At 44.9% G+C, this 960,512-nt stretch overlaps 19 protein-coding genes, 3 long non-coding RNA genes, 1 other non-coding gene and 3 pseudogenes across 69 annotated transcripts; 18 read left to right on the top strand and 8 right to left on the bottom strand.

Moving 5' to 3' along the window:
- The first annotated feature begins 113,878 nt into the window (after positions 1-113,878).
- LOC131518257 (cyclin-dependent kinase 1-like) lies at positions 113,879-116,105 on the top strand (annotated as a pseudogene).
- Positions 116,106-165,564: 49,459 nt separating this feature from the next.
- On the bottom strand, positions 165,565-183,324 carry LOC131517577 (uncharacterized). 2 transcript variants are annotated; one of them, XR_009264655.1, is made up of 6 exons: positions 182,250-183,324; positions 180,293-180,491; positions 173,893-174,173; positions 171,002-171,134; positions 167,764-167,847; positions 165,565-165,684 (listed from the first exon to the last, which is right to left on the bottom strand). It is a non-coding gene; the product is annotated as an uncharacterized LOC131517577 (long non-coding RNA). The 2 variants fall into 2 exon arrangements; XR_009264654.1 differs by having other exon boundaries at positions 180,305-180,491; positions 182,250-183,319.
- A 15,812-nt stretch (positions 183,325-199,136) lies between these two features.
- On the bottom strand, positions 199,137-350,380 carry ADCK1 (aarF domain containing kinase 1). 6 transcript variants are annotated; one of them, XM_058739852.1, is made up of 11 exons: positions 350,277-350,380; positions 308,342-308,487; positions 305,244-305,327; positions 266,533-266,736; positions 240,968-241,126; positions 230,273-230,431; positions 221,823-221,939; positions 208,506-208,655; positions 207,134-207,331; positions 201,487-201,680; positions 199,137-199,887 (listed from the first exon to the last, which is right to left on the bottom strand). In XM_058739852.1, exons 2-11 carry the CDS (start codon positions 308,474-308,476, stop codon positions 199,716-199,718), a joined length of 1,572 nt encoding a protein of 523 aa, XP_058595835.1. In that variant the 5' UTR covers positions 308,477-308,487; positions 350,277-350,380; the 3' UTR covers positions 199,137-199,715. The 6 variants fall into 6 exon arrangements, with proteins under 6 accessions (XP_058595835.1, XP_058595834.1, XP_058595837.1 ...); XM_058739851.1 differs by lacking the exon at positions 350,277-350,380 and adding an exon at positions 320,810-320,941; XM_058739854.1 differs by lacking the exon at positions 350,277-350,380 and adding an exon at positions 320,565-320,583.
- On the top strand, positions 273,810-275,634 carry LOC131515855 (large ribosomal subunit protein eL42-like). Its single transcript, XM_058736266.1, has 2 exons — positions 273,810-273,850; positions 275,295-275,634. Exons 1-2 carry the CDS (start codon positions 273,810-273,812, stop codon positions 275,617-275,619), a joined length of 366 nt encoding a protein of 121 aa, XP_058592249.1. The 3' UTR covers positions 275,620-275,634.
- Positions 350,381-350,445: 65 nt separating the features above from the next.
- SNW1 (SNW domain containing 1) lies at positions 350,446-383,397 on the top strand. Its single transcript, XM_058739849.1, has 14 exons — positions 350,446-350,550; positions 355,374-355,527; positions 359,069-359,230; positions 367,622-367,717; positions 367,812-367,918; positions 368,865-368,969; positions 370,099-370,168; positions 370,867-370,932; positions 372,590-372,706; positions 373,758-373,899; positions 377,918-378,014; positions 380,264-380,381; positions 382,461-382,624; positions 382,705-383,397. The coding sequence occupies exons 1-14, from the start codon at positions 350,537-350,539 to the stop codon at positions 382,901-382,903; spliced, it is 1,611 nt and encodes a 536-aa protein (XP_058595832.1). The 5' UTR covers positions 350,446-350,536; the 3' UTR covers positions 382,904-383,397.
- Positions 383,391-391,755, bottom strand: SLIRP (SRA stem-loop interacting RNA binding protein). Its single transcript, XM_058739858.1, has 4 exons — positions 391,609-391,755; positions 388,102-388,160; positions 383,953-384,060; positions 383,391-383,503 (listed from the first exon to the last, which is right to left on the bottom strand). The coding sequence occupies exons 1-4, from the start codon at positions 391,703-391,705 to the stop codon at positions 383,432-383,434; spliced, it is 336 nt and encodes a 111-aa protein (XP_058595841.1). The 5' UTR covers positions 391,706-391,755; the 3' UTR covers positions 383,391-383,431.
- A 22-nt stretch (positions 391,756-391,777) lies between these two features.
- Positions 391,778-420,086, top strand: ALKBH1 (alkB homolog 1, histone H2A dioxygenase). The gene is made up of 6 exons (XM_058739857.1): positions 391,778-391,993; positions 394,208-394,316; positions 398,074-398,236; positions 412,440-412,530; positions 417,736-417,929; positions 418,894-420,086. The coding sequence occupies exons 1-6, from the start codon at positions 391,811-391,813 to the stop codon at positions 419,321-419,323; spliced, it is 1,170 nt and encodes a 389-aa protein (XP_058595840.1). The 5' UTR covers positions 391,778-391,810; the 3' UTR covers positions 419,324-420,086.
- A 44,355-nt stretch (positions 420,087-464,441) lies between these two features.
- On the top strand, positions 464,442-573,538 carry SPTLC2 (serine palmitoyltransferase long chain base subunit 2). Its single transcript, XM_058739838.1, has 12 exons — positions 464,442-464,666; positions 492,949-493,143; positions 500,528-500,682; positions 502,133-502,281; positions 503,981-504,105; positions 509,465-509,558; positions 511,106-511,211; positions 512,197-512,416; positions 515,075-515,201; positions 558,980-559,115; positions 562,217-562,346; positions 567,611-573,538. Exons 1-12 carry the CDS (start codon positions 464,535-464,537, stop codon positions 567,728-567,730), a joined length of 1,689 nt encoding a protein of 562 aa, XP_058595821.1. The 5' UTR covers positions 464,442-464,534; the 3' UTR covers positions 567,731-573,538.
- LOC131517570 (ATP synthase subunit f, mitochondrial) lies at positions 475,319-475,732 on the top strand. Its single transcript, XM_058739848.1, has one exon. It carries the CDS (start codon positions 475,353-475,355, stop codon positions 475,617-475,619), a length of 267 nt encoding a protein of 88 aa, XP_058595831.1. The 5' UTR covers positions 475,319-475,352; the 3' UTR covers positions 475,620-475,732.
- Positions 539,693-554,232, top strand: LOC131517569 (ubiquitin carboxyl-terminal hydrolase isozyme L5-like; annotated as a pseudogene).
- Positions 573,539-574,178: 640 nt separating the features above from the next.
- Positions 574,179-574,284, top strand: LOC131518340 (U6 spliceosomal RNA). The gene has a single exon (XR_009265031.1). It is a non-coding gene; the product is annotated as a U6 spliceosomal RNA (small nuclear RNA).
- A 4,369-nt stretch (positions 574,285-578,653) lies between these two features.
- Positions 578,654-592,930, top strand: ISM2 (isthmin 2). 8 transcript variants are annotated; one of them, XM_058739839.1, is made up of 6 exons: positions 578,654-579,494; positions 586,078-586,320; positions 587,598-587,973; positions 589,611-589,751; positions 590,004-590,087; positions 591,265-592,930. In XM_058739839.1, the coding sequence occupies exons 1-6, from the start codon at positions 579,369-579,371 to the stop codon at positions 591,780-591,782; spliced, it is 1,488 nt and encodes a 495-aa protein (XP_058595822.1). In that variant the 5' UTR covers positions 578,654-579,368; the 3' UTR covers positions 591,783-592,930. The 8 variants fall into 8 exon arrangements, with proteins under 8 accessions (XP_058595822.1, XP_058595825.1, XP_058595826.1 ...); XM_058739842.1 differs by having other exon boundaries at positions 578,694-579,494; positions 587,598-587,841; XM_058739846.1 differs by lacking the exon at positions 578,654-579,494 and adding an exon at positions 579,804-579,921.
- Positions 592,931-596,690: 3,760 nt separating this feature from the next.
- Positions 596,691-604,558, bottom strand: AHSA1 (activator of HSP90 ATPase activity 1). Its single transcript, XM_058739834.1, has 9 exons — positions 604,320-604,558; positions 602,780-602,970; positions 600,961-601,043; positions 600,447-600,564; positions 599,264-599,352; positions 598,325-598,453; positions 597,732-597,833; positions 597,199-597,250; positions 596,691-597,081 (listed from the first exon to the last, which is right to left on the bottom strand). Exons 1-9 carry the CDS (start codon positions 604,397-604,399, stop codon positions 596,909-596,911), a joined length of 1,017 nt encoding a protein of 338 aa, XP_058595817.1. The 5' UTR covers positions 604,400-604,558; the 3' UTR covers positions 596,691-596,908.
- A 416-nt stretch (positions 604,559-604,974) lies between these two features.
- On the top strand, positions 604,975-629,673 carry VIPAS39 (VPS33B interacting protein, apical-basolateral polarity regulator, spe-39 homolog). 2 transcript variants are annotated; one of them, XM_058739827.1, is made up of 20 exons: positions 604,976-605,108; positions 608,815-608,907; positions 610,030-610,132; positions 611,810-611,956; positions 612,797-612,835; positions 613,186-613,250; positions 613,977-614,033; positions 615,209-615,301; positions 615,944-615,977; positions 616,470-616,572; positions 618,168-618,195; positions 621,445-621,518; positions 623,180-623,255; positions 623,699-623,833; positions 624,504-624,545; positions 624,874-624,963; positions 626,609-626,695; positions 627,283-627,372; positions 627,774-627,878; positions 628,626-629,673. In XM_058739827.1, the coding sequence occupies exons 2-20, from the start codon at positions 608,815-608,817 to the stop codon at positions 628,644-628,646; spliced, it is 1,482 nt and encodes a 493-aa protein (XP_058595810.1). In that variant the 5' UTR covers positions 604,976-605,108; the 3' UTR covers positions 628,647-629,673. The 2 variants fall into 2 exon arrangements, with proteins under 2 accessions (XP_058595811.1, XP_058595810.1); XM_058739828.1 differs by lacking the exon at positions 627,283-627,372 and having other exon boundaries at positions 604,975-605,108.
- NOXRED1 (NADP dependent oxidoreductase domain containing 1) lies at positions 628,789-650,097 on the top strand. Of its 4 annotated transcripts, none has more exons than XM_058739830.1 (7): positions 628,789-628,908; positions 632,928-633,099; positions 634,990-635,192; positions 639,425-639,605; positions 640,202-640,353; positions 641,005-641,227; positions 649,399-650,097. In XM_058739830.1, the coding sequence occupies exons 1-7, from the start codon at positions 628,872-628,874 to the stop codon at positions 649,574-649,576; spliced, it is 1,146 nt and encodes a 381-aa protein (XP_058595813.1). In that variant the 5' UTR covers positions 628,789-628,871; the 3' UTR covers positions 649,577-650,097. The 4 variants fall into 4 exon arrangements, with proteins under 4 accessions (XP_058595813.1, XP_058595816.1, XP_058595815.1 ...); XM_058739833.1 differs by lacking the exon at positions 649,399-650,097 and adding an exon at positions 644,850-648,867; XM_058739832.1 differs by lacking the exon at positions 628,789-628,908 and adding an exon at positions 632,032-632,396.
- A 2,144-nt stretch (positions 650,098-652,241) lies between these two features.
- On the bottom strand, positions 652,242-661,374 carry SAMD15 (sterile alpha motif domain containing 15). 2 transcript variants are annotated; one of them, XM_058739826.1, is made up of 3 exons: positions 661,003-661,374; positions 657,102-657,200; positions 652,242-652,532 (listed from the first exon to the last, which is right to left on the bottom strand). In XM_058739826.1, exons 1-3 carry the CDS (start codon positions 661,186-661,188, stop codon positions 652,296-652,298), a joined length of 522 nt encoding a protein of 173 aa, XP_058595809.1. In that variant the 5' UTR covers positions 661,189-661,374; the 3' UTR covers positions 652,242-652,295. The 2 variants fall into 2 exon arrangements, with proteins under 2 accessions (XP_058595809.1, XP_058595808.1); XM_058739825.1 differs by lacking the exon at positions 661,003-661,374 and adding an exon at positions 658,129-660,159.
- On the top strand, positions 660,364-696,527 carry TMED8 (transmembrane p24 trafficking protein family member 8). Its single transcript, XM_058739835.1, has 6 exons — positions 660,364-660,592; positions 679,179-679,260; positions 685,679-685,808; positions 687,383-687,509; positions 687,737-688,042; positions 689,596-696,527. The coding sequence occupies exons 1-6, from the start codon at positions 660,508-660,510 to the stop codon at positions 689,811-689,813; spliced, it is 948 nt and encodes a 315-aa protein (XP_058595818.1). The 5' UTR covers positions 660,364-660,507; the 3' UTR covers positions 689,814-696,527.
- Positions 668,785-673,097, top strand: LOC131517565 (large ribosomal subunit protein uL11-like; annotated as a pseudogene).
- Positions 696,528-701,666: 5,139 nt separating the features above from the next.
- GSTZ1 (glutathione S-transferase zeta 1) lies at positions 701,667-712,117 on the bottom strand. 2 transcript variants are annotated; one of them, XM_058739837.1, is made up of 9 exons: positions 711,994-712,117; positions 708,700-708,751; positions 706,739-706,806; positions 706,185-706,265; positions 705,709-705,834; positions 704,532-704,610; positions 703,929-703,981; positions 703,437-703,486; positions 701,667-702,631 (listed from the first exon to the last, which is right to left on the bottom strand). In XM_058739837.1, exons 1-9 carry the CDS (start codon positions 712,006-712,008, stop codon positions 702,505-702,507), a joined length of 651 nt encoding a protein of 216 aa, XP_058595820.1. In that variant the 5' UTR covers positions 712,009-712,117; the 3' UTR covers positions 701,667-702,504. The 2 variants fall into 2 exon arrangements, with proteins under 2 accessions (XP_058595820.1, XP_058595819.1); XM_058739836.1 differs by lacking the exon at positions 711,994-712,117 and adding an exon at positions 709,032-709,122.
- A 139-nt stretch (positions 712,118-712,256) lies between these two features.
- On the top strand, positions 712,257-755,994 carry POMT2 (protein O-mannosyltransferase 2). Of its 3 annotated transcripts, none has more exons than XM_058739822.1 (21): positions 712,257-712,729; positions 718,084-718,168; positions 723,693-723,797; positions 725,804-725,912; positions 727,645-727,753; positions 729,692-729,851; positions 731,173-731,279; positions 732,173-732,255; positions 735,011-735,120; positions 739,663-739,729; positions 742,279-742,348; positions 744,077-744,155; positions 745,511-745,662; positions 746,339-746,430; positions 747,533-747,609; positions 750,511-750,582; positions 750,892-750,951; positions 751,038-751,143; positions 752,221-752,361; positions 752,514-752,628; positions 753,485-755,994. In XM_058739822.1, exons 1-21 carry the CDS (start codon positions 712,272-712,274, stop codon positions 753,588-753,590), a joined length of 2,463 nt encoding a protein of 820 aa, XP_058595805.1. In that variant the 5' UTR covers positions 712,257-712,271; the 3' UTR covers positions 753,591-755,994. The 3 variants fall into 3 exon arrangements, with proteins under 3 accessions (XP_058595805.1, XP_058595807.1, XP_058595806.1); XM_058739823.1 differs by lacking the exon at positions 712,257-712,729 and adding an exon at positions 715,636-715,954; XM_058739824.1 differs by lacking the exons at positions 723,693-723,797; positions 725,804-725,912; positions 727,645-727,753; positions 729,692-729,851.
- A 3,261-nt stretch (positions 755,995-759,255) lies between these two features.
- NGB (neuroglobin) lies at positions 759,256-765,245 on the top strand. Its single transcript, XM_058739821.1, has 4 exons — positions 759,256-759,647; positions 761,023-761,134; positions 762,279-762,398; positions 764,051-765,245. The coding sequence occupies exons 1-4, from the start codon at positions 759,559-759,561 to the stop codon at positions 764,183-764,185; spliced, it is 456 nt and encodes a 151-aa protein (XP_058595804.1). The 5' UTR covers positions 759,256-759,558; the 3' UTR covers positions 764,186-765,245.
- A 6,990-nt stretch (positions 765,246-772,235) lies between these two features.
- Positions 772,236-902,351, bottom strand: TMEM63C (transmembrane protein 63C). Of its 11 annotated transcripts, XM_058739802.1 has the most exons (27): positions 848,235-848,387; positions 829,075-829,201; positions 828,673-828,745; positions 828,050-828,193; positions 813,255-813,317; positions 807,555-807,716; positions 806,939-807,018; positions 806,441-806,522; positions 801,783-801,820; positions 797,315-797,457; positions 795,888-795,936; positions 793,806-793,914; positions 791,808-791,881; positions 791,104-791,184; positions 790,868-790,991; positions 789,991-790,124; positions 788,432-788,554; positions 787,873-788,026; positions 786,569-786,675; positions 785,515-785,601; positions 784,884-784,949; positions 782,788-782,950; positions 782,440-782,545; positions 781,867-782,034; positions 779,749-779,858; positions 778,062-778,130; positions 772,236-775,236 (listed from the first exon to the last, which is right to left on the bottom strand). In XM_058739802.1, exons 6-27 carry the CDS (start codon positions 807,702-807,704, stop codon positions 775,033-775,035), a joined length of 2,421 nt encoding a protein of 806 aa, XP_058595785.1. In that variant the 5' UTR covers positions 807,705-807,716; positions 813,255-813,317; positions 828,050-828,193; positions 828,673-828,745; positions 829,075-829,201; positions 848,235-848,387; the 3' UTR covers positions 772,236-775,032. The 11 variants fall into 11 exon arrangements, 9 of the variants coding, with proteins under 9 accessions (XP_058595785.1, XP_058595786.1, XP_058595782.1 ...); XM_058739803.1 differs by lacking the exon at positions 828,673-828,745; XR_009264644.1 differs by lacking the exons at positions 828,673-828,745; positions 829,075-829,201; positions 848,235-848,387 and adding exons at positions 777,646-777,887; positions 843,048-843,387 and having other exon boundaries at positions 775,120-775,233.
- Positions 877,146-886,930, top strand: ZDHHC22 (zinc finger DHHC-type palmitoyltransferase 22). 4 transcript variants are annotated; one of them, XM_058739816.1, is made up of 3 exons: positions 877,146-877,259; positions 879,135-879,674; positions 884,613-886,930. In XM_058739816.1, exons 2-3 carry the CDS (start codon positions 879,149-879,151, stop codon positions 884,876-884,878), a joined length of 792 nt encoding a protein of 263 aa, XP_058595799.1. In that variant the 5' UTR covers positions 877,146-877,259; positions 879,135-879,148; the 3' UTR covers positions 884,879-886,930. The 4 variants fall into 4 exon arrangements, with proteins under 4 accessions (XP_058595799.1, XP_058595802.1, XP_058595801.1 ...); XM_058739819.1 differs by lacking the exon at positions 877,146-877,259 and adding an exon at positions 877,564-877,672; XM_058739818.1 differs by lacking the exon at positions 877,146-877,259 and adding an exon at positions 877,710-877,845.
- On the top strand, positions 894,813-899,213 carry LOC131517556 (uncharacterized). Its single transcript, XR_009264653.1, has 3 exons — positions 894,813-895,157; positions 897,608-897,686; positions 899,124-899,213. It is a non-coding gene; the product is annotated as an uncharacterized LOC131517556 (long non-coding RNA).
- Positions 901,804-921,656, bottom strand: CIPC (CLOCK interacting pacemaker). 7 transcript variants are annotated; one of them, XM_058739811.1, is made up of 5 exons: positions 919,869-921,101; positions 917,110-917,365; positions 914,975-915,164; positions 909,033-909,202; positions 901,804-905,470 (listed from the first exon to the last, which is right to left on the bottom strand). In XM_058739811.1, the coding sequence occupies exons 3-5, from the start codon at positions 915,108-915,110 to the stop codon at positions 904,577-904,579; spliced, it is 1,200 nt and encodes a 399-aa protein (XP_058595794.1). In that variant the 5' UTR covers positions 915,111-915,164; positions 917,110-917,365; positions 919,869-921,101; the 3' UTR covers positions 901,804-904,576. The 7 variants fall into 7 exon arrangements, with proteins under 7 accessions (XP_058595794.1, XP_058595791.1, XP_058595795.1 ...); XM_058739808.1 differs by lacking the exons at positions 917,110-917,365; positions 919,869-921,101 and adding an exon at positions 921,520-921,651; XM_058739812.1 differs by lacking the exons at positions 917,110-917,365; positions 919,869-921,101 and adding an exon at positions 921,130-921,486.
- Positions 921,657-921,698: 42 nt separating this feature from the next.
- On the top strand, positions 921,699-952,068 carry LOC131517554 (uncharacterized). Of its 7 annotated transcripts, XR_009264649.1 has the most exons (10): positions 921,703-922,022; positions 925,485-925,675; positions 934,539-934,649; positions 941,882-942,039; positions 943,198-943,315; positions 943,927-944,272; positions 945,315-945,526; positions 948,640-949,056; positions 949,742-950,525; positions 950,628-952,068. It is a non-coding gene; the product is annotated as an uncharacterized LOC131517554 (long non-coding RNA). The 7 variants fall into 7 exon arrangements; XR_009264651.1 differs by lacking the exons at positions 948,640-949,056; positions 949,742-950,525; positions 950,628-952,068 and adding an exon at positions 935,909-936,108 and having other exon boundaries at positions 921,705-922,022; positions 945,315-946,250; XR_009264648.1 differs by lacking the exons at positions 948,640-949,056; positions 949,742-950,525; positions 950,628-952,068 and adding an exon at positions 945,922-946,250 and having other exon boundaries at positions 921,710-922,022.
- Positions 952,069-960,512: the final 8,444 nt, after the last annotated feature.

The following is a 960,512-nucleotide window of genomic DNA, read 5'->3' as shown; positions in this document are numbered from 1 at the left end:
TCAAAATCCATTGCCAGTTTTGCTGAACTAGTTATGTCTGTGGAAACACTTCCGCATTCAAGACTAAACAAGAGATGACAGTCGGTGGCACCAAACACAAGGTTTTGTTCAGCATCAGGCCCTGGTGCCTCACAGTGGGAAAACAGCCCCACCCCCTTTCTTCTCCAGCCTTCCTTTTCTGAAGGGCTACATGGCATGTCCCTCATCTAGCCAGTGCCAATGGCAGGTATCGCCGCTAACAGCTGTTGAGCACTTACACATGCAAGCACATGGGTCATCTCATTCAATCCATGGAGACCGGTGCTATTTGACAGTTGTCCATCTTACAGTTGAGGAAATCAAAGCTTTAGAGAGGCTCTCTAAGGTGGCATAACCAGAAATAACCAGAATGAATTTGAACTTGGGTCTGACTCGAGAGCCTGCCTACTCAGCCACAGCGCTACATTGCCTCCCTTCTATGGAGGGTAGTTCTTATATTTCTGTTCTTTACTGGACATACTGAACATTCCAGCCATCCTAGCACTTGCCCAAACCTACAAACTTTGACAGCATGTGTACCAGAAAACATGCTAACCCGAAACAAAATGAGTGAGACGAGTTCCCTGCGCCAAGGAGTCCCCTATGCATTGGTAGAAGATGGCCATGTGTTTCTGTAAAGGGAAAAACAGCAGTCACGAAAGCAATGTAAAGGAGGCTGTATGAGATTATCAAGACGCAAGTGATAAATGTTGATGCTATAGCAAGCTCGGTGGGCTAAAGTGGCATTTAGGCTGGGCATGAATAGACACATGTGACACCAGCATGCCTAGTCTACTCTTCAGTCTGCTTTACCTTTCAGATCATAGTCTCATTTTTTTATGTTTCTTTGGGTCCCCAATCTTCAACACCTCTATGGTATTCAGCACCTAATAGGAATACAAACAAACACGTCTTAATGGATTAATTTCATGCGTGACACTTCACCTTCTGCCCGTTCATGCCAGACCTAAACTTCCCTGGCCAGCTGATCTGTATCTTCCTTACCTGGCCTTCCTTGAAGCCCACGTACCTTATTTGTTCTTAGAACCCAGAAGGGAAATTCAAAGAATACAGTGCATGGGGTTCAGCAAGCTGTATGGAGCTCTGGAGGGAAGAACCATGTAAAGAAACCACCATGATCCATCAGGATGTTGGAAAGAGCTGCACACACACTTTTGGGAGCAACAGGAAGAGACTTAAGGGACATCAGGGGGGACATGAGGGCATTAGCCCAAAGGGAAAGCCTGAGGGCTCACTGCCCTGAGATGTCAGTTCCCACCAGACTCCTTCAGCAAACACTGGCCTTGGAAGAACATCCCCTAGGGAAGTCCACCGCATGTCTGCAGGGTAACTTAGAAGTTAGGACGCATACCTGGATTCCAATTCCAACTGGGCCACCGATGTTCCATGTGACTGGAATAGTTTGCTTTGCCCTTTCCAAGTGTTAGCATCCTTACCTACAAAATGGAGAGGACACCTGCACTTCCTTCATAGAATTTCCACGAGAATTAGTGATAAAATAACACACAGAACACCTGCCCCACAAAAGCGCTAAACAGGTATCTGCTACTTCGACCCAAAGGTCTGCCTTTGCCCCTGCCTGGGATTATTAACTTCGGACTGCCCCCTATAGTTAGCATTCTCTTATTTCATCATTTCACTTTTAATATTTTAACTTACTTGTTATCACTGTACTTACTCTCGTTTACTTGTTTTTAACCCTTTTGCTTTCTAACCTTGTGTACTTTGAATATATTTATTATTATCATTTTATTCCACTTAGTGGTTTCTTGGGCTTAAGTGTTATTTATCTTTCAATTACTCTGGTGTATTCTTTTAGTCTGCCTTTTATCATGAAATCTCTGGGCTCATTTTATTCATTCCTCCATAGCATTTTAGCTAACTACACTCTGCTTGTTCTCAGTGATCTAGCATTCCCTCAGCTCCAGATTTATGAGGGTGGATATATACAAAAGAGCAGAGAAAGACAACATCAAAGACAAGAAGACAGGTCTCCTTGCAGACATGGAATGCAACCACAAGCATAAAGCAATAGCAGGTGTTTGCCTCAATGATGGTGCCATGTCAGCTGTGGTACTGATTTTTCTCTAAAGGGAAGAATCAATGGCGGCCACCACAGCACTCGGACAATCTGGTCTTTCACCACTCACACCTCTCACTGATAGTCATAAGGCCACAGTCAAAGGTCATTAGGTCAGAAGGTTCCCTTGTGGGAAAGAAGCCTATTATTCCTCTCCCCCGGCTGTGTGGCTACTGCCTTCACTTAGTTCAAAGTGAGAGCAAAATGGGACAGAAGCTGTTTCGGCTTTTCTCAAATGTGCCGGACTGGCACTTTCAGGATGGAGCAAGGAACAATGTCATCGCCAATCAAAAGAACAAGTTGTCCATGACATTCTGGGAAAAAAAGTCAAGTTAATACAAAGATGTTAATGACAGTAATAATAACCATCAGCACAAGTCACCCTGCTGGCCCTCTACTTGGTAGCATTGTGGTTAAGATCCCAAGGCTCTGCCTACAGGACACCTGAGTTCAAATCCTAGCTCCATCATTTGCTGGCTGTGAGACCACAGCCAAGTTAAATAACATTTCAAGCCTCAGTTTTCTCATCTGTAAAATGGGAATGATACCATCTTCAAACACTTCCTGTGATGATTACATCAAGAGCATCTATAATTGAAAGTCCACAACAAAGAGAACCAGTTATCTTTATCAGAGTGGAATTTTATTTTTTTCAGAATTTTTTTAATGTTTATTTTTGAGGGGAGCGGGACAGAGAGGAAGACAGAGGATCTGAAGCAGACTCTGTGCTAACAGGAGAGAGCCTGATGCAGTACTCGAACTCACGAACTGTGAGATCATAACCTGAACCGAAGTCAGACACTTAACCAGCTAAGCCACCCAGGCACCCCCAGAGTGGAATTTAAAATATTTAATATCTGAGATGTTACAGGTAGCAACCAATCAGACTGGAAGCTGGCTGTAAGCAACAGGTTTGACCCTACCAGGGCATACCAACTATCAGCCCCGATCATTAGCATGATCACCACCTGCCAGGTACAAAAGTAAGCACTTGGCATGCACTAATGCATTATCTCATTTAGTTTTCCACAGCAAGTTGCCTTTATGTTATTTATTGAAATACATGCAATTGCGTATTTCTACATAAGACCGTGCCCATAAAATCGGGGTTACAGATGAACAGACTTAACATATACATTGCTGTCACTCTAATAATTCTTGCATATGAATTTCAGGAATTTGCTTTGGCTGGGAATTTTTAACCTTCATTAGATAGCTTCCTTCTTTTACTTACCAATTCTTTCAATAATATTTGGAAGATAATGATAATGGTCAATGGCCTCAGTTTCTTCATCCATTAAATGGGTGTACATCCTATCCTTTCTTTCTGAGTTCCCACGACTCTACCCCAATCAATCCTGGGAATATCAAAGGTTTCTCAAGCCAAGACCAAATCACTAGAAATTGGACATTGAACAGTTCTGCTAATCCCTGGCCAGCACATCCGTCAAGATAAGTTCTCAGGTCCCCACATGCCCTGCTCCTGAGCAGATGTCAAATTCAACTTCAAATGCTCTTGGCTCTAAGCAGTTTGCCCAACGCTCCTTGCAAGTATCCCTTACACTCTTCTTTCCTGTCTTCCCCCAAGAGCCATGCAGCATTGCTGGCCTGCTGGAATTTATTTGACTTTCTGTCACCTACGTGATGATGTTTCCAGTGTTATTAATAAGTGACTGCTTATTAATTAGTATTATTAGACATGCACCGTGCAGTGCAGACAGTAGCACAGAGGGGCCTGGCATCTTCAAGAAGAGGATTTGCACAGAAGGATTTGTCCCTGCAGCCCAGTTAGAGGACACAGGGCCAGCAGTGAGTCCCAGGGAGCAGAACTCCCCCCATTCTGAAATCTGTGCACCTAATCCAGACCCCTGTGTTCTGGCATAGGCTGGAAGGAGAGCAAGTGCACATGAGATTTGCAGGGGTTTGATGGCATAAGCCCAAAGGGGAGACTGAGCATTCAGGCCCTGAGGATGTTAGGGCCCAAAGAGCAGTTCTAACTCCAGGCATCCCTTCCGCCTGTGTATCAGCCACCCCCAAAAGGTTGCAGGAAAGACTAGCTCTTGGGAAGGCCAAAAGTCTCCACCTCTCAGATCCAACAGGGAGCTCTCTACCCTCATTTTCCTTTCCTGCTTATTCTATGGAAATAAAATATTCTCTGGGGCTTGCAGCCAGCAGAAGCCTCTCAGCCACCTCCATGAATTCAGCAGGCTTCCACCAGCTGAGAAGAACCAACCCTCGGTATGGGACTCCCGACTGCAGCCTCAGGGAGACCCAGGCTGGAATGTGCAATGGCATCCCTGCGGCTGTATCCTTCTCCCTGAGCACCCAGGAGTAAGCAGCTCAGCTAGACTGATGACGACAGAATAGCTCACCAGAAACTTTACAAGGAAAAGACTGAGAAGGAAATTATTTCCTCCCACTCTGATCATGTTCAGAGCAATTCTAGAATTTCCTGCCTGGGGATCAAATTTTAACATGGTCCAGGTATATTTGGAGTATTTAATAGGTTTGAATGTTTAAGTGACAAGGAGTTACCTATTAATACTTGATGGTTGCTTTTAAAAAAATTACAATTTTCTCCATTTTTGATTTAAGTTCTTGTCTGTTTTACACTTCATTCCTCCCACCAGAGAGGTAAGAGCAGACGGGGTTGGCACAGCCACTTTTAGACTGAGTGCTGAGAGGATAGGACAGAAGCAGCATAGTGTGGTGGCAAAGGTACAAGTCTGCACAGGCTGGAGCCCAGTTCTACCACATACAAGCTCTGGGACCTTGAGCAAGTTGCCTGACCATTCTTGTATCTCAGTTTTCCCCTCCATACAATGGAGATCATGATGGAACCTACCTCATAGGGTTGTTACAAAGATTAAAGGAGTTAATATTTTTAAAGTACTCAAACAATGGTTGTCACAGTATAAAGGCTGTCTAAGTATTTGTTAAATAAAAAATAAAACTTCCCATCAGCACTTCTCCCAGGAGATCCTTAATAAGGGAAATGGTAACATGCTGGCTCTGGAGTATCACAGGATCATGGGCAGGAAAGATGTCTATTCCGCTATCATTCCTGGCAACCTTGGTCGTGGAGGTTCAACGGGGCCCAGTTCCCCGTACCTCCCCCTGCCCCGTCGTCCCTCTTTCTCCCTCTACTGGACAGCCCTAGTACCGTCCCTACCCCTTCACACTGTAAAGCCAGCTCAGCTGCAGGTGCAAGCAGGAAAGACAGCAACAGCAGAGATGATTTTGTGGAGCCCAAAGCATGCCTCATCTCCATCCCCATCCCCAGCAACCATTCTCTCTGACCCACGCACTACGACTATTTTTAAATGATATACTTTTGCCCAGTTGTGGGGGGGGGGGGGGGGGAAGGGGGCGGGGAGAAGAGAAAGAAACACCCTCCCCAGATTCAAGCTGAAGATGGAATGATTGCCAAATGCTAACAGCTTTTTGAACAGGACGCAGTTAAAAATATATTTGAAATGGTTTTAACTCAAACTCAAAAAATAGCTTAACTGACTGGGGAGCCATAGGCAGTGGAGGTGGGGAAGCAGAAGAGGGATTCCCTTGGGAGGGGCCACAGCAAACCTCATCACAGGGACACAGGAGAGATGCCTGATTTATTTTCCCACATGAATAATACCTTTTGAAAACACAGACCAGACCTCCAGGGAAAGTAGTGACACCAGAAAGCTTGTTGCTGCTCTGTACGCAGAGAGATGCTCCTGATGATGGCCATGCAGTGAGGCTTCCTGGATCCTCATTGCTCTAAGTGTGGCCACCCCTACCCCCAGCAGACCTGCTGAATCAGACGCTGCACCTTAACACGACACCCAGGTGATCCAAATTTCAATCTTATAGGTGCTATTCTAGACTCTATCATGACACCTCAACCCTAAAAGGATTGAACTCAAATTTTTCCCCATATGACATATGAGGAAACGGAGACACAAGTAGGGACTGATCTAAGATCACCAGCTGAGTCAGGTCTAACAGTACCATCCAAAATCCCCCAGGACTTTAAGCCCCAAATTAGGCTTCATCATCAAACCTAGCCAAGGACTACAGAGAGCTTGTGATGTCTTCTTTCTAGAGGCAAAGGACCTGGAACATAAAACAACCACTTAAAGCAGTGTTTCTCCAAATATGCTCAATTGGTCACTATTCCTACCAGATACTCTGTGAAAGAGAGTTCTATTGTTAAATATATTTAGAAAATTCATAACTCACATTAACATATTTAAGTCTTTGAGAAGTCCTTTGGAAAATAAACTTGCTTAACATTTTTTAATTCAGTGTTTTCCAAAGCCATTTTACCAAAAAACCCTTGGTTCCCCACAAGAGACCTAGTAACATGAAAAAGACCATGTTCTAAGAAATACATGTTGGGATTCACCACCATTTACCACTTAACATGCTCAGCCAGTCTACAGGAAAGCGTAACATTTCATAACGTTTCTTAAAGGTTAAAAATGTCACCATTCAATCTGTGGTTGATTACTTCCTGCAACAGGGAGGTCACTACCTTACAAAGCAGCCCAACTCATCGTTGGACAATTCCAATATTTAGAAACATTATTATGGTAAGCCAAAATCCTCATTCTTACAACGTCTGGACCTATAATTGCTTAAACTCTATCACTAGTGCACACAGGGAATTAATCACTGTTTCTCACAGTTATTCTTCACATACAACTCTAATAATAGTAGACTAATAAGTCTACTCTGTCCTCTACAGTCCAGACCTTTAAATATTCCCCAGAATCACAGAATTTTAGAGCTTAACAGTATTTTAAATATCACCTAGCCCAACCCTTTATTTTATAGATGAGAAAACTGTGTCCAAGAGCAGTCAAAATACTTGCCCAAGATCAAACAGGTAGTGGAAACTTAACCTGAGATTTTAGATTTGAATATAACAGGGTTCTTGTGTTCTTTTCTTGTAGGAGAGCTTTTTTTCCTCACCAGGAATTCCTGGATGCTTGAGGTTCATGTCTAATGTCCAAGGCCCATCGCAAAGAACCTCATAGTCTCCAACATCCTTCTTCCCAGTACCCCTGTCAGACAGCACACTGGGGGCCAGATGAGTCACAGAGCTCACCCAGTGTGGGGAGTTGTGTTCCAGCCTCTCCCCCATCCTGGAGTGGCCGAGCTGGGACTGTTCTTCACCCCACGCTGCCTCCTCACCACCACTGCCATCTGCACCCTCCTTCTCAAGGATCACCATCTGCTTTCCTGATACCACTCAGCCGCCCCCAGCACTTTGCTCAGTTTCCTAACCCACTGCTTGAGCCACTCTCCCTGCAACTTGTGATTTCCCTTTCTACAGTCCATCCACTCCATCATCCCATTCCCAGCCCACAACTTCAAGAGTTTGCATGCTATAATCTCCTGCTTTCTTGCTCACTCCCATGCCAAGGCCCCACTAACGTAGAAATTCCACCAGAGTCCACGGCTTGGGCTAAGATATTGCTACTGTACTATGCATGTCTGCTGAATAAATAAATTAGGCTCTTTCTTTCTGCCCCTTCTCTACCTCAGCCTGGCCTCCCATTTTCTGACACGTACTTAAGCCCCTTGCCCCTCTTCCTACAAGTTTATTCCCTTCCTACAAAGTAAACAAGGGCTGAGCACAGAGTAGTTGTTAGGTAAATGCAAAGTGATAGTACAGGGTCACTAAAAAATATTGCTAAAGATTACTGCTGCTCTTTTTTTTTTTTTTTCACTAGAAAGGTCTATACTACAGGAGGGCAGTGATCACGTCTATATAATCATACTTAGCACCTAGAAGTACTCAATAGGGGTACCTGGGGGGCTCAGTGGGTTGAGCGTCCAACTTCAGCTCATGTCATGATCTCACAGTTTGTGAATTCAAGCCCCACATCTGGCTCTCTGCTGTCAGCATAGAGTCCACTTCAGATCTTCTGTCCCCCTTTCTCTGCCCCTCCCTCACTTGTGTGCACACTCTCTCTCTCGAAAATAAATAATTTTTTAAAGTTCTCAATAAATATGTGAAAAACGTCTAAAAGAAGGTTTAGACACTTATGCTACTCATAATGATTTCCACTTGTCTGGCATCTATTCCATGCCAAAAATTTCACATATATATTATCTCACTTAATACTTAGAAGAATTCTGTAAGGCTGGAAAAGGAGGTTCAGGGAAGGGATTCTATTTCTAGGGCTTTCTGGCTTCCATAGCTGTGCACATACCTTTTCCTCTCTGTACCCTCAAAGGTACCCATCAATAGGTCCAACCCCAGGTCCTACATCCTCTTATTTCTTTTAATAAAGATTAGTTTCAGTTCTCTACTTCCCCTCTGTCCTTCCTAATCAGTAGTTCTCTTCTCTGACCACCCCCCCCCCCACCTTCTACATATCCAACCCCTTGAGAAGCTCTTCCCATTCTTTTCTCCCCATTGGATGTATGGAAAATGCATATATCAGCAAATAGAAGTTTTGCACCAAAGGCTACTCTGGAAGCAAATCAGAGTCCTGTGTGAAGGATAACTGTGAGAAACAGATTTCAGTGATTAATGCCCTATGCACACTGGTGGTGAAAATAGACTTCAGGCAATTGTTGACTAAGAAAATCACAAAATATGAAAATCTGGCATGTAACTATGGGGACCAGGGAATCAACCTCTTCCCCCACCAAATGCTCTAATGCATCTGCTTCAAACTCTGAATTAACTGGTTCAAGTCTTCTCTCTGCTTTACAGCCTCTGGTAAGTGAATAAGTGGGCACTATCAATGCCAAAAACTGGAAAGAAAATTTTTTTGAAGTTTAGAAAATCAACTAAATATGGATAAATCACCTTTGAAGAATTCAAATATACCAATAGCTTCACATTCTTGGTTTTTAAATATTAACTATCTACTTTGTCCTTCCATGCCCCATCACCTTTTCTCCAATTTATCTTCTATCTCATGTAACAAGTGTGGATCACACTAAAAACTGATGATCCCACACCCTCTTAGTGTTGTGGCTCAAACCTGTGAGAACCATGTTGCTGGGGATTGGCATAATCTCTACAGTAGGCATCTGAGGGGGAAAAAAACCAAGATGCCACTTTTACTTACTGGAAAAGTCAAGGACAAGAGATGAAAAAATCATGAGTTGGTCTAAATGCCTCACTGTCCTAAACCATATCCCACCCTCCTTCATGTCAATCTCCAATGTGAGCAAATACGCAGAACAACTCTGGTGGAAGGGTGAGACATACTAGTCTTGCAAATACAGCTACCAAGACACCTGTTTACTTTGGCTTCCAAGAGCTAGTGGTTGCCCTTGCTGATTGGAACTGGTTCCTCATCCAGTTCTCTTTTTTATAAGCCATATCCTGACTATTTCTCCCTTTTATACTTGCTCTTACAAATCTCTCTTCATTCAGAGGACTTTATTAACTCTTCCTCTCTCTCTGGATTTTCCTCCAAAAGTCTGCCAAACTATTCTTGGGCATGGATTCATTATTGACCATATCACATTCCAAGTAGAGGGAATACAGCAGTAAACAAGACAAACAAATCTCCTGTACTCATGTACCTTATTTACTAGAAGGGTGATGGATAGAAAACCATAGAACACATAAACAAGGAGATACTTCCAAATAGTGATAACTACTATGGCCAAAACAAAGCCATAGGGTGTGATAAAAAGTGGTTAGTAGAAGGAAGAGGCATTTTATACTGAGTAGTCAGGGAAGACTTCTCCAAATTTTGACTGATAAGAAGGAGCCCAACATGAATGAATTTTTTATAGGATAGGACAAATATTACTTGGTAAAATTCAGGTAAGAGGTAAATACAATTTCACAAATGGCAGTAAGGTGTGTCATTCTTAGAAGTCAATTTGTAAAATGACATGAGACACATTTGTTATATGAAGGACATGAGAACAGAGGGGAATCAAGCCGTCAAAATACTTTTCTTTACCTCAAGAAACATGTAACTGCTTCCTAGGAAGTTGTAATCTTCAGCTTTTTATAGCATAGAGATTAAGGGAATGGACTCTGGAAGTAGAATACATGGAATCAAATCCCAGGTCTGCTATTTACTAGCTGTGGGACCTTAGGCAAGTTATATGAGGCAACTTCTTTGTGCCTCATTTTCCTCATCTATATAATAGTTATAATATCACCTACCTCAAAAGCTTGTCATGAGAATTAAACAATATATGTAAAACACTCATAACAAATCACATAATGTGTGCTATATAAGTATTACCATCATATTGCCAAGTGCATCCCTTTATGAATACCCATGCACACAGCAGCATCAGGCATTCTCCCAGACCACTCCTCAGGACAATCCGTGCAGAGACCCCTGTGCAAATTGAGGGATCTAGATCCCAGCAGGAAATGGATCCAAGCCTAAGCTTGAAGAGATTTTTTTAAGCCATACATAGAGACTCTGTTCATATAAAAATATAGAGGCTTCTGCTTCCTTTAGAACCCTCTCAAGCCACATGATGTTCCTCTACTGTGACACTCACATTCAGTTTATAGAAGTCACAAAAGGAGCCTGAGCATTCCCAGGACTTTTTCCAAGTCTCTTGGCTATCACCACTACCTGAAGTTCAGAGTTGTTAGTCACCAGATATTAGTTCTTGTCAAGGCAAAATGCAGCTCTTCTGGAGTCACCGTTCATCTGATTCCTGTATGAGCTGTAAGTGTGCCCAAGGCTCTGCACCTAACACATTGCCTAGCATATTAAAGGTGCCCAACAAATGTTTGCAGAATAAATGAATTGTGGCTCTTTCATTATGTTTATGCTTCAGGTGGACAATAATATACTCCTTGTAATTAATACAAGCATGTACTTTCCCCTCTCACCATTAGGAAGGAAACTAAATAAACGGAGCATTATAAAACAATCAGTTGGCAACACAGAATAAAAGCAAATGTGAAAGCAGTCCTTAGTTTTTAGGATGGACATCCATCCAGCAAGCCCTCAACGTCTTGCTACTCTGATTTCATCTCAACCCTCCTGAGGGGCAATGATGATATTTAGAGCTGTTTGTGGACAATTTCCACTCAAATTCTCTATAGAATTGTATTGCTGCCAGCACCACAGCGAGCTCCCTACAGCTGCCCTGTTCTAGGAGCGGCCTCAGTTTTCTCAGCACCACGGAGAGCTCCCCTGCTGCACAGCACGTGTGCAGGACTTCCCATCTTTCACAACCAATGACAACTCCACTAGGAATAGCGGACGGATGAACCCCAGTGAAACCACCTCCACTGCAATTCAAATATCAGAACAGGGCAAAAGGTGATCCTGGTAAAAAGCTCCCCAAAGTCCAAAAAATATCCAAAGAATCTGTTATCCAGCAGTAGGGATAGAAAGAGTGGGTCTGAAGACAGCTGACTAATGATTGCAGCTACTTTTATGCCAGATCGGCATTTTTTATTTCCCTTTCCCCCCAAGAAGTTAAATACCCAAGGTGAATTCAAAAACCGCAGTCCAACCTGTGATCAGATCAACGTGGCTGCACAGACAAAACTGATCTCATCTGAATGGTGACTTTATCCACTTTGGAGAGCAGAACTCATTACAATAATAAGGAGCGACAGAAATGGGAGGAAGAGCAATCACAGCAAAGCCAGGAAAGAATTCACTTTACTATCATTTTGGAGGATTAATTCTAAGCTTCCCTCCTATAAATGTCATTTTTCACTTCAGCAGGAGGTCCAGGGTCTGAAATTATTCTAGCCGACTTGCAGAACGCATCACTTTGCACCTGATTTGCAATCCATTTCTGCTTCCTCCTACCAAGCTCAATGGTATTTGTTTAATGGTCACCTGGCCCTCTGCATGCTCCACTGTGCTGGCATAAAAAGGTGTACACACACTGGAGATCAGGGATACAGGGTGTTCAGGAAGGTCTGAGAGTATGTAGGTAAGGAAAACAAGGTGTAAGCTTACAAGCATAAAAGAGGTGTCCACACTCTCACAAACCAGGTTGTATGGTTGGAAGGGGAAATGAAGAGGGAAGGAAAAATGTTGAAGCAGCTGTGTGTGATTGAGAAAATGTATTATTTCTTGACCTGCCCCCCCCGCCACGTCCCTTACCTATTACCCAATTTAAATGGGATGATTGTATACTTACCTAGATTCTCCTCATTGGAGACACTAAGTATTTCCAGTCTCATCTCAGCAGCCCCCGAAATGATAGCCACCCTGGATTAATTGCCTTTCCTCAGACTTGCTACACACTTTTTTACACCTCTAGGTTTTTACTCATGCTGTTCCCTTATCCCAAAATTCCCTCCTAACTATTTCCTCCTCTCCACCTCCCCACCCAATTAAAATTATATTCACGCTTCAAGGCCCAGGTTAAAGGCCAGCTCCTCCATGACCCTGCCCCTAAATCTCCTCCATAATAATTCACGTCTTTCTCTTTGTCCTCACAACAGGCTATTTTTAACTCATATTAGAGTTGTTTTCATGTTTCTCTCTCCCTCTAGATTATAAACTTCCTTGAAAGCAACAGTCTTTTTAATCTTTATATTCTTGAAAGAACATTGCACCATTCCTAGGTCATCATAGACACATTTCAAAATACATTTTTGAGTAAATGAAGGAACAAAATTTAGCAATATAAAGCACAAGCCAGAATATTTTCCTCTATCACCTTTTGCCTCAAATCTTATACTATAAATAACTTGGAAATGGCCAAATTTTTCCAGATCCTGATTTTCTCCTACCAGTTTAACAACTGAGAAAGAGAAGAAGTCTCTTGTGTCCCTGGCTAGGGCTAGATCCACAGTCCCCAGCAATAAACAGAAGAGAGCCTTTGACTTAAGAGCACACATCATTGACTCTTATGTATGCCACTAGCAACATCTCTTCAACTGGTGGTCAAATTCTGGACACTACTCATAGCCTTGTCATGCTTAAAATTTCCTGTCCTAGTACACAAATCTGAACTTGACTTCTAGCCTTTTAAGATTTATATCATATCTCTGTAATTTTATAAGTCCTAGTTTTCTCTCCAAAATTCATACTCTTACCTAGTAATTCTTTACCACCCCACTGTACCTCAGATCCTGGATCTTTAAAGCACTTCTGTACCTGGTACTAATGCATTATCCCAGAGTAACTGTATGTGTGAGTTTGAATGTGAATATGACCAGACACTATAGCATGTATGTATAAAGTTGTTTGGACTCTGCATCACCCTGTGTTCCATTATACAAAGGTTGGTGCACACTCCCATTAAGAACAGAGCACTCTTCACAGGAAGAACATTGATAAACTCAATGTCAGTGAAATGCCTCCATTGTCTTCTTCATAACTATTCCATCTAAGAGCAATTTTCAGTCCCCAGCACATCCTCCACATTCACTACTCTTAGGATGGAGTCTGACCAATGGGAAAAGAGAGTGAAGGCTGCTGAATCTCAGGTGGAGCCCGCCTTTTCACTGGCATCATCTGGGAAAGACTGCAGCTGGCGTTTATTTTCCAGCGTCCCAGCTTTCCCATTCCATGCATCTCCCATCACTGGCTTCTTCATGCACCACCTCCACATCTTGCTCATTTCCTTTCAGATTTCTTGGCTGAATCTTATGGATGGATTATGACCTTCCCATCTTGCTCAGTCCACTGGAGTCTGTGTCCTTTGATTTTCATTGATTTGCTTCCTGAGTCTTGAGCTGTCAGTGGGCTTTGTCTGCTGGAATAACCCAAGAATCTTACTTTTCCTGCCACCCACATCCCCTGACAAGAAGAACAATATAGAACACCTGAGAAGGAAGAGATAGGAAAAGCAACACTATGCTCTAGTGGAGGGGACAGTCTTGCATCCTGAATGATCCTTGAGTCTCATTGTAATCGCTTTGAGGGCTTAGTGGCTAATTTCCACTGTTCTGGGATCACTTCTCATTTTTTAAACTAGTACCTGCTATTTCTGCCAGAATCAAAGGAGTTAAAGTCAACATGTAAAAGAAGAAGCATTATACTGAGTTTGAACTTATTTCTACTTCTTCAAGCTCTGTGACTTACCAATCTTGAACTTCAGTTTCCTCATCTATAAAATGGAGATCTCACTTAACTCAGGACTGCAATGACTAAACCAAATGGCATAAGTGATGGTGCCTAGGACACCGGGCACATATGAGAAACAGTTTGTTCCTGTGCCCTGTGGGGCAGGCCTTGAGGACTTCCATGGTTAGTGTGGACTTGTGGCAGCTGGGGGCAGCAGAGGGCCACTGGGGTAGAGGAAACCAAGGGTAGAAGGCCCTGAATCTTTGGTCCTAGGAGAAGGGTTCCAAGAGCAGGCATCTCAAGGCAGGACAGGTCCTCCAACAGGAACAATAGAAGATGGAGTTCATAGGCACACAGAGGTAAATATGTAGTGAGGGTCATGAGGTCTAGATGTTAGAGAACTAGCATCACAGAGCCAGCCATGCCAGCTGGAGAGACTGGGGTTGCCACATAGAGAGGCCAACAACCAGCCATTACAGAGATTTCCTCCTTCAGTGGCTTCCAGCTACTACACCATGGGAAACAGGTTTTCCTCCATCTCAACACAGGCAGCCCACATAAGCAAAACTATTTTGCTGGGAAAAGTTTTTTTCTTAATGTATAATTCACATCCTGAGCACAACTATAAAGATTTAAGAGTTTCTCTTGGACAGGGGCCCCTGGGTGGCTCAGTCAGTTTAAGCATCAGACTTCAGCTCAGGTCATGATCTTGAGGTTTATGAGTTTGAGCCCCACATGAGTCTCTGTGCTGACGGCTTGGAGCCTGGAGCCTGCTTTGGATTCTCTGTCCCCCCCACCCCTGCCCTCTCTCTCACTGCCCCTCCCCCACTTGCACTCTGTCTCCCTCTCTCTCTCTCAAAAATAAACAAATGTTAAAAAAAAATTTTTTTTAAGAGTTTCTCCTGGCCAGATAATGTCCCTGCCTTGAGGCACTTGCTAAAAAGCTCATCCTCGCAGCCTCCATGTCTCATATTCTCCACCTACAAAAGTAACTCTCAAATGGGCTGCCTAAGGTACCTGGGGTAGGTATCAAACAGCCACCCTTGGAAACAATGGAGGTATCTGAACCTGAATTTTGTCATATGTACAAAGGATTGGGCCTTTTTCTGTATTTAAAACCTTGAAGGTTCAGAAGCTGGGAGCTTCAGCTTTCCCTTCATTCGTCTTGTGCTAAGAGTGGCAGCTCCACACTGAGTGACCTCTTGTGGTGATGATATCACTTTACTGCTAGGGACCCTGAATGGGGCATCAGACTAGTTCAACTGTCCCCAACACTGGCTCCTGGGGCTTTGGGGGCATTCAGACCTTGAAGATGTGTACACCACACATGGGTCTTGGCCCCCAAAACCACCACTGGCTGCACATTGGAATCATCTGGGAAGACTTTAGGCTTCCATAACCAGGAATTTTTTTTATGTTTGTTTATTTTTCAGAGAGAGAGCACAACCAGGAGAGGGGTGGAGATAGAGGGAGACCGAAGATCAGAAGTGGGATCTGTGCTGACAGCAGGGAGCCTGATGCAGGGCTCAAACTCACCAATTATGAGATCATGACCTGAGCCGAGGTCGGATGCTCAATCTACTGAGCCACCCAGACACCCCATGAATAAATTGATCTAAGGCACTCTCTGCCCTGGGAAAGAGAACAAGGAGATGAGGTGGTCACACAGTTTTGAGGGCAGAGCCAATGTCACCTTCCCCTTTGACTCTCCAGTGCCTCTTACAGTGTCTGATACATAGTAGGGAATCAACAATATCTGATGGATGAATGAATATCACTAGTCCTCCATGGGCTTCAGTCAGGAGGCAAATGACATATATAACCCCACAGAAAATACACATAAACAATGTGCACATGCTTCTTACCCATTCTATAAAGCTGGCTTTATTTTTATTGGATGAAGTGAAGTGGGTGCTGTTCATTTTTCACATCAAGCATTTTCAGGGCAATCACTAAGTAGTTTAGGAGAAAGTGGGGAGTTCTCATCTTTGTGTACCTGCTTCATCCCAATCCCTCTCCTAGGTCCAGGAAAGCTTTCTTTGTGGGTGAATTTCTAGCAGCACCAGACAAACCCTATGTTCTTGTTTCCAGAAATTCTACTGGACAATTCAGTTCTTCCTCAGTCCCCTGACACGTCCCTGGGCTTGCTGCCCCAGCTGGAACTATACTGGAACCGTTTCCCCACTTCTCTTGACACACTCCCCTAAGCCCCCACAGCACTGACCCACTTCTGCCGTCTGCACCATGGTGTAGGTCTCTGGCTGAATTAGGCATGGGGGGAGGGGGGCACCAGACAGCTATTTGGAATCTTAATGAGACCAAGTGCATTTCATTATGTTGTCATTTCATATTTCACCGCCTTGACGGAGAAGGCACAAGAGACCCCAGAGGGCCTTTCTGCTTTGCAGACACGGTGGAGAGGAAAGAGGGAAGTGGTTAATAGACAGGACACCATGCCTCCTCCGTCAGCCTCCCTGCTCGCACTAAAATCAAAGTAGGAGAAGACAAGTCCTTTCTTTTGAGACTAACCATAAGAGCCAGATTCAGGAGGCTGATAAAGAACCTTTCCCCAAGTTAAAGACAGCCTCATATCAAAACAGGGCAGGAAGGGAGGAGCCCCCTCAGTGCCAAGCTCTCACGTGTTCTCAAATACAAACAGAGCTGGCCTCAGGGCATCATAGAAATTGCTATTATAAATTCAGATGGTACACCAGGGGGTGCCTCATTTTCTATTATTGTGGTTGGTCTCGTGAGCCACTCCAGCAATAGGATCTCAAAAGTGCAAGTGCTACCCCCAGGGGCACCGTTAGAAACACATTATTTTAAAGCACCGCAATAAAGCATGAACTCAAACAACTTCATTGAAATAAAGATTAATATGGAACATGTGTTATTCAGCCTCCTCCCACCCAAACACCCCACAACCCATACCTTTTTCCCCCACGCAAATACCTGGTGGTCCACTGCCCTGCCTACAGCCCAGTGCTTGATAAGGTATAGGACACAGAACTCAGGAAACCCTTAGGAGAAGAGGACATAGAAAGGCCAGGCAGTGTTCGATACAACATGAAGAAGCCGAGAGGCCACTCTATTGAGATTCCATGCCCGTTAGCAATGACAGGAGGCTTGGATGGGAGTCCTGGGTTCTGGCCCAGGTTCAGCCACTAACTAGAGGCATTAACCTGAGCACATCATTTAACCTCTCAGAACCTCAATTATGTTTTCTAGAGAAGAAAGCTAAACATACTTTCTATTATTCCTGCTTCACAAGGTTACAGTGGCAATGAAACAAGGTAAGCTGGGTTGAATTAAACGTCATGAAAACTAAAATGCACCATCCCAACCTAAGGTACATCTGCCCATCTGTAGGGTGTGGCCCATTAGAAAAGGCCTCATTTCTTTCTGGCCACTAAGCCATAGGAAAGTGAATGAGCCCACCAGCAGCCAAGGCAAGCCCTTCCTCTCAGCTCACCAGAGCTGGGGACTCATGGGAAGGAAGGAGGGGCTCATGCTATGCAGGGCAGCCAGGGCTTGGAGAGGCGCTGACCAACTGGGACACTCTAGGCTTTTCTATGAAGGCCCAGAAGATTCAGGCAATACAGAGGTGGGCCAGTAAAAAAGAAAACCCACTGACCTACTGAAAAAGGCTTAGAAGAAGAGATATGTTCCAAGAAGGCAGAAATAAGTAATGAAAATAACCTTGCTGAAATTCATAACCTTCCATCAGAGAGCACTGAGCTTTTATAGTCTCTAATCACCATGGAGAGTAAGGGTAAGAGACAGTCTTCCTTCTGTAGACAGATGGGGCATAGAGAGTTTATCTAAGTCAGGGGGCAAAACCAAGGCTAGAAGACCCAGATCCTGGACTCAGGGCCTGAAATCAGGGAAGATCTACAGTCCAGGCAGATTGAGCCAAATTAAGATAAAATAAGCAGATTATAAAGCAGTAGCATTGGCTTCCACTGGCTTCCACAATGGTCTCAGCAGACATCTGTGACTGATCAGAGCAAGCCTGGGCTTCTGGATTTGGGAAGCAAATCTGGTGATATAAGGAACCAGTGGACTAGAGGTACAGGTGGGACTACAGGTACCTAGAGGAAGGATGAGGGAAGGTCAGGGGACATCAAGGAGTTTTGCTTACCAGAAGCTCAGACAGGACAAAGAGATTGCCAGTAGAAAGGCTGTTTTGTGAAATGCTGAGCTCCCTGTCCATGGCAGTATTCAAGTAACATCTGAATAAAGGAGATTTCTACATCAAGGCAGCAGTTACCCTACATGAAAACTTAAGATCCCATGATTCCATTACTTTTCGCCGCCTCCTAACTAACCTAACTTCACACATACACACATACACTATTACCCTCAACTACCCATGTCACCAAATTAGCAAGAGAAACTGTTGGATAGCAGAGGGAAAGTATACAAGTCCAGTAAAATTCAAGGTCATATCCTCTCAAACAAAAGCTCTATTATCTGCCATGTTCAAAAGGTGGACCCAGAGATCTGTTTCTCTCAGTTATAACCAACTGAGTGTTACTGCAGTGTTCTTATGCCCTCATTGGGGATCAGTATGTTCCCCCAGGTCAGCATCTTAACCACAGGGAATGAATCCTGATCAGTTCAAGACAACATCATAATTCCACCCCCTTTACTAGTAACTGGTTTTAAAAATGGCATTGATGCCATTTTGACCAATGAGACCTAATGGGATAACCCAGGCTTCTGGGAAATTTTTCTCTCTCCAAAATAAGCCTATGACTATTTGCATGTGACACCATCTTGGGACCATCTTGAGACCACAAAGAGAGGCCAAACTAACAAAATCAGCAAAGACACAAAGGATGGCAGAATGTGAGGAGAGAAAGAATCTGGAGACATGTTTGGGACACAGAGTTAACCAACCCTAGAATGCTTACACCTAGACTCCTTGTTCTTAGAAATGACATAATATTCTCCTTATTATTAAAACCACTTTGAGCCTTATTACCTGCAATTAAAAGTATTTTAATGGATAGACACACATATCGCTCTCACCTCTAGGGCCTTCACACGTATGCTCTTTTCCTTCCATCTGGGCCCTCTTTTCTCCCTGGCCTTCCTCATCACTGGGGTTTCAATGTAGACATCATTTGCTCCAGGAAGCCATCCCTGACCCTCTCCTATCTGCTTCCCCTGCATTCCTTACTTCCCTTCTCGCAGCACTTATCCCACTCTTCTGCCCTGTCCTCCACCAGGCTAGAAGTTCCATGAAAACTGGGACAGTTAACATATTGTTTGTTCACTGTTACAGTGCAAGTCTAGCACCTAATAGGCACTCAAACATTTTATCCATTCAACAGATAAAAGGAATAGTTGATACTTATTAAGCACTTTACATGAACCAAGTTCTATTCTAAGCACTCTAATCCTCACACCAACCAATGAAGTCGCCCCATTTTTCATGTGAGAAAAAAAGCACAGAGAGGTTGAGTCACTTGTCCAGGGTCACACAGCTAGAGATTGGCTAAGCCAGGATTTTAGTGCAGGTGGTTTCTCTCCTCTACACAATACAAAACCATTGTTGAGCACCTACTGTATGCAAGGGATGGTTCTAGATTCTGAACATACAGTAAGACAAAGTTCCTGCCTTTGGGGAGCTTACATTTTAATGGGAAGAGACAGATAATAAATAACAAATACAGAAATGTAATGAATGAATTAGTGAATGAGAGAGGAGAAATACAGGGTGTAAAGCAAAGCAATGTAGAATACATACTGGTCTTGAAATCCCAATACTGAATTTAAACCCCATGTCTTCATTTATCAATGGTATGGCCTTGGCCAGTTATTAACCCCTTCTGAACCTCAATTTCATCATCATGCAGAAATGGACTGATGTGGGAATAAAATGAGAAAAACTTGTAAAATGGCCTTTCACCCTATCTGCCTTATAACAGGAGCTTAATAACAGTTACTTGAATCTAGATCCTACAAAGTATGAGTCCCATGAAATGAAAGGAGTCTTAGAACTGGAGAATGGTTGAAAGAATCCATAGAAAATCTGATAGCTAACTTAGGAAAGAGTAATTTATCTTCTGAGTCTAGAAGGATTGCAGAGCCAGGCCAACTCCTGATACCCACTTTCCCCCAAGTTATCATCTACATCTGCTGGAGACAAAATAGGGATCATCAAGTCTGGGGACCAAGTTATTAATTTCTGCTACTAACTCACCATTCATGATATATGAGAGGCTGCCCATGTGTTTGCATTAATAAAGCCCTATCTGGCCTGTTAAAGTCTCAATAATTGTCCAGGAGACCAGGAGGAAACCATCATCAGTAGAACAGATCCTAAAGGTGGATGGTGACAGAAAAATGAACCCCAAGGTCCTAATTATTGATGGATTCTTTTTTTATATAATTGCATTGAATTAATTAACGCATATTAACTAACCTATTAGAAACCATTCACTATTTCAGAATGGATAAATGGTAATATATTTAACTGGTATTATTTTGAAAACTGTAATCCCCCTCAACTATCTTTTTTACTGCTCCAAAGCAAGGAAAAACCAAACATTTACATGAAGCAGGGGAGAGCTGACCCCACCTAACATCCACGAAAAAGCAGTCTTAACCATCAGACTAACACCCTGGCCAGGCTAAGAGAAGTGCAGGATCCTGCAAAAGATGGCTTTCAAACAAGTGAGACTGCTCCCTGGCTACCATGTCACTTAAAACATAAGCTCCAAGATTATGGGAGAAAATCCTCTGCCTTGTTTTGTAGGGAGTGCTACATGTTCCTTATAGAACCAGAAGTTTTATATCTAAAAGAGCAGGCTCTCCTTCAAATTACTCACCTTTGAAATCCACACACTTAAACCAATGATTTGCCATGACTTAAAACATTCAAGGAACGCTGCTTTTGGATATAACATTAAGTCAGATTGATCCACTCAAGAAAACCAAATTTATTACTCTATAGTCACATGGATCTGTTGGCTTTCCCAAAATATATTAGCCAGTTTAATAATGGAGATACCTAGGCTTGGCTCTAAATGACTTCTGGCTGTTTCCAAAAATAAAATCTATCCTCTTCAAGAAAAATATTTAGGCCATGGAGAATGTTCAAAGCAATGTGCTAAAACATATTTTTAAGCAGCCTAAATGACTGTGTAAAGATTACTGCCTCAGTTCAGTGAATAAACATGCATATGTCCGTGTATGTGCTTACATCCATGTTTGCAGATGCATAAAAAATTACCAGGAAGGGGGCGCCTGGGTGGCTTAGTTCATTGAGTGTCCGACATCAGTTCAGGTGATGATCTCATGGTTCATGAGTTCAAGCCCCGCATCGGGCTTTGTGCTGACAGCTCAGAGTCTGGAGCCTGCTTCAGATTCTGAGTCTCCCTCTCTCTCTGCCCCTCCCCCTCTCACATTCTGTCTGTCTGTCTCTCTCAAAATAACAAACTTTATAAAAACAAACATTATAAAATAAACATTAAAAAATAAACAAACATTTTTAAAAACCTTAAAAAAAAATTACCAGGAAAATACACTTTACTTTTGACAGGGGTCTTCTCTGGGTGCTAAGATTATGGACAATTTATTTTTGTGTGTGTTCTTGTACTTTCCAAACTTGCTGTAGCAAACCTATATAACTTTTGCATTCAGGGAAAAAGAAGCACAATGAATATTTTATATTTTTAATGTGCCACAGACCCTGAAGGCAACTTCAGATCAGAAGTTACAACAATGCTTGGCCCAGGAAAGCGTCAATGGATTAAATGCACGCCTTTCAAGCTACAACTTTTGAAGGGCACAACCCTCATTTAGATGTACAACTTCTATTATGTTTGTTTTTTTAAAAAAAAATCACTCTCTATTAACTTAGGGCCACACTGTAGAATGTCATTCCATCCATGCCAGTGGTGACTAAGCATTGTAATGAAGACCTTCCAGAACGTGCAGTCACTAACCCCTGTGGACAGAGCCCAAGACAGGCCTGCATTGTGCCAAACGCTATTCTGCTACATAGGGTCATGGTCCCAAGCAAGGCCCCAGTGAATTTCCTTTGAAAACTACAGCGCCAATTCAAGAAACCTTTCGAAAGGAGAAGAAAAGGCATGACCCCATCTGAAATGTAATTTCTTATGTTCTCTATCACAAGATATCCAAGGGTATTGGCAAGAGGCAACAATTACAATAGCTGTAATGACAGGGTAATCCCAGATGTTTCAGGTACTGTAAGCAAATAGGAACTTCTGTCCCTTTTTCAGGGACCAGGTGGCCCCAGGCCTAAATTTCTTTATGATGTCACAGTTGATACTTACTAGTAAATGGGATGAGAGAGGAAGTGCAGTGAGGTAGGGTCTGATTTTACTGCACTGGCCACAAAGTGGTAAGGTTCTTGCAATAAAGAAAACGGACCACTTAGATTCCTGGGACTCTTCAAATTTCCAGAAAATCACTTTTTCTTACAGGAAACAAATTTTCTCTCTCCTGATACATTTGCCCATTTCATGACACCATCTCCAATCTTCCTGATGGGATTCTGCCTTGATTCTTGGTGTGGAATCACCAGGAATACTCAACAACATCAACAACAATATTGTGCATGATGGTAAAATTTTTTTAAAAAAAGCGGGGGAACAGAGAAAACAAAAGGATCAGGAGTCGTAGAATGACTGAAATGTTTTCAGCAAACTGGAATTTAGGGGTGCCTTTCTCCTGTACGATGTGGCCTAACAACAGCTCAGATTAGCAGGACAGCTGGCAGGGGGGAGCCTAGATTAGAGAGAACAATAACGATTGCCATAGCTGTCAGCTTCATTATTTTTCATCTTTAAAAACTTCATAAAATCCTGAGATTGCACAGAAAACTAGAAGGGCAGGGGGTTGGCCAGGAAGAAGAGCTGTAAGAAACACCTGGCCTCACCATATCTCTTACACTTTAGATGATAAGGTGAACCCTGAAAGATGATGTTCAGTTTTGCTGTATATAAACTATACCCCAATAACATGGCTTTTAAAAACAAGAGACAAAAATGCAGAAAGTGTGGAAATTCTCCTAAAGAATCTGACCCTCCCCCCCCAACCCCATATAACTAACTCTTGGTAATAAAGAGGAAAGTCCATGAGATCTCCCACTCTGGGCTGAGTGTCATAGAATAATCTAGGAGTGCTCCCTCTTCCCAGATGGCCTAGATATCAAGATACTTCGATGGAGTCTTGAATCCACTAAATGTCTTCCATAGTAATAAAATTCTTCCTACTGTGAAACATCTTTAAACTTCTCTGTACCTCTTAAAAACAGACTCCTGAAAGGTACAACTGTGCATCTGTAATGATGTAAGAGAGAAATACTTTCCTTGCCAAAAAGCTAATCAGTCAATCAACACCTAGCCTTTTAGAAAGAATTCATCCACATTTCACTGGGCTCCCTGTCTATCTAAAAAGAAGGAAAGCTTCATGGGATATGCCTGGCAATAGTTCAGCAGATGGCAGAACTTTAAATATGGAAAAAAATCACCCAACCAACCATTTTTGAGCATATGTTCTTTTGAGACACAGGACTAGACTCAGGAGGAGACCAAGTGTAAAAGAGTTTCTTTCTGCCTTTAGTAATTTCCGATCATCATTGGAGAGATCACCTACTTGTTAAACATGGAGTATTTCAAAAAATGTTAAGCTATTAAATTATATACAAAGTGAAATACAACAGTTTATAACCATCACTTTCACATACATTAGTCAAACTCTTCCTATATAGCTATGAAGTTTATGTTAATCACCCTGCCTCATAATTAAGTAACATAAAACAACAACGTAAGTGTCTTTCTACAGGATATGAAGACTGACAAATGTATAATATGGGTAATAGATGCCATGGGTCTGGTTTCACAAAGGAAAGGGAACATGAGACTAAAGCTTTATGAATATAAAATATTTGAGTGCAAGAAAAGAGAAATAAGGACATTTAAGGTAGAAAGAGTGGGATGAGCCCAGGCATGGCTGCATAATGACTGCCAGAGAATCAACCACTGGACTACAGAATACCTTGGCCCTGGACAGAATGCAAGGTTTATGGCCATTTAAATCCCATATGATGACTCAGAATGAATGCCTGTCCAATTTGGGTGGGAGAAGGGCCCTAGGTAGGAGTTCCTTGGCAAAGCAATTCTCTGATCTTATCTAGAAATATATGACAATCCCATACATTACAACATAGAAAAATAATCAAAAAGAGAAGGGGGTGGTGTCTTAGCCCATTCAGGCTGCTATTAGAGAATACCATTGCCTGGCTGGCTTACACAACTTTTATTTCTCATATTTATTTCTCAAATGTTCATTTCTTTAAAAAAAATTTTTTAATGTTTATTTATTTTTGAAAGAAAAACAGAGTACATACAGGAGAGGAGAAGAGAGAGAGGGAGACACAGAATCTAAAGCAGGCTCCAGCCTGTGAGCTGTCAGCACAAAGCCCATCACAGGGCTCGAACTCACAGACTGTGAGATCGTGACCTGAATCAAAGTTGGACCTTAACCACTGAGCCACCCAGACACCCCTAAAATGTTTATTTCTTAGTTCTGGAGACTGGGAAGTCCAAGATCTAGGTGTCAGCATATTCAGTTTCTGGTGAGTCCTTGATTCCTGGTTTACACAATTATCTTCTCTTTGTATCCTCACATGGCCAAAAGAGAGGGAGAGACAAGAGACAGCTCTCGTGTCTCTTTGTAAGGATACTAATCCCATTCATGTGGGTTCCACCCTCATGAACTAATCACTTCCCAAAGGCCCTACCTCCAAATACCATCACTTTGGGGGTTAGGATTTCAACATAGGAATTTGGATAGGGGAACACACACTCTGCCTAAAACAAGTGGATATCAAAAGGGGTTGTGCTAAGATGTTTGGAGAGAGACTTCTAGGTGTCAGGGTTCTGAGTCATCTCTACACATCCAGCATCACTGGCTAGCTTAAGCGCTCTTAACCATCCTTTTCTTCTTTCCTCTGCTAAAGAAAAGAAAAAGAAAGAAAATTTTAAGGTGGTATGGGATGTCGCATTGTTTAATTATCATTCAGATAATTCTCCAAAAATCTTTCACGGAAAATACTACTATAGTATAAAATTTGTCATTACCAAAATCTAGAATAGTCTTGGGTTCCTGTGGTAAAGAATTTATACAGCTTCTTCTCTGAGTTTTTCAAACAGGTGGGTAGACCCAGTTGGCAAGCAAAGAAAAAAAAATGGCTTAAAATAAATTGTAATGTTTTACTGTAATATATCAGTCACTGAATTCAAGTTTTATCTAAACTGCATTAACCACAATGTGAGTGTCCCTGTCTGACGTTAAATTCTAAGCCAGTTGCTTCAGAGCTGGGTGCTGTTCCCTTCTCCATGGTCTGACCCAATGACCAGGCATTTATAAGTGTTCTTTCTGTAACCAAACAGCACGTATTCTGTATTTTTTGCTGCTTAGGCTGTACCACAGAGGCAGCTGGAAAATGCCTCAGCAGCACGGCTTTTTGCTTTTCCCTGGACTGGTTAAGCCTTAAGCAAGTGTCTTATCCAGATGTATCTTTCCCCTCCAGATTGGGTCTTATCACCAGCTCAGTCACCCTCTTAACCCACTTCTGAGAAATGAAGACTGGGGGCCAGAAGGTATGATTGAGTAGCGCCCACTCAGACTCCTGGACGAGCACATCTTATTCTGCAGTCACATTTTCTGAGAGGTTGAACAAGTAGATGTTCCAAACTGAGTGATCCCATTATGGAAACTTCAAAGGAATAAAATGAACATCACAGTTCCTTTTGTGGGACAATATTCCAAAGTTCAAAATATTATTCCATCTGGAAGACTAGATAGGACTTGTCGGTACCATTTGCGTGTATGTGAACAGACTTAAAAGAATGGCAGCATTATGACTGGTGGCCTCTACCTATGATCCTGTCTACTACAATATAAGCTGTTTTCTTCCAGGAGAGATACTACTGTACTACAGGCGATGCACACCACGTAATTCCAAGTAACTCAACTGCTCAGCCTTCCCCCCTTTCAGAGATCACCACAAGAGCCCTCAAAGCCAAATGAATCCCACTACTTTCTGAACCAGAGGACCACTGGGTTGCTTTTACGTCGCCTATATGAGAGTCCTCATATTTTGGAAAGTTTGAATGTTACAGAAAGCAACATTGGTCTAGAAATGAAGATCCTCATCCCTAAGAAAGTGAGTTCTAGTAACCTATTTCAGTAGGAAGAATGGTGAGGATTAAATGCTTAATATTTATCGAGTACCTGCAGTGATCTATGTCCTGCTCACAACATAGCAGAGGAGGCATAACTTCTCTTTCAATCAGGTTAATGAGGAATTGATTTTTGAAGCTTTTTAAAAACACAAAGTACGATAGCAATGTTAAACACCAATCATATTGGGAGTGGTGCTCACCTAGCTGACTGCCTAATATGGAAGGGGAAATGTGGGCAATCGATAGCAGATCTATAACTCTTTCCCAGGGTGGTCTTAGAGTGCTTTCACCCTCAGCAGCAAGTGCAAAAACACAGCCTTCTTTGCTTTAATCTGTGTTGGGAATCAGAAGCGGACTCAACTTCTCCCTATAAGTAAATGAGTGCCCTTTGTGATCAGGAGATGTGGCACAAACAAAATTTAGAAAGGAAGACTTAGGCCAGGAACAAGCAAAGACTGTTAGAGCCTTTTGCAAAATGTATGTCATGGTTTCTCAAGACAACTGAGCCACCTGGTGTTAGAAAGTTAACAGCTAAAGCTCCTCTCTTGTTGCCATCCTTGGAGGACAGATAAAGCTTTCCCTAAATGGCCTTAGGACAGTGTTAGCCAACATCCTCTGTAATGAAGGTGAACTCAGCATGAAGCTTCTTAACTACAAACATTTTCAACACTAGCCTGGGAACACGCAGGAGCATATCCTGCATTGGTCGGATCTGGACTGTGCAGATAAATTTAAATCTATTGAGACCTGGGTGAGAAATCCACACTGGCAACAAAAACAAAAATAATGGTAGCTACCATTTATCGAGTATTTAGTATGTGCCAGGCCCTGTGTCAGAAAGATACCTTAACTATAGTATCTCATTTAATCTTTACATCAACCCCATGGACTAGATATTACGATCACCATCATAGAGATGAGAAATCAAAGGTCATGGAGAAGTGAGTTGCCCAGCTGATGAATGGTAGCATTGGCATTCTATCCCTGAGTGTCAGGCTGCAGGTCCTGTCCCCTTAACCACCCTACTATCTGCCTTATAACAATTATAGCTACCATCTACTGGACACTTTGTTACATGCCATGCTTAACAATGGGCAGATTATGTAGCCATCTCATAATATAGGCAATCAAGGTGAGTAATTTAGCAACTCTTTAGTCCACTGAGGACTGACCTCCTATACCACGCCAAGATGTTTTCTAAGTGGGAAGGAAACAAAGGTCACTGCCCTCAAGAAGGTCATCAATCTTCCAGCTGACCCCGAAGTAGATCCTGAGATAGCATCAGGGTGGCTTTCCCTACTGGAACAATAATACAGCCAGAACACAGGAAATATATAAATAAAGAGGCCTGCCTGCCTTCATTAAAAAGTCTGAATTTTAAAACATTTTTAATAAATTCACGCTTTCCACTAGAAAAAATATATATATAACCAGACTTAAGGTAACAAAGTATTGCCAAGAAAAAATCCTGAATAGCTAAGAAAAATTCTGTTTATCATTCCTTTCACTTTTCACAAATTACAAGTGCTGCTACAGGGCCCGTAAATAGTTTATTCTCTCAAGATGAAAGAGTCCCTCTGAAATCCAACTGCCGCCTGACTTATGACAAATTCCAAAATAGTGGTCCCCAGTAGGATTTCTATTAATGAACATATATTTTCTCATATTGACTTTTTAAAATAGCTCTTTCCTAAGGAATGCAAATGGCTTTCGTCCATCATCTCATTTACTTTTATATACTAAAGTAGGATAAACTGTGATCCATAGATGAAGTTACATCTCCCAAGTCACACATGGAAATGAAAATAGAATCCAGATCCTGCTGTGCTGAAACTTCTGGTCCAGCCCATGTTTGCTCTTCACGTGCCTCCCACCCACCCTATATAAGTAACGATATTACATTTAATGATAATAGAAGTTACTCAAGGAGGAACTCTAGTACCCAGCAAGAAAGGAAGAAAACAAGGAATGGAAGGAAGACTTGTTTGTCCATTATATATGTTTTTAAGTTTAGAAGAAACAAGGAAGAAGACCATGACATATGCCAGAACTGTTAGCTATGCCTCTATTCTAGTCTCTGCTGCTTCCTTACCACAAAACCCCAATTTTGTTCAGGTCTGCAATACACTCAGCTAAAGACATTAACCTTTCCAGACGTCTTCAGAGTGAGTAGTCATGTGACCCAGTTTTGGCCAATGAGACATAAGCAGAAGTCTATTGGGGATTTCTGAGAAAAGCTTCTATTTTCCTGATATTGGCATTTTCTCTTCTTTCTTCCTCCTTCTTCTTTCTGCCAAGGGTGTAAGCAAGCATGTCACAAGCATGAGGATGAAAGTCACATGCTATGAATGACAAAACAAGAAAACAGAAGGAGCCATGGTGTTCAATGACACCCCTCAGCATCTGCGCTAGCTGTGGACCTCCCTCCACCCCTGCCACCTGTGGGCTTCTCTCATGTGAAAAAAAATTTTATTTAATCCACTATAATCAGGATTTCTATTATCCTCCACGAAAGCAATTTTTTAAAGATTCAGTGTATTTGGGGGTGTAACCAAGACTTAGGGTACACAGTTGAATGGATCTATGCAGGTCATCTAATTAAACATGTTTTTAATCAAATGAGTAAATCAAAGAGCAAATTAGAGAAGATGTGCTCAGGTCACAAAGCTAGTGCTTCTGTCCCCTCAGCCCAATGTTGCCTCCATGACTCCGTGTTGCCTGCCCTGAAGAGTTAACACTGGAGGAACTAGAAAAAGAAACATTTCTTAGATAGGCAGATAAAAGCAACTCTGCAAGAGAATAAGACAGACTCAGTATCTGGACAGAGATGTATTCCAAAACTGTGTTAAAATAGTCCTTGTAAGAGAAACAAGCACAAGACGAAGAAGGAAGAGGGGGTAGGGGAGAAGGAGAAGAGAAAAAAGAAGGAAAAGCTCATGGACCTCTAAAACCAGAAGCTGGAAACTGTTTATTAGTTATTTTTTAGCAATCTCCCCAGAGTAAGCTGAAAATAGCAATGTTGGTTTTATTCTTTAAAAGAAAGTGGAAAATTGCCCTCTTCTTCTTTGACAAAAAATATTCAAAAGACAGTTCATTGTCTATACAGTTTATATAGTCTCCATACAGAGCATTTTCTATCTCTAGAGGTTTAGAGCATGGACTCAAGCCAGACTGCCTAGGTTCACATCCCAACTCTACCACTTATCAGATGTGTAACCTTAGGTAAGTGATATAACCTCCATGCACTTCTGTTTCCAACTGCAAAATGCATTACTTACTAGTAAGGTTGTTATGGACATTAATTGAGGTAATATATGTGAAGTCCTTAAAAGTGTGTGTGTGTGTGTATATACACATACATATATCTACATACACACACACATATACATATGTAGATTATCATTACTGTGATAGCCATGGTCACATGAAATAGAAGATGAAGGCATTCAAAGGAAGAAAACCCAAATTCCCAGAAATTTTTCAACAAACTGAGAAGAAAACACCCATGTAAATGACTTCCTAATTTGAAGGACTCAACCAACTATTTGTTGATTGAATGAAGGATTGCCATTGGTTAAAGGTAGCTGCAAGCATTTTTGATGCCTAACAGGCCTAAAGTCCCAAAGAATCTTATAAATCTCAGCAGGGATATCTAAGGGTAATGCAAAAAACAAAAAACTTTAGTCAAATTCAGAAATATTGCTAGGATTAGTTAACTCATAAATTACAACTAATGAACAGCAAGGAAATATGTAATTGTACTTCTGGCATGTAGTTTTTTCTTTGATAATCTGCTAGAAAAATGGGGTGTTTAACTTCATAGGTTTTATTTTATTTTATTTTAAATATTTTTTAATTTTTTTTGAGAGAGAGAGCATGAGCAAGGGAAGGGCAGAGAGAGAGAGAGAGAGAGAGAGAGAGAGAGAGAGAGAGACAGAATCTGAAGCAGGCTCCAGGTTCTGAACTGTCAGCACTGAACCCGATGCAAGGCTTGAATTCATAAACCATCATATCATGACCTGAGCTGAAGTCAGACGCTTAATTGACTGAGCCACCCAGGTGCCCCTAACTTCATCAGTTTTTATAATAAAATTATATTTTTCCTTCAAAAGACAGAATGGCTACAAATCTGTAATGGAAACCTTAACAACCCCAGGGAGAATGCCAGGACATATGCAACACCTGGGGCTCACAACGCAGTCCTGGCATCTACTGCCACTTGGTGGACACTCCCCACCACCTCTATATTCACAAAGATAATGACAGCAGTGGACTGAGAACCAGGACCCTGAGCTCTGGGTATTGCAGTGTGACCTTGGGCAGGTCAAAGAACCTACTTGGGCCTGTTTTCTAACAAGAAAAACCAGAGTCTTGGATTAGATCACTACCAGTGTTTCTTGGTAAGTCCAATTATTTCAAGAAATCTTCTATAGAAATACAACTAAGGGGCGCCTGGGTGGCTCAGTCGGTTAAGCGTCCGACTTCAGCTCAGGTCATGATCTCACAGTCCGTGAGTTCCAGCCCCGCGTCAGGCTCTGTGCTGACCGCTCAGAGCCTGGAGCCTGTTTCGGATTCTGTGTCTCCCTCTCTCTCTGACCCTCCCCCGTTCATGCTCTGTCTCTCTCTATCTCAAAAATAAATAAATGTTAAAAAAAAAAAAGAAATACAACTAAAAGCTAAAGGATATAAATGATGATAAACGCCACAGATTTCAAGCCAAGGAAATCAATAAGGATGTTTTTTAAGGCTTGACAAACTTGGACTGTTTTATTTACTTTCAATGTACCTATCACTACTCACCTGTAGAGTTTTCACAATGATTACCACATTACTGTTGCAGAAGTAGTATCTTTTGCATTTGAAATACCTAAGCTATTACAACAACCAGGTATGGGGTCAGATAGCACATCTCTGAGGCCATACTCCCAAGAAGCAAAAACAGGGGATGGTGGGGGTGATAATTAGAAGATATTACAAGAGGGAAACTAAAGTCATGCTCAAACCTTCTGGCAGAGAAATCATATTGAATGCCATGTCATTTCTGGATGCAAGGGCAGAATTTTGAGGCAATGGTTGAGTTGCAGTAGAGAACATATGTCGTTGCCCCAGGATCTGTTCCCATTTTGCCTTTCTTAACATCATCCTGAATTTTCTAGGCAAGAGTTTAGCTGAGATGAGCAAGAGGAATTGAGTCCTGACGGGCCTAAACAATTCTGTGTATCTTCTCCGCCCTGGCCATAGCGATTGGTTGAAGGAAGGCACATGTTATTGGTGGAATGTTAGTGTCCCTCCAAAATTCATGTGTTGACATCTAATCCCCATGTGATGGTATTAGGAAGTAGGGCCTTTGGGAGGTAATTAGGTCATGAGGGTGGAACCCTCATGAATGGGATTGGTGCCTTATAAAAAGAGTCTAGAGAGTTAACTTACCCTCTTTCCACCATGTGAGGATACTACCTGGGAGAAGACCTTCATCAAAACCCAATCATGCTGGCATCTGGAACTATGAGAGGTTTCTGTTGCTTATAAGTCACTCAGTCTATGGTACTTTGTTATATACAGCTTCAACTAACCAAGACAGCACATGATCAAAATGAGGCCAATCAGAGCCAATAAGACACAATTTTTGGTTGAGCCCTCAGGGAAAAGTTTCTCTTCCTCCAGGATCTGAATGAGGAAACTGCCAGGGGAGATGTTCATAACAATCTTTAGAAGCAAGAAGACAGCCTGCTTAACAACAGGGCCAATGTCAAGGAATGGGGAGAGAAGCCAGGTTCTGGTCACTTCATTTGAATTCTAATTCAAGCTTTACCCAATCCATTTAGGTACAAAGCAAATAGATTCCCCTTTTCAGCTTTCGCCAGTTTGAGTTGAATATTCCATTATTTGCAAGTGAACACTTCCTAACCAAAATGTTTTGCTGACTGTTGAGATGGGGTTATTGGAGTCAAATGAGGGTGAATAGAGCTGGTCACGATTCAAGAGAAAAAAATACCAAAAGTAAATGAGTTAGCAGGAAACAACTAGCACAGGAGGCTGGTGGGGAAAGGTCTGAGAGAATTCCACTGGAAGCATCTGCTCATGTCTACTTTTAAGAGATAAGGCACACATCTTCCTACTGGTGACATAGGATGTCTTATGTGGGAGAAGTAAAGGCAGGAGGCTTCTGGGACTCTATCTGTCAAAACGCGGAGGAATTCCACTAAGAGTCATATCAAGACTGTTGTGCAGAAAGAAAACAAAAAGGCAGGCAAGGCTTGGGAAGTGGAAATCATTAACCGTTGTCCAAAAGGCCTGGAAAAGCCTGATATGACTTAAAGCAGCATCAGTAACTACAGTGTCCAGCAAGATGGAGTAAGTGCCTCTAGGCAGCAGCAATACATGCGGTCAGAGGATATGGGATGGTTCCAGGAGGAGTAATCCATGTAGAGGCAAGACCCAAGCAGGATGAAAAGTACAAGGGAAAAGATCCCACCTCTTGGGGCAGAAGTTGAGATGAGCAAGAATTGAGCAGAAGATCCCTCTCCTTTCACTTCAAATGTCATTTCTTCTGTACTTCCACCCCCAACACTTCAACAGCCTGGTAATTCAGTGTTGTACTTTATAGAGACCTAGGCAGAAACACTGATGTTCATGAGTATAAGTCCCATCAGGGAGGTGACTTGTATCTGTTTGTTCACTCTTCCATCCTCAGCTTCCAGCACAGTGCCTAATACATAAAAGGTGCTCAATGAATACTTGTTGAATGAATGAGTGTACTTGGTAAGCTACTCATTCCCAAGGTACCAGAAGAGTCTTCAGCTGCAATGGAGCAAGTGAAGCTTCTACAGGAAAATCCTGGGAGGGGAAGGTTGATGGGCATATAGGTACAGCCAGGTCATTGTCGGCAAGAGGAAAAAACACCAAACCTCATTTTCTGGAAGGGAATTAATATGGATGTCAGAGCTGACACTTGGCAAATACACATCAGTTCAGCTCTAATGGCTATTTACAGCTAAGTGGTCAGTGCCATTGCAACACTAGTTTTAAATATTTAGAATATTACCCTGGGGAGAGTGGGTACAGTACTTTGGAAAGTACTCTCTAATCTGGACAGCAAGGCCCCCAGGCCTAAGCAAGACTAAGCATGCAGGTGAAATCTATCAGGGCCAAGAGATGAATCAAGATGGCCAAGGCAAAGGTTGATAAGGCAAGACCTTAGGTTCTGTGGCTGATGCCAGGATAATTTTTCAGTAGCCATAACCCTTTGGGGTCCTGGAATAAATTCAATAAAGGCCAACAGTAGTTGAAATCACAAAATTTAAGGAAGTTTTATGTATGTCATGTGGTACCCTTTGTATCATGGAGAACAAGGTATGGCCCCAAAATAGACATTCTGGAAAAGGTTTATAGGAAGGGGAAAAAATACCTTTTCCTTCACTTTGCCACTGTGATCTTCATCCTTAATTTGTGATGTCTATCCTGGACAGTCCCCTCCTACTCAAATATCCTGATTCAAGGTCACTCATTTATTCATTCATTCATTCAAATAATGTGCTTTGAGCATAAGAGACTGTTAAAAACTGAGAGCAAACTGAGGGTTGATGGGGGGTGGGAGGGAGGGGAGGGTGGGTGATGAGTATTGAGGAGGGCACCTTTTGGGATGAGCACTGGGTGTTGTATGGAAACCAATTTGACAATAAATTTCATATATTAAAAAAAAAAGTTCTGTAACTACATATGGTGATGTATGTCAACTAGACTTATAGGGGTGATTATTTCACAATATATACAAATATCAAATCACTATGTTGTATACTTGAAACTAATAGAATACTATATGTCGATTATGCCTCAAAAAATAAAGTTGTCATGCTGAACTAAAAAAAAAAAAACACAAAAACAAAAACAAAAACAAATAATGTGCTTTGAGTTTATACTCTGTGCCAGGCACTGGAGTTACAATAGTGAACCAAAGATAAAATATCCCTTCATCAATAGAGTGTATAGTCTAGTGAGAAAGATAATAAGCAAATAAACAAGATGAGGTCATTTAGAAAGTGGTAAGTGCTAGAAGGAAAATAAAACAGGGTACTCGCGTAGAGAGCAACCATAAGAATGGGAGGTGCTTTAGGCAGACTGGCAGAGAGATGCATTTTGGGCTTCAACCTGGATGATAGAAGGTAGCAAGTCCAGCAGATATTTAGGAGGGTTTGGGAATTAAGGACAAGCAAGTGCAAAGACCTTAAGGGTAGAATTTGCCCAGTGTTTTCAAGATACTGAAAGGAAGCGAGTGTGGTTGGGCTATAGCAAGCAAGGGGGACTGACAGGAGATGAGGTAGGAAAGAACAGGGCCTGGGTCTGTAGGGACTAGAATTAGGAATGCTTAGAAATTAGGATGCTAATCAAGTTTAGTGGAGAGCCAGAGGATTTTAAGTAAATGGGTGGCATTATCTGAGTTAAGTTTTGAAAGAGCATGCCTGTGTGACTAATGGACTATAGGAGACAAGTGTGGAACCCCAGAGAACAGTCAGGAATAGGTTGTGTGTAGACTCTGGGCAAAAGATACTGGTGGTTTAGGTGGTAAAGGTGGTAGCAGTGGACATGGAGAGAGGAAGAAAATTCTCCTTGGGAGCTCTTAGTACCTTGTAACATTTTTAGTCCCTTTCTTACAGCCACATCAAAATATAACCACAGCAGCAGCTCTAAGCAGTAAGTGTGTGCCAAGCACTGTTGTTCTAGAGATGTACTTTTCACTGAAATCTCATTTCATCTTCTCAAAAAATCCATGAGGAAGTTTATTTATGGACTAAATTGTGTTGCCCCAAAATCTACATGCCGAAGCCTTAACCTCTGATGTGACTCTATTTGAAGATAGGGCCTTGTAGGGGCGCCTGTGTGGCTCAGTCGGTTGAGCGTCCAACTTCGATTCAGGTCATGATCTCGTGGTCCGTGAATTCAAGCCTCATGTTGGGCTCTGTTTTGACAGCTCGGAGCCTGGAGCTTGCTTCTGATTCTGTGTCTCCCTCTCTCTGCCCCTTCCCCGTTCATTTCTGTCTCTCTCTGTCTCTCAAAGATGAATAAACGTTAAAAAAAATTGAAGACAGGGCCTTTAAAGAGGCAATTAAGGTTAAATGAGGTCATAAGGGTGGGGATCTGGTTCCATAGGGCTAGTGTTCTTATAAGGAGAGGGAGAGAGACCCCAGGGATGCTCACACACAAAGGAAAGGCCATGTGAAGATAGGGAGAAGGTAGCCATCTATAAGCCTAGGACAGGAGGCCTCAGGACAAACCAAGCCTGCTGACACCTAGATCTTGGACTTCCAGCCTTCAGAACTGTGAGATAAATTTCCATTTTTAAAGCCACTCCATCTGTGGTGTTTTGTGATGGTAACTGCAGCTAATGCAAAGACACTAGCATTAAGTAGGACATCAGAGATAGACTTCACACCTATTTTGTGACTTCACACCTATTTTTTTATGTTTTATTTATTTATTTTGAGAGACAGAAAGCATGAGCAGGGGAGGGGAAAAAGGGCCGGGGGAGAGAGGGAGAGAGAGAAAGAGAGAATCCCAAACAGAATCCACACTGCCAGCGCAAAGTCTGTCCCAGGGCTTGAACTCACGAACCATGAGATTATGACCTGAGCCAAAATCAAGAGTCAGACACTCAACCAACTGAGTCACCCAGGCACCCTCTGAATTCACACTTTATTAACTCACCTGCTACCTTGGCTCCTTTACCATGATGCTCTGCTGTCTACCAGAGAAAGAGCAATTACTCTAATGAATATAAATTGACATCAAAATTATATTAACCCTACATATCATCCAGTGGAAAATAAAGGCAAAATACCCCCAGCCTAAAAAGAAGGCAATCTGTCAGTGAGTGGTTCTATTTGACAGGTAATGGGGGTAGGTGGGAAGGAAATATGATTTAGTGCCAGGGTTCAGTGGGAAAACAGATGTGCCCCTAAAGCTTTGACTCCAGACCCTTGTTACCCGCTGATTGAAGCCACCCTCAATAGGTTCCACTGGGCTACAGAATCACAGGTTAGCCCCAGAAGAAAGAAGGCAGTTTCTATCTCATCCAAACCCGTATATTCGTAAGTGAAGAGACAAGAGGCCCAAAACGGCCAAGTGACTTGTGGAAGTTCACACAGTTGGCTGGGACCCTACTGTGGAATTGGCCAACTACAGCTTTAATGGATCAACTTTTTTTTAATCTCCCTGCAAGTCTATATATTTTAGCAGGACAGCATCAGACAACGCTTCAGCCTCCAACAAGGCTGGAGTTCAGGATGATCTAATGACCAAAAGAGCTCAAAGGAAATCTCCTGGGGCTGCTTCTTGCCTTTATTTTAATTCTCTTTTCAAGGACACACAGCCCACAAGATGGTCAGGCAGGTGGGAGCAAATTCCTCCAGAGCAATTCAGCCACTGGAAGGGATGGGGCACCGTGCTCCCAGTAGATTTTTTAAAAATAAATACTCCTCTCTTTCCACATTTTGCAATAGGACCATTTTGTGACACAAAAGTTTTTCCCGTTCACATTCAGCTGCCTGTACTTCATTACTTTCTACTGATGCTTCCAGACTTCAGATCACGCCAGCTCTTTGTCACTGATACACTCCTGCCATTGAGCTGAAGTTAGCAGGAGGAGGGAGGTGGCACTTCTCCCTTAAATGGCTGAGAAAGTCACTTGCCCCCACATCCAATCAGCCACGAAAGTCTGTCATTTATTCCTTCCCAATGTCTCTTGCATCTCTTCCTCCCTCTCCACTCCCACTGTCACTACCCTGGATCAGGACTCAATTGCCTCCTGCCTGGGCTGCTAGTGCAACCCTAGGGCTGCTTTTCCTACCTCCAGCTTCTCCGTCTCCACCCACGCAGGATACCACCATTCGAGCCTGACCTCCTGTGGCTTAATTCACTCCCCTGGTCAAAAACTTCATAGGGCTCCCCATTGCCCATGGAACGACATCCAGCTGAACCTAAATCCTGTGTGTTGGTCCAGTCTGCCCTCCTAACTAGATCTCTCACTCCAGCCCTGTGCTCTAGCCAACAAGAACCCAAGTATTACAAAGATGGCATGCATCATTTCCTTCCCGTTATTTCTCTTGTCTTTTAGAACTTCCTGATGGTCTTCCACTAAAGCGCTACTGATTCTCTAAGATCTAGCTCTTCATTTGTTCAACCTTTCCTCATTTAACAAAGCATTATTGAGCAACACAGTGGCTCTCCCAAGGCACTGGGGAGGCAATGGGTGAACAAGGCAGCTGTGATAATTCCTTTATAGCATTCACAGGCTAGTGGAAGATATAAATAACTAAAGTCATAGTCATAAATATGATAAGGGCCAGGAGAATTCTTCAAGAGTTGGACGATTATTAGGGTACTCACTTTTGGGTGGGAGGTCAAGGAAGTCATCTTTGGAGCAGTGAAATCTGAGCTGAGAGCTAAAGAATGAATTGGCCTTTACCAGTGAAAGTGGGGTGTCATGAAGGCTCCATGAAGGTATCAAGGAAAACAGAAGTAGGTCTTCCCTCCTAAGAAATTACAGTACAGAAAGAAAAAAAAGAAGCCACCCCTCAAAATGAAGATGACACACACTTGGAGTACTCATTTACCTGTCCCTTCTGAGAGGAGAACAAAACTTGCAGCCATGAGCTGCATGATGATGACTTCTCCATTGGTGTCTACTGATCCCATACTCCATGTTCTATGGGCCAGAGTTGACTTTAGCCTCTGCAGGCCCCCATGAGCTGTGGGCAGAAACCTCCTAATCATTTGTCTCCATCATGTGACCAGCCAGCTTACCTGACCTTCTGCTCTGGCTCTTTCTTTCCATTCTAGTTCACCCACTGAGATGGAAGCCCAGTCCTCAAGTCCAGCAACACTTGACCACCCTGTTCCCCACGACTATTAGTGCTAGCTACTCCCAGCACTAACAACTATCCTTGCCAGAATATCCCTGCCCCACCTCAGTTCATCCACCTATATTCTGATACTTACAATTATCAGACCTTGAGCCACATGTTTCTTAACCATCCATGTCAGACTCACCAGAGATGCAGACCCCCAGGCTGGCCCTACCCCCGACCTTCTCAAGGTAGAATCTAGCCATTTGTATTTTTAACAAATTTCCCAGATAATGTTTTTGGACATCAAAGTTTGAGAGTGAATTTTCTAAACCTTGAAAACTTGCCAATTTAAGTAATGGTTGCACTTCTTTCCCCAAGCCAACCTTGGTTTCCTTTTTTCTCTCTGCCAAAAACTCCCAGGATACTGGGGAACCCAGACTATGCAACCCACAACAACCCCAAGCAGAGTAGCTTGAGCATGGTTAGTAATTTACAAATATGTTCCAAATCATTGTAACTGGCCTGCATCGAGAGTAGTAGCCTGTCAGGGGACTCTCTATGCATGCTTGCCTCTGTGTGCCATTCTATGTAGGTGAGGGCCATAATTCCAGAAGAGCTAGTACATAAAACCAAGTTGCAACCTGTATTTTCACACTAGGCACACATCTTTTCCACCAACACAACAAGCACCCTGAAACTCAACTGATCACTTGGTCATTGGTTCCTGCAAACCACCTCTGTTACTGGGCCAGACTCCGAATATGTGAACACCCAACGGAGAGTGGGACACTGATCTCCTCCTCACATAAAGCCAGTGTATTTTAGAGTCATTATTATTACTTTTCTCAGGATAAAATTAGCTTGCTTTTGCCCATGTATGTTTATATTCAGGCCAATAAGAACAACAAAACTGGCTCCTTAATTGAGTACTCTGATCAACACAGTTACCTGTAATAACTCTCATTACTGCCTACAGCACTAGGGCACTGGAGAGCATCTCAGTGCAGCCATCCCTCTGTTTTGTTGCACTTTGCAGACAGAGCAGGGTTTGTTTTATTTTATAAAGTAAAGTTTTGTGGCAACCCTGCATCAAACAACTCTATCAGCGCCATTTTTCCAACAGCATTTGCTCATTTTGTGTCTCCGTGTCACATTTTGGTAATTCTCACAATATTTCAAACTTTTTAATTATTATTATACTTGTTATGGTGATCAGTGAGGACTCATCTTTGATGTCACTGTTGGAATTGTTCGAGATGATCATGAACCGTGCCCATATAAGAAGGCAAACTTAATGTTGTATGTGTTTTGACCCATTTACCGACCAGCCATTCCCCTTTCTCTCTCCCTCTCTTTGGGCTTCCTTGTTACTTGAGACAAAACAATATTGTAGTTAAGCCAATTATTAACCCTACAATGGCCTCTAAGTGTTCAAGTGGAAGGAAGAATCATGTCTTTCATTAAATAAAAGGCTAGAGGGGCGCCTGGGTGGCGCAGTCGGTTAAGCGTCCGACTTCAGCCAGGTCACGATCTCGCGGTCTGTGAGTTCGAGCCCCGCGTCAGGCTCTGGGCTGATGGCTCGGAGCCTGGAGCCTGTTTCCGATTCTGTGTCTCCCTCTCTCTGCCCCTCCCCCGTTCATGCTCTGTCTCTCTCTGTCCCAAAAATAAATAAAAAACGTTGAAAAAAAAAATTTTTTTTTAAATAATAAAAAAAATAAAAGGCTAGAAATGATTAAGCTTGGTGAGGAAAGCATGTTGAAAGCCAAAACAGACCAAAAGCCAGGCCTCTTGCTCCAAATAGGTAGCCAAGCTGTGAATGCAAAAGAAAAGTTCTTGGAAGAAATTAAAAGTGCTAGTCCAGTGAGCACGTGTATGAGGAGAAAGTAAAACAGCCTTACTGAGAAAGTGTTAGTGGTCTGGATAGAAAATCAACCTGACCACAACATTTCCTTAAGCCAAAGCCTAGTCCAGAGGAAGGCCCTAACTCTCTTCAATTTTATGAAGGCTAAGTGGTGAGGAAAGTACAGAAGCAGAGTTTGAAGCTAGCAGGGGTTGGTTCTTGAGGTTTAAGGAAAGAAGCCATCTCCATCACATGAAAGTGCAAGATGAAGCGGCAAGTTCTCCAGAAGATCCAGCTAAGATAGTTAATGAGGGTGGCTACACTTAACAGATTTTCAATGTAGACAAAACAGCCTTCTATTGGAAAAAGATGCCATCTGGGACTTTCATAGCTAGAGAGGAGAAGTCAATGCCTGGCTTCAAAGCTTCAAAGTACAGGCTGATTCTTGTTAAGGGCTAATGCAGCTGGTGACTTTAAGTTGAAGCCAATGCTCATTTACCAGTCCAAAAATCGTAGGACCCTTAAGAATGACATTTAATCTATTCCACCTATGCTCTCTAAATGGAACAACAAAGCCTGGATGAGAGCACATCGGTTTACAACATGGCGTACTGAATATTTTAAGCGTACTGTTGAGAGCTACTGCTAGGAAAAAAAGAGATTCCTTTCAAAACATTACTGGTCATTGACAATGCACCTGGTCACCCAAGACTCTGATGGAGACATACAATGAGATTAATGTTATTTTCATGCCTGCTAACACAGCAGCCACTGTGCAGCCCATGGATCAAGGAGTAATTTCAACTTTCAAGTCTTATTATTGAAGAAATACATTTTGTAAGGCTATACCTGCCACAGATAGTGGTTCCTCTGATGGATCTGGGCAAAGTAAATTGAAAACCTTCTGGAAAGTATTCCCCATTCCAAATTGCATTAAAAACATTTGTGATTCATGGGAAGAGACCAAAATATCAGCATTAATGGGAGTTTAGAAGAAGTTGATTCCAGCCCTCATGAATGACTTTGAGGGGTTCAAGACTTCAGTGGAGGAAGTCCCTGCAGATGTAGTGGAAATAGCAGGAAAACTAGAATCAGAAATGGAGCCTGAAGATGAGACTGAATTGCTATGATCTCAATGAGAAAACTTTAATGGATGAGTTGTTTCTTACAGATGAGCAAAGAGAGTGGTTTCTTGAGATGGGATCTACTCCTGGTGAAGATGCTCTGAAGACTGTTGAAATGACAACAAAGGACTCAGAATATGATATAAACTTATTTTAAAAGCAGCAGCAGGGTCTGAGAGGACTGAGTCCAATGTTGAAAGAAGTACCGTGGGTAGAATGCTATCAAACAGCATCACATGCTACAGAGAAATTGCTCATGAAAGAGTCTATTGATGCAGCAAACTTCACTGTTGCCTCGTTTTAAGAAATTGCCACAGCCACCCAAACTAGCAGCCACTGCTCTGATCAGTCAGCAGCCATCAACATTGACACAAGACCCTCCACCGCAAAGAGATTACAACTTACTGAAAGCTCTGGCGATGGTTAACATTTTTTAGCGAAGTATTTGTGTTTTTAGACATAATGCTATTCCACACTTAACAGACCACCATACAGTGTAAACATAACGTTTATATGCACTGGGAAACCAAAAACTTCATTTGACTCACTTGATTGTGGTGGTCTGGAACCAAACCCACAATATCTCTGAGGTATGCCTGTATGGAAAAGCAGAAGGGGACACTGTGTGTGGCTTTGACAGACAGGCAGACCCAGGTTTAATCCCAATGCCAGACCTCATTAGCTGAGTGATCTTGAATAAGATCTCTGGATTTTAGCTGCGAACCCCTGGAACTTCCATTTCCTCATCTGTAAAGTGGAAATATACTTCCAAATTAACATGAATACAATAACCCATAGCCCTTCCCTCCCTTCCTGGTGATTCAAACAAGGGCTGGGATGAGGGAGCCAGTATGACCCAAAGCATTGTCTCTGCTTGCAATTTGAGCTATGAAATCAGCATCTGTCCCAGGTCCCTCCACAGTTCCTGGGCCTCAGGAGCCCAGGACAGATCTGGGGATGAATAATGAAAAGAACCATTAAGCCATCATGGCTAAGCAGGCGACAATAAACCGGGATTCCCATACGTTGGGTCTCCTGCCTGGGTCAAGACACTCATTAGTCTTAAATGGTCCAAAAATCAGAGTGACCTTATACTCTGTACAAGAATAACGTGTGGTAAGTGTAACTTTGCATTTCACATAAGCTCCATGAGAGCAGAGACTGAACACATCTGAAGTAACTGTTGAAGAACCCTGGCCCAAGGCATTACATAGCCATAAAGCAGAAGAAATCCTCAGGCCTCTTTCTCCCCTGCCGCTCCCTTCAAGAGGAGGAACTTATCAGGTCAGTGAAGGAGAGAGAAGAAATTACATATGCAGCATTCCACCCACTGTCTCTCTCATTTGCAAAAAGCCCTGACCTCTAGGTAGTTTTTTCTCTGCTTGTCCATGCAGGAAGTTTACCGGGTTCTGCACAAGAAAGAACAACAACAATGATGATAACAACCAAAGCCAACTGAGTACTTAAAATATACCAGGCACTCATTTAGCATTTTATAGGCATTAATGTGTTTAATCCTTACAACAATAAGGTATATTACTATTGATAGCTCCATTTTACAGATGAGATAACCAAGATGCAGAGAGATTAAATAACTTGCCCAAGGTCACATGGCTACCAAGTGGCAGAGTCGGGATTCAAACTCAGGCAGTCTTGTTCCAGTGTCCTTGCTTGGGACCACAACACTCTACTGCCTCTTGCTATACTGCAAAGGGCAAGGTGTCCATTTAGGGGTCAACTTCAATTCAGGGGCATGTTTTTACAGAAGCACATTGGAGCATATGTTAAGCCATGTTCTCATACTCAGCCATGACTTCTTAGAAGAGAGGTAATGAATATCAACAACTCTCTGAAACCAGGACAGACAAAAGGCACCAAATAAAATAGTATATGATGGGGCACCTGGGTGGCTCAGTTGGTTACATACCCGACTTCTGCTTAGGTAATAATCTCACACTCCGTGAGTTCAAGCCCCATGTCAGTCTCTGTACTGAGAGCTCAGAGCCTCGAGCTGCTTCAGATTCTGTGTCTCCCTCCCTCTCTGCCCCCCTCCCCACCAGATCACACTCTTTCTCCCTCCTCTCTCTCTCTCTCTCTCAAAAACAAATAAACATTTTTTTTATTTTAAAAAATAGCACATGAGCATGCACCCAAAGCTCCCTGGGGGAATCCACCTGGAAGGAAAGCCCAGGTACCTGCCAGAAACACTCAACCATCAGCCTAATTCATTAATTCCAAACCAGAGGCAGCGTCATATGGAAAGAACAGCAATTGTGAAAAGCACATGTGTATGACTTGGGAATGAAGAAAAATTATCATGGTAATAGCAAATATTTACATATGACCAGAAACTGTTCTAAGGTCTTTGTTCATATTATCTCATTTACTCCGCACCACAATCCTATGGGGAAATATTACTGTTATTCAACTTTACAGATGGTGAAAATGAGAGAAGCTGAATTACATGCCCGAAGTCTCACGGCTTGTAAATGAGGGGGTGAAGATTTGAAGCCAAGCAGTATGGCTCCAGAGTCAGTTCTCTTGACCATTCTACTCTGCAGGAGGGAAACAAATAGAGAAAGGAAGCAAGCTCAGGCTCTGGAGTCAGAACTGAGTTTGCATCCCAGCTCCGCCACTTCATGAAGTAATAAGCCAGTTGTAGAACCTCAGACTCCGTTTACTTCTGTGTAGAAGAGGACAGCTCCCCAGGAGGACTGTGCTGAGGATTAAGTACCAAACCACATGCCCAGTGACCAAGGACCTGGTAGGAAGTCAGTCAGCATTGGTTTCACCTGCTCCTGGCATCTCTCAACACCGGACCCTGTGTTGGGCTCTGGGATGCAAAGTTACCTAGATCTCATCCCTGTCCTCAAGGATCTCCCTGCCTTGCAGAGGGACACTGGGGGAACACAAGGAAACAAGATTATAACATTAGGTGAGACCTTACAAAGAGAGGCATGAGCCTAGGGCTACAGAGGACAGAGGATGGAGTAATTTTTTCTGCTTAGGAAAGTCAACCGTTAGATCTAGATCTTGCTAGTTACATGACAGTTTGCCAGGTGAGGAAAGGAGTGGCTATTTCCCATCTAACTTAAAAACCTTTTAGTACCACCATTGTCAAGGTCAGCGCCAGCATTTAGATTCTGTCTTCTCTTCCTGTGACATAATGAGGTTAAGAATATCTGTTTCACTAACTTCTTTGAAGGACATCACAGGCCAAAAGCAAGAGAGCTGACCCCATCCAGAGGGCTGTCTGTGGGCTGCATTTTAAACTGCTATTGTTTTATCATAACACAACAGGGAACCCAAGGGACTATTTGATATTCCAAATACCTGAAGATTCTAATCCATTATGGGGGTGTATTTGTTCTTGGAACTGAGAATACTGGGCAAAGCTGCAGAATTAATTGCCCTGAAGCTATAAATCTCCTATTTATTTCTTGATGAGTTTATAATAACAACTTGTAAATGCCTTCATACCTATCTATCTACATACACACACACACACACACACACACACACACACACACACACACACATACTTGAGGGATGTCTAGTTGGAAAGGTAAACCAGGGAGTTGATTGTATCAGTGACAAGAACATAATAATGGCAACAAGAGAAGTTACAATTCAGTAAGTGCCTCCTGCATGCCAGGCTCTATATTACGTGCTAAAGCTACATGATCTCATTCAGTCCTCCTAGCAACCCCATGAGGTATGTTATATTGCCCTCATTTTAGATAAGATGACACACTGAGGCTCAGAGCAGCTCAGAGAGGAAAGGTAATTTGCTCAAGACACAGAACTAGTAAGCAACGTAAGGACTCAAATCCAAAGCCATGGCATGTCCACATCTGTAACTACAAGCTGGCTCAAGAGAGCCCAGGAACGTGAGACAAGGTCCCTGCTGAGTGCTGATACCAAGCAAAGACTCCCAAGCAAAGGTTTCTGGGAAATCAATATGTGGATCCCCAGACTTGTGGGTGGAGCTCAGTGCCTCTGGTGCTGGGAAGAGCAGAAACCCAGGGGCTTGCAGGGTCAGTGCTTTGAAAACCAAAGTAGGCACCTGTTTCAGTTCCCAGGCCAAGAGGCTGGTTATTGGGTGATAGGACCAGTATATAGAGTGTTCGGTAAATGATGAATAAAGAAAGTGCAGAAGGGAGGAATAAAGGAGGAGACTGCCATAATGGAGAGTAAGAGGGAAATAAGGCAAATGAACAAGTTTTCAGAAAACAGAAACTCGGGAAGTAGTTGCTACGGCATTGTAATAAATTCTGCCCAACGGCACATTCCTCACCCAGGAGCCCTTGAGACAAATCGACTAAACACACACCAGTAACTACTTTATAACATCTTAAAGGGGCTGCCTGATTCAGGACAAGATCTGTATTGTCCCCCAAATAAGCCTGAGCCCTTTGTTCTCCACACTGCTGACCCAAGCCTTATAACAAGATTATATAAGGGCAAAGCCTGAATAATTCATTCATTCAACAAACATTTATACTATAGTGCAGGCAGTGTACCGGGAGCTGCCGATACAGCAATGAATAAAACACTCACAGGGCTTAATACCCTAGTGGAGAAAACAAATAGGTAAAATATAAAATATGCTACATAGCCATAAGTGGAGAGAAATAAAGTATGAAAGGGGGCCACAGAGTGCCAAGTAGGAGATGGGAATTGTGTTTGGTTTTCAATAGGAAAGTCAGAAAAGACCTCATCTGACAATAAACAAAGGTAAAGAGAAGGTTGGAGAACAATGGGAGTGGGGGAATTCAAGCAGAGAAAACAGCAAGTGCAAAGGTCCTGAGGCTTAAACATGCCTGAGGCAATTGGAAACTACCAAGGCTGGGGCTGAGTGATCAAGAGATGTAGAGTAGGCCAGAGAGATCAAGGGTTGGGGAGATCTGAGGCCACTGTGGGAATTTTGGCTTTTATTCCAAGCAAGATGGGGGAACCACTGAAGGTTTCTGGGCAGAGGAGTGACTTGAAGAGATTTATGTTTGCTCAGCATCATTCTGGCTAAATTGAAAAGAGACTTGATGGTCTAAAGAAGGAAGCAGGGAGGCCAGTGAGGAGGTTCTCACGGGAACCCAGGTGAAACAATGAGGGCTGGGATCAGGGTGATGGCAGCAGATGTAAGGAGTGGCTAGATCAGGAGAGGCCAGAGGATTGGATGTGAAGCAATGCAGGGAAGAAGGGTCAAAGTTAACTCCAAGGTCATCCATACCCAACTCTGAGCTCTCAGCTCAGTTCCTACAGAGCACTCAAGTCTAAGCCCCCTTGAATAAAACATGAAGACATTTTATTCTTCACATGGGTTTGATTTTCTTCCAGTATACCTGAAATTCAGGAGCTGTGGGCATTACCACCTACAGGGAGTGAGGAACCACTTTCACATTATGCACGGCTCACATGGGTTCTCATGTAATCCTCCCCAACCCTCAATATGAACACCATAATTGCTACTTCATAAACTATGGTTCGGAGAGATGAAGAGCTTTTGTCCAAGTCCACACAGCTAGAACAGGGTGATGTCTAATCCTAGAGCCCAGACCTCCAAACTGTGTTTCTCGTGAGCTTTCTATTACTTCAATGGTTCTGATTTTGTCAGTTTATTCAACAAATATTTATTGAGCATCTCTAGGGTAAATACCAAGCACTGTGCTCATGTCTGGGGCATAGCAGGGAAGCCCTGATCCTGGCACTGAAGGAACTCTCAGTGCTGGCTTAGGAGGGAGACAGACCCAACAGCCCTCCACACTGGGAAGTGCACTCCCCTGTGCCTGCAGAGGGAAGGGGCCATTTGTCCTGTGCTCTCCCTTCTCCCTTTCGCCTCCTCTCATTCACAGGCAAACATGCCCTTCTCCCTAAAAACACTGCTAGAATTCAGCTCTAGACCCACTGGCTTGGAACTGGCATGCTGACCCAGTGCAGATGAAGTCACTGTAACCCAGGCTCCCAGCTGGGTGTGGCAGAATTGGCCGCAAGCACAGAAACGATAAAGAAATCTCTAACATGTGCCAAGGGAGGGATTATCATATGGGCTCTTGCTTTTTATGAAATAGGAAAAGTGGATTTTTCTAGTTGACTGCATTTGATCGTTTTTCCTCCATTTGTTTTAAAGTTGAACATCTGATCTGGCAGAGACTCCTCACATTCAGCTGAGAAAAAAAAAGATATCTTTTGAGCTCCTCTCCCAGCCTCTTATCATAGGGGATGGGGACGGGGATGGCAGGGTTTGGAGCATCATTCTACCACCAGCCCCTAACAACACATCGCAGCCCTCGGCATGGATCTGCCTAAAATTCCTTTTCATTTTGTCCATGCTTCCCCACCCAGGAGTTTTCCTTCTGGGTTTATCAAAATCTCTTTACGTTTTCCCCAAGGTCTATTTTTTCTGTTACCTCTGAATTGTCTTATACAGCTGGCCTCTGCCCCCGTGGTAAGCCACCTGAAAGCCAAGAAGAGGACAGCCCAATTGGACCAGAAGGCCCAAATATCTTCCCTATCCAAATCCAACATAAAACAACTATTGCCACTGACCTGAGGCTCTCATATCTGAATCAAGTCGTGGATGGCTTTGAAGCATTGAGGCAGCAGCAGGCAGTGGGGCAAGGCATCCCAGTCTTCAGCGTGCACACCAATCACCTGGGATCTTGTTAACATGCAAATTTTGATTTCGTAGGTCTACAGATTCTGCATCTCTAACAAGCTCCCAGGTGATGCCCATGCTGCTGGCCCACAAACCACACTTTGAGTAGCAAGGATGAAGTAGAAAACCCATGGGTTAGGAAACTGTGACTCTACAATTAATTCATAAATCTTCCAACTGGGCAAGATTAATGCTTCCAGAATGTGGCTTGTAGAATATAAACCCCTTGTGATGATCCTTCAAAAAAAATGATTTTATGGTCAAGGTCACAAAAGCTTGAGAATTACTGCATAGTTTACATGAACACCACACTTGCTAGCAAAGTCTCTGCAAAACCCTGTTTCAATATTGTTCAATATTGTTTAACTCTGCTTATCCCAGCGGGATGTACTTTCAAGGTCCCATTCCCAGCATGATTTGTAAGTTTTCAGCCACCGAAATGACAGCCATATGCCATCCTTGTGGCAATAATTCTGTTTCTGTCCAGAAAGGGACCTATTTTGGGGCACCTATTATCACTTAGGCATATGTCTGCCTTTTTAGGTTCTTCTCCTCCTCTCTCCTCTCCGAGTCAGAAAGAGAGGGGCCACCAGGGCATTCTTCTCTCAGGTCTAAGATTTGGAGGCAGACCCAACAGCAGGGTCTGTCATAGACAGTGGGGCCTCAGGCAGGGAGCCAGGCGAGGCAGGGGAGGGGGGAGTGGATATTCCAGGAAAAGAACCCTAGTGCTGCAAAAACTTGAAGAGGGCTATCTCCCACAGGACTGAATCCTTCCTTTGTACATAGAATGAGTTCAATGAAGGTTGGCTCAAAATCTAGGAAATCCTATCTCTTTCAGAAATCTCTTCCTAATCCTAACTTTGCAAATGTCTCACACAAACAAGGCTAGAGGGAGAGAGCAGGCAAAACCTAATTTCAGTCCCCCACTTCTACACAGTCATTTTGTCAAAGTGCTTACAGCCAGTGCTGAGAAGTGGCCCTCACAGTCACAGAGAACCACAGAAACTCTTTGTCTTCATGGATTCGCAGGAGCTCAAGGGCAAACATACCAATAAAATAGACAGACTTATAATATGCTTTATTTATATTCTGAAAAACATCTTGTAGCTCAAAGCCATAGTAACAGCAGCACTTAATCTCTGGGGCAGGAAGTGGGGGTACAAGAGGGACAGAGACCAATAGCCAATACCCAACAAAATCATTTTAGTTATTTTTTTTAATGTTTTATTTATTTTTGAGAGAGCACACATGGCGGAGGGGCAAAGAGAGGGGGACAGAGGATCCAAAGCAGGCTCTGTGCTAACAGCAGTGAACTTGACGTGGGGCTTGAACTCACAAACCGTGCAATCATGACCAGAGCCAAAGTCAGATGCTCAACCAACTGAGCCACCTATATGCCCTCATTTCAGTTCTTTAAATGAATTTTTTTTAATGTTCAAGTACAAAACACCCTAATAGAATTGACTATCTATTGGCCATCAGTCACTACATACAGCCCAGTGAAATTACAAATTAATAAATGCAATGAACTGTATAAACTATTCATTTAATAAGTAACTATCTGGTTCCACTGGGGCTGGGCAGAGCTGGGGTGGCAGAGGGGACAGGGAGTAAGGGCAGAGGCAGAGACTGATCAAGCTCTGTAAGTCACTGGTCATCGAGATGAAGGTTTTAGGACAAAACATGAAGCATCTGAGAGGGCTTCTAACTTCCTTCCCACCCACCATCAACCAAGAAATCCCAAATACCTGAACCACCTGGTTTTCAAGGCTAAAAATTTTAGGGTCTTTAACAATAAATTCCCTCTTGATCAATAACTGACAAAACTGAGAGCAGAAAGATCAAGGAACTTACATATAATCACATAGCCAATTAGTGACAGACTCTGGGCCCAGAAGAATATAGAACTCTCTTCTTGAGTAGAATTCTACAAGACTGCCTTACTGTCCAGCCCCCTCCTATCCAGTAACCTCCACTGGGCCCCTGAGTCTAGGGGACAAGATAAGAGGGGGGGAGGGGGGAGGGAAGAAGCGAAGCAGGCAGCAGTAGGTACAAAAGGCAAATTCAGTTTAATCAACATTTGGCCAATGCTGCCCAGTCCTTCTACCTTCCAACCAGATACCAGGTCATATAAGCATCACAGCTACTATTGCTTAAAAATGGAACCCAAGGCGGAAGAGTCATTTCCCCTCCAAATTGAGTCTTTCTTGAGATTGTAGACTACTGGAATGAGGGAATAGAAGCCTGAAGTAGAGAAGAGCCATCATTTCAACTCATTACAGCATCTTTGACCTCCTTCCCATTTCTTAACCATCTAGCAATTTGAACATCATTGACTTGACTTTAACTCCTTAGTTAAACAGAATTAACTTTGGGGAAAGTTAAGTCTACCAGTTAGTCACACCTGGGTATAAATTACTGTTATTCACCTGATGAAACTGGCTAAATGGCTGGGGGAGGAGGGAATGCAGAGACTTTAGAATAAAGGCACTTGCAGAAGGGCCTTGGTTACCTATTAATTACAGCATTCTAAATTGCTCCTAGCACTAAGCTAAGAATACCAAGTAGAATGGAAGATGTCTTTTCTAACTATGCTTGAAAATCTACAAGGCATGTTTTTAAGTTGATACATATTATTACATTAAAAAATTTTTAATAAAAATATCATGGCAAAAAGCAAACCTTATAAGGTAAGCCAAAAGACAATAAACAGCAAAAACATAATAACATTTTCCACTTGTGTCACAGATAAAGAGCTTATCTTCCCAATATATAAAGAACTATCAGAGTCTGTAAGAAAGAACTACCAGAATTGGTAACGATAAAGTCCACTGAAAAATGGGAAAATATTAGAGTTAACAGAAAATACAATGACTCCTGGACATATAAAAAGATGTTCAATCACCATTATAATAAGAGAAATGCAAATTAAAACACACTACAATGCCATTCTTCACCCATCAGACAGGCAAAACTCCAACAGTTTGACCATATACTTTGTTGATGAAGCCATAGAAAAACAAGCACTCTCTTACTTCCTGGTGGGAATATAAACTCCTACAGCCCCAGTGGAGGATAAGTGAATAAACTGGATCAAAATTATAAATGAATGAATGAACCCTATGTTTCTGCAATTCCATTTCTGGAAATTTATTCTATAAAGATGCTTACATATATGCAAAATTACATATACACAAGGTTATTTCCTGAGGCAATGTTGCAGTAATAGCAAAGATCAAAAGCAACCCAAATCATGATAAGGTTGGGCTAAATAAATTATGGTACAACCAAACCATGGGATTCTATAAAGTTATTAAAGAATGGCGATGCTTCCTATTTACAGACATCAAATTATCTGGATCTAAGCTATATCACAAGAAGAAATAAGCATAAAATTAGGTAGTATATAACAAACATGATTATGAAGCAGGGCATAAGAATCTTTATTCACATTTGTTTGCATAAGCATAAAGAAATTCTGGAGGCTTCTCTAAAAAACTAATGACAGCAGTGCCTACAGTGGGGCTGAAGTTGAATCTCAGTGGATGTCCAGGTTGAAGGTAGGAGCTAGAAGATTTTGAACCACATAAATATACTACATATTTAAAAATTTTTTAAAAATTAAATAAGGGGCACCTGGGTGGCTCAGTCGGTTAAGCGGCCAACTTCGGCTCAGGTCATGATCTCATGGCCCATGAGTTCGAGCCCCACGTCGGGCTCTGTGCTGACAGCTCAGAGCCTGGAGCCTGTTTCAGATTCTGTGTCTCCCTCTCTCTGACCCTCCCCCGTTCATGCTCTGTCTCTCTCTGTCTTAAAAATAAATAAACATTAAAAAATAATTAATTAATTAATTAACAAAGTATTCCAAAAAGTATTACTAACACATACATCCTACCTCAAAGAGCTCACAGAGTACCTGTATATATCCATATAGATGCACACACAAAAGGACCTACTATAGCTCTACTTAATGATGCCCTACAAATAAGAATCTTGTTTTTAAAGTTTATTTATTTTGAGAGAGAGAGACAGAGAGACAGAGAGAGAGAGAGTGGGGGAGGGGCAGAGAGAGATGGAGAGAGAGAATCCCAAGCAGGCTCCACGCCATCAGTGCAGAGCCCCAGGTGGGCCTTGATCTCACAAACCAAGCCATAAGATCATGACCTGAGCTGAAATCAAGAGTGGGAGACTGGATACTCAACCAACTGAGCCACCCAGGTGCCCCAAAGAGAACTTTTTTTTCCTTTAATCCAAGTTAGTTAACATATAGTATAATAATGGTTTCAGGAGTAGAATTCAGTGATTCATCACTTACAAGAACCTGTTTTAAGCAGAAAATGAAATCATCAGAACCCATGGCAAGACAGGCTTGCCTCCATCTCCTCTTTCCTGCAGCCTCCTGTGTCAGCACTTGTGTATCTAAACATAGCAAGGCTCCCTCAGGACTGAGGGCCCAGCTGGGGCTCCTCCAAGCTACCCATCTTTAGAAACACAGCAAGAATGTCAACATGGCCACCATGAGTATGGGCCCACTGGCAACCAAGACTCCCTGCCAGCCAACCACCTTCTCCTGCCACCTCCCCTATCACACAAAGGTGTTTGTATTGGGGGCAGGGAGTGAGGACAGGGATGCATTGAGTTGCAGGAATGTTCCTTACAAAACCACCTGCCTTAGTTTAGATTCCCCACCAAAGTAGGCCTGGAGACAGGAATTCAGATACAGGTCTTTTATTTGGGAGATAATCCCAGGAAGCACAGCAAGGGCATGAAGAAATAAAACAAAAAAGGGAGAAATCAGGTAAAGGTGTGTCAATGAACAGGTCACTGCTGTGGGGAAAAGTGGAGCTCAAATCCCACCTGGGAACACTTTGAGAAACTGTGTAGAACACACAACAGAACTGATGCCCCAGTGGGGGAGGAAGCTGGGATATTGATCCACCAACTGCCATTCCTCATTGGTTAAAGGACACTCTAGGGTATTTTTCTGCCAGCATTTCCATCTTATGTGAGTAGACAGTGTACATCTGAGGCCTGAGAATATCTGCAGGCAGAAACACAGGAAGGCATCATGTCTAAGAACTACATTAAACTAAACTCAGGGTGGGTCTCAGGGATTTGGCAATAAACCTTCAGCATCGGTGACACTACCCTGTGCAGAGCTGAAGGGTAATTTGAAGGAAAAAAGACTCAGAAAGACACCCACCAATATTTTCAAATGTGTGAGGTCTCACACAGAGTTTGTGGAAGTATAAATCACTACAAACATTTTGGAGGACCTTTAGAAATTATTTACTTAAAAGTCCATAAATCACCCAGCCAAGTAATAATTCAGTCTTTTCTGATCTTTCCTTTCTTCCTTCAAAAAAAAAAACGTATGTGTACCAGGCACTAGGAATACAAAGATTAGAATGTCATATTGCTATCCCCACTCAAGGAACACACTGCCTACCCCCTACCACACCCACCATCACCAAAGTCATCTATTCCATGTCCCGTGTTTTTCAGGTGTTGTAATTTAAAACAGCTAGGAGGACCAAGAAGTAACACAGATGAAAGAAGTGAGTCAAAGTAATGAAATAGAATACAGAAAATGGCAGGGACCATGGCAACTTGAGAACACAAATCCTCTCTAAGGACCTTCAAAAGTAATTAAAAAGAGAAGGAAGGAAGGAAGGATGGAAGAAAGGAAGGAAGGAAGGAAGGGAGGAAGGAAGTGGGGGAAGAAGGAAGGAAGACCATTACTCAAGGCTTCTATTCCAATATGGAATAACAGGGAGATTTGCCATCCTGCCTGAAACAACCAAAAAATCAAAATGTATATTTTTAAAAAAATGGTTTTTGAGACACTGGACATCAGACCATGAGAGACAGTGATACCTGAAAGTCAGGAAATAAATGAGGTGAGCCCTAAGATTATCCTGCTTTCCTGCCTTGAGAGACTCTCCAGACCACGATGGAAACCAACAGACTCCCTGAGCTGAGTAGACAGTTGAGAGTCCTAAGGCAACTACCACTTGAAAGTCAAATTACCATGAAGGAGAGAACCTTAGAGAGAAAACTCCAAAGATCTACAAAGCATCCTCCTCAAGTTTTCACGCAAGTCAAGAAAATAACAAGGGCTGAAGAAAGAATCACCCAAAATGATTAGAGGAAAGAGCACCCAACATCCACTTGGGGCTCACAATAGTGCCTGTTCCTACCAGCCAGACTAGAAAAAAATGAAATTTATCAGGCATTGAACAGAATATTCAGAAGGGTCTTCCCTCAGCAGTGGAAAATAATTTGCCCTAGACTAATCATTCCTCAGGTTCTGTGTAATAAATCTTAAAATCAAAACTTGAAAGGATCACACTGTTTTCAAATAACCTAGATGCATCCCAAAACAATAATCACATTAAATATAACTGGTAAATAAATAAATAAATAAATAAATAAATTGGTCTAAACACCATTTTTTAAAAATTCAGAGATTGTAAGATTGGTTAACAAATCAAGACCCAACTATATTCTGTCTATAAGAAATGTGTTTTAAATATAAAGACACAGGGGTGCCTGGGTGGCTTGAGTCAGTGGCTCAAGAGCATCCAAGTCTTGATTTTGGTTCAGGTCATAATCCCAGGGTCATGGGATCAAGCCCTGCATCAAGCTGTGGAAACTGCTTGGGATATTCTCATTCTCTCTCTCTCTCTCTCTCTCTCTCTCTCTCTCTCTCTCTCTATCTCTTTCCCTCTCTCCTGCTCCCCCTCTCAATAAACAAACAAAAAGACAGATAAGTTAAATATAAAAGGATGGAAAAATGGTATGTTAACACTAACAAAGAAAGTTTGAATGGCTATATTAATATCAGACAAGGTATATTTTTGAGTAAACAATATTACTAGGAATAAAAAAAGATCATTTCATAATGTTAAAGGAGTTGTTTTGTCAAGACGATATAATCCTAGGGGCACCTGGGTGGCTCAGTCAGTTGAGCATCCAACTTCAGCTCAGGTCATGATCTCACAGTTCACATGTTCAAGCCCCGTGTTGGGCTCTGTGCTGACAGCTCAGAGCCTGGAGCCTGCTTCGGATTCTGTGTCTCCCTCTCTCTCTGCCCCTCCCCCACTCACGCTCTGTCTCTCTCTCAAAAACAAAATAAAATTTTTAAAAATTTTTTTAAAAAGAAGATATAATCCTTTTTGCATTGTTGGTGGGAATGCAGGCTGGTGCAGCCACTCTGGAAAACAGTATGGAGGTTCCTCAAAAAACTAAAATAGAACTACCCTACAACCCAGCAATTGCACTGCTAGACATTTATCCAAGGGATACAGGTGTGCTGTTTTGAGGGGACACATGCACCCCCATGTTTACACAGCACTATCAACAATAGCCAAAGTATGGAAAGAGTCCAAATGTCCATCAATGGATGAATGGATAAAGAAGATGAGGTGTATATACATATAATGGAGTATTACTCGGCAATCAAAAAGAATGAAATCTTGCCATTTGCAACTATGTGGATGGAACTGGAGGGTATTATGCTAAGTGAAATTAGTCAGTCAGAGGAAGACATAAATCATATGAGAACTTTAAGAGACAACACAGATGAACATAAGGGAAGGGAAGCAAAAATAATATAAAAACAGGGAGGGGGACATCACAGAAGAGACTCATAAATATGGAGAACAAACTGAAGGTTACTGGAGGGGTTGTGGGAGGGGGGATGGGCTAACTGGGTAAGGGACTCTAAAGAATCTACTCCCAAAATCATTGTTGCACTATATGCTAACTAATTTGGAGGTAAATTTAAAAAAATAAAATAAAATAAAATAAAATAAAATAAAATAAAATAAAATAAAATGAAGATATAATCCTAAACACTTATACACCTAATTACAGAGCTTCAAAATACATTAAGAACTGATGGAACTGCAAGGGGAATAGACAAAGATGATGCATTTACCGTCAGAGATTTCAGTACCCCTCTCTCAATATCTGACTGGACAAGTAGATTGAAAATCAGTAAAAATATAAAAGATTTGAAGAACACTATCAAATAATTTGTCCTGACATTTAGATAACCCTCTACTCAACACATTATACATTCTTTTCAAGTACACACAGAATACTTACCAAGATAAACTATATCCTGTGTTATAAAGCAGTCCCTCAATAATTAAAAGAATTCAAGTCATGCAAAGCATGTTCTCTGTCCATGTGGAATTTAATTAGAAATAAATATGAGAAAGATCTTTGGAAAATACTCAAATATTTAGAAACTAAATAACACACTTATAAGTCATCTATTGGTCAACAGAGAAATCAAGAGGAAAATTAGATAGTATTTGGAACTGAATGGAAATGAGAATACAACATATCAAAGTTTGTGGGATGGCACTAAGGCAGTAGTTGGGGGAAATTTTATAGCACTAACACCTATATTAGAAAAGAAAAAAGAATTCTTTTTTATTGTTTTTTTGGAGAGAGAGCACACATACATGGTGGAGTGGCAGAGAGGGAAGAGAGAGAGAATCCCAAGCAGACTCCTAGCTGTCAGTGTAGAGCCTGACATGGGGCTTGATCTCTCAAACCATGAGATCATGACCTGAGCCAAAATCAAGAGTCAGACACTCAACTGACTGAGATACCCAGACACCCCCCCTTTTTTTTTTTCTTAGAGAGAGAGAGAGAGAGAGCGCATGACTGGGGGAGAGGCACAGAGGGAAGAAAGAGACAGACAGACTTAAGCAGGTTCCACACTCAGTGCAGAACCCATCACAGGGCTCCATATCACAGCTCTGCGATCATGACCTGAGTTGATATCAAGTGTCAGACACCGAAGGGACTGAGCCACCAAGGTGCCCCAAGATAAAGGATTCTAATCAATGATCTAAGCCTTAAGAAACTGGAAAAACTAGAGTAAATTAAACCTAAAGTAGGCATAGAAAAGAAGTAATAAACATTAGAATTGAAATCAACGATGTAGAAGAAAGGGGAAGAAGAGGAAGAAAGGGGGGTGGAGCTGGTTCTTTTTTTTTTTTTTTTTTCAACGTTTTTTATTTATTTTTGGGACAGAGAGAGACATAGCATGAACGGGGGAGGGGCAGAGAGAGAGGGAGACACAGAATCGGAAACAGGCTCCAGGCTCTGAGCCATCAGCCCAGAGCCTGACGCGGGGCTCGAACTCACTGACCGCGAGATCGTGACCTGGCTGAAGTCGGACGCTTAACCGACTGCGCCACCCAGGCGCCCCAAGGAGCTGGTTCTTTTAAAGAATTTATAAAATTCATAAGCCTCTAGCTAGGTTAGAAAAAAAGAGAAGATATAAATTACTAATATCAGAAATGAAGATACAGATGATACCACTATAGCTTCTGTACATATTAAAATAATAAGGCAATTTTATGAATGACTTTTTGCTAGTAAATTCAACAACATAGATAGAATGGACAGATTCTTTCTAACAAATTGATAAAACTTGCTCAAGAAGAAATAGGTAATGTGAATAGTCCTATATGTATTAAAGAAATGGAATTTGTAGTTTAAAATCTCCCAAGAAAGAAAAATTCAGGTCCAGGGGTACCTGGGTGGTTTAGTTGGTTAAGTGTCTGACTCTTGATTTTGGCTCAGGTCATGATCTCATGCATCATGGGATCAAGCCCCATGTAGGGCTCTGCGCTGATGATGCAGAGCCTGCTTGGGATTCTCTCTCTCCTTCTCATTCTGTCCCTCCCCCATTCACATTCTCTCTTTATCTCTCTCTCTCTCTCAAAATAAATAAATAAACATTAAAAAAATTATTAAAATGAAAAATTCAGGTCCAGTGTCTTCACTGGTGAATGGTACCAAACATGAAAAAATACTCATCATTATATATAAACTCTTCCAGAAAATTAAAGAGGAAGGAAAATTTCCCATCTCATTCTAATAGGCGAACATTATCCAGACACCAAAACTAGACAAATATATTATAAAAAAAAACTACGAACAAATATTCCCCAGCCAATGTAAATGGAAACATCCTGAGCAGTATTTTAGTAAATTGAATCTAACAATGTGATAAAGGATAATATAACCATGTGGGATTTACCTTAGAAATGCAGGACTGATTTAGTATTTTTTTCAAAAATCAGTGAAATTCATTGTATTTAACAAACTAAAAGAGAAAACTATATGATGTCAATACACACAGAAGCATTTGGTAATATCCAACATCTATTCCTGAGTTAAAAAAAAAAAAAAAACAATGAAACTCTCAGCAAATTAGGAATGGAGGAAATCTCATCAACCTGACAAAGGACATCTATAAAAGAGCCACAGCTAACATCATACTTAATGGTAAAAGACAGAAAGCTTTCCTGCAAAGATCAGGAATAAGAAAAAGATGTCCATTCTCAGCACTGTTTTCAACATTTTCCTGGAGGTCCTAGCCAATACAATCACACAAGAAAAAGAAATTTTAAAAATTTCTCTAAATTAGAAAGGAAGTAGTAAAACTGTCTTTATGCAACCTATAGTTGTTGATGTAGGAAATTTAATGTAATCTCCAAAAACTAATAACCAAGGTTATATAACATGCAAAAACTACGTAATAAATATACAAAAATCAATTGTATGTCTATATTCCAGTGATCAACATTCAAACATTGGCTTTTTTTTTTTTTTAGAATACTGGGAAAAGAAAAAAAAACACACACTTTATAGCCCTCCCAGATAGTTTTTCAAGGCTCTCAAATGCCTTTAACCAGAAGAACTGAATAAACATAGAATTTAAGACAGGTTTCACAAGGGAAATGCAGCTGGACAGTGTCTGAAATGCAAGTTCTGATCTCAGAGTAATCAAAAGTCACCAGGCTAAACTGAGATTCATCTCAGTGAAGTCTCTAGCTCCCTGACAAGGGAAGTCCCTTTGTGATTCTAGTTTCTCTATCTACAAAAATGATGCGACCTCGGCCATTCCTCCTGCAGTTACCCTGAAATGGCCATTCAGTATGAAAGTATGGTAGGAATGCAGGAAAAAAAAAAAATTGTTGAGTCCTAGGCTCAGGTTCAAGGTCAGCCCCAGACAGTCTCTCTCAGCTGCAGAATTGCCAAATAAGAAAGTTCCTTAAGCCATGGAAAAAAGGAACCTATCGATAAAAGCAGAATTTGTCCCCAGAAATCCTGGGCCAATAAGTTCCAAGAGCAGAGCCTATCCCCACCCCCACCCCCAAAACACAGAGAATCCAAAAAGCCAAGTTTGTCTATGGAAGAGAAAGCAGAGAATGATATAACTTATCACCTTATAAAAGGCCCTTGTTTTAGCCTACTTAACAAAGTCACACACTGGGTGGCTCGAACATTTTCCAAAAATTCTGGAGGCTAGATATCCAAGATTTTCAAGGTGTGTCAGGAGGGCTGTTTTCTTCCTTGGCTTGTAGATGGCCATCTTCTCCCCATGTCTTCACATGGTCTTCCCTCGGTATATGCCTGTGTCCTAATCTCTTGTAAGGACACCAGTCATATGATTGGATTGGGGCTCACCGTAATGACCCCAATCTAACTGAATGATCTCTGTAACCATTCTGTCTCCAAATACACTCATATTCTTAGATACTGAAGGTTGGGATTTCAACATACAAATTTAGAGGACACAATTTAGTCCACAGCTACTCCCCCTGCTTCTGAGAGATCCAAATCCTTGCCAGTTCTTATCACCCTCACAGATCAGGTCAGAGGGAAGCAGAACTGCTCTCACATACACCGTCTTCCACTGTCTAAAGCCCATAGCCATTTTTCCCTCCATTCACTTAAGGTTTTCTAGCCCCCCAAAACACCAGTGGGACCCTGAGCCCACCTTCCTTATCCCTTTGGATACCAGTTAAGCACTTCTCCCTCCCCTGCCCTGTTCATTTCAGGATTACCACATTTAGAGAGCCAACATGACCTATTTAGGCTCTGACCCACTTGCAACAGAAATACCAATCACAAACACTATCCAGAAGGGGGGAAAAAATGACCACAAATTTAACTGATCGTATATTAAAAGAATGATAAACAAGAAGTCTTCACTGGTGTACCTATTGCTGATGCTACTGCAAAATGTCCTGAGGGGAGCTGTTATGGAAATGTGGGTAATACCTAAGCTGCCCCTTTTGGCATCAAGGTACTATGTAGAATTTCCAGCCTTATAAGTGACCTAGAAATCAGTTAAATAGGTCCGTTTATCTTGTTTTGCTCAAAGATGAACTAAGCGTTTCCAAATGTCCGGAGTACATTATTTCCTGTCAAGAGATGGGACAACCCTCACACAAGTGTGAAAATGGAGGAATCAAGGGGCATACTGGATCAGCCTTCCTCAACCACCCCAGACCAAGAATGAGTGGAATTAGTCTACAGGCCTCTGGAACAGGAGCTTTTGTAGTAAATACCAGTTTGAGTAGCTGCCTGACTCACAGCAGCAGTTTATTTTCTTTTCTCTAGCAATGGTCTATTTCCCAAGGATAGCCGTGTCTTTGCTATGTGACAAATCATCTTAAACTCCTGTCACAGTTTATCAGTCCCAAGAAAGAAACTTGATCCAAGCCTGAGCCAATCAGATTCTCTCAGGAATTTGAGACTTCAAGAGATATGAGGTTGGAGAGACTTCTGATAAGGAGGCAACTGAACCCTCTAGGAACCCTAGACAGCCTGCTTCTTGCTCTTCCAGAGACCTGGCCAGTCTCTTCTGCAGATTTTGGCGACCATCCCAATACCCCTCCTATTAATTGCCCATTTGGTTTACATTAGCCAGGGTTCCTCTCTATTATCAAAAGAATCACAATAATAACAATAGTGTAATACAATCTTATTTTATTCATATTTTGGTCCCAGCACCTACCACAAGATTTAACATGTCACATGGTAGACATTCCATATCTTTGTTCTTAATTTATGAAAGGCCAACTTACCCCTGCCAATCTGCACAAGATAAGAATAAGAACAACAGAGTGCCGTGGGGTAGAGAGGAAAATATTCTTTGGTGCCAATCTTTCCTGTCACAACAAATTATATAAAGACTGCTTCTGGTTTTCCTTGAAAGGGGAGAAGGTGCTAAAGTTTTCTAGCAAAAAGAATGACCTGGTACCAGATGACCAGCAAGTTAGAAGTGGGAAATATTTGGGTCCTAATCTCTGCTAACCATGTGGGCAACATCCTCAGGGCTTCCAAGAGCAGGCTGGAGGCAATAGGCACTGGTCTTGTTGAGATCTGCTTACCCCAAGTAGAACTTCACACAGTTATATTCTCACTGTGGCTCCTCACATTTATATATCTCTTCATGCAACCTCCACCCATTTGCATGGCCTTGTCTAAGACTTGGGATATCCACCCAGCCATCCCACCCACTCAAGCTTTGAAATTTACTGAGCCCTTGGTATTGACTCTAGACTGTACACGTAGGTGACTATGCTAGTCCCAACAACACAGGGGGTGGGACAACCATTGCAGGTCACTTTCGGCCCCCCACTCATCTCTAGACTTCTACAGAACTCTTCTAAATTATGACTCAGTCCCTGGCCTCTTGCTTCCTGGTCCAAACTTCATTACACCAATCCTTTCTTCCCAGGATGTCAATTTAACCATGGTACTTTCCTATTCCTAAACCTGCAATAAAGCCCAAACCTTTACCTTAGCATTTGACAATAGCTACAACCTAAACCCCATCTTTTTTTCTTAATTGATCTTTAGGGGCACCTGGGTGGCTCAGTCAGTTGAATGTCTGACTTAGGCTCAGGTAATGACCTTGTGGCTCATGAGTTCAAGCCCCATGTCAGGCTCTGTGCTGTCAGCTCAGAGCCCAGAACCTGTTTCAGATTCTTTGTCTCCCTTTCTCTCTGCCCCTCCTCTGCTTGCACGCTCTCTCTCTCTCCCCCCCTCTCTCTCTCCCTCTCAAAAATAAATAAACATTAAAATTTTTTAAATAAAATAAAATTGATCTTTATTCTTCCAAATTTATCTCCTGCATGAAACCTCTACCCTCACAGAAGCAGCCTATTCACGTGCCTCACTGCTCAGCAGAAGGGTGTAAGCCTAGAGCTTCTAGAAGCCATGCTGCCAACATATGGGGAAAAAGAAGCCAACACACAGAAAGCAAAACTGAGTGGTGGAAAGAGGTTCCTGGTGACATCACTTGGGAACCAAGATAAGGCCTCACATTAAATCTATGTCTGGACCTTTTGGCTATAACTTTTTTTTCTTTGCTTGATCCTTTTTTACCCCTGTACAACTGAAAGACTACTAATACATCCACCTACATTTCATGGTTCACTTTTAGGCCCTGATGCCTCCCCAGGGCCCTCCAGGGCATGGTAACAGCTCTCATCTCTAATTTCCTATAATATCATGGGCTGTATCACTCATGGGAGCCTTTCAATATGCCTGTCACTAGACAGGTATTTCTTGACCCCTTTATACAGGCAAAGGGCTTCCAATCCCTTCCCACTGTCCCTTCCATCCCAACTTGCTAAAACCAACACCTGGTTCAGTGGTCAGAGGTACAGGCTAGGGCAGCCACAAGAATCCAGAAGGAGCAGAGCCTCTGCGGTCATCCTGATCTAAACTCCCCTTTCAGAACCCACTCTGGCTAAGCCTTGGACAGCTTCTAGCAGTCAGCACACCTTAGGGGGCAGAGGGAGGCATGTCCAACTGGGGAAAATGACAGCCATGAATGCCCTCAGTGTCCTCCCTCCTGTAAAATCCCAGAGTCTCACTGCCACTAGAGGCTAAGGTGATGTGATGCAGCCACCATAGGGTACTTTAGGAGCCCAGAAATGGACTCCTGGGAGGCACAGCATTGCCCCAGTCTTCTCCCGGGCCAGTGTTTCTCCACCACCACTGCCCATTCAAGGATAGAAATGATTTTCCTACAGTGCAAGAGAATTTGGAGTGCAAACAAGGTGCCACGGATGGGAGTTACAGAACACTAGACTCCGTGACTCAATTAGCATGGCAAGAATTTAAATGCTGTTATCCTGATGGCCACCCAAAGAGCTCCAGGGTTGCAGGGAGCTATCTCAGCACCCCCATGGAAGGTGAAAAGGAGATGGAAAATCAGAGCATAGGCACCTTGTCCCATTTCATCCTAGGCAACTCCCTGACGAGCTATCTTTGTCTCTAGGTTTTTGGTTTGTATTCTTTGCAGCATGTTTTATTTATTTATTTTTACCATTTTAACCACTTTATAGTATATGGTTCAGTAGCATTAAGTACATTCACATATTATACAGCCATTACTGCCATCTATCTCCAGAACTTTCCCATATACCAAACTAAAGCTCTGTCCCATTAAACATTAACTCTCCACTACCCACCACCTCCGCCCAGCTCCTGGCACCCACCATTCTACTTTCTGTCTCTATGAATTTGACCACTCTAGGTATTTCACGGAAGTAGAATCATCAGGTATTTGTCTTTTTGTTACTGGATTATTTCACTTAACATAATGTCCCCAAGGTTCATCTGTGCTATAGCATTTGTCAGAATTTCCTTTCTTTTTTTTTTAAAGCTTCTTTATTTATTTTGATAGAGAGAGCATGTACATGCAAGCAGGGGAAGGGCAGAGAGAGAGGAAGAGTCCCAAGCAGGCTCCATGCTGTCAGTGCAGGGCCCCATGTGGGGCTCAATCCCACAAACTGTGAGATCACGACCTGAGTCATGATCAAGAATCAGATGCTTAACCAACTGAGCTACCCAGGCATCCCAGAATTTCCCTCATTTTTAAGGCTGAACAATATTTCATTGTATGTGTATTCATCCATCTAAGGACACTTGGGTTACTTATACCTTTTAGCCATTATGAAAAATTCTATGAACATGAATGCACAAATATCTGATTGTGTCCCTGCTTTCAACACTTTTAAACATATGCCCAGAAGTGGAATTGCTAGATCACATTGTAATTCTATTTTTAATTTTTTGAGAAACTGCCATACTGTTTTCTACAGTGACTGTACCATTTTATATTCCCATCAACAGTGTGTGAGGGTTCCAATTTTCTCCACATCCTCAACAACACTTGTTACTTTCTGCTTTTGTTTTTGATAATAGCCATCTTAATGAGTATACTTTTTAAAAAAAGCCACAGCCGGTTAGGTTTGGAAACCATTGCTCTAAAGCACTCAGAGGTCTCTTCCTTCTTACTTTCCTGGGCCTCCCTGTCATCCTATCCACCCTGAATCCACTCTTTGACCCATCAGATCCAGGCTGAGTGAGCTCCTCTTTCCATCCTTCACACTCCACCCCCTGGGCATATCATGGCAAGGCCCCAGCTCCACACCAGCCAAGCTTTGGATCCAGACTGCCTACCTCATATGCCAACCTCGGGATGGTAGACTGCTTACGAGACATGCCCTCGGGAAGCTCCAAATGGCTTCAGACATTCAAGTGCATATCCTCTCCCTGGCCAGCTGCCTCCAGGCCAGTCACTTTGTCATCTCAAGAGCCAAGGCAGCCAACAGCATGTTCACCAGGTCATGAAAAGAACGTGAGTACAGAAATCTCCTGCTCAAAATCAGTCCATCCTGCTAACCAGCTATGTGATCTTAAGACTTATGGGAGGCTGAACATTGTCCCCTACAAAGAAGCCTACACCATCATCCCTGGAACCTGCAAATGGTTACCTCCCATGGTAAACAGGACTCTGTAGGTAAGTTAAGGATCCTGATGGGAGATTTTCCAGGTGGGCCTGATGTCATTGCAAGGAGAGGGAGGCAGGAGCCCAGAAAGAGAAGGCGGCAATGTGACCATGGCAGTAGAGCCTGCAGTGGTGTGGCTGCAAGCCAAGGAACATGGACAGCCTCTAGAAGCTACAAGGGGCAAGGAACATTCTTCCCTGGAACCCTAAGAAGGAACTAGCCCTGCGGACATTTTGACTTTAGCTCTGTAAGGTTCACTGGACTTCTGACATCCAGGCCTGCCTGGAAGAGGATAATGTGTGTGGTTTAAGTCCTCTGTGTTCTGGTTGTTACAGAAGTAATATGAAACTTATACAGGGCCTCTCTGGTTCTGTTTCCTCAGCTGTAAAATGAAGGGCTCTGAACTGCATTGTAACTTCCTGTTCTAACTGTCCTGATGAAAAGAGCTAATCAGGTGCTCGTCATGTGCCAGACCTTTATGTTCTAAGTCCTTTATGTGCATTACTTCTTTAAACCTCAAAACAAGGCTATGAGGTATGTAGCATGATCATCCCCTTTCAGATCAAGGAGGAAACCAGAGCCTAGGAAGGTAGAGTAACTTGCTCATGGCCACACAGTCGTAGGGAACAGAGCCATAGCCAAGATTTGAATCTCAGCAGTCTGGCTCTAGAGAACCTGTGCCCTTCTCCACCAAGCCACACCAATATTGACGTCCTGCTCAAAGATGAGGAAGCCCAAGACCTTTGTCAAAGTGACATGGCTAGATAGTAGCAAATCTAGACCTTCTGAAGCTGGCACTGGTCTCACCATTCCATCTGATCTCCAAATTCCCAAAGTATATTTAGGCAAAACTCAAGACAATGAGAGTCTAACTTCTTATACCTAGAATCCAATTGTTATGCAGATATCCCACCCCTGCCCTCCACTCTCTCATCTTAAGTCCTCTGCTCTTTAAACGGAGTAAAATAAATTAACTACATGGATAGGTTTTCTCCTGCTCCTTCTCCCTACCTCACCAACTCCATCTTCGGTCTGCCACCATAAATCACTGGCAATTCAAAAAATGGTTTCTGAGAAAATGGGCTTTCCTGGCTTGATGGATGTATAAATTTCCATCTCCTCCATACATGTCTTACTTTTCAGAGGGAAAAAAAATCTTTATTGGCGTTAGCACATTTATGAGTTTAAATAAAAACAAATACATCTCTATTGACTGTAGTTATTATGCTCAGTTTCATGCAACGTAAGTGCTTCAAATAAAAATAGATTGGTTGGAGTAAGCGTGCATCAGTTCCAATAATGATGCAGCCGGTTTCCGTAGCGTGTGTGTTCCAGTTAATGTTCCCCAGGCTTGCAAGAGAAATGCACATTGCTGCACAAAGCTTTTAGGCTCCATTTTCTAAATGTCTAAATGCTCTGGGTAGGTGTGAATGTTTATTAGTGTCGTGAAATTCATCCAGCAGGCCAAGTCTGGCCTTTGCAGAAGAGACCAGAACCCAGTGCCTGAGGATGGGCCAGACCAGGCAGAAAACGCAAATCTTGTGCCATGTGAGTCCAGCACCAACCCATCAAGCGTGCATGTGGCATCCACTGCACATCTGCCACCTAAAGAAGGGCCATCCTACAACAGAATACTTATTACTCACTTAGGCCTGCCTTTGAAAGGGGTCGTAGCTCATGAGAAGGGCAGCACCTCTCTTTTCTGCTCACACAGATTCTTTGTTAGATTAAACACATGGGCTTGGGCATCAGACTGCCTAATTCAAATCCAAGCCCTATCATTTCTAGGCAAGCATTTATGGAGCACCGACTGTATACTGTATACCTGTTCTAGGTACTGAGACAATCACACTAAGCCAAGTCTCTGCTCCTATGAAGCTTACATTCTTTTTTTTTTTTTTTTGTCCTTTGTAAATATTTTATTCATTAGGACTTCCATAATGCCACACTTTCCTGTTTCTCTCTCTTCTGTATGCTGTTTCTCAGCCTTTTTTTTTCCTGTCCTCTCCTCTACCTGACTTACAAAGGATGGCTTCAAAGGGTGGTTCCTTAGATGATCTCATATAGGCTCATGACTTTAAATATAGCTATGTGACAACATAAAGAAACTTCTATGTTTGAAAATTACCAGACGCAATTAATATTTTTTTAGTAACTATGAAGCTTACATTCTATAGCAGGGGAGGTTTGGCTCCGAGTAAGCCATACTTCTGGAACCTTAAATTCTTCATCAGTAAGATGGGGATCATAGCACCTGCTATGTAAGAATGTTGTGAAATTTAAATTTAAGTGAAATTCCTCTAATGTATTTAGCACAGGGTCTGGCGCACAAGTGGTGAGAATCCACTACCTGCATTACTTCTGCCAGTATGGACTCCCCCATATGCACCACTTTATATGCTTCTAGCCTCATCTCTTATTCCAGCCCCTGCTGCGGCACACAGCTCAGAGTGGCTGCTGACAGGTCCACACAGGTGAAGCCTGACAGTCCAATCCCCTTAGGGCCACATCTAGAACTTCTCACCCCCCTGCCCTAAGGGTCCTCTATGCCAAGTAGATCGCCTTGGCACCTATGTATACGCAACCTGGAATACAGTAGAGTTAGCATCATGGGGAGAACCTTTAACCGTGATGTTGTGGGTTGAACTGCAACCTCAAAAAGATAGTTGAAGTCCTAACCTCCTGTGACATAAGAAATACATATGTTCCCTTTCCTGCCACACAGCTCCTAAAATCACTGGAATCTCCAGAAGGCCTAAGTGTCTTTTGTATGCTAATGAGATGACTGGTGGCTGGAGGCTCCTGGAGAGCCTCAGCAGCTGCTTGTCTGGGGAACCACCCATGATTACAGGCTAGAAATTTTAACCCCACCCATCGCGCAACCCCCAGACCTCCAGGGATTGGAGAGGGTTGGAGATTGAGTCAATCACTAATGGGCAATGATTTAATCAATCATGCTTACATGACAGAGCCTTTATAAAAATTCCTGAAGTACTGGCTCCTAAGTTGATGAACATATAGACGTGCTGGGAGGGCGGCATGCCTGGAGATGACATGGAAGCTGGGCACCCCTTCCCCCATATCTTGCCCTCTGCATCTCTTCCAGCCGACTGTTCCTGAGCTGTGTTCTCTTATACTCAACTGGTAATCTAGTAAGTAAACGGTGTTCCTGAGTTGTGAGCCACTCTAACAAATTATCAAGCCCAAGGAAGAGGTCATGGAACTTTCCCCTTTATAGTGAGTCTGTCAGAAGCACAGGTGACACCTGGATTGCAACCTGCCTTTGAAGGATGAGATTGAGCCCTTAACCTGTGGGACTTAACTCTACACCCAGGTGGACAGTGCCAGAATTGAGTTAAGTTGTAGGACACCCAGTGGTGTCAGAGACTTGCCTGGAATGACACATCTGGTATCAGAAGTGAAGTATTCAGAGTAGTGCTGTGAGCAGGAGAAACAAAGGTTACCCTTTTCACTTACATACTTGCAAATGGGACTTTATTTGGAAATAGGATCTTTGCAGATATAATCAAGTCCTAACTTGATAAGGTCATCCTAGATTAGGGTGGCTCTTAAATCCAATGACCGGCAGCCTTATAAGGAGAGAAGGATTTGGAGACACACGAGGGGGAAAGGCCATGTGAAGACAGACAAATCAGAACGATGCAGTTATAAGCCAAGGAGTGCCAGCAACCTCCAGAAGGAAGGAAGAAGCCAGGAAGGAAACTTCCCTAGAGCCTCCAGAGGGAACACGGCCCTGCCAACAACTTGATTTCAGACTTGGAGCCTCCAGAACTGTGAGAGAATGCATTTCTGTGTTTGTGGTCATTTGTTATGGCTCCCAAGGAAATGAATACACACGAGGTATTGAAGTGGATGTATAGATGCTTCTTCCTCACCCACCCTGGACAGGTGGTCCTGAGATATGTTTCACAGGGTCAGATGTCCCATGGGGTCTATTGCTAAGTCACCCATAGCTGTGGCCAACTTAATAGTGCAGTCTGTTTGAGCTTCCCCTCCTTTCTTGCTTTGCTGTTCCTGTCCCTCACTCCTGCCCTACCTCCAATCATTCCCCAATAAAGGATTCCCACATAAGCCATCCATCTCAGGTTCTGCTTTCTGGGAAACCCAGGTTAAGGCTGTTGGTACTTGGCACATAGTTGACATTCAACAAATACTGACTGATGAATCAATGAAAATGTGAATGAAGGGGCGCCTGGGTGGCGCAGTCGGTTGGGTGTCCGACTTCAGCCAGGTCACGATCTCGCGGTCCGTGAGTTCGAGCCCCGCGTCAGGCTCTGGGCTGATGGCTCGGAGCCTGGAGCCTGTTTCCGATTCTGTGTCTCCCTCTCTCTCTGCCCCTGCCCCGTTCATGCTTTGTCTCTCTCTGTCCCAAAAATAAATAAAAAACGTTGAAAAAAAAAAATTAAAAAAAAAAAAAAAAAAGAAAATGTGAATGAAGACCCAATCCTACCCTCAAGAGTTTTTCAAAAAAAGTATCAAGATAAAAACACTCACACGGTATAAGGAAATAAATTACAGGGCATTCAGAAGACAAAGAGAAGAACTTGAAACTCCCAGCTGCCTGACCTAGCACAGATGGTAAAATGGAACAGCCACTTCTAATATTTTCTACGGCTTTCATCCCTGGCCCCTCCATGCACTTATCAATCAGTGTTCTTAGAATCCACTCTAATTTAAGAAAAGGAATTTATTAAAGGCTACTAGGTATTTCACAGAATTTCTAAGTAGGCCTATCTCTGAAGACAAGGGACTAGGAAGCCAGAAGAAGAAGGGCTTAGCAAACTGGACCCTGGCTGCAACCTGAGAAATCCACAGAATGACCTTGGCCATGGTGAGATCACTCCAATCCACAGATGAGCCAAGAAGAGTGGACTGAACCAACCAAACCTCACCTACTCCTGGGCCCTATATTAAAACTCCAAGCCCAGGGTAAGCTTATTGCAAACTCTTTTCTAGGACTTTCAGATGTTACTATAATGTACCATGCTTTCCTATCTGGTAAGTAGCTAAGCCAGGATTCCAGCCCAGGGTCCAGACCCTTTATGCTCAAAATATGATTTATGGATAAGCAGTGGCAGCATGGCAAGAGCTTGTCAGAAACACAGAATTGGGGCTCTGACTAAAATTGATTGAGTCAAAACCTAAGGTTTACCCAAATGACCCCCAGGAATCACTCTGCATATCAAAGTTTGAGAAGCCCTGGTCTGGTATCTTTTCTCAATTCTGTGGTTCCCAAATCTAGTTGATCATTTGAATCTTCTAAATAACTTTTTTTAATGAAGATTCCCAGGCCCCACTCCAAATGAGCTTATTGAATAGGCCTAGAGTGGGGCCCAGGCAGCTGTGTTATTTTTAAGTTCCTTGGAGGTTATTGTGATCTCTGCTTTTGGGAACTGACACCCTACAACATACAGCTCTAGTCCCTCAATGACTTTCTTTCAGCACTGTGACAATCTCAGGAAGGCCATGAGGCTAGCATTCCTGGTAATCACCTGGCAAATCCGACGAATATGCAGATTTCTCATCCTACCCTCAGAGATTCAGATTTCATAAGGTCTGGACAGAGCCATCTGAAGACTGCAGGAGGCCCCAGGTACTCTGTGTGGGCGCCACCTGACCTCACAATCAACAGATTAAAGTTTATTTGTGTATGGGGGTGGGGAGGGGGGAGGCAGAGAGAAAGGAAGAGAGAGAGAGAATCCCAAGAAGGCTCCACACTGTCAGCATAGGGCCCAACGCAAGGCTCCATCTCATGAACCTTGAGATCCTGACCTGAGCCGAAATCAAGAGTTGGAGGCTCAGCCAACTGAGCCACTCAGGCACCCCACACAATGAACAGATTAAAAGCCATCTGCATCCCGCATTAAATATAAATGACACATAACCATGTGAGAGTGAACAGACTTGCGGTTGATAAGTTGACAGTTACATTTCTAAATATTTAATTAAACATTTATTAATTTTGATTTTACAATTTTCTTTTAACATATTGTGGCCAATACTTCTTTCCTTTCAGGGCTCAATTCAGGGCCCGAATTGCTTATAAGCTTTTCCACCCTAAAGCACTGAATGGATACAATGGTGGTAAGCCAGGGAAGAGCTCAGGACTCCATATTTTAATAGGACCCGAGGGTGACCCTGGTGAGGTGGGTGAGATGATCACAGATCAGACCTTGACCACAGCTGGGCCACTGGCATTCAGAAAAGTGAGGGTGGGTCTCCAGATCAGGCCTGCATTAGGATTGGATGGCTGGGGGAAGATGGAAGGCAAGCTCTACTGCTCTGCCTGGAACACCCCATGATTCCAGAGAAGCCCCAACCACGGCATGCTTCCCATGAGGCTCACCTAATAGAAAGAACATGGCATACAGGGTATGCTGCATCTGCCCATGCTATTCAGCACTGCTCAGACTGTCCCCAGGGTGTTGGCCTTACACCAAAGAAAACCAGCTGAACTTGAAAGGGTCAGAAGAGCATTACAAAGTGCATAAGCAGGTTAGCAAGTGGATGGTTGTAGGAAACATGATTATTGAGTGTGGGAAAAAGGTATCCAGATAACCCACAATAGCACTGCAGGCAAATGATGAGCAACTGTGTGGGCAATAGGCCTCCCTGCCTGAACCTGGGCATCTGGCTTGATGGGGAACCTAGGGGGGCAGGCCTGCCAGAGCTTTGTTGTGGGGTCCCAGGATCTTTCTGGGGGAACTCACAATCCATGGAAGCCCAGGGTTGGGAAGGAGAGATTAATCTATGCAGGCTCGCAGACCTACTCCCAGTCAGTCCTCATGAGAACTAGGTCTGAAGTCTGGAGGGCTGGGGGAGGCTGGAAATAAAACTGAAGAGAGACATCTCAAGAGAAAATCTATGAGATCAGGACAGATGCTGCCTTCCATCAAAGCATGACCCCAAAAGTACACTCAAAGGAATTCTCTGTCTTCACTCTACTGTCATCAATCCATGCTTTGAACAGGTGCAGGGGCAGCCTTGATGGCTCATGGGCTTCAGAGGAAGGATGGACAGGCATGGAGAGATATCAGGTGGGAGCGTCCACTGGCAAACAGTCGGGGAGAATGGCAAGGGGAAGAACCCAGTGGGCTCAGGCAAACCCTGAGACTCCAGACCAGCTCTGATGCAATTGCTCACGACCCTTGCCCCTGGACACTCCTAGACATATCAGGGATGGAGGGCTGAGGTCCCAGGTAAGCAGGTAAAGTCAGGAGCCAGGGAACCAGTCGTGGCCATCCATGTGACCCATTAGCACTCTCATATCTATAAGTCCTGGGAAATAGGTTGGCAGGGTGAACAGTGAGTTGTGGGGACCAGATGGCCATCACAGGATCAAACAGGGAGCTTAAAGGCACTGACCTTGATCCTTTCCTGAAAGGCAGATGTCATGGGTACATCAGAGCACAGCCACAGTGTACAGATGTGAATCAAACTAAGAGAGAGGAGGCAATCAACATTTACCCCACTGGCAGCTACAGACCAGCCGGGTGATTAATGCACATTAATGCAACTAACTAATCTTTCCCACACCTCCAAAGACAGACATGGTTATCCTCATTTTCAGGGCAGGAAACAGGCACAGAGAGGTTTCATCTCTTTCTCAAGGTCACTCAGCCAGGACACAAAGGAACTTGTATCAGAACCCACTTTGGTCTAAGTCCAGAGCACAGGTCCTCAACCCTTGTACACAGCTCTGGTGACTGAACTAATGAAAAAAATGGAAGAAGGTCCTGCTAGGAACACCCGGGCTCTGAGATATAAGGATCTGTGTCCAGGAAGCCCTGCTAATATAGTAGCAGGTGAAACTCATCCTCTATTACTCTACTGATGCTGAGTGGCATGGGAATCAGAAGAGCAGCACATTCTATGTTTCACTCTCTACCCACAGCCTGCTGAGCTCCCAAAGAGCCATTGTCTGCCTCCCTCTGCCAGGCCTGCCCCAAAAGGCCCAGAGCCCCAATGTCCAATGAGTAGACTATGCCAACTTCCCAGAGAATAACAAGCAGTGCCCCCTCAATGACACCAGACCCCTGCCCTCTGCACCACTCCCTCCCCTTTCTATCCCACAACATACACACTACCAGTGACCCATGTTTGGATTCTGCAGTCGCTCTGACTCCAGGACTGCAGGGCCCTGCAGCCGTGGGAACAGATGTTCCCCTCGCACATGGCTGGACTTGGATCTCAGCGGTGATGGACAAGCATCATTGACCAGGGTGGATGGGCAGCTGCAGATAACAAGGAGGAGGCACCAGCTCCCACCCCTCTCCCATCTCATTTGCAGAACAGTTACCACCTCCCTTCCAAGGCAGGGGAGGGCAAGGACAACTCAGACAGTGGGGCATGCCCACACCACCCCCTCCTCATCACTGCTCCCAGGCTGAGCACCCAGGCCAGGACACCCAGGAAGCCACAGAGCCACACCACCCACCCAGTACCTCACAGGCCCCTACAGTCTCTCTCCCCTCCCCTCCACCTCATCTAACATCTCTCAGTGCTTATTCTGCTGTGACAGAATGAGCCTTCCATTAGTGCACGGTCATTGCTGTTGTATGGATGTATAATTAAGTTTCAAGAAAGACCTCGAGCCTGTTACAGAAAAGGGCATAGAGAATATGTAGTGGTCATCCCTGAATGGAAGGACTACACCTGATTTTTATTTTCTTTCTTTGTAAATGTACCTTATTTTCTTTTTACTTAAAATTAATTGGCATGTCATGACCACAGGCCCTCTTTGTTGAAAATGAGGTCTTTCATCGAGGTCATTCATAATGACAAACCCAACATGGCACAAATTATCTAGGGACAGAGGTTATTCTTGGGCCCAAAGCAAGACTTAATTAGAAAGTACCAGAAGAGTGTATGGAATAGGAGAGTCTCTGAGACCTCTGGAGACAAGCTGGCTGGGGTAGGGTCAGAATTCTCTATGTAAACTGGATATGTTTATGTGTCTTATATTGGTATCTATTTGTCCCTTTTGTTTCCTCTGAATCTCTGAACCTCTTAGCTGCACTAAAAATGACTGAGAAAAAGTTGTGCCTTCACTGGACCCTAGCCTTTAAAGGGAGGAATAGCACATCTCTGGAATCACAGTTTCAGTGATCATAGGGAATCTCTCCCCACAAAAACAATGGAAACTCAGGGAGCCCTTGAGCTACACAATCCTTCCCTAACTGCAAGGTTATCCTCATGCTGAAATTTTTGGGTTTTTTAAGGATTATTAAACTAGGATGGTTTTAATAAGGAATGTGATTTGGGGCACCTGAGTGGTTCAGTCGGTTGAGCGTCTGACTTTGGCTCAGGTCATGATCTCACAGTTCGTGAGTTTGAGCCCTGCATCAGGCTCTGTGCTGACAGCTCAGAGCCTGGAGCCTGCTTCACATTCTGTGTCTCCCTCTCTCTGCTCCTCCCCTGCTCACACACTGTCTCTCTCTCTCAAAAATAAATATTTTTTTTAAAAAAAATTAAGAAAAAATAAGGAACATGATTCTTTTGAGTATACACATACACACACCCCCATGCCCCCCCCCACACAAAAACTTCATTTAACCCAGCTGACCACTCTCACTCTCAAAAATACTCCTCAGTCTCCAAAAAGCAAGGCTCCCTCCAGGAGGCACCCTCCACATGGTTGTCCCAGTGAAGGTCACCCCTTTGCCACAGACCTGAGGTCAGCAATCTATAGCCTGCTACCCAGTTTTGTAAATGCAGCATTACTGGAACACAGGTCCATTCACTTATGAACTACCCATGGCTGCTTTCATGCTACAACAGCAGAGTTGAGTATTTGCAACAAAGACTATACGGTTCACAAAGCCAAAACTCTCATCTGGCCCTTTGCAAGTTTGCCAACCTCTGCAGTACCAAGACATGAATGAAGCTTCATGGAGTTGTGCTATGAGCAGCCCAAAGAGAGATTGCAGGCAGCGGCCATTCAGGACAGAAGCAGGGCTCAGATGGGGCACACACAACTCAGGACCCCTAAGACCCCTCCAAGCAACGCTTATTCTCATGCTCAGCGCCCTTCTCCAGGGTTGCTAGAAGACAGTGATTGTGGCAGAGAACTCAGAACACGGTAGTATGGTGTCAGGCAGACTTGGGAATTACAAAGCAAGTCTTCTGGGATTTTATCCTCTCATCTGCAAAATGGTACTGATAATGGAACCTAAGAGGAATGTCGTGGGAATCAAACTAGGTATTCCAAGTTACATGGCTAACATAGTACCTGCTACATAGTTAGCATTTAACAAGTGCCAAGCTCCCAGCAAGCAGTGGTGGTGGAATCAATAACAGCATTGCCATTAACCCACATTGCCTCTCTCTAGGGAAAGCAGCCATCGGCTTCCTACCCTGACAGGAACATGGCAATGAAAGGCAGGACTGCAGAAGGACTCTGCTCACAGCCCAGCACCCAGAAACCAAAGTGGGCTTAGAACCTTCTTTTGATTGCTGGGTGCCTATAGCAAGGTGTTAATTCTCTGGGATGATTTTAGCAAGAAATTTTCTCAAAAATATCAGGTCCCGTAATTGCACAGCACAATGCATGCACACGCACGCGCCCACGCACACACACATATACACGAATCTAGAGACTGAGGACGGCTTCAAATTCCTTATGCAGTACTTATGAATGGAGAGACCAGAATTTTTGCTATTTTGCTATTTCCTCATGGTTTTTTAAATTTTTTTAATGTTTTTATTTTATTTTTGACCCAGAGACAGAGCATGAGCAGGAGAGGGGCAGAGAGAGACAGAGACACAGAATTTGAAGCAGCTCCAGGCTCTGAGCTGTCAGCACAGAGCCTGACATGAGGCTCAAACTCATAAGCTGTGAGATCATGACACTTAACAAGCTGAGCCACCCAGGTGCCCCTAAATTGTTTTTTTTTTTTTTAATTGAATGCATTGTGTAGACTGATCTGTGTGCAGGGATCCGAGACACCCTGTCACAAATGGGCAAACACCCTCAAACATGCAGACTCTAGCGGTGCCTCTAAGGCAGATAGCCACAAAGAAGGAAAGGGAATATTCTAAAGCAGAGGTGGGCATATGAGCAGAATAGGACAAGAGACATGGCTTCTAGAGATTTCCAGATCAGAGACATCCCTAAATATTTTTCCTGCCCGCCCATGTGAGGCCTTGCCCGGCTACTTACTTTTCTGCAAACCTTCCCCTTTCTTCAAAAGCTGTCTTAATTTTCTCAATTAGCTGCTAATACACTTTTAACACTTGCTAATCTCCCTTTTAAAAAAGAGGTTATTGGCCAAACAAATCTGTGAATCACTGCAGTCCCAGCTGAGGGATGGGAGGCAAATGTCTGTGATAGCACATTTTCTCAGGTCTGAGAAACTCTTAGTTATAAAAGTCATCACTGACTTAATAACAGCTCTAAGGGGAGGAAGATAACAAAACACTACACCTAAAATAAACACATCGGCTATAAGACAGGACAGGATTACAAATACATTAAAGTGGGGTGGAGGGTCTTAGAATAGAAGGGAAAATAAGAAAAATTACAATGGCAACAAGTTATTGAGCCACTACTATGTTCCGAAAACAGTGCAAGGTGCCTCTCCCGGGTTTTCTCACTGAATCCCTTCCCCCTTGTAAAGCAGATATCATTAACCTATTTTATAGATAAACACACTCAAACTCTAGGAGCCTTGATTCCCAGAACAGCTGAGCCCAGAGTAACCAAATCCAGAGTAGCCAAGCTCTTCACTGTTGTCCATCTCCCCACTCTGGCCCCAGAGCTCCACCAGAAACCAAGATCCTGGTAAGACAAGCCCAAACTCTTCTTCCAAAAGGAGAGGCCACAGGGGCGCCTGGGTGGCTCAGTCGGTTAAGCGGCCGACTTCGGCTCAGGTCATGATCTCGCGGTCCGTGAGTTCGAGCCCCGCATCAGGCTCTGTGCTGACAGCTCAGAGCCTGAAGCCTGTTTCAGATTCTGTGTCTCCCTCTCTCTGACCCTCCCCCGTTCATGCTCTGTCTCTCTCTGTCTCAAAAATAAATAAAACATTTAAAAAACAAACAAACAAAAGGAGAGGCCACAGAGCAAAGATGCTTGCTGAGGCCTGAGCCCTCCCTCCCCCTGGGTACTCCAGTCTCCCTGTTCAATAAAATATTTAAGAAGATGCATTCACTTGATTATTAAAACTAGGATGGAAATGGATTGGAAGAAGCAAGTGTCAGCAAGACACAATGGGACTGTGTGGAAGGCGGTCATAGCTCCCTCCCCTGAACAGGAAGCCAGCAGGCCACACACCCCCACAATTCTACTCTCAGGGCAGTATCCTCTGCTCCCCTGCCACCCCCAGCCTGAGCCCTGGGCCTCCCCTGCAAGCTCCTTGCCACCACCACCCCCGGTCCTCAGGACCTGGGGCAGGTCGAGCTGGAAATTAGCTTTAGTTGGTCTCCTAATGGCAGACATCAAGCAGGAATCCAATCAATCCAGCCACAGGCAGGCAGCGAGGAGATCAATTCCAGCACTGCTTTTCATCCTTGTGGCCCAAAGGCAGTGTCATAAGACTAGTGCTTCAGGGCGCTTACAAGCGCCCCCTGAGTAATTAATAGAGAACCCCTCTGGGACTTGCCTAAACCCTGCAATTGACTGCCTTCCTTCCACTGACAGCCCCAAGAAAGGGAGGCCTACAAGGGATGGGACGACCCCACTGGCCCGTAACCCTCTCATTGTGCACATTACCTTCTCGATTTCCCAGATAGGGAGGAAGTCACCTGCCCAGGGTACACAGAAATTGGCAGAGCTTCGGCTCCAATCCAGGTCTGCCCAACTCCCTGCCTCTTTCAGTTTAAACATCACTTGTTAAGCACCTACTGTGTGCCTACTATGCACCAAGCCTGGGCAGAGAGCTGGAGAATACAGAAATGAATCAAATACAATACTGAGAAATGGTGCACACCTGTCTGCACATTTATAATCACCAGAAGATATTTTTTAATAAGGATTCCTAAACTCCATTCCAGAAAATTCTATTTCTGTACATTTAGGGAAGGACCTTAGAAAGCTATACTTTTTAAAGACTTCCCAGGATAGAAGTGGATAAGTTGAGGGGAATTTTTTTTATTTCTTATTAATATATATAAACATATATTTAAGTAATGAGATTACGTGAGTGACATTTACTTTGAATGGGGTAAGGGTCAGGAGCTTTCAAATTAAAATTTTTCTAATTAAGTGAAAGGCTCTCCTGGTGATTCTGAAAGTACAGCAAGGTTTAGGAATTCGACACACAACAGTGCTATCTCCAGAATTTCTTTGGAATTAATACCCACTTTGATAAGAGACAGCAGTGGAGCAGGGAGCAATGTGTAGCTAATGTACAAGTTCATTCACACTAAGATTTTAAATGTTTAATAATATGCCAGTCTCCCAAGGTACCACCATTTCAAAACAGAACTTTATGGAGAAAGCACTGTTTACTCCAAAAGAAAAAATCCCTAATGATAAAATATAGGCACAAGCGGACCTATTTCAAGACAGGAGAGTCTCCTGGCTTCTTCAAAAAGCACAGCAGCTGTCCATAAGAAAGAATCAGGGCCTAAGCGAGTTCTGTGAGGCCTTGTCCAGAGCTGGGGAGGAGCCAGATGCTTCATCACTGACACAAGACGCTGTTTATGCCTCAGCTTTATCTAGTTTCAGGGAGGGTAAGACCTAATGATTTATAGGCCAACCACCTGGTGGCAGCTGGGCCATCTGCAGTGGTCAGCCAGCTCAGGGCTGCCTCAACCGAAATCCTTCTCATCTTCACATCAAGCAGCCAAGCCTAGGAGCTCCCCACTAAGAGAAGGACACTACACTGGGAACACGGCTCCTGGGGAATCCTGAGGGTTTCCACTGGTCAGTGAGACTGAGCCTCCATCCTGCAGCCAGCTAAAGGTTGGGACCTAGAGCTCCCAAAGAAAAAGCCAACCACTCCTACTCAGGGACCCTGTGATCTGGCTAGGAAAAGACAACAAACTATATGTCAAATATGAAAGCAAAATAAGGGAGAATGACTGGGCTGAGTGACTCCTGGAAACCAAACCCCAGCAGGGAGAATGGAATAATCTTGCAACAGTAAGCCTCGATGACAGCTAACACCTATAAAGGGCCATGTGCCAGGCACTGTTCTAAGCACTTCATGTGCATTAATTCATTCAATTCTCAAAGCGACCCTCAGTGTGCACTGTACAAATAAACTGAGGCACAGATATTAAGTCACTTGCCCATCACACACAGCCAGCAAGTGCTGAAGCTGAGATTAAACCCAAGCAGTACGACCCCAGAGCAATGGTGTACTGGACATGCTTAATGACCGGCTTTCTAAGAGGAGGGGCCCTGTTGTATCTGCCAGTTTCCTTGGTATACATATTCCTGCCATGGCCAAGATCAAGCTACCAATGTGACATGACTGAACCCAGAGCTGGGAAGAGATGGGCAATAGCACAACTTCATATAATATTTCCTCCATATAGGGGCACTTAGGTGGCTCAGTTGGTGAAGCATCCGACTCTCAATTTCAGTTCAAGTCATAATTTCATGGTTCGTGAGTTTGAGCCCCACCTCAGACTCTGCGCTGACAGTGTGGAGCCTCATTGGGATTCTCTCTCTCCCTCTGTCTCTGCCCTTCCCCCACGTACACTCCCTCTATCTCTCCCTCAAAAAGAAAAAAACTGTTAAAAACTGTATCTCCACCATACAGATATAACGGACATAACCTGAAGAGTGTAAATAATAGTCAAAGCAGTAAAACAAGAAGTGAGGAGTTCTGAGTACTTAGTACCTTTGTTTTTAATAGATTTGTAAGTCATAGAATTTAATTTTTAATAATGACTTTAAGAATCAACTCCCATAGGGGCGCCTGGGTGGCTCAGTCAGTTAAGCGTCTGACTTCAGCTCAGGTCATGATCTCACGGTTCGTGGGTTCGAGCCCCGCGTCGGGCTCTTTGCAGACAGCTTGGAGCCTGGAGCCTGCTTCGGATTCTGTGTCTCGCTCTCTCTCTGCCCTTCCTCCGCTCACACTCTGTCTGTCTCTCTCTCATACACACAAGTAAATAAACATTAAAAAAAAAAAGCAATCAGCTCCCATAATTCCTAAAAATTTGGAAATTGGCTCTCACAAGCTGGTGCATACCAGCTCAAGCACACCACTGATCCAGAGCTACTACGTTATGGAAGACAAAGGGATGAAAGAGGACACAACCACTATTCTGAAGGGCTTTTACTTGGAAGGACAAGGAGTCAGTCGTAGGTAGAAGACCAGATTTCATATCATAAGGAAATTTTTTTTAACAGACACAGCTGTCCAAAGACAGAATAGACTTTCTAGGTAGGTACCAAGTTATCTACCAGAGAAATCCAAACAAATGCCACACAACTATCTGACAAGTAGAAAGGACATGAGTTGTTAAATTACAACAGTGTTTTCTGGGGTGCCTGGGTGGGTTAAGCGTCTGACTTTGGGCTCAGGTCATGATCTCACAGGTTGTGAGTTCAAACCCCCATTGGGGTCTGTGCTGACCACTCAGAGCCTGGAGCCTGATTCGAATTCTGTGTCTGCCTCTCTCTCTGCCCCTTCCCCGTTTTCTCTCTCTCTCTCTCTCTCTCTCTCTCTCGTTCTCTCTTAAAAATAAAAAAAATAAAATTTAAAAAAATAAAAAATAAATAAAATAGTGTTTCCCACGCAGTGGTTTGAAACTTAATATTGAGATACTGGGTGATAAAACCAATTTAGTTGGGTGTAGGTAGGGTCAACATATTTAAATGTAATAGAAAATATAAGCATACTAAGGGTGAGCATTGCTTTGTAAAACTTTGTTATACTTTATGTACTTAATATGTATGAGCATATGTAATAAACGTATATAATGCATATTGGTTCATGTAAGAAGCTTACATAAAATATATATTTTTACTACCAGTCATAATCAAAGAAATTTGAAATGTATTGGAATAAATGATAAGGTTCCATCTGACCTTGAGAATCTAGGATCCCTTAGGTCATTAGCTATCATTTGACAGGCATTTCCTGTTCCACCAGGACAAGAATGGGGATGGGGACTAATTGTAACACACAACTCCAGCCTGGCCCCATAGCTGGACAGCCAAATGTGCTTCTTCAAAGACAGGTTCAGTGAAGAGGACAGGGATGGAAATAATAAGAACAGTTTTCCCTCCAAGGGTGGGAACTCAGTCACGTGCAATTCACCCAGGCACAAGTAAGCCTGAGATAACACCATCCCATGGCATCTCTCCCTGGAACTGTCCTTTCAATGGCAGAAAGTGCTCTGCAGAGTCCATCCTGACCAGAAGGAGATCCACCAGAGACTGACAAGAGCCTTGTGCAGACAGTTTGCCTGGAGGTCCTCAGAAAGGAGGAGTAGGAAGCTTCTGTCACAGAAAGAAAGGTAAACCCACACCCAGCATGGAGGCAAGAGAAGCAGGAGAGAATGGCAGGAGGTGGGGAAGTATCATGGAAAGCGTAGGAAAAGGAAAAAGAGAAAGGAACAGGCAAGATGACAGGTGTCATTTAGGCAAGAAAAGCCACATGGCAATGGGAAAAAAGCACTGCCCAGGATTTGGATACTTATAACAATGTCTGTTGGCTCCTCTAAATTCTAAATCCCATGAGTACTGAGACTCATTGGCTGTTCTGTCCCTGGTACCTCCTCAGCAAGCAATAAATATGTTTGCTCAACAGACAGATGAGCTTATGAAAGTAGGATCTATTACAACAGGGAGCCCCACCTATGCCAGACCTGACCCGCCTCCCATTTTGAAAATCACTAACAGATTCCAGCTCCCCAACAATGCTGGTGCTGGGGTGAGGACTAGAATCCATCCACTTAACATTCACCAAACATCTGAGACCCAAGTAAGTCCCAGTTGCTTTTCCAGGTGGCCAATAGTATTAGCCAAGCCAAGGTCTTGGTGGAATGGCCAGGGGCTTCTAGAGTCCCAAACCTGAATCCAACAGGCCAGTCTTCCCAAATACAAAGGAGAAGGCTCATCTCCAAACTGACTTAAAGAACTGGTTGTAGAACTCTGAGGGCCAGCAAGAGGGTGTGTTTCACATTTCCCAAACCCAGCACTCTCCCACCTGTACCTAGGAAAGTACTGAAAGAGGTAGAAAACTCTGGCTGTTAGTACTAAAGTTTGAGTTGAGAATACTTTGCAAAATGGTGATACAAGCAGATTAGGAGCATGCACACACACCTGCACACTCACCTGCCCCAGAAGTTTCAGGGCAGAGCACGCCTCCCCAAACCAGGGCTCAGGAAATCATGCAGCACAGCAGGAAGAAGGCAGGCTTAGAAGTCAAAGAAGCCACCTCTCAGCTTCTGACTTTGTCCTTCACTAATAGAAAATTCCTGAACTTGCCTGAAACTCAATTCCCTTGATCAATACCATGATCTACCTTGCAGAATCACTTTAAGAAGCCATGAATGTTCCAGACACGTAACAGATGTGCAATAGTAGTTGATGTAGATATGGAGAACTGGTCCACTCCCAGCCACACCAACAGCAGAGTCCTTCCTGAACAGTAGCTGGCACGCCCTACCCTGGGCAGGCAAGCTTGGTGACAGATACACTGATGTGCCTTTTTCTAAACCTGGCCCTCACTTTACCCACTCTCACTCTTGTCTCACCAACTGGGCTTTTGCTTGCTTCCCTACACTCCCTCAAGAAATGAGTTTTACGGTGCTGGGTATTTCCCCTTTCTGGCTCCCTCTCCTCTACTTTTTCTGCTCAAACCCTCTCTTCTAATTCCCTCAGTAAATGGATCTCCTTTTCCTTCCTTCCCCAAGTACCTAAAGGGATTCCCCATCTCATTCTAGTTCCCAGACTGAAAGCAAAAGTGAAACCAATAAAGAACAGAGGAATGTCTACTTTCATCATGTTTATTTGCCTTTTAAATTTTTTATTTATTTATATGAAAAATGAAAAAAAACACTTAGGAAACCAAAGTTATCTCAGAAGGCTTGGAGTTCAGAAACAGGTAGAATTAAGGAGAAAAAGAAATACTTATCCCATTAAGAATTACTCAGAAGAAATGAATTCAGCAAGATTGTAGGATACAAAACCAATATACAAAAATCAATTGTATTACAATACACTTGCAATGAATGAACAATCTAAAGATGAAATTAAGAAAACAATTCTATTACAATCACATCAAAAAGAATAAAATACTTAGGAATAAACTTAAGAAGTATACAACTTATACTCTGAAAACTACACATTGTTGATATTAACAAAGACTTTTAAAAACATGGAAGGCTATCCCATTCATGGTCATGGATCACTAGACCTAATATTGTTAAGATGGCAATATACACCAAATGGATATACAGATCCAATGTAATTCCTACCAAAATCCCAGCTACCTTTTTTGCAGAAACTGACAAGCTGATCCTAAAGTTTATATAGAAATTCTAAGGATCCAGAATAGCCAAAAAATCTTGAAAAAGAACAAATCTGGAAGACTTATACTTCCCAATTTCAAAGATTAGATACATAGATTGGTGGAATAAAATTGAGAATCTAACAAAAAATTTTGCCAGAAAAGTTTTTTTATGTCTGGTATAGGTAGGTATGTAATCAATGTTAGTTAGCTATTTAGAGGCCCTCTTCCCATTCCCTTCCCACCACAGGCCATGGGGATTTGGCTCCATATTTATGGTTCTTCCAATGCACTTGGTCAGGGGCATTCTTTTTTTATTCTTATTTTTATTATTTTTTTAAAATATTTCTGAGAGAGAGAGAGAGAGAGAGACAATATAAGCAAGGGAGGGACAGAGAGAAAGAGAGAGAGAGAGAGAATGAATCTCAAGCAGGCTCCAGGCTCTGAGCTGTCTACACAGAGCCCTACACGGGGCTCAAACTCACAAACCACAAGATAGTGACCTGAGCCAAAGTGGGACGCTTAACCGACTGAGCCACCCAGGCATCCGAGGCTTTTCTTGATTGATGGACAAGAGGAGTTTCATTTTCAAGGCAATTTTTTATTTGTCTTATAAAAAGGGGAAAGCAGTAAGGAAATCAAATAGAGTAAAACACACCAAGGAATAGACATCCAGAGCCAAGACCACAAGGCCTCCACACTAACCCTCACACAAAAGTAAGGTGCAAGCCAACCCATGGGTCTGAATCATCCAACACTGGTTCTGATGGGGTTTTGGAACGGTGGGGGTTCAGAGCTGATAGCCAGGAAAGAATTCTTGAAACATCTTTGGTGCAAAAAAGGTGATTTTATTTTTTTAATGTTTTTTATTTAATTTTTGAGAGAGAAAGGGTAAGCTGAGGAGGGGCAGAAAGAGAGGGGGACAGAGGATTTAAAGCAGGCTCTGTGCTGACAGGCTGACAGCAGTGAGTCCAATGTGGGGCTCGAACTGACAAACCATAAGATCATGACCTGAGCCCAAGTCAGATGCTCAGCCAACTGAGCCACCCAGGCTCCCCAAAAAAGGTTATTTTATTACAGCACAGGGGCAGGACCAAAAGAGCTGCCCTGGGATTGTGAAGACTGGTTACTTACTATGGAGTTGGAGAAGGTAAAGACAAAAGGTAGGCCTCCAGAAGGACCTTCATATGCTAAAGAGGACTCATAAGATACCTGAGGCCTAGCTATTGTCAAATTAAGGTTGTTTTTCCTCTAGTAAGGCATTAACATTATGACAGTAGGGGGTTCCCATAACTAGAGAAAAGTTATACTCTGTATTTGCCTCAAGTGTCTGTCAATGGGCTTCAGGTTATAAAGAAATTTAATTTTACCTGCCATTTCCTTCTTGCCTTTGTTCCCTACATCACTATGGAAGGGAGGATGATGTTGGAGCTCCAGGAAACTGAGTCTATAGTTTTATGGAAATTAGGCTATTGATAAGATTGCCTTTTGCTTATAATTTACTAAGATATTTGTAAACTGATGGAGACTTGAATGTGTCTTGAATGACTGTAATCTCTATCAGTTAACCATTTATTTTCCCCTTTCCTTTATTCTTGGGCAGCCAGGAGTACCTGAGGAATATCACACATATCCCACCTGGGGGGTGGGGTGTTGGGTATGCTTTGCTCTCAGTTTGCCTTATGGTCCCTCATCAATTCTAGAAGACAGTTCAAGGAGTCTGGACCTCCTAAAACCCAGGAATACAGCCTCCAGGTTTATGCTTCTAAATCAGGAGTACTTCAGCGGCATGGAGTATAAATATGACCAACAAGGGCTTAAACTATAAAGAAGGTTATTACTTACGGAACAACAAGTAAAGGTAGATAGTCCCAAAGTAAGTACCCCAACTCAGCCATGTCTTTGGGACCTAGTTCTATAAAGCCTCTGCCATCCTCATTACACTATATATCATTCAGAGTCACAAGGCGGCTGCTGATAAGGGAGCGTGGGGCAAGCAGAGGGCAAAATACAGTCTAACAGCACCCCCTCCCAGGTGGAGTGTGTATGATATTCCTTGGACACTCCAAGAACAAAGGAAAGGGGTTTAAATGCTTGCTATAGTGATGTGGGAAACTAAGGCAAATGAAAATTAAATTTCCTTACTGCCTACAGCCCATTGGCGAGTCCTTGAAACAGGCACAGGGACCTCCCTCTAGGAGCCTGGCTGCCTGGATGATGACACCTTGCCAGGACAAAAGAGAATTTTGGCTTAACATTATCCTCGCCACCCAGGAACCTGTAAGTCTACACTAACATATAAAAATTCCCTGGGAAACTTCCTTTATCTCAACTTCCCCAAGATATATGCTGGCAATCATACTCCAAGCTTATGGCTCCCTGATATACATCTGAAGGGTCTCATGACTAAGGTTTTACTAAATGGTAATAAATGGTGTTTTACTAACCTAGCCCCTCAAGATCCTGGAAACCTTGCTTCCAAAATACCTTGAAGAATTACTCTATCCCTAAACCCCTCCCAGCCCGAGGGTATATAATCCGTTACCCACCACAACCCTAGTGCGGCACTTTCTGCCCACGGGTCCTGTCCCCGTGCTTTAATAAAAATCACCTTTTTGCACCAAAGACGTCTTCAAGAATTCTTTCTTGGCCATCAGCTCTGGACCCACCCCCCCATCACCCCAAAACTTCATCAGCTGCCACACACCCAAGCATCGTATCATACAACAGTATCCAAAACAGTATTCAGAACAGAGAGAGCAGGAGAAGAAAAAAGACTTTATTCATACGTCTCACTTATCAGGAAGGAAACATCTTTTCAGAAGTCCCCCCCCCCAGTCTTACTCCCACAGTTCACTGACCAAAGCTTGGTCACTACAGACTATCAAGCAGGGAAGGAGAATTGAAAGTAGTCTACCCTGATCTTACTTTAAGCATCTTCCCAGATTCACTTGGCCTGGCTTGCTCAAGGAGAGGGCTCCAACCACCACTTCCTCCCCCTTATCTCCTGACATGACTAGATCAGCTCAGCCACCCTGAAGGTGAGGGCTGGGCTTTGACGTGGCCCCCATCACACCCAGCAGCAGATTTGCCTCCCAGGCCTGAAGGGATCGTGAAGACGGCTCCTACCACCATTTTGTATTTGTATACTGTAAGATGATATCAAAGGTTTTTCTTACTATGGGAAATGGGCAAAAAAAAAAAGGGAAGAAAAGAAAAAATTCAAAATACATGCTCGTCCTCACCTTTACTTAGTTGTGGGTACACGTACTGAAAAGGTTCCAGACCACCCAAGGGTAATAAGTGGTAAGAGAGACAGAGAAACAGACAGGTACAGGTCTCTCCCCATACACAGAAGTTCATATAATTACACATTTCCTTCACAGAGCATTAAGTTCACTGAGAAAAATTGATCTGTTCTCTTGTTTCTTGCCTGTTTTTAAACCCTTTTGACCTGTCTCAGCAAGGGGCCCTAGTCCTGCCAGCCTCCGTGGAGAAGCATGGAGGGTACAGGGCCTGGCTGGCAGCTGAGGTCAAGCCCTGCTTACAAATCATGCTCTGGCCATGCTTCAGGCAAATTTCCACCTGGTACTCAGAGAGCTGCAACCTTTAAATTAATCCTGAATCTGTCAGCTTCCATCATGTTCAATTCACACGGGAAACACAGGGGCTGGGGAGTGGGTGCCTTGAACTGTGTTTCCAATCCTCTGCTCACAATGCCCTTCTTCTGCTTGAGGCCCCCATGTGCTGCCCTTCCTCAGCCTGGTTGCCACGTGAACCCTTCCTTTGCAGACTCTTGGATGTTCTTCCTCACTTCTAGCTCTCTAGCAATCTCCCTCCTCTGCTATTCCCTAGTAGGTCAGAGAACAAGCTTTGGGATCACACAGTTAACGGTTTGAGCCCTGGGCCCACCACTTACTGGCTAGGTTCTATGAGTAAGTTGCTTGACCTCTTGGTGACTTGATTTCCTTATGTGCATAGTAATAAGGCCCCCTCTTAGGGTTGTTGTGCAGATTAAATGAAGTATTAATAGGCAACATTGTTTTAAGCACTTACAAAGTACCAGTCACTGTTCTAGGTTTACAGATTACCTCGACAAGGGAAAGGCTTAAGACAGTGTCTGGAATATCTAAGTGCACAATAAGTGCTAGTTATTGTTATGACATCGTCATCATCCTCATGATTACTGTTGAGAGGTTCTCCTCCCTGTTCCCCTTGATGGCCTGGCTCTCAGAAATTCATTAATTCATTCACTCGGCAGTCATCTGTTTCCTGTCTACTCTTGGTGTGGCCCTGGGCCAGAATAGGGCAGGCACTGCACCATGCAAGAGCTTGAAGACTAGCCAAGCATTCCCCTTCTCTCTCTGGGCTGACTGAGGCTGGTTCGAGCCCACTCAGAATTAAAGTGCACAGGACGATATTTTGATAACTGCATCTCTAAACAAGAGCCAGCTCAGGTCGCACTATATGGAGCTGGCAATTATTCCTGTTGAGGGGCCCCCAAACCTGTGGGTGGCCCAGTGTGGGGTTTCTTCATCCCCATCTACCCCACAGCCTCTCTCTCCCCCCTACTGGGATAGAGAGAGAAATGAGAAAGGTGGTCCTAGGCAGGGCAGACAACACTGAGCTAGAAGGCAAAGGGCCCAGAGTGAGGAATCTTAGCCACTGTCCTGTGGCTGCACAGGAATCCCTCCAGGTCTCTGTTTGCTAATCTCTAAAATGGGTGCAGCAATCCCCCCTACTTCCCTGTTGGAACATCAGGACTATTTAGAGAAGTATTAGGTAAGGAAGGGCTTTGAAATGCCCAAAGTCCAGTGTCCTTGTTATCAATGTTGCTTTTCAATACAGGGCAGGTGATGGGGGGGAGGGGGCGGGCAGAGGCTGCAAATTGCATGTCCCATCCAGCCTACAGCCCATGTTGTGTTTGGCCCCATGTTTCCTGGTGTGTGGGGGGGGGGGGGGGGAGAGGGGAGGGTTAATGTGGATTTGTTGTCAGCATTTAAAAACCAGGAAATTTCACATAAAAATCCAGATTTCTGGCTTGTACTGAAAAATTGAAAGATCCAAGCAACAATTAGCCACAGCTGAACAGCACTTGCCGCCTTCATCCAGGACAGTAAGGGAGTTCTGTACACAACACACACACACACACACACACACACACAGACACACACACACACACACACACACATGCACTCCCCACCTCCACCTCCCCCAACACCCTGGCCCTTGTGTTTGAGACTCCTGGTCCCCTAGTAAGACACTAAACTCTAAAGACGGTCAAACCAGACATTAATCTCAGCTCTGCCATCTGCTCACACTGTGACCCCCAAGAATTACTTCACCCCTCTGAGCCTCAGATTCCTCTTCTGTTAAATAAGCATTTATTTTCAACAAATATTTACTGAAGACCGATTCTAGGCCAGGCATTCAGCAAACAAGGCAGACAAAGCAGACACTAAATAAACAAGTAAAAAATAAACAGCATAATTTTCTGATTATCATTGGTACTATGAAAGAAGTATGGCGAGGTTCTAGGGCCCCTCTTAGCTAAGGTGGTCAGGAAAGGCCTGACCCAAGAGCTGGGGCAAGTGATTGTATGCACTGCCCGGGGCTGCTTGGGAGATTATGCGTGAGGTACTTCATACCCGGTGAACACGCTGCTAGTCAGGCTCCATCCGGAGCTGGGTCTGGTTAGGAGCCCTGAGGAGGAAGGGATAGTGGGGGAGGGGCAGCCCCCAGGAGCAGGTGGGACCCAGGCCTCCCCACCCCCATCCCACGCACCAGCCCCGTGCTGCCAGCACGTTGCTTTCAAAGCCTCGGCAATTATCCCATCTATAAATACAGCCTGCGAGAGCCCAGCCGAGAGGGGCAGAGACAGACAGGAGGAATTAACCCTTGAGTGGGCCTCCCCCTACTCGGCTCCCCCAAGTTTTCCCCTCCCCCTTCCTGACGTTGGCCCCGCCCCCTCCGCCCTGAACCCCTTCCCACCGGCAGCTGAATCAACGTTTGACTTGCACAAACAGCTGCCCCACTGCAAGCGGAAAGGGATTCGGAGGAGGCAGTGGATAACAGTCTAGTCCTTGGTGGTATTTATTCTAGACGCGGCTAGCTGCTCCGCGTCAGCGTCCGCTCTTAACCAGCCCTCAGTTACTGGCGGACCTACACCCAGCAGGGGCCAGGCTGCAGGCCGCCTTCACAGGCAGTTCTGTCTCCAGTCTCACTCTACCTGGGATGGGGAACCATTTGCTGCAAGCCTAGGATTGAGTTACATTGGAAAAAAGTCTTTGTTTGTCCAGTGTTTCGCCAGCCCCTACTAATAATGTCCCTTCTCCAGAGCTCCAGGCTCACTAGCCTACCCTGGGTTCTCAAGAGAAATGGCTTCCTCCCACCCTGGGCGCTTCTGTTCCTGCTGTTGGGAAAAGCAAGGCCCATGAAGTACCCCAGACTATATCCAACCCCTTCATCAGCTTGATAGGACTTACAATTTTTGGTTATCTGTCCCCTCCCCTCATACACTGTCCTGTAAGTTAGGTGCCTACTGATACCGTTGTATCCATACATCAAGCACAGTGCTTGGAACCCAACTGGTACTCAAATATTGGTGAATGAGCAAACAGGTGAATGAATAAATGTCCACTCATGTATTAACACCATGAGATGTGCAGAAGGACATAAAACTCCTCTAGAATATAAGCATGGGGCGTCTGGAGCGGTGCCTGCCTTGTTCAGCACTGTCCCCAGCACTTTGACCAGCACTGCCACATGCTTCGTACTCAATGAATATCTAGTGATTGAGTGAAAGTTCTTGCCACCAAAGAGCTCATATTTAGATATTACCAGCCCAGTGACAGGCTTTTCAGCAACAATGCCGCCCAGTTCAGAAGTATTTTCTCCCAGCAAAGCTACCACAATAAACATTACAAAGCAAGCTGTAAAGTTGGTATTTAAAAATATTAACTATTGGTAAGAAAGGAAACAACTAGTTATGATCCGCACATGCATTGTGGGTCCCAAGCAGTAAGTAGTGTGATAGAGAGCTGGTACTGGCAGAACTCTCCTAGTCAGGGTAGGACTAGACGTGGGCTAGATTTGTAAGGGGGGACAGGAGAGTCTCCCCTCATTAATTTACTGAACAAACCTTGAAAACGTGGTAACACAGGGAAAGCTCCAAGAGCAATGCCTGTCTCCCTGAAGCACTCAGTAAGGCTTGATGGCTATTACCTATTATCATGTATGAAGCCACCTGATGGAGGTCTACACCATGGGCACACTGTGGTGAAGAGAAGATCCCAGTTCTGCTGGAAATTGCATTCTCACAGAAGGACGAGTAAATAAACAGATAATTTCAGAAGAGGAGAAGCACTATAAAGGAAGTAAAATCTCTGGCAGAGGCCAGCTTTAGACAGGGTGTTCAGGAGAGCCACTGCGAGCAGGTGAGGTGACAGCTGAGGCAACAACGAGCCAACCATTGAAGAGCTGGAGGGAGGGGGACATCGGACAGGTTGTTCTGGCACAAAGGTCAAGCTAAATTGCTCCTACAAAGGCACTATCTAGCCAGAACAGCCAGATAGAGTCCAGAAACACAAGAACCAGTATAGCCAGACTGGCAGTGCGTGTGACAGACCCATCCACAATCTCTTACAATTCCGGTTATGGACCGTCTGTACCCCCAGCCCCAGCCTGTTACCACGGAGAGGCTTACTGCTTCCTTTGGCAGGGCAAAGGGGGAAACAACTAGGTAAAATTAAATAGCTTTCTTCATTGCAGTGTTTCTAAGAACGCTTAAGTTGCTAAGTTCTCATATTCAAGATGAGGACACAGAATGCACTGTCTGCCAAGCTTATGTGACAAGGGAAGAAAAGTGCCTCCCAGGACTGTGCTCTAAGGAAGTCACTTCTGGAAGAGCTGCTCCAGATGCTGAAATTACACCCTTCCTGGTCCTCCTGGAAACGGCCAGGCTGATTCATAGGTTTCTGAACCAAAAATCTGATGCTCTCTGGGAGAGGTCAGACTCCAGATAGAAGAGTCAGACTCAGCTCCTCAAGCCCGTCCTTCCAGCATCCCCCTGACTCTGCATCTTTAACTGGACCCACTCACTCTCCCATAAAAAAAAAAAAAATGTGTCTTCCTCAGGGCATGGGCTCCTCCTTCCTTCCTTTGTGTACCTGGTTCCTGGCTAGCCATTGAATTTCATTTTATACACCCGCACTCACCTCTGTGGCTTTTCCAATCTTACACACTCTCTTGTTCCTACTGCCTCTAGACATTGTTGGTAGCCACTACCCAGACTGAACAGCCCTGATCCTTGAAACAAAACTCTGACATCAGCACAAGCAGCCACCCCCTGTTGGAAGTGGGTGGTGGGTACTCAAACCTACCAATGAGACCCATATTTCAATTACAGAGACACCAATCAGTCTCCAGTGAGGTTCATTATGGAAAGAGACCTACTTCCACAGGGTATCAATTTTGGCTGAAAATCCTGGCAAGCCTTGGTCAATGTAATGGCTAAGCTGTAGAACTTTGACTACTTTACTGTCCCTCACCTCAGCCACCAAGCATTTTATATTTTCATTTACAATCCTTTGTGTTGATAAAGTGGTAAGTTAAAAAAGAAGAAGAAGAAGAAAGGACTTACACTCTTCGACAAGATGGAATAACAGGGCCTAGATTTACCCTCCTACCTTAAACTTGGAAGACCAGACAAAACATAGGAACATCAGTTTTCAGAAATCAGGTAACAGGCAACACAGGACTGCGGTAACTGAGAAAAGAAAAGCCAGATGAGCCCTCCTATCATACCAGCTTACTACATAGAGGCAGTTTCTGACCAGAACAGAAAGAGTAGATGCACCAACAGAGCCTGGCAGTCTCTCTGGGTGGAGGGGCCACAAATCAACACTTAACAACAGCTACCTAATTCCACTGCCTTCATGGCTACTGTTTACCTCATTATTTCTCGAATGCTCATACATTGCACCAGCTAATCCATTCTTGTCCACTGGTGTACAACCCAAGTCCCCCACAGATTAAACCTTGCACCACTCCACCTACCTTTATTAACATGGTCCTCGCTGCCCTCCAGGCAATGGTGATCCAGCTCCCAAATGCTAGCCTTCCATCTGCTCCCCCAGACCCTGCATGGCAACTGCACTCGCAGGTTGGGTTTGTTATTGGGCTCTAGGAATCAACAACACCTGAGGAGAGGGAGGGATGGAAGCAGGAATATTGAAGCTGAGATGACATTTCCAGGTTAACCTGTGTTGGGGTGAGGGGGCTAGAACTTTATCTCCTGGCTTCCATCAGTCATTGGATATAACCCACTCCAGAAGCAGCTGTGGCCTTGAACTGGTGGCTCTTTGCAACTGAGGTAGTTCCAAAAGAGCTGACAGCTGAGGGCTCTCAGCCATAGCACTCCCAGCAGATGGGGATCAGCCCTGTATTCCTTTTTTTTTTTTTAATATAATTTATTGTCAAATTGGCTAACATACAGTGTGTAAAGTGTGCTCTTGGTTTTGGGGGTAGATTCCCATAGGGTAGATTCTCATCCCAACAAGAGCCCCCCTCAATGCCCATCACCCATTTTCCCCTCTCCCCCACCCCCCATTCACCCTCAGTTTGTTCTCTGTATTTAAGAGCCTCTTATGGTTTGCCTCCCTCCCTCTCTGTTTGTAACTATTTTTTCCCCTTCCCTTCCCCCATGGTCTTCTGTTAAGTTTCTCAAGATCCACATATGAGTGAAAACATGATATCTGTCTTTCTCTGACTGACTTATTTCACTCAGCATAATACCTTCCAGTTCCATCCACGTTGCTGCAAATGACGATTTCATTCTATCTCATTGCCAAGTAGTATTCCATCGTGTATATAAACCACATCTTCTTTATCCTCTCATCAGTTGATGGACATTTAGGCTCTTTCCATACTTTGGCTATTGTTGAAAGTGCTGCTATAAACATTGGGGTACATGTGCCTCTATGCATCAGCACTCCTGTATCCCTTGGATAAATTCCTAGTAGTGCTTTGCTGGGTCGTAGGGTAGTTCTATTTTTAATTTTTTGGGAAACCTCCACCCTATTTTCCAGAGCGGCTGCACCAGTTTGCATTCCCACCAACAGTGCAAGAGGGTTCCCGTTTCTCCACATCCTCACCAGCATCTGTAGCTTCCTGAGTTGTTAATGTTAGCCACTCTGACCGGCATAACGTGGTCTCTCAGTGTGGTTTTGATTTGTATTTCCCTGATGATGAGTGACATTGAGCATCTATTCATGTGTCTGTTGGCCACCTGGATGTCTTTGGGAAAGTGTCTATTCATGTCTTCTGCCCATTTCTTCACTGGACTATTTCTTTTGTGGGTGTTAAGTTTGGTAAGTTCTATATAGATTTTGGATACTAGCCCTTTATCCGATATATCATTTGCAAATATCTTTGCCCATTCTGTTGGTTGCCTTTTAGTTTTTTTGATTGTTTCCTTTGCAGTGCAAAAGCTTTTTATCTTGATGAGGTACCAATAGTTCATTTTTTGCTTTTAATTCCCTTGCCTTTGGAGATGTGTTAAGCAAGAAATTTCTGTGGCTGAGGTCAAAGAGGTTGTTGCCTGCTTTCTCCTCTAGGGTTTTGATGGCTTCCTGTTTCACATTTAGATCTTCCATCCATTCTGAGTTTATTTTTGTGTATGGTGTAAGAAAGTGATCTAGTTTCATTCTTCCACATGATGCTGTCCAGTTCTCCCAGCACCATTTGCTAAAGACACTATCTTTTATCCATTGAATATGCTTTCCTGCTTTGTCAAAGAGTAGTTTGCCATACATTTTTGGGTCCAATTCTGTTCCACTGGTCTATGTGTCTGTTTTTGTGCCAATGCCATGCTGTCTTGATGATTACAGCTTTGTAGTAGAGGCTAAAGTCTGGAATTGTGATGCCTCCCACTTTGGTTTTCTTCTTCAATATTACTGTGGCTATTCGGGATCTTTTGTGGTTTCATACAAATTTTAGGATTGTTTGTTCTAGCTTGGAGAAGAACACCAGTGCAATTTTGATTGGGATTGCATTGAATGTGTAGATTGCTTTGGGTAGTTTTGACATTTTAACAATATTTATTCTTCCATTCCATGAGTATGGAATGTTTTTCCATTTCTTTATGTCTTCTTCAATTTCCTTTATAAGTTTTCTATAGTTTTCAGCATATAGATGTTTTACATCTTTAGTTAGGCTTATTCCTAGGTATTTTATCGTTCTTGGTGCAATTGTAAATGGGATCAGTTTCTTTCTCTTTCTGTTGCTTTATTATTGGTGCATAAAAATGCAACCAATTTCTGTACATTGATTTTGTACCCTGTGACTTTGCTGAATTCATGTATCAGTTCTAGCCGTCTTTTGGTGGAGTCTTTCAGGTTTTCCATGTAGAGTATCACATCATCTGCGAAAAGTGAAAGTTTTACTTTTTCTTTGCCAGTTTTGATGCCTTTTATTTCATTTTGTTTTCTGATTGCTGAGGCTAGCACTTCCAACACTATGTTAAACAAACAGTGGTGAGAGTGGACATCCCTGTCGTGTTCCTGATCTCAAGGGGAAAGCTCTCAGTTTTCCCCATTGGGGATGATACTAGCTGTGGGCTTTTCATATATGGCTTTTATGATATTTAAATATGTTCTTTCTATCCCAACTTTCTTGAAGTTTTTATTAAAAAATGATGCTGTGTTTTGTCAAATGCTTTTTCTACATCTATTGACAGGATCATATGTTTCTTATCCTTTATTTTATTAATGTGATGTATCACACTGATTGACTTGTGAATATTGAACCAGACCTGCAGCCCAGGAATGAATCCTACTTGATCATGGTGAATAATTCTTTTTACATGCTGTTGAATTCAATTCTAGTATCTTTTTGAGAATTTTTGCATCCATGTTCATCAGGGATATTGGCCTGTAATTCTCCTTTTTTGTGGGGTCTTTGTCTGGTTTTGTAATTAAGGTAATGCTGCCTTTATAGAATGAGTCTGGAAGTTTTCTTCCATTTCTATTTTTTGGAACAGCTTGAGAAGGATAGGTATTAACTCTGCTGTAAATGTCTGGTAGAATTCCCCTGGGAAGCCATCTGGCCCAGGACTCTTACTTCTTGGGAGAATTTTGATAACTGATTCAATTTCTTCACTAGTTATGGGTCTGTTCAAATTTTCTATTTTTTCCTGTTTGAATTTTGGTAGTGTGTGGGTGTCTAGGAATTTGTCCATTTCTTCCAGTTGTCCAGCTTGTTGGCATATAATTTTTCATAGTCTTCTCTGAGAATTGCTTGTATTTCTGAGGGGTTGATTGTGATAAATCCATTTTCATTTATGATTTTATCTATTTGGGTCCTCTCTCTTTTCCTTTTGGGAAGTCTAGCTAGGGGTTTACCAATTTTGTTTATTTTGTCAAAAAACCAACTCTTAGTTTCATTGATCTGTTCTACTGTGTTTTGTTTTGTTTCTTGTTTTTGTTTTTTGGGGGTTTTTTGGATTCTATATTATTTATTTCTGCTCTGATCTTTATTATTTCTCTTCTTCTTCTGGCTTTGGGGTTTCTTTGTTTTTCTGTTTCTAATTCCTTTAGGTGTGCTGTTAGATTTTATATTTGGGATTTTTCTTGTTTCTTGAGATAGGCCTGGATTGCAATGTATTTTCCTCTTAGGACTGCCTTTGCTGCATCCCAAAGGGTTTGGATTGTTGTGTTTTCCTTTGTTTCAATATATTTTTTTATTTCTTCTCTAATTGCCTGGTTGATCCATTCATTCTTCAGTAGGATGTTCTTTAACCTCCATGCATTTGGAGGTTTTTCAAACTTTTTCCTGTGGTTAATTTCAAGTTTCATAACATTGTTATCTGAAAGCATACATGGTATGATTTCAATTCTTTTATATTTATTCAGGGCTGTTTTGTGATCCAGTGTGTGATCCATCTTGGAGAATGTTCCATGTGCACTCGAAAAGGATGTGTATTCTGCTGCTTTAGGATGAAAAGTTCTAAATATATCTGTCAAGTCCATCTGGTCTAGTGTATCATTCAGGGCCATTGTTTCTTTATTGATTTTCTGTCTAGATGATCCGCCCATTGTTGTAAGTGGAGTATTAAAGTCCCCTGAAATTACCACTTTCTTACCAATAAAATTACTTATGTTTGTGATTGTTTTACATATTTTGGTGTTTCGAATTTGGTGCATAAACATTTATAATTGCTAGCTCTTCTTGATGGATAGACCCTGTAATTATGATATAATGCCCTTCTTCATCACTTGGTACAGCCTTTAGTTTAAAATCTAGTTTGTCTGATTAAGTATGGCTACTCCAGCTTTCTTTTGAATTCCAGTAGCATGATAGATGGTTCTCCATTCCCTCATTTTCAATCTGAAGGTGTCCTCAGGTCTAAAATGGGACTCCTGTAGACAGCAAGTAGATGGGTCTTGTTTTTTTACCCAGATACCCTCCCTATGTCATTTTATTGGAGCATTGAGTCCATTTACATTCAGTGTTATTATTGACAGATATGGATTTAGAGTCATTGTGTTATCTGTAGGTTTCATGCTTATAGTGATGTCTCTGGTCCTTTGTGGTCTTAGCAACATTCTACTCACAGAGTCCCCCTTAGGATCTATTGTAGGGCTGGTTTAGGGGTGATGAATTCTTTCAGTTTTTGTTTGTCTGGGAAAACCTGTATCTCTCCTTCTATTCTGAATGACAGGCTTGCTGGATAAAGGATTCTTGGCTGCATATTTTTCCTATTCAGCACATTGAAAATTTCCTGCTACTCCTTTCTGGCCTGCCAAGTTTTAGAAGATAGATCTGTAACTACCCTTATGTGTCTACCCTTTAGACACATAAAGTAGATTAAGGCCCGTTTATCCCTTGCTGCTCTCAGAATTGTCTCTTTATCTCTGTATTTTGCCAGTTTCACTATGCTATGTCATGCAGAAGATCAATTCAAGTCATATCTGGAGGGAGTTCTCTGTGCCTCCTGGATTTCAATGTCTGTTTCCCTCCCCAGATTGGGGAAGTTCTCAGCTATGATTTGTTCAAGTACACCTTCAGCCCCTTTCTCTCTCTTCTTCTTCTGGAACTCCTATGATATGGATATTGTCCTGTTTCATTGAATCACTTAGTTCTCTAATTCTCCCCTTGTGGTCCAGAATTTTTTTATCTTTTTCTCAGCTTCATCTTTTTCCATAATTTTATCTTCTATTTCATTTAATCTCCCCTCTGCCTCTTTAATCCTCACTGTTGCTGCCTCTAGTTTATTTTGCACCTCATTTACAGTATTTTTTAATTCATCATGATGATTTTTTAGTTCCTTGATCTCTGCAGCAATAGATTCTGTGCTGTCTAATATGCTTTTTTCAAGCCCAGCGATTAATCTTATGACTATTATTCTAAATTCTTGTTCAGTTATATTGTCTATATCTGTTTGATCAATTCTTTAGCTGTCATTTCTTCCTGGAATTCCTTTTAAGAGGAATTCTTCTGTTTCATCATTTTGGCCAGTTTTCTGTCCCTTATGTGTTTTAAAAGCTTATTATGCACCTGAACCAGTAAACACTACTATATTAGAGAAGGGTCATACACTGTCCAGTGCCTGGCCCTTCAGGAGGTGCTTTTGGAGAGTGTTACTTGCTCTCTGTTGTTGTGACTTTGGTTACTTTATCTCCCTACTCATAGTGATGTTTTGGACCCTCCACCAGGTGTGCTTTCATTTGTTTGTTGAAGTAGCCCTGAAAAGGAAAACAAAAAAAACAAACAGAAAACAAAAACAAACACACAAAAACAAAAACAAAAAACCAGAAACACCAGCTACAAGTAAACAACAGGGTGGAGGCAGTGCTGATGGAAGAGGACTTATTCCATACAAAGAGAGAAATGAGAGGGGAGGGGAAAAAGAAAAAAACTGACCAGAGAAACTCTATGGCTTAATCCAGAGAGAAGGGAAAATAAAGAAGGATGTGTAGAACATGTATCAAGAGAAGAGTAAATACCTCTGCTTAAACAAACCAACAACCAGAGTAACCAGACTAGACGAGGGAAGAGATAAGAAGGAGAAGAGGAAGGGGGGATATATCTATATAATAAGAACTGTCCAAGAATTAAATCAGGCAATGCAACAGTGCTGGTCTGGAGGAGGGGCTGTCTGCTTCGTCAGCCTCAAGACACTCCGGCTCCAGTAGATACACGGTTACCAGGGACGGAGGGACGTGGTTTGGTGTAGGCATGGCCACCTCCACTGTGGGCCCCGCTGCCGGTTCCCAGAGAAAAATGGCGACACCCCAGTCTCTTCACGGACTCGGTGTCCCAAACCAGTCTGTTCAAGCTGTCCTCACTGTGCCACGGGGGCAAATGAGGCGGTTTGCCCTGCTCCGCTGACTCCCATGCCTCCCTGGCGCTTGGCTGGGACTTAAACCACGATGTCTTAAAGGGTCCTGCTCCATGTGCCCCAGTTGCGGCAAAAAGCCGCCCAGCCGCCTTGCGGGGTTTGTCCAGCTCCTCCGACTCCCTGCCTTCCTGGCGCTCGGCTGGGACTTAAACTGCCATGTCTTTAAGGTTCCCACTGTGTTCACCCTGGTTTCAGGGAGCGGATATATACCTTCTTCCCACAGCACTGCCGGGAGGAGATTACTTTCTCCCAGGGGGGACTGTGCCTCTGAACTAGTTACCGAGTTGGGGCTGCCCCCTCCTCCTCCCCAGGTGGGGGAACAGGGCAGCCAGCCCCGCTGGGAGAAAGCCCTGCAGTTAGAGACGGGATCCCTCTCCGTCCCGGTGGGTGGCTTTTCTCCTGTCCAGATACAGTCCTACACTTCCCCAGCCTCTCTTTCTCTTCCCTTTGTCTCCGCGCAGAAGGGAATCCCTCCCCTCCATTCGTTTTATCTCTCCCAGTTCGCAATCACGCACCTATCGCCCGTCAGGTTGTCCGGTGGGTCCCTGGAAGCGTCTCTATCACTTTGCCGCCTGGACTCTTGGAGTTCAAAGTCCTTTGGCCTCAACACTGCTGTGTTTGAGAGCCGAGGGAACTTCGCATCCACCTACTTCTCCGCCATGTTGGCCCCGCCTCCCAGCCCTGTATTCCTGCAGAAGTTCTAAGTGGCACACCCACCATCCACTATCCCTTCCATATCCCTACCTGCACATAAGTCTTTGCTTCAAGCTTTATTCTCAGGGAAACCAAACTAAAAACAACTGGGACCAGTTGGGATGATTAGTTCACTTAAAAGGGAGGAGAGATTTCCATAGTTCACTAAATTATTTAGGGAAAGAAGAAAAGGAGAGCTTCTCTATGAGAAAAGGGAGACTTTGTAGTCTCTGGAAATATCTGAACGAAGCCTTAGGAATTTTCTTCCCTATTTCTTTTTCAGGAAAGTCCTTTATTACACCCAGCTTGAACCTGCCACTGATGGAGGACTTTCTGGATCTCCAAATACTGAACATCATTAGTCTCTGTAAATGAAGCTCTGGCATTCAGCAGCTTAATTGCAAAGTTCTTGTGGAAAGCTTTGTGCAAGGCACGAGAACTGTACAAGGCTAGGCTGGGTGCTCAGGTCCTAATTGAAGTCTAGGCTTGGAGCAGAGCTACAACCAGGAGAGCAAACTCAACCTGGCTGCGCCTATATTTGCCACTTTCCTCTTCTTCCCTAAACACATCTCCCCAGGGCACCACCCATCTCAAGGCAGCACAAGAGCATAGGGAGAAATCGTAGAGCTTTAAGCAGCTTAGAAACCAGGAAAGGATTGGCTACACTGAAAGTGCAAGGCACGCCTAGGAAGAAATAGGGGCTGATATGATATGATAAATGATCCAGGGGGGCAAGAGAAGGTACATTCTCTGGGCTGGGCTCATTTACAGCATCATTCTAGCCAGAGCCTTGTGCCATTGAGCTGACAGCATCAGCCCCACACAGCAGTCTCAGCCAGAGCCTCCAGCAAGTACAGGTCAGCACTAAACAGGTCCAGCCTTTACTTTCTCCCTTGCATGGACTCTAACCTCCCTCCTTCCTCACTGAAGACACCCTCCTTATTGAAGAACAGAAAGGTTGGGTACCATGAGTGAGGCATGGTATAAAAACCATTGCTGTTGGCATCACACTGACCAAAGATCCAGTGTCTGCTTTACTACTTACCAATCTTGGCACTTGGGCAACTTTCTCTGCTACCCCACTTAGAGGGTGGCTGTGCGGATTACATGAGAAAATACATTTGAACCTTACCCAACGTACTTAATAATATCTGCTTCCTACCTCTCCTACCATCAGATGATTTTGACTTCCCTCAACTGTACAGAGAACTACAGGAATACACACGTGACTTTTATTAAAGGCCTTACTAACTATAAGCTCCACAAAGGCAGGGACCATGTCTCTTTTATCCGCCATGTACACCCAGTGTCTAGCACAGTGCCTGGCACACATACGTACACAGGCCCCAAATCATTGACTGGCTTGCCCACCTCAACTCATATATAACTAATATGTAGAACACTGTGATGAGAAGCATTCTGAGGCCATATCTGTGCTCAGCAGGAGAGAGCGGTGTGATCAGTTAGCAATACCTGCCAAAAGTGTGAAAAGGAGTAAAGCATCACCAGTGCCTATACTTCTCCTTTCTGGTTCAAACTAACTAAAGTAAAGTAAAATAAACTAACATTACTTTACCAATGAGGAGTGGGAGATCAAAGATCACACAGCCAGTTAATGGCAGTCTTGATCACAAACATCAACTCTAGGTATGAGCATAAGAGAAAACAAGGCTAGCAAAAGCCTGATTTGGAGGATAATGGCAGTCAGTTGAGAACTGCCAAGTCAGTTGAGAACTGGCAGTCAGTTGAGGCCAAGAAACTCCATCCAAGCAGCCTTTCCTTCCAGCCACTGCCCCAAGATAAACATTTCTCCTTAACCCCCATTAGCAGAGGTAAAAGCAGTCTTCCAGAAGAAATGCTGATGGATAGCACAGACTGAGAAATTTCAGTTAGACCCATAGATCAAACTTCCTGTTAATTCCCTCTTACCCACATTGTTTCCCTTCAGGCCAGTTCAGGTATGTGTGTGCCCCACTCCCTCCGTTTTTGGTAAATGTCTGCCCTCACTCTTCCTCAGACTCCCGGATTCCACAGTAGATGCAGCCCTCATTTCAGATAGATTCGTCTCACCTCTCAAGATGGCTGCTTGGGAGAAGCAGAGAGAGAGTGATTAGCAAATTCAGCATTCTGATAACCCTTCTATGGGGAAGGATAATCATTTGTTAGCTTAAGTAAATCCCCATGCCTTGATTAGCTGTCTTACTCTGACAAAGAAATGAGATGGGGCTCACTCGAGCCTAGGGCTTGTCATGAGACCTGGCAGGCAAGCGAAAGTCAAAATAGTTTTTTTTTTTCATTAAAAACTGAGGACTCTCCCCAAGGAGGTAGAGCATAACTTCCTACTTCATCAGTGTTGGTGTGCCTAATGACTTCCTTCCAAAGAGCACAGTATAAAAAGGGACAAAAATAATAATAACTTTACATTGGAGAAACCTGATGAACACTATCTCAGCCACATGGTCAAGGTCAGCATTATTAGTGATAAATCATATTGACATGATCTGATGAGAAGGGCACTTCACCTCTGTGGTCTTCCTTCCAAAAACCCACAACCCCAGTCTACTGTTGAAAAACCCCAATGGAGGGACAGTCCACAAAATGCCTGACCAGAACACCTCAAAACTGTCAAGGTTGTCAAAAACAAGGAAAGTCTGAGAAATTGTCACAGCCAAGAGGAATATAAATGTAATGGGATATTCTAGATGGGATCCTGGAACAGAAAAAGGATATTAGGTAAAAAACTAAGGAAATCTGAATAAAGAGTGGACTCTAGTCAACAACGGTATTTCCTTATCAGTTCATCAATTATAATAAATATACCATATTACTGTAAAATGTTAATATTAGAGGAAACTAGATGGAGGGTATATGGGAATTATCTGTATTATCTTCACAAATTTTCTGTAAATCTAGAAGTATTCTAAAATAAAATGTTACTTAAAACAATTGAAGGCAAGGTTCTTAAAGTTCATCTCTAGAACAGCCCAAGCAGATGGCTCTGGAGGCACTTCTGGTAATAGGACTTGTCCACACTCTCCCTCCCTGTGAAATGACTTTTTTTCATTGAGCAGCAAATTGGCCTCTTCTTTTCTCGCCTAGAGAACTCAGAACTCTGATCTCAGTTCTGTCCTCTGAAACCCCAGAAAAAAATTTGAAGTCTAGACTCCCTTCTCCAATATGCCCTCAAATGTTTCAGAGTTATGCTTTATCAAATCCAAAGAGACCTGCAAACATATTGCAGTCCCAAACCTTCATTTTTAAAAAAATTTTTAACGTTTATTCATTTTTGAGAGAGAGACAGAGAAAGAGAGAGAGCAGGGGAGGGGCAGAGAGAGAGGGAGACATGGAATCCAAAGCAGTCTCCAGTCTCCAAGCTGCCAGCACAGAGCTCAATGCAGGGCTCAAACTCACAAACCGGGAGATCATGACCTGAGCCGAAGTTGGACAGCTAACGGACTAAGTCACCCAGGTGCCCCCCAAACCTTCAATTTATCTTATTTTTAAAGATGTTTTAAAGTAATATCCACACCCAACGTGGGGCTCAAACCTACAACCCCAAGATCAAGAATCACATGCTCCACTGACTGAGCCAGCCAGGTGACCCCCAAGCCTTCATTTTAGAGACAAGGAAACTCAGACCCAGGGGGCAGGAAACTCACTCACAGTCATACAGATGCTGAAACCCAGGTTTGGTACGCCAGTCCAAAGTATTTTTCTTTATGACATGCTGCTCTTTAGAAGAAGGTTAAAATGTGTCCCTGTCATATTACAATTTCCTTCACTGTTATCATAATTGGGGACACCCAGATGTTCCAGTACCCTTCCAGGAAGACCCTCATCAGCTGTGAATGTCTCTTTGAACCTCCTCCACAATCTTTTCAAGAAGCTGTCAGCATTAGGGGTATTAAAGAAATCAATATCCCCTCCTTCCTAATAGTTGATGTCCCAAATTGAATAGAATGCTCCAGATGAGACCTAACCAATGCCATTCTGTGGTATGAAGTTACAAATAAATAAGCATCCCTTCCTTAAGCAAGCCTCTGATGCACATTGGCTAACTGTCACAGGCACAAAGCATGGATCCTCATTCAGCCTTTTTAGCCAATCAAAATGTCAAAGTCAAAGTCACCATCACTTCATCACCCCATTCCACCTCCGTCCTGTCTCTTCCAAAAAACTTTTACCCACTGAGAAAGAATAAAGGAAGGAGCTAGGCAAGAACTAACATTCATTGAGGCTGTATAAGGCACAATATATATATTACCCATTGATTCATTCAATTAACATTTATTGAGCACCATGATGTACCAGGACTTGGGGAAGAACTGAGAATACAAACATAAGATACCATCCAGGCCTTCAATGATTTTAGTCCAATAGGAAAAAATATCCATGTCAACAATAAATTGCAGAACCACATGACAAATAATGGCAGCATGAGGTTGGGAGGTAACACCCAATACTTTGTGAGGGATCTATTCTTTGCCTATGACTATATTTTCCAGATAAGGCAGCTGAGGCTTCAAAGAGTTAAGTATCTTATCCAATGAAATGAGTTACTCAATGATTGAGGCAGAGATTTGAATTCAGGAGACATAGCTCTGAAGTCCATACTTTTCCACTATAATAATGCTTCCCAAACTAAGTTATCAATTTGTGCTATACAAAAGGTGTCCTGTGGTCGGTTAAGTTTGAGAATATAGAATACCATGTCTTCCCCTTGGAAATTCAAAATGCCCATATGCATAATAAAGGCTTGGAGAAGTCTTGCAATAAAATAGCTATTTAACTCAATAGTGTCCTAGACATAAGTGGCCACCGAAATATTTTTTCTGAACTTTTTAATTTAACTTATATATAATTGACATAATACTATATTAGTTTCAGGTGTACAACATAATCATTCAATGTTTGTATATATTGTGAAATGATAACCACAATAAACCTAGTTACCATCCATCATCACCCATAATTATAATTTTTTTACTTGTGATGAAAACTTTTAAGATCTACTCTCATAGCAACTTTCACACATACAATACAGTATTGTTAACTATAGTCCCCATGCTATGTATTACATCCCCTTGACTTACTTATTTTAGACCTGGGAATTTGTATTTTTTCACCCCTTACTCTATTTCACTCACCCTGATCCCCTCCCTACCCCATCTCTGGCAACCACATATCTGTTCTCTGCATCCATGCGTTTGGTTTTTGTTTGTTAGGTTGGTTTGGTTTTTTTCTGTTTCTAGATTCCACTCTGAACTCTTTTTTTCAAAGAGTACTTACTAATGTATAGAGAATCAACATTACAAGAATATATACCTCTCTATACCCTGCTGTCATTCCTAAGGTCAGTAAATATCCCTATGGCACACCTGAGAGAAAAAAAGAGAAGCCTAAGTGGATTCATCAGGTTAGAAATGTGAGCAAGCCAAAACATCCTCTGAATAAATACATAACCATGAGGCTTAACAGAAGGACTTTTAGCCTAGATGACATGAAGGTAAAGATATATCTTGGGCCAAGACAGCTTGGGTTCAGCTCCAAATTCTATTCCTGGGCAATCTTCCAGAGTGTCCTGGGTATCTCTGAGGTCTGGACTTGCAGGAGGCTAAGAGAAGTTCTAGAGATACTCAGCCAAAGAGAGGGAGGGCACAATAAGAGAAGAGAAGGACATTTGGCAACGCAAGACAAGAAGAAAAGTAGGATAGGAACTGGTCGGGAAAGGTAAGCTCCTTGGAGAGGAGAGAGGTTAAGTGTTACCTTGTTATAGCAGCAGTGGCATCCAGGCACTGCTGTGGTCATATAGCACTGTATTTGTTTCCTTTTTCCTTATCAAATCACTCTACATCAGGGTTTCTAAACAATAGCACTGTTGACACTTGGGCCAGCCAATTGTTTAGTGGGGGAAGGTGTACACTGTACATTGTAAGGTGTTGAATAGCATCCCTAGCCTCTACCATATTCCAGAATTATATGCCAGGAGCACCAAAAATGTCTCCAGATTTTGCCAAATGTCCCTTGGGGCAGAGGGTGGGGGTGAAGAGTGGGGAACGGAGGAGAATCACCTCCAACTTTGAACCACTGCCCTAAACAGTTCTTTGGCATCATCACCACGCCATGCTACCAAATAAACTCCAAGTAAGCAATTAGCCTGCAAAACAAAGACATGACCTCTCCTGAATAGTATCACCTGGGCCTCAAGCTGCTTTCCAACCTCTTACTGCTTTCCCAGTTTTTACTACCAGGTCATGTGACTTCTGCTGACTCATGAGGGCCCTTCTCAAATCTCATCAATTCCTTCCATGAAGTCTTCCTGTCAACTTGAGTCAGCTGTGAACCTTAACCTTCCTGCTCTATCCTACAATTCATGGTACAACACTGTTAGCAGGGGTGCATGATTGACTACAACTGTTCATGGTACAGCACTGTTAGCAGGGGTGCATGATTGACTACAGCTGAACATCTATATATATTTGATCTTGTGCTGTCCTGTAACTCATTTTCAGTGAGCAAACATTGAGAGAGCATGTATGATATATAAGATACCATGCTGGTGCAGTGGGACACAGAGACACAGGATATGATCTTTCCCTGTAAGAAGTTCACAGTCTCAGGGGAAGATAGACCCAGAAGTTACAGCTCTACACAGCTGCTTGTTTTGTCTCCTCTGTGGGTCCCTGGGTATAAATGCAAAAGTCTAATCCTTCTTTGGTGTCCACCACAGTGCTGAGCACACAGCACGTTCCCAAGAGATTGCAGTGAACTGGAATCAGTGAGGAAACAGAGCTTCTGTAAGACCATATCTCCATGAAGGCAACTGATATCTACTGGGTTTCCACTGGGCATCTTCTTTCATGAAGATGTTGTTCAGTCAGGGCAAAGATATGCAAACAGTGGTTGTCTTTATTTGAAAAAAAATAAAAAGATAGCAATCCTATGTAAGTTACCCTGACTTCCTTTAAAAAAAAAAAACAAAAACAAAAAACAAAAAACAAAAAAACATTTACTGCATGAAATCCAAAAATCTAGGACCCACTGCTTGAATAGGCAAAGTACAAAAAGGAAAGGTGGGAGGGCAAGATACACATTTAAACAATTTGGAAATTATGAAGACTTTGCAAAAATAACTATTGACAACAAATAGACTAGGGAATACTTGGAAAATGTGAAAATATACAGAACAAGCAAATTGTAAGAGTCTGCATTACTGAGTCTTTGGGGGAATATACTAAATGCTCTAACATTTTTGAAATTGATGGGGAACACAAGGACAAAAGGAATGTGGGAAGACAGATGGAGGTATTCGCTGTCTAAAGCCAGAAAAAACAAGAGCCCTAAATGGCCATGGTTTAGGAAAACTAGCTCTAGCATTTCCAAGAAACAATGGAATGGAGTTTAAAATGTTTGAACAACAAAGATGAATAGTAGACACAAGCTATAATAGCAAAGACACATTTTGAGTCAGAGGATGGAATCCACAGGTGTCAAAGCTCAGAGACACCCCCCCCCCCCCAATAAATAGTAGCAGGAGTTTTTAGTATATCATTGACATACTAAGTTCCCCTGGCCCTGTAAAATTTTTCCTTCCTCTCCTTGGACTTGAATTAGTATCACAGGTGGCATTTATACACAAGCCTTGAAAAGAACCAAGCTGGTGACTTGATAAGAAAATTACCCAAGAATTCTATCCTTACCACTCACTCAACAAAATTGAGAGTGGTACCAGATCCAGAGCAGCAAATGGAGCTCAGGCACATCTGTTTCAAAAGGCACCTCTGTCTAGAGTTTACAGTTCTAAAACCCACTTCAGGACACGCTCCACTACCCTCTCCTTCAACCACAGCACAGCCCAGCCCATCACAGTTCTCCAGCTTCAAGACACATTTTCCTGCTCACCCTTGCAGACACCAAAAACTCAGGAATATGGATATGCCAGCAGAAGTTCTCCCCTTGTAGAATTGGGGCCCAAGAGCCAAAGCCCTATGTCAGGAGGAGGAGTGGTGATGACTTATATCTGATGGGCCAAGGGGCAGGGTAAGACCAAGGCCCTCCCACAGCAGGTGCCCATCAACCTTAGGTGGAAGGATTCAAACCAAGAGGCCGTAAAGACAGCATTATGTTAGCCAAGTCCAAACTTTGCCCAAATGGCACACGGCCTTTGACACAGTTACTTTCAGGTGGCAGCTTCAGTTCACCCAGCCCTGAGAAAGTTAGGGCTTCATGGAAGAGTTGCACCAGAAAGAAGCACAAATATCAAGGCCAGCCCCAGCCCAGAGATGTATCCAGCCCTGGAACAGGAGAAACTGTCTCTCTTGACCAGAATGTAACCACTCAAGAACTTGAAAATGAGAAAATGAGCCTGTCTTTTACAGTCAGGGCAAAGATATGCAAAGCCTACCTGGTGATATTAACATATCTATGGATGGAATGTGTGTGTACATTAAAGAAGAAATTCTCTTAAGGCAGTTGTTTTATCAAATTGCCAGTCCTTTCTCCTTAGTAGGTGGTAAAATGTATGAGGGGGTTAACAGTATTTTTATTTTATCTTATTTTTTAATTTGCATCCAAATTATTTAGCATATAGTGCAACAATGACTTCAGGAGTAAATGCCCCTTACACATTTAGCTCATCCCCCCCCACACCACAACCCCTCCAGTAACCCTCTGTTTGTTCTCCATATTTAAGAGTCTCTTATGTTTTGTCCCCCTCCCTGCTTTTATATTATTTTTGTTTCCCTTATGTTCATCTGTTTTGTCTCTTAAAGTCCTCATATGAGTGAAGTCATATGATACTTGTCTTTAATTTTGCCTAGCGAAATACCCTCCGGTTTCATCCACATAGTTGCAAATGGCAAGATTTCATTCTTTTTGATTGCTGAGTAACATTCAGGTATATATATACACCACATCTTCTTTATCCATTCATCCATTGATGGACATTTGGACTCTTTCCATACTTTGGCTATTGTTGATAGTGCTGCTATAAACATTGGGGTGCATGGTTAATGGTATTTTTTAAGTGAAATAGAAGATATAAGAATGCACCACACATGATAATAAGTATTGCTTCCACTAAGTGTCTGTGTGTGTGTGTGTGTGTGTGTGTGTGTGTACACATGTATAGTAGTCTCAATTTAAAATGTATATCTTGGGGGGCACCTGGGTGGCTCAGCAGGTTGAGCATCCAACTCTTGATTTGGGCTCAGGTCATGATCTCATGGTTTGTGAGTCAAGCCTTAACAGTGCAGAGCCTGCTTGGGATTCTCTCTCTTTCTTTCTCTCTCTCAAAAAGAAATAAATAAACTTTTTTTTTTAATCTCTGGCAAAAATTCCTGCAGCACAAGTTTTTCCAAAGTCGCTTCTGGTGTTGAAATATGCATGCAATGTGCATAGTTACGTATACTCGCCTCAAGGCAGCCAAAAACCTCAGCCCTAAAAGAAATTTAAAGGAAAAACATCAGTCCCCAAATACATTAGAAATGGAATCTCTCCCATGAGCCTGGACATGCTTTCGAGATGTGATTCTCCAAGTGTGCTTCCCAGACCTTATAAGAAATGCATACTCTCAGCCTCACCCACACCTACTGAATCAGAAATGGCGGAGGTGTGGCCCAGACATGTGTGTTTGAGAACCACTGCTTTGGAGAAACTTACCAAGGAGGAGACAAAAATAAAAGCAACAGCAGTCCAGGCAACAGCTCACATGAAGAGCTGTGCTCATGATACCCACTGGCTACACCATTTAACACAGAGGCTGAAGAGCTCAGATTCTGTAAACCCACAGCCTGGGGCTTGAACCCCAGATCTGATGCTTGATGGCTGCTACTTCCTTTAACCCTTGCATCCTCATCTGCAAGTTGTTCTCAGAACTCAGTGACACATTCCCTATAAACCACTTAGCACAGAGCAGCTCACTGAGAACCAATATCCTGGAAGAAACTCAAGCAAGGCTATCCCCTCTGAGAGTGTCAATATCTCTACGGTTTTAGCAGCCTTTGGAAGAGCGGTCTTCAAATTGGGGTACACAGACCCTTGGGAGTATAAGCAGACTTGGTTTGGGAGCACTGATAGATTTATGAGGATCAATTTCCAAACCCTCAGTTTTCTGGCAGACTCTCCTCAAATTGATCTGCCTGAACTGGGGGCATCAGGCAAGTTCTCTTTCCTGACCTTCTCTTTCACGGAAGTCTTCCTCCCACTGATCAAAAGAAAGACATAGTTCTCACTCATCCCAAACCTTAATAGGATCCGGCCTGCAGTATAAACTTCCAGGGTTCCAAACAGAGGGTGTAAATAGACATATTTATGTGAATGTCTCTAATGAGTGGGTAACAAAGCCATTTGCAAGTGAACAACTCAAATGACTGGTTACCTGTCCTTTTCCAAGTCACATGTTTTCAACATAATCCAAGAAAGATCTAACTGAACTATCAACTGATAGATCACTAAAAATAATTTTTGATGATAGATCACAATGTGATTTTAATATATGACTTCAACATACTCAAAATAATTCAGATAAAGAAATATTCCTTATATTTCCATCTACTGCTATGAACATTTTCCATCTACTTATGTGAACATTTTCAGCACTTGTGTCTTAATAAACAAAAAATAGGATTGTAAGTAAACTTGTCTCATCCTAGCAGTAAGTAATATTCATCTACAGGTAGATGAAATAATTTTTAAAATTCCTATCCATCCCCTACAGATGCATTTCTAATGAATTTCACTTTTTATATTTAATAATTATATACTAAAATGTATATTTATGTTGTTTCTCAACTGCATAGTAATAATTGTAATGATAATTCAATCCAGAAGAAATGTTTCAATAGTTAAAGCCTTTTAGTCACGTGAAATATTTTCAAATGCTATTTCAATTTATATGCATGTTATTGTTGCAGAGAAGTATGATACTGAAATCAATAAAAAACTTCCAAGCATAAAAATATATTACATTAGGATAAAATTCTGTGGGGAAAGCAGAATGAAAATGTAAGTTAAGGAGAAAAGAAATGATGTAAAAATGTCTGACTACTGAAGAAAATCTTGTTTGGGTATTTATAAACCAAAGTTAGTAGTATGATGATATTTAGACTTCATTGGGAATTGAAAAAGAGCAAACAAAGGTTTATTCTTAAATGTCAGTATTTAAAATATGCCAAAAATTACACTCTTTGCAACTATGTAAAGTTATAATGGGAAACTGTAGACATCAAGTTAAAAACATGCAAGGGGGTACATTGTCTCTCAAAATCCTTTCAGGGGACATGCAAGGAAAAAATTCTGAAGACCTCTGCTCTGGAAAACCTCCTCCTTCTCCTCTTTCTTCAATAAGTAAACATTTTTTAATATAATTTATTGTCAAATTGGTTTCCATACAATATCCAGTCCTCATCCCAACAATAAGTAAACATATTAAACAGAACTGATGTTCTCAGTGCTGAATTGGACACTGAGAAGCTTCCCAGAGAAGTAATCAGCATCGTCTTTTTTCAAAACTCATCATCTAGTTGAACCAATTTGGATATTCCAGTTACTCTTACTGTGTAACAAGCTAACCCAAAACATGGTGACAGAAAAACATCATTGGATTATGGTTTCCACATAATCCAAGGAGGACCTAACTGAGCTGTCAGCTGGTAGATTAAAAATAATTTTTAATGCTTAACTCTAGAGAACAAACAGATGGTTACCAGAGGGGAGGTGGCTGGGGGGATGGGTGAAATAGGTGATGGGGATTAAGAGTACACTTATTGTGATGAGCACTGAGTAATGTATACAATTGTTGAATCACTGTATTGTACACCTGAAACTAACATAACACTTTATGTTAACTACACTGGAATTTAAAATAAATAAACAAATAAATGGTTTAAAAACAATCATTGTCGGGGCGCCTGGGTGGCGCAGTCGGTTAAGCGTCCGACTTCAGCCAGGTCACGATCTCGCGGTCCGTGAGTTCGAGCCCCGCGTCAGGCTCTGGGCTGATGGCTCGGAGCCTGGAGCCTGTTTCCGATTCTGTGTCTCCCTCTCTCTCTGCCCCTCCCCCGTTCATGCTCTGTCTCTCTCTGTCCCAAAAAATAAAATAAAAACGTTGAAAAAAAAATTAAAAAAAAAAAACAACAATCATTGTGAATGATAGACCACTATATGATTTTAATATATGACTTAAGAGAAGCTCATAATTAAAACGTAACAATATTCCTTACATTCCTCAGATTCTGTGGGTCAGGATTTCAGATGGGGTCCCGCAGGAATGGTTTGTCTCCACTCCATCCACCATGACTGGGGCCTCTACAGAGGAAACAAACAGCTGAATGCCTCAAACACCTAGGAAATAGAACAGCTAAACCTGGAGGATCTACTTTGAAGTGGCTTCTTCACTCATGTGTCTGGTATTTGGGCTGAGCTAACCAAAGACTAGACTCAGATGGGACTGATGACCAGAGTACCTTCACATGTGACCTTTCCATATGGCTTTGGCTTTTCACAGCACAGAGAGCAAGCATCCCAAGAGAATTAAGTGAAAGTTGCATGGCTTTTTATGACCTAGCCTCATGCAGGAATCATGCAATGTCACTTCTGCAGTACTCAGTTGGTCAAAATAGTCACCAGATTCAAGGAAAGGAGACACAGACCCCATCTCTCAATGGGAGGAGTATCAAAGAATTTGCAGTCATATTTTTAAACCACCACATTGGTTCAGGTGAGGTGTGGGGTTTTTTTTTTTGCAACTTACATTCCTAACTGATAGACAAGATGATATAAGATAATATAAAGTAGACATGATGTTGAACAGTGCAAGTAGGCTGTTGACCTCAAAGTAGGAAGAAGTAAAACAGATAAAGCCTTCATCGTAAACAAACACCAACTGAGGGCCTATAAGTACACAGCCCAGAATAAAATGCCAAGAGGACTGAATAAATACTGCAAGACTCAGTATATATCTCCAATGCTAGAAATGAGTTCAAATCTCAACCTTCTATCCACAAACAGCATGGCTTTGGAAAATCCTAGCTAAGCCTTGGTTTGTAGATCATAAAAATGGAGAGCATATACCAGGGTTGTGGTGAGGCCTAAATAAAATAGTATGAGAAGAGCCTAGTATGGTGCATGGCACTCAGTAAGTGCTCAATAAATGCTGTGCATTTGTTTATTCACTCAAAGAACCTACACATGTGGGAAAATTGAATGAGCATCCACCATTAAATTGACAGAGAATTAATATTCTCCAAACATAAGTCAGAGCTCCAAAACTCCCTTATGAGTTCAGCAGACTTAACTGAAATTTATGTAGTGCAAAGCTTAGAGGGCTTAGACCAATTTTCCCAGAAGAAAATTAAAACAGACTTTAGAAGATCTTCTGATATCCAGGTGAAGAGTCAAGTCTTTTGCCTGCAAAGCTCATCCCCACCATTTCTGCCAATTTGGGAAACTCTGTATCATTTCTCATGAGAAGCCAACTATCCCAGTCTGGGCTACTTTTTCTAAACATTAGATCTGAATTGATTTATTTTATCCCTAAATGCATTGGGCCACAATCTTCCTGAATGGATTAAGTCAGATCTTCTATTTTTAGCAGCTGGCTTATTCAGTCCATTTCCCTACTATAAATACCTACCTACACTTGTTTTTAAGTAGAATTCTTTTGTCTTCTGATTGTCCCAGTCTAGATTAGAGGGGGAAAGGTGAGAGAGAGAATGCAAAATGGGATAATGGAGAGAAAAAGAGGGACTTTCACAGACTCCAAGGTCCACAGCTGACTGGATGTGGGAGAGAGCCAAGAGGTTCTCACCCTTCTCCACATATTTCCTTGAGAATTTGGCAGTTGTTCAGGACTTAGAGGAGCCATTCAGGCTCTCTCCTACCCTTTTATCTACTGGAAATTTCCTTTTCCCAGTCTCATGTCTCAGTGCCGCTGCTCAGAGCATATGGACAGTGACCCCAGCTTCCAAGACAGACCAAGAGACATTTTTTAATCCTTGGTCTTAATGCTCTCAAGTCAAAATAAATTTTCATAGTATCTCATACCCATATCCTTGGAGTCCCAAAGAAGGGGGACACTGAGCTTTCACCAAATACTGATCAAACTCCTAATGAGCTCAAAGCACTAAAAGGAAATAGGCCAGAGTCAGATGAAGGAGTGGGTCCACCAGGCAGCTGCCTTCTGTGCTGGTACACATAAGGAAATGCGTGCTCATCTGTCACCAGGGCGCTTGTACACCACAAAACTTAAGGCAATGGAGGAAAAAATGGAATTTCAAAGCACTTCTCAGAAAAACTAGAAGGAATACCATAAAACAATCCTGGAGATATGACTAAGACACCTAGGAGCCATGCTTTTGATCATGAATATTTGTCATTTTAGGGGAGTCAGCATCTAAGTGTTCTCCCTATTTTGGGGTTTCTACTAATAGTCCTCCTTCTCCCTTTATTATCCTCCTTTATTATCTCAGTTTTCAGCTCCTCCTCCAGACTAAAGCTGAACAAATATTTGATTTGAACAAATAAATTGATACAAGGAGGCAAGATATTATCAATAGTCCACCAAGATTCCCATGTGTCTCAGTCTGGACACTCCCCTCAAGGATCTCAGAGGGTTACAAAACACACTTGTCCACCCACGTTCAGGCACCAAGGCACCACTGTAATCCAACAGCAGCCAATGGGGAGTAGAGTCTCCTGACCTCTTGATGATGCATGAAATGCAGATATGCCTCAAATAGTAGAAAAGCGAAAAGTATTCATCAAATATTTTCAAAAACAATTCATACATGATGATGAAGTGGGGTTTATCTTGGGGTAAACTTGGAAGTTTAAGAAAGAATGACATAGACAAGGTAGCTGCCATTCCTGCCTCCACCATGCCTCTAACTCCCCAATCCCACCATCACAGTATCCACCATTACTTATTGGGTAAGTATGGAATATTATACTAAAATAGAGATAATTGAAGAATATACCTATGGAGTTATATATAAGGGTAGACAAAAAATTACAAGTCAACTGGTAGCCAGGAAGAAAATCAGACTAGGAAGTAAAGAGGAAGATGTTCCTAGTACTATAATTCAGGAAATTTCTTTATTAAAAGAAGTTTGTCATTCAAATATAGTCAGTCTTCAAGATATGCTTATACAGGATTCCAGGTTATATCACATCTTTGAATTCCTTGGATCTTAAGAAATACTTGGATCCCATCGCTCCTCGTCAGTTCATGGATTCTTCACTTGTTAAGGCTTATTTGTACCAAAAATTAAGTGTTAGGACTTCACCAAGATGAAAAGCTTCTTCACAGCAAAGGAAGCAATCAACAAAACTAAAAGTCAGCCTACCGAATGGGAGAAGATAGCAAATGACATATCTGATAAAGGGTTAGTATCCAAAACCTATAAGTAACTTATCAAACTCAACACCCAAAATATAAATAATCCAGTTAAGAAATGGGCATAAGACATGAAGAGAGCCTTTTCCAAAGAAGACACCTGGATGGCTAACAGACACATGAAAAGATGCTCAACATCACTGATCGTCAGGGAAACATAAACCAAAACCACAATGAAATACCACCTCACCCCTGTCAGAATGGCTAAAAGTAACAATACAATAAACAATAGGTGTTGGAGAGGATGAGGAGAAAGGGAAACCCTAAACCCTCTTGTACTATCGGTGGGAAGGCAAACTGGTGCAGCCACTGTGGAAAACAGTATGGAGTTGCTTAAAAAGTTGAAAATAGAACTACCGTGGAGCACCTGGTGGCTCAGTAGATTAAGCATCAGGCTCTTGATCTTGGCTCAGGTCATAATCTCATGGGTTAGAGAGCTTGAGCCCCACATAGGGCTCTGCGCTGATAGAGCAGTACCTGCTCAGGATTCTGTCTCTCCCTCTCTCTGCCTCTCCCCCTCTTATGCACACATGCACATGCTCTCTCTCTCAAAATAAATAAATAAACCTAAAAAAAATAGAACTACCCTACAATCTGGCAATTACACTAGTTGTTTGCCCAAAGAATACAAAAATATAGATTCAAAGGGGTATATGCACCCCGATGTTTATAGCAGCATTATCAACAATAGCCAAACTATGGAAAGAGTCCAAACATCCACCAACTGATGAAGGATAAAGAAGATGTGATACACACACACACACACACACACACACACACACACACACACACACTGGAATATTACTCAGCCATCAAAAAGAAGGAAATCTTACCATTTGCACTGATGTGGATGGAGCTAGAATGTATTATGCTAAGCAAAATAAGTCCATCAGAGAAAGACAAATACCATATGATTTCACTCATATGTGGAATTTAAAAAACAAAACAGGTGAACATATGGGCGGGGGGAGGAGGAGAGAAGAGAGGCAAACAAACCACAAGAGACTCTTAATGATAGAGAACAAACTGAGGATTGCTAGAGGGGAGGTGGATGGAGGATGGGCCAGATGGGTGATGGGTATTAAAGAGGGAATTGTTATGATGAGCACTGGGTGTTGTATGTAATGATGAACCACTAAATTCTACTCCTAAAACCAATATTGCACTGTATGTTAACTAACTAGAATTTAAACAAAAATTTGAAAAGGAAAAAAAAAAGGACGTGTTTGTATCAAATCATTCAAGGGATGTTGTTTTGTCCCTCTAGAATAGCTCCCCATGGAGGCTTAAAACCTTGAAATCTATTGGCCACAAAGGAACAACTAAATTGGCTGGTCTGGGCCTTGCCAGAGCTTTTGGAATACCTGTCAGAGCATATATACATGAGGTAGTAACACTCTGGTATAGTTTTGCCCAAGTATTGCTGGGGTCAGCTCTCTATTCAACTCCAGTTGACCATATTTGCAGAATTAGCAACTAATGAGCCACTTTTCCATAGGGATTCAGAAATTTATCAAGTCTTCAGGATTTTTAGAGCTTTGGGCACCCCCAATAATGAAGGGTGGGCAGAAGTGGATTCTTTAGAAGACTGTAAGAGTAAATTTCCCAAGTGGAAACCAGGAAGTCCAACATCCCATATTAAAAACTTGGTTGAAAATGGCTTAGATTTGCTTTCAAAAATGTTAATCCCAACAAACAAGTTTCTGGCAAATGACATTGAATCATCCATATTTTAATGATTTGGACAATCCGATTGAGAAGATGTAGCTTTCTGACAAAAAATTTCCACATGCTGTCTCAAGAACAGATAGTTATATTTTTACTGTTACCTCTATTTTTGTCTCATGTGTTCTTTTCTATGTTGTAAAACTTAAGCTACACTTCATCATCTAATTTCAAAAGTGTAACTTAAAAATGTAAATATTGTTCTATATCAATTTAAATATAGTAATTCTGTGTATGAGTGTAGATCTCACTGTAACAAACTGTAACAAGTATTTGTTACTATAATAAAACTATAAATCTAGTATTGATGACAGGAATTAGGGGGCAACATTTTTTTAAACCTGTCAGTAAACTAAGAGCAGACGAAAACTTCCCCAACCTGATAAAGAGCAGCTCCAGAAAACCTACAGCTGACACCAATACTAATGGTGAATGACTGAGTGGCTTTCCCCTAAGATCAAAAACAAGGCAAGAATATCTGCTTTCACCATTTTATTCAACATTATACTAAAAATCCTAGCCAGTTTAATAAGGCAGTAGAATAAATAAAAGGCATGCATATTTGAAAAGAAGTAAAACTGTCTTTGTCACAGATGACATGATTGCCTATGCAGAAAATCCTAAAATATCTGCAAAAGAGCTGATTTCAGCAAGGACACAGGATACAAGGTCTATAAAAAAAATAGAATTTCTATATTCTAGAAACAAAGAATTAGAAATTATAATAGATACCGTTCATTTTTTAAAAAAACACTGCTGTATTAGTTTTCAATTGCTACAAATTAGCAGCTTGACACAACAAACATTTATTATCTCACATAGTTTTGGAGAGTCAGGAATCAGGGAGCAGTTTCAGGGGGCAGCATAGCTCGGGGTCTCTCAGGAGGTTGTCATCAAGATGTTAGCCAGGGCTGCACTCATCTGAAGGATCTACTTCCAAGATCACTCATTCACATCTTGCTGGTAGAGGCCTCAGTTTCTCCTTTATGATGGTCTCATTTCTTCACCACATTGGACCTTCCAGTAGATCTGCTCCAATGTCTTTCAGAGCAAGCAATACAAGAGAGAGCAATGAAACAGCTGTAATGCCTTTGATCACTTAGTCTCAGCAGTGGCCTCCTGTCACTTCTGTCATACTCTCTTGGTCACACAGATCAACCCTGGTACAAAGTGTGTGGAGGGTGAGGGGTTCTATACAAGCGCATGAATACCAGGAGGGAAGGAGCATTTCAGGCCAATCTGGAGGCTGGCTACCACAAATACCACTTATAATAGCATCAAAAGACATAAAACACTTCTGGATAAATTTAACAAAATATGTGCTAAACCTCTACACTGAAATGACAAAATAATTACTGAAATATCTAAAGAAGGCCTAAATAAGTAAAGATATATACAATGTTTATGGATTGAAAGACTCAATATTATTAAGATGTCAATACTTTTCAATGTATTGGGATTCAATGTAATCTGAATCACAACGCCACCAGGTTTTTTCTTAATAGAGATTGACAAACTGATAGTGAAATTTGTATGTAAATGTTAAGAACTTAAAATAGCCAAAACAACTTTGAAAAGAAGAACAAAGTTGGAGGACTTAGACTACCTCCTACACTGCAGCCTAAAATAGTGTAAGAACTACACTATTTTAAGATTTACCATAAAGCTACAATAATAAAGACAGTGTGCTATTAACATAGGATAGACATATAGATCAATGGAACAGAACAAAGAGTCCAGAAATAGGCCCACTCATATATGGTCAATTAATTTTTGACAAAAATGCCAAAGAAATCCAATGGGGCAAATTTTTCAACAAATGTTGCCAGGACAATTGAATATCCCAGGAAGAAAATAACCTTGAACATTGCCTTACACTATACACAAAAATACCTTAATATTGATCACTGGCCTAAATATAAATGCTAAACTAAAAAATTCTAGAAGAAAGCAGAGAAGGAAAATGTTATGATCTTAGTATAGGCAAATAATTCTTAGACAATACACAAAAAGCACTTATTCCAAAAGGGAAAAAATTTGATAAATTGGACTCTATCAAATTTAAAGTTTCCTATTCTTTGAAAAACAGCATTAAAAACAAACAAAAAGAAAATGCAGAAAAAAATATTTGTAATACATGTATGTGTCAAAAGGCTTATATTTGGAATATATAAAAAAACTCTTATAGCTTAATAATAAAATATTAACTCAAAAATAGGCAAAAAAAAAACCTTGAACAGACACTTCACAGAAGAAAAAATATAAGTAGCAGATATACAAATGAAAAGGATGCTCAACATCATTGTCATCGGGGAAAGGCAAATTAAAACTCCCAGATACTACTACCACCCACTAGAATAGCTAAAATTAAAAAGAGAAACCATACCAAGTGTTGGCAAGGGTGTAGATCAACTAGAAGTCTCATACTTTGTTGGTAGAAATGCAAAATAATACAGCACTTGGAAAAATTCAGTGATTCCTCATAAAGTTAAATATTCACATAGTATCTGACCCAGCAATCCTTTAGGTAAATTTACATAAGAAAAATGTGAACGTAGGTCTGCACAAAGACTGCCTGCAAGTGTTCATAACTTTTTCATGATGGCTTTTATTCATAAGAACTCAAAAGTAGACAACAATCTGCAAGTCCATCAAAAGGTGAATGGTGAATAAATTGTGTAATATCCCTACAACAGAATATAGCTCAGTGTTAAAAAGGAACAAAATATCGACGTAAAAAAAGATCAAGAGGAGGGGATATACTGTAAAAAGCCAGTGGGGACTTGATGGACATGTTCTATGTCTTGACTTTGGGGGCAGTTGTATGGGTGCATACACTCAAGGAAATTTATTAAAGTGTACACTTAAAATAGGTACATTTTATTATATGTAAGTTATATCTCAATAAAAGTAATTAAAACATTGTTAAAAAATATATTCATATGGTTAAAAAACAGCAAGTAAACACTGAAAAATTAGTACACTTTCATCAAATGTCCAGACCTCCAAATACCCCATCTCTCTACCCAAAGGTAATCTCCAGTGATTTCATGCCTTATTCAAAAACTGTGTGTATATGTGTATACACCTCTACACTGGTATTTGTATATGGATATTTATATAGATATATGCACACAAATGCACACATATACTTTGTTTATATACAAGTAGACGTATTTCTATTATAGCAGCTGCTTTTTGGTGCCTAATATTCCCTTAGACCACCTCTGATTTCTGCTGCAACTCCCATGGTCAGTCCCTTCCTTGTACACTGACAAGAGTCCCACCTTGAACACTACCACTTTCTCCAAAGTCACAGGAGCCTAGTCAGCCGACAGGGAGAGGCAGCCTTAAGCAACAGGAGTTAAATCCCTGGAACACCCCAACTAATACAGGATGGGTTTGGTTAATAAACGCCCCAGTCTTCCTTCTTGCCAACAGATAGGCAATTCTGGGAGACAGGCATTCTGTGTGTTTTCCAAAGGTCTGGACTTAGGCTTCCTTTACCTATAGCAGCAACTCAATAATACAACTTGGGTGGGTTTTTTTGTTTTGGGGGGGTTGGGGGGGTTGTTTGTCATTTTTGCATTTTCTATCTCACTGTCTTCACCCTCTCACTGATTTTTTCTGGAGTTATTTCCCAAATAAACCACCTGCACCCAAGTCTCTGTTTGAGGCTCTGCTTTCAAGGGACCCCAAAGCAAGACATGCACACACCTTGTTTTTTCACTTGATATATCTTATAGGTTGCACGATGTCAGCCCATACAGTCTGTCCTATTGTGTCTCATGACTGTGCAGTTCTCAACTGCATGTGTGTACCATGGGTTTTATAACCATCCCCCATCAGTGGATATTTAAGTTGTTTATTGTCTTTTGTTATTGTATACAATGTTTGTTTTAAAAGATCCCTAGGCACGTCTTTATAAGATAAATTTCTTGAAATAGAATGGATAAGGCAAAGGGTGTTCTTGATAGTCTTTAAATAGGATAGTTCTTTAAATAGGACTATCTGATATAACTCATATAACTCAGGATACTGATACAACTGATATAACTCAGGATTCTCTGATATAACCCTGATATAACTCAATGGTAAAGTCTCACCTGTACACACAGTTTTTCAGTCACAAATCCAATGTGTAATTATGTGCAGTTATCCCTATCAGAGTTGATGCTAGGCCACAACCCAATACCCTAAGCCTCCTTCTGCTCAATTCTCTAGTCCCCTTTTCTATGGGATCCACCTGCCATCTCACTATGACCTCAAACACAATCAGGAAGAGGCTCTGAGACAGAGTAAGAACACAAACTAAAACAGAGAGAAGTGGCAACGGGCAGAATATGTATAAAACCACTAACTGACTGCCAGAAATTTTACAAAATAGTTCTACTATTCACAGAAGGAAGAAAGAGCACTAAGAGTCAGGAGGCCTAGACCCCAGGTTCTAGCCCTCCCTCCGCCAAACCAAGTGGTTTGATAAGGTAGTTCTCCCCATGCCTCAGTTTCCTCATTTGTAAAATGAAGGGGTAGGCCTAAATTATCCTCTCTAAAGTCCTTCTCACCCTGATATTCTAAATTTCTATGACCCACGCAGTTTGTAGAAAGGGCCACCTAATACTCCTATCAAGTACTGAATCTAGAATAATTCCAAGGTATCAATCCAGCCACCATCTATCAAAAAAAACCTCTTTCAACCACAGGCAGATGCTAGAAACTACTGTGTAAGCCGCAAATCACTTGAGATCACAACAGAAATGCAAATATCTCAAGAACAAAAGCAAATATCCCCTGAGAACAGGGGATATTTCCTTGTAACGTTCAGTAGGAGTGGAGTTCTGCAGACCACACTTTGGGAACAATGTTCTAACCGCACGGGCAGCTGGAGTTCAGGTTTTAGAGTCAGGAGGACCTGAACTTACATCCGATTTCCTCCATACATGCATATGGCCTGGAACTAGTTGTTCTGTAGAAATTGAGGCAAATAAGCAATGTTATGAGGTTGCTGTGAGAACCAGAATAGGTGATAAATAGTGAACTTGGGTCTCATGCTTCCAAAAACCGCGGTAAGGGAAAGAGTCAGTTGAGGGAGCCAGGTTAACCTATACACACACACAAATACATATTTTTAAGAGCTAAATACTTGCTACAGATTGAATGTTTGTCCTCCCCTATTCATATGTTAAACTCTACCCCCAATGTGATGGTATTGAGAGGTGGGATCTTTGGGAGGAATTAGGTCATGAGAGTGGAGTCCTATGGATGGGATTAGTGCCCTTATAAAAGAGACCCCAGAGAGCTCCCTTGCCCCCCACTACCACCACCATGTGAGGATGTGTCAAGCAGATATCCATCTATGAACCAAGAAGTGGGTCTCACCAGATACAGAATCTGCCAGCACCTTAATCTTAGACTTCCCAGCCTCCAGAACTGTGCAAAATAAATTTTTGTTTATAAGCTGCTGAGTCCCTGGTATTTTTGTTATAGCAACCCACACAGACTAAGACAATACTAATGCTATATGTTAATCTTTCACCACTTAACTGTTCTGTTGCTATGAATGTTTAGTGATTTCCAAAGCTTTACTTTTATAAATAATGAGCCAGTGAATATCTCTATATACTCATCTTTGACAGGTCCTAACTAGATGTTAGACAATGAGGACTTTTCTGTGGGGTGACGGGGGCAGCTAGCTTTCAACTGCACAAGATACAAGTTAATCCCAAGTTCATCCAAAGAGCATGGATTCTAGATGGCAGGCACTAGCAACCGAGGCACACTGCATATCATCATACAGTGTCTCCCAGAATGGGTACAGGTGTATCTCTTTTATAGAACAAGTGTGGTTTTGTGGTATAAACTGAATTCTTATGAAATGGGAGAGAAGAGACAAGACCTGAGGTTTAAATATGTCTCAGCCTACCGTAGACCAGATGAGGGGAAACTCTTCCGAGAAGTGGGAGAAGAGAACAGAAGAGTCTGGAATACTCAGGACCCCAAACTGAATATGGAGCATCCTGTTTCCTCCCATCATCAGAACATGAGTCCAGCCACCTGTGTGCAGTTTTGCCATAATTTATTCAACTCGTCAACTATTTACCGAGCATCAATTATAGCCACTAATAGCTCAGCTGTCATTCACTGAGGCAGAATAGTGTAGGGGTTAGGAGTGCAGACTCTGCCTTTTAAGAAAATGAGGTCAGTCTATATAAAATGACCTGTAGGATGATAAGTGACAGAAGTAAGGTGCACAACAGTGTGTAGCAAAGGTACACAAAGGTATGTATAAAGAAGAGGGGATATAAATGCTTGTTTATGCATAGCCTATCACTGGAAGGATTCACACACAAAAAAAAAGAAAAAACGGTAAAAGTGGCACTACTTCTGGCCATGAGAGAGTACTAGAGACTCCATCCAACCAAATTTACCCTACTTCCTTGAATAGCTCTTACAAAAAAACAGACAAAATTAAGCAATGGTTTTAAATATTGAGCAGCAGACAGTGTGGGAAGGGTCACTGATGTCTGAGAGGAGGAAGAAGAAGAAGGCGAGTCCTAAACTGCCCCAGCTTACTGCTGGCAGGTCATTTCTGGCCACCAACCAGGGAGGAGGACCCGAAGCATACAGCCTGATGTTCTTCCTGAATTCAAGAGGCCGAGATGGCATTCAGGGTGGCGAAGCAGCCAGATTGCCAGGGAAGAGTGTCAGAGAAGAGAGACTCCAGCAATTTGCAGAGGGGTCCCCTCTAATTGTGGCCTGACTACGGTCATCACACACGTGAGAAGCCACCAGAAGCTGGGAAGACCCACTGCAAAGTAGTAAGCCCAACAATGTCCCCACTTCACATGGGGGTGGAGATGGTTTCTGTTCCCAACCAGGCAAAGTGGAAAGACCGCATAATCCATGGAGCATGAGGCAAAACCCTCAGAAGTGGGGACACGTTAGCCCTAGACCAAAGGCTATTGTGACCAGCATAATAAAGCATAAAAGTAGGGCCTCTGGGTGGATGATTGGGGTCAGGAAGGGGGAGATTGGGCCTCAGGGTCAAGGCTTGAAGTGAACCTGCCTGTTCACTGTATAACTTTTTACATTCTTTCAAATTTTTACTGTATGTAAGCACTCTTTTTTAAAAACTTTTTTTTTAACGTTTATTTATTTTGAGACAGGGAGAGACAGCATGAATGGGGGAGGGTCAGAGAGAGAGGGAGACACAGAATCTGAAACAGGCTCCAGGCTCTGAGCTGTCAGCACAGAGCCTGACGCGGGGTTCGAACTCACGGACCTCGAGACCATGACCTGAGCTGAAGTCGGACGCTTAACCGACTGAGCCACCCAGGCGCCCCTAAAAACTTTTTAAAGGGGGAAGTCTCTGGAGTCAGACTGTCAGGGTGAGAATTTGACTCCATTTCCTATGAGTTATATAAATCCCAGCAAGTTGCTCAACCACTATGTGTCCTCGTAGTGGGATGGATTTTTTTGAATCATTATGAATATTAACTGACATGTTTATAAAAACACAAGCAGCACCTGGCACTTCTGTACAGATGTTGGTTTTGCTTCCCCATGACCCATATTTCTGGCCAAAGCATCCCATTTTTCTTTTGGGAAACACACATGCCCCACTCATCCATGTGACCATGATGCCATTCCCCAGCTCCAAGAACAGACGGATTACTATGGCATTAGAAGGTAAAGCCTTTGGGAGGTGACTAGATCATGAGGAGAAGCCCTCAAAAATGGGAGTAGTGACCTTATAAAAGGGACCCTAGAGAGCTCCCTCGCCTAATCTGCCATATGTGGTAATGGTGGAAAGGTGCCTTCTATGAACCTGGAAGCAGGTCCCACCAGACACTGACTCTGTTGGTACCTTGATCTTGAACTTCTCACCCTCCAGAACTAGAACTGTAAGAGATGCATTTCAGTTATTTCCAACCTATGACCACATTTCATGCCCCTGGAACAGCAAGTAATTGGTCTAATGAGAGTGGTATGGAGGCTTTTGCTGAAATATGGAGACAGAGATGCTGGTTTTTCACTGGGTTGCTAAGTGAGTTGGCTGAAGCTGCCACTGGTCATTTTCAGGGAACCAGCTTGAGAGTCGAAAGAAGCAAAGCCTAGAGATGGAGACAGATGTGCTCCTGATGATGTCACTTGAGTACTGGGATCCAGCCATACCTAAAGCCAGTTTCTGTTACCAGAACCAGAAGAGGACTGGCAAATTCAGTAGGGGTTATCATTATTCAATTCATTCAACAAGCACTGAGCCCACATAAAGTGCCAGAAACTGTGCCTGGAGCTAGGCATTCAAACATGAGGCCCTGACCCCCGGAAGTGTATACTCTAGTGGAGGAGACACTTATGCAAAGCAACAGCTTCTGGGACAGAAATATTCCCAGGGTGCTCTAGGTGAGACATCCAGAGAGCATCCTGGGGAGGAACAGGACATCCAGAAAGCCTTTGTGAGGAGGTGATGCCTAAATTGGGGCTCAGTGAATGCTGAAGAAGTGGCCATGAGAAAAAAGAAAGTAAAATCATTCCAGACAAAGAGGTGAGAGAAAATAGATATGCTTGGGGGAGGGTGACAAACAGGAGGGACAGCAGAGAGAGATGTGGTTGAAAAAGTAAGCAAGGGGTGGGGGGAGCACGCCTGGGTGGCTCTGTCCGTTGAGCGCCAACTTAGGCTCAGGTCACGATCTCGCAATTTGTGAGTTCCAGCCCCATGTCGGGCTCTGTGCTGACAGCTCAGAGCCTGGAGCCTGCTTCAGATTCTGTGTCTCCCTCTCTCTCTGCTCCTTCCCCACTCGTGCTCTCTCAAAAATAAACTTATATATATATAAACTTTGTATACTAATTGTTACAGGTGCCATTTAAAGACTTACATCAAGAGAGGAATATGATCAGATTTTTGTACAGAGAATAGATGAAAACACAAGACAGGTAGGCAAGACTAACCAGGCAGATGTGGGAGAAATCCATGCTTGGAATTATGAGGGACTTAATGAAGAAATTAGTAGGGATGGGAAGGAGTGAAAGAATGAATTTGAGAAGTTGTGAGAGAAAGAACTGACTGGACCTAATGCCAATAACGTATTTCAGTTTCAAACATTAAAATGGGAATAGTAGTTAACATTCTTATAGTCCTTACTCCCCACCAAGTCCTGTCCTGAGTGCTTTACACAAATTAACCTATTCAATCCAGCCCCATGAAGTAGATATTATTGTGATTTTTTTCATTTCAATGCTAAGGAACTGAGTCACTGGAAGGTTAAGTCACTTGCCTGAGGTTATACTCTAGCAGGTAGTATAATTACAACTGGAATGGTGGCAACCTAAGCCTCGCCCTATGCTATTGACCCCACACTTTGCTGCCTTGTACAAGCATACATTTAAAAGGTAGATGATAAAGTAAGGGGAGTTGGCCAAGGAGAACAAAAATGTCTAGGGAGACAGAGGCCAGCATCACAGAAATAAGGAAGGTGAACTCTTGTTTCTTACTTCAGTGGTAATTAAATACCCAATTATGTAATTGGAGGAAGACAGACTGGGCTTAGCTGGGAAGAGAGTGCGAGGTACTTCTGCGCATAGTATCTCCTTTATTTGTCATGGTTCCATAAAACAGGTGTGTTCATAGCCCCAGCTTCCAGATAAGGAAGTTGAGAGATCAGGGGACGCCCCAAGGTCACACACTGGTAAGTGACCCAGCCAGTTCGCAGGCGTGGAGAAGACTTGGATTCTATACTTGGCTCACTGGAGTGTTGTCTGGGTCACTGGACTGTTGTCCAGGGCTGTAGCAGGGTGGGAGGAGGTACACAAGATGGCCACATCCCTGCTCTCAATAGGTCTATAATCTTGTTGCTCCAATGAGGCTATAACAAATGAAAACAAAGATCATGAAAAGGCAGGATGAAAGTGTGTGCCTGGGAAGTTGTACAGACTCTGGGCCCCTAGAGCAGGTGAGGAGGCATCACGGAGCTGGTGGACATGGGTTGGGTATTGAAGGATGGGTTGAGTATAAAAATGAAAGGATATTTCTAGGAGCTGGGCCCTCACCTGGGTGCTCTGTCAGTGGCAGACACCTGCTGTTTCCACCTGTGCAGCATCGCTATTGTGTCCTTCTATCTTCTTTTAAGGAACCACTCTTCCCCATTGGGAACCATGTAGTTTGGACAGGGCTGGCCTGACCTCTCCCTCAGATTCCATCAGGGATCACTTGAGGCCAGCCTGGCCACCCACTCGGTTTCATTTCCCCCAACCCAATGATTGGCTCTGGACCCAATCCAACCCAATGAGACTCAATCTCAGGTGTGTGCTGGAACATTAGGAAGGAAAAATTCCCCAGGATGGCTGGCTCTAGGAATGTTATTAGCCTGGAGATCCTAAGGGTCATGCTGTAGAAGGGCCTGAGAGTGAAACCCACACTGAAGAAAAGGGACAGGAGGGAGAGAGATCTGATGTTTCAGTTCCTGGATGCAGCCATACCTTCAAACATCCCCAGAATTTTTAGTTATTCCAACTAACAAATTTCCTTTTTTGTTTATGCCGATTTGAGTTGGGGTTTCTGTTACTGACAAGAGAAAGGAGTCTGACTGACACAGAGCCCCAAAGATGGTTGCTGTTAAGCCCCAGGAATCCTAAGCCAGGGTCTATCTGCCTTCCTCAAAGTAAAGGAGTTCAGGAGTACAGTGAGGTGAGGTCCATAAAAGAGACAAGGGCTATGGGCTTCTGTGAAGGATGAGATAAGTATAGACTTTGTAGAAGCAGCTTTAGTTTCAATCATACCTCAAAAGGTGGATAACTTTTTTACCAACTGGCATTTGAGAAAGTACAGCACCGCAAGAAAGGGACTGCCTCACATGTGAAGGCACGGAAATAGAAGAACGTGGGCATGTTCAGGGTGCAGCCCACGGTCAAACCTGGCTAGAGGATGGAGTGATGAGGGGCAGTGGTGAAAGGTAAGGCTGCAAAGGTGCCCTGAAAGGCCTCGAGAGGTGTATACTTGGGGATGCTTGGGGACATAGAAATGACAGTTTCATGGGATTGGAGACGTGTTCCCTTCCAAAGCCTCTAGAAATGGTTGGATCCCAGCTAAGCAGAGCAGGCTCTCAGGATGTCCTAAAGCAGATAAAGAGCTAAGTGTCCAGTTAAGAGATGAGAGAGGGGCTTTGTTCTCTGGCTCCACTGTGCTGGGCGAGAGACCATATCATGTCCTCTGAGCCTGGATCCTCTCCTCCCTGCTTCTGTGAGGCCAGGACAGGGGGTGAGATGGAACCTGGCACAGCACCCCACCCCCCTGCTCCAGGTGGAGCTTCCTGGGGAGGGGGGGGGCAAGACGATGCCTAAGCCCCAGGGAGCAGGGAGCCGTCTGAGTTTCCTGGGGCCCCCAGTTCCCCTCAGCCTCCCCTGCAGTGCCTCACAGCAACCACTGACTAGGGGATGTGTCCCTGCTGCTTGAGTTAATTACAGTAATTATACCTGCTCCCTCTTCGGCTCTGGTTCCCTTTGTTCCCAGTTTCCTGCCCGCTCATTTGCAAATCTAATCGCTCTGTGTATTTTTTTTTTTCTTTAAAGAGAGAACAGGATGGAGAGACAAAGATAGGGAGCAGAGAATGTGGGAGAGAAAAAGTGGGGGTGGGAGTGGGCTGGGAAGGGGGAGGGGAGGGGACAGATGGAGGGACAGCGGTGGAAAAGCGGACAGGAGCAGCAGAGAAGACAAAGGACCATGAAAGCCAACCCAGGGCACCTCTTAACTGCAGAGTCACCCTGAGTCACCAGCTGAGGCCCCAAAGGTGGAAATGTGGGACCACCATTGGCATAGAGTCCCAATCTCTCCCCATACTAGGCTGGTCCAGCACAAATTACAGGCTGTAAGGGCTTCAAATTCAAACAATACCAGTAGATACCCCAGTTCTTTAAATAGTGCTTTCCCCAGGTACTTGTGGGACTTTGGCTCATCCAGATCACCTGCTGGACACTTACTTAATTCAGTGTCAGATGGCTGACAGGTGGCCATGGGGACTCAAACAGGGAGCAGGAAGGAAACAAACTACTCTGAGGAAAATCTGAGAGATGGTTGAGGGGTCTTTCCTCTCTCACCCAACCCCATCCTATAGACCCTCAGGAAACATCCTGGTCCAAAGATTTTCCAAATGTTCTCTGAGGAGCACTGAGTTTCCATGGAGAATCCTCAAGGAGTGGGAAGGAATAAGTGGGCATAGGTATCCCCCAAAATCCCTTTCAATGACCTTTATCCAGCTCATATATTGGGTTCCCCTAAACTTTTATTTGGAAATAATACAAATTTATTTGTTTTCTCTTTTTTTAAAGTAGTCTCCATGCCCAACATGAGGCTCAAACTCACAACCCTGAGATCGAGTCACATGCTGTACCAACTGAGCCAGTCAGTCGCCCTGGAAGTAATACAAATTTTAAAAGGAGAAAAATCCTTCCCTCCTATAAGGGATTAGAAAACAATGAATCTAATCCAAACTTCTCATCTGTCAGATAGGGGAAACTGAGGCTCAGATGGATTAAGTAGCCTATCCTATATCACACAATAATCAGATCACCTCTTGACTCCCACTTGGAGATTTCCACCACGCCATGCTGCTTGTCAGGATGCCAGGGGGATGCAGAGATTTTGCCAACGCTCCTGGCTCTTCTTGGGCCCATCTGGAAGAAGGCTGATGGCATCATCCTGCCAGAAGTCCTCCATGAATCTGAGAATCCTCACTCGTCAGTCCTCTGGATGAACCCATCAGATAAAGTATTTCCCAAAAAATAGCTGCACCTATATTTACAATCCCTCATGACCTTTGCAGAACCTTCCCACCATCACCACCCCATCAAGAGGTAGAATCTATTTCTTCTCCTCTTGATCTTGGCAGTCCCTTTCTGATTGCCACAAAGAACAAAATATGGCAGAAATGATGCTGCATGACTTCCCAAGTTAAGTTTGAACTATGGCAATACAGTTTCTACCTGGCTTTATCTTTTGTGAAGCTCACCATTGGAGCCCAGTCACTGGGCTGTGAGAAAGCCCAAGTTACAAGGAGAGACCACGTGTAGATGTTCTGGCAACCGCCCCAGTGAAGGTCACAGCCAACATCCATTGTCAGACATAAGAGCAAGGAAACCTTCAGATAATTCCAGCCCCCAGGTGCTGAGTCAGCCTGAGTCTTCCAGCTGAAGCCCTGACTTTGGGGAACAGAAGTGAACCATCCCCACAGTCCCTTTTCCAAATTCCTGACCAGCAGAGTCCTTGAGCATAACAGTTATTTCATGCCACTAAGTTTTGGGGTAGTTTGAGACGTGGTAATGGATAGCCAGAATAGGTGGTACCCAGAAGCTAGAGCAGATATTCCCCATATGAAGTTAAATTCAGTAAGCGAGCAGCCAACAGCCAGGGATCCCAAGAATAGACTTTATGCCATGAATCCAAATCTCCGGCTAATATTTGGATTCTCCCCCCGCCCAGTTCTTCTAATTAATTCACAAAAGAAGTTCAGAGTTCAGGTCATTTTGGAGGCAGGAGGGGGAATGGGAGTGGGTGTTAACTCCCCACACTGGATTCAGCCAATGTTTACTAAGTACCTACCATGAGTCAGACACAGAACAGAGTCCCCGCCCTCAAGGAACACAGTATAATTGGGGAGGCAGACACATCCACACTCAAAAGTAATTATAATGCAATAAGTTAAGTTGCTATTAAAAATAAAAGTACTTTGATAGTACTTTGAAAACAGTCAAGAGTATTAGCCTCAAATTTTTGGTATCCTAGGATGGTTCCAATCCACCCAGAAGTATAAATGTTACTCACCTGTGGTTCTCAGCTCTTGGACTCCAAATCCTCTCTTTATCCAGTCTTTGGAATGAAAGGCCTGTGGTGCACCCTTGCTTGGAAAAAGTCAAGGGCTTAATAAATGTCTTTTCACATTTTACATAACCCTGTAGAATAGAATGTTACTTGTTCCCCAGAATCCATTCTCCCATTCTCCAGAATAACAAGACCCTTGATTTTTTGCTGGTTTTCCTGGCCACCTGGAATAAGGGTTATGTTTCTCAGCTTCCCGCTCACTGAAGCTGCATGTGGCCATGTGACTTATGGGATATATAGTAGGTGATGTATGAAACTTCTGAGTTGAATCTCAAGAAGGGAGAATGTGCCCCGCTTGACAGCATTTCCACCTCCTTCCTAGCTAGAATGAGGATGTGGTTCTAAGCCATTTTATATGATAAGATGAGACAAACACCTTAGACAAAGCAGAGCTTGGATCCCTTTCACCTTGGAACCCCCTTCTCGCTGTTACAGACTAGGTCACATGCACAAAAAAATAAACCCTAGGCTTGTCTAAGGTACTACTATTTAAGGAGTCCTTCATGCTGAATCAAATCCTACCCAAAAAGTCCATTAACTCAAACTATTAGTTATTTATTCCCATGTGCACACACACACACACACACACACACACACACACGCATTGTGTCGAGCCTTCAGCAGACGCTCAAGAACTAGTTGAGGAATTTGTTTTTGGAGGAGATCAACTGCACACTGCTGGCATCACTGCTCCCTGCTGCCTGGGGTACCAGCTCACAAGTGTGTAAGATCAAGCTTTCCCACGGGGGTACTGAAGCTCCTGAGGATACCTTGTGGTATGTTGAGTGATATGGAAAACAACACTTTCCTAGAGACCATTTTGCTCAGAGTTGGTGAAAATGATTTTGAATTGTTTATCTCTTAAAACACTTTGTCATATATACAAGACAGAAGCAGCAAAATTCCACTTTCCTTTGTCAGCCAGTCTTGTACTTTTCATGAACACCGAGAAAGCAGGAAATGTTTATGTGCACCAAGCAATTGAAAAAGTTGTTTTTTTGTGTGTGTTATCAGGGAAACCTCAGTGGTACCCAGGCAAACTGAACTATTACTTTAGGGAGAGGAGATTAAGCCAGACTTTCCCTAAGCATGTTCTGTTGATAGATGTCACATGAGGAAAAGAATGGAAAGGTTTCATGGTCAAATGAGTTTGGGAAAAGCTGGATTTAACAACAACAAAAAAAAAGACAAATAACTTTCTTTGCTGTGGGATTTCTCATGGTTTTCAATATGGTGATGTGTATTATGCGTCTCCAGCAGGGAGATACAGCGTACGGAGTTGCCCACAGTACACCTTCGCATGGACAGTTTTATGGTGAGTGTTTCCAAGGAACTCACTTGCTGAGTTATATAAATGTGAGTGTTCTCATTGTTGGTCGTGTCTGCCGGAGTGGAGGAGTGGGAAAATGTTTTTAACCTATTAAATTCTGGATGGAGCAATATGCCAACCCCTCTGATATCAACCCCTCTGATATCTTGCCTTTCTGTTGTCCCACTTACCCACCCCATATGTGATGATTAGTTTGATGTGTCAACATGGCTAGGCTGCAGTACCCAGTTATCCAAACAAACACTAATCTAGGTGTGGTGTTGAAGGTGTTGTGTAGATGTACTTAACAGCTATCGTGAGATGACTTCAGGTAAAGACTATCCTCGGTAATGTGAGTGAGCTTCATCTAATCATCTGAAAGGCTTTGAGAGCAAAACTGAAGTTTCCCAGAGGATGAAGAAAAAACTCTCTAAAGTTTCTGCACCAAAAGAAGAGAAATGTTAGCTAAGATCAATATTATGAAATGCAAACTCAAATCTTAAACATTGCTTGATGCCCTTTCTGAAATCAGTCTCAGAACTGTCTGAGAAGGTAAAGCTCATGTAATGAGAGAAAATGTGGTACAACTTTGCTTTCTATAGATTTGTCCCAGTCTGTTTTCAAAGAAGCAGCCAAGCTAAAATGGGTGAGTTTATTCAACTTATTTTTGCAGGCAGATATTAATGTACTCAAAAGTGTACTTGAACAGTTGGTCAGGAAACTAGAGATGACTTAGATCTCTTTGTTTTATTTTAATAGTCATATAGCAATTTTTTTCTCATTATAAAAATAAGTCAGATTTCTGGGCAGAATCATCTAAGTAGAGCAAGTACACAGAATCTCTCTACTCAATGAAATAAAGCAAAAAAAAAAAAAGTGAAACAAACCAATAAAAAGTCACAAGCAGCAATCAAAAAAAAAAAGAATGGAATAGAACTTTGTACCATAGAAACCCAAAATGGTAGCCAAGAAAAGACAAAAGAATATTCTGGCTCCTTACATTATTCTGAGCAAGGTAAAATGTAGGAAAGTAATTGAGTCCAAGGATTCCTGAGAATTCTCACAATATCCTACAGCTGGGGAGGTATGGCCTCAGAGAGTAAGGAGGCAGATCTAGGTAAAGCTACTAGAAAAGCTCCAGTGAGTAGAAGCCCCTCCATCACACTAGGGGCCTCAGCAGAAGCAACAAGGGCCACTGGGGCTGGCCATCTTTCCAGGGAGACAGATAAGAGGAAAGAGAAAGAGTATAAACCCAATCTAATCTAAGTTGGGGTATGGGAGGAAGTAACCCAACAAACAGAACTAGGTTCCCATGAGAGTTTTATTCTATAGAATAACTTGAAAATATAAAATCAGTAAACAGAACATGATAGAACAATAAAATGAAATTACAAGAAATGTCACAGAACTAAAGAAACAAATTGCAAACTAAAATAAATGTATTACAAATTGAATAAATTAGGAGCAGCTGAATGAAATGGCATCGACCCAGATGAAAAATAGAACTGACAGGATTGGGGAAAGCCTGATGTAATCACAGTGCATGAGGAGAAAATAAAACAGAGATTGAAGTAATTAGGGAATGATAGGTGCAGAGGACAAAGACTGTCAAACTTAAGGATAATTGGTGCCCCTGAAGTTAAAAAAAAAAATAGAAATCCAGAAATGTTTTGAAATATAATAGAGGAAAGTTTCACTGAAATGAAGCAAGAATCAGCAAATCAAGATGGTACATCATATATACCAAAAACAATTATTCCAGAGTAATACATACCAAAATAGAGCTTAGTTAAGTTGCTGAAGAAAAAGAATAATCAAAATAAACAAGTTATAATGGACTTCGAGAAAACACATCCTAGTTAAAGCACTAGACCTCAGAGAAAAAGAAAGAATAAATGGAATAAGCAAAAGAGAAAACAATCAGACTGGCTCCAGACTTCTCACAGAAACATTCAACTCATGTAAGGTCTATGAAGGTCTATGAAGTCTATGAAGGTCTAAGGGAAAGCAAGTCTAACATACTTACAAATTATAGAAGACTGTGTTCAAATGAAGGGCACAATCAGATGTTCTCAAACGCGGTAGAATGCAGGCAATAGAGAATCTCAGCACCTTCTTTTAAAAACTACTCAATGAAACAAGAAGACCAGGACAGGGAGTATGTTAGAAGCCCTCAAGAAGATCTCCTACATGGGGCTTTTAGATCTCCCAGGAGGCCATGTGGAAGTCTTCCCTTCTCTCAGGGAAAAATGAGACCAATAGACCATGAACCTTATTTTCAGGCAATGAGTATCAAGTGCATCTGTGTGGAAGCAAAATGAGGGTAACTACAAAGTCCTTCTTTGATGCCTCTTTGGATTCTCATTCACCTGGTCACTTTCATACCACTTTCTAATATTAAACAAGGCAAACTGAAGTTGTTATTGGATTTCACTATCAGCCCACAATTTCTGCACCAAAGAAAGTAACTAAAATCATGGAGTACCCTTCATTTTGTGGGAACGACTGCACTGGAAACCCCGCTGTCTGCTCCCAACCGCTGTATAACCAAGCCCAGCTCTAGAGTCCAGGACCTTTCAGACAACAGGTGTTCTCACTTCCAGAAGCAAAGCTGGAGGCAGGAAGGCTGGTAGTGTCTAGACCCTGTCTGGGTGCTGCATTTGAACAGGAACAAAGGGCATGTGAAGTCCTTTTCCCCATCTATCTCAAAGTGCTGAAATCACCACCTCGCTGCAAGATAAAGGAATAATGGCACCTCTGACCTGATCAGGATGCATCACAAGCTGGGACACCCCCAACACCCTGAGTACAGGGACAGCTCCCCAGAATGAGATGCATATACCAGTTAAAGTCTCCGCTGAGGCTGCCTTCTGCTGCTCCTGCCAGATGAAAGGGTAAGGGACCAAAACATACCTGGAGAGGCAGGATAACACAAAGGTTAGATGAGGACTTTAGCATTAGATGGCCTGGGTTTTAATCTCCTCTGCCACTTCCTGTGTGACTTTGGGCAATTTCCTTTTGTCTGTCTGTTGCTTTAGTTTCAACATCTGTAAAAATGAGGTTAACAGTAGTCCCTACTTCATAAGACAGTTATAAAGATTAAATGTTAATCCATGTAGCACACTTTGAAAAGCACCTGGCACATAGTGATCTCAATAAGATGTTAGCTGTGAGTGTTGAGTGTGGAAGAGAATAACCTAGAAGTACCTACACACAGACACACACACACAGACACACACACACACACACACACACACACACACACACACACAATGCCACCCTGGGCAATGAGGCTTCCCTGCCCAGGAGCTGGAACCAAGAAAACTTCCTGCTATAAAATCCTCTGGGAAAATAGGATTAGGGTACAAGGGACTAGAGTTTTCTCCCAGAGCTTCTGATAGTGCTTATGCCCACCCTTAGGATTCAACATAAGCCAGGACCACACCTCTCTCTTAAGGCCTGGCTGACATCAGGTAATAGCCACTGTAACTAGAGTGTCAGTGCTTTCCCTTTGGTCCTCATCACTGTGATACAGATGAAGTAAAATTATTCCCATTTTCAGATGAGAAGACTGAGGTTCAGAGCAGTCAGGTGATTTTTCCCAACTTCACAGAGCTTGAGGTAGATGAGCTGGGATGCAGATCTATCCTTCTGCCTCCAAATCAGTGCCCCCACCCTCGCATATGTCCCACGTTGTCTCTTTCTGTATCTCTGTCTTTCTCTGTGTATCTGTCTTTCTGTTTTTCTCCCCTTATGTCTGTTCGGCTGTCTCTTTCCTCCTGTTCTTCTCTGATTTTCGTTTCTCCCATTCCTTTCTTCCCAGTTTAGACCTTAGATCCCCCACAATCTATCTAAAACAAAAGAGGTTTAGGGCAAATAGCAGCTCAGGTCACAAGCCTGCCTGGGGATGGAGTTCTGTCTGCAGAAATACAGGACAACTTTGTTACTTCAGAACAAGAGCAGAAGGGGGACTCAGAGAGAGAAGCAAGCACTGTAAGAAGCAGCTCCTCATCTGTCATCTTTCTCTGTTCCCTTCACCTTCATTACAAGCCTGCGTTCTGATCATTTTCCCAGACCCCACTGCTCATTCTCAGGGAAGAGAATCTCTAGAAGGAAAGGACAGAGAAATGGCTCTGGTGGCTGAAGAAGTAAGGCCCCATGCAGTTTCCTTCATCAAGTGAATTATGTGGCTGTTTAGAAGAGGCAAACCTGGGCCCTGTGTCTCAGAGCCTCTGAAATGGTAGTCCAAGCTACAGAAGCTCATTTTTTCCCTCCCCACAGTATGGACTCACCACTATCAACTGGGCAGCGAAAGGGCGCCACCTCCTGGCTAGACACGAGTTCAGGACAATGCAGGCAGTTCATGACCCACATCCCCCCCTTCTAAAGTGCAAGCAGCACAATCTTCAGTGCCTCACACACCAGTCACCCTTCTAGGTTTTAGAAATTAGCCGACTCCATTGAGCCATGGAAAAACGACCATGCCTCCACTCACCAATTGGAGTCAGCAAGATCACTACCATTGTCAGTACAGCTGTGCAATGGTCTAAATATTGTGTTCAATTTGCCACTTTTTTTTTAATAATCAGGAAAGGGAAGGGGAAAGTGTTGATACTAGTAAGAAAGTGAAAAGTCTCATAAACTTAGGACAATGGAGGCAAAGGTGAACCATTAGCTTTGACTGGCCACTCAGGGCTCTCCAGCCAGCCAAGTCTGCATTCAACCGTGAAGGAAAAGTGAAATTAAAGGCAAGTGAAGCGCTAGAAATAGAGACACAAAGGTTATGTCTAAAAGGCAAGATGTAATTACAGATTATATAATTTGATCAGAATGACATTGATAACATGTAAGTCCACTGTCCAGCTTTCAGACATTCTGCTTCTATATGTTTTCAAAAGCATATTATAACAAAAGCAAAGATGGCAGCATCCTCCTGACCTACAGGACAGACCTGTGGTGAACTCTGTCTCCGCCATGGGACACTCCAACATGGTCAGAGAAGAACAAGAGGCAGCAGGGTGGGAGGAGACAACTTAGGGATGAAAGGCCTGAATTCAAATCCTGACTCTCCTATTTGAAAGTTCTATGGCTTTAGGAAAGTCAGAATAAATCTCTCTGATCCTGGTTTTTCATCTGTAAAGTGGGATGATAACAATACCCGCCAAACTTACTTCCCAGAATTGGTGCAAGTTTCAGGTGAGATAATGTAAAGGAAATAGTGAAGGAAACAAATGCTGATTGAATGTGCATGTGCTGGCAGTGGGCTAAGCACTTTACATAAGTTGTCTCTTTTAGTATCATGAGGAATAGGTTATTACTGTGGTCTATATTACTGTGGTCTATAAATGAGGACATTAGTAGAGGTTAATTTTCCAGAGATCCCACATGTGGGATGCAACTTTAGGGGCACCTGACTTTTCAATGTAATATTTTATAAGCTATGAAGTGCTATATGAATGTAAGGGCAGGGTTTTTTTTAATGTTTATTTTTGAGAGAGAGTGAGTGGGGAGGGGCGGTGGGGAGAGAGAGGGAGACAGAGAATCCCAAGCAAGCTCTGCACTGTCAGCTCAGAGCCTGATGTGAGGCTTGAACTCAGGAACCACAATCATGACCTGAGCTGAAATCAAGAGTTGGACTCTTAACCTACTGAGGCACTCAGGCACCCCCAGGGCAGTTTTTATATAGGAAATTTGTGGGCAATGACTTGTCAGAAGTTAGTGCTCTTTAGTATATGAAATTTCTAGACCCATCTTCCTATTTCCCTTGCTCTTTGCCCCAGACTTCAGATTCTCTCTCCATCCAACTCCCAAAAACTGGCATCTGGGAAATTCCAGTATAAGTCATCTATATGTCTCTCGAATGGGATGGAGGGGGAATGCTTGCCTTTCTATCTTCCCTCTGGTAACCAAGTGAGCCGCTTTCCTGCCAGAGGGAATGTCCGACATCAGGGAGATGGTGAGAAAGCCTGTGGTTCTGGGGACAGACAATTACTCATAGGCCCTATAGCCACATAACTCAAAGCTCCACTTATGATGAACCTTACTATTGATATTATGGACCACCATGACCACTCTTTCCTCAATACCCCCTCTCTCCCCATCAGAGATAGAATCCCAGATTGGACAGACTGGTAGTCAGTTCCTGTGTAGAGTTCTGTAAGTTCTATTACATTCCTGCCTATCTCTCTAGAGGCCCTGATTTCCATACCAGGGTTACAACTTCCCTTCTCCATCTCTACCTGCTAGTCCAAGGTATCTCAAACCAAACCCATCTAAACAACTTAACTGTCCTCAGTACTCCCTATCTCAACATCTTGTGCCAGGCAATAGTATAATCTTCCACACAGAGGACAAAACTAAGTCCACAGTGTCTGCACATAGTAGGAACTCAATAAACATTTGTAGAGTTCATGCATTGAACACACATTTATTGAATGTCATTGGTGTGTCAGGTAGTCTTATTGAAGCTGGGGATGCTGTGGTCAACAAGGTAGGTGAAAGACAGAGACAGAAAAGGTATGAGTATGGAATGTAATTTTATGTAGTAATGAGTACTAACAGGAAATCTAAACAGAACAATGAGGTAGCAAGTCATGGGTTATGAAGTGGAGGGAGGGGTCTGTTTTAGATAGAATGGCCAGAATAGGCCTCTGAGGAGTTGACATTTGAACCCAGGTCAGGGTGAAGCAAAAGCATGAGACAGGCAGATGTCTGGAAGGAAAATATTCCAGGCAGAGGAAACAGCAAATACATAAGCCTTGAGGCAGTACCAAACTTGGGAATTTGAATCCAAGCAAGAAGGCCAAGGTCACCAGAACAAAATAAGCTAGGAGAAAGGTGGTAAAAGATGAGGTTGAAAAGATAGACCAATTTGGGTTCTGTGGAGCCTGAAGGCCATGGAAAGGGTTGAGATGGGAAACATGTGAAAGCTTTCCGATCAGGGGGTGAAAGACGTGACATTTATATTATAAAATACAGGGTATACAAGGGACACAGGAGTACTGATGCATAGGGGCACTTGTACCCCAATGTTTATAGCAGCACTCTCAACAATAGCCAAATTGTGGAAAGAGCCTAAATGTCCACCAACTGATGAATGGATAAAGAAATTGTGGTTTATATACACAATGGAATACTACGTGGCAATGAGAAAAAATGAAATATGGCCTTTTGTAGCAACGTGGATGGAACTGGAGAGTGTGATGCTAAGTGAAATAAGCCATACAGAGAAAGACAGATACCATATGGTTTCACTCTTATGTGGATCCTGAGAAACTTAACAGAAACCCATGGGGGAGGGGAAGGGCAAAAAAAACAAAAACAAAAACAAAAACAAAACAAAGAGGTGAGAGTGGGAGAGAGCCAAAGCATGAGAGACTCTTAAAAACTGAGAACAAACTGAGGGTTGATTGGGGGTGGGAGGGAGGGTAGGGTAGGTGATGAGTATTGAAGAGGGCATCTTTTGGGATGAGCACTGGGTGTTGTATGGAAACCAATTTGACAATAAATTTCATATATTAAAAAAAAAGAAGAAAATAAAATACAGGGTATATTCTTGTAAAAACATATAACTTACACATGTATTTATATAGTATGGATATGCATACATGTATAATACATATATTCAATTGTACATCTCAAATGCTAAACAATTTTAAAATTTTAATCTGTTTGATTGCATTCAAAATATACAAAATGGGATAACTAGCCACGAATCACATTCTGTTGTCAGTCTTCATATGACAGGGAAAATAATTTAGATGTAAGATAGGAGCTAAAGGTTATAGTGTAACCTGAATATAAAATAGATTCTGGGGAATAATGGTCTAAAAATAGATACTACCTTATAGTAAACCAAAAAAAAAAAAAAGGCTAATAATTTTATTTCATTGTCCCTGAGTTTCTTTTTTGCTATATTATTGATTTGATCAAAAGATTGTGAAATGCATTTTGAATGCCTGAGGAAAGTTTTTTTCATGCCATATTTTTAAATTGGGGTATTAAATATACATAACAAAAATTATATCATTTTAACCATTTTTAAATATGCCGTTTAGTGGCATTGAGTTTATTTATACTGATTTTTAACTAATTTTTTAAAGTTTATTTTTATTTATTTTGAGAGAAAGATAGACAGCAAGTGGGGGAGGGGCAGGAAGAGAAGGAGACAGAATCCCAAACAGGCTCCACACTGTCAGCACAGAGCCCAATGCAGCACTTGAACTCACAAACCTGTTAGATCATGACCTGAGCTGAAATCAAGAGTCAGATGCTTAACTCACTAAGCCACTGGGCACCCCTATTTATATTGTACAACCATCAATACCATTCATCTCCAGAATTTTGTTCATTCTCTACAGCTGAAACTGTACCCATTAAACGATAACTCCCCATTGTCCTCTCCCCCAGACCCTAGAAACCAACATTCTACTTTCCACCTTTATGAATTTTACTACTCTGGGTACCACACACGTAAGTAGGATCATACAGTATTTGATCTTTTGTGATTATCTTCTTTCATTTAGCATAATGTCTTCAAGGTTCATTCATGTTGTAGTATGTGTCAGAATTTTCTTCCTTTTTAAGGATGAATAATTCTACCTTGTATGTATGTACTACATTTTGTTTATCCATTCACCTGTTGATAAATACTGGGTTGCTTATACCTTTTGTCTATTTTGAAAGTGTGGCTATGAACATGGCTGTACAAATACCTGTTCAAGTCCCTGCTTTCAGTTATTTTGGGTATGTATCCAGAAATGGGATTGCTAGATGATGATAATTCTATTTCTAATTTTTTGAGAAACCACCTCTTTTTCATAGCAGCTGCACCATTTTACATTGCCACCCACAAAGCACAAGTGTTCTAATTTCTCTATATCCTTGCCAACACTTATTATTTTCTGGTTTTTTGATAATAGCCATCCTAATGGATGTGAGGTGGTATTGATTTGCATTGTGGTTTTGATTTGCATTTCCCTAGTGATTAGTGATATTGAACATCTTTTCGTGTGCTCATTGGCTATCTGTATATCTTCTTTGGATAAGTATTTATGCAAATCCTTTGCCCATTTTTTAATCGACTGTTTGGTTTTTGTTGCTGAATTTTAGGAGCTCTTTATATATTCTAGATATTAATCCCATATCTGATATGTGATTTGTTAATATTTTCTCCCATTCTTTAGTTGCCTTTCCACTTGCTTGATAGTGCCCTTTGAAGTGCCCTTTGAAGCGCATTGAAGAAATTTCAATGTTCTTCAATGTATCTGTTTGTTCTTTTATTTTCTGTTCTTTTTATATCATATCTGAGGAATTTTCTTTTTCAAATTATTCTGGCTGGCATTTTGAGACTTGACTATAAGTTAAGGATGAAAACAGAGACAAGGTAGGAGGTGACTATGATACAGAAGGAAGTTTATATGGGCATGAACTAAAGTGGTTGGTAGTAGAAACAGAGAAGAATGGATGCGTTTAGATATATTCTGAAAATAACAGAGAAACAACCTGATAATTTGGATGAGAGATACAATGAAAATTAAGGAATAAAAAATGATTCCTACTTTATGACCTGAGCTACTAGATGAATGATGGAGCTGTCATGAGATGGGAACATTTAGGGAAAGAGCTACTAATCAAAGACTTTGGTCATGTTTTGCTGGAAGTGTCTATTATATATCCAAAAGAGGCACCTGAGAGATATACAAAGCTGAAGTTAAGAGAAAAGATCCATGTGGTAGATACGAATTTGGAATCCCCTAGTTATCTATTGCCACAATGCCGCATAACAAAAAGCAACAACCACAAAACTCTAATTGTTCGTGCAGCTGGGGTGACTGGCTAGGAGGCTCTTCTGATCCTGGCTCAAATCAGTCATGTATCTGGGAGTCCACTGGCCGTTATTTTATCCAGGCCAGCCTTAGCTCTCTGCTTCACAGATCTCCCATGCCCTGACAGCCTAGTTCAAGAATATTCTCATAGTAATGGTAGAGGTGCAAGAGTGGAAGACCACGCCCAATTGTCCAAGCATTTTTTCAAGCCACTGCTTGCATCAAACTTTGCTAACATTCCATTGGTCAAAGCAAGTCACATCATCAAGCCCAGGGTCAGTGGAGAGCACTGCCAAGTTATGTGGCAAAAGTTGTAGATCCAGATAGGGTTGAAGAACTTGGACCATTGTGTTATCTACCACATTACCATTGTGAAGAGAGTGTACCAAATGCCTTAGGACTAGAGGGAAAGTAAAGACGAGCAAAGAAGAATGAGCAGTTTGTCTTTGCCAAGAACTGAAGAGGAATTCTAACAGGCACCATCCTCAAGCCTTAAATCTTTTTGTCTACCTCTCCTACCTGGTCTCCTGCAAGAGTAAAAACAGTGAGATCTGAGGATGATCTGAAAGATGATTAAATTATGGTCCAGAACAATGTCACTGAGAATGGTTCAAATTCACATATGTTTTGAAGGTAAAGCTGACAAAACTTGATGGGAGTATAAGGGACAGGTAAGAAACAAGGAGACTCTTTGGGATTTTGTCTGAACAACTAGTAGTGCCATTAATAGGATGGGGAAGACTGGGGGAGAAGCTGGTTGGTGAGGACAAGATAAGAGTAGTTTTGGACATGGAAGGATAAGATCCCAGTGAAGATATTCAGCAGGCAATCGGATATAAATGTGTGAAGTTCAGGATGAAATGCTAAGGCCAAAGATACAACTTTCTGAAGTTACCAGCATATAAGGGGATAAAAAACCAAGGGAATGAATGAAATCACCTAAGGTATGATGTATCTAGAGAAAAAAAGACAAATAGGCTAAATGATTAACTGCATTCTCCCTCTTTACCCCTGCCTCCAGTAGACACTCTCTTCTTGCTTAATATCTCCCAAATGTGGACCCTCCTGTCCACCTCTACAACCCTTACCTTAGCAAGAAATTTTCGTTTTTCACCTAGACCACTGCAATTGTTTTCAACTGATCTCACTGTCTCCGGGATCACTTCATTAGTCTCGTTCTCCATATAGTCAGCAGGTGGGTCTTTGTAAAGCAAACCTGTTTTTGCCTAGCCTGCCCAAAACCTTAATACAAACTCTATAATGAATGGATTAGCCTGACATTACCTGAACCCAGTAACTAAAGTTAACTTCACTCGCCCCGGAACAACTAGTAATTCAATAGGAAGCATCAACTACGAAGCCTTTCTGCCAAAAGAAAGAGCCTGTATTTGAACAGCTGCTAGCTCTATCAGTTCCTAGGAAATGTGGCAGTTGGAAGAGCTTGTTCAAGAGCACCGCAAGGGTACAATCAGCCAAATCCAAACTCTGGGAGTTCTGCAGGAAAAACAACCCAGTTTCCTAACAAATTTTTTACTAAAATTAAAAACTTTTAAAAAATTTATTGTAAGTCAGAGGGTGAGTGCATAGAGAACTAATACAGATTGAGAGACAAGAGACAAATCATCCATACGCTATATGTGGACTGTGGGTTGTGATTTAAACACTGCCGTAAAAAAGACATTTCTCAGACAATCAGGGAAAACTGAGCATGGACTGGATTTTACTTGATACTAAGAAATTTTTGTTTATTTTGTCAGGTGTGAAAATGATATTGTAGTTGTATTTTTTAAAAGAAATAATCCAGTATATATATATATATATAAATATATATATATATAAAATATTAAAATATAAATAAATAAATATATTTATATATTTATATAAATATATATAAATATATTTATATATTTATATAAATATATATTTATATATTTATATAAATATATTTATATATATTTATATAAATAAATATATAAATATAAATATATAAATAAATATATATTTATATATAAATAAATATATATAAATAAATAAAATATATATATTATATTAAAAATATAACCACATATATATATATATATATATGTGGTTATATTTTTAATTTTTTTAATGTTTATTTATTTTTGAGAGAGACAGAGACAGTGTGAGAGTGGGGGTGGGACAGAGAGAGAGATACACATAGAATCTGAGGCAGGTTCCAGGCTCTGACCTGCCAGCACAGAGCCCGATGTGGGACTTGAACTCACATGCCATGAGATCATGACCTGAACTGAAGTTGGACGCTTAACCAACTAAGCAATCCAGGCGCCCCTCTGTGGTTATATTTTTTTAAAAAAAGAAATTATCCTGAAGTATCTATGGGTACTGAATTTGCTTCAAGATGCTCCAACAATTAAAAAAGAAAATTGAAGGAATCAAAGAAACAAAAGTGGAAGTTAGCTGGTGGTCACTAAAGCTGCACTATGGGTATGTAAGACTTCATTATACTAATCCATCTTTATGTGTGTTTAAGATTTTCCATTGTAAAAAGGGGGAAAGAGGAAAAAAGAAAAAACCTTCACACAAGTAGCAAGTCAACATTAAGTTGGCCCTATGCATCTTCATTTCATTCTCCAATCTCTCACCCTCCTGACATGTTATGTTCCAGATACACAACAACCCATGTCTATCTAATAAAATACATTCACAATTTATTAACATATTTTATCTAGATGTTAACTAATATCAATTTCCATTTTCCCAAAGTCACTAATAGTCAAAAATCCCAAGACCAACACCAGTGTACTGTAATAATGGTCTACAACAGACAGACTTTATTTTGAGTTGCTCACACATAAATTTTATTGGAACGCTATACACCCTATTTCCTGGACACCTATCCAATTCCCCTTCATACCTCCAAACCTTTCTTTGTGTTGTTTCTTGTTTCTGGGTGCCCTGCCTCACTTCTCCACCAGGAAAACTCCTCCAGTGTTCATGACAAATGCCAGCTCCATCACAAACCCTTCCCCTCCATATCTCCTACCTCCCATTCTAAGTAGTCAGGTGCTCCCCACTCTACCCCCCTGATTCCTTGCATAGATGTCATTGTCGCTCTACATAATTGTCTGTAATGTCCCATGCTAAATGGAGAACTTCTTGGTGTGGTTTTTCTACAGGTATATCACCCAACTCTAGCACATGGCAAGTGCTCAGATAAATTCTTTTTTTTTTTTTAATTTAAATTCTAGTTAGCTAACATACAGTGCAATATTGGTCTCAGGAGTAGAATTCAGTGATTTATCACTTATATGCAATGCCCAGTGCTCATGCCAACAAGTGCCCTCCTTAATACCCACTCCCATCTAGCCCATCCCCCACCCACCTCCCTCCATCAACCCTCAGTTGTTCTCTATTGTCAAGTCTCTTTAAAATTTTTTTAATGTTTTTATTTATTTTTGAGAGAGAGAGAGAGAGACAGAGCGAGTGAGGGAGAGGCACAGAAAGACACAGAGACACAGAATCCGCAGCAGGCTCTAAGCTCCAAGCTATCAGCACAGAGCCAGATGCGGGGCTCGAACTCACAGACTGTGAGATCACAACTTGAGCCGAAGTCCGACGCTCAACTGACTGAGCCACCCAGGCGCCCCTCTATTGTTAAGTCTCTTGAGGTTTGCTTCCCTCTCTTCTTTCCCCCCCTTCCCGTATGTTCATCTGTCTTGTTTCTTAAATTCCACATATGAGTGAAATCTTATGGTATTTTTCTTTCTCTGATTGACCTATTTCACTTAGCATAATACCCTCTAATTCCATCCACACTGTTGCAAATGGCAAGGTTTTATTCTTTTTGATGGCTGAGTAATATTTCACTGTATATATAGGCCACATCATCTTACCCAATCATCAGTCAATAAATTCTTGAAGAAAAATGAGGAAGAGAGGGAGAGAGTGAAGAAAAACGGTAAAAGCAGAGCCTCCCTTCCTCCCTTTTCATTTCAGAGATTCCTGAGATAATATACGTGTCCTCAGAGGGCCCAGAAGTATTTTATCCCTCACTGCTTACATCAAGTATATCCAAGAGCCCACTGCCCACTCAGTTCACACCCACCAGGGCAAATAGTCTCTAAGCAGATGTGAACTTTCATCACAGAGGTCCCATTTCTCTGCCTCATCCAATCCCTAATTTAACAGTAATGACATACACAGAAGTCAACCTTCAAGTTTCCAAAAACTTTGCCTTCTCAGCCCAGACCCTGTAGACTATAAAGGAGGATGGACAAAGCCCCCATAGCTGTGTTTCTGGGCCTTTCCTGGGGCCTCCCACGTGGGATGGGCTCCAGCAAGATGCTATAGTGTCTTGCAGGATCCAAGGCACTGATAGAAGCAGGAAACATGATTATGGCCACTTTCTCCAGCTGATTACTGGCTCTGGTACTCTGACAGCCCTTAGCAAAAGTTACCTCTCCATCATCATGAAGACAGCAACAGTCACCACACACACACACACACACACACACACACACACACACACGATTAGGGTAGGAAAACATCCAGGGAGAAAACCAAGAGATCAGGTTTATTTTAACATGTGTCCAATTAACATATGAGATCATGACATAATTCAGCTGAGAAAATGTGCATCAAACTGTGCAGTGCTCTTCCAATGCTACAAAGATATGGAAGATGAATTCTCTGTCCCCAAAAGGCTCACAGTTTGGGAAAAGAAAGGCAAGTATGATATAATGTAGAAAGTGCTACATCTGGCCTGTGAGCTAGAGTACCATATATTGAAGAGAAAAGGGAGTGATTAACTGTGTGATTAACTGTGCAGTATCACACCTGTGGAAAAATGCATTTCTGTACAGTAATAAGGACATAAAGGAAATTTAGAGTAATAAAGTGAACACTGTTCTATGTTCCTTGTTTTCTTCCTTTTCTTGAGGGTAGAATTCAACAAGTCTTTCTTTAGAGAAACATAAAGGACTTAGATCAAGGAATGAAGGGAAGCTATGTGAGGTAGTTTGGAGGTCCTGTGTAGCCTCTGCCCACTTTGGAAAAAGAGATTATGGCACGAGCTTTTATGTTTTTGATATTTTTTAAATTTATTTATTTTATTTTGAGAGAAAGCATATGAGTGAGCAGAGGAGGAGAAGAAAGAGAGGAAGAAAGGGAATCCAAGCAGGCTCTGCACTGTCAGCACAGAGCCCCACATGGGGTTCCATCCCATGAACCTCAAGTTCATGACCTGAGCCAAAATCAAGAGTCAGAGCCTTAACCAACTGAGCCACCAGATCAGAGCATGAGCTTTTATGAGAAAACGGCCTTGAGTAAGTCACAGTTAGGAGTGGAGGCTCTGGAGATGGACAGGCTGGGTGCTCTCTGTGTGGACCAACTTGGCTATTTACCAGCTATGAGACCTTGGCCAAGTTATTTAACCTGTAAGCCCCAGTTTCCTCATTGTAGGGTTGAGGTAATAATGTTTGTTGAAATAATTACATTGAACAATACTTCAATGTTTCTTAAATGGGAATCTACAAACATGTTTTCTGAGTCTTAATAATTTTCTTAAACTACGTTTTTAATGGAATAGTTTTCCATTTGGCTAGTAGATTTAAGATTCTAATATTAACATATTCCAGATCCTCTCTGGCTGACTGCCTCAGAACTAAGTCCTGCTGAAAGACTTCAGCATCAGAGGTTTTGATGCCATTCACACAAGTGTTGGCACCAATGACTACTACTTTAATGACGTTAGGCTGGTAAAGAAAGAGAGAGAGAGACAGAAAAAGAGAGAGACTAACTTATATGTAAATTCTTCTTGAGTTAAAGATAGGCCAAATGATGTCATATCACACTGTGCAGATGGAAGCTTCAGGGTGGTACAGTGGTTCGATAGAGAAATTTGTGGGAGAACTGAGTCATCACTCAGGGCAAGGGAGCAGTGATGTGCCAAAAGAGTCTGTACCCCAGTCATGCACTACAATTCACAGTACGAACAGCTATTCAGTTTCAGCAAACATCATCTGTCACATTAAATAAACGATGTTGATTTGAATTGTTTTGTGTTGTACTTTTGTTTGCACTTAATTTATAAATATCCTTTTGTTTTGTAGTTGATTAAACACTGTAAGCATAAGAAGATGAGACCTAGCTGTATGTCAATATGTATTTAAGAAACACAATGATCAAGGAGGAGCCAAGATGGTGGAACAGCATGGAAGCTTTTCTGTGTGTCTCATGTCCATGAAATACAAGCAGATCAACACTGAACCATTCTGCACACCTAGAAAACTGATTTGAGGATTAACACAACAATCTGCACAACTTGAACCACAGAACTCAGCAAGTACACGGCATGGAGAGGTGAACTGGGGGAAAGAGAAGCCACGGAGGGCAGGGAGCTGTTTTTGTGTGCAGAGAGAGGATGGAGATCAGGGCGGGGGGGGGGGGAGAATGCGGGAAAAGCACACCTCCCAAAAGCAGCTGGAGAGAAAGTGGAAAGTGGAAACGGCAGCAGGGACTGAACTAAAAAGGGAGAAAGGAGAAAGGAGAGGGTTTAAATTCCATTAAGACTCTATAAACAGGGGGAGTGCAGAGTCTGAAACTATGCAGCTCGATACCTGGCAGTGCTCTGGCAGGAAGGGTGAATCCCCAGGAGCAGAGTGAAGTCTGTGGTCTTCGGGCCACATAGAGAGAGGCGGTTCCCCTGCTGGGAGGACATGTGGTAGAGGCTGTGTGGTCCTCCAACAGGCAAAGGCCCCAGTGGACCTGGGAGAACAACCACATTCACTAGTGCTGAAACAAGATCTCTGGGAGTAAAGCCTGGTGCCAGATGTGTGTTGTGACTTACCATAACCCCTGAAACACTGTTGCTACACGATCGTGTGAACTTTTTCTGGGGCGGGCTGGCGCCCAGCCACAGTCCCTGGGCATCGGCCACAGCACAGTCCCGTGAACGTTCCTGGGTGCAGCTGGCACCAGCAATTGCTTAGTGAGACCCTCCCCCAGAAGGTCTGAGCAGGTCAAAGCCACAGTCCCTCAGAAGTAAGGGGTTGGGGAAAAAAGCCGCATCTAAAATAAAACTCAGGAAGAAGGTACTGCCTGGGGCTTCGTCATGGACAGTGTAAAAGTGGGGAGAGGATGGAGGCTGAAGACAAAGGACGGGTGCACAATTGTTGATCAGGGAGAACAGAATTCAGATACTAGACACTGGGTAACTGGGTGACGCCATTTTCACCACTCCCGCACATGTACATACACACCTGTGAGTGCCCCAGCAATCCACCCCAGTAAGCTAAGCAGCACCATCTAGTGGAGAATGGAGCTGTTACACTAAGCCCCGCCCAACTGGGCCAAACTCACTCTTCAGGAACACAAATCTCTCCGCCTGCTTAGTTTATGGACTATAAAGCGCTTCATAGCTTGACTTCTAGGGGAAAACGAAGTAATTTGAATCGTATTTCAGTCTGTTCGCTGGTCCATCTATTCCATTTTCTTTTTTTTCCTCTCTCTCATTTTTGGTTCTTTTCTTTTTCTTAAATACAGAAAGAGAAAAAAAATTTTATTTTCAATTTTTATTAAAAACATTTTTAAATTGTTTTTTTCTACCATATTTCATACTTCTGTGTAAATTTTTTCAAATTCTATTTTACTTCCATCATTTCATTTTATTTTATTTCAGTGTATTCATTTTTTCAAATTTTCAAATGATTTCCTTTTTTTTCTTTCCCCTTTTTTCTCTAATCTGTCAAGCCCCTTTCAACACCCAGACCAAAACACACCTAGGATCTAGCATCATTTATTTGATTTGTGTGTGTGTGTGTGTTGTTTTTAATTTTCTTATTTTAATTTTTTTATTTTAATTTTTTAATTTTAATTTTTGTAATTTTAACTTTTTTTACTTCATTAATTCCTTTTCTCCCTTCAAAATGATGAAATGAAGGAATTCACCCCAAAGGAAAGAGCAGGAAGAAATGACAGCCAGGGGCCTAACCAACACAGATACAAGCAAGATGTCTGAACCAGAATTTAGAATCACAATAATAAGAATACTAGCTGGAATCGAAAAAAGATTAGAATCCCTTTCTGCAGAGATAAAAGAAATAAAAGCTAGTCGGGATGACATAAAAAATGCTATAACTGAGCTGCAATCTCGAATGGATGCCATGGCAGCAAGTATGGATGAGGCAGAGCAGAGAATCAACAATATAGAGGACAAACTTATGGAGAAAAATGAAGCAGAAAAAAAAAAGAGGGAAACTAAGGCAAAAGAGCATGATTTAAGAATTAGAGAAATCAGTTCTAGTATTTGTGTTATTAGAGTCCCAGAGAGAAGAGATAGTGTGCTGCTAAACATTTTTTTAACAAATGATGGCTGAAAACTTCCAAAATCTGGAAAAAGAAATCAACTTACAAATTCAAGAAGATCAACAAACCCCAAACACAATAAACCCAAAGAAACTCATGCCCAAACACATTGTAATCAATTTGGTGAAAACTAAATACCAAATAAAAGTCTTGAAAGCAACCAGAGAAAAACAACACATTATCAATAGGAGAACAAGAATTCCAATGACTGTGAATTTGTCGTAAGAAACCATGGAGACCAGGAAGAGAGTCACACCCTTCTTAAAGTTGCTGAGAGTGAAGAACTACCACCTAGCAGTCTATACTTATCAAAAATACCCTCCAGAAATTAAGGTGAAATGAAGACCTTGTCAGATGAAGGAAAACTAAGAGAATCTATTGCCAGCCAGTCTCCTCTAGTAGAATTGCTAAAGGAAGTTCTTCAGGCAACAGGGAAATAATACCAGAAGAAAATGTGGAACATCAGAATGACAGAAGAGCACCAGAAAGGATAAGTGTCTAGTTAAGCATGATAAACTACTCTTCATCTCTTAAATTCATTAAAATATGTTTGATAATCTAAACTAGAATTATAACATCATCTGGTGGACCTTTCAATGTACACAGATGTACTATGTAAGACAACCATACCATAAAACAGAGAGAAGAGAGGGTCTGACAATTGCTAAGATTTTTACATTCTACCTAAAATGGTAAAATATTGCCTTTAAGTAGTTTGTTAAAAGTTAAGATGTATATTGTAATCCCTAGAGTAGCCACTGAAAAAATGTACAGAGACATAAGCAAAAAATAAATTAATTAAAATGGAATACTAAAAACTGTTTAGGGGCTCCTGGGTAGCTCAGTCAGTTAAGTTGTCTGACTTCAGCTCATGTCATGATCTCACAGCTCATGGGTTCAAGCCCTGCATTGGGCTGTCTGCTGACAGCTTGGAGCCTGGAACCTGCTTTGGATTCTGTGTCTCCCTCTCTCTCTGCCTTTCTCCCACTCGCCCTCTGTCTCTCTGTCAAAAATAAATAAACATTAAAATTTTTAAAATAAAAACAATTAAAAAGTTAAAACTGTTTAAATAGTCTAAATAAAGGCAAGAAAGGGGGGATTCAAGGAACAAAAAAAGAGGGTACAATCATAAAATAAATAATAAAATGGTCGACCTAGGTCAAAACTTATCAATAACTGCATTAAATGAAAGTGATCTAAACATATAAATTAAGACAGATGTTGTCAGAATAGGTATTTTAAAACCCATGACCTAACTATATGCTGTCTATAAGAAACTCACTTCACAAATAATGATAAAGCCAGGTTAAAAAGTAAAAATAAGGGAAAAGGTATACTGTGCAAACACTACACAAAAGACAGTCAGCAGGGCAATATTAATATCAGCCAAAAAAAAAAATAAGAAGAAGAAATGAGAAAATTACCAGGGGTCAATTCACCAAGAAGAAATAGCAATCCTAAGTTTATATCTAACAACAGAGATCAAAACACAGGAAGCAAAAATTGAAAAGAACTGAAAGGAGAAGTAGGCAAATATATAATTATAGCTAGAGACTTGAATGCCCTTAATGATAAATAGAACTAGTAAACAGAAAAACAGCAAGAATATAGATGAACTACACAACACCATCAAAAACTGGATCTAACTGACATTTATAGAGCCCTCCACCCAACCACAGAAAAATATCCTTCTCAATAAAACATATCCTTCTCAATAGAATGGCTCACCCAAGAACAGCAGAATATACATTTTCTTGGAACACTCACAAAAACAGACCATGTTGTAGGTCATAAGATAAACTCTAACAAGTTTAACGGAATTGAAACCATACAAAGAATGTTTTCCAACCACACTAGAATTAAACTAGATCAGGAACAGAAAGATAAGAGAAAAACCTCCAAACACTTGGAAATTAAACAACACAACACACTTTCAAATAACCCAGGAGTCAAAGATGAGTCTCAAGGGAAATTAGGAAATATTTTTAGCTAAATAAAAGTGAAAATACAACACATCAAAATTTGTGAGATGTAGTTAAGGCAGTACTTCCAGAGAAATGCATAGCATTAAATGATTATACTCGAATATAATCAAGGTCTAAAGACAATAACCTAGGGTTTCATAGTAAGAAACTAGGGCAGGGAAAAGAGCAAAATAAACAGAGAACAAGTTAAGGAAGGGGTAATAAAGAGAGCTGAAATCAATGAAATTGAAAATTAAAAAAAATCAACAAAAACCAAAAGCTGGTTATATGAAAAGATCAATAAAACTGAAAACCTCTAAACAAAACCCAACCAAAACAAAAAACAAACAAACAAAAAACAACAGAGAAGAGACACAAATTACCAATATCAGGATTGAAAAAGGTGCTATCACTATAAACCCCACAGACATTAAGAGGATATAAAGAAATACTATGAACAATTGTACACACATAAACTCAAAAATTTAGATGAAATGGATCAAGTCTTTAAAAATCACAAATTACCCAAACTCACCCAGAATGAAATATATAACCCAAATAGTACTATCACTATTAGAGAAATTTAATTTACAGTTTAAAACCTTCCCAAAAAACATAAGCCACAGGACTAGATGATTTCACTAACAAATTCTACCAAATGTTTAGGAATAAATAATACCAATTATAGACAATGTCTTCCAGAAAATAGAAAAGAAAGGAGCATTTAGTCTCAATTTATGATGTTACGATTACCCTGACTCCAAAAACCAAAGACTATATCACCTCTCCCCCCAAAAAAAGGTAAAAAGAAAAAGAAAGAAAACTAGAGTCCAATATCCCTCATAAATATAGATTTAAAATTTTCAAAAAAATATTACCATATTAAGTCCAGGAAAATATAGAAGGACAAGTGGAGTTTATTCTGGAAATGCAAGGATGATTCAATATTGGAAAATCAATCCATGCAATCCACAATATCAACAGCCCAAAGAAGAAAACCCTTAGGATTGTATCAATTGATGCAGAAAAGCATTTAACAAAATTCACTATCTAATCACTCTAAAATCCCAGTAAACTAGGAGTGCAAGAGGACATTCTCAACCTAATAAAGGTCATCTAGGGAAACCCTACAGCTACATCATGTTAAATGTGAGACATCAAATTCTTTTCCCCTAGACTGGGAAGAAAACATATTCTCACCAGCCCCATTCAGGTGAAAATCTTAACAGATTGGAAAGGAAGAAATAAAACTGACTTTATTCACAATTTTCAAGGTAGAAAATCCTAAGAAAACAACAAAATTCCTGGAAACAAGAATGAGTTTAGCAAGATCACAGGCTACCAGATAAACACAGAAAACTCAATCATATTTTCAGATACTAGCAAAAATACATACCATTTATAACTTCAAAAAATTAAATCCTTAGATATAAATCTAACAAAATACATGTAGAATCTGTATCCTGAAAACTATAAAATTCTGGTGAAATAATTCACATTTGACCTAAATAAATTGTGAGGCATACCATGCTCATGAAGTAGAAAAATCAATACAGTAAACATGTCTATTTTTCCCAGATTGATCAATAGATTCAATACAGCTTTAATCCAACTCCCAACTGGATTTTTGTATAGATTTGGGCAAGCTAATTCTAAAATGTATACAAAAAAGCAAAGGAACAAAACGGTGCTAATGGACTGAATGTATGTGTCCCCTCCAAAACTTATATGTTGAAACCTTAATTCTCAATGTAGTGGTATTTGGAGATGGGGCCTTTGTGAGCTAATTAGGTCATGAGGGTGGGGTCTTCATGACAGGATTAGTGCCCTTATAAGAAGAGATAAAGGAGAGCTTTCTTCTTCTCTGTCTCCACCATGTGAGGATACAGTGAGACTGCAGTCATCTATGAACCAGGAGGAGGACCCTCACTAGAACCCAACCATGTCAACACCCTATTCTTGGACTTCCAGCCTCTAGAGCCGAGAAATAAATGTTTATTACTTAAGCTACTCAGTACTGTTATAGCAGCCCAAACTGATAAATAGCTTAAATAATTTTGGAAAATAAAGAATAAGATTGGAGAAATCAAACTACCCGATCTTAACACTCTCTACAAAGGTACAGTAAGTCAAGACATGGTACTAGCAAAGAAATACACACACACACTGGAGTGCCTGGGTGACTCAGTCAGTTGAGCATCCGACTTCGGCTCAGGTCAAGATCTCGTGGCTCGGAGTTCGAGCCGCATGTCAGGCTCTGTGCTGACAACTCAGAGCCTGGAGCCTGCTTCAGATTCTGTGTCCCCCTCTCTCTCCGCCCCACCCCTGTTTGTGCTCTGTCTCTCTCTGCCTTTCAAAAATGAATAAACATTTTTTAAAAAGAAAAAAAATACACACACACACCAATGAAATAGAATACAGTCCAGAAATAGAGCCACACAAATATGGCCAACTGATTTTTGACAAAGGTACAGAAACTATTCAGTGGAGAAAAGACAGTCTTTTCAGCAAATGGTGTTAGAACAACTGGACAGCCATATGCTAAAAAAAAAAATGAATTTCAAATTAAATTTCACGTCTTACACAAAAATTCACTCAAATAAATCATAGATCTACGTATAAAATATAAAACTTGTAGAAAAAACAGGTGACAATCTTTGAGATGTGAAATTAGAAAAACATTCTTAGATTTAACACCAAAAATATAATCCATAAAGGAAAAAATTGAATATCAGACTTCTTCCAAATGGAAGACTTTTGGTCTGCAAAGGACACTGGTAAGAGAATGAAAAGACAAACTACAGATTGGAAGAAAATATTTTCAAATCACATATACAACAAAGGACTACATAAAGAATTCTTAAAACTCAACAATACAAAAACAAATAATACAATTTTTAAGTGGACAAAGGAATAAAATAAACACTTCATCAAAGAGGATATATGGATATTGAAAAAAATGTTCAACATTATTAACCATTAGAACAATGCAAATTAAAAATCAGTGGCTTGTCCACCACACATCTATTAAATGGCTAAAGATAAATTTTAAAGTACCCCAAAGACCAAGTGTTGATGAAAATGTAGAATAACTGGAACTCTCTGAACTTGCTGGTAAGAATGCAAAATTGTACGGCCACTCCAGAAAACAATCTGGCAATTTCTTAAAAAGTTAAATATACACATACTAGCAATCCCATTACTAGTTACTTATCCTAAAGAAATGAAAACTTACATTCTGGGGCACCTGGGTGCCTCAGTTGGTTAAGCGTCCCACTCTTGGCTTCAGCTCAGGCCATGATCTCACAGTTTTGTGAGTTCGAGCCCCATGTCGGGCGCTACACTGCCAGTGCAGAGCCTGCTTGGGATTCTCTCTTCTTCTCTCTCTCTCTCTCTCTCTCTGCCCCTCCCCTACTCGTGGTGTCTCTCTCTCAAAAAAATAAATAAAACTTTTTTTCAAATTTCCACCATAGGAAGCAGAAGGCAGCAAAATCAGGGAGATTCTTCCCTTACCTACTCCACATCAGGAAGGAAGCACATGTCAAAACTTCTCTTATCAGGGAGTGAACATCTTTCTCAGAATCACCCAGAAATATTCCCTTTTATCTCATTCACACATTCGTTCCTGGATCAGGAAGTGGGCCCACCTCCCCAGAGATCACACCTGAACTGATACCTGAATAAAACTGATCTTCTGTTGGCAGAGGAGGAAAGGAGGCAATATATGGTGTCTGCCATATGGCAGTGTTATTATTTCCTCCTCTTTGCAGATGAGGCAACTGTGGCTTAGAAAGGATAAGAGACTTGTCCAAGGTCACCCAGCTGGTAAATGCTGAGGCCAGGTTTCAAACCCAGTACTGTCCGACTGCCAAGCCTGTGCTCAGAATTTCTGTGTCAGTGCCTTTTTGGTATGCATTTGATGCAGTGACCAATTCCTTCCCTCCCTGGAGTGTCAAGCTGGAGGGCTAGTCATGATCGCACTGCTAATGACATCAAAGGTCTTGCATGGAACATGGAGCAAGGGTCCCACTGTGGATCAACATCTGGGCATCCTGCATGTGCCTCCCTGACCGCATATCTGTGAAAGCCCCATCTTCCTGTGGCTCTGCCTTCCTTGGCCTCTCCCTGCTGACCTCTGTTTTCCCCCCTTGAATGGGCCTTTAGAGACTATCAGGCAGAACAGAGCTGAGTAAGGGAGCTGGGCAGGAAATTCTGCCCCTCTGGCTCACTCCTTTATCTGCCTCTCCGGGCTACTTCCTTGGCCCTGTTCTGTCTGCTCATCTTCTCTTTGCTGGTTTCCCCAGGGACCCTGCCACCTAAAATAACTCAAAACTCACTGTATATGATTCTACTGCAAACATATCCTCCCCTAAAGTGAGGGCTGCAGACTGTATTTCAATGAGAAAATAAATTAGCAGGTAATAAATTTTCCCTTCTTTCTCTGTGTTCCTAGTGGGCCTTGAAATTAGCAAGAACCAAATGTCACATTAATTTCACTGTCAGGGACCAGGGCTAAGGATGACATCAGAGCATCCCCTGGGATCGGGATCCATTAGCCCGAGGACCAGTGGAGAAAGGGAAGCTGACACTATTCGTGAGCAGGTCCCGTGTGAAGTCCTATTGTGTTTTTTTTCTAGGCAGTTTCCCAGGAGGATAGAACTGAGTCTCTAAAAAGTGAAAGGTTTTGGGGTGTGGGCATGAATAGATTTTCCAGTACTTTGGTCGTGTTCTCAACACACTGCTTGTACCCCATCCCTCTTTCAGGAGTGCTTGTGGGGAAAGAGCATCTTGTTGTGTCTAAGTGATAGTCTCTCCGTTCCAAAAGAATTCTGCAAAACATTATTGAGTGGGACAAGGAAGGATTAGCAAGTCCTCGGATTACTTGAGCAATGAAGATATACTGCCATGGGCCTTTTCATTTGGAACTCAGTCTTGGTCAATATCAACATCTTACGCAAGTCGATAAATCCCAGTATCAACCTCAGTGGAAGAAGTGTCAATGCCTGCTGCCGGCAACTTAGTTTATGGTGAATCAAGACCTCGAACGAGGCTTTAAATTTGCTGATGCTTTTTTCTGTGGGGTTTGTCGTGGCTCACCCGGCCAGATCGATTTGATGCGTCGCGCTGGGGAAGAGGAAAAGGACTGTGACTCTCGGAGTATTAGCAAGTTCATTTCACGCTGATGTTGCGACAGAGGCCAGGGGAAGGTTTACAGAAGCTGCATTCATCAAGCCAGCAGGTCGCCCACGACAGCCCTCAGGCTTGAAGCAGAGAGACATAGAAGGGAGGGGCTGGCGGGTGGCAATTCACAGGGAGAATTATGGCTTCTACTGGCAGGGGCAGGTAGTGAAGAGGAGAGAGGGTCTGGAGGCTCTGATGGCTCACAGCCTACAGAGAGGAGCCAGAAGTGGGCAGGAGCCTAGTTCACCTCAGCCGTCAGGAGCTATTTGGAACAAGGGCATTATTTCCTCCCCAGAGTTTGTAGCAGATTGAATGCAAAAATGGCCCTAATTCTCCATCCTTCCCACACCACTTGCAATGTGACTCCGTAGTTCCTTCCATCAAGGGGTTGAGTCTATTTCCCTGTTCTTTGAATTTAGGTTGCCTTGTAACTTACTTGGACCAACAGACTGCAGCAGCACGAGTGGGCAGCAATGTCTCAGTTCCAAGCCTAGGCCTCGAGAGACCTCACCCACTCCCCACACCCCCTCTCTGTCTCCATCATGAGAATAAGAGCAACTAGCCTTCTGGAGGATGAGAGAGCACATGGAGAAGAGCTAAGTCTCCCCAGCTGAGGTCACCCTAGACCAATCAGCCTGCCGCCAACCTGTCAACTGACCACAGATGCATAAGCAAGCCCAGCTGAGCCCAGCCCAGATCAGCAGAGTTGGCCAACCAATCCATAAACCTGTGAGCTATGATAAAGGGTTATCATTCTAAGTCAGTAAGGTTCGGTGGGTGGTGGGTTGTATAGTATCATCATGTCACCAGATCACGGATACAAGGTTCATCCGATTATTCTTGTAACCACAGCAGTGCCCAGAGGAAAGCACCTCAGGCCCTGAACTTTAGGGCTCCTGGTTCTCTGAGGACCAGAGTTCTACCAGCTAGTGCTAAAAACCTAAAGTTTATATACACATACAACAAAAAACCCACAAGGTTGGTCCATCCCTTCCCCGATAGGCTGCCAGCAAAAGGTCATTCATGTTTGCCCAATCTATTCTTAGAGGCAAAGGTTATGACTTCAAAGACAACCAGTGCAGCTTTAGCTCCAGGACAACATGGCTTTTTTTCTGTAATGAATGGGCAAATGCCCATCTGACCTCCACCTCCCCAATATGCCTCTGAGTCATTGAACCATTTGGTGCAAGTGGAGGGTCAGCCATTCCAGGCTAAAAAGAAAAGCGGGGTAGGGAGTATTTTGTATTAGTCATCTGCTGCTGCTGTAACAAATTACCACAAATTCAGTCTTAACACTAATTTATTAGCCGACTGCTCTAGAGGTCAGAAGCCTGACATGGGTCTCACTGAGCGAAAACCAAGGTGTTGCCAGGACCATCTACCTTTCTGGAAGCTCTAGGGGAGAATCTGTTCCTTAGCTTTCCAGGTCTTAGAGGCTGACCTCATCGCAGGGCTCATGACTCCCTGCCTCCATCTTCAAAGCCAGCAACAATGGATCAAATCCCTCTCACATGGCAGCTCTCTGGCCTCTCCTGCCTATTCTCCTTTTAAGGACTCAAGTGATTGAATTGAACCCAATCAGATAATCCAAGGTCATCTCCCATCTCAAAGTTCTTATACTTAATCACAGCTTCAGACTCACGTTGGCACTTTAAAATAATATCATTAGGGATGCCTGGGTGGCTTGGTCAGTTGAGCGTCTGACTTCAACTCAGGTCATGATCTCACGGTTTGTGGGTTCAAGCCCCACATCAGGCTCTGTGCTGACAGCTCGAGCCTGGAGCCTGCTTTGGATTCTGTGACTTCCTCTCTCTCTGCCATCCCCCATTTGTGCTGTCTCTCAAAAATAAATAAATGCAATAAAAAAATTTTTTTTAATATCATCATTAAATCTGGGGAATAGAACATGAGCATCTTGGAGATCCATTATTCTGCCTACCACAGTTACATTGTGATTTTACAACAAGGATTGAGAGACAGGAAGCCTTTATTTTTCTTGGATATCTCCATGGAATTGATGGTCCTACACCTAGAATTCCCTAAAATGTAGGCTCAAGTTAAAGGAAGGAGGGATGGACATGGGCCAGGATTAGTAGCATCCAATAAATCATCCTCAGAGTTGCAGAACATCCCTCCGTCCCTGAAATGCTGGTCTCAATATTAAGGATGTAGGGTCTGGCTCTCAGTTAAAGGGCGGGACTAGATGGCCATAGCCCAGTGGGAACGCAGTCACCATGCTGCCATGATCTACACAGACCTTCCAGAAGCTGGTGATGCCCTTGTGACAGTTCAAGGAGGCCATTAAGGAGCCACAGCAGACTTCAACCAACAAGGTCCTCTCCCCACTTACTGATCTTTGTGTTAAGAACCAAGGGGTTGTGGAGGTGGGTCTGAACAGGTTCTGTCCTCAAAGCTCTTACAGATTAGAGGATCACACAAAACATGCCCTTCAATAGGTGACTACTTAAAGTTTTAGAGAAAAGTACCACAAGCAACAAACAGTAAAACGTGATGGACATTTAGAGCAGGAAAAGATGGGAAGCGGGCACTCTATAGGGAGAGGAGGAGTACAGAAGAATCTGGTGAGGCTTTTCAAAAGAAATTAAGGAAGCATGTTCTATGTCTTATAGTTTAAGCTGGGGTAGGCAAACTTTCTGCAAAGGGGCAGATAGTAAATACTTTAGGTTTCACAGGTCATACAGTCTCTGCTACTCAACTCTGCTGTTATGGTAGATAAGGAGCCACAGACAATAAGTAACGGCAGTACATGGCTTGTGTGGCAATGAAACTTTATTTATAAAAATAGGCAGTGGGCCAGATTTGGCCCACGAACTGTAGTTGGCTGATTCCTGTTTTAAGCCATGCTGTAGGCATCCAGCGAACGTTTGCATAACCATGAAAAGATATATAGAAGATATAATGCTTTGGTTAAGCTTTGATGAATGGAGAGAACTTGAATATGAAGGAAAACCAGGGATAAGGTAAAATTAACTATTTCTATGAGATACTGAAGAAATCAGGCCCTCAAGAGTTTCCAATAGAGGATTTTGGATAGGGGTAAAAACTTGAAATACGACTAGTATGTGTAGGGTTGTTTTAGGAAGAGTCCTGAAAGACAAATAAAGAAGTTTAAATGTAAGACAATGGGAATTTGGGAACCCTTGATAGTTTTTGAGCTGGAAAATTATGGCATACAAATATTTTTCAAATCACTAAGTTCAAGGATTGGCCTCAGGCGATGCGCACATGCAAAGCAGAGCTCCTGAGTGCTGTCCCCACTGGATAAAAAACTTGGCCTTGTCTCTGCCAGCAAGTGGTCATGATGCCACTTGCTCCCACACACAGTTGTCACCTCACACATAACTGGGCCCAGATTCACAGAAGATTCTAGTTGTCCATTAGGGTGTGGGCCTGGCTTCCCTAAAGCACTGGACAATTTTGCCTTCCTGTCCTCTGTGAGGCGGCCCCTGTCTCCATCTCTTCCCCTGTTCCCTCCTCCACCGCCTCCACCCTAGAGCCCTCCTGCTGCTGTGAATCACATGTTGTAACAAATGAGTTACCAAAGGTTCCAACAAGCTGCTCATCATTGTCCCCAGCAGGAGAAAAGCAGCCCCGACCTGGAGCTGGGACCTTGTTAAGAGTTTGTAATGAGCTGACGGGAAGCTATTTCTGCCTGATTAGAATCCTAATGCGCTGCTGACTAGGTGAGTAGGAGAAGGGCTTCCAGCTTTCTCCCCAGCACTCCCACCCCTCTCCCTGCTCCAAGCAGAGCTCCAGGCAGGAAATGGTTCTTTGCCAGCAGTTAAGACCATAAAGAACAAACACAAAGCAGCCCCAGAAACTCCCTGCCCATCCTTCTTCTCCTCCTGAACAGGATACCTCCATCTTCCTCATTTTTCTGAGCACACCAACCTCTGCCACCTGCTAACATCCTAATGAGGCCACCTGGACCTATCCATAATTGGTCACAGGTGCCCCCACAGGTCCTGGCAAGGTCCTCACTCAGAGAGAGATGGAAAGGCAGGAGAACACAGCATCCAACTAGTCACTGGAAAGATGAGGCCACAGGGCCAAATTCCCACAGTGACCAGTCGTAGCAAAGTCTCCAATGCAAAGAATTTCCCTCAGGTTCAATTCAGAGAATATTTTGATATCCCCATTTTCTTCCAGTTGACTGGCTTTAGAAAGCATCTGGATTAGTTCCAGAGTGAACTGATTCACCACAACAATGATTTTTAAGAAGGAAAATGAAAACTCACAACATATTTTGGGGGTAGTTCACGGTTCAATAAAAAAATAATATTTGGGTTCAGTTTGGGATTCAGGTTGTACTTATGTTCAAGTGCCTGTGTCAGAGGAAGTTGGATTTTTAAAGCATAAGAGCTTTTCATGTAGTCCTGGGTTATGGATTCAGAGAAAAGAAGACATTTTGAGGTGACAGAAAAAGAAAGTATTCCCAGATTGGGTAAACCCCCCTTGGGGTGCCTATGGGGTACAGTCCGGTCTGGCCCCTCTGCTTGACAAGGGCAGCTCCCATGTCATTCAAAAGGGATCCCCATCACTACCAGGGAGTCCCTTTGCTATACTCTCCACAAAAGTAGGTTCCCATTCCAGGCTAAATCACAAAACATGAGGCCTTTTGCTCCCACCAAGCAAATCACACCAAAGCAGGTCTTCTCAACATTGTATGTTGTTACCATCAGGGGAACTTCCAAAAATGCTGATGCCAGGGTCTGCCCCCCCCCCCCAGAGATTCTGACTCAATTGGCCTGGAGTATAGCTAGGGTATTGAGACTTTCTAGTATGCAGCTAGAGCAGAGAACCACTGGTCTAGAGTAATGCTTCTCAGACTTCCTTGTGTATGTGAATATCCTGGGATCTTGATTCATTAGATCTGAAATGGGCCTGAGATTCTGCATTTCAGCCTCCAGGGGATGCCCGTGCTGCTGGTGCATGGACCATTTTGAGTAGAAAGGATCTAACATATCATCCTGAAGTGCTATTACATTTATTGGACATTACATTTTCCAGGACTCTGTCAACTGTCATCAATAGAAAACCCACTCAAATTGGAATAATAAAAAGGAGGAATTTATAAGTACAAATAAATGGGAAATCCAAGGGTGGGACTGGCTTTTGGCATGGCTGCATCTAGGAGCTCAAATTATGTCCCTAGGACCTTCTGCTGCTATTCTGCCTTCCCTTGAGTTTGCTCCATTTTCAGGCAGGCTCTCTCCATGTGGCAACAAAGATGGTCCAGGCAGTCACACAGGCAGCGACGCCAGAGAAAGGCGTCTGCCCCTCTCTCCCTCACCATCCATATTGGTCCTTGAAAAGGATTTGCTTTCCCAGCTTGGGTCATAAGCCCACTGCAGGTCAGGGACTGGTCACCTGAAACACAGGTATTGGGGAATGACAGTTTCCTAAAGGAAGGGAGGCAGAGCAAACCACAAAGGAACCAATGACCTGCATGAGCACCGTAGTTATGCACCAGAAGTTTCTTCAGCTTCCACTACCACCCCCCCTTCTCTTGCCATGAGCTCTCACCCACCATTACACTGCTCCTCACAAATGGGCTAAGATCCTCCCTATTACTCAACAATTTCTCCCTTACAGATTCACTCTGGTCAGATGCCAGCATCCAGGGTGAGCAAGAGACAAAAAAGGAGTCCTGACATCTCCCACTTCCTCCACCCCTACCGACCTCCACAGCCAAGAGAAGACGACGACCAAGGAACACACAGTGTTCTAGAAATGGAAAGAATATTCAGAGATCAATCCCTCCATTTCACAGATGAGAACACTGAGGCTCAGGGTGGCTGAATAACTTGTCCAAGAGCACTCAGGCAAAGTCTGGTTTTCTGACTCCAGTCCTGACTTTATGATATTTATATTGTCCCCCCTGAGATCAGAACCAGTGCAGTCTAGGCGTTGGACCTCCTCGGGGCTTAAAAACTACTTTTCACTAAGGGCACCCGTGTGGTTCAGTCGGTTAAGCATCCAACTCTCGATTTTGGCTCAGGTCATGATCTCATGGTTCATGAGTTCGAGCCCCATGTTGGGCTATGCACTGACCATGTGAAGCCTGCTTGGGATTCCCTCCCTCTCCTTCTCCCTCTGCCCCTCACCACCTCACATGTGCGTGCACTTTCTTTAATAAATAAACAAATAAACTTAAAAAAATATTTTTGGCTAAAAGGGAAAGGTAGGATGGAGATATCTCCACTCTGCATCCACAGGCACAGACAGCTTTCCAGCTCACTGCTATGTCTACAACTTCTCAGGAACCAGCATGTGTGAGGTGTGTGCGCTTGCCCACAGGGTTCTGCGTGCAGAGTAGGAAGAAGTAAATTCAGGTGCCCGTGGCTTTGGGTTCTGAGCATCCAGCAAGGAGGAAACACCAGAAGAATCTGTTCAAAAGAACCCCTCAGGCTCCTGAAAGGGAAACTGACAGTTTATCACCCCTCAATATCATTTACAATGTTATATTTTATTTCTAAGAATAGCTAATATACGTAATGTTTAATATGTGGCAGGTCCATTCTAATTTAATTTACATTAATTAACTCATTTAATCCTCACAAAGACTCTATGAGATCGCAACAGTTATTATTCCCATTCTACAGATGACAAAACTGGAAAGCACACAGAGGCGGGAGGGGTTGGTGCTAAAAGATGTGATGAATTAACTTTCTTTTTTTTTTTTTTAATTTTTTTTTTAACGTTTTATTTATTTTTGAGACAGAGAGAGACAGAGCATGAACGGGGGAAGGGCAGAGAGAGAGGGAGACACAGAATCAGAAGCAGGCTCCAGGCTCTGAGCCATCAGCCCAGAGCCGGACGCGGGGCTCGAACTCACGGACCGTGAGATCGTGACCTGAGCTGAAGTCGGATGCTTAACCGACTGAGCCACCCAGGCGCCCATGAATTAACTTTCAAAGCGTTTTCCTTTCAGGGGGCACATATCTGCCCCTCAGCTGCAGGAACAGTAAAAGCACTACCACCACGATTCTACAGGCAGAGAAATTTAGGGCCAGAGAAGGTGCAAGATTTCCTAAGGCCTCACACATGTCTTAGCATCTGCAACCAGGCCAGCCTTCTGCCCCCTAGAAGTTGCTGCTGTTCTTTGCCACAAGGGGGCGCCCATGCCCTGGGCCCCCATCTCCTGAGTCAGAAACCTCCCCACCTAACCGGGGCAATTTAAGGCAGGAGGGCATCATGGAAGGCCTAGAAGGTGCCTGGGCTTGAAGAAGAAGAAGGAGGATTTTTGTAAGTCAAGAGCCTAAAGAAAAAGATTCATTGAATCTTTGCTAAACACATACTAGGTGTGCAAGCATGAGGCCAAAGCACATCACTCACATCATTTCTTCACTTCTCACGCTGAAAGGTGGCATTCAGATTTCAGTGTCACAGGCAAGGAGGCCGCAAATATGAATCAGCTTGTCTAAGGTCACAGCAGCAGTAGCATAGCAGAGTGAGTTGTGCGCCTCTCTCGCTAACGGAACAGCCAGCACCCTGGTAGCTTCAGATCAAAAGTGGTGGGAGTATTTACACCACGGAAATGGGCAAACACCTTGGAGAGCCCACTATTAGACATTTCCCGGCACAGCGTGGCACAGCCGGTGAGAGAAGGAAGGGCTGGGCCTTGAACCCACGTCTCTCTCACTCCTAAGCTTGGGCTTTTAGCCACTGTGCTGCCCTCAGCATGGCTCAGTATAACTAGTGCCCGCAGGCTCAGAAAGGACTGCTTTTCAAAGACAACCAACTGGCTGCCTTCAGACCAAATATGGCATCAGCTCTTAGTCTCTCTGTGCCTCCATGTGTTCATTTGTAAGATGGGGATCGTAATAATATCTATCTCCTAGGGTGGCTGGACAAATTAATATACAGGAAGCTCTCAGAGTAGTATCTGGCACAACTGTTAGGTTGCATTTGTTAGGACTACACAGTGTTTAAAATGTTTAACCAAAAATATTAATTGGTTGCCAATATTTTCAAATCACATTTTTTTGTGTAAAAGTCCCGATATCTAGGCTGTTTAGAAAAATTGTAGGATCTGACCTCACTTTACCATGTGACAATTACCAGCTGGAACCAGACCACAGCTGCCCCCTCCCTCCATCCCTGGATTATGCTCTTTGAGGAACCGCTCTTACTTCACTTACCCTCCACCTACCCAGACAGCACCCATCGTCTTCAGAGTTTGAGACCCCTGCCCTCTGCTCCTTAAAATGCACAGAGTGAATGTGCTAGGATGGATGACCTTCCAGCCACATGATCATCGGCTATTACACCCTCTTAAAGCTGAGGAAGCGGGTCTCAGGGACACTAACTGTGCCTAACTTCGTGTTGGAAGGGCAGGGACTCAGAGCCCAGGCCTTCTGGTTCCTAATTCAACACCCACAAGCCACTTCTGAGCCAGAGCCTGAACTCAGAAGCAGCTTGGGAAGCTCTCACAATGTTGGGAGTGAGGTGAGGTACGGTGCGATGAGGGCTCTTACCATCCTTCCTTGTTTCCTGGACATGGTGGGACACAGGAGATGTGGCTCTCAGACTAGGGTTGCCTGATAAAATCCAGGATTCCAATTAAGTTTGAATTTCAGATAACTTTCAGATAAATGACCATATTTTTAGTATAAGTATATCCCATGTATTATTCGGGACATACTTACACTTTACAAATTTGTCAAATTTCAGATAATGAATAATTTTAGTATAGCATGTTTCAAATAATGAATGAGACATACTTACACACACACACACACACACACACACACACACAAAGTTCCTTTATCTGAAATTCAAATTTAACTGGTACTTTTATTTGGTAAGTGCTGCAACGCTAAAAAGTCCCTGGCCTCTGCCAGCCCAGCCCCAAGGAACCCAGAGAAGGGAAAAGAGGAGGAGGAAGCCCTCACACCGGGGCTGCGGGGGACAACAGCAAAACAGCCAACCCATCACCGCACACACCTGCACCAACAGTTAAAAACTTTGTCTTCCCTACATTTATTTTACAAGTCAGTACTGTTTTTATTAGCTAATGTGAGCAAGTGCTGGGTCTTCCAAAAGTCGTCACCCACGGCTTCATTTCTGCGGTCACCAGGGAACCGACCCGAGGCATCTGAAACAGAGGGGCTGGTTGCCATTTGGGGGTGTGGGGAGGGGGCAGTGGCGGTGGCTTCCTATGGGAAACCCGCAGCAGGACCAAGACCCGGATTGGGCTGCACTCTCGGGCCCTTGACGCCCTCCGGGCCCCAGCTGCGCACCCCCTGGACAGCGCCCTCCCCTGCCGGGAGCTGCCACACCGCCCGGGGTCGGCTGTGTGCCAGGAAGACTCGCCGCCCGCCGCCCCTCCACTGGCTGACTGGCCGCCCTCGCCCAGGCCGAGACTGCGCCAGCCTGCGCGGCCCTAATGATCCGTGACCGCGCAGACACCGGCTCCTGGCCTCCCCCAGCGGCTGGCTGCGCTGCTCCACCTTCCTCTGCAAACCCAAGGGCCTGGGTCAGGGGAGGGCAGCAGGCTGGGGGTCCTTCCCCATCCCTGGCCTCCAATAAGGGGCAGGTGATTGGCTCCCTGCAGGCACCTGCCCAGGTGAGGTGGGCCAAGGACACGCATGAGAACAGACACACACACACACACACACACACACACACAATCTCGGCCCTGGCTGGGGCCCAGGCGTGCATTCTGCCAATCCACCCCCCTCCCTGGGTTAATAATGATCAGGCCCGAGGCTGTGCCAGCTGTTCCAGGTGGAAGGCAGCAGCACCATTGAGACGCCGTGTGAACCCCATCCCCCAACTCCTAAAACCCCAGGTTGCCGGCAAACAAGAAAGCAGAGGGTCCCAGGGCACATTTCCCATGGGAGGGGGTGGTGCCCCTACCCCATACACAGAGGCAGAGAGATGGGAGCTGGCTGCTCCAGGGAGGGGCTGTCCTGCCTCTAAACTGTCAGGCCTCTCCGAAGTTTGCCTCCCCTCCACCCCCACCTTCCCCCTCCTGGTCTAGCCATCACTCAGCTAACCCTGTTTGTTTTCTGCTTTGCGCTTCTCACTGTCTGACGTTATATATATTTGTTACTGCCTCTCCCTTGTTATGGCCATTCTCATTCACTGCTATGGTCCCAGCACCTGCAGCAGTACCCGACCCGCGAGACTCTTAATAACCTTGGTGGACACTGATAGAAATCGCCTCAGCTGAAGAGAGCTGCTTGGCCCAGAATCACACAGGCCCTTCCCAGGGGGGCCCATGGGCTGATGGAGGTGCAGCTTCTGGGCCCCACCCGGGACAGCAGCGGAGGGCAGGTATAGCTCCAAGGGGTACGTGGGGTTGGCCAAGGGCATCGCTCGTCCTCCCTGTGCCCCATTCCCGCATCTCTGCCCTCCTTTCCACAGGTGTTGGTCCAGGGACACTCCTTAAACAGCCCACTCCACAATCTTAGTCTCAGAGTCACTTGCCAGGAAGCCAAACCACAACAATAAGCATTTGTGGAAAGAAAGAGGAGAGACAGGAAGAAAGAAAAAGCTTTGACCCTTTACTGTTAATCATTTTCCACCTCCAAAGAGGACCTCAGATTTACCTACTTCCCTCCACATGCAATGCCACCACCGTAATCAAAGCCAGCACCCTCTGTCGTTTGGAACCCCTGGTTTGTCTTTGCAGCAGACACAGTAGGTACTCACCCCAGACCCTCTCAGCCTCCTCCGGGCTCATCTGCAGCTGGGGGGTGGGGGTGGGCTTGCAGCGCCCCCCTCCCAGGGCTTCCTTCCATAGCACGATAGCTTGCTCAGCCCTTGAGCCGGGCAGCAGGCAGTGTTACGGATTTAACGCCCAAGTGACCCTCCTCAACCAATGAGAACAAGACTCATTGATAAGTAACCACCCCCCCTTGGGAGGACAATACCCACAAGACTCCTCTGAGGCCCCCACAAAATTCAGCCTTTCTTCCCAGGCCCACAGTGGTGCCCCATTCATCACCCCCCCCCTCTATTTACTGGCTTTTCCCTTTTCTTCTCAGTTACCCCATTCCCTCACTTGTGCTCCCCAAATAAAGACTGCCTACACCCAAATCCCCCTCTCAGCATCTTCTTCTTAGGGAATCCAAACTAGATGAGTGCCCCCCACACATACACACTTGGCCCCAACTTCTACTCTTAACTTCTTTGAGCTTCTGAGTGACAGCACTGCAGGGACACTCACCTTCTTTCAGCTTCTTTCCCGCCACAGAGACTTTACCCCAGTGGCTCAATTTATTCTTCCATTCAACAACTATTCGTTGATTGCCTACCATTTAAAGCATTGGGATACAAGAGTCAGCAAACAAGAGTCAAAGGTCCCGCCCTCTTGGAGCTGACATCCGTCCTCCTGTGCCCCTTCCTCTCCTTCCCCAACACAGATGCCTGCTTCTCTTGTCTCACTTCTACTTACCATTTAAGTCTCAGCTCAAATGGCCCATCCTCAAAAAGATCTTACTGCCCCCTTCCCCATCAACTCTCCCCACCTCCACTCCACACAGAGCCTCTCCTTTCTCATTACACCTGTCACCAGATTTGTCTCTTCCGACATCATGCCCACTCCACAAGCACAAGACAATGCCCATTGCTCTCTCCTGTGCCTTTGGCACTGTGCTTGGTGCCTAGTGAATGAACCAATAAATGAATAAGTGAATGAATGAATGAATGACCTAACGGTACCATTGTCATGAAGGAAAGGTAAGAGGAGAAATGCAAAACTCATCCTTGTGCATGGGCAGAGAAAGGCAGATGAGATATTTTTCACAGTAACCAGTACTGGTGACTGAGATGACAGTAAATTTTGGAGTCCTAGTCCATCAGATAGCAGCAAGAATGTCCCCGAGGTCAGGGGAGAAAGGCAGGGGGCATACACAATGAGATGCAAAAAATGGCAGTCCACCAAAACCAAACTATTTATTCCTCCTTTACCATCTCCCAGCCACAGAAAGGCAGAAATGGAAGGTATCCCAGGAAACATCTATCCTCTTAACACACAGGTGAGGAAACCAAAACCCAGAGAGGCGCTTTCTAGTGAAGGTCCTATGATTAGTGACAAGCCTCCAAATGCTGAACTCACTGCCCATTGTTTGTTAAAATCAGAGCCTCAGGCTGGTCCATTCCAGGCTGTAGGCTCAGATTCCCACAGCACTGTCCTCAACTTGAGCAGCTCATTGTCCAGGAGAGATGGCTTTCAGGCTCTATATCAGCAATCAGTGATGTGTAGGATGCCTATACCCCTGTCCTTGTAGCCTGGTACTGCCACATTTCCTTTCTCCCTCCAAAGGACTGCTCTGGGGAGACCACCCAGACTCCACCTTTCTAGAATTTGTGCTTTGGACTCCAACAACCCTTCCCAGGATTGAACTTTTGCTTTACTCCTGCATGTTCAGGACTCCTCAAAGAAACTCAGTGCTCCCAGGTGCTCTGTGCATCTGGAAATGACTCAGTAAAGGCAAGCCTCCCCTAATGGACACTTACTAGGCTCTGCCCACCCATTTTGGGGTTTGTCCTAGCATCAAACCTCATCCCAAGCTGAACAGCAAATGGTCAGTGACAACTGGGTAACATCCCACCTAAAATGTTTTTATACCTGATCTTCAACATATCAGAGAATAAGCAAACATACAGAAAAAATGATAGCTCACATTTATCAAAGGCTTATTATGTGCCAAGACCCATGTTAAGCATTATATCAGTTTTAATATAACAATTGTACGAGGTGGAAAGTTTTATTATAAACCCCATTTACTTATAAAGAAACTGAGGCTCAGTGAAGTCAAGTGACTTGCCCGAGACCACACAACTAGTAAGTGACAGAACTGGAACTCAAGCCCAGGTCCATCCAACCCCAAGCTCTCAGTTTCCTCCCATCACCAAACCACTCACCCTTTGCCAGAGATCAGCCAGGACCTAGACACCAAAAGAGAGGCCAAGTGTGTGCCAGGCACCAACATCTCTTTAGAAGATGGGTGTCCCAGAGCCAATAGATTATCAAAGGATGGTGAGGCCTGATGATACACAGGTAAGGAGAAGTGGTGACTATCACATATGGCCCTATGCTGGCCTCTGAGCTTTGTTCTGGGGCCCAAAGCAAAATGTGACTTGAGAGCCCTCAGCCCCCTTCTCTGTACCATCCATCCCCTTTCCAGCAGCCTTACCCCAAACCCCTTACCTCCTCAGCCACACACAACTGACACCACTCCAACATTATATAGAGAAGAGACTAGGGAGTTAGGGACGCGTTATCCTTCAAGAGCATGCAGTTTTAAAGTGGATGCAGAAGGAGGCAATACTAAAAGGAAGAGTTGATTCCCTACCTTAGAATGCCCCCATCAGTTGTAAGGTGATTTTCACTACTGGCAGTGAAAATACTAAAATTTGTGGATTAGGTAGGTTTTGGAAAACTGGAATAAATTCAGGACCTTTCTTAAAACCACACCACAGTGACTTGAATGTGCTATGTACGTATTCTTGATGGAAGAGAGAGGATGGCATGGCAGTTGGTTCACTGGTAAGTGCATGACTCACAACCCATTCTGAATATGGCACAATCCAAGTGAATAATCAGGACCGCTATATTATTAGTAATGTGGCATTTAGGAATTGCTACAGCACTTTACTTTCTTCCAGGTTTTTTTTAGACTATATCAAAACCTGAGTATCCCCAGGGAATATACTCCCTGACACGGGAATATCATCCATCATGAACACAACAGCTAGGAAAAGAAGCTCGAAAGAAACTGCAGCCTCAAAAGGGCACTTTGCTGAGACAATAGGAAGTTGTGACAGCTTGTAAGATGCTCCCTGTGTTCATTCAAGAAGGTATGCAAACACTGCATCCCCCATGAACTCTTCCTCCACCAGCGTGAGAGAACTGTCTGGTCCAAGGCCAGAGCCCTCCCAGGGCCAGGGGCGTCTACCTGCTCCAGTCTGCTCAACTGCCATACAAAATGCCACAGACTGAACATCTTAAGCCATAGACTTTCATTTCTTAGGGTTCTAGAGGCTTGGGAAGTTCAAGACCAAGGTGCAGCAGATGGGGTTCCTGGTGAGGACTCTTTCTGGCTTACAGATAACCACCTACTTGCTATGTCCTCACGTGGCTTTTCCTTGGTGTGTGCAAGTGGAGAGAAAGAGAGAGATGTCTCTCTGGTGGATAAGGCCACCAATACCATCATGAGGGCCTTACCTTCATGACATCTAACTCCAATTACCTCCCAAAGATGCCAGCTCCAAATAACATCAGTTTGGGGGTTAGGGCTTCAACATAGGGATTGGGGAGGCAGGGCAGAACACAAACATTCATTTCATAACACCAGTGATGGGAGTGATCAGTATAAAAACTGGTCCTCAGGTGACTGCTGCAAAAACTGGATCATTCATTCATTCATTCATTCATCAAACTAATATTTTTTAGTACTTACTATATACTAGGCATATACTGATATTAATTAGCACTTATATCAGTGTTCTGTAGTGAGGTTCCAATGTTGATTCCAGTAAATCTAGTTCCTGTCTTCTTAAAGATAATAGTCTTCAAAATCTGACAACCAGAATCTACAGAAAAGAGAGCACCAGATATCAGCATAGGTCTGTACAGAGTTCATCGATTCATTCAATATTCAGTGAGTATGACTATAAGCTGGACACAAGGAGAAAACACACATGCTCTCTGCTGTCAGAGAGCTCACAGCCTATGACATAGAAGCAGGTTGCAAACACACTGTGGTTAAGTTCTACAGAGTTGAATCACGACATATGCATGTAACATTTGTGCATGCAATTATACAGCAAAAAAAAGAAAGAAAATCAGATAAACAATACAGTGCTTCACCCACCATTCCTCCCATTAAGCGATGCCCCAGCACTGGCATGAACTAGGATGTGAAACTAGTGTACCTTCCATGTATTCCACTTGCCTTTATCTCTCTTGGTGTGATCATTGCCTGCTTGACTGACATTTGTTCACTATTAAAAAGCCACATTTTTCTTCACTCAAGGCCCCTAAACTCAAGCCAGCCACTTCATCTCGTCATCAGCCAAAGAAGCGGGATCAGTTTCATCACAGGGTGGGCCAGACTACTTTTTTATTTTTTTAATATATTTATTGTTGCCATATAGTTGACATACAATACTATATTTGTCTCAGGTGTACAGCATAATGATTCCACAATTCTGTACATTACTCGGGGTTCACTGTGGTAAGTGTAGTGGGCTGGACTTGTTGTGGGCTGTGATGCACTTTGTAAGCTTCCCAGACAGTTAATCATTCAAGCCGGGACACCACTGAAAGTGAAGTCAGGCAATGTTGATAATTACACCAGAATAAGAGGCATAAAGCAAGACTGTACTGAGCAATCCAGGAATATGATATCACTATCTATAGGTGACTTCAGGGATTTTTTTCTTCAATCTGAAAAGAGGTTTTTTTATAAGAAACAATATGTTTTGTTATACAGGTATTAAGCGGTGAATCACTGGAATCTACCCCCAAAACCAAGAGTACACTGTACACACTATGCTAGCCAACTTGACAACAAATTATACTTTAAAAAAGAATGTTTTCTAGCTTTAACTTTACTTATTTTAAAATAGATTCAAGTTCACAATGATTATTCAAAAAGAACACAGAGAAAAGTCTCCCTCTGACTCCTGTCCTCAGCCACTTAGTTGCCTGTACAGGAACTGGCAGCCTATATATAAATACACATATGTGTGTGTGTGTGTGTGTGTGTACATATGTATGTACAACTATATTTTACACAAATAAGCATTCACACTGTTCTGTACTTATTTTTTTCTCTTCACAGTACAGTTTAGAGATAATTTCATATCGATATGACAAGCTTCCTCCCAATTTACAATGCTTACTATCTCACTGTATGGATGCACATAATTTATCTAACCAGCCTCCATTGATGGACATATAGACTATGTCCCATCTTCTGCTGCAATGAATGACCTTGACCATACATCATTGTGTACATGTGCCAGTATATCTGTAGAATAAATTCCTGGAAATAGAACTGCTGAGACAAAGGGCATATCAACTCAGATTCTGTTTGGTTGCTCATAACAGAAAAGCCAAAATAATGGTCACTTAAACAAGATAGAGATTTATTTCTCCCTCGAATAAAAGGAGTCTGGCAGTGGGCCATCTGTTTGCCATGGGCTCCCAAATGTCAAGAGGGACCAGGATTCTATCTTTCTGCTGTGCCATTCTCCATTCAAAGCTTATACAACTATGGAGGCCTTCTTTCAGTAAAAGAATACAAAATTACACATACCCATTTAGAGTGAGAAAAAAATAATATATACAAATTCTTAAAAGCTGAAATAACACAAACATCACAACATCTGGGAAAAACAATATAACCTCTCAACCACCCACCATATCTTTATAATAGGTTTTTTTCCTTACTTTTTCTTTTTTTTTTTTTTTTTTTTTTTGGCTACATGATCTTTGATCACTTTATCACAGGACAAGATTTTATAATACCTCCTGGAAAATAAATAAAAAGGTAATTGAATTTTTCCTTCAGCACAGCCGTTAAAATTTATCATTGTTGTTGATAGTTGAAATGCATAAAACATGTGACACATACTATTTCTAGTACTACTACAGATTTTGCCCTACAAATATAGGAATTCTGATAAAGTCTATGATTCACAATGCCCATCAAAAAAAAAATATCTGGTGTGTTTATCAATGTATAAGCTAAGTTATTGAACATGTTCCCAATAGGAGAAAGTTCCCATTTTATGTGGCATCAGTGAATACCAAATTCTCCACCTGCAATTTTGTATATCTCTTTAAGTGGGAGAATATTACACAGACTAGCTTCTGGCTCCATACATTTTAACCCTTTTTCCTCTTCCACTACCAAAGATTTCTGATGCTGGGCATAGGACTCGCTCACATTGGGATATGACTTGGTATCCAAAGCAGGGGGAGCCGGCCCAGTGACCAGCAGGGGTGTTCCATGGAAGCCATTCCCACAAAAGGATGACGAGCAAATGACTGCAAACCACAGAAGCATGTCCAGTTAAACACCAACTAAATGCAACCCCAGTTCCTCTTCTTCCTGGCTGGGTCCTCCAAATTCCCATGACCATTCCAATGCCAGCCAACCCAAGGGAAAGCGTGACACAAGGAAAAGCAGAATAGAAATAGACAGCAGGCTGAGCCATTTGCAGTTAGAATATGTTACTTCTGCAAAGATGGTCACAAGAGCACCTGACCATGTGAACATGCTAAGGCTCTCCGGGGCAATGCCTGTGCAAGTGAAGGGCTCTGAAGGCTCAGCTCCCTTACCTGCATGGTAAAATGCCCCTGGCCAGCAAGGTTCTGGATTCAGACTGATCAATCACACACCTATGATTTGGAAGATTGAAGGGAGGCAAACGCCCTTGTTCTTTTGCCAGTGGCAGTTGCTGGGGCATCTATTTCAGCATTCACGACTTTTTGCACTGGCTATAAGGCTCTACATTGTGCAGTCCATCCATCACCCACTTTGGATCTCCAGGCTGGATAGGGCAGCTGGGTAGGTCCAGGAAGAGCTTTCACCTGCTCTTTGTTTCAATGTAATGTCAGTTCTGGTCTCACACATGCAGGAAAGAAAAGAATACAATGAACACCTACCTATGTACTATCCCACCCAGTTTCAGCCATCATTAATATTTTGTCATTTTTGCCCCATAATTGAATCATTTTATGGTAAATTAAAAAGACCATGACAGTTCACCCCTAAATACATATCTCCAAAGAGTAGGGACAGTTCTTCAATTAACAAGACCAATAATATCCCTAATAAAAGTAGCAATAATTCACTAATACCACCTAAAACTCACTTCATATTCAAATTTCTACAACTGTCCTAAAAATACATTTTAGAGTTGTTTCTTTGAAACAAGGATCCAATAGGTTCATGCAATGTATTTGTTCGCTATGCCTCTTAAGTCTTGTCTTATTTGGAACAATCCCCCTCATGACATTGACTCTTTGAAGAGATCAGGCCTGCTGTCATGTAGAATGTCCCACATTCTAAATACATCTATTTCCTTAGGCTGTCGTTTAGTTATCCCTGGTATTTCCTGTAAAATGAGGTAGATCAAAAGGCTTGGAGGTTTTTCAGGTCAGATTTATTGAGGTATAATTTATATATTGTAAACATCATCCTTTTTACTTTACAGTTCTTTGCATTTTGACAAATGCAAACAGTCATGTAATCTAAAAGCTTGGTTTGATTCAGATTTTACACCACTGGTCAAAATAGTTTATAGTGATGCTGTGAACTTTCCATTGAACTTCTTATCACATCCTTAGGTAATGTCTAGTTGTCCCACTATTAATGATACTAATTTTGAACATTGGGTTCCTGTAGCTTTCTGATCTCTGAACGTGTATTAGTTTTCTATTGCTGTGCAACAAATTACTACAAACTTAGAGACTTAAAGCAACACCTACTTATTAACTCAGTTCTGCAGGTGGGAAGTCAGGCATGGCATTGCTATGTTCTCTGCTCAGGGTACCACAAGGCTAAAATCAAGGTGTCAGCAGGCTCCATTCTCATCTGGAGCCCAGGCTCCTCTTCTAACTTCATTGAAGTTATTGGTGGAATTCAGTTCTGACTGATCTTGATTGTCAAGGGAAAATAAGACTGATGCTACTCAGTGGTGACCTGAGAGGCATATGTCTGGAATGACAGGATTCCTTGGGATGCCTACTTGTCCATTAGGAAAAGTTAATGGAAAACTATAGTAACCAAATACAGGCAGAATCACCAAGAGAGTACATCCTTCAGGAAGGCAGGCTTGGATCATTCCACCAGATAGAATACCCTGAATAGCTGAATGCTGGCTGAGGGCAAAAGGAATAGGAATAGATGGCAGAGGCAGGAAGTTATAATGACCAAAACGTAGTAAACATGCATATATATTCTTCCTGGTTTTGTTAAGTATTTTCTTCCTCTTTCCTCCCCCTGTTATTTTACATAAGGGGTGTTAGTGGTAGCTGACCTTATAATGTAGTCTTTAGAATATCAGATGGATTGTGACTGAACTAGAAGAGGAAAAAAACATTCAGCCAGAGATGAGCACCGTGACTGACGACAGAGTGGCTACCTTCTTGTTTGCATTATTTTGTGTAACTATGCTTTCTTTTAGATGGAAGCATGTTGTTGAATTGTTGCTTCTGGAAATTTAAATATGGACAAAAGGGTACATATGGATACTGGGAAGCCAAAGGGCTGGATCATATGAGATGCTATCTACTGTCATTCAGCACCCCTTTCAATGCCCTCCTATATTCTCCCACAGGGAGATATGATATAGAACACAGGGGTTAGAAACTCAGGAACTATACTTCCCAGATTTTCTTCCCAACTGGAAGTTGGGTTTGGTTTCCCAAACAATCAGTTTTTGCCAATGAAGTGTGTTCACAGTAAAACACAAAAGACTAAAGGGATAGAAGCTGTTCTTAATCTGGTTCTGATGGCAGCCAACACACATAGGCTTTGGCCACTGTGAGTTTTGCAATAGTAAGCCTATCACTGGCTTCAGGACTACAAGGCAGCTGTGACTTGAGCTGTGACTTCCTAGTCTCTGGATGGCAGCTTGGGGCAGTGTGACCAAAAAAAGAGAAAAAAATCATTGCATAATCCTATCATCCTAAATTTGGTTGTTTTAGTCCATCCAGTGGACACCATCATCTAAGTCCCTTTATTAAATCCCTTTCTGCTTGAAATACCTCAAGTCATTCTGATTCCCTGAAGACTGATAAACTCTTCCATAGTGTTTATACTAATTTGCATTTCTATCGGCAAAGTTGGAAACTGCCACTTTTTCTCATAGCCTAAGCAACACAGTGTATTACTAAACTTTTTGTCTTCTGACTAATGTCTTAGGTGGAAAAGGTATCTTAGTGCAATTTAGTTTGCATTTCATTCATTCAGTGACAATGAACATCTTTCCATGTGTTTAGAAACCATGAGGATAAGGGCACCTGGGTGGCTAGTTGGTTAAGCATCTGACTCTTGATTTTGGCTCAGGTCATGATCTCAACATTTGTGAGTTCAAGCCCCGCATCAGGCTCTACGCTGACAGCACAGAACGTGCTTGGGATTCTCTGTCTCCCTTTCTCTCTATCCCTCCCCTGCTTGTGCTCTCTCTCTCTCAAAAATAAACATTTTTTTTAGGGGCGCCTGGATGGCTCAGTCGGTGAAGCGTCTGACTTCAGCTCGGGTAATGATCTCACAGTTTGTGAGTTTGAGCCCCACGTTGGGCTCTGTGCTAACAGCTCAGAGCCTGAAGCCTGCTTCAGATTGTGTCTTCCTCTCTCTCTCTCTCTGCCTCTTCCCCACTCATGCTCTCTCTCTCTCTCTCTTAAAAATAAACATTAAAAAAATATTAAATAAACTTTTTTTTAAAAGAAGCCATGATGATTGCTTTCTCTGTGCATTGTGCCACTAGCTTGCTGTCACACAGCTGCAACCTCAAGGCTTGGACCCCAGGCCCCTAATCACACCAGGTCACCAAAGACCTCCACGTTGCCAAATCCAGTTGTCAACCTTTGATTCTTTTATTTATACTACTAGCAACATTTAACAAAAATGGCCGTGCCTCTTCTTTGAGACACTTGCTGTCCGTGGCCTCCAGAGCTCATACTGTCCTCCTTTTCCTAACTCACACTTCTTTTTGTATGTTCCATCTCATCTCCCCAGCTCTGTACTATCTGGTTGCCTTGGGCCTCTCAGGCCTCACGCCTTCTTGGTTGATACCCAATCATCTATGATCTTGCCCAGGCTCATGACTTTCAACATTTCTACACTGAGGGTCCCAAATTTATATCTCTAGCTCCAACCTCTCCTACTCGAAATGACCACTTGATGTTTAAAAGTCATCTCAGACTAACTATGTCCAAACCAAGCTCAACTCCTCCCTTACAAAAAAATAGAAACTATGGGGCACCTGGGTGGCTCAGTCGGTTAAGTGTCTGACTTTGACTCAGGTCATGACCTCATGGTTTGTGAGTTTGACCCCCACATCAGGTTCTGGGCTCCCTCTCTCTCTGCTCCTCCCCCCGCCTCAAAAATAAATAAACATTAAAAAAAAAATAGAACCTTCGCCTCCCACTGTTCTCAGTTAATAGCACAGCACCTTCTCACCAGCCACCCAGGCCACAAACCAGGCAAAAACCAGGACTCCTTGATTCCTCTCCCCCATTACTCCTCATCCAATCCTCGGCAACCTACTGGGTCTACTTTAAAGGTCTATCCAGGACAGGATGTTTGCAGTCCCATCATGGGTCCTGGCTTATTGTAGTGGCCTCCAAATGATCTCCCTGCTTTCACTCTTGCCCCCTACCAACTACTCACAGCATCCCTGCCAAAATTATTCCACTAAAACATAAGTCACATATGGGGCACCTGGGTGGCTCAGTGGGTTAAGCATCTGACTTCGGCTCAGGTCACGATCTCACTGTTTGTGAGTTTCAGCCCCGCATTGGGCTCTGTGCTGACAGCAGAGCCTGGAACCTGCTTCGGATTCTGTGTCTCACTCTCTCTCTCTCTCTCTTCCTCCCCCGCTCGTGCTCTGTCTTTATCTCCCCAAAATAAATAGAGATTAAAAAAAAAAAAACATATGTCACATCCAGTCACTCTAGTCAAAACACCCCACTGGATTCCCATATTACTCTAAGTACCTTCCAGCTCTTACAATAGCCTACCAAGCCCTTCTTGATCTGCCCTCCTGGCTAACAAGTCTCCAATCTTACTGCTACTGCTTTCCCTTTCCTATTCTCCACTCCAGCTATACAAGCCTCCTTGTACCTCAGATCCACCAAGCACATGGCAGCCTCAGGGCTTTTGCACTTGCTGTTCCCTCTGCCTGGAATGATCTCTTAGAAGGCCAAGCTGCCAGCTCCCTCATCTCTTAGGGGTTCAAATGCCATCTCATTGAGGAAGCCTTTCTTATTTAACCTAGTCGCTTCTGCCCTCCCTCCAGGAATTCCCACCCCCTCTTCCTGCTTTCTCATCACAGCATGACAAGATTTGAGCCCCTGTCGGCCAACACCACAACCTCTCCCTTCCCAACAGGGTTTGTAAACTCTGTGAGAATGAGGATTTCAGGCTATTTTATTCTTTGCTAAATCCCTAGCACCTAGAATGGTGCTTGACACATAACAGGCACTCTGTAAGTATCTACGTGAATAAATGAATGAATAAAGCTAATATATAGCCGAGAGGACACTCATGTAAACAGAACCAGGAGATGTAGCTTTGGGAAGCCATGGGAGTGGATGAAATTACCTTGGAGGGAGGAGGTAAAGCTACAGACAGGAGATATGAACTCACAAGCCGTGCAAAGTGTCTAACCTGGAGATGAAGAGTTTAGTGAGGACAGGATGAAAATGCTGTAGAGCAGGTGACAGTTAAGAGTAACGGCCGACGCATAAAACGCGTCAGGTACCCTGTATGTATTAAATTACAACAACCCGATGTGTTCAATACCGTTACTATTCCTAATGTTACAGACAACTAAATGAGTACAAAAGGTTTAAGGACCTGCCCGGGGTCGTTTGGCAAAACTGGGGTCTGAAGCTGGGCTTTAGTCTTTGTGTTTTTACTATGACTTCTTTGATGAGAGCTGATCAGGACTGTACCAAGGTTGTGGACGTTCCCATCTCCAGCCTCCATCTCTGTGCTCACCACGAAATATAGGAAGAGCATACATGGAGCGAGGCAATGTGGCCTTCTGAAGGGCGGAAACACGTTACCAGAACGAGCTCTGGGCAGAGGACCAGCATGGGTTCCCGGCCTGGCTTTGCTACTAACTCTTTGGACCTTTGGCCTGGTTACTGAACACTCTGACTGTCCCCTGCCCCATTGTGCAAAGAGTGGGCTGGCTCACATAATCCCTCAAGTTCCTTCTGGCTTGGAAATTCCACAGTCTAGAGTCAAGGGAGATTAGCACATAGGACAGAGGCACCTTTCCTGTAACACCAGCTACAAGGCCAAAGGGAAAAATCAATAAATAATTGGGGCCTGCCAGACAGACTTTTCTGATGGAATCGACAGCTCTAAGAAGGTTACTAAGAACTAGGGCCTTGGAAAAGGGAGCTATGGAGAAGCCTGGGCAGCTAAAATGTAGTCCCCATAGGGTGGCGCTGCACGTTTTGGATGCGTGTTCATTACTAGGGTTCTTCTTCTTTTTGGCATTATAATTATTAGTAAAAATAATAATGTTGGAGACTCTACAACATGTCAGGGGAGAGGCCAAGAATAAAATTTAATTCCTGAAAGCCTGGATTGTAGAAAACATAAATCTAAAAAGGAGGAAAATACAGTTAAAACCTAAAAAGAAAAAAATAAGCTGAAGCTTGTGTTGATTTCTCCACACACCTGTCCATAATCTGTGCGTATGCACATGTGCACATACACATGCCCACACGGGCACACCTAGGAGAACATGTGTGTCTATATATACCCGTAGGAGTGGCCAGGTACATATTTTTCTATTGGAGCCTGGCTCTTTAAAATGGGGGATAATGACACTGAAAATTATTCTAAGCTTTTCAAAGACATAAATGACCAAGCTGCCTCCTGACTCCTGAATTACATTACCCAGAAAGAACTTAATAACATGCTATTATCGCTTCTCCTCACTGACAGGTTTTCGGGGCTGAAAAGACAAACAAGAAGTACGTTCGTAATCACCAGCACAGTCACCTCTGCTGAGCTGCGACCGCAGCTAATTCCAGGTAAGTGCTGTAGGGTGGAAGGAAGCCTGGGGCTGGCAATGCGACTTGGTGCTTGGTAATTGTCACCAGTTCAGTTGAGCTGTCACCAGCTGAGAGGGGGCTACAGGAAGCTCATGGAGCCAACGGAGAATCCCACGGGGTGAAGGGTAGAGAGACTGCATTATGGGAACCAAAATATAATTTCTTAGTTCAACTCACATAATGCACATAAAATTCCTTACAAACTGCAAAAGTGCTCTACGAATGTGACTATGAACAGAAAGGGGCATCATTAAAGGGTCTTGTTTGGTTAGGGCTGCCATGTACAGCTGTATAGGCTGTGTACTGCTCAACTTCTGAAAATGTCATTAGTCTATGAGAATGGTGCCCCCTGGAATTGTGCATTGTGGCAGCTCTGTTAGTTGACGTAGGGCTTAGTTAGCTGATGAAGTCCACTATAGGGGCTGCTGTTTTTCCTCCTGGATAATGCTGAAGTCCCAGTGATGAACCATCGAAGTGTGCTTCAGGGTAATTAAAAGGCAATTACAATTAAGATCCTTGAGGACAGGAGTCATGTCTTATTCACTCAGTATCCTAAATCTTATGATTGGTATATAAGTGTTCATAAAAAAGTTTGTTAAAAATAAGAATGGATGGATATTGAATGAATGAATCAGAGACTCATGGGGGTCAACTCCTGGGGAAAATCGGTTATAGTGATCACAGAATCTGTTTAGCTCAGAAAGTGCGACTGCACATTCCATGTCTCCTCTTCCATGACTTGGATTATGACAAGGCTTTAGTGAAGGGCCGTGGACATGTCATGAGTTCAATAAGAGTTTGTTCAAGATTTATGATGTACCTCACCCAACGGTAGGTGCTATTGCCTCGCACAGTGGTAATAACACTGGGGTCAGCAAACAGAGCATAGGTCATGATCCCTGCCATCAAGGATCTTACAATTTAGACAGTTTAGTCAGATATGGGTTTATGGAGAAGTGAAATAATGCTATCAGGTAGTACATCCCAAATATCAAGGAATAGCAAAGATGATAAGTATCATAGGAGTTCAGGGCAGAAAGCACAGGATGTCTGCTCTGCCACCTGCTGTATGGTCATGAGAAAATTACTTAACTGTTCTGTCCCTCTCCAAGCTTGTAAGGCTGATGTAAGACTAATCATGCTTACCATGCAAGGTCTTTGAACAAAAGAGTAAAACAGGTAAGTATTTAAAGCCCAGTGCCTGGCACGTGGTAGAACTTTCCAGAATGTTGGTTCCAATATAAGAACTTTTCAGTCACAAGTGACAGAATACCAGCTGATCCCAACTTAAGCCAAAAAGGGAGGCGGGGTGGTATTTTATATATATTCACAAAGTGAAGCTGAAAAGGCTTCAGGCATAATGGTATCCAGGAGCTCAACTGATATCACTAGTGCTCTGCCTGCATTTCCGTTTCTCAGACAAGATTTCTCTAGGGATAGGAATAGCTGTCAGCAGTCAGGGTCCAGCTTAGCCTCAGAAGGAAGAGCTTCTCTCCCCAGAAACTGGGAGGAGGAAAGTCTCAGGGAGAACTCCGACTGGTCCGGCACAGCTCATCCAACCATGTCTTACCCGATGAATATGGTCAGAGGAACCAGATGACCCAGTTGATGAGGGCTGGGTTGTGTGCAGACTATTGTGTATGTGGGGGGGGGGGGGGGGGGTTAGCTCTATCTAAACCACCTGCAATGAATTTGAGAGAGAAAGGGCTAGTTCTTGAGTGTGCTCAGAAGAAATAAATAAAAGAGCTGCATGTTTCTACCAAAAATAGGAGAGCTCGTAGTTCTTTACAGAAGCAAAAAAAAAAAAAAAATTTATTTCTATTGGTTTCATATGCAAACACTATGTGTATGTGTGCAAATTCCCAGAGTAGCTGCACAGAGATGGAACCCACCTGACCCCTGGAGCCGGGACTTTGCGACCCCTGGCGAGCAGGCACAGTGCTGCAGTCACTCACCGTGAGGGGGCGGGCAGGAAAGCCCACCAGATGGGGTCTCTAGCGGCTTGCGGGAGGTCAGAAGCCGAGCCCTGGTTTGAGGGGAGACGGTGGCGTGGGAAGGGCGGGGAGGCAGTGCGGAGCCCCGGCTGGCTGACCTCCCGTCTTCTGTGCCTCAGACTCGTTTCTGCAGGGGCTACGGAGGGTCCCACTGTCTACTCCGGACACGCGCTGGGCCAGGGACATCCTAGCCCCCAGAAAGAAGCTCGGGCGACACCTAACTGCTCACGGTCAGAGCAGCGCGGAGCGTCCCCTCGGAGACACGAGCAGCCCGGGTGGCCGTGACCGCCGATCGCGATCGCCGGCCAGCGACTGGGCCAGGCGTCCGCACGACCTCACGGCCACCACACAGGCCCGCCAGCCCCCTGAGACGCCGCGACAGCCTCCTCCCCTAACGTTCTGTTCCCTTTTCACGTCTTGGAAAGAAAGGGGGGTGGGGGTGGGGGGGTACTGTTTACCTAGCATCCTGTTACTGTGGCCTTGAGTTACCAAGCAAGTAACCGCTCACAGAGCGGGCGGGGGAAGGGGCGCGGAGAGCGGGAGAGAGAGAGGGAGAGGAATCAAGCCCGGCATAAAATTTGCCATCACAATCGTCATTTCAAATCATTTATCATGCATTCGTTTGTCAGTGCATATCTATCTAAACTCTGTTTAGGACACGGCAGTTAAGCGAACAGGCCCCAGAGTGGGAATGCACAGGTCCACACCCCAGCTCTCCTCTGCGCGGCACCTGGCATTTAGAAACTATTAATGCCATCGGCTTTATGGTGCTCATAAGCACCACAAAGTGTTTATGAGGGGCTGCCCTCAACAAGGCCCAAAGTATCTCAACTCCAACCTAGAAACGCATTTTGGAGTAAACGTATTTTGGAGTATTTGTAAAAATATCTACCGACTGCCCTAGGCATGTGGAAATCACTGATGTCATAGGCTGATTCTAACATGGCCCCCAAGATTCCCCCACCCCCAATACAACCCTACACGTCTTGTATAACCCCCTTCCTTTAGATGTGGGTGAGACTGTGAATATGATGTCACTTCATAATTCTGTTATGTTAAAGGATTTTTGCAGTATCCTTGATTCAGAACTCACCCAAATAGAGATTATCCTGGTGGGCCTGGCTTAATCAGGTGAGCCCTTAAGGGGGCGGAGTCCTTCCGGAAGTTAGACACTTTCCTGCCTTAAAGAAGCAAACAGACATGTTGTGAACTGCCTGTGGAAACTGCCTGTGAGAGCTGAGGGCCTCAATCCTCTAATCACAAGGAACTGAATTCCGCCAACAACCTGAATGAACTTGGAAGAGGACCCCAGGCCTGGAAAAAGAACACAGCCAGGCTGACACTGTCCAGCCTTGAATGTGGCCTTGTGAGACCCTAAGCAGAGCATCCAGTTAAGCTTCTGGACTCCTGAGCCACAGAAAGTGTGAGAAAAAATGTCTGCTATCTTTATTCTCTCTGTAGTAATTTGTTACACAGAGTAGAAAGTTAATATACATTCTAAATCTACTCAAAGCCTTGCTGAATTTGGTTTAAAAATGGGGTGTGCCTGAATGCATATGCTAGAGAGAAAGAGCATTCAAAATTTAAAAGATGGTCCCACTAGTTTGGGATCATAATAAAAAATATGGACTATTGGGGTGCCTGAGTGGCTCAGTTGGTTAAGCATCCAACTTCGGCTCAGGTCATGATTTCATGGTTCATGGATTCAAGCCCTGTATCAGGCTCTGTGCTGACAGCTCAGAGCTTGGAGCCTGCTTCAGATTCTGTGTCTCCTCTCTCTGCCCCTCCCCGGCTCACTCGCTCTCTCTCTCAAAAATAAATAAACATTAAAAAAAAATTTTTTTAAGTATGGACTATCATTCATTATTTACTGAGCACCTACTCACTGTCTGCAAGGCAGTAGACTAGGAATTTAATCAGGATTTGAAACCAAAACTGGAAATTTATTACTGCTACCACCTAAGAAAATTAAAGGGAAAATGTTTAATATTGAAATATAAGGCTTCCTTCAAACCGAGAAACAGACTCTTAACTACAAAGAACAAAGTTACCGGAAGGGGTGGGAGGGATGGGTGAAATAGGTGATGGGGATTAAGGGGGGCACTTGTGACGAGCACTGGGTGATGTATGTACATGTTGAATCACTATATTGTACACATGAAACTAACATTACACTGTATGTTAACTAACCGGAATTTAAATAAAAACTTTAAAAAAATATATCAGACCTCCTGAAGTCATGCTCATCAGAGTGTATGCTTGTCAAGGATGAGCTTGAGATAGTGAGTGAATACTAGTAATAGTAATGATAATAATAGTAATAGAATAATAGTAAGAGAAGGCAGACCCAGAATTTTAATCCAGCTCTGTGTCCCAAATTCCATGCAAATAAACTTTGTGAAACACCTTCCATCTGTCAGGATATTAAATGGCCCCTTCGCCTCCTATCCCCTTCACCCCCACCTGCCAGAGGATGTGTGCCCTTATCTGTATCCCACCCACCCACCCCACCCCCAGATTCCCTCCAGAAACAATAGAAAACAAGAAATTGAAGCTACACAGAAACACACGCCCGGCATAACTGGAAGGCAGAGAATTGCCTAAAACTTCAAAACCACCATAAACAAACAAAGCAGACATGATTTCCCACTGAGAGATCTTGCACACCCCTGCTTCACCGGCACAAGGCTCTGCTATGAGCTAGGATGAGCCTGCGGCATGGCGTCTGGGGGAGAAAAAGGGGCACAGGAAGGGACAGGCACCCTTTGACAGTTGGAGGGCCCAGCAAGCCAAAAGAGAAAAAAATTAGAAGTATATTATAGATGCTTTAGCAAATGGAAGACGTGGCAGAGTTGTGGCAGATTAAGATATCTGCACTCTTCAGTGATGGGATCCTCCCCTTCCCCATTTCCTGTCCACCTTCCTCCTCCCCAGGGTCACCATCTAGGGGCCACCAGGCTTCTCTCTCTGAATGCCTGGGAAAAGTTAAGGCTTCCAGAAGGGGTGGTTGGGGAGGGAATCTCTTCCTGGCATTCGATTTCAAACAGCAAGCTATTTGGATCTTCCCTCAGGGAATGTAATAGACTCAAAACTTAAGCGAAGGATCTGGGAGAAATATTCGGAGTAAGAACAAGACTCCCCCGCCCTTCTATGCTCTCTGCCACTTTCTCCAACCCAACCCCGACTAAATAAAAAAAAATAAAATAAAATAAAATAAAATAAAAAATTCCAGTCCGGTAGGAGGGGAGATGGCCAAGAAAAAATTATAAAAGCTGAGTTATCACTGGGTCCCAGACTGGAGTCCTAAACCCTCTTCCTTGCTATTTTATGTCTCAGGATTCCAGAGGGATGTGAGGTCAGAGGACACATGTGGCCACCTACTAAATCAGACTCTGCATTTAACAAGAATGCATAGCGAGGTTCCCGTAGGAAGGCCTTCTGTGACAGACAGAAAAGAGCCGAGAGAGAGAAAGAGAAACAGAGAGAGAGAGAGAGAGAGAGGAGAGGGTTATGAATGGAAAGACCAGTGTCATGATTAAGAGTACCTTAGGGGGCAGATGTTCATAGCATCTATTAATTTCTTAACTAATTATTATTTGACAAAGAAAAAAACCAGAGATACCTACGATAGAATATGTGTCACCTGCATCAAACGAGCCTGTCTGATCCCCGAGTGTGGCACATGTAAGGTTTTTAGCATATAAACATTCATAAGTGAACTACTAGGCCAGCAGGACTTACCCACCTACCCCTTTCCCCTACCCCATGTCCCTAGGGGGCCTTTCATGACAACCCTAGCCCCCACCCCATCCTCCCACCTCAGGAGAAATTGACCATTTCCTACTTTATTCCTAGCGCAAAGTAGGCGCTCAATAATTGTGTGCCAAATAATGAAAGTGTTGTGCTAGCAGGCTTTGATCAATTAGTAATTGTAATTGAAGCTGAATGTAATTAATTATATGATTTTGGGCTGTTCAGGTTTAATTCTACTAAAATTACATCATGAAAACAGGGCTGGTAGAAGGATTTCAGATAGAAAGGAGCTGTGACTGAAGCTTCCGTGTACAGTATGGTGCAGGCTGAGTTGGCCCCCTTGCCAGCAATAAAAGATTCATGCAGCTACGTAACTAAGGGGTTCTGATCTTGAATCCCATTTGGATGCAGAATCCAAAATCAAGCCCTATGCTACAATACCAAGCTTACGGAGCTGTGGGCACGCTCTGCTATGGACTCTGCTTAATTTGGGGACATTAATTTGCCTTGATCCATTTCTACTGCTGCATGTTTTCCATTTTTCATGCCATGTGAATTTCTTTTCAACTCTCACAGCCCCAGAGGGTGTTAGAACTAAAGAAGGATCTTTGGGGGAATCTTTAGAACAATGGTTTTTAGCCCAGTCAGACCTAACACAGCGTTTTTACAACAAATGTTTTGTATTGCCCCTTCCCATCTGAAATGAAATCCATAGAAACTATAATCTACCTACATAATTATATATATATGATTTTTTCAAAGTCAGATCGATACAGGTGAGTTGTAATGACCATTCAAATGCAGGTCCAGGGGCGCCTGGGTGGCGCAGTCGGTTAAGCGTCCGACTTCAGCCAGGTCACGATCTCGCGGTCCGTGAGTTCGAGCCCCGCGTCAGGCTCTGGGCTGATGGCTCGGAGCCTGGAGCCTGTTTCCGATTCTGTGTCTCCCTCTCTCTCTGCCCCTCCCCCGTTCATGCTCTGTCTCTCTCTGTCCCAAAAATAAATAAAAAATGTTAAAAAAAAAAAAAACAAACAAACAAACAAATGCAGGTCCAATGCAGGTGAACAATAATTCCTAAAGAAACCAATCAGCCCTCAATTCTCATGGCAATTACATTTCTGGAAAATGTAATGGTATTAAAACCATGCAAAAAAAAAATGCTTTACCTTTACATGTAAAACTGAGTTAGGTTGTAGACTCAGTTCATTATATATGATTTTCATCACAAGAATATCCTATGGGACATTTGGAAATCATACAAGGTCAAAGGAAAATTCTTTGTTGAGTGAGGCTGTGCTGCCCCCAGGAAGACATCTAGCATCCTCAACCCCACCAGCTCAATGCCAGTAACAACCCCCCAGTCATTGTGACAACCAAAACTGTTTCCAAGCACTTCCATGAAGTGCCTGAGGGTAGTAGCAACCCCACTGAGAACCACTGATTATAACCCATTCTCCTTAATATGTAAGTGAGAAGTCAGAGGTGGGGGAGGGGGAGATTTGCCCTAAGTGACCAGCTGGTCAGCAGCACTCCAGGTCTCTGGATTCCCATTGCAGGATCCCTCCTGACTCCCTGCTGCAGCTCCCCAAGATGAACAAGGTCAGAGGAGATCCAGGTTTTGCTCAGAAATCCTTTGGGTTCCAATGCAGAAACTCGGGATGGCTCCGCAAACCCCAGATCAAACTCCCTGCAAAAGAAAACACTGTCATGCAGTGTTGATAAAGTCCTCTAAGCTAGGGAATGACATCACAATGCCTTTAAATCAATCTGTCCAAATGAGCCCAAGATGTCTCTTTCCCCATCACCAGAAAGCTAGGAACGTTCTGTCAGTGTGGAGAAGTTAACTCGTTTGTCCTCCTGTGTTTGCTAATGAGAGCCCTGAAACTATCGCAGGTAAAGAAAGGATCCAGCTTTGAGAGCAAAAGTAGCAACAGTAGCAGTTGACTGTTAGGCTGTGCTAAGAAGGGTTCTAGAATCACATCCCAGCTCAAACCAAAAGGATGCAGTGATCATTTCAGAGTTTGCACTGGCCATGGTAGGGGTTGGCAACACCATGCTGTATTGCCATACCTGTTTTCGAACCCCAGACAAATCCAGTGTACTTGCCTAGGTCAGACGCTCATTAGTTTTACCAACGGCAGTCTATTTCATTCCATTTAATTCTTTAAAATTTCAGGCAAATATCTCCATCCTGATGGTTGACACGGTTCAATCGTGAGATAATCTGCTATGAGTGGTGGTACTAGGACCCTGCCTCAGAATCTCACTCCCTCACTCAGTACACACAAGCTCAGTGTGTTATACACCAGTCATTGGCAAGCCTGTTGCGTTGCACATAAGAATCATCCTTTTTCAAGGTCCCGAATTCATAAAGTAATAGGCATCACACAAAACTCAACATGAGTGTCCACCATTTTCCACCTGAAATTAATGTACCCTTAGGTAAGGGATCAAGATGACAGTACATAATGACTGATTGTAACTAGAGCCTTGAATATTTCTTGCTAGGACAACTATCTTTTGAGTACAAGTGTCTTTTAGACAAAATGGCTAAATATTGTTTATGTTCAACTTTTTTTAGGTTTATTTAAGAGAGAGAGAGAGGATGGCAGGGGTGGGGCAGGCAGAAGAGAGGGAGAATGAGAACCCCAAGCAAGCTCCACATTGTCAGCAAGGAGCCCGATGCAGGGCCAAACTCACAAACAATGAGATCATGACCTGAGCTGAAATTAAGAGACACTTAACTGACTGAGCCACCCAGGGACCCCCAGAAATATTGGTTATCTTTAAAGTCAATGAAAGTAGGTGACCTAGAAAAAAGACAGCTAGATGAACACGAAATGATCATTCTAAAAAGCTTCCTGGGTCTCCTGGGTGGCTCAGTTGGTTGAGCATCTGACTCTTGATTTCGGTTCACATCGTGATCCCAGGGTCGTGGGACTGATCTCCCCTCCTTCCCCCAACTCTGCCTCATCAGGCTCAGGGCTGAGCATGGGACTTGCTTAAGATACTCTCTCTCTCTTTCTACTTCTGCCCCTCCACCACTCACACAGTCCCTCCCTCTCAATAGATAGATGATACATTATAGATAGATAGATACAGACAGACACAGGACAAAAAAAGCTGCCTGGGGCATCTGGGTGACTCAATCAGTTAAACATCTGACTTGGGCTCAAGTCATGGTCTCCTGGTTCGTGAGTTCAAACCCCCATCAGGCTCACTGCTGTCAGCATGGAGCCTGCCTCAGATCCTCTGTCCCCCTCTCTCTTACATTTTCTCAAAAATAAACATTTTTTAAAAAGTTGCCTGTATAATGCATTGAGGAGGGCACCTGTTGGGATGAGCACTAGGTGTTGTATGGAAACCAATATGACAATAAATCATATATATATATGTCTATATATATCATATATACCTCATATATGTGTGTATATATATGTATGGAAACCAATATGACAATAAATCATATATATATATAAATATATATATAAATCATATATATATGATTTATATATATATATTTATATATATATTTATATTTATTTATATATATATATTTATATTTATATATATATTTTATATATATATATAAATATAAATATAAATATATATATATATATATATATATATATATATATATATATAAAGAAATACAAAATTAAGTCAAATGCTCTTAAGTGAACTGGTTTTAAAAATCTTAAAAATGGGGGAACCGGGGTGGCTCAGACAGTTAAGTGTCCAACTCTTGATTTTGGCTGTTTATGATCTCACAGTTTGTAACTTTGAGCCCCGAGTCAGGCCCTGTGCTGACAGGGAAGAGCCTGTTTAGAGAATGAGCCTCTCTCATTCTCTCTCTGCTCACTCTCTCTCCCAAAATAAAGTTAAAAAATTTTTTAATCTTACAAATGAAAAAAAAAAAGGCAAGAAATAATAGGAAGGTCAAATGGATCTGTAAACATTCAAGAACACTTAATTTGAGATAAACTTGTCTCTGGAGAGAACCCATCCTTAGGCAAATGGGTTTTTGGCAATGTGACTATAGACATTTTGGCCTTAGGTGAATTGGACAGGAGCCAGTTTGGTGGGACAAGATGGGAGACTCGGAGGACAGGGAGGGGACCAGATCCAGACCAGGATGGTGGTGGTAAGGAGGTAGAGGAGAGTTGCTGAATATGGGGGGAGGGGTTGCTCTGAAGGTCAAGGAGGGGTACAGGCTGATGCCTGGCTCTCGACCTGGGCGACTATGGGTAGCACCATCCAGTGAGACAGTGGGACCTTTGGTCAAAATGAAATCTGGAGAAATAATAGCCCAAAAGAGAACCTAGAGATAGTCTCATCAAATCTTGCTTTCAGGTGGAGCTGCCAACTGGCAGCACTCGTCCCCATGAGTTGTTTAAATCCCTTTCTCCTCCCAGGCCACAGACTCCCAGCTCACCACTGCCTCCACCAGCAATAGCCTCCCTCCTTACCCAAAGCCATCTCCTTTTGTCAGAGAGACCACAGGTCACATTTTGTCTCTCCCCTTCCCTCCCCAATAAATAGGTGTTGAGGGAATACATGCGATATGCATGAACTGAGGCATGTGTAGGTGGCCACACAGTGACCAGTAAAGGGCCTGCTATGGCCTCCACTGTCACACATGAGACAAAGAAGTGCTCTTCCCCCTCCAAGACCTGCAGACAGAGGGTAGAAAATTGAGTGTGGATAGTGGAAATGGAGAGAAGGGTCAGAACTGGGAGGAGAAAGAAACCACAGGGGCCCAGTGGTCTTGGGAGGCTCCCTACGCAAAGCAGGGCCTGAATGCTGTCACGAGCGGAAAGCAAAGGGGACTTAGATATAAGGACAAGCAGAGGAGGCAGAGTGGACAAGAGCAAGGCCACGGAGATGGGTGAGCCTGGTGTCTGTAACACACTGAGATCAGCCTGTTTAGGAAGCCCACAACCCAGACAGAGAGGTAACAATCCTCATGTGAGCCCTCATCTCACTCAGCAGCGGAGCAGGGACAGAAGCTTCCACACACACAGACCCATTCCTAAACTTGTCCCTGGTTAAGCTCGAGTTCCGTGAACTGGCCTGTGCAGCTCTCAGGTCTACAGGGAACACCTGTCTTTATCTTAAATGCTCCCAGGGACGTCTCTATCAACCTAACAGTGTGATTAAAGAAAGAGCTCCCGCCAGCTCTCTGGGGGTGACCTGTGGACAGCAACTAGCAGAATCAATAAGAGAAATCAAGCCTATTTCAGCCAAAGAGCCAGCTTCTGAGAACCCCATGGGTCATTAGAAAACAGGCATGACTACTATAAAAAGCACATCCACACAAATGGCATCCAGCCAGAACGGCATGGGTCCCTGTGTTCATTCTGACCAGAAAATGGCATTTAAAGTAACCAACTAGTAGCCCTCACTCTGTCTCAACAATGGCAATAAAAAACCTACTGTAATTTAACTCTGTCTGTTCTTGTTCAGTTGTATGGAGAGCATCCAGTCTATAATCATCTCTATTTTTTCTATGGATGTGTCTGTTATTTTCCTCTAGATTTCCTCGAGGCTCTCCACATCCTCCAAACATGAGTCCAGGGCCCTTAAAGATAATAGCTGCAATGATATGGACCCTTTTGGTTAAACATAAGATACCCAATTTAAAACAACTTACACAAAAAAGGGGAGGCAGATTTGTTGGCTCAAGTAACTGAAAAATCAAGGATGGATCTGACCTACAGGAATGGTTTGATCTAGGGGTTTAAAGGATGAGCCAGGCAAGATAGCCACCAGAGCTTAGCAACCAGTGGGAAGGTAGTCATTCTCCATATCTCTAGCTGAAGTTACAGGAAGGTCCTTCGGGTCATGAGCCCCTACCGGAACCAATCTCTGCATCCAGAGAGGTGGCCATCTGTCTACCCCCATGGTTTGTGAGAGCTCTTGGATCAGCACATTTGCAGGAATGGAATGCAGGAAAGGGGAATTCTGTTCAAGTGCAAGGTTTACTGGGTAGATAAACTGTCTATGTGCATGCTGTTTATCTATGTTTGCTTTTCCCTGTCGCTTTTACTAGCACTAGCTCTTCGCATTCACCACAGTCCTCTGAGAAGGGCAACCTACGGAAAACCAGGCAATTTCACAGCAGGGGAAGCAGAAGCTCCAAGACCAAAGCAACCTGTCCACTGGTAGCAGAACTAGGGCGATGGGACTACTTCCAGCTGCCTGGCCCAGTATGGGCAGAGACGCTGGTCCAGGCCAAAGGTAGGAAGAAGTTCCAGATCTGCTCTGGACACATCTTGCCATTAGATTATTAGAGACATTAACTGTTACAAGTCAGAAGTCACTTCTAACAAACTCATTAAAATGGCCCACGTTGGGGGCACCTGGGTAGCTCAGTTGGTTAAGCATCTGACTCGATTTCTTTTTTTTTTTTTTAATTTTTTTTAACCTTTATTTATATTTTTGAGACAGAGAGAGACAGAGCATGAACGGGGGAGGGTCAGAGAGAGGGAGACACAGAATCCGAAACAGGCTCCAGGCTCTGAGCTGTCAGCACAGAGCCCGACGCGGGGCTCGAACTCCCGGACTGCGAGATCACGACCTGAGCTGAAGTCGGACGCTCAACCGACTGAGCCACCCAGGCGCCCCACGATTTCAACTCAGGTCATGATCTCACAGCTGATGGGATTGAGCCCTGCACCAGGCTCTGTGCTGACAGTGTGGAGCCTGCTTGGGATCCTCTCTCTCCCCCTCCCCCACACTCTCTCTTGCTCTCTTTCTCAATAAATTTTAAAAAATAAATGTCCCACATTGGTGGTTTTTCCCCCTCCCCCATCTTTTGTCACCTCTCCCTGCATACTTGGGAGAGGAAAAGGTAAAAAAGGCAGACCCCCTCTATATTCCTACTTTCCATGGAGCACACTGCAATCTCTGCCACTGTTAGCTCCCTTTACAAGGATTTCCCTAGAAGGGGGCATATCCCAGTGTCCACAGTGGCCTAAGGGGCTTGATGTTTGAGGCGCTGTTAGCCAGGTGAGCTCTGGGCCACACAGGCCTACCCTCCACAGAGAGATGGCTGTTCACAGGGTGTCCCTGCCCAGCTGAACCCACTGCGAGAGCCTCCCCAGCTCCAGACTGAGGAGGCTGTGGGAAGGCTGGGAGGGTCCAACTTCTTAGCAGGCTTGGTGGAAACAGTCTACTCTTACAGAAGAAAATGGAAAGTCAGAGGTTGAGAGCCTAAGCTCTGGCCGCAGACCACCTTGGTTCAGAACCTGCCTCCACCATTCACTGCCTGTGTGCCTCTAGCAAGCAACCTAAGCCCTCTGTGCCTCAGTTTACTCACCTGTACTAATGGGATAATAGCGGCCCCTAGACTTCATTGGGTTATCATGTAAATTAAGTGAAATCAAATCCAAGGCCAGCACATGGTCAGGGCTCAAAATTAGCTATTATTATTGCTAATATTTTATCATTTATTGATAACTAATTCTTCTACTCAGAACAAAGTCTACCTTAGGATTCCCAAGCCTACCCACAGAATTCAATTGCATGGTAGATAGCATAGTATTTCCCCCTCCCCCAAGAGGTGTGCTTTCTAGTCTCTGGAACTTGGAAATGTGACCTTACATGGTGGTCAAAAGTATTTGCAGGGGTGATAAAGACTTGAGAATGGGGAGAGATTCCTGGATTACCTTGGGGGATGGTTAAGTAGTTACAAGGTACTTATAAGAGGCAGGTAGGAGGGTCAGAATCAGAGAAAGCCACAACAAAGGAAGAAGAGGTACACATGATACAGCCATGAGCCAAGAAATGCAGGCAGCTTCTAGAAATTGGAGAAGAATCCTCCTCTAGAGCTTCCAGAAAGAATGCAACCTGTCTGATACCCTGCTTTTCGACTTCTGACCTCCAGAAGTATAAAATAACGAACTTGTACGTTGTTTTAAGCCACTCGGTGGTCAGCATCACCATGACCTGGCATGGGGCTCCTGACTACCACCCTCAAGGCATGGGTGTAGGGAGCATTTTATTGAAGAACGCTCAGAAGAAGGCCTCCCCATACTCTAAAAGAACCCCATTCACATTAATTTCTCCAACAAATATTTATCATGTTTATTCTTACGAATACACATGACCACACTCACTACTTAGCAAGGGGCCTTAGCAGGGGTTCATCTAAGACCCAGGCTCCTTCCATCTTTCTGGTGGGCTATTCTCAGCTTGTTGGATTTTCTTAGGGGAGAGAGAGTCTGACTCCATTTTTGAGGTTACTCTGACAGCTTCTAAGCCCCACCTTTCTCTTTTCCTTTTGGCCACAAGTCTGGGCAAACTGATATGAATGCCCAAGTGTTCCCTCCATTGATACTACTGGAAAAGTTGAAATTATGGAAACCACGGCCCACACACAGGAGCCCTCATCCTATCCTAGTCTCACCCCAAGAAAAACCAGGGGCATCTGGGTGGCTCAGTCGGTTAAGTGTCCAACTTCGGCTCAGGTCGTGATCTCGAGGTTCGTGAGTTCAAGTCCCGCATCAGGCTGTCTGCTGTCAGCACAGAGCCCGCTTTGGATCCTCTGTGCTCCTCTCTCTCTCTCTGCCCTGTCTTAGCTCACTCTTTTTCTTTCAAAAATAAATAAACAATAAAAATTTTTTAAATAAAAACAATACAAAAAACAATAAAAAATGTCTAGCCCTCATTCAAGCCAATTCAATCAGAATCCTGGGCATTCAAAGCTCTCTCCTGGTGATTCCAGTGTGCAGGTAGGGTTGTGAACCATAGACCTGAGATTGCAACCATGAGCATGTGCATCAGAATTCCCTGGAGAGCTTCTTAAAAGATTGCTGAGCCCTGCCCCAGAGTTTTCGATTCAGCAAATCTGAGGTGGGGGCTGAGAATTTGCATTTCCAGTAAGCTCCCAGGTTATGCTGCGGCTGCCGGGGCAGAACCACACCTTCAGAACCATCTAGGTCCTTGCAGTTCAAAGTGTGCACTGTGAACCAGCAGCAAGAGATCCCCTGGGAGCTTGATAGAAATGCAGACTCTCAGGCCCCAAACCCACTGAGTCAGAATCCTGTGTTCTAATGGTTGTTACACAAAATTTTGAGACACACTGTTCTAGAATGAAAGTGCAGGGAGAGGGGATGAAGTCATGGGAGCTGAAAAGGCAGAGGTCAAGGGCTTCCTACCTAGCACTTCACCAGTCTTAAGAGCTTGTCCTTGCCTCTCACATATGGGAAAAAGAAAAACAGGAAGAAACATCGACAGAACCATGCAACTATTAAGCTGAAGGCAGAAATGAGCAGAGTGTTTTCTGCCCCCAGCAGTGCCTGCCAGGGGCACAGTGACCTGGCTGATGGCATGGCTGAGGCAGCCTCCAGAGAAAGCAGGCCAGGAGGCACTCACCACAGGAAAATGGACATCACAGCTAACCCAAGGTTTAACATGTACTCTGCTGAGGGCTGACCTCATCTTTCCTCCAAAAAAGGAGAGAGTGCCAAGCCAGTCTGTGCAGCTTCATAAGAGGCTTTACTTTACAGGAAGGAGGGAAGAGAGGAGGTGAGAATAGCCTTTTTGAACAAACGAGCTTTTACCAAAATGTTTATAGATTTAAGGCTGAGGAGACTGGGCCTCCTGCAGTTTCCCTTTGGCCAGTTACCTGCAAGCAGTGGGTACCAGGATACCTGGCATTCAAGGCCTCTTGTTGAATACAGGCCTTCCTGATCCAGCCCGACAAACACCACCGTCCCAAAATGTCAGGCTGCAAAGAACATGCCACTCTCTGTGGCCTTGTCTGACCTGCCTACTAAGATCTTGACCCCTTACCAGTTCCCAGCTTTTAGACCCCAGGCCCTCATGGCTATACCTGGAAACTACGTCAGCCCCAAGTGTCACTTGCACGGCTCCATTTACCTCTTCTCTCAGTTGCTTACACTGAGGGTAATTCTCAACCTCCCAATGAGTCCTGCCGCTAAGGATTTGCTCAGGTGCCTCTAGGAACCACTTTGGCTCTCTGAGAGGTCATTCATTGGCTGTTCACATTCTTGGAGGCCTGGGAGCAGGCTTGGAGCTCTGCGGAAATTAACCTGGCTATCGGACAAGGCAATATTCCTTACGCAGAGGATGAGCGACACATGTAGTGTGTTTTTAATGTACGGATTTCAGGAGCCCTGAAGATAAAGTATTCTGAAATTCTAAATACTTGCATGTTGGGCGCCTGGGTGGCTCAGTCAGTTAAGTGTCCAACTTCGGCTCAGGTCACGATCTCATGGTTTACAAGTTCAAGCCCCATGTCAGTCCCTGTGCTGACATCTCAGGGGTTGGAGCCTGCTTTGGATCTTGTGTCTCCCTCTCTGTTTCTCTCTCTCTCTCTCTCAAAAATTTGAAAAAGAAAATACTGACATGTTTATTTAGCACTTACTACAAGCCAGGATTTTGAACTTGCTAAGAACTGAGCACATACTTGAGAGGATGTAGACCACATGGCCATAGAGCTGGAATTTCTCTCTACTCCACCGAAAAGAGGAAGCAGGAGGAAATATCCATGTTGCCCAAATCAAAGAAGCCAACACCTAAACTGAATAAGAATTTAAGTGTTAAAAGGTAAAACATTCTTCAGAGTGAGCTGGTGATTTCTTGACACACTGTCGCTGCTGGGAGAAAAAAAACATCACAGGATTTTACTGGGAAGCATCAAACCCAAATCAATTTACGGCAAGTTCCACAGGCCAGAGAAGGGATCAGAGCAAGGTCCTACATAGAAACTCAGCCATGCTATCGCTGAACCACGGAACAGAGATGGAGAGAGAATGATCTCCTACAGTTCTGGGCTCCAGATATGGCTCCACCCAGGCCGAGCAGAAAGCACAGGCCAGCGGTCAGTCCATAGAGATATACCTCAGGTCAAGGGCACAGGACAAGAAGACACCAGAGTAGTTATTATATAATAATCTGTCTGGTCTTTGTCCTGGCTTCTGGAAAGGTAACTGTAACTCCTTGGAATTTCTCGGTGATAGGAGTATCCTTTTCAGAGTGTGTCCCTTGTATCACACCCGGGTTTTTACTAGATGGCCCAGGGTGAGGGCGAGATCAGCCCACTTTCTCCAGGGAGTGGGGAGAAAGGAGGGCTGGAGACGGAGTTCAATCATGTGATCAATGATTCAATCGTGTCTATGCAAGGAAACCCTGAGAAAAACTCTGCACACTGAAGCCCAGTGAACACACGGATACGCTGAGAGGGCGACATGCCTGACCCCAGGGGAGAGGCCGCGGCAGCTCCTCACTCAGGATCCTCCTAGACCTTGCCTTACATGTCCCTTCATTTGGCTGGTCCTGATTTGTATCCCTTATAATAAAACTGTAATCACAAGTATCTTGCTTTCCTGAGATCTGTGAGTCATTCTAGCAAATTATAGAATATGGGGGTGGGAGGGTGGATATGGTGACACCCAAATTTGTAGTCAGCCGGTCAGAAGTTCATGTGGCCCGGCGAAGCTCCAAACCTGCGGCTTGTGCCTGACATGAGTCTCAAAGGCTCTATGCCCTGAAGCCTTTGGACTCTGCACTAGCTCTGGGTGGTCAGTGTCAGAACTGCATGCAGGCCACAGTGGTCCAGATCCACCCTGCCTCAGGCCCCAGGGAACATGCTGGACTCTCCTATCTCAACTGAAAATCCAATTCCTTCTGAAATCAAAGTTTTTGAGACTCCATTCAGGCACATATGACAGGCCAAAGAGTGAGTGTGATTTAGAACTATAGCACTGCGGAATGGAGTTCCACAATGGACCACCATTTAGCAGCTCTGTGACTTCAGGGAAGTAGGTCAACCTCTCTGAGCCTTGGTCCCCATCTCTGGAAGATGAGACTAATGACTTCTCCCCCTCATAGAGCTGACAGGACAATTTAATGATGTAATTTATTTATGAAGAGCCTAGCATGGTCTCTCCCCATGGAAGGCACTCAATATTATCATCAGCCAACTTTCCTCCTATTTTCAAACTTCCCTATACCCCAAACTCTCCCAGATTATCTACTCTCCCTGGATAATTGTTCTGGGTGCTGGGCCCACTGGCAACATGCTGATGTTTTAGATCCCAGGGCAGGAGGGAGCCAACCATTAAACTAAAAGTGAGAAGTAACCATTACCTTGAACAAAAAGGACATTATATATTTACTTCAGTGGCTATAAAAGACACCATAAAATATAATATGCAGCATGCATCCTCATGATTAATAACAGATCTTGCAAATTATTCTCTCAGGTCCCCGGGTGCATCCAACTGGTCACTAAGAACAATTAATTCTTTCAGGAAATAAAGGGATTGAAAATCATCTCTGGTCAGCAGAAAACCTGCTTGTTGTATTATGAACAAAGAGAAGATGAGAGTTGGATTCAGGGGTCTTCTGCCCCTGTGAATGGGATGAAGTAAGATCAGAGACACTCAAACACAATTACTGCCGGTGAGCACAGGTGCTTGGTAATAGTAGGACCTGCCAAATGTGGAGTCTCTCAGGGACCTGGAGTTAGAGCAGGACTATGGGGATGACCCAGAAACAGGAGCAGATGACTGAGTGGGGGCGGGGCAGCCCTGGCCATGGGCAACAGATGGAAGCATGGGGTCCAGACAGGAGACAAGGAGGCTCCAGAGTGGAACCCTAGCCACAGTGACTGAGGCTTACACTACAGTCTCCAGGACTGAGGGCGTCAAATGAGGAGCCAAAGGGCTAAGTCAGGACATGAGTAGAACAATGAGTAGAGCAAAGCAATGAGTAGAACAAAGCAGGTGGAGAACCCAGAGAAACCAAAGGCAGAAGTTTCAGATGAGCCTCTGAGTTCTTGGCCTTGGGCTTCTTAACTCCTCTGACCAAAGCCTCAGAGTCTTGGAAAGTAAGAAAAGCCTACATGCGGCAGGAAGCGGCCACACAGGGAAAGGCTGGAAGGATGACAGGGGCAAGATGCCAAGCAGAACACAGTGGCACAAGACGCCCAGGTCCACTCTTACCTAACGGCCAATGTGGACTCACCCCCAACCTAGAATAAAAATCCCACCAACAAAGCCCTTCCCTGCAACCCTCAAGGGGTTTTATTGAAACACAGTATATAAAACACCAAAGGGGTCACCGTGACAGCAGTGAACTCATGCCCTGGATGCCGAGCCACCTTGCTCAGGTGCAACACCTCTGGGGAATGACAGGACAAGGAGAGGGAATCTGTTCCCAGCAAGATCAGAAACAATGCTCTCTTCCAACAAAATCAAAGTGCCCACAAGTTAAATGTAGGAATTCATGTAGGAAGTCAGTGGGATTCATGGTCCATGCTGACAACAGGAGTTGTTACCGGAAGTAGGGTGACATCCAGCCCCATGGCACCCACCTAGAGTGGTGGGCCATCTCCCTGGATCAGGGGAGAAGCCTACTGCAGGGGACAGCTTGTGGGCCCAGAGACAAGGGCTACAGCATAGGGGAGGGATTCCAGAGGTGTGAAGTATAGTGGTGCCATGGACAATGATCGTGGGGTCCCAGGCCACCATGTGACAGAAATAGGGCACCTGGGTGGAGACATGACAGAGGAGTGGAGTGAAAAGTCAACTTGCCCACCACAGAATCACACTGGAAAGGGAAAGGGGACAGCAAGTCCACTCAGTATGGAGTGGGCAACAGCCAGCAAAGAAAGGCCAAGATCCAGCTGGCCAGCTTCAACCCCTTCACACGCAGAATGAGTTCATGAAGGTTGATCTGCCATAAGTCGAAGGCCTCGCTGAAAGAGATCTGGGCCCTTCTGAAGGACGAACAGGTACTCTTCTTCTTGTGCCTGCAGGACAGACAAGAAGGGAGGAGAGAACAAGAGATAAAGAGGCAAGAAGCACTCAGTATCACAACAACAGAAGATCCTGACTTAGTCAACTTACCAGGCCCCTGCCCTAGCAGATAACTCCTGGTTACATGATCATAGCACTGCCCACCCACCCAGAGACCAGAGGGACTCAACTACTCCAAAGGAACTTTCCAGATAAGTGGGGTAATAAAAGCAGCGGTTTCACAGGGTATCAAAGATCTAATGGACCCACTGGGTAGAACATTCCAATGTGTCCCTTTTTCTGGAAGGTTAGTAAATATATGCTAATCCTGAATCCCCCAAATTCAGTATAAAAGCTTTCCCAAACTTTCTGAGACTGAATCACCTGGAAACTAGGTCAGGTGGCCCTGAGAGGCTGAGGCCAGTATGGATTCAACCCAGCTCAACCCCTTCTGCACTAACAAAAGAACATGACAAAAATTGGTGTTATGATAATGACCCTTTAAGACTTGGTTCCCAGAACCCTCAAAGAATAAATCATGCTCAGACCTTTCTGTGTGCAGTCTATTTTGCTATAATCTAATTCAATATCTGATCATGGTTGCATGATGTATGTGGTCAACACTCCCTTCATCAATTTGCCAAAATGACCCATTCCCTGCACTGGATGGATGGGAGTTGACACCAATCTAGGCCTCCTCTCTCAGAAGAGAAAATTCAGCCAGAGCATGGCCATTACCATGTATCTGCACACTCAGGGAGAAAGGCCTAGAACCTTCACTTCTCTAGCAATACCTCCCTGAGGAAGCACCTTCCCTCCCTCACCAATACTCCAAGGGCACTGAGGCATCTAAAAAGATCTGATATCCCAAGTGAACCTGCTGGCGACACTTCCCTGAGTCAGGGCGACACGTGCAGGGAAAAGAGCATTGGCCTTGCCGCTTAGCCGATCCTGCGGAGACGGGTCCTGGGACCAGTTAGAGATGGGATGCATGCATCAGGGTGTCCTGATTCCAAGCCCAGGGGACACTTGGATGGGACTGAGACTCTCAGAAAGCATCTCAAACTTTAGTGAAGGTAAGAATCACCTAGGGGTGTCTGGGTGGCTCAGTTGGCTAAGCGTCTGACTTTGGCTCAGGTCATGATCTCATGGCTTGTGAGTTAGAGCCCCATGTTGGTCTCTGTGCTGACAGCTCAGAGCCTGGAGCCTGCTTCGGATTCTGTGTCCCTCTCTCGCTCTGCTCCTCCCCGCTCATGTGCTTGTGCGCGCTCTCTCTCTCTCTCTCTCTCTCTCTCTCTCTCTCTCAAGAACAAATAAAACATTTTAAAAAATTAAAAAAAAAAATTACCTGGAAAGCCTGACTAGGAGGGTGAGGTCCTAAAATCCACATACTTTAAAGTACAGGCGGCTCTCTGGACCGCCCAAAAACACAGCCCGGAATCAGCGAATTTACCGGAGCTGTCTCCTGCCCCTAACTTTTCCTCCAAGGACAGGTGCAGACTAGGGAGCTCAGGCAAGGCCCTGGGGACTGGTGGGAGAAAGTGGAGGCAAATGAGACCCCTGGAGCAGGCCAGGGAGCTAGGAGGGAAGGAGAGGCCAGAGCCCACACTCACGTGGCCAGCGCTCTGATGCAGCAACGTGACATGTTGAGGAAGGAGCTGGCACTGGCACGGGTGCCCAGGGCAGCCTCAATCCCACGGAGCAAGTCATTGGTCTTGAAGATGAGCAGCATCTGGCGAGGCACGTGGTTGAGGAGCTGGCTGATCTCGGGGAGGTAGTTGGCGGCATTGTTGCGGATCTCTGAGTCCTGAAGCAGCAACAGGGAGACAGACACGGAGAGTTGGTGTGGGAAGTGGGGCTCAGGGTGGTAGGTGCCTATGGCTGAGGGGCTGCAAGGAGGCTCCAGAAGGGAGCTTTTAGCATATGGCTGCCTCAGTGCCACTAGGGAGCTCCCCAGAAGGAAGCTTAACACGGGGGCTTTGTAGTCTGACAAATCTGGATATGACGTCTCACCCCAACTTCTGGCCTAGCACTGGACGCAGTACAGGAGCACATCGACAGGACCTCTGCCATTCTTGGCTCCCCAAGGTCACCAATACCGATCCTCCGAGCCCACGAGCCAGTACTGACTGGGGCAGGAAGTCTACTTCCTCATCAGCCATTTGATGAGGCTGGAGTTAGCTAGCCTTTGGCCCAAGGGTTCACCCGTGTGAGGTGAACCAAGGCTTTTCTCACTGGCCACCAATTTGATGACAGGCCTGGAAGGAGCCCTGGAAGCTGGTGCCAGCTGAGTCATGTCCCCCATCCCTTCAGCCAAGCCCAGGCTGGTACAGTTCATAGATCTCAGCTCCTGACCCCAACCCAACTCCAAAGTCTAGCTCTATCCCCTGCCTGACTCTGTGCCCCACCAGACACACCCAGAGCCCCGCCGCCCCCTCAGTGCTTGAGGTCCCGCTGCCCAAAGAGCAGGAGCCAGGGCTTACCCCATGCTGGTGTCTGAGTGTGAGGTCTGGCTTCTTTCCCTGCCCCTGAACTCTGCAGGGCTCTGTGCAAACACCTGCCCCCAGCCAGAGCCCTGAGCATGATGGTGCACTTCTGACCTCTTCTCAATCTCCAGAGAAAATGGCTGCAGGCATTAGCTCATTTAATCCTCACAATGACCCTATCAGGTAAATGTATCACCCCCGTTTGAGAAAAGGAAACCAAAGGACTGAGAAGTTAGGCAACCTGCCTGCAGGCCACAGCTAGTAAGTGGTGAGTCAGGGTTGGAATTCTTGCAGAGCCCAGGCCACCACCACCACCAGGACCTGCCTCCTCTCACCTCACAGCGGGGACCCTGGGCAAGCCTTTTCATCTCTTAGAACCCAGGGTTCTCACCTAAAAACTGGGAATGCTGAGGCCCCCTGGACCCACCTCCCAGTCTGACCAAGAGGGACAGCAGAGATAAGGATCGGGGAGATGCTTGGTGCTAATCCAAGTCATGACAAGGGGCGCAGCAATGCTGCCAAAGGCTTCCCCACGCGGCCGCCTTCTGCAGCAAAAGCAGGACTCTCAGCCCTTTCCGGAATACGTGTGCACTGCTGATAACTGAGTAGCTGTGAAACTCGAAATGTCCCTCAGGCAGGAGCTATCAGACTGTAATATCTCAACACCAAGCCAGACACTGAGGCTGTCTGTCTCCCCACCGCCTCCCACCATAGTTACAGGCCATCCTGCCTGAGGGTTAAGGCCAGATCAAGGCCTTGCTCACCAGAGGGACCCCCTCAGCAAGGTGGGGACTGACCTGGATGGAGACAGCCCCTCTCAGAGCACCTGCACCCACGCAGGCTCCCTCTAGGGGGCATCTCTTCAAGCTTGGACTATCCTGTTGGTGAGTGTCTGCAGTAGACTCTGTTGGGTGCCTACCCAACAGCCATTCCTCATTCTCCTTTCTCTAAAGAACCCCATTTTTGCTTGCTTGACCCCTTGGGGCCATGTTCTTCAGGGAGGCGAGTCCCAGGGTGGGGGATCTTGATTGATCTCAGCCATGGTGTGCCCTGAGCGGAATGCCTCTGCCAAGTGATTGGCTCAGGCATAGATATGAGACACAATTCTGGCCTATTGACCTAGGGGGGAGTCTTTTGAACCCTCTGGGAAAGGTTTTCTTATTAAGGAACAATATATGAGAAGAAATGGCCCCTAATTCCCACCTCTGGACGTCAATCAGGGTATAAAGGTATGAAGCTTGTAACTGCCACAGTCATCTTAGAACCACAAGAGTTAGCCCAGAGCCCTGAATTGCTGATCTACTCAGTTAACCAACCTGGACCCACCTACCTCCAGGCTTCTTGTTATGAAGAAAATAAATGCTTAAATGTTTAAGCCACTTTTAGTTGGAAAAACATCTACCCTGACACAATGTTGGAGGTTACACTCATTCTCAATAAGACTAAGACTCAGAAAAATGGAACCCTTACATCTCAGAGACTGGGTTGGGGCTGGTCTGGAGCAGCTAAGTTTATTCTCTCTCTGGGTTTTCATCCAAAGTGAGGAAATGGATTCCATGTCTCCAGAATCTACACCAATACCTCTCTGTTAGATGTGGTCCCAGGACTGCAGGCCTTTATAAAAAGATGTGCAAGAAAGGATTCTTAGTGGGAGAGAGCCAAAGCATAAGAGACTGTTAAAAACTGAGAACAAACTGAGGGTTGATGGGGGGTGGGAGGGAGGGCAGGGTGGGTGATGGGTATTGAGGAGGGCACCTTTTGGGATGAGCACTGGGTGTTGTATGGAAACCAATTTGACAGTAAATTTCATATATTAAAAAATAAATAAATAAATAAATAAATAAATAAATAAATAAATAAATAAATAAAAAAAGAAAGGATTCTTGCCCTCCAGGTACTCACCACCTAGCTGGAGAATTCACAGAAGTATACAAACAGCCACTCTCAGAGTCTAAGATGGCGTGCATGTGAGTGATACAAGTATTAAGGGGCCATGTTTGGCAAAGGTGATGAACAGGAGCTTCCTGGCTGGTGCTATGGACTGAATTGTGTCCCAAATCAATACGTTGAAGTCCTAACCCGAGTGTGACTATATTTGGAGACAAGGCCTTCAAAGAGGTCAACAAAATTAAGTGACTTCATAAGGGTGAAGTGTGACTTTATATTCTAACCCAATAGGACTGATGTCCCTCAGAGAAGAGGAAGAGAAGCCAGGAGCGTGTACACACGGAAGAAAGGCCATGTGAGTCATGGCGAGAAGGCAGCTGCCTACAAGCCAGGAAGAGAGGCTACACCAGAAACCAATCCTGATGATAACTTGATCTTGGACTTCTGGTCTTCGGAACTGTGAGAAAATAGATTTCTGTTGCTCAAGCTACCTCATCAGTGGTATTCTACTACAGCAACCCAAGCAGACTAATACATAGCATTTATGCTGGGTCTTTATAAGTGAGTAATTCATAAGAACACATATCAGGAGCACCTGGGGGGCTCAGTCCAACTTTGGCTCAGATCACAATCTCATGGTTCGTGAGTTCAAGCCCTGCATAGGGCTCTGTGCTGACAGCTCAGGGCCTGGAGCCTGTGTCGGATTCTGTGTCTCCCTCTCTCTCTCTGCCCTTCCCCTCACTCGTGCTCTTTCTCTCAAAAACAAAAACAAGATTTTTAAATTAAAAAAAAAAAACATATCATACACCAAGTACCTACTGTGCGCCATGCAATCTTGCCCATCTCTGAGGCTTTAAATACCAAGTATACCCTGAGAACTCTTAAATTTATATTTTGAGCCTGGACTCGTTCTTGGAGCTCCAAGCTTGGCTGCCCATGACACCTCCATCTGAATGCTCTAACTACTGTCTCCTGCCCCCTAACTATGTCCTTCCCAGTCTTCCCTATGCCAGGAAGTAGCTTCACCCCCTACCCTACGCCTGACCCCAACATGTTGGGATGCAACTTTGACTGCCCGCCCTTCGCTTCCTCTCCACATCCAAGTTGACAGAAAGGCCTCCCAATCTTCCATCCAAAGTACACCCTGGCTCCGTCTGCTTCCCTCCAGCTCTGCTGCCGCTAGTGAGGTCTGCGCCCCCCTCACCTCCAGCCTTCTGACCGACTGCCCCTGTGCTCATCCTGCCCCGTCCAGAGAGGTACTTAAAGTAACAACTCTGGGCACATCCTTCTCCTGCTTGACACATGCTTTGCTTTGTACTGAGAATTAATCTGAACCTCTTCCCATGGCTTATGAGACCCCGTGTGATGCTCTCTCTGCCCAGCACCCCAAATTCTTCCCATTCCAGCACCCACCTCCCCACAATCCAGACCATGCTGACGCTTTCCCCTCCTGCTCTGCGGCATCGTGTGCCCTCTGCCCGGAATGCTTTCTCCAAGCTCTGCTTTGGCTGCTGCTTTTCTTGTCCTCCAGAACTCAGATGTCAGCTCCCAGCAAGATCTCTGAGCACCCAGTCTACAGCACCCCCATTACTCACCCCACCTGTTGCCTCCCGTACCCATAACCTGCAATTATTCCATTTACCTGTTTGTTCACTTGTTTACTGTCTCCCTCAATCACAGTGCAAATTACATGGAAGGCCTGTCTGTTCATCTTTTGATCCCCAGCACCTAGTTTAGGTTCCAGCAAAAACAAATGTTTGTTCAATGAACAAACTTCAGGAACTATGGGCAGGCACTTTACATGCATTATCAATAAAGCATCCCTGAAGTTATCATCCCTATTTAACAAAGGAAGGAGATGGTCTCACTTCCAAGATAATGAGCTTTCAAGCCACACAAGCCTGGGGCAGCTGGCAGTCAATGCTGCCACCAAGCTTGAGGGGGAATGATGTCAATTTGCAGGAAAGCAGAGCCAAGAGACAGGAGAGGTGGTCTCTTTGGTGACGACATTTGAGATTCCATCCAGCCATTCCTAAAGGTCCCCATCACAAGGCAGCTTAGGGAGGATTGTGAGTCTCCAAGAGGTGGCGAGAACCATCCAAGGCCATGCCACCAGGAAGAGCAGGACCTACAACTAGAATCCAGGTCTATCTGACTGCACAAGCAGAACCTTGAGCAGGGGCCTCGGCTGAGCCTAAGCCCGTCCCCACACAGCTATGGGCAAGTGTGCATGGGTCCAGCAAGCTGGGAAGACAGAAGCCAATTCCATGAGAGAATGAGAAGCCTGGGAGGGAGGTGGCAGTGAGTACAGGGAGGAGGGGTTCCTAGGACCAGTCTCAGCCCAGATTCCATGGGACTCTCATCTAGATCCAACAGAGAAGTGAACTACAAAGCTGTTTTTGCTACACACTCAGGGAGAACAATGGGACAAGTGGCCGCGTGGGGAACTGAGGTGCTCTCCCCAGTAGGGAGCCCTACAGGAAGTTTGCAATGGGAGACCGTGCCCAGCAGGAGGCAGCTCAAGTGGAACTAGACGTATCGATGAGACAGTCCCTGGGGATTTCTAGAAGTCTTGGAGGAGAACTTGGTGGAAGCCTGAAATCTCATGTGAGCATGTTGGAGCAAAAGCCACAGCAGTCTGGGTTATACAGTCAACACGACCAGGTTGGTAAGGCCAGGAGGGATACAGTAAGACACCGTTTCCTCTCCCTCCTTGCATCCAGGGCTGCGGCTTCTCCTCCAGTATATCTCCAGTGCTACCCACAGTCCCATTGCCACAGCCCACCAGCCCACAACCTCAGGCCCTGGGTTGGCAGGGGTCCAAAGACCATCCCTGGCCCCACCCCTTGCATTCAGGAGAAGACAGGGCCAGGAGGGGACCACCCACCTCAGTGGCGGTGACCGGAGCTTGGCTGATGCCCCTGTTGACCGAGTCCCAAGACCGGGCCGTCAGCATACAGGCAAACAAAGGGTAGAGGTCCCCGGCTCCCAGGCGCTGGCTGTACTTCTTCACTCTCTCCATGTCAGTCCAAATCAGCGACTGCCAGAGGTGGCAGTAATCCAGCCGAAACTCCTCCGTAAGCACCTGTGTGGGGACAATGTGGCAGGACCTGAGCCTCTTTTCCCCACAGAAGACTTAGACCCTGGCTGGTATGATTACAGTGAAGGGGAAGACCGGGGAACTAGGGCATGACATCTGCTTCTCTCCCAAAGTTCAGCCATCTCTGAAGGCCCAAGTTCAAAGCTACTATCTGGCCAGCCTTGGTCTTCAGGGCCAGAAGCTACCAATTGCCCACTAAAATCACATTCCCTACCTCCCTCCTACTTGGATGTGGCCCTCTGCCTGAGCTCTGACCAATGGAATGTGGCAGAAGCTCCACATCCAGCTGCCAAAAACTCTCCCACGCATACTGCTCTGAGCCCCCACCCCTGCTGCTGGAGGATGATGAGCCCACCCCCAGGGAAGCCTGTGGGGCAGAGCCTCAGTCAGCCCCTGCCTTCAGACACCTCCACCTACCCGAGACAACAATAAGATGTCTGTTGTGCCTGGGCCATCATTTGTTTGGGGGGCTGTGTCTGACAGCAGCTGGCCTACCTCAAACCAACGTACCCAATGTCAGTAAGTCTTTCAAAGGAGGCCAAGATTTTGGGAGGTGGGATCAAGGCCCTGAGGGGAGGAGTAAGAGGTCATTGGGGAAACCTCCCCAGGACCATCTGCCATGAACTCAAGATAGGCCCTGGTTCCCAGGACTGGCAGTGAACTTCCCAACTTCCAGGCAGGAGACCATGGCTCACCTGAACCCAGATGAGTCCCAAGTTCCAGAGGACAGAGTCTGGGGGCATCCAGCCCCTAGCAGTTCCTAGCCCTCTTTTCCACTACACATTACGTCCTCCCTGGGGCTAAGTTACCTCCTTACCCTGAATTCCCAGCTCATCCAAGGGCAGCTCATTTCCCAGTGGGCTGGCCTAGGCTTCCCTGGGAAGCAAGGTTTTTACAGCTGACAAAGCACCTGCACATACCCAGGCATATCCCCATCTACTTCCCACAGCAGCCTATAAAGGAAGCATTACCAACCTCATTCAACTGGAGAGAGCTCGTATGATGTGACTTACACAGAACAACAGCTCTAGGGGTAGGGCAGGGCCTCTCCATCTGCCCTGGATATCTGCCTCCCATGTCTGTGGCCGATCGGGAGATCAGCAACCTCTGATCCCAGGACCAGACCCTGGACTGGCTGGGTAAAAAAGGCCTCTTCTACCTGGTAGAGCCCGTGGTCCAACAGGACAATCTCTGCCCTTCCTGTGCCCGGGTGCTTCCGCACCAGCACGTTGCCAGGGTGGGGGTCGCAGTGCACAAAACCATTGACAAAGATCATCTCGCTGTATATTTTTCCCAGGTGGCGTGAAATCTGAAAGAGAAGGGAGGCAGGTGGGAGTTACACCACATGAATACCTATCTCAGAGACTTCGACACTGGCCCCTCAATCTGGTCACTTTCAAGAGGAAGGCCAGCAGTGCTGGGTGGGCCTGAGTGGTCATGGTGGGACGAATGGCTTGTGATTGTATAGTTCTTGAGTTTAAGACAGAAGCTGAGTTCTAATCCAGTTATCCTCAACTTCAGCCACATATTAGAATCACCGAGAACTCAGAAGTGTTAGAGGTGGTCCCAGGCATCAGCACTTATTTTAAAGTTCCCAAGATGACCATAATATAGAACGAGGTAGAACCACTGCTTCAAGCATGCCCAAAGGCTATAACTCCCACCCCCAACCCCTGCCCTCCACTCTTCCCCAATCCTTCTCTTCCCTATTCTCTTCTCAGGATCTTCATTCTCCCACCAAAGCTAAAGATGAGCTGGAGAGCTGGAGTGGTTGTGACACCATCCCAACTTCCCTTTCTCCAACAAGCAGGTCTAGAGGGCTGTGGATCAGGAATACGTTACCCTGGCACCCCCTAGAGCTGTCCCACCAGCTCTGAGGCAGTCCCAGGAGGACCCAGAGTCACAGCCCTGCTCCCCTTTCCTTCAGGCCCCTTTCCCTTCACACCTCCCCGCCAGAGACCAGGGCTAATCTGATTTATGGTGTCTGCACAGAAGAAATGACACTGGAGAGGCCATTTAAATCATCCTGTCACTGCTGCCCTCCATGCCGAGGCGGTCTTCTTATCTTTACTCCCTTTTTATTAAAGCTAAAAAAGCCTCTTCCCAGCTAGGGAACAGCTGCTGAATAGCACCAGACCTGGGCCCACAGATGGTCTGCCAATGGGTTTCCAGAGGACAAAGAGAGGCTCAACTCACAAAGCTGATGCCCCAGGACACACACTGCCCTTGACATTTCTCTCAGTCCCTGCTGGACCCCATGGTCACTAGCAAATATGTCCTAGCCAGAGGAGAGGAGCTGGGGCCCACGGGTGGGAAACATAAGGAGTGGGGTCTTAAGATGAAGGTTCAATTCCTTTCCTTTGCCTACAAAGCCCTGCACAACCAGGCCCAGCCTCCCTCCCCGGTCTTATCTCATGCCACGATACTACAGTCACGTCTGTGCTCTTTCTCTTCTCCAATGACCCTGTACCTTCCTACCTCAGGACCTTTGCACATGATAGTCCATCTGCCAAGAGCCTTCCTCCCACCTCCCTCCCTTCACCTGGTTCACCCCTGTCTTCCTCCCCACCCCAGCTCAGCATCACCTTTCTGGAGATGCCTTCCTTGACCTCCCAGCCTAGATGAGGTTCTCCTGGCATAAACTCTCATAGAACTCTGTACTATTCTTTCATGGTACTAGCACACTATTTGTGTCATTATTTGACTAATGACTATGTAGCTCACTGTTAGGAGCTCCTAAGATGGCAAGGACTGGCTCTATTTTGTTAAATGGCCTTATTGAGGTATAATTTACATACCATAGACTGGTTCTACTCAGCATCCACTTGCCTATAATAAGCCAAACATGTGAATATAGGACTCTGTCTTCAACATGAATAAGACCCTTGCCTATGTTTTTTTGAGATGCTGTGGTTCCTGCCTTCATGCTTATCCTAACCCCCTTCATCTCTTCTGAATCCCAATCAATTGTAATTGGCTCCAGAATAAATCATCAAGAATCACCCTACAATAGCTGACAGCCTTATAACAGCTTTACATGTAGGTACAATTATGATCCCTATTTTGCAGATAAGAAGCTGAGACTCATCGGGGTGCAACTTATACAGAGCTAAGGACTACAGATAGGTGAAGCCAGGACCCAAGCCAGGTGTGACCCCGCAGCCTTCCAGTAACCACTCTACCACGCAGGCTCATGACAACATCTGGACTTCTCAAGTGAACTCTGTGACCTTAAACGGGTTGCTGATACTCTCGGCTTCTGTACAACGGAAACAACAGTAGTGCCACTCACAAGTGAGAACATCCAGGTGCTTGGAGCCCAGTGACCCCTCCTGGCAGCTCCGTTTTTACTGACTCCTCTCAACACTCCTGGGAGAGTGGCAGACCAGGGTCCATTACATTTTTTAAGAGATGAAGACACCGGGGTTAAAGAGGTTGTCTCAACTCCTGACACCTATCCGATGTCATGCTGGGGGAAATGAATGCCAGGTACTCTGCCGGCATTTGGAGGACTTTGCCCCAGGTCGGGTGCTCAGCCTCAGGCTGAGATGTCAGATGTCCCAGGCCACCATTTTCTGTTTCCTCGGAGGCGGGCCCAGTGGAGTTGGTCCCGGCTGAGCCGGCAAGTCCCCTTTTGAGAAGCCCTTTTGTTAGGCTCTTTGGAGCTCCATGGAGCCATGCTCTGAAAGGATGCATTTGCCAAACCAATTGCATTTATTAAGTAATAATTCATTTTTATTTGTCAAGGATGCATATAAGGTCCAATCAGGGCTCCTGATCAGCCCAAGATAAGCAGTACAGCCAGACTGAGCTGACAGAATTCCAGCCAAAAGCAGAGAAATGACATTTCATTTAGTCTGGGCAGACCTGTCATGGGGAGATGTATGATCTCCCCTGAGCTCTCTGAAATATTGCTAATCGCTCTGGGCCCCCTATTACTACACTGAAAGATAGCCCCTGGGGACCTGGGGACTCAGGACGGGGGAGCCCTTGCCCATGAGGAGTGAGCTGCTGCCGGAGCAGGAGGAGCAAGAGGCACTGCCAACTGAAGCTCATACACATGCAGGCAAAGCCATCAAGTGGCCCCCTCCATTTCGACACCCCAGCCAGCTGCCCCTCCTTGGGTGTCTTTGCAGCTGGGAGCTGTTCCTGATGTTCACCCTCACCAGATTTCACCAACAGAGACAGACAAGAGGGGAGACCAGCCTATGCCGTCAGCTTTGCTCTGGAGCCCTCTTGGCACTGCCACTCATGGCATGGGTGACCTGAGGACAAGTCACCTGCCTTCTCAGTCCGGGTCTAAGTTCCCCTAGCTGTCAAGTGGAACTAATTCCAGCTGCTCTGCTTCCTCCCAGGGTAACCTCGACTTTCAAGGTCAAAATGTGACCGCATCTGGGAAAGCACTTTGTATACCACACTGTATACTATGCCATACACTATGCGTCTGCTAGATCTGCATAGACCTCAAGGTGCTTCATACTACAGAAGACACACAAATGTGTTTGTTGTGATGTGGCAGCTTATGATCTAAGACTTGGAGAAAAAAACGTAACCATTATCACTTTGATCAAAGTTTCATTTTCAAAAGGCTAAAAACGTAACTCATAAGAATATAGGATGAATACATGTCAAAGATTGTTCACCTCGCCAATAGAGGAGCACATAAAAAGAGCAGGTTCAGAGAATTTCGAGGGACTGGGTATTTATGGGAACTTAAACAGGAATAAGAGACTGAGATTCCTGGATTAGATATAAAACTGGTTATTGCTCTACAGAGCAGTAAGGAAATCGTAACCTTTGAGGTTATCTTTTCCACTGGGCAGAAATTATTTGCATATCTCTACAGGATAAGATCTACAGGTTGACATACGACTTCAGTCTGAGCCCCTAATTAATTGTCAATAGCAGAATCAAACAAAAGTACATTTCTCTAGATATTAAAAAGCCCTCGGTGGGCTGCCTGCACAATACCCAAGGAGGACTGTGAAAGGACACATTGCACACTCTTGCCCTTAATTTCTAAATTTTGGGTAATTTTTCTTAACATCTGTCAGAGTTTCAGTAAATACTTCCTTGGCACCATTTTGCCCAGAGAACGGCAGCCAGCCCCCCTCTTACTCAGAGACACCGAGGATCCCAGAAGAAACCTAAGGCCATCGCTGGGCACACAACCCTCTCTCCCATCCCCTTTCCATAATAATTTAGCTATGTCTTGTGATTAAGAGCAAACAAATATAAATATTGCATTGAACATGGGGATGCAGGTATCTCTTCCAGATACTGATTTAATTTCCTTCAGGTATATACCCAGAAGTGAACTGCTGAATCATACGGTCATTTTATTTTTACTTTTTGGAGGAACCTCCACACTGTTTTCCACAGTGGCTGCACCAATCTGCAGTCCCACCAACAGCGTACAAGCATTCCCTTTCCTCCACATGCTCACCAACAAACACTTCGCTCTCTTAGCTTCTCGATGCCCGTTCCAACCGGTGTGAGGTGATATCTCCTTGTGGTTTGGGTTTGCATTTCCCTGATGACGAGTGATGCTGAGCACCTTTTTCATGTACCAGTTGGCCACGTGTATGTCTCCTTTGCAAAAATGTTCAGTTCCTCTAAGGCTGCCCCCTGCCCTGTGACAGTGGCATTTGCATAAAGACAAGGAAATGCCATCTTCTTAGAATGGTAACAGCTAACACTCTGTGCCAGGCACCATTCCAGGCACTTTCCATGGACTCACAGCCATCCTCTGTAGGAGACAAGTGGAGGAAGAAATACATAAAAAAGGAAAGAAGCTTGGCCGCCCAGCCAGCAGTTCGTGAAACCAAGCTCCAAACCCAGGTGGTCTGGGTCCAGGGAACAAGCTGTCAATCACCTCGCTATACTCCTCCTCCACTCACAGGGAAGCCCCTAAAGGCAGGGGCTGCAGCAAAACCCTCTGAAGGTCCTCACGGCATCCAAGAAGGCATTCCATTTGGAGAAAAGAGTCTCAGAGGGAAATCCAGGACTGCTTCTCTAACCAAAAAACTGTTAACTAAAGCCATAGTATAGCTCTTTTTAGAAAAAAAGTCAGTGACAAGTCTTTTAATTGTTCCATGTAAAAAGAATGTCCATTCATGTAAGTGACTTTAGTAATTACTCAATGCCTTTATTCCCTGACAGTGGGGAGGTTAAAAAAAAAAAAAAAAAAACAGGAATCTATAAAAAGGCTGAGTAAAGAATTAATTTAGTAAATAATATTTAAATCAAGGAGTTATTTTTGGATTTTTCTCAAAACTTGAATTGGCTGAAAGTGCTTTAATTATTCTATAATTGCAAGGATTAATTTATTCCCACCCCCAAGGGAACGTCTATTTATGTTCTTGGGGGTGTCATACAAGCAAGGCCAAGAACTCTCAAAGAAACAGGAGGCTGGTGTTGCAGGATATTAATAATCATGTAAGTAGCCCAATATTAACTATAAAGAGGTTAATAATTCAAACTCTCCTTGCTCTCTGTCAGTTTATGGCCAGGCTTCTTGAGAGCCTGAAAGACCAGACCAGACCACTGCCTACAGAATTTTACTCTCCACCCTTACGCTGCCCTGGGAACCTCCCTGGGGACCCATAAACCTCAGATTACCTGCTGCTGCCCAGTGAGGCCAAATCTATCCATGGAGAGGGTCCATCTTGGACGAGCCAACATTGAGATGAAATCCCTAAATGTGAAGACATGGGGAGCCTCTCCAACCACAGAGGTGGCGAGTGGGTTAATTAGAGGCAGCTGGGGGAGTTACTCTAATTTTGGAGCCTGGCAAAAGCTTCTCTGGGTTACACATCACCTGAGAGCCAGGACAGGGGGTATCCCCAAGGCCAATAAGGGTCTCCTGGCCAGACAGGTTCAAATGATCACAGCGACCAGAGGGACTGGGTCCTAGGGGCTAGGACTATTGAAGACACAGTTAAGGAAGAGCTGTCGACATCTGACATCCCCTGCCTTGGGCACAGCGCACTCCAGAGAAGTATTTCCACATCCTTCCACCTTACCTGTGTCAATAGAAGAAATGGGGAAAAGGGTTTCTTCCCTACACATTTCCTCTTTCCGGCAACTATTTGACCACTAGTGCCACAGAGGGGGCTGAGGGTTGGAATTCCAGCATAAAAACAACTTCTATTGAGCATGTGCTGTGGGCACTACACCCAACGCTTCATGTTTCAATCATCAAACAATCCTATGGGTTATTCTCCTGCACCCCACTTTACAAGAGGCAGCTGGGGCTTCCAAAGGGTGACTGGCTTCACCAAGGCAGCATGGTTCGTAAGTAGCAGAGCTGGTACCAGAATCCAGGAAGGCCGACTCCACTCCTAACTCCCCTGCTGTTGGGGAAAGAAATCTCCAGGAACCTGTCTCATGCACCTGTATCTCTCTAACATCCCCTATGCTTCTCAAGATTCGGTCTGACAAGTTATGGAGTTCTGTATGTGGACGATGGGAGGAGATGATTTCTTTCTAGTGATTTCAGTAAGTAGGGTCCTTGGTGCCTCTTCAGCCTTGCTTCCCTGGTCCTCTAAGCACCTCCTAACACAGAGCCGGAGGTCCACTGAGTGTGGTATTCACCACAGGGAAACTGGGGGACTAACTGCAGTCTGGCGTTTACAGATGGGGAGTCACCATTTGCTCAGTCGATGACCACCACTCATTTTCCAAGTCTACATACCCAGGACAACAGAGGAAGGTGGAAAGGAGAGGCACAAAGAACATTCTCAGGAAGACATGCCTCTGTGAATAACGATACCATAAATTATAAATGATTTTTTTACAAACTTCACAGCCTGCTGTCTGCACGAGAACCCTGCGAAGTAAGTACCGGTGTGACGCCACCTGCACAGAGGTGGAAAATCAGAGTTTAAGTAACTTACCCAAGGGCACCTGACCAACAAATGGTAGAGCCAGGCACAACCCCGGGGTGCCGCTACTTTGAAACCCTCTGCGCCTCCCACCACAGCGCCCAGCCTCAGTGAGGCCTCACCCAGCACCACCTTCTCCCACACGCTGTGCCCACCTCGGGCACAGCACTGATGCGCAGTGCCTGCACACAGTAGGTGCGTGATACACGTCTGCCGAAAGACACAGCTGAGACCCTTTCACGGCTCCCAGCATGACAGGGGATGGGTTTTAAAACTGCTGGAAGGAAGAAGCACGGCCAGGCGTTCTGGCTAAATGTGGCAGACTGAATCCGCGCACTGACTCCACTCCACCCCCAACCCCACTAAAATGACTAACAGGAACCATACAAAGAGCCCCCAACAACAGGGCAGAGAAAAGGAGATGAGCAAGACTGTGCTGCCAGAGGGGGAGCAGACAGCTACTGAGAACGGGCTTAGGACAACAAGGGACCCTAAGCTGGCAAGGGGGGCGCTTGATGTCTGCCCCAAGCCCACAGAGGCTCAGCGACTGAGGGCCCCTGACACCTCTGTAAACAGGAGTTGGGGGGTCTTGAAAAAGGAGGATTTGTGGGAAGGCTTCCAGAGAGCTGAACCCCAGATCCCGACCCACCCCGCCACCTTTGACTCAAGGCAAGATTTACTTTTCGGAGAGGCAAAAAGACAGGCTCTGGGGGCCACACAACATACCCAGAGGGCCATCCCAAGGACAGAGGACTGAATCGAAGTCAACAAAACGAGCACTGGGAGCCTCCTGCCCTCTTCCCCCAGCTGGCTCCCAGGCATCTCTTGCAAGCCCCCGATCCCTGCACCCACCTCCACTCCTGGCAGACAGAAGATGTCTGCTTGCCGGGCCCCCACGCCCCATCCCCACCACCCCCAACCTCCCAACTTTGTCACCTTTCTCTCAGCTAATTTCACACAAATTCAATTGAGCCTCAGCCCAGGCAGAGTCTTAAACACACACTCACTGAAATCCAATTAACCTTCGATAAAAGGTCTGCAATCAATAGTCGTCCTTTGGTTTGAGGAGGCTCCATCCAGCCTAGGAAAGCATGCTCCTGCTCGACCTTTACTTTTAATAAAATCAATGACAGTCACTGTCACCAGCTCTTAATGTGACTGGCAAATATGATCAGCAGGTCAGGCCCTCGGTAATGTGCTGTTTCCGGGTGCAGAGATTAAAACAAAAGAGGGCCTCTGCAGGCTGCTGGCCCCCCAAGGCCTCATGCTCGCCAGGTGAGCGAGCACACCTGGGCAGGCTGCCTTGTGCCTGGAGGCTGGTCTGGTGGCGGGTGGCTGCTGGGCTCTAGTCAGCATCTGAACCACCTGAAGTTTGCTAAAACGCGGATTCTTGCAACCCTTTCCACTCCAGATTCTGGAATAAATCTGGGGTGGAGCAGGAATCTGTATTGTAAAATAAGCTCCCCCTGGTGATTCTGAAATAGATGGGTGAAGTCTTAGCTCCCCAGCAAGCCAGGAATCACTGCTGTGTAAAATATTCAAGCGGGACGTACCCTTCAAGCCCAGCTAATCCAATGCCTTCCGCAAGAAAATTGAGGCCCAGAGAGGGGAAGTGATTTGTCCAAGGTCACACACCAAGCCACTGGCAGAGCTAGAGCTTGGACTTAGGTCTTCTGCCTCCGAATCCGGTGTTTCTCTACCTGAGTCTATCGGATACTGGCTACTAAGACTGGTCTTCAGGTTGTCACATGCTAGGCTCAGCTAGGTTGGGATGCTGCAGGGTGAGGGGCCTCTCCAAAGTGGAGCAGGGCTGACCCGGTAAGCGGTTGGGGGTCTGGAGTCATCCCCATCCACCTGCAAAGCGATTCCTTCTACAGCCACTTCCTGAGCCCCAACTTCAAGCTGAGGAACCTGCCTGTGGCAGCCGAGACACCACTAAACACCCTAGTGCCCAGGATATGGAGTGAGATGTTTGCCCCGTATCACTTCTGTCTGTCCCTTGTACTTCCCTGTCCGAGGAACACTCCTAGCCAGGCTGTCCTATGGAGGGCTTCACTCCAGGACCGGCCCACAGAGCCCCACAGTCCTCAGGAGACTTCAGAACCTCAGAAGTCCGTTAGAAGAGGCTTCAGGAATGTGGAGTCTTCAAACCACATCCACACAAACACACACACCTTCACCCCCACTAGTGTTCCATGCGGCCTGTGGCTCTGATGCTGCTTGGTAAGAGACACAACAGATTATTTTCTGTAAAGTAGGGCCTGTCCCCGGTCTTCTCCCAATATCACCGATGGTCAGTGACAGCACAGTAGAGCACATGGGCCACCACCCACTGCCCAGCCTGAGTTCTCTGGAGACGTATTTAATGACATCATCTCAGAATACCAAAGAGACTCCCAGATCACGCAGACCCCAGACGCCAGGGGCAGGGGACTGAGGAATTAAGTAAATAAGACAGTGTGGTACTATTGCAAGGATGGACCGATAGACCAATGGAAGAGAACACAGCTTCCAGAAAAGACCCACAGGTGACTGACGACAAAAGACTACACTGTGTGATTCCGTGTATATGAACTTCAGCGGTGAGTGGAAGTGACCTCTGGTGACAGAGTCAGAAAGGCAATTCTGGTGAGGGTGAGGGAGCCTGCCAGAGGGCTAGAAACAATTTGCATCTTTATCTGGCTGGAGATTACATGGGAAATCCATGTGGAAACAATGGAAGTGTGCCATCCAGATCTGGGAGCTTCCCTCTCTGGGTCTCCCGATTCCTCACCTGCAAATACAGACACACTAAGCCGTCTCTCCTAAGTTTACAATGTAGAAAGGGCCTGGCACAGGGATGGTAAACGCGAATGGTATAAGGAGGTAAAGGAAGAAAGGACAGCGCCCCATGATGGTAATAATCAACTACCAACTTGGAGCATCAACCAGACATCAGGTGTGATGCTCAGCCCTGCTCACGCACTGCTTATCTCCTCCTCATCTCTCTAAAAATGGAAGAATGTTTACATGAAATGGAAAAAACCATGCCTGATGTGAGTTAAAGGGAGAAGGGTTGCATTCAGATAGTGCTGGTGTGGTGGACAGAGCTTCTCAGTCAGTTCTGCACCTCCTTCTCCAAGGAGTTACTGATGCGGCCGTCACCCGGCTGGCCCTGGTTCCACCGCAGCCCCAGGCCAATCTCCGAGAGGGGGAGGGAGAAGGTGGAGGAGCAAAGACTCTGATGTCCAACAGAACTATGTTCAAACGGCTGGGCTCTGTCCCCACTAGCTGTGTGAGGTTGGACAAGTCATTTGACCTCTCTGAGCTTTAGCTCTCTCATCCATAAATGGGGTTATGGTCTCTCATCTCACCCTTGACAAGACAGCTGTAAGGAGTAGAGACGATGTGTGTCACGTGCCTGGCACATCTTAGTTGCTTATAATTATTATTACTGCTGTTGTTTTCCCCAAATCACTCTGATATCAGCCTGCCCCACTCTGCATGTCCACAGAGAACAAAACACCAACGCTCTACCCCAGCCCTGCCTCACAGAGGCTAACCCAGGGCATGAGGCCGGCTTATTTGTTCTCCACTAATTCAGAGGACGTCCACTGAGCGTCTGCTCTGCACAGAACACTGGCCTTATCTGCAAGGCCATTTAAAGAGGGGTAGAGGCAGGGGCAGATGAGCCCAGGCTCTCAGAGGGCATCACCCTGCCCAGCTCCTGCAGGCCACCTCCAGCCCAGCTGCCTGTCCTCCCAGGACAGCACTCAGCCACGAGAGCAAGAACTATAGCAGAGCACATCTTTGTTTGCAGTTGTCTTTGAAAATCAAAGCTGCCTCTGATAAAACACCATTACAGCCCTGAACTCACTGTATCCAAAGAGATTAATGGATTTGGGGGTGCTGCTGCAATGAAAATCCCACTGCAGCTGGCAGTAAGTAAATGCCAGCAACCTGGTGGGGGAAGGGAAGACATGGGCCTCTGGCATCTTTCCTGATCAGCAGGCAGAGACCCTGCTCCCTTTAAAGCTGTTCAGGAAAAGCCAGAAGCGATCTCCCTCCCCTCCCCACTAGAGCCAAAGACTTTGTACTAGAGGGTCCTGGTGGGCAGAGGATCCCTGGCTAGACACAGGACCCACCCCACCCCAACCAATAGTGGAAGAGATGGGCAAGCAGGTCTCCTCCCTCCTTCCTGTGCGGGAGCTTGACCCAAATACCCTCCCCAGGCCCACCTTAGGAGGCAACAGTGACAGAAGCAGTCAGAAGACCCAAGCTGTGCTACTGGCCAAGCGACCTAGGGAAAGACACCTGCCCTTCCTCTGAGTTCCCTGCCATCTGTAAAGTGGAGAGCTCAATTAAAACAGTCCTTTTCTTATCTTTTCCCAGCCCCCAAAGGGAGATCTCTTCCAGAAAACCCCCTCCTTTTATGAACTAAAAAACAGTGGAGTCAGAGCGACTTGGGTCTCAATCCTAGCTCTACTAGCTGTGTGACCTTGGGAAAGTTACCTCCCCTCTCTGACTCTCTGATTCCTCATCTGCAAAATGAAGACATTAAGACCTTCCTCCCAAGTTTATAACAGAGAAAAGGGCCCGGCACAGGGAGTTAGGCATTCAATAAACATTAATGGCAAAAGGAAATAAAGGAGGAAGGAGGAAAGGAAGAAGGAGGAAAGGAAGAAGGAGGAAAGGGCAGAGCCCAAAGGTAAGAATGAAAACAACAATAAGGGTGCCTGGGTGGCTCAGTGGTTAAGCGTCCAACTTCGGCTCAGGTCATGATCTCATGGCTCGTAAGTTCGAATCCTGCATCGGGTTCTGTGCTGACAACTCAGAGCCTGGAGCCTGCTTCAGATTCTGTGTCTCCCTTTCTCTCTGCCCCTCCCCTGCACTCTGTCTCTCTGTCTCTGTCTCTCTCAAAAATAAACATTAAAAAAAATTTTTAATAAAAAAATTTCAAATAAAAAAATTTTTAAAAAGAATGAAAACAACAATCTTGCTTTCAAATCAGAGCACTAAGTACATGCTAGGCACCATGCTAAGCACTCGTGTGGTCCTCATAACCTTCGTAGAAGGAGGTACTGTCACTGCCCGCATTGACAGAGGCCACACAGACACCCGGAGGCCTGGGCTCCCAAACCACACACTCTCCTACCATTCTACTGGCTCATGTGCTGAGCCAGGGCGTGGCTTCCTCCTCTGGGCCATCCCACCACTGGGACCACAGGCTCATCTTCATATGTTGCCTGGAGTAGGGAAAGGAAGAGCATTCACCTCTCTCCATTCCCTCCTCTCGCCTACCCAGAGTGCTAGATCACGTCATTACGATCCTTAACACCCTTTGTGACTCCCCAGGACCTCCGGGGTCCTGCCGGAGGTCTTCATTACCTGCGCCCACTCTATTCCTCCACTATTTCTCCCTGGAAACCCTGCCAAACTTCACCATTCCCTTCCCCTTCCTTGCAGTGCCATCGCTGCCCCCCCCCCCAACTCCTCCTCTACCCCGCAGATCCCTACTCATCCTGTTGGGGAAGCCCACACACAGCAGAGGCCAGCACTTCCTCCTTGCCGCTCTCTGGGATCTCGCCCACACCCCTCCTGCTGCTGCGGGGTGGCGTCAAGGATTTAGCTGTGCACCCGACTGCAACACTAGGTGGGGAGCTCCTTAAAGAAGGGAAATATGTGTGGTCCCCTCTGAACCCACATACCCAGCTCATAGGAGGGACTACAAAAATGATGGGCGCTATTAAAAAAGTACAATTCGGGGCGCCTGGGTGGCGCAGTCGGTTAAGCGTCCGACTTCAGCCAGGTCACGATCTCGCGGTCCGTGAGTTCGAGCCCCGTGTCAGGCTCTGGGCTGATGGCTCGGAGCCTGGAGCCTGTTTCCGATTCTGTGTCTCCCTCTCTCTCTGCCCCTCCCCCGTTCATGCTCGGTCTCTCTCTGTCCCAAAAAAAATAAATTAAAAAAAAAAAAAAGAAAAAGAAAAAGTACAATTCCACCCGTACCTGTAAGACCCTATGGCAATCAAGAAGAAGAAAATGGGGTACAGTCCCCACCCCACTGGCCAGCTTTCTTTCCCTGAGATCAACAGGGCACGAGGTGGGAGACAGAAGCCTCACTTTTCTCATAGCTCTTTGAAGTAGAAGCAGTTGGCTCCTGCTGTCTCCTGCTGGCCTGATCCCTTGAGGCCTGGGAGTGGCAGGGAAAGGGGACGGCGGATGTGGGAAGAAGCTGTGCCCACGCCCCATGGGGGCAGAAGAAGTAAGTCCCACAGATTTCACATCACTGTTCTCTGGGGCCGCTCAGCTCCGTGGGGTGCAGATGGCCCAAGAAGACACATGGTAATCACTTGTCCAGGCAGGGGCTACCACCGGGGCCTCAGCATGTGCCTGCACCCCACTGTGTGCTCCCAACCCCCACCTTAGGAGACAAGGCAGAGGACTGGACTGGACGCCCTGGAAGGGTGCTTGGTGCTCAGCGACATTGTAATTCTTCGGTCAACAGGTCCATTTCAAGGCAGTGAGACCTCACCGGGACATACCTGCTCGCGGTGGGCAGCCCCGACAAAGCCCGTGTCCCTCGCACCACAGCCATGAGAGCTCAACCTCACCTCATTGACATCAATCTTGTTCTTCTCCATGTAGTCTCTGTCATTGACCTGGCCGCCATCCACAAACTCCATCAGAAGGACCCGCTTGGTGGACAGCTCCCAGTAAATGCGGGGGACCTGAAATGGGAAAGAGCAGGTCAGAAGGGCTGGCGGGCCGGAAGCTAGGGGCCAGGACCACAGAAAGGTACAGTGAGCCAGGCAAGGACAGATGCTCCTGCCAGGAACAGGAGACGAAGCCTGAGTGGGACCTGAGCAGTAACAGGTGGGGAAAGCGAGGGTCGGGCCAAGACAGGAGGGCAGGCCAGGCTGCCTCCTCTGCCAGCAAGGCCTCTGGTCCTTCCATTAGAGACCCCCTCCTGCTTGGGGACCATAGAACGGCTTCCCCACCCTCCTCAGTGCCTCCAGACACAATTAAGAGCCAAAAGTAAAATTGAGACTTAGGGGAAAAGGTGTGGAACCCCCCATACCTGAGCCAGAGTTGGCATTAAAAGCTATTTCCCTCTCTCACTAGGCCAATTGCAAGCTCCTCACATGAATCTCATCCCTTTGCCTCAGCTTCTACACCTGTGCAATGGATATATTATATGTATATGTTTATGAATGAGTTAACCAAAGAACAGTTTTTTTTACTGGATGATAAATTTTTCAGTAAGGAAGTCCTGAGTTTTCTCAGGCCTGTTCCTACAGGTCTTCTGTGGCAGACAATGCTGGATCCTAACCCAGTACCTATTCCCAATCCTCCTCTTCCCCAGGGATAGGAAAAATAAAATATTTTCCCTGCTTGCTTTGCAATCAGTATGGCCACAGGACACCGTTCTGGCTTATGAGTGGAGGTCTGCTAGAAGCTCTGGGAAGGTTTTTATTTTCTTCATAAAAAGGGATATTTGTAAATGGTGCAGCTCTTTTTACCCTTCTGTCCTACTTTGAAAGTGAATGTGATACCTGGAGCTGCAGCAGCTATCTTGCAACCATGAGGAAAAGTCCAAGAAAATCAGAGATGCCTGCCCTGACACAGTCAAACCACTAACACAATATCAGCAGGCAACTGCTATAAGCCTTCTTGCCATGTGAGGAAAATAAATCTTTTTTGTTTGTTTACGATACTCTAAATTGGGCTATTGGTTACCTGTAGACAAATGCATTCCTAATTGATATGCTCTCCAACTCCCTTGGACTCTAAGAACACCCAATAGCCAAAAAAAAAGAACAGATTTCACCAGGATTAGGCAGGAGGTCAGACCGCACCAATGGCTGCTGGGCTGCCATATGAGTGAGTGACAGCCAAGAGTGCCACCAATGCCAGGACGAAGGAATTACTGGGATATTTAGCATGTCACGTTTCCCCAACAACTTGATGGGCTCGTTTCCACATACAAATAAAGAAACTAGGGCAGTTAATTCAAGGGTTCTGGGGAATAAGGACTTCCCTCATCTCGACCCCCAAAACTCATCTGGCAGCAAGACCCCAGTGCTCAAGTCAAGAAACCTGTTTCCCTTCCTACTTCTGCTAACTCTGCCATGTCTTAGTCCAGCCACTTAACCTCCAATGCCTCAGTTTTCCTCCTTACAAAGGACTGTTCCTGCCCCATTGCAAGGAGCTCTGAGGATAACGGGGGCTGCGCATACCAGTAAAACACCCTGGGCTTCCTGGAACGAGGGTCCCAACTGAAGTCAAGGTGTCATTTGGGTTTGCTACTTTCCTACAGTTTGGGCCATTTGAAAATCTGGGCTAGAGAAATCTGTGACTCTCTAGGACTGTGAACTGAAATTTCAGTCCTGCTTGGCACTTCTCAAAAGCTACCTTTAAAAATATGAGTGCAAGTTTGCTGTCCTTGACCATGGCTTCCAAAGGGAAGGGACACATTTTGGGGTTAAGTTCTTCCTCGGGTTTGTTTGGAAACCTAAGCTTGGCAGTGGGCACCAGGGGCTCCAGGGACATGAGGTCGAACCCCCATCTGGGTCTGCCTGGGGCAACATGGAAAACAGCTTGAAAGAGCCACAGATGGAAGAGAAAAACCCAAAGACTGGAGACTCTGGCCTTGTTAATAAGGGCAGTGGAAGGCTGCACTCCCCATGCCTCCACCTTTCTCCCCGGTCTCCCCCCAGATGCAACCATCCCTGTCTGACAACACGATGGCCCTCTGAGGCAACTGCTTAGATCTCAGATGACAGAATACCAAACCGGGAGGTAGACAGAATACTAAACCGGGAGGTAGAGAGTTTTGCCATGAGAGTTCAGGGAGGATGGCAACTGCCCCCTGATGGTGACACCACAGAAAGGACTTCAAAAGGCAGATCTGCTCCCTGCACAGTTAGGAGAAACTTGGCTGGACAGTGGGATGTAAGGTAGACAACTTGCTCCTAAGTTACCCTGTGGGCAGGAGGGTTTGAAGTGTAAGGTGAAATTCCCTTCACCCCAAAACCAGTGTTTCATCCCCATGCCTTACTCTTCTCCTCCCATCACAGTAGGGAAAGATGAAAGAGAATCATTTTAAAGAGGCAATGAGAAGAACCCACCACCTCCTCCAAACAAAACTGAACCTAGGGAGGTTCATGGCCAGCGAGGCCCAAGGGTCACACCCTGGCCATCAGGACTCTAGATCCAAAATCTATCTCCTTAATAAAGATCATAGGCCCCACTCCCGTGGGCTCCACATACCCCCATGCTGGGGCCAGTCCTGATCCAAAGAAGGAAGGCACAGATTATGGAAAATTCCAGCTCAAGACCTTGGGCCTCAACCTCATAATCTGGCCCTGACCTCACGCTTCTATTTTGTTCCTGCACTTTGGTGAACACAACTGTGAAGCAGGCCCCAATTTGTCTGGGCCAGTGCCCATCACCTGAGGGAGCCCAGGGAAGCAGAGCACAGACCCGGAGTCAGATCGTCAGGCTGGAGCCCTGGTTCTGCCACCTCCAAGCTATGTGACTGCAGGTACATTGCATGACCTCTCCAAGTGCCAGCTTCCTACCTGAAAAAAGGCGATGACATTGAAGCAACATCCCCAACTTCCCACTAGCATGTGTGGAGTCCTGGCACTCAACACAGCAGCACACACTTAGCACCTGCTAGACAAGCATCAGCTGCCATATGACAGTCGTGTAGAGTATCACAGGTGGTTCTGATACACAACCAGGGCTAAGAGCTAATACTACAGACAGTTCAGCACAATAAATTATTGTGCCCCATGAATTATCATGAAGGCAGAATAGCACAGTGATTTAACATGCAGGCCCTGGGGCCAGGTTGCCTCCATCCAGAACCTGCCTCTGCCCCTTACAGGAAGCTGTGTAACCTCAGGCAAATGGTTTCATCTCTCTGGGCCTTAATCTCCACACCATTGACATGGGGCTAATCATGGCATTTTCCTCGTATGGCTAGATAAGGATTAAAGAGCAAATACGAGGCGCCTGGGTGGCTCAGTAGGTTAAGCTCTGACTTCAGTTCAGGTTACAGTCTCATGGTTCGTGAGTTCAAGCCCCACATCGGGCTCTGTGCTGACAGCAGCCTGAAGCCAGCTTCAGATTCTGTGCCTCCCTCTTCTCTCTGCCCTTCCCTGTCCCTCTCTCTCTCTCTCTCTCAAAATAAACAAACATTAAAAAGTAAATAGGGGCACCTGGGTGACTCAGTCGGTTGAGCATCTGACTTCAGCTCAGGTCATGATCTCACGGTTCATGAGTTCAAGCCCCACATCAGGCTCTGTGCTGACAGCTCAGAACCTGGAGCCTGCTTCGGATTCTGTGTCTCCCTCTTTCTCTCTGCCGCTCCCCCACTCGTGCTCTGTATCTCTCTCAAAAATAAACATTTTTTAAAAAGTAAATATACACAAAGCACTTTTAAAAAGGTGTCTAACATTGCATAGACATGTGAAAATTATTAACTCACACTAATTATCATACATCAGTGGTTCTTAATCTTTATTTGTAGGAAATTATTCTCCAAAAGCATACACATCCCTCAAGATCTGCCCACAACTTCTGGAGAGTCGCAGGATCCTAACCTTGCACTAAGGAACCCTGGAGTGGCCCTGCTCTGGAGACGACCACTTTACCTACCCTGCCTTGACATGTGCAGGCGCACTCTCATGTCTTCCGGCCTCAAACCCCATGGCTATAAGGCTTCTCCCTCCTACCTTGTCCCCAGCTGTCCCCTGGGTTAGTCACAAACCTCTCCGCATGCTCTGTCCCCTCCCCATAACACACACACACTCTGACTACAAATCCACAAATGCCCTGGTCTTGACCGTTCAGCCTGGCTGCCCTCTCGCCCTCTCCCAGTCTCCCTGACACCACATTTGCATTCAGAGCTCGTCTGAGGCTCCGAGATTTATGGCGTGGGGCTGAGGTTATTAAACCCCACTGGAAGATGCCTCACACACTGAGAGGTAAACTCTTCACTGAGGCTTAATTACGCACAGATGTTGTGATGGGGTGCCAGTGTGCAAAAGCAATCTATCTCCAGTTTTAAGAGCTGAACTGGGTTCACAGTGCAAAATTCGCTTCCCACTTGTTATGTGTTTAAGCAAAATTAATTACTCAGGAGCCCTAGTAGCACCATTGTCTTAGGAACAGTGTGTGGGTTTTAGAAGCAGCAGGTCGAATCGTTACATTAATTATTTACCCATTTGGCATCCTCATTTCAAAAATTTGTGTTATTATTATTATTACATGTCTTGGTCTGGCAGGCGCTAGTTGGCCTCAGCCAGAGGACGATCTGCTGTTTCCATGGGAACGGTGAAGGAGATGGTTCTGTTTGTCAGGTTCATAGTTCTGGTGCTGAGGAGCACCCCTGCCGGGTAAGAGGCAACAGAATGTCCTCAGGCAAGCACCAGAGATGAAATCAGAAAATCTGGGTTGTAGCCCTAGCCCCTCTACTCTAAGATTACCATCTGTAAAAGGGGATGATGGCTGCTGGCAGGATTCAATGTCATGGTACCTGCAAAGTGTTCAGGGCAGCAGAAGAAACATTTAGTAAGGACTGCCTATCCCTGTGTACAATCAACACTTCTTGGAACCCCGCTCTGAGCTCCTTTATCCCGAGTAGAATTAAGTACTTGCTCTCGGGCATCCACAGAAACACAGCAAAGTCTCTGCCACAGTATGTACCTATGTGCATGGCACAGACCTGCACTGTGGCAACAGTGTGTTTGTCCCTGTTAGATGGGAAGCTTGCTCAGGTAGAAGCCAAGCCCTCTCCTACTCATCCAGGGACCCCTAGCTCCTAGCAGAGCAACAAGCTCAGGAAATGTGAGATAAAGGAAGGAAGGAACGGGATATGCAAGTAGAAGCAAACATAGTTTAGACTCCACAGCACTATGCTAATTAGTCTCACTCCTTGTCTAAGAGAGCCAGGTTTTTATTTTATTGGTGGCTTGAACTTCAAGGCTGGGGCAGGATTACCAGATCTAGTCTGCACATCTGGATTTACAGGCACAAGAGGGTCTGTACACGCAGGTTTACAAGGAAAAACCAGTCAAGCGTCCAGCAGGCATTTAGACAGACCTGGCTCTCAACTCACTCAGAGTCAAACTTTGCCAATGGCTACATCTTTCACCAAAATCAGTGTCAAGACACTACATTGACCCACAGTTGCAGCTTTCCCTCCCATGAGCTGAGCTTCAGGATTCTCAGGTGGCTAGTAGAAACACACCCTCAGTCTCCCCATCTCTGTTAATTAATCTGGATAGAAGTATAAACACTACCTCCATTTCTTCGGATGTCTTCAGAAGCCACGAACGCTTTAGTCCAGAGCAAAAGACCTTCCCATTCAATGCACTGAAACACCCTCCTCCCCAAAAGAGCATTGCTTGACTGTTTGCTCTGGAACAAGCACCTGGAGCTCCTAAAGGCTCTGTGACCTCCCTTCCCATCTGCTCCACGCTTCCTGAGTGAAGAGAGAAGGGCCTGATTTCTTCAAAGAGTTGAAAGCCAAGCTCTCTATACAGACTACCAGAGGGGACTGGCCCCTGCACCATGAAGAGGAGCCCCTGGGTAAACGGGTCCACACCCCGCCACAGACCTAACGCGTTCTAAGAACAGTGGCGGTGACATGCATCTCTCTCATCCCAACCCCCATGGAGCCCGTGGGGACCATCAGGCCAGTCCTCAAAGGCCAGCGCCAGTGGCAACCTCCTCGGCAGAGCCTTCCCTACCCTACCCTACTCCCTACCACAGGAGTCCCCTCTCCTAAATCTCTAGAACACTTACCAGCGGACCTCGTACAGAGCTGCTACTTCGTATCACTCGATATCATTTCCCTCAGGAGGAGTCTTCCGTCACCATATAGGCAGTTCTACAGTAGTTGAAAACACAAACTTTTTCCAACGTGACTGATCTACCAGGGGTCAGTTTGATCCTAATCCAAATTTTGCACTTGTTTCTATGGGCTGTCATCCACAGGAAGCACTGTATGACCTCAGGAAACTGCTTCAGCTGAACTGCACGACCTGGGCACACACAACACACACAGACGCACACCTAAACGTCGCCACGTGCATACACCCGCCATCATCACTTTCCCATCCGGTTTCAGACGACCCTCCGTCCACACCTCAGAACAACACTCCAACAACTCCTCTGATGCCCAGTTTCACAAGCAGACGTCAAGGTAGAGGCCCTTGTTCTGCTGCCTTACGTACTTCTCAGCCATTTAATGTGTGCAAAAACTACACTACTGCTTTCACTAGGCTCCTACCTTCTTTTATTTTCTGGGTCACCGGTGACATTTCTTAAAATGTGCATTTTCTCTTTTGCGAATTGTCTCTTTTTGTTATTTTTTTTTACTGATGTGTAATTAACATACAACGTTCTATTAGTTTCAGGTGGGTGATTCAACAATTCTATACATTACTCAGTGCTCATCACAATAAGTGTACTCTTAATCCCATTTATCAATTTCACCCATCCCCCCACCCGCATCCCCCCTTTGGCAACCACCAGCTTGTTCTCTGTATTTCAGCCTGTTTTGTCTTCTTTTGTTTTGTTTCTTAAATTCCACATGAGTGAAATCATATGCTGTTTGTCTTTCTCTGACTTATTTCACTTAGCACTACATACTCTAGTCCATCCAAGTTGATGCAAATGGAAAGATCTCGTTCTTTTTTGTGGCTGAATAATATTCCATTATATATATTGGGATATGTATAATATATAATATATACTGAAATATATGTAATATATATACTAGAATATATATATAATATATAATGGCATATATATTATATATTTCAGTATATAGTATATATATTATGTGTTATATATATTATATATAACACATAATATATATTGTGGAATGTATATTATATATTGGATTATATATATTATATATAATGGTATATATATAATAATATTATACATTATATAATATCATTATATATAATAGTATATATATTCCATTATATATAATATATATATTATATATACATAATATATATTGTGGAATATATATAATATATACAATGGAATATTATAGAAGTGTGTGTGTATATATATCATTTGGTAATATTATATACTGACTATATATATATGTAAGTACCGTACATATACGTGTATCACATCTTTATCCATTCATCTGTGGATGGACATTTGGGCTGCTTCCACATCTTCGCTTCTGTAAATAATGCTGCAATAAACACATTTCAAATTTAGTGGGCTTTTTCTTTGGGTAAATAGCCAGTAGTGGAATTACTAGATCATATGCTAGTTCTGTTTTTAGTTTTTTGAGGAACTTCCAAAAGTGTTTGCCACAGTGGCTGCACCAATTTACATTCCCACTAAATGTGCATGAGGGTTCCTTTTTCTCCACATCTTCACCAACACTTGTTATTTCTTGTCTTTTTGACTCTAGCCATTCTGACCGGTACATGGTGATACCTCAGTGTGGCTTTGGTTTGCATTTCCCTGATGATGAGTGATGCTGAATACCTTTTCATGTGGCTGTTGGCACTGTGGTAAGCCTAGCCCTATTTTCCCCCCAAGAAGCCCTGTGGTTTCTGTTGTGGGATTTTTGCATCCTGTGGAGATTTCTAGGAAAACATAAGTCGTATTATAACAGAACTGACTATATTAAGCGAGGTAATATACATATAATAGTAGGAACAGCGCCAGAGCTCAGCAGCGTTAGCTACCATCAGCAGCAGCAGCAGCCCATGCTTCACGGAGGCAGAGACCCAGCTTACAGGCCCTTGGGTAGCACTCAATGTCTCAGAATTGCCAATTCAATAAACATCTGTTTGACTGACAGGCCAACGATCACATTTGGCATTTCTTTGTAATGCTACCTTCAAGAGCTTTAAGGAGCAACGCTAGGGACAAATCATCCATCCTCGGAAAGAAGACTCAGGAAGGGGGCATCCCCACTCGTGTCCTGCAGGGGGAGGGTTCAGGGCAGGGACAGGCCTTCCCTGTGCTCTCTCACCAGACCACCTTGCCTCCACTGCCCTGCCCCTCCCACCTTTAAGAAGTCAATGTGCTTGAGCATTTGGGCCACTCTCTCGGCATTCCTCCCTTCGTTGAGGAAATCCAGCTCCAAAGGCAGGTTCTTCTTGGCCTCGTCCACCAGCCACATGAATTCAAACTCTGGAAACAGCTGCTTCACAGCCAGGACGAGCACCTGAAATGCACCAAACACCCCGTCAGTCAGCCCACGGCACCCACCACAGAAGCTCGGGTCCCTGCCCTCTGGCCTGGGTACAGACAGAAACAGCTCCCCAGGCCTCCTCTGAAGTAAGGCCTCCCTGCTCCCCAGGGGCCCATCTCTGTAGTTCAAATCCAAGAGGATAAAAGCCCAACAGCTGCCAGCAGCCACGACTCCCATGTGCCAAGCCTTCCCCGCATGCCCAGTGCTGGGCTGAGCGCTTAGATCGTGACTCCATTTGGTCTTCACAACTCTGGGGCGTCAACCATATGCACTTATCCCCATTTTATAAACAAACAAGTCAAGGCTCTGAGAGTTTATAGGACTGTCCCAAATTCGCCCAGCAAGGAGGCACCGAGTCAGGACTCCACTTGAGTCGACCTCGCCCCCAAACGCTTGCTCTTCCTCACTTACTGAACTGCTGCCTTCAGCCTTTGCTGCTCCCAGACTTGTCCCTCATGGTCCTGTTTACAAAGGGCAGGGAGGGTGCTGCAACTGTGTGGCATTTTGTTATTTCTTAAGCTGAGCAGTGAATACATGAGCATTTATAATGTGATTTTTTTTATACTTTTCCCTTGTCTAGAATATTTCTTGATAAAAAGTACACTGCAATAAGAAAACGAGGCTGGACAAGACAAGAGGAATAAGAGACAAGGGATGCGACTACTAGGACAAAAAGCTCAGGTTTCTGGCAATTTGGCCACCTTTGGATTCTTGAGTGAGAACACGATGAAAAGTGGGATTTTAGTGGGCTTACAGGGCATTTATCAGTTTAGTAATATGAAATTAAACAACCCTGGCAGAGAACAGGAGCCCAGTGATATCTGTAGAGTATGCCATGTCCCCTCCATGGTCTGGGACTCAGTTCTGAGGCTGCTGCACACTGGGGCTCTAGATTTAAGATGATCTAGAAAGTTCATGGATGATGGCTGTGCAGTAGGTGACGAGGGGGAGGCCAGGAACATGGGAGATGTTTCAGTATTCCCCAAGAGAAACACAGAAGGCAACTCTCCTGTTCTACTATAAGCCTTCCTGTCAGTGTTCAAAGTGATCAATCCTCCCAGAAATTCTTGACATGAATTATAGTCCAAGTTCTCTGAGAATACCCATCTCTACCCCATGGTTACACCAAACAGCAATGAGCAAGAATTAGAAAACCATGGGCCCATTGGTACCAAGAGACCTACCCCACCTTTTGTGGACTGAATGTCTGTATCCCCCTCCCAAAATTAATGTTGAAGTCCTAACCCCCAAGAGATGGTGTTTGGTGATGGAGCCTCAAGGAGGTAATTAGGTTTAGATGAGGTCGTGAGGGCAGGGCCCCTATGATGGGATTAGTGCCTGATAAGAAGAGGAAGAGACAGAGTGCTCTTCCACGTGGGGGCACAGAGAGAAAGTGGTTCTCTTCAAGCCAGAAAATCCTCACCAGGAACTAAATTAACCAGCACCTTGATCATAGACTTCCAACCTCCAGAACTATGAAAAATAAATGTTATTTAAGTCACCTAGTCTATAGTATTTTGTTATAGCAGCCTGAACAGACTAAGACGCCATCCCATCTATCCATAAGGAGTCACTGAGCCCCAGCTATGAAGCTTGTCATATGCTTCCTTTTGTCCTGGTCTGTATCATGCCCAGCACGGTTATAGGTACACACAATACAAAAGAAAGAGATCTAAAGCAGGGCCATTAACTACAAGGCATTTACGGCTTTGTTTTTAAACCCTATGTCCCAGACGATGTACCAGATGCCATTCTAAAGGAATCACCACTAAGAGTTATTACACTCAATTCCTATCAAAACCCTTTTTAATTACATTCTGCTGCAGTCTAATTTCTTTTAAGTCTTGTCTAGTCTTTCATGAGCTAGACCTGTGACCTTATGATAATTGATTTAGTTTATGTTTTGTTTCTGTTTGAGTCACACAGAGCTAGGAAGGAGAGGTGGCAAGAGTGAAGCCCATACTGCATGTGTCAGAGCCCAGCACAGGGAGCAGCAGTCCCTGGGGCACCGCCTCTCATCGCCATGCCCTCAGACAGCCCTCAGCTGCCACCAATGGGGAGGCAGAGCTGGTGCACAGGAAACAGAAGCACTTGTCCAGTCCACACCTGTCAGCTGAAGCACCTGAATTCCACTCTCTGGGCTCCAAGTTCAGGGAGAACCTCTTAGACATTTTGCTCCAGCCTAAGTTCCAGAAGTTCTCACCCAGGAGGGCCAAGGAAAGGAACCACAATGGGACTCAGTCATTTGTTTGATCAGTATTTACTGATTACCTCCCAGGCAGTTACCCTGGGCCAGACATGGGCATACACAGGGAGCTACATGTACCCTAGTGGGGTCTCTACCTGGGGATGAAGCTTCTGGCCAAACCATAAATCCTCATCATTTATTGTATGGTCACTGTTATTTGTGACATTTTAAACCATCATTAATATCCAAACAGCATTGAAAGGCATTTTAAAGATTTTTCTGTTACTAATCATTATATAATTAGGCATTACTAGTACAATTGGTTATAAATACCTAATGTCATTAATCATAAAAGCAAAGACTTTATTGATTGATATTAATTGCTAATAGCTAATCAGTAAACCAATTTGTAACCCAAAAAACTTTACAGTACTCATAAAGCTGGTTTCTAAAGCATTGCATGCATAGTGGGTGAGTCACTCCCTTGGTTAACATAAAACAAGAGAGTCTATTTGAATGGAAGTTAGTGGCTCACAGCTTGATAAAAGGATACCATCCCCTTTAGAGTAAGTTTAACAACTTGAAAATGTGATGCTGGCTATGAAGCCCAGAAGATGTACATACTCACATAATTTTGTACATAATCGAGGGGAGTTACCAACCCCTTGAACTTCAAGGGGGTGGGGAGATGGGTCAGTCATCTGGTCCAAATCTAAAATGGCTTGGGTTGCTGCCATTTTAGACTTTTCATGGCTGAGGAGAATAAAACAAAACAGTTTCACCTTCTGTTTTCATTCAATTTCTTTCCTAAGAGCCTGCCCTAAGTAGATTGGTTGAAGTTTTCCCTTTTTGACAACAGCTGCAGCCAACTAAAATAAAACAGGTGTTGTTATCAATTTGGCTTTTTTGAGTTTTCTCCCAAGATGTATCTTCTCCATAAAATTCTTCCAAAAGCCAATGTCTCCACCAGTGCCTAGCATGTTCTCAATACTCAGCAGATGTTTATTGAATATTCACGTGAATGAGTGAGTAAATGAATGAACAAATGAACATTTCAAAGGGTTTGTCCTCTCCCCAGAGAATAATATGTTCACATATGCGTTATTCAAATACATCAAATTTTTCTATTTCTGAGGTTTTGGTGGGAAGAGGGATTACCTCTGAATTTTCGGTAAACACAATTTTGGAATGCCTGAGAATCTTCTACGTGATTTGAAACCTTATGAATCAATCGAGGTATGTTCAATCATTAATATTTCCTTCAAGGTGGAATAATGAAATTATTTTCCTATAGGGTCATTGGCTCACAGGAAGAAAAATCAATTGTGAGCCACACAGAAATATAATGGAAAAACTGAAAGTCACATCAAAGTTTGAAAACTACCGATTGCCAGTTATAACAACAAAAAAATGGAAATTATCATTATTTAGTGACTACCCCATGCCAGGCACTGTGCTACGAGGCACTTTCTATACATGCTCTCATTTAATCCTCTTCTTGCCCATTTTACAGAGAAAGAAGGCAGTTCCAGGAGGTTAAAGAATTTCTCAAGGTCACATAGCTTGTAATTTCAAATGCAGGACTTGGACCCAGGCTTTTTTCACTCTTTTCTTTATGCAGGCCTGACTCATGCAATACAATACAGGACAATACAATAGGAAGCTTGAGATAAGGCATAAAAAGAACTGTTGTGAACTGTTAAAACCAACTGAAATAAGAACGACTATTATTAAGTTATTATATCTTATAAAAGGAATAATGCTTTATGGGAAAACAGCACACTAAATAGAACGCCTGCACGGATCTGAACTGGTAAAAAATGCATGTTCGACAAGGATCGAAAATCAATTCAGAGTGATGTAAATAGCTTGCCATTCACAGGGTTTATCTTTGTTCTGATAAGTTATTAAAGTGCACAGTTTTTAGAAAAGAGAATGATAGGGTGAAGAGAAGTTTCCATGGGATAGTCTATCTCTGGGCATTTTTTAATGTATTTTATAGAAAATAAAATCAGCTATTGGGAGTCTGTGCCAACACAAACATTACCTAGCCACCCACTGTTCAATCAACACATTCAGAAAAGAAACAAGATGACAGACAGCACGCACTGAAAATGTTGTTCAAAAAAAGTCAAAAACATGACCGTCACGGGTCTTTATTTTTAGAGGCCCTTGGGATGGGCCAGAGGATATCAAACAGTGGATTCTGATGCTCAGACCAGAGTCCCACCCCTGTGTGGCACAGCACCTTGGGGACAGGACTTAGACTCTTTAGAGAGTGACAGAGCACGAGAGTATTCATCATCAATTTCAGAAGCTTACGAGACAACAGGGAGTGATACGGGGTGCTGCTACTGGGACCTGGGTATTATGGTTTTACCACCAGCTCACACATCCTCTGAGTCCTGCCGTGTCTCTAACAGTGAGAACGGCAGTGAGGTCCAGCCTGCTGAGCTCCCTGCTCCTGTGGGTGGCCAAGAGCTGCTGCAAAGCCAGCCGGCCAGCAGCCGAACAGACTCTGCCGTGTCAGTTCACCCCTTCCTGCTGAATCATTGTTCCAATCTCTGGGCCCAATGAGTCTGGCTCTGGACAGCCACTCAAATCAATAAGAGTCGCTGGCCGTGCATCTAGAAGTAGAGGTGCCCCAACTATTAAAGGGACAATATCAGATGATAATGACAAAGCTGAAAAACACCCTTGGCTGTGCCTTTGTCTTTTGTGCAAAGTCACCAACACCATTAGGTTCATCAAACACCATTTACTGAGAGTCGGCTTCCACTTGGCTGCCACCATTCAACAGTCTACCCGAGAGACCGTGCCCTTCCCCAAGAAAAGTGCCAGGTTCGCAGGAGATACAAAACACTAAGGTCGCCTATGCTACTAGGTGCCAACCCAAAAGCCATTTCCCTCACCTTTCTGGCTAACAGAACCCCAATTTTGTGCATCTTTCATGTCCCCCAAGAAAGGCAGGTCTCAGTCGGAGAAGGTGAATCACGATCAAGTCTCTTACATCTCTTGCCAAGATTGATTTAGACTTGGGCATGTGGCCTACTTCTGGCCAATGAGATATGAAGGAAATTCTATTGAGGGGCTCTTTTTCGATAAGGAATATGAGGGAAGAAACAGGCCCTCTTTGGCACGGGATGTTACCTACTTGTAATAGCAGGAACTGCTGCAGCTATTTTGGGACCATGAGGAGCACTACCTTAGAAGGACAAGCCAGGATGTGGAGATGGCAAAGTAGAAGACAAAAGGAAACTGGGTCCTTAAAAACCACAGTGAAAAGGGCTGCTGGTGGAGTGTGGGTGGGTGGATGGGCTAAATGGGTGATGGGCATTAAGGAGGGCACTTGCTGGGATGAGCAATGGGTATTATATATAAGTGATGAATCACTGAATTCTATTCCTGAAATCATTATTACACTATATGTTAATTAACTTGGATTTAATTTAATTTTAATAACAATAATAATAAATTATTTTAAAAAAACAGTGCTGTGCTGGATCAGTCAACCTTGGAACAGTCAACACTATCTCTGGCTGTCTTGGAATGTGATATGATACAGGCTACTATCATTTACACCACTTTTAATTGGATTTTTCTGGTACTTGCAGCCAAAAGCATCTTAATTGATACAACTGGTAGTAGCCCCCCCACCTCCTCACTCTCAAAAACCTCACTCCCAAACCTGTCCTTATAGCAGACATTAATTTAGATTTACAAGTTCACTTCTTACACTGCACATATTCAAAGGTTAAGCCTATTAGTCACTCTCTCCTTACTATGAATTACTCTGGTCAGATTATCTTCATCTCAAGACCATGCTGTGAGGAATCATAGGGTTGGAGAGGAGAGAGGGACAATAGTGTGCAGCGAGAGGGAAGCATGAGGACACAAAATACCCTCAGTGGTCATAAAAGAAAGCACCAGAAGGCTACGTTTTTCCTCTCCCTTGTCTCCAAGTTTCTGGTGGCTAAGGTCACCTTAATGCCCCCTAGAAATCATTCTTCTCCTGCTAACACACACGACAACCTTTCTGGGGTTTTCATTCCTAAATATAAAATGAAATGAGCTTTCCAGTTAGGCTCTTCTTAGTTTTACAGAGAAGGGTGAGGCCAGGTAGGACACTTTTCCACCAGAGACCAAGCCCAGTGAGAAGGCAGTGCCCCTGGTGCTGCTGTGAACACTGATGTTGGACAGAGGTCACCTCGTCTCTGGCTTCTCTTCTAAAGGCGATGAGTATAAATCTCTGATCAGCCTTGTGACCCCAGCCCCAGCACTGCCTCGGTCACTGTGCATGAGCCACTCTGTGTGTACTCTGGACACAGTTGTCAGGCTGTACTTCCCAAGAAAAGCATCTGATGCTTATCTCCAGGAGGAGGATGCCAAATCTTTATTGCCGCTATTATTGCTATTGACCTGACAGCCACCGTTACTTAGAGAATGAGGCTCTGATTACAGAAATGCCAGCAGCGGTTCTCCTAAACCAAGTGGGTCCTGATGGCACCACTGGGGACAGGAGTGGCTGCTGGGTCCCAGGACACCCAAGGATGCTCCGAGACTCCCAGTTTACTCCCAAGTATGGCTCTTCCGTATCCACTGACAGGTGCTCCAGAAGACTTGGGTTTCCAGATGGATGCCCAGTGCCACTCGGGAACCCTGCTCCCAAGCCCTGGTCAGCTCCCTTTTCCATCACACAAAGCAGCTATTCCAAACCTTCACCCCCACCCTGGGCCTCCGATGCCACCTCCTACCCCCTCATTCTCAGCAGATGGTCTTGCCTCCTACTGCAGCGAAAAAAATAGAGGCTATCAGGCTGGTACAACTCAGCTGCCCACTTTCCCTCCATCATCCCCCTCTGCCCCACACACTCATCTGTGTGCAGCCTCACCATCTTCCTCTAGTTTCAATCTAGGCTGATTGGGGCTAATGCTTCCACCCACGTCCTTAGAGCCGAACCCCGAGAGTCTCCCCCAGAATCAGATCTGTCAGTTACTTCTCTTTCCTAGATCTCCAGTCCCCCCACACTCCATGGCCACCCTCCCCATCAGCAACAGCCTGCTCCAGTCCCCACCTCTAATCCTGTGCTTTGCTCTAAGCACAACATGGTCCTCCCCAGTGTCATGGCCACATCTGAGAAGAGTGTTCTACATCAACCGTCTCCACTACCTGGGGCCTCAGTTTTCTCCCACCCCTTCACCCCATTCTCCTTGCTCCCTCCACAGGACTCCCAATAACCAAATCCGAAAGGCCCTTTCCAGAGCTTTACTAATTTTATCTCCAATTTGACAGCACTGAGTAATACTGGCAGACTGTATTTCCCCAAATGGCTGCAACAATATCTCCCACTCTGATGCTCTTCTAGAACCTGGTCACGCAGAGGGGGCTTTTATGACTCTTGTTCTTACCAACAGAGTAAGGAAGAAGTAGTGCTAGGCTAGGTCATAAAAGTGTCCTGTGCTTTCAGCCTTATTCTCGTGGGACACTTGCTCTTTGAACCCAGCCACCATGCTGTGAGGAAGCCCAAACAGCCACAGGAAGGCCTACTTGGAAGGACCCAAGGCCCTGCCCACAGCCCCCACTGAGCTGCCAGCCATGTGAGTGAGCCATGTGGAAGCAGATCATCAGCCAGGCCCCCTCACTGGCACCGCATGAAACACTGGTGAGTCTCTCTACCAACCCTACCCGACTGCAGATTCATGAGCAAAGCACACGACCACTGTTTTAAGCTGCTGTTTTCTAACTCTCTTCTTGAATGGTTTCCATTGCATGTAGCAGCACTGCTCAGTCCTGGTCCTCCTTCAATCTCCCTGGCCTTGCCCTCTCCATTCCTGCGGGGGCTTATCTTCCTGGGTATACACCCCCCATGATGGTGTTCCTCACAGCTCTTCCCTTGCCCTCTCCTCTTCTCTTTGCCTGACCTTCCTAAGTGACCTCAACTACTCCCCCAGATTCAGCTACCTACCATGAGCGTCCCTGCTGTTAAATCCTACATCTCTATTTCCATCCTGAATGCAGACCAGCAGAGCGATCCCCATCCAATCTCCTGACCACAATATCTTACACCTCACGGTGGTTCCACCACCTGTCCTCCCTTGTTCTGAGGTCATCCTGACGCTACTGATCTCATAAGAAACTGCATTTCCCAGGCTCCCTTGCTAACTGGCTTCCATCTAGGCTTGGCCAGATGGGGCAACACTGGCAAAATGCTGAGGCAGGGCCTGTGGCTCCACCTCCCAGGTGATGGGCCCTACGGCTGTGATCGGCCTCCCAGAGGACCGGCTCATTGTGGGCCAGCTCCACTGGGTGGCCCCAGCTCCTGGGGTCCAGAGAACCATCTCTTCTCCTTGTCCCTCCACCATGAGGGTGGCAGAGGCTTCCTGCAGTTGGTAACTGTTTCACCATCCCATTTGTCTTCTCTGCAATTCCATCCCCTGGGAGCCCCATTTTCTGTTTTGTTTTGTTTTTTAATTTTATTTATTTTTGGGAGAGAGAGAGAGAGAGAGCATGAGCAAGTGAGGGGCAGAGAGGGAGACACAGAATCCAAAGCAGGCTCCAGGCCCTGAGCTGTCAGCACAGAACCTGACGCAGGGCTCAAACCCACAAACCGTGAGATCATGACCTGAGCCAAAGTCAGTCGCTTAACGGACTAAGCCACCCAGGCGCCCCAGCCCATTTTCTGTTTTAAATTCCCTCTGTTGGAAATACCTAGATCAATTTTCTTTCCTCCCGACTGGACCCTGATGGATACACTGGTTAAAGGCATCCATATTTAATCATTTAAGCCAGAAACGTACAATTTGTTTTATTCTCCTCCTTTTCATTCATGCCAGTATTTGCTACCACCCCATGTAAAGCTGGTCACAAAGTCCTGATGAGTCTGTCCCTCGAGCCATCCCTCCCCTTCACTCCCATTCCCCTGCCTTGGTTCACAACAGTATTTCTGGTTCCAACCAGTACAGCAGCCCCTCCGTTAGTCTCCCTGGCTACAGTCTGCCTGCCTGCCAGTATATCCTCCAAACTGCCAACAGACTCTTGTTTCTAATGTACATCGGATCATGACATTACCCTGATTTAAATTTCTTGAGTGGTTCCCCACGGACTACAGCAGAGAATCAGATCTGCTCAGTTCCATAGCAGTTCCATACTTGCTGCGTATACTGTTCTATGCCTTCGCCTGCAAGATAAGGCCCTCCGTGCTGTCCTGTCGACCTCCTCAGCCCCATCTGTAACCATTCCCAGACACATCACCTGAACCAGCTCAAGTTCTCCTCTAAGCACACCCTGTTTCTCCGAGACTCAGGCCTCGGCACAGGCTGGGCTATCCTTCCCCCACCTGGCTATCTCACCGGCGCCTCAGTGAAGCACCTCCCCGACCCAGGATGCCCCCAACAGACCAGGCACAGAGTTGACAGCACTGTGCACACACCTCTTTCGTGGAGCTCATATCCCCACACGGTGGCTGTTTGTATCCAGACCTGCCCTTCTGCTAAACAGGGATGAAGACAGAGCTTCCTCACTCCTGTGTCCCCAGCACCCATTGGTGCCTGATGCAAAAGAGACCTTCCATGTGTGTGCGAAGTTTAGTCAAGGTAAGCTGAGGGAACAAACTAAGAGTCCAGAGTGAGGAAAGGAACGGAAGGGAGACAGCAGACAAGGGGAGGGACATGCTGGCAGGTGAAATGCACTGACCTCCCAGGCCGGGTGCTGGCTACCGCCCAGCCAGCACCTGGCTCACCCTCCCTTGCTCTGCGGACAGAGCTAGAAAAGTCCAGAGACACAGTCTTCCATCAGGGCTTTTCCCAGGAACGTTTTTAGGTAGACAAGCTTGTTCACTCAAAACATTGGGAGATGAGCATACAGTCTACGTAAATATTTCTATGTGATCTTCCTGTCACATCTACATCCCTGGGCTGACCACATGCTCCCTTCTGTTATAAATTAACAAATTAAGCTGTAACTTTTCTACCCCCAAGGAAATCACTTTTGGTTCATCTCATTTCTACAACATGCAACTGAGGTCTCGTTGGCCCCAACAGCTGCCCATCATGTTCTGAGACCATCCCCAGATAGTTCCTAGGAACAAATTAAGAAGAACTGACCAACCCAGCCAAGGGCCCACCACCCCCCCCCCGACCCCACCCCAGTCATAGCACAGTCACAACACTTCCTTTGTCATGGTCTCAAGCTTTCCTCTCCTGCCTTGCTGCTCAAAAGGTCACACTCCACCCAGCTGCCTTGAACCAGTGTCACAGGAGCCACCTAGTTTCCAGAGAAATATAGAATGAGAATAAAGGAAAGAGAAAGGGGAAGGCTCTCACCTCCATCAGGAGAATGTCCTTCGAGCTCTGAGCCTGTACCTTTGGATGCTGGACCTTCACAGCCACCGTCCGCCCATCATGCAGCACTGCCTTGTGGACCTGGGCCAGGGAGGCGGCCCCCAGGGGGGTGTCATCAAAGCTCATGAACAAATCATGGATCTGTCAAGAGTGGAGAGAGAATGGAGTGAATAAGATGACCCAGTTCAGTGAAAGGGGCCAAGAGGATGGGCCAGGGCCAGTGCTGCCTGATGCCCCGAAACAGACTTTCTGCTCCACCGGTTGTATGTCAACCCAGCACCTTGCCTGGGCTCCCTGCTGCCATGGAGATTCCCAGCAAGCATCTGGAGGGAGAGAGAAAACACATGTGGAGGGTGTGTCCCCATACACATGCATGGGTGCTCAGAGCACCTCCATTTAAGGCCAAAGAAGTGCTGTCTAGAATGTTCAGAATGGAGTACCGTCTGCTCATTTAATTATGCAACATTGCACCCCTGGGACTCTCATGCGCACACATAAAATCAACAGTAAGCAGAACCAGGGCACCAGACAGCCCAAGGCAGGGATCAGATATTCCAACCAGCCAACATGGAGAGCTCAAGGGATCCCAGGCTGGAGACTCCAAACCTAACAGCCGCCTCTTGTTCCTGCCGGAGCAGCAGGCTCAACATGGGTCCTCAAGCCCACTCTCGGCCAGTGGAGCAGAGACCCAGCAGGGACCCCAGGGCCGCACACCCCAGCCTCGCTTTTGGCCCCTACCTGCAATGCCACCCAAAGGGAGCCTTGGGCAGATCCCTTGCCCTTTGTCTATGAAATGGAACATGTACTCCTAACTTTTCTGCCTTCTCTTCTCTTCTTCCTTCCTTCCCTCTTAGAAATGCCATACCAAATTTTCCTAAAGGAAAAAAGTCTTTCTGACTTGAGTGGTCACACCTACATGGTCCAGATATGAATATTCTACCAGATGGGAAGGAGGTCCCCAAAAACCTCTTGCCAAAATGTCCAAGGCTGAAATTCTCACTCCCTCCATTTCTTTAAGTCCCTGTATAGCCTCCCAATCCTGGAAGGTCCAGACATTCTCACACACACACGTAAGTGTGCCCATGCATGCTTAGTCCCAAGGCCCTCCTTCTCATGTCCCCCAGGCTCTCACACCCATTCAGTCCTCTTGCCGCCCCCCTTCTGCAGCAGGCACTCCACCCTGCCCCTCAGCCCCCTCCTCTCCTGGGGCTTCAGCAGTCAGACAGCCCATGGCCACCATCCCACCCCTCTGTTTGCTAGGCTGCACTAGTAGCTTGCTAATCTCCCTCATAAATCACTCCCTCCAGCCCTGTCATCATTTCTGTATCTTTCACGAAACTCCATCCCATTTATCAACATCCTTTGGAGGTCAAAGGTCCAGGCAACATGGGAGGGGCCCACACTTCTGTCACAGGAGATGGGTATGGATTGGCTTCCCTGTCCCCCTTCTTCTTCCTGGGTTTTTATTTGTACTCCTCCCAGTGCCTATTTACCCACCTCCTTCCCCAACCATATACTTGTCTCTTTCCCTCCCTCCTGAGTTCAAGGCTCCCTGAGGGCCAGATTCTCCCTTACATCAATCACCCCAAGTCTCCCCATACAAGAACCCTTTATTCTGGACTTGGGCTTGGATTGGGAGAATGAAAGAACCACCATCCTGTAAACCTCATCAGAACATCGGCTTCAGGTAGGCAGGGATTTTTGTCCGTCTTGTTAGCTGTCGAATTCCTTGCACTTAGAAGAGCCCCAGAACCAGTTGGTGCCAAACACATATTTGGTGAAAGACTGAATCCACTATTCTCTCCATTGGAGAGGAACTCAATCAACTCTTTCTTCCTTTTGAAATGGCTGGGCCTTCCTGCTCCCACACTCCTACTAATCCAAAATCCTCAAATGTAAAAGCACATGTCCTGTATGGAATTTACCTAGGTGGACTCCCCCCGTTACTCCAGGGCAGGTATGAGAGACCCCAGCCTGGTCGATCAAAACCCTGAATACCCTGGGTCACACTGACTGGTTCAGAGATGGACAGGTGACCCAACTGATCCAATCAGACTCAACTGTTTTACTTCTGTTTGAACTGTGGGAGAAGGGATTTTTTTCTTTCTGCTGAACTTGAACGTAAAAATTGAACTTGAAGTCTGGAGCTATCAGGAATCTCAATAGCAAAAAGAAGAAAGCAGAGACAAGAGATAGTGAATCCATGGTTGAGCCCCTTGATCTAGCCATGCCTGAATACCCACCCTATAATTCCTTTTTCTTCTTAAGTCAGTTTGAGTTGTTTTCTGTCACATAGGACTAGAGGGGCTCTGATATTTCTTGGGCCCCATCTGGGGTAGATGAAAGAAACATGAGCATGGTGCCCAGCACCCCCAAGAGGCTCAGTAAACGCGAGTTCCATGGCCTCCCCTCTCTCCTCTCCTCGGTGGCCTCTTGCTGGGACAGGGATCCAGGAATAGAAGGGAGGGAGAGCTTCAGCAATATTCCTGGCCATTACATAATGAAATCGACAACAACTTCCTTTAGAAACCCTCTGGCTGTTCCTAAAGGAGCACCAAGGAGAACGTTTTCTGGAGCATTTCTGTGAACTCAGACCCTCATCTCCCAGGCAGCTGGAACGGCCCCATCTTCCCACTGCAAAGGGACTTGGGGGTCATCTGACCCCACTCCCCACCCCAAGCCTCCACCTGGCTTCCTGGGAACATTTGCTCATTTTCTAAGGACAGCCAGTCTTCAAATCAGTGTCATTGCGGGGACGCTGCAGAGTCATTGCAACTGAAGAGTGACATGGCATCACTAGGGCTGTGTGGCAAGAACAGCTGCCAGGAGCACTCCAGGGAGAGGTGAAGGGAGGAAAGGGCTGAGGCAAGCATATCCCAATCTCCAGGGGAAAGGAAGCCTGGCCCACCATCTCCCCAGGGAACAAGATGGGGTCCTCCCACAATCCCCTGCCCCTACCAGGGGATGCACAGGGTCCAGAGCTTAGGATACCACCCAAACTCAGGTGCCTCAACTCAGCACCCTGAACAAGGCCCAGCTGTGAGGACCTGCCCTAATCCCCAATTTGACCGATGGAGGCAAAGAGAGGCATGGGGAATGAAGAGGCACCACTCACTCTGCACAGGGAACCTGCTGGGCACATCCCCTCCTCACCCCACCCCTGCCCACCCACCACCTCCCAGGGCCCCTGCAGCCATCCTTTCCCCTCTATCAGGAACCAAGTCACACAACCACACCCTCCTGTGCTTACACACACACACACACACACACACACACACACACAAAATTGATTGCTAGTGAATGTTCCTAGCTGGCTTACAAAAAAGGTAATTAAAGATTGGTGCTACAGCCTGTAATTAAATATGAATAAAGTATCTCTAAATGGAACCTGATTCAAAGTATTCAGTGCAAGTACTTTGTGCTGATAGATAGTAAGGAAAAATAGACACTGTCCCGAAAGCAGAATTACGCCCCCCACGTGGCTGACACAAACACCACCCCCTCCAGTCAGGCCCCGGCCCCCAGCCCTCTGAGCAGAAAGCCATTAGCGGAGGCCAACGGCAGCATGCACAGCAATTAGAGTGGAGCGGGGCCCTGAGCTGCCTCAGTCCCTCACACAAACCTGTCTCCCCTTCTAGGGCTTTCTTTCCCTCGCTCCTCTTTCTTTCCTGGGGGTCTGGCAGCAAAATCAATTAAGTAAGACAACTGCATTTTAAAATGACGAGCTGTGCTTTTTAATTACTGTCAGCCCATGATTCAAATATACTGATGTCCCTGTCTAGAAAAGGAAAAATAATCAGGAAAAAAGTTTCTCTAGCTTTGTATTATCTGGTTTTTCAGGGTACGTGTGTGTGTGTATGTGTATGTGTGTGCGTGCAAATGTAAGGGGCGGTGTTTGGTTTTTTATGAGCAGAAAACATCAGAAGGGCAAGAAGAAATGTGTCTTCCCCCACAGGCTCAGGTTAAGACTTGAGCGGGCTGGCATCAGCTGGGGTCCAGGAAACCGAGGCCACATGACATCATACCCAGGTACAGGACAGAGTGTGAGACTCTCTGGGAAGTTAGGTCTGCAGATTCTCATGAAGCCAGTTTTCTGGATAAATGTTTCCAAAATGCCACACTGGGCAGCCAAGCACTGGCCAGTGTCCTCACTTCACCCAAAATAAGGTAAGAGGGTGAGGATCTTCTGTAAACACCATAGGAGGACTCCTGGGGAGGAGTTTCACATAAGTCTCTCAGCCAGCCAGCCTCAGGCCCCTCACCAGCCACAGGAAGGGGGATGTCCTGGATTTTCCAAGATGGCCCAAATTCAAATATCCCATCCTGGCGTCCCCATAGTCATGCACATCGGACCTATTCTGGATTTACTACATCAAGCTACATTGACCTAAGATAATGCCAACAAATCGAACAAACCCACAACTGGCTGGCTCCGGTTGAAGACAGGAGCTTGCCTCAAAGCAGGCAAGTCCAGGCCTAGCTGCCAAGGCCAAGCAGCTCCCACTTAGGAGTTGGGAAGACTGCCCAGGGCACCTGGGGAAGGTTACCATGGCATCAGCAGCAAACAACATCTGGATCTCGAGGTCTAGAGATGCCCCCCTCCCCATGCCTGGCTGGGTGCCAGCAGCCATCCACTACAGTCTGATGAGGAGAGGGACAAGTCCCTGTACTAATGGAGTAGCTGGAGTGAACCTAGCCCACCCTGAGCCTGCGGCAGACAAGACAGGCCCAGCTACCAAGGACTCTGCAAAGCACAGACTGCCTTGAACAGAAAACCCACCATCACATCCTATATGCCGTTGCTTAAAACCCACCCTCTTGTCACCGTTTCTCAGGGACCTTCCTCTTGTCACCATTTCCCAGGGACCTGCCCCAGGCATGCCTCCATCTCACAGTCACCCTGTTGGCTGATACCCCACTTTGCTGCAATTCCTTCTCCCTGTTAAACATGCCTGGTTTATATCCCACCTGTTCAGGGTCATTCCTGCACCTTGTAAGTAACACATGATGCTGACAGCAAATAGGTGGCACATGGTCCTCTCATTCCCCCTGCAGTGGTTTTAAAATAAGTCCACAGGTACTTAACAACTCCTCCCTTTGAGAGGTGCAGCCTACTGCCCACCCACCTCCGAGTGTGAGCTAGACTCGTGACCTGGCATATGGAGGAAATTAGTGCATGCCTTCTTAGACATCACCAGACATCCTTCCTGTCCTTTCCCGGAGAGCGTGCTCTTGGGAAAGCAAGCTGCCATGTCATGAGGACACTCAAGCAGCCTGTGGAGAGGTCCATGGGGTAAGGAACCAAGGCCTCCTGTCCACAGTGAACCATCCTGGAAGCAGATTCTCCTTCCCCACTCATGCCTTCAGATGACTGCAGCCCTCACCAACACCCTGCCTATACCTCACAGAGAGTCTGAGCCAGAAGCATCCAGTAAGGTCCTCCCAAATTCCTAACCCACAGAAACTGCAACATATCAAATGTTTGTTGTTGGGGGGTAATCTGTTATGCAGTAATAGCTGACTAATAAGCCTCAAGCATACTCATGCCAGATATCACTAATCAATCACAGCATTCATTTCTTCTGGGCACAGATGATGCCTCAGAATCTCTCTCAACACAGTACTCCAGGAAGCCACTACCAACAGATCAGAATTAATATAGGAAACGAAATCAATCTGCCATTCCTTAGCTAAAGTCAGTCAGTCAATCAGCAAATACTTACCTGCAGGCCTGCCACATGACAGAAACCATCCTAGGTACATAAACCAACAAAACAGACACCACCTCTCACCATGAGGAGGTCTCAGTCTGCAGAATAAGGCAACAGCCCCAAGGAAACATACTTGCTTTTAAAAAAAAAAATTTTTTTTAATGTTTATTTTTGAGAGAGAGCTCAAGCAGGGGAGGTGCAAAGAGAGAGGGGGACAGAGGATCTGAAGCAGGCTCTATGCTGACAGCAGCGAGCCTGATGCAGGGCTCGATCCAATGAATCATGAGATCATGACCTGAGCTGGAGTCGGAGGCTCAACCAACTGAGCCACCCAGGCGCCCCATACTTGCTTTTTAGCAGGGCCTGCTGGAGGCAGTGCTCCCTGCCCAGTACCAATTCACCCAGTCCTGATGGGACTTCTGGCAAGGTAAGAGGAGACTTCTGATATCACTATGTAGACCCTGGGGGAGTCAAGGGAGAGGTCAAGGCATCCAAATGTCTCTTCCTCCCCACACAGTGGCTGCCCTAACTCAAGCCAGGAATACCCCCACCCCCAGCTTCCCAGACAGAGCAATTTATTATAATAAAAATAATAATGACAATAACAGCTCAAGGACACATAGTCCCTGTATTCCATGGAATCTGTGTTCCTTCTGGAGTTTTGAAAGATCAAACTGTCGGTTCTGCAGAGCCATTAACTATTGCTACTGCCTAGCTGGGAAGAAAGAACGAAGGCCCAGCGGCAGCACCTGAGGCCTTTCTTGACAAGGGCCAACCCCAGGAATTACCCAACAGTGGTGCTGTCTAAATTTGCACAAGGAGGCTGGCACAACACTCAACCCTTACCAGTTTGCTAAAGAGCCTCTAGGTATAAGACAATCGTCCACCTGACTCTGCCAAGGGCATCACAGTCCCGACCAAGCTTCTATCCTCCCAAAGAATGGTAACAAGCAGCTGACCGAGAAGTATGAAGCCAGGAGCAGTCATACCCTACGGCTGCAGGCGTGTTCCCTGGGAATGCCCACCAGCTGGCCAGGACCGTGAGTCCTGAGAGGCAACAGGGCACAGTAATTCCAATGCAAGGTCTGGAATTGTAGGCTGGAATTAGCCAGTGCAAACCCAATCATAGGCTGCAGACGCTGCCCACACTCAAATTCTGGCTCCATGGTGCACCAGCTTGGGTAATTATACAACCCATCTGTACCTCAGTTTCCTCATCTGTAAAATGGGAATTTTAGTACCTACCTCAGAGTTGTTGTGTGAAACAACACACGTAAAGGATCTAGAATAGAGCCTACAGAAGACCCCCAATAATGGGTGCCCTATCTAATGCCTCCACGAAGAGGACAGAGTGGTATATGAGGAGGGCACTAGACAAAGAGTTAGCAATTCTAGGCTCTCAGTTCTGTTCTGTCAGTGAGTGAAAGCGACTGTCTTCATTCACCCAGAGACTGTAATGGCCTCCTGACTGGTCCACTCACTTGCATTCCTTTCTCCTCCAATCTATCCACCCCATGCAGCTAAAGTGCGTTTTCCAAACATAAGCTGATCATGTCACTTCTCTTTGTTTAAACCACATCGACAGCTTCCCAGAGCCAAAATCCTTAACACAATCCAGAGTCTGATTCTGCCCCATCTCCTCCCCCTGCCCCCAGAGCTCTCTCTGTCCTGCCCAGATAGCCTTTTTCCATCACCAGCACACTCCCTCCCTTCCCACTGCAGGGCCTTTGCATATGCTGTCCTCGTTGCCCAAAAGGCTCCCCTTTCTGCTCCTCATCAAAGTAACTCCTACTCATCCTCCAAAGCACAGCTCAACTGTCATTTCTTCAGGGAAGCCTCCCTGTGTATATCCTCAGAATTCAGGGTGCCCTTCTAGAGAACAATTAACATAGCTGCATTCTACCTCGATTTGTATTTGCTTAATCTCCCTCTTTCCTTCTAAATGACAGACTTCTTCCACTTTTGCTCAATACTGTATCCAAAGCACCTGACACATAATTAGTATTCAATAAATATTTCTTAATGAATGCATGAGGTTCAACTTTCCCTATCCTCTTCCTGGTGGGGGGACTTTGGGCCTTCCAGCTGACCGGGGGGAGCTAAAACATCTCCCAGAGGCGGCTACCGTTCCTCCAAAGTAGCTGAGGGAGGCTCGCTGGTGCTGGGCACTTCGAGAGCCGCGGGTGGAGGGACTCTATGGAAATGTTGTGATAATAATGATTAATAAAAAGCAGATAAACACCCAGTGTGGTTGGCCAGCCTGGGAAGCCATCCATTAGATCTGTCATTCATTAGAGGTGGGGGTGGGGGCAGTCCAATCAGATCTCTTCAGCTTAAGCAAACCTTCTGTAAATTGCAGGCTGCAGGCGCTGACATTTGATGAATTATTCTTCATAATCCACCGTTGGCTGTCATAAATCTAATCTTTCAACGTTCCCCATCTTAATAACTTGTACAGCCTCACAGGGTGACATGTCTATGTCTCTGCCTATGACAGAGATCTCTGGGATAGAAGAGATTGTGCAGTACAAGGTGCACTATGAAGCCAGGACCTCCACAGCCCGGGCCCAGCCCAGGTAGGTATCCGCAGGGTGACCACAGTATAGAAGCAGTGAGGCAGTGAGCCATCCTTGGAGCCATGGGGTGTCTGGGAGCCAAGTGCTTGTACCCCATCACAGGGCTGAGAGCCAGGTGGAGTCAGGAGCTCAGCCCCAAGAATCAGGCAGACAGCTCTACCCCCTCTACTACAACCTACCCACATGAGGACCCAGCATCTCCTCCTTGAACTTGAGCTTGGTTTGGTATAGCTTGGTTTGGTAAAGGGATGTCAGAACATCTTTGGTCACAGGGACTAAATGCTCAACCATGGGTACTTCCTTACCGCTGCATAATGTCCGTTGCCCTCAAAGTGCTCTCAACCTTCTCTCGAGGTTAGGGAGAGGAGATATAATTGCGCCCACTTTATAGAGAGGAATATATTGGCTAAAGGTCTTTTGTTTATTCATCCATCAAATGTTTAAGTGACTAATATAAGCAGGGCACTGTGCTAGTCACCAGGGACTTAATGGGAACTGGGTCCAAATCAGGTACAGCCACCACCCTCTGGAGTCACTACTGGAACCTGAAGTGGTGAGACAGGAATTAATGAAGTCATCAAAGATAAAGGTAAATGGCCAACTCTGATAAGTGCTACAAAGGGAGAGGTAGCTGACCATAGAAGCTGTGTTCAGAGGATTAAACCTATCAGGGAAGGCTTCTAGGAGGAGGTGACAAAGACCTGAGATCTGAAGGATAAGGAGCCAGTTCAACTGGATGAAGGAAAGAAGAGCCATCTAGACAGAGAGAAGGACTTGTGCAAACCCTACAAAGGGGAATAAGACACAGTGACATGAGAGCCAGGAAGGAGGTGGCCAACAACTCTCAACCCAGAATCCAGGCTGCCTTGGGCCCCCCAGGTCTTCCCCTGGCGAAGTCCTTAACTTCAGCTCATGCCTGCAATGGAGAAAAAAGCCTGGACTCTGTGGTTCACACGCATTTCTGGTGAGGTCCCAGGACTTCTAAAACCTGATGGGCTCAGTCTCCTAAAACTCCAAAGGCCTTTTTCCAATAATCTTTAGATGTTCCTATACCCAAAAAGTAAGGAAGAGAGGAAATAAAGCACAGACATCCTTGCTCACAGTGGCAATAGTTGCTGTCAGGAAAGACCTCCTTAGCCTTTGGGAGGTGGCAAAATGCCACATGGCAAAAGAGCTAAGGTATGTCCCTAATGCCTCAGAGCCCCAATAAGAGAGCTCAGGTACCAAAGTCCTTGAGATCGGAGCACGTTCCACCCAGTAAGAAGTCTTCCAGATGTGCTCTGCATGTGACAGCAGCAGTGCCCAGGGATTTTTTAAAGGAAGGCAAACCCAGACTTTCAGGATCTACCAGGAAGAGAAAGCCCACATTTTGGGGAAACCACATACATTCCTGGCTGACCCCAGCGAAGCAGACTGTAAAGAACATCAGCTCTGAGGTCAGCAGCCCTACCTGCCAACATCTAGCCATGTGACCTTGGGCAGTGCTTAGCTCCACTACCATTCTGCAAAATGGGAGTGATAATAACAACACCTATTTTGCAAGGGAATTCTAAGTGTTAAAGGACACTCTGCATCTAGAACAGAGGACAGCAAACGATAGCCCGTGGGCCAAATCCAGGTCAATGCCGGTTGTTTTTTTGTGTTGTTTTGGTTTTTTCTACAGCTTACCAGCTAAGAATCCTTTTTTATATTTTTAAATGCTTGGAAAACCCAAAAGAATAATATTTTGTGATATATGAAAACTATATGAATTTTGATTTCAGTATCCTTAAGTGAAGTTTGACTGGGACACGGCACACCCGTTCACTACACGTTGTGGCGGCTCCCATGCTGCCATGGCAGAGGTAAGCAGTTGTGACAGAGACTGCCTGGCCTGCAAAACCTAAAATATTTACTAGCTGGCCCTAGGGTGGGCAGAAAAACGATCCCTCCCCCCCAAAGATGTCCATGTCCCAGTCCCCAGTAGTGTGATTAGGTTAAGGATCTTCAGATGGGGAGAGCATCCTGGATTACCATGTGGGCCCAATGTAATCACAGGGTCCTTATAAAAGGGAGGTGGAAGGGTCAGAGTCAGAGCAGGAACTATGACAAAGGAAGTCCAGATAAAAGGGAGAGAGACTGAAAGACGTCACACTGGTGGCTGTGACGAAGAAGGAGCCATAAGCCAAGGAATGCAGGCAGCTTCTAGAAGCTGGACAAGGCAAGAGATTCCTCCCTAGAGCCGCTTGGAGGAATGCAGCACAGCCAACACTGGAGTTTTAGGTTTTCTGAGCCACAGAACAGTAAAATAATACATGTGTATTGTTTTAAGCCACTAAATTCACACTAATTTGTTACAGCAGCACTAGGACCCTAACCCAGGCCTCTACGGAAAAAGTTTGCTGACCTCTGATGCAGCGCATTAGCCTAACACTCTCAGTACAGCAGTTTCATCCTTTTGTATTTCCCAGGGCGGTGCTGAGGCTAGAGAGCTGGGGGGGGGTGAGACAGGAGCTGCCCTGGCAGTGTGGAAACACAGGTCACATGTGAAGCCCAAGCTGAGGCACCAAGAGGACACATCATGACTCTGGTTCTGTGCCAGGCAACACCCAGAACCGGTCCTGTTCCCCCACACTGGGGCAAGGGGCCCTCTGCTCCCCCCACTGCCACGTACACGCTATTCCGGCCCAATCCTAAAACCAGCCTGGCTGAAAGGATAGCCTCCCCTCCTCCCAAGAAGTTCAGTTTGCTTTTGCTCACGAGAAACCACCAGTCATCAGCTCACACCAAAAACCGAAGAGCAGCGGGGGCCTGGGGAGACTTATTCCAATAAATAAGCAGGAGGCACTCCAGTTGTTGAAGTAACAGCCTCTCCTACAAACCCGGCTATGGGGAGACACACACACACACACACACACACACACACACACACACACACGCACGCACACACTTAGACCTCTCCTTAGATCAGGGTGCTGATGACTTTAAGTCTGGAAATCAGGAACCCAGTGCTGGGTGCAACCTCTCAATGCTAGACCCCAAGTCACTTAGTCCCCCATGGACCCTCCACCAACTCTCTGACCACCGACTCTTAAGGAGAGAGGGGGCCACTGTGCAAAGCCCAGCCCCGCAGAAAAATCCTTCCCCAAACTGCCAGCAGGGTGACCTGCCGATACTGCCCCACCAGCCCTCTCAGCACCGTGTCTGTTCTCAGACAGCCCCCAGCGTTCTTACCAGAGCCCTTGGAGCCGCTAGTGGCCTTCCCTGCCCCTCAGCCCCTCTCCATTTAATTCTTCCTTGAGTCCTGCTGATTCAGTCTCCAAATTATGTCTGTCCACTCCTCCTCTGTCACTCTTGGCCAAATGACCAGAGTGCCTTGTAACTCTCTCCCAGTTCCACCCCTGGCCCCAAGTAGCCACTGAGGACTGGACTGTGCCACTCTCTGCACAGAGCCCTTCAGTGGCTACCAACCACGGATCTCCTGAAAGTGCCTGGCACACGTCTCCAGCCACATCTCTTGGTGTCTCTCTGCTCTGCCGCCACCACCCCTTTTCTGTCCCCACACAGATCCATGCTCTTTCCTACCCAAGGGCCTCTGCATTCTCTGTTCTCTCTCTCCTACCCTCCTTCCCCTAATTATCCCTGGTCCCAGCTTAATTGCCACTGAGTCCTTGGAAAGACCCCTCCCCCAGACCCCCAAATTCAGAGCACCCTATGCTTTTCTCTCGTGGCGTTCATCACAAGGGTCATTAAGTTTTTATTCTTGTGATCGCTTGTTTAACATCCGCTGCTCCCCTACAACTAGAGCCTAAGCACCAGGACAGCAGCTTGTTCAGCCATACAACCTCCAGCACACACACGACAAAAGCTCAATAAACATTGGCTGAGCCAATAAATGAACAAATGGCTGGGGAAGGCTGCGGAGGGTCCAAACACACGACTGTGGGACAACCAAGCCGTCCAAGCCGAGCACCTGCCCCTCACCCAGCCCAGGGCCCCACGTTTCCAGCCACAGGCCCCTCGGGTCTCACTCTGGCTTCAGGCACCTCCCCAAGGTGATGCCCACCAGAGACAACATCCTTAGTTCAGGCCACTCCACCTGCCCAAAATGCCCTCTCCGGGCTTTTGTGTTTGTTCTCCTTCTGAGAACACTCAAGTCCTACTCAGGTTTTGCCTTCTCCAGAAGACCCCAATTCACCCCTCTCTGCGGCCCTATTTGTGGATTCCAAGGACACTTCTAAAAGCGGTAACCCAAACCTCAGGTGACTTTCATCTCATCCTGACCTCCTGCTGAGCTATGTCTCTAATGCATTCTGTACCTAAGCTCCTGAGCTGTCAGAGTTGTGTGATGAGTCAGTAACTCAACAAGAGCGGCTACACAGCACCTTCCTGACTCTCCCGCCTCGGTTGTACTTCCATGCAAAGATTTCTACCCTCTGAGCAAGCAAACTGGGGTTCCCGTCCCACCTCTGCCACCTACCAGGCCCATGACCTTAGGGAAGACGCTCAGCTTCTCTGGGTCTAAACTGCTCACTTTTACAAGTGAGGGGGGTGTTGGGGTACTTGGTCCCTGACGACTTTGCTGATTCTGTGATCCTATAACTCTTACTTTCCCATGCTGCACTCCCATGATTGTGCCCCAGCCCACACCAGCCTCCTTCCACACACACGCTCCAACCTGGCTGTCCACCTGGACTCAGCTGACCCTTCCCAGTGACACACAGAGGTGCACTCAGACACAAGGAGCCACCTCCAAAGTGTCACAGGCAAGGCCACTGACGGGCTCTCCTTGAAGCAGGGCCCCCCACGCAGAAACCACCCAGGAAGCCTAACCTAGGACATCGGCTTGTTCCTGAAGCCCCATGAATAAAGAAGCAGGCACAGCTGGCCTATTCATAATCGGCATAAAAAATTGATTAGCCCTTTCCAGATTAAACATTATTGTTTCAACGACGAACATAAATCAGCCAGACGTGGATGGCTTGCTTCTCTCTGCCACCAAGGAGCTGCGACAGGTAGACAGTGCGTGGGGCCCCGGGGCAGTAGGAGGAGATTAGGGGTCCTCCCTAGAGAAGGGCCCGGCTCTCAGGAAGTACGAGGGAGAGCAGACCACTCCTCACCCCCGTCACCGGCCCCCCACCTGCAAGCACAGAGGGGCAGCACCTTTTCCAGAGGAGAAGGAGAAGGACCAAACAACCTCACTGCATGCTTCTCAGAGCACCTCCTCAGCCATCTGATTGGTGAGGCAACACAGCACCAGGCCAGCCTGGGGCTGAAGGCAAGGTGGCAGGCTAGTGTGCCAGTAGGGGAAAGAGCGTGGCCCTCAGAAGCAGGCTGGGTCTCACAGGCCCTTTGGCGTGTGTAGCAGCAGCCTGTGTAACTGAAGCACGTATGTCCCTCCAGTCAGAGACACTCAGGTTCCGTTCCCAGCTGAGCCACTGTCCTGCTATGTGATCCTGAGTAAGTCACTTAGTATGTCTGAATCTTATTTTTTACATCTGGGAAGAATGGGGAGAGGGATACCTGACTGGCTGAGCTTCTGTGAGGACTAAAATGAGACTGTGTGTCTGAAACATCTAAACACATGTTAGGGAAGGAGAAAACAGTAAATAAACAGTTCCTTGACCTGCTGGGGCTCCCCATCCATCTGTCCCACCTCCCACTCAGGAATTCTGGGAGAAATCATAAACTGCTAGGACACAAAACCTGGGGAGAGGCCCAGGTCCCCTTATAAGGAGCAACAGAACGCAGGGGTCAGGACCTTGGGTTCTGGAGTCAGGCCTGGTTTTGCTCCTGACTCAGCCTCGGATTTCTGTGCAACCTCAGACACGTGACTCAACCTCTCTGGCCTCGGCTTACTCGTCAGTAAAATGGAGATAATAGTACTCTCGCAGGGCAACTGTGGGGATTATAGGAGAGGGCACTGCACAGTACCTGCAGTGCCCGCCGATTCCTTCCCATACTTCCCCCTGCTCCCTGCTATAATTTCAGTATTTGCATCTGAGCCAGAGAGGGCTCTTTCTCCATAGCTGCAGGAATTAACGGCCCTCGGGAGCAACCATCACTATGAAGTTAGGATGCTGGGGTCTAAACACCCAACCTTCTCTCTTGGCCCTGGAGTGGGATGACTTTTTTTAATTTTTATTTATTTATTTTTATTTTAAATAGAGAGGAGGAAAGAGTGCACACAAGCAGCAGAGAAGAGCAGAGGGAAAGAGAGAGAGAGAACCCCAAGCAGGCTCCACACTCAGCAAGGAGCCTGATGTAAGGCTTGATCCCACGACCCCGGGATCACAACCTGAGCTGAAATCAAGAGCCAGACACTCAGTCAACTGAGGGGTGGGATGATCTTAAGGTGAATGTTTGCCACTATTTCCCAGTGTCCCCACAGCTAGTTTAAGGGCACACAGTCACTGGCTGCCTTCTCTTCCCTGAACCATGTTCCTACTTCCCTACTGGCTGCACCCGACCTTCCCACAAAACCACTTCCACCAGAATCCTTTCCTCGGAGTCATTTTCTGGGAGTGCCCAATCAGGATGGGAACCCAGTTGAATTTGATGATTATGTGCCTTCTAAGGCAGTGCAGGACCTGGGGTTCAAATCACTGCTTCTGCCCCGGCCATCAGCAGTAAAGACAATCCTCTGGCTCACTTGGACGTAAGGACAAGGCATCAGAACCACAGCAATCACATCCACCCTGCCCATACTGCCAACCTTAGCCCCGAACAGCCTGCAAGAGGAGACCCACTCCCCCTCCCTGGAGAGGAAAGGAAGGCCACAAGTTCTATTCAAGGAGAAGATGAGGGCCCTGTGGTCCATCTGGCAGTCCCAGAAGGCATAGGGTCATCTGTCAGGGAAGCTCCTTCAAGAGCAGTGGCTGTGGCAATGATTCTCTGGCTTGTGGCCTCCTGACCCACGGCCCAGCCTGGGACGCTCACACTGAGCTTCCAGGAGATGGCAAGGGGAGAAAAAGTAGCCATGCCCCAGCTCTGGGAGACAACTAACAGACTCACAAAAGGGAGAGTTCACCTTTACCAGATGTGGAAGAAGAAAAAGGCCTCCATGCACAGCTCCTGCCTTGCACCCCTCAAGCCATCCTGCACGATTGGCTGACTCTGCCCGAAATCAGCCGTGGAGGCCTGCACACTCATGCACATGCACATGGAAACTATTAGTTGATATGACTTAACACAGGTTCTAAGACCTGGGGCCTGCAGTGACTCCCCAAAGCCTGCACATCAAGATCCAACACCCGCACGCACTCTGTTGCCCCCCAGAAATCAGGCCCTCCCCGGGGATAGCAGATGCATAGCAAGAGGGGTGGGCCAACACAGTGGGGTGGCCAACTGTGAGCCAACACAGTTCAAAACCTGGTTCCACCTACTTTAAGCTATGAGACTGTGGCTGTTACTTAACCTGTCAGGGCTTCTGCTTCCTCATTTGGAAAACTGGAATGGCCAAATCTACCAACCTTGCAGACTTAGAAATTATAGTTTCTAACCTTGCAGGGTTAGAAACTATACCTGTAAAACATCCAGGCAATGTGTGCTACACGGCACGTACCACACAAACAGAAACTCTAACATCATCATCCGTGGACATGAACATCTTTTACACCATGTTCTGCCTTGCTGCTTCCCACCCCACCCCACCGGTCACCTTGGGGTTTAAATGAGAGGGATGACATCTTCTCATGGACCCCACCTCCTCTAACCTCAGTGATTTGGTCAGAGAATGGACATCTGTATTTGTTTCTCAAGGCTACCATAACAAATCACCACGAATGGGGTGGCTTAAAACAACAGAAATGTACTGTGTCACAGTTCTGGGGGTTAGGAGTCTGAAATCAGGGTGCTGGCAGGACTGCATTCCCTCTGAGGGCCCCAGGGAGAAGCCTTCCTTGCTCTTCCTAATTTCCAGCAATCTTCACCGTTCCTTGAGTTTGCAGCTGCACCACTCAAATCTCTACTGCCACTGTCACATGGCCTCCTTGCAAGGACACCAGTTGTTGGATTTAGGACCCACCCCAATCCAGTATAAACTCCTTAAGTTACCGAATGACAGCTGCCAACACCTCATTTCACATTCTCAGGCTCTAGGTAGAACAGCAATGGGGTCCAGAAGTGTGGGGGACATGAAGTAACCCAGTACAACACTTAGGCATAGTCCTGATCCAGAATTTCATAAAAGAAAACTGGGGTTGTGGAGTGGGGAGTCCCTGCTAGGGGCAAACCTAGGAAGAGGTGAGGTTGAGAGACGCCAAAGGCAGCAAGTGAGTCATGGAGGAAACCAACCGTGAGCGAAGTTGACCAGCAGGATGAACATGAGAACATGAGCGACAGAGAGGAGTGGAAGAGCACCCCAAAAGCCCCACTCAACCCCGTCCCTTCCTAAAGCATGGGTACAGGACACACTAAGTCTGCCCTCTTGCCTCGGCTCGTTCACGTTGGGATTCTGATCCTCGTGACCACAAAAGCACTAATGCCTCCATCTATGACAGCTTGATCTGCGGCCTCCAACTATTCATATGATGAAGCCATCACCTCCAGGAGTTAACCTCCAGAATGTGACCTTATTTGGATATAGTGTCATCACAGATGTAATTAGTTAATATGAGGTCACACTGGCATTGGTGTGGTGGGGGGGGGAGGTCCCTAATCCAATATGACTGGGTCCTTATGAAGGGGGGCAATTTGGACACAGAAACAGACACGCACACACAGGAAGAACACTAGGCGAGCATAAAGGCAGAGATCAGGGTGGTACTTCTCCAAGCAAAGAATGACAAAGATGGCCAGCAAACCACCAGAGGCTGGAGGAAAGGCCTGGAACAGACTGCCCCTCGCAGCCTCAGATTGAGCTAACCCCTGGGTCTCAGACTCCTGCCCAGCAGAACTGAGACTACAGATTCCTGTTGTTTAAGCCAGCAGTCCGCGGTGCTCTGTTACAGCAGCCCTCGTAATCTAACACACCCCACCCAAAGGGCCTGCCATCCCGCCCTGCTGCTCTCTATGCTTGGGCACCTGGAGCTGTGCTCAGAACTCACCACCCTCGAATGGCCCCATCCTTTCCCTCTGCCAATCTCACTCATCCTCCGAGGGCCACCTCCCCCAAGAACCCTCTTCTGAACTTCCCCCTGAACTTTCCCTGCATCAGCCCCACAGCTGAGTGCTTAATTGTTCTCTAATTACTTCCTCTGTGAATTGTTCTGTCTGCCCAGCTTTGGGAGAGAGGGAGGGTGGAACGTGGCTTTGACATATTCTAGATCCCCCACAGCATTGGCAGAGAGGTAAGTCCCTATCAGCTGCTCAACAAGTCTGTATTTTCTGAGCGAGCAAAGCAGTCAGTCGTGGGCCCCAACCTTCCCGAGTCTGTGAACGGGGCCACCATAAGCTGAGGCAGTTTCTCCAGCAAACAGCCCAACACAGCAGCTAAGTGTAGGGTCTGGGTCTGGGCACCACCCTGCAGGTTAGACCCCAAAGAGGGGGATGTGCCGCAAGCATGGTCTGCAGATTGAAGGGGAACAGTGAGTACGTGGATATGACCATCCCAACCACCGTCAAGTGGGAAGGCTGGCTGAAGGATACAAAGAATACCCTAGAATCCTCTTACTATGATGGATCAACTTATGAAAATAGAGCTTCCTAAAGTCCACAGGAGACTCCAAGGTCCCAAGGAGGTGAAAGCCACTTGAGCCCCTCCACGTTGCCTTGCCAGCAAGACCAGCCTCATCTCTGAGAGTTGGGCGTCTCACTTCCAGACAGTATGCTCCCAGCCCTGAACAGAACAAACAGTCCAGGAGGACGAGCACTGGATCAGGAGTCAGGAGGCCCGGGTTCAAGTCTCGCTTCTCCCGCCACCCAGTTGTGCCACTCTGGGCCAGTGACTTCCTGCTCTGAGCCCCTGTTTCCTCACCATTGAAACTCGAGGGTTGGATGAGGTGACTTCTAAACCGTTACAACCCGGGAGTTAGTTACTCCCTTGGGTAACCTTCATCTAAGGCGCTTTGCCACTGAACAATGAAGGCCAAACAAGAGGAGTCAGTGTTTGTCAACCCCAGTGGGGTGCTGGATGTAATCTGGGGGTCCCAGTCTCCCTGCTTCATTTTGTCCTCACAACTGCTCTGCAGGTGACAAACAGAGCTAACAGCTGCAGGATTTACTGTGCACCAGGCCCCGCCCCCCAGATGGGCTATAGTTCTCAAGCCCTGTCATGACCCTATTAGTGAGCAGGTTCTCTTATCCCGGTTTACAGACAAGGGAACTAGACTCAGAAAGAACTAACGACACAGTTAAAGTCTGGTAGCATTTAGGATTTTTGCAAGGCCCCCTGCCTCCAAAGCCTATTTTATTAACTATGAGGCCACACTGCCTCAGAAATGACCCTTTTGTTCCTTCCGGAAGCCAGACCCTGCCCTTGCCCTCACCCCGTAGTTTAGATAGCCCCAGACACGCCCTCACACAGCCCTCCACAGGCTCCCATGGGTACGTCCCAGGGGGCTATGGAAGTGAGACCGAGGCAGGAGCAGAGCTGACCACCCTGAAGACTCTAGGACCCATAACGCCATGCCATGACATCCCGCGTCAGACAGAGTGTCTCAGTGCAGTTAACAACCCATTACTGAGCACCTTTGCTGTGCCAGACACTGGACAGTGCTCTGAGAGGACCCCAGGATGAGTGGGAGGAGACCACCCACCCCAAGAACATAGACCCAGCACTGAAATGACCAGACACAAGTCAAGTGCTCTGGATTCACAGTCCAACCTGGCTGAGGAAGCCACCGAAGGCTGCAAGGGGACAGGGGGACTCCAAGTAGTTCTGCAATTCAACTCAACCACACTTACTAACACCTACTATGTGCAGAGTCCACACTAGGCCCCAGGGGAGGTTCAAGATGGGAAAGCAGCCCACCTGAATGCAACAAATAACTGCATAAGAGCTGCGACAGGGGACGGAAAGTACTCAGGGGGTATGTGAGGAGGCCAAGGTACAATTTCACTGGAAACTGTACCACAGTTTCCCATCTGTAAAATAAGTAATAACAGTACCTCTCTCAGAGGGTCTTAGTGAGAAGTAAATTGATGTGTGTGGAATTTCTGAGGCAGTGCCTGCCCCTGGCAAGCACTCAGGGTGTGTGTGCGTGCATGTGTATGTTGTTGTTGTCAGACCCCGAGCTCAGAGGATGAGAAAGAGCCTGGTAACTTAAGAAGGGGATGAGAGAGGACAGACCCGGAGTGCATGGAGTGAACCCCCACAGCGTGTGGCCAGGGCGTAGCCGTGTGAAGACAGGAGCAGGCCATGAGGCTGGAAAGAAAGCGGGGAGCAGCTCCTGACCTGCTCTCTAGGGGCTCCGTTCCACTGGCTGTGGAAGAGCCATGCAGAAGCTGTCCAACAATGGGCCGAAGGTGCCTCGGAGATGGAGCGGGGCCCCAGGGAGGAGCCTCTCGGGGCTGAGGTAGGGCAGCACTCAGCGAGGAGGCCAGGGCCAGGAGGCCTGGGGAAGGGGAGCCACCGCCACAGCAGCCACCTCGGTCTCTCCCTCAGTGACTAATGGCACACCATCCGTCCCGGCTGACACTAATGCTTCCCGCCATCCATCTCCTACTCGTTAAATTACCATTTTATGGCCAAAATCTCTCTCTCATAATTGATAAAAATCTCCTTTTGATGTTCAGCATTATTGGGGGGAAAATGTTTTTTTTATTCTTCATTATGTTTTCAATATAAATGTATTTTTTATTGAGAGCTGCTGGGAAGTCTAGAGGAGGTGACTCTCTCCCCCTCGCCCCCCAGTCCTCCCCACACACAGCTTTGTGGCCACCAGCTCCTTCTGTTCCACTCCCAGCATGCTCACACGGCAGCCATCTTGGGGATTGTCTGGGGAGACAAAGAAACCAGAAGCCGGAACAAACAAAGGTTGTGCTGAGGGCCAAGAGACAGCTGAAGCCCTCAAGGTGGCCCTCAGCTCCAGGCCAGTGGGGCAGCCAGGGGTGGTGAATCAGGGTGAGCTGGCCTCAGGCGGATCTTTGGCAATGTGCAAGAACAGTGGCGAGAGCTGCAGAGAGCGGGGACGCCCGGGGGCTGACACAGCACGTGGCCCAGAGGTGTGCTCAGTAAATATTTGTGAGCAAGTAAAAGAAGGACAGGGAGAAGGTGGATCAGCGCTGGAAAGAAGGCAGCAAGGAATATGACATGGAGGCATGTGTCACGGGGGGGGTGGGGGGGGTTGGGGGGGGAGTTTTCTGCCAGCCACGGGTACCCCAGGTAGAATCGGCTCCTCTGGCCCCTCTGCCCATGTCCCTCGCCCCAGTCCAACCTAGGGCGTGTTTGTCCCTGCATCTGCCCACACCCAGCTCCTCCAGGACATGAGAAGCAGAGCCAGCTGCCATCCTGCAAGGAGGAGCACAGCACAGCCACCAACTCCTGACCCTGGGCACCTGTGGCTATTCCCACGCCCATTATGTCAGCTTTAGGGACCAAGAGCACAACATAGATGCTACTGATGGCCTCAGGACACTGCAACGGTTGAAACTGCCTGGCTGAGCTTCCAGCAGCCCCCAGATTGGGGGTCACGGGGCAGTGCTCAAGAAGCCCAGGAGACAGGCTCCCAAGGCAGCCTGTGGGACATTTCTAACAGTGGAAGGGAAGGGGCTGACCAACAGGTGGAACACCAGGTGTTGATCACGGAAGAGAAAGAAGGATTCTACTAGCAAAATAGTATCTGGGACAGAGAACTGTACCAGCATCAGAAAACCTGGTTAAAGACCCAACGCTGCCATTTAATCTCTCAGAATCTCGGTTCTCACACATATAAAGCATCCAGCATAACACAGAAATCATCGCTAATATTTGCTGGCCATTTGCTCTCTGCCGGGCATGCTCTACATGTTCCACATCCATTAATTCATGTAATCCCCATAGGCATGTACTGTTGTTATCCCCATTTTACAAATGAGGAAAATAAGAGACAGAGAAGATAAGTAACATGTCCAAGGTCACACAGCCAATAAACCAGCAAGCAGTTTAGCTCCAGCCCACCTTCAAGACTCAATAGGAAGCTTGACTGTCATATGAAGGCAAGACCAAGGGTAGAAATGTTTGGTCCTGACTGAGGGCCACGTGGGAACCAGGGGGGTTAATTTTGTGTGTCAACTTGGCTGAGCCATGGTGCCCTGACATTTGGGCAAACTTTATTCTAATATTTTCATAAGGACGCTTTTGAATGAGATTCACATTTAAATTAGTAGACTCTGAACAAAGCAGACTGCCCTCCCTAATGTGGGTGGGCCTCATCTAATCAGCTGAAGGCCTGAATAGCATAAGACTGACTGCCTGGGGCACCAAAAGTTCTGCCAGCAGATGGCCTTTGGACTCAAACTGCAATATCAGCTCTTCTTGGGTCTCCAGATGGACACCCCCTCCAAAGATGCAGGACTTGCCAGCCTCCAAATCGCATAAGCCAATTCCTTCCAACTAATCAATCTCTCTTTACTTACACACACACACACACACACACACCCTCTTGGCTCTGTTCTCTGGTGAAGATAGACTAACAGAAGAATGAAATCCAGCCCTGGCAGAGCTGCCACCTAAAGGAAGGGATGCCCGGAGGGGGTGCCTTTTACTGCTGCTCACACAGTTCTCCATGCACCAGCAGAGATCCCGCATGCAGGCATGCAGTAATGACAGGGGTCATCCCAGGCTTTGCTACTCACCATCCACGCCCATCATCCCCTCCCCCAGCCCTGAGGCCTCCATGGAAGCCCCTGCTGCAGTCTCTGTCCAGTCCCTGCACTGCCCCCACTGAGCACCCCCACCACCAGGAGCCCCTCACACAGGCCAGATGGTCTCCTGCCTCACCTCCCTGACTTCCACTTCTGCTTCTGCTGGTCCTCATGCCAAGAGCACCTTCTCTCTGCACCCCAACCAAGCTTGATAAATGATGGAGGTTCCTGGGGGAAGAGCTATTTTATCTCTTCCCTGAACTTTTGCTTACACCTGAGCAAAGCAAGACAAGAACATCACCTTCCACCTGTTCCTGTAGGTTCATAAGAAACAATGAGGTATGCATTCCCCCACCTGATACATAGCGGTTCTCTTCCACATTCCAGTGGCCGCTCTGGTCAGATGGTCCATCAAGAATGCCGATCTCCTATGACAGCCTTTCTCCCCAGGTACTATGGGAAACTATAAAACAAGTACGAGTCTAGATCCCTACCATGTGGAGCTCAGGGGTAAAAGACTAATGAAACACATGTCAGAGTGCACAAGCCAGACCCCAATCCCCCAACACCAGTACAAGCGGTGCCCCTAACAAAGGTATTTCTGTGCATCACTCTGGCAGCTGACCTCATTTCCTTCAGTCTCTCATAGAATTTTAGAGCTAGGAAAGAACCTAGCTGCATCCAAAGTTTCTAGAACTGTGCTTTCTTCACTAAATACCAGCTGTTTGGGCAACAAAGAGAGAGAGAAGGAAGGGAAAATGAAGGAAAAGGTGTCTAAACACAGAATTGCAGGCTGTTAGTGACTGCAGGGGGCATCTGAGGAGTCCTAGCCCAGAAGAGAAATGTGTAAGGATGGGTTGATGGTCAGAACCCTGCCAGGTCCTTCAGCAGGAAGGAAAGAACTCCTGGGGACCAGAGAAGTCAACAGCTTGTTCAGGGTGCAAAGGTGTCAGCCTGGGCTCCTTCCTCTGCATGAATCATGCCCAGGAGAATAAGGAACCCAAGTCTCAGCCACCTGTCAGGGTTCCCCTCTGCTGAAAAGGGCCAAGCCTTCAGTACCTTTCCCTGATGCTCAAGCTCCGGCGCCATCTGCTGGCCAAAGTCAGCACTGCACCTAGACCTACAGTCCCAAGGGCAGTTAGGAGACCAAGGTTGAGACCATTCCCAACCCACTCCAGACCCAAGTGACTTTGGAGACACCAGAAATGATGCCACCTCCTAGAGTTCAGGCTTCCAACTGCTTCCCAGAACGTGTCCTGCAGGACTTAGGCCTAACATTCAAAATAAAAGGGAAAAAGCAAGTTTCTTTCTGGTAATACTAGCTGAGAAACTTCTAAGACACAGACACAAAAAACATTTCTGAAAGATTTCTGCCAGACAGAAGCTCTGTTGTAGGAGACAAAGCACTGGTCTGGTAATCAGAAGATCCAAGGCCTCGTCCTGTCACTCACACGCCCCTCCCTTAGCTCTGTGGTCCCATCCCCACCCCACACATCCCTACGCCAGGACAGTGCCCCTTTATTCGCTCTCCCCTCCACACTGATGGCACCGGCTGCAGTGCAGAGATTATGCACTGCTCCAGAATCACATGTAAATCACAGGGCCCAGAAGAACTGCAAGTTCATGCTCATCTCCCACACCCTGCTGGGGGACCCCTCAGGATCAGCCCCATCTGCCTGGGAGAGGGCATGGACTGGTGTAAGGACACTAGTGACCCTGTAAGGCCTTTGCTGATGGGAAGGGTAGATACAATGAACCAGCACAGCCAGAACACTCTGGCCACCCCCCTGCACTTCGGTCTGAGATTTAGGGGCAGCTATGTAGTCTTTGAGCTCCAGGTGTCTTCGGAGCCCATCCAAGAACTCGAACCCAGACAGCAGATGGGGATACAGGACAGACTTGGCTTCCTTTAACCACGTTCTTGAAACTTGGGACGAGGGGCACCTGGGTGGCGCAGTCGGTTAAGCGTCCGACTTCAGCCAGGTCACGATCTCGCGGTCCGTGAGTTCGAGCCCTGCGTCAGGCTCTGGGCTGATGGCTCGGAGCCTGGAGCCTGTTTCCGATTCTGTGTCTCCCTCTCTCTCTGACCCTCCCCCGTTCATGCTCTGTCTCTCTCTGTCCCAAAAATAATTAAAAAACGTTGAAAAAAAAATTTAAAAAAAAAAAAAAAAAAAGAAACTGGGGACGAAACAAAGCTTTCTACTGAGGTCCCAGGACAGGTGTAGAGCCCACAATCGATGGGGTCCACTCGGATATCTTCCTGGTGGAGAGAGCTGCTCCCCAAGAAGTGTCATGGAAGAGGCGGGAGGAGGAGGGAAGCGCAAAGTGAGTGACTTTCCCCGCCCTCACACCCCCACTCCCACCTACCCTGTTCCCACATAGCCCCTTTCCCCTCCCTCCACCCACAGAATGAGAAAGTGTGTCACCAGGGAACAAATGTCATCTTCCCAGGAGGGAGGAGGAGGAGGAAGAGGGGGAGGAAAGACTTCAATTGTGCGTCTCTGGGGGCCGGGGTAAGAAAGCAGAGGTTGCCGAGCTTCCCAGCTGTGAAGGACGCCCCCTCAGAACCGTGACCTTGACATTAGCCTGCCCTATTCAGAGGGCTCAAGACAACCTGTGGGGCAGGAGCCTCAGGCCACCATGCTCAGGACCACATGGCCAGGGAGGCCTAGAGAAGAGGCCCTGAAGATGCAGACAAAACCTTTTAACCCCGTACATCCTTTGGCCAGCTGTGTGGGCCCATCGTGACTGCTGACACCCCAAACTTCTCGTCTCGCTCTACCCTGGCTTACAGGGGGCCACTGACCCGCTCTTGCTTCCCACTCCAGCCCTCCGCAGACAAGCCGGCCTAGAAGGGTTAATCTGCCACCTTCCCTCCCTTGCATCCGCCCCCACGAGCTGCCACATGCCAGCAATGATGCACTTCACACTGTTATTACAGTGATTTATTTAGTTTTAATTGGGGGGTGAATCTCGTGCTATAGGAAGCAGGAGGCCAACAGCCTTGGCAAGAAGTAAAGCCATGCACAGGCCTGTGCCATGCCAATCTGGTCCCCTCTGCCTGGGGTATCTCCATCCTAACCTTGCTCCTCCTAGCTTGTGGGCTTGCTCCTGACTCTAGCCCTAAATCGGGTTTACCCTCCACTTAATCTCCACCACCCAAGCTTTTATCCCTCACCTGCAAAATGGGGTTAATGACAGGTAGGTACCTAACACTACTGTGAGGATCAGGTGAGATAATGCAAGTAACACAGCACTGCCATCCACACACAGTAAACCCTCCATAACTGATAGATATGATTAGGTTGTGCCATATGAATCCCATTACATTGCAGGGCAAAAACAATCACACATCAACTATTTCATACGGTTCAACCATCTTTTTCACTGAGGGCCACTGAGGTTCCTTCTCACCCCTTCGATTTCACTGCTGAAAGTTGCCACGAAGTATGTTTCCATTCCAGGGGTGAAGCCCCAGCAGCCAGCAGGGACAGCTCTGCCAGAGCCTTAGAAGCATCCCATCCCAGCACCCATCGCTCCCGGCACGGGCCGCTACCTCTTTGCCCAGGTCCTCACGGATGACCCGGCGGACCTCTTGCATGCTGCTCTGTGGAGCCTGGCTGTGCAGCACCTTCAGCGTGCTGGTATACTCCTCAGGCAGCAGGTAGTCCAGAGCGCCCAGGTGCTGGCCCACCTTGATGAAAGTGCCCCGGTTGGCACAGCAGAGCTCGCAGAGACGCCTGGCAGAACGGAGGTGCACCTGCAGGGAGATGGGCCAGGAACAGAGAGGTGTGAGTGCACACTGCCCACTGGACATTCTTTCCCTTTCCTGCCCCCACTGGTTGAAGAGCCTGATTCGCTCTGAGAGTACGTACACACAAACACACACACACACACACACACACACACACACACACACACACACACCCTTCATTCACCTTCTGCCTCAATGCTCTCCTTTGGTCTCAGTACCTAGGGCCAGCAATTCTGACCTCATACTGAGTGAGGCTGGCCTCTTCATAGGGCCCGATGTGCCCATGCTTCTGGTCTTTTCTCCATCAAAACTTACCTGGCCCAGGAACCAGAGCAGTTGTTCAAGGCTTTTAAGCAAATCTAATCTACTGATGATTCATTTGTGGATACACTGAGTTGATGTGTTTGCCACCCAACCCTCAGACATACCAATAATACTATCTGTTTGGAGGTCTACAATTTCTAAAACATGCTCATACGCATTCTTTCTTTTAATCCTTAAGGCAGCTCAGGGAGTCAGGTATTGGTATATTTAAAAATAAGAAACTCAGGGGTGCCTGAGTAGTTCAGCCGGTTAAGCATCTGACTCTTGATTTTGGCTCAGGTTATGATCTCATGAGATTGAGCCCTGAGTTGGGCTCTACACTGACAGTGTGGAGCTCACTTGAGATTCTCTCTCTCTCTGCCCCTCCTCCACTTTCAGGTGCTTGCTCTTTCTCTCGCTCTCTCTCTTTCTCAAAAATAAACTTTGGGGCACCTGGGTGGCTCAGTCAGTTAAGCGTGCAACTTCGACTCAGGTCATGATCTTGCAAGCCCACATCGGGCTCCGTGCTGACAGCTCAGAACCTGCAGCCTGCTTCTGTTTCTGTGTCTCCCTCTCTCTCTGCCCCTCCCCTGCTCACACTCTGTCTCTTGCTCTCGAAAATAAACTTTAAAAAAAATATTAAGAAATAAACAATGAATAAATGATAGAAATAAGAAACTCAGATGTTGTGCTTATACAGAAATAGCTAATGTAGCTAATAAATGTCAAAGGAAAGTCTAGAAAACATGCTAAACCTAGGGCTCTTTTAACTCAAACTTTAGCAGGGGTCTCCTTTTTTTCTTAAGTTTTTTTTATTTTGAGAGAGAGAGAGAGAGAGAGCATGGGAGGGGAGGGGCAGAGAAGAGAGGGAGAAAGAAAATCATAAGCAGGCTCCATGCTGTCAGCACAGAGCCCAACATGGGGCCCAATCTCACAAACTATGAGATCATGACCTGGGCAGAAACCAAGAGTCAGACATGTAACAGACTAAGCCACCCCGGCAACCCTAGCAGGGGTCTCCTCTTAACTGGAAGAAAAGTTTTACTGGGAAGTGTCAGGTGCATGGAGCAGGCAGCTGGGCTGGTCTCCTAGGACAGGGCAGCCTTCAGCCTGATGCCCGCTGTCCTTCCAGAGCTGGGGGGTGGCCCCTGTTGGGGATACACTGGGCTATGTGTCCCCAGTCATCACCCCAGCTCAGCTGAAGGTCCTGGAACTGTGAGGTCCTGTCTTCCTGGAGCTACAGCTTCTGAGGCAGGATAGGGCTGTGGGCACACACAGAAGGTAAGGGAGCCCAGTGCCCTCTGGGAACCTCTTCCACCCATGCAATCAACCAAGAGGGAGTAAACATCTACACGGACTTACACTCTCTTGAGTGTTATGGAAGATGCCGACATAATTTTAAGCACATATTGGAGGCAATAAACCACCTGAGGAGTTAAATAACTTTTGGCAACAATGATGGAACAAACAGTTAAAGATCCTATATAGTTAGTTGCCAAGTGCATCGTACATGGAACAAACAGTTAAAGATCCTATATAGTTAGTTGCCAAGTGCATCGTACATAAAACTGTTACTTTAGAAATTAAGAAGAGAACACCCTTGTCCTAGCAGCCCAGGAGCCCATCTGCCCTGTTCCACCACAGCACAACAGATGCCCCAGACTCCAGGCACTGCGGGGATGTGCCGAGACCCTTGTGGGCACCCACTACTGGCTCCACTGGACACCTCGACCTCCCACCCCAATGAACCCTTGGGGAACCCTATATACACATGACTCCATCCCCCTACACAGAGTATGCCAGCCTTGATGTGGACACCTGGTCCAAGCTGGGCCACAAAGTCTTTTTTACCCTGCCGGGAGGGCACAGGAAAAAGGAAATTAACCCTAAGGATTAAGAGGAGAGAAAGCTTTTAGATGGGATCTAAAAGGATCTATAAGGATCGTGGGAATGGGGTGGATTCTCTTTAAGAATTTGGAACTGGGGGCGCCTGGGTGGCTCAGTCGGTTGAGCGTCCGACTTCGGCTCAGGTCATGATCTGACATGATCTTGACAGCTGGTGAGTTCAAGCCCCACATGGGGCTCTGTGCTGACAGCTCGGAGCCTGGAGCCTGCTTCAGATTCTGTGTCTCCCTCTCTCTCTGCCCCTCCCCTGCTCATGCTCTACCTCTCTCTGTCTCAAAAATAAATAAAAACATTTAAAAAAAATTTAAAAAAAAAAGAATTTGGAACTGGGGACTCAGCTGGCCAGTGGCACATGGGCAGTAAATCAATGCTATGGCTGGCCAAGGCCATGCTCAAGCCCTGGTTTTGAGGAAGTGAGAAAGAAGGCAAACTGTGGTCAACCATGGAACTGGGTATTTCTTCATGGTACAAAGGTCCAGGCTAGTGTGAACAATCATTCCCCAAATTCCAACCCAGAAGAAGAGAGATCAAAATCACTGGCAGAATAAGACGCAAACATAGGCATCCACAATCCACTAGTCCTAAGATACGGTACGGCCGGAGTCCACATCCAACCGGACACTCCCGGCTAGGCTGTCCCGGCACCCGGCCACCCTCTCCCCCAAGGAGGCAGGCTCAGCCCCTACATCAAAGCTGCTCTGGGGTCAAGGCCACATGGAAGCAGAGGACTAGAAGGTGGGGTGAGGCCACATCCCACTTTCCCCTCCCTGCCCAGGAAAGGCATCAACCACTGTGTGTTCACTGGGACTTACAGCAGGCCAGTCCCGTGCCCTCCAGCACATGGGAAGATGTGATGGAGCCATTCGTGCACAGAGAATGACTTGCCACAACAGGATCACACTGAGAACCGCAGGAGCTTAGATGCAAGAAACGGGAGGACCAGAATTAGAGCAAAGGCTTGGCTCACAGGAGGGCAGTGGGTGTGTGCTGCTCAGAACTATGGCCTCCAGACTCCAAATCCATCCTTCTCCACCCTGCACTGTGATCCTGGGGCTGCATCCTGTCATTTCTCCTTTATCAGATGGTTTGTTATTAGGGGACTCTGGAGGGACACTGAGGCCACAGAAGAGCAAGGAGGCCCCATTACCAGAGCCAGTGTGGCATTTTAGCTCAGCAGCCGGCAGGCCAGTAGCTTGAGGGTGCCCCCTTCAGTGGCCCTCCCAGACCAGACCCGCCTCACTAAATTTTCCCATAACTGGCAGGCCCCTCTTATGGCCCAGCTCAAGCCCACACCCTCCAGCCAATTGTTCTGACCAGCTAGCAGAGGGTTCCTATACATTAGCTCTGGGCCACACTCCTACAAATTTCACTGTCACCCAGGAGGCTGCTCCCACGGACCCTGCCTTCCACCATGTCTCCTCACCACTGGGCAGACCTCCATCTCAGCCCTGCAGGTGGGAGGCCCTCAGCTGAGTTCTGTCCTTATTCACTACCCTTCAGCCCCAGAGGGAACAGCTGCTTTATATGCTTACTACTTCTGTACCCTTAGAATCTTTTTTCACTCCTTGAGTTAACTACCTTTTACTTTTCCTAATTAATCATCTTTTCTATTAAGTTTTCCCCACTCAACCCTCTTGCACTGTTGGTGGGAATGCAAACTGGTGAAGCCACTGTGGAAAACAGTATGGAGGTTCCTCAAAGTTAAAAATAGAACTACCCTACAATGTAGCGATCATACTAGTAGGTATTTACTCAAAGAATACAAAAATACTAATTCAGAGGGATACATGCACCCTGATGTTTAAAACAGCATTATCTACAATAGCCAGACTATGGAAACAGCCCAAGTGTCCATCGACTAATGAATGTGTAAAGGAGATATGATATACAGATAAATATATATATATATATACATAAATATACATATATAGACACATACACAATGGTGTATATACGTACGTGTATGTATGTATACATATACAGAGAAATAGATATATACATACACACACACACAACAGAATATTACTCAGCCATCAAAAAGAATGAAATCTTGCCATTTGCAATGGTGTGGATGGAACTAGAGTATATTATGCTAAATGAAGTAAGTCAGAGAAGACATACCATATGATTTCACGCACAAGTAGAATTTAAGAAACAAAACAAAGAAGCAAAGGGGGGAAAAGAGAGAGAGAAATCAAGAAACAGACTCTTAACTACAGAAAACAAACTGATGGTTACCAGAGGGGAGATGGGGGAGGGGGTGGGAGATAAGTGAAATAGATGATGGGGATTAAGGAGTGTACTTGTTGTGATGAGCACTGGGTGTCGTATGGAAGTGTTGAATCACTATATTGTACACCTGAAACTAATATTACACTGTATGTTAACTAATTAGAATTTAAATAAAAACTTCAAAAATAGTCAAAAAATAGGGTGGATTCCATTCTAAACTTTTTAATACAGTGTGTGTTATACAATTTACTTACACAATAATCAATGTGAAATAAAGATACCAGAAATGTAAAAAACTTTTTAAAAAGTCTTCCCCAGAGAGATTACTGGTGTGAATGGTCCCTGGTGGATACACAGGATTAGTCCTTGAAATCAAATTTGAATAAATTAGGATAAAAAGGGCACTTCAGATCAAGAGAGCAATACAGGACTACATATCTGCATGCATGTATGTGTGTTGTTGAAGACCTAACTTCGTTTTCTTTAGACTGGATTCACATCTGCATTTGTCTCTGCTGCTGGCAGCCCTCAGTAATATTCTAGGGTGCCTGGATGGCTCAGACATTTAAGAGTCTGACTCTTGATTTTGGCTCATGATCTCACGGTTCAGTTCATGAGTTCAAGCCTCGTGTACGGCTCCATGCTGACAGCATGGAGCCTGCTTAGGATTCTCTCTCTCCTCTCTCTGCTCCTCCCATGCTCACTTATATGTGCTCACTCTCTCTCTCTCTCTCTCTCAAAATAAATAAACTTAGAAAAAAAGAAGGAAAGCATCAGCCTACTGCCCCTCACCTGTGGCTTGAACCCAGGATACCTCTTGGCACAAAGTAATGGTCACCTTCAAGACACTGGGCAATATGGGGAGCCCTCTCTGGTCACACAAGCCCAGGAAAGCTAGTCAGTCCCCAACTCACCAGCTACTCGGCACACAGCCACGGGGGCAGAGACCATGAGTGTCCCTATACGCTCTGTGTACCTCAGGGCAAGCTGTCCATGTGCCATAAATGTAGATTAATGACAACTATGGGTTATATACTCACAAAACCGCCATCCATGAAGCTGAGTCAGCATCTACTGCAAATGGCACCCACATTTCAACTAAAGAAGCTCCAAAGTCACCTTCAACCAGCTTCTAAATACACACACACACACACACACACACACACACACGAAGAACATTGCCACTCACCAAAAACTTACATTCTTTTAAGGCCAAAAGACACAAATGCTGAAGAATAGAGTAGGGCCTCTGATCTCCAGGGTCCCTTTTCAGCTCCAGCTCCTAGGGCTTCACTGTCCTTTGGGATCAGAAGGTGGGTCCCATTCAAAATTTCAAGAAACTACTAGCTTCGTAAAAACCCCCCTTTCAGCATTTACTTCCTTAATCTGATACCTTAAGGGTCAGTACCTGCTGGCAGCGGGGACCATCCACAGGGATCCCATGGTTTCTACCACCCAGGAACCTTTCCCCCAACAAGGAGCGTGCTCAATGGAAAGGCAAAGCTCCTGGAATCTCGGATCTCTGCATTCCCCTGAATCTACTCCTTCATTCTACACATCTTCAAGCATGCACCTACATAGGCATAGGCAGCAGGAAGGACGACGAAAGTTAGTTTACACTAGTACTGTACAACAGAAGTCGCTGCAATGGCAGAAATGTTCTACATCTGCACTGTCCAATAACACAGTGGCCACTAGCAGCTACCAGTGGCTGCTGGCCACTTGACATGTGGCTACTGTGACTGAGGAACTGAATTCTCCATTTTTTTTAATGTTTAGAGAGAGAAAAAGCACAAGCGATGGAGAGGGGCAGAGGGAGAGAGGGAGGGGGGGAGAGAGAGAGAGACAGAGAGAGAGAGAGAGGGAGAGGGAGAGAGGGAGAGGGAGAGAGAACCCCCAGCAGGCTCCACACTCAGCACAAAGACCAATGCAGGGCTAGATCCCATGACCTTGGGATCATGACCTGGGCCAAAAATCAAGAGTCAGACGCTCAACCAACCTAGCCACCTAGGCATCCTTAATTTTAAAGTATTTAAATTTAAATCAGGGCAGCTGGGTGGCTCAGTCATTAGACATCTGACATTGGCTCAGGTCATGATCTCACATTCATGAGTTTAAGCCCCGCTTCAGGTGAGCCCTGCTTTTCTCTCTCTCTCTCTCTCTCTCTCTCTCTCTCTCTCTCTCTCTCTCTCTCTTTCCCTCTCTGCTCCTCTTGGGATTCTCTCTCTCTCTGCCCCTTGCTCACTTGCTCCCTCTCACTCATTAATTATTAATTAATTTAAATAATCACATGTGGCTAATGGCTACCATACTGGACAGCTCAGGATTATAAATCAGTAACAACTATAATAAATAATCATTTATTTAGTGCCTTGGTCTACGTACTATTCCCGGCCTACAGTAAATGCTGAAATATACGTGGTTGATATTGTTTTTAAATCTGCCCCATATATCCATAAAATAGATCTTAATATGTGTCTTTAAAGATGACAAAATGATCTCAGAGAGGTTCAGTAACATTCCCAAGGTCCCAGAGTCAGTAAAGGATGAAATGGTGGTGTGTTCAAGCATGTGCTGGAGGCAGGCATGAACTGAATTTCTCCACGTGCTCGCACAGTGGGAATGCAAGCATTGTGGGGATGGTCTTCGTGGGCAAGAAGTTCACCATGCAGACCAAGAGGTGGCCATGCACCATGACACTAGAATCATCGATGGCAGGCAATAAAGGTAGTTGCCCAGTAACTGCCAGGTATGAGAACACCTGGCTGGCACCGGGGCGGCCATGGAAGTTGAATCAAGCATATACATTTATTTATTTTTTTAACGTTTATTTATTTTTGAGACAGAGAGAGACAGAGCATGAACAGGGGAGGGGCAGAGAGAGAGGGAGACACAGACTCTGAAACAGGCTCCAGGCTCTGAGCTGTCAGCACAGAGCCTGATGCGGGGCTCGAACTCATGGACCATGAGATCATGACCTGAACCGAAGTCGGATGCTCAACCGACCGAGCCACCCAGGCACCCCTCAAGCGTATACATTTAAAAGGCCAATGAAAACTGCAGACGGCCTTGAACACAACAAGATGGGAGTCATAAAACATGATTAATAGCAATGGCTTTGGAATCAAAAACACCTGAGTTTAAATCCTACTTTGAGACTTACCTGCCCTATAACCTTGGACAAGTTAATTAACTTTGGGGCCTCAGTTTCCTCATCAGTAAAAGGAGGAGAAAAATGGTGACTGTCACTGTGATGGTCATATGAAGTAATTAATAAAAAAGAGTTTTAGTACAGGGCTCAGCACACAGTCACTGCTCAATATATGAATCAAAAAAGATGGTGGGGGGAGTGGAAACCACCATTCCTAGAAAAATGAAATTGAAAATAAAAATAAAAAAGAACACTCCGGGCCCATCCAAACTCCCTATATTTTGTTCAGACCAACAAGTCTAGACCACAATCTAATAGAAACAATAGCTAATTTCATGCTCTGTCATCTAAATGGCAGAGCATCCGTACACAAGAAATGCAAACAGCGATACAGCGTTATTCTCAACACTGACTTAACTTTCTCTGCCCCAAGACCCTACTTCCTCTACTAACACCGACCACCTATCAGCTCACTGACCCAAGTGCTGCCTTAACCAAGCACCTGGTTTCTCTGGCTGGTTGGGGGTGTAGCTGCAGCATGTCCTCACTGCAGAGGCCTGACATTCCCCCTTCTGTCCCTCCCAAAATAACGGCAGGAACAGCTGGCGTGGTCTCCCTGCCACTCCTCCAACTTCATTTTCACTCCCAGCTCAATAACTTGCCTTATGATTATCTCATTACCAATAACCTTGCTGTAATGAGTTTTAATCTGCCTCATATTAATTAAAAGCATTGTTATTAGCCAGCTTGGTTTAGAGTTTTGAAAGTGAATAGCTAATAAGATCAACTCAGTACTGATTAATTATTGATTGGGAGGGAGGGAACAAAGGCCCAAAGAGGGCAATTCTTGACTCATGTCTAAACACCCAAGAGCAGGGGCTTGGGCCTCCAAACTCAGCAGGAAGGTACCAAAGTCAGACTGAATCAACAAGGCTCCTCATCAGAACTGGGCAGTATCTTTCTGTGCCTACAGCCTTCTCACAGCCGTGGTGAACATTCCTAAAACCCACCGGACTTTCTGCAATAAGTGTGGCAACCAACCCCACAAAGTGACACAGTACAAGAAAGGCAAAGATTCTCTTTATGCCCAGGGAGAGCGGTGTTATGACAGGAAGCAGAATGGCTATGGTGGGCAGACTAAGCCGATTTTCCAGAAAAAGGCTGAAACTACAAAGAAGATTGTGCTGAGGCTTGAATGTGTTGAGCCCAACTGCAGATTTAAGAGAATGCTGGCTATTAAGAGATGCAAGCATTTTGAACTGGGAGGAGATAAGAAGAGAAAGGGCCAAGTGATCTAGTTTCTAAGCTTCATATTTTGTTACATTATGAAGACAATAAAATCTTGAGGTTATGTTCAAAAAAATAAAAAGAACTGGGCAGTATCTTTACTGGGGTTGACTATACATGTTTGTGACACAAAGAGGAAAGAGACAGACACACAGACATGCCCCACCAACACAGGAAAAGAGAGAGATCATGAAAGAGTAAGTAAAAGACCCCAAAACAAAACAAAGATTTTTGATAAATTCTTCTAGTCAAAAATTCAAGACCCAAAGGAAACATAATAAAATGTAAACAGTAGGGGCACCTGAGTGGCTCAGTCAGTTAAGCCTCCGACTTCGGCTCAGGTCATGATCTCACGCCTCAGGTCATGATCTCACAGCTCATGGGTTCGAGCCCCGTGTCGGGCTCTGTGCTGACAGCTCAGAGCCTGGAAGCCTGCTTTGGACTCTGTGTCTCCCTCTTTTTTTTCCCTTCCCCTGATCACACTCTTTCTCTCTCTCTCTCAAAAATAAATAAACATAAACAAAATTTTAAAAATAAAAAATAAAATGTAAACAGTAGTATCTCTAGGCTGTGAGATTACAAAAGTATTTTTCTTCTTCATAGGTTTTTCTGTATTTTCCAAATTTCTTATAACTCCTATGTATTACATCCATAATGGGGAAGAATTTTTTTTTTAATCATCCCTCCTTCAACATCTTCTACAAATATAAAAGTCCAGCTGATTTTTTTTATTCAGATTTACAAAACAATGGCTGTTAAGGCATGGGATACCAGGCAGCGAAGGACAGTGATTCCTGAGCAATGGGAAACAAACAAGGTGAACTCTACGATTGTCCCAGTTCACTGCATTAAAAGTTTCCAGGCCCAGCATCAGGAAAGGGAACCCAAGAGGTGCCCAGAGAACTCCCTAAGTTGAGGAGATGGAGCTGAGAGTTCAGGAAGGCCAAAGCAACTAGGGTTCACAGGACAGAGTCCTGGGGAGGAGAGAGCTATACAAAGAAGGAGCCCTAAAGATGTGTGGAGGGCCATCAAAATCCTCGAGAAGAAAGCAGGCAAAAACCTCTTTGACCTTGGCCACAGCAACTTCTTACTCAACACATCTCTGGAGGCAAGGGAAACAAAAGCAAAAATGAACTATTGGGACCTCATCAAAATAAAAAGCTTCTGCACAGTGAAGGAAACAATCAGCAAAACTAAAAGGCAACCGATGGAATGGGAGAATATATTTGCAAATGATGTATCAGATAAAGGGTTAGTATCCAAAATCTATAAAGAACTTATTAAACTCAACAACCAAAAAATAAATAACCCAGTAAAGAAATGGGCAAAAGACATGAATAGACACTTCTCCAAAGAAGACATTCAGATGGCGAACCGACACATGAAAAAATGCTCAGCATCACTCATCATCCAGGAAATACAAATCAAAACTACAATGAGATACCATCTCACACCTGTAAGAACGGCTAAGATTAACAACTCAGGCAACAACAGATGTTGACAAGGATGCAGAGAAAGAGGATCTCTTTTGCACTGCTGCTGGGAATGCAAACTGGTGCAGCTACTCTGGAAAACAATATGGAGGTTCCTCAAAAAATTTAAAATAGAACTACCCTAAGACCCAGCAATTGCACTACTAGGAATTTATCCAAGGGATACAGGTATGCTGTTTCAAAGGGACACATGCACCCCAATGTTTATAGCAGCACTATCAACGATAGCCAAAGTATGGAAAGAGCCCAAATGTCCATCGATGGATGAATGGATAAAGAAGATGTGGTATATATACATACAATGGAGTATTACTCGGCAATCAAAAAGAATGAAATCTTGCCATTTGCAACTATGTGGATGGAACTAGAGAGTATTATGCTAAGTAAAATTAGTCGGAGAAAGACAAATATCATATGACTTCACTCATATGAGGACTTTAAGACACAGAACGGATGAACACAAGGGAAGGGAAGCAGAAATAATATAAAAACAGGGAGGGGGACAAAACATAAGAGACTCTTAAATATGGAGAACAAACAGAGGGTTACTGGAGGGGTTGTGGGAGGGAGGATGGGCTAAGTGGGTAAGGCGCATTAAGGAATCTAGTCCTGAAATCAATGTTGCACTATATGCTAACTAATTTGGATGTGAATTTAAAAAATAAAAATAAATTAAAAAAAAAAAAAAGATGTGTGGAGGGTCCATGTCACATATTCAGCACATGCACATGAGAAAACCACATGAGCCTCGAGAGAGAGCAACTCCAAAAGACTAGGATTAACAGTACCCAGTGCACATATAGGCCCATTGCACCAACCAGATTGGAAAATCCAATAATTCTGGAGGCACTTGTTATAATCCCCAGAAGGGCCTTGCCTCAGTAATGGGGAATATCCCAAACTAAACACTGCTCCATTCCCATCCAACAAATATTAAAAGAAAGGCTTGAAAAAGAATCAAACTGTTTCCAAGTAACTGAACTGTGTGTCCCAGAACAAAGCTCAAGAGTATAAGAATACAAAGGGCACCTGGGTAACTCAGACGATTAAGTGTCTGACTTCCTCTCAGGTCATGATCTCACAGTTTGTGGGTTCAAGCCCCACATTGGGCTCTGTGATGACAGCTCAGAACCTGGAGGCTGCTTTGGTTCTGTGTCTCCTTCTCTCTCTCTGCCCCTCCCCCACTTGTTCTCTCTCTCTGTCTCTCTCTCTCTCTCTCTCTCTCTCTCTCTCTCTTTCTCTCTCAAAAATAAATAACACATAAAAAATAAAAAATAAAAAGAATACAAAAACATCTAACACCCAAAAATATAAAGGTACAACAATGTCTAGCACCTAATAAGAAATTGCCAGGTATGCAAAGAAGAAAAATACAAAATGAGAGGAAATCCAACCAATCAAAACCATCTCAGAGCCTCAGCAATAAGACAACAAAAAGAATTAAAAGGCATTCAAATTGGCAAGGAAGTCTTCAACTATTTGTAGAAGACATGATACTCCATGTAGAAAACCCAAAAGACTCCACCAAAAAATTGCTAGAACCAATATATGAATTCACCAAAGTTGCAGGATATATCAATGTACAGAAATCTGTTGCATTTCTATACACCAATAATGAAGCAGCAGAAAAAGAAATCAGGGAATCAATCCCATTTACAATTGCACCAAAAACCATAAGATACCTAGGAACAAACCTAACCAAAGAGGTAAAAGATCTAAACTTTGGAAACTATGAAACCCTTAGGACAGAAATTAAAGAGGACACAAAGAAGGGAAAAACATTCCATGCTCATGGACTAGAAGAACAAACCTTGTTAAAATGTCTATACTACCCAAAGCAATCTACACATTTAATGTAATCCCCATCAAAATACCACCAGCATTCTTTCCACAGCTAGAATAAACAATCTTAAAATTTGTATGGAACTACAAAAGACCCCAGATGGCCAAAGTAATCCTTAGAAAAAAAGCAAAGCTTTAGGCATCATGATTCTAGACTTCAAATGATATTACAAAGCTGTAGGCAGCAAGATAGTATGGTACCAGCACAAAAACAGATACATAGATCAATGGAACAGAATAGAAACCCAGAAATGAGTCCACAACGATATGGTCAACTCATATTTGACACAGCAGGAAAGACTATCCAATGGACATAAGACAGTCTCTTCAACAAATGATGTTGGGAAAGCTGGACAGCAACATGCAGAAGAATGAAACTGGACCACTTTCTTACACCATACACAAAAATAAATTCAAAATGGATGAAAGACCTAAATGTGAGACAGGAAACCATCAAAATCCTAAAGGCACAGGCAACAATCGGTTTGACCTTGGCCATAGCAACTTCCTACTAGACACATTGCTGGAGGCAAGGGAAACAAAAGCAAACATGAATTATTGGGACTTAATCAAGATTGAAAGCTTCTACACAGCAAAGGAAATAATCAACAAAACAAAAAGGCAGCCTACAGAATGGGAGAAGATATTTGTAAATGACTTATGGAAAAAGGGTTAGTATGCAAAATCTATAAAGAACTCATCAAACTCAACACACAAAAATCAAATAATCTAGTTAAGAAAGGGGCAGAAGACATGAATAGACATTTTTCCAAAGAAGACATCCAGATGGCTAACAGACACATGACAAGATGGTCAACATCACTCATCATCAGGGAAATACAAATTAAAACCACAATGAGATACCACCTCACACCTGTGAGAATCACTAGACTTGACAAAACAAGAAACAACAGGTGTTGGCAAGGATGTGGAGAAAAGGGAACTCTCTTGCACTGTTGGTGGGAATGCAAACTGGTGCAGCCACTGTGGAAAACAGTATGGATGTTCCTCAAAAAGTTAAAAATAGAACTACCCTATAATCCAGCAATTACAATACCAGGTATTTACCCAAAGGATACAAAAATACAGATTTGAAGGGGTACGTGCATCCCAATGTTTACAGCAGCACTATCAGCAATAGCCTAATTATGGAAAGAGCTCCAATGTCCATCAACCGATGAATGGATAAAGAAGATGTGGCGGGGCGCCTGGGTGGCGCAGTCGGTTAAGCGTCCGACTTCAGCCAGGTCACGATCTCGCGGTCCGTGAGTTCGAGCCCCGCGTCAGGCTCTGGGCTGATGGCTCGGAGCCTGGAGCCTGTTTCCAATTCTGTGTCTCCCTCTCTCTCTGCCCCTCCCCCGTTCATGCTCTGTCTCTCTCTGTCCCAAAAATAAATAAAAAAAAAACGTTGAAAAAAAAAAATTTAAAAAAAAAAAAAAAAAAAAAAAAGAAGATGTGGCATATATGTATACACAATGGAATATTACTCAACTAGCAAAAAGAATAAAATATTGCCTTTTGCAATGACATGGATAGAGCTAGAGTGTATTATGCTAAGTGAAATAAGTCAGAGAAAGACAAATACCATTGGATTTCACTCATATGTGGAATTTAAGAAACAAAACAGATGAGCATATGGGAAGGTGGGGGAGAAGAGAGAGGAAACAAACCAAAAGAGACTCTTAATGATAGAGAACAAACTGAGGGTTGATGGAGGGAGGTGGGTGGGGAATGGATAGGTGATGGGTATTAAGGAGGGCACTTGTTTTGATGAGCACTGGGGTGTTGCATGTTAAGTGATGAACCACTGAATTCTATTTCTGAAGCCAATATTGCACTGTATGTTAACTAACTAGAATTTAAATAAAAATTTGAAATAAAGAAGTGAAGAAACAAAAACACAAAAAACTCAGAACTAAAAATGAAAGTTAATAAAATATAATTTTAAAAAACCAGAAGTGAAACCTATATTAGCATTAGTAGGGAAGGACCTTAAAACCAGTTGTAACTGCATTTCATTTGTCCAAAGTTAAGCAGACACAAAAACAATATTTAAAAAAAAAAAAAATAGAGTGAGATCCAAATGAAAATTCTAGAGATAAAACTGTAATGTGTGATGTACAAAATGTGTGGATGAGATTAATTGTAGATTAGACATGGTAGAAAAAAACATTAGTAATCCTGAAGACCTAGCAGTAGAAACTATTCAAAACAAAATACACAGGGGTGCCTGGGTGGCTCAATCATTTAAGCATGCAACTCTTGATTATGGCTTAGGTCATGATCTCATAGTTCATAAGATCAAGCCCCACGTCAGGCTCTGCACTGACACCATGGAGCCTGCTTGGGATTCTCTCTTTCCCTCACTCTCTGCCCCTCCTCCACTCATGAGAGGAAGAGAGAATCCCAAGCAGGCTCCATGCTGTCAGCGCAGAGCCCGACGTGGGGCTTGATCTCATGAACCATGAGATCATGACCTGAGCCAAAATCAAAAGTCAGACACTTAGCCAACTGAGCTGCTCAAGTGCCCCTGAAAAACAAAATTATAAAAAAAAACACACACACAAAGAAAAAAGAATTTTTTTTTAAATGGAGAGAACATCATTGATCTATCAGACAAATTCAAGCAGCCCAGTAAACACGTGGTTGGGAGTCTCCAAAGGAGAGGATATAGGAGAGGGTAGGAAAAAAAATACATGAAGAAATAATGGCCGAAATTTTTTCAAATTTGATTTTCTAAAAAAACTATAAACCAACAGATCGAAGAATCTCAAAAAGCTCCAAACATAAGAAACATGAAGGAAACCACCTAATGGAATTGTTCAAAATCAGTGACAAAGAGAACACTCTTAGAAGTATCCAGAGAAAAAGACACATTATGGACAGAGGAACAAACATAAGAATGACAGCAGATTTCTCTCTGGCAACAATACAAGCAAAAGCCAGTAGAGCAACATTTCTGAAAGCAGTGAAAGAGGGGCGCCTAGGTGGCTCAGTCAGTTAAGCGTCTGACTTCAGCTCAGGTCATGATCCCACAGTCCATGAGTTGGAGCTCCACGTCGGGCTCTGTGCTGACAGCTCAGAGCCTGGAGCCTGCTTCAGATTCCGTGTTTCCCTCTCTCTCTGCCTCTTCCCCTCATGCTCTCTCTTTCTCTCTCAAAAATAAACATTAAAAAATAATAATAAAAATTTGAAAGCAGTGAAAGAAAACCCAGAATTCTATACCCACCAAAAACAAAGATAATATTAAAACTCTCTCAGGAATATATAAAAGCTCAGAGAATTCATCTTCCTGTACAGCAAAAAATGTTAAATAAATTCCTTCAGGTAAAAGGAAAATGATACAGGAGAGAAATACGGATCTATGGAGGAAAAGAGACTAGAAATAGTAACTTCATTGGTAAATATACAAGAATCTTTTCTTATACTCTAACTCTTTAAAAGATAAGCAATTGCTTAAACAAAAATAATAAAGTAATGTGGAGTTTACAACATATGTAAAAGCATAATGTATTACATCAATAGCAAAAGGCTAGGAAGAAAAAATGATAGTATACTATTATAAGATTTTTATACTCTGTGATGTGGTATAATATCACTTGAATGCAGAATGTGAAGAATTAAAAATGTATGCTGTAGGGGTGCCTCGGTGGCCCAGTCAGTTGAGCATCCGACTTTGGCTCAGGTCACAAACTTGCATTCATGAGTTCGAGCCCCACGTCAGGCTCTGTGCTGACAGCTCAGAGCCTGGAGCCTGCTTTGGATTATGTGTCTTCCTCTCTCTCTGCCACTTCTCCACTCACACTGTCTCTCACTGTCTCTCTCTCTCTCTCTCTCTCTCTCTCTCTCTCGCTCTCTCTCAAAAATAAACAAACATTAAAAAACATTTTAATTAAAAAAATGCACATTTTTAATTAAAAAATGTATGATGTAAACTGATACAATCACTAAAATAATAAAAAAAAAGCAATAAAGGAAATAAAATAGAACCATAAAAAATATCCAATCTAAAAGAAGGCAGGGAAAACAAGGAATAAAGAGCAAATAGGACAAATAGAGAACAAGATGAAAGACGTAAATCTAACCATACCAATAATCCATTAAATATTAATGGTTTAAACACCCCAGTTTAAAAGCCAGAGATTGTCAATTTGGATAAAAAAAGAAAGACTTGAGTATATGTTGCCTATAAGAAATGCTCTTTAAATATAAAAATACCAATAGGTTAAATGTATAAGGATGGGGAAAGATATATCATGCCAACACTAATTAAAATAAAGCTGGAATGCCTATGTTTATATCAGACAAGAAAATTTCTATCCAAGATGGTGTCACAGTCGAATTCTACCAAACATTTAAGCAGGAAATATTACCATTTCACTCAAACTCTTCCAGCAAGTTGAAGACAGAATACTTCCCAACTCATTCTATGAGACCAGCATTGCCCCAATATCAAAACCAGACGTTAAATACAAGGGGGGTGGGAAGAAGCTACAGACCAATGTTAATTGTGAACATAGATGTAAAAATTCTTTTTAAAAAAATTAGCTAATCAAATCCAATAATTTAATAAAAGGCTCTGTTCTCATTACATCCTATCAAGTGGTGCACTTGATAGGTGCAATTTTGATTTGTCTCCCTACAGGCAATGTTAATTTTCATCACTTCTTTAAGATAGTTATCCACCTGGCTTCCTCACTTAAAGCTACTTATTTTTATAAGTAGCATGTGAGGAAGCACTACCAAATTTTAGAAATAACCAGTTCTTTACAAATTCTCAATTTATTCATCTTGTTTGTTTTTGTGCACTTGGAGTCACGAATGTCTGCTTTTTTCAATAGATCACAATCCGTTATTATCATTGTTTAACAGCCTCCCTGAGGTATTCTGACCCATAATAAACTACAGATGTACAATCTCATATTTTTTGATATATGTATACATTCATGAAACTATCATCATAATCAAGCTGGTAAGCATATCCATCACTCCCCAGTGTCCTTTGGTCAAGCCCCATCCCTCTATATACTTTCCATCTCCAGACAACCACCACTCTGCCTTCTTTCAGTAGTCAAGAATTTTCTTGAGTTTTATATAAATGAAATCATACAGCATATACTTTTTTTTTGGTCTAGACTTTTTCACTCAACATAATTTTTTGAGATCCATTTTGTTGCTGCATGTTATCAACAATTTATTGTTGATTTTTCTTACTGAGTAGTATTCTACTGTATGAATGTACCAAACTTCTTTATTCGTTCGTGTGCTGATGCACATTTGGGTTGTTTGCAGTTTAGGAGTACCAATAAAGCTGCTATAAACATTCATGTACAAATCTCTGCTCAGGCATATGCTTTCATTTCTCATTAAATTAGAAATGTAATGGTCAAATTGTGTGACACGTATATGTTTAACTTTTTAAGAAATTAAACTGTTTTCTAAAGTGGTTGTGCCATTTTACATTCCCACCAGTGTGGAAGAGCTCCTCGACATCCCCCAACGCTCGGTATAAGAAGTCTTTCTCATTTTGTTCATTCTCATACATGTGTAATGATATTCCATTATGGTTTAAATTTGTGTTTCCCTAAGACTCATGTGTTAAGCATCTTTTCATGTGCTTATTTGGCATCTCTACATCTTCTCTGGTCAAATGTCTGTCCAAATCTCGTCTGTTTTTTAATTGGGTTATTTGTTGTGTTTTGTTTTTTTTTATAACTGAGTTACAGAGTTCTTCATATATTCCACACATAAGTACTTTATCAGATATACGATTTGCATATGCTTTCTCCCAGTCTGTAGCTTGTCTCTCCTTTCTCTTAACAACATCTTCCAAAAAGAAGTCATTTTTCATTTTGATAAAGTAAAATTCACCACTTTTTCCTTTACGGATCATACTTTTGGCGTTGTACACCTAAGAAATCTTTGCCTATCCCAAACTACAGCCATTTTTCTATGCTTTCTCCTTGAATTTTTATAGTTTTAGGTTTTTACATTTGGGTATGTGATCTATGTGGAATCAGTTTTCGTATGTAGTAGGAGGTATGGATCAAAGTTCAATTCTGCATCAGAATATCTAATAGTTCTAGCACTTTTGTTGGAAAAAAAACCTTTCTAAACTGAATTACCTTTGCATCATTGTGAAAACTTAATTGTTCATATATGTGTGGGCCTATTTTTGGACTCTCTAGTCTGTTCCATAGATCAGTTTGTCTGTCTTTACACCAATACCACACTGTCTTGATTACTATAGGTTTATAGTAAGTCTCGAAATCAAACAGTATTCACCCTCTAACTTTGTTCTTCTTCAGTGTTATTTTTCAGCACTGATTCCAAAACCCTCTGCATCCCCATATGAACTTTAGAATCAGCTTGTCAATTTATACACAAAAGCCTGATAGGATTTTGACTGGGATTCCCATGAATCTATAGATTTATCTGGGGAGAATGGACATCTTAGCAATATTGAGTCTCCCTACCCATGAATATAATACACCCCTCTCCATTTATTAGGTCTTTTTAAAATTTTCTCTCAGCAATGTTTTGATTCATATATATCACTTTAGAAATTTGTCCTAAGAAATTAATCTAAGACATGGAAAACAGTCCATGTACAAAGATGTTCAGCACAGTGTTAGTTATAATGGAAAAACATATGTAGACGCATCCTGAAAGTGGGAAAAAGGAAAAGCTAAGTAAATCAGGTAACAGTCACACAGTGAGTTAAACTGCTTTTAAATGGACTACAGGACAACATGGAAAATACTAAGGATAACAAGTTAAGTGAGAAAAACAGTTCATCATATTGATAGGATACTGTGGATGTAACAGAACAGTATTAGAAGGTATATAAAAATCATGATGAGTTTGATTTGGTGAAATTATAGGTAATTGCTTCTTGAATCTCTAAATTTGTTAACATAATTATTGATTTAATAATTGCTTTTCTATTTTTAAATTAAGAAATAATTCACATACCATAAAAGTCACCATTTTAAACTATATGGTACAATGTTTTTTTACTATATCCAATAAGTTGTACAACTGTCACCTCTACCTAATTCTAGAACATTGTTTTATGTTTATAAACCAATTATATTTTTTTAGCCCCACTTCATGTATTTGTGAAGTCCTGAGTCTTTGCAATGAAAAAATTTCTGTCTTCATTCAGTCTATCGTACTCATTAATAGATGATAAACGTTGTGAACATCCAAGTATGTACAAGTATCTTATCATCTAATGTTTTACTAACATCTAATAATGTATATTAAAATGAGGATCAAATTTAAGGTGCCAAATGACCTGTCAGCATAATGGAAGCACAAATAGGTCCTTGATTTATAATTTTCACATATTCTTCTCCATAATCATTCTTTCTGTTTGAATTACTAACTCACTCTACCAGCATAGAATATAAGCTGCTAAAAAACAAAATGTTGTTCACCACACACTCCGTACTACTGGTCCTCAGTAGTAAATGCACAGTCCTTTACAGTGCATGAAACCTTTCACACACATTACCTCACCTGATCCAGGTAAGAGCCCTTGAAGGGGGTGGGGGAGCATACTATTGTTCTCCCCATTGCACAGATGAGGGAACTGAGGCTCAAAACAGTTAGGGGTCTTGCCCGGATTACTGAGCCAGTAAGTAGTATATCCAGGGTTTGAGTCACTGTTGTACAATTCCAAAACCTGTCTCCTACTAAATTCTGCCGCCCCCCCAAGCACACTGTTAAATATTCCTCATGGATTAGAAGGAAACTCCAGGAAGCCAGTGCCTGCTATGGGCCCTCAGCATTGCCCTCCCTATGTGCTCATAATCCCCCAACTCCCACCCCTTGCTGAGCCTCAGCTATTTCCCACAGCCAGGCCACATGGCCACCACAGGGCTTGGTCATGTCTGGGCTCCCAGGAGCTGTTCCAGTAAGCCGGCTACAACACTAAGACCAGGAACAAATTCACGAAGTCACGGAGGCCTGGAAAGCATCAGTCATACAGAAATCAGAGAACTATTGAGTCAAGGAAGTGAGCAAGGCCCAAGAAGCATAAGTTCTCAGTGCAGCAACTGGACAAGGCCACCGGCTTGTGCAGCCCAGGGAGGCAGGCCCAGGAAGGGGCAGGACACTGGCCACAGTGGGAAAGGAGGACAACCTTCACTGATAACCCTCCAAAAGTCTCCAGGGCCTTCGGCATGAAATTCAAACTCCTACCTGGGCCAACCAGGCCCAGCATGATGCAGCCCAGACGCCTGCCAGCTTCATCTCTTGCCCTCCCCTCATCAGCTATCCCCCAACCCAGCACACCATACTCTGCCCCCCCGGCCTTTGCACAGGACACTCCACAATCTCACCATGCCTCACTTCTTTTCACCTGTCAAAACCCTCTTCGGCCTGGACCCAGGCCTCTCTCCCCACCCCCCCTTTCCTCCCAGTCCCAGCCTGGCCCCTTCCACTCTCTTCCCCGCCAGCTGCCAGCCCCTCGTTCTTACAGATGCAGCTACCGCTTCCCCCATCACAGAACTAACAGCAGAGCCCAGAGTTCCAGCCCCAGTGTGGCTCAGCCTTCCATTCGTCTGTGCCTCCCTGGGACAAAGCCAGGCCCAGCTCATGCTGCATCTCTGTGGCTATGATCATAGGCTCTGCTCTAGATGACAAACAGCAGGGAGGCAACCACACACATGGCCAGGTTGCAACCAGACCGGGCTGGGCCCAAGGTGAGAGGCCCAGGGCAACAGAGCTTCCAAATGTGAGGGATGATGCTGGACCCATCTTCCAAGGAGGGCAGCCTCCTTCCCATAGTCCTCACCCCTCTCTCAGGGAGCAGACAGACCCCAAGAAGGCCTCCTCGAGGGTCTGAAGCAGAGGTTTTATTCTCTGCAACCAGGCAAGACTGAACTCAGTGATGATTCACTCAACAGAAGCCACACGCCCATCACCACACAGCACCCAGGCAGCCCTCCCCACCGCTGCCATTCCCTAAAAACTCTCCAAGGGGGCTCTGGACACCGCTGCCATCAGGAAATGCCACTCTACCAGGAGGCAAGGTCAAATAATGCCAGGGGCAGACCATTCATCCTGCAGGAGTCACCCCTGGCCAGACTCCCAGGACGATCTTGGACTCCTCTAACTCCCCAGGCCTCCCTGTCAAGGCCACCCAAAGGGAACCACTACTGACAGCCTGCACGGCTACAGTAAGGCATGGAAGTAACCACAGCACAGCTTTCAGGTCTGGGCTCTGACTGGGCCCTGCCATCTAAGCCCATAGGAGAAATGGGTGTGAGGGACAGGGCTGGCACCAGCTGGGCACTGACACCCAGTCTGCAGACTAGGAACACACTGGCATAAGGGAGCAGGGACCGTCTGGGGGAGATGTTATAGCAATGTTCCAATCAGAGGAGAAACCAGGCAAAATGGTCACCAGGACCCCATTTGGCAGCTGGCCCTCGGAGAACCACAGCAGGCCTCCAGGATTTCGTCACATGTCCGAAACCAAAGCAAACTTCTGTGAAGTAGGACATCCAGAAGAGCAGGCATTGACAGACCTGGCACCATTTCACACCTGATTATTGGTACTGCGGGAATTTTCATCACCAAATTACAAATTCCAAGAGTACTGCAAACCCAGAAGATCGCAGAGCATTCAACAGGGAAAGACAAGAGCAGGTGTCTAAATTCTGCAGAGGGGGTGACTATCTAGCAAGAATCTAAAAGGACAATAAAATAAAACTTAATATTTAGATTAAGTTACTAATATTCATTTACTATTTACTAGGTGTTAGGTTCTCATCTAAACACTTTATATGTGTGTTATCTTATTTCACTCCATAACCACCCCATAAGGTAGGCACAATTATTATCACCTATTTTACAGATGAAGCAGCAATAGCTCAAAGAAGTTACATCGCCCAGCCAACGGCACATAGCTAACTGGTGGCAGAGCTGGGATCTGAAGCCAGGTAGTGTGACTTTAAGCCCGCAACGCTCCCTAGCAACAGTGAAACGCTTGTTAGAATACCTAGCTCAATCAGAAGAAAAGGTTCCAAACCAGAACTCAAGAACCCTGGACTCCGGACCAGTTCTGCCTCTAACTTACCGCTCCTACTGTACAAGTCCTGAACAAATCCTCCCAGCTTTCTGGACCTCAGATGACCTATTTGTAAAATGAGAGGTTGGACAGAAGCAGCAATAGCGTGGGTGGCATACATGTCTCCCCCCTATTACCATACCCACGGCTCACATCAGACATCAGCGACCAACCACAACACACATTCACTGAGCCCGCGTGAAGACATGCTCATTCTCTACGCTGCGGTCAGACAACCACTACCTACAACTGGAGTCAGCAAATGAAATGCATTTGCCTTCCCAGAGCTAGATTGTTTCTAAGGTGTCTTCCGACTCTCAGAATTTACAAGTGTGTTACTGGGGTTCTAAAGGCAAAACTTTAATTCTAGTCCCACTGCAACCAGATCATCATTACACCTCAGTCTTCCATCTGCAAAATGGACATTATGTTACACATGGCCAGCTCTACTTCTTTCATCTTTAGGATAAACAACGCCCCAAGCCAATGCCTGATCTGTGTTATACAGACTGTATCTGCTCTCAACATGGTCCTGCCAGGCCCCTTTCCTCTGCTCCTGTAAGGGAACCCGATAAAGAGGAGATCCAAGGCCATGGCAGGATGACATGACAGGATGAAGGGATACAGGTTCCTTTGCATTAAGCACTGTGTTTCCAGAAAGTTCCAAATACACACTAGAGGTGATAATACCGGAAATTATCCGTCGTTGCCACCTTGGCAGGAGTTTCTTTACCTGTCCGTTTTTCCAGCCTCGGCAACTGAGAGAACAGAGTTCTATGAAATGGGATACGTTCCAAATATAGGTTCTGTTTCAGAGAAGGCCATCCTAAAAAGAAAGTTGTAGGAGGGGGCATTTGGGGAGGGCAGCTGCTAGTGGCTGAGAAGGCTTCATGAATAAAACATGCATCACAGCTGCCAAGGATACTTGCATTTTAATAGAGAACAGAGTTTTAGGCCAAAGGAATTAATCTCTAATGGTAGAATTACAAGCATCAGCAATGATTTAGGGAGGTATTAAGCAAAGAAAGTTGTTCCAGCATCCCTGAAATCCCAACAAATGAACTGATGTGAGTGCGCAAGCCCTCAGCAAACATTGAATGTGCTGCAAATTTAAGGGATTAATAATATTATTACTGGCAACTTGTGACTCTGCCTGCCAGTGAGCAAGCCTGCCACCACACAGACAAATCCAGATGCCCACAGGAGCCCAGGACATGCACTCTTTGGTCTGGAAAGCATCCATTTGGGAACCTAGTTGCCAGAAAAACTGAAGAGAACCCTTCTCTCCATCTGCCCCTTAATCACACACACTGAGAAGATGCATAATTAATTTGTTCTCAACAGTTGCTCTGTGGCTAGAAGAGCGAGGGCATTTCTGGAATGGCAATTACAGACAAGAAGAATAAATGTTAGGCCACAAGCAGAATAACATATCCAGCCAGCCTGCTTCCCCTCCCTTCTCCATCATCCCTGTTCAGGCCATGGGCTTGGGTCGTGGACAGGAGTCTTTTTCATTTTCTCACAGCCTTGAGATCTTGGGGGCTAGTAGCAAGGAAGAGAAAGCAAGATCCTCAATACAGGGAAGGAGGCCTCACTCTGACCTCAGAAAGAGGGAACACGTGCAAAGCACATGTGCGACATCAAGGTCAGTGGTAGGAGCATTTGGGGGGACAACATAACACATATAGGAATTAGAAGAAATTAAAGAACTCTCACTAATTTCATGCATTGTGATAATGAGGGGAATACTTAGAAAACATCAGCTATTAGAGATACACGCTGAAATTACAGGTGAAATGGCATGATTTCTGCAATTTAAAATTCTTCAGCAGAAAAAAAATAAGTGAAAGAATTATAGCAACATATTTTAGATCTAGGTGCCAGGGTTCATCATATTTCCTACTTTTTAATTGCATTTGAATTTTCATACAGGAGTTTTGGTTTTTTTTGTTTTTTTTTTTAAGGTTCAAAGACAGATCCTAACTAGCCTGCTGTTCTTAACCCTTCCTTGTGGCCGAGAAACCCTATGTTCTTCCCAAGCCGGCCTCTCCCGCCTCATTTTGTACCATTCGTCCTGTGATTCACTCTACTCCATCCCATTGGCCTCCTTTCAGGGCCCTGAACAAGCCAAGCTCATTCCCATCTCAAGGCTTTTAGGCTGCAATCTTCTCAGAGGGCCAGCTTCATGGGCACGTGACCAGTGCAGCCACATTTGGAAGGCCTACCCTTGGGGGTGCCTGGGTGGCTCAGTCGGTTGAGCGTCCGGCTTCAGCTCAGGTCATGATCTCACAGTTTGTGAGTTCGAGCCCCGTGTCGGGCTCTGTGCAGACAGCTCGGAGCCTGGAGCCTGTTTCGGATTCTGTGTCTCCCTCTCTCTCTGCTCCTTCTCCCACTCGTGTTCTCTGTCTCTCTCTCTCAAAAATAAACATTTAAAAAAATTAAAAAAAAAAAAAAAAGGAAGGCCCACCCTTGGAAGGACCCCACACTCATGGTTTAATGTGGAAGACAAAATACTGCCTGCACCCCAACAAAGATGCCCACCACCTACTCGCTGAAACATGTGACCATATTACCTATGCGGCAAAGGGGAAGTAAAGTTGCAGATGAAGTTAAGGTTGCTGATAGCTGACCTTGAGCTAGAGAGATGACCTCAGATGATTAGGTGGTTCTTTCAAGTGGAAGAGGGAAGTGGAAAAAGAGAACCAGAGAGCCGGCAGCAGGAGGACTTGGCCGGATGTTGCCAGCTTTGAAGATGGAGAATGGGGGCCATGAGCCAAGGAATGCAGGCAAGAAAAACAAGTGAGTTCTCCCCAAGAGACTCCAGAAGGAACACGGCCCTGCTGACGCATTCATTTTAGTCCAGAGAGAAGCTTTTCAGACTTCTGACCTCCAGAACCGTAAAGGAACAAAGTAGTATTTTATGCCACTAAGTTCATGGTAGTTTGTTATAGCAGCAGTAGGAAACCAATACAGTAGCTGGCTTGAAATTCTTCATTTTATCTTTGAATTTGTGTTTTGCAAATGAAGCCAGATGGGACAAAGCAGCAGGCCCCAGGGGGATGCACACAGTCCCACCTCCCCAGCGAGTTCTCGGCTGACCACACCCCACTCCAGCCCCGTGCCCTGGTTGCACACAGTCTCCCCACCACACAGCCAGGCTGCTTCTCCACTCACAGTGGCAATCATGTCACACTGGTGGAGAAGACCTGCATTCTGCCACTATCCTCCGTCCCCACTGGGGGCTTGAGTGTAAGTTTAGGCAGGGTAGACTCACGCACACGGCACACAGTATCCCTCCCCAATTTAGACCAGCTTCACCAGGGCAAGTTCAACAGGAGACTCAGCAGGGATCCCTCACCCACCCCCAACCCAGACCCTGAGCACATCCCAACACTGAGGCAGCAATCTCTTGGGGGCTGCCCATTCATGGTGTGTTGGGGCTGCAGGGCCACGGAAAGGGGAGACTAACTTCCCCACCCCCAGCCGGAAACCCAAAGCCCCATTTTGCACTAAGCCCTATAAATGAGGCAGCCCGTCCTGCCTCTTCCGGCAACAATACTCTCTCTGCTCTTCACCTGCTGCTCTTCCATCACTTTCCCGTGTCAACTGGAAAACCTACACCAGAAACCCCTTCCCCAGCCTAGCTTTGGTCGCTTTTTATTCCATGACCACAGTTTATCTCTTTTTGGACATTCAGCAAGAGCCAACATTATCTTGTTTACTTAACTCACTGATGCACTAAAAAGAGCCCACTGTGTGCCAACCACTGTTTTAAGTGCTGAAGATACAGCAGCAAGCAGAACAGACACCTGCCCTCCTGGAAAGGATGTTCTCATGAGTTCCACCGCTGTTAAATATCTCCTATCCCCTCAAGAATAGACCACCGTATACCTAGCACCTCGCACAGTGCCTGGCCCATAGCAGGTGTTCAATTAAAATTTGCTACGTAATTGGCTGTGTGAACAGTGAGTGGCTTAGGTGCTCTGCACTGTGATCAGGCAGAGCCTGGAGACATCCCTCTTCGTCCTACAGAGTGTGGGGCATGGGATCTGAGGGTGAGGGAGGGGGCAGTACCCCAGCTTCCGAGACACGTTGCCTTAAATTAGCCTCACATATGTCGCACCATTATCAGTCAACAGTTTATTTGTATATTTAAGTGAAGTTATTCTGCTAATTGGACATATGTCTCACAGTTCTACAAGGAAAAGTCTATTAAAAAGTCTTGCTGTAACAGGCAAGAGCTTTGAGGGTAGTTTTTATTCAGGGACAGGAAGGGAGCTGAGTGGATTTTAATTTGGTAGAAAATAGCTGCTTGGGGCCAAGACAGTGAGAAGCGGGGAAATCAAGAACAGGCTCTTAGATTATTAGTGTGGTTAACAAGCGTCTCCATCAACCTTATAGCTGCAGACTGCCTTCCACCAACTTTATTAGTTATTTCACGGCCTTCCATCTACCCCTGCTATTCTAGCAATTCCCATTTTGGAGACGTGGATGCTGAGGCAGGAGAAATGCATCCCACCCCTGCCAGTAGGAGTTAGGCCTCACAGCCCCTGTGGCCTAACCTCCTGAGTACATGAAGATGTGAGAATTTCGGAGTCAGGAATAAATAGCTCAAAGAGTTTCAGGAACAACAGTAGAGGGCTGAGGGGGAGGGAGAGAAGGCAAGGAAAGCACTGGTTTGTCAAGACTTGACAAATAGCCCAAACTCCCTTGCACAATAAGGAAACCCATGCCTTGGCTGCTGGTCTGGAGGAACCCTTGAAGCTCATCCAGTCCAGATCAGAGAGCCAGGAGTCACACAGTTATAAACACAGGCTTGGGAGCCACACTATTTGTGACTAAATCGAAGACGCTGTAGTGGGTCGAATGGTGGCACTCCAGAAGATATGCCTTTGTCCTAACCCCCTGGACTTGTGATTATGACCTTATTCAGAAAAAAGGACCTCTGTAGATGTAACTACAGAGAATCTCGAGATGAGATCTCTCTGGATTGCCCAGATAGGCCCTAAACCCCATGACAAGTGTCCTCATAAGCAAGAGAAGACAGAGGAAAAGACTGGAGTGATGCAGCCACAAGGCGTGTCTGAAGCCACCAGAAGGAATACGGCCCCACTAGCACCTTGATTTTGGACTTCTGGCTTCCAGAACCGTGAGAGAATAAATTTCTGTTGTCACTGGCCACCCAATTGGTGATAACTTGTTATGGCAATTACAGGAAGCTAATACACCTGCTTACTAGCCACAGACCCTTGGACAAATTACTTAATCTGTTTCTTCATCTGTAAAATGGAGATGATGACAATAGTATCTACCTCAGATTGTCGTGAAGTTAAAGGAGATAATATAGAAAGAACTCTTAGTGCAGTGCCTTTCCCACAGGATTCAATCAATGTAAACACTTGTTCTTAACATCAGAAGCCTGCCTGGGGAACTCATTAAAAATACAGCTTTCCAGGCCTCACCCCAGAATCACTGGAAACAAATCTTTAGAGTACAGAGTCTAGGAATCTGCACTTTATAAGGCTCCTTTATAAGACCCTCAGGGGTCTCTGCACTTTATAAGACCCTCAGGGGTCTCTGATCGTGTGACAAGTTAGAAACCACCAGTGAGCTGTCACATTCCCACCTCCATAACAGACAGACAGAATCTCTTCTGTTTCTGGAAAGCTGCCCTTCCAGATACAGATTTCACAGCTGTCCCTGGTAACCCATTGCAGTACTAAATTACCTTTGCAGTAAGAAAGTCCTAGTTTATGGCATCTCTCATCACGTAGCATCATCCCACTCCCCAGCACTACCCCGTTCCCCAGCACTGTTCAGCACAAGTAGAAAACAGCTGGGTCGTGGTGGAATCACCCAATCCAGGGCAGGAAAGGCAACGGTGTGAGGTTTTCAGTGGGGAAAGCAATAAAGTAATGAGAAGCCCAGCACAGCTAGTCTGAGATGGAGTCTGAGATGGAGTCTGAGATGGAGTCTGAGATGGAGTCTGAGATGGAGTCTGAGATGGAGTCTGAGATGGACAAGGGCAGTTTCTCCAGCTGGGGTTCCTCCAGCTCCTGCCCCATTTGATGTAGGCTAACCTTAACATAGCACTATCCCTGAGAAGCAGGGCACTCTGGCCTCCTCCACCCCCCAACAAGAACCAGGAAGCAGGGGCAAGTGGTGATCAAGTCTGTGGCAGGAAGAAGCCAGCCCTGTGTGCCCAGGCAGCCTGTGTAAGGCAAACGAGGAACTGGCTAATGCCATTAATTGTGCTGACCAGTACAGAGAGATGCCCAGCACATGGCAATGGCATCCCATCACCAGAAACACAAGGGCTTATTTTATTTCATTTCAGCTGTGGCCTCTGGAAAGAGATCACGGTTTCTGAGCAGCAGCAAATACCATCCTATCAGGCAGCTTCAAGTCTGAATCAGCCTCAGGAGATAAATAGGGTGAGCTAAGACAAGAGAAGAGCTGGACAGAGTGACGACACCCAGCAGGGGAAAGACCGAGGCAAGGATGGGTGCAAGCCAGAGTCTGGCCCAGCATCTGCTACAGATGCGGCAGCCTGCTTCTTCAAGGGGTGACCTGGCACCAGCGATAGCGTGCACAAAGACAGTATAAGCAGCAATTTCAGGTGGTACCCAGGGCACTTCTTATTTGCATATGCAGACCCCCAAAAAAGAGACAGCTAGTCTATCAAGCCTGTAATTTTCCTTAGAACAAAACCAAGTAAAGGAAAAAGTCAACAGGATGAAAAATATCATATAAATACATGAATAGTTGGTTACAAAGAAGTACAAAGGAAGGCCAACCAATGAATTCAAAATAGTGCTTGCTTCTGCTTTTGTAGGAGGAAGGCTGGAATCAGCGTAGTACCCAGGAGGCTAAAATTGTATGGGTAAGGATTGTTTCTGAAATTATGCAGTGAGTATACGAGTGACCACTAAATTATTTTCTATACCTTTCCTTAGGTCTCATACATTTCACATGCTTTTAAAAATACAAGGGGTATGCAGGTCCATAGGTTGCTGATAAGTCTAGAGCAATCAAGAAGACAACTTGACATTTGCACGCCTTGTCTGAGAACTACAGAGAAGCCACCGCACAGCGAGTGCAACCTCCAGGGAGAAGCCCAAGTCAAGCCACATTTCCCTCCAGGGTCCCCAAGGACAGAAGGAGACCCGCCACATCTCTCCCCAGACCATGCCTAGGTCCCAGTTCCTACTTCTGTGGAACTCTTCCCGAATCAGGGCCACTGCAGAAAGTTCTGCAGGTTTGCAATGCAGTACTCAGAAAGGTCTGGGTACACAGAAAGCTAAAAAGGAGGCACTGGCTGCCATTTCAGACTCTGGCTCCCTGTTCCACAGGCCTGGTCCTTAGATGACCCAAGCAGAGCAAATTAAATGCAGCTCATGCTCCTGCAAAAATTATCACAAACTCTGAGAAAGCCAGTCACCAAGACAGCAAGGATTCCATTTCTCTCCTCCTCTTCTGTATAGAAGACTTTCTGACAAATGTTCCTGGATGAGAAATGAAAGCAGCAAAAGGGGGTCTTAGGGACAGAGTACATGAAAACTCACCAAAAGCTTCCACACCAGGTTTACCGTGCACACACAGAGGAACAGTGGCCCAAGTAGATACCACTACACCAGAGGAGGCCTTCCTAGGTATGCACTCCACCCTCACGCCCCAAGATGGGTTAGGAGCCCCTCCCATGCAAGGCTCTTACCCTCCCCACCCCCACTCCTTGGCTGGAAGTTAGCTGCTGTCAGGAGCCAAAGCTGGAATGAAGACAAATCGATCCTTCTGCAACTGGTGATTTCATCCCTGCTTCCCCCACTGGACTGTGAGCAACTGGAGGGCAGAGGTCAAGTCTTATTTCCCTTTACATCTTCTGAGGCTGAGCCTCATGCAAGCCCTGGCACAGAGCAGGCTCAGTTAAGGTTTGTTGAAACAGATGGCTAGAAGAACGGTGAAGACATGTCCTGCTTTGGCCAGGACAGTCCCCAGGTTTCAGAGAATATGCCTGAAGAGCCAGACACTGCTACAGTTCCCCCTGCTGGGCAACAAGATCTTTAAAACACTTCTTGAGTCATCATACCTTCACTAAGCTGGTAGCACACTTATCCTCAAAACTGGCAGTTGTTCCATAGCTTACGAGTTGAAACCCTTTCCCAAAGCAAGGAGCTAGCATCTACAGATTCCTTTGGAGGGTCTATACCTCCCTCCACTAGGAAATGCAAATTCCAAATATTTGTTGAATTAACTCTTTGGTTGGTTGATTAAATACAAAAAGGAATTCCCGGTGCACCTGGGTGGCTCAGTCAGTTAAGCATCTGACTCTTGATTTCAGCTCAAGTCATGATCTCATGGTTTCGTGACTTCCAGCCCTGCATGGAGCTCTATGCTGATAGGGCAGAGCCTACTTGGGACTCTCTCTCTCTCTCTCTCCCTCTGCTCTTCCCCTAATCACACTATCTCTGTCTCTCTCAAAAATAAATAAACTTAAAAAAAAAAAAAAAAGGAATTCCCAGGAGGAGGTTCTATGGCCCTTCTTCCTCCTCTTCTGTGTTTCCAAACCCATCCCAGCAGGACCACAGCCTCAGGGCTCACACCAGGGGAATGGAGCCAGGGGAGAAGCAACTCAGCAGCAGCAGCTGGTTGGCAAGAGTGGCTGCACAGGCAACTTTGGTTACACTTTCTATCCAACTTGGTGCTTTCCCCCAGGTTGCAAATGGATAAACAGGGAGATGACCAGGTGTTAAAGTGCAAAGAACATGAGATCAGGCAAGATCTAGATGTCCAAGTCCAAGCCCAAGATCTGCCACAAAACTGCAGGGTCAGGGGAGGGGGGGCACTTAAAGAAATCCTATCATGCCTCTAGACCTTCAGTTCTGTCTGTACATCAGAGGCCTGAGCTAACTCGTGCTGAAAATATCTTTCTGAAGGTCAATGACATAATTATAAATAGAGTTATCCCCCCACCTAAGCCCCTTACTCCACTCCTCTCATCAGTATCCTTTTCCCCCAAAACACCCTACCACATGCCATGGTTCTAAAAGCTGACAACATATGATCCTTCCCTCTAAATGCAGATTTCAGTAATGTTGAAATTGTTATCCCACACCCAAGCCCAAAGCTGCCGTGTCCCTAAACAAGGTCAGGTATAAATGTTAGCAGAATTTAATGGACACAAAAGGTTCTTACAGCAATCTCTTATCTGCAGGTAAGGACTGCTGGTGAACCTCCTATCTCTAAGTTATATAGGAGCCCCACTAGGGGTGTACTGCTCTTGACCTCTCTTCTCCCTCTCACTCCCCGTGGTAGGACGAATCAGCAATCAGAATGGTGAGTTGGGGAAAGGAAACATTTCATGCTCAGTCCACCCCTTCCACTCCCCTCCCTTTTTGGGATCTGTACACACCCGCAGGACACTGATACTCAGACCTTCCCTGCCCTAAGAGGCAGGCTCCCATGTGAGAGGCTTGTCCTGTCACGAATGTGCCTGCGTGGCAAGTCTATCAAATTCAGGAGTGAAAGTTCAACAAACCTACTTGCTCACAGACCCAAGACACAGGCTCCAGCCCAGCATTTATCAGTAATAAAGCCAACATTTTGAGCTCTTCCTGGCAGAGACCTGCATCTCCTTGGTTTTGCTTCTCAGACAAAGAGGAAAAGAGTATTAATTGTTACCTCCTCCGGCCCAAGTCGTAAGTACTAGAACAATTAATATGACACACACACACACTGCTGACCTGAAGCATCTGATACAACAGAAGCCCAGTGACCTACTCAGAAACAAGAAATTGGATTCGGCTAAAAAAAAACTTCCCAGTCACAGCAGCAGCTGAGGTCCCTCCTACATTAGGACTCTGATTAACAAAGAAAGATGCACCACCTGTGATCTCACTCTTTCCCTATACCTCCCTCTCTCTCCCCCTGGTCTCCCCCCACCCTCCGGCTCACATGCTTCTACTCATTGTCTATAGTGCAGAAACACAAAAAAATATTCAGTGACTGATGACTTTAAGCATTCTTATTCCCTGAAGGCTTAAAATATTTTACCCAAGAACTTGCCATAGCTCCCTACTACATCTGGTATAAAACTTGGCCTCTCGTCCCTCTGTGACCTAGCTCTAATTCTCTTTGCCACTATGCCCCTTCACTCACCCATACCCTAGTCCCCAGTAACATTGAACTAATCTCTGTTTCTTATAGACAATCCCCAAAATTTTACCCATCAACCTCAGCCAAAATCACCTGTCCACAGTGTTACATGTTTTAACCCTACCCCCTTTCCAAACCCAGCTCAAATACTCGCTTAACTCATTCAATCTCACCTAGCTTGGGCCACTCTCTCTGCTCTGATATACCTCGGGAGTCTTAACTGTCTTAGGGTATATTAGGGTTGAACAAGTGTACATGAATATATTATAGATAATAAGAGGCAGGTTTCTGTCAGAGAAGTTACACATAAGGAATGGGAGAAAGTTAAAATAAACTCTATGATGTTAGATTGAAATTGGAGATATCAGTATGAACTCATGGTTTTTTAATAGATGAGTGTGTGTATGCATGAGTAAGTACACATACATATATTTCCTAGCCCTGTCTTCTGGGAGGGCCTAGAAACAATGGCACTCTGGGAGCAAAACACAGACCTAGCACCAACATCTTGGTTTCTAAATACCATTCTCCAAAAAAAGGAGCCAGGGCTCTTTGGAGAAGTGATTGATCCTGGGGCTGGGGCTGGGGCAAGGAAAATACAAGAGGAGTCTGGGGCTTAGAAAGATAGGATAGTGCTCACTATTAACAATAGCCAAAGTAGGGAAAGAGCCCAAATGTCCATCGATGGATGCATGAATAAAGAAGATGTGGTAAATATATACAATGGAGTATTACTCGGCAATCAAAAAGAATGAAATCTTGCCATTCGCAACAACGTGGATGGAACTAGAGGGTATTATGCTAAGTGAAATTAGAGAAAGACAAATATCATAGGACTTCACTCATGAGGACTTTAAGACACAGAAAAGATGAACACAAGGCAAGAGAAGCAAAAATAATATAAAAACAGGGACAAAACATAAGAGACTCTTAAATATGGAGAACAAACAGAGGGTTACAGGAGGGTTGTGGAAGGGGGGGATGGGGTAAATGGGTAAGGGACAATAAGGAAATCTACTCCTGAAATCATTGTTGCACTATATGCTAACTAACTTGGATGTAAATTAAAAAAAGAAAAAAAAGATAAGATAGTGCTCAGTAAAGAATTGAGACATACAAAAGGACACAGGAAATCAACCTGAAAGAGCTCCTAATGACCAAAATTAGAATAACTGGAACAATGAACTGATGATTGCTTTGGATTGGTACCTGTAGAATAAAATAAATATCCATGAGTTCACAGTGACAAAAATAATTAAACAACTGGGGCGCCTGGGTGGCGCAGTCGGTTGAGCGGCCGACTTCAGCCAGGTCACGATCTCGCGTCTGTGAGTTCGAGCCCCGCGTCGGGCTCTGTGCTGACAGCTCGGAGCCTGGAGCCTGTTTCCAATTCTGTGTCTCACTCTCTCTCTGCCCCTCCCCCGTTCATGCTCTGTGTCTCTCTGTCCCAAAAATAAATAAAAAACATTGAAAAAAAAAAAATTAAAAAAAAATAAAAATAAAAAATAATAATAATTAAACAACTGAAGGAGAAGGGATGGCTCACAAAAGAATGCCAATTAACAAATGGAGAAATAAGGAAAATAGGAAATCATTAATTTGTTCATCAAAACGATAAGGAGTCGCTGAGGCAACCTTTGTGCACTTTGATCTCCTCTCTGGCTAGATTAAATAATCCACAGTATTTAATTAAATAAAGCTTCTCACCTCTTACAAATTTAGCTGAGGCAAAGGTCACGGCCCCCACTTTACAGACAGGGAAGTACAGGTGCTTGGTGGCAGATCATGAGCCTAAGAACCTGGCTCCAGGGCCAAAATGGCTCAAATACTACTCTGCACAATGCAAACCTCTCCTCACCCTATTTAGACCTTGGAATTTCTATTTCATTTCTTTCTTTGAATTACCAGACCTTTTGTGATCAAAACCTTAACTGTGTTTCAAGATCCAGCATGCTTCTTATGCGGTGCCTGGGTGGCTCAGTCAGTTAAGCACCTGACTTTAGCTCAGGTCATGATCTCATGGTTCACGAGTTCAAGCCCCGCATCAAGCTCTCTGCCCACTTTGGATCCTATGTCCTCTTCTCACTCTGCTCCTCCCTTGCTTGCACTCTCTCTCTGTTTCTCTCAAAATAAATGAATAAACTTAAAAAAAAAATCCAGCATGCTTCTCCAAGAATCCCCAGTGTATCAGGATTCATTTGATTGTAAGTAACAGAAAACTGATCTCAAACCATCTGGAGCAAAAAAAAGAATTTCCTGGCACATATAACTAGAAAGTCTATTGCAGGCTCACCAAGATCTAGGGACTCAAATGACTACTTCTCTCCACAATACTGACTTCATTCACAGACAGGTTTTCCCCTCATGGTGGCAAAATGGCTTCCAGCAGCTCGAGTCAACATCCTATACCCACAGCTAATACAGCAGAAAAGGCAGTGTCCTGTGGGGAATACCCTCAAAAGTCCTGGACCTGATGTTCACTGACCAATACTGGTTCAAATCCCCGTCCTTGAACCAATCTCTAGGACCAGAGGAATGGACTCTATAGATGACCTAAGTCAAGTACCCCCTCTTGGAGCTGAGGATGGGGTGAGCCTCACTCAAACCTCATGGTGACTACATGAAACATGAGTGGCTCCCCAAAAGAAGTTTTGGATGCTACTTCCCAAAACAAGAATGGCTCTTGAACTGAAAATTTAATGTATGTCTACCACACCCAACCCCTTGGTCAGAATCAACGCAATCCTGCCTCCTCCAGTCCAGTCTGGACATCCATACCAGCTGTGACTTCTTTCTGCCTTGTGGACATACTGGTTCACACCTGTCATCTCTGTTTATAAGCATCCTGGACACCGAGAGGCTGGTTCTCCAAAGCCCTGGGGCTTTGCCACACCCCCTCAGCTGCCCAGCAAAGTGCCACTGAGTCCCTAAAAAACACTACTTCACTTTGACTCCTACCCCCTCCTGATGTGAAGCTGAGTCACTGAGATACCAGCCAGATGAGCGCCAACCTTGAAAGTGCTTCTCTAAGTCACCGTCTCTTGGCTCTAGCATACTCCGGGACCTGGGGACACTGGCTTGACAGGTGAGATAATTATGTTTTACCCTTCACTCATTCTTTTATCAGTCACGAAGACGAGAACAGATAAGTGTTCCAATGGAAGAACACACTCCTGCAGTATTTACTCGTGCTCTTTAGTGCCAGCCAGCTCCCCTTCCCAGGCACAACTCCCAGGAACCAGTCTGCACCCCTGTTATCGGTGCCAACTACCACATGCTGCCCTCTTGTCAAATATCACACTGCACCTTCCTTCCTGCAACACCCAAAGTCGTCAGCTTCTCCAGGAGCTGCGCCACCACTGTCTTTCAGATGATTTACACGTGAGGGCAACTGTCTGCACATCACCCATCCCCTGTTCCTCTGCAGAGCACTTGCCCCTGTGTCTCGGCCTGGCCTCTGTGCAGAATGTCACTCTGGGGGCCCCAAGGCCCGGAGCACTGGTTAGATGGAGAAAGAGGGGCCAGGAAAAGCAGAAGTTTGGCATTAAGTCCCAGAAATGGAGGGCTTTGAGATTTTCCAATACAAACTAACATTTCGCTCATTCATTTGTTCAACAAACCTTTATTCAGGACCTACCGTGTCTGAGGTACTGCTGTAGGTGCTACAGACATGGAGATACACAGACAGACCAAGTCTCTGTCCTCATGGGAGAACATCTCCCAGTAGACATCGGACTTACTTTTGAAACCTGCTGTACATTTACATTTCACAACGCACCCTCTCAGATATCTATATAATCTGCAATATGTGGCACAGCCAACTGCAGTCTACAGAAAGGAAAATGGCAGCTCCAAAGGCTAAATGACCATCCCAAAGACAGAGCACAAACTCAGGTCTTCCAAATACAAACCTAGCACCCTTTCTAGGTCCTCTCCCAAGGAAGGAGCTAGCAGGGTGCAGCCTGAAACAGATATTAAGTCAACTCAGTCCTAGGCATCATCTCTAGAAGTAGAAAATATGGAAAAGATGAGCCAATCCCTGGCCTAAAAGAATCTATATCCTAAAGTGAGAGACATGTAACCAATTATCATCTTTCATAGGAATAAAGGCGACAGAATGATTAAATTCAAACAGGAAGATCTCTCTGGAAGGATACACAGGACAAGATGATCATCACTCCCAGGCAGGAAAACTAGCTATGTGAAGAACAGCAGGAGGAGGATCATTTTCTATGTTCAAATGTTTCTATGTTCAAACTTGGAATCGCATGCCAGGTGAATCTAGTTCCCATTAAACAACACTTTGAGGACGCAATCAGCCAAATCCTGAATATGCAAAATTCTACAGGACAAATGATCTGCTTTCTTCAATAAGCAAATAGCTCAAAAAAGGAGGGGGAGGAGGAAAGAGAGATATTATAGATTGGAGAAGATTTTGGTTGCTGTTTCCTAATGCAATATATGCCACTTCATTTGGATCCAGATTGCAATGAACCAACTTTAAAAAAAAAACAAAACATTTTGGGGACCAGGGATATTTGAGTATACTCTAGATATTAGAAATTATTAAGGACAGGGGCTCCTGGGTGGCTCAGTCGTTAAGCGCCAACTTTGGCTCAGGTAATGATCATGTAGTTCATGAGTTCAAGCCCAGCGTCGGGCTCTGTGCTGACACAGCCTAGAACTGCTTCAGATTCTGTGCCTCCCTCTCTCTCTCTGCCCCTCCTCCACTGACATTCTGTCTCTCTCTCTCAAAAAATAGACATTAAAAAATTTTTTTAATTAAAAAAAGAAATTAAGGACATATTATTAATTTTGTTAATTAGGAGTATGGTATCATAGTTTTTTTAAGGTACTTATCTATTAGAGATATAAAGTGAAGTAGTTACAGATGAAATAATATAATGCCTAAGATTTGCTTTTAAATATTTGAGCAAAGGGGCTCCTGGATGGCTGAATCGTTAAGCATCCTACTTTGGCTCAGGTCATGATGTCACAGTTCAGGAGTTCGAGACCCGCATCAGACTCTGTGCTGACAGCTCAGACCCTGGAGTCTGCTTCAAATTCTGTGTCTCCCTCTCTCTCTGGCCCTCCTCCACTCATTCTCTGTCTCTCTCTCACAAATAAATATTTTTAAAAATTTAAATATTTCAGCAAAAATAAATGAATGAATAGAGAGTAGATGACACAAGATTGACAAAATGTTGATAATGTCTGAAGTTGGATGATAGTTCCATAGGGTTCATTATACTATTCTCTCTACTCTTGTTAATGGTTGGAATTTGTATAATGAAAAGTTTAAATAAAAACTTTAAAATTAATTACCCCATCCACCAGGAATGATTGAGAAGGAAAAGTGTCACGGAGGAGAGGTATTTGAGCTGAGACCAGAAGGATGACTAGAGATTTTCTAAGGGGCCAAGGGCATTGCAGGCTGAGCAAAGACATACAGATCTATCACAAACCTCTCTCTGGAGGAACCAAAAGTATCTACACTTGACCCCAAACTCAACTCACATCCAAAAAAATGCCCTCTTGTGTGATGCCCCAACTCATCTCATTGTAGCATCAAAATCAACTGACTGTTCCAAGTGAGGAGACAGGGAGTGGGGTCAACAGCTCCACTCAGAGGCCTAACAGGAAGCCCCAGTGTAGCCTTGAGAGGACAGGAAAGCAATTAACCTCTTTCAACTGGGTTTTGCCTGACAAAGCACTTCAGAAGCCAACTGAGTTATCTCAGGAACAGAGCCTTCATCCCTCCTGAGTCATCCCAGACACCTTGTGCTCCCCAGAAACATACACCAGCCTCCCCAACAGTGCCTTGTAGATTAATAACCTCAGTATCACAGGATCCAGCTTGATGTCAGCCTGGTAGCCTGGCCCATCAGCACAAAAACACCTCCAATGAGGAAAGATCCTCTGCTCCTTGCCTCCAAGCCTCCAGCCTCGATCCTCGCACAGCCCCTGCCCCCCTTCAGCTCCACACAGAAAGCTCGCTGGCTTGGCAGGTACTTCACGACTTACCACCCAGTCTTGGCCTGGCTCAGCTGGGCCCGTGGTTCCTTACCTTGGATAGAAGCTGCAAGTACTCCTCTGAACCATAGGGGACACTCCTCAAGGAAGTGAGATAGTCATAACTGATGACAGCTGTCTGTGAACCAAGGAAAAGAGAGGCTTAGCACCTGGACATTCAATATTGCTCATCCACCCGGTCCCGCAGCTGCCGGCCCCTGACAGAGGCAGTGTGTCTAGAGAAGTAGACAACCCCTCCGCTGCGATGCTCTGCCCCCAGATCTTAGCCTGGCCGGCTTCCTCCTGTCAGTCTGCACAAATGCCACCTCTGCAGAGAGCCCTAATTGAAGGCTGCCCCACCCACCAGGAACTCTCAATATTCATCATAACAAAATTATCCTATCCGAAATTACCTCACTCATTTGTTTCCTGGTAGGTGGACTATCTCCTCTTTGCTAGAATTTCAGCTCTATAAACACAGAGGCTTGTCCTTCCTGCTCATCACTGCATCCCCAGCCCCTTTTTACAGTGCCAGATACACAGGTAAATGCTCAGTAAAGACTAGTTGAACGAATGCTGTTGGATAAACGTATTACCACAAGTAAACATCGTTTTACATTTATGTTTGCTCTAACAGCCTAAGTTTTTTTGTTTTTTTTTGTTTTTTTTTGTTTTATGTTTTTTATTTATTTTTGGGACAGAGAGAGACAGAGCATGAACGGGGGAGGGGCAGAGAGAGAGGGAGACACAGAATCGGAAACAGGCTCCAGGCTCTGAGCCATCAGCCCAGAGCCTGACGCGGGGCTCGAACTCATGGACCGCGAGATCGTGACCTGGCTGAAGTCGGATGCTTAACCGACTGCGCCACCCAGGCGCCCCTCTAACAGCCTAAGTTTTGATTCTGGGTCCCTTGGCCAAAAGTCTAGGAGAAGTCCCCATGTTCTTGGTGAAATCAGGAAATTACAGGCTTCCAGATATCTCAGACATGGAGGAGGCTTGAGGATTACCTAGGCCAACCCTTTCTTTTTAGAACTGAGCAACTGAGGCCCCTGGAAGGTAAGAGGCTTACAAGGCTGATACCTAGAGGAGTCTGCTCCCTTGTCTACACTCCCAAAGCTTTATTCCACTCGATATAAATGTGTTGAGCGCCAACCACGAACAAGAGTTGGTCACTGAACAAAGCACAAGGCCGATCAAGACCAGAGCCCTGGCCTTCAAAGAATGCACAGCCTAGTGGCTGGTTTATAAATCACTGGTAAATGCCTTCTTCCCTCATTCCCAGCTACAGCTGGCCCTTGAACAACATGGGTTTGAACTGCGCGGGCCCACTTACACATGGGGTTTTACCGGTAAATTACCGTATGGTACTGTAAATGTATGTTCTTTACGGGTTTTTTTTTTAACGTTTATTTATTTTTGAGAGAGAGCGTACCCATGTGCGAGAGAGGTGGGGGGAGAGGCAGAGAGAGAGGGAGACAGAGGATTCGAAACGGGCCCTGCACTGACAGCAGAGAGCCCGACATGGGGCTCAAACCCATGAACCATGAGATCGTGGCCTGAGCTGAGTCAGACGCTTTATCAACTGAGCCACCCAGGCACTCTTTCCTTATGATTTTCTTAATAACATTTTTTTCTAGATTACTTTATTATAAGAATACAGTATATAATACATATGACATACAATGTGTTAATCGACTCTTCATGTTATCTGTAAGACTTCCGGTCAACAGTAGGCTATTAGTGGTTAAGCTCTGGGGGAGTCAAAAGTTATACATGGATTTTTGACTGCATGGGTGTCAGTACCCTAACCTGTTGTTAAGGGTCAAGTATATTCAAATCCCTAAGGTTCCATCAAAGCCTGCTTCCCCTAGGGCACTCATACTGACTCCCGGCCTACGGGTCTCACTCTTCTGTCTGAGGTCCCGTAGCAGTGGTCACCTGAATCACACATCTTGATCCGATCCATGGCTTTAAAACAAATCCATTGCTTTTTGACCCATTTACATGAGCACTCCTCAACCATCAGCTCCTTCAAAGCTGGGTGTGGGTAGGACGGTTCATTTCTACCTCTCAAAGCCTGTAAAGACCACACTGGACCCCCAAAAAGCACTTGATAAACACTCAGGAATCATTTCATACTCTATGGCCTATCTATTTATCTATTTGTCCATTAGATTCTATGACTAGCTAGGGAGAAGACTTCACAACACTGAGTATTAAGGAAATGATCAGACAACAACCCAAACAGACAGCACACAGAGTATATCTATGCCAAGGGGAAGAAAGGATGAGTTCATCCTGCAGCAGACAGAGGAGGCAAGAAAGCACAAAGCATGTGGCAAATGACCCACAAATGGGGCAGTTATACATGCATGTTTGGAAGAGCTCCTTTCAGCAGAGTTAGGAGGACATGATTCAACAGGGAGGATGTTCCTGAGCCACTGGAGAAAACTTCTAATGGTGAAATATTCAACTAAGATGCTCTTTTTTTTTAATGTGTATCTATTTTTGAGAGAGTGTGTGAGTAGGGGAGGGGCAAAGAAGTGGGGAGGGACAGAAGATCCAAAGTGGGCTTTGTGAGGACAGTAGTGAGCCCGATGCAGGGCTCAAACTCACAAATCATTAGATCATGACCTGAGCCAAAGTTAGACATTCAACTGATTGAGCCACCCAGGACCCCTCAGATTAGATTGAGGGTTGGAGGGGAGCCCCAAAGTTTTCCAAGACCCAGATGTTCTGAGTATGAGCCCTGCATCAGGAACCACTCACACTAGCACACTGAAGAGAAAGTCAAGTTTTCTGGTAGAGTTTAATCAAGGCTGGAAAGTCTTTCCACATACATTTGCTGAGGAGCACCGGTCCAGGTCTGTCTCTAAAATTACATACAGAATCTAACATGTCAAAGCTGCAGAACAGAGACCCTGTGCAATCCCATTCTATTTCGGCTTAGTATGACAGAGGTTGGGCGTACAGGAATATAGGTGCCTGAGGGCGCACACCCATGCCTGTGCTACTGTGCAGAGGGAGCTTTGCACAAGGAAGGGCACACATGCAGCTCCACACGTGTGGCTGGCATGTATATCTGTTACATGTACAAACACCTGCAGGTAATACAGCAGTTCCTCTGCCACCCTGACAATAAGAAAAACCTACCGTTGCAACTGCTCTGCCCACCCTGACAGCACCAAAGTCATTAGGATCCAAGTACTTGTTGCTGTAGAGGAAGAAGCCAGAGGCAGCAAGAGCCATGCCGGTCCATGAAGCAAGCTTGAGAGCCCTTCGGGCCATGTCCCCAGACCCTGCCGAAGAAAAGCAGAGAAAAGGAACAGTTGAGTTCCATAGTTAGTCAGACCAGGATTCAAATTCAGGCTCCGCCACTTAATAGATTATACAACCTTGGGTCATTTTCTCAATCTTGCTGATCTCTGTTTCCTCGTTTTTGGGGTAGCTACCTCAAAAGTCGTTGGGATAAAATGAGATCATGTACATAAAAGGCTTAGCAGAGCACCCGGCACAAGCCAACTCTCAAGGTCATTTTTCCTTCCACAGTGCCAGGCACCATTCTAGGCACTGGGGACAGAAGGAACAAAACAAAGTTCTTGCCCACATGGACTTACACTCTAGATGGGACAACAGATCAGAAGCAAACAGACATATATTAGAATAGCAACTGGTATTAAGTACGGAGAAGAAAAAGAGGGTAAGAGTTAGGATGATGAATATGTGACAGAGGTGCTATTTGAAACAGGGGAAGTGGCAGAACATACTAACCACCGTTACTTGTAACTGTTATTTGTACCACCATGCACATATAGGCATCATTAGCCCTCCGTGCCCAGGTCTGAAGTGCTCAGGCCACAGCCAAAATGGCAGCTGGTCAGAATCAGCCAGATAAGCTCTCAGTGTCTGGCTGATTTCCAAAATATTTATTTCAGTTAGAGTAAACTCCTCCCTGTCTAGATTGTGAGCTCCCTGAAGTTTTGCCTGAAGGCAAACACCATGACTATTAGTACACCGTCCACTCACAGTCTTGCAGGATACTATGCAGTTAGGGATTCAATGTCCACGTGCTGATTTGATCTGTTCAACCAAACATACTCCCAGTCGGTAGGTTCAAGTGGGCTCAAGGCTCTTTGATACCCTTCCCCACCCTACTTGTACCAGCTCAGCCCACCAGGTGGACTGTTGGAGCATTTGGAGGTCACTGTACCCAATGGGCTGCTTCCTCTTCAATCTCTGGGAACTCTATATCAGACTAAAATCCTCGACCATAGCTGCAGGTACCAGGGGAGAAGTCCCACCCAGGAGAAGTGAATCACCAAGTCATCCACACGTGCAAACCTGTATAGAAGCAGCAGGAAGATTCAGGCCATCACTGTTTGCTCTGCTTTGGACTCAGTCTGTGACCATCCCCTCCCTGCTCTGTGCCTCTGTTTCCTCTTTGTATGAAAACTATTGCTACACACAGTCTTGTCTTCATTTTCTTTAAAATGTATTTGGACTCATGCCTCATAGTATAGCCACAGATTTTCTTAAAATCTTTAATTTTATTTGAGTGAAAGAACACGAGTGGGGAAGAGGGGCAGAGGAAGAGAGAGAGAATCTTAAGCAGGCTCCATGCTCAGCACAGAGCCTGACACGGGGCTCAATCCTACAGACCTGAGCCAAAATCAAGAGTCAGAGGTTCAACCGACTGAGCCACCCAGGCATCCCACAGGTTTTTTAAGTATTCACAGGTACATCTTATTCCATTCTTCTACTTTCAACTTAAATTTATACTGTTTCTTTAAACAACATATAGTTGATTTTTTTCTTTTTGCAATTAATATAACCTATGTATTTAGACTTAATTTTAGCATCTTCTTCTATGTCTTCTATTTTTCCTACCTGTTCTATTTCTTTTTCTCTCCTTTCTTGACCCTTTCTGGACTCAATAATTTTTATAATTCTGTTGTTTTTCTCCTTTGCAGTCTTCTTTTCCTAATCCAACATTTCTAAAGAATGGTCAGAGGAATACCTGTAAAAATACCATTTCAAAAATGCAGATCTCAGGGGTGCCTGGCTGGCTCAGTGGATAGAGCGTGAGACTCTTGACCTCAGGGTTGTAAGTTTGAGCCCCATGTTGAGGATAAATTTAACTCAAAAATAAAATCTTATTTATTTTTTTAAAAGTTTATTTATTTCGAGAAAGCATGTGTGCATGCACAAGTAGGGGAGGGGCAGACAGAGACAGAGAATCCCGAGCAGGCTCTGCGCTGTCAGATCTCACGGGGCTCAATCTCACAAACTGCAAAATCATGACCTGAGCCAAAATCAAGAACTGGAGGCTTAACCAACTAAGCCACACAGGCACCCCTAAAATCTTTTTTTTAATCTAATAATTTATTTTTTATAATTTACATCCAAGTTAGTTAGCACATGGTGCAACAATGATTTCAAGAGTAGATTTCTTAAGCCCTTTACCCATTTAGCCCATCCCCCTCCCACAACCCCTCTAGCAACCCTCTGTCTGTTCTCCATATTTAAGAGTCTCTTATGTTTTGTCCCCCTCCCTGTTTTTATATTATTTTTGCTTCCCTTCCCTTATGTTCATCTGTTTTGTATCTTAAAGTCCTCATATGAGTGAAGTCATATTATACTAAAATCTTTTTTTAATGTACATTTCTTACACTATATCAACAAAATGAGGGATAAAAATCAGATCATCTCAACAATGCAGAAAAAGCATCTGACAAAATTCAACACTCATTAATGATTAAAAACTCTCAACAAAGTAGATACAGGGGAACATACCTCAGCATAATAAAGGCCATATATGATAAGCCCACAGCTAACATCATACTCCATGGTGAAAGGCTGAAAACTTTTCCTCTAAGATCAGGAACAGGACAAGGATGCCCACTCTCACCTCTTTTATTCAACACAGTACTGGAAGCCCTAGCAAGAGCAATTAGGCAAGAGGAAGTAAAAGGCATCCAAATTGGGAAAGAAGAAGTAAAACTGCCACTATTTGCAGATAACATATTATATATAGAAAACCCTAAGCAATCCACCAAAAAACCATCAGAATAAACAAATTCAGTAAAGTTGCAGGATACAGAATCAGCATGCAAAAATCTGTTGGGTTTCTATGCACTAATAATGAATAATCAGAAAGAGAAATTATGAAAATCCCACTTATAATTGCGTCAAAAATAAAATATCTCAGAATAAATTTAACCAAGACCTATACACTGAAAATTATAAGACACTAATGAATTGAAGACACAAATAACTGGCAAGATATTCTGTGTTCATGGATTGGAAGAATGTTATTAAAATTTCCTTGGGGTGCCTGGGTGGCTCAGTCAGTTAAGCGGCCGACTTCGGCTCAGGTCATGATCTCGCGGTCCGTGAGTTCGAGCCCCGCGTCGGGCTCTGTGCTGACAGCTCGGAGCCTGGAGCCTGTTTCAGATTCTGTGTCTCCCTCTCTCTGACCCTCCCCCGTTCACGCTCTGTCTCTCTCTGTCTCAAAAACAAATAAACATTAAAAAAAATTTTTTTAAAAATGTCCATATTACCCAAAGCAATCTACAGATACAATGCAATCCCTATCAAAATTCCAAAGGCAGTTTTCACAGAAATAGAACAAACTATCCTAAAATTTATATGGAACTACAAAAGACCAAGAATACCCAAAGCAATCTTGAGGAAGAAGAACAAAGCTGGAGGTATCATGGTCTCTGATTATACTACTATATTACAAAAGTGTAGTAATCAAAACAGTATGGCATTGACATAAAAACAAACACATAGATCAACGGAAGCCAATAGAGAGTCCAGAAATAAACCCACGCGCATATGGGCAATTAATTTACAACAAAGGAGCCAAGAATACACAGTGGGGAAACGACAGTCTTGTCAACAAATAGTGTTTGGAAAACTGGATGGCCACATGCAAAAGAATCAAACTGGACCCCTATCTCATATCATACACAAAAACTAACTTAAAATGGGTTGAAGACTTGAATGTAAAATCTGAAAACATAAAACTCCTAGAAGAAAACATAGGCCATAAGCCCCTTAACATAGCTCTTGGCAATGACTTTTTGAATCTGACACTAACAGCAAAAGCAACAAAAACAACAAATGGGAATACCTCAAACTAAAAAGTTTCCATACAGCAAAGGAAACCACCAACAAAATGAAAAGGCAACCTACTGAATGGGAAAAAATATTTCCAAATCATATATCTGATAAGGGATTCATATCCAAGATCTATAAAAAACCCATACAATTCAACAGTTTAAAAAATCTGATTAAAATACAGGCAGAAGATCTGAATAGATATTTTCCAGGGAAGACATACAAATGGCCAACAATTATACCAAAAGACGCTCAACATCATTAATCATCAGGGAGATGCAAACTGAAGCCACAATGAGATATTACCTCAGACTTGCTAGGATGGCTACTATCAAAAAGACAAGAAATAACAAGTGATGGCAAGGAAATGGAGAAAAAGAAACCCTTGTGTACTGTTGGTGGGAATGTGAATTAGTGCAACCACTATGGAAAACAGTATGGAAGCTCCTCAAAGACTTAAAAATAGAACTACCATATGACTCAAATACCCAGAAGTGGAATTGCTATCCAAAGAAAACAAAAACATTAACTCAAAAAGATATATATATTCACATGTTTGCTGCAGTATTGTTTATAATAGCCAAGGTAAGAAAACAACGTAAATGCCCATCAATGGATGAACGGATAAAGAAAATGTGATATATACGTGAATATAATGGGATATAACTCAGCCATGAAAAGGAAAGAAATCTTGCCATTTGTGACTCATGGATGGACCTAGAGTGAAATACGTCAGAGAGAGAAAGACAAGTACTATATGATCTCACTTATATGTGAAACCTAAAAAACAAAAAACCAACTCCAGATACAAAGAACAGCTTGGTGGTTACCAAAGACAGGGGGTGGAAGTGGGCAAAATGGGCAATGGGGATCAATAGGTACAAACTTCCAGTTATAAAATAAATAACTCATGAGGATGTAACATACAGCATGGACTATAATTAACAATATTTTATTACATATTTGAAAGTTGCTGAGAGTAAACCCTAAAAGTTCTCATCAGAAGAAAAAAATTTAGGGACACCAGGGCAGCTCAGTCGGTTAAGTGTCCGACTCTTGATTTTGGCTCATGTCATGATCTCACGGTTCTTGAGATTGAGCCCACGTCCAGCTCTGTGCTGACAGCATGGAACCTGCTTGGGATTCTCTCTCTCTCTCCCTCTCTCTCTCTCTCTCTCTCTCTCTCTCTGACCCTCCGCCCTCCTCACCATGTGCTCTAGCTCTCAAAATAAAAACTTTTAGAAAAAAAGAAAAAAAAATGTTTAACACATAAAAATGCAGATTTCTGAAGTCTACTCACTGACCCACTGAATCACCAACCCTGGAGATGGGACTCAGGAATCTGCATTTTAATAACATAAGGGTGATTTTTACTCTTTAATAAAGAGGCTCCACTGCATTCAAATCCATCAGTGAAACCATGCCCAAAAATCAAGCCTTCTCAGTTTATTGCACCTACTCCCAAACCCCCAGTGTCTGCAATTGGCACACAAGAGTGACTGCAAACAATTATTTTTAAAGAAATAATTTCAGAAACTCATTTCTTTCCCTAAACACAAATGCTCTGGCTCAGCTCCTGGTTCAGTTCTGGGGGGAAAAAAAGGGGGGGAGTTTATAAATAAAAAGAATAAATTAAATTAAAACCTTGTTTTGTAGAATGTGCTTTATTTTCTTTATATTCTCTTTATTTAGGAAAGCCTCCCTATCCCCACATCATTCTGCATTTTAATTATTTTTTCTGCCAAAATTTATTTTTTTTTAATATGAAATTTATTGTCAAATTGGATTCCATACAACAGTCAGGACTCATCCCAACAGGTGCCCTCCTCAATGCCCATCACCCACTTTCCCCTCCCTCCCACCCCCCATCAACCCTCAGTTTATTCTCAGTTTTTAAGAGTCTCTTATGGTTTGGCTCCCTCCTTTTTTTTTTTTTTTCCTTCCCCTCAAAAATTTTATTTTTTTTAAAGATTTCTTTTTTTTTTTTTTTCAACGTTTATTTATTTTTGGGACAGAGAGAGACAGAGCATGAACGGGGGAGGGGCAGAGAGAGAGGGAGACACAGAATCTGAAACAGGCTCCAGGCTCTGAGCCATCAGCCCAGAGCCTGACGCGGGGCTCGAACTCACAGACCGTGAGATCGTGACCTCGCTGAAGTTGGACGCTTCACCGACTGCGCCACCCAGGCGCCCCTCTTTTTTTTTTTTTTTTAAATAATCTCTACACCCAACATGGGACTCGAATTCACAACCCCCAAGATCAAGGGTCACATGCTCTACCCACTGAGCCAACCAGGCACCCCCTCTGCCAACATTTTAGTAAGCCAAGGGTTCCTTCCAGACCAGAGACACGGTGGTTGAGAACATGCACTCCAGCAGGCCTGCATTGGAGCCCCTATAGTCATTTGCCCACAGGGTTAGCAGCCACACTGCTAACTCTCTCTGAATCTTGTGACCATAAAATGGGGATGATGACATCAGTGTCTATGGGATGGGGTTGTGAGGAACGAGGAAATCATGCAAAATGTATAGCAAAGAGCCACCTGCACAGTAAGAACACAGTAGCAACTGCTATCACCAACACTGTTGTTATCTCTTATTATTATTATTACTAGTAATTATTTCCTCTCCCAATGCCATGCTCCAGTAAAGGACCTCATTTACACCGCTATCAGCTTCTGCAGGACTTCTGCATGCCCCGCTTCTAACATCCTGGCAGGCTCCCACTTCCCCCTACCTTTTCCCCTTGTTCTCTACACCCTCAGCCTGCAGGATCTGCTATCAAAAAGGGTAGCATACAGGTCATGATCTCACGATTCATGAGATCAAGCCCTGCATCAGGCTCCATGCTGACAGTATAGAGCCTGCTTGGGATTCTCTCTCTCCTCTCCTTCTGCCATTCCCCTTGCTTGTGCCCTCTCTCTCACACACAAAATAAAAGATGGTTTTTTTATATTTTATATTTTTATATAAATAAACAATAAATAATGTTTATTTATCTTTGAGAGAGAGAGAGAGAGAGAGAGACAGAGCGTGAGCAGGAGAGAGGCGAGAGAGGGAGACACAGAATCCGAAGGCTCTGAGCTATCAGCACAGAGCCTGACGCCAGGCTCGAACCCATGAACTGTGAGATCATGACCTGAGTCAAAGTTGGATGCTTAACCAACTGAGCCACCCAGGCACCCCAAAGTAAAAAATGTTTAAAAAGGGCAGCAGCATGCTCAGTTCACCCTCTACCTTGTCTTGCCAAAACACAGGTTCCCAAATGGACCCGGAAGCAGGCTTTACATTAGGCTGAGTGCACTCAGCTCCTTACACATCTTCCTCCTTCAAGATCATCAATGTAGTCCATGAGGGACCATTCCTTGTGGGGCCTGAAAAGAAGCCCACATTAAAAAGGTCATCTGGGGGCACTTGGGTGGCTAGTTCGGTTAAACACCTGACTCTTGATTTCAGCTTAGGTCATGATCTCACAGTTCACGGGATCAAGCCCCATGTCAGGCTGTGCACTGACGGCACAGAGCCTGCTTTGGTTCTCTCTCTCCCTCTCCTTCTGCCCCTCCCCTGTGTGTGCTCTCTCTCTCTCTCTCTCTCTCTCTCAAAATAAATAAACATTTATAAATAAATAAACATAGGTAGATAGGTAGGTAGGTAGGTAGGTAGATAGATGGATGGATGGATGGATGGATAGATAGATAGATACATAGATAGATAGATAAATGGCCATATGAGGGACTGGTAGTCAGGAACTCAGCCTCTGGAGCCAGGAAGAATCCTGCTCTGCTGCTCACCAGCTCTGTGACCTTGAGCAAGCCACATTTCTTGGAGCCTCCACGTAAACATCTACAAAAGAGTTCTTGATAGTACCTCCCTCCTAGGGCCACTGTGAGCATTAGAGGAGATGCTGTTTTAACATAATACCTAACATACTCAGCAAGTAAGACGTCTTTTCCTTACTGTCACTTTAAACTTCATTTTTTCTTCCCAGAAACACTAACAAGTTTATGTAGACTAAGAACTCATAGAACCTGAGAGACCAGGATTTGGCACAACCTTGTACAATTAACAAAGCAAGGGAGGAAGCCCATCTTATCTTGACTGAACTGCTCAACCATTCTCCATTCCAAAGCCATTTCCCCACATCTCATCTGGCTCTTACTCTCCACCAGAGTCGTCACTACCCTAACCTCCTCATGCACTCATTATCCTACCTCCCCTCCACCTACAGAAAAGTCCAAGTTCTCTAGCAAGGGGTTCAAGGCCCACCCTATTCTCACCCCGCCCCACCTTGCCTGCTTCATCTCCCAAATACCTCTGCACACTCAGTCCCCCCTCATCCCTCTATGAAGCCTCTAAGTGAACCAACCACTTAGAATTAGTTGCTCCTTCCCATCTGTTGTTACTATGCACTGCTTTTATCTCTAAGAATTTGGTCCTGTATCTGCCTCTTCTACTAGATGCAAAGGGCCGAATTTGTTAATATATTACATAATTAATTTATAAGTTTGCTAACAAATACATAATTGAATGAGTAAGAGAGTGAATTTTTCCACCTAAACATAGAAACTTCAGTCCAATTATGCATTCCCCTGCTCTCAACTCTCTAATGGCTCCCACCTCACTCAGATGAAGACCCAAGGCATTGGCCGACAAGGCCCTATCTGATCTGACCCCCCAGTTTCCTCCAAGGTCTCAGGCCCTTCCTTTTTTCCCCTTGCTACCGCACTCCAAAAGCACTAACGTCCAAGCTATTCATCAAACCCACCAGGCACACTGGCCTTACAGCTTTTGCTCTTGCTGTTCTCCCTGTCGAGCACATGTCACAAACTATTTCGGTAAAGGGCCATATATTAAATATTTTCAGCTTTGCAGACTATATATAATACCTCTGTCACAGCTACTCAATACTGCATTGTAGCACAAGGCAAATGGCAAGCACAGACAAAATATAAAGTTAGGAGTGTGGCCAGATGTGGCCCAGAGGCTACAGTTTGCCAAACTCTGCCTTGGTGTGGTAGGTGCTCCAAAAGTATTTACTGAATGGATGAATCAAGGGAGAAACTATACCTCACTAGGCCTGTGCAGAGCCAGTAACAACACAGGTCCCCAGGTGAGAATCACTCCAGGGCTATCAATTCAGTAGCCATCCTACCCCAGCACCCCAGCACCACCTCCCAGCTCTCGCCTCTTAAACCCCATCTTCCTGGTGCACCATCCTCCAGGCCTGTCCCTATAGGCAATGGAGCCCTGAGACCATCCCACCCTGGGAGGGGAAGCCACAGCAAGAAACAGACACAATTCCCAAGACCTGGTTTTCATGCAAACGTCCTCAGTAATAAAAGAGGTGGAAATTGAAAAACATAAAATAGATGATAGAGGAGCCAAACTGTGCCTAAATAGACTGGAGCTGGAGTTTTCCATACGGTGTCAGTGAGTCTTTAACATGCAAATGAGTTGTTTCCCTCAGGGTATTTTAAAAGACCCTGTCAGCCGTGAAATATGTCTGTCGATGAAAAACACCTTTCATTATTAAACCTTTTGCTAATGAATCACCTGCCCTGTTCTGTTTGCTTGCCTTTCTGACTTTCACCTGAGTTACTTCTCACAGGAGCACACACTTTTGGGAGGGGCCTTAAGGACACCAAGACCCTAAAAACCTAAAAATTAGATGACAATTTTAGCAACAACTAACCTTTACAAAGCCCTCTGCACTCATTATCTCATTAGATATTCCACACAACCCAGTAAGATGAGACAAATATTATCATCATCCACAGGCATAAACGAGGAAAGGAACGAGTTAGGAGATTTTTTCCCAAGCGCTCAACCAGTAAACGGCAGAGTTGGAGCTTGAGCCTGTCTATGGCACACGGCCTCCTTAGCAGGGACTCTGTTCACCCATGTCCTTAGCACTCTTCACAAATAACCGTATCAGTCACTGTGGGCAGCGACTCTGCTTTCTGACCCTCTACCCTGCCCAAATGGCAGGCATGTGGAAGACACTGCTTAGAGCCCTGGAAATCAACATGTCAGAATATCAACCAAAGCACCTCACCAGAAATAACTGATTCCAGTCTATGAAACATTTAGGAGAGCTGTGTTATTGTCAAATCTGTAAGAATGGAATCCATCTTGCTGGACCATAAGGAACACCCTAGCAGGTGATGAAATGAGGCAAAAGGCAAGTGTGGAAAGCTCTACAAATGGGAAGTTGATAGTCAAATGGAATGTCCATCCCCTGGACAGAACTAAATGGGGAATCAAGCATTTACAGTTTGTGGTGGGCCAAAGAGTGGCTAGGCCCACCAGTTACCATCATCCACAGTCCCCATGCCACAATCCAGGTCAATAAGCATGGAATCACCATGCCCTGCTTGGTGCGCAGGTGAGAATGGTCAGAAGAAAGGCACTCTGGGCTCTAATTCCATCAATCCCATATAGTAACCGCAGTCTCCTCCCATTTCCTAAAGAGGCTATTAGAGAAATGGGCATTATTTCTTCTGGTCTACTCCCAAGACTGGAAAAGATTCAATAATACCCTTGGAGAGAGTGATCAGGTTTTCAGGGAAATATGGTAATTGATGTGGATAAAAAGCAAACAAGGTGAGGGGCATCTGGGTGGCTCAGTCGGTTTAGCATCTGACTCTTGGTTTCAGCTCAGGTTTCACCTCAGATCTTGAGGTTCCTGAGTTCCAGCTCCACGTGCTGACAATGCCAAGCCTGCTTGGGATTCTCTCTTTCTCTCTCTCTGTTCCTCCCCCACTCATGCACATGTGTGCTCTCTCTTTCTCAAAATAAATAAACTTAAAAAAAAAAATAAGCAAACCAGGTGGAAAATATCATCATTTCTCAAGTCTGGAAAGATGCACAGTCAATGCCCAGGGACCATCTAATTGGCCTGATGAGGTTTATAACCTGACCTGCCACCAATGATGCAGTCCAAATATAATCATATGTCCAGAAGGTGGCTGAATCAATATTGATTAAATAAAGGAATCCTTGGCTGATGCCACGGTCCCAGAACAGACAAGGAAAATAAATCTCACCCAGGCAAGGAATAGAAATTCCCCATTCAGTTCATCCTGGGAAAGTAGGGACTCAGGGAAAACAGTGGAAAATCAAGCACAAAGAGCAAGTGGCAGGTAAAAGGTAGGTCACTGGAGTCCCTCTGGCATAAAAATCTAAATCCAGATTTAGTTAGTTGGGGGCCAGGGAGCTGGACAGGGAGTCGGAGAATGGATACCAGAACCAAGCACTATTCTTATCTTATAGGTCCCCTGTCTGCAAGAAAATGTATATTAGCAGGAAGGAATAAAATGCAAGCTCTCCCGGCAGAGGTAAAATCTTACATCTGTAAAGGCTGTTGAGAAACAGCCAAGCCAATAATAACACAAGAGGATATGATGTAATCCAGGAAAAATGACAGAAGTGTAAATCTACATATAAAATAATGTAGGGGCAAATTAATAGTGTACACAGTGATATGCACATGTTTATCATGACAAAATGTTAAACTGGCAAATAAGGACACAAAGACCCATAACCCAGTGTGAGAAGTTGGTGCTTTAAATTCACAGGATTTTTTTTTCCTATAAAGCAGTAGTGGTCAAAATTATGTCCGGGGCAGCATCACTATCTCCAGGGAGCATGTTACAAATGCAAATTCTTGCTCCCCAGCCCAGACCCAGTGAATCAGAAACTCTGGGGATGGGTTCGAGCACTGCGTATAGTAACAAGCCCTCCAGATGATTCTGATGCAGTTTGATAGCTTGTGCAATAAGAAAATGCTTAAAGAAAACATACAAAGGCACAGATAAAGTCTAGTTCACTTTCAGCTCGGCAAATATTTCTTGAGCACCCATTAAGTGCCAATTATCATGGACGTGATCAATAAATACTTGTTGAATTGGTTGACTTCCTACCTAGTAGAAAGTAAATGCCACTTAACCTGGGGAGAGAGCTGTGCTAGGTGTCTTCCAGGGGCTGCTCTCCATGCACAGCTGTCATCAGCGCGTTCCAGTTCCAGGAGAACTGGAAGCGCAGGGCCCCGCAAAGTGTGGGAGATCAGGGGCTCTCCGGGGCACGCCAAGCTACCAGACGGAAGGCAGAGATTTGGGCGGCACCCCACGCTCTAGTCCAGAGATCACGCCCAGCCCCCGGCCGCCCGCGGCTCGGAGTCCACACACCGCCTAGGCAGAGGTCGCCTGGGTGAGCCACCCGATGCCTCCTCCTCCAGCTCCAGCCCTGCCTACATGCGAGACTGCGCCATCGAAGTAGCCAGTCCACACTCCTGCCCACTGGTGAGCCGGGCTGGAGAGTGACCGCAGAGGAGGCGGGGCCCTGCCGGTCACGTGGCCGCGCGCCGGCCTGGGTGACAAGGTCACAGGCCGCGGGTTCCCTCCCGCGCAGTTCCAGCGGAGGCGGGCGTCTGGGACGTTTGCACCGCCACCCCAGCACTCTACGCGCCGCGCGACCCTGGTGCGACTACCCTACTCACCCCAAGGGACGCGGGGACGCGGCGCCGAGTTCCGCGCCGCAGCTGGGTGACGGGATTCGCCGGGACTTGGCTCTCAGCCGCCCACTGATTGCGCCTAATGAAGCGGAGGCGCCGCGCGGCCTGCCGGGACTTGTAGTTCGTGGTTCCCTAAGCCGCGGCCAAGCGAGTCGCCGGACCCGCGCTCCCCGTGGACCGCTCCTTCCGAAGAGGTAGAGGGGTCAAGACACCTAACCTGCCAGGGGCACTTATTTCTTTGCCCGGGCTCCGGACACACAATCTTTCTGAAATTTGTTTTCAATAGTCTTTCCGAAGGAGGCATAGATTCGTGTTCCGTGGAGGATGGAGTTGTGGGCTTGTGCATTTCAAATAAGGTATTAGAACAAGAGAGGAAGACATTCACTGACAGTTGCCGAGTGGTGAGAATGTGCTGATTGATCTTAGTTATCTTTGGCCCCCCTTCGTTCATTCATTGACCTGTATCGCATGTTTATAAGATGTGCTTTGGAGACATTCATCAGACGTTCATTCCACAAATATCTCTTGAGCCACTCCCCGGGGAGCAGAGATGGGGGGGGGGGGGGCGGTCATCTATCAATTCAATCAATTCCAGTCAAATTTCCAACAGGATTTTGCCTGGACTTTCACAAGCTAATCTAAAATTTATATGCAAAAAAAAAGGGGGGGTGGGTAAAGCCTAACCAAAACACTCCTGGAGGAGAATGACATGTTTCAAGGACTTGGCCTTTCATACATCAATATTTATTATAATGCTATAAAAAATTGAGGCCATTTAGTATTAGTATAAAGATCCCGGGTGGGGAGAGAGAGAAGAAATCAGCCTAGAGAACCCAGAAACAGATCTAGGAATAGGTGGGATCTTGATATATGATAGAGCTGGCATTATAGGTCAGTGGGGATAGGCACATTATTCAGTATATGAGCTGGAACAACTAGTTATCTGTTGGATTCCTCACTCCAGGTAGATTAAAGACTTTCAACGGGAAAAGCAAAATAAGATGTTTTAAAAGAAAATAAAGGAAAACATTCTGTGATCTCAGGATAGGGTTTATTAAATGACACAAACTATTTAATACCTTGATAAATTTGGACAACATTAAATTCAATAACTTCTCTTCATCGACAAGCATTACAAAACAAGCCGCAGACTAAGACAATTGCAGTACAGAGACAGCAATAGTATAGAATTGCGTAATACAGCCCCACTGTCTCACATGAGCAGTGTATGCATGCTAAGATAAAAACATGAATAATTTTCAAGCAGTGTAAGAAGTGTGAGCTGAAGCCATGAACAAAGTGATATAGGAACACAAAGAAGGGAGCAGTAATTTTGCCCAGGAGATTCTGAAATGCTCCATAAACTAAGAACTGACTTGGAGGCTGGGAATTAAAGTCTGAATAGGGGCTCCCCTGGAGAAAGTTGTCGGCATCAAAAAAAAATCCTATAAAAAAAAAAAGCATAAAAATGCAGTAAAATACAGTAAAAGACATAAAGGTATTTAAATTAAAATGGGAAATTTAAACCAGAGAGAGAAGACAGAATAAATATATTAAAAACTTAATATGGTTCCTCTAATTGCCCCCCTAAGTTTAACTATGAAAATGTTACCAGCAGGCTAACAGCTACCCTGAGGAATGGAAATGGGGAGGGGAGGCTAGAGAACTTTCGGTTTGCATTCTGTGCCCTTGTATCATATTTAAATTTTTTTTTACAATGAATGTGCATATAACTTTCACAACTAAAATTTCATTACTTAAACAGGTAAAAAAAATTTATTATAATTTTTAAGCCTTCCAGTTCAACGTGGTATGTTGAGTATACTCATTTAAATCCACTCCTTCCTGAAATCCCTTGAAAATGACAAAAAAGAAATTAAAAAGTCATAAAAGCCGAAGGGAACAAGAGACAACAGCAGATAGGAAAAATCAAAAAATAAATGTGGGGAGCTCCAACACAGATAGGGAAATAAGACTTTTATAAACAAGCCTGTGAGCCCCAGCCCCAGAAATTTCTGATTTTAGAGTCTAGTCTGGGATGTGGATCTCCCTTTGTAATTCTTAGAAAGCTCCCTCAGTGATTTTAATGGGCAGCTTAGTGGAAAGCTCTGTCAAGGAGGCAGTTCGAGTAGTGAAAAGTGGGTGGATTGAGAACAGTGGTTCTCAGCCAGGTTAGAATCACCTGGAGAGCTTTAACAATCCTCCTGGGCCACACCCTGGACCTCTTAAGTCATTTTCTGGGGAAAGGACCCAGGTGTAACTATTTTGTAGAGCACTCCGGATGGTTTCAATGCACAGTCAACGTTAGACACCACTGAGTTAAAGAGTCTTGTTTGGACTGTGTGACTTAAAGTAAGTTTTCTAATTTGGCAGAGCTTGACCTTCCTTTTAATTTACCAATGGTAAAATGATAAAATGGTGGTTTCCTTCTTGATAAAAGGTGTTAACCACCATCTGTCCTACCTGCCTCAGAGGTCCTTGTGAGGATCAGGTGAGATGGGGTATGTGCTTTGAAAACCAGATATTGCTGTGAAGACATGTTCCATTAAGCTTAGAAGAAAATCCAGACTCTTAACTCACATGGCACCCCTGGGCCTGTTCCTACTCCCTCCGTCTCCACCCTCACCACCCTTCTCCCTCCCAGCTCAGGCCACTCCAGCCTAACCAGCTTCCTGTCTGTTCCTCAACCTGCCAAACTGGCTGCTGCCATGAGACCCTTACACTTGCTGTTCCCCCATAATTTCAAAGGTCTGCTCCATCCCAGCAATCTGTTCTCTGTTCCAATGTCACCCTTCCAGGGAGGCCATCCCTGACTACCCTTATCTGACCACCACCAACCCTACACATTCCCTGAGACACGTTGTATCCCCTTACCTTGCTTTATAACACTCATCAGTACTTTATATTATTCATTTGTTCAGATGGCTTTTATCTGTTTCCTCCACTGGACTTAAAGCTTCATGAGAGCAGGGATTTAGATCTTCGGTGCCTAGAAAGGAGATAGACAACAGATAAGCAAAGAAATAACAGGATCATTGCATGACATAATAAGCCCTGTGAAAGAAAGAAGTAGGGGTGTGTGATAAAGAATAACTAAACAGAAGCCAGAGATGGCGTCTTTGGAAGGAGAAGTCAGGCAAGGTGTCTTTGAGGAAACTGCAACCTGATGGATGAGCGAACCAGCCATGAGGAAGATGAGAAAGTGTATTCCAAGCAGAGGGAACACAAGTGCAAAGGCCCAGGGGTAGGAAAGAGCCTGGCAGGTTTGAGGAACAGAGAGGAGCCTAGTGGAACTGAAACAGAGAGAATGGTATAGGAGGAGGTAGGAAAGGCAGGTAGAGGACCTCGGAGCACTCACTGGTTTGGATTTTAGTCCAAGTGCACTAGAAAGCCATTGAAGGATTTTGTTGAGATGGGATATGACCCAAGAAGCTAAACAGAAAATGCACTGAGCAACCAAAGCTATCAGGGGAAGTGGCTAACTTATTTCACAACCGACCACAAAGTCCCAGTTGAGTTTCTGAGGCAGTAAGGCCTGGGGTTAGTAAACTGAATATTTAGAATGCTGTTCATGAGAGGCATTCATTCAGGATGCTGTGTGTCTTGTCTCGGAAGTGGACTATCTGGAAGGAAGCGTCACACAGCAGCCAACCAGAGGAAAAGCAAGAGAATCCAAGGAGCAAGATTCTTGCTTAAAACAATGAGAAAACATTACTGCAAAGAGAGTAATAAGGGAATTGTGTGCTATGCAGGAGGGAGAAAGTCTTAGGGCCTGTAGTAGAGGAAGCAAGAAAGCTGCATTTGGTTCCCACCAGTATTCCAAAGATGAACAATGCCCTTGATGGGTAACAACCACAGAAGGAGACTTGAGCTGGAGGGCTGGAGCTTGTATTAGCACCTGCCCAGGACAGAGAGTGTTCCAGCAGGAGAAAAGCAATCAACCTAGATCCAGGACCAGAAGGTCAGCCTCCAGCTACCCAGAGGGCAGTTGAACATTTGCCAGAAAGTCTGCAGGCCAATCCACAGGCCGTATACATTTGTGTGCTAGGGTCAAAGAGCAGAGGTTAGGGCTGGAAAGAGAGCAAGGCCTGCTGGCTCTGGACACTTCTAGGTATCAATGGCCATGAGATAGAAACCTGCTCAACCTGCCCCGTGGGATAGCCAGACTGGCCTGGACTTGATGGGAGTTTAAAGGGATATTTTTTAACACCTGGGAAGAAGTAAATCAAGATGAGTAATCTGGAATTCATTTCCAAGCCAGGGGCTGGAGTGACATGGAGAGCAGGGATTTCTTATCTGCCCCTGACTGGCTGAGGGATCCCACAAAAAGCACATCACACAGGCTCTTCAGTTTTCTTATTCTTCTTCCAGCTTTATTGAGATATAATTGTCACACCCTTCAGTTTCCTTATCTATCATGAGGAAGAAAAAAAAATTCCTTGCAAGAAACAGCTGATAAAAAGAACCAAATGAATTCTTAACCAGAATTCTAAATCAGTTTACTGGAGATATGTGTGCATATCCCATATATATTCCATAAATATACATATATACATATATATGGGATATACTATATTTATATATATAAATGTTATATTTGCATATATATGCTATCATTTATCAAGCACTTAATATTTCCAGCTGCTAGTCTCAGTGCTTTAAGTATATTTTCTCATATTACCTTCATGATACATGAGCTAGACATCTTTATTACCCCCACTTTATAGCTGAGCACACTAAGGCGCTGAGAGTTAAGCAGCTTGTCCATGATCACTCTGTAAGGGTGGAACTGGAATTCCACCCCACAAATCTGACTCCGCATCCCATACTTTGGAATGAGCAGTTCACTCTGGTCATAGGTATATTTAGAAGGAATCATTTGAGGCAAATGTCTCTGGGGCCAAGGTAATCTATGGCCCTGAGGTCTTTAAGCAGTTTTAACAGGAAATAGGCAAGCTGGCTCAGCAGTAATCCTTTATTATCAACCATTAAGTGGCCACAGCTTTCAGTTAAGAGGGAGGATGGACTGGGAGTTTGGTTAGCTGGCTCCAGTCCTGCCTATGCTACTTGTTGGCTGCCGACCTTGGACCTTGGACCAGTCATTTTTCCTCCCTTGGACTCAGGATCTTCTTTAGTAAAGCAAAGGAATTTTAGGGGCAGAACTCTAAAGTCTCTTCCAGCATTCCACATTCCACGATTCTTTGAGTCTGGAAGCAATGTCCAACCTCCTATAGACTGACACAGAGGGCATAGCTGAGTAAGCCCCTACACTGAATATCCTCTGTATCCTGCCAGAGGTCCTCTCTCCACCCTTCTCTGCCCTGCCCTGTGCCCAGGAGACTGACCAGCGCAGGCTGCATCCCCAGGGACTCTCCTGTCCTCTTAAAGTGGTTTAGCCAGTGGTAGGAACAGGAGACAGGAGCAGGAGACAGGTAGGCCCAAGGAGAGAGAGGCCCAGATATCTGTATATCTGTTCACACACACACACACACACACACACACTGCATCCTGTGTGCACTCCTGCCCTTTGTGTCTGCATTCCAGCAGAGGCTGTATTCCTCTCCTGCCACAGTTCCGCCGGGGCACTTCTGCCCAGCCCCAGCTCTCATTGGGTTGCAGGAACACCACCATTCCCACACTGTGCCCCCTTAGACCTGAGAGCATTGATGGCTTCCTGCTGTGCCAGTTTCTAGCTGTTTCCCCACCACTGGCTGGTTCCCTTAACTGCTTATGCCTCCACTGAACAATTCGTTCATTCAACACCCTGCATTGAAATCCTTGAACATGCCCCCTGTTTCCCGCAGGACCCTTTCTGCTACTGCCCCCTTGGTGGTGAGGTGGCTTCCCTCCTTGTTGCTGCTACCATGACATCAGAAATTTCTCCATGTCACAGAATCCCAGACCTCAACACGGGAACTCCACAACACAGGAATCCCACCTCCTATCAAAGTCCTGCAGGCCTCCCCACCAAGCCCTACCACTAGCAGGGGACCTAGAGATAGACACTTTCAGAGTAAGGGAGCAGGATTCCCAATTCTCCCACAGCGCTGGAAGCATCAACAACACTATTTTACTAGCCAAAGTCTATTAAAAAATGCCTTAGATTCCTCTTCTGTAAATTGGGGATTTATATCTGTTCTCAGGCTTGCTATAAGGACCGGATAAAACAGCCTATGCAAGGGCTTAGTACATTGCCCGCCAAAGACTAAGTAGATGTTCAATAAATTTAATTCCCTTTCTCTATTACGCAACTGGGAGGAGTGGGGAAGCCATGAAAACAATTTGATGAGGTAAAGTGGCTTCTCCAGAAATACCATGCCACCTCCTTCAGATATGTAGTGGAATAGCCAGGGACTGGGATGGCAGTGGACCAAAGCAGAAAAAAAGAACAACTCATCAGAAAAGCAGGCTTTTGTCAAAACAGAAACAAAAGAAAAAAAAAACCACAATGCTCAAACCCAACTGCAATGAGCAATTATGGAACAATAACTAAATACTTTCTATAATTAGAGAGAGAAACTATGACAAGTGATCAGGGTGCCTTTGTCTGCACTGACCCTCTACACCCAAGGAAGATCTTAGCTCACATGAAATGAAGACTAGGGATCTTTGTGTCTTTTTTTTTTTTAATTTTCTTGAGAAATTAAATCTCACACCACCCTTCTGTTGCCAAGAAAGGGAGGCAGAGGAGACAGTGAGGACCCTCTTATCAAAAAAGAAAGGCAATTGGAAATGTGACTCATGTCAAGGGCTAATTCGACCCTCCTGAGAGAGGCCAGGGTCTTATAGCTTCCCACAAGAGCTGCTGACACCCTGGCCCTACCCTGCTGACGGGGCAGGTGGGTGGGTTAGCATTTCTGTGGGAAGAGGAGGGCTTTAATGGCTATCTATCAGGAGGCCCCTTTGACTGAAATCTGTGGAGGAGCAAATCCTTATCTTTAAACAATGGATATTCTGGACAAAAGCAAAGGAGAAGATATTCCCACAAACATTAGTGTTAGAGACTTGTTCTCTCGGTCTTGACAGAAGGACCAAGCTAGCTTCTTCGCCCTGAACCTCGATGGCTGCCCAGACCCTGCTATTCTCCCAGGCTCCCAGGTTCCTTTTCCCTTCCTTCTCCTCAGTCCCACCTCACTGAGGCTATTGACCCTTCCATCTATCCTTCCCTCTTTATCCTTCCTCACCATTCCTGTCGCCACAAGCATCGTCAGGCTCCCCACACATCCCATGTCTAGACTTTTCCACAGACTTCCATCTGGTCCCCCTTTCTCCAGACTCCTCCCCCTCACAGACATTCCACAAAACACCACCTAAAACACTGCATTCACTATGCCATTCTCTACACTGGGACTTTCTCAACTATGGTATACACTATGGTATACACCAGGTGCCCCTGGCATACACTAGGTACTTTTCGGTGGTGTAATACACATGCTTAGTGTTCTGCCCAGGTCCCCTTTACCAGGCCAGTATCCCCATTACTCAGCTCCTGTGAGTGTTGGCTGCTAACAGTTCACAGCTGCCCCATCCTCCAGAAAATTAACAGGGCGGAAGGAAGCTGCCTCAACAGGAAATGTCTGAAAGGTTACACCCTCACACGTTCCCACATCATGGTTTCACGAAGGTCCTCTGTTTCTTGAATACTGGGATGCTACAAACTGCTTCTTTGGGAGAAAACCAGGCCAGTCTGGGAAAATCTAGGGCACCTGAAGTTCAGTTCCATAAGAGGCCACGAAGACCTAATTGTCTCCCCCTTCCCACCAGGAAGAAACAGTTGTCGGGTATCTACTATGTCCCAGGTGCTGAGCCATTATTAAGCACCTTGTTTTGAAGATACTGATGTAAATAATATGATTTTCCTGCCATGCTGAGAATCCCGTAGTCTGATGGTAGACACAGATTATTGTTTTTTAATTTTACAATCAATTTTAAAAATGCTATATAGACATGTGTAAAGTAATACTGTGGGGGGGGGGGTGGCGGACAGGGAGCTCCTCTGTTTCAGTTAGAATGGAACGTAATGAAGTTCAGGTTCAGCAGCTGGGTTCCAGTGTGGGCTCTCCCACTTACTAGCTGAGTGCCCCCAGGCAAGTCAGTGATGGTGTCTGCTGGGGAAAAAGAGCAACAAAATGCCCCTAGGAAGGCTGGAAGGCGATATATCTACTTAATGCACATTGTGTCTGGGGAATAGGATTGCAGGTGGTTATTTTATTCTGTTTTACTATTTTTCAAATTTTCACAGACAATAAAATCCTTTTAAAATCAGAAAATGAGACTCACTAAATTTTTTTAATGTGATTTAATTCTCATAAGTACGCTCCCAGGAACATTCTTAAAAAGCATCTCTCCTCCTCCCCTTACTTTATCTACCTATCTATCTGGCAGAGTTCACTAAAGGGTGGTTTTTAGGACCACCTGCATCAAGATCACTTGGAAGTCTTAGTAATATACAAATTCCAAGCACTACTCCCTGGATTCAGACTGTCTGGAGTGGAGCCCAGAAAACTGTATTTTGACAAGCTCCCTAAATGATTGTATTCTCAGCATGAGCCTGAGAACTACTATTGAAGTGAATGAAACATTCTATTTATGTTAATTTTGCAGGTAACTAGGACTTACCCACACATGTAACCTTTTAAAAGTTTTACACTTCCTTGTAAAATAAGTTTGCTGAACAGAGTGTAAGTTTTCTTGGTGAAAACATGGAGTCATGTCCATGATATGGTGAGGACATTTCTGTTGATGTCTCCCTCTCTAAAGGGGTCCTGGGTGGTGATACTCTTACAGTTCTATTCATTTTGTACCATTATTCACCATCCAGTCTCTGGTACTCTTTTTATTAAAAAGCATTTATTTACCACTTCCTAGTACACCAATTGTCCCACTAAAAGAAATCTAGGCTCTGGGGATGGAAATGTATGAGATAAGATGATCCTGAAATATCTTGTCATACCAGAAAGCATGGACGCTATCGACGACTACTAGGGTTAGGTCAGAAAAACTCAAAAGTGAACATGAAGAGCCTCCACTTGCAAAAGGATGGGACAATTTGATAATCTGCTAAAAATATCAATGGATTAAAACACATCAAATATCTTTACCTCTGTGAGTTTATGATGGTACTCCAAAAAGAAAAAAAAAATTTAAGTCATCGCTGAAGAATGCAAGAAAACCACCTAATTATTTTTAAAATGGGTCATTAAAGAGAAAGAATCTGGCATTCATTCTCTTTTTCCTTTGTGAAATTCTCTTTTATAAAAGTATGCTGGCTAATAAGTAAAAAAGGAACGACAGAATTAGAACATCACAATTCTGCAATTCCTAATGATTTATGGGTGTAGCAATGATCATGAATGTCTGCTAACATCACAAGAAAGACTACCAGACTTTGGATTTTCCTGATAGAAGTAAACACCATCTTGTATGAAGTTGCTTTGTCCCTCCCCTAGCCCCACAACAAAAACAAAGCCAAACAAAACCTTGAATCTGATCAAGCCTCTAGAGCTAATGAAGAATTTACAGGAAACGGAGGAAGAACAATATCACAAAGGTGCAAAATTAAAGCTATAGGAAACTCTAGGAGGCAGATTATCTAATTTCTTCAACGAAATATTGCATGAAAAAAATAAGAAACTATAAAAGAGATGTGAGACACATCAACCAGTCACAATGGATAAACCCTATTTGGATCTTGATTCAAATAAGAAAATATATATATATATATATATATATATATATATATATATATATATTAAAACAGCAAAACCAAGAACATACAAGAAACATACAAAACAAAAACGTTTAAGACAATCAGAGAAAGACCAAAATTGGGTAGATATTTAATGATACTGAAGAATTCATTATTTTTTAAATATAAGTATAATACCGGTACTTTGTGGTTTTTGAAAAGGAGACCATATCTTTTAGAGAAGAGTGCTGACATACTCGCAAATAAAATACAATATTTGAGATTCGCTTCAAAATAATCTGGGGAATGGAGTGGCAGGGGTACCATGAGCAAGATTGCCCCCATGGTGAAAAATATTAAAGCTGGTAGTAAATTCATCAGGTTCATTTTTCTGTTCTCTCTACTTTTGAATATGTTTGAGATTTTTTTAAATGTTTTAATGTTTATTTATTTTTGAGAGAGAGAGAGAGAGAGAGAGAATGAGAGGTGGAGGTGCAGAGAGAGAAGGAGACACAGAATCCAAAGCAGGCTCCAGGCTCTGAGCTGTCAGCACAGAGCCTGATGTGGGGCTCGAACTCACAGAGTGCAAGATCATGACCTGAGCCGAAGTCAGAAGCTTAACTGACTGAGCCGCCCAGGCGCCCCTATGTTTGAGATTTTTAATAAAATGTTCAGCATATTCATGGTTGAAACTTGAAATTTTCAGAAAAAAGAAGAAAATTTAAATTATCCATAATCCCACCCCACAGAGATAATCACTACTATCATTTTGCTGTATACCCTTCTTGCTTTTTAAATATAACAGAAATCCTGCTGTGAATATTGTTTTATAATTTCCTCCTTTCACTTAAGATAGTATATTTTTCCTTGCCATTAAAAATTCTAGGGGCATCTGGGTGGCTCAGTCAGTCAAGCATCCAACTTCAGCTAAGGTCATAATCTCGTGGTTTGTGAGTTCAAGTCCCACATCAGGCTCACTGCTGTCAGCCTGGCAGTGCAGACCCTGCTTCAGACCCTCTGTCCTCCTCTCTCTGTCCCTTCCCTGCTTTCATTCTCCCAAAACTAAATAAATGTTTTTTTAAAATTCTAAAACACTATTCTTAATAGTTACAATAGTATTTTAGTTCCTAACATTTAGTCAAACTCTATTTTTGCTACTAAAAAATTTCGCTGCTCTGAACATCCTTGAAAATGTTTATTTGGAGGCCCCACTCTTTTTTTTTAAAGTAGAGCTAGTAGTTAAAAGAAGATAAATATTTTCAGGTATTTAATACATACTATCAAACTGTTCCCTAAGGTTATAACCATTCATATTCCTGCCAGGAGTAAGGTGGAATTCCCCTTTTACCAAACCTTACCCTTCTGGGAGCTTTTAATTTTCCCTATTTCATAAGGAATTCTGAGTCCAAAGAGCAATTGATAAGTGTGTTGAAGCCAGACAAGCCTATCCTTGAATCCTATTAGCTCTGTGACATTGTGAGTGTTACTTGACCTCTCTGGATCTGGGAAAAGAATAACATTGGGACATCATGGCCATTGAGTAAGATCAGAAAGGTAACGATATATTACCTGGACATTTCTTAGCATGGTGCCAGGATTGGTAAATGTTAGTTATAACTACTATCATTATCATTATTATTATTACATATTACCTTCCTATAGAAAAAAATTCTTAGCTTTTGTGACAGCTGCTTTCCTTTTCATGAAAAGGCTTTTTTACTTACCTCTGCATTCCAGCTGTATTTAAGATCAATTAGGATGCTTCTGGTTGGATCTCAAAGAAACCTCAAGTCAAAATGATAAAGCTGCAGCACCCAAAGGTAAGGATTTAGAAGACATGGTCTGACTCTGTTTTTAGTGACTTTGGCAGCTCTGCCCTTCTCTGTTGTTTTCAACCCCATGCCAATGTCCCTGGGATAAGGCAGCTTTCCAATAAAAGAGATGCAACTAAATCTCCATGCTTCTTCATTCACTTCCAGAAAGACTTCCTGCCCACTACCCTCCAGTCAGATCTTGAGATGTACACTGACTGGGGACATGGCTTTATTTATTTTTTTACTTTTAATTTTTTTTTTTGGGGGGGGGGTGGAACTTGACAGGCTGATTCTCAAGGTAAAGATCCAAGAGGAAATACTGAAATCTGAGGCTACTGAATAAGGAGACCAATGTGAGAGGACCAGTTGTAACAGGAACAGAATAAAAGAAACCCCAAACAGTTCTACACTTATGGACACTTGCTACATGACAGAGGTGGCCTGCAGATCGGTAAGGAAGGAGCAGACTTTTTAATACACAGTGCTGATAAAATTGAGCATCCATGTAGAAAAAATTGAAATTACATTTCTATCTCACCTCATGCACGGTAATCAGTTCCAGGTGGAATTGACCTACATGTAAAAGGAAAAACTAGAAAGCTTTCATAAGATAATACAGGAAGCATGTTCAAGACCTTGGCACAGAGAAGAATTTCTTAGACAAGACACAAAGAGCAGTAACCAGAATAGAAAAGATTCATAAATTTGCTTAATCATCACAATTTTCTGTTCATCAAAAGATACCATGTTAGAGCAAAAAGACAAGCAGAGCAATAGAAATACATGTGGTAGACAAAGGACTAGTTTCCAAACCACATGAAGAATTCCCACAAATCAACAAGAAAAAGACACATAACCTGTAAGAAAGGGACAAGACATTAGAACAGGAACTTCACAATAGAGGAAATCAGGGGCACCTGGGTGGCTCAATCGGTTCAGAGTCCGACTTCAGCTCAGGTCATGATCTCATAGTTTGTGGGTTTGAGCCCCCCATCGGGCTCTGTGCTGACAGCTCAGAGCCTGGAACCTGTTTCAGATTCTGTGTCTCCCTCTCTCTCTGTCCCTCCCCTGCTTGCCCTCTGTCTCTCTCTCTCTCTCTCTAAAAAATAAATAAGTATTAAAATTTTTTTAAAAAAGAGGAAACCAAAGGCACTCTCCTCATTACTAATTAGGGAAATGCAAATTAAAATTGATGCCATCACTACATACCAGATATAAAATTTTACAAGGTGAGCATATTAAGTGGTGGAGGTGAGAACATAAACTGAATCAACCACTTTGACACTGGTTTGACATTATCCACAAGCAGGAAGATCTGCATACCCCATGACTCAGCAATCCATTCCTGGGTATATGTACCCTAGAGAAACTGACACACCAATATTCACAGCAGCATTGTTCTTTACTAACTCCAAATTGTAAGCGCCCAAGTGCTCATCAGTAGTAGAACAGAAAGTCTTAGACAAGTTAGCCAATACCCTCTGTAATAATAACAATAACTAATACTCAAAGGGCACTTACTAGGTGCTAAATGCTGATACTAGTCATTACAAATACATGCAGAACTTAAGTGCCAGGTACTCTTCTAAATAGGCTCCGTGTATTTACTCACATATTTATCATATATTTCACACTTAACCCATGAAGAAGGTACAATTATTATCTCCATTGGCTTTTTTTAAAAGTTTATTTATTTGAGAGAGAGAAAGTGAGAGAGAGAGGAGAGAGCACGCACCGGGGAAGGGCAGAGAAACAGGGAGACAGAGAATCCCAAGCAGGCTCTACACTGTCAGCACAGAGCCCGACTTGGGGCTCGATCTCACAAGCTGTGAGATCATGACCTGAGCCGAAATCAAAAGTTGGACACCTAATGGATTGAGCCACCAAGACGCCCCTATCTCCATTTTCAAATGAGGAAACTGAAGTCAAGAGGTTCACTAACTTGCTCAATATCACACAACTAGTGGTAAAAGCCAGGAGTCTGGCTTCATGGAGCATACTCTAAGGCAGAACCTTAAGAAAAACCAGCAGATACAGAGTTAATAAATAGAGGCTCAAGAATTTAAAAAAAAAAAAAAAAAAAGGAGAAAGTCCATTGTGGCTTCCAGTTATCTCACTGAGGGTCTCAGGAAACTTGGAGCAGAGATCTTTTTCTTAATAACATCTTTATTGAGATATAATTCACATACCATAAAATTCACTTTTTCAAAGTGTACAATTCAGTGGTTTTTATTATATTCACAGAATTGTACAACCATCACCAGTATCTAATTTTAGGAACCTTTCCAATAGTGTAAAATGAAACCTGCACCCATTAGCAGTCACTGGTCTTTCCTGGTCCCCCCTTCCTATCCCCCAACCCTGGCCCTAGCCCCAGGCAACCACTAACCCGTGCTCTGTCATGGTCAATGTCTGTTCTGAATATTTCATATGGATGGAATCATAATATCTGGTCTTTTGTGACTGGCTTCTTTCACTTGGTATGATGTTTTCAGGGTTCAAACATGTCATATCATGTGCTGCTACTTCATTTCTTACTACTGAATGATATTCTATCCCATGGAGATTCATTTTGTTCATTAGTTGATGGACATTTGAGTTGTTTCCACCTTTTGGCTATTATGAACAATGCTGGGCTATGAGTATTTTGTACAGGTTTCTGTGTAAACGTGTTTTCATTTTGGGGGGTATATACCTAAGAGTGGGGTTTCTAGGTCATATAATAACTCTATGTTTAACATTTTGAGGAACTGCCAAACTGTTTTCCAAAGTAGCTACACCCTTTATTCCCACCAGCAATGTATGAGGGTTCCAGTTTCTCTATATCCCCATTAATACTTGTTATTGTCTATCTCTTTTATTATGGCCAACCTAGTGAGTGTGGAATGGTATCTTAGGAGCAGAGTTCTTGACTGTAGGTTGAACTTGACCTTGATCTCCGCAAGGGAAGTCTCTTCCATCCTCAAGCCTTCACAAAACCTCTGCCACATCTCTTAGATGCCTGGTAGGAGTGGACTCATGTCTGTGAGCAAGGATAGGCTCCAGTCCTTCACTTTCAGTTGACCTTCCCACCAGTCACAGCTAGACCTGCTAGTTCCCTTGCTGGATGCACGCCCTCAAAAAAAAAAAAAAAAAAAAAAAAAAAAGTTCACAGGGTCTACCCACTATCATTACTTTTCCTATGGGCTAAGCCTGGCCTTGACCATTCAGACAGTCTTCCATAGTCAAGTTGAGAGATCCTAGATTCTTTCTCTCTCCTCTGGACTGCTCAAAGAGAAACACTCTCACCTCTGGAAGCTTCTCTTTATTGCCCTGGGAAAATTTTGATTTGCCTTTGTCAGGAACAAGCATGTAGATAGTTTATTTTATGGAGGGGTGTAAATTCCACCAGCTACACAGATTCTGATTTCTGTTACTTAAACACTAAAATATTCTCAAACTGTCATCTAAATGAATAGCTTTATATTATTGTTGATGTGTAATTGAGTGATGGATGTGAAAACTCCTTCTGTTAGGAACTTGTGTTGATGGAATTTTGAGAGGTGGTCCCCCAGGGTACACGTGTGTCCTTCTGGTAAGTCAGGGAAATGTGAAGATGTGAGTACAGCTGGTATATGGAACCAGAAGGACTTGGCCATTGACCAGGTTCAGTCATCTTTTGTCTGTTAGTGATGTGACAGCTAGGGACACGACCCCTTCTGAGAAGGGGTCAGGGTAGAAGGTCAAAGGCAGGTCAATAGGCAAAGAAGATCCAAAGTCTGCTGCTGCTACCTCTGAGAACTTTCTCAAGCTGTTCCATCTGCTTAAACAGCCTCTCAACCCCACCCACTGCCTAAACCTCTGCCACTGTCCTTCTAGGCCTCACCCACTAATAGTATATGACCCTGGTCAGGTGATAGATATTACAGGAAGCATCCTCCGAACTCCCAGACCTGGTGAAGGGACTCTTGTTGGTACTTCCAAAGCATTTTGGGCTTACCTCCAGCATGGCACTCATCACATTGTGAGGTTACCTTTTTACACCAGGGGCTGCAAACGCATATGCCTACAGAGGCCAAGCAAATTATCAAAATAAGTGAAGCCGGTCAGACATGAGAATAATCCTGGCTTTTAAACAAAAAGATCATTCATTTTTCTTAAATCATGCAGCCACTTCGACCCATCTTTTGATCTCTTTTGAGAGCATCCTAGGTAAATGAAAGGTTTTACTCCTATCATAAGAAAAGCAGTACAGCTGCAACAATGAACAGCCAGTGACTCCCTCAGCTTTGGATGCAACAGGGGGTGGCGGGGTCTGTGGCCCACATTGCCATATGACCAAATGCATTCTAGAGGACTGCCACCATGGGAGCATGCAGGCCCAGCTCCGCTGTTTTCCAAAAGCAGTGGTAATTCCAGATTTTATTGAAATCTCCCCATTTTGAATTATCTGCAACTAATTCAAAAAGTTTAAAGTGTATGTGTGGGGGACAAACAGAATACTTGTGAAGACCAGGTTTAGTCCACAAGCCCCAGATGGACCAATCCGCTGGTTGTTAGGACTTGGGCTATCAGTATTTCACTGAGTCCCCCAAATTAGCACAGGGTCTAGTACAGAAAAAAAAAAAATTTTTTTTTTTGTTTTTTTTGCTGGTACAGAAAAAAAAATTTTTCAGGGGCATCTGGGTGGCTCAGTCAGTTCAGCTTCCAACTTTGGCTCAGGTCATGATCTCACAGTCCCTGAGCTCGAGCCCTGCGTCAGGCTCTGTGCTGACAGCTCAGAGCCTGGAGCCTGCTTCGGATTCTGTGTCTCCCTCTCTCTCTGCCACTCCCCCACTCATGCTCTGTCTGTCTGTCTGTCTGTCTCTCTCTCTATACCAAAAATAAACATTAAAAAAATTTTTTTAAGAAAAAAAATTTCTGACAAATTTTTGATAAATTTTTGAAGAATAACAGCAGATAACCATTTAGCACTCACTGTGACCCAAGCATGTAAGAACTTTCCATTCATTATCTCACATCATCTTCACAGCCTTATGAGGTAAGTAGACTTGCTGAAGGATACAGAGCTAGGAAGCAAAGGGGGCAGGACTCAAACTCAAGTCTGACTCCAGATTTCTTAGAAAAGTAGAATCAGGGGTGCCTGGGTGGCTCTGTTGGTTAAGCACCCAACTCTTGATTTTGGCTCAGATCATGATTTCATGGTTCATGAGATCGAGCCCCACCTCGGACTCTGTGCTGACAGCATGGAGCCTGTTTGGGATTCTCTCTCTCCTCTCTTTCTCTCTCTCTGCCCCTTCCCATTCAGTCTCTCTCACTCTCTCAAAAATAAATAAATAAACATTAAAAAAATAAAGAAAACTAGACTCTTCCACTCCAGGCCCAGTATGGAATAGTAGTTAAGATCATATTCTCTGGAACTAAGGTCCAGACTGGTCACTTTCTATTTGTCATCAGGCAATTTACATAACATCTCTAAGCCTCCATTACTTGGTCTGTAAAATGGAGATAATAAGAATTAACTACTGGGTTGCCTGGGTGACTCAGTTGGTTAAGTGTCTGAATCATCATTTCAGCTCAAGTCAAATTCCCAGGGTCGTGGGATCAAGCCCCATGTCACGCACCATGCTGAGCATGGAGCCTGCTTAAGATTCTCTCTCTTCATCTGTCACTCTCCCCAGCTTGCACGCTCTCTTTCCCTTTCTCTCTCTCTTTCTCATAAAAAAAAGAGTTTTAACTATTCATAAGGTTTTAAGGGACAAATGAGTTAAACAGACACAGAGGAGCTCATCAGCAAATAACTATTCTTATTGTGCTAGTATTTTCCCCTTTAGGGTTATTAAATCCATAGTCAAGCACACACACTGAAGCTTCTTCATCCACAATCGGGGATATTCAGGTGGAATATCTTGCTACTAGAGAAGAGACAAGGAAGTAATGTAAGGAGTCACTTCAGATATCAGATGGCTGCCTTCTGAGCCAGCAGCACACTCAATAAGAATGAAAATGATCAAAACAAATGACAGCGCTCAGGGCAGGGGGCAAATTGTTCCCCTGCCAGGCTATTCAACAGAAAAAGGAATAGTTATCTTGGGTCTAAAGCTTCATCCCCACTGGAGCCTTACGTTTCAAATCCCTTTCAGGTTAGAGCCAGCTTTCAAAAAGAATAATTAAATCTGAAAAGAAATGGGGTCAGCAGGTCTTGCAGTGCTTTTAAACAGGAAGTCTCAGAGCTCAGGGAGGGAAGCAGCTGACAGCAAAGCTGCTTTCCTGTACCTCAAAACGAAGAACGGCTCAGCTCGGTCCCAGGAAGGAAATGCAGGAGCCCGTCCCACCACATACAAGTTCACCCTAACTTTAAGTCATCTAGAGTCGAATAATCGATTCTACTCAAAAATTGCTGCATTCCAGAACAATTTCAGTTTGTCTAATAAAAATTACTGTTATCTTTAGTAACAATATAAAAACAGATATTGCCCTCATGATAACAAAGAAATGAAATACCTGGGAATCAATATCCTGACAGACGGGTACAATCTATATAAAGAAAACTCCAAAATATTATTGAAAGTGATGAAAGAAGATTTTAATAAGCCAGAACCCAAACAGTGTTCCTAAAACATAAAAATGTAAAGATATCAGCTAATCTAGGTTAATTCATGGTCAACTCAATAACAATATTCCTAAAAGCTTTTCAAAAAGTACTCAACAGGGGCGCCTGGGTGGTTCAGTCGATTGAGTGTCTGATTTCGGGTAGGGTCATGATCTCATGATTTGTGAGTTCCAGCCCTGCCTTGGGCTCTCTGCTGTCAGTACAGAGCCAGCTTAGGATCCTCTCCGTCCCCCTCTCTCTGCCCCTCCCCCACTCATGCTCGCGCTCGTGTGCGCATGCTCTCTCTCTCTCTCTCTCTCTCTCTCTCTCTCTCTCTAAAAAGAAATAAACATTAAAAAAAAATACTCGGGGCACCTGGGTGGCTCAGTCGGTTGAGCATCTGACTTCAGCTCAGGTCATGATCTCTTGGCTCATGGGTTCAAGCCCTGCTCAGGCTCTGTGCTGACAGCTGGGAGCCAGGAGCCTGCTTCAGATTCTGTGTCTCCCTCTCTCTCTGCCCCTCCCCCACTCGTTCTCTCTTTCTCTCTCTCTCAAAAATAAACATTACAAAAATTTTTTAAATACTTGTCAAAATAATTCTAAGTTTAATTTGGAAAAAATTAATGAAGGGATACTATGTCATACTTCTTATTCATTTATTCATTTTACTAATTTTGCATTTTACTTGACTTTGCTTTTACAGCTTTATTGCAATATATTTCACATCCCATAAAATTCACCTTCTAAAGTGCACAGACTGGTGGGTTTTAGTATATTCACAAAGCTGTGCCACCATCAGCACTATATAATTTTTCAACACTCCAAAAATAAACCCTTGTACCCACTAGTAGTCACTCACCTTTTCCATCCTCCACCCCCTACCCAACCCAGCCCCAGGTAAATTTTTTTTAAGTAAGTTCTACACCCAAATTGGGGCTTGAACTCATGACCCCAAGATCAAGAGTCGCATGCTTTACCAACTGAGCCACCCAGAGCACCTCCCCCCCCCAACCCCCAGTAAATATTAATCATTCTGTCCTTACCATCTGTCTATTCTGGAAATTTTATATGAATGGAATTATATCTGGCCTTTTGTGATTGACATCTTTCACTTAACATAATGTTTCCAAGGTTTCTATAGTCAAGAATTTAACCTTGCACAGAGATCTGACCTTTGTCCTCAGCTTCTGGGGAATAATTTCTAAGCTCTTGAAATGTCACGCTTAAGAGGAGTATCGTTGTTTGCCTGGGAGTCTTGGGTCACCAGATTGTCTAAAAATATAATTTAGGGTGGGTACTGGGCACATCAAATAGTCAGGGTAGGGGATGGCCAGAAAGTCCAGCAATGTGCTTTAGTGTAGGAGTCTAGGTTACCCAGTATCAGTAGATGTCTGGAGGGGCTATAGACTGAGATCCGCCACATAAGCAATCAGTCACGCCTACATGATGGAGACCCAGTAAAAACTTTGGATGTCAGGGCTCAGGTGAGCTTGCCTGGTTGGCAATAATCCCTGAAGACTGTCATGTATCACTGCCAGGAGAGCAATGCTGTCCTGGCTACACGGGGAGAGGGCAGCTGGTTGCTTCATATTTGGAATCCTCCTGTATTCTGCCCTATGCATTTCTTTCTTCCCTTAGCTGATCTGAATCTAGATCCTTTTCCTGTAATAAGCCATGAGGATAACACCTTTCAGTGAGTTCTGTGTGTCCCTCTAATGAATTATCAAAACTAAGAGGCAGGTGCCAGGGTAGCTCAGTTGGTTAAGTGTCCCGACTCTTGATTTCAGCTCAGGACATGACCTCACAGTTCATGAGGCTGAGCCCTGCGTCGGGCTCTGCACTGACAGAACTGTGGAGATCATGAACTGAGCCAAAACCAAGAGTCAGAGGCTTAACCCGCTGAGCCACCCAGGTCCCCTGCCCCATTCTTGCTTTTGTTTCCTTTGCCTACAGAGACATATCTGGAAAGAAATTGCTAGGTCCTATGTCAAAGAGGTTACTGTCCGTGTTCTCTTCTAGGATATTTATGGTTTCAAGTCTCATGTTTAGATCTTTAATATATTTTAAATTTATTTTTGTGCATGGTGTAAGAAAGTGGTCCAGTTTCATTCTTTTGCATGTTGCTGTCTAGTGTTCCCAATACCATTTGTTGAAGAGACTGTCTTTTACCCATTGGATATTCTTTCCTGTTTTGTCAAAGATTAATTGACCATGTAATTGAGGGTTCATTTCTGGATTTTCGATTCTGTTCCATTGACCTATGTGTCTATTTTTGTGCCAGTTCCATACTGTTTTGATTACTTCAGCTTTGTAATATAACGCGAAGTCTGGAATTGTGATGCCTCCAGCTTTGCTTTTCTTCTTCAAGGTTGCCTTGGCTATCTGGGGTCTTTTGTGGTTCCATACAAATTTTAGGACTGCTTGTTCTCACTCTGTGAAAAATGCTGGTAGTAAACCTAAAGCCAGCCGAAAGAAGGAAATCATAAAGATTAGAGCAGAAATCAATGATATAGAAACTAAAAAAAAAAACCAATAGAACAGATCAATGAAACCAGGAGCTGTACTTTGAAAAAAGTACTAAAACTGAGAAACCTCTAGCTAGACTCATGAAAAAGAAAAGAGAAAGGACCCAAATAAATAAAATCACAAATGAGAGAGGAGAAATAACAACCAACATCACAGAAATGCAAACAGTTATAAGTAAGCAAACTGAGAGAGAAGTTAGGTTGATGAAGTTTTGGGGTGATGGGGGGTTCTTGGGGTCTGGAGCCAATAGCCAGGAAAGAATTCTAAAGATATCTTTGGTGTAAAAAGGTGATTTTATTAAAGCATGGGGACAGGACCCATGGGCAGGAAGAGCTGCACTGGGGTCCTGACAGGTAACTCATTATATACCCTCAGGTTAGGAGGGGATCAGGGATAGAGCAAGTCTCTAAGGTATTTTGGAAGCAAGGTTTCTAGGACCTTGAGGGGCTAGCTGTTGATAGGAAAACGCCATTTATTACCATTTAATAAAACCTCAGTCACGAGACCCTTCAGGTGTATATGGGGGGCCATAAGCTTGGAGCATGATTGCCAGCATATATCTTGAGAAGTTGAGATAAAAGAAATTGACTTGCAGGATCCTGGAGTTTGGGATAATGTTAAGCTAAGGTTCTCTTTTGCCCCCAGCAAAATGTCATCCTTGAGGCAGCTAAGGTCCTAGAGAGAGGTCACTCTGCCGGTCTCAAGGACTTGTCAATGGGCTCTAGTCAGTAAGGGAATTTAATTTTTCATTTGCCTTAGTTTCCCACTTCACCATGGCAAGCACTTAAACCCCTTTCCTTTGTTCTCGGGTAGCCAGGAGTGTCTGAGGAATATCACACATATTCCACCTGGGGGTCGGGGGGGGGGGGTTGTGCTAGCTTGTTCTTTGTCCCTTAGCCTGCCTCATGCTCCCTCATCAAGGTGGCATGCCCAGGACGCACAGCTAGTAAATAAGCGAGTCGGGAGAGGAGCTTCGGAATCTGTGTGTTTAACCACTTTGGACACTGACTTCACAATCTGTGTGTTTAACCACTCCACCCTGTCACCTCACTTGCGGCTACAGAGTCACAGCTAGTTAGGAATCAGGTTAGGTCCTCGCTTCTGTGAGAATGAATTTTCCCCTCTACCTGGAATACCAAGAGTGGAGTGAGCAGATGGGTCCTGGCCAACTGGAGCAGCACCAATTCTGACCCACATGGGGCCCTCCATTTTGAGCTGCTAATACCTGGGTAAGGAGGACTGTGTGGCAGGAAGACCCAGCACAGAGGAACACAAACCCCCTCACCTACACAACTGAATAAAGGGCTTGGCCTCGGGGTATATCATCATATTACTTGTGCAGTAGATTTGCCTTCTTAATTATGTTTTGCCAAGATTGTTATTAAAGTCAGTTGCTCTTCTGCATATACCCCAAGGACAGTGAGGGACCATGACTGGTAGAAATGCTTCACACGCAGGTGCTTCTGTGAGAAACGAGAGTGGATGGTAGAAACACTTCTCCGCCCCTTTCTTTCAATTCAGCATCCCTGGTCTTGGTCGGTATCTTACGGACTTCCCATGTTAATTACTTTAACCTTGTCCTCAGTGGCCTCCTTTGTCTCTCATCACCATAGAAACCCACTCGGACTTAAGAACTGTCTTTATTGCCAGTTTCTGTGACCCAGCCCTCTATTTTAGCCCTCCTTCAGCTCCAAATCACCTGCTGAATTAAATCTAAGCTCCTTGATCTTGGCTTCTGGGACCTTGTCTAATTTGCTGATCTTTTATACTCTTTCTAGAAATAATACATTCCTGGAGCAGAGGTTAAAGCAGATCAATGTCAACCAAAATATTAACAGTAATAACTAATATATTTACATAGTGCTTTAGAGTTGAGTAAAACATATTCACCTGCACTACCTCAATTAAACACTCCATGATAGATGTACAGCATGTAACACGATCAGCATATTAAGTTTAATAAAATCGGGGCCCAGAGAAGCATCTCGACTGATGAGGAGAACAATGGCAAAAGAAATGTAGATAAAATTAAATTTCCTTACTACTTGTAGCCCATTGATAAATTATTAAGACAGGCAGAGTATGACATTCCTCAAGGAACTCACAACTGCCTTAATGTTAATGTTTTGCTAGAGGCAGAAAGCAAGCTCAGTTTGACTATAGCCAGACCTCCAGGATCCCGTAAGTCTTCTTTAACATATAAAAATCTCATCAGAAATTTCCTTTATCTCTACTCGCCCTCGCCACCCCCCCCCCAACTTAAAAGTATACAATCAATCATTCCTCACAATCCCAGTGCAGTTCTTCCTGCCCTCGGGTCCTGTCTCCATGCTTTCATAAAAATGCCTTTTGCACCGTAAAGCCTCAAGAATTGTTTCTACACCGTTCACTCCTAGTCCATGTCACATAGACCATGATAACACAGTTTATTGGTGAAGCTATAGCCTGAATTTATATCTTCAGACTCCTACTGTGCTTGTTACATTACACAATGTGATCGATAATCCTGCATTTACCAAAATAGTTGTTTTGTATTTTTTTTTTTCCTTTTGGCTTACATGCTGTGACAGACAAGATTCTAAGATCTATCCCAAGATCTCCTCCCTGCCCACCCCTTAGGTACATGCCCAGCATAATCTCTGGGGCTGTTAATATGAGACAACTGTCCCCTGATTATGTGGTTATATGGCAAAGTTGACTTTTTTTTTTAATGCTGACTTTTTTTAAAAAAGCTTTATTTATTTTGATAGAAAGAGAGAGAGAGAACCAGTGGGAGAGGGGCAGAGAGAGAGAGAGGGAGAGAGAGAATCCCAAGCAGGCTCTGCACTGTCCATGCAGAAACTAAAGGGGAACACACAACAGTGAGATCATGACCTGAGCCGAAATTAAGAGTTGGATGTTTAACCAACTAAGCCATCCAGGTGCTCCTAGGTTGACTTTATAATAAAGAGATTATCTGGATCGGCCTGACCTAATCAATGAGCCCTTTAAAAGCAGACAGTTTCGGGGCACCTGGGTGGCGCAGTCGGTTGGGCGTCCGACTTCAGCCAGGTCACGATCTCGCGGTCCGTGGGTTCGAGCCCCGCGTCAGGCTCTGGGTTGATGGCTCAGAGCCTGGAGCCTGTTTCCGATTCTGTGTCTCCCTCTCTCTCTGCCCCTCCCCTGTTCATGCTCTGTCTCTCTCTGTCCCAAAAATAAATAAATGTTGAAAAAAAAAATTTAAAAAAAAAAAAAAAAAAAAAAAAAAGCAGACAGTTTCCTCCACCTGGCGGCAGAAGAGAAAGTTGGAGAGATGTGCCCCAGCTGGCCTGAAAGAAAGCAAATGTCCATGGTGGGAAGGACCTGAGAGTGGCCAGCAGGAGGTGAGAGTCAGCCCCACTGACAGCACACAACAAAACAGGAACCTCAATCTTACAACTGCAAGAAACGAAATTTTGCCAACAACAAGAATGCACTTGTGAATGGGCTTTCCTACAGAACCTCAGCCTGATGAGAATCCAGCCTGGCCAATATTGTGATTTCAGCCTATGATACCCAGGGCAGAGAACCCAATCATGCTGTGCCAGCCTTCTGAACTACAGAAATGTGAGCTAACGAAGGGTGTTGTGTTAAATCACTAAGTTTGTGATAATTTGTTACATAACAATAGAAAATGAACACAGGGGAGCCTGGGTGGCTCAGTAGGTTGAGCGTCTGACTTCAGCTCAGGTCATGATCTCATGGTTCATGAGTTCAAGCCCCGCATTGGGCTCACTGCTATAAGTGTACAGCCCCCTTCAGATTCGCTATCACCCTCTCTCTCTCTGCTCCTCCCCTGCTCACTCTCTCTCTCAAAAGTGAATAAACATTAAAAAAAGAAGAAAATTAATACATTTTCCATTTCTTTTCTAACAGGGTCATTAGAGCTAGACCAGGCTTTTTTTTTTTTTTTTTAATTCTCATTCAGTAAAACTGACTTTTTTGGTATACAGTCCTATGAATTTTAACACATGTATAGATGCATGTAACCACCATCACAATCAGAATACAAAACAATTCCATCACCCAAAAAAAACTTCCTTGTGGGGGTCACATCTGTCCCCCACCCTTAATTCCTGGCAACCACTCTCTTGTCACTTGAGTTTTATCTTTTCAAGAATAACTGCATGGAATTCTATACAGTTAACCCTTGAACAACATGGTTTAAATCACACGGTCCACTTATACGTGGACTTTTGAAAATACAATACAGTACTGTAAGTGTATCTTCTCTTATGATTTTCTTAATAACATTTTCTTTTTTCTAGTTCACCATATTGTAAGTTTTAAGTTACTTTATCTTTTTTAAATCTTTTTTTAAGTTTATTTTTATTTATTTTGAGAGAGAGAGAGAGAGAGCAGGGGAGGAGAAGAGAGAGAGAAGGGAGAAAGAATCCCAAGCAGAATCCCAAGCCCTGATGTGCAGCTCAGACCCACAAACCGTGCAATCATGACCTGAGCTGAAATCAAAAGTTGAATGCTTAACCGACTGAGTAACCCAGGAGCCCCTTAAGTTATTTTATCTTTTTTTAAGTAATAGTAGTTAGGTTTTCAGGGAGGGATTCAAATTTAGATAAGGATTTTTGACTGCATGGAGGGTTGATGTCTCTAATTAATCCTTGCATTGTTCAAGGGTCAACTTTAATATATGTTTTTAAGATTGGCTTCTTTCACTCAGCATGATGCCTTTCAGATTCATCAAAGTTATGTGTATTAACAGTTCATAGAATAGCAAATTAACACAAAAAAATTGTTTAATTTTTAAGAGAGAGAGAGAGAATGCGAGCAGGGGGAGGGGCAGAGAGAGAGGGAGACATAGAATCCGATGCTGGCTCCAGGCTCTGAGCTGTCAGTACAGAGCCTGACGCCGGGCTCGAACCCACCAACAATGAGATCATGACCTAAGCCGAAGTCAGACTTTTTAAAAAATATTTATTTATTTTGGGAGGAGAGTGCAAGCTGGGGAGGGGCAGAGAGAGGGGGACAGAGGATCTGAAGTGGGCTCTGTGCTGATAGGCTGACAACAGTGAGCCCGATGTGTGGCTTGAACTCACAAACCGTGAGATCATGCTCTGAGCCAATATCGGATGCTCAACCGACTGAGCCACCCAGGTGCCCCTAAAAAAATTTTGTTTAATGTTTGTTTATTTTTAAGAGAGAGAGAGAGAGAAAGAGAGAATGAGAAAGGGAGGGGCAGAAAGAGAGGGAGACACAGAATCCGAAGCAGGCTCCAGGCTCTGAGCTGTCAGCACAGAGCCCGACATGGGGCTCGAACTCATGAACTGTGAGATTATGACCTGAGCTGAAGTTGGACGCTTAACCAACTGAGCCACCCAGGCACCCCTAAAACTCTTTATCTAGAAGTTTAAAAACTGGAAAAAAGTAGGTACCTGCCTCAGTCAATATAATATGCAACTCTTAATCTCAGGGTCGTAAGTTCAAGCCCCATACTGCACAGAGTTTACTATTAAAAAAAAAAAAAAACAGAATAAAATACCAAGAATAAAAGGATATTGACACTAAAAGAGATCTTTGATATTATCTGGGTCCACTCTATGCTTTTACAGATAAAGAGTCTATATCCATTGAGGGATTGAGGACTTGCCCAACATTGTTCAGGCACAGATGAGGAGAGAGATTCAATCTTCTTTGTAGTAAAGTAAACCATCAAAATCTATCAAGTGTGATAAATGTTAAGACTGGAGGAAGAACAACTATTACTGGAGCACAGAAAACAAACATTGTATAAAGTCCTTTTCATTGCTAATGATAGAGAATCAATTCAAACTAGCTTAAGCCAACAAAATAATTTATTGGCTCACTTAATTTAAAAAATTCAGGACGGTGGGACACCTGGCTGGCTCAGTCAGAGAAGTGCGTGACTCTTGATCTTGGGGGTGTGAGTCTGAGCCTCATGTTGGGTGTAGAGATTACTTAAATAATTTTTTTTTTTTTAAGTTCAGGATGGTGTGGTCTTCAGGCACTGCTGTATCCAGGAACTTCCATGATGTTGTCAGAGGTCTCAATATCTCTCTTCCCGTCTCTTTACCCTTCTGGTCTCCTTGTTTTTGCATGGTGGCCTCATTCTTTCCTGTCACAGGGTCTTGCTATATGCCAGGATAGATAAATACTGGCAACTCAATCTTATAGCTTCTGATCCAAAAGATAGAGGGATGCTTCCTCTTCATTGATTCTATTGATCAAACTTCTGCCCATTCTTTTTCAGTCTCTTTTACTGGTTTCTCATCTCTCCAATCTCTAAATATGGGAATTCACTCCAGAAGGCTGTCCTTGAAAAATTTCTCTTCTGTAGCTACACTTTCTAGATAATCTCATCTGGTATCATAAATTTACATACCATCTATACTCACAAAGGTCTCCAGTCCAGACCTTTTCCCCTACACTTCAAACTTGTATATACAACTACTTACTTGACAGTTTTACTTGGCTATCTATATCTAACAGCCATTTCAAATGTAAGATGTTCAAAACCAAACTCCTGATCTCCCACAAATATGACTCTCTTGCAGTTTGCCATCATAGTAAATAGCAACTCCATCCCTCTAATTTCTCAAACATAAACCCTCAGAGCCATCCGTGATTATTCTTTCATATTTCACATCAATTCTAGTATTAAAATTTGTTCGTTCTACCTTCAAAATAGATCCAGATTCCAATCTCTTCTTGCCATCTCTACCACTACCTCCCTCCCTAAACCATCAGCATCTATTCCTGAATTATCACAAAAGCTACCCAACTGGTCTCCCTGTTTCCTTTCTTGCTTCTTGGAGTCCACTTTCAACACAGCAGTCATAATGATCTTCTTAAAACATAAATCAGATCATGTGTTTTCTCTGCTCAAAATTTCCAATGTGATTTCCATATACTGCAAAGGAGTGATCTCCACGATACAATAAATGGAATAAAGGCAAGGTAGAAAAAAGTGTGTATGGTATCTACCATATGTCTAGGAAAGGAAAAGGAGCATACAAATATATATGTATTTGTGTCTATTTTTAAATGTAAAGATAAACCATAAAAAAATTTTTAAAGGTTATCTATAAGGAGAGGAAGGGAAAATGACAGAAGAGTCAGGGAAAGAACCTAGACTTCTCTAAATGTACCACCTTGGTAAATTTTGGCTTTGAAACGATGTAACTGTTTCACAAAACTTTTTTTTTTTAAGCGACTCCTAAGAATCCAAAGCAAAAAGAAATAAAACTATCAAGTTAGTGGCATAGTCCCACAGAGAGGAACTATTCCAAGTCTCTTACTTTCTTCCTTTCTTTTTTTAAAAAATCTCTACACCCAACATGTGAGTAAGATTTACAATCCTGAGATCAAGAGCCACATGCTCTACCAATTGAACCAACCAGGCACACCCTGCCCCAAGTCACTTTAAAGCCGTGCAATTTGGGGCGCCTGGGTGGCTCAGTTGGCTAAGCGGCTGACTTCGGCTCAGGTCATGATCTCGCGGTCCGAGAGTTCGAGCCCCGCGTCGGGCTCTGGGCTGATGGCTCAGAGCCTGGAGCCTACTTCCGATTCTGTGTCTCCCTCTCTCTCTGCCCCTCCCCCGTTCATGCTCTGTCTCTCTCTGTCCCAAAAATAAATAAACGTTAAAAAACAAAAAAAAGCCGTGCAATTTGACTATACATGCCTAGAGAGATATACTCTAAGGGCAAAAAGAATTGAAAAAAAAATCAGAAACTATTAAGTTTCAATAAGTAATCATATTAGTACTGTTATTCTGAAACTATTTCATATATACAGTAGGATGAAGCAATTATGTTAATTGATTATGTCATTGCCATTATTGCCAAATGTAATTATGTTAATGCCAATAGGTACCAAGATTTTCAGAAGAGCTTTGCATATAAAATCAAAGGTAAGCAAAATCTGTGAAATCCTAAGTTTGCCCCAGAAATATTAATATAAATGCCTGATGCATTTTCTCAAAAAATATGTGTGTATATCTAAATGTTTTAGTTTTGCCAATTAAAAAGTCTTACAAACAATAATCAACCCAGTAACCATGAATATTTGTAGCATCTAGATTGTCTTCTCTAAATATCACTTTCCTACTTAAAGGAGGGCTTCTTGGAGAAATGACTGATTCCAAGTCTGGGGCAGAAAAAGTACTAGATTAGCCTATAACATCTTGTCACACCAGAAATTGATTCATCCTGGGTAGGGGATGTTGCTGCTTCTGTTCAAAGTAGTGTGTTTGGTTCAGGAAAATTCAAAAAGCTGCACATTTACAGTGTATGCACCTCTCTGTATGTGTGCTATACTGCAACTAAAAGATTGTATCTACTTTTTATCATGGAAAATGTCCAATATATGAGTATAACGAACATCCATTTCCCCATTATCCAGCTTGAACAGTGATCAAAAATGGCTATTCTCATTTCATCTGTACTCTACCCACTTCCCTTCCTCCAATATTTGTAAGCAGATTTCATTTATCCTATCAGTTCATCAAATATTATATTTAATCCATAATCTAAGTGAAACATATAAACTACCTAAAACACAAACATACATAGTATACAAAGGAAGTGTTGTAAAGGTAACTTAACCAAGGATCACACTATCTTCCCAGTAGAGTATTTTGGGGGCGGGGTGTGGAAAGAAAAGTTTCGGGTGTGAATGTTTTTAGAGCGTCCTAAAACTCTCCATTCGACGGTCCCACAATTTCCTATTGTTTTAAAACCCTATCACCCTTTTATTTAACGTTGCTGTTCCCGGGATACTCTTGTATTTGGGATCCCTCCCTACATGGGGAATGAGACTGAGTGGGGAATAAAATAAAGCAGTTTAAAGGGCATCTCTCACCGTCGTTATTTTGCCTAGGGAACGCTGCATCATGTCACAGTGTACATCTGCCTTTCTTAAATGAAGCCCTCATCCCGTTAATAACCAGTCGGTCTGGTTAGGACAGAACCAAAGCGTACTCTTGTCCAAAGAACTACAAATCCCAGAAGGCCTTTCGGCTGAGGCGCCTGCGTATCGCGTGCTTCTTCCTCTCCACTTCTCGTCAAGGGGAAAGACCCGCCCCGCGGTGCTGTCGCTCGCGCTGGAAGAAGCGGAAGAAGATGGCGCTCACCAGGTGGGTTGTTGATTGGGGTCCTCGATACGGAAGGGTCTGGGAGTACCCACCTTTTTCATTTCTCTGCCCACTGTCTCCGGGCGGTGACCTGGCTCAGGGCACAGAGCGACGTGGGCCGCGACCACGGCTAGGCCCTCTTGCCGGCCTCCGGGGCGACTAGGCCTCAGCGAAGCTGGGGTCTTTCCTGAGCGGTTTCCCGGGTTGAGTACCCCCCCCCCCCCACCCCGATTAGAGCCGAAAGCTTCGGCGTGGTGAATAGTTTTTCAGTCTCCGATGGCAAGGAGTCGCACGTGTTTTTCGCTTGAACATCTTGGGGATGTGGCGAGCTCTCCGTCCGGTCCGCAGCTTGCGCGGGCACGGTGGGAATGTGGAGAGCAGTAGCTTATTTGGGCGGAGTGAAGGGGCGGGAGGTGACTGCCCGGCTTAACGGTGGTGGGTCTGCCGAAGTCTCGTCTCTGTCCCGAAACAAGGATTCTTGAAAAAAGCGGGCCTGGTGCTGGACAGAGATTTTAAATTAGCTACTGTAGTGGCCGCTGCGTGCTAATAAGGCGTCGCTGCTCTGCACTATAACTTTGGACCTTAGAATTTCTTCCGTAGATAGAACCGATTCAGATTTTTGCTGTTCCCGGTTGCCTTGGTAACCGCATATAAAGTGGTCCCCGCCTTTGAGAAAAATATGTTTAAGTGGGAGATTCCGAAGAGTTACGTAACTACTACTGGTGTGCGACCTTGCTGCCCCATCTAAGTGGAAAAACTTTCCATGCGAATGCAAGCAGGAAAAGTTGAGTTGTCTAAGTTCGTCGTAAAGAAAGTAATCATTTTAGGACATAAGCTTGAGTTCTGTAAACACATTTGATTCTCCTTCTATTTAATTTTCCTGGCTGATGAATCCTAAAATGTTTTAAGCAGAAAATTCTTGGGGGAATTAGGTTTGGGTTCCTTGCTTTATCCTGGGGGTTGTGTATATACAAAAGGAAATCTAACAGTCTTTTCAAGGAAGATGGGGGTACGAGGCATACAGATATGAAAGAAGTAAGGGCACACAAATGCTCGCTTGTGTAGTACTAACTTTAAGTGCAAAAAGAATTAGATGAAATGAGTTGAATGGACTGGGAGTTTTCTTTAGTAAATGTTACAAACAGCAGACTTGAGTGCACCTCCAGGTGGGAGGCACAGTGGCAAAGATTACTAGAGTTATGAGTAAAGGTTTTGTGGAAAAGCTGGAATTTGAAAAGGACACACAGGAAAAATAACATGTTGTGGGTATTGTGTGCTTAAAATTGCAGTGACAGAGTGCAGTCTTCAAATGACTAGTCTTGGGGACTACATAGTGTTCTGATTTTGTTGAGTTCTGACTAATTTGATTTTTAGAGGTGGTCTCAAGTTTCCAGGTGAAGTGTTATTTATCTCCAAGATCTACCAAGGATTCTTAACAGCAGAGACTTGACGGAACTGATATGTTATAGTCTTGGTGTCACCAGTTATTGTTACTAAAGACTGAAAGTCCTACTGATTAAGTTTTCTAAATTCAAGTATATTTAAGGTTATGTGTCTAATAACATCACTTGCATTTAGTATGCTTTATTTAGTAAAGGGGAGGGTAGACTAAGTTGTCTCAACACTAGCACTGTTGACATTTTGGGCTGGATAATTCATTCTGGTATGGGGCTGTCCTGTGTATAGTAAGATGTTTAGCAATATCTTTGGCTTCCTCCCACTAGATGCCAGTGATACTACCCCCATTCTCTACCCCCAAGTCTTGACAATCTTAATGAATTGTATGTATCTAGGTATTATCATACGCCTGCATTGTAAATATTTTGCCCCCCAGTTGAGAACCACTGAAGTAGCCTTTCGGCCTGCATATGCAGCCCACTCTGTACCCCTTTCCCCTACCCTGCTACTGCAGGAGTGTGCCTCTTTGTAGGAATGTCATCCTTTACAAGGAACTGCAAATTTAAGACCCTCTGGAAGGCTAGAGTATGTTCAGACCCTAATCCAGGCCAGGTAACCTGTTTATTGGATTGTCTGAATTCTCCACTTTGACAGGCTGCCTGCCTTTTGATCATTTTAGTGACCAGTTCCTCCAGCAGAAGGTAAAGAGAAGAGTAAAATAAGTAAATATTGTAGCTTCTTTGGAACTGTCTTTGTATGCCTTCTATGTACTGGATATACATGGTATACTGAAAATAACTATGGTAGAAACCCAAAACTTTTGGCTCCGTTCATCCATTCATCCATCCTTCAGTTAGTACATATTTGTTGAGGATCTACCATGTGCCAGGCACTATTCTAGTGCTGGTTTTACAGTATTAAATCAGTGTTGCAAACTCCTTATTTTCAAAGAGCTTACATTCTAGGAGAGATAGACTATATATGAGTAAACAAATCAATAATGCAATTTCAGATAGGAATTATTAGAAATAAAAATGAAAGGACAAAGAGTGACTCAAAATGTGGAGTGGGGTCCTGTTTTGGACAAGGTGGTCAGAAAACAGCTGTGGAGAGGTATAAATGAGCAGAGACAAGAATGCTAAGAAGCAAGGACTAAAAGATCTAGGAGGGGTGTGTGGCTGGACCACTTGGTACAGCTTGAGACTCTTGGTCTCAGGGTTGTAAGTTCAAGCCCCACATTGGGTGTGGAGATTACTTAAAAATAAAATCTTTAGGGGCACCTGGGTGGCTCAGTCAGTTAAGCGTCCGACCGGCTCAGGTCATGATCTCACAGTTCGTGAGTTCGAGCCCCGCATCGGGCTCTGTGCTGACAGCTTAGAGCCTGGAGCCTGCTTCAAATTCTATGTCTCCCTCTCTCTCTCTGCTCCTCCCCCGCTCATGCTCTGTCTCTCCTTCAAAAATAAATAAAAACATTAAAAAAAAATTTTTTTAACAAAATCTTTTAAAATGAATGAATGAATGAATGAATGAATGATCTAGGAAAGAGTTTTCCATAAAAGCACTACAGGAAAGAATGTTCTTAATAAATGGAGCATTTTATGGTAGATGGAATAGCAAATGTAAAGATCTTGAGATGGCAAAAGGAAAGGCAATAAGATTGTAGTGACATAAAGATGGTGAGTGCAAAGGGCAGAGTGAATTTAGTTCTGCAAACATATAAGTAGCCCTCGCTGTGAGCTGGACAGTGCCTAGAGAGTTAGGGATGAAACGAAGCAGAAGCCATGATTCCTGCAAGTTGCTCAGTCTGGTGAGAGAAAGAGGTAAATGAGTAGATGATTGTGATACAGTAAGATAAATGTTATAGCAGTGGCACATAGAGTGTCTTGTGGGAGCATGGGTGGGGCGCAACTGATCCAAATTGGTGGAATCACGGAATGGCTCCGCATAATCAAATATGTATGGAACAATATGCATTGATGAGTATTTAGACACTGTGCCAAGGGGGTCATAGATTTTCACATTTACTATTTAGAGCAGCTCTGTGACGTAGGTGGTCTTTTGATCTGTCATTACAGATGAGAAAACAGAGGTTCAGAGAGATAAGTAACTTATCTGGGTTACTACCTGGCATAGGTTGGATTTGAACGCTGAGCTCTTAGCTGTCACACTCCTGACATTCTGGACTGGATTAGATCCCTCTGATGTATACTGTCTAGCACTGTACACTTTTCCTTCATCGTTTGATACAATTTATAATTAGGGAATTGTGTAAGCATTTGATTGTCTCTCCTCTGCAAGGCTGTAACCTCTCTCTTATAGTCTCATTGCTTACATAGCACAGTACCTGCACCCAAGTGATCAATAAATATTTTGAATAAATAAGTTCTGCTTATCCAAATATGCTTAGTCGCCAAGAATCACAAAGGAACCCTAACTTTTCCATTAAACATATCAACTTACTGGAATCTTTCTGTGATACTTTGGGGTATCTCTATAACAACATTTATCGGGGCGCCTGGGTGGCGCAGTCGGTTAAGCGTCCGACTTCAGCCAGGTCACGATCTCGCGGTCCGTGAGTTCGAGCCCCGCGTCAGGCTCTGGGCTGATGGCTCGGAGCCTGGAGCCTGTTTCCCATTCTGTGTCTCCCTCTCTCTCTGCCCCTCCCCCGTTCATGCTCTGTCTCTCTCTGTCCCAAAAAATAAATAAAAAACATTGAAAAAAAAAATTAAAAAAAAAAAAAAAACATTTATCATACTTGAATGTTGTTAAGAATAGCTTGGTAAAAAGGCTGCTGTGATTAAAGAATGACAAACTACGTCTTTAGAATTTCTCCTTTGAATCTTTGACCTCTCAAGTTTTAAATTGCATTCTAAATTAGATACCTTTGGGAAAACACACTCATGTATGCAACTTGTGTTTTCTTTCTTTTATGCACCTCTTTGTTACATTCAGTGCTAATCCTTACTATTTTTTGTTGTTGTTGTTGACATTAAAATAGTTAAAAGTAAGAAGAATAAGAGTAAAGTAGTTAAAAATAAGGAGTATAAAAGTAGTAAAGGCACTAAGACACCATATACTGGACAGTTGGCCCCTGGGTAATTGAGAATGTTTTCTTGCTTGTTACAAGAAAAGAAATGTGGAAGCATAACCACTGAGTAGTTTATCTATTATATGAAATATCTGTTTTTTATTATGGGCATCATTTGCCTGCATCTTAGTCAAATGTTTTTACTGTATGTCTCTGAGCGTTTATTTCTTTCCAGGCAAAGTAAAATGACTGATATTAAATACTGCCATGAATCATTGAAATGTTTGCTTTTTTGCTTAAGGGAAAAAGTATTATGGTAAAGTAGTCTCTGATGGCCAAATTGCAATGATCAAATGTACGAGTTTTTTTTTAATCTGACTTTTATTATCTTTGCTTATAGCTTTTTACCTGCACCTACTCAGCTATCTCAGGACCAGCTTGAGGCTGAAGAAAAGGCAAGATCTCAGAGATCACGACAGACCTCACTGGTCTCCTCCCGAAGAGAACCTCCTCCATACGGGTACCGGAAAGGCTGGATACCTCGGTTATTAGAGGTAAATAATTGTGTTAACGTTTATTATAATACCCTTGTAAAATACCCTAGAACCTCTGCACATGAATGCCAATATGCTAGAAATCCTGGTCGTGAGTTCCTAAGACATATACTCCTTTTAAAGGATTGATCTTTTTCTTCTGGCTTATTACCACTTCTTTGTGATCATAAGAGAATTGTACCTGTTTATGTCTCTTCTTATGTCCAACTATTAAACATGTACAAAAGAAATTAGCATGCTCTCTATAAATCCAGGGATTACTGCATATGGAAAATAATGGGAAAGTAGGGAGAAAATGAAAAGAAGAGTTCATGTTCGGGTGCCTTTCCCTCCCTTCTCCCCACATACACAATGCCACATAACCCTGAAGAGACAGCCTTCCTCCAGGGAAAACTCCAGCAGCATTTCTATTTCTGATTTCCTTCTTGTCAAGTATATTGGAAAGAGCATGGGCGAGAAGTTTAAAAGAATAAGTAAAAATAAGTGTTTTTGCATCATAGCTATGCTGCTTACTATTCGTGTGACACTGGGCAGATTCTGCCCCTCTTTATCAGTTTTCTTGTCTTCAATTTGAGAATATTAATATATGTCTAATATGCATATTAGATAAATATTTTAGAAGGTATAAAAGAATTTGATGGTTGATTTGGAGGCAGTGAGGGAGAAAGAAGACTCTGAAATGATCTTTTTATATTTCTAGCTTATTTCCAAAAAACAAACTTCTTTGGTAGTACCTATCTTCCTAATTACTCTGTATTCTTTAGAGCAGATCAATACATATTCTTTTCCCTAATTCCAGGGTAGTCTTCCCATGCTTGACCACCTTTTTCATCTAGGGAGAAAAGCAAACATTTGAGACAACTATTTTGCCTCCCCAAGACTACTTCCTCTTTGATCAAGCCTTTTTCTTCTCTGTCTCTCAGTATTCATTCTGACTCCTGCAAATTTCTCTCTTCCACTTCCCAAGGAATGTGCCTGCCCTATTAAAAATCTTTGTGCCTATACCATTCATGTTTGTACACAATTATTTTCATTTTATCACTCTGTTACATTCTGTCCTTTTATGGTTGTGATTTTTACCTTACAAATGTGAAGGGATTGTGCCCTCAACTTTTTTTCATATGCCTCCAAGTGCAGATCATGGTGAACTAAGTATTCATTGGACTGAAATTTGTTGTTGTCTCTATTCTCAGCCTCTCCCATGCTTGGCATTCCCCCTGCCTACCAGAACACTCTATAGAGCCTAAAAGACAAACTTCCAACTAGATCATGTCTTTTAAAAAGTTTCCTTGTTTTTTTTCCCTTAGCTGTCCTCTAGTCCTTATTAATTCTAATGTGTGAAAGCCAGTCTTACTAAAATTACTAAGGGTTTTTTGTTGTTACTTTTGTTTTCACTGATAGTGTAATTTGTGAGATGTGGGGCAAAAGAAGATTATCAAGGGGGCTGGAATGCCCTCTTATCTGGGGCAAAAAGGTAGTGATTGACATTATCTGATAGAAGGATAATGTGTCCCTTGAGGGATTATAGATATTCTTCGTTTGCCTCTCAATAGATTACAGAGTGGGGGTAGCAGACATCATTTTACATACAACAGAAACCTCATCCAAAGATTAGGCTTCCATTTTAGCATTATGACATTCAGGTGCTTTTTAAAATCTTACTTGACTAAAGGTTTCATACATCTTGGCAGAACAGAACAGTTTATTTGAAAATCAAACCAAAATGGCCAGCCAGTCTGGAAAGACTGTGAATGCTTCTTGAGGGGAGTGAGTGTTCTGTGGAGAAAGCATTTTGTTCTAGTGTTCAGAGTAAAAGCTATGATTTTCTGGCAAGCTTAATGACCGCATAATACCACATCCACAGTCTGAAGTACTTATTATAGTTGAAGAACCCCAGCAGATCTGAGCATATGTCAGATTGATGTCCTGGCTACAGGTAGCACCTTTCTTGGGAATATTTTAACTATTTTCTGCCGAATTCATAAGAAATGTCTCCCTCAGCTTTATTGTTTGTTTTTAGAAATGTCAAAATTTTCTTTAGCAAGTCAGTATATTGTATCTAGGAAATCACATATCCAGGATCTAATGGAATATTTCTTGAAGGAGGAGGTCTTATAAAAGTAGTTATTTACATAAAATTTTTCATCAAACCCCCTCTAAATGATTAATTTTAATGTTTTTTTCCTATCATTTTTTAGTAGTATTGATTTGCCCTTTTTAAGAGCTAAAAAGGAAAGAATTTTAGTTCAGTAGAAAATACAGTTTTTTGGAGTCAAAAGATCTGAGTTCAAGTCCTGCCTATGCAGGACATCTTGGGAAAATCACTTAATGTTGCTAAACTTGAATTTTTTCCATATGAAAGTATGATTGTTGAAATACAGGAATTAAATGAGTGTGGATTGTTGAGTGTACAATATAATTCCTAAGCAAATATTACTAAGTTTAACAAAGCTATTTAAAAATTGTATTTAACATTCATATGTTTATTTGACCATCTACCTTTTTTGTAATGTTAAACTTCATCAACAGATGTTACTTAGCTTGTGCTACTTGAGAAGTCTTAGTCTTCTCTTCTAAGTAATTGCATATCATCACCTTTAGAAATGTGGTGAACTCATTTCTAGAGCCTTCCTTTCTATTTATTTGCTTCTCCTGGAACATGAATAAATATGTTATTAAAATCTGGTTCCAAGAAAAAATTCTTTACATTTCTGCCCTGTTATACCTTGACCTTTGCCTCACTAAGAACATTATGTATGCTAAAACTAAAAATCTTTTCTTTGTCCTAAACGTTCTACTTAATTTCATCCTGTCATGTATATAAAAATCTTTGCCATGGTCTAGAAGCCCTTTCATGATCTGGTGTTTGTCTGCCCGTGCAAGGTTATCACCTATGTGTGCTCCTCTGTCCCGGTAAGCTCCAGCCTCACTGGACACTTGTTTCCAAGGACATCCCAAGCTTGTTCTTATAGCAGTACCTTCATGCAACTTGCTTTACCTAAAAAATGCTTCCCTCAGATCTTCTCATACCTGATTTCTCATTATTTAGCTTTAACTCACATTACCTCTTCACAAAGGCTGTCCTAGCCGCAGTATCAAAAGTAGACTTTCTAGGGCACTTGGGTGGGTCGGTCAGTTAAGTGTCTGACTCTTGATTTCAGCTCAGATCATGATCTCACAGTTCATGATTCGAGCCCTGCATAGTAGTGCTCTGTGTTGACAGGGCAGAGCCTGCTTGGGATTCTCTCTCCTCTCTCAAAAATAAATCAATAAGCTTAAAAAAAAAAAAAAGGAAAGTAGATTTTCTTTGCAGTCCCATTATATTTTCAAGGCATTTATTACAAGCCAAAGATTAGGCTTTTTACATCTTTGCCCACTGGAATGTACACTGTACAAGACCAGCGACCTCTGTTTCTTTACTGCTGTATCTCTTAGCATCTACTATAACAAGGGCTCAATAATTATTTGATGAATGAATGAATATATCTTGAACCTCAAATTATTAAGTATTCTTTTTATTTCTTTCCTTTTTAATATGTAGGATTTTGGAGATGGCGGTGCTTTTCCAGAGATCCATGTGGCCCAGTATCCACTGGATATGGGACGAAAGAAAAAAATGTCAAATGCGCTGGCCATTCAGGTGGATGCTGAAGGAAAAATTAAATATGATGCAATTGCTCGGCAGGGACAGTCAAAAGACAAGGTAATCCTCTTGTTGATTTTTCCCTCTATTGATAAATACGTATCTGGCCATTTAGCTTTGTTAAAAGTAGCAATGAGTAGCAGTTAGTACTTAGGCTAACTGAAAATATGACTTCATGATTATATGAACAATGTATTATGACTTCATAACAGCAATGACTTTTTCATTTCAAATCTCCCAAATTGATGATAGCTTATATATACTTAGGGTTTTCACTTATTTGTTTAGCATTTTAAAAACAATTTCAGGGTGCCTGGGTGGCTTAGTCGGTTAAGCCTCCAACTTTGGCTCAGGTCATGCTCTCATAGTTCATGGGTTCAAGTCCCATGTCTGGCTCTGTGCTCACAGTCAGAGACTGGAGCCTGCTTTAGATTTTGTGTCTCCCTCTCCCCTGCTCATGCCCTCCCTCTCTCACTCGCTCGCTCACTCTCTCCCTCTCTCTCTCAAAAAATAAACATTAAAAAGTAAATAAAAGCAATTTGAAATTGTTAAATTTTGTTTTAAGTTCTTTTATAGTACTAACATTTTTTAAATGCTAGAAAATTGCTAAAAATCTATAATTCTAGCACCCTAAAACACAAAAAATCAAAATTTAGATTTGTTTATAGTCTTCTAATTCTGTCTCATATACTTACAAAGTACTTATAGATATTTAATTATTTTAATAATTCACTTGAATGTAATGAATTAAACTTTTTTCTCCCCTAAGTATAAAACTGGCACTTGCTGTCCATATTTTTGATGGCCTGCTTACAGGTAATCCAAAGACCAAAAATAAAATTTACTTAAAATAATCTCCTCACAGAGCAGCTACGCTCAGAGCCAAGGAACTGTTTTTAAGAGAAGACCTAGTTTTTTCCCTCGTAAATAAGTACTCCACGCATAGGTAAAGATCTCTTTAGAATTGAAGATGTTGCGAAAAATAGTTGAGGGCCTTCAGTACTTGTCCTTTGCCTCTTTCTCTTCCCTAAATGTTTTCATTTTACCCTCTAAAATTGCAGTAATGACCCCATCCTCTACTTCTGCATCATGGGTGCTGGGTTCTTGGGGAAAACAGTTACCCAGTCATGCAAATCTATGTCTCAGGTTTAGACTGCGCTCCCTTGGTGTTCCTCCAAGCTTTAACTCCTACTCCTCTCCGTCCCCTGTCAGCTTACAGGTGACATCTGTTTGCACATAACGACTAGTGGAAGAAATTGTCTGCTTTCTTTATCCTGCACTCGGCTTTGTGTCTTGACTTTTCCTTTTGTCTCTATGAGAAATGTCTTCGGTCTAAACCTAATCTTGCCAGGTGTGCTGTAGCGTATCCTGGATTTCATTCCTCCCCCTCTCCTTTACAGCCTCGCTTTTTCTTTATTCTTCTCAACCATGACTTCCACCTCCCCTTCTTCTACTGGCTCCTTTCTGTTAGCTTTTAAATATGCTTGCTTTTATCATCTTTTGAAAGAAAAGTTTTTCCCTGACGACCCTCAAGGCTCCCTCTAGCTACCACCAAATTTTCACCTAGTTTTCTTCATTTTCCTTCAAGCTTTTTGCTTGTTGTTATCTGTTCTACTTCTTCACTTCCCTTTCATTCTTCATTTCACTGTAATACAACCTCACCTCAACCAGTCTGTGGAGATAAACTCTGGCAAAGGTCTCTAAGGCTTTTCTCACAACACCATCTCTTTGACTAATCTAATTTATTCCCTTGGCTAAAATTGCCACTCATGTTGATGACTGTTAGATCTATGTCTCCAGCCGAGTTTTCTTCCCTGAGCTGTAGGTCCTTATATCTTACTATCCGCAAGGACAGCTCTATTAGATTTCCTCAAAACATCACTCATCAAATCCAAACCTAAATTCATAATTTTCCACTTAATCTACCTTCTCTATTCTCTAACTCCGTGATTGGCTGTGATATCTTCCTGAATGACTATGCTAAAAGCCTGGGAGTTATTTTTCCCCCCACTATTTTGTTGATTTAAAAAAGATACACTAATAATAAATTCTTATGGTAGAAGATATCAACAGTACATAAGTATGTATGTAGTGCCTACTTCTCCCACTTTACTTCCCATAGGTAAGTACCACTACTATAGTAATATGTATCTTTCCAGACCTTTGTTATGGATTTAGATATTGATGTATATATATATTCACACTTTAATACACATACACACACACACACACACACATATCTTTTTTTACATGAATGAGATTTTAATATTCATAACTTTCATAGCTTTTTTTAATTTAGTATGTTTTGAAGGTTTTTATTAGTATATATAGGTCTGCTTTATTTTTTAAAAATCTATATAGAATTCCAGGTGTGTTTGTGCCCTAAGTTTTTTTTTAAGCATTTTTTAGTTTTCAGATTTCAATTTTTTAGTTTTCAGACAGTACTTTATTCAAGGTCCATATACAAATACCTTTTTGCACATGAATATTTGCGTAAAATAAATACTTATGTGAACTTACTGAGTCAAAGGTTATTCAGATGTGAGATGTGACACATAATGCTATAGTTCTCTAAAAAGCCTTTGCTGAGCAGTCATTCCATTCTTTTGTGTTTCCTTCAGGCCTTCCAACTGTTAGTCATTGTGATTTATCTTCTTCCTTAACACTTCTCAAGTATATGCCCTTCTCTGCTACTTAGTTCAGGCCCTTATCACTTCTTGCTTTATTTACCGCAGCAGAGTCTGAAACCACCTCCTTTGCATTTGTTTTTCCTGCTTAGAAAAACAAACTCATCCTTGTTTATATGTTTAGCTCTCTCTCTCTCCCCCCACGTATACACACACAAGTGTGCACACTTAAAATGTTTCCATAGGGGCGCCTGGGTGGCTCAGTTGGTTGAGCGTCCAACTTCAGCTCAAGTCACGATCTCACCGTCCGTGAGTTCGAGCCCCGCGTTGGGCTCTGGGCTGATGGCTCAGAGCCTGGAGTCTGTTTCAGATTCTGTGTCTCCCTCTCTCTCTCTGACCGTCCCCCGTTCATGCTCTGTCTCTCTCTGTCTCAAAAATAAATAAACGTTAAAAAAAAAAATTAAAAAAAAAAAAATGTTTCCATAGCCTTTAGGGTAAGAACCAGCCAAGCTCCTTATGGTACACTTGGTCCCTTCCTTATCTTTCTAGCCTAGCCTCAACTTTCATGACCAGAAAAGTTAAATCCAAAAATAAACAGTCCAGTTTTAGCCATTCTTTTTATTTTCAGTACAAAATAATCGCCACTGTTATGTGGTTGTTAAGAAAAAATTTTTAGGGCACCCAGCTGGCTCAGTCAGTGGAGCATGAGACTCATGATCTCAGGGTTGTGAGTTTGAGCCCCCACTTTGGGTGTAGAGATGACTTAAAAACAAAAAAAAGTCTTTAAAAAAGGAAAAAAGAAGAAGAAACTTGCAGACATTTTCTGTAAAGATCTGCCACAAGGAATTCTTGCAGCTCCCCTAATATGGCACATTCTCTCTTACCCTGGGAACTTCCCATGGATGTCCTCCTGTGTGTGGGAAAGCTCTCCCCCTATTGTTTGACTAAATTCTGTTGCTTTTTTTTTTCTTAATGTTTATTTATTTTTGAGAGAGAAAGAGAGCACAAGCAGGGGAGAGGCAGAGAGAGGGGCACAGGATTTAAAGCGGGCTCTATGTTGAGAGCAGAGAGCCTGTTGTGGGCCTCAGACTCACGAACTGTGAGATCATGATGTGAGCTGAACTTGGATGCTTAACCGACTGAGCCACCCAGCTGTCCCTAAATTCTGTTGCTTTCAAATCACAGCTCACTCTTCATTGTTTTGGAAAACTCTTCCTAATCTTCCCTGACCAGATGGGGTATCCTTCCTTCCTCTTCCCTGTTTATCTTAGCAGTCATCACATTTTGTTCTATTTATCAGTACACTACTATCTATGTCATTTGACTATAAGCTCTTTGAGGACAGAGATTATATCTTTAGATTTCCTCCTTGGCACCTAATTTAGTGCCTGACAGCTTGACACACAGACTTTCATCAGCAATTTGAGGAGTGATAGCAGTTTTCATTGAATAACAGAAAACCACTTCTCCTGAGCCAGTAGGGAAGCATAGTCCACTCCTGCAAAAGGAAAAACAGGTCCCTATACAACAGGACATATACTGGAAATATGCCCTGTGCTGTGGAGGCCTTCACTAGGCTTCACTTGCCTTTGTTTTGGTACATCTCTCCTTCTTTGGAATAGTCATTATTCTTTATTGGTACATGCTGCCTTTCCTCTCTCATTGGTTAGGAAAAAGAACACTTTAGGACAACAGTTTGGCATTGGCAGGTTGACTAATTTTGAATGACGCACAGTTGTAGCCCATTTTGCATTAAATTTCAAGACTGGAAACCAACAATTTTCTCTCACGTCTAGGAAGTGTCTGAAAGTTTTTTCTTTCTCTAAGAACCATGTATACTGGTGATTATTTTGTTTTGAAAGTAGAGTGGAGGGAGTGCCTGGGTGGCTCAGTCAGTTAAGTGTCTGACTTCTGCTCAGGTCATGTTCTCACGGTTTGTGGATTTGAGCCCCGCATCAGGCTCTGTGCTGACAGTTCTGAGCCTGGAGCCTGCTTCGGATTCTGTGTCTCCTCCTCTGTCTCTGCCCCTCCCCCCCCCAAATAAATAAAGCATTAAAAAAAGAAAAAGAAAGTAGAGTAGAAATGTTATAACTATTTATTTTTAGATTTCAGTATTCTGGCCAAATAAGGTCTGTAAAGTAATGTTTCTTTATACACTGAAAGCATTACATGTTTGTCTATAATGCAACCACTAGGAATGAATCCAAAACTAGTAGTTTATAGAGGCACCACTCAGAGGTTCATACTAACCCTGACCCTAATGGAGGAAGCTATGCATGTGTAGGGGCAGGATGTATATAGGAAATCTCTGTGTCTTACTCTTAATTTTGCTGTGAACCTGAAACTACTCTAAAAACATAATGTCTCTGAACACATACACATGCGTGTGTGTACATGCATACACAGAATGAAGATTTTTTAAAAAATGAGCAGGGTACCAAATGAATTGAGAAGAAAGATAGTGAACAGAGTGAGTACTTGGACTGTCCTCATACTGTTTCTGGTGAATGTATTTCCTTGCTGGACATTATGCCCTGGAATATACACTTGAATTTCTTACACAAATTTAATAAATATTTTAATTTTTTAAAAAGTGGATGGATTAATGCACGAAGTTTTTGAATGCATTTAATTCAACATTAACTGAGTACACGTTGGCAAATGCGTTTGGAAGAGGGGACAGTTGATTGTTCGGGACCGTCTTGTGTGTTGTATAATGTTTAATTTAACTGCCACTACCTATTAAATACCTGTAGAACCTTGGGGATGGCAGCAGTTTTAAAACCACTGTTTTAAAACCACTGATTTTCCAGTTTTAGAAGTAGGAATTGGCTGCTAAATGTACAAAATGGGTCTTTAAAAATTCATTATCATTCAGGAGGCTTGATTTTCAGAGTCTTTGACATAGGACGAAGATAGTTTATTGGATTATTGAATTTGCATTACAGTGTAAAGATTTCTGATTTATATCAGAGGGATCTGGTTTTCTTCAGAAACCAGAAAGTTATCACTGAAATATTAATAGCGAAAGGTCAAGAATGGTAAATGCTAGCTCTAGGTATAAGAGATTAAGAAAAAGGCAAGATTTCAAGGGATAAGTCTAGGCCCTAGATCTCTCTACATGTAAAATAAATACTGTATTGACAAGACTTACAGTAATACAAAATTGGAGGGAAAAAAATTTTCTTGAATTAAATTTTGATGGAACTAAAATGTTCTTTTTTTCCCAATTGTGATTTGAGTGATACATCAATAAAAAGCCTTGGTGTTTACATTTTTCCTTCTGAAATATTTGCATAGCAAATGTTACATATATGATATTACCTAAAAGAATGCCTTCAACATTTTCCCCCCAAACAAATAACTCCCAGCAACTTTAAACTGACCCCAAGATAAATCATATATTACCTTGTTCATGATTTCACAAACTAGCTAAGCCTAAAGATAGTGTTTTCTTTCTGCCTTCAAAATGGTGAGTATGTTGACAGATTTATCCAGTCAGGTCAATCTGGTCCTTTGCCAGTTTTCAGTAATAAAAAAAAGTTTCACAGATGATTTATTGCTTTATCTTGTTCACAGAGCCCATTTGTGCTCTTCTTACCTTCTGGAGTATATTGTATTTTTCAGATAACCCTCCCCAGCCCCTTTGCCTCCTGGGATATTCTGAGTTTCTTCAGCACATTTGGTTCTCGGGCAATAAAAATTTGAGGTTTTATAGTTAATTACCATGGAGGAATCTTGCTCTTCAGATGTCCTTCACTCAGCTTTGTGAGATGCTAGAATCTTATTGATGCTCATTTAAAGGGTTATTAACTTTGGAATACCCAAATAAGAAGCAGCAAATGGCTCTTGTATGCTAAATTAGTATTGAGACTTTATGTTGAGCTTATATGACTACCAGGGAGCCATTTACTTAGAATCCTTTCCTGTAATGATTGCTGTGTAAAAGTAATTAACTCTTCATAGTCTAGATACTATTTTCTAGAGTATTGATATGTAATTTTAAACTCAAGTGGCATAGATGTTTCCATCTTGAAAAGAAATAAGATTTTTAAGGTCATTACTAGCTGTGTGATGTTAATGTATGGAGCCTTACTCTTCTCCCCAGAGTGAGCTTTAGGTCCCTTCCAAATGAACACTGAGAGGATGGTGACACTACAGCTCACATATCAGTGGTTATGTTTTGTGGTAAACGATCTATACTTTTCTTGCCTGATCCTTTGTCTCATTCCTGAGAAAAACAAGCTAAAGGATTAGTCTATAGTCATGAGATAGTTTTTTCTGGGAAATCCACAGCTTATATAAAACATTCCTCATCAATAATATAGGTGTAATCATTGTGCATATGCATACCTCAGGGTTGATACACAAATTCAATTATATATATAAAGCTAAAGAATAGTGGCACAAAATAAGTGCTTAATAAATTTTAGCTATTATTATTACTTTAATAGAATACATGACAAAATGGAAAATAATTTCATACTGTGAGCAATGCTTTGAAGACAGTAAACAGTGCTGTGACACTAAGTGATGGGATGAGGAGGGGTTGCTGCTTAGGGTAGTCAGGGGAGGACTCATAAGTACAGTCATGACCTTTGAACTGAGACTCAGAGGTTGAGAACTCATGTGAAGAACTAAGAACAACACTATTTAAGGCCCAGAATTTGGGAATGGCATGTTGTGTTTAAAACAAACAAACAAAAAAACGAAGAGCTGATGTGATTGAAGCATAATAAATGAGGAAGCAAGAGGTATGGGGGAGATTAAAGGTGTAGGCAAAGCCAGGTCAGGTCTTATAGGCTATGAAGTGTTTTTTGCTCTCCCATTTGGAATAAGAAATTAAGAATAGCCAGCATTTCCTTTAAGCTATTTTTAAGGAATGTCCTGGTAGAATGCAGTTATTGATAGAAGACTCTGGCTTATAGTAGTAATTTTTGAAGGTCTCAAGTACCTGAGAATTGGGTTTTCTTTTATAATCATTAGTTGTTCTTTAGATGTGTATCAAAAATTCCCAAATAAAGCAGCAAAATCTAGAATGCTGTTTATTTGCTAAATTCTCAGTACTTCTTTTTTTCAATAAAGCCTGCCATGTAAGTTTTTATGAAAGTATTTGAAAGGTATAGGTGGACACAAAAGTAAGTGATACTCTATTTGTCAGGGGCCTACTACATCAGTGTCAGCTTCATAGAGACTTGGGGAACCCAGTAAAAATTCTGGCCTTTGTAAAGTTGGATAATGAATATAAGTGGTATATGTAGAATATATTTTTACTCCCCCCCCCCCCCCCCCGCCAAGAAGAAGTGTTCTGGGTTTTTTGACCATGACACGTGTTCATTACTTAGTCTGTGAATAGAATTGCTGTCAGAAAAGACAAACATTATTAAGTAGGGTGAGGTCAATGAAATTTTCCAGGCCCAGTAAATTTGGAAATTATTTGGTAACCTGACTTAAATTCTGATGAGTTTGTAATCCAAGATAATGGTGCAATAGGCAATTTATATCATCATTAATTTCAAGTCTTAGTGAGTCTCAAAAATAGGGATCACTGATGCATAAGATTTTGTTGGCACAATGTATTTGGATACTGACTTGATTAGAAGATCTCAAATAATTTAAATGCATGAGGTCAAAGGAAAATTATTAACTTATATAGCTGGGGCAGTAATTTGTGTATATATTTTAAGCTTCCTTGGTTTTAAAATCTAAAAGACAAAATCTGTGTCCTAAATTTATAAGTGTGCTGACTTCTGAAATGACTTAATGAGGTTGCTTCTTCTCATTCTCTGCTTTTCTTGATCCTGCTTGTGTTTGAACATTTTAGGTCATTTATAGCAAGTACACTGACCTGGTTCCCAAGGAAGTCATGAATGCAGATGACCCAGACCTACAAAGACCTGATGAGGAAGCCATTAAAGAGGTAACTGGGCATTGATACATATATAATTATTTTAGATGGCTTTTGACGTCTTTATTAGCTTCCAGACCACTCGTTGCGGTGTTTCTTATTTCAGATAACAGAAAAGACAAGGGTAGCCTTAGAAAAATCTGTATCACAGAAGGTTGCTGCAGCCATGCCAGTCCGAGCAGCTGATAAACTGGCTCCTGCTCAGTATATCCGGTATGATCTTGCCTGGAAGTCTTACTTTCATGTTGGACTAGATTGGGGTTGGGGGTCCTGGTATTCCTTCACTATCCTACTTAGTCACAATTAGACAAGCAATTTTTTGAATAATGACTTAAAGTCTGTTGACTCTGCAGACTCTTGAAAGCAGAATTTTTAAAGATATTTTTGAAGATATTAACTATTATGTTGTTCTCAAAATATATTTTTTGTTTTTAGAAATTAACAGTTACTTACGGCATGTGACCCAAACCACAAATACTATTTTAGTTTCCCATTTATATATAATAAGCATCATATATTTATATAATATTTTCATAATGATATAATATTAGTATATTGGTAATGTTATAATTCATTATATAATAGTTATATAACATGTAATAATAGAATAATAGTAATGTACTAATATCATTTATATAATAATAGGCATCTTTATAATACTTATAAATTGTGAGGGATTTCATTCAACTAAATCTTTGTGTAGAGAGATGATTCACATGTATAAGAAAATTCAGAGCTTATAGGGCTGCTACTATTATTCTTCTCTGTTTTACAACCCATGATTAGTCAGGAACTACTAATTCTAAGTTGCCTGCTGAAATATTATGGGGTGTTTCTTCCTCAAACGCAGACTGACAAAATAGGTACCATTTTCTAGACCTCTTACCTGTGAAATTGAACACCATGCCTTCTGTGGTGGAAAATGGACAAGGATGGATTATTTGCAAACCAATATGACTCTAGTTCACATTTTGCTTATAACTCATAATTGCTGTTCTCTTACTTCCATTGCTATCTACTCTACCTAAATATTTTGTAATTTTCTATTAATACTTTGTGAAAGGAATTGACAATATAGTCTAACCTAGGATTATAACAGAAGGAAATAACCCATTGAGCTTGAACTAGTTACACCTTTAGTTTCATCTGCATTCTTCAGATACACACCATCTCAACAAGGAGTGGCTTTCAACTCTGGAGCTAAACAGAGAGTTATTCGGATGGTGGAAATGCAGAAAGATCCAATGGAGCCTCCACGGTTCAAGTAAGTAGGTGGCCTGTAAGAATAAACCTCTATTCGGGGCGCCTGGGTGGCTCAGTCAGTTAAGCGTCCGACTTCGGCTCAGGTCATGATCTCACAGTTTGTGGGTTTGAGCCCCGCATTGGGCTCTGTGCTACCAGCTAGGAGCCTGGAGCCTGCTTCGGATTCTGTGTCTCCCTCTCTTTCTGCCCCTCCCCTGCTCATTCATTCTCTCTCTCTCTCTCTCTCTCTCTCAAAAATAAATAATAAAGATTTTAAAAAATTTAAAAAAAAAGAATAAACCTCTATTCTTAAAAAAGATGTCAGAGGAGAAAAATGTCCCAAATGTCCATCAGTAAGTGAGTGGATAAATAAATTGTGGAACATCTATACATGGAATACTATTAATATTAAAATGGAATAAATAAAAAAGAATAAACTTAATACATGAAATAACATGAATGAATCTCAAAATAATTATGCTGAGTGAAAGAAGCCAGACAAAAACAAATACATTCTGTATGATTCCATTTTTATAAAACTCCAGATAATGCAAACTAATCTGAGGTGACAGGAGGTAGATCAGTGCCTATGGTGAAGGAGGGGAGTACAGAGAGCAGGGGGGAGGAATAAGAAGGATAGGCAAGGAGCATGCAGAAACTTGGAGGTGATGAGTGTGTTCGCCATCTTGATTGTGATGATGGTTTCACAGGTGTATACTTGTGTCAAACTTAAACTGTTCATTTAAATATTTATAGTTAATTGTATGTCACGTGTACCTGTTATTTAAAAAAACTTACTTAAAAAGAAGAAAAAAAGTGGGGGTGCCTGGCTGGCTCAGTTGGTAGAGCACGTGACTTGATCTTGGTGTTGTGAATTTGAGCCCCATGTTGGATGTGGAGCCTACTAAAAGTATATTACTCTATGAAATGATAATGATACTGTGGAGATGAAGGTGGGTAATGACGATAAGGTTGGCTGTGTTTAACAGTTGTCGAAGCTCAGTGACTGATATAGATGGGCATATATTATACACTCTCTTTTTTTATATATTTGAAGCTTTATAAAAATGGGAGGGGGAGACTTGAGACATATTAGCTAAAATGGAAAACTGTGTAACACTCTCTGGTTTTGCTTTGATTTTATCCTTCAGGATTAATAAGAAAATTCCCCGAGGACCACCTTCTCCTCCTGCACCTGTCATGCATTCCCCTAGCCGGAAGGTAATCTTTGCTGTAGTCTAACATCTTTTTTTGTATTCATGATCATTAATTTTGTAAATAACCTTCCATAGAACAAAGTCTAGGTGCCTATACAGGTACATTTTGCCACACTCACTACTTTTTTAAGTTATCTTTCAAGATCAAATGGGGAGCCACTCAGGGCTATAATTTGTAGGTGGTTCCAGAGTGTGTAAGAGAACGTATGTGAAATGTTAGCTATTAGTTTTCTTGTTGTTAGCCTAACCCCTGCTATTAATGGAATGAACAGTGTCTGCTATTTGACAAGCAGAATATTATCATAGTTATAAGAAGTAAGTGCCTGGGATTAATAGGCCCCTGATAATCTAAGTGGCATTTTTTAGATATGATTTATTATCCAACTAAAAGAACAAGTTTTCATCTCAAAGGAGTCATGTCACTCATGTCACTTTAAATATGGAAAAATACTAACCATTTATAATAGTCAAAAATAATGTATAGATTATTTTCCATTTTTTTATCTTAAAGTTACTACTAGAATCCGTGATGAAGGAACATAGTATATAGTGCTACCAAACAAATGGAACTTTGGCCTTGAACTACATTCATTCATATGTCAGTGTATATTGAACTATCTTTGAAGAGAAACATTGCGCTTGGGTTTTTAGCTAGACTATAAATCTAAAAATGTCTCTTTCTCTGTTCTTTTGTCAACTCAGATGACTGTGAAGGAACAACAAGAGTGGAAGATTCCTCCTTGTATTTCAAACTGGAAAAATGCAAAGGTAATGAAGTTGTCATAAAATCAGTCTCCTACTTTTAGAACCTACTGGAAAACACTCAGGAAAGATGTTCAGCCTGAAAAAGTTTCATTAAATCCTCACCATCTCACTTAGCTGAATGTTTTCAAAAAGGAACACCCAACTTATGTGACTTTTTTTTTTTTGTAATGTAATAGAAATATAGTATGCCAGTCACATGAATACTATGTAGATTCTTTTAGTGAATTGTAGGTATCAGAAGCTTATAGAAAAGAAATAGGTAAATTAAAGTGACATATCAATGAATGATAGTCTTCTTTAGAAAACTGGAATTGATATCTAAAATTATTTCTGAAAGAAATCAGTTTAATAATATGAAAAGAGTAATTGTTTGGATATATGCAGTGCTTTAAGTTTCAAACATTTTTTTTCTGTTTATAGGAATGTATGCATAAGCTTTTTAAATCCTGTACATCTCTAAGCACCAAAGCTTGCAGGAGTCATGAAGAATCTGTAAAATAATGTGAAATAAATTCTCTGATCACTATTTCCCCTTTTCCCCCAAATCACGCTTTATAATTCTATTTTTGATGGGTGATGAAGGCCACTTTAATTTGTAGATTAAATAGAACTACTGTTTTAAATTTATTTTTTATTTTTTTATTAAATTTTTTGTGTGTCTTTATTTTGAAAGAGCGCAAGCGAGCGAGTGGGGGAGGGGCAGAGAAAGTGGGAGACACAGAATCTGAAGCAGGCTCCAGGCTCTGAGCTGTCAGCACAGAGCCTGACATGGGGCTTAAACTCACAGACTATGAGATTATGACCTGAGCCGAAGTAGGACGCTTAACAGACTGAGCTACCCAGGTGCTCCTAAATTATTTCTTAAAGGAAGTTATGTACTCATCCTAAAAAAGGGTGTACTTTGGTGTATTAGGAGTAAAGACCATGGACAAGAGTCAACATTTAGGAATCTAATCATAAATCTGGAAGAATAAAGCTAAGCCTGAAATGTCCATGGTGTTCAAGTATACTCCTTGAGTTACTGAAAATAAGATGCAAAATTTCAGAACACAGAATCTGAATTTGTCAAAATATCTTTTTTCCATTTACTAAAACTTAAGTATTCCAAGAATCTGACAAGTCATTAAAACAGTACAACACGTTAAACCACCTATGTATACTCTGATGTTAGTGATTTGTTCCACTTTGTATGATTGGTCTATTACTTGAGGAACAACTGTTTAGCTATTTGATAGTGATTTCCTTTTACCCTAACTCATAATTATTAACATGAGAATCTTTTTGCCCTGATCTTGGGCTCTGGTACCCTACTGTCCAAGTTTAAATTTTAGCTCATCTGTTTATTAACTGTGTGACCTTGGGGACATTACCTAAGCTCCCTACCTCAGCATCATCAGCTGTGAAATGGAAACAACAGTGTTACCAGCCTTACAGAGTCACTGTGAAGGTTAAATAAGACCACAGACATGAAGTGCTTTCAGTTAAGACTTTACACGAAGGTCTCAGTGTGAGCCTCTGCTGCTGTTTCACAGTTGGGAAGAAAGATGTAAGAACAAGAACTTCAGCTCAGTGGTTGTCAAAATGGACATATTTAAATCTAACTTTAAAGAATCTGTTACCACTTTTTTATGACTGGTGATTCCTGCCTGCTTTCGCACAGGGTTATACAATTCCATTAGACAAGCGTCTGGCTGCTGATGGAAGAGGCCTGCAGACAGTTCACATCAATGAGAACTTTGCCAAGCTGGCTGAAGCCCTCTATATTGCTGATCGGAAGGTTGGTCTGTCATAATTAGCGGGTGTAATGCTCTTGATCATTTGTAAATCCATTTTTGGTTACCTAAGATACTGTTTGTTCCAGTTTTATTGAGAAATAACTGACTCATCACTGTAAATTTTAAGTCCTACAACATGATGTTTTGATTAACACAAGATACTGCTGTTTTAGGTACAGTACTGGGTACCTAGAGAGACAGTCACCTGTAGCATGGACGCCAGACATGGCAGGTGCTATTTGCAGCTCTGCGCCTGGTCTCAGCCTTTGTAGACTTGTACATAGACTCCGTTGCTGGCCAGCCAGCCTCCTCCGAACACTCCAGAATGGTGGTTCACTAGGCTCATCTCATTTTTAAAGACATTGTCGACTGCTATATTTAGGTTTTACAATGCTTTTCTTTCTTTTTTTCTTTTAATAATTTTTTCTATTTTAAATATAGATGTCTCCCAAAAGGTCAGCAAGGAAGGGCAAATAAACATCCTGATGAATTGAATGCTGTAGAAAATGGTAGTCATAATAGCAATTGTCTATTAATATTATGGCATTAATATTATTAATATGTGACCTGGAAGTTCACATACCTCATGGCACATGCTTAAAACATAGATAAGTATACATCCTACATCACAGCAAGCACCCTTCTAAAAAATCATCTCCTGCTAAGGCTTTATCTTGAATTGTCTTGATTGATTTTGAACACATTACCAGTTCCTGCTATGTTACTGATACTGAAAATTGCTTAATTGGAATCTGGTTTAATGTAGTTTTTGGGTTGTTTCTGAGAAAGCATTAGTGAAACAGCGACTTACAAGATTTATTGGGGTCATTATCATTTGAACCATTAAAACATTTTCCAGAGTGAAAAATCTAAGTTTGCAGTGTCTTTTAGGCAAGCTTTGTTTTAGTGGACAAGAATCTTTGTTTTAATCGGTAATAACAAATCTGAATTCTTATAACTGCTCTTTGAAGCCAGACTTCAGTCAGGGTTTTGGATGATAGCTGTGACTTACCCTCCAACTGTGTATTATTTAACATCTGACTTTACTAACAGGCTCGTGAAGCTGTAGAAATGCGTGCACAAGTAGAGAGAAAGATGGCTCAGAAAGAAAAGGAGAAACATGAAGAGAAACTTAGAGAAATGGCCCAGAAAGCCAGGGAGAGAAGAGCTGGGATCAAAACCCATGTGGAAAAAGGTATGACATTCTCTTTACTGAGTTGAATTTACCTTGTGAACATTTAGAGACTCGCCATTGTTCTTACTGCATAGAAAACTAGTACACACCTATAAAAATGTAGACATTTCAGAAATAATATAGAAATGAAACAATAACTTCTGCTTTACTGAGCTGTAGCAGTAGAAAATAAAGAATATATATTTGAAGATGGGCCTTCAATGTAGTATGAGACTACATTGGAATTTTTTTTTTTAATGTTTATCTTTGAGAGAGAAAGAGCATGAGCTGGGGAGGGCAGAGGGAGGTAGACACAGAATCCGAAACAGGCTCCAGGCCCTGAGCTGTCAGCACAGAGCCCGACGCAGGGCTCAAACTCACGAACTATGAGATCATGATCTGAGCTGAAGTTGGATGCTAAACCAGCTGAGCCACCCAGGCACCCTTGGACTTTTTTTTTTTTAAGTTTGTTTATTTATTTTGAGACAGAGCGTGCGCGTGCACACAAGTGGAGGAGGGGCAGAGAGCAAGACAGGGAGATGACCCCAAGCAGGCTCTGCAGAACTTGATGCGGGGCTGGAACCCACAAACCGTGAGATCATGACCTGAGCTGAAGTTGGACACTTAGCCAACTGAGCCACCCAGGTGCTCCTACACTGGACATTTTTAAATTAAATTAAAAATCATTTAAAACTGCATATTATGGAGTGGTCAGGTCATGATCCCAGGGTGATGGGATTGAGCCCCATGTCAGGCCCTGTGCTGAGTGTGGAGCCTGCTTAAGATTTCCTCTTTCAGGACATCTGGGTAGTTCAGTTGGTTGAGCCTCTGATTCTTGATTTCTGCTCAGGTCATGATTTCACGGTTCATGAGATCGAGCCCTACATTGGGCACCATAATGACAGCATGGAGGCTGCTTGGGATTCTCTCTCTCCTTCTCTCTGCTCCTCCCCCAGTTCACACATCCGTGCTTTTTCTCACTCTCTCTAAATAAGTAAATATTTTAAAAAAGAAAGTTTCTAAAGGCACCTTGGTGGCTCAGTTAAATGTCTGACTTCAGCTCTTCAGCTCAGGTCATGATCTCATGATTCATGAGTTCGAGCCCCACATCGGGCTCTGTGCTGACAGCTCAGAGCCTGGAGCCTGCTTCAGATTCTGTGTCTCCCTCTCTCTTTGCCCCTTCCCCATTCGTGCTCTGTCTCTCTTTCAAAAATAAACATTAAAAATTTTTGAAAAAATGAAATAATGAGGGGGTAGCTCAGTCGGTTAAGTGTCAGACTTCGGCTCAGGTCATGATCTCACAGTTCGTGGGTTTGAGCATCACATTAGGCTCTGCACTGACAGCTCGGAGCCTGGAGACTGCTTCAGGTTCTATGTCTCCCTCTCTCTTTGCCCCTTCCCCACTTGTGCTCTGTCTCTCAAAGGTGAATAAATATTAAAAAAAATTTTTTTTCAAATAATCAATCCTAGACTAGTACAGTTATTCATTCCTTCAATGCATATTGAGCATCTACTATATGCAGGGTTCTCTTCTAGACACAAGGTTTTCAGTTAAATTGAGGGTATAGCAGTGAATGTAAACAGACCAAAAAAGTTACTTATCATTACTAGATGATTAATAACAATAGCATAATAATAATCTCTGTGGAGAAAAATAAAACAGGCAAGGAGGATAAAAGTACCAGAAGGAAAGGATAGTCAGAATGGACCTGACTTCTTAGATGGTAACATTAGCACAAAAACTTGAAGGAAGTAAGGAAGTGAGTCTTACTCTGCGGAAAAGCATCCCAGACAGAAGGAATAGCAAGTGCAAAGGCCCTGATTTGGGAGTATACTGGGTGTGTTAAAGAAAAGCAGGGAGGCCAGTGTAGCTGGACTGGAGCACGCTGAGTAGTAGATAAGGTGTCAGAGTAGTTAATGTAAATACGAAGACTAATGACCAGATCATGGGTGGCCTTTTAGCCATTTTAAGGACATGGCTTTTACTTCAAATAACAAGGAAAGCATTTGAAGGGTTTGAGCAAAGCAGCACAATATGCCATATATGAGCAGGCTGTGGAATGGGCATGTGGAGGAGCAGGGAAACCATTTGGAGGGCTGTTGCAGTAATCCAGATGAGAGATTACGAGAGGTAGGGAAAACATGGTCGGATACAGATGTGTTTTGAAGGGAGAGCCGTTAAAATTTGTTTATGTGTTACGTAGAGGTATGAGAGAAGAGTCAGGGATTATTTCCAGAACTTCATGAGCAGTTGGGAGGGAATGAGTTTCCATTTACTAATATTGGGAAGACTGCAGGGGAAGAGGTTTGAGAGGGAAAGATTAGGAGTTTAGTTATAGACATGTTAAGTTTAAGATAGAGGTGTCAGGCAGGCAGTTGGATATAGGAGTCCAGAGTTCAGCTGTAGAGAAAGAACCAGGATTATAAGTAGTGATCTGTACCCTTGAATCATATATGAATGACTTAATAAGGCAAGTTATAAAAACCTGCTTGTTGTACATATACTTAGCCACTGAAGGTAATTAGAAGATTTTCCCTGTATCTAAGTTCTCTACACTGGTGAGGATAAGAAGGCACAGAATGATTTTTGAAGAATTAGTTAAAATTTTGACAAAAGTGTTGCCAGATACTAATAACTAACGTTTATTGAGTGCTTATTATGGCAGACACTACTCTGAGCACTTTACGTGTACTGCCTTATACACTCCCTCCAGCGACCCCATGCAGTGGTTGTAGGACTGTCACTGTTTTACAGAGGAGACTAAAGCTCAGAGTGGTAGAGTAACCTGCACAGGGTCATATTGCTAACCTGTCGTAGGAACAGGATGTGAATCCAGACAGGCTGGCTCCACCAAAGCACATGCTCACACTGTGTCCCTTCAGACTGGAGAGAGAAGAGAAGGTGAAGATAGACATGAACACCATAGGTAGAGATCAAGACGCAGCCAGCTGCGGTGGACCACAAGCAAGATTCTTTATTCAGCCAGTCTTTGAAAATACAAGGGTACATTTACACATAATTTTTTTTCCTGAAATTTTAATATGACAATTTTAATTTTTTTTAATTTTTTATTTTTTATTTTTTTAGAGAGCGAGCAGGGGAGAGGTGCAGAGCCAGGGTAGAGAGAGAATCTTAAGCAGTCTCTGTGCTCAAGGGGAGCCCAACGTGGGGCTCAGACCCATGACCCTCGGGTCATGACCTGAGCTGAAATCAAGGGTCAGTCGGTAAAGCATTCAACTCTTGGTTTCAGCTCAGGTCATGATCTCGAATTTTGTGGGTTCAAGCCCCACATCAGGCTCTGTGCTGGCAATGTGGAGCCTGCCGGGGATTCTGTCTCTGCCCCTTTCACGTGATCATGTGCGCACACACGCTCTCTCTCTCCCTCAAAATAAGTACATAAACTTAAAAAAAACACACACACACACAGAAAAGTTGAAAGAATTATACAATGAACAACCATATCTCCACCACCTAGATTCTACAGTTAACTTTTTTTTTCACAATTAACATTGCTAAATTTGCTTTATTACCTGTCTACCCATCTGTATCCATCCGTCAATTCACCTTACAACTTTGATGCATTTCAAGTTAAGTTAAAGACATCATCAGTATACTTTACCTGTAAGCACTGCAGCTGCATGCATAATTATGGAATTCACATTCAAAAATTAAACTGGGGCGCCTGGGTGGCTCAATCAATTAGGCAGCCGACTCTTGATTTCAGCTCAGGTCATGATCTCACATTCGGGAATCGAGCCCCAAGTCAGGCTCTGCGCTGAGCATGGAGCCTGCCTGAGATTGTCTCTCACCCTCTCTCTCTGCCCCCCCCACCCCCCCCCCCCCGCAAATAAGTAAATAAACTTTAAAAAATTAGATCAATACTGTTGGATTTAAATTAATTGCAAGTAAGTTAAAAGGGTTGAATGTGACTATAAAGAAATTCATGGAATTTTTTGTCATAGGTTAAAGAATATTCTCTGGTTCCAGATATTAATGGGTAACATAGTGGTGAAGTAATTTTCAACTCTGTTCACACAGAGGATGGGGAGGCACGTGAGAGGGATGAAATCCGGCATGATAGGCGAAAAGAGAGACAGCACGACCGGAATCTTTCCAGGGCAGCTCCTGATAAGAGGTAGGTGCTATTTGAGATAAATACGAATTATGAGGAGTGGCTTTTCTGAACCTTTTAGAGAGAAGGTTTAGTCCACTGGGCCCAGTTTTGCTTCTCTGCCTTTCCTTTTTAGTTTGATAACTTACTAGATCAGCACTATTTTCTCACACCAAACTATTTACTTTTTCTTAGAAGAAGAATTGACTGTCCCTGGAAGTAATCCTTTCTTATCACCCTGTAGATGTATAGAATAAGCTAGAATTGCGAATGACAGAGGGATATAGAAAAGGGAGTTCAGATCATGTTTGTGAAGGTAGTAGATAGGACTGTTCTGGTCTGTTCTTTTCCTATTTTAAATGGTGAGACCAACATTATGTGCCTGTTCCTCCAGGCAGAGAATAAGCGTCTGTACTTTTTAAAAAATTATTTTTTTAATGTTTATTTTGAGAGAGAGAGCGCGCACATGCGTGAGTTGGGGAGGGGGCGGGGGGGGGGGGGGTAGAATCCCAACCAGGCTCCTTGCTGTCGGCACAGAGCTTGATGTGAGGCTCAGTCTCATGAACCGTGAGATCATGACCGAAGCCTAAGTCACAGTCGGATGCTCAATGAACTGAGGCACCCAGGCGCTCCAAAGCTTCTGTGCTTTCATTGAGATACTCCTACATGCAGAGGACTGTCCCGAGTACGGTGGCAGATAAGAGCAGATTTTGAGAAGTGAAAATCAGCCTCTTCTCATGAGCAGTTCTATTAAAATTCAAAGACAGAGCTACCATGTAAAATTACTTGGGAAAATGGACCAGAGCACTGTTAATAAGTACAGACCTGCGTGAAACAAACAAAATATTTGCATGGGGACTTGGACTAAAGTAGGGATTGGTAAAGTTTATGGTTCACCAAAGGCTGAGGCCTGAATTCTGAGTGAGGGTTAAATACAACTATGAAACATTGTCTTTCCATATGAGCAGTTTTCCACACTCTCATCATTTTGTGAGCTATTGATAAATCCATTTTTTTTTCAAGTCATGTACTAAACATGAAAAAGAAGATTCCTGCTGGTGGTGGTCTTTGTTATTTAATGGCATAGCTCATCTCCCTGGGTAAGTGAAGCCCTGGAGAAGCAGAAAATCTGAATTTCAAATTGTGGATAATAGCGGTGTAGAAGAGAGTGGAATGAAATGTGAAAGTGCACAATTAATGATACTCTTGCTCTGAAATTCCTAAGCTGTAAAAAATTAAAATGGCTCTGTAGATAAATTGGGCCCTTAAAAACAGTAAAGTGGTTATGAGAATTGATAATGTAGAAAGACTGTAAACTTATGACTGGGTGAAAATTAGGTTGTCTATAGAAATCATTTTAAGACTTGAGTTTCAGGCCACCTGGGTGGCTCAGTTGGTTAAGCATCCAACTTCGGCTCAGGTCATGATCTCATGGTTCATGAGTTCAAGACCAGCTTCGGTCTCTGTGCTGATAGCTCAGAGCCTAGAGCCTGCTTTGAATTCTGTGTCTCCCTCTCTCTGCCCTTCCCCGGCTTCCACTGTCTCTCTCTCTCTCTCAAAAAAAGTAGCGCTCTGTCTCTCAAAAAAAATAGATTGACAGACCTGAGTTTCTGGTAAAATAAGTGATGACAGTTACCATGGTTTCATTATGATATAGATTGCATACATACTGAAACAGCAGGGGAATTAAGATAATCTGAATATGGAAAATCATACTGAGTAATCCAGTCATTGATATGTTTTTCTCAAAATTCTTATAGGATAAAATTACTAAATGTGGTTCAGGTGAAGAACTGATTCTGGCTTACTGACAGTGATTCATAGGATACATCTAATTTGCATCCAGTGGGCCCCCTCCCCCCCCCCCCCCCCCCCCCCGTCCAACCCTCGCATAATAGCAAATATAGACTAGCAATTTTCTATCTCAGCATGCTCTGTTAGGTGATTTCTTTTCTTTTTTTTTTCTTCCTTTTTTTTTTTTTTTTTGTAAGGTGATTTCTTGTATTAAACATTTCATGTCTAGAGTGAGTCTCTTGACAGTTCTTTTCATTGAACAGAAAGGCCTGATTGTAAAACCCCACCTCTTCTAATAATCACATCTCTGAAGTGCTGTAAGGACTGCCAGCCCAATTATGCATTATCAGGGAATATATGTTCACAAGATCTGAACAGGATATATTCATTAACTTTGCTTCTGAGATTGGTTAGGTTGAAATTGAAATTCAGCTTGTCTGTGAAAAGTTTTCAGTTAGCAACATTATATTTCAAAACAGGTCAAAACTGCAGAGAAATGAAAATCGAGATATCAGCGAAGTCATTGCTCTTGGTGTACCCAATCCTCGGACATCCAATGAAGTTCAGTATGACCAAAGGCTCTTCAACCAGTCCAAGGTACAAGGAATTTAGAAATAGCATGTCTTAAGTGTTGATACGAATACAGTCCTCAGGGAAAAGAAAATTAACGTATCATAGATTTGGATCAATCTAAGTAAGGTATGCTGGCATAATGAGAGAAATAAATATTACAAGTTATGTTATAACTTAGCTGCTTTATCTTATTTGATCTTTGATGCAAGTAAGATGAAACAACTCTGATTTTGCCCTCTTACAGTTGGCTAAGATTTAAGACACTAGTAGAAAATGAAAGAAATTAGGTGATTTAAAAAAAACCTAATATATTGGTCTTTTATTTCTAAAATAGACCCAGTGTCCTACAAAACTATCTCTTTTGGTTTTTTGTTGATCTTTGAAAAAAAAAAAAACAAAACAACTTTTTAATGCTATAGAATCACATAAACTTGAGATCTTTAAAAGATGAAGCTAAAAAACTAAATTTAAGTGCTAAACTAGCTATCAGGAAATCTGATTCCTAGAAGCTATTGTTATTAACTAGCTAGGACACATTAGGACTGAAGAAGTATCTTTATGTTTTAATCTACCCAACATTGATTATTTACAGACATAAGACCTTTAGATCAAAGATAGATGTGCTTTGCCCTCAAAGAACCTTCAAGTCTACTGGAAAATACATATATGTATATAAATAAGGACAAGGCAGGCTGTAATAAAAATATAGACCTAGAAATAAAGTTCTACTGGGATATGGAACAGAAAAGTTTATTGACTCCGAGGCTTCAGGGAGATTTGAAGGTAACATTTGAGTAAGTTCTTTTAGTTTAATAACTTATTAGGTACTTTTTTACATTCCTGGCATTGTTCTTTTACTTGTATTATTTCAATCCTTTAAAAAACCCTATGACTTCATACTATTTGTTACCACCTCTGTATGTTTGAGACACATACAGGTTTAGCTAGAAACTGATAGAAGATTAAAACATGGGCTGTCTCGATTTCAAAGTTTGTGTTCTTAAACACTATGCTGTGGTAATTTACCAGGCTGAGCAAAGGGGTTAGGCATGAAAGTTTCATGTAAGTAAATATTTATGACTGTCACCTCTTACAAGCTTAAACTTAAATTATTTCAAAGTTATAATAAAAATTTTCCTAAAAAAGGACATCCCGTAGTAAGGAACCATTCAAATATATGAAGCAAGTTCCTTGTTGTCTTAGGATTTTCATTAAGAGCCTTATTGTCTCTTGCTATAATAGTGATTGTTCTTGGAGTGCCTGGGTGACTCAGTTGAGCATCTTGATTTCAGCTCAGGTTACGATCCTAGGGTCATGGGAGCCTGCTTAAGATTCTTGCTCTCGCCCTCTGCCCCCTCCCCAGCACATGTTCTCTCTCTCTTAGATAGATAGATAGATAGATAGATAGATAGATAGATAGATAGATAGATAGATACAGGCAGGCAGGCAGGCAGACAGACAGACAGTGATGTTCTCAGGGAGTTAAGGGCTGTGACATTTATTCTAAACAATTTTTTTACGTTTATTTATTTTTGAGAGAGAGAGAGAGTGAAAATGGGAGAGGGGCAGAGAGACAGGGAGACACAGAATCCAAAGCAGGCTCCAGGCTCCAAGCTGTCAGCACAGAGCCCAATGTGGGGCTTGAACCCACAAACCGCAAGATCATGACCTGAGCCAAAGTTGGACACTTAAGCAACTGAGCCACCCAGGTGCCCCTATTCTAAATGAAATCATACAGGGATGCCTGCCTATACAGCATGCAACTCTTGACGTCAGGGATGTGAGTTTAAGCCCTATGTTGGGCATAGAAGTTACATGATAAATAAATCAGTGAGTGACATCAGGTAAATGGTACTTGACAATTCTTTCATCTTTTTGCCATTGTCTGTAAAATTGAAATTGTCAAGTACCTGTTTATACTACTATCCCCCAATTTTAATGACTACTTCACTAAAGTAGTCAGACTTGTTAATTAGCACTGTATTTAATCTAAGGACCAAAGGTGGTAAGAATGAAAATTTATGGACTTTTTTTAATGAAGATCATTTTAATTTGCAGTTCAGATTGCTGAAAATGTGAACTTTTAATGTCCTTGTTCCACAGGGTATGGACAGTGGTTTTGCAGGTGGAGAAGATGAAATTTACAATGTTTATGATCAAGCCTGGAGAGGTGGTAAAGATATGGCCCAGAATATTTACAGGCCCAGTAAAAACCTGGACAAGGACATGTATGGTGATGACCTAGAAGCCAGAATAAAGACCAACAGGTACCAAGGCAGACAGCTCAGTCTCACTGTTTGCACTAGTGAAAACAAAGTGGTTCATAGTCCTTTTTCTTTTTCCCTAGATTTGTTCCCGATAAGGAGTTTTCTGGTTCAGACCGTAGGCAGAGAGGCCGAGAAGGACCAGTTCAGTTTGAGGAAGATCCTTTTGGTTTAGACAAGTTTTTGGAAGAAGCCAAACAGCACGGTGGCTCTAAAAGACCCTCAGACAGCAGCCGCCCCAAGGAACATGAGCATGAAGGCAAGAAGAGGAGGAAGGAGTAGATACACCGTTCTTCAAAGTGAATGAACTTTTGTCCATAACCCTAATGATGCAAGTCAGATGGGGAAACACTTTGTAAATGGCCAGGATAAAAACCAAATCTGGGTGTCAGACCCCAGCACTACTTTTTATTACGGGAGTGAGGGGGGGGGGGTGGAAAATTCTTTGAACTATTTAGTTTTTTTAAAGAGTGGGTTGTGTTTGTGTTTCTCCTACCTTTTGGCATTTATAGAACATACTGCCCCACACATGAAATTAAGACCACTTCCTTTTGTGTGATGTTAGTACTTTGGGGATAATATTTTGTGTAAGAAGGACTGCTGATGAATACAGTTGCCCCAATCACAGTGAGTAGAAGGATGTTCACATACTAGAACTGTCCTGCCAAATGACGCCTGCCCCTCCTGAGCTCGGTTTTCATTTGGAGTGGGGAAAGCAAGCTCTTGCTTGGTGCAACTACTTGTTTCAAATAAAAACATTTAGACAAAATTTTCAATTTTGTTTACTTTATTTAATAGGTAGTAACAGTCTCAAAAATCTTTTTCCTCATCAGATGTTTGATCCCCTTGCAAAATTTTTGGTCTTTGAGCTTGAATGTGGAGCTGAGAAAAATCAAATAAGCATTGTAAGGAAAGACAGTATCTGCAAAAACATTACAACTGACTGAAAACTGCCACTTTAAGACTGCCTTTTTATTATGGAGTCAGCAGCAATAAGTCAAGAGGATGTTATTTGTTCCCTGCTCTTAAAACTAAATCGGTTTGACCCAAGGTTGCATGGTAAGTGGAAAAGCCAGGATTTCAACAGTCTCCCTACCTTGTAAGTAAGTTCCCACTGCTCTATGTTAGATACACCTTGCTAACCATTAAAGGGTCTTCCTGTACTACCCTCCCCAGACATTTTAGAACTGGCACTCTCCCACCACCACCATTCTTTAACCAGTATTAAGGAAACCTTAGTTACAAATCTCCCAAAGACCTTGTCATTCCATACTTTTGACCTACTGACTGATATATAGAAAGCTCACGACATTATACAGAAAAATGTTTACCTTTACTCCATCAATAATATGATTTTCTTGCTGTAGTGCATTCTGAAGTTCTTCTTCTGAAGAAAACTGAATCCAACCCATACCTCTGTGAAACCCAGTCTCTTTGTCCTAAAAATTCAAAATTTAGGAAGAGATTAATCATGAACTTGAAAAACGTTTCCATGAGCTCCAAAACAAACTACCAACTTTTCATCTGCCAAAACGGCATAACAGACATTATTAAAGATGTTGAAAAACTCAGTTACCAAAGGGTTAACTGCCGTGTTAATCTTAACATTCTGCTTTTCTGATGCCACTGGAGAAGTAACATATAGGTAGTAAAGTTTCTTTGTCATTCAAGATACAAACCACACTAAAATAAGGGAAATTTTAATCACATAAATACAGTACTCTAACTTCCTCATTTCTAGAAACTAAAAAATTAATTAAGCCTCAAAATCTAGGTGCATTTCTGGTAATTTTGGAGACCAATTACTCTCATCACCACTACTACATTATAATCACATACTCCCTATTCCTAATGAAAACTAGGAAAAAAGAAAAAATATATACAGTATTACCCTTATTTACCTAGCTCCAGACTTCAAGGTGCTTCCCTTTGTGCATAGGACAAGAGTGCTTATCATCCAACCTATACATCAGCACGTGTGGAAAAGATTCTGGTGTGCTTCGAAGCACCCTGCTATTTAAAGACGAGGGGTACCTGGGTGGCTCAGTCGGTTAAGCATCCAACTCTTGATTTTGGCTCAAGTTATGACCTCAAGGTTGTGAGATCAAGCCTGCCATTGGGCTCTGTGCTGGTCATGGAGCCCGCTTAAAATTCTCTCTCTCCCTCTGCCCCTCCCCACCCAAATAAAAAGAACAGATACAAAGATGTCTATTCACTCAGTGTACATCATCATCATCATCAATCTTGTTACAAAGTTATGTTGTGCTCCACACCACCCCCAAACCAAATTCTTAGAAGTTGCCCCCATATTTAAAAGGTGACTTTTTTTTGAGAGAGAGAAATAGTGGGAGAGGGGGGCAGATGGAGGGAGAGACAGAATCTTAAGCAGGTTCCATGCTCAGCACAAAGCATAGGGCTCAGTCCCACGACCCTAGGATCGTGACCTGAGCTAAAATCAAGAGTCTGAGGCTCAACTGACTGAGCCACCCGGGCACTCCTAAAAGGTGACTTTTTAAGTATAAATCTAGACTGCAGGAAGTTTCTGGTAATGTCCCAGTGATTCACTCCTTACCTCAGAAAGATACAATTTCTCCTCTATCTCCTTATGACCATTGCTGTAAAAGCTTTAAAAATTTTGTGTGTGGGGGGAGCCTGGGTGGTTTAGTCAGTTAAGTGTCCAGCTCTTGATTTCAGCTCAGGTCATGATCTCCCAGTCGTGAGACTGCACACTGAATGTGGAGCCTGCTTGGGATTCTCTCTCACCTCTCTCTGCCTTTCCCCTCCTCACACACACACTCTCTCTCTCTCTAAATAAATAAACATTTGAAAAAAATGTTTTGGGTTTGTGTAAAACTTAAGTACTGTGTATCTAAGATAGGAACCTGGATTTCTAACTTGAGTACATGAATTTGTTTACCAGAAACTTTTTTCCTGTTACATTTTATTTAGTTTTACCAAGAATCAAAATTTTCTTTTGTTTAAATCTAAACCTGTTAACTCCAGGTCCTAAATTATTTTATTTATACTTCTAAGAGGGAAATGGGAACCAAGAAAAATGTGTTACTATTTTTGGATAAAATTTTTTAATGCTCTTCAAAAAACACAAGTTTCATACTCTGTAAAATTGTAGTTTTTAAGCTTATAGAAACATTTTCATGTCAGTAATACATGTGCCTCATTCTTTTAATCAACTGTATAAAAAACTCCATTTTATCAATGAATATTTAATCCCATTGATAAACATTTAGGTTCTTTCTGGTAATATTACTATTTTTTTAATTTAGTTTAAAGAGAGAAAGTGCAAGCAGGCGAGAGGGGCAGAGGGAGAGACAGAATCGTAAGCAGGCTCCATGCTCATCGCGTAGCCCAATGCAATACTCGATCTCAGAACTCTGGGATCATGACCTGAGCCGAAATCAGGAGTCAGACGCTTAACCAACTGAGTACCCAGGCGCCCCTTTCCAGTTATATTAGTGAACAATGTTGCTTTGAGCATTCTTAACCACACCATTTCTGCAGAATAAATGCCTAAAAATGGAATTGCTAGATCAAAGCAAATACAAATTCTAGATTTTGATTTTACCAAACTACCCTTCAGAAATGAAGTAAACTTCTGAGCAATTTCAGTGCCAGCTTCCCTACACCCTCACTAGCACTAGATAGGAGTAATTTTTTAGATCCTTGGAAAGCAACAAACATTAAGAGTTAAGAATTTAAATTTCTTTAAGTTGATATTTTACCATAGTCTTCTCAGTGTCATGAGGAAAAAAGGGGCAGTTTTAGTGAAGCACCTGTAAACTTTGTGTGTACTCACATCACACCATCAAAAATCCAGTAATTCTAGAAAGCCCACAGAAAAATACAGCCCAGAATAAAGCAAAACAAATTCATAAACTAATTTCTAAACCTTCCTTAGAAAGCAAAGGAGGGGTGCCAGGGTGGCTCAGTTCGGGGAGCATGTGACTTCGGCTCAGGTCATGATCTCATAGTTCGTGGGTTCAAGCCCCACGTCAGGCTCTGTGCTAACAGCTCAGAGCCTAGAGCCGCTTCAGATTCTGTGTCTACCTCTCTCTGTCCCTCCTCTGCACGTGCTCTGTCTCTCTTTCAAAAATAAACATTAAAATTTTTAAAGGAAATATAACAAATATAAAAATACTAAAAGAAAAAAGGCATTCAACTTAATAAGGATAAAGATTAAAACAGATATTCTCTAGGGGCGCCTGGGTGGCGCAGTCGGTTAAGCGTCCGACTTCAGCCAGGTCACGATCTCGCGGTCCGTGAGTTCGAGCCCCGCGTCAGGCTCTGGGGCTGATGGCTCGGAGACTGGAGCCTGTTTCCGATTCTGTGTCTCCCTCTCTCTCTGCCCCTCCCCCATTCATGCTCTGTCTCTCTCTGTCCCAAAAATAAATAAAAAACGTTGGAAAAAAAAATTTAAAAAAAAAAAAAAAAAAAAAACAGATATTCTCTACCAGTTGAAAAAAAATTTTTTTTAAATGTTTATTTATTTTTGAGAGACAGCATGAGCAGGAGAGGGGCAGAGAGAGAGGATGACACAGAATTGGAAGCAGGCTCCAGACTCAGCTGTCAGCAGAGAGCCCGACATAAGGCTCAAACCTATGAACCATGAGATCATGACCTGGGCCAAAGTCAGACACTTTAACCGACTGAGCCACCCAGGTGCCCCTCCACCAATTAATTTTCAGATAAAATCATCCTTTAGTATCAAGTCCTTACTATAATACTGGAGTGGGCAGAATTCAAAGATGGCCCTGTGATCTACACATGTCCCACCAAGTTACCCTCTGTATAACCCCTTCCCCTTGAGGGTGTGTGGGACCTGTGACATGCTTCTAACCAAAAGAATATGGCAAAAATGATGGGATGCCACTCCCATGACTATGTTCTAAGACAAACTTAACAGACTAGACAGAGAAACTCCTCTGCTGACTTTGAAGAAGTAAGCTGCCATGTTGGGGGAGCCTAAAGACCTCCCAGGTAACAAGGAACTGCAGGTAGTCCCTACAAGCTGAAAGCCAGCAAAAAGGTAGATACCTCAGTCCGACAGTTCAAAGATGAATTCTGCCAACAACCTGAGGGATCTTGGACATCAGTCTTTCCCAGTTGAGCCTCTGATGAGACCAAAGCCCCAGCTGACACCTGGCCTGCAACTATATGAGACCCTGAGCAGAGGACCCAGTAAGGCTATGCCCAGGTTCCTGATCTGCTGAAACTGTGGATAACATATGTTTGTTGTTCTGAGTCCTTACATTTGTGATAATTTGTTATGTGCAGGATCAGTTTTTTTTTTTTACTTTTTAATCCGTATCACCCATAATTTTATCCATAAAGACTCTGAACAGCTTTTACTTCATTAGAAAGTCATACAAGTTGATATGTTTTGACAAAAACTCAAGAATTCGAGGATAAAATTTGAGGATCAAGGATGAAAGGATAACTTTTTTTTCAAAGAGAATACTCACAAAAGGTATGATGCACTTTCGTATATGGCCAAACTGTGCAAAGTGTTCTCTCAGCTCACCTGTATAGGAAGAGAAAACATGTTAAAAGTAGTTCATGTATTTTGGGGTACCTGGCTGGCTTAGTCGGTAAAGCATGTGACTCTTGAAATCGGAGTTGTGAGTTCAAGCCCCACGTTGGGCACAGAGATTACTTAAAAACAAACAACAAAAAAGGAGTTAATATATTTTGTATCTTTCATCCTAGATTGTAGGTAGAAACCAAAAGTGGGCCTAGAGTTCCCAAACATTTTGTGAACAGGAGCTACTTTGCATTTCCTTGAAGCCTTAAGATTTAGGAAGCAGCTATGGTACTGACTACAGATCTTCAGGTTATGATGGGGTTACAGCTGATAAACCTATTGTAAGTTGAAAATATCCTAAGTTGAAAATGCATTTAATACACCTAACCTACTGAACAGCATAGCTTAGCCTAGCCTACATCATAAAAAAGTTTTTTGTTTATTTTTTTATTTTTGAGAGAGAGAGCATGAGCAGGGGAAGAACAGAGAGAGGGAGACACAGAATCTGAAGCAGGCTCCAGGCTCTGAGCTGTCAGCACAGAGCCTGGCATGGGGCTTGAACCCATGACCTGAGCCAAAGTCGGACACTTAACTGACTGAGCCACCCAGGCACCCCTAGCCTAGCCAGCTTAAACATGCTCAGAATACTTACATTAGCCTATAGTCAGGCAAAACCATCTAATGCAAAACCTATTTTATAATAAAGTGTTGAATTTCTTATGTAATTTATTGACTACTGAAAATGAAAACCAGAATGGTGGTTAAGGGCACAGAGTAAGTCTATGAGTTGTTTACCCTCGTAATCACATGGCTCACTGGGAGCTGCATCTTGCTGCTGCTGCTGCCTAGTATCACAAAAGAGTATCATACTGCATATCACTAGCACAGGGAAAAAAAATCAAAATTTAAAGCAGAGTTTCTTCAGAATGTGTATCACTATTGCACCATTGTAAAGTCAAAAAATTGTAAATGAAACCACTGTAAGTCAAGAACCATTTCTATAAAGCTGCAATGTACCAGATTTGGGGATAGTGTGTGTAGGGACACACACAGATAAATTGCTGAGTTGACTGTAGTCTTCATCCCCTGCAGAGGAGTATCTTCATCATAGTGTCAGGTGCATGGATAACAATCCTTGTGAGAAATTCACACAAAAGACAATTTAACCGTAGTGTGTTGTTTAAGCCCTTGCCTTCCATAAAGTTTACACTCAGTTAAAAAGCTGATACTTTAAAATTTGTTGAGATGACCCTGCTTACCCTTCCTGCTTTATTTCCCATTGCTGGCCCATAGTTACTCTCTAGTATAGCAAATGAAATTCTGTGTGTCCCGTGGATTTCCATCTTTGTCTATCGTTATTTCCCCTTGTTATGTCGGTAATCCTATCTCTTCCTGCCTAAATTGTAATTATCCTTCAAGATCCAAGCCAAATATATCCACTGAATATTAATTTATCGGGGATCTACTCAATACAAAACAATGTTATTATCCTGACCCAAGTCCTCAAAGATGCATAGTAATCTTAAAAATCAAAAATACATGATCTCTTCTGAACTACAGTGCTTGTACTTTCCCTGATTGATATTTCGTATTACCTGGTTATTTCCCCTAGCTCATCTAAACCTCACTGCTTCAACAATTGCCTGTATCTGTTGTAAGTCTCCTCACCCTCACCACAACACCATAACTTTCCCGAGTGTTGAGTCCACTATGTCAATAGTAATTGATACACAGTAGGGCAATATTTGATGAATGAATAAATGCCTAGTAATGCTTCAGCAACCCATAGGGACTAAATTTCTGAAGAGCTCTCCCAGTTGGTCAAATCAGTTGTCAAGATCAGGACCTCAGAGACCATGTTACTGGAGAATAAACAAAATAGTGTTAAATATACACGTTTTAAACCAGGTATTGAAAGTTCTAGAAAACATTCACTTCCAAAACAAACTAGTTCTGGAAGGTAACCCTCTTCCCAAATCACCTATAACTGTTAAGGGAAAACAGCTGCAAGCACCAAGAACAATGCCCACCACAAACACTCCTTAAATATTTGCTGAATGAATGAATGAATGAATGAATGAACTGAGAGAGGATGTTTCAAAGTTGTATGTTACATAGACTCTTTGTAAGAGTTTTAAACCAACCCATTATGGTCTGTACACCTGCAACTGCAAGATGCTGATGAAATCCCTAGGCCTTTACACAGTTTCAAGGAGCCTAAGCAAGACACTGTACTGGCTTGATCTTCACCTGCCACATATTGAGAAAGTGAGGCACAAACTGATCTATTTTCCATTCCACTACCCACACCTGGACCACAAAAACTAAGAGGTGAGTAATCCCAGTTCCATTCTTTTCTTTAAGGGAGATGACCTGATACATGAAAACCTATAAAACTGACCATGGATTTTTAATTTTTGGTAGGCAAATATAAAAACATTTTCTCAAAACTGCAACTGACAAAAATCAATGTTGGTAAGAGATTTCGATACTGATTACTCCCAACCCTCTATCTCCAGCCTAGGTCTCTCCCCTTGAGCTTCAATTACAGTAATCATGAAAATGATTATCATTCATTGAGCACTTATGTATCTAGCACAGGTCTAAGCGGTTTACATATAAACTCATTTTAACCCAATCAAAAATCCTATGAGGAAAGTTATTACTGACTCCATTCCACAGATGAAACTGAATTACAGTAGTGAGCCCTTTTCCCAAATTACCTCCCTTTTTTGTTGCACAAGTATTAAATGGCCGAAGTGGAATCTAACCTGCGCAGTATGTTTAAAAGGGCACTTCTCAATCTCTACACAATCTTCTCTGTCCACTTGCTGACGGAGACCTCACAGGTTTTTCTCAAACTCAACACATTTAACCTTTAACTCCTCTTCTTTAAACCTGCTGCTTCCACATCCTAACCACGATATTCACCAACGCTAAAAACCGGGAAGTTGTTCTTCCTTTTCCGTCATTTCGTACTCTTTCCCATTCAAACCATCGCGAAAAGCCGTTGATTTTGTTCTGTTAACATAGGTGGATTTGACCCGCTTTTCTACCACTACACTATTTCAGATCCTCTTCTTAGGACTAAATTACTGAAACTGCCTTTTAGTTCGTCTTCCCGCCTTCAACCTTACCAGTTTGAATCCATCCTCCATACCATAATCAAAATAGTCCCTTCTAAATCGTACATCTTAACGTTTGCAAGTAACGAACTGCCACCAAATCACTCCCGCAGGCAGGAGACCCTAAATACGTGCCGCAAAAGCTCAAGACGCATCCCCGATTAATTGCAAAAAAAAAAAAAAAAATTCTGCTCACTGGCTTGCTCAGGAGCAACAGCTCTTAATCCAGCTACCACGCTGATTCCAGCGCTCCGCCAAAAGCAGTGCTTTTGAGGATCGCTTGAGCCTCAAACTTCCGCCCCTAATACGTCTCCATCACTCACTCGAGGCTGCGGTCCAGGGAATTTTTCTGACGAAAGCCACCGGCCGGCTAGCACTAGTACGCAGCGCCATAGCTCCCCTCACCGCTGAAGCCGCCATCTTTAGATTAAGGACCTCTGTGACCAGTGGTCACGACCCCGGAAGAACCTGCCGGATCCGGAGCACGGCACTCTGCTTCCGGGTCAGAAGAGGCCGGGCAACGAGATGGGGAAGATGGCGGCGGCCGTGGGCTCTGTAGCGACGTTGGCGGCCGAGCCAGGGGAGGACGCCTTTCGGAAGCTTTTCCGCTTCTACCGGCAGAGCCGCCCCGGTTCCGCAGACCTGGGAGCGGTCATTGACTTCTCGGCGGCCCATACAGCCCGCGGCACGGAGCCTGATGCCCGCAAGGTACGGACAGAGGAGCGGCGCACATCACCGGTCGCCTCACCTCGCTTTTTTGAGGGTCTTCACAGCTCTCCTCATCTCTTTTCGCTGAGTGTTATTGAGTAATCCCCGGCCTCGGTGGGCGCGGAGTTGAATTGTCCATGAAGAGTGACACTTTGGCGGTGAAGAGCTGTGCTGCCGGGTTACTCCACGCGGCCTTTCCTGGCTGCGGCCTCAGAGAATTCCTGGGAATTGGTGTTCATTCCTAACATTAACTGTTCGTTTACATCTCTACTTCAGTTTGTGTAAAAGCCCATAAACCGTGTTCTTACACGGTAGGGAAGCGCTTTGCAGCTTGAAAAAAACAACCACCCGAATATCCCCACCACTGAGAGGGATCGATTTTGTTAAGCCGTCGTCCGTAAAATAGGTCCCTGTCGTCTCCGGACCTCTCAGAAAAAGGGCATTGAAAGATTGAGATCATCTCTCCACGTTTGAAAGGAAAGGGCAAATGGATTCAAGCACTATGCATTATTTCTACCTTTCCCCATGTTAAGTAGGAAAAGTAACATAAAGGGGGACACGGAAAATCACAGTTATAGTATATAGTATGCATAATTTCTTTATAATCGCTGTTAACACTGAGGATCCCTGATCCCTTAATTTGCCCTTGGTGTTGTCCACAGATGGCTGGATGGAGCATTCCCTCTAAGCTTAATAATAATTCTCAGTAAAATTGGAATGCTGTAGTAACACCATACTTATCTAGAACTTTTTAGGAACTTCATTTGTTAGCAAAAATGGTCTTAGAGTTGTCGAAATAACATACAGAAAGTCTGAACTCTAAGAATAATGTACATGGGACAGACCCTCATTCAGCTCCTTTTGCCTGTATTTTGCTGCAGTATTTAAATACTTTTAGAATATAAGCCACCTGAGAAGAGGACATTGTGTCTAGCACACTATCTGAAACAGTAAGCATTCAATAAATACACTATCCATTGAATACATAAAAACATCAGTATTTAGTTTCCCAGTACAAAACAGATTGAAAGTCGCAAATTGGAAAAGAAAGTTGCTCTGAGAGCAACTGATGAGCAGTGGAGAAAGTGACAGCTAATAGGCAAGGGGAAAAGCAGAACTTTTTTTTAAACTTCGAGGTTTGGTTTAGCTTAGCATGGAGAATAGGTCCACAAACTTACTTCAACTATGGGAGTGTTGCTGAATTACAGTACATTACTAAATATGGTCTATTTAAGAAATCATTACAAAATGTTTAAAATAAAAACATCAGTACCTGGAAAAATTAGCTGGTTAAGACTCGCAGAGTTCCAGGTAGCCATTTTATTACAGAAACTGGTATTACACCAGCCACTTGTTGGTATTTTTTTCTGGAAATCTCTACACTTGGTGAAATTAATAGGATGAGAGATCCTGTCTTTTTGGAAGAGAACATTTGATGTATTCTAAGGCAAGCAAGATCCTAAGTTTATTATTAGTGGAAGAATAAAGGTTTTTGTTTTGTAAATGTCCTTTAGTGACTGCATGTTGGATCCCTTAACCAATTTAATAAGGCATCTCTAAGATACTCTTATATGCAAAGAAAACTTCATGAGCCCCTGAAAAACTGAATTTCAAAGTAATTCACAAAGGCAAAAGCTCTGAGTTTCATTTTGAAGTTTCATCTAAAAAAGAATAAATATCGTACTTTCAGCAAACAGGGTTTCCAGTGTTTCACTGAAACGTTTATTCTGTCTGGTGAGAGCACTCTCTCCATTCTCTTATCCTCTCCTGCCTGATGTTCCTCATTGGTCTGTTTAAGCACCAGCTGTATATAAGTGCCTCAAAAGCATTGATAGCCTGAACTGAGATGGGCAGCATTTTGACTAAGGGTATTTCAGTACACCAAACACCTTTCATGATTTAGAGTCTTAGAAGAAATCACAAAAGTGTGGCGTCATACAAAAAGGTAGTCTTGAAGGCCAAAATCAACCTCCTTCTCATTTCTGCTTAATTTTATATTACTTTCTAGTGTTAGTGTATAGATGAGAAAACTAAGGCTCTAAGGAGTGACTTATCGAAGTCTTACATCAAGTAAGTGGTAGAACTAAGTTTAGGAGCCCAGACTTAAGACTCTGAATTTTGTCTCATACCGGAAATAACTTTAGAAATTTGAGATTCTCAGAGCTGACCTGCAAAGTAGCTTTAGCCCTCCAACTTCTGTTTCCTTCCTGTCAGGTGATCAGATCTCAGCTGAGTGTGTCTTCAGTCAGTGACCATGATGCACATAGAGCAGGACTTCAGCCAGTAAGCAAGTGGCAAGCCTACGGACTCCAAGGCTATCCTGGTGAGTGCAGCAGACCCCAAAAGATAAGATCATGTAATCATTTGTCTAATTTCAGAGCTGTGAAGAGAGTGGGGAAGAGTTGTAAGCAAGTATGCAGACAAAGAGTGAAAATAAATACGGAAATATTTCACTCTCAAATCCCTTTTAAATTCTGTCTCATCTAAAATTTCCGTTTATTTAACATTCCTGCAGGATAGAACAGGGTTCAGTAGTGCCTACCTTACAATGCAGGAAATGACACCAGGTACAAATCAAAAATAAGGATGTTTACTCTAGGCTCCCTGCCACAACTCCAAGCACCTACTCTGGGAGAAGAACTGCTTTGAATGATAGATTAATTCATAGTGGTCACTCTAGTCACAAAGTGACTATGTTCTCATATGGCCAAAAAAACAAAACAAAACAAAAAACTTAAAATTTATTGCTGTCCTTAAGGCTGAGCTTTTGAAAAAAGTGTTACAGTTAATGAGATCAAAAGCCCTAATAAGTAGACTAAATAATCTAGCTTTTTTTTTTAATTTTTTTTTTTTTTTAACGTTTATTTATTTTTGAGACAGAGAGAGACAGAGCATGAACGGGTGAAGGTCAGAGAGAGAGAGGGAGACACAGAATCAGAAGCAGGCTCCAGGCTCTGAGCCATCAGCACAGAGCCTGACGCGAGGCTCGAACTCACGGACCGTGAGATCATGACCCGAGCTGAAGTCGGCCGCTTAACCGACTGAGCCACCCAGGCGCCCCAATAATCTAGCATTTTGAACTTCAGTAATGTTGGGTAGCTCACTTTACAGATAATGAAATTAAGATGATAATGAAGAATGGGTAATGTTTTCATTGTTATTTTTTGAGTAAACTATTCCCAACATGGGGCTTGAACTCACAACTGCAAGCTCAAGAGTCACATGCTCTACTGCTTGAGCCAGCCAGACACCTTTAATCTTTTTGTTAAGGATCATGGGGACATTGTAGTTGAATGATTATGAACTATTTAGAAATTACAGAAATGCCTTATTTGGCCAAATATATTTTACCTGGCATTCTTTTTCTTGGAGAGGACATAAAGTTAACATTGTATCTGTGATTTCAAATATGGATTAACAGCAAGAAAAAATCCTAAAAAGAAATACTAATTTTCATTGTACCACGGGCCAGATCTGTGTTACAGCTCTTACTACATTGTGATCACTGATGTATTGGTTAATAACATAGGACAGTATAAGAGCTTCAATACTTCCTATAAAAGACCTCATGCACTTTAGTTATGTGTAAGAGAAGAAACAAGGGGCTCCTGGGTGGCTCAGTTGAGCATCCAACTCTTGATTTCAGCTCAGGTCATGGGATCGAGCTCCATGTCAGGCTCTGTGCTGAGCATGGATCCTGCTTAAGATTGTTTTTGTCCCTCTGTCCCTCCCCTGCTTGTGTGTGCATGCTCGTGTGCTCTCTCTCTCTTTCTCTCTCTCTCAAAAATAAAAGAATAATAATAATAAATGAATGAATGAATGTCAAATGATGGCTTTATGTACAGAAGCACGGCTCTCCATGAGTTTGAGTAAATGAGAGCATGCATCACCAGCAGTCTTTTATGTACTTTTCTTGAAGGCTGCCTTTTACCTTTCAAGGTTACCTCCTGTTTTCAAGGCTGTGTTTCTCTGTTGCTGTGCCTTTTTCCCTTAACAAAACGGGAACAAAAAGTTTGTTCAGACTACAAAGTTACAAACCCCACTCTCATTTTCTGCTGTCCAAATGGGTATACTTGATTTTGAGGTTTTCTAGGATTTCACATTTAAGCCACATTTTGTGAGTTGGTACCTCATTATGTCCTTAGAGACTTTATCTTCCCTGCCATTGTAAGCTGCATTTAATAGAAGTGTAATGTCCAGAACATGGGAGATGACAGTGTCTTCTTATTCAGGCTTGATCAGAAGGATTGTGTTCACTTCTGGATTCTGCTTGTTATAAAGGAACCTGAGCAACCACAACCTGTCCTTACAAGAATGAGCGGGAGGGTCATGAGTTTGAAGATTGAGTCTGGGGAAGAGTAACCTGAGAGGGAACCTGACAGCATCCAACATTTGAAAGGTTGCCATACACACAAAGGGCTGGTTAAGGCCTAGGTTCTGACATGAGGCTACCTGGCTTCATGTTGTGGCTCTAACCATCCAATATGACCTTGGGCAAGTTTCTTAATCTCTCTTGGCCTCAGTTTCCTGGTATGCAAAATGTATGAAAAAACATACCAGCTTTGTAAGGTTATTATGAAGATTAAATGTGAGTACATGTAAAGTACTTTGATCCATGCCTGGCACACAGGAAATGAGCATTAAATGTTAGCCTTAAAGCTAGAGGTATTTTTGAAGAAGAATAAGAAACTAATTTGGGGTTGCTCTGTGAGTCCGAACCTAAGATCAATGTGTGAAAATTAAAAGGCAAAGTTTAATTCATTAAAGGAAATCAACAGTTGTCTAGAGTGGACTGCCTAAAGAGGTCTTTATTTTCCTGTCACTAAGTCAGAGGTATTCTTCCTTTGATATTTTGGGGAATGTTATAATCAATGCTGATAGATGGTAGGTTGTTGGGGTATTTTTCATATTTTTTTCCTCAAAATATTGACAATCCCCTGTCACCTCTGAAATTATTTGGAGAATTTTGCCTGTATGTGAAATGCAAAAGTGGTTTCCACGTTCAGAAGCAAATGTTCTCACTCCTGTCCTCCAATTTTAGAGGAGGAAAGCTCCTCCCATTCAAAGCCAGTCCCTTCACCTCTCTTTCTTTTTTTGGGGGGGGGGCTTATCAAAAGATCCCACTTTCTTTTACCTCTTCCAGCTTTCAAAACCTTGCTCTGCTCTTTTCCTCTTTTTGTGTTCAACCAGTTCCTCTTTGCTGGTTCTTTCCTCATAATCTGTAAGCATGCTTAGGTCTTTCCAAACCCTAAAAACCATAAATTTTCCCCTTAAATTCTTCATTCCTCTGTGACTCTCCTCAGCCTTTGTTCCCTTAATAGCCAGGCTTCTGCAGGGCATTCATTGTCTGCATCACTGTCTCTGCTGTCCTGTCTCCAGGGGTTTCAGAAAGTACATAGTATGTGTTTGTTGAATGTTCAATGAATGGATCCTTACGGTGCATTGGATTCCTGTTCATTATTGTTACTCCTCGTTTATCCAGGAGAAAAACGACATTAGATTACTTTCAAGGTCACAGAAGATCCTTTCAGCACAGGTGATCCTTTCAGCACATGGTATCCTGCCATGTGAGCAGATGTATATATCATCTTTCTTCGCTGTTCTGTCAGATTTCAATTGGGAGGCAGAAATCACACCAATTATTTTAACTGAGAATTTAACATAACCGTTGTTAGCCAGATATTAAAAAACAAAAAAGGCCAAGGTGGAACACTGAGATACCACAAAGGCCGCTGTTGCCGAAAGGGATTACCACCTCTGTAAGTGATAAATGCCTGGTGCATTTGAGGAGTGACTTTTGGCATTTTCAGTTCTAAGGTTTGCTTAGGGGTAACATGGTTGATAGGTGTGGAATATTTGTTTCTCTTAAGAATTTGTTTCTCTCCCCCCTTTCTCTAAAATTGGAGGATAGAAAGGAGAACATTTGCTTATACATGTGGAAGCCACGAAGCATGAGCAAAGGGTATGGGGCATAAATAATACAGTAATGGGTATAAGGATGTCAACAAAAATAAATTATCTAAATATAACTGATGGAGAATTTTCTCCTCTCCTTCTTTCCCCACCCATCTTTTGTGTAGGATTTATTTTTATCCCAAACCCCTTCCTCCCAGGTTACCAGTGGCACTGGGTGAAGCAGTGTCTTAAGTTATATTCCCAGAAACCTAATGTGTGTAACCTGGACAAACACATGACTAAAGAAGAGACCCAAGACCTCTGGGAACAGAGCAAAGAGTTTCTGAGGTAAGTGTTCGTATTCAGCTCAGGTCACTGCACATCTTTATAGGAACTACTCCAGAACAATTCAGTGAATGTGACTGACGTGTTTTCCCCTCGTTCCCATGCAAATATGGCACAATTATTTTCTTTCCCCTGGGAACATTTGGACAGACACTTTGACAGTTATATTAAACTGAGATCTGTTTTAGGTTCATCATTTATTTTTCTCTCTCAAAAATAAATAAACATAAAAAAAAAGATTTGCTTATAACTTGTATCTCAAGTTCATCCTCCTTACTCATCAGCTGGTCCATTTTCATTCAGCTTCAGCCCTTTTTCTGCTTAAAGTGAGTTCCAGGGTCACCTTGCCGCTTCATTTCATAGAGCATGTGACTCTTAATCTCAGGATTGTAAGTTTGAGCCCAGCTTTGGGTGTAGAGATTACTTAAAAAAATAAAATCTTTTTTAAAAAAATAAAGTGAGTTCCTTTGAAGATTTGTGATATTCTGAAAAAATTAACACTAAAAGCTATTGGTTTCCACTCTCCTAGATGAAGTCACTGCTACTAGCAGTTTTATGATGGATTAGTTATTCCTCTTGAGAACTAACATTTGCACCTTAATGTAGTATCACCATTTATTCATTCACAGTTTTTTTTATTTTAAAGTAATCTCTATACCCAGCATGGGCCTCGAACTCATGACCCTGAGATCAGGAGTCACATGCTCTATTGGCTGAGCCAGCCAGACATCCTATCATACCACAAATTCTTATTGAGGGTTAGTTGTATACCAGACATGAGGCTAAGCATTGGAGATACAAAGATACATAGGACAGTGTCCTTCTACTCAAGAATGCATAGTCTATGGCAGCAACTCAGTGTCAACAGGAATAATTATAAGGAAGCTTAGAAAGTATTATGATAGGTGTTTAGAAAAATACTGTGGGGGGCCAGAGGAAGAAATAATTCCTCTAGGCAAGAAAGAGATGTCAAAGAAGAAAAAATTATTACTATTTTTTAAAATTTTTTCTTGTAACGTTTATTTATTTTTGAGAGTGACAGAGCGTGAGCAGGGGAGGGGCAGAGAGAGAGGGAGACACAGAATCTGAAGCAGGCCCCAGGCTCTGATCTGTCAGCACAGAGTCCAGTGCAGGGCTCAAACCCAGAAACCATGAGATCGCGACCTGAGCCAAAGTTGGACACTTAAACGAGCCACCCAGGTGCCCTGAAAAAAATCATATTTTAATTGGGTCTTTTATCCTCTTTTTTCTCTGTTGATTTGAACTGGGTCTTCAAAAATGATTAGGAGTTTGCCCGTCAGAAGAGCAGAAAAGCTGTTTGGGGTAGAGAAAGCAGCCTAAGCAAAGAGGGAATATTCAAGGCAGAATAAGTTCTGTGAAATAGTAGTACAGGATGTGGGAGTACAGTTCATGTATTGATTCAACAAATACCTATTGGATTTCTACTGTGTGTCAGATACTGTGCTTGGGTGTTAGAGATTCAAAGACAAGACACAATTCCTGCTTTCAAGGAATTTGTAAGTTAGCTGATGGCAGAGACATAAAATAAACAGGTACAGAGATATAGTTTATAAGATATGGAAATAGCCATTCAGGTGGCTAGACTGGAGGTAGTTTATAAAAGGTGCTTCCTGGAAGTCATGGATAGAATTGGCAAAAGATGAAGCAGAAAAATTAAGGGCCAGATCGTAAAGGGTGCAGTGATGTAGAGCACTAGTTCTAGAGTCTGATCACCTGGGTTCACATCCCAGCTCTGCGACTTGAACTAGGTGTGTAAACTTGAGCAAGTTTCTTAACCTTTCTATGCCTTATGGTAGTCCTTTCCTCATTTAATAGCATGAGGATTAAACGAGAATTGTGAGAAATGTTTAGAACAGCCCATTAAAACCATTACACTGGTTTTGTGTGTTGTTTGGACTTAGGGTCACTAATAGTGCAGCTTTCAGAAATTGTCATGTTACTTCTAATAGGGGAAATAAGATTTCCTTAAGTTGAAGGGGGAAAGGAAAACTAAAATTCATTGGTTTTCCTTTAACATCTTCTTGGTCTGCAGGCTATGGTAAAGTCAGGAGCAGTGGGAAAAACCATCTTAAAGCTTTTAATGGTATCTTGTTTAGAATTGAGAGTAAACTAAAGGAAGATCATGGTTAGAGTTTGCTGCTAAACCAGCCTGTGTTTTCAAGTAATTGATTTTTCTTTCTTCAGACAAATGACTGCAGAAATCCCAATGTCATCTTCTAAGATAGTTTAGATGAACTTCTTTAATAAATCATCCAGTAAACAATGGTGAGATTTTTTTTCTACTAATTAGCTACTAATTAATTCTCTAGTAAATTAGCAAAAATTTAAAATGTGGTGGTCCTGTCTTCTGTTGTCATGGGTTGGAAGAAATTGATAGTCTCAGACATTGCTGGTGGTTGAAAATCAGTTAGGACGCTAGTTCTCCTTCTGTCATTATGTGATGTGTTTCAGCTTCCTCTTCTGGGAAACAAAGGAATTAGATTGGAGAAGCCATTTCAGGTGGTTGGATTATAGTCACCTAGACAGTACATGCCAGCTTCCCCTACTTTCCCAGAGCATATGAGAAAGGGAGAGGGTCTGTCATACAAGATTTCCCTAGAGATTTGGATTTTTGACCATAACATCCACATTGAGAACCACTGAACTAGAGGATCTCTAAGGATCCTTTCCATTTTAATCTTCTAGTTTCTGTGGTCAGGGAAGAAGAAACTTTTTAAGTAGGAAATGAAGAAGAAATACTTGAACTTAGAGGGAAAAATAGATCTGTTCACAAAATTAGGGCACCTCAATTCTGTGTTTTGTTCAGAGTTTATTGTGAGTGAATAGCTAGAGATTCTTGCACAAGATTATAATAGGTATAAGCATCTTCATTGCAGCATTGTTCATAACAGGAAAAAATGAGAAATAACCTAAGTTTCTCTCAGCAAGAGATCAGGTTAATCAAGTATGACATACCTAGCAGTACAACGCAGCCACTATGCAGCCACTCAGAGATCTTAAATCTGACCCTATAGTAAATATAGTAGGGCTACAGTCATAATAAATAAAATCATTTTTCAGCATCTGCATCACAGCCACCTTAGTCTAAGCCACCATCATTTACTGCAGCAGCCTCCTAACCTGTCGCCCTGTGTCTGTTTTCATGCCTCTTCAGTCTGTTTTCTTTTTTCTTTTAGAGAGAGTGGGAGCAAGGGAGGAGGGCAGCAGGAGAGGGAGAGAGATCTTAAGCAGGCCCCACACCCAGTGCAGAGCCCGACCTGGGGCTCAATCCCATGACCCCGGGATCATGACCTGAGCTAAAATCAAAGGTCAGATACTTAACCGAATGAGCCACCCAGGAGCCCCTTCCATCTGTTTTCTAATTACTATAGAAATCACATCACTTCTCTTATAGTTTCTGATGTACAGTACTGCAGTTCACCTTTGATACAACCATCCAGAGTCGACAAGGATGTCACAGGTTGAGGGCATGGTCTCCAAGCAAATCACCCTCACTTCAGACCATAGCCACAAGTTTGGGAGATTCCCAGGCTACCCACACATCTGACCAACTGGTTACAAATTCAGGGAAGTTCCCATAACCCTCTCAGGTTCATAACTCACTAGAATGACTCACAGAATTCAAGAAAGCATTATACTTAGGAATTTAGTTTATTATAAAGGATACAAATCAGGATCATCCAATGAATCAACATGTAGGGCAGTGTCTGGGAGGGTTCTGAATGCAGAACTTCCATGTCCTGTTTCCATGGACTCAGGATGTGTCACCCTCCTAGGAAGCTCTCCCAAACCTAGCATTCAGTTTTTTGTTGGAGTTTCACTACTTAGGCACGACTGAATTATTAGTCCTATGGTTTAACTCAGTCTCTAGCCCCCTACTCAGCCCCTTGGGTTTATTTAGCTAATACCACTTGACTAAAAGTCTCAACCCCTCTAATCACATAGTTGGTTTTCCTAGCCTCATAAGCTCATATCCTGAGTCATCACTTTAGCGTTAACTTAGCTGTGGTCCTAGGGCCCACTGTGAATAGCAAAGATACTCCTTTTCCTCCTGGAAATTCCAAGGAATTTTTTTTTTAAGTTTTCGTTTATTTATTTTGGCAAAGTTAGCACGCAAGCAAGGTGGGGGCGGGGAGGGGGGAATCCCAAGCAGGTTCCAAACTGTCAGTGCAGAGCCTGGTGCAGGGCTTGAACTCAAGAACCGTGAGCTCATGACCTAAGCTGAAATCAAGAGTCAGACACTTAACTGACTGAGCCACCCAGGCACCCCTGGAAACTCCAGTGATTTAAAAGCTCTCTCCCAAGAACCAGGAACAAAGGCCAGTGAAAATCTGTTGTTAATGCAACTCCATTATATTTAGAATAAAATCAGAAGTCTTTACCATGGTCTACAAGGCCTTGGTGATCCAGCCACCAGCCACCTCTCCAACCTACTCTCCTACCATTCCTTTTCATTTATTGTCCTCCAGCTGTAGTGGCGTCCATGCTGTTCCCTTAAACACATGAGAAATGCTCAGATTCATTGTGTAAGCTGTTCCGTCTACCTGGAAAGCTCTTCCCTTAGGTAACCAATGACTTCCTTCCTTTAGGTCTTTGGATCTCATCATCTTATAAAAGATGATTTCCTTATCAAGTTAAAAATAGTACCCCATTTTCCCTCACTCTTTATCTTCTTGCCTTCTGTTTGTTTTCTTCAGTGCATGTAATTGCCAATAAGTATTTGTGGAATTAGTGGATCCTTTCTTACCCCGTTTGAATTTTGTGAATATATTATCTATTCAAAAGTAACTTTAAAGAATAAGACAAGGGGAAGTACTAATTTAAATGAAGCGACGTTGCTTTATTCCTTAAGTTAGCTTTTGAAATACTTTGCACCTGTTTTTGTATATGTGAAAGTTTTTTCCATTAATGTCCTCAGTGTGGAAGCAGAATTAATTCCTTCTCCTTTTCTACTTCTTTAAAACTTTGTGGTGCTATTTATTATAAACATTTATTAGAGTGAATCCAGTCATCAAGCACTTCTCTCCACTACCTGCCGTGGCCCTTCCCCCGCCCCAGATTTTGAAAAGTTTGTAACCTTGATACCAACCACGGTTCTTTATATATTTTAGAAGGTGTTCTTTAAATATTATTTTAACTAAGTTGATATTCTCTCAGTTAGCCTGATAAAAACATGCTGAATTTGAGAAGGATCAATTGAAGATTGTATAGTATCTTCCCACTTTATTTTCATTAATTTGTTAACTTATCTACTTGTGTTTTTGGAAATATTTGATGCTAGGACAGATACGGAGATTAAAATTCACTCCCTGCCTTTGAGGAAGGGACTAATTAAAGAAGGAGTTCAAGTACTTACATACAGAATTTATAGATGAATAAGCCATGTAAGTGAGTTGAGGAAGTTGCTATGGGGGCACAGTAGAGGGAGAGACTGAAACTAGAAAACAGTTTCCCTGAAGAAGAAGGGAGGTTAAAGTGTGTGCAAGTCAGAAAAATCTGCTGTACAGAGAGTAGAGTAGAAGAGGAGAGAGAACATGACAGTAGAGAAAAGCGTATGGCCAAAGGCACAGCCATGAAAAATGGACCCTCCCTGTGGGGAATGCTTGGAGGTGAAACCAGAAAAGTGAGTTAGAACCACATTATAAGGGGGGTTGCATGCCTTATGGCAAAGTGTGGACTTTGTCCTATAAACAGTGGGAGTTCATCAAGATTAGTAACCAGTTTTTCACTTTAGAAAGATAATTCTTATACCATGAGGAAAATGGACTGAAAATACAGTTGTTGGAAAAAACACAATTAAGAATTTAGCTTAGAGGCACCTGGGTGGCTCAGTTGGTTAAGCATCTGACTTCAGCTCAGGTCATGATCTCATGGTTCAGTTCAGTTTGTGAGTTCGAGCCGCACATTGGGCTTTGTGCTGTCAGCATGGATCCTGTTTTGGATCCTCTGTCCCCCCTCTCTGCCCCTATTCCACACGCGCACATGCTTTCTCTCTCTTCTCTTCTCTCTCTCTCTCTTTCTCAAAAATAAATAAACATTAAAAAATATCTAGCTTAATAATCCATGCACAAGATGATAAAGGTCTGGAAAAGACATTGTTAACAAGGCTTGCTGACCAAGAGATTATGGGAATCAAGAGACAAGAAGTTAAGGATTATCCACGGATAATAGGGCAAAACTGAGGTTTTTGTTGTGAGTTTTTTTTCCAGTACTATTGATATAATTGATGTACATTTTACTAGTTCAGGGTGTACAACATAACAATTTGATATGTGTATATATTGCAGAATGATTACTGTAATAAGTTAACAGTCACCTTACAGAGTTATAATTAATTTTTCTTGTGATGAGACCTTAAGATCTGCTCTCTTGGCAAATACACAATACAGCATTGTTAGCTATAGTCACCATGCTGTACATTGCATCCCCAGCACTTACTTTCCTATAGTGGAAGTTTTCACTTTTTGACCACATTCACTCATCTCGCCCACACGCACCCGTTCCTACCTTTGGCACCTTCAGTCTTCTCGGTTTCTGCAGGTTTGGATTTTTTAGATTCTGCGTATGAGTAAGATCACACAGTATTTGTCTTTCCCCATCTGACATTTCACTTAGCACAGTGCCCTCGAGGTTCATGTTGTCACACATGGCAGGATTTCCTTTTTTATGGCTGAATAATATTCGTGTGTGGGTTGTGTATCACATTTTCTTTATCCATTCATTCATCAGTGGACACTAAGGTTGTTTCTTTGTCTTGGCTGTTACAAATAATACTGCAGTTATTTATGTAAAACTGTAGAGGTTCCTCAAAAATAAAAAATAGGACTACCAGAGGGTGCAGCTGTTCCACAGCTGGGTATATCTCCAGAGGAGACGAAAACATTGTCTCGAAAAAGATAACTACACCTCCACATTCATTGTAACATTATAATCTAAGATTTTTAATGGAAATAGGATTAGAGGAAGAGAAGAAGGAGCAGAGACAATCCTTAGTGTAGTTTAGAAATTCATGTTTCTGAAATGCCGGTGGAGTATCCAGGTAAGTGTGTACAGTATCCCTCTGGAAACATGAAACTGAGTTTAGGAGTGAAGTCAGAGAGGGAGATGTGGGGGTTCTACATAAAGACCATAGTATAGTATGGTACGTGGCTGGCTCAGTCAGTAGAGTGTGCAACTCTTGATGTTGGGGTCATGAGTTCAAGCCCCACATTGGGCATAGAGTTTACTTCAAAAAAAAAAAAAAAAAAAGGGGGCGCCTGGGTGGCTCAGTCGGTCGAGCGTCCGACTTTGGCTCAGGTCATGATCTCGCGGTCCTTGGGTTCGAGCCCCGCGTCGGGCTCTGTGCTGACAGCTCAGAGCTTGGGGCCTGTTTCAGATTCTGTGTCTCCCTCTCTCTGACCCTCCCCCGTTCATGCTCTGTCTCTGTCTCAAAAATCAATAAACGTTAAAAAAAAAAATTTTTTTTTTAAATTAAAAAAAAAAAAAGACTAATGAAGCAATGAGAATGGATGTGATTGTTTTTGTTTAGTGGAAAACATACAGAGAAAAAGCCATTAGCTCTAGAAAGTATCAGCTTGGGTTGGGGGAATGCTATTAGAAGTCAAGACAGGAAAATGTTTCCAGAATAAAAGAAGGGCCAACCATGTCAGTAGGCCTAGGGACAATTAAGTGGTGTACTTGAAATTAAGAAACTACTTTTGGTGGAGTGGTGGAAGCAGAAGTCAGGTTGCAGTGAGGGTGGCCACTGTCCAGTCCTTTTGGGAAGGTTCGATTGTGAAGGGAAGGAGAGAGGTGGGGCAGAATGAAATGGGACATAGGCAGGGTACTTGACTAAGAGGTTAAGTTAAGAAGATGCTTGTTGTTTTTTCTTAAGTATGTGGAAGTGTTGAACGTTTCTGCAGATCAAGAGAAAGACCAAAGTGCAGAGGAAGACTGGAAAATAGGAGCGGAAAGGTGATGAATGAAGGAATGTCTCTGAGGCTGTGTCAGGGAAATGGGAGGCAACATAGGTGTAGAATTGGCCTTCGAGGAAAGAAGTAGAACCCCTGCTGAAACCAGGTGGGAGGGAAGGACAGAGTAAAGGTTATGCAAAGTTTAGAGGTATGGGAGAGAAAGCTCAAAGTTGCTCACTGGATCTTTTGTTCAGGCCTCTGGACTCTTGTTGTCCTCAAAGGGAGTAAGAGCAGGACTCACAACTTAAGATGGATGCTGAAGGTTTAGAACAGAAGGTAGATTAACTGAGAGTAAATATTTGCAAGATAGCAAAACAGTGTTGGCAGTCCAGATGGAATTAACTGGATGTCCATTTTCAGGGTTTGACTATGAGGTTTAGGTTGAGAAGGGAGACAACTGGAAGCACTCAAATTCTGAGAAAATGGAGTTCTGAGAACAGGAGGTGGAACCTTAGGTTTAATGGATGTGAGAGACTAGGAGAGGAAGAACAGAAAGTTGTTGTCATGGAGGGAAATATTCAGAGTTAGGAAGGACACAATTTCCAAGCTTTTAAAAGTGATTGAAAAAAATAAATACCTGTAATAGTATTTTATCAAAAACAGCCTTCAGACCTTTTCTGCCCTCAGACGTTTGCTTTCACAACGATTTGCTAATGTCCCTTGAAGCAAGGAAGAAAAGACCATGCCAGTGCTTAGTTATGACACCCAAACTCCCCACTGCACAACGAGTGGACAGGCAGGACAGTCCATTTTCACCCAGTTAGGGTACAGTTGAAAGCGGCACCATAGAATGCCAGCGCGTACATAAAGCACTTAGCCATGACAGGAAATGAGCAGACTGCTGTGTGGGCACATTGACCAGGGGAGAAGGTGGCCAGCTGACCCATCCATCATGGGTGCCTGGAGCTGCAGCAGAGGCAGGGAGCGGAGTGTGTTTGCTCTCAGTGAGAACCAGTAATCAAGGTCATATTTGGTTGAAAACATTCTTTTAGATAATTGGATGAAGATTTAAAGTTAGGTGCCAGCATACCGCTTGCATTCCTTAGAGTGGATGTGGCAGCTCTGTTGGCACCAAGCGTTAAGCCTTCTTGGCCTCCTTTTGGACAAGTCAGGTTTATTTTTTTTTTTTTTTTTTCAACGTTTTTTAATTTATTTTTGGGACAGAGAGAGACAGAGCATGAACGGGGGAGGGGCAGAGAGAGAAGGGAGAGACAGAATCGGAAACAGGCTCCAGGCTCCAAGCCATCAGCCCAGAGCCAGACGCGGGGCTCGAACTCATGGACCGCGAGATCGTGACCTGGCTGAAGTCGGACGCTCAACCGACTGCGCCATCCAGGCGCCCCTGGACAAGTCAGGTTTAAAAAGAGAACAGCCCACCCCCTTTATTAATCCATCAGTATTTCCTGCTTGCAAATGATCTGGGAGTGCGTTAAACTTGGTTTTGGCTTTAAACTATTCACAGTGCTTAAGAGTGAATATTTTAGGGGCGCCTGGGTGGCGCAGTCGGTTGAGCGTCCGACTTCAGCCAGGTCACGATCTCGCGGTCCGTGAGTTCGAGCCCCGCGTCAGGCTCTGGGTTGATGGCTCGGAGCCTGGAGCCTGTTTCCGATTCTGTGTCTCCCTCTCTCTCTGCCCCTTCCCCGTTCATGCTCTGTCTCTCTCTGTCCCAAAAATAAAATAAAAAACGTTGAAAAAAAAAAAAAAGAGTGAATATTTTGGAATCTTTGTTACCCAAAGCCCACAGGGACCAGAATGTCACTAAGTAGTGTTGAGACAGGAAGTGGCCAGTGTTAGCCAGTAGTGCTCTCACATCTGCAAAGCTGGTCTTATCATTGTTGTGACTTTCCTTCTAGAAATTCCTTCAAAGACAAGAATTGAAATTGTGTTCTCAGAAGACAATGTGAAATCAAGGGTGGAATCATATACTAACTACGTGGGTCTAACACATTACACAAAATGTGTGTGTGTGTATGTAATTATCCTCACAATGGCACACTCAGTCATCACAACTGTACTTTCACTGCACAAGTCGGCTTTTTTTTAAGTTTGTTTAAGTTTTTGTTTTTGTTTTTGAGTTTGTTTATTTGAGAGAGGTAGAGAGGGAATCCCAAGCAGGCCCTGCACTAACAGTGTGGGGCCTGATGTGGGGCTCAGTCTCACAACTGCAAGATCATGACCTGAGCCAAAATCAAGAGTTGGATGCTTTGCCAACTGAGCCACCCAGGCACCCCTTACTGCACAAGTCTTTAAGCCTTTTTTTTCTTTTTTGTTATGTGGCCTGGGCTTAATGCTCTTATACGCTTACACCAATCCCCCCAAGTAATACAAGGCAAAACCCAAAGCCATCCTTATAGTGATACAATTAAGGTAGAAAAGAGATGTTCTTTTGGTTTCCTAAAACAGGAAAAAATTGTGAAAGGTATATCATAGAGGGCAGGGCACCTGGGTGTCTCAGTCAGTTAAGCCTCCAACTTCAGCTCAGGTCATGATCTCATGGTTTGTGGGTTCAAGCCCTGTGTCAGGCTCTGTGCTGACAGCTGAGCCTGGGGCCTGCTTCAGATTCTGTCTCTACCTCTTTCTGCCCCTCCCCTGCTCACACTCTGCCTGCCTCTCTCTCTCTCTCTCTCTCTCTCTCTCTCTCTCTCTCAAAAATAAATAAAAATTTTTTTTAAAGGTACAGGAGGATTCTGCTCATGTTTGGTCATTACTATAATTTTGATAATTTTACTAATACCATAAATCTTTGTTAATTACAATAGCATATACTTGAATCTTTTGATGGAAAAGCAGCTTGTTGATGCCATATCAGATGTCTGAAATACCATCACCCTCTATATTATTTTTAGAGCTGCATTGTTGTTATCTTTATTTGTTCAGATTGGTCTAGTTTGGGGCTTGGGGTTTTTTTTTTAGGTTGTTGGGGGTTTTTTTGTTTTTTATTTTGTTTTGTTTTTTTAAGTTTATTTATTTTTGAGAGGGACAGAGTGTGCTCAGGGGAGGGCAGAGAGAGAGGAAGACACAGAATCCAAATCAGTCTCCAGGCTCTGAGCTATCAGCACAGAACCCGATGCAGGGCTTGCACTCATGAACCATGAGATCATGAAGTGAGCCAAAGTCAGACTGAGCCACCCAGGCGCCCATAGTTTTGGGGGTTTTTGTTTGTTTTTAATTAATTTCCCTGTATTTTATTTTTTTAGAGCACACGAGTCAGGGAGAGGGGCAGAGGGAGGGAGAGAGAGAATACTAAACAGGCTCTAACAACGCAGAGCCCAGTGCAAGGCTCGATCCCACAACCCTGGGATCATGACCTGAGCTGAAATCAAGAGTCCAATGCTTAACCAGCTGAGCCACCCAGGTGCCCTGGTCTAGTTTTTGTTTTAGTTGTTGTTGTTTTTAGTGTTTATTTATTTTAAGAAAGAGTGGGGAAGAGAATCCTAAGCTGACAGCACAGAGCCCCACACAGGGCTTGATCTCATGAACCATGAGATCATGACCTAAGCTGAAATCAAGAGTCTGACTAACCGACTAAGCCACCCAGGCACCCCTAGTCTAGTTTTAGTATAATAGTATGGGTTTCTCATCAAGAATAAAATGATCTTTTATTGATCTAGAAAGATGGAAGGTATTTTGTTTTGTTTTTTAATTTTGGCTGAAATAGTGTTTCCCAAAGTATGGCCCCTGATTCATCAGCATCAGCATTACTTTGGGAACTTAGAGATTCAAATTCTTAGGCTCCACCCTAGACCTGCTGAATCAGAATTTGTAGGCCTGGACCCAGCCATGCAAATTTTAACAAGCCCTCTAGATGATTCTCATGAGCATTAAAATTTGGAAACCACTTGGCAGAAACTAAGTGGCATACACACTGATACATCAGATTCACTTGAGTCCAGAAATAAGAGGTCGTTCTTATTTTTCTGTCTCAAGTCTAGTAAGGTAGATTGTATTCTCCTGGGGGATCATTAGGGAGTTCTTTTATCTGTACCTTTAGTTGAAGACACATAGATAGAATTCAGATTGTGTTAGTAACTGTGCATTCCTTTTTTTTTTCTTTCAGTTTTTAGTTTTTACATGTAGAAAATGTAAATAATGTATGGTCATTCTGCATGATAACTGTTCATCCCAGATAGTGGCAGTAACTGGCCAAGCTTACATGTTGTTTCCCCTAAATTGTTACTAGTTATCCATTTTTTCTCATGCCAAATGTCCCTGAGACCTTACCTGAGTTTGGTGGTTCACCAGCAGGGCTCACGATATAGTTGTCTTCATGGATAGGATTTATTCCAGTTCAAAGAATACAGAGCACAATCAGTGAAGGGAAAAGATGAATTGAGCAGAGTCCTGGGAAAACCAGCCTCAAGCTTCCAGGGTTTTCTCCCAGTGAAGTCACACAAGGCGTGCTTAATTCCCCCGATAACAAGTTGTGACAAATTTGAAATGTTGTCTACCCGGGAAGCTCAGTGCCCAGGTTTTGACTAGGGGCTGGTCACATTGACAGTCTCTGTCTGACATATATCAAAATTCTAGACTCCCAGAAGGAAGCTGGTGTTTAACGTAAACCTTATTATTTTGCAGAAAAAGTTTAGGCCCAGTGAGCAGCAGTTCTGGGAACGGTGTCAACCTCCCCAAATTCCGAGTTCCAGATGCTTGCCAATGACCCCTTTCAAAAGATAGCAGTCAGATCTGCTGTGTTTCTTTTCTGCACTGCTGTCCTAAATAAATCAGTGTTCCATTCCTTTTAGCTGCTGGTCTTGATGTATATCTGTGTCATGGTGTCTTTCTTAGAATGTAAACTCTGTGAGGACAGATAGCATCTATTCTGTAAACTCTGTCAAACATCAAGACGAGTGCCACTTACAGTGTGAGTCTCTAATAAATCCTTTGCTTCTGCTCATGTCGTATGCCTGTATTGCCCACTGCTCCGCTCCCTGTTTAAGTGCTGGCCATTCTTCAATGCCTTGTTCAACTCCCAACTCTGCCATGAAGCCTTAACTGATTAGACAGCTAACTTTGAGCTCTCCTTTTTTCTTAATTCTATTGTCCCTCAAAGTCTTGTGATGTTCAGTTTAGTACAGATTTTATACTGCCTTGAATTTTCCCCTCATTTTTTCTTCTTATACTTATCTGTCATCTCTTGTCAAATATAAACTCCTTAAAGCAGTTTAATCTTTTCTTTTTAAACACGAGTGGTTTTGGGACCAAAAAAAATTCGATCAATTGATGATATAAATCACATAGGGGAAAAAAAACTAAAATTACTAGGCCTAGCATTCTTGCATTTTTAGGTATTCAGAGGTAAATCAAAGAAGCTTCTTCCTCTTTAGAAAAAGAGTAGATGAGGTGCCTGGGTGGCTCAAGTAGGTTAAGTGTCCAACTTCAGCTCAGGTCATGATCTTGCAGTTCGTGAGTTCAAGCCCTGCATCAGGTTCTGTGCTGACAACTCAGAGCCTGGAGCCTGCTTCCGATTCTGTGTCACCCTCTCTCTCTCTGCCCCTCCCCTGCTTGACCTCTGTCTCTCTCTCTCAAAAATAAATAAACATTAAAAGAAAAGGAAAAACATAGTTAATCCCATAGATTTGATGAGACAGGATGTACTTGCAAGAAGTGCATCTCTCTGTTTTACAGAAACCCCCTGTGTTTTGAAATGGATGTCCGGAACCAAATCAATTACAGTGGTCCTTAATTGTTAGCTAAGCCTCAATTATCTAAGCTGGTTTATAGGGTTAAAGAAATCTTGTTAAACCAGTTATTTTTGGTTGTATACTATATTTTGCCAAACTTTCTCCCCCAACCTATAATTCTGGGAAGCCACCATCATTAGACATAGTGATACCTATGATTAATCATACCCCACTTTTAGCAAACCAAATAGAACATGCTCTGTTAGCCAATTTTTCAATTACCCGTAGTGTCTGTGGTCCCATTTCCAGTGGATGGGTAAAAACATTTCTGTTGTTATTCTTATTTTGTCATTATTGAGATGCCGGAGACTTGCCACTTAAAATTGATCCCGTTTAGCAGAGGATTTAGAACAAGGACTAAAAATGAGAGATGCTAACATGTTTTTTTAGTGTTATTATATTCTTGGTCAACTCATTTGTCTTTTCTCATTTTTCTTATCAAGATCTTGGCCAACAGCTTATACCAAGGAAAGCAGATTTACTCCAGGCAGAGGGCCTTTGCTGCCAATTGAGGTGAATAATTCAATCCTCTTTTGTCCCTAATCTTCACAGGCTTAAGGAAGTGAATAAACGGAGACCCCGAAGTTTACTAGAGAAGTTGCGCTGGGTGACCCTAGGCTACCATTATAACTGGGACAGTAAGGTATTCACATTTTCTTGCTAATTCCATTGTCTTCCACTTTTTACACTCCTTGGGCTCAGTGATTGGATTTCTTCCTGGCCACTATTTTATTTTATTTTTTTTATTTTTTATTTTATTTTTTTTCTGGCCACTATTTTAAAGTATCAGATTATCCATTTGTGCAGGGATCTCTTTCATCTGTCTCTTAAAATCCTCTTGATAACAGTATCTCAAGAGGAATGAGTAATTTTTCCCAGGATGAAATTTCTTCTTCAGATGCCCTTACGTTATATTATTTCATCAGAAGTCATTGGTGCTCTAAGTACATTTCAGGGATATAGATTTTTCTTTATTGTATTTAAGAACAATTCTCAATTAAAATCTTTGTTTCCATTATTGTTTAGTGTTTGTTGAGCCTGTATTTTCTTTTTTTTTTCCGTCAAATAATTTAATACATGTTGAGATATGTTTATAGTTATAGATATATCTTTATACGTTGTCTTTGTCTACCAGAGGTGTTTAAACAAAAGCACTGATTTTAATAAATTTGACAGCAAAGAAGATCATCTAGAATTGGTAGATGATTTGACTTATATACTTTGAGTGATTGTGTGGAAAATACATCATTAGTTAGGATGGATATGAACCCTGGAAATTTCTTTTTTTTTTTTTTTTAATATGAAATTTATTGTCAAATTGGTTTCCATATAAACACCAGTGCTCATCCCAACAGGTGCCCTCCTCAGTGCCCATCACCCACTTTCCCCTCCCTCCCACCCCCCCAACAACCCTCAGTTTATTCTCAGTTTTTAAGAGTCTCTTATGATTTGGCTCCCTCCCTCTCTTTTTTTTTCTTCCTTCCCCTCCCCCATAGTCCTATGTTAAGTTTCTCAGGATCCACATAAGAGTGAAAACACATGGTATCTGTCTTTCTCAACATCACTCCTCATCAGGGAAATACAAATCAAAACCACACTGAGATACGTTCTCACACCAGAGTGGCTAAAATGAACAAATCAGGAGACTATAGATGCTGGAGAGGATGTGGAGAAATGGGAACCCTCTTGCACTGTTGGTGGGAATGCAAACTGGTGCAGCCACCGTGGAAAACAGTGTGGAGGTTCTTCAAAAAATTAAAAATAGATCTACCCTCTGACCCAGCAATAGCACTGCTAGGAATTTACCCAAGGGAAACAGGAGTGCTGATGCACAGGGGCACTTGTACCCCAATGTTTATAACAGCACTTTCAACAAAAGCCAAATTATGGAAAGAGCCTAAATGTCCATCAACTGACGAATGGATAAAGAAATTGTGGTTTATATACACAATGGAATACTACTTGGCAATGAGAAAGAATGAAATACGGCCTTTTGTAGCAATGTGGTTGGAACTAGAGAGTGTTATGCTAAGAGCCTGTATTTTCTACATGATACCTATTTGGTGTAAAAAAAGGAGCTCCATATACTTCTGGTGTACTTTTCCATAAACTCAAAAAAGACACCTTTGCCTGCTATATAAGGTCTGAGAAAGACACAGATGGGAAAAAATGTCCTACAGTTAACAAAGTTCTCTTTTCTTAAAGTACAATTTCCTTTCCTGACCTCTCTGCTTCCAAAAGTTCCTCCTTTATCACTGGCAGCCTGTCTCCAGGAGATGTTTGCCACCAAGTGGAAGGACTAATTCTTAGAATAAACTGAATAAACAGAATGGTATAGACCCATCTTCCTACTAACTAGTTACTTTCTAAAAGCTCCATAGTTTCAGTGAACCCAGCTTATTAACAAATACATTTAACTGCTCAAAATAAGGATAAATGTTGCTCAGAAATGTTCATGATATAATTCTTACTTTCAGTGATGCAGATTCAGTGGAAATATAGATATCTGTGTTTGGGGAAATAGCCTGTGATTCTTTCTGGCTTAGCCAGCCCAGGATTGAATATGAATATTCCGTATTCAATATTGAATAGGATAGTGCCTACCTCATAAGGTGGGTGTGAGAGTCTCAATGCCCGCATAACAGCAGTGCTAGGGCTGTTCTGTGCAGTTAAATGCATTAACACAGTAAATGTTAGCTCATTGTTTTTTATGATGTTATTTTTATTGGTGGTACTGTTATTCCCCCAGGACTTAAAGGTACTCTCATTTACTAAGAAAAATGTGGAGTGAAAAATTACCAGAAACTAAATGAGTAAGCAGAGAAAAGTGGAAGAGATATAAGAAGACTAGTGGATAGACAGTTTGGATGGAGTTAGAAGCCCACAAAGGCGCTTCTTTGATCACAGCACAGCCAGCCTTGTGTTGGAACAACGGCTCTGAGTAGTTGATCTTGTGAAGGACTGAAACTTAAAAGGGTGGAGAAAATCCCTTAAAGTTCTCTTCAAGAATAAGTAGGAACTCTTATTTACAGTTCAGGAAAAGGAAAAGGAAAAAATAAAAGAGAAATTTCACCTGAGGAGACTTGGCCATCCATCAAAGACTTATCACATCCTTAACCTGAAGTTAAAGCTCACTTCTGGCCAAAGTAAATACATTCTCTCCAGAGCTTTGCTACAGCTGGGGTACATCAGGACACTCGCGGAGATTTAAGACAGAAGTGGGTTTTCTAATCATTTTGAGGTTGATTGGGCAAAGGGCGATGTGAGAGCAGCAGCGAGACAAAGGGGATTGGGGCTGCTGCAGGCTTACCTCACTGGGGTAGCCCTCACCCTCGTCTACCACCTTGACGTGCTCCTGAATTGCTGGGTTTTGGAGAGAAAGAGTCTTCTGGCCTTTTTTTTTTTTTTTTTAAAGAGAAGGATATTTGTGATCTTTATGTGCTAAAAACAGTTCAGAGAGATGAATGCTGAAAATTACTTCCATTTTAAGGTCCCGCCTTGACCATGGTATAAGTCAGTTTCAGTTCCAAAGTTTTGAGCATGGCATCTCGTGAAATTGACCGGCGAAATTGGCAGTAGGCCATATATGGGCTGAGGGTCCTAAAACCAAACTGGCTATCATATTTGAGTTGCTTTTTTTTTTTTAATAAGCTTTGTATTTTAGAATAGTTTTAGATTTGCAGAAAAGTTGAAAAGATAGTACAGAGTTCTCATATACCTTACACCCAGTTTTCCCTATTATTAACATCTTAGCATTATTATGGTATCTTTGTCTTACCTAATGAACCAATATTAATACATTATTATAATGGTGAAGTCCATATTTCATTCATATTTCCTTAGCTTTTCATTCAGTTTTCTTAGATTGTTTTTAATGTTTATTTATTTTTGAGAGACAGAGGGTGAGTGGGGGAGACACAAGAGAAAGGGAGACACAAAATCCAAAGCAGGCTCCAGGCTCTGAGCTTTCAGCACAGAGCCTGACACGGGGCTCGAACTCATGAACCGCAAAATCATGACCTGAGCTAAAGTTGGCTATTTAACCAACTGAGCCACCCTGGCGCCCCTCAGTTTTCTTAGTTTTTAACTGATGTCCTCTTTCTGTTCCAGGACATCACATTACATTTGGTCATCATGTACCTCTTGGCAGTGACAGTTCTGAGTTGCTCTTTTATCTTTTTTTTTTTTTAATTTTTTTTTAATGTTTATTTATTTTTGACAGAGACAGAATGCGAGTGGGTTAGGGGCAGAGAGAGAGGGAGACACAGAAGCAGAAGCAGGCTCCAGGCTCTGACCTTTCAGCACAGAGCCCAACGTGGGGCTCGAACTCACAAACCGTGAGATCACGACCTGAGCCGAAGTCGGACGCTCAACCGACTGAGCCACCCAGGCACCCCGAGTTGCTCTTTTATCTTAAGAGAATGATCCTATTTGGGATTAAAGTATACCAGAGAGAGACATAATAATTGTTTCATGTATAGACTCCATACAGGGTGAACTTGTTTAATTTATCACTGCATGACATGGTGCCTGCCATGTTATAGGTGCTCAGTATTTTGTTTTTCTTTTTTTTTAATGGTTTATTTATTTTTAATATGAAATTTATTGTCAAATTGGTTTCCATACAACACCCAGTGCTCATCCCAACAGGTGCCCTCAATACCCATCACCTACTTTCCCCTCCCTCCCATCCCCCATCAACCCTCAGTTTATTCTCAGTTTTTAAGAGTCTCTTATGGTTTGCCTCCTTCCCTTCTCTGTAACTTTTTTTCCCCATCCCCTCCCCCATGGTCGTCTGTTAAGTTTCTCAGGATCCACATAAGAGTGAAAACATGTGGTATCTGTCTTTCTCTGCATGACTTATTTCACTTAGCATAACACTCTCCAGTTCCATCCACTTTGCTACAAAAGGCCATATTTCATTCTTTCTCATTGCCAAGTAGTATTCCATTATGTTTATAAACCACAACTTCTTTATCCATTCATCAGTTGATGGACATTTAGGCTCTTTCCATAATTTAGCTATTGTTGAAAGTGCTGCTATAAACATTGGGGTACAAGTGCCCCTGTGCATCAGCACTCCTGTATCCCTTGAGTAAATTCCTAGCAGTGCTAGTGCTCAGTCAGAAGGTAGATCTATTTTTAATTTTTTTTTTTTAATTTTTTTTTTTTTAATGTTTATTTTATTATTTTTGAGACAGAGAGAGACAGAGCATGAACGGGGGAGGGGCAGAGAGAGAGGGAGACACAGAATCGGAAGCAGGCTCCAGGCTCTGGGCCATCAGCCCAGAGCCTGACGCGGGGCTCGAACTCACGGACCGCGAGATCGTGACCTGAGCCGAAGTCGGACGCTTAACCGACCGAGCCACCCAGGCGCCCCAGATCTATTTTTAATTTTTTGAGGAGCCTCCACACTTTTCCAGAGTGGCTGCACCAGATTGCATTCTCACCAAGAGTGCAAGAGGGTTCCCATTTCTCCACATCCTCTCCAGCATCTATAGTCTCCTGATTTGTTCTTTTTAGCCACTCTGACTGGTGTGAGGTGATATCTCAGTGTGGTTTTGATTTGTATTTCCCTGATGAGGACTGACATTGAGCATCTTTTCATGTGCCTGTTGGCCATCTGGATGTCTTGTTTAGAGAAGTGACTCTTCATGTCAGGTGCTCAGTATTTTGAATGTCTCATTATAAGATTACCGGATGCCTCAAAAACAGATGGATAAATCATGCTGTGTTAGAATTACATGTAAGTTAGATCATTTTAAAGCAGTAATTAATCTTCTGCCACAGTTTCCTATTTTCCTGAGATCATTGTTTATTTTTCTTATTTTCCCTACTTTTATCAAAGAAATACTCAGCCGATCATTATACACCTTTCCCTTCTGACCTGGCTTTCCTCTCAGAGCAAGTAGCTGCAGCCTGTGGATTTCAGGGTTTCCGAGCCGAGGCAGGCATCCTAAATTACTACCGATTGGACTCCACTCTGGGAATCCATGTAGACAGATCTGAACTAGATCACTCCAAACCCCTGCTGTCTTTCAGGTAAGCTGGTTCCAGGGATTTGGGATTACTGCCTAAAACTTCATTCCTTTTTTAAAGCATTTTTAAGCTAAAATAAATAAATAAAAGCTATAACTTTAAGAAATGGTTGGACTCTCTAATCTTTTACTCTTGGGCATCTTAACAGTGTTATAAGTAAAATTTGCCTAGTCCTTAAGAGTAATGACCAAATTACAGTTATATTTCTGTTTAAGATGTGTGGAATCTGCCTTTTGTATTGACAGGTATCGTCAGTGGTGTGTGGAATAGGCAGTGGAAGGCTGTAAGGCAAAGTGAGCAACCTGTTTGGACTAGGGAAGAGAAAGCACAGAACCCCGAGTAGTTTACTCGCCTTGTCTCCCTAAACATACATGAAATTGGGCAAAGTGCTACACCTGTATCTCACAAATAAAGTGCCTGAACAGTCTTTTATTAATTGTCCTATCTTTAAAGTGAACAACCATGATAAATATAGTAAAGGACTCAATTTATTGGAAGGCTTAAATCTTGAAAGTGCATCACACAGGGCACCTGGGTGGCTCAGTCGGTTAAGCATCTGGCTTCAGCTCAGGTTATGGTCTCATGGTTTGTGGATTCAAGCCCCGCATCAGGTTCTGTGTTCACAGCTCAGAGCCTGGAGCCTGGAGCCTGCTTCAGATTCTGTGTCTACCCCTCTCTCTACGCCTCTCGTGCGCATTCTCTCTCTCTCATTTTTAATCTACTTGTTTAACTGCTTTAAATTTTATTTTGCAACAGTACTGTGGGCTATTATAAGTGTAAGCAGCAGATCATGGGTTGGTCACTTACACAAGCCAGAAGAGAAGGGTCTTAGCACAGTTTGAAAAGGATGTGCAAGCAATAAATATCAAGCTGAAATTAGAAAAAAGTACAGTTGGCAATAACTTTCCCAGCCACGGTTAGTAACAGAAACTTACTACTGTGTATTGTTTTACTTATTTTCTCGTAGCTTCGGACAGTCTGCTATCTTTCTCCTGGGTGGTCTCAAAAGAGATGAAGCCCCCACGGCCATGTTTATGCACAGCGGTGACATCATGGTAATGTCAGGTTTCAGCCGCCTGTTGAATCATGCAGTCCCGAGGGTCCTCCCAAGTTCTCAGGGGGAAGGCCTGCCTTGCTGCCTGGAGACGCCTCTCCCAGCCGTCCTACCCAGAGACTCAGTGGTAGAGCCCTGCTCTGAGGAGGACTGGCAGGTATGCACCAGCTACTTGAAAACGGCTCGTGTTAACATGACTGTCCGACAGGTATTGGCCATAGACCAGGACTTCCCTTCGGAACCCACAGAGGAGAAGAAAAGAGACATCACCACAGAAGGTTTCTGCCATCTGGATGATGAGAATAGCCAAGTAAAACGAGCAAAGTTAAACCCTGACAGCTGAGACTTGGAGAGCCCGTTCTTTTGCTCAGGCAGGTCTTAAGTAAATGACCACACTTTTTGTATTGCTGTAGACTTCAGCACCAAGACAAGCCAAAAACAGGGAAAAACTCATCATCGATCACACTGTTGCCTTGGAACCCATCCTGAAGAGGAAAGCAATTCATCACTCTGCTCAGAGACCATTTGCTATGGTCCAGTCTGGTTAGGTGTTGGCACTAATGTACGTGAGAAGTCCAAGGAGCTTTGACCTTCCAGAACAGCCCTCTCAGCCTCTGCCGTTACCTCTGGGGGAGGTAGAAGTGAGTTTCCACATTAATGGAGCCTTATTAAATACCTCAGATTTTATTAATGGGAAACATAACATTAAGCCCCTGCCACTACCCCATCTGGTGATTTGTGGTTAGATTGTGCTTCCAAGAGCCAACTGTTCGCCTCCCTTTCATCCTTCTAGCCATCCTCAGAGTCTGCGATTTTCTCTTCCAGCTTTTCTGACCTTCACAAAAGAGTCCTATACACATTAAGATAGCGGAACTAGACATCTCATCTCCTAGAAAAGAAATCAATCATAGTTGTCTGTCTTGCCTAAAAGATAAAGTATACCTAAATCCAAGGAAAGGGGAATAGGAGTTTCTCCGGATTTCTTTTAGGTCTAAACTCTTCCTGTTGACTTTTTAAATGTAATTTTAATTGTTGGACTAAAAAAGCCCTAAGGGTGTTCTGTAACTGTTTTCTCCATGAATAAACTTTCTCTATTTTAAATTAAAGATCTGTATCTATTTTTGAGGGTTAACATATCTGGGATTAGTTTTTTCCTATTTTTACTTGCTGCATTGTTCATGCTGTAGAAGCCCTCCAGCTGTTTCTGCCCTATACCATCCTCCTCTGCCCTAAGTATTCTTTGTGACTGTCACACAAGAGAGAATCTGCTTTGATATTCCAGTCACTGCTGTCTTTTGCGATTGTGGACAGCTTGGAAAATGCATGAAGCACCAAGTGTTAATCTTTGTGCCCCCAGCAACTTGAATCACAGTACCCTTAGCTGAGTTGTTCTACATTTCTCTGGACTCCGGACCGCCATTTCCTCATTCAGAGTTGAAGATAATATTTACTACCATCTTCTAGGGAATATTAATATTTCAAATGATAATGGGAATTTAGTGCTCCTTTCTAGAAATGTAGTGTCAATATTTTATTATTACATGGGCTCTTAGAAACACCCCTGTTTGTTTGTTTATGTGGACAACTGGCTGGAAGCCACTTGGCTACCTGCTGCTTGCGGCGAACCTTCATTCCTCTGTCCTGCCTTCTTTTTTTTTTCCTTAGGAACATTGTATATCGAGTTCATGTTTTAATCCTTGTTTTCTAAGAAATAAAAATAGATTCATCCCTTATGTGTAAGTAGCGAGGCTCTAAACTTAGTGCATGATAGGAAAATTTTATGTAATTAAAATTACCACTGGAAAAATCCCTTAAATTTTCCATAGTGTACATTATATGTGACCCACTAGAAACAAACATACTGTCATTAGCAAATCCAATAGATCAGCCTATCCTTCAGCATTAGGATAGTTGGTTCTTTATTCAGTTGAATATCAGATAAAGGTGTTGGCTTGTGCTTAGGACCAGTGTGGTACAAAAAAGCACATATTCAAAATGTAAACTCACATTCCATGAGGTGAGATATGTATGCTGTGAAAAGCATGTGGAAACTGCGGCGAACCGAGGGAATAGCAACCGGTCTCCCAGCCTGTGCTCCCTCTAAGGATGTGCCGATTGAGTGAGACAGTGGGCAAACTTGTGTATACCATTAAATTCTCTCTCATTTTTATTTATGTCTGTTTTTATGAGGAACATAGTTGGAGATGTATGAGTCAGCAAATTCTGATCCACTTTCTGTTTTTGTACTGCCCACAGACTAAGAATAGTTTTTACATTTTTAAGTGGCTGGGGAGAAAAAAATTAAATGAATAATATTTTTGTGACCTATGAAAATTAGAGGAAATCCAGATTTCTGTGTCCATAAATAGTGTTATAAGAACACAGTCACATTCATTTCTAAAAAAAATTTTTTAATGTTTATTTTTGAGAGACCGACCACAAGCAGGGGAGGGGCAGAGAGAGAGAGACACACACACAGAATCCAAACCAGGCTCCAGGCTCTGAGCTGTCAGCACAGAGCCCAATGCGGGGCTTGAACTCATGAACTGAGATCATGACCTGAAGTCGATCGCCTAACCCTCTGAGCCACCCAAGCCCCCCTACAGTCACATTCATTTATAGACAACCCATGGTTGCTTTGTCATGCTTGAATGACCCCTAGACTAAGGAACCTGAGACCAGGAGAAGGGACCAAGGGGAAGATCGTTTTTTTTTATTCATTATTTTATAACAAAGATGCAGAGTGATACTCAGTACAATCTAGGATGTATGTGATGTCAAGAGTAGAGTCACAGGGCACCTGGATGGCTCAGTTGGTTAAGCGTCTGACTTTGGCTCAGGTCATGATTTTGCGATTTGTGAGTTCAAGTCCCGCGTAGGGCTCTGCACTGACAGCTTGGAGCCTGGAGCCTGCCTCGGATTCTGTCTCTCCCCTTCTCTCTGCCCCTCCCCCAAATCATGCTCTGTCTCTGTTTCTCAATAATAAATAAACATTAAAAATTTAAAAAAAAAAAGTGGAGTCACAGTGTTAAGCCTGGGGGAACTGATACTCATATGATACTCAGCTGGTGGGAATGTTATCACAGTCCTAAATTCTGTCCCCTTGTCCTCTCAGAAGTGATGTGGTTTGATGATAAGTCAGATGGTCTTAAATCTGTTTTAAAATGTGTACCATTTAACCCAATAAATGTCACTTCTAGGAACTGAGTGTAAGGAAGTAGCGCTGTTCACAAGATGTTTGTGTAAGAATGTTTGTAATAGTGAAAGTCCAAAATAAGCTCAATATCCAGGAGTTGATTGGTAAATTCATGTATTCATTCAGTAAGTGGTTATTGAGCACTGTTTTCTATGCAAGAGGTGCTGTTCTTTGCACAAAGTACCTGCCTTTGTGGTTCTGTGCTAGTGAGTGTGTGCTGTACCCGTACAATGGAAGTCTGTAGCCATTAAAAGTTATGTTTTCAGGGCACCTGGGTGGCTCAGTCAGTTAAGCGTCTGACTTCGCCTCAGGTCATGGTCTTACGGTTCATGAGTTTGAGCCCCATGTCGGGCTCTGTGCTGACAGCTCAGAGCCTGGAGCCTGCATGCTTCGGATTCTGTGTCTCCTCTCTCTGCCCCTCCTCCACTCTCACTCTGTCTCTCTCTCTCTCTCTCTCTCTCAAAAATAAACACTAAAAAAATGAAAAATAAATAAAAGTTATGTTTTAGAAGAAGCGGTAGTTATCTGAGAAAATACTCTTACTATATATTTAATGAGAAAATTCTGTTATGAAACCATGCATAATTTTGTATAGAATGTTTACATGTTTTTAAAAAAAACTGGGGGAGTTCCGGAAGATGGCGGCGTAGGAGGACGCTGGGCTCACCGAGCGTCCTTCTGATCACTTAGATTCCACCTATACCTGCCTAAATAACCCAGAAAACCGCCAGAGGATTAGCAGAACGGAGTCTCCGGAGCCAAGCGCAGACGAGAGGCCCACGGAAGAGGGTAGGAAGGGCGGCGAGGCGGTGCGCGCTCCACGGACTGGCGGGAGGGAGCCGGGGCAGAGGGGCGGCTCGCCAGCCAAGCAGAGCCCCCGAGTCGGGCTGGCAAAAGCGGAGGGGCCGGACGGACTGTGTTCCGACAGCAAGCTCGACTTAGCGTCTGGGAGGTCAGAAGTTAACAGCTCTGCTCAGAAAGCAGGAAGGCTGGAGGACAAAGGGAGGGAGAGCTGCTGAGCCCCCGGACGGCAGAGCTCAGCTTGGCGGGGAACAAAGGCGCTCGCCAGCACCATCTCCCCCGCCCATCCCCCAGCCAAAATCCCAAAGAGAACCAGTTCCTGCCAGGGAACTTGCTCGCTCCGCGCAAACACCCAACTCTGTGCTTCTGCGGAGCCAAACCTCCGGCAGTGGATCTGACTCCCTCCCGCTGCCACAGGGCGCCTCCTGAAGTGGATCACCTAAGGAGAAGCGAGCTAAGCCTGCCCCTCCCGCCCCCGTGCACCTTGCCTAACCACCCCAGCTAATACGCCAGCTCCCCAGCACCACAAGCCTGGCAGTGTGCAAGTAGACCAAACGGACCACACCACCCCACAGTGAATCCCGCCCCTAGGAGAGGGGAAGAGAAGGCACACACCAGTCTGACTGTGGCCCCAGCGGTGGGCTGGGGGCAGACATCAGGTCGGACTGCGGCCCCGCCCACCAACTCCAGTTATACACCACAGCACGGGGGAAGTGCCCTGCAGGTCCTCACCGCTCCAGGGACTATCCAAAATGACCAAACGGAAGAATTCCCCTCAGAAGAATCTCCAGGAAATAACAACAGCTAATGAACTGATCAAAAAGGATTTAAATAATATAACAGAAAGTGAATTTAGAATAATAGTCATAAAATTAATCGCTGGGCTTGAAAACAGTATACAGGACAGCAGAGAATCTCTTGCTACAGAGATCAAGGGACTAAGGAACAGTCACGAGGAGCTGAAAAACGCTTTAAACGAAATGCAAAACAAAATGGAAACCACGACGGCTCGGATTGAAGAGGCAGAGGAGAGAATAGGTGAACTAGAAGATAAAGTTATGGAGAAAGAGGAAGCTGAAAGAAAGAGAGATAAAAAAATCCAGGAGTATGAGGGGAAAATTAGAGAACTAAGTGATACACTAAAAAGAAATAATATACGCATAATTGGTATCCCAGAGGAGGAAGAGAGAGGGAAAGGTGCTGAAGGGGTACTTGAAGAAATTATAGCTGAGAACTTCCCTGAACTGGGGAAGGAAAAAGGCATTGAAATCCAAGAGGCACAGAGAACTCCCTTCAGACGTAACTTGAATCGATCTTCTGCACGACATATCATAGTGAAACTGGCAAAATACAAGGATAAAGAGAAAATTCTGAAAGCAGCAAGGGATAAACGTGCCCTCACATATAAAGGGAGACCTATAAGACTCGTGACTGATCTCTCCTTTGAAACTTGGCAGGCCAGAAAGGCTTGGCACGATATCTTCAGTGTGCTAAACAGAAAAAATATGCAGCCGAGAATCCTTTATCCAGCAAGTCTGTCATTTAGAATAGAAGGAGAGATAAAGGTCTTCCCAAACAAACAAAAACTGAAGGAATTTGTCACCACGAAACCAGCCCTACAAGAGATCCTAAGGGGGATCCTGTGAGACAAAGTACCAGAGACATCACTACAAGCATAAAACATACAGACATCACAATGACTCTAAACCCGTATCTTTCTATAATAACACTGAATGTAAATGGATTAAATGCACCAACCAAAAGACATAGGGTATCAGAATGGATAAAAAAACAAGACCCATCTATTTGCTGTCTACAAGAGACTCATTTGAGATCTGAGGACACCTTTAGATTGAGAGTGAGGGGATGGAGAACTATTTATCATGCTACTGGAAGCCAAAAGAAAGCTGGAGTAGCCATACTTATATCAGACAAACTAGACTTTAAATTAAAGGCTGTAACAAGAGATGAAGAAGGGCATTATATAATAATTACAGGGTCTATCCATCAGGAAGAGCTAACAATTATAAATGTCTATGCGCCAAATACCGGAGCCCCCAGATATATAAAACAGTTACTCATAAACATAAGCAACCTTATTGATAAGAATGTGGTCATTGCAGGGGACTTTAACACCCCACTTACAGAAATGGATAGATCATCTAGACACACAGTCAATAAAGAAACAAGGGCCCTGAATGATACATTGGATCAGATGGACTTGACAGATCTATTTAGAACTCTGCATCCCAAAGCAACAGAATATACTTTCTTCTCGAGTGCACATGGAACATTCTCCAAGATAGATCATATACTGGGTCACAAAACAGCCCTTCATAAGTTTACAAGAATTGAAATTATACCATGCATACTTTCAGACCACAATGCTATGAAGCTTGAAATCAACCACAGGAAAAAGTCTGGAAAACCTCCAAAAGCATGGAGGTTAAAGAACACCCTACTAACGAATGAGTGGGTCAACCAGGCAATTAGAGAAGAAATTAAAAAATATATGGAAACAAACGAAAATGAAAATACAAAAATCCAAACGCTTTGGGATGCAGCGAAGGCAGTCCTGAGAGGAAAATACATTGCAATCCAGGCCTATCTCAAGAAACAAGAAAAATCCCAAATACAAAATCTAACAGCACACCTAAAGGAAATAGAAGCAGAACAGCAAAGGCAGCCTAAACCCAGCAGAAGAAGAGAAATCATAAAGATCAGAGCAGAAATAAATAATATAGAATCTAAAAAAACTGTAGAGCAGATCAACGAAACCAAGAGTTGGTTTTTTGAAAAAATAAACAAAATTGACAAACCTCTAGCCAGGCTTCTCAAAAAGAAAAGGGAGATGACCCAAATAGATAAAATCATGAATGAAAATGGAAATATTACAACCAATCCCTCAGAGATACAAACAATTATCAGGGAATACTATGAAAAATTATATGCCAACAAATTGGACAACCTTGAAGAAATGGACAAATTCCTAAACACCCACACTCTTCCAAAACTCAATCAGGAGGAAATAGAAAGCTTGAACAGACCCATAACCAGCGAAGAAATTGAATCGGTTATCAAAAATCTCCCAACAAATAAGAGTCCAGGACCAGATGGCTTCCCAGGGGAGTTCTACCAGACATTTAAAGCAGAGATAATACCTATCCTTCTCAAGCTATTCCAAGAAATAGAAAGGGAAGGAAAACTTCCAGACTCATTCTATGAAGCCAGTATTACTTTGATTCCTAAACCAGACAGAGACCCAGTAAAAAAAGAGAACTACAGGCCAATATCCCTGATGAATATGGATGCAAAAATTCTCAATAAGATACTAGCAAATCGAATTCAACAGCATATAAAAAGGATTATTCACCATGATCAAGTGGGATTCATTCCTGGGATGCAGGGCTGGTTCAACATTCGCAAATCGATCAACGTGATACATCACATTAACAAAAAAAAAGAGAAGAACCATATGATCCTGTCAATCGATGCAGAAAAGGCCTTTGACAAAATCCAGCACCCTTTCTTAATAAAAACCCTTGAGAAAGTCGGGATAGAAGGAACATACTTAAAGATCATAAAAGCCATTTATGAAAAGCCCACAGCTAACATCATCCTCAATGGGGAAAAACTGAGAGCTTTTTCCCTGAGATCAGGAACACGACAGGGATGCCCACTCTCACCGCTGTTGTTTAATATAGTGCTGGAAGTTCTAGCATCAGCAATCAGACAACAAAAGGAAATCAAAGGCATCCAAATTGGCAAAGATGAAGTCAAGCTTTCGCTTTTTGCAGATGACATGATATTATACATGGAAAATCCGATAGACTCCACCAAAAGTCTGCTAGAACTGATACATGAATTCAGCAAAGTTGCAGGATACAAAATCAATGTACAGAAATCAGTTGCATTCTTATACACTAACAATGAAGCCACAGAAAGACAAATAAAGAAACTAATCCCATTCACAATTGCACCAAGAAGCATAAAATACCTAGGAATAAATCTAACCAAAGATGTAAAAGATCTGTATGCTGAAAACTATAGAAAGCTTATGCAGGTAATTGAAGAAGATATAAAGAAATGGAAAGACATTCCCTGCTCATGGATTGGAAGAATAAATATTGTCAAAATGTCAATACTACCCAAAGCTATCTACACATTCAATGCAATCCCAATCAAAATTGCACCAGCATTCTTCTTGAAACTAGAACAAGCCATCCTAAAATTCATATGGAACCACAAAAGGCCCCGAATAGCCAAAGTAATTTTGAAGAAGAAGACCAAAGCAGGAGGCATCACAATCCCAGACTTTAGCCTCTACTACAAAGCTGTCATCATCAAGACAGCATGGTATTGGCATAAAAACAGACACATAGACCAATGGAATCGAATAGAAACCCCAGAACTAGACCCACAAACGTATGGCCAACTCATTTTTGACAAAGCAGGAAAGAACATCCAATGGAAAAAAGACAGTCTCTTTAACAAATGGTGCTGGGAGAACTGGACAGCAACATGCAGAAGGTTGAAACTAGACCACTTTCTCACACCATTCACAAAAATAAACTCAAAATGGATAAAGGACCTGAATGTGAGACAGGAAACCATCAAAACCTTAGAGGAGAAAGCAGGAAAAGACCTCTCTGACCTCAGCCGTAGCAATCTCTTACTCGGCACATCCCCAAAGGCAAGGGAATTAAAAGCAAAAGTGAATTACTGGGACCTTATGAAGATAAAAAGCTTCTGCACAGCAAAGGAAACAACCAACAAAACTAAAAGGCAACCAACGGAATGGGAAAAGATATTTGCAAATGACACATCGGACAAAGGGCTAGTATCCAAAATCTATAAAGAGCTCATCAAACTCCACACCCGAAAAACAAATAACCCAGTGAAGAAATGGGCAGAAAACATGAATAGACACTTCTCTAAAGAAGACATCCGGATGGCCAACAGGCACATGAAAAGATGTTCAACGTCGCTCCTCATCAGGGAAATACAAATCAAAACCACACTCAGATACCACCTCACGCCAGTCAGAGTGGCCAAAATGAAGAAATCAGGAGACTATAGATGCTGGAGAGGATGTGGAGAAATGGGAACCCTCTTGCACTGTTGGTGGGAATGCAAATTGGTGCAGCCGCTCTGGAAAGCAGTGTGGAGGTTCCTCAGAAAATTAAAAATAGACCTACCCTATGACCCAGCAATAGCACTGCTAGGAATTTATCCAAGGGATACAGGAGTACTGATGCATAGGGGCACTTGTACCCCAATGTTTATAGCAGCACTCTCAACAATAGCCAAATTATGGAAAGAGCCTAAATGTCCATCAACTGATGAATGGATAAAGAAATTGTGGTTTATATACACAATGGAATATTACGTGGCAATGAGAAAAAATGAAATATGGCCTTTTGTAGCAACGTGGATGGAACTGGAGAGTGTGATGCTAAGTGAAATAAGCCATACAGAGAAAGACAGATACCATATGGTTTCACTCTTATGTGGATCCTGAGAAACGTAACAGAAACCCATGGGGGAGGGGAAGGGAAAAAAAAAAAAAAGAGGTTAGAGTGGGAGAGAGCCAAAGCATAAGAGACTCTTAAAAACTGAGAACAAACTGAGGGTTGATGGGGGGTGGGAGGGAGGGCAGGGTGGGTGATGGGTATTGAGGAGGGCACCTTTTGGGATGAGCACTGGGTGTTGTATGGAAACCAATTTGACAGTAAATTTCATATATTAAAAAAAATAAATAAATAAACAAAAAAAAAAAAAAAAAAAAAAAAAAAAAAAATAAAATAAAATAAAAAAAACTGAAAGCATATGCATACAAAATGTGAATGTTGATGGGAATATAGTTGTTTATTTTATTTTCTGCATTTCTAATTTTTTTTACATTGAAAATCCTAAATCTTTCTTTTTTAAAGAATAAATGTTTGTGGGGGTTTTGGTTGTTTTTCTTTTTTCTTTAAGAAATACTCCAATCTTGGGGCGCCTGGGTGGCGCAGTCGGTTAAGCGTCCGACTTCAGCCAGGTCACGATCTCGCGGTCCGTGAGTTCGAGCCCCGCGTCGGGCTCTGGGCTGATGGCTTGGAGCCTGGAGCCTGTTTCCGATTCTGTGTCTCCCTCTCTCTCTGCCCCTCCCCCGTTCATGCTCTGTCTCTCTCTGTCCCAAAAATAAATAAAAAACGTTGAAAAAAAAAATTAAAAAAAAAAAAAAAAAAAAAAGAAATACTCCAATCTGGCAATTCTGCCTCTACTTGAAATTTGTCAGTCTCCGAATCTAAGCACATCAACATTGTCTAACAAAAGAGGCTTGAGGAAAAAATTTATGTAATAAAATACACAGCCACTATCAGTCATGTCTTAGAGACATTAAATCCATGGAGGAAATGCTCAATAAGTTAACTGAGAAAAACAGCTTAAAAACAGTATGCATAGCATTTTGCCAGTTTTTTGTATGCACAAAGTGTACATGCACAGAAAAGGCTAGAGGGTTAGCGTATTTTTAGATCTCCTAACTTTTCTGTAGCAGGCATAACTGCTCTTTGGAAGAAGGCCTTTGTGATGCTTTCTGAAAGGGAGCGGATCTGGACCCGCAGAGCTCAGGAGCAGTAGCTTTGTCTAGTGTCTGCTCACCTTTCCAAGTGTGTGCCCTCAGCACTTCCCAGCCTGGGCCCTTTCAGTCTCTGTTTTTCCTCTTGCTTTTGACAAAATGTCTGGCTGGTCCGTCAGAGCATAGGAGTCCCCATCTCAGGGTCCTGAGTTCAAGCCCCAAGTTGGGTGTGGAACCTAGTTAACAAAAAAAAGTCTGATTAAGATGGATTGTCTTGTGGCATGCCTGGTGGCTCAGTGGGTTAAGCATCCAACTTCAGGGGCACCTGGGTGGCTCAGTCGGTTAAGCATCCGACTTTGGCTCAAGTCATGATCTCACAGTTTATGAGTTCAAGCCCTGCATCAGGCTCTGTGCTCACGGCTCAGAGCCTGGAGTCTGCTTCAGAGTCTGTGTCTCCCTCTCTCTCTGCCCCTCCCCTGCTCACTCTTGTCTCTCTCTCTCAAAATAAACATTTTTTAAAAATTAAAAAAAAAGATGGATCCTCTTTAGACATTTTGCTTATTATTTCAGTAGAGCCTCTTGCCTGGCTCCAGCACCCTACATAGGGTTTTTCCTAGAAGGACCCCAGGTCCTCAGACAGCTGTATTGCTGAACAAACCAGACTCAGCAAGAACTGGCTCGCATGTTCTAATTTTCCCAATTCGTTTTTCACTAAGATAAGCTGGCTTTATCCCTTTTTTCTTTTCCCTTAATCTGAAAGCTTGGTTTATTAGAGTTGGAAAAAAAATTACACCTTCGGTGGATTCGACTAAGGAGAATTAGAATGGTAATGAGGCGGAAAGGAGCCTGAATGATTATTGATCTCAGTGTGGCTCAGGAGCCAGAGGGCCAGCAGGCAGGAAAGACACCCTGCCTGTTTTCTCCTGTTCCAAAGGTTATGGTGGGGAAAAAAAGCAATGCAAATCTAGTGTCTTAGCCTGGGTGGTACATTTTTATTGACGTTCCTTTTGATCAGCTATCCTATCCAAATTTGAACCCTCTTGGAGATGAGTTTGTTGACTCTCATTAGTTTTATTGGTAAAAAAAAGATTTAAGATGGTATAGTTGATGGAAATTGAAATAGAGCAGTGATCAGGAAAACTAAAATTTAGTAACAGCTCTAATACTGAGCTGTGTGACCTTGAAGAAGTCACTCGACTGAGCCTGCGTCTTCTCATCTATAAAGAGATTTGACTGAGTAATCCCAGGTTACCTACAGGCTCAGCAATGCTGTTTGGTTTTTTTTAAGTTTATTTTTGAGAGAGTGTGAGCAGGGGAGGGGCAGAGAGAGAGAAGGAGAGAAAGTCTCAAGCAGGCTCCATGCTGTCAGTGCAGAGCCCAACACAGGGCTCAATTCCACAAACCGTGAGATCATGACCTGAGCTGAAGTCAAGAGTCAGACACTTAACCAACTGAGCCACTCAGGAGCTCCAACAATGCTGTATTTCTAAAATGAGAAATTAACTTCAGAATCTGGATAAACATAAAGCAAAATTACCCCACAGACAAGATTTTTGTCAAGGAAATCATTGCATTAACCAGAGGAAAGGTAAGGAAAACTGAAACTTCTCAAGAAAACAAGTGGTCAGTAAACACGTGAAAAGAAGCTAACCTCACTAGTAGACAGGGAAACAAAAACTAAAAGCATGAGATGTAAACTTGTGCTCGTCCACTTGGCAAAAGCCAGGGGATTATAATCTGACTCCTCTCTCTCACACCCTAATCCCACAGTAAATATTGGCTCTACCTTCTAAGTATCCAGAATCTAACCACTTCTTTTCACCTCACTGCTACTACCCTGGCCCAAGGCCCTCCCATATCCCAACTGGTTTATTGCAGGAGCCTCCTCACTGGCTCCTTCCATGCTCCTGTACCCCTGATCCTATAGTTTACTCTTAACAGAGAAGCCAGGGCAAGGCCATTACACTAAGGCAGAGCATGTCACTCTTGTGCTCAAAACTTTCTAATATCACTCCATTACCTACAAGCCCCTACCCACCCTGGCCCCCATTTTCTCCTGATCCTCCCAGCCACTCTGTTCAAGCCACAGTGACCTCTTTACTACATCTCTGAACAGACCTAGCACATTCCTGCGCTGAGCCTTGGCACTGGGCTGTTTCCTTTGCTGGGCACTCTCAGTTCCTTCAAAGGTTCAAATATTACCTTGGGGACACCTTCCTGACTAGCCTATTCAAAATCTCAACCCGACAGGCGTTCCTAATTTTCTTTGCCACACTCTATTCTTTTATAGCATTTATGACATAACATTCTACATAATTTACTAAAGAAATCATGCTTTCGGGGCGCCTGGGTGGCGCAGTCGGTTAAGCGTCCGACTTCAGCCAGGTCACGATCTCGCGGTCCGTGAGTTCGAGCCCCGCGTCAGGCTCTGGGCTGATGGCTCGGAGCCTGGAGCCTGTTTCAGATTCTGTGTCTCCCTCTCTCTCTGCCCCTCCCCCGTTCATGCTCTCTCTCTGTCCCAAAAATAAATTAAAAAAAAAAAAATCATGCTTTCATCATAAAGAAAATATGACATAAGACATAAGAAAATATGACATGACATTTTCATCATAAAGAAAATATGACCTAAATTGTTTATTGTTTCCCTCTACTACACTGTAAGTGACATAAAGCAGAAATGTGCCCTACTTTTCTAGGACAGTGCCTGGCCCGTAATAGTTGTTCAATATATATTTGTATAATGAATGGATATCCACAGTCGATGGGACGTATGAAAATGAACACTTATACACTACAGTGGGGAATGTCAATCAATAAGGCCATTGTCCATGTTTAGCGAAACTTTGATCTGGCAATTCTGCTTCCAGGTATCTTCCCTATAGAAATGCCTAAGCAGAGACACAATGGTATGTGTAAAAAAATGTTCATCACAGTGTTGTTCATAACAGTGGAAAACTGGACCAAACCCAAATGTTAGTAGGGAAAGAGTTAATTGAATTATGGTTCATGTACACTATGGGACATTAATACTATGTACCCCTTCACAAGAATGGCTGCCAGAAAGGGCTGCAAGATGCATTGGTTATTTGAAAAATAAAGAATTGCAACATTATACACAGTTAAAACCCAATGTGTTAACTGCTGGTTGGAATGCAATCTGGGCAGCCACTCTGGGAAACAGTATGGAGGTTCCTCCAAAAATTAAAAGTACAACTACCCCACGACCGAGCAATTGCACTACTAGGTATTTATCCAAGGGATGCAGGAGTGCTGTTTTGAAGGGGCACGTGCACCGCAATGTTTATAGCAGCACTGTCAACAATAGCCAAAGTATGGAAAGAGCCCAAATGTCCATCAATGGAGGAATGGATAAAGAAAATATGGTATATATATACATATACATATATATATATATATATATACATATACATATATACATATACATATATATATATACATATATATGTATATATACATATACATATATATGTATATATATGTGTGTGTGTGTGTGTGTGTACACACACACACACACACACACACACAATGGAGTGTTACTCGGCAATCAAAAAGAATGAAATCTTGCCATTTGCAACTACGTGGATGGAACTGGAGTGTATTGTGCTAAGCAAAATTAGTGAGAGAAAGACAAAAATCACATGACTTCACCCATATGAGGACTTTAAGACACAGAACAGATGAACACAAGGGAAGAGAAGCAAAAATAATATAAAAACAGGGAGGTGGACAAAACAAGATACTGTTAAATATGGAGAACAAACTGAGGGGTGCTGGAGGGGTTGTGGGGGGGAATAGGATAAATGAGGAAGGGGCATTAAGGAAGACACTTGTTGGGATGAGCACTGGGTGTTATACATAGGGGATGAATCACTGGAATCTACTTCTGAAATCATTGCTGCACTATATGCTAACTAACTTGGATGTAAATTAAAAATAAAAAAAGTAAAAAATAAACATTTAAAAAATCATTACTAAACAGATGAGGTTACTATAGTTAAAACTCTGAATCCAAATGTTACATGCTCTATTGTAAAAATGCACACGGTATTAGTTAAATATACTTTCCCTTCTATATATTTTTGTATCTTTGGCCAAACTCCCCAAGTAAAGTTTTGGTTTATGATTTTGTGCCCTAAAACAAAAATGTTTATATTTTATGCTATAAAGTATTGTTTAATGTTTAATTATCTTTGAGAGAGAGAGGGAGAGATAGAGCATGAGTGGGGGAGGAACAAAGAGAGAGGGAGACACAGAATCGGAAGCAGGCTCCAGGCTCTGAGCTGTCAGCACAGAGCCCGACATGGGCTTGAACTCTCGAACCGCGAGATCATGACCTGAGCCAAAGTTGGACGCTTAACCCACTGAGTCACCCAGGTGCCCCTGTATTTTATGTTATAAAAGGAGGAGGAGGAGGGGGGGGGAGGGGGAGGAGGAGGAGGAGGAGGAAGGGGAGGAGGAGGAGGAGGAAGGGGAGGCAGTAAAGAGCAGAGAACATCAGCAAAGAAGCCAAAGGCCCAGTCACCTGTTTCTGTCGGCTTTGATGAACACATACTGCGTGGTAGACACTTCTGGTCCAGCTTATATGTTACTATTTGTCTGTGGCCAGGGGCTCTACCAACTGAGTTCATCTGGCAAAGTAATGACCTTCTAAATCTTTTACATCATTGTGAATAGAAAAAGAATTGTGGGGCGCCTGGGTGGCTCAGTCAGTTAAGTGTCCAACTTCAGCTCAGGTCATAATCTCACAGTTGGTGAGTGTGAGCCCCGTATTGGGCTCTGCACTGACAGTGCAGACCCTGCTTGGGATTCTCTCTCTCCCTCTCTCTCTGCCCCTACCCCACTCACTCTCTTAAATTAAATAATAAATAAACCTAAAAAAAAAAAAGAAGAAGAAACCCAATGTGTTAAACTATTATGTACATGTAAATGTATATATGAAAAATACTATGTAAAAACTAAAAAAGACTATTATCTGTATATGCACATACCTGTTTATAAATACATGGTGGGAAAGACACATCTGAATGTAACAGCGGGGAGGAGATTGGGAAGTGGTAGGGGTACTCTTTACATGCTTTTGTGTGTGTGATTTCTTTACAAGGGCACATTTATGCATTACCTATATAAGTATTTTAAATTATGCATGGAAAACCCTATAAAGAATCATTTGGTAATAAGGAATGGTGGAAATTCATCTTTCTCCAAACTCTGGAGGTTTCCTTTTTATAGATAAGATCTGGTATCGTGTCAAGTGATGTAGAAAGCAGCAGGTCTCAGCAGGTACCACGAAGCTTTCAGCCATAGTCTCTGGGTTGGGTTCTCCTTGGGCTGGTTGGAGAATGTTTGCTCACACCTATCCAGGCTAGAGAACCAGCTTCTGTCATGTTTTTGTCCATCCTAAGCTCAAGTAGTTTGTTGTGGCTAGAAACCTTGTTCTGCCTCTGTGATGAAAATACCAGGGCACCTGGGTGGCTCAGTTGGTTAAGCCTCTGACTCTTGACTTTGGCTCAGATCATGATCTCACAGTTCATGGGTTCAAGCCCCACATCAGGCTCTGTGGTGAGAGCACAGAGCCTGCTTGGGATTTTGTCTCCCTCTCTCTCTGCCCCTCCCCCACTTGGTCTCTATCTCTCTCTGAAAGAAAGAAAGAAAGAAAGAAAGAAAGAAAGAAAGAAAGAAAGAAAGAAAGAAAGAAAGAAAGAAAAGAAAGAAAGAAAGAAAGAAAGAAAGAAAGAAAGAAAGAAAGAAAGAAAAAGAAAGAAAGAAAGAAGAAAGAAAGAAAGAAAGAAAGAAAGAAAGAAAGAAAGAAAGAAAGAAAGAAAGAAAGAAAGGCAGCTGGCTTTGATTGCCAGGACAATAGTCAACGTTGAACCAGCTTATGAGGACCACAGTGCTCGCCTGAAAAAAAGGAGGACTGTATTCTTCTAGGGACATGGCTGGGTAGATCACATTGAAACCAGAAGTTATATTCTTTCTGTTAGCTCTGTGGTGAGAGAGGAGGAAATGTAAAATCTGTTTCTGGCACACTGGTGGGTGTTTGTGCGTGTGTACATTTCCTGGGTGCGTTGTGTGTTCCCTTTTGTTAACACGTTAACGGGCCTGTTCCCAAAGTGAGATCAGGCCTGCGGTGTGCCCAACCAGCGGCTGGCTGCTTTCCTTGCTCCCAGCACTTCCTGAGGGCCACCGGATACAGGCCCTACAGACTTTGCTTCTTCATTTTTAAAAGGTGCTCAGCCCAAAGGGTCCAGTCTCAACAGCTGGAAAAGAGTGGACAAACCACCTCTCCTGGGTTTCTGGCTGTGGAATAATTTTCTTTCATCTCTGAAGACCAACATGCCATGTCTGTGTTATTAACGAACTAGTGCTTTTGGCGGGGTCACAGGGTGGGAGAATTGCCCACAGAGGTAAAAGAAACATGCTGTCGCTCAGGCATCAGCCCTTGTCTATTCATCCAGCAACTATTTATTGAGTGTCTGTGAAGTGTGAGTCACTGTGTTATGTGAATGTGACAGGCATTGTTTCTGCCCTCAGGTCCTGCAGTGAGTGGGGGAAAACACCTTTATAAGTAGGCAATCACCATAAGTACACCATAAGCTGTGATGGGCTAAGTGCAAGGTGCAGTGGGAGAGGCACTTAATCCAGAATTGGCAGGGAAAGGCTCCCTGTAGGAAGTAAAAGAAGAGCCAACAAAGAATTCAGCTGGAATTAGCTTCACTACCCTCCTCTTTGTCTGAAGGCTATTTATTATCTCTTTTGTTTCATCTGGAAACTTTTGGGGATTTTTTTCAAGCCTTAATAGCTAATTCTGTCCGACTCACATTGAGAGATTCGTTTATCTCGTTCGTAGCCCTTAGCAATGTCTGCTCTTACACCTTTTGTTCACTCTATTATCTGTGTCCTCCAAAGAATAATCTCCTTAAGGGCAGGCTTTTTCCTGTCGTGCTCACTGACCTTTCCCTGACATCTAGAATACTGCTTGGTACATGGTACCTGCTCAGCAAAATATTGTTGCTGATTGAAGAAAGTTTTCTTTGTCATACTCTTTTGTTTGTTTTTTGTTTTTTTGTTTTTTTTTAGTTTTGAGAGAGAGAGACAGAGAGTGAGCAGGGGAGGGGCAGAGAGAGGGAGACACAATCTGAAGCAGGCTCCAGGCTCCAGGCTCTGAGCTGTCAGCACAGAGCTGGACACAGGGCTCGAACTCACCAATGGCAAGATCATGACCTGAGCCAAAGTCAGACACTTAACCAGCTGAGCCACCCAGGAGCCCCTCTTTCCCTCTTTGTCATACTCTTGATGAGACTTTGTGCATCATGAAAGTTCTTTGCAAATAACTGGCTGCAGAAAGGTAGCAGCCTGGTGTGTGTGTGTGTGTGTGTGTGTGTGTGTGTGTGTGTCCAAGCAGCCTTTTTTGAGAGATCCGCTCCTCATCCTGAATAGGAATATGGCTAGAAAAGCACTTCCAGCATCATCAGCCAAATCCTATCCAAGTACTCCTGATGTTTTAATCAGGGCTCATTCCACTACAAGACACAAACCCAGCAGATGATGAAAAGCAACCACGGGCTGGAAGTGCACCTGGCCTCCCTGCGAACTAGAATCAGGAAAGACGGGACCACAGCAACTGCCTTGTTTCCCTCTCCCCCGTCTCCCTCCCTCCCTGGTCTTGGCTTCCCGCTGCCTGTCCTCCTGTGACTATGTCTGACTATGACCCTCCTTGCTGACTTTACTTATACGGGGTTGCCCCCAAGTGGCACCTTCAGTCCCTGACCTTCCAGGTTGGTTGCAGATAGATAGTTAACCCAAATCCAAATTGCTGGAAGAGAATCAGACTGCTATTCTCTGGGTCAGCTGTCTACCCCCAGTCCAGTCAGTCTGCTGTGGCCCAGGAGGCAGGGATACTTTCCTCTTCAAAACCAGAGGGAGGACAGTGGACACAAGGCAAGGAAATGATTAGTGGAAAAAATGACTGGCACCTCTATTGACATTCACTGTACGATTTGCCTTCTAGAATGAAGTGCTGGAGAATGTTGCCCCCCCCCCTCCCCCGGATCACTGGACCAGGAGGTAACAGAAGTGGGGCCGTCTAGGGCTCCCCCCACCCCCTTCACCAGAGGCTACCCCCACACAAAATTAATCAGTGCCCCAGCCACATCTCCCCTCCCCTTATCACCTCTTGGGCTTTGTTGAGAGGTTGGAGATGAGGGTGAGGCATCTGGTGCCCCCACAGCCCCATTGCTTTGGAGACCAGAGGCGATCGAGGTGCTTTCAGCCAGAAAAATATAATTTAAGGGCTTTGGCATCTGGCTGGGAGCAGAGAGCTGTGTTGCCATGGCGATGCCTCGCTTCATTTAACAGCAGCATATCGCCGAGTTTGGTCACATCCACACTCAGGCACATACAGCGCCCCGTCAGCAGCAGCCCCCACGACTCGCACACACAGTCCTCTGGCAGAAATCCCTCTGGGGGAGCAGGGCCCATTCCCAGCACCCTCCTCGCCGTCACAGACACCCACACTCACACTCACACCCTTCCCTGCGACACCTCGGCCAATCACGCAGATGCCAGCAGCACCCCCAGACGGCACAGAGGGCCCGTGGGGGGCCAGATGAGTGCACGCCCTCTGCGACGGGCCCCGGAGGAGCCCGCTGGGGTCCATGTGCTTTCCGGCGTTCCCGACGCACGGCCCAGTCTCCGTCTCCTTTATAAGCCCCCCTTTGTGTCTCATCTCCCACCCGTTAACCGTGGCCGAGGGGGTAGGAAAGGGGGGCGGAACGGTGGTGGCCCTGGTGCAGACCCGCGTCTCTGTCTTCTTGAGAGGAGAGGGGTGAGGCCAAAACCCCGCAGGGACTTAATCCAGGAGCCCCTCAGCCACGGACGTCCTGTTTCTGCCCCGCCCCTTGACGCGGAGTGGCGGACTGGGCCGACTGGAGCGGAGAGATACGAAGGCCCGGGGATGCTCACTGGACGCCGTTTGGAGCCGCGAAACATCTGAAGCGGGCTGAACGCCCATCAGTGAGGCGTAGGTGCAAAAATGGCGGCACCCAACAGCGTGCTCTGCGGAGGCTCGCGAGTTGCGTGGCCCGTGTGTATCCACACGGAAGTACGTGGGCGCGTGAAGTGTCCTAGCGCTGCTGTGTTTCAGTTCACGGACTTACGTACACAGGGGTGTCTGTAACGCGCCGGGAGCGGTCTGGGAAGAGGGGATCGGGGAGGGCTGGTGGGGGCGGTTTCAGTTCTCTTGCTGCGTGACAACACCCCTAGAACGAGCGACTCAAAATACCAACAACACATTCTTTTCCCCACCTCCGCGGGTCAGCCCGGTCACTCCCGCGCTGGGGGCCGCTGAGCTCTGACCCAGCCGCAGCGATGGGTACTTGGTGGCCTGTGGCCACCGTGGGCTGCACCTGCTTCTTCCCGGGCGCCCCAGGCAGCGTTCCTGGGGCCGTGAGAGGAGAGGCAGAAAACTGCTGAAGGCAGAGGCCTGGCACGTCTGCCACCGCCACGTTCTGTCAGAGCAAGTGCCAGGGCAGCCCACTTTCAGGGACGAGGAAACAGGCCACCTCTTGACGAGACGAATGGCAAAGTGAGCTGGGCAGCTGCGTTGGGATGGGAAGAATTTGTAAACAGCCACGGGCACCTTCCGCTTTTTACTCTGTATAATTCTGAACTTAGCGTTCATGTGTTCCTTAAACATGAGCAGGAAAAGGTAAATCCAAGAGGCATATGAAAGAATGACGAGGACTTGGTTGATGCATAATTCAGATGGAAAAATCAAAGATGACCTCAAGGTTAGTGGTAAGCTTTTTTTTTTTTTTTTAAGTAATCTCTACATTCAACATGGGGCTCGAACTCACAACCCTGAGATCAAGAGTTTCCGCTCGTGCCCTGAGCCAGGCAGGCAGCCTACAAGCTTTTTTTTTTTTTTTTTTTTTTCAATCAACTGAGGAAATGAAGACTGGAATATCCAAAGCTAGAGATGTGGCAATGTTGAGTAGTGAAGAGCTTGAATCTCAGAGAAAGAGTGAAAAAGAAAATTGTTGTTACTCCACTAGATTGCCAACAACGACAAGTAATTATAATCAGACTTTGAAGGAGCTGTGCATAAGAAACATGTACAAGGGAGGGGAGGGTGGGTGATGGGTATTGAGGAGGGCACCTTTTGGGATGAGCACTGGGTGTTGTATGGAAACCAATTTGACAATAAACTTCATATATTGAAAAAAATAAATAAAATAAACTTTATATAAAAAAAGAAACAGATGTATGTATTATTACTCAGCTATCAGAAAGGATGACAGGATTTTTCATTCTCTTCTGGCTCTCTGCCACCGCTTGCTGGTTATGAAATACTTTCCGGGGGCACCTGGGTGGCTCAGTCAGTTAAGTGTCCAACTTCGTCTCAGGTCATAATCTCACAGTTCGTGAGTTCGAGCCCCGCATCGGGCTCTCTGCTGTCAGCTCAGAGCCCACTTTGGATCTTCTGTCCCCCCCTCTCTCTCTGCCCCTCCCCTGCTCACACGTGCTCTCTCTCAAAAATAAATAAACATTAAAAAAAAAATACTTTCTAGAACAACATTCCCACCAGTAAAAGGGATTGATTCTCCCTGATAAGATCTTTGTGAAAAAAGAGTCATGATTTCACATTTATACAATATTCCTGCAGAGGCGGTTTGGCCCATCGGCACTGGTCATCTAACGAAACAGTACTCCCAGGAAAAACGGGCTCACCTAAAGAGAAAACAAAACTTCGGTCTCAAAATGACAAGTTTGAAGCATCGTGCTTGAAGCATCTTGCTCATCCTGCTCTGTTAATTTTGGGAAGAATACACATGCGGGTGTCCTTGACCCACACCTTGTTTCTCTCCTAGTCGAGTAGAAATTCTCCCGTCCAGGTTTTTATTCCCCCTCTAGAACCTTCTGTGAGGGGCGATTTGTCTCTACCAAGTGTTTCTTTTCTTCTTTTTTTTTTTTTCAAATCTGTTTTAATGTTTATTTTTGAGAGAGAGAGAGAGACATGGAGTGTGAGCAGGGGAGGGGCAGAGAGAGAGGGAGACACAGAATCCAAAGCAGGCTCCAGGCTCTGAGCTGTCCACACAGATCCCCACGCGGGGCTCAAACCCGTGAACCATGAAATCATGACCTGAGCCAAAGGCGGACACTTAACCAACCGAGCCACCCAGGCACCCCTCCACCAAGTGTTTCTTAGGACTGCGTGGGTCAGTCTGCCTAAATTCTGGGGTTCAGTATTAGCAGGCTCAGTTGGCAAAAGACTGGCCTCTTGCCACTAATGAAGGTGACATTTCACCTTCCATATTTACTTCTGATTTATTTTTCAACTTACACAAAACCTAAGCAGGAAGTAAGAGTGCTACTTTGAAGTTTCTAGTAGTTATTTATTGCTTCCTAACAAATTACCCTCAACATAATGATGTAAACCGACACATGTGTATTATCTCATACTGTTTCTCAGGGGGCGACTTGGGGTGGTGATGAGGTTGTATGTAGGTCAGGCGCCATCATCGAAAGATTGATCAGGGCTGGGGCACCAGCAGCTTCCAACATGGCTGTTGGCAGGAGGCGTCGGCTCCACCCCACACAGGCCTCTCCACAGGGCTGCCTGAGTGTCCTTTTGACACGGCAGCAGGCTTCTCCCACAATAACGAGTGACAAAGGGAGAAAGTCACAGTGCCCTTACGACCTAGCTCCCAAAGTAGCACATCCACACTTTCAAGTGGCTGACAGGCTGGCCCAGAAGGGGAATTAGGCCCCATTTCTTCAGGAGAGTGTCAAAGACTGTGTGGATCTTTCTTAAAACCACAGAGCGCTCCACAAAGGAAAAATGACTCAGCTCTCTCACATAAGAAGCCACTCAAGAGCTGGAGAAGGACAAGTCATTCATTCAAACAGCTTTTATTGAAAACCTACTAACTGCTAGACTCCCTGCCAGATGTTGTGTATAAAGGCAGAAATAACACAAGGTTACTTTCACTCAAGATGTGGTTCAAAGAGCACACATCCTTGGGGCCCTCCTTTAGCCCCGTCCCTCCCTTAGAGACCAAACAAAGTACCTTCTTAGAGCCCTTGACCCCCTTGTAAGACGTGCTCTGAGTACACAGGACCCCAGAATTCTCTTCTCTAATGACCCAAGCCTCTCCCGGGGTCTGTCATCAGGTTCATTTTTCCACCAGTATGTGCACCCCTGGGCTATTTGTGGGCGTGTGGACAAAACTTGGCCATGCAGGCTGGGGCATCCACACACTTGGAGTGGGCCAGAATCAGGAATAGGGAGACAAGGAGGGTGAACTGGGAGGGAGATGAAGAGGTCAGTTAGTTGTGAGATGCATGGAAATCGAGGTTGCCACGGCACGTCTTTTCTTTTCTTCTAAACTTGCCCAGTGCCCTTGTTTGTAACCTGGCAAGTCTACCCCAGCCTAGGTGAGGGGCTCATGTGAGTCAAGGTTTGGTTGCCTCCGTGGCGCCCCTACTCAGCCACCAGGGACCAGCAGACCCACAAAACGGGGTAGTGTGGTGCCACTTCTGAACCCAGGCCTCCCTCTAGTGACCAGTCTGGGCACAACAGCCAGGGGCTCCTGGCCACTCTACAGAATGGACAGCTCTTCCAGAACCTACTTTTCTTTTCTTTTTTATTTAAAGTTCATTTACTTATTTGGAGGGACAGAGAAAGAGAGAGAGAAAGAGAGCAAGTAGAGGAGGGGCAGAGAGAGAGAAAGGGAGAGAGAGAACCCCAAGCAGGGGATGTGAGGCCCACCGCGAGACCATGACCTGAGCCGAAATCAAGAGTGGAATGTTTAACCGACTAAGCCACCCAGGCACCCCAGAACCTACTTTTCGAAACATATATCTGATTCTGTTATTCTTTGCTTAGAAACCTCAAAAACACAGCAAACTCTCTCATACCTCCCCACTCCACACACCCTGTGCCTTCAAGGGAAAGATAAAGCCCAAGCCCGTTGGCCTGGTTTACAAGGTCTTTCTCAAGTTCAAGCCAGCCTACATTTCCAGGGCCACTGAAAGCCAGCTTCTCCCTCTCTCTCCCCCTCTCCCTCTTTCTCTCTCTCTTTCTCTCTCTCTCTCTCTCTCTCTCTCTCTCTCTCACACACACACACACACACACACACACAGCCACCACCTTCAACAACACACCATATATTTCCTTGCCTTACTTCTTTTGCCGGCAATAAACTGCCCACCTTTGTCCACCAAACAAACTCTTACTCCTCCATAAAGACCCACTTCACACCTCTGTGGCTTTCTTCGCCCCCTGAGGGAGAATCCCCGGCCCCTCACAGGATTCCCCTGAGCACTTGTGTACGGAACAATAGCTAACACTGAGCACGTAATACCAGTCCCTGTGCTAAGGGCTCCAGAGGCAGTCTCTTTAATCCCTACACTAACCGTAACAGCCAGGTGCTAGTTCCATCCCCATTTTACAGATGAGGAAGCTGAGAGGAGCCGGGTCAGGTCATGTGCCCATGGTCACACAGGCAGCAAGTGAAAGAGGCCTGTGGTCACAAGTGCCACCCCCTTAACCGCAGCTCGTAGACAGACGTCCTTCTTTCCTGCCTACAAGCTCCTCTGAACAGAAGGCTTATTCTCTTGTCTCCGAACCCCCAGCATGGAGCATGAGGCCGCCTGTGCCTGGAAAGCACTCAGTTGATTACCCAGATCGAGTGGCAGACAGGAAGGGCTGGTGCTGCCTGCTATGCTTTTTCTCCCATCTAAGGCTAAAAATCTTGTTCCGGACTCAGAGCCAGTCACACGCTCCGGACAAGTGAGGCCAGAAGCTGTGGGCAGAGTTCACAGATTCACTGAGGATAAGAAATAGGGTCTAACTTGGGGCTGGTTGCCAAAACAACTGATCCTTAATTCCCCTGTTTCTCAATTAATTCACCCCAAACTGGCCAGCACCCTCCGGGTTTGCACCCATGTACCCCGCTGCTCCTGAAGGACTGCCTGCCGTCCTCCCCTGCTGGCCCCACCAGCCTTCCCCCTTCCTCCCTCTGTCCTTTCCCCCATCCTCCCTGCCTTCCTTCTCTACTCTCTGTTCTGTAAACCAGCCATGAGCATTAAACAGACACTCTTACCCACCTGCAGTGCTCCAGCCACGAGGCTATATCCATTCCTTCTCTTTTTTCTTCAAAATGGAACTACGGGACCTTTTTTTTTTCTTCCTGATTATGAAAGTAATAGTCTTGTTGTAGGAAAAAAATGCAAACACAAACATTTAAAGTAGAAAGTAAAAGTTGTCAGCCATCCCACTAGAAGATAACCCCTGTTTTCAATTTGGTTTATGGCATTCCAGATTTCTGTGGGTGTGTGTGTGTATTCACTTTGTTTTTAGTCTGATTCATAAGTAAAGACTTCTCTCTCATGGTCATTTTATTCCAGCAGTCCTAGGTTAAAGTGATCATGTTGCGGGGCACCTGGGTGGCTCAGTCAGTTAAGCATCTGACTCTCAGTTTCAGCCCAGGTCATGATCTTACGGTCTGTGAGTTTGAACCCTGCATTGGGCTCCACTCTGATGGTGAGGAACCTGCTTGTGATTTTCTCTTTCTCCCTCTCTCTCTGCCCCTTCAGCACTCTCTCTCTCTCAAAATAAATAATATAAACTTTAAAATATATATATATATATAAATAAATAATCTCTTGGAAAAAAATGACCATGTTGCTGCAAGGTTTTGGTCAAGAACTATCTAGATTCATCCCCAACAGAATTCTCTAACTTCAGCTGGAGAGAACTAAGACTAGGGGATATTGGAACCTTTGGTTCTAGAAGATTTCTGGGCTCCTTAATACCTGGTCATAAAAAGGTCTATGTGGAAAGTGCCTTTCACTAAGTATGCCAAAGGAAGTCTTCTTACACTACCTCCTCAGAGCAAGGCTTCTACGTGCTCAGATTTCCATAACGAAGGGAGCCCTTTGGCGTGGTATTTCCCCTGTAATAATGAAGAGGAAAAGGAGGAGCCAGAGGAAGCGGAAAAAGAGAAAGAGGAAAAGGAGGAGGAGGAAGAGGAGGAGGAGAAGGAAGGCAGAGGATGTGCAGTACTGGAGGAAGGAGGGAGAGAGGAAGTCACCTCAGCAGGCAGCAGGCTTTAATTCACTGGTGAGCACTGACTGAGGAGCTGACACATGGTTCCCTCTCCCCGGAGCTCACTCGCACGCAGGCTGTGGGAGTAATCTCTCTCCTCCAGGCAGTGCGGAGACACCCAGGTTAGAGCACGCCGCCTAAGGCGAGATGCCAGACAGGTGTAGAGCAGAACTTGCGCTCCACTGGACTGAATCGTGTGACCAAACTCAGAAGAGACTGAGGCAGAAAGGCCAGGAGAGCACTTTATTTTTTTTTTAATTTTTTTTTTAACATTTATTTATTTTTGAGACAGAGAGAGAGCATGAACAGGGGAGGGTCAGAGAAAGAGGGAGACACAGAATCTGAAACAGGCTCCAGGCTCTGAGCTGTCAGCACAGAGCCCGACGCGGGGCTCGAACTCACAGACCGTGAGATCATGACCCGAGCCAAAGTCGGACGCTTAACTGACTAAGCCACCCAGGCGCCCCTAGGAGAGCACTTTCATTGTTTTCTGATAAGAAATAAAAGTTTTAAAGGGATTGCCCAGCTTTTACTGGGCAATTACTTGTGTTTGAGGATCAGCACGTTCTCTCCCTGCGGGCTTATGATGACAAATGAAAGTAATCATATATAAATAACACTAATAACAGTACAGTTACTCTTTGTTGAGTAACACGATGTGCTGGGTATGGCCCTGAGCGTGCTGTCTTCATCTTTGCATGTAAATCTCTACCACTCTGCAATGGGGGTACTTTATCCCCACTTTGCAACGGGGTTCAGAAATGTTTAGAGCAAGTAAGTGCGGGGGCCCAGGATTCAAACCCCATTCTGCCTGCCTCCAAGATCCACCCTCTGAATGTGCCACCACCTCTCCTTCCTCTCCAACCACCTGGGAAACCTGCAATGTGGACTCAAAGCAAGGGGCTTTAGGTGGAGGCTCAAACACAGCTCAGGCGTAACTGGGACTCCTTGGAGCTGGTCTCAACACCACGACACACCACTAGGAAAACACAGATTTGACGCCAACGTCGAAAGCCTGTTTTCCTGAAGGTTTATGAAAAGGAGAGCGAAGAGGTTACACATCACAAAACTGGCTAAATGTCCTGTCTCCACATCTGTTTCTTCCGCAGCATCCTGCCCTCCAGCGGCTGACCTCCCGCTCTCTGCTCCCTCCCACATGCCCCATTTGGGGACTCCTCCTCTTTCTTTTCTCCAGATTTCTCCTCTCTCTTCCGAGATCTTAACCCTGATCACCTGCCTCAGAGATCACAGATTTACAACCCCAAACACGGCCTACAAATGTGCTTACTTGGCCTACCCCGTATTTCACAATTTTGAATTAGTGTCAGTATTTAAAACTGGCAGATTTCACATACAAGTTTGATTTGCAACCTAAAAAAAGTTTTTGTTTTGTTTTGTTTTTTCTATATAGCAACAGCTGACTAGGGCCAACCAGTAGCTGTCTCTTTTAGAAGCGCAGGTTCTCCAGCTTCCCAGTCTCCTCCCTTTCTGAAGCCTGCTGACACTGCTGGAAGGTTCGTTGCTCATCCTTTTGACCACCTAAGTGATCAGCCTGGCTCCTCCACATATTGGAATTTCCAAGACTTCTCTGTTTCTTTATTTGGATTCCGTGGCATGATACCCACCAGACTTCAGAGCAGTCCTTGGGGTGGATTTTCCTACCAGGTTTGTGAATGTATTTAAACACCCTGTAAACGGGACCCTGATTAGGAAGACTGTAGTTTGGCACTGGTTCTTTTTTTTTTTTTTTTAAGTTTACTTATTTATTTTGAGAGAGAGAGAGAGAAAGCATGAGTCAGGGAGGGCAGAGAGAGAGGGAGAGAAAATCCCAAGCAAGTTCCACACTGGCAGCTCAGAGTCCAATGGGGGGCTCGAACCCATGAACCGTGAGATCATAACCTACGCTGAAGTTGGACGCTTAACCCACCAACCCGCTAGTTTGGCATTGGGTCTTATTGAAAATTCCAGGCCTGGGCACATGAGATTATCCAAGTGGGTGCACCCTGGAACACATGACCTCTGCACTCTATTGAATGCTGAAGGTCAGGTGTATCTCCTAGAGACATGCTTTTGTCACAGGGCTAAGAATCAGCTGGGCAATAAAAAGTGAATACTTAACTCATCACATGGGGAGAATGTCCAAAAGTAGATACTTTAATGCTTGGTTTCAGATGGATACTTCTAGCTGACTTTCATATTTATGAGTACTGATAAACTCAGTGCTTAGTGATCCAACTTTGAAACAAATTTTCTCACTTTTATTTCAAGCTTGGTGACTCATGTAATTAGAGAGCTTGAGATTGTCAGGTGAGTTTTTATCATTTCTAAGGATTTTTCTGTTAATCCAGATTTCTGCAGTGTTTTGCTATGATAGACTGTATTGTTCTTTACAAGTATTCACTGCTTCCCCCTTGGATGGGATTATTTTCTTGCCTTGTTGACCTCAGGCTTGACCATGTGATTTGTTTGGGCCAATAAGATGTGAGTGGACGTAATATAGGCCACTTCAGAAACAAAGCTCTAAGAACTAGCAGATGTAGGGATGCCTGGGTGGCTCAGCGACTTGACTGTCTGACTCTTGATTTCGGCTCAGGTCATGATCCAGGGTCGTGGGATCAAGCCCCGCATTGGGCTCTGTGCTGAGTGTGGAGCCTGCTTGGGATTCTCTCTCTCTCTCTCTCTCTCTCTCTCTCTCTCTCTCTCCCTCTCTCTCCCTCTGCCCCTCTCCCCTGCTCACACTTTCTCTCTTTCTCTAAAACAAAAATAAAATAAAAATAAAAATAAAAACTAGCAGATGTTCACCATGGTTCTTTCTTCTCTTGACCACAAGGAGGATAGCTATGCACTGGAGAGAAGGCAACATGTAGTAGAGTCTGCCCCTTGCCAGACACTGAGCCTGAGTGAGAAATAAACCTTTGTTACATGACTGAAATGTTGGGATCATTTGTAATAGCAGCCTAACCTAACCTATCCCGACCAAGACATGTACAAACAAACCAAACATGCTAACTCTGATGCTGAGGCTGATAGCATAATAGGTTTCAGTAATCCTAACTTTTTCTATTTATCAAAATGATATATACCCTCTCATTGAGAAGTAAATGCCATAAATTTAAACTTATAAGTTTATAATATATAATAAAATGTTCTGTCTATATAATATGATACATAAAAGTACAGACATATATATATGTGTATGTGTGTATATGTGTGTGTATATATATATATATATATATATATATATATATATTCTGGTATGATCTGGTAACCACATTCTAACAGGCATATTCTTTCTTGAGAGAGATCAATGGTTCCAATTAGGCTACTGTGTCAAGTTCTGTTAATCTGGAAGGCACTCTGTGTCTTTAAGGTGGTTGTGCATACCTTGGCTCAAATCCATTATGAGTGAAGTATTTTTAATTTATTTTAGTGACACATATATTAAATGCATACCAGAGTATAATGTGATAAATAAATCCTCCCTCCCCCAACCCACAGTACCACTTCACAGAAGTGATCATTTTAAGAGTTTCTCTCTCGGGGCACCCGGATCATTTAAGCATCTGACTTCGGCTCAGGTCATGATCTTATGGTTCATGAGCTCCAGCTCCACATAGGCTTAGGGCCTGCTTGGGATTCTCTCTTCTCCTCTCAGCCCCTCTCCCCTCCCCCCCCCCAAAATAAGTAAACATTAAAAAAAAGAAAAATAATAAAATATTTTTTATTTTTTTAACCACTTAAAAATGTAGAAAACATTCTTTGCTCTCAAGTTGTACAAAAACAGGCAACAAGTAGAATCTGAACTGTGGGTCATCATTTTCTGTAGGCGTTTTACTCAAGTTCCTGTGATATTTTAGAAGTTGCCCTCTTTCTTTCCTTCTTTGCTGTGTGACACTGAGTAAGTCAATTAACCTCTCTGGGCCTCGGTTCTCTCTCTCTTTTTTTTTAAATTAAATTATTTACTTATTTTTTTCAGTTTCATTAAGATATCATTGACACACAGCACTCAGTTTAAGATGAATAGCATAATGACTTGACATACATATCTTGTGAAATTACAGTAATGTTAGTTATCCACCCGGACCTCACTTTTTACCAGTAACCGAGGAGTAGCAGCAGAGGAATGCTTTTGTTTCTTTTTTAAATTATTTTTTATTTTGTAAGTAGGCTCCACACCCAATGTGGGGCTTGAACTCATGACCCCAGATGGAGAGTCGCATGCTCTACCCCCAAAACAGAGGAAAACCGTCCAGGCACCAGGGTGAATGGTTTTTTGAAAACCAGCTCTTCACTGAGGATGGGCGGGAGAGCCGCTGCTGGTTTTATTGTTGTTGTTAATCTCTATTATTTGTTTAGGCTTCCAGGTGAAATTTCACGTAAACAAAAAAATTCCCCTCCTACGAATTAGTTTGGTAAATTACTAATTGGCCCAGTGATTCCAAACATTTTTTCCTGCCTCTTTAGTCTACCGGCACAAAAGAAATCCACTAGTTAACACTTCAAAGGGTACAGCAAAAAATGGTGTGAAGGTTACTCTTCTGAAGTACTCCCTTATTGGACGACCGGCACGTTTGTTTATGTCTTGGATCCTTTCTCCCGGACAAAGTTCCACGCACTTACTCATGAAAGAAATATTTGCTGAGCACCTTCCCAGTTCAGAGCCCTGCACTGGATGACCTGTAGTGAACCAAGCGGGACCGGTCCCTCCCGGTGGCAAGTGGAAAGTGCCTTCGCAGGGGCCCAGTGCCCGCTGATGCATTATGCAGGAATGCAGAGAAAGCGGGAGGGTGGAAGGGAGAGTTGGATCCAAATCCACCCCAGCCTGTGTGTTCCCAGAATTGTCTACTGTGACTCCACAGCCCTCGCTATCTTCCCGCCCTGACTTCCTTCCTGCGCTTTCCCCGAACACGTCCTCCAGCTATCCTCGTCCTCCCCCTGCCCCTACCGCCAGCGCCTGCGTCTGCGCCTGCGCACTTCTGCCGCCCTACCTTGCCCCGCGCACTGGGGGCAGAGGGGGCTTGAGAATCTCGTGGTTCCCCACGGAGACCGCTGCCCCGCGGCCCGCCCCCGCGCCTTTCTCGGAATTGCTCAGTGCCTCACAGCGCCCCTTCTCCGGTTGTCGCCTGTTTCTGGGCAGGCCACGTGGGAAGCTGGTGACCCTCGGGGCAGCGTTCTGGACTCCACGCTGTTCTCATCTCTGTAGGGAAACAGCATTAATGCTGACCCCAATCTGTTCCAGTAACCTTTTCTCGACCGAAACGTTGCTGCCAGCGACTGCCAGGGTACGCACACAAGCTCACGCTCTCGGTGGGACTGAAACCTAAAATAAGCAGAAATCCTGGTTTTCCCTTCTCTGGGGGTGGGGGCGGGGAGGTTAGAGGCGCGTCCAAGCCTACGCCCCGTTTTCTCAGTGACAGCTTCCAGGGCCACTCCTTTTTTCTTTCTTATTTCTTTCCCTCACTCCTCATTCAAGGAAAGTCCTTGGGAGATTGAATTTTGACTTCTTTGGGGAGGAATTTCCCAGCTACCCCGCCTTGAGTTAGCTTAGCCCTCTCTCAGCTTTTCCACTTGGTGTTGGAATCTGTTCATCTCTCTCATACTGAATGGCCCCTTCCCACCCACTGTCTAACATACTTAACCGCAGCCAGTATGGTAGATAGTTAGGGGTGTCTTTTAGCCCGTGCCTCTCCTTTCCCTGAGAGTCACACACACGTGGATGGGACTTTGGCAGCCAGGTTTGAGGGTGTGATTTTGCCCCCAGGGTGTCCAGAGAGTGCCGAAACAACTGGGTCCAGCCTCCTCTCCCTTCTAGACTTTGGAATCGAGCTTGAGATGTAGTCACAGCCTAAACTGGTCTCTTAGATGCAGGAAATGCAGACAGGGAAGGCTTTGCTGTGTGGATGTTGAATCCGTGAAAACTGGTCTGTAGAGAAGAATGAAGAAAGACACAAATTTTCAGACACAAGCAGAAATGAGGCTGGCAGAGAATAAACAACTGACTACGGGTGTGACAACTTTCCAGTTCCTGCTTCCTGTTTGAGAGCGGCTGCCCTTGGCTTCCTTGATAATCACTGCGAATGTGGTATAAGTCTGTAGGAATTAGGATGTATTTGACCGCAAGTAAGAGAGAACCTAAAAGACCATGGCTTGAACTGCTAGGATGCATTGTTTCCTTAAGCAGTCTGGAGGCAGGTGTAGCCAAGGAGTGGCTTCACCTATATCATCAGCTATATCATCAAGGACCCAGACTCTTTCCATCTTTTGGCTATGCCATTCAGTATGTTGACTTTTCATTCTGTGCTTGTTGCTTCATGGTCTCCATATGGCTGCCATGGCTCCAGATGTCATGTCCTCACATCACTGCATGAAGTAAGAAGGAAGGGAGCTGACGAAAGAGGCTTACTTTTTGTTAATAACGAAAAATCCTGTTTCTTAGAGTCTCCATAGTCTCCCTCTTATCTCTTGTTAGCTAGAACTGTTTCATTTATTTACTCTACCTGCAATATGGGCTGGAAAGCTGAGTGTCTGTCAAGGAAAAGGGAACTGGATTTCCACGATTGTGATTCATGGGTCTAGCAGGGCATCTGCTTCTCTGAGATCAAGGGATTTCTTCCCTGTACCTGAACAAAATTCGCCTTAGCAGGGAGACTACTTCTCTAGGACTCTGCTCCACAAATAACAAGTGGCTGCGTTGTCTGCCCACATTCTAGGCTGTTTTGTATCTTGGTGACTGACTGCTCATGCTGCTCGTTTTGCCCCAAATTTTCTTCCCATCTTTCTTTCACTATTTTTTTCTTGCTTATTATTCCTGGGAGGTCATATATCAATATATATTAGTAGTGGTTTTAATTTCTTTCCTTTTGCTTATATTATATTCTAATTTTCCTGTATTAAATACGTGTTGCTTTTGTAATAGAAACAGACATTACTTAAAAATAAAAATAAGGGGCGCCTGGGTGGCTCAGTCGGTTAAGCGGCCGACTTCGGCCCAGGTCATGATCTCGCGGTCCGCAAGTTCGAGCCCCGCGTCGGGCTCTGTGCTGACAGCTCAGAGCCTGGAGCCTGTTTCAGATTCTGTGTCTCCCTCTCTCTGACCCTCCCCCGTTCATGCTTTGTCCCTTCTGTCTCAAAAACAAATAAACGTTAAAAAAAATTTAAAAAAAAAAAAAAAAAAAAAAAAGACTCCAGGGGCACATGGGTGGCTCAGTCAGTTAAGAGCCGGACTTTGGCTCAGGTCACGATCTCACGGTTTATGAGATCAAGCCCCACATTGGGCTCTCTGCTGTCAGCACAGAGCCTGCTGAAGAGCTTCTGTCCCCCTCTCTCTGCCCCTCCCCCACTCATGCTTTCTCTTTCTCAAAAATAAATGTTTAAAAAAAATAAGTTAAATTAAATAAATAAATAAATAAATAAATAGACTCCACTTGGGGGCCCACAAGAGCTGCACCTGGAGTGCCCTAGGTGCTAGGCGCCAGAATGCAGGAAGCCGAGCCTGTGACTTGAGACAAAGCAGTGCACTGGGGAATCACAGGTACTGGTGACCCCTCCTTTGCGCTCTTCCATTGTTTTAAACAACAGCTCAGCGTTTCTGTTGAAATGGCTGATTAATCCCCTTACCAAATGATTGGTTGGCCACACCCCTTGTGTTCTCTCCCAAACATATTTTCTCATTCTTTACAAGATGGATAGGCTGAGAATTTGCAGTCTTTTCAGTTCTGCATCCTTTTTGATGAACAATTTCATCTTTAAATCATTTCTCTTTTCATATATTTTACTTTAAGTAGTCAAGAGGAACCATGTCACTTCTTCAACACTTTGCTTTGATATTTTCTCAGCTAAATATCTAATATTGTCACATACAAGTTTAACCTTCCACAAAATACTGTGATACAAACACAATTCAGCCAAGTTCTTTGCCACTTTATAACAGGATGGCCTTTCAGCCATTGTCCAAAAGCATGTTCCTCATTTCTGAGATCCCATCAGAATGGTTAATGTTTTGGGGCACCTGGGTGGCTCAGTTGGTTAAGCATCCAACTCTTGATTTCAGCTCAGGTCCATGATCTCATGGTTCGTGAGTTCGAGCCCCTCATCAGGCTCTGTGCTGACAGCAAGGATCCTGCTTGGGATTCTCCCTCTCCCTCTCTCTCTGCCCTTCCCCCGCTTGCACTCTCTCTGTCTCACTCAAAAATAAATAAACATTTAAAAAAATAGTCAATGTTTTTGTCAACATTCTGTTTATAATTACTTGAGTATTCTCTAACAAGTCTGAGACTCTCTCTACAGCTCTCTTTACTCCCTGGACTCTCACTAACATCACCCTTAAACGTCCATTAACAACAATGTAAAATTTTTGTCATGTACCTGAAAACTTAAAGCCTCTATCCATTAACCACATCCAAAGCTGCTTTGACAATTTAGATATTTGTTGTACCAGCACCCTACTTGTCAGTACCGATTGTCTGTCTCAGTCAGTCAAGGCTGCTATAACAAAATATCATAGACTGGATGGTTTATAAACAACCCAAATTTATTTCTCACAGTTCTGGGAAGTCCCAGATCAAGGCACTGGCAGGTTTAGTATCTGATGAAAGCTTGCCTTTTTTTTTTTTTTTTTTTAATGTTTATTTATTTTTGAGAGAGAGAGAGAGAGAGAGAGAGAGAAAGAGGCAGAGAGAGATGGAGACAGAATCTGAAACAGGCCCCAGGCTCTGAGCTGTCAGCACAGATTCGGGGCCTGAACCCATGAGCTGCAAGATCATGACCTGAGCCGAAGTTGGAGGCTTAACCAACTGAGCCACCCAGGCGCCCCGAGAACCTGCCTTTTCAATGTAACCTCATATGAGGGAAGAGAGGAGGAATCTCTCTGGGGCCTCTCTTATAAAGGCACTAATCCCATTCATGAAATCTCCACCCTCATGACCTACTCACCTCACAAAGGTACTACCTCCTATTGCCATCGCCTTAAGGATTTGTATTTTAACCTATGAAATGGGGGGAGGACACAAACATTTAGTGTATGGCGCTCTATTCTTCCATTTAGATAAAATTTAGATAATGTAAACTAGTCTATTGTCAGAAAGGGATGGGGAAGGGTAATGACGGAGGGAGGGATTCCAAAAGGTACTGGGAATCTTTGGAGGCTGACAAGTATTTTCATTATTTGGATTGTGGAGATGATTTCACAGGTGTGTATATATGTGAAAACTCATTACATCTTAAATATATATAGTTTACATGATGTAAAATGTACATCAATAATGTTATAAAAAAGATTCTCCTGAGGGAGTTTAATAGGATGCTTTAAGTTACGATTAAAAAAAAAAAAATCCAGAAGCTCCTGGGTGGCTCAGTCAGGTAAAGTCCGACTTTGGCTCAGGTCATGATCTTCATGAGTTAGAGTACCACGTGGGACTCTGTGCTGACAGCTCAGAGCCTGGAGCCTGCTTCAGATTCTGTGTCTCTCTCTCTTCCCCTCCCCTGCTCACCCTCTTCCCCCCCCCCCCACCTCTCTCTCAAAAATGAATACACATTAAAAACATTTTTTTTAAAACCCAACTGGCATAAACAATGAAAAATTCTTGACTCAGTATAATTGAAATGTCTAGGAGTAAGCTTCAGGCATGGTTTGATCAGGGCACCACCTCCATATGTCTGTGAGCCAGTCTGTTTGCTTTCTGATGCTGGCTTCATCCTTACATGGATTTTGTTTCTAGTAGCCAAATAACTACAACAGGTATAGGCTTCACATTCATAGAGCACATCTGGGAGAACAGATAGGTTTCCTTCTCCCAACCATTGAACCCAAATCTCCAGTCTTACTGTGAATGAATTGACTAAGCTGTGTCTGTCCCTAAACCAAACACTGTGGCAAGGACCAGGGCAACAATGAACCCAACTCTAACCCAACTTTATCCTAACTGATAAAGGAAAAGTGGAACAGATGAGAGAGAAGCAACCAGTTGAAATGTGAGATGTGGAACGGCAAATCAGTATGGAATGGTCAGCATGGGGAAAGTCAAGATTGGATTGAAATAGAAGGTGACTCCAAAGATGTCACCTAGAGGATTTGCCTGTGGCTTGTTTGTATGGTATGGCAATTTTCTACTTCTGAATAAACTCTTCTTTTGCTGGTAAAATAAGTAAGTAAATAAATAAAATTGTCATTTATGTTTTTGTTTTTGTTTGTAAGTATGTAGCAGGATCCTCCCACAGAGAGCTGTGACACCGAGGCTTTTTAATTTCCAGGAAGCAACTTTTATTCGTGCCGGCACCTCTCAGTTGGGCTCGTACCCAAAGAACTGAGCACCGAATGTCACATGGCATAGCTTCTTTATACAGTTTCCATTTCTTTGTCTCCCATCTATGGTAACACACATAAACATGCAATCTGATTAAGTCATCTCAGTTTACAAGGTCATGAGGGATGTTGTCACTTAGGTGCATAGCCAGGTTACCTTGAAGTTTTCTCTCCCTTTTTTTTCTCTCTCCTTAAGGAGGGGACCCTACCACAAGTAGCCTTCACACCCAATGTGGAGTCCAAAGTGGGGCTTGAACTCATGACCCTGAAATCAAGACCTGAGGTGAGAATCCAGAGTCAGATGCTTAACAGACTGAGCCACCCAGGCAACCCATCATTCATGTTTTAAAAGGTGTTCTTGATACAAAACAGAAGTACGCTATATATTTTTTTAAATATTTATTTTTGGGGAGAGTGGGGGAGGGGCAGAGAGAAGGGGACAGGATCTGAAGCAGACTCTGTGCTGACAGGCTGACAGCAGTGAGCTGATGTGGAGCTTGAACTCATGAACTGCAAGATCATGACCTGAGCTGAAATCAGATGCTCAACCAACTGAGACACCCAGGTTCCCCAGAGGTATGCTATATTTTAAAGTGTTAGAGTGACAGGGTCTTACAGTAGGTATGAGAAAGTTTCTTTTCTCTGGTTCTCACTGCCTGTCCTAATTCCTGTGCTTTCCAAGACATCTATTTTTTTTTTTAAGTTTATTTATTTTGAGAGGGTTGAGGTGCAGAAAGAGAGGGAAAGAGAGAATCCCATCCTTGACATGGGGTTCAAACCTACAGACCCATAAGATCAGGCTCTGAGCCGAAATCGAGAGTCAGACGCTCAACTGCTCAACCCACTGAGCCGCCCAGGTGTCCCAGGACATCTACTGAGACAACTTATGTGATTTTGGAGATACCCTGGGAGCACAAGCAACAAAGTAGCACATTCTAGGTACAGGTTAAAATGGCTCTCCCAGACATTAGGCACCGGAAATGACAGGTTTGGGGATTGTGTAAGATAGGAAAATATGTGAGGAAAAGTTAGGAAATATTGAGGGTATGGGCAAGAGCCTCAGAAGGCCATTTTAAAAGAAGTTATTTTCTCCAAGAATATATAGCATTGCCAAATAGATATAAAGAGAGTGATGAAGAAGAGGGATTCTCCCTCTCTCTCTCCCCCTCCCCCACTTGCTCTCTCTCAAAAATACACATTTAAAAAAACTTTTAGAAAATAAAATTGACAATATGTAACATTCAGAGCTAGCATGGTTGTCTGTGAGTCCTTTGTCATCATTAATGCTCCCTTTGGGAATAAAGTCTCAGTTTGTAAAGATGATATTTATATTTTTCTTACACAACCACATACACAGAGTCTGTTTATTAATTGCTGTGGGATGATGATTTGATGAAGATGAAAATAATAAGATACCAACAACTTTAATCAGTTTAAATAAACATAAACCTGGGGTGAATTTTGGAGGCTGGATTTGGGCAGGAGGGAAAGTCTAAAACTGGTATTTCTTAATAACATCTTCTAAAAATGTTGAGAATCTCCTAGGCATTCTTACCACCTCTTCTTGTTATCATCATATCCAATATGAGCAGTCTATCTGTTTGTTATGCCTGCCCAGCACCCTTTTTTCTGGAAACAGAACCCATCTTTTCTATTTGGGAAACCATTGGTCGGTCACCCATTCTCAGAGCCTGTAGAGCAGAATTGAGGAAATGGGTGGGCATAAGACTCAGGCCTGGCCAATCAGTGCAACATCTGCCTGGGGCCTGTGACCTGAGCTGGGTCAATGGGAATTTAGCTAGGATTCTCACTGGGAGTCCAGAAAGGAAGCACTTTTTCTAGGCTGAGATTTTAAAACTGGTAGAATGCAAGCTTGCCAAGCCATAGACCATCTTTACTATCATAGGGTAACCCCTTCTGTGTGAATGAAGCCAACTCAGAGGGGTGCCAAGCCAAGGATAGAGTTGGATTCCTGATGACATCATTTGAGCACAAGAATCCTGTCAGATCTATCCCTACTCTTTTTGGTTATGTAAGCCAATAAATCTCTATGCTTAATCCAATTTGAATTCAGTTTCAAAACTTCCAACTCAGGGGCGCCTGGGTGGGTCAGTGGGTTACACATCCAGCTTCAGCTCAGGTCATGATCTCATGGTTTGTGGGTTCGAGCTCTGCATCGGACTTTGTGCTGACGGCTCTAAGCCTGGAGCCTGCTTCGGATTCTGTGTCTCCCTCTCTCTCTCTGCCCCTCCTCTGCTTGCTCTCTCTCTCTCTCTCTCTCTCTCTGTCAAAAATAAACATTAAAAAAAATTTAAAAAAAAAAAAACCTTGCAACTTGAAGAGCTTTGACTAATACAACCACCCGTTATCATAATTGTTATCTTTGGCACCACCCCTTCTTCCTGGAGCCAGAAGCAAAAGTCCACTTCCTGAAGCAGAACATCAGATGATTGCGACAGTCAACTGAGTGAATACCCACAGGAAGTATGGAGTGGCAGTGTGGGGTGTGGTGGTTGAGTAGGAGGCTTCGAGGTGCTTCTAGGGCCGAGGAAACATACAGGCAGAGAGCAACCATTGAGACACAGGCTCTAGCTGCCTATTCCTGGAGCATGCATCAGTCTTATCTCCCAGCTCCAACTGCAAATGCCTGTTAGACACAGATTCGAGTCACTCTTCTGGGCTGCTTAGCAGGCAATCAGGAACCACCATTCCTGTTAAAACTTGATATTTGCAAGCAATCATTCCTTTAAACAGCCCAGGCCTCAGCAGAATAATGCAATTCTAGAATAATGCAATTCTAAACTCTTGTCCCAGGGCCTACTCAGTTTTGTGGATGCAAATATTGCCACTAAAAATGGTCCAAAAATGTTATCCAAGATTTTCCAGCAAAAGGAGGGCCAGAAACTCAGGGAGAGAATCAGACTTTTTCACTTACTGTATCAGGAGTAGTAAAAAGGGAAATACCAAACCCATTTCTTGTAAATCAAGACCATAAGCTTCACAAGGGCAGAGACTATGTTTCTTTCTATCACTGTATTTTTTTTTTCTCATTTCCAAGTTTATGCTCTATTTTTGTTTTTTAAAAAAGGAAATTGACATATGTATTTATGAGTACAAAAAGGAAACTGTTTTGCTAGGGAATGGTTTTCTGACAATATCTGAAGCCATGAACATTGAGCATATCACTATTGGGAAGCTATGCAGAGTATTACCATATGGAGTCACTGTTTCACGTGTCCCCTCGGTAAGCAGGTGTGATTCGCATTCTTAACTCCCACCTGCCATGGGTCTCCCTAGGAACTCTGCCACACACAATGTGAAGATAAAACCTGACACTCTTGGGGGAAAATGAGATCTAAAAGGAGCAATAATTCTTCAAAATAACCTGGTAAATGTCAGGATGAGATGTTTCCATCAAGGAGGGTGTTCTGGAAGCCCCTTTCTAAGTCACAGCACCTAACCATAAATTGTCAGGTGATGAGGTCCATACTGGACGACCCAGCAGCCAGCAGTCTTTTTCCCATCAAAACTTAGTCTTTGCCTTTGGTTTTCCATCAATCAAATCTTCTAATCTCAGTTTTTCCAGTGGTTCTTGTTCTGTCAGCTGCCTATCCATTCTGCATTCTAAATAGTCTTTTGGTTCATTTCTGCACAAAGCATTTTCAAATTTATTGTCACAGAGACACTTCATGAATTTCTCTTTAAAGCTTTTACATTCACCGAAGTGATCCAGTGGGAAGCGGCCCCTGTCCGAGGCGGCGGCTAGAAGTTCTTGGACCCAAAATTCGTGACTGTGGATCTCACTATATATATAATTTTTATTTTTTAAATTTTATTTATTTTTGAAAGACAGAGAGAGACAGAGAATGAGCAGGGGAGGGGCAGAGAGGAAGGGAGAGACAGCATCCGAAGCAGGCTCCAGGCTCTTAGCTGTCGTCACAGAGCCCAACACAGGGCTTGAACCCACAAACCGTGAGATCATGACCTGAGCCGAAGTCAGTTGCTTAACCGACTGAGCCACTCAGGCGCCCCTATATATATAACTTTTAAAAGTAAACTCTACCTCCAACATGGGGCTTAAACTCACAACCCTAAGATCAAGAGTCACATGCTCTACCAACTGAGCCTGCAAGGCGCCCCTTTCATTGTATTTATAGGGGCGCCTATAGATGTAATAACATGATGTAATAACATGATGGTTAGAAAAAAAGTATTTGTCAAATGACTGGTCAAATATAAAAATGAATGAACGAGCATGAAAAGTTTAGAAAGGAAAAACCAAATGATGATCCCAGGGTCAGAATCAGATAATACCTCCGAGGTGTCCAGCCCTAGTTTTTGTACCAAAGCAGAGAACAACTAAAAGGGCCCCTTTTCCCTTATGATTCTTCTGCAGACTTTTTTTTTTTAATGTTTATTTATTTTTGAGAGAGAGAGAGAGGGGAGGCAGGGTAGAGAAAGAGGGAGACACAGAATCCGAAGCAGGCTCCAGGGTCTGTGCTGTTAGCACAGAGCCCAGCTTGGGGCTCGAACTCATGAACTTCTAGATCATGACCTGAGCCGAAGTCAGGTGTTTAACCAACTGAGGCACCCAGGTGCCCCTCTTCTGCAGTCTTAACTGATTTTCATCATTTCTGCCTGCCCAGTATTGGCTCCCGTTTTCAAGAGGTCCTCAATTTCCTTTTGGGAAATCACCTGTCTTCATTTTGTATCCTCTTGTGGGAAGGGTGAATTTTGGTAAGCACCTCCCACCATGAAAGGTAAAGGAATCATATCCTTATGTTTGCCTCCCTTTCAGCCACTCTTTGTATGGACCAGTGTGACCTAAACTCAGCCCATCAGATGCTCTCTCCTAGGACTTTGACTCTTGGGCAAATGACTCAAGGATAAAAAAGCTGGTTGGAGATCATTTATCTTAGTGGTGATACACTTACCAGACAGTCTCTGCCACAAACCCTTGCTACAGCCCTTGCTGCCTAGCCCTATGGAGATTCTCCTTACTCCTGACTTTTTCTAAGCCCTGTCCTCCAGCCTTCAGCCATGCACTGAGCTGCTAATAACCTTCCACTGAATCCCCTTCTAAGTCAGCCAGTGTTAACTTGCATGCATGTGACCAAGACCCCTATCCTATTGTGCAGGCCGCCTGCTCCTCCAGCTAAATAGCCTGCCTTCTCTCACTTCAGTTCTCTTTCTAGGCAGGCATTCTGCATGGCCATTTAAAAATGCCATACCGGGGCATTCAGTAGAGCAAGTGACTCTTGATCTCAGGGTTGTGAGTTTGAGCCCCACACTGGGTGTAGAGCCTACTTATACATACATACATACATACACACATACATACATACAAACAAATGCTATACTGGAAGCCTCCTCCTTCAATACTTCTTCCAAGTGATTGTTATCTGTTCTTTTCATTCCCAAGTTCTATCTCCTTGTAGCAGACAATGATAGGGTTGTCCTTTCTTCTCTGCATTGATTCTTCTTTCTCTGTAACTGGTTCCTCACCTCCAGCAGCTTGGACTTGTGCTTTGGCCACCATGTGTAATGTTTTTGGTCAAGCATTAGACATCTCACCCTAAGCTGGGCCAATTAGATTTCTCTTTCCTGGTATTTTATAAATTTGACCTAGGGAATTTGAAAGGGGTCAGTTGCTGAGAGCTAAGCCTCAGAAGTGTGTTGGTGCTAGGAGGAAGGTCTGTAAGTTTCTGTTGCTGATGTTTGGGATTTTTTTCCTGAGTCCCCACACTTCCCTATCATGAGGAGAATTCCAATAATGTACCTTTCTTGACAAAGTTTTCTAATATTGACTTTTGTTAGCCTCAATCATAAGAATCTTAATACAGTCTCCATGTGATAGAAAGCTCCTTGGAGGCAGGGCCAGATTTTCATTCATTTGTCCATTTATTTATTATTCATCAGACATTTCTTTATTTTTTATTTTTTTTTTATTTTTGGGACAGAGAGAGACAGAGCATGAACGGGGGAGGGGCAGAGAGAGAGGGAGACACAGAATCAGAAACAGGCTCCAGGCTCCGAGCCATCAGCCCAGAGCCTGACGCGGGGCTCGAACTCACGGACCGCGAGATCGTGACCTGGCTGAAGTCGGACGCTCAACCGACTGCGCCACCCAGGCGCCCCCATCAGACATTTCTTGAGCATTTAGTATGTTCCAGGCACTGTACTGGGTGCTGGGAACCCAAAGGTGAGTTAAACAATCTCCTGTACTCAAGGAGCTTGCTCTATGTCTAGTTGGGGGTATAAATATATTTAATCAATCATTTATTCATTTAACAAATAATTCATTTATTAAAAAATGATTGCTAGCACTTACTATTATGTGACATGCCCTGTAAGTAAATGCTTTTCTTATTTCATTCTCACAACAGACTTATGCTTCATTTTACAGATGAAAGAACTGAGTCACAGAGATGTTAAGCAGCTTTGCTAAAGTCACAAGGCTTCTAAGTGCTGAACCTGGGTCTCCAATTCTGTGTGACTATGGAGCTCTTGCTTCTTCTTCTTTTTATTTGATTTTATTTTTAATGTTTATTTATTTTTGAGACAGAGAGAGCATGCAAGCAGGGAAGGGATGGGTGGGGGGGGGGAGGGCAGAGGATCTGAAGCAGACTCTGTGCTGGCAGCAGAGAGCCCAATGAGGGCATGAACTCATGAGCCATGAGATCATGACCTGAACCAAAGTTGGACACTTAACTGAGCCACCCAGGTGTCCCTGGAGCTCTTGATTCTAACCACTGTGTAATCTCCCTCTCAAAAAAAAAAAAAAAAAAAAAAAAAGAATCCCAAAGAAGTAATGTGACACATGCTTACACAGGTGTGTATAAGTTCACAGTGAAGAAAGAGACTAATTTTGTGAGGAGTTTGGCGTTCAAGAAAGGTTTTACAGTTGATATGGTTTGAGCAATCTTGAAGGAAGGGTTGTAACTCTGGTGCCTAGCCCAGAACTTTGCATATGAACTCAGTAAAATGGTGATGAGGTGGCTTATGCATCTGGAAGGAGCTGTTTTTCTGTTTGCATGGAGCCTGGGGTGTTTCCTACTGCCTTCTGAGGCATCCGTTTTGTGATTTAGCAGTGGTGTGCAAGGTTATCAGATCATTTGCATATCATATCATTGATGCTCACAAAAGCCCTGCAAGCTAAGTATTACAGGTATTAATTTTGTAAGATGGGTGTGGAAACTAAGGATAATGTTGTATGACTCGTCCAAGACCACACATGGTGAGTAAGTGGCAGAACAAGACAAGGACCTGTGTCCTGCCCTCTGGAGGGAGGCACTAGCTAACAGGATTCCTCTAATATAGCTGCATTCTTCACCCTTATGCTCCAGTTTTAGTCTTTGTTCTTTCCAGCCTCTGCACCTGAGTTTTTGAAGGTTCTCTCTCCCGGGAACACCGCCCCCTTCTTTCTCATTCTCAGCTCTCCAAATCCTGCTCATCCTTCAGGATTAAGCTCATCCTACATCGTCTTCCCAAGTCTTTTCCAATTCATTCAACCCAATATCTAAGCTTCAATTAAATCCTTTAGCCCTGCTTCCAACCAGATTCCTGCCCTGAAAACTTTCTATATGGGAAGTCTAGACTTGTCACTGTGGTCCAGCTTTCTTCATCAGAACTCCAGCCTTCCGTAGGACTTTTATTGCTGTTTGCTTTATCTATGTACATCTTTTCTCACTATAATGTAAGCTCCATGAGGTGCAAAACACATGCTTTTCTTCTCCTTTTTAAAAAATATTTATTTATTTTTGAGAGAAAGAGAGCACAAGCAAGGGAGAGGCAGAGAGAGAGAGAGAGGGAGACAGAGAATCTCAAGCAGGTTCCACACTGTCAGCACAGAGCCTGACATGGGGCTTGAATTCACCAACCATGAGATCATGACCTGAGCCGAGACCAGGAATCACACAGTCAACCAACTGAGCCACCCAGGGGTCCCCACATGCTTTTCTTTTAGCCTCATACTTCTGTCACAAACTTATATTCTTTGGGATCACAGTGTTTGTTAACTCAAAGAAGAAAACTCTCTGCCTATCTGCTGTTAGATTGTTCAGCTCCTAAACCACACAAAACTGATACCTTGTCTATCCGTTTTCTAAATATGGGGTAGGGGGGGAATGCAGGGGCTCTCATAGGCCCATTCAGCAGTTAAAAATAACCAACATTGAATGAATTTTTACCCATGGCCATGTCTTATACAAAATACACTACATATATTAACTCAAATCCTCAGGACAACTATTATTGTCTTCACTGAACAGATGAAGATATATAGTGGTCACTCAGCTAGTAGTAAGTGGTGCAGCCAGGATTCAAACCCAGACCACCTCCAGAGTCCATGCTCTTGACTGTGACACGAAATTCTTTATGGGTAACCAAAAGTCTCTCTCTCTCTTTTTTTATGTTTATTTATTTTTGAGACCTAGAGAGCATGAGCAGGGGAGGTGCAGAGAGAGGATTCGAAGCGGGCTCTACTCTGACAGCAGAGAACCCCATGCAGGGTTCAAACTCAAAACTGTGAGATGATGACCTGAGCCAAAGTCAGAGGCTCAACTGATTGGGCCACCCAGGCTCCCCCAAAAGTCTCGTGTTATGATGTAGATCCATTTCCTTTCTAACCCCTACGGGAAGAGAGAACTAAAGGGGGTGCGAAAATAATATTTATTATGCTCCTACTATGGGCCAGGCATTATGATAGGTGCATGATGTTTTATTAATATATTTCTTGCTGTGAGTCTATGAAACAAGTGTTAACTTTAAAGAATTTGGCTCCCAAAGTGGCTACTCAAGGTTTAGCTTTCAGTTATTCAGGTTCCTTGGCTCTCAAATAAGTACCCTTTAAAGGAAATTGTACAGAAAAATCCTGATTGGGGGCAGATGTGAAGGGCCAAGCGACGTTCGAATTACTAAGAAATATGTTATTGTACGGTGCATGTCGATGAATGGTTAGAGAATGCTGAAAATGCTCTTCTACAGACACCTACATAGGAATTCGCAAATTAAATAAAGGATCCCTGTCTCGGGCTGGGATTCACATCGGAGAACTTCCCCGAAGGCAAGGGCAAAGAGGGCGCCACCTGTCCGGGAGAACCCAGGAACCCGCTCTGGGCACTTGGGCTCAGCCCCCTTCCTTTTCTCACACTCTAATTGGCTACTTCTTCCTGGGCCCCGCCTCCTTTGCGTGGACCAAGAAGCCGCCAAAGCCTCCTCAGACCACCTCCTCAACACCAGCAAGCTCTTTTGCTGTCGCCCCCGTGATTGGCCAGACAGTAGCATGGGGTCTGCCTCCTCCTCCTCCTGATTGGTCATCAGTCCTTAGGCTTATGACCCTCCTGTCCGGCCCCGCCCCGTTTCCCCTTGGCAGCGGGGCCTTGGGCGAACCACCTACTCCGCGGGAGTGGGCCCCGCCCCTATGTGACGGCCAGGCCGGTAATTGGCGGGGGCGTGCAACCATTTCCGGTTTCGAGGAGGTGGGTGGGGTGCGGAGCGGGACTGAAGCTGCTGCCGTCTCGGCCGCCGCCTACAGAGTCGCCTTGTGCCTGGTGCTACCGGGACGATGCGGCCGGGGCCCGGAGGCTGCTGCTACCGTCGCCCTGTGCGGGCGAACGGCTGCGTGGCGAACGGGGAAGTGCGGAACGGGTACGTGAGGAGCACCGCCGCTGCCGCTGCCGCCGCCGCCGCCGGCCAGGTACGGTGGGACTGGGCGGTCGGGCTGAACCAGAGGCAGTGGGCCGGGACCCCGCGAGCTGCGCCCGTGCCGAGTCGGCGGAGGGGGCGGCCGGGCAGGGCGAGGTCGCGGTGACCGTCCTCGGGGCCGGGAGCGGGCGCCGGGCACGGCTCAGGTGTGCTGGAAGCGGTGTTCCGGCGCTGACCGGGCCTGCCCGGAGCGGGAGGCTCAAGGGAGGCGTAGGGGCTCCCCCATCTCTCCGCGTCTGAGGTCTTCCTCTTTTCCTCCAGAGGTTTGGGTTCTGCTCAAAGCCACAGTGCCTTCCTCCGCCTGATTTGACCAGAAATTCGTGCCCCTCCTCCCCCGGGGAGGCAGGGAGTGACCCTGCGGACCCTGAGAGGATCCACTCCGGGGCTCTTGGTTTTTTCTCTGGAGACTCCCTCCTCTTGTCCTCGAGGTGGTTGCTTCCTTTAAGAGTCCTGAGAAACACCCTCGGGGTCCTCAGGAAGCAGAGAAAGTTAGGAGGTGGTACCAGGCGGAAACACACCCAGTCTGTCCCTAACGCATACCTATCCCTTCTGCAAGCAAGGCATTGGACCACAGATCTGACAGTGAACCGGGCCTGGTGCCTCACAAGCATTATGCTTCTACCCAGCCCTTGGTGAAACCCCATCCCGGGCTCTAGGTAGAGTTAGGTGGTCCCTGTAAGCAAGCGTGCTATCACAGAAGGGGCTGTTGAACGCAGGTGGTGACTTGTGATGCGTCTCTATACCAGTTAACCAAGGTTGAATCACCAACCAAGTTCAGGCAGTTCTGAAATATTTTGAAAAGTTGTGAATTGAAGACAATAATTATTAACAGCCTTCCAATTCTCTGTATGACATATTCTCCTGAGATGTGTTTTTAAAGACGAGCTGTTTAAAAAGATTAAAGGACAGTGTTACTTGAAGAAAGTGTTGTGAGATTTACAATTGACTTTATTTTTTTAAATTATTTTTAATGAAAAAATTTTTAATGTTTGCTTATTTTTGAGAGAGAGAGAGAGGGAAGGGGCAGAGAGAGAGGGAAACACAGAATCCGAAGCAGGCTCCAGGCTCTGAGCTGTAAGCACAGAACCCTTTGTGAGGCTGGAACTCACAAACCTCTAGATCATAACCTGAGCCAAAGTCGGAGCCACCCAGGTGCCCCTGCAATTGACTTTAATACTTATAAATCCCAATCAGATATTAAGGAAAACTTTTTCTTTTCCCTCCCAAGGCCATCTGTTCCCAGTAGCAGTAGTGTGACTATTGTGATTTAATTTGGCTTTAATATATCTAGCAGCCCCCGCATCCCCCAAGTCAGTAGATGTGATATGGTAGATAGACCTGTTACTGTTTGGTGTGAAATAGAAAATAGAGCATTTCTCCAGGTCATGCTGACATAGTAAAACTATGAGAGTTGGGGGACAAATAAAAGACTTGACCTCCCTTGAAGTTGTAGGATGGAAGGCACCATAATGCACAGATTCAAAAGATTTATTTTCGGGGCACCTGGGTGGCTCAGTCGGTGAAGCCTCCGACTTCGGCTCAGGTCATGATCTTGAGGCTCATGAGTTCGAGCCTCGCATCTGGCTCTGTGCTGACAGCTCGGAGCCTGGAGCCTGCTTCAAATTCTGTGTCTCCCTCTCTCTCTGCCCCTCCCCTGCCCCTCTCTTTCTCTGTCCTTCAAAAATAAATACACCTTAAAATTTTTAAGAAAAAAAGATAAAAACTATTAAAAAGCAAAAGATTTATTTTCATTTTTAAAGAAATGTGTGAGAGAAGAAGTGGTAAGAATGCTCTCGTTATTAATGGTGTAAAGGGTTTTTTTAGTAACATAAGTGGGTAATAAGAAACTTGTGATATAGGGTACAGCATGGAAACCTAAGGGGTAGGAGTCAGAGAATACATTGCAGATGAATGAGTGGATTATGATTTTTAAGAAGGAAAAGGAAGACAAGAGAAAGGTGTTTGCACTTCAGGAAGTGTTTTGTGTTTAGCTGCTCTTTTCACCTAACAAAGGAGTTATGTTCTGATTTAATAGTAAATTTCTCCCTCCCATAATCTAGCAATTTAACATTTGTAGGCATGATATATATTTCTTTAATGTTTATATTTGTTTTTGAGAGAGAGAGCGTGAGTAGGGGGAGGGGCAGAGAGAGAGAGGGAGACACAGAATCCAAAGCAGGCTCCAGTCTCCAGTCTCCGAGCTGTCAGCACAGAGCTTGATGTGGGGCTCGAACTCACAAACCTCGAGATCATGCCCTGAGTCGAAGTCAGATGCTTAATCAACTGAGCCACCCAAGCGCCCTGGCATGATATTTCTTCAGAGACAGCTGATTAATAATAAGATGAAGACACATCAAGTTGCTAAAGTGAAATTTAAAAATTTGTATGACTCTAATAGCTGGCTGACTTTTTCTAGTATATTTTAGAGAAAAAATCCACTCAAGACACTGTGGTGGCATGTGGAAAAATGGTCTAGTAGAAGGCCTGAAAGAATGTTTAGGGCTCCACTGTCCCTTCTAGAAAACTGTTTGTCACAACTCTTTTTAAAACAGAGACTTTAGAGATACAGCTTTGTACATGAATATGAGGAATATTGACCATGGGTTTGTTTGTTTTTCCTTAAGCCAAAGAGATTTTTGGTAACTTCATGGGAGCAAGAGTATCTTTAAAAAATTTTTAGTTGTTTTTGTTTTAATTAAAGTGATTAATTAAGTTAATCACTTTAAAGTGCTACATTAGTGCTCCAACCTCTATTTTTCCTCAGTTGCTGGGGAAATGTTCCCAATTATGCCATAAAAATACACATAAGATATTAAGTCTTCAGGTTTGTGTCCTCTTTTAACTGAAATATAAATCGAGAGTTTTTAAACCCCGAGATATAGGTTTGTTTCCTCCCATATCCCAGCATTTGTCTTTGGATGAACAGAAGTTAGAAACTTCTAGGGTCCTTTTACACTCTCAAGAGTTTCTGCGTCTGATGGGATGGATATATATGCTTGCCCTTTGTTCTATTTGGGTTTAGAGTCTGAGTAAATAGATCCTGTGGTAGAATGGGCATATAAAACAATCAAACATTACTGTTTGTTTTTGTTTTCTGGGTTCCCCCCCAGTTTCTTCTCATTGTAGTAAAATACACATAACATAAAATTTACCATCTTAACCATTTGTAAGTGTACAGTTCAGTGGTATTATATACATTCATAATGTGCTACCACCACCACCATCCACTGCCATAACTGTTGTTTCTTCTTCTTCTTTTTTTTTTTTTAAATTTTAAATGTTTATTTATTTTTGAGACAGAGAGAGACAGAGCATGAGCAGGGGAGGGGCAGAGAGAGAGGGAGACACAGAATCTGAAGCGGGCTCCAGGCTCTGAGCTGTCAGCACAGAGCCCGACGCGGGGCTCAAACTCACGGACTGTGAGATCATGACCTGAGCTGAAGTCGGACGCTCAACCGACTGAGCCACCCAGGCGCCCCAACTTTTTCTTCTTGTAAAACGGAAACTCTGTCCCCATCAAACAGTAACTCCCCATTCCCTCCTCCACCTAGCCCACCCAGTCTGTGGCAACCACCATTCTACTTCTGTCTCTCTGAATTTGCTGTAAGTACCTCATATAAATGGAATCGTACAATATTTTTCTTTTTGTGACTGGCTTATTTCATTTAGCATAATGTCCTCATGGTTCATCCATGTAGCACTGTGTATCAGAATATCCTTCCTTTTAAAGGCTGAATAATATTCCATTGTATGTATAAACCACATTTTGCTTAGCCATTTATTTGGTTTTTTTTCTTGTAGGAGTTTATTTTTATTTTATTTTTCTGTATTTTTTATAATTTACACCCAAGTTAGTTAGCACATGGTGCAACAATGATTTCAGGAGCAGATTCCTTAAGCCCTTCCCCGTTTAGCCCATCTCCCCTCCAGCAACCCTCTGTTTGTTCTCTATATTTCAGAGTCTCCTATGTTTTGTCCCCCTCGTTGTTTTTATATTAATTTTGCTTCCTTTGCCTTGTGTTCATCTGTTTTGTCTCTTAAAGTCCTCATATGAGTGAAGTCATATGAGATTTGTCTTTCTCTGACTAATTTCACTTAACATCATACCCTCTAGTTCCATCCCGTAGTTGCAAATGGCAAGATTTCATCCTTTCTGATTGGCGAGTAATACTCCATTGTATATATATACCACATCTTTATCCATTCATCCATCGATGGACATTTGGGCTCTTTCCATACTTTGGCTATTGTTGATAGTGCTGCTATAAACATGGGGGTGCATGTGTCCCTTTGAAACAGCACACCTGTATCCTGTAGATAAATGCCTAGCAGTGCAGTTGCTGGGTTGTAAGGTAGTTCTATTTTTAGTTTTTTGAGGAACCTCCATACTGTTTTCCAGAGTGGCTGCACCAGTTTGCATTCCCAGCCATTTGTTAATTGACACTTGGGTTGCTTCCAAGGTTTAGGTATTGTGAATAATGCTGCTTTGAATATGGGTATACAAATACCTCTTCAAGACCGAGCTTTCCGTCATCTTGGATATATATTCAGAAGTGGAATTGCTGTATCATATGATAATTCTATTTTGAATTTTTTGAGGAAATGCCATACTGTTTTCCACAGCAGCTATACCATTTTACATTCCCATCAACAGTGCACAAGGGTTCCAGTTTCTTCACATCCTCGCTAACACTTGTTATTTTCTCTCTCTCTCTTTTTTTTTTTTTTGCATAGTAGCTGTGAGGTAATAGGGAAAAATGTGTCTATGTGTGTCTGCTCCCATATCCTGGCACAGAGCTCATGAAACTTGTGCAATTTCCTAAGTGATACTACTAGGAGCATCTTTTGTTCTAATATTTAGTCTTTGACCCTTATTCCTGACACAGAGTCTCTAAATCCCTTGGAATTTCCCCAGTGATAGCAGTGTCTTTTGTTCTAATGAGGTGACTCTGTGTGGGTTCCCGGATGGGGGCTGCTCACCAGAAAGACCAAGCCAGGTGTCAGCTCCACCCCCATTCTCCACAGAGGAGCGAGAGGCTGGAAATGAAGTTAATGATTGCTGATGCGTGAAGCCTCTATAAAAATCCCCAAAGTACCAGGTTCAGGGAGCTTCCGGGTTGTTGAACATATGGAGATGCTAGGAGAGTGGCGCCCCTTCCCACACACATTGCCCCTGTTCGTCTGTGTCCTTTATCGTATCTTTTTATAATAAACTGGGAAATAGTAAATAAACAGTTTTCTTGAGTTCTGTGAGCCATTCTAGCAAATTATCAACCAGAGGAGGAAGTGGTGACAAACCTGATTTATAGCTGATGGGTCAGAAGCCATGGGACAACCTGGACTTGTGACAGGCATCTGAAGGGGGTGGGGCCTTCACCTGAGGGATCTGACACTATCTCCAGGAAGAGAGTGCTAGAATTGGGTTAAATCGACACCAGCTGGTGTCACGGTGGAACACCTCCCCCCCCCCCCCCCCCCCCCCCCCCCGCCCCAATCAGGTGTGAGAAGTGCTGTGAGTGGTAGCTCAGTGAGAGGAGAGGAGAGGAGAGGAGGGGAGGGGAGGGGAGGGGAGGGGAGGGGAGGGGAGGGAGGAGAGGAGAAGAGAGGAGAGGAGAGGAGAGGAGAGGAGAGGAGAGGAGAGGAGAGGAGGAACATCGCAGGAGCATTGGGTTTTGCTCTTTACCGGAGCCCTGTGTAGACATGACTGTTTTTTAACGATGACAGTAGACATGGAGTTTTCACAAGGAAGAGGAGCAATAAAGCAGTAATTTTTCCTCCCTTACCATTCAGAGGGGTGAGAGGAAGGCCAGCCTTTATTTGAGGTGAAGGGTGGCAATTAGCACTAGGAAAACTTTGAAAGAGTTAGAATTGGGAGCTTTGGCAGAATTGGAGCTAGAAGGAACCTTTAGGGGTTTATGTAATTCAGTTCTTTTATCTCTTTGTAGGACTTTATTAAAAAGTAATCTTGATAGATGATTCTATTCTACTATTAAAGACCCCTAGAGGATTTGCAGGAACTTTTCTTCAGCGTGTTGCAGCAGTGATCTTAATTGCAAGAGTTTCTTACTGTGGGTTTAACGTTTGATCAAATAAATGCCGTATTTTGGTTGCACCTGAAATAGAATACTTGTTTTTACTTTTAGAGCTCCTTGTTTACAGCCTTTTTAAAAAAATCTCTTTCACTTCTTTAAGGAACGTTTGAGGTTTGGGCGCACATTTTACCTTCCTTAACTAGTTAATAAGTATTGAAGGGAAAAAAAAAAAATTTACCTGCCTTTGAGACCATTTTGAACCTAACTTTCTAACCTGTAGAAGTAGTTTTAGAAGTCGTTTTAATGATATATTAGAATGATGACAGCCTTCTAGCTGCCAGAATAAGATTCTATCCTAAGGAGGACTTGGGGCACAAGTCATGTTCTTATTTAAATAATAAGACTAGCAAAGTAGAAAGAACAAAGGGCCAGTCTTGCTACTTAGGAGGCAAATGAATAACTAATGGAGGGTGGTTTACTAAATAGCTACTAGCTTTTGTTTCCACTGAAAGGAAACAGTAACTGTGAAAAGAAGTTAGTTTTAAGACAAGAGCTGGAGGAGTATCTGTTCACACTTGGCCATGATACCTGTTCACACTTCACAGGTCTCATGAGACATCCAAAGACCTCAAGGCGTTGAGCCAAAATAATGTTGTAACTACAGTTGTAGGACTAGATTTTTGTTTTGAATGCACTTCTTCCAAGGAGAAGAACATTTCAAATCTTCCTAGCTGGATCTGAAAGATTCCAGAGTCATTAATTCCACTCAGGAATTCTCTCGAATAAAACTTCTTGGGCAATGAAAGCAGTATTTAATACGTAAACCTCTGTATTCTTAAGACAGTATTTTAAACTTGGATATTCAGGGAAAGCAGGCTTGCCCACTTTTTAGGGTTGGCCTAGGTGCCCTAGAAACTTTGTAGTGCTCTGGGGCAAGATAGTTAATTGGTTGAGATTCAATTAGATTCAGTTTTTGAAAGAAAGAAGTAGTGTTTTATTGGCAGAATAGGCAATTGAGAGGGATGGGTAGAGACTGTGTTTGCATTCTGAGTGGGTGTGCCTTACTTGATTAAATACGTGGTTTGTGGCCTCAGAAGTCCGTTGCCTTCTGAATAGCTTCTAAGAAGCCTTCCATAATATAATTTGTAGTTTGTGACTGATTAAGCAAGTAAGCCCTTTCTCTCAACCCATTTAATCTGAGAACATTTATGTTGATGTTTGCGGTCTTTAATGCTACCTTCAAGACCCATAATAAAGATTAAGGTTGCTATTTTTCCTCTTTAAAAAATTTTTGCTTCTGATTGTAGAAATAATACATGTGTACTGTAGGACCCAAAAGGATTGGGATAATCCCTGGTGTAGGGGTATTGATTTTTTTTTAGTGTGGTCTGTTTTACCAGCCTGCTGCTTTCTGCTAATCTCTAAGTACAGTGAAATACGCAGTTGTACTGAGACTATGGGTATGGCCCAGCCTTACTCCAAATAACGCATATTGAGGTTGGGGAAAGTATTCAACAAATTTGGTAATCTGGTAGGTTTAGAAAGTAAAGTACTGACTTCCCAAATTTGATGGTTTTGACTTATTCTAAATAAGCCTCCTGCTGTCTAATTAGTAAGCCTTCAGCAAACATCTGAGATCTTACTACATAGTTCCCCTTATCCGTGGGGCATATTTTCTAAGATCCCTAGTCGATGCCTGAAACCGCTGTATACAGTAGATAGTATCAAACCCTGTATATACTATTTTTTCCTCTACATACATTCCCATGATAAATGTTAATTTATAAATTAGGCACAGTAAGAGATTAACCACAATAAATAATAATGAAATAGAAAATTATAATGATACGCTGTAATAAAAGTTATGTGAATGTGGTTTCTCTCTCTCAAAATACCTTATTGTACTGTACTCACTGTTGTGATGATGTGAGACGATAACATGCCTACAGGATGTGACCAAATGAGGTGAATGATGTAGGCATTGTGACACAGCATTAAGACTGGTGTTGACCTTCTGATGATACATCAGAAGGAGGATCATCTTCCAGACTGTGGTTGACTGTGGGTTTGGAAAACATGGGTAAGGGGGACTTCTGTATTTGCCTTGTGCCTGGTGTGTGGTAGGATCTTAGGGAATCTTAGTTGAAGGAATGAACTGGTGGTGGTTGAAGCCATGAGAATTGGTGAAGCAGAAGAAGGCACTAAGCAAGAAGAGGAGACACCTAGGAAGTAATATGGGGGAATCATAATGTTACTGGGAGAAGACACACACACTGCTGAAGAAGGCTGATTGTGCAAGAACAGAATCATTGGGAAGTGGTTTGAGAAAGCCCAAGGAGAGAGAGAGGCCATTTCATTAAGGAGGGTATGCAACGTGGTGGCGGTGGGAAAGCAAGGCTATAATTGTAACAGGTACCATTTACTGTGGCCAGGACCTCCTCCAGCTTTGTCATGTATCTAGTCTTCACAAGGTCCTTTCTGGGTGTATATTATCCCCATTTTATAAATAAGACTGAATTCCAGATCATTTAAATAACCAGTCCAGTTAGTAAGTTGATAGAACCTGGCTCGTCTTACTCTATTAAGCCACTGGATTTGGCAGTTTAGAAATTACTGGTAAGTTTTGAGGAGTTTAAATTAGATATGCCACAAGTTATGCCACGCTCTGAACATATATTCCCAGAAGTGTCCTCCTTTTTTCAGCAGGGGAATTTTGAAAAGTAGGGAGTCCACATTTTTTTTTTTTTCTTTTCAATCAGGATAAATTCCCTCATTTGTGTCAATAGCATCCCCATATGGAATGACTGAAAAGTGCTTCCAAAGCTAGCTGTAAAGCAAACATATTTTGACATTACTGTTTTCCTGCCTCAAAAATGGAGACCCCCAAGTATGTATGCACGGGAGCGTTTTCAGTTAGTTCAGTGGCATCCTGTGCACGCGGGCAGCGAGGCTCTGCCCCGGAGTTACCGTTCTCACCTGCCGCCCACGTCTCCTCTGTAGCATTTCCCAGTCTCCAGGTCAGCGTGTCACGGCATCACAGACCCGCGTAACAGGAGAGCGGAATACGAGGGTGGCTCTGCCACAGGTGACTGCACCTTCATCTCGGCTCTCTTCCACCTCTGACACGTTCTGGGCCTGTGGCACCACACCCTCCGCTCTGGCTGTGTGGTGGACGCCGACTCAGAGGCAGCCTGGTTCGCATGCCTTTGCCTTCTCTGCGAATAATCTCGGATTATTCTGGTGGTCGCCTCTGTGCGACACGATCACGTTCCTTCCTCGGTCCTGACTGACACGGGGATAGGCTCCTGTGCCACAGTGAACCTAACAACACTCTCTCACGGGGATTTATGGTTTCAACAGGGAAAGAGTCTGAAGGGCACTGGATCTCCAACATCCTGGAGAAAAGGTCTGTGAACTCCTGCTGCTGAGGTCCCAGGTGCTAGTTCCCGTCTGACTTTTCTGAGTTGTTCATCAGTTCTACCCTGCTCCCTCCTTTTATTTATTTTTTGCATGCCTATGATCCTTGCAATAAATCACCTTTTTGGTTAGCTAGAGTCAGTTTCCACTGCTATCAACTGAAAGAAATTTAACAGGTGTATATTCTATGTTAAAATGTCTTAGAACTTCTGTACACTTAACACTGACTAGGCACCTACTGATTTTCAGAGTGTCAGTAAAAATTTTTAAAAGGGCTCCTAACTCTGTTAATTTTGTGCATTTGGAATATTGTTTACTCTTATCTGGGATAAGGGACATCTGGTCCAAAATTATAAGGCAGTACCTTTCCTGTTTTGAAGACGTGAGAGTCTCATTGCCACCTATAACTAAACCCTTTCCAGGTTCTCATTAACACACATGAAGACAGACCAAAAAAGGAAAAACAAAAATCAGAACTAGTATTTTTAAAAAAAAGACAACAGAAGACCACAGATCAAAATTCAGACAGTATTTGTCTGCTAACTTTGCCTAACTATGGAGAACATGCTCATAAACATTAAACAAGACTCATTCAGGGTTGAAAAATCACAAATCAAACAGGAAGTAATAGATTATTTAGTACAAGAGTTTAAGAAAATAGGACTATTTAGAAGCAAACTCTGGTTAGAGCTTCTCCCCACACCATAGCATCACAGAGACTGTTAACTGGCCCCCTGTAGATATTCCTATCTCCCCTTTGGTAATAGAAGCTCTCAGATTTAGCTGGGTCCATGGTCATCCAGCTACAGTCTACATTTCTCAATCTTCCTGGCAGCTAGGGGTAGCCATGTAATGAACTTTGGCCAACAGGAAGTGAACAGAAGGGGCAGGTACCAGGGCCAGATTACATCCTTTAAAACAATTGTTCTCTTTCCACTTCTCTTTCCTGGAGAGAAAGAGAATGAAGTGCCAGTGGCCTGGAATGTAGATAGATGTGGTTGAAGACTGAGATGCTAAAACAACAACAACAACAACAACAACAACAACAACAACAAACATCCTGGTGCCTGGGTGGCTCAGTGAGTTAAGCCTCTGACTCTTGATTTCTGCTTCAGTCATGATCCCAGGGTAGTGGGATCAAGCTGTCGTTAGGCTCTGCTCTGAGCATGGAGCCTGCTTAAGATTCTCTCTCGGCGCGGCCCTGTACAGCGGACACCCAGGACTCCAAGATGGCGTCGCCCGTACCAGTGAAAGAGAAGAAGCTCATGGATGTGAAGCTAGGAGAGCTGCCAGGCTGGATACTGATGCGAGATTTCACCCCTAGAGGCATTGCTGGCGCATTTCAAAGAGGTTACTACCGGTATTACAACAAGTATGTCAATGTGAAGAAAGGGAGCGTTGCTGGAATTTCTATGGTGCTGGCAGCTTACGTGCTTTTCAACTATTGTCGGTGTTACAAGGAACTCAAACATGAGCGGCTACGCAAGTACCACTGAAGAGGGCCCAGTATGGAGGCACATTCGGCATTCCTGATCGTGACCTTTGAATCCTTTCATATCCTAATTCAGAATTAATGTCCAATAAAAGATGACTGATAAAAAAAAAAAAAAAAAAAGATTCTCTCTCTCTCCCCCTCTGCCCCTCTCCCCAGCTCATGCTTCCATACTCTCTCTCCCTCTCTCTCTCTCAAACAAAAAATAAACAGGAGCACCTGGGTTAAGCGTCTGACTTCGGCTCACATCATAATCTCACAGTTCGTGGGATCGAGCCCCCTCCTTGGGTTCTGTGGTGACAGCTTGGGCCTGGAGCCTGCTTCAGATTCTGTGTTTCCTCTCTTGCCACCCCTTCCCCACTTGTGGGTTTTTGTTTTTTTTTCCCTCTCTCTCAAAAATAAACACTACAAAAAGAAATTTAATAAATAAAAATAAAAACATCCTAAAAGATTACAAAACAAAGATAGCTCATACCCTACTGAATGCTACCTGTCTACCTTCAGACTTTACAAAGAGAATTTCTATCTTGTTTTTTTTTTTTTTGTAATGTTTATTTATTTTTGAGAGAGAGAGCACAAGTTGGGGAGGGGCAGAGAGAGAGGGAGACACAGGATCCAAAGCAAGCTCCAGGCTCTGTGCTGACAGCAGAGAGCCCAACACAGGGCTCGAACCCGTGAACCGTGAGATCATGACCTGATTGAACCCTTAACCGACTGAGCCACCCAGGCACCCTCTATCAAAGTTGTTTGAACAACTTTATTTTGATGTCCCATTTACATCAACAAAAACAAAAAACCATACTGAGACTTCTGCTTATAGGTTAAAATTAATAGGTAGAGACAAACCATCACTTTCACAGAACAACTAGATAAAACTACACAGATTACTCGAAACAAGAAATAGTGTTAAAGACATTGAAGAACTGTCTCTCATGCAAAGCAAAGAGGGCAAATAAACTAAAATTCCAGAGAAGAAGAACCTTTCCTTAGTGAGCTGAAATCGCTAGTCATTTTCTTCCCTGGTGTTATTTGCAGAGTGTGAGCACGAATGATCATAAATGGGCTTGCCACAAGCAGAAGAACTCTGCCAAGGGGAAGAAAAACCAGTGGAGCTTATGATAGCTCTATAGGATGGTGTGACAGACTGAATTCTAGCAGAGCCCCAGACCTACGGCCAGTTTTCTGCACAGGACACTTATCACGTGCTAGAGAAGCTAGAGAGCTAGACTAGAAAGGTGGCTTGAAATCAACCACAGTCTTACAATGCTAGAGGGAGGGACTTGCAACAAACACAATGGATCCCATCCTTAGATGGAATCTACCCAAAGTTTTAGCCCAGTCCCACCTATCTCAGTCCCTGGTTAGATTGCGGGTGCTCAGAGCAAAAGGAGAAAACAACATGGACTTGAGTCTCTGCAGGTCCTTTATATATAGTGTCCAGCAATCAATCAAAGATGTCTGCTTTCCTAGGGGCAGGGAGAGAATGTGGACATGCCTGAAATAGAAAGCAGAGAATACAATAGTCTACACATTCCCTCTCTTCACTTCGGTACTACCAACCCTGGGAAATCCCTTACAACTTGACCCTCTCCCTCTCTCCTTAATTTCATGTACCCGGGAATGGACATTCCTCCTGTCTCATTTTTTAACATCCCAAAACTGCACAAATAACTTTCAGACATCAAAGCCTTTCCTAGGAACCCAGAGCCCCCTTTCTACCAAGGAGCTCAAAATCAGCGTTATCATCGCATTCTTCTCAACAAATATTTAATCTCTATATCAAGGTTTGTACTCTGTATTTGAAGACACAAATAAAGAGATAATCCTTGTATTCAAGGACTCTTCAGGGTTTTTTTTTTTTTTAGCGAAAAAGGATGCAAAGATCAATATGGTTTTTGAGATTAAAGAGAATAAGGAAACTTAAAGAATACTGTCAAAAGGGATTTATATTTAAATACACAGGATGAAAAATACACCAACACAGTGAGAAGCCCTTCTTTTACAAGTGATTCTGAGTCCTCTTCACATGACTAAATGACAGCACCAAGGAAAGGAGATTGAGCAATGTGTCCAGTCACACACATTCTAGGAAACTGAATTCAAAAATTTAATTCTAAGTTCTAAATTGCGGTTAGAATCCAAGTCTTTACATTTTCAATTTATTGCCATTTCTTAGTCATATTTCTCAGATTTTCTATGAATCAAATTTTCCTTTAATTATTTCAGAAATACTACAACTTAGTCTGTTTTAAAATCATCAGTGGCTTAATATCAGAATTTCCCTTAAAACTCACCATTTGTGCTCCTTTTTTGCTACTCATACAGTAATTAGATAATTTTGCTGCTCATATTACTTAGCTATACTTGGATTGAGATAAATAATTATATGAGCTTCCACTGCTAAGAAAACGTCTGCTTTTAGGAAACCAGGACACTAATTTAGCTGTCCTAGAAATAAACTCCCTTTGCTTCTACATGCAAGCCAAGCCTGCGCAGGAGGCAATAAAGATCCTAGCTGTTAGCACATAAACAGGGGTCTCCAACATGTACTTCTGTTACAGTCTAATTGGTGATCACAGGTGTCTCAGCCCAGCTTCATGGCATTTCAAATCAAGGTGAGAATGGGAGACATGGCAGAAAAGTCAGTGCTGACAGGCTTCCCTTCCCTTGAAGCACTAACCAGCATGTCATGGCTTAGACCCCTCATAGGACAATGGGAAGGGGTGCTACAGAAGTCCCACTTCTGGCCACGCCGCCCCTTAGAAAGAACTAATGGAAAGGTGATAAAATACACTAGGGTCTGTGCCATTTCCAGACCATCGGACGGTCATCGGCCTCTTCCTGTTCCTCCTCACAGGCTGTCACTGCCACTACCAGGAACGTTCAGTAAGCTCCTGCTGAGTCTAACCACCTGTAAACCTGAAACAATAAAAACTACGCTACGGGTTTCTTGAACAGCAAACGTACCACAACTTGTTTCTTGTGTATATTTACAACATTATTTTGGGAAACTGGTTTTTGTCAACTAGCAAGTATATATGAAATAGCACACTGTAATTAATACAAAACAGATTAAAAGATACTCAACATATAGATTTATCAAAACTTAACAATTAGCTTATAGGCTTTAGATCTTATTTTTTCCCATTAAATAAAACATTAAAGCTATCATTAATTCTTTCATTTATTCCATTAATACTTCCTGAGCCTCTATGAGCTAAGCATGATCTGAACACTGGAATACAATACCATACACTCCAATGGGAGAGGCAGACAATAAATAAGCAAATAGATATACACTAAAATACCAGGCATTTGTAAGCTCTATAACCAGAAAAAAAAAAAAAATCATGGGAAGAGGAAAGCATTTTAGACAAGGTTGTCAAGGATAACCTGTCAGAAGGAGGTAAGGGGTAAGCAAAATGTACACAGAGGCAGGGAGAAAACTAATGAGAGAAGTTTTCCAGGCTGGAGTTACTGTGAGGGCAAAAGCCCCGCGGCGAAGGGTGGGGGAGGGGCAGAGGTGCTTCTTGATGTGTTCAGGGAAGAGCAGAAAGGCCCACTTGGCTGGAGTGCAGTGACCTGACGGGATATGAATGAAGTCAGAAGTATGGGAGAACCTGATGACACAGGGCCCTGCAAACCAACAGAAACTGTCTTTTGTTGTCAGTGATAATAGCCCTCAGGGGAGTGTTGATCTGACTTATGTTTAAGCAATTCCCCCAGTCCGTTTAAGAAGTTTGTCCTAGTGAAGTGTTAACTTCCCTTTCTCCCCCAAAAGTATAAAAACTACCCTCATTTTGGTGTTTATCATTACCCTGCATGAAAAAAAATACCTTTCTGGGACGCCTGGGTGGCTCAGTTGGTTAAGCATCCTGATCTCAGCTCAGGTCACGAACTCCCCGTTGGTGGGTTCAAGCCCTGCATCAGACTCTGATGCTAAAAGCAAAGAGCCTGCTAGGGATTCTAGCTCTCCCTCTCTCTGCCCCTCCTCCATGCGCGTGCAAGCACTCTCTCAAAAATAAACAAATTATTTAAAAAGATGAAAAAAGTACCTTTCCTTTTATAAATGAATGAATGAATGAATGAATGAAACCTTCCCTGTAGACACAGCCATAAGCAATACAGTATTCTCCTGCATGTTTTTAATCCTTATATACATATCACACCATATGTATCTTTCTGCAGCTTTTGTTTAACAATATGTTTCTGAGATTTGCCCATGTTGATAATACAGATCTAGAGTCATCTCTTCACTGCTGTATAGTATTCATTCTAGCAATATGCCATACTGGTTTTTTGCTTGTTTGTTGTAGGAGGGTAGGCATTCTCCTACTAATGAAAAACTAGATTACTTCCATTTTTTTGTTATTACATTTCTACAGTAAACATTCTTAAACATGTCTCCTTGTGGCATGAGCAGAATTTCTTGGGAAAACAGCATGTTACAGGTTGAACTGATCCCCCCAAAAGTAATATGTTGAGGTCCTCATTCCCAAGACCTCATACATTATACGTGCATTAGGTTGATAGAAAAATGTTCATCCTTAGTATAGGCTAGAACAAAAATGTTTGCAAATCTCAGCTATTGTATATACCCAGATAAAAACTTAATAGGGTGGTCATTATTTCAACTTTTCTAGAAATTGCCACTATTCTCCAAGACAATTGTACCAATTTATACTAAGAGCACCTGTATATAAATTCCCATTGCTACATAACATTGCCAACATTTAATATGGTCTTTTATTTTTACAGCTTTCAGAAAGGTAAAGATGGAAACAGTTACTTCATTGTTTTAATTTATAATAACTTGGACTAGTGAGGATGAGCATATTCATATATTTATTTTGCGATCAAGTTCCTTTCTCTGTGAATTGACAGTTCCTATCTTTGGCCCATTTTTCTGTTGGAGTGCATACTTGCCTCTAACTTATATGGCTTTTGCACCTGGATACTAACCCCTGGTGTTATTGTGTTTATAATGTCATATTGTACACAAGGCCTCTGTTTCTTACAAAACAGTTCTATTGAAATGTAATTAACAAATCATTACATTCACCCTTTCCAAGTGTACAATTCATTGGTTTTTATTATATTCACATAATGGTGCAATCATCACAACGTAACTTTAGAACAGTTTCATCGCCCCAAAAACAAACTCCACCCCTGGCCCTGGCAAACTCCTAGTCTACTTTCTGTCTCTGTGGATTTACCTGTCCTAGACATTTCATGTTAGTGGAACCACAGAGTATGAAGCCTTTGATTTCTGGCTTTTTATAATATGCATAATGTTTCTTTCATCTTTAACATGTATCATTACTTCCTTTTTATTGCTAAATAATATTCCACTGTAAAATTTTTCTGTATTTTGTTTATCTGTTCATCAATTTATGGACATTTGGATTGTTTCCACTTTTTGACTCTTAGGAATAATGTTGCCATGAGCATTTATGTAGAAGTTTTTGTGTGTATGTTTCATTTCTCCAGGGACTAGAAATGCTGCATCATATGGTAACTTTATGTTTAGCATTTTAGGAACTGTTTTCCAAAGTGTCTATATCATTTTGTGATCACACCAGCAATGTACAAGGGTTTTAGCTATCCTAGCGGATATGAAGTAGCATCTCACTGTGGTTTTGACTTGGATTTCCCTAATGACTAATGATGCAGAGCATCTTTTCGTGGATTTACTAGTCATTTGTGTATCTTCTTTGGAGAAATGTCTATTCAAGTCCTTTGTTTTATTTTTTATTTTAATTTTTTTTATTTTTACTTAAAACAATTTTTTTTAATGTTTATTTATTTTTGAGACCGAGACAAAGCATGAACGGGGGAGGGTCAGAGAGAGGGAGACACAGAATCCGAAACAGGCTCCAGGCTCTGAGCTGTCAGCACAGAGCCCGATACGGGGCTCGAACTCACGGACCACAAGATCATGACCTGAGCCGAAGTCGGCCGCTTAGCCGACTGAGCCACCCAGGCGCCCCTCAAGTCCTTTGTTTTAAAATTGGGTTGTCTTGGGGCGCCTGGGTGGCTCAGTCGGTTGAGTGTCCGACTTCGGCTCAGGTCATGATCTCACAGTCCGTGAGTTTGAGCCCCGCGTCGGGCTCTGTGCTGACAGCTCAGAGCCTGGAGCCCGCTTCCGATCCTGTGTCTCCCTCTCTCTCTGCCCCTCCCCCACTCATGCTCTGTGTCTCTCTCTCTCTCTCTCAAAAATGAATAAACATTAAAAACAATTAAAAAAAATAATAAAATAAAATTGGGTTGTCTTTTTATTGTTGAGTTGTAAGAGTACGTTATGTATTCTATATAACAAGTCCCTTATCCACATATGATTTCAAATATATTGTGAATTATCTTTTCATTCTGTGGACAGTGTTCTTTGAAATACAAAAGTACAAAGACGGAAAAAGTTAATTTTGATCTACTCCAATTTATTTGTTTTTGGTTGCTTATACTTACAGAGCCATATCTAAAAAACCACTGCCTAGGGGTGCCTGGGTGGCTCAGTCAGTTGAGCAACTGAGTCTTGACCTGAGCCGAAATTAAGAGTCAGACGCTCAACCAACTGAGCCACCCAGGTGCCCCTGTAAAGGTTTTAAGCTATCAAACTTATCAACCTTTATTTTATAATTTGTGCTTTGGTAGTTTTAGGAAAGTCACTGTATACTTTAAGGTCATAAATATTTTCTCCTCTGTGCTAGAGTTATATATATATAATTTTCATATTTGAGTATCTAACAACCTGGAATTGATTTTACAGATTGGTGTGAGGTGGGGATTTTTTTTTTCCTTCTTTTTCTATACAGAAAATCACCTCTCTCAGCACTAGTCCATTCCCCACTGATTTGAAATGCCACCATCATTATCAATCAAATTTCATATTCATAGTGTGCTCTTTCTGGGTTTTCTATTTTGTTCCATCAAAATCATGCTGCCAATATCACTATAGGTTTATGCAAGTCTTATTATCTAATAAAGGTGATTCCTCCTACCTAATTTCTCTTCAAAACTGCTTTGGCTCTTCCTGGTCCTTTGCTTTTGGACATGAATTTTAAAATCAATGTGTCAGGAAAGAAAGCATGAGGAAGAGAGGAAGGGAGAGAGAGAGAAGAAAAAACAAAAACACTCAGAAGGTAGGACTGTGTACCTGAAACTCTCTGACTTAAAGATCAGGTGAGGAAAGTGACATTTGTATCACATTTTCACCAATGCATTTTGGGAACCCAAGATGATTCTGTGTTACATTATATTTTGAGATAGTAGTTTTACTCATTTAAAGACACGGTTTGGATCACTTAAATTGCAGTCAATTGCACTTTAGAAATCAGAAAGCTTAAAAAATATTTCTACAGCTTCCTTTAAATTCATTTTAAAATGATATTCTGATCAGAATCATATATATACACATACATACATATACATTTTTTTAATGTTTACTCATTTTTGAGAGAAAGAGATAGAACATGAGCGGGGGAGAGGGAGAGAGAGGGGGAGACACAGAATCTGAACCAGGCTCCAGGCTCTGAGCTATCAGCACAGAGTCTGATGTGGGGCTTGAACCCATGAACCATAAGATCATGACCTGAGCTGAAATCAGAAGCTTAACCCAGTGAGCCACCCATGCACCTCCCTCTTTTTCTTAAGAGAGAAAGCGCAAGCACACACGGGAGAGTGGCAGAGAGAGGGAGAGAGAGAATCTCAAGCGGTCTGTGCCCCACGTGGGACAGGATCCCCTGACCTTGAGATCATGACCTGAGCCAAAATTAAGAGTCGGATGCTCAACCAATGGAGCCACCCAGGCGTCCCACACATATACTTTTTGAGTGGGCAATCTCATTTCCAGGAATTTATCCCTATGAAAAACTCAAAAGTGTGAGAAGATATACAAAGTGTTGACATATTGAAAATATTGGGGAAGTGTAAACATTATGCACAGGGATTGGTTAAATAAATTACACTATATATTCATACTGGGAAATTTTTGTACCCCTTAAAAGAATGATGTTTGTCTTACTGGTGATAGAATATATTAATGACATTAAGCAATTTCTTTTACATAAAACTGTACACCCTCCCTATTACATATATATATATACATATATATTTATATATATATAAATATATATATATATAAATATATATGTTTATATATATATAAATATATATATTTATATATATAAAATATATAAATTTATAAATATATATATTTTATATATATATATATATATTTGTGTGTGTGTGTGTGTATCTATCTACCTACCTACCTATCTAGCAGGATATACATGAAAATGTTACAGTGGTTATCTCCGGGTTGTAGAGCTTCAGGAGATTATTTTCTTTATACTTTAATGTGTTGGTGTAGTGCTTTCCAAGTATGGTGTTTTTCCAATTCCAGTATTTTGCATGTAAAATTGTATGTAATGTATGCTGACTTTACAAGAGAAACACTACATATGCCCACTTTAAATTTTATTGAACATATGCAAACGTTCAAGAAATACTTGTTAAAACTAAAAATTTGTAAAAGTTTTCAGATATGTTAACTCTGATGGAGAGTATATAATACAGATACTATTCTACTTAAGGACAAACTCTCCCCATGGAAATTTTAAATCCCCGTGAGAGAGTGTTGTTAGGTTCACTGTGGCACAGGAGCCTATCCCCGTGTCAGTCAGGACCGAGGAAGGAACGTGATCGTGTCGCACAGAGGCGACCACCAGAATAATCCGAGATTATTCGCAGAGAAGGCAAAGGCATGCGAACCAGGCTGCCTCTGAGTCGGCGTCCACCACACAGCCAGAGCGGAGGGTGTGGTGCCACAGGCCCAGAACGTGTCAGAGGTGGAAGAGAGCCGAGATGAAGGTGCAGTCACCTGTGGCAGAGCCACCCTCGTACTCCGCTCTCCTGTTACGCGGGTCTGTGATGCCGTGACACGCTGACCTGGAGACTGGGAAACGCTACAGAGGAGACGTGGGCGGCAGGTGAGAACGGTAACTCCGGGGCAGAGCCTCGCTGCCCGCGTGCACAGGATGCCACTGAACTAACTGAAAACGCTCCCGTGCATACATACTTGGGGGTCTCCATTTTTGAGGCAGGAAAACAGTAATGTCAAAATATGTTTGCTTTACAGCTAGCTTTGGAAGCACTTTTCAGTCATTCCATATGGGGATGCTATTGACACAAATGAGGGAATTTATCCTGATTGAAAAGAAAAAAAAAAAAATGTGGACTCCCTACTTTTCAAAATTCCCCTGCTGAAAAAAGGAGGACACTTCTGGAAATATATGTTCAGAGTGTGGAATAGCTTGTGTGACCAGTGCAAAGCTCCAAACTATTTTCGTTAGTATGTGTGGTATGCAGTAGGGAGAGGATAGTACATTTCAGTAGGATTCCAAGAAAGGGCCATTTCAGTAGAACTTTTTAAGGAACAACAGAGTATACCACTGGAAGTAAACAGGGTTCATTTAGCGGAAAAGAATGATAACAGTCCTTTGGTTGCCAAAGAATAATAGGTGTTCATAGCGGACATTGATTTCTTTTTTTTTTTTTTAATTTTTTTTTAACGTTTATTTTTGAGACAGAGAGAGACAGAGCATGAATGGGGGAGGGTCAGAGAGAGGGAGACACAGAATCTGAAACAGGCTCCAGGCTCTGAGCTGTCAGCACAGAGCCTGACACGGGGTTCGAACTCACAGACTGAGAGATCATGACCTGAGCCGAAGTCAGACGCTTAACCGACTGAGCCACCCAGGCGACCCCCTTTTGTAATGTTCCAAAATGTCTGCCAGGTGGGCAGGTTCTGTCATCGTGCTGTCACATTCAGTGGGGATATTATCTATTTGCTTATAAAATCATGCTTGTATGGTTTTGTATTCATGTCAAATGTATGAATATACTTGCTTTTGTTTCCCAATAATTGCTTCCCCATTTTTGTATCATTACGTAGTTATCTTGTGTTCTTTCATGTGATTCTCAAAACCTCTGCTCAGGATCATTCCTTGTAAGTCAGTTTACCCTGTAATCAAAACTTACTTTTTCCTTTTCTGAAACTGAAAAGCCAGAATGCAGCACATTATCAAAGACTCTTTTGCTATAAAGACGTTATTAGGAAAACTGGCAAAATTTAAATAAAGTCTGTAGACTAGCTATTAGTACAGTACCCTATCGGTTTCCTGATTGGTAATTATTCTGTAGTTATGTAAGAGAATATCTTTGTTTTTAAGAGACATGATGAATTATAGAGGTACATCATAACTGCAACTGACTCACCAATGGTTCTTAAAGAAAATTCTCCATCATTCTCTCTACACACCACACACACACACACACACACAATTATTTTTTCCTGAGCCAATTGAAAGTAAGTTCTGTATATTATCTGCCCTTACTTTTTTCTTAATCAGTGTGGGCACCTGTAACAAAATACCATAGGTTTATGGATACCATATCTATCTTAAACAATAGATATTTGTCAGGGCGCCTAGGTGGCTTAGTCGGTTGGGCGTCCGACTTCGGCTCAGGTCATGATCTCGCAGTCCGTGGGTTCGGTCCCTGCGTCAGGCTCTGAGCTGTCAGCTCAGAGCCTGGAGCCTGCTTTGGATTCTGTCTCCCTCTCTCTCTGCTCCTCCCCCGCTCACACTCTGTCTCTCTCTGAAAAATTAAAAAAATCAGAAAACAATAGATACTTGTCATGGTTCAGGAATTTCAAGATCAAGTTGCTGGCACATTCAGTTCTTGGTGAGGGCCCTTTTTCTGGCTTGTAGATGGCTGCTTTCTCATCGTGCATTCACAGGGTCATTCTTCAGTGGAGATCTCTGCTTCCAATACTTACAAGGACATAATCACATCATGGGGTCCCACCCTCATGACCTAATACAAACCTAATTATCTCCCAGAGGCCCCACTTTGAAATTCTATCACACTGGAGGCTTAGAGCTTCAGTATATAAATGAGGTGGGAAAGAGAGGAGACAAACATTCAGCCTATAACAGTCTGCCTATGACCCCTCTAAAATCATGTTCTTGCATGCGAAATACATTCATTCTGCCCCAACAGCCTCAAAAGTCTTAACTCATTCCAGCATCAATTCTAAAGTCTATAATCCAAAGTCTCATCTAAATATCATCTACATCTGATATGGGTGAAACTCAAGACACAATTTATCCTGAGACAATCATCTTCAGCTGTGAGCTTGTAAAGCCATGTAAATTATGTGCTTCCAAAATGCTATGGTGGGACACAGAGGATAGACATTCCTGTTCCAAAAGGGAGAAATCAGAATGAAGAAAGGAGTAATGGGTCTGAACCAAGTCCAAAATTTAGCAAGGCAGATTCCATGAGATTTTTAAGGCTCAAGAAAAATCCTCCTTGGTTTTGATGCTATGCCCCCTGGACCCACTGGGTTGGCGGGGGGGGGGGGGGGGGGGGAGGGGGTGGTCACTTTCCTCTACCTCTTATGCTTCAGGCTGCCTTTTGGAGGCAGTCACCTAGTGAATCTTTTTTTTTTTTTTTTCTTTTTCTTTAAGTAGGCTTTATGCCCAGCACAGAGCTTGAACTCAACCCTGAGATTAAGACCTGAGCTGAGATCAAGAGTCAGACACTTAACCAACAGAGAGGCGCCATCCTCCCGCCACCCCTTTTTAAGTAGGTTGCCTATTGGATCTGAAGTGATGGTCCCTCCTTGCCACCTTTGAAACTGAGGAGGGAACCCGATGGTCTCTGAATTGTCTTTGGAGTTATTCTTTTCTTGTCTTGAAAATAGCACATGGACACAGCCAAATAACCCTATGGTCCAGTCCTCTAGGATCTAAGAATTCCTAACAGCCTGTAGCACATGGTTTCAAGCATCAGATGGTTCCACAAGGCTTGTTTTGAAATATACAGCAGTCTCCTGCTCTCTCCTACCCTTTTCTCCATCTTCTTTTTGGCATTGACCTCCACATTGCAACGTGCTTATGTTACTGCTTCTTGACTGTTCACATTAGATATTATTTATTGCCTTATTGCTATTAGAAGACTTGCAGTCCCTCTAGGAGAGGATCTTTGTTGGAAAGACTGCAGCAAGAAGTTTGGTGTGACTTAGAAGGATAACTGGCATGTGTGGAGGGTGTTGGTGGCAGGGAGACCAGATGGGAAGAGGAGGGCATTGCAATAGTCCACCGAAGGAAGAGGCACTGAGGGCTTTTTAAAGTTGAGGAGTAACATACATCTGGTAAGTGCATAAAGTATATCCTGCTCCCTGACTTTTTTAACCTGTGTGTATACTGTGTCTCCAGTACCTCTCTCAAATTGTAGAACATTTCCAGCCTCCTTAAAATGTCATTGTGCCCCAAAAGAAGGTCTTGAACTAAGGCACAAAAATGCATTACTGGTTCTAGAATGAAGTTAGAAAATGAGGTGGTGCTAAAGATGACTCCAAACTTGGGAGACTGGGTAGACTGGGTGGTGATGCTGTCAACGAGGTGGGTGGTTCAGGAGGAGATTCCGGTTTGCATTAAGGGAGGAGTTAAGAGGGTGAGAGTTCAGCCTTGGACTTGCTGAGTTGGGATGTCCAAGTGGAACTTGGTGGTGCGTGGAAGTGTAAATTTGGAGTTCTGGGGAAAGTTTGGAACTGACGTGTGGATTTGTGTATACTCATCAGCATTTGCGGTCTGAGAGCCAGCAAGAAGATGAGAATTCTCTAGAGACACTATAGAGACCCAAGGTTATGATGAAAGGCATATGTTGCTTTTATTAAATCTGTTTTTATTAATAGTGCATAAAATCAGTGAGAAAAATTCAGTGTAAACTTTTTTTTTTTTAATTTTAATGTTTATTTATTTTTGAGGGAAAGAGAGACACACACACAGAGCACGAACAGGGGAGGGGCAGAGAGGCAGGCAGACACTGAATCCAAAGCAGGCTCCAGGCTCTGAGCTGTCAGCACAGAGCCTGACGTGGGGCTCGAACTCACAGACTGGGAGATCATGACCTGAGCCAAAGTCGGATGCCTAACTGACTGAACCACCCAGGTGCCCCTGGTGTAAACATTTTTAAAACAAAATGATACATAAAAATTCAGTAATGTGTACTCTTTGTTAAAAATGAAAAAATCACATCGGTTCAGAGGGTTATAAGTAGGAAGTATGCTCTCTTCCCACTCCAATTTCTTGTGTCTCCTTCCAGATGATTTTAGTGCATACATATTATGTTTATGGCTTATCGTGATTATTCCTTTCCAGTATTGCTTTGGTTAAGAGTGGCAGCAGTTTAATAAATATGGCTGACAGCCTACAGGCATGTGAACAGTATGGCTTATTAGTTTGATTTTTCCCCCCTCCCCTTGTCCTGTAATGTGTTTTATGATGATATGCTTATAATCTCGACTGGAAAAAATTTTTCTTCTTTTGCCTTTTTTTTCTTTTGCATTTTCTTGGAAAAAAATGTTACTGTTCAGGCAAACATCTTAGTAGTTGTTGTAGTACTTAAATCTTCCCTCGATTAATAGTACTAACACTGTCACAACCTTGTCTGCTTAATGTGAGCAGACTAGTAACTGTTTTTTTAACCTGGAGGTAGTGATAAGCTAGTATTTTTCTTGATTGCCTTGTTGACAGTGTAATTCTCATTAGAATGAATGAAAGCCTTTTAAGAGTCCTCTTGCCTGGTGAATCCAGAGACTAAAATACACTGGGAGTTTGTAGCCCATGTTTTCTTTAGCATGGATTTGATCTCCAGTCTAGTTGAGACTAAAAGGTATTAGATGTCGTTTCGAGAAATGTCCTAATGTTAATTGTGCAATCACTGTAACTTGTTTAAACCCTTCTATTACAGGGTACTTATTGTTGAAAGAGCAAAGAGCATAATGTGTATTTTCATTCATTCAACAAACACTTGTAAGGTACCACTTTCTCTAATACTAATAGTAATAAAAGGAAACATTGCTTAGTACTTACTATTTGTTAGCTCTTAATAAATACTATCCTGAGTGCTAGATGTGCAATAATGAGCAAAATAAGCCTGGTGCTTTCCTTTATGGAACATTATACATGTATAAGATAGTAATACTATCATTTTTATTTGAATCATGTCAATAAGAAAATTTAGCATCAGTAGTTGAATTGATTTTCTTCTCTCTGAGTTCTAAGACTTTGTCACCTTTATCAGAGGTTTGCATACCAGTTGGCCTGTACATTCTGATCCTGAATGATCAGAGTGACCTGTATTTTTTTTTTAACTTTTTTTTTTTTTTTTTTTTTGAGAGAGTGGGAGCGGGGCAGAGGTGGGGTGGAGACAGAGGATCCCAAGCGGGGTCCGCGCTGACAGCAGCGAGGCCCATGAGGGGCTCACGAACTTTGAGATCATGACCTGAGCTGAAGTTGAACACTCAACTGACTGAGCCACCTAGGCACCCCCAGAGCGACCCCCAGTGATTTGACTGAGGCTGTTTTCCAAGAGTTACTTAGTTGAATCTCAGTTCCTTAAAATGCAATTAAAGTGACACTGTGATTATAATTACAATATTTAAAAGCAAACTAATGATTTAACTCACTACTTCCTAGACAGTCCAGCCAACAGTATGAATACACTGTGGGTAGTGCTGGTTTGGGTGTGTCTCAAATCAAGGTGGATATCTTTTACAGAGATACACTCACAGCATTCCTGACATACACACCTGCCACACATTTGTTACTTAGGAGCTCTGAAAATTGTCTTTTTACTAGTATGTTCTATTGCGAGAAAATAGTTTAAACAATTTCAGAGTTAAGAGTTGGGTACTGGTATTAAATACAGTGTTCTTTTAGATATAGTTTTTTATTTTTTATATTTTATTTATTATTTATTATTTTTTTTAATGTTTATTTATTTTTGAGAGAGAGAGAGAGAGAGCGCGCGCGCACAAGCCAGTCGGGCAGAGAGAAAGAGAGGGACAGAGGATCCGAAGCAGACTCTGTGCTGACAGCGGAGAGCCTGATGCAGAGCTTGAACTTGTGAACCATGATGAGATCATGACCTGAGCTGAAGTCAGACGGTTAACCAACTGAGGCACCCACGTGCCCTAGATACAGTTTTTAAAAAAGATGATCAGAATATTATTTTATTTTTGTTGTGTTTTAAATGTTTTTGATTTGTCCAGCTTAAAAAAGTTTTAAGTTTATTTATTTTGAGAGAGACAGAGACAACATGAGAGGGAGAGAGGGAGACAGAATCCCAAGCAGGCCCTGCACTGTCAGTGCAGAGCTCCACGCGAGGCTTGAACTCATGGAACTGTGAGATCATGACCTGAGCTGAAACGTAGTTGGACGCTTAACTGACTGAGCCACCCAGGTGCTCCTGTCCAGGTTTTTAAAAATGTTTATTTATCTTGAGAGAGAGAGAGAACATGTGAATGGGGAAGGGGCAGAGAGAGAGGGAGAGAAAAAACTCCCAAGTAGGCTCTGAGCTATCACCTCTGAGCCCAGTGTGGGGCTCCATCTCACAACTTTGAGAAGAGGACCTGAGCTGAAAGCAAGAGTAGGACGCTCAACTGACTAAGCCACCCAGGTGCCCCTGCTTTGCCCAGTTTATAACTTGTTTATATGTTATATTAATTTTTAAACAATCTCCTGTCTTCAGTTATTGGCTCATTTCTAGCTATTCTATTCTAAACACATTGCAGCCTTGCTCCTGCATAAAACTTTCAGTAGTAAACATCCACACAAACTTCTACCCCTTTGGGGAACAGATTGATGAAGATCTATATCAGTTTTACAATTAGTTTTCACAAGTTTCTTTAGGCCATCAAATTGAAGCAGTACCATCAGATTCTAAGTATCATGCCTATTTGAATGCCGTTCCTTTGTTAAGAACAAGTTTTTATTTTCCAGCTGTTCTAGCTTGCAGCATTCAGATAGCTTCCCCAAATTAATATTATCGGTATGAAATATTCTAAAATATATTTAACCCTTGGATCAAGTTGCCTGAGAGGCCAAGAAAGAATCTTTTATTCCTTTGGGACTTTTTATAACTCTAGTACAGTACTCAATTGTAAATGTGTTCCTGATAAATTGTGAATGACCATCCTCACTGTAATTGGCTGTTTCATAGTTAAGATTAAAGTTAACACACAGGGGTGCCTGGATGGCTCAGGCAGTTTAGTGTACGACTCTTGATTTCAGCTTGGGTCATGATCTCACGGTTTGGTTTGTGAGCTCAAGCGTTCTCTCTCTGTCAAAATAAATAAACTTAAAAAAAAAAAAGTTAACACACAAACTCCTCTGATGAGATTTTTCTATAAAACAAGATTTCCACTAAGATTGACCAAAAAGTGGGGTGCCTGGGTGGCTCAGCCGGTTAAGCATCTGACTTCGGCCCAGGTCATGATTTCACGGTTCGTGGTTCAAGCCCGCGTCAGGCTCTGTGCTGACAGCTCAGAGCCTGGAGCCTGCTTCAGATTCTGTGTCTCCCTCTCTTGTGCCCCTTCCCTGCTCATACGCTGTCTCTGTCTGTCTCAAAAATAAACAAACGTTAAAAGAAAATTAAAAAAAAAAAAAAAAAGATTGACCAAAAAGTAAAAAGCTTTGAGGTATGAGATCAAAAGTACAGTAGCTTGGTATTTTATATTAAAATTCAAGTGTCCCAAAGGATTAAACCAGGGATAATCTTAGAGTGGAAATGGGTACTTAGGTGAAGATGAAGGGGTCAGAATGATTTCATGACAGTTGCTGACCATTCTTAACTGTTTTTCCCTTGTGTTGCATTTCACTTTCTACTTCTGTACAGTGCTGGACCACTCTTATGTAAGCATTTTACTTTTGTGCATAATTTATTTGTGTTACCACAACAAAGGCTGTTAATAAACCACATGTTTCCCATAGGAACCTAGTACTGGTCATTATTTGGAATACTATGGCTGGTGGCTTTAAGACTATACAGCAGTAAAACATTATAAATAGTTTATTCTAGGACTGATTTACTTTGCTTCATTTATAAGTTAATATACTATTTTTCAGGACAGGCTTTTTCTTTGTTGATTTATTTTTAAATTTGCTTTATTAGAACAAAGGAAATTATACATGCTCCAACCATAGCATTTTAGGATCTATTTCATAAAATCAAATAATGATAAAAATGAGCATTAAGCATTGTTCTTGGGCACTTCCTTCTCCCTCTGTTTTTCTTTATTTGCTGTTTATCTAAAGTATATATAACTTACAATATTTCTGTTGAAAAAAATTATGCCCTGCTTAGATCTTAGTGGATTTATTTTTACTAGTAGAGAATTCTGAAGTTATGCAAATCTGTAAGGACTTAGAGCTTAATCTTTTTCTTACTGGGATTGAAATAAACATTTTTAAACTCCCTTTTAGGTCCATCATGTTACACAAAATGGAGGACTTTACAAAAAACCGTTTAATGAAGCTTTTGAAGAAACACCGATGCTGGTCGCTGTGCTTACTTATGTGGGGTATGGTGTACTCACTCTCTTTGGATATCTCCGAGATTTCTTGAGGCATTGGAGAATTGAAAAGTGTCATCATGCAACAGAAAGAAAAGAACAACAGGTAATTGTTAAGAGTCTTTGATTCTATAAATGGAAGCCTTTTATAGAGATCTTGGTATTTTCACTCATTATTTCTTTAGAGATCTGGGGACACGTTAAAATAAAAATATTCCAGATGAAGTTAAATGAAAGCATTTCACAAAGGAAGTGGAAAACAAGGTTAAGGCATGGAGAAATCAAGGTCTTTAAGATATTTCTAATTTAGTCTTCACAAGAATTTATTCCTGTTTGATGGATGAGAAAGCTAAAATTCACAAGTTAAAATAACATTTCCTAAGACACTTTGTGTCAGAGCTGGTACACAGACACAGGTCTGTGAAGTGCCAGAAGCCATGTTCTTTCTGTTCATGGTACTGTGCTGTATCCCAAGTTGTGGCTCCATTCGTCTCAGAAGATATAGTTCTGGAGAACTCATGATGTGTTTTCTCATAGACACATTGTACATAGATGTTTGGCTCACAGATCAGCTCCTCTCCCCAAACAAATCTGTAAACAGAATGTGGTTGAGCTCTGTTCATGGTAGAAAAACAGTCTTGTTTGAGTAATTGTAAACAGAGATAATAATGGTCGTCTCTGGGAGGAAAGACCTCACTTCACTTTTCTCTCTATACTCCTTTGCACCTCTAGATTTCTGTACAGTATACATGTATTGCCTATTCTCAAAAATCAGCCAAATTAGGGTGAAAAATGCCTGGTGTTTCTAAAAACAAACTTGTTTGTTCCTGGCATGTGAAGTATGCAGAGGTTGTCCTCTAACCCAAGGAATATTTAGATTAGAGATAGATTAGATAGATAGATTAGATTTAGATTAGAGATAGATTATAGAAAGGCTTCAGAAATTAGATTTTTTTGGTCCATCATACTTCTTACTTTTGTGGGGTTTTAGAGGAGAGAGGCAGATGTTGTGGCAGCAAGGTCACCACTGAGAGAGGAGCCATTAGACACTGGGCATGGATGGTGGTCCTGTGGGGGGAGGGACGGGGGCATCCAGAAATGTGGGCAAAGAAGGGACCTCATCAACTGCTAGAAAGCCAAAACCAGTCTGTATGGAATTGAGGATCATGGTCCTGGGAGAACCCAGAACCCAGGCTGTCTTCACTGTCATGTCAGTCATTCTGCATCCTCCCCAGCACCAGAACCACAAGTTGGCCATCCTTCATTGCGCTGAAATGCCTACAGTTCACTTCATCAAGAAGGTATTTCTTGAATACCTAATGCAAGCAAAGCCCTGTGTTCAGAAGTTTGGTCCAGTAGGCAAAACTCGTTGTATGGTATTGCTGTTACTTATTTATGGGCCAGTATCTTCCTATTAGACTGAGTTGATGGTGGTTGTCACTGATGGGAGCTAACGTTTGATTCACATAGCCACATTCAAAAGTCTTTGTCTACAGGGACAAAGTGTCCTAGTAGTGGACATACTTCAAAGACCTACTAACTAAAATGTAGAGGTGGGTGTGGGGGTACTGGTTTTGATGTGGAGAGTATTCCAGGCTGAGGGGATGGGGTGGGCAAGGGTATGAGGAATGTTTGGGAGCAGCTGGGTTTTGGCTGTATGAGAGATTGTGGTTTGAATGTCAAGCTAAGAACTTTGGGCAGTGAGGAGTCTGGGCAGTTTTTGAGCAGAGGAGTGGCCGGAGAGTTTGCATAGCTGGTGTTGTGTCATGGTGTGATAAAGAATGAATGGGGTTGCATCAGAATTACTTTGTAAAAGAGTACATCACGTTTTGAACTTGTTCTGTGTTTCCAGAGGGTGAATTTACTCTTGAGTATTGGGGCTGCCTGTGTGTACTTGACCTTTGTGTTAAGGAGTCAGAACACATAGATTTTATTAAGTAGTTTCTAATTCTGTTGAGGAAACATAAACTCTTCAGATTTAACGGGTCTTTGCAAAGCACTATACACATAAATAGTGTCTGAATTGTATGCAGATGTAGAACAAAAAAATAGCTGACTAGCATTGAATTAATCAGGAAATAATTGTAGGAGGAAGTAATAGGAAATATGTGGGACAGAGGGGGGACATTTGCTTCTACGGTTTAGAGGACTGTACTAATTTGTTTGAATTCTTTCAATAGGATTTTCACAGTAGATAACATTAACAGTTAAAACAGTTGAATTCTGCCATTTTCTTTTCTTTCTTTCTTTTTTTAATCTTTATTTATTTTTGAGAGAAAGACAGTGTGAGCAGGGGAGGAGCAGAGAGAGGGAGACACAGAATCCGAAGCAGGCTCCAGGCCCTCAGCTGTCAGCACAGAACCCAAGGTGGGGCTCTAACTCACGAACCGTGAGATCATGACCTGAGCTGAAGTCGGACACTTAACCGACTGAACCACCCAGGCGCCCGGAATTCTGCCATTTTCTTATCAAAGTTTAGCTTTTAGAGGGAAAGGAAGATCATTCAGCCCTATGGTAGAGGATGTTTATTTTCTGATACTGGAATAGATGTAGTGAGAGGGATATGCAGAGTTTTAAGTGTTACATTGGAAGAAGTGAGGGAAAGTGCTTGGGATCATAAAATGCAAATCTAATGTTGCCACTTCCTCATTTCACTGAGTGAATGGTGTTTATAACTGCCTCCTTACTTTCTTCCCCATTCCATTATAAAAGAGAGCCCATTTTAACTATTTATGCTAGTTCTTTATGTGTTGCTTTGGGTAGAACTGAAACCCATGGCCCCAACTAATGAGTTAGCATGACTTTGTTCTATTCTATGTAAATTGTGGAAAAAAAAAAAAATCTTTGAATTCTTTACTGCTTGATCCTCTCCTATTAGTGTTATTTTGGAGGAGAGTGTTGTTTTTCCCAGTCTGTAGTCTGTTTCTTTTTTATGTGAGATGAAGCTACTAGTCCTCTAGAAACATGTATGTGATTAGATATAGCAAAAGGTTGAATTTAAAACATTCCAGTATCTAGACAAGAAATACCTAAGAAATTTAAGGATCAAATCATGGTAGGTAGTTCCCATACAACTTACCAAACTTAATATTTTGCCTCTACGGTTTGTTTATGATCAAATATTCAAAAATGGGAAGGATAAGATATTGGGAAGGGACATTATTTATCCACATCCTGATATGTTTAATTTTCAAGATACAAAAGAAGAAAATTATTTGAAATAGATTAATAGAAATTCCTGGAAGTATTTTATTCTTGACCTTCCTCAAAAAGTAGTTTACTAAGAATATTCTGATGGTTGCCATCGTAGCAGTATCTTTGGAAACTATTAATGTCGTATAGTTGCTTGATGTATTAAGCTGAGGGATTATCAGTTGGTTTGCCTTTTTTAGTTCTGTGGACTTACAAAGAGCTCTACTTTTCATTGTTTTGTGGTGTGTGTGGAGGCCTGGACAGCAGTCATCTATTTTTTTTTAAATAGCCTCATTGAGATAAAATTTATATACCATAAAGGTCTCCTGTTTAAAACATATAATTCAGTTAATTTTAGCATTACAGTTGACCCTTGAAAAATGTGGAGGTTAGGAGTGCCGACACCCCCCACATGCAGTTGAAAATTTATGTATACTTTTGACTCCCCCAAAACTTAACTAATACTCTTCAGTTGACCTGAAGTTTTGCTGATAACATAAACAGTCGATTAACACATATTTTGTAAGTTATATGTATCACATACTGTATTCTTTTTTTTTTTTTTTTTAAGTTTATTTATTTATTTTGAGACAGAGTACCAGCAGGGGAGGGGCAGAGAGCAAGAGAAAGAAAGAGGATCCCAAGCGGCAGTGCAGAGCCCAATGCAGGCTTGAACTCAAGAACCATGAGATGATGACCTGAGCCAAATCCAACAGTCAGACGGACATTCAAGTGACTGGGACACTCAACTGACTGAGCCACCCAGGCACCCCCACCTTTTATTTTCTTTTTTAAGTAATCTCTACATCCAAGGTGGGGCTTGAATTTATAACCCTGAGACCAAGATTACCTGCTCCACCAACTGAGCCAGCCAGGTGCCCCTTATATACTGTATTCTTAAAGTAAGCTAGAGAAAAAATATTAAGAAAATTATAAGGAAGAGAAAATACATTTTTTTTTTTAAAATTTTTTTTTTTTCAACATTTTTTATTTATTTTTGGGACAGAGAGAGAGCACGAACGGGGGAGGGGCAGAGAGAGAGGGAGACACAGAATCGGAAACAGGCTCCAGGCTCCGAGCACAGAGCCCGACGCGAGGCTCAAACTTATGAACATCAAGTTCAGACAGCGCATGAAGGCTGTTTGTACTTTACCATTGCCACTCACCTGCCAGTTAAGTATTTTTTGTCTGAGCAAGTATCCCTTTAGAGTACTTGTTATATTGTATTATAACTTCATTTGTGTGCTGCTCCACTCCACTAAGAGGTCCTTAGGAGTGTAAAGGTTGTGTCTTACTCATTTTTATTCCTAATGCCTACCTTAGTGCCTGGAAAGGACAGCTCAGTAAACGTTTGTTCAGTGACTGAGCAAACAAGTATTAGGTTGGCCTGACTAAAGTCATTTCACAGTGACTAAATTAAGAAGGAGGAGGAAGAAGAGGGTGAGGATGTGGAGTGGGGATGGGGGACAGGCTGGGGGAGGGGGAGGGTAGGAGTAGTGGGGGTATTGTGGTTTGCGGAGAGAACTGTCTTGCTTTTTAATATATCCTGAGTCTGGCAGAAGTATTCAGCAAAAGGCATTGGAAGGAAGGAAGGAAGGAAGGAAGGAAGGAAGGAAGGAAGGAAGGAAGGAAGGAAGGAAGGGAGGAAGGAAGGAAGGGATAAGTCCTCTATTTTAACCCTGTCCTAGAATATTTAAACTGTAGGAGATATTTTTGGGAACACTCTTGTTGCCTAAACTGGAACCCTGAATAGTTACCCTGTTCCATCCCCACTCTTGCTTCATTGCTAAGCTGCAGGGAGTTTGGTTAGCGGCCTTTCAGTTCTTTTCACCGAACCTTCTAACTGTAGTCAAGCTTCTACCCTGGCCAGGAGTCCCTCTCTTCTGCCGTTCTGTCCCACCAGCTTTTGGTCTCTAACATCCCTCACTGTGGCAACTTTCCTGTCACTCTGTGTAAGTCTGTTCCTGTCTCAGGGACTGAGGTGTTGTCTCATCGGAACAATGAGGAGTGGTGAGCTCCTTGATCTTGACAGTCTCTGCCCTCCCAGCCACACCCTGGCTGCCCAGAGCTCTACTTCACTTGAGCCTGCAACCGTTTTGGGTTTGGTAACCCTTCCAATAAATGGGACCAGACTGTCTTAAGCATTTTCTGATGTTTATATAGTAAAACAAAAATAGTGCTCTTTCTTCTAATAAAAATTTGTCTGTGATGGAGTATTTCTCTCAGGTGTTTGAATTAATACCTTTAACATTAATGTGCAGTATTTAGAAAGGGTTTAAAGAAATGAGATGAGTTTGTACTGTTTACCCTATTTGATGTGAATGGACAAAGATTGGAAACAACTCCCCCTGCTCCCACAATCCTACTTTGGGAAATAAATGCATGGTGAATGACAGCCAAGGGAAAGTCCCAAATTAGAATTTGGATGTCTTTGTTCCAGTTTTCATTCACTTAATATTCTTGTTGGAAGAAGAGACTATCAAAAAGGATACATTATTTAAGTAGTAAATTTCCAATTATGATAGACACATTATTTATGGATATTTTCTCAAGGAAATGTAAATGTTAGGGCAATTGTGAAAGAGATGGTATCAGGTACTGCACATTCCAGAGAGTACTTTCTGACTCTGCTCAGCTTTTTTTAAGATTTTATCTACTGTGAGGCTTACTTATTAGTTACTTTATAGTCCAATGTCATAGAAGGTTAATTATAAAATTTTATGAAGTCTTTTTTAGCAATAAAAATCTTACACAATAAGGCTTAAGCTTTGCATGTTTCTAATTAGCTTATTTAACAGATTAATTTAGATTGACACCAAGTCCAGGTCTCGGGGCTAGAAGTTCAACAGTTTGCTAACTGTAATATAGTTTTCTTTTTATTTGGTTTACCCCTTATCTTCAGGAGTCCAGTTGCCCTAATGTGGTCTGATCATGTGGTCATATCACATCAGTCATAACATTATGCATTCATTTTAGCTCCACCCAGACTATTTTTTTATAGACTTAATTTTTAGTGCATCTTATTTCAGGGAAGAAGGGAGGGCTTTAAGTCCCTCATCATGGGAATTCATCATGAGAATCTTTTTTTCAAACTCCCATCCAAGGAAAGAAACCTGAGATAGGTGTCTTTCTATATAAGCAAACTTTTAGTCTTTCTTTTTTCTTATCATTTTTCTTTGGATATGTTTCACTTTGATTTTAAAAATATGCAGAGGATGGAATTTTAATTTCAGAATTATTATTTTTTGTTTAAAACTGAAATTAGTGTTTTTTTTTAAGTTTAATTTATTTTGAGAGACAGAGAGAGAGCATGAGTAGGGGAGGGGCAGAGAGAGAGAATCCCAAACAGGCTTCATGCTGTCAGCGCAGAGTCAGACAAGGGGTTCAAATCCGTGAACAATGAGATCATGACCTGAGCCAAAACCAAGAGTTTTGAATGCTTAACCAACTAAGCCACCCAGGTGCCCTTAAAATTAGTGTTTTTATTTAAACAAAATTTTTTAATGTTTTTATTTATATTTGAGAGAAAGAGAGAGAGAGAATCTGAAGCAGGCTCCAGGCTCTGAGCTGTCAGCACAGAGCCTGACGCGGGGCTTGAACTGAACTGTGAGATCATGACCTGAGCTGAACTCGACTGAGCCACCCAGGTGCCCCAAGACCTACTTTATTAAGTTAAGTTCTTTGACTCTACATTCATGCAGTCAGATGATTATTTACAATGATTTCATATAGGTTAGCCATCAAAGCCAAGTGGCTTTTACCTGATTAAGAGTTGTTTTACCTTGAGGCGCCGGGGTGGCTTAGTGGTTTAGCATGGGACTCTTGGTTTCAGCTCAGGTCATGATCTCACGGTTTCGTGAGTTCGAGCCCGTGTGGGGCTCTGTGCTGGCAGTGTGGAGCTTGCTTGGGATTGTCTCTCTCTTCCTGTTTCTCTCTGCCCTTCCCCACTCTGTCTCTGTCTCTCTCAAATAAACTAAAAAAAAAAAAAAAGAGTTGTTCCCCCCCCCCCCTCCCTTTTTTTAAAGTAATCTCCACACTCAACATGGGACTCAAATTACAACCCTGAAGTCAACAGTCTCATGCTCTACTAAGCCAGCCAGGTGCCCCAGAGTTGTTTTAAAGTTTTAAAGTTGTTTTTAACATAGAGAATTGATGCCTTTGTGATTGTTTTCCTTATCAGCGAATTCAATATAATTGACCTCTCATTCTTAAGTGCTCTTACAACATGAAAAGGGAAGTTGTAAAAATTTTCTAAAGCAATTTAGTTAAATTCATGGTATTTCACCATTTGTTGGCAGGACTTTGTGTCATTGTATCAGGATTTCGAAAACTTCTATACAAGAAACCTCTACATGAGGATTAGAGACAACTGGAATCGACCGATCTGTAGTGTGCCTGGAGCCAGGGTGGACATCATGGAGAGGCAGTCTCATGATTATAACTGGTCGTTCAAGTGAGTCTCAGTTGGGAAATTATCTCTTGACAGCAACAGAAAGGAATTTCTTCACTTCAGAATTTATTCTATTGCAAATTGAGTATTCTGTTAAAACAAGAGTCGAAGCTGAGAGTACAGCACAACATAATTAGTTTCCTTGCATATAGTTCATTGTTATCCAGATTTTTAAAATATATTTTTCTGTTACATTTGATACTGTGTTGGATTATAACTGAAAACAAAGTTTAACTAATTAAAAAGAAAAACAAGAAGCCAAAGAAAAACTGTCCTTTCTGTTACGCCACTTACCAGAATCAAGTGTCTGAATATACTTCTAGATATTTTGATTTCTCGAATGGTTCCAGGATATATGCAATGCTTTTACTTAAATAGGCTGAATAGTTTAGAAAACTTTTCATATTCATAAAACTTTATTGTTTAGATCTCACAAGTATTGCATGGTTGCATTGTTACTATTAAAAAAAAAAAAAGATAATACAGATAAATGAAACATTCCCCCTTGACAACTAACCACTATCCCTTCTGCAAATCCACTTCCCCACAAATCTTCACTCCCCAGAGGTGACCACTGTTACCAGTTTGTTGTGTATGATTCCTCCAGATGTTTTCTGTGGGGTATGTATGTGGTGAATCCACTGGGGTTACGTACAGGTAATTTTTGATTTATAAAAATGGGACCATACTATAGAAATCATTTTATATCTTGCTTTTTTCTTGCTAACATGTTGGTAATATCCTGCTTGTCTGTATCCACAGCCAGCTTAATATTAGCAGTGGCTACTTAGCATCGTATAGTATAGATGTATATAGTGTATGGCAGGTTGGGCTGCACCATCCTTTGTTAAAAACCCCAAAATTTCAGAGTTCAAACAGCAGCAGTTTCTTGTCCACACTTCCCGTCCACCTTAGGTTGGTGGAGCCTCTGAAACATGTTATTCTCACTGGTGGGCCCAGGCTGATTGAACTTCCATCATAATGGAATGTCACTGGTCTGTGTGCCTGGAGAAGGGGCATGGTAGATAAATTGTGCAGTGACTGTGAAAGGATCTTTATGCAGCTATCCTTTCATATCTGTGTGGAAATTGCTGAGTCAAAGAGTATGTACTTCTTTTAATGGAGAAGTCCTGCCAAACTGCCCTCCAAAAAAAAAAAAAAATTACTGACTGATATTCTTATCTACAGTATGTGAGACTGTCCTGGCCAACACTGGCTATGGTCAGTTTTTAAATCTTTATCATTATCTATACGTGAAAATTACTATTTTGTTTTAACTTTCATTTTCTTAATTTTAGTTTCTTAGTGAGTTTGAGCTTCCTTTCTACTAGGCCATATTCTCCCTACTTTCTGTATATGGTGCTTCCTTTTATATCATCAGTGTGTTTATTATTACGTTTACATATTTGATTTGCTCATGAGTTTCATCAACTTTTATGGTATTGAAATACAGGTACACAGGGAATATAATTAAAGGTGTTATAAACATGGGTTCCTACAACTATCTTGGATTTGCACGGAATACTGGATCATGTCAAGAAGCAGCTGCCAAAGTCCTAGAGGAGTATGGAGTTGGAGTGTGCAGCACTCGGCAGGAAATTGGTAAGTGCAGGCTCTGTTTGGCCAGCTAATGTTCTTAATTGTGCTACTCAGGAGGGAATAATGCTGATACAGAGCTAGAATAGTAAGCATCCAAATACATACTTTGCCATATAGTTTCTGAAATAACGGATGATTTTAATGTGTTCAACACATGTTGAGACATATTTATCTTTTCCATCTCTAGAAATATCTCTAGAAATATCTCTAGAAAAGTTCCATAAGTATTTGACTCATTTGCAGCTTTAGTGTTCACTTTGTTGGCTTTTACAAATGGTAGTGGTTAAGAGTGCTGTTTCCTAGGCCTGACCCTGTGGGCATATGAGGGTTATTTAATCTGTTTCCATGCTGGTAAGTGGGGATGAGAATAATTACTACCTTATAGGGCTATTGAAGAATTAATTCATATAAAGCATTTGTGACTTGGCAAATATTCAGTAAATGTTAACTTTTTGTTATTGTACCTTTACAAAATGTAAAGGTGAATAGATTTATATAAATAAATTTCATTTTTGTTCATAGGACAATTTCAAATTCTTCTGTTTTGTTCCAGAGAACTGATAACTATAAAGGTTAAAAGGCAACTTCTGGATATTTATTACTATGAATCACCCTCAAACTTAGTGGATTAAAACAGTAATTCATCATTATTTCTCATAGGTCTAAAGATTGGCAAGCTTAGCTGGGTCATTTGTACTCAGGTCCTTAATGACATAGTTTAGGAAGCATGGTGCAATGACGATATATGGTAATCAGACCTTACATCTTTATGGCACTTTGTAGTTTTTAAATTTCTTGAGCCTTTTCTCTCTTTTGATCCTCACAACAATGTCATGAGGTAGATAGAGCAAATATTATTATTGGTATTTAGCAGATATGAAACTGAAGCCCAGGGAGGTTAAATGACTTGCTTAAAGCTTTGAGGACTTGTAGCATCTCAGTTCAGCAGCCTTTTTTTCACCATCTTTTCTGCATTGATCAGTCTTGTTCAGTCCTTACAGATTTGATTATTGACATAAAATCACAATACAAAGTGAGGGAGGATGTTTTTTAACTTGTCTTTTGCTACATAACAAATCATTCTAAAACCTAGCAACTTAAAACAGACACATACATTTATTTGCTTATAATTCTGCCATTTGGAGAAGCCTTGATGTTTATCTTAGCTCCATGTGGTGTTGGGTGGGGCATTATGGCTGAGAATAGAGTATCCAGGGTGGTTTCACTTACATGTCTGGTACCTCAGTTGGGTAGTGGGATCAGTCAAGGGCTGGCTGAGCCCTGCATTCCTCTTCCATAGTCTCTTATCCTCCAGAGGCCCTCCTGCTCCCTGTGGCTTTTCTTTACAACAGGCTAGTTAGACTGTTTTGTGTGGCAGCTGACTTCAAAAGTATAAAAGCAGATGTTGCCAGGCCTCTCAAGGCCTAGACTTAGAACTATCAAGTGTTAGCAGGAATGGGAGAAATTGTTGGCAATCTTCTTTACAGAAATTCCATCACAGGTGCTGAATCTGAAGGTATTCAGATCTGAAGTGGTATCGACCACGATGTCTTTCATTAGCCATTTCTCTTCATACTACTCTTCCATAGAGCTTAGTCTGAAAAGGTTGTAACATGAAGACTGTGATTTCTTTTTATAAAGTAATGAGTAACTCTTAAATTCAGGATTTGGCAGTGTTAACTTCACTAAGTTCTTCACACAGGAAACCTGGACAAGCATGAAGAACTAGAGAAGCTTGTGGCAAGTTTCTTGGGAGTAGAAGCTGCTATGGCATATGGCATGGGATTTGCAACAAATTCAATGAACATTCCTGCTCTTGTTGGCAAAGTAAGACTTGTCATTTATGAAAACTCTCTAGTATGTTGTAAAGCATTCAGAACAAGCCAAAGGCTGTTGTAAACTTCATACCAAACCTGGTCTGCCGAAAGATATTTCTGTCACAAATTTTTGAATAACAATATCACATGGAGACTTAGTGGAAGCTTTCTTGCTAGAACTCATGATTCTTTACTCTTCCATTAGAGGACTCTTGCCTTCATCATTCATGTGGTTTTGAAAGGGATTCTGATAAAAACCTCATAAAATGCTAAAATTTTGAAAGAAAGAATGTTTAATTTGGAAGGTTGTTTAACAGGTGGTTTTTCCTAAGTAGAAAAATTTGAAAATACATAGGTACCCTAATACTTGTTCTTATAATGCGTGTTGCTCAGAGATAATATAGGCAAATTATAGGCATATATGTAAAGTGAAGGTAATACTATAGGTTAAAAGTAAGAATATAAGTTAATAATAGTGAAGGTTTGAAGCACCTGGGTGGCTCAGTCAGTTAAGTGGCTAACTCTTGATTTCGGCTCAGGTCATGATCTCACAGTTCATGAGATCAGGCCTGCATCGGGCTCTGCACTGACAGTGTTGAGCCTCCTTGGGATTCTCTTTCTCCCTCTCTGCCCTCCTGTGCTTGCACTCTCTCTCTGTCTCTCAAGATAAGTAAATAAACTTAAAAAAAGTAATAATGAAGGTTAAAAGTAGTAGTACTAATAAAAATAATAATTTAAGAAGTGTGTATTTTTTGCTCCCTTGTGGGTAGAGTTTGTAAGGGGGCAGTTAAGGAGAGAAGAGATAAGAGACTTTGTAAATTACATTTTAGCAGACTGACACTCTCAGCTTGAAAGGGCCCTCAAGGAATTTTATTTATTTTTAAATTTTATTTTAAGTAGGCTCCACACTCAATGTGGGGCTTGAACTCACAATCCTGAGATCAAGAATTGTATGCTCCACTGACTGAGCCAGCCAGGTGCCCCAGGTTTTTAATATTGATATTTAGGAATTGTATATTGAAAAATTGGTAGATTACTGAGTTGGAAGACTTGGGTTTTTGTTTGGTTGCTTATATATTCAAATTTATTTATTTATTTATTTTGTATATTCGAATTTAGCTCTATGACTGTGAGCATGTCACAGCCTTCCTTTTTTTTCCTTTTAAGTTTTATTTATTTAAGATATCTCTACACCCAAACCTGGGGCTCAAACCCATGACCTCCCAACGTCAAGAATTGGCCTGCTCTTCTTTTTTTTTTTTTTTTTAAATGTTTATTTTTTGAGAGAGACAGTGTGAGTGGGGAAGAGGCAGAGAGAGGGAGGGAGACACTAGAATTGCCTGCTCCTCTGACTGAGCCAGCCAGGCACCCTGTCACAGACTTTCTGAGCCTCAGATTTTGCTTTGTAAAATGAGGTACTTGGACTAGGTTAACTGTAAAGTCCTTTTCAGTTATATAATGTATGGTTTCTTTTTTTTTTTTTTAATTTTTTTTTTTTAACGTTTATTTATTTTTGAGACAGGGAGAGACAGAGCACGAACGGGGGAGGGTCAGAGAGAGAGGGAGACACAGAATCTGAAACAGGCTCCAGGCTCTGAGCTGTCAGCAGCTCAGACGCGGGGCTCAAACTCACGGACCGCAAGATCATGACCTGAGCTGAAGTCGGACACTTAACTGACTGAGCCACCCAGGTGCCCCTATAATGTATGGTTTCAAGGCACACATGGAACAAATAGAGAACAAATACCAAGGGAGGAGGTTTAAACCCAATTATATTGATATTATATGATATTATATTAAATATAAATGGCTTATACATTCCTATTAGAAAAGAGAGGTTGGGGGCATCTGGGTGGTTCAGTCATTTAAGCATCTGACTTTGGCTCAGGTCGTGATCTCACTATTCATGAGATCAAGCCCCACGTTGGGCTGTGCACTGATGGTGCAGAGCTGGCTTGGGTGTCTCTCTCTCTCCTTCTCTCTGCCCCTTCCCCACACACACTTGCTCTCTCTCTCAAAATAAATAAACTTAAAAAAATTATTTTTTCAAAAAGAAAAAAGAGCTTGTCAGATTAGATAAAATTAAGTAGGTTTCTACCAAAAACCTACTTTAAAGACACAGGTTAAAAGTAAAAGGATGAAAGGAGATACAGCAAGCAAACAATAATTGAAAAGAAAGTTAGAGTGACTATATTAATACAAACAAAGATTTCAGAGCAAGGAATATTTCTCGGGGTAAAGTGGAACATTGTATAATGATACAGGAGTTAATTCATTAAAAAGATAACAATTTAAAATATATCGGTACCTAAATAGAGCTTCAAAGTACATGAAGCAAAAATTGATGAAAGGAGAAATAGACAAATATATAATTGTTACTAGAGATCTCTGTATCCTTCTCTGAGTAATTGATAGAACTAGGCAGAAAATCAGCAAGGTTAGAGAACACTTGAAAAACATTATCAACCAACTTGACCTAATTGACATTTATGAAACATTTTACCCAATAACAGCAAACATTTACCAAGATAGGCCATTTTCAGGGCCATTAAACAAGCCTTAACAAAATTTTAAAAATTTAAATTATTCAAAGTATGTTCTCTGATTCTAATGCAATTAAATTAGAAATCAGTAACATAAGGGGCATCTGGGTGGCATCTGTAAGTGTCAGACTTTGGCTCAGGTCATGATATCACGGTTTATGAGTTTGAGCCCCACATTGGGCTCCGTGTTAACAGCTCAGAGCCTGGAATCTGCTTCAGATTCTGTGTCTCCCTTTGCCCCTCCCCAACTCGTACGTGCCTGCTCTCTCTCTCAAAAACAAATAAAATTAAAAAAAAAAAAATCAGTAACACAGAGATACCTGGAAAATGCTCAAATATTTGAAAAAACATACTTCCAGATAACTCATAAGTCAAAGCAGAAAGGCAACATAGAAAATAATTTGAATGAAATGGAAGTGAAGCATATTATAATTTGTGAGACAAAGCTAAAAGCAATTCTCAGGGAATATGTAGTGTTAAGTGCTTGTATTAATAAAAGAAAAGTTTTGGGGTGCCTGGGTAGCTCATTTGGTTAAGTGTCTGACTCTTGATTTCAGCTCAGGTCGTGATCTCATGGTTCATGAGATGGAGCCCTGTGTTCCATGCTGACAGCTTGGAGCCTGCTTGGGATTTTTCTCTCTCCTTCTCTCTCAGTCCCTATCACCCCTCCCTTCAAAATGAAAAAAATAAACATTAAAAAAAAAAGAAAAACATTTTTTTTGAAGGAGAGAGAGACAGAGTATGAGGAGGGGAGAGGCAGAGAGAGAGGGAGACACAGAGTCTGAAGCAGGCTCCAGGCTCTGAGCTGTCAGCACAGAGCCCAATGTGGGGCTCAAGCTCACGAACTGCAAGATCATGACCTGAGCCAAAGTCAGATGCTTAACCGACTGAGCCACCCAGGCACCCCAAAAAAGAAAAATTTTTATGGAAACCAATTTGACAATAAATTTTATATAAAAAAAAAACAACCACATTTTGAATCAGCTGTCTAAATAAGGACTTTGAAAAAGAAGAGCAAATTAAAGAGTCCCAAAGAGTCCAAACAGAGGAAAGATAAAATAAAGGTAAATTCAGAAATCAATGATTTAGAAAAGAGACAATGGGGAAAATGTGTGAAACCAAAGATGGTTCTTTGAGAAAATGAATAAAATTGATAACTCTCTAGCCAGACTGGTGAGGATAAAAAGAAGACACAAATTACCAGTGGCAGGAATGACAGAGGGCACATCACTACACATCCTATAGACATTAAAAGGATAATAAGTACATTTCAACAACTTAGATACAGTGGACATATTCTTTGAAAGACCTAAATGTATGGTTCTTTGACTTCATCACGTTGATTATAATACATTCCTGTCCTACATTTTAGCAGTATAAATCTTGAGATTCTTACTTGGAATTTCTCAGAATTTTTCACAGTAAAGAGTTAAATAATCTTGTTCTATTCTTCCCTGTATGTTCAGAAACTCTAATAATCATGTAGAATTAGAGATCTTATATACAGACACGGAAGGTCTTACCTTAAAGATTTATCTTTCAAATCAGGTATTTTAGTTGAAATGTTATTAAGTATCATTTAATCTATTAAAGGCAGGAACCAATACAGTTTTAATATTTCTTTGAGTCTGATACTAAATTCTATGTGAGGTTGTTGATTATTCAGCTTCAAGGAAGGGGGAAACAGTATACTGTAGAATAAGAGCATGTGGGGCGCCTGGGTGGCGCAGTCGGTTGAGCGTCCGACTTCAGCCAGGTCACGATCTCGCGGTCCGTGAGTTCGAGCCCCGCATCAGGCTCTGGGCTGATGGCTCGGAGCCTGGAGCCTGTTTCCGATTCTGTGTCTCCCTCTCTCTCTGCCCCTCCCCCGTTCATGCTCTGTCTCTCTCTGTCCCAAAAAAAAAAAAAAAAAAAAAAAAAAAAACATTGAAAAAAAAAAGAATAAGAGCATGTGTTCTGGTAGCAGAAGCTTTGTAATGAATCACTTAGCATGCTTCTGACCTTGGGCAAGGATTGTTAACTTCTCTGAAAGGGAATTTCCTCATATGTAAAGTGGGGATAATAATAGTACCTGCCTCAGAGATTTTTTTAATGAGGATTAAAAGTAATAATGCCTTTAAAAGCCTTAACATAATGCCAGGAACCTATTAAGTACTTAGCTGTTAACTGCTGACTTTTAATTTTATTTTATTTTTGAACTAAGGATAGTTCATGGTAGATTGATAAACAGAAATGGTGAATAAGAATGTCTAAAAAGGAGGTAAGGGCCTCCTGGCTGGCTCAGTTGTGGAGCATGCAACTCTTGATCTCGGAGCTGTAAGTTCGAGCCCCACGTTGGGTGCAGAGATTACTTAAAAATAAACTCTTAAAAAAAAAACATAAAAAGGTAAATAACAAATCATATTGCAGATTTTGTCAGGAAAAAAAAATGAGCTGGAAAGAGAAGAAAATAAAATTGTATGGAGGGAAAGGAGGAGGATCCTTTTAAGGTACAGTGGAATGCAAGAGTGGCAAGTAAAGGATTTGAAGACTTGCAGAAGAGAAATTCAGTGTTTGGATGTAAATAAAAATTGTTGTTGTATACCTGAATATTTAAGTCAGTCACAGGACTGAAGAAATTAAAAGGCTGGAATTCTGCATCTACTTCTAAGTTAATTTTGCAAAACAAAAATATGTATACTTTTCTTCTTCTTGAAATTGATAGTTTTGCTGTTGTACAAGCTTTCCTTAATAAGATAGCATTATTCATGATTTTAGTGTTTTATAATTTGTGTAACTACATCTTTCCTTCCAGCTTCTTACCTTCCTGTGCTTGTGGTTTTGCAGGGTTGCCTGATTTTGAGTGACGAACTAAACCATGCATCTCTGGTTCTAGGAGCCAGACTCTCGGGAGCAACAATTCGAATCTTCAAACACAACAGTGAGTTTGATGTGGAATCCACTTCAGACTTTAGTGTTTAATATTTTTTGGGTTAGTGGCAGTGGTACCATTAGTTACATTAATAATAGAAAATCTAAATGAAGTATGTTGCAACATTTAAAATGTCCTTCTGGTCCAGTCTTTTAAAAGTTATTCTTGGGGCACCTGGGTGGCTCAGTTGGTTAAGGTTCGGCTCAGGTCATGATCAATAGTTTGTGAGTTCCAGCCCCTAATCAGGCTCTGTGCTGACAGAGTGGAGTCTACCTGGGACTCTCTCTCTCTTTCTCTGTCTCTGTCTCTCTCTCTCTCTCAAAAAAATAAATAAACTTTAAAAAGTTATTCTCTTCCTCATTAGAAATAGAGGCTAAAGGAAGCCTTTTGGTACAAAATACAAGATTCTCCTTTTATTTGGCTTTCAACTTTTTCTAAATAAATTTTTTTAATGTGTATTTATTTCTGAGAGAGAGACAGAGTACAAGCAGGGGAGGAGCAGAGAGAGGGAGACACAGAATCCGAAGCAGGCTCCAGGCTTTGAGCTGTCAGCACAGAGCCCAATGTGGGGCTTGAATCCATGAACGGTGAGATCATGACCTGAGCTGAAGTTGGCCACTTAACCAACTGAGCCATCCAGGTGCCCCGAGAGAGGCAGGGGAGGGCTTGTGGTGGGGGAGAGAATCTTAAGTGGGTTCCATGGAGACTGATGCCTGACATGGGGCTCGAACCCCTGGCCCTGGGATCATGACCTGAGCACAAACCAAGAGTCGGATGCTCACCTGACCGAGCCACCCAGGTGTCCCCAGAGCATTTATCATTAACAGGAAAATTATGATCCTCATTAATGGTAGTACCAGCCAAGCTGTTTCTGGGCCTGTTAACCATCCTTAAGGACCAACAGAGCCATGAGAGCTAGACAATGTACAGACAGCTGATCAAGTCAAACAAAAGGCTAACTGATTGCCAAGCTTTCTTACCACATAGTCTCATGGGTGCGACTGGCGTATTTTTAGCACACTACTAAGTTAAAGCTGTTTAACAAGCAGTTATTGAGTGTATCCTGGGTGAAAGGAAATGGAGCATGCGCGTGAATTTCCCCTCCTATTTGCTTTTTAAGAGGTGTATGTATTTTTAATAGTTTATTTGCACTTTCTTGCTCAGTCTTTTATGTGTGTATTTCTGAATGACTCACTAGGATTAAAGATACAGTTGATTCTACGAATACAAAAAAAAAAAAGCTAACTGAATGGTCAGGTATTTAACATGAAACATGAGCCATTTCACAAGCATGCTAACCAACTCTGAATCACCTATGCCACAGTTATTTGGTGGAGTTTTTGTGGTTTTGAACATTTATTACATTTCAGATTGTCATTCAAGCTAGAGGTAGCTCACCCATTTTGCCTTTTTCTGCTCAGTTCTGATTCCGTAAGTTAATGTCCTTTGCTATTTGAGACACCCTTCCTGAATAAGAAATGTGTATTTGCATTTCTGAAATAAAGTTCAGAAAGAGGAAGTTACTTTGTGCTGAAATTCTTTTTTGTGTGATGTAGATATGCAAAGCCTAGAGAAGCTGCTGAAAGATGCCATTGTTTATGGTCAGCCTCGGACTCGAAGGCCCTGGAAGAAAATTCTAATCCTTGTGGAGGGAATATATAGGTAATCCTACTTTCCTATTCTTATCTTTTCTGATTTGGCTCCATGAAGTTACAGAATTTTTAAGCAGAAGGGAATGGTAATCTAGACCCCTCTGGAAACTAAGGAAACAATGTTTATGATTTGTTAAAATACCTGGAAGCAGGGGCGCCTGGGTGGCTCAGTCGGTTAAGCGTCCGACTTCGGCTCAGGTCATGATCTCGTGCTCTGTGAGTTCCAGCCCCGTGTCGGGCTCTGTGCTGACAGCTCAGAGCCTGGAGCCTGCTTCAGATTCCGTGTCTCCCTCTCTCTCTGGCCCTCCTCCTTTCATGCTCTGTCTCTCTCTGTCTTAAAAATAAATAAACGTTAAAAAAAAAAAAAAAAAAAAAACCTGGAAGCAGAGTTTGCACTAGAACAGAAGTCTTTTTCTCTGGCTTTTCTTTATTCTTTCTGTTGTGCTTCATAGTCTCCAGATCACCCCTCTGTTAGGGTCCTTTCTTTTTCTGCTGTTTATAGAGGGAATTTATACAGAGGGCCAAGAATTGGAATATATTTTCTAATATGTCAAATCATACATCATTTCATTTGAAGAAAGATTTTATTCTGGTTTATTTGCAGTCCTCACACTTACTTTCTTACGTCCTATTTTTTTTAATTCTTTTATTTCATTTTATTCTGTTATTTTAATTACACATGCAACGTAATACAAAATCTAATGTTGCCTGTAATTACAAGCATTGGAAGAATCTGGTGACCTTTATCCATCTGTGGTAAATTAAGATCAGTTCTGTTCTGACGCTTGTTTTAAAAGATCCACTCTCCTTTCCCCTAGACATCTGCCTGGCCATGGCATCACCTAACTTTGCTAGTTTAAAATCACAGGCAGAGTTGTCAAAACTATTTTAAAAAAGCAATAAACTGAAAAAATTAATAATAACAGTAAGTTGACAGACCAGCCCCTAATTTTGAGTTAAGAAGTCTCTGTATGTATTTTTTCCTGTCTTGCCAGCATGGAGGGATCTATTGTTCGCCTTCCTGAAGTGATTGCTCTTAAGAAGAAATACAAGGCATACTTGTATCTAGATGAAGCTCACAGCATTGGGGCTCTGGGCCCTACAGGTCGAGGGGTGGTAGATTACTTTGGCCTGGATCCTGAGGATGTGGACGTTATGATGGGAACATTCACAAAGAGTTTTGGTGCTTCTGGAGGATACATTGGAGGCAAGAAGGTAAATGGGCCATGTGAATTGAGCAATTGAGGATAAAGGGACTGGTGATTAGACTTGGTAACTCACTTGTGACAGATAAGAATCTGGAACCCCGATGTGGAGACCCTGAATTTGTTTGTGGCTTAGGCTCACAGTGCCTTTGGGCTTCACAGTTCAGCTTAGGGAGTGACTGATAAACTAAAGGCGGGTTCTGTTCATTGTTTGTTGTTTTCTTATTTGAGCTTCGCTCTAAACTACACACTGGTCTGAGATACAGAACACTCTCTTGTATGAGAGAACACACAGTGGTGCTGCCTGTTTGCCACAGTCTTCTACTGGGTTTGAGTTGTGCCCACAGTTTCAAAAGTAGAGTTTATAATGAGAGCCAGTGGGAATAGAAGACCAGTTTCCCTCCCCTTGACCTCAAATGCATCTTGGGTGATCATAGAGACAGGAAGAAAAAGATTATTTTGCCTGCTCTGGTGTACTACAAGGCATTGTATTTTTCAATTTAAAAATTATGTAATGAACTCTGAGGCTTTTGAGAATCAATGCGGTGTGATGGAAATGGCTGAATTATGAGACAGAGGCCTAGGTTTGAATATTACCCTAACTTTGTGAGACCTTGGGCAAAGCATTTAACCTTCCCATTTCCTTATCACTAAAAACAGAGATATATATGCCTAGTTTATAAGATTGTATAGTAAGGGTTGAAAAAATAATGTACGTCCATGTTACAACATGGATGAATTCGGAAGTTCACGTTAGTCAGTTTACATGAACTTAAAGAAGTCAGTCACAAAGGTCACATTGTATTATTGCTTTTATATGATATATCCAGAGCAGGCCAATTCAGAGACAGAATGTAGGTTCGTGGTTGCCAAGGGCTGAGGGGATGGGAGAAGCGGCAAGTGATTGCTGATAGGTATGAGGTTTCTTTCTGAGGTAATAAAATGTCCTAAAATTAGATAGTAGGGCCTGGCTTGCTCAGTTGGTAGAGTATGTGATTCTTGATCTCAGGGTCATGAGTTCAAGCCCCATGCTGGGCATCGAGCCTACTTTAAAAAAATAAATAAAACAAGATTAGATAGTGATGAAAGTCGCACAGCTCTATGAGTATACTGAAAGCCACTGAATTGTATACTTTAGAAAAGTTAATTCCATCTCGGTAAAACTGTTATTTAAAAAAACTCTCCATGGTATTAGAAAAAAACACATCATTTGTTAGTATTTGTATGAGGTATGTGGTAGGAGCTCATACATATCTCTAATTCCTTTTTAAACCTTGACATTGGGAGGCTTAAAGCATGGACTTTCTCTTAATAATTGATTGCCTTTTAGAGAAAACTCATTATTAGTGGTTTTAGTCAAGGTTGATAGAGTTTTACCTCAAATTTTTGTTAATGGAACCAGGCTCACTTTGGAGAGTTTGATTGCTAAGATTTATTGCCAAACCAGAGGACTTGAAATCATACTCTGGGAGATCATTTAGGTATGGTATATCTTTGCTTTTGTGGGTTTTGAATAGTTTTTAGTGTTTTTGAAGTGATACACTATTTTTGTAGTCCTATTCTGTGTGTCCTTTTTGGGTTCTGATACATGAGCTACTTTGCACATTTTATTTAAAGATTTAGTGAAGTTAAAAGGAGAGAATAGGGACATAGACCTGATTGTTTTGGACTCCTTGTAACTGGCATACAAAGTTTTTCTTTACTCAGTGAGATGGCTTTCCTGTTCTCATGAAAGACCCAGTGAATTTCTATTCTGCCATATTTATATTGTTTTATAAATCTGTGTATCTGGAGGATATTTAGATTTTTTAATGTTTGGGGGGGCAGAGAGACAAGGGGACAGAGAGGATCTGAGGCAGGCTCTGCTCTGACAGCAGAGAGCCTGGTGGGGTGCTTGAACTGAGGAACCATGAGATTATGACCTGAGGTGAAGTCGGACACTTAACCAACTGAGCCACCCAGGCGCCCCTAGAGGATATTTAATACCTTTAAAATTGATGCTAGAGAACGGTCTTACTCTTACTCAGAAGTGTAAGGATGGGCTTAGCAGACATAGGGTAGCATGTAGATGATATTTTTTGTAATACTTAAAAGTAAATTATTGTGGGGTGCCCAGGTGGCTCATTTGGTTAAGTGTCTGACTCTTGGTTTCGGCTCGGGTCATGATCTCGTGGTTTGTGAGATTGAGCTCCAAGTCGCTGACAGTGTGGAGCCTGCTTGGAATTCTCTCTCTCTCCCTCTCTCTCTGCCCCTCCCCTGCGTGTGTTCTCAAAATAAATAAACTTAAAAAAAAAAAAAAGGAAATTATTGTATGTAAAAGGAATCCATACGCCTTGTTTATTAACACAGCATTGCAGATACGTTTATAACATTAAGTGGTATGTTCTCCAAATTTAGAGGGCTTCTTTAAAACTAGTTTTTCTTTCTTTCATGTTGTGGCACATTTAACAAACAAAACAAAGCCTGAGGCTGTTGCCATGTGTCAGATGCAGTTGTTGCTGGTGGTATCCTTTGACCGTTGATGCTGGTTGATCTTGCATCTCAGATTAGTGTCCCCATCCCCATGCTCTTGAAGGGAGGAAGAGTGCTTTCACCTGGAAGGAAGGCAGTGCCATCGCCCGAGGATTCAAGCTTTACCTCTAATGACTTGCTTCTGTGAACTCCGCAGGAGCTGATAGACTATCTGCGAACACATTCCCATAGTGCAGTGTATGCCACGTCGCTGTCACCGCCTGTTGTGGAGCAGATTGTCACCTCTATGAAGTGCATCATGGGGCAGGATGGCACTACCCTCGGTAAGTCTGTTTTCTTGGAAAATTTCCTATGTTCGGTAAATGCTTAGCAACCAAACATGCTCTTTTCTTGAACTTTTTTCCTCAGATGAGGAGCCAGGTCTACTAATGGGCAGAACTGGCAGATGTGTGAGGCCTTGGTTGCTATGGGCACTCTTCAGTGTGTTTGGTACACATATGCCATGACAACTAGCCTGGCTTGCTTCCAGTTGAATTTTCTTGTCTACAGATGGTGACACTTTAATCTTACGATCTTACCTATCTTCATAAGTCTTAGGTAATGAGCCCCAGAGTCTTTCTCAAATTGTACAGTTTTATATGAAGATGTAACTCACTGTGTGTAGTGAGAATCTGTTCCCAATGTATTTAAAGTCTGCTGTTTGCATATATTAGTGTCCTTGATTCAGTGCCTTTTAAAAGAGTTTCTAATTTAAGAGCGGATAATAAAAGTCATCCTGGATTTGTTTATTCTGTCTTTGGTGGGATTTGTAGTCCAAGCTAGGTGCCCTGACATAAACATACTAAAATGAACAATAAATAAAATGTGGTACTTTCTATTTGGCTTTTATTCTGCATCACTAGAGGGCAGTATTGACTGCAGAAAATGTAGAACAATTGGGATTTTTGTTTTGTTTTTTTCACTTCTGAACTATTTCCATTGTGTGTATGAGACATACGTTAGTTTTGGTTGTTGCTTTTTTAAGTGCATCTAAAATGAGTCTTATTCTTGTAAAAGATCCTGCATTATCAGCCTTGAGCTGTCTTCATTTATATAATATTTTGTAGTAAGACTTATTTGGTTTGCACTGAACAGGAAGGAAGGAGTATGTCTGATTTTGATTAATGTAAGCCTGTTTTCTTAAATCAGAATTTTACCTTAATATTTTTTCTCATCTGTGATATATCCTTATTATCTCTAGTAAGAGATTTTTGGAAATGGATTTTGAAAGTGTTGGTCATTTTCAGTTTCATGAATTCATTCCTTGGGGAAGGAAATACTTCATTCATATTGTGAACACAGTATGGAGCCTTGTGAGTAACCCCCTGTTAACAGTATCTATGTTATCTCCTCCCCTTCCTTTATGGTGTTAATTAGAAGTAGCGTGTTCTGATCTGAGATATACATATATAGCTAGCAGTGATCTACCTCCTTCACATAGGTGCCATCAACCTTACTGATCCAGTATATGGACTGAGGTGACTGCAATGAAAGGCCAACAGCTATCAAAGTTAATTTTGGGTAATTTTTTTGCCCTGTCCTAGAGCATGGATCTGTGTGATGTGTGACCTCTGGATAGATGACTTATGCATACCAAATAATGAAATCTAGGCTCTGCTGGCGGTGAGAAAATGAAATATGGTAATTAGCTATAGATAGACGTTGGGTTAGCACTCATTTTCCAGTTTTTTTCTCGCCTCTCTAACCACCCCCTATGCATAGTGGTGTGAAATAAGAGCTGTCTTATTATGCTCACAGATTCTGCAGGTCAGGAATTCGGTCAGGGCACAGCAGGATGGCTTGTCTTTGCTCCGTAATATCCAAGTCTTGAGCTTGGAAGACCCAAACGGCTGCGGAAGACTCAGATGGCTGGGGGCTGGGATCATCTGGAGGCTTCTTCCCTCCCATGTCACTTGGGCCCAAGTGTCTTGAATTCTGGGCTCAGCTGAGGCTGTTGACCAGAGCACCTTCACATTCCCTCCCTGCGAGGCTGGGCTCCTTATCGCATGGTGACTGGGAATCCAGAGGGATGCTTCAGAGCAGGCGTTTCCAAAGGATGTGCTGTAACCCCATGACCTTTTCTGATTTGTTGTTAACAAGCAGGTCACTAAGGCCAGTCCAGATTGCAGGGCGGGGAAATCAGACACTGTCTCAAATGGGAAGTGGGTCCAAGAGTTTGTGGCCATTTTTACAACTTGCCACTACCAGCTTTTATACATTTTAAAAATTACTCTCTAAAACTTTTAATTAGTAGTGACAAACTTCTTTTGGTTACATTATTTCTCTGCCAAAATAGAGGATAATAAAAATGAAACCAAAAGTAGGGATAAATTCCGTATCTCTTAAATCCAGCTACCCAGTCTTAGTTAAATATGACCTGATTTCTTTTAGATTTGAGTGTGTAAGGTAATGTTTATTTTTATGGTATCACTGAATGCATCTTTTCGTTGTCCTTGCAGAAGGAAAAAAGTGTGACTCAAGCAGCAGCCCTTTGACTATGCCTTAAAGTGATTTTTAAAAAGAGGTATCTGCAAGTAATTGCCTGAGTGTGATTTTATAATAGAAGTCGCCTGCCCTGAGTGAAACTTAATCTCTTATGTTCAAGACATTGAATTTCATTCATTCCACAAACACTGAGTATCTCACTATGTGTTAGGCTCTGTGAATCACAATCCACAGGAAATGGGCTTACAAGCATTTGAGTGGAGTATATACTTGGGCAGTATTGGAGATACAGAGGACAGTGGCTTGTTGTGTTAGTCTTGGAGAGTACTATAACAGAAAAATTGAAGTTTTACTATTTTACCAAATATTTGAGCACTTGCTGTGTGCTAGGTGCTGTTTCTAGGCACTCGTGATTCATCAAGAATGAAACACCCCCAAATTTTTGCCTAATGGGGTTTCTAGTGAGGGAAACAGATTATGGAGTATGCTAGAAAATGGTGAGTACTCCGGAGAATAAGTAGAGAAGTTTTGAGGGACCCAGTTTGCAATTTTAAATAAAGCTGTCATTGAGGAGGCAAGATTTTAGCAAGAATTTGAGAGAAGTGAGGATTTGGCCCTGAAAAATCCAGGGATAAAAGGGCCTAGAGATGGAGGCAACTCTGTGGTCAGGAAGACCAAGGAGTCCACTGTGGCCTGAGCATAATAGTACAGGTAGAGGGGTTGCAGGTGAGGTGTGGAGGATGGCAGTTCTGATAGGAGGCACACTTGTCTTGTTAAGGGTATTAGGGTGACACAAAAAAAAACAGACACACTGGTTCTCTTGCCCGAGTATCAAATTCAGATTCTTGTCTAGTATTGAGTTCAGATTCTTATGAATCTGTGGCCTCACTAATGTTGGCAGGCTTCTGGCATGCTTCAGGTAGGTTAAAAATGTTATTGGTCCTTCAGGGGCACCTGGGTGGCTCAGCTGGCTAAGTGTTTGACTTTGGCTCAGGTCATGATCTCATGGTTCATGGGTTTGAGCCCTGCATCGGGCTGTGTGCTGACAGCTTCGATCCTGGAGCCTGCTTCGGATTCTGTCTCTCCCTCTCTCTCTGCCCCTCCCCTGCTTGTGCTCTGTCTCTATTCTTCTCTCTCCCTCAAGAATAAATAAGCATTAAAAAAATGTTATTGGTCCTTCAGATTTGATGAAAAGGTACAGAAAATAATGTACCCATGATCTAATATTTTAATGATGTTAATATCTCACCCCATTTATCCAGTTTTTAAAAAGAAAAAGATAGCTAAAACTCCCTGTAATGTCCCTTGTTTCTGTTTCTCTCACCCATTCCCCAGAGATAACCACTATTCTGAAATTATCTTTCTGTACTTTTATGCTTTTAATATGACCATATCCATGTAATGTAAGTATCCCCCACTGTTTGAAGGCTCACTCTTTGCTGTGATGACTTCCAGAAATGCTTATGGAATTTAACTGTCTGAATCAAAACCCCCATCATGTGCACACCATCAAAGATGTTTTCACTTGTGCACAAGTCTGGGGAAGAAGCTGTGGAGTGCACTTCAGTTGTATTTCTCCTCTTTTCCTGATAGGACCCGGTCCCTTGTCCACTTGTGTTGTAAAATGTGTTGTGCAATATCTCTTACCTTCCCTGTATTACTAATGAAAATGTCCTGTGATACGCAGGAAAGCCTATGAAGGAAATAGGTGAGCACAAGAGGCCCATGGATGTCCCTGCATTTGAAGAAAACGTGGGAGTGTTCATGCTCATGGAGACGAGTGAATGCCTAAGTAGAAATATAATAGACTCCGTACTGGGCAGCATCACTGAATGATGCACGCTAGAGTACTTCAGTTGTTTGAGGGTTAAAATAGGTCATTGGTATTTTAGGTGCCTTCTATTTTATAGAAATTCTTGGTAGGCTGTTATGTAGATATTGAAGACTGTTTCAGTTTGGAGCTTTGGATGAGCCAGGAACATGTAATTTTTCTTATTTTTGAATGATGTAATATACAGACTCTGCCGCCTGAAAATTCACAGTGTGACACACTTAGGAACAGACTGGATTCCAGTAGTGAGGACTGTCTATGGTATTTTCTGTTTTTAAATGTTACATAAGTTGGTCATATGAGGGAAGTTTTTCTGCCATTTATTTTGTTTGCTTAATATTGTTTGCATTATTTCTATTGAGTGTGAGGTTCTCATTCATTTGTTTTTGCCGTTACATGTTCCACGTAGTATTACCACAGCTTCTGTGTTCATCGCTCTGTTGATGGACATTTAGGTTGTCAGCTCTTTTTCGCTGTTGTTACATGGTGCTGCAGCAACAGTGTGGCTGAGATTCTTTATCTTGCAGTGATATTGGTGGACATCCTCAGAGGCTGCCAAATTCTTTCAGAAGTCCTTACAGCAGTTCAGTCTCCCATTCTAGTATATGAAAGTTATCATGTGCCCATTTCCTTGTCTTTGTAGATACTGTCAGTCCCTTTAATCCTGCACATAGGATCTGCGTGAAACAGAATCTCATTGTAGTTTTTATTTCTATTTTCCTGATCATTTGTCCCATTGGCTGAGGGTTTTTGTTCGTTTGTTTTTGTTATTTTCTTAAGTAGGTTCCACGCCCAGTGTGGAGCCCAAGGTGGGGCTTGAACTTACAACCCTGAGATCAAAACCTGAGCTGAGATCAAGAGTTACTGAGCCACCCAGGCGCCCCTGGCTGTTTGTTTAGATGGGTATTTTTAAGAGTTCTTCATGTATTCTGGATAATAATTCTTTACCACTATTGTCTCTCAACCTGAGAGACATGGCTTTTCTTTAAATCTTGTTAATAATTTCACAAAACTTTCACAAAAGTTTTCATTCTTAATGTGATAGAATTTATGATTCTTTTCCCATGTGGACAATGTTTTTGTGCCTTAAACAATCTTTTCTTTAGTCTGAGTCAAATATATCTTCTGTAAGTGTTTATTGCTTTCTTCTGTTTTGTATTAATTTGTAGTATGTCTTTATGGTTATATATGTATGTGCATGGCTTATTTTAGGGGCATTTTTCAGTTTCATCTTGGGTTATCTAGGCTTTCTAGAACCATGCATTTTAATATTGTACTGTTTTTCACTTTTTATATGTTGAAGAAGTTTATCTGGAAGGAATCAGATTTACATAAGAGCTGCACCAGTATTTCTTTCATTGAATTTCCACAGTGCTGTGAATTGGAAATGGGGAGAGCTAAAGATAACCCATATGTGAGCTGAAGACACTTTTACATCATGACAGTGAACTTGCAAAGTGAAGAGCCTTTTCTCTACCTCGTGTCAGATATCTCATGTTTAATTTCTGTATAGGAAGGAGGGAGAAAAGGTCACGTAATGTAAGTGCTTGGTCCTGGCTTTGATTTTAGTTTTAGGGAATGTTGGACTAAGAAGCTGGCTTTCTTTCTTTTCATGCCTTACCCTCTAATTTTCTGATTTCTGTTATTGGATATAAAATATCAAGCATTATTTTGAATAAGTTCATTTTTGACATACTATTTTCTCCTTTTTATAAGATATGACAGTTTCTGTTTACTTGCACGTTTTCAATCTCTGTGTTGTGTAAAGTTATTTCACCATAAATAGTCCTTGCTGTAGGACCACTTCAAACAGGATGCTAACCCAATGGAGTTCTGTTGCAGGTGGGGCTGAAGGCAGTGAAGTCACTGGGAACTTGATTTCCTTCCTTCCTTCCTTCCTTCCTTCCTTCCTTCCTTCCTTCCTTCCTTCCTTCCTTCCTCTCTTTCCCTCTTTCTCTCTCTTCTTCCTCCCTCCCTCCCTTCCGTTTTCTTTTCTTTTCTTTTCTTTTCTTTTCTTTTCTTTTCTTTTCTTTCTTTCTCTTTCTCTCTCTCTCTCTCATGTCAGTTTCAGATAATTCAAAGAATTATAGCTAGATGCTTTAAATAAGCTGCAGTTATTAGCATGGCATTTTTTTGTTTGTTTTGTTTTTGTGTTTACACTTGACCACTTGCAGTGCCATATAATTGAATCTACCCTTATTACCACACACTCTACCCTATTTGGCACTCAGGTTCACTTTTCTGAACATGCTGTATTTGATAGATGTGTTTTAGTTTTCTGTTTTTAAGATCATGAATTTATTATATATCTTTTCTTTCTTTTTTTTTTAAAGTTTATTTTTGACAGAGAGAGAGAGAGAGAGAGAGAGAGAGAGACAGCATGAGTGGGGGAGGGGCAGAGAGAGGGAGACACAGAATCTGAAGCAGGCTCTAGGCTCTGAACTGTCAGCACAGAGCCCGATGCGGGGCTCGAACTCACGGACCATGAGATCATGACCTGAGCCGAAGCCAGACGCTCAACCGACTGAGCCACCCAGGCACCCTGATTATGTATCTTTTCTTTAAGATAATCTATTATTCGAGTTTTTAGCATTTTAAATGTGGTCATAAATTTGAGGCTTTTATTCAGAATGTCAATTTTGAGACTGATTTAGGAAGTTCATGTATTACCTGTGCTAAGGTAGTTTTTATTTTCTTCTTTCCTGGCCAAGTATGGACCCCTGTTGATTTGCAGCACAAGTTTCTTGTTGCCATACAAAGATCATCTTTCTTATGTCTTTTATTTTTAAGTGTGCAGGTTTCATTTTTGGAAACTTTGCAGCTTCTGGAAGAAAATAGAAAATGTAGGGAGAAATTTGAGCATTTTTTTTCTTTTTAATTTACCTCCAAGTTAGTTAGCATACAGTGCAACAGTGATTTCAGGAGTAGATTCCTTAATGCCCCTTACCCATTTAGGCCATCCCCCCTCCCACAACTCCTCCAGTAACCCTCTGTTTGTTCTCCATTTTAAGAGTCTCTTATGTTTTGTCCCCCTCCCTGTTTTTATCTTATTTTTGCTTCCCTTCCCTTATGTTTGTCTGTTTTGTATCTTAAAGTCCTCATATGAGTGAAGTCATATGCGATTTGTCTTTCTCTGACTGATTTCGCTTAGCATAATACCCTTTAGTTCCATCCACGTAGTTGCAAATGGCAAGATTTCATTCTTTTTGATTGCCAAGTAATACTCCATTGTGTGTGTGTGTGTGTGTGTGTGTGTGTGTGTGTGTGTGTGTGTGTGTGTATACCACATCTTCTTTATCCATTCATCCATCGATGGACATTTGGGCTCTTTCCATACTTTGGCTGTTGTTGATAGTGCTGCTATAAACATTGGGGTGCACGTGCCCCTTTGAAATAGCACGCCTGTATCCCTTGGATAAATACCTAGTAGTGCAACTGCTGGGTCATAGGGTAGTTCTATTTTTAGTTTTTTGAGGAACCTCCATACTGTTTTCCAGAGTGGCGGCACCAACTTGCAATCCCACCAGCAGTGCAAAAGAGATCCTCTTTCTCCACATTCTTACCAACATCTGTTGTTGCCTGAGTTGATAATGTTAGCCATTCTGACAGGCGTGAGGTGGTATCTCATTGTGGTTTTGATTTGTATTTCCCTGATGATGAGTGATGATGAGTGTGTCGGTTGGCCATCTGGATGTGAAATTTGAGCATTCTAATCTTGCTCCGTGTTCTTGGCTTTTCCTGTTGGCTTTAAGAGACTGGGGCAGGGGAAGACAACTAAAAACTGTGGGAAAAAAATCACAATAATATGAAATATTGTTCAAATATTTCAAAATTCCATGATGTAGAGCTAGCTATAGCCATATGGTAGAGTCAGTATTTCTGAGCATAGTATTTTTAAATCATTTTCTTATTAAAACAATCACACAGAAAAGTTGGAAATAAAGCACAAAAGACTTTTTTTTCCTGAACCAGTTGAAAACAAGCTGCTGATGAGAAGCTTCATCATCCCAAATGCTTTAGTGAGTACTTCCTACATTTTCCTTCATAACCACAATACAACCATACAAAGCCAGAAATTGACACTGAAACAGTTAACAATTAACTAAACAGTATGGCACGATGTTATTTCAGTAACTAATACTGAAACGTTATTACTGTCTATTCCACAGACCCCTTTTAAGTTTGGCCAGTGTCCGTCCGAGTGATGCAGGTGTGGTTCAGAATCACGTGTTGCATTTAATGGTCCCCGTCTCTAGTCTTCTGCCGCCACAGTTCCCACTCTTTCTTTGACTTCCATGACTTTGACACCACGAACGATTACAGGCCACTTATGCTATAGAATATTCCTCAGTTTGGGTTCACCCAGTGTTTTCCTTGTGATTAAGACTCAGGAATGTATCTTGAACAGGAACAGCACAGAAGTTACACTGTGGTTTTCTATCTTCAGGTTATTCAGGCCTGAAATCTTGGTCAACTTCCCCCATATCTAAGTCAGATTTTGTTGATTCTGCCTCTCACTTCTGCTTACTCCCATTGCCACATTTCTATTTCAGGCCCTGATTACCTATTGCCCAAACTATTGCCCCAGCCTATAACTGCCTTTTTCTTGCTGCAATCTTTCCTGAACACGGCCACCTGTTGCTCTTCCTAACAGACAGCTATTTGTCAGCATCTGCTTAAAGATGCAGAAATAGAAAATAGCAGTCCTCAGTATCTACTAGTTGCTCGCAGAATAAAGTCCAAATAATTTATACGATGCTCAAGGTCATCTACATTTAACAGTAGCTTAACCCATCTTTTTCTGTATCCTCTCACGTATCCTTATTTGAACCAGCTTGGTCCCTCTGCTGGAATGCTTATCCTCCTATCCCCCAAATTCTGTTCATTCTTCAGGACCAACTGAAAGGCTCTTTTACAACACCTTTGTGCTAATACCCTTTTTCTCTCAAAAGCCTTTTTTCACAACTTTATGGTATTACAGACTTACAATTTTGTCTCACAGGGTTGGTGTTTAATGTTTGAACACAGTGTTTTGTCTAAAGTGTGTATGTAAGTCAGTTCGTAGACTTAACTGCTAGATGTTAAAATTGGTGTCCAGTCCTAAAACACCAAATATGTGATGAAATCTCTAAACCTTACCTTTTCATTGTAATTTTGACTGTTTTAAGTATTTTAAAGTATTTTATGTTACTTGCTTTTGGGTTTTTTTCTTCATAACTGATTGTGTAGCTACAGTACAATTCCAATGAGCATATAAAGTTTATTATTATCATATTCAGTGAGTCTAATAATTTTTGGTTTTGTCTCAGATGAATTAAGTTTCTGAGTCCTGTGTTAGTATTCACACTTTATTTTTTCCCTTTAGCTAATATTTTTGGTAATACAAGGATGAACTGTCATAGGATAATGCTGTTATAGAAAGACAGAAACTTTTCCAAAAATGAACGTTCAGTTATGGCAGTATTACTGGGTAGTAACTTGAAAAGCTTGTTGGTCAGGTGCTGGAGCTAGACCAGTAGTGTGGAGATTTCACTGTATAATGTATTGAAGTTCCCTAACCCTTGGCTGTAATGTTTCTGTATGTATGTCACCTCCCCTGTTAAAATCCTTGTCTTGTTCCTCCTTCGCACCTTAAATAGTGCCTGTATCAGGAACTTAGAGTCAATAATTGACTTGATTATTCTCATAATTGTTACCTATATCTTCCCAAAGTAGACTATAAACTCCACAAAAACATGGAGTTTTGGCCATCCTGTTCATTTGATTCTTTCTGTTTAGAACTGTGTTTGGCACATAGTAAGCATGCAGTAAATACTTGGGGGATGATTAAATGAATACTTTGGTGCCTTGAAGAGAGGCATTATTAAGAGTTAATGACCTACGATTTAGTCCCTTATATTCTTTGTGCTCTTAAATGCTGAGGACTTGATAAAGCTATGCACCTAAGAGGAAAAGATCATTCATTCACTCATATAGGATTATTCCTGCATTGAAGCCTCATGTATATATACTGACCAATGTTCCTAGAATTATAGGATTTAGGAAGAAACATACAAGAGACTTAAGATTAATAATTTGGTTTTTAAAATATAAATGTATCTTTGATTTGATGTTGTTACTGATTTTCCCTTAGTGGGATAAATCCTCAAACTTTGATGATACAGGTGATTTGACCTTTGCTGTCCCTAACCAGGTCCACTTGTAACGTAACAACCATTTGTAAGCTGGCTTTCTGAGCCTGAGAAACATTTGCTCCATTCTCACTGGCAGGTGTTGTATCTCATCAGTGATAAAGAAATGGAGCCTAAGAATTGTTGGAGAAATGTTATGAATCAGATTAGGATAGAGACACTGAACCTAGTTTCATATAAATAGGATTTATAGGTAACTGTAAAACAGATAGGACTTGGATTATAATATAAATACTTGTTTGTCATTAAATATTCTAGTTGAGCTTTAGGGTTGTCCCTGAACATCTATTCTAAGCAAAGATATGACCTGCGTCAGAATGTGGGATTTACGGCACTCGTTGTTTTCACAGGAGCTACTGTTCTCTCTCCAGTTATGTGCTTAGTATGATTTTTCTCCCTGCCCCTCCCCAAAGCCAGAGTTAGTGGATCTGAAATAGTTGTTTCATAATGATTACATGGGGGTGCCTGTGTGGCTCAGTTGGTTAAGCTTCTGACTCTTGATTTCGGCTCAGGTCATGATCTCATGGTGGTTTGTGAGATCAAGCCCTGTGTTGGGCTCTTCATTGACAGCATGGCCCCTGCTTGGGATTCTCTCTCCCTCTCTCTCTGCCCCTTCCCTGCTCACGAGCATGCTCACTCTCTCTCTCAAAATGAATAAACTTAAAAAACATAATGATAATATGATGAGCTATGAAATAGTGAACAACTCTTCTTCATTTAAGATGAAATTGGGTGTCTGGGTAGCTCAGTCGGTTAAGCGGCCGACTTTGGCTCGGGTCATGATCTCGCGGTCCGTGAGTTTGAGCCCCGCGTCGGGCTCTGTGCTGACAGCTCAGAACCTGAAGCCTGCTTCAGATTCTGTGTCTCCCTCTCTCCCTGCCCTTCCCCTGTTCATGCTCTGTCTCTCTCACAAATAAACATTAAAAACAATTAAGAAGGGGCGCCTGGGTGGCGCAGTCGGTTAAGCGTCCGACTTCAGCCAGGTCACGATCTCGCGGTCCGTGAGTTCGAGCCCCGCGTCAGGCTCTGGGCTGATGGTTCGGAGCCTGGAGCCTGTTTCCGATTCTGTGTCTCCCTCTCTCTCTGCCCCTCCCCCGTTCATGCTCTGTCTCTCTCTGTCCAAAAATAAATAAAAAACGTTGAAAAAAAAAAATTTAAAAAATAAAAACAATTAAGAAAAAAAGATGAAATCAAAACTAAAATGTGACTTGAATTGTTGGGTGTTAAAAAAAGAAATCACTTAGTTTTGACACTTGGAAGACTTTCTTTTGTTTCACACAAGTGTGGTGAAATAATCATAATATTATTGCTCTTAATTAATTTCTAGTTTATAGGATCAGTTACAGGTAAAGCATGGAAAGTTTAGCAGTGGTTATAAACCAAATGTAAATAACAAAAACCTTGGCATTGTAAACAGTAGCAGACGGAAGACAGGAGGTGTCGAAAGGGGTAAAGGAAGGTGAGGGACATGAAGGTGTATCAGCTTCTGTCATGTACTTGGTGGAGAGTCAGTAAATACTATTTTAAGTTAATAAAGTATTTTAAAGTAAAGGAATCGTCTTCAAATTTATGACGGTGCTGGCCACTAGAATTAAAAACAGTCATACGACAAAACTGGGCGGTGATTAGTAGCGGAAGCACGGCTGTCTTGGCACACCGCCACCACCACCACCACCACCACCACCACCACCACCACCACCACTACCCCCCTGCAGCGCTGCTGGAACAGAAGCAGGGGTGTGAGCGTGTTAATCAGCACTGTGGTGCTAGCTGCCAACAAGCTGGATGGAGAACCCGGCCCCGCTTCCTGGGATGGGAATGGAGGTGGCTGGTTAGAGGTGGGCAGGGGGCACTTCTGTAGTTTGTATTTAATATTCGGTACTACTAGACTTTTATCCTATGTGTATGTCACTTTTGTGAGTACAACTTTTTTGTTATTAGATGCCAGACTACATGGATAACCTACATGGAAATAAATCCTGCCTAAAATATGAAAGTAAGGCTTAAACACATACACAGATATTACATGGTTGATTGTTAAGAAATGTTCTCATCTTTTTTGTGGGAAGATGTATTGCTCTGTGGTGATAAGAGTGTGGAGCCTTCAGAGAAGCCGCAATGGCGCAGGGGAGGTTGAGATCCACCCACTCCCCTACTTTGTAAGCCCTCCTCTCCCTCCCTCCCTCCCTCCTTCCCTCCTTCCCTCCTTCCCTTTCTCCCCCTTTCTCCCCCTTTCTCCCCCTTTCTCCCCCTTCTCCCCCTTTCTCCTTCCAGTTCCTCTCCTTTTCCCAAAGAAGAGAGGGTCATGTGACTGGATTGATGAGGAGCTGTTGAACCGAAGCCAGAGAAGAGTGGGTGGGAAGTATGCGGGGAGGAGGGGGGCTCGTGCTTTGAGTGGACACACGGAGTTAGAACAGGCCAGCTAGAAAAACTGACAGCTAGGAAATTCTGACAGATTCTGCCAGACATTTGAAATTCTAACTTTTACTTAGCACACCTCCAGTAATGGAAATTTAGCTGTAAGATCTATTCATGAGTCCAGGCAAAACATGACTGACCAAAAGCAACTAAAATTGTGCTTTTTCATTTTCTGGAGCTGTGCTTGGCTGTATTTTATTTCTGGCTAGAGATGTAGTTAATAACATGCGTAGCACCCAGCTTAGTGTCTGGCATCTAGTAGTAGCCTTTTGATAAATTTGCTGAATGAATGAATGCACACATCCATAACTATTAGAAAATGAGTGGGTTCTTAAAGTGTATTGCTTAAGTAGATGAATGTTAAACTAAATGGCCAAATCATGAAACAAATTAAATAGATAGGTACATTTTACTAGGTAAATTTAAAAACGATGACAAGTAGTCTTCCGGAAAACTGCACTTTTTGTACTTCTTAGTTTTGAAAGAACTGAGCCTATGTAGGCGGTTATTGTATAGGAGAAAAAAGGAATACCTTGGGCAGATTGAGGTTTAATTAAAATTAGTTTGGGCTCATTTGAATTAATTCCTATAATAGACTTGTTAATGAGGTGTTAAATGATCATCTTGAGAATCCCAGGAACTGTCAAAAGTTAATTTAGGAGAACTGAGAAACTTAAAAAAATAATTTTAAAAAGCATTCCAGCAGTCCCATGCTGAGGAGGCTGTTTTATTTTATTTTTTTTCAACGTTTTTTATTTATTTCTGGGACAGAGAGAGACAGAGCATGAACGGGGAGGGGCAGAGAGAGAGGGAGACACAGAATCGGAAACAGGCTCCAGGCTCCGAGTCATCAGCCCAGAGCCTGACGCGGGGCTCGAACTCACGGACCGCGAGATCGTGACCTGGCTGAAGTCGGACGCTTAACCGACTGCGCCACCCAGGCGCCCCAGAGGCTGTTTTAAAGAAAACAGAATCTTGGGGCACCGGGGTGGCTCAGTCAGTTAAGCATCTGATTTCGGGCTCAGGTCATGATCTCACAGTTCATGAGTTTGAGCCCCACATCGGGCTCTGTGCTGACAGCTCAGAACCTGGAGCCTGTTTTGGATTCTGTGTCTCCCTCTTTCTCTGCCCCTGTCCCACTTTTTGTCTGTCTCTCAAAAGTGAATACATGTTAAAAAAATATTTAGAAAAGAAAAGAAAAGAAAACAATCTTTTTGGGAGGAGAGGTAGGCATAAGGAGAATCTCCTGCTTTTCTGCAGGAGGCTGCAGCTTTTCCATCCATTTGTTACGTTAGGTGGACAGGCTAAGCCTGGGCACCCTTCTGTAAGTGCTGAGCTTTCTGCGCGCAGGACTGTTTTTGGATTCCACTTTTTTCTTTTTTTAAAAATTTTTTTTTTTTCAACGTTTTTTATTTATTTTTGGGACAGAGAGAGACAGAGCATGAATGGGGGAGGGGCAGAGAGAGGGAGACACAGAATCGGAAACAGGCTCCAGGCTCCGAGCCATCAGCCCAGAGCCTGACGCGGGGCTCGAACTCACGGACCGTGAGATCGCGACCTGGCTGAAGTCGGACGCTTAACCGACTGCGCCACCCAGGCGCCCCTGGATTCCACTTTTTTCGTTGTCATTATTTATCTGCTTTTACCTAAGTGTTTAATTCAATATTAGAAATTCATGTAAATAAAAATCAAGTTTTCTAATAAACAGTTTTCTTCTTAGTATAGCTTAGCAGTGTATCTGACATCGCGAATCAAACCAGATTACCTCCTTTCTTATAACTGACTTCCTTGAACACCGTTAAAAAAGATACTGGCTTCGACATTTATAAAACATTTATCAAGCATCTACTGTGTATCCTGTGGTAGGTTTCAAATATGATACTTGCCTTTGAAAAATCTTACTGTCTAGTGCTAGGGATAGGATTCCAGAAAAGACCTGGTCTCAGAGCCACAGGTAAATTCTTCCTTTTTTCAGCTTCCTCTTTTCTCAGGTTCCTCCTTCTGTCTCCTCCCCCAAAAGCTCCTTCCTCACCATCATCCCCCCAAAATCTTAAACTTCCTTGAAGCTAGCTAATTATTTGAGGCAAACTCAGATTTTATTAATCTTATGTTCCTTTAATTTTTCTAAATGGATTTTTCCCTTTTTTTTAATGTTTATTTTTAGAGTGTACTTAAGCAGGCGGAGGAGAGAGAGAGGGAGGGATGGGGAGAGACAGAGAGAGAGAGAGAGAGAGAGAGAGAGAGAGAGAGATTGAGAATCCCAAGTGGGTTTTGTACTGTCCACGCAGTGCCCACCGCAGGCTCACAAACTGTGAGATCATGACCTGAGCCCAAATCAAGAGTCAAGACCCTTAACTGACAGAGCCACCCAGGTGGCCCATCTAAGTGGATTTTTTTCTATAGAAGCTTTCACTCTAGTAAATTACCAGCAATTAAAGAAAAAGAAAGATTTTGCTTTTGTAAATTAACTTCATCATTATGAAGCCTAAAGGGCTTTTTAACCAATAGCTTAAGCCTTCTAAAATCGGCAAGCAATATGACCACTTCAGGGGTGCTGGGGCTCAGTTGGTTAAATATCCAACTTCGGCTCAAGTTATGATCTCACAGTTTGTGGGTTCAAGCCCCACGTTGGGCTCTGTGCTGACAGCTCAGAGCCTGGAGCCTGCTTTGGATTCTGTCCTTCTCTCTCTGCCACTCCTCTGCTTGTGCTCTCTTTCAAAAATAAACATTAAAAAAAAATATATATATCGCAAGCAATATGACCACTTCATGAGTGGAGAAATTTCAGCCCACAAATGGTGCAAGTTTTCTCAATATCTTGTCTCTAAATTGAAAGAACGTGACTTTCTTGAACTCCGTTTCTTCTGAAGTTGCATTAATGGTATTTAACATTTTATTAAAATAGACCTTTATAACCTCATTCTAATTTTCTGATTTCTGGTATGCTAGTATTCCAAAAAACCTAAATTTATTTGTGAGTAATTAGCCCTGCAAATGAAAGTCCTTTGGGGTATTTATCTACCTATTTCCTTAAGCCTCCTTCTCTGTTTTAGGAATCTGTTCAGAATACTCCAGAGCTCTGTTGCACAGTCTGTTTCTTCTTCCACTCCCATCTCTTTCTTCCACATCCAAATGCTAATAAAAGTGTCTCACCACAAGAGTGGTCTCTCCCTTTGTGTCTTGCTTCAGAGTTTGTTTGAAACTAGCTATTAAGATGCCCACAGGCAGCAGGCTGGGAGCTAACCTTTGAACAAATGTAGACTTGTTCAGTTCGTAGAATATGGTTCTTAATGCAAAACATAAATAAGGAGTTGGAGGTTCCCATGGGACAGGAAAGGAGCCTGCACTGGATGTTCCTCCTTTGGGAGATGTAGTAAGATGATATAAGGAAGTTAATTCTTAATTAAAGCACTGTGAGTCAGTACAGGGTCATTTTGTTTTTTAAGATGAAAGTGGGTGAATTACCTTAGTTTTATTACATAATCAAATTTATTTTAGGGGCGCCTGGATGGCTCAGTCAGTTAAGCGTCTGACTTTGGCTCAGGTCATGATCTTGTGGTTTGTGAGTTCAAGCCCCGTGTCGGGCTCTGTGCTGACGGCTCAGAGTCTGGAGCCTGCTTCAGATTCTGTGTCTCCCTTTCTCTCTGCCCCTCCCCTGCTCATGCTCTGTCTCTCTCTGTCAAATATAAATAATAAAACATTAAAAAAATTAAAAACAAGTTTATTTTGAAGATTTTTTTCCCCACAGTTTGATTTATTCAGTTACTGTTTAGCTGAGCCTTATGACCATTCCTTAAGCCTGTTCTTATCATTTCTAATTTGTGAACCTTTATAACCCAGGCTCTGTTTTGTTTGTTGGAGAAGAACTTTCTAAACCTTAGCATGATTAGAATTGCTTCCCCCCTGCCCCCAGAATTATTTGAGGACTTTGTCTAGGAGGCTTGATCCTAGTTTTTCACCAATTTTGCTACATATTTAAAAAAAAGGAGAGGGTGTATGGACTCTGTTCTCAATTAAGAACCAGATATCCTTCTGAAGCCTTGCCACATTTGAGAGCTTTTTGAAGAGGAATTGATTTAAGGAAACAAACAAAAAGTCACCTATGGTTTTTCTAATTATCTAAATATTTTAATCTGCCTGCCATCTGCTCCGGTGGTGAAGTAAGGTTCAGAAGGACCTCATTAAGATACACTGTTGTAAGCCTCTGTTCTCAAGCTTTGTCCATGGACCCTGGGCATCAAAGGCACTTTTAGTGAAGTGGTTCTTAACTTGCTCACACAAAGGAAGGCTTTAAAGTTAGTAATAATGCTGATGTCAGGGTCCCTTGCAGACCCTGTGAGTATCTGGGGGTAAGACCCCTGCAGGGTGTTATTTAAAAGCACCTCGAACTTGAGCACCAGTGTTGTAGAGCTTGTTAGAAATGAGGATTCTAATCAATTCTACCAGACCACTGAGTCTTGGTGGACAAGGCCCTAGAATGTGCAAAAAAAAAAAAAAAAAAAAAAATTTTTTTTTTAATGTTTATTTATTTTTGAGAGAGAGACAGAGTGTGAGCGGGCAGAGAGAGGCAGAGAGGGAGGGGGCAGAGAGAGAGAGAGGGAGGGCAGAGAGAGAGGGAGAGAGGGGAGGGGCAGAGAGAGAGGGAGACACAGAATCTGAAGCAGGCTCCAGGCTCCCAGCTGTCAGCACAGAGCCCGACGTGGGGCTCAAACCCACAAATTGTGAGATCGTGACCTGAGCCAAAGTCAGGTGTTTAACCGACTGAGCCACCCAGGTGTCCCTAGAATGTTTATTTTATTTTTTTTTCAACGTTTTTTTTTTTTTTTTTTTAAATTTATTTTTGGGACAGAGAGAGACATAGCATGAACGGGGGAGGGGCAGAGAGAGAGGGAGACACAGAATCGGAAACAGGCTCCAGGCTCTGAGCCATCAGCCCAGAGCCTGGCGCGGGGCTCGAACTCACGGACCGCGAGATCGTGACCTGGCTGAAGTCGGATGCTTAACCGACTGCGCCACCCAGGCGCCCCTAGAATGTTTATTTTAAAGAAAACCTCAGTTAATAATGCAAACTAGTTTTTAAGGAATTTAAGGGTTATTTTTTTTCTTTTTCTTCTCCCTTCCTCCCTCCCTCCTTTTCTTTTCTTTTCTTTTCTTTCTTTCTTTCTTTCTTTCTTTCTTTCTTTCTTTCTTTCTTTCTTTCTTTCTTTCTTTCTTTCTTTCTTTCTTTCTTTTTCTTTCTTTCTTCTGCTTATTTACTTCAAAGAGAACCAAGAGCTATTCTACTGGTAGGTGTCTGGAAGGCATGATATATAACCTCTTTCTTTTGAAAGAAAAATAAAGGGACATGTTGGCTTGTGGAACAGGAGTTTGGTGGTAAAACTGAGTTGCCAATTTTAATTGTTTTTGGAACTCTGGATGCCTTGATGCTTTCTTCTAAAGAGCTGATGATCCTTCCTGAATGAATCATTGATACAGGTGGAGAAGTCAAAAACCAACTAGGAAAGGAGAAAGAGAAGTAAGAATTCAGAGACCCATGATCATGCTTCTTAAGTCTGGTTAGAATTACTTTTGTTTCGCTCTTTTTTTTTAATGGCCTATTAATTCAGAATCAAATTTTTCTAGTACATAACCTACGAATGGCTTTCCCTGCTATAAACTTTAAAAAGTTCAATACTAATTAGCTTGTGAAACTTATTATTGCTTGTCTTCCACCCCTGGTAACTATTAATTTAATTCCAAGCCTAGCCTTACCAGCAAGTGTCTTATTTCCTGGCCCTCCTCATCTGAGGGTGGATGCTTGAGGGCAGTACATCCCTTTAGTTCTGCCTAAATGTATTCCAGCCCCAAAGCATAGTCTTTGGACAAATTAAGACTTTCTGGGGGCGCCTGGGTGGTGCAGTCGGTTAAGCGTCCGACTTCAGCCAGGTCACGATCTCGCGGTCCGTGAGTTCGAGCCCCGCGTCAGGCTCTGGGCTGATGGCTCGGAGCCTGGAGCCTGTTTCCGATTCTGTGTCTCCCTCTCTCTCTGCCCCTCCCCCGTTCATGCTCTGTCTCTCTCTGTCCCAAAAATAAATAAAAAATGTTGAAAAAAAAAAAAATTAAAAAAAAAAAAAAAAAAAGACTTTCTGTCCTGACTGTGAGCTGGCACCCTTTAAACTCAGTTCCTTAATTTTTCGAAAGCACTTGGCCTCCTTTCTTTCTTTTGTTTAGGGCCCTCTGTTTCTGGCTGTGCGATAGCAACCATGCTTTTAAACTCTTGATTGCATTGAATCAACAACTTTAAGCCTTGGCCCCTGCAGCCTGGTGCACATCCTGTGGCAGTCCTCAGGAAATCCTAATTTTTGGCATTGAAACTAATTAAGAGATTAAACTACGGTTGGGGAGTGATAAGCAGTACTTGAGAGAGTCATTTACTGTGCAGTGCTTGGTGTTAGCAGAAGCTGCTCTAGTTGCGGATGAGAGAAAGAGCAACAGTAATGTGGGAGAGTAGACTCAGATAACTTGGCTGCATTCTTGTAGGGAGACAAAACGCCAAAGTCCACTTTGGAACAGTAGCGTCCCTAGGGGAGGAAGAGGCAGGCTGTCTGCTTCGATGTTCATTAGTTTGACAATTGCCCAAACTGAGCGCTTTATTTGTTGCCAGTCTGGCAAAATAGAGGGGCTGCTTCTAGGAGATGGTGAAACTAGTTCCTACTCCTTTTGCTTCAGTGTTAAAGTTACTGAACTCTTGCTTTCTGGAAGTGCCTTATAAATATCTCTTTTATAAGACTGTTCGCTGGAGCACAAAAATAGCTTGTTAAGGGTGGGTTGGAGGTACATTTATTGTCCTATTCCTTATGTCTCTTATAAGGACCTTCAAACAGAAAGATTTTCTAGGGCAATTTAGCTGGTACTTAAGGGGAACATGGTATTCAAATCAGTCTGCCCTGCCATTTAGCTAATATATCTTTTATTTTTGTCTTAAGTAATATTTCCGGATAAGATACTTTATCCTTCTTTCTCTGAAATCATGTGAAAAACCTGAACTCATACATTCAAATTCCAACATAGTGTGGTTTTGCTAATGTTTTTTCTTTACATCCCATGGTCTCCTCTCTCTCCCACTGCTGTTTCCTGCTCTAGTCCTGTTTGGTACTTAAAGATAATTTTAGGTATAGTGATCTTAATTTCATTTACAGATTGAAATTTTCAGGTGTTCATGCAGAAGTTAAAGAACAAAGGATGACCTCATAGGTCAGTTGATTTGTGTGTTTAGGCATTCTTTTGTCCCTCCTTTCCAGTAAACCATGAGATCCTACTCCCCTGGTATATCCCGACTGGGTGCTTGTGACACATGTACAGTTTATTGATCTAGAAAGTTCTCTGATGAGTGGAAAGTGTTGTCTGCTGCCTTCTCCACCCACTTTAGAGCTGTCCATAGAAGGTGACCATTGGTAATTAAGAAAGATGAGTGAGGAGAGACTGCTGCTTCTTTAGGAAAGAAACTGGATGACTTTGTTAAGAATTCATCCCTGTTCTGCCCAGCCCCTATGCTAAGGTATCATCTACATGTGAAATAATAAAAATAATAATATGGAGTGGAAGTTCCTTTGTAGTGTAACCTTGTTAATTCTCGATATATTTCTGTTGGCAGGGAAATCAGCTTTGGTACTTAAGCACTCATAAGATTCTTAAGATAAACAAAAGTTTAAGAAATTTCAACAAGTACCAAGGGTTTGCCACTACTGCCAGAAAGGTTTTCTGTTTTCCATTAATGGATCTTCACCTTTTCTGAACTTACCATTCAGTTTTAATTCGTTAGCATACCCTGATTCTTGGAGGAATGTGCAGAGAGTGTGGCTGCAAGATTTTTTGCTCTAAGATGCTTGCTACTGTATGTGATTTTGAGTAATGTGTACCATTCAATGATTCCTAAAAAACACCCCATTAATGATAGGATGTTGTCTTCCCTAGAGACCTAGAGTACTGTTTTTTGCCCTTTGATAGAGAGCAAAGGAAGTACCTGGCTATTTTTATATTTGGTATGGGAAGGGGGGTTCTTCTCTCTCATAATCAAAACTATTTAGATGAAGTACAGTAATTATATGGGTTAGTACTCTTTCCAATTCTGTGCTTGTTCTTCAGATACTGGTTGCAGTGGGGATGGTGACCATTTGGGGAGAGAAGTAGAAAGAAGATGGTAGAAAATGACTGGCTTTAACAGCAGTTGGAGATTATTTTTAACATCTAAGTAAGAGTGTGGCCATTATTCAAGAAAATGTTCTATTAAGTATCATCTTAGTCCCATTGGGCTTGGGATAAGTTGGTTAGATGAATAAATGGCCATTTCTTGGAGAGGATCTGAAGCTTTCTGAGGCATCAAAGCTGCAATCATCATCATAAAGCATTTGCTGGACTTTTCCTGTGCAGTGTTTTTATAGAGAGGAAGAAGAAGAGTGGGCAAGAGAGGTATTATAAGAAATTGGCTCACATAGTTGTGGAGGCTGACAAGTCTGCAGATCTGCATTTGGCAAGCTGGGGGCCCAGAAGAGCTGATGTAGTTCTAGTCCAAATGCCGTTAGTCTTGAGACCCAGGAAGAGCTGATGCTTCAATTCAAGTCTGAAGGCAGAAAAAACCTGATGTGCCAGCACGACAGGCAGGCAGGAGAAATTCCTTCTTATTCAGGAAGGCCCATTTATTCTTGTGAGGCCTTCTACCAACTGGATGAGGCCCACCCATATTAAGGGACAGCCTTTACTCAGTTATTCAAATGTTAATCTCATCCAAAACATCCTCACAAGCACAGCCAAATTATGTCTGACCAAACATCGGACACTCTGTGGCCCAGTGAAGACAACACATAAAATTAGCCATCACAGCTTTCTCTGTTGATTAGTGCTCTCTTTTTTAAAAATGTTTATTTATTGAGAGAGAGAGAGAGAGAGAGAGAGAGAGAGAGAGAGAGAGAGAGAGAGAGAGAAATGTGTATGTGTGCAAGTGCACAAGCTGGGGGCGGGGGGAGACAGAGCGAGGGGGAGAGAGAATCCCAAGCAGGCTCCACATTGTCAGCAAGGGCCCAACAGGGGCTCGGACTCACGAACCGTGAGATCAAGACCTGAGCTGAAATCAAGAGTCAGATGCTTAACCGACTCACCCACCCAGCACCCCAGCCCTCTTGTTTTTGAACACTAAAATTTGCCTGCAAAGTTTTCCAGGTTCACTAGAAGTAAATACGTGAATAAACTCTGTTCTAGGCCTGTCACTTTTGTCTCCCTCTGTAGTGGGCTTGGCAGTGAAGAACCGGCTTTGGGTTCTAAACTCTGGTTCTCTTCAAATGTAAACAGTTTTTATAATATTGTTTGTTAACTTTATATTTTAGTTTATTAGTTGATTTTTAGTTGGTTTCATTAATAATGTTCAAACTCTGGGAAGTTTGCTGTAAACTAACATCAGTAACATGATGAGTATATGCAGCTCAGGAATCAGTCTGTTAAGGATCCAAAATACAGGATTTTTAATACCAATTTAAATGTATCCATCTATTCATTCTTTATTTTGTTTATAAAACTAATAACATGCTTATTTTCAAACCCAAATATTACAGAAAGTAAACAGTCTCTATGATCTTATGTCTTGGGATAACTCATGTCAGTTGTTTGGCATATAGTCTGCAGATTTCTGATTTTACATGCCCTTCTATACAAATAGTAATTTTTATCACGGTTACTCCTTTTTAGCAATGGCGTGTAAATAAAACCACTTGATTAGAAGAGTTTGACTGGTAGTCACGGGAAGGAAGAAAATGAGAATATTTATTGTTTTTTTAACCGTTGCTGGGGACAGTTTTGTTCTAGGATTATTACACTTCGTAATTTTGGCAAGAACAAAAAACAGATGAGTTCTGCTGGGATACCTCCTCTACCGTCTGTGTTTAATAGTACTTAAGTATTACAGAAGAGAAAGAAATCACATTGTGAGAGGGCTGTCAGCTTGTGAATTCTCCATAAATGGGGGCATTAACAATGCCTAAGCAAGTGATAATATCCAAGTCGGCTTGAAGGTCAGAATCTTATCCTTATGGTAAGCAGAATTGTCTGTATTGTTTCAGCATTTCTTGTGCAGCAAGAAATTGTTTCAGCATTTGTTGTGAGAGAGCACCCCACATAAGGCTAATGTATTACAATGTTAATTCTCTCTGAAGTGTTAAAAAAAATGAAACAAAATAAGGCATGTTACTGTCAGTTGTTAATAAGAGTTGGTGAGAGGTGAGTCTAGCCAATTGCTCTCCTCACCTTAGACCAGTGAGAATTGCCCTGGCAGAACACAGATACTCTTGTGCAGGAAGCTCTTTCTCTGTCTTGACTTGAGCATGTTGGTGTCTTCTTTTGCTGTTGTTATTTTGTAATCTTTTTTTTTTTTAAGTTTTATTTTTTATTTTTTTAAAATTTACATCCAAATTAGCATATAGTGCAACAGTGATTTCAGGAGTAGATTCCTTAGTGCCCCTTACCCATTTAGCCCATCCCCCCTCCCACAACCCTCCAGTAACCCTCAGTTTGTTCTCCATATTTATGAGGCTCTTCTGTGTTGTCCCCCTCCCTGTTTTTATATTATTTTTGTTTCCCTTCCCTTATGTTCATCTGTTTTGTCTCTTAAAGTCCTCATATGAGTAAAGTCATATGATTTTTATCTTTCTCTGACAAATTTCACTTAGCATAATACCCTCCAGTTCCATCCACGTAGTTGCAAATGGCAAGATTTCATTCTTTTTGATCGCTGAGTAATATTCCATTGTATGTATTTACCACATCTTCTTTATCCATTCATCCATCGATGGACATTTGGGCTGTTTCCATACTTTGGCTATTGTGGATAGTGCTGCTATAAACATGGGGGTGCATGTGTCCCTTTGAAACAGCACACCTGTATCCCTTGGATAAATGCCTAGTAGTGCGATTGCTGGGTCATAGGGTAGTTCTATTTTTAGTTTTTTGAAGAACCTCCATACTGTTTTCCAGAGTGGCCGCACCAGCTTGCATTCCCAGTGTATTTTGTATTCTGACAAACAGTTTTGACCTGTGTGTCATGACTGACAAATGTGTGCAAGTGATAGAGCTATCATGCAAATGAGGAATGGATTATGCCAGGTGTTCAAATACACATTTCATGGCTTCTGGATGTTTCTTCAGGGAAATGGTTGAGGACTCAGCTAGTAATGATCGGCAAAAAAAAAAAAAAGAAAAAAAATAGGATTAGTTAGTTAAGGCCTTTGATACTGTAAAGCATCACAGATGTCCCTGCAGCCTGCGAGTATTGACCAGTAATGGTGAGGATAGTAAACAGTGGAGTTACCAGAAGCCTGCCATAATTACAGAAGATGCCAAGAAGCGGCTTCCTCTGTTCCTGTTGAAAGTACATCTCTGTAGGATTATGCTCAAACACATTTCCTTACAGATCCCACACCTCTCCTAAATGGGGTTATGTGTATGTCCAGATAATGCAGTCTGTGTACCTAGAATCTTTGCATTTCTAAGCTGAAAACAGTAAATTGAAATGAAAATAGGCCATGATAAGACTTCGCTTGGGAAAAGTTTCTTTGATCGATGAATGTGCTGCTTTCAGTTGAACTGGTTTGTTCTTCTGTATAGTTTAAACGATTGCGGGAGCACCTGGGTGGCTCAGTAGGTTGAGTGTCCAACTCTTGATTTCGGCTCAGGTCATGATCCAGGATCATGAGATCCATGCCCAGCGCGGAGCCTTCTTATGGGTTTCTCTTTCCCTCTCCCTCTGCGCCTTCCCGGCTTATGCACACCTGTGCATCTCTCTCTCTCTCTCTCTCTCTCTCCCTCTCCCTCCCTCTCCCTCTCCCTCTCCCTCTCCCTCTCCCTCTCTCCCTCTCCCTTTCCCCCCCTCTCAAAAATAATTAAAATTAAAAAATAAAATGATTGCAAACAGACCTTCTTCGTATAGTTAATTTTTGCATGTTCTTGGATTTTGCATGTTTCATATATTTTTGGTTTTGCAAACACATTATCTATGGCACATTTGTTCTCATAATCCACCTCTGCAACTAAATGTATCATTTCCCCTAACTATGTGTTAGTTCCCTTCTCAGTGGAACTGCCATATGTGGACTTAGGCCAGAATTAAATGTTAGCAATTAAGGAAGTCTGCTTTTAAGGTAACAAAATATATTTCAAATTCAAATGGAGACTTTTTTGGTTATCTGAGCACCCTTGCTGCTGTACCTCACCCCTCTCCCATCTGCACAGTTAATTGAGAATATGTTGTTAAATTTATTTTAGTAGCAGATAAGAACTGTATCTTGTTACATTTTTATATTTTTTAGTCTTTTTAAAGCATATTATTCCTTTTATTGATATCATCCAGATGTTTATTTAAAACATCCAGAGGGAGCTGCTTACTATCTCCTCTATTTGGTTTTGGCTGTTTAAAAATTTTGTGTCATGTTATGTAATGTTATGTTATTTTTTTAGTTTAAGCCACAGTAAGACCTCATTCACTCAGCAGTCAGTTTTTGACTACTGTGTGCCAGCTATGGAAAATGACATAGTATCTTCAAAAACTTCTTAATGCAAAAAATTCAGTTTTTTGAATTCTCAAAATAAGCAACATTTTCCTAGTATTTCTTAATACCTCCTAACCCCTTGTGTGTTTTATTTTATTAATTTTTATTCTCTCGTTTTTGGTGTCTTATTAGGTTTTAGAGTTAGAAGAGTCAGTTGGCTTTTTCTCTTTTTGCTCAAGATATTTAATATCTCCTTATTAAGACAAAGTATATATAGTCATCTATTCTGGCTTTTTTCTGATTGGAAGAAAGGAGAATAATGCCTCAACACATTGTTATAGGTAAAATAATAAATTCTTATATAATTAATGAATTTTTAAGTACCAAATGTGAGGCATTTTATTAAGCACTTTACATGTATTATTTCACTTCATCCTTCAAACAGCCTTACAAAGTAGGTGAAATCATCATTATCAATTCCATTTTGCAGATGAGGAAACAAGCTCAGAGAGATTAAGTGACCTAGCCAAAACCTTACAGCTGGTAGATGATGGAGCCAGAATACAAACCCAGATAGCCTGACTTCAGAAGGGTATGTGCCACCAAAGAACCAAACTAAAGCTCATGAGTAAAATTTAGGAAGACAGTAGAATTACTAGTTCCTTTCTTTCTCAGACCTGCTTTTACTGCTTTGATGTATTACTTAAAGATGGTTGTCTGATGGTTTCAGGTTTTAAAATGTCTTCAGTGGGGGCACCTGGGTGGGTCAGTCAGTGAAGCATCTGACTCTTGATCTCCTCTGGGTCTTGATCTCAGGGTAATGAGGTCAAGTACCTTGTTGGGGGACTTTTAAGCCTGCTTAAAAATAAAATAGAATAGAATAAAATAAAATAAAAAAACATCCTTAGTGCAAGCATGTCTGCATGCCTCTTCTGGATTAGGTGGAAGAATCAGTTTAGCCCAGGTAGGGACCAGGTCCCATCCCTGTTAAGGTGAGGAGCAGTTTTCAGAAAATAAGGGTGTCTGCTTGCCATCTTGAATACTCCCAACTGCAAAGGTAATTTGCCTCATCTGGATGGTAATTGATGGATAATGTGATGGCAGAGATTGTCTAAATTGGTGAGTAAGGGAACATTGGCTAAAACTAGCTTTGGAAAGTTGATAATATAGTATGATGGTATGATAGTTGAGGCGTATTTATAAGTTGTAAACCTTTATATGTTATGTGTTTATATGTTAGTAATGTCAGCTGTGTCCTATGTTATGTGTTAAGAGTATACTAAAGAATTAAAAAGTGGGGAACTAGAAACAGTGAGGGAAAGCAAGTGGGTACTTTATTTCATCTTTAAAAGCTAAGGCTAAGCTAAAGCCAGATCATGTCATGTTGTGGAAGATGTAAATGGCATAATTGTAAGGGAAAAATACACAGGTGGCAGAGAATAATAAAGTGGACATGTATTCTGTTTACTATGTACTGAGCACTGCTCAAAATTTTTAAATAAATTCTCAGAATATGTAGTAGACATGATTTTCCTTCTTTTAGAAAATGAGACAGCCGAGAGGTTAAGTTGCTTACCCAAGGTCACAGAATTAACTAACTGGAAGAGCCAGAATTTGAACCTGGTGTCCAGTGTGAGGATGCTTTTTGTGTATGAGCTATTTCATATTTCATTATTATTTGTATTTGTGTGTGTGTGTGTGTGTGTGTGTGTGTGTAATTGAATTAGGTAATTCTGTGGAACTCAAATTAGTTTGAACACACAAAAAAGGTTTCCATTTTCTCAGAATATTTCAACTTGAATGTTTGTATATTCTTGGTGGGGAGGTGCTGGGGGAGAAAACCTTATTTGCCCTCAGAGTTTGCAGTTTGTTTTGAGGACAGGAGGCCACACATCAAAGGTGTAAGAACAGAAACAGGAACTTATAAAAAGAGCAAATTAATGACATACAAAGTAGAGGCATGTCTTAAAGGGTACCAGGAATTTTTCCACAACCTAATTTTTTACTTCTATCCTTTGTCTTTCATAATGCTATTGGTTCCTTTGAGGTTTTTCAAAAACTTAGAACTATATAAACATGGGTAGAAAATAACAAAAACAAAATGAAAATGAGAAAACAAATTGCTTATATTTAACTGATTTGTATGATTTTCACCTACTGGAAAAAAATTGTCCAGGAATTTTTGTTAGTAGAGCTGTGTATTTACCACCAAGCTAACAATGGAGAAAGATGTGTGGGCTTTGTTCAGAAGTTATCCCCCTAAGTCTCTTGTTTATGTAGAAAAAAGCGACTTTGGGATAAATTATTCCTCAACAAACAAACGAACAAAAAGTATTGCTTACACCTGACATATAGGCTGGAAGATTGGGGTGAAGTGGGAATGATTGACTGTGATACATGCCAGTTTCTTTTGGGGAGCAGTGAAAATGTTCTATAATTAATTACTGTGATGGTTACACAGTTCTGTAGTTACACTAGAAAACTTGGAATTGAACACTTTAAATGGGAATGTGAATTATATCTCATTTAAAAAAATGACCTCAGGGTGCCTGGGTGGCTCAGTTGGTTAAGCAACTGATTTTAGCTCAAGTCATGATCACGAGCAGTTCATGAGTTTGAGCCCCGCATCAGGCTGTGTGCTGACAGTTCAGAGCCTGGAGCCTGCTTCAGATTCTGTGTCTCCCTCTCTCTATGCCTCTTCCCCACTTGCACTCTGCCTCTGTTTCTTGAAAAGGAAAAAACGTTAAAAAAACAAACAAACAAACAAAACCACTTGACCTCTAGTGAGTGAACATAGTGGTAAAATATACATAACATAAAAGGTAACATTTTAACTAATTTTAGGTGTACAACCCACTGGCATTAAATACATTATAGAATGTTATGTAACAATTACCACTGTCCATTTCCAGAATCCTCTCATCATTCCAAACAGTAATTAACTTTTAATATGCCAATCCGAGTTTGGAAGCAGTAGTCTTGACCTACTTAATTTTAAACCTTTAGACTTTAAAAATACTTGCTACCCCCAGATTGAGTTTTGTTTCTCTAAAATTTTTAGCCTTTTCCCTTTGTTTCCCCCTCAAACATGCTTTTTCTTTCGTGTTCCTTCAGATAACGGCAAGTTGTCCAAATAAGAAACCCCTATTATATTTTCTTTGCTTCTTTATTCCATGTATTTAATCACCAGAGCCTTTAGATTGTGCCTCAATATCTTTGAATCTGTCCACTACTCTGTTGCCACTGTTATTTACTTAGACTTCTGTCTACTTTCACTTGGATTTAATAGTCCTAGAAGGATCAGTCGAGCAAAAATAATTTCCAAGAATTAAGATAAATAAACATGCTTATAATAAGGAATAGGAGACATCCACGCAGAGAGTTCAAGTGAAACGTGATAAGTCTGATGCCTTTCCTGAGTACTCTAGTCCACATTGGTTCTCCTTCCTATCCAAGATTCATTCATTCATCAAATATTTATTTTGTATCTTCTGTGTGCTTTAACAGTTTGTAACACTCTGTCCACCTTCAAAATACATGTCCTATCCACTTTTCATACCCATTGCTGTCACCCTAGTACAAGCCATCATCGCCCACGCCCCCTGTCTGCTTCTCTCTTTACCTGTTTAAATGCAGCACTTAGGTAACCCTGTTGAAACAGGAGATCTTATCAATCTTCTGTTTGAGAACCCTTGTGGGGCTTCTCCCACCTCTCAAAGTCAAAATCAGAGTCTTTCTTACAGTGAAGACCTGTGAGTCCCCTGTGGATTGGCCCTCTGTAGATCGCCTGTATCACACGCTCCCTTTACTGGCTCAGTTCCAACCTTGCTGGTTCACTCCACCCTAGGAAATGCCACATGTGCTTTTGCTTCTGGGCCTTGGTGCTTTATGGAGATAGTGCTTGCTCATCCCGGTCATTTCTCAGACATCACTTGAGTGAGACATTTACCTTTTTTGTTGTCCATTTCCCACACTGGATGAACTTTGCTGCTTTTATTCCATGCAGTGTATCCAGGGCCTAGATGTCTGACAGACACACTAGACAGGTACTCAGGGTGCATTTATTTAACGTCTGCTTGCCTAGCACATAGTACATTCTTCCTTTTCTGTGTAGCCTTCCTGGTGAGATTTTTGTCTTTGGTGTAGTGACTATGATGCTACTTTGTATCTCCTCTATTTCTAGCAAATATATGCTGAAATAAATGACATCTTTATTATTTATTTTTATGTGCTAGATTTATTTTTCTTCACAGTTTTGTGTCTTAAAAGTAGATGAGGCTTCAAAAATGTTAGTAGCCCCCCAAATCAACTTCTTTAATGTTTGCTTTTAAGTTTCTGTAAGAAATTCTGAAGCAGGCTGTCGGCGGAAGTAGGTGGGGTGACCTGGGTTGATGAACTCCGCAGCAGGGTTGCTGAGATCAACGAGCTCAGTGGCCAGTGGCAGCTGGTACCGGGTGGGATGAGGGGTGGGCAGAGCCTAGGTGGCAGCAGGGGTAGTGTGTGGCCTAGGCCATGACAGCCAATGCTGGGGAATGGTGCTTCATGGAAAACGACCCTGGTCTCTTCACTGAGCTCATTAAAGGATTTGGTTGCTGAGGAGCCCAAGTAGAAGAAATACGGAGTTTAGAGCCTAAGAATTTTGAAAAATTAAAGCCAGTTCATGGGCTAATTTTTTTTGTTTTTCAAGTGGCAGCCAGGAAAAGAATCAGCACCCTCTGTATCTTTAGTTCAGGACTCCAGACTTGACATGATATTTTTTGCCAAGCAGAAAATTAATAATGTTTGTGCTAGTCAAGCCACAGTAAGTGTGTTATTGAATTGTACCCATCAAGGTGTCCATTTAGAAGAGACATTATCAGAGTTTAAAGAACGTTCACAAAGCTTTGATACAGCTATGAAAGATTTGCATTGAGCAATCCAGGTGTGATTCGACAAGTCCACAATAGCTTGTCCAGACAGCAGATGTTTGCATTTGATGCAAAGACATCAGCAAAAGAAGAAGATGCTTTTCACTCTGTCAGTTATGTTCCTGTGGACAGAAGATTGTATGAATTAGATGGATTAAGAGAAGGACCGACTGGTTTAGATGCATGAGATCAAGATGACAGCACAATGAAGCAGTCACAGAAAAACGGATACAAAAGCACAGTGAAATTTGATTTAAGTTGATGGCCATTGTGTCTGACAGAAAAATGAGACATGAACAGATAGCAGTTACAAGACAACTTGCTGAGGAACTCTTGGATGCAGATCAGGATAATAATATGTTAAGTGCTGTTCAGTCAGAGTTTGCCAAAACTCAGACGATTATTGAAGAAATAGCACAGAAACTAAAAAGATAAGAGGGTATCATAAAAATATCAGAGGGTAACATAATTATCTGCCTTTCATTATGGAATTTTTAAAGATTTTAGCAGAACACTAGCAGTTAATGCCACTAGTAGAAAAGGCAAAAGAAAAACAATGCAAAGAAAGCACTGGAAACAATGAAGAAGACGCTTTGGGATGTGTACGCATTTCTGCTTCTGCACTTATTTTCATGGAAACCATTAAGTATAAAGAGCTTTGAACAACATCCTAGTTGACTCACCTTGATAGCACGTGTATAGTTTGGCAATAGTACCGATCTGTCTTTAACGCATGATTCTTTCTCTGCTTGCAGCATACAGTATGCATGTAGTGCACAGTAAATAAAGGTCATTTGGGGCGCCTGTGGCTCAGTCAGTTAAGCGGCCGACTTCGGCTCAGGTCACGATCTCGCAGTTCGTGAGTCCAAGCCCCGTGTCGGGCTCTGTGCTGACAGCTCAGAGCCTGGAGCCTGCTTATGATTCTGTGTCTCACTCTCTCTCTGCCCCTCCCCTGCTCATGCTCTGTCTCTGTCTCAAAAAATAAATAAAACATTAAAAATTTTTTTAAAAAATAATAAAGGTCATTTAAGAGTGCTTGCCCACATTCCATTATTCGACATCGGATCTGAGAACTTCTGTTGGTTCTCTGGATGTATACTACCCTAATGAACCTAGAAATCACACAAATGATCATCTCTTCCTGTAGTTGTTATTTATAATTAATCTCTCAATCTTTTAGCTCACTTGCATGCTTAAAATTTATAAATGTCAGATCTTGATTAAACTGGATCTCTTGTTTCTCATCATTAATGAAAAAAAATCAGTATTTGTCTTTGATATCTAAACATTTTGAGGATTTTGACACTGAATGCAGATTATTTGAAAAAGACAAAAATATGATTTCTAGTGATTTTTTTCATTGCTGCCGATAGAAAAAGTAATAAACATCCCAATTGTATTTTAGCAGACTTAAAAAAAAAAAACAAAAAAACAGAAATCCTGAAGCATATTCACAACTACTGTATATGCACCGTTTCTTTCATTTGGTGACCTTAATATAAATTGGTCATTTTTCTCAAATCTGAGCACTTTTTAAAAAGTTTTTTTAATGTTTATTTGAGAGATAGAATGACCAGGGGAGGAGCAGAAGAGAGGGAGACACAATCCAAAGCAGGCTCCAGGCTCTGAGCTGTCAGCACAGAGCCCAACGTGGGGCTCAAACTCACGAACCGTGAGATCATGACCTAAGCCAAAGTCGGGCGCTTAATCGACTGAGCCACCCAGGTGCCCTGTGAGCACTTTTGTTTTAATTGACTATATTGAATTTGATTAAGTGGTTCATCATTTACATGGAGTAAATAATTTGTATGAAACAAACTTACACATTCTATTGAGACTTCTGTAAATGTACAAAAAAAAAATTTTTTTTTTTTAAATAAGTAGCAGTTTTAATGGGGATTCAACATTCAGCTGTTTTCCTTTAGGCTCTTGAAAACCCCAGAGACTTAAGAATGTTTTTCATTACTTTTGATTATCAAATCTAAATGTTCACTTGCCAACCCACTTCCTCTTTCTTGGAAGAAGTAAAAGTTATTTTTAGACCTCTGATTTCCTGATTAAGTGGAGTCAGGGATCCCAGCAATTCTCCCTATTAAAGGATATGCTTGCACATGTAAGGAATGTTCTGTTTACCTAGGGTTTATTTAGTTCAGGAATATCTTAAACCCTGGGACAAGTCCAGCCTTCCCTAAACTGTCTGTCTACATCTACACCCTCTGCTCAGCTCTACCTTTTAAAATGGAAATCAAACTCTACTCCTTTCCAAAAGAACCCATCCTTCTATTGTAATTTAGCAAAAGCATTAGTCCTAAGAAATTAATATTTTGCCATTGCCATATTTGATGGTCAGAATTTCAGATTTGAGTCTTCCTTAGAAAGCACAATCTCAAGAGAACCCATTTTTGTACATCGGTAATATATTGTGCTTACTGAGAGATTGGCGTCATTTTAACTTTTCCTTTGCTAATCTGATTAGTTCTGTGCCCATTGCAGGCTGATAATCCCAGTGATAATGCCCTGCAGCTCTCCTAAAAGGCCTTCATCCAGTAGGGCAGTTGGAACCAGATTTGTTAACAATACTTGTGCCAACCTTTCATCAGCTACTCCCCCTTGCGAACTATGTAGACAAAACACCTAATACTAAAGCATCTAGGGAAAAATGACTTTGAGAATGAAAGCAGATTCACAGGTGGAAAATAAATATTTTTATGGCCAGTATTGTCTGATTTGTGCATTTGTTCATATCATTTAAAAGAGAAAGGAGGAAAAAGAGGAAGGGCCAGCCCCTTTATGCTTTCATTTCCTGCCTCGGAGCAAGGGTTTTAACTCCAAAGTGCGCTTTTCATAACACTTTCCCTGTCTTACAAATTCCTGGAACACCTAGCAAATTTCATTATTTTTCCAGGTTTGTCTTAACTAACAAAGGCTGACAGGAGACCGCCTGAGACCACCCTGCATATATTGTCATTTTTACAAAGTCCCAGTTTGCCATCTCACTAGCAACGTATGAGAGGTTTCATATTTTTGTCAGCATTTGCTAGAGCCTCTCCAAGATATTTTAATGCATTTAAAGACACATTTTCGTTAGGGGAAATCAGAGAGGGAAGTGGAAAAAAGAAGAGACATTTATTGTTACGCAAATTAGGACCTGTATCATGTTGTATTTAATATGTTTATTCGTTTCTCCCTTTGCCTTACCTTCTCAACCCAACTCAATATTTTGAGAATATTTACTACATTCCATCCAAAGGAAAAAAAATGTACAGAAACAAACAGGAAGAAGACCTAAACAAATAGAAAGATTCCTGTGCTCATGGATTGGAGGACTTGGTATTGTTAAGACAACAGTACTTCCCAAGTTGATCTACAGATTCAACAATATCCCCATCAGAATCCCAGTTGCCTTTTTTGTAGAAGTTGGCAAGTGGATCCTTATATTCATTTGGAAATGCAAGAGACGAGATCCAGAATAGTCCAACTTGAAAAAGAACAAAGAGGAGTCACATGTCCCGAAGCTGTGGTATCAAGATAGTGTCAAACTGGCATATGTATAGATAGACAGACCATGAAATACAAACGAGAGTCCAGAAGTAAACTTTTAATTTAGGATTAGTTGGTATTCAATAAGACAATCCAATGGAAAAGAATAGTCTCTCTTAACAAATGATTCTGAGACAATTAGATATCCGCATACAAAAGAATGAAGTTGGTCCCCTACCTCCCACCATGTACAAAAATAACTCAAAATGGATCAAAAGCCTAAGTGTAAGAGCCAAATTTACCAAACTCTTAGAAGAAAATGTAGATGTAAGTCTTCATGACTGTGGGATTAGGCAGTGCTTTCTTAGTTATGACACCAAAAGAATAAGCAACCAAAAAACATATATTGCACTTCATCAGAATTACAAGCTTTTGTTCTTTGAAAGACACCCCATCCAGAAAGTGAAAATACAACCCTCAGAATGGGAGGAAGTTTTGCAAATCATGTCTGATAAGACTCTAGTATCCAGAATATAGAAAGAACTTTTACAACTCAAACTAAACAGCCCAATTAAAAATGTGCAAAGGATACAAATAGGCATTTCTCCAAAAAAGATAAATGGCCAATAAACACAGAAAAAAAAGGTATTTAAACCTGTTAGACGTTAGGGATTTGCAAATGAAAATCACAGGATACCACTGTACTCTCACTGGTATGGCTTAAATAAAACAGTAATGTTGGTGAGGATCTAAGCAATTGGAATGGCATGTTCCCATATTACTGGTGGGAATGTAAAATGTCCCAGCCACTTTAGAAAACAGTTCCAGTTCCTCAAAAAGCAGACACCAAAGAGTTACCACTTTACCCAGAAATTTTCTTCCTAGGTATATTCCCAATCAAATTGAAAACATACGCAGCATTATTCACAGTAGCCAAAAAGTAGAAACAACCAGTGTGCATCAACTGATGAGTAGATAAACAAAATGTAGTATATCCATTAAAAAAGAATGGATTAAAAAATAATTCTTAAAAAAGAATGAAGGACTGATACATGTTATAACATGGATGAACCTTGAAAACATTAAATGAAAGAAGTAAGATACAAAAGGCCACATAAAATATGATTCCATTTATATGAAATGTCCAGAATAGGCAAACCATAGAGACAGGAAGTAGATCAATGGTTGCTCAGGGCAGTGGGGAGAGGGAAATGGGGGATGACTGTTAACGGGTAAGGAGTTTCTTTGGGGAGAGATGAATTACATACTAGTGATGGCTGCACAACTTTGAATATGCTAAAAACCATTGAGTTGTACATTTTTAGAAAGGTGAATGTTACAGGATGTGAATTATATCTTAATAAAAGGAGGAGAATTGAAAAAGAGTAATGGGGGAGTACAATTTATTATATAAACTGTAATAATTTGTAATAGTCAAAGTAATGGAATAGAAATAAAATTCCAGAAAGGTAAGAAAAGGGTCTGCTGAAAAGAAGCCCTACCTAATCATAAAGTATTGTGTTTTAATGTACTGCTAATCATTTAGCTCATATTTTACATTGGGTTTTCCCATGTGTGGTTTTACACTTTAAATATACCAGATTGCTCCACATTTATATCTTCCTCTACATAATTGGTAATATCGTAATTGAATCTAGGGGAGGTAAAAACATACCCAAGATCATATAGCTAATGTGTCTCCAACTCAAGTTTAAGGGTAAAGAGAAGAGAAACCCATGGTTCCTATGAAGAAAGAACGTTAGGGCCAGTAGTGGCTCTCAACTAACCAGGAGCAGTGCTGCCTTCCTAAGACATATTTGGAAAAATCTAGGGGCATTTTTGGTTGTCACAGATTAGGCTATGGGGTGGTGGTATTGGCATTTATTGCCAAGGGGCCAGTGATTCTTCAGGACACTGGACAGCCTTAACAACCAAGAACTGTGTCCCATATGCCAATCGCAGTCTTACTGAGAAACACTGGCAGTGGTTGACTGAAATTTTGCAGGATGCCCCCTGTTGGAAGATAGAGCAGTGACTGAAATCTTAGAATGGAAATTTGGAAGTGTTACTAGACAAGAGAACTCGTTCCAATCTTAGATTTGGTTCCTTGCCGCTCAAAAGTCAATAGTGGAGAGACAGGTGATGTTGGGAAAGGAAAGGTTGCTTTATTCAGGAAGCGGGCAACATGGGAAGATGGTGGACTAATATCTCAAAGACCATCTGCCCCATCCAGGGGAAGCCAGAAAGTTTTAAAAGGGAATGCACAGGAAAAGGGAGGGGGATATATGCAAGAGAAGCAGGTTCCCAGGCAGCCACTCCTCTGTTGACATGAGTGTGAACAGAATTGCTGGCAGCAGCAATAACTGCTTTCAAATGTAGTCAGACCTTATCTTCTGCGAAAGTTTGGTCCTTCACTCCTCAAGGGCCAGTGGTCTGCAAATCTCAGAGAAAGTCAGTCAGGTCTGCTACAGATCAAGGGACTTGGGTCAGAATAAGCCTGAAACAATGTAACCCTTAATATTGGTTGAAGTGCTATTATACGAAGGATGGGGGATGAAAGGAAATCTCTCAGCACCAACTCTTTCCCTAGGAACAGATGGATCAGGGCCCAAGAATCGAGGAGATTTGTGGCCTCCAGGGCTGGGATGGTGGAGGCAGGGTTAGTGTAAGATTCTTGAGAGGCAGGTAAGTCTCCAAGGGAGGCTCCAGCAGGCACCATCAGTGACTTTAATCAAACAGTTACTCAGTTCTTTTTTTACATTCCTGTTAACTACCATTCCCTTTTATGTCCTACTTAATACAGAAGCTAAACAGGATCTGTGAGTGGTGGTTGAGGGTACAGTCTTTGAAACTAGAAGAACCAAGGAGTTCAAATCCTGGTTCCTCCTCTTGGAGTTACTTAGCCTCTCCTGGCATTGGTTTACTTTCCTCAGCTGCAAAATAACTCTTAAATTTGCCAGTTTCTAAAAGGGAAAGGAGGGCAACCCTACTAAGTCTCTTCTTCTCTCAGAAATTATTGATGTGGTGTAGGAAAGACACTGTGGTTTAAGTATCGTAGCCAAGGTTTACTTGTCTCTTTTGAAAGTGTCATCGTGATTGCATCTGAGATTTTCTACCGTGCAAATAATTTACAGTTCGTGGAACTGCTGTAATAGCAATAGTTAAGGCAGACCTGACTCCCTCTTCAGCTAAGCCCAAAATACTTCCAGCCAAGCAAGAGATTGAGCTGTTGTCCTAACATTACATTTAGATGTAGCACCACTCCTATAAGAGAATGCCAAGTTCATTTACATTAATATAAATCAACATGTTCTTCCATTCACTTATGGGAGACTATACAGTAGTATCTTATTAGAAGATAAGGCTGGCTGGTAATGGACTTGGTAATATTTAGAGATATAGCAACTGAAATGAAATACAGTTTGGAAATTGCTGTTACTAGCCAAAGGAAAGGGAAGAAGCATTTAGTGAGCCTGGCATCCTGCTTGCTATACTACATACTTTCTGTGCCTTGAAGGGAATCAGTACTAAGAGCTTCCATAATCACTATGGGAATAGCCTTTGAAAACATAGTTTGCATGTGATCTCATTTACTTGATACAATATAATACTTGTTTAAGAGATCTTTAAGATATAACCCCATTTTAGATTTGAGTGGAGACACATGTTTAACATAGGCAAAGTAAGTACACAATGTGTGAGTTTATTCTACTTTTCTAAAATGCTTTTCAAGAGAAAAACCACTAGAGTGAGACATAGTTGCTTTTCACTTGGCAGTATAACCTAACCAAAGTAAAATACTAGAAAAAGTAACTTTCCAAATAGCAAAAATAAGCCATTTGGATAGATAATTAAACTAAAAGATTGATAGTTAAATTCAATTCTTAGACCTGTAGTATTAAAGAGATTCTATGTGAACTGTCCACAATGTACCATTTTTTTATAGTTTAAATTAGAACAAGGTGATGGGTAGTATTTTTCCGTATTTTATCCTGCCTTAATAACCCTTACCTTGTAGTTAAAGCTGAAAACCAATTGAACCCACTCTTGGGGCTGTTTTGTTTGGGGGACCCTCAATTAAGAAAACCCTTACCTACTTTGAGATTATGACCTTGAAGAAAAAGGGGGGAGGGAGAAGAAGTTCTTCAATTTCAAATTCTTCCAGCCCATTATAATTAATTGGAAAGTGTAAGTCTGAAGAGTAGCAGTAATTTTATTTTATTTTTCCCAGGAAAGCAGATTATATCAGCATATCCAGGAAATCTAAGAAGATTAGGAACTGTGTAATGGAGTATGATGTGAGTTAGGGGATCAGATCTGGCTGAACATCATTTATATTTGTGTCCTTTATTTTGAAAGATTTCACTTAACACCAGAGATGGTATTTTTGAAGTTGCAGACTCAAACACATTTTGTTGATTATGTTATAAGTTATATAAAAGCCCCTCAGCTAAATTGACAATTATATTGCTATTTAAGCAGGTGAGTACATGCTATAATTTTTGAAGAATAAGTTCTGAGTAGTTAGCACTAATGCCATTTCAGACAAAATGCTCCCTTTTTTATCCCCTTACTCTATACATAGGTCTTGCCCTGTTGTTTTTGTAACCAGTCCTGAGACTTCAGAAAATTTGTAGCTCATAGAACACTAGCTGTTCTGATTGATACCTGTCTGGGAGGGCTTAACGAAATTTTATTTGAGTAATAATCCAGTAGTTCCTTCAAACATTAAGTTCACATGGCTGGCAATCCTGAGGAATCTGGATTAAGACTTGATAAAAATATTCCTTCTGGAGAACATCTGGAATGCATTTGGTACAACCTCACAATCTATTTGGCAGGGTTAATAATTATAGCTCCAAATCTAATCCTATCTTTAGTGGTGACTTGAGGTTATTAATACATAGTGGTTATCAATAGGTAGATAGTTGTGATGCCCCACCTTTTGAGGTTTTGTTTCCTTAAAAGAACTAAATCTAATGATGCCATCACAATCTATTGATCCTTCATTACTTCCTAAGCATAAAATTCATTGCAAAGAAGTTGAGGACTAAAAATGATGTATTAAAGTTATCTCTTACATTTTCTGAGAAATGAAATTATGTGCTCCTGTTTCCTTTTCTTTTTTTCATGCCAAGCTGTAGATTTTATTAAGGAAGTTCTAAAAATGGTTTCATTTAACCATATTGAAGAACTCCAAACTCACGGCCACACAGCAAGGCTTAGTTATAAAGTTAAAGAGAATCAGTATTAAGGTGTTTTTTTTTTAATTGCTTTGAGGCTTTTTATCATCCTTAAAAGTAAAGATTTATGTTTGCAAAGTAGAGAAGAATGCTGGCCTCTTCTATTACCATCTGTGTTCTTAAAAAGATAAAGACATTTTAAGAGTTAGATTTTTTAAGACAAGACTAAACCTTCTTTTTACACTTTACATGTTTTAAATCCCTAACAGTTGGTCAGACTCTTGGTCTTGGGGTCATGAGTTTGAGCCCCACATTGGGTGTAGAGTTTACTTAAATAAAAAGAAAAAGAAATGGTCTAAATCCCTCTTAGACCATTCTTCCAGCCTGTTATAACTTGCGGCAACTCTGTAGTAAGAAAACTTCTTAGAACTGAGCTAGCAGATTGGACTTAAGTAGCAGTTACACTTCTTGCATTAATGTTAACTAGTATTTTAGGTGATATTTAATTCAAAATAGGTAACTGTGTTGTCTTTAAAATTCAGTGTCACGTCAAAAAAAGGAATAACCACTTAACTACTTCCCAGTATATGTAAATGCCAGAGCTTACTGAATTGTGTGCTATTATTTGTTTATTTTTCCTATTATTATCTTTGATATTATTAGGTTGTACCACAAGAAATTGCCATTTTTAGGTCACAAATAGTCAAATATTAGCAGTTCATGGTTCAGGCTGCGACTTTTGTAGCATAAATAGACCACTGAACTTGTATGATTTGCTACCATTTGTGATTGAGTTGACTTCTTCCTTTAGCACTGGTCTTGACACTTTCTCTCGGTCTTTATTCCCCGTACTCACCAGCAGTGACTGCGGTCTGCTGTTCAGGGTGAGTTCATTGGAAGAACTATTTTTCACTTGTCTTGTACTTGCCCTGTGTCTCCCTAGGCTCCTGCACCCATTCACCCCTACCCTATTCATTTGCCAGTAAGTGCTGTTTTAAAAATAGGACACAGATACTCTTACCCAGTAAAGGGCTGTGCTCTTTAAAGTTTGAAAAATACATAATTTCTTAATGTGGTGTAGAAGAAAAAGCACTGACAGACCTAGAGAACGTTGATCTGCCTCCTACTGAAAGAAAGGCCTTAGAAAAAGTAATTTAACACCTGCGGGCAGTTTCTTTTTGTCTATAGTACATTCTTTTACTATACCCATCTAAAAGCAGTTGGGATCAAATGAAATGGAGCTGTTAATTTCTTCTTTTTTTAAAATTTATTTTTAAATTGTATTTCAATTCTAGTGTGACTATGATACCTAGATATATATTTAGGAGAGAATTCTTTTTAATCTCAACTTTTAATAGCTGCCAAAATGAAGGTTGGTGATCTCTGATGTCCATTAGCACGTGAGTATACAAACAAAAAAATAGTGGTGTATCTTTACAAAGGAACACTAGTCAGCAATAATGGGGCTATATAAGTTGGGAATCCTAAATGCCTACTCCCACTGTCTTCAGGTTGTGTGATGTGAGTGTCATTTTAGATGTATGTTCTCCTGGGACTCTTCTTGTCTGGGGGCAGATGGTGATGAATCATGCACCTGAGATTTTCACTTCCTTCCGTTAGAGAAAACTTGCTTAGAAAGATATAATAATTGAAAAAGTTAAGGTCTTCATCTCCTAAGATTTCTTCTTTTCCTTGATAATTTTTCTTTAAAAAAAGTTTTTTTTAATTAATGTTTTTTATTTATTTTTGAGAGAGAGAGAGAGAGAGACAGAGTGTGAGCAGGGGGGAATGGCAGAGAGAGAGGGAGACACAAAATCTGAAGCAGGCTCCAGGCTCCGAGCTGACAGCACAGAGCCCGATGCAGGGCTCGAACTCACGAACCGTGAGATCATGACCTGAGCTGCAGTCGATGCTTAATCGACTGAGCCACCCAGGCGCCCCCTTTCCCTTGATAATTTTTCTTGGTATTCTTGGAATGAGAAAAAAAAATTTTTTTTAGGATGAAGTCTTGCCATTTGCAATGAAAAAAAATTTTTTCAGCTATTTGGTTTGTGATGAGAAAAAGGTAGCAAATTGCAAAATAATAAGGTGAATGCAGAAAAAAATAATGTATAGTAATATGCAGGTGTATCACTCAATTTTTTAAAAACCATCTTTAGTGAGATATCATTTGTATACAGTAAAATTCACCAGCTTTAAGTGTATAATTCCATGAGCGTTGACCAATGAATGTAGTCAGGCAATCACACCACAGTCGAGGAATAGGATGTTTTTGTCACTCCCGAGGAGTTCCCTCATACCCCTTTGCAGCCAGTCCTCTCTCCACTCCCTGGCAATCACTAACCTGTGTTCTGTCTCTATAATTATGTCTTCTTAGAATTTCCTATATATGCACTCAGTGTATAGTCTTTTGTGTCTGGCTTATTTCATGTAGCATAATGCTTTTTGAGATTCATCAGCATATTTCCTTTCTCCCTTTTATCGTGTTTTCCCCCCACTTTTCCGAATGTATGGAGCATATTTACAATAGCATTTTGTGCATCCTTGTCTGCTGGTACTCTTATTTATGGTCTATTGCTATTGATTGACTTACCTCCTGGTTGGTGGGTCATATTTTCCCATTTCTTTGAATGGCTGGAATTTTTTATTGTATGCCAGATGTTGTAAATTTTACATTACCAGGGGCTGCACTTTGTTGTATTCCTTTAGGTAGTGTTGGACTTTGTTCTTGGAATTAGTTGGATCCTTTTGAGACTTGCTGTTAAGGTTTGTAAGGGTGGATCCACAGCAACTTTGAGTCTAGGGCTAATTTAGCTCCACGACTCGTGTGACTCTCCGGGCTTTCCATTTTGGAAGGTGACAATACACACTGTTGCCAATTCTGTATGAGCTCTGGGAACTGTTGAGTCTGCTGCTTTCTGCTGGCTTTTTCCCCAGCCCCTGGTGGTTTCTTCTCAAGCACAAGCAGATGACACTCAGCCAGAGGCTCAAGGGGACCCTTCTGTAGACCCCCACACTTCTCTATTTGTACACTTCTCCCTCCTTTCCTGTACGCTGCCCGGCAAATTCTAGCCACCTTAGCATCCCCAACTCTGATCGCTGGTGTCCCAACTGAGGAGACTAGGTTCCTGTCCCTGGGCAGCAGCCTGGGACCTGCCTCTAGGCAGTCAGGGGGCAATCCAGAGGCTTCTGTATTGTTTTCCTTCTCCCCAGCAGCATAGTCCTGCACTGCCTGTGGCCTGGTGTTTGAAAACCATTGTATATACATTTTGTTTTATGTGATTTGTCCAGTTTTCTGTTGTTAACGGCAGAAAGGTAAAACTGGTCCCGGGTATTTTACCATGGCCAGAAGTAGAAGTCTCTTTTTCTAAATGTAGAGTTAAGCATGTATTGATATTTCTAGGGAAAAAACTTGGGCACAGGGCTCAGAGATTCTCAATATACTTAAATGTAACATACTTTAATGTCTGCTTTATTGTAGGACATATGTCATAACTTAAGCGATGTTCTTCAATGTTCACATTAAGCGAGTCTAAGTTTGAATGTTATTCTCTGGTTAACTTGAAATTATTTACACAGAGTATTAATTTTGGGTTATTTGTAGCAGACTTATCTAGGGTGGCTTTGCATCAGTGGATGGATATGTTAGCATTCTAAGCACGTTTGTTAACCATCTGTGTTTCTGATCAACTGATTAATTTATCTTTGGAGGCATATGACACTTGTACTTTAAAAAATACGAATTTTGGGGCGCCTGGGTGGCTCAGTCGGTTGAGCGTCCGACTTCGGCTCAGGTCATGATCTCACAGTCTGTGAGTTCGAGCCCCGCGTCGGACTCTGTGCTGACAGCTCAGAGCCTGGAGCCTGATTCCGAGTCTGTGTCTCCCTCTCTCTCTGCCCCTCCCCCGCTCATGCTCTGTCTCTGTCAAAAATAAAAATAAACATTAAAAAAAAAAATAAAAGGGGCGCCTGGGTGGCTCAGTCGGTTGAGCGTCCGACTTCAGCTCAGGTCACGATCTCACGGTCCGTGAGTTCGAGCCCCGCGTCGGGCTCTGGGCTAATGGCCCGGAGCCTGGAGCCTGCTTCCGATTCTGTGTCTCCCTCTCTCTCTGCTCCTCCCCCGTTCATGCTCTGTCTCTCTCTGTCTCAAAAATAAATAAATGTTAAAAAAAAAAAATTAAAGCTTAAAAAAAATTTTAAAAAATATGAATTTGTTGGCTCCCTAATATATGTGAGAAGATGACTGCAACCCTTTCTTATTTGTGAGTATTTGTGGTTGGGAAGACCCTTAAGCAGTGCTGAGCCCTTTGCGTGCTGATCTTTTGAATTTAGGCTTGCTCTCCATGATGTCTGTTCGTGGACGTCTGTTCATAGATTTATGTACCATAATGTCAAAACCCAGTTCAAATATTTAGTCAGTCAGTGGTTTGAGAAATGTTTGTTATAATCCATTCCTATGTAAGGAAGATGAACAGACTGGGATTAAAAATATGATTTTACATTATTACGGATATGCTATTGTTGTCTGATAGTAGTTTCAGGGAAATGGTAACATAAAACCAAACTCTTAGGAGGAAAGTTTGGGGCTCTAAATGGCTCCGTCTGTGGTCTCGTGTGTAAAATTATCTGCAGCATAGTTCATTGGAATGAATATTGAAGTCGAGGGACCTAGATTCTCGTCTTGGCTGTGCCACCTGTTAACGTGTAACTGCAGGCCAGTCACCACCTTTGTGGGAGTCACCCAACCTGCAAAGTGAAGATAATAGTTAATATTGTATCTACTGTTAAGGGATAGAAGAATGTTAAATGAGATATATTGAAAATGTTTAATGATGCTAATGTGCCGTGAAAATATTAATTGTTAAACTTCATTTTGTACATTATTACAAAATCTGCTATCAACACCTACTGTGACAGAATACAAAGCAAGATTTGTTTGTATTTATATTTCATACAGTTTGTTATGTGAAAATATTTTATGTTAGGAGGGAGGAACCAAACATAGGACTGATTGATAGAATGGAGACAGAGGAGATTGCTCTCTTTTTCCCCACTCCTTTTTCTTAGTGTTATTGTTTTCCTCCTCTTGATTTTCCAGGCAAAGAATGTATACAGCAGTTAGCCGAAAACACCAGGTATTTCAGAAGACGTCTGAAAGAGATGGGCTTCATCATCTATGGAAATGAAGATTCTCCAGTGGTGCCTTTGATGCTCTACATGCCAGCCAAAATTGGGTATGTTTTTTGCAGATTACAGATGGGTCTCTAATTAGACTTAAGGTTTCTGTGCTGTTAGACTCAGGCTTATGTATTTTGTCAGGGAAAATTGTCTTGGCTTCATTATATTAACCTACCTTCATTTGCTAGAAATTCCGTAAATAGTGGATTCCAATTTATGAAATAATGTTAACTTGTTAGTCTTTCATTAAACAAATATTGAGTTCAGTGCCCTCTTCTAGGAGATTGGCATAGATCAGTGAACAAAACACAAAAATAAAATCCCTGTCCTTGTGGAGCTTAATGTTCTAATGGGGCAGAAGTCAGACAAACGTAATAAATAAGTTATGTAATTTGTTAGAAGATTTACATGTTATGGGGAAAAGTAGAGCAGGGCATGGGGGATGGGGAGAGTACCCTGTGGGTGGGCAGATGACAGTATTAACTTGGAATGGTCAGGGTGAGCCAGTGGAAAGGGAAGGTGACATGTGAGCTTGAAGGAGCTGAGTTATCCACTTAGAGAAAGAAGTTCTCTGCAAATGCCATAGCACAAGAACACGCTTAGCCGATAGAGGGGTAGCAAGAAGGTGAGTGGAGCTGAAATGCAGTGCCCGGAGGGGAGTCGTGGGCCTTGAGGTCAGGGTGTGTTGTTGCAGATTATACCAGTTTCTTTGATTTGTGCAACTCGTGTATAACGGAAAGCCTTGCTCTGGAACCGCTTCCAGTGTGTTCGACAAGTCCAGGTATATAACAAAACCAGAAGACATTTGAAAAGTAATTTAAAAAAAAAAAAAAAAGGAAGGAAGAAAGAAAAGTAGTATGAAGTGAGCAAATATAGTTACTTGCAAAGTAGGCAAAACTGCATCAGAGATTAGAAAGGAGTTATCTGGGGCGCCTGGGTGGCTCAGTCGGTTAAACGTCCGACTTCAGCTCAGGTCACGATCTCGCAGTCCGTGAGTTTGAGCCCCACGTGGGGCTCTGGGCTGATGGCTCAGAGCCCGGAGCCTGCTTCCGATTCTGTGTCTTCCTCTCTGTCTGCCCCTCCCTCATTCATGCTCTGTCTCTGTCTCAAAAATAAATAAATGTTAAAAAAAATTTTTTTTAGAAAGGAATTATCTACTTAGTATAGACTCAGGTTAAAAAAAAAGGCACATTTTTTCAAATTTGTGGGTTTTGACTAATCTTAAATATAAAACTGGATAAGGATCGTTTCTCAGGTTTAATTGAACTCATTAAAGAAGCAGATATTTTTATTCATCTTTGAATCCCCAGTGCCCGCCATGATCCCTGTCACTCAGTAAATGTTTATTAAAGTGGATATAGGAGGGAAAATTAAAGTGGAGAAGAATGGTGATTGCAAAGATAATGAGGAGGAAATTGGGGAAAAGTGCCCACTGAGGGAAAAAAAGTTCAGTTTTCAACAGGAAGTCCTATGCGCATTTGGCCTCATAGCCTTACAGGGATGGAGGAAATGAACCAAAGCAGAGGTGTAGATTTTCTCCCTCTTCTTTAAATGGAATTATCATAAATAAACAAAGAGTTGTGTGGTCTGAAGGACTTAGTCTAGAACTGTTTCTTTCTTTCCTTTTTTGAAAATGTTTATTTTGCGAGGGGGGGTTGCAGAGAGAGAGGGGGAGACAGAGAATCCCAAGCAGGCTCTGAGCCACCAGCACAGAGCCCGATGTAGGGCTCAAACCCATGCACTGTGAGATCATGACCTGAGCCGAAATCAAGAGTCAGACGCTTAACCATCTGAGCCACCCAGGTGCCCCAGAACTGTTTTTTTAGAGAGGACTATGTCTGACCTATTCTACACAAGGGAAACCTGACTGTGCAAAATGATGAAGATTTAGAAAGGGTGAATAAAGCACTAGACCGTTTGGGAGGGTGACTGAAGATGCAGGGTGCTCGGGGTCAAAAGAAGTACTAGAGGAAGTGGAGAGAGGGTGGCACTTACATAATTGGTTACTCATGTAACTAAAGTGTGGAGGATTTTGTATTCTCAAACAAATGCTTTAAAGAGCTAAGGGAATAGTCAAGAAGGAATAAGGTAGGTCAGCAAGAGGGAAAGACAAGAAACAACATAATTAGCAAATAAGAACTTACATGAAAGTTAGAATTTTGTTATTTAGACAAGATATAGATGTGGAGTGAGGCCACGTGCCATCACTTTGGTTTAGGGTGCAGAGTTAAATAAATTTTGTGTAGTCTGGGAAATCAGCTGAAGCCTGGGGATGAGTTTGCCTCACAGACACCAAAGGAAATCCTAAATTCCAAATCAGAAATACCTGGTCTTTGGGGCACCTGGCTAGCTCAGTCTGAAGAGTTGTATGACTCTTGATCTCAGGTGAGTTTGAGCCCCACATTGGGTAGAGATTACTTAAATAGATAAATAAACTTAAAAAAAAAAAAAAAGAAAAGAAAAGAAATACCTGATCTGGAGGGCTAACACTAATTGGCCATTCTGCCAGCAGAAAGATGTCCATGTTACAGCAGATCTTCTGCATCCGTAATCTTAAGAATTCTTTAAATTTACTGCCAATTCTAATATTTCAAGGACAAGGTTTTAAAATTTTTAGTTTTTTTTTAAATGTTTATTTATTTTTGGGAGCGGGGTGGGCAGAGACAGAAGGAGACACAGAATCCGACGCAGGCTCCAGGCTCTGAGCTGTCCACACAGAGCCCAGAGCTTGCCTCGGATTCTGTGTCTCCCTCTCTCTCTGCCCCTCTCCTGCTCTTGCTCTGTCTCTTTCTCTCTCTCAAAAATAAATAAAATATTAAAAAAAATAAACTCAAGTTCATTTTGAAGCCTCTGAACCACTCTTATGTGTCAGGGATACTTTAAGGCTATAACTGCAAATCACTTTAGTCAAGCCCTATTAAAAATTGGTCTGTGACAACTATATTCTTTATCTTTGTGAAGGAAACCATTTGGGAGAAGACCACTTTAGGACTGAATTAAAGAAGTCTGGCAATTTTAACTTGAAAAGAAGTTAGAGGAAATTTCTAATAGAAGTCACCAATGCCCGTGTTACCTGAGTTTAAATCATTCAGGACCAAAGACCTTTGGACTGTAGTTTATTATTCTTCCTGATTCTTACCCTGCTTTCCCCTTGCAGCGCCTTTGGACGGGAGATGCTGAAGCGGAATATCGGGGTAGTTGTGGTGGGATTTCCTGCTACTCCGATTATTGAGTCCAGAGCCAGGTTTTGCCTGTCAGCAGCTCATACCAAAGAAATACTTGATACTGTAAGTAGACACTTTGGCCTTGATATAAACATGCCTACACTAAGCACACCTAGATATCAGATGAAATGAATCATCTGTTGATCTTGAAGTTCTTTGAGCACCTGAGGTATTGACTGGTAAAATGGAGGAGGGAGTATACAGTGCTGCTTCAAACACTGCAATTTACAAAATAAATCGCAAAGCCATTAGCAACACCCACTAGACCCATCAGAGCTCTGGGAATTTCTTGCTTTATCTTGTTCTATTCTGTCCCTTATTATGGCCACTATAACTGTGTAATTGTCCTTGCGCTATTTCTACTGCAAACCTTTTTTTTTTCTTTAACTTTATTTATATTTTTAATCACATTCTAACACTGGGAAATTAGATTCAGTGTATTATTGATACTGTATCTTTTTCTTTTTCTTTATTTTGATGTGCCTTTCAAATTTTGTCCAATAGATTTTCCAATTTTTCAAAAATCTTACTGGTGAGTTTCTTCATTATTTCTTTTTTAACCCACTGATACCAGCTTTTCTCCTATTCTCTTTTATTTGGGTGTTTAAAAGTTTAATGTGCCTTTAACAAAAGATCTGTGTCATTACAAGCAATGGCTACAGCAATACACTGTCTTCTAACAACGGCTTTGACTCCCAAAGTCTATACACATTCATGAAAGAATTTAGATGTAGCCAAGATATTGAAGTAGATTTATGTTGCCAATAAATATGTTTGCCAGTTGAGAATTCTCACCCTATCTGTAAGATCCACTTAAGGAATTGTTTGATTTTGCCTCCCGTTTAGTTTTTCTTTTTTTTTTTTTTTTTTAAATTTTTTTTTTTTCAACTTTTTTTTTTTTAATTTACTTTTGGGACAGAGAGAGACAGAGCATGAACGGGGGAGGGGCAGAGAGAGAGGGAGACACAGAATCGGAAACAGGCTCCAGGCTCCGAGCCATCAGCCCAGAGCCTGACGCGGGGCTCGAACTCACAGACCGCGAGATCGTGACCTGGCTGAAGTCGGACGCTTAACCGACTGCGCCACCCAGGCGCCCCCCGTTTAGTTTTTCTTGAAGCATAAAGTGCATTTTTTGAAACCAAAGGTTTCTTGAAGTTGTTTTGTCCTAGGATATTTTATGGAGGTAAGCATGAGCCTTATGAGGTACAAATGCATTTTGTGTGTAATGAGTCGTGTGACATGATTACATAGAAATGCCATAAAATTCACACACAGAAAAACCAAAACCAACCTCTAGAGCTAATAAACATAGCTAGCAGAGTTGCAGAGTAAACAATCAGCACAAAGTTAGGACGTTTCCCTATACCAGCAGTGAAGAAACAAAAAGGAAATTAAGAAAATTTCATTTATGCTAGCATTCAAAACAATAAAATACCCAGGAATAAATTCAACCAATGATATGAAAAACTTGTATACTGAAAACTCTAAAATGTGTAGATCTAAAGCAGTCCCTGTCAAAATTCTAGTGGCTTTTTTTTTTTAGCAGAAATGGAAAAGCTGATCCTCAAGTTCATAAGGAACCGTAAGGGGCCCCCGATAGCCAAAAGAGTATGGAAATGGAAAATCTAAGTTGGAGGAGTCAAACTCCCCAGTTTTGAAACTTACTACAAAGTAATTAAATCAGTAGGGTGCTAGCTTAAGGATATACATATAGACCAATGGTGGTGAGAGTCCATAAGTACACCCATGCACCTACGGCCAATTGATTTTTCCACAGGAGAGCTCAGACTAGTTAATGGGGAAAGAATGTTCTCTTCAGCAAGTGGTACTGGACAACTGAATAACTATATGCAAAAGAATGAAGTTGGCCCCTACAACATGGATTAACCTTGAAAACATTATGCCAAGTAAAAGAAGCCAGGCACAAAAGACCACATTATATGAAATGTACAGAACAGGCAAATCCATAGGGTCAGAAAATAGATTAGTGGTTTTCAGGGCCTGGGAGGAGGCAGGGATGAGGATGAGAGTGTGGGGTTTCTTTTTTGAGGTGATAATGCTTTAAGATTACATGGTGATGAAAGTTGTACACCTCTGTGAATATACTAAGAAACACTGAATTGTACACTTTACAATTTGGGGTGCCTCCATGACTCAGTAGGTTGAGCTCTTGATTTCAGCTCAGGTCATGATTCCAGGGTCATGGAATCAAGCCCTGCTTTGGGCTCCATGCTGAGCGTGGAGCCTGCTTAAGATTCTTCCACCCCCGAACCCCCACCCCCCCTGCCAAATCTCCCTCCCTCTCTCCCTGTCTCCCTGCCCCTCCCCCACTCGCACACTCTCTTGCTGTCTCAAAAATAAGGATTAATCAATTAAAAATAAAAGGTGACTTATGGCATATGAATTGTATCTCAATAAAACTGTTACTTTTAAAAATGAGAAGGGCAAGGTTATCGATCATCTCTGGGGTACAGCTGTCCTAGAATATTCTCTTATTCAAGGACCAAACTCAATTCTGATTTACTCATCTTTTTTTCCTAAGAACCCATCTCACCCTGTCCAGAGGTTGAGTGTAGATTATTTAACAGATGGTGGAACTTGTAGCAGTTTCTTATTTCTAATCTAACCAGGTAACCTATATAATGGCAAACTAACAGTTTCTAGTTACAATTTTATCTTTAATAAATAAATAAATAAATAAATAAATAAAACCAATTTATCTGAAATATTTGGTGTGGGATCAGAGGAAATCATGTAATCTAGATCCCTTTGGGATACTGTGGGTTTTTTTTTTCTGTCTATTCATTTTCTTTTTTACATCAATAAAAAAAATCGGGTCTTTCTGAAGTCAGAGGTCATAAATGTCCTTTCCTTTGTGATCTTCCATAAGTCATGTGTTGTTTTAAATTAATAAATCCTGTATCAGAGGTCAGGGGGATAAATGGTTAATGGGTTCTTCCAGCTGAAGTCACTCTTAATTTATTTACATATGGAACTTTCGGTTAAACATTTTCTTGAAGATACCACTGTTCTGATAGCATTCTGAAGTGCAGCTCTTAATTTGCTTTCTATATTTTCCACATTTGCAGTGAAAATTTTTTTTCTTCTACATAAATTAAGGAATACTATTTACCGGTGGGTTTTTTTTCTCTCTACAAACACTGAGTTTTATTTTTTTATTTTTTATTTTTTTTAAATTTTTTTTTTTTTCAACGTTTTTTATTTTTATTTTTGGGACAGAGAGAGACAGAGCATGAACGGGGGAGGGCCAGAGAGAGAGGGAGACACAGAATCGGAAACAGGCTCCAGGCTCTGAGCCATCAGCCCAGAGCCTGACGCGGGGCTCGAACTCACGGACCGCGAGATCGTGACCTGGCTGAAGTCGGACGCTTAACCGACTGCGCCACCCAGGCGCCCCTACAAACACTGAGTTTTAAAAGTTAAATTTAAGAACAGGCAAATGTGTCTTTTACTAATAATCAATTGATTCCCTTTTATGAAGTAGAACGTATACATTTTCATATGAAATTATAACTGTAAGAGTGAACAGAAGATTTGTATGACGTGATGGAAATTTAGAGAGTCACCCTCGGCTACTACTGCCCGCCTTTTCCATTTCTTAGTCTAATTAGGGTGTCCTAGACAGAGCCCTGTCTCCGAAGCTGGGGCCCTTCGCCCCAGGTTTGTTACTGGATCCACAGGGTAACATCCACAGGCGCTTGGGGAATGAATAATAGGGCCGGAGAGCTGCCATGCAAACTGTGTTCTGTGACCTGCGTGAGGCACTCTTAGTAAAAAGCCTTAGAACCTAGGATTACAAATTTTTGCTGTCTTTGGATTTCTTTGGGAAGTATCTGGGCTTAGAGTTTCTCTGTCCTTCTGTTAGATTTTTTCTGAGAAATTGTGAACACATATCGCTTTCTTATATTGGATCCTCTATTCTGACTCTCTGGGCTGCTTTTTGGAAAGATTAAGTCTGTGAACTGACTGTGACTCGTGCACTTTGCTGTATACATGCTATACTTCAACCGAGAGTTCATTTTTTAAAAAACATACACATATAAAAAAATAACAATTACCTCTACCAGATAGGACTGGTGTAGCAATCAGGAAGAGATTTTTTTGGGGTGCCTAGGTGGCTCAGCCCGTTAATCATCCAACTTTTGATTTTGGCTCAGGTCATGATCTCACTGTTGTGAGATTGAGCCCCGCATCGGGCTCTGCGCTGACAGTGCAAAGCCTGCTGGGGATTTTCTCTCCTCTCTGCCCCTCCCCCGCTCACACATGCACTCTCAAAAAAAAAAAAAAAAAAAAAAGGGCGGGGTGGCAGGGAGAGACTTTTCATTTCATAACTTATCTTAGCATTTGAATTTCTTTGAAAAACAAAAGAGCAAGTTTTACAAGAAAGAAAGTTATACTGAGCTAATTAGTTTTGATGGGAAGACAAGATGATCTCTCAAGATTAGGATTTTGGATTCAGACTCATACCTGAGTTTAAATCCTGGTTCTGTCTGTTCTTGCTCCCTCACTTACACCTTGTCCGTTACCTACCCAGAGTCTCCTAACAGCTTCCCCTTTTTCTTTCTTTCTTTTTCTTTCTTTCTTTCTTTCTTTCTTTCTTTCTTTCTTTCTTTCTTTCTTTCTCTCTCTCTCTCTCTCTCTCTCTCTCTCTCTCTCTCTCTTTCTTTCTTTCTTTTTTATTTTTTTTTATGTTTGTTTATTTTTGAGAGACAGAATCCAAAGCAGCCTCCAGGCTCTGAGCTGTCAGCACAGAGCCCAACACGGGGCTCAAACTCACAAACGGTGAGATCATGACCTGAGCCTAAGTCTGATGCTTAACCGGCTGAGCCACCCAGGTGCCCCAGCTTCCTCTTTTTCTTACTAAGTCTGATCAGCAGTCCACCTTGGGTGCTCTCTTCATCTTGCATGTAGAAGGCATCTCAACACAGACCTCTCATCGGTTTTCTTATATTTTAATAATAGAAACAACAAGTACTGGAATACGAAAGGAGAGAGGATAGTCGTAGCCAGGCTGACAAGTTCAGGGTGCATATTCCTTTTTCTACCAAGCATAATGTCCTTTGATGAATTATACCCTTTATCCTGAATAATTGCTATTCACAACCCATTATTCATGACCAGCCTGACATTCTTGCTCAAAAAGCAGCTCTTTCCACAGCTGTCCTATAGTCTGATCAGAGTAAATGCACTAGACACGAATGGTCTCATAAAGGATAATCTTGCCATGAGTGTTTTTAGAAAAATAAAGCACCAGGCATGCCTGCATCCTACTGGCTCTGACTAACCTCTGCTCTTACATATTTTAGGCTTTAAAAGAGATAGATGAAGTTGGGGACCTATTGCAACTGAAGTATTCCCGTCATCGGTTGGTACCTCTACTGGACAGGCCCTTTGACGAGACTACATATGAAGAAACAGAAGACTGAGCCTTTTTGGTGCTCCCTTGGAGGAACTCTTCCTACCAGGACAGTGTGTGGCTTTTCTGAGCCAGTTCCAGGAACCATACTTCTGTGGCCATCTCACGTGAAAGACATTTCCTCAACTACTGACGGTGGCCACCTCACTCTAAATGGCATTTTGTAAATAGTAAAAAACTGCTTCACATTCTTCCTTTGCTACATTTCACCTTTCAAAAAAGAGGTGACCCACTCTCCTTTTTTGTCCATTAAAAATGTTTTATTTTATAACTCTTCTCCTTGTGAAATCACGCTGACCCTAGCCTGTCCCTGGCTAACCACGCAGGCCGTTACCCTCTCCCCGCCCGCCTGCAGACTTGGCCCTACAAAAGCTCCTGCTGTCCCCCGCACTACAGCCTAGAGACTCACCCGGCCCTCCTTCCCAGGGAGCAAGTGCCTTCCGCTTACTTCCCATCCAGGTCTCAGAGGCCACCAACCTCAGAATCCTTATTTAACCTGTCAAGGATTCGACCAAAGTGTTCCTTTCATCTCAAGTTTAGCCGTTTAAGAAAAACCTAAACACTAACATTGCTAAAACCGCCCCTCATTATGTATCTCCCTCTGGCCAGCAGCCTCCCAAGGCTTGGTCTTGTTCCGTTTTGTTCTGGTCACCAGATGATTTCTTCCTTCACCATCAAATGTTTCTTTGTAATGGTCACCGTCTGAGAGCTATGTCCACTTTCTTGGGTTTTTCCCCAAGCTCTAAACTAACACTCCCACTTGCTATTTAAAACACTTAAATTGTTCAAAAAGTACCCACATCCCACCCTGGTCAGACCTGTTGTGGTGGAGCTGACTCACACCTCGCTGTGTGTTCTGTGTCTACAGCTGTTTGGCAGAGGGACCTGCCATCCTGCAGGGGTCAGAGGGCCGGGGCAGTGTGGAGAGAACGGATTACTCCCGGTGGAACATCTGTGGTTGATTCATACTGTTTACTTTTCTGCCTGGGTCTGGGTCCAGATTAGGATTTAAACTGATAAAGGAAAATGTTGGTAAATCCTCTACTCAGAAATCATTTGTCATGTTCCTCTTTAAGGATTAAAGTTATTAACTTACCCTTTTTAGAAGCTGACCCATTTAAATATTACTCTTCTGACTGCTAGTTCTCTTTTGTTATTCTTGATGTCCTAAGACAATTCTAATCTGGTATCTGGAGGTTAGGGTCTCTCTCTTTTTTCCTTTTTTTTTTTTCTCCTCTTGAGCAATCCTGAACACCTGTATCTCTTTGCTAAACTGGGATCCTCTATTTCGACTCTTTGCAGGTAAGGGGACTTCATTCAGAGAGCTTTATACTGCCTGACCAAAGAACAAATCTGAAAACCACCGTGTTAAAGCTCTTACTTTTTTCTGTTGACCAAAGCTTAAGTGAAGAGGACTTTTGACTTTATTATATCCAAAATCAGCTTGTCTTTTAGTAGCCATCAAGTAATTATGGGGGAAGGATCGGGAACAGAATGGAAGAACACTGTGTGAAAGTAGTTTTGCACGTCTCTGTTTTTGAAATCACTCCTTGAACTGGTAAAAATACTCAGTCCAAATTCTCCTGGGTATCTTGTCATCAGCTGTGGTGTTTGTGCAGATACACATAGGGGAAGACAGAAGCAATATGATTGTTGGGGAAGTTTTGTTTTCACGTCTTACGTTACCTTTGGTCACTCTCAACATCTTGAGAGCCTTCAGCCTTTGAAATACTCCAAGGTTTTGTTTTACTTTTTTAAACAATAGAAAAGGGTGAATGAAAGAAGCAAGTAGAAACGCAGGGACTATATTTAGCATGTGTAAATGGAAGTAAAGAGATTGTGTCAACTAAGTAACTAGTCCTGTAAAAATACATTGCTAACCTTTCCCCTACATCTAGTTCCTCACCACAGAACCCCACTAGAGCACCAGAGTTTGCACTGTAGTTACTATCAAATGTTGTAGGGTTTGCAAAAGTCACCAACTTTAAGCAATGAACTTACCTGCTACTCTTTTTACTTTGGCTTGCATGAAGTCACTGCAATTTAAAATGTCAGTATGGGCATTTAAATATATATATATATATATCTATATATATAGATATATGGATATAGATACATATACACACACACACATCACTTTGCTGGTGCAAAGTTATGTCAGGATAAATGTAGTTAAGTTACAAGTTTATTTTTGAAGAGACAAAGCTGTGAGGCAAAGCAGGATATCTGCTTTCTAGAGAACAAAATGTTACACACGCTGGTTGTCTCTTCTTGGAAACTGTAATATAAATCTAGGGTCCAGTCATATCACAAGTATCATTATTTAACCAAGCATCTGGGGAAATACAGGTGTATATATAAATACAGTCATTGGGAATGAGTAGACATAGGTATTGTTTGATGCATGGTTTAACACAGCCTGATTCACAAATCTGATGGGATGCAAACAGGTAGCAGCTAACTATTACTGCCAAAGCTGAGAATTGGAGTCAATCAGTAGAGATGGGGCTAAGCATACCACTTTTTCTCATCCCTCTTTCTATTTAGCATTGTCTTTATCCATTTCAGGTTTATAAGACCTTTTTTTGCAGATCACATCAGAAGCCAGGAAATTTATACCTAGGAGACATCACAATCACAAAGAATGGATCAAGAGGCAGTGGCAGATTCTCCTCCTGCCTTTATTTTAAAAGCTTTACCCCAGAATATGGCATACGCTCTACAGCAAGTAAATATGCAAAGAGTATTTTCAGGACTGGTGTCTTTGGAGCACTTCAGCTTTTTGCTTTGCTCTAGAAAATTTCTTCCCTTTAAAAATCACCCTAGGAGCACCTGGGTGGCTCAGTTGGTTAAGTGTCCTACTCTTGATTTCAGCTCAGGTCATGACCTCATGATTTGTGAGTTCAAGCCCTGAGTTGGGCTCGAGCTGACAACATAGAGCCTGTTTGGGATTCTCTCTCTCTCTCTCTCTCTCTCTCTCTCTGTCCCTCCCCCACTCACGTGCACACTCCTCATACTCTCTCTCTCAAACTTAAAAAAAAATCATCCTAGTCTAGGGGCACCTGGGTGGCTCGCCTGGGTAAGCGTCCAACTCTTGATTTCATCTCTGGTCATGAGCCCCAGGATCATGGGATGGAGCCCCGCGTGGGGCTCTGTGCTGAGCGTGAAGTCTGCTCAAGATTCTTTCTCTTTCCCTCTGCCTCTCTCCCCATCTCGTGTGCACGCTCTAAGAAATAACAAAATAAATCGTCTCCAGAACCCCCAAATACTGCTTGCTTGTTTGAAGAACTTGACATCTTAGTCCTGTAGTTACTATCTTAAGTTTTCATGATAGGGTGAGGACTTCAGAAGGTCACAGCATCCTTCCTCCTGATTCAGTCATGCAAGGTGAACAGAAATAACCTGTACAACTGCTAAGGGCTAGGTGTTTGCTCAGTGCCCTTTCAGAAGCCCAGGAAAGGAATATTCTGCCAATGATTTTTCTCTGTAATCCCTCCCTCCTATATTTGGCCTTTCTTTCTCTACCTTCCAATTCTTGATTGTTAGAATTTCAAGTCCAGAGAAAACATATGTGGTGGTGCTGTGTTTGGAGGATCGCTAGGTCAGATACTCTTTTCTTGGGACACTCAGCCTTACCTTTCAGGGGAGATAGTGAGCTTCTTTGTGCCCTACTTGAGGGAACTTATATCTAAGTTTGTTATGACTATTACAGTCTAGCTGAACTTCCTGGTGTTTAATATGCTCTGCTTCATTTCTGTTAGTGAAAGCCAGGAGAAAATGGCTTACGTGGAGAGATTTCCTGGCTTCTTAGGGAAGGGGGAAAAGGGGACGCTATCTACCACTACCTCCCTGTTTTTCCCTCCACCTCGCCCCCTTTCCAAATTGATAAGGCTCTGGCCCCAATCATACCAGATTGGGCAGCTTAGGCAGTGAAGAAAAAGAATTTGGGCAATTCTTGTTTTGTAAGAATTTGTCGGGATGTGGCAAAACCATCGACAGGAGATCAAATACAACTGACTGTCTCCTGGCTCTCTTGTGTGAAGAACGGCTGGGACCGAATTCCCAGGGTGTCTTTCCTTCCCTGGTGTTCTAGGTAAGCCACCATGGACTTTAATCTCTGGTGCCTATAACCTGTGCGGTTAGAAAAAGGGAAAGAGTGTAATGCTTTTCCTCTGTCTGCCTTCATGAAGTTCAGAACTGTTGACCGTCTCCCACAGGTAAAATCAACATAGGCCGAAGGGGTCGTGAAGCGGGGAGTCAGGAAAATCAAAAGATTCTTCTTGGCTGTTGAGCAGCTATTTGCTTAGCCCAAGAATGTAAGATAAACTGCTACCTGCTTAACACGGAAGCTCAGTGCCCCGCAGGCATCTTAATCCATTAAGCCAGTTAATCAAAATCCCTTCCACACGGAGAAAAGCGTATCTATCTTCTCCTCAGCTTTGACCACAGGAAATGTAGTGTTTGGGCTCCTGCCCAATTCCCGTGTGCCCAGATAGCCTAATGAGAAGATTGGCTTCCTGCCTTCTCATCCAGAAGAGACACCACGACCAGCCAATGATCCTTTTGCTTTTAATTTTATGGACAATGTTGCCCCTTCTGTCATCTCCAGTGACTTCTGTTTTCCAAGCACCTTTCGCTATAGACTGAGTCTTTTTTAGGTGGAAACCAAAGGAGTTAGCTTGATACTTACTGAAGTTGTTTAGTCTTCTCTGGTGGGTCTGGCAGTCCACCCTTGGAGGTGGCTTGATGGGGGAGCTGTGGGCAAGGTCTTGTTTACTACACAGTGCACATGATAGATGGCCTTAAACTGTGATTCTTTGTGGTATGATGAGTTATTATAAACCGATCCTAAAGAATGCAGTGGTTCTTAAACTGCCGTTACACGTTTTTATTGAAGCAATACCCAAAGCTCTGTTCTTTGGAGTGGTTGTGGGGAAGCTGAATGGAAAGTAAAGACGAGCAATACCCTGATGTGCTAAGTGTCCTGCTTTGTTGCCATCTCCATGGATAAGTGGATCCCTCCATGCATGAGGACCCTTGAGTCAATTCAGAGCCTGCATTTTCTGACAATTCTCAGGTTTCTTGTGCAAAGCTTGGTCGCTTGGCCCAGGCCTTCAAAGGGAGTGTGGGACGTATTCCTGACTGGGGTGGATGGTAACTTGTCTTCACCCTTAGCATTAGGTCATGTTCCCTCAGTGATGTTAAACCAGTGGTTGGAGTGATAAAAAGCATCCTTGATGGTTCTTTACAGGATACTGGTGAAATCACCATGTCAATTCAGCCAGCATGTCCATACAGTCTTGATGATCCCTCTCTGTAGAAAGATAGCAAACATTAAGAGAAGGGGGAAAGAGAATAAGAACAGAGAGATAGCTTATGGGGAGCTGAGATCTTGTTTTGTTGGCCTTTGTTTTTTTTGTTTTTTTTTGTTTTTTTTTTTTTCATTGACCAATTTGCCTGTAAGCTGGACTTTGCAAGAGGTGCTGTGATAACCCCTCTCCATTGCTGGGATGCTTATCTAATCTGAGAAAGTGTGAGAGGGGGAAATGTAAATAAAAAATGTTAAATTCTAGTACTGTGTTAAAATGTCACTCTTCTCTCTTTCTCCCTTATCCCCATCTACCTTTTTTTGCCAGATGATTTTTTTTTTTTTTACCTTGGATGACTGTGAAGCTATAAATAATGGGTTGGGTCAGGTGTATCAGTTATCAGTTTCAAGAGCACATGTTAAGAACTGAAGGGGGACTACTTGAAATGACTTAAGAATCATCCCATGCAAATAATATTGTTTTGCCCAAATAAACTATTCAGAAAGCTATCTCCGCCTTTATTCATTCAACCAATAAATATGGAGTGTTATTTCCATGTCAGGCTCTGGCATTACCAGTACCAGCAGCAAACAAATAAGCATCCGGACACATACATCATTTTACAAACTGGTAAGTCTGTGAAGGAAAAGTAAAGAGCATGATAAAAACAGGTAACCAGTATGGTTTAGACAGAGGTGATACAGAAACATTTCTAAGGCATGAAGGATCCAAAAGAAAGTGTGACTGATGCTCTGTGAGCAAAGGGAAGGATACTGGGGTGCAGGGGTGGGGGGAGGTGGTGCTGATGAAGAGGGGGCAGAGGCTTGCTGCCCTGGACTGTCAGGGTGCGGGGTTATCTTATGCATTGGGGAAAACCAGTGTGGAGTTGCAAGTGCTGAAAAAGATCACCACTAGAGTCCTTTTTTTTTTTTTTTTGTAGACATTGGCAAGTTGGTAAAATGCACATAGAAATGCAAATAACCAAACAATTTTGAAAAAGAATTTGTACTACCCGATTTCAAAACTTGCTACAGAGCTACAGTAACCAAGACTGCATTTGGCATTAGGATGGTCATATTGAACAAATAAACTGTTCAAACTGCAGTTTGAATAGAGTCCAAAAATAGTCCAAAATAGAGTCCAAAAATAGTGCTCACTTCGGCAGCACGTATACTAAAACTGGACCGGTACAGAGAGGATTAGCATGCCTCTGCACAAGGATGACACACGGATTTGTGAAGACTTCCACATTTTTGAGTGATGTATAGAATTGTTCAATCACTATATTGAACACCTGAAACTAATACAACACTGTTAATTATACTGGAATTAAAATTTAAAACTTAATAATAAAGTCCAGGAATAGACCTACACATATATGGTTAGTTGATTTTTGACAAAAGTGCCAAATGAATTCAATGCGGAAGGTACAGTTAGTCAACTAATGGTGCTGGAACAACTGAATATCTAGGGGAAATGACCTTCAACTCTTCCCTCACATATGCAACAGTTAAAGCAAAGATCTGAACATAAAAACTATAAAACTTCCCAGAGAAAATAGAAAAATCTGTGACTTTGGATTAGGCAACGATTTCTTAGAACACAAAAAGCATGGCTCAGAAATACTGATAAGCTGGACTTATCCAAATGAAAACTTCAAGGGACGCCTGGGTGGCTTGGTTAAGCATCCGATTCTTGGTTTCGGCTCAGGTCATAATCTCATGGTTCGTCAGATTGTGCCCCACGTCGGGCTCTGGGCTGACAGCATGGAGCCTGCTTAGGATTCTCTCTCTCCCTCTTTCTCTGCCCCTCCTCTCTCTCTATCAAAATAAATAAATGGACTTAAAAAAATGAAAACTTCAAGTTTCCACAAAAGGAAAATGCAAACTCCAGACTGAGATAAAACATGCATAACACATATCCAATAAAGGCTTTCTATCCGGAAAAAAACCCTTAAAACTCAATAAGGCAAGGCTATTCAATAAAAAATAGGCAAAAGATTTGAACACTTTTTTTTAAGATTTTATATTTTTAAAGTAATCTCCATGCCCAGCATGGGGCTCAAACTCACAACCCCGAGATCAAGAGTCTCGTGCCTTCCAAACCTAGCCAGCCAGATGCCCCAAAGATTTGAACAGAATTGTCACAAAAGGAGATGTGCTAATGGGCAGAAAAGCACAGGGAAAATGTTCAACATCACTGGTTGTCAGGGAAATGCAAATTAAAACTACACTAAGATTCCACTACTCACCTACCCACTACAATGGCTGAATTAAAAAAAATTTTTTTTTAATGTTTATTATTTTTGAGAGGCAGAGACAGAGCGAGACACAGAATCCAAAGCAGGCTCCAGGCTCTGAGCTGTCAGCACAGAGCCCGATGCGGGGCTCGAACTCACAGACTGCAAGATCATGACCTGAACTGAAGTAGGCCCTTAACCGACTGAGCCGCCCTGGTGCCCCTAGAATGGCTGAGTTTAAAAAGAATTACAATACCAAGTGTTGACAAAGGTATGGGAATACAAAGTGTATAGCCATTTGAGAAAACAATTTGGCAGACTGGGGCAGTGATTTCATCCACCTAAGAGAAGCATGCCCACACTTGCACTTGAATATTCACAGCTGCTAGATTTACACCAGCCCCAAACTAGAAACAATCCAAATGCTGTCATTGTGAGTGGCAAGGACGTTGTAGTATTATGTTCATGGGATGGAATACTGCTCAGCAATGAAGAGGAACAAATCACTGATACCTACAACTGTATGGATGAGTCTTAACATGCTCAAATAAACCAAACACAAAAGAAAACATAAATATGATTCTATTAATACAAAAATCTAGAAAGGCAGAAGTAACCCATGGTGACAGAGAGGGGATAAGTGGCTGCCAGGGAGCTAAGATTGGGAAGGTAGGAATGAACTGCATCCAACAGGATTTTCAAAAGATAATTTTGGGGCGCCTGGGTGGCTAGGTTGGTTAAGTGTCTGACTTCAGCTCAGGTCACAGTCTCATGGTTCGTGGGTTCTGGCTCTACACTGGGCTCTGTGCTGACAGCTCAGAGCCTGGAGTCTTCTTTGGATTCTGGGTCTCCCTCTCTCTCTGCCACTCCTCGGTTTGCGCTCTTTCTCAAAAATAAATAAACATTAAAAATGTTTTTTAAAAAGATAATTTTCAAAAAAACAGAATGATTCTCTTACAGATATAAAAATGAACATGAGTTAAAGATTTTCTTTAACTCCCAAATGAGGAAACTGGTAAAGATATTATAAGCAATCAAAGGAGATACTGAAAAACAAGAACATTTATAGATCAAGAATATTGAAATGGATGTGCAAATGTAGGCAAAACTGGGGGCACCTGGGTGGCTCAGTCAGTTAAGTGTCTGACTTTGGCTCAGGTTATGATTTCACGGTCCATGGGTTCGAGCCCTGCACCAGGTCCTGTGCTAGCAGCTCGGAGCCTGGAGCCTGCTTCAGATTCTGTGTCTCCCTCTCTTCTCTGCCCTTCCCCTGCTCGCGCTTCTCTCTCTCTCTCTCTCTCTCTCTCTCTCTCTCTCTCTCTCAAAAGTAAATAAAAATTAAGAAAAAAAAATGTAGGCAAAACTGGTTTCTTCTATACTGGGAGGTCAAATGAACCTCAGAGGACAGGACATAACTTGCATTTCCATATGTAATAACTGTTTTACTTCGTTATTCTTGCCTACAACCTATATAGGGCTGTAAAATAGCTCAAAGAATCAAAGAGGAGAATCAGATGAACTCAGAAGCATGTACTATATGTAGATGATGCCTTGTTTTCCACTGAAGATAACCAAGAGCATTCGTGAGGAGGCAGTGAGAACAGGAGAGGATATAATAGAACCAGTCAGGAGGCTACTACAGCTGTCCAGGTAAGGGGGAGAGGGGCCTGGAGCACAGTGGTAGTGACTGACTCAGACAGGTATGCACAAACGAATGAACTTGAGCTCTGACTTTGAGCTGGCAGAAGGTGTAAAAGTTTGATGAAAAGAGGGGCACCTGGGTGGCTCAGTTGGTTAAGCGTCCGACGTCAGCTCAGGTCATGATCTCTCAGTTCATGGGTTCGAACCCTGTGTCAGGCTCTAAGCTCAGAGCCTGGAGCCTGCTTCAGATTCCATGTCTCCCTCTCTCTCTGCCCCTCCCCTGCTTGTGCTCTGTCTCTGTCTCTCAAAAATGAATAAATGTTTAAAAATTGTTTTTTAAATGCTAAAGAACAAGGTAGTCTCACTTTTTGTCTAGAAAAAAAAAACAACAACAACAGTATGACAAAGCAGGTGCTCAAATGCAGGTTTCTTTGGGCTAACAGTTGAATGTTTACCATGTACCAAGCATTTTATTAGGTTGAACCTCATGAAATTGCCAATATTTGGCACTTTTGACCAAAAAATGGAAACTGCACCGTAATAAGAATCCTTAGCATAGATTCTTACTTCTTACACCTGTGAGGTAGGTACCCCCCCACCCCCACTCCCCCACTTTTATAAATGACAAATTCACCAAGAGGTCAAAGAACTTGTCCAATAATATCAACTTCTTAGTAAATGGTAGAAGCCGGATTCAAACCTTGGTGGCCAACTCCAGACCCAGTGTAATCCCTGTGATGCACTACTATTCAAACCACTGCCTATCAACAATAGCCAAAATATGGAAGAGCCCAAATGTCCATCGATGGATGAATGGATAAAGAAGATGTGGTAAATATATACAATGGAGTATTACTCGGCAATCAAAAAGAATGAAATCTTGCCATTTGCAGCTACGTGGATGGAACTGGAGGGTATTATGCTAAGTGAAATTTGTCAGAGAAAGACAAAAATCATATGACTTCACTCATATGAGGACTTTAAGAGACAAAACAGATGAGCATAAGGGAAGGGAAACAAAAGTAATATAAAAACAGGGAGGGGGACAAAACAGAAGAGCCTCATAAATATGGAGAACAAACAGGGTTACTGGAGGGGTTGTGGGAGGAGGGATGGGCTAAATGGGTAAGGGGCACTAAGGAATCTACTCCTGAAATCATTGTTGCACTATATGCTAACTAATTTGGGTGTAAATTTAAAAAAAAAAATTAAAAACAAAACAAAACAAAACACTGCAGAGCCCTAGCCTGTGCCGCTGGGGATTGGAATGGTTTCTTAGAACTGTGCCTGGGCCCCTAAGTTTTCCACTTTGGCTAAACCCAGATCCCAAGACTTACCCCTATGGCATATTTCCTGGCCATCCTCCCAGCACCTCCAGGGATTTGCTATTCCTGCCCTGAAACCAGGCAGCCTTTGTGGTCCCTGAATAGGCATTCTCCCTAGTGTCTTCCCACAGCTCCTCACTGATCTGTCCAAACCGCTCTGCCCCCGCCCTGCATCACTGCGCTCACATTCCCTCACAGCCCCCATCCAGGCCACTAAAATTGTCACTGCCCTTCAGCGTTCCTGATCTTTATCACGAGCTGAGGTTTTATTTCATGACCCGCATATGCTACACGTAAGGATCCCTGCACAAGAGTCTCGCTAGAGGGAGTGGGTGGTCCCATTGTTTTATCCGGGATAAAACTAGGTGACACCCAGTGGCCGGGCTAGATCTTCTGACCACTCCCTCAGCGTGTCTAGCTGCTGTGCTCCTGGGGCTCTACCCTCACATCTGAATCTCAACTCTCTCTCGGTTTTTGTGCTCTGAGAACATCCTGAGGAAATCGGGTGCACAGTGCCAGGTGTTTTTCTGGGCTCCACCTCCAGCTGGGGATCTCGGGGAGCCCTGGAGGAGTTACTTCCCGGCCTTCTTCCCTGAGCAAACCTACCTCGAGGCACAAACAAACATCTGCCCCAGGCCGCAGGGCTCTCACGCTGGGCTGCGGCGCGTTCCCCGCTCGCGGGGTCCTGGGGGTCCGTGTGTTCCCGCGCCGTCTGCGCGCCCGCGGGGAGGGCGACCCGCAGGAGTGGCAGTGCGGAGCCTGAGCGCGCCGTGCCGGCCGGTCGCGACGTCCCCCGAACAGGAATTCGCTCGGGGCTGCGACGGCACCAGCGGCGGGGACAGGGGGCGGGGAGGCGGCCAGATCAAAGGGAGCCGAGACTGTCCGGGCGCGTCGAGGAGCCGCCCCTCCGGGAAGGGCGGAGACATCCCGGGCGCTGACCCGAGAGCCGCGCGGTTCCCCCGCCCCGCGCGTCCCCGCGACCGCCGGTCTCCCCCACCTCCCGCCCCCGCCCCTCGCCCTCCGCGGCCGGCGCGCTCCCGCCCTTGGAGGAGGCGAGGCCCGGCGCAAACGGACGCGCGGGAGCGGCTCGGGAGGCGCGGAGGCTCGGCGCGGAGCAGCGCCGGCAGGGAGACGATGCCTCGACTGCCCGGCCGCGCGGGGCTCCTCCTCGGCGTGGTGCTGCTGGCGGCGCTGCTGGCCGCGGGCCGGGCGCTCCCCCTGAGGAAGCCGCGGCCCTGGAGCCCCGCGAGGCTGGCGGAGGTGAGCGGCGGGGAAAGGGGTCGGCGCGGGGTCCCGGGCGCGAGCGGCGACCTCCGAGGGCGGGCGCGGGGCGGGGACCAGGTGCGGCGGACTCCCCCCACCCCCCAAGCCCCCACCCCGACCGCGTGGCTGGCCGGCCGGCCGAGGACAGACTGCGCTAGTGGGCAGAGGGCCGGGCGCGGACCTCCCCCCACACGCCCCGAACGGCCCGGCCTCTCCCACCTGCGGCCGCCTCGCCCTGAGCGAACCTCTCCTGCAACCCCCCCGTCCGGGGGGCGCGTTCCGAGAGGAGTCGGGAGGGTGGGAGGGGAACGCGACGCTGCGCGGAGTTGCTGAGGTTCAACCCGCCGAATAACGGCCGGTGCAGCCTCAAATCAAACCTGCAAAAGATTGGAGTCCCTTTGGGTGTGAATTGAGACGAGATGAGGTAGTGAGTGGGGTCTTTCAACTTGCTGGAGAGTAATATCAGCCAGGGACCTTGATATTACTATGTAGTTGGAAGAGCAGAAGTCGCCAAGACGTGGCGGGGTGGGGGTGGGGGGCACTTTCTGGGTGGCCCGTGAGTGGGCTTTGGGGATGCGACCGAAAACAGAGGAGCGAGTCGGGGAAGAGTAGTTTAGACGCGAAGAGGAACCACGGTCTGTCGACACCTGTCTCCCTTCACCAGGGGTCCACAGTCCAGCCATCACTGCGTGGATTGTCCCCTTGGGGACAAAACCCTCCCGACTTGTTCCAAGGTTTGCGGGCTGGTGTGGTAGGGGGTCCTGGCTCCTTCCAGGCTCTGAGCTGTTCTAGGAGGAGGAGGCCAGAGTAGTTCTTTCCATTTTCCAGACGAAGGCACTAAGAGGCCCCGCCGGGTGCGTGCAGGAGACCGGTAGGTGAGCGGCACCAGAGCTTGGGCTGCTAGCAGTGCCCAGGCTGCTGAGGCCCTCCAGAGGCGGCGGGAAGCACCGCCTGCATTTGAGGTCTCTGTGGACTGGTGTTTTATCCACGTTTTTTTTCAACGCTGCCTTTCTAAGGAGCCTTTTAGACATTTTTCCCCCCTAAGTGCCTCTCCCACTGAAATTGGGATATACCATTTCATGACTATACTGTTTATGTATCATGGCACTTGGGTATGTTACAAACCATTGTAATATCTAAGATTTTTTGCCTCCTGTTGAGACTACATCCTGTAGACCAGAGTTTCTCATCCTCCACAGTCCTGTCATTTGGGGTTGTATAATTCTTTGTTGTGCCTTGTGGGACATTTAACAGCATCCTTGGCCTTAACCTGTTAGGTGTTTGTAGCACCCACTGCCGGACAGAGCCAGACATTGCCCTGAGTTTCCTGACGGACACCCCTCTCCCCCACCATTGCTGACAACCACTGCTGTAGACAAATCCAGAGGAAGTGAACATCCCCTGGCCAGTCCCACCTCCTAGGTGGAGGTGGCAGTGGTCATAAAGTTAATTGAATTGGCATTTTTTTCCTACTCATTTTGACATATTTTCTATTTTAGTACTTACTGCCTTGTATTGTGATTATTTTTGATATATTTGCCAGATCTTCCCCCGAGACCAGTCTAGAGGATAGGTTATTTCAGAGCCAAAGTCATACCCCCAGCTCCAGTATAGGGCCTGGTGGAACCCTCAAACATATGTTAAATTAGTGCCATGAATGAAAAACAGAGCTTAGAGCCCAGGACCTGGGGTTCTGGTCTCAGTGGGTCATTAACTCAGGTATGACTCACCTCAGATGATTTCCTGACATTTAAAATAAGGGGCTAAGTCATCTCTGTGATCCCATCCAGTTCAAATACTGCTTCAGAAGTCCATGTGATGTGTGTTAAAGCTGTTATGTAATCAAGGTGGTAGTTAAGACATTATGTTGACATAATGCAGACTGCTCTTCTAGGGCCTTAGGTGATATGTCAGAAATAAATGACAACTCCAGAGACTTTTATGACGAAGCTGAAGCACATACGGCCCCTCGGTGTTGTTCCCATGGGTGTTGGATGGGTGTTAGTCTCATTTTCCAGATGAAAAAAATCAAGGCACAGAGACATTAAGCCTGACTGAGACTGGGAGCCAGGTCTGTCATTTCAAGAGCTAGACCCGGGGCCTCAGGGTCCATCTTTGTATGTCATGCCCCAGCCTGCTCATCGTAAGTCTTGAAAGGTCTTGAAATCATTGACATCGTGAACAAAATGTGCCACCCTCCCTCTGGTCAGGCCTGTTGCTGAGCATCAGTTTACTCCCACAGTCAAATGGGAATAAGAGAACCCATTCTGTCAGATGGCCTGCTGGGTGAGAAAGCACTGGATGTACACATGTGTGGCATTGTTGTTACAAGAGTTTGTTGGGTGAGGCGCCTGGGTGGCTCAGTCGGGTAAGCATCTGACTCTTGATTTTGGCTCAGGTCATGATCTCACAGTTCATGACTTTGAGCCTCGCATCGGGCTCTGCACTGAGAGTGCAGAGCCTGCTTGAGATTCTGTCTCTCTCTTTGCCTTTCCCTCACTCATGCTCACTCTTTCTCTCTCTCTCCTCTCTCTGTACATTAAAAAGAGATTCAAACTCATAACATAGTTAAAAAAAAAAACAACAACACAAGGGTTTGTTGGGCACTAGACAGGCAAAGAAAGAATGACAGAACTCTGCCTTGGGTGTCTTCTGTTCTGGTTAGGATCCAAAAACCACCTGAACGGCCACAGTGCCTAGCATTTTGTGGTCCTTGTCTTGTTTTCCTTGTTTTAGGGACGAGGAAACAGACAGTGGGTCTAATAACTAAGCCTCGGGTCTGCAGCTAGTGAGTGGCTGTCTCTCAGGCAGAGCTAAGTTTGAAGCCAAGCTTCGATGTTATTACAACCTTGGACTTTATGTAAATCCCTTACCCTCTCTGAGCCTCCATAGCCTCATCATTAACATAGAGACAGTCACATTCACCCCTTGGGGTGCTAGTGTTCATTCAGTCACTCAGCAGTGATTTATTGAGCTCCTCCCGTGTACCAGGCACAGGATACTGCGTGAAGCAAGCAGACAAAGTCCTACCTGCACTCTAGCTGGGGTGGCTGGGGTGACAGAAGGCACATCCAGGGCCTAGCTCAGGCCTGGTAGAGAAGATGTGCTCAGACAGTACTCACGGGTCAGGGCTCAGGGGGCTCTGCCCGTATCTCTGCCTTACTCCCTGTTGACAGTGTCCAGTTGCTTGAGGGCTGTCACGGGCACGAGGGCCTGTTTTCAGCTGTACATGACCGATCTGAGGTGCCCGGGGAACAAATCCTCTCCTCCACCCAGAAGCCCGCAATCAGTGACTGGTGAGGTTTGCAGGTATGTAGCCCAGCTCCCTACTTCTGGGACCAGTAGGATTGAGCTCCACTTGTCCACCATGGTCACTAACTTGATGGAGCATTCTTTATTAGCTGCCTCCCACCCCTGACCCACTCCCCCACTCCCTGCTGGTGTCTCCTGGGATCACCTTCCAAAGGAATGCCCTTGAATTCTGGTGTCAGCATTGGCTTCTGAAGAAACCCAAACTAAGACCCATGGCCCCACTCCACTCCTGAGAGTTCTGGGGCCTGAAGCACAGAGCAGGGGCTCTAAGCAGCTCTAGAGAAGGGTGGCTGTGACGTGTGGCTGTGGTGGTTAGCCAGGATTTTCTATGGCCTAGAGGTTGGAGAGGGCTGGAAATGAATATTCTGAGCCCTGCTGGATGCTAGCTCTCTCCCATCATTGTTCTCATTTTACACATAAGGATGCTCATAGAGGTTCTGTCCCGTCAGGGTCCCACAGGTCAGAAACCAGACTATTCAGGGATTCAGATCTAAGCAGCCTGACTTTAGAGCAAGGTTTCTTTCCTTTTTTTTTTTTTTAAGTTTATTTATTTATTTAAGTAATCTCTACACTCAGCATTGGGGCTCAAACTCACAACCCCAAGATCAAGAGTCACATGCTCTACCAATTGAACCAGGCAGGCGCCCCCTAGAGCAGGGTTTCTTAATTGCAGCACTGTTTTTAAAAAAACTTAAAAAAAAAATTTTTTTTTTAATGTTTATTTATTTTTGAGAGAGAGAGAGAGAGAGAGAGACAGAGTGCAAGCAGGGGAGGGTCAGAGAGAGAGGGAGGCACAGAATCCAAAGCAGGTTCCAGGCTCTGAGCTGTCAGCACAGAGCCCGACGTGGGGCTTGAACCCATGAACCGTGAGATCATGACCTGAGCTGAAGTCGGCACTTAACCAACTGAGCCACCCTGGCACACATAAAAAAAATTTTTTTTTAATTTATTTATTTTGAGGAGAGAGAGAGAGAGTGAGTATAAGTGGGGGAGGGGCAGAGAGAGAGAGAGAGAGAGAGAGAGAGAGAGAGAGAGACAGACAGAATCTGAAACAGGCTCCAGGCTCCGAGCTGTCAGCACAGAGCCCATCGCAGGGCTCTAACTCAGGAACAATGAGATCGTGACCTAGGCCGAAGTCCATGCTTGACTGGCTGAGCCACCCAGGTGCCCCTTGATTGCAGCACTGTTGACATTCTGGACTGGATGATTTTTGTGAGGGCTGTCCTATGTGTTGTAGGATCTCCCACATGGTGCCAGTAGAACCCCTCTCCAAGTGACAACCACAAATGTCTCCAGACATTGCCAAATGTTCTCAGATGAGAACCATTGCTTAACTACCCACTCACGAGGCAGTGATATCCACCTCAGCCAGAAAGGCTGCAGACCCTGAACTCCTGCAGTCCTGAGGCTGCAGACAGAGGAGCTACTGAGCCAAGGCACCGGGACAGTTAGGGCTTTGGTGGCATAGTGAGTGGGAGCTGCCAGGAAAGCAGCATATGGGGATGTTCCAGGCCTCCAAGACTGGTCAGTGAAGGAGATGAGTTGTTCTTACTCATCTGTCCATCCTCTCTGCTTGTCTGGCCTGGCTGTTGAGACCAGAGCACTTTGACTCAGTAACAGATTCCAGGGCCAGGCTCAGATGGGCCATGGTGATTAGTGCAGGAGCCTTGGAACCAGGTGTTTGGGCAACACCGAAGGAGGGGGTTAAAGGGGAGAGGCCAAAGGTTCTGACTCTCTTTTTCAACCCAAGGAAAGAAAGTCATAGTGAGAAATTAGACTGAATAAGCCCCTGATTTGTGAAATAGACTCTCCACACTCTTGCCTGTAGTGTCAGAGCAAAACAGTTAAGGAGTGTGAGCTCTCAGGTGCCTGGCTGGCTCAGTTGGTAGAATGTGTGACTCGATCTCAGTGTTGTGGGTTCGAGTCCCACGTTGGATGTAGAGATTACTTAATAAAATCTTAGAGAGAGAGAGAGAGAGAGAGAGAGAGAGAGAGAGAGAGAGAGAATGGGCTCTGGACCCAGGCTGTCTGTTTCAAATCCTAGGCTCTGCCACTAAATGTCTGTGTGACCTGAGGCAAGTTACTTGCCCTCTCTGTGCTTTAGTTTCCATTGTCAAAATGGGGATGACAGCTAGCACCTACCTCTGAGGGTTGTTGGGAGAATGAAATGAATGATTAAGTGTTTAGAATAGTGCCTGGCACACACATGCTGTGGAAGTAAGTGTTTGATAAATAAATTTCTGACAATCCTTCCAGGTAGGAATTATCCTCATTTTGCAGATCAAGTTGAATGAGCTAGGAAGAGGCAGAGCTAGGATTTGAACCCAAGCTGATCTGACTGTCCAGACCTGTGTTTTTTCACATGGCTTTAGGTATGAGATGGGAAGTGGGGTCAAGGCTGTGGCCTGGGTGGGGCATGCTTTACATCATAAGGCAGCTCTGGACAGTGCCCCCTCTGTCCTGTTGTAGAGACCTGAGCAATGGCTGTAGCCTGGAAGTAGGTGGATGGCCACCCCAGTGTCCCACTGTCTGAGCAGGTGAGGGCTGCTGCTGGAGTCAGAGACAACTAGGGTCTTTCACTTACTATCTGAGCCGAGGCAGGGACTGTCACGGTGTGGACCCCATGGGCACTGGCTGGTGGAGGGAATTACCTGGCAGACAGACAGCTGCGACGGCACCTGAACTAGGAAAAGGCGCTGGGTCCCAGACGGGCAGGAGGAGGAAGGTAGCAGTGGTCAGAGATGCTAAGGAACACAGCCCTCACGTGGACAGCTTGGGAGGGTCAGTGACAGGGGAGCCTGCTGGGGGAAGGCCCAGGTCTGCCACTACCCTCCTTGTCAGCCTTTCTGGGCCTTCCTGCCCTGACTTGTGAGACCCGCCATCTGTTCCTGGGCAAGAGCCCTGGGGGATTCTGAGGCATGTGGTCTGTGAACTGCACTTGGAAACACTGCCTTAAACAACATGCTTCCCTCTATGGACCTCAGTTTCTTCATCTGTAAAATGAGGAGGTTGGCTTATGTTTCTTCCACGTGTAGAAACCTGATTTAGCCCCCCTGTTATGCCTCACGTTGGCACCATTTGTCCAAGCACTCTGTGCACATGGCCTCATTTACTCTCTGAGGCGTTAAAACACGTATGTTTGGATCCATGGTCACAGGGTGAATTTGTGGCCTGGTCAGACCCCAAGACTCCTGCATTGCCTACTTTGGGTCCATTTGGGGTAAGCCCTGACCCCAATCACCCCCTCCTCCCCTTCTCTCTCCTTCAGGTCTCAGCCTCCCCAGATCCCAGCTCTCCTAGGGAAGAGGAGAGGATCCCCCTGCTCCCCAGAACCCGCCTCCAGGCAGGGCCACGCCAACATAGGCGCCGGGCTCTCAGTGACCCAGCAGCCCTGAGCCTGGACAAGGCGTCCATGCCAAGGACCCTGGAGGACACTCCCTTGCTGCTGGAGCTGCAGAAGCTGCCAGGATTGGCCAACACAGACTTGACTGCCCCAAACCCCAATATCCAGGTGAGAGCTACAGGAGGGCATAGGCCCAGTGGACACCTAGAGAGGAACTGGGCTGACCAGCTCCATCCTGAGGTCAGGCGTCCCCATCCTGTATTCCTTGGAGGGCGGGGGTTCTTTTGGGGGTCACAGAGTAGTGGGGGCTGCTCCTCTACTTCCCAGCTGCGGGCTGAGCAGGGCATGTGGCCCTCTGAGCCTGTGTTTTCCAGTCCATAGCAAAGGAGAAACAGCACCAGCCTGGTAGGGCTGTCATGAAGACCCAAGGAGTGGGGAAGCTTTGTGAATGGCAGGGCCTTCTAGGGAAATGGGGAAGGGGCGACTTGTGGCCCCTACCCAGACCCAACCCTTCCTGCAGGGTTGGTTGTGTGCAGAATGGGGTGGGCTCGTGGTAGGGGGCTGCCCGCCAGAGGGGCTTTATGGAGCCAGTGGGATTCCAGTTTACATTCTCCACTGCCAGTCCTCAATCCCTGATGATAAGAGTTCTGCATTTTGTGCAGCACCTACAGTTTGCAAAACACTTTCATCAAAAGAGAAAAGGCAAGGAGGAAGTGTAGAAACTAACATTCTAAAATTGTTTAAAAGTTTGTGTGTATGCATGTGCGCGTGCGTGCATGTGTAAAACCTGGAAGTTTAATTATCAAAATGTTATTTGTCAGAGATGGAGTGGGGGTGATTTTAATTTTTTTCATTATATTTTGCTGGTTTTCCCCCAAATTGTGTTCGGCGATCTCGTATTATTTTATAATAGCCAAAAACAATGTTTCAAAGTTCACTTTCATGTAAATGATTTCATGTTACTTATTTCCAGTCCACAATGTGGTGAATGAGAGCCCCCCCACCCCCGCCCCACCCAGGGCTGCTGTGGGACTTTGCTTTCTTTGCTATCATTTTCCAGCCCTACAGCGAGACCCAAGGCTGTTAGTGGCCCCTAATTCTGGGCAGCCTGCAGCAGAGTTCACAGCCAGCTTCTCTTAAACTAGTGGGTCTCTACCCTTGGCACATGTTAGAGCCACCATGCCTAGCCCCACCTCAGATAATTAAATTCATGTCTAGGGTTAGGTCAAGGAGTCTGGAATATCCAGGGGATTCTGATGCACAGCCAAGTCTTAAATTGTGACCCCGTGTGCCCTGGGAAGCCAGGAAGGTTGGCCAAGAGAATGAGCTGGTTTGGAGGAAAGGTTGGTCCTCTGCCCCTGCCCCCACACTTGTCATCTCTCCTCTCCTTGGAGCCTTGCTCTGAGCACTCCTTCACTGGCCGGCCTGTGTCTGACCCTCTGCAGGTGACCATCGAGGTGGTGGAGGATCCCCAGGCCGAGGTGGAGATGGACCTATTGGCTGAGCCCAGCAGTCGCTGGCCCCAGGGTGCCTCTAGCTGGCTGTCCGCCAAGGAGCTCTTCTGGCCCCTATTCTGGAGCTACCTGGAGGGCGAGGAGGGGAGGACCAATCTCAAGGGCAGAGCCCCAGGGGAAGAAGAGGAGGAGGAAGAAGTGGAGGAGGAGGATTACCCTGCAGAGTATAGTGAGAGTGAGGACCAGGAGGACAACGAGGAGGAAGAGGAGGAGGAGGAGGAGCCTGGGTTCAGTGGGGCCACAGGCAGCTGGGAGCAGGGCTGGCTGGCCCCTGGGGACTGGGCCTTCAAGGAGCCAGACGGCTATGGTGAGCATCCCCACCTTGGCATCCCCGGCTGCTGCTTCTGGAAGTTCTGAGAGTAACTGGGGCTAAAGGGAGGCCTGAGAGCTTCACCAAGCAGGGGCAGCTATGAAGGCCAGAAGCTTAGGCCTGTACAAACACCATCATCTGCTAAATAGAAACATTATCCATAGCTTGCAAAATCTGTTTTTCCCCCAAACATTTGACCTTCACAACAACCCTGAGACCCCCTAAGCAAATCGACGTTTGTTAATTTTATATATATTCATAGCTGTCACTTTCCAACAAATTGGGAAATATGATAAACCGCACCACTCATAACTGACCTCATTTTCAGACTGTGTGGGCTTGAATCCTGGCTCTGCTGCTTACCCGCTGAGTGACCTTGGGCAAGTTACTTAATCTCTCTATGCCTAATTTACTTCCTCTCTAAAATGGAGAATGGCACAACCCTTAATTACATAAGATTGGGCGTAGAGGGTATTGAGTTAATACATTTAAAGTGCCAGCATGTAGTAAACTAATTATTGGCTATTTTTATTATTTTTATTAGAAAACAACATAGCACAGACTATCAGAAAATACCACCTAACACCTGGCCAGCTCCCATGACAGCCATTCTTGTTGTCGTTCAGGTTTTCCTGGGTACAGATGTGTTTCATGGACAGTTACAGCCATTCTCCCTAGAGCCCTGGTATTTCATCCTTGGACAGCGGTGCCATCATTAAGACTAAGGCATAGCAGGCTTTCCTTGGTTCACCAAAATGATGTAAATTGGCAGTTTTCATGCCTTTCAGCTTTTCTTCCATTAATTTTCCTTAAACTCTTGGTGCCCACCTGCTCTGGCATGCCTGGGAAGTGAGGAGAGAGCTGGGTATGTCAGTACTTTGGGGGTTCCACAGAGCCCTCTGGGTCCTCAGACCTGCAACAGCCAGAGGTCTGAGGGTGCAGTCATGGTGTATTTCAGGTTCCTCAGACCAGGTCTTGGTCCCTTTCATGGAAAGTCAGGACTTTCCTTAATGTCCCCAGTGCTGGGGAAGTGTTGTCAGCCTTGGTTTTAATTGACATAAAAATTATAGGTCAGAGGAGCGCCTGGGTGGCTCAGTTGGTTGAACGTCTGACTTCGTCTCAGGTGATGATCTCTCGGTTTGTGAGTTCGAGCCCTGCATCGGGCTTGCTGCTGTCAGTGCAGAGCCCACTTAGGATCCTCTGTCCACCCCCCCTTCTCTGTCCATCCCCTGCTCTCTCTCTCTCTCTCAAAAATAAATAAACATTAAAAAATTACAAAAAAAAACCCCTCTAGGTCAGAGACATAGGGGGACTTGCCCAGGGTCACATTGACAGTGGTCAGGTAGCTTCCAGCCCCAGATATCTTTTTCTCATCGCTGTGTTGGCACAGAGTGGGTGGCTGGGATTGTTGCTGTGTCTGTAGAGCCACCTGATGATTTACATGGGTGTCTACCATGCAAGGGTCCCCGGCTGAGGGACAGGTGGGGGCTGAAGTCCAGCCCGTGCTTCGTCCGCTAGGCTGGGAGCCCTGGCACGGATGGCACCCTCCTGAGGAAGGGGTACCCTTAGCTAATCTGCACCAATGCGCCCTGTGGGCTGTGCTCACTCACCCCTGGCTCCCTGCCTTGACCCAGACTATGAGCTTCAAGAGGAGTGGAGCCCCTGGTCTCCCTGCAGTGGGAGCTGCGGCAGCGGCAGCCAGAGGAGGACTCGGCCCTGCGGCTACGCCTGCACTGCCACCGAGTCCCGTGCCTGCGACCTGCCCCTTTGTCCTGGTGAGACGAACCCCAGCTCCTACACAGGCAGAGGCTTACACTCTGGGCTTGGCCCCCTGGGAATGTGGGCCTTGTTTGAGGGTGGGGCCTGGAGAAGGGATGCAGGAAGCTTATAGACACGGTGGTTCTGCCTCGTCCCAGGCCTAGTCCAGATGCTGTGGGCACCGAGAGCCTAGTGAGGGCTGGGCTTCCCCACTGGGAGCACAGAGGTGCCCTGGGGCCCCACCAGCCTGGCCTCCTCTCTTCCCAAAGGCACCGAGGACAAGGACCCCTCGGGCTTCCCCGGTGAGGGGTGGCCGCCCCTGGCTCACAATGCTACGGACATGCTCAGCCCAGGTCAGTGGGGAGCTAGGCCCTGCTCCTGGGGGCTTGGGGAGAACCTCTCTCGGGAGGGTGGAGCATCACTGCACAGGAGGAATCTCACCCCCATCCACTGAGGCAGAGTACATGTTCCAGCTGGAAGATTAGTCTCCCCAGCAAAGAGGCCCTGTCATTTCTGAGTCCCTGTCATTTCTAGCCAGGCCATTGGCCTTTCCCAACCTGATATTCCTGCTGGGAAGACCGTCCTGATGGGAGCCACTGAGCTTGGAGATCCATCTGGTGGGGCATATTCTCCCTGGCTGCGGGAAGGGATGGGGACATTCTGGCTTCCACTCCCGGGTGCTCTTGGAGGCTCCTGGGTAGGCTCTGTGTGGGAAGGGGTGCTGTCAGAAACAGTTTAGGGGCCAGAATTCCAGGACTGCTCCTTCCAGCAGTTTGGAGCAGACGGTACTTTCACTGGGACATTCTGCATCCCTGTCTCTTGGTGTCACTTGCCCCTCACAAAGAGGTAGGCAGCTGCCAACAGGCCCCCTTGCGGGTGGGACCTATGCTCAATACTGTGAAGCTCCCTCAGCTGGCGTGGTGGGCCTGGCACCGTGCAGGACAGGGGTTCCCAGAAGACTAAGGCCCAGGATCTGCCTTCAAAGAGCTCGGGTGTTAGGGGGAGAGACACACACGACCAACTTGAGCACGATGCTGCAGAGTGTGCCCTAAAGTTCTGGAGCGAGGAGGAAAGAGCCATTCCTTCTGCGTGGCCAGAGTCAGTGGCCACATTCCCAAGGTAGAGAGAAGGGAGGAAGACAGCATAGATGGAGGGGGTCACAGCGGGCAGAGGTGAGAGTGGGCCGACACGCTTTCTTACCAGTTGCTTAAAACAGCGGTTCCTGCGCCCAACCACCCCAGCTCCTTCCCCAAGACCCCAGATCTCCCCCACCATCCAGCACATAAAGGGACAGCACCTGGCACTTCAGACAGCCTCCAGGCTCCTCCTCCAGCCCCTTGGCCAACATCCATTCTGAGCCGTAGCCTCTGGCTCCGGGTTTCCTGGGTGGTTGTGTGGTAGCCCTTATCTGGCAACAGAGGAGGCCAAGCTGGGCTGCACTCAGCTCCGGTGCGGGGCCTTCTCCAGGCATTGGCCCTTGATCATCCCCCACCCCACCTCGGGGCTGACTGGCTCCCCTCCCCTCTGCAGATGTGGATAGCTGTGAGAAGTGGCTGAACTGCAAGAGTGACTTCCTAGCCAAGTACCTGAGTCAGGTGCTGCAGGACCTGCCCAGCTGCCCATGTGCGTACCCGCTGGAGGCCGTGTACAGCGCGGTGAGCCTGCAGGATGAGCACCGGGGCCGAAGCTTCCAGTGGAGGGATGCCAGCGGGCCTCGAGAGCACCTGGACGTGTACCAGCCCACGGCGCGCTTCTGCCTGCGCTCGCTGCTGTCCGTGGAGAGCAGCACCCTGGCCGCCCAGCACTGCTGCTACGATGCGGGCAGCCGGCTGCTGACTCGGGGCAAGGGCGCCGGTGTGCCTGACCTCGTCAGCACCGACTTCTCACCTGAGCTGCACTTCAAGGTGGACACGCTGCCCTGGATCCTCTGTAAGGGGGACTGGAGCCGCTACCACGCTGTGCGGCCTCCCAACAATGGCCGGGCCTGCGCCGACAACCCTCCCGAGGAGGAGTACCTGGCCCAGTTGCAGGAGGCCAAGCAGTACTAACCAGGGGGCTGCTGTTCTGGAGAAGATTCCTCTGCACACCCCTCACCCTGCCTCTGCCCAGACCCCGTGAGGCCGGCCGGCCTGGTGCCGCGGGCCCTCTGCTTGTGAACCCAAGGCAGGTCAGCACCCCAGGTGTCGGTGTGGGGCTGGGGACAAGGTCGAGGGGTGTACAGGGCCCAGGCTGAGGGAGGGAGCTCAGCCCCCAAGGTCTCTGGGTGATGGGGGAGGGGGGAAGTGTGTGTCTGTGGGGGCTGCCCTCTCCTGCCCCCTGGGAGGTGCTGTCCCAGCCCGGCCACTCATTTTCCTCCCTCTCCCTCTGAGCTGGGCTCTTCCACCCTGGCTCTGGGCACACGTCGTGATTCCCAGGTCCTGTGGTGCCACAGCTGCATTTTGTCAGGCTGACAGCCAGCCTAGCAGCCAGCCCTCTTTATCTCTGGTTGGTTGCGGGAGGCCCCCTTGTCCCACCCCTGCTGGGAGCCACCACAGACCCACACCGGGGCCCTAACAGGTTCTCCTCAACTCCGAGCTGCTTTTCAGTGGACACTACTTTGGTTAGGGCTGAAGTCAACCCGTGGGGCCCAGTGTGGACAGACAGGCTGAGGTGGCCGAGACAGAGCCGGCTCCTGGCTGGGAATGGGTCAACCAGTTCAGGTCCCTTTCTTTGTCCAGCAATCTCTGCTCTGTCCAGGTTGTAGGGATGTGCAGAACTGGATGGCACTGCCCTGAATGGACACAGCTGCCAGGTCTGGGTGGGCTCAGAACAGCTCAGGAGGATGTGCACCATGGTGAGCTGGTACACCAGTTCTCGGCTCGGGGTTGGCGGCAGGGAAGCCCAGATTTGGGCAGTTTCTGTGGTGTTTGTAAAGGCTCCCACCATGGCCCACTTGACGCTCCCGAGGTGATGTCATTGAATGCACTGAGCTCAGAGCTGGGAAGAGATGCACATAATCGGCTCACCTAGCAAACCTGGTGCTTCTTCCCTGCCCTCCTCACCCCCAAAATCTTACTTCCTTGCCTTGTGTGGGGTTGAAGGGCTGAAGTCCCCACCATCCTGTTCACAAAAGCTCCAAAAGGTGGGAACTTCAGCCCCTAGACAGCCGCCCTGAAGCTCTTTGTGATCCTCAGCAATAAAGCACTTTATTTTCAAATTCTGTCTGATGAAGAATTTGGAGCCTCACCAGAGGTGTAGGGAGCCCTGTGTACAGCCCAATCCAAGCCCCCATGGTCGTGTTTGTGACTCCTTAACCTAGCCGGGCAGGCAGAGCTCCTGGGATACAGAGTTTAGATGTAGATGTGAGTTATCCCTACTCATACTTGTACAGGGTTTCCTAGGAGGTACGGACCTCAGAGCACATTTACTAGTTCTTGGGGAACAGGAAGACTTCCAAGGCAGAGGTCAATTAGCATGCACTCCAGAGGAAGTGGCCCTATTTCCCCAAGTACCTTGCTGCAAGTTTGGGCAGAGTTGCCCAAAGGACTACCCCTATCAGATGACAGAAGTGGACCTGTACCCTGCCTTGGTTGCTACCCTTAACAGACACTGCACTGTCACTACTGGCATCTGGGGAAGGACAGAGACACATCGGGAAGTAGGATGAGGCAAGGTATGTCCAGAGCCACCACCTGGAGACGCTCAGAGAACCAGATGTTTCCATAACGATCACACCTAGAGGTAAGTTTATTAGTCTGGTCCTGGGCCACAGTCTAAAAATACTCTGGTGCAACTAAAATATTACAGGGCCAGAGAGGGCAGGATCTCGTCACCAGATGGGATCCAAGTTCCCTCCCATTCTCTTGTCTGGGAAAATCAACATGATTAGTACAGGCATAATTTAATTATCTGTTAGCAGAAACTTTGTGTGTGTGTGTGTGTGTGTGTGTGTGTGTGTGTATTTATTTTGAGAGAGAGAACACTAGTGGAGAAGGGGCAGAGAGAGGAAGAGAATCCCAAGCAGGCTCCACATTGCCAGCGCAGAGCCCCGACTTGGGGCTCAATCTCACAAATCGTGAGATTATGACCTGAGCTGAAATCAAGTCAGACGCTTAACTGACTAAGCCATTCGGGTGCCCCGGCAGAAACTTTTTTTTTATAAGATAAAAATATCCTAGAGTCCTTTTTCACAGGAATCTGCTAATTCTCCTCCTTTCTAATATAACTCACCTTAACACTTGAACACACTGTCTAAATTTAATCTACACCTAGTGGTTGTCTATTACCCAAAAACTGAGTTTAGCCAGCCACATTTTTGATCTGTAAGTGACATGGGAAATTGCTACCATCTCAGACCACAGATGACAGAAGATAAAGGCGGTTTGGAAAGGAGTCTTGAAGAGGTTGGAGAGCAGGTCAGCTATAAAATGGTGTTTATTCAAACTCTACAAAGGAGAAAGAGGCACTGTGCAGGTGACTTTGGGCTCAGGGAATAGGTGTGTGTGAGGAGAAACAGTGATGGAGAGGTCACTGATCCTGTTAAAGGGAGGATTTTAGGAGCGGCCAGGACCAGAATCAGGTGGGGGCCCTCCCCCGTTTGGGTCCAGTGTTAGTGAGGTAACTGTCTTGCCTAGCTGTTCTTACTTTTCCAAACACCAGCCCTCGTGGCTGCACACCCAGCACGAACACCACTATTTCCAGTTTAGCTGCCCGTCATCAGGATGGCTTGCCCAATTTGTCTCCATCTGGTGTACCTGATAAAGGGTCCTAGGCTAGGCAAGACTGGTCAGATCGAATTCTTACTAGGGTTTAAAGCAACATAGTACGTCCCTTCCAGATCCTGCTGACTTCCTTTGTTGGAAGATAGAATGTTTCAGAGCCTTTGTCCTATTGTTCATGAGAAGGTCCCAAATGTGTTTCTTTGGCTCCTCCATTACAATTAGATTTTAACAGGTGGGGGTGCTTCTCAAAATGTGTCCTGACATCAGTATCACCTGGGGTATTTATGAAAATGTAAGTTCATGGGCCACACCCCACACCAAGTAAGAATCTTTTAGGGGTGGAGTCCACATTTTCTGAATTTAAGATTCCCCCAGATGATTCTTAGGTGAATCCTTGGCCTATGATTTGCAATTTAGCCAGTTAACTAGCTTTTCAAAATATTCTTGCTCAAGGGAGAACATTTGGGCCCTTGAGTCTGGAAGTCAGTAGGTACCATTACCTATGCTTCTATATTCGTCATCTCTAATGCTCTCATAAGGTACCTGTTATAACCATTATACAGGTAGGAAAATTTGCCCCATTTGTTAGAAGTGGTATGATTCAACCCAAGTCCAACCAAGTGCACAGTTTTGTATTTAGCTCGATCTGCGTTTTAGGCTCAAAAATGCTAGCAGCAAGGGGCACCTGGGTGGCTCAGTCGGGTAAGCATCCAACCCTTGATCTCAGCTCGGGTCTTGATCTCAGGGTTGTGAGTTCAAGCACCATATTTGGCACCACGCTGGGCATGGAGCCTACTTAAAATGCTAGCAGTAAAATGGCAGTGGTAAAAATGGGAACAGCCATCATTAGTACTGGGGATGTCAACTGTTACTGAGCAGGTCACAGGACAGTTAATTTGCCTGGTGCTTTGGCTTTTTTAAGGTATTTATAATCTCTACTTCAGATTTCTTTTAAAGAACTCTAGAATTGGTTAACTCTCCAGCCAGGCATGAAAGCGCTCCTATTTTGTCACTGGTCTCTGTGTGAGGAAGAGGAGTCTGTTAGGAAGGGTCCCTAGATTTGATTCAAGCTACAGTCCAGGTTCTCTATCAAAAGACTTCTTTTTGGACCCCCAAGAGGCAGATCTAATGCCAAATTAGATGCTAATTAGTTTAGTCCACCATTCCTTTGAGTAATTCAAGCCAAAAGTGGCTCTTGGGGGCCTAAATTATCCAGATCAGTACTGGTCTTTTGCTTTACAATGTTTTGGCCAAGTCACCTTGGTAGAATTAGCCTGCAGGCCTCACTGCCACCTAATAAAACAAGCAAAAATAGATGAAGGAAATAGCTGTGCCTGCAGGAGGTAGCATGTCTGGATTAGAAGGCCCTGACTCACACTGGGACACAGGGCACCAGGGCAGGGCTTGTGCGGGAAAGCGGCCCTCCCTGTTCAGGTAGTTACTTCTGCCACGTGGTGGCCTGAACTCCAGTTGAACATACCCCCGCCCTCTGGTCAGTGCTCAGTCAACTTGTTTAACGGAACCAGGTACTTAAAAAATACTTGACCAGGATATTCCTATCTTCCTCTTTCTGGGAGTACTAAGAGGCCTGGCATTTTTTTACTCCAGGAGGGATGCCTAACACACTAGAAATACAGCAGCCTCTTTAAGCAGATGAACCCAGCAACAGGGCAGTAGACATAGTGGTTTAGACTGGAGCACTGGCTCTGCAAGTTCCAGTCCTTCTCAACTCTTGCAAAGTATCAGCTGTAGGATCTGGGAGGTTACTGAAGGAAAACAAGACTTAGATTTTTCTAAGACAGAAATGCAGGTAGTAGCTTTTTCATAAGGCTATTATGGGGGTTAAATGAGCTAATGCAAGGGGGCTACTTAGTCTCCAGTACATAGAACTGCTCAGTAAGCAGAAGCTCTGAACCTGAGGTCCACAGTACCCCCTGCCACAGGGCAGGGGATCTTCCCATGTATCAAACCAGCACCTGGTGCTCGTCTCTTGAGAAGAGGCCACACAGAGAGGCAAGCCTAGGGTGCAGTTTCTTGGCACTGTTTACCCCTGAGAACCCCGCCTTGTCTTCTCGCAGTGAGGGGAGCAGCTCTGTGCCAGTCTGCAGAGGAGACTAGCTCAGGAATGCGGTGAGGTGGTTTCTTTCCTGCCTCCTAATTACCTGCCCTTACCCAGAATGGTTTTCCCTTTAATTCAGTGTCTTCAAGGAAACTCATTAATACCAGCCACCCAAGCAACACAGGTTTCCAGATATGCACGTTTTTTAAATTACGTTTATTTAGCGTATGTACACATAAAAGAGAAATCACCCTCTGATCCCACCCAGCAGAAAACATGCACAAACCCAAGATATACGTGGAGGGAAGGGGCCCCAGCCCCAAGTTAGTGGTTGGGATGGTGCAATCCTGTGAGTCCCAAGCCCCAGTCAGGAGAGGGCTGGACCGAAGCACTGGGCAGCCCCTTGCTGCCAGCCCTAAAATAAGCGTGCGCCATAGCCAAAGGTCTGTTTGATGCCCTCAAAGTAGTACCGCTGCCAACCCTGCCGTGTCCTCTCTTCCTCGGGGGCAGGGATGCCTCTGCCTTCCATGCACAGCTCAGTCTCTCCATTCTTGTCTATGAAGGTCAAGGTGATGGTGGCAAAATGCCCTGGGGAGAGGCAGAGGGGAGGGGGGTTTAAGATCCAGGGTTTCCGTCAGGGTTGGAGACTAAGGGGGAAAGAAAGAGTTCTGGGGGTAATGGCACTAAGCAACTATGCATACTTACCTTCTGGCCAAGATTTAAACCTCCACTTCATCACAATAAGTTTCTCAGGGACCTAAAATAACCAGAGAGATCAGTGTGTACCGTAGACTCCAATGAGCCAGATCCTGGCTGGGACCAGCTGTCTGTCTTTCGTTCGGCCTACGGTCTGTGCAATTCTACACCTCGGGGGCACAAAGTGGACCATGGAGTTGGTAGCATCTGCACCACCACAGGCTACGGCCTCTCCTCTCACTCCCAAGTCCAGTCCGGTCAACTGTGCCCAGGTGACAGTTCAGCGCTACAAATGGAAAGTTCCAGCCGCCAATATACATGACCTCTCTTCCATGTTTGATTTCTTCAGGAAGAACTAATTTAACTCTGAGGAGAAAAATTCTAGGAAAGCAAGAGAATTCAACTGCAACATTCTTTTGAAAATAAAAAAAATGAGGTTTTACTAACCAGAGAGATTGAATTTTGCCTACAGAGCTGGAAAAAGGAATGTTTTTCTTCTGACCTGAGACTATATCCTGGGTCTGGGGCTAGCAGGCACTCACCAGATCAGTGAATTCCCCAGAGACGTTGCCATCTACCAGGTGAAACTTCCCACCTTTGTCTGCTTCTAACATTGCAGGAGCATGGGTAAAGGCCTGAACGAGCTGTGGGGAGGAAAAAAAAAAAAAAAAAAAGAGGTAGGGAAGATGTCCCTCTCAGTGGGACCTAGGGACAAATGCCAGGTGATGCTTGCACACCTTAGCTCTCATTTCCAAAGGCACCACTCTGTCCAATGACTGGCTTCTGTTATGTCCCACTACAAAGGGACAGCCACTGCTCAGGGCTTTGACCTGAGTAACTCTTTGTAAATCCATGACGCCAATACTTCAGATCCATTCACTTTTCCAACAAGAATGCTTCCAGTGGTGCCCACTTAAACCACCCCAAAACACTATATGGGAGGACAGAGAGCAAGTCCACTTTGAGGAGTAGAGTGAACACAGAAGGGTTTTTTCTTTGTCGCTACTTGTACGAGGAAATCCTCATGGCACCACTTTTTAGTACCTGCTCTGCATGCAGAGGGGATGTGCCTACAACATCCCAAGTCACCTGAGCAGCAAATGCCCAGAGGCCTGACGGACAAGATTATACTTACCTCTTGGGTGGTAAAGACTCTATACAGCTCCTCTGGTGATGTCAGGAAGGTTTCTCTAAGGGTGATCTTACAAGTGGGGATTTTGACACCAACAGGTCTGGCCTGGGTTTTTGAAGGAGCAGACTTAGCCTGTGGAAGTGGCAGCGAGAAAGGTTTAGAGGGTGGGAAGCCTCCATTAACGTGGCTTCCAGGACAGGCCTGTCACTCATTCTCACAAACTTCTTCGCCTCCAGTGCTAATTGTTCCAGGAGGCTGGATGGATGTTTCAGTCATTAGGGGAACCTTCCCAGAATGTTCTCAGTTCCCACCGAAAACAACACTCCCAGTGGAGGACAGATCCTCACTGGAAACCCCACTGACCAAAGGACCTGGCAAACCACTGGGCATTTCTGAAGCACTCAGTGTAATTCTCCAGGAAAAATTCTGTGCTCAAAGAGCTGGAAGCAGCCACCTCCCCTCGGGAATCTCCTTCACTGTGCTGGCAGAAGGGCAGCAGGGCTGCAAACCAAGTGCTGAGCCTGAACCGTACAAGTTCTAGCTCCACAAAAACTAGCTGCTCACCCTGCAAATGTGGTGAAATTGATCAATTTCCTAATAGGTGAATGTCGTGATCTAAGCCCAGTACCTTCGTGACCCCTCTAGTGTCAAAGTACGAAATATCAACACCCCACTTAGAAAGAATACTGAAAACATAGATAGCTGAAGACCATCCTGTGTTCACAACCTAACTGGTGTTAAATGCAATCAGGAGAAACTCTGAAGCCCCTGCTGGCTTCCATTTGCTCTAGGGGTTTGTTATAAATGATTAAAACCCAGTGAAAGAGGGACAAACAACTACATACTGTGGACTCTGTAAAAAGCACCATGGGCAGATCACAGGCTGCTGTGGCTTGGAGGTTAGGGTCAGAGAAAGAGCACATGGAAATACCACTTATTTACCTTGCGCTCCTCAGTTTTCAGTGCTGGCTGCCCGGCTGGGTCTACTGACTCTCCGTTCATTGTAGGCAAGATCATGCCCTGCGTGAACTCTGAAAAAATAAAATCCCCACTCCTGGAAGTTATTTCTTAGTAGCTGAGATGTGGGGCTTCTTTAGAGTTTGACAAACATGGACGTCTTACCCCCAAATGAAGTAATGACAAAGAAAGAAAGAGTCTACTTACTTTAGGTCTTTACCTTTGCACTATGCAAAACAGGTATCTGAGTGTATACTACAGAACACAGAATGTTAACTAGGATGATTCTAAATCTCGCTCCATTAGAAGCAACACAACTTGTTAAATGTACATGAGGTCTCCTATGGATGGTAGCCAGCGAATGTAGTGGCACTTTCAAGGAATTCAAGAGCAGGGCAAGATACCCACAGATGCATACTTAGTCCCCCTTCTCCACTCTGCCTTACCTCAGTAGAATAGCCACGCCTAGTGCACCAGAGCACTCGTTCTCACCAGAAGAGGTATCACCTCGTATGCTGGTGCCCTTTGACAGTCATTTTATGTACTCCCAACACCAAGATCAGAACACACTGGCAGAACTGGAATTCTAGGGGAGAGCTGAGCTGACCGCTATCCTAATGACCCCCTAAGTGTCCCTGGAGAATGCATGTCAAAGATAGTCCAGGACTGTGCTCAAGCAGTCCAGGGATGCCAAGTCTTTAGATCGCACCATTCAACAGAAATGTAATGACAGCCTCAAATATAATCTTAAGTTTTCTAGTAGCCACAGTAAAGTGTTAAAACAGAGAAGTGAAATTAGTTTTAGTAACACGTTTAACCGAATACATCTAAACTATTGCATCAATATAAAAAGCTATCAGTAATTTCACATTCCTCTTCCGGTACCAAGTTTTCAAAACCCACCGTGTTTTCTACTCACGGCACAGCTCGACTTGGGACTATCTGCATTTCAAGTGCTCAACAGTCAATATATCAGATCATCCATCTCTATATCTTTCCCTTATTCAGAGTTTATAGATTGATTTTGAGGTGAAATAAGCCCCCTCCCCCACAAATCTTTTACCCATCTGGCAAAGAAAGGACTGTCAGGACCCTTAATCAGAGTCTGATGGTCGGGGGTGGGAGGGAACTACCTCCTCAAGGCATACGTTAACTACTCAAGGGATACCTGTTTTGAGGGTGCTGATGTAAATTCCCATTGCTTCTCTTAGGAGTTTCACCCCTTCTTCCTTCATTAAGGCCACGAGATTTGTGTCAGGCTCATCTTTGGCAAGGCTCACACTAATCTGAGTGAAAGATCAGAAGTAGGTGGTAAATAACTTGAGGGGCACCCACGACATGGAATGTGGGTGCTGAGCAATCAGATAGCTGCTGACATTTCCAAAGGAAACGTGTGAGGGTTGGGGTATTTTTCCAATCCCCATGAGTGTTCCTTCTTGCATTCTGCCAAAGCCAAGGTGGCTAACATTAGAACCCAAGTTACTAGCTAAAGCGGAGTAATTAAACACGCACAAGCTGTGCTGGAAGCTCTCAATGGCACCACAGACCTAGGAAGTCATCTACAAACTGAGGTTCTGAATGCTTGGGCCAGGCCTGGGCTTTAATCTTGAACGGGAAGTCATTTTTCTCATCTGAGAATAGAGAATGTGGAAGACTCAGATGAGGAATTAGGAAGCACAAACCTCTACTTCATCCACACTGTTTTCATCAGACAAATTGGGGATCTCCACATGTCCCTTGTACTGTACTCCAGACTTAGAGGTACCTGTCAAAAGCAATGCAACATCATTAGTCTCCCCCTTTGCAGGAAAAGGCTGCTCTAGAGTCCTAGCTACTCTTCTGCTTGCACTTTTTTTTTTGCTTGCACTTCTTTTGAACTACTGAACTGACCCTCTTTATTCTGAGATAAAGCCAGACGCAACCAACCCTCCCCGCTTCTCCCCTGGAAGAAATGTCTTTCCTCATTAGATCTGTTGAGGCCAACTGCGTTATTACTGTATGGGACTAAGAGCCGTGTGGATGTGGCACTGGCAGGAATTCTGCCAGGGAGAACTTAGGTCAACAATCAATGCGGTCAGTTCTGCTAGAATGCTTGTTTTGAAAATACAAATTTATTCCGATGTGACTGACATATTAGTGGTCGATCTGATCACAGCATGAATTTCACATCTGCTAACACAGGATTTCTTTCACGAGAAACACTAGGTGAACACACACCCACACAAAACCACACCCAGCTGAAATGAGCTGCACAGGAATACATAAAACACACACATCTCAAACATTTATCTGCCAGCAGCCTCAGTTCCCCATGTGCTATGAGCCACGCCACCCACACTGGTGTTACAACTTCTGATTTCAGCTGACCCTCCTTCCACCAATCGACAATAACCCACATGCTGCAACCCTTCTGATGCCCACTTTCACAAGTGAACTTCAGGTCTTTTTCAAGGTAAAGCACCATGTTTACTGTATTATTTACGTACTTCTTCCCATATAACATGTGTGGACTGTGCTATCAATTTTTATGTTCTTAAATTTTAAAAATGTGTCACCAATGAAGGTTTTTGGGTGTTGTGTCGTGTCCCTAACCCTATCCTCCCCATAAGCCCTGTGGTTTTGGTTGAGCAATTTTGCACAGTATGGGGATTTTTAGGAACACACGGGTGACGTTACAGCAGAACTGACTGTATTTCAAAATGAACCAACAAGATGATTATTGATCTTCACTTCTCCTGACCTCAGTTTCTCAATCTATAAAAAAAGGACTGGGCAAGATGATACCCAAGGTTCCTTTCAGACTACTATAATTTTTTTTTTTAAAGTCACAAACAGATAGATCTACTCTTCTCCTCTTTATTACCATTTACTTGAAAAATGCTCATCGAGGTACAAATCTAATGTATGCTTTGCCCCACACATGTATTCCTTTAGCTTTAGTGCCTTTTAAAATTGTCAGGACCATCCAGCTAGGGCACATACATGGCTCCAATTCTTTGCCAGTACCACCACAGAAGGGACACAAAAACTGGAGGATAAAACCACCCCAAATTATAGTCACACAGAAACTTCGTTAGCAGGGTAGCCTAAACTGGTAGATTCACACTGGAGAAAGTAAAAAAAAAAAAAAAAAAAAAAAAAAATCAAGACCAAAAAAACCCTCCCCTTCCCACCTTTAAGTCAATCATCCAAGAGACAAAAGTTAGCTAGTCTGAGGAAACGTTACCTGACATAAAATGTCCTAACATATCATGTGGCCCAAAGATTCAGTGGCCCAGCTGCTTCACTGGTGGCGGCTTATGAGGCCCACAGAGAGGAAATGCATTTAGTGTCCCACAGCAGCAGAGAAATTTTGGCACCCAATACTGATTTCTATAAAAGTAAAGGAGCCCTGTGTCCCCTGAAGAGTTCCTAACCTTCCCAAAACTGTTCTCCCCGGCTCCTTAATAGGTCAACCAAAATGCAGTTAGCCTTTGTTCTAATGGCCCAGCACAGACTTACCTGTCCAGTTTAGTTTGATGCTCCATTCATAAAAGAAGATAAGTTTGCCTTTGCGATTGTTAATGGATGCCTCTCCATCAAGCTTATTCACTTCTGTCACCTCACACTTGCCTTCCTCATTTTGCACCCGCACTGCCAGGAACAGCGTTTTCAGCTTATCCGTGGACCAGTTTGAAGCATCCCTCTCTGTCCTGCAAAACAGAAATAAAACTATGGACTAGCAGCCAAATGGAAGACACACTGCTTGCTCTGTGCGAGAGAATCCAAGGCTAAAAGAGACCTGACAAATACTCTGAAAAGACCAGTCCCACTCCCGTACATCCACAAACATGTTATCCTCTTTCAGGAAGATAAGGAGTCCCATACTGTCAAGAAAGATAACTGCTGTGTGGAATGGTTACAAATCAAATGGAAAATTATACTTTCCTTTCTCAGCATGATGGTGCTAAAGTCAGTATTTGACACTTGAACATGGCGCCCCCGTTTGACCAAATGGAAAACTGACCATCTTGCTGAGGTCAGGAGCCTAAGAGTGGGCCCTAGAATGCAGTATTTAGCTAACAAGTCTGGTAAGTAAGAAAGCAATAATCTTGACCTCATTAGCACAGTGTTCTGACCTGTCAAATTCAGGCTGTGCTATAAATTCCCTACACATTCTGTGTCCTCTAAACGTCTAGGAAAACAATGTAAAATCCAGGGCTTCAAACCAAATTAGATCAAAGCACTATGTATGTTAAAAGGAGAGGAGATAGGTTGAAATATAGAGAAGAAAAATCACTATCTGCCTCCCAACATACTAACTAGCAGAGAACCCAGCAGCAAAAAGGGCTGCAACGAAGTAAAAATGAAAGCAACGGGAACAAAGTTCAGTGGAGTTAAAAGATAAAGAAATAGTACTTTTAGGACATTTCATAAATGAGAGTAAGCTTTTAAAAGTGGTTAAGTTATAAAACCGTGATTGCCCGGCAACCGGGGTAGTCCTGGGAGTTACAACACAACCAAATGAATAGTTCCGGGTGAGAGGCCATGGCATCTTCAGCATCACTGTGCTCTGAGCACCCACCGAACACGTTCCAAACCTTTGTCCTCTGTATTGAGGCAGTGGTTCTCTACGACTGACTCTGAATCTCACCCGTAAGCCGCAAAATAAGAATTCCAGCCCACTAGCCCCGAGCCTAACACAGCGATCTCCCAACACAATCCACGCCGATTTGGGTCTCACGGACTCCTCCGGCCACGTGTGGGAAGCATGTCCTTGCTAAGGCTGGATGCATCGGCCACGGGGGTTATGTTCTCGTATCTCTGAAACCCCTCCTCTGGGCGCAGCCCTCCACGTCGCCCTCTTGCCCTCTAAACACTGAAACAGAGGCAGGTGGTGGTGTGGAGAGACCTGGGACTACGGACCCCTGCCACAAGAAGAACCCACCCCCACCTCCGGGCAGGGCTGTACCGGCCCTAGTTTTGTTCCGCCCGAGGTTCCAGGGACCCGCAACCCTGGCCGGGCCGTAGCGTTCCCGCGGCCTGGCCCGCTGGCCCTCACCAGTGCCAGTTGTTGACGTTGGTGGCGTCCGCCCGCTCCTCCACGATCCAGCGTGGGTCGCCCTCACCCCACTTGGCCATCAGCTTTCCTGTCGCGCCGCCACCAGCTTCCGAGCAGCCACAGCCACAGCCTCAGGACTGCCTGGTCCCAGCCGCCCGGCAGCGCCTGGAAACTACTAGAAGCGGCCGCAGAACCTCCTGGCTTGCTTTTCCCTCCACCCCCCCGCCCCTCCCCGCCTTAACTTCCGGCTCCTCCTCGCTTCCACCGGGTACTTCCGTTCCACCTCCTCGGACTTCAGTTTATGTGTGTTCTAGAGTTCCTTCAAGCTCCTTTGGGCTATCCCTAAATGGGCCGGAAAAGCAACCGCTCACGCGACCATTTATCACCCTTAAGGCCACAAAGAACACGTCTCATTGTTTCCCTAGTCTCTGCATTGGCCTTGCTGAGCCTCATGGGAATTGTAGTCTTGTTTAGTAAGCCGCTGGATAACCGCGGAAGGTCGCGCAAAAAGTAAAGGAAACTACTTAGGCATGGAGCGCCAGAAGTTCTGGGAGTTGTAGTCAAGAAGCTCTGTGGCACCTCCGGACAGCGCTTAAAGGTAAAGGCGGGAAAACTACAACTTCCAGCATGCTCTGCGGCCTCTTTCTTGACTCACGTTCCCCCCTTCCGCCCCACCCAGCGACTGTTCGCTTCCGCCCATTTTTATGCAGCTTAGCCTGACTAGAAAGGGTGGTCCAGCGGCGGAAGAGTCTGACGCTGCCCTGAAAGGGTGGGCTCGGTGTGGAAGAGGTGAGGCTGTCCCAATCCGCTTGGGCTGCGTATCTGGTTGAGTCCGGCCACGCCGCAGACATATCCTTTCCTCTTACTCTCTGAGGTGTCCCTAGACCGCCCCCCCCCTCCCCCCCAGGCCCGACTCTTCAGTCGGAGCGACCGAGTACGATGCGAGCTCGAGTACACTCGAGGTTGGAGCTGTGAGTGAGCCTCGACGTTTGATTTTGAAAGAGCATTTACTCTGCCAGCGATCCGCCGGACTCCGGCGACTGCAGTAGGTCCATGGCTTCCTGGACTTTTCGCCTGTAGAGTCTTCCTAGGTTAACCCACATTCCCCGGTCTCCGTTAATAGCCTCACATGTGGAAGCCTGGCTCAGAACATAATTGAATCTGAGTGTAACTTCTCGGTAGCTGGTTTCTGAAGCGTCCTGAGGCTGGGAGCGTGTTGGTTGTGGATTTTTTTTTTTTTTCCTGATGCCTGTTGTCCTTCCTTTGTCCTGTACCTCGGATTTGCTTCCCTGTCTTGTGGGCACTCAGTAAACAGGTGACAGGTGACGATAGGGACAAGCCTCTGCTGTATTTGAAATCATGTCGAAGCACTTTTTCCAGTCACTCTTAAAATTGTACCTGGTTGCTGCAACTTATAGAGCCATTAAATCTTATAATCTCTTTACTTGGCAAGTAAATTTACGTTCTGATTTGGCTAGAAGTACGAGTTGGTGGCAAGTATCCCCTGCGGTTGCATGGTTAAAAACGATTCCAGAAATTCTCTGGTGGATTATCGGGTGTGTTAGACACATTCTATGCTTATCTGTAGATATTTCCAGATATTTATTTACTGCCCTGGTTTTCCCTAGAGTAAAACAGAAGGACCATGCATGTCAGAGTGGAAGTGATCCAGGAGCTAGAAAACCTGGATTATAGGAGCATTTAGCAAAGTGGTTTTGGTACCTCATTCTTTTGTGCCTCATCTTCCTCATCAGTGAAATAGAGATGGAATCTGCCAGACCTACCTTACAGAGCTGTTGTGAGGATGAGAGTGCTCTATTAAGTTGGCAATCTGTGCCAGGGACATTTACATGCTCTATGTACATCTTCAATGTTGGTGATAGCCACTCTCAGCATTTTTGTGTCAAATTTTTTTAATCTTTAGGATTGCTTGAAAGTATTTTCTGTCTAGGCTTTTCTAAGCTACCATGATGCTTTACTAATAAAAATTAACACTGAGCATTAATTTTGTATCAGACACTAGGTGCTCCACATGTATGATCTAGTTTAAGCTTCACAACAATTTTATAAAGTAAGGGGTCTATTGTTATGCCCATTTTACTGATGAGGAAAATATGGCTTATAGTGGTTTGACTTATGATTTTTTAGCTTTATGATGGTGCAAAAGTGATGCACATCCAGGAGAAGCCATAGTGTGAGTTTTGAATATGGATCTTTTCCTGGGCTGGCAATATACACTGCACTGTTGTGATACTTGGCAGTGGCAATGAGCTACGGCACCCAGTCAGCCACATCACAAGAGTGAACAACTGGTACATTTAAACTATTCTGCACCCACACAGCCATTCTGTTTTTTCACTTTCAGTACAGTAGTCAATAAATTACATGAGATATTCAACACTTTATTATAAAATAGGCCTTGCGTTAAATGATCTTGCCCAACTGCAGGCTAATATAAGTGTTCTAAGCACATTGAAGGTAGGCTAGGCTAAGCCATGATGTTCAGTGTTTTCCACTCACGATATTTTCTTACGCTTGGTTTATCAGGATGTTAACCTCATTGTAAGTTAAGGAATATCTGTAGAGTATGTTAAGGGCCATCAGAAGCTTCAATAGGGCTGCCGTGATGAGTGTATGTCAAGCTTCTGTTGTGAAAGGTACCATTGAGAGAAAAGGAAAAGCAAATGAATTCTTTACAATTTAACCCTGTGTAGCCTTTGGAGTTCTTTTTGTTGCTTTGGGAGTTTTGGTTACTCCATCCTAGTGTTTTTTGTTTTTTAATATTTATTTATTTTGAGAGAGCATGTGTGAGCAGGCTGGAAGGGCAGAGAGGAGAGAGAGAATCCTAATCTGGCTCCTTGCTGTTAGTGCTGAGCCCGACATGGGATTCAGTCCCAGAAACTGTGAGATCCTGACCCAGGCTGAAATCAAGAGTCGGACCCTTAACCGACTGAGCCACCCAGGCACCCCACTGTTTCTTAGTTTAAATCAGTTTTCACTCTGTCCAGTTGGCATTGATAATTTTTTTCAGAGTGAAATCTAATTTTAGAATAGTGATGGGAGGGACTTGTGGTATTTTGACTGATTCTTTATATATATATATATGTTTTCTTTTCTTGGCCATGCTCTCAGTTCCCAGAATTTGGCCAATACTTATTCGTAAATTAATCATAATTTGAAGATACAGGCAGGATAATTCTACTTCATTTAATCTTTGCTTTCTTTCTTCTGACATTTAGCAAGCATGTATGAAAACAAGAGCCAGTTTTATTCACTGTGGTATTCCCAGGGCCTAGAATAGTGCCTCAAAGATGGCACTCAGTATTAGATAAATGTTGAATACGTGAATGCAATTTTTATGTTTTGTTGGTGCTTTTCCTTCAGTTTCATTTTTTAAATATTTATTTTTGAGAGGGGGGGGAGAGTGTGAGCAGGGGAGGAGCAGAGAGAGAGGGAGACAGAGAATCCAAGCAGGCTCCTCACTGTCAGTGCAGAGCCCAATGTGGGGCTTGAATTCATGAACTGTGAGATCATGACCTGAGCCGAAGTTGGATGGTTAACCAACTGAGCCACCCAGGCAGCCGGGTTTTGTTGATACTTTGATCTTGTGTATTCAGCAAAATTTGGGATGCATTCTTTTTTTTAAATTTTTTTTTTCAACGTTTTTTATTTATTTTGGGGACAGAGAGAGACAGAGCATGAACGGGGGAGGGGCAGAGAGAGAGGGAGACACAGAATTGGAAACAGGCTCCAGGCTCCGAGCCGTCAGCCCAGAGCCTGACGCGGGGCTCGAACTCACGGACCGTGAGATCGTGACCTGGCTGAAGTCGGACGCTTAACCGACTGCGCCACCCAGGCGCCCCTGGGATGCATTCTTATAACACTTGCCTGTCTTGTGCTGTTACCTTTATACATATCTATGCTGAATACCCCAGCTTTCTTGTAGGGTGCTTCAGAAGAGGGGCTGTGTCTTGTACTTTTTTTTTTTTTTAATGTTTATTTTTGAGAGAGACAGAGACAGAGTGCGAGTGGGAGGGGGGCAGAGAGAGAGGGAGACACAGAATCCGAAGCAGGCTCCAGGCTCTGAGCTGTCAGCACAGAGCCTGACGTGGGGCTTGAACTCACGAACCATGAGATCATGACCTGAGCTGAAGTTGGCCGCTTAACCTACTGAGCCACCCAGGCGCCCCTATCTTGCATTTTTTACACATCCCTCACAGCTCCTGAGAGAGTGCCTTGAACAAAGTAGGTAGTCTAGGAATGAATGCGTACTCGTGGGTAATTAGAGGATCAAAAGTATGATTTGATCAGTTGGAGACCCAAGGATCTGATTTTATGTGGCAGATTCAATATTTGCTCTAATTCTTTGAAATGTCCCCAAATTACTGGGGTGTGGGGTGGGAGGGAGAGTTTGTAGTGAAGGAAATTAAAGTTTTTGGAGCTCTGTGGGAAGTGATCCAGGAAACGACATGTATCTGTCTTACTCTTACTCCAGATGAATCGGACAAAAGGTGATGAGGAGGAGTATTGGAACAGCTCCAAGTTCAAGGCTTTCACCTTTGATGATGAAGATGATGAACTGTCACAGGTGGGTTTTCTTGAGCAATTGCTGCAGGTCACACCTCCTCCACAGTGCCACTCTAAAATTCCTTCCCCTTGTGTCCTTGGTAAGCTAGCTTTTGACTGTGTCTCCATTAGGCTCAGAAGTGTTTGGGGTCAGACCTTTAGAAAAATCTTCATAGAAAAGAGGTTTCAAAACAGAGCCAGAAAGATTGTAAAAATCAACTCTCCACCCTTCTTACTTTTGTTCTTAAGGTAACTTATTCCTTTCAGTTTTTTTTTTCCCTCAGAACCCCAAGTCTTATCATATGATGTAATTTTATCATATGATGTAATTGTTATTTTTGAACAATGAATTGGATTGGAAGTTGTCTTTATTGCATCTATTTTACAAATGGGGAAACATTTATTTTTGGAGAGATGGACAAACTCACTCAGGTTTACACAGTAAGTCATTGCCAGGAATATGATTAGCACTTTTTTTTTTTTAAGAGGTTTTTTGTTTTTGTTTTTAATGTTTTACTTATTTTTGAGGGGATCGGGGGCAGACAAAGAGGCAGATAGATCTGAAGCAGGCTTCACATTGATAGCAGCGAGCCCAATGCAGGGCTCGAACCCATGAACTGTGAGATCGTGACCTGACTGAAGTTGGATGCTCAACCAACTGAGCCACCCAGGCGCCTCAAGAGTTGTTTGTTTGTTTGTTTGTTTGCTTTTTAAGTTTATTTATTTATTTTGAGAGAGAGAGGTTGAGAGAGCATACGCATGCACTCTAGGGCAAGGCAGAAAGAAGGAGAGAGAGAATCCCAAAAAACTCCACATTGTCAGTGCAAAGCCTGATATGGGGCTGGATCCCATGAACTGTAAGATCATGACCTGAGCTAAAATCAAGAGTCAGAACTGACTGAGCTGCCCAGGTGCCCTATTATTAGAACCTAAAAGCAGCTTTGATTCCTTCTAACTCTTGCCACTGGACTGCAGTGTTGGCTAAAGAACAATTTGTTTTCTTGGCAAATATCTGGCAGGCTAGATTGCAAAGGGTGAAAGTGTTTGCCATCTTTAAGTCCCAATTGCTCAGCCACCTTGATTGTCAAAGAGATAGGTGGGAAATACTGCTTACCTGAGTGCCCTGCCTTATGTCCCTCTGCAGTTAAAGGAATCCAAGAGAGCAGTAAATAGTCTTCGAGACTTCGTGGATGATGATGATGATGATGACCTGGAGAGAGTCAGCTGGAGTGGGGAGCCAGTGGGAAGTAAGTAGAAGAGGCTATAGGAGGGGATTGATATTCAGGGTTCTTGTCACTAATGAGGGCTCCATTTGCTTGTCCTCTCAGTGTTTTGTCAGGAAGGGGAATGAGGGTAGACTATTTTCAGATGAGCAGACATTTGGAAATTTAACCTCAGAAGATACTTGAGGAAATAACAGTAGTTCCCATGTGGCTGTCTAGTCTGCTGTCTTAGGGTTAATGTTTGGCTGGGTATTTCAGACTCACTTGGGGTGCTTGTTAAAATTAAATTCCTAGGCTTCACTCCAGAGACTTTGATTCAGTAGGTCTCGGGGGTGAGGGTCTTAATTTGTGATAGATACTGTAAGTGCTTCCAATATGCAGTCATATTTGGGACTATTGGCTTAATTGCCCCTAACTGGCTGGCAGGACTGACTTCCTTAGCCACCAAGTCTCATCATCTAGCTGTTTTATAATACCACTTAATGGTTTTGCAGAGTCCATCTGATTTTTGAGAATGTTAAAATTTTTTTAATGTAGGAATATCATCATACTTTAAAAATATAGTATTTTAGGCAATCAATGAAAAGTTTCCCTCTCACACTATCGTGCATTTACTCTTCTCAGTCCCTGCTATCCCAAAACACTGCTGTGGTTTGCTTCCTGTGTGTTCAACTAAAGATTCTTTTTACATTTGGAAATGCATATAGGAATATGTATATTCTTATCCCCTCTTTTACACCAGTGGTAGCATGCTTTATACCCTGCTCTTTTCAATTGACAACATAGCTTGGAGATCTTTCCATATCAGTACGTAAAGAAGTTTCTCATTCTCTATTTATTTTTAAAATTATTTTATTTTATTTTTCAGAGAGAGAGAAGCAGAGTACAAGCAGGGGAGGGGCAGAGAGAGAGGGAGACGAATCTGAAACAGGCTCCAGGCTCTGAGCTGTCAGTACAGAGCCCGATGTGGAGCTCGAACTCATGAGCTGTGAGATCATGACCTGAGCTGAAGTCGGACACTTAACCGACTGAGCCACCCAGGCGCCCCACTCTCATTCTCTCTTTTAAAACAACAGCATCGATTATGTTGTATGGGTTTACCATAATTTGTTTAAACAGTCCACTTTGGATGAACTTTAGATTGTTTCCAATCTTTTGTTTATACTGCTATCAATAACCTTGTTTTTGGCCCATATATGAGTATATGAAAGATCAATTCTTGAGTGGCATCACTGGCAGAGGGTATTTGCATCTGTATGGGTTAGATATTGCCAAATTGTTCTCCACAGGGACTGTACCAGTGTGCCCCCATCAGCGATGTTTGAGTGTTCCTGTTTCCCCACAGCTTTGCCAACACAGGGTATTATTGAACTCTAGATCTTTGCCAGTTTTACAGGGGCCAATGGTATCTCAGTGCACTTTTACTTTGTGTAATTCTTTTATTAAAAGTAAGGTTGAGTATCTTTTCGTATGTTTAATAGCCACTTGAATTTCCTTTTCTGTGATCCATTTGTTAATTTCCTTTGCTCGTTTTTCTGTTGATGAGTCGATTTGAATTTATTTTTTCTCTCTACTTCAATTTTTTAAGTCCATGTCAATAACAGACCAGGGCCTCTGGTGAAAAACTTTTAGTATTTATCAGAATGCTGTATATCAAGGATTATTTTGTATGAGAATCACTGATTTAGTTCTATCTCACAGGTATCTCATGGTCCATCAAAGAGACTGCTGGTAACAGTGGGTCAAACCAGGAGGGGCGTGAACAGCTCAAGAGCCGAAACAGCTTCTCCTCCTATGCACAATTACCCAAACCTACTTCTACCTACTCCCTGAGCAGCTTTTTTAGAGGTAAAGAGATTGTTAAAGGGGTAGGGGGGCCCTCCTTTTCTCTTTCCAAAAAAAAAAAAAAAAAAGAAGCACTCAGTTTATAATTTTCATTTACTCTGGAAGAAAAAGATTATTGAAGGATAAAGAATTATCTTTGGAACTGGCAGTTAGGGATTAGAAGTCAGAGAAGAGAGACATTCAGAGGGATTTGGCAGGAACATGATGAACAAAACTGACATTAGTTCTGTGGCAGGTCCTGAAGAAATTTACCTAGGTCAGGATTCCTGCCTACCCCTGTGCATTGCTGTAGGGAACCCTTGTTTACTACTGGTGGGGATATAAAATGGCATAGCCACTGGGGAAGACAGTATGGCAGTTCCTTAAAAAAGTAAGCCAGACATACAAGGACAAATATTGTATGATTCCATTTCTATAAGATACCTACAATATTTAGATTCATAAAGACAGTAAAATGGTGGTGACCGGGACTGGAGGTTAGGAGAAATGGGGAGTTATTGTTTAATGGGTACAGAGTCTTAGTTTGGGACGATGAGAAAGTCCTAGAGATGGATAGTGGTGATGGTTGTACAGTGTTAATGTACTCAGTGCCACCAAATTGTACATTTAAGAATGGTAAAAAACGTTTATGTCATGTATATTTTACCACAAGTAAAAAAAATTTTTTTCCCTGACTTTGTTTTTCATGGCACCTCAAATTTCTGAAGTTGAATGGAGGTTTGTTTTAAGCCTTGAGTTCCCACATTGCATAAAAAAGGTTCTATACATACTGCATCCTTGACCAAGTGAAATGCCTCTGACTGGAACTATTGACCTCTCCCCTTACGTGTTCTTTACTTCCAGGGAGAACTAGACCTGGAAGTTTCCAGTCCCTTTCAGATGGTAAGCATTGACCCTCTGCTCTGGAGTACTATGGGAGATGTTACTGATATGGGGTACACTCTGCAGGGTCATGGAGATAGGTGGTAATTAGATGAAATGTTTTCTGAGTCTACCACCATTATTAGAGAAATTTTCTGATTTTGAGTGAGGAGGTCAAGATCATTCTGGCTATAGGGGCAAGGGGTGACTTCTAGGGGTGCTGTTTCCGGGCAGGAGCCGAGATCTATTTTGGGCCATAAAGATGCCTTGGGACCTCACGAGTCAAAAAAATGCATGTGAGAAGGAAGCAGTAGAGAAGAGGAGTGACATGAAGATGGTGTCCTTCTGAATCAGCTGCCTATTTTTTCCAGCTCTGTCGGACACACCTGCCAAAAGCTATGCTCCAGAGCTGGGCAGACCTAAGGGGGAGTACAGGGTGAGTTATATCTTGCACTGGTGTGACACTTCACACAGTGCAGAGTGTTTGACATACGTTATCTTGCTTGATCTTCCTAACTTTTTGACCAGCTAATACCTTAACTTTTACGTAGAGAAGAAAACTGGATTTCTAAATATCAGGGCTTGCCTTGGGTCTCACAGCTATTAAATGGTGGAACTGGGACTCTGTTTATTTTCTGATTCTGTCCTAGCGCACTTCCCTTACCCATTATACTGCCTTTTGAAGGCTGTATTTTGAAACTCTTGATCATCGCTGTGGTCTGGAAGCTTTGTGGAGCTCATATTCCCAAGAAGCACATAACAAAGTAAATTGATTCATAAGGAAGAAAGTATATCATAAGATCCAGAAGAGAAACATGTCTCCTTCTTTTCCTTCTGTCTGCATAACCATCAGTTAGAATCCCAAAATGTGACTAATTGTACCTAGGGGGTGAAATCCTGAACCAGTAGGCATAGGGTTATGGTTTTGTCAGTTGGTTCTTTCCCTTTTTGATCCATCTCTTCTTGCCTGTATTGTCCCTGTTGTAATTTCTTCAGACACTCAGAACAAGACGATTCTTGTTCTTCATTTTTTTTCATCCATTCCCTCCCACAAAATATTTCCCCATTAGGGAATAAAGATAAGAGTTTTAAGTGAGGAGCTGGCACACTGATAATGCTGATCCCTTAACTTCTTGAGATTCGTGTGTTGCTAATATTCTAGGATTATAGCAATGACTGGAGCCCCAGTGACACAGTGCGACGCCTTCGGAAGGGCAAGGTAAGGCCCCTGGAGAGAGAATTCTTGTGGGAAAAGAGCACCATGGCTGGGAGAAAACGTTTTCAAAATACATATGTTATAAAGGATTTTTTTTATCAAGAATATATAAAGAACAATAATTATCTTCAATAAGAAGATAAACAACTCAGTAAAAAACTTGGTGCAAGATGTAACCAGTTACATCAAAAAAAGATATGTGAATAGCCAAAGAGCACTTGAAAAGTTCTTTCACATTAACAGTTATCAAGAAAATGTGAATTAAAACTGTGAGATACCACTGTATAGCCACTAGAGTGGCTAAACTTAAAAGTATTGATCATACCAAGCATTGGGATGCTGTGGAGGAGCCAGAACTGTGGTACACTGAGAGCAAGAAGGGAAAATGTTAAAACTACTCTGGAAAATAGTCTGGCACCTTCTTATGAAGTTAAACATACACTTAACTTCATTGCTAGACATATATAATCCAAGAGGAATGAAAACTTATGTTCAAAGACTTGTATACAAATTTTTGTAACAGCTTCATTTATAATAGCCCCCAAAGTAGAAATAACCCAAATATCCCTCAGGAGATAAATGGATAAATGGTGATATGTCCATACAATGGCAAACTGTTTACCAGTAAGTAGGAATAAATTAGTGGTACTCACCACAATGTATTGATTCATCTCAGAAATGTGATCTTGAAGGGCACCTGGCTGGCTCAGTCAGTGGAGCATGTGTCTCTAGATCTCAGGGTCATGAGTTCAAGTCATGTGGGTGTGGAGCCTACTAAAAACAAAACAAACAAAAAAAGTGAAATTGAGTAAAAGAAGCCAAATGTGAAAGAGTACATATGTATGATTCTGTTTCTGAAATCCTAGAAAAGGGAAAACTTTGGTGATTAAAAACAGATGAATGGTTGTGAGGGGCTAGAGATTGGGTGGGGGGGGAGTTGACATCATAGCTGACAAGGAACTTTTTGGGGTGATGGAGTTGTTCTGTATCTTGATTATGGTAGTATATGAACTTGTCAAACTCACTGAATTTTACAGTTGAATAGGGTAGACTTTATTGTATGCAAATTATACCTCCTTAAAAAGAGAACAGGTGATCTCTCTACCCATTGACTTTGGCAGGACTTCATCAGGACATCAGGACTTTCTTGCACACTAATTCTGTTCTTATTTTGCCAGGCCTGCTCACTAGAAAGATTCCGCTCCTTACAGGACAAGCTACAACTCCTAGAGGAAGCAGTAAGCATGCATGATGGAAATGTCATTACTGCAGTAAGTTTTGGGTTTTGTTTGTCGTTTGTTTAATTGTTGTTTTCAGTAGTTTCTCAAAGTCCAATCAGAATAGGACTTTAACATTTTAGGTTAAATGTCTAGTAACGATCCTAGATTTCTCTTATTTATTTGTTTGTTTATTTTAAGAGAGAGAAAGGGAGAGCAAGAGCATGGAAGGGGCAGAGATGGGGAGAGACACAATCCTGAGCAGGCTTTGTGCTGTGGGCACAGAGCTTGATGCAGCACTTGAACTCACAAACCATGAACTAAAACCAAGAGTCAGATGCTTAACTGAGCCACCCAAGCGCCCCCTCGATTCCTCTTAAAGTGTAGGATTCTCAGTAATACATGCTCTGAGGCTCAGCTGGCAGGACATGCATTGTATGTGGAACTCTTGATTATAATCAGGAAGCAGCAGGTTGGCTTCTAAAAAGTAATCTGAGAGAGAAGAGGTATGAGAGCAGTCTCTCAGAGGGGGTGTCTCTTGCCAGTGTGGGAATGGGCAGGTGGACTTCTCTTAGACATCTGCCAAGATGCCTAATGTGTTGCTGACATCATTTCTAGACATCAGGAGCTCAGGGCAGGGCTTTGCGTTTGAAAGGTTACACAGAGTAATTTATTCTTTGTTCTCCTTTCCTCTAGGTTCTGATCTTCCTGAAGAGGACACTGAGCAAAGGTGAGCATGGGTTGAGAGAAATCTTCAGTCGACAAGATAACCTGCTACATTTGAAGGGAGAATGTCATTGTGGCTTTTATCAGAATTCACCATCATCAATTCTGTTTCTGAGACAGCTGGGATGGCCTAAGACTTCAGAGTATCCATCTCATCTCTTGAGGGCAGTTTTTCATCCTGTAGGGTGATAAGTCTATTCACTTCAAAGTGTCCCTATTTACTAGACAGACAGATGGCTGTGTTGATTTGAGGACTTCAGAGTCCATGCTAGGTGCCTGCTGGTTGAGTTGGTGAAGGCTGACTGAATGGCTAAGAGTTGCCCTGGACCATGGAGTGCATTGATGGTGGATTGAGCCAGAGGAATGGGTACCATAAAAAGCTGTTCCTTGCTTGTGATTGGCTCTGAGATGTTTGGAATGTATGAGGAGGGAGACCAATTTCACACCTGAGTAATAGGCTTTAATCTTCCCCACCTAACTATTTCCTGCCTGCCAGATATCCTCTTCCGAGAGCTGGAGGTGCGACAGGTTGCTTTGAGACATCTCATTCACTTCCTTAAAGAAATAGGGGATCAAAAGTTGCTTTTAGACCTCTTCAGGTAAGAACTGATCATCTTGTCTATGAAGTTTACTGAGTCTTTATTCAAAGCACGCTGGAGAATACAAAGAGAAAAGACATTGTCCTTTTTTTGTTATTAGATAAGATACTGAAATGGTGATGGGATAACTAGTAATGCACCTCAGCATGTGATAAAGTGACAGTATAGCAGGTGGTTAAGAAGGAGGCCCTGGAGTCAAACATACCTGCATTGAATACTGGCAACACCACTTAGTTCATAGAGTGACCTTGAGCAAGTTGCCCAACCTTTCCAAGCATCAGTTCCAAACCTGTACAATGGAAATGATGATTTGTACCCGGCAGGTCATTATGAAGATTAAAAGAGTTAGTGTGGGAAAAGCACTTAGCTTAATACGTAGGCTGTATTAATATTTTTAAGCATTTTGTTATAAAAGACTCAGAATAAAGGTATCTTTTATTGCTTGGTCCCCAATGATGCCAGTGGGAAGTACGGTGGAAGAGCAAAAGAAGAAAATAACAATCTTTAGTCAGGATACCCAAGGAAAGCCGCATGGAGGTGTTTAGGAATTGAGACTAGGTAGGATTCTAATAGGTAGAGAGGCAAGAGGTAGGCATATGTGCTGGTGGTCAGGGGCAGGAGAATATCTTCTACCATGTTTTCCTTCCTTCCCTATCTCATTCTAATCAGTAGAGACTTTCCTGCCCTTAGATTAAAATGTATATTATGTCTTTCCTTCAATGTCAGGAAAGGGGTTAGAACCTTTGTTTAGGCTGATAATGTGGCCCATGGTAACTCCAATTACCTAGTGACTTCAGCACAGTGATGAGCTGCCCCAAGACTATGGTGGGAAAAGCAGATCACCTGGTTAGGGCCAAGATTACAGATGTTAGCCAGGAATTTGCAGAAGACATGTTCATTGAGGCAGGCTGTTCTCTCCCTCCCTCCCTCCCTCCCTCCCTCCCTCCCTCCCTCCCTCCCTCCCTTCCTTCCTTCCTTCCTTCCTTCCTTCCTTCCTTCCTTCCTTCCTTCCCTCCCTCCCTCCCTCCCTCCCTCCCTCCCGATCAACGAGGCTTTATTAGGCATCACCTCTAGGCCAAAGCAGTGATGTTAGTTACAGTGGTTCATTCAGAATAAGAAAGAATCAGAAGACAATGTCCTTGTTCTCCAAGGTCTTACCACCTTTGGGATAGACAAAACCCATTCTACACTAAGTGAAAACAGCAGAATAATATAGAAAATCTGTTTCCAGGATTGTTCTGACAGAAGAGGGCTTTAATCTTTCCAAAAAACCCTGTAAGATTACTGTGGGCTAAGGTTTTGTGGAGGCTCTGAGCCTATCAGACCTGTTATCATTACAAAGTTATTACTGTCCTGCAATGCCTTCTTGTCCTTGCTTCTTTCTCAGCTAGAGCGATCAGGGGAACAATCATACCTGATCCACCATGTGTTTTGAAGAGGTTGCTCATAGAAATTTTAAGAGGAGGGCTTATTTTATTTATGGAGGCAAATGAGTTTGAATTGTGTTTCTCCTAGAGCACCCATCCTATTTTGTGAGGTTATACTGCCACACATTAATAGATAAAAATGCCCTGCTCCCTTCTGCTTCTTCCCAGGTTCCTAGATAGAACAGAAGAGCTTGCGGTAAGTGTGGCCTTTGTTTCAGTTGGGGACCTGTTTAACAGAAATCTAAGCCAAAACCCAGCCTCCAAGATCCCAGAAATCTAAGCCAAAACCCAGCCTCCAAGATCCCAGACTAGTTAACAGTTTCCTTCCTTTGGTATTGATTGCATCCGGAAGGGAAAGGCACTGGGAAGCCTGAAAACTAAATCCAAATGATGTACTGTTTCTTTTTATATGCTCTTTTGATTGGGCGTGTCAATAAACACTTTTTTGAATAAATGAATAAAAACTGGCCTGGTCAATTTGTAATTTGTTTTTTAGTTCTTAGTTGTTTTCAGTTCCTGGTTTGTAGGAGCTTTTGGGTTTTGGCTTCTAATACTAGAAAATGTTGGAGAGTTAAGAGGGATTGGAAAGCAGATATAGGTCAAGAAGGAAGATAGGTCAAGCTGGGCTGCACCCAATACACATTTTGGCTGAGGGCTGAATGGCCAAGTGTGCACACTGATTTTTGGCAGATTTTCACCATTACAGAATAAACTCCTGGAATACCAGAATAAATCTGAAATTGTACCAAAAATTTCATTATTTTATTAAAAATGTAGAGATATACTTTTAAAAGTTTGCCATTGTAGTGCAGGGGTAAGAATTCCTTAGCATATCCATGGCAGAATTGTCCCTTCAGTCACTACACCACACGTTTGTGGTGTTATCAGTGCTCACATTCAGCTGGCAGGCTTAATAATCTTGCTAATCTTCTTCACACAGCAGAATAAAATAGAGGAAAATGTTTTTTCAGTCACATTTTGTAAAAGGAACTTTTACTTAATATTCAAGGCATGGAACAATCACAAAAATCCTTTATCTTAATCTACTGAAAGTGATTGGCAGTCTGTAGCAATCATTTTGAAAAGCTTTTTGTTTACATTTTTAATCTCCATAGATTTTTTTTTTTTATGTTCATTTATTTTTTTTTTTTTGAGAGAGAGAGAGAGAGAGTGTGAGCAGGGGAGGGTCAGAGAGAGGGAGACACAGAATCTGAAGCAGGCTCCAGGCTCTGAGTGTCAGCACAGAGCCCAACACGGGGCTCGAACTCATGAGCCATGAAATCATGAGGTGAGCCGAAGTCATATGCTTAACCAACTGCGCCACTGAAGCGCCCCTGATCTCCATAGATTGGAAGCTGTAGGGAATTTTCTTCATACAGCATTCTTAAGAAGTTTGTTGTTTTGAAGTTTGATTAGTGAAAATAGATGTGTTTGGGTAACGCATTTTCTTCTAAAACTTTATTTTCTTCCTATTCTCTATTGTATTTGAATTGAAGATTCAGATTTACATGCATGCTGTTTTATATAAATTTGGAGTTTTCCAACCTTACGAATTTGAGAATTGACAAAGCTGATGATAGTCTCCTTTCAGTTTCTCCTCACAGAGTGGGAAGGTTACCTAAGTAGGACTTTCCTGAAAGACTTAAGGCCAAATGGAATTGAACAATAAAAATAAACCATAACTCTCAAAGATTGTTTTCTTTAATACTAGGAATGATTGTATACCAAACATTTTATGAAGATTAGATTATGATATAATTTCTATTATTCTATGTTATCATTTACATTTTTATATACTTGTTCCTAAAAGTATGTACTGTCCTTCTTAAAGCTAGTTCATTCTCTTAATATTCATATTAACTGTCAATCTGTTTATTTATTTATGAAAGATTGTATTTTTAAGTAATCTCTACACCCAACGTAGGGCTTGAACTCACAACCCCAAGATCAAGAGTTGCATGCATTACCAACTGAGCCAGACAGGTGCCCCTAATCTATTTATTTTTTATTTTTGGAAAGTTTTTAATAATTGTGCATAAAATCTCAACTTTTATAACCATCATAAATTATTGCATCAATTAGCGCTTGTAATAATAAATAGGGACTAACTTTTTAATTATTTTTAATTTTTAATGTTTATTTTAGAGAGAACACAAATGTGCTCACGTGCAAGTGGGGGAGGGACAGAGACAGAGGGAGACAGAGGATCCAAAGTGGACTCTGTGCTGACAGCAGAGAGCCCCAGAGCCTGACGCTGGGCTTAAACTCAGGAAATGTGAGATCATGACCTGAGCTGAAGTTGGACACTTAACCGACTGAGCCACCCAGGCGTCCCAAATAGGGATTTAATCTTCAGTTCCTTTTTCAGAATTCCAAAATAGAAAGCACATAAGAAGATTGTCTTTCAGAGTTATATGTATGACTTACGGTATTTGAATGTGAGTCTTCATGTGTCAACAGTGAATCAGATGACTTGCCTTACTTGTGTTACTGATGTTGTCAATTATTAGGTATTTACAGGATCATGCTACCATTGATTGTGTATAAGGTCAAGGATGCCAAAAATAATGTTGAAGTAAGCATTTAGCTCTTTGGCCTTTTGAAAGGCTAAGGCTGAAGCAAAAGCTGGTTTTAGTTAAATAGGCTAAAGCCAAACTTTAGAGTAAAGCTGGGTGCTCAGCTACTCAGTGCTTCATTGTAGGCCAGAGCTGTCCAAATAGAGCTTCCTACGATGATGGCAGCATTCTGTATCTGTGCTACTGGATATGGTAGCCACTAGTCCACATGTAGCTTTTGTACACTTAAAAAAATGACTACTGTAACTAAGGATCTGAATTGTTTAATTTAACTTAAATCATTTAAATGTAAATGTAAACCAGATATGGGTAATGGTTACTGTATTAGATATTGCAGTTATAAATAAACCAAAGAGTGATTTTGAAGATTTTTTTTGAAGTAATCTGTATAACCCTGAGATCAAGAGTCGCATACACTGGGGTGCCTGGGTGGCTCAGTCAGTTAAGTGTCCGACTTCAGCTCAGGTCACGGTCTCGTGGTTCGTGGGTTCAGGCCCCACGTTGGGTTCTGTGCTGACAGCTCAGAGCCTGGAGCCTGCTTGGGATTCTGTGTCTCCCCCTCTCTCTGTTCCTCCCCCGCTTATACACTCACTCTCTCTCTCTCTCTCTCAAAAATAAATGAACGTTAAAAAGAAAAAAACAAAGTCACATGCACTACTTACTGAGCCAGCCAGGTGCCCCTGAAGAGCAATTTTGAATCACTGTTTATCCTCTCCACACCCGCACACCCATCCACACCCGGAGGAATCTCTGATAATGAAGAATTTAGTTTTTAAGGGTGGAAGGTCTAGTTACATAGCTAACTCAGCCTTCTAAGGAGACAAAATAACTCAAAGCCTGCCTTTTTTTTTTTTTTTTTTAAATTGTAGCTGTCTCATTATCGAGAGCACTTGAACATTCAGGACCCCGAGAAACGAAAAGAATTTCTTAAGACCTGCATTGGGTAAGTATGGGGGAGAAATGTTTTTAAGCATAAATCTTCTTAAACAGAGAAGCGAAGAGGCTAAGGGAGTGGATAGGTAGTTGAAAGGAAAGCCTAATAGTGGGTCATATAAGCATCATTAAAGATGGTCTCATTCAGTGAAGTGATTCCAAAATTAATTCCCCAGTAGAGTTTTCACTGATGGGTAGTAAGTTGAGAAAAATAAAGGCAATAAAAAGAGGGTTTTTTCTACCGCTGAATTTATTTTATTTGAAGACTGCCTTTTATTCTGGAATTTTTTTTTTCCATCCTCTCCTTCCTTTTTTTGGTGACAAAATGCATTGGAATTTTTTTATGACCTCATATATTAAAATAAAAAGTCGGCAACACTTTACCTTCCATATTATTTTCAGTGTTACTGGTCCTTGAGACCCCAAAGCACAAGAACCACTGATTCAGCCTAGGTGTTTATCCAGGATGTAAGTCCCTGTAAAAACCAGCCCGTATATTATTCTTCCAGTGATATGCACTCACTGCTCTTGGAAGTAGCTTATTTTATTGTTGAATAACCTTCATTATCATAAAATGCTTTGTTATCTTGGGCTGAAACTTGCTTCCCTCTATCTTTCAAGACAGGTATAGAGTCTTCCCGGTAGGCCTTACTTCAGGTTCGGTATTCATGGTTGCTTTAGTCCCTAATGGGACGTTGAGTGCCCGGTTTCACATTTAGAAATTTGTCTTTGTGCAATCCTTAATTTGAACATTATCAAATACTGAGCTATGTCATAGTGGCCTCTGGTGAACCAAGAGAAAAGTTGGAATAGTGAAGGAAATGAAACCTATTGCTTCTCTGGGATAGTGTAATTGAGTTTCAGAATTCTTCCAGGAGTGAGTGGAGTATGGGACTAAGCACTTTCTAAAGGAGAGATCTGTGAACTGGAAGCTTAAAATCTGGCTTCTATTCCTGGCCTTACCCCTTGACTTACCATGTATGACTTTTAGGCAAGACGCTGTTTGTCTCTTAACATTTTCACATGTAAGATGAAAGGTGGGGACCCTTGATCAAGTTTGTGTAGATCTGTGAGATCTTTATCAATCTATAAATGTACCACCATGCCTTGTAATTTAATTGTACCTTATTTCTCTGCAGTAAGAAACCACAGCACTTCACTGGGTTGTGGGTGATAGGCAGTTGGCTAAGCTCACTCACTCAGTATCTCATTTGTCACCAGCTCCCACAGTGAGAGGATTCTAATTCCTCAGCACAACCACTGATGACTACATACATCTTGTAGACTTGGAGGATCCTTCCTTCCTTTTTTTTTTTTTTTTTTTTTTTTAAAGATTTTATTTTTCTTCAAGTAATCTCTCCACCCAACATGGAGCTTGAACTCATAACCCTGAGATTAATAAGAGTCTCACGCTCTACCAGCTGAGCCAGCCAGGTGCTGATCAGGATCCCTCCTGAAGTGGCAAAACCTTAAATACAGAATCCTAGTCAAAGGTCTATTCGGTTTTCTGCTTTCTCTCTCTCTGCCTTTCAGGGATGGTCTAAAGGTGCATTGGGATCAGATTTGTGAAGCGCTGTGAGCCTCTTGTGCTTACAGTGGAGTTTTGGTTTAGTTGGGTTTGTTTCTTGTTTTAGTAGAAAAAGAGGCGCTAACCTTCTGGCTCTCTACCAGTTTGCCATTTTCAGCAGAAGATTCTGCACATATTCAAGACCATTACACCCTCCTGGAACGTCAGATCATTATTGAGGTTAGACTCCTTGTCTCTACGTTTTCTGCTTCAATGCCAGTGCTCAGTGTCATTCAGCATCTAGGAGACTTCTGTGCTCTGTCATATATGTCATTTCCTGTTACACTCTGCGAGAGCCTTTCATTTCCTCTTTACATGATCGCCCTTTTCCCTCCATTGTTCTCAGGCATCCTTTTCCTTCTCACTTGCTGTTAACCTGGAAGTATTTTCTCTTCCTCCTAGAACTTCCATTTCATCCTTACTTCTCCAGTCTTTCCTCCATTCAACATGGCTCTGTCATCATTTTATGGTTTTTAAACTCCCTTGGGATATCCTGGGCAGTTTCTTTTTCTCATCTTTGCCTCTTTCCTAGGATAGGAAACACAACTGCTGTAGTATTTAATGTTTTTTTCCTACCTCTACTCTGTGGACATTGTTGTTTTTTTCACTTGTTTCACTCACAGGCAAATGATCGGCATCTAGAATCAGCAGGACAGACTGAGATCTTCCGGAAGCACCCCCGCAAAGCTTCTATCCTCAACATGCCATTAGTGACCACGCTTTTCTACTCCTGCTTCTACCATTACACGGAGGCTGAGGTATAGGCAAAATGTGAAAGAAAGACCCCATACACTCGCACTGCACAAGAGGAATATACTTCAAAGCCAGTTATTTCCTTGTGCTCTTAACAATGGGTGTATATAGTTTTTGGAAGTCCACCTGGAAGCTTTCCTGGCCCTCAGAAAGGATAAGGAACAATGGATAAGGAACTTCATTGTTATTTGACTTTCTGTGCTCAGAAGGGGTGGGCCAAGTGGGAAAAAGAGGTTTGTAAGGGCTTGTGTGGCTTCCGGTGAGCTGGCATGCTGGCATAGCACATTCTGTCTTACCAGTGCTGGTCCCACAGCAGTCCCTGTTCAAAGGTCCATAATTTCAAATGGATTTGCATGGTACAGAGAAGAGCAGGGTGTTAAGTATTTGTGAGTACTCTAAAAAATTTTGTTTTTTGAAGAGATTTGAGTTTAATGGTAGTAGGTGGGAATGATCATAATGGTCACAAGATTGACATTAAAATTGGGAAATACATGTATTAATCCACTTTCATTCAGCCAAGTTGTGGTATCCTATTAGACCTGGTGGAGTTTTCTCTTAAATTATTTTCTGTGTTTAAATGGCTACAGAGTGAAATGTAGTAAAAAGAAAATGTTAGATTAGGTGGTATTTGAGAAAGTCAATAACACTAAAATTCCTTCTCTACTTTCATCCTAGGGGACGTTCAGCAGTCCAGTCAACCTGAAGAAGACATTTAAGGTAGATATAAATTGGTCACTGTTGGGTAAGGTAGTATCAGGGTAACTACGTGGAGTGGATATTGCTTTGTAACCCTGCACAAGAAGTCCCTTAATATTCACAGTTAAAGGTGGAAAGGACTGAGTTTGTGGGAAGTGAAGGAAAGACTGCAACCGAATGGCTTACGGTGGTGCTGGGGCTTGGGAGTGAGAAGGTTCTTGATGACTTGAGAGATTTGTGCATTTTAAGGGACAGAATCAACCCCAGGGGATATTTTTGCCTGTCTTTTCTAGAATTCTCCCTGATGCATTTCTACTTACCCTTAATTCCTCTGGTCTCTGTTTTTTAGATCCCAGATAAACAGTATGTGCTGACGGCCCTGGCCGCTCGTGCCAAGCTTCGGGCCTGGCATGATGTAGATGCCCTCTTTACCACAAAGGTGGGTGCCCTGGGATTGTGTGGTGCTTCTGGGGCCTCGGAGTTACCGTCTAGTGACCTCATGCCTCATGGGAATCTCAAGTTCTAGTTACTGGTTTACATTTTTCCTCCAACCTTTTATTTGTCAAACTGAAGGAAAAATTGAAAGAATAGTATGATAAACACAAATAGTCTTTACTTATTTCACTAGTTTATTAACATTTTGCCATATCTACTTTCTCTTTTTTTGCTGAACCATTTAAAAGTGAATTGCAGACATCGTGACACTTTTCCCTTGAATACTTAAGCATTTATTTCATTTATAACCACAATATTATCAATTTCAGGGTATTTAATGTTAATATATTTTTATTTTTTTTTTTAATTTTTTTTTTTTTTTTAACGTTTATTTATTTTTGAGACAGAGAGAGACAGAGCATGAACAGGGGAGGGGCAGAGAGAGAGAGGGAGACACAGAATCCGAAACAGGCTCCAGGCTCTGAGCTGTCAGCTCAGAGCCCGACGCGGGGCTCGAACTCACGGACCGTGAGATCGTGACCTGAGCCAAAGTCGGACGCTTAACCGACCAAGCCACCCAGGCGCCCCAGTGTTAATATATTTTTAAAATGTATTTATTTTGAGAGAGGGAGAGGCAAAACGCAAGTGGGGGAGGGTCATAGAAAGAGAGGGAGAGAGAGAATTCCAAGCAGGCTCTGACAGGGGGCTTGATCACATGAACTGTGAGATCATGACCTGAGCTGAAATCAAGAGTTGTGTGCTTAACTGATTGAGCCACCCAGGCCCTTAACGTTAATATTATAATATCATATGTATAGTCTATATTCAAATTGGCTCTTTAAAACTTTATGTTTTTGTGTTTGCTGTCAGGATCCAATCAAGGATCTTACATTACTTTGGTTGTCTCTATTTGTTTATATTTTAAATATCCTTTTTTGTACTATAGGTTTGAGAATTTTGTTTCTTCCCTTTGTTAGGTGGTTCTTACTTGTTTTTTTGTTTTTAAGATTTTATTTTTAAGTAATCGTCACACCCAGGCTGGGGCTCAGACTCACAGCCCCTGAGATCAAGAGTCGCATGCTCCACCAACTGAGGCAGCCAGCCTCCCCGCTGTATATATGCATGCATGCATACACACACACACACACACACACACACACACACACACGAGAGCATAGACAGTCAAATAACATGAAGTTCCTTATCCATTGTTCCTTATCAATTGTCTACCTGCTCCTATTTCAGTCCCTTCCTCAAGGCAGACACTTAAAAGTTTGATGGTAATTTCCCAGACTTCTCACAAATTTACAAATATATTTATATGAATATAAACACGTGGAAGATAGAATTTTTTTCTACCCAGATAAGTTCATACTACAAGTATTCTTAAGTAAGTTGCTTCATTTAGCCATATTTCATAGACTTTTCTCTTCCTGTAGATCTAAGAACTTATTTCTTGTCTCTGACTCTTTTTCCATCCTGTTAAATTCCTTGACTTTTCTGAAAAACTCGTTTCTCTTCTCTATCTCCCACCTCCCATCCATCCACACTCCCTACCGTGTTATTCTAGTCTGACCATAAAATGAATGGTTACAAAGTGTGTTGAGTCTTTCTTGTCTAGCTACTGCTGCCTCATCTTCCCGTTTCAGAACTGGCTGGGCTACACCAAGAAGAGAGCGCCCATTGGCTTCCATCGGGTTGTAGAAATTTTGCACAAGAATAGTGCCCCTGTCCAGGTAATGGCCTCCTAAAGAGAGTTGGGTACAGGATCCTCTAGGAGACCTAACTTTTAGCCTCTTACTGGTCAGTGATGGGAGACTTGATCTGCTCTGGTCTTATCTTAAAGACAATATAGTAGCTGCAGTGGATCTTGATATAGAAAAGGTCAGGTAGGAAAGTTCTCCTCTGCCCTTTAGAAGGAATCCCAGACTGCCCCTCTCTGAGGAGCATCTACTGTGTTTAGCCCGTGTGGAGCACTGACATATTACTCAAATGATACAAAAGGAGAGCTCAGTGACAAAGGACATCAAGTAGCACTGAGCACAGCACTGGATCAGATCTAGAACACACCTGTTGCTGGCATGGATGTCTAATTATAGGGTAAGGCAGAGTGTGCTCTTCCTGTCTCTCCTGGGCCAGCATGGAAGTACCGCATAGAGTCCACCTCACTCCCCATTGCAGAACTAGTCTTATGGTTGATGGTGGGAATTGTAGACATCCGATATGGAACTCATGCCTTCCTCAGGATTTTTTTTGTGTAGCTTTTAGAGCTCTTTGTTTTATGAGTCTGGGAGTCATTAATCAGAAGTACCTCTTCCTATAGATATTACAAGAGTATGTTAATCTGGTGGAAGATGCGGACACAAAGTTGAACTTAGCCACCAAATTCAAGTGCCATGATGTCGTCATTGATGTGAGTCCCTAAGAAAGGAGAAGCCTGAGTTAGACCCTCAGTGGAGAGTGGGGGATTATGATCTTCTCTGTCTAGATCCTATGGTACTTCTTTCAATTTTGGCTTTAACAGACAAGATGATCTGGCAAGAGTTAGTTTGGAGACCTGTTCTCCTGTATTATTTTCCCAGCCCTTTGACCTCTCTTTTTTTATAAATTTGTTGCATTCAGAGAATTCATAGAACTGAATCCAGCCACATGAGCTCTTCAGTAAGAAATTCTGTAGATGCCTGACCCCACTGTCCTCCCACTGTAGCCTCTCAGTCTCTCCTTGAACCTTGGCCCAGTGTTGGGAGTGGCAGGAAGAAAAAGACCCTTGTAGAGAAGGCTCATTGGAAGTTTTATTGCTGTGTGTTGGTACAGACTTGCCGGGACCTGAAGGATCGTCAGCAGTTGCTAGCATACAGGAGTAAAGTGGATAAAGGATCTGCAGAGGAGGAGAAGATTGATGCCATTCTGAATAGCTCGGTAAGCAGCTACAGTTTACCCCTGCAAGCAGTCTCAGGAGATGATCCCCAAAGTAGCATCAAGTATATATTCCCAAGGCCAAGATGGGGTCACAGTTAGGTGGGCATCATAGACATAAGAGTCTGTGAGCCTAACGGTCTGAAGCGCTGCTTCGAAAGGCAGAAATTACTCCTGAGATGTGGGATGATCCAGGGGTAATCTGGGGACCTTGGGCTGAGATTTCACATAGTACCTTGATAATCGTTAAACACATCAGGTAGGAGGTACACGTCCAGGGACTATGGGAATGACTGCTGCAGATGCAGAATATCCAGATGGTAGTTTTCTGGGGCCAGGTATGATCTACTGGTTGGAAGTAAGTGGCTAAAACAGCTTTTAGCTATTTGGGCAACACAACTGACTCATCTCTCATAGCATGAAATTACTGAGCATTTTGTTCACCTAGAGCTTAGCTCCCTGTTAGATATTTGGGAACCTACCATGGAGTCATCTAAAGCTAGTGAATCTTGGTCCTGAGGAGGGCAGAGCCAGAATAAATGCCCTAAATCAGGCTTGTAAGATACAGAATGGGTATTTAATTCATCTCTGAATAAGCAAACTCCCCTACATATTAGAAAAACATTTTTCAACTTCCCCCTCCATTCTCCTTATTCTTACTTTACCTAGCTGTGAGCATTGTTTTATTGTATTCCCCTGCCTGTCTGTAGGGGTCAGTGGAAACTGATCATTGTTTGTTCTTTTCCACAGCAAATTCGATGGAAGAATTAAGTGGCATTAGCTACCCTGAAACCTGCCTCATTTCTTCCTTTCCTGCCTATAGTAGAGAGTGCTCTTTGTTGGGAGAATTACAGTATCACATCGCTTTGGACCCATCATCAACAGGCAATGCCTGCTACTCTTAGGACAGAAACCAGCGTCTGGGCACAGACAGCTTCAGACTGATCTTCTGTCCAAGAATCATCATCTAAGGGCCAAGATCTAAAGCTCTGACTCATGAGAAAGATTCTCTCCACCTGGTGCTCAAGTGAAGGTGGGAATAATTTCTAGATTGGGCCCATATTGGGCAAGATCTCTCTTGGTCTGGGAAAATGACTGCTCTAGAAAAGAAGTCTCCTAGACTAAGAGGTCAGGGATCATAGGATGGCCACTCCATCCCTCTCAGCTAATTATGACCCTGGACTTGGTGCTGGACATTGGCAGTTCTGCTCTGAATGAAGTCAGAATAGAACCAAAATGGCTCTCTCTCAAGGGACGTCAGGAAGGGGTGCCAGTATAGCCAGGAGCTGTTGGAGGTGCCCTCACACCAGACTGCACAGAGTCCTCCACATAATGACAGAGAGTGCCCAGACGTCGTGTTTCTTCAGCCAGTGTCCTTCTGCTGCCCCAGTCTAGCCTCTGTTCGAGACTTGTGGTTCCTCTTTCACTGCACACCAAGATGGCCTTGTGTGGGAGATAAGGACATCCCTGTTATCTTTTCCCCTATTTCTCCCACCCCAGACCCATAACTTTATATGGAGCTCAGATTCAGCAGTGCTAGAGAGCTCTTCCTTTATGCACAAATCTCATTATTTCACTAGGAGCTTTCAGAAGGTCCACCAGGGCTAAACTCAGCAGCATTTCAGACAGTTAGGATATTAATTAAGATGGAGGTTTTAGTTTCATGCTTGGTTTTCAAGAGGGTATTCTGGAGTGCTAGCCTCCTGCTCTGTACCAATAGAAGCCTCTCTTCTCTATAACTGAATTGGGTTTCCCCGACATGCCTAGACTCCTAATAAAGCTATTTCTTCCTTGGTGCCTTCTCTTTTCCCTCCCAATTGTTTTGTGTAGAACAATGAAATAATTGCCTTGTCTCTTGGGACCACTACAAACCTGCCTCAGTGACTGCATTCAGTAGTCTGTCAACACACATCAGGTCATGGAGTAATGGTGCTTATGGCAAAGTACAGCCATGTGGTTAACAGAGAGCACTGTACCTGGAGACAAAAGACCTGGCCTCTTGTCCCAGCTCTGCTGCTGACAAGCTGTGTGATGTTGGGTGAATCCCTTTCTCTCTGGACTCACTATCTTAACCTGTCATAGGGGGGCATGTTTCTCTTGGAACTTGTAGAAGTCTATGCTCCTGTGACTGTGTGGAGCAGGTGAAGGGGTAGAAAGAAGAGATGTTGTATAGAGGCACAGAGCATGCTTAAATGCATGTGGTTCTCAACTGGGAGAATTTGGGCCCCAGGAGACTGTCCAAATCTGGAGAAGCTTTGTTGCCACAACTGGTGAATGCTACTGGCATCAAGTGGGTAGAAGCAAGGGATGCTGCTAAATATCCTACCATGTAGGACAGCCCCTGCCAACGAAGAATTATCCTGCCCAGAATGTCAGTAATGCAAATGCTGACAAACCCTGCTTCCGGGGATTAGACTCTATCTCTTGCTCCTCCACTTTGCGATCCCCTTTGCAATTCCAGGTAACCTCATAGTTCCTTCCCTAACCATCCGTCTTGCTGTTCAAGAAACAGGATTTGCTAAATTGTGCTCAAGTTATTTGCCAATAACAAACCACATTAACCTTATTAACTAGTATATCAGGGTTCATTTAGAGAAGCAGAATGTCTAGGAGTATATAGTCTGTCTATATGTGGGATTCATTACAGGGATCTGACTTTACTCAAGTATGGCCATTGGTTAAACAGGCTATGGAAGGTTGTCTTCGTATCTGGTGGTAGAGGTGGACGTCCATAGGACAGGCATTGGGGAAGGGAAGATGAATAAAATGTGAGGGAAAGCAAGGACAACATGGAGGCCATGAGGCTGGACAGGAACCCGTGTCAGCTGTCACCGCCTCCAATGTTGAGGATGTGGGTGTCCTGCAGGCAAAACTAGCTGGTGGTCTTTGTCACGAAACTGAACACAAACCTGGCCCAGGAGTGTGAGAAGTTGTAATAGGATCCAGGGGAAAGTGTAGTGATCATGGGTCCAGCTGCTGCTCCGCATCAACACGGTCGCCAGCAAAGTACCTGCCCAGATCTTGTAAGCAAGCAACACAAACTGGCTGCTGCTTCAGCCTTCCAGATCCTGTGCAAAAGTCTTTGGCACACCCTAACTGGAAACATTCAGGGAAGGGAATTCTGGGAAATGTAGCTCAGCTTCGCCAACTTGACATGTTACCAAGCCACAACCGCTGGATCCACATTTTTGAGGATGTATTAGTGAAGGATGGGCCTAGAATCCACGCCTGTACAGGTTAACCAGTGCTGAGTGGGGAGGTTTTGAACTTGTCTTTCCTTTGGAACAATAAATATCACTTGCAACATTAGGATGACCTACTCGCTGTTTTGATCAAAGGAAGTATTTCTCAGACTTGACGAGAATTTCCATACTCTTCGCTTCAAGTGCTGAGATTGTGAATGACATAGGAGCCCTTCTATGCAAAGGACTAGAGAAGCCAGCCACAAGAGGTCACATATTGTATGGCTCTAGTCACATGAAATAGCGAAAAAAGGTAAATCCACAGAGACAAAAAGATTTGCGGTGCCAGGGGCTGAGGAGGGTGGCGAGCAAGTGGGGGGTAACTGCTTAATGGGTACAGGGTTTCCTTTCACTGGGAGGATAAAAATGTTTTAAAACTAGAGGTTCCAGAGCATGTACAACACTGCAAATGTACTGAATTGTTCACTTCCAAATGGCTGTGTTATGTGAGTTTTACTTCAATTTCTTTTAATTTAAAAAGTAGATTAGAGGGGTGCCTGGCTGGCTCAGTCCATGCAGCATGAGGCTTTTGATCATGAGTTTGAGTCCCACGTTGGGTATAGAGATTACTTTTTAAAAAATGGATTAGAGATTTGAATAGTTTTGATTTCTGGTCTCAATTTTGCCATTGCTATAAAATAGAGTTCTGAATATCACTGATTGTTTTCCCACCGTTACTGAAGTATAATTGACAAATAAAAATTGTATATGTTCAAGGTATACAGCATGATGATTTGCTATATATTGTGAAATGATTACCACAGTCCAATTAACACATCTGTCATATAGTTCCCTTTTGTGTGTGTGGTGAGAACATTTAAGATCTATTCTTAGCAAATTTCAAGTATATAATCTAGTATAATTAACTATAGTCACTATGGGGTACATTATATCCCAAGAATTTACTTGTCTTATTCTTCAGTATCTTGAATATAAAAAGAAGAGGTATGAAAAATAACACCTTGAGTAGTGCTGGGATCTGTATGATATTCCAGTCTGGGAAAAATCTAGATGTCCAGAACCTTCTGTTAGGAAAGGGAGGATCCCATACTGCCCTGGTGTAGTGCTCCTAGGAGTAGCAAAAAGAATTCCTGCCCTCATGACGCAAGTCTAGAAAACCTCTGGGTGGGGCTGGCCCCTTTAAGGCTCAGAGACTGAAGTAATCTGGTAGCTAAGGAGTCATAATGACAACTTTCTTGGGTAATTCTCCCTAGAAATGTAGTTCTTACTCTCCATGACCCGAAGTACCTAGGAGTAAAGCCACCTTCTCCTCATTTTGGTTGGTGAGAGATATATGTAAATGGGCTTACATATCTCTGGCTTCATTTTCTAAAACTCTAGATGTCCTTGGCCTAGAAAAGAGACCATGTTAAATTTGGGCCCTTTCCTATCCTGTGGGGAACACAGAGTTGAGTGAAAGGGAAGAATTCCTTTGAAGTGGTGTGTACATGTTCAGTCCTATTTCTAAAATCTTGGAGGGAATAGAAGGGACAAGGCCCTGGCCCACAACTACCTGTGAAACCCACTGCTAAAGTAAGTGCATCTGCTGAAAAACGTGGCTGTAGCCTATGGAGATGACCATCACTTTGGATTTTTGTTCAGGTTTTTCATGAATCCAGATATTCCTGATCTGTGAGCAGTCAGAGCTTAGGAATCCTCCAGGACTCACACTGCAAATACAGAATCTGAGAGGAGAGAGGTGCTGAAGCCCACCATCACAGGAGCTTGTGACTGGGACACACACCCTCCTGTGTAGATTCCCTTGTCTTCTAAGAGAGGGAGCCAAACTGATTGGTATCTATCACTGCAGGAGGTGGTGGCTTGGAAATGGACTTGCTTGAGGACCTTGAATCCCTGCAGTTTGAGTATGGGATTCAAGAGGAAGACTGCAGCTGGCTGTATTTGCAGGGCCGTTCTCGAGGGCTGGTGATCAAGGCCTGTGCCCATGCAACTTTCTTCTGCAAGCTACTCTGTAATTTGAGGTAAGCTAGGTCTCCGAGGTAAGGCAGATGGAGAAGAATCCCACTGCAGAGAATCCAAATGACTTAAACTTTTTATATTGGAGGATAGATTTGGCAGGGGGAGTGTCTTCCTACCTTTTCCAACCCACAGTCAATCACTCCTGGTCTGAAACACCAGGAAATGCATACCAGAATCCCTTGGCTGTGGTTACATAACAAAGCGTGGCTTGTGATTACCTTTTGGTGGGTAGATTGATTAAATGATCAGTTCATTCATTCAGCCATTCATCCCTCATTGGGACCACCAACTTGGCTTCTACAGCTACCATATCTAGCTATTCTCTGGCTATTGGCCGAAAATTTTGGGGCTAAGCTAATAGTGGAATTCTCCCTAACAGGAAAACCACCTGAAATTTTGGGGGTCCTTTTGGCCAGGTGACTTACATGAATACAGTATTCCAGGAATACTCTCAGTCTAGTCCTGACCTCTCGTGTCTTTGTACAATGTGGCTTCAGACACTTAAACAAGAAGTGTGTGAGAGCAAGGTACTTAAGACCAGACTCCTGGATTCTATAACTCTAGGTTACTCCTAAACATTGGTAGCTCCCCTGCCACCAGACTACTTTTCTCTGAAATGAGATCAACTCCTAGATGGTGGGACCAGATCTAAATTGAGCATGTTACAGATACAGCAGATACTCAAAGAGGCAGTCTACTTAATGAGTTTGCTGATTGGTTGACTGATAAGAAAACATAAACCTTTTGGTTGCGTCCCAGATGAGTGGTGAGAAATCAAAATATGAAACTTCCGGAGGCATTTTATATTTGGGAGGATTGGACACAGAGGAAATGCTTTCCTTTCAACTTAGAAAACTTAAATAGAATGTGGCTTGTGATGTATATATGGAAACTCCAGAGCTTAAGACCAATTTTTACAGAAATATAGAACAAATATAGTATAACAACAGAAAACAATGCCTTATATATTCAGAGGTTAGACTTTGTTCACCTTGGGCCAAGGAAACACATCCAGAACCAGTAAGTGAGCCTCTGGAAAGAGTGGCCTCAAACCCTTGATCCTGTTTCTCAGGTCTGTTTTCCCTTATACACCACTTTTATAAATCATGTTTGAAAAAAGCTAAGTTATCTGGTTACCCAGATCTATGCAAAAGTGAAATAGCAAACTAGAAAGAGTAGGCGTAGGGTGAGAAAAGGTATGCTTATCATGATGTCAATGAAAATTGACAGCTGTCTGCATAGGAAACAGTGAAGGAACTGGCCCACAGTGTTCCAGGATGATGTATAAACAGTTGGCTGTTCACAATGATAGTCCTGAGTCAAACAGTTCAATATTCAGATCTTGTGTTTAAGGCAGGGAAATGCACAGTGCATGTAACAACAACAACAACCACAACAACAAATGTTCATTTAAAAATGTTTTAGGGCGCCTGAGTGGCTCAGTCAGCTAAGCTTCCGACCTCAGCTGAGGTCATGATCTCGCAGGGTTCGAGCCCCGCGTCGGGCTCTGTGCTGACAGCTCAGAGCCTGGAGCCTGTTTTGGATTCTGTGTCTCCCTCTCTCTCTGACCCTCCGCCATTCATGCTCTATCTCTCTGTCTCAAAAATAAATAAACGTTAAAAAAAATTAAAAATAAATAAATAAAAATGTTTTAAAGAAGTTTCGGTCCCTTGAAGGGGTATGCTTTTCTTTCTGGAAAATTCACTCAGGAGAAACATTTCATTCCCTAGTGATACTGGACAAGTGGCACTTGATTGGAATGCCTTATCTCTGGAGTACTAAAGGTGCCACCAGGCTGCCATATGAGGAAGTTAAAGCAGAGAACACCAGAGGTTGACAGTTAAGAGCTACAGGCATATATTCATTTATGTGTCTGTGTGTTCCTTCTCCAGAGAATCATTACATGAGAAGCACACTTCCAGGTGTCTCTTGACTGGATTTCTTGCTGACACTCCCAATGATGATGATGATGAGTTAAAGGTGGGCATCATTGGAGGTGGCCACCTTGGGAAGCAGCTGGCTTGTGCACTGCTTCAGCTTGTCCCCATCCCTGCTGAGAACCTGAGGATTTCCACTCGCAGGCCAGAGGCCCTGGGTGAGGAGCAGTGTGTGGTAGCTCTTTAGGTGTTGATGAGGCCATTTTGAAGAGGTTCCTTGAAGGAGGAACCCCTGTACGCAACACGCTGAGTTCTCTGCTTGCTAGCCCTGAGAAAAGCTAGGAAGGGGTGTGTGTGTGTGTGTGTGTGTGTGTGTGTGTGTGTGTGTGTGTTTTAAAGGTTTTATTTTTAAGTAACTTCTGCACCCAATGTGGGACTTGAACTCACAATCCTGAGATCAAAGAGTCTCAAGCTCCACCAACTGACCCAGCCAGGGGCCCATAGAAAGATGGGTTTTAACTTGTTCCTTAAAACAACTTTCTTCTCATGCTTCTGTTTCTCTTCAGATCAAATAAATCTTTTGTTTTTTACTGGAAGAAAAAACAAAGAGGAAAACTTTCTTCTCCCTGTAAATGTTTTATATCCATCTCTCCTCCCTGTGCCCTTGGTGATAAAATAGCTTTCTGAGTCTTTGATACAGAAAAGTTTTCTAAAGAGAGTTCAAATCTTCTCATTGGACCAGTTAGATTCTGGTGGGTATTAAACAGTTCCAAACATTTGGCCTTGTGTTTTTAAAAATAACAATTACTAAATTTTAAAAAATGTTTTATAATAATTTTACTTACTAGTCTATGATGATAGAGGTCAGAAGAGTGGTTGCTTCTGGGGAGACTGACAGAGGAGGGACCCAAAGGAACTTTTTGGGGAGATGAAAATGTTCAATATCTTGAGAAAGGTATGAGTTACATGGGTGTATGCATTTGTCAAAAATGATAAGACTAGGGGCGCCTGGGTGGCGCAGTCGGTTAAGCGTCCGACTTCAGCCAGGTCACAATCTCGCGGTCTGTGAGTTCGAGCCCCGCGTCGGGCTCTGGGCTGATGGCTCGGAGCCTGGAGCCTGTTTCCGATTCTGTGTCTCCCTCTCTCTCTGTCCCTCCCCCGTTCATGCTCTGTCTCTCTCTGTCCCAAAAATAAATAAAAAACGTTGAAAAAAAAAATGATAAGACTAGATACTTCAGCTCTGTGTGTGCCCTTTATATAAGTTATACTTCAGTAATAAAAGTATAACATAATTTTATGTATATTATAGGAAATTTAGAATATTCTATAATGAAGTAAATAATAACTATCTATAATCCCCTTACCAGGGTTACCATTTCCTTCCTATATTTCTCTGCTCATATCAGATTATATCAGTAATTGATACTGTACAAAGTTGTTTGCATTCTGCATTTTTCACTTAATTTATCATAAGCATATTCTCCTATTAACATTCTTCAAAATAATGATTTTAAGGTTATCTAGTATCCCAAAATATGGCTGTATGGTAATTTATGTTGTATTTGGTTGGATTTCCTTGCACATAATTTAAAAAATAAAATTACTAGGTCAGAGAATAAGTACATCTTTATTAAGATGTAATTTGTGTATAATAAATTGCACATTTTCAAAGTGTACAATTTGATGTTTTGACACATCTGTGTTTTGACACATCTTTGTACACCTGTGAAACCATCAACACAAGGTAATGAACTTATTCATCACTCCCAAAACTTTCCTTGTAATTTCTCTCTCTACCTCCTTGCAGCTCCCCATGAAACCACTGATCTGTCACCATCAATTAGTTTGCATTTTCTAGAATTTTATATAAATGGAATCATACAGTTTATACTTTTACATTCTGACTTCTTTCACTCTGCATAATTATTTCGAGATATACCCATGTTGTTTCACATATTGATATTCTTTTTATTTCTGAGTAGTACTTCATGGCATGAGTATTCCATAGTTTATCTGTTCAGCTGGGGGTGGACATCCAGGTTGTTTCCTGGTTTTAGCTATTATACATAAGGCTACTATGTACATTTGTGTACAGATATTAGTGTGGACAAATGCTTCAATTTTTCATAGGTAAACTCCTGGAAGTGGAATGGCTAGATCGTATGGTACGTTGTTTAGATTTTTTAAAGAAACTTCTAATATAGTTTTTCAAATTGACTTCCAAAAAGGGATGTATGCTTTCACCAGAATTGTGTAAGAACACCCATTTCACTAAAGTGGGTCATGGGCATTGAGGAGGGCACTTGTTGAGATGAGCACTGGGTGTTGTATGTAAGCCAATTTGACAATAAATTATATTTTTTAAAAAAGAACACCCATTTCACTATACTCTTGTCAGTTCTGGGAATCCTTTTTTTTTAAATAATCGTTTTAATATGACTTTAAAATTTTTCTTGTTTAATATATTCTTCATTGATCACTAGAAGAACTGAATATTTTTTATAGGTTTATTGCTATTTCATCTTTTTTGAGTTCTTTTTGTTCAACTTTTGTGTTGGAATGCTGAACACTTTTTTTCTAATTTTTTTGTTATTAATTTGCAAGCATTCTTTCTGTATTAAAGAAACTTGAAAAAAATCTTACCACCCAAGACAAATCTCTTAAATCTCATCAATAGGACTAGTATATGTGATATTTCAATAAGGTACATATATTCTTTGGAAAGTACTATATTTTTTAATAATAAAATTGCAGCTTTTAAAATTAATTAATTAATTAATTAATTTAAGAGCATGAGTAGGGGAGGTGCAGAGAGAGAGAGAGAGGGAGAGAGGGAGAGAGACAATCCCAAACAGGCTCTGCACTACCAGCGCAGAGCTCGATGCCGGGCTCAACCCCATGAACCATGAGATCATGACCTGAGCTGAAATCAAGAGTCAGATGCTGAGTCACCCAGGTGCCCCTGAAATTGTAGTTTTAGAATATCACTGCATGTTGTGTCAGGAAGCAGGAACTCAAAATGCTGAGCATCAGAGTCTGTACACTTTTGAGAACAAAACATGAAAGAAGAATGGCTGTGCATGTTTTCTTTTTTTATTTTAGAGCATGAGCAGGGGAGGGAGGGAGGGAGGGGGAGGGAGAGAGAGAGAGAGAGAGAGAGAGAGAGAGAGAGAGAGAGAGAATGAATATCTCAAGCAGGCTCCACGTTCAGCATGGAGCCTGATGCGGGGCTTGATCCCATGACCCTGGCATCATGATCTGAGCTGAAATCAAGAGTCAGACACTCAACTGACTGAGCCACCCAGGTGCCCTTGTGTATATTTTTTAAACTTCCTCTTTGTCCTGTCCATCTTCTAGGTTTACAAGTGCCCAGATAACAATAGCATCACATGTATCATGTACTCTTGGTAGTTAAAATAAAAACTCACCTCTCCGATGTCTATAATATTCTGTTTTCCAATAACAATTAAAACATGCTACCTTATGTGAGTTTACATTTTTACTTTTGAAATCCATATTGAAAAAGTACAAATGATTAACTATCAGTGAGTGATATACTGAAAATACATGAGCTACCACATTTCTCTTAACATTTAAAAGTATCTTGTTAACAGTCAGTTGTGTCTACTTTACTGAAACCATAAGTATATCTTTCCAGACTCCTCCCAGCCTCTGCCCTATACTCTTCCACTCTCTTAGCCATTCCTACCTGAGAGCTCAAGCCAGTTAGCTGTGTAACTCTAGGCAAGCCAAATGATTTCTTGAAACCTCAGTTTCCTCATTTGTAATATAGGAATAATACCAGTCTCTGTCTCAGAAGGTCCTTGTGAGGATTCCCTTACAATGTACGTAGAATACTTTGTACACTATCTGGCATGTGGTAAGCCTTCAGTAAATTAGAGCAAGAAGGCTTCTTCCAGATTTTTTCTTTCTCAAAAATAAACAAACCTGAAAAATTCTAGCATTAGGTCTAAAAGAAGATAAGGATGAATTGTTTTTTTTTTTTTTTTAATTTTTTATTTTTTTTATTTTTTTTATTTTTGGGACAGAGAGAGGCAGAGCATGAACGGGAGAGGGGCAGAGAGAGAGGGAGACACAGAATCGGAAACAGGCTCCAGGCTCCGAGCCATCAGCCCAGAGCCTGACGCGGGGCTCGAACTCATGGACCGCGAGATCGTGACCTGGCTGAAGTCGGACGCTTAACCGACTGCGCCACCCAGGCGCCCCGATAAGGATGAATTGTAATCTCAAGCACTGTTGCAGTGGTGCTAGCTGCTTTGATAATGGGGTTAGGGCATTACCTGTGTCTTCTAGAAGATGTGAGGGGAATTCTTTGATTTATGTGTTGACAGGACTTGAGATGAAGTAATTGTCATCCTCTCCCCATAGTTGATGTTTAGATCAGACTCATTTGTACTATGATCTTTCTTTCTTCCTTTATCCCTCCCAGATGAGTTCCAGAAACTGGGAATCCAGTGCTTTTACCATAACCCTTATCTGGTGAACTGGGCCAACTTGGTATTCCTCTGCTGCCTGCCATCTCAGCTGCCTACTATCTGTCTGGAAATTCAAGCCTGCCTGGAAAAAGGTTGCATTGTGTACAGCTTCGCAGCTGCTGTCCCAATAGCCAGGTATCCTGTTAGGGAGAGCACGGAACTGGCAGAACCATATCCCCTCATATCTGGCTTCTACCCCCCACCTCCACCCCAGCCCCCTACCTCATGGAGTTGGTCATTCCCGGTAATAAGGTAGAAGCAGCTTCTCCTGCAACACCCAGCCAGCCTTTCTAATTGTGTCTTCCCACTTTTCCACAAACAGCACTTGTGGGTGGAACATTTTCTTTGATGTGCAGATGTTTAGAACTGCAATGGCGCATTGCTTCCCACTACTTGAGGCCGACTAGCGTTCCCCTTGTGCATTAATGGGAAGGGTAACCACCAGTGACCAACATGAAAAGTGATTCACAGCATGTGTCAAATAGTATTTTTGTGCCCCTATTGTCTAGCCTCGTGTCTGGCATGAGACAACATTCACTAAGTGTTAGTGGTTGAAAGAGTCCAACTAATAAGCAGTGCCCTCAGTGCTGCCTCCACCCATGTTTGCCTCTGAGCGGTGTTGTGCAGGGGAGGATGTTGTTGGGGTTGGATATGATCCAACACAATGGATCCTGTGGTGGTTTATGATAGTCTTGGCCCAGCACTCCATGTCTTGGGGGATTTCCTTTCAGGTTGAAACTCCTGCTGAACCACACCAATATCTTGCGGCCTCAGTATCAGTGTGTTGAAGATTTTGTCAACATCTGGGGGGCCAATAAGGAGATCACAGCTGCCCTCCAAGATCCTGCGACCCTTCAGGCTACCTGCCCCTACAGTTCTGCTGGTAAAGGCTTGCTGTGTGTTTGGCACTCTTTTGAAAGTTACTTTCCTCTCGGCTTGGTACTATTTTATAATCCCAGTGTGTGTGTGTGTGTGTGTGTGTGTGTGTGTGTGTGTGTGTGTGTCTGTCTGTCTTGGGTTATGTGTGTAGGGGGAGTACAAGCTGGATGCATTCTCAGCTGTTTAGTTTTGAATGGGAACAGCTTTGGTAACAAAAAGCAGCCTCCATTAAGGAAAGCAGACAAGTCTGAGTATTTGGACCTGTTAAGGCTGAGCCAGAAACAGCCAGAGGGGAGAGCCTATTTAAACAGGAGGATGTGCTGTCTGGCATTAAATGGCATTTCCCTGCTCTAATCTTGCATTTTCCCTTAGTTTCTTCTTCTTATTGGGAGGATCATTCTAGAGATTTCTAGAGATGCTTTTGCCATTGGCAATGTCTACATTAGTCATACCTGTCCTCCTGTGGTGGGGTTGACACATGATTTGTTATAAAGGGCACAATCAGGGCTCTTGGCCCAGAAAGAGGAGTGTTTGCTTATCTTGAGGTTCATATGACCCACCTGTCTTGGAAAAAAGGTGGCTGTTCTTTGTCCTGTGTTCCAGGCAAACCTTTTTGGTGGTGCTGACTGGTATTTCCCTTCCCATTAATGTGTAGGGGGAATAATCCTCAATATCAAGTGGTTGGAGGGAGTGTTCTATGCCATCCTAAACATCTGCACCGCAAAGGACATGCCCCACTTACAAGTGCTGCAACATCTGAATGAACTGTTCCTCTCTGTGCACTTTGAAGACTGTGGGAAGGATGGAGCATCTTGCCCCAAATTTCAATTAGGTGATTTTGTCAACCAAGTCTATACCAAGAACCTATCTCAGAAAAGGTAAGGCATCAGACAGCTGGCTATTCTAATTTCTCCCACAATCTTAGCAGATGCTTTTTCCTTTCACGTGATCTTTAAAATTTTATAAAAATAATACATTCTTGTAAAAAATCGAACTAGTGGAAAAGCGAAAGCTCTCCTTTGCTCCTCAAATACCGTTTCATAGACTTTACCTCCAGTGGGTTTTATATTTTTGTCTTTTAATCTATGTATTTACAAACATATTTATATTATCATGGTATTATGTGTATGCCTATCTATATCTGTACATTTTTGAAACATGGGGACTATATATGCTGATTTTTCATTTACTATGTTGTAGATGCCATTCCATGTCAGTACAATCATATCTACTCTATTTATAAGCAATGCATAGGGATCCATTGGGTATATTATTTCATTGAATTTATTCATCTTATTTATTCTTGATGGTAATGTAGTTTCTCCCTGCCCCAAAATCTGAATAAGGGTCTGCATATGAACATTTTTTTTTTAAAGTTTTCTTTTCTCCTTTTTTTTTTTTTTTTAATGTTTTATTTATTTTTGAGACAGAGAGAGACAGAGCATGAACAGGGGAGGGTCAGTGAGAGGGAGACACAGAATCTGAAACAGGCTCCAGGCTCTGAGTTGTCAGCCCAGAGCCCGACTCGGGGCCTGAACTCACGGAGCGCGAGATCATGACCTGAACCGAAGTCGGCCGCTTAACCGACTGAGCCACCCAGGCGCCCCTGCATATGAACATTTTTATACATAGCTTGCACACTTGTACCAATATTTCTGTTGGATGAATATCTAGAATATTCTAGAAGAATATTTCTGGGTTAGGGTATATACATTTTATGTTTGATAGGTATTCCCAAATTGCTTATCAAAAACGTGGTGCTTAGAGCACCTGGGTGGCTCAGTCGGTTAAGTGTCTGACTCTTGATTTGGACTCAGGTCATGATCTTCAGGTTGTTGGGATTGAGCCCCATGTTGGGCTCTGCACTGACAGCGTGGAGGCTGCTTAGGATTCTCTCTCTGCCCCCCCCGCCACTCGCATGCCTGCACACACACACTTTCTCTCTCTCTAAATAAATAAACTTAAAAAAAAATTCTTTAAAAAACGTGGTGCTTATTTACATTTCCACCAGTGTGTATGAGTATGCCATTTCTCCATAGCTTGATAGCTATAAGAATCAATCTTTTTAATCTTTGATAATCTAATAGGGAAAAACTGTTGCCCTTATTACCAGTGACTTCCATGCCACTAAATTCATTTGGCAATTTTTTTATTTATTTTTATTTTTTATTTATTTTTTTTTAATTTTTTTTTTCAATGTTTTTTATTTATTTTTGGGACAGAGAGAGACAGAGCATGAACGGGGGAGGGGCAGAGAGAGAGGGAGACACAGAATCGGAAACAGGCTCCAGGCTCCGAGCCATCAGCCCAGAGCCTGACGCGGGGCTCGAACCCACAGACCGCGAGATTGTGACCTGGCTGAAGTCGGATGCTTAACTGACTGCGCCACCCAGGCGCCCCCATTTGGCAATTTTTTTAAAGTATTTTTTTTAATGTTTATTTATTTTGAGAGAGAGAGAGAGAGAGAGAGAGCAAGCAGGGGAGGGGCAGATAGGGAGAGGGAGGCACAGAATCCGAAGCGGGATCTGGGCTCTGAGCTGTCAGCACAGAGCCTGATGTGGGGCTCCAACCCACTAACTGTGAGATCATGACCTGAGCTGAACTCGGAAGCTTAACTGACTGAGCCACCCAGGTGCCCCAACAATGTATTTATTATTATTTTTTTAACATTTATTTATTTTTGAGAGACAGAGAGAGGCAGAGCATGAGTAGGGGAGGGGGAGAGAGAGAGAGAGATACAGAATCTGAAGCAGGCTCCAGGCTCTGAGCCGTTTGTTAGCACAGAGCCCGACATAGGGCTCAAACTCACGAACTGCAAGACCATGACCTGAGCTGAAGTCGGACGCTCAACCGACTGAGCCACCCAGGTGCCCCTCATTTGGCAATTTTTAATCCTCCTCTTCCTTGACTATTGAACCTGGAACTCTTGAATCCTTCCTGAAGCAATCTCTTTTCTTGGCTTTCATGATACCCTTAGGTTCTTCTCATTTTCTTCCTGTCTCTCTAGCCCCTCCTTTGCCAGCTCCTCTTTTGCCTCATCTTTATGTCTGGAAGTTTTCAGGGCTCTGTCCTAGGCCTTCTTTATTGCCATTCTACACTTTGTTCATGGGTGATCATTTCCAGTTCAGGGACTTAGGTTGCCATCTTTGCACTGACAGCAAATGACTCTTTCTCTAGCCTAGAGTCAACTCTATACCCAAGTTAAGTTTGTAGTCACCATCTCCCCTCAAACTCAACATGTCCAGAAGCATACCTGCTCTCATACCTGCTCTGCTGGTGTTTCTTACCTAATTACATGCTCTTTTGCCAAGTTGTTTAAACAGAAGCCTGGAAGTAATCCTTGATTGTCTCCCATCTCTCGCATTCTAATTAATCACCAAAGGCCAGTGAAGCACTTCTAGTTTGGGGATTTCCCTTCATCCTTAGCCTGGGATTCCTTTTTCTCTCTTACATTGGATCTCTTTTTCCTGGATCCCTCTTCCTCTGGTATGGTTTACTCTTTCATAATGGTGGATTATATCTTCTTTCAGTAGCTTCTTTTGAAAACAATGTAATTATAGAGACTGTGTCTGAAAATGTTTTTATTCTAACCTAATATTTTATGAGAACACAGCCAGGTGTAGAATTCTAAGTTAGAAGTAATTTTGCCTCAGAGTTTTAAAGGCATTGCTTCATTGTCTCACAGAGTTGCTGTGTTATTTTTTTGTTTTTTTTTTTTTAATTTTTAAGTGTTTTTACTCATTTTTTGAGAGAGAGGGGGAGACAGAGCGCGAGTAGGAGAGGGGCAGAGAGAGAGAGAGATAGAATCTGAAGCAGGCTCCAGGCTCTGAGCTGTCAGCACAGAACCTGACAAGGGGCTCAAACCCACGAACTGTGAGATCATGACCTGAGCCGAAGTTGGACGCTTAACCGACTGAGCCACCCAGGCACCCCAGACAGAGTTGCTGTTGAGAAGTACAATGCCATTCTAATTCTTGAATTCAAACCTTTTTTGAAATCTGTTCCTTTTCTCCCTTGGAAGCTTTTAGTATCTTTTGACCTCAGTATCCTGAAATTTTATGATGGGTGATGAATTTGGGTCTATTTTATTTTATTTTATTTTATTTTTGATGTAGGTCTATTTTAACTCACTGTGTTGGGCACATAGTGAGCCTTTCTCCTTTCCCCCTTAATTAAAAAAAATTTTGTGAAATATAACACTTATGCAGAAAAGTGCATATTCCATAAATTCCTGAATAATGCAGTTTAATGAACTGTTGTAAAGGAAATATGCATGTAACTGGCACCCATAAAAGAAACAGAACATTCAGCAGCCCTTTTTAACCTGAATGTCAAATTCTCTACTTTTCTCCAGTTATGTCTGATAATTTCCTCCCCTTTCCTGTTTTGTCTCTTCTCTTTAGTCCAATGTTGAACCTCCTGGACTGAAACTCTGATTTTCTTTATCTTTCCTATTTTTTAATTATTTATTATTATTATTATTATTATTATTATTTTTAGGAAGATGGGGAGGGACAAAGAGGGAGAATCTCAAGCAGGTTCCATGCTTAGTATGGAGCCCAACATGCGGCTCGATCCCACGACCACAAGATCATGACCTGAGCTGAAATCAAGTGTCAGATGCTTAACTGACTGAGCCACCCAGGTGCTCCTATCTTTTCTATTTTTAATATCTTTGTCTATTTCTATTTTCTGAGAGATTTCAACTATACTGTTTTTGCTATCATATTTTAAGCATATTTTAATTTTTGGTATATTTTGAATATTTTCAAAATTATTAAGTCTCCAAATATTCCTTTTTATGTAGCATCCTGTTATCATTTCATTATGCAATACCATCTCTTATCCCTTTGAGAATGTAAATGAATTTTTTTCTTCTGTGAGGAATCTGTACTGATCACTGGTTTTGGTTTCTATCATGGATTTGAGAAGCTTTATTCAAGTACGTATATGGAGAACTTTGCTCATATTTAAGGTCCTGGTTACTAAAAAGTTGATTGGAAACTCTGTTTGTTACTGTAGTCATTACTACAGAGTGATTTGGTCAGCTATTTCCTTGGGAAACACTAAATATTGGTTTAAGTCTTTGGGACCCAACTGGGGGAAAGAAAGCTATGTATATGTATAAGAAGAGGGGTCATTTTATTGCTTATATTTTTTTACTTTATATCCTTTCTATTCAGCAAATCCTTGCCCGCAACAGTGCCTATTGTCTCCTTGTCCAGAGACTCCCTATTTTTTTTTAAAGTCTTATTTATTTAAGTAATCTTCACACCCAATGTGGGACTCAAACTCATGACCCCTGAGATCAAGAGTTGCCCGCTCCACCGACTGAGCCAGCCAGGTGCCCCCCAAGACCCTCTATTTAACTCTTCTAGAGAATAAATCTTCTGTTGGGGAGGAGGAGGGACAGTCTCCTGACTGTGCAGCATTGGGTAGTGTGCTGTGAGGGTCTCTCTCTTTTTTAAGATTTTCAGTCCATCATCCTATTTTTAGTCCCATCTCATCTCCACTTCTGATGTACTGGGTCCCACTACATCTTGAGTCTTTTGTGGGTTCTATGATGTAAATGGACTGTGTCTTGGTTCTCCCTGTTGCTGACTTCAGATTCAGCTCAGTATTATTATTTGTCCATATTTTTTCCAGCTTCCAAGTTGTTGCTCTTGTGTTCTCTCTCATTCTCATTATATATTCTTTGCCTATTCATTTCTCTTTTGTTTGCTTTTATATATTGTTTCAGAGAAGGTTTTCAGTAGGAATACGTTATGTGTATTGGAAATAATTTCCATATTTTTCTTTCTTTTTGGTACCTTTTGCTGCTCAGAGATTCTCATTTTTGTAGTCAAAAGTGTCAAATCACTGCTTTATGGCTTTGGGGTTTTAAATCATACTTATAAAGACCATCTTCATCCTAAGATATTCTATATTGTCTTCTAGTATTTTATTTTTAAAATATTTAAATCTTTAAGCAGTTTTGGATTTTTAGTATCTTCTATTCATTTTGGAAAGCCAATTGTCCTACATTATTTATAGAGAGGCCATTCCTTTTCCTACCAATTTGAAATATGATTTTTATTATTTAATAAAATGAAGGATATTTATGGGTATATTTCTGGACTGTATTCTGAACTGTGGGCCTATTTTCTATTCCTATGCTATGATTTTTTTTGTCATCAACTTTATTTTTATTTATTTTTAATTTACATCCACGTTCGCATATAGTACAATAATGATTTCAGGAATAGAATCCAGTGATTCATCCCCTACTTATAATAGCCAGTGTTCATTCCAACAAGTGTCTTCCTTAATGCCCCTTGCCCATTTAGTCTTTCCCTCCACCCACAACCCCTCTGGCAACCCTCGGTTTGTTTTCTGAATTTAAGTCTTTTATGTCTTGTCTCCCTTCCTGTTTTTATATTATTTTTGCTTCCCTTCCCTTATGTTCATCTATTTTGTATCTTAAATTCCACATATGAGTGAAGTCATATATTTGTCTTTCTCTAATTTCACTTAGCATAATACCCTCTAGTTTCATCCATGTTGTTGCAAATGGCAAGATTTCATTGTTTTTGATTGCCAAGTAATATTCCATTGTGTGTGTGTGTGTGTGTGTGTGTGTGTGTGTACTTCTTTATCCATTCATCAGTTGATGGACATTTGGGCTCTTTCCATACTTTGGCTATTGTCGATAGTGCTGCTATAAACATTGGGGTCCATGTGCCTCTTCAGAACAGCACACCTATATTCTTTGGATAAATACCTAGTAGTGCAATTGCTGGGTCATAGGGTAGTTCTATTTTTAATTTTTTGAGGAACCTCCATACTGTTTTCCAGAGTGGCCCAGTTTGCATTCCCACCAGCAGTGCAATAGGGTTCCTCTTTCTCCGCATCCTCATCAACATCTGTTGTTGCCTGAGTTGTTAATGTTAGCCATTCTGACAGGTGTGAGGTAGTATCTCATTGTGGTTTTAATTTGTATATCCCTGATGATGAGTGATTTTGAACATTTTTTCATGTGTCTGTTAGCCATCTGGATATCTTCTTTGGAAAAGTGTCTATTCATATCTTTTGCCCATTTCTTAACTGGATTATTTATTTTTTGGGTGTTGAGTTTGATAAGTTCTTTATAGATTTTGGATAGTAACCCTTCATCTGATAGGTCATTTGCAAATATCTTCTCCCTTTCTGTCAGTTGCCTTGTAGTTTTGCTGATTGTTTCCTTTGCCATGCCAAAGCTCCCATGCTATGATTAATTGCTGTAATGTGTTTCTATTTTTTTGTATCTGCTAGGGCAAGTCCTCTTCATTATTATTTTCCAAAAAAATTTTTAATGTTTATTTATTTAGAGAGAGAGAGAATGCACAGGGGAGGGGCAGAGAGAGAGGGAAACACAGACTTTGAAGCAGGCTTCAAGTTCTAAGCTGTCAGCACAGAGCCTGACACAGGGCTCAAACTCACGAACTGCGAGATCATGACCTGAGCTGAAGTTGGACGCTCAACTGTCTAAGCCACCCAGGTACCCCTATGATTTTCCAAAATCCTTATGCATTTATTTTTCATGTGAATTTTTAAAAAATGACTTTAAAAATTAGAAAAGTAACAAATGTTTATAGTAAATAGGATATCAACTAAAATGTACCAAACAGAAAGTGAAAGTACCTCCCTTAAATCCCATTTTCAAGAGGTAACTACTCTCAATATTTGCTGTGACAAATGAACTTGAAAATAGGCTATGTTTTTAATGTTAAATTACTGAGTAGGATGTTTGCTCTTGGCTTCTGGCACTATTTATAAAGTTGAAAGATTCCTTCTTAAATGAAGGAGTGGTAGAATATCATTTTGTAAACTCTAATGAAATAATGAATCTAGGCAACTGTAGGTGAAAAGTTGATGGGGGAGCTTTATAATGAATAGATCACACTGAATCCATTAATCAGTCTTAACACTGCAGAGACAATGTATTTCTGGATAAAACAGATACAGATGAAATACTCATAAAAAACCCCAGAATTTGATCAAGTATAGATATAAATTCAAGAGACAGGAAAATGTTAAATGACCATGAGATATTATCAGCAAAATCTAGAATATGGGAAATTTTAGAGGACAAACAACCTAATTTCTTCAACAAAAAAACTGCAAGGAAAAAAAAGAGGAAGGGGAACTTATAAAAAAAAAAGACTTGAAAGTCCCTATACATGTGTTGATCTATATACCTTAATAAGTTGAAGAGGATATCTTTTTTAATGCTTTTTATTAATTTTTGATAGAGACAGAGTGTCAGCTGGGGAGGGGCAGAGAGAGAGGGAGACACAGAATCTGAAGCAGGCTTCAGGCTCCAAGCTGTCAGCACAGACCCCGATCATGAATCTGTGAGATCATGACCTGAGCTGAAGTTGGACACTTAACAACTGAGCCACCCAGGCACCCCATTTGTTGAAGAAGATATCTTTAAAAAAAATTTTTTTTTAGTATTTATTTTTGAGAGAGACAGAGTGCAGGTGGGGGAGAGGCAGAGAGAGAGAGAGAGAGAGAGAGAGAGAGAGAGAGAGAGAAAAGGAGGCACAGAATCCGAAGCAGGCTCCAGGCTCTGAGCTGTCAGCACAGAGCCCGAGGCAGGGCTCAAACTCACCTACCATGAGATCATGACCTGAGCCAAAGTAAGCCGCTTAACCGACTGAACCACCCAGGCACCCCTGTTGAAGAGAACAGCTTAAAAGAAATGAGATCTTTTGTATTCCTAATGTCCATGATCCTCTTACATATTCTATTTCTAAATTCAAGGGAAATATACTGAAAAGAACATCAATGTCATTATTGTAATCATTCTTTAATTATGAATTCCTGCACACTTAGAAAAATGTACATAAGTACAAAAATCATAAGTACAATTAAATCTACATAGTGAATAGTTCTAGCTGAATGTTTAACTATGAATTTTAATTAGTTTGATATAAAAATAAAGTATCTTATTTCCTGTTCTGTTTAACAGCCAAATCAGATATACTGAACAGACATTAAAAAGTAACAGTATTTTTTTTCACTCCAGGCCTTTCCCCTGGTTTGATCTGACTGCTGTGCAACTCAAGGAAACTCCCTTTAGTCAGCAGCTCTCAACCAGTACTGCTCTCCAGGACCACCTTACCCTTCTATATTGTGATTCATTTGGCATCTCCCTAACCAGAAAACAGCAGCCAGTGGTCTCCACAGGCTCTCCCTCCCAATAAGAGAAGAGACCTCAGGAATCAGGATTTTTTTCCCTTCCACAATGGTTGTACCCTGATTATCACAATTCACATTAGGAATCATGTGATTACATTGTGTTTGCCACATGTTGGGCATTAAGGAATTAGAAAATTATACTGATGTTCTTTAAAATATAGAATAAAACAAGAAGTCTTTTACATCAGTATATTTGGGTATGTCTGGCTTTTGGAAGCAACCAAAAGAAACTATATAACCTGACACACTTAAGTAAGCCGCTTCCCTAGGAAAGCCGTGTTAATATAAATTATTTCACTTCTAAAAGCTAAATTATTAGCTGTTTAGATAGTATATATTGCAGCTTGTTCTCCTGTAGCAGTGAGTAGCTGACAAACGATACAGCTTGCTTTTCCTACCATTTTGGATAAAGAAGTAAAATGTGTGGTAAACAATCTTAATTGAATTATGACTCATTTCATGCTTATTTCAGCTATATATGACTGTTCTGGAATTATCTTATTTAAAGCTGTTCCCATTTAAACCATTTTATTTTTTATTTGTATTTATTTTTTTAATGTTTTATTTATCCTTGAGAGAGAGAGAGAGAGAGAGAGAGAGAGAGAGAGAGAGAGAGAGAGAGAGAGACACGAGCATGAGCGAGGGAGGGGCACTGTGAGAGAGGGACACAGAATCCAAAGCAGACCCCAGGCTCTGAGCTGTCAGCACAGAGCCCGATGTGGGGCTTGAACTCACGAGCTGTGAGATCATGACCTGAGCTGAAGACAGATACTTAACCCACTGAGCCACCCAGGCCCCCCCATTTAAACCATTTTAAACCACAAAACCATTTTTATAAATGGCTGGCATTTATATTACATGGCTAAAAATAATTTTGCAAAATATAGATCTTATTCCTACACTGCAAAGTTATTGCCTTTACATTTTGCAAATACTTTGTCAGTTATAATAGAGTAGAAAACAACAGCAGTGACCATCAGGTTGAGAAAGGAGGACATTGACTATGTTCTGTCATTGAACAGGCAATTGTTTGCTAAACGCTAAAGTGCTTTTGAACAAAACCATTCACTATACTTGTAAACCACCATTGTGTTAGATTAATCATTTACATTTTTCTCTTTTGCATAATTGTGAGCCAGGCAAACTCAATGGTATGGTGTAGAATGGTTTGAGATAAAATTTCATTGGTCCAATGTGGGAAAAAACTAGGTGCATCATCAAATATTAACAGTTGGTACGAATGCTAACTTGAGGTACTGTTCCTTTTCTCAGTACAAAAAAAAAAGAAATTGATTCCTTTGACTATTCATTCAGGTGTAGGGAACTGGACAGGGTACATCATTGCCTTTCTGGATTATGGTAGCCCTTTAGTGGCTTTTAGGACTAAGAAGTGAGGCTGGGAAGAGAAAGAACAGTTAAGCCTGTAAACTAGAGAGGAACTGGAGTCATTCAAGCAACACGAACTATTTTATCTTTTTTTTTGAGCAGTCAGTTATGGGTAGACTCTGAATTCATTCATTCATTCTTTCATTCAATTTCTTTCTTTTTCTGTTTCTTTCTTTCTTCTTCTTTCTTCTTTCCTTCCTTTTTTTCTCTTTCCTTTTCTTTCTCTCTTTTTCTTTCTCTCCTTTCTCTCTTTCTTTCTTTCCTTTCTTTTCTTTCCTTTACTTTCCTTCCCTTTCCTTTCCTTCCTTTCTGTAAACCTTACCCCCAATGTGGGGCTCAAACTCATAACCCTGAGATCAAGAGTTGCATTCTCTACTGACTGAGCCAGCCAGCCAGGCACCCCCTGAATTTTATTTTATAAAGGTCTGGAAAGTACCACATAAAAGAGCCTGGTAAACAAACTCCAGTCCCTATTCCATAGTCCAGTGGTACTCCTATAAGCCATGTTGTTTGTAAGGATAAATATAAATTTTAAAAAATATTAAAATTTTTTTCTCTGATGCAAAAAATGAAAGAACTCCCCTTCTCCCTTTCCTTACATTTCCTTTACAAAACATGTAATTTAAATCCTTTTTCTGTTTTTGACATGTACATAAATCCTCTAAAAAGTTGAGTAAGTCACTACCAGTTTTACATCCCAAGACTGTCTGTTTGGGGGGCTTTGGGGCCATCTCTTTGAAATGTGAGCATTAAGGAGGATGGCACCTTATCTCTTGGGCCTAAGTGCCTGGCTCCAATAGTAACTTCATGTTTGTCATAAAGATAAGAGAAGTTTTCTTTTTCTTTTGGATACAGACAGTTAACATGTAAGTAATGGATTCTGTCTGGCTGGCTATATAAAAGGGTGAGATCTCCTCAACTTTGCAGTCTTCTTTCGCAGCTTGCCTGTGATATACATCACTGACTGATTTAATGCTGATTCAATAATACAACTGTTTCTTTTTCTGCATTTGTCGAGAAGATTATTTAGGTTGGCAGGAGATTTTACTTTTAATTCCATTTCCCTAACATGTTCCTATACCAGATACATTACTGAAATTTATCAGGAATCCTTATAATTACCCAGAAAGAGAAATATTGATATCTTTGTTTAAACACGGAGCTAAATTGAAACCCAAATAAAAGGAAGGTGCTGCGAGGTGCTGACAGAACTAGGGGTGGAGCCAGGAGTTCTAACTCTGATCCTTAATGAAGAAGATAAAAAGAGAACCCAAAAGACCATACTTCTTCCCCCAAGTAGTTTAGTTTGATCTTTCAGGTAAGTGAAATGGCTCTTCCCTACGGTTCAGTGTAATACAATGCTTCATTCTTTTCAGGGGCAGTTACTTTTGGAGCATAGTTCTGTAATCCTGCTGCTTGCACAAATTCAGATAAGGTCAAGGAATCAGATTTTACCCCAGTATGACCTTTTTGCTCTAAAAATAAGCCTATATTGTCCCTGTAGGGAAGGGTGATGGTGCGTTTGAATAATGGCTCTTCAATTCCCAGTAGCTCCCGTGTATGCCGAGAAATTACCTAAAATACAAGAACAATTTTTTAATGGGGTTAACTGAAAATATAAATTAAAGAAGCTTTATTTATTTTCCTAGGCCTTTTGAATGGTAACCTTTTAAGTTATTTCTAAGGGAAAATAAAATAATGAAATAACACATGGAAATGCTTACTAGCCTGGCATTCTCAAAATAAAGTCCTTATAAGAAACATCAAATGATTTATTACCTTTTTATAAGTTCCATTTAAAGGTGTTTCTAGGCTCTTGGCAATGGCTTGCCATGGATGGGTTCATTTCTTTCTTTTGGCTGAGCAATCTGATCAGCCATATGAGCAGATAATATGTTCAGATTAAGAGCCATGACTGTCTCTGGGAAGGTTAATAAATCACTTGTCTATAAGGGGCTCAGTTAATTTGCAATTAAGAAAAAAATAACTCAAATAGTTACTTAATTTGTTTGACTAAAAACAAATCTCAAACACTAAAAAGCAGACATTAAAGTTCCAGCTGTTTTATTAGAATTAGAGATCCAAATTACTACAGGTGGCTCTTAAGAATTCTCATTTGTAATTGATGCTGCTACACCGAGCACCTTGTTAGGTCAGCACCTCACCCTGAGTGCCCCTGACCAGAGCAGGTTCTTTCACAAATTCACTGAGGTTAACAGATGGTGCCCCCTGGAGGGACCCTGTAATCATAGACAGATTTATTCACTATTAACCAAAAGAACTATGTGCCTACTGCAGGCTGAGAGAGCCCAATACTGTTTAATATTCTAATGCAGAAATTAAAAGTGTTACAAAGCTGCTGGTTAGATGTGGAATCAGGAAATAAAATGTAACCATCTCTCATCTAATTCTATGTCTGAAGTTCATCAATGGACCATGAGGGACCTTTGATGGGCTATAAATTAATATAAAACTGTGAGTTCTTTCATTAGTTCTGATAAACGATAAGCCGCAGATCTTATTTTTGCCGAAGACTTAGAGCAATTTACTAGTAACTTACTTAAGTTAGTAAGGATTACAGGAATACAGATATTTATGAAGATTATAAGAGTTTCCTAAGGATTCTTAATTCTGCATTCTAGGATGGAGCCTCATGCTCAATGCAAATGGTCTCATGCAGAATCTGTAACAGTTCTAGTTTTCAAGAGGATTCTATTATTATTATATCATCATTGTATTCTGTGTTGATTATGGTTTTTAAAGGCTGCTATTCTTTTATTTGTAAGCTACGGATAGTTTTGCTTCATCATTAACAATATAATACATACTGTTTGTGGTTACCTTATGTATGTAACTATGCACATTTACATAATTGGAACCTATAATTAAACCTAAAGATGTCGGGGTGCCTGGGTGGCTCAGTCATTTAAGTGTCAGACTTCGGCTCAGGTCATGATCTCGCGGTCCGTGAGTTCGAGCCCCGTGTCTGGCTCTGTGCTGACAAATTGGAGCCTGGAGCCTGCTTCGGAATCTGTGTCTCCCTCTCTCTCTGCCCCTCCCCAGCTTGCGCTCTCTCTCTTTCAAAAATAAATAAACATTACAAAAATTTAAAACTTTATGAAACAACAAAAAAGAAACTGTCACATATTGGAGGAGACCAAAGAAACAATGGCAACTAAAGGCAAAGTGGTATCCCCAGTTGGATACTGGAATAAAAGAAGGACATCAGTGGAGAAATATAAGAAATCTGAATAAAGTCTATAATTTACTTAGGAATACTGTACCAGTGGTAATTTCTTTGTTTTGATAAATGCCCCCATGGTTACATAAGATGTTAACATTAGGGAATGCTGCGTTAAGAGTACATAGGAACTTTGTACCATCTTCGCAACTCTTCTGTAAAACTAAAATTATCTGAAAATTGAAAGTTAAAGAAAAATATTTTGTCTTGTGAGAATTTGCTCACATATTATTAATCTGTGCTTTTCAAATAGTTTGAAACGAGGCAAGTGTAGTAAAATTGCTGGGATATAAAGCTTATGAGGTTATATTCTATAAAATCATGCATACAAAAGGAATAAGCAATTCACCTATGTTCTTCCCCAAATATTTCCCAAGAGTTCTTTTGTTCACTTGATGGAGTGAACAGTTAAAAATATTTTGAGAATTGGGGCACCTGGGTGGCTCAGTCATTTGAGTGTCTAACTCTTGATTTAGGCTCAGGTCATGATCTTGCAGTTGTGAGATTGAGTCCTGCATCAAGCTCTGAGCTGGGTGTGGAGCTTGCTTGAGATTCTCTCTCTCCCTTTCCCAGTGTCCCTTTCCCCTGTGTGTGCACGCGTGCTCTCAAAAATTTTTTTGCTTTGAGATTCTCTAAGAGACAAAGCTGAAGCAGGTGTAATGCTATCTTGTTTAGCTTGTCCCTAGAATAAATACAATTGACTTCCTTTCCCTTTTTACCAAGCTAATGCATCACTACAAATGGGAATGATAGGATAGTGGTTTTAAGAGATCCTTTGGCCAGGTTCAAAGAAGAATTAGTGCTTCGTCCCTTCTGTACTCCCCATCAGTCTCACCCACCCCACTAGCTCTTTTCTCATCTTCTCAGTACATTGGAGAAAGAGCAAAGGGAATGGTGAGTTCTTTCCACAGGTGAGGCATGAATAATTGCATAATTAAGGAAGTTGAAGAGAATAGAAACTGGCCATATGTTAACTGCAAGGCTTGTAAATGGGATGCACCATTCAAATGGGGTTCAGTTTCTTATCAGCATGCCTAGAATTTTGCACTCTCAAGCCACCAGCTCTTTTCCCAGTCCTGCTATTCTGCCCAAGTCCATGAATGATGATACAGGAGAGTTATCATGGAAAAGAGCATTACACTATGTAAGTTTTGTTATGGGATGAATTTTGGATGTACTAGGTGCTGTAATTACAATGGTAGAACTAAAGGTGCTTATTTATCAGTAAAAAAAGGTATCTATAGCATGCTTAAGTGTGGGGGAATGTGATAAAAAAAGATGTGACTGCTGATTGACCTATGAGCTGGACCTGGGCACCCAGAGGCTCCTTACCCCCTTCCCTGTCCTTGGAATGCGGGCTCCACTTGCCTTTCCTGCTTCCTGAGGCTGCTCTAAGGACATGGCCTTGGAAAAGTGATGTGGTGTTGAAAACACTTGCACAGTATACGTGACTGACCCCTGTTAGGGCTTCTTTATAAACTTTTGAGATTTAGAGGACAGGCATGGAAATCATTCATCTTGTTGCCACCCAGGAGAAACCTCATATGTAAATTCTCTTTATTATTATTAAAACTGCCACCTACCAACCTGGAGTGGCCTACATGTTTCTTCAGTCTCTCCCTGCCCTCTGAGTACAGGGGCCAATTTCAGATGACACAAGAGAGCTCCCAAAAGGGTTGAGAACCAACATTAAGTTCATGTGTGATCTCTAAAAAGTTACCTGTGTCATAGTGTATAATTAGCTTTTTTTTTTTTTCCAACGTTTTTTATTTATTTTTGGGACAGAGAGAGACAGAGCATGAATGGGGGGGGGGCAGAGAAAGAGGGAGACACAGAATCGGAAACAGGCTCCAGGCTCCGAGCCATCAGCCCAGAGCCCGACGCGGGGCTCGAACTCACGGACCGTGAGATCGTGACCTGGCTGAAGTGAGATCGTGACCTGGCTGAAGTTGGACGCTTAACCGACTGCGCCACCCAGGCGCCCCTATAATTAGCTTTTTTAAGTGGACCTATGTGTCAAGCAAAGCTTATCTAAGAAACCTTTAAATGTCTTAATTTTTATTACTCTAGTGACCTCAAGGAGGGGGTCACACTTTGGTGACTTTGATAAATATTCTGAAGTTTGCTTATTCAAAGTTCTTGAGGTATAAGGATAGACCACTGGATTCATCATTTGAGAATTTCAATTTTTTAAAAAATGTTTTACTTATTTATTTTGAGAGAGAACGAGCATGAGCAGAGGAGGGGCAGAGAGAAAGGGGGAGAGAGAGAATCCCAAGCTGTCAGTGCAGAGCCCAACAAGGAGCTTGATCTGACGAACCATGAGATCATAACCTGAGCTGAAATCAAGAGTCAGACCCTTAACTGACTGAGCCACCCAGGCGCCCCAATTTTTCTTTAACTGAGCTTTATACCCAATATGGGTCTTGAACTCACAACTGAGAGATAAAGAATTGCATGCTCTACTGACTGGGCCAGCCAGGTGTCCCTACTCCTGCAAGACCAGAAAAGGATAATTAGAATTTTTCTTATTGCATTGTTGATACTGTATTTCTGGAATCAAAATGTCAAAGAAGCAAAATGAATTGGCAGACTCTGAAAAATGTTTTCTCATAAGAAGCTGAAATTCTTGGTATTTAAACATTTCAGGAATTTATATTACAAGTTACTAATTTGCTAATTCTGTTCCTTATTTTTATTTAGAAAATCCAGTATACTATTAATGTAAGTTGAAATTAGAGCTCATACACATAGTTGTATCATCTTTGAACATAAAAAGAGTAAGATATTTATCTGGTGGTACTTGGTAGCTATGTGAGGGTATGACTGGAAATACCAACTTGTAGTAAGTGGTCTTTTTCTACAAGACAGTGCTCTATAGGGAAACATTAAACACAACTCACCTTCATGTCCTCAAAATCTGTTATCCCCATCTGAGGGAGGTTTGAGCAGTTTACATGAATGAGTTTTCGGCCACTGATGAAGTTTGTGGTAAAACACTCCTGTTAGTATAACAAGAACATCACTCAGATGATTTGTGGCAAATAGCAGGAAGTTGGGAAGGAGAAGAAAGAATTGGGGGAAGAGAAGGAAGGGAGAGACAAATCATGTTTGTTTCTGGTTCAATACAGAGAAAAAATTTTAATTAAATTTTAAAGCAAATTGAAATTTAATAATAATCCTAATAATCCCACATTTTTTCCACCTGAGCTCTTGATTAAATTTCACACTGATACTTTTTTTTTTGGCATGATACAACCAATGCTTCTTTCATTCCTCAATTACATTTCTAAGTACTGGGGTGCAAAAGATCACAGATCTTATGTTGTTTTGTGGCAGCCTAAGAACATAGCTGGCATCAACAAAATAAGATTTTCTCTTATCTTTTTTTCCCAGCTTCCTTTTTTAAATTTTATTTTTATTTTTTATTGAAGTACAGTTGGCATTAACTCTGTCTTTTTAATAGAACTACTCTTGATGAACTATTTACATTAATACTGTTAGGTGCTCATGATACATATGACATTTTTGGGGCAGACACACACTTAAGATTAGTAGTACAAGTTAAGGGAGCTGACACTAAACTTGACAAAGTACCAAAAGTCTACCTTGGACAAAATCTGTCAAAAAGAAAGATACTTATCTATGAAAAGAGGCCTATATAATTTTTTTAGTCTTTATTCAAGAATTACAAAGAAGTATACTTACTGTGATAAATAGGGAAACAAATGTGACCCTCCCTTCGTCTATCAAAATACAAAATACATCAGTAGAAAGGCCAAAATTAAAATCCAAGTTACCTCTACCATAGTCCAGGACTTTTCTATGCTCCTTCTAGGGAAGAAGAAGCGAGAGCTCAGGTAAGGGTAAGAGGAATAAGAGGTAGAAAGATGAGAGAATGTGATCTTTAAAAACATTATTTTTGTATACCTTGTACTGAGGAAAGCCTAGTTTGCTAATCCACTCTGCAACTTTCTCTGGGCTCCATTTAAGATACTCAAATTGTAGCTCTATACTTTCTTTTGGCGAGGTTTCTTCATCTTTGTGTGCTAGTTCCTTCAACTCTGGGGACAAATCTTCAACTATTTCACCAAAAGGCTCCCCCAAATCCCTCTGATAATCTGAGACATATGCGTAGAAGTCACTACTGGTATCAGTAATCTCAAACAGTCCATTATGTTCTTTGGAGAACTCATAACTTGTACTTATTGAGTCTATTTCGCTTATTGTAGGAGACCCAAACATAGAATCTCTTTTAGCTTTCTTGGTTTCTTTTACCGACCACGTTCTTTGATAGTCAGAGTACTCTAGCTGATCCTTGTCTACAGACTGCTTAAATTTAACTAGTTCTGGCCAATCTTCCTTGGAAAATTCTACATGTGTCTCTTTTCTTAGTGGTAGTTTGGCTTTATCAGGTAACTCTAGATCTTTCTCTGTAGCTTCCTCTGTTTGTGTCTTCTCTTGAACCTCTGGTTTTGTCTTCTGTGGCAGCACTTGACCTGTTTCCTCAGTTGATTTTCTTGGTTCTTCCTTTGGAAACTTTGGTTTAGTCTGTTCTGGTGGCTCTAGACCTTTCTCCTCTGTTGACTCTCTTACTGTCTCCTCTGATTTGATCTTCTGTGGTGGTGCTAGTCCTATCTCCTCAGTTGATTTTCTCTGCTTATCATTTTGACCTGATGATTTAGTGTCCTCTAGTGGTTCTAAAACTTTCTTCACAGTTGATTCTCTCAGTATCTCTTCTTGAACTTCTGGTTTTGTCTTTCCTGATGGCTCTAGACCTGTTTCCTTGATTGATTTTCTTGATTTTTCCTCAGGAAATTCTGATTTGGTCACTTCTAGTGGCTCTAGAACTTTCTCCTCAGTTGATTTCCTTTGTGTCTCTTCACTAGACTTAGCTGGTTTCTGGTCTAGAAACTTTGATTTAGTTTGCTGAGGTGGCTCTCTCTGTTTCTCCTCAGTTGATTTTCTTCCGTCCTCCTCTGGAATCTCTGATTTAGTCTCTTCTGGGGGCTGTGGACCTGCCTCCTCAGTAGAATTTCTTGGTTTCTCCTTTGGAAACTCTGCTTTAGTCTGTTGAGGTGGGTCTGTCTCTTTCTCCTCAGTTGATTTTCTTTGTATTTCCTGTGGACCCTCTGTTTTCGTCTCTTCTGCGGGCTCCAGACCTGACTCTTCAGTTTCTCTTGGTTTCCCTCCTGGCAACTCTGGTTTCGCCTGCTCAGATGGCTCGGTCCTTTTCTCCCTAGGTGACTCTCTCTGTGCTTCCTTTGGAATCTCTGGTGTGGTCACTTCTGGCGGCTGTAGATCTGCCTCTTCAATTGATTTTCTTGGTTTCTCACTCGGAAATTCAGGTTTGGTCTGCTCTGAAGTTTCTAGACCTGTTTCTTCATATTGTGCTCTAAGTGAATCCTCCAGAACTTCCAATTTGGTCTCTTCTGGTAACTCTAAATTAGTCTCACTGATTGAGGCCCCTTTAGTCTCCTTTGGTAGCTCCAGACCTGTTTCCTCAGCCAACTCTATGAGTACATCCTCTCTAAGATCTAGTTTGGCCTCCTCTGGTGACTCTAAGCCTGGTTCTTCCTTATCATGCATAAGGACATCCAAATCCTGGAAGAGCTCTTCGATCTCTCTGAGTGTTTCTGACTGTGCCTCCTGGGACATCCCTGGATCAGTCTTGCTAGAAAAGTCTATCTCTGACTCCCTAGGAATCTCTTTCTCAGACATGCTGGTCGGTTTTAGGTGTAGGTGCACATTGTCTGGCGCCCCCGATTTGAGGTCCTCTTCCTCCGCCTCTGGTTGTGGCTCCTGGTCAATCTGTAGCTCCAGGCCTACTTCTGCCGTGGTGTCAACTTCGCCATCTTGAGCCATTTTAAGTGACCTAGGCAGTTTGAGGTCCTCATACTCCAGGTCTCCTTCATCCGAGCCTGAATCGTAATATTCTGGGACTTCAGCCATGACGCACATTGGCCGACGCGCTCAGGCCTCCTAGCAACCCCAACTTCCGATAGCGTCTCTATGGATACCATGATTTCCGGTCGGGTCTTCCTGAATCTTCCCAAGGTTTTGCTTGTTCTGTCTAGCCCTGACTAAAAACCTGCGTTCAAAAGCACGCAGTCACCCTCCCCGCGTCCGCGTCGCCAGCCTCCGCTGCCCAAAGCCCCTGCGGCCCCTCGGGGCCGGCCCTCGGCCCCTTCCGGCCCGCGGGCCCCACTCGGCTCCTCCCGGAGCGCCGCCGCCGTGCTCGCTCGGCCTTCGGCTGTTTCCGGAGCCACTCGCTGGTGGCGGCGGAGGCGCTGGCGGCGCTGGCTGCAGATGTCGGAGCGGCAGGCAGCCGGGGGGCCGGCGGGCCGCGCCGGGGAGAGCCCGGGAGTGGAGGGGAGCCAGGCGGCCGCCTCAGGTACGCAAGCCGGGGGCCGGCGGGTGGGTCCGTCCGGCCTCGGGGCCCGGCGCGTCGCGCGACGCTCGGGCCGCACCCTGCCCCGCTCTGTCCCGCGCCCCTCGGCGGAGCGGACCTGCCCGGGCAGCCCCTTGCCGCGCAGAGCCCCCGCCTTCGCTGCCCCTGGCCGCGCCCCTGCCCCCGTCCCCGCCGCCCAGCCTGGGGCTGCGCTCGAGCTTGTTTGCTACTCCTCTTTCGAAATGGCGTGGTTCCTGCCCGGCTTCCGTTCTCCCATCGGCCCAGCTGGCGGTGACGGGGCTTCTCTGCCCGCGGCGCCTCTTGAGCTCGCCCGCCGGCTCCTCCTCGGCCGCGGACCCCAGCCCCTCTGGCCTCGCTGCCCACTGCTTGTGGCTCCGCACCCCGCTCCCCACCTCTCCGCGCGCTCTCTGCCCGCGTCCGCCTGGGGAGCCTCGCCTTCCGCTGGCCTGAGCCCCGCTTGGTCCTGGCCGCTGCACGCGGGCCCCCGCGCCTCGCCGCCCCTCTCCATCGCTCAGAGTGCGGGAGACGAGAGCCGGGCGGGACCCTGTAGGCTCCGGGGTCTTCTGAGTGAACGTCATGGCCAGAGCCAAGGCAGGACGTAGGGGCTGACTTAGGGACTTTGGCGACCTCCCTCATTCGCCGGCACCCTCCTCTTCTGGTTCGGGAAACCGTCCCCGTTTCTACCCACGCCAGTTCCTCGGCAAGGGTTCGCCATCCCAGGGGCGAAGGGTGCATCTGGCGCACTTCACCTTTCGGGCCTCCTTATGCTTACCACACCAGGAGGTTCAAAGGGTAGGGGGAGACAACTGATCTCGCTAAGTGGCAAGTATAAATTAATTTTCCAAGTCTGAAATTAAAATAGGCACCATAAATTGTAGCGGTAGAGGTGGCGCCTGGGTCGGAGTCTGAATCTTCAGTTTACTGATTTGACCTTGGGCAAGTCACTTCTCCCTATCTCCGTTTCGTCATCTGTCAAATGTGGGTGCTTCTAGTACCTGTCTAATCAGACTGCTGGGGAAATTACATGAGCCAGTGAGAGCGAGGCACTGGTGCCTAGCTCCTGGTACATAACCATACTGGTGGTATTCGTTATTACGAGAATAAGGTGCTGTGGGAGGTGTTCCTGGATGTGTGTCTTCCAGCACGATGGTTTTTCTCGTCTTTTACTTCTATCCCAAATCTCTCCCATCTTCTAATGCTACTTCAGTGGAACACACACACACACACACACACACACACACACACACACCTACCTTTGAGTCACCCAGCTTTTCCCCATGACTTTATGTTCTCTTTAAAATATCTAACAATTTTTGTCTTTTCTTCCTTCATGTGAACTTTTATGCTTTGTAGTATATTCAAAATTGATGGCATGTATTTAACATTATAGCAATAAAAATTTTAAGCATAATTTCTAAGAGACTCAGCAAATGAACACTCAAAAGTCTCATAAACATCTGTCCCTTGCATATGTCAATACTTATAAGTTGAGGATTTTTTTTCTTTTCTTTTCAACTTCCCCTTTAGCTCCTTGTGTGCTTATGGCAAACAAACCCAAACATTTTAAATAGAAAAGTCTTAAGAATAGTCCAGGACTATGTTGGAGGATGGTGGTTTTGCCTCTGAGTGAGTCTCCTCTCCCCCTCACCCCTTTTAATTGGTTCCTGAATTCTCTTTTTGTTCCCAGGACACTGATAAAAATACTTCTGGTTAGTTTCTTCTCTTGTCCTTAGCAGGGTGAGTGTTGGTTTCTTCTTCTGTCATGTAGGGGTTTGTTACTGTGGCCCAGAGCAAGTTCTTCCCCTTGAGGTAGGATTTGTTGCTCTTAAAATAATAGTAATGGTAACTTACATTAATTGAATGCTTACTCTGTGCCAGAAAGTGGAAAAAGATTTACCTGTATTATCTGATTTAATCCTGTGAAGAGTCATTTTCTCCCCATTTGATTTATTTAATTAATTTATTTGAGAGAGCGCGCGCGCGCGCAAGGGAGAGGGGCAGAGGGAGAGAGAGAGAGAATCTTAAGCAGCCTCCATGCTCAGCACTGAGCCTGACATGGGACTCAATCCCACAACCTGAGCCTAAATCAAGCGTCGGACACTCAACTGCCTGAGCCACCCAGGCGCCCCCTCCCCATTTTATAGGGGAACAAACTATAGCTGAGAGAGGTTAACTTACTGTCCAGGTTAACTGTGGAGATTTTACTGCCTATAGGAAATTGTCGCCTTGTTGTGATGAAGTTTACAATCATTTGTTTTTATTGGCTGTTGAGCCAGTATTGGTATTCCAGAGCAGATTATGGTCTTTGCCCTCAAGGTGTTTTTAGTTTGGTAAGACAAGAGTACCACTGGAAAAAACATCAGCAATTCAAAACATATAATTGAATGTGATACTACAGTTCTTTATGCACTTACCCCAAGAAATCTGCTTGAGGGAAGGGAAGAATCTGTCTTGTCTCTTTATCTCCTATAGCCCTTGATGTGTCCTAGAGGTTCTACAAATATTTGCTGGATGGTGAGACAAAGTCTCAACACAGAGATTTGGTGGAGCACCAAATGCATCTGAAGAATTAGGGTTGAGATATTCAAGAATGTTCCTTGGGTTAAAGCAGTAGTTCTCCAGGCGCCTGGGTAGCTCATTCGGTTAAGTGCCTGACTTCGGCTCAAGTCATGACCTCGCAGTCTGTGAGTTCGAGCCCTGCATCGCGCTCTCTGCTGACAGCTCAGAGCCTGGAGTCTGGTTCAGATTCTGTGTCTCCTTCTCTCTCTCTCTCTCTGCCCCTCCCCTACTCGTGTTCGCTCGCTCTCCCTCCCTCTTTCTCAAAAATAAACATAAAAAAAAAAAAAAAGAAAGACAAGCAGTGGTTCTCAAACAGGACTGATTTTGCCTTGGGATGCTCAGGGGATGTTTTGGTTGTCGATACTAGGGTTGGGGAGGAGTAGGAGGGCTATGACTGATACCTGGTGGGTAGAGGCCAGGGATGCTGCTAAACACCCTGCAATGCATGGGACAGCCCCCACAATGAAGAATTATCTGGCCCCAAATGTCAGCAGTGCTCCTTTGAGAAACCTTGAGTTAGCGTGCAGCTGGGTTTCCAAAGCAGTGTGGAAATCATGTATCTGGCTTGGCTCAGTGTTGTATAACCTGGGGAATGAACTTAAAAAACTGCTTCAAATTAAGAGTTTGATTGGATCCTTATGCCACCTTCCTCTGGAAAATGATCCAATAAGTAAGCAGTGGAGGCCTAAGAAAGGATGATATTGAAAGATTTCTGCCATCCTCTCTTAGAGGGAAAACAGCAATTAAGAAATGAGTTTGGACACTCAGTTGTTACTGAATTAAAGGTTTTGATTTTTTGGTGTATCTTATTCCTTGAAAGCAGGAATCTACAATTATCCATCGTAATTATAACTTGTTTTTTAATAATATTCTCTGCAGAAAGTACCTTTTGAGTGTCTTCATGTTAGCTCAAGTTTTAGTGATGAAGTAAGAAAACTGTTTATTTTTTCTGAACTCAGCTCTGCAGTGGCCACAGCGTTCTTATTGTTTTGTGAAGTGTAATTGTTTTTAATAATCTTTTATTTGGGGCACCTGGGTCCTTTAGTCCCCAAGAGGAGAGGGCTACTGCTCTTTATATAGTGTAACTCTCTGAGGTATACATATTGCATCACTTAAGAACAGACTTTTTTTTTTTTTTTTAATTTATTGAGCTTTGTGGAAAATAAAGGGCAAATCTGTTATGACCTTGAAGTTAGCAGCAGTACTTGGTTTGGTGTATATGACCCTGAGAGCTATCAAGGTACTTAGATGCTAAGGACTATAAACAGGTCATGTGAACTTGTTCATGATTCTTATGTAGGTCTTTGAGCAGTGCAGTCTTTCTGCAGGGATGGAAATGTTGCCTACTGTGGCTATTTCAATTTACGTTGGAATTGAAAAATTGGTGGCTACCATATTGCATAGAGCAAAAGAGTGGAAATTTATGCCAAAGAGCCCTTATAGTGTTTTGGTTTTCTATTGCAGTTTTATATCAAAATGGAATAAATTTGTCTGCCTGTGGTAATTTTTTTTTCTGATAGTAGTTGTGTTTTGTGTTGAGATAGCCAATTAGTCCTGTCGTAATTCATTCCATAACCCAAAGTTTGTAATATGAATGACCACTTAAGAGCTTATTTCGCTCATAAGGACTGACAAAAAATTGGACTACGTGGTCTCTGGATTTGGTTGGAATGTAAATTCAGCCGGTTTCTTTTTATTTAAGCCTCTTGAGTCTTTAACCACATAACCTGCTTTTGGTTCCTCTGCCCTTGAATCTAAAAGGCCAGGCTAATTATGCCTTTGCAGCCTGTTTAGTGAAGGGGAAGTCCTATGAGACCTGTTCTAAAGAACTCTGACCTGATATTCAAATGCTTTAGGAAAAAAACACTTTTTTGGTTCTCTTTGTAGAGAAAGTACAAAGTACACCATAAATTTAAATCTGAAACATGATCAGAATGTTTGAAACCATATTCTGGTAACAGGAAGAAAATTAGTATTTTAAATATTGTCAAATATAAAAGAAATCATAGGAAAGTTTCTTTTTTTCCGTCTTTACCTTGCTTTAGGGGCTATCAATTATAAATTTAATTATTCCTGAGCTTCCATTTTCCTTTCTCTGCCCATTGTTTCCAAGACTTCGGCTGTGCAGGTATCACAGTCATGTTTTTTGCCATATTAGAGAATACATTCCAAAATTATTTGGTTGTTATTTTTTCTTTAAATGACATTAAAATTTTTGTTTCATTCTAAATGGTATCTGTGCTGTTACTATTTTGATGTGTCAACTTTTCCTAATGTGTGTTGAAATAAATATATACCCGTTAACAACCCCCCCCCCACCCCCCCATATTCCCATATACCATCTAAATTTGCAAAACCTGTCCTGGTTTCTCTGGTCTCTTCGAGGAATGCTTGTAGAATTTGTCTATATTTGGCTGACATATTAAAAGCTATCCTATAGGAAAACATGGCTTTTTCTTCTTTATAGTGGTCTAAATTTCATTAAATAAATTTAGGAAACTTGAAAAGCTGTGTTTGTAATTGTTTTCTCTCTCTATAGCAGGACTGCATCTTCCACACTTGATACTTCTGGAAATAAACTTAAGTATTTCTTTCTCCTTTTCTTACTTCCTAGCTCTCTGAATCTAGTTACACGTTGTTTTACCAGTAGCTCTTAACATAATTTAGCATGTACCTTTAACCTTAAAAATCAAGAGCACTATCTCTTTTCACTTTTTTCTCCTGCATACAATGAGCTATTAAGATGCTCTGAGAAGTGGCTTTTAGCATATGAAAAATGCTCAACCTAATTTATGATAAAGGGACATGGAAATCATAAATACTCTGGGCAACTTGGTGTCTCACTGTTGTGCAGGAACAAGTACTTTTGTGCGTTGCTGTTAGGAGTGTAAATTGACACAAATGCTGTGGAGGGCAATTTGCCAATATCCATCAAAATTATAGTATATGCCCTCATTGATCCATTCCTTCCAGGAATTTATCCTCTAGATTTTTCTTGTGCCTGTTTAATGACACAGACATAAGGTTATTATATGTAGGATGGTTTGTAATGGCGAAAGGTTAGAAAGGACATCGATGTCCATCAATAGGGAACTGGTTAAATAAATTATGGAATATCCAGCCAATGAAATATTAATCAGCTGTAGAGGAAAATGAGAAAGCTTTTAATAGATAGTTACGGAAAGATCTCAGATATAAATGGAAAAAGCAAAGTATGTTTAATATCCTCATTATTTGTATAAAAAAGAATATATATGCACACACTTAATGTGTGTATAGTATCTCTGGGAGACTGTATAAAACCTAATAACATTGGTTGCTTTGGGAGGTGGGGACTGAGATGAGTGGAAATTTCCCCTGTATACTTTCACGCTTTTTGAATTTTGAATAATGTGGCTATATTACCTATTCAGAAAAAATACACGCAAATGGGTCATGAGATTTTTTCACTGTTCTTATATTGTAAGAGACATCTCTATTACCTTTGTGCTCATCAGGAACTGACCCTTTCTGGGCCTTTTTTTCTCTGATGAATTTTTTATGAAATACAGGTTATAAGTCTCCTTAGGGATTAATTTTTTGTTACTCTGCCCACTACTGCCTTTCATTATTTTTGTGGTAATTTCATTTACACCTAAGGATAAATCAAAGGGGGATAGAACCACTACTTAGATCAGCTGATACTGTTAGCCAGTGACAGAAAGAAGGCAGACTTTTAAAATTTCTATTTGGTTTCCATTTTATTCAGTAAGGTATTTTCAAACTGAAAAAGGTAAAGAGGCAATGTTGCTTTCTGTTTTGAGTAATGACAGACTAGGTAATCGGATCAGTTCTCCCATTGGGGACAATTAGAAAATAATTGTCAACATATAGATATTTGCTTGAAGATCCTGGGGAGCTAGCTAGGTAATGAAGAATTACCAGGCTATAATCAATGTGAGGGCAGAAGTATAAAGATAGAAGTTCAAGGATGAGAGTCCATTTTGGGAGTCCTTTCTCCTCTGGTGGCATGTGCTGGATTCTTGAGTGGGGAGGCTTGTCAAGGCTGTGAATGTGCTTCTCTGGACTAAAGCAACAAGCGTTAATGTTCAGAACCAAGTGGGGGGAACCCTGGTGAATCCCGTTTTCTCTAGGTTGGGACTATGAAAGGCCATGTTCTGGAAGTAGGGGTAAATCAGAAGTACACCGTTCCAGGGATTATAGCTCACCTTCGGAAAAATCTAAGTTCATGAAATTGGGTTAAGGTACCCTCAGGCTGCTAGTGCCTCCAGGTATGTGGAAGAAGCAAAGCCACATCTCTGAAGGCTCATTCAGATTAGACTTCAGATGATTTCTTCAAACAATTTTGTGAGAACAGTTTTCTGACACATATCATAAATGACCAGATTCCTGAGAAGAGATAACATGAACAAAAATCAGAAGAAACAACAGGCAGTAAAAATCGATCCCAAGGGGCACCAGACTGAGACATAATTATATTTATTATGTTTGAGATCAAAGACAAGTTTCAGAAATTTGGCAAAGAACTGAAATTTATAAAAATAGAACCAAATAGAAATTGTATAATTGAAACATACAGATCAAAATTTAAAACTCCATTGATAGGTTTAGCAAAAAGTTACTGTACCTGAAGAGAGAATAGTGAACTTGGTCATAAAAAAAGAAAATATCCAGAAGGAAATATGTAAAAATGCAACCATGGAAAATTCAGGAAAGAGGTAAAAGACATAGAAGGTATGGTGAGAAGGTCTAACATTTGTATAATTGGAGTCCCAGAAGGCGAGGAGAGCCAGAATGGACAGAAGCAATGTTTGATGAGATAATAGCTCTGAATTTTCCAAAGCTAACAGAATGCACAGATTTAAGAAGTCCTGTGTATCCCAAGCAGGATAAGTACAATGAAATCTACAGTAGGTATACATTAAGTTAAACTTGCTATAAAACCAAAGCAGAGAGAAAAAAGTAGCCAGAGAAAACTTACAGTTTGCTTTCAAAAGAATAGTAATTAGACTGACAGCTGACTTCTGCACAGAGCAGTAGAAGCTAGATTATTGAAAGAAGATACCAATATAGATTTTTTTTTTCAGGAAAATAGTCTTTTTTTTTTTTTTTTTTAATTTTAGAGAGAGCGTGTGAGTGGGGGAAAGGGGCAGAGGGAGAGAGAGAGAGAGAGAGAGAGAGAGAATCTTAAGCAGGTTCCACACTCAGTGCAGACCCTGATTCGGGGCTCGATCCCACAACTCTGGAATCATGACTTGAGCTGAAATCAAGAGTCAGATGCTTAACTGACTGAGACACCCCGGCATCCCCAGGAAAATAGTCTTTAAGAATGAAGGTAGGGTGCCTGAGTGGCTTAGTTGAATAAGCATCTGACTTTGGCTCAGGTCATGATCTTACAGTTCATGCATTTGAGTCCCATGCTTGGTGAACTTGTACCCCATGTTGGGTGAGCTTGAGCCCCACATTGGGTAAGCATGAGCCCCACTTTGGGTAAGCCCTGCCTCTCTCTCTCTCTCTCTCTCTCTCTCTCTCTCTCTCCCCCCCCTCCCCCTCTCTCTCTCCCTTTCTCTCTCTCTCTCTCTGCCCCTCACTCACTTGCATCCTCTCTCAAAAAAAAAAAAGTACTCATCAAAAAAAAAAAAAGGAATGAAGGTAAAAGAAAGATATTTTCAAATAATCAGATACAGGATTTGTCAGCCTGCAGACTGGCACTTAAGGAACAATTGAATTCTTCAGGCAGAATAAAAATGATCCCAGATGAAAGGAAAATCACAATTTCATCTCACTCATTAATATAGATGCAAAAAGTCATGAGCAAAATATTAGCAGACTAAATCCAGCAATATATATGACCAAGTTGGGTTTTTTTCAGGAATGCAAAGTCATTTTAACATTCTTTAAAAGTAAGTGTAAATCATCATTTTAATATATTAGGGGATAAAAATGATCAGCTTAATGCAGAAAAAAGTGACGAAATTTACCCTCCACTTATGATTCAAAACTCTTAGCAAACTAAGAATAAAAGAAAACCTCCTTAATTGGATAAAGCATGTCTCTACAAAAACCCTTTAAGCAGCATCAAACTTAATGGTGAGATTTGAAAGTTTTCCTCTTGAGATTGGGAATAAGACAGGATACCCACTTACACCACTTTTATTGGATATTCTAGCTAATACAGTTTGACAAGAAAAAAAAAATATGAGGATTAGAAAGGAACCCTGTTAAATCTGTTGTTTGCAGATGATGGCTATGTACATGGAAAATCCAGAAGAATCTACAGATAAATTATTAGAATAAATTTAGCTAGATTACTGGGTATAGAGTCAGTATGCAAAATTTCCTTGCACTTATATATACAAACATACATCAGAGATATTGCAGGTTCAGTTCCAGACCACTGAAGTAAAGCAAATATCACAATAAAGCATCTGAAACGAAGTTTTTTTGTTTCTCAGTGTATATAAAAGTTATGTTTACACTATATTGTAGTCTATTAAATGTGCAATCGCAACCATGTCTAAAAAAGTGTAATACCTTAAATCTTAAAAAGTATTGCTAAAAAATGCTAACCGTCATCTGAGCTTTCAGCAGAGGTGTAATCCCTGATCATGGATCACCGTAACAAATATAGTAACGAAGAAGTTTGAAATATTGCAAGAATTATCAAAATGTGACACAGACATGAAGTGAGCAAATACTGTTGGAAAATGGTGCTGATAAACTTGCTTGGCACAGGGTTGCCATGAGCCTTCAGTTTGTCAAAAATGCAGTAACTGGGGCGCCTGGGTGGCCCAGTCAGTTAAGTATCTGACTTCCGCTCAGGTCATGATCTTGTGGTTTTTGGGTTCAAGCCCCGCATTGGGCTCTGAACTGACAGTGTGGAACCTGCTTGGGATTCTCTTTCCCTCCTTCTCTGCCCCTCTCCCACTCATGCTTTCTCTCTCTCTCAAAAATAAATAAAGTTAAAAAATTGCAATATGTGCAAAGTGCAATAAAGTGAAGCACAATCAAATGAAGTATGCCTGGACCAGCAATGAAGTTAAAAATATATAAAAGTACTATTTACCATAGATTAAAGAAAGTTCAAATACCTGGAAATAAATCTCACAAAATATGTGCAAAGCCTTTGTGCAGAAGATTATAATACATTGTTATTATTTTATTTTTGAAACCAGAACATCTATTGTGTGACTAAAGGTTGAAATCCTTGAGATGAACTGGATGCCACATTAGCTGCCCTCTTGGGTTTAGATGTTGTTCCTTTACAGAATCCAGGCCCGAACCTGCAGCATAGTTTTTAGGTGCCTCGTTCAGCTGGCCCAGTATTATTTTTTTTCAACGTTTTTTTTTTTTTTTTTTTTTTTATTTTTGGGACAGAGAGAGACAGAGCACGAACGGGGGAGGGGCAGAGAGAGAGGGAGACACAGAATCGGAAACAGGCTCCAGGCTCCGAGCCATCAGCCCAGAGCCTGACGCGGGGCTCGAACTCACGGACCGCGAGATCGTGACCTGGCTGAAGTCGGACGCTTAACCGACTGCGCCACCCAGGCGCCCCTGGCCCAGTATTATTTTGTCTTTTAGTCTTGGCACTCCAGTTATACTTTCTCTTCTGCTTGGCAGGATAGACACATTTGCAGCAGATTGGCTTCCAAAGGTGGTAGGCCTTAGAGCCACAGTGGCGCCACAACATGTGTGTCTTATTGTGATGCTTTCCAAGTGATGATGTCACCTTTGTCATCTCATTTCTGTGGCTGAAACCCCATAATTATTGAGAGAAATGATATAATAAATAAATGGAAAGATGTATCATATTCCTATGTTGAAAGACTCAATATTGTAAAGATGTCAGTTCTCCCCAACTTGATATATAAATAAAATACAATCCCAGTAAAAATCCCAGTGGGGTTTTGATGGTTTTTTTTTTGCATGGAATTTGACAAGCTAGTTCTAAAAAGTATATATAGGAATGAAAGGCCATAAATAGCATATATAAAAATACTCTGAGTAAGAACAAGATGGAAAGATTTGCTCTATCAGGGTATCAAGATTTATTTTAAAGCTTTTACAAAATAGTTTACTAGGTCCTAGGAATGGAATAAAAGCGTAGAAACAAAATCTTTGATTTGCAACCAAAATTGTACTGCAGAATAGTGAGGAAAGAATGGTAAATGTTGCTGGGACTATTGAATATCCTAAGAGAAAGGAAAGAAGGGAAAGAAAAGAAACTTGATCCTTACCTCACACAGCACACACACAAAAAATCAACTCTAGTTGGATTTTGCACACCAACATGTGAAAAGCAATACAATACGCTCTTAATATAGAAGAATATATTGTTCTCAGCATAGGGAAAGACATCTCAAACAGGACACACGAAGGGCTAATAAAGGAAAAGAGTGATATATTTTGACTACATATTAAAATGAAGAACTTTGGTTCACCAAAGGATACCATTAAGAGTGAAAAGGTGTATCACAGAGTGGAAGCAGGTATTTGTAACACATGTAATTAACAAAAGGTTTGTATTTAGAACTCTTATAAGTAATAAAAAGACAATCCAGCTTTCAGCTTTTGGTTTGGAGGTGGCCAAGGTGTAATTTTCTGTAGCTGTCCTTAATCCAGGGTCATCTGACTCCAGCTGCTTCCACCATGCCACCTAAATTTGACCCCAACGAGAATCAAAGTCATGTACCTGACGTGCACCAGTGAGGAGGTCGGTGCTACATCTTCCCTGGCCCCAAGATTGGCTTCCTAAATCTTTCTCCTAAAAAGGTTGATAATGACGTAGCCAAAGCAACCAGTGATTGGAAGGGTCTGAGGATTACAATGAAAATGACCAAGATGGATAGGCCCAGATTGAGGTGGTACTTTCTATGTCTGCCCTCATTATTGAAGCCCTCAAGGAACAGAAGAATATTAAGCACAATGGAAATCTCAGTTTTGATGAGATTGTCGTCATTGCTGGACAGAGGAGGCACCCATCTTTTAGTTAGAGAACTGTCTGGAGCCATTAAAGAGATCCTAGGGACCACCAGACTGTGAGCTGTGATGTTGATGGCCATCACCCTCATGGGATTATAGATGACCTCAACAGTGGTACAGTGGAATGCTCAGCTAGTTGAGAACTACAAAGGAAAATGTTTCAATAAAGGATCATTTTGTTAAAAAAAAAAAACAACCCAACAGTAAAATAGGGAAGAGACTTGAACAGACATTTTATAAAAGAGGATTTCCAAATGGCCGAGAAACATGATAAGTCATCAGTGATATGCAAACTAAATGAGCATACACCAATCAGAATGGCCCAAATAAAAACTATTACTATGGCCAAGTATTGCAGAGGCTACAGAATAATGGGAATATTCTTCAATACCAGCACGAGTGCATATTTGGTACAACCCCTTTGGAAAATAGTTTGGCATTGTCTATTAAAGTTTATTCAGATTTCTATTACTCAACCATTCCATTTCTGGTTTATTACAAAATAAATACATGCACATGTGTACCAAGAGACATGAACAAGAATATTCATAGCAGCATTATTCATAATAGCTAAAAACTTAGAACCCGGACTTCATCAATGGTATATTGATAAATTAGCATTAATCATAATGGCCCAAAACATAGAAAGAACCCAAATTTCATCAATGGTATATTAATGAATTATGGTATATTCATGGAATATTATATAGCAATGAAAATGAACAAACTTACCCACAACAACATAGTTAAGTCTTTCCCTTTTTTTTTTCTAATGTTTTTAATGTTTATTTTTGAGAGAGACAGAACATGAGCAGGGGAGGGGCAGACAGAGAGCATCCAAAGTAGGCTCTAGGCTCTGAGCTGTCAGCACAGAACCCAATGCAGGGCTTGAACCCACGAACCGTGAGATCATTCCAAGCTGAAGTTGGCTGCTTAACTGACTCAGGTGCCCCTCTTTTTTTTTTTTTTTAACGTTTATTTATTTTTGAGACAGGGAGAGACAGAGCATGAACGGGGGAGGGTCACAGAGAGTGAGACACAGAATCTGAAACAGGCTCCAGGCTCTGAGCTGTCAGCACAGAGCCCGACTTGGGGCTCGAACCCACCGACCGCGAGATCATGACCTGAGCCGAAGTCGGATGCTTAACCGACCAAGCCACCCAGGCGCCCCTCCCCTCTTTTTTTTTTAAGTTTACTTTTTTTGAGAGAGAGAGAGAGAGAGCATGAGCAGGGGAGGGGCAGAAAGAGAGGGAGAGAGAGAGAGAGAGAGAATCCCAAGCAGGCTCTTGTGGGCAGCATAGAGCCTGATGTGGGGCTCCAACTTACAAACCATGAGATCATGACCTGAGCCAAACCAAGAGTCGGGACACTTAACTGAATGAGTCACTCAGGTGCCCCCATAGTTAAGTCCTTCAAACATAACATTGAGTGAAAGAGGCTTGTTTTAAAATATTCTGCATTGTTTCCCTTTACATGGAAATGATTCCCCTTTACATTCAGGCAGAATGAAATAACACTAGGAATACATATTTAGGTGGTCTGACTCTAAAGAAAAGCAGGGAAATGATTCTGTAAGTTAGGACAATGGTTATGGAAGAAGGGAGCAGGTAATGATTGGGAGGATCATGAGTGGGGCTTCAGGAGTGCTAGGATTGATCTGTTTCTTGCCTAGGTAGTAGTTTGCATGTTTCCTTTGTAATAATTTATTGAGCTGCACATTTTTATGTACTTTTCTCTATGTTCTATTTCACAATAAAGACTTGAAGAGGTGTCAGTGTATAATCTAGTTATTAAGAGTGCTAGCTTTGGACGTGTACTGCCTGAACTCCTGTCACTTCTATTCCTATTTGCTGGTCATCTTGGGCAAGTTAACTTGATTTTGTTGAGCCTCAATTTCTTGAGTGATAAAAAGGAAGTAATGTTAGTATCAACTTCAGTGAGATTGAGAATTCAAAAAGATGCTGCCTGCAAAATGCTTAGAAAGTAATTGACATATAGTAAAGATCACTAAGGATCACTAAGTCTTGGCTGTAATAATAAAGATAATCAGAATGAAGATAGGATGTCTGGCTACTTTAAGTTCAGATTTCTGGACCTACGCAAATACTATCTAGGTATTTTGGTCAGAGTTCTTGGTTACAAGCAGTACAAACTAATTTTGGCTGCTTTAAGCAGAAAGTGGCTTATTGCAAGGATACAGGAGGCCCATCATATTGTTGGAAAACTGAGGAGTAGGCCAATCCAGAGGCTAAGCAGCAAGAACAGTTTGGTTAGGGCTCTCTGGCTGCCACTAGATGAATTCTCTCTCTTTTGTGCCACTCCTAGTTCAAGTTCTTGGTGGGAATATTTTAGGTCATGTGCCTTTTCCCTAATTTCCCGGGGGCTGGAAAAAGAAGAATCTTCCATTCTGACTTCCATTGTTCACTGTTTACAAAGTCCATCCCCTCCAGGAGAAGGTTGGATATTTGAAAGCCAAAAGGTTGACAGATGACTACTACATCTGGGGTCCTGAAAGAATCTGCAAATGTAATTGTGTGCTGTCTTTGAGGAATGTCAGGGACTAGAAATGAACCTAAATATCAGTTATCCAAAGGGAAGAACAGATTAGAATCCAGAATCTGTAGACCATTAAACTTGACGCACCTTCTCAGCAAAGTTCTAGAATATGTCACAGATGGTTTGTGAACATATAGTGAAGGGTGGGGTGGGGGCGGGGAAAATGGGTGATGGGCATTGAGGAGGGCATTTGCTGGATGAGCAATGGGTATTTTATGTAAGTGATGAATTATGGGAATCTACTCTGAAGCCAAGAGAAAATATATATATATATATATATATATACTATATACTATATATACTATATACTATATACTATATTCCTATATATATATATATAGGAATAGAAGTGACAGGAGTTCAGGCAGTACACGTCCAAAGCTAGCACTCTTAATAACTAGATTATACACTGACACCTCTTCAAGTCTTTATTGTGAAATAGAACATAGAGAAAAAAAAATATATATATATATATATATAAAGAAAAAAAAATAAGCGTCACCAGCATGGGCATCCTGAAAACAAACTTGACCACCTAATGATTTTCTAAGAGACTCGTCTCTACTCTTTCTCAGCTATCACTATTAGGTCCTCATTATCTCTCGTGAACTTGGCAAAGGCCTCCCATCTGATCCGGCAAAATCCATCTTACCAACAGCTGCTATAGAATTCTACCAAAAAATATAAATTTGATCATGTCATTTCCTAGCTTAAATTTAAGCTTAAAATTCTTGATCATCTGTGGGATGAGGGCCCTTCACAGTCTGCCCTGCTAGACCAAACGCTTCATGAGGGCCAGAACTGTGTCTGCTTTAGTGCATCATCTCGAGTATTTGGTGTGGGGCCAGCCACTTGTTAGGAATTCATTAAATAATGTGTTAAATTGGCGGGACACGCTGAACTTGCTGTACACACTGAACTGGCATGGTGTTTCCTTTGTTTATTTTACTAATGTTTATTCTTTTTATTTCTGTGAAGTGCTTCTAAATATTTCCTTAAAATTTTTTTGTGTACGATACAGTGTTGTTAATTATTGGCACAATATTGTACAGCAGATCTCTGGAACTTATTCATCTTATATACTTAAGACTTTATACCCATTGACTAGCAACTCCCCATTTCCCTCTCCTCCCATGCCCTGACAAACATCATTCTACTCTCTGATTTTGTGAGTTTGGCTATTTTAGATATCTCATATAAGTGGAATTGTGCAATATGTATCCTTCTGTGACTGGCTTATTTAGCATAATGTTCTTAAGGTTCATCCATGTAATCACATGTTGCAGAATTTCCTTCTCTTTAAAGAATATTGTATGTAATATTCCATTGTGTGTGTGTGTATACCACCTTTTTTTTAAACTACCACATTTTTAAGGAGGCTCCATGCCCAATGTGGGGCTTGAACTCATGACCCTGAGATTAAGAGTCGTGTGCTCTACTGGCTGAGCCAGCCAGGCACCCCTGCCACATTTTCTTTACCCATTCATCTGTCAATGGACAGTTAAGTTGTTATCACATTTTGGCTATTGTGACTAGTGTCACACTGTAACATTGGAGTCCTAATATCTCTTTGAGATCCTGATTTAAATTTTTTTGGATGAATACCTAGAAATGGGATTGGTAGATGATATGGTAATTCTATTTTTAATTTTTTGAGGAATCTTTATACTACTGTTGTCCATAGTGGCTTCACCATTTTACATTCTCATGTAGATTTAAGGGTTCCAGTTTCTACACATCCTCTCCAATGCTTATCTTGCTGTTTTTTTGTTTTTGTTTTTGTTTTTTAATAATAGCTATCCTAACAGGGTAAGGTGATACTTCATTTTTTGTGGTTTTGATTTGCATTTCCTGATGATTAGTGATGCTGAGCATCTTTTCATATACTTGTTGGGCATCTAGATGTCTTTTTTGGAGAAATGTATATTTCAGTCTTTAGCCCATTTTTAAATCGGGTTATTGGATTGTTATTGGATTGTTATTTGGATTGTTCCTATTGAGTTGTAGGAATTTAAAAATTTTTTTTAATGTTTATTTTTGAGAGAGAGATACAGAGTGCGAGCGGGGAAGGGGCAGACACACACACACACACACACACACACACACACACACACACACACACAGAATCTGAAGCAGACTCCAGGCTCCCAGCTGTCAGCACAGAGCCCGATACAGAGCTCGAACTCACAAACTGCAAGATCATGACCTGAGCTGAAGTCAGATCCTCAACCGACTGAGCCACCCAGGTGCCCCAAGTCCCTTACTTTAAATGGAACAAAGAGGAACAACAGAACAAGGCCAATGTGGTCAGAGGTCGTCTAAGGGATGATTGAAAGAACTGGAAATGGTCAGCCTGAGGAGGAATTTGCAGGAAAGATGATAGCAGGCTGTAAATATTTGAAAGGATATTGGGAGGAAGGATAGAAGGGCAGGGCTTAGTAGGAAACAGATTTCACTTAGGTCAACATAGGGGAGAACTTTGTATTCTCATTGTCTCTTTGTGAAAAGGGCCTCTTCACAGAGTAGCAGAGACTGGGAAACATTTGACAATTGTCTGAGACTCAGTTCCTTTGTTGGGAGGTTTAAAGAAAGCTTAGTCCTTCTGAGTTTCTACTTTACTATCACACCGACTCCCTCTCACTGCACTTCTGACACCAGAGGTGGGTGTTTTTCCCTCACACCAAACAATTCTGTGACACCATCTGGGTGTCCTACAATTTAACTGAATTATGACACTCTACCTGGATATATAGTGTTACATCCCACAGATTAAGGGCTTGGTCCCATTAAACTGTTCCTCAGCCAACTTTAGATGTCAGTCTCAAGTAGTAGGTCTCAGGTTACCCACAATTGCCTACTGACTTGGCTATAAATTGGAGGTTCCCATGACCTCCCCTCCTTGGATTTGATGATTTGCTAGAGCAGCTCAGAGAACTCAGGGAGATACTTACATTTACCAGTTGATTAAAGGGTATGAGAAAGGATACAGATGAATAGTCAGCTGAAGAGATACAGAGGGTGAGGTCCAGGAGGATCCTGAGTGCAGGAGCTTCTGTCCCCTGGGAGTTGGGGTACGTCACCCTCCCAAGATATGGATGTGTTCGCCAACCTAGAAGCTCTCCAAACCCTGTACTTTGGGGGTTTTTGTGGAGGTTGTATCACGTCAGCATGATCAATCATTAACTTCATTGCCAGCCCCTCTCCCCTCGCTGGCGAATGGGGCTGGGGTCACAATTCCAAGCCTCTGATCGTGGCTTGGTCTTTCTGGTGAGCAGCCCCCATCCAGGCGTCCACCCAGAGTCACCTCATTAGAACATAAGACACTACTAACACCTAGTAAATGCCAAGGGATTTATGAATTCTGTGTCAGGAACTGGAATCAAAGACCAAGTATTAGAACAAAACATGCTCCTACTGCTCTTTTCACTTAGGAAATCATCAGGATTTTTGGAGTTCTGTGCCAGGAACCGGGGGCAGAGACTAATATATGTATTTTCTATTACGTCCCAAGAAGAAAATTGGGTGGCAGAAGCTCTAAGGTCTTTCTATCTATGAGAGTGTGAGTTGACAGAAAGAAAAATAGATCTTTTCACATGCGAAAAAATGAGGTTGGATTTAAGTTGTATCAGAAGGATTTGTCCATCATTTGCACTTTTATGTTGTTACCAAACTCTGAAATTTGCAGTTTTTGACATTTACTTCATTAAGTTGTATTTTGTACTGAGAAGTGGACTTTGGGTTTTAGTTTCTTTCAGTCTTAACTAAAGGAGGTTAAACCAGGGCTTATCTAAATATGCTGAACCATTTTCTGAGTGCTCAAGGAAAGTCTAGGTGAATAAACCATAAGACTTAGTAGCACCTAAACGTTAGGAGCATGACTGCCCACATTTGAATCTGTCTGTACCTTAGTGTTCTTACTTGTAAAATGGCAATGATACCAGTCCTAGGCTTGTGACCTGGGGGACATGGCCTTCATTATGCATTTCACCTGTATGCTCCTTGAGGCTACCTAACAGTTCTCCAGTAAGTCATTGGTGAGTGAGTGAGTGAAAGAAATTACAAAAATCCTTTCCCTCTGATATGTGGTGGGAGCCTACTGAATGTGGTGGTGACCCTCCATCCTTTGGTTCTGAATTCCAGTTCATTTCATCCTAAATCTCACTCTGCCTTCTGTATTTTACCTAATTTAACCATATGCTTTCTGAGAAGTGTGATTCTTAAATTAGAATGAATTTTGTGGGGACTTGTTTTGGAAAGGGTTTTATTCTTTCATGAATGGGTTATGATGGTCTGAGATTACTTGGATGTGAGGACTTGAATAATTTATGCACTGGGCCTCTTAGAAATTGATGCCCAGGATATTTTTGTAAAGAGAAGGTTGGTTGAAACTGCCAGATTTTTTTAAAGGTACAAGATAATTATGATTGTGCCTCTTCTCAAATATTGAATATTTCTTTCCATGATTTTCTAGAGAATGAAGATCTAGAAAACACCAAGGTGACCTCTCTAGTGGCTTCTGCCTCTGATCCAGAGTCCCATTCCTCACCCTACAGGTAGGGACAGCAACTGCTTGGCTCCTAGAGGTTTATCTCCTGAGATAAGGGATTAATGAGATGTGGATGGCAACTTTGAGGGGGACAGCAAGTGGGAGTGAAGAGTATGGATGGTTTGGTGACTAATTAGCCCTTAAGTGTGTTTAGGGGCAGTGTCAGATCTCTTTCAGATTATGAAATTTTCTTCACTCCCAGAGAACGAAATTGTAACAAAAAGTGTAGTCTTTTTTATCTTCTCTTGAAGCCCAAGTTGAAATGTTAAAACATTAGACATGGATCCCAGGTAGACTTTCAAGACAATGTGTGTTTGGTTTTTACCCATAAGATACACAGCCCCCCCCCCCGCCACACACACACTTTTGGAGGGGTTTTTTTCTAATGTAATTTTTAGATTAAACCAGTGTGAGAAGCTTCATATTGTTATTCTTTTTTTAAAAATTTTTTTAAATATTTATTTTTGAGAGAGAGAGAGAGAGAGAGAGAGAGAGAGAGACACAGAATGTGAGCGGGGGAGGGGCAGAGAGAGAGGGAGACATAGAATCCAAAGCAGGCTCCAGGCTCTGAGCTGTCAGCACAGAGCCCGACACGAGACTCAAACTTACAAACCGTGAGATCGTGACCTGAGCCAAAGTTGGACTCTTTACTGACTGAGCCACCCAGGTGCCCCTCAGATTGTTCTTCTTAATTTCCTGCTCCATCCATTTCATCTATCTACTGTCATTAATATCAGAGTATATAGCAGAAAGGAAACAGTTGTACTGAGCTCTAGAATAAGTGGAAACCCAAAAAATTAATGGAATAATTAATGAAAAACTGTATTTTGGAGAACCCTGAGCAAATGGATATTATAGCCCAACTGATCTGCTCATGGCACAGTACTGTTGAGTAGAACCAGTGTGGTCTCAATGCCCCACACAAAGTTGATGGCTGGGTGTAGGGAGGAATGTCAAGATATTTAAACAATGTTATTCCTTTTTTTAAATCTTTTTTTAAATGTTATTCTTGAGAGAGATAGAGTTTGAGAGAATGTGAGTGGGGAAGGGGCAGAGAGAGAGGGGGATAGAGGATCCGAAGTGGTAATAGAGAGCCTGATGTGGGGCTCGAACTCATGAATTGAGTTCATGATGTGAGCCAAAGTTGGAGGCTTAACCTACTGAGCTACCCAGGTGCTACTATTACTTCCTTTTTTAAAAAAAGTATTTTATTTTATTTTTAAGTAAACTCTATGCCCATTGTGGGGCTAGAACTCACAACCCTGAGATCAAGAGTTGCATGCTCCACCAACTGAGTCAGCCAGGTGCCCCAGTTTGTTATTTCTTGAGTAGAATTTCTTTCTTCTTACTTTTGCATATGAAATAAAGCTTTTTCCCCCAGAATTCAGATGATGGGAGATAATAATGTTTAATATAATAATAATGGTAATATAGTTAGTGATAATAATATAATAGCCATGCTTCACTGAATATTCTCCATAATAATGATAATAAAATAGTTACTTTTTACAGAATGTTTCTTAAAAAAGTTTTTTTTAATCTTTATTTTAGAGAGTGCAAGCAAGAGAAAGAGGCAGAGGGAGAGAATTTTAAGCAGGCTCCATGCTCAGTGTGGAGCCTGATTCAGGGCTTGATCCCACGACCCTGGGATCATGACCTGAGCTGAAATCAAGAGTCAGACAGCTGCTCAACCCATTGAGCTACCCAGACGCCCCTTTTACAGAATGTTTCTATTTGCTCAGCACTATACTAGGTGCAAAAATGCATTCTACCGTTTAATCCTCCTAACAGCCCTACTGAAACAGGTGTTTCTTTTCCAATGAGGAAAACAAAACGGTGAATTTAAAAATTTGCCCAAGTTCACACAGCTCTAGGTTTGTTCTCTAAAGCTCGTTCTGGGGGCGCCTGGGTGGCTCCGTCGGTTGAGCGTCCGACTTCAGCTCAGGTCACGATCTCGCGGTCCGTGAGTTCGAGCCCCGCGTCAGGCTCTGGGCTGATGGCTCAGAGCCTGGAGCCTGCTTCCAATTCTGTGTCTCCCTCTCTCTCTGCCCCTCCCCCATTCATGCTCTGTCTCTCTCTGTCTCAAAAATAAATAAATGTTAAAAAAAAAAAATAAAGCTCATTCTGGTAAGTAGCATTAGAAGGGTTTTGAGTTCTATGCTTAGAGCTACTAGGTTATTTATAGAACAGTCCCTTTAGAAGACCAAGCCTCCCCAAGGCTGTGTTGATTTGAGACAATTCCTGTTATCCTCAAATCCCAGGAGGGAGCGCCTTTTCCTTCTTGCTGCCACCAGCCTTTTTCTGGATGTTGATCTGAGGGATGTTTGGGGTCTAGCTTTTGACACGGACTGATGTTTCCTCCTAAGAATAAAGTTTTGAGTGAAGAATCTACAACGTTCTTAGAAAAAAGGAGATTTAATTTTAAAGCTCTGTTTCTAAAATCTAGTGTGTGAAGAAAGAAGTCCAGTCCAAATGACGCTTGAAGTGCAGTGTTTATGTTTTGTGTATATTAGAAATGGAAGGGCCCAACTCTCTCTCTTGCCAGTGAGGCTGGCAGGCTGGTCAGGCTGTCCCCTCCCTTGGGATGGCCTCCCTGCTCTGGGTCAGCACAAACCAGAAGGCTTACAGTGGGAGTTTTTCCTTTATGTGATTTATCATTGGCATCAAGTGATTTGCAATTTATCTTTCCCCAAATACCCTTCATTGATTCTTCAGAGCATGAAATGCTAATGTGAACATTAAACTCATGTGGCTGTTGCATGTCCTGTTTAAAATAGTTTATTTGTTGGTGTGCCTGGGTACCTCAGTTGGTTAAGCGGCTAACTTTGGCTCAGGTCATGATCTAGCCATTTGTGGGTTCGAGCCCCGCTTTGGGCTCTGTGCTGACAGCTCAGAGCCTGGAGCCTGCTTTGGATTCTGGGTCTCCCTCTGCGCCCCTCCCCCACTTGCGCTCTGTTTCTCTGTCTCTCTCAAAAATAAGTAAACATTAAAAAATTTAAAAAGAACTATTCTCTAAAATAGTTTATTTATTTTTAAAAGTTTTATTTATTTTTTAAAATTTACTTTGAGAGAGAGAGAGCGTGGGAGGGGCAGAGAGAGAAGGAGAGAGAGAATCCCAAGCAGGCTCCACACCATCAGTGTGGAGCCTGATGTGGGACTCAAACTCATGAACCATGAAATCATGACCTGAGCCAAAATCAAAGGTTGGATGCTCAACTGACTGAGCCATCTAGGCACCCCTAAAACTTTTTTTTTCTTTTCTTTTTTTTTTTTAATTTAAAAAAAAAATTTTTTTTAACGTTTTTATTTATTTTTGAGACAGAGAGAGACAGAGCATGAACGGGGGAGGGGCAGAGAGAGAGGGAGACACAGAATCGGAAGCAGGCTCCAGGCTCTGAGCCATCAGCCCAGAGCCCGACGCGGGGCTCGAACTCACGGACCGCGAGATCGTGACCTGAGCTGAAGTCGGCCGCTTAACCAACTGAACCACCCAGGCGCCCACCCCTAAAACTTTTTTAATAAGCAGAACAATATTTATACAAAGTAGCATACACAAAGGCAAAGAGGAGACTTAATTTTAGATGCCATGTACAGTAAGGTCAGGCTAATGGTCAGATTAACTTGTATTTTCACATGCTAGTATTTCTCTTTTGCTCCTAAACAAAAATTAATATATTCATTTATTTATTCAACAAATATTTTGGGACTGTCTATTATTTATTCATTCAACAGATATTTGTTGAGAGCCTGCTACTTACCTGGCAGTGTTCTAGGCAATGGAGATACCACAAATGAACAAACAGTCCAAGTCCCTGGTCTCGTGGCGTTTCTATTCTAGTGGGAAGGGCAGACAGAAAGCAAGCATACATCCTATTTCATAGACTCTAAGTTGCCATCACCTGTAAGATGTACTGTTATTTAATGAACTACCAAGAAAGGGAAAAATGTCCCAGGTAGAGAGTCTAGTAATAGACACTCCCTCCCACCCCCACCCGCTCCCATCCTTCATGGAGCTAGGACACCAAAAGCGTGAACCTTCAGTGAAAAGGTAAACAAGAAAAAAGATCCCTCCACACAGAGAAGGACCACAAGGAAACTTGAATGTTTCCATCTTGGCTCTGTGTAAGGGGAGGAGAAAAAGATCTCCGCTGAGAATGTGAACCATGAGTCTGTAGTCACCAGTTTGTGGTCTAAATTCACCGTGCCATTGGAGTTTGAACAAAACCCTCACACAGAACTTATTCAAGTTGTCTCAGTTGGAAGCCTCCTGAATACTGGCAGAAGCAAATGCAAATCTCCTGGGCAAAGACTGTGTCAGTCCAGTCCCCGGGCAGTTGCAAGACACCACCAGTTTTTAGGACATCTTGCATTTCGTTTGTGTTAAAATCTGAAAACAAATATACACCTTGCAGTCAACAAGATATGAGACATAATATGTCAGGCAGTAGTGAGTGCAGTGAACACAGGTGAACAGGGTAAGGCTAGAAGGACTGATGGGGCTAGGGCAGGGTGAACCATTCAACATGTGGATATCTGGGGAGCCTCCCTAGAAGTGATAGCTGAGCAGAAGCCTGAAGGAAGCCCTCAGGTAACTGGCAGCAGGATATTCTAGGCTGAGGTGACAGCAGGTGCAAAACCCTTGAATGCTTGAGGTGTTTGAGGACCCTCAGATTCAAGAGACCATTGTGACTGCAACGGACTGAGCACGACGACATGAGGTCATTTTAGGAGATGAGGGTTCCATGTGATGGGCCTGGCAGTAGATGCCATGCATGCCAGGAACAGGGCCCATCCCTGCCATCAGGCTCACTGACTAATGGAGGACACAGATAGGGATAAATAGTGTCAAGAAACAAAAGCAGACTGGAATTTCTGGGCTTAAGAGAAAAAATAGGCTTGCAGCCTAGACTAATTTACATTTTACACAGGATTACCCAAGCAAAACCATAAAAATCAACAGTATCCCATACGTTTGGTTTTTATAGTGACTACCTCTTGTTTGTCCTGAGGTAGGTTGGGGTGACTTGTATACTCCAAAAGATGGCTCTATTTTGTCTGAAAAGAGGTAATTTGTAAACTAGGAGTGCTTTTTCTTGTTTATAATTAAAAAAAGAAGAGAGAAAGAAACTAATAAACACCAAATAAGTCCTGTTTCCCCATATTGTCTCTGGTACTGTTTTCCAGTCATTTACTCAGTGGGGAAATGATCCGTGAAAGCAGTGGTTCTCAAACCTTTACACAATTCAAAGTTATTGAGAATCCCAAAGAATTTTTCCTGTGGTTTATCTCTATCAATGTTTACTATATTAGAAATTAAAACTGAAAAATTAAAAAATAGTTATTGATTTAAAAATGAAAATAATGAACTCATTGCATGTAAACATAAATAATATGTTTTTAATGGAAAACAACTGTTTTCCAAAGCAGAAATAATTTAGTGAGAAGAGAGATGTTGTAACTCTCTTTCATGTCTGGCTTCACAAAGACAGTTGGATTCTTAGATCTGCTTCCGCATACATTCTGTTGCAACATCTCGTGTCCTATACTGGAAAACTCTAATGTATTCTCTTGAGAAGATGGAAATCAAAAAAGGCAATCACGTTTTAGAATTATTGTAAAAAAAGTCTGAAGAGCCCCAGTGGTCCTCGCGCTGAACTCTGATGACTGCTGCTCTAAAGAATCCCATACCACCTTTTGTTGACAACAGATTTCCAAGAGACCTGGAGTATTGTGCCATTGCCCTGGCACCTAGCTCACTTTGTGGTCTTTCCAGAAGCCAGGGGAAAGGGAAGAGGGCCGAAATTATTCCTCTGCTTCTTTAAAAGTATTCAAATTGTCAGGCCATAAGTCATTGGGATAATAGATTAATGTGCTTAAAAAGGGAAAGAAAATGATGACCTTCTTTTATTAGCCAGTGTGATCTGGAGGATGGTGTGAAGCGGAAAGGCTGAAAGACTGCTCCCAGCCTGACTGGAGAGGGATGGCCTTGCTAATCAGTTTGCTCTCCCTGTGTTTTGGTGATTGATTTCTGGCCCTGGCGAGGCCTCCTCTGTTTGCTTCTAACAGAAGTTGTATGTGTAGAACAGAACTAGGATTCTGACTTTTCTTTTGTTGAAATCCTGTGTGGAGCAGATGGTGTGGGTCCCAGAGAACAAAACTCAGACGACTGACCTGCATGTTCGCCATGGTTCTTAGAACCTGGGGCCTGGCTTCATCAGTCCTGGGCCGTCACACGCTGTCACTGCTTTATTGTGGGCCAAGTCAGCCCGGGGCAGTGGTCAGCTAAACTGACAGTGGACCCAAATGCCAGAGGAAAGCAGAGGTTGGGAGATGTCCCTTGAAGGTTGTTTTATTTCTAAGTTTCTCCAAGACTACTGTGCCCTTTGAAAGAGTCCTTGAATTGACATGCTGTCTTCTTCTGAGAGGCCACAGACGGTATCTCGAGCGAGTGAGGATGCCACCGAAGATCTGCGAAAGACAGCTGGTGCCTTGGAGGCGCAGGCCTTGGTGGAGCAGGAATCGCTGCCTGCAGACCAGGCCCAGGTCCTCAACAAGGTAGGGAGGGCAATGTCGCAGTCTCTTCGGGAGGAGCGGTGTGTGGCACCAGAATCTAGATGTGTGTGGATGGGTTGGACCTAGAAAGCATTGGGGCGTCTCAGTTTTATTTATTTGGAGAATGGTCATGTGTGTCACCCTCAGGGCCCATCACTGAACCAGCAGCTACTCGAGAAATGAAGTGTTAGAATGGATGCTCATGTGTCGTCTGACATCCTCTGGATGTGAAGAGCCTTCAACCATGGGATCGTGTTTTAGCTTCAGTTTTTTTGTGGTAGATCTACTCAGGATTTATGGTCAAGGTTCCATAGAAGTGGTGTAGATAGCAGTAATCTCCCTGCCATGGAGGAAGGAGTTGTTTGTATTATTACTAACACATAGATTATAATTACTAATGGTATTATGGTCAATAAAGACAATGCCGAACATTATCATTACATTTGCTTTACGAAGCATTTTTATCCACAATACTTCATTTGCTTCTGAGAAGAAACCTATGAGACAGGTACCATTATGTTCCCATTTTACAGATGAGGGAACTGAAGCCAAGATCTATTGGTGACTTTACTAATGCTGTGCTGCTAATATGTTGCAAACTAAATCCTTTGTTTAGCCTTGTGGAAAAGGAAAGACTCATGTAAGCAGGTTAGCCAAAGTCTGATTCACCTCATTTGGCAATAGAGGTAATATCTTCAGAAAGAGATATTATGAGAATATAGTCTGGGATGAATTCAAAATTTCTTTCTTTCTTTCTTGCAAATACAATTCTGGTTTCTTAACTGGATAGCCATCTCACTGGTATGCTGTCCTGTGTGGCCAGTGTGTGTACATTTCTTGAGTTGCCTGCTGACTGTTTAGAGAGGATCAAGAAGTTATGGCATAAAAACAAGAAACGGGAGCACTGATCTGAGTGGTTTCATGTGAAACCCGCTAGAGAGAGACTGCAGCCTCCTGCCATGGGTTAGCGAGGGCTTCGAATTTCAAGGGATGCTTGTACACTTCCATGGAGGTTAGATATCTGGCAGCAAATGGACTGTTTAAATACATTAAAACAAGTGAAATGACAATTATTTACAGAACACTGTTAGTGGATGTGACAGCCAGTGGCATGGGACATCCCGGATGTGCTGTGGATAAGCCAGGGACAGAGAATATAAACCACAGGTTCTCTCTGCAGTGCTTTGGTGACTTGATTGACAGGGATCTGGAGGTAGCCTGGGAGTGGGGATTGTAGCGGGAGGCTGTGTGGCAGAGTCAGAGCCGGGCTAAACCCCGGCTGCAAGCGCTGTCATGAGAGGGGCCACAGGGAGGTGCTGTGCAGGTCACGGTGCGGCACAGAAACACTGTTGGTGCAGAAGTCAGTAGCAAGCTTGGAGGAAATTCACGGGCAAGGATTTTATAAAGGGTCTGGAGTGGGAGAGCTGCAAAAGGGAGGGAGGAGGGAACATAGCACATCAGGCTTTGAGCTGATGGAAAGTGGAGGCAACAGGGCAGGGTGGGCAGCCCCCTTGGGAAGGAGGCTAATTGGAATCTGCCACGCTAGTAAGTGCTCTAATCAGATTTCCATTGTGCAGATGGCCAAGTACCAAGTTCCACAAAGGTCCGGGGACATCGTTATGATCCAGTCTGAGCACACAGGAGCTATAGATATCCTTTCAGCTGATTTGGAATCTGCAGATCTCCTGGGGGATCACAGGAAAGGTGAGACCTTTGGGGGTATGGAAGGTAGTTTCTTTGTTCCCGGTGGGTGCTTAAATAAAGGCAGGCAGACAGATGGAAGGAAACTAAGAAGGTGACTTGTGAAAGGCAGTCAAAGAAGCCAGGAAGTAGAAAGAATGTCTTTGACTATGACACCCTGCCTAAGCAAAATGCCACATTTGGCTGTATTTTCTCTTGGTTTCTCAGTAGTAAGCTGTTTGTCCTTTTAGTGTCCCCACCTCTGATGGCTCCTCCGTGCATCTGGACCTTTACCAAGATGAAGGAATTCAAAAGCAAGCTGGGCAAAGAGAAGAACAGCCGTCTGGTGGTGAAGCGGGGTGAGGTGGTGACCATCCGGGTACCTACCCATCCAGAGGGGAAGCGTGTTTGCTGGGAGTTTGCGACTGATGACTATGACATTGGCTTTGGAGTTTATTTTGACTGGACCCCTGTAACCAGCACTGACATAACTGTGCAGGTCAGTGATTCCAGTGAGGATGAGGATGAAGATGAAGAAGAGGAGGAAGAGATTGAAGGTAAATTTAATTTTAACATAATTTGCAATTTGCTTCTTCTGGCTCAACCCAGTTTCTAATGACCACTTCCCGTATTATACCAGTCCTTCCCTTCCTTAGAATGCAGGCAAGGAATCCTGCTTTCAGCACTGTAAGCTAAACTGAGTGGTACAGGCCAAAGTCTGACCCTCAAAGAACATTCTGGTGGGGTTGGTATTGGTGCCTTAGTGAAAAGCTTCTTTTGCTTTTAATCAGTACCCAGCTGTTTCCCCAACATCTCCTTGGGGAAAGGGATGGGATGGGCAGGAAAGGGGTGGGTCAGTGCTGCAGTATATAGATCACGTATAAACCGAGATTATTTTATATTTCTCTCATAGTTTGGGATATTTGCCATTGTTCTTAGTCTGGAACCAAACTGGGTGATTGCACATTGCTGACTGTACTCCTCTCCAACTTGTCATAGTTGGCTGACTACTGTTTACTTCCTTCATTTCATGCCCAGAGCAGTTTTTTTTAACCTAAATAATCTTTATTGAGGTATAATTGATGTATAACATTGTATTAGTTTGAAATGTACCACGTAGTGCCTTAATATCTGTAAATATTGCAAAATAGGCCCAGAGTAGTTTTTTTTTTTTTTTTTTTTTTTTTAATTTTTTTTTCAACGTTTTTTATTTATTTTTGGGACAGAGAGAGACAGAGCATGAACGGGGGAGGGGCAGAGAGAGAGGGAGACACAGAATCGGAAGCAGGCTCCAGGCTCCGAGCCATCAGCCCAGAGCCTGACGCGGGGCTCGAACTCACGGACCGCGAGATTGTGACCTGGCTGAAGTCGGACGCTTAACCGACTGCGCCACCCAGGCGCCCCACCAGAGTAGTTTTAAACATAGTTTCTGTGCTCTATTCCAGTTGTTATTTGCAATGCCTACTCAGGATGACTCCGAGGCTTTTTTTTTTTTTACAATAGTATGAGTAGGTTCTAAGTAGGTTCCAAGCATCTTGATTTTTCTATATAATCTTAAAAATCAATCCCTTGCTTCTTCATGGAAAAGCAAGTCTGCAGGGAAATCTTCAGGTATTTAGGCAGGGGGGAGCCTTGTATCTTACTTTGCTGTTCTTCAGGAGGCCAAGTAGAAGTTCTAAGTCACTCTGTTCAGTGTGTTTGTATTTCCTACCTCCATTAGCTGTTTCTTTCTCCTGTTGAATGAAGAGATGTCAGAATCTTCCCTTCGAAATATTTTCTCCCCCTTGGAGATGTCCAGACACTTGCGGAACTAGGTGGGCTGTATAAGGCTAAATCATTGTTTCTCAGTGGAGACATTATTGGCATTTGGGGTGGGATGCTTCTTTGCTGGGCAGGTACTGTCCTGATGTTAAGTGCTCTAAATGCGGTATCACCCACTAGTTTCTCTGATGGCCAAAAGGTCAGCAGACATCTCCAAATTCCCGTAGGAGGGTAAGAGCATTCCCCCGGCTAAACGCCACTAAGTCACCTGGTCCATTCTTTTCTCTTGAGGTCGGATTACTCAGTCTCTGAAGTCATATCCCAACACTGTGCCATTTTGCTTATGCAGACCCTGTCCCAGTTGGAGACGTAGAGAGAGGCTCCAGGAGCTCCCTTCGAGGTCGCTATGGGGAAGTCATGCCCGTGTACCGGCGAGACAGCCACCGGGACGTGCAGGCTGGCAGCCACGACTACCCTGGCGAGGGCATCTACCTGCTCAAGTTTGACAACTCCTACTCCCTGCTCCGCAACAAGACTCTCTACTTCCACATCTACTACACTAGCTGAAGGCCCGCCGGGACAGGAGGCAGGCGGGTATTTGCTGGCTGGAGCAGGCTGCCAGCTGGTGCCTCTCGTTTTGGATAGGCAAGAGCTAAAAGTTGAGCGTGAGGCTTCTGACCCTCACATCCTGCCTGGCATGCCTGACTGTTGACCCCATGTAGCTTTTCCCCCTTCTTGGCTTCTGCAGGTGGTGGTGTAGTGCTCCTGTTCTGTGGTGCTTGACTCACGCTCCTCTTGCTTCAGACTCCGGCCACGTCCCTCCGTGAAGGAGCCCATTGGGCAAAAGCCTAAAGGGTAGTTGGGTGTTGTCTTTTAAAAATAGGCTTGTTTTGGTACGAGGTATTATTCCAGTTGCTGCTCTCTCCTCTCCCACATCCTATATTGCAGATGTGTTTAGTGGCACCCAGTCTTCATCTTTTGAAAGTGCTGGAAGAGGAAAAAGGCATTGTCCATGAAGGAACCCAGTGTTTTGGATGGAGAAAGCTCTGTCCAGCCTCTCACCACTGCCATATTCCCGCCTGCTGGTTCTTCTTGGTCTGTAGCACAGGCCGGGAGCCCTCACTGCCTTTGGAGGGGTGTTAGTAGTCCAGATTGTTCGACTCCGCCTCATGCCCTCCTCTTGCCTTTCCCACGCCTGTGTCCTTGCCCTCACAGCAAGAATGTCCATGCAGTCTAAGTGACGATCACGTAGTCTAAGATCCAGAGGGGAGAAACTGCCTCCATCACTTCCTGCTTCAAGAGGTAGTGTCCCTTAGCAAGGGTGCTGGCAATTGAAGGGGAAAGGGTGGAAATTAGGTACTAGATTGATCTCAGAATCCACATCTTTGCAAGTCAAATGTTACTGAATTATTATTTTTTGTATAATCAAAGAAGGGGTATAATCTGAGAGACAAGGTTAAAAAACAAAAACCACTCCAGATTCCCCACCACTCTTTTTTATCTCGAGGGTAGGAATGTTATTTAGTAATTTTTCTTCAGAAACAATCTGACTTCAAGTTTCTGGATTTAGGTTTCTTGCATTGAGGGCTTAAAGCTTTTGGTGTTCGAAGTCTCTTAGAAAAGGTGGTAATGAAACTTCACTGTTGCTGCTGATGGGATTTGTCTTTACCAGCCAAAGCTTGCATTTTCCGGGTCACAGCCTTCCCACTGTATTAGTCCTGAGGCCCAGGAGTGCCACGGGAGGATAGGGGAGCTTCAGTCAGCAGCCAAAGCAATGGGGTGGCTGGGCCTCGGGCAGAGAGGGGACCACTGTGGTTATCTGTACCTCCTTGTTTCTTATTCCTTGTGTTGAGTCTGTTACTGCCTTAGAATTTTGAGGAATGATTCAATTTATTTATTACTTTATTTATTTTTTGGCACATTTCATTTTTGCCTCTGAGATACTTTCCATCTGTTTCTTAGAAGGCTTCTGTCTGCTCTGAGCCATTTAGGCCTCCTCTTCTGTGGAGTGAGATGATGATTTTAGGAGAAGCTGCAAAGTGATAATTCCCTTCCTGCAGGTCAGTCCTAGGATACTTTGGGAGGACTCTGCCCTTCTGGGGTGGACGATGCCACCCTTCCCCAGGATTCCCTGTGAAGAATTCCAGGCCGTGAGGGGCCCTGCCCATTCACCCAGGATTAAGTGCAGGGGAGTTGACTTGCCAATCAGGGATATCCTATGATTCTGGGATTTCGAAGTCCTTTGCCTGCTCTGAGGAGTACTCTTCCTCATGATGTTTCCTTTGGCTCATCCCTTTCTTGTGCAGGTGTCTGACACCAAACCTGTCCTCCCTACAGGAGCAGGAACTCGATCAGGGCTCCTTACAGTATCACCTGTGTCACCAACAAAGGGCCGTACAGCCTGTACCTTCTCTTCCCCTGGGAGCAAAGCCCCAAGGAGGGTAGGATGTTGTGGACCGAGCAGCATCACACCACCATTGTTTTATATTTCAGTGCGTTTTGTAGAGGATTACACTGGCCAGCGTTTATCTACCTTGTAAGAAATTAGAAATGATTTTAGGGACTATCTGTTTGGGCAGCAAAAAGCGAACTCGCTGCACATCATCTAATCATGAGATAAACGGAGCGAGCACTCTTTCAGCATGAAGTTGAATCCTGCCTTAGCTAATTGAGTCTAATCTTTATAAAATAATTTTCTACTGAGCTGTTCCCCAGTCAGCTAAAGCCTTGCTTATTTTTCCTGTTTATTATTAACTTCTGGCTTTCTCTTAAAATGGAGCTGTCAGGCCCTAGCAAGCTCCCTGGGATAAGAAACACTCTTTATTTTTGCCATGAGCGTCTCTGTACTTACTTTCTTTGGCATCCTGGTTCTGGTGCATCAGGGAAGCCTGAGGGACCTGTTCCTGTCACCTCCATGTGCCTCTTTTTGTCTGGTCACTTTTGAAATCCTGGACATTGTTACATTTCACCCTGCACTGGCGTTTTCTTTGCTCCATTAGCACAAAATGGCTAAAAAGATATTTTCGCTAACCATTTACTCTTCTCCTATTAAATTTCTGCAATCATTGAACTGTAGGGACCAAATATTATTTGTGGAAGCACATGTAATTACTGAGAACTTCATAGCCCAGCGAATCCTCAGAGATCATCCTTTCCTTAATCTCTCCCTGTCCAAATTCTTAAAAGCAAACAATGAAATCAAAGTCCTCTGCTTCCCCTGTCACCCTATTCTCTAGAGCACAAATAAATACTAACAAACAATTCTGAGAATGCTTTGTAGTGGGAGAGAGATAGAAATTCTCTACACACAGTAGCTGACTTCTTAAATTTCTTCAGTCTGTTTAGCTTGGCCACTCTGTTGAGAGATGGGGCTTTTAGAAAGGAAGACATGTTTAAAGTGTTAATTTTTTCTAACACTTTTTGATAAAGAATTTTCAGTAAGCAGAGAACTTAAAAGTAGAGTAAGTGTAACTGTGACGCTGCTCTGGAAAGACTTTATTCTAATCTGTTGCTTTATGACAGGTCCTCAGGACTCCAGAGTTACAACTCAATCCTCAGACAATGTATAGCTTTATAGTGGGAGTAGGTAACAACCTGAAATAAGGCCATTCACGTATTTTTAAAATATTTTTTTATCTGTTATTTAGGAAGGGAAACCTCAGACTTTTTAAAAGTACATATTTCCCCCTACTACGTGTATATGAAAGAGTTAAATCTGAGAGTTCTCTGTCTTATGTTAATCAGTAGGACTCAACATTATTGCAAAACTTACCAGTTATAGAAAATATCTGAGTTTTGATGTTTTTGATGAGCCCTATCCAGTTCCTCTTTGGAACAATTAGGCGAAAACCCAAATCCTAAAGTCTGTATCTTTATATTTATTTTTTAAGACCACTTTTCTGCAAAATGTTGCCTTTTAACCCCAAAGTATATGATTCTAAGGCATGGAGTTGAGTGACCCTAACATTTACATAAAAGATGATTGTTTTAGTGGAGGGAGGGGGAGAGGCGTGAATGAGTTTTGTGCAGCTTGGGGACTATCTTTTAAAACTGATAGTAAGGAAGAAAAAGAGAGTAAAATGAGGGGAAGAGAGATAAGCTATCAAATGCATCCCAGAGTTTTGCTCATATCCCAATTTTATTTAGTTCTTTAGTCTGTATTTCATTAGTTGGAACTGTTGTTGAAGTCAGAAGCCTTGCTGGTCCTCATTATGGTTGTTGGAGAAATCTCCAAACCCCTTTAGCTATCTTTCCCAACAGGATAGACTCTTTCTGAGTAGGTCTTCTCTACCAAGTGTAATCCCCTGACCCGAGGCTGGATTTCATCTCCGTGTTCTCTGGGCCGTGGAGAAGGATGGTGAAACTAGAAAGAGGCTGGGAGGAGGTACAGCTGTGTCTTGGCAGCCCCCGTTGGTTTTGACTTGGCCAAGAAAGGGATGAAATCAGTTAACTTTGACCAACATCACAGAAGGGCCTCAGGCCACAGGCATATGTTTGCGAACGAGCTATGCCCCTGCAGGCTGACCTCCCTGTGAGGTATAGGAATCACCATCTTCTTTAAGCTGTGTGGAATGGTCACACACATAGCAGTAAGTGGGACAGTTCTCTCTTTAAAGAGCTTCCATTTGGAATTTCTCCTGGGTCTAAAAGGTCCACATCAGCGTCTTTAACTAGTCTCTTTCCACGTAGCCAAAAGGGTAGAACTCCTGGAAACCTGAATTTGCTGGAAAAGGGAAAAGCACCATCCCTATAGAATCTCAGTGGTTGAAGAGAGTTGGAAGGTGAGTTTCTGTCTGAAGGAAGGTGATTTCATTTCTTTTATTGTGAGGGGTCGCACATTAAGGGATTAATGCTCTTTAGAGAGCAAGTCATTGTTTGAATTGTGTTTGTGCTCAGGAAGCCACGATGCATGATTCTCTGGGAAGTGAGTAGGAAATGGGTATCTAGAACCAATCACAAGCTGGGTGCTCTCCAGTAACCCAGTGTGTGGTGAGCCTCTTTACAGCCAAAGTCCCAGTCTTCGTGCATGGAATCCATTCCTAGGCCCTCATTGCCACACACCTGAGAAAGAGGGACTAGGCTCCCTCCATTTCTCTGTGATATCTTGATTATTTACGATATTGTTTAGCACTGGCAGTATGGTATCCAAGGCCTCTGTTTATCCGATGAATCCTCTAGTGTGAGTTGAGTGGATAAGGCAATCAGCCTTGGTTGGAAGTAGGACTGGGGAAGGATTATGACTTATCGTCCCATATTGGGATAGCTGAGTTACTGGTGTATGACTATACAATCATCAGTTGGAACTCTTGTTAACCTTACCAAGTGAATGAAGAGGATATGCCAATGGGATACTGATGAAGACAACAAGTTAATTGAGTTGAGTAATAACTAGAGCAAGCCCTCCTTCTCTGGGAACTATGTGTGTCACAGGTTATAAATGCAATTGTAGTGTGAGTTTGCAGCTCCTCAGTGTTCTCAGAAGGAGAGGAACCCCCTGGAAGTTGGGTCCTGGTGGGCAGTTTTCTGGAGATGGGGGAGGCATCCAGGAGAAAACTGCTTTGGCTTAGTTGGCACCTGGTGATGGTCGGTGTTACCCCTTTGCTCTGTCTAACCCATCTAGCATCTGTGAGCACTTCTTTGACCTCTACCCACTTATTTAGATTCTGAGGTTAGGGCAGGATTTGGGACCCAGAGGGTGAGAGAAGCTTTGCTAAGTATTATGTGACCAGATTTCATTGCTCCTGCCTGAACCATGAAGGCCACACAAACCCCTGCTGTTTGAATCGCTTGTCACTAAGCTAAGAAAACCCAGTGGCCCAAGGCCTGATGGGGTTCATTTATAAATAGTTATTCCTTCACAAATGAAGTCCACATGTAAGATGCTGGCTTTGAAATTATTTGTGGTTCTGGTCACTGGTTTGAACTCATGATCTGATTACCATTATACATACTTTGATTTCTTTTAGGTCCCAGGCATGTGGACTGGGTTAATTTCATGGCTCTTCCTTACTCTAAGATGTGAGGAGAAAGTGCCCCAGAAATACAGATATACAGGCTTCCTTATTAGATTCCACAGTTTTCTGTCACTTAAAGTACTTATCTAAGGGTAAAATAATACATGTGAAATGACTTCCAGGGGACAAAGTGCATTTTCTAAAAGTTCTGATATAGGGTCATGAACAAGTCTGAAGTTTAGGTTTGGGATATTCTAGCATATAGGGTTCCAGAAGAGCCCTTAGCCAATAGTTTAAAGAGTTCTCTTCCTGAACTCACTTCTTCACTCAGGTTTGAAATATCTCTGTGTAAAATGTTCCTTGTTATTGTTATTGTTATTGTTATTGTTGATTTTTAGGTTCAGGCTGACAGTTGTCTGGAAAACAGTATCTTAATTCCTTCTCTCACGTCCTAAGTAGTACATTGTACTAAGAAATTACATGTTAAAAACTCTACTAACCTCCATTTCTGAGATTATTGTCCCATAAATGAAGTTGTTTTAATTTAATCAAGTTGAATTATGTCCATTTAGCCATGTTCAAGAGCAAGTGTGAAGTCTAGAGAAAGCAGTCCTGTAACCCATGGACTCTGGTGTGCCCATTTGCCCTTAATAATGGGAAACATTTTGAAATTCCCAGAAGAAAGTTGCTTTGTAATCAAAGGGATGGATTATGAGAAAGCCAGACTTTGGGGAAGGATAACTGGGATAGAGGGAGGTGCTTGCAGATTTCCTAAACTACTTTATGCCATTTAACTTATATTTCTGAAAGGCCTGCTTTGGTGCTGTGCACTGAGATCTGTCCATTGAATGAAAGATGATGATGCTTTCTTGGCAAATCGGCAACCACAAAGGCGTCCTTTCCTTATTCTATATCATGCTTTGACGCTGATGTTACAAAAGGGGTCTGAAAGGGAAACAGTCTTTTCTTTAAAGTATAAAAGTAGCCCAACCAATCATTTATTGCAGTCATCTTGTTTTACATGTTCTGTGTCATGAGAAATGCTGTCAACAGATCCTATGATTTCTAAGAGCTCTGCACCAAATTGTTACTCAATCGTTGTGTCCTGCTGAGTGGTTTTTCCTTTAAAATACCTTCTCTTACCACCCTGTGGCACTGAATGTGTTGCTGTGATACACAGATGATCCTGAGCTGTGGTTCTTTAAATAGCTCAGTTCTTGTGTTTTTATATTCCGTAACTGTTTTGTGAAGCTTTTGTGCATTCTTTGTCTTCTCTTCCAAGTTTTGAAATCTGTCCTAAATAAACTTTTTCACTATGCACCTGAAACATTTGACTTATATCTTAATGAACCTGATTTACATTTGACATTTTTTATTCATCTCTGTATTCCTCCTGGAAGAAAGGTATTCTGTAAATCTATGTGAGTAATTCTGTAATCTTTGATTATAAAAATTAAGAAAATTAACAATTAAGAAAAGATTGAGAAAGATTAATGATAGATCTTTCAGCCGTGTTTAAATTCATGGCAGAGTATTATGAACTGGGGACTGGGTTTGGCCCAAGGGCAGAACAGGTGGGCGCGCAGTGATGATTACTAAATAGAACATTATAGTTTTATCAGTATTTGGTTTCCAGTGATGTTCATTTTCCCATGAGCTTACTGTGTTCAAATTTGGAACTGGTACTTTTGACACCAGGGTAATCATTAACGCAGTCCGGGTGATATTCAGCCTTTTTTTCATTTTAAAAATGACACTTAAATGACATTTTAAAAATGTCTTAGACATCTCTTAAAATGCTGCCTGTGTGTGTCTCTGGTATTTATTACAAAATGAGAAATACTCCTATCTGAGGAGGAAGGAGCACCTTTGAAATCTTTACTTTAGTGAGATCTGTGATTCTAAGACAAGCCTATTAGAGCTCTCTCTGTTTTCCTTTGCATCGTATTTTAGAGGCTGCTGTATAAGGGAGCAAGAGATTGGAAATAATTGTGCGTTAAGTGGATATGATCTGCCCACCAAACTAGGGCACAACCAACCATAAAAAGCCCAGGCAGACTACATGGAGCTAGGGACCTTTAATGAGTTATGTTTGGCTATGCTGAATGTGTAATGGCTAAGTCATAATATATTAAAGGTTATTTTCTATTTAAACATTTATTTTTTGGAGAGCACAAGCGGGGTGGGGGCAGAGAGAGGCGGACAGAGGCAGACAGAGGATCCAAATTGGGCTCTGCGTTGAGAGGCTGACAGCAGCAAGCCCGATGCGGGGCTCGAACTCACAAACCGCGAGATCATGACCTGAGCTGAAGTTGGATGCACAACCAACTGAGCCACCCAGGCACCCATTGAAGGTTATTGTTTAATGTTTAAAGGCATTCATTACTGTCACATCATTGACCCTCACACAGCTCGGGATTATATGTTGCAGCTCTTGACATTTAGTCTTATGTTCTTTAACCTATGAGGTTCCGGCTAAACTCAGCAGCCATGTTAGTTCACATATTCTCTGGCAGTGGAATGATGCCTGCTGGTGACTTTGGAATGAGAGCTAAGTAAGTTATGTTTAAAAGTTAGGAGGAGCCGATACAGTGAGTCCTTCTGAGTATGTGTATCTACCTGCGTGTTCAATAAGTTTACTCCTTTCCTTAATGGATATGTCAAATTGCTTTGGAACAAAATCCCGTATATTTTGCTTTGTTCTCAAGTGTGTCCTGGAAGCACCTCCTTCCTGGTTTCATCCTTCTCAAGTATTTGCCGGGATTTCCCGCTTCCATAGAGGTGAAAGACCCTCCACACCTAACTACCACTCCAGCATCTGCCGGTCATTCCCTGTGGCCACTCCCACTGTGACTGCAGATCAGGTCTCCCTGTGGCCTCTGACATACCAGGTCAGGGATCTGCTGGTTGTTCCCCACAGGTCTGACGACTGAGGTGGGAATGAAGGACTTGACATTTACCACCCACTCAGCCTTTGGAAAGAGGCTCCTGCTGGGAAACATGCCCTAAATAGGTGATGGTTTCGAATTGAAAGATACATCTGACCTTGAAAACCACCTATTTGCAGACTTAAGGGAGTCACAGAAGAGGCAGTTTTCAAAACGCTTTAGAGAACCCTAATTATTGCCCAGTCCCAGGACCATTTGGCTTGACCTCTAAGTCATCTCTGTACTTAGGGAAATATTTGCCCCTTCATGATCTTCTAGGGCCCCCCAAAGAAGAGAGGGACATTCTGGGAGGGGAGGGGGTGGCCAGCCATGGCTGCACAGGAAGGACATGTTTCCATCTAACATGCCCTTACGTAGTGACGCTAATCACCTTGTGTGGCACGGGGGTCACAGGGAGGTCGGGAGTACAGTCCTATAGGAGTTTGAGAGCACCCAGCTCTCATGCAGGGAAGATGGCTTAGAAAGGCCACATTCTTTTACTCCCCTCCCTAGAGCACAGCTAAGGTCTTCTGGGAATAAAGAGGGTTCTCCTCCCTCCCATGAAACCAGCCACAGGGCCCCCGAGGACAGTTCCCGATGGGGAGGGCTGAAGCCAGCAAAATCTCAGGTCTCCACATCCCTCAAGGGCAGGTCAGCTAACTGTGCTGGTGACCTGGACTCCGCAGATGGCCCGGGGCTGGAACACACGGAGTGGTAGCCTCACTCTGACTCAAAACCACGGGCCCAGAAACCAGACTGCTCTCCTTTCTCGGGCTGTGGTCCTTTGGCAAGGCCAGAGCCTCTGCGCATCCCATCGCCCCTTTCCACACTCCCCTCCTCCATCCCTCAGTTCCCCCTGCACTGGTGGCTCCCCCCTGCTTGCCTTCTCTTGCAGGCCCCCAAATCTCATCTCCAGTTCCTGCACTTCCTCAACAGGCCTGGTACCCTAGCCCGCAGGAGACACCCAGAGTTGTCGTGGGCCCTCGAGAGCTCAGGCACTGTCCTCAGGTCTCGGTGAAGAAGGCAGCCATGGTGGTCCCAGCCCCGGTCCTGAGACCAGCCCGTGGTGCTGCCAGCTGTGTGGAGAGATCCCAGGGCTTAGGTTCTGTCTTTCAAATACAAAAATCTCCTTTACAAAAACATCGTGAGGTGGGAAGATAGACGACTGTCCTCCTAAAGCCAGTGCAGCCAAGAGCCACAAAGGTTTAGGCACTTCCTCTGGGTGGTGCAGGTGAAGGATGCGGGGGTGCTGCAAGTACCAGCATGGTCCAGGTGAGTCACCTCGCAGGAGCCCAGAGCGAGTCTCTCTGCCTTAGACACATTTCTGGTTTTTGTGGAGAAGGTCAGGTTTGTCTGAGTTTGGGGGTGGGGGCTCTGGGGAGAGCCAGATAGAAAGGAGGGCCTCAGAAATGGGACTCCAAGGATGTCTGCTGAGCCTAGAGGAAAAGCCACAAATTCTTCTCTCTCCTCCCTACCCACCCACAGCTGGTATTCACCTTACATTTGACACGTACCAGAAACTTCCTGTTGAATCAGAGGACCAAACTATGGGAACTATGAGAAAAATATGGAAAGTGTGCCACAGATGAGGGATGGTTTCCATGTTTTGACAACAGAGGCTGTATCACCTCTTTACCTGATTGAGATTTCCTTAAAACCCATTAAGCTCTTGCCACCAGTTTTAGGCTGATAGAGTCCCAGGTTAAAAGGGTTAATATCTGGTAGTGTCCAAGAGAAGACCTGAACTGGACTCTTAGAAGTCATCTTGGATCAGACAGACAAGCAGAGAAGCAATGGTGGGTCTGTTGGGTGGTGGAGTTCACATGCCAATTAAATTTCCACCAGTAAGGGGAGGGACAAAAGCTCAGGAAGAGCAAGGGCCATGTCTACCACATTCTCTGTGGCACGGCCACATATCCCTGCTCCCAGCCGGGGTGGGGGGCTGGTGGGAGGGTCACCTCAAGGCTCGCTGCAAGCTGGTGGACTGAATGGAGGGAGTGGCAAATCCATTACCAGCTGGAGTAGGACAGCCACCACTTTTCTTCCAGGAAAACCCATTCCCCCCTTCACTGTATCTAATTCTCTCTAGAATCATTCAGGGCAAGAGGAGTGGTCTCAGGTTGTCTGTCTCAGTGCCCTGTCCTGGATGCAGACTCTGTCTAATTCCCTGCTTTCCCGGAAGTCTCTCTGTTGCCCGGAGATGGGACTGGGAGGAGGAAGGGATGGAGGAACCTGGTAACCTCAGCAGTGTTGGAAATCGGTTCCAATCATCTGGGCTCCCAAGGTGCCTGCTGGCGAGGGGCAGAGCCAGCTGTCTCCTTAATCCCAGGAATGTGGCGGCAGCACCCCGTCTGGCCTTGCCCACAGCTCCTCACCTATCCCACTGTCTCTCCAGAGCCAGGAAGGCTGACTGCCATGGGGCTGTGGCAGCACAGCCTGAAGTGGCCAGCCTCCTTTCCCCAGAGTTCGTTCTGTCTTTAAAATCCACGGGGGCTAGGGGTGCCTGGGTGGCTCAGTCGGTTGAGCATCCGACTTCAGCTCAGGTCACGATCTCGCGGTCCGTGAGTTCGAGCCCCACGTCGGGCTTTGGGCTGATGGCTCAGAGCCTGGAGCCTGTTTCCGATTCTGTGTCTCCCTCTCTCTCTGCCCCTCCCCCGTTCATGCTCTCTGTCTCAAAAATAAATAAATGTTAAAAAAAATAAAATTAAAAAAATAAAATAAAATCCACGGGGGCTGTAATCACCTTCAACTTCAAATGTCCAAGTCAGGTGCCAGTCCTGATCCCTGGGCTGAGATTAGTCTCTTGAGTCAAGGTTTTCTGGAGGGAGGCCAGGTGAACTTTACCCAGCCAGGCAAGTCTGGGGTAAGCTGAGGGAAAGATGGCGGCAGGACAGAAGGAACCGCCGAGTCTCCCTTGTCACTGCTGTGTCTCACCTACTGTCCTGTGTTTTCTGGCTCTGCCAGGACAGACACAGCTTGGGAACAAGGGTGGCCCACTTTGGTCATTCTAAAGCCTGGAACCCAAGTTCAGGAAAGAAGAGGCCACAAAGGGGATGATGGGAGAACTAGGTACCCTGGGATCAGGGCTGAAGGGACTCAAGGCTGAGAGTGGCGGCTTCCGTTTGAACCAGACACATCAATCTCAGTTCACTGTTTAAACCCTAGCCATGCAGGGGAAATGAAATCTCAGGTACAGGACATAAAAGTCATCTGATTCCACTTCCAGAAGGGACCTCAAGGTGAGCTGCTACCTGGTTGGGGTCCTGAGCCATCCTGATCAGTGGCTGTTCACACTGCCCACGCAGGAGCCTGCCTCCAATTCCCAAGGCCATTCACGACTGGATTTATTTGAAGCGCTTACTCCTGGGACTGATCCGGAGAATGCTGCCCCTGAGGATGTGGGCCAACTTCCCTCTCCATGTTCCAGTCAACACTTAATAGTACCATTCTAGCCCTGGAAACTTAGCTGGTCACAAAATGTCTCTTTCCTAATTTTCCTTAAAAAAAAAACACAAAACTTTTTTTTTAATGTTTTATTTCTTTTTGAGGGAAAGACAGCGCAAGTGGGGGAGGGGCAGAGAGACAGGGAGACACAGAATCCGAAGCAGGCTCCAGGCTCTGAGCTGTCAGCACAGAGCCCAACGCGGGGCTCAAACACACAGACCACAAGATCATAACCCAAGCTGAAGTTGGACGCTCAGACAACTGAGCCACCCAGGCGCCCTTCTGCTTTTTCTATCTGTTCTCTTCTGCATCTGGGTCTGGTTCTCTCAGGCAGTCTTTTGAACTTCTTTCTCTCCAGTGCTCTTAAGTGCCAGGGGCCAGGCCTACCACAGGGTGGGCAAGTGGCTGGCTGATTTCCTCTCCTGGCCCAGACACAGGGGGATTCCAGCTAGGAAGAATGTTCATTTTCTGGAAAGCATCTTAACCGAATATAACCTAGAGGCCTGGGCTTCAGTTTAATTACCATATTTCAGTGCGGACATTCTTTGCAGTCAGGTACAGTCTCAGGGAAGGGAAGAGGCGCTCGGGCTTCCTGACCTCTCTCCGGTGAACTTGCGAGGCATTTTAGTCTACACTGTCCCTGCATCTTCATGACTGCCCCATGACATAGGTAATAGGTAATGTTCCTGCCTTCCTCCCTCCCAGCATCCTCTCCCCCACCCTACCCACATTCGACAGACTGTGGGTACTGGAAGCACAAAGAGGTTCGGTGGGAAGGCAGGTCCAGGGCTAGACTTCAAGTTCAAGGGCTAGGAGTTCAAATTTCCTGCTTCTCCAGCTAGGGCTTGGCTGTTTCCAGGCCTGTTCAGCCTACCTAGTTTCTGCTCCTGTACCCCTTTCCTGCCCCCTCACCCACGGGGTACAGCTTGAGGGCTAGGCCCTCAGCTCAGGGGGTGTATCTGGCTGCCGACAGGGGTGAGACACTTGGAAAGCCTCCAAGGCCAGCAGCGTCTTGTTGATGTGGCTGATGGTAGGGTAGGGAGTGAAATCCACCTTGAACCTGTAGCAGAGAAACACCTGTCTCACACCATCTCAACACCAGGTGTGCAGGGGAATGGGCAGACTGCCCTGTGTGCAGCGAGGGAAGCACAGAGGTGGGCTGGATGGGGCCCCTGGAGATGACCAGAGAAGGACCAGGAAGGTGGCCCTGCCACGTGGGGGCCTTGTTCACAGGCGGCTCTGGGATGGGCGGGTCTCATGCAGTACTGTCTAGCATCTCTGTTGCCTACTGTTCCTATTCCAAGCAATGGCTGTTCATCGAGAACCTACTACACATAAGGCACAGTGCTTGGCATTTACATATACAGATAATCTCTCTACCCACATCCTAAGCTTCTCAAGGGCAGCGAATGTGTCATAACTTCTCTGTATCCTGATGGTGCCTGACATGATGCCTTCCAGAGAGGCACTCTTTCATGCCTCACTGAAGGGCTGTTGGATGAAAGCAGAGTAGAGCTCACTGCTGGGCACAGACATACCATGTCGGGGGCAGCAGGCTCTTGCGGGAGGTTTCTTCTAGGGGTGGCCACCAGGTGAGCCACCTCCTCTTAGGAGCAGGGGCTATACGGGATTGTATGAGCTAAGACAGGCATGGTCGGGGGCGCTCCCCTGATTTCTTCTGCCGGTCTCCTCCAGGCCACAGTGGCTGGTGTGGTCTGGCACACGGGGCTCCCTGGCCAGCTGGAGGGAGTCTCCGCATGAGATGCTTCCTCGGTAGATGAAGTTGGGGCCTGACGGTGGGAGGAGGCTGGGCATTTAGAGGGGAGGAGCCAGGTGGGAGAGGGTGGGCAGTGGGGCTCTCTTACCTTTCAGCGTTTGCCACCTGAGGCACTAAGCAGAGATCAGCCATGGACACCTGAAAGAGGGTCGGGTGGGTTTGCATCAGGGTGTGTGCCCCGGACTCACAGGCTGGGCTGGCTGTGTCCACGGGGTGCCAGCCCTTGACATTTCCCTTCTGCTCCTGGGTCTTCCACCCCATCCCCACTGCCCCATCCTCCTCCTCTTCTCCCCCATCTGTCCCCAGAGCATGTGTCTCCCAGGCCAGGATCCAGTTGTCCTGACAACCGACTCTGTGGGGCCAGAAAAGGTTTGATGGTCTCAGTGGATCTTAGCGTGCTTGTTAAAAACCACCATCATAGGCACTTCCCTTGGGCACCCAGCAGGGAGGAGATGCCTCAGGATGAGGTGAGGGGCCCTGAAACCACCCCAACCCTATGCCTTCTCCAGAATCTCTCTGGCCTGCTCTGGCCCCAGGGTGGAGGGAGAAGGCCGCTGTAGGAAGGCCTGGGAGAGCTTACCTCATCTCCCACACAGTACTTCCCTGCTGTGCTCCGCAGGATCTGCTCCAGAGCTGTGGGGAGGCCACATGAATCTTATTCGGGGCACAGACCGGGCCTTGGCCCCCATAGTTCTGAAATGGGCAGCTGAGTGACAGGCTGGGGCATGTGTGTTGGAGGGAATGCGACAACCAGATCTGGAGAGAGTTGCCGGGGATGTGGAAGCAGATGATGTTTCCCCGGGCTCCTCCAGCCCAGCGGCCGTTCCCTCCCCAAGAAGGGACAAGACCGGCCACTGGCCGAGGTAGCAGCTCTCACACGATGGGCTGGTGCTTTGCTAGCCTTTGTTTCCTGGCTGGGGCGGGCAGTGAAGCAGAGGTTGGGCCATCCAGCTCCAAAGGGCTGTGGGCCTCAGGTGCTGAGGTGCCCAGAAGTACCAGAGGTCGAGGCCAGGTTTGGACGCTATCCAGTCCCACTTCCTCCTTGGCTCTGCCCCCCTACCCTCACCCATGCCATTGTCAGACCAAAGAGCCTGGGAAGCTGTTTCAGATGCCCATGGCCCTAGGCACGAGAGCTGTGTCATTGAGAGGTCACCCTGGGATGGCTCCAGGAGTAAGGACTCACCGTTAAAGCCAGAAGTGATGACCTTCTGGGCCCAGGTCAGCTGGTTCTCCTGTCCCACTTGGTTCAGGACAGATAGGTTCTATGCAACCAAAGATGATAATCTGTGACTGGCTTTGGGAACCGCCTGGGCCTGCCAAGCCCCCTCAGGGAAGCTCAGTTCCCTTTCTGCCCCAGGTTGTCCATCTGTCCCCTCCTGGGCTCCATGAATCCCCTCTTCCCATCTGGGCACTGAGGGTGGATGGTGGCTGGGACGGAGAGTGATCCCAGCAGCCACCTTCTCAGGTTTCCCCAGTGCCCCCTGTTGTCTGGAAGCTTGTGACCCTGGCAGAGATGTGGAAGGGTGGGGGCACAGGACGCGGCCATGACCTGAGGCCTGTCTCCCCTGCAACCAGTCTCCCTTATGTGGCCCCTTGTGAGGAGAGGGGGGGTGCAACATGAGAGGTGGATGGGGGAGAAGCATAGGTGTCTTTCAGGAGATTTGGACCCTTGTTCCATCCTTACACCCCTGGAGCCATTTCACTTCTGGGCTTCAGTTTCCTCATCTATAAAATGGGGCTATCTGTCTGCTCCAGTCTCCTTGTTACAAACAACAAGGTAACATGGGGATGAGGGCATAGGTACAGTCAGGGGTCCTGGGCCCTGGCCCCTGCTCTGCCATTCTTAGTTGAGTGACTCTGCAAAGTCCCTCCACCTTTCTGGGGCTACTTCCTCATTTAAGCCAGGGGTTAGTACAGATGAATTGCTTTAATACTTATTTTTTAGCAGGGAAAATTTTAAAAGATAAAAATCTCTCGAGACTCCCAATCTATGCTACAGAACAGATGAGAGGGAGGCCGTTCTGGTTAAAGGTGGGGAGGGGTCTGGCTCTGCAGCACTCAGCCTCTCCCCTGCCACCTGGCCCCTCCCCTCCTTGGGAACCTCTGGGCTGTCCTTGGAAACCTGAGGCTTCTGAGAATGCGGCTGGGGGCCCCGCAGGGCAGGTGATTTCTGGGATCCCTCGCCCCTCTGCCACGTGGTCTGGGTCTAAGCCCCTGAGGAGCCCTCCTGTCCTCCTGCCGCCCCCACTCCCAAGCTGGGTACCCCACTATGAGGCCCCACACCCAGTGTGCCTCTGAAGGTAAGAGCGTGTGAGGGGAGGCATATGAGAGGCGTGCAGGGTGCGAGTCCAGAGCCACACCTGCAGGGGCTGGATGCCGCTGGCGATGAGATCGGAAATCATGCGCACGAGGGCTCTCTTCTTTGGGTCCTGAGGCAGGAGTCGTGGAGTGGGCCGAGTCTCCTCCAGGTACTCAATGATGGCCAGCTGTTGGGAGGGGAGCAGCGAGACACTGGGACCGGAGGGCTGCAGACCCCTGGACCAGAGTGACGGGGCCAGCAAACTCCTCCTCGCCCTCCTCAGCTGGAGCCCGCGAGGCTGACACTCCCCCAGGGAAGAGCTCTTTGTGGCCCCCTGTCCTGCAGAACTTGGTCCCCATATGCTTGAGTCTCCCGTCACTTCCCCAAACAACCAGCCGAGCTCCCTCCCTCTGCCAGGAACTTATCATGTCCCTACTAAGGCCTAGGCGCTTGGCCACACACAAGCAAAGAAGAGCTGTGAGGTCCTCTTGTTCGAGGCACCCCTCTTGCAAGGGGCCTCCCGGGCCCTGCACTCACCGACTGGCAAATGGTGATGCCATCGATCTTCAGGGCCGGCACCTGCTTCATGGGATTCAGTGCCTGGAATTCTTCAGAGAACTGTGGAGACAAGAACCTGATGGACGAGGTGGCCTGGACTGGGCACACAGTAAGACCCCAGGCTTGCGGCCCACCTGCACTCTCCTCCCCTGGGCAAGGCCTGAGGGATCCAGGCAGTATTCCAAAATCCACTGGCTGCTGAACTACAGGATTCATCCCAATGGCCTGGCTGTGTGTGTCCCCTTGTACCTCACACTGTGGTCACCAAGGTACATCCAGATGGCCCAGCAAGGGGCAAGGACCCCCATTCGCCACTCACCCTCCTGGGGTCAGGCACCGAGAGGCCAGGCTGTGGCACAGAGCCTGGAACCGGGGCCCTTCCCATGACTCCTCATGCTGCACAGCTTGTCACCCCGTCCCTCCAGGGAGAGCCAGCAGGTTCACCTCTTGCGGGGAAGAAGTCGACACCCTCTTCTGGGTCCCTCTACCAGACCTCCAACTCTCACATGGTGGTCCGGGGGCGGCCTCCTCACCTGCTGGCCTCCATCCTTTATGAGGTTGATGGGGATCATCTCATAGTCGATGCTTTTCAAGGCCAGAGCTACGAGAGACAGCAGAGTCAGGGGACAGCTTCTGGCTATACTTCCAAGGGCTACGTGAGGTTCCAGAAGGAGTCTTCTTTTTCCAGGCAGCTAGGTGACCGAGGCCCAAGTTGGCCCTGTCCTCATCTCTCCAGCTTCCCTGGTCACTACCCACTCTCCTCCCTCAGGTCTCTGAGGCTCTTCTTGCCCCCAAACTCTCAGGGCCATCCTCTCCATACCCGCACAGGGTCCCCGCACCCAAGTGGTGCCTACAGGCGTGTGCCCTGGCACCCTGGGATCTCCTGGAGGGCCTCAGGGAAGTGTTCTGGTCACCTCTGTCCCTTCCAGGGCCTTGAACAGTGGCAAGCAGGGCTTATTTGTTGGAGACCTGCAATTATTCTCTCATGAAGGTGTCCAAGGGCCCAGGGCAGGTGCTCAAGTGACCACAAAGTGCATACACAAGCAGATGACACTCTCCAGAGAAGAAGTCCCTTTCTCATCCATTTTCTCTGTTCTCAGAGCTGATTACTACCCATTCCAAGCAGGGCACCAGGGCTCTTTAGTGGCCTCACAGTATCTGCTATGACTCCCAGTGACCAGATTTCCTCTCTGTGCCCTTTGATAATTTCCCCTGGCAAAGTGAGGGTAAACACTGGGCCAGCCTAGTGAAGACTGTGTGTGTGTGCGTGTGTGTGCGTGTGTGTGTGTGTGTGTGTGTATGCGCATGTGCACTGAAATATGGTGACGGCTAGTCTTGGGCAAAGACAAAGGAGCGAGGGGAGGGGATGAGACATGTCACGGTCTGAAGAGAGACTGGGAGGCACGGGGCTCTTCCTCAGCACTGGTCAGCTCCACTCTGGACAAAGTGGCTACTGGGGCCAGGAGGGAGAGGTCATTGCACATGGGTCCTGTGGCTCCTGTCTGGCCCAGCTAGGGCAGAGGTTCTGGGCCCAGGGGAGGTGCCTGGAGAGATTGTGTCCTTTGGCACCCCAGTGCGCTTGCCTACTGATTGTAGCAACTGCCAACTGACTGTGGGGCGGGGGAGGGTCATAGCAGATGGCTTCCCAGTTAGGGCCAGACTACCGGAGGCAGACTGCTTGGGTTCAGATTTCATCACATTCATTTGCTAGCTGTGCAGCCTTGGGCAAGAAACTTAATGAGCCCCTGTGCCTTGGTTTCCTCATCTGACAGTAGAGTAGTTAAGAACACGGACTCTGGAGGCAGACTAGCTGTTCAAATTCCAGCTCTGCCTCTTACTAGCTACCTAGTCTTGGGCAAGTTATTTAATGTCCCCGTGCCTCAGTTTCCTCACCTGTACAATGAAGGCAACAATAATCCCTCCCTCCTAGGGTTGCCGAGGTTTAAATGGAATCATGCACATAAAAACATCCAGCACGGTTTTCCCACAGTATGAGCTGGGACTATGATCTTTGCCACGGGCTGTGCTGAGGTGAGGGAGGGACGGGTCAAGCTGGGACTAAACCGGAGGCCCTGGTTTCTGCTTCCTTGAAGCCTCTGGGGTTGACACTGGCCACTTCCGTTTAATTGCCAGATCAAATAAGAACTGAGAAAGGCCAACTGTTCCCTGCCAGTTACCAAGCACCTCTGGGTTTTGTGAGCCTGCTTTAAGTGTGGTTGCTAAGTGGCTTTGGAGAGCAGGGTGGGAGATGTGGCAGGTCCAAGGGAAAAAACAACCCACCTTCCTGCCACCCCCACTCTCCTTTTTTTGGCACTTCCTAGGTGGAGGTGCCATTCAAGGTGCAGGTGCTAAAGTCTCCAGGGCATTGGGGACACTGGTTGCTGGGGGTGGTGCCCTGTCTGACAGAATACCCCTCTGTCCCAGGCCAGCTCTCCACGCAGGGCTCTCTCCACCTCCATCCCTCCCAGGCTCTTGGTGGGAGCACAGTTCTTACCGATTCGAACTCTCCATGAGCAGGAGCTCCGGAAATAGGAGTACAGGATGGGCTGAGGAGAGACAGCATGAAGATACATGTTAACCCATGCTCGTGGGGGTTCTCAGCCCCAGAAGCCCACTGGTGAGGCAACGGCCCTCAGCTGGGGGGCTCCAGGTCAGCAGGCCTCCTCTCCCGGACCCGTGTCTGCAACTCAGGCCAGACTCCGAGCTCTCTGGGTCAGAGGCCTTGGGAGTCAGGTGGGGTCCCTCAGCTCCAAACTGTGCTATCGTGCATCCCTGAGGTCCAAGGGGCCCCCGATAGGGCAGCCAGCCTGCACATGTCTTCCTTACCTTGCCAGACTCAGTCATGGTGTTGTGGTGACCCTTGGCCTCTCAAGGAATGTCCCCTCTCCCAGAGCTGCAGAGCAGGGGGAGGAACCCTGAAGGGGTGGATCCCATGAGCCAATGGGGAAGCTGGGCTAGATAGGCTTCTGGGGAAACTTTGACTCTGGTCAGAAAGGACATCTCTTTCCAACTTGTGGGAAGTTTTTTATGTTCCCGGTGGGGCCAGATTTGGTGTCTTGGGCAGACAAGGTGGCCTGGTTTTGGAAGCAGTAATTCATGTAGTGTGGTGCACTGGATGCTGGCATACCTAGGGTCTGGTTCCAGTGCAGGAACTAGCTCTGTGTGACCTTGGGCAGATCCCTGCCTTCTCTATTCTCTAGTCTTTTCTCTCTCATCTGTAAAATGAGGGGTTGCTGTAAGATGATAGCATAATTCCTTCCAGCAGCGACAGAAAGACCAGGAATTCTAGTTCTTTCATGCTGCGGTGCCCGTCTCTCTCAACCCACCACCCACCCACCAGTCCTTCAGGATCTCAGCTGGTCTCATAAGAATAGCTGGGGGATATGCCCATGGACTCCAAAGCTAAGATCACAAAAGGAGAGCCTATAGTGTATTGTGTTTGGTCTACTTATATTTAAAAATGTTTCAGGGTGCCTGAGTAGCTCAGTCAGTTAAGGTTTGACTTTGGCTCAGGTCATGATCTCGCGGTTCGGGGGTTCGAGCCCCTCACCGGGTTGTGTGCTGACTGCTCAGAGCCTGGAGTCTGCTTCGGATTCTGTGTCTCCCTCTCTCTCTGCCCCTCCTCCACTTGCACTCTGTCTCTCTGTCTAAAATAAACATTAAAAAAATTAAAAATGTTTCTACTTGGTTGCCAACATTGAAAAATCAGGATGTTTCGTATATAAGTCCTATTGTCTGTTTTTTCTTCAACTTTTTTTTTTTTTTTTTTTCTATTTATTTTTGGGACAGAGAGAGACAAAGCATGAACGGGGGAGGGGCAGAGAGAGAGAGGGAGACACAGAATCGGAAACAGGCTTCAGGCTCCGAGCCATCAGCCCAGAGCCTGATGCGGGGCTCGAACTCACGGACCGCGAGATCGTGACCTGGCTGAAGTCGGCGCTTAACCGACTGCGCCACCCAGGCGCCCCTTGTCTGTTTTTTCTTAAAAAGATCTGGAGACCGTGGACTCGGATTCCTGAGTAGCAACAATTGATTGGAGACAATTACTGGCCTCCTTCAGTCAGGGCACGCCCTCTCTGGTCTGCCATGTTCCCTACCTGGCCCTCTTCTCTCATTTTTGTTACCCTGGAGGAGGCACCTGGAGGAGGCTGAGTGTGTGTGTGATCTCTCCTCTAAAGTTTAAAAGACTCAAAGTTCATTTCTCTGGTCCTTCTTGGGCAGTCAGCATTTCAAAGCGGGGCCCAGGACTAGTAATTAGTTAGCACTCATGAATCTCCAGGCGGACACGTGTGTATCCATATGGATGAGGGAGAACACAACGGGATTTCTAGATCACCCCTGACTACCATCCCTTTGACTACAGACATTTCCCCCAAGTTCCCTCTCCCTTCTGCACCCCCGAGCACACCAAACTGCTCTGTGGCCCTGCCTTCACCTTCCGTGAACTATCAACTCCGTCTTCTAGAGAGGGCCCAATCCTCTCTAGACTACATCCCTGAACTATCAACCGGGCCTTCCCAGGTTGGTTTCTGAGCCTGGGAGTTCCAGCCGGTACTGGAGGCACCTTTTGTGGGGAAAGTAAAGATGGCTCTGGTGCAGAGGGCAGGTGATAGACCGCAGGTGTCTTTGGAAGCAGAGGAACTAGGTGGCCACAACTAGATGAACCCTATTCAGAGGTACATCCCTTTCCAGAACTGGTCAGGCTGGAGGGGCTCCTGGGGCCAAGAGGCAGGGGCTGCTGGTGAGGGCCGGGACCACTAGAGAGCCTCAGACATTAGCTTAGAATCCTTAACGAAATGTCTTACCTAATTACTGAATGTTACATCTTCACCTGTGCTGAGGGTGACCACAGAGTCACTGTGAATGCCACTGCCCTCAGGTTTCCTACTTATGGGCCATCAGGAAACGTAGCGGAGAGCAGTTTCTGCTTTTCCTCTTACCAATGATAATTGCGTCAACTACCCTGTGTTCCCTTGTGCACTCGTAGAGCTAGATTTAAAGCCCAAGTGAAGAATTAATTCACCTCATCACTACCCCTGGAGGAACTTTGTTCCCAATTCAAATCTGGATTCTGACGAGTCTAGCAGATTTTATTTTTAAACCATTTCTCACGCATGTTTTGAGAGAACGACTCCTAAAATCCCATTTGTGAGTGGGAGAGCTATACATTATTACGGGGATGCTGTATCCCATCTGACATGCCCGCTACCTTCCTTGGTGGTTCTCAAACTTGAATAAGACTTTAAAAGTTCATCGGGGGCGCTTATTAAACATGCAGATTCTCGGGCCCCTTCCCCCAGAGGTGACACCGTGGCTCTGGGCCAAGCGGGGAGGCGCTCCCCAGGTGCTGGCAATGACTTAAAGCGTCCAGGTGCTCTCTCATAAAGCAAACCACCCGGGAAGGCCCTAGGTTAAGTGTTAGGACCCGTCGGGCCGACCGGCTGGGAAAGACCACACGGGGCTGTACGGAAGAGGGAAGCAGGGGACAACCTGCAGCAGGAAAACCTAGCTGAGAGAACGGTAAGAGGCAGGTGGAGCGCGAGGGTACAGCGACTCCACAGCGCCCCGCACAGTCCACCAACCCGCGCCGTCTCGGGCCCAATCCTCTCTAGACTACAGGCCCCAAGCGGGCAACAAGAAGCTGGCAGCGCGCAGGCGCAGAGCGGCGCCCGTGCGGCGCTGTGCATGCCGGGAGCGTGCGTTGTCCAGGTTCACCTTTAGCCCTCTCCCCCCAGGGTTTCTCAGTGTTTCTAAGTAGTTTCCCTCTCCCTGGATCCGTGGCACAGACCTTCCCCGCTTGCATCTCGCACCTCGGGCCACCCCTCTTCCAGGCCCGGAGACTTCGCGCCTGGGACTCTCCGACTCGTCGACGGCTGCGGCCCTGTGAGACCCCGACACGTCAGAACCTGCTGTGGTAAAGCTAGGGGTTGGACTAGAATGATCTTTAAGGTCTCCTCTGGCTCGCCCCGCCCTGCCGCCACGCCCCCACTCCCGGAGCTGCTGGGAGTTGCAGTTCCTTGAGCTCGTTTTCTCCCTGGCCGGCCCGCCGGGCCCGCGCGGTCCGTCATGCTCTGCGTCACTAGCCGCCTCTTAGCGGTCCGGACGGCGACCGCACTCCCTGCCCAGCCCAGAGGCCGGGGCCCCGGGGCCCGCTGCCGGCGCAGGGAACTACATTTCCCAGGGCACCCCGAGCTGGACCTGGATGACTTCTTGACCGGGCCGCTCGCAAGACCGAGCGTGCCGGTGGGCCGGAGGGCGATCCTGAGGAGGGGCAGGATGCCACCAGCGGTGGGCGGAGGCCCGGAAGGGTCCGAGCTGCGTCCCCGGCGGGGCCGTTGTGGGCCCCAGACTGCTAGGGTTGTGGGCCCGGACGAGACCGCCAAGCCTGCAGCGCGGAGCCCCAAACGGGCTGGTTGGGGCTCGCGGCACTTCGAGGCAGCCGGCCGGTGGGCCCTGCTGGCCCTGGTCACGCTGCTGTCCTTCGCCACCCGTTTCCACCGTCTGGACGAGCCGCCGCACGTCTGGTGAGTGACAGGAGGGACTTGGCGGGTCCCATGGCAACCGGGTGGGAGGGGTGCGCCCTCTGATTGGCCCGGGGGCACGAAGGGGGCGGGAATCACAGGAGGAGGGGCGGGGCTGCGCTGGAGTGGGAAACAGGTTTCTGGAGGTTGCTTTTGGCCAGGCGCAGTCTCTGTGAGGGAAGTCTTTTTTGCTCTGGCAGTGGGATTTGTTTTGGCAGTGGGATTCCTTAAGATCCGATAAAGCGGTCTTTCAGATTGTGGCTTTTAAAGGTGCTTTGAACTTTCAAGGAGGATTGGGAATTCTTAGTATAGAATTCCCTAAAGCCTGAGTTCCTAATCTGCAGGATTTCCAGGCATCATGGGAGGCAAAAATCATCCTGGGCAGAGGGGACGACAATTTGTGTGTCCAGGAATGATGACAGGGGTCTCAGGAAGCAGGTCTGGGGCCCTTTTGTGAGGAGAGACATGTGTTCTTAAAGGCTTTATTTTGTTGGACTCAAATTTCATGAGATAAGTTTAAAAAGTCTCCAACTAGAAGGAGAAAAAGTTTTATACAATCTGAAAATGGTTAATTTATTAGCGAACAAGCGATACCATGTTTTGTCAGTATCCCTGACAAGAAAGTTAGTGTAGGGAATGTTAGAAATGGAACTCTTTGACCAAAAAGCCAGCTATCAACCTATCTGGGCTATCCTACTGGGAGGTGAATAAATTAGCCTATTATTGTTTCATGAGTGTTGGCAGAGGACACAAGACTCCTGGGTCAGAGATAAAGGACTTACTCATGGGGCAGGAAGTAGGATGAACATCAGCATATTGGCTTAAGTTTGAATCTCCCACTCCCTCTCCCCTGCTGGTCTGGAGTTGTTAAGGGAAAGAAGGACAAATCATGCTCAGGAATAGTCCAGGAAGAATCTAAAATTTTCAAAATATAGGTTTATATAACTCTCCACCTCTTTTATCCTGATCATTACCCAGTTGTTGGCCAAGAGGAGATGAGCCCTTTCTGCTGATGACTGCATTAGGTGACCAAACTGCTTAACTAAGGTGTGTGAACCAGGAGGAGGTGAGGGAAGCAGAGTTAGAAATCTTTCTGTGCTTGACAATACCAAATGCCTGTGGAGGGTAGGGAGTATGGAATGTCATCAAGTACCTTGACTATTGGTTCATTATTATGTGGCCATTAGGGAAAAAAAAGTGCACTATTGTCAGACTGTCGATGGTTTGGAATGACATTGTTTAGTTTCAAGGACCCCAATGACATATGTGGAGTCAGATAATTAGACTGGAACAGCATCATCAACACTGTAACCTGAAAAAGTGTCCATAACAGTAAGGCACCAGTGATAGCCCGGAGAGGGGAACAAAGTCCTAAAACAGTTAGTTTCCTTGGAGTGGGCAGAGTCAATGCCCAGTGCGAGGTGGCCTCCTTTATTGCAAGACAAACTGGTCAGCTTTTGGCTGGAGTCACAAGTCACCACAACACAGTGATGGCTTCTGCTTCAGAAACATATAGTCCTTTACTTTGTGCCCAGTCCATGATGATAGATGTGTTTCCATGCCTGGGGCATTCATGAATCCAGGTGGCAATGGCAGGAGTCTATTTGGTACAAGCTTGATCTGCAGCTTGATTTCAGTCAGTCTTATCAGAATACTGGTCCTTACTGTGGGCACCTGTGTGAGTGATCCAGATTGTCCCATTGACAGGAAGCCATGACATTTTCCCCCGCAGTTCTTGGCTCTGAAGAGGAGTGTTTTAAATTTCTCAGTATATAGTCTTCTAGGTGGCACACAGAAGCTAGGTTAATGGTAAAAGCCCAAGAGCCAATAAAAGTATAACTTGTCTGTTTCTCAAAACTATTGTGTAAGGCAAGAGCGATGACTTTCAATTCAACCAATTGTCCCCATCAACCATTATTACAGCTGGCCTTCCAGAGTTGTCACTGAGACCGGATGATTGTTGCTGCCCAGTGGACGCTATCAATGAACCAGGCCTTGAGAGGAACCTCTGTGAATCAAGACTCCACTGAGCCAGTGGTTTTGCTTCAGGTGGCGGAGTGGAAGATAGTTTCTCCAAAGTGGGAGCTCCTACCTCTTATAAAAAATCAAGATGCCCCTAGGGCCAGGCCAGCTATATCACTTCCATTTGACCAGCAAGCCTGTTGAGCCCTTCCCTTGTAGCCTTCGATTCTAAGTTGACTCACCCCAAAGTGGCAATATCAAGCCAAAGAGTCCTAAGGCCTTCATGAGTCAGGCACTCAGTTTTAATAAAGGCTTAGTGGGTTGATAGCTGTCCCTTTTAAATAGTATGTGCTTGGTACCTGTGTCCAGCAGATGGCGCTGTAATCCTGGAGAATGACCTCTCCTGGCTCTAGCTGCCCTATGTCTTTATGGCTGTGATTTCACTTTCCCTCCTTGGGATTTATATTATTTCTTCTGGACCACCCAGGATAGGATAGGATCACCACTCAACACACAGCAGTTCCGGAATGGGATAATCCCCTTTGACACTTATAGGATCAATGCCAGTATACATCCCACTGTGGGAACCACAATAGTAATATAGGGGCCTTACCCACAGCTCATTTTACCTTTCCTTCCCCACTGGGAGCTTGGCTCAGACCCTACCAGTTGAATTTGGGTGCTTTTTCCCCCTTGAACTTATAAATCTAATAGGCCTGCATCGGTAATTATAGTGACAGCCATCCAAAGATTATGCCATTCCCCAGTGGAGACTGTGGAGTGCTGGATGCAGGGGATAGGATACATGTGTATGGCCTTCAGTCCCCTTTAGGGAGAGGGAGACCTTGGTTTTTAATTATTTTATTTTATTTTATTTTATTTTATTTTATTATTTTATTGTTTTAACACAGCTGAGATTGTGGTAGAGGAGGAGGGATCATGGGACACAGGGAGAGAGTGGTTCTGAGCCACTAAGCAAGGCACATTTACTCTTGAGCACACAGCTCACCCAAGGAGCTTTCAATGTGTTCATTTTGCCCCAATTTTCTATATTGAATAGCAAGATCTCCTTACTGCTGGCACCACTTATGTAAGCTTTGGAGACGCCTTGATTCAGCAGCCATATGCATATTGCCTTTTGGCTGGGCCTGCTAGGCTTGCTGCCCCATTGTCATGATTACATCTCTTTCTTATTTTGCCAGAAGAGTGAGCAGTAACCAAGGCAGCATTCAAACTGTTTCTTTCTCCATTCAGCCTCATTAATAGGTAAGATGGTGGGAGACTCTTACTACCTTCCTTGCCCACCACTTGGATAAGGGCATTTATTTACCAGATTCCATTCCCGGCTTATGGGGCCCTTGTCCTTTCTCTTACGGAAAGGTATGTCTCAGCATCTTATGCTTGTGACCACAGTCAGGGTCTGGGATTTTATTTTACCCAACTTGCAAACTAGTAAGTTAGCCTGTCATTGTTTTATGGATGCTGGCAGAAGACGAAGTACTGGGTCAGAGACAAAAGACTTTATTTTTCATGGCACAGCAAGCAGGATGAGAGCATCAGCAGGTGGGCATCTGTTCCTCTTGCTCCCAAATTCCCATGTGATGCCATGGATCTGAATGAATGCCTGCACGTGCAGTGGGTTGCCTCACAGCTGAGGGATACTGAGCTTGGGGAATCCACTGTTTTATAACAAGCAGTAAACAAGAGTGCCCTCTGTCCCGGAGGAAGATGCTAACTCTTCTCTCAAGGTTGCCTTTCTGCAAACGTATCCTGAGAAATGGCCTGAGTGAAGAGCAGCCAGGACCTTGCATTCTTGGCATACCCAGCAAGGTCTGTAGGAGCAAGAGAGAGTCAGGGAGGATCGTCTCTACCAACACAAACACACAATAAAAGCCAAGAAGAGATGTGAATGTTACTACTAGTTTTACTTGGGAAATTTTTGAAGTAAAAATCTCATACCCCTTTGTCAATATGTTTCCAAACAGACCTCAACACTAACCAGAGGTGTTGGGGCAGTTTAAATAGTGCCCAGTTGGAACAGTTTATAAATGTATGGGATTTTATAGTCTACAGAGTTCTTTCACATGTTTTCTAAATTGAGTCCTAATACTTCCCTGTGAAGGGCACATAGCAGATATTATTGTCTTCATTGTGTAGATAAGAACAGAGATCCAGAGAGGGTGGGTGATTTTGCCAGGTTGCACTGTTGGTAAGTGGTGGAACTGGGACTGATTTCTCTTCTTTCTGCAAATCCATTTTGTCACACTGCTCAGAAGTTACTTCTCTCTTTGACATCTCCATGCCACTGTTCTCACTTGTGTCAAGCAGAGCGTTAAGCAAACAGATGCAGAAATAGATTTACTCTTCTGCCTTACTATTGGACCCACTGAGTTAAAGAGAGAAGAAAAGAGCCCTACACTTTGGGGAAAAGCATGTTTTGCCCCTTATGTTGTAGGTTGGTAATAACTGCTTATGGAAGCTGTTCTGGGGATGGCTAGTCCCTAGAAAGCAACCGTTCTTCTGAGCTGCAGGGAGGAACTGACAGAAATAGCCAGGTTGTACCGGAGTAACTGGGCTGCTTCCGTAAAGTCTTTGTGCAGGATGTGAAAAGGTCATATAGAAGAACAAGATCTCTGCATTGTGTTTAAAAGCTAACATATTAGAATCACTTATTTACTTGCTTAATAATTTGTGCAGCGAGGATAGCTTCTAGGTAGGCTCTTAACTCAATTTTTATATACTGATAAGTTCATTATAATAAGCTCAGTGAGTTCATAGTCAGCAGGTTAAGTATCAGAGGGTTAATGGGTGGAATTAGACTCCTGTGACAACCAGTTTGTAGTCTCTTACTGTTCAATAGCCTCACGGTGTAGTTTGTAATAGCAATAGTAATCTGCTTTCTAGTAGCAAAGTAGTCTCGGAGTCAGAAGGTAACAGACTTGAGAGAAAACCCTTACCTCAAGCCTTTTTATTTCATAGGAAAACTCTGTTCTATTAAAATGAATAGAAGCTCAAGCTACAGAATAAGTATAGATTTCACTTAAATTTATAACTGGTTGGTAAATATTTGCTAACCTTTCTCATCTATCTCAATAAAGGTTAATTATCAGTGTGATGTCTTCCTCCACTTACTTGTGTCAAAAAAAATTTTTTTAAGTAAGCTCTACCCCCAACATGGGGCTCAAACTCACGACCCCAAGATCAAGAGTTGCATACTCTACCAATTGAGCCAGCTACATGTCCCAACGTGTCAAAAAATTTTTAATCCATATTTTCTCATTAACTGATTAAAACTTATAGCTTTTGGTTTTAACTGTAATTTTAACAATGTTGTATTATGGCTATTTGGATTGTATGATAATTTAAAAATTCTCATTTCTCTATTTTTCCTTTAGTTGGGATGAGACTCACTTTGGAAAAATGGGAAGTTATTATATCAACCGTACCTTTTTCTTTGATGTACACCCACCTCTGGGGAAGGTAAGCAGTATGATGACTGACAGCTCTCTTCAAATGATTGGAGCAGAGTCTCAATCTTGTATTTAATTCTTGGGTTTGTGGAAATTATGGAAAGAGCCTAAATGTCCATCAACTGATGAATGGATAAAGAAATTGTGGTTTATATACACAATGGAGTACTACGTGGCAATGAGAAAGAATGAAATATGGCCCTTTGTAGCAACATGGATGGAACTGGAGAGTGTGATGCTAAGTGAAATAAGTCATACAGAGAAAGACAGATACCATATGGTTTCACTGTTATGTGGATCCTGAGAAACTTAACAGAAACCCATGGGGGAGGGGAAGGAAAAAAAAAAGAGGTTAGAGTGGGAGAGAGCCAAAGCATAAGAGACTCTTAAAAACTGAGAACAAACTGAGGGTTGATGGGGGGTGGGAGGGAGGGGAGGGTGGGTGATGGGTATTGAGGAGGGCACCTTTTGGGCTGAGCACTGGGTGTTGTATGGAAACCAATTTGACAATAAACTTCATATATTGAAAAAAAATAATTCTTGGGTTTGTGGAAAGAAATTCCTGACATTCCAGTCCAGCTGCTTACATGGTAAATCTTTGGTGTTTTTAGGAGTCCTCTGGGCTCAGAAATGGGGAGGCAGTCCATCAACCAATGGATGGATATTTAAAAAATATGGTACAGCTAGCTATACAATGGAATATTATTCATCCATGAAAAGGAATGAAGTATTGATACATGCTACAACATAGATGAGTCTTGTAAACATTATGCCAAGTGAAAGATGTCAGACCCAAAAGGCCACATAGTATGATTCCATTTATATGAAATGTCCAGAATAGGCCAATCCACAGAAACAGAAACCAGATTAGTAGTTGCCAGGGTCTGGTGGGGAAGGACTGGGGGGTGACTGCAAATGGGTATGGGATTTCTTTTGGGGTATGAAATGTTCTGGAATTAGGTGGAGGTGATGGTTACACAACCTTGTGAGTATGCTGAAAACCACTGAATTGTACACTTGAAACTGGTGAATCTTATGGTATATGGATTTTATCTCAATTCCAAAAACTAAAAGAAATGAAGAAAATGAACATATTGCATAAAGCAGAGATTGCTTAGGGCAGCTGACTGTCTACAAGGGAGCACAACACCTTTCCTCCTCCCCACTCCCAGCATGCACATTCTTTGACCTATACCTCTCACATGTTTTACAATTAGAAATCCCACAATCCGAATTCATTTTAGTCTTTTAAAAACAAGCACCTCTGAGAAAGCTAATGGATCAGCCTTTTCTTCCTAAATGAAGGCTGAGATCATTAGCACCAAGGGGACAGGAACTCGTCTGTTAGGAAGTTGGGGAGTCATCTTGGAGCATGGAGTACTTGGGGATGAAGGCATGGGTGAGGAGAGACAGGGGTGGTAGGCTGTGATAGGCAGGCTTAGGGGCGCAAGAGCACTGGGTAGGGGCCAGGGAGGGTTGGAGGGGGTGGTGGGATGGTGGCTTATTTCAAAATTAGCTCTGAGCCCACAGGGCACCTGGGTGGCTCGTCAGTTAAGCATCTGACTTCGACTCAGGTCATGATCTCATGGTTCGTGAATTCGAGCCCCACACTGGGCCCTGTGCTGACAGCTCAGAGCCTGGAGCCTGCTTTGGGTTCTGTGTCTCCCTCTCTCTGCCCCTCCCCTGCTTATGTTCTGTCTCTCTCTCAAAAATAAATATTAAATAAAAATTCAAAATTAGCTCTGAGCCCAGAGCCAGAGTGGAAAATATGCCTTGGGGCACCTGGGTGGCTCAGTTGATTAAGTGTCCAACTTCGGCTCAGGTCGTAATCTCGTGGTCTGTGGGTTCCAGCCCCGCATCAGGCTCTGTGCTGACAACTCAGAGCCTGGAACCTGCTTTGGATTCTTCTCTCCCTGTCTCTTTGTCCCACCCCCCCACCCCCCCATTTGCACTCTCTCTTTCTCTCAAAAATAAATAAACATTCAAAAAAGTTTTAAAAAAGAAAATATTATGCCTCTTTCTGTCTCCTTTTAAAGATAACAGCAATAAAAATCAGAGCAATTGAAAACTTAGTCTGTTTTAGTTATTTTCCATACATTATCTTATGTCATCCTCAGAATAAGCTATGAAGTAGATACCATTGTATCTCCATTTTGCCAGTGGGGAAACAGGGGCACAGGGAGGAAAAGAAGTTTGCCATAGGGAGGAAAGCTCCTAAGTGGCAGAGTCAAGGTTTAGGCTGGCTTAGTGTCTACTCTCAACTCTTCTACCACACTGCCTCATGAAACTGGCCTTGCCCCAGTACTCGGATGACATCTGTTACTACTATACAATTAAGCAGTGGAATGTGTTGAATGTTTGCACTGGGCTAGCAGTGGAGGAGATTTTTCCTAGGAGAGCCAGCACAATTTTCCAGCTGGGGACTGCCTGTGTGTTTTTGGAGTCCCCCAGTGCTAAGCACAGTGAAGCATGTGGAATATTGGTTGATTTGTTTTTACTTAAGCCCTCCTTGCTTCACATCTGGTCCCTGTGTGAAGGGAGAAATGTGAGGCTTCTTTCTAAACCACCCCTGCCCCACCGATTTATCTCCTGATGGTCCTGTGCTCTGCCTGGTTGAAAGAGAGTGATGAACACAGCAGCTTTCATAGGTTCTAAGGCCAAACCAGTCAAAGACTCAGAAAGCCCCTTGAAGTTGCAAATGGGAAGTTTTCTCCTGCAGTACTGAGGCTGATACCTGCTATTCCACACTGGCCCCCAGCCCTGGGTTAAAGAAAAATGCCTGCACGTAGTGAAAATTTTGATCTGCACAGAAGAAAGTAAAAGGTCACAAGCTACCTTTCCCCATATTTCTATTAGTTTCTTAAATGTTTTCTTAGAAATTCTTTATACAAATGTAAGTGTGTGTATATTTATACATATACACGAACAATTGACATGTATAAATCAGACCAGACTAAAATTGTTCAGCAACTTCTATTTTAAACATGATAGATCTTAACTTCTTTCCATGTTAGTACATAAAATGTGCTCCATTTTTAAAAAAATTATTTAATTTATTTTTAATTTGATTATAGTTGACACACAATGTTACATTAGTTTCAGGTATACAACTTAGTGATTTGACAAGTTTATACATTATGCTGTGTTCACAAGTGTAGCTGTGGTGTTACACTGCTATTACAATATCATTGACTGTAGTCCTTATGCTGTGCTGTTTATTCCCATGATTTACTCATTCCATAGATGGAAGCCTGTATCTCCTTCTCCCCTCCACTCATTTTGCCCATCCATCACCCCGTTCCCTCTAGCAACTGCCAGTTTGTTCTCTGTATTTATAGGTCTGATTCTGTTTTTGTTTGTTCATTTTTTTTAGATTCCATTTATGAGTGGAATCATATGGTGTTTGTCTTCCTTAGTCTGATTTATTTCACTTAGCATAATACTTCCTGGGTGCATCCATGTTGTCTCAAATGGCATGATCTCATCCTTCCTTATGGCTGTTGCTGTCCATTCTTTTTAATGTTGTATATTATTCTATTATACAGATGTGCCATGAATTATTTTACCCGTCTTCAATTGGTGGGCATTTATGTTACTTCCAGTTTTCAGACATTACAAAAGATTTTGCAATGAACATCCTTGTACATTTCTCTTTTCGTAATTATTTATGTAGGTGTATCTAAAAGTTTCTTGGGAGCCAAACTAAAGAGTCAAAGGATATGCACACTTAAATTTGTGTTACTTATTGCTAAGTTCTTCTGCAAAAATATTATAGTGATATATACTCCTACCAACAGTGTCTGAGCGTTGTTTTCCCCGCACCATTGCCAGCGCTGGTATGATCATACTTTCAAAACATTGCCAATTTGAGAATGAAAAATGGCGTGTCACTGTTTTCATTTGCATGTCTTTATGAGTTGAGTTGAACATTTTCTTCATATGTTAATTAGCCGTTATTATTTTGTTTTCTATGAATTTTCCCATTATTCTAGTAGGGTTTTTATTATTATTTTTATTATTATTATTATTGATTTGAACGAGTTAGTTAGAAAATTAGCTCAGGGCTACTTTTAACCTTAAGGGCTACCCTTTTAACTGTGAGGGAACTGGTGTTTGGCACAGTGCCAGCGTTTGACTTATTGCCCTGTCTCTAATCCTCCCAACCCCCTGCAAGGAAGGTTTTATTACTCAGAGATATTAAGTGTTGTCTGCAATCAGAGAGCTGAGATGCAAACCATCTGTGCATTTCTTCACTCTAGCAGACCAGCCAAGCAGTCTGGGAATTTATACCAACTCCAGGCGAATTTGTCTTCTGAAATCCCAGGTGGGAAGGGGCATCCATTTAATTGCCACCTGTTGGTTTTTGTCCATCTAGGTATTTGGATAGTTCCGTCTTTTCAATTCCTTCTCTTATTTTATATTAAATTAGTTATGTTATCTTCTGAGCCCTAGGATTCCTTTTTCTTTTCTTTCTTTTCTTTTCTTTTCTTTTTTTTTTTTTTTAACAAGGCTTTGTAATCATTTATAAGCATTTTGGCTTCTGTTCCTTGCCATGGAATTATAGAGAGTGGAACTGGTTAGAACTAAAGTAAAACAGGAGCTGGTTAGTGATCTAGACCCAGTGGTCCAGACCCACGAGCAGCGTCTCAGGGAGGGACTTTCTCAATACAGCCAATGTACTCTATTCTTCCACACAGCCTAACTGGGGCATAGGGGTCCAGCTAGGGCATCCTGGGGCTGTTAAAAATGCTTGGTATTTGCTGACACCTTTTAGGTCTTAGGAGCTTCTGATTGCTTGTGTGGAAACTAGACTTTTACACTGTCGATAGCCATGGAAAGATAGACATGAAGGAGCTGATCTTCTTGAACGTTTTGAAGGACTCACAAATCTCAGTCTTAGTATAATAGTTGATTTGTTCTGGTTTGGAATGTGCCAAGGTTGCCCTCCTTTGAAATATTAGAAATAAGAGAAACTGGTCTCTGGCCTTTTTGTATTTTTTCCACTGGGACTTTTCTCCTCTGGGAAAGTCTGTCTGTCTTAGCATTCTTTTTTCCCTTCTGCCCATTCCTAGTATGTAACTCCTTGGCCACTTTTCTCCATCCTCATTCTGACTTGGAATCTCATTTCCCTTTCAGTGGATCGGTCTTTCAGGAATCAGCCCCTGCCCATGGCTTCCCCCATGAGCTGTCACGTTTTATTTCATAGCAAATGAAAGAAGGCTGAACGAGAGAGCCCCTCACTGGCCTTGCCAGTGGGATTTTTCTTTGTGGGATTTTTCTTCCTAAATGTTCAATCTGCCCTATTCCCAAGAACTTGGCCTCAACACAAGAGAGGATTTGTTTCAAGCAAAGAGCTCTGTGGACAAACGATTCTTTGCTCTGCAACAGCTGCAGGAGAAAATGTCACATTGGCAACTCCTGTGGACAGTTGTCAAGGGAAACCAAGTCTGGGTGCAGCTGGAGGGAAATTCAGGGGACAGAGGAATCTTAAAAGTCTCTCATCATCTTTTTGTTTGTTCTCCTTCTCTCCTCAGATGCTGATAGGTCTTGCTGGCTACCTGAGTGGGTATGATGGTACTTTTTTGTTCCAGAAGCCCGGGGATAAATATGAGCATCACAACTACATGGGAATGAGAGGAGTAAGGCTTCCTGACTTGCTCTAGACTGAACCCCGGGGCCACACTCAGAACATAATAATTGGAAGCCCTGGAGGGTAGCAAGTGTAGACAGAGGGACTTTATGTGGCAGTGGAAGGGAGGATGATTGGACCCACATCCTGTAGTAGATATTCAGGCATAGAGATTCAGAACTGGGTAAGTAAGAAGGGAAGGGAGGCTGCAGATAATACCGAGATTGCATAGGTAGGAGCAAGCACACAGTGTCACCTATTGCCCAGCCCATGTGAGGCTTCAGATGTTGAGTTAGAGAGTAACCTAGGACCCAGGCAGCCAGGAGTCTCCTGCAGCCCTGACATTGGCCTCAGCACATTGACAGGCTACACATCATCCCTCTCCATGGCCACAACTGCTAGAGCACTGCCTACCTCTGAGGACCCTTCTTAAGATTTTAGCATCTTTACACCCCTGCCATCAGGCCCCTGCTTCTTTCCCTGTGAAGGGTTCAGGCACCCAAAAGGGGTTTTCCAGTCTTTTAGGGAGGCTGTATGTTTGTCCCCAGTCCCAGCACCAGCCTTGATGAAGCATGGCCAGGCCTAAATACCCAACTCTGTGGGGACCCTTATCTGTAGCTAAATGAAACCTGCAAAATCGGACCTCTGACATGGAGCTTTCAAACAGGTTGTATTTATTTACAAGCTCCTTAAGGAGCTCAAAACGCTTTGGATAAATGCTATATGCTTATTTGGGCTAACCATTGGATGATTTGCATGGTCATACCATATTAAACAAGGTTTTCCCCTACCCTCAAGTTCACATTCTTAAGTGATTCTGTGTCCTCCTAGTGACTTTTGAACATCACATAGCATACGTAATTGGATATAGGTCTGACTCACTATGGACTTACTGTGGAAATTGAGAAGGCCAAATATAACAGCCTTGTATTCTTTCACACTAGGATACATTGCTTTCTATTGATAAAAAGTGGCAACCAAGATGTAAGAGTTTCCATTCCCCCAGCTTGTCTATTTACTTTTGATGGACAGGGTAGGGAGGTGGAGAGAAGGCTGGTGGTTCCAAACAAAACAAAACAAAACAAAACAAAACAAAACAAAACAAAACAAAACAAAACACAGCTCTCCAGATACTTAAGTGTCAGGTAATCTTTTTTCCAGAATCAAAATGCAACCTGTAGATTAAAGAGTGATTTCTGGTGTGATCGAAGAAGAGAGCCAAGGGAGAAATAACAAAAATAACATTAGAGTTCTCTAGAATATGAAAACACCTTAGAGAAGTCTTTCTCAACTTGCACCCACAGTTTTGTAATAGAAGCTGATGTTTATTGAGTACCTTGTGTGTGCTACTAAAACTAGCTCATTTAATCTCCAGAGAAAACCTTATGAGGTAGGAACCCTTATTTTTCACATTGCACAGATAGGGAGGCTGAGATTCAGAGATACACTAGTTCAAGGTCACAGCTGGCAGTTGATGGGGCAGTCCAACTTCGGAGTCCCCTACTTGAAACCACTGTGCCATCCTGCCCACACCTACTTGGCTGAACTTTGCTGATTTCATATCAGTGTTCAAGTTGGTGCTCAGTAGGCACATGAATGTTGCTTGATATGACGATTCACGGTCACAGCAGCCCTTTCTTATTTATAGATATTCCAGGAGATTTCAGGTCACCAAGTCACGCCTGCATCAAAGTCCTCCATTTTAAGTTTTTTTTAAATGTTTATTTATTTTTTGAGACAGAGAGAGACAGAGCATGAATGGGGGAAGGTCAGAGAGAGAGAGACACAGAATCTGAAGCAGGCTCCAGGCTCCGAGCTGTCAGCACAGAGCCTGACACAGGGCTTGAACTCACGGACTGTGAGATCATGACCTGAGCCAAAGTCGGATGCTTAATCGACTGAGCCACCCAGGCGCCCCAAAGTCCTTCATTTTAAACATTAGTTTGTACCAAGTCAAGTAGGTCTCTGATACTTAGCTTAGTTGGCTGTTTGACTGCTTCTCTTTTCCTTCCATAGTTCTGTGCTTTCCTTGGTTCCTTGCTGGTCCCCTTTGCCTACCTCATTGTATTGGAGTTGTCCAAGTCCCTCCCAGCAGCACTGCTCACTGCTGCCCTTCTCACCTTTGGTAAGTTGTCTTATACCATATTTCTTAGGAAATTGACTGCCACAGTATGAATATAGTTAGAAATCAATATATTTAAGGATCCTATCCGTGGGCCCAGTAACTTTAGGATTGGGTGAAGTATTACAAATCTTATTTTCTTCACCAGTAATATTTACATATATGAATAGTTGTATGTAGCAAGCCTTTATATTATTAGAGGAGAGAGCTCGCATACATAATCCCAAGGAATAGATTACCTCCAAGTTATCCACATTTGACTTTGGTGTAGATAAGAAGATAAATTTGTGTGTGTGCGTGTGTGCATTTATGTATTTGAAGGAGGCTTATGATTCTAGTTCTGCTTCTCTCAGGTTACTATAAGTTCGCATTCGGTAACTGATTTCAACTGAATGCAAGTACAGATGTCTCAGAAGTAGCTGGGTGGCAGGAGATAGCAAAATGAGAACTTAAATATTTTCTGTGGCTATTTCTCACATGGATAAATGAGAGCCGATCCACAGAAATTGATCCTGTGCTGTTCTTGTTTTTGTGAAAGTGAGTTCATGACTTCATAGAACTTACATTTAAGGAAGTCCAGGCCAAGTTAGGTGGGTATTTCATGGGTGAATCTGGCTTTGTTCTGACAGATATGTTGCAAGATTATAGGGCCTTTCTATAGAAGATTATGTCTTTGATTTCCTTTTTCAGTTATTCACCCATTCAGCATTTATTCTTTTTTCGTTCCATAACTATTTTTCAAACATCTCCTCTGTGCCATGCCACTTTTTTTGGCCTCAGAGGGTATGCTGATGAGACACTTTGCTGTCATGAAGCTAACCTTCAAGTGGGGCAGATGATAAATAAGCAAGTAAATTAGTAAGTCTGAAATGTAACAACTTCAACAATAGTGCAATGTAGAAAATAGAGTGGTATAAGAGAGAGAGTAATGGGGAGGGATTCTGTTGTAGGTAGGGTGGCCAGTGAGCAGCTCCCTGAGGAGGTGACCTCCTTGAGCAGAGACCTGAGTGAAGCAGAAGATTAACCCATGGAGAGATCTGAGGGAAAAGTGTTCAGGCAGAGGGAACGGCATGTTCAGTGGTCCTGGTACAAGGCAGCACTTAGTGGTTTCAGGGAACAGTAAGGAGGCCAGTGTGGCCATAGTGGAGTCTGTGAGGCAGAGAGTGCTGGGAGAGGAGGTTGCACAGGGAGGGAGACTGTGCCGGCTTTGGCAGCTCTCATGAGGGGTTGCTTAGTCTGAGTGAGATGGCAAGACTTTGAAGGCTTTAAGCAGGGGCTTGATGTAATGAAATTTTGTTTTAAAAACGATACTTTGGTGCCTGTGTGGAGGATCAGCTCCCAACAGAGACTTCATGTAAATCCTAAGACTCTACCCTAGGTATAGGTAGTTTGCGGTTACATAAGCAGGGCGGCAGAATTCCCCGTTTGCTGGTGGAAATGAGGAAGAGCCCTCGTCTCACGACTGCTCCATCTGATTGAATGACATGGTCCTTTCTTGGGTCATGGGTCTGAAAGCAGTGTGAGATACAGTTTCCTACTCCTGGGCTTCGGTGTACCCCAAAGCTGTGGCCTTCCACCTCTCTGGTGACTCAGTGGCTTATCTGGTCTTGACTGCATAAATGCTTACATGCAATTAAGTGTAAGGGGCACTATTTCTTATTGTTGGGGTGTTTGGTTCTCAGAGGGGCCCATCTCTGATTTCTACATTTTTGACCACTGAGCTCGTGTTTTTCAGACACAGGATGCCTCACTCTGTCCCAGTACATCCTCCTTGACCCCATCTTGATGTTCTTCATCATGGCTGCTATGCTGAGCATGGTCAAGTACAACTCCTGTGCCAACAGGTCAGAAACACCATCTTTTCAGGGGTTGGCATGGGGGTGGGGTCAGAAGCTGTGGAAGCTCCAGAATTTCTATAATGGCCAGAGACAGGGTAGATGCCTTCAGGACTTGTCTTAAAGCTGAACTTAAGGCAAGCATACTTTTTTTTTTTTTTTTTTTAGAACTTAGATTGCCCATTTTAGATCATAAAAATATATTTTAAAATGTTTTCTATGTATTTTTGCCTTACATGAGATTAAGAAAATGTCAGTTGTCTTTTTTAAGAGTATTATTATTATTTTTACAATGGCGGTAGATTTGGGTAGGGGTTTGTGGATATCATGGAGGAGTCCTAATGCCTTCCCCCACCCCACCATTTCCTTTCCTTTCCTTCTCTTTTCTTTTCTCTTTTCTTTTCTTTTCTTTTCTTTTCTTTTCTTTTCTTTTCTTTTCTTTTCTTTCTTTCTTTCTTTCTTTCTTTCTTTCTTTCTTTCTTTCTTTCTTTCTTTCTTTTTCTTTCTTTCTTTTTAAATATATGAAATTTATTGTCAAATTGGTTTCCATACAATGCCCAGTGCTCATCCCAACAGGTGCCCTCCTCAATACCCATCACCCACACTCCCCTCCCTCCCACCCCCCCATCAGCCCTCAGTTTGTTCTCAGTTTTTAAGAGTCTCTTATGTTTTGGCTCTCTCCCACTCTAACCTCTTTTTTTTTTTAACCCCACCATTTTCTAAGCCACCCCTTGGCACCAAAGATGGTTAGGAGATCCCAGGGCATTTCTTTATCTTTCTTCTTTATCTTTTCTTCTTTATCTTTCACATTCTCTGTCCCAGAGGGGAGGGCATCAGGACATAAGCTGCCTGGGAACTATTTGTGTCCCTACCCTCAGTGGTTGCATCCAGTCCCAACCTACCAATGGGAATAACATATATAAAGTTTGACTTAAATGATCCATACCCATCAAGAGGACTGGTCAGTTCTGGAGCTGTTCTGGAGGGTCTGGTCTTCCTCCAGAATAGTCTTTTCCAGATCATCCTTCTGCCCCTAGAGAGTAGAGTAGGTTATTCATTCTATTCAAACCAAAAGAGCTGACTTTAACTAGGCTTTTCCAGGAGTCAACTTGGTTTCGCCATGGCCAGGCTCATTAAATTATATTATGCTAATAAAGCCGGATCCAGTGACTACCATCTCCCTGTGGTTTTGGGTTATCTTCTCCTTCTAACACATACACTTCTACCTGCCATTTCTTGAATACATACTATGTGCCAGGTTACTGTGTGAGGAGCTGGAGGTACAGAGGTACACAGGTCTCGCAGTTAAGGAAACTTCACTCTGGCTGGGGAGGCAGCCAGCTAATCAGAAAATCACAGCACAGAGTGCTGTAAGTATGACAAACCTTGGAAGCGGCTGCCGGGGTTAGGACCATGCTCCATCCACCACTTGCTGGCTGTACTGCTTACCCTCTCTGTACCTCAGTTTTCTCCTGTGTGAAAAGAAGATAATAATATCTACCTCCATGTGCTTATAGTGAAGGTTAAAGAGTTTATACGTATAAAGTACTAGGAACAGCACCTGACACATAGTAAGCACTCAATAATTGCTGGCTTTTCAAGGTCCACAGGTGACACCAAGGAGATGGCTGACTGAATCAGTGGGATTCTCTGGATTTTCTTTTTCTTTCTTCTTGACTGGTCACTACTAAAGAATAAGCCTGCTTACTTTGAAAGCTATGACCCCTCTCCCCAGAAAAATATCCTCCTCACTGTCGCATGGCTTCCTGCATGTGACCACATCCTCCTTGGAGCCAAGTCATGGTCCCCTGAGGTTAGGGGCCCTCAAGAAGGATGGCAGGCACAGCCTCTCAGAGTCACAGAACCTCTGCCCTTCCCCACTATTGCTGTTGCTTTTGAGTTTGGTCCCAGCTGCCAAACTGAACTCTGTGTCTTGTTGGTTTTCAGGCCCTTCTCTGCCCCCTGGTGGTTCTGGCTCAGCCTGACTGGCATTAATCTGGCTGGTGCTTTAGGGGTCAAGTTTGTTGGCCTCTTTATCATCCTGCAAGTGGGGTGGAACACCATTTCAGACCTTTGGCACCTGTTTGGAGACCTCAGTCTTTCAGTGGTGAGAACTCAAGTGCTTGTAGAAATGTCATTGCTCCGTGGTGTTGCTCAGCAGAGCCAGGGGCCTTTCTCTGCCTTTGGTGCAGGTGATGGAGTGGCTGTATTCTGGGCCCGAGGTGGGATCCATCTGGCCACTGTCCATAGGCAGCGTGACAGCAGAAAGTAGGCCATGGCTGAGAAGCTGGAGAGGTGTAAAGGGAGAGGATGAACTAACATCCTTGGAATTTTCTTTTGGCATTTGTTTCTGCGATATTTTTCACATACTCTACAAACTATCTAGCCAGGGGATTCTGTCCAGCTGGGCTCATGCCAAATATATGGCAGATGCTGGCTGCATGGGATGTTAGGTCAGTTGGGTAGGATGACTTTCTGAACTCACAATTTTCTTTTTCTCACCCAGGGTCTCCAGATTTGGAGGCCAATAAGGGCCTTTAGAGTTTATTACTTTAGAGTTTATTAGCTGATTCTGTGCCAAGCACTGTGCAAAATGCTTTAGTTTATTATCTCATTTACCTCCCATAACAGTCCTATGAAGTAGGTAGTTATTACCTTCTCCTTACAAATGAGGAAATCAAGACCTAGAGAGGTAATTATGTTCCCAAGACCATACAAGAGTAAAACGTAGATCTACGATTCAGACTTAGGGGAAGCTGATTCCAGGCCTGAACTACTTTGCTATAATGCTTCTCCATCACCTCTGAGCCAAAGTTCCAGGTTCATTTATTCATTCAGAAAATACAGACAGACTACCCTTTAAGTGTGAAGCATGGAATATGCAGATGAATAAAATAAGGATTCCTGTTCTCCAGAGACAATGGAGAGAGAAATAATTAAACAGGCAATTACTCCAGCCAAAAAGTGCTGTGAGAGCACAGAGGAGGGTATGAGTCCAGGTCATGTGGTCCAGGAAGGCTTCTGGGAGGAGGCTGAGACCTGATGTTAAGATAAGGAGCAATTATGTGTGTGATGGGTGGGGCTGGCATAGTACTGGAAGCACGGTGACCGTGCAGAGGGAACTAATGAGTGATGAGGCTGAAGATGCACGCAGTGTCTTGCTGTTGGCACAGTGCTGGGCTGAGGTCCTGGGTGAGGGCCCGGGCAGGTAGCAGAGGGCTGGCCCATGTTCAACCCCCTGCAGTGCTTAGGTGGTGGGGTGTTATGAAAAGGCTAGGGTTTCCACATACTCTTTCTTGTTGGCTGTTAGTTTTTCCATCTTTTATGATTTTGATTGATACATAAAAACCCATGTATAATGTGCATATAAGGTATAAGGTAGAATAAAGCCCCATTTGCCCAGCACCCCTCACTGGCTCTGTTTGCAGGTGACTGTGGGAAAACACCTGACTGCTCGCATCCTGTGCCTCATAGTGCTGCCCCTGACTCTCTACACAGCCACTTACGCTGTTCACTTCATGGTGCTGAACAAAAGGTACAGCAGAGCCTTTCTAGCCTCTCGCTTATAGTCTTCCTCTTGCCTCTAAGCCCATGGGGGGGAGGGGGGGGCATGTGATCTCCTGGGTCTGTGGTTGGGATATTAAAGAGACGGATAGGTTTTACCTGTTTGTTTCCTCCTATGTTCTATCTTCTGGGTATCCAGAGGGCTCAGAAAAGCAAGCACCCTGACCTGAAGGAAGAGGAGAATTTCCTAATAGCCAAGCTTCCCCTTATCCCTAAACAGAGTCCCTATGTTTAACAGGGATGGGCCAGAATAAATCGTGTGGTTGGAGGATAATTATCACAGCAACACCAGCAGCAGCTCCCATTTAACAAGTAGATACTAAATGTCAGCATTTTGTACATATTATCTCAATCACGATCATTTTTGAGTTCTTTGATTTTTTTTAAATAACCCAATTTATAAATGAGGAATTGAGGCTAAACAAAGTGAGGTGCTTCTGAAGATCACCTCACTAGCAAGTGGCTGAGTTGGGATTTGGACCCCTGTGTCTCCACCTCCATTATTTGTGTCATTCCCATGATACCACATCACCACTCCACTGTAATTCTCTTAAATTTTTTTTTTTTTAACGTTTATTTATTTTTGAGACAGAGAGAGACAGAGCATGAACGGGGGAGGGGCAGAGAGAGAGGGAGACACAGAATTGGAAGCAGGCTCCAGGCTCTGAGCCATCAGCCCAGAGCCCGACGCGGGGCTCGAACTCGCGGACCGCGAGATCGTGACCTGAGCTGAAGTCGGACGCTTAACCGACTGAACCACCCAGGCGCCCCTCTCTTAAACCGATTGTACAGAACTCTTCCTAGGGTTCCCAGGAAATTGCAGTTTCCCTCCATGAACTTGTCTCTCTTCTCCTTTCCCCACAGTGGTCCTGGTGATGGCTTCTTCAGTTCTGCCTTCCAGGCCCGGCTTTCAGGCAACAACCTTCATAATGCTTCCATCCCTGAACGTGAGTATCTCTTGGCCTTTATGAAAGTAGAAGGGCAGAAGCCTTTCTGGAGAGGTGAATTGGAAAAGACATGTATGATAGCTTGAGTTATTTTAGCCTATAGATGGTGAACTGGGAGAAAGATCCAGTTAGATCTGGTACAGGCAGGCACTCAAGAGAGTGACTAGGGACACAGGGTGGAGAAAGACACCCTGAGTAGCGAGCTCTTTGCTGCTAAAGAATGACTTATTTGTGACTGTGGAAGCATCCAAGTCAGCTCTGTGGGAAGCCAGCCAGAGAGAATCTGGTGAAAGGGCAAGGCTGTCCAGTGCTAGTGGTCAGTTTCCACCATGGTATCCTGTGGCTCACATCCATCCAGTTATTCACAGATCAGAACTGAGCACGTTTGCCACATTGGAGGCTGTAGATAGACGCCCTCCAGAGGATAGGATCTGGTGACTGTATGTGTTAAATATATAAAGAGGGAACACAGAGCTATGTGAATTGAAGGGTACAAGAGATCACTTCTGCTAGAGGGTTGGAGGGCATCATGGGCTCATAGACTGAGTTGCCTTGGAGTCAGTCTCTGGAAGAATGGGTAGATTTGAATGGGTGGAAAGGGAGGAGAGGGCATATAGGGCATAGGGGATAGCATGATCAAGGCCAAGAACAGGACACAACATAAGGCGCAGATTATCCACAGAGAAGGATTGGAAGATCAGGCTGAAAGGATAAGTTGGGCCCAGATTATGAGGGTTTGAAACATTTGGGTGTTTGACTTCATAAACAGACATTGGAGATTCAGTGGGGGCCTTTGAGTAGGGAAGAGGACAGGAAGGCTGTGCTATAGGGAGGTGACACTGATGACAAAGTATAGGATGGCTAGGGATGGGGGGGAATTGGAGGCAGAGGATACCCCCTGGACTTGAGCTGGGCGTCATGGCAGCAGCCGTAGGAGTAGGGCCGATGGGCATGTAGAGGGGAGATCGGACATGGAAAGAGAAGGAAAGATGTCACTGAGGACTTGAGCCCAGGTAATTGTCTCTTGGAGGCATGACTGTCTTTTAGTCTCTCCAGTGCTTTGTACAGTGCCTAGAACACAGGGGGCCCACCAAGACCATGGATAGAATGAGAGATTGGAAAGCAGGTTAAAAATTGGTTTAGAAAGACAAACATTGAGTTCTGCTGTAGAGAGTTTGAGACGTTTGGAGAAATCCATGCAATGGGGCCAGTGGGCTTGGAGCTGATGCTTTCAAAGCAGAAATCAGCCAACTAAAGGAGTAATTGATACTGTGACAGTGGCCAATGTCTGTACGGAAACTGTAGAAAGAGAAAGAGAACAGGGTTGAAGTCAGGTCACCGGGGAATGCAGGAAGAAGGGGGTTAGGAAAGTCTGTAGAGGACAGTCCATGAGGGAGTGTGAATTGAAAAGGGAGAACAGAGCATTTCAAGAAGCAAAGATGGTCATCAGTGTATAGGGCTGCATATGTTAGCCTGAGTGAGAACATAGAAAAATGGAGTTGTGGGGTTTAGCAGATTCCTACCCGGTATTTAAAAGGCTTAGATCAGCTGTGATCTCTTCCATCGAGCCAGACTCTTCTTATTCTTTGGATGAGAATTCATCCTACTCTGCTCTGGGCTCCCCTCATGTCACATGTTGTTACTCCTTTACTGGAGCATTTGCCCATTGTCCTGTGTTCATTAGTGTGTATAGCCACCTTCCCCAAGACTGGGCCCTCCCAGGGCCACAGCCAGGCCTCCTCCAGCTTTGGATCCACTGTGTAATTGGCACAAAGGAAGAATGAACAAAGGAAGATGGGAGTAGCCTATCACTGGCAGAGTGAGACCTGTGTCAGTGGACGGGGGTTGGCAGGGCAGCCAGATTACAAGGGACTGAGAAGAGGGACAGTAAGAAGGAAAAGAGGCTTCTCAGTAATCCAGGGCCTGCAGGGAGAGGGGATGTTCTTGGGTAAGCTATTTACTCTGTTTTTTTGTTTTTTTTTTTCAATTCAGAGCTAAAAAGAAAAACAACGAACCCGTTGAACTTTATTATATAGTATTAGATTCAAAAGACACAAAAGGATTTTGCAAAAGTAAACATTATTTTTTAAAATTATTTATTATTTTAAAAATATAATTTATTGTCAGATTGGCTTACATACAACACCCAGTGCTCATCCTGACAAGTGCCCTCCTCAGTGCCCATCACCCATTCCCCCGCCCCCATCCCCCTGTTCGTTCTCTGTATTTAAGAGTCTCTTGTGGTTTGCCTCCCTCCCTCTCTGTTTATAACAAATTTTTCCCCTTCTCTTCCCCCATGGTCTTCTGTTAAGTTTCTCAAGATCCAAAATGAAAATTATCTTAACAGTCTATCATAACATTATACCTATCTTGAAGAATATTCTAGCTAGGACATGAAATGTCTTCTTCTTTATTCTGTTGATTGTATGTATAGACTTTGACTGAAGGACAGTCTGTTTCTAATCTTTTGCTGTTAGAAATAGTGCTTTGATTATTATAGTGCACTGTTAATACCAGCTGCTTCTGAAGTCCTGAGGAGGGAAGGGGGGTGAGGGCACTGGTAAGACCCTGTAGCGAACTCCCACTTGAGTTGATGAAATTGGACGGTAACTCCGCATCCTGCTTTAGGTGGTCGCGGGGCCAGTGGAGTCTGTTAAAGGGTCGGTGAGTTCTTTGGTTTCAGGGGCTCCTCCCAGTCAGGGGCAGTCGAGCCACTGTGCCTGCTCACACCCTTCACTGTCTTCCTTCCTCCCAGATCTGGCCTATGGCTCTGTGATCACCGTGAAGAACCTGCGGATGGCCATCGGCTATCTCCACTCCCACAGGCACCTCTACCCCGAGGGCATTGGCGCCCGCCAGCAGCAGGTCAGAGAGCCTTTTGTATTGCAGCAATACCAGAGTGTTTCCCATGACTGAACCCGCTGTTCTTTCTTGCCCCACTGTCCTTTACCTTCGTTGTTGTTTTCCCCACTTGAAACAGGCTTCCTCCTGCACCCTCCTGCTCTTTCCTCTAGCTAGCTCCAGCTCTCTGAGACTTCAGCGTAGGTGTTCCCTCTGATTACCATGACCCACCTCCACTCGATACTGTGGTAGGTGCCTCTCGCATGAGAGGCTTGCCTGGCATGCTTTGTAAGCCTATGTGATAACTCTCTCCACATTGAGTTGTGAGTGCTTCCTTCCGTCTCTCTGCTATTTGATGGCCACTTCCTGATGGTGCAAGCACCTAGCACAGTGCCTGGCATGCCATGGATGATGAGTCAAGTATTGTGGTTACAAACACAGACCTGGGAACCAGACTAGATTATCTGGGTTTGAATCCTGGTTCCACTAGAATATGACTTTGAGCAAGTTACTTAACCTTTCTGTGCTTCAGTATCCTCATCTTTAAACTGAGGAAAATAAATAGTGCCTTTCTCCATCATGGCATTGCTGTGTAGGTTAAAAGTACGAGATAATATGTGTGACATGCACACTGGGGGATTAGCCACGACTATTACCTGAGTGAGTGACACTGTGTCCATGTCAGGGTGTCGGGTGTGGCTGTGGTGGACAGTGCTTGAGAGGGAGGAGCAGGATGTCGGGAGAGTTTGGGGAGGCCAGGTTGTGTAGAGGCCTTCCATGTTACAGTAGATTTGATTTTGTTCTGTGGACACTGGTGAGGCGTTGAGATTTATTAAGGCATGATAATATGTGATTAGATTTTTAGGTTAGAAAGGTAACTCCAGCAGGAGGGTAATGGATTGAAAGGAAGAGCAGACTGGAGGCAAGGAACCAGTTAGGGTGCAATAATCATGACAGAGGATGATGAATGGAGGCAAAGACCATGGATAGAGGTGGGAATTGATTCAGGAAACACTTTACAGGTCAAGTGTTAGAGCCCCCAAACTGGTGGCTGTCAGGGATGAGCTATGTCTAAGTCTGTAGGTTGGTCAAGGTGTGTGTGTGATAATGCTATTTCACCATAGTCAGAAATGGAGGAGGAAGAATAGCTCTGGAGATGACTTTCCTTTGTGTATTTTAGGTTGTGGGCTTGTCTTCAGGAAGGAGATCTGAGTGTGTAGCACATGGGTGTCAGCAACACAGAAGGATGTGTGGCATTGCCCAAAAAGGGTGTGCAGAGGGAGGAGAGCCAGCGAAGGAGCCCTAGAGAGCAGCAATACTTATGCAGTGGTAAGAGGTGCTCCCAGGGGCACTAGTAGAAGAGGCTGAGAAGGAAGTTGTGAACAGGGAGGTTGGAGGAGAGTACAGGACAGACAGTGTCCCGAGGAGGAGGGGTGGTCAGCAGCTCAGGTGCTGCAAAGGCCTCAGAGAAGGTGAGGGCTAAGAAAGAGGTCTTTGGATGGCAGTAAAGGGCCTCGTAACTAACTGAGATCACTTCTGAAAAGTGGTGGGGCCAGAAGTCTCAGCCACAGGGACGGGGAGTGGAGGGGAGGGGAGGTGTGCAGGCTCCAGGGCAGGCTGTTGTTCTGAGAAGCTGGGAGTGACATTTCTCTTCTTGAAAAATGACCAGTATCTTTACTTTGCAAAAAAGTTTTGCTTTTCAAAATTCCTTATTATTATTTCCTTAATTTACTAGTGTACCAGAAAGTTGACCCAGAGTGTTGGGTGTTAGTATCAGTTTCTCATTCCTGATTCTCCATTTGTTTCTAGCACTTTAGAACCCACTGGAGAGCTTTTAAAACATTCTGATGCCTGGGCACCGCACAGCACCTCTGACTCCATTAATCTGGGATGGAGCCCATTCGTTGTGCCTTTGTTTTGGTTTGAGGCTCTCCAGAAGAGTCATTATGTACAGTCAGGGCAGAAAACCATAGCTCACCCTTCTATGGGGAGCTGCCGCTATCTTGTACAAGGTAAAGTTACAGATATGGTGGCCAGGAACATCTACACTGCACGGAGGGAGAGAAGGACCCTGTCATGCTAGTCCTAGGGTTACACAGTTGTGGCCCATACATGGAGGTGTGATGTCATGATGGTGGTGTGGAGAGAGCATGTGGGGGCCAAGGAGTGGACGAGTCTGGTTCTGTCATGTCCTAATCACACTAAGCCTTTCTGAGCCTGTTTCTTCATCTGCCAACTGGGGGATTGGACTAAATCACCTCTAGTGACCCTCACTGCCCTGGGATTTAATGTCTTGTCAACAACTCTAAGTGTCCATTTTTAAATATTAAAAAAAAAGTTTTTTTAATGTTTTATTTATTTTTAAGAGAGAGAGAGAAAGACAGAATGAAAATAGGGGAGGGGCAGAGAGAGAGGGAGACACAGAATCCAAAGCAGGCTCCAGGCTTTGAGCTGTCAGCACAGAGCCCGGGTACAGGGCTTGAACTCATGTTCTGCGAGATCATGACCCGAGCTGCAGTCAGACACTTAATCGACTGAGTCACCCAGGCACCCCTAAATATTTTTAAAGTATAACATTTATAAAATTGAAAAATATAGAAAAGTAAAAAACAAAACCAAAACACCCCCAAAAGACAAAAGCTACACATAATTCTGGAAGGTCAGTTTTTATCCACATGACTTGATGCACAACATTCTGTTGTTAGAGGACACCAGTGTTTCTTGGAGACCTCGTGTTATTGAAAAATGCATTATAAAAACAAATGTTTGAATGGGAAAAAGAGGCCGTGGACTATACTCACAATAAAGAAGAAATTTTTCTTACAGGAATTTTACTAATAATAGTTCTTATTTAAAAAAATACACAGAGTACACACACATAACCACCAGAAAAATCTTAAGATCCATAAGCAAATCTAAGGTGGACTCTGTGTATCTGTGTTCAGGAGTATGGACTTACTTTCTCTATGGCTGCCAAAATATTTTAGTTTCTTGTATATTCTTAATACCATTAGTCCTAATTTTTTTTCCTGAGAATGTAAAAGCCAACAAAACAAATTGGCCATAATACATGCATATTTTTTTCCTTAAATGCTAATTCCAAATCTCTTTGCAAGTAAATCAGTCATGTTTTGTCCAATTGGAGTTATAAAAACTCACTTTGTAAGTATTTCTGTTGTTTCTGGGTATTTATGTTCTTGTTTACATAATTGGCATAATTGTTTGTTAGATGGTCTCTATCCTGGGAGCATTGGAATTAGCTGCCTTGGTTTGAATCATGTCTCTCCATTGATAGACTGTGGTGACCTTGAACAAATTACTTAACCTTAGTTTCCTTATAATTAAGGTGGGGATAACCAAAGTACCTATAGCATGGAGATAAGACATGCCTGGTGCTTAGAACAGTACCTAGGGATAAATGGCAGCCATTTTCAGCATCAGCATTTTATAAGCCTTTTCCTATGCTGGTAAAAAATGCTCAGAGACGTTTCCTGTGGCTGTGTAATATTCTGTCCTGGGATATACCATCATGTTAACTATTCCTCTAGTGACATTTATACTGTTTTCAAATTTTTGCTGTTAGATTCATCACAGTGTTACAGGCATGTTCACATGCATACACACACATTTAATTTTTAAAAAATCAGTGTATATAGGATGGCTGTGGGCTAAAATTTCAGGCTTCTAGGATGAGATCTTTATGGAGCTTTTTAGTTTCATTTGGCCACATTCTAGAAAATATAGCATGAATTTTTCATTTAGGGGTGCCTGGGTGGCTCAGTCGGTTAAGCATCCGAGGTCATGATCTCGCGGTCCGTGAGTTTGAGCCCCGCATCGGGCTCTGGGCTGATGGCTCAGAGCCTGGAACCTGCTTCCGATTCTGTGTCTCCCTCTCTCTCTCTGCCCCTCCCCCGTTCATGCTCTGTCTCTCTCTGTCTCAAAAATAAAAAAAATAAATAAAAAAAAAAAGTTTGAGGCATGGTCTTAATTACTTTTTTTTTTAAGGTTTTTTGTTTTTTTGTTTGTTTTTTTTTTTTTTTGAGAGAGAGAGAGAGTGTGTACATGTGAGGGAGGAGAAGAGAGAGAAGGAAAGAGAATCCCATGCAGGCTCTGTGCTGCAGAGCCTGATGTGGAGGTTGAACCCACGAGCAGTGAGATCATAATCTGAGCAGAAATCACAAGTTGGACACCTAATAGACTGAGCCACCCAGGCATCCCTTAATTACTTCTTAAAATGCACTAAATCCTCTTTGTATGCTGGAGACTATGTTATACAAGGTATCATGGCTCCTCCTCTAGGTGGCTGAAACTTTAAAGACAAGATGAAGAAAGATATGAAGAGACAAATCAAAAAGGCTGTTGTGGGAGAAACCTCTAAATGCAGATGGAAGGAGAGAATCTTACCAGTGTTACTTCTGAACCCCATTGGGAAACATGGCCCCTCGGGTCAGCAGCTCGGGATTCTGAAAGAGGCTTAGGCAATGTTGATTTGTTGCTGATTGTCCTGTGGCTGTGCTGATAGTGATGGTATTCTCCCCCCTACCTCCTCCCACCCCTTCCCCTCAGGTCACCACCTATTTGCACAAGGACTACAACAATCTGTGGATTATCAAGAAACATAACACAAATGCAGGTAATACGGTAGGGAACTGAGTGATGTCTCTTGTGTTATTGCTCACTCTGAGCCATTTTTAACATTTCTCTCATGCCTTCAAATGGTACAGAGGTGGGCTCTCCTGATCATTCTTGGGCAATACCTTTACTGAGGTCAATTATCCTTTCAACAGTTATTTATTGAGCACCTACTATGTTCCAAGCACTGCAGTCAACACAGGAGATAAGCAGTGAGCAAGACGGATAAGATCTCACTCTTGACAGCTGTCATTTTGAAGCTAGAGAGCGGGGCCAAGGTTCAGGCTTAATCCAGAACTGGTTACCTGGACTTGCTGCCAGGGGCTGGTCGAGTAGCCCCAACTGAGGGCACATGGTAGCTGCTGTCCTTCCTAATTGAGAGCACACCAAGCCTTGCAGACCCCAGCATATGGTGCAGCTCAAGTTGTCTTGATCTGAGGGCCTGTGGCTGGGCTCGTCTAGCCTGGTGCTTAGCCCCTCACTCAGTACCTTGCTGGCCTGCCCCTGATTGGCCTGGGCAGAGCTGCTCTGAAGCACACTTAATGGGCTCTCAGGACTTTATGACATGGGCTATATCTGGATCTTTCTTTGGTCAGTGATCTAGCTACCTGCAGGCTGTGCCTTCTGCTACAGCTAGAAAGAGAACAGAGGGCATCTCCTGCTCACCTTCTGAGCCCCTGCTGATTGTCCTATGTCACAGGCGTTCTCTGTGACTCCTCAGTAAACACCACCTGGCTCAGCCTGTCTTGAGTCAGCTGCTCCTGAGCGTTTGTGTGGCAGTGGGTGGCTATTCATCTAAACTCACCTTCTTTGTTCCTTTCCCCACCTCTTCTTGCTGTGGTCTTGAGACTAGAAATGTGGCACACACAACCACTGTTTTTGCCTCCTACTCCTCAGTGATATATGTTGTGACACCACTGGTCAGAGTCTGTTTCTATCCCTTTATAGTACTAGTATTGATTGTTTTCATCCAACAGGATAAACATAAGTGGTCTATCACAATGAGGGGTTGTAAGGCAAGACCTCTTTCTTTTTATTTTTATTTTTTTTAATTTGATTTATTAATTTTTGAGAGAGAGTGAGACAGAGCGTGAGCGGGGGAGGGGCAGATAGAGAAGGAGACACCGAATCCGAAGCAGTCTCCAGGCTCTGAACAAGCGTTCAGCACAGAGCCCGACGCGGGGCTCAAACCCACGAACCGTGAGATCATGACCTGAGCCGAAGTCAGACACTTAACCGACTGAGCCACCCAGGCGCCCCAAGACCTCTTTACTTCTAAAGCTATGTGGGCATCGACCAAATCTTTGAACATCTAGGATCTGTTATTCGTTGTGGCTTCTAGATTAGGGTGGTTGCATTTCACCTAGGCAACTGAGGCTTTGTGTGAGGACAGAGAGGTATAAGCACTTTGGGAAGTGGGGGTCGTATATACTGAGGTCTTTGTGTTCTTTTGATAGTTTATTTGTTTCTAAGAATTTATCCATTTCTTCTAGGTTGTCCAATTTGTTGGGATATAGTTTTTTAAAATAATACTCTCATATGATGATTGATATTTCTGTGGTTCAGTTGTTATTTCTCCTCTCTCATTTGTGATTTTATTTATTTAGGTCTCTGTGTTCTTGATGGCTGTATATGTCCCCACCCCGCCAAATCCATGTGAGCTGAAACTTCCTTCTTCCCTCCCCATTGACTTATTTTGTCACTTTGCTGATTAATCTTTTTCAGAGACTTTAAAGTCCACAGACGAATGGGCATCTCTACACTTGAATTCTCTATTTCTCTTGAGAGGCAGTGATTTGTTCTGGCACATTTCTCTTTCCTGACCTTGAGTGTCAGTGTCTCACTGTCTGGGACAGAAGTTTGCAAAGATCCTTTTGTGTTGCTGATTACTGCCAGCAACTTTGCCATTGTCACTGCCTTGCTAGACCTGATTGCTCTTGGCTTCTGGAAGATGTGGTCCCTTTCTTTTGTTACCTCATCATTTTCTTTGCCTCACACTTAGCAGGTTTTTGCCAGAGACAAGATAATGACTGGCAGAATTTGTAGGTTTAACATTGGATTCTGAGGAAAGCTGGAAATATGGTCGTTTACATGGAATTAATTTTTGGAATACTGTATTTTTACTACTAAAAGGAAAATATTATTATTTGCCTTCTCAGCTTAAAAATCTTCCTGTGGGGGCTTCGGTACCTGTCAGATACAGGCCTGTCCTTCACTGTCTGGCCCTACTTGTTCACACCCTCACCTATTCCCACTGTCTTTCCCACCCACTCTCCCACTCATATGAAACCATTTACCATTGATCAAATGTGTTTTGTTCTTTCATACAACTGTGCCCCACTTGTTCACCTGACAAAATTCTCCCCTCCTTGAAGAGTCTTTTCAAGCATTTCTCTGAGACAGTGAGGGGCCCTTTCTCTTTGTTCTCCCAGCACTCTATCTGTACCTCTAACCTATACCATATTGTACCATAACTCTTTACCTGTAGGCCCTCAATTGGCACTAATGAGTGAATGATTTCAGATATCAGTGATTGTTTCTTCTCGGCAGATCCCCTAGACCCTTCATTACCAGTGGAGTTTGTAAGACATGGAGACATCATTCGGCTAGAACACAAAGAGTAAGTAAATTTGCTGTCTGGGATGAATGAGTGGTATGGGCACCAAAGGTAGAGAGTTCTTTTAAGCTGGAAATAAACAGAAGTCAGATTGGATGAGGCTCTAGTAAATAGAACAAGGCTGCTGTGCTAGAATGGGAGAGCCATTTTATGAAGGCTGATCAAACAAGCAGGCCAGTTTGTCCACCTCTTTTGGCTTTGGGGAGTTCGAACTTTGAAGGTACTGTTGAGTTTCCCTTCTTCTAGAGAAAAATATATATATATATTTGAGTTATCCAGAGCTTCTTCTCAAGTGGCTGCCTTTAGGAAAACATAGAAGTCTGTTTCTGAGAATATGGCAAGCTAGTTTATTTAAGCAATGTTCTCACTGGAAATGACTAAAAATGCTGGAATGATATGAAAACATCTTAAAGCATCAAAGAGCTGACAGACAGTAGGGAGTTACCAGGCCAAAATCTAAGTGAAAGTGGGAATCCAGAGAAATGAGTGGGGTGCTGCAGCCCCTTCTGCCTTGACCCCACAATGTTGAGTTTCGATCTTTGGTTTTGTCTGCCTTGAGAGAAAGAGTTGTAAATTCAAAGCTCTAGGCTCACCCAATGTGGTAAATTTATTAAGTAATCCTTCCCCTAAACTTGGAACCCCAAAGGGCTTGAGCAGGGGGAGCAGGGATGAAGAGGGGCTATCTCTGGTTCCTGAAAAGTTGTAACTACCAATTGATCCTCACATGAATTTGTGGCCCAAATTAATTTTATCTGGATGGTCTCGATATCTTTAGGCCATGAATTTAAACAAACATAATCCTAGACTGGTAATATCTCCTAGGTACCTGCCTAAAAGCAAATATAAATCCGCTTTTGGGAAATACATTGTCATCCATTCCCATAAATAGCTTTTCAGTGACAGTGAATAGTACATAGTAAAAAATAACTAAGCACCCAAGGAAATAGGGCACCATGTGCAAGAGCGAACAGGAACAATAGATTGCAGAAGCAACCCTGCAAAAATTATGTATACAAGAATCATCAGGTACAGATTTTTTTTTTGAAAATCAGGGATTATGTATATAGAAAAGCTATAAGCAGTGTTTTTTTGTTTTTTTTTTCCTATCTGGTAGGATTATAGACACTTTTAAATTTCATTTTGTTTTATAAACAAATTAAAAGTTATTATTTATTGTTAAGTTTTATTTTTGGAAATTTCCAAAATTTTTATAATGAACACTTATTGTAGATAAAAGTAAGAATTATTATAAGAGGCACAAAGCAAATAAAAACTAAATTAATCCGCCTACTTACCCCAAAGTTCCCCACTTTGTAAAACTGGTAATGAGGGTAGAAAGAGTAAATGGGAAGGAGGAGGCTTAGCTGGCTCAGGCAGGTATAGAATACAGATTTTAACTTCTCCCCAAAGCTGCCTCATGAGTCAGGCAAGCTAAGTGTTTCAAAGCCATCAAATGTGATAAGTCATCCCTCTGACTGCTGAAGTTAACCCCTTTCTTGGCATGTAGTCCAGGACTCCTACCATCTGTCCTTCCTGGTTTGGGATTCTCTGATTCTCTGGGTATTTCTTGTAAGTAAGTAGGCAAGACATTTCTGATAAGTTGGATTTCATAGTTCAGATTCTAATTTTTCTTGCCCTAACAGATGATTCTGAATATCCTCAGTAAAAGAGGAGACACTGCGTGTCTCTTTTTTCTAGGATGATGATATTTCTCTCTCTTTTAACTTCTAGGACTTCTCGGAACCTGCACAGTCACTATCATGAGGCCCCCCTGACCCGAAAGCACTATCAGGTCACTGGCTATGGCATAGTAAGTGAGCAACTGGAGTGTGAGTAGGATGTAAAAAATTGTGAGGCCTGGCTCAGGGCCATGTGGCAGAGCACATCCTCCCTGGAATTCTGCAATGTTCGTAAGGATTGGGGGCTGCACAGGGACTCTGTTAACATTGGGAACGTTTTGGCTAAGTTTGCTGTGGGAAAAGTAACATATGCTTCTATTTGTCTCCATCTCTCTCCTCCCATGATAACCAGGCCATTCTTATGTTCTGACACTTAATAAATGTTACATATGGATACTATTTGGGTCTCTTTTAAAATCACATTGGAGGGGGCGCCTGGGTGGCTCAGTCAGTTGAGCGTCCACCTTGAGCTCAGGTCATGATCTCATGGTTTGTGAGTTCAAGCCCTGCATTGAGCTCTGTGCTGACATCTTGGAGCCTGGAGCCTGCTTTGGATTCTGTGTTTCCCTCTCTCTCTGCCCCTCCCCTGCTTGTGCTCTGTCTCTCTTTCAAAAATACATAAACATTAAAAAATTAAAAAATAAGTAATAATAAAATAAAATCACATTGGACATAGAAGCCGTGGATCCACAATATGATCCTAGGTGAATATATAAGTTTATCCTTTGCCAGATCCCAAATCTTCACTGGCTTTGTTTTTAAGGATTACTTGCCTGTTCTGCAGAGCAATGTTAATCACCACGTTATTTTGAGATTTTTACTACCTTGGGGTGATGTAGTTAATAGAAGAAGCTTTATACTTATGGCTTGGGGAGTAATTTGAAAACAAAACAACTTGTGGGCAGCTAGACTTAGGACCCTTAGGACCTTATGTTCCCTTGCAGAGGCTTTATTGCAGAATCAGTAACGATTCTGCTAGGTGGACTTCCCAACCCTCTTTCTGTTTGCTCAGCCTACAGTACTGGAGCCACAACTCATCTTTTTCTTGCGGGTATCTACTGAGGAGAATTAGACATAAGTGTCTTAATTTCTGGCTTAGATGAGTAAGTGTCCAGATGGCCAAGTAATGGGTGCAAATGACCCAAATCTATTTCTGTTGGTTCAGGGTGATATCTTGAGTTTGGTTTAAGAGTAAAAACATATGTTTAGAATTTAAACTCTAGTCCCATGAAGTGAAGAATCGGACTGCAGGCTGTAGAAGTTACACTACTTTTCTTGGTTGTGATAGTGAGTGCTGAGGAATGTGTATCACTTGGGGTGTTGCTGTGTTCCCTTTCCCACCTTATCCATTGAGGCCCATTTAGTCTTTGACCTTTGTAACATGGTGGCATCTGAAAGGCTGGCCATTTCCCCTTCCTGACATGCGACATGCGTTCTCTAAAGTCATCTTGCTTTCTTTGTATTTTTTCCTTGATTTACATGGCAGAATGGGACAGGAGACTCCAATGATTTCTGGCGGATTGAGGTTATAAACAGAAAATTTGGAAACCGGATCAAAGTGCTGAGAAGTCGAATTCGACTCATCCATCTCGTCACAGGTTGTGTCCTGGGCTCCTCGGGAAAGGTCCTGCCCAAATGGTGAGTCTTTGGGGTATTGATGTCCCAGTTGAGGCTCATGCTTCTCCTTTCACAGTACAAGCAGTATACCAGAAACTTCTGTTTCTCCATTGTCAATGTTTACCTCGTGTTTTTGTATTTAAAAAAAAAAAATAATTTTTTTTTAATGCTTATTTATTTTTGAGAGAGAGCATGGGGGTGGGGGTGGGGCAGGGAAGGGCAGAGAGAGAGGGAGACAGAATCTGAAGCAGGCTCCTCGCTCTGAGCTGTCAGCACAGAGCCAGATGCAGGGCTCACACTCACAAGCCATGAGGTCATGACCTGAACTGAAGTTGGACGCTTAACCAACTGAGCCACCCAGGCGCCCCTCATGTTTTTGTATGGTAAATAGAGGGAGAAAAGGCATCGGGTGTGTTATAGAGCAGAGAACTCCAGAGTCCCTTGGGTATTTTATGTGTACTGAGAGTTCAATGTTTGTTCATCTGGTTTGGACCTTCTAACTGCTCTGGACCTTCCTAAAGTGGGAATGCTCAATGCTAGATGACTTCTGTGATAGTCGTGGAATACAAGAGTGAGGTTGATAAAAGCATAGCCCCTGGATTGAAAAGAACAGAGTCCTGTGTATTTAAGAGATTCAACAGTGCTACTCTGGTGAGTTTCACATCTTCTGAGAGACATCTGTGACTGCTTTTCACAGGGGCTGGGAGCAGTTGGAGGTTACGTGCACCCCATACCTAAAGGAAACCCTCAACTCTATCTGGAATGTGGAGGACCATATCAACCCCAAACGTGAGTGAACTTACTTCCTGGAAACATTTATAAGTAACTCTTATCTTAGAAAAATAAACCTTTATAGACTCTGCCGTCACTTTGTATCATTATTGCCATTTCTTGCCTTTTTTAAACTGAATCTCTTCACACAAGTTTTTGTATGAAGGTAGTTCCTTTCCCTTCCCATCCATGTGAACTTCCCGTCTTCCTTAAACTCTCCCTAAAGTGACCAGTGACTTCACTCAGGACCAGAGCTAATTTCCTCTTTTCATTTTCCTTGCCTCTCTCTGGATTTAATGCTTCGCCTTGACTGCCTGCAGTGCAGGCCCACCTCTCTCATCTCCTTCTGGGCTGTTCTGTCCCCTGTACCAGGGGTGCTTTCTACTCTCAAGGCTTAGAGCAGGCTGGTGCTTTCCCTTTATGCCCCTATGTAGAGCTCCTCCCCTCCCCACAGCCAGCCAACACTTGTACAGAAAGCGATGGCCACAGCCCTTGATCTGAGCCCCATATCTGTACTCCCAGGCTCCTGTTTGACATTTCTACATCAGTGTCATCTTCAACTCAGTGAATCTTTGGATTCATCATCTGTCCTCCCCAACCACCCCTTTCAAGCTTTTGCTTGATTTCCTTTCTCCATGCTTCCCATTTTCCATTCTTCTTACTACCTAGTTTAACCAACCAGCTAATTAATTAACCAATTAAACAACTCTTCAGTGAGTATGATGGGAAGACTGGGGGCCCCAGGAAGACACTGGTGGATGATGTGGACTTGGCCCCTGTCCTCACAGACCTGCCTGGCAGGGAGAGCAACATTTGAGGCTGTACCATAATGAAGGGTGGTGGTGCCGAGAGCGGTAGCCACACCAGGGACAGACCGGGGACAGGCCTCATCATCTGTTGCCTTTGTGTTTCTCCAAATGCCTCATGAGTGCTTCACACAAGCTGAAGGCGGATGATCAAGAATTGGGTCAAGCTTTCTTCTGTCTCCTCAACACTCCTACCTACTGGTTAGCCAGAGCATCAGGAAGGCTGCACTCAGACTCTGGCCACAGTGTGGATGCCGTGGACAGCTGGGAGAATGTGCAACCAAGGTTTTCTTCTCTGTCATTTCTTTGCCTAGTGCCGAACATCAGCCTGGACGTGCTGCAGCCCAGTTTTCCTGAGGTCTTGCTGGAGTCCCACATGGTGATGATCCGGGTACTGTGGCCCCTCTCATTCAATGGCTTCTCTACGAGCTCTTACCATCCACAAATTTGCATCACAGATCAGGAGCCATGTATAGATCCACTGCCCCCTCATGGAGGACTTTGAAAGGGTCTTCACTTACAGTTTACTTGGTTTTCAAAGGCATTTCCCTTATCACAGAATGATGATAGTGGTGATGATAATAATGATGATGACAACAGACACCAGTGCACACGTATGTAGCTCTTACGTGCCAGTCACCACTCTAAGCACTGCACGTGAACTACTTATTCAGTGGTTATTACAGTCCTATGGAGATTATTGTCCCCAGTTTATAGATGAGGGAATTGGGGCACGGAGAGGTTAAAGCTGCCCAGGGTCACACAGCTAAATGTAAGAGGTGGATCCGGGCTTCACAGCGAGGCTGGCAGAGTCAGTGCTGGTTACTGCTACACTCTTCCATTTCTAAGTGATTCTCAAATCTGTTCAAATGGCAGAGCTCCTGAAAGCCAGAGTGCTCTTGCTTGAAGAGCATGAGATGCTGATAGTTCATTCCATCACCTGAGGTTAGAATGAATTAGGATGAATAGCTAACCTGAGCATGTTGTTTAGCTGCAGCATAAAATGCCTACCATGAGCCCCCTCAAGTTCCTAGACTTGGGAACTCTTTAGGGGGCCTGATTGAGTCTTTTGCAGGTTTTATAAGATTCTTTGTTTGTACTCTCCATCATTGGTATCTGACAGCAGTCGTAGCTCAAAGGCGTAAGAACAATTGAGAGAAGAGAGCTTTAAGTTGAGAAAGTTCTACCCATTATCTTAACTTCTCCCGGTGTGTTAGAGAAACCTTGCTGCAGTGTGGATGTATAGAAGAGACCCCTTTCCTTTGGCTTATGGAAACCAGTGTTCTGCAGGAATGGTGTTTAAGAGTCACTGTATCCCAAGTCAGGTTTGTGATTATCACTCTACCCACAGGGCAGCAGAGAGGTGTAGTGATTGTTATTTTTCCCCTGCTGAGCCGTTGTCAAGTGGACTTCCCTGGAAGTGATTTTATAGGCGGTACTCAGTAAATATAGTTGACTTCTTCCACCAGATTAAATTAAAAAATTCAGATTTTGTCATTTTTGCACATTGCGAGGTGATGACTTCACATCAAGTGATCTCTGGGTCACTTCTTCTCTGACTCTCTGCTTGTAGCTGTCACTGTGGCCTGATGACATAGCTCCTTTGAATATGTGCCTGTCAGTCAAAATATCATTCTAGGTCTGGGTAGAATTTTTTTATTTTTAAAGTTTTGTTAACTTATTTTGAGAGAAAGAGCACATGTGTGTGTGCATGCACACGAGCGGGGGAGGGGCAGAGAGCGAGGGAGACAGAGAATCCCAAGCAGGCTCTGCACTGTCAGCGCAGAACCTGACATGGGACTTGATATCATGAATCGTGAGATCATGACCTGAGCCGGAATCAAGAGTCAGTCTCCCAGCCAACTGAGCCACCCAGGTGTCCTCGTCTGGGTAGAATTTTAAGACTAAGTCTAAATAGTCTCGTTTCTTCTTTCATTATCTAAGAGGTAGAGCCAAAGAATAAAAGGGCATAAGGGAGCTTTCTTACTCAACCAATGTAGCATCAAGAGGGGGAAAGAGATCAAAATAGTCCAGATGATGGAAACTGCACGGGAGAGGGCTTTTCTGCCAGCTGAGTGGAGGGCCTGAGTCCTGTGCAGAGAAGGCTGCCTCGTCTGGTGAGGTCAGCTGGAACGAGCCCACTCAAGGTGTTAAGCATAGAGAACAGTGTACAAATGTATATGCCTGCAATGGTTACAGACTTTTCCTTCCTTCCATTTCTTGGTTTAGTAAAGGAACTGGATTTCTGACATTAAGGTAGTAAATAGGATGCCCCTGGTTTGTTATAGCTCTGGCTGGAGTCCTTGAGCCTGGGACTGAACTGCACTGGTTTGAAGGAATTCATTTCCCTCCACAGCTCCTTTGGGGTCCAGATTCATTCTTCATTCTGAGGCCCTTCAATGGAGAAAACTGACCTAACTCACAGCATCTTACAACTGTTCTCAGGAAGTGCCTTCTCAATTTGTTCTGATAATGAGGCTGACACCAGACCTGTGCTTAGTATCCAGGGTCCTGATCCTTTCCTTCTTGCCTTTGAAAAGCCCTGATTTTGCCGTGTAGAGGCAGGTTGTTGGACAGTCTTAGCTACTGGATTAAAGGGGCTGAATCTTGTTCCTTCAGGCTAAAGTATGTATTCTCAATGGGTAATATCACCCAGAGGGTAAAATGTATTCTTGGAGGGCAGAAAACCCTTAACTTTTTCATGTATGAAGCATAGGTAGTCATCCAGTATATAGACATATTTACAGTATTGCTGTGGTATTAAAATGTCATTGGAGGCATTTAGGGAAAAAATGTCTGAAAAGTTCCAGGAGGGGCAATAATGAAAAAAAAAAGTTGAGAAACACTAGGTTAAAGTAACTTTTTCCAAGTCTGGGAATTCATCAGATTTCTGGTTCTGTGTTTGAAATTGGGTTCCTGAGGGAACACATAAGTTGGCTTGATTTTGTATCCCCACTAGCTCTCTTCACACCTTCTCCTTGGTCTGAAAGATGGGTGTATGTTTTGTGCTCACAGGAAACAAGTCTTTCATTCTCTTTTCTCTCAAGCATAGTGGGTCTGAATGGACTGTCTCTGGTGGAAATGGAGGCTTGTGTGTTGGGAGAAGTAAGGCAGTTGTAAGCAGGTTAACAGTGACTGAGAATGAGCACCTGACTTCCCTGAAGGGAGGGGGACGGTAGGGGGAGGTTTCCTCTGGACACTTGGCCATATGTCAGAGATGCCCATTGCTCACACTTCTGTCAGCTCTCTAGATCTCTGCCTTGACTAGCTTCTTTTTGCCATTTTCCTGCAGGGGAACAATGGTCTGAAACCCAAGGACAATGAGTTCACGTCCAAACCCTGGCACTGGCCTATCAACTATCAGGTAGGGCTCAAGGCTAGAGTTTATCCCAGGAAATGGAGCCAAAAAGGAGATCACTGAGACTTGGTTGGGTGGGGTGAGCTAGGGTAACTAGGCAAGGCCTTACCTGGCATGAGGTGGCTGGCCGACAGGGCTCTGTTTTTTGTCCTGATTCTGACCCACCTTCCCCGAGAGCTCATGTAGAATTGGCACTTTCTGAGCCTCCTGCCCGGGCTCCCTATCTGTGAAAGGTAACTGGTCTTCCCCCCACCGGAGCACGTGTGGCCTGGATGCACTGGGCCCTGGATCAGTAGGGTGTCCTCTGCCCCACAGGGCCTGCGCTTCTCAGGGATCAATGACACAGACTTCCGTGTATATCTGCTTGGCAACCCGGTGAGTGCCCAGCCCTCTCCCTGTGTAGACCTTCAGCCCGAGGGCTGCAGCTTTCCTCTCACCTGCCCATTCTCCTTTCCATGCAGGTGGTTTGGTGGCTGAATCTGTTGAGCATTGCCCTCTACCTCCTCTTGGGGAGCATCATTGCTGTAGCTGTGCAGAGAGGGGCACACCTGCCTGCGGAGGTTGAAGGTTGGGTCCCTTGGGCTCTCCCTCCCCTGACCTAGCAGCTGGCTGGGGCCTACACTTCTGCTGGGCCATTCTGCCTTCAGCCCCCACTCTCTCCCTTCTTTAAAGCTCAGTCACCGAATGCCTATCTTCCCAACAGCCCTGTAGAGTAGAACATTCTTACCCCCATTTTATGGATTAGGAAGCAAAGGCACAAAGAGAAGAGACTTGTCCCAGAACATACACTTGTAAGTGTAGAGCTGAGATTCAAACCCAAGCAGTCTGACTTCAGAGCCTTTACTTTTTTTCTTTGAGAGAGAGAGAGAGAGAGTGCAAGCACGAGCACGAGAGCAGAGGAGAGGAGCAGAGGAAGAGAGAGAATCTTAAGCAGGCTCCCATGCTCAGCATGGAGCCTAACACATGGGGGCTTGATCCCACAACCCTGGGATCATGACCTGAGCTGAAATCAAGAGTTCGATGCTCAACTGACTGAGCCACCCAGGTGTCCCCAGAGACTTCGCTTTTAACCTTTACACTCTGTAGAGAGCTACCCACCTCTTCTCCTCTGCCTCCTCCCTGTTCCATGGCCCATCTTCTAGTGGGGTAGGGAGGAGCCCCTAGGGCACAGACTGCAGCCCCTGAGACGTTCCCGCAGGCTCTTTTTACCCTGTGCCGCTCCCTCTGTGAACAGCCACAGTCCTAGGCCCCCTCTGTCCCCCTCCATCCTCATCTCCAACTTCACCTCTCTCCTGTCGGCCGCTGCAAAGATCTGTGTGGCAGCAAAGGTGTGGGAGACGGAGGCGGGATGCGGGCAGCTACCTGTGGGATGTGAGCATCTTGGTTTCTTTAGAGGCTAGGCTGCCTCCTGTTGGTATTTGGTGCACCTGCATGGGTGCCAGCCTCCCTGAGTGGGTAATGTGCAAGGCTCTCGAGGGCCAGCTGCTCCTCTCTTCCAGCTGCCTAGGCTTGCTCAGCATTCTCCAGATGAGGAAAGGCAGCCCGGTCCAGACACACAGCAGGGAAGGGGCAGAGCTGGACAAGGACCCCGGGTCTCTGCCTTCTCCCTGGCTGCTAACCTGGGCTGTGCTGCTTGGGGCCCAGGGTTGTCCCAGGTCCTGCTGCGAGGAGGCGGTCAGCTCCTGCTTGGCTGGATTCTCCATTACTTCCCATTCTTCCTGATGGGCCGGATTCTCTACTTCCACCACTACTTCCCAGCCATGCTCTTCTCCAGCATGTTGACAGGTCAGCACTGCCTACCTGGACCTGGGGGAGAGGGGCAGAGGAACAATGCTGAGGGGGGTCTCCCTGCTTCCTGACCTGGAGTGGCTCCTTCGTGCTGCATCCCCAGAAGTCATCCTCTGACAGACTGGCGCTAGGTCTCTTCTTTCCCTTAGGCATTCTGTGGGACACTCTCCTGCGGCTCTGGGCCTGGAGCCTGGCCTCCTCTTCCCTGGCCAGGGGCCTGTATGTGGTGGGAAACCTGAGCCTGCTCCTGGGAACTGCCTACAGGTGAGTATTCCCCACTCCTTGCATAGCTGTCCCCCACTCTCCACCCACAAGTCTGATGCCTCTGCCCTGGATGCATTTTAGAATCCCCTGGGATTCTTAAGCACTCTGCTTTTAAACTCTGCTTTTAAAGCACTCCGGTAACTGGGCCCCACCCCCAGAGGCTCTGATTCCATTTTTCAAAGCTCCCCAGGTGACCCCAATGTGCAGCCAGATAGGAGAAACAGGGGCTGACTCTGCATTCTTTCCTTTTACCAGTGGGTTCCAGGTTTTATATGACCATGGCTCCCTACCAGACAGCTCTGGAGGAGGCAGGGTGAGGGAGAGGGTGGGAAGAGTGGTGTGGGCTGTGGCTCAGAATAACTGGAAGGAGGGTGTTTGGCAAGCCTCCCCTCCTCTCCCCACCTTCATGCCAGTCTCACAGATCCCCTGTTGAGAGTCACTGGCCTTTAGTGCTGCCAGGGAGGCAGCATTAAAGCATGAACTGCAAATGGTGGGTCTGTGACCTGAGAGCACATGCACATTATAACATATACTCTGAGCCAAACAGCCATGACCAGACCCCTGGGCTGGTCTCTCCCTGGGGCCTCTTGGGAGGAGCCCTTTCCTTCATTGTCATTAAGTCAGCATCTGCTAAGCTCTCAGACTACAGTGTGCCCAAATGGCGAACACAGACAGACTGTGGAGACAAGAACAAGCAGATCTTGTAGGTGGAGAAGACCTAATGAACTCTAGCGGGGGGGGGGGTGGGGGGGTGGGAGGGGGGAGGGGGATGGCTGAATTTCAAGGGTCTGTAGGGCCGCTTGCCGATGCCAAGGCACTGGATGCCACCTGCCCCCCTCTGGATTCTCTCTCACAGCTTCTACCTCTTCCACCCTCTGGCTTACGGGATGGTTGGTCCCCTAGCCCAGGATCCCCGAAGTCCCATGGCAGGACTAAGGTGGCTTGAATCATGGGACTTTTGAGACTACTGCAAGGACTTCAGCCTGAGTCCAGGAACTTTCTGGGCATAGCCAGCTGTGCAGCCAGCCCTTGGACCCTCCCAGCTGTGGGCAAAGCTGCCCGAGGAGCCTGAGGAATTCTGCTGCCTTCCAGGACCGAGCTCTGGAGGCACACCCGGAACTTAACCCAACACAAGGGAGAGCCACGGCTCTGTCTGCAGAGGTCCCACCACTGGGAATGGCCCAGCAATAGAGGACACCACCTCTCTGGTCTGTTTCCCCAAGTGTGCAACATAAGGAGGGATGTGTGTGGGGGTGTGAGGGTACATGTGCCCATATACCTGTGGAATATAGACTGTGACTGTGGACAGCTGAGTGTCATAAACTCAAGAAATAGTCCAGGGCTACAGTAGTATTTTCTGGTATTTTCCTTCACACTGGATTTGGTTTGAAAGTAAGACCATCATAAATTCTCTGACCTCCAAGAAGGCTGAGCTCACCGACCCCACTCTGGGATATCACCAAGGGCAGAGCAGACGGGACTGTCCACGCTGCACCGCTCTCCTCCCAACAAACAGAGCGGAGCACCTCTGGGCTGGAGGGCCGGCCTCCCAGCTGCTTCCCGGGCGGCAGCTGCTGGGAAGTCTCCAGAGCAAGGCCGCTCGCTGAGAGCTCACCAGCCCTGGCTTCCTCACTCTCAGAGTATTACGTGATGTCTTGTGGGAGGAATGGCACCCTATCCTGGGCTGCTGTGTGTTCGCAGGGCCTGCTCGCCAGAGGTTTTTCTTGCTACGGTCCTTTTCCCTCTGCACCCAGCCTGGCTGCGACAGTGGGGCAGACGCACTCTCCTGATGGCTGGGAGAGCTTTTGGGGCCCCTTTCTTAGCAGCCGAGGGTGATGGGCAGCAGGGCAGGGATCTGTGGTGCCGGGCTGGGGTCCCAGTAGGCCGTGCGGCCCGTCCGGATTGATGTCCCTGTCACTCATGAGGTGTTCCTTTTACTTCTCTAGTCTTCCCCTGCTGACACCCCATTTCCGTTTCATTCCCCTTTCTCTGTGTCACTGTTTCACTAATCTCTTTCCCCAAGGACCCAGAGCACCTAGAAATGCAGCAAAGCTTCTACTCTCTGCCACTTTAAAGCCCAAGGAAGAAGCTCAGAGCTAGCTGTTCCTTTCACTTCTTCCCCAAATAGAAGAGATTAAGGAAACCCTTGGGTGAGAACCGAACCAGCCCAAGGCCAGCTCCTCAGCCTGCCTCCCTCCCGCAAGTACATGACAGAGTATTTTGTCTCGGAGGGCTGTGATGCTTCCAGGTTTAATGATGAGGCTCTGCCACACTTCATCTTCCCTCCTCTGTAGCCCCCACCAATTCTGACAGGGTCAGAGCTCTTTAGAGCATCTCTGGGAGGCGGTTGCCACGGAGACTGGAAATTGGTCCCAGGGACAGACTGTGCTACCTACTGGGCGGTGGGGAGGGAAGCTTCTGGCCATCCTTAGCCGTTCGGACCAGCCATCATTAATGTTAATAGAGGAAATGCAGCAATGTCAAAAGCAAGGCAGGTTTGTTAATTAGATCTGGGGTGTGATGACCTCCCTCTCCCAGGGCTGCAGCCCTTTTGACTTCCCCTGGCAGGAAGTGCTGCCTGTGTGCTGAGTCTGGGCTGTGTGCTTAATTGCATTTCTGGAAGGAAAGAACAGGGATGGAGAACCTCTGCTTACGCTTTCCACCGCACCGCTGTCTCTCCTCCCCAAAGGCAGAGAGTTGGTTTCTTCTGAGCTGGGTGGGGACAGCCATTTGGGTGGGCTCTCCTGCCCACCCAGGGCGAGTGCAGGAATCTGTGCTTGCCTCTCAGCTGAGAGCACTGGCCTGATGACAACTGGGAGGTGGCCGTTGTTCCCTTGCACCTTCTTCTTTCCTAATAGGAACTTGTTGGAAGGGAGGAACCCTGAAGGAGCCAGAGGGGCAGCCACTCTGGGGGAGGGTGGGGAAGGAGAAAGCTCAGCCAGCTTCCTCCCCGTGGCTCCCTCCTCATTTGGCCACACTGGGAACGAAGGGTTCTTCCGTCTCTTCTACTGTGTTCCAAGGATGAGAGAATTGCTTGCTCACTCCCCCCGCTTCCTCTTAGCTCAGATGAACAGACCTTTCTCTGGGGACGAGGCTGTGCGGGTGGACGCAGCTGCAAGTGTTCAGGTTCTGTTGTTGGCAGATGCTGGGGAGAGGGGCTGTCAGGGTGGTGCCCTGAGTATGAGCTCCAGTGCCCAGGAATCGGCGGAAATGTGATCTGCCCCACAAACTTGCTGGTGGAGGAAGAAGATGTTTGTGAGCACAACCTCCAGCCAGCTTCTTGAGCCACAATTTTATATTAAAAAAGGGTTTCCACAGATAATCAGAGGCCATTTACTTTTGTAATAAATAGCCCTTATTTTGAAAGCCATGGTGTTCTTGTTGTACTTAATTGAACCTGACTTTCCCTCGGGCTCCCAGAAAGAGAGGAATGTTTTGAGGGCAAGAACCGTTCCACTGTGTCCCGGTGTCTGAGACCATTCTAATTTCAGCAGAGGCCCTGGCTGGGCAGGTGAGCCCCGTCACCCCGAGGGACATTGGGGCCCTCCCACGTACAAGGTTACTTGAGTAATGAGGGCTGTTCTTTTATTTAAACTTATCCCAAAATAAGTAGGAAGCTGGACTGTTTCTCTGGTAACCTGCCACACAGTAGGGCAAGGAAAGTGGAGAGTAAGAGTGTCCATGTCTGAGACAGCCACACAGCCCAGCACTGTAGCAGCTGCCATTGTGCTCGCCAGAGGCCCCATCTCGCAGGGGTCTTCTGTCATCAGGAGCGATGGCGAGCGTCCCAAGGAGGTGAGCGCTGGTGTGTGTGGGGCGGTGGGTGGAAGAGGAGAGGAGTGGCACTGCCCTGTGAGGTGCAGGCGGCCTGACTCCCCCTCCCCCTTGAGACAAGAGGGGCTGGAGGAGGCAGGGAAGGGGACGTGCAGAGCTTCAGGGGCAGGAAGACGCCGAGTCCAGGCAAGTTAGGAAGGGACCAAACACACTTGACCGGCACAGCTTAGTTTACTAAGCACCGACACATCAGTGACACTTCATCCTCATAAAGGCACAGTGAAGCCAGTGCTGCTTTTGTCTCCATTCTACCCATGAGAGATTAAATTATTTGCCTCAACTCTTGTGATTAGTCAATATCAGGGCCAGGACTGGACACCAAGTTGGGCTTTTTCTGTTTCTCTGGCTTGGTTCTGGGATAGAAGCACCTTCCCAGAACAACAGACAACCCTGGGTCCCCGGGGAGAAGGCCTGGACTCAGCTCAGAGGTGTCCACGTTTAGCACGTTCCTTTGTGCATTCTGCTTAACGCATCCACAGTGCACCCGGGGCCCAGTGTTTCCTGGTGCACCCAGACCAGTGGTTTTCTGGGAGGGGAAAAAAGGCCTGGTGTATAGCACTTGCCAATTTCCATGGTGTACATATTCTCACCATGGCCCATTTCAGGCTAGCAACCTGACGTCACTAGATGAGAATCTGGAAGGATCAGTGCACACCATTGGCTCTCAGAGGCGATCTAAGAGTCAGCTCCAGTATACCAGTACCAGTACACCAGTCAGTAACCACTGACCCAAACCCAGTGACCTTGGTTTGGTCTGAACTACGGATAGAGCTCTTGGTCATGGTCCATTAAAGTGAAGGGGGCAGAGGAGCACAGAGGTCCAGAGAACAGGCTGGAGTCAGACTTGAGGGCAACTCCTGGCCCCACCACTTACAGCCATGTGATCTTGGGCTAGTTACTGAACCCCTGGGCTTCTGTTTCCTCAACGGTATAACCAGATTGAAACAAATGGTACCTTCTTGGCAGAGACAGCGTGAAGACAAGGAGTAAATGACGCAAAGAGCCTTGCACAGAGTTGGGACAGGAGTGCTCCATGAATGCCAGCTCTGTCACTGTCTACTGTCGACAGTCCACTCAGTGACAGCACTGGCTCTAGGACAGCACTCAGCTCTCCTCTGTTAGCACCTCCTGCCTGAGTCATGGCAGATGCCAGGCAAGGAGGGGAGATCCTGGGAACTTCTGATACGGACTCAGACCTTCTGTCTCCTGGAACCTCCTCTCCCCTCTCTCCCGCTGGCCCTGCAGAGGCCCAGCTGGTTTCTCCAGCCTTTTCTCCCAGGGAAGCAGGCATTACAGTGCACTTAGCAACCCTTCTCCTGGCTCTAGAATTCTAGGCAGAGTGAGTGCTGACTCTACCACTTACCAGCTAAAACCATTAACTGCCATGAACTAACTTATTAGACCCAGACACTTTCTCCCAAAGGAGAAAGGAAGCAAGAAGTTCTCAAGTAGAGACTGTTGCCAGGAAATGCAGACTGGGTAGAGTGGGAAACCTTAGATAAGCCAGGTGGCCTGCACAGAGCAAAGAACATCTGGGGACTGAAAGGTGAAGCTCACCAGAGACATAATATGGCCTTCTCCCCCCTGACCTGCTGACCTGGCTGCAGGATCATGGGATACTGAATGAGAAATCTAGTCCCCGATCTCAGACTCTTTAGGACACAAGCTAGGCCTTCTAGCCTGGCTCTCCTCAGCCCAGAGACCCCAGAGATGTGTGGGGAGGTGGGGAAGAGAGGAATGGGACGCACCCCCACAAACTCCTGGGCATGGAGCCTCAGGCTATTCGTTACCACTGGCCCTGAGCACTGCCTTGTGTCCATGGAACGAAAGGAGGTGGGCCAAAAGGCCCCTAGAGACCTCACTACTCAACCCCCTTACCATATGCTGAGGACACTGAAAGAGAAGTAGGCAGGCAGGCTGGGAGGAGCTGGGCTCTGAGACTAGAAATGATGAAAGATAAACGAGGGTTTTGCCCTGCAAAGCCCGGGCCACTCACACTGGGGTGGGACCAGGGGAACTTTGGTGCTTGAAAGAGAGAGGCTCAGGCCTGGCAAGTGGTCCGCTTCACACCCTGAATGGCAAGCAAGAGATCGCACTACCTGAACTTCAAGTTAGAGGATGAAGTAGTACTTCCGTTTAAGTTTTTTGAAAGTCTATTGAAAGTCGTGGAATAGCATGTTGGCACTTAACTCCCTCAATGTCCAGGTATTGCAGTGGTCACTCCCGCTGCACCCCAGACCTGGCCCTGGCCAGCAGAGCTGGGGTTAGAACTGGAGCTCAAAGATTGCTAAAGATGATGTCTCAAGAACACCCAGCCCTGCCTGGAAATGGCTGCAGTCTCAGCCCTGTCCCTAAGGCTGAGAGCCCTGGTGGCCCCCAATGTGCAGGGATGGGGAGTGAGGATGCCTCAGACCCAGAGCTAGGGCAGAGAGCCTCTCCAGCCTGGGCCTGGTCACACAGGCAGGTGCTGGGCTTCCCCTGGTCTGATTTCTGGGCGGAAAGAAGGAGGACCTGTGCCAAGGGGGACAAAGTCTAATGCCTCCGGGTAGGGCTTGAGGGAAGCTTGTGGAGAGGTGGCACATGCAGAGCCTCCTAAGGTGATCGAGTTCCACTGGATGCCCTAACCAGCAAGTGGTGAAATCATCACCAGTTTCCAGATGAAAATCTGAGGCCCAGAGAGGCTCGACGTTTTCTGTTAAGCTCTGAAGCCCAGGCATTTCCCAGGCCACCAGGTCGTCCCTGGCCACAGCCGGTTGCCCAGAGATGAGCGCCTTGACGGACACAGGAGGGCGGGGGCCGCGGTTGCTTTAAAGCGCCCCAGCCGGGCGGCGCGGGGCGGGGCGCTCTCGGAGCCTCGGGGCGCGCAGGGCGCAGCGGCCGGAGCGGGGTCCCCGGAAGCGCCAGCCCGGCGGGCACGGCGGGGCGCCTCCACCTAGGGCGGGGAAGGAGCGGTGGCTACACCCCGCCCGGCTGAGGCGCGGGGGGCCGTAGGGGGTGCGGAGTGGCCCGCGTCGCCGCGGAGATGGCGCGGCACGTGCGGTGACGGTGCCCGCGCCCCGAGGGTCCCAGCCTCGCGCCCCGCGTCCCCGGGCCAGCATGGAGCGCCCGGAGCCCGAGCTGATCCGGCAGAGCTGGCGGGCGGTGAGCCGCAGCCCGCTGGAGCATGGCACCGTGCTGTTCGCCAGGTGAGGGTTCCCCGAGCGCCCCGGGGGTGCGGGTGGCGGGGTGCCTCGCCAGAAACCGGCTCCCGGCGGCTGCACCGGCGCCGGAGGAGGGAAGATTGGCCCTCTGCCTCGGCGGCGCCGGGGCGCTTCCAGAAGTGCGCCAAAGGAGCGAGCGCGGCGACGGCTGGCGCAGCCCCTCCTGCGCTTCCCCGGGCGGTGGGCGCAGCCGTGGGGAGGGGGGTGGCGCTCCCCGGGGGCGGGCGGCTGTCCTCCCCTGAGGATCTCCTTACACTCTGGCCAGCGGGCTCTGCTCCCCGCGCTGCGCCCTCTCCCTGGCTCTGTTCCTGAGTGTTCCTTCCTTGGGTGGTGCCTGAGGGGTGCCCCGAGGGCCCGTGAGGGGAGGGTGTGCCTGGCTCCCAGAGGGCAGGCACTGGCCAGGCCCTAGGAGTGCACACTTCAGGCCGCCAACAGAAGGATAAACCTTTCGGAGGAAAGGACCAGGCTGGGAGGAGAGAACAGCCAGGGAGGGGACGATACACGCCCACATCTCACCCCTGGGGAGAGGGGGAAGGGGTTGCCCAGACCCAAGGGCACGGAGGCCAATCTTCAACCTTACCTCGAGAGTCTCTAGGTAACCCCTCTGTCATCACCAGAGCCAATGCTCTGTCACCATGGTTTTTCAGGAGCCTTGGCTCCCAAAGCCAGCCGGGAACTTCTGAGGAGGCTTTTGCAAACCACCACCTCCCCCCCCCCCCCCACCACCTCCCACACCAACAAAAAGGGGAAAGGGGAGCCCTCTGTGGCTCTGCTGCTTCTAAGCTGTGTGACCATAGGCAAGTTACTTAGAGTCTCTGTGCTGTAAGCCTGGGATAACAGTTATACCTACTGCTTAGGATCGTGAGGGATACAGAAGTTAACTACGTGTAAAGTATTCAATGACCAGTAGGTGAAAGGAATTCTCAGTAGTATGGCTATCATCACTGGCCCAAGCCCCCCCAGACATGATGAGACTCAGACGTTCTGACCCAAGAGTGGAAGAGAGAGAGACAGAGACAGAGAAAAGACAGAGAGAGACAGAGACAGAGAGAAGGGCTTTCCTATTTGAGGACCCCTCCCTGTCCCAGCCCTCTGAACTGTTTATGGAGGGGCTTCTCAATGCTGGGTCCTGTGAGAGGCCTAGAGACTCACTGAGGATGCCCCTCAGAGCCGGTGGAGGAGGAGGGAAAGGAGCACTGACAAAGATGGCAAAGGGGTCAGTACCCGGTTGGTGGGTGTGTTCTAGGTTTCGGCTGAATCCCTGCACCCCTCCCCTGCCCGCCGCCACTGCTGGGCAGCTAGGGCTCGTGGAGCCAGGCGGGGGGCCTGTAGGGACTGACACCTGGGCCTCCCCCCACAGGCTGTTTGACCTGGAGCCTGACCTGCTGCCCCTCTTCCAGTACAACTGCCGCCAGTTCTCCAGCCCAGAGGACTGCCTGTCCTCCCCCGAGTTCCTGGACCACATCAGGAAGGTGAGACAAGGCAGAGCGGCCTCTGAGATCCAGCAGAACGCCTTCCTGGGAGAGAATGAGAGACTTGGGATAGGGAAAGTTCCTCCTGCCCTGGCCTGGTCTCATTCCCCTCCTGCTGCTTCCCCATGCCAGGGGCATCTGCTCCTTGCCTTCTGTGCTGAGCCGGGCAGAGTCTGGGGCACCCTGTGCTCAGCCAGCTGGTCCCAGCCCCACCCTTGCCCTCAGCCTTGTCCCTGGCTCCTGAGGGTGGTGTCGGCACTGATCCACTAGGACCATCTGCCTATGACAACCAAGCTGGGGTTCCCCTTAGAGGCTTGTGACTCTCACAGTGCCTCAGTTTCTCTTTGTCCAGGGTGGACAGCACCATCCAGCTGCCAAGTTTAGGGCTTTGAGACCCTTAGAGGGGAGGAGCTGCCTTCACAGTATAACATTAGTAGTTTGGCCACTGTTGAGTACTTCCTGCATGCAAACTCAGATTGCCTTGCACTCCCTTCCTTCCTCCCTCCCTCCCTTCCTTCCTTCCTTCCTTCCTTCCTTCCTTCCTTCCTTCCTTCCTTCCTTCCTTCCTTCTTTCCTTCCTTCCTTCCTCCTTCCCTCCCTCCCCTCCTTCCTTCTTTCCTCCCTCCCCTCCTTCCTCCCTTCCTCCCTTCCCTCCTTCCTCCCTCCCTCCCTCCCTCCCTTCCTTCCTTCCTTCCTTCCTTCCTTCCTTCCTTCCTTCCTTCCTTCTTTCCTCCTTTCCTTCCTTCCTTCCTTCCTTCCTTCCTTCCTTCCTTCCTTCCTTCCTCCCTTCCTTCCTTCCTCCTTCCCTCCCTTCCTTCCTTCCTCCCTCCCTCCCTCTCTTCCTTCTTTCTTTCTTCCTCCTTTGATTTCTTCCTTTTCTTTCTTTTTAAAACATTTTATTATTTATTTTTAAGTAATCAATACACCCAACATGGGGCTCAAACTTACAACCCCAAGATCAAGAGTCGCACGTTCTACCATCTGAGCCAGCCAGGTGCCCTGATTGCCTTACATTTCTGATCCTGGAAAACTGAGGGTCCTGGTGACCTCTCTTACTTCTGTTTGGAACCCCCATCTAGACTGTGGTTGTGAACAGGTGGCACTGCTCTGACCTCTCTGATTCACTGCTCCTCTGCCTTGGCAGGTGATGTTCGTGATTGACACTGCGGTGACCAATGTAGAGGACCTGTCCTCGCTGGAGGAGTACCTTGCTGGTCTGGGCAAGAAGCACCGTGCCGTGGGTGTGAAGTTCAGCTCCTTCTCGGTGGGTAATGGGGCTCCCCCTCTCTCTGGAGCTCCTGACCTGAGGCCACCACTCTCCCTGTCCTCCCTGCCCACCTGTTCTCTCTCCCCATTCCATACCCTGAGATGACTAGGGCTGGGGGCCTGCATCTGTGTCTCCCCCGCCACGTGACCCCCGGCACTGCCTTGACCTCTCTGAGCCTCCAATTCTTCTTCCGTGGTATGGCTTCTCTTAGAACCGTGGAAACTTAAGGAGCCTTTGGGATTCGCCAGTCTGCCCGGTTTCCTATCACTGTGTATAAAACCATCCCAAGCAAACGATTTCTGGGTTCAGCGGGGCCGTGCTTTTGCTCCGCATGGTGGGGCTGGAGCCACTCATGTACTGCACTCAGCCGAGAGCACGGCTGGGGCTGGTGCATCCAACTTGGCCTGTCATCCTTTGGGGCCTCTTTCCCTGTGGTGTCTCATTATCCTGTGGTGTCTCGTTATCGGTGGCCTAGCTGAGCTTCCTCGCAGAGTGGCAGCTGAGTTCCAAGAGGGCAGAACCCCGATGTGCCAGGACACTTCCTGCCTCCGCTTGCAGCCCCCTTGGTAACGCCCATTGGCCAAAGCCAGGCACGCGATGAGCTCAGGCTCCAGGTGGAAGGACCCCACTCGGGGCGTGAATCCTTGAAGTGTGGTTCACTGGGGGCCACGGACGTGACAGCCTACCCCATAGTCCCGTCACCTTGCCAGATGGCCAGCACACCGAGGAAGGGACCACGCTCACCTTGGCCTCTAACTAGAGCACTGGTGCGGTGCCTGGTCTTTAGTGGATATTCTGTAAACATTTGTGGAATAAGTAAGCGATATTTTGTTATGGTTAATAACAAACAAGAGCCATTATTATTCTTTTTTTTTTTTAATTTTTTTTTCAACGTTTTTTATTTATTTTTGGGACGAGAGAGATAGAGCATGAACGGGGGAGGGGCAGAGAGAGAGGGAGACACAGAATCGGAAACAGGCTCCAGGCTCCGAGCCATCAGCCCCGAGCCTGACGCGGGGCTCGAACTCACAGACCGCGAGATCGTGACCTGGCTGAAGTCGGACGCTTAACCGACTGCGCCACCCAGGCGCCCCGAGCCATTATTATTCTTGAAGGCTCACTGTGTACAGATGCTGTGCTAAGGGCTCTTTATAGATGGTCTCATTTAATCATGCCAGCAATCTGGTAAGTAGGAACTTTTACTTTCCCTGTTTTACTGATGAAGCAACTGAGGCTCAGGTTGTAAAACTTGCTTGAAGCCACACAGCTCATAAATGGTGGAATCAGGAAGTGAATTCAGGTCTGTCTGGTTGCAGAGTCTGGGATCTTAATACCATGAGTGCTGCCGTGCAGAGGAGGAAACTGAGTCCTGGGGGCAGTGACTTTGCTTGGTCTGAGCTGGGGGTCCCAGGCAACCATGGGATGGTTGCAAGGCTGAGTGGAATGAAATGCTTGGTTCACTATAAGGCCTCACATTTAAGGGAAAAGGGGACCCGATGTGGCACCCAAGGATTGGGGCAGAATCTTGCTCGGGAAGCATGGACCCTGTGCAGGAGAAAAGAAAGGTCCAGGCCTCGGTTTTCTCACCTGTGGAATGGAACGATGCCTTCCTGCCTTCAGGAATGACAAGGTGCCGCTTGCCTCTGCAGACGGTGGGTGAGTCCCTGCTCTACATGCTGGAGAAGTGCCTGGGCCCTGCGTTCACACCAGCCATGCGGGCCGCCTGGAGCCAGCTCTACGGGGCCGTGGTACAGGCCATGAGTCGAGGCTGGGATGGCGAGTAAGAGGCAGCCCCTGGCCAGCAGCCCCCACCTGGAGGCCCCCATCTGTCTGTGTCTGTCTGTTGCTCTGTGCCTGTCGTAGCCCAGCTCCCCTTAGGCCTCCTTGCACCTAGGCCCTTGTCCCCTTGACCACCCTGGAGAGGTGATGGAGCAGGGCTGGGTCTCAGTCCTCCTCATCTCCAACTGCAGACAGGGGTGGCTTTTCCTTCAAGAAGGGGCTTCTGGATTTCCTTGTGTCCGCAGTAGCTTTTCCCTGCCTGCCTTTTCCCCCCTCTAGCATCCCCTCCTCTGCTAAGAGAGGAGCAATGTTTGGGTCACAGAGGTGGCACGGGGCTGGGAAGGTGGAGATCTTTGAGAGCATGGGCTCTGGTCATCCATCCTTCTCAGGTGAGCTGGGCCAAGCAGGGAGTGGGTGGCTGAGCTTCGGGCACCTTCCTATTTTGCCTGCTTTCCATTCTTCTCTCTCCCAGGGGTGTCTGCCTTTCATAAGTAAACAAGAGGGACCATTTTAGCCTTCATGGTGAAATCACAGGTGGTAGGGGCAGGCAATCAAGAGAACTGCTGGGGAAGGGAGAGCTGACCTGGGTCTGTGATGGGCTCAGCGGGGTCCCAGGGGCCTGCTTAGATGTCACGTGACAGAGTAGTTTTTCTTTTGCTGTTTCCAGTTCCCTCCTTCAGTGCTGCTGCTGGGAACTCCTTTAGTACCACTCTGTAGAAGCCAGCTAGCCAGCCAGGGCGGGGCGGGGCTGGGGAAGGTCACGGAAGGAGGGGGATTTCACTCCAAAGAGGCCTGAGTTCTGGTGGCTGTTCCTCACCACCCCGCCCCAGCAGGGCTGGGGCTCACCTGCCCCACGCTGCCTCTCTGATGCTGCCCACATCCACTGCCGGGCACAGCTCCCCACGTTTAATACCTGGTGTGTGTCTGTACTTAGGCTGCGACAGAAGAGAAAGCAGCAGGGGGGCCCCTCTGCCCTTGCCCAAGCCGTCTGCACTTTTACCTCTTGCTCTGTGCTGTGGTTGTATAAACTCATGAGGAATAAACCTGTTCTGTGTGCCTCTCTGACCTGCTGGGACTGGTCTTTTCTTGGGTGTCAGCTTGTGCCAGATGAAGCTGTAAGGTGGGGGATCTAGGGCAGGGTGGGAGGATGGGGTCAGGAGGGCCAAGGCCAGAGAGTGGATATAAAAGAAAGGAGAGGCTTGGGGAAGGCAAGAAGCCAATGGCAGAGATGGACCTAGGGGTCTGTGATGGAAACTAGCTGGCAGGCACCAAATTCGGTTCCTCTTCCTCTTAGGTACACAGCCAGACTACCTTTCCCAGCCTCCTTTGCAAACAGGTGGGGCATGTGACCTAGTTCTGACCAACGGAATGTGTGGACCTGTGCGCCACTTCTAGACCTGGTCCTCCCAAACTCCTGCAAGTTCCTCTGTGCTCTGTCATCCCTCTGCCAGCCGGATAGAGATCTTACAGTGACCTTGAGGGCCATGTGTTGACTGTGGCAGAGCCACAAGACGGAAGGAGCCCGGGTCCCCGAATTGCTGCTTGGAGGAGAGCACCCACTAATCGGAAGTGCCTGGTAGGGCCAAGGAACTTCTCCATCCTGTGGAGCAAGGGCCCATTTTAAATTTTCCAGGAAAGAGACACAAACATCTATTGTGTTTGTGCCATTATATATTTGGGGTTGTTTTGTTACAACATGCACCCACACTAATCCAGAGTCTGAAGCAGTTCACTGGTCAGGGGTCTGAGAGCCCACCTCGTAGGGGACAAAGTGAGGCCAGGGATAGGAATGGACCAGACACCAGGACAGCAGCAAAGGGCACCAAAGACTCATAGGGTCTCTGAGGAAAACTTCTAGAGCCTCCCTGATTGGGCAGGTGCCAATCCCAGGGTGGGCTTTTTTAAGGAGATTGAATGGGTTTGCCTACAGTGCACCTTGGAGTTGAAGAGCCAGTGTGAGAATGTGTGAGTGTGTGCGAATGTGTGTGTGGTCAGGAAGAGCGAGCAGATGAGGGTAGATACCCAGCCAGGAACGTGCAGCAGCATTAAGAGTGGGCATGATGGGGCACTTGGGTGGCTCAGTTGGCCAGGTGACTGACTCTTGGTTTTGGCTCAAGTCGTGATCTCATGGTGTATCTCACCCAGCGTCGGGCTCTGCACTGACAGCACGGAGCCTGCTTGGGATTCTCTCTCTCCCTTTCTCTCTCTCTGCCCCTCCCCTGCTCTCTGTCTCTCTCTCTTAAAAAAGATAAATAAACATTTCTATTTTAAACGTTTATTCATTTTTTGATAGGGACAGAGCGTGAGTGGGGGAGGGGCAGAGAGAGAGGGAGACACAGAATCTGAAACAGGCTCCAGGCTCTGAGCTGTCAGCACAGAACCCGACATGGGGCTCAAACTCACAAACCGCGAGATCATGACCTGAGCTGAAGTCAGACGCTTAACCGACTGAGCCACCCAGGTGCCCCTAAATAAACATTTTAAAAAAACAAAGAGTGGGCATCATGTGAACAGCCTTGTGGGGCCCCGGGGCTGGGCTGTGAACGGTTGGAGGGGCTCCGCTTGGGCCCACTGCCCTAGCCCTGAGGCTTCGGTTTTCTCCACCAAGACCAATGTTGCTGGTGCCCGCAGGGCCTCTCTAGCTCCCGGCTGGGGCCTCATTTTGGATAAGCTCTGGTGACCCAGCCTGCCAGGCTGTGTGATTGCAGACATGGTCTGGAGCATGCTGAGGATGCTTTTCTCCCTATGGCACCAAAAGCATTTTTTCTCGAGCCCCAAAGACTCCAGTGAGAGAAGGCCTCCTTCACGAGACCTAACAGCTGAGACTCAGGCAGCCAGGCTCCTGAATGTTTGTCTGGGGTGACCTGCCTCTGGAAAGGCTGAACACCCTCCTTTGACCTGGGTCTTGAGCCCTTGTAAGCATGGGCGCGTTCACCTCTCTTGAAGGCTGCCTTTCTACTTGTGTGTGCACGCACGCATGCAAGTGTGTGTGTGTACATGTGAGTGTGCGTGCATTTGAGCGTGCGTGCATGTGGGATGGGGGTGGTTCTTCTTCCTCGGTGCCAGTCTCGGCCCTGAACCCTCTCTCTCCTGTATTCTTCCGCATTCTCCCAGCCACCTCCCATCTTCTACAGGGAGCCAGCCCTCCCTCGGCCCCTTCCCACTCCAACTACTGCCCTGCATCTCTACTTCCTTTGATAGCAAAACTCTACAGAAGTGTCTTTCCTCGCTGTTTTCATTTCCTCACACCTATGAGAGAATGGGAGCCTCCTTCACCCAGGCTCTCGTCCCTGCCCCTGATCTGCTACCACCAAGGTCACCCAGGACCTCTGTCCTGCCCAGTTCAGAGGTTGAGTCCCACTCCTCACCTTGCTCTTCGGCTCAGTAGCCCTTTGAAGAGTTGATCACTCCTTCATTTTAAATTTTTTATTATGGGGGCGCCTGGGTGGCTCAGTCAGTTAAGCATCTGACTTCAGCTCAGGTCATGATCTCGCGGTTCGTGAGTTCAAGCCCCGCGTCGGGCTCTGTGCTGACAGCTCGGAGCCTGGAGCTGCTTCAGATTCTCTGTCTCCCTCTCTCTCTGCCCCTCCCCTGCTCACACTCTGTCTCTCTCTCTCTCAAAAATAAACACCAAAAAAAAATATTTTTTTAATTTTTTATTATGGAAAAATATAACATGCACAAAAACCTGAGCCTAGTGAATCTCTGTGTACCTCAGCCAGCATCCGTGTGAGCAGCTCAAGATCTCCCCCACCTCTTTTATTCTCCGGGAAAGTTTTTTTAAAATAATAATAATAATAATAATAATAAAAACTTTAGAGAGAGAGAGCGAGAGAGCGCACAAGTTGGGGAGAGGAGCAGATGGAGAGAGAATCTTAAGCAGGCTCCACACTCAGCGGGGGAACCCGAGGCAGCTCAATCCCATGACCTGGGGATCGTGACCAAAGCCAAAATCCAGGGTCAGTGGCTCAACTGACTACGCCACCCAGGCGCCCTCTGCTGGAAAGTTTTAAAGCAAATCTAAGACTTCATGCCATTGTAAAGTCTTCCATAGGGACATCTAGCTGATTCCCTTTCCGCTTTCATCCTCGCCATCAGCATACCTATAGAGATGAGCAGTGTCTCCTCAACATTGCCTAATGCCCGGTCTGCGTTCAGATTTCCCTGATGTCTTTCTGCAGGTGGTTTATTCAGTCAAGGGCCACACATTGCATCTGGTTGTGTCTCTTAAACTTTCCCTCCCCTCTCCCTTCCCCCCACGCCTTTTTTTTTTTTTTTTAATTTTTTTTTCAACGTTTTTTTATTTATTTTTGGGACAGAGAGAGACAGAGCATGAACGGGGGAGGGGCAGAGAGAGAGGGAGACACAGAATCGGAAACAGGCTCTAGGCTCCGAGCCATCAGCCCAGAGCCTGACACGGGGCTCGAACTCACAGACCGCGAGATCGTGTCCTGGCTGAAGTCGGACGCTTAACCGACTGCGCCACCCAGGCGCCCCCCCCCCCCCCCACGCCTTTGATGTGTGGGAGAAACCAGTTCACTTGTCCAGTGGCATTTCCAGCATTCTGACCTGGCTGATGCCTCCTCAGGACGTCTTTGAACTCACTCCCCTCTGCCCTGTATTCACTGTCAAGTGTGGTTAGTGCTGTGGCTCCCTGCTTACTTTCTGAATCCCTTCCTTTCCTTGGATTCCGGATGCCAGGGTTTCCTAGTTTTCCTCCTTTCTCATTCTTCATTCTCCTTGTGGACCCCCTCTCATCTCCCTCGGACCTCCCCTTAGCTCCTGCCCAGGTTTCAGCCAGTCCCATGCTTTAAACACCTAGATGCTGATGACTCTGGGTTGCATCTCCAGCCTAATGCCCCCCACTCCAGACCCCGGTATCCAGACCCTTGCCCAATGTCCCTACTAGGCATTTCAAACGTAACACAACCAAAGTAGAGCCTGGTATTTTCCCTGCACCTTCCAGCATCCTCTGCCTTGGTAAACCAGTTTACCCAGCTGTTCAGGCAGAAGAACTGGGAGCCGTCCTCACTTCCTTGCTTTCTCTCAGACACCACATCTAATCCATCCGTGGATCCTCACACCTGTTCCGAACTTCTCCGTCTCTCTCCTCGCTCCCCGCCTCATTCTTGTTGGAGCTACCATGCCACATCTCCTGGATGCTTCCAACAGAACCCCAACAGGTTTTCACCTCCACCTTGTTCTCACCCAGAGGCTGCAGTGATTGCTTCAGAACCTTAGGTGATCACATCTCCCTCCCCATCCCCACCCCCAGCTTGGAAACTTCCAGTAGCCTCCACATCATGGGGATAAAGCCCAGGGTCCTGCTGCCCTCTCAGATATGGCCTCACTCTGCTGTGTGCCCTGACCCCCCCACCCCCACCCCCGCTGCCCCAGGGCCCTGTATTTGTTCCCGGGCCAGATCGGCCCAGCACCCCCTTCATGCAGCCCCCACATGCCTCATCCCCAGAAAAGCTCGTTCCAGATCCTTCCCATCTACAGTCACTCCCCTCCTTCTCCAGCTTTGTGTTTTCTTCAAAGCCCTTGCCCCTACCTGACACCCACCATATACATTGGTTTATAGCACTTATAATCTATTGCAAACAAAACGGGAAGACTTTGGGCTCTGTGTTTAGAGGAGAGAGAAGAGGTGATTCTTCAGACCCTTGGTGAAGGGGACAGGGTAGCCGGAAGGGACCCTTGAGGTCCCATGTGTGTCTCTCCAGCCCAAACAACAATTACAAAGTAAGATGATTATAATGGAAGTTGTGTGGGCACTGGGTATTAATGGCTTATAAGACAGAAGGCAAACGTTGGGCCTGTTGATTACCTACCTGTTGCCTGATATTTGAGCTCCCCGGAGGCAGTGTGAGGGGAGGAGCGGCCTCTCAGCCTGTGGTTTTGTACTTATGTACAGGTTGGGGGCCCCCTACTTCCTCCCCAAGGCTAGAGACAGTGTGAGGTGCTGAGACCAGTTTCCCTTGCTCCAGGGGTGATAGGCTGTGATTATTTTCCCCACCCACAAGAGCCTTGCCCACTCAACCCTCCGCGACACTAGAGTCCCCTGGTGAGCTTTTGTAAAATAGGGGTGCCTGGGCCCCATCCCAGATTTGTTTAGGGATGGGACCTGGACACTGGGATTGTTTAAAATCTCCCAGGAGACTCTCATTTGCAGCCAAGATAGAGAACCCCAGCATTTGAGGCTGGAGATATGCTGGGCAGCTATGGGTTGTCAAGGCCCAGGGGCCATCCGATGTTTAGAAAACAGCTCTATTGAGAAAACTGTGCACTGCCTTCCCATAAGTCAGGCTCCTCCATCCCCGCCACACCACTGCCCCCAGGGCCTGCCCCAGAGTGGACTTAGAAACCTGGCTCTGGACAGCTTGGAGTGTTCTCGGGACAGAACTGAGCTACCCCCAGCACAACGGGATTAGGTGGTGGGGAGCCAGCCCTGGAGGTGCCTGAAACCACCCCAAGGTTTGGCCTCCGGGCACAGCCTCTTGGAGCCCAGTGCTCTTCTGCTTCCTCCCCAGCCCCACAGAGTGTAGCTGACAGTCAGGTGCTCCAGTGCCCTGTTGGGCAGAGTCCTGTCAGACTGGGATCCTGGGCCTCCCTGGCACCTGGCCTCCCTCTTGGCCTGTGCCCCAGTCCCACTCCAGCCCAGCTATATGGACCTCCTGGGCCTCCAGTGCTCCTGGCCTGCTGAGAGAAGACTGACCAATTCCATTGTGGGGGACTTGACATGCTTGGGGCTAGGACCCGCCGTCTGTAGCTTGCCTGTGTCTTTGTCTCTCCCTGAGCAAAGTCCCCTGAAAGGTCTGCTGAAGCAAGGGATGGCCCAGGGCCTGTGATCTGGGGGACCCTGGAGGCTGCTGGCCCCTGGGAGGAGACCCTGAGGGGCAGCTGTTGTGGCAGGGCTTTGAGGATCCTAGGAAAAGGCCCCTGGTCCTCCATCAGCCATCAGCCCACCCCTGTCTCCAGGCCTCAGGGCACAGCCCCTGCCACCCAGCCACGATGGCCTTCATGTTTCTCTCTCCTCTGAAGCAGCCCTTGCAGCTCTCATCTGACTTGACTTGGAAAAGAATTGCTTTGGGGTGAGAGGGGTCAAGGGAGTGGGCCCTGGCCCTATGCCCAGGCTCATGCCAGTGGGGCACTTCAAACCCATGCCTGTCAATGGACTATGAAAGCTTGAGGAGAGGGTCTAGTGATGGGGGCTGGGGAGCAGCCTGAGATTGTCCTGTGTATTCACAGGGAGCAGTGAGGGAGGAAGCTTCCCCCTGCAGCCCCACTCGGTCTGCTGAATCTGCTCTACTCACTAATAGGGCAGAGTATTGTCCCCTACCCCTATTTTCTGGTGGTGTGACCAGCCTAGGGTCACGGCTGGAGGAAGGCCAGAACTTTGGTCTCCCGGGCCAGGACACACTCCCCGGAGCAGGGACGTTTTCCCCAACTTACTGCGGGTCCAACATAGCAAGCATAACTAGCCTTTGCTACAGGGTGTTTCTAATCCCGTTCGGGCCTGACCTGGCAGCCGCACATACCTCCCCGAGGCCAGCCTCTCCTCCACTTCCCCCTGCCCTTGTGCTGCGGGCTGAGACCAGCACGGGCCTGAGCCTTGTCTGCCACTTTTTCTGGTGGCCTCCTCCTGAAATCTTCATCTTTTCAAGCCCAGCAGCAAGTCCGGCCAGCGACCCACTGAGGGGCCCAGCACTCACCCTGGGGCTTCTGCTGCCCAGGAGAAGCCTATTCCAACAGCTGCATGGTAGCTCGAGGACCAGGAAGTTCTCTGCTACTGCCCAGGGGGCTCTGAGAGCACTCACAGCAGAATGAGTGAGGCAGAGCCACTTCCTGTCTCTCCAGCAGACCAGGAGGCACTTGCCAGGCCTTCCCTGTGAGGACAGGGGCCTGGGAAGGCTTCAGGGGCTAAAGCCATGAAGGTATGGTGCTCCAGCCTGGCAGCCATAGGGAGGTTCATCCCTTAGCATCTCCGGCTCTTTCAGGACGGGGGGACACCCTGCTGGGCCGGTCCAATGCAGAGGTACAGGCCAGCAGAGGTTGGGAGAACTTGTTTATTCAAGGCACAATCATAGCATTAATAACGAGAAGTTTCGGCATTCTGGCACATTCCTTTAGTGGTGGTGGCCAAGGGAAGTCCACACCGCGCACCGGGGTCCCCAGAGGATGCAATGCTGCTGATAGGCACTTTGCTTCCAGAAGCATCTGAGGAAGAGGCAGGCAGGCATGGAGCTACTCTAGGCCCAGTGGGGCATTTCTTAGAGGCTCTAGGCAATCCTGGGTTCCCTCGGAGGCAGCCCCCTCCAGAAAGAATCAAGTCTGAGAGGTGGTGCTTGGGTGGAAGGATGGAGAAGGGCAGCTGGGAAGTGGGCTGTGGGGTGGGGTGAGATAGTGATGGGTGGAGGCCAAGGGTGGGCCGAGAGGGCAGGCCAGAGGGGAGGTGCCTGGAGAGGGCCTGGATGTGATGCGTAGGCCCTAAGGAGCCAGAGCATGCCCATCCCACCCTCACAGTGACTGTGGAGGCTGAGCGGCTGTGTGTGTGTCAGGGTGGGGCCGAGGGTGCTGGCCAGTTGCGCTGGGTCTCCAGGAAGTGTCGAGAAGTTAATGGATTCTGGAACTTCCCCAACATTTGCACCACCTTCTCTCAGAACCAGCTGCACTTGGCCCAAATGCAGAGGGGGAAACCCCCAGCCATGCTGCCATGCTGCCATGTAATCTGCTGGGACCCTTCCATATGCAGCATCCATACACTGCCAGGTGGGCAGGGGGAAGACAGAAGAGGGACAGTGGCAGAAGCGGCAGGAATAACCCAGCAGGGGCTGCAGGGTTGGGGGGCAGGCACCCAGCAGGCAGTGCCCGGTGAATGTGAGCCTGCAGGCCAGCTTCTGGCAAGAAAGCCACACGCACACCAAATACACCTTCTGGGGACCAGAGGGCCTGGAGCTGGCCACCTCCCATGGCATGGGCAGATCTCCCTGTTGGGAAAGGCCCCTTCTCCTTGTTGGCTGGTGAAATGCTAGGAGGGGACCCTGAGGGGCCTGGGTTCAGGAGGGACTGGCTGGGTATAATTTCCTCCTTATTCCTAGCCGGACAAGGAGTGGGAGAGACTGCCGACTCCCCGGCTGACCCAAGCTCTCTGGAAAGATCCTTCATGCCAAGTCTGGGCCAAGCCCCGGGGGTATGGCAATGTTTGTCTCTTGAGCGCTATTTCTCCTCTGGTGAAGCCTGGAGCTTCTACAGCTGAGATGTGGGCACAGGTGGAAGAGGGACAAGACCCAGGTGGTCTGAGTTCAGGGCCGCCCGTGTGCCTGGGAGGTGGTGGGAAATGCCCGGGGGAGGCGAGCTTGGGGCCTCCTTTTGGCAGGTTGGCCACATGGACCCAGATCTTTGCAGAAGGGAACTCAGGAGAGTTCTGGACCACGTAGACCCCGCTCAGCTTAGCTCCTTTTGGTCCCTGAGGCCTCAGCTGGCCCCTGTCTGTATCCTAACATGCTGCACTGCCTGGTGGTCCTGATGGGGGCCTGTCCCCAGAGGCAGAGGTCTGTACCCCCGACTGTGGCAAAGGGTGTCACCAGCATTGTTCCTACTCAGGATTTGGTTCCTCCAGGTCTCGGGTGGTGGCAGCTCTGGGAAGGAGGCCTCCACCAGATAAGGGCTTCTCTATGGAGGACACAGCCCCACGCCCACCCCATCCCCAGCAGGGTATGGGCAGTGTCTGGGCCAGGACCATATTGGAGGCCATTTGAGTGGTCTTCAGTCCAGCATGCAGGTGGCCCCAAGAGAGGAAGGGTCCCACTCAGAGGCCAGGGAATGGCCGTCACCTTCCATTTGAAGCATGGACTTCTCACCCCAAGCTGCTGCCCACCTTGGTTATGCTGGGGGCTCAGGCACTCAGTTTGGTATGAGGCAGGAGCAGCTCTCAGTGGCCACATCCTTGACCTTGAGGGTCCTCTCATTAGGCCTGGGGGTTGGGGAAGCTGTATCTGGTTTCCCATAACCCAGTATTTTGGGACAGCACCCCTCTCCATGAATTCTGCCTCTGCCCCTCCCACCTTATAGTAACCAGCCAAGGTTGCCTTCATCAAAATGCACACAGGTCCCGTTTAATGAGCCCCGAGTGATTGTGTCCCAGCTGCCCTTGTGAGAATAGAAAGGATAAGGGTCTCCACCCTGCTGCTCCTGGGGATGTCTGCCGAGGGATAGAGGAATAGGACAGGTCTCCACTGCCTCCCCTCAGGTCTATGGTCTCAGCTGCCGCATGCCCCAGGTGCGTGCAGAAACTTCTCTTTACAGATCCCCACGCTGGGGATGTTGATGAGGCTTAGCACAAATACCTGGGCTTCCTCAGACCGCAGGGGAGGGACTGGAGTAGGGGTGGGGGATGGCGTGGGAGCAGCGGTGGAAGCTCCTTGGCAGGGCAGCTGGTGAAAGCGTGGAGAGGACCCTGAAGAGTCTTCGGTGGGTTTCCTTCTGCCTCCTCCCTTATGCATACCTTCTCCATTTCGACCCCAGCAAGGTCCCTTAGCCTGTAGTCTCTGTGCCCAGGGCTTTGGCGGCTGTTCCCAAGACGTAGTGCTGCCTGTATCCTCCATCCCATCCCGGGGGCCCTCGGCACTGCCCTCTGCACTGCCCAGCACCTTCCATTCTAGCTGGTCAGCAGGTTTGGGTCTCCATGTGGCCAACACCCAGGGCGCAGATGTCTCTGTTGGGGCCTTCCCAGAGTCTGCGGGAGGTAGTGGGGAGGTCCGGGTGGCCCTCCTGCCTCCCCCCTACTCGCCGGGCCCTCCCCTGGCAGCTGCTCCCGCTGGAGTCACCAGGTGGAGGCCTCCGGTCCTGGTCAGTGGTACTGGCTCTGGCCCTCCAGTTCCAGCCCGTCCTGAAACTGAGCGGAACCCAGCTCCCTCGCAAAGCCCCTCACACTGCTCTCCTCTTCTCCCTCCTCAGGCTGTCTGTTCATGGTGCCGTAGGTATGCCGAGCAGGGGAGGAGGCAGGGGACAGGTTCATCTCCGGCTCCTGCAGCACAGTAGCCACGTACAGCTGCTTGGGACAGAGAGGGGAGAAAAAGCTAAGGTCACATCTGGGGCCACGCCCTGAGCACGCCATTGCCCTCAAGCCCTACCCCCAGAGCTTCTGCCTCTCTGGACCCACGAGCCAGAGCCACGAGCCACGGATCCTTTCTTCTGCCCCAGCAGCCCGGGGCCTGGCCATCCCCACCTGCTGAGGGGCCCTTAACCATTTAATGACCAATTATAACTCGGAGGGTGAGTTAGTGCGGCCTCCTAGCTCCCAGCCCACTGCTCCTCCAGTGCAGCCCCATTCATTGTTGGTTCCAGGTCAGGCTGACCCCGGAGAGAGAGGATGCAAGGCTCCCCTCTGCTGGGGTCTGGAGAGACCCCATGCCCGGGCTAGCGCACTTTCCAATACAGCTTACGAGGCATGTCCATACCCGCCGTGGCGCGGATCACCGGCTGGCCCGGGAATCAGGATTTGGAACAGATTGCTATCTGAGGTCTTACAAACTGTGTCTGTGAAACCCAGGAATGGTCCCAGAAATGCACAGGAGGGCAGCAGAATAGAGAAACAGGAAGTACTAGGGACAGAGCTGTTTGTCATCCTTCGAAGTGGCTTTTAAACCAACTCCTTATTTTGAAAACAGGTAATTATGGGACAGAATTAAACCTTTCCTGTGTATTCATTTCAGTGAAACCAAAGCGCCCTGATGGATTGTTCCGTAGGAAGAATCTAGATACTTGTATAATGCCAAAGCAAACCCCCTGTAAACCTTTTGGTCATAAGGGGTAAGATGGTAACTGAACAATGGAAGAGGCCAGCTGTGATCCTCCTAACCTGGGAGTAACCAGTGTCGTAAGTGGGAATAAATGGGATGTTACGCATCTCCCGGTGTGGTGCACGGCACCACCTAGAATATGTTTTAGCCCCTAAGGCTGAATTTGAATCTGTCCAGCCTTTGGATCTAACTAGTTTTCGGGAAATACAGGAGACAGTAAAACCCATTATAAGACATCAGGAAGAAATACCCAGAAATATCCAGAAGGTGGGATATTCTGCAGGACAACCAGCTTGGAGTCTCTGACAAGTCACAAGAAAGAGCCTGGGCTAAAATACTAGAGACGTGCACAGGCACCAGATTAATCTAGCACAGAGATCAGATTGGATCTTGATTTGGACATGTTGTAAAAGATATTTCTGGAACACTTCGGACAACTTGAATATGGACTGAGTCTTGGAAGACACAGAAATGTATATATATGGAAAGATGGAGCTTGTTAACTAAAAATGCAGATTAGAAAAGAGTATGTACAGTATTATTTCAGTTTAGCAAAATTTATACATATACTCAGGAGAATATTTGCTAAATTATCAGCAGTTATCTCTGGGTGGTGGGAATATGAACTTTTTATTTTCTTATTTTTGCTTATCTGTTTTTTGCCCATAATTATCTGCAATGTTCATATGCTACTTGCTTATTATCATGAAAGATTAAAAAAAAATCAATTCCAGTAATGTTTTTTAAAGCCCAGGCTTTAGAGTGCGACTGACCTGGTTCAAACTTTGTTCTGTGACTTCCTTGCTCAGGAATGCCCTGGTGTCTAAATTAAATGATCTTTTGAGCCTCAGTCTCCCCATTTATAAAATGAGGATGAAAACACCTACTATGTGGGTGTATCATAAAGATTAGGAGCGTTAACAGCGAAGTGTCAGGTTCCTAAGAAGACTTCAATAACCGATTGCTAACAATATTCCAGAGGGCTCATCTTGGGAGGACCCCCGAGGGGAGATGCTATGTGAAGCAACTTCCCGTCGCCTCCCAGAGGAAATGTGCCCCTCTGTGCAGGAGTTTTTCCCAGTGTGAGACAGACCTGCAGTTCTGTGCACGGGGAGTGGGCACGTCCACCACTGTTGTGTCTGTGCACTTTTCCCCAACTCTGCCACGACTAAAGAGTCTCCTCTCCCACTGGGTCCTGCCGCCCACTCTACACTTCCACCAGGCCCAAAACTCTTCAGGTGCTCAAACGCTCCAGATTCTCTCTTCTGGGCCTTTGCACAGGCTGCTCCTCTTCCTCAAATGCCCTTCCCCCACAACCTATTCCACCTAGCAACCCTTTCTCCCATTCCCGGAGTTGGATTAGATGTTCCTTCTTCCGGGAAGCCTTCCCTGAGTGCCCAGGCTGGCTGGTGCCCTTCTTCAGTGCTCCTCCAAGGCACCCTGGCATCGGGGCATGGGCCAACCCAGTACCCAGCTCAGTGTGTGCATCGGTGGCCCCACATCTACACCTGTGGCAGGGACGTGGGTGAGTGCTCAGGCCCCTCCAGGCTGAGCCACGACGTGGGAGCCAAGGCCCAGCCAGCCAGAGCCCTGCATTCTGAGTCGGCCTTATCTCTTCACAGGCTGATGGGCTCACTCGTGTGGCGCCACCCATGCCTTACCATTCAGCGCGGGCCTCCAATAGCTCCCTGCAGCTCTGCGCAGCTCTGCCTGGCATCTGTGCCCTTGGAGGCAGCCTTCGGTCCTGAGGCCGAGCCCCAGCACGTCCCTGCGTCTACACGACTGAGCTCGCTGTGGCTGGGTTCGCCCTGACCTTTCTCTTCCTCTCTGAGATCCTTTCAGGGTTTGTCTTGCTTCTTCTATCTTCCCAGCTCTTCAGCCAGGGCCATGGCAGCAGTTTGACCTAGGCCAAGTCCTGCTGTGTCAGGGGAGGGCGCCCAGGGGCCCCCCCCGTCTCCTCCCCAACACCCGGGGAGGGTACTAAATGCCAGCGGCCCCCGCCCCTGCTGCTGGAGTAGCCCACTCCTACAGGTACCCCCCTCCTGACCTGTTCCCCGGGGTGAAGGCACTGACTCACAAGGGAGGTGGGTGTGGAGGTGCTGCTGCTTGGCTCCATGTCAAACACGGTCTCCATCTCCTCCTCGGGCTGCAGCAGTGGGGAGAGATGTGGAGGGTCACACAGTGGGGGTGTCTGCCCTCTGCCCGCTCCCTCCCCGAATCTGCGCCTGGGCCTCTTGCTCCCCCGGAACGCAACTCATCTTCTGTTTTCCATGACCTATGGCCCAGCTGGTAGGGCTGAAGCCCAGGGGGACAGAAAGAGGACCGGGATGCTGGGTGACCCTTCCAGAATATTCCATTCCCAAGGACCATAATGGGGGGGGGGAGTAAGGAGAGTTGGCATTGGGGTTCAAAGATGAGCCTGCTTGGGGCGCCTGGGTGGCTCAATCGGTTGAGCGTCCGACCTCAGCTCAGGTCATGATCTCACACTCGGTGAGTTCGAGCCCCACATCAGGCTCTGTGCTGACAGCTCAGAGCCTGGAGCCTGCTTCGGATTCTGTGTCTCCCTCTCTCCCTGCCCCTCCCCTGCTCATGCTCTGTCTCTCTCTGTCTCAAAAATAAATAAAACATTTAAAAAAAAAAAACAAAAAACAAAAAAAAAAAAACAAAGATGAGCCTGCTTTGACTCTAGTAAAAGCCTTGGCTTCAACAGTCTCTTCTTTCCTCCTGGGGTTTCCCCCTCGATCTTGAGACCACTCTGAGATCACGGTCTAGGTCCTCTGCCACCTTCCTTCCCTAGAGTGGACACCTGGGCAACCAGATCACATGGCATTGTTGTATCGGGAAGACAGGGCCAGAGGCATCGTCCACTCTGGTTCCTCACTGGCATGGCACTGGAGCCGGGGGTTGGAGGAGGCCGGGTAGAGAGGGTGGTGGGGGTCTGAGTTCAGGGCCCCCAGGTATAAGGCCACTATAGGCAAAAGGATCCTCTTCCAAGAGCCTTGTTCCTCTAACTCAGCAGGATACCGGAACTTTAAATCAACTTACTTTCTTCTCTTTATATAACTTCATTTTAAAAGGACACAATTTACTATTATGAACAGAAAATGGGAGCCAATAGAAAAACGGGTAACCATGAAAAATAACAAATGTTTTGGTCCCTGGAAATCATTCTAGCACACCCGTACTGACACGCCACTCTGGGCACAGACCCTTGCTGGCAGGGTGCTCAGTGGGCAGGGATTGGCTCCCGTCTCTAATGATGAGGCTGACCCCACTGGCAATGAGCCAAAGCAGTCACGGGCTCCCAGAGAGCCAGGCCTCAACTTCAACAGCCTGGGGCTCCTCAAAGTGTGCTGACTATTCCCCTTCCCTCTTCATCGTCCTTCTCCATGCCCCACGCTCCTGTCCTTCCCCCCATCCTCCCTCTCTCAAGCCTCCATCCTTGGAGCGGCACTCACAGCTCAGTGGCTCGATAGGCTCACATTGTAGGAGGAATGTGCCAGCAGCCCGCTGTTTGGAGGGGGCGGCAGAAGGGAGAGGAGGAGAGGACGGTTGTCTTTTAAAACTCTGCAGAGTGTAGGGGGGCCCGGCACCGGGGCTGGCTCACAGGCACACACCCATGCACGCTGAGCTTGCACACCCCATCATCGGAAAGGCAAGGACCTTTGTCTCTGTGGTGCTGTGGGTGCCCAGGTCAGGAGCAGCCCAGAGCCGTGTCCCCAGGGGCCGGGGAGAATGAAGAGAGGAAAGCGAGGGCAACTCACCTCATAGTAAGATACCGTCCGGAGCTTCCCCAGAAGAGTGCTAAGGCAGGCAACTACCATGGAAATAATGAGCGTGGAAAGGGAGAAGAAGGTGATGTTGTGGAGCGAACCTGCCAAGGAGAAGACAAGGCCGTGGGGCTCCGTGCTTGAGGACGGGAGCTGTGGGCAGGAGTCTGCCAGCCGAGGTCCTGGGTCACTAGGGGCCACCCCAGCGCCTCTATGGGGGCAGAGAGGCCCCTGCCCCAATTTGCCTCCTAGCAACTGGAGTCAATGAGCCTGACCCATGAGACCATCTCTCGGTGCCATCTGACCAGTTTAGAATTTGGCATCTTATGGATTCCATGAAAAAAATTTAATTGCCTTAAGTATCCACTCAAGTGTCCATTAAACACGTCCTTCTCGACCCATCAGCTCACCTCCCACATCACAGTCCCTGGGCAGTATCTCTGAGTTACTTGCTCATGCCACTGCCCACAAATACAACCTCTGACCCACGCCTGTCTTTGTGAGCTCCTGGCGTACTCAGTTATCTCTGCTAACAGCACAGAAGAGCAATCCAGAATTTAAGTCGCTGACATTTTGCTTAGGGATATTTGGTAACTTTTTTTTTTTTACCAGTTTTCTACAGAAGTAAAGATTAAAAATCAGTCTTTACAGTCAGAGGCTAACACGTAGTGATGCTTATCATCGTGTTTCTATAACAGCAAAAGTGGCAAAGAGCTTCGGTATCCAACAATGGAGAGCTGACTGAAACGGGTAGAATTTAATGCAGCTGCTCAAAGTCACGTGCTCCAACAGTATTGCAGTAACGCAGGAAATTGTTCAGAACAGTATGCTGAGCGATGAAAGAACGTTATAAAACAGAAATCACAATTTTGCAAAGTAAGACTAAACCAGTAAACTCCTTCCTGTTCTGCCCTCTCCCCCAAAATATGCCCAGAGAATGAGGTCTGAGAGCAGCAGACGTCAGGCCCTGGGTGAGATTATGGGTCATTCCAATTTTGATAATATAATCTTTTGCAGTTAGGGGAAAAATTATTTAAAAACTGAAGTCCGCTGGGCGGTGGGGAAAGGCTGGGGGATAAGACACTGGGAATGGACAACAAATGGATAATTCACACAAATTTAATTGCCATAAGTATTCGCCCAAGTGCCCATTAAACATGTCCTTCTCAACCCATCAGCTCAAAATCAGGAACCTGTGATTTCCATTTTATAACGTTCGGGTCCTGTATCCTGAGAGCTGTTTCCAGCTGCCACCTCGACAGGAAGTAAGAAAATACGGACTTTGCCTTCTCTGCTCCACTGAGAGGATTAAGGTCTGGTGTCTCTGAGGACAGGCCAGTGTAGGGAGAAGGCAGGAAATGGTCTGGTGGTGGAGAGGATGGGGATGTCAGTGTGAGCTTCCCGCCTCAGGGGACAGGACAGCAGCTTTGTGGAGCCAAGAGCAGGGGAAAAGCTGGTCATTGGGGCACATCCCAAATCCTCCTCCAGCTTTTCGGCAATCTGTAAGACCACGCATCTTCCAGGATCCCAGTGGGGATGCCACAGGAATTGAGCCTGAGAGCTAATATTTTATCCTGCCAGCCTTGAGTTAGAATGAACGAATCTGAGTGGTTTCTGGGTGGCTCAATCAGTTAAGCATCTGACTTCAGCTCAGGTCATGATCTCGTGGTTTGTGAGTTCAAGCCCCGCATCGGGCTCTGTGCTGACGGCTCAAAGCCCGGAGCCTGCCTCAGATTCTGTGTCTCCCTCTCTCTCTGCCCCTCCCCTGCTCACGCTCTCTCTCTCTCTTTCTCAAAAATAAATAAACATTAAAAAAAAACAAAAAAAGAATAATGAAGGAATGTGAAGTTTCTTGCTCCGGTGGTCATAAACCCAAATGCATACTATTTGGTCCATGTCAGTCCCAGCCCTCCTCTTAGCCTCAAAGGTCTGCTGGGACTCTGGTACAAGCCCCTTAAGCCTAGAGAAGCCACCTGGGTGGCTGTAATCCGTGAGCAAGCCTTGCTCCTCCCGGGCCTTTTCTGCTTTAACAGAGCAGAGGTGTTGTTGAGGGCTTTCTGCAGCAGTGGGGAGCAGGAGGAGGCGGGACTACCCGGCAGGCCTGGTACCTACCTAATCTCAGAATGGAGAAGAACAGCATCCAGAACAGACCCAGGAGTGGCGCGAAAATGGCCTGGTAGACAGCAGCCATGTGGATCTGCTCGTTGAGTTTGGTGGGCGCGTAGGAGTAGTACATGTTGTAGCGGTCCGTGATGTGCTTCATGCACAGGTACAGCAGGCCTGCGGGGCAGGAAGACCGAGGTACATTCAGTGGTGACTCCTCAGCTGGGGCCCTGTGCTGTCCCAAGGCTCCCCAGGCCTGGGAAGCCAGATTCAGGTCTGTCGGGGCAGTGAGGGCCAAGGACGGGGCATTGGAGTTCTGTGGTGCCGACCCCTGGGACCATCAGCTTCCCTTGGGCCCCCAGAGCCTATTCTGCCAGTCTGGCGAAGGGTCATTCACTCGAGAAACATCCTACATTTGCAGCTACCCAACCTCCCCTGATCTGGCCCAGGCCCCTCCTCGCTCTGCTGACAGTCTGTCCCAGGTCTCTTCATGCTCCAGAAGGTGGCCTGACCTTGCGGGGCTCAGCTCCTCCGCCCAGTACGAGGGTGGGCAGCCCTGGAGGTGTCCGAGGGAAGACTCACCAAAAGGGACAATGATGGGGCAGGTGATGCTGTATGCTACGACCACGCTGAAGACGTTCATCATCCATGCGTACTCTCGCCCATACTGGAAGTCCATGGCGTGGCTCTAGGGCAGAAGGCAGGGGTTACCTGAGGTGGCTAGGTCCCCTCGGCTCGGCTGCTTCTGTGGCTTCTTGTCTATCCCGTAGGAGCCAGAAGGTAGCTCGGGCCTGGGGGCAGGCTCCCTTGCAGCCCCAGGACACCTCGCCTCTCACCTCGAGTCCCTCATGCTTCCAGCAGGCCCCCTTTCCTGACACCCTCCCAAAGGAAACTCTGAAGGCTGTGCTCAGGGAAGGGCCCGGCCCCCACCTTTCTGATGTGGACTCTCTCTGGCTCCGACCTGGAGAAGAAGAGGCGGGTGCTGTACAGGAAGAGTGACCCCAGGCGCAACAGCTCCATGCCCGTGCCAAGCAAAGCTGCCGTGATCACATAGTTGACGAAGAAGGCGCCATTGTCTGGCAGGAACACACACCTGGGACAGCGGAGGACAGCACAGAAGCCAGAGGGAGAGGGAAAGGGCAGGGATGTCAGAAGAGAGGTAGAGGGTAGGGGTGGGGATGGGGATTATAAGCTTCATGTACACATGTGCCCCGGGCCCAATTTAAGTGAATGCGGGGCCTTCTGAGCGGGGATGAGGTTGGTGTACAAGTATGGATGTGTTGGGAAGTACATGCAACTGGGACATACATGCAAAACAAAATCAAAATCTAAAGCAGGGGTGTTGACCTGGGTCCACAGACCCCAGGAGAGTCCATGAGTAGAAATTTGGAGGTCTGTGACCTTGAAGAGTGAAAAGAATTACGTCTCTATTTTCACTAACCTCTAACTGCAGTGTAGCATTTCTTCCCATTAAGAGAACGTGGGCAACAAATCACAGCAACGTCAGCTATGGCTGTGACTCTGTCAGTAGTTGACATCAGATATTTTCATATCACGCTGCCGTTGCTAGTGATACATGACAATACTATTTGCACTCACCATCACTTCAAAATAAGGGTAGTTATTAAACAGGCTGCTGAATGACACATGCTAACTTTACGGGATCGACACCTTCCTGTCTGCAGCTGCGTACTTGGCATGGCTGGCCAGCTTCAGCTGGGAGTCGTTCAGCCACCTGAATGAATGGCCACATTGCCTGTTCTCACGGTGGTGACCCAGGCATCTCTGTGGCTGTCCAGTCGCCCCATCTACACAATTCTGTCCACTTGTTTGAAAAGAGAAATCTGTGAGCTCCCTGGGTATATTTCAGAACTCCTTCAAAAACTATTCTTTCTGGATGGCCTCAAAGTTGAGCCATAGAGCTACTCTCTCATACAGAAACTGTATTGAAGATATTGACCTCACCGAAGATGAATATTCATCTCAGGAAAAAAAAAAAGTCCAACTTATCACAATTATAGTTTAACTGTAGAAACCTTACAGAATTCTGGTCCTTGCCCTATAAAGCAGGCTGTGAAAGCTTGCGTGTCATTTGCAACATGACATCTTTGAAAATTGGGATTTTCAATATTTTTAACCTGAAAACAACACAAAACAAAATCGAAATTGGCCAGATGTCCAACCTGACCCACATGTTGCTTTGTCAAAGATCCCATCACCTCACCCCAACTTAATGTTCTTCTGCTAGCTAATGGTATCACACTAATGCCTTTAAAATAATAAAATATGGGGGCGCCTGGGTGGCTCAGTCGGTTAAGCATCCGACTCTTGATTTTGGCTCTCGTCATGGTCTCTCACACTCCGTGAGATCGAGCCCTGTGTCGGGCTCTGTGCTGACAGTGCAGAGTCTGCTTGGGATTCTCTCTCTCCCCATCTCTCAAAATAAATAAGTTAAATTAACAAAAACTAAAACAATAAAATGTAATTTCAGCTTGCTTGTGTTTAAAATCCACTGTCCTGTTAGGAAATGTGTGCATAAAGATTTTATGACAAATTTGACTTTTAAAATATTTTGATAACACCATTTCAGTATAATTGGTTTTCTTTGTAATCCAGGTATTCTGTGCATCTACAGGCATCTATTCAGAGACTATGTAAAACTGGAAAAATCTGAATAAGCTCTGTGGATTGCATCAATGTCAGTTTCCTGGCTGTGATACCGTATTATGGTTGTGCAAAATGTTACCAGAGGGGGAAACTGGATAAAGGGTACACAGGACATTGTGGGGGCCATTTCCTGTAAATCTACAATTATTTCCAAAACTTCATTCAGAGAAGGGATCCCAGGGCTTTACCAGATTGCCAAATAGGTCCATGGCCCGGGCTCTCTTAATGAGAGCCTGTGTATGCATTCATCTCTAGCCATGTGAGCAAATAAAGGACACACATATCTCCCTAGTATGGACCCATGGAAGCCCCAGGATATACACTGGGAGTACACCTATAGCATGCAGTCTAGTACTCACTGGAACCGGATGGATGCCTGCTCCAGATAGTAGATGTCAAAGAGCCAGCGGAAAAAGACATTCAAACTAGAAACAAGAACAAGGTAGGTCCTTTAGACAATGAACCTATGTGCTGAGGCTTGGGGTTCAGTTCCTCTTGGCCTGGCTTCCCTCCTGCTGTCCTCCCTTTCTCAATCCCTAGAGAGACTCTTGCATTCTAATATTCCAGCTGGACAGCCCATACTGCCTCTCTGCCTTTTTCATGCTGGGCCACCCCTACCCCTAACCCTTTGGCCTCTCATCTCAAGGCCACTTCTAGCAAACTTTCACCAGGTATTTCTCCCACAGTGCTCTCTCCCTCTTCCAAATTTCTACTGCAGGTTGGCTGTGTTTTTTCCACCTTGGGCTCTCAGCTGACAGGTGTGGCTCGTCTCCCCAGCTGGATGATAAGCTCTTTGAAGGCAGAGTTGACAGCTGACACCTTAGAGTTCACATGATACCTGGCTCATGCTAGGCTCATGACAAGCACCAGACTGTCCTTTGAGGAATGGATTTGCCGCAAGCACAGGTAGGCCTACAGTATCTGAAACAGGAGGTTCCAACTCTAGGGTGAGCCTGTCTGAGAGAGGAGGGATCATTGGAGGTGAGGTACCTGGTCAGTCCCATAGAGGGCAGAATAACCACCATGAACACCAGAAAGATGTAGCACTTGTTCACTATGATCAGATTCTGACTTGATCTAAAGGGAACAAAGAAATACGAGATAAGAACCAGGGACCTAACTACAGAATAACGGGAAAGACAGAGGCAGCTGCCTGGGCTAGAAAATTGGTTGAACAGTGCATCCAATACCATCTCCACAGAGCACTGAGAGCTATGCTGCAGCAGGGAAGAGTAGCATAATCAACTAGTGATGTCTGCCTTGGGCACGGGACGGGGAGGAAGGGCACACATGTGCTGTGTGCTTGACACCCTTGTTAGAGGGACATTACCAATGATAATCAGGATCCCTGCAGTTTTAATAATCAACATAAGGCACGTTCTTGGCCAGATAAAAGACCAGTAAGGGTTTCTGTCAGGACAAACCCCCTGGCTTACTGCCCGGTAGGATGCTAGGAGCTTCTGGTGCAGGAAATAACTTTTGAGACCCACACAGCCTTCTGGCAAAAGCCCAGGATGTGGTACATACTTTCTACCCCACCAGCTACCACCATAGAACTATTAGGGCCAAATAGCTCCTATTGTTTAAAATGCTGGCGCTGCACGGCCCGGGCCACAGGTGTCTACAGTCTGAGTTCATGGGCTCCTCTGCAACTGCCTTCCTGACCTTCTTCGGATGAGTCCTGCTCTTTCCTCCTCCCCCGGTGCCTTCTGTCTGGAGTTCCTAGCACTGTAGCTCTGCCTACAGCTCCATCGCCTCAGTGCATGGCTGGAGGCTGTGGGAGCAGCCCAAGAAGGGCTTGGTTTGGGCCTCACATGCTTGACATGGTGGTCCTATCTCAGGGTCCCTGAGACCAGAGGCCCAGAGACAACTCAGACCCCTCTTTCAAAAAAAAAAAGTTAGTCTTTTGGGATGGTTCTGGGTATCAAATCCACCCCTATGTCAATTCCACTCCTTAGGCCAGATGGCTGGTGGGGGAGTGGGCAGGGGAAGGGGCCGGGGCTGAGCAAACAGCAGGGCTGGGAGAGGAGGCCCCCCATCTCACCTGGTCCAGTGGGCCTCTAGGAAGGCAGAGAAGTAGACCATCAGAGGCATTATCACTGTAAATGCCCAGAGCAACAGGGAGGGGAAGAACTGGGTTATGACTGGGCTCTGTAGGGTAGAGCGGAGGAGGGCAGAGACACATCAGTGCAAGAAGCGCCCCTTCCCCTTCCGGGCCACCCCTGCTTCTCCCACACCTCTGGCCTCGTCTTTCCCAGCTTAGTCCCAGAGCAGGCTTGGTTTCCCTGAGGCTGCGCAGCGGACCTGGCCTTCTTCGTCAGCCTTCCTGGCCAGGGGTCTGCCTGGCTGGTGGCGGGCAGAGGCTGACACCCCAAGGTCAAGTTCTGTCTTCAAGGGGCACAGGTGTTCTAGGCTGAGGTCCCTAGAGGGATGGCCTGGGGTTTTCCTGGTGACTCCGCCCTAGGGCCAGAGCCAGCTGCTGTCACTGATACGGCAGAGCTCACAGAGAAGACACTACTTTCCCTGTGATGTCATGTGAAAGGAGGTATAGAAATGGGTAAGGTGTGAAGGAAGAATCCCTAGGGTGGTGCTTTGTGGGCCTTCTGTGAGCTTGACAACAGAGGGCAGGAGCAAGCAGCAGCAGGCGTGTGGCCTGTGCGCACGTGTTGCTGCAGTAGGGATGGGGATTATATGCAAGTGGAGGCCTTCTAGGCCTGTTATGATGGCCTTGAGGCTATAGGATTTGGAGACGGGCCAGTCCAGTTTCTCTGATGTCCCATGTCAGTATGAAGCATCCTCTAACTTCAGGGGTGGCCCCTCCAGGGCCTACCGCCCCCAGCCTGGAGTGGGTGTGCCTGGCATGAGGGAAATGGAAGTCCTGCTTCTCTTGGATGGCTGCATGGGAGCTGACCTCACACTTCCCCACCCTCAACCCTACCCCTCAAACCAGGGACCCCAGCTTGAGAGAAAGTGGGGAGTGCAGAGCAGTCACACTTGCCACACCCTTGCACCTGTTGTGCCTCCAGCTAGTCTTGGGTGGCCCAATCTAAAGACTGGACTGCCCATCCCCTGCCCAACTCCCCACCCCAGAACCTGCCTGCAGCACCACCACCCCCTCTTTCCTTCCTTGCCAGCTCCAGTCCCCAAGATAGGCAACGACCTGTGCATTCGTCCCCTTTAGAACAAAGGAAACTCTACACCACCATCTACACAGCCGTGGCCACCTCCACAATGGTGGTGGTGCAAGGGCTCTGGAGCCGCGTTCCAGGGGCCCCCCATCCCGTCCTCGCCTGGGTTCTTCCCTCATCTCCCTGGGGCCCCCATGCCTGGCCTGAGCAGAGGTGGCACCTGCAGGTTCTCAATGGGGCGGGTGACGTTGTACATGTCGATGGTGTTGATGATGATGGCAGGCGTGGTGAGGAAGAAGAAGAGGAAGAAGAGGAGGGTGTTGATTACGATAAAGCGGGCCCACCAATGGAAGCGGCGGACGGACAGGTGTTTCCTGGGGAGGGATGGAGGAGGGAGATGCACTTAGGACCTCAGGTCCCAGCCATTAGACAGGCCCCACGTGCGGTTTCTTGCAGACCAGCTGTAGACCCAGACTGCCCTGGTCTAATTCAGCGCCCTGGGCCCAGACCTGCTTGCAACAGGCCCGGATCCTCCCCTCAGTCACACCTTTTGTAAAGGCACCTGTGGTGGGCTGGGTTTGGCGGGGGGGGGGGGGGGGGGGGGGTGGCGGGCAGAGGCCATGGTGCTCAGGAGAGGACAGGGCCCTGCCAGCCCAGTGGGAGCCATACGTGGGTAACAGAGTAGGAGAACAGGTCCCGATTCCCTTCCCACCCCTTCTTCAATCTCAGCGAAGCTCAAAGGAACGGGGGAGAGGAGAGCAGTGGAGGGGGGCGCTTACCAAATAATGTCTTTAGGGTGTGGGGCAAGGGCAACCCTCCAGCGGTAGGATTTGACGGTGGTGGACACCGAGGACTGCTGGGGGGACACGCCACACTGGATGTACTTGTAATCTTCCTGGATGCTGCAGAGACGGTGGGGGGCGGGGATGGGCAGGAGAGAGAGGTCTGGGTGTGAGGACAACAGACTTAGGAGAGGTCTCATGCCAGGGTCCTAGAGAGATGGACCCCACTTCCTAGGGACTCTTGAAGCCTCAGATATGCCTCTCAGGACATTAGAGGTGGGCAGTTCCTAAAGCCTAGTCCCTGGAGAAAAGGGGCACAGAGGGAGGGACCAGCCCGGAAGGGAGGGGACCACATGGTTCTCAGTTAATGTCCTTCCCCCTTAATAGCAGTGACAGAACAATGACATGCTCTTTGAGGTTGGTGCCAGAGGTACTAATTTCAGCCTCACCTTAGTATTAATAGCTACCACGTGAGTTCTTTCTGTATGCCTGACACTGAGCTAATGGTTGATGAATATAGCCCCAATTGCACGGCTTACTAAATTGAGGTGCCTGAGACACAACCAAAGAGGGGCAGATGCTGGCCCTGGATCTTTGGTTTTCTAATTCACATCTCTGCTGTAATTAAACCTCAGATCCTCTCTACTGAATGACAGTGTGTCGGAAAAGAAACAGTGTTGTCTCACGTTGGTATATTGTTTGATATACCATATATACTAAATAGAACACATATCCCTTCGTATCCCTTGGGGAGGTGGACAGGGAAGATATAAGGAACCAAATGTGACAGATAAGAAATTGGAGAGTATAAGTGACTTGCAAAATTGCACACAATTGTATCTGACTAAATTCTAGGCTGTTCCACTGCTCCTTTGTAGGGTATGGGTGAGTGAAGACCAAGTGTTATGTACAACCAGGCTCCCTAAGAGAAAGGAGGGCCCCCAAAGTACTCAAGGGACTGATTCTGGGGTTCCCATCTATTTGACCCTGTCCTTAGGATCCTTCCAGAACATTCCAGAGTGCATCTAATCCACTCCCTATCAACGTAGAGCTGCCAGAGGCTGGGGCAGAGGAGGGAGGAGGCTGTAAGGCTATGGATTAGGGGAGACCTGCAGCAGGAGAGGAGAAAGAGCAAGCAGAGTGTCTCTACTCTGACTCTTCCACCTGTGGTGAGGACAGGAGTAATATGTAATGGGGGAAAAATGGATTCACTTTTGTCAAGGCCTGGAAGAGGAACCAAGATGTCTACTCTTAACACCTCTGTGCTGAAGCAAGGACCTAGGGAATGGGGAGCCCAGGGCCTGGGTATCTCTGGAGACAAGCTGAGTCTGGCAGCTGTGGGGAAATGGATGCAGACATGCTCTGGAAAGCAAGATGGCGGCTGCCTGCGGAGAACACAGCGGGCTGGAGGGGCGGTCAGAACATGGCAAACTAGAGGGAGGTTCTCTCTCTTTTCCCCCTTGGCTGGAATGAGGTGAAAGAGGATGGTTTCAGAGAAGCAGAAGCCCACTCGCAGGGCTGGGCTGGCACAGCAAGCTGCTGGCCCTGGCACTTACTGCTTCGTCATCCTGGAGTCCTGGAAGGTGACAAAGATCAGGTCCAGACGCTTCAGCCGAACGCGGTTGAACTCAGCGTTGAACTCATCAGTCAGCTGCTCCTCCAGCTCACTGTAATATTGTTCTGCATCTACCTGGGGTGAGATTTGGCCCTCAGAGCTGGGGAAGCCAGAGCTCCAGGAAGACCTCACCTGGGCATTGGCCTCTTTCCACTTGAGTGGTGGGCCTGAGGCCTTAGTACCGTTCCCAACCCCCTGCAAAGCCTGGCAAAGAGCTCAGGATCCCAGTGGGCTCCAAGATCCCAACTTGAGAACAGGGAGAGGCTGTGACTCTGAAATTAGCTCCTTGCTCTTAGATCTGGGAAAGGTAAGGCACACCTGGGGGTTAGGGGGTGCTTTTGGACTTGGGCTGGACTCTAAAGGAGCATTAGAATGTGTCTGCGGCATTTTTGGAGAAGAGGGATGATTCTTTTTCTGGACTGGCTAGAGTTCGGTCCTACCCTGTGGCCGCCTCCTAGCCACGGTGGTTGGGTAAGAAGATGGAGCCCAGTGCCTTCAAATGTTTCAGTCCTAGCCCTTTGAGAGCTTAAGGCCTGGCACCCTACAGCAGTCTACTGTGTTCTCTCTGGTCCTTCCATCCAAAACTAGAAGTGGGCATGAGCAAGCCTCCCTGGATCACCCAAGAAAGGCTTCAGCTCCTCTACATTCTCAACAGGGAGGCAGGAGGGAGGAAGAGGGAAAAGAAGGGAGGAGCTGGGTGCCACAGCACCACAGCAGATCTGAATGGGGCCCAAGGGTCCAGAGCCCTGGACAGAGCTGGAGACCCAGTGCCCCAGCCCCCCTCCTCTGCTGTGTCCCCTGATGCCCGGGACAGGTACCTCTTTGAAGCAGGTCCAGCACTTGCAGAAGCACAGGTGGGAACAGGGGTGGATCTTGATCATCACCTTCCCACTCTTCTTGGCCTTGGCAGTGTAGTAGAGCCGGCCCCGCATCGCATGGCGCCTATTGGCCGGTGGGCAGTGGGAGGAGGGATCTTGTGGCTGGGGACCAGCAGAGCCACATCCTCCCCTTGTACCCCCACCCCAGATCCAGACAGACCCCGCTGCAGACTCACCTCTGATCATCCAAATCGATCAGGGTCCTGACGTCATAGCAGAAGTGGACTCTGGTCACCACGCATCCTGGATAGGCCTCACTGCAGCCACAGACATGGATGCTGAACTAGCCTGTGGTGCTGGGGATATGCCATCCTCCCCACACTATCCGCCCCCCAGAACTATAGCCCACAGGGCTGAGTGGCTCAGCTGTCTGTGGTCCCTGGCTCCTGGATGGGAGACCCCATTACTCGTGCCTAAGGTCAAATTTCAGAGTTGATCCCTGGTCATCTAAGATTTGCCACATCCTTCCCATATGGTCCAGAATAGAGCCAGGTGGGGACAGAGCTAGAAATCGCTGCCCACGAGAAATAATTATCTCCTGGGGCTAGGACCTTGGGTCACGAAAGATGCTCCAAGATGACCTGCTCTAGATAACTGGTCCAGGAGCTTGCCAGGCATTTGGTTGGAGCAGCAAGGGAAGGGAAATTTACACCCACCACGCGCATGCCATGCGGGAAATCCTTTGACTTCAGAAAGGCTGCTCTGGCCACAGGGCCTCCCCCTTTCTGGAAAGCTAATCCTGAGCCAAGCCCAGGATGAGCTATCACCTGGGGTGTCTCTCTCGCTCCACCATCCTATGCCAGCTTACTACCCACATGAAGAATCAGGCAAGGTTACCGGGAAGAGGCAATCCACGCTTCAGTCCATTTGACCGACTTACTGAAAATGCTTAATGATGATTTCTGGGTCTTGGATGTCCGTGGGGACATAGGTGATCATTAGTGTCCTGGTGACCTAAGTGGGGAAGGCACATGGAGAGAGAAGAGTGTGTTTACACAGGACTCCTGGATGTCTGGGTCTTTGGTGGCCCAGAACTGTCTGGAACAGGCTTGCTACTCAACCAGGCTGCCCTCTTGCTGGGGAAGCTCAGTGCCAGCTTCCCTGGCCTGTGTCCCTGAGGTCAGCAGGCTGTGGGCTGTGGGAAGCTGCAGGCAGGCATGCCACGCCTCTGTTATTCTCCGTGATCCTGATCCAGAATAACTGCCAACGAAAGCTGAGGTCAAGGGAGAAAGAGGCAGAAGCTGTCAACAGGGAGGGCCGGGGAGGGAGCCTGGAGCTCCGGGACTGGCAGGGGCTGCTCCCGCTCCTGGCTGACGGCACGGCCTCACCCTGCCATCACTCTGGCCTCCCTGCACCTCTGCTGTGCCATGGGATGTCACGAGAAGTCAGTGGGGCCGTCTCCAACATTACCCTGGGCAGGGGGTTAGGAGGTGAGCTAGACTCTGGGGAGGTGATGGGGAAGCCCTTCAAATGTCTTCCTGAGCCATCCCCTCAGGGTGACAGTGAGCTGCAAGAGACAGGAGTCTCAGCAGATGCTTCTGGTGACGAAAAGGAAAGCTGATGTAGCTGAGTCCACACTGCTCAGGAGTGCCCAAGCCACTAGGCCTGCAGGCCAAAGCATTCAGAGTAACCTTTCAGGGGTATGTGGATTTGCGATCTGGGGTGGGGTAGAGCACATCAGTCCTTCAAGATGGATGGCGTCGAGGGAGCTGGTCCTACTCCACCAGAGCCAAGGGTGTTAGTCTTCATGGTTCCCCTTCCCTGCCACGGTCTGGACGGCCCACACACCCCTTCCCTTGCTGGGCTGGTGCAGGTGCGGGTGCAGGTGCGGGTGTGGGTGAGGGTGGGGGTGCGGGTGAGGGCAAGGGCAAGGGTGCGAGTGAGGGTTATGGTGTGGGTGCAGGTGAGGGTGCGGGCAAGGGTGCGAGTGAGGGTGAGTGTGCAGGAGGGGGTGTGGGTGGGGGTGCGGGTGAGGGTGCGGGTTGGGTGCGGCTCAGGCAGGCAGTGCTGAGGGCCCACCTGCCGCCCCTGGGCCTCACGTCTACACCCTCAGGGCAGCTGTGCACTTCAAACACCTGGACTGCCAATAGCAGGAGCAGGTGTGAAGCGTCAGGGCCCCAGTGCAGGCTCCACTGCTGATGGATGGGGAGTTGGCGGGAAGGTGCCCGACTGCCCCCCACCCCACTCAGGCTGGGAAAACTCGGGGGGGGGCATGTTCTGCCTGATCCCCAGGCTGCCCAAAGTGCCCATTCCTTAATGGCTGCCTCTTATCTGCATCTTCTTCTCCCTCCCACTCCCCCCCACCCAGCCCAGTGGTTTTTCCTAGAATCACCTTCAAAACAGGCGAGTGCTATGCTATTCCTTATCACAGTGCCTGCTTGGGAGGTGGGGTGGGGTGACCCAAACCAGGACAGGGAGGATACTGGGCCAGGACCTGGGGTCTCTGACCTCAGAGACTGTGGAAGGGCAAGGAACTTGGGCATTCCCCAGCAGGGGGCACTGAACACTGAGGATGGGAGCCCCCCTGCTGGCCCAGGGGTTCATTAATCCTTTAGTCTGTGGATGGTGGGGGTCCGGGGGTCTTTGGAGAGGGGCCAGGCAGCGGGGTATAGCGGTAGGAGGCACCTGGGACAGCTGTTTGCCAGCTGGCTTGGGAGAGTTTCAGTGGTTTACCACCCAGGACAGCTGTGCTAGGGGCCAGGTGCTGATTCACCGGGCTAAGAGCTGGGGGCTTGCGCCACTCAGGTGAGACTGCCCCCTACAGGTGTGCAGAACGTGCCTGTGTGGGGTGCCTCTGCAGGCTGGCAGTGGGACGGTCCAGCTGGGGAGGGCTCTGGCTGGCAGGGAGCAGTTCCGGGAGTCCATTTCGCTTACTCACCTTATGGCTCTTCTTGGGCACAAACCCTAAACAGTGATGGGTCATGAAGACGAAGTTAATGACGAAATAGAGGAAGGAGAAGCAGCTATGCAGCCATAGGACCTTACTCCTGCCAAGAACAAGACACAGGAGGGGTGAGACCACCCTCTCCCACCCCATCCGGTTCTCCCCTGGGCCACCCTCTGGTGCATCCAGACACTGGGGCACCTTGGAAGGGGACGGCCATGGTAAGAAGCGGATGCCCCATGTGGGCTGCTAAAGGCTAACGTTTGTTGAGTGCTTCCTATATGGCAGACCCAGGCTGGGACTAGATGCTTTATGTACATTTCTCACTAGACCCTAACACCATACGAGGGTGGTACTGTGACTATCTTCATTTGATCAGAGTGGCGGGTGGCCTGCCCGAGGTCACTCCTAGCCGGGGCAGCCCTGGCAGGTGAGCCCGGGCAGAGGAAGCGCTTCGACTCCTCACCACTGTGCTGTGCTGCTGGCGGCCGCAGCTCAGGCTCCCATGGCTGCCCAGCAGCCCACGTGGAGGGGTCATCTGACCTCTGTGGCGAGGGACAGGGGGTCACACTTGCGTCCAGAGGGAGGAGGGCCCGGTGGGTTTGCTCTGCCTCTATGGGGTAGGAAGGGCGGTGGCACGCGGGCTTTGGGCTCAGATGATGCTGTCCCGGGGCATCTGGCCAAGCTGACTGTTCAGAAATAGGGCCCACCTTATTTGGTGCGGTCTGAGGAGAGAAAAGCTGTGTCGCTTCAAAACATCTCCTCGTCACTCATCCCAGTGCCTGACATTTCACGTAACATCCCCCTCCAGCTAGGTGTCTCAATCTTCCTTTCCTGAGAGCCGGCAAGTTTATACGGTCTCTAAAGAACATTCCTGCTTTCTGCCAATACGGATTTATGGATTTTGAAGGGTCTTTCCTGCCCTATTAAAATTAACATCTTGGGGGCGCCTGGGTGGCTCAGTCCATTAAGCTTCCGACTTCAGCTTAGGTCATGATCTCGTGGCCCAAGAGTTTGAGCTCCGTGTTGGGCCCTGTGCTGACAGCTCAGAGCCTGGAGCCTGCTTCGGATTCTGTGTCTCCCTGTCTCTCTGTCCCTCCCACTCATGCTCTATCTGTCTCAAAAATAAACCAACATTAAAAAAATTTGTTTAATAAAAATAAAAATTGACATCTTGTTGGGAAGGTGTAGGCACCGCACCCCCACCGTGGCTGGCCGGGGAGAAGGTGGTGAATTCTGCTGTGGTGTCGGCAGCACCGGGGGAGGAGATGGCTGGAAGGGGTGCTAAGAGGATGCCACAGCCCCATTCTGCTGATTTGGGAGTTTGATGGATTGCAGGGTGCGGGGGCAGAGGGGCCGGGGTGGGGCAGGAGCGTGTGAACCCCCTCTCACACCTGCTGCTTCAGCTTTGTCAGGAAGTCAGCCACACCCGGGCGAGACACCCTGGGGGCCTGTTTTCTCAGCAAGGACCGGCAGGGCCACATCTGGCTCAGTACAAGTTGATCTGATCAGGTTGGCTGCTGTTGAAATCCACGAGTCCCGTCCAACAGTTCTTTCTCCACCACAGACTAGACTAGTAATAAAGCTCAGGGTGGCGGTGCATTGCCCCAGACCCAGGGTCAGCTAATGGCACAGGTGGGGCATAAACTCAGGTCATGTGGTTCTTCAGTCCCCCTGCTGTGGGAATCAGGTCTACACTTTATTCGGTTATATGAGGGTTAACTTGCTCTATTTTGTGAGCAGGAAATAATACCTCAAGCCTCTGCTTGCTACAGGGTCTTTGCCACTTGGGGCCTGGACATATTAAACAAACAGGACCATCTTTCCAAGTCTTCAGGAGTGGCCAGTTTGGGTAGTTCTACCTACTACAGATGTGAGGACACTGAGGCAGCAGGAGTCCTGCCCCCCTAAGAGAATGCAACTTCTGGCATCCTACTCAGTACATGGGTCCCAAGGAAACCAGGCCTTTCTTAGCAGCAGAGCAGTGCCCATGTTTTTGACCCACAAGTTGGACCTTCTCTCCCCACCAATAACCCTGAGCCAGTAGAATGGGAGGTAAGACGATCAGGTACCTACTCTATGGAGACATTGACAATGGTGGTCCGACCGAAGTGACTATTCCAATCTGAAAGAGAAGAAAGTGACTGATCTCAAAGCTGGTTCCTTGATTGAGTGAGTGTGGGAGCTGCTTGCGTTCGAGGTTCCCAGATGAATGCCTGGGGTCTAGAGATGCTTGCCCACATCCTACCCTCCCCTCTTGTTCCCCAGAACTTGCCCCCACCTCCCCACAAAACCAGAAGAGGCCTCTTCTTCTTCCTGAGACTGCTGGTTGGGGCTCTACAGCCAGGTCTTGATGAGGCATCCCCAGTGCCCAACTGGAACAAGCAGACGCCAGTAAATGCTTATTGAAGGAGCCCAGGGCCCCAGCACGAGTGGAGGGAAGAAATCAGTAACACTGTTACCCCTGGCAACAATCACAAGAATGTCACATTGCCTCATTTCGACAGAGTAAAGCCTTCTGGCAAAATGTATTAAGTTTGTCAGTTTGGACATCTCTGGGTATTATGAAATGTGTCCAGAAATCTTGCGTTGATATACTATACATATCTATGTTACATGTAATATAACGTATCATTGCCAACACACAAGCTCTTAGGAAGGGAATCTGGAAAGACAGAAGTTACTGTGGCAGTGGTATCTCGTGGTACATTGTGCGCTAGCTTGAATTAACTGAGGTCTGCCTCTGGCTGAGGAGAAACAGACGCCTGAGGAATCAGGGTACCACTGGCTGCCACATGGGCACTTAAGGTGCTAAACTACACCACTTAGTTGTACAGCCTTCGGCTCCATCCATCTTCACATTTCTAAGTGAAGTACTGGCTATTATTCACTGGACACTCACTACGTGCCAGGCTCTGGCATCGTCTCCCGATCCCCATGACAGCTGAGGATCCGAGGCCTGGGGGGACTGATGTGCTTAATATAATAAGAAGTCATTTGCTAGATCGAGCAAAGGTATTTTCTGGGAAGCAGATGCGGGTCAAGTCTACACTCACAATGTCATTCTGTCAAAAGGACCCTCTTATAACGAGTGTGGCTAGACTTCCAATGAGACCAATAGTGCTATGTCTGTCACAGAGGGGATGGGGAGAGATCAAGTTCAGGGATCTTTGCGGTAGGTCACATGCCATAAAAAGGCCTCTGCAAAGACCTGGCAAGATGTAGGGTGGGGCTGCAGGTAAACATTCAGCTCCAGACTGAATTACTACTGTGTGTCTGCCATGGGCCAGGTCCTGGGCCACACGTGTGATGAAGGACGCCCCAGGTCCAGTCTCCACATGGGAGGACAGAAGTTTGGGTTGTCCTAAGGTCACATAACTAGTTTTGAGATGCGGACTTAAATTTTAGATTTCTAGACTACCAAGACCCAAGCTCTGCCCCGCCTACCAGGCCGCCCGTTAGGTCGAGTGGCCCAGGCGCAGGGCGCGCTGAGCTCCGCCTACCCAGAACGGTTCCAGTATAGTTGATGGGCAAGATGATGCCCAAGGAGGGGATGCAGAGGATAAGCACAAAGATGATGAGATGATACTGGAACATGATGTAGATGCGGGCATCGTCTCCACACTTGCTAATTAGATCCTCGTTCCTGGAAGAGACACACAGACAAATACACTCCTCAGGAGCCAGCGTGGCCACAGCTTAAGTCGGAGGGAGGTAGAGAAAAGGAAGAGAAGATTATCAACCTACCCCCAAGTTTTCTTTTCTTTCTTTTCTTTTTTTCTTTTTGTAGAAATATCACCCTTCATCTCAAAGCCTCTGTTATGCCTCAAATGTATTTCACTGAATTTCACAGGCATATCGAAGGGAGAAGTTATGTTACAGACACTCACTTGGGAATCCAGAAGCACTTTTGAAATCAAGCATTCATTTCATCTTTTATTGCTTCTTCATACATTTTGAGTGCTTGCCATGGTGCGTGCACCAGACAAACCACCAGCGAGATCAAGATGCACCCTATTTTTTAAAAAGTTGTTTCTTTTAATGTGTCAGTTAAAAAGGAATTCTTAAAACCACAAAGAGATATCACTCCATACTGCCAGATTGACCAAAGCTAGAAAGTCAGACAATACCAAGTCTTGGCAAGGGTATGGGGGCACTGGGAGCTCTCCCACACTCATGGGTACGACTCCGGCAGAGCCACTTTGGAAAGCAATTGGTATGATCTAAGGAAATTGAATGTATGCACAGCCTATGACCTAGTAACTCCGGGTCTAGTATTATTTCCAGTAGAAACACATGCACATATCAAGAGACATGTATAAGAATCTCATAGACGCCTTGTTTATAACAGCCTCAAACAAACAACCTAAACGTCTACCGAAGGTGGAAATGGACACAAGAATTGTGAGATAATGTATGTATATACATAATATATATATATATATATATATATATCATATATATATATAATGATATATATATAAAACACTGTATATATAACGAAATACTATACAGCGATAAAAATGAATGGCCATAGCTGAACCTCACAAACACAATGTTGAGTGAAAGATCCAGGGACAAACAGTACATATTGTATGTTTTCATACACAAAGTTCAAAAATAGGCAATATAGAAAACTATGGAGTTAGAAGTCAGGATACTCTCCCCTTGGAGAGGAGGAAGTGATGGAGTGTTGGCAATGTTCCAGTTCTTGATCTGCTTTGCTGTAATTGAGCTGGACGTTTATTTTTTGTGGACTTTTCCATGTGTGTGTTATACTTCAAAAATTTTTTTAAAAGTATGGGGCGCCTGGATGGCTCAGTCAGTTGAGTGTCTGACTCTTGATTTCAGTTCAAGTCATGATTCCAGGGTTGTGGGATTTAGCCACACATGGGACCCTGCACTGAACATAGAGCCTGCTTAAGATTCTGTCTCCTTCTCCCTCTGCCCCTCTCTCCTGCTCATGCTCTCTCTCTCTCTCTCAAGAAAAAGAAGAAAGAAAGAAAGAAAGAAAGAAAGAAAGAAAGAAAGAAAGAAAAAAAGAAAGGAGGAAGGAAAGAAGGAAAGAAAAGAAAAGAAAAGAAAAGAAAAGAAAAGAAAGAAAGAAAGAAAGAAAAGAAAGAAAGAAAGAAAGAAAGAAAAGTGAAATTTTATTGTAGAAATTTTTGGGGGTGCCTTGGGTGGTTCAGTTGGTTGAGCTTGCAACTTTGACTCAGGTCAAGATCTCACGGTTTGTGAGTTCGAGCCCCACATCAGGCTCTGTTCTGACAGCTCAGAGCCTGGAGCCTTCTTCAAATTCTGGGTCTTCCTCTCTCTCTCTGCTCCTCCCCCACTTGCACTCTGTCTCTCTCTCAAAAATAAATAAACATTAAAATAATTTTTAAAAAAAGAAATCTTGGGAAATACAAAGGAGAAGAAAATCATTCATGCAGAATCTCATCCAACCCAAGATAATGACTATTAAGCATCTTGGTTAATCTCCTTTAGTTTTTTGTTGTTGTGCTTGTTTAACTTAGTGACTATAGCATAAACAGCATTTGATGTATTGCCCAGAATTCTCAGCATGGCAGTCAAGATCCCAGCTGATCCTTCCAGCCCAACCATTTAGCCTCTCTCTTGCCATGTATCCTTGCTTCTAGCCACACTAGACGGACCATTTCTGGATGCTCCCTGCCCATCTCTGCCCCAAACCTTCACTCATGTAGTCCTTTATTTGTGATGGGTCCTGCACTTGGCATAGAGTGGAAATTCTCCCCATCCTTCAAGGCCTAGCTCAAAGCTTGCTTCTCCTGAACGCCCTAGCTGGAATTAATTTCTTGTCCCCCAAATACCCCCTGCACAGCAATGACAATTTCCCATTATGAATTATATACAGTGAGTCTTGTTAACCTTTGCCTCTCCAACTAGATTCCGTGGGCTTTGTACACTGGGACTCGGGCTTCCTTGTCCCTGATCAGTAAATGTATTAAGCTGTCATCTAGACACTATTCTCAAAGGGTGCGGGATGCATAATACAATGCCCAGCCTTCCTCCTTTCCTGGACGATGAGTTCCCCATGGAGGAACCTTTGGGTGGAGTAGGGTGGGGGGGTGGGGAGGATTCTCACCCGGAAACACACACTACTGTGCACACTGACCTCCCACTGACCCGCAGGTCTGGGTATGCACACGTGAATAGCTGTATACATGGATTTGCACCAACATAGTGACGTGCCTCTTTTATTTCATATTCACATGTGCACCACAGAGATGAGTACTGCATGAAGTTTTAAGTTTTACACGTACGCTACTCTCTTGCAACACTTCCCCCTGCCCCCATATATACCCGCTGATGGGTCAGCAGACAACAGAAAACCCAGAAAGTCAGCTGTCCAAGACCGAGGGTGTGGTCAGCTCAGGCCGGCCTATGTACCCCAGGTTTCCCTCCCTCTTCCCCATGTAAAGAGCTGGCTAATGTGCCATTCTGCCCCGGCCCATCCTTCACGAACTTGCTAAGCCCAGGGACCCACAGCCAGCTCGTATGGCCTCCCAGGGTAACCAGCTCCAAGTGTTCAGACACGTTATTGATTATTTAAACATGTTTTAAATCGGCAAATGCTTGCGGAAAGGAAAAAAGTAAATTCCCTTGAAACTGTGGACAAGGGTTGCCTCTCTGCAGGAGGCCTGGAGGTGGCTTCCAGGTCTCTCTTAATGAAAATATATTTAATGTGAGCTTGTGCATGTTTTAAAACTTACCCAAGCAAAACCAGAGAAGGTGCCAAGAAATAAAATGTTTCCCCTCCACTCCCCCTACATGTGGCTAAGATCCCTGAACCACACACACAAACTAGCTGTATCACTTCTGGATACTAGGAACTCTGATGGATGATGAAGACAGCCCGGGAGGCAAGGCCACGAGGACTCCCCCATCAGTGGGGTTGGAGCTCAAACACCAGAGGCCAGTGGTCCTAAGCCCAGCTCAGGATTCCCAGGGCCCAGTCAGGGTGCCTCATGCCCCCTTCAGCAGGTCTGGAGGAAGGGGGGTGCCCTGAGGTGGCCCAAGGGGGTGGGATGGGGTCTTGGAAAAATGTGTGAATGCTCCCAGCCAGGGCCTGACTGGTGGGCGTGGAGGCACACGCAAGAGGAAGTTCTATGAACCTTTGCCAAAAAAGCAAATTAGCAGGCCCATTCAGGCCCCTTGCTGCAGGTGGCCTTTGAGGGGCAGTGAGACTGTACCCTAAGGCAGGCATCACCAGGCAAGAAAGGACCCTGGAGGAGGGTTTTGAAAGGTGGACAGGGCAGGACAGATGGGGGATATTTAGGGAGCACCCAGGAATGTACAGGGCTCTGAGGTGGAGGCAGAGCCGTGTGCACAGGCATGAGCGTGTGCGTGCACACGCATACACACAGTGGGGACAGAGAGTTCTGGTATGCGCTCAGCTGAAGCTGGGCAGAGTCAGGAGGGTGCAGTCAAAATCATGAAGCGTGGGGTAATTAGGAGAAAACAGGTGACTTGGGGTCTTTCTCCTTGCCAAGTGGGGCCTGGCCCTAAAGAGATCCAGAAGGCAAGCGGACAAGGGGCTGTCCTTCTGTAATCAGTGCTGAGGCAAGAGGAAGTATGCCCTTCTGCCTGGTATTTTCTTTTCCATTTCAATACGATGAATGGTGTTCACAGAAAGAAAGCAAATAGCTATGCAAGAAGAATTTCTTTTTCCTAGTGTGGGATCCATAAAAGCATTTTTATAAGCATGAGAAAATGCTTATATGAGAAATGCCTTTCCTGAGGGCTGTGGGCTGTGCCCAGGTCCCATTTCACCCACTGTAACCCAGAAAGCATCCCCTGCCTGGGCAGGGCTGAGGCAGTCAGTGGGGAGTGCGGAAGAGGGTCCAGAACGCAGGCCGGGGCCCAGACCTGCAGGGCAGCACGCCCCACCCCCATCATCACCCAAATATGGCAGCTGCTATCACAAGCTCGGAAAGTTCAGGCACTTACTTCATGGTGATGGTGTTGAAGAACCAGGAATAGAAGCCCTGGGGAAAAAGGAGAGAACATGTGAGAAAATCCAGGCCCAGGCCTGCCCTCCTCAGCTGTGGGAACCTGGGAAACATGAGGCAGCGTCAGCAAGGGGCCTCCTTCCAGGCAAGAGATGGCAGCGAGAAGGGCATGGGTCCTGGAAGGAAGTGGGCTCCATCTGGAATCAGTGGTGACTGCCCAGGGAGAGGTCTCCCCGGAAGTGAGCTATGAGTTCACATTCCTGCCATGTGGCATCCTGTTACAGGAAATGGGGGCTTAGTGGGTCTTGGACCGGAGGGAGAGAAGGGACCGTTTGTAGGGTGGACGTTGGCTGGTTTCTGTCTGTCCTTCATTGCTTCTGCCTGGGAAATGCCCCCCCCCCCATTGCATGTGGCCCGGTGGGCTGTCCGTCAAGCAGGGGTCTGCCACCAGTGGTCAGCTGATCAACGGGAACATGATGCACGTGGGGCCGATCAAAATTCTCTTAAAGGGATTGAGAGGGGCATTGGGAGAGAGGGTCTCTCTCCGTATGAGCTCCTGCACCTTGGTGAACACCATGGAGCCTGCAGTGGCTTGGTGTCATCTTCGATGCTACAGGCAGGAGCTTGTCTGAGGGAAAAAAAAAAAAAGCCTGGAGAGAGGATCCTGGTAGCATCCCAGGACTTGGATCAAGTTGTACCCAAAGAAGCCACTTCTGTCTGGATTTCCCCACACTCTAGCCACGTGTTACCTTTTTTTTTTTTAAACACTAGTTTGAGATGGGTTTCTTCTCCTACATCTGAGAGTCCTACTGGGGTGCCTGGGTGGCTCAGTCAGTTAAGCGTCCGACTTCGGCTCAGGTCATGATCTCATGGTTCATGGGTTCGAGCCCCGCGTCGGGCTCTGTGCTGACAGCTCAGAGCCTGGAGCCTGCTTTGGATTCTGTGTCTCCGTCTCTTTGCCCCTCCCCCACTTGTTCTCTCTCTCTCTCTGTCAAAAATAAATAAACAAACTTGAAGAGTCCTGTTGATTATGACTTTCTCTCAAGGTCTTGCTGTCTGGGGTTTCTGGGTGGTGGGGAAAGGCAGCCTCAGCCGTGGAGGTGATGGGGGGCCTAGAAAGGAAGTCTGCTTGGGGAGAGTGTGCATGATAATGGGCAGGGGCCCGTGGCCCTAAAAGTGGCCAGATCTGATAGCTGGTGAAGTTGCCCGGTGCGTGATTCCTTCCAGGATACTCTAGGGTTTAGGAAAATCTTGGAAAAGGTTTAACTCTTGATTGACCCCATTTGATCACAAGTACGTGAGTGAAACAGGCAGCCTGCCTGGCTGACATTCCCCTGCGCCACGCTGATTGGGGAAGGGTATTTCCCAAAAGGAAGTGATAGGAAAACAGAAGGAAGTTCCTTGCTCCATTCAGTATAAGACCCACCAAGTACCCTTCCCTGTATGGGGTTGCCTGATGGTCAGACATCCACCTTAGGGGGGACCATGTCCTCAGTTATGTCTTGAGGAACTAAAATACAGATGCCCAGTATGGGTCACAGCAATGAAGGGGACTAGCATGCTGGTGGCATTGATTGTGAAAGTCCCCAGGGAAGTCGTGAGTTGCTAAACAGGAGTTGGGCTGAGAGTCTGAACTCCACTCTCCGCATCGGAGAGTTTTTCGCACCACCACCTATGGGCAAACAGGGGTGTGTTTTATTTAGTGGGTGAGGAGGTTTGTTGTGCACAGTGGGGGACACACCTTCCTGGGAGTCACTTCCACCCCTTCTATGGCAGGTGCAAAGGTGTATACCCCACATGGCATGTACAAGTCCTGGAATTCACACAGGACAGGACTGTCTTTGAGAGGGCAGAGGTTGTGAGAAGAAGTGTGGCCTATGTGCCTGTAGAAACTGCACAGACGTAGATGCGTGAGCGAGCATGTGTGCAATATCTCTCTTCTCTCCTGCAGGAAATGGCCACAAGGTCCTAGGAACCAGCTCAGCTGACAAGACTGAGTGACAGTGGTCAGTTCATCGCACCTCGCTTGGTGGCCCCAAGCTCCTCACTCCCACCACATGGGGTAATGACCCGTTTGCTTTACCCACGCCACTCGGCCTGGCTGAGGACCCAGCATCCTGGCCGGGGCATCCACAGGCCACCTCACCAGACTCTCTCCCTGCCCGTCTCATTTCTACCTCTGCAGTTTGACCACCTCACTGCTGCTGTAATGATTCCTCAGATATTTTTAAATAAATGATCTTTTTGCCATTGTACAACAACAACAACAAAAAACCCCAACCAAAGCAATGCTTCCGAAAATAAACCTGAGAGTCAACCTTGTAAGGTATGCGTGACTGTCCCTGTTCTATAGAGGAATTCTAAGGGACAAATTTGTCTGAGGCTCTCCACACAGCTTGGGGCAGATCCTGGCAGATAAGGGGACCAGGTCTCTTAGAGGGATGATAATGGAAGGAATATGGTTTTACTCACTCACTGCCTCCAACAAACACAAATCAGATGCTAATTACATGGCAGGTTGGCCTGGCTGGGGGTGGGGGGGATGGGGTGGGGACAGTGGTGGGCCAGCCCAGGTCAGCACCTGCTCTTGCTGGGGGAGCAGAGACCCTGGACCAATCTGGTAGATGAGGGACTGTTACAGACTGAGTTAAGAGCTCTGAAGAAAAGCAATGCGTGTAAAACCAAAGATCTGGACCCACAAGGCAGGGATGGGGCTCCTGGGGAAGTGGCGTTTGGGCTGAAATCTGAACAAAGGGTGAGTGTGTTAACCTGGGGGGGGGGGCCACCGGGGAGGGGAAGGGGGAAGGACAGGCCAAAGGCCCTGTGGAGGGAAGGAGGTGGCACTTTTAAGGATCTAAAAGGTGGTCACTGTGGCCAGGGATGGGGGAGTTGGGAGGCAAGGACAGATGAGGTGGAAAATGGGTGGGGCAGGACACAGGCGTGGACATATTGGTTAGAGGCCACCCTGCCTCATCCAACAAGAGGCTGATGGGGGCCTGGCCTGGGGGGTGGTGGGAGAGGTGGAGAGAAACAAGACTGGGAGGGTGACAGCAATACAACTTGGTAATGAACTGGCTGTACCTGGGGGCCTGGGCCAGACCCAGGGGGTGCACCTGGGTGGGTGGTGGGCAGAGTCTGAAACCAGGGATCTAGGAACAGGTGGGTGGAGGGATGTCGTGGCATGTTTTGGACATACTGAACTCCAAACGCCTTTACAATCTCCACGTGGAGATATTTTGAGGATCATTGGATAAATGTGTCTGGAGCCCAGAGAGAGGATTAGCTGGAGACAGAAATTTAGGAGGGTTCTGTGCAGAGGTGGCAGGCGAGGCTGGGAGTGTGGGTGACATCGCCCAGCAGAGAGAGGAGGAGGTCTGGGACCAGCTGAGGGAAATCCCTGGGGCCGAGGAGCCTGCAGAGGGGATGGGGAGGAACAGAGGAGCGGCAGAAGAGAAACCCAGAGAGTGTGATGGCACAGAAGCGACTGGAAGTGCCTGTTCAAAAAGGGAAGGCGGTCTACAGGGCCGGATGTCTCTGAGAGACCAGATGAGATGAGAACTCAGCAAAGCCCTTGCGATTTCATGGCCTGGGACAACCGATGGCTCGTCTGGGTGGAACGGAGGGGTGGGAGCCACTCTGGAGGGGTGGAGGAGTAAGTGGGAGTGAGAAAGTGGGCAGCACAGGTGCAGAGGGAGACAGGCAGTGTGGGCCGTGGCAGGGAGGGCCCAAGATCGTCCCTGACACCATCTGGAACTCTCCAGCTCTGTGCCATGACTGTGTAGTGCCTTCCTTGCTGCTTTTTGAGTTCATGCACTTACCACCAATACGTGCAACTGTCTGGGTGTCTCTCACCCAGACAGAAAGTCCCATGAAGCAGGACTTGGTCCATTTAGTTCACCGCCCAGGTCCCAGACCAGCGGTGGCCCACAGCAGGTGTGCCACGGCAGCCAGCTAAGTGAATGAAGAGGCTTGAGTGGAGCCCTGGCATCCGACAGGCAAGAGAAGGAAGACTGGGCTCCATCGAGCAGAGTTGGGAGGCAGGAGGTTGAGGGAGTCCCTGCCTGATGTCTGGACTCTCCTCTATGAAGTGGGAGGTGAGTCCTTGGCTCAGAGGCGGGGCTGGGGCAGGACCAGGACTGTGAGGAGGGTTGGAGATTTGAGAAAAGCAGGAAATTTAGTTTTAGAAATTCCTTTAAGGGGGCGTCTGGGTGGCTCAGTCGGTTAAGGGTCGGACTCTAGATTTCAGCTCAGGTCATGATTTCACGGTCGTGAGATCGAGCCCCAAGTCAGGATCTGTGCTGAGTGTGGAGCCTGCTTAAGATTCTCTTTCTCTCTCTCTCTCTCTCTCTCTCTCTGTCCCTCTCCCCCTCCCCCGCTTGCACACTGTCTCTCATCCTCTTAAATAAATAAATAAATAAATCCCTTTAAAATATTGGAATCAACTAACTCTTATTGGGCATCCTAGGAGTTAGGAATGGTTAATATCCCCGTCTTTCTGATGGGGAAACTGAGGCTTGGCAAGGCTGAAGAGTGTGTCCCAGGTCACACTGCTAGGTGGGGTGCAGCTGGTTGCAAAGCCCCTGATCATGAGCGGGCTCCTTCCTGCACGTGGCAGAGCCAGGAACCCGCTGGGCCCAGGCCCACCCCAGAGCTCACCTTGTCCTTGTGTTCCATCTCCAGGGAAATATCCGAGGGAGATGTCTTCTCGCTCTGCTCCCCATAGATCAGTGAAGTCAAGCTGCCGGCCAGGAAGATCAGTGAGCAGGGAGGCGGAGAAGGAGAGAAAAGGCCTCGGCCACCCGCCTTGCTGTCTCTCCAGCTCCCAAGCCAAGAGCCGCGACATCCTCTTATACACATCTTGACACATCTCAGCTCGTGTGCTGAGCACACAGATCTGGGTACAGACGGTAATCACCCCTGTTGCCAGGTGCCCAACGTATTTGGGGAGTCACGGGATCCAGAAAGTCTGAGATCTGAGAAAAAAGTGGGCTCGTGCCCAGAGATGACTGCCCCCACTAAGTTCCCTTCTTTTGAGGAGGGCCAGAGCCGGGCAGGAGTGGGTGATGGCATGACACCTGTTGTATCCTGGTTGTGGCCTTACCTCCCCCAAGGGAGCAAGCAGCTGGCTCGCCCTGACCCCCGGCCTCTCCTCACCTGTCATTGTGAATGAGCAGAGCCAGGCGCCCGTAGTCCCACGCAGCTTTCCGGAGGAAGGAATAAACCAAAATGATGACCTGTAGGCCGGGAAAGGGAATGTGGGAATATGTCTCCTGCTCGGCTGGTCCCTGAAACTCCGTGGGGGAGATCCTGTCCCTCAGGTTCCCAGGGGCTTCCCGGGCTCTCCAACAAGTGGCCAGCTTTGTTAGGGTAGAGGCCATGCCTTTCTAAACTCTAGATCCCCAGTGCCCAGCAGCTTCCCAGCAGAGTGGATTCTCAGAGTTTGAGAGTGAAGGCATCGGTGTCATGTTTAGAACGATGCAACAAGAACATTCCTTGAAGAAATCAGCAAGAGGAAAGAGAAGGGAGGCCCGAGGGCACTGGCCGGGTAGGTCCCTGGACAGTGGCGCATGGAAGGGAATCTTAGGAATTCTGCCTGTTCCTGCAGTTCCCTCTTCCCCGGGCTGCCCTGGGCATGACTGACATTCAGGGAGTCCCCACCACTGTGGCTGACGTCTGTCTGGAGAGCTGAGGCCCCTGCTGTATCACCTGTGACAGTGTGACGGTCCGCCCCTCTGAGGCCTCACTGCCTACCGTGGGGCACAGGACTTACCACCCACAAGATGACGTTGAGGAACAGCACAGTGGGGATTCCCCCAAAGGGCTGCCCCTGCAGGACGGTGCTCTGAGAATTGAAGCAGTTGTGTGCTGTCATGTTCTGTGTCTCTTTCACCATATTCAGGTTGCCCTGCACGGCAGCCATCCTGGGATCTTCCTGGTGACAGAGGGGTGCTCAGGTCAGACACAAGGAATCCCTCTCACTCTGCAAATGCAGAAGGCTGATGGGGATTTGGGGGGAGGTAGGTGCACTGAGTACCCATCAGACCCAGTGTCCATTGCCAGCCTGTAGCAGGTCAAGGCAGGGAGGCTCAGCCCTGAAAGGGCATAGAGCCCTACCCGGGAGGAGCACAGCTGCTTTAAACCCAGGGCCGTGATGGCAGAAGAGCCCAGGTCCCAGATCCCCTGGAAGAGATTTTATTTTGTACCACTCGCTCCCTTTACCAAGAGTTGTGAGATGCACATCCAAATGGATCTTCCTATTTCTACCTTTGTGAAACTTTTCTTGTATGTAAATGAACAAACTTCACAGAGGTGGGTAGGGCCCCAGAGTGGAAATATTCGGTTTGGAGAACAGAACTTCATTCATGGGAAGCCTGTGCAGATAGGGTCTAACATCTTATGATTCTCTGATCCAGTTTCCAGGAAAGGAAGTTTCCTAAAACTAAATGAGGTAAAGCTATAGAGTGCCCTGCACATAGCAGTGACTCAGTAAACGTCACTGTCTTCAGGTCGAACTTGAACCAGGGAGATCAGCACCTGCCCAGAGCCTGAGCCAAGCCAGTGAGCCTGAGCATTTTGGTGAGACTCAAATGTAGGGCTCATGGTCATGGGCATCAATAGGTCTCCAGACTCAGAAAAGAGTGGGAAGCACAGATGAAAACTGGAAGTGACTGGTAGCTGCTTAAATTTATCTGCAAAGTGTTCTGGTTTTAAAAGATCATTCAGGGGCACCTGGCTGGTTCAGTAGCTAGAGCATGTGACTCTTAATCTCAGGGTTGTGAGTTCAAGCCCCATGTTGGGCATGGAGCCTATTAAAAAAAAAAAAAAAGAATAGCTAAGATTTCAGGGCGCCTGGGTGGCTCAGTTGGTTGGGCGTCCAACTCTTTTTGTTTTTAATTTTTTCTTAATGTTTATTTATTTTTGAAAGAGAGAGAGAACATGTGCAAGCTGGAAGGGCAGAAAGAGGAGGGGACAGAGGATCTGAAATGGGCTCCGTGTTGACCACAGAAAGCCTGATGTGGGCTCGAACCTTGAGATCATGACCTGAGTCAAGGTCAGATGCTCAACTGACTGAGCCACCGAGGCGCCCTGGGCATCCAACCCTTGATTTCAGCTCAGGTCATAATCTCACGGTTCATGAGATAGGGTCCTGCGTTGGCCTCTATGCTGACAGCATGGAGCCTGCTTGGGATTCTCTCTTTCCCTCTCTCTCTACCCCTCCCCTATTCGAGCTCTCTCTCTCTCAAAATAACTAAACATTACAAAAAAAAAATCATTCATTTTGTCTCCAGACCTTGTCTCATCCTAGTAACTCTTCACTCCCATTCAAGAAAAGTAGGCTCATTCATCATTCATTCATTCATTCATTCAAGTATTTAGTAAACAACTGCCTTGTGCCAGACTAATGCTGGTGATGCAATAGTGAATAGGCAAAACAAAACAAAAAAACCCTCTCTCATTGGATCCTGGTGGGGAGAGGCAGTGCAGGGGTGACGGTGGGTCAGAAGGGTAAAGAGGGTGACTGGGAAGACCTCACTGGGAGGATGACATTTGGACAAAGACTTGCAGAGGGAGCAAGGCAGGCACAGCAGAGGGAGCTCCCTCCCTTGCAGAGGGAGCAAGGCAGGCACAGCAGAGGGAGCTCCCTCCCTTGCAGAGGGAGCAAGGCAGGCACAGCAGAGGGAGCTCCCTCCCTTGCAGAGGGAGCATGGCAGGCACAGCAGAAGGCCTGGGGCACAAGCTTGCCTGGAGCCTCCAAGAAGAGCAAACAGGCCCATGTGGCTGGACAGGGGAGAGTGAAGGGGGTGAAGCTTGGACAGGGGAGAGTGAGGGGGGTGAAGCTTGAGCCAAGGAGTGACGTGAAATGACTTATGTATTAAAGGCATCACTCTGACCCTTGGTTTGAGAATAAATGGGAGCGGGGCAAGCTGAGAAGTAAACACAGAGAGGTCAGTTAGGAGGAAATTACAGCAATCCAGGCAAGAGGTAACAAGCCTGGGATGGAAGGGGAGGAGGCGATGAGAAGCAGTCAGATTTTGGAAGTATTCTGAAGGTGAAGCCAGCATGTGCTGGTACAATGGGTGGTGGGGGGGCAGGGTGTAAAAGAGAGGAGTCCAGGGTGACCCTGAGGTTTTGGGGCCGAAGAGCAGAAGTGCCCTTATTGGGTGGGACAGACCAGGAGCGGGGGGAGGGGTCAGGAGCTGGGTGCTGGACATGCTAAGTGGAGATGCCAGGCGGGTGGCTGGACACGTGAGCCCACAGCTCAGAGGAGAGTCAGGAGACATAACTGTGAGAGTCACCAGCAGACAGGTGACTGTTAGAGGCGTAGGACTGGGTCACCGAAGGCGTGAGCGCAGAGTGAGGCTCAAGGTCTGAGTGCAGGGTGAGGCCCCAACACGGGGAGGTGAGGCAGATGAGGAGGAAACGAGAAAGGGACTAGAAGAGGGGCCAGAGAGGAAGGAGGTGTAGCAGGAGTGGGTGGTATCCTGGAAGCTAAATAAAATGTTTCTAGAAGGGAGGGATCGGCTGCACTGATGCGGCCAAGTAAGATGACAACTGAGAACCAGCCATGGTTGAAGCAACGTGGAGGTTTAGTCGGTGGCCAGACTGGAACAGGTGCGAGAGAGAATGGTGGCCGGAGAAATGGAGCCAGTGGGCATGAACGATTCCTTTGAACGGGAATGAGAGTTTGGAGGCGGTTAGGACGGGAAAAGCAGCAGCACAAGAAAAGTAGGCTCATTCGTTATTCATTCATTCATTCATTCATTCAACAAGTATTTAGTGAACAACTGCCTTGTGCCAGACTAATGCTGGTGATGCAATAGTGAATAGGCAAAACAAAACAAAAACCCGTGCAGCAGCACGGAATGCCGGTGGGAACGGGCCGGTGGGAACTTAAAGGCTGGTGATATGGGGGAGACAGGGCATTGCTGACGCAATGCGAGGATGTGGGAAGGGCCGGCAACCGGTGCACAAGTGCAGACGTTGGTCTTGGCCGAGAGCTGGGTACCGACCCACGGCAGCAGGAGGGAGGCAGGCGCACAGGTGGAGCTCGCGGGTGCGCCCGCCCAAGGCTTCTATTTTCTCAGATGCAGGGGGAACAAGTCTCAAGGTTGCTGAGCGACGCAGGTGGTGGGCAGATGTGGGATGTTTGAGGACAGGACGCAAGGCAGAAATAGAAGTCTAGAGAAGTGGTGGGGTGAATGCATTATGAGAACATGGTGGGACTGTCGCGCAGCACTAAGGGGCCACTGAGGTTCATGGTCTTGAATCTGCAGCAAGAGTAGCCAGACTCACTGGGCCTCTCCTCCAGCTGTGCTCATCGGTGTGGATGCAGGTGAGCCGCTGTGGAAGAGGCAGACAGCTCGACCTAACCAGGGCAGACGTTTTCCCAAGTAAGTAGGAGAATGAGAGGGCTGGAGTTGTACATGAGGGAGTCGTTTTAATGACTGGCCAGGTAAGGACAGAAAGGACACGCAAGATGGGCGAGGGATGGTGACAGGGGTCCACGGAGGTAGAACTGTCGGGTATCACAGGCTGTGAGCCGACACGTAGGACGTGGCTGTTGGAAAATGAGCTGTGTGGCACTGAGATTAAGAAGGGATCGGTTATGGGTAGAGAGAAGGTCTAGGGCATGAAAATAGAGTCAGCTACTGAGTGGTGTCAAGGAACTGGGAGGCTGGAATGTCCTTTATGGACAGGTGGATCTTGAAATCGGTAAGAATGAAGATGGGAACAGCACTGACGTGACGGTGAGGCAAGAACTGAACTCTTCTGGGAAGGAGGGGAGTGATCTGGTGGGGGGGGGGGGGAGTCAGCGCCTGTACCAAAGACGGGGAGCGAGATGTCTAGGCTGACACCTTGGGTCCAAGATGGGGGCTTCAGCAGGAAGGAAGGAAGGAAGAAGAGTCTGGAAGATGCACAGAGGAGCAAGGAATACATCTCTCTCGTCCCCAGGCCTGAGAGGGTGGTAAGGGAGGCCCCGTCCTGGGGAGTCTAAGGTTTCAGTTCCCAGTGGGCAGGCGAGGTGCTGCAGGAGCTGGGGGTGTTTCTGGGCATCTTGGGCTCTGTGGCACTGAATGCCGGTTCCAACACTTACTAGTCACCTCGAGCAAGCTACTTAAGGGTCTCCCTGCCTCATTTACTCATCTACAAAAGGGGAGTGGTGTAACTAGTACTCACTTTGCAGTGCTATTAAGAGGGGTAAGTGGGGGCATCTGGGTGGCTCAGTCGGTTAAGTGTCTGACTCTTGATTTCAGCTCAGGTCATGATCTCATGCTTTGTGAGGTGGAGCCCCATGTCGGGCTCTGAACTGACAGCATGGGGCTTGCTTGGGGTTCTCCCTCTCATTCTCTCTGCCCCTTCCCCCTCAATAAACAAATAAACATTTTTTTTTTTAATTTTTTTTTCAACGTTTTTTATTTTTATTTTTGGGACAGAGAGAGACAGAGCATGAACGGGGGAGGGCCAGAGAGAGAGGGAGACACAGAATCGGAAACAGGCTCCAGGCTCTGAGCCATCAGCCCAGAGCCTGACGCGGGGCTCGAACTCACGGACTGTGAGATCGTGACCTGGCTGAAGTCGGACGCTTAACCGACTGCGCCACCCAGGCGCCCCACAAATAAACATTTTTTAAAAAAGATGGATAACTGGGTTAAGATTTGTCAGTCATGGAGAGCAATGTCTGGGACACAGAAGTATCACACAGACTCTTGTCAAATGAAAAGTGGGCGCAGAGCTCCAAGGGGCACAGCGGAATGCTGTCTGGAGTTGGGGAGGCTTTGGAGATGGGGACAGAGAAGGGAATAAAGAAGAGGGTGGTGTGCAGGACGGGTCCGGGGCTCCCTGTGCTAACTCACAAAAATAGGGAAACACACGAACTCATCCTTCTACCTGCCAGATCAGCATCCTTCTGTTCCCCTCTCTTTCTGCAGGGGCTGCCCACGGTTTTACTACCCCAGGTCACTGCTTAACTCATTGACACAAGCACATTTAGCTAAATATAAACTTACAAGGATTTACACTGAACATGGTACCTTTTTTTATAGTTTTTTTTAATGTTTACTTATTTATTTTGAAAGAGAGAGCGCGCGTGGGGTAAGAAGCAGAGAGAGAGAGAGAGAGGAAGAGAAAGAATCCCAAGTAGGCTCCACACTGTCAGTGCACAGCCCTGACACGGGGCTCGATCCCACGAAGCGTGAGATCATGACCTGAGCCAAAACCAAGAGTCGGAGGCTTAATCCACTGAGCTCCTGGGCGCCCCTGAACGCGCTACCGTTTAACAGCAAGCCTTCTGCCGGAAAAGCCAGAGTAGCCCGAGGAGCGTTTCTCTTGGCATCTCTGGCAGCTGCCGCACCAAGGTACAGTTCTGCTGGTGGCCACCTGGGGGAGCCCGCGCTGAGGAAGCCGCGGGGGAAGGCGGGGCGCGGGAGGCGCAGGCGCGATCTGAAGGCCTTGGAGGGCCGTTCCCTACCTGCGTCAGTTCTCCAGAGAGGGTCTAAGTCAGGCCTCGGGGCTTCGCTCAGCTACCCGGAAGCTGCAAAAGAACAAATGCAATCTAAAGACCACAAGGCCTAAGGGCCCAGGCCGTCTTCCAGGGCGGCATCATCTCTCAGGGCTCCTGAACATCTTTCTGTTCAGGATATACGTCCTTTATCACGTGTATTTTGCAAATACTTTTTCCCAGTCTGTTGCTCGTCTATTTGTTTTCTTCATGGTATCTTTGAAGCACCACCGTTTTGGATTTTGACAAAGTCCAGTTTATCAGATGTTCTTTTATGGACTGTGCTTTGGGGATGGTGATGGTGTCTACGAAATCTTTGCCTACTCCTATGTTTTCTCCTAAAAATCTTATAGTTTTAGCTCTGACACTGAAGTCTATGATCCATTTTGAGTTAAAGTTTGCAGAGGCTGTGACGTAAGCGTCTAAGTTCATCTTTTGGCGAGTGGCTATGCACTTGCCCAGCACCCTTTGCTGGATCTCATCTTTAAAACGAGGGGAACAGCTGGGAAGCCCCTGTCAGGGGGACTGGAACCAGGGCAGGGATGTGCAAGTGCTTGGTGACCAGCAGCACAGCCAGAAGGACGTGTGACTTTTATTTGGTTAATACCGTACATGATGAGGGAAGGGGGTGGGCCCGGGCTGGGAAGAGCTCTGCCTTCCATCTGGCTCTAAGGAGGTTTGAGTCCTGGATGCTGCTCTTTTCCACTTAACTCCTACACACTCATTTTCTCTCCTTCCAAAAGCACCCCCCTTCCTCCCTCCCTCCTCCTCCCTTCCTTCCTTCCACAAAGAAGGGCTGAGTACCTACCATGCACCAGCCATCATGCGAGGCCCTGGGGGCCTGGCAGTTCCGTTTCCCACCAATATGAGTCTCCCAGACTCACTGGGGAGACCTGTAAGCATGCCAGGCACGAGCCACCACACACTCTGGCACACTTTGGTAACCCAGGTAAAGGGGGTCATGGGGAGGGCCCACCTTGAGCAGTCAGAGAAGCCTTCTGCAAGGAAGTCACCTCTGAGCTGAGATGCGAGGAATTCGAATCAGCAGTGTGGTGGGGAGCATGGACAGAGGGAACCATGTTGGCCAAGAGCCAGAGGGGGGACAGAGCATGGTGTTTTGGGAATGTGAAAACGAGTAGTCATGGCTCGAGTGCAGGATGGATCACTGGTTTATGCTTTCATTTGTTCATTTGTTCGTTCAACAACAATTCGTGGCAAATCTACTCTTCCCAGGAAGTACAAACACAAGTTCCTCTTCAGGGGGTTCCCAGTCTTTGGGGTTTGGGGAGACGACTGCCGTTGGGAGAGGCATGGCCCAGCTGCCGTTCTGCCTAGGAGGGCCTCCAGACACAAGGCCGAGCCTCTAACCTGGAGTGGGATGCAGTTCATCAGCAGGGTTGGGCAGGTGCAGCCTGCAGGAAGGTGAGGCAGGTGAAGGAAGGAGGTGAGGAAGGAGGTGAGGAAACAGAAGAGAGAAGAGAGCCTCGCCCCCATCTCAGCACCTTCCTCAGCTTCCTCAGCAGCAAGCAGAGACAGTGTCATGGAAACCCAGAGCATTGTCCTGCCTTTTGTCCTCACCCTTAAACCACGACTGGACCTCCTTTCTGGAGAGGTTTCCTTCTTCCTTCTTTCTAGCTCTTGGGTGTGAAGAAGAGGGGTAGAGAGCTTTCTGGAGACCAAAGTAGCAGCAGTGGAAAGAATGCAACTTGAAATCTGAGGGTTATAAGGGAACATAGAACAGGGGCACCCACCTGCCCGGTGCAGGGGCATCAGGGAATTTCTCTTCGGCATGAATTTTAGGGAGGCATGAACACAGGGAGGTTATTCAGGGCGGTGGGAAGAAGTGGACTGTCTGCAGCCAGACTGTCTGGGCTTAAATCCCAGGTCCACCCCTGTTCGCTGTGTGACAGCACTGTGAGGACAGTGACCTCAGCTCTCTGGGTCTTAGTTTCCACCTCTGGAAAGCGGGGATAATGGCACTGCCTCACAAGGTTGTTATGAACACGGAATGAGTTAACTCACACAAACCCCTTTGCAAATGCTTGAGAAGCAGTGCCATTAGCCAATACTACCGTCACTGGCACCAGGTCATCTGCGACGTGCTGGTGAAGGGCCCAGACTGGACCATTCCTGGTCTCCTCCCGCCTACTCTGTTCTGGAACAGACCAGGGGAGGACTGTCCAAGACCCCACAAACTGCAGCCTGGAGGTTGCTGCCTCTGTTCTTCCTATGCATGAAAAACGAATGTCAGCCTGGCTTTTTGGGCCAAGGAGGGGCAGTGAGTGACGGTGGGGATGTCGGCTGGGGGGTCAGGATCCTCAGTCCCCTCCTCAGCTGCACATCTTATCTGACGGGGAGGTGTGTGGCCTTCCTCCCCTCCCATTTCTCCCCATCCTGGCCTCTAGTGGCAGAAGCTGGAGGCTGGGCAGTCCCAGGCCGCAGGCGAGGTTTGCCTGGGGAAGTGGGCAAAAGCTTCAAAAAGAACAAGCTCTGTCTTTATTAGTCAGTCCCCTGGTCCAGCGCTCACCTCCTTCCTTCCAGACCTGGCCTGGCTTCAGCTACTGCTGTCCTAACCAGCCAGGCCAGCAGGCCAGGCCCTCTTCATCTCAAGGCCAAGTCTTCTGTGTGAGGAGCCCAGATCCCGCAGCTAGGGCAGCCCAGGAAGCCCTCGGTGTGTGTGGGAGGGGCATGGTCTTATTAATAGCTAACATTTATGGAGCACTTACTATAGGAGAAATACTTCCCATTTAAGTATGTAGCTCTCACAAGTACCTAAGGGTACTAAAATCATCCCCTGATGAGAGGACAATTAAGGCCCAGACAGGGGAAATCACTTGCCTAAGGTCATGGTGCTAGTAAGTGGCATGCCACCTTCTCTCTTGCCACCACAGGTCTCTTGCACATGCTAGACCTTCCACCTGGAATATTCCTCCCTCCCACTAGTTAACTCATTTTCCCCTAGTTAATTGCAGCTCGGTTTTTGCCTCCATAGGGAAGAACCCCAGACCAGGTGAAGCCCCCACATTCCATGCCTCAGAGCATCTTGGGTCACAGACACAGTATGACATTTAGGAGTGGGTCCCAAATCCTGTCTCTGCTATTTATAAGCTCCATGTCCTTGGGCAAATATCTCAGCTTCCCTGTGCCTCTGTTTCCTTATCTGTAACATGGAAATGTTAATAGCATCTACCTTATTGGCTGGGTGTTAGGAATGTATGAACCAATTCACATAAAACACTTAGAATGGTACTGCTATATAGCAATGGCTCAATACAGTTAAGTATTATTTTCCTTGTTTGAACCTAGTACATTTGACGTTCATTTAGTACGCTCAGTGAGCGTACTAAATGGCTGGCTCCACCAGTGGATGCAAAGCTCCTTAATGGCTACGTTTGCTTAGTATTTTCTCTGCTGTGCTGGTTAGAGCTTGGTGCTTTACAAATATTTGTGGAAAAGAGGCCCCTGGGTGGCTCAGTCGGTTAAGCGTCCGACTTTGGCTCGGGTCATGATCTTGCGGTTCGTGGGTTCGTGGGTTCGAGCCCGGTGTCGGGCTCTGTGCTGACAGCTCGGAGCCTGGAGCCTGCTGCGGATTCTGTGCGTGTCTCTCTCTCCGCCCCTCCCCACTCGTGCTCTGTCTCTCTGCAAATATTTGTGGAAGAAAGGAATGACTGGCAGCAGGCTGGGGTGGGTCTCACTTGGCCCCCCGATCTCCAACCCAGAGTGTCTGGCTGGAGGGGCTCCTACAAATTCTCGAATCTAAGCCCTTCCTCCCACAGATGAGCAGAGGTTTGCTGCAGCCGAGTATGTCCTTGGCCTCAGTCTCACAGGGCTGGGTGGCCCCTGGCCACCCCATCCCCCCTGGAGCTCAGCTCAATCAGTAGATTGAGGGCACGGTGAGATCTCAGGCTGAGCAGCCACACACACACACACACACCTGGCACATCTCTTATCTGAGTGTTGTGGAGCGAACACATTCCCTCCACAAGCTGCAGGCTTCACTTCGACCCTGATTTACTGCCGTAATTCCTGTCTCTGTGGTAACAAGTGGGACTGAGCCTTCGGCTAGCAAAGACTGGGCAAAGGGCTCGTCGTCGTTAGGCCAGCACTGTTGTTCTCTCCCCAGCCTCCTGCCCGCTGGATTTCTCTGAGGGAGTCCTGAGTGGGCTGGGAGGGGAGGGCTCCAGAGGGGAGGCACAGCCCCAGTTAGAGCAGGATGAAGGTGCCCGGCAGCAAGAGCTAACAGGCAGGAGGCACTGTTGGGTGCCGTCCCCCTCAGCTCCTGCTGCTGCTAGGACGGCCTCTGGTGGACCGTGCCACATGCTGGGGAGACAGAGGGGCTGAGCCCCAGCCCATGCACACCCAACCCACTGTCGATGCCTGGTCAACGTGTAACTAGAACCAGCCTTAACTGGACACCTGCTCTGTGCCCGCACTGGGCTAGGAAGTGGGGAGGAAAGCTAAACTACAATAGACCTGGCATCAGTGAGCGTTCCGTGGTCCTGGCCTAGTGAGCGGTCCGTGGTCCTGGCCTCAGTGAGTGTTCCATGGTCCTGGCCTAGTGAGCAGTCCGTGGTCCTGGCCTCAGTGAGCGTTCCATGGACCTAGCCTAGTGAGCGGTCCATGGCCTCAGTAAGCGTTCCGTGGTCCTGGCCTCAGTGAGCGTTCTGTGGTCCTGGCCTCAGTGAGCGTTCTGTGGTCCTGGCCTCAGTGAGCATTCTGTGGTCCTGGCCTAGTGAGCAGTCCATGGTCTTGGCCTCAGAGTTCCATGGTCCTGGCCTCTGTGACAGTTCCATGGACCTGGCCTCAGTGAGAGTTCCGTGGTCCTGGCCTCAGTGAGCATTCCATGGTCCTGGCCTCAGTGAGTGTTCCATGGACCTGGCCTCAGTGACCGTTCCGTGGTCCTGGCCTCAGTGAGTGTTCTGTGGTCCTGGCCTAGTGAGAGTTCCATGATCCTGGCCTCAGTGAGCGTTCCGTGGTCCTGGCCTAGTGAGAGTTCCACGGTCCTGGCCTCTGTGAGCGGTCTGTGGTCCTGGCCTAGTAAGCAGTCTGTGGTCCTGGCCTCAGTGAGAGTTCCATGGTCCTGGCCTCAGTGAGTGTTCCGTGGTCCTGGCCTAGTAAGCGGTCCGTGGTCCTGGCATCAGTGAGAGTTCCGTGGTCGTGGCCTCAGTGAGAGTTCCGTGGTCCTGGCCTCAGTGAGAGTTCTGTGGTCCTGGCCTCAGTGAGAGTTCCATGGACCTGGCCTCAGTGAGCATTCCGTTGTCCTGACCTAGTGAGCGGTCCGTGGTCCTGGCCTCATTAAACATTCCGTGGTCCTGGCCTCAGAGTTCCATGGTCCTGGCCTCTGTGACAGTTCCATGGACCTGGCCTCAGTGAGAGTTCCGTGGTCCTGGCCTCAGTGAGCATTCCATGGTCCTGGCCTCAGTGAGTGTTCCATGGACCTGGCCTCAGTGACCGTTCCGTGGTCCTGGCCTCAGTGAGTGTTCTGTGGTCCTGGCCTAGTGAGAGTTCCATGATCCTGGCCTCAGTGAGCGTTCCGTGGTCCTGGCCTAGTGAGAGTTCCACGGTCCTGGCCTCTGTGAGCGGTCTGTGGTCCTGGCCTAGTAAGCAGTCTGTGGTCCTGGCCTCAGTGAGAGTTCCATGGTCCTGGCCTCAGTGAGTGTTCCGTGGTCCTGGCCTAGTAAGCGGTCCGTGGTCCTGGCATCAGTGAGAGTTCCGTGGTCGTGGCCTCAGTGAGTGTTCCGTGGTCCTGGCCTAGTAAGCGGTCCGTGGTCCTGGCATCAGTGAGAGTTCCATGGTCGTGGCCTCAGTGAGAGTTCCGTGGTCCTGGCCTCAGTGAGAGTTCTGTGGTCCTGGCCTCAGTGAGTGTTCCATGGACCTGGCCTCAGTGACCGTTCCGTGGTCCTGGCCTCAGTGAGTGTTCTGTGGTCCTGGCCTAGGAGAGTTCCATGATCCTGGCCTCAGTGAGCGTTCCGTGGTCCTGGCCTAGTGAGAGTTCCACGGTCCTGGCCTCTGTGAGCGGTCTGTGGTCCTGGCCTAGTAAGCGGTCTGTGGTCCTGGCCTCAGTGAGAGTTCCATGGTCCTGGCCTCAGTGAGTATTCCGTGGTCCTGGCCTAGTAAGCGGTCCGTGGTCCTGGCATCAGTGAGAGTTCCGTGGTCGTGGCCTCAGTGAGAGTTCCGTGGTCCTGGCCTCAGTGAGAGTTCTGTGGTCCTGGCCTCAGTGAGAGTTCCATGGACCTGGCCTCAGTGAGCGTTCTGTGGTCCTGGCCTCAGTGAGCATTCCGTTGTCCTGGCCTAGTGAGCGGTCCGTGGTCCTGGCCTCATTAAACATTCCGTGGTCCTGGCCTCAGAGTTCCATGGTCCTGGCCTCTGTGACAGTTCCATGGACCTGGCCTCAGTGAGAGTTCCGTGGTCCTGGCCTCAGTGAGCATTCCATGGTCCTGGCCTCAGTGAGTGTTTCATGGGCCTGGCCTCAGTGACCGTTCCGTGGTCCTGGCCTCAGTGAGCGTTCCGTGGTCCTGGCCTAGTGAGAGTTCCATGATCCTGGCCTCAGTGACCGGTCCGTGGTCCTGACCTAGTGAGTGTTCCATGGTTCTGGCCTCTGTGAGCGGTCTGTGGTCCTGGCCTCAGTGAGAGTTCCATGGTCCTGGCCTCAGTGAGCGTTCCGTGGTCCTGGCCTAGTAAGCAGTCCGTGGTCCTGGCCTCAGTGAGCGTTCCGTGGTCCTGGCCTAGTGAGCGGTCTGTGGTCCTGGCCTCAGTAAGCATTCCGTGGTCCTGGCCTCAGTGAGCGTTCCATGGTCCTGGCCTAGTGAGCATTCCGTGGTCCTGGCCTCAGAGTTCCATGGTCCTGGCCTCTGACAGTTCCATGGACCTGGCCTCAGTGAGAGTTCTGAGGTCCTGGCCTCAGTGAGTGTTTCATGGACCTGACCTCAGTGACCGTTCCGTGGACCTGGCCTCAGTGACCGTTCCGTGGTCCTGGCCTCAGTGAGCGTTCCGTGGTCCTGGCCTAGTGAGAGTTCCATGATCCTGGCCTCAGTGAGCGTTCCGTGGTCCTGGCCTAGTGAGAGTTCCATGGTCCTGGCCTCTGTGAGCAGTCTGTGGTCCTGGCCTAGTAAGCGGTCTGTGATCTTGGCCTCAGTGAGATTTCCATGGTCCTGGCCTCAGTGAGAGTTCCATGGACCTGGCCTAGTAAGTGGTCTGTGGTCCTGGCCTCAGTGAGCGTTCCGTGGTCCTGGCCTCAGTGAGTGGTCCGTGGTCCTGGCCTAGTAAGCGGTCTGTGGTCCTGGCCTCAGTGAGAGTTCCATGGTCCTGCCTCAGTGAGAGTTCTGTGGTCCTGGCCTCAGTGAGAGTTCCATGGTCCTGGCCTCTGTGAGCGGTCTGTGGTCCTGGCCTAGTAAGCGGTCTGTGGTCCTGGCCTCAGTGAGAGTTCCATGGTCCTGGCCTCAGTGAGAGTTCTGTGGTCCTGGCCTCAATGAGAGTTCCATGGACCTGGCCTAGTAAGCGCTCTGTGGTCCTGGCCTCAGTGAGAGTTCCATGATCCTGGCCTCAGTGAGAGTTCTGTGGTCCTGGCCTCAGTGAGAGTTCCATGGACCTGGCCTAGTAAGCGGTCTGTGGTCCTGGCCTCAGTGAGCGTTCCGTGGTCCTGGCCTCAGTGAGCGGTCCGTGGTCCTGGCCTAATAAGCGGTCTGTGGTCCTGGCCTCAGTGAGTGGTCCATGGACCTGGCTGCAGTGAGTGTTCGTTCCATCAGGTGGGAGAGGCCCCAAAACATGAGAGGAGGTAATCGGAATAAAGAGTAACAGATGCTCTGTTGAGCAAAGAAAACAAGACACGGACGATGGCACAGGGAAAACGCCACCCCCTGCACGTCTGCCTGGTCTCTGGAAGGAGACCCAGGACACGCTTAAGTGGTTGCCTTCTGGGAAGGAAACTAGGTGGAGGCTGAAGCCTCCTGAGGAAGACTTACTTTCATTATATTCTCTTTTTCGCTTTTTGAATGTTGTACTGGGCACACCTAACCAAGCAAAACGAACAAACAAACAAAAACCAAACCAAGATGAAAAGCCGTGCCGGGATAAGTGCCGTAGCAGGGTGTGACCTGCATTGTGCTGGTTCCAGAGGCGGGGGCTCTAACATCGAGGACTCTTCTCCCCTCAGGATCTGAGGGTTCTCATCTGCCAGGGCTGTGTGTGTGTGCGTGTGTGTGTGTGTGTGTGTGTGTGTGTCTGTCTGTCTCCATACCTGTGCATTTGGGAATGTGTGAATGCACTGGATTGAATTCTGTCCACTTGGAGCCACAGAATATGACCTTATTTGGAAATAGGGTCTCTGTGGATAGAACTAGTTAAAGTGAAGTCATACTAGATTAGGGTGGGCCATAAGGCCACCGCCTGGTGTCCCCATACGAAGTCTTCATGGAGACACAGACAAGACAGCCACGAGAACACAGGCCAAGACAGAGACATGAAACCGCACAAGCCAAGGTGCAGGGGTGCCGGCCACTCCCACAAGCCAGAAGCAGCCAGGGAGGCTTCCCCCCCGAGAGCCTGCAGGAGGGCACAGCCCCTGCCAGCACACTGGATGTCACCCTTCCGGCCTCCAGAACTCTGAGAAAATGAACGTCTGTGGTTTGTGGCTGCAGGGTCTGGGGTAATTTGCTACAGCTGCCCTCGGAATGGATCCAGTGGACCTACGCATTTATGTTTGTGTATTTTGAGGTGTATCGGTGTATTGTGTGTGTGCATCTGCGTAGGGAGAGTGGCGTTTGGGTGTGCTTGGGAATGTGTTTATTTGGGTTTTGTGTGCTTGTGTGTGCTTTGGGGAGCATGCATGTTTATGTATTTGTATGTGGGCATGCTGAGTTGTGTATGTGTGTGTGCATGTGTGTTGGGGGAGGGGGAGAGAACTCATGGATGTAGCCAATGCTCTCTAGGGTCTTTCTTAGCCCTAATATTCCAGAAGTCTGCCCTGAATTTTGCTACAGGGGCTGGCCTCGAAGGGCTGCTGGTCAATGGCAGTGGGGAGGGCCTAGCACCAAGACCTGGTTGGACCCATTCTGGTCTAGTGCCGCTTGGGAAAGGAGAGGTCTGTGGGGACAGTGTTCTCCCCCGCACCTGCCCTGTCAGCAAAAGGGTCTCAAGCTCAGGAGCGTGGGATCAGCAGGAGCTATGTCCTGGGGACCTAGCCGACAGCTTTCTTGGAAGCCTTCACCAGAGCAGAGACCCCTGAGACTCTACCTCCTATGGACCTGAGTTACTCTGAAACATGAGAGTGGTTCTCACACTCTGGTGCCTCAGCATCACCTGGAGGGCTTGTTTCCCGCAGATGCTGCCTCCCTGCCTGAGTTTCTGATGTGGCAGGTCTGGGGTGGAGTCTAGAAGTTCCTGGGTTCCTGGGTGATGCTGACATTGCTGAATGGGGCTTCGAGGATCACTGCACTGGGCCATGGGACACGGGGCGGGGTAGTCTTCAGCCTCCTCACCCTACCCCCAGGCCTCGGTGTGGGCATCCTGGTCTTTCAGGACAGGCCCTGGAAAAGTCAGTCCTGGAAGGCACAATCCTATTCTCTCAGTCCATCTCTCCCGGCTGCCTGTCACTCATGAAACCATTCATTCAGCAAAATAATGGGCCAGACTGTTCCTTGCATTCAAGGTGCTTATAGTCAAAGCACAAGATTCTAGTGGGTACAAAGACCCCAAAGAAACTGTGACAGGTCTGCATAAGTGCACTCCAGAGGCCTGGTGAAGGGGTGCCGGGAGCACAGAGGAGGAGCCCTGGACAATCCAGAAAGGCTGCCTGGAGGTGGTGCTGGCCAAGGCGGCTCTTCAAAGTCGGACAGCAGTAGTCACGTTAATTGAGGGCTTACTGCCAGATGTTGTGCTCAGAGTCTGTAAGCGTGGGCTCTTTTAATCCTCACTACTCCAAGGTGGGAACTACTGTCACTAAAGAGAGATTTGAGTCCAGCAGCCACATTCCTAACCTTGGGTGCACATGGGGCTTCTGCCCCGGAGTTGGAGCTGGGGTTACAGCCACGGGAATGCCTTCCCGAGGGCACACGACATTCCTGGAGGAGACCAGGAATACACAAAAGTGGAGAGGAAGGTGGGCTCGGATTACGTTAGGACTGTCCCCTGAGGGAGTTCAGGTCCCCATATAGAAACGCACCACCCCTTGGGGCAGCAGAGATGGGAACAGAGCTGGGTGTCCCTCCCATCCCAGAGATGGGAGGGACACCCAGCTCTGTTCCCATCTGTCTAAATAGGGCAGGAGCCAGGCTGGCTGCTGGCAGGGGTGGTGGTGGGGGGGTGGGGGGAGGCGGTGGTGGCAGGGGGAGGGGGTTGGAGAGAGGTAGAGGGAGAGCCCAGAGCGCAGCTGCTCCAGCCATGGCGGGGAGCCAGATGGCAGAGGCTGCGGGGCTGGCTCACGTGGCTTCACGGGACCTGTGGGACAGAGAGGGCCCAGGGCACAAGTGGCCTGAGGATAACGGTGCTGCTGTAGTGGGGGCTCTCTGGTTACAGATTTGACCATGATGAAGGCCAGCCCTGGAGAGTGGCTGAGGAGTGACGGGCTGGAGCAGCCTCTGTGACATAGGGTGGTCCCCGTACTCTGGCCCCCAAGCAATCTCTGAGAGGGGTCCTGGCCTCCTCAACTAGAGCATAAACTCCCAGGCCACGGGCCAGCCTCATCGTGACCTGGCTCCTGCCTCTTGGACAGGGGAGTCAAGAAAGTCACTCTGATCCTCACTGAATGAGGACTCAAAGAGCTCCTTGAATTCAGAGGATAGAACCAGAGGAAATGAGCCCCAGCCGTGGTAAGACGTATTCTAGTTAGACACCAGGAAACACTGGTCTGGGATGCTGAAGGGGGTAGTAGCTATTTCTGGGGAAGAAAAAACCCACCCTCTGTCTCTTGACAACCTGCTTCAACTAGAAGAAACATGGTGGGGAACCTCTGTCCCATTTCTTCACTAGTACCTCCATCCTGTCTCACCTACATTTTGGTTCCCTCTCTCCTTTCCTGCTCGTCTCCCTCTTCTGCCTTCTTTGTGTGAGTGGGACAACCCCCCCCCCCCCCCCCCGCCGCCACCACCACCACTTGTCCCAGTATTTCTGGGGACCTTTGAGCTTGGCCATACTCAATTCAGCCAATGTTTGCTGAGCCCTACACCTGCCTCATGGAAAGATCACATAGTTAAACCAATGCCTATACCAAAGGCAGAGAGTAACGGCCATGAGAAAGGTAAAGCCAAGGTAATGGGGCTCAGAGACCACAGCTCCCCAGGGTCAGGGAAGTCTTCAGAGAGGCGGCAGGCTAACAGAAACCATTGAGACAGGGGCATTTGGGGCAGAGAGAACAGATGAGTGATAGAGAGAAGCAGAGAGTGGAATATTCCAGAAACGGCAGGTAGATTAGGCTGCAGAGGTGGGGTGAGCAGGGTCTGGTGAGATAAAAGGAAGGTCGTAAATTTCAGAATGAATGATTTGTACTTAATTGCGTAGGCAATAGGAAACTATTGAAGGTTTCAGAGGAAGGGCATGACATTATCTGGGCTGGGACTAGGAGGGTTTCTAGATTTAGCTCCTATCCTGGGATCTCGTGAAGGGCACTTGGCCCCGATTCTGAGCTCACGGGCTTCTCAGAGGTTCCCGAGGGGAGCAGACAATCGGCGTCTCCAATGTCACCTTTTTGGTGAGGCCTGTCCTGATGACCGTATTTAATAATCAAACTCCCCAGGCCCTCCCATCCCCTCTCCTCCCCTGTTTTTCCACTGGATTTATCTCCTACCACCCTTTGCCCATAGTTTATGCTGTTTATTGTCTGTCCTCGCCCTCATTAGAATGAAGGCCCCATGAGGGCAGGGTCTATGTCTATCTGTCTTGCTGCTGAATATTCCAGTGTTTAGCATACCGCTTGGAATCCCAACAAATTCATTCACTTGTTGAATGAATAAAGCAAAACACGCCTCCGTGCAGGAACCAGCGTGGTCTACTGTGTTCCCTCTCTGTCACTTCACTCCTGGCTTCCTGAGCGTGGCAGCACCGGCGGGGAAAATCTCTGCGAAAGCCAGACAGAGCTCTGCTTCTTCTCCACCGAGCCTCGCGCCCTTGCCAGGATTCGGAGATTTCGACTGTTCTCTCTCCCCTCCCTTGCCAAAGATACCACCGCTTTTCTTCATCTTAGAGTGGAGGCCAAGCGAGGAGATTTTCCACTAAGGAAAGTGAGAGGCTTGCAGGACAGAGGCAGCTGCACCTGGCAGCTTGGAAGAACACCTCTGACGGATGGAGCAAAATGACCACAAGTTACAGGGTGCCCCGCCCCCTGTAGGCACTGTACAGGTGCCCCCTGGGCACTTTGATCCATTTTGGCCTCCCATCAATCCAGTGGAACGGGTACTGTTCTCCCGTTTTATAGATGGAAAAATAGAGGCTCAGAGAAGCTAACTGACATGGCCAAGGTCTCCCCACCCAGTGAGGAGCCTGGTTTTAGACATGAGTCTGTCCTACTTCAACCTGGTGCCCGCTCTTCTGTGGCACGAGCCTCTCTTCTGCCAGGGAAGCAGTGAGGTGCAGGATGCGGGGCTTGCCAGGTTTCCTGACCAAGGTGCCACGTCGCGGGTGGTTTCTGCTGGCCTTGGGCTTCCCTCCTGAGCTATGGGAGCTGAGGTTCTGGCCACTTCCCAGGGATGGATGAGGACAAAGACGCCGCGTCTGCCACCTGGCTGGAACTCATCCGAGTGTGAGTTGTAACTGCGGTCACTGCCTGCTCTAGCCTGTGGCCGGGCATCCCCTCCTCACTCTGACATGTACCAGGAGGGCTGGAGCCCGAATGGTGCCCCCTGCACGTGAGGCCCCCACAGCTCCGGGGGAAACCAAATCTGCCCCCTGGGCAGATGCGGCGACAGACAACCAGGGCTGCTCCTGTCGGGGCACGACGGGGGAGGCAGAAGAGCATGGATCAAGCTCCCAGCTGTGGGGTTGCCAGGGGCTGTGCTTCCATTCCTTAGGGACTCAGTTCACCCACCTTGAGGGTGGAAACCCTCTCTCTCAGCAAACACTACTGATTCCTTATTATGTGCAAGGAAAACAGTAAAGCTGCTGCTTTTGAGGCCCTTAAAGGACAGGTTAGACACAGTCACTGAATGGGCAATGGGGAGCCATGGTGGTTTTGGAGCAGGGCAGAGAGATGACTACTTTGCTTTAGGGAGGTAATCAGGAAGCAGAGTGTGGCTTCTGTAGTGACCAGGGCTAACATGGGTCAGCACTCACTGAGTGCTGGAGGTTGTTCCAAGCGCTTTACAGATATTAACTTTAATCTCTACATCACCCTGGGGGACTGCTGGTATCCCCATTTCACAGATGAAAAGACTGGCGTACACAGAGATCACAAAGCTAGTGGGTGGTGGCATTGGGACCTGCGCCCTCCTTGCTCCCGAGCCTGCGCTCTCCACCACAGTTCGATGCTGCCTCTCGGGGCAATCTAGACCAGGCGGACCAGGGTCCAGTGCGGGCTGGGGGGTGCGCATGGCCAGAAAGATGGACGTGAACTACTCGCCTGTGGCTAAGACTCCTTGACATGGAGAGCTCTCACAGGCCGGGCCAGGAAATTATAAGGGAGACACAGAAAGGAACTCTATCTATGATCGCTTTTATCGATAATGGCAACACAGTGTTCTTGGCCAACAGCTTACACGGCGGTTAACTTCTTTGGTAGAAAAGAGATTTTAGAGACTCTCAGATAGATCTTATTACTGGGAGAGCCTGTCTTGACTACCCAATCCCTTCTTGATTTGATTGATTGATTGATTGATTGATGTTTATTTATTTTTGAGAGAGAGCTAGAGCACACACAGGGAAGGGGCAGAGAGGGAGACAGAGAATCCAAAGCAGGCTCCAGGCTCTAAGCTGTCAGCACAGAGTCTGACATGGGGCTTGAACCCACAAACTGTGAGATAATGACCTGAGTCACCCAGGCACCCCCCTTCTTGATTTTATTAACTTACTTAAACTAGGGAGAAAGCCTCACTGTGATGCTAACTTGGCTTTAATGCCCTCTGCTTGGGATGTCTGATCACTGCCAGTGTCCCTGTCACAAAGGGGGATGAGTTGCTACGAGTCACTGGGTAGGTGGAAGGAGGGGAAAGGACTGGGGGTCCTCCTGGCTGAGGCTGGGCAGGGAGGAAGGGGCTGAACCACGAATGGCTACCTGAGACCCAAGGGCTTTCGGTGCTGTTTTGATGAGATTACAGCTGGTTCCTTAGACACGTTCAGCTACAACATTGTCAACAACACTATTGATATTATGCTTGAAAGGTTAAAAGAGACTGAGGTTGGATTATATCACTAAGATCCCTTCCAGTTCTAAGAGTCTAATGGAGATACCATCTGTCCCAATCCCTGCGTCTGGCTGCGTTCTAGGCCTGTCCCAAACCAGGCTCAGCTGGGCAGGAGCCAGTCGAGACCCAGCTAAGGGTTCAGAGTGGGTGTTTCTTCAGGCAGGGGACATCCTACAGGAGCCAGAGTAGCCTTTGGCCCCCTTCCCAGGCTTTGGGAGTCGAGGTCACCTGGGGTAGTGTCCTTTGGAGAAAGGACTGGGCTTTCCTGTACCTCTTTCAGGTTGTGGGTTTAGGAGGGTTTAGGGAGAACCTTCACCCAAGCACTGACTGGAAAGCCACAGGACATGGGCAGTGGGGTGGTCACATTTCCTGAGCCTGAGAGAGAGTTGGCACGAGGGTCTTAGTATGGCTGGGTGGGATGGCTTCAAGGGCACCTACCTGGACCAGCAGGTGAGGTTTGTGGCTCAGGCAGATGGGTGGTTCACTGGCCCTCCCTCCTCTTGATCGGTCCTCAGGTGCTTCTGAGCGGCCCAGCCTTGTCCCTGCTCAGTTCCTGACAACAAAGGTGGTTCCTCCAAGGCTCTGTGGCATAGGGACAACAAAGCACTCTCAGGTCTCCCCAGCCTCCCCAAGCCAAGCACCCTCACCCAACATGCTCGTCAGCATCTTCTCATGAGGCCTGCCTCAGGGGAGTTCTCCTGGAGCGAGGAGCACCCCAGATGAAGCCATGACCCCCCAGTCTGCCCTATCTCCACATCCAGCTGCCCATCCCTGAGGTGGGTGAGCCAGGAGCCACCCTTCATCCCAGGTGAGCATGAGCCTGGGGATGCACTGTTCTAGGAGTCCAAGCACCGAGGTCCCCTCTGCCACTTCCCTCCTGGTGACTTGGAGCACCCTCATTTCCCACATGGGGGCCTTCAGCCTAGATACCCAGACACCGCGAGCAGCGCTGAGCTGGGGAGCTCAGGGGGGCCCATAAGCAGCAGGGGATTTCAAGTAGCATCCTAGGAGTCCCAGTTCTGCCCCCAGCCAGGGGCCCTGGGCAGCTGCTGAAACCTCACTAGGCCTCATTTCCTTTGGCAACATCTCTTCAGCCCTTCCAGATTTAAAATTACAGATGTAACAAGAGGGAACCTACCAAGAAACAAATTTAAAGAGATAGTTCAGGGTGAGGCATTTAAATGTTATTCTCCCTTTCTAATTGCTTTTTCTTTTTAAATTCTGAAAATAACACGGTTGTAGGGGAAAAAAAAAATCAAATGCACCGTGAAACCTCCCCCTGCGACCCCAAACCCCTGCTCCACTTCCAAACAGAGCCACACTTCCTGCTGTGCATTTCTGCAAAAATGTTCCCATAAATAATGACAAATACATATGTATGCCTGCCTCTTTATTTTAAACTCAGCCAGGAACATATTTCCAGTACTCTGCTTTGTTAACATACACCACACGTCCCCACATACCAGCACAGACAGAGCCTTCATTTTTGCGGCAGCTCATGCGTTCCGCTGAAAAATGCACTTATAATTTATGTGAATCCACCCTCGTCGATGGATGCTTAGGTTGTTTCTACCTTTCTGCCGCGCAAAGCTGCAAAAAACGTCTTTGGTTATAATCGTCGTGCACGTGTGTGAGGTTAGCTGGAGGATAAATCCCCAGGGGTAAGGAGCCGAAGGTTAGGTGGGCCTGAAATTCTGTTTCCAAATTGTCTTCCAAAGAGGATGAGCCAGTTTGAACTGCCCAGCCACGCACGAGAGTGCCTGTTGCCTCCAACCTCGACAACACTGTGCGTTTTCCAGTTTTTTTAAAGTTTGCCAGTGTGAGTGTTGAAAAATGGTTATGGTTTCAGTGTGTAATTCTTTAATTATCAGAAAGGGCAGACATTATCTTCATGTTTATTGATTAACTGGCCTTTGCGTTTTTCTGTGAACTGCCTATGTCCTTTCCAATTTATCTCACTGATTTTTAAAAGGTTTTTCTAAACTAAGGCAATGAATTAACTTTTTGTCATGTGTATTGCAAACTGTCATATTCTTTTTTACTTTATTTATGCCATCTTTTGCACAAAATTTCAGATTTTTCTGTAGTGAAAAATATTTCTTACTAGAGCATCCTAAGAATCATTTGCCCCTGTTTACCACTAGTACTGTTAGGGTTTTCTTTCTTTCTTTTTAATCTTTCCTTCTTTCTAATCTTTTTTTTTTCTAGAATATATTTTGGTGTAAGGAGTATAGTACGGCCCAGCTTTCTTTCTTTCCCCCAAGGGGCTAGATAGTTGTCCCAAAGTCACGTATGAATAATCTCTTCCCTCCCTCCACCCAGTCACCCTCTTTCTAAATTTAAAATCTCAATTTAACTATGTAGTAGGATGGATACAAAGAGCATGACCTCTGAGTCAAGTGCTGGTTCAAATTCTAGCTTCACTGGATCTAAGAGAAGTTACCTAACCTTCCCGTGCCTTGGTTTCCTCATCTGAAAATGGTAATAACAATAGCACCATCTATTGTGAAGATTAAGTGAGTTATTTCAGGTAAAAGGTGCAGAAAAATGCAAGTATGCGCTGTCTATAAGAGACTCACCTCAGCTAGCTGTAAGGACACACATGGGCCACAAGCAAAAGGATGGGGGATGACCCTGTATGCAAATGGTAACTGAAAAAGAGGAGGGGTGGCCATACTTCCATCAGACACAGTAGACTAAGAGTCCAACACTTCAGCAAGACACAAAGAAGGATATTACATATTGATGTAAGGGTCAATTCTCCAGGAAGTTATAATAATTATAAATACATATGCATCTAACAGCAGAGCACCCAAATAGGTGAAGCAGACAGACAGAATGGAAGGGAGAAAGAGTAACTCAGTAACAGTAGGAGATTTTAATAAACCACTTTCAATAATGGGCAGAGCAACCAGACAGAAGATCAATAAGGAAACAGAGGACTTGAATATACCCAACACTACAGACCAACTGATCCCAGCACACAGGTGCAGGACACCCCACCCAACGGCTGCAGAACACACACTCTTCTGGAGTGCACAGACTGTCCCAGGACTGGTCACGTGCTAGGCTACAGGTGAAGGGCGTCCTACTGTGCCTGGCACACGGGAACCACTTCATGTCAGCGATTACTGTCATCCCTGCTGTCTATCAGACGTGCGTGGGTCTTTGTCTGGATAAACTTCTGTTCCATTGATCTGGGAGCCATGCCACCACTTGACAAATATTTATTACCATTGCCAGGCCCCATTCTAAGTGCTGGGGAACCAGGAGTGAACGGCAGTAGTAAGAATCTGCTCTTGCCACCTCTGCTTAGACTGACTTCTAATTATGTTTAGCACTTTTACTGATACTATAAATGCTTCTTTCCATTATATAAGACGCTAACGTTTATATGTAATAGAGCTATACATTGTTGTCTTTAATATTTATTAGCTGCCATCTTACTATATTTTTTTATTATTTCTCCTAGTTTTTCAGTGGATGATCTTGTTCTTTTTTCCTTCAGGTGGTCAATCTCATCATCTAAAGCTTTAATTGATAAATTGGCCTCCTTTTATAACTTTTATTTTCAAAATTTGTATTGGATTGTTCAATTCTTCTAGAGAAGTATTAAAGAACGCTCAAGGTAATAGTGGTCCTTTTCCCCTTGTATGTGTGTATATCTGTACACACACACACACACACACATGCATAAAATTATGTTAAGGAATATCCATCTACTCCTATTAAATAAGAGTTAAAATTGAGACCTGGAGTAGCCCAAGCAATCTTGAAAAAGAAAAACAAAACTGAAGTTATCACAATTGCACATTTCAAGTTATATTATAAAGCTAAAGTAATCAAAACAGTATGGGACTGGCACAAAAATAAACACATCTATCAATGGAATAGAACAGAAACCCCTAAAATAACCCCAAAATTATAAGGCCACTTAGACTTTGGCAAAGGAAAAGCGAATATCCAATGGTAAATGGTAGTCTCTTCAACAAATGGTGTTGGAAAAACTGGACAGCCACATGCAAAAGATTGAAACTGGACCACTTTCTTACACCATACCCAAAAATAAATTCAAAATGGATTAGAGACCTGAATGTGAGACCTGAAACCATAAAAATCCTTGAAGAGAGCACGGGCAGTAATTTCTCTGATATCAGCCGTAGCAACATTTTTCAAGATACATCTTTTGAGGCAAGGGAAATAAAAGCAAAAATAAACTGCTGGGACTACATCAAAGATAAAAAGGTTTTGCACAGTAAAGGAAACAACTAACAAAACTAAAAGGCAACCTACTGAAGATATTTGCAAATGACATATCCACTAAAGGGTTAGTCTCCAAAATATACAAAGAACTCAATACCCCCAAAACAAATAATCAAATTAAAAAAATAGGTTAGAAGTCATGAACAGACATTTCTCCAAAGAAGACATACAGATGGCCAACAGACACATGAAAAGATGCTCAACATCACTCATCATCAGGGAAATGCAAATCAAAACTACAATAAGCTATTACCTCACACCTGTCAGAATGGCTAAAATCAACAATAGAGTGTTGGTGAGGATGTGGAGAAAAAGGAACCCTCTTGCATTGTTGGTGGGAATGCAATCTGGTGCAGCTACTGTGGGAAACAGTATGGAGGCTCCTCAAAAAATTAAAAATAGAACTACCCTATTATCCAGTAATTGCATTACTTGGTATTTACCAAAACAAACAAACAAAAAACCCAAAAACACTAATTCAAAGGGATACATGTACCCCTATGTTTATTGCAGCGTTATTTGCGATAGCCAAACTATGCAAGCAGTCCAAGTGTCATCCATAGATAAATGGATAAAGAAGATGTGGTATATTTATATGTATACATATATCTGTGTTATATATATACCATTGCAATATATACCATTATATACAGTGTGTGTGTGTGTGTGTGTATATGCATTCCATTATATATATTACATCGTGTATTTGTGTGTGTATATATATATACATATATACATATATACAATAATATATACATATAATAGTATATATATAATACTATGTGTGTGTATACACACACACACACACAATGGAATATTATTCAGCCATAAAAAGCATGAAATCTTGCCATTTGCAACGATGTGGATGGAGAGTATTATGCTAAGCTAAATAAATCAGTCAGCAAAAGACAAAATACTGTATGCTCTCACTCATATGTGGAATTTAAGAAACAAAACAAATGAGCAAAAGGAAAAGGGAGACAAACCAAGAAACAGACTTTTAACTATAGAGAACAAACTGATGGTTATCAAAGGGGAGGTAGGTGGGGGGGTGGGTGAAATAGAGAATGCAGATTAAAGAGCACACTTATATGATGAAATAAACTAAAATGAAAAAAAATAACATGATAAAAACACTTAAAAAGAAGAGTTACTATCAGGGACATATTTTGAATTTGTCATAAAATGCCTTTAAGGCCTTTTTAGCATTTATGGAGCTGTTTATGTGATTTTTCACCTCTTTTGACCTATTGCTTTGTTTAAGAGATTTGTTTGTGGTGTATTTGTTTTTTAAACATAACACTGTATGATCCTATTTGTTAATATTAATTTATGAATTTTGCACCAATATTCATAAATTCAATTTTTTTCCAGTAATTTTTATCTTTTTCTGTGTTCTTTGTCAGTGTCACACTGGCTTCATAGAATAACTTGGAACCTCTTCTTCTCATGGTCTGGTATGGTTGATCACCCTTAAATAATGTAGAATCATCCCTTTCTTGAAGGTTTGATAAACCTCAGGTTTTTTGGGATTTTATGAAAACTCAGTTTTCTTCATGATTATTGGTCTGTTGAGGCTTTCTAGTTAGTTCTTCTGCTGGGGTCAAACTGGTGATTTATATTTTCTCAGAAAACTATCAGTTTCAGCTTGTTTTCAACTGAATTTACATGTAGTCTAGGACAGTATCCCCCAAGAATTCTTTCTCTGTTCCCTGGCTTAGTGGGGTATTTCCCCATTTTAATGTTCAATTTTATAGATTTGGCTCATTCCTCCCCAACCCCCATTAGATTACTTAGACTTTAAAAAAAAAATCACCAAATTGACACATGCTGTTCAAGCAGTAGCCTACTGACTATGCACACAGACCAGAAATACAGGAGCTGGAATCAGGGACGAGAATGAGGAAGGAAGGGGCAGCTTGACAAACACAAGTTATTCAACAAACATTTAAAACGTGCAGAGTGATTCCTATCAAAATAACACCAGCGTTCTTCACAGAGCTAGAACAAACAATCCTAAAATTTGTATGGAACCAGAAAAGACCCTGAATAGCCAAAGCAATCTTAAAAAAGAAAACCAAAGCTGGAGGCATCACAATCCCGGACTTCAAGCTGTATTACAAAGCTGTAATCATCAAGACAGTACGGTACTGACACAAGAACAGAGACTCAGATCAATGGAATAGAATAGAGAACCCAGAAATGGACCCACAAAATGTATGGCCAACTAATCTTTGACAAAGCAGGAAAGAATATCCAATGGAACAGAGACAGTCTCTTCAGCAAATGGTGCTGGGAAAACTGGACAGCGACATGCAGGAAAATGGACCTGGACCACTTACTTACACCATACACAAAAAGAAACTCAAAATGGATGAAATCCCTAAACGTAAGACAGGAAATGATCAAAATCCTCCAGGAGAAAGCAGGCAAAAACCTCTTTGACCTTGGCCACAGCAATATCTTACCCAACACGTGTCCAGAGGCAAGGGAAACAAAAGCAAAAATGAACTACTGGGACCTCATCAAGATGAAAATCTTCTGCACGACAAAGGAAACAATCAGCAAAACTAAAAGGCAACCAGGGAATGGGAGAAGATATTTGCAAATGACATATCAGATAAAGGGTTAGTATCCAAAATCTATAGAGAACTTATCATAGTCAACACCCAAAAAACAATCTAGTGAAGAAATGGGCAAAAGACATGAATAGACACTTCTCCAAAGAAGACATCCAGATGGCCAACTGACACTTGAAAAAATGCTCCACATCACTCATCATCAGGGAAACACAAATCAAAACCACAATGAGATACCACCTCACGCCTGTCAGAATGGCTAACATTAACAACTCAGACAACAACAGATGTTAGCGAGGATGCAGAGAAAGAGGAACTCTTTTGCACTGCTGGTGGGAATGCAAGCTGGTGTAGCCACTCTGGAAAACAGTATGGAGGTTCCTCAAAAAATTAAATATAGCACTACCCTATGCCCAGCAAATGTACTATTAGGTATTTATCCAAGGGATACAGGCGTGCTCTTTTGAAGGGGCACATGCACCCCAATGTTTATAGCAGTACCTATTGACAATGGCCAAAGTATGGAAGGAGCCCAAATGTCCATCAATGGATGAATGGATAAAGAAGATGTGGTATATATATACAATGGAGTATTACTCAACAATCAAAAAGAATGAAATCTTGCCATTTGCAACTACGTGGATGGAACTAGAGGGTATTATGCTAAGCATAATTAGTTAGAGAAAGACAGAGAAATTAGTCAGAGAAAGACAAATATCGTATGACTTCACTCATATGAGGAATTTAAGATACAAAACAGATGAACATAAAGGAAGGGAAGCAAAAATAATATAAAAACAGAGAGGGGGACAAAACATAAGAGACTCTTAAATATACAGAACAAACTGAGGATTGCTGGAGGGGTTGTGGGAGGGGGGATGGCCTAAATGGGTAAGGCGAATTAAGGAATCTACTCCTGAAATCATTGCTGCACTATATGCTAACCAACTTGGATGTAAATTAAAAAATAAATAAAATTTTTAAAAAATTACAGACAGTGGCTCAGTTGGTTAAGCACCTGACTTTGACTCAGGTCATGATCTCCCAGTTCATGAGTTCGAGCCCAACATCGGACTCTCTGCTGTCAGCATGGAGCCCATTTCACATCCTCTGCCCCCCTCTCCTGCTTGTGCTATCCCTCTCTGTCTCTCTCAAAAATAAATAAATAAACTTAAAAAAAAAAGTATTAAAAAGTGCAGAGAGGGGCGCCTGGGTGGCTCAGTCGGTTGAGCATCCGACTCTTGATTTTGGCTCAGGTCATGAACTGCCCTGACAGCAAGGATTCTGCTTGGGATTCTCTCTTTCTCTTTCTCTCTCTGCCCCTCCCCCGTGCTCTCTCTCTCTCTCTCTCTCTCCTTAAATAAATAAACATTTAAAAAATACAGACAGCCCATGCACACATACCCTGTCCTTGAACACTCTGCATCTCCTTGTCACAAGTCCCCATACCTGGTAGAACCTGACAACCCCTACCCTGCCTTCAATGCCCAGCTGTCACCTCCTCTTGGAACCTTTCCTGGCTTCCCTGGGAAAAGCTGACGCCTTTCCTCTGACATTCAAGATTACTTTTTTTTTTTTTTTAATTTTTGACATTTTTTTTAAAAGACTTTATTTTTTTTAATTAATCTCTGCACCCAAGGTGGGGGGGCTCAGACTCACAACCCTGAGATCAAGAGTCACACTCTCCTCCTGCTAAGCCAGCCAGGCATCCCTAATTTTGAAAAATTTTAAACACAGAAAGTTAAAAGAATAAAACTAATGGAATCAACCAATGGTAACATTCTATCATTTTTGCTTCAGATCTTGTTTGTTCAAAGCAGCATTACTGACGAATTAAAAGTCCTTCCTTCTACCCGCCAGCACCAGTTCCTTCTTTCCCTTGCCAAAGACCACAAGTATGAATATTGCAACATGTTTGTATCCATAAATCATAAATAGTGTTATTTCCATTAAAATTAAATGTTCATGAACGACATTATTCTGTAATTTCTTATATATTGCAATATTGTTTCAGATGTACTTGTGTTAACACAGATAGTTGTGTGTATTTATTGTGGTATAAGTTACAAAACAAAGAAGTCCCCAATTACATATATTTTAACTGCTGCCTAACATCACAGTTTTAGTTGTCTACTCCATTATGGAAAATACTGAGGTGGAGACCTCTCTTGTGTTTCCAACATTGCTGCCCTAGATGTCCTTGGGACTGTCTCCTCACGCATACATGTGAATTTCTCTAGGTAATTATACACCTAGATGCAAAACTGTTGGCCATCAAGTGTGTACATTTTCAGCTTTAAATGCCATTGCCGAAATGTCCCCTGGTGCCTTGTCCTGCCATTATTACAGCATTTCTGCAGCTGTCATCCTTATCGGTTGACTTGCCTACCTGCCCCCTCCCCACGAGTTACCGGAGGGCATGTGTGTGCCTGGCTGGCACTCAGTGAATGCTTGACAAATGAAAGGGTGAGCTCACTGTCTAGCACAAGAGACGGACTCTAATGGGACAAGTGCATTAAAGGCCATGAGACTGGCCCTGGCTGGGATCCAGTGAAGGCTTCATGGAGGCAGTGGCATTTGAGCTGGACTTTGAAGGGCAGGGGGGCCTGACCAGATGAGGATTGGGATGAGGCCAAGGACTGGGCTGGGAGGAGGGGGTGGGTGGAAGCTTTGATTTGCCAGGGTGGGTGGTTCTTAGCTGAGCTGGGTGAGCGGGAGTGGGGAGGAGGGGTACAAAGCCAAGTGTGTGTATTTGGTAATCTTCAAGGTGATCGGAGCCATCCCTTACCCCGCGCAGGAAGAGACTCTGAGCCAGAGCAGAGTGTGTGGGAAGGGGGAAGGAAGCAGGAAGGCAGGCAGAGAAAGGTAATTTGGGTTTAATCCAAGCTCAATCTTCAATGGCAGGCTCCTGGGAGCCAGTAAGAAGTGACTAGGTCAGGGGTGCTTGGGTTCAATCGGTCAAGTGTCTGACTCTCGATTTCATCCTAGGTCATGATCTCACAGTTTGTGAGTTCGAGCCGGCATCCACTCCGCGCTGAGCCTGCTTGTGATTCTCTTTCTCCCTCCCTCTCTGCTCCTTCAGCACACACACACTCTCTCTCTCTCAATCTCAAAATAAATAAACGTAAAAAAAAAAAAAAGTGACTAGGTCAGAGCTGGGCTCAAGATGATTCCCCTGATAAGCAGGCATATAGCTGTGATACCCAGGCCATGGAATAGGCTTGCTCCACCCAACCTCTCTCCCTCCTCTGTCTCTGGGGACAGATCAGGCCACCAGACCTGGACTTCCTCCCCAGACCCACAGGACAGCACTGGGACTTGGGCCCCTCCACCTCCTCCACTCTGCAGCTCTGGGAGCCCAGGCCATGGCTTCCTGTCCCCTCCATCCGGGCTGGTCCATACTGGTTCCCCAGGCCAGGGGGCTGGGGAGAGCCTCCAGGAAGATAGGAAACCGAATCTGCTCTCCCTGCCTCACTCAGCCCCTCTGACCAAGCCCACTGTGTGTCCCGGGGCATGAGGGGAGGGTGGAGAGGGCCTCCCGTTCTTCCATTTCCCCTGCTGTCCTTCAGCAGAGCCCAGCTCTGGGCACCCTGCCCGGAGTGGAGGGGAAGGGGAGAAACGCACGACCTTCACTTCCAAGTCCTTTTGTCTTAAGCTACTTCAGCAAAACCATGAGCAGCAGCAAATAGCAGGTGACCGGAGGATGTGCCGGCTGTGCTCTGGGGAGAAGGGACACTCCGCTGGAGTCAGACTGGCCTGGAGCCACTTTGGGTTCGGCGCTTTTGTGCCTACGTGTGGGTGTGTGCAGTTGTGGTCATTAAAACCTCTCTGAGCCTCAGTGTTCTCATCTATCAAGTGGGCTCCTCACACCTGCTCTGCCCCTCCCCCGGGGCGTGCAGAGGATTAAAAGGAGTAATGAGGAATGTGAGGTCACTGAGTGGCACCAGGACCTCAGAGCGGGGACGTGGTTCAGGCTGTTGCTCCGTTGCCTGAGAAGCTCTCCGCAAAGCCTGGCCTAGTTTGCAGGCCTGCGCACACGAGGTCCCAGCTCAGAAGGGATCCTGGGCCCAACAACAGCTTGTCTGCGGTAGCGAAGGACAGACATTCCCCCACGCCTGCCCTCCACACCCCACACACACCCTCTGCTTCTGAGAAGACCTCCCCATCTGCCAGCTCTTTTGGAGGGGACATCTCAGTTCAAACAGTGCCAGAGGCAGTCAACACTGTTGATCAGCACTGTCACCAAAGCGTGGCCAGACAGCCCAGAGTCCCTGGGCAACCCACCACTAAGCAAGTAAAGGGGGAGCACACGGGAAGAAGGGGGCTCCTGGTCACTAGGCACGTGCAGGCACGTGCACCTTTCTCCGTATGGCCATTCATCCTCCAGCTGGCCCTTTGCAGTAGGGACTATTTCACTTCGCTGTGAACACAGAGGTGAAGCAAGCAGATAATGAAGCAGGTGGAAACTCAGCTCCCAAGTGCCCCCTGGACAAGATGTCTCTGTGTGCCTTGTTCTCACGCTCCCGTGCCCCCCAACAAAGCAGCCGGTTTCCCCATGGGGCTCAGCTGACCTCTGAAGCATTTCCAGCCTATTGTCAAATCATCGCCACTCAGACGCCTGAGGTGATGAGACCTCCACATCAAAAAGCAACCAACAGCCATACCCCTGCCAACCAGCCATCTTGCTCATCTGTATCTCCAAAGACCAAAGGACGCCTTTCTCTTTTGACAGGATCTCATGGCCTGAGGCCAGCATCCCTCTGGTGGGCACAATCTAAGGAGACTCAGCCAGAGTGCAGAGCGGCCTCCTGTCTCCAGGGCCGCCTTCCTTGCCGAGGCCATTCGGTGAAGGGAGCACTCGTCTGGCTTCCCACTGGAGGCTGGCCTGGCCCCTCTGCCCCTGGTCCTCTGGATGCCAGAGCCCTGGCTTGGCATGAACAGGGGTCTGCAGGCACAGGGCCATGCCCTACCTCAGCCACCCCCAGCCCAGCTCTTCCAACCCCGTCTTGAGGGTGTTCATGCAAGACAGCAGAGTGAAAGGGTGGGAAAAGTAGACAGTGGGAGCCCAGGACACTTGGATCCTGGTTTTGCAAGCGGGTCCAGGCTTCAGTTCCCTTTCGGAACATGACGAATCACCAGGAGCAGGCAAGAGGTGAAAGCGGGCATCCCCTCCACCCCTGCCCAACCCTGCCTCTGCATGCTTCAGTACCAGCCACAGGGTGCTGGGAAGGAACATGGAGGCTCGGTTGCATTCCGTTCCCTAGAAACACGGGACACAGAGCTCTGGCCAACGGGTGCTCTTCTGAAGGGCCACCCTTGGTTTGCCCATGGCCGTCTAGACAGATCTAGAACAAGGACACACACGGTACCTCATGAGCTGCCTGGGTTCTCATCTCAGCTCCCCCTGGGACCCTATTTTGCACCAGTTCCACCCGCCAACTCATGGCAAGAACAAGGAGTCCGGTCCACACCACCCGTGCTGGCGTGTGAGTAAGCCAGGAAAACCAGTCTCTCCCAGGAGAGAGGGGAGGAGAGGACACGGGCCCCTGCCACAGGCAACACAGTGCACTAAAAGCTGCTGATCTCACTTCCTCAGAGTGCTTTCATTACGGCGGGTCCCAGAGCGAGCCTGCCCAAGGCCCTGAAGGCCCCCCGTGGACTCTCGCACCCTGGACGCTGTGTGCAAAGAGCTCTTATGCCTATTATCTCCACAGTTCTTCCACCAGCTGCTTCCCAGGAGGAAGCAGAGCTGAGAGTCTCTGGGATGTGAGAGTCAGTGGGGAAGATACCGGCCGGCAGCAAGGTCCACTGTGCCACCAGTCACCAGCATTTTAGTGCGTGGGAATCCTGTTAAATAGCACAGGCAGTCGAGGAAGGGGAATGGAGCCTTCAAGGGCCAAAACACAACTTGAGGTACGTTGGGGAGGGATGGCCTGCCTTCCAGGCCTTAGAAGGGTGGCTTTGACTGGCCACGGGGGAGAGGGCACCCTCCACAGAGGAAACAGCCACGTTTTCCCCACAGAGGCTGGAAACAGATAGCTCCAATCTACACCACAGGAGCGGTCCAGGAATAACACCGCCCATCTGTAATAAATGCTTGACATGTTTCCAGAGCCCTCCCACCCAACTGGGGAAGATGTTTTCATGCCCAGTTGTCAGGTAGGAAAACCAAGGGCAGAGCGCCAGCCAACAGGGACTCTGGTCCAGAACCAGGTGCCATGCTCCTCTGCTGGTGGTTCTTCTGCCGCGAGCCAGGAACCTCTCTGCAGCCTGCCCCTGCTAACCAGGAAGGACAAACCACCAGCTTCCCAAGACTATGGAGCAGTGGCCTTCCTCCTGGTAAAGGGCTGGAAAGGACCCTCGGAGCATCCAGATGCATGGCGGGTCCTCTTCTCTCTCTGGTATTGTACCATCACCCCATGGACAGCTAGTTCTAATTCGGTTTACTGGGAACACCATCGCTTCCCACAGGTCGCCCCAGGGATTGCTGGCGATTCATCATCAGGTAGCCCAAGGCAGAATCACCAGGGGCCAGCTTCAGGGGTCCTGTGCTCAGATAGTGTATCCGAAGAGCAGCAACTCATGAGCTAGGCACAAGGTAACTGCCTTTCACTCAGAATAAGGCTGGGTTGGGCAGAAACTCCCTTCCTGTGATGAGAAGTAACTGAAGGCACTGGCCCCACGGGTCATCTCCTGGGGGCAACCATGGCTGCTGGTACCAGGGCAGGCGGGATAGCTGCACTTGGCTCCAGAGGCCCAGAGAAATGGTGTCTTTCCTGTGGGGGCACGATGGGAAGGCAACCAAGTGACTTTGGCTCTTCTAGCTGCTTCTTTTCCAAGTAACTTGAAAACATCTCGTAAAGGAGAAAGTGCTGAAGCTGTCCCCTCTCCCTGACACCCCCCTTCACCCCTTAGGAGGTACTCACAGCCTCACCCTACCAGGGCTGGGGGCTGGGGGACCAGAGGAGAGAGCAAGGGGCCTCATCCACAGCCCCGGGGTGGGCCAGGGAGTAAGAGACCTGCGTGTAGGTGAGAGACCTGGAGCAACTCGCTGCACCCTCTGTGCCTCGGTTTCCTCACCTGCACCATGGCGCTGGCTGGCTCCAGCTCTGAAATAAAACACAGCTCTCCCCCTACCTCAGTTTTCCCCCAGAGAAAGTCATCTGCCTCAGGCGGAAGGAAGACAAGGTGAATTCGGGAAAAGCTCACCTCCAAGAGCCACAGATCCAACAGCAGCCCATCCATTTCTCCCGGGGACAGGAGCTGGGGAGAGGCCAAGGGTGGGATGCTACACCACAGAGGGTGGTGTAGGGAGAAGGCCATCTTACCAACATGGTTCCCCGGCCTCTTCTCCAGTGAGACACAGGCCATCAAAGGAGAAAAAGTCCATCTCTTCATCCCCTGTCCTTCCCACTGCGGCCTGGGAATGTGCAGGTTTTCATCAAGGCTGGTACAGAGACTAAAGCTGGAACCGGGTTGCCCCCTCGGGCCTTCCTCTCCCAGAAGCCAACTCTCCTCTCCCTGAACCCACGAGGATAGTAGAGACCAACAGTTCGGTCTGCTCAGATGAACGTTTTTTTGGGGAGTAATTTTCTCCCGTCCCCGGACAATTCTTATCCCTGCGCTGTTCACACCCAGAACACCCCAAGCCCCATACAGAAGTTGCAACCTCCTCCGTTCTCAGGGATGGGGCAAGGGGGGCGCTGGGGTGGGGCGGTGCTCCCCAAATTGGACCAGAGATCTAGAGAGCAAGACTGGCCCCTGCCCCTCCAGAGGACATCAGATCAAGGCAGTGCCTGGGAGGCCAGCTGTAGGACCTGCTAAGTGACCTTGGTGAAGCCACAGCACCCCAGGCCTCAGTTTCCCCAGGTCCATCGTCCAAATCCGAAGCTCCTCTCTCCAGGCCAAGATAAGGATGGAGGCAAGAACCTTTCTTTGGAAGAATATAAGGTGGCACCCTCTACCCCCGGGCCCAGGGGCCCAGCCCACCAGCACTGAATGAGACCTCCACCAGGCCGCGCAGCAGTGACGCTGTCATAACTCATAACGGTGAAGTAGACTGCGGGGGAAGCGCACACCGCTCCCAGCCCAGCCAGTGGGCGGCACAGCCCCGGGGAATCCCTGGGTGGGGGTGATCCAGAGAGGCAACCCCACCTGGCTGTAATGCAGGCGGCGGCGGCGGCGGCGGCGGCGGCGGCGGCGGCGGGGGCGGGGGAGGGGGGGTGCCTCCTGCCCCACCCTCCCCCCAACCCAGTGAAGATGGTCGACCAAACCACGGCCCTCCCGGATACGCGGCTCATTCCACCTTTCCCTGGGTCCAGGCCGGCAGACAGCCTGCATGGCAAGGGTGTGTGGCGCAGTCTCCCCCACCCCCACCCCTCCCAGTCCGAGGTCCCGGAAAGCTGAGGGCAAGCAGTCCCTCCCCACCCCCTCCCCTGTCCAGGACCCGGATTCTGCGCCCCTTCTCCCGGCCGGAGCACTCCTGGCTCGTACCACCCGCGTGCTCACCGCATCTGCGCCCTGGGCGTCACGACCCAGCCCCAGGCAGGGTGCACCGGCCGCCGGGACACGGTGACAGGCAACACGCTCCTTACCTGGGAGGAGACAGCCAGCCGGTCCTCGTCGCGGGCCTGGTGAAGCCAGCCCCACCTGGCAAGGGACTGTCAGCAAATTCCCCTCTGCATCACCGCGGGAGCGGCATCCCGGCTCCTCCCCGGCAGGAGCCAACCTTGGCTCCGCCCCAAGACTGCTCTGACCCACGGGGGAACCCAGGCTGGATTATCCTATACGAAGCTCCAGGCTCCGCCTCAGAGACCCTGTAGCTACCAGGAACCATCTGCAAATTACCATTGCAAACGCACAAGGCTGCCGGTCCCTTGCTGCAATGGCTCCAGCACCCTCTGTTGCCCTGGGCCTCGGCAGCCGTCTCGCTGCTCTCGGCCCACCCTACAGCCTCACCGCCACTCCAGGCTCTCCTCCGAGGCTTGTTCCCCTCCCCACGGATGCCAGCCAAAGCCAGAAAAGATGCACAGCCACACAAAGATAGCAGGGTTCTGCCCCGCCCAGGGACCAGCTCCTGGCGCCCAGTGCCTGGTACCCAGTTCTGCCTCCTTCCCCAGCAAAGGAGAGGTCTACAAATTGGCCACAGCCCTGCCTAGGAGACCCAAAAGGAATGGGCTGGGTCATTTCCAGTGTGTTCGAGCCACAGTCCTGCATGTCTCCAGTTTCATTCAAGTCCTGGCTACTCTGCTGGAGACAACTGCTTAGGGGGCCTGGAGGCAGATACCAGTGTTTGAATCCCTAAAGATTGGTATACAGAGTGAGGGGTAACAGTGAACGCGGCCCTCACTTGCCCAGGCAGGGGCTCAGGCACATTAACTTAATAGACATTAGCCGTTATGGGTGCTTTCAGTGCAATAGCTAATGGGGTGAGGAGGGCTGCGGAACAGTCTCTGAAAGGGACTCTCCCCAGTTTTATGACACTAAGATATTGCTTGGTAGGACTTGTTGGCAACAGGCGGAGAAGGCCATAGAGGAAGCAGTTGAGTACAAGGCTGGAGGGATGCTGGAGGGAGGGTAGCTGTGCTTCCATGGACTGGTTACCCCTAACACGCTGCACAATGGCCCCCTCCCAGACTGGTGCACCTTGGTTATGTCCTTCCCAGCCACGCACCTACTCCCCACCTCACAACTTGCTTCTTCTTACCCAGCCACCCTGTGAAAATCCAAAGTGAGCCACTAGACAGATTCTCTCAACATCTATCCATTTCTTCACTCACTCATTCATCCGTTTTTCATTTATGGGACGGGAAGGCTTTGGGACGTCTACTGTGCAGTGTCAACAGGGCATCAGGGGCTAGGGTCCAGGCCCAGGCTCAGCGGTTAGTGTGCTGTGCGACCTTGGGTAGCTCACTCAGTCCCTCTGACTTTGTTTTCCCCTCTCATCTGTAATCCTGAGAGGGCTGGGCTAGCGGGAGTCTAAGGCCTCTCTGGCCCTAACGCTTCTGGTACCGCTCCTAGGATAAGGGCTGGTGGGAACAAAGATAACCCCGATAAATCCAAGAGCAGTGTTGAAGAGGCCTAGCTTCCTGGATTTGAATCTAAACATGGGGCTTAACCTCTCTGAGCATCACTGTCCACACGTATAAAATGAGGGAAATAATAATAACCTTAAAGGCTGGTTGTGCGGACGACATGAGATATTGTGTACAAAACAGGTCCTCAGTGAAGAGTAGTAGTTGTTGCCATTGTTATGGTGCTGGTGCAGAGAGAAAAGCCTGCCCTCTCTTTTCTCTGCTTCCTCATCACAGAACTAGTGTCTTGACCCCAGGGTGGAAGGACTAAGCATCTTGTGTAATGAGGCTAATAGCTGTTCCTTTAGAAAGGTCCTGTGTTAAGTGGGAAAAAACATGGTTTTCAGACCCAGTTGAACCTTAGTTCAGAGCTGAGCTTTGTCTCTTACTCTCTCTGTGACCTTGTGTAAGTCACTTAACCACGCTGAGATTAACTTCCCCATCTGTCAGAGAGGTGCCCGGACACAAATCAAAGGAGCCCCATAATAGTACCTACTCCCATAGAGTGGCTAAGAGTATAAAGTGCCTGGAAGGTGCTTAACTCAGTTTTTCACATACAGAAGACCTGAGTCAGTGTCAGAAAGACCCAGATGAAAAGAAGGGAAGAACCTACACTGAAATTCCCAGGCATCCTGGACCGAGTGTCCTGTGAGGAAACAGAGTTGTGGGCATTCTAGCCCAGACCAAGAGCTGTTTCAGCTCTCCAACCCCTTCACCAAGGTGCTACCCACACAGAATCGGTGCAACCGGCCTCCCTAGATGAGCTTGACCCTGGACATGCCCTCTGGTGGGAGCTGAGGCCAGAATGGAAGGCTGGAAGCAGGTCTTCAAAGACCTCCAAGACAAGGCACAGAAGTTTGGACTTTACTTAGGCCAAAGGGAGCTATGGAAAGTTTTTGAGCAGAAGCAAGGGATAAGACTGATAAGACCCAAGACCTGGAAGGCATCACAGATATACCCGCAAAGAGGAGGAAGGAGGACCCAGGAAAATGCCACATGGCCTGTGTGTGATACAATCAAAGAGATGACCCCAATGTCCTAACCAATTGAACACCAACCTCCTAGATGAGTGTCAAGCCAGTAGAAGGTACTCAGTAAAGGTGGATAAGAATGAATAGCTGAGACTTTGTGGATTTGGGAGGCGTTTGAAGGAGAGGTGTTTCCAAACCGTGGATGCTGAGAACATTTTTCATGCTCTCATGTGGATTGAGGTAGGTGCTCCCTGAAAGACAATAACTGTTATGCTATTGTCTTTATGATTGCTTTGTTAACCTCCAGGATCTTGTCTGGGGACATAATCCAGAACAACAGCAAAGAAACCAAAGGCCTCTGAGCAACCCAAACAGTTGGGGTCGGAACCATCAAACTGTCAACATTGGGTGCTCTCTGTGCAGAAGAGCACCTTGTATCTTCAGTGAGAGCCCACCTACATTTACTCTACACACAATTTTAACAGACCCAGTGTAGCAGAGACTGCCAAGGGCCCCCTTATAATCTCTCCTTCCCATTTCCTTTTAGCACTAGAGCTTTCAAGATTAAAACTTGCATTCATGGCTCCCCTGCCAGAGACTACATATCCCAGCCTCCCTTGCAGCCAGGAGCAGCAATGGGACTAAGTTCTAGCCAATGGGATATGAGTGAATGTGCTTTGTTTCACTTCTGGACATTCTTAAAAGGAGGCTGCCTGCTCCCAGCTTCTTCTTTCCCCTTGCGTAGACTGGGCCATGGGCGTGGGGATGGAGGTGGTGGGGGGGCAGCTTTGATGAAGCTGACAAGAGCAACATCCTAGGGTTGGTCAGTCAATCAGACACTAAGAACCTGTTTCATGATGACCCGGAAGAGAAGAGCCCTGGACTGCTGACCACAGAGACTGTTGTCTCTGTGACAACAGCTGAACCAATAGCTTAACTGATAAACCTAGTCTCCTGATTTTCAAGCCCACAGTGGAGGGGCAGGAAGAAGGACTCATAAAAAAGCAAGCACAGTGAAAGCAAGAGTAAGAGGACATAGAACAACTGTGAAACAAAGTCATTTAGTTCAGGGTTGCTCCAAGAGGCTTGGGGACATCCTTGTATTATAGGGTAGTGTTGGAAATGTGCTGAATCATTAGGGAAGATTAATTCTGAGCAAATATTTCATTTTAAAATGAAAGCAATGGTCTATTTAGAAAGTATTTCTTTTTATTTTTAATGTTTATGTATTTTTGAGAGAGAAAGCAGGGGAGGGGCAGAGAGAAGGGGACAGAGGATCTTAAGTGGGCCCCACACCGACAGCAAAGAGCCTGATGTGGGCTCAAACTCATGAACCATGAGATCACAATCTGAGCTGAAGTCAGATGCTTAACCAACTGAGCCACCCAGGTGCCCCTAGAAAGTATTTCTAATAAAAAATGGTTAACATAAAATAAAATATATGCTTAATGGTTGGAACCTTCAGCATCCAGAAAATTCAGCCATCTAAACTGATAATTTTCTTTAAGAGTCAGAAAGCAGGAATTTTGATTTTTGATACTTACATTCTCTCCCACTAGATTATATGTCAGATTATATCTTTTTTTTTCTTTTTATTCCTAGTATCTAGCACAGTGCCCTGACTCAATAAATACTTCTTAATGGCAATGGGGGTGAAGTCTGTGTTATCTTATCTTATATCCCCAAGCTTAGCAAGGTCTTACTGATTTGGATTATTAATCAGTGACATTTCCTGAGGTCCTTCACCATTCTCATGAAGGGGTGCAAGCACATAGCCCTCACCAGAGTGTTATGGACTCATGGTGACTCTGGGACCTCCCCACTGTTGTCTAGAGATCATTGCATCAGAAACATTCCCCTGATAACGGCCTACATGCACAAGGATTTCAATGGCAGAATTGAATGTAATTGCTAAAAACAAACACAACTACACAACCTACACAACTGTTCATGGCCTTTCTGCACTGCCCAGATGAGATGTTCAGGAAAACTCGAAATGACAGGAAAAAGGTGGGAGACCCAGGAAAGAGTCATCTAGGTGTGCTCACTGCCTGTTTTTCATTAGTTTGACTCTACTGGTTTTAGGCTTCAAGGCAGGAAAGCTACACTAGAGTCCCCATCACCCCAGGCCTGGTGTGAGTTTAAGACTGCTGGGTGCTAGATAAGACTATGAGGGAGTAAGCAGGGGAGGGAGGCAGCGGGTCCAGAGGTGATGGGCACGAGACTCCACAGATTTTGCTATAGGACCCAGAATGTAAACTCATTTTAAGGCAGAACCACATCACTATTCACACTGTAAGTGACAATCAAGATACTCTAGGGTATCCCCTGTCCCCAAGGACCAAATCAAAGCTCTCTGAGAATGTGAGTCCATTTTTGGAACTTGGGTTTCTGTCACACACTCTAATCTGCTTTTCTGAAGAGAAAGGAATTTGCTTTCCTGTGCAGAAGGCAGAGGAGCGCTGGGGAAAACTATTTTCCCAGTGTCTTCCATCTATCCAGGCATAAGGTTGTAGATTTCAAGATAGAATAAGGTCTCAGACTGCAGTCCAGAAACATAGCAAAAACCCCTCATTGGAAGCTGGCATTCCCCAGGTTGGTGGGGCCAGAATAGAGAAGCCAGGTCCCAATAACAATTTGGCCCTCCATAGCAGAGAATCTAGGCCTCCCCTGTGCTGGCACAGCCTGGCCTCCCTGCCCTCCCCTCCCCTCAGCCTCAGGCTGGAGCCCCACTCACCAACGCCCCACCAGGTAGATGCTCTTAGCTAGTAGCAGCCTCTTTTACTAGTACTTCTCTCCCGGAAGAGGGGAAATTCATGACGGGAAATTCATGACGGGTGGGAGGTCACTTTCATCCACCACCAACAGCCACTACCAATTACCAATATTAGAAACTTCTGGCGGCCCGGTCAGAGGCAGATGTTGATGATGTCACAAAGGAAGCACCTCTGTTGTGCTGGAACTCTGGAGGCATTTGAGAGGGAGGGGTCTCTAGAATTGAAATAAGCTTGAGCATGACCAGTCAGATCTGAGTGTTGGAAGCCTGTGCAGATTCACCTCAATTCTGTCTTGAGTCTGGCTGAGGCCCTGCAAGATTAGGTCAATAAGAATACTTGAGTCTTCATATTGATATTAAGGCTAAAGACCATCCAGGTGGATCCTCGCAGGATGGAAATATGGCTTTCCTATTTTTTCTGGGCTACAGAGAGAGGATCCCCTCTTCATTTTGAGGTTCTTGAAATCAACTCTGTTATATCCATTCCACTGGGAGTTGGCATCTGTTTCAGTATACGAGCCCTTTTTTTTTGTTGTTTTATAGCCTTTATTAACTTCATGAAATATAATACACATACAAAAACGTATATATATAATATACAAATGAACACTATAATGATCAATCATAAAGCAAAATTGTGTAACCACTACCCAAATCAAGAAATACGACATTATCACAAGACATTTCTCTGTGTTGCTTCCCAATCACTCTCCTTCTGCCTCCATCAGACCTCCATCCAGAGATAACCAACCCTATCCTGACCTTAATGGCAATCCTGTTTTCTTTTTCTTTCACTTTTGCCATCTCCAATCCATGTAGTTTGGTTTAGTCTGTCTTTTTTTTTTTTTTAAGTTTATTTATTTTGAGAGAAACAGAGTGCAAGCGGGGGAGGGGCAGAGAGCAAAGGAGGATCCCAAAACGGGTTGGAAGTGCTGTCAGCTGTCAGTGCAAAGCCCCTACACAGGGCTCCAACCCACAAAACCGTAAGATCATGACCTGAGCCCAAATCAAGGGTCCAAAGCTTAGCCAACTGAGCCACTCAGGTGCCCTGGTTTGGTCTGTTTTTTAAGTGAACATTAATGGAATCAGAGTCTCTATATACTTTACACTGGGCTTCTCTTAACATATCTCCATGTTTTAGCATGAAGTTGTAGTTTATTCATTATTACTGTATAGTATGCACTGAACTCTCACCGTTGGCTGCCCTTCTGTCTCTGTGCAAGCAGAAAGTAAAAGGTAAAACAGAGTTGTAAACTGCCTGGCTGAGTTTTGAAGGATTGCCCCAACACAAACATAGAGTCCATCTCCAAAGACTGGGAGATGTTTTTTCTTGTTGTTGTTGTTATTCCAGATGTTTAAATAAACCTCCATCAAATCACTAGCTTACCACAAAGCTACTGGAATAGAGACTTCAGTGGCCACGGAAAACAAAAAATATAGATTTTGCAAAATTAGTTCAGAAAAGACATTAGGCAAACAACTTCTACATCAACCAGCAACAACACAACCCTGGAGAGAGAAAGCTTCTAATTCCCAGATGTGCCACATTATAATATTCAAAATGTCTAGTTTTCAACAAAAAAATTATGAGGCATGAAAAGAAACAAAAAGGTATGGGGCACCTGGGTGGTTCAGTTGGTTAAGCACCAGAGCCAAAGCTCAGGTCATGATCTGAACCCACAGTTTTGTGGGTTGGAGCCCTGTGTTGGGCTTTGTGTGGGTAACTCAGAGCCTCGAGCCTGCTTCAGATTCTGTGTCTCCCTCTCTCTCTACCCCTCCCCCACTCATGTTCTGTCTCTCAAAAATAAATAAACATTTAAAAAATTTAAAAAAAAAAGGTATGGCCCACATACAAGAAAAGAAATGGTTGATAGAAATTGTTGCTGAGGAAGCCCAGACATGGAACTTCCCTCAAAAGATTTTAAGCTGACCAATTAAAATATGCTCAAAGAGTAAAGGAAGCCATGAGAATGATGTGTCACCAAAAAAAGAGATAGAAATTATAAAAAAGAGAAAAGAATTTTTTTTAAAGTCCAAATAGAAATTCTGCAGTTGAAAAGTACAATAACTGAGATGAAAAATTTACTAGACAGTCTCAACAGGAGATATGAGCAGATAAAAGAAAGAATCAGCAAATCTAAAGATAGGTCAACTGAGATTATCCAGTCTGGGTAGAATAAAGGAAAATGAATAGGGACATCTGGGTGGCTCAGTTGGTTGAGCATTTGACTCTTGATTTTGGCTCAGGTCATGATCAGGTTTATGGGATCAAGCCCCACATCGGGCTCTGTGCTGAGCATGGAGCCTGCTTTATATTCTCTCTCCCTCTCCCCGCTCTCCCCTGCTCATGCTGTCTCTCTCCCTCAAATAAAAAAGAAAAAGAAAAATGAATAGACCCTAAAAGGCTTGTGGTACACAATCAAGAATACTAAGGTGTGCATGATGGGAGAGCCAGAAGAAAAGGGGGGGGGGAAGGGTGCATAGAAAGAAAATTTGGAGAGATAATGGCCCCATACTTCTCAAATCTGATGAAAAACAATCTACACACCCAAGAAATTCAATGAAGTACAGACAGGATGAACTCAAAGAGATCCACACCAAGGCATGTTATAATTAAGCTGTTGAAAGACAAAAGAATTTTGAAAACAACAAGAGAGAAGCAGCACATCATGTACAAGGAAGGCTTGAGAAAATTAATAGCTGATTTACTGTTGGAAACCATGGAGGCCAGAAGGCAGTGGGATCACACATTCACAGTGCTGAAAGAAAAGAACTGTCAATCAATAGATTCTCTATCCAGCAAAATTATCCTTCGAGAATGAAGGAGAAATAAGACGTTTCCAGATAAACAGAAACTGATATAGCTCACCATTAGTACACTTGCCCTTTAATAAATGCTAAAGGAAATCCTTCAGGATGAAATGGAAGGACAGTAGATAGTAATTCAATTTCACATGAAGAAATAAAAAACACTGGTAAATGTAACTGCACAGGTAAATATAAAAGTCAGTATTAATGTGTTATTGGTTTATGTAGCTCCTTTCTTTCTTATTTGATTTAAAAGACAACTACATAAAACAAAAATTGGAAATCTATGTCAATAGGTACATAATATATAAAGATGTAATTTGTGACAATAGCATAAAAGTGGGTACAGAGCTATATGGGGCAAAGCTTTTTGCATACTATTGAAACTAATCTGAGCTAGATTATTCTAAATTAAGATGCTAATTTTAATCCTCAGAGCAACCACTAAGAAAATAACTCAAAAATATATAATAATAAAAATGACAAAGAAATTAAAATGAAAATAAATGTCTAACACAAAAATGGTAATGGAGAAAATAAAAAGAGCATAAGGCATACAGAAAATAAATAGCAAATTAATGGAAGTATGTCCTACCTTATCAGTAATTACTTCAAATGTAAGTGGATTAAACTCTCCAACCAAAAGGCAGAGACTGGGAGAATGAATTAAAAAGAAATATCTGGGGGACCTGGGTGGCTCAATCAGTTAAACATCCGACTTCAGCTCAGGTCCTGATCTCCTGGTTCATGAGTTTGAGTCCTGCATCAGGCTCTCTGCTGTCAGCACAAGCCCACTTCAGATCCTTTGTCTCCCTCTCGCTCTCTCTCTCTCTGCCCCTCCCCTGCTTGTGCACGCACATGCTCTCTCTCTCTCAAAAATAAGTAAATGTTTAAAAAAATAAAAAGAAATATCCAAGTATATGCTCACAAGAGACTCACTTTAGATTCAAAAACACAAAGAGGTTGAAATTAAAAGGATGAAAAAAGATATTCCATGCAAACAGTAACCAAAGAGAGCTGGAGTGGCTATACTAATATCAGAAAAAATAGACTTTAAGACAAAATTGTTAGAAGAGATGAAAAATGACATTATATAATAATGAAAATAAAAATTATATATATAAATATATAATAATAATATATAAAAAGGTCACTGTCTCAAGAAGATATAAAAATTGTAAACATATATGCACCTAGCAACAGAGTCCCCAAAATATATGAAGAAAAAACTGACAAGATTGGGGGAAATAAACAGTTTGACAATAATGCCAATTTTGATAATGGCTACAGCAACTAGATGCAGATCAGCGAGGATACAGTAGACTTGAACAACGCTATAAGCAAGCTAGACCTAAGAGACAACTATGGAACACTCCACCCAACAACAGCAGAATGCACATACTTCTCAAGTGCACATGCAACATTCTCCAGTATAGACCATAAGTTAGGCCACAAAACAAGTCTCAATATTTAAAAAGAATGAAATTATGCAAAATATGTTCTCTGATTACAGTGGAATAAAATTACACAAATCAATAACAAAGAAATCTGGAAAACTCAAAAACATGGAAATTAAACAATACACCCTTAAATAAACAATGGGTCAAATAAGAAATCTCAAAGGAAATTTAAAAAATGATTGGAGATGAATAAAAATGAAAATACAACTACTACATCTTACAAGATGTGGTGAAAGCAATGTTCAAAGGGAAATTTATACCTGTAAGTGTCTCCATTAAAAAAGAACAAAGATCTCTAACCAATAACCTATACTTCCAACTTAAGAGACTAGAAATAGAAGAGTAAATGAACTCAAAGAAAGTAGAAAGAAGGGAACAATAAAGGTTGGAGTGGAGATGAATGAAATAGACAGTAGCAAAACAACAGAGAATCAACAAAACCAAAAAATAGTGCTAGAAAATGATCAACAAAGTTGACAAACCTTTAGCTAGCCTGAACAGAAAGAAAGACCCAAATTACTAAAATTAAAAAAAAAAAGTTGTGGGGACATTACTACTGACCCTACAGAGATAAAGGATTATAAGAGAATATTGTGAACAAATATATGCCAACAAACTAGGTAGTTTAGATGAAATGGATAAATTCCTAGACACGCAATCTACCAAAACTGACTCAAGTAGAAAATATGAATTGGCCAATAACAAGTAAAGTGATTGAATCAGTAATCAAAAAACTTCCAACAGAAAAGGGAATCCTTGTGCATTGTTGGTGGGATTGTAAACTAGTACAGCTGCTATGGGAAACAGTATGAAGTATCCTCAAAAATTAAAAATAGAACTACCATATGATCCAGCAATTTCACTTCTGGGAATATATCCAAAGGAAATGAAAACACTTGAAAAGATATCTGCACCCCCATGTTCATAGCATCATTATTTACAGTAGCCAAAACGTGAAAACAACCTAAGTGTGTGTCCATTGACAGATGAATGGATAAAGAAAATATATATACATATATATGTATATACATATATATACACACATTTGTATATATATACACATATATGTGTATATGTGTATACACACAATGGAATACACACACATACACACACACAATAGAGTATTATTTAGATGTAAAAATGAGGAAACCCTGCCATTTGCAACAATGTGGTTGAAACTTGAGGCATTATGCTGAGGAAAAGAAGTCAGAGAGGGAAAGACAAATACTATATGATTTCACTTATATGTGGAATCTAAAAAATAAAACATGAATAAACAAACAAACAAACAAACAGCAGAAACAGACCCATAAATAGACAGAAAAAACTGATGATTGCCAGAGGGGAGGGAGGTGGGGAGATGGGCAGAATGGGTGAAAGGGAGTGGGAGGTCCAAGCTTCCAGTTACGGAATGAATAAGTAAGTCATAGGGATAAAAGGTACAGCACTGGGAATGTAGTCAGTGGTATTGTGATAGTGTTGTGTGGTGACAGACAGTTGCTACACTAGTGAGCACAGCATAACCAGTAGATGTTGTGTGCCTGAAATGAATGTAACATTACATATCAATTATACTTCAGTTTTTAAAAAGTGTACAATTCAATGGTTTTTAGTATCTTCACGGAATTGTGCAATCATCACCACAATCTGATCGTAGAACATTTCTGTTATGCCAAAAAGAAATCTCATGGCAGCTAGCAGTCATTTCCATTCCCCTTACCATCCCTCCTTCAGCCCTAGGAAACTACTAAACTACTTTCTGTATTCATAGATATGCCTATTCTTTGCCTTTCATATAAATGGAATCATCCAATACGTGGTCTTTCAAGACTGGCTTCTTTTACTTAGCGTAATATTTTCAAAGTTCATCCATGCATTCCATTTACTTTTTTTTTTTTTAGTTTATTTTTGGGACAGAGAGAGACAGAGCATGAACGGGGGAGGGGCAGAGAGAGAGGGAGACACAGAATCGGAAACAGGCTCCAGGCTCCGAGCCATCAGCCCAGAGCCTTACGCGGGTCTCGAACACACGGACCGCGAGATCGTGACCTGGCTGCAGTCGGACGCTTAACCGACTGCGCCACCCAGGCGCCCCCCCATTTACTTTTAATATCATTGTTTACGTGGTGGGGTTTAAGTCTACCATCTTGCTATTTCTTTCGATTCGTACCATGAGTTCTTTGGGTTTTTTCCTCCTTTCCTGCCTTCCTTTGGATTGAATATTGTTTAAGAGTCCATTTTATTTTTAATTAAAAAAATTTTTTTAATGTTTATTTTTGAGGGAGAGAGAGACAGAGCGTGAGCAGGGGAAGGGCAAAGAGAGAAAGAGACACAGAATCCGAAGCAGGCTCCAGGCCCTGAGTTGTCAGCACAGGGCCTGATGTGGGGCTTGAACCCACAAACTGTGAGATGAAGAACTGAGCTGAAGTCAGAGGCTTAGCCAACTGAGCCACCCAGGCGCCCCGAGAGTCCATTTTATTTTTGTTGGCTTAATAATTATTCCTCTCTCTTTTTTTAGTGTTTGCTCTAAAGTTTGCAATATGCATCTTAAATTTCTCAGTCTACCTTCAAATAATATTATACCACTTCACAGATTACAGAAGAAAATTACAACACTATAGCTCCTTCTCTTCTCTTGTCCTTTGTGTTTTTTGTCATACATTTTACTTCTACATATGTTATAAACTCTATAGTACTCTGCTACTTTTTTTGCTTTACATAAACTCTTATTTTTCTTTTACATAAATTTTTTAATGAGGGGGAAACATCTCTTACTTTTACCATGTCTGGTATTTATTTCTTTCCATTTATTTCTCTGTGGGGATCTGAGTTTCTCTACCTGGTATCATTTCCCTCAAGCCTTCAACGTGCCTGCCGTCAATGAATTCCCTCAGCGTTATCACTGGCTACAGAATTCTGGGTTGACAGTTTTTTGTTCCATTCAATTAAATCTTAAAGATTTAGGGGCGTCAGGGTGGCTCAGTCAGTTGTGTCCAACTCTTGATTTTGGCTCAGGTCATGATCTCACAGTTCATGAGTTCCAGTAGGGCATTGGACTCCATGCTGACAGTGTGGAGCCTGCTTGGGATTCTCTGTCTCCCTTGCCCTCTGCCCCTCCCCTACTTGTGCTCTCTCTCTCTCTCCAAATAAATAAATAAATAAATACACTTTAGGGGTGCTTGGGTGGCTCAGTCGGTTAAGTGTCCTACTTCGGCTCAGGTCATGATCTCACAGTTTGTGGGTTTGAGCCCCTCGTAGGGCTCTGTGCTGACAGCTCAGAGCCTGGATCCTGCTTTGGATGCTGTGTCTCCCTCTCTCTCTCTGCCCCTTCCCCACTCACACTCTGTCTCTCTTTCTCTCAAAAATAAATGAACATTAAAAGAAATTTTTAAAAAAACTTTAATTGGTTAATTAATTTAAAAATGAATAAGTCTTAAAGATTTAATTCCATAGTCTGCTGACTTGTATTATTTCTAATGAAAAGTCAGAGATTATTTTTATATTTTCCTTTGTGTATAATGTCCCTCCCCCCTCCCCTGGCTCCTTAAAAAATATTTTTCAGGGGTGCTTGAATGACTCAGTCTGTTGAGTATCTCACTCTTGATTTTGGCTCAGGTCATGATCCCAAGGTTTTGGGATCAAGGCCCTGTGTCAGGCTCTGTACTGAGCGTGGAAACTGATTAAGACTCTCTCCCTCTCTCTCTCTCTTCCTCTGCCCCTCAACCCGCTCCCCCCACCCCCGCTCTCTCTCTCTGAAATAAAAAAAATTTTTAAATCTTGGTGTGATCCTCTTCGTGCTTGGCATTGATTCAGCTTTTCAGATCTATGGGCTTAGATTTTTCATCAAATTTGGAAAAATTTCAGCCATTATGTTTTCAAACGTGTTTCTGCCCAGCCCCCAGAGTCTAATTACATATCTATTATTCCAGTTGGTATAGTCACAGGTTACTGACATTCTGTTCCTTTTTTTTTCAGACTTTTTTTTTTCTCTCTCTGCTTGTCCTGCAGCCTCTCCAGAAGTCATCCAAACCTGTAGGCCTTTAACTGGAACTCAAATCTTTATAAAGCAACTTATCCTTTCCTTTGGATTTATTTGTGTATTTGAAAAAGTAAAAACAGTGCAAGGACATAATAGAATAGTGGTCCCCCCCCATCCCCCCATCCCCCCCCCCCCCCCCCCCCACCAAGAGAAGAAGGTGGGGAAAGGAGACGGGAAGAACACACCAGGGCAAGTTTAACTGTATTGGCATGTTTTGTCTCTTAAACTGGTGACAGGAACATGGGGTTTTTGTTGTGCTATTCTCTATATTTGTTTGTTTTAAATATTACCAAATTTTAAAAGAGCCCAAAGACATGAATCTGTATGTGTTAAAATCTCTGAAAGTGTAATGAAAGCGTTGAAATAAGATATTGGGGCACAGAAAACATTGGGGTCTAGATTTTGACTCCCTGGCACTGTTTCTCCTGTCCCTCCGAGATGCATTTGGTTCTCTGCCTCAGCTCTCTCTTTCCTGAAGCAGCCGAAGGGGGTCCCATGATGGAGCGAGCAGGGTTAGAGGCGGTGGGCACCCGTGGGTCATTTGTTGACTCTGGTGCCTCGAGGCTGGCACTACTTGCTTTCTAGTATATTTTACTGCTGACTTTATTACCAGCATATTATTAGAATGCAGAAAATATGGCTAACACATGAGAGCCTTTATGCTGTGGCAAGGCGACTCTTTCCCCCAGATTTCATTTCCTCTTTGGCTGAGCAATGCTTCATACTGTTAGCTCTGTTCACTGCAGCCTTTCAGATGCTTCTAGTCCTTGCAGAATCCTCCCTTTCTTCTGTGCCTCTCGGTCTGATGGGCTGGGGACCCAGCTCCCTCCCTGCCCCAGCAATTCCCTCACTAGCCTACATAGCAGCTAACCTTCGGTAGACTTCTTAATCTTCCTGCTGACCCTACGTGGCAGATCCCATTCTTCACAGTTCTCGTTTGATCCTCAAAATATCTCAGGTAAGGGAGACATCACGGTTCTCATCTAGAACACTTTATGGATGAGGAACCTGAGGTTCAGTAACTTGGCCAAGGTCACACAAGCAGGAAGTGGCTCAGCCAACTCTGGATGAGAGTTTTTCTCTCTCTAGACTCTGTGTTTCTCGTGGATGGTCGGGAGGACCTGGGCAACCTGTAGGATAATGAGAAACAATAAACCGTGGTTGATTTGAACCACTGGGTTTTTGGTGGTTTGTTGCACAGCAATATTTAACTAAAACAGATGCTGAAGATTAGATGGTAGATGAAAATTTTCTCCGTCTTTACAGGGTGTTGTTAAGTGAAAAAAAGCAGGCTATAAAACAATATATGCAACATGATTTCACTGTTGTGAAAAAAAAAAGGCACTTAATCTGAATCTATTCAATTCCTGATTTGGGTAGTGTGTGATGTGGAAGGATGCTTGTATCCCTAACAGGATGTTGATTAGTTCAGATCCTATTTGCCTGGGAGATGATGACTGGAGACCGAACGGAGGGTGGGATGGGGGTGGGGAGTGGGGCTGGCACGGACAGGCTCCCTCACTCCCAGGAGAGGGGGAAAGCAGGGAGGCATGTGGCACTCCCCAGGCATTTACAGGCTCCAGAACCAGCCCTGCTACTCCAACCAGAGCCTCCGTTCCTCCTTCTTTCTGCCAACAGATGAGGATGGTCTGAGCCCTCAGTCCCAGGTGGGACCAGCTCCCTAATTCTTGACGAAAATGAGTGGCTCCTTGTTTGAAAGTTACTAAGAATTTCAAGACAGCAGAGCATTAGACCAAGCATGGGGGGCACTGATGGTCCCGGGACTCTGTGTGACTGCACAAGTCACATGACCCCAGACTGGGGCAGGAGTGCTCCAGGGGCTCCCTTTCTACTTTCTGGGAGTGCAGGGGGTCTGCTAGAGATCGCTCCCCGAGTAGGGTACCTGTGACGGGAGGACTGGCACCCCATGCCTCAGCTGGGTACCCACCCATAGCCTCCTGGGAAGAAGAATGGACAGAGAAGCAGAGCAGAGCTGGGGGCAGTGCAGGGCACCCCACCCCCCACCCCACATGCCTCCATCTGGCCAGGCAAAGGTGCAGGAGTTTCCTGTGGGAGGTGTAGCTGGGGAGGAATTCTAGTGGTGAGCCTCCAGGGGCTAGAGATGACAGGGTGTGTTGGAAAAAGTCCAGGCAGAGGGGCCTCTCCCCAGACAACTCAGCTGCACCCCACTTGGAAGCCTGTCCCTAGGAAGCACTGGTCATCAGGGAGTGTTGGCCAAGAAAACAAGACCTGTGACTGCACCCCTCTCCAGCTCTCATCCCCCCCCCCCCCCCATCACATCCCAACCTCAGACCCTGGAGGTAAAAGCCTTCTGATGGGGGCAGGGGAGGAGAATCACCCTAGATTTGCATATGGTGTTTAATTTTTAATTTTTTAATGTTTATTTATTTTTGAGAGAGAGAGAAAAAGCACAAGTGGGGGAGGGGGAGAGAGAGAGAGAGAGAGAGAGAGAGAGAGAGAGAGAGAGAGAGAGAAGATCGGAAGCAGGCTCCCTGCTGACAGCAGACAGCCTGATGTGGGACTCAAACTCAGGAACCATGAATGAGATCATGACCTGAGTCGAAGTCAGATGGTTAACCAACTGAGTCACCCAGGTGCCCTGATGCTTAATTTCTAAATTGGACTGGATTAGCCTGGGCTTTTAATAATTAAACAAACAAACAGGAAGTCTGATCAGAAAACTAGGAATCTGCCTGGAATATTGTTCAGGGCCAGAAAAGATTTAGCAAATCAGGTTGAAGGCTGTGGTTAGAGAGACAAAGCAGACACATTTCCTGTTTGGATTCTGTCAGCTTCAGGCTTTTCCATAAACCAGGTGCACATGAATAGCAATATGTCTGGAAGGGTATAGAGCTAGGTGTCAGACCACAGTTGGGTCTGGGGATTTTGTACTAAGACAAAGAGTCACTTTCAATGGAAGGAAGCATTAGGTCCTCCAACCAGCCCACCCTCCGAGCCAGACCCTGCTTCTCACAGGCTGCCCCGCCCCCCAGGGCCCAGCAGGTGCTGGCTCTGGGGGCAGGACTCCAACCTTAGCCTCCTCACCCTCGCAGTGTGAGTCCCTCTGGACCCGGGGCCCCAGCCTCATTCACTTCTGTCCCCCACAGTGTGGGACAAGTCTCATAAAGGCCTGTTACATCAGAACACCACCTCAGAGGCAGGAAGGCTTCTACCCTCTGTGAGGTGCGATTTACAGGTAACCCCGGGGCCAGGGGACAGGTGCAAGATGAGGAGGGGAAATGAGATGGACAAGTCGGGGGATCAACTTGTCCCTCATCCTGGGCCATCCAGGATGGCTAGTCACCCTAGGGGCAGGGGTGGGTTGGATGGAGGACAAAGCTGGTAGAAATGGGGTGAGGACAGAGAGAGGGGTGGAGAAATGGCTGCTGAGGGACAGAGGCCCTGGGAGCTGCCTTTCCTTTGTCTCCTTGGCTTTTACATCTTGTGAGGAACAAAGCCTCTCTCTGCTGGGAGGGGTTCCTTTTTCTAAGCCGGGAGGGGTGTGTGTGTGCGCGCGCGCGCGCGCGTGCGTGTGTGTGCTTGAGAGCTCTCACCACGATAGAGCTCTCTCTCTCTCTCTCTCTCTCTCTCTCTGGAAGCAGGCCTGCCCCCTCCTCCAAAGCTCCAGTGGGAATGACTCAGCAGGAAAGCCAGGCCTGCCCCTCACTCTGGCTCCAAGGCAGTAGCTGGGCCCCCAGCCACTCATGGCTTCCTGCCCCCTACTTCTCCCTGTGGCACCCTAGGTATGAATCTCCCTGACCATCCCCACCCCATCATCAGGGCAGGGGACTTCCCAGGCTGAGGCCCGCTGCCATGTAACTTGGTGGCCTTGAGGAGAGGCACTGGGCAGACTCCTGGGGGGCAGCTGGCCCCTACTCACCCCATTCCTACCCTCTCCTCTCCCCTCCTCAGGAGCTAACACGTCTGAGTCCCTGAGCCAGATGCTGTGCTAGGCATTCAGCATGCTGATTTCATTTGGTCTTCACGTGGTGAGGTCGGTGTTCTAACTATTGTCACCTATGGATTCAGAAAGTGAAGTACAAGAGGCTGGGTCCCTCCTTCCTACCCAGTTCTGAAGGATACACACACCCACACGGGCTGAATTGTACAGGCAGGCACTCACTAAAGAACCGTACCCTGTAGGTAACAGAGACACCTGACTGGCTCAAGTGAAAGAGCGTGAGACTCTTGATCTTGGGGTTGTGAGTTTGAGCCCCACATTGGGTGTAGAGAGTACTTAAATAAATAAATATGTAGAAAAAAGAGGGGCGCCCGGGTGGCTCAGTCAGTTAAGCGTCCAACTCTTGGTTTTGGCTCAGGTCATGATCTCGCCATTTGTGAGTTGGAGCCCCACATCAGGCTCCCTGCTGACAGCATGGAGCCTGCTTGGGATTCTCTCTTTCTCCCTCTCTGCTCCTCCTCTGCTCGTTCTCTCTCTCTCTCTCTCTCTCTCTCTCAAAATAAATAAACTTAAAAAAAAACTGTGGGTAACAGCTGGAAACAATTCATGCTCACCCAGTAGGGCGCATCAAATAAATCATGGTGTATCTGCATGATGGGACACCATGCCCCCATTAAAAAGGCTGAGGTGCTCTGTGTGTCCTTAAACGTGAGCAATCACCAGGTACAGCAATCGGGCTGGCAAAGGGTGCTGGGCAACTGGCAACTTGGCAGCTTGGAGGGCTGGTAGACAGATGCACCCGGCGTGGTCCAAGTGGTGCATTTGCATAAACAAAATAAAGCAGAGTGCAGAGCAGTGCGCCCGTGGGCTACCCTGTGTGTGTGTGTGTGTGTGTGTGTGTGTGTGTGCACCCGCGTGTGAATGAGCTCTGGAAGGCGACACAAAGAAGTGGTGACAATGGCTGTCCCTGGGGAGGGGAACAAGAGACTGGGAACAGTGAGGGGGAGGAAGACCCTTCCTTATTACATCTATGTGTGGTTCCAATTTCGTATATTGCCCTCTGAAAATGAGAAGTCATTGTTTAAAAACCACAATGCAGTATATAAAAGCAAACTTCGTATGTGACTTCAGAGCTCAGACTCTGACACCCAAGAGTGTACTGTCTTAGAAGAATTTAAACTAAGGGTCCCGTGCACGTGTGTGTGTGTGCAGGTCTGTTTGTGAATGTTGGAGTACAAGCATGCTTGTGTGCACGAGTAAGAGTGTATTTGTGGGAGCGGGGCTATGCAGATAAACTAGCAGGACATCCAGCTCTTGGGGGGCCTGGCTGGCTCAATCAGTGGAGCATGTGACTCTTGATTTGGGGATTGTGAGTCTCAGCCCCACACTGGGTCTAGAGATTACTTAAAAATAAAATTTTAAAATAAAATAAAACAAACAAACAAGAACATCCAACTCCCAAACAAGAACATCCAACTCCTGGTCCCAAGTGGGTTTTCCAGGATGTGGGCTGAGATGGCCTCCACCCCTAACAGCCTCACCCCCTGCCCCCTCCGGGAGGGAGTGCTGCACAAACTGTGCCGATAGAGAAGCGGGCCACGAGGACAGGCCTCCATGTGCAGACTCTGCAGAGTTGGCTCTGGGGGAGGCGAGAGGGCACCCTCCCCTCTACAGCCTTCTGGAAAGTTCCAGGCACTTCCCTGATCCAGCAGCCCTGGGACTGAGATGCAGGGAGGGAGGATGACCAGCCTGCGGGGAGGAACAGGGAGCTGAATGCAAGGGTATGTGGATGTGGCCTCCTTTGCTGAGCGGAGGGGTGATTTTTCTGGGCCTGGAGGGATTGAAGAGGGGGCAGAGCCAGTGTCCCTGGACATCAGGCATCAGGGTGTGGGCAAGATGCCCGGGGAGCGTGGGGCAGACAGGCAAGGGGAGCAGGCAGGGGTACCCACAGCAATCTGTGTCCCGTGACCGCTCAAACCATAGGCCGGGCCCGTGGCTTTTTGCCAACATTCCCAGCCGGGTCATATTTTCTCCCCTTGTTTCAGACTTCTCCCTGAAGAGCTGGAGGGGACAGTCAGTACAGCAAACACATGTGACAGTCTGCTTAAAATTCCGCCATCAGAACCCTACCTGGGACGCATAACTCACGAAGATGCAGTGGCTTGGGAGTCACAGAGCGGGCTCCAGTCTCAGTGCTTCCATCGTGAGCGGGCTGACCGGGGGCCACTGCCTTGCAGCCCTTGGGCCCAGAGGTTGGATCTCTCAAATGGGGATGAGGCTCCTAAGGCACAGGGCTGGCATGAGGGTGCAGGGAAAACTGTTACTGTCCCCTTCCTCATTCCTTGCCCTGGGGCGTCTGAGGGCTTGAGAGCCCCTTCTTAAGGGAAGAGGTAGTCAACGGGCAAATGAATATTTCAAAAGGGTGGCAGGGGGAGATAACAAGGTGGGACCAGGGGGCCTCAGCTCCCAAGAAGTTCTCCTAAGCCAGAAAGAGTAGGCGGTGGCAGGTCAGGAAAACACATTTAGCAGCATTCTAGAAACCTCTGCCCAGCTCACCAAGGCAACCGCCACCGCTCCTGTGCTGTCACAGGGCCTCCCCGTCACTGCGCCCCACACCTTCTCTTCAGCCAAACTCCACTCTAGGGAGGGAGGAGGGGCAGTGTCGGGTGCATGGGAGGGTTTGTCTCAGGGGTGGGGGAAGGGATGCTAAAGCTGAACCTGCAGGAACAGGACTGGGCAGCTGAGAGCTGGGGGTTTGCGGTGCTGAATGTTGGCAACAGGGATATGTAAACGGTATTTACACACAGAGAGGAAGTTACGTCGTTACTGTCTTTCCATTATTCTTGTTCTGTGATCTTATGGTTGTTGAGTTATTGTCCTGGTTAACCTATGCCAGGGACCTCCTGTAGGCAGGAGTTGGTACTTCACAGGTAAGATGTGCTAGAGAATTCTTAGGGTTCCTCAATAACCATGCTCTTTTTCTCCCTTAGGAATTGAACACATCTGAAATAAGGACTATTTCTTAGCCTTCTTTGCATCTAGATCTGATCATGTGACTCAGTTCTAACTAATGGGAAATAAATGGAAGTATCATGAATAAGTTCCAGGGAGTGTCCTTAGGCAGAGAGGGCATGTCCTTGCTCACTTGTCTTTCCTAATTCCTGCTGGTGGAATGTTGACTTGATGGCTGGAGTTCAAGCAGCCATTTTAGACCATGAAGTGGGAGCTGCATGCTACGAATGGTAGGGAAATGTTATAGAAGGGGCCTGAGTCCTGATATCATAAAAGAAGGGCTTTGCCAGCCCTGAAATGCTACCTCCACTGTGAGGACTACCCCTGACAGATGACAGAACAGGGTACTGGAAAGAGCTTGAGTCCTTCCTGACACTGTACAATGGCCATGTTAGCTCTGGACTGCCTGCCTCTATACTTCATTTGCACATGAGAGCAATGAGTGTCTATCTCGTCTAGGCCACAACTACTTTGGGTTTCTTGTCTCTTCACAGCCAGACCAAACTGAGGTGAAACCCATGGTGAGTTTGTTTGCTGCTTCCCAAACCTTGCCCCAGTATGAGAAGGGCACAGAAAACCCCAGCTGAGCCTCTCTTGGTCTGGACCTCGGAGGAGACTTGTGGTGGTTGGGGCCAAAATGGTATTTACAGAACCCAGTCATTACGTGGCCTAAGAACTAGACAGGTGAGACTGGGCAAGAATTCTTTCTTCTTAGAGTCCCAGAGGAATGGGATGGGGTCTGATGACTCAGGAACAAGATGGCAACTATACTAATTTTATTGCCCGTCATGTGACCGTAAGGGAGTAGAGGGTAGAGACTTGCACAGAGCCCGGCCCATAATAGGTGCTCAATAAATATTTGTTCACTGGCCTACTGACTGTGACTGTACTAAGGAGTTTGGAGCGGAGACTGCAGTGGTGGCCAAAGCCCCTGAAGGGTGATGGATTGGTGCTGGAGGCTGGGAAAGGGATTCCCTAGGAGAAGACGACCCTGTGTGGGGGGGGAAGACAGGAGTCACGTGGCTTGTGACACACCCCCGCCCTAATATATCCTCCCAGGGTAGTGTGAAGAGTCCAGCGTTTTATCAGTGCAGGATACTCCTGGGCAGAGGTGCGTTACCGGTGGTGAAGTGTGGGCACGTTCAGGGTAGTGTTTGTTCTTCACAGCCTCAGGGGCAGGGATGTTACTGCGTTCTGTGCCGAAGAGAAAGCTAGGTCCCAGAACCGCAAGGTCACTTGCCCCAGATCACTCACTAGGAAATCCAGCAGCTGGGACTTGAGCCCAAGGTTTCCAATCACGAACATTACCTTCTCTGGAGCAACGGGTGCAGGTGGGATTTCTGACTCTAATGTCAGAAGTTCTGCTGAAGTTCTCAGGCCAAAGCTGAGGTCCTGGGTGTGGTTTTGTAAAACGTTGAAGCAAAGAGGAGGAGGGACAAGGCTGGGAAAGGGTGTCAGGCAGTTTCTCAGCAGATTGGAGGGACAGGAGACAGCTGCACCCAGCACCACAGATAGCCCAAACAGTGCATTTGCACAAACAGCAAAAAGCACCCTTAATTTAAGATACTTTACTGCCATCTGCTGGAAAATTGTTGCAATAACCACACAGATCTATGAAATGTGAAAAATGTGCCCCCGGAATTGTAAAGTACAGAACCTGAACAACTGGACAGAGCGAACTTAGATGTATCTTCCTTTGCCGGAGAGAATAAAAGACAGGGTCACTGCGACCATGATAGTTCAAGTCCTGGCCTCTTCTTTCCTGTTTGGGAGGCCCTGGTTCAGAGAGTCTATAGTGGTCTGTCTCCCACAGGTACTCCATCCAGACCCGTGTAAGCATCCATTCATCCTCCCTTCAATTCTGCTATTCTGTGCACATGTCCTGAACATCTACCCTGAGCATCTATCCACTGGGCACTGCGGGTACAACATAGGCAGAAGCTAGTCCCTGCCCTTCCTGAGCTCACAGTCCAACAGAAGACAATCAACCAGGCCATTAAAACTTGGTACGATATGGTGGTAGGACATGTGTCAGCTGGACTTGGAGGCTTAGGGGAGGTTTCTGGAGAAGCATGAAGCTATGTGAAGCATAAAGTGTGAGCACAATAAGGCAGACACAGGGGCAGGAAGTGTGTTCCAGGTGGGGCCACAGCACATGCTGTGGTTAGTCTGAAGGTTAGAGTGAGTGTGCAGTCTACAAGACTTTGGATAGGATCTGGACCCACCCATCCAGGTGGGTCCTCGGAGCTCCAGGGGTCCCAGGACACTGCCCAGGACAGGCTCCTTGCATAGGTGGGGACTAGAGACAGTAAGTCGGGGGCTGGCTTCTGACTGAGGCAGCAATGGGGTGGGAGCCTTTGCTCACTCAGTCTTATAGCCACTGATGAGGAACGATGACTCTGCCCACATTCTGTGATTTAAATTGAGCCTCAGAGAGCAAGTAACTTTCTCAGGGTCATGTAACTGGAGAGTGACTGAATCAGATCAGACCCAGATCTGTATGACTCTGGGGTCTGGCTGCCCACAGGTGCTATGTGTGTCTCTGCTGAAAGATGCCAGTGAGGACAGCAGGCTGGCTCCTTCCTCACCCCCTCTAGGCTTTCAGGTCTCAGTTCCCGAGTTCCAGAAGTGGAAAAGGGAAGGAAGGAGGAGGCAGGTCCTCACGTGCGAGGACAACGCTCCTCTGCCACCACCCACGCAGCCCAGGCAGTTCTGCTTCAGGCTAGAAGGTCGCTTGCAGCACCTGCCCAAGGCTGTCTACCCTCGTGCGTCCCCCTCAGCTCAGGGACAGTACATTCTTCCTCCGCAAGGCCTCGGAACAACAGCCTTCCTGCTCCTGGGGGGATTCTGAAGGCTCCTTGTTTCTTTCTCAAGGGTTCAGGCTCTTACAAGGGTTATAGAAATGTATCGAAGTATGTTTTCCTGTCTGGATCAGAGAAAGTATGTGCATCTATCCTGGATTATTTGGGTCCTTTGCCATTTACTAGCTGTGAGCTCTGGAACATTTCCTAAGCCTCTGGTTCCACCTGTGTAAGATGTGGATCCTATCTCACCAGGCAGTTTGAGACCTACATGAGATAATGTATAGCAAGTCCCTGGCACGTGGTCACTCTTTTTACCCCGTCCCCCCAAGTGGTCAGCTGCCAACCTGTTGTGGTGGAGGACTCAGTGGCCAATAATCTTGACCTGCTCCTGGTGCTGTTAGTCTGTTATCACACACACACACACACACACACACACACACACACACACACCAGGCAGGCGGGCAGCTCGCTTGGGGAGGGCAGACACTCGGACACAGTTTCCTTCAGCAACAACCAAGAAGCCCTGGACGTGAATCCATGTAAAGTGCCTAGCACACAGCCAAGCCCAGAGCAGAGGCAGGGTTCAGTAAGCACTGGCTTTCACCTTTCTTCCACATTCAAACCCTGGCTGGAAATGGATACAGCTAGGAGGACTTGAGGACTGCTCTAGTTCCCCTGGGGTTGAATAGCTGGGGTCATGGGGATCGGACCTTCTAGGCTTCATTTACCTACAAGAGAAGGCTTTCAGAGTATTGCTTCGTCAGGCTTCTGGAAACTTCCATCAGGGTTAGGAGCAGGGCCACCCAACCCTTGAGCTTCAGTTTCCTTATCTATAAATTTAGGCCAGCAACATTTACTTTTCGTGATCGTTGTGACCCAAAAAAGTCCAAAAAGCACCCAAGGAGTCTACCATAATGCCAGAGAGAAGATAAACACAAAATGAATTACAGCTGTAATCACAATGATGGGGTCCAGAAGGGTTTGGAGCCGTCTGAAGGATGCTACTCTCAACCACCCAACTGCCAACCGCCGTGGGAGGTTGAAAATGCAGGTGCCGTAGCTGATGAGGAGCCAGGATACCATCTCTCCCTACTCCCCTCCTCTTGCGGGAGGCAAGTTGGTGCAAACTTTCTGGAAGGTAGTTTGGCAATAGGGATCCTTTTGATCCAGCCACTCTACTACTAGGAACCCAGCCAAAGAAATAATCATAGAGCCCCATGGAGTTGTCTGTGCTAGGACACTCATTGCAATGTTGCTAATAATAGTGAGAAACCAGAAGTAATCTGAAGTTAGAGATGCGCTCAAGACACATTTTGGTTGGATGCCAGGTGGCCGAGTGTTAAGATCAGTATTCAGCCGAAGTCTAGGCCAATGCCTACGATCGCCTTCATGGGGCAAATATTTTCGATAAAGGAGTACGTCTAAAATTTTATCGGAGACTGTTCCTGATGATAACTTCATTACTGATGAATTGCACTGTCAACGCTGTGCAGTTTAACACGACAGGGCAGGCACAATTGTCCCCTTGTACCAGTAGTTGCTGGCTTGCTCCTACGCTGTATCTTATAGACATGTTTGTGTTCATAAATCAAAGCTTCTTTTTGACTGATGATGGTGAAGGAGTGGGATCCTCACTTTTTCCAATAATTTCTTCTTCTCTTCAAAGTCTTTATATTCCTCTCCACATTGGGTCAAATATGACTCACCATGGATATTGTTACATGTGATAGAGGCTTTCTTCCTTATGAAATTGGGAGGTTGGTTGACATCCTGTTTTTATCTTTACAGATACCTTTTAGTTTATCTTTACAAGACGAATTGTAAAGATATCCACAACTGGGCTTTTTTACTAAAGCCTTATGGCCTAACTAGAATACAATAACTAAAAAATTGACGTTTGTAAAGATTATTTTGTTCAGTGTTACAAATGCTAGCATCCCAAGCAATTCTACAAAGATTAGAACTATTATATAATCTAATTTCCATTATCTTCATATTATTCATAGTATTCATATTATTCATATTATGAATTTTATTCATATATTGATATTTATTACTTCAATGTTTTATCGTTGTTGCCCCAAAAAAGTATCTTCTGAAAGCATCTGGCGGGCATGCATCTCAATATTTGTATCAGTTTTCAATGTTTCCTTCTATATTTAACACTGGAAAAATTTTAACATAAAAGGGACAGTGTTTATAACTGTCATAAGCAATACAGCATTTCACCCTTGTAATAATAAATACACATTTAAGCTTTAGCTGGCTGATAGGATTTCAACAAATAAAGCATAAAAGAAGATATTCATTACAAGCCACATGTGGAAGGTTATCTACATTTGAAACTAATTATTAACAGTAAATCCAAATGACATGCCATGTGTGTATAACAGAGGTTATTATGTTTCTTGGATACAAAGATTATGTAATATGGTCACGGGATCATGAATCGTACACGAGTCTAGGGAACTCAGAAATGACACTGAAGTCTGAACTTGAGCTATTCAGCCTTTCAAAGACCAAGACTGAAGCTGAAGCTGAAGAGTACATTTTGACGAGACACTAAGTTCAAAGCCAAATTTTGGTGTATCCCTACTAAACTGTGTCCCTTCTGTAAGAGAAGCAATCAAGCTGTCTGTTAAAAATGATGTGGGAGAAGTGTGTTTGTCAACATGGGAAGATTGTCTTACTACTGTGGAATTTTATTTATTTTTAAAGTTTATTTATTTATTCTGAGACAGTGACAGCATGAGCAGATGAGGGACAGAGAGCGAGGAAGAGAGAGACAATCCCAAGCAGGCTCCATGCCATTAGCACAGAGCCTGACGTGGGGCTCAAACTCAAAACCTGAGATCATGACTGAGCTGAAACCAAGAGTCAGACGCCTAACCAACTGAGCCACCCAGGTGCCCCACTATGGTGGAATTTTAAATGCTGGTTATAAAAGAGGATGAAGATGTGAGCCCAAATTTATAATTAAAAGGAAAAAAATCTGAATAAATAGAAGATTGAAAGGCACATACAGAATATTAATGATCATTATCTTTAGGTTTAGGATCAAAGGATTTCTGACTTATTTTTAATTAAAACTTCAAATTTTCATGCAAAAAATGTTACTCATAGGTTTTTTGTTTAAGTCTACTTATTTATTTTGAGAGAGAGGGAGAGCGTGTGCCTGTGGGTGGGGGAAGGTCAGAGAGAGAAGGAGAGAGAGAAAATCCCAAGCAGAATCAGTTCTGTCAGCACAGAGCCCGATATGGGACTTGATCCCACGCATGTGAGATCATGACCTGAGCCAAAACCAAGAGTCAGACGCTTAACCCCAGGCACCCCACTCATACGGTTTTTTTTAAATAAAAAAATATTTAAAGTACATCCTTTCTGTCTCTCTCTGTATCATCAGGGCCAGATGTCCTGCTTGCTGAGCTGGCCAGATGGCCTAGGACACTGACCATAGCTGCCTGTAGCGCCCATTGTCTATGTTCATTTGAGGTCAAGCCTTTGCCAGGCTGGAGCTGCTTTTCCTGGGCTTGTTTCTATGAGGAGAAATGCCCAGAGGAAGGCAAGGGTCAGTGGGAGAGTGGGAAAAGGCAGAGGTCGTAGCCCCATTTGACCAATGAGAAACTGGAATCTTTTTAAAAATGTATTTATTATTTTTGAAAGAGAGAGAGAGAGAGAGTGAGCAGGGAGGGGGAAGGAGAGGGGGGACAGAAGATCCAAAGCAGGCTCCGCGCTGACAGTAGTGAGCCCGATGGGGGGCTCAAACCTACAAACCGAACCCATGAACCATGAGCTCAGGACCTGAGCCGAAGTAAGACACTCAACCGACTGAGTCACCCAGGGGCCCCGGGAAACAGGAATCTTTAAGTGACCGAAAGTGCCAGGAAACTCTTGCTTCTGTCCTGGGACTTGGGGGACAGACAACTTGATGTGTCTAAACTGTTCCATAGTAGAAGACGAAATCTGGCTTTGAGCTTAGTGTCTGGTCAAAATATGCTCTTCAGCTTTACCCTCAGAACTTTTCAAAAGTTGGCCCCAAAATTAATTTTCCTTTTCCACTTTATCAATACAACTCAGAAATGTTAGCTGGTTACATAGGTACCTGTAGCTAGGTGTGACCACGTGACTAAGTCCTGGCTGGTGAGAGGTAAGTAGATGTATTCTAACTTCCAGGAAATGTCCTTGATTAGAGGGGTATGTCCTTTCTCTTTGTCTCCTTCTTGCTGGCTGGAATATGGACATGATGGCTGGCCCATCCTGGGCCATGAGGCAGGAGGGGACATCAGGATGACAGGGCAACACAAGAGAAAGAATCTGGGTCCCACATGATCATGAAATGTCCATAGCAGCCTTGGACTGGCTCCTTTAAACTTCATTTATGTGAGACTGAAGTGAACTTCCATCCTGGCTTACACCAGTGTTTAATTAATTAAGATCAGATACAACGGCTATCACTTGTTTCATACTTACTATGCCAGCCACTATCGTAAGTGCTTTGCAGATGTTATCTTGTTTAATCTGCATGGCAACCCTATGAGGTGGGAATTACAATTAACCCTGTTTTACAGATCAGGAACCTGAGACACTGAAAGGTCAACTGACTTGCTCAAGGTTGCACAGGTGACTAGTGGAACTGAAATCTGAACCCAGATCATCGGACCCTGGAGACTGTCTTCTCACCGCTCTTCTGGACACCCTCTCCTTTGGTTCCCTTTTATCTTCTGGTCCCATCAGACCCTCCCACGCCCTCCTGCAGGCCTGTTTGTATTAACTCTATGCCACATCCCACCCCAATCCTGATCTCCAGACAAAAGCCCATTCTCTCTACGCCCTGTTTCACTAAGAAAAGATTTTGACTGGCTAATTCATGCGGAAGCGTAAGAGATGAACATCGTAAACGTCAGCATAATATATGACTCTGCCATAAGGAAAACAGCCTCTGTATTTCTGTCAGTGTGAGGGTTTAGGGGTGAGAGACAGAAGAAACCCCATTGGGTGAGACTTGGGCATTGGAGTCATGTGACCTGGATTTCATTTCTGCCGCCAGCGAGCTTTGCAATCTTGGCAAATCTTGTAACCACTCTGAGTCTCCATTTCCCCTCTACAAAATACGTAGAGTCAGACTTCCGTGAGGCAGAGTTGTTGCAAGGATTTAATGAGTTAACCCATGCAAAGGCACTTGGCCCCCTCTCAGCCTGACACATAATGAGTGTCAGTAAAAATGAGTCTTTATTAGTTGAATTCTGTTGATCCATTGCTCCCTATAGTTTATTATTTTTTTAAATTTTTTAACGTTTATTTATTTTTGAGACAGAGAGAGACAGAGCATGAACAGGGGAGGGGCAGAGAGAGAGGGAGACACAGAATCTGAAACAGGCTCCAGGCTCTGAGCGGTCAGCACAGAGCCCGACGTGAAGCTCGAACTCACAGACCGTGAGATCATGACCTGAGCCGAAGTTGGACGCTTAACCAACCAAGCCACCCAGGCGCCCCTATAGTTTATTTTTTAAAGTCAGGGGGCACATGGGTGGCCCAGCCAGTTGAATGTCCGACTCTTGATTTTGGCTCAGGTCACGATCCCAGGGTTGTGGGACAGAGTTCCGCATCGGGCTCTGTGCTGAGTATGGAGCCTGCTTGGCATTCTCTCTCTCTCTCTTTCTCTCTCTGTCCCTCTCACTGCCCACCCCCCCACCCCCACACACACTCTCTTTAAGATAAAAATAAATAAATGAAAATAAAGATCGGATATTAAGGGTATAATTACATATAGTAACATCCACCCTTTTGACAGGTACAGTTCTATAAGTTTTGGTAAACATATAGTCATGTAACTATCACCACAATCAAGGTATTTTTTACACCCCACGTCAGTCCCTCATGCTTTTTGTCCCCCAGACTGTCTCTTATTTATTCCAATATTTACTGAGTACCTACTGTGTGCCAGGCTCTGTGCTGGGTCCTAGCTACAGAGGCAAAGCTAATGGGTAAGTCCCTGCCCTAAGGGGTTTATAGTCTATCAGGTGAAAAGAAACAAACAGTAAACAAGTAAAGAAACACACAAACAAGATCATCGCAGAGGCAGTAGTGTTAGGAAGCATGCAAGATGATTCGGTAGTTGGATTATTTAAGTAGAAAGCCCAGGGCCTATTGAGTTGGCATCTCTGTCATGTAAAATTGATGACAAAATGCAAGTTAAGAACGGACAGAGAATTTGAGGCTCAGAGAGGCTAAGGAAGGTGCTCAAGGTCACACAGCAAGTAAATAGGAACACAGGGATTTAGGCCAAGGCCAGCGGACACGGAAAGCTCACACCAAATGCTCATGGTTGTTTTTTGTTTTTTTTTCCCAATCACACCACACTGCCTCTCTCCTGGGCCCTGGGCCCTGGGCCATCTCTGCTGGAGCACTGAGGGAGACAGAGGCAGAGGGGTTCAGGGGTGTGAGGTCTGGGCTTCCCGCTTCTCTACGACCATTACAACATATCGAGAGTCTTACAAGCAGCCAAGGGCACTGCAGTGCCTCTCCTGGTCTCACCTCCCTCCTCCTCTGATTGAGATGTCAACCTTCAGCCTCATTCCCTCCCATCCTGGACACCTGGCCTCGCAGCGCTCTCCATGGAGACAGCGGATCTCCCCCCGCGCCCCTGAGCGTCCTCCATCATGAAGACATACTGAGGTTGTGTCAGACAAATGAGTGTGCTCTCCCTCAGCCCCTCTCCTTTCCTCTCTTTTTCTTCTCCCCTCTGCTCTCTGCCCACCTCCTCTTTTCCCTGCCTATGCCCCCTCTTCCTCCCCCTCCACTCCGCTCCCCGCCCCCCACCTCCTGCACACTTTGAGACCAAAGCACCAATCAGTCCTGCTGCCACCACCTTGGCTAAGCTGCACACTGGCCCACAGGCACAGGCCTCCCTACCAGGACCCGGAAACCATGCCTAATTGGTAAAAGATCACATTTGTTTTTCCACCGCCTGAACACTCTAAAGGAGGCGCTGTCAGGCCAAGCCAAGAATTCCACTCTTATGCATCAATCACCAGGGAGACTGCCGGGGCTACCCGTCACCCCAAGGGTGACATTCAGACCTGCTGTTCCCACCTTGACACGTAGGCTTTGCCGAAGAGCATCAAGGCTCCTAATTCCATACATGCTCTCCAGCACCACAAACAGCAGAATGCTTGAGAACATTTGATTAATGTGCTGCGGGCTTACTTTGCCTTATTTTATTTATGTAGCTTTATATAAATATCTCACGTAAAGGAAGATCATTCAGGTCTTTTATTCTGAAGGACTGTGTCATATACCTGCTTCCTTTATGCACTTGAGATGTTCCAAAAAAGTTGAGTATTGGTGAGATTCTTGCACGTTGAGTTACATTTTAAATCAAACATAGGCAAGGCTTGCAAATTAACACGGAGCAAGTCTCTGAACTCAGTTTCCTCCTAAGAAAAATGGGCTTAATAATTTTTGTCCCAGCTAGCTTACAGGGCTGTTGAGAGACTCATAGAATAAAATTTTAATTTTGTGGATGTACTTTACAACCTGCAAAGCACTTTACTACATCAAAGTAACGTGTTATTGCTAAAATGAAGACATCGTCAGCCAAGAACCTTACCCCCTCCAAATAGAAATTCTGTGATAATCCAAATTCCATGTATTGGGTTTGATAAGACAAAGATGACCCTTATATGCTTTTTGGATCCAGGCAGGCAGGGATGGTGTCTCACTAAGCCTTCTGAGACTCGGGGAGCACTTTGTGGTTGCCCCTGGCTATGACTTGCTATCTGCAGCAAAAAACATCCTGTCTGAGGATGTCTATTAAAATCTTAATTTCAGGGTACCAGTTAACCTTAAGACCCCAGTTTATCCTCACCCTAATCAATATGATATAAGGGTATGAGAATGAAGGAAAATCCCCACGGCCTCCTTCTTTGTGGCCCCTTGCATCTTGGAATGTTTTCCATCCCAAACAGCTGGGAGTTATAGGGCCAGATACACATGTGTGTGGGGTTCCCGGCCCAGGGGAGATGCCGCTTGCTGCACAGACTTCCTCTCTGGGTACACAACATGTTGAGGCAAAATGGAAGATAGCCACTTGGGAGGGAATTCATTTTATTCAAATAATAGCACCAAATAGCAAGATTTATGGCACGTATTTCTGGGAAAGTGCTCGGCAGCTATCAGATGCCTGTCTGTGTTCCCGCTCCCTTGGGCCCGCCTGCAGATATAGTCATAGCTTAACTCTAAGAATATATGACAAGGGCAATGGAGAGTGTAGTTTATAAATTATTTTCTGATGCTGTTTATGGATGATGAGACCATAGTTGGGGGGGGGGGGGCGTGGGTAGTGGCAGGACACAAGATCAATGGCGTCTGTGTCCTTAGCAGATATTCCAAAGACCTTGGAACACAGCTTTTCCTCTCAGAGAGAGACTAGTATCAACTCATCAGTCAGTACACTTTTACTCAGTGTCTCTGCGAGGCAAATAACCATTTTAGGAGACATGGAAGAGACCCCAAAACATTTCCAACATAGAGAGCTCTCATTTTAGCTGGAAAGGCAAGATATTCTGGTGGGTAGAGATAAGGGCCCAGAAGAGAGATAGGAAGAGAAGAAGTTAACACTGTCCAATCTCCTGCTAGGACAGAAGTGCTTAAATTACATTATCCCATTTGATCATCACCACGAGGTAACATCTTCATCCCATTTTATGGGTGAGAAGACTGAGAACAGAGGGGTTAAGTGACCTGCTCAAGGTCCCACAGCTGGGAAGTAGCAGTAAAGTTGTTCATTCTTGGTCTGCTTAATTCCGATGGGTCCAGAATCGAGGTGAGGTTTTCAAATTGGCTTCCCTATTGATTTTGTCAGGGATAAGCACCAATTTTAGAAAAACAAAATAACATTTGGCTGTACGTCCTCTTACTCAATTCACTAAGGTGGGGGGCACTGAGGAGATGCTAGCTGGAGATCTGAAGCTTTAATGTCTTCTCCTGTTGATAAACTATATTTCTACACAAGTAATTGTTCTTGCCCATCTGCGTTTCCACAGCCAGACTCTTTCCTGGCTGAGTGCTCCCTTCCCCCACTGACATCTTCTCTCTCTCCCTTCCTCCACACACACACACACACACACACACGCAAATCCAGACGCACACCTTCCCACCACACACCCATATGCAAAATAAAATTAGAAATACTGCGCGACTCTCAAGGTATTTAAGGAATGGAGATCTTCAATCAATATAACCCAAACCCAGCACTCCGGCCTCCCTCCCTCCCCAGCCAGTGGCGGGGGCCAGCAGAGCTTACAAAGAGGGCCCAGACAGCCATGATCTCTACACAAAGCAGCTCTAAAGGGAAAAAGGCTATTTGTGCTTCTCTGTGTCTGCCCTGTAGCCCCCAGAGTCACAGGGCTACCAGATTCTCAGAGACCAGCCCTTAGCAAGCTATGCTTTTGCTTACATGTAAGACCCCTTCAGAATATAAAAAGGTTTCCTGGCCCCCTTTTTATTTTGATGTATACTGATAAAACACAGAGAAAACGGTGTCTGCTGATTCAAAACTATAGGCCGAGCTGACAAACATATGGTCCTCGTTTTGAGGGATTGCCCTTGTATTAATCAACCAGATGAGAAAGCAATAAACATTTATTTATTAATTTAGCCTTCACCCAGAGGAGAGGAATAGGCCAGATGAGTGAGCTATGACAGCCCAGGAAATTGGGGTAGTGGTGACACCATTATGCCTGCAGTGTATCTAAAGCTTTCTCTGCTTCCTCCTCATCCCCACTGAAATGCACGGGGCCAGGTGTCCCCACCCTCTTGGTGCCTCTCAGTACCCACCTCAGAATAGTAGAGTCAGGAAGAGGAAGGACATAGGAACAGGGGGCAAGGGGTGGGGCTCTAGGCATGAGCTTCTGGTCTGGATAAAACCTTCTGCTGTCCTCCCTTCTCCCAAATGAGAGCTCCCCCTGGGTCTCAGGGTGATTCCGGGTGTCTAGAGGCTGAAGGCATATGCATTAGTTCGAACCCAGGCTCTGTCACTTCTCCGCTGTATGACCTTGGGTGTGTGACTTAGCTTCTCTGTGCCTCAACCTCCTCATCCACACAATGGGGATGACTGAACTTCTGCTGAGGATTAACAAAGCTGTCTTATGCTAAAGGCTTAGCACAGTGTCTGGTACGTAACAAGAGCCCAGTAAACAGTGGCAGTAATTATGAACTAATACTCAAATAGAGCTTGCCACGGGCAGGCCCTGTTTAACGGCTTTACATATATTGTCACATAATCCTCACATCTCTGTTTTACAGATGAGGAAACTGGAATGTGAAGATCACACGGCCGTGGATGGGGGATATTCAGACCCAGGCAGACAGGCTCCAGAGTTGGGGCTCTCAACGCCTCTGTACACAACAACGTGGATCATTATGGGTGTTGCCCCTGGCAAACTGAGCTCTCAACCCCCCCCCCCCCCCCCCCCCCCCCCCCCCGCCCAGGCCTCCCTCCTTCCGAGAGAGTGGGGAGCAGGGAAGGAAGGAGCAGATGATGGCTAACACATCCACATCAGCGCTGAATCCAGATCCCCCCAATTGGTGGCTGAAGTCCGGCAGAGCGCCCCAGCCCACTCCAGGGGAAAAGGGGGGGGGGCAAGTCTACGATGCTGAGAGGGGTGGCCAGAGCGCCGCCCCCAGGAGGGGAGGGAGGGGTGGCGGGGTTGAGGGGTGCCCAGCTGCCATCCCCGCCGCCTCCTGGCCCCCACTCGCTGGCGCCCAAGTGGGAGGACGGCAGCTGCCCGCTCCCTCCTCCCCACGTCCCCGCTACCTGCCCAGTCCCCGAAGCGAAGCGTGAGGAGGCTGCGAGCCAGCGGGGCCGAGCCCACAACTTTGCAGCCTCGGGGAGCGTGAGAGCCGGCGTCCGGGGCTCCTCTTGTCCGCGACCCGAGCTCGGTGAGTTCATTTCCCCACCCCTCTGCGGCGGTGCGGCGGCGGCGGCGGCGGCGGCGGCGGCGGCGCGGGGGGCGGCTTCCCCGGCGTCCAGGAGGCGGTGGCCGAGACGCCGGCGGCCGCCCGCGCCGCCAGCCTCGCTAGGGCTCCCGGCCGTGCCGCCCTCCGCCGCGGGCGAGGCGGCCGCCAGTGCGGAGCGGACAGCTCCCCGCGCCCCCGGACCGCCCGGGCGGTCTCCGCGCTCCCTGATCAGGTGCAGGGCGCGGGGGCCGCCGGCCGAGCGCCCCTCGCTCCCCCAGCCCCTATTCGCCTGCCAGGCGCCGCGGCGCATCTGGAGGCTGCTCCCGCGCCCCCCTGGCGACCGGCGTGGGGAAGACACTTGCTTCGCCGGAGACCGGAGCCGAGGGCTCTCTGGGGTGGGCAGCGCCCCCGCAGCCCCCGGGGGCGCCTGGGTGGGGGCGGTGCCCGGCCTCTAGCGACCACCCCCGGGCTTGCTCCGGGCTGAGTTCCTGTCGAGGAGATTGGCTCGCGCTCCCTGTAGCGGCCGCAGGTCCCCGGGGGTACTGGCACCTGCAAAGGGGACTCCAAGGTGATCGATCGCCCAATCCGGACGGGACAGCCTGGACGGAGGCCTCGTGGCATTTGCCCATCCTGGGTGCAGCCGCCTTCCCAGAACTTTTCCTGCGCCTAGGGCTCGCCGGCTCCTTAGCCCCTGGAAAAGTTCTCTCGGGCGCCGGGAATCCTATTTCCCGGTGGCTTCCGAAGCTGGGCAGGAACCAGGGCTTTGGGGGTCAGGGTAGAGTGGGGAATGAGGTGGGGGTGTTCGGCAGCAGGGGGTAGATCCGCCGAAAAGGCTGGCCAAACATCCACTCCTTCGCCCAGGGCGGGCTTGTTGGCATCGAAAGGGTTTCGGCGCCATCGGGGTTGTTTGGGTTCTCGCTTCAGGAGGGTGGGGGGAGGGCGCGAAGGGGGATTTTAATTTCGTCGCTTCAAATGAAAACGCTCTTTGCAAAGAAATAGCCAGGGCAGCCAGCGTCGGGGAGATGGGCTGACCAGGATCGGCTGACACAGGTATTCCGACTGCGCCCCCCTTCACCTCACCTGGTGCCTGAGCGCGTGTGTGAATGTATTGATTGTTTTAATTGATTTTTTTTCTAAAAGCCAGGTGGCAGCGGCTGCGTGTGTGATACACAGATATATACATACACAAACACAGATACCCAGGCACACACAGATTACACGGACAGAGTCATGCACAAGGAATGCCCCCCACATATACACACACACTCACCACACCACAACCACCACCACCCCCCCACACACACACACACACATCACAGACCTATAAGCACACATACCTCCAAGGAGCCTTAGGTTAGGGGTGTGGTCCCTGAGTATTGCCCAACATTGGGGGAGGGGGGTGGCCAGAGGGTCAGAGAAAAGGAGGTAAAGCAGGACTTCCAACAGGTCATTTCTCTTTGCCCCACTCCAAATTCTTTGCTTTCTCCTCCAAGGGAGTCTGGAGGAGAAATCCCAAACCTGGGCTCATTTCCACTGCCATAAAGGAGCGGAGCGCTGGCCCCATGCCCTTCATTCCCCCCACCCCCCACCCCCCAGACTGCCTCCTTGTGCCTGATTCCAGGGTTCTAAGAGCCTCAGAGGTTGCTCAAAAACCAAGCGGGCACTGGGAGATAGGGCCTGGCCCCCAGAGGCCAGTTGGGTCTTGGGGTTTGACACCTGCTTGGGCTCGGATTGGGGAAGAGAGGAGGCGTGATCCAAGGGACAGGGGTGGGGAGCTTGGGTTTCAGTGGGGCGGGAGCGACCAACTGCGCCCCCTGGACACTGCAGTAAGTCTTCCTCTCACCCTGGGCCCCTTAGGAATGTAATCGAGGATGCTGGCCCTGAGGCTGCTCAACGTGGTGGCCCCCGCCTACTTCCTGTGCATCTCCCTGGTGACCTTCGTGCTGCAGCTCTTCCTCTTCCTGCCCAGCATGCGCCAGGACCCCTCGGCCGCCTGGCTCTTCTCTCCCGCGCTGCTCCACGGGGCGCTCTTCCTGTTCCTCTCAACCAATGCCCTGGGCAATTACGTCCTGGTCATCCAGAACTCCCCGGACGACCTGGATGCCTGCCAGGGGCCCTCGACCAGGAGGGCCCCGTGCCCCCCGCCCAGCACCCACTTCTGCCGCGTGTGCGCCAGAGTCACCCTGAGGCACGATCATCACTGTTTCTTCACCGGCAACTGCATCGGCGGCAGGAACATGCGCAACTTCGTCTTGTTCTGCCTCTACACCTCCCTTGCCTGCCTCTACTCCATGGTGGCCGGGGTGGCCTACATCTCAGCAGTCCTTTCCATCTCCTTCGCCCACCCCCTGGCCTTCCTCACGCTCCTTCCCACCTCCATCAGCCAGTTCTTCTCCGGTGAGTGGGCCTTGGCAGGCAGGTTGTACCCTACATAGGGACCCTCCACCCCAACCCCAAGTTTGCCAGATTTAGTAAAGAAAAATACAGGATGCCCAGTTAAATTGTAACTGCAGATAAACAATGCATAACTCTTTTAATATAAGTATGTCCTAAATATTACATAGGGCATACTTATATTATTTTTAAAATTCTGTTAACAGGGTGCCTAGGTGATTCAGTTGGTCGAGCATCTGACTCTTGATCTTGGCTTAGGTTACGATCCCAGGATCGTGGGATCAAGCCCCGAGTTGGGCTCTGTGCTGATCGTGGATTCTCAATCTCTCTCTCTCTCTCTCTCTCTCTCTCTGCTCCTCTCCCCTGCTCATGCTTTCTCTATAAATAAAGAAATACATAAAGAAATATTCTGTTATGTAGCTGAAATTCAGGTTAACTGGGCATACTGTATTTTACCCGGCCACCTCCCTCTCCAACCGCCGCCCCCCCCCCCCATCCTCATTCATCATCTCCTCCTTGTTTGCCACTGACTATTTGCTCATAGAATTGGGTGGCAATCCAGGCAGTACACTTGCTCTATGCCAGACAGGGCTGGGTGCTGGCCATCCCTCCATGCAGTTTGTGAGGTACACCCATGCTATGACCTTCCTCTGCCTGGACTCCAGTCCTGTTCACACATTCCCCCAAGGATTTTGCCTTCCAAAGGTCTCGCCAACCAACCACAGTGAGACTGACCAGGGTGCCAGGCCAGCCCCCGCAGAAGGGTAAGCCCTACCCTCCTGCCCACTAAATTTGTCCCCACCAGGCTGTTCTCTAGCCTGCAGATGGCACAGAGCAGGGCCACCCTGGTTAGAGATGCAGCCGTGGTCAATGGCTCCACCTTCACATCACAGTGCTGTGGCACTGGCATGCGATTTGACCCTCCAGGGAGACTCTCACGCTTGCAGGAGCCAGGCATGTGGGCCTTCACACCAGCACTCTCTTGAGCACCCTGGTGGGGACTGTACTTTCTATAGTGTGCCCCCAAGGAGAGCTCCATGATTCCTGGCACAGAGGGACCTGGCTCCTGGCAGTTTACCTGGCCTTGAAATTCTCCCCTACCTCATTTCCTTCCATTCCATCCCTACCCTGGCCTTTGACTTCAGCTGACTTGTTTCTTACAGTTGCTAGCATGCATGCACGTGTGTGTCTGAGATTGTTATCTCCACCTCCCAGATGAAGAAACTTAGGCTCATATGGGATTGAATGGCTTGCCCAGGATCTTACTATTACTGACTAGCAGCCTCTGCCCCGCCCCCACCCCTGCTCAGGTGTTTAAACAACCCCCAGCAGCACGGGGAATCTCGCACACCATTGGCCTTTCAGGGACAAAGACAGACATTGCAGCTACATCCATTGAGATCCCAAGTTTAGTTTGATGTACCTGGGCTGGACCCTCATAAAAGTTCTGCTCCATTCTGGGGGAAGCCACCATTTTGGTCTTTGTTGGGTCTGCAGCCCGGTCCTTCACAGGAGCAGAACTGTTGTGTCCTTGGGTAGTGGGAACTCAGAAACTCAGGAAGGCCACAGCTGCGGGGTTGCCTTGAGGGCTGGTGGCTGAATTCGGCCCAGAACTTGGAACTCTGGGGCCTTCTGGATCTTGGCACGGGCCTAGGAGGCTGCTGGGACCAAAATAACCAGACCGGGGGAGGGGAGGTGGGCGGGCTAGGGGGTGGAGTGTGAGCACAGACAGGTGGAGGGATGAGGAGAGCCAGAGAGCCTGATTACACTTTCTTTTCCAAGTAGCATCATCACATCAGAATGAATGGTTCCAAAGGGAGGATCCTGAAATGGTTTGATTTGAGATAAGCCTGGGCTTGAGGCCTGTCCATATGTGCTAGGTTTGGGAGACAGGATAGAAGGGAAGAGGGGCTCTTACTTTGGTCTGGGGGAGAACAAAGCCAGTTGGTGACTACCTTGGGGCCCAGATCCTTGTTGCAGCACCCCTTTTTACCTCCTCCCCATACCCACTGGGAAAAGGGGGCCAAGGTTTCTAATCTCCAACTCTCCCGTCCCACCCATCATCCTCCTTTGCTGACCTTCCTTCTTCCCCCTCACCAGGCCTTCTCCCTCCCCACCCACGCATGCACCTGACCCCATCAGTGTCTCCCTTCCTATGTCTTCTCCTTCTATTCTCAACCCGAATGGTTGCGGGCACACCCTCTCTCATCTGCTCAGGAGGGCAGGTGGACAGGAGGGAAGAGGAGGGGATAAGCTGTTTAATAGATTGAGCTGTCCACAACTGTGGTACCGACCTGAGTCAGATCTGCCACAAGAGCACAGCATGGCTGGGAGTGTTGGCCCTCAGCTTATGCCAAGGAGGTGGGAGACTAGCCAGTTCAATTTTGGAAGTTGTCCTTTCTTTGGGCTTCAGGGGGTTGGTACAGGTTGTGTCAGCCCTCTGAGTCTCAGTCCTCTTATCTGGGAAATGGAGATGACACCATCTGACCTGTGTCATTGGGATAAGTGTGCCAGCGTGGTGGGTGCCACCAGAAAGTCCAGTAGAAGGGAAGGGGGACTAGCATTTGCTGAACATATAGTATGTGGATTATCACATCCATTTTAAAGGCTCAGGAGCCAAAAGCTCAGCAAGGTTAAGTTGCTTCCAAACCACACGAGTGTGACTCCAACCCAAGATTTGGACTCAGAGCTGCTAGCCTCCAGAGCTCATACTCTTTCCACTGCACCACACTGCCTCTGGAGCTGCTTCTTGATGAACGAGCTACTTTGGGTGGAAAAGAGGTTCTTGTCCCTGGCTGTCTATTAAAGATGCTGGGTGATGATCTGTCAAAGGTGTTATAGATGCTTGGTAGGAAGCAGAGATGGAAAGATTGGATGGTGTGACCAATCAGGCCCTTTAGGAAAATTCTGTGATTTTCTAAAAGAAGAACTATTATTAAATAATTCAGAGGAGCTGAGGCAGCTAGGCTGAGCAACTTCAAACACTTCAAGAGAAAGCAGGTCCCCAGAATAGCCTTTTGTAGCTGCTGCAAGGGGCCAGAAAAAGGCCACGAGGTCTTTTCCGCATGTCTTGATTTAGTGCCAGAAAAAAGCCTATGGAAAACAGCTTCCATCAACTCAGGCTTATCCTTGCAGCTGAGTTGCAAGGCAGGCCCTGCACTTGACAGCTCTGATGTTCTCACATCACAGCTGGAGGGCCATCTTTGCCTGTCAGCATTCCTGGAGCCTGGAGGGCACCATGGTCCCGGGATCCTTCATCCTGCACGTGGCTGCCTGAGCTAACCTGTGCTGACAAGGAAGAAGTGGGTCAGAGTCCGGATGGAACAGCCCTATGTAAGCCCTGTCCCACTGCCGCCCCATGCCAGCTGAGGGGCTGCTCCAAATGCCAGCTAGAGTGAACTCTCCATCCCCTGGGCAGCTGGACTTATTTGTCTCCAACTTTGCAAGGAGAAACCTTTCAAATCTCCTAGGGCTGAGGGCAAGATGAGGCTGTTAATGAGCAAACCTGAATCTGGCCCACATCCTCCTGGCTGTGGAGTCCACCGCTGCTCAGACTGGACAAATTTTAAAAGCCCAACCCTCGGAGGTCTGGAAACTGAGGACTGGGGAAACCAGGGAAGAGGTGGGTTGGAGCCAGGGGAATGCTGGAGAAGAAGGATGTGGTTGAGATTTGCAGAGGCTGAATAGATTGTAAGGTGGGGTCTCTGGAACAGGCACCCTCATCTCATTGGAAGGGGTGGAGGTTGGCTTGCACTGCAGGGAGAGAGGGGCTGAGGAGGGCTTTTGAGTTCTCTCCTGGACCCCATGCCCTAGCTGCTAGGCTGGTCAAGGTAGGTGTCTCTACCATGGCTGCCAAAGCTGCAGCCCATCCAGGACTCAAAGCCCTGGAAAGAAGGAGAAAGCTGGCTGGTCTTGGGAGCTAAATGTGAGCCCTTCTTGGATGTAGTCTCCTCATCTATAAATGACCCCCATCAGGGAGCAATGCACTGAGTGTGAACCAGAATGCTGGTCACTTTGTACACCATTTCCCTGAATCACGCAACCTTATGGAGTCATTGTTATTACGCCCATTTTACATATGAGCAAACTGTAACTTGGAGAGATTAGATAATTTATACAAGGCCACAGAGCCGGGAGAGTCAAACTTAGCATAGATTGACCACCCCAGTTCTGACGAAGAGTGTGGGATCTCTTATTCAGTGGATGTTTAAAACCAATGACAGAGAATGCTAGTTTGGAGGGGTTTGGAGAGGTCCTGCCCAAGGCAGGGAGCTAGACTGATGATCTTGGGGGCCTCTTCCAGCCTTAGCAGGCCCTGGCTGACAGCTCTGGCCAAATATTCTCGTGGCCATACTGTCCTCTTGTTAACATTAATGACTGAATTATTTTCTAAGTCAGCGCTCTGCACTGCCCTTGGAGCTTGTGACTTCTTCTTGATGACTAGGCCCTGTTCTCCATCATGCTGTCATTTTCCAGAGTCCTCCCCGCCAGTGTTCCCAGTTCTGTAGGGAGATGGGGCTGCAGTCAAGGCAACTGCCCAGGAGCCAGCTCCCTCCCCTGCATCCTCAGCTCACCCCCCTCTGCTCCTGAAAAAACACCTTCTCCCTGTTTCCAGATCACAAAGAGAAGGTAGAGCAAGACGGCATCTCTGACTCTAAGGAAATGGTGGCATCTAGGCACTGCCAGGAGAAGAAGCTACCTTCTCTTCTCCCCCACGTCCCCCAGTTCTCCCCTCTCACTTCAGGAGCCGTGGGCACTAAGAAAAAGTTAGGGCAACTAGTTCATCCTTCCTTCCCTCGCTGCAGCGCTGAGATTGCTACAGCATATAGCTTCAGTCTCATTAATCTCCCTCCTTCCCTAGTGGAAAGCGCCTGCATGGATCGCAGTTCAGTACGTGGCCTGGGTGTAAAGCGATTCTGGTCTTTCCCCTCCCCCCCGCAGGAGCTGTCCTCGGTTCTGAAATGTTCGTCATCCTCATGCTCTACCTCTGGTTTGCTATCGGCCTGGCCTGCGCGGGCTTCTGCTGCCATCAGCTGCTGTTGATCCTGAGGGGGCAAACCCGCCACCAGGTGCGGAAGGGGGTGGCGGTGAGGGCCCGGCCCTGGCGCAAGAACTTACAGGAGGTCTTCGGGAAGAGGTGGCTGCTGGGCCTGCTGGTCCCCATGTTCAATGTTGGAAGTGAGAGCTCCAAGCAGCGTGACAAATAGCAGGCATTCCCATCATTTCTGTGTGTGTGTCTTAACTCCTCCTGAACTTAAGACCGTGGCACTCTTGTCTCCGCCCATGACCCAATACAACCTTGAGCCAGTAAGGTCCTAGCATCCACCCCTGGTCTGTGACATATAGAGAACAGCGTTGGCTGGTGGATTGTGGCGAGAAGGAAAAATGGCCACTCAGGCATTGCTAGGCTCCCAAGAGCCAGCCAACTGCTAGGAGGCCTCTGCTTTTGTTCCTTCCCCCTTGGAGCTCCTGCTTTCCCCCTCTGCTGGGCTCATCCACTCTCTCCCATGTCTCATGTCATCACTGCTATTGGCTAGAGCTCTTCCTCTCAGACCCATGTTAGGATGGAGAGTGGATTCTTGCTGTTGGTATGATGCTCCCAGGACCTAGAGGTAGGCAAAAATGTTTAAAATTACCATGTGTGAGAGATAGCCAAGTCAGCTCTGCCAACTGCTAGGGAGGTTGAAAAAGGAGGTGTGTGTTCTTATTCTCTCTGTGGATTTGTGAGCAGTGGAAGGGAAACTCAGGAGCTTACTGCCCCACCCCCAAGTTGCAAAGCCTTTTCTCTGGGAGACAGCAGCCAATGGCCTGGATTTTCTAGGTGCTGTGTCTTTCCATCTTGCCCCATATGTCCACCCCAGCCCAGTCTGGGACCTGCCTTGATGCTTCCTTTCCTTGGCACTCTTGTAGCTTTCCCTCTGATGTCTAGTCTTTGGGGTCTTTGTTAGATATTGGGAAGGCAAGAAAGAAGGAAGAAGGAAAGGAGAAATACTGATAAGTGGGAGAAGCATGTGGTTGCATGACCATACAGAAGGGGACGTGTGCATGTGTGTGTGTGGGGGGGGGTGGTGGTGAGGAGTGTTGTGAAATTAGAAAATGCTTAGAGGAGGGGAGGAGAGAGGTCACACAGAGGTTGGGCACTGGGATATTTGGGAGATGAGAATGACAGGGGCAAATGGGCTCATTTCTGAAGGACATTCTAGCATCTAAGGCTGTTCAGTATTTGAAAAGCTGCCTGGGGAAGTAAAGAGTGTCCCACTGGAGGTATTCCAGCAGGGACTGGTCAGTCATCTGGCAGGCATGCTGTGGAAAGAATTTCTGCACAGGGTCAGGAAAGGGAAGATCCTTTCCCACCCCGAAGAGTCTAATGTCCTCTTTGTGACTGCCAGGTCCAGAGGCAAGACCTGTAGAGATGCCTGTGAAGTATTTGCTTTCACGAAGCAGGAAGAAGGCATGGAAGGGTCTGAAAATCATAATGCAAACCTTCAGGACCCTACTTTGCCACTGAGGAGGGGTCTCTGGTGAGACAGGACAGACTGGCTGTTAATGCTAGCCGAGGGGGTTGGCATTTGAGGAAAGGGAGATGGAGCAGTGTCAGGGGCAGGTAGGGGCCATAGCGGGAGAGCAAGGCTGGAAGGTCAGGCAGTTGTGAGGCCAGCCTTGGTTATCTAATTGGCTCTGGATGGGGGCACTGCTCTGTGTTCTGGGGCCCAGAAGATCGAACCTCTGGGGCATATTGGGGAGTGGGGACAACACAAGTGCCCCTTCTGACTGGATCCCAAGGCCAGTCTACCATCCGTGCAGGCAGCAGAGCTGAAGCCCACGCCCTACAGTGTCCAGCTGGCGGCCACAGGCACCCCAAGCATTGTCACACAACACTATGAGTTCTTGAGCAGAGCTCAGGAGCACTCTACCTTGGTCCTGCCTTCATGCCCCCTACAGGGCTAATGTAGTAATGGCACCACTGGCTCACACTCCCTCCCATTTTCATTCATTCATGCATCCTACATATATTTCTTGAGTGCCAACTCTGTGCCAAGTCTCTTCCGGGCACTGGTATACAATGATGAACAAGGCACACTCGTTGTAATGAGCACTGGGTGTTATATGTAAGTGATGAATCACTAGATTCTACTCCTGAAACTAATATTACACTATATGTTAACTAACTGGAATTTAAATAAAAACTTGAAACAAACAAAAATGATGAGCAAGACAATAAAATCTCTGCCATCAGGGGCATCTTGTCCCCGCCCCCACCCACTGAATCCCACCCCTTGGAAAATGGTTACTCTGCCATCTTGGTGTCAGCAGGGCAGGTCACTTGGAGGGGAAGGATATTGCAGAGAAGGCTGAAGAGGAGCCCGGGCTGGCTGGATGAAGGAATCATTGGGGAGCATCTTCACCCCCTACTTCTGGCCATACTGAAAAAGCGGGAGTGGAAGGGAAGAGATTCCTTGGGCAATCCAGACCTTGGCTCTTCCCTGACTGCAGAGCTCAAGCTTGGAAGCTAGCCATGCCATTCCCAGCCTCCTGGAGGCTCAGCACTGTGAGACTTGACATGGGGAGAGGAACTAAAAGGGAGACCTGCAGGATTCGGCTTCTGGCCGATTGGTCAGTGGGTGGTGACGGGGTGGGGGGGAGGTGTTTACCAGGTGCGGGACTTGAGTAGCATTTGTACACATGTCCCTGTATTGTTGATGAAGAGCATCAATAAAACATGTGGTGTTAAATTGGATTTGATGTGATCACACGGGCACTGTGGTTGGTAGCAGGGCAGGCAAGGCTGGAATGCACCGACACAGTCAAACAAGCTGTTGAAATATTTAAGGTAAGTATTAAAAATACTTCTGTTCTAGTAGGTAAGTAACCGTTGTCCAGACTCCCTGAGAACCCACTCCTGCTGCCCCAGCTGCTCCTGCTCCTCCCCTGGACTCCTGGCTAGCTTCAAAATCCAGCAATGAAAAGGGCAATGCCTGTTACCTGCATGGAACCCTCAGGAGTTTATTCCAACCCATCAGTCAGTGTCCTTTGTGACTGGTCAGGGTTTGTGCTGTGTGGCTGGTAAATGTGTGGATACCACCCCTTGTTAGTAGCAGGTCTATGTGCTGGGATCATGGACCCATGGGGGCCAGGGGTAGAATGTGTAACATAGGAACCTTCCTCTTCCTCCTCCCACTCCTTCCCATGTCAGAGGACAGGTGGGGAGAGAATGAAGAGGAGAAGCCACTTGATCCTCCATCACAGGTAGAGCTGACTGCCCCCTGAGGATCAGCCAGGGCCCCCTGACCTCTCAGCCCCTACAAAACTTGAAGACTTCAGGCTGCCCAGTCCTGAGGGCAGCTGAGAGTGGGTTAAGCCCTGCAGGGAGGGAGTGGTCCCTGAGCAGATGAATGGGCATGACCTCTGATGCATCCTAAAGATGAGCAGGCCTGGACTAGTAGAGGCACAACTACAAAGTGTTAGTTCTTGGGCTGTTGAAGAGCCTTCAGCCTAGGCCAGTGTTGTACATAGGTCTGCGTTCCCTGGACACATGCCAACGAGCAACCAAAAAGGCAGACCCAAGATATGCCGGCGGTGGGGTGGGGAGGGGATGAATGGAGCTGTGACTAATCTTCGGCACATTGTAGAGCATGGGCTGTCTACACTCCATGGGGCAGACACACCTGCCTTTTCACCATTGTATCCTAAATGCCTAGCAGGGGCTAGGCATATAGTAGGTGCTCAGTAAATATTGACTAAATGAATGCTTAGATTTTGTGCTCATTTGCTCGCTCCACATCTCTTCTTTGCTGTGCACACTGTGGGGCTGGAAGACAGATGAGACAACACTGTCCTCCAGGGGTTCACATCCTGGGAGAGGTTGCTGGGAAGCCCCAGAAGAGGAAGAGAGCATGTCCAGCTGTAGGGACCAGGGAGCTTCCATGTGTGCAGAGCTTGGAGGAATGGATGAGATTTGAGAAGGCAGACATGGATAAGAAGGCTTTCCAGGAAAAGGGAACTGGCCTGGAGCCCTGGAGTGATCATGGGATGGTGAGCATAGCGGCCATCATGGAGAAGCAGGTGGAATTAAATCTGGGAGTTGAGAAATCCTTATCAAAATAACACCAGAATTCTTCACAGAACTAGAACAAGCAATCCTAAAATTTGTATGGAACCAGAAAAGACCCCAAATAGCCAAAGCAATCTTGAAAAAGAAAACCAAAGCTGGAGGCATCACAATCCCGGACTTCAAGCTGTATTACAAAGCTGTAATCATCAAGACAGTATGGTACTGACACAAGAACAGAGACTCAGATCAATGGAACAGAATAGAGAACCCATAAATGGACCCACAAAATGTATGGCCAACTAATCTTTGACAAAGCAGGAAAGAATATCCAATGGAACAGAGACAGTCTCTTCAGCAAATGGTGCTGGGAAAACTGGACAGCGACATGCAGGAAAATGGACCTGGACCACTTTCTTACACCATACACAAAAAGAAACTCAAAATGGATGAAATCCCTAAACGTAAGACAGGAAATGATCAAAATCCTCCAGGAGAAAGCAGGCAAAAACCTCTTTGACCTTGGCCACAGCAATATCTTACTCAACACGTGTCCAGAGGCAAGGGAAACAAAAGCAAAAATGAACTACTGGGACCTCATCAAGATAAAAATCTTCTGTACAGCAAAGGAAACAATCAGCAAAACTAAAAGGCAACCAGGGAATGGGAGAAGATATTTGCAACTGACATATCAGATAAAGGGTTAGTATCCAAAATCCATAAAGAACTTATCAAACTCAACACCCAAAAAACAATCTAGGGAAGAAATGGGCAAAAGACATGAATAGACACTTCTCCAAAGAAGACATCCAGATGCCTAACAGACACATGAAAAAATGCTCAACATCACTCATTATCAGTGAAATACAAAACAAAACCACAATGAGATACCGCCTCACAGCTGTCAGAATAGCTAACATTAACAACTCAGGCAACAACAGATATTGGCGAGGATGCGGAGAAAGAAGATCTCTTTTGCACTGCTGGTGGGAATGCAAACTGGTGCAGCCACTCTGGAAAACAGTATGGAGGTTCCTCAAAAAATTAAATATAGCACTATCCTATGCCCAGCAATTGCACTATTAGGTATTTATCCAAGGGATACAGGCGTGCTGTTTCAAAGAGGCACATGCACCCCAATGTTTATAGCAGCGCTATTGACAATAGCCAAAGTATGGAAAAAGCCCAAATGTCCATCGACAGATGAATGGATAAAGAAGATGTGGTATATATATATACAACGGAGTATTACTCGGCAATCAAAAAGAATGAAATCTTGCCATTTGCAACTACATGGATGGAACTAGAGAGTATTATGCTAAGTGAAATTAGAGAAAGACAAAAATCATATGACTTCACTCATATGAGGAATTTAAGATACAAAACAGATGAACATAAGGGAAAGGAAGCAAAAATATGTAAAACAGGGAGAGGGACAAAACGTAAGAGACTTAATTATAGAGAACAAGCAGAAGGCTGCTGGAGGGGTTTTGGGAGGGGTGATGGGCTAAATGGGTAAGGGGCATTCAGGAATCTGCTCCTGAAATCATTGTTGCACTATATATGCTAACTAACTTGGATGTACATTAAAAAAAATCTGGGATTGGAGATCTGAGCAGAGGGGGTCTTGAATGGCAAGCTAAGAGATCTGGACCAAAGTTGACAGGGGAACCATTGAAAGTTGTGAGCAAGGGAACTACATGATTAGAAATATATTTCAGAAAGTAGGGCTTTGGTGGGTAGACCAGAAGTGGAGATGGTGGAGGGACTCAAGAGGAGGCATTTGCTATGAGCTGAGGGTGACATAACCAGGGTTTGGGTGGGAATACTGGCTGTGGGCTGGTAAGGAAGGGAAAGTATCAGAGCCATTTCACCGACATGGAGAATGACTGGAGGGGTCCTGGGGAGAAGGCCCAAGATGATCCTGAAGGTGAAGACAGAATGGTCAAGGTGACCTCAAATGAAAGGCCATCAGGAGCAGAGAAGATCACGACCCTGGGATTCAAGGTAATGGGGATCACTTGCCTCTGTCAGTGGCCCATCTGTTGGTGATTGATGCTACTGTTCTTAACTAACCACTCCGTAACCTTGCACTGGAGGAAGAGATTCATGGCAATCTGCACATCGTGCCATGCAGCACAACCTTCTGGCTGCCAAAGCTGGGAGAAACCATCTGCCTGCGGCAATAGAGGTCATGAGTGCTTGAAGCAACCTGAGCCCCCACCTGCTATAATGAAGAAACCAATCCTTAGGTCCCAGCAGCCACTTTTTAGCCAGTCTCCTTTCCCAGGATCATGGTTGTCTTGTCACTTCATGAATTTGGTCCTCCTGGCTCCTCTCTGTACTCAGAATCCTGCAACTGGCCTCACTGCTCCCCACATCTCCCTCCTCTGGGCATGCTCTCAAGGATGCTTGGAAGGCAGCTCCTCCTGCTGGGGGGAAAGGGAGGGGACGGGTAGGGAGCTAGGATGCATTGCTCCTGCCTTATCTGAGATGATTTGGAGATAAGGCAGAACCTTGGACCTGGTCACCAACCAGGATGAGCCTGTTGGTGGGGTTGGGGGGTCTGGGATAGTTCCTGATGTTGGTTTCTGCTTCTGTCCTCATTCCTCTCTCTGTGGGTAGTGCTGGCCCAGCTCCTCCATTCATTCCTCAGGCATTCATTGATGCCGACTCCATGCCAGGAATGATGCCAAGAACCAGGAATGCAAAGATTAATGAGACCTATTACTTGACCCCAGGAGGACCAAAGGGACGAGGACCAACTGCGGACAGTTATGAGGGAGGACAGGGTGCCACAGGAGGAGGAGAGCACCCTCTCGGTGGGTAGGCTGGAAGACTTCCCAGAGGAGGCAACGTCAAATTTATACAGGATGATTAGGAGTTGCCAGACAGGAAAGCAGGGCTGCAGGTAGGAGTACAAGTAGGGGCTGGAATGCCAGATGATTCCTGGGAGTTGTGAGTCGCCATTAGGAGTGATAGGGCATGAGTAAGCATCCTGTGGTCACAGTCAGAGTTTACTCTTCAGGCCACGTTCCCCATGGACCTGCCTCTTCCCTCTGATCGCTTCTTACAGGCTGTCTTGCTTGGGTGAGTCAAGCACAAACTGATGTCTACTTTTTTTCTAATGATCAGCACGATCCTCCACATTAGAGACCAAAGGCAGAGGGTCACGTTTATTTCCCCAGGGTTCAGTCCAAAGCTGTTGGAGAACTCAAACTGGGGACATCAGAGACACTTGGGCTCAAAGAAGAGCCTCTGGGAAGAACTCCCCATCACTCTTTCCTTCCCATAGAACTTCAGCAAGGGGGTTAGAAGGAAGTCATTTCTACTAAGATGGCTACCAGGGGCTCAGGAAGAAGGGCGACCTTTCATGATGTACAATCCTCTCATCCTGACTGGCGAGGCCCATGTTCCTTTCATGGCCCTCTGCACCGCCCTCTCCCCACACCATCACCTAGTGGCCCCCGCATGTTTCTTCCATTAGCCCTGAATGGTCCAGGGAAATTGCCCCTCCTGTATGGGTTTTGTCCCCCAGCTGAACCTTGGAGGGCAGGAATGGCAATGGTGGAATTCTCTGGTTTCCCCTAGCACCTAGCATATAGTATACAGCACTGACACCATTGTTGATGCATGAGTCACAATGAGTAATAATGACCAACATTTGCTGAACATTCACTATGTGAATAGGCCCTTGTCATACACACTTTACCTATAGTAACTACTTATTCCTCATAGCAACCCCTCGAGGTATGCTTTTTTATTACCCCTATTTTCCAGGTAAAGAAACTGAGGCCCAGAGAAGTTATATAAGCTTCCCAAAGCCATGCAGCTGGTAAGTGGCAGAGCTGGGATTCGAACTCAGGCTGTCTGCTCCTGAGTTAATCTTGTGAACCCAGACACCAGACTGTCTTTGTATTGTGGACTATTGTAGACATCCAATAAACTCCCTGCTGACAAGTAACAGTCAAGTTTTCATTCATTAATTCATTGATCAATCAATTCATTTAACCTACTGTTATTCAGCACCTGGTATTCAGTAGGCCCTGGTGGGTACAGAGAAAGGAATTAGGCACAGCCTCTGCCTTCACAGAGCTCACAGTAGCTGCTTAAGGTGACTGCGGGAGCAAACAGGCTGGCTTCAGGACCCTGGGATCCTTGGGATGTATCTGGTCCTTCCCAGGCTGATGATTATGGGCAAGTTGCCCAGGATGAAGCAGCTTCTTCCAGAGGCTAATTGTGGACGTCTGAAGACAGTCCCGGCTGGGGACCCTACCCCAGGTCACAAAGATGATGTCTAACCAGGGGAAAAAAAAAAGGCCTGAGCTGTTTCTGGGCTGCTGCCTTCCCAGGCAGTGTCAGGGTGCCCGCAGGAGGGGACCAGACACTGCCAGAGGCCTGAGCACAGCTGGCTTGTCTCTACACCCACCCCCTGGAGACCAGGGCATGGGGGCCACCAAAGACCCCAAAATGGAGCAGGCTCTGAGGAGAAAAACATCTGCCAAAGCTCATCTATGACATATGGGAGAAGAGAGGCCTCTGGAGGGGCCATAGCGATGGCTGGTGAAGTGGGATCACGTGTTAATGCCCCTCCCCCAGTTTAAGCAGCATTAGCACAAAGCTCTGCTGGCAGGGAGCAGGGCACTGACCTGGAACCCTGAGCTGAGAGCAACAGAGAACCAGCCGTGAGGCCTTCTGGGGAGGAGGCAGTCCCATGTGTGGGCTTCTTCCCAGAGTCCCCGTCCCCAAATGCCCCCTTTCTGGCCTGCTTGTGATGCCTGAAATTCCCACCAGTAATATCTCCTTAAAAACAGCATTGGTCCCCCAAACTCCTCCTTGCAAATTCTGGGATTTGCCTGAGCTGCCTTCTTCCTCTGCCTGACAGCTAGTTGAGAATTGGGCCAGGAGCGGTGTTCATAAGGGATTTCAGATAGAGAGTAGGGGGGCATGGCATCCCCCCATACTCTGAGGGGCAGGGGGCCCCCCTGAGCAGAGGGAGGGGTGCAGTCCTGGGACATTTCTCTGCAGCGTGGGAGAGGAGAAGCAGTAGGAACTAGGCCTCAGTGGGCAGAACTGAGCAGGGGGCTGCACATCCCCACCCAGGAAGTGGTATCTTAGAAAGATGACCACACTGAGTCCAGAGTGCCCACTGCTGCCGCTGCTGAGTCCCTGTAACCCTGGGCAAGTCACTGCCATTCTCAGACACTGGACTCCCTCTTTGACTTAACCAAGAATTGGACACTCTTGGCCTTCAGCGGGGCATGATGTTTGAATGACTCCGGAAAGGGCAAGCCACTCTGCTTTGCCACAGACCCCACCCCTCCCCACTACCCCACAGAGGGCAACCCCACACTCTTCCCTTGCCTGTTTGGCACCTGGAGGTTTCTGACTTGTGACTCTTGAGAGATTAAGCTTCAGGAGAGCCAAGTTCTAGTCCCAGCTAGGCCCTACGCCACACGCTGTATGACCTTCCCAGGTCTCTGGGCAGCCTGGCAAAACTGCTTAGCGTTTTGTGCTGTGGACGGTGGGGGGGAAGGTAGGAATAGTGCTGCAGAGAAAAAAGCAGTGAGGGGTAGGATTCAGAGATGAGAGGACAGGGAACGTGAAATAACATGAAGTTGATTTTGATGGATTCCCAGCCAGCAGAGGTCACCAGTGGCAGGGGAAGGGCTGTGCCCGCTTTTATTCAGGCTACAAAGATTGCTCGCATGGTCCAGGTGGAAAGGGAGCCAGGAGACCCGAGGAGGGACGCCCGCCGAGGGGGCAGCCAGGTGAGCGGCCATCGAGGTCCCTCCACCTGAGCACCCGCAGCCCAGGCAGAGAATGCGCTGCTGCGGGATAGTTTAATCAACAGAGGAACAGGGGAGGGGACGCGCGGCTCGCCGGAGAAAGAATTTAATTAGCAACGCTTTCAAGAAAGAAAATTAAATTACAGGAAACAGTGGTGCACTCTGAGGAACACGAAACGCCTAAACCGATTCCCCAGACCCCCACGTGCGCCGGGACCACAGCAGGTGGGACGCGGCCGCGCGGGGCGGGGCCTCAGCCGCCTCTCCCGCCCGACTTACCCGGCGCCTGGCGTCCCGGCACCCGCTGCGGTGGCCCGGCTCCGCCGGAAGGGGGCGCCGCCGGGCCACAGCCCTGTTCTCCAGGCGCCCGCGCTCCCGCGCGCGGCAAAGGTGGGCTCGGAGAGGACCTGGGCGAACCAAGCCCGGGACTGAAAGGGCTGCTGGGTGTCTTGCCTCGCCGAGCCACACAGGGCTTCGCGGGCGCAAAAGGGCGAGATTTGGGTCCCGTGCTAATAGTGGTCTGACCCGAGACTCATCCAGGGAAATGGAGTCACAGAGTTCGAGGACCGGGCAGCCTTGTCCGCATCCCGCCCCCTCCCGGGTGCAATTCCTCACAGGCCCAGGAAGTCGCCCAGGAACACACAGCTGGTAAGTCATGACACTGACATCACACCCCATTGGCCTCTGAGTTCTTCTCCAGCAGGGGAACACCGGGTTTTGATCCCCAATCCCTATCATGACGCTTCTCTCATAGTAGCCACTCAGTGAGGATTTGCTGAATGAATGGTAGGTGTTTTCTTGGTTGTCAGAGCCGGTGCTAACAGCTGAGAGGCTGGGAAGATGAAATGACACCGTGTGTGTAAAACACCTGGCACCACACTCGGACCACTGTGAGCATCTAGTCAAAACTGGTGCCAGTGCTTCTCAAATTTGCCAGTGTGCGGGAATCACCTGGGGATCCGGTGAAAACGCGGGTTCGGAGTCAGCTGGGCCTATGATTCCGCGCTCTGACAGGCTCCCAGGGGATGGCGCTGCTACTGATCACTTACTGATGGCACCAGGAGGAGAGGGCCAGCTGAGATGGTCTGGGTTCAAGGTCAGCCGTTCACTTTGTCCTTAGGGACAGTGAGCAGCAAACCAGCACAGTTCCCAGCCTGCCTCCCCCGCCCTGCTGCGCCCAGAACAGAGCCCCTCCTTGGCACCCGCCCTAGTCCCTCCTCCCCACCAGCCCCGAGCCCAATATCAGTCCCGTGATAGGGAGTCCCCGCGTAGTTCTTCCAGCCTGGTCTGCACATGTGCAGTCACCTGAGGAGCTTGAAAAATTACTGATGGGGGTGGGAAAGGGGGAAGTCCTACCTCCTGGAGACTCTACTAGGATTCGTCTGGGGTGTGGCCTTGGCATCTGGATTTTAAAAGCTCCCGAGAGGCTGTCACTGTGCAGCCAAGGCCAGAGAGCCGCTGCAGTGGGGTGCCTGAGGAGGGCAGCAGTGCGAGCAAGTGGGGCTTTACAGAAGTTCACCTGATGCAGCATGGAAGGTGGACTGTACTTGAGCCTGGAGGCAGAGTCACCAGCCAGGAAGCTGGGCCAGATATGAAACGGAGGCTCCCGGTGAGGGTGGGGCCGACAATCAATACTCCAGATTCCTCTATAGCTCCCCACCCCCTGACTGTGTAGCCCTGAACAAGGGTGAGGCTTGGGACAGGCTGGGGAGAACGTGTTTGCCAAGTACTCTGCAGGGTGTGTACTTCAGGAGGGGCTCTGTTCTGGGTGCAGCAGGGTGTGGGAGCAGGCAGGGAGCTGGCCTGGTCTGCTGCTACTCCATGTGCAAAGTGAAAGACTGACCTTGAACCAAGGCGGGCTCAGCTGGCCCTATCCTCACTCCTGGAGCTTCACGTTTCACCTATAGTAACAATCTTATGAGTACTGTTTATTGAGCACCCACCATGTGGGGCCACTGGACTAGATACTTTATACATTATGGCATAATAATCTTTGAGAGTAGATAGTAACCTAACAAATGAGGAAACGAAGCCCACAGAAGTCATCCAACTTGCTAGGATCATACAGAAACCAACGGGATCCAGACCCAGAGCTATGATATTTCCATTCCACCATGATGCCTCTACTCAGTCTCTTTCCTTTGCCAAAAATGCTGGCCCTTTCCTCTCAGCTAATCTAAACTGCACCATATGCCTCGACTGGGCTCAAATCTCAACTCCCCTAGAGTTCCTTTTCAGGCCTTGGAGAGCTCCTGCAGCTCTGGTCTGTAGGTGGCCTTGGGCACCAGGCCACACTACCCAGTGTCGCTGCTTTCCCGGTGAGTCACATCTCCTGGCTCAGCTCTGAGGGCTCCAGGGCCGGGACCTCATGTGCCTTTCTGTGGGCCCTGGGCCTTCGTAAGTGTTTGGCGCTGCCAGGGCCGGGACTAGGGTGAGGCAAGTGAGGTGCCTATGGTACAGAACCTCAGAAGGTGCTCACGCTTGGGGTCACGTGAATGTTCCTGCCGGCCGCAGCTGCGAGAATGCAGTGAGAATGCGGACGCAGGTGCTATTGTGGGTGAGCTCAAAAATCTGGGAATGTGGTGACAGATGGTAACTAGACTTGTGGTGGGGATCATTTCATAATGTATAAAAATATCAAATCACTATGATTAAACCTGAAACTAACAGTATATTGTATGTCAATTATACTTTAATTAAAAAACAAAAAGTCTGAAGGTGAGTCACCAAACAGATAATCCACTTGTGAGAACTCTCTCCTAGTGTGCCTGGGCGGGTGTTGGGGTGGACTTAACTAATATATTGTGCCTGTATCAACACTTCTGTTCTCAGTTAGTAGCTTAACGTTAAGGACCCTTCCTTGCCCTAATCGAAGGATGATAACCCCCCAGGTTATCAAAATGTTAATCTTTAAAATAAAAGTAGAAGTGAGTAGGACATATCACCTTGCCCAGATTTACACACCCAACTTTGGATCCATAAGACCTAGTGAGACCCAAACCAACAAAGGGTGGATGGACTTAATTGATGGTCATTGCTACCCTCCCACTAGAATATCAGCAGAGATGATGCCTGTTTTGTTTACCACCCACAACTAGGTCAGTTCCTGGGACATAAACGTGCTGACAACTTTATGTATTTGTTACTCTGAAGTAACCATGACAATGTCTACATCAGGTAAGCTTCAGGAATCATTAAAACTTTCACAAGAAGCAGAAATGATCAGGGTTTGAGAAAAATACAAATTTGAGGGGAGGGAGGAGCAGGAGTGACAAATCAAGTAGTGAAGACCCCAGGTTTGAGGATTTTTAAAGGTCCCCAAAGTGGGACCTGCCTCTAGGGCGGACCTGTGATGTCAGGGGCCTGCTCACTTCTGAGCCTCAGGGTCCCAGAGCCCTTTTCCTCTCAAAAACCAAAATCAAAACCAAAACATCAGCATGGCAGGCATTTACCATTGAGTGTGAGCTCCCACAATGCCCCCAGTCCTGCAGTTGGTGGGGGCCAGGAAGCCAGACCTGTCACCATGGCCCAACCTGACTGGTACAACCAGCAACATTAGCAACTTGGTAGCTAAAGGCTTCACAGTGTAACTGATGCTTGGAAAATGCTTCAAGAATGAAAGCAGCATAGACTGTGAAGCACAAACTTCCAAATATATCTTGAGTAGACAAGGATCAACTGAAAGGCTTTTAAAAAAAAGGGTTTTCACCTTCAAGTTATTCTGGCCCTTCTCGGGCCTGCTGGAGCGTGAAAACCGTCAGTGAAAACCCCACGTCTAAATGCTGCCTTAGCTTCCCCGTCAGCTGTGGGCATCCTGGGCTGTTTGTTTTGGCGGTTCACTGCCTTTCCTCTGTGTGTTTTGCTTAAGTGAACACTCATTTGCATTTCCTGAGCAGCTCAGTAATAAGAAGCCCAGAGCCTTGCTGAAGAACAGAGGGGAGCAGGAATTAAACACTGGCTAGAGGACCGCTAGGCCTCCGGAACCAGGCCTTCCCGCATTTGTTAAATATATTGCAGGGCCCGCTGAGGGTGCGGGTTTTTTATTTGTGGGCATCTTTAAGTGTCTTCTCTTCCCCTGACTTTGCAACAGATTATGCATTTGTACATGGGATGGGTAAAGACGGGTGATTGCAACCTGGCTGTCGTAGGGGTGGTTCCCGTTTTGCCATCTACAGGTAGCAGCAGCTCTTGGTTTCTCAGCCTCACACCCAGCAGCTGCCGTGCTCTTAACCCCAAATGGAGGGCAGGCTCCAGGCCAAGTGCTCCTGTCTGCCCCCCAGCGGTCAAGGCTTTTGGTGGGGGGAGGGTTGCCGGAACAGTCGGCCGCCTGTTAGACTTCCACCGGAAGTAGCGAGCCCCTCCTCCAAGCCACTGCAGTTCCTTAGATAGAGTCTTTAGGAAAACTAAAGGCAGCTATTTTCACTCCTGCTCTCAAGCCACTAGGAAGGCCCGGCTCCAAACCCTAATCTTCCAAGCTGCCTGGGCCCTCACGCGGGCTGGCCTCGGGATCCTGCTTCCAATTTTCAGTCCCTTCCTTTCCTAACGGCTTCCGCCCACTCGCTGCGTTAACTTCCTGCTCCACAGGCTTTTCTCTTTCTTGCTCATCTCCTCCAGCTGCTGTAATTTGAGGCAGGAACCATACAGACTGTTCTTCCAAGCAATTCTCTAACGGTTTGCATAACTGTCCTTCCGAGAGAGAGAGAGAGAGAGAGAGAGAGAGAGAGAGAGAGAGAGAGAGAGAGGAAAGCCACGTGCTCTAAGAACGAGGCAGGAATTCTGAGTGGAAAAGGCCGGAGTAGTGGTCGCAGGACGCCAGGGACCCACAGAATATCTCCTTCCGGGAAGCCAGTCAAAGGCTGGGTTGATATTTGCTGTCTTCCCATTAGTTGGAAGTGAGACTTTGGTAAAAGACAGTCATAATTATTCCAAGCAAATGACAACTCGTAAGGGTGTAATGCCCTCACTTGCATTCTGCTGATGGGTTCGAGTTGCAGGAGGCTGCCTGGCTCTGTGTTGCGATCTCAAAACACTTTAGAGACGGCACTGTTTTGCACCTCACCAACATCTTGGGATGCCAAGCGAACAGCAAGATCACACCCTCCTATGATAAAGGAAACTGAGGTAGCAGAGATAAAGGCTGCTTCCTACTGCCTCTTCCTCCTGCCCTTCTGATCGGGCTGCCTCCAGGAGGACCTCATCTCCACCCCTCTTCCGCGCAGATGCAAGTGATACCCAGGAGGCTGGGAACAGAATAAAGTCCTCATCAAGTACCACCTCATTTACATGGTCTATGACTATTACCTTAAAAACAATGTTAAGTCAACCTCAGACACTCCTTATAACACTCACAGAAACATCTTCCCTGGTTGGGTAGAGAGAAATCTGTACTGAAATAAAAGCTAATTGGCATGCCCTCCAAAATATATGAGTTATCCTTCATTAGAGACGAAAGGAAGGAGCCGTTTGCAGATGACTGACTAGGAAGGCGGTGATTTGATTTAACCCCAAACAACTCTGCTATGGGGCTCGTAATCTCTGAGAGCAGGCTTTTATATGGGAAGTAGTGAATCCATTTTAGCTGCAACCAGGCAATCATAAGAAAGGCAAAACCAAGGCAGACCAGCAAAATGCTTCTCTTAGAGCCACACGGAAGTTAAAAATCCGACGGAACACTTTATAAAGTCATCTTATCAGAGCACTAGGGAGCTACTTTGTAGGCACCCCAGGTTTTTAAAAATCTGTTAATTTTATGGCTCACCTATAACACAGCTAGAGATCTTTCGACTGGTGAGGGCTGGGAAGAACCATGGAGAACTAGCAGTTACAATTCTTTATTATTCAGCCAGGAGTGACATCTAGAGAGGCTTAGTGACTTACCCAAAGCCACCCAGCTGATGAGTAACAGAGGGGACAGGTGCATGCAGGTCTTTAGACCCCATCACACTGGGCTACAATCTACCGTGATGCCATCCACAAGGTGGACCAAACAGATGTCCTAGGTGGACAGATATTTCCCTGTACAGGAATCAGGCCAAGGGACCGGGGCCACAAACTCAAATAACCTCACTTACCTTAGCCTCCTGAGATCCACTGTGTGTGGTCTGCCTCTCTCAGTGCCACTCAGATGCAAGGATGGCTGTCAGTTTCAGGAGGGGCCTCCTCTAGCCATCTTGACATTTCATTTAAAGGGTCGTATAGCTGTATATTTTAAAGTTACTTAGAAAATTGTGTAGGACAGAAATAATGCTCTAAGAATTAGACTCTGGCATCAACCCTCCAGGCCTTTACATGAGGATAAGCTCGTAGTTTTGCAGTGTCTTAAAAATCTGGGGAGGGACGGCTTGACTGGCCTTGGGGAACAGGGAGGAGCCAAGCGTTAGGAATGAACTCTAAGAAGCACAGAGGGAGGCTTGGAGTGTACTTGCTAAGGACTTCTGTTGTAGGAAGAACTTCATTTCATGTGGTTTTAGTTTATCCCAGCAGGCAACTGTAGTTTTGACATTTGTGAAAGTGTCAGATCAGAAGGAGGGGCGCCTGGGTGGCTCAGTTGGTTAAGCATCCGACTTCGGCTCAGGTCATGATCTCACGGTTCGTGGGTTCCAGCCCCGTGTCAGGCTCTGTGCTGACAGCTCGGAGCCTGGAGCCTGCTTCAGATTCTGTGTCTCCCTCGCTCTCTGCTCCACCCCCACTCACACTCTCTCTCTTAAAAACAAACATTAAAAAGGAAGAAAGAAACCACGGGACTGTATTCTCCTCTTACTCCTCCCAACCTACCCAATATAAACTTCTAAGATGCCAGGTAACATGGGACTTTCATATGCATTAAGATCGCCTTCATTTCCTTTTAAGTTCACACCGGTTCAGTATCTGATCCCAACATTCCCAAATGACAGGAGTACATATGTTTGAAACTTAATTCAAATACAGTTGAGCCTTGAACACCATGGGGCTGAGGGGTGCCGACCCCCCCGCAGTTGAAAATCCGCGCATCCCCCAAAACTTAAATACTAAAAGCCTACTGTTGACCAGAAGCCTTACCGGTAATAGAGTCGATTCACACCTCTTTTATGTGTTATATGTATTATATACTGTATTCTTACAATTAAGTAAGCTAGAGGGAAGGAAGTGTTATTAAAACCACAAGGAAGTGACATTTGCAGCACGGTACTGTACTTATCGAAAGAAATCCGTGGGTAAGCGGGTCAGTTCAAACCCATGTTATTCAAGGGTCAAATGCACTTACTCTAGATTTCGCTTAGTATTTTTTAAGCAGTTATAAAGCAAAAAGGCCGGATAGTTTTCAAGTAAGTGACTTTTATTTTTCTCTGACATTTCACAGTCGATTTCTACAAAACTTCATACTTCCTCAAAAGAATTCACATTTGGTAAATAAATCTCTACCCTAAAGAATTCATAGCAGGAAAAACACTTCAATATATGCACAAGGGTTACTTTTCTGTTGAAGGACTCATAGTAAAGTCAGACAATACTATAATCAATAAAAAGCAACGACTGTAATAAATTACAAATGTTATTAAACTCCATTCCCATAGCCAATTCAACCAGCAGCTTTTTCTAGATGTGTTTCAACATGGCCAAAAAATCTGCCAAAAGTTCTCTTTAAGGGTTGGTCTGAACTAAGAATTGCTTCTCGCCTTCAGAAGCCAGCAGCCCTGCCACAGTAGTTCATACCAGATCAAAGCATGCTCTCTAAGACCATTCCTACTTACAGCCGTGTGCAACCAATGGAGATCTTTCTGGTCTACTCCGAGGTTCCTCCATTTGCCGATCTGGCTTCTGGCCCCAAACGTCTGGGAGCCTCAACGGACTTCTTCTTCCAAGAACTAGCTTCCCTATTTGGCTTCATCTGCTTACAGCTCCACGAGGGAAGGAACACCCATGCTAACAGCCTAGAGCGACTTCCAACACTAAGTCACACGATCAGAGAAGAGCCGGGGAGGTGCTGCTTCGCCCTGCCACTCAGCAGTGCAGATCGATGATGGCTCTCATCATCTTTTACCATAACAGGAAGGGAAATGCAAACCCTGATCTAGGAAGAAGAGTCCAAGAGGCTTATAGCTCCACAGAGGGTTTTTCTGATGGAATAAATTTGGTTCTCAGCAAGTATGTTCAGATTTTTGACACTCAGTAAGACTCATGACTGGTGCCCAGGCTTTTCTGAATCCACCTGTCTCTCTAGCTTTGCTGCCAACATATTCTGCCAAAAAGGAAGCTTCCTAGCATGGTGCGCAGAGCAGGGCTGTCGTAGTAGCACAGATTCAGGGGAGGCAAAGGGAGTGGGCCAAGAGGAGAATATTCAAAGGAGCCGAGGGTCTGCTTAAAGACACATTTGCTGGGATTTTGAAACTCTTTTTCAGGAAGTAAATGGCAGGTAGTAATTCTGCACTGGATCAGGAGAGTATAGAGATTTCACCAAGCTATTTCTAAATTGGTCAGCCATATGTAAATCATACATGGTGGACAACAAAGTGTGGGCAATCTGAAGTCTTGTCATTTCAAAACTATGTTACAGTTAACAACTACCAGGTAAATCTGAGCATTAGCTTCTGGCCTTGGTAAAACTTCAAGAACGTTTTAGTGCAGAAAAGACGAAGCTGGTCATACAGAACTTCTTCTTAAGATAATTTGTACATAGATTTTTCAAGATGATTTTTCAACATTTCAAATTTCAAGATTTGAAATTTCAAAATTTCAAGATTTTTCAACATTTTTAGATGAAAGGATAAAAAGCCTGAAATGCTACTACTTAGAAATCCCATTTACCTTTAGCACGAAGCTGAAAGAATCGGGATCATCTGGAAATTCTTATTACACCCTCCATTTCTAGATGAACTTCAAATAACCAACACCACACCTCTGGCTTTGCTGCCGATATCTAATGCACGTAGGCAACACAGAAGACTCCGCCCCACATCGCTCCACGTCACTGTGACAGGCGACAAACGAAAACTTTGGGTATGAAAATAAAATCGGTACGAAGAATGGTCTCCAATATTTTGGGGACTTCTGTGTCATGACCTCAGGATGGTTTTAATTCAAAGTTTACCAAGCTTAGTAATCATTTCTTTCCTGTTTGACAAAAAAAGGAAAAAAAAAGTGGCAGCAGAGGGGTTAACTTACATCCATTCTTAGGAACCATGAAGCTACCTTGGAGATTTTCATACATACAACAGGTTGCACTGTTTCAAAAGAGGAGGTGGGGGAAGCACAAATTTCCAGAATCTTCCAGCTCCCAATCAAGAGATGCTGGCCATGTCTACTTTCTTCAGAGTCTAAGTCAAAAAAAAAAAAAAAAAAAAAAAGAAAAGAAAAGCAATTCAGCAATTATAATTCCAGATGGTACCGAATCTATTCCATACTTTAAAAATCTGAAGTATTTTGCCTACCAGTTTAAGTGAAGAGAAATCTGGCTTGGAACTAAAGTGTAAGAGTTCAATGGTGCTACCCTTCTCTCCCCTTGACTTTCCAGTTGAGGAAGACAAAGCTTCACATGATTAAGCGCCTACACCCTCGGCCCAACCTGTGCCCATGGCATTTTAGTTTTCACCCAAGTGGCACGATGCCTTGTGGAACATGAGCACACCTCGTATTTTTCTCTGTGCATAAGATATCCATGAGGAGATCCACAAAGGGATCCTTATGTCACCTACTCCCTGGTTTGACAGATGTCACTCTGTGGACTCATCCCTGTCACTGTGCCCTTGATCACAGTGAGTGAGTGGGATGGTGGGAGGTGGCAGCCAGAAGAGCCCCACACAACCAGCTCGCCCGCTTTGCCCCGTGACCCATCTACCAGCCTGCAGGCTAAGTTAAGGAGGACTCGAGGACACTCCACATCCGAGGTCCTCAGAAGAACAGAGACGTGTGTAAACTGTGCACAGACCACAGGTTAAGACAGCCAGGTCCTGGCATGTGGCTTCGTAAGTGAACTGCCAGACGGTTTAAGTTTAGAAGGAAAAGCTCTTACATAAGCTCTGGGAAACAGGAGTAGAAACCGCAAGAGTTAAAAAGAACCGCTCAAGTAACAGGGAAATACGCCTCCTGTGTTACATGTCTGGGTGGTCAGAGAACGCTTCTGGGTCGCTGCCGGCACGACTAGAGCCCGATGTTAACGATGCCTGCAGCTTGGCCCAGGCCTGAGGAGCCCTGCTCTTGGTGGCCTCTATAAACAGCTGGGTCTGCTCCTTCAGCTGGTCTAGCTCCGCCTGAGTCGCCTGGTTCTGACGAATCAACTCCTTGGTTTTCAGAGTGATCTCCAGCAGCCCGGACTTGTGCAGGACCACCAGGGTATTCTGGAAGCGCCTGTGCTTGCTCCGCCGCTGCTCTGCGAAGAGGTCGGGGCTGCGGCACAGGTGCTCCGCGGCCCACAGAGGCGAGCCGTAGCTGGCTGACAGCGGCGACAGCGGCGAGCTGCTCTCCAGGCCATGCAGAGTGCTGTCTGACGCGCAGACGGGGCTGGCGGGGGAGGCAAAGGTCAGGCTGGGGGCTTTGGCCACGTGGCTGCTGGACACGGGCTGAAGAGTCTGTGGGCTCCCGCCTGCCACCAGGGAGGGCACACCCTGCGGGGCGGAGTCCGCGGCGAGCTTGGCGCCTGGGGGTGCCGGCGCAGGGGGCCCGGGTGGCGCGGCACCAGGCTTGGTGGGCTCACTGGAAGACAAGCTCGGCCCAAGTCTCTCCGTGCAGACTTTCTTCTGCACCCCGTTTTCCCTTCTTTCTTCCGGGCTGAGGGAAAGGCCCCTTTTGCCCGGGTGGGGGGCTATTTTGGTGTAAGAATTTAGAATGGGCAAGTAGTTCCTGGAGTCCGACTTTTTCTCGCCGGCGTGACATGGGCTGACGGGAGCGGGAGCGGGCGGATGGAGGAACAGCAGCTGTGGCTGAGCCGAGATCACTTCGAAGGAGGGCTGGACGGTCCACGACTGGAGCTGGGACGAGCTGCCGCCCTGAAAACAAAGGAAAAGAGCGGCACGCTACTGTGACCCGCCGAAAGGAGAGGAGCTGCGGCCTTCTGCCGGATGCTTGTAACGATTTCAACTACCGGGCTTCCTCCCATGGAGGGGGGGGGGGGGGGGTGGGAGGGGGCGGGGGGCAGCCCTTCTAGAGAACCGGACGGAAAAGTGGCTGGAAAATCCATCTGAGTCTGGTATCACTGGGCTGTTGTTTTTTAAGCCTACTTACGGGAACACTGAAGGAAATACTGGTTTTTATTCAAGTGCTATCACTGAGAAAAAGAAATTGTAGGTAGGTGAAGCCATGACATGGTTAAGGGCACAACTGAGGCAATTAAAATATGGGCGAGTACAACTGCCTGGCGTAAGTTGAAGTGTGCTAGTCTCAAGCCTACAAATGTGTCTTCACGCCAAAGTCTGTCTTCATTTGGTTATACCTGGAACCTCTTCTACCTGAAACCGACTTTTTTTTTAACTTTTTTTTTTTTAACGTTTATTTATTTTTGGGACAGAGAGAGACAGAGCATGAACGGGGGAGGGGCAGAGAGAGAGGAAGACAGAATCGGAAGCAGGCTCCAGGCTCTGAGCCATCAGCCCAGAGCCCGACACGGGGCTCGAACTCACGGACCGCGAGATCGTGACCTGAGCTGAAGTTGGACACCCAACGGACTGAGCCACCCAGGCGCCCCCTGAGACCGACTTTTGATTAGAAAGTTACACGTTGTCAGGGCCCCTGCTTTTGAAGTCAGCGATGCCCCAGCAACCAGAAAGCCACTCAAGCGAACAGTGCTTACTTGGTACTTACTAGGGGTTGGCACTGTGTGTGATGGTTTCTGGGGGTGCTTCCATTTAATCTCCCTAACAACCTATGTGGTCCTTACTGTCTCCTTTCATAAATAAGAAATGGAAGCTCAGAAAGTGGAAACGGCTTGCTTTAAGCCTCCAAGCTACTAAGTGACGGAGCTAGGATTCCATCCTGGGTCTGACTCTAAAACCCAGCCTAACCATTCTCTACTCTGCTTTTGTTATGTTACTCCTCAATCATACACTTTTATTCTTCAAGTACTGATCTGGATGGAAGCCTATTAAAGAAGGGCATGGCTACTCGTCTCTAATATTCAAAAGCCAGTCTACTTCCAACTTGGTCCCAAAGATAGGACTGGTGACGAGGCTAGGAAGAGAGAGAACCCGACAAAGGTTCTTATCCCTGGTGGGGTCATTTGAGTTATCTGAAGAAAGCTATGGACTGTCTTCCCACATCTGCCCACCATTTTGCACACATTTCAGCTTCTTGGATGCCTAGCTAGGAACTTGAGGCCAAATTCAACTATAGTTCATTTGTACAAAGGCTAGGATTACCCGGAGAGCCCATTCTGGGGCCCACTTGGTGTTCAAACATAGCCGGGAGTATCTGTAAGCAATGCTAGGCCCAGCAGCCACACTTCCCTGTCAGATCCAAAATTAGGGGTCTTCTGAAGTAGAGGTCAGCCTAGCCCAGTCAGAAGCAAAACTTCAGGCTATCCCGCTAGTCACTCGTGCCCTAAGAATAGCCCCACAAGGCAAATGGATCCAGACAAGATCTAACTCATTGCTTTCCCAAGATGATTTCAGTGGACGGCTCTTACCGCTGCTGTATGCCCCCTGCCCTAATAGATACGTAGCTCATTTGTCCTAATTCTTAGATTTTACAATGTATTATTCACGTTGAAATCATCTGAGGAAACACAGGACAAGATTTTCAGCTTGGATAGGATCTCAGCACATTTCACATAAAGCCTCCACGTTAAAGATGAGCAAACTGAAGTCCACGGTGGTTGAGTAATTACGTGCAAGATCACATGGGCCAGCGGCAGAAATGGAATCAGACCCTCAAAAGAAAAATACCTAAAAGCAAGCAGCAATAATCAAGACATTATGCAATATGAGATTTTTTTTTTAAGCGTATAATTATTTTAATTTTGGAATGTGCCAGATTCTAGCACGTAGGAAAAAACAACAAAACAAAACTCCTAGACTACTCCACTAGGTCAGCCTGCCCCCTGGGCCTCCAATCTCCTGATCCAGCCCAGCAGCCATCCCTGAGGTCTTTGTCCTGAAGAATGCAGCTCTGCCGGAAAAGCCTACTCACTCCTCACCCGTGGGCTGTTCTCAGCTCTGGGAGCTGCCAGCCTCGCCTACAACAAAGAAGGCGTATAAACACAGACACAGCAGAAAGGGCTAAGGGAACAGGAGAGGAAGGCAGGGAGAAAAAGAGCCCTGGAGAAAGGAAGCCCTGAGAAGCAGGCGGCACTGGTGGGGCCTGGACAGTCTCATTTGGGCTCCATGTCATGTCTTTATTTTCTCTCTTCATTTCAGTAAGGGGAACTATGCTTCCAGCTGAGATACGATCTGCCAAGTAAAAATCTTCAAAATATTTTCCCAGAGTCACTAGGTTGCCTTGTTGAAAATCAGTTTGTGTTCCTCTGTAACAACTACTAGGTAAACAGTTAAGATCTTAGGGTTTCCTGTGAGGCTCTAGCCATGTTCTTCTTCCTAAGGTGGGAAGGTCCACAACACAAAGCCAGATTTCAAACTCAAGCAGCCTCATCAATGAATGAACCCATGCGAGAACTGGTATGTTTTAGAGCAAAGGAGGGTAAGGTTAAATGTTCTTTAACAAAATTCACATGATTGAATTCTGTTTCAAACACTGGGTCTTAGCTTACATTGTCATCTAAATCTTCTCTTCTTTCATAGCCAGACAATAATCACACAATATGCATAGTTACATAATAAAGCCCAAAGCAGGGTATTTTTCAATGCCACAACAATGCTGTGTGGAGGCTGCTGGGATGGCCATACCCAAACCAAAGAGCTGCTTTCTCACTAATGACATGGCTTTGGGAGAACATGGAAATCGCCTCTACTTCTCAAACAAATAAATACACCTTTCATTCCTCAATTCAGGGGCAATTCAAATTAAAAAGAGATTCTTTTGTTGCTACCCTCACTTCTGTCAAACGTTAGAATGCACCAGGAAAGTGACGACAGGGGTGCCTGGGTGGCTCAGTCGGTTGAGCGTCCGACTTCGGCTCAGGTCATGATCTCACGGTCTGTGAGTTCGAGCCCCATGTCGGTCTCTGTGCTGACAGCTCGGAGCCTGGAGCCTGCTTCAGATTCTGTGTCTCCCTCTCTCTCTGCCCCTCCCCTGCTCATGCTCTGTCTCTCTCTGTCTCAAAAATAAGTAAAACATTAAGAAAGTGACGACATTTCTGCTTCATTCCTTTATCTGTGACTAAAGAAAGCTGGGGTCCTTTTGGACAAACTAGGAATATAGAAATGAAGTAGGTCTGCCGTCTGGAAAATGGGAACACGTGTCATGACCGCTGTGGTCCTGTGGAAAACACTGTCAGTAGTTGAAAGGAAACATCGTCTCCCCAGGACAGAAGTGTGCATCGGTGTGGCACTGGCGGTCTACTTCTAAAATCTCTCTTGGGCAGATAGGGAGAGGCAGGGCATGCAGGAAGCTCGGGAACATTCCCGTGCAGAGACGGCAGGAGATAGTAGTCCCCCTCACCTGTTTGACCAGCACGTTCTTCATGACAACCATCGGGGACAGTGCAGGGAAGGCACTGCCTGCAGTCTTGGAGTTCTGCCTTGGCCTGTCTTCCCGGCCCCAGCCTAAGGCGCTCAGCATGTCCTCGGATTCCATCTGCTCTGCCGAGCTCAGACATTCTGAGCTCCCATCTGGTGGGCAGAAGAGTGGTCAGTTCACTTAGGATCTAGGTGAGGGGCTCTTAAGCAGACCTTCAAAGGAGTCAACAGACTTCTTGAAATGGAATAGAACATTTGTGATAGAAGTTTTTGCGAATTTTTCTGAATGGGTCTTTAGCTTTCATTGTATTCTCAATGGAATCCACAATTATCCCTCCTATCCCCAAAGATTAAGAATCCCTGCCCTAGGACAGCAGGCTTCCTTTCTAACTCTGTTACAGACCAGAGCTTGCATCAGTTAGGGTGTATGTGAAAGTAAGCATCACCACCACAGGAGAAATGGGTTGAAGGCTTCAGAGTGAGAGCATTACCTTCAAGCATCTGTTGCTGAAAGGGGAACGGAGTACATGCGTGACCTGGGGCAGGAGTAAGACCTTTAGAGGCTCTGGGCACCACAAAATAGAGTTACAATAATAAAAACAAAATGAACCTGTAAACCTCCAAACTTACATCCATGCTGAAATGTAAACAGCTCCATCCTAAGTTTTCTAATTGTACACTTCTGGGTAAGCTCATCAGAGCTGAAATTTGAAATGTGTCTTTGTTACCCACCTCCACCCAGTTAAGCACCTCTCTTGTGGGTGTCCTAAATGCATGCTGAGTGTGCCTCCTAGGGACCCTGCACAACCAGTGATAGAAAGACGCTGCTCTCTACTGCTCTCTACGGTAAAGAAGATAAGGCTGCCCTACGGGAAATCCATACAAAAAAGACTTAATTAGCTACCTGCTAGAGTAAACCAAGAGATTGCTATAACCCTGCTAGTGAGGAGTCTGGGAATACACTAAATGCTCATCAAGAATCTCACAGTAATTTGGATGAGGCAGGGCCGAAATGTGACTATAATTTAAATGAGTGTAACTGTCAACACTTGCATTTAATCAGAATCTCTCGTGATGCTTTTTAGAATTTACAGATGTCGGGGTCCTCCCCTCAATCTGCTGAACTGATTTATCTGGTGCCCAGAAAGTGGATTTTCACAAAGCACAAGTAATCCAAACATGTGCCTCTAGTTAAGAACCATGGCCAGAAACAAAGGACCTCAGAAGCAAAATGCATACCTAGTGGATGGATCTTGGTTTCTAAATGTCACAGGTGAGTTCAATTCAAGTCTTTGGCAGTAAAAAGTACAAGATGAGCCTGGACGTCTTATTGTCCCCAAAAGCAAGGAAATGTTCAAACATAAATGCGGTCAAGTCAAAAAGACACAGGAACGATCAAGAAGGAGCTTCCACTGGCCAAACTTGGGACAACTTGAGTATCAAAAAGAACAATCATATAGGATTGACAGACTGAATTACAAAAGAATTCCAAGTATCCATAGCGATACTCAAAAAAGGAGGACAAACTCTTCTTTACAGAAGAGTGTCAGCTAATAAAATGTACAAGGAACGATAAAATCAGATCACCCTTTTTAAGCCACAAATGTAGTAACTGATTCAGCTAAGGATAATCAGTGGTGGTTGCAAAAACCACTGGTCAAGAGTTTTGGGGACACAGGAGAGTCACACAGTCTCCAAGTATCATCCCGTAAATTACGTTCTAATTACAATGAGAAAAGGATACTTTTACGATAGAGAAATCTGGTACAGGCTTACACACTACCTTAAACAAGTGATCAGCCAGGGTTTCATCAAGAATAAGACAAATTTAGGAGTCTCATCATGTGTTGCGATGGGAAGGATGTAACATCAAAAATGTAGTACTCTGGTAAAAAGGAAATGTTTATCCTGATTCAAATAATGGGGAAAACACCAGAAAAATCCAGAGAGTGAGACATTCTACAAAACAACAGGCTATCTCATTAAAAAATGTCACTGTCATTGTAGCGCCCGGGTGACTCAGTTGGTTGAGTCCGACTTTGGCTCAGGGTATGATTTCACAGTTCGTGGGTTTGAGCCCCGCGTCAGGCTCTGCACGGAGAGCCTGCTTGGGATTCTCTCACTCCCTCTCTCTCTGCCCCTCCCCTGCTCATGTTCTCTCTCAAATAAATAAAATAAACTTGAAAAAAATGTCACTGTGATTAAAAAAACAAAGGAAAGAAGGGAAGGAAAAAAAAGGCAAGGCAAGATGAGAAAGCTGTTCTAGACTATATAAGACTAAAAAGGACAACTAAATGAAATGCCCAATCCTCAACTGCATCCTGGATCCAAAACCAACAAATACACAAAAAGACAAACAAAGGACATTATTGAGACAATGGGGAAAATCTGAATATGGACTATAGCTCATTAATAACTATATCAAGGTGAAAATTCTCAGTTCCGACAATGATATTGTAATTATATAGGTTATGCTTTTTGGAGATTTGTACTTAAGTAGTTACGGACAAAGGGTCAAGTGTTTGCGACTTACTTTCAAATAGTTCAGTACATAAATACATTTTTTACACATACACGTTTAGATTATATTATATATATATTTATGTGTGTGTATAAAGAGGTGTGCTTGTGTATAGAGAGAGCAATATGGCAAAATGGTATCACTCAGTGGATCTGAATGAAAGACATTTGTGACACTCACTTTTGTGTAGATTTGAAGTTTTTCAAAATACAAAGTTGGGGAAATAACTAAAATGGGAATAATTAAATATGGAAAAATAATTACAATGGGAAAAACTACCTTGGTTTTACAAATCACATCACACTCCCAGGTAACTGGAACAATAACTCCTTGAACTAACTCACTGGCACCTGGCCCAGGAGCGGCCAGAGGCATCCACTGGGGCCATTTTCGGGGGCATAATGAGTTAGATTATTTTTTTTTTTTTTTTTTTTTTCAACGTTTTTTATTTATTTTTGGGACAGAGAGAGACATAGCATGAACGGGGGAGGGGCAGAGAGAGAGGGAGACACAGAACCGGAAACAGGCTCCAGGCTCCGAGCCATCAGCCCAGAGCCTGACGCGGGGCTCGAACTCACAGACCGCGAGATCGTGACCTGGCTGAAGTCGGACGCTTAACCGACTGCGCCACCCAGGCGCCCCGAGTTAGATTATTTTTAATATCATCTTGTGTCTGAACAACTCAATGCTTCTGAAAGCACTTCTACATAGACAATAAGGAAACTATCAGAAAAACTATGCCCCAGACTTTGGGACATACTACCGAACAACCGGCCTGACAAGGTTGAGGTTGTCGAATGGTATCCTGAAATGTCAACATATTGGGAATAATAGGTGATAGGATTATGGAGAATGTTTCGTTTCTTCTTTACATGTTCCTAAATTTCTAAGCTTCCTCAATGAGCACGCATTACCTTCACAGTAAGAAAAAAGGACGAAAAACAAACATGATAATAAAAGTAAGAGGTATTAGGCCTACGATGTTTCCCAAACCAGTCTGATCACAGAAATCACCAGAAACGCTTGTAAAAAAATAAAATAAAATCCACCTTTCCTGAAGGCCCTCCCCCAGACCCTTGCTATCACAATCTCCAGGAGAGGGGTCTGGTGATCAGTATTTTTTTTTTTTTTTCCTCTCTCACAGCCCCGAGAAAATGAACCCTGTCCACCAGGAACCATGATCTTGGACTTCTCCCCTCCAGAACTGTGAGACAATAAATTTGTTTTCTGAGCCGCCCAATTTATGACACTCTGTTGTGGCAGTCCTAGCAAACTCATACATTATCCTAACCAACAGAAGTCTGGCTGGAGTAACCTCAGCTTAATACAGGACAATATTCTTACCATCCAGATAACAGGAACTACACACATTTCCAGGAGCCCACCCAAACTTCCACCGTAAGCTTAGCCCATTCCCTGATCAGCAGCTTTGGCCAAAGCTCAGTACGTATGGAATGCCAAAGCAACGGAACCTTCTGACTGTCCTATGGAAGTACAACTTTATCACACAGCAGCGTGTTAGTCACACCAAATGTAGGTTTATTTTAGTCCCCACACAGAATATTTGCATTCCAGTGTTGCAACTGTGAGCATCCCAGACAAAGTGTATTCCCCATTACTGACTACTCCTAATCAATCACTGAGTGAATAAATGATAAATGAGGTGGATTTGGCTGACACTGACCTAAAGAATTTCACCAGAGCTTTCCAGAATACTGGGCAATGGTGTCGAAAGGTAGGGCCTCTGGAAACACATGTCCCTGGATTCAAATCCCACCTCTACCACTGACCAGTTGCACGATCCTGGAAATTATGTAATCTTTCTATGCCTCAGTTTCCTCATCTGTAAAATGGAGAACATAATACTTTCTCACAGGATAGTTATTATGATTTATTGTACGTGAACTGTGATCTATGCAGCGATGGACTGCAGCTGGTTCTTACCGGCTCATAAGGACTGGTGGTATACATCTTTTCTAGTTCCCCAAATCCTCCCATCCCCACATTCAGTAACATCTTATTAGTAGCCTGAAATTAATTGGTCCTGGTGAGAGTACATACATCATGGAAACTGGCAAACATTATTTATCAGGGCCAGCCATTGGTTATATAGAACTTCTATGGTAAATTCTATATAAATGTTAACGTCATTATCATTACTCAGGAGGTACACCGATTCCCTTGTGAGTCTGAGAAGGCATGCTGCTAATTAAATAAATAACACTGATGAAATTCCTTCAGCAATTGATTACCTCAGGGGAATCAGTATATACCTGGGTGGTGGTGACTGGTATTTTTAACAAGAACCTCAGATGAGCCTTGTGATGAGTCAAGCTTGGGAAACAATGCTGAGAGAGAAGAAAAACCCAAAGGGCTATAAGCTGGCCCTCCCTTCACTGGACTGTCCCTATTCTAGTCCTTCGATCGGCTGGTGCTCTGTTCCTCTCTGAGCAACTGTCTATTTATAATTTGGCTTCTCGTGCAGCATGCCTACAGGCAGAAAACATACCCCTCTAGGGATGAGAGAGTTCTAATTTTCCTAACAGCTGCATTTCTCACTATAAATTAATAAATCAACAAGATGGATTGATAAGTCTCTGTGAAGCTGGATAACATAAATCTTCCTCTTGGGGAGGGCTCTGCTCTCAGGATGCTGACCCAGCCAGAATCCCCTGGCTTCATCTCTCTGCATCCTCTGGACCAAAAATGTTGACCCCAGAGCCATACTGAAGTCACTGAAACACTCAAATGTGGAAACAGAAGTGCCGGGCACAAAATTAAATGATTCACTGCATATGCAGCTAGCCCTTTCAGATAAGGTTTGAAACAAACTAATGAGGAAAACCGTTCTACTTTCTTGTCTCTAGTAGATTCTCAAGTTTGGAACTGAGGCTCTCCAAGCCCAAATACAAACGCACAGGTACTGGCAGGGATGGGTTGTGGCGGGGAAATGTTTTTAAACACAGCAAATTACTTTCTTGGTAAAAACAGCTGTCTTAAATCACATACTACTCCTGTTTCGTTTGCTACATGGAGACAGCATGCAGCAGTACTTTTTTCCCAGCAATGTAGCTGTTCCTATGAAAAAGGAGCTCAGACAACAGAATTGCCAGTATTTAAATATTTTTTTCCCCACTAACTTTGCAACGGCTGGAAATGTAAGGTTTAAAGTTGAGAGTCTGCGCTGGAAAAAGATGTCAGATCATTCCTTCAGAACTAACCCCAGTGACTCTGCTGGGTAAGTGGCCCACCAGGTGGCACCAGAATTACCATTTTAAGAGATCAGAGAGTTATTTATCTTGTACATGAAAGCTTCCCACCTTTATCACACAAATGAGTTCTAGGGAGGGCGTTTTTCAGGCAAATCATTCATCACAATGTGGAAGGAATAAGGTATTTTTAACCTGAAAATCCAGAGTCCTTATCTGACTCAGCAGCTGCCATGCCGTGCTGACGAGCCACTTTCTTCATCTCTGTGCCTTTGCCCAGTTTGGCCGAGAGTCTTCTGGGGCTCTCTCTGGGTGGGTTTTTCCTCTCCATGTTTTACCGGGCTAGAAGTGGATTCATCAAGTCCTGTCTTTCATCTGGATTGCCCTGTGAGACACAACAATTACATAAGAAGACACTGCCTGGAGAGCTGAAACAGGTGATCCAAACGGTGAGGAAAGGAAGGGCAAAGAACACTGGCCTCGCCCACTTCCTCTGTATTTTCCCAGAGGTCTCAGCTTACAAAGGCTTCAAGTTTGCTAAACACTAGAACGGTTTCCACCCAAAAGAAGGTTCACTGTCCTCTCCTGCCCTCAAATTCCATTACGAATTCAGGGCACACAAACCACACTCAGTGGAAGCTTTGTAAACTGCGAACAAAGGCACACTTGATTAGGCTTTTTGGAAGGGGCAACTCCCCCTGCTCCCTGAGGGAGTGAGGAGAGGTAATGCCCACCTCGGACAAGGCTTGCTTTCCCAGCGTGCACTGGCGGGCTCTGGACTGCCACCTCCCGTAACACAGTTGCTCAAATGAACCTTTCACTTCTTTGGGTGAGGTACTAAACAGAGTAAACACAGCTCCTCATACAAGCTACATACAAGAACTTTTCTGCACAAAAGTAAGATCATATATAACTGTGCTTCGATTCTACACAAGTCCACACACATTATTGCTGTTAATGTCCTCCTCGGTTGCTATTCCATTTTACAGAGAAGGAAGGTGAGGCTCAGCTAAGTTACACTCAGTCGTTTAGAAATACTTATCAGGTGCCCACTATGAAGCAGGCATTGGGCTAGGACCAGTACAAAGTGAATAGAACAGACATGGTCTCTACCTTCCTGGAGCTTGCGGTCTAAATAGCCAGCCAGACGTTAATCAACCAATTCCACAATTACTTAATTACTATTTGATAACAGCTATGAAAGGGAGGGGCTGACAGTCTGAGGGGACTGGGCAAAAGAAGGCTTTCCTGAGGAAGTGACATGTAGCCCAGGATCTGGAGAAGCCAGGGAAAGGGGGCTGGGTGAGGTGTAGAAGTGAGAAGGCCCTAAAGGGGCAAAGAGCCTGACACATTCAAAGAGTTGAGAGGCCAGGGAGGCCAGAGCACAGTGAATGGGGGGGGTGGGGGGGGGGGAGGTTGAAGGCCATGCACTTGTGCCTCGAGGGATTGGTGAGGGCCAGACAGGCAGTGCCTTATGACCCATGATCAGGTCAACATCTTAAAAGCATTTTGGATGCTGAACTGAGATTCAAGTGGAGAGAGGCAAGAGAGGCGCTGAGGTCATTCAGATACTGCCCCGGTAGCCAGGTGGATTAAAGTGGTGGCAATGGAAACAGAGAGAAGTGAACAGACCGGAGACGTATGCGGGAGGAAGACTTGGGGCTTGGTGACTGCATGTTGGGGGTGTAGATGGTGTTACCACTTCCTAAGCTAAGCAGCCCAAGAAGAGCACGAAAGAGATTGGGTGGGGTGGCTAGGCTGTTCCAGTCTTGGTCACATAGAGTAGTGGCTGTGGGCCATCCAGGTGGAGATGCCAGGTGGGCTGTCACATGCACAAGTAGGAGCCCCGAAAAGCTGAAGAAGCCTACGCTTGCCCCACTGACACACAACTGGTCCACAGCAGACCTAGAACTTGGCTAACAGTGCAAAGAATGAGACAAATGAGCCCTTCAAAGGGCTGGCAGAGGCTGGGAACATTCCAGATATTTTAACAAGGCCGTCCGAGTCCCCACAGAATGGCAGGGGTGAGGATGGCACGAGAGGAATACACAAAGGATACTTCAGGGATAAAGAGAATGGGGAAAATGACAATAACAATGAAAACTGGGGAGGTGCTATGGTCTGAATGTTTGTGTCCCCCCAGAATTCCTATGTTGCAACTCTGACCCCCAAAGAGGATAGTATTAGGAGGCAGGGCCTTTGGGAGCTGCTTACATCATGAAGGTGGACACTCACGAATGGGATTATAAAGGAGGCTCCGGAGAGATCCCTTTCCCCTTCCACCACATGAGGACAGTGAAACAGACTGTGACCCGGAAGAGGGCCCTCACCTGAGTGTGCCGGCACCCTGATCTTGGACTTCGAGCCTCTAGAACTGTGAGAAATACGTCTTTGTTGTTTAAAAGCTACCCAGTCTGTGGTATTTCGTTACTGCAGCATGAAAGAGATGGAAACAATGCCTGGTGAAGTTTTAATTCACAGTCCATTTGCCCTTCTGAGTGGAGAGAGACACAAGCTCCATGCCAAAGGGCACCGTATCTGGAATACCCCGAAACGCCAGGCCTGAATGCTTCTCTAGCAGAGGATCTAGTGAAGAAGCAGAGGAGCGATTCAGGATAAAAATTAAAAACAAAGGTATTTACAAGCATCCTTGAGCAACCCTCTTGCTCATACTTTTGCATACAGAGTGGACTGAAGGGAACACAACTGAACGAGACTAAATTTTATTTTAAAAAATTGTTTTTAAGTTTATGTATTTATTTTTGAGAGAAAGAAACTCTGAGAGGCAGAGAGAGAGAGAGAGAGAGAGAGAGAGAATCCCAAGCAAGCTCTATGCTGTCAGCTTGGAGCCCAGTGAAGGGGTAGATCTCACGAACCCTGAGATCGTGACCTGAACCAAAATCAAGAGTCAGGACTCTTAATCGACTGAGCCATCCAGGCACCCCTGAATGAGGCTGAATTTTAAACACAACTACAAGTAAAAAGTATTTTGTACCATAGCTAACTCATGTAAAGGGACTGGCTTCCCCATTCAACCCATGTCAAACTAAGCACTCTTCCACAGGTCCCAAGTTAAGTCCTATGAACGTAAAAGAGAAAACAATGGCCCCCGCCCATCTCGCATAGCACCATCTTGCAAAGCAATGTCTCTATTGGGTGGCTATGAAATTTGACAGCATGAATAATCCAGTTTAAAAAGTAAACCAAAATGTAAAACTGTATTTCTAATTAAATCAGGATCCTTTTGTATGGAACCCAAAAAATGTGCAGTTTCTTTTCCCTGAAATAATACCATCCAAAAGTGAATAGGAAGCTTCTTCAAAAGGGAAGTAGATATAGCTTGTGGATGGGCAATCACTTATTCAGGCCTGACTTACTTTCTTATTATTACAGAGCGTGCGTGAGAGCTGGTTAGGAGCAGAAAGAGGGAGAATCCCAAGCAGGTTCCATGCCCAGCGCAGAGCCCAATTTGGGGCCTGGTCCTATGATCAGGAGACCTTGACTGAGCCACCCAGGCGACCCCAGGTATTTTAGATAAAGCATCCCAATTTAGTCTACAATCCTTTCGACAATGAAAAAAAAAAAGACTATTATTAAAGTGTAGCCAATACAGCTACAGAAGATACACAGGAGGGGCACCTGGGTGGCTCAGTAGGTTAAGTGTCTGACTTCAGCTCAGATCATGATCTCCCGATTCTTTAGTTCGAGCCCCGCATTGGGCTCTGTGCTGACAGCTTAGAGACTGGAGCCTACTTTGGATTCTGTGTCTCCCTCTCTCTGCTCCTCCCCTGCTCATGCTCTGTCTCTGTCTCAAAAATAAACATTAAAAAAAAAAGATACATAGGAATTTTCTGGCTCATTGGAAATGTGCAGGACAATACTAATTGTGGAATCAAAACACAAATGTTGAAATAGGTTAAAAGAACAGATGCAAAAATACTAAGTCTTAGAGAATGAGTGGTCGTTGGAAATAACGCATAATCCACTTTAGAATAGCAAATTGAGGGGTGCCGGGGTGGCTCAGTCGGTTAAGCATCCAACTCTTGATCTCAGCTCAGGTCATGATCTCATGGTCTGTGAGATCAAGCCCCGAGTTGGGCTCGGTGCTGACAGCATGAAGACTGGGTTTCTCTCTCTCCCCCGACCCTCCTACCCTTCTCCAGTTTGTGCACATGTGTGCACTTTGCTCTCTCTCTCAAAATCAATAAATAAACTTAAAAAACCAAAAAGAATAGCCATCGACTACTTTGGATGTGAAAATGACTAAAAGTATGAAAGCCTCTGCCCTAAGTAATGTTCTGCCTTAGGGTCTTAGGAAAGTTCAAGCGCGATGGACAATGAAAGGTTACATCATCCCACCTTGACCTCTCTTCTCTGCGAGGAAACGTACTTCCTTCCTGAGAGTGGCACCAGGGACATCAATTAGCCAGTGAACAACAGACCCACTCATACACAGCACCACGAGGCCCTCAGCAGGAGAGAAGCACACAGAGTAATGGCATTTACTACCGCTGTTGTCAAACCCAGGGCCATGCAAATGGCAGTCTGAAAACCTTAAGATTCTTTTTCCTCCTCAATATTATTTTACCACAAAGTCAGGTGCTCATAAGCTGACTAGCAGTCAAAAATAGGTTACTAAGCCCTTACCCACCATGCCGTCCCCTGCTTCCTGGCACTGACTGGAAACCACGAATGCTGCTTTACAAACATCTGAGATCCTCACGTGCCGGACTCCGCACTGAAAGGACTCCAACCTAAGTTCCCCGGATTGTCAGAATGGACCCTAATCGAACCTTTGGTAACTGCGTATGTAACATATTATCCAAATAGTTCCCAGACAGAATAGTACACATAAAACTCATAAGGGAAAGTGAATCGATAAAATACATAAGTTGATATAAATAGGTATAAGATAAAACTCTAACAAGTGTGCCATAGCACTTCTATTTTTATACCTCTCACATTGGAGTCTAGTTATTTGTCTCCTCAACCTCAAGAGTTGTTTTTTTCATCTTTGCAACTTCAGCCCCACCCCCCCCCCTCCCATTAATGTGTGAGGTACTCAACAGAATAAAACATTCCAACAAACCTTCCATCCTGCTGAGTCTTGCGGACAGCCTAGCAGCTTAGCTGTCACTGAAATACCTGAACAGCTTGAATGAAGGTCAAGACTGTACATCTCCAAACACCGTGGTCACCTCAAGACCTACCTTCCAGACCCAACTTCCTTATTCTAAGGTGAAGCCTTAGGAAAAAATCCACCAACCAAATTAAAAGGTTGTCTAATCCACAAACAATCTTTATGGAGATTTAGGCTTATGATAAAAAGGAGACCCAATGTTTACAAGGATTTGAAATGCTGCTCTCGGGTCTTTCCTTTTATAGACACCTGGCAACTTTTCCCAAGAGCTCAAGTTCCCTTTAAAATGTGTCACGTGCATAGCATGCGTGCATGGACAGAGGTGTGAGGTGAAAGCCCAGAGGCTTAAATACAAAAAAGGACAAGGCCATAGAAAACTAAGACCTTACCACCCCAAAAATCATGAGTAATCCCAGTTAGAATTATAAATACATTACTAGCTTTTCTTTTGAGGTTTGTTTTCTTTTGGTCTCCAAAGATACCATTCTGGGGAAATGTCTATGTGTTTTAACAGGGGGCTGTGGGGGACCAACCCATCTACCTAAATCTCGAATATTCATTTTCCCCTTGGCATCCATTTCCATTCTCCAACTTGGCTGCAAATTTATGTCAAAGATCCTGAACCCCAATTCCATACAATGTCCTCTGTTTGGAACCAGATATGGCTCACTCCATCTCCTCCTTCAAAGAGGAGATGAGATTAGAGAATTTCTCCAAATCCCCTGCTTCCAGAAGGGTTCACAGTAACAGTGCCCACCTCCCCATTCGCACCAGCCCACGCTGCATCTGTGCCAGACAGCAGGAGCACCCTCCAGGCATCCAACAGCCTGCCAGCTCAGCAGGGCAGAACTGGGCAGACCCTAGGACTGTGCTGTGACTGGCATACCACCAGGCTCCCAGGGCAAACGCCCAGGCAATGCATACTGCCAGGACTTGGGCAATAACACGGAGTCTGGCTGCGGCCTGTGCCCTGGGCCTGGATCAGCGCTCCCCGAAACCCACCCACTAACTTCTTACTTGGCAACACCCACCTTCTCCTCTACCTCCCCACCCCCTGGCACCATACCTGGCAAGCTGGCCACCCAGGGGAAATAACCAGCCAAGTGGGTGACAGCACACCTGCGTCCCGGGCCCAGGACCGGGCACTGTGTCCACCCCCAAACTGGAGGCCCAGGACTCTCACCGGCTCACCAGCCTCGCGCCCACTCACCTGCCCATTCCCTGCCCCTCTGCTCACAGCTCTGCAGGCCTGCAGGCTCTTCGCCCGCTGCCCAGACTCTCAGCAGGGTTAGACGAGGGCCCACCCTTCCTGAGTGCGTACCCAACTCGTTCCCCACACAAACCCTCTCCCCACACACAGCCTCTAGGCACCTGTGATCCCCTCTCCCACGCAGCTTCGCCCCTCGCAGCAAAAGCACCAACTATAAGCGGAACAGCCGCACCGCCTCCCGCTCCCACCATTTGGCCCTCCAGTCCCCTGAAAGTCCGGGTGCTCTCTATTGCCTACGTCGCTCCCCTTCTCTCTCTCCTACTCCTGCCTCCTCTCCCCACGCACCCCGCGCAAACCCTCTGCCCCCGAGCCCAGCCCTCCCTCTCTCACCTAGGGCCGAGGTCGCCTCTCCACGACCGGACCCGCGGGTCAGGTGGCGCATGCGCGAGCCCGGCCCCGCGGCTCCATGACAACCCCGTCGTCGCCCAGTCTCAAGCTACCCCTCCACCTCCCGCCCATTTCTCCTCCCCGCGCCTCCTCGGCTGAATTCTCCAGCCACGTGACTCGGCTCGGAGGACCCGGCACCATGGAGACTGTCGGCGGTACTCCTAGAAGGGCCCTTCGCCGGAAGGCGAGGCCGGCACCCCTCTCCGAGGGCCGCGGACGTCCCTAAGAGGCCTGCGCGCTCTCCGAGGAAGGCGGGCGTCTCTATGGTTGATTCTGCGCGTTCGCCGCCATCTTGTACAGGGGACCTTGAACGAGGAGCCGCGGGGGCACTGCTTTGAGGCGGGGTTTGGAGGAGCGGCGGGTGGGCGGGCTTCTAGCAGACGGCAGGTGGCGTGATTCTCCTGTGGGAGCCGGTGGAGATTGGCCAGGGGGAACTGGCTCTCTCGGTGTGTACGCGGGGACACCCTTAGGGTTGGGGACCGGGACCCGCCGGGTGACGTGCACGTGAGGCGGAGGCGGTGGCGTCAGGCGTGGGAGGAGGGGTTGCCACCCTTGCAGACGTCTGGGCCCGGCGGAGGCGTGTCTGAGAGCCCCGCGCGCACGAGCTGCTCACGTTTTTGCCACGCCTGCCGCGGCGGTTGGCTTGCGTTCCAGTCTCCCTCCAGAGACAGGCCTCCACGAGGCAGGGACGCAATCAGTATTTCTGTTGGATGGTTTCATGTCATTTGACGTCTGAGTCCCTTTGTCTGGTGCTACTGTCCGAGCTCCCGGGTTGTATATGGGTACAGGCTCTCCTGCCAGCTTTTGGTGAAGTGCCGCAATGAGCACACGTGTAACACCTAAAGAAAAAAAAAAGGGGGAGGGGGGTTGGGATCGGTTCTCTTGCGTCAGATCAGTGAGGGTTACTAATTAGAAAAAAAAAAATCATTCTCAAAAGAAAGAAAGAAAAACATTCCTTCTCAGGCGAATTTAAAGAGACAGGTGGAGGCAAGTTCTAGAGCTGTCCGCTAGGGTAGCCACTAATGACTAGGGGACATTAAGCTAGCCACATTTCAAACCGCCAATGGCCACATGTAACGAATGGCTACCTCATTGGACAGCGCAGATTATACCTCATTGCCAGCATTACAAAAAGTTGTATTCAGCGCCGCTGATCTAGATCCCGGGACGGGGAAATCGCCCTGTGTTGGTAATCCAAGCCTTTGTAAGCGCTGCTAGGTCATGGTTAATCACGTTAGTCCTCTAGACACAGTTCATGCTAATGCATGTTTACATATGAATGTGTTTGTTAGCATAAGCCCCATCAACAAATAATAATCGAATGACTACAGCATGTAAAGCTTTTGTTTAGAGGATGGAGGGAGTGGAAACAATAGTTACCAATTATCAAGTAATTAAGAGCCAGCCAGCCTTACATCATTCTCTTATGATGCTTCTGCAAATTTATAAGGTCGGTGCTGGTATTTGCAGTTGATAGATGAGGGCACTGAGGTTTATGCTCATGATGACACAAACTACTAAGTCCAGGATCTTAACCATTAGCTATATTGCTTCTTTGGGGGCGGAATAAAACATCCTTTGTCTTCAGATAGCTTAGAATCTGATATGGGGGAGACATGCTGTAATTATATGAGAATGTGATCAATGCCAAAGGATTTGGAATAGAATCTAATTAATAAAATCAAGGGAGGAAAAAAAAAAACCCTCAGCTTTTTGTTTGTTGTCAGAGGAGGAAGAGAGCCGGAGGTAAAGCTTTAAGAAGGACAGATAAAAGTTGGATTTACAATAATGGAAGTAGATGAGGGCATAAGGCATACCAGGCAAAAGAGAATAAATGAAATAAGCCAAAGCATGAGGATAATTTTAGTCCTCCAAAGGTGCAAGTAAACCAGACTTCTCTGATTTTACCTATCTTATGAGCAGACATCCATGCTGTATCAATGACTTGAACTTCAAAGACACGTTTGCTAATGGAACCAAATGAATTAGACCAATTTACTGACAGACTTAATTTTCACTGAGTGTTGTTCTATAAAGTCATACAAAATAAGCCGTTCATGAAAATGGGTAGTATTTTTATATAGCCAAACCAATGCAAAAAAATTGCCTGACTTTGTTAATTCACCAGGGTTTATAGCATCTTTGTTGATAATTTTCTAGTGCCATGAGTTCTTTAATCTTTGCTGATAGGTGAGCCTAAATGTGAGTTTAGGTTCCTGGGACAGAGAGGGGGTTTCAAAGCACGGTTTCTTCTTGCAGTAAAGTCCTTTCCAATTGGAGTCCTCAGTGCCAGCTGTAGTTCAAGACTCATTTTGTCACCACTGCTGCCAGCAGGGGGAGTCCTGCTCCCTTAAATGGTACACTCAAAGGCTTCACAAACTGGCTTCTTATCCTTTCTCCTGTCACAGAGTGCCAGTCTGGAGGCAGAGGCTGCACTTGGACCCAGACTGCTTCATTAAGATGTTACTCCCCCGTCCACGTGAGGGCTTGCCTTTTGAGTCCCACATCCCATAAGGATGCCATGAAGAGCCAACCTTGTGCTGAGTTTCATTTGAAGATATTTTCAAGTATTCAATATGGCATATAACTTAAAATATTTATAAATAGTTTTTAATACGTATTTTAATATTTAAGGTTGAATTTAAAATTAAAGTTCGGGCGTGCCTGGGGGGGCCCAGTCGGTTAAGCGTCTGACTTCAGCTCAGGTCATGATCTCGCGGTTCGTGAGTTCGAGCCCCACGTCGGGCTCTGTGCTGACAGCTCAGAGCCTGGAGCCTGCTTTGGATTCTGTGTCTCCCTCTCTCTCTGTGCCTCTCCCCGACTCATGCTTGGTCTCTCAAAAATAAACTTAAAAAAAATTTTTTTAGTAAATAAAATTAAAGTTCGTTTAAACCTATTTTAAAGTAATTAAAATAGTGTAATAGCAGTGAAAGTATTCAATAGATAGAGTTTCAAATCCCAGCTCCTGTCAATATCATTTTATAAAAGAAGGGCATTTTAACATTTTCCCCCACATATATACAGGAAGGAAGATAGGCCATAATCTCATGATTTAAAAACTAAATAATTTCTACCTTATGAAGAATTCATTGCATGATTCTTACTTTTCAGAATTTGCTGAGGATCAGTGAAAACATCATCCCAAGGACTAGCGTTTGAGAACCATCTATTTTATTTTTCCAAACCTTAGTCTGGCCATCTGTAAAGTAGTTACCCTCTAGTCTGAATCTAGCATTGTTAGCACTGACCACTTCAGTGTTATAAGAGGATTTGCTGGGATGGTAGGCGTGTGTATGTTGCGGAGACCCAGAGCCGTGAGTCAGTAAGAGAAGAGGTCGGGGGCTCCAGCCTGTGCATGGGCAGAGGGATCCAGAGTTCCCAGGCTGGCAGGGGCAGAAGTGGGTGAGAGCGGGATGCAGACTCCTTTTTTTCTTAGCAGTCAGGTGACTAGGCCCCCATCAGCCAGGCTGGTTTTGGGCTCATGTTCTTAGGGGCTATCTGGAAGAGTGGGAACAATAATGGATAACATTTTGGTTACAATCAGGACGTTGATACACAGACACAGGTTTGATTTCAGGGGCAATGGAAGCCCCTCCCAAATAGCTGTCCATCTTCTGGCTGGTACCTGAAATTCCTTTAAGTAAAATTGCTCAACATGCAAATACTCTAGAAACCAAGACAGAGTTTTTCACAACCGCTAACACAGAGTGCTTACTATTTGCCAGACACTGTCTTAAGTGTTTTCCCTAGATTTACTAATTTAATCCTCAGAGTCCCATGGACCGTTACGGTATTATTATTCTCGTTTTACAGAGGAGGAAACTATGGTAAAGAGGCCATGTGACTTGCCCAGGTCCCTAGTAGTAAGTAGTGGAGCAGGATTTGAATTCCTGTGTCCTCGCTTTTAGCCATCCTGCTAGAATGGCCCCATGTCAATGTGGAAGCGGTACCGCCACACCCTTTCCTGCTGTGGGGAGGCCAGTGGGGAGCCACAAGGCACTTGTGTGGGAAAGGATGCCAGGAATGGAGACTGGCCACCACAGAGGCGAGCTTTGCAGAAAACACCTCCATCTGGTTCTCTACTCTGCACGTGGTACAGGTATTTGGTGTGGGGTGGGGGTGGGAGGTCATGCAGATTTCAAACCACATGTTTCCAAACCCCTCAGCAGCTGCCTTTTACCTATTAGATCTATCTAGGATCCTTTTAGTGGAAATATTTTAAAAGTGTCCTCTTCCCCCCCCACTGAATGTGAAGTTTTTGACTTAACACTCACAGCTTCTCTTTTGCTAGATGGCCCAGAAAGCCGTTCAATTTCCCCCTTTGTGTGGAACCATTTGATTTTTAACTTGTAGGTTCTCCTTGGCCACATCTCCTATCTTGCCTTATTGGCTCTCCTCCCTTCTGTGAATAGCCCTCGGATCCCAGCTGTGTTCCCCGGCACGGGATTGCCAAAAGGCAGGGCACACAGGCCACCATAGCAGAAAGCCAGTTGGAGCTGGGGCTTTTAGTGGAACCTGACACTTCAGTAATAGGAAGCTGGCTACAAAGCCCAAGATCAGGAGCAGCTCAACACAGACAGTAGTAGTTATTCCCCAGATTAAACACTTGCTGTCTCTCAGGACTTGGTCAAGACTGGTTTGCACTGTAATTTCTTGGGTACCTATCTCTTCCCCACTGGAGTCTAAGCTCCTTCAGGGAAGAGATTACATCTAATGTTTTTCTCCCAAAAAGCAAAAAACACTACATATTAAGTATTCAAACGAGTTGTCTTCAGTGGGACCCCAGATGCCTGAAAATTTAACAGTGCACTCACACGTCACTGACCAGAATCTAGAAGAGGAAGACTCTACCAGCCAGGGAAGTGAGTCACTTAGGTGGCCACTGGTGCAAGAACAGACTGGAGATTTCTTGTCGGTTCCCTGACATGCTCTGCTCTGCCCCACCTCCAGGCCTCTTGCACACAACTGTATGTGTCACTGGGGCTTGTTGAAAGGTGGAGTGAAGGTTGTTGCTGGTATGTTCTGCTCCACACTTAGTAATTCTGGCAAAGAAATTCCAGAGCCTTCAATGTTCCTACTGTACTCCCCCAACCCCCTCCCCAATCATTGGAGGTCTTTTCTGTTCTGGGCATTTGCACAAGAATACCCTTGAATCCTGCCTGAGGTTTGACTGAGCTCTATTGGAATGGCTGGTTTTAATTGGAATTCCACGGAGAACCTCATAAGACTCAGTAGTCAGTGGAGATGACCCATGTAATGTAGTGTCTTTACTTTGCAGACCGAGACAAGCCCAGAACCTCACACACCACCACTCCTTCAGGCACTGGATGTGCACGGCTGGTGTTTTACTCCACAGGGTTGGCCGGCTGGGCTTGTTTAAGTCAGTATCACAACAGGTTGGATAAATGGGCACCAGATGTTGGGTTGAAGGTTTACCCAGCTGTTCATCAAAACTACCTGGTTGATTTTATCTCAGTTCAGAATCTCTTCTCTCTCCCAACTGATTGCCTGATCCCAGAGTCAAAGATCTTAAAATTCAATCTAAAAAGGCGACTGAAAAGCAAACAGTTTCTCAAGAAGTTTCAAATATATTTGTGGGAGTTGGGAGTGGACAAATATTCCTTTTTTTTTTTTTTTTTTTAATCTAGGAGGTGGTCCTTTTGAAACTTCACATGAAAAAGATGAGTACTCTTGGCCTTCCAAATTTGAAGTGGCATTTAAATTTGATTTCCAGGGGCGCCTGGGTGGCGCAGTCGGTTAAGCGTCCGACTTCAGCCAGGTCACGATCTCGCGGTCCGTGAGTTCGAGCCCCGCGTCAGGCTCTGGGCTGATGGCTCGGAGCCTGGAGCCTGTTTCCGATTCTGTGTCTCCCTCTCTCTCTGCCCCTCCCCCGTTCATGCTCTGTCTCTCTCTGTCCCAAAAATAAATTAAAAAACGTTGAAAAAAAATTAAAAAAATAAATAAATAAATAAATAAATAAATTTGATTTCCATTTTTCTTAATGCCAGAGAAGCTTTGAGGCATTTCTTATTCATTCTCCAGGGCTTCATTGGGTTTTCAGCGTATTTCAAAGATAATGATGTCAGTACCTACAGTGGAGTGAAGTCTTTACAAGGCAACTCATTTGCCTAAAATGTCTGGGAAGTCACATCCAGACAAAGAAATTACCAAGAGCATTTTCTTCAGGTATAAAAAAGTGTAGTTTATTCACCCAGAACTTTGGTTTCTTTGAGATGCTGAGTGTCCCATTTAAGACTTAAAAGACTGCTTTTATCGGGTAAAATCTCATCCCAGCTGGAGTTACAGGATATGCTGATCTGGAGCCTTGACTGAATTGACAGCCATCCACACGCACAACCGCAGTGCTTTTGGTCTCCTGCTTTGTGGACAGGGATAAGAGGGTAACCCACAGGGTAAACCCAAGAAAATTCACCAGAATGTCTTGTGCTGATAGTTTAATGAAATTCTCCCTCCAGCACTTTCTGACAGGGCATGGGGATTTTCTCGTGTCATCAGACTTCAGGAGTGATTATGTCATCCAGGTGCAGGTGTTCTTGGCTGTCCTTTACCTGTTGTCTCCTCATGTCACATATAGCCAAGAAAGCAGATGACAGGTTCATCTCTGTTACACACGGAATTGCCAAGTGGTTGCCTAGCAACTCAGCACAATCAACATGGTCTCTGTTGTGGAATGTAGAGTGGTTGGCTTTCAAGAATGACTGTATTTGCATATTTCTTTGGGGCCTCCAGAAAAATAGGTATGTTTTCCTGGATTTAAGGTTATTAAAATGGCCTTTTGTATTGCTTCACCCTAGTACTCATTTTATAAAGTGACAGTCATCTAATCAAACTGTTAACATAGCAATTGCTTCGATTAAATTCAATTCAGTAAGCATCCTCTATATACAGGATACTATACCAGATACTATAAAGAGTTATAAGGAAGAACAAGTGTAGTCCCTGTCTCAGGGAACGTCTGTGTTTAGTAGATGTGTATAAATCTGTTGTTTACACGTGTGAAGCAGACAGCTATGATGTGTATGAAAAATAAAGGTATTTTTATTTGGAAGGGTTCCTTTGTGTTTGATCAAAGGATTTTTCACTTTTATTTAGATTCCTTCCTTTATAGCTTATAGCGACGATCCGTTCAAAAAGCTGCAATCAGTTCAAAATCACTTTTAAGACCTCACTCTTATTGGCATCTCAGTAATTAGCAGCTCTTACCCAGCTCGTGTTGGATGTGACACCGCCAGTGTTGTCGGCTGGCGCAGCGCTGCCCTGCGTCTGTACCGCGGTCTTTCTGCATAATTGCTGCTGAGATGCTCACAGCCTTCCCACCTCTATTCTGCACATTCCAGTTTAAAAGAAGCCCCTTGCCTTTCTTTGTCTACTTTGCAGCAGTGCCATCAGCCTCTGTCCACTTAAGGAGGGACTTTAGAATGTTCCATATCTTGCATCAGGGAGTCTTTTGATCACTGGAGCGAAGTTCTTTCCCACCGGAAAGATGGTTGCTAGACAGAGCCTGGGGTTTGACCAGCCCCTTTCCCTTGAGTTGGTTTGCTTGGTGGATTGGTTTCGCATCTTCCTCAAGAAGGTACCAGGGCCTGGCGTGAAGGAACTGTTCCTGACGGCTTTGGTGCACACCCTGTGCACCCTCATTAGCTGCCCCTCCTGAGTGGACTCCATCTGGAATCCACAAAGAAAAGAGGAAGCCTTTGAGGGCAGCTGGGCTGTGGCACCAGCGTTCTCCTCCACCACCTTCTGTTAGCACACTGTGATTTCTGTGCTCGCCTTCCCCAGATCCAGTGCGGGACTGGTGTCTCACTCATCGTCTCCACCATCTAGTTCCCTCGGATCTTTTGCCATTCTCAAGAAATCACCCAGACCTCTTGTGTTCACACAGAGCATCTGACCTTTGCTTCCAGATCCGACGGCAGGCAGAAGAAAGGGGGCAGAAGGGAGAGGAGGACCAGACAAAAGGAGACACTGTATTGATGTTTGCCTTCTTGTTCTTGATTTTATCCTCACACGTCTTCTCGTCTTCTCGGTAGTTCCTGCTGGCCTGCTCTGCAGATGAAACTCCAGAAGTGCTAACACCCACCATTCTACTGAGCATGAGCATATTGACCCCAGGCAGCTCTTCACTTATGATCAAACCAACCAACATTTACCATGTGCTGTGTGTCTCCTAAGGGTCAGGGACATGGTAAAGAATAACACAGTTTCTACCCCTGAGCAGGTCACCAGTCGGTTCTGTTAGGTGCTATAATGAGGACTGGGAACAGAGACAGAAGAGCAGTGAGTTCAGGTAGAGGGTGGGAGTTCAGGAAGAGATGTGTCTAACCCTTCAACTAGACCCGGGAGGCTGGCAGACCAGGGAGGTCTCTCTACTTACCTTTAGGAATGGGCCAAGAGCAGAGCGTCTGTGTCCCTTTGATGTTAGGAAATCCTTTATTGCTCTGATCTAAATCCTTTCCCCTGCAGTTTATACCCTGTATTGCCTCTCATTCCAATGTCAGTTGAAATAGCAAAAATCATTGCCTAGTAACCTAGTCAGTCAGAAGCCTTTAGTAAATCATCTCTGGTACTCTACCTTAATACAGGACAAAACCTATTTTCCTCCTACCCCAAACCCTGCAGCTTGACTTCTCCAGCTGCTACCCCGGGGAAGAGTTTCTGAGAGGTGCCCCCCTATTAGGGTGCTTCCTGGAAAGGTGGGGGGAGACAGGGCAATCAGCTATGGAGATGCGTGCCCCAAATAATTGCACTTGGAAGAGTCTGCACTGTAAACATGTTTCAGGGCATCTTCACTAAAGACAGAATTTTTGAGGTTGAATGACATACTAGAAGAATAAAGTCCAGTGTTTACAACATCCCACTACCAGCCTTCGCCAGCCTGTGGGTTGTCGTATTGACATCCAGACATAAATTTCCTTAGTTCTGAGCCCTCTTGAAGGCGTAAAGAACTTTCTCCTGGTCCCCTCCTCCTACTAACTCACCCTCAGTGATTTGATGCCCCTGAGGGATCTGGTTCATGGCAGATCCATGATGCTCTCCCATTGCAACCTCCCCATTGGTGGTCTACTCTTCACAACCCCTTATAAAAGGGTACCTCATCCGCATGTGTGTCCCCTATGAGAACAGTGTTTTTATAATGGTCACTCGTGCTGGGCACAGCCTTCTCTCCCAAGTCACTTGCTGGGCACAGCCTTCTCTCCCAAGTCACCAACTTGCCAAAGTGGAGGGCAGGATGGAACACTGGGGAACAAATGACCTTCTTGCTGATTGGCTGTACTTTGTTACCTGTGTCCCAAAGCAAAACTGTTTGTATGTTCAGTTGCTCAAAGTCTTACTTGATTACTCCTCTTTCACCCAACCTCATCCTCACTGGGGCTGGAAAGGAATCTCTCAGGCCAAGATGGCCAAGATGGGGGTTGACAGTTCATCAGTTCCTTCCTTGCTCTTTCTCCACAGGGAGCTCCTCACCCAAACTAACCAACTCACACAAAACAAAACAAAACAAAACAAAACAAATAAGCGTCTGGGGCACCTGGGTGACTCAGTTGAGTGCCTGACTTCAGCTCAGGTCATGATCTCGCAGTTTGTGAGTTCAAGCCCCACATCAGAATCGCTGCTGTTAGCATGAGCCTGCTTTGGATCCTCTGCCCCCCTCTCTCTGCCCCTCTCCTGCTTGCACTCTGTCTCAAAAATTTAAAAAAGCCTTCAAAAAAGAAAACTCAAAACTTTTCTATTTTAATAAAAAATAACAAAAGTGTGCCAATTGATGCAAACATACTAATACTTGAGGGGGCTGTTGGTGGTATTCTGTAAACTCCATCCCATAATTAATAAAACTCAAGAGTATTGGTTTCTTGTATAATTTGAAAATGAGGTAAAGACTTTTCACCCCCTTCTTAAAGGCACCTCTTATTTCCATAAGGGGTACAATGCATGATAAACTCCCATCTCATGGGCAATCTGTGAGAATGCCATTTTAAGAGAAATTAGCAATGGTTACAGTTCAAACTTTTGCATTGTATTGTTAGTTAGGGTTCTTTATAAGAATTTTCTCTGTAGACTCCAAGAAGCATCCATACCATCATCTTTCTCCTCCACCTCTCAAAAGTGAACACAGAACAAACTATGGTTGACCCTTGAACAACACCGGTTTGGAATGCATGAGTCCTTTTATTTATTTGTTTATTTCATTTATTGATTTAAGATTATATTTTTTAAAGTAATCTCTACACACAATGTGGGCTTGAAATTACAACCCCGAGGTCAAGAATCCCATGCCAACTGCGCCAGCCAGGCACCCCTGCGTGAATCCATTTACACGCAGATTTTTTGGATAAATACAGTAGAGTACTATTAATGTATTTTCTCTTCCTTAAGATTTTCTTAATAACATTTTCTCTTCTCTAGCTTACTTTATTGTATGAATCCTGTATATAATACATACAACATATAAAATGTGTTAATCAACAATTTGTTATTGGTAAAGCTTCCAGTCAATGGTATTGCTATTACTAGTTAAATTTGGGGGTAGTCAAAAGTTATACTTGATCTCTGTGCAGGGGTCGGCACTCCAGCCCCCTCATAGTTCAAGGGCCAAATGTATTTAGATCTAGATAACGAAAAAAACAAAAATAGCAAGGGGATTGCCCTAAAAGTAGACCTTACTGTGCAGCGGACAGAGCCCAAGGTATGGCATTAAAGATCTCACTTGAATCCAGGCCCTGTCACTTACAAGCTAGGGTCCCCTGAGAAAGTCCCTTTACCTCTCTGAGCTTCTATTTCTCATTTATAGAATGGAGCAATGATGATGTCTGCCCTCCTTTCCAGGGTCGTGAAAATGGAATGGGATAAAATAAATGTAAATAAAAGTGCTTTGCAAACTATAATGTGTCTGTTATTCCCTAAAGGGAGAGCTGGAAGAAATCACAGCGGCTCAGTCACGTCAATGTGGTTTTCGTAGGCTGGCGGAGTCTTTCTTGGGAGTGGTTCTGTGCCCGGACATCATGCCGCCTTGTGTCTCCAGCATAAATACGAGCCCTGGAACTGACAGAACACATCCTGACGTGCCACCTTGTCCTTAGTTACAGTGGCAAATTCATTCTGATGAAGCCAGTTCTAGAACCAGAGAAAATGGGAATGACAGTGACTCGGTGGATGTGGATGTGCTCACTGACATCTAGCATCAACCAAATCCCCTTTTCCATTGGAGGCCAACTCTTCTGAACCTCTGCTCATCTCAGAATCATTGCTGTTTTCCCCAACAATATCATTCTTCATACCAAGAGCACTCGTGATGCAGCATATCTTAAAAGAATGTTTCATTATTATGTCTGGGATTTTTTCCAAGCCATGGACACTCTTTCTTCAAGTTTGATGCTGGCACTTTCTTGATCTTACCAGAAGGACCCTTCATATGCAGGGAGTGACAAACAACAGCACTGCTGAAACCAGGAAAAGCAGGGCTCCTACTCCTGCCCGCAACCCACTCACCATTGGCACAAAAATATGACAACAAAAGGCATGTTATCTTTCCTATCCTTGGAAAGTCCAGCGGGTGTCACTAAATGGTCATGACTTTGGCATTAAGAAGGTTTGGTGGTGCGATTGGCTCCACCAAAGATCCAACCCCAGCAGCAAAGGCTGCCCTCAGTTTAGGCAGCCCTTGCCCATCTCCCAAACTTTGGGCTGGATCCATCTAAGAGGGAGAGCTTTGAAGCACTGTGTATTGGATGATGATTGGAGTTACAGTAGCAGATGGAATAGCTTTTTTTTTTTTTTTTTAAGATTGGCCTTAAATTAATTGTGATATAAAGGGTCTGTTGACAGGCTGCCATTTCTCACTTAGAAACTTGTCTCTTTTGCTGTTTCTTTTCTTTTTTAAAATTTATTTATTTATTTTTGAGAGAGAGAGAGAGAGAGCATGGGAGGGGCAGAGAGAGGATCTCAAGCAGGCTCTGCTCTGAGCACCTGAGGCGGGGCTCAATCTCACTAACCGTGAGATTGTGACCTGTGCCAGAATCCAGAGTTGGATGCTTAACTGAGCCACCCACGCTCCACTTTTGCTGTTTCTGTATAATATTTATCCTGCACATCTTATGGCCTGTTGCTCACTCACCCATGGCTACCTTGCTGTCCCCCTAGCTCATAGTCTCTCAGCAGTCCCCAAGGTGAAGTTCTTGGCCCGGTGGGGGGCATCATCCCCCCCACCCATGTTCTGCTAGCTAGTCATACTGTACCTCTCCTCTTTTGCACCCCATCCCTCCCAGGCTCTTCTCATCCTCTTCCTCCTTGATGCCCAGGCCACTCATTGGCCCTGTCCCACTGGATGTTGTGGACCTAAGGGCCACCACCTGGAGTACCCAGAGCACTATACGGGGTAGGGAGTAGGGGCTAGGGGGTAGAGGTGTGGTTGGGGAGGACTGCCCAACTGCAGGTGGGTGTGTGCAGGCACTCTGGCACAGCAGTCTCCAGGACTGAGGCACAAGGGTTGGTGGCTGCAGGCACTTGACCCTCAGGCTGTTGCCTTGGAAAACATGATTCCTCTGCGTTGGGTCCTACCCAAAGTCTGGAAAACAAGTCAGCAACTCACTTTATATCTTCTTCATATGGTGAAAGAAATTGTAGAAACTGGCTCTTGTGGTCTAAGTATTTTCTAAGTTCAAAACCAAATGCTCTGTTACCACTGTTACTTGTTCAAGTCAATGAGGGTGTCTGGGACCGGAAACTCATAGGATTTCTATCTAATGAACACAAAACGTCACTTCTACACAATATGCAATTTCTAGAAGGGAGAGGAAGCCTCAATAAACATTAAAAAATCAATAGTATGTGACAGAGGCAGGTAAAGGCTGAAATAGAGCGTGGATACAAGTGTTCTTAAAAGGTAATATTAGGTACCCAGTGTTTAATCAACGTAATGATACATTGCCATTGTTTTCTCATAGTGGTGGATAGGAAATTATGAAGAGATGGTTTCTGGATCTCAGCACGAAGAGATGGTGCCTGGCCATGAGGAATCTTCATGTGCACTGGTTGGACAATAAATACACAAGCAGGTATTCTCTACCCATTATTCTAAATCATTGATAAATCGCTATACTGCATATGGACTTATGCATTTTGTAATGCACTGATTTTAGTTCATTTTTTGTATAGACAGGAGCCCCCATGAAAATATTTTCCTGGGGCCTGACTTAAGGTGGTCCCGGAGGAGCACTGCTGTATGGCCAGTGACACAATGAATTTCAGAAGTATTAGAATATGAAAAAAACTTGATCACAAAATAGGTGAAATGCAATAATTCAGTGGCTTAGAAAAGACAGCAACTTTTTTCTCACTTGGGGTAGTCTTCATTCCGGGCTGGAAGGGGGCTCTGCTCCACATGGTGGTTCGGGGATCCAGGTACCTTTCATTTCCCTCTCTCAGCCCCTAGGGCATCCTTCTCACTTGCATGGTCAAAGCTGGGTCTCAGGCAAGTTCATGTTCTGGGTTAAGGGAAGGGGAAAGAGTGTCAGTGAGGCAAGCCCACTCTCTTCAAGCATAGGTCTGATAGTCCCTTCTATTCAGATAGTGCAAACTTAATCACATGGTCACACCTAGCTGCAAGGGAAGCCAGGAAATGCTGTCCCCAGCTGGGCAGCTATGGGCCCAACTACAAATGTGTTACTATGGAAGAAAGGGAGGAAGAATCTTGGTGAAACTCTAATAGTCTCCATTTTAAGAACCCATTTAAAAAATTTTGTTTAATCTTTATTTTTGGGAGAGAGAGAGAGACAGAACGTGAGCAGGGGAGGGGCAGAGAGGGAGGGAGACACAGAATCTGAAGCACGCGACAGAGCCCGACGCAGGTCTTGAACCCACGAGTTGTGAGATCATAACCTGAGCCGAAGTCGGAGGCTTAACCTACTGAGCCACCCAGGTGCCCTAAGAATCCATTTGAATGAACCATGTCAGTTGCTACTTTGTCCTAGAGACGTGTAAGAAAGCTTTTGTTTGTCACCTGGAAGTTGATTCAGACAACTGTGGCACAAGCTTTGTACTGCCATTCAGCAACATCCTCCTTACACTGTTAACTCTCAACTTGATGTATTTACCAACAATGAGCTTCTTTTTAGTATAAAGGCTGCTACCTATCTGTTGCCTTTTGCCATCCCAAATCCTTTCACCTGTCCTCTGGTAGTTGTACCCTGATTCTCCTATTGGGAACCCCCACATTTCCGTCTTGGATGTCCTGCACACAGAGCTGACTCCACCCCTAGATCCAGAGGGGGTCATGTGATTACAGCCTGACCAATTAGGTCATCACATTCCCCAGCTATTGTGTACTGCTTGGCGATGGACCCACGACCAAATCAGAGCAATGAAGTACAATGGGACTTTGGCTGGGAATACAGAAAGAAAACTACTTGGCATTTTTTCCTCCACAAATCTCAAACTGGGAACATACAGGATTGAAGCACTGGTGGCCATCTTGCCCACATGAGAAGAGAATATTCAGAAGAGCAAAGTCAGGAGGTAAAGATAAAACCAAGTCCCAATAGATTGTTTGAGTCCCTGGGTCAGATTACGCTTAAGCCAGTACTATGCCTAAGTCCCTGGTCTTCTCAGTTACAAGAGATGACCTCCACCCCCCCCCCCTTTTAAGTCATTTTGAGTTGAATATTCTGTCACTTAGTGCAACTGAAAGAGTCCTGATACAAGGACCATGAAGACTTGGTCTTTTGTATGTAGAGTGAAAATTCTCTTGGGCTGTATGCAGCCTGCCTCTTCCCTGAATCTCTGGAGCCGGCTTTCAGCCAGTGGTTCTCAGTCAGGAATGGTTTTGTCCCCAGGAACATTGGGCAACGTCCAGAGGTGGGTTTGATTGTCAAAGTGAGGGGGAAGGGGAAGGAAGGGATGCTACCAGCTTCTTGTGGCTGGAGGGTACATCCTAAACATCCTACAATGCACAGGGCAGCCCCCACAACAAAGAAGCATCCAGCCCCAAGTGTCATCAGTGCTCAAGTTGAGAAGCCCCGCTAACCCCATGCAGAGTTCAGACACTCTGAAGGGACTCCCCAGTCCAAACATACTCGGGAAAGTGAGCTCCCAGAAAGAGCTGTGTTCTCACCAGGGAAGGCCTCACCCTGAGACCCTCCAGGGCTCGTTAGCTCCAGGCGAAGTGACAGCAACTTGTTCATGATTAAGCTCTTTGGGAAACTGATCCAAAGAGGGCAGCCATTGCCTGGTGGGGGTTAAGACTGCTTCTTGGCACCCAGGAGAGAGAAATGGGTGGCCTGTGACAGATTTTATTTAAGGCCTAGCGTCTTTTAAAGAGTGTTAGGAGCCCTCTCTCCAACAGACTGAAAAATGAGACTTGTTTAGGTCTGAAATACCGCTGTTATCCTTAGCCTGCAGGGTAAATGCTTTTTTACTGAAATATAGAGAACTGGGGATCTCTCCTCTCTGAATCCTCTGTGCTGGGGAAGGGGGGCTTTTCCAGAAGCCCTGATTGTGGAATGCCTTTGCTTCCAGGCTTACATCCCCACTTGCATTGCAGCCCACGCCTCTGCTCAGTGGGGTCCTTTCTAAGAGCTTCCTAGTGGGTGTCTGATCAGCAGACCAATGCTCTGAAGACCCCCGGACTCTTCACAGACCCCCAGCTGCTGCCTGGTCCGGGTGTCTCTCTCCAGGGCTCACCCTTCTTTACAAGCCTGCCTCCTATAAAGGGACAGAGCCACCCACCCTTGCTGCAAGGACAGTGAGAGAGGGGGGCTCAGAGGCAACTTTATTCCCCCCACCTCCGCCAGTAATAACAAATAAGACCCTTCAAGCACTGATCAAATCACAGCTCCAACAACCCTGGGAATTTAGATATTTTTTTAGAGGAACTTTCCCCCCAGATGTTCAGCCTGGCTTTGCCCAGACCCCTCCCCCACTTAGTTGACTGCACAAAGCTTTCGAAAAACAGCTTTTGTTTCCAGGCGGAGCTGTATCCTCCCAGGAACCTTTCCTCCAGCACGCAGCCTGCAGACCTCATGCCTTGCCTCCCCCTCCAGGGTGAAGTCAGGCCAACACAGGGTGAAGAATTCGGAGGGTGTGGGTGTTTGGCTGGGGACAAGGAGTCCCTTCTTTTTTTTTTTTCTTGGTGTCACTTCCAGACAGATAAGAAGGGGAAAAAAAGCAGTAAACATTCTTCACTTATGGACAAAAGTGGAGATGGAATTTTCTCCAGGACCCTCTCTGTGGGTCAGGGCTCTGCGGTTGGGGGTGGAGGGTAGGGAACGGAAGACCCAACTTCCCTCGAGAAAGTTTGAGTTCAGTGAAACCAATCCCTCGAATGTGGGTGTAATCAAAATGTCACTCCATTTTGGCCTCTCCCTGGTCCACGTGAACTGTTCAGCAAGGGAGGCACGGCCCCTCTGTTCAGGCTCAGGTAAGGTCATTCCACAATCCATTTAGAGACTAAAAGCACTTGGCTGGCTCAGTCAGTGGAGAGTGCTTATCTCAGGGTGGTGACACCTTATCTTGTGAGTTCCAGCCCCACGTAGGGTGTAGAGGTTACTTAGAAAATAAAATCTTAAAACAAAAAAACTCATCTCGTCATAGATATGACACTTGCCTCCCTTCAGAGAAAAACATCTTCCTCCTCCTGCTCTAAGGTCTGTAGTCTGGACTGCTGGCCTTCAGGGACTGGTCTGTGGCAGAATTTTGTCTGTTTTCTCACCTGACTGCCTCTCCTTCCTTGCTGATGGCTTCCAAGGTCTAAGTGGGAGGGATTGTTGGGGGAAGAAGGAGAACAGAGGAAAAGGGCAATTCTTATCTGACTGCAGATTTGCCAGCCCTGTGGGCCCAGCAGATGGTAAAAGCTGTTGGCTGGGGCATCTCCCAGATTCTTCAGGGGTTCCCATCTCTGAGGCTCTCTCCTGAGGGTCCCGATCTGCATCTCCCTTACAGGTAAACCACTTGTGACTCCGTCTTCAGCCCCCTGGGGAGTCCAGCATCCCCCTCCAACTTCTCCCTGCTGAGATCCCTTTGCCCCTTTAGGAGGTGCTATGGGGCTTAAAATGGCCCCATGCTGGACCTCTTCCCCCACAGCCTGCATCTGGTCCCTGGAAAGCACTCACAGGGCCCCTGCCCCAATCCCAGTACAATGCATCCTGTTGGCACAGACCCGTGGGGGCCCATAGCTCTGAAGGGCTTTGTGGGAGCCCCCATCATGAGGCTTGAGGTGAAGGTGGTAGGGCCCCCACCTTGTTGAGGGTGGAACTCACAGGATAGCCTTACTCTTTGGGAAGGTTTCTATTTCCAAACCCTGCTGTTCTCTATACTCTGGCCCTTTTCATATCCTTGATAGGCTGAGGGGCCCGAGTGCTGTGCAGCTGGGTCTCCATTGTTTCCTTTGTAAATACTGCATAAGGCGTGTGTCTGCTGCTCCGTCTGCTATCTGACATTGCAGTAGCCAGCCTCTGAGATGGCCCCCAATTGTCCTCACCTCCTGATTTTCTCACCTTGTGTGGGCTCCTCCCTCCTGAACAGGGCCGACCCTTGTAACCATTTGCTATGACAAACACGATGGTATGTGACTTCCGAGGCTAGGTCGTTGTGTGGGCTTCATTGTGTATCCTATGAGGATACGTTGAAGCCTTAACCCCCCAGTACCTGTGAATGTGACCTTAGTTGGGAAGAGTCTTCACAGGTATAGTCAAGGGCATAATGGATTAGGACAGGCCCTAAATCCAATGACTTATAGGAAGAGAGACACAGAGCAGACGGACACAGGGAAGAGGCCATGTGAGGACAGAGGAAGAATTTGGAGTTATGCCAAGGCTACAAGCCAAGGAACACCTGGGGCCACCAGAAACTGGAAGAGACAAGAAAGGATTCTCCCCTAGATCCTTTGGTGGGAAGACTAGAACTAGGATCCAGACTCCCCACTTCTGGTCTTGGATTGTGTTTCCTGCCGACACCTTGACCTCAGCTTCTGGCTTCCAGAATCGTGAGAGAGTGGATATCTGTTGTGCTAAGCCACCCTGTTTGTGTTACTTTGTTACAACAGCCCTAAGAACGTAATACAGTCATAAAAGACATTGTGATTTCTTCCTTGATCTCTCTTGAATCACTCATCCCAAGGGAAGCCAGTTGCCAGGTCACGAGGTTACTCAAGCAGACCTCCGGAGAGGTCCGCAGGGCAAGGAACCAAGGCCTCCCGTCCACAGCCAGCACCAACTTGCCACCACGCAAGTGAGAGGCCTTAGAACCAGGTCCTACAGCCTCAGCCAGGCCTTCAGATGACTGCAACCTAGCTGACATTTGCTGACGTTTGCTACTTCTCAAGAAACGTGGAGCCAGAACATTAAGCCATTCCCTAGTCCCTGGCTCACAGAAACTGTGAGGTGTTAAGCGTTTATTATTATATGAGCTGCGGATCATTGAAGTAATCTGTTATGCAGCAATAGATAACTAACACTGATATCTATATATTGGGGCTTCGGTATAACCTCAAACAGGAAGAGGTGCTCTGTGGAATCCTCATACATCACTTGGAACGGTCAGGGGCCCCAGTGCCATTCTCTTCAGGGACATTTCCAGCAACGGGCTCCCAGGCCATCTGTGGTTAGGTGTCCCAGTTACTCATTTATCAGTGAGCACCTTCCATGCACTAGGCACTGTGTTAGGGGCTGGGGCTATAGGTGTGAACAGTCTGTTCACGGCCAGCTGCCATGATGGCCGTACCTCTGCTGGTAGACCGGTATGGGCAAGAAAGACTGCACTCATCTGCAGAGCCAGAGGGAAGAGGGGACATGGAGGCCTTAAGAGGGGAAGCCTTCAGCAGTAAGATCCTTCGAAGACAGGAAGAGTACTAAGTTCAAGGGGCCACAGAGTGGTGGGAGGTAGAGCTGGAGCTGGCATCTCGACTCCCCACTTGGGGTCTTGGAGTTGTGTTTCTTAAACAGCACGGAGGCTGGTTCGTGGCACCAGGGTCTCTGCAGATCCTCGGAGGCAGAGACTCAAATCCTGCCGGGGACACTGTTCTTTGGATAATGGTGTCTCTGTGGAAAGATGGGAGCCCAAAGTCCCAGGATCTTGTTTCTGCTCTGCCAACTTGGCTAAGTCCCTCCCTTTGGGGATCCTTTGAACCATGACACATCGCCACTCCCTCTGAAAAGCCTAAGGGTGAGAAGGCTGGCCCTTCCCAGTCCTAGCCCTCCTTACTGCTATTTTCTAGAGAGATTTAGTCAGTTTTTGCCACCTACAGAAACCTTCCAGGCTGGTCCCTCCCAAGGTCAACTTGCATACCTTGCAGATAAGGATAAACACCATTTCTGTAGCAGCTACTCAACAGCAAGTGATTCCCCTAATCTTCACAGCACCCTCTAAGGCAAGGACTTATGACCCACAGTTGGCAGTTGGGGATAATGTCCCACTGGCCTCTCACTACCCCAGAGGGTGACTAAGAGGCATTCAGTCTGAGGATTAAAGCCAGGACCCTAGGAACTGGGACTTTTTCCAGCCTCGAGGGTTTACCGTGGTGGGTAGACACAGAGCAGTGAGGTTGCACAGAATGGTGGTTAAAGAGAAGGAGTCTAGGGGAGCCTGGGTGGCTCAGTCGGTTGGGCATCCGACTTCAGCTCAGGTCATGATCTCACGGTCTGTGGGTTCGAGCCCCGCATCGGGCTCTTTGCTGACAGCTTGGAGCCTGGAGCCTGCTTCAGATTCTGTGTCTCCCTCTCTCTCTGCCCCTCCCCCGCTCAGAGTCTGTCTCTCTCTGTCTCTCAATAATAGATAAATGTTAAAAAAATAAATTAAAAAAAAGAAGGAGTCTAAGGCCAGACTGCCCAGTTTGCAACCTAGCTTCCTCTTATGCTCCTAGCTGCTGATTCCCCATCTGAAAGACAGGGATAAGAGCTCGTACCTCCTTGGGTTGTTGGGATGGTTAGATGCGATAATGCGTGAATTCCATGGCAAGAGTAAGCAGCCCACGACGTTTTTCTTCCTTTGATATTATTATTGATGTGACTGTCCCCCCTCCCACCCCCCCATGGCCATGAGACTCTTCTAGCAGGGCGATATTCGAAAAGGGACGAGTTTAAGTGAAACAGATATAAAGCTGGAGGCTGATGGAAATTTGTGGCTGGAAGGCTGTTTTCTGCTTTTTGGAGGGATTCTTTTCCAGCTCCAAGACAGCTCCCTGTGTAAGGTGATGAGTGTGATTAACTGCGATCGGCTCCTCTCCACCTAAGGAGGAAAGCTGGACGTCACCTGTGGCTTCCATCCAGGTGAGTGCAGTTACCCATCATGTCCACAGGATGTCGCTAACAATCACACTTTGACTACCTGCAGCCACACCAAGCTGTTCAGGGCTGGGAACTCAACAGCAGACTCCCGTTCAGGGAAAAGACGTTACGAGGGGCTGAGCGATCTTCGGCAACACCCTTTGAACCCTTCTTGACACCGCAACACACTGTGAGTAGAAGGGTGTGTGGTGGCCAGGAGTGACTTGGCCCAGGTGACCCAGGGGGTGAGGTACAGAGCTAGTAGATTACCAGGGCCTCCCGCCTCCCAGCTAGGTGTGCCAACCCCACACCTGTCCTGTGTGTGCAAGAGGCTCGGTGGGAACAGGAGCCTGGTTTCTGGGTCTCGAGGGACGGCCACCTTAAGGAATGTGATTTGAAGATGGGGGTTCAGGGTGACACAGAAGGGCCTCTGCTCCTCTCCCTTGAGCCCTAGGCCAGCTCTCAGGGCCCTCTAGGCTGCCTTCTGATTTCTGCTATTTTAATGGCAGGAACAATGGAATTAGCAATTCATCCTTAAGGCAGGTGCTCACAGAGCCAGCCCCTCAGGAAAATGCTGGCTCCAAGCAGAGGGGTCTTTAAGGCTCTTGGCAGGGGTGGGGATGGTGTCGGCCAACACAAATTTCTCCATCCAGAATCATTTTTAGGAGCTCTGACTGGAAGTGAAGCACCAGAGATGCAAGGAGTTATAGCCCGGGGGCGCCTGTGTGGTTCAGTCGGCTAAGCTAAGCTTCCGACTTCAGCTCAGGTGGTGATCTCGCGACTAGGGAGTTCCAACCCTGCATCAGGCTCTGTGCTGACAGCTCGGAGCCTGGAGCCTGCTTCGTTATGTCTCCCTCTGTCTCTGCCCCTCCCCTGCTCGCTGTCTCTCTGTCTCTCTCTCTCAAAAATAATTAAACATTACAAACACTAAAAACAAAAAGGTCACAGCCCACTTGTACAAAGGGAAGGCTGCTCTGAGGGGTGAGGGCGAGAGCATTGTCTGTGGAGGGTCCGTTGTGTGTACAGTGGTCGTAGTCATAGTAATAGATGCTCAGGAAGCTCCATTCCCTTCCTTCCTCGTTTCCTCGTAGCCTTCTGGAAGGGGCCATCCTAGCCCCATCCTGAGGCACTGCTCTTTCTTTTCTGATGATCGCAAGCTCTGTGATTTCCTTCCCCTCTCTCTTCATTTTGCCAGAATTCCCTCTCTGCCTCTGGAGCTATTTGCCCTGGGGCTCCAATCTGCAGGACCCAGAAGGCATTGCCTCTGAGGTCCTTGGCCTCAGGGAAGTTGGCTCAGCCTGGGAAGCAAACACATAATAGAAAGTAGAGCATTTTCTCCTCCGTGCAGGGTCAGCAGGAGAGAGGGAAGACAGCCTCGACCACTGTGCATTTGGACTGAGGCATCACATCATCGGGGCGGTCGAGGGGTGCAGCCTTCACACCTCCCCTTGGTCTACCTGGAGCAGGTAGGGCCAACCCCACTTTTACTGAGATGTGGAAATGATGGGAAGGAAGGGAAGACCCAGGACTAGGAAGTGTATTGTTTTGTTTTTTGTTTTTTCAGAACTGTTGGAGGTAGGGACAGGGACAGGGAGAAGTACAATCGGCCCGGGATTGGTTTATTTTTATTGCTTTTTAAAATCATGTGAATAATACATGTTCATTGAAAAAAAAAATAGAAAACACAGATAAGCCAAGAGAAGACAAATCATCTGTTAACATCTTGGCAAATAGCCCGTTTCTATGCTTAGATCACAGAGAATACTTTTGTTTCACCAATAAAATGTTTTCTTGCTGTACGTTGCTTTAAAACCTGCCATCTTGGGCTCCTGGCTGGCTCAGTCTGTGGAACGTGCAACTCTTGACTTCGGCTCAGGTCATGATCTTACTTTGTGAGATTGAGCTCTGCATTGGGCTCTGCACTGACGGCACAGAGCCTGCTTGGGATTCTCTCTCTTCCTCTCCCTCTCTGCCCCTCCCCCGTGCTCGCTCGCTCTCTTGCTCTCTCTCTCTCAAAATAAATAAATAAACTTTTAAAATAAATAAATAAAACCTGCTTTCTTGTCTTTTTTAACAGAAAAATATACTAGGACATCTTTTCAGGCCAGCAGATAAGTATATTTAATTTTCATGGATGTTATGGGCTCTGCGGTATTAAACTAGTGGTTGGGACTTGCCCCCATCATTCTGTCTTTTGTCAGCAGCGAAAATGACCTGGGTGCCTGCACTGGGCTTGGGACTGGACATCGGTCCTTTGGCGGCTGGGGAAGGTTAAAGTCTAGCAAGGCACAGAGCTGTTGCAGAATAAGGACATGCCTTCCCAACAGAACCCTGATGATCTTGACCCCTTTGGCCCCTGACACAGGAGAATACCAGAGGATGAGGCGGGGACGAACAGAGGGCAAGGCCACATGGAGAGAGAGGTACAAGTGCGGTATGTGGGAGCCAAGGTTGCGCAGTGGCTAAGCCCATAGTCTCTGGAGTCTGACAAGGACCTGGCTACCAATCCTGGCTCTGGTACAACCAGCTGTGTGATCTGGATCAAGTTACTTAACCTCTCTGAGCCTCCATTTTTGCACCTGTAAATCATAGCGGCACATATCAAGTTTGTGAAAATGAAGTCAGATGATACATGTAAAGCACTTGGCAAATTGCACTGCATGTACTCAATTGATGGTAGCCAGAGTTATTTTGATCATTATTAGGTAAGTGGGCCTGGAGAGCTGGGGGACAGCTGCACATAGAAGATGAATGTGTATTTCCCCAAGTCCACAGCTATGGCTGAGTTTTTTTGTGTAGGGCCAGGTGTGGGTGTGGGTAGTTGGGATCTAGAGAGGAAGTAATGGGGCCGGGGGTTGGAGAGTGAGGGCTTATAATCATAGCTCCTCTGAAATCAGGTAAAGGCTCTGGTCACCCTTCCACTTGAGGAATATGTTGGATTTGTCCATATCGCACCTCCCTCCTTGATACTGTGCTTGAAAAGGTCCCTGGGGTGGGGGTGGGGGTGCAGGGCATGGTTCTCAGCCTGGATAATAAGAACAGAGGTCACGATGTCTGCACCTGTGTTTGTGCAGGTGAGGGAGAGAGGGTTGTATTCAGCAGGAGGACCCTGGCGAAGGGAATAGGTGGAGAGGACGTGGTCATTGGAGGATCGCTGCCTGGCTGCCAGACCACCTCTCCAGTGAGCAGAAGGGGGCAGGTACTGTGACCTTGAGCAACTAGGGACCTGATGGTCAACTGGGTCCACCCTCCCGGGGAGCAGGTGCCCTGCTGGCCTTGCCTGCACACCGGCAGCCTGGGCCCTGGACCAGCACCCCCCCACCACCAACCCCCGTCCCTTTCCCGTATGGCTACTAATGAGGAGCAGGTTCTCCAAGGGCAGAGGGCTGTGCTCTCAGCAGTTGGGTTGGTGGTAGATGATCAAGAGTGAGAGTGTGTCTGCCTGTGTTCTTTTAACTTCTCCAGAAAGGTCACCAAGGGGTCTCCATTACAGGCGGTCTTGAGCCCAGTATGATTTTCTCCTACAATTGAATCTACTCCCTGGATGGCCTCCAGTGTTCAAGCTGATGACAATCGCCTGTCTTTGCAATTGATTTCCTGGAAGCTGCTGGCCGGCCAGCAGCCACATGATGGATATGTGCTGGGGGACTGGTGCGGCCGAGCGGGGCATAGGAGCTGTAAGCGACCCCCCCCCCCACACACACACACAGACACACATCATGGCAGGGTCTGTCAAATGTAGGACGCCTGCACTTCTGCCCACTCACTCCACCTTGAGGTAGCAACGCCCAGAGAACTGTTCACACATGTGCACCGAGAGGCATGGGCAAGGTTGCTGGCTACAGAATTGTTTGCGTGGAAAAAAATTGGAGCTGCCTTATCTGTTCATGCGGGATGGGAGGAGCTGCCACATTCTGAATGTGAAGGGCATCCCTTGGGATTGTGCAGAGGCACTATTTACCATAAAATCCTTTTGACTCCTGCTTCCCAGAGTTGGGCGGGCAACGGGGACCCTGAGTGAGGGTGTGAGTGGAAAGGGTAGGATTGAATCGGCTGTGTTACATCCATTCAGGCAATATTACACAGACGCTTTTAAAAAACAACCAACAAGGATGCCCCGCGTATGTTGACATGAGAAGATGTCCAGGATATACTGTTATGGGGAGAAAATTGCATAGCGATATGGTCAACAGGAGAGTATTTGTGTAAAAGCAAAAAAACCCCAAAGATCCTGGCACCCTGCACATGCGTGCATGGATGTACCTGCACGTGTGTGTAAATGCTTAGTAAAAGCCTGTGATGACACACAGCAAACTGCTAATACAGGTCACTGCCAGGGAAAGCAGTGATAATTGATGAGAGATGGGAATAAAAGGAACTTTTCACTTTTTTCTTTCTTTACCTCTGTATTCCCCCCCTTTTTTTTTTTATTTTTTTTTATGGAAAGCAAAAAGGGTAGTGTAAAGAAAAGTGCCCTCCTTTTCTGTGTGCTGCTTGCCTAACTCACTCATACACCACAGCCTCCACCAAATTCCTGTTCCTTACCATCCTCTTTGGGACAGTGAGTCCCTCCAAGGTCCCTCAGCTTTTCCTCTCAAAGGGGAAATCCTGGGCAGGAGACCCGGGCACTGCCTGGACTCCCATCAAAAGGCCCCCGGGACACTGGAGGGGACGGACAGGAGCCCGACATCTGTCCTGGACCTCTGACCCAAGTCCAGTGGGGGTCATGTTTTCCAGGAGACACTGCAGACACAGCCCGTGGGGATGTGAAGGCCCTTCTCTGCAGATGTGCAGCAGGGGAAACACATGGGAAGGAACCCAACAAGGCTGAGGGGGCTAGGAGAGTAGAGCTGTGTCAAATAAAGCCCCTTTTTCTGGGGGCGGGGGCGAGTGTCAAGCCAGGCCCTGTATGTCCACCTGGCCTACTTGTAGGCCCAGCCCCCAAGCCCAGAAGGCTTTGCTTCCTCCCTCCTGTTCTTGAAGGAAGCACAGGGAATGAGGGCAGGACACATGGATCACGCACCTCTTCTGTGCCAGGAGCCTACCTAGGTTCTCGACACTTAGCTCATTCACACCCTTTCACCACACCACCCGTAGATGAGGCCCACAGACACAGGGGTGGGTGTTGCTTGGCCACACGGCCACACAGCAAACACGGGGTTAAGATCTGCGTCCAGGTCCCTCTGGTCCCACCACACCTCGGTGCAGCCTCACAGCTCAGCAGGCTTCAAGGAGGGTGTGCTTGGCACTCACTCCTGGAGAGCAGAGAAAACAGTGATGGAGGGAGCCAGGGGTAAGGACCTAGGCTGGGCCAGGAGCCCAAGGGGAAACCGGCCTCCAGGGTCTCCTGAGGGCTCCTGGAACCTCCCTACCCAGCTCAAGGGGGTTGCTTCCAGGGATCCTCCTGGCTTGTGCTGGCTTCACTTACCTAGCTCAGACCCTGCTCCATCGGAGGTGGGGCAGGCCAGGCTTTGCCCACCTCATGGATTTACCAGTCTTTCCTCTGGCATCCCCTCTCCTGGACACATGGGCAGGACCCCTTCTTCTAAACTCTCACCCCTACCTGCCAAAACCTTTTAGCCAAGATTGGGTTTTTCCATGAGAGCAAATCAGCAAAATCTGATGGCTAGTATGGCTCAGATCCCAGCTCTGCCATCACTAGCCGTGCGACCCAAGGATGTCTCTGAACATCTCCACACGTCAGTGTCTTCCTCTATGAAATGGGGATGGTGATAGCGGCGAGGGTTTTTGCCAGCATCACCACAAGCCAGTACTCAGAACAACTCCCGGCTGCCGGTTCATGCTCTGTATGTCTTCACTTTTACTGTCTCTCTTCCTCCATGGGCCTCGTGAAGGGTAGGTCATCCTGTAGACCCAAGCCTGGGCGGAAATCCGAGTGGGCTGGATGGAAACTAGCCCATGGGCCTGATGAACTGCCATATGGTGCTTTTCTCAGAGCCGTGTAAGGGAAGAACAAGTTCATATGCCAGGTGGGGAGATGATGGAGGCCAAGAAGGGAAATAACAGAGACATGTTTTAAAACGCTCCGTTTCTTGGGGCGCCTGGGTGGCGCAGTCGGTTAAGCGTCCGACTTCAGCCAGGTCACGATCTCGCGGTCCGTGAGTTTGAGCCCCGCGTCAGGCTCTGGGCTGATGGCTCGGAGCCTGGAGCCTGTTTCTGATTCTGTGTCTCCCTCTCTCTGCACCTCCCCCGTTCATGCTCTGTCTCTCTCTGTCCCAAAAATAAAAAATAAAAAAAAACGTTGAAAAAAAAAAAAAATTTTAAAACGCTCCGTTTCTTGCTCCCTATCTTTCTCCAAAGCTGTGACATCCCATAACTCGCTGTCAGGTTTGTGGGACTCCACCCGGGGAGGGCAGAGAGGTGGGGTCTTTTCTATAGGCGGAGAGGTGGGGTCTTTTCTATAGGAAGAGGAATTCCCCAGCATCTTGTGGAAAAGCCCCACTGGGAGGGGGTGGGGCAGCTGGGGGAGGGGGAGGCAGTGGACAATAGCCAGCCTGTCCTCAGGGAGATGCAAAGGGCCTGGTGCACTCAGTAGCTCAACCACCAACAGGTCCTGCAAGGATGCCTGATAGCAACTGTGGGCAAAGCCAACGTGAACATCTCTAGCAGCTAGCTTTCTTTCTCCCTGCAAGAGGCCCTTAAAGAAATGACGCGTTTCCTAGTAAAAATAATAATAATGACAATAACAACAACAACAACACTCAGAACCCTCACAGCTGGCCCTAATCCCTTTCCTGGAACATTTGTATTGATTTGCCTTCCCCACCAGGCTGCCCCTGAGGATGTGACTCTCTGTCCTGCTCACCACCGTGTCCTGATGCGCTGTGCCTGAACAAACGATTGATAAGTATTTGTGGACAGAATGATGGAAGGAGGGATCTGAAAACCTGGGAGCCCTCCCTGAGGGCTCCCATGTGCGAAAGGGCCTCCCATTATATGCTTTGATGGCACTTGGCACTTCTCATGACTCTCATCGCATTTTGCAATTACTATGAATCTGTGGAAATACTATGTTGATGCCAGTCTCTCTCTGAAGCCTGCGTCTGTTTTCTCATTGCCTCCCTTGTGCCTGGTACAGGGTCTCGTACACAGCTGGTGCTCTGCGAAGAGCAGCTGTAGGAGTGAATGAATGAATGAAGACAAGGCAAAGGCCCTCGGAGGCTTTCCATGGTCACTACGGGCTCAGGTGACTCTGGCTCTTGCAGAGCAATGAGAAGCAATGGAATGGGAGTGCTTTGTGGCATGGCTTCTGGGGTTTAAACCCAGTCGGTTGTCACTAGCTGTGTGACCTTGGATTGGTTACTTAACCTCTCTGTGTGTGGCCTTGCTCATTTGCACAGTGGGAATAGTAATAGCACTCACTTCTTAGGCTTTATGAGGATTAAATGAGTCATATATGGAGAGTGCTTACAGGGCTGCCTGCCATATGTTAAGCACTACCAAAGGTTATGTCTTATTGTTACCAGAGTGCCTAGCAATGGGGTCCCTCTTGCTTGAACCCTGGACTCTGTCCAAGGATCAGCTTCTGGAGAGTTCTCACTAGTATACTTGGGTAAGCACTAGACCCAAGGAAGTAGCCCAGGGTTTCCATTTGGATTGACTCTCCCAGGATTTGTCATCCCACCTGCCGGAGGCCTCAGTGATGGTCACATGCAGTGTGCATTCAGGGGTCTGGCTCCCACCTGGCCTGGCTCCCACCCCTCTGCTCCCCACCGCAAGGAGCTGGCACTTCTGGCCTTCCCTCACCACCCGCCTGGCATGGAGCTGACTCACCGCCAGGAGGGGTGGTGATTAGCATGCAGGGCAGGTACTGGGAGGAAAGCTGTCTCCATGCAACAGCTCTTGATGTGTTTCTCTGATTAATGTGGCAGAGAGAACATTGCAGCTTTTTCCTGAATGGTCGCCACGTGGAGCCGGAGTCATTAGCATCACGTCTCCCGCTTGCCATGACCTGCTGACCACCCTAAGTAGATAAAAATGAAAATGGCCAAGACAGCTGCAAGGCTCAGAAACAAACTGCCTAGTGGCTCTGCAGAGTCTTTTATGTGGAAGCTTTCCGGAACAGCCCCGCCTTCCCCATCCTCTCAAACCCCTGTAAAGCCGTCCTGAAAGTTTCTGCTTCTCTAACTGCTGGTCCCCGGTGAGGGCAGAACCCCTTTCTCGGGAATAGAGCCCAAGTGTGAGTGGGTCCCCACCACAGGTGTGCGCTCCAGGTGACAGAAGATGGGAGGAGGGAAAGGGCTTCTAGGCAGAGGGGCCAGACTGGGCAAAGGATGGGAGAGAGCTGGAGCCCTGAGGCGTCTGTGCAGGGGCAGAGGAGGTGGGCGGGGTGGAGACTGGGGACCCAGACTTTATCCTGAGGGCAACGGAGAGTTATCTGGGGTGGAGGGAGGGTATCTTGCACAGTGTGCAATGGGGCGTTGTAAAAGTCCCTCCATCCCAGCGTGGATGGGGGCCCAGCGTGGAAATGGGAGAACGGTTAGGAGGCCGTTGCCAGAATCCAGGCAGGTGATGATTCTGCCTCGAATTAGCACGGCACCTTCCTCAGTGCTCTTCCTCCAGTCTGGGAGTTGGAGCATCGATCCGCAGTTTCTGGAGGACAAAATCTGAGACAACCGACGGCCACCTGACAGCCTCCCAAGGATGGGAGTGATGGTAGGAGGTTTGTCTTTGCTTTTGCCTCGGCTCTGTGGGGTGGGAGTCGGATTGCCATAGCACTCTGAGTCACCGGTTTTGGCTTTTTTTTTGTTTTCTAAGCTGCCCTTCTCCTTCTCCGGGCCTCAGTTTCCCCAGCCAGGCCGTGGGGGCGGGGCAAGCCCTGGAGACTGGCTCCCGGGCTCCCTGGGAAGAACCGTGCTCAGCAAGCGGGAGCCCATGCCAGCTCCACACCCCATCACTGCACCTCTGCCGCCGCCCCCTCCACCGTCAGCCAGCCCCACGGCAGCCGCTTGCCAGAAAGCAGGCCCGTGCACTCAGCCCAGGCTGGAAGGGAATGAGCAATGGCCCTAATTGCGGAGCCGGCAGGAGAGGCCGGGAGGAGGCAGCGGAGAGAGAGAAATCATCTTGCGCTGCGCCAATTACTGATCAGCTGGGACATAATTGTGGGGCTGCCATCCTGGCTGCTGGAGGTACCAGGCCTCCCTCTCGTTAATCAACGATAATCCAGAATTACGACCCTTAATGACTTGCAAAGACACTTATGCACACACGCACACATGCTCTCACACGGACACAAGTAATTGATAATCAACCATGTAATTTGAGGCAATAATTCTGTCCGGGCCAGATGACAGGCTCCACCCTGCCAGCAGAACAGAACCCAAGTCACAGCCCCACCGCTGCGATGGGGGGCAGCCTCCCTGGGGGAGGGAGGCTCCTTCCTGTCTCTAGAGTGGGTGCCGAGGGGGCCTACAGTTGTCTCTAGGCCGTAGGAGAACAGGGAGGTTTTGTTTGTTTGTTTGTTTCCCACTTTTACTTGTCTGTATTTTCTAACTTTTGCACATCATTATTTGTAACATTTGCAAACCTCATTGCCGCCGTCATCCCTCACTCGTGGCCCTAAACCAACGGTCTCAAATTTCAGTCCACGTTCATGTCACCTAGAGAGATGGTTAAAAATGTGGACTTCTGGGCTCCGCCCCAGGAGATTTAGACCAAAACATGGTGTGGGACCCAGGAATTGCATATTTAATAAGCGCCCCAAGTGATTTGGGTACGACGATCCACACACCATACTTAGAGAACTAACACTCTAAACCAGTGACTCTTGATCCTGGCTCCACATGGAAATCACCCCGGAGCTTTCAGGAAATTCTGATGCCTGGGCTTGACCTAAGTGGGCTCAGCCCGCATCTGTCCTCCCAACCTGTCCTGTTCTCTTTACCTTGGGAACCGCTACCAGAGTCCTCTCAAACTTGAACATACATATGGACCACTGGGCGTTTGTTAAAAGGCAAAATCTTGGGGTGGGGAGGGGAGCCCTGCGTTCCTAAACACATCCCAGGAGGGGCGCCTGGGTGGCTCAGTCAGGTAAGCGTCCGACTTCAGCTCAGGTCACGATCTCGCGGTCCGTGAGTTCGAGCCCCGCGTCGGGCTCTGGGCTGACGGCTCGGAGCCCGGAGCCTGTTTCCGATTCTGTGTCTCCCTCTCTCTCTGCCCCTCCCCCGTTCATGCTCTGTCTCTCTCTGTCTCAAAAATAAATAAATGTTTAAAAAAAAAAAAAAGGTGGGGGGGGAGCGCGTGGGTGGCTCAGTTGGCCAAGCGTCAGACTTCCGAACAGGTCGTGATGAGTTCAGGCACCCCGTCGAGCTCTCTGCTGTCAGCGCCGAGCCGCTTCGGATCCTCTGTCCTCCCTCTCTCTCTGACCCCCTCCCCCGCTCTCTGTCTCTCAAAAATAAACACGCGTTAAAAAATTGTTTTTAATTAAAAAAGAAAAAAGACAAGCTTAGGTTAACTTAGGTGCTGGGGCCTTAGGAAGCAGGAAACATTGGTGCCTGCCCTCAAGGAAACAAGATACGATAAATTCTTGCGAACACGAAGGTGCCACTTGGCAGAAGGGCCTGGCAAGACAAAACATGGGCATGTGCTTTGTATCAGGGGTCTAGCAGGCTTCATAAGAGTGTCATGGGTCAGGCCCAGGGGCTGAGAGAAAGGCAGCAGGAGGCTGGGGGTGGTAGTCAGTGTCCCTCGATGGCCACAAGCATCTTCTGTTCTGGTACGCGCCCTTCGCCACACCCTTCAGGAGGAGAGATCTGTTTACCCTCCTCCTGAATCCAGGCTGACCCCGTGACTTGCTTTGACCAGCAGAACGTGGTACAAGTGACACTGTGCCAGCTGGCCCCCTACGGAGCCCGGCAGCTTCTGCTTTCATTCCTTTGGAAGCCGGCCGCCACGTAAGAAATCCAACTACCCTGAAGCCGCCATGCCGGCCACATGGACAGGCCATGTGGAGGAGGGCTGAGGTGCCAGGCGTGTAAATGAAGCCTTCTGGGTCCTTCCCTCCCAGCCCAGCGGGCAGCCGAATGCAAATGAGTGACCCCAGGTAACTCATGAACAGAGAACCACCGAGGCGGGCCCTGCCTAAATTCCTGACTCACGAAATCATGAAAAAGAATAAACTAACTTTTCTAGTTGATTGTTCCACGGCGATAGATTGCCGAAACACTTGGGTTCTTGTCTCGGTTCGGACACTCGCAGGCGAAATCAGTAAGCTTGCCGGCCCTGTTTTCTGGCCTGCAAGATGGCAGGCAGGTGAGATCCTGCATCCAAACCCCCGCGCGTGGGGCCTGGCACACTGCTCGTGCTCATACCAAGAATGTATGATTGTTAGCGAGGTGGTGCCAAGATGCCCACATCCGGCTTCACCCTAAGTGACGGCCATTCGGATCATATCGTCCCAGGTCCTCGCATGAGTGGCCATCATTCTCCTCTAATGGGAATGGCCTGTCACCAGGGTGACACCTTGGCTAAGAGCCGTGGCTTCTGAGCCAGACAAGCGTGGACACAAGCCCTTCTCTGCCAGTTTCTAGCTTTGTGACCGCACACAAGTTATTTAAAGTCATTGAACCTTGGTTTCTTCACCTGAAAAGTGAGGCAGTCAGACCAGCTCCTTCTCTGGGAAGCCTACCCTGATTAACCCCTCCCCACCCCTTTTCTCTAAATAGAGCTTTGTCATATCCTGCTTATAAGACAGGTGCTAATTTCTGAACTTTCAGAAGAGGGCTGAAATGAACTATATTGGATGGCAAGAGGGGGTAGGGGACCCTTGATCATACTTTGTTCATAAATATAGCTCCTCATTATTGAGTCCAAGAGTTTGCCACTTGATTTGCATGCACTGTCCTCACGGCATGCCTGTGAAGGAAGTCCTGTTACCAACCACTCTCACCTGAGAAGTTGGGTGGGGTCTTGACGAGGATTTGCTTCCGTGTCAGTTGTGTTTGTGTGTGTGGACACCGTTCCTTCTCCCTACATACCTTATGGACTAGAAACAAAATATGCCAGGGAAATATTTACACAAATCAAAGTGGATGATTTCTCGTCTAACTCACCCCCCACCCACCCTACCTTTGGAGTACGTCCAGCAGTGGACAATTTCTCACCAACTTTGCCACCATCACCCTGGTCCCAGCCATCATTTCCTCGTCCACATCCCTCCCATAGCCTGCTTTCCCACTCTTACTCCCTACAGAATGAGCCTGTTCAAGTGCCAGACAGATGATGTCACTTGTCTGCTCAAAACACTGCATGGCTCCCACCTCACTCAGGGTAAACACCAGTGTCCTCCTGATGGCCCTCAGAGCCTGATACCACCCGCTCCTCCTCATTCTCTCTCTGACATATGTCCTGTTCTTCTCCCTTGTTGTCTCCAGGACAGCCTCTCTGTCAACAGGCATGTTCTTGCCTCAGGGCCTTTGCACCTGCCATTTCCTCTGCTTGGAACCCTCTTCTACCGAGTAACTACATGCTTCACTCCCTCACTTTCTGTAGATCTTTACTTAAATGTCACCTTCTTAACACAACATTCCCTGACCACGTTACTAAAAATTGGCCCCCATCCTGGGACACACAAAACGCCTCGTCTACTTTGGCTTTCCCCATAGCACAAGTTACCATCAAACATGTTTATGCCACTTGTTTATTTACTTTTCTGTCCCATGCCCCCACCACACATGCACACACACACTCACACTCACACACACCCAGGCATGTAAACCCTCATTGGGCAAGGATTCGTGTCTGTTTCGTTTACTGCTATTGTCCCGATACCTCGCAATCAATAGCTCAATAAAACTTTGTTATGTGAATGAATGCAGAGGCACATAAACACACCCTCAAAAAGTAAAACAGACCCAATTTGGGTTCTGTTAATACAGGTGTTAAAGCATCTCTCTAGCCTGGAGGGGTTCCAGTGCTCACCTTTGCTTTGTGTGTGCGTGCATGCACACGTGTGTGTGTGTGTGTGTGTGTGTGTGCACATATACATATGTGCAGTAAAGGCCACTGGCAGTGGAAATTGCTGATTGTGGTAGTGATGGGAGTTGTCAATAAAAATCCATCGAGAATGAATTTCCCATCCTTGTCAAGCACTTGCAGCCATCCCCAGTGACAGGAATTGCCCGGTAGTCTGGGAGAGAACAGGTAGCCAGGAGGGCAGATAGCCCTCGCCAGTCTGATCCTGTGAGGCTAAGCAGTCCAATTAATTTGAGGAGGAATAACCAGGCATGGCCTGGAATGTGCAGTGTGGAGATTTGCATGGTCAGATTTGCTGTTTGCACAATCCTGCCACATCCACTCTCGTGGGCTCAAGGAGAGGTTTGGGCTCTGCCATTAATCTCCATCAGAAGGGCCCGGAGCCTGGGCTCAACCAGGGTACTGGTGGATGGGAGAGCGTGGGGAGCCTGGCATACCACAAGAACATGACAGGATCCCTTCTGGATGAACCAAATGAGTGACAGCCCAGGTTCAAAGGGATGAGGTTTCCATAGAGAAGACATGACGGCTTGGGTGGCTTTCCACTCCCCTAAGTGACAGCGTCTCTCCCCTCTGGTTTTGCGGGAAGGGTAGAGAAGACTTCTGGGTCACAGATGAGGACACTAATGCTCAGAGGGATCACGTGCCTTGTCCGAGGTCCCTCCACAGACCACCAGTCCAAGATGCAAGGAGCTTTGCAAGTGCTGTATCCGATACAGATGGTGGTTCCTGGGGTGGTTTTTGAGCTCGAACCCATGCCTGCCTGGTTGACTTCAAAATAAGTTGGCTCCGAAAACCTAGTTTACCTGTCACTCATTTTGCATCCCTCTGAAATCCTGGCTGGTAACACCTGGGGCATGCTCTGTGAATACTGGGTCAATATATATGTCAATATACAGGTCAATATACAATATACAGGTCAATATACAGCCAGTTGTGCTAGCGAGGATCCCCCTGCATCACCCCCAAGCTCCCTGAGCCCACAGCCCTGCTCCTTTGCTCCCAGCCAGCAGGGGGCGTTGCACACATTGTTTCCAGCGGGCTTCCCACCAACCTCTCCAGGTGCCCAGCCCATTCCCCTTCTGTGATTGAGACATACAGGAGCCGGATAGGAACCAGCCTGTTTCCTGCCCAGAGTCTTCAAATTGTGTGGCCTTCCCCCCGCAGGCAGCCCTCTGGCAACGGATGGGACTAATATGTACTGAGTGGTTCCTCCACCAGGCACCGTGCTAGACGCTTGACAAGCATGACCTCATTTCATCACGTGAGCTACTGAAATGATCAATTTTATAAGTGAAAATACTAAGGTACTAATTTTACCTCATTTTGACAAAGGAGAATACTTAGGTTTGGAACTAGCAAGTAACTCATGACCCCTACCCTTGAGGCCTCTCCTTTCTTTTCTTTTTTTTTTTTTTTTTTAATATTTATTTATTTTTGTTAGACAGAGACAGAGCACAAGCAGGGGTGGGGCAGAGAGAGAGGGAGACACAGGATCGGGGAAGCAGGCTCCAGGCTCCGAGCTGTCAGCGCAGAGTCTGACGCGGGGCCCGAACCCACAGACCGTGAGATCGTGACCCGAGCCGAAGTCGGACGCCCAACCGACGGAACCACCCAGGCGCCCCTGAGGCCTCTCCTTTCTGCTCCCAGGTGGCAGACTTGGGCAGTGGGATGGGGGTGGAGTGGCGGGCCGAGGCCTGGGCCTCCCTGGAGAGGGCTGGCTTGGGAAGAATGCTTCTCAGAAGAGGAATAGTTTTTGCTCTAGTTGTGCCGGGTTCCTGCCTCCCTGGGGTTTGGTCCTCGGAGCTCTGGGTGGGCCCCTTGAACAGGCCTTCCAGCTCCATGTTGCTCTCAGGGACACCCAGGGACATTTCCTCCTGGTGTCAATTCCAGCTCCCTGGCAAACACTGAGGAGTGTCCTGGGTGGACGCTGGTGGTGGCAGGGAGAGGGCCAGCCCCATAGGAGGGGAGAAGGCCTCACAGCATGTCACAGTAGGACCAGCTAGCCCGGCCCCTCTGCCATTCTACATGCGAGGAAACAAACCCAGACAGGGGAGGACAGTGACCCAGGGTCACCTGGCTAGTAACGGCAGAGCCGGGGCCGGAACCCAGGTCTCTGAGCTGCCAGGCTTTCTTCAAGCTTTAGCAATCATGTTCTCCAGGGCCCAGAATTGCCCCCTTCCCACCACCCAACTCCCCATCACGTCCTGGCCATATTCCACGTCAACTGCTGCGTGCCCTCTTCTAGGCCCAGCCTCCCACCCCTCTTTCCCGCAGGCTCTCTATCCCTGTGTTAGAACTGCTTTGCTCTCTTTGAAGCACATGCCTTCCAATCTAGGTTGACTTGTCTCATCTCCCCAGCTGATGTTTGAGACAGGTGCCAACGGGTAGAGCAGTACACTGGACAGGGCACTGGGCCAGGGGCTCAGACACCTGCATTGGAACCTGGCTGGGCCACTGACCTGCAGCGTGTCTCAGGGAGGTCGGGGCCTCCGTGGCCCTGTGGTCTACACCAGTGCTTTTCAGACTCTGTCCGTAGGGTCTGCCTTGGCCAGAGAGAATCCTGCCCCCGCTTGGATTCAGCTGCGGCAGCTTTTCCCTTTTTCTTTCAGAGGGGAAGATTCTGAGGTGGTGAAGACAGTTTGAAAGCCATTTTGAGGTCCTTTCTAATCCTGTTAATTTTTGTATTTCACTCACCCCTCCCACTGCTAGCAGGAATACGGCATCCTACACAGAGCATTCACAATAAACATGTGGCGGATGGAATTGAATGGCAGTGCTGGGAAGCAGAGGGCTGCTAAGCCTGGCTGGGCAGGGAAGGGGCACGCGAGCAGGAAGTAAATGGCCAGAAGGCAGCTGGAAGGAAAGGGGGCCTGGAACAGGCTTCCAAGGTGAAGGTGGTCTTTGAAAAGGGGCCGAGGCTGCCCTGAGCCTGCGGTTTCTGCTCCCTTCCTCCTCCGGGTTCCCTCCTGGCTTGCCCCTTAAGTGGGCCACCACCTCTTCCACAGCCCTCCCGCAGGGGCCACGGCGTCCTTGCACAAACCCTGCCCGTCCCCTGCTGCCAGGGCCGCCCACGCGGCTGGGCGGACACGAGTCTGGCAGCCATTGGTGTGGCTGAGCTCTCCCGGAATGAGGTTCGAAAGGGCCATGGGGCTGGCACGGAACAGAATCCTGTGGCCTGGTCAGCAGGCCAAAAGCCAGGGGGGCCGCTGTCGTCTGGGCCCCCAAAGGCAGGCCTTCCTGAAGCTGCAGAAGTCTGCAAGGCTTCTCCGGGCACGCGGGGAGGGGGCTGGATTTTGTGTGCTTTTGTCAGATGCAGTCTGTGCTTTCCGTTGTGTGGGTATGTTAGTGCTGCTTCCAGATCTTGGCTCCTCCTGGAGCTACAAATTACACTCTAGCCTCCATCCTGTAGCAGCGCTTCCATGCCCCAGGGTAACAGGGACCACCCCGATCGTACAAGTGTGGCCACCCACAACTAGAAAAGCCTGTGTCGTGCATGGTTTAACTCCGACCGGGGTAAGAAAAGGCCTGAGAAGCACAAAGGGGAACCACAGTGACAGCCCCAAGAAGCGCCATCAGGACACTTCCTAACATACTGTTTGAATTTCATCGTCATTGCCATGTTCCTCCAGCACCCGCCCACCTCAGAACTGCTCTCCACTTTATACCATCTGCCAAGTTCTTGGGGCCGCCATCACAGTCATTCAAGCAAGCGCTCACCTCAGCGTGTCTCAGCTGGAGAGTCTTTAACCTTTTTTAAGAACGTACTATGTGTGGGGGCACTTTATAAACTTCAGGTACTCTGCAAACGTTGTTTTATTCGGTCATCAGAACAACCCCACGAAGCCGATGCTTTTGGCTGCAAGTAACGGTGAATTCGGTGATATTGGATTGAGCCCGGGGTCCTCACCGAATGATGAAGGAACTGATGAGCTCAGGAAATAGTCCAGGGGCAGACGGCTCCAGCCGCCAAGACCCAGGTTCTTGCCATGTTTCCATTCTGTCATCTTTACCGTGTGGGCTTGGTTCTCTGAGTAGGTATCTCCATCATAACAAGATGGCTGCTAACGTCCCAGCCACCATTCCAGACATGACATCTGGCTGTAAAAGCACAATTTACTTCCTCTCATGCTTTAAGAGCAAGGGAGTATTTCCTAAAACAACCCTACACACACACACACACACACACACACACACACACACACACCCAAAAGATCCTTCCTCACATTCACATCTCATTGACCAGAATTGGGTTATAGATTTGTCAGAAAATTAATCACTGGCGAGGGGAATGGCATACCAAGATTAGTTTAGACTAATTAGGATTTCCCCTTCCCACCCCAGGCAGCTTCAGGAGGAGGTAGACTCCTAAAAAAAAAAAAAAAAAAAAAAAAAAAAACAAAAAAACAGAGCATAAAGGAAAAAAGCAAGAGTGATGTCTGCCATTGGATGTCTGCCACATGGATAATTACTGTTATCTCCACCTTACAGATGGAAAAAGTGAGGTTAAGAGAGATGAAACAATGACTTAAGGTCACATTAAGAGGCCAAGTTAGGACGTAAGTCCAGAATTGTTTGACTCCAAAGCCCTGGCTCTTTCTACTACCGGATGTACCAAGCACTAGTCTATGTGTGCTTATGAGTAAGAAAGATTGGTATATCCATATCCATCTCTGCTGGAACAAAAGGTATAAATAATATCCACATACACTCGCACACTATTTTACTGCCAATACAATTATGTCATAAGAATTTACGTTCAGGTATGTTCATTTGGACCAGCATCTATCTAAGACCTCTAGGGCCTCTAAGGTCTCTAGAAAGAGACTTTGACTTTCGGGACAGACTGGTAAGCCCTCGCCTTGACCTTTAGAGACTCCCCAGTGAGGGAGTTGTATGAAGAGATAAGTACAACTCTTTGTGATATATGCAGATTGCCATGTAAGTACAGAGCCAGGACACGCTGGAGACCAGTATCACAGGAAAGGTAAAAAGTTTACCTGCTGTTTTGAAAGATGTCTAGAAGTTTGCTTAAAGAAGAAGAGGGGAAACACATTTCTTCTAGGCAGAGAAAAAGGCATGGGCTTGAAAGTTCGTGTTACGTTTGAGGAACAAAGAGGGATTTAATGCGGTCAGAAAGTAATTGAGGGGCAGGAAGAGGCAGAAAGGGGGTTGTGAGCACTTTCCCAGGAGTCTTGCCTTCCAAGGTGGGAAGTGTGCCTTAATTCTGTTAGGCAGCTGGAAGATTTTTAAGTGGGAAAGTAAAGTGATCAAATTTGAATGATTTTGGAGATTTGGAACCCCCTAATGAGCCCCAGTGAACGTGAGTGGACAATGTCCGTGGCTCAGCTACAGATACGTGGATTCCAGAATGAGTTAAGAGAAGTCACTGACAAGGAACGATGCCTCTGGGCATTAGCACCACGTCCCACTGTAATTGGAGCCAATGTGCCTATACAGGGATGTGCAGAACCTTGCACGGGTTTGAGAAGACCCACAAAGACTATGGATAACTTGATTGATGTATCCATACTGAACAAACACACTAACTCTGAGATTATTATGAAAAGCTAGTATCTATTGAGTACTTACTACGTTCTGGGTACTCTGCTAAGTCCTCCATATGCACTATCTTATTTAACTCTTACTTAAACCTTGTAAGGAAGGTTT

The sequence above is a fragment of the Neofelis nebulosa genome, chromosome 7 (assembly GCF_028018385.1).
Source record: "Neofelis nebulosa isolate mNeoNeb1 chromosome 7, mNeoNeb1.pri, whole genome shotgun sequence".
In the NCBI taxonomy this organism is placed as follows: Eukaryota; Metazoa; Chordata; class Mammalia; order Carnivora; family Felidae; genus Neofelis; species Neofelis nebulosa.
Note: the sequence above shows the minus strand (reverse complement) of the source record. Positions and strands in the feature narration are given on the sequence as shown.

Bases quoted from the DNA above. Each gene is read 5' to 3' on its own strand.
- SNW1 (XM_058739849.1), top strand. The intron at 367,919-368,864 runs GTATGATCTTGC...TGCATTCTTCAG, and splicing joins GCTCCTGCTCAGTATATCCG to ATACACACCATCTCAACAAG. The intron at 380,382-382,460 runs GTACAAGGAATT...CTTGTTCCACAG, and splicing joins GGCTCTTCAACCAGTCCAAG to GGTATGGACAGTGGTTTTGC.
- TMEM63C (XM_058739799.1), bottom strand. From the start codon at position 807,704: ATGGCTGCCGTGCAGGGCAACCTGAATATGGTGAAAGAGACACAGAAC. The intron at 786,676-787,872 runs GTGCCACCTCTG...TCTACCCTACAG, and splicing joins GCCCCATTGAGAACCTGCAG to AGCCCAGTCATAACCCAGTT. The intron at 779,859-781,866 runs GTAGGTACCAGG...TCTCCTTGGCAG, and splicing joins CTTCTCCATTCTGAGATTAG to GTTCGCTCCACAACATCACC.
- TMED8 (XM_058739835.1), top strand. From the start codon at position 660,508: ATGTCGGAGCGGCAGGCAGCCGGGGGGCCGGCGGGCCGCGCCGGGGAG. The intron at 660,593-679,178 runs GTACGCAAGCCG...ATGATTTTCTAG, and splicing joins GAGCCAGGCGGCCGCCTCAG to AGAATGAAGATCTAGAAAAC. The intron at 688,043-689,595 runs GTAAATTTAATT...TTGCTTATGCAG, and splicing joins AGAGGAGGAAGAGATTGAAG to ACCCTGTCCCAGTTGGAGAC.
- POMT2 (XM_058739822.1), top strand. From the start codon at position 712,272: ATGCTCTGCGTCACTAGCCGCCTCTTAGCGGTCCGGACGGCGACCGCA. The intron at 744,156-745,510 runs GTAAGTGAGCAA...TTTACATGGCAG, and splicing joins AGGTCACTGGCTATGGCATA to AATGGGACAGGAGACTCCAA. The intron at 751,144-752,220 runs GTTGGGTCCCTT...CTTGGGGCCCAG, and splicing joins CCTGCCTGCGGAGGTTGAAG to GGTTGTCCCAGGTCCTGCTG.
- NOXRED1 (XM_058739830.1), top strand. From the start codon at position 628,872: ATGAGAAAGATTCTCTCCACCTGGTGCTCAAGTGAAG. The intron at 633,100-634,989 runs GTAAGCTAGGTC...TTCCTTCTCCAG, and splicing joins AAGCTACTCTGTAATTTGAG to AGAATCATTACATGAGAAGC. The intron at 639,606-640,201 runs GTATCCTGTTAG...ATTTCCTTTCAG, and splicing joins GCTGCTGTCCCAATAGCCAG to GTTGAAACTCCTGCTGAACC.
- SPTLC2 (XM_058739838.1), top strand. From the start codon at position 464,535: ATGCGGCCGGGGCCCGGAGGCTGCTGCTACCGTCGCCCTGTGCGGGCG. The intron at 509,559-511,105 runs GTGAGTTTGATG...TGTGTGATGTAG, and splicing joins TCGAATCTTCAAACACAACA to ATATGCAAAGCCTAGAGAAG. The intron at 559,116-562,216 runs GTATGTTTTTTG...TTCCCCTTGCAG, and splicing joins TACATGCCAGCCAAAATTGG to CGCCTTTGGACGGGAGATGC.
- AHSA1 (XM_058739834.1), bottom strand. From the start codon at position 604,399: ATGGCCAAGTGGGGTGAGGGCGACCCACGCTGGATCGTGGAGGAGCGG. The intron at 597,834-598,324 runs GTAAGTATAATC...TCCTCCCCACAG, and splicing joins GAGTCTTTACCACCCAAGAG to CTCGTTCAGGCCTTTACCCA. The intron at 597,251-597,731 runs GTGAGTGCCTGC...TGGTTATTTTAG, and splicing joins CTGGGGAATTCACTGATCTG to GTCCCTGAGAAACTTATTGT.
- GSTZ1 (XM_058739836.1), bottom strand. The intron at 706,266-706,738 runs GTGAGGAGGCCG...TTGTCTCCACAG, and splicing joins TAAAGGATGGAGGCCAGCAG to TTCTCTGAAGAATTCCAGGC. The intron at 704,611-705,708 runs GTGTGGCTCTGG...TTGGTTGCATAG, and splicing joins GCGGCATCCAGCCCCTGCAG to AACCTATCTGTCCTGAACCA.
- LOC131515855 (XM_058736266.1), top strand. From the start codon at position 273,810: ATGGTCTTCGTGGGCAAGAAGTTCACCATGCAGACCAAGAG. The intron at 273,851-275,294 runs GTGGCCATGCAC...CTGTGCCTACAG, and splicing joins TTCACCATGCAGACCAAGAG to CCTTCTCACAGCCGTGGTGA.
- ALKBH1 (XM_058739857.1), top strand. From the start codon at position 391,811: ATGGGGAAGATGGCGGCGGCCGTGGGCTCTGTAGCGACGTTGGCGGCC. The intron at 398,237-412,439 runs GTAAGTGTTCGT...TAATCTTCACAG, and splicing joins CAGAGCAAAGAGTTTCTGAG to GCTTAAGGAAGTGAATAAAC. The intron at 412,531-417,735 runs GTATTCACATTT...CTTTTATCAAAG, and splicing joins ATTATAACTGGGACAGTAAG to AAATACTCAGCCGATCATTA.
- SLIRP (XM_058739858.1), bottom strand. From the start codon at position 391,705: ATGGCGGCTTCAGCGGTGAGGGGAGCTATGGCGCTGCGTACTAGTGCT. The intron at 384,061-388,101 runs GTGAGTATTCTC...TTGAATTTTTAG, and splicing joins GAAAGTGCATCATACCTTTT to GACAAAGAGACTGGGTTTCA. The intron at 383,504-383,952 runs GTAAACATTTTT...GATTTTTCTCAG, and splicing joins ATATTATTGATGGAGTAAAG to CTCCACATTCAAGCTCAAAG.
- SAMD15 (XM_058739825.1), bottom strand. From the start codon at position 660,159: ATGTGCGTCATGGCTGAAGTCCCAGAATATTACGATTCAGGCTCGGAT. The intron at 657,201-658,128 runs GTATACAAAAAT...TTATACTAACAG, and splicing joins TAGGCTTTCCTCAGTACAAG to GAGTGTTTTACCACAAACTT. The intron at 652,533-657,101 runs GTGAGTTGTGTT...CTTGTATTTTAG, and splicing joins CAGATTTTGAGGACATGAAG to GTAATTTCTCGGCATACACG.
- ZDHHC22 (XM_058739816.1), top strand. From the start codon at position 879,149: ATGCTGGCCCTGAGGCTGCTCAACGTGGTGGCCCCCGCCTACTTCCTG. The intron at 879,675-884,612 runs GTGAGTGGGCCT...TCCCCCCCGCAG, and splicing joins CATCAGCCAGTTCTTCTCCG to GAGCTGTCCTCGGTTCTGAA.
- VIPAS39 (XM_058739827.1), top strand. From the start codon at position 608,815: ATGAATCGGACAAAAGGTGATGAGGAGGAGTATTGGAACAGCTCCAAG. The intron at 614,034-615,208 runs GTAAGGCCCCTG...TTATTTTGCCAG, and splicing joins GACGCCTTCGGAAGGGCAAG to GCCTGCTCACTAGAAAGATT. The intron at 623,834-624,503 runs GTATAGGCAAAA...CTTTCATCCTAG, and splicing joins ACCATTACACGGAGGCTGAG to GGGACGTTCAGCAGTCCAGT.
- CIPC (XM_058739808.1), bottom strand. From the start codon at position 915,110: ATGGAGAGGAAAAACCCACCCAGAGAGAGCCCCAGAAGACTCTCGGCC. The intron at 909,203-914,974 runs GTTAAAAATACC...TCTGCCCACCAG, and splicing joins TAAGGACTCTGGATTTTCAG to ATGGGAGCTCAGAATGTCTG. The intron at 905,471-909,032 runs GTGAGGGGGACT...CTTTGTTTTCAG, and splicing joins AGAACGTGCTGGTCAAACAG to GGCGGCAGCTCGTCCCAGCT.
- LOC131517570 (XM_058739848.1), top strand. From the start codon at position 475,353: ATGGCGTCGCCCGTACCAGTGAAAGAGAAGAAGCTCATGGATGTGAAG.
- ISM2 (XM_058739839.1), top strand. From the start codon at position 579,369: ATGCCTCGACTGCCCGGCCGCGCGGGGCTCCTCCTCGGCGTGGTGCTG. The intron at 579,495-586,077 runs GTGAGCGGCGGG...TCTCTCCTTCAG, and splicing joins GCCCCGCGAGGCTGGCGGAG to GTCTCAGCCTCCCCAGATCC. The intron at 589,752-590,003 runs GTGAGACGAACC...CTCTTCCCAAAG, and splicing joins CGACCTGCCCCTTTGTCCTG to GCACCGAGGACAAGGACCCC.
- NGB (XM_058739821.1), top strand. From the start codon at position 759,559: ATGGAGCGCCCGGAGCCCGAGCTGATCCGGCAGAGCTGGCGGGCGGTG. The intron at 761,135-762,278 runs GTGAGACAAGGC...CTGCCTTGGCAG, and splicing joins TCCTGGACCACATCAGGAAG to GTGATGTTCGTGATTGACAC. The intron at 762,399-764,050 runs GTGGGTAATGGG...TTGCCTCTGCAG, and splicing joins TGAAGTTCAGCTCCTTCTCG to ACGGTGGGTGAGTCCCTGCT.
- ADCK1 (XM_058739852.1), bottom strand. From the start codon at position 308,476: ATGGCCCGAAGGGCTCTCAAGCTTGCTTCATGGACCGGCATGGCTCTT. The intron at 305,328-308,341 runs GTAGGTTTTTCT...CTTGGTTCACAG, and splicing joins TGGGCAGAGCAGTTGCAACG to ACAGCTGTCATCAGTTATGA. The intron at 208,656-221,822 runs GTGAGGTTGAGC...CTTCTCTTTCAG, and splicing joins ACAAGATTGATGTCAATGAG to ATTTCACGCCACCTGGGAAA.